The 1095153-nt window shown below is 38.7% G+C and overlaps 7 protein-coding genes, 3 long non-coding RNA genes, 1 other non-coding gene and 1 pseudogene across 30 annotated transcripts; 6 read left to right on the forward strand and 6 right to left on the reverse strand.

Moving 5' to 3' along the window:
* Nucleotides 1–10633: 10633 nt before the first annotated feature.
* ORC5 (origin recognition complex subunit 5) lies at nucleotides 10634–80241 on the reverse strand. 3 transcript variants are annotated; one of them, XM_014556108.2, is made up of 15 exons: nucleotides 80012–80202; nucleotides 77408–77500; nucleotides 74232–74432; nucleotides 69435–69509; nucleotides 64193–64304; nucleotides 59269–59399; nucleotides 53391–53439; nucleotides 53214–53304; nucleotides 49621–49673; nucleotides 47738–47850; nucleotides 46013–46060; nucleotides 39961–40071; nucleotides 17869–17981; nucleotides 14637–14689; nucleotides 10642–11425 (listed from the first exon to the last, which is right to left on the reverse strand). In XM_014556108.2, the coding sequence occupies exons 1-15, from the start codon at nucleotides 80081–80083 to the stop codon at nucleotides 11418–11420; spliced, it is 1323 nt and encodes a 440-aa protein (XP_014411594.1). In that variant the 5' UTR covers nucleotides 80084–80202; the 3' UTR covers nucleotides 10642–11417. The 3 variants fall into 3 exon arrangements, with proteins under 3 accessions (XP_006181073.1, XP_014411594.1, XP_014411593.1); XM_014556107.2 differs by having other exon boundaries at nucleotides 14628–14689; XM_006181011.3 differs by lacking the exon at nucleotides 14637–14689 and having other exon boundaries at nucleotides 10634–11425; nucleotides 80012–80241.
* LHFPL3 (LHFPL tetraspan subfamily member 3) lies at nucleotides 80240–710178 on the forward strand. Of its 6 annotated transcripts, XM_032484193.1 has the most exons (15): nucleotides 164391–164855; nucleotides 470697–470933; nucleotides 605948–606139; nucleotides 607742–607953; nucleotides 614179–614279; nucleotides 619503–619638; nucleotides 632640–634258; nucleotides 634922–635044; nucleotides 662247–662340; nucleotides 663547–664031; nucleotides 664808–664871; nucleotides 672835–674299; nucleotides 696257–696441; nucleotides 708790–708904; nucleotides 709846–710178. In XM_032484193.1, exons 1-3 carry the CDS (start codon nucleotides 164417–164419, stop codon nucleotides 605983–605985), a joined length of 714 nt encoding a protein of 237 aa, XP_032340084.1. In that variant the 5' UTR covers nucleotides 164391–164416; the 3' UTR covers nucleotides 605986–606139; nucleotides 607742–607953; nucleotides 614179–614279; nucleotides 619503–619638; nucleotides 632640–634258; nucleotides 634922–635044; nucleotides 662247–662340; nucleotides 663547–664031; nucleotides 664808–664871; nucleotides 672835–674299; nucleotides 696257–696441; nucleotides 708790–708904; nucleotides 709846–710178. The 6 variants fall into 6 exon arrangements, 3 of the variants coding, with proteins under 3 accessions (XP_032340084.1, XP_014411595.1, XP_006181090.2); XR_004321615.1 differs by lacking the exons at nucleotides 164391–164855; nucleotides 605948–606139; nucleotides 607742–607953; ... (9 more) ...; nucleotides 708790–708904; nucleotides 709846–710178 and adding exons at nucleotides 80240–80301; nucleotides 98970–99025; nucleotides 140384–140453 and having other exon boundaries at nucleotides 470697–470818; XR_004321617.1 differs by lacking the exons at nucleotides 164391–164855; nucleotides 470697–470933; nucleotides 605948–606139; ... (10 more) ...; nucleotides 708790–708904; nucleotides 709846–710178 and adding exons at nucleotides 80240–80301; nucleotides 98970–99025; nucleotides 140384–140453; nucleotides 284617–285104.
* LOC116665035 lies at nucleotides 179612–205296 on the reverse strand. The gene is made up of 3 exons (XR_004321622.1): nucleotides 205286–205296; nucleotides 192789–192794; nucleotides 179612–181226 (listed from the first exon to the last, which is right to left on the reverse strand). It is a non-coding gene; the product is annotated as an uncharacterized LOC116665035 (long non-coding RNA).
* On the forward strand, nucleotides 303635–303706 carry TRNAS-AGA. The gene has a single exon. It is a non-coding gene; the product is annotated as a tRNA-Ser (tRNA).
* On the reverse strand, nucleotides 575778–578431 carry LOC116665033. The gene is made up of 3 exons (XR_004321619.1): nucleotides 577862–578431; nucleotides 576428–577241; nucleotides 575778–576098 (listed from the first exon to the last, which is right to left on the reverse strand). It is a non-coding gene; the product is annotated as an uncharacterized LOC116665033 (long non-coding RNA).
* KMT2E (lysine methyltransferase 2E) lies at nucleotides 696293–751584 on the forward strand. 3 transcript variants are annotated; one of them, XM_032484181.1, is made up of 25 exons: nucleotides 696293–696441; nucleotides 708790–708904; nucleotides 709846–710075; nucleotides 712909–712989; nucleotides 717279–717337; nucleotides 718282–718454; nucleotides 721784–721822; nucleotides 725281–725511; nucleotides 725629–725759; nucleotides 726813–726930; nucleotides 727928–728037; nucleotides 730970–731234; nucleotides 732131–732229; nucleotides 740794–740958; nucleotides 741298–741606; nucleotides 743394–743648; nucleotides 743798–743942; nucleotides 744444–744694; nucleotides 745041–745097; nucleotides 745241–745804; nucleotides 746829–747118; nucleotides 748003–748091; nucleotides 748203–748328; nucleotides 748484–748581; nucleotides 749296–751584. In XM_032484181.1, the coding sequence occupies exons 1-25, from the start codon at nucleotides 696371–696373 to the stop codon at nucleotides 750829–750831; spliced, it is 5607 nt and encodes a 1868-aa protein (XP_032340072.1). In that variant the 5' UTR covers nucleotides 696293–696370; the 3' UTR covers nucleotides 750832–751584. The 3 variants fall into 3 exon arrangements, with proteins under 3 accessions (XP_032340072.1, XP_032340073.1, XP_032340074.1); XM_032484182.1 differs by lacking the exon at nucleotides 748203–748328 and having other exon boundaries at nucleotides 696303–696441; XM_032484183.1 differs by lacking the exons at nucleotides 696293–696441; nucleotides 708790–708904 and adding an exon at nucleotides 710537–710625 and having other exon boundaries at nucleotides 709954–710075.
* A 774-nt stretch (nucleotides 751585–752358) lies between these two features.
* On the reverse strand, nucleotides 752359–956720 carry SRPK2 (SRSF protein kinase 2). 9 transcript variants are annotated; one of them, XM_032484185.1, is made up of 18 exons: nucleotides 956579–956698; nucleotides 955933–955987; nucleotides 876905–876968; nucleotides 824139–824290; nucleotides 793153–793261; nucleotides 792388–792475; nucleotides 791845–791932; nucleotides 787162–787268; nucleotides 779416–779581; nucleotides 778194–778219; nucleotides 776504–776747; nucleotides 775447–775929; nucleotides 768778–768878; nucleotides 768559–768666; nucleotides 763920–763989; nucleotides 763194–763286; nucleotides 762771–762863; nucleotides 755428–755612 (listed from the first exon to the last, which is right to left on the reverse strand). In XM_032484185.1, exons 1-18 carry the CDS (start codon nucleotides 956606–956608, stop codon nucleotides 755428–755430), a joined length of 2262 nt encoding a protein of 753 aa, XP_032340076.1. In that variant the 5' UTR covers nucleotides 956609–956698. The 9 variants fall into 9 exon arrangements, with proteins under 9 accessions (XP_032340075.1, XP_032340082.1, XP_032340076.1 ...); XM_032484184.1 differs by lacking the exon at nucleotides 876905–876968 and having other exon boundaries at nucleotides 752359–755612; nucleotides 956579–956720; XM_032484189.1 differs by lacking the exon at nucleotides 762771–762863 and having other exon boundaries at nucleotides 956579–956608.
* On the forward strand, nucleotides 892026–910310 carry LOC116665034. Its single transcript, XR_004321621.1, has 3 exons — nucleotides 892026–892108; nucleotides 902511–902517; nucleotides 910301–910310. It is a non-coding gene; the product is annotated as an uncharacterized LOC116665034 (long non-coding RNA).
* Nucleotides 956721–973820: 17100 nt separating the features above from the next.
* Nucleotides 973821–973995, forward strand: LOC116665121 (annotated as a pseudogene).
* A 24595-nt stretch (nucleotides 973996–998590) lies between these two features.
* On the reverse strand, nucleotides 998591–1046523 carry PUS7 (pseudouridine synthase 7). The gene is given in 17 exon segments (XM_032484194.1): nucleotides 998591–999653; nucleotides 1000196–1000287; nucleotides 1001240–1001369; nucleotides 1003790–1003891; nucleotides 1005345–1005471; nucleotides 1006443–1006603; nucleotides 1007455–1007516; nucleotides 1012712–1012837; nucleotides 1013510–1013589; nucleotides 1013591–1013639; nucleotides 1025075–1025152; nucleotides 1026809–1026920; nucleotides 1032842–1032986; nucleotides 1035439–1035540; nucleotides 1035669–1035753; nucleotides 1037100–1037532; nucleotides 1046259–1046523. Coding segments are annotated over 17 exon segments (2148 nt in total). The 5' UTR covers nucleotides 1046386–1046523; the 3' UTR covers nucleotides 998591–999516.
* A 4854-nt stretch (nucleotides 1046524–1051377) lies between these two features.
* RINT1 (RAD50 interactor 1) lies at nucleotides 1051378–1072456 on the forward strand. Of its 3 annotated transcripts, none has more exons than XM_006181016.3 (15): nucleotides 1051378–1051566; nucleotides 1052035–1052080; nucleotides 1054766–1054950; nucleotides 1058469–1058710; nucleotides 1060609–1060782; nucleotides 1060881–1061030; nucleotides 1061564–1061720; nucleotides 1063472–1063582; nucleotides 1063679–1063904; nucleotides 1064437–1064574; nucleotides 1066385–1066584; nucleotides 1069799–1070013; nucleotides 1070834–1071014; nucleotides 1071085–1071203; nucleotides 1072079–1072456. In XM_006181016.3, exons 1-15 carry the CDS (start codon nucleotides 1051525–1051527, stop codon nucleotides 1072269–1072271), a joined length of 2379 nt encoding a protein of 792 aa, XP_006181078.1. In that variant the 5' UTR covers nucleotides 1051378–1051524; the 3' UTR covers nucleotides 1072272–1072456. The 3 variants fall into 3 exon arrangements, with proteins under 3 accessions (XP_006181078.1, XP_032340086.1, XP_032340087.1); XM_032484195.1 differs by having other exon boundaries at nucleotides 1051476–1051566; nucleotides 1054766–1054813; XM_032484196.1 differs by lacking the exons at nucleotides 1051378–1051566; nucleotides 1052035–1052080; nucleotides 1054766–1054950; nucleotides 1058469–1058710; nucleotides 1060609–1060782 and having other exon boundaries at nucleotides 1060896–1061030; nucleotides 1061566–1061720.
* EFCAB10 (EF-hand calcium binding domain 10) lies at nucleotides 1072397–1083651 on the reverse strand. Its single transcript, XM_014556118.2, has 4 exons — nucleotides 1083514–1083651; nucleotides 1073778–1073942; nucleotides 1073576–1073663; nucleotides 1072397–1072476 (listed from the first exon to the last, which is right to left on the reverse strand). Exons 1-4 carry the CDS (start codon nucleotides 1083620–1083622, stop codon nucleotides 1072440–1072442), a joined length of 399 nt encoding a protein of 132 aa, XP_014411604.2. The 5' UTR covers nucleotides 1083623–1083651; the 3' UTR covers nucleotides 1072397–1072439.
* Nucleotides 1083652–1095153: the final 11502 nt, after the last annotated feature.

Raw genomic sequence — 1095153 nt, forward strand, 5'->3', positions numbered from 1 at the left:
AATAAAACTGCTATGAACATTCTGTGTAAGCATCCGTGTGTACTTATGCCCTCGTTTCTCGTGCATACATATCTAAAAGTAGAACTCTTGGGGTCACAAGGTAGCTACATGTTTAGCTTTATAGAAAATGAGAATTAACCACAATGGTGGCAACATTTGTATCAGCAGCGTATGAAAGCTCCAGTCGCTTATGTTTTCACAATAATGGGTATCATCAGTCTTTTTGAGTTTTGGACATTGTGGTGGGTAGTGTTATCTCAGTATTTGCATTTTCCTGATGAAAAAAAAATGATGTTCAGCACTTTTTCATATGTTTATTGGTCATTTACATATTCTTTTGTGATTTGCCTCAAACAGTTTTTGCTTATTTTTGAATTTAATACTTTTTATTTTTCTTATTGATTTGTAGTTCTTTACATATATTCTGGATACAAGTCCTTTCTCAGATATGTATATTGCAAATGTCTTCTCTCACTTATGGCTTACTGTTTTACTTATAAAAAATTATTATTATTATTATTTACAGTTTTAGGTTTACAGAAAAATTGTTTAGTTTCCTTTGCTGTGCATAAGTTTTTAAATTTGATTAGGTCCCATTCGCTTATTTTAGCTGTCTTTTTTTTTTTTTTTTTTGCCTTCAGAGACAGATCCAAAAAGAATATTGCTACAATTTATGTCAAAGAGGGTTCTGCTTATGTTCTCTTCTAGGAGTTTTATAGTTTAAGGTCTTATATTTAGATCTTTAATCCATTTTGAGTTTATTTTTGAGTACGATGTGAGGAAATGTTCTAATTTCATTCTTTTACATGGAGCTGTCCAGTTTCCCTAGCACCACTTATTGAAGAGACTGTCTTTTCTCCACTGTACGATCTCATCTCCTTTGCTGTAGATTAACTGGCATAGGTATGTAGGTTTATTTCTGGGCTTTCTATTCTGTTCCATTAATTTGTATGGCTCCTTTTGTGTGCATGTTAACCTATACTGACTTATTTTAAACTGATAATCATTTAAGTTCAAACACATTCTAGCTGAGCTACATTTTTTACTTCTCTCTCCCACGTTTTCTGGTTCTGATATCATATTTTACATCTTCATTTTTATCCACTATTGCAGTTGTAGTTGCTTTTATAATTTTTTGTCTTTTAATCTTTGTACTGGCTTAGTTAGGTGGTTGATCCTCAGTCCTTATTATAAACTTGCCTTTCTAACTGGGATTTTCTCTTTCCTGTAGATGCTTACTTCTTTTCCACTTAGAGACCTTTTAATATTTCTTCTAGGGTAGGTTTCATATTGATGAACTCTTTGTTTTTGATTGTCTGAGTTCTTTATTTCTCCTTCAATTCTATACGATAATCTTGTTGGGTAGAGCATCCTAGGTTGTAGAAAGTCTTTCCCTTACAGCACTTTGAATATATCATGCCACTCCCTTCTGACCTGAAAGATTTCTGCAGAAAAATCAGCAAATAGCTTTATGGGGATTCCCTTGTATATGGCTCTTTTTCTCTTGCTGCCTTTAGAATCTCTCTTTAACTTTTGTCATTTTAATTAAGATATGTCTTAAGGTGAGTCTGTTTGGGTTCATCATCTTCAAGACTTTCTGTGCTTCCTGTACTTAAATATCTGTTTCCTTCTTTAGGTTTGGGAAGCTTTCAGCCATAATTTCATTAAATATATTTTCGGTCCCTTTCTCTCTTCCCCTTCTGGGACCCCTATAATGCAAGTGCTAGTACACTTGATGCTGTCCCAGAGATCCCTTCAATTGTTCTCATTTTTCTGATAGTTTTTCTTTTGGCTGTTCTGGTTGGGTGATTTCCATTATTCTAAATTCCAGATCACTTAAGTGTTCTTTTGTATCACCTAGTTTACTGTTAATTCCTTCTAATGTTTTTCATTTTTTAAAATTTATTGGAGTATAGTCAGTTACATGTTTTTCATTTTATTTATTGTATTTTTCAGCTGTTTTTTTTTAAAAAAATATTTTCTAGTTTCTTATCAAAATTTTCACTGTGTTCATCTATTCTTTTCCCTATAATTCAGTTAGCTTTCTTATTACTAATGCTTTGAACTCTCTATCTGGTAAACTGTTTATTTCTCTTTCATTAGTTGCTTTTTCAGGGGTTTTTCTCTGGCTCTTTCAAATAAAGCAAATTCCTCTGTCTTCTGTTTGCTTAACTTTCTCTGTCGCTATGAATCATAGTTACAGTGAAAAGCAGTTACCTATTGCAGTCTTGAAGGGGTGTCTTAGTGTGGGAGCAACCCTATACAGCCTGCATGTGTCCAGTTGCTTTGGCGGAGAAGCTGAATCTGATGTGAACACAAGTCATACCTTTCCCCAGGATGGGCAGGCAGCTATCACCTTGGTGGGAGGTGAGGGTGGAGATGGAGGGGCTAAGGCCAGAGTGTGAGCCAGGGCTTCTTTACTCTGTGGCCATCACTGCCCTATCAGTGAGAAAGTTCTCTTTAATTACATTTACATAAGGTTTTTTAAAATCATGAATGGATCTTGAATTTTGTCAAATGATTTTCTGCATCTACTAAGTCAGTCATGTGATTTTCTTCTTTAGTCTACTGATACGGTGAATTATATTGATTTTTGTGTGTTAAATCAGCCTTGCATTTTTGGGAAAATTCCACTTGGTTATGATGTATTACTACTTTTATTTATTTGTTGGCTTTGATTCATTAATATTTCGCTGAGGATTTTTGTGTCTACCTTAATCACAGGTACTCATTTACAAGTTTTCTTGTTATATCTTTGTCTGGTTTTGGTATCAGGGTATTGCTGGCCTTGTAAAATGAGTTGAAAAGTATTCCTCTTCTATTTTCTGAAAGAGTTTGCATAGAATAGGTACTATTTCTTCTTTAAATTACTGTTACACTTCTTAAGAGAAGAATATGGCTCTTCAGGTTATCTTTTTCTTCTTGAATAAGTTTTAGTTGGCTGTGTTTTACATGGAATTTGTCCATTTAATTTAAATAATCAAATTCATTGATTTCAAAATATTCTCTTTTATCCATTCAATGTCTGTGGGATAGTGGTTATATCCTTTCTATTATACAGTTATGCGTGTCTTCCCTTTTTTGATTAGCATGACCAGAAGTTCACCAATTTTGCTGATCTTTCCCAGCAACAGATTTTTTGTTCCTTTAGCCATCTTTTTGCTGTCTTAGTTCTTCCAAGGAACTACCATGGTCTCATCTGCCACTTCACATCTTTCTCATCTTCTGTTACTAGCTGCTCATCAAGGTAATTTCTTCCCTAACAGGCATTCTAGTGTCAGCTGCTGAGTGGATACATTTTGTTTTCATTCAAACTATATGTGCTAGAGATCATGTATGCGAACTGTCTACTGTAGTGCCAAGCACACAGGTGTTCCCCTGGTAGTTATCACACTACAATCACATTGTTTTAACAGCGAAAAGTGAAAGAGAAAAGGAAAAATTTTTTTCATCTCAAATGGCAATATGTGGCCAGTAATCCCCTGAGCTTTTTCCTCATTTTCCTTACTCAGGTAGCTCTGATTTATGGTATGTTAATGACGGAGCCACATTTATAGTTTTAATCATTAGATAGGCCTGTCAGTTTTACCCTGTTGTGCCTCCTCCAACATTCTTGCTAATGAGTGCCGCTGTTCATGATGGAGACTAAAAAAGAATCAGTGCAAACCAATCCAGCATCTGGAGCCACAACTCAAAACATGTCCACTACTGAGCATGATTAGGATAAAAAAAACTACAACAAAAGATCGATGTGTATTTCCAGGGACAGAAAAGCTACCAAATATTACACACTTAGATATACTTAGAAGGAATCTTTATTGTAATGAAGAAATTCAGCATATTATCTTTTAATTAATTTTTACTTCTGAAATGGTGAGAAAGCAAATTCCTTGTAGTAAGAACAGCTCTATAAGAATAGGCTTTTGAAATTAATTAGCGAATTCAATCTGTGAACTCAGTATTTAGAAGCCATTCTGTCTGGGCATCACAAAAATTGCTGTATCTCAGTCTGTGACCCACTTAATCCTTTCCTGTCATTTTTCTTTGTAATGCAGTAGGGACCATTTGAAATTTCAGTATTAAAATTTGGTAATTTAGTATTTGCAATTTCAGTATTTAAAAAAAGAAAATTCCAATCTTATCATGAATCTCATCTTCCTACGGAAACAACTTACTAAAGGTTCCTTACAGTTTAGAAGCAACTCCCCAGGGAGGGGGTTTACCTTCTAGAGGGACTCTGAATGCTCCTAGGCAGGAGCTCAGGCAGTGAGTAGGTAGTTTTCTGACCCTGAAGAGCTGGTCATATTTCCTTATATACATATTCCCTTATATATTCCCATATAGATACCAACAATCTCCCAATTTATATGTCTAGCCTGGGCTTCTACCCTGACCTCCAGACTTGTCCAACTTTCTCCTTAACATCTCTAATTAGATACCTAATAGAAATCTCCAACTTACCATGTCCACACCTGAACTCCTGATCTTATCTCCCCTCCACACTTCCAGGCATTCAGGTAAAAAATCCTGGAATCATCCTTGACTCTTTCTTTCATAACTGACACCCAATTAATTAGCAAGTCCTGTAGTCCGAAATCTAACAAATCTCACCACCTCCACTGTTAACACTCTTATCTGAGCCACTATTATTGATCACTTAGATTATTTTAATAGCCTTTTAATTGCTTTTCTTGCTTCCACTCAATTCTCAATATAGGATCCAGTGATCCTTTTCAAAAAAAAATCTAAGCCAGATCATGTGATGCCTCTGCTCAAAACTCTCCCCATCTCACAAAGAATAAGAACCAAGGTCTTTCAATGTCCTGCAAGGCTACACATGACCTGGCATCCATTATGTCTCTGATCCCATCTCCTGCCACAGTTGTTTTTATTTCCTGTGCTCCAATCACACTGGCCTCTTTGCAGCCAGGGCTCCTATGCTTTGGAAGAATGGAGAAGAGATATTTGGTGGTGGAATAGGTACAACCAACAGTCTGCCACATTAGTTCAAATTTTGAAAGAATATAAAATATATTCCATCAACATTCCATAATAATATTATTTTCAGCCTATTATGTTCTGTGTGGTGATTTAAAGCCTTTATGCAAATTCCTTGATACTCCATCAAGAGGCAGGTATAATTCCCTTCCCTTTAAATACAAGCAGGACTTAATTCCTGCTGTAGTCACAATAGTGCAAAAGTGATGCTGTGTAACTTCTAAGGCTAGATTAGAAAAGGCCACACAGCATCTGCCAGTTTCTCTTGGGATGCTGACTTTCAGAACCTAGTCACCATGCCATGAGGAAGTGGAGAGAATGCGTGGAAAGACCATGTATAGGTGTTCCAGGTAGGAGCCATGAACCAGCATCAGGCTCTAGACGTGGGTAAGAGAGCCAGTCTTCAAGTGACTCAACTCCACCTCAAGTTGTCCCAGGGGATGCCACATGGAGCCACGCTCTGCCCAAACTGCAGATTCATGGATCAAAATAAATGATTGCTGTTTTTAGGTCATTAAGTTTGGGGTGGTTTGTCATCTAGGAATAGATAACTGAAAAATCCTGTTTCCATGTCATTTCTGACTCATATTTCTACAAGTTAGCATCTACTTCACTGCTCTCCTCCTTCCATACTTCAACTTTCATCTTTCTTCCCTCACTTTGGTGTTTCTTTTGTTTTTTTATCCCATTTTATTATCATGACAAGCATTTTAAATAAACAATTCTAGTAAAAGAGACATATTGGCCACACATACAGTTTCTGATGTACTATCTTAGAAATATATTGCTCTTCATTATGTGATGTGGTTTCACAGTTCAACTACATATATGTTAGTGATTTTATTTAAAAAAAAAACTGTTGTCACTCTGAACACTTTTGGTGAAACACCAATGTCCTACCAATCATATTTCACAGGCTGCTATGAGAGCCATTAGTCTCCACCTGATCTGTCTTTTCTTTTTCAATATAAAAGACACAATTACATTTTTTTCTTTAAACTACAAGAACAATAATAATAACTAAAGTAAATACACCAAACTTTTACTTACAGAGGCTATCTCTGAATGTTGCTAATTGGTGATTTTTACCCCTTCATGATTGCCCCAAATTTCCACAGTAAACATGTGTTCCTTTATAATAAAAACAGATTTTTAAATTATGTATAGTAGCATTATTAAAAAACAAGTTCTAAATTGTTTTCTCTTTAACAGGGGCAGAACTCTTTTCACATTCTCTCCTTCTTCGTTCTTTTCAGTTTAACCCTGACCTTTTATCATAAAAGAAGTTCAGGTAACCAGCCTATGCTGTAGGGAGCTGTGGGCAGTGTACTTTTCTGTTCAACAGTTCCGCAGGTTTATTCTTACCTAAGCTGAGGAGTTCTGTCGTAGCCCTCTATTCTAATAACCCAAGAAAACTCCTTTTTATTGGTAGTGCAGGTTTTATTTATCCCATGTAACTTTCAGGTATAATATCACAATTTAAAAACTTCAATTAATCAGATCTACTTAATTATTTTCTCTGTAGGTCACTTCAGCTTGATTATGTTTTTACACTCAGAGGCATTTGTAACAGCTGCTTGTCTTATCTGTCCTTGAGCCACGTGGCTCTTTCCCATGTCTTTCCGTCCACTCAGTGACTATGGGTTCAGTTAGTCAACGTTTTTCAACTAAAATAAGAAAGACTGATGTAGAAAACAGCAGGGGTCTCTATTTCAGCATCTTTTCTCATGGATGCTTATGGAGGTAGGGCATCTCAGGCCCTCTAAGGCCCTCTTTATTTCCAGCTGGATGAGTCCCATGAACTAGGATGGCTGAGTGTTTCTTCCCAGAGGAAGTGAACCTAAAGAGGGTTCATAATTTCTAGGGCACACCTAAGCCCATGCAATGCCTCTATTATTACAAAAGTTGGCCCAAAGTGATGAAATCATGTGTTTAGATCCGACATTCTCCACAGAACTAACACTCTGTTTTTTTTTTTTCTTTTGGGACCACATACTAAATGGGACTTAGCCCAGGTCTCTGACTGCCACTTCATAAACTGAAGGGAATGGGGTTTATATGAATAATGAAGAACTGTTACTTGAAAAATAAAATTAACCTGCAGTTCTGTGGTGAGCTGAAAAGAAATAGTTATGACCACCTTCTTAATTCATTTCAACATGGTTTCTCCCTCACCATGTCAAGAATACTGGTTTAAGAACTAAGACCTCTAATTCACTTATGACCTCTACATTTATGCTTGGCAGTAACTCTGATCTCTAACTAGGTCCAACTACCTACTTCACATTTCCACTCAGATAAGCACCTCAGTGGCATATGTTCAAAACTGAACTGATAATCCTCTTCATTTTACAGACCTAGTCCTTCCCTCAGGATTTTCTGTTTCAAGGAATGGCTCTACCAATGCTGATAGCACCTGTTGTCCAGGACAGAAATCTGTCTCTTTTGTCCATTGCTGTATCTCCTACAACCAACACAATGCCTAGCACATAGCTGGTACTTAGTAAGTTTATGATGAATATTGAATAGTTTTATGGAAACTGCCATTAAATAAGACTCTCAGCTTCCTCAAAGGCCAATGAAGTGGATTGTCCAAAAACCCAAGCAAATCTTTACCACTTCTAAAATCCTGACTCCTTCTTCATGCCAAAGCTACCACTATTTACTCAAGTGGCTGAATGCCTTCTAAAATTCCCATCATTATTGTGCATCAACATGCAGTTAAATGAATGAATTGATTATAATTTTCTCTGCTCTACCAAATTTCTACTTCTCAAACTGTGCTTCATGAATGTGCCACTGCTGGAAAATGAACACTAACTGTGTATTCAGGGCATTTAACAGCAAATTTGAGTGAAATGTTGAAATCTTGATAGGACTGATTTCTCTGAGCTCTACTAAGCATTTTTGAAAGCAAATTATGTCAGCAGAGTGAAATTACATGCAAAATCCTCGAAACTATTTTACATATGATAGTCACACTTTATAGTAGATGAAGCTTTCACAATGTAGGGGATGAAGCTGAATAATATCAACTTCGGGTTAATTACCTCCAATCCAAGTCTCTGTTGATGGATAAAGGCATGAAATGCAATTATGGTACAAAATAGTGTAAGAGTTCGGGTTAAAGTGGAGGATGCTATTACAGCCCTGATTGCACACCGGGCAGTTGCTACATTTTACCTACTATTTTAGAGACTGAGTAATGCAATAAGGGATGCGTTATTCCTGGACTTGGTCCATTACTTTACTTTTCTTTGCATAGCACAAGCAGAATAGGGCATACCTTCAAGAAACAAAGGAGGTTTCTTCTTACGCTGAGCTTTCCTTGCTCCAGACCACCTTAATTACATTAAACAGTTGTTGGTTAACTAAATCTGTTGGAGGTATACCACTAATTGTTCAGCCATCACACCTTGAGGGCAAACAATGTAATTCCTCAGTCACCTGCTCTCTGACTTGATCATTCTCAGATCATGCTTTCGACTATTCAAGAAGATCCTGAAAAATAAGTAATGAAACCTGTGTGTGAATTAGAATCCAGTAGAAAATCCTTCAAATCTAAAAATAAAAATCCAACGTATTGTGTCCATTTGAATAATTCAAACAATTTTAACAAGAAGTAAGTTTTCTAGATATGGCTAGGTAAGAGGACACCTGCTCTTTTTAGTTGGAATGCTGCTACATTCCCTCACCTACTTTCTAGGCCACAAATAGTTCACGGTAAGAATAATAGCTAACATTTATTGAGCACTTAACATGTGTCATGTACTTTACTTAGATCACGATTTCTCAACCTTGGCACTACTGACATTTTGGACCAGATAATTCCCTGGTGAGACATGCATTTAGGATGTCTAGGAGAACCCCAGGTCTCTACCCTCTCCTACCCTACACACCCAGCTGTGACAATCAAAAATATCTCCAGAAATTACTAAACATTCCCTGGTGGGCAAAACTGCCTCCAGTTGAGATCTACTGCCTTAGATATAAAAATTAACTTAATTCTCTAAACAACTCTATGAGAGAAGATCTACTTTCCGCCATACAGGTGAGGAAACAGAGGCAGAGAGAGATTTGGGGATTTGCCTACGGTGACACAGCTCCTAGAGACAGAGCTGGTATTTGATAAAGACAGGCCAACTCCAGAGCCCCAATTCTTAACTGCTGCTCCAGAGACGACCCCTTTTTGGGCTCAATGAAAAGAGGATTGTTGGATCAGAATCCCTTCCTGAGTTACTGAAAAGGAACTGCTTCAGCAGTGAAGACTGATTCAGGGATTTACACTGACTTGACTGAATCACTGTGCTGTACACCAGAAACTACCACAACATTGTACACAGATTATAGTTCAATATAAACAAACAGACTGACTTCACAGTAAAAGGGAGAGTAAGGTCTCCATCTATATATATCTGAGTCATGGTAATTGGAAGAAGACTTTTTAAAATGGAGGATCACCCTTGTATAAAAAGCAAGAATCCATACCTTTGGTAAAATAACTTCCTTCTTCTACCACCCAACCGTTTTAAGATGTAGGTAGAATAGATGCTGAGTACAATTTCAGTGCCTCCTCTCTTAACAGAAATATCTGGCCCACCAGCCAGTATCATTCTCATCATTAGACTCCCTCCTGCAATTGGAGATTTATATCTTCCAATTAGGAAATTCATTTGCAGATGACCCCTGTTAAAATGCTAATACCCATATTAAGGCCTGTTAGATTTCATTTAAATAAATTAATCAAATTAGTAGTGAGTCATTTAGCAAGCCATTAGTAAGTAAATTACAAGACAAAGTTCGGATGGCCCAGTCAGAGGAAGGGAAAATGTGGTTAGAAGGTGTTTTGCAGGGAAATCACACATGGGGCTGGCAGCACAGTGTGGGGCAGTACAAGAGAAGCAAGGTACTGGGCAGGAGACGGGTGGGCAGCAGTGAGAAGGCATCGAGAGTCAGTTACAAGAAACCCTGCCTCCTTTCTGTCTTCCCCAGTTCTCTATTTCCCTTCTCATATTCCAGAGTTCTTCCCTCAAAATGCAGATTGGTCTCAGGCTATCCCAGAAGGCTGCATAGCAGACCTGACATTTCATAGCAAACTATGAGGGGCTGAAAATTTCCCCAAGTGGCATTGCTCTTCCTTGAGTCAGCTACCCTAACTGCTTTCTACTTGAGTGATACACAGGTTTCTATGTGCAGGAAACCTAATTCTGAACTTGCAATGCACATGGCTCTTCCCTGTCCTGGCTTCTCTGAACATCTTGTGGAACACAAAATTTCACCATCTTCTGTGGGACAAGGGACATAGGGTGAGGGTGCTCCTTGCTATCTTATGTAGGGAGGCAAAAAGGAATTTCATTCCTTCTCCCTCTACTCAGCACCTCTAAAAAATGCAAGGAGACAACCGCTTGTCTTCTTTGATCCAGAAAGTGTCAGTCACTACATTCAAAGGCCTATCTGGGAATGCCTATTGTGAGAATTTTTCTTCAGAAAAGGAATGAAAGAATAAAATGCGACAAATTTAAACTAGGCTCTGTAACTTAAGTGCTTTAAATCTGCTCAAAACAATTTTTAAGCATTTAAATGGTAACAAAAAGCTTCTTCAAAACTATGAATAGATAAGAAAATCAGACCCAAGTTTCATAATTGATATAACAGGAAAAAATTTTATTGTGGAACTCTTAAAAGCCAGTGACTGAAAAAAGAAAAGAAAACCATTACGCAGATTAAAAAGCTAAGTTGGGTGGTTAATTTCACGAGGGACCATATAAACCTCACCTAAGCACACCGCAGTTATCAAGGTGGAAAACTGGCTGATAGCGGATTCAACTACCTTGCCTTTTGAGAAAATCAGGGTGAAAGATAAGCATATACTAACCTGGATTTTTTTTAAACTTCTATTTATTATATTTTGCAACTACGATCTTTTAAAGTGGTGGCCTTAGGAAAATCTGCTTTGGCAAGCAACTGCAGAGGCTCCTGTGGAGAGGAAGTGAAAAGACTGGGCTTATATACAAGGGCTGCTGGCACGCTCAAAGCGCAGGGGATAGTTCACAGAGCAAAATGTAGTCCTAAGTAAATGGGTTTCAGGCAATTTCAGTGTTAAGATAACATCATTAAGAGTAGAACAGATTGTGCTCAAACCCTGCTGTTTATAATTAACACGTTCCTTCCAAATACTCCAGGGTCCCTGGTAAATAGTGTTCTGCTCACATTCACCCAGACCAATCAGAGTATTTTCATCAGATTCCATGCTGGGCCAGCACCTGTCTGGACAAATCCAATAGAGCCAAAGAACTCCTCTCCCTGGCCAGCTGAGTAGTTGGATGAACACAGCTTGGCTTAGTCATTGTCACAGTGTCCATATGGCTTTGAAGCTTGTTTTCACAAGAAATCATACAAGTATTTTATTATGTCAAAGTTCACCGTCCTATAAACAAAAACAGATAATATGTTAGCATCCCCTAGACTGCTCAGCTTTTTATATATGATTCTGAAAAGCACATGCAAAATAATTCACAACTAATGCTGAACAGTCCTATGGTGCTGTCAAAAGCACCATGATAGAACTGAAGTTAATTTTTTAAAATGTCACTAGGAACAGAGTTTCTTTAAAAAGTTTCTTCTCCAATGAATAAAGTTTGCTTTTCTAAAAAAAGGAAATGAAGTTAGAACTATGCAACATTCTGTACTTCAATTATACTATGGAAAGTTTGGATTTCATTTGAAAGCTATTTGCTTTTTGTCTAATAACCAGAATAAAGTAATTAGAGATGCAAAAGTATTTAAATCTTCTTTGCTCTTGAACATTGTTTATCTTCCAAAACACCTGTTTTATTATTACATAATACATAGCTCATCTGTCCTCATCTGTAGTTTTCATTCTTTTCAGTCTTTTAACACTGGCTGACCTGTGTGTGTATTGTAACTAAATCTGTATGATCCAAGAATACGATACAACAAACAGACGATGCAGACGATGTGAATGTATATTTTTGTACTCTAATGGCAGGCAGAACAAAATAGCAGGAGACAGAGACATATAATTATTTTTCTTTCTCTAAACTCATTCTTCACTATAAATATTCAGACTTGGAGGTTTATTATTTGAATAAATGGCCAAAATAATTAGATATAATGATCTAGTAATAAGTATAAAATTAAAGCCTTAAAGTATTCAATTCTGCAAAAATAATCATCCATGTGAGAACAGCCTTTTAGAGATTCACTAATTGCATGCTCTTATTTATTAAACCATCATCAATTAGTGTTTTTGTCTATCATTTTGCAATACATTTTTAAAAAAGTTTCTATGCAAATGACTGACATCAAATACTTTCAAAAATTTTGAATGGGGAACTATAGAGACCGATTATGAAAACATTTAAAAATAGTTCAAATGAGATGCTATGGCTATTGTGGTACCTAATGCTGGAATGAAGACTACTTTGTTTCACTACAATAGTGCCTCTCTGAAGAATCTAAAACTTCCCAAATTGTATAAAAACTGCCAAAACAATCCTGTTATCATTAGCAGTAATAAAACAACTAAAAATAGTTACTAAAATAAAAAACATTATCTCAGGCATAAAGATACAAAAGGTATCATTACTGTAACATAAGGCTATTTATTTTATGTGCTTTTCTTTCATTCAAATCTAGAACCCCCCCAAATTTATTAGTAACAAGGTATCACTAACAATCATTTTTTTTTAAAAAGTCATAAGATTTTTCATGATTAGTTAAAAAAATCTCTTTTTAGAAGATGTTGGAAGGAAATATAGTAGGTTCTTTTTAATCACAGGCAAAAAGGAAAGCAGAATTTGTACACCTTTCTGGGTACATTTCCCCACAGTAACTTTGGGTCTTAAAGTTAAGTAAATCTAATGTTAAGTTTTATTGTTTGGGGGATTTTTTTTTCTTTTTTTGCATTGAGTGGAAAAGAAAAAGTTTGGAAGAAGTTAAGAATAAAACAATTAAAATTTCAATACTAGGACAATATTAAGTGGGGAAAAGAGAACAGAGAATTGCAACTACGTTGTGATAGCTACAGAGAAATGTTTGTATAATGAACCAGAATATAAACAAATGAAAACACTGATTTGTTAGTGGTAGTACTCCTTTATCTTACCTAATAATCTATTTGTTTAACTGTAGCACAGTTTGTGCAATGAACTTTTCTTTATAGAATGAATGGACTGACTTAAAAACACTAAGCAATTTAAACACTAAAAACACTTAAACACTTAAAAATACAAAGCATTTATAAAAGCTTCACTACATTCCTCTGCTTTGCCCCTGGGAAGTACTCAAGCAAACTGAATCATACAGTTAAGATTTTGGACTTTTTAAAAAATTTAAATGAATTGGAAATTCATCATTCTACTGAATATGCAAGATCATTCCTTTAAGAAACATTTACTACCCAAGATGTATGACTACCTTTCTCTATCATCCCTTCATCCCCCAATATAAACAGGTGACTTACCAACTGATCCCCACATGTATTAAGACACAGAATAACCACAAGGGCAACCTCAAAACTTAAGTCACATATTTCAAAGCTACTTTGTCCTTTAAAGGACTTGGAGACAATGTAAAGAAATTTTTAACTTAAAAAACTTTACTGTACTTCACATATACTTTCTCTGGCTTTCCACGGCTTCAGATATATATTAGATTCACATAAATACAATTTTAAGAGTATAAGTATTTTAGTATTTAAGATAGTTTGTATATACTACAGGAGATTCTCACTGAACCCAAATGAATTATTTTCTTAAGTAAGCACTTAGAAATAAACAGGCTAAACACAAATAATGTTGGTAGCAATCTGCCTAGGAGTAATTCTTAAATCAGAATTTAGAATACTTTAATACAAATTAATTACACGGCACATATCTAAGGATTTAATTTTGCCATTATCTTTTTAGTTTACTTTGTTGATGCTTTTACTACACTGAAATACTTTTTTCTCATGGGATACTATTTTATTTCCTTTCACTTTTGTGGACAGTTTGAGTTTTTCTTTTTTAGCTTGTTTCTCTGGATAATCTGCAATTGTACAACTCTGAGTTGCAGTCTTAAGTTATCTTGTAGTGTCTTCCCACTGACTGTGCAGGGAAAAAAAATAGAAACTTGTAACTACCACTCACATTAAGAATAACTCAAGGATAAGAAACTTAGTATTTAATAAGCTTCTTGTCATTTGTCTTCTCCCATACTCTATCTCCATATTCTATGCTCCCTTTCTGGGACCAGCCTCCTACTGCCTCTTTGTCCCAATCTTTCCACTGTCCCTTGGTCAGTAAAGTTCTCTTATGTCTTCTACCTCTTCCATGAATTTTTTCTTTTCTCTTCCAGGCTTAACTGAAAAAAGTTGGCTCCCCCTGAAAGATGCAGACTCCTCTTCAGCTCTTTCCAATGAGGTTAGACTCTACCGTAGCCCAGACAGTCCTGTCTGATGGGGTTAGTGCCCTTGTGCAAAAAGCTCCACTCCTCTGAGATTGACTGTTCCACTAACCATCCTGTACTCCTGTCAGCATCTCTTAGTGAAAAATGGAGCACCCAGTTCAGTCTTCCTCTCCATCCCAGGATCTGCATCATTCTTAGTGACTTCACTGCACACCTACCTTTCTTACCTCCAATGGTCTTCTCTTCTGCTCTCATGATCACACTCAGAAGTGGTCTATCTCTAAAAACAAAAATTCAGACATTCCACTCTGACCCACTATCTCTTCCTTTAAGCAATCTGAAACATCTTGAGACAGCCAATTCACAAACCTCTTTGCTTTCTCTTGAACTACAAATAATTACTGGGTATTATGTGCCAGGCAGTTAAATATTATTAGCCCTCTACTGGCTTTACTTCCTTCCTTCCCTTTCTAACTTAGACTCCATGGTTTCTCACTTCAAGCATTCACTTGCTAGCATCCACTGAATTCACCTGGCAAAACCCCAATCCTGTGTGATTTCAATTACACCCCTTTGCTGTCCCAGTACCCAGCATATGGAATGCTGCTGGAGAAGATCACAAGTTTCACAGATTGGTGCCACTGTAAATTCAAGGTCAGGAACCTCAACAGGTCTTCAACACTCCCAGCAAGTTGCTTTCCTTGTTAGCACTTTCTTCCATTCCCCATGGCAGCTATTTCAAATATCCATACTCCTCTCAAACTGCTAGTACTTCTTTCCTTAGTCTCAATTTTGCCTTCTCCTTTACAGGCAAAATAGAAGACATTAGATCAGAACTCCTTCAACTTCTTGCCACCAAATCTCCAAATTCAGCACTATCTGAACCGACCTTTTCCTCTTGTTACAATGTAAAAGGACTCCCCTCTCTCATCTATGGCTATTTCTTTAACTCATGTTTGTAAACCCCATGTTTATATACCATTTCAAAGACTTGATGCTTAAAATAGTATCTCTCTTTTGTATCACTGACTCTCTTTTTCTACAAGTTCTTTCCCATCAGCATTTAAATATACTTAAATCTTTAAAAAATAATAACCCTCCCATGGCCCCACAACTTGTTTAGTAGGTAACAATCCTCTCTCCCTCTTTATAGCAAAAATTTTTTAGAGTATAGGTTCATGAGGATAGGATACAAATCTGTTTGTTACACTTCTTGCTACATCCTCAAAGCTAACCTGTGATTATAATGGACAACATAATATGCGTTAAGTGAGTAAAAAGCATTCTATTTGCTGCATCAACTTTCTTATAAATACTGTTTAAATGCACTGACTTCTACTGCACTGCATTCCTGAAAGTGCTCCTAAGAAAGTTACGAATGACGGCTTTATTATTAAAACAGATGGACTCTGCCTAATTTCTTGGCAGCAACTGACAATTTTGACTATTACTTCCTTCCCTTAGGTTTTTCTACCTTTCTTGTATATACAACTTTTTATATCACTGCTTTATCCACTTAAGTTTGTATCATGAGTATTTTCCTATGTTTTTATCCTTCAAAATTGATTTTAAATAACTGCATAATGGTTTCTTTTTATAAGAATATATAATAAAGTACTGGTCCATTCCCTATTTTGGACATTTAGGTGGTATCCAGTGATCTGTCTATTCTCTGTCACAGATGTCTGGAACTGGGGACTGGGGCTACCTACTTCATCTTTGGTAACTATCCTTAGGATCTCCAACCTCCACCAAGTATCAATTTGGAATGAAACTCTGTCTCCTAAGTAGCTCCCTTCTTCTTGCTGCCCTCAAAGACAAGTCCACAACTATTCCCTTTCACATGAAGTTTTACTGCTAATCATGATTTAATAAAACATGCAATATTTTGTATATTAAGTTTAAAGCATTGTTCTAGGTTTGAGATAAGGCAGCAACTGATGCAGTCTCTGCTTTGAACTTCATGGACTTACACTGTAAGAAGAAAGATGAGTTCTAATTATTGAATTAATTATTTAATTAAAACAATGAAAAGTCTCAGAAGACAAGGGGACCTGTATAACTAATTGTGTGCGGTGTACGTGTGTGGGGGTGGTGTAGGGGGGAGTAATGGGGGTCATAGCATGTTTGAGATGGCTTCTTCAAGGAATAGACATTTAAACTGAAAACTAAAGGCTACACAACAGTTATCTAGATAAAAGGGAGGATGAGTTGGAAAGTGCTGCAGATAAAGAATGCTGAATATGAAGAACTAAAAGAAGTCAGAGTGATTATTAAAGTACAAATGACTAGGGGAGAAGACGTGTGTGGCAGGTATGGCTGGACACAAAAGCAGGGGCAGGACTAATGCTTGGACACTGGGAGTGTGGGAGTGAGAGATGTCAAGAATGACTCCCAGCTTTCAGGCCTGTGCAACATGGCAGACTGCAGGGCTAACGACTGAAATAGGGAACACTGGAGGAAAGCTGTGTCATTCCTTTTTTTCTGGAGGGCAGAAGTACAGGTAGGAATTCCTGAGTTCAGTTTTGGAAATATACTGATATAGGTGGGAAACATCCAATAAAGGTCAAGAATATTAGAAAAAAGGCTTGGCCTTTAAAAATTAGGGAAGATTAGTATATAGACATGTACACAGACGATTGTTGAAGGCAGAGGTACAGCTAAAATTGTCTGGGAAAAAATATAATATGAGAAGAGAAAAAGAGCCAAGCCTCAAGGAACCACTACATTTAAAGGTCAGGTGAGCAGGATAAGCTGGCAAATGAGCTTTAGAAGAAACAGCCAAAGAATAAAGATGAAAACCAGAAGACTGGAATCATGAGATCTAAAAGAAGAGTTTTTTAAAAACAAGAGAGTGGTCAACAGTGTCAGGGGCTACTGAGAGGACAGTCTGAGGACTGGAAAAGGTTCTGGGGAAAGGGAGGAGATGGAATTGAGAGCATAAGGGGAAGAATCCACTTCAGATAGGAAGAGAGATCCCAATCTACCGAACAAAATTGAAACTTACTAGTCGAGAACTCCTTCAACTACCTACATCGGTGCCCATCCTGTCTTTCCTTTTTCAGTAGGCTGCGGTCTCTCTTCTGTCTTGTTTTAGTACATCTGCGTTTATTTTTTTTTAATTGACTTAACACCGATTTACTATATAAATTCAAATGCAAATGTACTAAATCCTACTTTAAATCCTACTCTACTTGCATTACTCCAGTCTGTTAAGGTCTTTCAGAATCTTGATTTTTGCCATATAACATGTTAGCTACTTCTCCCAATTTTATGTCATTTGTAAATTTGATGAGAGGGTTCATTCTACAGTGAAACTTACTCACTCTTGGCACTTAAATGATCTTTTCTTGCTTAAATGACTAACGACATTACATTAGGAAGAAGATTAATTTTTATATTTAGTGTATCATTTACATAATTCAAGACATTTTGCATTAACAATTATTCTGTGCTTACCTAGCAATAGCTCTGATGAAGTCTAGCGACACTGTGCATTTATATTTTGGTCCATCAAGCTGATCGTCATGGCCAACCAGGGTTAATAGCTGAAGGGTCACTAAAGAGGTAATCTAAAAATAAGAAAGCATTTTTATGAGAAAATGGTTTTTTTCTTTTTTGGATTTATCTTTTGGGCGGGAGGTACTTGGATTTACTTATTTGTTTATTTTTAGAGGAGATACTGGGGGTTGAACCCAGGACCTTGTGTATGCTAAGCAAGCGCTCTACTACTTGAGCTATATCCTCCCCCCTATGAGAAAATGGTTTAATGAGATTACGTGACGCTCTTGTTTCTGAAACATTTTACAGTTCCTTTGATAAAGAGATACAACTGAATTCAAAAAAACACCTGCAAAGAAGATGACTACTTTGAAATTTGTATTCACAAATTTGTACATATGTTTAAAGTCCTAGTTAATCAAATTAACAATCAATCTTTAAGGACTCCACTAGAGATAGACGTGTTTCTTTAATGACTTACACACATGACTGCTAACCTTTAAAAACTATAAACAAAGCACACTGCTTCTCTACATAAAAATTTTATCAAGCTTCTATCTAAATATCTCAGAATATCAAATCTGCACTCTCTTGAAAATCACGCAGTTAAAATGTGAAAGTGGGCCTTTTTAGAAGTTCGGTAGCTGATTAGACCAGAGATAGATATATCCTTCAGACCTGGGCTTAGTCTTGCTTTAAAACTGATCACCAATTAGGTAGTCAGGAAAACACGGGAAGGTTTAACACTGGCAAAAGCAAAAGTGTATTTTAACAGGTCAAAATCAAAATACAAAATAACTCCACGTTCATAACGCCAACGAAAGTATGAAGTGCTGTGAAATCCAAAGCTGATTCAACAGCGAAAATTCTTTGACTAGCCCATTTTCTTCTCCTAATTTCTTATCTTCTTCTCCTGTAGGCCAAGAGAAAAAGGGGCCGGCAATGGCAAAAAGAAAAGATCTGGAGACTTGGTGATCTGTAACTGTTGGTGGCAATACAAGGGATGAGAGTTATAATATATGTAATACTTAATCATATATCTTAGGAATTAAAAATGCTCACTTAATTTGAGACCAATACTTTGCAGATGCAGTAAATATCCTAGGTAATAAAAAAAGAAATAGTAGTAGTGATTGGTTTGGTACCAAGCACTCAACACACAGTATCTCTTTTGTTCCTCATGACCCTACAAAGAGGTTATTATTATACTCATGTTATATAGCCTTAGAGATGTTAAGTAACTTTCCTCAGCCCCCAGAGCTGGTAGGTAGCTTAGTAGGAATTCAAACCTGGAGTCCATGCTCACCGTATTACATTACACAGATTCCACTATGTTTCCCATTATAATTTTAAAAACTGTTATGCAGTGTTCAGTCAGCTATCATTACTTTATTAACAAATTAAAAAAAAGAACAGATGGGTAAATATCACAGTATTTTATATATAGAAAACACTGTATTTAGCAAATATGAAACATTTTTTCAATTAGAAAAACATTTGTATCAATATATCAAAATAAGAAGCTCTGCATTCAAAAGGCTGACTTTAATCTCTAACTCAATATCAAAATTTAGGTTATCCCTTGAAACATCTTTTTATAGATGTTCTATGTGTTGAAAATATGTAATTTGCAGCTGTTGTACGCTCTTCTCTCTACATATCTATTAAATCAAGCTTATTTGTATTACTGAAATTCTTATATACATCATTTCCTATCTACTAGAGTTATAAAAACAGAGGCACTAAAATTCTCCCATTATAGTAAGTTTGTCTTTTTCTCTTTGTAATTGTTAGTTTTTGCTTTATACTTCTGGGTCTATGTACACATCTAAAATTACCATGTTATGCTAGCAAATTAAACCTTTTGATCATTATCTACTAGTCCTTTTTTTTCAGTAATATCTTTGCCTTACAGCGTGTTTTTTCTAATATTAATATACCTATTCAATGTTCTTTTAGATGTTAATCTTTTCTTCCTATGTTACTTTTATCATTTTACTTTTAAGTTTTTTATTTTCTTAACTTTAGACAGTTCTCAAATAAGCAACATGTGATAGGATTTTCGTTTATAGCCAGTCTGACCACCTTTACCTTTCAGCTGGACTATATACTTCATTTGCTTTTATTATAAAGATATTCTGAAATTTTATTTTTGCCATTATGTCAACCTTTCTATCTGTCCTTCTTCTATGTCTTTCTCATTCTTTTCTTGCCTCTTATTGAACTGAATCGTAGTATTTTTTCATTCTATTGTTTTACTCTACTACCTTGGAAGTAGTTTTATACTCTAATTTAATTCTAACTTCCATTGTGACTTTTTCTTTGGCCCTCAAGCTATCTTAGAATTATTGTTTAACTTCCAATCATGAAGTTTCCAAGTATTTTTAATTTTTTTAGGGGGGGAGGATATCACAGGATGTGGTCTGTTTACTAAAAACCCTTTGAATTATGATGAGACAGCTGGATTCTCCAGGAGGAAAGAAGACTGCACAGGGACCTGAATGCCACTGTGTCAAAGAGGAAACTGACCACAGTGGTCACCCAGCCTGTCCTGCCTGTCAGGTCTCTTTCCTCTGTCTCAAGAATAGCTCCAGCTGATGGCAACTGAGCACAAAACATACCCACAAAATGAGAAGACCCATGAAAGGCAAACAAGGCAGAGTGACACAAGAGTTTTCTTACTTATACAAGTACCTAATATCATATCCTCCATTTTGCCTCTTGGACTGCAAAGCCTCAAATACTTACCATGTGGCCCTTTACTGCAAAAGTTTGCCAACCCCTGCATTAAAAAAGTGCTAGATTCAGATGATTAATGTAAACAATGTAGAAATCGAGTTCAGTGACTTGTCCAAAGTGATAATGACTGGAAAATGTCAGAAACTCACCTGAATATAATTTAGGTCTCCTAACTACAATTCCAAAACTTTTGAAAATCATGACTAAAATGTGATCACAGCTGAGAGAGTTAACTTCTAGTAAGTTGTGTTAGAATCTTGCCAGAATAAAGAATGTATTAAAAGAATGGGGATGACTGTAAAAGAGAGTGTTCGTGTTCAAGAGAACAGGCCTGGCAGTGTGCCTCCAGCAACAGGACCAAGGGCTCCTCGTCTATTAACTTGGAAATCTGGTATGTGCTGTAAGTATGTGCTTGTTGTGGAGGTGGAGTTCTCCAGTTGTCACTCATGGTATCAAGATTATGCAATTATCTCCTTCCTGTTCCCACCCCGAGCCCATTCTAATTTCATGGTTAATCTTGTGATTTCCGAAGAGAGAGAACACAGTTTAAGATAAAGAATATTCAAACTCAGGAAGACCTATCTTCTGCCACTTATTAGCAAAAGAATTCATATTAGTCATTTAAATAATGTGAGCCTCAATTTATGAGATAACTAAAAAAGAGCATAAGTCAGGATCCTATTTCAAATGCCTATCATGGAATAATTGCCCAACAAATTATACCTCTGACATTAACAGGTATAAATTTATACCTATTTAAAAAACCAGAATTTCAATTTTGAGTATATTGAGCTGATCAGTAAACTCAAACACCCTATCTGATTAACATTTGTTTTCAATATCTGGTCCGCTTAACAGTATTGGTGAATAAACAGGCACTGTGGCTTAAACATTTGTCTCCTGAGATTTCATTGGATCTTCATTTTTAATCATACCCCTGAGATACTGACCACCTCCAGGAAAACCTACAAAACCAAAAACCTACCAGAAACTTAAAAAACTTAAGGGTTCGTTCCTATACTGTAGTTTCCAACTCAAACTTTGGAGTCCTGACTCTCCAGGCTGTACATCCCAGCTCACCACTGCTATTCCCTAGTCTCACTGAGCTTCCTCTCACTTTTGTTTAATTTTCCAAACTGCAACATGAAAAATTTTAAACTTGTTTTTAGTACCTGCAATTAACAGAAGGTCTCGATGTGACCCTCGTATGTTTGATTGAGGTCCATGAACATAGACTATCTGGAGGGAAAGCAATTCCTTCATTTAAATGATTATAGGTGATAGAAAAGTTTTAAAAAATTGCCAAAATTAATGCATTGGTAACACTTGCTACCTATCTCTACCTATGTGGAAATTCAGTTATGAGACATAGATATTCTCTGGGGAAAAAATTCTTAGAAAGCAGTTTTATTCTTTGTCAGTAAATTTCCATTTATATCCTAAAAAGCCTTTGTTAAAGAGTAGACAAGAGAAAAGAGCCAAGTTATTCAACACCTTTCTAGAAGTTAAAGACTCCTATTTACCTAGTTTAGGAGTTAAATGAAACAAAAATTTATAATTAAGTTGGTTGTTAGGAATGTGTGAAATAGTAATGTACCTATTAAATGAGGTCATCTGCACAGTGCCTGTAATATAGTTAGTATTCAATAATAGTAAGACTTACTATTTATATTATTACTACCTATTAGCACTGTTTTTCAATTCCAAATGAATAGGTTTCTTTTCTAATAGCCCATTTACTTAAAATTCACTATTACTTTATTTGAAGACATTGTTGAGTTTCCTATAGCTTTCTAATAAAATGCCATGCTTGTTTAGAAAATATAAGATAAAACTTTCTGCAGATTAAAAATGTCTACATGAGATTTGCAAATATTGAGAACTACTGGTTACCAGTGGGAAGAGGGAAGAGGGTAGGGACAAGGTAGGGGTAGGGGATTAAAAAGTACAAACTACTATGTACAAAATAAACAAACTACAAGAATATATTGTACAGGGAATATAGCTAAAATTTTATAAAAACTTGAAATGGAATATAAACTATGAAAATATTGAATCACTATGTTGTACACCTTAAAATAACATAATATTGAAAATCAACTATATTTCAATAAAAAATACTTTCGAGCAGGTCAAGAAAAGTAACGTGCACATATATTAATTACTTTGGAAAAAACATTCAGTGTATCAGTTTTACCAAGAAATAAAGAAGATTAAAAATTTGAACTGGTCAAAAAAAATTGTGTGAAAAATATAACAAAAATTATATGGCAGATTAGACTCAGATTACAGAAAATTAAGGAATATAAGGATAATTCTAAAGAAATGATACAGAATGCAGACTAAAAAGGTTAAAAAAAGGAGGGGAATATAAAAGATTAAAAAATAGAGAAGACCTAACATATTTCTAATCAAAGATCTAGAAGGAAAACAGAGATGGAAAGAATGGGGCAGAAGTAATATCTGAAAAGGTAATGTATGAAAATTCATTCAAAGAGATGAAAAACACCAAATCATAGAATTAAAGGGCCAAATAAATCCAAACTAGGAGAAACCAAAAGAAGTCCACACCTAAATGCCTCATAGTGAAAAGCGCAGAACACCGAAGACAAAAAGTTCTTCAAAGTAGCTAGAAAAGGAAAAACAGATTATCTTCACAGGAGCAGCAACTGGACCGACAGCCGTCTTAAGAACAACAATTAAAGACATAAAATAGTGGGAAGATATCTTCAATATATTGAAGAAAGTAACAGTTAACTCAGAACTGCACATCTAGAAAAAACAATCTTTTAAGACTGAGGATGAAATAAACACATTTCCGAACTAAGAATCAAAGGTTTGCTATCAAAAGATCCCTACTCACTTAAGGAAACTCCTAGAAGTATGTGTCAAATTTTGACTGTGATAAGTTTGAATTTTAAAGTAACAACTAAGAGAAGAGAAATGAGAGTATATACTTCTAAATTAATGAAGGGAAAATCTGAATTATAAAAACAGTCAATTCAAAAGAAAACAAGTGAAAGAAACAAATGAAGTAAGACAAATAGAAAGTATAAAACAAGATGACAGACATAAACAAATTACATTAGTACTTATAATAAAAGTAAATTAAATGCTGCAAATAAAAGACAAAGATTAACTGACTGAAAAAAAAATCCAACTATATACTGTTTAGAATAGATACACCTAAAATACAAGAATATGAGAAGGTTAAAATTCAAAGGACAGAATGAGATACATGAAGCAAACTAATGAAAAAGTAAAATGATGAAGGTATATTAATGCAGACAAAAGAGAACTAGAAAGAGATTTAAAGAAAGGCTCGCTTGGTAATGACAAAATGCAGGCCCTGAGCTCCCATCTCTCACAAGATGAGCTGCTTAAGACCTTCACTATGAAGGGATGAGACACAGAACAGGAAGGGCAGCCAAGGATAATGGGGTCTTTGAGGGGAAGTAAGTATTACTGGAAGTCAAAATAAACTCCTTATCCTTCCCAGTTTAGAAACAGGTATAAATCATGATGAGAAAAGTGGCCTCAAATTTTAATGAACAGGAGGATATATAGAAGAGTTAACATAGTCTCTTATGGCAAAATACATTCATTAACTTTATTTCTTTCTATTTTTCTACAAGGGATTCATTTGCTAAAGTAGGATAGTAATAGTCATTTGAAACTCACACATTAATCTCCTTTTATTATTAAAGATAGTTTTTTTTAGTAGCTCTTTTTTTAATATAGAAAACATTAATTACCTTTTACTTTGCCACTGGCATTTCCACATAATATTTCTTACAACTTCTACTTTCCTGTTATTCAAATACTCTCACATATTTAATTCTTTAATCCAAACTGTATGCTAAATTTACTCTTCTTTCATTTTTCCATAAACACAAAATCTGTCTTTAATCTAGTTAAGTTAGAATTTCAAGAATATTCTCAGATATCTCATCATTTTATTACTTTTATCACATTAATTATAATAAATTACCAAAGGCAATTAAGTTGAAATAGATAGTCCCTTGAATCACTTTCAGCTCTACCAAGATACCATGGATAAATTAATCACATAAAGTGTACGAAAAATACATTATCACTTCAAGATGTAGCAGTCAAAAGGTATTTCCAAAATATTAGTAACATGACTGCTCAATTCTGGGGGAGAAGAGGGTCTGACTTAGGAAAAACTAATACCCAAAAAATTTAAACCAAATGAATCAAAATTAAACTTAATGTTATTTTTCACATTAAAAAATACTAAATTCAGAGATCTTTTTATTCCTTGTCCTTACCATATGAACAAAAACAATATACAAATACATAATTTAGAAGAACATCACATAAAGCAGTGCACAAATACCAACAATTTAAAAGTACTCTGCCAGTTTATTAAAATAATGCTAGAGTAAAACTGAAAAAAATCAAGTAAATAGATTAACTTATGGGGTCAACATCTTGTACCTCAAACATATTAACTTATATCTAGATTAAAAATTCTGGAAAAAATTTATACCTTTGGAAAATTATTATACATGTGTAAGTACAAGCATCCCCACCTTCCTCTTCATTATTGAATCCTTAAAATTATCTAATTTTTATTTCCCACTGCATATCCATGAAACTCTTGAGAACTTGCTCTAAGTACTGTGCATTCAAAGATGAATAATAGGGTCATGGAAAATACTGATTCACCTCCTTGCCCCATGTTAAATATTCATGCCAATGTGATGAAGTCTTATCTCCAGGCTGGCATTAATGCCTAAATAGTTTGATATGGTCAGTGGAAATATGGCAAAAGTCTGTAGAAAGTTAGGGTACTCAGGACCAGATTCAGTTTTGTATGTGAGCATGTGTAAGTGTAAGATAGAGATGTGACAGAATCTTTCCTTGCTGCAGCTGAAGATTCAATAACAAAGAAAACAGACACACAAAAACCGTTACTGTTGCGAAGGCCCCAAATGTAGGAAGTGATTTAGAGTAAGGCTCTAGTTCCAGCAAATAAGAGTAACTTGGAATATTTTGCAGTGAATAAAATTAATGTCCTAGAAGGATTTAATCTTTGTTGGGGGAAAGCTTTCTAAATAACAGCAAAATATATTTGAATATTGTGAAATCTTTTTTAGCACTGTCCATTTTACAGGTTTCTCATGCAATTGAGCTTTGAATAACCCTAGAACATATTTCATAAACAAACAAGAGCAATGAGCCTAGCCAGAAAAAAATACATTTAAAAAAGTTTACAGGAGGACTTCTGGTCCAGACAACATGGCAAAGATTCACATTTACTGTTCCTCCCCACTAAGTACAACTACAAACCCTGGAAATAACCTAAACAGCAACCAAAGAACTCTAAAAGGTGGAAAGAGGAAAGCAGGCTTCTTAAGGACCCAAAACTGGAGGAATAAAGTAGGGGCAGAAACCTACCCAGGTAGGCTTATTTCTCCCCTGGACTGAACAGGAGTCCTGCCCGAAAAGAACTGGCCATTGTAATTATCTGGCAAAACTATCCCTCAGGAATTAAGTGGAAATAAAAACATTCTCAAATGAGGGAAAACTAAAGAATTTGTCACTAGCAGACCTACCTTTAAAGTGCAGCTAAAGGGAGTTTGTCATACAAAAAGGAAGTAATAAAAGAAGGAACCTTAAGCATCATGAAGGAACAAAGAACAACAGAAAGAGCAGAAATATGGATAGACTGTCTCATCATGAATTTTATAAATCATATTTGATTAAAAACTGACACCATCTGATACTCAAGAAAATGAAATTTTCAAAATGGAAGTTAAAAGAACAGAAGTAGGCTTATCATATTTCATTGGAAGTAGTTAAACAATGATACCATTTATAAAACTAAACATGTAATTACTGTATTACCCAATAATTGCATCCTTTGGGCATGTTCACACAAAACACTGTACATGAACATTCATAATGGTTCTATTTGTAACAGTCAAAACTGGAAAGAACCCAGATATCCTTTAATGGGCAAATGGTTAAACTGTGGTAATATCCCTATCATGGAATATAACTCAGCAGTAAAAACGAGTGAACTATTGATAGATACATGAAACAATTTAGATGACTGTCAAAGGAATTAACTATGCTGAGTAAAAAAAGCCAATCTTCAATGTTACATTATATATGATTCCATTTATACAAATTCTTGAAATGACAACATTTTAGAGGTGGAGATGAGTGGTTGTCAGGGACTGGGGGAATGGGCAGGAGGAAAGCAGATGTGGTTATAAAAGGAAGTGTCTTTGTCATGGCAGAACTGATAGCTTGACTGTGGTGGTGGATACACAAACCCATACATGGGATAAAATTTCACATAATGAAATATGCACAGACATACACAAAAACGAATATACGTAAAAGTGGAAAATTTGAATAAGATCACATCAATGTCAATTTCGTGGTTGTGAAACTGGCTAAAGGGCACACAGCAAGAAAGAGCACTTATTACTTCTTACAACTGCACATAAATCTACAACTCAAAAAAAGTTTAATTAAACAATAACAGAGGGCTGACAGGCATATACAGAACAGATAAACAAGATTATACTGTATAGCACAGGGAAATATATACAAGATCTTGTGGTAGCTCACAGTGAAAAAGAAAGCGACAATGAATACATGTATGTTCATGTATAACTGAAAAATTGTGCTCTACCCTGGAAACTGACACAACATTGTAAACTGACTATAAGTCAATAAAAAGAAAACAGAGGGAAGGGTATAGCTCAAGTGGTACAGTGCATGCTTAGCAACCCCTAGTACTCAATTTAAAAATAAATAAGTAAATCTAATTAGCTCCCCCAAATAAATAAATAAACAAAAAAATTTTTTTAAAAAAAGCTACACTGATAAAATACACAAAATATAGAAGGCACTGAGAAAGATCTTATACACTGCCAGAATACATTTTATCTCAAAATATTTAAGTACCTATGAAGTACTTCATAAGTACTTCATAGGTACTTCAATCCATTCATTGAAATAAAAACAATTTTTGGCCTTTATTTATAGGGATTTAAAAGAAACTATTTGATGAAATATTGCTCAAAGCGGGCAAATTTGAGAATATTATTTCAATAACGATATGCCACTGGGACAAGGCTACATGGGTTTTTAAAAGTTCACAGATTATAGATTTCCCTATTGAAAGCCAGATTAGTTATGACTAGTGTTTTGGCCTCAAGGAGAATTTGCAGCTGCTAGTTTCATGCTGTGAGCCCATAAAGATCTCACAAAGTTGCTACAAAACTGTGGCTAGTACAACATATTACCTCCTCTAAAGCATAGGAGGATTATAGCAGAACTGTTATTATGTAAATCCCAACCTCAGTATTCTACACTTTCCCAAATTCTACTTTTTGTTTCTATTTCTTTAAATGGTAAAGGTTTTGTTTTTGTTTCTTTGGGGGCTACAGAATCCAAATGCAACTTCAAAATTATAAAAAACTAAAGTGTTCCAATATAAAAATTATTATGAAATAAAATTGTGAGCTAAGCCTATCAGGACTGGAAACCTTGGAGATCAATGCCTCATTTTACAGATGAGAAAACAGACATCATAAAAGGATGATTGGCATTATTAGCCCCCAATCAGTCAAACAAATTAATACGATGGGACACCTTAGCAGGTATTTCAAATTATTCAATCCAAAAGTCCCAGTGAAAAAGAAGGTAACACATATACCATGCTAGAGGTTTACTAGAAAACATTTTAGAGTTGAAACAAGAAATTTTAAATTAGGTACTTAATCCTAAGAATATTTAACATATTAAAATGTTTAGCCAAAATAATGCCAAATTTTGAGTGTTCATGAATATTACAAGGTGGTTTGCCAAGACTATTACTACTGCAGTAAAGACTCCATCAGTGCTTTTAATCTTTTCTTCTACTGTTTCTCAAAAATTCCTGAGAATAACACATATGGAACTGGCATTCACTCCTTCCCTCAGGATCTGCCAGAGGATATGGACAAAACCTGAGTCAGGAGACGTAAGAGTTATGGGAACTACTTAATATTAGCGACCATGGGTAATTAGTGGTACAGGGATTGGAACCTGTTATTGAGTCCAGGCTCTATAGATTAGATACAGGAATAGACAGATCTATATTTATAAGCTATGGATACAGGCATTGTACCATCCTTACAACAACCCAGCCATGAGTTAGGTAATACAAATTAACCTTTTTCCAGAAGAGGAAACAACTTCAGAGAGGTCTGTAAATATTCAAGGTCATTAAGCTAATAGTGGTCAGAGCAACACTGGATTTGAATACCATCTGAATCCAAGCCTATAGTCCTTACACGACCTCAAAAGAGAGATGCAGAACAAAGGGAAGAGATCATTGTATTGAAACAGACTAAGGAAAGCTTTACAGAAGAAGGTACCAATAAGGAAGAATGAATAAAATGACAACCCTGAAAGAATCCACAATGAAAGGGGATTCTATGAGTCTGCTGGAGGTTAGAAACCCAGCCACAAAGGCACTACAGATAAAATAGGGAAAAAAAAATTCAATGAGGATTGTAGCAGAAAGGATAAAGAAGTTATCTCAATATAGGCAAATGTTCTTCCCCAGGGATATAGGTAATAGCCTTGAGAATTATCAATTCTCAATCCTATGAACAAAATTATCAGATATGAGAGGTATGATGGCACTGAAGTAAAATTAATGTGGAATTTATTAACCTAATCACATGTTAACTTTCCATAAATCAATTGGCATATTATATTAGACATAAAATTACTCTTTTAAAGGTTTAATTCTTAAAAGAGAAATTAAGGTGGAGAAAAAAAGCACAATTTCTTAAAATCTGAAATTATTAGACAACACTGAAAATGGTAACCTAAAACAAAATTTCCTATACATTTGTGAATTAAAAATCATTTACAAAAAATGTATGACTATAAATCATACAAAATACATAATAGTTAAATAAATTAAAAGGATAAACATTAAAAACATTTCAAAAAATGTCATTTAAATTATCTAAGTTAATTTAAATTTCTGTGGGAAAATTATTACTCCCATCTGGATTTCTGTTATCCATGAAGACATATTCCTTTGCCAATAATTTTCAGATTTTAGGGGAGTATATACTGTCTTCCACAGTTGCTTTTCTTGTCTATTATATCAATCTCAAATTCAAATGAATGAAATTCAACTGAATAAAAAATAAGCGTAGAAAACGGGTTTTCTTTTTCAAAGTGAGGATTCAGGTTGTGTGCTAGGAAATTCAGAATGAAGTTTAAAAAAAAAAACAAACTGTACTAAAAGTCACTTTGCCTCTAAGTTTTAGCCATATGTTCCATTGATGTTACTCCTCAAATATAAATTCTGGTTTTCAGTCCTTGGTTTAAAAATAAACTAAACTCCTAAAAATCTGAAGCAGCTTGTTATCCAAGAGAATAGTATTTCCCTAGCTGTCATATATATGTATATGTATGCAGCATACTAAAACTAATGAAAGGATTTTATTTTACTTTAGCTTAAAATCATCAATCTACCTAATTCAAAAGCCAAAATATTTTTCCCTCTGACTAGCACCTATGTCATGACTGAGGCATTCACAAAGAAAAATTAAAAACCTCCTTAAACGTAAAATGTTTTAAAATTTACATCTTTAATGGGGTTATACAATATTTGCTTACTTAATCTTTGCTCTGTGTACTATTAAGTTCTTTGTTCTCATCCATGTAGGGGATGAGCTGATTATTTATGTCTTAACAATAGGAGTTCATGTACCACAGTGAGGATTTTTTTTCCCTTAATCTGGGATGCAGTCACTAACAAGCTTCAGCTGGAAGTGCTTGATGTTAAAACAGTGTGAACCTGTTCCTGGGCTAATAAACTATGTTCTTTCTGCCAACAAAAGGAAATCAATTTACAACTGTAATTAAATTTTAACATGCTCATTATTTTTATACCTTCATAGGCTAGTATATACGTCAATTGATTTGTTAAATACCCTATCCTGCTTGTCCCTGGAGGAGCTTTACAGTCTGAAACATTAAGTTATTTAAATAAAAAAACTTAACATGTGATATGTCAGTGTATGAGGTCCACACAACCCAACAAGCACCACATTTAATCAGATTTCAGGCAATGTGATAATTTATGAACATATGGCATATACCAAGAAGAGTTCAACTGACATTTTTATACAGACAAGGTAGAGGTGGTGAGAGCAGCAATGGAAGAGAAGCAAACACTCTCAAAGCTATTCAACTTAAATTCATCACTGTGAATTTATATTTAAAAAAAAAAAGGCACTGAGTGGGTTGTTACTCTTCAAATATGCTCAGATTAAAAAGTGGCAGATATTTATAACTAGAGAAATTAAAGATAGCACCTCTAATCTCTGGAACTTTTTAGTACACAAATGACTGCCAATCTTTAGTATCCAGGAAGACCTTTAACTGCGTACTTAGAAGAATGAGAGGTCATTCAATCAATGAGTGAATTCCATGTTCAAGGCACTGTGCGAGAGACACAAAAATGAAGACAGGGATCTATGCCCTCAAAGGATTCAAGGTATCTGGGGAGACAAACATCATAATGGCAATAACACAGTATGAGTGCTATGCTAATGATATATATAAATCCAATTACCTGACTTTAGAAAAGGTAATGACTAATACAGGAAGAGAGGCAAAATGTGAATTCATTAAGAAATGGTATTTGAGGGGTGGACCAAGAAGCACAAAAGAAAGCTCAACAGTGGTGGACAGCATATGTAACAATACAAGAAAAATCGGTGTGCTTTCAGATAGGAAACAGCTTACTGTGAATGGTGTATAGGATGAATAAAGACAGTGGCAGAAAATGGTGCCAGTCTGTGAAGGGCCTCATAGGAAATGCTATGGAAAGTAGACTTGATTCTGTAGACAATGCAACTCACTAAAAAAGCATAAGCAAAGAGATATGATCATACTTATATTTTAAGATTTTTGCTGACAATTGTATGGAAGATGAATCTGAAGATCTCTCGTGAAAGGAAACCAGTTAGAGTTAGGACGCTGGTGTAATGGTCTAAGAAATAATGAAGATATGGATTTAAGGCAATGGCAGGGGAGGTAGCAGAAAGGAGTAAATTCGAGACATTTGTATTTAGGAGGAAAAAAAGACTGGCTTGTTGAAGAACTAAGTGATTCAGAGACAATTTTTCCATTTAACTCAACTAAAAACTAGAAACTGTACTATCTTTGTTTCTCTAGCACCTAACATTGTACCTGCCACAAAGGAGGTGCTTAGTAAATAACGAACAAGTAAATGACGAATTTTGAAACTTAGGTAAGGCTGAAAAATCACAGGAAAAGGCTTAGGGAATAATCTGGCTTTGGATACATCAGTGCTAACCACTATCGCACATTCAGGTGTGTTCAGTTGGTTATTTGGGTCCAGAGCTAGAGATGGACTAGAAATACTTATTTAATTAAAATGTTTAAAAATAAAAATAATAAATTTTTATATAAAAAATAAATAATTAATAAATAAAAACAGAATTCGAGTTATCAGCAGACACACAGCATTTGGTGAAGCCAATCTTCTCCAAAGGACTCCCAACTAGTTGTGAGCTGACAAGGAATCAAGAAAATTTCCCAGTGGAAACCCCTTTAAGCATCAACATTTCTTTTAATCAACTTTTTAATAGAGTAGTTTTAAATATAGCACATATTTCCATAATGTAGATTTTCCAGATCATTTAACTCCCAACCTGTTCTTATTAAAACTCCTTTCCCATGAAAACAATCCAGTCATAAATCTCTAAGGTATGCATTTGCCAATATAGTCACTACATAAATAGTATAGATTTTCTTAATTAGGCACGTGCAAGCAATAGAGTTATATAAGCTCTTTTGCATGTGCTTCCAGCAAAAGAATTTGCAAAGTCAAATAAAATTGGTGTTGAATACATTTCCCCACAAAATATGAATAAATGGTATACATTTGTTATATTTATTAGAAGCAATACTAGGCTTTGAGAAAGGTAGTTACAAAATATTGCCTACAAAAATAAGGTACCAAGATATTATTTCATTCAACAGTTGAAAGCATAATTTATGCAACTTTTCTATCCCTTAGGTAATATTTTACATGTCACCCTTAAGCAATGGTTCCATTCTTCCAGAGTTCTGTAAAAATGCCTGCTGCTGGGCTGATAAATTCAGAAAGGCAAAGTGGTTACACTGAAGAAACTTAACACCAGATTTCGGAGAAGAGCAGGGATAAACACTGTCTTTTTACAAATGAAAATGAGAGAAATTTTATCCCTGAGCAACAGGGTAATACTTATTGGTATGTCTTACAATAGTGCAGCTAGTGAAAAACACAAATCAACTTTACCCTTTTCAAACATGAAGCATCCCAAAACAGTTTTTAAAAAGTCTCCTGAAATAGACATCTACTGCAGACTGAGGGCAGAACAGTAATACATCCACACCAAGGGTAGTGGGAGATTTCAGAATCTAATTTACTGCACCAGTGGAGACAGAGCATCATGGCGGTAAGGATCTTCACTGCTAGAGAAGAGCCCACCTCTGTCAAACAGCACCCCTGCTGACCTATTCATTAGCAAAGTAGGCATTAAGTAAGGCTCCTTTACTATTTTTGGAATGGAATGCCTCACAATCTCAGTTATGGTTAAGAAAAAAAAAAATGGTAAGGTTATTAGAAAATGCTAGCACTCAAGATATTTCTCATGATTTACATAATTTACCTTAATGGCATCGAGTATTTCAGTTTTATATTAGAGAGATACTGGAATGCTGGTACAAACCAAATGAACTACAGAGAAATTGCAAAAGAACAGTTTCTCACATTTGCTAATACTCTAGTATCCAGGGAATTTGTTTTTAGGAAACTATCCCTATTGTTCACCAACTTCAATATCAATAAAACTAACTTTCATACTCAAATCAACTATGATTTCTGATGCTCTTGATTAGCATTTATTAAATATAACTACTTTTTAAAAAAATATAAATCAAACAACTACAGTATTATACAATATACAAATTAGTTTTTTAAGATAGAGGTTTTAAAATTATAAGTCTATAAAATGAGTTTATTTGGTTAAAGTGTTTCTGGTTAAAAGTCTATAAAAGTAGTTTGAAATACTGTATATAAAAGAGTGACATTATGAGTATAACTTTTAATCATAAAGTATTTGAAATATAGCCATGTAACTTTTTAAGAAAAGCCACTTAGTTTATAATAGGCTATGTATAACACACTACTTACTTGTCCATAACTTTACAAGTTTCCAGTTTTAACTGAAATTGTTTCATACCAATGTCATAATGCAATTTAAGTATCAACAAAATTTAGTTATGACATATATATCAAATAATCATGCTCCATAACACTAAGTTTAATGTCAGAGGAAACATTCAATAAACAGGTTTGTTATTTTACTTGAAAGAAGACACTTAAATATTATCAAATCTGAATCAGGGACCACTGAAGTGAAAAATCTTGTTTTAAAAAAATATTTTAAAAATATTCACTTTAAAAACTTAAGTATTAGTTTTCCCTTTAAGTATTAGTTCCCTCAGCATGTGCATCCTCCCTGTAACAATACATATACACCATTAACTTTAGCACAAGCTCAAATCTGGCAGTTGCACACAAATACTAATGAAGGGCAGTGAAAGCTGCAGACTGTCTATAAGGTCCTTGAGGGCAAGAACTGCATTTTCTTGACTTTCGTATTCCCTTTACACAACACAGTGCCTGGAACATAATAGGCCCTTAATAAATATCCATTAAATGAATTTAAGTAGAGACAGAAAAATTTATTCCAACTAGGGGGAAAAAGATCAATACTGATTTTGGATTTAAGGCTTGCATTATTTTTATTTTTAAACATTTTAATTAAATAAATATGAACAAAATCCCTTCTTCACTTAAAAAACTGTAAATTATATAAATTTTCTATATATCTACCTATATTTGAAGAAAAATGTCAAAAATCTATTTCTGGTTGAATAAATGTTACATGCCGTAAAATGTATACAAACCCATCTTCCAACAGCTATGGTAAATTAGAGATGAAGCATTTGTTTCCAAAAACTCTCATACCCAAAATAACTAAATCATTTTGCTTTCTGATTAATGATAAATTCATTTGGAAAGTATCAAAATAACTTGTTTAAATATATCCTGTATCATAAACTGATACCTAAATGAGCAAAAAGCGTAAGGTTAACTAAATGCCACAATTAACGCAACCCTTGCGGGAAAAGATCAAGTTGATTCACAACTAAAAGTTAAACTGATGTAACAAATATAAGGCCAAATATATTCCAATATATAGTATCATAATATAAGTTTAAAAAAATAGAAAATAGAAATAAAAATAAATATTAAAAAAACTTGTGTATTATTATACTTTGCTCCAAAATGCTTTTTATTTATACTCCTTAAAGTAAAAATTTATAGACATTTTAACCTAATCTTTTTCTTATTAAATGAAGCACAACTAAACATGAAATGATTCTGAAATTAAATATTAATTACTGAAAAAAATACAATTTGCCAATCTGGTACATAGAATTATTTTTTAAAAGAACTATGGGCTTTCTAATTTTTCAGTAATTTCTTGATATTAATTAGAGTGCACTGTTTCTTATAATTAATTTTAAAAGCCCCATTATTTTAAAACTCCCAAACTATAGTATAGTGAACTACCTCCAAAAGTAGTTTTTCAAAAGGCTAATTAATCAAGTAAGATCAATAATAATATGTGATACAAGTGTATGTGTAATTGAATGTCCTTAATTTTTCAAAGATAATTTTCCTTTCAAAAGTCACTTTAGAAACCTGTACCAATAATTTCAGAAATAAACTCTTCAGCAATTTTATCCCCTTGGAAAAGATAAAGTAATAGAGCTTAATATTTTGAAATAAAAGATATATCTGACAATCTTAAAGAACTAACTCCTACTGCCTTCACCTAACTATAAGACCATGGAGGGGGTGGGCAAAGTTGAGTAAGAGAATATACAGAAATATCAAAACAATGAAATAAATCATTCAAAAGTTTCCAAACAAATTATCATTTTTCTTCAAGTAAAAAAAGATAAATTAAAAGCATAACCTAGTTTTAAACTGAAAATAAGATAATTCAGTAGTATTTCTTTTAAAGATGATGGCCTTCAAAAATACATCTGATCAGCTAACTTCTGAAGGTAACAACCATACAGGTTACCATCTCTTGCTTATAAATGGTATAGTTTATCCATTCTATCCATGCTGAGAGGACAAAAGAGTGAAAACATCAGAACTAATGCTTTGTCATTCACGAAGTTCAGGTATATATAGAAGGACTACATTTATTTTATTTGAATGAAATTTTTTAAATAACCCATAATCATGACTGTAAAACTGTACTAAAATGGATACGGGTGAAATAATCTTAAATGCCTAAGAAAAATTTTTAAATCATATTTCATTTCAGTAAATCTGAGCATTAACATAATGTACAATGTTAAATGTGCTATTATTCTTTTACTTTTTATGAGACTAAAAAGTTAATGAGTAGAATTTTATCTAAATTTTAATAAAGAATAAAGAAATTCAGAAGAACATCAACTGCAATATACTACTGTTACTCATACTACTATGGATTTGACTATTATTCTCAATTGGACTTTTAATATTAGAGATTCCTTAAGCTTCTAATTGTACAACTTTATTATAGAATAGATGTAAATAGATTTAAATGAACATGATGGAAATAAACTTTTGCTTCAAGAGGATTTTTACTGTATATATGACATTTAATCAATTTGTTATATGTGAAAAACTATAATTATGTAATTAGTAAATCAAGCTCTAAAAATAACACATTACTATAAAATAAATCCTTAAAACAGCTATAGGTAGACTCAATGAATAGAAAAATAATGCTCTATGATCTCAAATAGACACATTACAATGAATAAAAAGCAATTTAGTTTCAGGTAGAAAATAATCATGCAACACAATTCCTTACCAATTTTATTCACGTTTTCATGAAAGTGTATATGTGTGCACACACACATAGATCACTATATATCTTCAGGCAATTTTATTTTTACTCAAATAAACCAATGTGTTAAATTAACAAACAGCATTTCTAAATATCAAAGACAATACTAACAAGTAAAAGCTAGGTTTTCCTGCTAATCTTAAAGCTAGAACACAACAATATTGCCATCTAGTGTTGATATCAAATAAGCACTTCCAATACAAATGTCATATTTTTGTTTCGCACTTAAAAAATTAAATGTGTACAGCTTAAATACAAATTGTCATTCCTATTGGCAAAAGTATAGTTTTGATGAGTAAGCAAAAGCAGAAAAATGTAAAAAGTCACTGAGAGCTAATGGGAAGAAAAAATTATAATGCACGTGGGAGAAATACCTTTCTTTTGGACACAATTTTGTTCTTAAACATGGTATGTTACTTGATATTCTTGACAATTTATTGCCCAAACAAAAGTAAAGATCAACTTCTTGGAGCCAGTTATACAGTTGTCCCCTTGGTATCCTCAGGGGATTGGTTCCAAGACTCTCCCACTCCTGACCCCATAGATACCAAAATCTGAGGATGTTCAAGTCCCTTATATAAAATAGCATAGTATTTGCATATAACCTAGGCACAACCTCCTATACACTTTAAATCTTCTCTAGATTATTTATACTACCTACCACAATGTAAATACTATGTAAATAGTTGTAAATGCTATGTAAATAGTTTTCAGTGTGGCAAATTCAATTTTGCTTTTTGGAACTTTCTGTGATTTTTTTTCCAAGTATTTTCAACCTGTGGTCAGTTGAACCTGTGGATACAGAATCCGTGCATATGGAAGGATGACTGTTTCTACCCCTTTCTACCTGCCCCCCCCCCAAACTTTGTATTCCAAATGGAACCACTGAGATCAAGTCCTAAATTGATTTCTCATCAAATAAACATAAACAAATTCATTTAAAGTAATGTTTTAAATACACAAAATTTATCACTTTGATTATTGCTAATGAGAAGAGATAGAGAATGAAGTTGTTAAAGTTGAAAAGAATTTAACTTCATTAAAAAGTAAAGACAACAATTTGGGCCAAACTTAATCCCAACATCACAGGCATTCCTGAAAACATACAGACTGATGACAGTGTTCTGCTATAATCAAAGCCTCAGAGTAGTAGTAGACCTCTTAATTAGCAGTCTCATTATTTCTGACAGTCCATCCCTATAAACCTAGACTTGCTGCCAGGAAATGCTCTACCAACATTAGGTACAATATGTAAGGTGTGACGTGTGGTGGGAGCAGTATTACTAACAGATCACAACTACAATGACTGCTACCACTTTTACTATATAACCCAGCTCACTTTCAACTAATCGAGTGTGACATTTCACAAATGTGTCTTCATTTTTCCCTAGTCTCATACCTTTGGTCATATTATCTTCCCTCTTAGAGCTCTATAAATTCTATGTATTGGAAATAACATGTCAGCTAATTTTACTATTATTTTTCCTTTTTTATTTACTCATTTTCTCATTTCTGTACAGTAAACATATATCATTTATATAAGTTAGAAATATTTAAAGTAAAAAAATCCTACTCACTGTAGCCCAGCTCCATTTTTCACCTTTTCTAAAAGTGAAGCCTTCAAATTCTCACCCCTTGTCCAATCCAGAAGTGATCTTTTTGCGCTCTAAACTTCTCAGGAGCACTATCTAGCCTTCACTTACAGTCTTACATATTACTTTTATGTACATTTTTTAAATCCCCCTAGAATAAATTATTAGCTCTCCCTCCCCAAAAAAAACCCCACATTTATTCTCCTTCTGTGTGTCTCCCACAAATGTAACTTTTGGGCACCTAAGAAGTATTAATTACATGTGATATAAACATCTTCTTGCTTTGTTTAGAAGCAGTCTCCTTCACTTCCCAAGTCTTTAATTCTCAAAGATTTTTTCATTTTGTCATAATGGGAAAGTCATTTAGCCTCTGAGGCTTGATTCCTTACACTAAAGATCATAATATCCTCTATTTCATAGTTACTCCAACAGCAAAAACAAAACAAAAAACTCATGTATTATATGAAATATAATAGAAAGCTGTTAATAAAATGTACAATTTGACTAAAAACTACTTTAATTTCAGATAAAGCATTTAATACATATATATGGAAAAAAATTCCTGTAATACAGATTAAAACTGAATTAGATGTTTAAAATTATCAGCATTAGGGCTACCAATCTACCTACCCATCTAGCTATTTACATAACACAAGTGACTAGAATACTTTTCTTCAAAAATGTAATAAATATAGATACAATCTTCTATAAAGTTGCCTTATATAAAAATTATTTAACTTCAATGTTGAGCGCATTGAGAACATAGCTATTTTTGGTTTCCAAGACTTCCTTAAATGAAGAACTAAGAGTTACCATCATGCAACAGATTACAAAGTCTAATACCAGTTCAGGGACCAACTTTATTTGCAGTGAATTAAAATGTAAATGCTATTATTTACGTTTTCAATCTACAAACAGATATATAAAGTAAAATGCTCACTGAAGCATCTGAGGTGACTTTGCTTTTCTATAAATACTAGTTGTATCACTTGCTTTTTCTTCTATCTGTTCATACCATGGGCTAAGTATTATTTTTCTGGACCATTTAAGAAATCTACTGTGACTATATTTTTAATAAATAGGCTTATCTTAAATGTCACCTAAAAAAAAACACCCTTAACTACTTTATAAAAGAAATGTCATATTTCTTATTTTTATGCTACTGCTGCCATCTAGTGAAAATTTTGAGAACTGGATCATTCTGAAAAACACATCATTAAAAAAAAATGCATACTGTCAATGTGCAAAGTACATATATGAGGAATAAGAACAAATTACAAATTTCTTTCTTACAAATACATTTAAAAAAATTTTGTCTTCATTAAATTATATTTCTATAATCAATTTAATCATGAATCCACTTTTAATTTAACCAGTAAGATAATTATAATCATTTAAAAATTCCTTTATTGAAGAAAGAAAAAGTCCAGAAACATCAAGCTGATTTTTGCATTGAGTTGTAACTGTAAATATATGCAAATTCAGTGATAGGCTCAAAGATTGTATATGTGGAGTTTCAGTTACTTACCAAGGACATTGTTCATGAAATAGTTAGAACAGTAAGATAAGCTGACCAAAAATCTAAATGTTAAAACACTATCGATTACACTACCTAAAGAATTCCAAAAAGATAAAGATGATATATAATAACCTATCATTAAGCTTACCTGGGAAAAGATATTTGCCGTTGGAGCAACTCTGCTGTCCACAATACTATATAATATTGCTAACAATCTGTCTAATGGAAATGGTTTTGGTCCGAGGAGATGATTGCTTGTCTATAAGAAAAAAGAACATGGATTTTCTTCTTATACCAGAGCACTCACTTTCTGTACTATAAATTCCCAATAACACCACATTTACACTGTATATAATTCTGCAAAGAGACTAATAAATTTAACTTGCAGTCTATTAAGTTAACACTTTACCTCATATAATCATGATTTACCTTTTAACATTTTCTTCGGTATGTTCTGATTTAGCATCAACAAATGTTAAAGAAAAGAACTCACAAGTCATCCAGTCTAGTCCTGAACATCACCCATATTTTGCTGTTGTAACCAGATGTTGTGACTTAGCCAAGTCATTGGTCAAGATAGTGTACCCGTAAAACTAAGGTGTAGACCCTAATCTCTAGACTAGAACTTACGACTAATTCCTCACTATTCTTCTTTGTGCCACTGCCTGAAAAATGTATTTGTTCAGCAATAATAGTTCTAAAAGATGAGTTATAGTAAATACCAGCTTAGAAAATGAATGGAATTTTAGTTATGTGAATAAGCCATCAGCCTAAAACAATGTAAAATTTATTAAAAATTTTAAAGATTGTAAAATATTCATACTTGTCAACAAAGTCAATGGTACAATTGTCAAGAGAAAGGGCAGTGCTCAAGGTCTATTAAATAGATTAGATAATTCTATTAGGTAATTTTAGTAGCAATGTAAGAATTTAAGTACTCTATATTAGCAATGAGAAGCTTTAGTTACATGCATGGGAATACCTATTTTTTTAAGAGAATGACTATAAAAACAACCTATTCAGAATTACAGAATATCTCAGCTATTTGTATCTAGAAGATAGTTTAGAAATCATTTTCCAGGTAAGTTTATATGTTTTTCTCATTAAACACTTCAATTTAGAAAAGATGTTAATGAATACCAATGTACCCACTGCCCAATTTTATCACACGCTAACATTATACAACATTTGCAAAGAAAGCATTAGATCATGTCACGGGTAAAATGAGGCTTCCCTTTGCACCCCTCCAACATCCCACTCTTCCCTTCCCTCCCTAGAAGGAACCACTATCCAGAATTTGGAGTTTTTATCATTTTCATGACAATTTTTATGACACTACACCATACATAACCATAAACCATATACACATTGTTTGCATGATCTAATATTTCATATAAATGATATCATTTTGAATATATCACTCTCTACCAAATTGCTTTTTTCTTTCCACATTACATTTCTGAGATTTATCTACATTGATATATGCAGCTCTAGTCCATTTTTAAACTACCCCTACAGAATTCCATTTTATGACAAATCACTATCAACTTGAAATATTAATCACTCTAATTCATCACTAATAATACTATGATGGTCAATCCTGTATGCATGTATGAGTTTCTCTGTGGGGTTGCTCAATTAAAGTAGAGGGCAGAGAATGCTATGCATTTGCCAAGACTGCTTCTTCTTGGGCATGTAAGAAGACCTCAGTTTCTTCTGCAGTTAGACTAGATGCTATATGACTGAGTTCTGGCCAATGGAATATGGGTGAAAGTGATGTAAGCTATTTTCAAACCTGGCCTTTCAAACCACTGGATCCTTTAGTCTTCTTTTCCTCTGTGGCAACTTTGGAGGCTACCATGTTTCACCTGACAGCACTATATGATGAAAAATAACCAAGCAACTCAAATTCAACTGTGTCATGAGCAATATATAAATTTTTGTTACATTAAGCCACTGAAGGTTAGGTAGTTTGTTTTTCACTACAATATCTCCCAGCCTATCCCGACCATTACAAAGTACATTCACGTATTAACTTTATTAGACATGATCACCCTACAGAATATGCAGACTCTTATTCTTCCACATTACCACCAACACTTGGAATCATCAGATACTTTTTAGTTTTGCCTCTCTTAGAGTGTGAAACAATAAGTCACTGTTGTTTAAAGTTGCATCTCTCTCATTAGTGAATGAGGCTGATGATTATGTCACGTTTGTTAGACATTCAAGTTCCTTTTTGTATCATTTACCCATTTATCTACCGGATTTCTGCTTTTTTCTTATTGGTTTATACGGGTCTTTAAAAATCCTAGATACTAGTCATTTGTTAGTCGTATGAGTTCAAAGAACAGTGGTTAAATTATGGAAGGCTTTGGATTCAGAAAGTCCTGGAATTGGATGTTGGTTCTACCATATTAACTACGTAATTTTTGGCAGGTTACTGAATTTCTCTTGAATACTCAGTTTCCTCATCTAGAAAATGAGGATAACTTGATAGTAACCATATTCAGTAGGTCATTGTGAGAATTAAGTAAGATCACATGCAGAGTTTAACAGTGTTTGACTTATGGTGCCCAATAGCTTTTACTATTATCATTATGATAATCTTATTAATGTGATTTTTCTTTTCTACACAAATGCCTTGAAAACAGGAAATGTTTTATTCACCATTTTTATCCCTAGAACTTGGGAGACTGTTAGTTAAGTAAATGAATCAATGAAAGGATAATGAATAAAGTGGCGTTAGAGGAAAGAAAGAAAAAAATAAAGGTAAATGTTGAGATATCTAAATGGATTTGGCATCTCTGTCCTCATTAACACTTAGAAGTGACCTGAGGTTAATAAAAATTACCTAAATTCCTGAAGTGTTGAGAATAATGTGGGAAGCAATTCAGGATGAGAATCACGCTGTGAAAGCTGCTGATACTTTTCTGATTTTCACTTTAAATTTTGTGATTAGAAAACACATTTCCAATTTAAAACTAAAGTGGTCTAGTGTCACATAGGGCATACAACACTCATCTTCTTCACTGAATTGATTTTGTGTAATATAAATGCAAAACGGATTCCCATCTAGAGAGAAAGGCAAAGTCTGAGAATTACCTCACTGGATTCATATAGCTCATTAGAAAGAACTAAGGTCTGTACAAATGGAAAAAAGAATTAAAAAAAAGAAACCAAATAAAACAAAATTTTAAGGAGATAAAATGGAATAAAAATTGGTGTCAAGTTAAATTAAAAAGAAATAGAGACAGGAACATAAACTTAGAGTTATAGATATTTATACCAGAAAAACTGAAACTAGGCACAATTAAAAGAAGTTTAATTGTGGGGAATGGGACTATGGATAAGGAAAGGAAACATGTTGCTTTTCCACATAAATGAACTGGCAAATAATCTGGTACAAAATACATGTATTAGTTGAACTGAAAAGTAAAATCTTAAAAAATGAGTGTCAAGTGAGGATACACAGAGAAAAAGAATTATACAACTGAAGATGTATAACAGATTTAAAACAACTATTATGATAACTGTTCATGTGGTTTGCTTTTTAATGTTTGATGCCCTGAATAAACTGAGAGCTTCATGAGGGCAGAGATAATGGCTGTTTTGTTCTCCACTATGTCCATAGCATCTAATAGAGTGCTTGGCATAAAGTAAGCATTCAATCAAGATTTCAAGAAGAGAGGAAACAAAAAAAACCCTAAAGAATTTGTAAGTGTACACAGATTTTAGTGAGTAAGCTCAGATTTTAAAATGACATAAACCAAAGACGAAAGAGTCTACCATAAAAGTCAAATCCATAAGAATACATCAGAAGAACTAGAGTTCATCTTGAACTAGTGACAACTGCATGTTTTTGCTTATACACTTCCCTCTTTCAAGACTGTCCTCCTAGACTTGTACAAAACCACTCACTCCACAAGTATGGTCTAAAGTGCCAGCTCCTTCACCGTTCACAGTCCTCACTGATCAGCACTCATATATCTCCCTTCTCAAAATTCTTAATTAATTTTCTCTGTCTAAAGAATAAGGCCTAAAATTCTGAGTTTTATGTTCATTCTTTTTCTTCATTCATTCATTTATTCATTCAACTTATTCATTTGTTCAACAAACACCCACCACATACCAGCAAGTGCCAATACAAAGGTGAATAGATGGGCTTCCTTCCCATGGGGAACTGGAGAGTGAAGAAAGTCTTCCACAACTTAGCCTCAACTGATTTTTCTCTCAAAGTCACTGTACACTCCAGCCAACTATATTTCATTATTTCTTTTATATACCCTATATTTTCTCACCTATGCTTCTTGGCTCAAATCATTTCCTCAACTGGAATGTCTTCCTCTCCAACCTCTGCATATCTAATACTTACCATTCTTAAGTGCCCACTCGAAATGCAAGCCCTACTACAAATCCTTTGGACTACCCCAGCCAGAAGAACTCTCTCTTCCTAACAGTCCTTTATGACCCAAAGCAGCTACACATATAAGAAAGAGGGTACAAAGTCAATGATCTGCCTAGGGTGGAAGGCCTAATCAGAGATGTCTCAGTGAAAGGGCACAGCAGAAAAGTCTTTCCATGCCAAGCAAATGGATTTGGTAAGGAAGTTTGCCGGCCAAATCTGGCTCTGCGTGAATGGAGGAAAAAAGTCTTCTCTGTGGCTTTTAACTAAAAGCCAGAGCTAATGCTAATACATGGGCAGAATTCACAACATTTTTGTCCCTAGGCTGAGAACTGAATTTCAAATGACCCCAGGTTACTGGTGTTCATAAGTGCTGGCACAGAGTAGATGTAAAACCGTTCTACAGGAACACACCTCAGGCCTGAAAAATTCCACAGATTAAGTTCAGCAAACAACATATATGTGCACAAGTCAGCAAAAATAGAAAATCTGGAATTAGACTGACAGATATTTCTAATACTGAAATATAAGAAAGAATATAAAATAAGTTTACATTAAAGAAAAATATCATGTCAAAAAATATTAAAGTGATCAAATAGACCTGAAATGAACCAGTAAAACTTCTGAAGATTACAAATAAGATTACTGAAATTACAAAGCTGATGTAAACAGCACATTAGACAAAGCTGAAAATAAGTACAGAGAACTGAAGAAATTACTTAGACTATCACACACAAGAGATGAAAGGGAATGAAGAATATCAAAGACGTACGAAACAAAGAGGGCGGAGTGAAAAGGTCTATTATATGTCTAAACAGTGTCTCAGAAAGATATGTTAAAGAGAACAGAGAGAAAATATTTGAAAAATTAATGACTGAGAATTTACCATCATTATCCAAAGTTGGGACGCAAAACTAATACAAAGTGAAAAGAAATTCAAACCCAGGTACATCGCAGTGAATGTTAAGACCTCTAAAGTAAAAGGAGGAGAACCTGAAAGCAACCAGAGAAAACAGAGTAATAACGAAGGAATAATAGACTAACAGCAGGTTTTTCAGCAGCAACAATAGAGCCAGAAGACAGTAAAACAATGTCCTCCATTTAGAAGTGTATACTGAGCAAAAGTGCTGTTAACAGTGAGACTGAGAAAACTCTCAGCTTCTACAGTACAAAGTGTATAATTCCAACTTCTCCGTCTTCTGCCAAGAGAAACAAAAGTGATTTAGATGAACAAATGTTCTGTAACAGTCTAAATGCTCCTTTCACCAATTTCAATCTTGCCCCACATCCCTACCTCCAAATTCAAAGGTGCTTAGTGCTTCTAACTCCTAAGCTTTTCTAGATTCTTCAGATCAAATCAGCTTGCTTTACTTTAGGGGTTAGGTTTCTGGTCTGCTTAGTCACCAGTGTATCTACCTACTATTCAATTCCAAATTTTATAAATCTCTCATCAACTTAGTCCTCATTAGTTTACCATCTTTGTGGGTGTTTCAAAGGTGAAAAGAGGAAAACTAGTTGTATTTAGTTAAAAATCCCAGGATGACCCTTTTCATCTATGAATTCACTAAAAAATATTTTGTCAATTCACTTTTATCTCTAGAACCAGTTCACCTGAATTGTGCCAACAATCACTGTATTCAACATACCAAAATACTACCACAACATTAAAATGGTACCATATCAATACAAATAACTTCTTATATCCAAATGACTAACACAATTATGGATTTATACACTTCCTATAATACCCTAAATTCGTAAGTTTTTCCCATTAGAGAAATTACAATGTAAATACCTTTTCATGTTTCTTTTGAAAGTTGGTTTTCTTGATTTTCCCATGATGCTGCAATTAAGGAAAATAATTTTTAAGATGAAAGATAGTACGCCACAAAAACAGAAAGCACAATTTGTTTAAAATCTTAAGCTTTTTTATTTTATTCTACTTATCACCTAAAATATCACCATAAAATATCAACATTTTTTAGGCTTTTTAAATTAGATTCTGATCGTATGTAAGATTACTTCTGAATGCAAATAAAGAGGTTTTAAAATAAAATAGTGATATGTCCTAAAAGAACTTAGCACATTTATTTCTATAAAAACAAAACTTCCAAAGATAAATGGACTTTTATTCATTCTGTAAGGCAGGCTGTCAATTCAAATAAAATTGAGAGCATTTAGTTAAGCACTTGGGATTCAATACTGGGAAAAAATAGATGCAGTCCTTGCCCTCTTGAAACAAAAGACTAGTGGTAGAGATAGGCAAAAAATAGATAAATGTATTATAATATGTTAATAATAAATCAAACTACACACTATTTTTTTCAAGAAAACAACTTTAAAATGAGATTTCTCCAACTAATGTACATGCAGAGAGGCTTCTGAATGTCCTGAATAATGATGAATGGAGTAAATGACACTACAGTAGGAGCTTTAGAACAATAAAGGAGTTACTACCCTTAAAATTATTCCCATCTCTCGTACTTTTATCAAATCTTATTTATATATATTTTAAAATCTAGAATTATACTAAGGTATATCTGAACTCTTCCGTGAAACTACCTACTTCACCCATTCAGATTGTGATCTTAAAGTGAGAAATAAAGAATAAATGATCAAAGGGAAAAAAAAAGTAGGTGGAATTTGAGTACGCAGAGATTGGAGATGAAGGAATTCTAGATGGGGAAATCCCTGTTATCAAGTGTGGAGAGCGAGGTGGAAAAACACCTATGTTCTGGAAACAGAAAAGTTCAGTTTGACTGAATTTTGTATTAATCAGCTTTGTAATTAGATTTGTTTAGGATGTGTACCAAAATGTATCTAGTTGCAAAAATAATTTTTACCTACTTAATATACAAGATTAATTAATGCCTTGGTAAGAGAGAGCAAGTGGTTATACAGAGAAGACCATACAGAGCAGCTGAGTTCATTATGGAGAAGAGCCAGTATTTGCTTAGGTGGAAGGTGACTGAGGTAATGGCTCATGTATCTCAAAGAAAACCCATTTGGAAGTTTGTTGAGTATACAGTATCCTCCATTGTTGGATAAAGTTCTGAGCACCCCTAGATTTTATTATCAGTATTCATTTCAGGAAAATCATGCTGTTCTTTGTTGACTTTCTATGGGATCATGGATCATTTTCAGACTAACTTGTGTTTGTCTTTCAAGATTCAGCAACCAATGTTACCTCCTCCGTGAAGCCTTCTCTCCTCAACACTTCCAAGTTGTTTATCATATCACACTTATCAGACACTAATACAATCTTTTTAGCCTGTCTGCTCTACTACCATCTCCACCCCAAAAGTAGCACTCACTTATTCCCAATATTCCACAGTAAGTTCTCAAATAACATTGCTGACTGGCAAAGGGAAAGTTAGAAAAATCTTTAGAGAATAAGTCCTAAATACATATTTAGCAATGTCTTATTCTAGTCTCTGCCCTTTACAAATTTACAGGTGTTGAGGAATTTCAAAATATTCTCTAGATCTTCAAAAATAAAGGGAAAAGAAATAATGATTACCTTAAGAAAAAACCTCTTGTCAGTTCTTGCTGGATTGTATGAAGCGAGGTATGCAGCGATTAGAATAAACTTCGAGTAATATGGAAGTTCCACATGAGTATATGCTGAGAGACCTGTGCAACAAAATATTCTCTTGAAGGTTTTCAATAGGCTACTACTAGACTTCTCTTTTCTCATTTATCTTTTGACTTCCTTCCATATGGTACCCTCCAGTCAAAATGATCTTCAAGTGCCCTGAGCTTAAAGTGCTTGATTAATGATGGTGCTGGAGGTGAACATTATTAACAGTATGCTCTGCTCATTCTATTATTTTTGTTTGGTTCCTACTATTCTGAAGTCTAAATCCTACCCATTCTGCCCTTCAAAGCCACACTCTCCATTAAACACTCCCTGTTGCCCCACTACCACACCAAAACAGAAAAATCTGTCTCTAATGTGAATTACTACTTTGTATATTTTCCTTATGACCCACATAACTTTATACCTTACATTAAGAGTTAATTAAACATGAGTTACACTTCTTACTAAGCAACAGTGTTCACTGAAGGAGTCACATCTAAAATTGTTTTTGTATCTCTACAGTATCTTGAACAAAGAAAAGAAGTGAGTGGATGAATAAATAAAACAACAGAATCAGTCAAGTAGCGATGATTTTTACAGGATGGGAAGAAGGAATCTGGGATTTACTGAATCCCTAGTATGTGTAAGACACAGTGCTAGGTGCTTTACTTAAGCATCTTTGAAGCTTTGCAGTAATTTAAAGCTAGATATTCTTTCCATTTTGGATGAAGACACTGAGTAGGGCCAAAGGTCACACAGTTAGTTTGCAGCAGAGCAGACCAATCACTGCAGGTTTTTTTTTTTTTAACTCCAGAATCTATTTCTTTCCATTACAACACACAACTGAAAAATTACTTGTATAGCATCTCAAGCATTTAGAAACCAAAATACTACTTCATTTCATACCACTTCCTCAACCACTAGCTACTGACCTAATTTTCAAATACGAATATTTTAGATTTTTATTTTTTAAAGTAAAAGTTGACCCTTGAATAATGGGAGTGGGAGAGTGTTAGGAGCACTGACACCCCGTCTCCCATGGAGTAGATACTCTACAAATAACTTTTAACTACCCTAAAACTTAACTACTGACAGCCTACTGTTGACTGGAAGCCTAACTAATAAAATAAACAGTCGATTAACATGTATTTTATATATGTATATATAAATATATTTTATACCTTCATGACATACCTAACTTTCTTCATTCTTTTGGTATTTTTAGGCTATGTAATCCAACTGAGTTTTTTTCAAGTTGTCGTATATCTCAAAAAAAATTTCCAATGTATTTACTGAAAAAAATCTGTGTATAAGCAAAACCATACAGTTCAAACCCACGTAGTTTATGGGTCAACTGTAGTTCTATTGGGATAAACCTGAAGTCACAGTTTCTTTAAAGAAAACAAAAGCACAAAGCTTTCAAAATATAACCAAATGAAATGCATCTCGTAAACTACATTAACATAAAATTGAATTTTATCCCATGAAACTCATGAAATACATGAATACTGAGATAAAATTACGTATACAACTGATTGTTTTAACACAAGCATTTAAAGAAATATAAACTGCTTGATTTTCACATGATAGAAACCAATATCTGGAAGTAGAAAACTGGTATGCAAACTTTATTTCCTCCGATTACATTGGCACCTTGCTCTGATTACATTGGCATCTTAAATGAAAATATTATGGCAGTTTGTAAGTTCTCTTTTATAACACCGCTGACTGATGTGATCTTTAGTGTTAACTTTAGTATCTTAATTATTAGTAATCAATGAAAGAAGTGTCTCTGGTAACTGTCTCAACACTTCCTTTGATACCTTTCAGTTGTTCTGAATCTGTGTCACCTTTCTGCAGCTTTTCCCACTGTGAACTGAAAGAAAATAGCAGAGCAATAATGGATTGAAACATATAAATCAATACACTGTATTTTAAACAGAGCCTTAGAAAAACTAAATTTTTTTGATTTATTGATAAAATACATTTAATTTCCTTATAAACAAGACAAGAAATATATACGTTTGTACCTCTACAAAAATCATTCAGTGTCTATTAGAACATGAACTTATATACCAATGACCAGATATTAATTTTTTTAAATATCTTTTCCTCCAGTCATAATCATAAAGCTATCAAAAACCACCAACAAAGAACATTACCTACCACTCAACTCCCAATATTTCAGTTACCATATGAAATTGTTACACACCATTTCTAAACTCCATAACAATCCCTTAAAGTAAGTATCATTATATTAGAAAACTGAGGCCCACAGGTTAAGTTGTCCAAGGTCACCCAGCCAGTCAGTAGTGGAGCTAAGAGCTGAATCCTTGTAGAATGCCTGCAGAGTTCATGCTATTTCCACTGCTCTACTCTGGTCTTATTTGCATTTAAAACTATTAAACAGCCCTAAATATTATTAAGACTATGAAGAGAACTTGGTGTAACAAAGCAAATTCCTCAGGAAACACAAGATTGCCCAGGGAAACAGAAATTTTAGCTGTATGATCCTGAATAAATCAATAGCCTTCTCATAAAAATGAGGCAATAATATACTTTTTACTTTTTTATACTTTCTCTCTCCTTAAATTTCTTGAAAATGTTGCTCACTTGTTGTCTTCTTTATTAGATTCACTTTCCTTTGTAAACGACTTACCTTTTGCCTTGAAGCTCAGAGACAGTTTTTTTATCTAATTTTTAATTTAAAGTCTAAGAATATTACAAGGAAATTTCTGCAGTAAGCTGAAAAATGGTCTCCCAAGGACATCGATGTCCAAATCCCTAGAACCTACAAATGTTACCTTATGTGGTAAAAGGGACTTTGCAGATGTGACTCACTTAAGGAGTCGAGATAGGGAGATTACTCTGAATTATCCTGGTGGACGCAATGTGATTACAAAGATTCTTCTAACAGAAAAACAATGGGAAGTCAGACATTTTAAAAAAAAACGATACACTGCTGGCTATGAAGATGCCAGAAGGAGCCATACACCAAGAAATTCAAGTAGCCTCTAGATGCTGCAAAAGGCAAAAAACCAGATTCTCCCCAAAAGCCTCAGAAAAAAACCTAGCCCTGTGCACTTTTAGGCTTCTGATATCTGAAATTGTATAAAATGATAATGTGTATTGTTTTTTAAGCTACTAATGTGTGGTAATCTATTATAGATTAACAGACTAGGACAGCCTCAGAAGTGACCATTCTGGGTCGAATTAAAAGATAAATCCTTTAATATGTACAGCCAAGTCTCTTACTTCTGGAAAGTTTTGTTAGATTACAGTTTTACATCTTATTTCAAACCCATTTTTTTCCTTTTCTATCTTTAGGAACTCCAATTATACATCTGCCTTTCACATTTATTGCATTCTACTTGATTATTTTTACCCGTTCAGTTTTGTATTCTTTGTTGTTTTCATCCCTCTCCTCAATATACTTTTTTAAGTTCTTAGTTGAATCTATACGCCCTTGTATATCTTAAAATTTCATTTTCATCTCTGAGATGATTGCTTTTGCTTGAATTTCATTTCTGAGTTTGGTCAATTTTTGTTTCACAGCCTCTAGTTCTTTGCCCATTTACTGAGCTGTTCAATTTCTAATTTAAAGTATTTTTTTTTTATATCTGAAAACGCTTATTTAAAAATTTTAAATCAGGCTGGAGTACTGTGTTACAGTATTCCTCTCCTTTATCCTGGGTAGGAAGGGGGGAATTTTCATCAGTTAAAATGCATATTTTCTGTTTATTATAATACCTTTATAAGGCTTCCTTATTTTTTCTCTTCATTTTGAAATGCCCAACATTTGCTTGGATCAGCAATAACAGATGATTGTATGAACCCAGGGGTATGGGTTTGGGATGGCTTAATAGAGACTTAATTCTAAAGTGCTTTCATCTCCAAGAATAATGAAGTACAGTTTCTTTAATGCAGTAAATTTTCAGAGGGAAGGACTGCTTATCCTCTGATTTTGTCATTCTTTTTGATGAGGGTTGTGTGATATTATCTTTAATTTCTACCCCTTGCTTCTTTCTTCACCACCAAGCCTCCAAGGGATGCCATGTCCTTTAAAATCACCTCTGTCTCCTCTCAAGAACAGTACTTTCCCAAGCCTGTCATGTTAATTCTTGTCCTATGTACTCTTGAAACACTTTCTTTTGATTTTCCAGTGGCCAATGCTAATAATCCTTCGAGTCTCACCTGTTGTCACTACGGTCCCACTCAGGGTTAACCTCTCTTTCTCGAGGTGATTTCATTTGTATTTGATAACTACAAGTCAACCCTATCTCTTGTCCTCACTGTCCTCTCCGCTTTTCCTTGTAGTCTTTAACTTTTCACTTCAGCATGAGCCCCAGAGCTGGCCCTGCTGGCCCTGGTTATTTCACTATTTACATATAAATTGAAGTTTGTAGTCAACTCTGTAGACTCCTAGTTATACTGCAGGCAAAGGTTATGAGTGATTTTATTTGCTCTCCTTATTGATCTCATGGCAAAAAATGGATTTAGGTGACCATCATTATCCTGTGGGAAACTGAAAGTCTTTCTATTACTATGTAACAGTCATTTTAACAAGCATCCAAATTTTTCTACCTTTACAAGATCAGATTACAAATTTTTCTATCCTGCGACTTCCAAAAATTCTCATCAAATGACTTTTTATTATTAAAAAGAGGAGTAACAGTATCTTCGTAATGTTTCTACTTATTCAGAAACTATTAAATTCTTATAATTGGCTAATTAAATCAAAACCAAAGTAAAGCAGTTATAGAATAAGGTATTTATGAAAGAAAATGGTAACAAAATCGATTAGAAACTGAGAAGAGACAAAAGCATTGATGTTTTTAAATTTCCTATATTGCTTTGTACTGCAGGCTTAATCTAACACCTATAAGGAACTTCTTTATTCACAAATCATTTTCACATATATTATTGAAATCTTCTAAGGATTGTTGGAGGAGGAAGTCAAGGTCTAGAGGTTTTAGGTGACTTGCCAAGACGTCATGAGTCAGAAATCAAAATCATGTTCTCACTACACTGTGTATGTGCGACCATGTCTCCTGAGCAGTTTCACTACTATGAAATTCTAATAATAGACAAATGTAGATTTATGACTTGATTTATACATTCCTTTAATAATCAATTTTTCATTATACCATTCAAATATCTAATATAAATATAAAAAACAAAAACTCAAACTGATTTTCCTGTAGCTTTCCAGATTTTTAAAAATGAGCAATTATTAGAAATACGCCTTGGGTAACATACTGCCTAAAAATTGTTTGCCCTTCCCAAAATAGTAAGAAAGGATTCAAACCACAAGAGTTTTTTCCCAATGTGAAGAAGGTAAAGGAAAACATGTACACTTTAGTAAATATCCCAAATAAAGATAAAGAAATAATACACATACTAAATAGAAGATTACCTTGATACTTCCCTGAGGTAAACAGTCTGCATGGCTTTCTTCAAATGAGGTTCAATATTTCTCCAGAGTTTGCGAGTATCACGTTCACTTGCTACTCCAAAGGGGAAAAAATTTCAGTAATTTAGATCTTATAGAAATTTTTTCAAAATAAGTATTATTAAGTAAAATTGTAGTTACCTTCTCCTTTAACCACAGGTTCACAATATTTAGGAAAATTAAGCACTGCCTGTAAACGAAGAAAAAAATGAGAAAAAAAAAGCACTTATCTACCATATTTAGAAATTATTTTTCAAGTAAAATTTTTATTAGAATTCAGACAATTTTATTTCAATATAACTGCTCAAGCAAAATGTTCTTACCACTCATTACTACAATAATAAAACCACACTTATCAATAACAATAATAAAACAACATGCAAAATATTCCTTAATTGGAATCCCACCTAATGTATTGTACTCTAGATATGAAGTAATATAACAAAGCATAATTTGTAATTTTAGGTCAGAATTATGTCACAAAGGAACACAAAATATACAATAAAATACCTTGAGTCCAAAGAAGTAATCCATTATTTTTCAAGGTCTGAATATTCTCACAAATTAAACATCATCTAGTTCAGTACAACTCAAATTATATGACTGGCAGCATTACCTGAGATTGTTATAAATACAGGTTCTTGGCACCATGCCAGACATACTAGATCAAAATCTCTGAGGATGAGACCCAGGAATCTAAGTTTTAACAATCTCTCTAGGAATTCTATGTACTCTCAAGTCAGAGAAGCACTAACTAATCATAATTACTAAATAGTTTTCCATGAATCAATATCAAGATTCTACTGAAAGATAGTTTAAGCAAATTGATTAAAAAATGCTGTTGTAATTTATTAATATTAATTTGGCCAAAGTATTTCATACTGAAATGATTCAATAATAAAACACTACAGAAAAGATGTACATAAATGTGTAACCGTACAATCCCAAATTAAGAAGATAACAGAGAACTAAGAACCAAATCCCTGAAGTAGATTTTCCTATATTCTATCACAAAAAGTAACTCATAAGAGCAAAAAAATCTTCCAAATTCTGCTAATATTAAGCATAGAGAGGCCAACTTTCCTAACTTAGTTTCCAATTTTCAGATCCAAGGACTGGTTAATAACACTAAAATGTCTTAATATTAATAGTAACTGGTGAACAACTTGGATAAATAAAAATATACTGCTTTCTTTCTTGGTCAAAACATTAAAATATAAGTTTCATCATTTACAACAGCAGTAAAATGTCAGTAAAGATAATTTTAGGAGACTATTTCCCAGTTTTACTTTAATAAATTAGTATTTTCCCCACGTCATTCCATAAGAACTTACTGAATTTGTAATGAGTACATTTATGTCCAAATACATTTTCTATATTTAGGTAAATCTTACTAATAATTAGAATTGTGCAAATAAAATATCTGTCCAAATACAAAATGCTTTCCACAACTTCGTCTACTAACATTCAAACGTACTCTCCAATATTATGCCCTTTCCTCCTATATTAATCTTTAAATATAAGCAAATTCTCACTTCTCTATGTTGGGATTATTTACAGCATAATCTAAATTCAAGCCCACTGGTATTTTAAACTGTCCTCCCAATACCCAGAGAATGAAAATAAAAAAGGCTACCAACAAAAATCACAAAAATAATTCCAAAGCCCAAATAGAAATAATTTTAGATGATTTTTGATATTATAAAATTTCACTACCACTGTACATTCCCCCCTGTAGCTTCTATTATGCCTTAGCACTTAAGTATATGGTTACTGTAAACTCATCACATCAATGAAAGGGGGTGGTAGGAGAGAGAGGGTGACAGATGACCATGTGTTCAGCAAATACTCATGTACAGAATGTAACAGAAGAAGCATAATTATCAAGAGTTACTTATAGCCACCTGTTATCTCATTTATTCCTGACAACTGCACTTTTATTATGCCCATTTGTCAGCCAAGGAAACAGAAGCAAAATATAATTTGCCTACAGGCACACAGAGATTCCATTGTTTGAATTTATGATTATGGATTTGTGAGATGTTCTGGGAATGTTACTTCTAACCAACAAAGATGCCATGCTATCAAAGCCTGATTCAGGTGAAACAGAGAGATATTTCTTTTTATATTGCAAAGAAAAATTTGCATTACTTTAAGAAGTAAAACAATTTATTATAAATACTGAACAGGTAGCTGTAAGATAGGATAGGCAATTCAAGAAGTTCTTCCAATTCTTCCTCAGTGAGATTTTCAGCAAGTTTTCATTATTTTATTTGAAATTATTTGTTAGAAAATAATCTGATACATGTATATTGTAGTAAGCAGAATTCTTAAATACCCCCAAGACTTCCCATCTCTGGTGTACACACACCTTCTCTCAGTTATTCAATCAAACACTAATTTAGGTACTGCTATGAAGGGATTTTGGAGATGCAATTAAAAGTCTCAAAGATTATACTACGGGAGAGTTAAAAATAAAGAAAGAATCAGATGAGTCTGACCTAATCACATGAGACCTATAAAAGCAAAAAGTGTTCTCCAGCTGTTTGCAGAAGTCAGAGTTAGGTGCATGAGAAGGATTCAACATGCCTTTGCTGGTCTGTAGATGGAGAGTGACACATGACATTCTTACAACCAAAAGGAAATGAATTCTGTCAACAATCTTGACAGAAGCTCTTGAATGAGCTTGGAAGAGATTTTCCCCAGAACCTCAAGATAAGAATATAGTTCGGCCAAAGCTTTAATTTTAGTCTAAAATAACCTAAGAAGAGAAGCCAGCATTGCAGTGCCTGGATTTCTGAACCACAGAACTGTGATCTAACAAGCGTATGCTGTTTTAAGCCACTAATTTGTGGTAATTTGTTATGCAGCAATAGAAGACTAATACACATACTATGGTACAAATATAAAAGCATATTTGAAGGACAAGTAGAAATACTTTCTGAACTGTTTTGCCTTTTTATTTTTATTTACATTTTACTTCTGAAACATTAGAGAAACAAAACTCAGAACTGAAAACATTTGCATTAATAGTAATTTATATGAATTTTTACCAAGCAATGAGGCTTTACTACTTGCCAGGTCTTACTATTCCAAGTTCCCTACACACATTAACTCATCTAATCCTCTAAATTATCCTATGAGGTAGACATTACTGCTATCATCTCTATTGCACAAAGAAGTTAAATTATGCTTTGATTCGCTTCCTCTTCTAAAGATCAGCCACAGAAAGCTCCCCACTTTTAAAGGCTCATGTGATTAGGTGAGAGCCACCCTGATAATTGTCCTCTCTTAAAACAGGATATCTTGAAGCTAGGCAGATTTGGGGAAGAAAAAAAAAAGATTACTTTGGACTGCTCAGCTGCATGTGAAACAGCCAAGTTATGTGTGAGGCAGAGAAGTCTGTACTGTGAGTAGCTTCACTGTGCAAGCTCTCCTCACTCCTGCTGCCCAGAACCCATTCCTCCCACTCTTCAAACATCCACGGGCATCTACCTAGCACCACACTCAAAAATACAATCAACACTTCTAATCCCTAGCAATTCTAATCCTATATCAAACACAGCTATATTACTCAATCAAAATAATTCACAAAAAGTAAATGATCTTCCCAGACATCAATTGCATTTTAAAAGGAGACAATTTATCCAAATGACAGTGTTGTTAGTAATATCACCTAACACTGTTATATTTATTATTTACCAGCACGTAACAGAATATATATCATTTTATACCCAAAGAAATCATCTAAGGTATGTATTCTTGGTCCCACTATAGAAATGAGGAAACTAAAGTACAGAAAAATTAAGTATAATCTCAACATGACACAGCTGGTAAGAAACAGAGTTAAGGTACTTTAATATTAAGTCCCCTGCTAATTCTACCATATATACTACAATTATTTGGCACCCTCTTCTAGATACTATGTCACTAGTCACAGGGCCAAACAAAACAACAACAACAAAAACAGGCATCAGAAACCTGAAACTGAACTCCAAAAGATTACTAAGCTCTGGCTAAGTAATTCATTTTTCTGAGTAATTTCTAAGAAAATTATGATATTTGGAGGGAAAAAGATTTAAAATACAATTAAATTTAATGTGACAGATAACTTAAAACATCATGCAAAACTAAAACTTTGGAAAATAAATTGCTTGGGATTCATATGAGTATAAAAATAACTTTTCAGTTGACCCTCTTAAAAATTATAATTACTACTTTTTAGGAGTATCGTAAGAACTGTCAGAAAAGACAAACCTAGCTGAATATTCACAGTAATACTTTACTTTCTCCTGTCTTATGCTACTCTCACAGAGTTAGCTTCCCAAAAAATAATACTTAAAGAAATACCTATTCCTAAAGCAAATTTAAAAGCACATACATAGGAAAGATTTCTAAAAGAATGTTTTGCAGGTGATTTATTAAACTCTCAAGAAATATGCCACTTTTTTGAAACTAATAATATATATTCACTTGAAGGAAAAATGAAAATATAGAAAATATATCTTTATTATCCTGTTTTACATATGCAGAAAAATAAGAACACTATACTATTTTTGCTTAAAGGTCCTTAAAGATCATTTATTATTTATTAGTATTACCAGCAGTAGTAAAGGCTTAAACCATATTTCAAGCTTCAAGTTTATGAATATGATGTAACAGTAACAAAAAAAGCTGTAACCTCATTCCTAAATAAAATCATTCCTCAGTGAAACTCAAAGGACTTTATAGAAAATATATTTAAATTTTACATTTTCTTTTTCTACAAATAGTTTCCCTAAATAATTCTTCCTTCTTGTACTTAATAACTTACTTTGAAATGGCTGTCAGCACAGATTCCCACAGGATTCAAGGACATCGGTGCTAAGAGTGGTAACTACAACTTATTTCCCATGAAGGACAGTGGATGGGTATTTATTCCTGACTCCATCTCACCTAGGGATTGTGCACTGACCCTCTCCTCTGTTAGCCCCTAAGAATCCCAGACATTCAACTTCCTGAGATGTTAGTGATGAGCTTGAACTAGAACAGCTTGTCTTTTGTTTCTTCCCTACTCAGAAGATGCTTGAAATCTACACTTAAATCAGGAGAGGCTTAAAATTTTAAACTCCCAAATATGTGTTAAATATGAACACAATTTTAAATGGTCATCTTCTCCTATATTCTATCTCAAATACACAATGAATCCCTCTAAGTAATTTTTCAGAGCAAAGAAAATGTACTAAGAAATACAGACTCTGTTCCTTTGAAAGTAACTGTTTTCTAGTCTTAGATACATTACTATTTTCTGTTACATGGGGATGAGATCTTAAGTATTAATAAAATGTTTTTAAAAAGGAAACCAGATATTCTTGCCTCCTTCCTTTTAGATCCTCACAATTAAAGTAGACAGGTCAAAATTAAATATGATAATTAAAGTATGTATGTACTTTACAATTAAAGTAAAATATGATCATTTTCCAAACTGCCTATGAAGTATAAACAGATATTGTTTTAAAAAAAGTTTTTAGAATAATCTCATAAATATTAAAAGCAATCCTTTATTATGAAGATTACTAACTTAAGGTCAGTGGCTAATAAAAGACTAGTATAAAGCCTCTGATCATACTCAAATTCACCTAGATTCCAGACCACTATCACTATATACATAAAACTGAAAAAAATTTGTTACAAAAAATTAGAGATATAAAATTGCTTATTAAGTTTTCACAACTCCTTTTTGTTAATCTTCATTTAAATTTTAATAAAGTTCTACATTTTCTACAATTAGAAAAAAGAGAAAGGAAGAAATTTTAAAAACTCGTAAGGAAGTGTAGAAAGACATAACTAAAGATGAATGAAAGTTTTCTTAACAGGTCAAAGTTTGTACTAACCCACAGACTTCTACCTTTTTATGGTATACTGGCCTCAAAAGGCTATATCCAAATACATTTTCAACTTCTAACCTATTTCACATCATTTCTACATGGAAAAATATTAAAAGACGTACATTTGTTTTTAAAGCAAAATGCCCACTCACCAGATGTCGGAGCTCTTTCAAATCTCGACAGACGGTATAGAAAACTCCGAGAAGAATATTAATGTAGGCAGCATAGAAATCAGCTGAATACTCTGGAGGATAATCATGGGACAGGATCTTTTGAAGGTTCCCTGTTCACAGGACAGAAGTGAACAGAAATGATTGACTGAGCACCCAATTTAGACCATCTAGCATTTTTATAACAAAGGTTAAAACAATAAATACACAGGTTCAGCAATTACTAAGGAATAAAAAAGTTACAAAATTAGAGTAGAAAAGTAATATACATTTCGAAACTGAGGTGAAAGAATTATGAATCTCATGTTCTTAAAAAATTACTAAATTTTACTTAAGACAAATATTAAGCAATGACATCTAGAGAAAATCTCAAGAACCTTATTATAGGCAACATCAACATCAAGGGTGAAAAATAATATGGATTCCAGTTTTTCTGTCAATTCAGTAAATTAACAAGGGGTATTGCATAAACCACCACCAAACTGGAAAATGCTCTTCATTTTTTGTAAAATGAAAAATTCTTTATACACTATCACACGTTTAAAGTCCTAAGCCTGTATTTTATCCTGCTAGAAAAATCATATTGTAGAAGCACAGTTAAAATTAAAGAGAAACAATCACCTATTATTCAAAAGTTCCCAGTTATTGTACCTGAATCAGTCACTCACTAATTACATATTGCAATTCCCTCTGACTTCTGGGTGTAATGGTCTCTTCAGACATGTCAGTTAAGAGTACTCTGAATATGACTAGTACTTTAAGCCTGGTTCTACAGGGTTCAAGACTTTCACAGTACTTACAAGTGAAAACTCTTACAGGATATTCTGATCATTTCAATTTCCTTTTGTCTAAAGATTCCATTAAGTGAGCATTTTTACCATGGACACTTTGCCATTTACCATCAATCCTTGATTTTAACTACTCACTTCTTCCTCACAATCAGTTAGACATAGGTGCAAGATTAAACAATATATATGGCCTATCAATGGATATTAATAAACAGGAATTTAGAAATAGCTATATTAAGGGGACCTTTTAAACAGGGCAGTTGGCCAAAACAAACAATAGCCCAAGAGTACATTTCAAAGCCTTATCTCATGCCTAGAAATATCATCCAAAAGGAATTTCAGATAGAGATTGTTACTGCATCTACATCTTTATAACACAACCACTGGAAAAAGTACACAAAGTCCAAAACTTTGTATTTTTACATTCTAATAGCAAGTTTAAATTTAATGTTACTAAGCTTTTTAAAACACAAGTATTTGATACACTAAAAGCTAATGCCTTAAAACTTGGAGATAAAGTTATGTATATATAATGGCTGCCAAATAACTGGACAGATGGAAGAGAGGAGAGGAAGGGAAAGAGGGAAGGGATGAATGGCTAGACAGATGAACATACATAGACAAAAAAGGTGGTCTCTAAATGCATAGATGAAGGAAATATGGAATTCAGTTAAGTCTCCAGCTCAGACTACATTCCTAAGCGCCTTCTGAACATCTCTATCTAGATATTCCTTAGAATATGAATATGCCTCATATGAAAGCTGATTAAGTGTGACCACTGGCCCATTTCAGCTCTGGTTAAAGTCTTGTAAGAATTAGAATTCTCATCTTGTTGCTGTAAAAGCAGACCAGTTGCTTGGATAGAGACTACAGACAAAATCTCAGAGTACAACTCTACATTAACGAAGTCATGCCAGCTGTAATAGTTTAGGACTACTCAATCTTAGGAAAAATCCCATCTCTAACAGAAAGCTGAAAATAGCATACTAACAGGTAGTAACTAAAGAGAAGAAGAAAGTATTTGATCAGTCTCTTGTCTTAAAATTTCACTATCAAAGTATGGTCTAACACACCAAGAACAACAGTTTCTAACTTGGAAAGGGACTTCTGCTTCTAGTCATGAGGGAGTAAGGGGGTCCAGAAATACTCTCCTATAGCAAACAACTAAAAACTAAACAAATCATACAGAACATCTATTTTCAGACATGAAACAAAAGACAATAAATGACTGTGAGACTTGAGAAAAGGGGAACAGTCAAAGAGTCTTACTATCAGCCAGGCTTTCAAACTAGAGGTAATTTTTTTCCTTAAGGAGCCCATGAATCTCAGTGAGTTGAGGAGACAAAGATTAGAGTAGAGAGCTAAGGCAGCTAGAAATTGCAGGGTAGAATACTTAAGAAGGAAGTTATGCAGAGAAAGAGCTCCAGAAATGTACATAGGGGTTGCCCTTGATTCTGGGCTGAATAACCATATGTATATGCACAGAGTAAAACCTCATAAAGACAAGCAAGAACAACTTCTGGGGAAAAAAATTACTGGAGTGCCATAAGTCAAACAATTTCCAGAGTTCAGATAGGGCTATAAACTGTTCATGTTGCCACCAGTAAGAATGGAGGAACTATGCTAAATCCATGAGGCATTCAGCAGAGAAACCAGAAGGACTATGTTTTAGAAGTGGAGCCAAAATTAGCCCTGGAATAAAGGCTTCTCTAGATCCTCTCTCCAAAAGAGATTAAACATAACCTTCAAAGCATCAAATATAACTTCAAGTGATTTAAATGTTTACCAGAAACAAGTCTACAACATCTATCAGTCAACAAAATTACTAACACATGAGAGAGCATAATGGATACACACACCAGGGAAAAATTACTTAACAGAAACAAGCCCAAGATAAAAGAGGTAATGGAATTAGTAGACAAGGACATTAAAACAACTATTAAAAACATGCTCATTTGCTCAAGGATATAAAGGAAAATAAAAGCATAATGAGATCTGTAATGAAAACTTCCACTGGACTAGATTAAATGCAAAATAGACACTTGTAGAAAAAAAGTTCAGTGAACCTGAAGACACAAAGACTATCCCAAATAAAACACAGAGGAAAATAAAATGTAAAATTTAAATAAATACACGAGATTCAGCAGACAATACCAAGGAGTCAAACATACACGTAATGCAGTCCCAGAAAAAGACATGTGTAGGGCAGGGGGAAAGGGGAGACGACAGATAAAATATTTGAAGAAATAAATGGCTAAAATTTTTTCAAAGTTGATGATATTAGCACTCATATATACAAAAAGCTCAAGCAATCTCCAGCAGGATAAATAAGAAACTTTCTATTTTGCCTTTCTATGTCTATAAAGCCCAAATAATAATGTATTATAAGTTTATAGTAAATATATATATATAAATGTAGGACAAGAATAGCACAAAGGTTGTGAGGTGGGAAATTATAAATCACTGAGATTTTCAGATTTTTTATTAAAGCATAACATTTTGACTGACACAGTAACTAAACCAAAAACCTGATCAACTGCACTATAATCCACCTGAAGGAAAAAATGTATTACCAAAAGATGAGTAGTCTGCATGGGAGAGGCCCCAGAAAACAAGAAATACAGATTGGGCCCCTAGAGATTGCTGCTGAGAGGAGAGGGTGTCTTGAACATCAGATAGCATATTCCTAAAGACGACACACACACATCAAGTTATGACTGGATAGCCACTAAGATTATCCTTTTGCTCTGGTTCCAAGCTTACTTACTCAGACAATAATTTGGATATCAATTAATGCTTCCTTTTTGAAAGGCTTTTTGTGTTTCTGAGTTATGTTTAAAAATTGGTATGTTAAAGGTCCTAAAATTTAATAACAGATTAAATTAGGCTCTATATTATATATGCCTCAAAAATCTATTAGCCTACACTCTCTAAAATTGTCAAGATCACTTCAATCATTTAATTATGTCCTCAAATTCTCTCCATCTGTGCTACTTTGTATTCCTATTTTTAAAAAATTAATCAAATCTTAATTCATTATAGCATTCTTTAATTTCAACTTCATTAAAAAACCAGCATTTTTAATAATATTCTTAAATTCTAAATACTTTTTCAGTACTATGCCTAAAATGGGTCATGAAAAACTTTAACATCTAACAGTGATGACATAGTTACAAAGAAATTTTTTAATGAAATCCTCTGATTTATTCATTTTCTTCCTAACCTTTTCTTGTGATTTTCATGGATGAGAAGCTATTGAAAATAAGGGCTGTCTTCATCTATTCTGGGTTCCTTTCTTCTATCTCAATTAATTAGCTAAGACAGGAGGTGTTACTTGATTGTTGTTCTCGTGAAAACAGGCAAAAATGTGTTGAGCTTAATAATGAATGTTTACAGATGATTAGTTCAGAGGGATAGTGTTAATGATGCCAAGGTCAAAGAATGCTATTTTTTTTATAGCCTCTAACCACCTTATGCTTCACAGTTATAATCTTTGAATCAGAAGTATTGTATTTGCATAGTGACAACAAAGGATTAATCTACAAAACTACTAAACACAGAAAGCTATTATGTTCTTTCAAAGACAAAAATCATTAGGATCTATGAAATTTAAGATTAAACACAAATTAAAAAAAAACAAGAAACATAAGGACTAGCAGTTGCTACTATAAAAGTTACAGTAATAAAAAATTATATTTACAAAATCAGAAGATACATTCCACATAGCACTTAACTCAAGTGCATGGTATATAAAGATTTCAATATAATTTTACTGTGCTTTGCCAGTCAAGGCTAATTTTTATTTGTATGGATGTTATAATCACAAAACATACATCTTACTGTACTAAAAAAAAAGGTGAAAATACACCTTTTGCACAAATATGTGGAAACTGCTCATTCAAAATATTTTAGTAATTACACAAGAATAACCTCACAGTTCCAAAATAAAACCTACGTATCTATAAATGAAGAAACATAAGCAACACTTTGAGATTGGCAGCAAATCTTAACAGATTAAGCCATCAAAATATTCCCATTTGAACATGTTAGCTTAATCTTTCAAACAACAAAAAACTATTATAGAATGTCATTTGTCAAAACAATGTTTCCAAATTTACCTATGCTATAATCAGGGAAATACAAGACAAATGGCTCAAAGCATCCAGTATTTGGACGAAACTTTTCCCAAACAATTTCACTGAGAAGGAGAACAGTCACATTTCTGTCAGTCTGCAAAAAAAAAAAAAAAAAAAAAAAAGAGAGAAATAAAAGTAACTTTGCATTAAAAAATCTTAATCAGAACAGTAATTCCATTTGAATTTTTCTTTCAAAATAAAGCCTGCAAAGTTCCAAATTATATATTGTGCATATAACAAATTATTTGCATGTTAATAAGCCATATTTAGAAAACATAATCAAGAAGCTCATCGTTGTATGCAAATTTTCATACTTAAGTTACTTAGAATTTCCATAAAACTTAGGTTAATCGAAAATTCAGATACCCATGACTGCTACGGCAGTCATGTTAGGACGTATTTTATAGAAGTTAAGAAACGTATCTGCTTGAATGATTAAGACAAGACCTTTTTATGGAAATTCTCAAAGAAATCATAGCTTTCAATCAATAAATCAAAAAAAGGCAAAAACTGACGTCTCTCATTATTAAAATGGCTACAGCACCCAGAAGAAAGAAAACAAGTTGAAGATACTGAATATATATTAAAAACACAAACAAGTACAAGTATCTAAAACACCAATACTAAGTAAACAGACATGTTTTAAAATATATTTAGAAATTATAATTAGTATCCCAAATATAACATTAAGAGAACAAGCTCAATGTGTATGTTATCCTTCTACAGAGTGGCCACAAACATTCTATTCATGCTAGTTAGAATTTATCTGTAGACACTTCTGCAGTCTCAACACAAATTTTTATCTTTCCCATGTTCTTTTTGACATCTCCCAAGTTGACAAAGCAGACATGATAGCTGTTTTATTCTATAACTATTCTTAGGACCCAATTTCATAAATTACACTATACTTTGATGGTGATTTACTATTTATTGATTTCTAACTTACATGTAATATTATATTCCAATTTCATTATTTAGAAAAATATACCTCCAGATAACAAAGATAGCTGAGTTCAATAAATTCCACAGAAAATATAGCATCTTTATGAAAGAGAAGAAAAGTTTTTAATTTCAAATGCTCTGTCTTATCAATTTTTAAGAATCTTTGAATTTACTTCTATAGGAATAAAAAAGTATGCTCTAAACATAATCTGTTTAATCATGTTTTTATTTAATTAAAAAAATTTTTATTGAAGTATAATTGAGTTAGTGTTAGTTTCAGTTGTATAGTAAAGTGATTCAGTTATACATATACACATATATATTTTTTTCTTCTCAAATTCTTTTCCATTATATGTTATTACCAGAAATTGAACACAGTTCCCTGTGCTACACAGTAGGTCTTAGATGTTTATATATTTTATATATAGTAATGTGTGTCTGTTAATTCCCAGCCCCTAATTTATCCTTCCCTGCCCTTTCCCCCTTGGTAACCATAGTTTGTTTTCTATGTCCATGAGTCTGGTTTTGGTTTGTACATAGAATTTGTATCTTTTTTTTTTTTATCAAGTGATATCACATGATATCTGTCTTTGTCTATATAAGTACTGCAAGCTAATGACTGCACTACTGGAGCTTCTGTCTTTGTCCATACTTCACTAAATGTGATAATCTCTAGGTCCATCCATGTTGCTGCAAATGACAGTATTTCATTCCTTTTTACGACTGAGTAATATTCCATTGTATAAATACACCGCATCTTCTTTATCCAGTTATCTCTTGATGGACATTTAGGTTGTTTCCATGTCTTGGCTGTTGTAAATAGCGCTGCTATGAACATTGTGGTGCATGTGTCTTCAAATTATAGTTTTCTCCAGATGTATGCCCAGGAGTGGGACTGCTGGATCATATAGCAAGTCTAGTTTTACTTTTTTAAGGAACTTCCATACTGCCCTCCATAGTGGCTGCACCAATTTACATTCCTACCAACTGTATAAGAGTTTTTTCTTATACCCTTTTCTCCATACCCTTCCCAGTATTTATCGTTTGTGGACTTCTGAATGATGGCCATTCTGACTAGTGTGAGGTGATACCTCATTTCAGTTTTGATTTGCATTTCTCTAATAATTAGTGATATTAAGTATCTTTTCATGTGCCTGTTGGACATCTGGATGTCTTCTTTGGAGAAATGTCTATTTAGGTCTTCTGCTCATTTTTTGATTGGGTTATTTGGTTTTTGATATTAAGCTGTATAAGCTGCTAAATACAATCTTGATTACAAAGCACTGAGTTGTTTTAGCTTTAAAATACTATTATCTAAAAGCATTTTATAAAGGCAGTTTAGAAAATGAGAGGTTAAAAAAATAGAGGATATTCATCAATCTGAAACAATTTTAAATTGGTAATGTTCTTATCTGTTCATCTAAAAGTACTTTCAATGTACAGTAACAGATAATTAAAACTTCATTTATTTCAGTAAGTATTTAGTATACAAAGTAGGAAATGCTTTTGCTGTATTTCTCTTAAGTGAAAATAACATCTTTAAAAATCAAGCATGCTTTCAGAAACATCAAAACAATAATTTTCTTTTCTGATGGAGTTAAGCTTCCTATGAATCTTTTCATTTTCTTCAAATAGTTTCCATAATTAAAAACAAAAAGTGAAAGACGTAAGTACTGTGATGGGATGCATGATCACCATCGCTCAGCATAGGGGAAAAAATGCGGTAAGCTATACAGGAAGGGGAAGTGGACAGCAAGAATGCATTCTGGCCATCAGACAAGGAACACAGCAAAGCAATGGGAAATAGTGAATGAAGACATGAAAAATACAAATACAACATAACACAACAAAACAAAATAGAAAGGGAGGAAGAGACCTCTCCTCAAAGAGGATGGGTCGTTGGTCTCAGTAGGTAAAATGCCAAGAGTTAATCAAACTGGGAAAGGCTACACCAAGTAAGGAAACTTCCAAGATAACTCACCAAGAGGTAAATTTATTCTCCTCCTGTTCTCTCCACATCTTCCCCCCAAGACTATTAGTAAAAGTCGACTTTAGGAGTCAGCAATAGGCACACAATGATTTCAGTGGCATTCAGTTGAGAATTTCTAAGTGGCTTCTTGAATTTAAGTAATATATCTAACTTTTCAAAGGTGGAAATGCTCTAGGCACTGTCTCCCCAGATATTTACCCAATTTTCATTATAATGTTCCTTAATACTTAAATAATACATAAAACTAAGTAGGTATAAACTACTTATGCTCAAAGCACTCATAAGATTATAAAACCAAATATTTCAAGTTATAAGTTAAATACAAAACTGTAAAACCAATAAAACTTAAATTAACAATAACTGAATATGATGAACATTACTATTTTGCCCAAACAATCTTTGCTCACTTCATGAATATGATACTAAGAGGAAACAGCCATGGCCGTTAATTTTTCCTTTTTTTTTTTTTTTTAATTGAAGCATAGTCAGTTATAATGTGTCAATTTCTGGTATAGAGCATAGTGTTTTAGTCACACATATACATATATTTATTTTCAGATTCTTTTTCATTATAGGTGACTATGAGATACTGAATATAGTTTCCTGTACTATACAGAAGAAATTTATTTTTTATTGGTTTTATATATAGTAGTTAATATTTGCAGATCTCAAACTCCCAATTTATCCCTTCCCACCCCTTTCCCCCAGTAACCATAACCTTGTTTACTATGTCTGAGTCTGTTTCTGTTTTGTAGATAGGTTCATTAGTCTTTTTTTTTTTTTTAAGATTCCACATATGAGTGATATCATATGGTATTTTTCTTTCTCTTTCTGGCTTATTTCACTTAGAATGATGATCTCCAGATGCATCCATGTTGCTGCAAGTGGCATTATTTTATTCTTTTTTATTGCTGAGTAGTATTCCACTGTTTAAATATATCACAGCTTCTTTGTCCAGTCATCTGTCAATAGACATTTAGATTGTTTCCATGTCTTGGCTATTGTATATAGTGCTGCTCTGAACACTGGGGTGCATGTGTCTTTTTGAATTAGAGTTCCCTCTAGATATATGCCCAGGAATGGGACTGCTGGATCATAAGTCTATTTTTAGTTTTTTGAGGAATCTCCAAACTGTTTTCCACAATGGCTGCATCAAACTGCATTCCCACCAACCGTGTAAGAGGGTTTCCTTTTCTCCACATCCTTACCAGTATCTATCATTTGTGGACTTTTGAATGATGGCCATTCTGAGCAGTGTGAGGTGATACCTCATTGTAGTTTTGATTTGCATTCCTCTGATAATTAGCAACACTGAGAATTTTTTCTTGTGCCTATTGGTCATTTATATGTCTTCACTGGAGAATTGTTTGTTTAGGTCCTCTGCCCATTTTTGGATTGGGTTATTTGTTTTTTTGTTATTAAGTTGTAAGAGCTGTTTATACATTCTGGAAATTAAGCCTCTATCAGTCACATCATTTGCAAGTATCCTCTCCCATTCCATAGGCTGTTGTTTTGTTTTGCTTATGGCTTCCTTTGCTGTGCAAAAGCTTATAAGTTTAATTAGGCCTCATTTATTTTTGCTTTTATTTCTATTGCCTTGGAAGACTGCCCTAGGAGAGAACTGCTAAGATTTATGTCAGAAAATATTTTGCCTATGTTTTCTTCTAGGAAGTTTGCAGTGTCTTGTCTTAAATATAAGTCTTTAAGCCATTTTGAGTTTATTTCTGTCAAACTACTACCTGTTGTTGCCATCATATTATTATTTAGTTTTCACCTGACACATATACATAGTAAGTCCATCCCTGTTCTTTTCTCATTAGGCTAACATTAGAGTAGAATTAATACTATTTGGTGCAAAGATAATTATAAACTAAAACCAAAGCTGGTTCTGAAAACTGAGTAGCCATGAGACAGAATTCCAGATAATCCAGAATAGACATATCATTCTTTTTTTAGATTACTGAAAAGAAAATTTTAAAATCCTTGCAGAGAGTTTAAAGTCTAGGCCCCCAGCCACCATTTACTCTAGGAAACACTTAAGCTCTCTTTAACAGAAAGCTGTGTTAATAACTTCACAATCAAAAATAAAAGCTAAAATAACTGAATAAGTGTTATCAAGGTACAAATTGCTTTAACTTTGAAAAAATCCTTAACTTCACTCATAATATAGAAATGCATATTAAACATATATTAAAAAATTATTTCTCACCTATCATACTGGCAAAATGAAAAAACTGAACAACACAATTTAATGATTAGGCCATAGGGGAAAAAGACTCATATATTACTTACCAATTCTTGTAACCTAAGAAACCCAGGTAAAAGATTAGCTTCCATATCTCTTAGATACTCTGCTTTATCGAGAACCTTATTAAAAAAAAATGCAAAATCAATTTAAAAAGCTTTTTACAAAACATTTACATAATATATGCACAATTCAAGACTAATTTCCCATGATAAGAAATTATAATTTATGAATTAATTTCTAAATGTTATTTACAGTTGTAGAAGACATTTCAAATAGGTCAAATAAGTTAAAAAAATTAATAACAACATGTTTTAACCCAATTTCTAAATAGACAATGAGTCACAGTTACACTAAAAAATACTTGTTTTAAAGATACACTATCAAAAAGGTAATGAATTAGATGCTCTAAGATTTGCTCTATACATTTTCTTAGGTATACAAGAAATACAACCGTGTATTTTTTAATTTCATTTGATAAAAGATAAATGTCTACCAATGAACCAATAATTACAGAGCTTTCTGACCTGAGAGAGAGAGAAAAGAAAATTCTGGATTTCATCACACAGAACTTTTCTTGTTTGAACTTTGTAACTGCATGCTGAACCCAGTTTACCTAGAAAACTGATCATGTCAAGAAAGATTAAATTTTTGTTCAGTATGATGATAATGCTATTGGGATTTTTTTTTAAAGGTACTTATCTTTGAGCTATACAGTGTATCTATACTATATACAAATATGTATATACACATTTACAGAAGACATATAATACATATATAGTAGAAATATATAGTATACAGAGATATATGTTATATATATATGCTTATGGATGACATGATAGGATGCAGGAAACAATGAATAGGGTTTAAGTAACAAATATGGCCACACATTAGTAATTACTAAATAGTTAATACTAATTAATAATTATTGAAGTGATGGGTTCATTGGGATACATTACGCTATTCTCTATATATTTAAATTTTTTCCTATTTATTTATTTATTTGTTGGGAGGAGGTAATCAGGTTTGTTTATTTTATTTTATTTTTTTAAATGGAGGTACTGGAGATTGAATCCAGGAACTTGCACGCACTCTACCACTGAGCTATACCTTCCCCCTTATAAGTTTAAAATTTCATAATAAAAAAATGTTAAAAAAAAATCTGCTTCAAAAGGTCATCCATCAGTCCATCAAAAAAATATAAAGGTCTTAAAAGCACTATCTAAAATATTTAATCTAACTTTCATTTTTACTTTTTGCTATGGAAATTTTAAAATATACACAAAAGTAGGGAAATTAGTACCATGAATTCCCATATATACTTCACCCAACCCTAACAAATACCAACATACGGTCAATCTTGTTTCTTCTATCCACTGTCACCCCTCAACTCTCCCTTCTACCGTCTTGCTGGATTACTTCAAAACAAACCCCAGACATATTATTCCATTCATAAATATGTCATTATGTGGCCCTAAGAGATGAGAGGAGACTTTTTTAAAACATAACTAGAGTATTATTATCATGTCTAAAAAATTTAACAATATGACTTAATATCATTTAATAACCAATATTCAAATTTCTCTACTTGTCTTCCTAGAGTTGGCTTATTTGATTCAGGATCCAGAAGGGTCCATGTGTACCTTATATTTGGTTTATTTATCTTCTAAGTCTGTTTTAAATTATGAGTTCCCCAGAACCTTCTATTTTCTCTTGTTATTTATTTGTTATGTAGCAAACAAACAAATCATCTGTGATGTAGAATATTCCACATGCTGGACTGGCTGACTGCAACTCTGTAGTGTCATTTAACATGTTCCTATATCCCCTGTATTTCCTGTAAGAGTCTATAAATCTAGATGTTTCATCAGATTTAGGTTCAAATTCGGGGCAAGAATATTTCACAAACAGTGCTGTATATTTCTTACTGAATTACATCAGCAGGTGCAATGCCTGATTGTCTCTCTTTTCTGTCATGTTAAGACTGATTTACAAGTTCAGGCATCATCAGTCTGACCCATCCATTAAAAAGTTCTCGAGCAGCCTTTCACCAAATGATTTCAGCATCAATTGATGATCATGGCCGATATCCATTATTTCACTGGAGACTGCAAAACTATAATCTTCTATGATCCTTTCTGCATTTATTAGAGGATATTTTTTCTAAAAAGAACGTTCCCTTATCCATTATTTAGCTATCTAGAAATAAAGTTCATACGGAATCAGAGTTTGACTCTCTCCTTTTACATACCAGTTTTCATAATAATGAGTTTATGCCTGTATTAGTTATCTGTGGTTGCTATAACATATTACTACAAACTTGATGGCTTAAAACAGACTAAAATTTTAATCTCTTTTACTATTGAAGGTCTTTTGTGATTCCATACACATTTTAGGATAGTTTTTTCTATTTCTGTGAAAACTGCCATTTGATAGAGATTGCACCGTATCTATAGATGGCTGTGGGTAGTGTGGACAACTTAACAATAGCAATTCTTTTGATCATGAGCTTTTGTGTCTTTTTTAAACGACCCAAGAAGTGTTGGGTCATTTCTATTACAGCAAGATGTTCTAGGTTCATCTTGTGCATTTTCTTCCCAGAACTAAAATGACCTCTTTTCCAAGGAAGGTTTTTAAAAAATATTTACACTTTATTAATAAATCTTACTGCAAATTATAATCATTTAAAATGGGAATACAATTAAAATGAAGGAAATATTATTTCCTTGAATAGTCCAAAGTGTTTTGTATCTGTTTTATTAATCAATAGACAGCTTGAAACAATGTATGAGAGTAATCAACTTAAGATACTTCATTCCTAATTCATTTAGACAAAATAAACCTAAAATTATTTACTGCTAAAAAGATAGAAATTAGTTTCTCCACTTTGCATTCTCAATATGCAATTTCCCCATCAATCTCCATTTAAAAACTCTCTAATCCAGGACACAGATTAATTCAAATAAATTGGTCCATTTTTATGGCCATTTTAATGCAAAACACAATGCTGAAGCAGTCAGTTAATAGTTCATTCTTCTGATTTGATATAGTTAACCCACTGCAATTAATGATTTTATGGTATTCTAATAAATGATCCTTCCTCAAAAGCGACTATCAAATAAGCAATATTCAAATAAGTAAAAATTTTAATTGAGACAGAAATATTTAAAAATAATTTACACGAAGGTATCTTAATAGACTCTTGATTTGTAAGCTAGTTAATTGACTAGAAAACATTCTCAGCCATCTTTCTGCATTATTTCCTAAGTACTGAAGCTTACCAATACATACATATATTAGATAGGTGAACATTCTATGGATTTACTCTAAATAATGTTCTATGCTAAACACCTGCACATTTTTCCACTCTAAAGTACCACATCTGATATATTACATAGTAACCTGCTTATTATCTATCTTCCTTAATTAGACTATAAGATGCAAGTGGGCAGGATTTTGTCCCTGTTCTATCTCCAGTATCTAGAACAGTATGTGGCATTTAGGAAGTGTTCATTAAATATTTCAATAAATAAATGAGTGCAATTAAAATGCAGAAGGAACTGGTTTATACATTTAAGGAAATGCAAGAATGCATAAGATTTGGTCCCTTCAGTGAGTTTATAACTTAGCTGTTATAAGAAGGTTTTATATTAAGATTAAATTTTAGTTCCAGAGATAATAGTTTTTTAAAAAGGATATAGTATTATAAAAATGCACCAATGTAAAACATATTACTTATCTTCAGTTGTCTACTAGTTATTTTAACATTCATATAACAACTCAAACTTAGCCAGTCTAAAATCAAATGACTCATCTTTCTCAGACCTACTCCATACACAGATGAAAAGTTTGACCTTAGCTGTCTCTTCTATTTATACCTTTCTGCACCTTCTGTCCCAACTTGAGTCCACTCTAATGTAAACAGTTACAAGAGCCTCAAACCATCTGACCTATGTTTCACCCCCCTCCAATCCACCCATTCAACATGCCTTCATAGTAATCTTCCTAAAGCATATTTGTTGCTCTAAAGTCTTCACTACCTCCTCTCACTGCCTAGGAAATGAAATAAAAAAACATTACTATGGTTTTCAAGACACTCCACAATCTAACCCCACCTACCGTTCTAGTCTTCCTTTTCTTCCTTCATATTTCATAACCCACTAAGACTAAACTACTTGGCATTCCCTGGCCTCCATTCCCATCTGTATGTCTTTGCCTAATTCCCTCCATCTGAAACTTCTCTTCTCCAGTTTCTTCTTAAAAACACCCTAACAATTCCTTTAGGTCTACCTCAAATGTTATCACCTCATAAAGCTGTACAAGATGTGCCTGAGTCAGCACTTTTCATCTCACGGCTATCACTTATCACATTCTGCATGTAGTCCTAAATGAGAACATCATAACTCTTCTATTAAACTGAAGCTCCCTTTAGATAAGAAATACATCTAGACTCACAAATATAGAGAACAAACTAGTCATCAGCAGTGAAAAGAGGAAGGTGGGGGGTGCAAGAAAGGGGTAGGGAATAAAAAAGTACAAACTACTACATATAAAATAAGCTATAAGCATATATTGTACAGCACAGAGGATACAGCCAATATTTTATAACTATAAATGCAGTATAACTTTTAAAAATTAAGAATCAATATGCTGTACACCTGAAACTTATATAATACTGTACATCAACTATACCTCAATTAGAAAAAAAGAAATACATCTAAAACATTTCTATATCCCTTAAGCACCTTGCACAATGCACTGTACATAATGAGACCCAAAACATATGGAAATTGATCTAATAAATCAGTTTTCAAATAAGAGATAAATGAAATTAAATTACTTACAATATATACAGTCTGATCCTTGAGACTTTCAGCTTTGGTTATTTGTTTAAACAAGCGAACAAAGTCATTAAATGTTTCACAGGTTATTTGAGTAGAACATTCATCCTCTGAAGAACTAAGATGATTCAACTTGTTTAGAATTTGTTCCAAAAGCAGCCTCAAGGTAAAGCATTCAACGCAATTCACAAAGACATGTGGGAGCTGAACCAAAAACCAAAAAACGTGTAATAAGAAAACACACATATACAATAATGGCTCTGCTGGATATTCCCCATTTGCCCTTCTAAGTGTATACCTCACCATTCTCCAAACTGCTCTGTGCTCCAGGAGGCTGACTACTAAAGACTATCACCCAGACTCTTGTTTTCTAGCTCTGGTTGGATTCAGCCAATGGAACGAACCAAGAGACTGAAGGAGAGTGATAAAAGAAAAAGCTGAATATTTCCTTGACTCTCTCCCCCAACCTTTGGCGACCCAGAGTTTAACAGTGGCTGATCTTCTATCAAAGGCTACAGCTCAAATTGGGCAGATCCCCGTCAAAGGCTTAATCTCTTGCTGGGGTCTGATAATAGCTCCTTCCCATGGTCCATTCAGTCTCAGGGAGGTAAAGGCTGTCAGTGCATCACCATCTCTTACTGGTTCCCTTAACATTTCAACCTTTGTAAAATAGTCCCTCCATTAAACTCATTTCAATTATTTGAATTTTCATCTGTTTCCTACAGGGATTTAAAGCAAACCTGAATTTTCCTCTAAAGAATTCTTACAAGAAATTCAAGTACATGTGAACAAAAAATTCTTAGCAGGAATTTCTTACTTAAAAGTTTAAGATAGTATTTTTAATGATGGGAAAACCTAGATCAAAAAAGAATTTTAATAAGAGTTAGAAACCAAAGTAATCATCCTATGAGAACTGAGAACCCATTCTTCGCTTAGAGAACTATCAAAGTGGAGGTAATCTGAAAAGCAACAAGGAAACAAAAGACTTACAAATCTAGTCTGTTCTCAAATGAAATCACAAAAGCAGTAATGATCATTCAGAAGACAGCTTTTAGCATCTAGCAAATAGTGGAATCCATAACTATTTTTAGTGACATTCTATAAATCTCACCCATTAAGGAGGCTTTTCTTTCTTTCTCAGAGTAAAAGTGTAACTCAGGCTCCATTATATTTACTTAGGTACAATTTCTCCAGCATTTTCTAACCTCTTTAACCTCATTCTTTTACAAACTACAGTCCACAATAACTCTGTTATGGGTGTCTTGCTTACTGCTATGTGTGTGCTATTCATGACCTGTAATGGTAGCATTTTCTAAGTGTTTCTTTGTGTACCTATATCAGAAGTAGTGATAACCATTATTTATTACAATGATTAAGTAGAAGCAAAAAATCATGTGCAGTAAAAAATGAAACACAGCCCTTAAATACGGACCTTTGGTATTCAGTTGTCATGCTTTTTTATTCAATATAGATTTTTTTGGACACTGGAGTTTCAAATGCAAATGTCTGATCCAGGACCTTGTACACTCAGGTTCTGAAGTCTGGTATGAAGCCCAGACATCTGTATTTTAAAATGCACAGGCAATCTTTAGGATCAAAGGCTAAAATCCACAAGTTGATACATGCCAAGAACTGTACTAGGAATAATCTCAAGAAACTCACAGACTCAAGCCAGGGAAACACAAACATCTATCACAGCTGAAAAGGATAAATATTACAACAGAATCAAGCACAGAGTACTGAGGTTGCACAACAGAGGGGACATCTAACACATCCTAGAGAGTCAAGAAAGGCTACCAAGTGTTAAATGTAAGGAAACCTAGCAAAATAAATAAGCATTTACCAAGCAATAGGGTAGGAGAGGTGGAGTGAATGAGTACAAGAAAGCCATTCCTAGCAGAGGGAGCAGTATGTACCAAGGGATGAAAATAAGAGACAGCAAGAACTATAAGTAGTTTAGTATGCTACACAGAACATGCATACTCTGAGGTAGAGCTAGGACTGGGGTAAGAAACTACAGCATATGGGCCAGCCATTCGTTCTGATATATAAAACTATATGAGAACACAGCCATGACCATTCAGAAAGATACTGTCCATAGCTGCTTTCACAATAAGACAGAGTCAAGTAGTAGTAATGGAAACTTTATGGCCCACAAGTCTAAAACATATACTATCTGGCATATAAGAAAAAGTCTGCCCATCCCTGGCTTAGGATATAAAAGAGAGTGTGGCAATAATCACAAATAATAGCAGCTAACTTTTATTGAGTGCTTACTATATACTAAACATTGTGATAGGCACTCTTCATGTATTAATTCACTGAATTCTCACAATTTTAAATGTTGTCACTATCAGCCCCACTTATCAGATGGGGAAAGTACTAAAGGGTGAACCCAGAAGAACATGAGTCTGCCAGACTCTACCCCAAACTCTTAGCCATTATATTATGAAAAATAAACTAAATTCAGCTCATGAAGAGTTTTATATGTCAGGCAAAGCACCTGAACATTTTCCTGAAGATCCTATGTAAGATTTTCATGGACTAGCTGCAGGGTGAAGAACAGACTGCACTTAGGAAGCTGTTGTAGAAATAAATGGAAGAAACAATGGTAAATGAAATTCAGATAGCAACAGTGGCTCTGCTTAAAGCTACATGGAGTCAAGACATTAATGTAGAATCAACAGAACATGTTTACTGGTTCAATTTACTGAGAGAGTGAGAATGAAGAAAAAGCAAAAAGCAAGCTTGGACACCTGAAAGGCAATATGGGAAGAAGGGTGGGGTAAAGGTGTTATATTTAGTTTTGTACTTGTGAAGGTTCAGACTTATCAATATCAATATTACAAATATTACAACAATGGAAAAGAAACAGATGTCAATATTTTTAAAAGAATTTATTATTAGTGTGTTTTCCCCCCAATATTATCAGCCAGTGAAAGTTAGAGAGAGGAATTGGTTCTACTTGAAAAATACTTTCTAACATCAAGGCTCAAGTTATCTAACAATGCCTTCTGAAACTTACAGTCTTTGAAGGTATTCAAACAAAAGTTGGTCAGAAATGTTTTATGTAGAAGATACTCCTTCAGAGAAAGGTAAACTAAACATCTCCCAGATCCCTTCTATTTCTAGGAGTCTATGAGTAAAGGCCAATCAATATTGAGTTTGGGTAGTCTTACCTCCAAAGTTTTCAACAAAGTTTGTGTTACATAGGTCTTTCCACTGGCAGTATGTCCATAAATAAAAATGGATGGAAAGCTGAAATGATGTCTCTAGGGGAGAAAAGACAAACATCAGCCTGTACATACAAAACAGAAAATATTTATCAACTTCTGAGAAATTTTTACATGGTAAAGTAAAATATTCAATCCAAACTATCCCAACAGTGAGCATTTAGTCATCAGCACACTTTCTTGAAATTTCTGGAAAATTTTATTTGGCCTATTTATTACATACATTACTATATATACTTACACCTTTTATTATTGTACAAGTTTATATTTATAAATACTTGTATTTTCAAATTTATTGGAGATTTAAGAGATTTTTCAAAAATAATTTTGATTATACTCCATTTTTTTATTAACCCTTTTGTATAGAATCTAATCCCACAGGCTGCAACTTCACTGTACATTTTTAAACTTTAAAACTAAGTTTTATATATATATATAATATATATAACATACAAATATGTGTTAATTGACTGTTTATCGGCAAGGGCAAGTAGTTTAGCTTGGGGGGAGTCAAAAGTTACATGCTGATTTTCGACTTCACAGGGAATCAGTACCCTTAACTCTTACATTGTTCAAGGGTCAACCACATTTATTACATTCGAGCCATCAAGTTACAAATGTCCTGTTTACAAGACAAATCAGGAAGTCAAATTTATACGGGAAAATACTTTCTAATGGGATATGCCTATGACAACAGCAGCCCAAATGCTAAAAATAAACAAAAAATAAATGTTTTAATAAATGAATTTTTGGGGGCAGGGTATAGCTCAGGGTTAGATTGTGTGCTTATAGCATGCACAAGATCCAGGGTTTAATCCCCAGTACCTCCATTAAACAGATCAATAAATAAATATAAAACAAATCTATTTACCTCCACCCCCCCAAAAAAAAAACCCACAAGTGGAGGATTTAAAAAGATAAAAAATTTTTAAAAAATGAATTTTTTCTTACGTTTACACATAACAATCTTGTAAATTAACTAGCTCAAAAATTCTGTCTCAAGAATTAAACATATGCTTGCTGAGCATTTCTGTTATCCGAATACTCTATTTCACCTTAAAGAGAAGCATAAGACATCCTTCAGGTCATTTTTCCAAGCTACACTAAAACTCTGCCTTTCTGGAATCCTGCCACACTTGTCTGCATCCATTATTTGGTGCTTAATAATACTCCATCTTACAACATCTTTTATATTGTTACCTAGAATTGTATTGAACTCTTGCACTGTTATTTAACTTTTCACCTTCATAAACCTAACATAAACTATAATAAGCCAGGATGTGGCACAGTATCTGGAACAGAGAAGGTGCTCAGTATTTATCTGCTGAATACATAAATAAATCTGCTTAGAAATTTGAACCAGTTTTTTATAGTTTTTTGTCTCTCCCACATGCACAGCACCTTACAGAAAAGTGATACTAAAATTGTTAACCATGATTTCCTTTCGGGATCTACACAAAATCGATACTACTCATCTCTATTTGCCAATATTCTTTTTCAAGAGGACCACCTCTGTTTGGAGTAATCTGGGTTTGTCAACTCCAGGGAAGGAATGTACAAGGCATAACCAAGAAAGTGCTTCAATGATAAAATGCGTAACTATAACCGAAATATTGTAACTAGGATACTGAGGATGCAGTCATTGACCTCTTAGTTCCCTAAATGATGTGCCCCTTTAGAAGGAGGGTGGTACTTTTCCACTATTACTTCACAGGCCACCCAAAACTGCCATCCCATGAGTTAGATGAAAGTAGTACTTAAAGCAAATCAGCGGTGTGGGAGGTGTGACCCTAATTCTCATTTACTCTCCTAACAGATGAGACCCAAGTCTGAATTCTTCCAAGTTTAATTAATGAGTCTGAAGCAAAATGCTCACCAAAGACCACCAGAATATAATTAAAAATAGGTTAAGAATTGAATAGGTGAATGCTGCCTCCTATGTAAAGAACTCCCTGGCTGTGTTCATCCAGAAAAACAAACAAACAAACAAAAAACCACAAAACATTTAAGCTCTTCTCATAGGCATCACCTGAACTGCTAATCAAGAAGCCTAGACTGGACCTCCTCAGGGCTTCTACAACTCAGGAAAAGCCATTTAAATGTTAAACCTGAAGCACTGCTTTGCCCTCACTGGTCTGGACAAGAACCACCCATCCACACAGGACTTACACCAACTACCTCACTGAAACGTGGGAACTTACACTTGAATAAGCAACATTCTGCAAACACACCAGGTGTGCAAAATCTTGTTCAGAAGCAACCCTGGGTAGCTACCCTGGAAGAACACCCTCTCAACCCTGTGGCCTACGTGTAAGAAGAGGTGCTGGACCAAGGAGCCATGGGGCAGGCCGGTCCTTCATGAGCAGTTTTCCTTAAGAGACTCCTCAGAAGTCACTCTGAGTGAGGAGTCGTGTAGACCTACACCCCTTTTCTCAACGCAAAAGCTGTCTACTGCCCCTCAAGCCAAACGAAAATTTAAAATTCGAACACGTCCCAAACTACGGAATTGTTTGCCTCCGGGAACTGGAAAAGATAGTTGGACCACAATACCTCTCCAAACAGGGACCGCAAGGTGGACACTTGGGACTCGCGACAAAGCACCGTGTTTTCCAAGTGAGGCATTCTGGCGGGCGCCAGGGCACAGAGTAACCCCCGGCCGGCTCCGTGTTCCCAGCCTCAGCCTCACCTACGTCGGGCGCTCCGCTCTCCCGCCGGAAACCGGACTCGCGGGCTTGTGGGAGGAGCCGGCGTGGCCGTGCGTCACCGTGACGTCAGCGCGCAAGAGGCGCGTCGGCCCTGCCGTAGTCGCCGTAGTCGCCATAGTCGCCGAGGGAATAGAGGTTAGTTCTTTCGCCACTGTGGGGCTCTGTGGAGACTTTCCTGAGGGTGGGCGTCTTGGGCTGCGGTTTTTGCCATTCAGAGGTCGAGAGGATGGTGCAGGGTTGGGCGAACAGAGAAGGCGCTGGAGGGAGCTAAGGGGGCTTTTATGGGCTCCCAGTGAGCCGCTAACCTGTGTCTTCGCTTTTCCTGTGGAGACTGTGTAACCCCTTTGAGGGAGGAGAAGGCGGTTGTGGATCCGGAGCCCTCACATGGACGTGAGGAAAGCAGGCTCAGACGACCAGTGTTCTGAAAAGCTGAGGTTTAAACCTGACGACAATATGGGAAACTATTGGCGTCCGACGCTGCAAAAAAAAAAAAAAAAAAAAAAAAAAAAAGAGACTGTGATGGAATTATAAGTCTTAGTGCAAGCCTAAAGCCGTATCTGGAAATGCCTCTCCCTCACAAGGGAAAGAAGTTCTAGTGTATGTTGGTCAGGGCAACAAGAGTTAAAAATAATGCTACTTTTAGCGTAAGCCTTTCTCGTGTATTTCTTTGTAGAACACTTAAGTAGAAACCAGACACCAGAAGATTCTAGAAATAAAACAGATAGAAGTAGACGAAAATATGTGGTGAAAAGAGGGCTTGAGGTGCTGAAGCGGCTGAGTTGAGGCCGCTGACTCCTACTGACGAACAGAGACCATTCGTTTTTAACCTTAACTTCTTTCTATAAAATAGGAGTAATAATAGCTGAGTTAAAATAATAGCTGGGTTAATAACAGCTAGGGGTAAAAGATTATATACTTAGTGCCTGGTGTACACAGATTTAAGTAGTGGACATCGTAATTGAGATCTTGTATTTCTGATAGCCAAAAGGATCTTTGGTAAGCGTCTTGTATAATTTATCAGCTAGTCGAAGTCCTATATTTAAAGCAATTCAAATGCAGTCCCCTAAGTACTTTAAGAAAGAATTGTAAAGGGTACAATGGGACCATCCATCAAATCTTTCAATATCTTTTCCTAAGGGAAGCTAGCCCTTGCCACCCTCCCAAGACTGGGTTATACATTCTTATAAGACTAAATCTTTATAGCATTCAACAAAATTATAACTAAATAATTATCTAAATGTTAGTTTTCATCTCTAGCTGCTTTGTGATGGCAGGAAACCTTGCCTTCTTCACAGATCCATTTCTAGCATTTATTATACTGCCTCGTGCATACATGAAAAGCAGTCAGTTAATAATTGTTGACCTGAGAGGAAGTGTTTTATTGTCTGGAGATGTTACAGGAAAATGAATGTGGGGCGAGAGGACTGCCATGTCCCAGGTCTTGGTTGAGTCCCTGGGATGCGTCCCACAAAATGTGGGTCCTTGGCTTCGTACAGGGAAGAATTCAAGAGTGAGCCACAGTTGAGTAAAGGTAGATTTATTCAGAAAGTTATTCCATAGGCAGAATGCAGGCTGTTTCAGAAGGCAAGAGAAAGGCCACAAGGTGTGGGGGTTGGGTGCTCAATGGATACATACTCCCTAGAGTGCAGGCAGTCTTGGAAGGTGTGGGAGAGGGAGCAAGGGAGAGGAAGCAAGGGGCAGTGTTGCTAGTTTTTATGGGATGAGTAGCTTCATATGCTAACAAATGTAAGAATTGTTACAACTGCTTTTGCGGAAGGGGCTGGGATTCTCAGGACTTGGGCCACTGCCCAATTTTGACCTATTTTGGTTAGCCTCAGAACTATCTTGGCACTGTGGGAGTGCCATTGACCATGCTAATACATATTACAATCTGTATAATGAAGCTCAAGGTCTACTGGAAGTCAAATCTCCTGCCTTCTTGGGCCTCAAAGCCTGTTGGGAGTTGAATTTTCTGCACCTTGTTGTTAATTGCTGTGTCTTTTCTTGAATGGTTGTGCCCTTCTTCCTTCCTTTCTATCTCAGACAGATTTAGAAAAAATTTCCCAGAGGAGGAGACTGGGATGCTTAGTCTTAAGAATAAGTGTTCATCTGTGAGACCAACAAATAAATTCTAAGCCAAAGAACAAAAGGACAAGCTAAAGACATAAAAAGGGCAAGTAGGCAATCCCATGCCAGGGAGTAATTACTAAAAATTACTAGCAAGTAAAAATTTTTAAGAATAAATCTAGAGTGGCAGGAGGTCATGCTGGGGACAAGTACATGTTATGTTAAGAGGAGTGAACTTCATATAGGCCACAGGGAGCCAGTGAAGAATTTGAAGCAAAGAAGCAAATGACGAGACTTGACTTTTAGGAAATTCTCTTTGGCTGCAACATGGAAAATAGAATCAATTTGTAATCAATGTAATTATTAGCATCATTATTAGTGAAAGAAGGAGGCAGAAGGCGAACCAGAGAGATGATAGTGTGTGTGAGATTTGGCCTGATGTTACTGGCTTGGAAGTGAGAGGAATGGAGACATAAGCCAAGGAATGAAGGAGGCCTCTAGGAAGCTGGAAAAGGGAAGAAAAGGGATTCTTCCTCAGAGCCTCCAGAAAGGAATGCAGCCCTGCTGAAACCTCAGTTTTAGCCCAGTGAGACTCATTTCAGACTTCTGACCTCCAGAATCGCAAGAAGAAAAATTTGTGTTGTTTTAAGCCACTAAATGTGTGGTGATATATTACAGCAGCAATAGAAAGCTAACACCACCTGTTACTTTAGAGTTCTGATCTTTCTGCTAGGATAAAAATTTATATGCATTCCACTGATTAGTACAGTCAACCTTCTATATGTGCAGGCTCTGCATCTGTGGATTCAATCAAACTCAGATTGAATATATTGGGAAAAAAGATTTCAGAAATTTCCAAAAAGCAAAACTTGATTTTGCCAAGCTCTATTTACATAGCATTTACATTGAATTAGATATTATATGTAATCCAGAGGTAACAGAATATACGGAGGATGTACATTGGTTATAGGCAAATACTACACCATTTTATCTGAGACTTGAGCATCTGTGGAACCAATTTCTGTGAATGCTCAGGGACTATTGGACTCATATTGATTAGTTTATGTAGCAATCATGTTTGGAAACAATGCAGGGATATTACATGATTAAAATGGATATTTATCTTGTTCATCAAGAGTGAAGGCCATAATACAGTATACTCTGAAGTAGTATAACTTTTTCACTGCATCAGAATTATGGAACAACTCTTAAAATTACATCAAAATATAAAATGCAAAAAATGGTGGAAATTCAAGGAAAAGTTGACAAATCCAATACTGTAGCAGGAGATTTTGAAAGCACCTCTAATACGGTTAGATTAAGTGGACAAAAATAGTAAGGATATAGGAGGTTCAAAAACATAATTAACAAGCTTGATTTACCATGTGCTTCTAAGCACATGCAGCACATTTACTTAAGTTGGCCACCCTATACCAGAGTATAAAGCAAATCTAAACAAATACTAAAGGATTTGTATCATAAAGATCATAATTCTCACTGCAATGCAATCAAAATAGATGTCAATACTTAAAGATACAAAATATCCATAGGTTTGAGAATTTAAAAACATGTTTATAAGTAACTCCAGTTAAAAAAATACCAGATTTTTAAAAAATGGAGTGTGACGGTTGTTTGGGTGTTTGGGTGTTTTTTTTTTCTAATATTCTTGCTCTCCCCCTCAACTTTTGGCCTTTCCTGTGCAGTTCAGAAGTGGTCTCTGTCCACATTCTTGCCTCTCCCCCAGACACAGAATACTGCTTTTTGTGACTTGGTACCTGCGTGTCTGATTGAAGGGTGGTGGAGCGTCCTCTGTCCATCTTGTCCTTCTTCGGATTTAGGCAGGCCCTGGGCCTCAGGAGTGGTTTTTTTCTCAGTAAACCTGTCCTCCTCATTGCAGCTAAACTCTGCAGTGTGTTACTGGGGGAATCTTTGTGGACCGGTATTTCTTGCTCTGATTCTAGGAGTAGAAGTTTTCCCTTTCACCTTTGTTTCAGTTGTAGTTTCAACTTTTCACATGTACCATGAAGATGACAGGGTTTGTAGCCTTTCTTCCAAAGACTTATGACTTTTGCTTTCTACAGAACAAGGGTCCAGGCTGGGCTTTGTGCATTTCCCAGTTACCAACGTTTCTCAAAGCTTACTTCCCAGAGGAGAGGTGGCCACTCCCGTTCTCTAGACTTGCACCTCCATGGGAGGCTTTCTTTGCTCTGCCCCACCACCTTTCTGATGGGCGTGCAGTGGAAGTCTGTGGATATGTGAATCTGAACTCCTTTTGTGTCTGTGCCTCTAAATGAGCCACAGTCAGCCTTTAACAAATTATTTCAAATTTTAGCTGGATATTTTCACCTGCTTGGATGGCACCTGTCTTTTCCACAAGCCCCTGTTTTGCCACAGGTGAGTCAGGGCAACTGTCCCATCTCTCCTTGGAGGAGCCTATCTTCCCTTAGATGTCAGGCTACTCGATTTCCCTGTGATCTTCATTCTCTGATGGGTTAAAAAATGATTTCTTTTTAGTTTATCCAATTTCTTTTATCATTAATGTGGGAGTGGTGCTTTTTCCAGATTTTTACCATCAAGATAGTAGTGAAACTCAACTAGTTATTTTTTTAAATTCAAGCTCACAAATGTTCTCTAGTCTCATTTCCCTTTTACTCACCCTTTCTGCCCTTGGTTTGAACCTTCCACCCTGACAGCACTTTCAAGCTGCATTCCCTAAGAAACCAAACCTAAGACATCTCCCTATCTTAAGTCCAAGCCCCAATGCTGTGAAACTCCCCCAATTTTTTCAGCACAATTTTCTAATCTCTCAAGTCTTATAGGATTTATCCTTTACATTTGCTGTAGCACCTAAAAGTCTCAACCTTGTATTATGTATATTTGTGCCTATGGATTTTCAGGCACCATTTGGATGAAAATACCCAGATTCATTTAACTACTGCATTCATTAATCTAGCATTTATTGAAGACCATCATGCTGGAGTGCTGCTGGGATGCATTGTGACCAAGAGAGACATTGTACCTATCCTTGTTCAAAATATAATCTAGTGGGAAAGACAGACAGTGAGGATGTAATTAGAAGCTTATTGAGTGCTATAAATGCCAAGTCTCATTAAATAATAATAATTAGTAAAATGCTTACAGAGTGAGTAAATGAGTGGTTGAATAAATGGATGAGTAATAATCCCATCTCCACAGTTTTTCTCTCTCTTCTTTACATTACATTTAGCCTAAAATATGATGTATTTTATGGTTCCTATTGTATTATTTAATAGTTTCACTGTATATAGCCCCAGGAAATAATTTTCACAAAACTTTTTCTTTGATAGATGATCCAAAAAGTAGCTCTTTCTAAGTGTTGGGTTTTCACTACAGGACCACAGATTTCAGTACTTCATGCTCTCTGAGAGCCACTAACATATATTAGAAGGCTTTTAAAATATTCCACTGAATAGGACAAATATTTTGAAACTCACCTCTACTCAAATTCACTTCAATAACAATTTTAAAAATTATGTCACACAAAAAAATCAGGATATATAATGAAACTATATTCAAAAGTAATTTATATCATGAAATATAAGAAAATCCACTATCTGAGTGAAATTAAATCAATATTAAGTTGAAAAAGCAATTCAGTTAACTTTTCCACTGCAACAACCAGATCCATCATTTTTACATTACTTTTTTTTTGACCTTTCAGTATTGCATTTCTGAGGAAAATTTATTGGACAGGCTAATTTAACACTTCTCAAAAGACATTAAATTCACTTACTAGTGAATTTTCATGATTACATTCTTACCCAAAAGACAAATGAAGCATAGGCTCTAGGGTTAAACAGACGAGTTAGAATCTTGGCTTCAACACTTGTTAACTGTGACTGTAGGCATATTGCTAGTCTAAGTCATTTTTCTCTCATCTGTAAGATAAGGGGAGGGGGGACAAAAATAAAACCTACCTCACAAGGTTGACATCTCTGTAGCTCTAGAAAGAGATTATCCCCACCCACAGTGAACTTCCTCGGCAGCTTGACTGTCCTTTTTTACAATGCAGGCACCACAAGACGAGGCAGAGATACTGCTGGCTTTGCTCAATACAGCATCTCCAGTTCCTAGAATAATGACTAGCATGTATAAAGTGATCAGCTAATATTTATCAGTTAAATGTCTGTGATACGTTTAACACAGTGCCCAGCACATGGCAAATACCCAATAAATATCATTAGGATTATAATTATTGTGTTGATTAATTAGCCTGCCCTGCTGCTTCCACAGTCATTCTGTCTCAGCAAATCAGCATTACATTTTTCCAGTTCCTTAGGCCAACAATTTTGAAGTCATTTTTTTTTTTCATTTTTTCTTAATACCTCACAAATCCATCATAAATCCTGGCTCTATCTCCAAGATATTGTTGCAAGTCCCTCCTCTATGGATATCTTGCATTTCCACATGTCTCATGAGCAAGACTGTGACTGCCCTTTTTTAAGGACTATCTCACCCAAGATGCTTAGCTAGCAAACAGCTTTGGAAGATAGAGCTAGCGTCTCTCTCTGGAACAAAGGCACAGGCAAGCTTTCTGACAAATGTGATAAAGATATCTCTCTCAGAAGTAAAGTGCAGGCATGTTTACCACCCATGGTAAAAGATTCAGGTTCCTCAAGCTCAGGGTTCCCTTTCATGTAACAAAATCCTCTGCATATATGCAGGTGTTATCTAGTCTGTGGAAATTGGGGCTTGGGCAACTCACACAAAAATACTGAGACTGTGACATACAGGCAAAGGTGTACATGACAGAAGATTTCCTAGAGAAAATGATGTCTGATATAAAGACTAAAATATAAAGAGTTAGCCAGGTGGATAAGAAGAATGTGTAGAAGTCCAATGCTATAAAGAGCATGAAAACGTTAGCAAAGCGGCAGATGTTTCAGCAGAGCCAGAGTGTTGAGTACAAGATGGAAAGAAGGAAATGGACGAAGAATGCTGGGGGAGAACAGAAAAAAATTTGGAGAGATAAGAGTGTCCTGGGTATAAAAGGTCATGCATGCCACAACATAAAGTTTACACATGATCTTGAAGATGATCAGGACCCACTGACGGATTTTGAGCATGGATCTTTGCGTCTTGGAAAGATCACAATGGCAGCAATATTGAGAACATTAAATAGGCAAGATTGAAAACACAGAGACTTTTGAAATCTGACGTAGTAAACTGGCTACATAAAATTCAGTTTTATGTATGCACCATAATTTATTAAACCAATCACCAACTGAACCTAAAAATTATTCCTAATTTTTGTTTTTATAAAAATTTCTATGAATATACTTGTATATAATTTTTTTTAATGGAGGTACTAGGGATTGAACTGAAGACCTCATGCTAAGCACTTGCTCTACCCCTGAGCTCTACCCCATGCACATAAATCTTGACATGTGTTGCAATATTTCCCTAGGTTAAAATCCTAGAATTGGAATTACTAGGTGGTTTCCCTCACCAGCTCCTGAGAGCTAAAGAATCCTTGCCTTGATTTATCTCTGTGTTTGTTTCAAAAGCACCTGGTATTGGACAGAGATGTTTTGCTGCTGTGCTTTAGGAAATATGCAGTGGTCAACTGCCCTGAACCAGCTCTGACTTGACCACAAGAAAGCACTGGAAGAAATGAAACCTAGAGGTGTCTGAAAGTTACCTTAGCTTCATTACCATGCTAAAATCTCTGCTGGGGCCTGGAAGAGAGAAATTTGTACTCTGTGAGGCCCAAAGAAGCTTGCACAGAGAAGTGTGGAAGACTGAAAATGTCCCAGCTGCCTCTTTTCTTAGAGCCTTGACAACATGTCTGCCTCCTACCCCTTAAAATACCCTTACTCTCCTCCCTTTGGGGAGAAAGTGTTTTGAGAGCACAAGCTATCCCTTCTCCTTAATCAGTGAATAAAGTTACTGCTCTGCTTGACTGTGTGTGGTTTTGTTTGATTGGCATTTGTGGCTCCAGGCAAAAGATCCATTGAGGGGTCACAAACCCATTGGGGATCGGTAACAAGGTCAAAATGTCTATAGATCTTGAAGACTTTTGATATATTTACCAAATTGCCTTCCAATGATTTGTTCCAATTAGCTAAACTTAGGACTTCTGAATTAAACCAGGGAGACAGAAGGAGGTGGGTGGTCACAAGCTAGTAATGCCACTTGATTCTGGGCAGGAGGAAAGTACATCCTCTCTAGGGAAAAGTGTGTCTGGACAGAGTCTCCATAGATGAAGATGTACCAATCCTAGGGCCTGCTATTGCAGGATAATATGGTGGACCAACCAAGGAGGAGGGAGCAGGCATGCCCTCCCCATTCTCCAACAGTATGGGGGAAGCAGAGGGGTGTTCTCTGAGCCTGAGGCTGCACCATCTGGAGACTTCATGAAAATCTCTCATTTGAGCAGCAGGGTTGGAGTGGATGTGTTGTGTTTCTGGCTCTGGGCTGAAGTCTCTGGGTCTTTGCAGGCAGCTGCAGCTGTAGGGTAGAGAAAGAAAAAGCCAGAGAACTAGTAGAAGAACCCCGACCAGATCCACAAAAGCTGCTCTGGGGCTGGATAAGTGGGAAAGAGAAAAGATAGAGCAGTCTTCAGGGAAGAAAACCCTCCTGGAAGGTCAGCAAGCAGGGAAAAAAAGGCTTGAAGGAGACACTGGTAGGGGGAGAGGCCTTGGGGATAGAAAATTTGATTCCCTCTAGAAATAAGTGCCTTTGTCCTTACTCTCCAAATTCATAGCCTCCCAGTCAAGAAGGTGAGGGGGGCCCACCCACACCTCTCCCCACCCACCCAGCTCTAGGGCCACTGTGCAAACAGGCCAGTCCAGAGTGAGAAGATGGCTACTCTGGTTCCATCTGTTAGGACTAGAGGAGGATGAGGGAGGATGAGGAGGGAACTTGGTCGTCCATGGTCCTTGCCCTCCCACCCCAACCCCTGGGGTTGCTAATGCTTACATTGGAGGTGGTGGCAGGGGAGAACTCCAGTTACTGGACTTAGTTTTGGGACTTATGGCTAAACCATGAGAGTTCATCATGTTTCCCGGCTGACAGCTTTTAGAATGGAGGGCCAACTCTAACCAGAATGTAGTCCGAAATGGGCAAGAGGGAGTCAGACATAAAGGGGGCAATCTCTGCCCTCAGCCACTCTGCCTAGGCAGGAGCCCTGGTCACCTGGGAAAGAGGACTACAGTGGAGGGCTGGAAAAAGAATGATTCGGATAACATAGATGGCATCAGCCAGCTCTGCAGCTACTCTTCTCTGCCTCTAGATGTCGCCCTTGAAGTCAGAATAACAACTGGATCCATGAGAATTTACCACTCCAAGAACATGTAACCTACCTTGCTCCTCAGGGAAAATGACAAACCCTGCCTGGTTGAACTTAGACATATCCGACCCCCCAAAATGGAATGGTTGTGAGGTGGGAGTGAGGTGCAAATAACTGCTTTCTCTCTTCCTGTGTCAGATATATAGGAGACCAGAGGTTAGTGGCTGAATTATGATACAGCAAGTGAATTATCTGAGACTCCAGAAGTCTCTCTGTTGCCTGAACAATGAACTAGTTTGGGCCAGGAGCTACTTCCAATCTTCAAAGGAGGTGCTGCAACTTCTTACCAAGACCTCCAAGGTGCTGGGCAGCTGAGTTCCCAGAAAACTCCCTCTAAATGGCTGATATCTGAATCATTTCCTGGAAACGAAGTAATCTGTGTTGGCCTCACTGAAATTATTTTCATGCTTGCCCAGTAAAAAAGGAGAGGAGATGAAAGGGTGTCTCTTCACTGGAACTTGGTTGTGTGGCCTACAATGACATCTGTGGGGTTGAGGAAAATTGAGACACTTAGGACTTTGCTTGGTGGCTTTGGCTTGTGAATGTCCCCCAGTAAATCTGTCCTTTACCCATGTCACATGGTACTGTAGATACTTTATCCACCTTACTAAAGTGTAGAAAAGCAAAAACAAACAGATTATAAAAACAACCCAGGAGAAAAGTCTTAACAAACCACAAACAGATTTATAGTAGACTTCCTACTCAACAGTGAAGTCTAGGAGAGGAAGAATATGGATGAAGAACTGAAAGGAAATATGTATCTTGAGTTGTCTGCCCAGAAAACCTGCTTTCAAGAATGAGAGAAAAATAAATAATTTTTTGATAAATAAATGCCTAGAGAATTTGTCACCAATGGAACTATACTTAAACTACACATAAAAGTTGTACTTCAAAAAGAAGGAAAATTATATTGGAAGGAAGGTCTGAAAATGCAAGAAACAATGGTGAGGAAAGAAAGTAGTAAACATAGTTGAATCTGAAAGATTGTCTGCAAAAAAATAATGATAATAGTAATAATGTCTAATTTGGGGTGTTAAAAAAGACAAAACTAAAACATGGGACAAAAATGACATGCAAGGTGGCAGGGAATTAATAGGCATCTAAGTGTTCAAAGACCTTTTTCAGGGGGGAATTAACATATTAACTTTAGACTTTGACATACATTGTTCTTTACATACATTGCTTTGTATAAATCATGCCTCAACTTCTTTCAAAAGGGAAAAATAAAATGTACATCTGAAAACTTTGAAAGTATATAAAGTGAAAATCTCCCCTTAATTCTGTCATTTATGCTTCCCATGTGGAATTTTTTGTTTGCTTATGCACACACACATGCAAGCAAACATAATCAGTTTTTTAATTTTGTTTTTTCAATGATTTACAATATTATATCATTTTCAGGTGTACAACACAATGATTAAAAAATTTTATAGATTATACTCTGTTCATAGTTATTATAAAACATTGGCTATATTTCCTGTACTATATCCTTGTAGCTTGTTTATTGTATACATAGTAGTTTATACCTATAGCCCCTCCCTCCTTCCCTCTCCCCACTGGTAATCACTAGTTTGTTCTCTATATCTGTGTGTCTGTTTCTTTTTTGTTATATTCACTTGTTCATTTCTCTTTTTTAGATTGCATGTATAAGTGATAACATACAGTATTTGTCTTTCTCTATCTGACTTATTTCACTAAGCATAATATCCTCCAGGTCTATCCATGTTGTTGCAAATGACAAAATTTCATTTTTATGGCCGAGTAATATTCCATTATATATTATATTATATATATCACATCTTCTTAATCCATGCATCTGTTGATGGACACTGCTTCCATATGTTGTCTATTGTAAATAGTGCTGCTATGAACATTGGGGTGCATGTATCTTTGTGAATTAGAGTTTTTGTTTTCTTCAGATATATACCCATTCCCAGAGTCATTATATATATCAAATCCACGCATGAAGAACAGATGAGCATCATGATCAGTGACCAGTCACATCACTACTTCTGAAGTCTGTCTGTCTGATTGGTCACTGTGCCTTTATTACTAAGTTCAAACAGACAGCGAAGCATGTAGTTGTGCTGCCTTCTTGTTTCTCAGTGAGAACCCAACCCACATGACATTTTACAAAAACGAGTACTCAAAAGAGGAAATTGGACACCAAAGATGAAAGTACAGCAAAGAAATGAAAAGTGATAGTGTTGGAAGAGAAATGTGAATCACTGTGAATAGAGTTAAAGGAAAAATAGCTTACTGTGGGTGTGTTGACAGTGCCACCATTCAAGAAACTCTAGACATACAGCTGGAGGAACTTTATGAAGGTGAATGTATTGACATAAATAAGGAAAGTGGTTGTAATGAAAAAACTGAAGATGTCCCAGAGGAGGTGACCCTGGCAAAAATCTTCACCTTAAAGGAATGCTGAGGAATATTTCACAACACTGAAAGCACAAAGGATGAAAGTCAATAACATTTTTTACACATCAGTAATAAACAGTATAAAGTGTAATGTAAAAAATTATTTGCCTGAACAACAATAAGTTCCTAGCAATAAATCTAAAAAATAAGCAAGACTTTTAAGGAACTATGAACTTACCACTCTAAAAATATTTAGTACATGTATGAAAACTTTAAACTATTGGTCCTACCTGTAGTTGCTTGGGAGCAACACCAGGCAAATCCTTGGGGCCACTTGCAGGAAGACCCTACAGGTTGGGGAAGCAGGATGTCTGACCAATCAGGGAAGCCTTCAGCCAGGTGTTACTCCCCTTTCATAACACTTCCCAACCAGACAACTGGCCCATGAAAGATGTGGAATAATATCCAAAGAGTCTACTGGTGGCTTCTTCATAAGGACATGCTATGACATCTTGAGAAGCCCTTCCTAGTTCCTAAACATTCTTGACGTATGATCACTGAGGTTCATCCTTCACCTGTTTGTTCTCAAAGACCTAACACTATTGAGTGATGCCAGTCATGGAGTATTGTTGCCGTCGTGGAGTACTTGTTCAAGGCACTTTGTACATACTTAACACTGCTATTTGCTGTCAGCCCAGCAGCAAAGAGCACAGATCTACTAAGTGTTCAAAGCCTTCCCACATCCACTCCTAGTCCCTGCTCCCACCTCCCAGCCCAAGCCAGAGCCTTACCTATAAGAGGACACTGATCGGTTAAGGGTCTCAGGTAGAAACAAAAATAATTGAACTGTTTGTTTTGAGTTCTGTGGAGCTGCACTTAGGCTCTCACCTGTATTCTGTGTCCTACCTCTATTTTCCTCCTGCATCATCCCAAAGTTTTCTTAGAGGAGATGCTTCATCATCAAGAAAAGAGGAGGATAAAATGGATGGGCAAGGAAGAAATAAGAAGAAGTGAAAAATGTAAAATACAAAGCATAAAAAATGTAAATCAAACCATAGGTATCAGGAAAGAGATGGCAATACATCTAAAAAAGCAGCTAAGGGATAAGAAAGGTAAGAGAGACAGAAAAAATATAGTGGAAAATTAATAATGACAAATAAAAACACACACACTCACGTATACAAAATAATCACCTTACTTTGTTTTTTTAAAATCTAATTTAATATGACTTTAGTCCCAATTCCCATGACCAAGTGACAGAAAATTCAATGTTAATCATACTGGAACACCCTGCTCCCACCCCAATGTTGTTAAGTACTCCAGAGAACTTATAAAATACTATGGGTGGTACCTCTCATCTTCAGTCCACCTTGGTACTAGTAATATTTCCGTATCCTTGCTAGACCTTTGAAGGGCTCTTCCCTGGCATGTGAATTTTTGCCAATGCTAGATGACTGTCTTAGCTCAGGCTGCTATAACAAAATAACATAGAGCAGGTGGGTTAAAGAACAAAAATTTACCTCTCACAGTTCTGGAGGCTAAAAAGTCCAAGATCAAGCTTGGAAGATTTGGTTGCTGGTGAGGACTCTCCTCTTGGCTTACAGATGGCTACCTTCTTGCTGTGTCCTCACTTGGAGGGAGAAAGAGAAAGAACTCTGGTCTCTCTTCTAAGGACACTAATAACATCATGGGGTCTCACCCTCATGACCTCAACTAAACTTAATTACCTCCCAAAGGCTCTACCTCCAAATACCACCATAGGGCTTCAATAGATGAATTTCAGAGAGGGCCACAAATGTTCAGCCCATAACAGTGACCATGCAGTCAACCACCCACCCAAGTGCTGCCAGCTTCCCCAATCTCTGTGGAACCTGCTGACCTCCAAATTCTTTTACACCTTTAAAAAAATCCACCTTCTCTCCCTCCTCAAAATCACTTCTCAATTACCCAATGTAGTCTCCTCAAGGATTTCAGCCTTTTGGGAAACAAATGGTCAGAGAAGGAGTTTGCCTATCCAAAGGCAAAGGCAATAGAGGACCTGGCGCATTGGGGAGAATGCTGAGAAAAAACCCCACAAATTAATATTTCAACAAATTATCTTTTCACATTAGAGTCAAAGAAGCCTTGTATAATCTCAGCCAGGCTTAGCACCTTGACTAAGCAACAGACTACATAGGAATCGGTCCTTGTACTTTCCAGACTTAATAACAGAGCAGTAATAAGTAGAGACCTCTAATTAAAACCCCTGATTCACTGTGCTATCAATGCAACAACCTCAGCAGTTGATTGGCGAATCCTAGACAGATAACCAGGCACTGCAATTGGCACCCAATTCATTATGTATTAGCTATTCTCTATAATACATGTCTGAAGTCTAGAAAGCCCTGAGAACTGGAAGTTTTTTGGTAATCATTTGGAAGCAATATCTGGCCTGATCTGAGTTAAAACTCTTTATAGTCTTTTTTTTTTTAAATTGAGGTATACATAGTTGATTTACAATGTTGTGTTAGTTATGTATTCAGTTATACATAAATATATTCTTTTTCCTTATAGGTTATTACAAGATAATGAATGTAGTTCCCTGTGTTATACAGTAGGACCTTATTGTTTATCTATTTTATATACAGTAATTTGTATCTGCTAATCTCAAACTCTTTATTTATTCCTCCCCCAATTTCCCCTTTGAGAAAGTTTGTTTTCTATGGCTTTGAGTCTGAGTCTTTTTCTGTTTTGTAAATAAGTTCATTTATATCATTTTTTTAGATTCTGCATATAAGAGATATCATATGATGTATAGTCTTTATTTGCTTTATTTCATGTGAGTAGTCACATATTTTGCTGGCAAGATATTAATGTGCTGGATAATAGGGTGTTGTCTTAGAGTGGCAGGGGATATTAAGTAGTATATGGCCCATTCACCATATTTTCTTTATAAAATCAGAAAAGTTTTGAATTCCAAAAGACTAAACCACAAGGATTTTAGAAAAATAATTATGAAACTTGCATACTTTTATCTTACTGGCCCATGCACAGAACTATAAGAGGATAGACTCCTCAAGTCACTTATTTCCAACCACAGGGACATATAACATGGAACTGATATGCAGGGTAATCACACTGAAGGTTTATTAAACTGAAGACCTGGTCTTTCCTGAGGGAAGACAAGGAGCAATGAATCATGGGGAGAGGTAGCATATGGCCAAGGCTCCCTGGCTCTCCGTGTGGTGTGTAAGTCTGATGGCCAAGGAAGCAATAAATCCAGGTCAGCAATAACTCCCTCCCTGTTGGCTGGACTTTATTCACACATTGGGAACTAAACTGGAAGCTGAGGCTGTCTTTGAGATGAAAATGAGGGGTGGAGGAGCCAGGAGTGGGCAGTCACTGTTAACCCAGCTTGAAGCTTATTAGCAGAAAGGATCTTTTGGGGAACATAAATCCAGGTCTTGCAGTTTACCAAGGGTTTTTTTTTTAACCAGGTAAGAGTACATGCTTATTAGATCTCATTTTTAGATGACAAAGAAGATGTAGTTAGGAAAGAACAAGCAGTAGGAAAATGAAATAGGAAGGCACTTCAATAGGAAATGGTTTATTTCTTTCCATGAGAAGCCCAGAGCTAATACACAAAGAAGAAGTTCTCTAAGAGGTAGAGATGCAGGCAAGAATCCAAGAAAATCAAGAAGAAAGGAACCAACACTCATGGGCCCCCTTACAGCTACTTCATGGTGTGAAAAAACATCTGGGAGTTACTCCCACAGTTTGAGGAAGCATCCATAATGTGAAGACTTTTTTGGATAATAAAACATAAATATGGTCTGGTTCAAATGTTTTGATAAACAACAGAAGTGTAAGTAAGTAAATAAACAAGTATAATTTAAAGTTATCAGTATATATATGAAACATACTCATCTTGGAGACAGTCAATGTGTATCTTATGTAATACTATTACTGTGAGCTTTAGGGAGTTCACCACAGGATTTGACTGGTTTAGAATCACTCATCACCATTTGAGACTTGGTTATCTATCTGCCCTGTAGAAATCCTTGTTAAAGTATGTATTTGAGTAGTATTTGCTCCATAATATGTATTCTCATGAAGAGTCTGGGACCGGGGTATAATACTCACAGGCTGATTTACTCCTCAGATCCTGGTAAGATTTCAGCATTTCCCAGCCCAGGGTGTGGATGTGGTGGGTGTTTCTCCTACCACTCTCTCTCACTGGGGGTCCACCTGCAGATTTTTAGCAAAAGCTGTAGAAAAGGTCTTTGACCTACTTTTACATGCTGCTGGTTCTCATCTGACATTATCCTCCAGCATCTTGCTAATTGTCTTTCCTCTCAGCTTCTGTCTTTTTTCTCACTTATTCTTGGCTGCCTCCTGGGATTACCTTCTGTTCACCCTTAGTTTGCATGTTCCTTCCTGGCTTTGGCATGCCATCCATCTTGCTTGCTTGCCTGGTTCTCAGCCAGCATCATCTCTGGCTAGATGCAATATACCCCGTCCCTCAGCCCTCTTTCTGAGAGATGCTGTATTGTTTTTCCCTCTGATTAGCCTCCTCCTTCTATGCTTCCCTCTTAATCAGCCTCTCCTTGATTATTTACACATTTAGAGACCAGAGATTGCCATCTATGTCATTTAAATTCTGCATAATTCCTATCTCTATTGCTGGACGTTATTCATCGTTCAATGAATATTTGTTGAATTTAATATCAATCAAACTAGTTTTCAGACTACTCACAATCAACTGTGGTCATGAAAACATTGTGGTAAGTCAGGAATGGGACTATTTTTTATTGAAGGGCAGTGGGATAGAATGGAAAATATCAGAGTGCATTCTGAAACAGCATTATTTTATGAAACCTGTGTTTCACAAAAGTTGGGATCAAGTGATTTTTCGCCACTGTATGTTATGATTTTAAAGTTTAAAAGTGATGAATTAGATTGCAGGGTAGGTTGGAAAGATAATCTAGACATTTGTTGTTTTTGTCTATCTAAAACATTCTCCAGCTGTATTTCTGACAACAGAATTACTTCTGTTCTATTCTTCTTGGACAGAGTTTACCCCACTCACCCTACCTTGTCATTAGAGAACCCCAGTTCCTAGTCATAGTAATTGGCACAAGCCAGTCTAATCAGAGTGCCCCCTGGGATTTTTTTTTTTCTAATAGCTATCAGAAAAAACTCTTTCTTTCCATTGTTGTTGCCAAATTGGTAGAATATGATTTTTAAGGCCACCAGTGGACATATTGGAGAGACTTGGCGAGAGAGACACTGCCCCTGGACCCAGTGTTGCCTCTGGACTTTCTTATTACATAAGCCAAAGCACTTCCTCTTTGGCCTAGAGGAGATGGGCAAGTTTCTGGAAACATACAGTCCACCAAGACTGAATCAAGAAGAAACTGACCACTTCAACAAACCAATCACTAGAAATGAAATCAAATTAGCAATAAAAAACCTCCCTACAAATAAAAGCCCAGGACCAGATGGCTTCACTGGGGAATTCTACCAAACATACAAAGAAGAACTCATACTGGTCCTTCTCAAACTCTTTCAGAAGATTGAAAAGGAGGGAATACTCCCAAAATCATTCTGTGAAGCCACCATCACCCTGATACCAAAACCAGGCAAAGACACTACTGAAAAAAGAATTACAGACTAGTATCACTGATGAACATAGATGTAAAAATCCTTACCAAACTATTAGCAAATAGAATCCAACAGCACATAAAAAAGATTATACATCATGATCAAGTGGGGTTCATCCCAGGGACACAAGGGTGGTTCAACATATGCAAATCAATCAATGTAATATATCACATCAACAAGAGAAAGGATAAAATCCACATGATCATCTCAATAGATGCAGAAAAAGCATTTGATAAAATTCAACATCCATTGATGATAAAAACTCTCGCCAAAGTGGGTATAGAGGGAACATATCTCAAATAATAAAAGCTATATATGACAAACCTACAGCCAGCTAAAATTGAATTTCTGCTCTTTGCAACAGAATGAATTGTGGCCAATGTAAAAGAGCATAGAATAAAGAGTGCAGAAATCTAGATTTAGGTCTAACAGTGTCACATGCTAGAGGTATGACTCTTGGAAAATTTCAAAAGCTATATAGGTCTCAATTTTCTCTTCCTCTGAAATAAGAGAAGTGAATCTGACAGGAACTCACAATCCAGTTCCTATTGGTCACCAGAGTTCCCTGTGGAGCTTTAAAAAAAAATACAGATGCCTGAGCTCCCTACTGGATTTTCTGAATCAACATCTACAAGAATGTGTCCCACAAACGCATTTCTAATTTTAAAATGACCTTAGGTGATTCTCGTGCACAGCCAACGTGGGTAGGGACTGGACGAGGTCATCTCTAAGGTGTTTTCCACCCTAATACTCAGTTCTCTGTGATTCTTCCAACATCACACAGTCTGAATTTTCAGCAGTTGACAAAGTGACAAATGTAGAATCTGAATTCACGTTATTTTTGTTGACTGGCATGAGATGGATGATGCCATGTAAATGGTAATAATGACTAATAAAGATATGCTATCACTATTCCTAGTTAGCCTTATAGAGAAGTGACACTCACCAATGCATCAATCACATTTTCTTCCCGCAGACTTCCCACAGTATAGTCTGCCATCAGAACAGACTCTTTTCTTTCTGAGAAGTAGAGGCTCAAGGGGAAGAATGTGGAAGCTTAAGAAAATAACTAAATCAGCATAAGAAAGTCAGATGACCAAATCTGCTTTGTGTCATTACAGTTCTGGTATCCAGAAGTGTCACATGTTGGTTCTTTCCTGTGTCAGAGCAGAAATGTAAATTAGAGACTTTATAGACAAGTGATAATACAATGGCCTTAGTGATCTTTCTTAAGTAATTGTTTCTTGCCTAAAGATTTCAGTCTGTGTAGAAAAGGCACATTTCTCTCATTAACAAAAAACATGCAGAGATAAGTCTCATTACCCCTCCAGATTTATGTCTGTCTTCCTTTTTAATATGCTTCAGGAGAATTCAATTGTCTCTTCATTGTTTTTCACAGGAACACTAACAAGGCCAGCAGACTTGAAGTCCTTTGTCTAGGAGACTAATGTCTTGGTAAGTTTTCATTGTGTCCCCCTCACTCTCACCCTTTGATGGAAAATGCAATGAGTTCTAGGAGGGCTGCAGAGTTGTTGTACACAAGCCCTTCAAATGCACCTATTCAATTCAGTGTTCTAGGGGCTCCAGGGCAGTGGCCACAGAGGGCAGAAATATGTGTAGCATCTGTTCCCATATGATTGATGAAGACCCTCAGGGAGGGAGAAGGAGGATGCGTGGCAATAACTAAGTAGACAGAACAGCAGAGGCAAAATAGCAGACAGTTTTACACCCAAGAAAATAACTATTTTTGAAATGTTAGAGTGGCCTGTCAGCCTTGACAGTTTGGTTTTTTTTTCAGATTTGGAGGAAACTGGGGTGAGTAATTACAGGCAGTGACTGTCATTGTCAAGATAGTTCTGTAATTAGAGAAACACAAAATATATCTCATTTAGAGGCACCTCAGATAGAGCCACAGGGGCAGCCATCAGATGGAAAAGGTTAATAAAGTCAGAACAGTCAGCCACTGATGCTGAAGCTAAGGAGTAGGAATGTCCGTGACAGGAGAGGACGTTCTGTCATCCTAAGGCACAGACCCTGCTTTAAAGCAAATCCAGGCAGAAGAAGAAAGGAGAAATGGGTCCTGGAATCTGCAGTAAAATTGAAGAGAGGGCACAGAGGAAAAGCTTACTAAATGCATTTACTAGAGTCATTTTAAAACCCTATTTGCTGTCTTAAGTTAATGGAATAAAAAGTAGTTTGGGGCAGGAAGAGAAAGATTCTTTCTTTAGACTCATAATACAGTTGGAATCCAATTTTACTCATGTGTAAATCTAATGAAATGGTTGAAGCGAGGCAGCTCAGTCTGTCAGCCGTCAGTGTTTTTGCATCAAGCCGAGATCTTAACTACCACACAATTTGGAAAAGCGAGAAAACTTTATCCACGAAAGCACGTAGGAAGCAAATACGTATGAATTAAGGTGTTAGTTGGAGGAACATAACCTTATCATTTATTTCATAAACAGAGAAACAACTGAGTTCAGCTGCCTCCTGGAATCTCGTCCAGATTTATGGGTGCCCAGACAGGCATCCTGAATTCTAGCAAAGACACGTGGTCAGAATAACTGATTGCACAGACAATCTTGTTATGTGTGTTATGTGTGTGTGCGTGTGTTTTAAGGCAAGGATGCGCCTTTGGATTGAGTTTTTTTTTGTTTTTTTTTTTAATGGAGGTACTGGAGATTGAACCTAGAACCTCATGCATCCTAAGCAGGCACTCTACCACTGAGCTATTTCCCTCTCGTCTTTGTTTGTTTTTCAATTTAGAAGCATCTCTCTTATTCATCCCACATCAATGAAAGGAGCTTAAGAAAAAAAAACTTTATATTTTTATGTAATCACATGCTTAAAATGATTTTCAGAATATAAGAGAAAAACAAGGAAGTGTATTTCCTCTAACTCCAGGTAACACAGTCTCCCTCTTTCTCCTCTTCCTTCTCTCCTCTCTCCTTTCCTTTGCATTTTATATTTAGGATATAAAATCTAAGAGAAATGTGAGAACTATGTGAAAATTGGGCTAAAATGGAAAGCTTTATTTATTTTGTTTAGGAAAGCTTTATTCATCAAGCACAAATAGATGTGATCTTTAAATACTAACATTGCATCTTAGTCTGGATGTAAGAATAATTTTAAAAGTCATGTCTAAAAAGGAAAAGCAGAGTATTAAGATGTCAACTGACTATACTGGAGTGAAAGTATTTGCCCACATGTGCAATTTTTTCCCTTCTCATTTAATGTTCAGTGTAACAGAGTCCAGTTTTCATTCTGTGCTTGAGCTAATGATCTCATAACCAGTACTCAATGCTCAAGTGTGGAGAATGTTACTTGATCCCTTCTCATTACTAGGCTTGAAGAGGGACAGACTAGAGGCCAAGAGACCCATTAGCATCTTGCTCAGCTCAGTTTCTTTAAAATCTACCTCCCATGCCCATAGGTGTTGAAAACACACTTGAGAGGAACATTTCAGGATCCAAGTGGCACATGTGTACTTCTGGTTTCCAGTCTAGAGTCTCTCACCTATCACACTGAATGACTTTCTTCCTGACTTACAAGCTTTTGCCTGAATTCTGAATAAGATCTCTCATTTTACAAGAAGTCTCACAGAGTAATAATTGGTTACCAACCCCTGCTTGGCACAGCTTCAAGACTTCCCACATCAATATATGTTCCTCACAAGCTGCTCAGACCAGATTTTCTCTGGTCTCATGAGTTGGCCCGAGACAGTCAGGAGGCTAATGTTACCTCTAGGTGAGACACAAGACTAAACAAAGATATGGGTCTTAGGAATAAAGATGTGTCACAGAAAGAATTCATGGGACTTAGCCACCAATTGGATGCAGAGGATGAGGATGAGGGTGAGACATTGATGACTTTCAGGTTTCCAGCTTGAGAGAATGGGATTCCTGCAATAGGATACAAGAAGAAGAGGAAAAGAGATGTGAAGGGCTTTTTTGGACCCGCTGATTTTGAGCCTTCTTCAACTTACCCAGATTCATTAGGGCATGTTCTGCCTGTCTGTTAAATACTGATGAATCTTGGGGTTGGATTCTTGCTTACCTTGTCTTTCTCTTGTGTGCAAACTCTGCACGATCTCATCCATTTTCATGGCTTTAGCCACCACCTGCCTGAATGCTGGTCTCTCTTCTTCTAATCTCTCCCTTTTCTAATTGGATAATAGGAACTTGATGACTATCCACTGAATAAATGAATGCATGGTTGAGTGAACCCATCTTCCATAATGCCTCAAGAGTTCTCTTTCTAAAATGTAAATATGAGTCTGGAGTTAAGGATCATGTTCACTCGGGAGCTGAGATCCATTAACGTAGAATCGATTAATGAAGTCTTAGCAATGGATGAGTTCACCCAGGGATAATATATGACTAGAGAAGAAAAGATAATAGAGGACAGAACTCTGGGTGTCAACAGTATTTAAGAGTTAAACAGAGGAGAATGAGTCACGGGGAGATACTGAGAAGGAGTGAACAGGGAGATGGAGGGAAAAACAGGAGACCTTTGTATCTTAGAAATTAAGCAAGAAAATGTTTTGGACAGGTGGGCTGTGAAGTGGCCATGGTGCCAGGGATGGAAGATATGAATGGGCCCAGCAGCATGGACTCCCAGTTCCCAAGACTAACCTAGTTACTGCTGCTGCTGAATATGCAACCTGCTATCCACAGAAACCAATACTAAGCTCCTATTATGTTACTGTCTCTCAAAGAATCCACCTGCCACTTGGTGGCAAGTTGACTACATTGGACCTTTTCCATTCTGGAAGAGCCAGAAATTCATGCAGACAGAAATAGACACATATTCTGGTATGTGTTTGCCTTTTCTCTCTGCAAGGCCTCAGCCAGCACCACTATTTAAGGGCTTACAGAATATTTGATCCGCAGACATAGGTTCCCACACAACATCATTTCAGATAAGGGACTCACTTTATAGAGAGGAGGAGTGGAAACAGGCCTTTGACTATGGGATCCATTGTTCCTGTCATACTGCTTCACCCAGGAGCTAATGGCCTGAAGGAGCATTGGAATATCCTGTTATGTAAGCTGACATGTAAGCTTGGAGACAACACTTTACAGTAGTGGAAGGACACAATATATATACTGAAACAAAGAACTCAATAGAGTGCTGTGTCACCAGTGGGAAAAATAGATGGGTCTGGGAACTGAGGGCTGATAGCAGAAGTGGCCCTGCTGGCCATCACTCCCAAGTGACTCCCATTGCTTTCAACATGAAGCATCGATCCCTGTTGGCTTCCTATTCCTGCAACTCTGACCTCTGCAGGTTTGGAAGTCCTGATTCCAAAAGGGGGAATACTTCCACCAAGGGGCAAGCAAAAATCACATTGAACTATACATTATCACTGCTGTGGCACTTCCTAGTCCACAAGCATCCAGCAAGTAAGAAGGAGAGTTGCCATCCTAGCAGTGGTAATTGGCCCTCATCATCGAGAAGAGGCACAGCTGCATAATGGGAGCAGAGAGAATGTGTTTGATACTCAGGTGATCCACTGGGGCATCATTTGGTACCTCCATGCCCAGATTTCACAGTGGATGGAATAGTGTGGTAACCTGTCCCGAGAAAATCATGGTGACCAGCAGAGGTGCTAGCTGAAGGCGAGCAGAATCTAGAGTGGACAGTGTGGGAGGGAGATGATGGTCAGTTGCAGCCTTGAGATCAGCTGGAGTGGCACGGGCATAATTCATCCCACTAACTTTCTCTGCTAGGTGCCTCCAGGAAAAACAATCTACTGGAATCCTGAAAGAGCTGCTTTCAGAGTATATATGAGGAAGTGGATCCAAGTGGCACAAAGTGTTCACTGTGGGAGATGCTGTGATACACTGCCCAGATCCCTCTTCAATGGAGAATTTGTTGCCCCAGTGGCTGGCAGTGCTGTTTGCAGACAACCTCTAGCTGTCAGCCCTTTCGGGATCTGCCTCAGCTGCACAGAGTGGCTTTCTTTGCCCAAGATCATGCCCCTTCCCAGGGTAGCCCATATCTGGTAATTGATCAACATGATAGTATAAAAGCCTGGCCATCCTGGCCCAACTCGGGCTAACTTTGAAGGTCCATTCTAGCTCCAGGATTCTCCTCGTGGTCAGTCAAGGGTGCCTTTGGCTTGCATCGCAGCTCCATTTCTCCCTCCTTCCAATCCTGCTTTCCCTCCTCTACCTTTCACAGGAATTGATCTCAAGAACTCTTTTTAGTAAACATCTGCATGCTTAACTCAGAGTCTACTCCCCTGACACTTGCTTGATAACTAATCTCATCATTGTTCCTGGATAAGGGTTCTCCTCACACCACTGTTCGTCATTTCTTCAGACCTGTGATCAGTCCTCCTTAGGGATCTCAAGCTCTTGGCTTCAGCTCCTTTGGTCATGGGGTCCTTTTCTGGGTAGAAGTCCATCTGGCATGGCATCTTCTTTCAGCCAATTTCAATCATCCACATTTTCCCTGGCTTTACTGTTATTAGGATGTGGAGATTTGAAATACCCTACTATTCTAGCTAGGGGCTACACCTCCTTCACCAGATCACACAGAAAAGGAAATCCAATTCAGCTAATGTTTATTGAATAGCTGCTGCAGCAGAAACGCCAAGCTGCCACCTGGGAGTTTACAGAGATGAATTACATCTTTTCCCCAAAGAACTTATAAGAATGTGCTGGACTAGCAATTTTGCCTTTGGAGAGTAACCCCAGAGCAGCAGAGCCTTTTGGTTTTTCACATATTATTTGCTTCCTTTCCTTTGGAGCCCAGCTATTGCCATGAGCTTCAAAAGCCACATTCAGAACGTGACTCAGTACATCCCAGCCTGTCTGCCCTTTTATCTCCCAAACCCGTGATCAGGTGTCCTTTCACAGTGGTGTTTCATACCTGAGTCCAGGAACAGACCAAATGCCACAATCAATGTTCTTCTGGCTTATCTTCAGTAGGTAGCAAATGAGAATGATTATATCAACCAAGGTGCTCAGGGGCAAGTGCTGGTCATTGAACCCCAGTCACTGCATGCCTGGCAGTTGTTTAAGGATGGATGGCCTTAAGAGGCTATATTCTCTGGCTTATATTTAAGCACAGCAATTAAGGAAGTCAGGACTCAGAATCCTGACTAAAGAGGTCATATGCAGCATTTATACACTATTACACACATGATTTTCTAAAAGGCTAGACTCCACGGGGAGCCTTCTTCAGAGACCAGTTGCTATACTGATAAATATCTTAGGTGATCTTACCAAATAGTAACTACAAGTTCACCCAGGCAAATGGAAGTAGACTGTAGTCTCAGTTTTCTTGTCTACAAAATAAGCATAGTTAAGACCTGTCCTGGCTGCCATGTCCTAGTCAAATGAAAACATATGAGTTCTCTTCATTAAAACTAAAGCAAAAACCAATGATCTCAACCACATAACCCAAAGACATGTTTGGTTTTGACAGAAGAATGTTTTTCATGTTCTATAATTTGAGTGCCTTCAGATAAATGACAGTCCCCAATAGGTTAACACCTGGTAGGCTTCATTAATTTATATAAACTGCCTGACTATGAAGGCTTTTGAGTTTGTAATTGTGTTTATGCAAATGTAAGATATTATCATCAATGCTTTAAGAGAAACTTCTACTATTACAATGGTGCATGCATCAATGTCTAATAAATTATAAATAAGTCTCTTTCTATATCAACTGTAAATGTGTCCCATCTGACTGTGAACTCACTGAGGAGAAAAGCAGTGTCTTATTCATTATTGTATCTCCAAAGCTTAAGACAGTGTCTGGGCATTGTAAATGCTCATTAAATATTTGTTGGTCCTAATTGAGCCAGACGGTGGAAAAAGTGGGTCATTGTAATAGGGTAGATGTTAAGAAGCTGCAGGATATGGAAATGCAAGAAAAATCCCCAAAGATTTAGAAGTATAAAAATTGCAGAAATGTCAAGTAGAAATTGGGCTTCACCTCTTTAAAGAGAAAAGAAAAATATCAAAACAACAAATACTGAGCATCAAGTGAACAATGGGACACATCCAGGACAGTTTAGACTCCAGAGGATGAGGTTCAGAGAAGGGGAAATGGAGTAGGTATTTTAAAGACAAAAAATAGGGGTGTGGGTGTAGCTTGGTGGTAGAGCCCATGCTTAGCATGCATGAGGTCCTGGGTTCAATCCCCAGTACCTTCATTCAAAAAAATAATGATGATGATACAGACCAAAACCAGAACTGTGTCTGTCACAATAGTAGGAAGGCAAATCTTCTGAGTGTAGCTGATTAGTGGGCAATATCTGGGCTTGTTGGATAAATTTGTTCTGGGCTGGCTGGAGGTAGTCTGCTGCATATGTAATGGTGCCTGATTTAGGATTATTACATCAGGTAAGACACATGTCTCTGTTCTGTATGCAAAATGCTCAAGTCAAGATTTTGTCACCCAGTTCCATCTGCACAGTGGCCAGGTCATGGTTTATCAGCCTCCAATTTTCTCCTTCCTTCAGCCTCACATCAGCAATTCACCAAACCCTTTGATTTCCCTCGGTAGTGTAATAAGCCACAGCCAAGACTAGAGAGTAGACCTTAAGCACTCCATACCAGACCCTGGACTGTTGGTCTAGATATCTTTTGGCTTCCAGACTGCAACATCTTCCCACCTCAACTCTTACTATATTGGGTTTGTCTCACCCTTAGACCTCCCACTTGTTTTTCAAATCCAATTAAAATTTCAACTCCAAAGACTCATGCTCATCTTCCCATGGAAACCTCCTGTTGTGTTCATTCATGCCTATGCATGCCCTTTCTTCCAGCAGGCTGTTCCTCAGACCTTCATACTCTTCCTGAGTCTTGGCCTATTCTGTTTCCCATTTGCAATGGTCTTCCCCCATTTCTTCATCAGTCATTCATGTTACTGAACCAAACTTGGGTCCCCTCACCTGCTTGTGGTAAAGCCAATCTACTGACACAGGGTTGTGGTGAAGGAAAGTGCAGTTTATTGCAGGGTGCCACGCAAGGAGTCTAGGGCAGATGGTGCTTAAAAAGCCTGAACTCCCCAAAGGCTTTCATGGAAAGGTTTTTGAAGACAGGGTGAGGGAGATGGGTTGTGGGGTGTGTGATCGGCTCGTGGACATTCTTCTGATTGGTTGGTGGTGAGGTAATTGAGCGTCAACATCATCAATCTTCTGGTTCCGACTGGTCTGGGGTCAACGTGCTTGTGGGCAGCATACAGTTAACTTCTTCCACCTGGTGGGGATTTCAGTATTTGCAAAACAGCTCAAAGGACATGGCTCAGAATATTATCTATAACTCTTGAGGAGGAACTAAACGTCCTTGACTTTGTTTAATGGCTAAACTTTTGTCTTGCTTGACTCTTCCTTTCTTTCTGCATTTTCTTATTTCTCTAATTAAATGTACTCTTTGGAACTTGGAAAAGGCCTAGGAGACTAAAGTTCTTCTACAGACAAGAGGCAGGCAGAGGAGATTGGGGGAATGTCTGTTCTGGGAAGGCCCTATAGGGTCCTCCTTGGTCACAATTTCTAGTTTTAATTTCAATTTAATATTGTAATTTTACAATGTGAGCTTATATGTGGTTTTATGGACGTTCTGGCATAGGAATGCATTAACTTAAAAAGTCATTGCCCCAAGCGTGGCCTGTCTATCTGGGTAGATGGCCTTGTCATTTTGGAAAGGACACACATCCTACAGTGAGGAAGGAAGGACTTCCTACATTCCATCCATAGAAGGGTAGATACTGCAAAATTGTCTCATCTGAAGCAGAGGTTGGCAAACTATTTGGGCCTGTCAGTCCAACCCAGCCTGCTGCCTGTTCTTGTAAATGAGGCTTTATCGCAACATAGCCGCACCCATTCACAGATTGTCCAGGGCTGCTTTCATGCTACAATGGCTGAATTGAGCAGTTGTAACAGAGACTATATGGGCAGCCAAACCTAAAATTAAAATTCAATGTCCAGTCCTTTACAGAATGTTTGCTGACACGCGACCTTGAGTTTTCTTGGTAAGATAATTTTACCTGTCTGGTCCCCTCCGTTAGCCTGCAGGCTGCTTAAGCGCGTCTGTTTCCCCCACTGCAACTTGTAATACACTCCACACAGGGAAAGACGAGTTTCTGATTGAATGACAGGCATTCATCCAAGAAACATTTTTAAGTGCACCAGATGAACAGGAAAATCTAGAGATGATTTATATTTTATGTGGTGGAAAGGCTATTTCCGTGCCTTTTCTTCTCAATACATTGATTCTTTTAAGTTTGACTCCACAGGGGCACCATGATAAAAGCATCTCAAACTCTATTGAAGAGTTTTCAGGAGACATGGTCTCTCTGAGGAAAGGGACTCTCTGGTTCAGGGCAGCAGCCCCCGTCCCACTGCAGTGTTTGGCACAAAGGAGAAGCTCAACAGCTCTTAGCCAAATGAATGATGAATAAATGAGCTTCCTTTTCTGGTTGCAAATAACTTTATTTAAAATACCGTGTTTGAAAACATATGTAAACTTGAAATTCACAACGTTCATAGCTCGACGGTTAATTAAATAACACCCAGGCATATGTTTGTTTGGAAAATGCCAACATAGTTGCAGGAAGATCACCTAAAAAGCAAGCATTGGTGTAAGAAGCCTATCAGGCCAATTCTGTGTGTTATGAACCCCCCCGCCCCACGCCAGCACAAATAACAGTACAATGATCAGAGTGAACATTGGCAACCTTCATTGAAAAAACAGATTGTGTTTCAGAATCTTATTAGTAAGTTAAGACTTTGACCTATATTTCCTTACAGAAACAAATCTTATAAGGAATGGCTAGATTCTAGTCCAAAGAAACCACTGTAGCAAAGAGGGCTTTATTTGGAGGAAACGAAGCTGGGTTCAATCAGTCTTGGCCATGTTACTGTTCAGCTGACTTGGGCAAGTTATCCTCTAATGTGGAGTTTCTGGGGTTTGTTTTTGTTTTTAAATCTGTGAAGTTGGGGAAAATAACACAAGGATTGTTGGGAGAATTCAGTATTATAATGATATATGAGTTGACTTTCACAATTCCTGGCACATATTAAATATTTCAAAAGTTTATTTTCTCTTTTGCTAGGCAATGTTGAAGTTTATATTTGAAACTCCTCCTTCCTTCTGCACTCTTCCTCAACCTCTAGTACCCTAACTCACCTAGAGATCAGTGATCTAAATCCTGTTCCAGGTCTATCTCATTTCCCAAAGTACACCAAGCTCCAGAATAACTAAAATTCCCATTTCTCTAATGCATCTAATCTTGCCCAGGTGTTAGAAAGAAAGTAAGGTAATTGAATTTACTTACACTACAATGTTAATGACTCGCCATCCTTTTTACTCTCCCAATATGTTAAAGTCCTTCTTGAAAAGGACTACTAGAGCATCCAAATGAATCTCTAGCAGTCAAATTAAAATGCAGGACAAGAAGAAGGGCCATCCATTTTCCCTCTTGAAATGATCACCCCATTTTTGACCCTAGCAGGGAGGTGGTCCTGTCTGGCAGGTGGCTGCTGGGGTCAATTCTTCTCACCTAGGTTTCTGTGGATAAAGAAAGAGGTCTGGAAACACCCTGAAATTGTACATGAGTAAACAGAGGTGCATTTTTTCTGGGGAGAGTTTCTTCAGCTTTCATCAGATTTTAATAGTGATATCTTGTGATTCCAGAATGGTTGATAATCTCTAAACACTTAAGCTCTGACTGTCTCCACTATAGGCACCTGAGTACTCATAGTGATTGAGAAAGGGATGACAGGTAGGGTATGACTAGCACTGGCTATTTTCTCTATAGGAATTTTTTAAAACATAATTTTTCCTTATAACAGTGAATTCTAACTAAAGACAATTTAGAAATTAAGGAAAAATAGAAAAAAAGGAGAAAAGCACTAGTTCTAAGCATGTGTACAAATTATTAGCTGTGTGATCATTGTTCCATAGTTTCTTCACTTAAGTTATTTCAAAGTTTTTGTTTAAGTTTTTCAGAACTCATAAAGCATTTAATTATTGAACTCAGTAAAACAGCACATTAGTAAAACATGTAGTAGAGATTTCACAACCTACTCAGAATTAAAGTGGTTTTTTTCCCAGCTTTATTGAAGTATAATTGACAAATAAAAATTGTATATATTTAAGGTGTACAACATGATCTTTTAATATGCATATACATTGTGAAATGGTTACCATAATCAAGCCAATTAACACATCCATTACCTCACATAATATTTACATCATATGGTTGTTGTTTATGGATAAGATACAGTTTCTGGCATATGGTTGGCACGCAATAAATATTAGCTATTTTGTTTTTCTCATGTCTGGAGTTCTTTGTCTATAAAATTGAGATAGTGATAACGACATTTTAGTGATTGTGGGAATTAGAGGTTTACCTGTAAAACACCTGACACAGTTACAATTATCGCTTCATAAATACAGCTTTAATACCAGCATAATATCCCATTGATACGAAGGCACCATCCTTCACTTAACTGTTCCCCTATAGGCTGGCATGTGCTGTTGGAATTGGTCTGATTTTTTTTCATGGTTAGATGGGGGTTATGGGTTTGGGCGAGGAAGATGACAGAGGTAGAGTACCACTTTACTTCTATATGAAGGATACTACAACCATACTGTATGAAGGGTACATACAGTCAACATGATTTATGACCATAGATGTTGACCTTGATTCCCTGGCTGAAGTAGTGTTTGTCAGGTTTCTCCATTGTAAAGCTATGCTCTTTCCCCTACTTTCCCCGCCGTGCTCTTTGGAAGGAAAGTCACTGTGTGAGCCCACACAGAGTGGGAAGTTAAGCTCCTCCTCCTTTAGGGGGGAGTATCTACATAACTTATATGGACTTCTACATGGTGGATTTGTCTCTTCTCACCAATTTGTTAATTTATCCAATCATTTATTTATATCAGTATGGACTCACAGATGTTTGTTTAAACTTTGGGTTAAAATCCAATACTGTTTTATTTTGTTGCTCAAATTGGTCCAGCTTTGACTATTAGGAACACTTTTAGTTGGATACCATGCCTCTTTGACCTAACCTCATTGATATGGGTTTTTTTATTTTGTTTGAGAATTTCCTTACTTTCTGGCACTACAAGAAGGCTAGGCTAGGCTTATCTTGTCTATTCCCTGACCCAGATCTAGAATCAGCTATTTCTTCAAGAATCCCTGTTCCTTTCATTGGAGAATGGTATTAGAAACCCACACAGGTGCTAGGTGTTCCCATTGCTATAGGAATGTCATTTCTTTAAGGCTCTGTCATCTGACATACCAAAGAAATATATGTGTGTATGTTAACCCATGTATATTCACATATCAGTATATATTTCTGTATGTAGCTATCTTATCTATATGAAGTGAAACATGAGTCCTTAATAATGTTTCCACTCTAATCCAATACCACAATGATCATCTAGCTTTCTCCCCTTGCTGAACTGTGAATTTCTACTCCAACAGTAAGAAATCTGGTTCCCACCAACTGCCATCCATTTAGTTAATTGTCCAATTCCAGTAAACGTGTATAGCAGTCTCTGAACTGTTAACCCATACTCCTGTAGGAAACAACTTTATAGACTAGAGTACATTATTTATGTGCAGTTCCTTTTGCCTTTCAAGTTACATTCATTTCCAAAGTTATTTAGGTCAGTACATTTCCCCTGACTCCCTTCATACATTTCTAATATAATTAGATTCTCTTGTCACAGTCTGCATTTTTCCTGGGACCTTCCAACCTCCTAAATGATTTTTTAAAAATTTGTCTATATCAAAAGTCATTCTTTGTATTGTAGAATTCTATGGGTTGTGACAAGTACATAATGTTGTGTAGTCACTGTTAGAGTACCACATATAATAGTTTCAGTATCCTAAAAATCTCCTGTGCTTCACCTATTCATGCCTTCTGTTCTCCCTTGAACCTCTAGCAACCACAAATCTTTTTTGTTGTGTCTATACTTTTACTTTTCCAGAACATCGTATAATTGGAATATAATTCCGGAATATCGTATAATTGAAATCATAAGATCTGTTCAGACTCACTTCTTTCACTTAGCAATATACCTTAATATCCTCCTTATCTTTCTGTGCCTTAATAACTCAGTTCTTTTTATTGCTGAATAATATTTCATTGCATGGATATACCACAGTTTGTTTATTCATTGCCCATTGGAGGACCTCTTGTTTCTAGGTTTTGGCAATGATGAAAAAGCTGCTATAAAATTCCTGTGTGGGTTTTTGTGTGGACATATGTTTTCAACTAGATTAGGTAAATACCTAGGAACACAATTGTTGAATTGTATGCCAAGACTATGTGTAGCTTTGTAAGGAACTGCCAAAATGTCTTCCCAAGTTGTTATACCATTTTGCATTCTTACCAATGATGAGTGAGCATTCCTGTTTCTTTACACCTTTGCCAGTTTAGTGTTGTTTAGTATTGTTAGTTGTGGTAGTGGGTTTTCATTGTTGTTTTAATTTGCAATTCTCTAATGACAAATGATGTTGAGTATTGAGTATCTTTTCATATGCTTATGTGCCATCTGTATACATTCTTAGGTGAAGTGTCTGTTTACATCTTTTGCCCAATTTTTTATTGGATGGTTGGTTTCTTTGTTGTTGAGCTTAAAGAGTTCTTAATATACTTTTGACAAAAGTTTTTGACTAAAAGAGTATAGTCATAGTTGGGATGTATTCTTTTTATTTATAGTAATACTGTAAAGAGTTCTCACTAAATATTGTAGACCTGTCTTATTCAGGTAAATCATACATAACTGTTGATTTTAAGCATAATTATTTTATTCTGAAATTTAGCTAACTATTCAAGCTTTTCTGATTTATTTCTTTTATGTGTCAACTCTTCTATTCACTAAAGTTTTTTTTTTAGTTTTTTTCTCCCTTAAGAATAGTTAGAAAATAATATAATGTATGTGTATAGATAAAGACTGGCTGAAATTGTATGAGTAATGGAAGGGTAAAATCTGACCTACAACTCCAAAATAATCTACTTCTACAATATTCATTCATTAAAAATAAGAAGACAGAAGTAGAATAATCCAAAATATTAAAAAAAGACATTTAAAAAATTGCTTTGCACAGATAATAATAATTTCCGTATAGAACCTTCATTGTAAAAATCAAAGGAACAGAGAATAAATGGTAGCAGTACAGGAACAGTTGATTCTGGCAATTGATATTCATAACAACCATCATACAGCTATAAAATATTACTGATTGTTATAGCTAGTATATAAAATTCAATTGACTTCCTGAGGATTAGCATAGTTATATCACTATAGTCTGAAATTATGTTATAACACTGTAATCATATAGGCCTAAATAAAATGAGAATTTTCACCAGAAAAAAATAATCTATTTATTTATATTTTGCATTTGACTTAACTCAAATGCCTTCTATCTAGGCTAAACATCACATAGTCCCATCAGAATTGTACAAACTTAGTAAGAAATGGAAGCACCAACTAAGGTGCCATCTACAGTATATCATGGAAAATGTAAAGATTATCTACTGTGGGAATATCTGGCTAACAAGAAACAATCCTCTGGCTACTTTCTGGGATGGAGGACACATAGGAGCAAGGTCTTATAAGGCAGAGCGAAATACAGAATCAAAAGAGCTAGTTAATTACTATTTTTGAGCTGACTAGATGGAGAAACTGCTTGGTTCAGGTAATGAGTTGTCATCCTCATTTGTACATGATTTTCTAGTTCTCTGTGCACCAAATCAAATGAAAAAAATTATTTGCAAAAAGTTTTTTCTGTATGTTTGAACTTCCCAGAAGGCATTTTGATGGAATAAAGGCTCTCAAAAAAAGGAATTAAGAGATCTGGACTCAAATCCAAATGTCACTTACTAGTTGTATAAACTTGGATTATAACATTTAGAAGTGTGGGCTCTGGAGGCCAGCTTTTGGATACGAATTTTCTACATTTCTTTCTCCCCTAGTTCCTCTCCTTTACCTCAAAATCCCCTACCCCTCTTCTAACTTCTTTCCCATTAACATGTCCTTTAACTTCTTCCCTCTCTCTCCTGTTTCTCCTTCTTTCATCTCTGCACTCCTTTTTTTTCTCCTACTCACTGTTCTCTTCTGTCTTTCTCCTTTCATTTCTGAAATATATTCACAAAAGTTGTTCTTTTCAACCATTCACCAAATGTTAATAAAGTAGTTAAATATACACAATTTCAGGTCTTTCATTAATGTTGTTTTATTTTCATTATTGAGATGGACATCTGTCATGCTTTCTGGCTGCCCAATGTATTTTTTAACACTCTTGATGTACTTGATGAATTTGAAGCTTATAAATTCAATGCCTCCTCTTCAGCCTTCTTTGCAACCACAGCACAGTCACATGACTTAAATTCTACCCATCGGATCCACCCACATGAGGCTTAAGATTTGAAAGAAAGTAACTTGGAGCAAGAGACTCTGCACACTGCCAAGTCAGGAAGACAGAGGCATAGCAGCCATAAGAATGCATGGACTTAACAGATACATGTATAGAATATTCAAACCAAAAGCAATAGAATACATATTCTTCTCAAGTGCACATGAAGCAATTTCTAGGATAGATCAGATGTTAGGTCACAAAACAAAACAAAATTTAAGAGGATTGAAATCATATCAAGCATCTTTTCTGACCACATAGTATGAAACTAGAAATTAATTAAACAAAGAAGACTGGAAAATTTACAAATATATGGAGATTGAACAACATACTACTGAAAGACCAAGGGACAAAGAAGAAATCAAAAGAGAAATAAAAAATACCTTGAGACAAATAAAAATGGAAATATAACATACCAAAATTTGTGGAATGCAGCAAAAGCAGTTGAAAAAGGAAAGTTCATAGCAATGAATGCTTACCTCAAGAAATAAGAAAAGACTCAAAGAACCTAACTTTATAACTTAAGGAACTATTTTTAAAAAACAAATGAAGCCCAAAGTAGGAAGGAAGGAAATAACAAAGATTAGAACAGAAATAAATGAAATAGGGATCAAAAAGACAATAGAGAAGGTCAGTGAAACTGAGAGCTTGTTCTTTGAAAAGATAAACAAAAGAGACAAGCCTTAGTTAGACTCACCAAGAAAAAAGTAGAGAGGACTCAAAAAAATAAAACCAGATGAAGGAAGAGCTATTACAATGGATACTTTGAAAGACAAAGAGTCAAAAGAGAGTACTGTGAACAATTATATGCCAACAAATTGGACAACCTAGAAGAAATAGATAAATTCCTAGAAACATACAACCTACCAAGACTGAATCATGATGGAATAGAAAATCTGAACAGTACTAATAAGGAGATTGAATCAGTAACCAAAATCTCCCAACAAACAAAAGTCCAGGACCATAGTGGCTGCAACAACTTACATTCACACCAACAGTACACAGGCAGGAACTGAGACATGGGAGTAGGAGTTTGCCACAGAAAGGAGTAGAGGGTGAGAGAAATAGGTGAAGAGGATCAAGTGATCAAAAGAGAAAATAAAATTAAAACAACAACAACAACAACAACAACAACAACAACAACAAAAAGAACTCATGCCAGACCTCCCATTATATGGGGAACATAGTTGACTGTGGCCCCCTGAGGCTGCCCTCTGAGAGCTGCCACAGCGTCGGTATTGAGACCACACTTTCCACATGACTGCTCAGTGATGACACAGGGATACTCAGGCAGGCCACTTCCTGTACTCCGATGACCAGCTTCAGCTGGAGGACTCCCTGAGGGACCTTCTGGAGTCTTCTTTAGACTGCAGCTGTCACCTCTGTCACCTTAGCACACCTCTACTCACCTTCCCTCCTTTTTCCCTCCCCTGGAGGTCTGATGGCTGTCCCCTCCTATTACAGCACTCTCCCATTTCCTCTCACATGGCTGTTTCCTGTAATAAAATCGTTGTGTGTTTAATTCCATCTTGTTGTCTGCTTCTAGGAGGACCCAGAGTTACACAGGACACAGTCAGCTCTGAAGGAAGACAGTGGCTACAACAGTTGCGCGAAAGTCAAGGTCTTGGTATCCGTGCTTGATGAAGGCCAGGATGCATATTTCTTTATCAGACCAGTTCTAAGCTTCCAAATATCCTCATATAAATGATAGTTTATGCTTAATTGGCCAAAGGAACTTTTCCTTCCTTACCACTGAGAACTCAGGATACAGAACTCAATTATAATAGTGGCTACAGGCAATAGAACCTCAGAGAAATGGAGAAAATCTGAAATGGGTTATCTGAGCTAACTGGGCCTGGTGGCTCCTAAAATCCAGCTAATAATAGCTGGTAGATTCTGGTGTCACATGACACACACATAGTGGCAAAGAGGTAATTATGTTAGGTCACAGAGTCAGTATGTATGCCAAATGGAATAAAGTGCCCATTGAAGACAAGACTTTGAGTGACCAAGTGTATGCTCCCAAAGGACAAATAGGAAGGTTGTGAGGGATTTAAGGGCTGAAGGTTAAGGTGATTGCTTCTAACTGCACTGGATAGCTTAAAGAAAGAGAATAAAAGCCTCAACCTGTTAAATTCCCAGCTCATGAAAGCCATGGAATGTCCATGGTTAAGATATGAATCTTTTATCAAAAGTAATTACAGGATAACATCAGAGAATTCAAACTCAAAATGTGATTCTCTGGGTTGCTATTTATATTAGTTGAATTCACAGCCATGCCTATTCTCTTACAAGAACATTAAGGGAATGAATGAGATCTCAAGAATTGGAACGGGAAATTATGGGAAGGTTTGAGTGACTCAGAGTACTCCAAAGCCTCACACTCCCCTGAGCCTCTCTCCAGGGGAAGCACCACCTGCTTCTCTGCCTGATGTGGCTCCTTCTGCCTTGTGTGAAGACCCTGTGATTATCTCACCTCAGTCTTCTTGCAATGGGAAGGCGATTCTCCTGCCATATCCGGTTGTCTCCTGACCTTTTACCTGGAACCAGTTCCCAGCTAGCCCAAATAAAACCTCAAACCCAAGAATCAAAGACACACACCAAAAGAATTGCAAGATTTCTCTAATTTTGTGTTGATAAATGAAAGAAGGAAAGGAAGGAAGGAAGGAAGAATGGAAGGAGGAAGACAATATGTATAGTAATAGATTCTAAAAGAGATAGAAAAAAAAAGGAAGGAGGAACAAATAATTTTAGGTTGGAGTAAGTTTATCGATATGAATGCACTACCAGAGTTTCTGAATTAGTGTTTGAGAAAATTACATAGGTATTATTTGTTTGGTTGGTTGACTAATATCTAGGCTCAGCAGTGGCTGCTGTGAATGCTCAGTAATGCCCCTATGATGAGCCCTGGGTCAGCAGGTAGACAAGATGACCCACCCCAAGGCTATCAGACAACCTACTTCCTCTGTTAGTCCAAGACTTACTCATTGGGCTCATGGAAAACATAACTATCTGAGCCAGTGTCAGATTCTGTTGCTTGAAACTGAAAACTCTAATACAACATTCATCTTTCATTTAAAAAACTAAACAGCAGGTGTATTAATCAGGCTTGTCTAGAAAACAGAACCTTTAGGATATGTATATACTTAGAAAGTTATTTGTTTTAAAGAACTATTATTCTTTAAAGGCTCATACTATTCTGGAGGATGGCAAGTCCAAAATCTGCAAGGTGGGCTAAGAAGCTGGAGACTCAGGAAAAACTGATGTGGCAATTCAAGTCTGAAAGCTATCTGTCACAGAATTCCTCCTTGCTAGAGGATGTCAGTCTTTCGTTTTATTCAGGCCTTTAATTGATTGGATGAGTCCCATCCAATGGAGGCATCTCTGCCTTACTCAAAGTATACTGATTTAAATATTAATCTCATCCAAAACTTTCTCACAGAAATATCCAGAATAATGTTTAACCACATATCTGGGCACCATGGCCCAGCCAAACTGACACATCAAATTAACCACCACACCAGATAAATAAAGCTCTTCATTAGACTACTGAGAATCTGCATTATAAATTAAGAATTATTTCTGTAGATATAACCCAAAAATGAAAGACTAAGGGCAATGTAACTTGAGTCTAGCTTAAAATGTTGAATCTAAATGCACCAGAATTCCCTACTTTACACTCTTTTAAATTGCTTGCTCTACTGATTAATGGTTAGAATAGGAGGGCACGAGTCTATCATGCTTACTTCCAATTATTTTTTCTTGATCAATATGCTTTATTCAGAGCTTGCAAGCAGATCAACTTGATATTTGTGGCTCACAGCTAAATAAAAGCCTGTGAAAGATAATGGATAAACATGAAGACTCGAAAGTTCTGATCCATGGGGTCATCAGACTATTGATCTTGCTTGTTTATATTTGTCTTGCCAATCGAAACCCTAAGATATGTCACCTTAATGTGTATTACTAGACAATAACTGCAAAATCACAGAGTAGATCATCCACTTCAGCAAAAGGCAAACAGATAAAAATGACTGAGACTTAGAGAATATTTTTCCCCTTGACAAATGGAGGCTTAACAATGAAAGCATATTCTTTTTTATTTAATTCAGTCAGAGTTACTTTTTCATGATATTAGGGTGATAGAGGCCCTACAGATAATATTCTCATAAAAATTTCTCTACCAAATATATACACGCAAATGAGATATAAAAAGAATCAGTGAATTATTCTGTTGAAAGCAACTTTTTTATAATAAAAATCTGCAGAAAAAGATGAATTAACTCTATCCATTATTAAATAATTATTTGACCGTCCTTGAACTGAGAATTTCAAGGACTCTAAGAGCCAGACAAAAAGCTATTTAGCTTCACTGAAGGTTTTGTTAAGTCTCCCCTTTAATCAAGCAGAGTCCATGTTCAAGATGATTATTACTTAGTGACTCACAACACGAGGTTCTTGGCCACTGACAGAAGTGATGTATTAAACATTAGCTTCACATCAGGCTTCCCATGTCAGAACCCACAAATGCTCACCAATCCTGCCTTTTCACAAGCCTGACTATTTTAGAAAGTGTCATAGAAGTGCATAAATAAATTTATCTTTCCTGGCATAACACCTAAGAAAAACAATAACTTTATTGTTATTTCAAATCATCTTCAACCGTTTAACGGAAAGAGCTGGGTAAGGCATAGCCAAACATTTTCTCTTGTGTCTACTTTGTTTATAAAATGCCTGTGCAATTTGTGGCTAGTGCAGTAGATGGCAGTGTTTTAAAACTTCCTCCATTTGCAAATCAGGACGATTGGATGATTATCTTTAATCAGGTTATGTATATTATATATAGATGAGGCTCTACAAAGCAGTCATGCTTTGATTCTCACATTTATTGCTTCCTGGGCAAATGCTAAAAGGCAATGAAATTTGAATTTACAAACATTACCTGCGTACTTGAAAGGTGCCAGGTGTTGCTTGGGGAGTGCATGGAATTCCCTGAGCCATGGGAGCAGGAAAAGACAGGGTTAAATTGTGTTAATAATGGTCATCAGCAGAGAATAATAGAGCCTAGATAACATAAAATGTGTTTTTAAAAGAACCCAATACTGAAATAGGAGTTTACATCTTAAATATTGGCATTTAATAACCCCATGAGAGGTGAATTATTCTCTCCATTGAAAAATATTTCTGACACTCAGATCTGCATTGGAAATCTTTAGAAAATGCTTTTGGCTGAGTATTGTGCAGCATCAGTAATATGTTTCTTATTTATTTTCATTGATTATTATAGACATGTATGTCCCTGGCTTAAAAACTTCACCGAGAAGCAGTTATTTTAGCTTCCTTTTTTGAGGGTCATCCTTTTTTACCATACAGCTACAATAGAAATAAAATTTTCTCTATTATCCCTGAAAATAGGTGGTGAATCCTACACTTGGAGAAAAATAGTTTCTGAAAAGCTAGTGGTAAAGCAACATAGCTCCTGACAGACTGAATATTTGGTGGAATCTACTCTTCTCCAACTTTGTACTTTATTGTCCTCCAGCACTTCCTGAAGAATATTAAACACTTCAACAGCCAGTTATGAGGAGTGATTCTGGAAACTCTGCTTCATATACACCCAGGGTGTGTTTTTCCTATTTTAGCTCAATTCCTGTGTCATCCTCTTGGCTCCACATCCTACTGCTTTCTCAGGAGTTTTGTTCCATTAATTATCCATTTTATCTTCTGTCTCCTCAACCTTTCCTTTTTCATTGGCTTCCTCCCCTAAGCCTAGAAATATGCTTAATTTTGCCCATCCTAAAAAAATTAAAATTAATAGTCTTTCCCTTGATCTGGAACATCATTTGGTATTTGCCAGTTAGCTCAGGCTGCTGTAACAAAATGCCATAGATTGGTGGCTTAAGCAACAGAAATTTATTTTCTCACAATTCTGGAAGCTGGAAGTCCAAGATCAGGGAGCCAGCATGGTCAGGTTCTGGTGAGAACTCTCTTTCTGTGATTTGCAGTGGCTGTCTTCTCTCTTTGTGCTCACATGGAAGAGAGAGAGGAATCTCTCTTCTTCTTATAAGGCCCTAATCCCATGAAGATTCTGCTCTCATGGCCTCATCTAACTTGACATCATCTCCAAATACTATCACATTGGGGTCTGGGACTTCGACATCTGAACTGGTGTGGAGGGACACAAACATTCATTCCATAACATTGCTCCATTGTTCTTCCTTTGCAACTTTTCAGGTAACATTTTGGAAAGAACAGCTTTCACTCTCTGCTCCTCTTCCTCATCTCTCATTTTCCCACAACTCTCCACAATTTGGCTTCTGTCCTCATCATGTGACTGAAATCACTAAGATCACCAGTGACCTGTTTGTTAAATCCAAAGATGGCTCTTCAGTTCTTATCTCACTTGCTCTCTCGTGAGTTATTCAATGCTGTTGATCATTTGATTTCTTCTTGGCTTCCTCCTCTGCTTTCTAAAAAAAAATGATGCTGTTTTCTGTCTCCTCCTCACTCTCGAGCTTCTCCTTCTCAGTCTCCTCTGGATTGTCTTCCTCAGGGACCCTGATGTCAGGGCTCCATCCTTGGCGCTCTTCTCTTCATAATCAGCATCCTCTCCTTTCACCTACTCCCATGTCTCAGTTTCGGCCTCTGTGCTGTGATAAGTCTCCTGAGTACCTCTCTGTCCATTATGCAAAGGGAGCTCCCTGCCTTGCCAGGAAACCTGTGTCACTGTTGCTCCTCCATCTTCTATCTTCCCAAACCTATAGAATCAGCTCCCATAAGCAGCATTTACAGTTAGATTGACTCTTGTCTACACTGAAGTTTAAAACATCCAGGTGTTTGCCTTTGATTTCTCCTGTGAAATGAGACACTTTGTTTCCTGTGAAAAGAATTTCAGATCATAATCAGCAGGTAGAAGTGGTTTTGCTTTTGGTGGGGGAGTTATTTTCTTCTGCTCTTGAATCAAATTATGTCTCAGGTTGGCCCTGAAGTAATTTATTTAGGGTGCCTGAGATAAAGCAGACCTTTGTCAGAATGGGCAGTGGAAAGTCTGGGCCAATCCCTTAAGACAGCTATTTCAAGAAAACTACAGGGAAAAATTGGGGGAAAGAAAAGTAAACACATTATGTCCTCTCCCAAAATTAGGTAATGTGTAGCAATTAATTTGACCAGTTACGCAATTCTTAGATAGATAGTTACCTTAGTCTACAGAGACATCCATTACAGGAGTAATGGCATTACAGGAGTATTTTATCTTTATTTAAATTTTTTTCTTTTTTTCTAATGGAGGTACTGGGGATTGAACCCAGGACCTCGTACATGCTAAGCATATACTCTTCCAGTGAGCTATACCCCACCACCCCAGTATTTTATCTTTAATAATCTGTGCTCTCCTCTGATTTAAAAAACAATCTAATATTCTCAGTAAAGACCTGTATTTGCATGGGAAAAAGCCCAATTTGCTTTGGGTAGGTGTTAAAATATGGAATATCGTGGCAGGTGACGATCAGAAGAATAGACAAGGTTGCTCCATAATTCCCAGAGGCATGGAATCAACATTTTCACCTCTTGAAATGATAAAAGGAAATGGAAAAAATATATTCAGCAATGTCCTGGTATTTGCCATTAATTGTAACTTAACCCAGTTGCATTTTGAAGAGCAGTTACAGTCCTTCAAGATTTATGTAACACTTATAGCAGTATGATTTATTTACAAAGAGCTCCTTTGATGTGCTCTTTGAAACAGTCCAGTAAAGTCATATCTCTTCCACCCAAATAATGTTTGATTTGAATTCCAAATTCAGTCCTGGAAAGGAATGCAGGCAGTCAGATGCATTTGCTTTGGACACAAGCCATATGCAGATCCCAAGCCTCTCCGAACCAGTATCAGCTGCTCTGTCCCCTCTGGGCCCAGTAGGTCCCTGAGGCTGCCTTCTTTATCAGCAAGGTACCCGTGGTACCTTTATCTGCATGATGTGGATACTGTGATTTTCCACGGTCCAGTATCCTATCCATATTCTGTCATTTGTGTCCCAGTTTTGCTTTGGAGAATTATTCTTCCCTCCTTCATTGGATATAGATGTGATGGTATAACAAGAAGTCCTGCTGTCCCCTGGTCAAGGGGTAAGACTGTGACCCAAATTAGGTCATTAGAGGCTTTCTTCTGGGAGCTTGACTCGAACTGAGACTATATAAGGAGCTGGTCCCTTCCTATACTTTGAGGAGATTATCCATTGCTTCTTGTTGAGGTCCCCAGACTGCTCTGGACCCTGTCCTTACTGCATACTTGTTGATTTGAATTTGCAAGTTACCCCAGCAACATCCTTTCTTTTTTTCCTTTTCTTTTTTCTTTCTTGCTTTCTTGGTTGCTTAAATTAGCTTTTTTTTTTTTTCCTCTTGGTTACAAACAAAGACCCCTACTCACTGAGCTATGCCTTTCAGCCTGTAAAACCTTTCTGTCTGGAATATCTGTCCCCAAGGCCAATCTTCTCCATTTACTCCACTCTCCTCACAATCTCTAATTGACACTTGGCGAGTGGCCTGAGGACTGCTAAGCCAAGATTTTTCAAGAGAATGTAGTATAGACAGGAAGTTAGATGAGTAAGAATTTTAGTTACGAATATTTAGCATTTCAGATGTCAGATCCTTTTTTTCTAATGTTGAAGGTACTTCCTTACATATCTAGACCCCTGATGTATACCAAAGTTGGATCCTACTTCATCAGCAATTCAAATAAAGATGTTCATCATTGACCATCAGCAATTCAAATAAACACCTGGCACCCTGCCAGAGAACTGCACATCCCACTGTTCTTAGGAATGGTTCCTACTTATTTCTCTCTAGCAAATTGTGTACTAGGCAGGCTTAGGTGGGAGATTTCCTCCAGAGATTTCCTGAAAACCATCTTGGTGAGAGCCAGTGGTGCCTCCTCAAAGCTTTCTCTTTTCCCACCTTTTCTCCTACAGTTTCTTGTCCTTCAAAGTCTTCCAGCTCCAATTCAATATTCTTTCCTTTTTTTAATATCAAGACTTCTGCTTTGGAGTAGAGAGGGGTCTTTGAGGCTCTTTATCCAGAGACATTGTTTTCCATTAATTTCTAAGTTCACTTTTTCTTCTTTGTCTTCCTTATCAAACTCTTTGACATTCCAGTATGTTTTCCAATGGTATTAGAGCATACTAACACTTCTCCATCATATTGAAAATAAAGAATATATAAGTCCAATACAAATCTTAAAGAAATGTTCTTCAAACTATTGACTAAAATCCATTCGTATGTTAGAAAATCAATTTAGTAGATTGTGTCCAAGATTTTTTAAAAATAAAAGTGTATAGAATAGAGTAGAACTGAACAGAAAATATCAATGTACCTCACTCATAATAATATTTCTTCAGACAAAGTTTTATTTCCACAATGCATAATTAATAGTCTTGTCTTTTTGTACTAGATCAGGACTCAGTTGGGATGCCTGACTGACATGATATCCTCACCTCTTCCATTCTTTAAGAAGCACTGCATTCTGCCACATTCTCTACCTTACCTCCCAGCCTACTGGAGGATGCAGTACGTCACTTACAAGACGGTATAATGCTATGAGCTTCATCCTCCAAACTCAGTAGTAAATTTGCCAACGTAGGGGATGAGGGGATATAGGAAGTCCTCTTTCAAGACAAAAATCTGGTTAACAAAGATATATTCTTGTTGCCTGATCTTATCTTGCATATCAGAAGCTGAATCTCACAATGTTACCATGTTCTTACTCTGCATTCCTTCTTTAAAGTTTCTGATTTCTCAGACATACTCTTTCACCCACATTTGGATACCCAGGCTCAATGGAGTGAAGGTTAAGTACCCAGGAATGCAAAAGAGAAAAACACATTTATTTAAGGACTATCACTAAATACATATACAAATGCTGCATGCAGTACCAAGCTCATAATAAGTGTTACCATACTTCTTTGAATGAGAGTTTTGACTTGATGACCTGTAAGTCCTTGGTCTTTCTAAGAACATCTGTACCATTTCTTCTTTGAACTCGCCACATGTCATCCTCTCCACTTTCCCAAAGACCAAGCCCTTTTGGTGTTTCTACTGGGGTTTCTTTCTTTGGCCAGTGTCCCATCTACTGTTCTTTTTGGACTTTTCCTCCTTGCTGAGAAAATTGTTCTAAGTCACTTTCCTGCTGAACATTGATCTCTGCTTTCAGAGGCTCCACTAGCTAACGGCATAAATTAATCTATGCTAAACTCACTTTAGTTTTCTTGCTTTGTTGATTCCCCTTAGCTATTCTTCGTTCTCCTTCCCTAACCCTTACCCAACCCTCAGTCTCCTTAAACTCATCAAGTAACCTTTCTTCCTACCTCAGTGAGGTCCTCCTTTCCACTTCGAGACACTGAAATAGCCAAGGACCTTCTTGCTACTTCTGCCCCTCTTTCTCCTAAAGGCTGAGCCTTCTACCTAGACTCAAAGTCTCCTGCCACCACTCTCCTTTGAATGTTCACCCCCTTCCTCTCTAGCCATTTCTTTCTCTCTGTCTGCAGACATACTAATAATGGCCTTCCAGAAAACTGTCCTCTACAACTACCCTCTCTTTTCTCCACTTCCAAATTTCTTGGCATTCTGCACTATATGCTTTCTTCTGCATCAATTTCTTCTCAATTTCTTTGTTTTAAAAATGTTTTTAAAATGTATATGTTTAAGGTGTACAACATGATGATTTGTTATACATAGACATAGTGAGATGATTACTAGAGTCAAGCTAATTAACATATTTCCTCACGTAGTTACTATTTTTTTTCTAATGAGAGCACTTGAAATCTACTCTCATAACAAATTTCCAATATTCAATGCAGAATTATTAACTATAGTCATCATGCTGTACAGTAGATCTCTAGACTTATTTACCCTACATAACCTTCACTTTGTATCTTTTGACTATATCTCCCTATTTCCCCCACTATCCACCCCTGGTAATCCCTGTTCTACTCTTTGTGTCTATATATTTTTGACTGCTTTAGATTCCACATATAAGTGAGATCATTCAGTTTTTCCTTTCTGTGCTTGGCTTATTTCACTTAGCATAATGTCCTTCAGGTTCATGCATGTTGTTGTAAATGACAGGATCTCCTTTTTAAGGGCTGAATAATATTCCATTGTATGTCTATGTATACCATAACTTCTTTATCCATTCTTCTGTCACTAGACACTCAAGTTGTTTTCATTTGTTGGCTACTGTGAATAATACTGCAATGGGCATGGGGGTACAGATATCTCTTTCAGCTACTGATTTGTTTTCCTTTGGATATATACCTGGAAGAGGGGTTGTTAGATCATATAGTAGTTCTATTTTTAGTTTTTTTGAGAGCATTCCATACTATTTTCCATTTAGATTATAACCCAATGAAATATGAACACTGTTTACCAAAAGTCTCAAATGACTTTTAATTGCTGATCTTTTCAGTTCTCACTCTACCTGATCTCTTTATAGCATTTGATGCTGTTAATCACTCTTTCTTGAAACTCCCTTCTTCCTTATCATATTAATTACCATTTATTCATTCAATGAATTTATTGAGCACCTACTGTGTGTCAGACACTATTCCAAAGCTTGGATAAATATCAGTGAAACACAACAACAAAAATCTCTGCCCTCGTGGAACTTACCTCTTAGTAATGGGGGAAATTTTGATGTTCTCTTGGCTTACTGGCTTGTGTAAGTCTCCTCCAAGTTCTCTTATAGTTCTTCAGACTTTTTTTCAGCTGCACATTCTCTGCAGCCTCTTTAAATATTTATGCTTTCCCATGGTTCCTCCAGTGGACCTCTCCTCTTAGTGCTTTGTTTGCTCTCCCAGGGTGATTTTGCCTGGTCCCATGACTTCAGCTTCTACCTACATAACATTAATAACCATGTTAATATCTTTATCCTGAGCATCAGGTCAAACTTCTGACTAGTTATCGGAAATGTCTGTTGGTATGTCCCACAAGCTCCTCCAATTCTATGATATAAAGTAAGATTAATAATATTTCCTCCCAAAACATTTTCATTCCACTGAACTGGTTAGTAGCAACACTATTTACATAGACCCATTAATTAAAAATTTTAAGTCACTTTTAATTTATATCAGTCAAATTCATCTGAGTGTCCCTTTTCTATCTCTATTTTCACTATCTGGATTTTGGGTCTCATATCTTGTCAACTGTCCCATTGTAACGGCCTCTTAACTGGCCTCCTTGTCACTCAATATCCAATTTTCATACTGACTTCAGAGTTATTTGGAGATAGAAATCCAAACTCCTTACTGAACATCAAAGGCCTTTCAGAAACTGTGTAACTATATAAACCTTGTTTCCCACCAAGATGCCCCACCGTTCTTTTACCGGAGCCACAACAAATTTCGGGCTCCCACATCAACCAGTCTTGGCACATGTCACTCTCTCTGCCTGAGAAAGGAGAAGATGAATGGCCACTATTTTCCAGGTATTGAGCTATCTATTTCCTCCTACTGCACTCCTAGGAATCAGCTGTTTTCCCCATTTGGAAAATGAGAAAAATCATGCTTAGAAAAATTTTAAAACATTGTTCAAATTCATAGCTAGAACCAGGATTCAAACTCTAGTCTTCTTGATCTTAAAGTACTTTTCACTATATCAGGCTGGAACGCATCCTCTCATTGTCATTCAAAGCCCTCCTCCAGGAAAATGCTTCTAACCCCTAAGACAGAGTTAGTCATTTCCCGCTCTGAGTTCCGGTACCACAGTGTCCACCTCTCTGTGGTAGTTCTCGTTACATTGTGCTGTATTTACATTGGTGTCTGCCTTCCGCTCTGCCTGTGGGACAAGAGCTACATCCAATTCATCAGCAAGGAGGCCAGCTGGGGAGGCGGAAACATCAACAACTTGCCAAAGAAGTTGAATCCCATTTCTGTTATTTATTATCCATGCAACCTTGGCCAATTTAATGCACCTCAGAATTTGTTCACCTGCCCCCAAGGTAATGAGAATACTGTAGGCAAGGTTTTTGGTACATAGTAGGCTCTGAGTGAATGTTTGAAAAAAAAAACCAAAAACTTGTAAGAATATTCAATTGTTTGGTAGTCCCTTTCAAGACATACATTTGCATTTCAAGGGATTTTCCACAGAAGTTTAATAGTGGGGGTTTTGGTGTTTGTGGTAGACTGGAGTGAGGTTAGTTTGGAGGTGGCAGAGCATCTGGTATTCCCCTGACCCCCCATATTTCGGTATCCCCAGTGCTTGCCTTAGTGGGCTAGGCCTGACCTCTAATGGAAATAACTTACTCTTTTAGCACCTCTTTACAAGAGCCAGAACCCAGCCCTGTGCTAAACAGGTGTTGAGAATATACCCATTGACTGACTAATTTGTTAATCGAAAACTCTTAGCTTTATAAAGGAAAAAGAATGTGTATCTTATTGTACATGCAAAACACTCAGTAATAGACTGTTTCACAAAATATCTTTTAAGAAAAATGAATCCCCAAATATCTTTCATAAAGCTAATGATCGTGTTTTAATATTTATGCGAATCTTCCTATCTAAATAGACTCAAAAGTCCTTTTGCAAACAGATTTGTTACCTATATGGTGTGTTCAAGTCAATTAAAGTAAAATTCAATTAAAATGCAACCACCTCCGAAGTAGGGCACAGCAGATGTTTAACAGCTCACAGCGACACCTCACAGCAGTGTAACTTAAGCAGCAGTTGACGGAACAAAAATGAAGAATTCCATTTTCTATTTAAGCTACAGGAGCAACAGAGAGAAGCAGAATGTAATTATCCAAATTAGAAATTTTCTGTGACACTGAGGTCACCAGCTTTGCTATTCACAGAAGGACCGAGGGATATTTATTGATCACATGCAGCCAAGAACACTGCTTTATGTCTCTGCTGATGGACAGCCCCCTCAGGCACACGGCCTCCAAACACTCCAGTGACGAAAATGCACGACAAAGCTAGGAATGTTCTTCAGGACTTCAAAAAGGCTATCTCTCATGCCTTTTCCTCCTACCCTTGGGCTCAGAATAGGGCTTGACCACCAACCCATATACTGAGTGACACAAGCAGAGGACTATGTAAGTGATGCAGCCATAGTGGATTTTTTGTCCAGTGCAGTAGGGGTGTTACTGGTATTCCACTTGACCCTGAGTCTGGGTAGAATGGAAAATATTCTGACCACTTCATGCTGTGATTTTCACCTTCACTGCTGCTGAAAACTAAGGGATCTTGAGGTGGGTCAGGGTTTCATCTAGATGTAGAGATGTGATTTGAAGAGATTGACTACACAATACCCAAGCAGCCTTACAAAGAGCAAAGAAATATCAACCACGATACTGAAAAATGCCTGTATGGAGAACTAACTACGTCTTCCTTTCTGATAGATGTGAGCTTGTTCTGCATCCACAAGCTAGCTTAATCACCCTGTATGTACCAACCATGCCTATTATATTGCATTGAATTTAAATGCTGGTTGGAATAGGTTTCCAGATAGAAATGAAAAAGAACAGACTCTTGACTTCAGTTTATGTGGAACTGAAGGATGATTTGACTCAGTTTTGATAGAATCCTAAAATTAGAAACAAGCAGAAACATATTAATGGATTTGTCTCTGGGTCAAATTTCTACATCAACTAGCTGTCGTAATGCTATTATTTAATTCATTCTTTTTGGTAATGGCTGCTTGCAAACAATTTAGTGATACGTATAGAATTAACAAGTATTTTGTCCCTGCATGCTGAGGAAAGGACATCTCCGTGGTCTGAAGGAGAGCAGAACCAGCAATTTCTGGTAGAAGCACTGTTTACCTCTAAATCACAATCTATTTAGATGTTGCTATAACAATTTACCCAATAAAAAATAAAGCAGAGGCTGCTTAGATATTATCTTATGACCTCATCTCTAGCCTATGGATTGCAGGGATTAAATACTAAGATATTTTCCTCCTGTGTAAGAGAAATGAAGGTCTTCCTTAAGAGATTTATATGGACCTGATTTTCTCAGAATCAAGTGGATACAAATCAACATGTTTATTACATACCCACTATGTGCACAAAACCATACTGAGTACAAGGCAGACACAAGATTAACACAGTGATCTCTTGAATTCTTACAATATCTCAGAGATCTAAGAAGTTAAGAGGGAGCAAAAACTATGAAACACAGGTCACAGAGAACATTTACAGTAAAACCAGAAATCACATTAGAACTTCTTTTTGTAGTCTGGTGCTGCCCCTCAGAAGCAGAGTTTGGAGTTAAAGGCCTTAAAGATCTCAACTTATTTTCAAGAACAGATATTAAGAATAATACAACCAAGTAGGTCACCTTCGAGACAGCAGACTAAGAATCATTCCTGGTCACACAGAGGGGAGACAAATTTGGAGACCAAGGTGGAGTCTGTCATCTGTCTCCAGTCAGATTTCTCATATCAGCTGACAAACCTTATTACATCAATAATCTTCCTCTCCTGTAGCTGCCAGTCCTCTCCCAAACCACCGGGTCTTTCTCAGCACAGAATCTAATCAACTCCCCATGTCTAAACTGATCATACAAACAAGCAAAATCTTACCTGAACCCTGAATGCTCTCTACATATCTCTCAATACTTCTGCTTCCCTTCACAGCCAGACTCAGAGAAGGGAGTTGTCTGCATTTATTGCCCCTGCTAGTTTAGCTAAATCTTTCCTCAGGCACTAGCAATGGGGCACCAAGCCACTGAGAGTGGCCTTTTAAGACCGCTAATAACCACTTTTCTGTCCTTCGTCTCAGTGCTGCAATAGTCATGTTGGCAGTGTCCTCCATCTTGAATCTCTCTCTTACCACAGCCTCTCCGACACCACCCCTTCTAATCTCCCACCCCCATCTCAGACCACTTGTTTGTGGTCCACTTCACAGGGTCCTCTTCTTCTACCTTCATCCTTTATCTGGACTCCTCCAGTAGTCTTCCAGTTGGCATCCCTCCAGTCATGCCCACCACCACCTACTTCCATCTCCCTCCAGAGCTACCATCTAATGCATTTCACTACAGGAAAACCTCCACTGACTCCCCATGGCCTAGAAAACAAAACTCACATCTTTGCATGGCATATAAAGCCTTTGAATATTTCTCTTATTATAACTTTCACCTTTATCTTCACTCCTTTCCACAGACATCCTGCCCTTCATTCTTATTAATCTACTAGTAAGTTTCTTAACTCATGTGTCCTTACTGTTCTCACTGCTGTTTACATACCAATTCCTCTGTTGAGTGTTCTCCACTCCCCTTTGTTCATCCTTTGAACCTCAGCTCAGTTCTCACCTCCTCTATGGAAGAATTCATCCCTAATATTGTCCATACTTCCACCCTTTATATATTTTTCAACTCAGCAAATATTTATTGCTTTATTCAATGAATATTTATTGGACACAGAATTAGTTACCTATCACTCTATGGGAAGTTACCCCCAAATTTAGTGGTCTAAGCAACAACATTTATTAAACAATAGTTCCTGTGGGTCAGGTATTGGGGCACAGCTTACCTGGGCCCCCAGCTTAGTCAAGGTCTCTCACAAAGCTTCATTTAAGGTGTTGTCTAGTGCTGCAGTCATCTTAAAATTCAACTGGTGAAGGATTAGCTTTCAAGCTTCACTCATGACAGCAGGATTGAGATCCTGAAGAGCTATAGGACTGAGGGCCTCAATTTCTTGTTGGCTGTTGGTCTAAGGTTGCTTGCCTCCACATGTCATACCACAACATGGCGGCCTACTCCATCAGAAGAAGCGAGAGAGAGAGAGAGAGAAAGATGGAAGTCCCAGTCTTTTGTAGCCTGATCTCAGAATTGACATCCTCCTCACATTTACTGTAAATTGCTCCATAAAAGCAAGCCGCTAGCTCTAACCCAGATTCAAGGAAAGGGAATTTCAAAAGGGCATGAATCCAGGAGGTAAGGGTCACTGGAGCCATCTATGAGAGGCACTAATTACTGGACTAGGCTTCCCCTGCCATTAAGGAACTCCCATTAAGTTTAGCAAGGGAGGGAGATATGGGTACAAATAGTTGCAGCAATTTGAAAAGGAGTACATGAGTGCATCAGTTAGAAGTGGGCTTGGCTGCAGTGTAATGCAAGTCCAATTGCAGTAGCTTAAATATATAGGATTTTAGTTTTCTCACATAATTTGAAATCCAGCAGCAAGTTATTACTGCCATTGGTTCAGTGACCCTCAACAGAAGGGTCGAGATCGTTGTAATTCTCTTCATCTTTATTTCATGCTTTACTTGCCTCACAACTCCATGACGACTTCTGCACCTCCAGATATCACGTCTAGTTTTAAGGCAGGAAGAAAGGGACAGGACATTAGACTTTCTCCTCCTGTAGCCTTGTTTTTGTATTTGGGAAGGAAAGCTCTCCTCTGGAGATTTTCCCTTGGAGGCAATGAAGCGTCATAATTAAGAACATGGATTTTGGAGCCAGACTCACTAGGTTCAAATCCCATCTCAGTCGTTTACAAGTTGTTTGACTTGGTTCATGTCACCTAACCGATCTGTATCTCTTTTCTTATCTGTAAAATGGTTATACTGATTGACTTCATAGGATTATTGTGTGGATTAAATTTTTACACTTATGTAAAGATTTTAGAACAGCACCTATATACACTTTTTACATCCTGTCATTGTATTATAGATATTTTTTTCTAATCGACCAGAAATAGCTCACATGCCTACCCTTAGCAGGATCACTGACTAACAGGAATGAGATTATATGACTGTTTGGACTAGTAATTCATCCCCTAGGACTGAACAGGGAGCTACCTACCTATATGGTGAAAGAGACTTTGCAGGTGTGATTAAATTAAGGATTTTGAAGTGGGAAGATACTCTTGGGTTATTGGGGTGGGCCTTATGGAAAAACAAAGGTCCTTATAAATGAAAGAGAGAAGCAAGAGAGGCAGAGGCAAAGAAGGCAATGTGAAACCAGAAGTGATGGCCGAGTGATGTGATGCTATCTCTGGAGATGAAAGGAAGCCGAGGAATGTGGACAGCCTCTAGAACATGGAAAAGACAAGGAAACAGACTTGCCCCCAGAGCCTCCAGAAGGAAGACAGCCCTGCCAACAACTTGATTTTAGCTTAGTGACACTCATTTTGGATTTCTGAACTTCAGAGCTATAAGAAAATTAATGCTTATTGTTTTAAGCCACTGAGTTTGTGGCAATTTGTTAATAGCAGCAGTGGGAAACTCATACAGGATTGAAAGGTGGAAACCTCCGCTCTCTCTCTTTCTTTTCCACTTGCACCCTAAGCTCACCTTCACCATAGCACTGTCACATCCCTCTCACAGGATCAGGAAGCCTTTGAGGGAAAGAATGGTCTTATTTCTTTCTCTGTCCCCAGGGCTGAACACATTTTTTGACATGTAGTAGCAGACACTTAATTAAATGTTTTTAAACAAATAAATGGATGAATTATTAAAGGAGTCTCTCACCCACTAACAATTTGTGAGGGATCATAAAAAAGAAGGTAAATTAAAATCAAATTCTAAACTCAATCAGCAAAAATAACTGGATCCGTTGCAATACAGAATACATAGGGCAGGATTTTAGGAAGCCAGGAAGAAAATATGAAGTGTCCTAACACTATGCGGTGTGGTGTGTGTTTGTATGTGTAGACTCCTAACACCTTGCTTCCTATGGTGGGATAAAACTACTGGAAAAGAGAGGGAGAGGGAGACAATACCAAGAGCCAAGCAGGACAGGGAAAATAGACTCTTCAGATCTTGAATAACGTTTTACCAGAGTAATTAATAAAATAAGAGGCATTTCCAGTCTAGATCAATTAGGGAAGTTCCCCCAGACTGAATCCACGTTTGAGAATTTAAGCTATTGAATATGTTACAAATGTTGCTGCTAGGTTATAATATGAGTGGTTTTTATGAATTGATATCTTAGTATATTAATCACTCCCAATTTGAAGGGACCATTTCTTCCCTGAAAAATCACAAAATGGAAAGTTTATTCACTTCAACTGCCAGGCTGCCTAGAAACTACTGGTTTTCTTAAACTGTTATTAAATAGTCATTTTAGACAAGAGCTGCAACACTTCCAGCAACCAAACCTGGAATATCAAAGTAACTGCCCATCTGTTGTGCATTTAATTCATTTGTTTAACTCAAGCCTCTTTTAACTCAGTTGAAAATCAGGAATAATTACACTTAGTTAACAAAAAAAAGAACACCTCTCATTATTTATAAAGGACATGATCACAGGCTTATATTGCTTCCTACGCTTTTCTTTCTCTAACTTTATTACTCAAAAAGAGGAGGCATTTGATTAACCAATTTAAATTTGGTGGTGGTTAGACTGGGGAAAAGATTCTATGAAAGCTAGAAACCTTTATTATTTATGACAAAACAAAGTGGATCTCTGAGCACAAACATTGAGGAAATCAGCTGGATAAATAGTCCTGCCTTCCCATTGGAATGCATCCCAACTTTGGGTACAGATTATAGATTTGTCACTCCTGGTCACGAAGGAAGATCCCTTCTCATTTTACCTGGGTAATGCTTCCTATAGGATATGAGATTTCTGAATAATGGGAAGCAGAATAATCAATATGTTTACATCCCAAGGTAAAGCCTGGGCACTGGAATCTGACGCAAATCCATGTACTGAGGATCCTCACTGCATCTCAGTGTCCTTTTCTGTTAATTGGGACAATAATAATAATAATAATAGAACATATATCATAGTAGGTATCATGTGTCAACCTGGCACATAGTAGGTTGAAAACAAATATTTGTTTTTATGAATGAATCAATAAATCAAAGCTTCCCCCACCAAGTTACTCAGGGCAAAGATGGGCTTAGAATTAGGGTCTTTCCTCCATAGACAATTAATCAATTTTGGGACAAAATGGAAAGGCTTTGTTCAGCAGTTGTTGAAGTTATCAGAAGAAATGTTTCCTCTCAAACGGAGAAGATGGCGGAGTAGAAGGACACTCGTAGCTCACCCTCTCCCACAAATACACCAAGACCCACATCCACAGACCCACTCAGCCAACCAGAGCACCTGCGGAACTCCGACAGAACATCGCCCTCTTCAAAATAGAAAAGCAGCAGGATGCTACAGAAATGAGAAACTCACAACTAGAAAGGTAATAACTCATGAATTACAAATAAAGTAAACACGAAATTATAAAAGAAGACATACAAATCACTGAGAGTGGGAGAGGGAGGCAGGGAAATATAGAATATTTTTTTCTTTCTTTTTAAAAATTTTTTAACAGTAGGATGGGTTTGAGATCATGTTACTATCAGTTTAATAAAAACAGTTATAGTAATGGGTTAATAGATTTACAAAAAAGGGTAACCACAAGCCAAAAATTTAAAAGGGAGTCACAAAAATTAAATAAAATCCATGATAATACAAAGGAAAATTACCAAACCACAAAAGGAAGAAGAAAGGAACAAAGAGGATATACCAATTCAACTGCAAAGATAAGTTCAAAATGGCAATAAACACACATCTATCATTAATTACTGTAAATGTTAATGGACTAAATGCTCCAGTCAAAAGACAGAGTGGCAGACTGGATAATAAAGCAAGAACCTTCAATATGCTGCATACAAGTGACCCACTTTAGGGAGAAGGACACATATAGATTGAGAGTGAAAGGATGGAAAAGGATATTCCATGCAAATGGAAAAGCCAAAAAAGCAGGTGTTGCAGTACTGATTTCAGACAAAATAGACTTTAAAACAAAGGCCATAAAGAAAGATAAAGAAGGACATTTTATAATGATTAAAGGAGTGATACAAGATGAGGATATTACACTCGTTAATATATATGCACCCAATATAGAAGCACCTAAGTACATACAAGAATTACTAACAGAGATAAAGGGGGATATTGATGGGAATACAATCATAGTTGGAGATTTTGACACTGCATTAACATCACTAGACAGATCTTCCAGACAGAAAATAAACAAGGCAACAGAGAAATTAAATACTACAATAGAAAAACTAGATTTGGTGGATATTTTCAGAGCATTACACCCCCCAAAAATAGGATATACATTCTTTTCAAGTATACATGGAACATTTTCCAGGATCGATCATGTACTTGGGCACAAAAGAAACCTCAACAATTTTAAGAAGATAGAAATTATCTCAAGCATCTTTACTGACCACAATGCCGTGAAACTGGAAATCAACAACAGAGAAACAAAGGAGAAAAAAAGGAAAGCATGGAGATTAAACAATATGTTATTGAAAAAACAATGGATCAATGAGGAAATCAAAGCTGAAATTAAAAAATACCTTGAGACAAATGATAATGAAAGCACAACCACTCAAAACCTATGGGACACAGCAAAGGCAGTGCTAAGAGGGAAGTTTATAGCGATACAGGCCTTCCTCAAAAAAGAAGAACAATCTCAAATAAACAATTTAACCCACCACCTGAATGAATTAGAAAAAGAAGAACAAAAAGCCCCAAAAAGCAGCAGAAGGAAGGAAATAATAAAGATCAGAGAGGAATTAAATACAATAGAGATTAACAAGACCATAGAAAAAATCAACCAAACCAAAAGCTGGTTTTTTGAAAAAGTAAATAAAATCCACAAACCTCTGGCCAAACTCACAAAGAAGAAAAAAGAGACAGCACAAATTAGCAAAATAAGAAAGGAAAATGGAGAAACTACAACAAACAAAATAGAAATACAGAATATCACACGAGAATATTATGAAAAACTATATGGAACCAAACTGGATAACCTAGAGGAGATGGACAAGTTTCTGGAAACATGCTGTCCACCAAGACTGAACCAAGAAGAATCTGAACACTTGAACAATCCGATCACTAGAAAGGAAATAGAAATAGCAATTAAAAACCTCCCTACAAATAAAACTCCAGGACCGGACGGCTTCACCGGGGAATTCTACCAAACATACAAAGAAGAACTCATACCAGTCCTTCTCAAACTCTTCCAGACGATTGAAAAGGAGGGATTACTCCCAAACTCATTCTATGAAGCCACCATCACCCTGATACCAAAACCAGGCAAAGACACTACAAAAAAAGAGAATTATAGGCCAACATCACTGATGAACATAGATGCCAAAATCCTCACCAAAATTTTAGCAAATAGAATCCAACAACACATAAAAAGATTATACATCATGACCAAGTGGGGTTCATCCCAGGGACACAAGGCTGGTTCAACATACGCAAATCAATCAATGTAATACATCACATCAACAAGAGAAAGGACAAAAACCACATGATCATCTCAATCGATGCAGAAAAAGCATTTGATAAAATTCAACACCCATTTATGATAAAAACTCTCACCAAAGTGGGTATAGAGGGAACATATCTCAACATAATAAAAGCTATATATGACAAACCTACAGCCAGCATAGTACTCAACGGTGAAAAACTCAAAAGCTTCCCACTAAAATCTGGGACAAGACAAGGATGCCCACTATCACCACTCCTATTCAACATAGTCCTGGAAGTCCTAGCCACAGCAGTCAGGCAAGAGAAAGAAATAAAAGGGATCCAAATTGGAAAAGAAGAGGTAAAAGTGTCATTATATGCTGATGACATGTTACTATATATAGAAAACCCTAAAAGGTCCACACAAAAGCTACTAGAGCTGATTGAAGAATTCAGCAAGGTAGCAGGTTACAAAATTAACGTTCAAAAATCAGTTGCATTTCTTTACACTAACGATAAATCAACAAAAGAAGAAAGTAAAGAAACAATCCCCTTTAAAATAGCACCCAAAGTAATAAAATATCTGGGAATAAATCTAACCAAGGAGGTGAAAGAATTATACACAGAAAACTATAAACCATTGATGAAGGAAATTAAAGAAGACTTTAAAAAATGGAAAGATATTCCATGCTCTTGGATTGGAAGAATCAATATTGTTAAAATGGTCACACTGCCCAAGGCAATCTACAGATTTAATGCAATCCCTATCCAATTACCCAGGACATATTTCACAGAACTAAAACAAATCATAATAAAATTTATATGGAACCATCAAAGACCTAGAATTGCCAAAGCATTACTGAAGACAAAGAAAGAGGCTGGAGGAATAACTCTCCCAGACTTCAGACAATACTATAGAGCTACAGTCATCAAGACAGCATGGTATTGGTACCAAAACAGACATATAGACCAACTGGAACAGAATAGAGAGCCCAGAAATGAACCCACAAACTTTTGGTCAACTCATCTTCGACAAAGGAGGCAAGAATATACAATGGAATAAAGACAGTCTCTTCAGCAAACGGTGTTGGGAAAACTGGAAAGCAGCATGTAAAACAATGAAGCTAGAACACTCCCTTACACCATATACAAAAATCAACTCAAAATGGATTAAAGACTTAAACATAAGACAAGACACAATAAACCTCCTAGAGGAAAACATAGGCAAAACATTATCTGACATACATTTCAAAAATTTTCTCCTAGAAGAAATAAAAGCAAGAATAAACAAATAGGACCTAATGAAACTTACAAGCTTCTGCACAGCAAAGGAAACCAGAAGTAAAACAAGAAGAAAACCTACGGAATGGGAGAAAATTTTTGCAAGTGAAACCGACAAAGGCTTGATCTCCTAGAATATATAAGCAGCTCATACGACTCAATAAGAAAAAAATAAACAACCCAATCCAAAAATGGGCAGAAGACCTAAACAAGCAATTCTCCAAGGAAGACATACAAATGATCAAAAAGCACATGAAAAAAATGCTCAATATCACTAATTATCAGAGAAATGCAAATCAAAACTACAATGAGGTATCACCTCACACCAGTCAGAATGGTCGTCATTCAAACATCCACAAATGACAAATGCTGGAGAGGCTGTGGAGAAAGGGGAACCCTTCTACACTGCTGGTGGGAATGCAGTTTGGTAGCAGCCACTATGGAAAACAGTGTGGAGATTCCTCAAAAGACTAGGAATAGATTTACCATATGACCCAGGAATTCCACTCCTGGGCTTGTATCCAGAAGGAAATCTACTTCAGGATGACACCTGCACCCCAATGTTCATAGCAGCGCTATTTACAATAGCTGAATCATGGAAACAGCCTAATTGTCCATCGACAGGTGACTGGATAAAGAAATGGTGGTATATTTATACAATGGAATACTACTCAGCCATAAAAACTGACAGCATAATGCCATTTGCAGCAACATGGATGCTCCTGGAGAATGTCATTCTAAGTGAAGTAAGCCAGAAAGAGAAAGAAAAATACCATATGAGATCACTCATATGTGGAATCTAAAAAACAAAAACAAAAACAAACAAACAAAAACAAAGCATAAATACAGGACAGAAATAGACTCACAGACAGAGAATACAGACTTGTGGTTACCAGGGGGGTGGAGGGTGGGAAGGGATAGACTGGGATTTCAAAATTGTAGAATAGATAAACAAGATCACACTGTATAGCACAGGGAAATATACACAAAATGTTATGATAACTCACAGAGAAAAAAATGTGACAATGAGTGTGTATATGTCCATGAATGACTGAAAAATTGTGCTGAACACTGGAATTTGACACAACATTGTAAAATGATTATAAATCAATAAAAAGTGTTCAAAAAAAAAAAAAAAGAAGAAATGTTTCTCCAAATACTAAACGTAAACACTCTTATCGTGGAAAAAAGCACCAGGATTATATTTTAAATTCACTCTATTTTTTACCTGTCTATTCTTTACATCAGCTTCTTATAAACATGAACATGTTTTCATTTCTTGATGATTTTATTCTTCCCACTTGGCAGATAATCATTTTTTTCCCCTTATGTGTGTTTGTTTAATGGAGCTGAGATTAACACGGATATTTTTGCTTGACAGCTTCAATTTCTGAAGCTTCTTATTTATAACCAAACATCTTTAATATAATGCTATATCAGCAATTAGGAAGGGAAAATTTTTATGAAGGGGGAGTGTATGTCTCATAGTTACTGACTGTTGTGAGAAAGAAAATAAAAATAATTCACCTGATCTCACAAATGTGCTGAAAGTTCTAATTTAGGTAAGAACTGCTTCTCTCCAGTGCCAGAGCTGAAGGGAGAGTCTCAAATGTTCTGATGCTCAGTATAAACCACTCCATCCCAGCCTTCACATCAACTCCGGTGGAAGGAAATGGGACCCTGACACTCTGTATTCCCAATAACGTCCTCACTTATCGTCTTCCTCCACTGGCACAGCCTTTCCTGCCGCTCTGCTATAACAGTCCCAAGGCTAATTTCATTATGTTCATCTTTGTTTACTTCAGTTACTGGTAGAAGCCCAGGATGCCATCCTTCCCACCCACTCTAATCCCCAAGCAATCCTGCACATCTTCCTTTTGGATCCTGTCTCTCTCATGCCTTCCCTTTCCACCAGCTCTCTGAAACTCATGTTCTACTACCAGAAAATCTGCTTAATCTTCTCTGAACATTTCTTTCACCATCTTGCCCTCATAAAAAGGCGGTAGTCCTCTCAGGACTCTGATTCTGCCTTGGTCCTCTCAAAAGAAGACTGTTTTCTCAACCACACTCCTGTACAACTAGGATGGAGGTGGTCCTAGCTTCTCATTTTCTCTCGTGGACTGTGGACCATTCTTCCTCTTTCCTCCCACCCACAAAATACCAGCTTAGAACTCTGAGTCATTAGAATCTACGACCCACTACTTTACCGGTTGTTATCACCTACTCACCCCGGCTCATTATTTGAAGACCTAACCTCAGGTTTTATCTAAGGTTTAGGTTCCCCATGAAACAGGCTCTCAGAGTGATATTTGTACGCAGGAGATCTACTGGGGAGTGCACTATGAAAGAGTACTTGTAAGGCAGAGAAGGAAGCAGGATTCAATAAAGGAGAAATTGATCCATGATGTAGCTGCAAGAGTGGCCTCAGCTCAATCCAGAGGAAGCACTGGGGTTGGAATGTTTCCCCAGAGTTGTCCCCAGTTGACAGAAGGGGGCCAGGACTTTGTACTTCATCATCACTGTCACTTTCTAGAGTGTGTGTCTTACCAAGGCCCCCAATAGAATTAATATTTCATGTTCAACCAGTCTGATGAACATGATATCATTGATTTAGTGGATATAGGGGACCTATGTGATATTCCACAGACTATCCAAATGTTCGACATCCTTCAGACTATGACAGAGAAAAAGAGAGTTAATATAGCCCTGGATGAAGACAAAAATGTGTACTGTGGTCTATGCCACATTTATACAAATGACTTCTGATTCTTCTTCCTGATAGGGATGAAAAAGAATACATTCACCAGATCAATGGCTGTATACCATGTACCTAGGCTGCATTAATCTGCCCCAGCAAAATGCCACATAGATGTGGCAACTGCATTTCCTACTTGGTTGAGTTTGCAGTTGTCTACCTTCATTCACCACAATATATCTGATTTTGCAGGGGCCAAACAGCTGAATGACATGAGAATATGATGGGAACCACCACACCTGCATCCTTTATGCTTTTAGAGGTAAGAGTAATCTTGGCTATTCCGTCTAGGGAGTGGGGATTGTATTTTTCATTTATTCTCTTGGCTGGGGGAGAAGGACTTCTGGAGGCTCAGTCCTACTGTTACCATTGAATGTTCTCACCTCCAGAAAACTCACCTTTGGTCTCTGTGTGTAGGATTGACTGAAAAATTTGTCTCCAGAGAGGCAGGCAGCCCAGTGCAGTGGCAGAAGTTGGTCCTAGCTACATGTCAGACTATTCGCCATATCAATTCTAGAATTGGCCATGTTGGTAGGTGTCAGTGACTGTTTGGTCATAGCCTGTCTGAGTTAGCAAGCTTATGGATTTAGAGATGGTAGATAGATAAAAGAGACAACTTGTGGAGGACTTGCAATTGATCCAGCTTATAGTGGGGAAACTCTTGAAATGTCTCACACAGAAGGATGAGTTGGTGAAAGCAGGGCTCAATATCCTGGCTGCATAATAAATGGAGCATGGCAATCAACTGGGCCAAGTATTATGGAAAATGTTATAGTAACACAGGCATGAAGTAATAGGATCATGAGCTAAGGGGGCAGCTATGAGAATTGGAAAAAGGAAATAGAAATAAGATACATTCAAAAAAAGATTTAAAAGATCGTGATAATGTAATAGAATAGGTGGTTGATGGAAAGATAGTTATTAAAAGTGATTCCACCTTTTCACCCTTGAGTGATGAAGGAATGCTATTCTCTTAAGGTAATTCTGAAATGAAGGAGGGGTGGAGAAGAAAAAGGAGGCATTTAAAATAGAGAAGGATGAGTTTGCTTCAGGAATGTTGAATGTGAGTTGATGGTAGAATATCCTACTGGAGTTGTCCTTAACAACTGTAAGTGTGAAATTATAGATTCAGATAAGCATTCAATAAAACTAGAAAAGTTTAAATCTGTAAAGGAGATCAATTAGAATACATTCAGGTGCTTCAGTGAAGGATGACAGTGGTAGTTTTTAAGAAGTTTTAGAGGTTTTGTGATGTTTACACTTGGATAATATTTGCAGACATTAATTCATATCCCTCCAAGCCCAGCCCCTCTGCCAGACACACACACACACACACACACACACACACACACACACACACACACACACACACACACATTTTCCTATTCATTACCTGTCATGAATTCATTAGTGCACTCTGTGCTTCATTGCCTAGGGGAGAATAAGGGGCAGGTAGAAAGTCCAAAAGTGGTCTACAGGACTAGTAATCAAAAAGCGTAAATCCATTGGAAGTGGTATAAGCAAGAAAAGTGGGCTGAAAGAAGCAGAAGGGAGAGAGAGTCTCCCTCAGGTTAAAAGAAGGCTCTCTTGGGAGGACAGAGAGCTGAGAGGGCTATAGGTTTCTTTATGCTTTATTTCCTGATACCACACAAAGACGGCTAGATCCCAGAGAGAAATAACTGGATGGATTGTCCAAGGCAGTGGTGCTCAACTATGACTGTACATCAGTTATACTAATACTTAAGTCCACCTCCAAAACTTCTGATTTAAATGGTCTGCTTTGGGCCCAGGAATAGGGATTTTTCAAAAGCTCTCCAGGTAATTCACCAGGCAGTCAAAGCACTGGTCTAGAGCAGAGTTTCTCAGCCCCAGCATCATTAACGTTTTGGGTGGATAATTCTTAGATGGCGGGAGAGGTGGGGGACTGTCTTTGCATTGTACGATGTACCCTTAGTGGTGTGGGATATTAGAGTTGAAAATGAAATTTTAAAAGAAAAAGAGGGAAAAGCAACATTTCTCACATACCTGAGTTTGTGACCTGATTTTCATGTCTTATACAAGTTCATGTCATATTGTGCTGTTAGTTATCAGAAATATATCACACACAACTCTGTTATGCATGCATCTCCATGACAATCCTGCAGTAGACTGGAGAATCAAAGCAAATTGGCTAACATGGAAGCAGAGCTGTTACAGTGATGGGTTAAAAAGTCCATCAGAGATAACTAACCTTATCCTTAACTTTATCATTTTAACCTTATTAATTACATTGCAAAATAATTGCTGTGAAACAAAGACCATTGGGGGCATTGTCAGCAGCTAGAGCAATCTAACATGTCTTGCTGGGGCCCTCCACTCTCTCTCGCTATTTGTAAACTCAGTGATTTCAAGTGGACAGCTCAGAACTCAGATAGACAACTGAATGGGGCATCATCTACTGTAAGAAGGAGAGATTATTATTCCTTCAATAATGCAGGAAATTCCTCTGACCCAGACAGTCTGTGCCATCTTTCAAAGTACAGAGTAGTTTCTAGGGTGGTTTACTATGCCCAGGGTACCATGTGGTAACTCTTCAAGCTGTCACCTGAATCCCTTCAGGGATCTACTTCTTTTGAAATGAAATAACTGAGGTTTGAAGGCTTAGTGTCCTCATAGTTTCCAGAGATTAATGAACTGTGACGCACTAGAGATTGAAGGTGTGGGAAAATGGGGACAGAGCTGGTTGGTGGTGCTTGGATGAGAGCAGAAGTGGAATCAGAAGTGGAGTCAGCAGGTAGCCTCAACTGAAGTTATGTTGGAGTCAGAACTGACATGGTGAAGCAAGTGGATCATGGGAAATAGCAATACCTACTACTTCTTCCAGTAGAAGTTAGAGCTGGTGTGACATGGGAGGTAGGCCACTTCCATGATCTGCCCTCCTTACCAGGACCACAGCCTTGTATCTATCCTTCATCTTTGTCCCATCAGTCTTACCTTCCTAGCTCAGTTCTGGAATATACCTGGAACAATGGACTCAAATGAATTAATCAGGTATTCAAAGTGTTTAGCGTCCCAAGCACATTTGCATTTTATAGGTCTCTTTATGGGATTAAGCATTGATTAACTCTACCTTCCTTGGACTTTAAAATAAATAAAAATGCAGACATGAAAAAAAGCAAAACAAATACAAAATTTTAATTTATCTTTGAACATTGAAGGGTTGACAAAATTGTGGGGAACTGTCAGACAAATTCTGAGAGAAAGCCTGATCCCAAAGAGGTAAGGAAAGTTACTGAGCACCAGCACTGCCTCAGGGCTTTGCCAGTGTTAGAAAAGGTACCAGGAAACTTGAACTTTGATTCAGCAGCCTCAGGGGTCAGGGTACAGAAATCAAGTTATTTACCAGAAAATTCTACCAAACGTCCAATAGTGAAATATTTCAATGATGAAATCAAACTGATACAAACTCTTCCAGAGAATAGAAAGAGGAAACATTCTCCAACTCCTCTTGTGAGGTTAGCATATCCTTGATTCCAAAACTCAATAAGGATTATACGCAAAAGGAAAAATAAAGGCTAATCTCAACATATGGAAAGAGTTGCCCAGGAACTAAAAACCCAGGAATGTGAGGTTGGATTAACATTAAAGTACATCAGTGTGTTAGAGCAGGCAGATAGGTAGATATGAGCAGAGAAAGGAGCATGCAGGCCAAATGGCAGGAATTGAACAAAAAGGAGGAGCACGAGCCAAAAGCAGGAAATCATACATCATGTACAACAGGGGTCCCTGGGCAGAGAAAGAAAAGCAAGAACCTCTGGGCTGATAAGTAGTCGCAAATTTTGGGGTGACGAGTGGCCTGGAGGCCGACAAAAAAAGGTGGGAAAAGATGGAATCTCCAGTGTCCGAAGGTAACCTTTTATTTATTATGCCCTCATTTCAATAAAATTAGCCTTGCAGATTAGAAGTACTGATCATGCACTGATGCCATGACACTTCTGATCCAGACTAAATAAGGACAAAAATCCCTCCTCCCTTTGGGATGGTGGAACTGGGATGAAAATCAGGGACTACGACCCCAAACTCTTCCCTCTCCAGTGAATATTCCGCCCATTGATTTTTACACTCTATGTAATCAACTTACCAAAGAAACTCAGGGCAGCTGCTCACCTGAGCCTGCCCACTCTCTCCTTGAGAGTGTACTATCATTTACCCCTTAATAAATCCCCACTTTACTTTCATAACTTCTGCATCCCATCTCTGAATTCTTTCTGCAATGGGACAATAACCTAGTCGCCGGCAATAAATATAGTTCATCATAAGAAAAGATTGAAGTAGAAAAATCATATGATCAACTCGAAAGATAAAGAAAACATAGCCCAAATATTCATCAACAGCAGAGTACTATGGAATACTATACACTAATGGTAGTGAGTTAACTACAGTTAAATATCACAGCATAATTGAATCTTACATGTAATGTTAGCAGAAGAAGGGAGACATTAAAGAATACTTATAACATAATTCCATTTACATAAAATCTTTAAAAACAGACAAAATGTAATTAAATTATTTAGGAATGTATGCACAGCTGATAAAACTATGAAGAAAAATTGTTACTGTAAATATCTAGAATGTGTTACCTCTGGGAAAGAAGGAAGGGGCTATTAGCTGGATAAGATACATGGAGAATTTGGGGGAGTGCTGTCAGTGATTTATTTTTTAATTTAAGTGATGGTTTCTCAGGTGTTTACTTAAAAATTATTGTAATTGTTAACTTGATTTATGGTTTATGCACTTCTAAATATGTATCTCAGGGGGCTGGGTATAGCTCAGTGGTAGAGCTCCTGCTTAGCATGCCCCAGGTCCTAGATTCAATCCCCAGTACCTCAATTTTTTAAAAAGTATATCTTGTATTTCACACCAAAAAATTGTTTTTTGTAAGAAAACCTTTCAAGACTCCCAGAAATAAAGCTCTAATAGTGATATTTCAGGCACCATGTTTGACAAGTAGCAGGAGAGATATTTTTGGGTAAAGTAGGCAGATTCATAATTCCTTTAACCATATTAGACACCCAGTTTATCTATTCTTCTGCCTAGATGGGCAACCTTGCCCTCCACAGTCTACAACACTAGACTGGAAAGCCTGGTCTTGGTCATTTATGAAGCAGTATATTGATTTTGTCATAATCTTTTAACACCAAGCAAACCTGTTGTTTTATGATTGTATGTTTTATAGTTAGTCCAGCCATAACACATCATAAATTTAAATCGAAAGCACAGTAATTATTTTCATGTCTTTTAAAAAATTTGAATTATGCAAACGGGTGAATGTGATCCTAAAGCATCTAAGATGATTATTCATCCCTTGTATTTTGTCTGGTCATGGGTCATAAAGAAATAAGAAATAAAATATGTCAAAAAAGTCAATGATAGAAAATAAAAATACAGAACTAAGTTTTTTTTTATTTTGAGTGATAGCAACAGCTCATCAGAGAATAGCCTGGGAGTTGTCATGGCAACAGTAATACAGGCGCGTGAACCTCTAGCCTCCAAGTCCTTCTTTTTCTTTTTTCCTAGTACTGGCACTAAATAATAAAGAATGGTCCCAGACGATGTGTAAAACCTGAAAGGTTTATGAATTAGTCTCAGTTAATAGATACAACAACCTTGAGTTTCTAAACAAATAACATGCTAATGAATGTTAAGAGAGTAGAGACATCTTTGATGAATGTACAATTCATCCAAGTCCCATAAAATAAAATAATTTGGCATATGGTTGGGTTTACTGATGCTCTCTCCATATCAGACCTGATTAGCATCATGTATGGTTTCAGTTTCTGAATTTTGCTCTATCTTTATGACACTTAACCATAATACATCTCATTTCAGCCCTCCTATATAGACTTTCATCCCTGATCTCCAACCAGCATACACTCTCTATGGTACAATAAATGTATGGTAGAGGATACTGGTTAAGATAGTGGCGTTTGGGACCAGATAGACCTAAGTTCAAATTCCAACATTGACACTCATTTACTGGCTAGTCTTGGGTGAGTTACTTAATGTTTCTAAATTCTAAATTCCTCCTCTGTAAAATGGAGATAATTATAATCCCTCTTGCAGGGTATTTCTGAGGCTCAAATGAGATAATGTATATAAAAGCACTTAGCACAGAACCTGGATGTGTTAAACACTGTAAATATTAATTTATTATTATTATACCTAAAACACTGTCCATGGCCTATAGTCATAGATATTTCAAGCAGTTTTTGAAAGTCACAGAAAAAATTCTCAGCCCCTTTATTCTACTACTGTTATTTCTCAGTTAACACTTGGGAGAACTATTCAAAAACCACTCTGCCAGCCTTCCTTGATAGCTCTTGTTGCTTTATGATGGTTCTGCTTGGGCCCAATCTCAATCACTACTAAGAGTGGCAAGTTCTGAGAGACAAGGCTTAGTTCAATTCCTGTTTTGGCTATGGTTTGGTAAGTGAGATAAATAGAAGGTATAAGCACATCATGTCTATGAGTATAAAAAAATTGGAGATCGGGCAACAGCTGGCAAAAAATTCAAAGCAATAATGATGATGTGGGATGACAATCCCACAGCAATAATTAGTCAAAAATGTGCAGAAAAGGCTTGGTAAGTTCTGATGAGTAGAAATAGCATCATGTCAGGCTTATTGTGTCCACTCATTCCAGAAGACTGAGAAAGGTCATAACCAGCCACCTAAGGTCCCAGTCATTTGGTTCCAGAGCTTTTGAAAGTACAACAGAGAAGGATTTGGAGAACAAGGCTGAGTGTCCTGGCCCAAAAATAAAACTCTACATCAGCTAGCAGCTATGCATTCAGAGTATAGACGAGCCAGGCTGCTTGCCTTTAAAAAAAAAGGAAAAATTGAAATATAACGTACATACAGAAGCAAAATGTTTCGTCTACAACTTAATGATTTTTTACAAAGTGAGCACAGTCATGTACCCAGATAAGGAAAAAGAACATTATCGACCTTAGGCCCCTTCCCAGGCATTACTGCCTTCAACGGTAACCACTTTCCTATCATTGTCGATTAGATCTGCCTATCTTTTAACACTGTAAACAGAATCATACAATATATACTTCTGTGTTTGCTTTCTTTTCATCAACAATATTCTTGTGAGACTGTGATATTGTGATTTATAATAAGAAATATACATTCAGTCTCCAACCCATTCCTGGTTCAGAGCTCCTAAAACTCTTGAAATCACCTGATTAGAGCCAAAAAGGTGTCTTTTGTTATATTAATGAGGTGACTTTTGAAAAGCCCTTAGGTAACCTAGGGATGGGGGCTGGTTGCCAGGGGAACCAATCAAGTGATTAGAGTCTTGGAACTTTCAGTCCCACAACCCAATCTCAAGGGAGGGGAGAGGGGCTGGAGGCTGACTCATTTGCCAGTGGCCAATGATTTAATCAGTCATGACTATGTAATGAAGCCTCCATAAAAAATAATAAAATAACAAAACAGAATTCAAAGAGTTTCTGGGTTGATGAACACATGGAGGTGCTGGGAGAGTAGTGCTCCTGGAGAAGGCATGGAAACTCGCCCTTTCCCCATACCTTGCCCTGTTTTATCTCTTCCATCTAGCTGCTTCTGAGTTATAGTCTTTTATAATAAACCAATAATATTGTAAGTAAAATGTTTCTCTGAGTTCTGTGAGGCCACTTTCACAAATTAATCAAACCCACGGAGGGGTTTGTTGGAACTTCCAATTTATAGCAGATAGTTCAGAAGCCCAGGTGACAATCTGGATTTGCAACTGGTCTCTGAAGTTGTGGGGGGCAGTCTTGGAGTGACCCCTTAACCTATGGGATCTGATGCTATCTCAGGGTAGATACTGTCAGAATTGAGTTAAATTGTAGTATTTCTTCTTGGTGTGGGGAACCACCCCTCCTCAACACACACACACACACACACACACACACACACACACACACATTGGATTGATGACCAGAACCTTTAGAGAGTCACTCATGTTGTGTGCAGTTGTGGTTTGTTTATTTTCATTGCTATATAGTATTCCGTTGTATCAATATAAAATAAATTTTTAAAAATCCATTTATTATTGATGGACATTCAGATTGTTTCCATTTGGGGAGTTTTATAAAGGGTGATACAATAAACGTTTTTGTACCTGCCTTTTGGTATACATTTATACAGATTCCCCTGCTTTTCTGTTAGGGACTATACCTAAGAATGGAAATGCTGGATCATAGAGTATGCAAATGTTTAGCCTTAGTAGATACTGGCAAACCTGTATCTTCACTTCAACAAAGTGGTTTTGCCAAATTATACTCTCACTGGCAAAATATGAGACTTTAGGATGCATTTCATTCTCACTGACACTTGGTATGTCTGTCTTTTTAATTTTAGCTTTACTGGTGGGTAATTTTAGCCTTATGGTTTTGATTTTTTTTCTTTTTTACATTAGCTATTTTTATTTATTTATTTTTCTTAAGTATAGTTGATTTACAATATTGTGTTAGTTTCAGGTGTACAGCAAAGTGATTCAGTTATATATATATATTTTAAGATCTTTTTCATTATAGGTTATTACAAGGTTGGACTATAGTTCTCTATACCAGACAGTAAATCCTTGTTGCTTATCTATTTTATATACAGTAGTTTGTATCTGTTAATCCCATACTCCTAATGTATCCCCTGCCGTCCCCTTTGGTAAATATGTTTGTTTTCTGTGTTTGTGAGTCTGTTTCTGTTTTGTATATAGACTCATTAGTATTCTTTTTTAGATTCCACATGTAAGTGATAGAATATTTGTCTTTGTCTGACTTACTTCACTTGATGTGTTATTCTCTAGGTCCATCCATGTTGCTGCAAGTGGCATTATTTTATTCTTTTTTATGGCTGAGTAAAGTCCATATCTTCTTTATCCAGTCATCTGTTGATGGGCACTTAGGTTGTTTCTATGTCTTGGCTGTTGTAAATAGTGTTGATATGAACATTGGGGTGCACGTGTCTTTTCAAATTAATGTTTTTGTTTTTATACCTAATAGTAGCATCTCCCACCTGGTTCTGCTGTGAAGGACTGTTTAGAAAACTATGACGTGCTGAAACATTATTATTATACTCCACATCATTACTCAAGTAATACTCATTATTTTATTCCCATGTTAAAATATACATATAATAAAACCATAATTTTAATACATTCACATCATGACATCATGAGGTAAACATAATTAATTTATTCATATTAACTTTAATATAAAATAAAATTTTCTGGTATTGTTTGATATATTGTTTGCAGGCCTGGATTAGGCAGTGGAGTTGAAGAAAATGTCATTATTGTCTAGAATCTATGTGAATAGAAAGCACTTGATTTGTCAGCACAGTTGATTTTGAGTCTTCAGTTGTCTCAATCCATTTTTATATTTAATCATATCAGTTATGCCTTAATATGGGGAAATTCCACTGCACTATGTAGATAAAGCCTTTGAAAAAGGAAACATACTGCATTGTTCTTGCTTTACCTCACTGGGAAAACATTCTTATGATCACATTTAAACACTTGTTCATTGAGATTTACCTGCAACTTTATCAGACAATTCCCTGGAAGTTAGGTAGGCATTTCTGGGAATTTGTTGAAAACACTATGATGTCATTCAGTGAAGTGTAGACTTAATTTTCTAAATGATATTCTGGTTCCCCGAGTTACTAGACCAAATTGAGAGGGTTATTCTTTATCTGGTGAACTTGTGATAAAAGTGCAACAAACATGAAGACAACAAAAATGGGAAGGGAAATGATTTTTTTTGTCCTACCTGGTTACATGGGGATCTTTCTTGAGGCTTTGGTTGTGTAAGAGATCTTCCGCGAGATTTCAGTTGGTTTTCTATGAGAATTGTTCCACATGTAGATGTATTTTTGTTAGTTGGGGGAGGTAAGCTCCATGTCCTTCTGCTCCGCCATCATGATCTTTGCCTCTGGAAGGGGAATGATCTGATATGGTGAGAAGTCATCTTAAAAACTGTGAACAGACTCATTTCTTTCCAGATTGCTTCACATACACTATCTTTCTCTAAAGGTCTTACAGAGATTGGCCATCTAGAATGAAGCTGGGAGCAATGAGTCATGATATATACAATGCAAGGGTTGGATTTTCTGAGCAGTTTCTGTAGCCGAGCACTTTCTCAGTGCTTCATGTGCATTATCTCTTTTAACCTTCCTAATAATCCTCCAGAATGGGTACCAGTGTGTACCAGCTGTACAGCTAAATAAAGTGAACTTTGGCAAAAATAAGTAATTTGGCCACAGTGACACAGTTAATAAATAATAAGTCAGGATTCATCCCCAGGTAGCTAGACTTAAGATCTGGCACTCTTTATTCAACAGTATGCTATACTCTCTTTGCATCCTGTCAGTAGACATTTAACTTCTGAAGGGAAATTAGAGCAGGGATTTTCAAGGTGTACTCCAGAGAGAAATTAATTATATGCTCTTTATCACAAACATGATCACCTTATCAGGTTAATCAGCAGCCATGTTGCACTGAATCCACCAAGTCCCTCAACTTGTATATACCCAGTAAGACACACGCCACAAACATGCAAAAGTAAAATCAAGAACCTAAACAATTCCAGACACTGTTGTTCAAAGAGAAGTCACTGAACATCCCTTTGATCAGATATTTCTACTACCCTTAAAGTAATCTTTTAAGTTGCTTCTTTGCCAATCATAAAATTATTACCAGCTTGAACCCTGTATCACAAAGATTAGAATGAGGCAATTTGGTAGATTTAAATAGCCTAAGAATGGGAAATGAAGATAGGGAAGACTAAAGAAGAACAAAAGAGTGGACAGAAATAAAGCACAGAGCTGGGATCTAGACTGGATGAAAGGTATAAATCCTCTATATTACTATGATTTCTTTGTGACTCTTTGATGTGCTGTGTTGATGATGGTTGCTTTGCTCTGTTCCATTATTTAAATGGTTGATTGAAAAGCACTTTGTAGTGACCAAATATTCAATCTGATTTAGTGATCCTGACAACCTAACTTGGATAGTTTGTCAGTGAAGTATGTATCTCTTTTACTATATGTTCCAGTTATCTCTTGATGTGAAACAAAATAGCCCAAAATTTCATGACTAAAAACAATGGCAATCATTTATTTGGGGCAGAGCTTTGCAGAAGTGGCTCGTCACTAGTCCACACAGTACTAGCTGGGGTGGCTCAACTCAGGGCTGGAGGATCCATTCTCCAGATGGCGGTTACACATTGTGGCAAGATGGTGCTGGCTGTCAGATGGGAGGTCAGGCAGGCCTATGGAATGGGGGCGGGGGGGGGTCTCAGTTCTTCATCTTGGACTTTCCTACAGCTTGGTAGCTGAGTTGTAAGACCAAAAGCATCAAAAGAACCAGGCACAAGCTGTTGCCTTTTATGACCTAGCCTCAGAAGTCATATAACATCACTTCTGCCGGAATCACAAGCCTACCTAGACTCAAGGGGAGGGAACATAGTTACCACCTCTCAACAGGAGGAACATTAAAGCCATGTGTTAAGAAAAGCATGTGGGATGAGAGATATTATTGTGACCATTTTTGGAAAGTGAAACTTGACACACCATATGTGTTCATTCATACAATAAATATTTATTGAGCACTGAATTAGCAGTTAAGTGGTGAAGAAAAATATACATTTATTGTCTGGTGAGAGAATAGGCATGATTCAAACATCTTATATATATATAAATTACAATGGTGATAAATAGTGCAAATGAGAGAGCATGAGGAAGTATAAGAAGGTCTAAGAGGTTGGTAAAGGTTTCTTTCCAGAAGAACAAATCAGAGTTAAACTGAAATCTTGAAGATGAGGACAGGTAAATTTCTCCAAGAGCATTCCATGCATAGGAGACAGCATGTGGAAAGGCCCTGTGGCAGAAGGACAATAATGTGGTGAGAAAAAGGATAGAGAAGTGAGTGAGAAGGACATAGTCAAATAGGCTGAGGCTGGCGAGGCTGGTTGAAGTGTCCAGACCAGGCAGGAGCATGCTGAAACATTTTGCCTTTAGTCTCAGAGCAGTGAAAAACCAGCGGAATGTTCTAAACAGAGGTATAATCAGATCTACATTTCAAAAAGTACGCTGTCCTCAGTGTGAGAGATGAATAGGAGAGGGTGAAAGCAAAGAGGGTGAGAAAGCATTGTTATGCTGTGGCTATTGCAGTAGTTCAGGCAAGAAGTGATTAATAACTTAGATTAGCCTGGTGGTAAAGATGGAGAGAATTGAACAGATTCAAGAAGTAGATAGGAGGTCCTGTATTTATTTAGATCTCTCCTGAACCACTGGACTTTGGTTCCTCTAGAGTAATAGGGGTCAAATCTGAATAACCTTTGAATCCATACCACTTAGCCCAGCATCTGGAATTTAAGAGACAATTAATGAGTATTTGTTGGACAGATGGATGATGGATGGATAGAAAGATCAATAAGAAAATAAACACATCTCTCCTCTTCAATTCTAAGTTCCCTAGTTCTTTCCTGCCTTAATGCCTTTACTGGTTTTGTCCCCTCTTCCTGTAACATCTTCTCTGCTTGTTCTCACTTTTCTCTGTCCCTCATCAATCCATCCCTCATCAAGGGAACTTTCTCAGGTTTAAAGCTAATTAGATGCTTCCCTCTGTGTCTTCAGAGGATGCCTCTATTAGATGCTGGAACTTACTACACTGCATTGCAGAACTCAATCTGTCTCTCTTTTACCTGATAGTATGCGCCCTCTCAGGCAGGGACTCTATCTCATTCATATCATTAAGGCCAGCAATTAGCACACTGTACAACCTACAGTAGCCACTAGTTAGTAATTGTTTATGTCAGTGAATGAAAGGAATGAATCTTGCACATGGAAGAGCCCAAAATGCAAGGAGTCAGAGCTTATGTTCTGTGGGGGGTAGATTAGGAGTTCAACTAGCCTCCTTCCCCAAAGGGTTGCCATTGACTCTGCTTGGGAAGAGACTGGAAGATTGCTGATGGGCTGTCTTCATTCCCCATCCTCCCTTCAGAGTATGCAGCCACCCCTCCACCCCTGGCCAAGAATCTGCTTCAGCATTTGGAGAAATACTCAGCTGCAATTTCAGAATTCTTCATCACAAAACACAGTAGGAATGAATTGGGCCTGAAAAATACTTAAAAGCATGTGCTTTCAATTTAAAAATGTAATAAATAGACTACCCCTCCCAACAGAATAATTAGTTGGAGCACTATTTCATGCTTTCAGTGAGGACACTAATGAAATACAAATGCTCACAAAACTGAGAAACACTACCAGGTGAGATGTGTGATGATTTAGGCCAGTGCTTCTTAAACTGAGATCCACATATTCTTCAGCATTTATGAGTTCTCTAGGAGAATTTTTAATTTTAGGTTTTAATTAGGTGCTAATTTAAAAATTAGTATGGGCATATTTCAAATTATCTGATACATTTACTATCTGGTGAGGAAACAGGCTGAAAAACAGTGCTGACAAACAGTTTTGGATCAGAGGAGGACTCTGTAATTGCATTTGCATTGATGCTGATGATCCACCAAAGAGTTTAGTTTTAAATATGTTGGTAAGCATGTCCAGCTCTATTACACATCCTAATGTCAAGGTGACTACACTCATCTCACAACTACTATTAGACAACTCTCATTACTTTTAAAGACAAAAAAAAAAAATCCCACTCTTCTTTTTTGCAGTGGTAATTAGCAATTGAAAATCATTTTCATAGAATAAGATGTTCATTCCTTACTTACTGTCTATGATACTATCATTTGAAAATGCAGTACAACAGAGAGTAATGCCATGAAGTAGTAACACATGAAAGAAGTGGTCTTTATATGTAAAGTCATTCATTCATTCTTTTGATATCTGCAATATGTCATGTACTACTGTTCTATGCTTTGGGGACACAGCAGTGAATCAGAAAATGTTCCTGGTCCTATGGAGCTTACATTCTAGTGAATGACGTCTAGGCACCAAGTAGAGCCAGAGTATGTTTTGGTCCAACTGTGTAAGGGAGAGTTTTGCAGTAGTTTGGAGGGAGAAAATTGGTGAGATAATTGAGTTGTCACAGGGCACATTGTAGCCCAGACATTACAGCCTCTAAAAATACCTGTGCCAGATCAACCGTGGCCAAATTCGCAGTGAGAGAGGACTGTTTGAGTTAATCTTGTCTTTATGCATATCAACCTGTATTAGTATGTGTGAATAAATAATTTTAAGGAAAAGACTTTTATTTGGTGGTACCTTTAAATTTCTTAGTTATGTTCTGGAAAAGTTAATTTGAATTTTATTAGTTTGGTGATTTGTCTATATTTAATTCATAAGTGAATTTTGGATTGATAATTGCATAAGTAGGTTTCAAAATAAGCATAAGAAATGGGAGTTTACACTTAATTTGGTAAACAATTTTATTGATGTGTAATTGACATGCCATAAAATTCAAGCATTGTAAGTGTTCAGTTCAAGGATTTTTTAAATAAATTTCTACAGTTCCACTATCCCCATAATCTAGTTTTAGAACATTTAAATTTCCCCCAAAAGTTCTCTTGTGCCCATTTGAATCCATCCCTGCTCCCACTTCCAGCTGCAGGTGATCACTAACCTACTATCTCCAGATATTTTCCTTTTCTGGAAATTTCTTATAAGTGGAATCTTTTGCATCTGGCTTCTTTCACTTAGCATCATGCTTTTGAGCTTCATCCATCTTGAAGCATGTATCAGTAGTTTTTTCATGTCTGTGGTTAAATAAATTCTGTTGTATAGATAAAACACATTTTGTTTGTCCATTACCAGTTCACAGACATTTGGATTGTTCCCTAGCCAATCTGACAGTCTATCTTTCGATTGTGGTGTTTGGTCCATTCACTTTGTTTTTGAAGTTAAAGTATGTGTATGTTTACTTTTACATATAATTTTTAAAATTAAACTTTTTATTTTGAGATAATTGTAGATTCATATGCAGTTATAAGAATTAATACAGAGATATTCATGTGTACCCTTCACCCAGTTTCCCCCAATTGGTAACATTTTGCAAAACTAGAGCACTATAGCATAACTAGGATATTGACATTGATGCAGTCAAAATATAGAACATTTCTATTAATACATTGATCTCCACAGTTGTCTTTTTATAGCCACACCCACTTCCCTTGGATACCCACTCCTTCCTTAACCCCTAACAACTGTTAATCTGTTCTCCACTTTATAATTTTGTAATTTTAACAATGTTATATAAATAGAATCATACAGTATATAATCTTGTGGGATTGGCTTTTCGTCACTCAGCATAATTCACTGGAGTTCACCAAAGATTTTGCATGTATCAATAGTTTGTTCCTTGTTCAAAAATGGTGAGTGATATTCAGATTTGAAGGACAGTTTTCCTGTATATACCATTCTTGGTTTACAGTTATTTTTTTTCTTTCAGCATATTAAATATGTCATCCCAATGCCACTAGCCTCCATTGTTCCTGATGAGAAATTAGCCATAAATATATTGTTGTTCCAGTGTTCCTATGAATTGTTTTTCTCTTGCTGTTTTCAATATTTTCTCCTGGTTTCTCATAGTTAGCTTCAGCAGTTTAACTATGATATGCTTAGATATTAATCTCTTTGTGTTATCCTACTTGGGATTTGTTGACCTTCTTAGTTCTCTAGAGCAATGTTTTTCATCAAATGTGTAAAGTTTTCTGCCATTATTTCTTTAGGTAAACTTTCTGGCCCTATATAGGACTTCCATTACACATTCTTTGGTACACTTGATATCGTCTCACAGATCTCTGAAGCTCTGCTTATTTTTTTAACTCTTTTTTTCTCTGTGTTCTTCAGATTGGATACTTCTCTTAATTTATCTTCAAATTCACTGATGCTTTCTAGTATTATGTCAAATCTGCTGTTGAACCCATCTAGTGAATTTTTCATTTCAGTTGTACTTTTCAACTCTGGAATCACCATTTGGTTCTTTTTTTGTAGTTCCTATTTCTCTATTGAAATTCTCTATTTGTTGAGTAATAGTTATACTTTTATTTATTCTTTAAACATGGGTCTCTTTCATTTTTTAAAACATATTTTTTAAAATTTATTTTTATTATTGAAGTATAGCTGATTTACAATATTGTGTTAGTTCCAGGTGTGCAGCAAAGTGATTCAGATATATATATATATATATATGTATTTTCAGATTATTTACCATTAGAGGTTATTACAAGCTATTGAATATAGTTCCCTGTGCTATACAGTAAATCCATGTTACTTATCTAGTTTATATATAGTAGTTTGTATCTGTTAATCCCATATTCCTAATTTATCAGCACCCCTCCTCCTCTTTCCCCTTTGGTAACCCTAAGTTTGTTTTCTATGTCTGTGAGTCTATTTTGGTTTTGTGTATAGAGTTATTAGTATTTTTTTTTAAATCCCACACACAAGTGATATCATATAATATTTGTCTTTCTCTGTCTGACTTATTTCACTAAGTATAATATTCTCTCAGTCCATCCATGTTGCTGCAAATGGCAATACTTTATTCTTTTTTATGGCTGAGTAATATTCCATTGTATATACACATGTATATCACATCTTCTTAAGCCAGTAGTCTGTTGATGAGCACTTGGGTTGTTTCCATGTCTTGGCTATTGTAAATAGTGCTGCTGTGAACACTGGGGTACATGTATGTTTTTGAATTAGAGTTTTCATCTTTTCTGGATATATACCCAAAAGTGGGATTGCTGGATCATATAGTAGCTGTAGTTTTAGTTTTTTAAGGAATCTCCATACTGTTTTCCTTAGTGGCCACACCAATTTACATTCACACCAACAGTGTAAGATGATTCCCTTTTCTCTATACCCTCCCCAGCATTTATTATTTGTAGACTTTTTGATGAAAGCCATTCTGACCAGTGTGAGCTGATACCTCATTGTGGTTTTGGTTTGCACTTCTCTAATAATTAGTGAAGTTGAGCATCTTTCCAAGTACCTGTTGGCCACCTGTATATTTTTTTTGAAGAAATGTCTATTTAGGTTTTATGCTCATTTTTTTTATTGTGTTGTTTGTTTGTTTGTTTTGATATTGAGTTATATGAGCTGTTTGTATATTTTGAATATTAACTCCTTGTTGGTTGCATGGTTAAAACATGTTTTAAATAGCTGCTTTGAAGTTTTCATGTACTAAAACCAGTATCTGGGACCACTCCAAGTCATTTTCTACTGATTGAGTTTTCTCCTTAGTAAGGGGTTAGATTTTACTCTTTCTTTGCATGTCTCATTTTTTAATTGTTGTTGTTGAAAACTGAACACTTTAAGTAATAAATTATAGTAAATCTAGATTCTCATTTTTCCCTCCTGAGGGATTTTTTTTTCAGTAACTTGCCTGGACTTAGCTTGCAGAATCTGTCTCTCTTATGGTATGTGATTGCTGATATCTCTGCTCAGGTATTTTTTTTTTTTAATGATTATTATATTTGTTTTTTAGACTGGCTTCCTGCATTTTTTTTTCCCTTAGGTGTGCATAGCTTTGTGGTCAGGCAGTATTTTTGGTAGAGACTGTGCTCAAATACATCAAACCTGTAGAGCTCCAATCCTCTGACAATGGATTCTGGCATTTCTCAAGTCTTCTTCAGCTTTTACTTTCCATCAAATCCTTTCTGGTCTCCTCCAAATGTGCATGTCACTCTTTAGTTGGCCAGGGATGTGGCGAGCTTATCTAGCTTTTCTATGGCTCTCTCATTTCCAGGGTATCTACATTAAATTTCTGACTTGCCCTAAGTGGGACCTTGAGCTTGCAGATTTGTGGGTTTTCCATACTTATTTCTCACTGAGCTAGCTAACTTCAGTGATAATGTTGCTTGGCCTGGGCTCTTGTCCTTCACTCTAAATGAAGTCTTCCCCTTCTGGCAGAAGCTGCTGGTATTCATGGCCAGCCCTGCCCTGATAGAACAACATGCTGACTGAGCTGGTGGTGAGTAGAAACGGAGCCACCCCAGGCAAAAAGACCACAGACTCTGCTTTTCTTATTCAAATTATAGCTATTCTTCATGAATAAACACCTCTCAGTTTGTTGTTTGCCTTTGAAACCTTAAAATGGCTGTTTTGACAATTTTATTCAGTCTTTTACTTGTTTTGGAGGAGAGGAGGCACCGACTTCTTCATGCCACCATATCTGAAAGTTGATTAAATTAAGTTTTATGCTTTTAATTTTTACTCTGCACATTTAAGTAACATTGCAATAATAATCTTATAAGTCATTACTGTGGGTACACTAGTTTTTTTTTTTGAAGAATACATACTCAAGTTTGGAAAACACTGTAGGTTTGTGAGAATTCACAAGGTAACATCCACTTTGAAACTAAATGACATTTCTGGTGATGCACCCTTTAAAAGGGAGAATCAAATAGCATGTCTGAATATTATAAAATGTAGAAATTAATTATAAATTTAGCTTCTCATGGGAACTTTTTCAGTTTATTAATTTTTCTATATAAGAACCAAGTAAAGGCAGATTCTTCAGAGAAGAGTGAGTGGGATGAGGTATTTATCCAAAATGAAATAGTCTACAGTCTTAAAACAAAAATCACATAGGCATGTAGTCTAGGGACCATTAGAAAAGTAGGTTTTTACTAAAGTTTTGTCAGAGGGTGGACATGATAGATTTGATTAAAGTTCTTGATTTTTTGCTCATTTGTTTCCTGTAAGAGGATTATGTATCCCTAACACACTGACATTAGGCTTTTTCTTATGATAAGCTTTTGCCAATGGAATATGAGATGACATGCTGCATGCTATATTTGAGCAGAAGTTTTAGATACTGTTCTATAATTTGCCTTAATCTCTTATACTTTCGTCCTTATGCCAACAACATGTCCCAGATAAGGGCTGCTCCTTCAGATTGGACCTAAGAATGGCAGTATAAGCAGACCTGAAGTCAGGTCTACTATCTGGACCTTGGTTAGCCAATCAACAACCGTTGTGTGGTGTGGGTTAGAAGAAAATGCTTCTGCTTATAAGCAACTGAGAGTTTGGGTTGCTTCTCTAGCAAAAGCAGATTAATATAGACATGAAAATGTGTCTCTTCAATAAAAGCACTGAGTTATCATGATTAATACTTTTGTGTCACAAGGGCAGTAAAAGAAGGCATCTGGATGGGTTTTCTTCACATTTAGAGGGGTGTTTGGGATTACAAGATTTAAAATAAATAGTATGTGGCTTGGGGGAGATTCTCACTAAGGCTGAATATGAGATTTGAGAGATTTGAGCGATTGCCAAGTAGGAGAGGTAAGCTTTGTGGATAAAGATGCCTTTAGCAGAGAATCCAAGCAATGGTTTCAAATATGAGTCCAATATTAAAAATTCAAGTGTAAATGTTCCAAATGAGAACGTTGATTTTCAATCAAGGTACATCTTGAATGGAAGACTCCGTAAAGCAGGTTCAGAATGAATATCAAATAGAATTCATTTTTTAAAGATCAGGAAGACCAATCAGTACTAGACTCAAAGAGAACAAAACCTACATACTGAACTTAATATCATTTAATATAATATCATTCCATGATAGACAAAAAAAAAATCATACCTCAAGTGATGGTCATGTTTCCATAGTATTTTATTCAATAGAGGTTACTACTTACCTTCAGACAGAATTGTTCTGAAATTATCAAGGGCTTAAAAAGATTAACAGAGAGATAGTTCTTCTAACATAGGCTGTTGGAGGTTCAGACTTATGAGAAAACAACTTATGGTCTTAGCTGGGTTCTGGAAAGATGAAAAGAATTTATTAAAGGGATAACTCTTACACAGAATCCAATTCAAAATAGAGGGAAAAGGTAAAGAAAGAGAATGACTGATTTTCCTATTTCCCATTTCTCTCCGTGTGTGGAGTTCCACATCTCACTGCAAAGGGTATAGACCAAGGTGCAACGAAATCAGAGCCTTGTGATCAATTTGACCTTGATTCGTAAGGGGCATTGAAACACTCAGTCCATCTGACTGCCACTGCTAACTGAGTGACTGATAAACTAAGAGATGTTGTTTCATGATTTCCAAAAAGCCCTAAAAGAAAACTAAGATGGGGAAGAGGCAGAAGGAAACTTACGGTGAGTGAAAAGAGCTTCAATTACTAGAATATTTATTTTCTGGGGCGGGATCTGATATTGACCTTGGTAATTGCCCTAGAAATTAAGTAACAGATTTTAGAAATAATCTTTTTCTCCATTTTCCAAGGTCATAGCAATGATTCATCTGAAAATACTAACCACTCATTGCCTGAAAGATTATAACAGTTGGATTTCAGAAGGGATTTTCAATTTTGTATAAAACGTCTGCATCGTCAGAGTCTGATATCTCTTGTTTGGTCTTACCTCATTTTTTTTTTTTTCAAGTACTGCATTTTATCTTTTTTTGCAAAGTCATCCTGGAATAGTCTTTGTAGAACAGGATAGAATTTTACTGCAGAAAGGGACCTGAGAATCCCTCTGATGTCCCTTTTCCCTCACCATAATTCTAGAGATGAAGAATGGAGCCCCAAGAGTGTTGGTCTCTCATGATTAGCTAAAGGCAGTGCTGCGTCTGGATTCCACGTCTCTTGCCCTCCAAGGCTTTCACACTTTCCCAAGTCATCACAGGTTAGTTTGGGATCAAAACGTTTCGTTCTTTAACTCACCAGGAATCTTTTTAGTAGCATTCGACTGTTCTTATTTTGTTATTTTCTCTCTTATAGCCCTAACATTAAGATACAGTTTGGGGAAAAGTGGATCTCACTACTGACCCTTTGTGGCAGTAAGAGAAAAACATTTTTAACAGTGAAGTTTGAGATTTGAGTGTTCAGTGTTTCTAATTTGATGCTGTCAATAACACTGACTTTTACTAGTTATTTAGCACATATGAATCATGTTATAATTTCAAAATACTTTTCTATCAATAGTAACTCCTTAGCATGAACCAGGCTAGACTTATTATTTCCTCTTCCCCAAAACATCCTTCCTGATCACATCATATTTGATAAATATAGGTAGTTGCCCAGATGCTTAGCTGTTTGAACTCCTGAAGTCTGCATGGTGCTAGACTAAAGCTTTAGATTAAGAATAGGGACAGTCTTACTCTGCGGTTTCTGGTTGCCAAGGGCAAGGTTGGGGATGGGCATGGGGGATTTGGGAAGAAGATGTAGGAGGATAATCTGCATTCACTGATGGCAACTAAAGAGTCTATAGGCATTGCAGTTCATGCCTAATTCCAAGAGTCTTGTGAGATCCTGCTTCATCCTGGAAGGATGAAGGTGGAGAGAAGGGCCATTGGCAGGGTTCATTTCATCCTTGACTGACCCCTCACCTCAAGGAGCAACAGTTCAGATTCTTAGGGGGAAGGGATCACTTCAGATCAGCAACACACCAACACCGTTCTGTTCCTAGCTGCTGTTGATAAGATGGGACCCCTTGTGTGTGCCCAATGGCAGACTGATTCTGAGCACGAACCCAGAGGCAATTCCAAAACTGGAATAAGAATAAGGCTCTCCTTGGGCATGATTCAAATAGAAAAGCTCTTTGAATCACAACATTTGAATCTGAGTCACTCGCCAGTCTTTTCTTGGTCCTGTAAAGGCAATTTAAGCACTGAGATCTAAACCAGGCTTTTTGATTCTCAGCCTTTCCCCTCTCAGCGACCTTCCATCTCAGCCACCCCAGGGGAACAGTAAGATGTCTTTTAGGCATTGATTTTAAAGAAAGACCACTTTATACAAGCAGGTTTAGGGGGATTTGAGGGCTTGGAAGAGTCACTAGAAATAACTGTCAGTTCTTGCTGTAAAGCTATCTCTGCCCCTGGGACACATGGCCTGCCAGATGGCCCCATAAATCCGATTACCCTCACCTTTCCTCTGCCTCCTTCCATGTTAAAACTCTCCTGATTTTCTTACTTACCAGCAATTTCAGGAGAGATAAGACAAATGAAACCTAGCAGAAGTTCTGACCCTCCGTCACCACTAATGCACTGATGATGCATCATCACGAATTATATTTTTAGAGATTCGCAAGTGTTATATTGGGCTGGCTCATATTTAGGTCATCCTCTCTACCTTACCCCCCAAATCCCTCTAATTTTTAAAAGACCTGAGAGTCTACAACCATACTTGGGAGAAATCCTTAGTCACCTAAACTTACATGTCTCATGCCACTGTTTAATTCTGTCCTCTTTACTTCCAAAGTCCTGCCTCATGGACCTTGAACTGTCATACCTGAACTTCATGCCTTTAGGAAAAGCTGAATGTAAGATCCTAACTCACCTTTTAAAATCCTTTCTTAGTTTCAATCCCTTTATTAGCTTCTGTGTCCCACATCCCTGTTTCCACTGTCTCCCTCTCTCTCCCCATAAAATCTCAGAACTTCAGGTTAGAGGAGGGGTATGGTTGGTCTGCATCACTTAGGGTCTGACCTCTCTTCTATAGAACAGCCATTTATGAAGTATAGTATCTTCTGGAGCTTTCTTTCCTTCCTCCGCAGCAGCTCCTTCTCCAAGCTGAACCAGTCTAAGAGTTCTGACCTCTTCCTAACATCGTATTCCACCTTGTGTCTCATGTCTCTCACTGTTCTAGTTAAGAAAGTGGACAGATTGGGCATTATGGTAAGAGGGTGTCAAGGAGCTTCCACATGTTTTTGCATTATAATAAAGTGTGTGATTAAGTATATACTTAAGGGTCAAATTCTGGCATAATTCTCTCCCTTCTACTCAGAGAATTCAGTGGTCTTATGGTTCAAAATGGTTGGTTGCTAAAATCTGATGCTGCTATTGAACATTCTGGTTTGATTGCTTTGAGCAGAGATTACACGCTTCTTTATCCAAAAAAGTAACAAATGGAAACAGAGAAAAGGAGTTTGAAAGGCTGGGACAGTTAAAAAAGCAATAGAGGCTTGAAAGGGAAAACTTTAAGCTAAGGAAACAGCACAAAGTGCAGGTATATAACAGCAATGCCACATGAAAATATAAGGGGTTATATATGGATCATTCAGAGGAAATTCTCTGAAAACAACTCTCTGGTTAGCTACATCTTTGGGTTATTGGAGGAGGGGGAAATACCTAGACAAGGAAGGAAAACAGTCATCTGGTGTCACCATTGTATCCTGAGTACCTAGCACAGTGCCTGGGCACAGAGTAGCTGCCAGTGAGAATTAGTTTAAGAAATGTAACCCTGGCCACACTACTCAATATTTTCAAACTGCACATTTCTGTGACACAGTCACTTCCATATCCCATAGGCCCCATCTATGGCAGGATTTGTGGGGAAAATGACCTGACTTAAAGGAAAGTATAGGCCATCAATAGGCTACAGTTTATCTGGCTGCATGGGTTGGGGAACGCGAAGAGGAGACAAGTTCAGCTGAGCAAGTTTGAGGCTGTCATTAAGGTGTGTCTTTTACGTTTTTGTCTGTCAGTTTCCTGCCCAACTTCTGTCTCCACCTCGTGGACACGACCGGAGGCCACTGACGAGTTAGCTAGGGTCAATTTTCAGTGGTTGTCAGAGGGGAGTCCTTTGCAGGCGGCAGGTCTCTTGTCCCTTTGGCGTCTCGCCTACATCAGCCGCGCTGCCCCTCGCGCCTCTGCAAAGATGCAGAGGTCGAAGCACGTTGCTGTGCGACGCTTCAGATGGTCCCAGAATCAACCTCGGCGCCTGGCCCCTAACACCAACCGGGATCCTGGGTTCGCCTCTGGGATCCTAGTGGGTGCTCCCGCCCCCTCCTGAGGTGCCCCCTCCTCGACTCCAGGCCCGCTTCCCTGGCCCACAGCCGCCACTTGAGAGGCGTTCCTGGGTCGCCGCGGTCCTCCGCGCCGTGGGGTTTCCTGCGTGGAGCTGGGAGGAAGGCGGGAACTGAGCGGGGGAGGGGGGGCGCCCGAGCTTGCGCGCCCCGCTGCCCCGCGCGGGATTTGCCGCCTTCAGCTGCAGCAGCTGCAGCCGCGGCGGCGGGAAGCCGGGCGGAGGGCAGTGAGGAGGGCTGGAGCCCCAGCCAGGAGTGGAGGAAGGAGGGAGGGAGGGGGACCAGAAGGCTGTGCCAGGCGAGCCAGAGGGGTGCTCGGCGCTCCTCCGCCCTCCTTCCGGGAGCAAGGATGCAGACTCTGAAACTGGCGCTGCTGGGCTGAGGCGGAGGCAGGGGAGTTGCAGCGCGCGCGGCACGGTGAGTGTGTCTCCTGAGCGCGGAGAGGCGGGGGGAGGCGGAGGACGAGGAGGAGGAGGGGGAGAATGCCCGGAGCCGCCGCTGCTGCTGCCGCCGCCGCGATGCTCCCGGCTCAGGAGGCTGCCAAGCTGTACCACACCAACTATGTGCGGAACTCGCGGGCCATCGGCGTGCTGTGGGCCATCTTCACCATCTGCTTTGCCATCGTCAACGTGGTGTGCTTCATCCAGCCCTACTGGATCGGCGACGGCGTGGACACCCCGCAAGCCGGCTATTTCGGGCTCTTCCACTACTGCATCGGCAACGGCTTCTCCCGAGAGCTGACCTGCAGGGGCAGCTTCACGGACTTCTCCACGCTGCCCTCGGGCGCCTTCAAAGCCGCCTCCTTTTTCATCGGCCTCTCCATGATGCTCATCATCGCCTGCATCATTTGCTTTACTCTCTTCTTCTTCTGCAACACGGCTACGGTGTACAAGATCTGTGCCTGGATGCAGCTCACCTCTGGTGAATGCGCGCTCGCCTCTGGGAAGGCGGGGGGACCGGGACGCCCGAACCCGGGAAGGGCGGGAGTGGGAGGGACGGGGACCGTGCGCGCCGTTGGGGCCCAGCAACTTAATCCGCTCAGGTGGGAGCCCTGGGAGGCCGGAACCCCCGGGGTTCCCCAGCCTGGGCACCAGCGCCTCGTCCCGGGGCTTTCGAGAACCTCCAGGTGCGGGGGGCGCCACCCAGAGGGACGCGCGAGAGGCAGGGCGGTTGCTGGGCCGAGTCCGCTAAGAACTAAAGATGGGGAGAAGAAGCGGCAGTTTAGGGCCCGAGCTGAGGGACTAAGGAGGGACTGACAGCGCGGCGAAAAGCGGATTTGGAGAGGTTGTGGAAGGAGAGTCAGCCTGCTCTGTCCCTCTCTGGGACTGTTTCTGTCATTGCTTCCTGAGAGTGGTTGGGTATGGGGACTGGAGTGAGGTTGTTTCTCTCTGTCCTGGGAAGTTATAAAATTTTTATCATCCATCTGGAGATGAATAAATCCGTATTCTGTTTTGTGTTTTACCCTTTTAAGAAAAATGTAGCTTAGAATGTTCCTTAGCAATTCCCCAATGTCAAGGCTTCAGTTTGCTTCCTTGTCAGAGAAAAGGTTCTTCCATTCCATCTTTAAGCAGAGAGGAGTCTTGAGGGAATTAAGAATTCTAAAGGTCTTACGTTTTGGGAAGTGGCTTTAGGAAGATGGGCAGAGGAAAGCCTGTTTCGTTGGTATCTCTGATCACTCTTTGCCCGTGGCTAGTAGATTGTTGCTAGTTGGAGAATATGAAAGTACTTTTTCTGAGCATCAAAGTTACTTTCAACCCAGAAAGAATGGAGGTACGTTTCCTGGTAGCTTTGGAGAGTCCTGAAACAAAAACAGACTCTTTTCTCTACCTCTCGTGATCCCAAGTACCCTTTCTGCTAGCCACCTTGGATGCCTTGCCTTCTAAGGGCAGACTCCATCCTCAGACACTCGACACTCCCCTGTTCTAATGTTGGGGTCCTTTTGATTTTATGGATGGTCTGGTAGTACAGGAATATAGGATGTCTCAGGCAGCCACATTTTTCTCCTTTGGGTTTTATTTTGTTCTCTTTCTTTAAAGGTGTTAGTGTCAAGATTCTGTAGTTTTTCCTATGCCTGGGGAGGTTTTCTAGGGAGCAGGGATTTGATCCTGGAGTTTACCAGAGTGTTATAGGATGATTAAGTCCGTAAAAATGCCAGGCAAGCACATTAAGGTTCATGATCTTATACTGCTAGTTTAATATGAGAGAAGCTTGTGGAAGAATGAACTTGTTTGGAAGTTGTATTAAGTGTATCTCTGCAGTTTTTGATTTGCTGTGAACATGTGCAAGTGAAAGGCAAGAAATGTACATCAGCAGAGACCCTTCCCCTCCTTGCCCCCGACATATACCATTATTCTCCTGGATAATAAGAGTTTTCTGCTTTTCCTTACACCCCAATTTCTTGAAGCACCCTCCCCATGTTTTTATAGATAATGTTAACTTTTATAGCCATTTCATGAGCAGACTAACTTTGAGATTTGAATTAAATTCATGTATTATTGTTGTTCTTGACACTTCTCTCTGTTTGACTTTGAAGACAACAGGACACTGAGGATGCAGATGTTTTAGAAAAAGAATTGACCCTGCATAGCTAATTTTAATTTTTCTAAGTTAAATGACCTATTTAGGCTGGTGATTCCAATTGGATTGTTTTTCAAAGGTCTGAAAGTAATTTGCAGGTGATTTCTCAACAACATGTTACTAGATGTTTTATTTTTATGAGAATTTATACTCTAAACCCAAGTTCTTGTTGTTTTAAAAAGGTAAGAAAGGAAACTATCTTTGGAAAAGAGTTACCAGCTTTGAAGTTAATATAAATATCAGAAAATATCACAATGGCTTTTTCTTTCTCTCTTTCTGGATAGAGCACACAATAATCATTTATTCTGGGGTAGTGAAATATGATGTCATGTTTTCAGAAATTTGACATAAATACGCTATCCTGTTTCCCACATATCAGTGTAAAATGTGATCATAGCCTTTGTATTGATGAAGATATAAGGACATTTACTTCATTTTTGGAGAAGTCCAGATCCTTAAGTTCCTGGTATACTTTTAGAAACCTTCACTTGTAATTTATTTGGTATTTTATTTCTAGGAAAACCACAGAAGGACATCATTTTATTTATTAATGAAGTATATTGATTAAAGAATTGATTATGAATCAAATTCAGTTATATTAAGAATTAAAGCCAGTTATATTAGCAAATTTTTAAGGGATGGGATAAAGGATATTTCTGAAGAAAGTCACATTTATCATGGTTTTCAGTTTTTTTAAAGTCTCATGACACTAATAACAGATTCAACATAATGTACTGTAAGTTACTTTCAAAGTTTAGTTTCTAACCTTTAGACTGTTGAAGGCTTCTCATAATTTAACTGTACCTAGGCTTCTCAAGTGTAATTTGTTAACTATTAAAGATGAGACTTAATGTGCCATTTGCTAATTAGAGACTGTTTAACCTTCATTGAAAGTCAAATGATTAAGTTGTGTATTTAGTTATCTAAGCATTTTAATATAGTAACATCAGAGATCCTAGCCAGGTAGAATATAAAACCCCATATGAAATGATACAGTAAGATGATGAGGCAGGAGACTTTCTTGTGGCAATACAACATCCAGAATGATTCTTTTTATGATTCTGAACAATGAACTAGAAAAAGTGCATAATTTATTGGCCCTAAAAATGATGTTGCTCTCTGGTTGTGGGAAGCACACATAATTAATGGTGCTATTATGAACACCTGCCCTCTCGCTTGTGCTCTCCCCTCTGAATCATCATTAACCTCAGCAGAGTGAAACTACAGAATTGGGAGCTAAAATGACACACTTCTTCTAGATGTAATTCTGTACTTAATGGACCATGCCGAACATAAAGACTGACGACATAAAAATAAGATGGAAAATAAATAATAACAATTACAGATGCGAAATTTCCCCCATCGACAGAGAGACCACTTCTTGAGAAGAAAAGAGAGACTTTTCTTCTTCGTGTATAATTTCTCTCACACTAATAAGAAAGAAGTAGATCTGTAATTGGTCAAACAGGGCAATAAAGTTCAGATCCTTTTTTGAAAAATCAGGATGGAAAGGGGGTTTTGTCTCTCTGGGAGCTTGATTCTCTGCTTTCATGTGTTTGTTTTCAAATCAGTTTTTCAATCTATTTCCAAGTCTATTAATAGCCAAGTCTCATAAAGGTGGGTTTTTGTTTGTTTGTTTTACTGACTGTAAGCCCTATCTTAAATTGTTTCCAGAAACCCAGGTGTTAACCATTACAGGCCAATGAAGTCTTTTCTTTTTAAAATAAGCTGGAGCATTAAGGCAGGATTTAAGGTTTTTAGACATCTACCCTGGACCTTTTGGTCGAAGACAACAGATGAGGAGGTACTTGCATTCATCTGTGTAGAAGGAGCATGTGATCCAGGTTGGATTTCCGTATTCAGGAGGGATAAGATAGGAGGAGGGGGTTGCATTCACCAGCTCCCATATCTCTAGTTGTTTTGAGTGTACTAACTAGAAGGGCCACCCAGATGGCAAGGCTCTATGGCAAGGGTTAAGGTCTGAATTGCTTAGTCACTTCTCCTGGCCTCCCAGCCTTAGTTTTCCCCAGCTCTTTTCAGCTAGCTTGCTTTCTTAAATTTTGTACCTTTGTTATTTAGGTGAAGTGAGAATCACCAGGGGTAATTACTGCATTTCTTAGCCTGCAAGAAGAATCTTTGCAATGTTATACCATCCTATCTCAGAACACCATGCTCTTTTCTTGTATATCTTATCAATATTTAAGATTCAAATGTATTTAATGTCTGCCTTTTTCAGTACATTGAAAATTCTGTAAGTCTACGTCCGTTGTTCTTCATATAGCATAGAGGTCAAGTTAGGGACACTGGAGTAAAAAGATGTGGGTTTAACCCTGGCGCTGACACTCATTGACTTGTAACCTGGGGAACTGATCTCTCTGCACTTCAGTTGTTAATCGCAAAGTGAGCTTATAATTGTACTTACCCTAGGAGGTTGGTGCAAGGATGAAATGAGTGAAGATATATAGAAGAATGGTGTTCAGCACATAGTAAGCAAGCACTATATGCGTGTTAGGTATGGTTACTGTTCTTAGGTTATTATCACTATTGTATCTTGGCACTCAGTAGTATGTATATGTCTGGCACATAGTAGGTATTCAATACATTTTTGTTGAGTTAATGGATAAAAAAATGAATGATTGATGGGGTGAAGAATGAAAAGAGAAAGAAGTGATTTAAAATGTCGCACATGCCATGTTGAGAAGTGAATACCATATACTTTGAAAGCCACGATGCTCATCTTTTTCATTGGTTTGTGGCATCAGCTGTAATTGCCTAAAGGAACTCTTCCAAAACCCTTTGATGGCAGTGGTTGTGACTTGACCACTTAATTCATGATGAGCTTTTTTTCTCCAAATGGAGGCTTTTTCTGATGCATAAGTGATGATTTTTATTATAATGCTGGGATATCATCAGTTATATCTTAGGATTCAGCAAATTTTCCCTTACCTTTTAGATTCTTGTGAAAAAAATCATGGTATTCAAAATAGAGGTTTTATGTAAGAATCAAAAGATCAGGCTTTCTTTCTTAATAGTGGGACTCCCGTTCCAGGATGCATTTCCTTGCACACCTTCAGGAGCAGTTTGGACAGGAGAAGAGGATGTGCCTTCCAGGCTTTCCTTTCTTCTTTCTGGCCATCAGTGTAGATGTGCTCTTTCTGGACTTGCAAAGCCTGCTCAGATGTGTGGCCCTGCGTGTGCCGGGCTCTGATGGGGGCTCTGAAGAGAGGACAAGGTCAGGATTTACTCAGGTTCCGGACCATCACCAGTTCTCACCATGTGACTGGTGCTGAGCACATGAGAAAGGGAGGCCTTGCCTCTTAGAGCTCCGAATCCATCTTGAGTTCAGAGCTTGGAGCGTTTCCTCTGCCAGAGTATTTCAAATACTCCCCCAGGTGCAGAGAAGAATGTGTGCCCCCAGGGAAGGCAGTTTTCCTTTCCTAACAACTCACTTCGCTTATAAGAATTTTCTTTTTACCAAGCCAAACTTAGAAGAAATTGATTTGAAATGAGAATTTAGAAACTATTTTTTTTAAAATAACTGAGATTTTAGGTGGACCTTTGTGAAAATAACAGGCCTTGCATAACCCACACAGTATATTATTAGGTGGTTTCTTTTTCTTGGTGTGAGGCTACACATTTAATTTTTTTCAGTTGTAAAAATGTTAACAAGGTGCTTATATACTTTTATAAATAATGAATACATACATCTATATATGTATATACATCTATGTACATAACCAGAATGTGGTATCAGATGCTTAAAATGAGAATGTTTATTTAGCGATTGGTGCTTATGTCAGGTGTGATGATATGATCCAGTAAAGAGAATCTAGATGGCCAGGTCTGTATGTTACATTTTATGTACATACCTTAGAAATCTTTCAAAGTGAGCAAATTTTAAATGAAAGAATCCCCAACCCGGCAAATCATATAGCTGTAGTTACAGTATGTGGTTCAGTGTACTTCTGTGTGTGGTGTGAGGAGATAAACTCTGAGGAGAGGAGAGGGAGGTGAACTTCAGATCACACTGGCGTGAAGCAAAGAACACTGCAGGAGAATTCTAATTTAGGGGCTTAATAGCATGACAACTGGGAGAGTTTTAAAGTGTAATTTCCATAATATATTTGAACTTTGGGGGTCAGCACCAGCTTTAATTAATGTAATTTTTTTCCTTAGAGTGAGCCAATTGGAGTTTTTATTTGATACGAGGATAAACCAATGAGCTGACCTTTATTCTTATAATAACAAGAAGATATTAATAATGACAGAAAGTAAGAAGCTGGTTCACATAGCAAATAGTAGATAAGTTATTTAATGACTTAAACATAAAGCTATTATGAAAAGTCATTGGGGCATTTCAAGAAAAGAAATAAATAAAAGCAACCTTCTCCAGCATCCTAAATGTTCACATAATTAATAACATGCATCTCTCAAAGTATGATTATGATTCCATGAGGCTCATACTTCACAGGGTCATGGTGCTGTCCGTAGTTAAATTGCCCTCGCTGTGATCTTGAGCACATTTCTCATTGCTTCTGCTACAGTAAAACAGAATGAGTAGCTTACAAGAGGAAGATAAATAATTTTTTGATCAATATAGACATGAACCATATCTAACTACTATTGAGCACAACGAAAAAAGAAAGCAAACCTTTCTGAAATAGAGCTGTGGGCATGGAATTGTCAGAATGGGTCTCTCCTGCCTGGATTCCAACATCTTTCCCAATGAAACCAGGTCTACAACAGGGTAGGGACTGTCTACATATACTTAATAGGTGAAACGATCCTAAATGGTGGGCTGGGTGAAGTCAGTCTAATTGCATGGAATTTTTGAAATGATGACTCATCAGTGAAAGAGGGTGGCAGAGCAGTTAAAGTTAGTGAAATGAATGATAAATAGTGGTAGATCAGATAAGAGACCTTAGCGCAGAGGCAGACATGCTAAACTTAACGAAGGAGAAAAGTTCACATTTTTTGCCCTGTTAGAGAAAAATGATGGCAGACAAGAGTTTGAAGGGAACTCAGCGTTGGCTTTAGCACAGAATGCATGATAGGCCCATTGACTTACGTGTCTGAAAACTCCTGGGGCGGGGTGCTCTGCATGGCCATATTTTGGTTTAATGAAGATCAAGAGTGAGGTTGTAAAAACCAAAGTGGGAAATGTGTATCATCATTGACAGGAGGCTCAGTATTTGAAAACCAGGCAGATAGATCCAGGTATGAAGAATGACAGGGACACAGAAGAGTGACAGCAAAAATAAATGAAGTATGAATAGAAACGACATGAAGAAATTCAAAGTTGGAAACCCTGTGAAATTTGATAACATCAAAAGCCTGTTGAATTTGATATCATTGATGGCTTAAAGATGTATTGACACGGGACAAGCAGAGAGCTGGAATTTGCACTACAGTGCAAAGCTGCATGCAGATCCCAATTACCAAGAAAAAATTATGGCTCCTAGTCAAAGAGAGAGATGATAGAGCTTCTTGTATGGCAGACAGAAACATGGTGAATTAAAATTCACCTAAGAAAGACCTAGAAAGACAAAGTCATTGTAAAAGTTGATAAATAGCATTTCTACAATTTCTCTTTGAAAATCTGGTTACAGATTGTGAAGCTAAATTGATTTCTATAATGCTATTAGTGGGGAAAGGGAACTTACAGTGAGAATTTAGGGTAAATACATTCTCAGAGCATTTTAAGAACATGTATAGTTAGTTATAAGCTGAATTAATTGAATGTATCTAAATTTAAGATGATTAATAACCAGCAATATTGTGATCTGTACAGTGCTGCATATAATTTAACTGAATATCTGTACTTGAACCAGTTGACTGGACAAAATGTAGTATTGACTAGTTGGCATTTTAAAAAACCTTCATAGAGAAAGAATTACTGTACTGTAGCGTTTTACAAGCTGTGGTTAGTGACCCTTTGATGGATCATGGAATCAATTTAGTAGATAATGATCAGCATTAAAGCTTGAATTAAAACAGAATAGAATATGTGAACGCAATGCAGATGGTAAGGATTTGTGAAACCTTTATTTCCTAAAATATTTACATATGTGTGTGTGGACTAGATTGCAATATATTGCTTACTATGGGCTGTAGTCAAAATGTTTGAAAGATACTATTCCAGAGAAAAGATGATGTAGTATGAATTTAGAAAAGTAATTATGTCTTTGGAAAATTTTGAAATTTTTCACCAATTCCTAGGTAACTTTGCATTTGAGAGTAGATTAGGTAAAACAGATTGAACCTAAGCAATTTGAGTTATTTTTCTTATCTCATATCCATTAAGGACTTAATGCTGACGTACCCCAATTAGACTGTGGGTTGATTGAAAGTAAGGATTATTTTTTCTAAATGTGATTTGATTGACCATGCATGCTATAAAATGACCTGGTCCTATAGCAACGATCTGTCTAAGCAAACATTTAAACAAGTGTACTTAACCCAGTGCCAAATGAATATAGACTCATAGGCTTTTAGAAGTTGGAGGGAAGTAAAAAATAATTTAGCAGTCTCCTCGTGTTCTTGATAAAGAAATAATAATAATTAATACTATTAAGCAACTACCACCTGCAACAACCTTAGTACATTTAGTTAGTGTATTTAACCTTCACAGCAAACCTACAAGGTTAGAATTGTTACATTCATTTTGCGTATGAATAAATCAAGACTTAAGAAATTGTTCAGGGTCAAAGAACCAGTAAATGGTTTGAGCCAAATCAGATTTTTACCCCTGCTCGATAGAATATTTTGTCTCTGAGGCTGAGAGATTGAGTCTTGCCAAAATTACACCTTGATAGAGTTGAAACTAACACATCTGATTCTCAGTTCAGTACCTTTTCTGTCACTTTCTTTTGCCTCCTAACATAACGTACATTTGCTTAAGTTTAGTCTTCAGTATGCATTTGCAACATTTTATATCAGCACCAAGGGAAGGAGCTGGTATTTACAGGGATAATATCTATATGTTTACCAGACTTCCCTTTTCAGGCATGCTTAGGTGGGAAGAGGTACTCCTCATCCCACTCTTTCCATTTTTGTAACCTAGAGCCTGGGTGGTTCCTTACCTACAATATCCCCTTGGTTATACCTCTGATCTCCTTGCTATTGTTCTTAGACTATGAATTGTTGTAGGACAAGGGCAAATGTCAGCATTACTGGGTCTGTGTCATCCATTTCTGCCCTGCATCAAATGTAGGAATGTTCTTAATAGGTTGGCTTGTTGATGGTGCTGGTGAAGGTGGACAGGATCACCAGGTCACAGATACAGTTCTAGAGAGGGTACGAATAGACTCAGGCAGCTTCTGGAGGCAGCAGGGAACTGGGTGTGTGTTTGGAAGATTTGCATCTCAGCTTAGCCATTTATTGTCTGGAAACTTTGGGCAAGTCATCAAACTACTCTTGACTTTTCATTTTCTTGATGTTATTTTTCTAAAGTTTATATATTTTAGATACTTAAAAGGAGGTTGCAAGTTATAGTCATTAAAATATGTATCATCTGCTAACCAAGTGTTGCTGTGCATTTACCAATAAAGTAAATACTAGGAAAATCATCAAAGATGGGGTGAAATTAAAGGAGAAAGCAAGTAAGGAACAATTGTAGACAGGTAGGTATCTAGAATTAGATTTCTTCAATATAATGAGACTTTAAATAGAAACACCTATCTATTGTAGTTCTTAGGATTATGGAATTAAGTAAAACACTTAAAACTGGACCTAGCACACAGTAAACACTCAATACATGTTAGCTATGGTTACTGCTGTTGTTATTACTACCACCAAAGAGAGCAGGGCTGGAGGAATGGTTAGTATTCAGAAAATCTAGTAGACAGAACAATTGAACTCACAATACGCAACTTAAAGAAGGGACAATTTCATTTTACAACCTATATAGGCCAGACATACCTTGTTCTGATGATCAAGAAAGATAATGGCTGTGAAAACCTTTTAGAAATGCAGTGTTATATAAATGCCATTGTGATTCATAGAATGAATTTTGTGCATTACTAAGAAAACACCGTATTAAGAGTTTAATTTTGTGTTAACAGGGTCTAGCTCTTCCATTTTATTTGTCTACAGCAGTGACTCAAAGGTAACAGGAATATATTTTGGAGATAATTTTGAAATGTTTGATAACTTCAACTGAACAAATGTGAACAGAGAAGCCAGGTTTTGAAGGTAATATGAACCAGACAATCTTTTTATTATGTCAAGCAGGACCTAAACACTTAGACATTCTTGATTAAGTTGCCCCCAAATGATAGAGAAATCTTATCAGGTATTACCCTCTTCACCGTTATCAAAAGAAAAATTGACTATTCTTTATCTCTAATAGCATCATATAGCAGGAACAAATCAGAAGTAGCATTTTATTCTGTGCTTTTTTACATGTAACTGTAATATATTGAAAATTAGATTTCTCAACATGATATCTGTGAATATTTTTCTTCTTAAGCAAAGAAAGTAGTGGTTAAAGATTTTCAGGTTAATGCTCAAATGAGAATTATGTTGCTCTATTTTTTGTTAACGTGTTAATTCCTTGTATTTCTTTAGCGTTTCCAAAGAAGAGTAAAAAAAAAAAAAAAGCCCAACATTGCTTCTAATTAATATTTTCATTTCAGGTTTAAAGTCATCAGCTTGTTGTAAAATTTGAGTATCAGTTTGTTACGACTACATCTATGACTATGACCCAAACCATTGGATTGAATAGTGAACAAATGAATGTTCTCTGCCCTACATAGTAGCAAGATCCCTTTTGTGGTGATATCCAGAGTTGAGGTTGACAAGAGCACTTATTAAATAAGCATTCTTGACCAGACCCTCTGCTTCTAGAGATGCTGGTGGGCAATGCTGGGCATCCTCCCAATGGCATCCTCAGGGCATGGGGAATAGCTCTGCTCTTGCAGAACTTTCAGTCTGCTGGGAAGGGCTCTCCAAGAGGATGAACTGGGATGGGGGAGTGGGCTAGGATCCATCCAGTCCTAAGTTCACTTTATTGAAGACCCCTCCATGCACTGCAGGATGGGCTCTAGAGGGAGCTCCAGCCTTGTTGTCTTGTGCTTCTCAGACCTTTCATTTTTGTAGGGTCAAGTGCAGAGTCATTATCCTCCTGACACTATGAGTAAGATAGCATTTTAGAGGATGGAGGCTGAAAAAGAATAAGAAAAGGCATTTATCAGAATCCAAGCAGTAGAAGGGAACACTCATTTACCTACAAGGAAAAAGCCAGCTCCTCCTGAACTTTCCTGGAGCCCCTTGCCTTGACAGAAATTCTTTGAAGTTACTCTTCTATAACTTTTGTGACTTGTTAGGAAGCTGCTATGACTTCCCACTGGCCTGCTTTTTAGGTGACTCATTGGGGTGGTCTTCCCCCATCCAAACATTTTGGCTGTTGTTTGTAAGCTTGGAAATGGACACTTTGGAATAGCTTGGACATTCCTGGAGAATTAGCAGGCCACTGGAGACCTGCTAATAGTAAGTCACTGGAGAATTCAAAAGAAGTTAAGGAATTCAGAACTGCAGGATTCTGAATAGCTTTTTGATCTTGGCAGTCATGAACTATGCATTATGGTTCTGTCTCTGCAGCAGCCTGAGCATGTTTTGAAACTTTAAAAAGTAGAGTTGGAAATACCATTTCTTGGGAAACTTTAGGGAATTTGCAGAATTTTAAAATAGTGTTTACAGTAACTTAGAACATGGGCCTCAGCCATAACCAAATAATGCTTCACATGGGTACTTAATTTCCTTACTAGCACTGATCTACTTATTCCAGTCTCCACTTCCTTAAACACAACAAAATATAAAGAGAATGAAGGAGTGCCTGCTTTATTCACACATACCTTTCTCCACTGGAAGCCACTTGAAGAACACACCAATTCTGCTCTTTTCTTTTTTTTCTTTTTCCTAAAAAAAAAAAAAGGGGGACGTGATCTTAATCTGGTTTCTATTTTGTCTCTTTGGGAACAGAGAGTGCAGGAAGTTCTATAGAGGAAAACTTAGAAAAAGCACACTTCTCTGCTCAATATTGAGCCTTTTTTTTTTCCCCATCTCATACCAGAAAACATTCGTTTTAATCCTCCTTAGACTTCCCCTTCATTAGCTCCACTGCCCTGACTCTGGCCCCAGTGCTCACTAAAGTGTCTGAACAGACCGAGCAGAAAATCTGGAGCTGTACCAACGCTGCGGTTCAATACAGCACACTAGCATCACTCTGGAGCCTCTTAGAATTTGGGTGCTGAATTTAATGTGTGTAGAACAAAGGGGAAGAATTCTGTAATCAGTGTGAGTTCATTTGACGAAGGCTGTTTCAATCCTTTGTGTACTGTTAAAAAATTGATTTTTTTACGAAAGGTTTCTAGAATACCAACCTAATGATGTGGGAGGTGGTCCCTAAACGCTAAAGTTTTAATTGTGATAGATTTATTCAAGAAGTGGAATGAGTCTCGCATATAATTCTTCCTCACTAAGTCTCATGGGAATGTGCGCAGTTCATTTGGAATTTATTCCCTACAGTGTTAAACTACTAAGTTTAGTGTAGAAGTATGACTTATATGAAGGTAAACTTGAACTTGTACAAGGAAAGAGAAGGTGATTTAAATTTCTGTTGCAGTTATAATGTTATTTAGACTAGCCATCATTCTGGTCTAATTTAACCTTCCTTTGCAGAATGAATCATTGTTTCAGTTCATCTGCAGACATGTTTTGAATAATGTATTTTACATTGTGTGCATGTGCCTCTGTGTGTTTGTGTGTACAGCTTAAAGACAATAATAAAATGACTATTTGTGTAACTGCTATCCACTTTCCTGATTATAACCACCCATAGGTAGCCACTTCTTTGAATTTTGTTATTACCCTATATTCCTTATAGTTTTATTACTAAAGTCCATATTCCTGAGTAACTTTTTTATCTTTTTCTATTTTTAAAGGAAATGTTTTTAATATTTCAGTATTTAGTATGACATATGCTGTAGGTTTTTTTTTCCCCCAAATACTATTTATTAGGTTAGGAAAGTTCTCTTATATTCCTACCTTGATAAGAAGTTTTTAGATTGTGAATATATATTGCATTTTATTGATGAATTTTCTGCATCTATTGAGATGATCAAATGAGTTTTCTGACTAGTGTATGTTGATAAGATGAATTACAATACTGGATTTTCTGATGTTGAAATAATGCGTTTTAAAAACAAAGCCAACTTCCACACACATTGTCAGACTCAGCAGTCTGTAATATTTTATTTATTATTTTTGAAGTATTTTCATGAGTAGTTGTTTTTTGTTTGTTTTTGGTTTTTTTCTCTTTTCTTTTCTTTTTTTTTTCTTTTCATACTGTCATTATGTAGGTTAGGTATCAGTATCAGGGTTGTGTAAGATTCATAAAAGTAGATGAGAAATAGGCGAAGGGTGTAGCTCAGTGACAAAGTGCATGCCTAGCATGCATGAAGTCCTGGGTTCAATCCCCAGTACTGCCATTAAGAAAAATAAATAAATAAACCTAAAAATAAGTAGGTGAGAAGTCTCTCTTGGTTCTTTGAAAGAATTTGTGTACCATTGGAATTATTTGTTTCTTAAATATTTAGTAGAATTATCTTGTAAAACGGTCTGGGCCTGGTATTTCTTTGTAGGAAGATTCTAAACTACTGATTGCATTTATTTAATTGTTATAGAATCATTCAGGTTTTTCATTTCATCTTCAGTCAGTTTTTAAAGATATATTTTTCTAGGAATTTGTCCATTTGATCTACCTTGCTAAGTTTATTGACATAAAGTTGTTCATACTATACTCTTGTAATTGTGTAAGATTTATTTGCTGGTATCTTCTCTGTTTTTATTAGATCCATTTTGCCAAAAGTTTGTCAGATTTATTAGTCTTTTTAAAAGAACCAGCATTCTTTGTTCTTCTCCGTTACATTCCTCTGTTCCATAGCATTAATTTTTGCTTTTATTTTTTATTTCCTTTCTTCTGTTTTCCTTAGGTTTATTCTCTTGTTCTTTTTCTAACTTCTTAATTGGTTATCAAGCTCATTGATTTTTAGCTGCTATAAATGTATGGAAAAAATGGCCTATCCATAGTGAGACTTTTAAAGAGATCATCTTTAGAAGTTTTTATTAGTAATTGCATGCAACTATCTCCAGCATGACATAAAATGAAAAAATATATACATCCATGAAAGTTCAAGTTACATTAAAAATATTTACAAATATTCTAATGGCAGGTTAATACAAATTCAGTAAATTTAGTGTTGAATGTTCAATATTTTTAATACTTTATATTTTATTTTCCTTATAGAAGTAAATATAATGAATGTTTTTGCAAAATTACATGTAAATGTTCCCAAGTGCTCTCTCATTTATTCTAGCAATTGCTAATATAGTAATATCATTTTCTATGTGTATCGTGATATGAAAAAGATGAGAAAAATAACCCTCAGCCACTAAGGATCAGTTGATGCCAGCAAGGTCAGTGTCAGCTTTGGTGTTTAGTTGCTTTTCTGAATATTTGCTTTGTCTTTTTTCTTACCTCTAAGAATTTCTCTTACTTTATTGCTAAGCCATGCACATTAAAAAATATTTTGAAAATTTATTCAGCATTTTTAGGGATTCTATTTGGGAGATTTTTGGGGAGGGGTCATTTGACTTGCTATATTGCCCAAAATGTAAATCCCATGAATAATACTTAGTTGACGTTGCTTAGTTCTATGGCCACATAGAATCTAAACTTCAAAGTTCCAAGTCAACCAATTCATGCCATTGCTAAAAGGGGGACATGACTGGAAAGATGCGAATTGATGAATACAAACCAATTATAATTTCTGATCCCACTACTTAAAACTCCTAAATCTCCCATGGCGAATTAGCATCATGTTTTTCTAAGATGAACTATGTATTAGGAGCAAAGGAGTGAAGGTCTCCACTTCCTGTGATGTGTGTGTATAACATAGATTTCTCTGACTTTTAATATAAAATGACCAAATTAACAGAAATAATGGAATTGAGTTCTCAATTTTCCTTTTATTCTTTCATTTATTCATTTATCCTTCCCTATTGCATTCCTATTATGTGTATTAGAGAAGACATGAAGACTAAAACACTTCTAATAATAAGGATCTCTTTGTGATTGGTTTTCATCTCAGGATTGGAAAGAATTTTGCATTACTAAGAAGGAAAACATGGTGGCAGCTATATGGTACTAGATAAGTACATATGCTCTGAAACCAGGAACATGTGTGTTTGTGGTAGCTGCTTCACTTACAGGGTCATTGTATGACCTTGGGCCAATTCCTTAGTATATCTATGCCTCTGTTTCCTCATCCATAAAATAAGGATAAATATAGCACCTTTCTCATGTTTGGATCACAGAAGACACCCATAAATATTAGGTGTCAGTATGACCATCACCATCATTGTGTCATCCTCAGCACTCTAGAAAGGCAGTCCCAGAATAAATAAGAAGAAGTGTAAACCACATAGTAGGTTGCTGTTCTATGATCCCCCCACATGACCTCAATGTTTTATTTCTCTTTTAAGCTAGCAGAGGAATCATGTACATTTTGAAGCTGTCGATTCATTGCAACTCCATTTTTTGGTTGGGTGAGGTCAGTCCTTTCTAGGCCTTTGCGAGGATTTATGGTAGAGAGGAGACTGGAGAAGGTGGTGGAACTTCCCTGCAGTGGGTGCCCTTTTCGCCCTCTTTTTGGGTTGAAGACTGGGGATCTGTAGTGTGACATCATCAGGGCTCAGACAGGAAATGTAGTGGCTAGCAGTTTAGCTCCTCGTGCCCTTCTGACTGGAAGTTCCCTGAGGACAGGTGTCATGGCTATTGTAGTCACCATCACACATTTCGTACCTAGGATGCTCGGTGTTTTAAGTTTGCTTTACCTTCCAGTGCATTAAACTGATGCCACGACTCAAAGCTGTATCCTAGGAACTGATCTAAAGACAATTTCTCAGCTCTTTTTCGAGAAGGGATCAACATAGTGATTTCCCTACAGAGTTAGTGCAACTAGAGATCTTCCCATTTCTGTATGATTTAAGCTCTGCTGAAGAAGGCATGTTCTGTTTTTATTTCCAGTTTCAAAGTGATGAACTATGAACAATACTTGATTATGCTTTAATATCTTGTGTGTATGAATATGGAATGACACACTCTGGATGGCTCACCTTGGCCGGAGAAATTTGGCACTGAAGAAACAGGTGTTTTATTAACATCACATATGTGGGGCCTATGGTTGGTGATTTTTGACTTTCACACAAAGAATAAAAACATTACAGAACCAAGTAAATACTAACATGTGTGAGGATAAACCTTATTTTTAAACACACTGTTTCCCAAAGGAAGTTCTTTTAATTCTCAGCCTTCAAGGTAACAGCCGTAGAGTCTGAGAGCAGAGCAAGACGGGACAATCTAGAGGACAAAAGAGAGCAGTGGAGTCCGAGGAGCTGGACAGACAGGACTGGCATGTGACGGAGGCAGGAGTAGTCTCGTGTGGTCTCTGCCATCCCTGTCCCATTTACGGACATTTATATAACAGTGGCAAGAGGAGAGCTGATCAGATAAAGTCTAATCAGGGAGCAAAATAACCTTTATCAGTCCTCCTCCTCTTCTTTGCAAATTTGGCTTGACATTCAAATTCTCTGCAAGGGAAGAAAAGCATGAAGTTTATAGAGAAAAGAAAACCTGTATAGGTAGGGAAGGAACTTTTTTTTGGAGGCTAACAAAAATACAAAATACTAAAAAATTAATTCAAGCCTCCTTCAAAATACAATAACATAGAGTTCACCGCTGCTTCCCTAGGGCAATGATAAAGTGGTGTCATAAGCTATACTTCATAATCATGTTTTCTCACAAAATAATTGTTTTACCTTTTTCATTGCTGTAAGTTTTTAAAAGACATCTAAATAAACCCTCAGAAATGAGAAAAATGTGTAGAATAATGAGTGTAGTTGTAAAGTAGAGACGGTGACCTGAAAGGAAGTGTTGGGAAGTGAACTCTTCTCAATGATAAACCCCAGATGTACAAGGGAGCCCTTTCGTGATATTGTTCAGTTAGATTGTTTGCAAGGATTCTTTAAGAAGATGCTCATTATCTTTTTTTTTTTTCAACATTTTTTTGATTTATAATCATTTTACAATGTTGTGTCAAATTCCAGTGTTCAGCACAATTTTTCAGTCATTCATGGACATATACACACTCATTGTCACATTTTTTTCTCTGTGAGTTATCATAACATTTTGTGTATATTTCCCTGTGCTATACAGTGTGATCTTGTTTATCTATTCTACAATTTTGAAATCCCAGTCTATCCCTTCCCACCCTCCACCCCCCTGGTAACCACAAGTCTGTATTCTCTGTCTGTGAGTCTATTTCTGTCCTTTATTTATGCTTTGTTTTTGTTTGTTTGTTTGTTTGTTTTTGTTTTTTAGATTCCACATATGAGCGATCTCATATGGTATTTTTCTTTCTCTTTCTGGCTTACTTCACTTAGAATGACATTCTCCAGGAGCATCCATGTTGCTGCAAATGGCATTATGTTGTCGGTTTTTATGTCTGAGTAGTATTCCATTGTATAAATATACCACATCTTCTTTATCCAGTCACCTGTTGATGGACATTTAGGCTGTTTCCATGTTTTGGCTATTGTAAGTAGTGCTGCTATGAACATTGGGGGGTGCAGGTGTCATCCTGAAGTAGATTTCCTTCTGGATACAAGCCCAGGAGTGGGATTCCTGGGTCATATGGTAAGTCTATTCCTAGTCTTTTGAGGAATCTCCACACTGTTTTCCATAGTGGCTGCACCAAACTGCATTCCCACCAGCAGTGTAGGAGGGTTCCCCTTTCTCCACAGCCTCTCCAGAATTTGTCATTTGTGGATTTTTGAATGACGGCCATTCTGACTGGTGTGAGGTGATACCTCATTGTAGTTTTGATTTGCATTTCTCTGATAATTAGTGATATTGAGCATTTTTTTCATGTGCTTTTTGATCATTTGTATGATTTCCTTGGAGAATTGCTTGTTTAGGTCTTCTGCCCATTTTTGGATTGGGTTGTTTATTTTTTTCTTATTGAGTCGTATGAGTTGCTTATATATTCTGGAGATCAAGCCTTTGTCGGTTTCACTTGCAAAAATTTTCTCCCATTCCGTAGGTTTTCTTCTTGTTTTACTTCTGGTTTCCTTTGCTGTGCAGAAGCTTGTAAGTTTCATTAGGTCCTATTTGTTTATTCTTGCTTTTATTTCTTCTAGGAGAAAATTTTTGACATGTATGTCAGATAATGTTTTGCCTATGTTTTCCTCTAGGAGGTTTATTGTATCTTGTCTTATGTTTAAGTCTTTAATCCATTTTGAGTTGATTTTTGTATATGGTGTAAGGGAGTGTTCTAGCTTAGATGCTCATTATCTTTGATTTTGAAATGACTTTGTGATACCTGGCTGCTATGGTAACTGCTCTTTTATGAAAGTATAACATTGATAGTGAGCTGAACTTGTCAACTTGTTGGCATGCGACTCTAGATTTCCCTTACATTTACCTTGTTTTCAGACTTAGTCATATATTTGATATAATCTTACTTTCTGGAAATGTCTAGATCTCCCTTTACTTATTTATATGTTAGATTAATAGTGTTATGTCTGAGTAAGGATTCAGTGTTATTGCAATGACAGCTGCTTTTGCCCACAGTAGCACCATTTCCTGAGCGTTCACTATGTGCTAGGTACTTGTATTGAGTGCTGTATATTCCCTGATCGAATCCTCACAAAATCCTGTAGGTGTTGCTGCTGCTGCTGTAGTGGCTGTTGTTGTTGTTGTTGTTACTATTACCATTTCACTAATGAGGAAATGGAGACACAGAAAGATTAAGAATTTTTTTGTCAAGGATTATATGGCTAGAACTGTGCTGTCCAATACAGTAACTTCTAGTCACATGTGGCTACTTACAGTTAAACTTAAATTAAAAAATTCTTTCCCGGTTTCTGTCTGTTTTCCTTTGAGCCATTAGAGCCCATTGTATTTCTTTCAAATATCATTAATTTTGTAGTTTGCAGACTTAGCAACACAAAGCAAGTCTTGACATCCCTCTGTGATTACCCTCATCTCAATGGGATTACAGGATCATATTTGTTGGAAAAATCTTTCTGCTTTCATGGCCCCGTCCCCTCAATAAACAGAAACAAATCTACCGGAAGTTACTATATGTAAAGCCAAGGTGATAAAATTCTTTTTTGAAGAAAATTAAGATGAAAAGAGACTAAATCATGGTCTAAGATGTTACTTCTAGAATCAAGAAACAGTCTTATGATTTTAACTTTTAACTGTTAATAGTTTCATCAAACAGAAAGTGAATCCCAAGTCTCTGAGTAAATTAAAATGTTTCAGGATGGCAACTACCTTAACACCCCAGAAGGATACATTTAGCCTCTCATTTGCCAAGTGTTTGGAAAGCTTTGATTTGTAAGGCAATCCCTAGGAATTTCTGTGCACCCTCCTTTCCTATGGCACTGTTCCTCCCTTGGTCTCTACATCCTGTAAGTCCAGGTTCATGTTTTCCTTTTCTCTGTTAAGATCTGGTACAACAGGATCACTGCTCCCTTCTCCTCTTAATTGTGAGGACAAAATAAGTTAATGAAGTATGTAAAATACTACTTTTATATTTATATTCCAAGCATTTTTCATGTAAAGTGCTTTTACACGTGAAATTCTTTGAATAGTACCAAGTTCCTGATAAGAACTCCATAAATGTAAGCTGTTATCATTATTACCCACAATACTCCAATCCCTTTCTCTGCTTGTTTTGAGTAGGTCTTGCCTCTAGCTTCCTACCCTTTCTTGTTATAGCCCATCTATATTTTCCAGTCCCGCCCCTGTTTCGCAAACAGCTTGTATACAGCGCATGTCTCCTTTGGTGAGCACTGATTCTCCTCCTGGTTCTCCTAATCTATCCTGCAAATGGGAGTTCCTGTACCCTGAAAACCCTTTAAAATCCTGTACTAGGCACTGTTGAGATTTCACTTGTTTACCACAAGCATTTTTAACCTAAAGAGAAGCCCTCCAGGCAGAAGACAATAAGCCTGTTTCTCCAGGGGTGGAGCTTCCTCTATCCTTTTCCTTCAACGTAGGGGGAATCATGTGGGCCCACAACCAAGACTCCAGCTGTGATTCTGGGTGCAGTGAGAGTGGGCGGGATCCAGATAGAGCCAGCCACAGGCTCCTGGCTCATCTACCACTAACAGTCAGGGTTTCCCAGCCCCATTCAAAAGCAGTCAAAAAAAGCTTGAAAGTTGGGAGAAGGGAGAAGGTGAGTCTCCAGCTGCACTGGGGAAGAGCCTGATTTCAGTGGGGGGCCAGTGACGGCTCTGCCGAAAGGGTGTTTTCCTGCTGCAGTATGGATGCCTCACAGAGGCTCTGAAGGGGTTGGAATTTGCAGGCTTCTTTCTGCAATGGATTTGGGGGGAAGTACTAGAAGCTCTGACATGATGATGAACCCAGGCATTTTGTCCAATTTACTGTACAAATATGTATATTATATATAGCTTATATATAAAATATCATATCATATCATATATACATTACACTTTGGGCCACTCTGTGAGAAAGTGTAAGATATGGAGCAGTAGCCAGTGTTGAAGGAATTCACATTTTAAACCTATCCAAGCTTATAGGCAACAGCACCAAAGAGGAGTAACTTAGGGACTCTGGGCTGCCGTGGATGTTAGATGAGACTAAATGAGGAACATAATGTATGAGAAGGATCACAGTTTTCACAAAACTTCTTAGTATTCTGTCACTGAATCACATTAGTCCTATTTATTTGTGTTTCTTCAGGCCTGAGTTTGGGTCTGTGTTCCTGATAGATACAGTGATAAATTATTCATTCGTGTATAAACAGAGCAGATTCTGGGGGGGGGGGAAGAAGTATTTGCAGAGGGAGAGTAATTCCTGTAAGATGAAAGATAATCCTTTCAAACTTCCTAAAATCTGAATTATGGCACCTGAGTTTCTTCATCGATGCCTGACCACTCTGGCGTTAAACAACCTATGAGCATCAGTGCCTAATAGAGCAGGAGGATGTGCCCCAGAGCATGAGCAGGGCCTGTATAAACTCCAGGTGATAATGGTCTTTGCCATTTAGGAGCCCTGGGATATGCTAGTCCTGTATTGGGTGCTTAGACGTGGCACCTCTACTTCTCTTAACAGTCCTTCAAGATAGATTTTACTATTTGCTGTTGATGTGAAGCTTGGAGGCTGTGTGACTTGTCTGCAGCCACCATGGTAAGTGGAAAAGCAATGCTCGATTCTGTCTCTCTTCTTTGATATATTTTTTTCTGCTTAGTCCTTTTTCCTTCATTTCCCCCTCCCATTGCCTTCCTCACCCACTGACAAACCATTGTGACGAGTCTGATGTGTATCCTTTTGTTTGTATGGATTCTTATAAAAAACTACCTTGCTCTATTGTGTTCCTGTATTTTTAATTTCAGCACATGGTATTCTGCTCTAGATTTATTTCTTTCTTTGTTATCAGTTTATCTATTTAAAATATTTTTTCATGCAGCACTAGGTTTTGAAGATCCATCCATTGGCTGAAGGGACTTCTGGTCCATTATTGCCAATGCCTGCACAGTGCTCCACAGTGGTATCCTCCACATTTCATCTGGTAGCAGACACCTAGGTGGCCTCGAGGTCTCCACCCTGCATTGAGCATCTTGTCCACATCCCCTGGTGAACCGGTGTGGGATTGTTTGGGGATTGTGGGACCAGAGGGCACGTGTATGCTAACTTTGAGAATATTGGGTCAGTCTGTTGTCCAGACAGGCTGCCTCAGTCCACACGTTCACCTGCAGGGCAGGAGCACTCCTGTATACTCTCATCTTCACTGGCACTTCCAGTTTTCTCATTTTTCTAACTTTCTAGTTTTGTCATTCTGTATGTGTAATGTGATATCTCATTGTTTTAATTTGCATTTCTAGATTTTTAACATTAAAAATAATCATCTCTTCATATGCTAGCTAGCTGAACTCTTTCTATTGTTATACCATGCTCCAGTTCACAGGTGAATGTTATGGTCAGAGCCCTGCCCATCTCTCTAGACAAGCACTGTTCATTCAAAATGTAATGCAATTTCAGATTTTCTAGTAGCCACATTAAAAAAAGGTAAAAAGAGATAGGTGAAATTAATTTCAGTAATGTATATTATTTAACTCAATAGATATAAATTGTTGTTTCCATATGTGATTGATAAAATAATTATTAATGAGATATTTTATATTCTTTTTTTCCATAATAAGTCTTCAGAATCCTGTGTGTATTTAGCAATGAAATCACATCTCCATTTGGATGCTAAATTTTCAGTGGCAGAAGTGAATTGTCACTTTGTACAAGTAAAGTTTTGTTTAACAGAAAAATACTTTACAGTGTTTAGGAAATTTTAGATATACCTGATTATTATGTCTCTTCTTATATTAAGCCAAAATCCACTTCTAATGTCTACTCATTTGTCCTAATACTGCTTTCCGCAGCCACACATAAAATGTGTAATCCGCCTTTGAGAAGACATCCTGATAAGCCTCGGATTACAGCTTTTGAGTTTTACTTTCCGCATGACATCTTCTCTTCTTGGTCTTCCTCATCCTCATCCAAGTTGTAACTCACAAGACATAGTTCTTTCATTTAATCTCACTGGACCCTTGGGTTGATTGCATAATCTTTCCAAGAAGGGGCACTAGGAGCAGCATGGTTCTTCAGATGTTGTTTATGGATGGGGCAGTGCCCAGATGAATTCTAGCTTCCTCTGACCCAGACACTTGGCCACCACCAGAGTAACCTGAAACTGAATTAGCTTTTAACAATCACATTTGGACTTGGCTAGCAGTTGCTTATTGTTTGGTAATTCTTTTGTTGATGTTTTTCAAGTATCCACTGCGTGTTTACTATGTCGATAAAATTATAGATCAGATGAGACCTCCTACCCACAGCAATTTCTAAGGGAATCGAGCTTATAGAAATAAAATTTGCTTAAATAAAATAGTACATTCCCCTCAACTCTTAACTCCCTACCCAAAAGCCCTCAAAAGACCCATTCTCAGAAATAACTATAGCATGTTGTAAGTAACTGGAGAAATTTCTTGGATATAAAATTAGTGGAAAGCCTCTTCTTTTAGCATCTAGCATCTGTCTAGAATGAATTAGTAGCCCAATCTTTGAATATTTTACTCTGACATAAGAATTAGTATATTTTGCTGCAGAAGCAAAGCCACTATACAATCTCATTTTATTAAGAAAAACATGATATATACAGGTAAATTTCCATCTTGATATTATTGATGGAGTTCATTACACAAATGTACTGAATTAAGAGATAATAATATGCAATATGGTAGGCAGTAATAATAAAGAGTGTGAAAGATTGTAGGACAAATGCAGTACCAGAAAAATTATTATATTAGGATATTGCTTTTATAACAGAAGGAAACATGCTATAACAAAAGAATGAAAAATGTGGTTGCTTGCAACTTCTTGGCCCATGGGAGGTGAAGAGAAAGAAACAGAATCCAGACTCAAGGCAAGAATATAGCAGATAAAAGAATTTTCTTCCTTGTTTTCTCTAGTCCTTAATGTTGATCACAGACTTCCTCTGACCATATATCCAGGGAAAGGGGTAACAACTTTAACCTTTAAATTTGGCAAGGACCAATTTGAGAAACACGTGATGGGGAGGAATAATCAAGCAAATGGGAAGACATGTTGGGCCTGGAATCATCCTTACCTGACCCTTTTGAATCCCCTCCATGTTAAAAATTATTTCCAGGAAGGGTTTCATTTGGACCATGGCAGCTCTGGGTTCAGGTATTTTCGTTCAATTTTGGTAGAACAGGGCAACAGGCAGAGCAGGTAATGGGGTGAAGGAGTAGGCAAAGAATGAAGAAAAGAAAACCCAGTTCTACCCAGAAAGATTAAAGATGGGCTCCCTGGCTCCCATTTCTCCCTAGATTCCTAGGTCTTAATTCACTTCAGCAGACAGGCTCCTAGAAGACACTGTGCTAGTCTTACAAGATCCTAAAGATGAGTGATACGTCACTCCCATGGACTGATGGGGAGGAGATGGCACCAACACACAGACAAGGAAGATCAAGGACAGACTGTGCTCAGTGGTCTGGGGGAGACACAGACTGTTGTAGGAGTTCAAAGGGAGGCCTTCACATTTAATTTAATTTGGAGACTTGGGAATGAACTATAGAGTAGATGGTCTTTGAAATGAACTTTAAAGGATGATTAGCATTTCCTTAGACAAAGATGAGGGGGGAAAAAGCATGCCAGGCTACTCGTTCAGAGAGAAGTCCCAAGTGGTTACTGTATAGCCAGAATTCTTTGCCTACTATGCATAAGGGGCTAAGTAGTAAGGGCATCCTTGTCTATGCCCTGCATATCTCCTGGCTTTGTGACGATAACCCAGTGTAATCTCGGAGCTGTAAGACAAATACTTCCTTGTTTCCTCAACGTGCAGTATCGGCCAGATGCCTGGCCCCCAAGTATGAGTCTGAACCTGGGATACAGAGTCAGATCTTCTTCCTCCTCTTGATGGCAATTAATACTTACTGACAGGGGCATCTGGGCAAATAGCTATCTAAAACAACTATTTAAGATAAGGCGTCTTTAAAGCTCTGTGAGCACTAACTTTTAGGTACCCAACTTCAGTGGACTAGAACAATCAGAATACTCTGTGCTTAAGTCTCTCTTTTTCCTCCTGTATCAGTCAGAGTTCAATAGAGAAACAAAACCAATAGGAGATATCTATTAAGAGATTTAATCCAGGGAATTGGTGTACATGATTGTGGGGACCGGCTGGGCAAGTCTGAAATCTGTAGGGCAGGCTGTCAGGAAGGGCAGGTGGGAACTCTTGGATATGAGCTGAAGCTGCTGTTCTATGTGGAATTTCTCCTTTGATGTCTTCAAGGAAGCCTCAGCTATGCACTTAAGGCCTGCAAATTGATTATGGACTTTAATCACATATACAAAATACCTATATGGCAACACTTAGATTAATGTTTGACTGAATAACGGGGACCTAGAGCCTAGCCAAACTGACATGTAATGTGGACCATCACACCTCTTTTAGACAAGCTCTGATATTAAGGTGAGAGCAGGTAATATTAACAATGGAATGAGGCAACTTATAGCAGTGTCAGGGGGGAATGAATCAAAGATACAAAAAATGCACCACATATTATATGAACCTATTCCTATGAATAGCTGAAATAGATGAATCTGCAGAGATAGAAAGCAGATTTCTAGTTGCCAGGGGCTGGGGGCAGCAGAGAATGGAAAGTGATTGTTTAATGAGTATGGGTTTCCTTTAGGGATGATGTAAAAGTTCTGGGACTGGAGAGTGGTGAAGGCTGCACTACACTGTGAATGTACTTAATGCCACTGAATTATATGCTTTAAAAGGATGAATTTTATGTGATATGTATTTTTACCATAATAAAAAAATAAATGTGACTGTAATTAAACAGTGCTCTGCACAGTTGACTGCAGGGGGCCTGAAATTGGAACAGATCTCTCATTGCAGGTTGGTAGGATGTAATTTCAAATTGCCAATTTGGTGTTTTTTACCTTTGCTTAAGCAAGGGATTCAGGTCCTTGACAAGTGGCAGCCTCAGCTCCCTTATACACTTGAGATGGACATTGCTCAAGCCTATTGTTCTGAATCTCCAGCTTATACTGTGAAGGCACAGGCGGGCTTTGCTTAGACAACTTGAAAGCATATTGAGTAATGAAGATAATACAGAATTGGGTGGCTTTCACAGAGCAGGTGATGGAGATCTTCAGATACAGGGAGCTTTTGTTTAGAGAGTACCAATTGGGAAGATGGTCATGAATCTCTGGGCAGTCAGAAAGAAAACTGAGATTTAGCTTGGCTGTTGTACTGGTGTTCCTGGGAATACTTTACTGCCATGGCTCTTTTCTTCTCGATAAATGCTTTTCTGACTTGCTCTTTATGGGGAACTGTGATGTGTGGGTCCTTTCCTCTGTGTATAGCACGAGCTCTCTCTTGGTGCACAGTGGATGTCAGTATAATGATCCTTTTGCAGTGGTGACAGTTCAGAGAAATGATTTTCAAATTTGTTGATACTGATAGACATAGATGAATTCCCAACTAGAGTTATGGATCACCAAAAAAATGGGCTCTGACAGTGCCCTGGGGCGGGGGAGTGAAATGGGCCTTCCCTGGAAGAGGCTGCGTGGGGCATGTGTTGAGAGCTGATGTGCAGAGCCGCACAGAGAGAGCCAGCTCAGAATGTCCTTCTGTTTATCATCTTCGTGGTTCTTCCATCTCAACTGGAAACAACACATTGCATGTTTCATGCTCTCAACCCAGGGATTTCACCTTGGAAATGTTTTCAACTCTTTTAGAAGCAACATTAAATATTTGAAGTCATGAAGAAGGAATTTATTTACTGGTATAAGCAGGACTTCAGACAACTGAAAGAATCTTTGTGGGGGGGGTCTCATGTTCGGCTTCATTTATGTCATTTTTACAAGTTAAAAATGAAATTTAAAAGTGACTCATTATCATAAATGCTTATTTCATGTATAACTGAATTCAGCCTTTAGAAAACAGATTTTTGACACAATTAATTTTTTGAGGTGTGAATGTGAATGTTCTCATCCTTAAAGGACTCGATAAATGTATAAAAAAGCTAAGTCCAATTTGATGTGGTTTTTTCCCATAGACCTGAATCAGCCAACTTAACACATCTCAGGCCTCCTTTGACTTATTCAGGTCCCTGAGTCTGGCAGATGGGAACCTATGAGTAGCTTTATATTTAAAGAAGAAGAATCTTGCCCAACTGTATCATCAGTGGTCACTGTTGGGGTCCACGCTTCAGGCTGGCCCATCTTTCAGGGACATGTCTTGAAAGATGATTATTTGAGTGTGATGTAGTGTGTTGGATGTCTAAGGTTAGCTGTGATTTTATTTTTTCTAACAATTTTGTGCAGTGTGTATCTTATCATAAAACTGACACTGAGAAAGGTGAATAACTTCCCCAAAGTCACACAGATACTAAGTGTCAGAGTTGACTTCAAACTCAGGACAGTCTGATCCTTTCCATTGCTGCATGCTAACAAGGATTTTCAACTACAGATCTAAGTTCTGAGTCTGTTTGGGCTGCTATCACAAAATATCACAGACTGGTTAACTTATAAACATCAGAAATTTATTGCTCATGGTTCTGAAGGCTGGTAGCCTAGGACCACAGTGCCAATGTGTTTGAGTGAGAGCTCTCTTCGGGGTCACAGACTTCTCCTTGTATCCCTTCTTGGTGGAAGGTGCAAGCAAGCTCTCGGGGCCTTTTTTATAAGATGCTAACCCCATTCATGAGGGTTCCACCTTGTGAATTAAGCACCTTCCAAGGGCCCCACCTCTTAATACCATCACCTTTGAGGGTTAGGATTTCAGCATATGAATTTTGGGAAGGGAGAACACAAACATTCAGTCCTTAGCAAGTAGTCCCCAAAAAACAGGGCATAGGGCACCTACAACTTTAAAGGAGACAGGGCAATCAGGGGATGTTTCCTGATGGGAGACTGGGGTAACGGCAGTTGATTCACTTGAAGGTCATCTATTCTCTTAGAAAACACAGCTCAAGCATAACCTCTTCTTTGGAGCCTTGTGATCCCAGATATCATGTCCCACAGTTAACCACACATGCTTCTATGCTTGCTGTAAACCTGCCCAGGTGTCTGTGGTCACACTTGTCATCCATTATTCTTGCTGGCACAGAGCCTGGCATAGAGTAAGACCTGAGTGAGTGCTTATTGGATTAATCGGGTGAAGGCATCCAGGTGCATCTGGGAGAAAGGGAAGACCAGAGGGAGACTGGGCAGGGGAAGTAGGAGACCAGGGATGAGCTAACTGCACGTGAAGACAGGCCATCAGTTTCTGTGCCTGAGGATGGGTCAGCCAGCACCTGGAATAATAAATGCAGTGACAGACTTGATGATAAAATCCAGGCTTTCTATTCATTGTGTTTTCAGCTTTAGGGAAGTTGATTTCCACAGCGGATACATGTATTTTTTAACATGCTTTCTCTTTTGTGTGTGTGTGTGTGTGTGTGTGTATGTGTGTGTGTGTGTTTATATATTTACATACATTCTTGCCCAAGATGAAAACAATGAAAGAATATAGAAAAAGACTTCAGGGAGAGTGAAATTGGGGACATCATCTGCTCTAAGGACTCAAAAGTCCCCCATTTTGGCCCCTAAACTAAGAACTGGGCAGCTATTTAGCCTGTAGGCCAAACCCCTCTTGCTGTCTGTTTTTGTACAAAAACCAAGCAAAGAATGATTTTTACATTTTTTTAGTGGTTGAAAAAAAATCCAAAGAAGAATATTCTGTGACTTAAGAATTATATGAAATTCACATGCCAGGGTCCATAAATAAAGTTTTATGGGGACCCAAACATGCCCATTCATTTATGGCTGCATTTGTGCTACAAGTGCAGAGGTGAGTAGCGGCAACAGTGATACAGCTCACAGAGCCTGAAGTATTTCCTACCTGGTTCTTTGTGGAAAAAGTTTGCCAATCTCTCCCCTAAACCAAAGTGGTGTCACCCCCTTTTAAGGCTGGTGGGAAGACAATACCATTGTTTCCATTGTTTCAGGAGCCTTCTAGCAGAGCAGATTGATTTTATTTATAGATTTCTATTGATTTTTTGGTGTAACTTTAATCTGTTGGCATGAAGGGCTGCAATAATTGTTGCACATTGTGAAGGTATATTCTAGATAGCATCTGGAAAATCTGTCATGATTGATTTTTGTAAAAAAACTTTAATTTTTAAATTGCTTTTGAACTTTCCTACTTGAGAGTGGGCACTGAAGAGAAAGGGCAGGGTGGGTAATAGCGGCCCTCATCCCACGCTTCCTCATGGGCTGCCATGAAGAGTCATGATATAACGAATAGGCAGTGTTCGTGCTTCTTGAGGAAAGACGGTGAGAAGTATAAGACATTATTATTAATGACACACAGAGGGCCTTGGGGTAATGATCTTCATCTCTGACTCACAACACAATAGGTTTCTAGTAAAACAATTCAGATTTGATGGTTAAACACGTGTTTGTAATGGGGCTGAACTAACAAGGAAATCTTGGAGCCATGAGAGAGACCAGTGTGATTCCAAGATATATAAATCTGTCTCGAGTTTTTTAAAAAACAGTTTTGGGGAGGTGCTCCTGAGAAATAAAAGTGAGGAGCAGGGAGATTAAGAGAAGGAAAAGGGAAAGCCAATAGAAGGTGTTTTCCTGGGATAAAATCCAGGCTTTCTATTCATATCTATTGAGGGATGGTGAACCTGTGGACAACCTGGGCTCCATCTGCTGGGGACCCTCTGAGACACTGTGTAGATTAAGCCTCAGATTCCCAAGGAGGTTGGAATTAGTAAACTCATCATATATAATAAATATGACCATTGCCAAGTTTTGAACTCATACATTGTGCCAGGACCTTTGCCTGAATAGTTTTCTTTAATTCTGGAAAAAAAAATTCTGGAAAGGTATCTCTAGGAAACAGATCTAGGTCTGTCTAACAGCCCCACTCATGCTGTTTCTTCTATGCTATGTATGAATATAATTGACTCCTACTGAAGTCTTAAGTTGTTTTTAATTTGTAATGTTGGGAGGATGGCTACATGTGGCAAGGTTTTGCTGCGGTAAGAAACAGCCTTCAGGATCTCAGTGATTTAACCACAACTTATTTCTCTCACTACACATGCATGTGGGTGGCAGGGTGGCCTCATGTGGATAGCATCCTCCCTTGGGGATCCAGAAGGATGGACAGCTGCTATCTCATGGTGCTGGCTCCAGGGTGACGCAAGCAAGGCACCACTGGCCCTCACTCTCAGGATCATACAAGTGCCAACGCTGCATTTACACAACCCTGGGAGTGAACACCTCCTAAATTCTGTACCATAGGCATCTCACTTTGCTTTCCCTTGTTTAGCCCAAGAGGCAGAGGGAAGAGGGACTGGTGAAGTGTGTGTACCCTCTTAAAGCTTTCACCCAGAGTGACATGCTACCTCTATTCACATTTCATTGAAAAAGTAGGAAGAATACCAGAGAGTGGTGATTGATCATAGAGTCTCCCAGAGTAGGTTTGATTTAATTCATTTTTACAAGCTTCCTCCTTTTTAATTTTTTTGTTAATAGGTTAACAAGTTTAAGCTATTAAGATCATCATGGCTTGGAATAGATTTAATTCCGATGTTGACTTTCCTATGTGGGCTCATGAAAATTCAGAGAACCCAAGTGCTGCAGTTGAAAGTTCCTATATTTGAAGGTTAGAAGTAGAGTAACAATGAGGATGCTCTGTAAAAGTTCTTGCCTGCAAATCAGCCACCTACAGCTAATCTTGGGATTTAGCCATTTCCTAGATGGCCTGGAGACAGAGGAGACAGACAGGCAATTATTACTCAAAGATTTTGTCTTGAACATCTAATAAGAGCCTTTGGCGATAGGCACAGTTGGATAATATTACAGCGTGATGGTGGTAGAGGGCTTGTGTATGAGTGGTTGCCCTTTTCAGCATGTGGTCCAGCAGCTTCTTTTGTTGTGGGCTACATTTTCTCTGTGAGCTGGAAACACAACCAAACAGAGCAAATGTAAAAGGAACATTAACCACACACATAACACACACATTACAGAGGTTTTGCAAGAAGAAAAATAGCTGCAAACAAATAACAGCAAATCTGACAGTAGACATTAGATTTTTATGTCCATTTAGCCTGGTTCAGAAATCCAGAGAACCCAGATCTTCTACCAAAATTGTACTCTGGTCTTGGGGGCAAGTTCTAGGTGTGGAAAATGACGTGGTACAGTCATGCTTAGTATTTAGGTGCTGGGGAGAGAGAACAAAGTGTTAGGAGGAAGGAAATCATTTCTCAGTGAAGAACTGTAGTATCCTTGTGTTTTGACCCACTCTAACATGCACAAGTTGTGTAACCATGGGCAGGTCATATAACTTTGCTGTCTTAATTGGAGAGGATTGTAGCTCTAAATTTGGCAATGAAAATAAAGGAGGAAATGGTCAGTTCAGAGGGACAGCAGCACTGAGACATTTCTGTGTTAGGCTAGGAGAGATTTTAGAGTATTTGTACTTACACTGAGAGAAGGGGTTAGCTGAGAGGGTTACTGAAGGAGCAGGAGAAAGGAAATTTCTGTGGTAGCAAGGTTATGAAGGAGGTGAGAGAGAGTGATCAGAAGGTCAATGTGGGGGATTCAGTTCAGAGAGGTAAGATGGGTGGGGGCGGGGACACAGTGGGTGGCAATCCAGGTAGTGACAAGGATGAGGTAATCTATCAAGAAGATAAAAAGCGTCATGCCTCCTTGGTCATCTCCCTTGGATATGTGGGCAGGGAGGGGAGACGGATATACTAAGATGTTGAGAAAAAGTTTGGAATAACTGTGTGGAGAGTGATCAAGAGATTTATCGAGAGGGTAACATTTTGAGGTGTGGAAAGGACTCCACTGAAGTTGAACAATGGGAATTGCTGTGGATCCAGTTACCATATTTTTTATGATCTGACACACCAAGACAAGGGGTAAGGGAGTTGAAGTGGAAGACAGGGCCACCTTGGAATGATTGCCTTGGCAAACTGGCTTGGGAGAAAAACAGAGAGTTTGACGTTTTCTGTGGTCTCTATGAGGGACTAGAGAAGGATCAGTAGACAGAAGAGTGTGGGAAAGATTGGAAGGAAAGGATGTTTTTAGACACTCAGGAAACACTAGAGGCAAAATAGTGATCGGAAAAGATGTTCTAAGAACCATGAGTGATTGAAATAGAGTCAGAATTACATTCTCTTTTTGAGAAGATTGAGGAAGAGGGAGGGCAGAGTGCTAGACTGTGAGCCCCGTAAGGCCAGGGCCAAAAGTCTCTTGTAGTTTGATATCCTGACCCTTAGCATGTTGTCAGGCACATAGTGGATGCTTAGTCAGTCTTTTTGGAAGAAAAACAACCTGAATGTTGTCCAGAATGATGGCAAATAATGGAATCAGGAAGAAAATGCTGCAATGACTGAGCTGTAGACGAGGTTGACATGTGGAGGTCTCATTTCATTCAGAGGAGGTGACCTAGTTTCTCCTGCCAAACACCCTGACAGAGGTTTTCCTTTCCTCTCTTTATGACTGGCTCCACAAATAAGGGGTGATTTCCCTGCCTATACCATCCGCGCCTCCCACTTCTATAGAAAGGGTTTTTGCTAGCATCCTAATACAAAATTACATCCTTCTGCTTGCCTGTATGAATACATTTTATGGTCATGGCTTTGACTACAATCTTGATAAAGAGTCATTTCAGGAGATGTAGTAAATATAATACAGAGAAAATGAAACAGAAATGAGAATCCAGCTAACTTGTATTATAGATGGGTGAATGTATTTGTGGATTGTTGAATTTTGAAAAATAACCAGGAAAGCAAAAACAAATAAATCAACAGCCAGCACTGCTGACTGTAGGTTTTTTCCCCATGTATTTTGCTAACTGTGGATGGTTATTAATTACATATTTATGATAATACTTCATAACTTAGTTGTGAATGTCCTGAAGCATGTTTTCTAACCGTAATGAAGTCTGAAGTGCATGGGGTCCTCTTGCTCTGTTATTCTGCTATTAAAATTTATCTGAGAAGTGGTTAAAGTTTTGCTATAGAGTTTGTGGGTTAATTATATTGGGGTGGATTTAGCCAGGTTCTGATGATCAAACTAAAATACCAGAGAGACATTCTTAATTTTGAGAGGTTCTGTGAAGTTTCTACCTTACTGAATACAAATAATGCCTTTGATCATTAGAACCATTTCAGTGCTGAGCTCTGACAGCCTTATGGGCTATAAATTTCAGGGTAACCCCTTAATCTCCAGCTTGGGAATTAAATGCCCTATGTTTAACCTGCGTGTACATTTCTCTTGTTCCCCTATTTCCAAATTAGGGAATTGGTATGTTGCTACCCTCAAGCTTCGTGTCTTAAGGTAGGTTTCAATGTTAACCTCTACCTAGTATTACTGTTAGCACAGATGCAATGGGCTGTTGATGGCTTTGGGATATAGATTATTGGATTTTCAGTAGGTGGAAGTAGGAGGCTGCTGTCATAATGAGGACCCCAGTTAAAAATAGTGGAATTGGAAACATCACCATAGCGGATGTATGTTTTCCAAATTGGAAATTCTAGAGTTATTCACATATTTGGAAAAAAATGTGTGTGTTTTGGTTTGTCTGTTTTTGTTTTTGGCTGCCTAGGCAAATGAAGTTGCATTGTTGTGACTTGCAGATGAAAGGGGCAGTTGCTGTGGGGTTGATGGGACTTAAGGAGGGGGCAAGTATCCCACAGTAAAAAGTTTTTAAAATTTCATCTAAAGACATGAGGAAAAAAATTGCATCTCCGTAATGGTCCTTTTAGTAGAAGTAGCTAGCTACATCCCCAGTGCTTACTTTTCCATCTTGTACTTCTGAACTTTAAGCCTTTAGCCCAGAAGCACTTAGACATTTGTCATTCTAATTCTTTGACTGTCGCTTCTTGCCTGTGAACCCAGCTTTCCCCTCATTGGGCATTCAGTGCTCTTGCTAGGTTGTTTATCCACAGAGAGCGGTACTGAGTGAAGCTGTCAGCTCATTGGCAGCGGCGCATGTGATTTAGGTGTCCTGTGGAATTCAGGAGGGCTGAATTAGGAGGCTTCGCCAGGCAGCCTTGCTGTGGGTCCTGCACTTTTATTTCCCCCAGCAGGACAGTTTGGGTTTGAACATTTTCCTTGTGGTTATAACCTTCGTCCAGCTTCTTTTGAAAGGAAGTGTGAGGGAGAAAGGAAGGAAGGAGCCTGAATAGTTCCGTTTAGAACTTTCCAGTCTGATTTTAGCTTAGTGAGAAGCTGCAGGACCCTGGCCAAGGCTTGGAGACATCCAACTACCTGAATGGGGTGGGGGAGGTGGAGCCCCACTTCTCCAGTTTGCAATCTGCTCCTTTATGCTCATCAGCATTTCCTGGCTTTTTATCTCTTTGTTCCTGCCTCTGCCTAAGTCTTTCCTCTCCTTTCCTGACCCTGACTCCCAGCCCCAGTATCTTTGTCCTCTTTTGAAATATGACTGTGTGTGTATGTGCGTGTGTGTGTGTGTGTGTGTGTGTGCGCATGCTTTTTTGTTTTTCTTTGCATAGCATTCCCACAGACCAGTAGTTCTATGGTTTCGATGAGGCTGTCTCCTTTTGGATACCTCATACTGGCCTCTTAGAAGGACCTGGCTAGCTTGTTCTGCTTTGATACCTACTATGTGCCACGCATTGTGCCAAGAGCGATGATATATAATGTTTAATTTATCGTGGTACAAACTAATAATAATGTAAGTGTTAACACTTAGATCACACTTACTACGTGCCTGATGTTATTTTACACATCTTCTCATATTAACTTGCTTTTTATTCACAGCAGCCCTAAGAGGGTTGTATCTGTCAGGGTCTATCTAGCAGACAGAAATCATGCCATTTTTAACAGCTCTACTGCGTATAATTTATATACCATAAAATATATCTATTTTAAGTGTGCAATTCAATGATTTGTAGTAAATTTATAAGCTGTGCAATTATCACCATAGTCCAGTTTTAGAGCATTTCCATCACCCCTCCCCCTAGAACTCCCTGGAACCTGTTTGCAGTCAATACCTGCTCCCGTTCCCCACCTCGTGCAGCCACTTGCTTGCTTTGTATCTCCACAGATATACCTTTTCTGGATTTTTCATAGGTATGGAATTGCACAGTCTGTGGTATTTTGTGTCTGGTGTCTTTCACTAGCATAATGCTTTTGAACATCGTACATGTAGTTGCATGAAACTGAAGTCCATTCCTTTTCATTGCTGAATTGGATTTATTATATGGTTATACCACATTTGTTTATTAATTTCCCAGTTGATGGACATTTACATTTTTTTCCGGTTTTGACTATTATGAATAATGTGTGGACATATGTTTTCATTTCTTTTGGAAAGATTCCTAGGACTAGAATTACTTAGTTGTAGGGTAAGTTTATGAATAACTGTTTAGGAAACTGCCAGACTATTTTCCACAGTGGATGTACCATTTTACACTCCGATGAGAAAGGTATTAGAGTTCCAGTTTCTCCACATTCTTCCCCATACTCAGTGTTGTCTGTCCTTTTGATTATAGCATTACTGGTAGGTGTTTAGTGGTATCTCATTATGGTTTTAATTTGCACTTCTCAAATAAATAATCATTTTGAGCACTTTTTCATGTGCCTATTAGCCATTCATATGTCTTATTTGGCATATTAGTCTATTCAAGTCTCTTGCTTACTGCTTATCTTTTTATTTTTGAGTTGGAAGACTTCTTTATATATCCTGGATGCAAATACTTTATCAGATACATAATTTGCCAGTGTTTTCTCCCAAACTATATCCCAAGCTGGTCTTTTCACACATCAGCTATTTTAATAGAGAAAACTTAATATGAAGAATTATTAACCCTGTTAATATACATGGTAACCACATATTGAAGAACTGAAAAGGCAAAAAATAATATAAGAGCTTCATGGAGGCAAATATTGCAAGATGCAGACAATACACCTGAGGATGGAGGGACAATGGGAAGAGATTAAAATTATAAGACTCAGGAGCTTGGAGAAGGAGCTTAGTCCTCTAAGGGGACGATGTTGCCCAGCTGGTACTGGTGTCTATGAAGAGGGTACAATGAGACTGGGTTTTGGAGTGTTGGGAAAACTGCAAACTAGAGTCAACTGCTGCTACTGGAACTAACTTCCCCTAATGGGAAAAAGAAGAAAGGTTAGGACAACTGACAGGAAGATCAAGAAGTCCTTTTTTCCTCTTCCAGCTTTCTAGCCCCTTCCCCTATCCTGTTCATTGCAGAGCCTGAAAAGGAACAATATGGCAAAGCAGAAATATGGCTTGCAGAGTCCTAGCCCTAGTATCAAAGAATAGAGTATAAAAGGGTGGGTTTGAAGGTGATAGACAATATTACCCAGCAGGCATATGTGGTACTATTATTCCCATTTCACAGATGAAGAAACCCAGGAACAAAGAAGTTATATGACTTTCCAACTTTCCCAAGATAGTCAAGCTGATGAGACAGAGCTGAGATCTGAACTCACATATATGGTTCCAGAGTCCATTTTCTAAACTGCTACTTAGTCTGCCTCTCTCATCCAACCACATCGTAATAAACCATACGGTTTGCAAACAGTGCTCTTTCCTGTTTTGAACTCTTTAATCTTCTATGGTCCTGTGGTCTTCTTAGTTGAGAAAAAGCTACTATAGTTCTTCTGAATTATTTTTTTTTAATCTTTTAAAATTGAAACATAGTTTACAATTGGTCAATTTCTGGTGAACAGCATTACTGTTTCAGTCATACAAATACATACATATATTCATTTTCACATTCTTTTAATTATAGGCTACTACAAGACTACAAAATATTGAATATTGTTCCCTATGCTATACAGAAGAAACTTGTTGTTTATCTATTTTATATACAGTAGTTAATATTTGCAAATCTCAAACTTCCAATTTATCCCTTCCAACCCCTTTCCCTCCCCACAACCATAAGTTTGTTTACTATGTCTTTTAGTCTGTTTTTGTTTTGTAGATGAGTTCATTTGTTTCTTCTTCTCCTTCTCCTCCTCCTCCTTTGATTCCACATATGAGTGATATCATATGATATTTTTCTTTCTCTTTTTGGGTTACTTCACTTAGAATGATGATCTCTAGGTCCATCCATGTTGCTGTAAATGGCATTATTTTATTCCTTTTTATGGCTGAGAAGTATTTCATTGTATAAATATACCACAGCTTCTTTATCCAGTCATGAATTCTTGAATGCATAAGAAAACTGTAGAGTTCTAGACCATACCTAAAGAGACTCCAGACAATGTGCTTTGGCTTCAGTCTTTAAAAGAAGCCTGTCTACCTAGTTTATTTATTTATTTTTTAAATAAACCTGTCTCCCACTTTCAACTTTCTTTTTCCTACAACATCAAAATGATTTAAAACAAGGGTTTTTCTCCCCCAGTGTTACCCACAGGGGATGAGAGAATTTGACATTAGAGGAGAATTGTTTGGGTATGGTTCTTTCTTAGGACAAGAGTCTAATTCACTTGATTCTGTGTTTTCCAGTTGATGATGTCTTTCTCTTACTTTTTAGTTGCTTTCTAGTTCTCCAAGTTTCAGAATATAACTCATTCTTTTCACTTTGGAATTGAACTTGAGGCTTTCATTCCTTAGCTTGCAAGTTCTGGAGTAACAATATTACCATGACTTTTCCCAACTGAGATTAGGCAAATTTTCTTTTTTTCCAGATGAGTTACAATATGAATGTTACACATCCATGATTGGTTCAGTAGGCTATGTGGTACTCTTATGCTTAGAATTTGAAAGTGACATTTTAGAATACTTATAAGAGTAAATGTGCATAATTTTGCACAGAAAAATAGCATTGCAGCAAAATAAAGTGAGCTGTCTGGGATATGCACACAGCATGTGAGTGTTCTCCCATTCTGTGAATATACATGTGGGAGTTATATATTTTCCCTGACAGATTTATCCAGACCAAAAGTGGACCAGAATTCTCTCACTGCACATTAAAAACATCAGAGAGAATAAAATTTTTTGGTGGGTGGATTGTTAATGGCCAGTTAATTCCTTTCAGTGAAAGTTACAGTCCATTTAAGAATAACCTCGCTCTTTCAGAACCATTTCCTCTTTGGTGATAATTTGTTACTGTTCCAAACAGCCATTAAAAACAGTATGAACTCAGCCAGAGTGGTCAGGACCTAAACATGACTTTAGTCTTATAGCTGAAAGGACTCAGATGTCCACCCACAACATAAAAATCCAGCCTCTAATGGCCTGGGTGGCTGTGAGGAAGCTACTTTCTCACGTATACGTTAACTTTTAGGCTTTTGTCCCTTTCTGGTCAGGGAGCCTGTGAAACAAAAATTCATGGTTGCAGTTCTGAATATATGATGTTGATGTGGGACCAATAGGAGCAGTAAATCTGATGCTTGTGTCTGAGTATTAGCATAGTTCTTGATTCCTCTGTGACTTCAATGCTTTCTGGATTCTGTCCACATCCTATTATTCCTAGGATCAGCTGGTTGTGATTTTATTATATATTAACCAGTGAATGATTGAATAATGAATGAATCCAGATAAAATACTCTGTGCCAGTCATTGACTATACTTCAGAGTAAAGGAAAATGTCTATGGTTTAAACATGCAAAAAAAGTTTTCTTGAGAGATGTTTTTTAAGAAAAACCCTTCTGTAGGCAAATAAGTTTGTGAACTGCTCTAGTCCTCTACTAAAGATTCATAAAGCACTAACATATTAAAGGTTGAGAAATTCCATAGTAAATAATGCTTGTGAACTTTGTTCATCCAACATGTTCTACTTATTTGACTATTAGACCTTTTCCTCCATGTAACGTCTAATGGAATAGTGTATCCATCAGCATATTCTGCTGTAAGCAAAATTTTCAAGACAACAAGGTGCTTGAATTTTACTTGGAAATAACTTCAAAGAAAAAAGTCTTTCTTTACTAATTTGCACAGTATCAGTCACATTTCAGGAAAAATTGTGAAATAAATGAAGTGAATTTTTAGTTGGATGAACCTAGAAAACACTTGGTTCAGAGTATTATATATGTTTTTAATATTTCTGAAGTTATTTTTGCTTTCTGTTATTGATGTTGTGCTGTAACCTGCCAGCCCATCAACTCCCAAGCTGGAAATAAACATGTCTTGAATACTGTTGATTTGGGGGATAATTCTGTTATCTGTGAATGGAAATTAAAGTTTCTTTGCAGATTAGAGATCGGGATGGGTGAGAGACACAAATGAGAAATGGAAATTAAGACACAGCACAAGAAGCACTAGGTGGGGGTTGTCTGGGGTGTTAGAAACCCCCAGAGCCCTGCCTTGATCTAACAGGATGGTTTTGTAACAAACTCCCATAAATGGCATCAGAGGGACTAATGCTAGTGCAGATAGTTTTGGAGCCCACTAGAAGTGTGGGTTCCAAAAAATAATTTCACATTTACCATGTTCTTAGCACTGTGCTAGGACCTAAGAGACCAAAAAAAAAAAAAAAAAAAAAAACCCATATAAAGTCCTTCTTAGAAATAATAATGCCAAGTAAAAATGAAAATGACAAACACTGCGCATGGTAAAATTTGGTATGTTTGGTAAACTAATTGTAAAACCAAATCTGTTGGGTAAAATTGAAATCTGTAAAAACTGACCTGGGAAAGATTGGACTTGATGAAAAGTAATCAAAGTAATAAAAAACTAACAAGACTCAAAATTACACCTGGTTAAATTTCTTACTGGCTACGAGTTCACAGAAGAAGAAAATCTTGACAGCATTTAGATTTATAAGATTTGACCCCAGAAAAAATTAATGGATTTGGTAGAAATAATGTGTGCAAAGGAAGTCTCACAGACACTATCCTGGGCCCTCCACTTAAGTAGTTGGTTTCTGGAGGCAAACCTTCATGGGCTAGTATTTTTCTAACTTTATTTTCCAGAGAATGCATTATTACAGTTCTCTAGCATCCTGCATTGTCTTGGCATTGTTATAGCTGTCTGCCTTCATCTTCTATGTTAAACTATGCACAAATAGAAAGTATCTGTTTTCAGGTAGTGCTAACTGCAGTGAATGAAGTGTAACGAAGTTTTCGTATGGAACTTTTCAATGTATCATCAAATGCCAAGAGCCCATAGGAAGAGAGATGTTAGGTAAATCCAGTCATCTCCTCAGTAGAAGCAAGGGTGACGTTGGGAGTTGTCTCCTTTCCATTCCGCTTATAATATCTCTGCTATTTTTCTTGATATGGAGGTTGTCATGTTGGTAAGATGGGGCTGAAGTGGCAGGAGGTTTTGAAAAGTTGCATTGTGAGAAGGAATTTTTGCTCCAGAAAAGTTCTAGAAAAGCTTTCATCAAAACATGCTCCTTGGGTGGACAAGAAGAAGATAATAAGCTTGATGAAGTGTGGTGACGTGTTGGTGAAGACTCTGGTACTCTGGGCTGGCAGGCAAGCTGTGGCTACGCTCCTCCTCACTGCAAGTATATATTGGCGAATTAGGCTATTTTAGTCATCTTACCAATAATAGTTATACTTCTACACTTCAGAATGTATAGTTTTTTCTTTGAAAGTTCTAGGCTTCCTGCAAAGCAAGTTAATGTTGTAGTTGGTATGTATATACCTGGGTTATGACTTTAAAATTTTGATATGTGATGTAGTATAAAGCTTGATTTTCTTGTTGGAAATTTTGCTTGGTAAGGGCAAAAAGGAAACATCACCAGTTGGCTACATTTCCCCAAATATCTGGACAGTTTCCAGCTCCCAGCTAACTCCATTAGGACTGCAGAAAGGTTGAAAATATCCCGATTGTTGTGGGTGGGAGGGGACTGGATTCATTGTGACATCTTGTAAAGTTCCATCCCTTGTCTAATCACAGGGTATAAGGAAGAATTTGCTGATTCACCTACCACCCTTGCAGGGGCCTGATTTAAACCATCCTAGGAAAGGTGACCGAGAGAAAGGGGGATCATGGGGTGCAGTAAAACGCTGAATGCCTCTTGCAAAACACACTTAACTGTGAAAATGTCTCTTTGTTTCCCTGCTTGTTACTTGAAGGGAGATGTAGCTCCATGTTTTATAGGAAAAGAAAGGAAATCAGTTTTGATGTGTCACAAAGGTACACGAAAAGGAAGAATTTAAGGATAGAAGCACTTCAACTGAATGCTTTGGAAAAGCATCTCTTCATCACAACATCTTTATTTTTTTGGAATCAATTTTTAAAGAAATGACAGAAACCTCATTGCTTGGGGTACTTAAAACCATCTAGTTGGTTTTTCTGAAGAATAAGCTTGCACCTGTGAGGAACTGGATCAATTAGCATAAGTTGACTCTTTCACCATTTTCTGTGACATTTGGCAAAACAGTGACTGCTCCGCATTTCACCTTCATCCCCAACCCAGACCATCGAACTGTCTTCTCAGCATTACATAACCCCTGGGAAGGACAAACCTGCCAATGAAAAAAAAAAAACAAACAAATAATGCTTCCTGAATTTCCCTGGGACTTCTCAATAATAGTAGCTTAGTTTTTATTTGCTTTAACTTAGAAACCTAGAGTTTACTTGCCTATGGCTTCTTCAATTCTTGTGAAAATTCCGTCTTGTGAAAACAAAATGGATGGAGTACTGCACTAGAATTCTGAGGTTTCCCAAATGAAATTTACTTTCAGCTTAGTTTTTAAAAAATATATCAACTCCTTGGGGCTGTAATTTTCACCTAATAAAATGCACTCATTTCCAGCGTGCAGTTGAGAGTTTTGACAAACTATATACCTCAGTGACACTATCACAATCAAGAGGTAGACGATTTCTGTCACCCCCAAAACTTTCCTCCTGCACCTTTGCAGTCATTTCCTTCATCCTTGACCCAGGCAACCACTGATTAACTGTCTGTCATTATAGACAAGTTGACGTTTTCTTCAATTTCAGAGAATTGGAATACACTGTATGTAGTCTTATTTTGCTTCCTTCACAGAGCCTGCTTTTCAAATTCAACAGAATTACTGTGTTTATCAGTAGTTCCTTGCTTTTCATTACTGAATAGTATTCTGTTGTGTAGCTGTACTACACTTAGATCTGTTGATGAGTATTTATGTTGTTTCCAGGTTACGAATGCTGTTACGAATGAAGTATTCGTATTGCTTGAATATTGCTTGGTATTGCTTTGAGCATTCAGGTGCAAGTCTGTGATGATACATCTTTTCATTTTTCTTGGGTAAATACCTAGGAATGGAATTTCTTGGACATAGTAAGTGCATGTTTAATTTGTAAGAAACTGCTGTTTTGCAAAGTGGCTGTATCACTTTACATTCCTGCCAGCAATGTATGAGAGTTCCACTTTCTCCACATCTTCATTCACACTTGGTATTGTCCATCCTTTGAATATGGCCATTTAATGGATGTATGATGGTATCTTACTGTTTTAATTTGCGTTTCTCTGATGACTAATGATGATGTTAGGCATCCTTTTACGTACTTCTTGGCCACTGGTGTATCTTCCTCAGTGGAGCATCTTTTCAGATCTTTTGTAAGAGTTTGGTGTGAGACTTCTTCATATATCCTTGGTATGAGTCCTTCGATATATCTATAGATTTTGAATCTTTTCTCCCAGTCTGTGATTTGCATTTTTCTTAGTTGAGTCTTTCAAAGAGCTCAGTATATCTGTGTGTGCGTGTGTGTGTGTGTATGTGTGTGTTTTATGCTTTGGGTTCAATTTATTCTTGTCTCCCTATACATCATCTACAATATTGCTCCTGAATTCTGAAACGAATAATCAATTATATCAGGTGAGTGTGCTGACTTTTATTTTGTGAACTAAGCACAGTAGTTTTAAAAGAAATAGTGCCAGATGGCCTAGGGATACACACCTCACTGTTGCTTGCCAATGTCAGTCTAGCCAGGTCTACTTCTAGGGCAAACTTGGTAATCTAGATTGACTGGCAGATCCCTGGTGCTGCTGCAGGGCAGAGCCAGGCCTCCAAATTGATCCTCGGGGAATTCAAGGTAATCTGGGGGGACATTCCACACTTCCTGGGTGTTCCTCAGTGAAAACTCGCCTGAACCAGACTAAACTAACTGCCAACATTGGATATTTCCCTTGTAAGTTTGTAAGTGTGCCTGTCCATTATGATGCTTTCTTGAATATAAAAATTGAGTCCCTTCCTAATTCCCAGAGTCTAGTAAAGGGTTTTTTTGTTTGTTTGTTTGCTTTGTGTTTTGTTTTTTAAGGATCATGAAATATCTGAGAGAATTACCATATCTGAAATAATAAAGAGCTTCTTTTTTAAAAGTCTTAAGACAAGTCAACTATTTTAATTGTCCAGACTGGCAGTAAGGAAACAGGACATTTGAGGAAGAAGGTGATATAACAGACACATTGGCTAGTGGACTTTCCTGTAGGTGCACCAGTTAATGCTTCTAGGACAGCATCCAATAGAGCAGAAACCCCCCAAGCTATTGAGGGAGGAAGTCCCAAAGTTTTGTGTATGTGTGTAGGTCCATTTTGAACCTTATGGGAACTAGAGATGGGGGAAGAGGGCTGCTCTGCTATGTAGAGGAAGCAATAGGTGTGGGTGGAACCCCAGTCTGGGACCCCAGTCACAGTGCTATCCCAGGCTTTATCAAATCTCATGCTTATCATGCTGTGAAATGCCATATTTGAGTATTTATTGGGCTGGTTATATGAAAATGCTCTGACTAGAGCAGAAACACTGAATTCTGCTGATGGCATAGATTTAATGGGAAAAAACACTTTCTATTTGTTATTATAAATTCTTATCTGTTTCATTATGATATATATTATATTCTTAAGCATAGTGATTAAGAGCACAGCAAAGAACATGCAGAAGGATTGCCTTCCTGTCATAACTCCATCACTTACTAGCTATGCAACCTTGAACATGTAATTATATTTTGTTGGAGCCTCATGTTTCTCAACTGCAGAATGAGGCTATAACAGAACCCATCTCATAGAATTTTCTTATGAAGATTCATTCAGATAATCCATATGCCCGGCATATAGTGAGTCCTTAATAGATATTAACTATTATATTACTTAAAGTAATATCCTTGTAGAGATATACATGTATATATACTGAGAAATGAAAATTAAGAAATGTTAGATGTGGAGATGAGAAACTATAATCTAGCACATGGTAACTGGTGTTTCTAACAGAAGGTTCAAGAAGAAATGGAACATATACAGAATTCATTGATATAAATAGAAGATAATGCTCCAGGGCTGGAGGAAGACTTGAATCTACAGACTGAAAGAGTTTACCATGTTTCAGGAAAAATTAATGAAAATAGCTATAATCTAAATGTGTGATATTTTTGAATTTCAACGGTAAAGAAAAAAATTCTGGCAAGCATTCAGTAAGAGGAAAAAAAGTTTCCTACAGTGGAATAAAAAGGCAAGTTAGTCTTAGACCTCTCCGTAAGATGAACACTGTGTCAACAGAATTTTAGGAGAGACATTTGTGACCTAGCAATTCTAAATCATATATGCCTAAAAGAATCAGAAAGACATTCTCAGATTTAGAACTTAGAAAATGTGTCATTTATATTAATCCTGAAAATTTTACTCACAGGCATTCTTTAGCCAAGAAAGAAATGCATAAAAACAAACAAGGGAGTTCATGTTATAAAAGGAATAATTGTGAACATTGAAATTGGTTGTGCAGATTTAATTCTTAATTGTTGCACATTTGTTTACTGAGAATGTAATTGTAAGAAATAATTCTTGAGAGAAAATAAATACTAGTTTATTATTTATAAGCTTGGTAGAAAATCTGAATTATTTAAAAAAAATAGCGAGTGTGAGGAATAGTAAGGTGAAAAATAGTAAATACGTTCATTTTTTAATCTCAAGAGAGGGAGTTAATAAGTACTGTTTCACTTTCCTGCTGATGATTAGTGTCATAGGCTCAGTGTTTTTTTCTTTAAGCTGAAATGTCCTTATAATTAGAATTATAAATAGAACTATACTTTCCAAAAAGCATAGAGACTGCAAATAGGCATGTATAACAGGTTAATAACAGGTTAATTTTAAGGCATATAAATGATACTGAAATAAAGCTGTTTTTAAAAAGTATAGGAAAGTAAAATATAAGTAAAATATAAAATATAAAATATATATGGTCATAATGTTCACTTATGACCATACTCAATTATGACTATAAGTTAAAGTGGGTGCCATTCCTCTATGTACTGACCAAGATTTACAGATCAAGTCGATTAACAAGAGAGTTCAATGGAATAATGGATATAAGAGCAGACATTAAATAGAGTGACTCAAAAAGGTCTGCTATTGAACTTCTAGCATTTCTGCCTTCTACGTTAAAAGTTTTTCTTTTTCATATTTCCATGTCATGCTATTCACTCCATAAAGATCAGTGACTACTATCTCTTTTCTTGTTGAAGTATAATTGATTTATAATATGTTAGTTTCTGGTGTACAGCATAGTGATTCAGTTATATAAATATATATGTATATTCCCTTTCATTAGAGGTTACTACAAGGTTTTGAGTCTAATTCCCTGTGCTGTACAGTAGGACCTTGTTGTTTATCTATTGCTTTAAGTTACATTATTATTATTAATTATTATTATTATTATTTTCAGGTTTGTTCGGCTCTCTTCTTGCATTGTATTTTTGATATTTTGGATGTTTTTATATAAAGTCATCCATGTTAAAAGCACTGTTTTAAAACTCATACTCTTATTTATTTATTATAATTTTTATTGAAGTATGATTGGTTTACACTGTATTAATTTCTGGTGTACAGCAAAATGTTTCAGTTATACATATATATATTCCTATCCATATTCTTTTTTCATAATAGGTTATTATAAGATATTGAATATAGTGCCCTGTGGTACATAGTAGATCCTTGTTTTTCTATTTTGTATGCAGTGTTTTGTATCTGCTAATCTCAAACACCTAATTTATCCCCACCCCTTTCCCCTTTGGTAACCATAAGTTTGTTTTCTATGTCTGTGAGTGTTTCTGTTATGTAAATAAGTTTGTTTTATCATTTTTTTGGATTCCACATATAAGTGATATCATATGATATTTACCTTTCTCTGTCTGACTTAGTTCACTTAGTATGATAAGCTCTAGGCCTATCCACATTGCTGTAAATGGTATTATTTCACTCTTTTTTTATGTCTGAGTGGTATTCTACAGTGTGTGTGTGTGTATCACATCTTCTTTATTCAGTCATCTGTAGATGGGCATTTAGGTTGCTTCCATGTCTTGGTTGTTGTAAATAGTGCTGCTGTGAACATTGCGGTGCATCTGTCTTTTCAAATTAGAGTTTTCTCCACATATATGCCCAGGAGTAGGATTGCTGGATCATATGGTTAGTCTAGTTTTAGTTTTTTAAGGACTCTCCATACTGTTCTCTGTAGTGGCTGCACCAAATTACATTCAGACCAACAGCGTAGGAGTGATCCCTTTTCTCCACAACCCCTCCAGCATTTATCATTTGGGGATTTTTTAATAATAGCCATTCTGACTGGAGTGAGGTGATACCTCATTGTAGTTTTGATTGGCATTTCTCTGATAATTAGTGATATTGAGCATCTTTTCATGTGCCTATTGGCCATATGTATGTCTTCACTGGAGAAATGTCTGTTTAGGTCTTCTGCTCATTTTTTGATTGGATTGTTTGTTTTTTTGTTGTTGAGTTGTATGAGCTGTTTATATCTTCTGGAAATTAAACTCATGTCAGTTACGTTGTTTGGAAATATTTTCTTCCAGACGACTATTATCTCTTTACCATGGAGTATATTCACTTAATCTTCTTTCCCCCATTTATTGTTTTTGGCCTTGCATTATGTTCTGAATGATTTTTTCTTCCCCTCCTGCCTTCCTCCCTTCTTCCCTTCCTCTGTTCAACATGCAGCTATTGAGTGTTTGCTTTGTATCAGGCACTGCACTTACTCTGGATATAAAGTTGTAAGTAAAACAGATATGTCTTTGCTCTCATGGAACTTAAAATCTAATGACATATTAAGATTGTGACTCCTGTTTTCATTTTTTGCTGGATGAACCTCTGCTCATCCATTAATATAAAACATTTTTGTAAATGAATAATGGTAAGTAGATTTTGACTTTAAAAAATACCTGGTCTCTTTCATTGAAAGTCTGATGTTGGGTGAAATATTATGACTTCCACTGGAACAGATGCCCTGGACTGATAAGAGACACTAATTTAGTTAAAATTACCAAAGATTAGCAGAAAAATGCAAACCCTACCAAAGAATGTTCATCATCTTAGCCAGCCTCAGGAAAGAAGTTGTGAGGCGGGCAAGAGTGTGTTTTGTTCCCCATTGTGTGTCTCTAGACTCCAGTCTGGGATACTTTGCTCCTCCTACCTCCCCATTCATCCATCCTCCCACTATGTTGTGGCTTCTCGGACTCATTCAGGCACGTGGATACAAAGGGAATTCTTGACTGGCTAGGGCAGTGGTTCTCAAAGTGTTTTCCTTAGACCAGCAGCATCAGTATCACCAGAGAATTTTGTTAGAAATGCACATTCTCAGGCTCTGTCCTGTCTCTGCTGAATCAGAAACTCTGGGGTGGGGAGGCAGCAGAAATCTATTTTTAACAAGTTCTCCGGGTGATGGTAATCCAGCAGGCCTCAAGCTTGCTGCGCTTTGGAATCACCTTGAAACCTTTACTAACTGCTGATGATTGGGTCCCACCTCCAGAGATGCTGGATTTAATTGTTTTGGGGCATGGCCTGAGTATCAAGAACTTTGAACTTGTACAGCCAAGTGTGAGTATTGCTGGCCTAGATCTTTACAGACTGTCCTTCTCTTAAAACCCCACATGTGATCACAGTTTACATATCCTGCAGCCCATTTCCACAAAGAAATCTGCAAAACCAAACAACCAGCTTCATTCAGATCTTATTGTGGGGTCGAGACAGTATGAACATGCATGCCTGGGCTTGGTGACAGATGGTCCTGACTACTGTTCAGGGCTCCGGCACTCACCTGCTGTGTGCTTATCAGCAGGCCGCCTCGCTTCCTTATGGCTCAGTTTTCTCATCTGAAAAATAATAATCAGAATACCTGTGTTCCAGCCACTCTCAAAGGCAGCTTATCTGTAATCATTGATCTATTGTTCACAGCCCCCTTTCACAGATGAGAAAACTGAGGCACAGAGAGACTCTAGGACATGACAGAGCCAGGCTTTAAGTCCAGTTAATCTACTTCTCCAGTCTGTGCTCCTGCCCACTATGCTGTAATGCCTTGTCATAATGATAGTAAGAGTTGGACCTCGGGAGATTTTTGTGACGATCATATGTAGTTACCCATGTGAAAAAAACCCTAGTAGTACTTTAATGTCTGTACTTTTCCTCCCCTTTCTTTCCTCTTGTGAACTGTACATGTTTTAGTGTCAATTCCTATAGCGGCTCCTGTCTAACCTAGTGACAACAGAGTGGAGGTTTCAAGTACCAAGACCAACTATGGGTGGGGTCTCAGACACAGGATGTCACTACCCCTCACAAATCTGTTTAGACATGGGCTCGCCTAGTCAATCATCATTAAAGTAAATTTTTTAAAATGTACGTGCTCATTGGCCCCATGAGCGTACTCCCTTTAACCAGATAGTCAGATGAACCAGCATTTGGAGATCTTCAATTTGACAGTTTATGCCCTGAGATCTTAGCATTTCATTAGCATTTACTGATTAAATATACAGCACCTGGCTTCTCTTTCAAAGTATTGCTATGAAGGAAATGGTCTTCTCTCCTAAAGAACAACATTTTAAATTCATGTGATTTCTAGATGGAAAATTGTTGCTCTCAGCAAGCCTACACCTTGTTGTGACTTTGCTGCTCTTTTTGACAGTCTTTAAAGTCAGAAAGTAAGATTGCAGGAATTGCTGTCCTATTTAAAAAAAAAAAAACACTATAAATATACAAGAAAGCAGTGGCACTCTTTCTTTTTTTTCTGGTCCGGGGGACTGGAGAAAGTCTATGGACCCTCATTGGAGGTTAGTTTTGAATCTTGAATGTCAGTAGGGCTTGTTTCTGTGTGTCTTGTGGAATTATTTTTAAGCATATCATGAGTTGCCTGACTTGTAGTCAAACCTCTTTCAGCAATCAATAGGGCATTATGTGAATCCTGGAAGGGTGGATGTGAGTATTACTCACTTGGCTTTTCCTTTTCTATCTGCAACCTATACGGGTGGCAGAAATGGAAATGAGGGATACTTTGAATAGTTAGAGCAGAGTACATAGGGAGAATAAGTTAAGTGGTGGACAGTAATGATGGCAAGGGAAACTAAATGAAGCCAACCACGGAGGGAACTGAAGGTGGGAGAATTAAAAGACCTAGTGAATAAGCATGTCAGGAAATGTTACCAACTCCAGAAATTGAGGGAGATGAAATAAAAGGTTTAAAAATAAAAGGGAGATAGACTACACAGAGGGTAAAGGGGAAAAGAGAATGATCAGGAGTCTTTGTAGACAGTTATTTGGACATCGAATGTCACGAAAACATGTTTGATGCAGACACAATAAGTACGAAACTAAGTGGCAGAACTAAAAGGTGGTTAAATTAGACACCTCCTGAAACTGGAGTTGCAATAGCTCTGTTAAGTCTATTTGAGGGACTCGAATGACGCCAAAGTAGCACTGAAAAATGAACTTACCAAAGAGGGGCTGTTTAGAAATGGCACATATTAAGAGGGGAATCAGCAAAAAGGATCTAGGGGAGAACCATTCAGACTTTGCCCAGGGGAGGGAAGTCTTTTGCGTCAGAAAGGTAAAGATCAGTTGGGAAGTTAAATCTTGGCCGTGTTTTGCACCGAGGAATTCTGTAGGTTGCAGAAAAGTTCTATAGGTTCTTGAGAAGTTTGGCCTCTGGTTTTCAGTCTGCCTTTGCTCTCACAGGTGGAATGGTCCATTTGAAAACTCAGGGCTTCTGAGCAGATAGGTACTGACTGCCCTGTCTTCTGAGAGGGGGACTGTAGGCCTCTGCCACTTGTGGAACCACTTTCCCAAACCCTATCCCCCTCTTCTCCTTCTCAAGCTCAGTGTAATCATGTCCTTCCCAGGTCAGACCATTTCCTCTTCTTATTCATGCATCCATCTCCTTCTCCATCCCAACTGGGGCCATGCCAGCTTAACTCCTTGCTGAGCTCAACTTTCCAAGCAAAGATTGGTGATGGCCCCAAAAAAGCACAGAGAAGACGTTTATTCCCTTCCTTTCTTTTGCCTCCCCACCAACTCCCTCCTCCAGGTAAAAACAGTCTTGGATTTTATACAGTGAGATTACCTTTTCATTATTTCTTGTCTCCTAAAGCAAAAGGAACAAGGCAGAAGCTGAGTTTTAATAAATTCTCAGGCCTCTGTAGCCCAGCGTCATTAAACATTTGAGTTTTTAAACAATTTTTGTTGTCCTGTTTCTGTGCTCACCTGGCAAACATCTCAAAAGGATTTGTCTTTCCATCTAGATCTACCTCCAGGGAGAAAATGCACTAGAACTGCTGATATAATTATTGTGGTCTTCATGGCATTTATAGTTTTTATGGTAAATTAATAAGTTGGCATTATGATCTCTCTGAGCTGGGTTAATGAGAAGTTGTTTGAGAGGTGTGACTCCACTTATGTGCTGGCAGACTGGCTTAAGCCAGGTTTGGAAATTTGAAAGCCAGACTTGGCACCAGGGTAGAATCACCAAGATAATGATTGCCTCTCTAGAAGGCTTCTTGGTAGGCAGCCAGCCTGCCTCTGTTGGTGATACTTGAGTTCCTGGGGAGCATGGATGGATATTCATCATTTATGCATGCATTCACTCGCTCATTCATTTATCCACTCATGTACCAATTCACTCATTCATTCTTTGAAGAAATAGAGGGAGTTTTACTTTAATTCTAGGATGAGCTAAGGTAACTGCACTTTCTTACCTACATTATAATACTGTGAACTGTACATGGTCCTAAATTGAAGTTAATACATCAATGTCACATTCTCTTTTTGATTCTTTTAGCATAGAAGGAAGTTTTAAAATACTTATTTTTAAAAGTTTGAGAGGAGGAAGCACTTTGGGAATGGACCTCCAAAAACTGCACTCCCTATAAGAGCAATGAGACCACTGGCAAAAAAAATATCAAAATCTACTTTTCCTAGAGCTCTGGAAGCTAACCAAAGGCTTGCAGAAATCTGAAAAAAATCTATGAAAGAAAAACAGCTGAATCTCAGTAGAAACAGTGAGCTTTGTGGCATTTGTACTTGTCTCATACCCATCCCTCCTTACCCAGCTCTGTGGTAGCCTTGAGTACTCGCAGTCTCACAACCACTGTAGTTGTGAAAACCAGCAACCTAGAAGCCACTGCAGAGGGTTAACAGGTTGGGAACTCTCCAAAAAGTCCCACCTCCAGAGTATTGTTTATTTGGCCCTTCCCACAGTTCCCTGGAAAAGCTCTATTCACAGAGTGGTTATTATTTGACCTGATTTGGAGCTCACTCACTAGGAGAATCAGTATCCCTGAGGAATGTGTGAAAAATAATCATTGGCAGTTGTTTAATATTACAGCTGCCGGAGGCTATAATGCCAATTAGGGCAAACAAGAGTCTTGCAAAAAACTTAAAAGGAAGATGTGAGAAGCATGACACCCATAGGAGTTTTTGAAATGTTCTCCCATAGTCCTATGGATCTAGAAGGCCACGTACATGTGCAAGGCTGTGATCGTGTCAGGAAAGACCAGAGAATGTTTTAATTTATCATATCTGGTTGACTTTGAGGCTCTGTACAACTAGAAAATGAAGGCACTAAAGCAGAGTTATAAACTTCTAGAGCATTGAAGGTGTGTCCTGGTACATACACACAGCCCCTTAATAGTCAAGAACAACAACAAAAAATCATCAGTTGATGAGTGGATAAACAAAATGTCCTATGTCCATATGATGGGATATTATTCACCAATAAAAATAAATGAAGGACTGATACATGCTACAACATGATGAATATTGAAAACATGCTAAGTGAAAGTAGCTAGCTGCAAAATAGGCAAATCTTTAGAGACAGAAAATAAATTAATGTTTGCTGGGGGCTTGGATGTAGGAGGAGTGCAGAGTGACTGCTAATGGGTAAGAGTTCTTTTGGAAGATGATAGTGTTCTAAAATCAGATATTAGCAACAGCTATATAACTCTCTGAATATACTAAAAACTGATTTGTATAAAAGGTGAGTTTTATAGTATGTGAATTATATCTCAATTAAACAGTTATAAAAATTCTGCTTCAACACTTCGGCAAAGCAAACTAAGTCTACCTAGTATAGTAGTTTTCAGCTTTAGTGTACATCACGTCACCTGGAGAATCTTATTAAAATGCATATATTCTGGTTCAGTGGGTCTGGGGTGGGGCCTGAAATTCATCATTTCTAATGAGCTCCCAAGTAATGTTGAAACTTCTGGAATTCAAACTAATAGACTTGAAAAAAATAAAAAGTCTAAAAAGATAACTTCAGAAATATCAATTAATGGGCCTAGTGATGTAATTTAGGTCATTTAAATTGTCTTTTTACACCCTTCTAAGTTTTCTGGCTCTTTGAAATTTCTTTTTTTTCCTTAATAATCAGAAAGGTGTAAATAGCTATTTCTAAAAAAGGAAAAGAAATCCTCTGCAAGCATGTTATATTTGTTTTAGGCTAGTGTTAATTTTCCTTCTTTCCTACATTTCTGTCAAGAGAACTGATTTTGTAAAGAAACTGTGGATGAAAATCTAAATATATATTCATATTATTATTGATTTTGTATTTCCTTTTTAAACATTCTGGTTAGCATTAATAAGGCAATTGAGATCCATTAGTTATAATTACTAGCCATCATTTTTCTAAGGATCAACACTGCCATAAGCTGTGACTAGTTCTTGCCCAGAGAGCTAATTTTTATACCACAATTGTCCAACATCTAGTATATGCCTCATTGCCATGAAAGATGCCAAGGAGGAAGGGATTCTAAAGATTTGATTTACAAAGACATTATAGTTATTTTTTAAGGACTGGATAGCTTACTAAATTACAAGGTTCATTTTAACATGATCAACAAACATGGTGATTTAAAAATTAAAATAAAAAATTAAATTTAATTTTTCCTAAATATATGTATCCATAGTCCATTAAGAAAGCTGACTTCAGAGCTGTTTAGTTGTGGCAGTGGCCAGATCCTCCTGTCTGCTCACGGGCTCCACTTTCTGTGAGTGCATACAGTGACTTACCTGTGTGCTCCAGATGGTCTGCTACTTAGTGTCATTTGTATCATTACAGGCAATAATTTTTTTTCTGAAACTGGCAGCCAGATTTGTTGCCACCGACTCTCAGCCTTCCTCCTCCACTCCTAGCCCAGGGACACTCTCCATAGTTTTTATCTGCTTAGCTATCAGGAGAACCCACTGACTGACAGGAGGAGAAGCAGTTAGGAGAGGTGGGACTAATTGGACAACAGGTGAAAGAAATAAATTGCCTGCTACTGATATACTGACTTTCTTCTGCATTTTTCTGTCTCAGTTTCTGCTCTGTCCCCAGTATACTTTATGAGAATAAATTCCAATACTTTATGAGAATAAATCTCCTCAGCCTGGATTTTTCTAGGGCACCAGGTGATATCACATATTGGATTAAGTCTTAATGAGTTTTATTCTTTATTTCCTCATGTTTACGGTGTTAACCTGACCTCAGATCTTACAACACCCTGAAAAAAAAAAAACTTTGCTTTTTATGAACATGCATTTACTAATAAAGGCTCTTCCTGGCTAAAAGTGATAGAAACAGGCAAAGTTAACCTAAACTTCAAAGGGAATCCAGATTGTCTCACTGGCCTCAAGAGCAAAAAGGCAGGTGGGCCTGAGGGAAGGACACTTTGGAAGGCCACCAAAACTCCTCTTCTTCACTGTTCTCTCTCTGTATAGCACCTTTTCCTGCCCTTGGGTCCATGTAGAAAACATGGCAATTCCATCACCTCTACTGACCTGAAATATAATAGTGAACTGCCAGATATTTCTCTAACAAAGATGGGTTTATGCCAGATAATTGAATTGGGATCTGCAACCATGGGGAGCCAGGTGCAAGTCCCCCAACAGCAAGGAAAGGAGCATGCTTTTATAGAGAGGAACAGGAACTTGGGAGGGCTACATAAAGAAAGTGATGGTGGCTTTTCATTGGCTGAGTCCTTGCCAGGAAAGAAGAGAAGTCTTTCTTCTTCCTGTTGGGCTCTGCTCTGGTTGCAGGGCATGACAACTCCCTCTTCTGGTCTCCCATCTCTATTTAATTGAGGTTTCTGTTTATTAATTTTTTACATCTCTGAATTTGTCTGTTCATAATCTTTTAGGTTCAGCCTTACTAAGAGGGACCAACTCTCTCCTAGACCTATTCCAGATTCTGAGGAAAGGGAATTAGCCCAGTTTTTTTCAATTGCCCACCTTATGTGAGGGTCACATTGTACAAAATGACTTCCAAAGACCACTGCTACAGGGGACATGAAGGAGGTCAAATATAGGGAAATGAAGATGGCACAAAATGACACAAAACGGTATTGACCTAAGAGAAACAGTAGCCTAGAAATGAAGGTCTCCAGAGCAGTGGTTATGGTAAGATACTAGAGAAAGTTGATAAGATTTCGACTGACAGAAGCACAGGATATAGCCAGCAAGGGTGGAGTTATGAAGCTATAACTCTTCAGCTTCTCAAGGGAAGGAATGACAGAGCTATTATATTAAAGGTTCAGCAAAGCTCAATCTAGGGAAATCAGAGGCATCCTCTTTTCTATAACCCATACTCTTCATTAGATCCCTTGTGTTTCTACTATGAAATATGTTACAAAAGCACAATGAGGAGTTAAGAAAAAGAAAGGTGAAAAATATATGGAGATTTTCTTCTGTGTTCAGTTGTCATGTTTTGCTTGCTTGGGTTAAAAGTCATTCAATTAACATATCCAAGGAGTCCCAATAAAAATCTGGAAATCAGAGAAAACTGAAAATAAAATCAAATCTAAAAATAAAATTATTAGAACCTAAAGAATATTCTCATAGTTCTTGGGACACATTTTATTTAACGTAACTAGTAATAAGTGAATTTTCCAGTAAAATTATACGAATCCCATTGTAGTAAAAATTATAGGCTATAATTTTAATATCATGTAGTATTATCACTTTAAAAATTATTCTAGAGCTGTAACACTAAGAGTAGAGAATCTTATCATTTTGGGGGTTTTATTACCCAACAAATCATATCACCATTTCACTCTTAACTTCCACAGTTATTTCGTTAAAAAAAGTTTTTTACAGGTTTTATTTGGAGATATTGTGGGTTTGGTTCTAGACCATGACAATAAAGCAAATATTGCAATAAAGCAAGTCCCATGAGTTTTTTGGTCTTCCAGTGCATATAAAAATTTTTTATACTATACTGTGGTCTATTAAGTGTGCAATAGCATTATGTCTAAAAACCTGTACATACCTCACTTAAAAATACTTTATTGCTAAAAAATGCTAACCATCATTTAAGCCATCAGAGAGTCATCTTTTTGCAATAGCAGCATCAGGGATCACTGGTCACAGATCACCACAGCAAGTATAACAATAATGGAAAAGTTTGAAATATGGTGGGCATTACCAAAATGTGACACAGAGACACAAAGTGAGCAAATGCTGTTGGAAAATTGGCACCAGTAGATTTGCTCAATGTAGGGTTGCCATAAACTTTCAATTTGTTAAAAACACAATAGAGCAAAGCACAATAAAAGGACGTATGCCTATATATGAATTGTGATTGTAATTTTTGGCCTTCTCACTACCTAAGAAAACCTGAGACCCTTGAGATGTTCCAGAATTCCTAGGAAGTTGTGACCATACTTGCAGTGGCAGCTGGGGAAGCAAAATGTAACTGTTGGTCTAGAAGTTTTCAGCCACTTCATCACATACCCCCGCCTTTCCCCAATTATAGCACTGTCCTTTCCCCCTTCTCTGGGTGCAGTCTGTCCTCCAACAGCACACACCTCATGGTATTAAAAGAAGGCACATTTCTTATCCTCCAGTAACCCATTTATTCAGCAAACACTTAAAGAGTATCTACTACTTGAAAGGCAGAAGAAGGGATGTAAACAACCAGAAAAGAAGCAGTGTCCTTAACTACTTGGTGTCCTGAACACCAAGGAGTGTCTAGTTCAAAAGGGAAGTGAGGATAGACTTGAGCCTTGAAGGGAGGGTGGGAATTTGATAGCAAACAGGGAATGGGTGTTCCATGTTAAGCAAATAGCACAAGTAAAGACTCCTGTGGCTAAAAAAGTTTATCTTAAGCCCCAAGAAAATGGCAAATACCAGAACCACTTCAACAAGCAGTTTCTCATGATAGATAGACAGGGTTGAGCCCTTATTTTAAATTTCTCTCTCTCAGGATGGAAAACCAGCCCCTCTTAAGTTTTAATGGGTATTATTTTCTACTCATTTAACTTTTCTTCTTTGTTTTTTGTTTGTTTGTTTTTATGTTTTGGCAAGTCTCTTCAGCTTCTCTTCAACTTTCTTATAACATAAATATCACAACTATACAAAATCCTCCTATGAAGCTTTCACTGGACAGTCTAGCATGAACTGCAGAAGTGATCATCAGTTTATAAAAAGTCACAGTCCTCCTTCCATGTGTTCAGGGTTAAGTCCCTCCCCCTGGGGAACAACTCTGTATTATCATCCATGTGAAAAGCATAAAGAAAGACAGAGCTTCAGGGTTCCATCCCTGTTTCCAAATATCATTTCCCGAACAGAGAGGACACAGAACGCATGCAGATGTAATCCTAGTCGGAGTTAGTAATCTACTGCTGTTCTCTCTGGGTCATTTTCTTCCTGTTGTTAGTGGATTTCCTTTGTCTCCCTGTGCGGTGAGACCAGGGCAAAGTTAGGAGGCAGGTGAAAAACTGTCCCACAAAAGGCAGGAACTAACAGTTTTAATGCTTTACAGTTTGCAAAGCATTTCCACATGGACTGCCTCTTTTAACTCACATGTTCATCTGTGTCGATTATCCCATTTTACAGAAGAGAATAGTGAGACACAGAGAGAGAAGGTAACTTCTCAGTATCTTCCAGTCATTAGCAGCAAGTTCAAGCCAGGTCTTCTTGCCTGTCACACCTTATTGTCCAGTGATGCTGAGCTGCCTGGCAGCTGTCACATCCCATTCCTCCCTCTTCCTCTTCTGTTCTTCATGGGCAAACTTCTGTTTTCCCTCCTTCCCTGGCAAAAAGAGTGTCCCCTGGGTACTTTTATCTGAGCTACATGTCCCTAATATCACAGCTCATCACAGTGTTTTCCTCTGATTTGTTTGCCTGTTTTTCCCCCTTGCTGGCCTGAGCGTCTTTGAGAGCATGGATTAAGTCTTATTTGTTTCAGTGTCCTCAGTGCCTCCCATAGGATCTGACAGGTAGTTGGTGCTTAAAAATGGTTAATTCCCTTTCTAGAGACTGGAGTTATAGTCGTGGTTGGAGTAAAAACACTGGTTTCCAGGAGCTTCTGTGTGCTGCAGCAACGTGACAAGGAACTGGGGGGAAGATGTCACTTCCTATGTAGTTTTCTGAGAGGTAGTGAGTTTCTGTGAGCTGATCCATAGCCGCCAGCCCTGCTGTCCTCTCACTTCCCAAGCCGTGTTACTGAGTCCACGCTCATTCTGCTTGCTGCACAACAGGCCAGTAAATTGGGAGATGAGGTGTTAGGGCAAAGAATAATAACTTTATTTAGAAAACCAAGAAGATGGAGGATTGATATCCTAGAGAACTATGTTCCCCAAGTCAGAATTTAGGCTCCTTTTATACTAAAAAGGGGAGGGGATGTGGTTGGTTGTTGCAAGCTTCTTGGTGTGGGAATACTTTGTTCTTGCAGCTGTCCATGTAAGTCAGGTCATGGTGTCCCTGTAAACCTCCAACGAGACAAATGTTATTCTCTATTCTGCAACTTTTTTAGCTTTATCTGAATGGGAAAGTGTTAAACCCTTAAAGGTTAGAGCTTTGAGAATAGGCTCTCCTGTATGTTTCAGGCTATAGTCAACATTCTTTTTACAAAAGGTGCAGAACTAGCATGACTAAGCAACGGAAACAGAGCACAGGGTTAGAGCCAAAGGAACAGACCAAATACGGAGTCAGATTTGTTCTTCCCTGTTACAGGCATGTTGGTTTGTTGGGTGAACAAAGCCCTGGTGCAGCTCTAGGTACTAGAGTAAGCATCTTGGTACTAAGAGGTTTGAAATTAGAGTGAATGTTGGTATTTTGCGCAGTTTTCATTTTGCTGGGTAATTTGATTTTTATTTATTACTGCTATAATGATGTTTTCCCACATCTATTCTGTAACTAAGTGAGGTCAGAGTAAATTGTCTGAGAATCCTGCTGTGTTCTTCTGTTCTTAAGGTGATCATGTTACCCTGAAGTGGCTGCCCAAGATACCCAAGGGATTGGATAGAGGGCTATATGAAGACTCTGGGAGAGAATTAGAACTTGACTTGTCATGTATTTTTACAGATTGATATCCTTGAGCAGTCATCCCGGGTCAGGTTACTTATAGAAGTTCAAAGAAGAAGGCAAGTATTCTCAGTTGTGGTCTGAACCTGCCAATTAACTTTTATTTAAAAGACCAGTTTGGCATAAATTACACTGCAACTAAAGTTGTATTTGGCAGCTTCTGTCCATCATTTAATGGGAGAATATAATTAACCCTATCTGGTAGATCAGTTCTTTCAGCTACCATGGGGCATATTCTTAAGATTATTCATAATGACAAGTTCTTTAATTGCAATCTTACTAAAGAAAATTAAATATTCTACATAGACTATACTGAGGTTCCTTAGTTTATGAGTTATGCTTGAAAAAGTTCAGTTTTTAATTACCTGTCATCTGATTTTTACCAGATTGCATAAATATTAAGTGAAAAAAAATCTAGAAATTTGGCCTCAAAGACAGTATCCTTTCCACTCAGCCAAACTAACAAACTCAAATAACCTTTAAACACTGCCTAAATGGCCCAGTCTCTAATTTCTGTGAAAATTGCAGACATTTCAAACATTTTCTCAACATTTTCACCTCAAAAATTTCAGCCTCCTCCTTCTCCAAACCTTTCATAATGACCGTTGATGAGTTTTCCATTATACATCATTTGGAATCATTTTTATAAACACTCTGTGTTGGTGAAGACAGCCGCCATTTATAAAGGTTGATTAGACTATATCCATGTGCCTAATTACATTGTTGTAAGTAATTTAGAGCTATGAATTTTTATGTTGATATCTCCACTCGAGTCTTATAGAAATAACAAAATGTATAAAATTTTCCTGTTTGTTACGTAGAGAGGAAGCTCTAGGGCCAATTGTTGTCTGGGTCTGGGCCCGAGTTGTGGCCTTGACTGTTGGGTCACTTCACTTCTTCGCTGTAGCAAGGGCTCTTATTCCGTATACAGTGATTGGAAATAGCACAAGTAATAAACTACATATGGAGAAAATCAAGATTCTCAGCCACAAACTCTAGACACAATAGAACATGGCTATTCTAAGCTTATTCCGAGGATTTATCCCAAATTTGTTTATAAAGATTCTTGAAATTCTTGGAGGAAAAGAAAATTTTAGAGATAATATTATATTTGCACATATTTCAAAGGCTATCAGATGGAATTTTTAGAAGTGTATTTGGCATAACATTTAAACTAACATTTTCATTAAATAAAAACAGCCAAATCAATTTCAGCAGTGTTCAGAAGACCAGAAAATAATTTGGGTTTACCAAACAGAAAAGGACAGAGACCAATGGAGAAGAAAAAACAAAACAAACAAACAAACAAAAAAACCAGAGCATAACCTTTTGAATGACTTAGAATTTGAAAAACAAAAGCAGAAATCCTAAACTCAAACTTTATTTAAGGAAAAAGAAGCTACCTAGTGCCAGATATTTTTCAGAAATTCAATTTGGAAAGGAGAATATTCAGAAAATGTAAGTAAAGGCAAACTAGATTTATTCTAGAAACAGCCATAAAAAAACTTATACATTCTCTGTTTTTGCTATTGGTATTTGAGTGGCTCAGCTGCAGACCTTTCATTAAGACAAAGATTCAGAAAACTGAAGAGAGAACCTGGTGAAGAGAAAACAAATCCTGAAAATTATTAAGGGAACAATGGAATTAAATTATAAGGAAAGATTAAAGTAGCAAAAAATGTGTAGCTTTGCTTAGAAGAGACTCAATGGAGTGATGATAACAGTCTACAAACATTTAAAAGGTGTAAAACACCGAGAGAAAGAGGAATTATTTAGCATGATGCCACACGGGTATAATCAAAAATAGCGGGATAAACTCAAAAAGGTTATCAAAAAGACCTTCCAACCAGTAAATACTTTTGGATGACTGAATAGTTACTCCCACTGGAAGTGCTGCAGGTTTAAAACATTGAGCAAATAAAACAGGAAAGGTCCTCTTTTTTATTACCAGTCTGATCACTTAGTCCATTAATATTCTCAGATCCAAATTCCAGGGAGGTGGGAGAGACCCCACAACCTAATTAAAGTAACTTTATATGAAAGTTTAAATTAGGGAGTTGTGTCTGTTTGCTTCGCCAAGGGCTTTTGCAAATAAACTGCTTATTCTTTTCTAGTTCACCTTCCTTGGCAAACTCTTTCTTTGAGACTCAGTTCAGATATCGTACTAGAGAAGGCTTTGCCACACAGGTAAGGGGTAGTTATTTGACTTGGGTCCTTCCGAGATAGAGTGAGGATGCCTGCACCCCAGCACATAGCACAGTGTAGCTTAGTGTGTGGAATCCGAGTTTAATTGCCTGTCTGGGTGCCTTTATGGCAAGGACTGTGTCTTCTTCACCTCTGCACCCCTAGCACTTCTCCAGGCACTGTGTGTAGAGTAGACACTGCAGAATTTTATTACCTGGATGACTGAATGAATGAATGAATGAATGAATGAGGAAAAGATACAATTAATGATAGAGCTATTCAGCTTTTCTCCTTTTGAGTGCACTACTTTGGTCTTTGGATAAGTTTTTAATTCTCAGATCTCTTTATACCATTTTTACAAGTGTGCTTAAAGATATCTTTGGAGGAGAAAACAAAGGAGAAAAAATTATGAAGTAAACCTCCAGGATCTCTCCAGAATGGCCTGTGGTTTTGGTGGCACCGGGGATCAAAATGAGCCTAAGTGCTCAATCTCTCTTATTATAAGACAGAAAGCCTATTATGGAGGTGTCATTTCTTTGCAGTGTTTAGAGCTGGGTCAGCACGGTACAGCTACCAGGCCTGGTCTGGCCTGCCACCTGGTTTTGTGCAGCTTATTATCTAAGAATGATCTTTGCATTTTGATATGATTGAAAAAAATCAAAAGAAGAGTATTTTGCGATGTGAAAATTACATGAAATTCTCATTTCAGTGGCCATAGACAAAGATTTCCTGGAATACAGCCATGCTCATTTGTTGACATACTAATCTATGGTTGCTTTTGTGCTATAACAATATAATTTGTGGAGTTATAGCAGATTATATGGCCTGAAGTTCAAAGATCTGTCTGGCCCTTTGAAGAAAAGCTTGGCTGATCCTTTTTCTAGAGAGAGAATAGAGTTTTACCCTACTCTCAAGAAGAATGGTGTCTTGTATCTTGGTCGATAGGCTAAATCTTTAAATAATTATTTTAATGCGATCACTTAGACAATTGTTTTCTTGATTTCCTACTTTCTGTAATAGATATGGGTGAAATAGTCATGTTTAATATTTGAAATGAAACATTTTTAAATTTTCAAAATATAATTACAATTAATTAAATATCTTTGGAGTTAGACTTTAAGCCAAATGAAGCAAAGATTTCTTTTTTAAATGCTTATGTGATTCATTAGAGATCAATAATGATTTGATTATAGGTCCATTTTTACTGAAGTAAAATTCTTCGCGAAATGCACACTATATTTTAGAGCATATATTTTGAAGGGTAATATCTGACTTGAGAATCAAGGTTACTGACTTTTGACTCTGGTTAGTAGCAGTAAATCACAGTAGTCACTTCTCCAGTCATAAAAAGGATCAGAATTGAGCCATAAAATTATAAGACAAACTGCACTGGTTCAAACTAGCACTTTGTCTCCGTGCTTTTCTGCCTCTACTGTGTCAGAGAAGCCTTTTAAGGAGGCAGAGTAGCTGACCTCCATGAATCAGACCAGAAAAACTCAGGTGAGCAGGTCGCCCTCTTTTTTGGTGGTAACCAGCTACCTGTGAACCTAGCTAAATATTTATTGAACCATTTTGTATTTTCATCTTCTATGCTACCTTATAGGGACTCTAAGTTCCTTGACTTTGTAATTGATTATCTATGTAGTTCAAGCAAAAATAAGCAAATAAACTCCTCTAGAACTACCTGTACAAAGGAGGTGAAAATTAGGTTGTTCTCAAATTTGTTGTTTCACCCTGGTCTACTGCTGATACTTGCTAATTGACTGATCAGGTCCATAAAATTTTCTCAACAAAATGTTACACCTACTGTAGTTACCTGAGGTTTGAAGGGGAGGAGTGTGGGTGAGTGAGTGTGTGTGTGTGTGTGTGTGTGTGTGTGTGATTTTTTATGTCTCTAATAAATTTCGGTGGGTAGTTTTTTCAAAATAGTGTTGATTCTATTTGTGAGATCTTACTTTTTACTTAAGGTAAGATCATGATGGGATTGTTTTTCTAATATGTTCAGCCTGTTTTCCTACTGATTAGATTTTTGAGCCTAGCAGAACAGTTTAAGTAATGCAAAATTACAGAATGAAGTAAAAAATGACATTTGAGATATTGCTTTCTCCTGTTTAATATTTTATGGTATTAAAAACTATTATTTTGCCTCCCTGCACTTTTACTTATAAATAATGTAGAAATGACAGGAAATAAAATATTTTTCATTGCTGACCTCAGTAGTACATTTACTACTTAACTTATTAGGTGAGCAGTAAAGTAAAAATAAAATCCAGGGGATCAACTGTATGGTGATGGGTGGAAAGTCAGTTTTTGGTGGTGACATGCTATAATGTGTACAGAAGTAGGAATAGAATGTGTACACATGTAGTTACGTAGTGTTATAAACCAGTGTTACCTCAATTAAAAAAAAAAAAAACATGTTCCCAAACAATGATTGCTAAGATTTACTTGGGAGTTATCATGTTCCTGGCATTCTCCTAAGTGCTTTACATAAACTTTCTCTCTTCATCCTGTCAATAGTCTAACAAACTAGGTGCTGTGATTATCTTCATGTTATGAACTGGGCAAAGAGAAGGTAGGTAAGCTGTCTAAAGTCACACAATAACAGTGGATCCAGGATTCAAATTCAAACTATTTTCAATCAAAAGTCCAAGATTTTAACCACTGTACTATACTGCCTCCCAATCATTATATTCCTGATGACAATTTTTTAAATTATAAATTTTGCTTTTAGAACTTTGGGGCAAAACAGAATACTTAAAGCATGGATATGTCTGAGAAGATTTAGATTTGGCATATATTAGTTTATTACATGTTAGGCTGTAGGCCAGCCACATTCACTTCCTCTAATTCCCTTTATTCCTCCCAAGAGCTTGAGAAGTAAGATTCATTATTCCTGTTTATAAAATAGGAAATGGAAGCTTAAAAAAGTTAGCAAGTTTTCCTAAATCGAACAGGTAAAGTGACAGCTAGAATTCTAACACAGAGTGACTCATTTCTAACTGTATCTGGCTAGGAGTCTCTTTTACCTTTATTGTCCTCTAGATAAGGATTCATAAATTTTCACAAGTATGCTGTCAAGTCAAAGTCTTCACTAATTTAAAGCTTTCCATTTATAACCCAGCCACTCTCCACCTAGATCCTTGCCAATTGGGAGCTTTCTGGTGAGCTGGGACCCAGATGAATGGAGATGTAATTGTGCTGCAGATATATTCCTATTTGCCTGGAATCTGTGAGTCCAGTGATTGTAGACTTGGGCCCGCACAGCATCCTTGCAGGCAGGCGTTAGAGGGAGAGTTTTACCTGCAGAATGCAGGCTGAGCTGGACATGTTAAGAGAACAGTTTCATAGCCGACACTAGCAGTGATTGTACGGGGTCAAAGAGATAACTAATATATATTGCTGCTGTAGACTGAATGTTTGTGTCCCCCCAAAATTCACATGTTGAAACCTAATCCCCACTGTGATGGTATCAGCAGGTAGGGCCTTTGGGAGTGATTAGGTGATATAAGAGACCCCAGAAATCTCCCTCATCCCTTCCATCATACGAGGACACAACAAGAATACGACCATCTGTGAACCAGGAATCAGGCCTATACCAGATATTAAATCTTCTGGTGCTTGATCTTGGACTTCCCAGCCTCTAGAACTGTAAGAAATAAATTTCTGTCATTTATAGGTCACCGAGTTTATGATATTCTGTTATAGCAGCACAGAAAGGCTAAGACAGTTGCCTATCTGCTATATGCCAGGGAATTCATATATTTTCTATCATTGATTCCTCAGAATCACCCTAGGATGTTGTTATAACTATCTCCATTTTAGTTAATAGATGAATTAAAGTCAGAGGGTGAGTAACATTCCCACAGTTTGTGTGGTAGAATTCAGACCCAGATCAAATGACTCCAGAGCCCATGATCTTTCTACTGAATTAAATTCATTCTCAGAGAAAGATATGTGTAGGTGTGCAGGAAGAAAATGTGATGTCATTGCTGCTGCACGGTGGCCAGCTCGTGTCAGGTGTCCCAGGTCACTGACTGGGAAATGCAATGGAGACAATAGATATTCACTGTCCTCTTCTTGTGACCAAAGGCAGTGTGCTAAAGCCAGTGGAATTCAAAAAGACATACAACACATGCTCTACTTTCAGGGAATTTATAGTTTAGGGAACATTCTAGGATATCTACAGTGTCTGTCTTTCTGGAAAACTGTGCTTAATAACCTATACCTCTTTGGTTATGAGTTAGAAAGCCCTTAGACTTTGGCCACTTAATAGCTGGTGGATCTTGGGTAGCCTCGGGAACCCTTCTGAGCCACAGTTACTCTTACAAGACTTACCTCATTAGGTTGAAGTGAGGGTTCAAAGGATATCCTGAATAACACCTCTGACCCTCTGTTGGATGTAAGAATTACTCCTTCTTTTTCCAGGTTACTCTCACGTAGATGCCAATTGCTTAGCTAGATGCTAATTTCACTCTGCTAGGTTCTGTGGTTGGGGGAAGATTATAAAACATAATCCTTGCCCTTAAGTAATTTAAAGTTTTGAGCAGATAGTCAAGAACAAAAATTGTTTTAAGAGTAGATAGGATAAGTTCTATAAAAAAGGCACAAAAACTGCTATGTGGATCTTATGAAGCAAAAGAAATTAAGAATGGAGAAAACCTTGGTGTCACTGGGGTGTGACCTAGGACTTAAAAGATGTTTAGGATCTCAACCTGAGAGGTGACGGGAACATAATCAGTAGAGCTCAACTAAGTTCTTTGTGCCTCATTTCCCATTTGTGGTGAAATAATTTTATTTGAATTATCACATTTTCTTTCATGGCAACCATCTAGAAAGTTTAAGTAAAAGTTGCATGACTAATAATTCCCCATTTTTCCCTCTCCACAGTCCCTGACAAGCACCATTCCACTCTTTGATTCTGTGAATTTGATGATTTTAGATACCTCATTTAAGTGGAATCATGCGACTTCCTGTGACTGGCTTATTTTATTTACCTTAATGTCTTTGAGGTTCGTTCATGCTGTCATATATTACAGAACTTTCTTCTTATTAAGGCTAAATAATATTCCATTGTATGTATCTATCAAAATTTGTCTATCCATTTATATGCTGATTGATATTTAAGGTGTTTCTACATCTTGGCTGTTGTCAGTAATGCTGCAATAAATGTGGGAATACTAATATCTCTTTGAGATACTGATTTCAGCTCTTTTAATAAATAGCCAGAAGTGGAATTGCTGGATTGTATGGTAGTTCTACTTTTAATATTTTGAGGAAACTCCATACTGTTTCCCATAACAGCTACACCATTTTGCAATGCACAGGGTTCCAATTTCTCTACATGCTTGACAACACTTGGCTTTTGTTGTTTGATAATAGCCGTCCTGATAGGTATAAGGTGATATCTCATTGTGGTTTTGAATTTGCATTTCCCTGATGTTGAGTACCTTTTCTGTACCTGTTGGCCACTTGTATGGCATCTTTGGAGTTACTAATCAAGGGACATAAAGTTGCCATTAAGCATGACTAAAGAGAGCTAGAGATCTGCTGTACAGCATTGTACCCATAGTCAACAATAATGTTTTGTACCCTCAAAAATTTGTGAAAAGGGTTAGAGTTCATGTTAATTGTCCTTACAATAAAATAATTTTTTTAAAAGAGAAAATTAAGTGATAAAAATGGAAGAAAAGGAGGGAGGGTAACAGATTAAAGGGCAAGCAGGTAAAAACGCAAGTGTAGAAATGTAGAAGTCTGAGAGGGGAAAAAAAGAAAGAACAAAAGAACTAGGAGAATGTTAGTAAAGTCAAGGGAAAAAGAATGCAAAAAGAAGACAAAGTAGATGATGACCAACTAGTGTAGTGAGGGCAGAGGGCAGTTATCAGTGGTTAAAGAGTAAACGGAAAATGACGAGCATGTGACATTGTTGTAGAAGAGATGAGAAAGGAAAGTGGCTGAGAGCAAAATAGAATTGCTACTCTGTTTTTAGATAATATAATCATGGCTGCTTTATAGTTTTCAGCTTTTCAGATTAAAAATTATGGACTGATCATTTAAGAAATTTAATGTATGTTTTCAGATACATTAAAACATGTATGTATATTAAATTTAAACCTTGGGACAACTTTCCACTATCCAAGTCTGAACTAGTCATGGAATAAAACTTAGCTTTGACCCAAGTAATGCTTAAAAGAATTATGATTCAGTTTATTTTATTTTTTCTAAGTAAAGCAAGGCAGCCCAAAGTGGCTATAAACTAATAAAAAGATAGATTAACCCACAGGAGGAGCTATGATGTAGTTTGATTCTCCTCAGTCCTTAGCTACATTATGTATTTGGAATAAAGTAAGAATAACTATTTCTCTTTTCCTGATTAAAAGCATTTTATGCTTTAAATTATGTCCTCTAAGTGCTGATGTATAGATTTAATTTCTAAGATTTCCATAATTTCTAACAATAAAGAGCATGCATTTCTTTCATCTTAAAAAAAAGATCTAGTAAATGGGATAAGGTGGACTTGAACCTATGTATTATTATCATTCTAAATCCAGTGATTTTTCACTCCAGCGCTGGCTGTCATCTAATTTCACTGTCTCTGGGGATAGGATTATATTCAGATTGCCTATGGCTTGTTTTTCTTTTGAGCCTTCTTCTAAAATGGGATGGATTAGGAAACCCAGAAATTCCCTCCTTTCACATATTGGACTATTTGCTTGGCCCAACTAACCCAGAGACATGTGAGTGGGCCTTTTCTGACCCAGTTTTATTATCCAGCACAGTTTGCAATGACTAAGTCCACTCCTTCGATCTTTGAACCTTCTTTCCTGGTTTTAACAGTATCTAATCTATGCAAGAGGAATGTTTGGATTACATTTTTTCCTCATTTCTGTTATTTCAGACTCCCTTTGTTGTCCAGTTTCAGCCAATAGCAAGGGTTAATTTTTGAGCTATCTTGTTCTTTTGGGAACAGTTTTTCTCCAGATTGGATTTAACTTTTCACATATGAATGTGTAGTGTTTATATATACCAGCTGGTAATTTATTCACCAGATCTTCAGATATATAGAGTAAATTTGATAGTTTTCTGCATTCCCCAAATATTGATCAGTACTGGACAGTATGATACAACTCTGTTGTTCTACACTGGTGTCATGTGAATCGAGCAGATTATGATTGGAGCTCAGCCCTTGAAACCAAGAAGGAAGCTATCGGGCCCAGTTCATTTTTTCACCACAACTTCATAGTGTCGATCAGTAGAGTCTACCTCAGAAATTGCAAATAGATTACACTCCATATGCCAATTATGAGCTAGTGGGTAGTGGCTGTCTGGATGCTCAAGGCAGAAGTCTGAGACATATTTATGCTGGTTGGAATGAGCTCTGTGATAGACTAGCAATGCCTATGTTTTGTGCTGAGGGGGCGGGTGGGACAGAAAAGGAGCTGCAGCACTAGTGGAGTGATTGTCTAACCCTGTTGAGAGAGAAGAAAATAGCCCTCAGTCCTTGCTCCTTGCTCAGAAAACTAAAAAAGTGGCCTTCCTACATCTTGATTTGATAAAATCTATCAGAAAGTTTAAAACTGTGTGTGTGTGTCTATGTATCTGAAAGTTATTAAGGCTTAAAACTATCAAAGAATATTGGGTGAATCCTTGGTGTTGCTCTAATTCTCAGAAGATTTGTTTCTGTTCAAGAATAGACTTAACTTTTTGCTGAAAAGTTAAAAATTTCTCATAATCTCACTATCCAAGGATAAATACTATTAGCAGATGTTATCTTGTGAGCAGATTGTAAATATTTTCCCATTTGTTCAGTAGTTCTGAAAATAAAGTGTGAATGCATACTATTTCATTATATTGAAATAACTAAAACATGTAACTATTCCCTTCTTTTTGGGTGCCTGAGTGATTTTCAATGATTTGCTGTTACAAATAATGTGACAAATATCTTTGAACATAAATCTTTGCTTTTATGTTTGACAATTTCTCTTGACTCCTAGAAATGGAATTAGTGGAGTATTATAAATTAGCAGGCTCGTTACAGGTCGAAAGATTTCTTTCTTTTTTTTTTTTGGCTGTTTTATTTTTTCTATATATATATATGTATATGTATAGTCAGTTTACAATGTTGTGTCAATTTCTGGTGCATAGCACTATCAATTTGCTCTCCTGCCAACTTCATTAGAGCTTGTATCTCTCAGAAAGCCATGCACTGATGGTATACCTCCTTTTCTCATGCTCATCCCCTCCCTTCTCTGGTTCCCATAGTTTCCTGGGTGTAAGAATTTCGGAATGAATGTAGAGGGAGGTACCCAAGGAGAATGGGTGTTACTAACACTTAGTAACCATACATAACAAATTCATGGCAGAAGATAGTGCAGAGGTTTTTTATTGGTTCTGGTGCTAGATTATTGGGTCCAGGGGCCAGGAAGAGTCAGGGCAGGGAGTTGGAAGGTGGGGAGAAAAATCTCTCTGTCTTTCCAAGTTTTTGGTATTATTTCAGTGGAAACTACACTGGTGACTCTAGTTCAGATTCTCGGTTCAGTTCTACTGGCCCTGCTTCCTCCAAATTCTATGGTTGTACTCCAGGTTTTGTTTTATTTTATGTTTTAATGATTTAGCTGTGTGTGTGTGTATGTGTGTGTGTGTGTGTCTCCACAGGGCTGCTATGAGAATCAACTGGATAACATATTGAATGTGAAAACAAGTTAAAAGTTAACAAATTTAGTGACTAAAGGTGTGTAATAATCCATAATCTGGAATATTTCACCATGAAACTGACCCACTAAGTCATGTGTGAGTTATAACACATCTTATTAAAGATTCAAACAAGGTCATTCAAAGGACATGAACAGCACATTATTTTGCAGCAGTGAGGCAAGTGTGTGTAAAAATGTTCTTAATATTGTGTTGATTAATATGGATCATACAAAGATAATCACCAAACGATCTTAATGACTCTACAAGGAAGCAGCTAAGAAAGATATCAGTAAACATGTAAATTAAAACATTTGAAGGATGGCTTGGCAAAGGAAAATGTCTAATGCTGATGTGTCTTGAGTATCTCAGTGTGATTCTAAGTGATTTTCAGAAGTGATTCATTTCCGCAATCATGCAAGAAAACAGGAATTTTATAGGACCCAGCGAGAAATTATTTTAATGGAAAACACCTTCTCCTGTGCCTTTAACACTGCAGAACAGGGAAGGCATGTTGACTATGCCCTCCTAAAAGTAGACTCTTTCCAATTAGATTAATTTCAGCGAGGATATTTTAGTTAAAAGGTAATATGGGCTGAATCTGTGTGGAACTTGTTATAACTCCATCTCACACGTGCTGGTGGTCAGTTGGTTTTGAATGTGTTAACCTCTCGATTTATGACTTACAAGTTCAGTTCTGGGTTCCAGTAGTTCTTCTTATTGATAACAATGTTGATTTCTTATCTTTATATGTGAAAGGATTAACAAGATGATAAATAGCTGCAATGTATTAAGAATACCTTGGAATCATTACTCAGAAGGGCAGGTTATTTTGGCTAGATACTAGTATAACTTTGTGACAAACGGTGACAGGAGGGAAAGATAGTTTATACAGTTTTTGTAAATTTTTGGAATTAAGTCTTAATTCTTTGAAACATGCAGGAAACATGTTTGTCTTTCAAGGACTCTCCCTGCTCTTTTCCTAAAATCACCCATCATAGACCTAATTGAGGCTTAGAAGTAACAGGTTTAGAAGATGAAAATAGGCTACCCAGACGAAGTCCTCAGAAGACAAAATTTCTCCTTTCAACTCCTTTTATGGTTGTGGGTTTGTCCTAATTTCATTTGAGTCTATCAGAATATGAGCAGGACAAATAGCACACACATGAAAAGCAGTTCCAACAAGGGCAATATTGAAAGTAAACCAAAGAAAAGTTTTCCTTTTAGAAATAATACTGCAGTACTGCAATTCAGATGTTAAAAAGTAAAAACATTTATTTAAATTTGTGGCAATCTATGGAACTAGATATGCTAGCTCCAGAAAACAGGTGCAAAACAAGTAGCAATATTTTAAGTTATTTTTTAAAAATCTGTTTAAGCCACAGAAGATGTGGCTGAAGTTCTCCATGCACAGCTCCTTTCTGATTGTTCAGATCAGAACAAGAAGCACATTGGCATAAAATTAAGGTGAAAGGAATGTGATCTTTCTCATTTTACTATCTCTCTACTACTTCTTGTCTGCCAGCAAAAGGCACTAATCTAAGATCCAGTAAGATCTCCCCTCAATTTCAACAAGAACTATGACTTAATGAGTGTTTACTGTGGTTTTAAGCAATGTATTAAGCCCCTTATGTATATGACATTGTTCATTTAATCCTCTCAGCAGTGTCTGGAGGAAGCTTGGCTCTCTCATTTGACAGATGAGGAGGCTGAAGTAAAGACAGATCAAATAACTTGTGCAGAATTTTGCAACCTATGAGAGGTGGCATCACATCCAGTGCTCCTGCTCTTTACCAATCCACTCCACTCCCCTGCCTCCCTGTGTGCGGCTGCTCTGTGAAGACTGTCACAGAGAGGGAAGAAATGAAAGTAGAATTGTTTATCAGTTATTCACAATAAACGTAGATAACACAAAGCACCAAATAGTGAAATCTTACTCACACATTATAATGATCTTATCCAGTATCAAGCTTCACTAATAATTTCAAGGATACAAATAATTGCAGGGCATAGGCAAAGCAGGGAGTGGTCTAGAATCTCCAACACAGTACCCCAGGTCCTTTCTTGTTGCACCAGGATACACTCTGGGCCAGGATAAACACAGAAGGTATGTAAGTGATGTGTGCAGTTCATATGGCTTATAGAAAAGTAGAATGTCCATTTTATAATAGAGAGTTCCATAATTTATGTGACATTTTCTATTTCTGTCTCATAAAGTTTAGATTCCAGGTATGTTTACCATAAGCAATCCTAGATAGTCCAGGCACATCCTACTAAAAGTATTCTATAGATAAGAACTCTTCTGCTAGTAAATACCATTCATTTATCAGAGGTCTGTCCTTAGCATGTTTACAAGGAGATTTGAACTAGTCACTTGCCCTCTTTCTTTCCAAAGCTCTTCATCTCCTTCTAGTCCACCCCACAACCATACACAATAAAGGAAGAGGATGGATTGCAAACCGGCTCCTGACCCATTTACTCCTTGCAAGCTTAGAGGAAGAAATGGTAGCTACTGGTCTCTTTTCATAATCAACTACTGGCTTAGAATATGTCAGGCAAAGGAAAGGAAAAGGATAGGCTCTTACTTGTTGCCACCTGCAGATTCCATCCCCATCAGAGCAGTCAGATTGGTGGTCAGCATCAGTCAACAGAGTGAGACCCCAGGCGGTGCTAACCGGCTTCTTCTCTCACATGAATTGGGTGTTGTTAAACCCAGCTTGACATAAAGGCCATGTTGTAGATTTTGCATCCCCACCTTGTTTGTCTTTGCCAGGATGTGCCTGATCTTCCAGTTGGCCTTTGCCCTTGGTTCTTCTCTGAATCCTCAATGTCCACAACAATTATTCTGGCTCAGATTTAGAAAGCACTTATGTGTCAGGTACTCCTCCAAGGTCTTTTTTTCCCCAAAGTGAACAGACACTTTATTGCTCAGAAGAAAAGTGCTCGACTGAGGAGCTTGTCAGCCAAGATGGCCAGTACAGACAGCCCCAGCTGTAGCTTTGGGCCACGTGGTCCTTTCTGGGAGACTTCTGCCATCCTGTCCTTGTTTCAGGTATGCTGGAACCAATTGCGTTTCTTTTCTGTCCTTGTACGTGGGCTTTTCCAGTTATTGTCATGGCAGTTGTCAACTGCCATGGCGCTGGCGGGCGTGTCACTTAGCATGCTATTGTGTTACAATGACCGTATAATGACGCTCAAGGTCCACTGGAAATCAAATTCCCCACCATCTTGGGCTTCACAGGTTCTAAACAGTTCTTGTTTCTTCTCTTTGCCTCCTGATACTTAGGTAAGAGTAGTTTCTATTTAAGGGAGGGGCAGAGGTATGATCCTGGGGGCAATAGCCTTGGTAACCAGGACCCTGCTCCAAGGCTTCACTATTGTTTCTTTTTTTTTCAAAGTCTTTTTATATCAGCTCATTTAATCCTCAGAACAATCCTAAGGGGGAGATGCTATTATACCTATTTTATAGGTGAGGAAACTGAGGCACATAGCAGTAAGATAACTTGCTTAAGGTCCCATAGTCAGTCAGAGGTAGAGTGGGAATTGGAACCCAGGTGATCTGGCTTGAGTCCATGCTCTTCACCCATGTGCTCCTCCTGCCTTCTCTAAGAGAACTCAGCTCCATGTCCTTCACCTCTGGTAGAACCTTTCTAGGATGCTCCAAACGATGGTACGCTCTGCACTACAAACAGCGTTTACTCATAGAAATGCCATCTCCCATTGTTTTTAGTATCCTAGGGTCTTTGTTTATGACTATTTTGTATTTCCATCATAGCACCAGACAAGGCTTTCAAATTATGGATGAGATTGCCTGTTTTTTTGCCAGGAACCTTTTAACTTTTTTAACTTTTAATTTGACCCACTGGCCAGAGTAATTTCTTTTCTGCATTAAAAAGTGATTTAAAATATAAAATTCTCTCACTTATTAGAAAAAACAGACTTTAAAAAAGGATTATATTACAGTAGAGTTAGGATAGTTAAATGAATCCCTTCATCTCTTCTTTTTAAAATTTTTTATATTTTTTAAATTTAAAAAAATTTTAATCATTTTTTAAATTGAAGTACAGTTGGTTACAATGTGTCAGTTTCTGGTGTATAGCACAAAGTCCCAGTCACCTTCATCTCTTCTTAATGTGGCACTTTATTTCTCCATTATATAAATGAAAGAGAGCTATATCACACAAAAGTTTATTTTTTCCTTTGATACCTGTTCATTTGCATTTAGTATAAATGGTAGATGGAGAATCAAAGTTATAACAAAAATGATGAACCATCAGTCACAGGGGCTTTCATACTTTATCCATGTGAAAAATATCCTCTTAATTAGAATTTCCCTTTTGCTTTTTAAGAAACATAGATTTTCAGTAATAAGAAGAGGAAATTGCAGCTGATGAGTTTTTCAGGATCCCTAGCAGATGAATTTCTGTGTGGATTTTTTAAAGGATCTCGTGGAAGGAGAACATTGTTAAGCATTTAATAGAGTTTCTGAGGATCCTCTATATTCTGAGCAAAATGTGATTGTACCCCAATTTGAGGACAGGGAACTCTGAAATGAAACACAGCTGTCCTGATATTTTTAAGAAAATTGTAAGGGAGACACTATGTGCAATCAATTAAATTGTTCTTTTTCCCCCTTTCAGAAGACAGAAGCAAATTGTAAATGTAGAGTTGCTGCTGAGAATGTAAATTGGCTAGAGTATCTGTTTATGCTGTTAGATTTATGCATAAACTGTAGATGGCACAAAGTCTTATAGACCTTAGCAGCTAAGCAGTGATCCAAAACAGGCTCGTTGCATTCAATTTCATGCTGCCTACCAGCAGTCTTAACAGTTCAGTTTTGAGGGTTGAACTCTCTTACTGATTTGAAAAGAACTTTGACAAATTCAGTTAATGTTGCCATCTAAAATTTTTATCCACCATTTCAAATGAGTGTGTTTCCAACATTTAATAATGGCATTGCTCAGAATGTGTTTGGATTTAATGGTCATTAGCATTCATTCATGGGTCAGTCTGAGAAGAAAACAAATTGCCCCGTATTGTTACACCACCAGTAAATGTTAACTCCGTTAGCATATAATTGAGATCATGATGAAAAACAAGGAGTACAGAAATTGATTTAAGAGCATAACTTTTTATTCAACAACTAGTGTCAGTTTGAGTGGAGCCAAGAAATTGGAAATTGTAACAGAAAAGTGGGAGAATAAATTTTTAATCCTTTATCAAGGACACTTGCTTACTCTTACAACTATTAATAACTGTTCAACAACAAATATTTGTTGAGCACATTCTGCTTGTGATGCCTGTACTAGGTGCTAACAACAAAATAGTTATGATAAAATTTCTGACTTGAGAACTTGATTGAGTGGCTGTCAGTCTTAACTATTCTGTGAATGATACTTGATTTTTTTTCTTAATACCAAAGTGGCAGATGGATTCCCTATCTCCAAATGCTATTTTGAAATTCCTACTAAGAAAATAATAAGTTATCGTATCAGATTGGATACTACAGACTTTGATTCATTCATTGTTTCTTTCCTTCCCACTTCTTCCAGAAATTCTGAAAATTAAGAAAAGTACATAATATGGAAGACAATGGTGAAAAATTGATAAACCACGGCTATACCCTCACCCCAACCCCGATATAATATTGTCCTAATGTTACTTTCCAGTTCTTGACTCCCTAAGTACATATTTTCACATGCATATAATCATAAAACAATTCCATTTTCTAGCCTGATTTTTTCATTTAATGTGATACATAAATATATTTTTAATTAGTAAGTTTTTTAGGACAGTTTTAGGTTTACAGGAGAAATGGGCAAAAGTATAGGGAATTCGCATATGACCCTCTCCCTCTGCCCAGTTTCCCCTATTGATATCTTGCATTAGTATGGAACACTTGTTAAAATTGATGGGCCAATGCTAATACATTGTTGTTAAAGTCCAAAGTATACATTGGGGTTCACTCTTTGTACATTTGTTCTTCAGTTGGTGAATGGATAAACTGTGGTATATCCAGCATATTATTCAATAATAAAAAGAAATGTGCTATCAAGCTAAGAAAAGACATGAAGGAACTTTGAATGCATATTGCTGAGTCAAAGAAGTCAATCTGAAAAGGCTTCACGCCATGGGAGTCCAAATATATGACATTCCAGAAAAGACAAAACTATGGACACAGGAAACAAAATCAGAGGTTGCCAGGGGTTAGGTAGGAGGAAGAGATGAGTAGGTGGAGCACAGAGTTTTGTAAGGCAGCAAAGCTATTCTTATTCTGTATGATACCATAAGAGTAGATACATGTCATTAAAAATTTATCAAAACCCATAGACATAAATATTTTTATACTTCTAGATAATTGTATAGCATTCTTGGTTGAAAACAACAGAAATGTAGCTCATTTAAGTAGGAAAAGAATTATTAAGGGACATTAGCTTCTAGAATTTCTAGGAGGGCTATGGTTGACTAGCGAGCCCAAAGCAAGGGCCCAGTCAGGTCTCCAGCATGAGGAGGAAGCCACCATGTACTGGATGCTGAAGCTTGTGCTGGAGACAGGCTGGCATGGGTCAGTAGATACCTCTCATCTTGGGTTGCATTGTGGCCCCCCAAAAGAGAGGTTGAAGTCCTAACCCCTAACATTTCCAAATGATGTCCTTTAGAACATGACCTCATCTGGAAATAGTTGCAGACGTAACTAGTGAAGATGAGGTCATACTGGAGTATGGTGGGCCCTTAATCCAAAATGACTGATAGCAATATACTTATGAGAGGAAGGAGATGCACAGGGAAAGAGATGGCCATGTGGTGATGAAAGCTAGAAGAACGAAAGAATGATTTTCCTCTACAGGTTTCAGGGGAGGCATGGTCCTGCCAGCACTTTGATTTTGGACTTTTGTCTCCAGAACCATGAGATAATACATTTCTGTTGTTTTAAGCCACCTAGTTTGTGGGACTTTGTTACAGCAGCCCTAGCAAACTAACATATTACCTACCACTGTGTCATCTACTTACTGCTCTCACTGTCTCCAGAGAGAAACCTTCCCTGACCTTTCTTTCTGACTTACCAGCTCCTCTTTAAAGCATGGCAGGAGCATCTGAGCAGTGAATCCTAGGACACATGTCCGTGCCCCAGCTACAGGGAAGGCTGGGAAAATGAAGATCTGGCATCTTCTGCTTTCTGTAGGCTCTCATTGCAACTCATGAGATATGGAATTCTCCCAACCTTAGGAAGGATGCCAGGCAACCGAAAGGAATGACAAATGTGTGATATAATTGACTTTATAATTGTGAATTTTAAGGGCTGCATAATATTCCATTATGTTGATGCCATTTCTAGAAAGCTTTTTCTGTTTATTGCAGGCAGAGTAATTTCCAGATTGCTATTATTTTACATGGTGATATATCTATGCCCATAAGTTTCTGGTTCTGTTGAGCCATGTCTTAAACAAAATGTTACAGCATTCATGACTCCAAGTACATATTCATAGATTTCTTTTCAAAAACATCTTCTCAGTTTATAACTTCACAGGTAGTATATATATATATTTGTTTGTTTCATCATAATCCTAGTAAGTGATTTTTTAAAAATTTCTTTGTATTTAATTGGTAAATACCTTAAGGTTGATTTGATTTGCATTTACTTGACCTTTAGAAAGAATAAATATTTTCCACATTGAGTTTTTATGTTGCATTTCTTCTGGTCTGATTTTATGGGGGCCTTGCTATTTTTTGAAGGATATATTTAAACAAGCACTTTTTAGATATTAGTCTTGAGAGGTGTTAGGTTGCTACCAGTAGTTTTGCTGAGGATCAACCAAATTGTATATGAAATATCAAAGAAAGCAATCCTTTATTTCCAAGTTACATGAATTAAAATAGACAAGGAAGTTGTGTCCTATCCTATGGCATGCCTAATATACCATACCACACTTGGCAGTGCCTGCCCCAGGGCAGGTGTGCTGAGATGCTCAATAAAATGTCAGTAACAGGTAACTTTCATGTTATTTTTATGTTGTGGGTATTTCCTATTGTTCTTAAGATAAGTAAAATAAAAACTTCACTTACCCATTGTTTCAACAAATATTTCCTGGAGGCAGGAGATTGCACCAGGCACAGTAGATGATTCAACGATGACCGTAGGTCAAGTGGCTTTAAATTGAGTGCAAGAGATGAGAAAGCTTGCCATGAGCTGTAATACATTGTGATAAGCCTCCTAAAAAACAAAGAACTATGACACAATGTGATAAGCCTCCGACAAGTGATACAGATTTTCTTAGGATTTCAGAGAAGCAGGGAGTCACTTCAAAGTGTAATGAGTCCAGGAGACATCACAGAAGGGAAGGATTTCACCCTAGCCTTTAAGAGTGAGTGTGATCTCAATGAACAGAGATGAAATGGAGGCATTCCAGGCAGCAAGGATGACACGAGGAAGACACAGACAGGAAAGCATCCATCAATCATGCCCCAAGAATGAGAAATAATTAGTGGTATTCTAGCTAAAAGGTAGTGAATCCCTTCCACTGAGTCAGGCCCTGTGCTGACTCTGCACTGCATGTGCATTATCTAATTAAATCCTAACAGCCAGACTGTCAGACAAATACCACTATTGTTTCTATTTTATAGATGAGAAAACCATAGCTCAGGGAGGTTATGTAATTAGCCAAGGTTACATAGCTACCAGTGGTGGAGTTCATAGCTTGAATCCTGGTTTGTCTGACTCTAGAGCCCAAGCTCGATACCGCATGTGAGAAAATTGTTTCACACAGTAAAACTAGCAGACGCAATTTGGTTGCAGTTTAGACTACAAGTTGGAAATTAATAGATGATAAACCCAAGGAGGAGGTATATTGGTGAAACCTATGGAAGGTGCGTTTGTGTCAGGTGAAGAGATTTGAACTTCATTTAGCAGGGACAAAAGTGCCACTGGGGTTCTGAGCAGCAGAGTGATAGGTTCAGAGTGTTGCTTTGGAAAGGCAATCTGGTGCCATCATATAGAATTTTTTCAAAGAGAGATACTGAGTTAAGGAGATAGGTTAAAGAGAGAACTTACCATTGGCAAGGTAACAGGAGCCTGAAATATAGTTGAGAGATTGATACAGAACTATTGTTGTGAATTTGAAAGCCATTTCTAAGATGAATGAGCAGAATTTAGTGACCTGTGGAAAATGAGGACAAGGAAAGGAGAGGAAGAAGTCAAAGATACATTTGTGTTTCAGATCTGAGTGACTGGAGGATTCTGATACCACTAAAAACACAGACCTAGATGTTAAAAGGAGAGTGGATTTTTAGGGGCAAGAATATAAACTTGACTTTAGACATGTTGAGTCAGAACTAGAACTTGGAAGAAGGGTGAAGTTAAAGCTACAGATTTGGGGGTCCTCTGAGTGGAGATTTTAGTTGAGAGCATGTATATTGGTTGAAGGAAAGGCTGAAGAGGATGAGATGGAGGTCAGAAGCCCCGGAATATCACAGTGAGGGGCAGGGAGGGAGGAAAAGGGGCGGGGAGGAACACGGAGAAGTAACCGTCTTCTCTGTGTTATGATGGGGTAGAAATATGATTGAACTGAACCAGGGCACCTAGAAATACCGTTGAAAAGTTTACTCTCATCCTCAGACTCCAAGTGAAAAAAAAGTTCAGGGCAGGCAAAGAAAGGCAGAGGAGCACTTTCTAGTAGATAGCTTTAGCTCAAACCCCAGGAATAGTTCCAGGGGTTCAGACTTGGCCACGTGGAGGACCCCATCTGCCTCGGCTGGATAAACCTGAAGAGCCTAGAAGTAAAGCAGGATGGAAAGCACTTTTATGGGCCTTCTTCCAGGAGCTATAGCCAGGCTTTCTCATTGCTTTTGCTACACAGAAAGGACAGAACTAGAGAAGGCCACGCTAGTAGTGGGTCCTGACCCACTGGCACAGTGGTCAGCAAAGTGTCCATGGCATCCTTCCCTCCCTTGCATTGGTAGCCGAGCCACCAGACATAGAATAGCTAGGACTGTCCTCTGCCTTTTGTTTAACAGAAACAGGACAGACAAACAAGTAGGTAACAGAGATGATTGTCAAAGAAGAAAAGAGCTGAGAGATAGAGGTGGTGGTAAGGGTTGAATTCCATCTGAGGACAAGGCAAGGTGAAAATTGAAGAAAAGTTGCATTTAAGTTTCTAAAATTTAAATTTAGGTGGTTGCCGTCCAAGGGATGAATTTAGTAGAATAGTTGATTTAAAACAAATTGACAGAATTAAAGAATAATCATGTGGGAAGCATGGAAAAGACTATACTTTGGGGTAATTTGAGTCTAAAGTTGTTTTGTTTTTATTGAAGTATAGTCAATTTACCATGTTGTGTCAATTTCTGGTGTACAGCATAATAGTTCAATCATACATATACATACATATATTCCTTTTCATATTCTTTTTCATTATAGATTACTACAAGATATTGAATATAGTTCCCTGTGCTGTACAGTATAAACTTGTTGTTTATCTATTTTATATATAGTAGTTAGTATCTGCAAATCTTGAACTCCCAGTTTATCCCTTCCACCCCCATCCCCTCTGGTAACCATAAATTTGTTTTCTCTATGTCTGGGAGTCTGTTTCTGTTTTGTAAATAAGTTCATTTGTCTTTTTTTTAAGATTCCACATATAAGTGATATCATATGGTATTTTCTTTCTCTTTCTAGCTTACTTCACTTAGAATAACAATCTCCAGGTCCATCCATGTTGCTGCAAATGGTATTATTTTATTATTTTTTATGGCTGAGTAGTATTTCTTTGTATAAATATACCACAACTTCTTTATGCAGTCATCTGTCGATGGACATTTAGGTTGTTTCCATGTCTTGGCTATTGTATATAGTGCTGCTGTGAATGTTGAGGTGCATATATCTCAAAAGTTTTTTTTCAGTAACTCATAATGTAGTTATAAAATAAAAAGTTCTCTGTCAAAATACACTTTTCACTGGGATGAATAAATGACAACAACTCAAGGCATAGCCAGACTGAGACATTTGTAGTTGTTATTGTATATTGTTTAAAAGACAAGGGAGACTGGCAGAGAGAGGAAACCACAAATGTAGTAAGTTTATGCAAAAGAGAAATATGCATTTAGTGAAGTAAGATCCTGGAGGACACGAGAAAGGATAGAATTAGAAAAGTATTTATCACTGAAATTTTTCAAAAAAGGAAAATGCTGTGAATTTTTAATAAAACTGGTCCTAAGGCAAGAATAGTTTTGTTCCAGTAGATTTAAGGAAGAAATATAAAAGGTGGAAAGATTTGCGTGAGGATAGAGAAGAGAAAAGGTGGAAGTGAATCCAGACCAGAAAGGCTTTGGGGCAGGAGGAAACTGGACGTGTTGCAGCCTACCACCTGTTAGCTGATTTTTATGGAATGTATCATAGAGTTAGGAGTCAGAAGGAAAAGACCCAAAGGAGCACACTGGGGAGAAGGAAATGGGCTGAAAATATGATTTGAGGTAGAGGAACATCACATATGATGGGGAGAAGTCACTTGAAAGTCTTCTTGGGAAGAGGCCATGAAGATGATTTTTTTTCCGGTAGCCTCTTGAACTAGAATAAATGAAGTCTTCATTGAGAATTGGAGAGGCTCAGCTAGGGAAGCCAGAGAGAAGACGATGGCTGTCAACCCTGGAGATTACATAAAGCACTAGAAGAGAGAAAGCTCTACAGAAAAATGAAAAGGGGGAGAATAAGATAAGTAACCAGGACCTAGAGGAGGAAGAAATGGATTTGGAAATTGTTCAGGCATGGAAAGCAAAGATTGTCATGGTCCTCCTGACTTCCTCCTTTCCCAGAATAAATTAGGTTGGACTATATGGCTTATAGAGATTCACTTATCTTCAACTAACTTTTGTTACAAAACAGTTAACTAAGAATTCTAGAATTATTAACTGTCTATGTGATTTGGGCAAGTTACTTCATCTCTCTAAGCCTCAGCTTCTTTATTTATACAAAGGGGATAATAATGTAGTAGCTACATCCTGGTGAATATTAAATATGGTATTGCACCAAAAAAGGGTCCCAGAACTGGCAACTGTTACACACTCATTAATATTCCCCATTACCATGATGATGGTGATGTAAAATACATTGGAAATTCAGAAATGAATAAGAAAGAGCCCCTGTCCTCAAGGACTCAGAGGCTATTGGCAAATAGATTAATACCTTTGAGTGAATCAATGATTATAATAAATAATAAAATTAATTAATTCATTGAACAAATAGTTATTTATCCCCTTACAATGTTCTAGGTACTGCGAGTACGTTGGTGAGTGAAATGTACCAAGATGAAAAGAGAGAAAAACTAAGTGTTAGAGTAAATAAGTGTTCTGTTAGAAAGGAGGTGGCATGTGTATGAAAGGAGAGGAGAACAAGCTAATGGTAATGGAGATCAGGGAGGGGAGAGGTGAGGGGGATGCCAGTTAAAATACAGGTTAATGTTAAGGGCGCAGGGTGCGTGGGGGTTGTGATAGATTTTATAATGAAATCATCAGAGGGGCTGCTGCTTATGGAAGTACAGGGTGGAGCATCCAACTTTGCCTGGCTGTGGAGAGAGAAAAGGCTCCCCAGTCTAGGGGACGTTTGAACTAGAAAGGGCCAGCAGCAATCATAAAGGCTGGCAGAGCTTTGGGAAACAGAACAGAGGTTACGCAAAAAAAAAAAAATTACTAGTAGAAGCAATTCCACTTCTGGGTATTTATCCAAAGGAAATGAAATCACAGTCTCAAAGAGGTATCTGTACCCCCATGTTCATTGCAGCATAATTCACAATCACCAAGACATGGAAACAACCGAGGTGTTCATGATGACTGGATAGAGAGTATGTGGTATATGTATATATGCAACAGAATATTAGTTATAAAAAAGAAGGAAATCATAATTTTCAACATTATGGATGAACTGTGAGGATATTATACCAAGTGAAATAAGTCAGACAGAGAAAGACAAATACTGTATGATCTCATTTATATGTGGAATCTTAACAAAAAAACCCAAACTCATAGAAACAGAACAGATTGGTTGGTGGGGGAAGAGGTTGGTCAAAAGGTACAAACTTCTAGTTATGAAAGGAATAAGTTCTAGGGATCTAATATACAGTGCAGTGACTATTGTTAACAATGTTGTATACTTAGAATTTAGTAAGAGTAGATTTTAAAAGTTCTCATCGTACACACACACAAACTGTAACTCTGTGAGGTAACAGATGTGATAACTAACCTTATAATGATAATCATTCTGCAATATATAGAGATATAAAATCACCACACTATACACCTTAAACTTATAAAATATTATATATCAGTTACATCCCAATAAAGCTGTGGCAGGTGGGTGGGGAGGGAGAAAGAAAAGCCAGCAGAGAACCGTTCTGTGAAGAGGGAACAACGGTCTGAGAAGGTCTTTAGCTTTGTCTGTAAAGAGACAATATGATGCACCTTAATGTGCTCGCCTAAAACAGAACAGAGAAAAAAAAAATCACTCAACTAGAGCTTTAGACAAGAAAATATCCAATAAATGCTTCTTTCTTTAAAACAAAGAGTGGGGAGGGAAATGTGATTTACAGTGTTTTCATATTAAGTTTCTGAAAACTATGACTACTTTACCAAGTGTGTGATTTACTGGTATCATTATAGAGAAATTGGTTTTCAGAGTAACTGACTCTCCATAGGCCCAGGCTGTGCAAGAGGCGGCAGAGCCCCACTTGGCTCGAGGCACTTTTGCTGGGAATCTGAGAACTGTCCATTGTCTTTCACAGAAGTGCTGCTGAATGAAGGGGCAGAGAGAAGAAAGCTTTCCACTGAGGCACAGAGCTCTCACAGGATCTGCACCAAGGCTAGATAGCTCTTCTGTGCATTTCAAAATGCTCACAAGCTTCCCATTAAAGAGGAGGCTGTGCAAGACCAAAGAAAGAGAGATAACAGTATAGATGACCTAAATAAATATGTTGAATTCCCCCCCCCCAAAAAAACCCCAATAAATCCAAATATGGATAATATAAAAGGTCAGTCAGCCAGGTCTGGAGACATCAGTGGTCATCACAGCCAGCTGGGGGAGAAGCTACTGATGTCTGCTAGGCAGAGGCTGCCTTCGTGGTCAGAAGTGAGGGGTGCTGCTGAACTGCCTGTGATGCACAGGATGACCGCCACCACAGAGAATTATCCACCCCCAAGAGTCAGTCGTGCCAAGGCTGAGAAACCCTGTGACAGAGTGTGGCATTTAAGCTGGGGAAAGGGAGACAAAGACATGAAGTAGACGAGGGGCAGTAAAAAGTGGTACAATCGCTAGATTGTAGGGTCCAGAATGGGGAAGCTGTGTTGGAGTCACAGTAGTGGAGGAGCTGAGACAGAAAGCAGATGTGGCATTAGAGAGTGAGGATGCTTGGTGGGGACTTCAGAAGGGGGTGTTCCAGTTATTAATATTGACAAAGGGTGTTTGTATGTCACATACACATGGACAAGGGTTTGAGTGTTTATTCCAGCAATGTAGTAGTTTGTGATCTTTGTTAACTTCTCTGAGACTCTTTTCATATCTGCAAAAAAAAAAAAAAAGGTATTTGCCTCATTTGCCCATATGAAATAATGAATGCAACAGTGTATGTAAGCTCTAAATATAGTGCTACCTTGCACATGTTAGATGCTCAACAAATACTAGATCTTATTGTCACCATTATTATGATGATGATTAGAAAGACAACTGTAGTTATTTGCTGTCTTGTCACCTGAGGGGAAAAGAGGGACACGAAATGAAAGAAAAAGGGAGAGACTTTAGCCAAAATGCTTTTTGCTACACTGTTGATTTAAGCATTTTATTCTAATGTATGGAGGGATTTCAATTTTAATTTTTTCTTGCTTGTTAAGGATTGAAATTTCATAGGTTGACTTGTATATGATATTTTCATTTTTATTCCTGTGTTCTATACTATATTCCAAAACGTAGTGAAGCTCTTAAGAAAATAAAGTCAGTGTTTATGAAAGGGACCAAATTAAGAGCAGATCAGAGAATTTAAAAATCGGTGGGCCAGAGGTAACTTTGTCCTGGTAGTTCTCTATCTTATGTATATTTTGCTAAGAGTTCTCTTTCCCCAAGACATCCTTTATTCCTTGGAACTACCTCATGCTTTTCTTTAGATTAGTGAGCTAAAAAATACTTTTTGTTAAATGGCTTAGCATTGCACTTCCATACTGCTTTATAATTATCTACGGTGGCCTTTCTCCTTTACTAGGTGTAGTTCCTTAAGAGAGAAGGAATTGTATATTTTTCACTCCAGCCACCCCCTAGCCCAAGGCATGACATGTAATAACCATTCCAAAAAAATAAAAAGCCTATTGAATAGAATTTAAATAATGAATAATTAGCAAACATTTATAGAGTACCTACTGTGTTCTAGGTACTGTGCTAGGGATTTAAAAACATTGTATCTCAAGGTGTTCAGAGTTTTATCTGGTCAAATCCAGCGAACACTTGTCCAGTGTCAACATTCAGTGGTGTTTATGGAGGGATAGAAGGCAAGACGGAAGAAGTGAGAATGGGAGGAAAGAAACATACAGCGTCCTTGAATATCTTCAAGGAGTCCAGTTCTCAAGTGAAACCTCTGTAAACTTGAAAGGCTGGCTTTATAGATGAGTGAAATATTAGTATTCCCAATTCTGTTCCAGTCTACACTAACCTATCCAAGTAGAAGAGTCTGCTAAGAAATTCACAGGTGAAGGAATCATAAAGCTTGTCTCCAACTTCCTAAAGGAAGCAAGTTATTCTTTTAATCTGTTAATTGGTTTATAAAAATGAATGGTGCTAGTGTCAGATCATTCTTTAAAGCAGGCCTGGCAGAGTCTTTGCTTGAAGTTATTTTGTCAACATGTAGTTTGAATGACTGTATAAATTTGAAAGAAGCAAACTACATAACTTAAAAACCTATATATAAAATAGATAAACAGATTTATACTGTATAGCACAGGGAACTATATTCAATATCTTATAGTAACCTATAATGAAAAAGAATATGAAAACAAATATATTTATGTATATGTATGACTGAACTATTATGCTGTACCCCAGAAATTGACATAACATTGTAAACTGACTATACTTAAAAAAAAAAATTCTTTGGTCAGGCTTTGTACTGATGCAGCCTGACTTGTTCGCTGGCTGATTCGATCTGCATTAGGGCTTTTCTTTGCTATAAGTTTAAATCATTTGCACTCTCTCCATCTGGGGTTATAAGGAGACCAGCAATTCATGTAGAATCAGAAGTTCTAAACCCTATTTCATTTCAAATCATCTAGTTCTTCAAGTACTTGACATTTTTATATGCAGGATCATGAACAAAGTAGCTTGAATTGTTCAGTTCAAGCAATCACAACTTGAAACACCTCATGTATCACTTTTGGCTGTGATGAGCGTCAAGAATGAGGACTATCACCCAGCAGTCCTAACTGCTTCTTCAAAATAAGAAAGCTGAGATTGTATAGCATATGCCAGGGTAGAACCTGTCTAGTTAAAATGGATGTCTGCCCACAATTATGTTAAAATCTACATGTATAACCTGGCAGTGAGATCCCATAATGCCAAGTTTTCCTCACTTAGGGAAGAGACAGTAGAACAATTCATGTATGGAAACAGGATCCTAATATAATCATTGATTAAATTGTTTTACCATATCCAAGAATGCATGCTATTGTCTATGTAAATTTTCTTGCAATCAGTATCCTTTTTCAAAGATAGTAACAATGGAATCTTCTTGATGACTTAGGAAGTAACAAAAGTAGGCATTTTCTTTTCAGGTTTTATAATGTTAGCCAACTCTCTTGCCAATATCTATGTACATGTAGTTGACACGTTAACAATTGCTCTCCTGATTGTATTGTCTGATTAATGTTGAATCTAGAATTTTTACTTAATCAGATGTTCCCAGAGCTTCCTATAGCACTAAAATGTCTACCTCAAGTCCAAGTCTTGGCTTCTGGCTTGTCAGTCATAATCTTTGTGGAACTATTAGAATGAACCACTTAGGACTATAAAATAATTTTTTGGCTCTAGAAACTTTTATTTCATAATTATTTTCACACTTCTATTTTTTATTCTTTAGAAATGAATAGCAAAATATGTTTCCCTATCCAAGAGCCTCTAATACGTTATCAGTACGGTTTTCTCTGACAGACTAATAATTTATTATTTTAAATAATTCAGTTGATAGGAAAATGTCTTTGGAAGCTTTCCTTATGTACACATACTGTCCTCTAGGAATTAAATACTGATATCAGGGCTAGGTTCAGAATTTGACCCAAAACAAACAAGCAAAACCACTCTGACTTCTAAATGCTTGCACAAAAAGAAAAATCCCTCTGAAAAACTGAAAAACATTATGAAATAAGGAACTACCAATGTTGCCCTTCTTGGTTATAAATATTTCTCATTTTATCCAGAGATGTATGTTTTTGTTAATGAAATTGCTGGTGTACAAGCATTTAAAATTTAACCCCCCAAAAGGGAGCTGGGACCACATGTACCCTCCTTAAAAACAGCAGCCTAGGTATTTTTTTAATACAGAAGGATAATGTATCAAAATATTTCATGTTCCTTCTTCCACAAAAGTGGGACAGGGTTTCACTCAGAAAAAGTTGTCAGCACCTACTGATGTACTACCAGAATCCTCCTTGGGCTTTCTGAAGCAAACAAGAAGTCCCTTCTGAAGCAACGAAGGGATGGGAATTTTCTCTTCCTATCTCTGCTTTGCACTCTGAAATAGATTTGTCTCACAGCCAAGAGTAGTTTCTATGTGAACATCCCTGGTGTTACTTAAACCACCAAGAACAATAACAACAAGCAAACAAAATAGCATAGAAAATACCAGAGCAGAGCAACAGCCATTTAAAGATCCAGGAAAAGATCCAGGGACATCCGCTTAGGAGTCTAAGTGTGTTGTTCCTTAATCATTTCTTACAAAAAAGATGGACTCAGCACCACCACTTGGGCTGTAATCAGTACAACTGGGACAGGGTTACTCTGATTTTATTTTTCCTTATCTAAAAAGGTAGGGTAATAATATAAAACAGAGTTCTTTGGAAGCTGAAATGCATTTATATATGTATATGAATTTGAGACATGATGGAAGTAAATCAACAGAGAGTAATGCAGGTAGACTTTAAAGTTCAATGCAGGAAAAAAAGAAAAATAGCAATCGTGGTGGACCTCTCGTTTCCTTGAATTTAGCCCCATGTTAGCATTCATCCTCTTGTAACTCTTGTTTGTATCTCCCTCACTGGACTGTGAGCTCCTTGGGTCCTTGTCATGGGTTTCCAGCACAGGACCAGACATATAGTAGGTGTTCAGTAGCATTGTTGAGACGATAAATTTAAAAAAAAATTTTGTATAGTAATATAAGGCATTTATAACTGACTTAACGTTCCTTTTGGTGCTTCATAAAGTGGGGTTATGGTTTTCTATAACAGATGCATTAATTCACACCTTTTGTTTAAAAAATTCCAATTTTAAAGTACCAGTAAGGTATTAGTTGTGGATGCTACTGGGTTATGCTATGGACCGACATATTCAATGGTTACAGAGGACTAACTGCTCTTGATTGGGTCTGCCTTCCTCTTACCAACCAGGAAATGGGTATAGTGGGGCTAGGGCATAAAAAGGAGAAGCAGTTCCATGTGGGTGTGACTACTTCCTCTGCCACCTAGAACTATGGAATATTTGCCTGTGGGCGATCTATGCCAGCAGTAGATTAACCTAGGGTCAGAGGAGCAGAGGAGACACAATGAAATTTGCATGCAAAAGCTTTTTTGCATATGTCAGTTTTTCTGGAAAGTAGATGTGTCGTTTTCACCTTTGAAAGTGCTCAAAGATGCAGAAAAGCCTAAGAATCACTTTACAGTGAATAAATTGCTTTTACAGTGTGTAATGGGTTATTTTATTCTCAATGAAAAAGAGTGAACTTAGATGCAAGATCAATCAGTGTTCCAGGTCCTTTTTACAATGGCATTTTTATACTTACTATGACTCTGTGGAAATTCTCTATTGAATTTGTAGAGTTCCATACCATATGTAATACAAGCTGAGGATGTGAGTCTTTCTAAATTAGACAGCTACTGTGCAAATAGACTTTGAAAGTGATTAGAGGCAAATTTGGACCTAAATTTTTGGGTTACTGCTAATAAATCATGTTCAAAATAACCTTATGCTCAGAAAGCTATTTTATAAGATCAGATTTCAGTTGCTGATTTATTCTTCAGACAAATAATTTAAAAACCATCAATATTTTTATATACATACTAATTAACAATATGATTCATTTTATTAGGTATTTGCTTAACTATTTATTAATGTATTATCAATTATTTATTAAGTATGTTAAGTGTTAATTAATGTTTTGTTTGCTTGTGTGACATATCTTTTTTGCTAAAGATATGACTTACTTATTTGGTGGCATAAAAATATTAAAGCAAAAGAAAAATAAATATTTTAAAATGAAAATGAATGGTAAAAATAGGATTAAATGCTTTCCATAGTATTCTTCTAAATATTCATTTATTAAAAGGTTAGTTATACTTTGATATTTTTCCTTCCAGATTAGATTTCTCTACTTATTTGTATCACCCCTCCTCACTCAAGATCTGCACCCTGGTAATCTTTATGGTTAGGAAGTGTTCTGGATTTGTTAGAGCATCAAGTGTCCTCAATCAATGGCCCATTGCTTGAATTGTTTAATACCTTCTTTCTTCTCTGTTTTGAAAGATCACCCCAAGAAAATCTGTCTCTTATTGAATTCCTGTCTAAATGTGCATTTCCTCCTGATAGATTATTTATAGACTAGCCCCATGGCCCGTGTTTCAATCTAATAAGGTCAACTGGGTTCCTAATGATTTTCAAACAACAAAGATAAGGCCATTTCTAAGATCCTAGAAGAGAAATAGCAAAGATAATATTATAATATTTGATCTGGGACTATGGTTTGGATTTGCATTTGAATGTGAGGATGTGTGGTGATCTGAAACTTATAGTAGTAATAATAATAATAAATATTTCATGTAATAGCTATTATACATGTTTATTATCTTATAGACCTATAGTGGCCAATATGGTTGCCCCTAGCCACATGTAGCTACTGATCACTTGAAATGTGACTGGTGCCACATGTTGAGAGGATAATATTTTGGAGATGTAAGGTTAAATAAAATATATTACTAAAATTAATTTCACCTATTTCTTTTTACTCATTGAAGCTACTAGAATATTTCTAAGTTATATAAGTGGATAGCATTATATTTATTATATGAAGTTATATAATGTTAATTATTGTAATAGCTATTAATATAGCATTATTATAATTATTAATATAATAATGTTATAAAATGTTATTACATAACATTTATTACATAAAGTTACATAAGTGGCTAGCACTGGTCTAGGCACTTTATATGCATTTTAATATCATTTAATCATTGTAACAACCCTATGAGGTATGTATTTTTAATATTCTCATTTTTCATAGAAGGAAACTGATAAATAGAAAACTTAAATAGCAGTCTTGGGTTATCCATGGTAGAGCCAGTACCCGAACCCAATTTGTGCTCTTGACCAGTGGTCTCTAGCCTTTTTGATAACATCCCCCATCAGTTCTTTTTTGCCAACACTGACAGCAATGTGATTGAATAGGCTTCTTTATTTTTTTGAAGTCTTGGTTTCTTACTTTGTGATGGAGTAGTTCAAAGATCTCATTCATTTTTTAAATGCGTGCATTTAATGGATTTGATGGCCGAAATATAGACCTCACAACAATGTGTACATCATGTGAGGAAGGGCAGCATTGACGGACTGCGCTCACTAAATCATGATGCTCAGAGTTTTTAATCCACTCATTAATTTTGCAAAGGCTTTTATTGAAATTCAGCTTGTAGATGTCTGTCTCTCCTCATGTCATTAAGTTGTTCTTGCATGGTTATTGGATGATGTTGCAGTTTTATATTATCGAGTGATTCCTACTAAAATTCTTTGACAGATTTTAAAACAGGTTTAAAATGACATGAAGCTTTTCAGAGATGACACTCATAATTTTTATGGAGGAAAATATGTAAACATTTCCACAAGTTATTCTTTAAAGTTCCATATGTTTAAGCATTTCCATATGCTTATCTTTTAAATCTTTCTGCTCTCATTGCTTAAAATGACACCTTTGCTTTGAAAAGACAGATTAAGTGTAATTTTTTTTTCAAAATATCTGCTATGTCACAGACTACTTGTCATCACGGAAAAATTCAGAAGATTTATAACACTTGTCCTTTGTCAAAAAATGTACAACATCTTTATATTTGACAGTTTTATTCAGTTCTGTATTTTGCCACAAGATACCAGAGATAAAACAATTTTTATGTTTAGAAACAATCTTGTTTTAAAATATTTTTAAGATTCTACCAGATTCTACTTTTTAAAAAATGTTAGTACAAAATAAACTGCATTGTGCGCTTGGCTGCCCTTGTTAGTGGCATTAGCTTGACTGTGCAGCGAATGAATTTTGTGTCTGGTGCTTTCTCTGTGACCTTACTTTGGAAATACTTTCTTTAAAATGCTAATTTAAAAAGTTACTCCACCTCTGGTTATACTTGCATAGATTTTCCATAAAACATTGTTCTTATCAAATAATTTATGTACTATGAGCATATTGATTCTCTGGTTTATCTTGTCTTTGGAGGTTTATGAAAACAATTCTTCATGATTTTGTTGTTGAGGTGTAATTTGTATACAAGGGGAATTAGAAAGTATTTAAAACTGAATGATAATGAAAACACAGCATATCAACTTGGGAATGCAGTTATAGCAGTGCCTAAGAGAAATTTATGCTTCAAGTGCATTTATTAGAGAGGAGGAAAGGCTTAAAAATCAGTGATTTATATTTCCTTGTTAAGAAGGCAAAGAAAGATGAGCAAATTAACCCAGAAGTAAGTAGAGGAAAGGAAATAATAAATTAAGAGTAGAAATAAATTAAATGGAATACAAAAAAAAAAAACAGAGAAGATTAACAAAACCAAAAGTTGGTTCTTAAAAACATCAACAATATTATTAAATCTCTGACAATGCTGTTCAAGAAAAAAAGAGAAAAAATGCAAAATACCAATATTAGGAAGGGAAGGGGCTATTACTACCGATTCTACAAGCTAAAAAGAGTAACAAATAAATAATATAAACAAGTTGATGCAATAAAGTCAACAACTTTGATGAAATGGATAATTTTTTGAAAAATATAATTTATCAAAATTGACACAAGATGAAGTAGAAAATATGAGTGAGCTTATATATATAAACAACATTAAAGTTATTATCAAAAATCCTCTCCCAAAGCAAACTTCAGACCTAGGTAGTTTCACTGGTGAATTCTATCAAAGAATTAAGAAAAATATAATAATCATATGCAAACTCTTTTAGAAAGCAGAAGATGATGAAATACCTATAACTAATTTTATGAAGCCAGAATAACTCTGGATACCAAAGCCAGGCAAAGACACTACAGAAAACTACAAATTAATAACCTTCATAAACATAGGCATAAGCTCCCTTTAAAATTAGCAAATCAAATCCAGCAATACATATAAAAATATTATATATGGCATATATAATATACATGATGTATGTATGACCAACTAGGATTTATCCCAGGATTGATTCAAAACTCAAACAGTATAACTTACTATATTATCAGACTAAAAGTTGAGTAATTATATAATTATCTCAAAAGATGCAAAAAAGAATATTTGATATAATTCAGTGTCCATTCATGATTAAAATAAAATGAACTGAAAGTAAACAAGGAATGGAAGTTAACTTTCTCAGTCTGGTAAAGGGTATTTACAAAAAGCCTACAGCTAAAATAGGAACAGTGAAAGATCGAGTGCTTTCCCCCTAGATCAGGAACAAAGCAAGGCAAAGATATCTACTGTCACAATTTTTATTCAGCATAATAGAAGAAATCCTAGCCAATCAATAAGGTAAGGAAAAGAAGTAAAACAAAAATTTATTTAAAAAAGAAGCAAAACTGTCCCTATATATAAACATGATGGTACAGAAAATCCTAAGGAAACAATCACATTCTCAACCATCACGACAAAACATACTAGAACTAATATGTGAGTTTCACAATTCAAGATCAGTATACAATACAAAGCCATAAATGCGTCACCCATGGAAGTGTGGTTTTAAATGAACCAAAGTATTAGTTTGGCCATGTTAAATTTTAACCTACTTGAACAGCCATCATATTGAACAGCCTAATAATAAGGGGAAGGAAAAACTGAGTCATTCAGATTCCCATATAGCTAACATAAACATGTGTGCATACGGACCTATATACATAAGCAAATGACATTAGTCAGCCTACAGTTTATATAGTCCCTCTTCAGACACTCATCAGCTTGAAGAGAACAGTTCATTAGCTTATTTTCTCTCTGTCCCAGCTTCTCTCACAGTAGCACTAATTAGCCCAAAAATGGGTGGAGGAGAAGAGTAAGGGACAAGGAAGGGAAGATAAGCCTTTTCAGTTGCATAAACTGTGATTGCATGTTGAGTAGATTAGAATGCTGAGCAGAGTTTACAGAAGAGCAGGACCACAGAGACCTTCTGACTGGTTCAAGTTGTATGGACTGTGGGACTCTTATTTCTAAGGAATTGTGTGACTACATAGATGAACGGTCAATCCTAATGAAGACTGGGTATCTGCTTGTAGGATATTTACATACACTCATATCTGATTTAGGACCTATGTCATGTGAGTGGTTCATTTCAGTCCTTTTTTTGTTTGTTTGTTTTTTAAACAACTTTATTGAGGTAAAATTGATACAAATTTAATGTATACATCTTGATGAGTTTAGACACATGCGTACATCCATAAAACCATCACTACAATCAAGGTAATAAATAGAACAATCACCTCCAAAAGTTGCTTTATGTGTCTTTTTTTTTCTTTTTTTCTTTTGTGTATGGTAAGAACACTTAATATCAGATCTACCCTCTTAATAAATGTAAGCGCACGATACAGTATTCTTAACTGTAGATACTATGTTGTGCAGTAGATCTGTGCAAGTTACTCATCTTGCATAACTGAAACTTTATACCCATTGAACAGCACCACTCCATTCCCTCCCATCCTAACCCTTGGCAACCACCATTTCAACTCTTTGATTCTATGAATTTGACTATTTCAAGTACCTCATATAAGTGGAATCATGCAATATTTGTCTTTCTGTGACTGGCTTATTTCATTGTCATAATATCCTCCAGGTTCATTCATGTTGTCACATATGGCAGGATTTCCTTCTTTTCAAGGCTGAATAATATGCTATGATATGTATATACCACATTTTCTTTATCTATTAATGGATATTTAGGATGTTTCCATATCTTGGCTAATGTGAATACTGCTGCAATGAACATGGGAGTCCAGATATCTTTTTAGATCCTGATTTCCATTCTTTTGGATATATACCCAGAAATAGGATTGCTGGATCATATGATAGTTCTATTTTTAATTTTTTGAGGAACCTCCATACTATATTCTATCATGGATGCACATTTTTGCATTCCTGCCAACTGTGTACAGGGGTCCAGTTTCTTCACACCCTCACTAATGCTTGTTGTCTTTTTTTTTTTTTTTAATAATAGCCGTTCTAACTAACAGGTGTGAAATAATATATCATTGTGGTTTTGATTTGCATTTTTCTGATGATTAGTGATGTTGAGCACCTTTTCATATACATGTTGGCCATTTGTTTATCTTCTCTGAAGAAATGTCTATTCAACTCCTTAGCCATTTTTAATTGGATCATTTGTATTTGTGCTATTGTAGGAGTTCCTTATACATTTTAGTTATTAACCCCTTACCTGCTTCAATTCTTTTTTAAAAAAAAAATCCTAGCCTTATTGTAACTCTTCTCCATTTCAGCCTGTGTATGTAGACGTTGACATGAAGCTTTGCTACAAGGATTCTTGCTTTTTGAAAGATAAAAGGAATGACACACTATATGTTGAATTGAACTGAATGAGAAGTTTATGGAGGCTGAGGGAAAATATCTAAAGGAGTAATTTGCTAAGGTTCTGTGAATCATTATCTTTTCATGAAGCAGTTTATATCCAAGAACCTAAATTTGTGGCCTACTGGGTAGAATCTAGGTTTTTAGGTTGATGATTCTCTGAATATTTCTTCAGCCAGATGGTTCTGCAGGCTGGGTGCCATCTGACCAGGCAATGTTTAGTTAGATTATTTAATTGTGTGTTTATGAAAGCTTGCTCTTTCTGGCAGCATATTGTACCTTTTTAAAGAGTCTCTTTGGCAAACTGCTGAGTTTGGGGTGGTGATTATTTTTTCAAATATATCACTGGGGCTGCCAGAGATCACCACTTACTCTCCTCTCCTCTAGAATGCCAAAGAATAGGGCTTCCTGATCTTTAGACCTCACTGTAATCCTACATAGAAACTTTTGATTTTTAAGCCTGATCCTTCATGTTTGTAATATTTGGAATTGTCCTTTGGAATGATTGTCATAGATGATCTAGTGATTGGTGATTGAACCCTGAATCCTCTCATTGACTTGGGTTTTCTTGGAGAGTATCAATAGTTTATACCTGACAGTTGGTAACCATGTCAGGACCCCATTTTCACAGTGTGGTTAGGGTAACTTAAGCAAAGATCAATGTGGCTGGTGGAAACATGGGAGATTTTGTGGTCCTTTGTAGCCACTGAAGAAGATGAAAAACAGGCAAGATGTAGCCCTATGCTTGCCCCAGAGTGAACAGCGCAGCATCACGCAGTGCTAGCATACCCCAACCCTACCCATATACCAGGACAGTACCCACACTGGATGGCACAGTTAGGGGTGAATTGTCAGAGAAGGCAGGAGTCTGTGACCATTATTTCCAATGCATGGATGTTTGGCCTCTAGGGTCTGTGTTCTCCTGTGAGCTTTGGTCATGTTGTGCCTGCCCATGAGCACTGAAGGGTACAAACACCATTAGACACCTTGGCACAACTTCTACCTACCAGGTCTACCATTCATAGATCAGGCAAATGGTTCAGAAATGTCTAAACTTTTAAAAGACCCTCCATATCAGTCATGAGAAAATTCAAAAGCATTCAGGACAAAAGGAATGGGAGCTGGCCCCGGGTGCTTCTGTTTAACCAGCAAGGATGTGAAACTAAAATTCCTTAATCCCAAAGCAGCTGTGAGTCTTGACCCCTGGTAAGTCGTCTAAGTGAGGTGTCTAAGGCTGTTCTATGATATTCTGCAGACACCGGTGGCTTACGCTTCTGCAGGCTGTTCGTGAAGGTGATCACAGAGATATTCTTCAGTGGTCAGAAAAAGCAGAATGGGTGTATTTCTTTAGGGAACTGAAAGAGTAACAGAGGAGTGTACAGAGAGGACAAGAGAAATTATAACAATAGAAAGATGATTTATCAAAATCTAGCACGTTCATGGACTTACTGAACTAAAATGTAGATTAATGCAGTATTCATCCCCCTAAAGTTGACTGATCATCACCATGGAAAATGGGTTTTGGCAAATTAACATGACCTCTGGGCATTTTAGAGAGGCTAGGGAAACTGTCATTCAACATGCAGTGAAAGACTTATGGCTGAAACTGGATTCTTTCAGTGAGTTTCCTTTCTCAGGTGTGATTCAGTACAGGAGGAGAGAGACAGATACCAGCCAGGGGCCATTTGTAACCAGCAGAGCATCTGTGGCATGCCTGCAGAGTAACTTTGCCAATCTTTAAAGGAAATTTATGAGTGGTGACTCTGGCCAGGTGCACATCCCTGTAGCAAGCAAACAATAGCACTGAGGCTTTTGTTGTCAGGACAATAATGTGTGTGTCAGTGAAGCGAGTGCTGAGTTATGATTGCTCTGAAATCCCCTGAACTAAGCATTAGTTTAATGGACCCACTTTGTGCATGTGTTAGAAACCACTCCTCAGTATTTTAAGAGATTTATTGTATATGGATTATGTTTAAAGGAATTTTAGAACTCTTCATTTAACATTCTAGGTACCTCCACAGGTTATAGAATACATTCTGTCAGACTATCATTGTTCTTTTCCGATAATTCTTAACCGTAATTTCTAAGTTACAGTCACCATGTTCATTGAATCATAAACAGGGACTGGCAGGACCTAACTACAAGGAACCTGAATTGGGTAACTTGGTAATTTTTTTTTTAAGAGTGGCATAGAAGTGTGGACCTTTCTGATATTTAATTTGAATGTGCTCTATAGTTGAACAGAAGTTTTGTGTTGCCTAGGCAGTTTTTGGTTGGTTGGTTTGTTTATGGTAGTTGTTGTTTTTGTTTTTAATACTATAGTGGTTATCTGGCCAAGATGTGGTAGTCTTGTGTACTTACTTGTTCTTAATACACTTATGTGCCTTATGTTACTAAAACACAGGTTGGTGTTTTATGGAACTGAAAAATCAATTTCACAAGCTTCAGTATATAGGGAAATGGTGTAACAGAATGGATAAGAGCGTTGATTCTGGAATCAGAGTTTTTGAGTCCGACTCTCACTTTCCTTCTTACTAGGTGTGTCCTTGGACAAGCTACTTAATCTTTCTAATCTTTGGTTTCTTCATTGTTCAGTGGGGATATTAAAGAGAATCTATCTTAAAAAGTTGCTGTGAAGATTAAATGAAGTAATATACGTAATACAGGGCCTGGCATACAGAAAATATTCAATAAACTTTTATCATTTCATCTATTAACAGTCTCACAGGCTTGAGAAATCGTGCCTGCCCCTGGAGTTAATTTTCCCTTGTCTGGTTACTGTGTTTAAGGAAGTGACACAAAACGACCAGACTTCTAGACTAGTGCCTCCTTTTTTTATATAGATACTTTTTCATTTATAACAATCAAATTTGTACCTAGGCAAAGTTGAAGATATGAGACTTAGAAACAGTTCTTTTCATTCTTTTATGTCTTTTAAAAAGAGGAGTTTAGCATGATGTAATACTCCACCAATTTTTCAGATTTCACCTCTCTTAATATCTCTCCTACAAGTTAATAGCTGCAAAGCAAGGATAGAACTAAGACCATTTTCTCTATTCTTTGATATAATCTCAGCCTCTTGACCCTGATCCATAAAGCAGAATATTTCATCTTCTGCAGGAACTGCTAATGAAAGTCAAGTATTATATGGCATTGTTCTTATCACCAGGAAGGTTTATTAGTTAGTGCCTTCTCAGAGAGACACAAGGTAATTGGACAAAGCTGGATATTTATTTGATAAAATGCCTTGTAGGTCAGTTTCTATGAATTTTTCCTCAAGAGGACAGAGAATTTTCCCAAAAATGAAAGGAAAAATAAAGGCCTTTGGAGTTGAGAATTAATTTTCAGTAGAGATTGACTTATGGGAAATCAGTTCTGTTTGTGTTTTCTGCTCTCTAATCACTTAGAATGACATCTTGCTTTATAGGAAGAAAGAGGCAGGTGCAAAAATAAAGACAAAAACAATCTCTGAAGATGTGCTCACCAGAAGGTCATGCAGCACTATATATGTTCTTTCCGTATCTATAAACCCTTTGGGTAGGAAGAGTCATCAGAGCTATTCATAGATACCAGTTTTATTTGGCACTCATATCACATTTAGGTCTTAGCATCTTTAGGGTTAAATTTTTTTCCAGATTTTATCACCTGTTTTTTGAACTATCAGTTACAAAATAGCAGCTTGCTCTGATTGACTCATACTAATGATATGTTCTTAACTTAAGGAGAATATTAGTTTTCAGACACAAAGATAGGAAAACTGTATCACATTAGGGGAAGTATTGAAATCTGTAGTTGTTATGTTGCATTTGGATGCTGACTGCAACTAAATAATACATTTTGCCCTTTTTCTACAACCCTTTTTCCTATCATATTGTAGAACTAAATATCAAATTGCATTGAGCTTGGCTCTCAGACTGCAGAGTGTGGGGACTGGACCATATTGTGGGGGTAAACACTAGGGAAAAAACTGGGTTCTTTCTCTAAAACCTCTGGTGATGACTTACTGTAATCTGTAGCAAAAGAAAGATTGTAAGTTTCCCTCCCCAGAGGTCTTTGGGATTCACTTGTAGATACTGAATTTAAAAAGACAATACTTTCTCTAATTGGTTAATCAAAACACTTATTGAACTAGATGATTGATTCAAATAATTATAAGTTTCTTACCTTCAACAATTTTTTTCATCTAATTGTTGATACAAGTCAAAAGGCCAGTCAAGTTCTTTATAAATCAAGGCCACCAATGGTCTCTAAATCTTTAAGTCCAATGGCATTTTCTTAGTACTGTTTTTGTTAGTTGTCAGTCATCTTTAGCACCGGTGCCTGCCCCTCATTTTGGGACCCCTAGGCTGATACTCCTCTTAGCTTTCTGACTTCTGTATTTCCTAAATGAAGATTTCATCAAGGTTCGTATCTTAGGCATTTTCTATTTTCTCTGTAGCATTTGTTTTTGCAAAAACACTTTTAAAATGTTACCTTATACTTTTTCTTTTTTCTATCAGTGAATTTAAATAAATGAAAATATTCACTTATCTGGAAATAAAAGTTCAGGACACATGTATGATATTAAGTTGAACCATATGAAATTACTATTTTTGTAGGTTGGAAATAATCAAATATTGGCAATATCCTCTTTTTCTTTTTCTCTTACTCTACTGCTAAGTGGGAAATCCATCTTCTGCTGTATAAATTGAGATATGATTTACCTTTAGGGTTTCCAATACATTTTAATGAAAAAATTCTCAGTTTCAACTACATTGATTTATTTTGATGTTATGTTTTCCTCCTCAAGTCATGTTGGTAACTTCCATTATCCTTAATATGGTACAAATATTGCAAAGGGAGATGGCATCCTTGAGTTCTTTTTCAGGAAAATAATTTATTGGAATCACAGGTTTAACTGGTAGACTTTTTTTTATTCTCCTGAGGAATACTGAATAATGAAAATGACAGGGAAATTCTTTTCCTTCTTTTGCTTTTGTTCAGGGTGTAGTTTATTCATTCCTGTCTGCAGTGCCAGAGTTAGAAATAACTGTAGCCAGATTTCAAGGTCTCAGCCTTGTAACAGTTTCACCTTATTTCTTGGCAGGCACTGACCATGCTTTATATGATGACTCTATAATTACCCAGTTTCGGTAAACACACATTATTTAGCCAATACATCAAAATGGCTCCTTCAGAGCTATTACATTACAGTTCATCAAATAAATAGTGATTTAACCATTTTTATGAAAAATGTGTGTTATTTCGTTGATAGTCTGTCAATCCACAGCATTCAGCTAATGTCCTATCATCCTTTATGAGTATTTTGGGACCTCTTTTTGAAAACCGTTACTGTATTATAGGAACACTGTACAATGATCTATTTCAATGTAAAAATCACTTAGTTGATTGTTTTTCACAGATATTTCTATGATGAACAGTCTCTCAGTGTTAGAGATACCAGGACACAGTGCCCATTAATGTGAAATGCTTTGATAGACGAGAGAATGGCTTTGATTGTCTTTAAAGAATGGGAAGAAATTATTTTATAATGATTAGGCCCTGGTGAAATTTTTACTTGATCATTTAAATCTGGAATAACTTAATCACAGAGGTATAAAACCTATTTAAGAAGATATGTTGAAGTGTCTCTGGCTGTTGTCTGCAAGCAGGTGTGCACTGGCAAGGCTAGCCTTAACAGGAGCACAGCTAGTTTCACAAAGATGCCTTTCAGATTGAAATTAAGATGATATCTTTACTTATCTTTCAGAAGGAAAGGATTCACTTCCTTTAGGATGAGATTACAGTGTGTGTGTGTGTGTGTGTGTGTGTGTGTGTGTGTGTGTGTGTGTGTATGTATCTTCCTGGGGGCACAAGCATCAAGAAGTAGGCTTCAGAACTCAAAGGCAGAATTCAGTGGAGACAGAGGTGAGGAGTCTGTGCACATTTGTTGTTGAAGTGATGCATCCTGCAAGGATTTCTAACAAAGCAGTGCATTAGGATGGAGTCCCTGCCCACAGTAATGATTTTTTTTTCCTGGATGACAAAAATAGCTGCCCTGTGCTTCTGGGCTTTGATGGAAAATGTCATGCTGTTTCTTGCCTCCTTCCCTGATGGCATGGTACATAGACTGAGTACAGGTGTGACAATCTAAGTATATTTATCAAGTCTCTGCAGGGCACAGAGGTGGGAAGTTAGAATGGAAGTTAGAAAAGGACTCTGAAATGGAATCCTATAAACCACATTGGACCTTGCTGCTTTCAGTAGTTCTATGAGGACAGGGCAAAGAATAAAATCTCAATTGCTCTTCACATATGAATTAACAGTGGTTCATATCTCAGTCTGTCTTCCGGCCCTAGAGTGTGGGTTTGCCTTAATGCATTTGCATTATAGAGAAAAATCCTTTAGGCCATCTTGCGTATGGCTGTGTGATTTAATAAGGGCAGAAAACTGAGTTTGAGGACAAAGGGCATTTCTGCATGGTGCTTTCCCATCGTCCCTTGTGGTGGTGATGGCCTCCAACTCTGCCTTGTCTCTCCAGCTAGCCACGGACTCTAGGATGTCTTCCCTAATAATGTGAGATGTCAGTAACGTTTTCTATCTCCGATGACCACTTGCTTGATGATCAGAGGTGTCTGCCTGGATTCTCTTGGTTGGTGACATATGAGGAGGACAGTTCCTTCAATTTCAGCTGCTTCCCTCAGCTCATACAACTTTCTAGTTTTGTTTTTACACTTTCATCCCTCTTTTGAGTGGCAATATTCAAGGAAAAGAGCCAAAAGAAAACCATCTCATGATGGATGGCAATATGGTTTCTGGGCATTTTTTTCTCCCTCAGAAATATCTGTGGTCTTCTGGGTTTTCCTGAGGACTCTCCAGGAAAATAAAAATCACCTGAACCTACATGAGAAGTCTAGAGAGGTAGGAGAAGCAGAGAAAGAAAAAAAATGAAAAAAGTTGTTTTGTTCATGGAGTTTGGCATCAGAAGTTCCATCTGTAGCATTCAAAGACTCCTGACTTCCGAATTTTAAATAGTGTCTGTTAAAAAAAGCAGTTGTAGGAAATGAAGTTGCCCTTCTAGATGGGGCAAAAAGTTAGAATGGCAAGTGGCTCTGTGTTTGCCCTCATGACTTTCCTGTGAATGCCCTGTCCCTGTTCTGGAGAGAGCTATCACTCTCTGTCTCTGAAAAGCCTTCTCTAACGAGACAAAGCAGAGTGGAAATGAATGGACCAGACTCCTATAAACCCTTCCCTATTTACCTCATCCCTTCTCCCTTCCATCCAGGGAGAGTCCTCAGAGGTGGGAGGCTCAGCATAGGTGGGCAAGAGCCCCGAGTGAGGAGCCCATAATTCCTCCTAAAAAACCAGTGGGACCAGGACCAGAGAGAACCGAAAGTGGAATTGAAACCACAGATCTAGATTTTGCTTTTCCGGATAGCATATGTATGTAATGGCTAACTCTTTTTTTCATGGAGAGTGTCAAGATTACAACTCACCAGATTACCACTTTTAAAATTTCTTCCTGGTGATAAGGTGGCAAGGCTGGAAGGTGCACTTGGCTACCATGTTCAAAGTTAAGACAACTGAAGAAATTGGAATCAGTAAGGCTAGCCAATCAATTATAGATTGATTAAGCATATGTAATCTGTAAAGGACTGTGGTATTAGGGAAGGGGGAGAGTCTTGATGCTGGTGATGAAGAGTTCTGTATTTTTCTGCTTGTTTTTCAGTGAAATAACTTTTTCTGATTTAAAAAGTACTGTATATCTGTATATGAGAACATCAATATAGAAAAAGTGTGAAGAAAGTAAAAATTAGTAATCATCTTAGTACACAGAGGTAACTGTCAGCATTTTGGGAAAAGAATCTTTCTTTTTCCTATGCTAAATATATGTCATAAAATTGGTTTTAGAGTTATATATTCTATGTTTAAAATATTTGGGGTTTTTTTTTGGAAAAAATGATCCATGTTTGTTGTTTAACATTTTCAGATAATATAGTCAGGTACAAAAGAAAGAAAGTAAAAATTTCCCCAAAACTATCAACCAGAAATAGCCACCACTAACATTTTGGTGTTCTTTCCTTAGAATCCTCTCTCTCTGCATGTGTAGGTATGAATTGATCTATGTGACTTTTACATGAATGGGATCTGCTTATTCACTCAAAATACCATGTGGCTACTTCTCACACCAGGCATCAATTTTAATGGCTGCATTGTGTCTCAATCTATGGATGAATTTTATTTTAGCATGGCTTAATTGATGGACATTTAATTGGCTTACAGTTTTCACACAGCAGTACAGAAAGTATCCTTGTACCTGAAAATTTTATTTGTTCAGATTATTTCCTTAGGATACATTCCTAGACGTGTAGTTTCTGGGTTGGAGGGTATACCTATTTGAAAAGCATTTTGTGCCTAATGACAAACTGATATTTTTCAGTTTTAGTTTACCTTTGTTTGTTTACTAGCTAGACTTAACCTTTTCATGTATTAATTAACTATTTGTATCTTTTTCTTTTATTGCTATTTTGTCGATATTTCTTTTATCCTTTTATCTGTATCTTTTTTGATGAATTGCCTGTTTTGTAGTTTTTTAATAATATATAAAACTTCTTTTTATAGTAAGTATTAACCCTGTGTTTGTCATACGTATTGCAAGTACTTTTCTGGTTTGTAGTTTGTCATACAAACTTACTTAGTAGAGTCTTTACAGGTTAACTGGTTCTTGATCTGAGACTTGCTTGTGTAAAAGAAAAATTGAACTGAATCAGCTAAACAGGCAAGGAAGACTTTATTCACAACTGTTGTAATAGGATGGAGAGACTGAACCCAACTTCACTGAAACAAAAGGTGGCGTTTTTAAGCACTACAGTGAGCTACGGAAAAGTACCAGAGGACTTCTGGGATAGGAGGATGCTAGTCAGTGTGATCTAGGCCATCTGTGTTTGCTGATTGGTGCTTACTAGTGTTAGGCTCCTATCCCCCCACAGAGACTGGGAGATAGGGGTGGCATCTTTCTCGATGATTGCATTTCAAAGGGAAGGCTCCCAGGCCCTTGAGAAAGGTACTCCTGGATTATAGGAGACGTACATCTCAAAAGGGTAGAAAAAGAATTTACAATTGCCAGTTTTCTAAAGTAATTGCCTTAGAAAAGGGAGGTTTAAAGGGCTGTTGGTCAGGAAGAAACTTCTCTGGTGGGGGGTGCGTTAAGACCGTCTTGCGTGGGAGTATACTTCTCAGGCATATGGGAGGTAGTGAGGGGAGAGATGGGTAGCTCTGATTCTTCCATTTGCTGTCCGAAGTACTTCTCAGGCAGAAGCTAGGACTGAAATGTGTGTCCTGTGAGTATAAATGGTTGTTGAAGTAAAAGGCACCTGGTGGGGAGGGGTATCAGTCAGATCACAGGTACTGTCAGACCCCATTGCTTGTCCTCTGAAACCCTCCACCAGGGTCAGGTTGTGGTAAATAAAGCAGGCAGTCAAAATATATGTTGGAGGATTGGTTCTCAATTCTGAGAAACGAGGATGGTTACTGTCATTAGGCACTTGGAACAGGGATTCTGCGAGTTCCTATTTCAGTTTCTACATCCTCGCCTGCCACAAATTGCTGCTGTCAGGGGTATCTAGAGATATATCCACAACATAAAGAAAAGCATGAGCTCTGAGACATGCAAGCCTGGTTTCTAATCACAGCTCTGTGATCAGTGCCCTGAAGACCAAGTAATTTAACCTCTATGAGGTCCTTACCTGTAAAATGGGACTAATTACTCTTTTCAAGATTTTTGGGATAATTCAGTGGGATCATGTATGCCGAGTACCTGGCCCAAGTCCCTCCCACAGAAGGAGCTCAGTTAATTTTTCTTTCCTTCCGTATCACGTTGCCTCCCCAGCCCATTAATGTCATCCCCCTGCTTTGATTAAAAGACGTGAGGGGCATAATTGCCTAAGTGTTCAATTCTTTTGTTCCTATATTGCCCATCTATAAAGGTGTAAATTACATAGAAATCTATCCTTTGGCTTCATGGTCTAGTCTGCAGTGTATGAATGATGAGTGGAAAGGAAATGGGGTATGTAACCTGCTTCTTCCAATTTGTCTTACTAGCTGTGATCAATTAGCTGGCCTCCTCCTTGTGCCTCTGTCATTCTGCCTCAGAGCCTTCTTAGTGTTTTTCCTTTATAGTTTCATTTAATCTTGATGCACAAACTAGGTGTGGATTGCAACTTTTCACTGTATCACCAATATCAACATTGACTCTAGGCAGCCCTGTTCACCAAAAATGGATCTTGTGATTTTAAAATGCACATTAATTAGCATTTTTCTTTTAATGAGTTACTGGGGATGAGGCAGATTAATTGAGTCACAAAATGCTTATCTCAGGTCTATAATGTGCAAATTACTTGATTCACAACTAATTGAAAAGTTTCTGATCTGAAAATTTGGACAATGGAAGGCAAGCACTTCAAAAAACAATCTAAAACTTGAGTCATAAAAAAAGAGAGACTTATACTATGAATTCTATATATTAATAGTTATTTCTCTCAAGCTGCTAAGAATTAGCAGCTCAAGATAATGACCAAGTATACTCCTTGTAACATTGTACAAATAGATTATTTGTAAGGAAAAAATACTCAAAAAGTCAGAGCAATGTCTATTTTCATAAATCATTGCATGTATTATTCAGTGGTAATTCTTTTACATTTTAAGTGTTCATGATGGGAATTTAAGTAGTGGATTATGAAGTTTTTTGTTTTTGTTTTCTGTTGTCCAACAGAACATGGAGCACCTAAGTGCCAGGAATACTTTTGTTATCTGTATTTGTTAGTGTGATTACAGAGTCGACTTTTAGTGAGTTAGCTATTATAGTTCTGCATATATAAATGAAAAGTGTCTTTGGCACTTTTATGCACTCTGTAAATAATGAAAGAATAATATAAGTATGCATATACATTTAACTTAAAAAGTTATATTTATACAGTGTGATGCTTTATGTTTTTGGAAGCTCAAAAATTATGATGAAATAGTTAATTCAAGACAGAGCTATTAAGCATAAAGTTCTCAGAAGAACTCAAAAGATTGAAGAGGAAAAGGGCAATGCATAGAGAGAGGACTGATGGTATGTACCTTTTAATAAAATGATTTGTAAAAAATTGAAGCAATAAAGGCATACATTATGTAAGTGTGTTCAAACTATAGTTTCAAAAAAAAAATCCCAATATGTAAAAAGTAAGTTAGAAGATGTTGCCAGAGATCTGGTAAGAAATACACAGTGGCTTAACAGCTTTAAACACTTTATAGTTGTTTTCGGCTTTTATCCCCAAATCATTTTTAAAGGATCTCTCTTCTGCTGTATTTAAACAAACCCAGTATGCTGTTATTGGCCTGTTTGCTCTAGGCCATCCTGTGCTCTGCTAGGTCCCAGCACTTTCAGACTGTATTTCTCACATCCCATTGTCAGTGGGCTTTCCATTAGGTTCTGCTAATGAAAGGAACTATTAGGGAATTGGGAGGTAAGGAGAGGGGAGGATTTCCAACAGGGCAGGAGAGGTAGTGGCATTGTCAGCCTTGGCCACGGGATGGGGTGAGCGAGACAGTGGGTATCTGGGCAGCAGGCTTCTGGGCTTCTGCACATACAGCCAGGCTGCCCCAGACAGCTGGAAACATGTGGCACCGAGCCGTGACCTCCAAGAGTGTTTCTGTTTCTCCGGACCAGGGCAGCACTTAATCTTGGAGTAACTTAATCTTGTCCTTGTCCACTTTGGCTGCTAAGGTGCTTCCAACACCTGAGTGACCAATTCCTCTTTTATAGTTGTTCTTTTTGAAATATCTAGAGCAGTTCCTTTTTTGGGATCGGTTCTTAATGCACTGTATTCAATCCCACATTTAAGGGCCACTTGTGACCTGTGACTGTATCCAAATCCTAATGTGTGGGTGTACTCTCTGAATTTTACCTGAAGTAACAGATTTAAACCTGAAGTAAAATTATAGCCTTGGGCATGAGGCTTCCTTCTGAGTTTTCTTCAAAGAAGCCACTCTAACAAGACAGAGTGGGCAGAAATATTTATCTGAGGAGATCCAAATTCTTGGTGCAAACTGCCACTACTGACCATCTAAAGAATACTTTATTTAATGTTTTGCTGTGGAGGATGTGGAAGGCAGGAGTTTATAGGGACCCAAGTACGTTCATGGCTGGCTCTACCCATCATGTTCCTGGCTGCATCACACCTCCCCATGCTATCGCCTTGGAAACTGACAGAAGAGCCCTGCCAGTGACTGGTACTGGAGAGGACCATGAATAATGGGATGTCACATTTGAGCTGTCCTCCTCTTTGCATATTATTCTCCAGGGACATGTTAACCTTAATTTTAAAGAAGAATCCATTTTTATTGCTTAAACAGATTTACAAAAAAGTTGTGTCAAGTGATACCTTGATTCAGCATCGTTTTAACTATTGTGATTGAGAGTATGCAAAGTATAACAAGCAAAAAAATTCTTAATATTGTTGACACTGGTAGGTATGTTTCTGATTTTATTCTTCTATAAATGTGGTTTTTGGAGCTCTCCTGGAGGTTAGAGATACACTTGAATTGAAGGGATAAGCTGCAGAAGTTCAATCCATAAATGTGCTTTTTGACAGTTCTTACAGCTTTGTCCTTCCCCGGGAGAGTAGGAAATGTCAATGTTAAAAACAAGAGAAATAAGTAGACTGTGTTACCAGGCTTCAGACAACTGTGGGCATGTCTTAGTTCATTCAGGCTGCCATCACACAACACCACAGATAGGGTGACTTATAAACAACAGAAATTTATTTCTCTGGAGGCTGGCAAGTCCAAGGTCAGGGTGCTGGCAGATTCCATGTTCAGCGAGGGCTGCCTTCCTGATTCCTGGGGGTGTCTCCTCACTGTGCTGTCACGTGGTAGAAGGGGCAGGGGAGCTCGGTGGGATCTCTTTTATATGAGCTTGAATCCATTCATGGGGGCTTTGTCCTCATAATAACATCACCTCCCAAAGGCCCCACCTCCTCCTAATACCGTCACTATGGCGGGACATAAACATTTATTCTATAGCCTTATACTATTGAACTACTAAAAATATCGAGGTAATTTGAGAATAATCTACTCTTCCAGTGCTAAGAAAGTGACTATTGTTTTTTAAAATTCTAGTGTCCAGTTATGTCCCCATGTTGTTACCAGTTCTTATTCGGCCACGACTCTTGCCAGTATGTCCATCAGTTCTACCCTATTGAAGCAAACTGGCTTTTTTATGATATTGTTTTATTGTTGGGTCAAGACTTTATGGACAAGTGGAACTGGGTGTTTGACCTAGCTCTGATCCCTGCCTGTGGATTAAAAGGGATATTAGTGGAGTTAAAAACTTTTGATGAGAATCAAATGAAACTATTGTAGGACTCCATGTGTTCCAGCAACACAGCATTTACCCAGAATCATCATTTGAGTTTTGGTTCCTATTCCCATTTTCTTCTTTCTCAAGAACCATATTTCTGATGCTTTCCTTTAATTCTACCCCCCTCCCTCTAAGGTGCTCACCATTGTGGGAATACACTCCTTCTAATGATTCTCTGATGGTCAACTCCATTATTAACTCCATTACTAACATCAGTTTCCTCCTTAGCTTCACATTGGTGCCTCTCTTTCCTAGCATTCTCTCTAGTGTAAAATGTTCTTTATTTTTGTCCTTTTATCTGTGAATTCCTGTACTATCTAAAGTTAGTCAGAGGTCAGGACAAAGGCGGTGACTTTGAGTGACTTGTTCTCTGGTGGTGTCAATAAAATTTATTGCAAAAATGGGAGGGGAGGTGTTGCTTGCCGTACCTGTCTCACATGGTTGGTATGGCAGTCAAACAAGAGTAAACAGGATGCAGTAAGGGATAATGGAAAGGACCTATAGGATTGGGGAAGGGGTGGAAAACTTTAGCTTAACTCACATCTCTGCAACTCAATATCATGCAGTCTTCTTGAGTGTCTATTCCTTCCACTGTCAAAGAGGAATAATAATAATTTCTACTTGTCCATTTCACTAAAGTATATTAGGAGCAAGAGAGGTATGGTGTGTGAATATAGGCTGTACACTGTCAAGTGCTATGAAATAAGAGGTTATACAGGCTTACCTCTGCTCAGGGAAAAAAGTGGCAAGTTGACTATGCTGCGTTACTACGTTTCATTATCCCTGTATTAGACTGTGTCGGATGACAAACAGGCTGTCTTCTGTTATTTGGCAGATTGCAGGTAGATGCATATCCAATTTAATAACATTTCTTGGGTTGGTTTCTCCTCACCCAATCAAGAAATTAGATACATTTGGACAGGACCATACTTGAGAATAGACAGATTGAAAACGTGGACTGGCAGTAATTGAGAATTTGCATTGAGCAAATTGGACATCAAGTCATTTAGTTTCTTTCTTTGCTCCTCCCTCTCCTCCATTCTCCTTTCTGTTCCTCCTCCTCCTCTCCACCCGCCCCGCCCCTCCACCATCTCCGTTTCTCTTTCTCATCTCTTATCCAGATGATTTACCATGTCTTTCACCTGTAGGCTGACCCATGAATTTCCTTAGTGTTCAGTGTTTTTGCTTTCCCTTGACATTTGCAGTAGGGGGCAGGTCTTCATCCAACTTTCACCCAGGAGAGATGGATTTGTCAGTTTTCAGTGCACTTGAGATATCTGCAAGAGAATGATTTAGTCTAGAGAATTAGGTATTTAAAAATTATTGGAAAAGCTGGAGGAGCAGAAATTATCTGGACGATTGATTTCAAGGTTCAAGTAGCTTAGCTCCAACCTGGAGGCTGACAAGTGCAGCTGCTCCCCCTGCTCCCCTGCCTCAAATGGCTTGTACCCTTGAAGCTGTGACTGGACACTGGAATATAGAATCCAGTTACTGACGTTTAACTACCTGTCTTGCCAGCAAGGGCATCTCATTGGCAGAAAGTATATTGCCAGAACTTTAGCTGCTAGGGAGTCTAGAAATGCAGCTTTTAACTTTCCACCTTCTACAGGAATGGGGTGAGAATGGAAACTTTTGCCAATAACTTCAGCTCGAGAGGCTGGCTGGCATTTACTGCCAGATCATCCTGAAGTTTTCAGGAACAAAGAGGGGCAAGTGATGACTTTGGATTATAGGAAGCCCGTGAAATGGACGCATCACTTGCAACCTCACAAGTTGAGAGCAAAGATGGGAAGATCTGCTCTCAGACTGAGAGTTGTAGAGGCATGTTTCAACATGGAACATTTTCCGTGGAGGATGACAAATTCCCCAAAGTAGGGAGGACTTGTGAAAATGCTTCCGGCCTTCAGCCATGGAGGTGCTTCCCAGGGAAGATAACTTTGATTCACTCAGCTCTCATGTCATTCATTCCAAGGGAGACTCCAGTTTAACGAACTCACATCAAACCTTTTACCCTGTGGACATACTGATGTTTTGATCCTGCCTCTCATCACTGGAGTAAATAAAGTGAGCACCCACTGCTTTGGAGCTGATGGATGATTTATTTCAGAAATGGCTGCTGCAGATCCTTAAAAGTGCTATGTAGAAACAGAGAAGCGTTGCCATGCAGGCGGGCTCAAAGCTGACCTTTGTTCTATCCCCATCTCATCAGCAGTGTGTTTTGTGCAAGGAGAAAAAGGACAGGGTCTTTTTAACCCCCTGCCACCTTTTGTGCCTGACTCATGAAATCTGCATGTCCGATGATGTAGCTTTATAACACTGTGCCGGGGGATTCATTTGCTTATTTGTGTCTGCGTTTTCTTAGTGAAAGTTTCCTTCTCAAATAAATAGCTTATTAACTATTCTTAATATTATTTACCAGATTTAAATAACTCATAAAACTTTGCATAAATCTTCTCCAAGGGGTGGCCGTGTGACTGAGGTAGCCAGGAACTGACAGTATGCATCTCCCACCCATTTTCCTGCTCACCCCACTGGAATTTAGCTCTTGGAGATCTCTGGGATTCATGATGGGTCCCCTTTCTAAATTAACCTTTAACAGTGACAGAACTCTGTTCCATAATAGGAAGCGTTAAGTTCTGTTACTTGTTTTCTAGAGGTCCATGAAAAATGGTTATTAGAGAAACTTTGACTTGAGTCCATGTAGCACACTTTTTGTTGTTGTTGGAGAAGGGTGACATTTCTTAACTTCCAGAACATGAATGAGATGCAGTTACCATCCTAAACGTGAGACGAATAATGTATTAACATTTAGCCCTAATCTAACATTCCCTTTGAGCACAATTATAGCACAGTTATGGAAAAGTGTAGGGAAGTAGTTGGCTGCATTTAAAATGCCAAGGTCAGAGGATGCCCAAACCCCAGGAGAGGGCGCTGTGTGGGGTCAGATGCCAGGTTGGAGCCTGTGTTGTCTTGTGCTTCTTTCTGAAAGGAAAGAACTGTTGAAGAAAAAGACCAGTGGGGAGATATGGAGAAAAGAAGAAAGTGGGTATTGTTGAGTTTTTTCTGCTCTCTGTTCTTAGTGTCTGGCCCCATATTTTCAAAAGCAAGAAAAGGAAAAATGATCACTTAGAGTGGTCTCAGCCAGGACTGGCCTTTATTGGTAATTTCATGCTACTTCTCTCTTGTAAGATAATTCTGAATTTGTGGAAATGAACTATTTCACAAGTGAGTTAATCCAACTTCATCTTCTTATCTTTAATAATGACTTAAGTCTTTGTAAGCCTCTGTTTCTCACATGGTCCCATTCATATAAGATACTGTGTATAAGACAGGATTTTAAAGAATTGGTAATATCTCTACTTAAACTAACCTTGGCCAAGGGAGCAACTCAGCTCTGTGACCGTCTCCATGCCTGGCCAGGAACAGTCTCAGCATGTTATGTTTATCCAGCACTGTTAGTGCTCACTCTGTGCAACCACAAACAGCTCTACAAATACTAATTTGCTGAACTCTGATAACAGCTCTATTGTTCTCTGTTGGACAGATGAGGAAACTGAGAGACAAAGAGCATAGGGAACTTGACCAAGGTCACACAGCTAGTGAGTCCCAAAGCGAAATCTGAACCCAGGCACCCTGGCCCTGGACTCCCGGTTCTTAACTATCTACCTCTCCACACGTACAGACGTGAACCATGTCTTTATTACAATTTTTTTTAATTTAATTTAATTTAATTTAATTTTATTTTACTTATTACAATTCCTCTGGCTCTTCCATCTCTTCCATTTCATTCCAACCCCCATTTCCATAATCTAGTTTCTGGTGGGACCCTTTTCTGTACAGCCTCCATGTCACTTCCAAGACACTGCCTTCCTGCCCGTTCCCAGCCCAGCTCACAGAGTGATTATTTCTACCCTTTGCTTTGTTGAAGCTTTCTCAGTTTCTGGTGTGTCCAAGAAGTCTCAGTTTTTCTACAAAGACATCCCTCACCGATAAGAAGACGATTTCTCTTTATAAACATGGAATTCCCGTGATTTTCTCATTCATCATATTCCTGATACATGATCATTATGCTATACACAATGTGACAATTAAATATTTCTTTCCAGAGAGTATACTTTTGGTATATTTTCTTTTTTTTCTTTTTGTTTTTATTCCACTCCCTCCCCACCTTAGGGCCTTTGCATTTGCAATGCCTGGTGTCTGGAACAGCCTCTACGTCACTTTTCAAGGGGCTGGCTTACTTTTGGTATATTTTCTATATGTTTTTGTCTCTTAGACTCTAGAGGTTGGAACAGTCCTTGTAATTCAGTTCAGAGCATCCCATGGAACATACTTAATAAATATCTTTGATGGCAGTGGTAATAGTTATTGATGATGACAATACTCAGTTGCAAGATGAGAATGTACACTGTTGAAACAGCAATGTGGCTTCTTCCTTGTTTTTGTCTTCTTATCTTCCTCCTCCGTATTGCAAGCACATGCTTCTAGTGCTTATAGTGTACTCCCTACACAGTTATAAGTTGTTTCATTTAAGCCTTATCACCAATACAAAGTGGGTATCATTACTCTTATGTTACACATGAGGAAACAGATATTTAGGTCGCTTACCCTAGTTTGTATATGGCAGTGCCAGGGATCACAATCAAGACAATGATTTCAAAATCTTTGGTCTTGACAATTATTGTATATAGCTTATAAAAACCTTGATCAACCTCAAATAAAAGGTTCTCTACTGGTGACCTCCGGCAAGTTACATAACCACGCTGTGCCTCATTTTTCCTGGCTACATTTTATTTTTATTAATAGAATCAAAAGCCACATAATTTCACATGTAATACTTTCCATTTGGATTTATTCCTTGAATTTGAATTATATTAATAGGTGTGTATCAATACTATGAGAAATCTTACACTGAAGTTGTATCATTAACACTTTGGTCAAACATTTTACTTAATGTAAAATTCAAGAGTTAGTAAATGTATACTATTTCAGTTACTATGACTGAGCAAACCAAAGTAGATCAGCCTTGTGCCACTGATGAATTTTAGATGCTTTCAAGAAGGAAAGGTGAGAAGTGGAAAGAAGCTACATGTTTAGAAATCCAGCCTCACTTTCCATGAAATGGGTAATATGACGTACTGCCCTTAAAAGCTACTTCATCCCATTTTTGATAACATTTAAATACTACAGATGCTTTATAGAATATTGGAAATACAAGCAAGCAAAAGTAAAATAAAATATCACATTCCTACTTATCAGAAATCATCACTGTGGCATTCTCCTTCATATGTTTCCAGATCCCTTTGTGTCTGAGTATTTGCAAATATTCATTTTTAATTAATCAGAACGTTATCCTAATATGCCCACTATTATATAATCTTTTATTTTTTTTTCAACCAATGATTTCTGTTTCATTTAGGTAAAATTCCGTTTCATCTAAGTCAAGTCCATATTCATATTTTACCAGTTGGCCCTATATTTTTCTGTACATTTTTTGGTCTGTTCAAACCAGTATCATTATATTTGGTTACTACCCCTTATGTCTCTTTTAATTTAACACAGTCCTTTTTTTATGACACTGGCTTTTTTTTAATTAAAAAATGCAATTTCATTGTAAAATATCACAATCCAGTCCTTGACTGAGGATTTCGAGCCTGATCAAAATAAAATTTGATGTGACATTACAGGAACCTTCTTCATTAGACCCTCCAGGAGATGAATAACAAATATTAATGATCCTAATAAAAGGTATTTCTAATTTCAAATAGCTGTAATTTTAATAAAATTAAGATTTTATTCTTTGTGGAACTAGAGGCAGTGAAATGGAGAACCGTTTTCAAACACATGGCCTCAGAATTATACTGACATAGTCTGTGAAATATAAATCCAACCAACATATTGTCTGTGGTGAAAACTACAACCAGAAACCTGGAGGGAATACATGCTTTTTTCAAACATAAGTTTTTCAACCTGTTAAAATATTTTCCCGTGCAATTTACGGTTGGCCTTTCTAAAGTTTTCTCTTAATGACAATAAAGATTTTCTTTAAACAGATTATTCCCAGTTGGATTTTTCAGTGGAACACCCATATACCCCACATTTTTTTAAACTTGTGTCTACTATAGACTGAAAAGCAAATGGCAGGCAAGTCAATTAACATTATAAAAGCTTTAACACGCTTGTGCTTGGTTCTTATAATCTTCTTCCTGTCTCATCAGTAGTTTCCACTATTTGCCAAGAAAACAGGTGTTTATTCAATGCTGACTTTGTGCCTTTCTATCCACACAAGTGGTAAGGAGCTTGAGTTCTGGAGTCAGAACAGCCTGGTTTAAATCCCTTCTCTCCTGGGTGACCTTGGGCAAACTACATAACCACTCTGTGCCTCATTTTTTTGTTGTTTGTTTGTAAAATTAGAATGAAACAGTCTCTGTCTCATGGGTTCCTTGTGGGGATTAGATTGGATACCCATGCCAAGCATTTAGAATAGTGCCTGGCATTGGTAAGCACATAAATCTTAAAGGAAATATATTTTAAAAATTGAGTTTGACACTCTTCTGAAAAATGGTCCTTGATAGTCACCATTCATAGTCACCATTCACTAAAAGAAACAAGAAAAAGAGTAAAACATTTATTGGGGGAAAAGTATAAAGGTGCATGATGTACACATCCTCCTTCTCCCACCTAGACACACACACACACACACACACACACACACACACACACACACACACTCTCTATCTCTCTCTCATTCTCTCTCTCTCTCCTCTCTCTCTCTCTCTCTCTCTCTCTCTCTCTCTCTCAGTGTGTACTATTTGCCCACAGGCTCATCACCACGCTTCCCTCAAACTTGCCACTATCAGGGAGCAAGAAAGCATCCCAAGCCAGGATGCACATGGGAGCTACTCAGCAAGGAGTCATATAAAATAAATCCTAAGACCTCTTCTTCTACCCCAATTCACCACAGTACAAGAAAATCATTCCAGCCCAGTTTAGCTCATCCCCTGCCTTCCGGAAGTCACAGATGTAAGTCATCCCTGAACAATTAGAATTCAATCTGCTTCTAAAGACCTTCAAAGAAGGTCTATTCTGGGATTCAGTTTAATTCAGTTGGACAGATATTTAAGTGTTTATTATGAAAAGGCACTATACTAGGGCTAAGGTAAATTAAAAGATTAATAAATAATACTTGACTTCAAAGACTGTGTGGCTCTAGAATAAGGGATATAACAACAGGATGAAATATATGTTGAGAAAACACAAGCGAGGTGTTATGGAGAGGCTTTCTTTCCTGTTGCAGAGAGAGAAGGTAGGTTCTTCCTGAGTGGAGAACATGGGAGAAGCACATGCCCAGATAAAATCATAAAAGAGATAAAGGCACAGGGATCTAAAGATAGCATACAATGTGCAGGGAATAGTGGGATGACTGAAGCACTGAGTATTGAGAAAAAAGACTAGAAATATGAACTGGGACCAAATAATGGAGGACACAGAGTCCTTGCAAAGAAGCTTGAACTTCATGTTTTAGGCCATGAGAGTCACTGCAGGGTGTTAAGATGAGAAGAGACACAATACAGTCAGTTTAATGATACTCTTCCCTGGGAATTCTTCTTTACACATAAAACACCCCTTGTAAGCTAGAAGCTTGCACTCTTTAAGTTCTTAGTACAAATGGAAACCATTGCTTCTAATAACATCTCAACAATATTTCCCAGTTTTTATTCTCTGAAATTCATGGGAATAATGATAATCAATAGAGATGTATGGGATAATGATACAGAGAGAGAGTCAAAAAGATGTGACCCATTATCATCAAAGAAAACCACTAAATATTTTTGGTTAACCATCTCCAACCTCTGTCCTGATGATTTTGATCTTTTAACTAAACCAGAATTTCTTGGCATATTACTTGAAAACTCTTGTTTTTTGGTATATTGAAAAGCTTACAAAAGTAGAAAGATTGCCAGGGGCTGGGGGGAGGGGGAAAGGGGGAAATTGTTCAATGGATATAGCATTTCAGTTTTGCAAAATGAGAGAGTTCTGGATATCTGTTGCACAACAATGTGAATATACTTAATACCCCTGAACCATACGCTTTAAAATGTTTCAGATGGTGGATTTCATGTTATGTGTTTTTAACCACAATTTAAAATTTTTAAATTAAAAAAAAAATCATGTCTTACAGATAGGGCTCTGTGATTAAGTATGCTTGTGAAACATTCATGCTTATAATTCTGTTTTGGTGATTTAACAGTTCACAAAGGCTCTGAGAAGTCCTGCAATAAAGGAACCCATTTGATTTTGTTTTGTGCTAAATTTCCAAACGTAGTAGTACACAGTAGTTTTTCTCAAAACAGTTTTAGGAAATGCTTGTCTAGACCCCATGACTAGATAATAGTGAATGATTTGTTTTCTATTCTTTCTCGAATGCCATACGTGAAATTTACCAATTTTTTCTGCCGATTTTTTATAGCTTCTTCATTTTGGGAAAAACTCGTAACAGATATTCTCACTGACCCTAGTCTATCTAAGAAGTAATTGTTCTTCTTGCCTGAGTGTAGCATATCTTGAAACTGTGCTTACTGAGCTTAGAGAAATTGGAGTGGTAACATTTGCTTATTACTGAAAACACTTATTTAATGTTCCGTCAAGCATTTTTCATTGGCAGATATCTAGCTAGTTCCATCTAAAGTTGGCATGCCTGAAGGAGCCTCTTCGTTAATGATTATTACAGAAAAATAAAACAAACATAAAATCCCATCAAAGATTTTCTGACTTGGAGAAACCATACAGGAGATTGTACAATAGCAAAATAATGTGGCAAAACTGCCCTGGTAAAAAGATTGGGAAACTAGAGTTCAGATGATGTTCACTGTTGATATTGTTCCTGACTTTTGTACTATTATGATCCAGATGTTGGAGGAAATGGGTGTGTGTAAATGACTTCCACTATTCTTTTTTGTTGAAGCATAGTCAGTTTACAATGTTGTATCAATTTCTGCTATACAGCATAATGTTTCAGTCATACATAGGGAAACCCAGGTAAATACTTAAAGGCTACTAATAAAGGAGCCTTACTGAGTTGCTGGCACCCTTTGGTATGTTGCTGCACAGTTAACTCTCAATTGTTAGTTTTAACTCTCATGCACAATAAAGTGCTCCCTGGGTGTAGCAGGAATGTCCCTGTGGAGATGGTGAGCACGGACTGAGGGTAGGGTGGTAACAGGACATCATTGACTGAGAACCAGATTAGGGGACCATAATCTGGTTAAAACAGTTTTGAGAGCTGTGCCGAGTGACTGAGGAAAGGACATATGTGTGCTGTGGTGGGAGGTTTCTCTCCACTGTTGAGAAGGACCACTTCCAAGGAAACCTGCCTGGGCTGGAGTCGGCACTGTGCTGGGCTTGGCTGGGGCTGGGCTTGGCTGCTGGCTCTGGCTCATGTGGTGGGGAAGGACTTCAGGCTGGAAGAAAGCTCCCAGAGCCCGTAGGTCCTTTATCTGAAATGAGAGGAAGCAGTGAGCTAACCCACATCTAGTCACCATATGTCCTTCCCAGCGAGCACTAACATAGGAGCACTAACAGTTTTCATCAAGGAGTTATTATTTTCCTCAGGCACTTAACTGTCTAAAGATCATTCTGAAGGGTCCCTTAGGGGCTCTTAGGTCTGCTAGTTCTACACCACCCCTGAACTAACCCGAGATTTTGAGGGGTCATCCTGAAGCTTCTTCCACTTCTGTTGATATTCAGCAGCCCTGGAGAGGGGAGAGGGGAATTTATTCACTTCCCAGACTTCCCGTGTCTGCCAAACCTGCAAAATTTTTGAGCCCTTCCAGCATCTATTTTCTGCTCCCAGCCACCACAGTATACCACACATGGACTAATGCTTCCTGTTTGTGTAGCTGTTTATTATTTTCTAGGACTTTCTTGTTGATCGTCTCATCAAAATTAATCTGTAAGGTTGGGAAAATAGGTTTCATTTCTTCTCATGCAGAACGGAAGATGGAAACTTTTGGATGAAGGTGATAATGTTTGGTATTTACTCATCACAGGTTTATACCAAATAAAATTTTGAAGCATTCTGTCAGGGAGACAAGTATGGAGAGAAGAAAGCATTGTAGGAGGGAAATTAGAGCCTTGGAGGAAGGCCAGCCCCACTGTGAATCCTGGTGTTCTGGGATCTGTGATTAACTGTTTAACCTCTCTGAGGCTCTATCCTTAACTATAAAATCAGAATAATGACTCTACCTCACTGAATTGTCCCAAAGATCAAATGAGATTACTAATATGCAAGTCATTTAGTTAGTACCAGATGTATAGCAGGTGCTCAACAAAGGATCGCCCTCTCCCCCTGCCACCTCCCCAATTTCCAAAAGGCATAAAGTGGAAAAACACTGAAATTAGTGCTTAGTTGTGCGTAGCTGGTTGCAGACAGCCCTGTTCAACTGCAGATGAAAAGTTATAGAGAAAATTCCCTTCTGTGAAATGGGAAAATGTATTTGAATTAGAAGAGAAAATAGACAACTCTACTTGGACAATTTGGAGTGGATTCTTCTCAGAAACTTTTTCAAGGATGTGTAATCGTGAGGTGTGAACATTTGTACTTATGCCCAACTGCCAACTTGAGAGTTGCTTCTTTGTACAGCTCTCCAAAGTGGGCTGTTTTGAATCACTTCGTTAGAAAGTTAAGTGTCTGCAAAAAAATAACAAATTATGGAACATATCCTGCTATTGTTCTACACATAGAGTGTCCCAAAGCTGAAATTATGGCCAGAACAAGGCCATGCATAAAACAGGTATTCTATATGCAAATAAGCTAACAGTAATGAAATCTTGAATAACCCGTGGGCAAAATCAGGAATTGCTATCAGTAGATACTTGTGGCTGGCATTTAAATGAGAGTGGCTGAAGGTGAGGTGTTGGGAATTCTGATTTATTTAGAGAAGTGTAAGACTTACCCATTCATGAAATAAAGCACTAGTCCTGGCCTTTTACAGGGCCACTTATTGAGGGGGACACCAGGATGAAGCAAGGAAGCCTGCACTCTAGTCTCATTTCTGTCACTGGTCAGTTGTGTCACTTAGCCTTCCTAGGTGACATGATTCTCACCTATGAAATGCAGAGCTGTTCTGACACAGACATTCTACACTTCCATGGATAAGGCCCTTGAATAAGGACATACAAGGCCCTCCACCATCAGGCTCTCTGCTCATCATTCCTGCCTCCCCTCTGACTTTCCCTCAGCCGAGGCTCCAGCCACACAAAATTACTTACAGGTCTCCAGTACACCTGGATATGTATAAATCGGCAGTTCAGAACCCAGAGACCAAGCTCCGTTAATTTTGTGGAGATCCATACTCTTTGCAAGGAGTCTCCTTGTTGTCTGAGGGAAAAGTTCTGGGCTCTTGTTATTTGTGCTTCGATCTATAAAGCATGGATGCCACCAGTGAGGAGCAGTGGGGACAGGGCATGGGAAGTCCCATGAGTACAGAAGAATGTGGAAAAGCAAATATGATTGGAGGTTGGGGATCAGAAAAGAGGATAAGGGCATGGGAGCTGGTGAGGGGCTAGTGTGTCCATGAAAGAGAGTATCACTGTGCATAATGGGAAGTTGAAATTCATAAGTGTCTCCTGAATACAAGATATAAGGCACCCGACTTCAAGCACTGAATGAAGAGCCACTGCTTATGAAGATAGATCATTTAGAAAGGATATCAGCTCAAAGACTAAGTGGTTGACCTTGCAGCCTAGGATGCGCCACTGTGTAGTAGCAGCTTCTGATGCCCTGTCCACGTCTGTAACTCTGCACACATCCCACCCTTCTCACTCCAAAAGTGTGGGCTGCTGTGGGCTCACACTTGTACCCTTCACTAGAAAATTGCCTTTATTGGAGGGCAATAAGCCTGCCTGAATGGTTACATGCTTCCCTCCTCTCGGGGTGGTAACTGATGACTGATTGAGACAGGGGTACGAAAACCCAGCGTCTTTTCTGCAGGGTGAAAGAACCCTGTAGTGCCTGCTGTTTTCACTCTAGAGCTCCCCAGGTGACCAGGTCGAGGTTACATTTCAGTTGAACTACATCCTTATTTTCTCTCTCTCCCCGCATCTCCCTCTTTCCTCACTTCCTTACAAGTTTGTCTCTTAAGAACGAACATGCCTCATAAATCACTTGCAAAATTACTTGGCTCAGGCTCTGCTGCTAGGGACTCAATCTAAGCCACACCAGGGTCATCTGGAAACCCTCTCCTGGAGCCAGACTTTCCTGATTAAGGGGCTTTGGAGGGTTGCTGCCAGTGATGTATTTGCCCAGATGGAGGAGCCTCTTTCAAGCCACTCTTCTCACCCAGAATAGATGTCCTGTCAATGGCGTGGTCAGCAAAGCTCTCCTTTAAATTGCATCTGTCCATTTAGTCTCTTAGGTGTTTACACTCCTGTGATCCTCTCTCTGCTGCAATGTGTGTCATAGGCAGAATGAATCAGTCATTCTTCGCAAATGGGGATAAAAGAGGATCCTGCCTTTCTTGTTCCTTCTCCCTGCCACCCTCTCAAACCCAAAAACAGCAGTTGTTTGCATCTCATGAACACTGAACAGATTTAAGATCCAAAAGGCAGCTGACAGCTTGCCCAGTGTGCCATCTGCCATCTTTCCCACCCCAGGTATGTCCCCTCTTGACGGGCAGCTCATGAGCTGGCTGTGGTCCAAGCTGAGGAATGGAGAAGATCTGGAAGACATGCTCAGCTCATTCTTCACAGAGCCAAGTCTCCATACGGGTTTTAGTTTGTTGGACGGTATTTATTACCTGCCCATAGGGAAATGTACATGGAATACAGGAAGCACATTGGATGCACTTTGAGTCCTGATGATCTGGATACATGTGGAACCACAGGGATACTTTCAACCTCGGTTTTACAGAGAGATTGAAGTGATCGCAGAATTGAGGTGTTGACTTCAAAGAGGTGGAAGTCATTAAATTCTGTGAAAATGTGCTCACTGTGATCAAAACAAAAGCGTGGGACATCTCCACCATCTGATCAAAGGACAGGAACCAGTCGTTTGTTCTCACTCTTACTCCTGATTGGTTTTGGAAGATTGATTCTGCTCCCTTAGATGCCCTTCTTATCCTAAAGTAGGATGGAAAACAATCTCCGGTAAGTGGTGATGCTTAATTAATTGTTGATAAACTGTTCTTGGCTGAGATTAAGCTGAAAAAGTCTGAATCACTATAACTGCCACTCTAATTTACCATTTCATACATTTTATGTTCAGTTGTAATGGCCTTTCTTAACTAAAGAACAAGGTTTTAAAATTGATGATCCACAGACTTTTTTTGTTTGGTTTTGTTTTTTAATTGAAGTATAGTCAGTTTATAATGTTGTGTCATTTTCTGGTGTGCAATATAATAGTTCAGTCATACATATAGATACATACATTTGTTTTCATATTTTTTTCATTATAGGTTACTACAAGATATTGAATATAGTTCCCTGTGCTATACAGTATGAACTTGTTTGTCTGTTTTGTATATAGTACTTAGTACCTGCAAATCTCGAACTCCCAATTTATCCCTTCTTACCCTCTTCTGCCACTGGTAACCATAAGTTTGTTTTTTATGTCTGTGAGTCTGTTTCTGTTTTGTAAATAAGTTCATTTGTCTTTTTTTTTTTTTTTGATTCCACATATAAGTGATGTCATATGGTATTTTTCTTTCTCTTTCTGGCCTACTTCACTTATGATGACAATCTCCAGGTCCATCTATGTTGCTGCAAATGGCATTATTTTATTCTTTTTTAAAGCTGAGTAGTATTCCATTATATGAATATACTACAGATTCTTTATCTAGTCATCTATTGATGGACATTTAAGTTGTTTCCATGTCTTGTAAATAGTGCTGCTATGAACATTGGGGATGCATGTATCTTTTCAAATTAGAGTTCCCTCTGGATATATACCCAGGAGTGGAATGGTAAGTCTATTTTCAGTCTTTTGAGAAATCTCCATGCTGTTTTCCACAATGGCTGCATCAAACTGCATTCCCACCAACAGTAGGAGGGTTCCCTTTTCTCCACATCCTCTGTAGCATTATTTGTAGACTTTGGAATGATGGCCATTCTGACTGGTGTGAGGTGATACCTAATTGTAGTTTTGATTTGCATTTCTCTGATAATTAGTGATACTGAGCATTTTTTTCATGTGCCTATTGGCCATTTGTATGTCTTCATTGGAGAATTGCTTGTTTAGGTCTTCTGCCCATTTTTGGATTGGGTTGTTTGTTTTTTTCTTATTAAGTCATGTGAGCTGTTTATATATTCTGGAGATTAAGCCCTTGTCAGTCTCACTTTTTGCAAATATTTTCTCTTATTCCATAGGTTGTCTTTTTGTTTTTCTTATGGTTTCCTTTGCTATGCAAAAGCTTATAAGTTTAATTGGGTCTCGTTTGATATTTTTGCTTTTATTTCTGTTGCCTGGGTATACTGCCCTAGGAGAACATTGCTAAGATTTATGTCAGATCATGTTTTGCCTATGTTTTCTTCTAAAAGGGTTATAGTGTCTTGTCTTATGTTTAAGTCTTTAAACCATTTTGAGTTTACTTTATATATTCTTGCCTCCTTTTTTAAAGATTAATTAACCAAAAGTTTTTGGGTTTATTTCTGGGCTCTCTATTCTGTACCATTGATCTATATGTCTGTTTTTGTATCAATACTATGCAGTTTTTACTACTGTAGCTCTGTAGTATTGTCTGAAGTCTGGGAGGGTTATTCCTCCAGCTTCATTGTTTTTCTTCAGTATTGCTTTGGCAGTTCTGGGTCTTTTGTGATTCCATGTAAATTTTAGGATTATTTGTTCAGTTCTGTGAAAAATGTCCTGGGTAATTTGATTGGGATCACATTAAATCTGTAGATTGCTTTGGGTAATATGGCCATTTTAACAATATTAATTCTTCCAATCCAAAAACATGGGGTATCTTTCCATTTCTTTAAGTCATCTAATTTCCTTAGTCAATGTTTTGTAGTTCTCCGTGTATAAGTCTTTCACTTCCTTGAGATTTACTCCTAAGTATTTTATTTTTTTGGATGAGATTTTAAAAGGAATTGTTTCTATGCTTTCCTTTTCTGATATTTCACTGTTAGTGTAAATAAATACAACTGGTTTCTGTATGTTAATCTTGTATCCTGCTATCTTGCCGAATTCTTTTATCAGCTCTAGTAGTTTTTATGTGGAGCCTTTAGGGTTTTCTATATATATCATGTCATCTGCATATAGTGACAAGTTTACCTCTTCTTTTCCAGTTTGGATCCCCTTTATTTCTTTTTCTTGTCTGGATGCCCACTCTCACCACTTCTATTCACTATAGTATTGGATCCACAGACTTTTAAAGCTATCCAGAATTTTTTTTACTATTTGTCTCCCCTCAAAAGGTATATCATGTAAAGGAGACGTAGAAGTAAAATGTGGATGAGATACTCTTGACACATTTTGAAATATTTGTAGTTCTTCCATGTAATTTAGTAAATTCTTAAACTTGATATTTTAGGCATGCAGTCATTTTACATAAGATATTGATTCAAGTAAATGAGAAGAGTTGGTCCATGTGGCAACTTTATTGATATGTTTTTACACTGGAATCCTTGTGATTTTCAAATCTTATTAATTATAATAGGCCTGGAGATGAGAAGTTTTAATTCTTTTCCCCCTTCCACTCCTTCAGTGGTTTGGGGCTCTAAAAGTTCTTATGTCCTTTCTCTATTAAGAAAACTCATCTAGTTGTGATGAGTTCTTCCATCAGGTTTTGAATGGTACCACTGGCTCTGAATTGTTAAGGAAAGCAGGACTGAGCAGACAGGTACTAGTGACATCGGAGGTCTCAAAGCTCACCCCCCACCTTACTCACCCCAACTTCACATAGAGACACCTTCCCTCCTTCACTCCATCTCTCGGAGCATGGACATCCCTGGACCAAAGAGCTGGGGGTAAAGCATGATGGGAGAGGGGCAAGGCTAAAAGCTCTGGGGTCCACAGGCAGTGTGCTCCTGTTGATCTCCTTGGCTTCTTGATTCCTTTTGGACTTACCTTCTTGAAGTCTCTCTTCTCTTCTCTTCTGAAGCAGATGATGCAGAGGATTTAAGACCCCTCACGTGTAGAAGGGGTCTCCAGAGGTGAAAATGGGGTTGTAAGCAGTGGAATGAAGGCCTGATGATAAGGTCTTTTTTTGTAACACATTTTTTAATAGACAATTCATTCATGTGATTTAAACATCATGAAGACAATGTAAACTGTGTCTCCCATGTCTGATTCCCATCTTCTCAGTTCCTAGCTGTGATGTTGACTTTTGCACTAAGAGAGATAGGGTTTATCGTGCAAAGGCAGTATCTTGACTTCTCATTTCATGGAACGTTCTTTTTAAAAAAATTCAAAATGATGATGATCGGATGTTTTAATTTTCTTGGAACTACAAGTATAGTGAATGATATAATGTAATTCTAAATATTAGACCATCCTTTCATCATTATTCCTTAATATACTGTTGGATTCCATTTACTAATATTTTATTTAGGATTTTTACATTGACATCCATAGGTGATATTGATCTATTGATCTACAGTTTGGGAATTTTTTGTGTGTACTCTTTTTTTTTATCATATTTATATACTAATATTATACTTACTGTATTAAGAGAATTTAGAAATGTTCTTTTTATTGTCTTCCCCTGGAACAGCTTAAATAGCATTGCAATTATATTCCTTTTAAAGGTTTGGTGAAGTGTTCCTGTGGAAGCATCTTGGGGATTTGGGAAGATCCCTTTGATAGCTTCCTGTATTTCATATATGAAAAATAGACACTGTAGATTTTCTATCTTTTTTTTAATTGATGGCAGAAAGGGGCAAGGGTAATCATGCATGCTAACTGAGATTCACAAACCTACAGCTCTCTTCTTGGCTGCCACAAAGGCAGGCGGCTTCCTGTATATGTGGCTAGTCTCCATGCTTTGTCCTGTAGTTCGTTCTCCTTTGCTTCTCTGAAATAAACCAGGTGAGCTCCTTCCCACTGTGGCAGGCAGGGTCCCCTTGGAATGGGCCCTTTGACTTCAGAAAGTGTGTTTTTGTCATTATTTTCGGAGACCTCCCACAGCCAAAAGTTCTTATCATAGAAATCTCTGCTTGGCTTCTCTCCAGTTTCCTCCAGGCAGCTCCTGAGTGAACTTGATTGCTTTTGGCAACCCCTACAAAGATTTTAGAATTTCTTCTCCTAATTTTGCCAAAAATTGAGTGCAATTTTGGATGATTTTCAAGAGTAGAAAGGGAAAATTCTAAGTGACATGACCATGTACGTACCAAAACTCCCTGTGGACCTTTAGGGAACAATGCTATTTTCTTTGATGTACTTTCCTTGGAAGAGTGGTCAGTATAAAAGAGCCAAGAAGGCTGTCACCCTGCTTTTCATCTGGTCGGCTTAAGGTTTGGATCCTGGGACATTTTCTTTTCAGCATAGGGAATGATGGCACGATCTCTCTCTCTCACCTCCAGGAGCCTGACTAAGAATCTGAAAGATCCAAGACCTGAACTGTAACCTACGCTTTCATCCCCTCAGGGGGGTGTCAGATGGTCAAGGGAAGAGAGAAAGTCCATCTGACCATGACAAGAGGTCCAGCTGATTGGGCTGCATAGGGTGTCAAGACACATGGCAACAGATTGCAGGGTAGTTCCAGTAGGAGTGTGGTATCAGGGAGCCCCAGCTGCATTGAAGCAGTGTGTTGAGAGTCCAGAGCATGCAGCAAAGTTCCAGGCAGGCAGCAAAGTCTGCCAGCACTTAGCAGGATCCAGGGTCTCCACTGAGGATGAGTGGCAGCTGGGAAAATGTTCTGAGTTTTTGGGAGACTGGATTTAAGGCAGAGAGATCAATGCCGTATAACCAGGGCTGGCTTCCTGGGCACACAGCACAGTGTGCAGTCACAGTGTTCACGTTTGGAAGGGGCCCCACATAGTTTACTGCTATATTGTCACTGTCTTGAAATCCTTTGTACTTTCTGAACAAGGGTCCCTGAATGTTCACTTGCACTGTGCTCCGCAAATTCCACAGCAGGTGCTGCATGTAACTCAGGATAGAGCCCAGGGTCTATTCATCCTTTTTATTTCAGTTCAAATCCTCAACTACATCCTCTCTTACCTTTGTGCCCTCACCATCTAGTGTGCCTCAGTAAATGTTTAATAAATCAGTTTAATGGTCACCAGAGTAGGGGCACAAGGTCCAGATAATTGCCCTTGGGCTCTTTCATCCCCACATGTCAGTAGTAAGATGGAACTCAGAACCTGAGGTGGGAATAAACCACAGGTTACTCAACTCTAGGCATTGAGAAGGGTGAGGATAGGGAAGCTGGCCTGTTGAAGACCATAGATGATGATGTAACGTAGCACCATGTATGTGACATATGTGGTACCATAGTACCATGACAAATATCCTGCTCCCCAAATCCAGGTAGATATAACCCTCTGGTCCACTGGGATAATTTGGAGATGAGCAGTTTTTGTGGAGGATCAGCTCACTCTTACTTTCCATGTGGTTGTGTGCACATAGTTGTGCAGTTTACAGCTTCCTCACTGCTGATGCCCTAAGCTTTTTCTTTTCCTGCCACCCCTCACACTGTGGCCCAGAATATTAATATATGCTTCTCAGGAGAGTCTTTAAAAAAAAAGTGTGCACCACCCTACAAGAGAGTGTGGGGGCTGGAGAAGGACTTGCACCAAGAGCTTGGTGTCTGCCTCATCACCAAGCCCTGGTTAGGAGGTTTTGTAGCTAATCTTCAGATAGTGTCTACGATTTTATGATCAGTCCCACTTTTAACCTTTCTACCAGTCTACTTTCTTTTTCTTGAGAAACTAGGCATTCCTGCCTATCCTTCTTCTCTTAATTATTTTACCCCCTAAATGAGTGATCAACATTCCCTCATCCTTTTAGGGATTTCCTTTTGCTTCTAAACTACCAAGCGACTTTTACGTGGAAGCTCACCCCAGTAGAGTGATAAGAGATTTACAAATAAATAATGATTCCTCTCCAGAGAAATCAGAGGGTGTGGCAGACACATGGGGACATTAATTCTGCTTGACCTCTGGCAGAATATCTGAAAATCAGCCCCTGCATACTCAGATCCAAGAATTCCCCCTGGTCACATTAGGCAGCCTTAAAAAAAAAATTTTTTTTTTTTGAGTTCTCCACTCTCCACCAGGTTCATAGAAAACCACAAAAGGGCCTAAAGACCTAAAGCCACTAAAATAAAAAAAATAATTCTCCATATGTTTAAGACGTAATAGCAATGACCAGAAAAACAAGCGGGGAAAAACTGAATGTTTTGCCAAAAATCCTGCTCTAATTCTTTTTCCAGATAGAATAATGTATAATATAAAAAACTGAGCCTCTTCTATCTAAGCACTACTCTCTGGAATTCACTGTCTCCTCCTCTCACATGTTTCCTTTTGGGGTCCCACCTCCTATTTTAAGGCATTTGTATGGAGCTGCAGTTTAAATAGCCACAGCCATCCATACTTGGTCCTCTTCATGCCTCGTCCTACTGCTCCGTGTGGGATGACCCCTCCAGGGTTTGCAGAACTTACATAAGAGTTCGTTTACATGCTGAGTTCATTTGGAACTCGTTCCTGTTAAGATTGGTATCTAAATCCCAGGGGCCCTGGATTTATGCCTGTGGGTGCTCAGATCCAAGAAAGCAGACCCCAGAGAGCAGGGCCCAGGGCTTCACTCCAGCTGTGGCTCTGGAAGATAACCTAGGGTTTAGATTGCACCAGAGACTCAGATATGCAGCACTGGTGTTTCATTTCTATCCTGACTTCATAGATTTACCTTTTACATCAGCAGTCCGTTAGCTAGGAATTCTGGCAGAACTCTACTTCCCCTACGGAATATACAGCTGGGGGGCAGTGGGATAGAAAAATGATCCCTTCCAGCCAAACTTTCAGTGATCTGTAGTGTGTGCGCAGGTATACATCTCCTCTTGTAGATCACGGTATGTTCTAGCTGCTTTATATTTACGTTCTTTTCTAGGTATTTTCATTTAGAGGCAAAAATGAGGAAAAGTATAGAATTATAATTCTTTTACATTTAAAAGTGATTTCCATTGTAGTCTGTGTTTGTATCATCCAAATTAAACACTTTAATACTCTGTCCAAAATAATCAATAAAAAGTTTTCCCATCCAAATTAAAATAACCAGCACAGAACACAAAATACAAAGTTTCCAATTAAAAATTTTTTTTTGCTTACCAATTTACAATCCACAATTTTACTCTCACATTTTTAACAAATATTCTCATTCAAAAGTCATACAAAAATTAGGTCTATATTCTAAGAAGACATGTGTTTATGTGTGAAAGTGTGTGCCAGTGTTGGACTGCTTGTGTGGTCAAAAGTAACTGGATTTGAATGTTTCTTTCCTTCCTTTTGTATGTGCTGATTCAGCAGGATTTAATTTATTTTAAAACAATTAAAAATTCTTTTTTTGTCCTAGCATAAGTTCTAAACCAACAGATGAGAACTATAGGAACACTTGAATAACCATGACACAATGCATTGGATTTTATTTCTAAATATTGCTTTTGCATTTAATGTTTGGTTAAGTAACTGTTTCCCTTTTCTTATTTACAAGAAGTTAACAGGAAACAGCCTCAAAGTTCCTATAATAGAAACAGGATAGTAACATTCTTGAATCTGGACCTTCCCTGGGCAAAGAGGAGACTGACTTGCCCCAAATTGTTTACTGACTCATTTTTGGGACAATGTTTCAGCTGCCAACTGGTTATCTCTGAAATGGATTCATTTAGAGCATGCCTGAACCTAGAGCATGATCAGACCCTAGACCATACTGAATTTACCAAAGAAATGGTACCTTATGAGGAGTATTGGGCAATAGCTCTGTCTTCAGGCTTTGCCTGGCATATGCTAACTCTTGTGTTGGCTGCGCTTTCCATTTGGAACCTCATCCAGTTAGCGCAGAAGAGCTTAATAAATATTGTATAATAATAAATATTCAAGATATGGTTCTGGTTCTTATGTAAATTCTATGAAAATCTATTCTGCTTTCACATTCATTTTTAACTACCATATCCACTAATTTAAAGGGTGTATGACTTGTGAGAGCCCTCAAATTTCTTACTTTCCAATTTAAAATGACTATATCTTAACCTACCCTCTATCCCTTCCTTTTCTGTCTTACAGGATGATGTAGATTTCACCTGTTCCCTCCATTTGCATCATTAGTCCTGCCTCTTTGAGGCCCTTCATCCATCCATCATCACTCTTTCACCCCTCCTTCCCACCAGATCCTTCTCCTGAGTCTGTGAAGAGGGGCAAATCTCACTAATCCTAAAAGACAAAGCATCAAACCTTCACTTTCTCCTTTAAGCAATTCTTTATTGCTTATTTATTTATTCTTCAACTATATTAAAAAAGTAATATATGTGCACTGCTGCACTTCACTTTCCACATGCTCTTTAACCCTTTATAGTTGTCTACTGTTCCAACTATGTCCTAGATTCCCAAAGGTTACCAATGACCTTCTTAAAAACCCTCTCAAGTCTTGGTACTTATCCTCCCCAGTCTCTGCAGAATCTGACCCCTACTTTCGTGGAATGTGCTCCACCTTGGACACAGGGCTTTCTCAGGTCTCCTTGGCCTTCTTTGATTGCTCCTTCCCCATCTTCTCTTCTTCCCTCACCTGCACCTCCAAGAGTGGGTGGGATTTTTGATTTTTGGTTCACCTCTTCTTCCCTAAAGCTCCCTACCTCTGAAATACACCCAGTAGCAGAGTTTTAGTATCTCCTCCATGTGATGACCTTCTGATCTAGCTCTCAGGAGCCATCTCCTCTCTCTGGAGCTCTTGCATTTCAAGAGACTGCTGGCCTTTTTTACCTGGCTGTTCTCCAGGCACCTTCAAAACTGAACCCACCAACCAACTCATCAGACCAAGTTGGCTGCTCCTGCCATGTTCTTACTCCTGCGGATGCCCCCACCCTTCAGTCTTGGAGTCACTGGGATCAGCATTGACTCCTCCCTCTTCCTTAACCTCAGTGTCAAGTTAATTTTCAGAGGCTAATGATTTTACTTCTGCAATAATTCTTGCAACTGTCTTTTGTTCTTTGTTCTTATCACCGTCATCCAAGTTCAGCCCCTTTCAGCTTCTCTCCTGGGCTATCACAGTCATCGCCTGAGTAATCTCTCCTGGTCTCTTCTCTACAGTATCCATAGAGATCGGTGCTATCCAATAGGGAGCCACTACTCACAGGGGGCTACTGAGCACTGGAAACGTGGCTAGTCCCAACTGAGATATGCAGTAAGGGTAATACATACTGCATTGATATTGACTTCATACTGATATTGAATACTTAATACTGAAAGAATAATGTAAAATATCTCAATAATAATTTAAATTTTGATTACATGTTGAAATGATATGATATTCTGATATATATTAAAATTAATTTCATATTTTCATGCAAACTAGAAAATTTTAAATTGCACATATGATCTTAAATATATTTCTGTTAGGTAGCACTGCTATAGCATATAGTGAGGCTTGTATTATTTTGCTCAACAAATTTAACAGCTTCTCATTATCATGAAATGATATAGACAATAGTAGCTATAATTGGTATCAATTATTTTACAAAATGCTTTCACATAAGTGCCTCCTGTAGTATCACATCTGAATCTTTTAGTTCAGCATCCATGTCCCTGAACCATCTGGTCCCAGCCTGTATTTCCCACGCATTCATTCACTCATGCAACAGATAGGCACCATCCCCCTCTGTTGCTTGCTTATACCCTCCATGCCTCAAAACCTTGCCTGCCACATATTCCTCATTCATCCTCTTGTGTTCCCATCCCTCTTTGTTTATAATATTTTCCCTGCTTAGAACTCCTTTCTTATTTTCACATGTCCATATCCCACTATAAATAAAATCTTCCCTGCTTCTTCCATGCCCCCCCAGTTCCTTTATGCAGACTGCTCCATGATCCTCAAAAAGATCATATTTGCTTGGTCCGTTTGTCTTTCCAAATCCATAGCAAGAGGCAGAAGCCAAGATTCCAGGTGGTTTCCCAATATGTCCCCCTGTTTCCGTTGTACTTCTCTCTCTCCTAAAGTGTTTCTCTGGTTCAAACATCTCCTCCTCAGGGAAGGCTAATCTCTTCCTCTTCTACCCCCACCAGCCAGCTAGTCACTATCTTCTTTGGATTTTCATGGCACTTTTATTTAAGCAGTGTTTCACTTCCTTTTGTTCTCAGTACACGCCAGACACTCCATGTACATTATCTCATTTAAACCTCACTTATTTCTTCACTTTAGGATGATAAACTAATCATCTGAAATCACATAGCTGGACTCATAAGTAGAGGAACCATAGTTCTAAACTTGCTGGTTGCAGAGTCTGTGTTTAGCCATTAACTCGTGTTACTTCAGCTTAAATGTAATTGAATACATGCCCTTGAGCACGTATCTCATCATCACTACTGGTGGACAGGGGCAGTGCCTGCCCTCTGGGCCAGCGTGGAGCAGTCCGTTCAGAATGTGAATACAAAGCATTCCTGGAAAGGGAAGGAGGGGAAACCTAGAAAAATTTTAGTCTCAGTTCTTATAAACTTTCCAGTTCTTATGCGCTATCCCAAGTTATTTTTCAGACATCATCTGCCCCTTGATGACTTAAAAGTAAAGGCGTATGCAAAGAACAAAGTCCCTTTTGTTCACTCCATTATTCCTGCTCTAAACATCTCTCAGTCTCCCTGGAACCTGGAGAAATCATCCCGCAGACTGTTTTGTGACTAGAGACCCTGGTTGTTACTGGTGATTTGCCGGGTAGCCTAGGTGCCAGGGGTGTGAGAATGGAAGAGTAGATGATCTGATTACCATTCTTATAGTCATCAAGTATGATCGACAGGGGGAAAAACAAAAGCAGTCTTCCCACAGCATGTTTTATGCGTTTACAAGGTTTACTTATGTGTCAGAACAAAACATTGCTAATTCATTTCATAAAGAAGATTCATAGGTTTCAAGCCCCAAAAGTAAAATTTCCTTTTGAACATTATTAATAGAAAACACACACACATGCATAATGTAAAGGTAGCTCTGTACATGGTAGAACAACAATAAAGCCAACAGGAAGCCACGTTAGAAGGCTTTGTCTTCATCTATGAGCATGAGCAGATCTGCCACTTTGAGTAAACAACCTATGATACGCATTTTTGAGGTGAAATCTCATTTCTCTTATTCTGCTGTTACTATGGTTACCATCCTACAGAATTCCTGCACACACCAATAAAAAAGGGGGAAAAGGAAAGCACAGACATAAATTTCAATATTAGCATCCTTCCCTAAGTGTGCAAAACTGAATACAGGATAGGCTGCGGTGCGGAAAGTGCTGGTCATTCCTCCCTCCAGTGGCACCCACTGCTGGGAACCTGCCGGGACCCTGCTCAGACATCTCTTGGCTCCAATGTCCCAGTGTTGCCATCTCCACTGCCACTGTGCCAGGGTGGAGAGTCTCATTTTGATAGCATAGTCTGGACCCCTGAATCACAGAGTCATAACCTGTTGCAGACTGGCACAGAAGCCATGTGAGAAGCCAGGATCCGGATTTTAAGGAAGTCAGAAAAACTAGGCATGGGGGGTGAGGCAAGTGTAGGTGCCCAAAGTCCAAATGATTTTTGCCAAGTCTCTTTTTTTTACGGCAGATGTAGCTTTGATTCTCAGTTTTCTAAACTCTAACGGGAGGACAAAAATAATAATAATACTTGCCCCATAGAGTTTTTGTGAGGATTAAACAAATCACTGTGGATGTATTTTGTGAACTCACAGTAGTATAAAATGCAGCTTTTCATCATTGTGGTTATGGGTATATCTATGACAACAAAATCAACCACGACCTCCATTACTGGAAAGAAATCCCCATGTGTTCTGTCAGACCATCAGGCCCTGAGGCCTCCTTGTCACCCACTCCTATTCCTTATTCCAGATCTCCTTTCTTTCTGTAGAAGATAATTGGTCCAAAATCTTTTAATCTGAAATGAATTTTAATCCTCATTTGTTGCATTCGCTTATGCTTCACTCTCTGAACATGGAAACAATTTTTAATAAAATTTTCTTTTCCCTGGGCAATAAGAATGCTTAGAAATGCCAGGTCTTAGGATGAAAATGGGTCCACAATCAATTCTAAGCTAACAACAGAACATTTAAGTACATTTGTAAATGGAAAGGTGTATTCATCTGTTTCTCCTTTGAGGACTAGTTCCAAAAATGTTCAATGAGTTTCCTTCCATGAGGACAGTGGGTATAAGATTTGGGCATTCTGGGTACGGTAACTCATGGAAGCTCAAATGAAGTGGAGGAGGAATGAAAGTCATCTTTTACTCTGAAAGTGATGGCAGAAAACATGGCTAGAAAGATTTTTTTTTTAATTGCCTTACCTTATCCCTGAGGGGAGTAGTGTCATCTTAACCACTTTGTGAGGAAAAGAATACAAGGATGCAAGTCAGGAGACTTGGAATCCAGTCTCCCCTTTGCCATCAACTTAATGGGTGATCTCAGGAAAACCATGTAATCCTTGTTTACCTGTTTCCTCATTTGCAAAATGAATCGAAACTTCCCTACTCATCTTAGCAGAGTTCTTGCTATAAAATGAAGTGATTGATAATCAATGTGCTTTCAAAATAATTTTTTTAAACATCCCGAACCTGCACTGTTTACATTTTTGTTCAGTATTTGCTCTTAAGAGAAGAAACTTGTTAAGGTTACAATGAAGTATGACCCACTTGTTACTATCCTTTAAGCAACTACCTTAGTATCACCCTGGCAGGCCTTGGAAAGTTCTTCCACCAGCCAGTCTCACTGGCTTCTCGGCTTTTGGAGAAAGGCCTTCAAGAGAATGAGGGAATTCTTTGTATTTGTGTTAGCTTTCAGCGCACCAATGTTGTATCATTAATTACAGGATGTTTCCCCTCCCCAAAGAGGCCTGGTGAGTAGTAATAAGATGAATTAGCTCAATCTGCTACGTTAATTTCTTTTTATTGGGAGATTTAAATCATTAAACTAATGATCTCATCCATATTTTGAAGCAAGATAATAAACCGCATGCAGTTATAATCACATTTAACCCCCAAACAATACAGAATTTGGTAAATTGCCTTAAGAGATCCCAGTATATTTTAATAGTGCTTTCTTAATAGTGGAAGGAAAAAGAAAATACTGCTGGAAATAAAGAAAATAACAAAATGAACCAACAGATTAGAGATGTTTTACAACTTTTATTTTTCCAAATGTGGTAAATGTATTATTCTGTTAAAGAATTCTTTAACAGGGGGGAGGGTGTAGCTCAAATGGTAGAGTGTGTGCTTAGCATGCACGAGGTCCTGGGTTTAAGCCCCAGGACCTCCTCTAAAAATAAAATAAATAAAAACCTAAGTCCACACACACACACACAAAATAAATAAATAATTTAATTTAATTCAAAGTTTAAAAAAAATTCTTTTTTTAAAAAAAAGAATTCTTTAACAGAATAATGGAGCATTGAATCCTAATAATGAGCACAGCACAGGTGGATGGGTAAACATTGGCTGTATATCATCCCTGATTGGATGGCTGTTTCCATGGACTGATTCAGTCCAAGAAGAAATGGGAATGTGGGTAGATACTGGTGCCTCAGAGATCCCACAGGTGACCATAAGTCTTTGTGACAAGGTTCTTGAGGTTTGTCCTTTTAAGAGATAGTTGAGGGGGCTCTATAGATTCTTGCAATCTATTTCAGCAGCCTGCTGATTTTATCAGTATCTTTGGGATCCCTTCTCATTAAATGGAAATCAATACTAGATATTTGGAAAAATAAAATAGAAAGAGTTTGCTACAGCCTAATTTGCGATTTTGTAAAGTATTTCTTACTTTACGAGTTTTGCTTTATAAAGCCAAAAGTGTGTTAACTTCTTACCTTTATGAAGGTTAACAAAAAGATAATTGGTGAAACTATATATCTAATATATATTAAAATATATTTATATTTATATACAATTACAATTTCGTTACTGAGCCTTTTGTAGGTTTATAGAGGATGAGTTCCTTGCAGGTTTTGTGCTATCTCTTAAATCCTCCACCTTCTCTCTTTCCTTTTTACTTCTGGGCTGCCTGGGGCTTTCATCCTCTCTCACCTGCACCATTGTAATTAGCCCGCTTTGGTCCCCCTGCCTCACGTCTTTCCCTCTTCCACACCTTTTTCTCCCCAGGGAAGACTGAGTGACTTTTCTACACACGAATCAGATCATTCACCAGCCTGAAATTCTTGAGCAAATCCCTGCCCGTGGAATAAACCCTCTCTTCTGTTCATACATGACTGTGTGCAGTTGTCTGAACATTCTGTGCTCCTTTATGTCTCCCAGCCTCCTCTCCCAGGGATATTCCTGTTGACCTTCCAAGTGCCTTGTCATCCTTCAAGTGTCACATGTCCCTTAGATGCCCTCTCAAACCTGCCCCACCTAACCCTAAACCTCCAGAGGCTTTATCCTCTAGCTTACCTGGTGTATACCTTGGTATATACTCTTGTCATTTTATATAGAAACTTTGTATTTATCTCCTGGCCTCCTCATCTTTATCATTAATACACCTCCAGGGTTTATCACAGCATCTGGCCAAAGTGCTCAGTAAATGTGTACTGATTGAAATAAGGAAAGACTAAAGAGAGGAACATACTTCTTCATTTGGTGCATCCTTATGAATTTCAAATATTATTCCTTGGTTAATCATACATATACTTGCAGAGACTCCTTACAAAATTATAAGCCAATACCCTACACCACTTTAATGCTGTTTTTCTTTCAACAACATTCATTCTACTAATTTAAAAGCTATTAAGTAAGATGAAGCCTTCAAAACCAGTCAACTAAACTGCTCCAGTCACTTGGGAGCAGTTAGTGCTCTGTACAATTGCTAATGTGGTTTAAACTGAAAGCAAACTTTTTTAGAAGTGAAGTTAAGAGCAAAAAAAGATGTTAATAAAATTTGGAGCTCCATCTAAATGGAATTTTTGGCATGTGGTTTTATATGTTGTGAACTGTAGAACTGAAGATACGCTCCATCCCCTAAACATAACGGCAAGTCATACCAACAAGCCACTCACTCCTTCTCTTCTGGGGGCTTGGGAGCTCTATTTCCCAGGCTCTGCTTCTCTCTGAAGTCCACCATAAAGGACCATGAGTTCAGAGGTTCTAGGCCGGGTGCCCTGATACAGCCTAGGGCTCAGGTATGTTAAAAGAAATGAAACAGAGGGAAGAGGAAAGGTTGTAACTCAAGGAAAATCTCAAAGAAAACCAAATTTATTCCACGGCTCTGTCTAGACTCTGCTATTGAATTAGCTATAGCATAGCTGATTTGATGGTTGTTGTCCTTTGTCTTGTCTTTTCTTTTCTTTTTCTGGCTGTAATAACTGGATTTCTGAACAATAAATTAGATCAATTGTACTGTGCTGTGGATCGAATTAACTGAAAGGACTTTAAAATAAACAGATTGTGGTCTGCTTATTGTAAATGCATTTCGTCAAAGGGGTGGAAATTAGATTTCTAAAGATACTGATAAAGAAAATGATCCAGTGAAAATATACATGAATCATCAAACCTTCACATTATCATTATTGAGATTTTATGAATATTGAAACAGTTAATTCAGAATTGTTCATGTCCACAAGAACTGTAGATCTGGTTTTCTAACTGTATAGCACATTACTTTCTGTGTTGTATATGAAATATAATAGTGCAAAACACAGTTTATTTGCTAACACCTGAACTAGTTAAAATTTTTTGTCTTTGTCTCATGGTTTGGAATTTGGAAATAAGTTCCACTTTTACCTAAAAAGTTTTTAAAGCTTCTTGAAAGAGATAACGCTTACCTCCAAATTAAGAAGAAAATGGTATTATACTCTTCTTACCTGAAGTCAAAAAGATGTTCAGGAAAAGACCACAGAAACAGTGTCTGTGTGTTGGCTAAGCCATCTTCCTAGTGGGTACTTACAAAGCTCTTGACTCTGATGATGTGAATGAATTACTGTCCACGTTAAGATTACAGAAGATGTACCTGTTGTCCAGGGTGGATCCAGGTTGCTGTGCTCTACCTGCCCCACTCACACACATCGCCTCCTGAGGTATTTGGGTGTGCTCCTTACAACGAAGGTGAAATGCACGAATGTAGTGTTAACTTGTCTAAAACTGCTTTTCTAACCCTTACAACTCAAATGGTTTCTAATAGCATTTATTTTTTTTAATGTTGGTATTGTTACGGCATAAATATTATTTCTTATCGTTTATTCAACTCTATTTCATACTGACTGGGTTATAGGAATGGTGCTAGTAGGTCCAGTTTACAGGGTATTATGTTTTAAAATAATACTCAGTTATATCTGAGTCTTTAGAAAAGGACATTCTTTCTCACTGTCAGTGGTGGTATAAATCATTTCCAATTTTCTGGAAGACAATTAAGAAATAGTTACTAACAGCCTTCAAATTCTGCAAACCCTTGATTCAACAGTTTGCTTCTAGAAATTTATATCAAAAATGTAATTACATATGTTTGCAAATATTTAATTGTATAAATTCTCAGTCACATGTTTGTAAAAAGCAAAACCAGGACAATTTAAATACCCCATATAAGGGATTGGTTAAATAAATTAAACTTTATAGGACAGTAGAATACGATGAAGCTATGAAAAAATGTTCACACATAATTTTAAGTGGAAGAATCAGGTTAAAAAATAGAATGAACAAAGATACCCTATTTTGGTGAAAACAAGCACATATACGCGTGCACATGCAAAGAAAAGACTTGAAGGCTTTCACTCTCTGGCTTGTGGGATTATAAGTGCTTTTATGGTCATCTCTTTGCTCACCATTTTTTCTAGATTATCTGTGATGAATATTTATTTATTTCATGAGAAACAAAAAACATTTTTATGTGCTCAAGGCAATGATATCCAAAATGTTTTCGAGTATTCTATTTCGTAGTTTGATAATTTCCATATTTAAGAAATTTTTTTCTGAAGTGCAGCCAGTATTTCTTTAGCATTCATTTTGAACCCATTTCTTTTCCATTAAGCTCTCATTTTATGTCTTGTTTTGTTTTCATTTGGTTGATAATGGAAATCACTGTTCAGCACATTTGCATGATCTGTCCTGTACTTGAAGCTAGTAATCAAGTCACCTGTTACTCATTTTTCTCTCCAGGCCTAAAAAGACCCCATTCCTTTCATCTTTCTTTGAGAACTGATTTTCTATTCCTTTAATCTTTATTTGTTGTTCATCTCTGACCATTCTGGTCACTGCATTTTAAATTCTACATGAAGAAAGTAGAGAATGGTCAGAGAACCATAGAAAAATGTAGTTAGACTGTAGTGGAAGGAGTTTTCCTTAAGCCTTAGCTTTTCATGAACATGATTTTTTTTTCATAATCATTATTAATTGTGTATTCACTTTACACTTATAAATATTTCCCAAGATTTTCTCTTTTTGCTATATTTTTATCTTATTATACTTTATTCCAGTTTTTAATGTCTGCTGTTAGATTTTTGTTCTAAATGTTTTCTCACTTACATGCTTACCCATATGGCATTAAATTGCATTCTTTTGATACTAAAGTATCTCAAAAAATATTGAAGTCATTTTCAATGCAGTCAGTGGTATGAAGAGTAATAACAACTCTTCTGACTGAGAATTCTCTACAGATCTGTAAGTGCATTCCTGATTCTGGGTCATGAATGTTGAATACAAATATAGTGTGGCCTCAGGGCTGATTCCAGTACACCATATCACCTCTTCCTCCAGGTTCCATCCTTTCAGCTCTCTGCCCTCATTACAGTAGGGCAATAAACACCTTACTTCCTACCTTGTTGATGAGATGTGGTGTGCAATGGCATTAAAACTGTCGCCACATTTCAAGATAAATTACTTAAGTCACTGTTTCTTTGTTTTTGCTGTGGTAATATCATGAAAAGAAATACAGTTGGTTCAGCATGCTTTGTTCTTCATAGAGTTACTGTGGCAGATTTTTGTTGGCTGATCCCCAGCAATGCCCTGATAAAATTCTCCTAGTCTTCAAGAATTGCAAAGTCACACTTCTTGTATGTAGGAGGTAGTGCATCAAAGCAAAACTCTTCAGCATTTACAATCGAATCAGAGTGGCCCTGGCCCGGCAAATCAATATTCAGAAAGATGGCATTAAAGAAAATATACATTATTTTTCTGTCCTATGGGATATGAATCATACAACCAGTGGAATTTTGGCTTCCAACTCCATAATTACATTCAGTCATGAACAGGAGAAAACATTTTACCTGGGCCGCATTTATTTTTAAAGCCATCACATTAAAATGAGATATGGAAATGGAAAGCTTTCATATTGCCGGTGTTGAAGAGCAAATTAGAAGCAAATGATGATAATTATAAAGCACAACTGTGTGTTCTTCTGTACTTAGAGGCAATGAGAAGGCAGAGGGTAAAAAGTTGGAAATGGTTAAGATGGATAATGGTGAGCTGTTGGTGTGTTCTAGATGAAAAGACATAACAACATCAATGGTGTTGGGTGTCATGGGGAAAATTGTCTGAGCATGGGTGATTGAGTTGTTTTGTTCAAAAGGAAAAAAATTTAGTGAAGGAGGGTATAGCTCAGTGGTAGAGTGCGTGCTTAGAATGCACAAGGTCCTGGGTTCAATCCCCAGTACCTCCATTAAAATAAAGAAACCTCATTGTCCCCCCCAAAAAACTAAATAAATGAAAAATGATGTTTAAAAAAAAGAGGAAAAAAATTTAAACTCTTTGGGATTATTGTGATTGGTTAATTATCATACATTTCTTTCTCTTTCTCTCTTTCTTTCTTTCTTTCTTTCTTTCTTTATTTCTTTCTTTCTTTCTTTTTTTCTTTCTTTCTTTCTTTCAATACCAAAAAAAGATAAGCACACGTGATGAACAAATGATGATAGTGGAAGAATGCAGTCGAGTATTGAAATATGAATAAATGCAATTAATGGAATTAGTCACTGTTACAATTATCAGAGCATGTCATTATAAAAACTAATCTCTCTCAAGTAGATTAATGAAAAGTCTTTAAAAAGTTACTCTTCTCCATTTCTAAAGATCATAGTTGTAGACCAGAAGTTATCCAGTGAAAAAACATCTTGGTATATATCTCTTCCTCCAAAGCTGAAAATGGAGTTGATTCCACATAATATGTACATGTTTTTTTTGAAAGTGAAATTTACTTCCAATTCACTGGAATAGCATGAAAAATGACTTTATAAGGAAAATATTTTCTTCCTCTTGGTACTTCAGAGTTTGCAGAGCACATCACATATCATATCCCATTACTGAACTCCTACTCATACATCAGGACTCAGCTTATATGTACCTCCTTTGGGAAGCTGTGCCTGAGCCCTCAAGGCTCCTACATGTTCCCGTGACAATTGCTGTTCATATCATGTTCCTCCCAGTTAGACCAGGACCTGTTCACTTCCTGTCTTTGCCGCTATACTGTGTCAAGTCCTTGAGGATGTATTGTATTCGCTGTTGTATATCCCAAACTGACCATAGTGTCTAACACTAATCGTTTCACTAAATACCTACACATAATATCACTTGGGCCTCAATTCAATCCTAAAAGATAGAGGTCCAGATTATAATCCCCATTTAATAATGAAGAAAATGAGACTTTAAGAGCTTCTATGATTTGCACAAGTTCATATGGACAGTTAGTGAAAGAGCTATGATGTAAACATTTGCTCAGAGAAACACAAGGCAGGTAGAATGTAAACAGGAATAACCAAATAATTCTAAATGCAGCAGACATTTGGACTTAATTTAAGGAAAAGATATGGGGGTAAACTGGTAATCTTCAAGAGCAGTCTCAGTAGAAGTGCAAATCCAAGAAATTTAGAGAAAACCAATTGCAATGAAAGAGAAGTAATAGAAGTAGCTGACTAATTCACAGTGTTTTCCATTGAAAGCTAAAAAAATGTGGAGGTTACTACGGTATATTAAGCAAATTCTTTTTCGTAAGGAGAGACATGGTGCACATTTAAGACAGAACAAAGTTCCACCTCAGGGAAGATGGAGTACATGTATTTTCCTCTATTCCTGCTAAGCACCACTGAAAACTGTGGACATTATATACAAAACAAACAGACGAAGACTAAACGGTAGCGAGAAGAAGACAGATGAGCTGTGGACCTTCAGGCCTCAAAGAACAAAATGGGAGTGAGTACCGTGGGTTTTCCCAGACTTAGAGCTGAAGAAACCAGGAACACAGAAATGCCAACGAGCAGAGAGAAAAAAAGTCCCAACAAGTCTGCTCTCTGTCGCCCACACACTTGGAAAGGGGCAGCCTAGCAAGACAGGAAACTTTTCAATTATAACTGGTCCACTGTGGCCAAATATCACAGATGAAACTGTGGCTTTCTTCCACCCATGCCAGCAACAGCCAAGTGGGGAGCTTTGACTTCTACTCTCTTCCACTGTCTCCATGCTGTAATAAGTCCCTCTCATCTGCTTCGGTGTCAGTGTAGACCGCATGGGACACCTGGACTTCTACCTCCACCCAACAGTAACCTGGTGCTCTTCCCTTTCCCCACTGAGGCCTCCCCTCAGAGGAGGCCTACTCTAGGGTCAAAACTTCCATGTCCACCGAGCAGTAGAGCCCACACCCTTAGGTATCAGTAAATCCTAAATACGGAACGTGGAGTTCTACCTGCACCTAAAAGTAACAACGAAGTGACAACACTCTGCCAGAGTGATGTAGGAGAAAATCAGCTAAAATATAAGGTGATTTCAAAATGGATTGTGGATTTAAATGCAAATCTGTAAGACGTTTAGGAAAAAAATCATGGAAGAAAATCTTTTTGATCTAGGGCTAAGCAAAGAGTTCTTAGATTTTTTTTTTTATTGAGTTATAGTTAGTTTACAATGTTGTGTCAATTTCTGATGTACAGCACAATTTTTCAGTCATAGATGAATATACATATATTCATTTTCATGTTCTTTTTCACCATGAGCTACTACAAGATCTTGAATATATTTCCCTGTGCTACACAGTATAAACTTGTTTATCTATTCTATATATACCTTTCAGTATCTACAAATCTCAAACTTCCAGTCTATCCCCTATCTCTTACCACTCCCCTCCCCCTGGCAACCACAAGTTTGTATTCTATGTCTATGAGTCTGTTTCGTTTTATATTTAAGTTCATTTGCCGTCTTTTTTTTTTTTTTTTTTTTTTTTAGATTCCACATATGAGTGATCTCATATGGTATTTTTCTTTCCCTTTCTGGCTTACTTCACTTAGAATGACATTCTCCAGGAACATCCATGTTGCTAGAAATGGCGTTATGTTGTCGGTTTTTATGGCTGAATAGTATTCCATTGTATAAATATACCACATCATCTTTATCCAGTCATCTTCTGATGCACATTTAGGCTGTTTCCATGTCTTGGTTATTGTAAATAGTGCTGCTGTGAACATTGGGGTGCAGATGTCTTTTTGAACTAGGGTTCCTTCTGGGTATGTGCCAAGGAGTGGGATTGCTGGGTCACATAGTAAGTCTATTTTCAGTCTTTTAAGGAGTCTCCATCCTGTCCTCCATAATGGCCGCACCAAACTGCATTCCCACAAACAGTGTAGGAGGGTTCCCTTTTCTCCACAGCCTCTCCAGCATTTATCATTTGTGGACTTTTGAATGATGGCTATTCTGACAGGTGTGAGGTGATACCTCATTGTAGTCTTGATTTGCATTTCTCTGATAATTAGTGATATTGAGCATTTTTTCATGTGCCAATTGGTCATTCGTATGTCTTCATTGGAGAATTGCTTGTTTAGGTCTTCTGCCCATTTTTGGATTGGGTTGTTTGTTTTTTCTTATTAAGTCTTATGAGCTGTTTATATACTGGAGATCAAGCCCTTGTCAGTTTCATTTTTTGCAATTATTTTCTCTCATTCCATAGGTTGTCATTTTGTTTTGCTTATGGTCTCCTTTGCTGTGCAAAATCTTGTAAGTTTAATTAGGCCCCATTTGTTTATTTTTGCTTTTATTTGTATTGTTTGGGTAGACTGCCCTAGAAGAACATTGCTGAGATATAGAATTCTTAGACTTGATTTCAAAATGTAATCCATAAAATGAAAAATTTACATGAGATTTCATCAAAATGTAAAACTCTTGCTCTGTGAAAAACTTATTAAGAGTCTGGAAATACAAGCTATGCAGTGGAGAATATATTTTGCAAACCAAATATTTGACAAAGGACTAGTATTTAGGACATACTAAGAACTCTCAAAACTCTCAAACTCAACAGTAAAAATAGAAACAATCCAATTAGAAAACGGACAAAAGACATGAAAAGACATCTCCTTGAAGAAGATCTACAAATAGCAAATAAAGGTATTTCAACAACATTAGGCATCAAAAATATGCAAATTAAAACCACAATGAGACATCTCAAGGCACCTATCAGAATAGCTAAAATAAAAAGCTATGCTGTGACACCACCAAATTCTGGCAAAGAGGTGGAGAAATTGGATCACTCATAGATTGCTGGTGGGTATGTAAACTGGTACAGCCACTTTGGAAAATAATTTATCAATTTCTTAAAAAAAAAAAAAAAACTAAACATTTAACTGCCATAAGACCGAACACTTGCACTTCTGGACATTTCTCCCAGAGAAGTGAAGACATATGTTCACACAAAAGCTGAAACACAAGTATTCATAGCAGCTTCACTGATAATAGCCAATCATTGGAAACAACTTAGATGTCTTTTAATAAGTGAATGATGAAGACATACAGTGGTACATTCACACCAGGGAATGCTGCTCAGCAGTCAAAAGGAACAAACTATGGATACATGGATAAATCTCCAGACTGAAAAATGCCAATCTCATAAAGTTGTACACTGTATGATTTTACTTACGTAACATACTTTAAATGACAAAATGGTAGAAACAGAGATCAGATTAGTGGTTGCCATGGGTAAAGGAGTAGGTGAGAGTGGAGGGGAGGGGCTGTCACTGTTAAAGGACAGCTTGGGTGGGTCCTTGTGATGGAAATTCTGTGTCTTGAATGTATGGACGTCAGTATCCTGGTTGTGATATTGTACTACAATTTGGCAAGATGTTACCTTTAAGGGAAATTGAGTGAAGGGTATAGAGGTCTCTGCATTATTTCTTACAACTGCATATGAATCTACAGTGATCTCAAAATATGGAGTTTTACTTTTTAAAACAAAATGTAGAGAACCAGTAGAAAGGGCACGATTGAAGATGAGAAGAGAGAGTGTAAGGGAGAAACAGGAACCGGGAGTTTTCCTTTTCATTTAGGAGCTTTCCCTGGTGTTCCTACAGTTTTAATTCCCATCCAACTGTTAATTAAGAAGTTATAACACAGAGGAGATCTCTATTACATGGTGAGTCCTAATGGATCAAATGGAGGCAATAATTAAAGATGGAAAGTAGCAAATACAAACAATTTTTCTTTTCCCTCCTTGTATTCTCCCTGATGGAATCCTGAGTTTAGGACAGTGGTTCTTAATCTTGCTACATCTTGGGATCACAAAGGGGCTTTAAAAAATACCAATGGCCAGACCCCACCCCTGACCCCACTTTGGCCAAAATTCTAATTAAATTGATCTAAGATACCTCTCTTTGGCATTAGCATTTTAAAAAGTAATTTAGAAGTAGCGGCACACTGTAGCCAAGGCAAAGAATCAGCGGCCAAGTGGAGGTCCACAGCCTGTTTGAATCTTATTTGTGGGCACACATCTTCTGTATGTTTCAAACTGAAAGAAAAGGGACAAGGTCCTGTGTGTGTGTGAATTGTTTCACTGTGCCTGTCAGGACCGGCTTAAGTACATGTTTTAAGGCTGAGATTATATTGTGAACGAAATCAATTAACATAGCTCATTGTTAACTCTCCCAAGACTTCCCTGCCTTCTGCGTAAACTGGCCTTCTTTCAGCTCCTAGAACATTCTCTGTTTTTTTTCGCCACAGATGCCATTCTCATCCACAAATCAAGAAGTCTTTTCTCTGTCCTTTCTCTCCCTCTCTCCCCATTCTCTCTCTTCTCCCCCTCTTTCTCTCCTCCTCTCCCTCCCTTCCCTTGCCTAACAACCCCATTCTTCTTTCTCTCCCTTGCCAAACTAGTCTCATTCAGATCTCCTTCAGTCCTCACCTCCTCAGAAAACTCCGCCTCTTACACCACCATGACCCTCTCCTTCTCAACACTTAACCGCAGTTAAAATTTTACAATTATTTATCATTGTTCCATTAATGTCTGTCTCTCCCACTAGACTCTATAAGGGCAGAAATCTCATCTGGTTTTGCTCACAATTTTATCCCCAGCCACCGGCCTAGTGCGTGACATTGTAGGTGCCCTATGAATAATTTGTTGCCTAAAGGAACCAACTACTGTCTATTTAGAAACTTGAGGAGTGTTCACCAGAGATAGAGGATGTCAAGAAAGCAGTTGCCTTGGAGTGGTTCAACTGAAAACTAGTTTAGCACGGCCTTGGGCAGGTCACTAAGTCTCCCTGGGGCTCAGTGTATCATCTGTGAAACAGAGATAGTTCTCAAACCTTGCTGTGTATTAGAACTGGGGAAACTTTTAAAATACCAATGACTGGGAAACTCAAAACAGGTGTTCTCATTTAACTGGTTTGAGGTGATACCCAGGTATTAGATGTCTTGAAATACTCGAGGATGACTGAATATGCAGTCAAAGTTGGAAACCATTGGGCTGAGCTTAATGATGTCTAACATCTGGCAAGATGATAAAATTCTAGGATCAAATAAAGCAACCACCTATTTTGTGGAAATAACCCTCCTTTTCTGTTAGAACAATTTGTACCCAGAGGAAGCCAAGCCCATGGCGACTCAGGGACAGATGCAAAGGGAAAGGTCTTTGTAACCTACCACATTGATTGATGTCTCCCTGCTTCTTTTACTTGTAGTGGTGGTGGTGCTTCCACTGCCATCTTTCCACAGACTTGGCCTGCTGCCATCCCATGAGGTGAGACTGTGGGATGGTGCTAGGTGAGATACAAGTAAATTGGGAATTAATTATTGACATAAAAACAGAGCAAATCAAAATTTGCTTTTTTGATTTTTAACTTTCTGATTTTCAGAACAGCAGTTGAAAAACACATCTTTCCATCCAAATGCCCAGAGGGATTAATCTGCATTGAAGATTAATTCCCTGAGATATTTCACTGTTTAACAGTCTCCTGGTTTGGTTTTTAATATTTGGCCCTAAAAATAGAATCCGGTGCCAAATTTGATTTGTTGTCACTTTTTAGCTGTAATTGACTCTAAGATCTAAAAGAACTCACTGGGCTCCGTGACTTTTATCTATAACAGAGCAGTGCCCCTGTTCAAAGAACTGGGATCAGAAAATGCAGATAAGGAGAGAGCTTGTTACCCAGGCGTAGGAGAGGCTGCTCCGGAGCTAAAAAGCCAGGGCTGCTCCCTCCAGCTTCCTCCAAGTTGCATTATTTTTTGCTTTTGTTTACTGGCTTTGTGACGTAAATCTCAGCTGATTAGTAGAGTGACTGGAATTACAAAGAAATCATGCTTTGAAGTAGTATATTTCACTCTAATTAGAAGAATTTGTTGGCCCAAGGAGCAAAAACAATATAAAGAGGAAGAATTTTTTACATCTCTTTGCATCTCTTGAAATTAAGTGCCCTTCTGCGGTGGTCCATTCACAGGGGGTGTGAGGAAAACACCAAGACAGTTTAAGTTGTTGGGTGGCAAACAGGAAGAGCTGCCCTCTTCATTCTTGACCAGTGTAGACAAGTACATTTCCTTCTCTGCCTGAGTCACTCTGATACCCAGATGCGTGCCTGGGAAGCCTGTTCACTTCTTGAAGCCAGACAGGTCCTATCTGAACCCACTCTTCAGTGGTTCAGTTACTTATATGGTTCCTCCCTCAGTGTTCAGTTACTACTAAAAGATATAGGCCAAAATGGACTTGCAGGCAAACCTTTTATTTGGGGAGTTGAGGGGGGCAGGCAAATGGCTGACTTTCTAGTCTTCTGTACTGGGGAAGGAAAAATAAAAGAGAGAAACTTTCTTTACTTCCACCCTTCAAACAAAATAGCTCTGGCCAAAATCCAGCAGTAACTTATCTTAGAATGAAGGCAACCTCAGGGAGAGAATTAAGCCTTTTGATCATTCACACTTTAGTATGAATTATGTAAATTAGAAAATCAGGTCACTTTCCTCCTCAGGGAAGTCAACCATCAAGAGAGACTGAGAGTTTGGAATGAGAGGGAGATGAGGAGTGGGGTTCATTTTAGGGCATAAGGACAGAAGGTTTGGATAGGGCCCCAGGGTAGGGGATTTCATATGGTTAGAAGCAGTCTGAGAGGTCCTGAGGGCTGGGTCCAGGAGTTGGGCATGTTAGAAACAGGGCAGACTAGAGCCAATTTAGAATAAGGTTTGTCTACTTTGTACATTTGCCTAAATTTAGCCACTGACTTATGTGGCAGCCAAAAATATACTTTCTGCTACATTGAGTGTGTGCATTGCTTTAGGCAAAGAAGAGGTTTTTTTCTCTTAACCTAAAAATTAGGAAGTATGACTTCCTTAGGAAAACTGGTGCAGTTGGCCAGAGTGTAGCCAACTACCCTCACCATCTCTCTGTTTGGTTGTAGCACTTCCTTCCATCCTCCCCTTGGTTTCCCAAGGCCAGAGAACTCCACACTGGTGTTCACTTGCTCCCAGGACTTACAGAGAGTGTCAGTGCGGACCCAGGGAGCAAAAGGGGATCGATTTCCAGATCTCCAGTGTCCACACGTACTCGTTCCTAAAACTGGGTCGATACCCAAGAGCTTCTTCTTCTGTGGGTTCTTCTTTCCCACCTCCTTTTCCTAGTCACTCTTTTCCTGCTTTATGAAAGAAAGTCTCCATCACCTTTCCAGAATCTCCCTATGGTAACCTCCAGAATGTCAAACAAAGGGACAACTGGAAATACTGAAGTTGGGTCACCTCCCTTAATCAAAGCACTTAGGCAGGGCATGTGTCTTCCCCGTCTTAGACACATTTCTGTTATAGGACAGGCACGGTGTTAGAAGGCGAGTGTGCTGGTCCTTGCTGAGATGTTTGGATCCCATCGTGATGGCAGTTTTTTTTGTTTTTTTAATGACCTCCTTCTTTCCATCCCCCAACTGTTATCAAAGAATGTGTTGCTCCTGAGGGAGAGTTCTTTGAGAGCAAAGCCACCGAAGCATAAAAAGAAATATTGAAGATGGCAGGGCTTTATTTCATCCTTGCAACAAACTCTTGGCAGAGCTCCATGCCCTATCTACCTCTCCATCTGAGAATTAAAAATCTGAAGTGAGATGGCTGTCATGGAGATGCGTATTAACACATAGATTAGTATGGAAGCGCGAGGCCAAACAGAAAGTGAAGTTGTCAAGCCAGTTGTTTGACAATAAGGACTGCTTTGCCAATTACGTTAGATCAGAGACATCTTCCATGAATCAAATGAGCTAGGTCTGCAGCTCCAAAGTTTGGACAAGAATTTAATTGTCATGCTATTTAAAAAATTTGTGTTGGCAAATGAGTTTTGAAGTTAACGATATTTTTATTTCCTCAACCGTTCCCCAGCCCCACTGAGTTAACTAAGACACATTTAAATGAAAGAGAAACAGGTATAATGAATAGTTGCTTGACAAACCTTGGTAAAATCTTTCTGGTCCACTTCCCAGAACCTGACAAAGTTAATGACTCCAACAAATGAGTATCAAATGCTTTTGCAAGATGAGTTTCTGCTTTCCAAAGTGAATTAGAAGTTGCCAGAGGCAGGGGTTGGTGGTAGGTGAAATGGGTGAAGGGGCTCAAAAGGTACAAACTTTCAGTTATAAAAGAAGTCAGTCCTGGGGATGTAATGTATACCATGGTAACTACAGTTAATATTACTGAACTGCATATTTGAAAGTTGCTAAGAGAGTAGATTTTAAAGGTTGTCATTGTAAGAAAAAAATTTTTATAGCTGTGTACAGTGATGGATGTTAACTAGACTTATTGTGGTGATCATTTTGCAAATACCAAATCATCATGCTGTACACCTGAACCTAATATAATGTTATATGTCAATTATACCTCAGTTTTAAAAAATGAATTTAAAGATAGCATTAAAATTCTTTTAAATAATAATTAATGTTAAATTTAACTAACTAATTAAATTTATTTGACCAAATAATTTCAAATGAAATTAAATTTTATTAATTAAATTATTAACTAATTTTAATGATAAATCCCCCTGTGATTTTTGGCATATAACTCAAAATTTGTTCAAATAATTAGTTGGCATTATTTTGACACAATTCTATCTACTTATTTATGTGAGCAACATTTCATAGTGTATGTCTATAAAAATGAAAAGTGGAAATCAAATTGATAGTGAGCCCGGTTCATTCCAATAATAAATATTAATCTAGGAAATATATAAGCTAGATCAACAATAAGAATAACAAACCATGAAGAGCTGCATTTCCAACAACATTTTACTTTGATAATTTATCAAAATTTATAATCTACTTGTGTTATTTTGATCACTTGTATACTGCTGATAATATTTATTTATCACTACTAATAATTATAATTTCTTCATTCAGAAGAAAATTTGTAAACTTTTTGCAGCCTTGAAATTCTTTAAAAATTCTGATTTAATATAGAACCTCTTTGTTTCAAAGAACTATGATAGGATAATCAATAAAAGGTTTTCAAAGATTAAAATCTAATAGTTTGAATAATTAATTAGTGGAGAAAGTGGAAGGCAAATACAACTTAAAGGAGCAAAAGAATAGTATAAAAGTTTTTGAGTTAGAATTTGGTCCTAGTTATATTAAATAAATGATAATGGGTTATTCATTCAGTCTCTAAGCTATTTAAATTCCATTGGATATGTTTAAAAGAGTGATGTAAGAGTTTTATTTTAGAATATTAATATACTTCCTTTATAGCTATTTAATTTTGTAATAAACTATTTTAGATATTGAATTGAAAATGTGCAAAGGGGCACATAGGTTTTCAAAATTTGGCAGGGCTGGGATATATGAGCAAAAATGTTTTGGAGAACCTTGTCTTAGAACTTTCCTTTTTCTTCCAACAAAACTCTCCTCCTGTTCCCTCAGGACCCTCCCCACTCCCTCCCAGTCTGACATGCTGATACTCACTTTGATGTGGGTGACTGTTAATCAGTTACTTTTCCCAAAAGGCATTTGTTCTGTCCCAGGACCTCCTGAAAATAATGATGTGACCTGGAAGAATGATGTTACAGTGAGGCTTTTCACCCAGGGACAAAGGCACTTGAGAAAAGAAGGAAAGTTCCCAGAACATACATGGGTGTTTTGAGACTTGCTGGGCCTTCTCTGATTGCAGGTAATACAGGACTGCTAGGAGAGCCCAACCAGAGAGAGGGGAGCCATTGGCAACTTCATGGACCAAATCAAATTTTGGCTAAACTCATGATCAAGAAAATTAAGTTCAGTAGATATGTGTTGCTTTTTCTATTTCAATAATAATATTTCTGACACTGATACTGTGTATTTTGACAGATGTGTATGTACACCCAAAAGAAACTTGAAACTAGTTAGGAGTAAAGGAAGGAAACCAGCACCTTTAAAAGAAACTGATCATTTGCATTCTTGAGTTTGTTTGTTTTGCCTTGCATTGACTCAGTCCTCCCCAATTGAACTCTGTCAAGAAAACACCTTTGATTTTTTTTTTCCATTTCAAAAAATCTGATAAGCAGGCCAAGATCATGGCTTTGATGACTGTGTTGACAATTAAATTTATGTTACCTGGGAGCTGTGGACAATAATTGATACAGGAGAAAAGCACAGGTGCCTCCAAGTGCTTCTGGGGAAACAACTGTAGATGTCATATTGAGGGATGGTCAGGAACATCATTTTTTACAAGTGAAGAATTGTAAATTATACATGGGATTGTCCTTGGTGCCTGTGGAATTCATCCTGCCTGTTTCTCTGGACTTAATGATTGTCAAGGTCTTGCAGCATCTTTGCCTGTATCCTCAGGCTTAATCTAGTGCTTGTCAGTGTGTATTGAACTGAATTAAACTGAATTGAGGACTCCTGATTGACTCTGACCCATGGTACGGCTCAAGAGTCTTATACTATCTTATTCACAAGAAAGAGATGTGTTTTAATTTTGAAACAGTAATTACAATGCTACTTTGGATAAAGACCAAGAATAATGGGAATGTTTTAATGCTGAGTTGTATTTGGCCCACAACTCTGATTTCTTCCAAAATGTGTAGGTACTATGCCTCCCCTAAGGTATTATTTCAGCCCTGTTAATCTCAGCCTATTGGTTCCTTCTTCTCTCAGCAGTTTGCTTTAAAAAAGAAAAAAAGAAAAAAGCCTTTTTTTCATTTTTTTCCGGTTTGGCTTCTGCAGTGCTTCAAACCACTGACAAATTATACCCACCCAGTATTTCTGCTGTAATGTTGGCTTCCTAGAGAAGCAGGCTGTGCTGTGGCCATATGCATCGTCCTGGAAATATGAGAAGGTGGTGCTGATTCAACAGCTCCGTCAGCTTGTGTTGGAGTAACAGCTCCCCTTAAAATAGTAGTGGGTGTTTGTTTCCCACTCAAGAGTTGAGCTCCTCAATGTGTATCACACATCTTAAATCTCAATATGCTGCTCACTGTTTTAGCTCCTAAAACCACCAAATTCAAATCATCCCCCCAAAAGCAATCCCTCCCCTTTTCAGACTGCTCACATCACCAATTCTGTATGTACTTATGCACTCATAAGGGAACATAACGACTTCAGGCAATGGAATTCTGAAGACTAATAGCATCAGTATAAATGTATATGATAAATATTCAAGGGGCCTCTTAGAGCTCCATTATATGTATGATTTTCATGGGCATTATTTTACTTTAGGGTGGTGAGGCTACTTTTGGAAGTGATAGAAACCCAAGTCAATGAATTTAAGCAAAAGGAGGAAGTGATGACTCCTGTAGAAGAGAAAGCTACTCAGGAAATTCACCAGATTGGAAGAAGACCTTAAGGAATCAGGTGTCAGGGACTAGTCCAAGGGAATTGACTCCAGATGCCTGTCTTTATCTTCTCTTGATTCTGCTTGTTTCTCCTTGGCTTTATCGTGCAGGTAGGGAGGCTCTCCCCATGTGTGGAGAAGAGGGCTGCTGGACCAGACCCAGATTCACACCTTCTCCGATTGGCAACCCCAGTAAAAAGAGAGCATCTTTTTCTCAAAGTTTATGTATCAGTCCAAGAAAAAATTTTGATTGGTCCCACATGAGCCTTTTTCCTACCCCTCTGATCAGAGTTTCTCAGCTTTTACTGTGCATAAGGATTACCTTGGGTACTTTTGAAAAGTTCAGATTCCCAGGCACCACCAGCAGAAATTCCAAGTCGGTGATTAGGAAAACCACATGAAATGGGGAAGCCGTGGTTTTCCAAAACGAAGGGACACTAGCCAAACAAACACAAAAAATACAGCCGTAAAAGAGCTTCATTTAGGGTTTGTGATTCTGTGAAAATACTGACAGGAATCTCTGGGGCACAGCAGTGATACCGTAAAAACATAGAGGTGGACAAAAAAGATGGAGCCTTTTGTGTGAAAGTGTCACAACAGTCCTCAGCTTTCTAGTTACAAGTGACAAATTCATTAGCTGTTTACTTAAATAATATAAGTAAATAAGGGCTAGTGTCAACTTGAAAATGTGATAAACCCCTTAATGATGTTAATTAAGCATTTCTTTTAAATGCTGATTTCTATGTTCTGAATGCTTAAGTTTCCTCTGAATTAATATGTTAAAATCCTAATGCCTGACAAGTATTAGGAGGTGGTACCTTTGGGAGGTGGGTCATAACGGGGAAACCCTCATGAATGGGATTAGTGCCTTTGTGAAAGAGACCCCAGAGAGCCCCCTTATCCTTTCCACTAGGTGAGGACACAGCAAAAGGCACCAGCTATGAAACGGGAAAAGGCTCTTCACCTAACTATGCTAGTGCCTTGATCTGGAATAACCAGCCTCCAAAATTGTGAGACACAGATTTCTGTTGTTTATAAGCTGCCCAGTCTAAGGCACTGATGAACAATCCTGTTGACCCACTTGAGAACTATTATCCGGACTTCTGCTGACACTGTAGGTAAGGCTTTTTGGTGCTCTAACAGCAGAGGCCAGGAAGCAGTTTTAGGATCTCAGAAACGTTCTGATTCTGTGGACCCTGCATTAATACCAAGAGATTCATCTCAGCAAAGACAGAGGACCATTCATTCAATGGTTGTGTTGAGTACCTATTAAATAAGAGGCACAATTCCTGTGAGGAGGAAGACTCTCAAAATCCCTACCCTTGTAGAATATGCACGCTAGTGGGGAGACAGACAGTAACTAAACACCCACTTACCTAACAGAATGCCCAATAGTGTTAAGTGCAGCAGGGAAGAAGAAAGCTGGGTAAAAAGTGTAAGAAGGGGTGCTACTTTGGCTGAAGGGTCAGGGAAGGCCGTTCCAAGGAGGGGTGACACGGGGATGGAGTGAGAGCAGCAGCCGTGTACAGATCTGGGAAGAGCGCAAAGGCCAAGGCCCTGAGGTGAGAACAAGCTTGGTGTGTTCACACCAGAGTGGCTGCAGCCGTCGGTGGTGGGCATTGAGGTTGGAGAGGTGGGAAGGGGATATATACTGTAGGGCCTTATAGTCCTTGCAAGGAGTTGAAGTTGTATCCTAATCGTGGTGGGGAGCCACTGGAGGATTTGGAGGGAGGTGAGAAAATTGTCAAGTTTTATAAGAACTCTCTGGGTTTTGTTGGAGGCATAGACTGAGTGAATGATTTGGTAAGAATTCATAAAAGCTGTCCCCAGGGGACAGCAATGGGGGCGATGTAAGATGTGGACAGATTTGGATGTGTTTTGGAGGACAATACACTGGATTGCAGACCAGGGAGAGTGTCAATGAGAAGAAAGTAGTAACAAATGTTAAGAATCCCCCCAAAATAGGGAGAGTGGGGACTGAGGAAAGGGTGTTGAGTTGGACAATAGGTCAGTGTTATTTTTAAATAGAAAGAAAAATATCAGTAGTGATTTTGAGAGAGGTGCAGGCAGAATGCTGGGGAAGCTGGGCAGCTGGGGAGTGAGGGAGGAAGCAGGTAATGAGGAAGGTCAGGCAGCAGCCCCAAGGCGGCCCCTTTGACGGTCTTGGCCTCCCGGCAGCCATGAAGCTTACCTGGCCCTCATGTCTCATGTCTCATGGCAGTTCATGCCTCATGTTCTCAACTCTTTAAGGAATATCCATTTACTTCTGCTTCTCCTCAAGTAGAGGACAGCCTGGGACACAAAAAACTGTAATAAGGGCAGAACCTGTACTTTTAATATTCAAAGCGGGTGACCATGTTTATTTAAATGCAAATCAAAAATCAAAGTTTACTCCTGGTCATCTTTGGGGACATTGATCTCTGTCCTTCTCCATCTCTTGGAAATGGCAGTTCCAAATTAATTAAACTCTCAAGAGAGCAGAGGGTTTATGTGAAAGGCTGATCATTAAATTAATAGCTCCTTAGACATTGTGATAGATTTTTCGCAAAGGAAACCAGAACAAGTTGCTTTTACATCAGGAATCCTGTGGTTTGATCATTTCAAAGGAATTGGTTGTTTCCTTTTGGGACCAGCAGCCACCATGGGATTTATCAACATATTTCAAAGCAATTGGATGAGTTGCTATGATTGGTAGAAACATGTACAAGAAAGGGAGGACTTAGCAGTTATGTAAATAGAGTCATTCAGCTTCCTCTTGAAGGATAAGCAATGTTGTAATAGGGGGATTGAAGCTAAATTTGGTGAGAAGGGTTCAGAATCCAAAAGGATTCTGCCTTTTTTCCTCATCCTTTTTACCCAGCAGATAAGCAATTAAAAAACACCTACTGTATACTCAGGACCATGTGGCACATACAGAATTGTGGTCCCTGTATCAACAAGAGTAGAGCGAGTTGAGTAAACAAGACAAGTGTATAAGGATCAACGATAAACCATCTATGGGATAATGAAGGGCTATTAATCACGTACAACTGAATATGTTAACGAATGTTCCACTTTCATGGAATTATTTATTGTTCCCAGGCCTTTTTCAGGATTATTAAAGGTTAATTATGACTTTCATATTAATTAAGAGGGTCATAATTATGTAGATTCCGTGCCTCACACCCTGTCGTTTTATTTTCTAGAGAATTAAGTCCAAACACCTTAACGTGGCATTCAAAGTGTATGTCTGAAGACGTTTTTTGGGTGTAAGGGATAGGAAGCCCAATTCTGGCTTTGGAAGCAAAGGAAGTTCATTAGCTCGTGTAAATAGTCTAGGGTTGGGTGTGTTTTCATACATGCCTTGATTTGGGAGCTCAGTTTCTCTCCAGCTCTCCGTAAACCTTTTCCTGCACTGCCTTGAGTCTCAGACTACATGTTAGCTCCTGGCAGCTCCAGGCTCACAGTCCCAGTGGACAAAGAGCATGTGTTTTCTTCCCAAGAGGTCCAGCAGAAGGTTCATTGCATCTCTTGATTCTGATTGGACCATGTGTCCAACTCTGACCAATGACTATTCTCAGAAGGATGTGATACTTTGATTTGCCAGACCTTATTAGCACAGCTTCCCTTGGATATTCTTTTGTTATCTTTTCCAAAGGGAGTGTAGACATGACAAAAGGAGTGAGGATGTGCAGGAACAGAACTAGGCTATGAGAGAGTATTGCTTCAATTACTTCTCATCCAAGAATGTGTCTGTGCTCTGATTTTATCCTCCCAGCCTAAATGATCCTCAGTACAGCTTCTGTTGGAATGTTAAAATTAGTGGAACATCTCAAGGGGGTTGTGACATATTAGGAAAGAAAAGATGATACAATTGAATAATCATTATGATTGCAACTCAGAATTTGAGACTCGGGACTTGACTTCTATATCTAAGTCATTTTACATCCCACAGAAATGAAAACGAATTCCCATAGACTTGCAGAAGATGAGATACTGGTTCTATTTTCCAGTGACTCAAAGGTAGCCAGAATCACTTTGCACTTGAGGCCATGTGGCCCTTTATAGCCACAAACAGCAAGCATATGGCCTAGAGAGAGCTTTCCTGCCCAGCGGTGATATTTCTAGTCAACCCAAGGCCCAGCACAGCCACAGCTGTAATTGGCAGACAGCTCGTGTGGCTGGTTGTTTGCTTGTCCTTGTAAAACTGAGCATGACAAGCCAGTGAGGGGTGGAGCTGTGCCTGTTGTAAACATGTTTAGAATTCACAAAAAGCGAAGTGTAGATTTGAGAATTTGATTTGTGAAGCTCATAACTATTCATTCGTTTCTTAATCATAGTTCGTTAAATTTAACAGTTGTGTGACTGAATTCACAGATGACAACAGCGAGATATTCTGGGCCATAAATTACTAGCTGCTTTAAGAAAGGGACTGATTTAACAGCGTATTGTAGAGTAGTAATAGAAGCACTAAAATCTGTCTTTCTACCTCCAAGGGTTTTCTTTTAAAGGTTTAGATTGCAACAATAAACATTCTTTTAAATCTTCACTATGCAAGCAAGTCCACTTTCAGAGGCAGTCATTTACTTGTCTTGTAATAAAAAGTAATTTATGGTATGTGATATCGATTTACATTTATCCTTTCTCTCCATAGCAGGGGCATAATGCTCTTTGGTTGTTCTGGTAGAAAGTGCTTTACCATCATGTAATGTCTGAACAAAAATATTGCCAATATTTAAAAAACAAAGTTCTGAAAGTTGGAATGGGGTCTGGAATGGGTCTGAGTTACAAAGTCTTAAGTGAGCACTGAAAGATGCCCACTTAGCATTTGCTTCTTGTTCTAAACCACTGATGTTCATTTTTACAACAATGATTGCATCTCTTTTCATTTGATTTTATTCCTGTCAGTGTTGAGTATTCTTTTCTTTCCCTCTACAACCCTTTTCTCTTCCCAGAGGTGTCCGGTTTAATCAGCTCACTTTGTCAGCTGAGAACTTCAGGGAGCAGTAGGACACCAGTGAAGATAGACGCAGCTATCACAAGCCAACAACCGCAACATCTGTTAACCACTAGATAAAATAAGAGTTGGCAAGGGCCATTGGGTCTGAATAGATTATTTTCCTAATGGGAGGGCTAAACTTCTGCTGATCAACGCACTCAGGATCCCGATTCACTTTGTGGCCTGATGCTCACATAATTATGTCATTGGCCTTGAAATGAAATGCTTACTTTCAGAGATGCTTCAAAGGCAATTTTTGGTTTTTGCTTTTTCCTGGAACCTGAGACTCTTACAAAGATAGTCTGGCCCATCTGTTGTGTGCAAACATACCTTTTAGGGTTTCTCCTAACAAATGGGTCCATATAGGAAATTATTTATGTTGTGGGTTTGAATAGAGGGCCACAAACTCAAGAGTACAGAAAATGTATTTCTTTTTTTTTTTTTTTTCATTGAACAATGTAATTCTGACTTTATGATACATAACATTTTGCTGGACTATAACCTCAGCTATCCATGCGGCTCTCCCCACCATGATTTTGCTAAGATTCTAGGAGTCAGGATGGTCCCCCTGGCCATCAAATGTCTGTCCCTACATTATCCCAGCCCAGGTCATCAGTGCATTGATTGATGACTTTGGTTTGACACTGGGCACATAGAAACTATGTCAAAGCGGGGAGCCTGGGCTTTGATTTCTCCTAGGGTCTGCCAGTTCTTCTTGGTACTGCCAGGGACTAACTTATAGTTTCTAATGCCAAAGAAACCACACACCTCTTTCCTTCTTCCAGCCAAGATAATGTTTTTAGTCTTGGAAAATTTCCCTTTCTCCCTATTTCCATCAGGAGCATGAACACAGACTTCTCTTCCCTCTAACTCTGACCATGAGAAATCTATTTTTATCTTGAGGAAATCCTTCTCTCTTCACGTTTTCCTCATACCCCCATCTCCTTACACCCCATTACTCTCAATGGGCTTTTGCTTCTGGAAACAAAGACTAAAAAGAGAAGTTTCTATAGGCAACCTTTTTTTCTTTCTCTGAAGAGGAAGAGGAAATAGAAAATGTAGGGTGAAAATTATAAATTACTATCACAAAAAAAGCATTCTAGCATAAGCATATATATACATTCTCAAAGGCAGTTGCATGATTGATTCATTTTTGCACTGGGCAAACAGACAAACAGAAACACCAGACAAAAGGACCTGCAAATCTTATGCATTGAGTAATTTATGAATTTGTCACAGTGTCCAAGGTAAAAGAGAAACTGAGTTTAATGTGTCAATGAGGAGAAAGTGAAGAGAGATTCAGCTTCCCAGAAATCTTCCAAGGAACCTATAATTGTCAGGTTTCCACTTCAAAATTAAACTGTTTTACCCATATGATTTTATATATAATTCAATGATTTTTATAGTCATCTTTTATCTATTAGCATTAGACAAATCCTCTACATTATAATGATTTTTATAGAGGTACATATTTATAAAACAGAAACAACAGAACTAATGAACCTTCTCATAACCTTTGCTGCACTGGACATGAGTGACCACTCTTTTTTGAAACTCTCTTCTCCCTTGGACTCCCCGGAAGCACTTTTTCATGGAAATTAATAGCCATTCTAAGTGGTTACAATGGCTGCTCTAGATTTCTCCGTCTCCTCATTATTGCTTTCATCCAGCTGGCTCTGGGACTCCAGATTTAACTGCATTCTTTGCTTCTGCCCCTGCCAGCTTGGTAATCTTTGGTGTCCCTTTCTGCTTCCTGGACTTCAACTTCCTTTTAATGTTTCACTCTCTTCTATCTCTCTGCAATCTTGTCCCATGCAATCTTGGAAGAAAGTCCCTGAGCCAGTGTCTAGGCTGCCCTCCACTGGTGAAGGATGTCTTGACTTCCAGGCTTGGCTTGAAGTCTTGACTCCTCACTTTTCTTCACCTCCTCAAACCACTAAGCCATCATCGAACCTGCTCTGAACTCTTCTGTACTTCCCTACTGACACTGCCTTAACTGAAGCCCTCATCCCCTCTTCCCTGGATTATTCAAACAGCTTCCATGTGGTTTTCAGTCTCCTATTTTATTCCCCACATGGCAGCCAGACTGATTGCTCTAAAATGAAGTGCTGATTATTCCTTTGCTTAAAACTCATCAGCAAATATTTGTAACCCTGATATCTCATCAGAAAAAAAAAAATCCATGAAATGTTTCAAATATATTGATTTTGGCTTCACCTCCAAAGATGGTAATTCAGTGGATCTGAGACAGGGCTTTGGGCACCCATATGCTGAAAGAGCTCCTTGGGTAACTCTGATGTGCAGCCTCCTTCACATGGCCCCCCCCCCCAGATTCACAATGACATGCCTGAACCCACACGTCCATCTCACCTCCTGCTCCAAAGGAGCTGGAGTGTGTATCTTACCTTTCTCTAACCCGAGGTCTATTAAGGTCTTAACGTTCATTGACATTAACTGGACAGTTGCAGGATGAAAGCAGGTATTATCAAAGAGCCAGAGCTGTTTTTGAGGTCATTAAGCACCCTGGAACTACAGTTTAAAGAATTCCTTTGCAGTTGTTCACACTGTAATTCAATGTATTCCTTTTCTTAATTCTATGTTCAGTGCTATTTCTGTAGAGTACTAGACAAAATAACTCCTCACCCTACTTGGTATTTACACCTTTAAAGTATTTATAGACTGCTTTTATATCCTTACTTAGTCATCACTGAACTAAGCAGTATGTATTTTGCTTCCACACTATTAATTTAGAAATCCATTCCTCTATAAGGTGATAACTTTTCCTGAATAATTCCATTCTTTTATGTAGTTCTTTTTGTTTTGTTTTGTTTTGTTTCCACTTTGGATAACTTGATTGTAAGCCCATTGAGGATAGCAGTTATGTTACAATTACGACTTCAGCTTCATTGTTACCTCTCCCATGCTTGACACAGACCTGGGCATAAAATATTGGGAAGTGAGGAAAGAGTTGATTTACCAAGACTATATACAGACAATAAGTTGTGACTCCCCTTTCCGTCATTTTTTTGTCCTGTTACCCCATACTTCAGATGCTCATTACTCCTACCACCAGGTGTTTTAGGCATCAGTATTTCTCTGATTGAACTGAGGATAAGTTATTCAAGATGCAATTTTCTTTGGTAAGAAAGAAAACCTAGGAGAAAATGGGATACTTTGTATTATTTTACGTCTGTGGAAAAGGATTGACCACATCATATAACTTGCTAAGAATCTGCCAAAAATCCAAATGATGCTTCTGTCAAGTGTTGTAAATTGTCATTCTGGATCTGTATTACAAGAAGTTGTATTTGGCTACAATCCAATGAAATGTACCCAAATGCCGTTTCCAAGACATTCAGAATAGTACCCTTCATTTGATTCTTGCATGCCAACGTAGTAGGTGGAAGACATTCATTTCCTATTACTGAGTGAAACAATTCAGGACCCATTTCCATAATTAGACACCCTCCCCACCAACAGCCCTCTCAAGCACCTGTCCAGTTCTGTTCTAAAGAAAGATTTAAGTGGAAAAGAGCCTTTACCAGCAGAGGAATAACCCTTGAGCCCAACAGCAGTGAGAGCCACAGAAAGAAAAGAGAAGAACTGTGTTGTTGGAAAGTGGGAAGCAAGTGGCATCAATACATACCTTAGCAGCCCCTCGAGTGAGCTGCATGTGCCCCTTAGCTCAGTTAGTGTAGCTCTGCCCTCTGGAGGGATCATCCCTGTGCTCACAGGACCTCTTAACAAGTTCTGTCATCTTCCCGTGGCCACACCATCTACACCTGCATTTGTTGCTGTAGCTGCATGGAGGGAGTCATAAATAATCCGTAATTGTAGAGGACCCAAACTCAAATCGAGATTGATTGAGTGATTGATTGATTGGCATTTTGTTGGCCTGTTTTGGAAAGTGCAGATGTATGTAGTATATTTTTAAAGATTTTTAATTTAAAAAATAATTTAGTATAATGGTACACTTCTGTTCCTTTCTCTCTAGCTTTTGTGTATCTGTTGTAGGCTTTTGATTTGTGGTTACCACGGGGTTCATATATGTTGACCAATAACTATATCTAGTATTTATCTCTAATGAAACTGGGAGACATCTGTAACCCCAAACTACAATAAGCAAAGATGAAAAGCAGATGAATGTGAGAGGACAATGACATCAAATTTTGATGAATTCACGTATCATTTAATGGTTGACCGAGCCCACATGTCTGGGAATACTTTGTGATTTCATCTCCAGGCCATCGTGAAATTTTTTTTTCAAGTGTGATTTCCCAGACCATTACATCAAGTCTTCTCCTAAAGCAGGAATAAGTAATTGGCTCTTTCTCAATATCAATTAAAGTTGTTCTGTCAGAGGAAGCTATTGATCCAATCTTCTGTGATCTGACCTTGCTCAGAAAACATGAAATATGACCTTTAACCTCTAGTTCCTCACGTGCTTCCCCTTGAGTACCAGCCTCACATTTTCTATTTAATTTAATCCTTCTACACTGATGATAAGATGCCCTTACTGTTTACTTCCCCGATCCAAGCCTGTACTGTTTATTTCAGCATGGTAATGAATTAAGCATGCATTTACACAAAAACACTTCCATTAATTCCGTTCAAGTCAATGCATTTCTTTTTTTTTCATTTTTCAGTTTTATTAGGTAAAGTTGATACAGTTTGACTGCACGTATAGAAAATGTTACATGCAAATACATATATACAATATATTGCACATATTTTTAATTTACATGTATGTACTGTTCATTGTCTCTAAGAATAGTTTAGAGCTTTAGCTTTTCAAACTTACATAGTTATCAAAGCCAACCACAAAATAAGAATCAATGGAATTCAGTAATCCAATCGTAAAGGACAGTCATATGTGCTTACACATATTTGAGAAATCAATCATCTAAGTTATAAATAATAAATAATTCATTTGTGTCTGGTTGTTTTTAGATTCCACATATAAGTGATATCATATGGCATTTTTCTTTCTCTTTCTGGCTTTCAAGTCAGTACATTTCTGATAGAACACACCAAAAAGTACCGAAGAATTTCAATAATGAGCAACAGCATTAGGCTTAAACGACCATTAATTCCATCCTTTTTGATCTGTATTTTTTCCTGTAGTCCTTGATATCAATATTGTGGACGGTTTAATCTTCCAACTCTAGTTAGCTTTTTTTAGGTTGTAGAAAGTTCTCTCATTCAGGATGTGAGGCTAAAAAGAAATTTTAACTGTTGAACCCTTGCAGCTTCTTTAATGAGCCTGGCTGATCTTTAACCTGAGAAATTGGTGGGCCATCTGTTCAAGAGAAGCTTGATTCCTGCAGTTGTTTGGCTGGCGTCGCAGAAGGCATTTCAGCACACAGCCTCCATCTGGTCACTGCTGCTTGCTAATCTAAAAAGAGACTTGGGGATAAGGGAGAGTGACATTTCCAGTTAACAGTAATTATTTCTAAAAGCGCTCAGCTTCTTTTCACGTTTCCTCCTCCTCCTGACACTTCCATTTCCCATGGAAGACTTGGAAAATGAGGTTATCAGTAGAATCTTTAGACTATTTATAAAAAAGATATTCCTGTGCTGAATTTCCTCAGCTAGGCAACCTTGGTTTTGCTTTTTGATTGTTGATCTGTTACCCCTTCTACTCAATTGCTGTGGGTTCCAGCCAGAGTTGTTTGTTTTTCCCAAGTCCATTGCCCATATCTGAAGCATATGTGATGAAACAGGGTGATCTCACTAAGCCTGCATCTGAGCCATCACCCAACCTCTCTAGCTGTTTTAACCTGTCTTGATGACCAGTGAAGGCTGTACATGTAAATTCATAATGCATCTGTCAGTTTTAATTAACCTAGATAAAATTGTTGGATTCCCTACTTCGTGGATGTGAACATTTTGAAGCTCAGATAATCATATATAGATGGAGGATTATCATCAATGACACTCCTCTTGCTAACTTAAATCAAGACAGCACTGTCAAAATGTGGTATATATTTGCAATGGATTTATTCAGCCTTTAAAAAGAAGGACATTCTACTATGTGCAAAAATATGGATGAACCTGGAGGATGGTATGCTAAGTGAAATAAGCCAGACACAGAATGACAAATACTGCATGCTCTCACTTAAATCTAAAATAGTCGAACTCATAGAGGCAGAGAGTAAAATGGTAGTTGTCAGAGGCTGAAGGGTGGAGAAGTATTGGTCCAAGAGTATAAAATTTCACTTATGCAGGAGGAATAAGTTCTGGAGAGCTGGTGTACAGCATGGGGACTATATTTAACAGTTCTGTATTATATACTCAAAATTTGCTAAGATCTTAAGTGTTCACACCACCTAGAGAGGAAGAGAGAGACAGAGAAGGAGACAGAAAGAAAATGGTAGCTTTGTGAGGTGATAGATATGTTAATTAGTTTGATTGTGCTGACCATTTCACAATGTATACATATATCAAAACTTCAACTTGTATACCTTAAATATATACAATTCCCACTTGTTATTTATGCCTCAGCAAAGCTGGGGGAAAAGAGAGAAAGCTCTCTTTCCCTAATAGTCTCTAATACAAATGGATGAGGGAAATTGGAGAGACTTGTCTAGGATAACTTACAGACAGTTCTACCTATAAACAGATGATTCCTTTAGATTCCTTGCCACCAAGGTCCTCCTTGGGTGGGTAAAAACTATTCTGAAGCCAGGGGCAATTTGCAGCATTGTCTGACCACCTCAACAGACTATAGGGCATACTGAATGGAAGTCAAGGCAAGATTTCTTCTGCAAGAAATTATCTCTACAGAGCCCAGCTCTAGAAAATAAAACTCAGTAACTCTGGATTTCGGTTCACTGGGAATTAGTGATGAATTCTGCCACAAAGACCTTACTTACCATGCACTATTACATTAATTAAGCCTTGAAGTGCCCAAGCCATATATCACCACTGTATAATCAATGCTAAAGTTTTAAACAAAAATAGCCCTTCCTACTCAACACAGGCTTTGCAAATCTGAACGTTGTGACAGCTAAAGGGAAGCAAGCTTGTGAGAAGGTGTTCTTAGATCAAAGTTAGGAAGCCTAACTGTGTAGTGTTTCAAGATGCTAAAAATACCTTGACACCTAGGGATGAGTGTTGCCTGACCGCGCAAAGCTGAGTTACAAAAGCTGGAACCCAGTTTAGATTGTCTTTCAGATGTCTTGTATGGCCATGAACATCTGGCTTTTTTTAGCATGCATTTTATTTATTTTTTGTGTGTATATGTGTGTGTGTGTGTGTGTGTGTGTGAGTATATTTATTTATTTACATATTTATTGGAGCATAGTCAGTTTACAATGTTGTGTCACTTCTGGTGTACAGCAGTCATGCTTCAGTCATACATGAACATATATATATTCATCTTCATACTGAACACAGAAGCATACATACACAGTGTTGGGGGAAAGCATCAGTGCATTTACAAATGCCATCTAAAAGGTGCTCATAATAAAGTGCTTTCACTGCTTCATCATCCACTCCACATGGTGATTGTCCACTGCACAGCGTGGATGTTTTGCCGTTGCTTTCTTTATCACCAAGCTATTGCAAGGAGCTTTATGTCCACATAGGCCTGGGTTCAAATCCTGATTCTATCATTTATTATTTTTTTGATCATGAGCAAATTTCATTTCATGAATAAAGAGTGAGGAATGTGAATTGATAAAGAACAGTGAAAATGGGTATAATGGGCAGAATATTGGCTCCCAAAGATGGCCACACTCTAATCTTCAGAACCTGTGAAATTATTACTTTACATGGTGAAAGTAACTTTGCAGGTCTGATTAGTTTAGTTTAAGGACCTTGAGGTGGAGATATTATCCTAGATTATCCAAGTGGGCTCAATCTAATGACAAGAATCTTTAAATCAGAGAACGTGTTCTGGCTTACTGTCAGAGTTAAGAGAGAGATGTGACTGTGGAAGAAAGGTCGGAGAGATGCAACATTGCTGGCTTTGAAGATGGAGGAAATGGGCTACAAGCCAAGAAATTTCAGGTGGCCTCTATAAGCTGGAGAAAGAGAAAAACAGAATCTCTCTAAGAGCTTCCAAAAAAGGAAAACAACCTGTCAACACCTTGATTTGAGTCCAGCGAGACCTGTGTCAGAGTTCTAATGTACAGAACTATGAGGTTATAAATTTGTGTTATTTTAAACTACTAAGTTTGTGGTAATCTGTTATGGCAACAATAGAAAACTAGTACAGTAGGTATCCTGGTGGAGGGAGTGGAATATCCAAAGCCAGAGTCAATTCCACCACTGGATATAGCATGCATTTATTAGATGCCCACTGTTTACTTGCAAGGTCCTTTTCTACAAAGATGAGGAGATGCTATTGGTTATAGCCTGTATAAAAACAACTCCATGGGTAGATTATGGAAGTACCCCAAGAAGTAAAGTATGTGAACAGAAAGATTGCCGCTGGTTTGGACACAAGTTAATTTCTACATGTTGGCTTTGAAGAAGGAGTGGAGGTTTCCAGGCAGGGATGAGTGGGAAGAGTGCACTGGGGTAAGGGTATACAGAAGTCTGTGGGCCAGGAGGGTCAGGCCAAGGAAGAAAATAGCCTAGCCTGGTTGGCCGGGAAATGAGGTCAGTGGTTCTAAAAAGCTGGTCCATGATGAAATTGGCACCAAACTTCTCAAAAATGAGGAAAATGAGAACACTATAGTGAGTCCTTTCATAAAGCTAAATTCAGTGCATTTAAAATCCTTTCTTTTATCCTGAGATTATGTTCATTTCTGTTTTTCTGATATTAAAATTTCCTTTAACAAAATGATAGTAGAATGGTTGTTGCTATTATTATTGTTGTTGAAATGTTATTACCTAGAAAAATGAGATGTTGGCAAACCTATGTTGGTTGTCTTTGTGTGGGTAAGCTGAGGTGGGGTGGGGTGCAGTTCCTCATCCGTGAAATGTTGAAGTCTGGAAGGCAGAGTGTTACGGCAAAGGATGAACTAGGGGTGGATAACAGGAGATAATGATATCCAGCTGGAGAGTCAGAGGGGCTAGATTTATGCAGTGTTGACTGCGTACTAGGAGTTTGGGCTTTGATCTCTTGATAATAGGGTTGATGAAAATATCATTCAGTGACATTCAATATTGTGTTCTAGGCATTGTGTAAAGTGTGGGGAAATTATGTGGTATGACATGAGAATGAAATGGTAACACATCTTCCCGGCTAGAGTGGTGGTCCATGGAGGAAAGTAATCAGAAACTGTATTTTTAAAGATGGAAGGTGATATTGAAAGTGTGGTTGGGAAAGGGACAGAAAATTCTAGAGCAGTGATTCTAAACCAGAGCCATTTCCCCCCCAGGTGACAGGTATGTTGGTCAATGTCTGCAGACATCTTTGATTGTCATCTCTCAGGTTGGGGTACCACTGGCACCTAACGGCATCTCATCAGTGCACAGGATAGTACCCACAGCAGTGAGTTGTCAGGTCTCAAATGTCAGTCCTGCCAAGGCTGAGGATCATTGCTGTACAGGAAGTTAGTTTCAATATAATAAAATAACAGAACTGCTATGCATTCTGGAGTAGGGTATTACAGTTTGCTGACAACTTTCTATATGTCAGGCATTCTCACATGCAGTAAATCCTGATTTACCATCATAATGATAACGAGTGTTATTGTTATCTCCCTCGTACAAATGAGGACACCGAGACTAGGGAAGATTGTGATTGGCCTGTGACCAGTTAATGACTAAGATCAGATTTGAGCCTAGCCCTGTTCCATTTAATCATTCACCAGGGCCAGTCAGTTATTGATTATCCCCCTTCTGTCCATCCCCACTGCTGCTATCTTAGTTCAAAGCCGCCGTTACCTGTTGCCTGGGTTACTGAATGCAACAGCCTCCAACTGGCTTTCCTCTCATCCCTTCTCCCGACTATAGTCAGAGGGAGTTTTCTAAAGAGTTTATCACTTTCCTGCTTAAACCTTGCAATTTCTGGCAATCTCCCTCCTCACTGTGCTTGTGCTTGTTTTCCTCATATCTACATCCTCCCCACAATACACAAACACACACACACACACACACACATGCACGCACATGCACATGCACACGCACACACCGTTCACCCCCTGGCTAACTCTTGCTCCAGTTCCTTCAAAATTCACTTGCAGGGGAAGAACTTCCCTGATCCCCAAGGCTGAGGCAGGCGCCTTTCCCACGTGCTCCCCCGGCACCTGTGCGTATCTCATTATTGCCTTTACCACCCTTTGCATTAGTGATTCACTAATTTTTCTGTCTCTTCCGCTGAACTGTAAACAACTTGAGATCCAGGACAGCGTGATTCGAGTAGCACTAGGCACATAATAGGCCCAGATGATACGTATTGAGTGAATGACCCCCACTGTCAGTCTGTATGAACATTGAGTTGGGTTCAGTACTCTCCACACAGGAGAGCCAGATAAAAATCTGTTTTCTCCCACTAGGCAGAAGGTGATGAGGATCTTGAATAAGGTTTTGGCCATGGGGAAGCAAAGAGCAGATGTGAAATACACAGAAGAAACAAAGTCTATAAGACTTGTTGACAGATTGGCAATGTGGGAGAATGGAGAGAGATTACTGAAAAGCACTCTTAAGTGAACAAGTGTGTCAGGATGCTAAGGTTGTCAAAATAATGATACAGAAGCATGCTTCTGCCTTGCATAATCTCAGTAAATGTTAAATGAATAAACTTGAATGTTTTCCTTAAAATTTGAGAACCATCTAAATAAAGCATAGATGGTACTTAAAACCAGAGTGATAAATGGGATCCCTGAGGGAGAACATCTAGCAAGGAAGAGAAAAGAGTGTAAGATGAAGCCCAGGGAATACCAACAATTGTAGGTCTTTAGGAGAGGAGGCTGGGAAGGCAATGAAAAAGCAGGTGCCAAGTGGTAAGAGAAAATCAGAAAAGTGAGAGCACGCTGTGAAAGACAGAAGAGGAGGGTGCTTGAAGAAAGAAGTGGTCATCTCAGTGCGGTGCTGCTGGGAGACAGAGCGAGATAAGGAAGAAAAGTGACTATTTCACAGAGCTTTCCTTCCTGGTAAGGAGAAGTACCAGGAGTGCTAGCAGACATGGGGAGCACAAAGATGACTATCATGGGGAAGGTGGCTCTGTGTTTGAGGCTCCAGTTCCAGAACCTGGTCATGGAGACTCCACCTTGAAATTATTTTCATTCATTATATCACTTTGAATTTGTTCCCCTAAGTAAGATACGGCGATTCAACTAGTGAATGTGAAACCCCTTCACTTGTCTGAATGGTCTTAAGGAGCCAGCAAGTACTTATCAATAACTTTAATGGAAGAGCCAGTGAGTAGTGGTCCCTCTTCTGAAGAACAGAAGCAGGTATGAGGACTGCCATAAAAAAAAAAAAAAAGAAAGAAAAAAAAAAAAAAAGAAAACCCAAGACCAGATGGCAGACCTGGGCTGCTCTTTGAGACTTCCCAAATTAGTCCTGAACGGAACATGCTCTGATATCCAATTCTTTTGTCCCATCTTCCCTCAAGTGGAATCTTGTAAAAGAGACCCTGCCCAGACAAGTCCTGGTCCTCAATAAGGCATTGTCCTTGCCTCCTCCCTGAATGTATCCATTCCCAAGTGAAAGGGTGCTGGAAGCATGCCAGTGCATCGAGGTGTGAGAAGACCATTGACATTGCTTCCTTTTTCATTGACTTACCTCAGTGCAAGAGCTCTTCTTAAAATACCTACTATTAGGAGTTTTCCATTCATTCAACCCCCAAAAGTGGGTGAGGAAGAACTCTATTGGACTCTCTAATGTTCATCCCTGCCAGTTTCTATCATTCCCTGGATTCCTGGGCTCCTCTAATACTGACCTCCAGGGAATATCCAAATCTTGTTAACAGTCAACTCTTCTGCATCTTTGACTGCTTGCTCTGTGTGGAGTATAAAGAAGCATCCTAATCTTTCAAGGGCTTTCTTCAAGTGAGTTTGATCTGGTTGACTCTGGTAGAATACTGTGTAAGCCACCACCTCCCCTCCAACTGTATGGGCAGCCCCTAGAGACACTGAAAGGACTTAGTTTTTGCCTATTGCATCCTCCCAACCAGCAGCTTCTTCTTACCACCCTCCCTTAATTGGAGGGTCCCATAATTGGAACTTGCTTCTTCAGCAAATCTGTTTGAAAAGTCTAAGAATAAGAAAATTACTCTGTCAGTCCTTCCTAGATCTGCCTCCTGCCTCCACCAGATCTACTTCCAATGGGGCACTGCAAACTGAAAAATGTACAAGTCAAACTCCTCTCTTCTACATGGAACAAGCAGGCATTTTCCTTTCTTTCTCAACTTGTGTGAAATTCTTCAGACACTAAAACTGTGTGTGTGTGTGTGTGTGTGTGTGTGTGTGTGTATATTATATATATATATAATTGAAGTATAGTCAGGTTACAATGTTGTGTCAATTTCTGGTGTACAGCATAATGCTTTAGTCATACATGAATATACATATATTAATTTTCATATTCTTTTTCATCAAAAGTTATTATAAAATATTGAATATAGTTCCCTATTCTACACAGTATGAACTTGTTGTTTATCTATTTTATGTATATTAGTATCTGCAAATCTCGAACTCCCAATTTATTCCTTCCCACCCCCTTCCCCGGCTGGTAACCATAGTTTGTTTTCTATGTCTGTGAGTCTTATTTCTGTTTTGTAAGTAAGTTTGTTGTCTTTTTTTTTAGATTCCACGTATAAGTGATACCATATAGTATTTTTCTTTCTCTTTCTGGCCTACTTCACTTAGAATGACAATCTCCAGGTCCATCCATGTTGCTGCAAATAGCATTATTTTATTATTTTTATGGCTGAATAGTATTCCATTGCATAAATATACCACAGCTTCTTTATCCAGTCATCTGTCAATGGACATTTAGGTTGTTTTCATGTCTTGGCTATCATATATAGTGCTGCTTGAACATTGGGGTGCATATATCTTTTTGAAATAAGGTTCCCTCTGGATATATGCCTAGGAGTGGGATTGCTGGATCATATGGTCGGACACTAAGACTTAATGGATTGTTGGCTGCATATGAGCCTGCTGTGAGCTAGAATATTACAAAGGATAGTGTACACACACACACACACACACACACACTGCAAAGGAAGAAATTTTGGCCTGGCACTAGCAAACTAAATTTTTATTTCAGAGGCTGGTTCTGAGCTATTAAGGCATATTTCATTATGACATAAATGTTTTCACTAACTTTCTGAACCACAGTGTACTTAATGAGTCTTCAGTGGATGCATGCTGTTTGCAGACTGACTTTGAAAGAAATATCCCAGGGAAAGAACCATGGAATTTGATTTAACACCTCATTTGTCATTTGTATTTTATTGTGTATTTCTAGTGGAAATATATGAATCCATAACAAAATATTTAATCTAGCACCTTTGGATCAGTAAATTTATCTTGGAAATTCCCTTGATACATAGCCAAGACTCATTGCCAACTACTATTAATCACACATTGTATAATGAAGGTTAATAAAGCATCAGATAACAAATGTAATTTTGTGTGTTGAGGGGCAGGAGGGAGACAGAAGACACTCAGAAGAAAGTCAAATAATGAAACCTAGTAATTGACATGAAGACTGATCTTTTAATGAATGGGTTCCTCCCTATAATGTAAGTGACAATGTAGATTTCTTTCATTGTAGTACAGATTGCTACTATTGCTCATGTACTTAGCAACACATTGAATTAAAGATCCACTGTACCTACAAAGGATCATGTAGGGAGCTCATAACCTACAGTAAATTCTTGGGTCCTCCAGAGGCTGCATAACTGACTTATGAATGTTCTTGTTTTGGGTTAGGAAATCTGGGCTCATATCTTGGCTCCACAGCCTGCTCTCAGAAAGCTGTGTGATCTTGGTCATTTTTCTGAGCCTCAGTTTTCTCTTCTATAAAATGGGGGATATAATCTGTACCCACCTCACAAGGTTGTTGGAGGATTAAATGAGAAAATGTAAGGTTCTGGCACGTGTATTACCAAAAATTCAACAAATGATGGCTTTAAATAAGTATAATCTATGCCAGTTAATTCCGCTGCTCCCAAATGGAATTAATTTATTCACCTGTCAGTGTAGATGGTTGCACTGGTTACTTCAAAATACTTGAGGGATATACTGCAGTTCTTTTTCAATAGTGTATTCCAGTGGTTGGAATCTGGGCTTGGGAGCATGAGAATTATAACAGGTGTGAATAATAAATAGTTACGTAGTTCTCGGGTGCTCCTTCAAGGTTGCCTCTTGAATATAAAAGCAGTTTATGTGCATATGTATCCTGTGTAAATAAATCATGATCGCTGATGGCGACGGTAGACAGAATTCTCCAGCTGTCCAGAGGGCCATGTTCCTCCATACTCCTCCCATGCTTAGAAAACTTCCGAACAGCACATTGACCTGCCAGTTCATTGGCCTTTCTCATACCGTAGTACATGAGGAAAAGTCAGAGACTGAAATGGAGATATAAACCTTCCAGGATCCATAAAAGCCTATGGAAGGAATATTTGGGCCATTCGTCTTCAGTTTTCATTTATATCAAATGCATCTAATGATAAGTAATATGACAACTAGCTAGAGTTTCAGCAATTTAGAAAAAAATATTTTCATTTGCCTTCACAGTAAATATCAGCAAATACAAGTTAAATCCCAGCTATTCCAAGTCTGGGAAAAGTGGTATCATTTAATGTGATTTTTCAGAAATGTGAAATACATGTAGGCAACTGTGACAACATGCACACAATTAATTATTACTTAAAGACTAAAAAATCACTACATTTTTAGTATTGTTTTATTCTGAGTAGTATTTTCATCCTCTGTTAAAGCTAAATAAGAACTAAGATGTCTGAAACCAATATTCTTTTAACCATAAAATTCTTTTTCCAGTAATTAATGCAGTTTTCTTCTCAATTTTGATTACTTGTCTTATTTTAAACATTTGTTCTTCTGTTGCATGTGTGTATATGAACACATAAATAGTTCTATGTTAAATCAAATGAGAGTAAGAGAGGAAAAGGAGAAAAATGGAGAGTTCAAGTAAATATGTCTTATCTATGTACATCCAGAAACGTTTTTTAAAAATTGGTGATTTTTTTAATTAAGCATCATATTTATAACTGTTTAGCTGTAGAAAATTCCCTTCTTTAAGTGTTCCAGTAGGAATCCCTGGCCAGAAAAGATATAGCTTGGCCACGCTTGCACTGGTTAGCCAATCCAGGTGAGTGGTAGGAAGAGAGGTGCCCACGCCCTCTTTCCGTGTCTTCTTGTGAGAGGGACACAAAGCTGTGGCTCTCTCTCGATTAGCTCCCAAGCATTACTACAGACTGTGAACTGCCCTGGGAGGAGATGAGGCAGCCGCCATTGATCTCGCCCTCCTACACAAAACTGCTAGACAGGAGTTCAGTACATTTCTTTTAAGTGTTTGATAGAGTTGTAAAGTCCCTAAGGGATTCTTAGAGCAGAATTTGAGAGTGGGGAAATACTTAGGAGAACTGGACTTGACTTCAACTTTGAAGAATCCAGTAGTTGGACCTGTGGAGAGAAGAGACTTCTATAGGTTGAGATGGGAGTTCATAAGATCTATATGGGAAATAATGGGGGAAACTGGTGCTTTGGAGGAAAAAAAGGAGTAAATAGCAAAGATGATTTTAAAAGTAATGTGGAAATCTACACTTGATGCAGTAATCTAGGTAGGCTTCTGAAAGGTTCTGGGTCAGGAATGATACTTTCTAGTCCTTACTATATTGGAGACATTGTTCTATTATTTGTTTATTTATGTATTTGTTTATTTACCCTCGCTACAACTCAGTGATGAAGTGGATATTGTTAATCCTCATTTTATACATTAAGACATTCAAGCACAGAAAGGTTAAGTAAACCACCCTAGATTGCATAGCTAACCTGTAATGGAGTTAGTATCTAAAACCAGGCAGTTGGTTCCAGACAGTACTTTCAACCACTACTTTATGGTACTCTTGAAGGGAAGTGCAGGAAGGAACATTAAGTGTAATGATTTTCTGTTATTGAGCTCAGTTTAGTGTAAGGGAATGAGTGGGAAATTGGTCCAGGAAACCTGAAGAGGTCTTGATAAAAGTAATCTTGTGCAAATAAGAGCTCAGTCTCCTGCCGTATAAAATGAAGGTGGAACTGTTTCTAATATTTTTCAATGCTAGGCACTTGGTAACCATTCTTGCTTAGCACAGATCATCAAAATTGACTAAAATAGGGGTATAGGAGTCACCAGGATAGCATTTTTTCAGGGTGTACTCTTTTCAGCACCCGCTAACACACATATGCTTACATATACAATACACATTTGGTATGCACTTCCTCTACCCAAATATGTGTTGGGATGGTGGGAGCCCACAAGGGGCATTGCTTTCAGGGGTTTGCTTTTATAGTTGGCAGATAATGAGGAGGAAGAGATGAGATTAGAAAAGAAAAATTATAACAGCTTTGATTAATCTGAGGATGATCTTTACACAATGGGGAAATTTTTGTTTAGCTTCTGTAGTTCTGTATCTGTCTGACTTTGATTATTTATGGTTCAACTTATTGTGTACCAGTCACTGTGTTGGGTGGACACTGTCCTCCTGGAATTTACAGCTGAGGGGAGGACAGAGATGTAAACCAATAAATATGATCAACATGCTGGGTGTTATATCATAGGTCTATATGAGGTACAGTGGAGGCCAAAGGGAAGAGGCCATCATTTTTGCCCTGAAAAGACGAATAGAGGGTGGGGCAGAGCTGTCACGTGGTGGTGTGACTGAGGAAATAACAGTTCAAGGGTGAGGAAGAGTCTGCAGACTATGTGGGAAAGGACATTCTGTCCAAAGACATGGAGTTATAGCACAGTCATTTGAAGGACCACAGAAGAAGTGGGAGAAAAACAATGTAAGAGGGAACTGGAAACATATAATCATTGGCCAGAATACCAAAAGCCTTGATGGTATGGCCAAGAGTTTTTAGGCCATGAGGAAGTCACTGGGATTTTAAGCAGCAAAGTATCCCAGTCATCAGTGTGTCTTAGGAAGGTCACACTGACCTCGCCTCTCACAAAAGCAGCAAGATTGTCAGCTCTATTTAAACCTGTGAAAATGATTTAAGTTTCTTAGAGAAGAGATAGACTAGTGGAACATAGCATTATTTTTATGATTTTTTAAACAGTGAAAATTATTCTAGATTTCTTTTTAAAGGTATTTGCTAAGAAGTTTTATTCGTCCTTGATACCTCTTTTTTTCAATCACAACTTCATAAAAAAGAACAAAATCCCTTCAAAAAATGTTCTTATCTTCCAAACAGTGTGAAAGCCTCTCAAAATTTTCCAGAGCTCTCCAAACTCTCTCTCACCAGGTTATATTTAGCTCAGCTATAGACCATGACCTTTTCAACAGACTGCACAACACGATACACTAATCGGAACATTTCTTAATAGACTTGAATGAGGTTAGCGGCCCCAATCCCAGGCCTTGTCCACACACACGCACACACTCATTCATGTTTTGGAGTATTTTGAAAAGTAGCTTTTAAATTGGCCCAGAGGAAGACAGATGTTTTGTGATTTTGATAAAACAACATAGGTTTTAAATAGTCTTTATTTCTTTGATTTTAGGGAAAGCATTGATTTGCATTTCTTTTTTTCTTAGGAAATTTTTCTTTCTGTTTGAAAAATGTTGGCATATTTCCAGTAGCTATAAATTTGGGGTTCTATTTCTCAGATATGGTTTGCTTTGCAGGCAGGATCTATATGCAGAGATTCACCTGCAGCTGTGCAGTGCTCTTCCTAGGAACATGACCCCTCCCCTCTTGTCCTTCCCTTCCGCCAATTTTTCTGTGCTGCTCCTGTGGATTGGTTTTGCTCAGGGAGACCTTTGTCATGTTGTCAAGGTACTTTCAATGCAGAATCAGGTTTTCTTTTTCATGAATTCCTCTTTTATATTATTTATTATTGTAGTATTAATGGTGATACTAATTACAGTGTTGATGACAAAATGAGAGACCAAGCATGTTCTCCTGACTCTTGGCAACACAACTACTCAAAAATTAACCTAAAATAAGTAAGTCAGAAAGAGAAAGAAAAATACCATATGATATCACTCATATGTGGAATCTAAAAAAGAAAAAAAAAAAGGCACAAATGAACTTATCTACAAAACAGAAACAGAATCACAGACATAGTAAACAAACTTATGGTTACCAGAGGGGGTAAAGGGACAGGAAGGGATAAATTGAGAGTTTGAGATTTGCAAATGTTAACTACTATGTATAAAGTAGACAAAAAACAAATTTCTTCTGTATAGCACAGGAAACTATATTCAATATCTTTTAGTAACCTATAATGAAAAAGAATATGAAAATGAATATATGTATATATATATTATAAACTTATTATACTTCAATAAAAATATAAATTAAAAAAAATTAACCTAAACTTGGCAATCCTATTTACAATAAAAATATTGGTGATTCTCAGAAATAAAAATAAAGGAAAACTGAATAATCAGGGGAAATGCTGAGTAGTTCTCCCAAGGAGGAGTGTGAGAACAGGAAGAAAGACTCCTTTTGAAGTATATCAGTCTCTAAGAGGATATTCTTTCTTCATAGCAACTTGGTCAGCTGGCCATTTACTCCATTCATGGCGTGCTCTGCTCAACAGCCACCCTGTCCTCTCTGGAACTCTCAGTTTCATGGCACGGCACTTCCTGCCTGCTTCTGTGCAGTACTTAAGCCTTGTAGACCTTTATTTAGGGAAGTGATTGTATGTGGAGGTCGAGAGTGTGGTCTCTGCCACTGGCCTGGCTGGGTTTGAATCCCAGCTTCCCTGCTTGTTAGCCATAAGCCTTGGTCAAGTTACTTAACCTCCTTGTGCCTCACTTTCCTAATCTGTAAAGCCCTGCCTAGATAGGCCACAGAGCTTAAAGTTGTCCACAGCAACATTAGAGAGGTATTAGGCAGCAACTGTGTGAGCAAGACATGCACCAAGTAATCAACATGAGGAGGAATAAACACTAGCAAGACCAGCATGTGTAGCCAAGCTCAGAAAGAGACCAGCACCATGGACAGCTCTGTGCGGTGCTGTACTTTTTCCAGTAAGAAACTATTTCCTTCCTTCCTTCCTTCCTTCCTTCCTTCCTTCCTTCCTTCCTTCCTTCCTTCCTTCCTTCCTTCCTTCCTTCCTTCCTTCCTTTCTTTCTTTCTTTCTTTCTTTCTTTCTTTCTTTCTTTCTTTCTTTCTTTCTTTCTTTCTTTCTTTCTTTCTTTCTTTTTTTGTTTTTGAGGTGTGTGTGTGTGTGTGTGTGTGTGTGTGTGTGTTTTATTTACTTTTATTTTAATGGAGGTACTGGGGATTGAACCCAGGACCTCGTGCATTCTGAGCATGCGCTCTACCACTGAGATACACCCTCCCCCCGAACTATTCCCTTTCTGACTTACCATTGTAGCAGTTTCCTTCTAATTGATTAGGGCTCGCTAGATTTTAAAGGTGCCCAGAGTGTCACCCTGTCCATGGTTGGGCTGTTTGAGATCTAACCTGACAGATGTTACTGAGGGTCCTGTGAGGAGGATTTAGGTTCTGCAGGGGTGAGATAGGAATGGGAAGGCATCTTTTTCTCCCCTCAGAAAAATTATCTTTAGGATTCACCATCGCTTTTGCATTAAGCCATGGAGGTCTGAATCAGGTTTACAGTGTTAAAAGGGACAAATTCAGTTCTTGGCCATTTCTAAGAAAGTGCATGTATTACCTGTAATTAATCTGTGTTATGAAATTTATATATATGTAGATTTTATAATTGAAATATTTTGTGTTGTAGGTTTTTAAGCTTGCTGATTATAATCTAATGAATCCAATGAAGAAAATTGCTCTCTAATTTTTCTTCTGTTTTAACCTAAAATTTTATAATCTGGAAATATAGGGAAGGGATCAAGCTCACAAGTTCAGATCCCAGTTCTGCCTTTTATTAACTGTGTGACTTGGGCATGCTACTTAACTTCTTTCTGTTTTGGTTTTCTTTCTTTAAATGAAGATAGGAGTGGTACATATTTTGTGTGTTATCTTGAAAATTGGATGGCTTAATATCCATAAAGCACTCAGACTGCTGCCTCATTAAACATTAATCTATATTATGATTGTGATTATTTATATATTAGATTTCTTTTTTGCAAAGTACCTCTCCACACCACCAGCTCAGTGTGCAGCTTTCGACTGTGTTATTTTGATCCTGAATCTAAAATAAGAATTCAGGTCTTGTTCTATAGGTATTTCGCAATATCATTGCCCAAGAGAAACAACATTTCACATTCTGAGAGTTCACATCTTTTGAATTGAAGCCAAAGTTTGGCCTTCAGATTAATAACTCAGGGCAGAAGGCAGCCCACAGAAACTGTTGTAAGACCCAAAAATATGCTCTCCTCTGCTGCTTTGCCACCTTTCTGTCTGTTTTGATAATAATAAGTTATAAAGGACCCAACATCCTCAACATATATAAGTTAGGTCCTTCTTCTGTTGCCTGACATGGTGAGGAATGAATAACTTGAGACCACTTGCTACTTCCCTAATCTTTGAACACCTTTCAGAAAATTCTAACCCTAACTCTCCTGGTTCAATATGAAACTGCCTGTAGGTCCAGTAAATTTAAGAATATGAGTCTAAAATGCAAGTGGCTTAAGGTCTATTTGTTCCCATTTCGCTTTTCAGTTTAACTTTTACTGTGCCATACTGATCTGCATTACATTCTTCATAAGCCTTAAGGCAATTTATAAAATAAAACCACGGAATATTGGGATTATTCATACTCTACAAATAGGCAAGTCCCCTTGGTTGCCATACTAACATCCCAACTGTTACTGACACTCCACGCTGAGAAGTAACCACTAGAACTTAATTAGTCCAGGCCTGGAGGAATCTTCCTTTTCCAGTAACTAGTGTCTGGCTAGACTAGAGGCTAGACTGTGTGAATGTGAATTATTGTGGATTGTGGATTCATTCTGATTTGTTTCCAGGTATTCACTTGTGATGTCTCTGTTCCACATCTTTTGTGAAAGCAGAGTTTCCAAAGTGATTTCTGGTGATTGAGAAACAGTGCATATTTTAGAAGCTTCTGTTTTCTTTACCAATGAGTTCAGTGACTCCTCCTCAGTAATTATACCCAAAGGAACACATGTGCAATAGAGCAAGGTTTAATCATAGCAACATCTTAAGCTCTCCAGATAAATCAGTCGTTCTCAGGAGATGCCACGGACTTGGTGGGCCTTCCTCAGGAGGTCCCTGTGCAGCTTTCATTCACCTCGGTTGTGCCCCGACTGTGTCAGGAGTTGGAGGCTTTCTTACATTGCTTCTCCGTGAATGTCTGACGTCCCCAAAGCTCATGTGTCGGCCCATCTATGGCATCAGATAAGGACTTGGACAAGCTTTAGGGTCAAAACCAACAGACAACCAGGACAAAAGCATTCCTCTAGTCACAAAGCTATGTTTGTACCTTCCTCTTTGGGGGAGGTTCTAGAATCCTTGTAGACAGTATAAGAAAGCTGTTTTGTCAGAGACCAGCCCACAGTGAAGAAAGTGACTGGGTCTGGTGGTGAGGGAGGAGGACTCTTTCCTTTTAGTTTGTATCATGAAGATGTCCTGCCCCAAGGCCACAGCGCATCCTTCCACATGCACCCACGGACCCCGCCTCGTTCTGTAGAGGCCATACCTTCAGTACAGACAGATGAGCCCAGCTGTTGAACTAATGGTCATGCCAGCTGCATTGTCCTGTGGAACCTCCCACCCCTTCCAGGCCAGAAATACTTTTCCTCCCATCCCTCTAAGCCCTGGACCCTGTGCATAACTGCTGCCCTCTGAGTCAGGTCTCAGGGTACCAACAGTGCCTTCCCTAGGAGCCGTGCTCTGCTCTTCTGTAGGTTCAAAGATGTCTTGATGGAAGAGGCCTGAGTCTAATACCCTAGTTTAAATCACCTTCCTCTTCAGCCCCTACACCCCTCCTATGGGGCCTCAAGGAACCCTAGAGACAAAAGTCTTCTAAGAGGATCCCTAATAGGTATGTATCTGAGATTTACCTGGGGAGAATTTTCAAACTCAGGCTCTACAGAAAGCAGCTGACTTGGTAGATGCAAGAAGGAACTCCCAAGATGATTCTGATATGCAATCCTGGTTAAGCATCTGATACCGGAGTAGTACTCTTCCTCTTTTGCTGAAGGTCCTTGTGTTTTGCTCATCTCTCTCACCAAACTGTGAGGTCCTTGGAGGCAGGGATCATGTTTTGTTCTTCTTAAAATCTTATTATTTATCCTATGATGAATACTAAATATTTGTAGACGAGATGGGAAGTTCTTCAGCTGAGAAAACCAAGCCTGATGAATGTTAAACAACTTAACCAAGGCCACATATGAATTTCTTGCACAGTTAACACGAGGGCTCTGATCACCTTATTCCCAGGCCACTGTTCTATTTTTCCAGAACAGACATCTTATGTTTACCCTCTAACCTTATGGTATCCATGTAGACTGTTTCTGGTAGGACCTAACTAACCCCTGAATGCAGCCTATATGAGATGCTAAAAATCATACTGCCCATCTGGCAGCTTCCTTTTCCTTGCTGACTGTTTCTGTCTTCTTACCAACAGTGACATGGTGCAAATTCTTGTCTCTCAAAAAGCACACTGGTGGTTCCCTGCCAGAGGCCAGAGAAACCACAGCTCATTTCCTAAAACATTGTAAATCAATAACTAAACTTTTCAATCAGTTCCTCAGATTGCTGTTAAGTTTCCCGTCACTCTGTTCTTTGACATGTAAAACAACAAAATGCTACTAAAAATCTAGTGGGCTTTTCCTGAGTCATGTGAATTATTGGGGAAAGAAGCTTTGTTGTGACTGAATATAGAAGTGCATATTCAGCATATGTGAAAGTGACAGGCAAACATAAATGTATCTTAACAACAACAACAATAAAAGATCCCCCTAAGAATTAATAGATTTGGTGATTAGTCTTCATTAAAAGATTCAGTGCCTCTAATGCCGTATTTTTATTAAATTATGTTTTTCAACTCACCTCTTACGTTGTAGCCTTGAATGGATGTCCAGCTATAGACAAGATAGTGATTGAAGAACAGAGAATCAGAGGATGAGGGCTTCCCGTGTCCCTTCCTTCCTTGGGCCATGCTGTCTCTTACATTTATCTCTAGTGTAGCATCCATGACATTGTGCAAAGTATTTGTTTTTATGACTGTGTCCTCTGCTAGACTCCAAGCAACATAAGGACAGAGAAATGTCTTATCTATCCTCGTATCACCAGCATCTAGCGGATAATAAACACATTCAGAAGGTACAGAATGTACCTTCTGATTCAATTATCTCTTAATAGCAGCAGTTCTAAATACAGTATTCATAATAACATCTAACATCTCTTGAGGGTTTATTATGTGCCCAGCACAATGGCTAGTTTGGGATACTGTGTCACTTAATTCTGAGAGCAAGCCCTGTAAGATAGATGCTATTGTTTCCCCTGCATACATGATACAAAACAGGCTTTAAAATGTTGAGTGACTTGCCCTAGGTCACATAGCCTACAATTAATGTAAATAAGATTCAGACAAACTCTAGTTTCTGTTTGGGGCTAGAAATTATCTTCTCAACTGCTGTGCTATACTGCCTTCTGTCCCCTTCCACCACCCAATTTTCCTGATTATCTTCAAGAATAATCTTAAGACAAACTCAATGAGAGTCATAAATATTTGCTGTAACAGAGACGTGACTCGTCTTTTGGAGCATGAGTCTTATATGAAAATGCTAATTTCTCCAAAATATGTTTGCTCTAACATGTTCAAAGTCCTGGCTTAAATTAAATTAGACTGTTTCTGTGTTAGGAAAGCTATCCTTTCCACAAGCCATAGGAAAATTGTGGATGGGGAAAATTTACCATTACAGAGTAATTACTCAATCCATTTTGATTACTCAACTGATTGATTCAAGCCTTTCCATTTCTACCTTTTGCCTGCTCTTGTCAGTCCTGCCCCGTGCTCAGCAGTCATTGGCGTTGCTTATACTCCTCATGATGCCACCGCCCTTTGGCTAAAGACAGCTCATGCATCAGCCTTTCCTGGTGACTTAACATTACACAAATTCTTCACCCTAAAGCATGACTTCCTACAGTGGAATTTCGGAGGCTATGTCCTCAGTGACGCCACTGTCTACTCAGCAATAGGTTAGGTAGCCCTGGATTCAAATCAGAATTTGGGACTGATGGTATGATTTGCATTTTTTTACTATGTCAGAAGCCAAAAAATGGCTCAGTTTCCTTGAATTTCAGTCTCCTTGATAAATGGGCAGCAAATTTATTTCCGGTACCTGCCATTGTTTATCCTAGAATGAGTGCCTCACAGCTGCACTGTCTTTATTATCATCAGTTTCCACCAATAGAATTGTTCCTAATAAGTTCTTTGCTGCTTTATTATGACCCCTTATACACAAACAACCCTGCTTTTCCTTCTAATAATCATTCTGGAATATTGGCTGTTCTTACCTTGTGAATAATCAGACATTTCCACATGACTCAGACGTCCTGCCCTCAGTGTTCACCTGATAAAAAGAAATGTTCTGGAGAACCCAGCAAATGTGAATAAAAGTAGCATCTGAATTAAAATGTTAATTTGATTATATTTTCATACTCTGCTTAAATTCATCCTGCCTTCGTGTTAAAAACCTCTTATGGACTCCTTCAGCAACTTCATCCTTAATGGTTTATGATGTCAGTAATTCATACTTCTCATTTTCACACGATGCCCTGAAGTGTCTACTTTAGACTGTATAATAAAAAGGCCATGAAAAAGTTAAGAATTTGTCATTTTATCCAATCAAGAGACCATAAATGATTCTCCATTAAAATAAACTCTTTCCTCTGTTTTTTCGATCTTCAGTCAATAGCAAAAGATGGTGTGGAATGAAGTGCTGTGTTTCAGCACAAATCAGAGAATCTTCTATCTGGAAGGGGCCTTGAAGCTCCTCCATCCTCCATCCTTCGCCTTCTCACAGTGCAACCACCTTATCTGTGAAGTCGCAGGCTGGTGGTTCCTATGGCTTTTCTTCAGCACATTTAGTGAATAGGAGCTCACTCCTTTGAAAGAAGCCAAATTTACTGATGAGCGGCTCAGGTTATAAGAAAAATACTCCTTGAATAGAAACAAAAATCTGCCTTCCTGTTATTTCCACCAATTAACCTAAATTCTGCCTTCAGAAGAAATACCACACATTTTACCCCCCAGCAACCCTAAGGTATTTGCAGACAGCCAAGTCTTCCCAAGGGTAAATAATCTCACACTCTCATTCCTTCCTCTGAGGAATGGTCTTCACTATACTTAAAACCCTGATGATTCTCTAAATGTACTCTATTTTGCTTTAAAAAATATTTTAAACAAATTATTCTTATTTAAAAAAATCTAACTATGCATTATGTAAGGTAGAATATAAAAACCTAAAATCTTGGACATCCCTCCCACCCAGGAATAAGCACTCTGAGCCATTTTGTGGATTGGTGGATATTCTGACTATCAGTCCATCTTAAAGTACAGATTTTAACTGAGTAATTCTATTCCTTTCAAGAGATGTACAACTTGAGTTTCATAAAAAACCAAATCTGTCATATAAAAGAATGTGGTGGTGTTTTCAAGTGTTTTCCACATAGATTTAAATCTATATTTTGTTATTTTAAAAGTTGTTAAAATAACATACAATTATAATTTTAAGCTCATCTATGGCCCACCTATTAGAGATATGACTTTAAAGCAAGAGAGAAATGAGGGTTGTGGTTTGGCAAATGATCAAGTCTGTTTTTGCTCAAAAGAATATTCTTGAGAAGAATTTTATAGCTTCATAGTTTCAATTGGGGGATGCTAAAATCAAGCCTTTTAGAGAAAATTCCTTTTCTTCAAGCACTGGGAACATTCATCATAATGTTGTCCAACATTTTTATATAGCCCATTGTCACAACTACATTTTCTATCTCTCTTTGAAAAATATCACCAACTATATTATATTTCTCCTGGATAATTTTGCAAAAGAGCAAAAGAAAGATTATTACTACTCTACGTAGTTTCCTCATAATAGCACATACTTCCTAATAGTGCTCTGCTTCTAAGGGTTAATCTTGTACAGAGATTAGAGTAGATCAGTGCTTTCCTAAAACTGGAACTTCACCACTGGTTTTACAGCAGATGATTTTAGGCATCTTAGGGACTACAGTGAATACATTGAATAATAAGTGAGAAAGGTATTTCTTTAATTATCTTTAATAGAAGAACAAAGTCTCATGTTGGTCTCTAACATTAACCCATTTCTTTTTAAACAGAAAGAGCAAGTCAACCACGTAGTTTTGGCCAACCACAAGATTTAGCTAAAATTAAATGAAATTTTAAAATTTTCATTGTGTTTACATTAATAATTATTAATTTAATGTTAATCATAATGAATACATTTATAGTAATTGACTATTTTCCATTAAAGTTAATATAGGAAGTTTCCTTTAAGTCAATTCATTCAGTGAAGAAAAATGAGTTGATTTTAAAGAAAAATACCAAAAAAAAATAATACCACAGGTGGTATTTGGCTATTAAATAGTATATAATGGACTTTAGGAAATGAAGATTTAAATGAAATACCAACTTGTATGAGATAATTTTCCTATTTAGGTATTCACTCCATTTGGAATTTTTTTCTGTTTTTCCTGTTCTCAGCTATAGTCATCCTTACATCCTTTCATCAGTCTCTGAATGGCCCTTTCCTCTAATAGCAAGAATTCTGGATACAGGCTGGAAGAAGCCTGTTACTGTTTTGGTTTTCTTTCAATGTGCTCATCTTAGTGGCCCTGATAAAAAGGCGATTAATGGGTACATTCCCTTTCTCTCTCAATACCTTCATTTATTCTGGTCCCAGTGCTTTGCATTGCACAACTGACTGCTGCATGTTCCTCTTTTCTTCAAGGGTTCCCCATCTAAGCTTTGTCCTTTGCATTTGTTTAAAAGGATAGTATTCTACTTGAATTTTAGTGTCAGTGAGGATGACATTCACAAAAAAGCATGAATTGGAAGAGGCAAAGAATGGAGTGATTGACATTTGGGATAAAAGATTATTGTGTCACAGTTTTAAAATATTTACTGCTAATTCAGATCTCTCAACTGTGTCCAAACTGTACAGGTGGAGTCGAAAACAGGTAACCGTGGAAAACCCAAGCAAAATTAAGAAATTGTAGAAGTTCCCAATAATCTAAGTGTGATATCAAGTGAGTTTTCCAATTATATTCACCACTCATGATTGTCAACCAAAGAAAGTCCAACCAAGAGAGATGGTTTAATTATCTGCTCAGAACACCATTGCTTCAACTGAAAGAAGTGCAATTCTCATGCACCAAGTTCCATTAAGGAACAGGGACAGAGACGGCGACAAGCTGTGCTGGATAAGGAACATGAAAGTCCTACACTCTCATTAATGGATTATTAATTTTTAGAGAATTAGAATAGAGTAAAAGGCACTTAACGTAAAATTATGCTGAAAATATTACTCTCATCTTTTTATTCAGAAAAATCCCTTAAAGGACTTTACATTTTTAAAGTAAGAGTTTTAACAAATGTTAAATCTATGAACGACTGCTCAAAGCAAATAGTAGCTTTCAGAGTTCTTAATCCTATTGGAGCCTTTTTTTTTTTTTTAATGGGAGAAGGAAAAAGAACTAGCAAGTTGCCCTCTAGAAAATAAAATTTTAAAAAATGCTATAAGAATTTGAGGGTAATAAACATAGGTATTGCCAAGAATCCATCTACCTTATACATTTCCTTGATAACTAGAAACCTAACTATTCTGAAGTGATATATGATAAAGGATATTTTTTGACTTTGTAAAATCTACTTTATTTCATATATATTTTTTAATTTATTCAGGATTTTTCCCAGTCATGCATACTCTTAGGGTTTTGCCATTGGTAAATATTTTGTAAATGTTGCTGCTCTAGAGGAAGAGAATATAGTACTGGGGTTAAAGAAGAGCAGCAATAGAATACCAGGTGGAAAACATGATGCCCTATGCATGTAGGTCTTTGGAAAAGGATGAGAAGAGGTACCCTGTGCATTTTAACCACAATGTAATCGATGAGAGTTTCACTAGAAAATGGTCACTGCTTTTGATGAATAAATATTAACTCTTTAATCATTATTAATGTCCAATAAAGTAATAAATTATTTATTCATACATTTATTTCTGAGAGAATAGAAATGGAACATATACAACAAAAGACTTCCTAGAAAGAGGCTAAGAATATTTTGCATATCACTAATTCTTTAAATTTGAGAATTGAAAGTAGCCTTAGAGGGGATCCAGTTTCCCCAGTTTGGCAAATCAGAAAACTGAAGCCCAGAGAAACTGTGCCTATTTCAGTTAATTGCCAAGTCAGAACTAAATATCAAGACCTCTGCCTCTCAAACTATTCCTCTGTCCACTGCACCATTATCCTTCCCATTGCTTTTAAAGAATTCTCTTTAAGTGTTTGCATGTAGTCTATGATATGCCCCTAATTACTTTTAAAACATCAATAATCTTGAAAAGAAATTTGGAGATTAATTTATTTAAAGAATATAATGATAGAAATTGAGTATGACTAGCTAAACAATTTTGACTATAAAATTCATTGCAAGCGTTATGTGCATTTTTAATATATTATTTACAAATAAGCCTATTTTTAACGTGGAAAGTGGGTGGTAAAATTGCAGACAGTACCCCAAGAACTTTAAGAAACAGAAATAAGCAAGCTGCCTGGGTCACCGTGGTAGGCTTCTTCACTTTACCCTTGAAACATGAAAAGGGTAACTATTTCCCCTTACCCCCAACTGTTCTTGATGTGGAGTTCTTGAAAAGTTTGTCTGCAGAACTTCCAAGTAGAAGGGGCTTAAGGGAGGCCATCTTTTTGGAATGGGTGGTTAAGGAATTTTTCTTACAGCCAAGATTGTAAACACACTGTTTATATTTAGACTGTATGTTCATTCTGAGTAGTTTGAGGAAGAGAACTGTTGGAGATTATAGGTAGACTCAAGTACCACCAGTATCCTTCCAATGCTAGGCATTGCTATTAATTCTTAACCTTCCAGACTGCCTTCCTGTCTAAATGAAGGGTAGATTTCCCTACCATAGCAAACATAGGTCTTCCTCTCAGGACAGATCTACTGATCCTCTGTTCTATTGGAGAAAGTTGCTGTCCTTTCTGACATGACTTATGTTGTTTCATGGACCATTCATTCCCCATTGCCTTTTAGTCAGCAGTCTCATACCTTGACCTCCAGGTTCCCTGAGAAACAAACAAGTTATGGTTATATCCACATCATGGCTAAGTTTTAACAGGAGAGTGATTAGTGCCAAATTTCCAAAAACCATCAGTCTTATCTGCCATCACTTCCTAAGGGTCTTTATGTGCATGTATTAATCTCTCTTGACAGTCTCTCATTGGGTCCTTGTCCACAGTGAATCTGTCCCTAAAGATTCTCTGCTTACATTCCTTGGGCCCTGGGCATTAGCTAAGTCCTCTGTTTAATCAGTTACCTTCTGATAACTGTTACCTTTACGATGCGCTACAAAATCAATTGAATCTATATAGCCTCAGCTTTCCTGTATTCCATGAAAAGGGTCCAGCAGTTCACTGATTTATTCATTCAGTACACATTTACTGAACATTAAACATGAATCAGGAACTGCTGTTTTAAGGATATAAACATTCAATTCTTACCCTCAGGAGAGGAACATATTTTGTAGATGAGAGAGCTAGACGTCTTAAATAGATAAGTAAAGACAGTGTGCTTTAGGAGAGGCTATGGGAGTGTGTAGAGAAGTAGGTGGGAGCCTGGGGATGTCAGGGAGAGCTTCCTGGAAGAAGTCACTCATAATCTGAATCTGAAAGGGTAAGTAGGTGTGAAATAATGACTAGTGAGAAAAAGGTATCCAGGCAGAAAGAACAGCATAAGCAAAGGCCTGGATGTAAGAATCAGCACAGAGAACATGGAGAATTTCAACTAGTTCAGCATTTGGGAGCATAAAGTTTTAAGAGGAAGTGAGTGGCTAGGCAATCGCTGGGGACTTTTAAGCATGGGAGTAGTCTAGAAAGATCATTCTCACTAAAGAATGGAGAATGAATTGAGATGTACACAGCTAGAAGTAGAGAGATAATTGAGGAGGCTGTGGCAATAATCTAAAGAAAAAATTATAAGGGCCTGAACTAGACCAAGGAGAAGACAAACGTAAGAGCTATATGAGACTCAAAATAAGCAAGACTTTGTGGTTAACTGGCCTTGGGGTATATGAGAAAGAAGCAGTTGTGCAGTTAGGACTCCGCTTCTAGCATAAGGATTGGGTCCATGGTGACTTCCCCAACTCGGGGAGACAGTACAGGGAGAACGCTAACTTAGAGGAGGAATAATGAGTTTGGGGAAGGAAAGCATCATCACCAGTTTGAGGTTCAACAGGAAGGTTTAGTATTTTAAGGACTGAAAGGTGCCCATTAGATGTTGCAAGCCAGTGCAGGAGGATTTGGTAGGGTGGGAGGGGTGGTGGGTGATGACAGCCTGATTGCAGTTGGCATATAAATGAATAGGTGGAAAAAGTAAGGGTGTATTTGAGAGTTTGGATGAAAAGAGGAGAGAAAGATGAATCTTATAACTGGAGGGAAACAATCAATGGAAGTGAAAGAATGGTGATGACTGATGATATGGGCAAGGGGTAGGGGATGGCAGATAAAATATGGTTCTAGAGCTCGCTGGAGAAGGTATGGTCAAGGGCAGAGTATTGGACTTGACCCACTTCACCCTCTGAAACTTGAAAATGCATATGAAGATGAGTTGGATGTGGGTAAATTTGGGGAAAAGTAAGGGGAGCCTGAAACAGGAAGTTGCATGAGATCATGCCCAGTGGCCCCTTGTGAAGTGAGCCTGAGATTCTAACTGAGGGGAAGGAGAGAAGGAAGTAACTGAAAACAAGTAAAGAGATTGATAGGAGATACTTTTCTGGGCATTTCTGGGCACTTGGGACGCAGGAGTATTGATGCTGGACCCAACTAGCAAATAAAGGGCCAGAGAGGATGTCCTTGTTTCAGACTCATCCCAGTAGGTGGTGGTAGCAGAAAGGCTGTGACGGGGTCAGGGGTGGATCTGGGGTGACGAAGGAAAGAGAAGATCACTCTCCCTTGTTTCTGAAAGTGCCAGTGCCCCAGGAGAGGGTAATTTAGTTGAAGCTGGCAGTGGGCGAATTAGACCTATTTTTATGATGATGTTTCAAAGACATGTCTCAGTGGTATGTGTGTGTGTGTCTGTATTAATGGAGGGCCAACAGTTGAGTCTGATGTAGCCTTCTTGTTCTCCTCTCTATTCTGACCCCTTCTTTCCCTGGCTTCTCCTGAGTCCCCCTCTCCTGGGTCTAAATTTGTTCTGTGATTCTTAATTCCCAGCATTGTGAAAATAAGAGCTTAAACTGTTTTTGTTCTAAAGCCAACTGTATTTTAACTGATGTCAAAGAAAAGTATTTGATGTCAAAGAAAGTGTTTGAACTCTTAACAGTTAAAATTCAGGCATCAGTCTTCACATGGCTGCTGACTTGGTGCCATGGCCCAGGGTTTTCACCTCATCTGTGAACTGGCCTGTCCTTCACTGCAGAGCAGCCGGTATGTCAGAGACACATTTTACTTAGTGGGCCAGATTCCATTACAGAAGGAACAAATGAGAATGTTTGGCTTGAGCCGTTCTGCCTCCTGAGAATACTTGAAAAATCCAGTCACAGGTCCTGTTGATTTTGTAGTGTGTGCGTCAGTCAGGGTCAAGGATAACCATCACCACAGAGAAGGTTTTAAGTCAGAGTTTAAATGTTTTATAAGCCATCTTGCCTCACCTTAGAAACCTCGGAAATAAGAGAGAAGAATGAGAGTTCCACCCAAGTCCTTGAGAGAGAGTTTCACCTTTGGAACTCATGATCTGGGAACTCTCCACACATGTAAGCTGTATTTTCTTTAGTTCATTAGCTAAACTCCTCCTTGAAACATCCTCTTTGAAAATATCTATCTGTTCTATTATTCAGCACACATGTATGAACACCTAGCATGTGCCAGACTGTGTGCTGGGTGCAGGGGGCGTGAAGGTGAGCCAGACACAGAGCCCCAAGGAGAGAGGTGTGGTCCCACCATTGTCATTGTGTGATGGCAGCTGTGACAGCAGGATGTTTTGGGAAGGAGGTGATAGTGCCACCTTCAGGTTTCCAGTTTAAGAAAACTCATTCTTGCTTGGAGATTTAAATGGTCCTGAGCCAAGACTCATAAGCACTTGGCTGGTATCCAGAGACAGTTGGTATGGTTGCCAGTCCAGAAACAGAGCAGTGAGGAAAACTTCAGGATTCCAAGATCCCCTTTAATGAGAATTGCTTATGTGAACTAGGTTTTCTCTGATTATCTCATCTGGTGGGTCACCTACAGAACTGAAAATTAGAGCTGAATCTTTATCATCAGCATACAAAAGAACTGATGTACTCAGATCGTCCCCCTGTGCCTCAGTTTCTCTACTGCATCAACGTGAAGTGGCTGTGGAACTGCTGTTCTCAAGTCTCAGATAAAATTCTCTCCCTGCCTCTCTCTTCCATGGCCCCAGGCTACACACAATAAATTACCTTAATCTTGTCTCCTAATTCAATCACCTTGTGTTAATCACTTGCTGCTGCCATTCTCTGAAGTCAGGCCAAATTTTTTACCTCCTTTGACATTGAAAGCTCCATGTTCTACTTAGAGTTATCTTGACGTATGTGAGGAAAATAATCACATCCTTCTCCTGTGTACTTTAACCTTTGTGTTTACAGAGTCTTAAACTTTTAGCCACTGCATTTTGTTATAGAACCACATGTAATTTATTTTCTTTCAATGCTCTCAAATATTTTAACCTTTTCTAAGGATTTTTCTTTCTGTTCAGTGTCTGCAAATTGAATTATCTAGTCCCTCGTGCCTTATAAGCCAGTACATCCCAAGTGTCATTTAGCTCCTGTTGGATGATAAACTGTCAAAAATTAAAATTAAGGGAGGAGGGAGGATATAGCTTCAGTGGTAGAGTGCATGCTTAGCATGCATGAAGTCCTAGGTTTAATCCCCAGTACCTCCATTAAAAAAAAAAGTAAATAAATAAAAATAAAACCTAATTTCCTCCCCCAACTCTCCAAAAAGTAAAGCTAAATAAGTAAATATTTAAAAATTATAATTAAGGAGTTTGATCCTTTTTGGCTGTGTCAGAGAAATTTATTTTTGCATTTGTATTATTTTATTAGTGAAAATCTACTCTTGACTTTTTTTTTTTTTTACTCTTGACTCATGATAGATTGTAACTAGTAATAGTCAATTCAGATATTTTGGGGGAAATCAGAGCAAGAAGGTGGAGTAAGAGGATATGGAGCTCATCTCTCCCCACAAACACATCAAAAGTACATGTACATGTGGAACAAGTCTCACTGAGAATTAGCTGGAAACTGGCAGGACTCCTTGTACAACCAAGACTGTAAGAAAGATCCATTCTTAGTCATAAAAAGACAGAAATTCTGTCAGTTGTATCAACATGGATGAACCTAGAGAATATTACGCTTGGTGAAATAAGTGAGCCAGGGATAGACAAATACTATATGATGTCACTCATATATGGACTCTAAAAATAATACAGACAAAGGTATATAGCAAAACAAGCAAACTCACAGACATAGAAAACAAGCTAGTGGTTACTAGTGGGAGAGGGAAGAGGGAGGGGCACATTGGGGGTAAGGGATTAAGAGATACAAATGATACGTATATACTATTTCCTTATGGAAAGCTTGAAAGGAAAACATACTGTCACATCAGGGAAACAACAGATTTCTCTACCTACAAACGGCTCAAGGACTCCATGAGGGAGAGATTCGATGGTCAGGGGTGTGGTTATGTAACACCACGAACTAAATGATGTTGTTCTGGTTTAAACCCTGTCCTTGCTATTAGCTAAATAGCCTTCTCTCACCTAGAATCATTACTGTTGGTTTTTCATTTCGTAGATCCATTTTCAAGGAAGCTATGATTATTATCAAAGGCAGTGTATTTAATAAGAGGCTTTCTCATAAATGTTAATGAGAAAAGACATCCTTGGAGGCTGTGAAGATCTGTCCTTGGCGTTTCACCTGAGGGTAGAGGAGCTGAGATTGCATGGCAACTCAGTAACGGATCTCCTCATGATTTCATTTATATTGGTTTTAAAGGATCAACATTAGGAGCCAGAAGGCACCAGGGAACTCACTTTGTTTACTTCGTTTTGTAGATGAGGAGCCTGAGCTGCAGGTTGGCTAGCTTTCAGCTCAGGTGAGAACCTGCTCCTGAGTTCCACACTGTGTCGATAGTCTTATAAAACATCATCTATACAGCACTGTGAGACTCATTCTCTGGGGGCACAAGAATCAAAACCATAGAATCAGCTAATTGAACTAATAGAAGTTTTTTTTTTATTTCAAATTTCTTGACATTTCAAATTTCTAGTCATGATAACTTTAGAAAGAGCTAGTTCATTTTGTTTAGTTATTCAGCAGATTTTCACTGAAGACCACCTCTACATCAGGCATTGTGTTCAGTACCTCGTTTATTCTCAGTAAATAATATTAAAACATACCTTAAATTTAATCAGTGGTTTAACTTGGCATCTCATTAAAAAATAGCCAATAAAAGTTCACATAAAGCCTTTCTTCTGTAAGCTTATGTTTAAGTTATTTGGAGATTAATTCCACAAATTTTATTGTTCAGGTATCATTTGCAAGGTAATTGCTGTGAGATTTAAAGGAGAAGAAAGCTTTTTACTATGTACATCTCAGAATTGCCAGTCTGTGAGCATGTCCCTTTTGTGACCAGGACACCAACACACGTGCCAGAGGTGTATTCAATCTGCCCTTTACGTCAGTAGTTCACCCAACCAAAAGTGGGAAGCTCAGTGCAGTGTGGAGGCTAATTCACTTCTTTATTATGAACATTCCACTTGCCTCCAAACTGGATTTGAAGAGCAAACAATACAAGACAGGTACCATATTTTATCAATTCTAAGAATGCATTTTTTCTCATTTTTTTCTCTGAAATTAGCATGAGTGTGTTAATATCAATAGATCTTAGCATTGTTTCATAGCTTAATTAGCAATGTTTTTTCTTAGTGGTTCATACAATAATATTGTTTTATAATCTTAGGTTGGATCAAATAAAGTACAATAGGATAATTACAATAAGGGTTTTTTTTAAATAAACGCAAAATAGTTAGAAGTGAAAAAAACTAAGTGAAGTAGGCTAGCTGCTGCAGTGGAACTACAAATCTGACTCTAGGTTTCTAAAAATATAGGTAGAATGCCAGTTAAACATGCCAGCACCCCCTGCTCCCCCCAACAAACCTCCTCAAAGTGAGAGTGCAGGAATAAAATAATACAGCTATCACCTATCCACTCTGTGCAAAAAAAAAAAAAAAAAGACTACTCAATAGATGAAAGATTTCAACATATTTTCACAAGACAGAAAGCTGAGTGGATCCAGGAGTGATAAGTGACATAACGGAGTCAGGTGGCAGTGATCTAAATGCCTGTAGAAGGGATATTGATGGTTGTGAATTGAACTATAGCTTTATGAGAGTATTTTGAGGGGCAACTAAAATTAGGTAGCCTGGGTAGATGGGATTTTCATAAGTACTCAGAGCAGTCTTTTTAACCATCCCTTGGGAAGACTTCTCCAGGCCGGGGGTGGGGTGGGTAGGAGAAGGAGGAAACCGGCACAGCAGCTGCATACCTTCTGTGGGGTCCACACTCCAGCAGGTTTCAGTCTGATGTAAATCTGACTTATATTATCTCACCTTTAATATAGCTTTTAAAATTTGTTCAAGATTTTATTTAATTTGGAATAGTTTTTAAAACCTAGTCACTTATACTTTCTGTTTTAAAACATATAATGTTCCATTCTTGGGAGGATTGGCTCAGGTGGTTTAAATTTCATTAGTATCTAAATATAAATGTAAGTATGAATATATATATATAGTTTATATATTTATAAATGTATATATGTAAATGTATGAGTACATGTTTGCATATGTGTGTGTGTAAGTGGATGTGTGGGTGCAGGATGAATTCTTATTTCATATACAGGATCTTAAACCAACAGATGTTTCTCCCTACTGTCCCTCTGATATTCAGTGTTTTGCTAGAAGTTCTCCCCAGGTTTCATAAACTGTGCCTTCTGTAAATTCTAATGGCTAAGTAGGAGATGGAGTTTATTCTCCATAATGTGAGGCATATTAAGCTGTGTTTTCTGTGAGTGGTCATTCTCATTATCTCCTTGTATATTCTAGAAAACCATCAGTGTGCCTATTCTGCCCCAAGGCCCCTAATGCATTCTGACATCTTTAATAAATACTTAGACCTTTTCCACAGTAATATAGACTCTCTTTTTCCCACAACCGTGAGGAATTGGGAAACTATATTTGGGTCTGTTCCTCTATGGAAGAATAAAAAGAAATTCTGGAAGGAAATTCTGTCAGTTTATTATCTTATATTGTGGCATATGTGGAATGTCAGGAAGAATGGTGATCTTTATCTCAGATAAAGAAACGCAATAAAGGACAATTATTTAAGGCATTTTTCTAAGTCACTTGATATTGGTTGGTTGTGTCTCAGGTGTCAAGAAAAAGTTATAAGCAGTTAGCTTTTCCAGCAAAGACGTTTCAGAAAGAGTCACTGTGATTTATGTTTGAAGATTCACAGTATTATAGACTTGTTGTAAAAAGGCTTCCTCCAGGCATGGATAACTCCCAGTGAGCCCCCCTACTGAGAAGCCTCCGTGGAGCTGCCTTGCGATGCGTCTGCTTCAGTTATAATCCTTGTCACTTTCCATCCCACTTCATGAGACATTTGAACCCTGAGACTTCCCATCTATCATAAGCAGATTCTGCCTTTGATCTCCATATCCACACACCCTCCTCTCCAGCCAGGGGTACCCTCTGCCTTTACCTGTGCATTCCAGACCTCAAGGCAGCAAGGCAAAAATGTTCTGAGGATCAAATAAAGCATCTGAAAATATTTTAAAGCCTCAAAAGTTTTGATAGTATATTGTATTATATTACATTATATCATATTATGTCATATCAAGTCATATTATATTATAATCTGCTGTCCACTACTATCCTTGCTTCAGCTTTCCTGGTATCTAATCCTTAGCATTTATTCTGGGACTCAGCCCATCAGTACCCCCACAGTAGACATGATGGATGCTGCTTGACAGCATCACCAGTAGGGACCACCCTCTACCTTATCCTCCTCACTCTACACTTAGGTATGTCCTTGAAAAGAGTTAAAATTGATAGATGGGCAGATCAGCAGATAAAGTCAAAGACAAACTGAAATCCAATTATTATGAGTGGTCAATCAAAAACCATTCTTGGCTACTCCTGAGCCTAAAGTAGAATTATATTTTAAGTCTCCTGTATGATTTGAGAGCCCTGCCATCAGTTTCCTGAAGCATCCTCATTGTTTGGCCGACTATTGAAGGATGTAATAATGCATTCTAGAAGTAAATGAGAGGTCTACTGGGCTGCTCTACATTACCTAATCTTAGCTTATGCTTGTCTTTTCCCCATAATCTAAAGGCCCGAGTAAATCAGCCAATTACCGTTAGCGCTTGTTGTTGTCATTGCTACTGAGCACTTACGTGGTATTTATAGGTATCTATGTTACTTCGTTCAGTACTGAGTACTGAATTAGACCGGATTAGGACGCTAGTGAAAAAGCTGAGCCCAACCCATAATATTATCTAGCCACTCAACACAATAAATATTTACTGAACATCTATTATGTGCAGGGAGCTCTGCTAACATTGGGAACCCAGTACTGAGTTAAAACAGTTTCTGGCCTCCTGAAGCTTACTGTGTAGCTAACCTGCAGCTTGCTTATAGGGCATGTTGTAGCTCTTTGGAGTTGAGAGTTAAGTCTCCTTACTAGTTAACTGCACAATTTACAACTCAAAACTTAGCTTTTTGCAATGACGTAGTTACCTAAATTGTTAACTGTTGATGCTAGATTCTGTGCTATAAATATCATTGTTCAATCCTAAATTGAAAAGGTGAGATACCCAGCAAGGTAGTGGCAAAGAAGCTCAGGAGATTTACAGAAATTAAAACACTCACTCATCTTTAGTCAGAATAAGTTTTGATAATATTTTCATGCTTAATACACTCTTTTTAGCTGACCAGTCAGCTCTGAAGTGCTGATATATGCAAATCATTGGTGACTATTTGTGAAGACTCACGAGTACAGTCTGTCACAGGTGACAACTGCAGTAGATGTTATTTTTTCTTTTCCCCAAACATTTTATTATGAAAATTTTCAAACATAGGAAAACTTGGAAGAATTGTGCAATGGTCACCCATGTGCTTGCCATCTAGATTCGAGAATTGTTAACAAGTTTGTGCTTTATTGTATATCTTTCCATCTATCCAACCATCAATCCATCTTATTTTTTGGGTATTTGAAGGTGAGTTGCAAGCATCAATGACTTTAACACCTACATACTTCAGCATGAATATCATTAACTAGAATTCAATATTTTATTATAAGGTACAAATCTCAAGTGAACTATTCAGTGATTTTTGGCAAATGCATACCCAACAGCTACAAATACAGATGCAGAACATTCCTATCACCCCAGAAAGTTCACCCGTACTCTTCCCAATCAGTCCTAACTCCTACCCTCAGAGGCATCCACTGTTCTTCCCCACCCCTACAGGGTGTCACGGGGGCCATCCACTGTTCTGATTTTTTCCACAATGGATTAGTTTTGCCTGTTCTAAAACTTCATATAAATTGAAGGAACTCTTTTGTGTAAGGCTTCTTCCACTCTGCATAATGTTTTTGAGATCCATTCATGTTGTTGTGTGTATCCTAGTTCTTTTTATGTTGAGTAGCATTTCTGTGTATGGATGTTGGTTTATCCTCTCCTGCTGTTGGACATTTAGGTTATTTCCAGTTAATGAATATTATGGGTAAAGCTGTGATGAACATTCTTGTACAAGTCTTTTTGTGACTATGTTTCATTTCCTTTGCATAAGAAGTGAAGAATGGAATTGCTGGATCACAGGGTAGATGTTTAGTCTTGTAAGATACTGCCAGAATGCTTTCCAAAGGGGTTGGACTACTGCACACTCTCGTCAGCAAAATATGAGAGCACCACATCATTACCAACATTTGAAGTCATTAGTTCTTTTAGTTTTAACCATTCTGATGGATGTACGGTGATATCTTACTGTGGTTTGGTTTGCAAATCCTGAAGCCTAATGATGTTGAGCACTTTTTTGTGTGCTTATTGGCCATTCATGTATCTCCTTTTGTGAAGTTTCCATTCAAATATTTTTCCCATTTTTATTGATTTGTTTGCCATTTATTATTGAATAGAATATTTTTATGTTCTAGATGGAAGTTCTTTGTCATATATATATACTTTGTAAATTTTTTTTCCCATTGTGTGGCTGGCCTCTTTGTTTTCTTAACAGTGTTATTTGATGAACAGTAATTTTTTATTTTGATAAAGATTAATTTATCAGTTTATTTTATGCATATTTGCTAGGTCCTAAGAAACCTTTCCTCAGCTTGTGAATATTCTTCTACGTCTCCTAGAAATTTTATAGTTTTAGCTTTTACATTTGAGTCTATGATCCATCTCAAATTAATTTTTGTATATGATTAAGTTTACTTTTTCTGTTTAGATACCCAGCTGTGCTAGCCTCATCTGTTGAAAAGACTTTCTTTTTCCTATTGAATTATCTTGGCACATCTATCAAAAAGTAAATAACCATATAAGTGTGGGTGTAGATCTGGGCTCTCTATTCTGTTCCATTAATCTATTTATCTATTCTTATGCCAAGTGCTACACTATATTGATGTAGCTTTATAGTGGGTTTTAAAGTAAAGTATTGAAGTTCTTTAACTTTGTTGCTTTTTTCAAATTGCTTTAGGTGTTCTAGATATTTTTCATGTCCATGTAAAATTTTAAATTAGCTTGTTCATTTTTACCAAAGAAAGCCTTGATGGTATTATTATTAGAATTGCAATAAATCTATAATCAATTTCAGGAAACTTAGTATCTTAACTATACTGGGTCTTCTAATCCAAACGCATAGTGTATCTCCCCATTTATTCAGTCTTCTTTAATTTCTCTCATCAGTATCTTGTAGTTTTTAGTGAAGAGGTTTGTACATCTTTTTAAAATGTATTCCTCTTTTCAAATCCCTTTTTAAATTTACTTTGTGTTTATTGACACTATTATTAATAGAAATGTTATTTCCTTTTTCATTGCTATTTTATAGAAGTGTTATTGATTTTTGTATGATGGCCTTGTAACTAAGTTTTAATTATTAATTCTAATAATTATTTATTTTTCATTTTTATTAAAGTATAGTTGATGTACAATGTTATGTAAATTTGGGGTGTACAACATAGTGATTCACAATTTTTAAAGGTTATATTTCATTTATAGTTATTACAGAATATTGGCTATATTCCCTGTGTTGTAGAATATATCCTTGCCGCTTATTTATTTTATATATAGTAGTTTGTATCTCTTAATCTCCTAACCTTATCTTGCCCCTCTCCCTTCTCTTTCCCCACTGGTAACCACTTGTTTGTTCTCTGTATCTGTGAGTCAGATTCTTTTCTGTTATAGTCCCTAGTTTATTTTTTTAGATTCCACACATAAGTGATAACATACAGTATTTGTCTTTCTCTGTTTGACCTATTTCACTAGCATAATACCTTCCATGTTGTTGAAAATGGCAGAATTTCCTTCCTTTTATGGCTGAGTAGTATTCCATCGTATACATATACCACATCTTCTTTATCCATCCATCTCATGATGGACACTTACATTGCTTCCATATGATGGCAACTGTAAATAATGCTGCTATGAACATTGGGGTGCATGTATCTTTTTGAGTTAGAGTTTCCTCCAGATATATGCCCAGGATGTTAGCTGTAGGTTTTTCATAGATACTCTTTACTAGATTAAAGACGCTCTCTTCTATTCTACTTTGCTGTATTTACTATGAATGGGTGTTGAATTTTGTCAGATGCTTTCTTGTATCTATTGGGATTATCGTATATGCCTTTTTTAAGTCTGTAATGTGGTGAATTACACTGATTCATCATTTTGCTAAGGATTTTTGGGTTTAGTATATATTATTTTTAATAAACCAGATTAAATAAAACTTAAAATCATTGAGTAGCTGATCTGGCACTTCTGGAGGCACTTCAGAGAGTATCTGGATAGGTGATGAAGTACTGCCAAAATAGGCTTGTCCAAACCAAAACATTGCAAACATTCACTTTCCCCACTTTAGTCAAGCAGCTGAAGGGAAAATAGAGATCAGTTACTAAATCTTTATTACTAAAAAAGTTTTTGACATGATTTTATTTCATTTTCCCAGCAATTAACTAAAGTAACATCTAAAGGTAAACCAACTGGTAAGCCATTATCCAGTAGTAGAGGTCAGTTGTTATTTATCAGATTAGAAGACTAACCAAGGTAAGAAAGTCTCAATGAGTTCTTAGTACAGAATCTTGAATATTTAGAAAGAATGCACTTCCTTAAGGATGTATGCTTATGTTATCATATCAAAGAAAGAGTAATACTCGTAAGTCATCAAAATAAAAATGAGTCACTAGATAGTAGTCCTTAAGAGGGAAAACTCACTGCTCATAGTGGTCCACAGAGTAAACAGAAGTCAGCACAGTAGCTCAGTGACCTCAGCTAACCTAAATTGACTAAGAAGTGTTGAGTAGGTTTACCAATATAGGTGGCATCTGTAGGACTTGGGGTGGGGGGTTATGTTTTCATATGTTTTATGTTCACACTAAAGCCTTATGTACGTACATGAAGGGCAGCCATTCCATCACATCATGGTCCCTCAGGGGCTCCTGAGCCTCATGGGTGTCTGCCATGATTGGTACTTTTTCCTCTCTCACATCCTCTCTCCTTCTCTCTACTCCCAACATTCTGTAGTAGTTTTCTGCCTGTCTTCCCTTTCCTCCTTTTACTATCTGCCCTCTCTCTCCCTTGTGCCATGGGCCTGTCACGGATTCTTGTGGCACCTGGTGACTCCCACAGGGGCTATTTTGCCTGGGGGTTGGCTAAGACTAAAAGGATTCTACCAAGAAAAAGTTTGAACCAACCCTCTGTTCCTCTAAAGGAAGATGTTGACATTTTCCATGTATAAGTCTTTCTTTTGTCAAGATCTTCATGGGATTCTTCAGCATTCTCCATCCTCCTCCTCATCATTTTAATCCATAGCCACTTTATTTGAAGATGATGCAGCTAGTCCTGGAATTAGAATAAGGCACTGGGGAAAAAACAACACACACACACACACACACACACACACACACACACACACACACACACACACACATTAACCTGGCTTTGTCTCTGATAAGGATTGAAGAGAGCAGGAGCCTTTGCATGATGAGGGTTTTAAACAGATTACATTGTTCTAAAATTTATCACTTGATAACTTTTGCTGCCTCCAAGTCATTGTATTTTCCCAAGTGAAGAACCTTTGGCTGAGCCTTGGAAATATACACGTTCCACAGAAATGAAAAGTTATTAAACTGAGACTGCAAAGGAGTGCAGAGGAGTGTTCTGTTTGTAATTCTGGGGGAAACAATTTAGAATGCACTTTTAAAGCCTTAACAAAATTACTTAAAATCTTGCAGGGAAACAACCAGCCTTATAAAAATCTGGTCCCCGAGGATTTCATTTATCTTTTAGATCTAGTTGCTGTAAAATACTGATAATGCTCAAATTCTGTGAGGTGTTAAATCTGCATCTAACAGTGGCTTTCTGAATTAATCAAATTACCTTAAAGTTAATTCTGCCAGTGAGAAGCATTTAATGATATTCAAAACCTTCATGGTAATAATTACAGATGAAGAGGGTCAGTCAGTTGAGAATTAATGTGAAAAATGAATAGAATGAAAATCTGAATTAGGATATCAGACGTGCATGAATTATGGGGAAGGTGAACCATGAAAATAAAATTCATTGATGTTCATTTGAAAGGAGGAAATAAAAGAAGGTGTGTTCGAATTTGAACCTAGGGAAACCTTAAGGGTTGGATAGTTCCAATGGGAAAAGAGAAAGAGGAGTTAAGTATGGATAGGAAAGCAAGCTAGAGAAGAGCAAGCATTATTTCTTCTAACAGCTGCTTTCCCCCATCTTTTAAAGTGCTGAAAATAGCTTTTTATAATTCACTTACCACTTCCACCCCACAAGTGTCTCCTCCTTGATGTCATCTGTCCACACACCTTTTCTTTCTCCTCTGTATTTTTAAGAAAAGAGATAGCACAACGTATAAATTACCCTTTCTGCTCAAAAAATAATTGATTGTACAAGTTATTACCAAGTAGAAGATTGAGAAGACTTAAAGTAAATTACATTTTCTTCTAATTCATCTCACCTTTTCCAGAATCTGTTTCTTAAAAGTTGGAAAGGTATGTTTTTTAAGGGAATATAAATATTCTTTTAAAATTTCTAACAGGTGAAAACATCTTAAATATTTTAGAATTAGCTTTATCTACTCATGTCATTTTTATAGAAGCCAGTCACAACAGATGGTGTGGTAACTTTTAAAAAACAGATGTGGTTCTGCTGTATTATATGTCAGGCAATATAAGGGAGTTTTATAAAAACATCTAACAGAGCACTTTACCCAATCTGTAGACCCCTAGTGAGTCAACTGGAAAACTACTGGAAAAGTCGGTAGGCACCTCTGGGAGTATGTGAAATGTCGAAAAGACCCTTTTTTCACATGTACCCTATTGAAAGATTATATCCATGCTCTTCTCCAGTTCAGAGGCATAAAATTAGGAAGTTAGTATACATAAGTATGAAACAAGACAGAAATTATTCCTATTGTGATGCCAAAAATAATCTAGAGAGAAATGCTCATTGAGTTAGTCATTCATTCATTTATTTAGTCTGCTTTTATTGAGCATTTATGGTATGGTCACTGTGATACGCACTGCACTTGAGATACAGAAATGAACATGAAGGTGGCTCCAGACAGGAGGCCTCTGTCTGGAGTACAGAGAAACAAATGCAGCGACACATTCTGGGTACCACAATAGAAGGGCGTACAAGGGCATATAGAGAGATCAGGTCAGAGACACATTCAGTGTTGAGTCTCACAAGATGAGTGGATGTTCCACTGCTTGGCAGAGGGAAGATGGCATGGGAGCCTGGTACCAAAGCAGCCTAGGGCCCCATTGAATGGCCCAGTTGTGGAAATTACAAGTAGCTAAGTTTAGCCAAAGAGTCGAGTCACTAGAGGGCTGACAAGTTGGAGAAATAGGTAGGTTCCAAGTTATGAAAGCTCTCTTAAACTCTGTCTGGAGTATGGGCTTTATCTAGTAGGCATTTGGGAGTCCTGAAGGTTTTAGGCAGAAGGAGAAATAAAAACAGAGTTGATAGTTATGAAGATTACTCTAGTTGTAGGAAGGAGGACTTAAGTATAAGGGGAAAAGTTTTAAGATATTTTAGTTTTAGCAGTGTTCTTCTAGGGCATTCTACCCAGGCAATAGAAATAAAACCAAAAATAAACAAATAGGCCTAATTAAACTTATATGCTCTTGCACAGCAAAGGAAACCATAAGCAAAACAACAACCTACAGAATGGGAGAAGATATTTGTAAAAGATGAGACTGACAAGGGCTTAATTTCCAGAATATATAAACAGTTATACAACTTAATAACAACAACAACAAAAAAATTCAATCCAAAAATGGACAGGAGGCCTAAACAAGCAATTCTCCAATGAAGACATACAGATGGCCAATAGGCACATTAAAAAATGCTCAATATCATTAATTATCAGATAAATGTAAATCAAAACTACAATGAGGTATCACCTCACACCAGTCAGAGGGGCCATCATTCAAAAGTCCACAAATGATAAATGATGGAGAGGCTGTGGAGAAAAGGGAACCCTCCTATATTGTTGATGGGAATGTAGTTTGGTGCAGCCATTATGGAAAACAGTATGGAGATTCCTCAAAAAAATTAAAAATAGACTTACCCTATGATCCAACAATCCCACTCCTGGCCATATATCCAGAGGGAACTCTAATTTGAAAAGATACACGCACCTCTGTGTTCACAGCAGCACTATTTACAATACCCAAGACATGGAAACAACCTAAATGCCCATCGAAAGAGGACTGGATAAAGAAGCTATGGTATATTTATACAATGGAATACTACTCCGGCATAAAAAAGAATAAAATAATGCCATTTGCAACAATACGGATGGATGTGGAGATCATTCAATATATTCAATATCAATATTCAATATCTTGTAGTAACCTATAATGAAAAAGAATATGAAATGAATATACGTATACATATGTATGACCGAAACCTTATGCTGTACACCAGAGATTGATGCAACATGGTAAACTGACTATACTTCTATTTTTAAAAAAAGATATTTTAGTTTTACCAGAAATTAAACATTCAGCAATTATATTGCAAAAGTCATCTGGGTGACATGGAGGGTAGGTCATAATGCCCATCGTGGACTGCAAAGGCTGTTCTTCCTGCTGCTTCTTTTGCTTTCACCCAGGAGCTCCAAGGTTGTCTCAGTTCCTATTGCTTCTCCACCACCCTCCTCAGCAAATGTATTTGTTTATTCAGTGAGTGCTCCTGTGCCAGGCCCTACAAGGGCCCTCGAGATAGCAAGACAAAAAGAGCCCATGGTCCCTGCCCCCCGGATGTTCACTGGGGCCATCTCTGAATGTCTCTCTGAAGCTGAACATGGCCCCAAAGACTTGTCATCTCATCCTGTCTCATGCGGCCACCTCTGACCTGTCCCTCCCCCTTCCCCATATCAGACTCATTTGTTACATCATAAGATTCAAGTGCCAACTGAGAAGTGAGAAAGTACACCAGAAATAGCAACCACGATCAGTTTCATTTTGAGAGCTGCCATGAAGGGAAGGGTGGGAGGGTTGAGTTTCATGGTCTACTAGTGAGTTAAGGCCTCATACACCAGTTTAAATAATTTAAAAGGTGACTGCTTTTCACAAGCTTGCTATATATTAAGTTGCCAAAAATTCTATCACTCAAGGATTCAAAAACATCAGATGCCCATGATAGACATGTACGTTAACATACTAATCATTGTTTTGGTAGCTAGAAAAACCACCCTGTCAACTACATTTCAGAGCCTCTCAGTTACATAAGCCAATGGCTCACTTAATATTCGGGAAAAATAAAACTCATAAAATGTGGTGCAAGCGTAAGAGGATTCATTAAATCCAAAGAAATGTTATTTTATAATTTTTTTTTGTTTCGAGCCTTGTTATAATAGGATAACAAGCTAGTACAGAAAGCCCACTTGAGTAAGAGTGTAGCTTTGCTCTCCTGACAAATCTTTCCTATTTGGTTTGGTAAATTAAACTAGAAAGAAAGATGTGTAGTGCGTGGAGGGAAAGGAGTCTGATACTTTGGGCTACATTGAATATGGATCATTTGCCACAGTTTTAGACCATTGCTATCTGCACTACCTATGACTAAATTCACACTCAGTAGTGCAGCTTTCCCTTTTATGCTCTCAGTTTGTGGGGAACATCTTCAGAAATCTCTTGCCAACTTCTTGGAGTCAAGTTGTTTCAGTGACATGAATTTCTTGGAAATTGATCGCGAGTAGTGTGAAACAATTCCTGAAGGACTTCCATGATGTCCCTCATAATAAATGGAAACTTCTTTTTAAAGATGCTGTAGACCTCACAGCATAGCTTCCAGCAGTGAAAACTTGTTATCATTGTCTTGCAGACTTCATGGTAAACTTGTCAACTCTGGCAAAGAGTTAAACAGCCCATGCTGTTCCATTGTTAATTGAACAAATGTTCATGAGAGCCTACTGCGTGACAGGCACTGCTCCATGTGCTGTTTTCTCTGCCTGGACACCCCAACCCCCAACCCCACATCCACCTAGTCATTCTCCAGGTCTCTGCCTAAACATCAAGGAAGACTGCCCTCAATCCCCTCCACCAGGTTAGGACCCCAGATGGATGCTCTCATAACCTTCCTCAACTCTCTATAAACATTCAGCACTATCAAAATTGTGTAATTTTTTTCTATAATTTGAAGGGAAGGAAAAGCCCATCTTCCCCACCAGACTATAAGCTTTGTGTTAATGAGAATCATTTCTTGATTTTACACTTACTAGGATCTGGTTAGGCCATAAGTAGGAATAATGAAGTATAAAGAATGAAAACAAAAACTTTATTTTGTAATTAAATTAAATGGTATTTATAATATTGTAATTACAATATTCCAACTAGGAATCATGTAATAAGGAGCAGAGAGCCCTGAGGCACAACGTATGACTATCATGTAAACAATCAAGATTGCTGAATGCTCCGTGATATGACCTGGTTTGATAGAGCCTGGCCTTTTCTAATAGTTTTTGAATGGAATACTCCCTCCACATGCCCCTTCCTCATGCAGAATCTGCTTCAGACATCCTTTGCAAGCACATATGAAGGTAACTTCAGACATGAGGACGGTCGTTTATCTGATGCTTCCAAGGAGGGTCTGGAGCAAGCCTTTGCAACACTCCCCTATTGTTACAGACAAACATGCTCTCTCCAGCTTTCGTAGCAGTGTCCAAAGCTCACGTTGCCCCTTTAATTTTCATCTCATGGGATGCAGTCTCCCTACCTAGTGCCTTCCCAGGGCACATAAACGTGTGTCTAGGCAAAAGGTGCCAATGAAGACCTTCACTGTGAATTCCACTTCCACATTGAGCATATGACTTATTTAAATACATCCCCCTCAGGATTTGTGATTTAAATCTCCTCCTTTGTGATTTTTTTTTAAATTGAAATACAGTCAGTTACAGTGTGTCAATTTCTGGTGTACAGCACAATGTCCCAGTCATGCATATACATACATATATTTGTTTTCGTATTTTTTCATTAAAGGTTATTACAAGATATTGAACATAGTTCCCTGTGCTATGCAGAAGAAACTTGTTTAAAAATCTATTTTTGTGTATAGTGACTAACATTTGTAAATCTCAAACTCCCAAATTTATCCCTTCCCATGACTGGTGAGTAGCTACAAGTCTAAGTGAGCACTTTTCAGGCCTCTTCGTCCAACAGGAAGTAGAGATAACAATAGTAACCCTGCATCTTTTTGGATCTTATCAAAGGTTAGGAAATAAAAATTACTCTGTTTAAATCTGTTTGTTTGTTTCAAGATAGATGAAAGGCACATGAATAACAAAATATAGCTAGTGACACACAGCTCCTCAGTATACTTCATCTCTGCCTTGGTAATTATAAGACCTACTGTTGTAGAGTGGAGGGTGCATTCAAGTACCTAATAATACAATTTAAAATTCACACTCCTAGACTTGGCCTGCTTTCCTCCTAACAGCACTCCAGGTCCATTGCCAGAAGGTGAGTGGCTAGGCTTTTGCACTTTGTTGGAGTGACTGATGAGCTCTGAATAGTTGTCTTTTTCTATCTCCATCCTCCCCAGTGACCAAAAGCTCACTGAGGGAATTAGTGACCCCATCTTGTTCATTTGCTTTATCCCCAGCATCCGTCCCAAAGCCTGACCCAAATCTGAGTGCAGAATAACGATGTTGATTGAACTGTCTCTTCTGTTCTTCCCCACTGAAAGCCACTCTAGTCCTCTGCGCTCCAGAGAAATTCGTGTTGAGTTTCTTTCTAAGGCACAAAGCTATAGCGTGATAAATGGATATATAAGATGTTGCAGCCAATAATACTTTGCTTAATGGGAGGAACATTCTTTTATGCATTTGTGTATATATAGCATGTTGAGGCATTTCTTTCCATTTAAAATTCTTTGGGGATAGTTGTTCTTTCTTTTTGTCTTTTGCATACTACTTAATTCAATTCAGTTATCCTTTTTGTGAATATTCATTAAAGCTGCCTTTAGAGTTCACTACAAAGTGAAGTTTCCTTTTCCAGTCTTTACATTTGAAGCTTCGATACAACTGAATCATTAAACGCTTTAGTTAAGACTTGCAGATGCATCTTTAAATTGATCCCCCTTGATTAAAGCTGGTTTGCAGGCTTCTGATAATACAGTCATACCAGAGGAAATTAAATGCTTATTATTCTCATTAGATTATTCAAGTCTACTCTGCTTTACTCTACTATGTAAATAGACAAGTAGCACCTGCCTCTGCTGAGATATATGGGAGAAAATAAAATGTGGTTACTTACTTGCATTAATGCAGAGGAAAGACAATCTTAATTAATTAAAGTCTGAAATGGACTGAATTGTTAAGGAACTAGAATTGTCTTTGCTAAAATTCTGACTCAAATTTATTATCTTTCAATCAATATATAAAACTGCTTTGTATATTGACAGCACTGGCTTCTGCTAGCACTATGATTGCCCCTTTTGCATGTATATGAATTCTCCTGAAGGACTTCAAGGCTCTGCTTTTCTTTAATAGGTAAATATTCTCCCAATTATGTCCACTGGTTATTTTTAAAGATAATAGAGGAGAAAACTTGGCTCTGATTCCCATTTGAACGATCACAAGTTGAGAAATAATGACCCAATAAATGAGTTATTCCTGTAGATTTCTCCAAGTTTATGTGATTTTTAAACCCATACATGTTGAGTTACTATTATCACCACTGATGATTTCTATCATAGAAGTGTTTTATATTTACTTTCCTTTCATTTTCATTGGAATTAAATTTGGCTTTCAAGTTCTATTTTGGAAATACACTTTCTCTCATAAGTGTAATGGAAGTTCTTGGATTGGAAGTAGTGGAGGTAGAAATGGTCAGAATAATGAAGTTAGGTGGTCCCTGATAGGTCAGCGAATCCTCTGTCCTCTCCTTATAGGTAGAGCAGCATTGGCTTTGAGAGTGAAAGAACACATCACACGTTTTATCCTTTCCCTTACTTGTTCATTCAACCAGGCTAGAACCTTTTCTATGCCAGAAACTATGCACAGCAATAGGAATAAGAGGATGAACCAAGCATATATCACTGCCTAATGGAGGAGACATCAGAAATGTAATACTTGAATATACTGAAGAAGGTCTGTGACCAGATGTACACCAGGTGTTAGGGAAACATCACAGAGGGACCTAAACCAGGCTTCTCTTCCTTGCAGCAGTGGTGAGGAGGGGCCAGGGGCCTGGTCTCTTGTTTCCCCATTCAGTCAGCCAAAGTGCCTCTGCCAGCCAGACATCAGCTGATGTGAGGCCACTTGATAAACAAAGTCTGACTACGCCGGCAATCCTGAGTTGTGCTAGCTTAAAGTTTTGTAAAAGCCTTAGACCTCTTAAACTCAGACACCACCCAGAGCTTCCCTGGTCCTACAGCTATAGCCCCGGGGAGCACTATGACAGTGGCCCTTTGGCTCTGGCCCCCAGCCAGGCCCGAGACTCCCCATCCTATGCCAGGAGCTTCAGATAAGGACTTAAGCCTCTTTGCCCTTGGCCTGATGTCTATATAGGGTAATGCACTCAGCCTTCCTCTCCACTCTTATTTTGTATTTAACCCTTGTAACTGTAACTCCTGGCCCACTGACTCATAGGTAATGTTGGGGAGTGAAGGAAAAGGAAGGTATCTGAATTCATAGTAGAATTGTTCGGTGGGCTTTCTCACCACACCATTACTTCACTATGGAATACTTCCTGAGCTGACTACTTTTGAGAATTAAACCATCATTCTTCCCCTTCAACAACTATTTTTTGAGATACTGATCTCTGTTCTGTGGAGAATACAAACCCTCAGAAGCTTAAGGAACTGTCTTCAACTTTGTATCCTTTCCATGTCACCAAGCTGATCTGTGACTGAAAGATTATTGTCACACAGGTTCTAAGAAGACCTTTACTGTTCAGTCGAGCTGTTATCAGAGCCATTGAAGCCATCGTTTTGATGTTGATGATGGTGATGACAAAAAGCTCATGTTCCGTAATGCTTTTCACTTTTACAAAATATTTTCCAAGCTATTATCTCATTTCATCCTCACAGTGAAGAAGTAGATAATGCAGATAAAATCCTCTTTTTACTGATAAATTCTTAGCGGCACCAAAGACTGATTTGGTCACTTAGCTCATGGTGAAACCAGGAACAGAGAGCCTTGTGCTTGAATGCACTCTTAGTTTGTAAGTGGCTGTACTGTTATTTCATTCATTCTTTACAGTTTCCCCATGAGTTGGAGTTACTCCTCTTTCACAGATAAGGAAACAGGCTCATAGAGGTGATGTAGCTACCCAAGGTCATGCATAGTCACATCCAGCTAAGAGGCAGAAGCAGCTACCAGGCCTTGTGCTGAGTGTATTCATCTATAATGTCTTATCTAAAACATAAGAGTCTGTGAGGTAGGCACCGTTGTTTATGTTTGATGGAAGAGTAAACCAGTTAATTACCTGGGTCTCCATTTACGAGCAGTAGAGTCAGTTCTCAAATTCCTTTCTAATGTTCTTTCCATTAAGCCAGAGGTTCTCAGCCTTTTCCCAGCCCCAGTCTGTCTATAAACAGAGCACATTCTCATTGATAATACCTCTTCTTACACCACAGAGATTTTTCATAAAGGATTTGATCCCCTAGGAGATAGATCAGAATCTGCTGGCAGAGGAGGTGAGTAAGGAGAGGGGCATTCAGGAGAGAGGGTAGGTTAAGACTCTTCCCTTCCCCTATTAGTGACTAAACTATATCTCTTAACTCTTGTAATCAGCTTTTTTTAAAAAGATACAACTTAATTTTATCCTTTCAACAAAAATTTGAGTATTTACATGTGCCTAGTGTGTTCTAGGTGCTGAAAATACAGTGAAATCTATGAGGCTCCTCCACTCATGAAGCATATTCCAAACAGTGACACGTTCTCTGAATGGAACTAAGCCAGGGGATGAGATTGTCACTGAGGGGAGTAGCTGCTGGACACAGTGGTCAAGGAGTTCCTCCCTGAGGAGTGACATTCAGGCCAGGACCTGAATGGCAAAAAGCAGCCAGCTGTGCAGGAAGCTGGAGCCAGGTTTTGGGTGTTTTCTTGCCTACAGCCAGCCCTGGCGCTGCTCTCCCACAACCCACGAAGGCATCAAGCGTGAATTCAGACTACTAAGCCCCAGCTCAGGCCAGAATGCCGAGAGCACCAGGCAGGCCTGTCGTCACAAGTCATTCTCCATGCCCAGGCCTGGAGCTGGCTCTGGGCCACATGACCTGGAATCATGACTGCGCTATCCTTGGTTCCACGGCCCTCCAGGCCCCTCGGGGTACTCACCCCATCTTCGGTAAGGGTGGGAACCTACACACAGAGAGCCCCTGACTCACATGATAGTTGACTTTCAGAGTATAGGTTTTTTCCAAAACTGAAAAGCATTTACATCAGAGGCTTATTTTTCTTTTCTTTGTGTTGTGTGTGTGTGTGTGTGTGTGTGTGTGTGTGTCAATTTCTGCTTTTAATTATTTTTGCTTTTGTATTTTGAACTGATGTTGTTAGGGGTATACACTTTCATGGTTGTGAGAATTTCTTAGGGCAGTGTTCCTTTTTTTTAACATTTTTTATTGATTTATAATCATTTTACAATGTTGTGTCAAATTCCAGTGTTCAGCACAATTTTTCAGTCATTCATGGGAAATATACACAAAATGTTATGATAACTCACAGAGGCTTATTTTTCTGTAAGGAGTTTGTTGGGGGTCCTGATTCTTTTCTTTCCTTGCCCAGAAGGGACTTAACATAAAAGCAGGAGACAAGGCAACTAGTGGAGTGAGTAGGAACTAGAAGACTCTGGAAAGCAGCTTGACTCATTCCCTGCTTGACGTGTCTGTACCCCCATGTCCTGTAAGTTTGCACATAAGGAGGCTGGCAGCTATGTTTCCATTCCATTTTTATTACAGAGGGAGGCCGAGTGGTGGAGTTCCCCATAATTAAACCTCAAGGACACAGTGGTGCTTTCAGAATTGTGTCAGTAGAAGTGCTTCATGCAAACCAGTCACGGAAATAGATCAATCTAAGGACAGTGAATGGAAACCAAGTTTATGTTTGTATAAAAGTGAAAAACACACTTTAAACCATAGCCTAAAAGATCAATGATGTGGGTAAAGGAGGTGTATGACCCCTGGGGAGATTTTCTAAATTAACATTCCTTTCTCTCCTTCTGCGAAATTATGATACGTATCTTGGGGATATGACTCCTTTGACAATAATCATTATACTCATCTCGGCTATTCATGGTTTGTATTGGAGCAGAAAGAAAATTCTGGAACTGACTAGAAGAGAGTTTTTCACAAAGCCAAGCTTTAAATAAATTATAACTTGTAGAAGCTGTCAGGCCAGGGTCAGGATTTGCACAACCTTCGCTGATGACCCCCAAGTTGTAATTCACACCCCCCCTTCCATAATACTTGCTGTGTCTATAACGGCACCTCTGCATCGCATTGCACTTGTAATTTGAGTTGTCTCCCCCACCTCAGGGTGAAGACAGACAGATGTCGTTCACCTTCATAGCAGCACCGTGCCTCATTCATAGATGCTGAAGATTTGTTTAAAAGAATTTCTTGTATTCAGACCCTTAAACACGTCCTCATTTTTTGCAGTGATGCCTTTGGACAAAATTCTGGATTTCTAAGATAAGCTTCTCAAGTAGCACTTGGACCCTAAATCGGTTTACTCATTTCTTCAGCAAGTGTTCATTAGCATGGACAATACTGATCATCTTACCTCTCATAGATTTTTAAATACATACTTTAAAATAACAGTTATCATTTTTGAAATCTCTATAAGTCCTGGTGATTTAATTTTAAGGTTTTTATGACTTAAAATGCTTACCTGTCTAATTTGAATCTACTTAAGTTGGCAGAAGCTCTGATATAAGTCCCTCCAGGATAACAGAATAAACTGTGTCTGTCGCTATGATAGGATTTTTTTTTTTTAACTTCTGGGAAAAGCAAATAGCAGGAAGATCAAATTCCTCCAATAATGGATTTTTCCACTCAATTATTCAGCTGTCGAAGCTGCTGAGCCATGCAGAACTGGTTTCAAGACTGCGCCACTGCCAGATGAAGCTGTGGGGATTGTCAGTCTCTGGGGAGCCTGGGAATTATTTCAGAATGGTCACAAAGGACCATCAGAATTAGATGGACTTTACTGGGGGAAATCGGTTCTTTTCACCCTGGGGTTTACCAGCCTTCTCCTTCATCCTTCAAGGTTCTGAAGAGTCTCTCAGTAAACACAATTCTGTTATTTTCAACAGTCTCTAAAAGGTATCTATAACTAAATATTCAGATAACCTGGGTTTTGGCAGTGTAAACACAGCCAGTCTCCTTTTTTTTTTTTTTTTTAAATCCATACGAAAAATTCTACACTATCAAATAAGGTTCCTAAACTTTTGAGTGATAGTTCTCAATCAAAATAATGGCTTTCACTTTGTTTCATAAGGACAATCCTTTTACCTCCCTCTCCTTTCCAATAATCTGACTTTTCAAAGACTTTTCTTAGTAATAGAATAAAAAGGAAATGGAGAGTTTTCTCCTATTAAAGCAAGTGAAGAAAATGGCCAGTTCCTTTGATTCCAGTGACAGTGATAAGCATGTATATTAATTTTCTTAATGGCTATCCTAGCTGTGTTTGGTTAAGTCTTACAAAATCATGCTCACTCATATTATAACTGCTGCAGTAGTATACACTTACGGCTTGAGAATGCTAGTCATAGAGTAATGAATGAAAAATATTTTATTGATGTGTACTTACAAATTACAAATACACACACACATACACTCATATGCACCATATACACAAAAATTCCAAGATCTACTCTGCACTTGATAAAGCTGACTGTGAAATTATAAACTCACAAACCTCAGTAAATGACATTTCTTAAAAAAGCAATCTTCACTTTAAGAGCCTCAAGTCACATTTTTGGTGATTCAGTTTACAGATAACTTTCAAGAACATCCCTTTCGCGTAAAGCGATGTTTACCACTGTTGATACAATGACAGAAAAAAAACCCACCAAACTTACTTTTATATTAAGAGAGCAGAAAATTTAAGTCTTTTTTTTGAAGCTGGACTAAATCAAAAGGCCAGTTACTAAAAAGAAACACCATAAAAAATATTGAAAAGCTACTGCAGATTTGACAAGCTCTTATTTTTAAATATAAACAAGACATGTTTAGATGATGGCACTTGGGAGCTCATGGGGACTGAGAACGTGTAGTATGAACCCTATCATAGTCATCCATCTTTGTTTGGGTTACTTAAAGAGCATGCTTGGCACTTGGCCAAGCAGCAGTGAGTGAGATTTGGAAGTAGGGAGACAAAGATATGGGAAGGCACTATTGCTTTTGTCATGGTTTTTTTGTTTTGCATTGTTTTGTTTTTGTTTTATTTTTTGTGGGTTTTTTCAAATTCATCATTTGATCGTGTCTATAGATAACAACTAGCTTTGTTGTTTTAAACAGCCTGACAGGTGACCAGGGCTGACTTGCTTTGACTCTGTATTTGAAATGCTCCATCATTTGTGAGCTTGGCAAATCACTTATCCTCTTTGAACCTCAGGTTTCTGTAAAAATGTAAAAAGTGGTGACGATGATAATATCACTCCTGCCTGCCTCAAAGGGTTGGGAGGAAGGTCAAGTGAGATCCTTACAATAAGGAGCTTTGAAAACCACAAAGCAATGCATAAATGTACGGTTCCATTCTAATGGTCTCAGAAGAGTTGTCTGCCTGACACACATCAAGCAATCCCTAAACCTTAACTACACTGCAAAACTGTGTGTTCAGATCAGTCACTTGTATGTCTGCCAAAGGCTTTGCAAAGCTCCCTGTGTGATGTTCCTTCTACAAACCATCACCATGGCATCACCATAGATTTGCACAACTGAAGACTGAGGGCTCGTGGCAGAGGGTCAGGTCAGCACCCACGGGATGCCAAGCCTGAGACCAAAGGCAGCACATCTGGCACCTAGAAGCACACCCACCTTTCCTTAAAGTGTGAATGAAAAGTAAAAGATCCTAATGCTGTTCTAGACATTGTGTCTGTCCTGTAGAAAGACTTAGGAAAACTCTGGCAGAAATCTAACCTTTTAAGCAAATGCATTCAAGTCCTGGTGTGGTATTAAGCCAGTCTAGTACAGAACAGTTTACAAAGGGAATTCTGCTCGATCCACCTACCTATGTGAGCAAGTTAAGTAACCTCTCTGTGCCTTGATCTTACCATCTGTGAAATGGAGATAGTAATGCACATCTGATGGGGGTCGTTAAAAGGATTAAATCTAAAAAAACCACACTTGGAACAGGCAACATAGTGAGTGTTCAATAAACGTTAGCTACAATTAGTTTTTTTTAATTACCTTATTTGAGATTTAAACTGCTATACCCCTACTGGTCCATCTATAATATGAATGTAAGCACCTACTCATCTCCTGCACGTAGTGATTTTTTTCCAGTAATTGAGATATATGTGTCTTGAGATACATAAGTAAATAATTTTTCTCTTTGGTTTAAGAGGCTGGACAAGATAAGGGATCTCTTAAATGAACAGGAAGAGGCACAGAATCACCAGTAATGGAAGTGGTGCAGAGGGTGCAAAACAGTAAACAGGAGAACAGTAAAGTACATTTAAAATGACACTACTGGTGTTACATGCTGCCCATAAAGCAGCCAACATGCAGCTCCTGCCAAGCTTATTCGCCATCACTTCCTAAATTTGGCTTGTGAGCGAGGAAGACATCTGGAAAAACAGTTAAAACAAAACAGTTTCTAATTAGTTTTAAAATATTTTAGTTAAAAAGTACAGTAATTAAATAATGAAATTCTGGGGATAAAAGGAAGAGGCTATTCTGGGAAGACACGATATTGCATTCTGAGACATTGCCAGTGGAGACATTTGGAGCTTGTGAGGGAAGCCTAATTATTTCTTCTTTAATTTTCCATAATGAAACTACTCAAACTGAAAAAAATACCCAAAATAATAACCTTTTTCCCACCACTAAGATTAAACAGACATCAACATTTTGCCTTAATTCCTTCCCAGACTTATTGTGAAAACCAAAATTATATCCACTTATTATGTTAGCTGATCCCCATTCTAGTATTGATTCTAGTTGGCTGTGTAACTATTTTCTGTGACAAGAGATCCAATACAACAAATTAAAACTTGGGAGTAAATGTTAGATTCTGAGTTGTAAATAAACAATCCTCCTTGTATCTTCGATAAGACTCACTCGGCATCTTTGATTGAATTAATTAGTTTTTTTTTAATTGACCAAAGCAAAGCCAACTGTCTACATTAGGGGGTATGATTTAAAGTACCTTAGAGATCTTACTTACTCAGTAACATTTTTCCCATCAAGTTGCCAATTCACCTATTGATCAATTGGAATTCTAATCACAACACACTCCTATGGGGTCTGTATTAGTTTGGGTTCTCCAGAAAAAAAGAACCAATTGGGTACACACATTTACACACACACACACACACACACATACATATACATATACATATACATATACATATACATATACATATTAAGAGATTTACTATAAGAAATTCATACTGTCCTTCAGGGATGTCCCAGAAAGGAGCTGTAGTGCTACGACAGTCCACTTTCAGGTGGTGCCTGCCTAGCATGGAGAGCCATCTCTAAACCAGCCTCAATCTTCCTCTGACAGCTGATCAGAGGGAGCTCCCCATGCAGCCATAGGTACAGGCTTGGAGAAAGAGGGCCGTGTAGCAGGTGTGGGGATCATGGGCATTTGAGCCAGTTCTTCATGTATTCATGTGTCCTCTCAGGGCCTGCTGAAGCTCAGTCCCATGTATTCCACTTCCATTTGGTGATGGAGTTTTGCTCAACATGCCCACCTTCAAGACTTGGTGAGTCAGGTAACACCCAGTTCATGACAGGCAGCTCAGGCTGCCTGGGAACTTGGTAGCTCATGGTCCAGCCTCAACCAAGGCCCAGGAGGCAGCCAAGAGCTGTTCCTCAAGAGGAGAGTATCGTTGACTCTGGAACAACACAGGTTTGAATTGCTTGGATCTTCTTAACATGCGATTTTTTTTCAAAACATGCATAGTACAGTCCTATGTGATCTGTGGTTGGTTGAATCTGCGGTTGTAGATACACACAGCCAACTGTAAAGGTATACATAGGTTTTCAACTGTGCAGAGGTTCACGTTGTTCAAAGGTCAACTATAGTTGCTTTGCTCCAAAATCCTAAAAGCTCGCACAGTGATTCGGCATAGGGAACTGACTGCCAAAGGCTGCAAACAGCATCCCCTCCATCCTCTGACTCTTCAAGCACCCTTGGATCTGCTGCGTCTTGCAGCCAGCCAGGAGGGTGGTTCCACAGCAGCCGGAACCTGTTGCAGAGCTGCTTTTGTTCTCAGTCACGTTCAAAACTAGCAGCTTTTTGGCTCACTCAGTAAGTGGTCCAGGCTAACACACTTAAATGAGGAATGTGTTGCCTCTGTTGTAGAAGGGGCCAGATGCAACGACTTATCCTTCACCTCAAAAGGTGAACGGGCATCCCAACATGCCCCTCACCACTGCACCCCTAGACATTTCAAGAAAGTGGACGTCCTCTGAACTTTTGTCAGATTTATTTCTCAGCCTCTGACACATAAATGTCTAAGAATAAGTCTTAAGTGGTTTCTACTTCTTGCTCACTACGTTCAAGCAGCACAAATTCATCAGTGTAATTGGCCTGTATAATATATTATTGAAGGAAAGGGCAATTTAGATCCCTGCAAACTAGATTAAGACATAGGGCTGGAGAGTTGAGGTAGGACAGCAAAGGTGTATTGCCAGCTGAGAGCAAACTGCTTTTGGTGGTCTTTACCAACACATATCAAGAAAAAAGCATTTGCTAGATTAATAGCTGCATACCAAGTCCCGGGAAATGTGTTAATTTACTCAAGCAATAAAATCACATTTAGTACAGCAGCTGCGGTTTGAGTCACCACCTGGTTAAGCTTACAATAATTCACTGTCATTCCCAAGATCTATCTGTTTTCTGTGTAGACCTGATAGGTGAGTTGAATGGGATGTGGTGGGAACCACCAGTCCTGCATCTTTCAAATCCTTGATGGTGGCACTAATCTCTGCAGTTCCTCCAGGAATGCAGTACTGCTTTTGGTTTACTGTTTTCCTGGGCAGAGGCAGTACTAGTGGCTTCCACCTGGACTTTTCCACCGTGGTCCTTCTCATTCCATAGGTCAGGAAATCACTGTGGGGATTCTGCCAGCTGCTCAGTATCCATCCCAATGATGCATTCTGAAACAAGAAATAACCACAGGATGGATTTGCGGACTCACTGGGCCCACTGTGAGACAAACCTGAACTGAAAATCCATTGATCACCTGATCTCCATAAGCCCCTACTCGCACTGGTGGACCATGATGACATTTGAGATCTCCTAGAATTAGTGTCAGTTCAGCACCAGTGTCCTGTAGCCCCTGAAAAGTTTGATTATTTCCTTTTCCCCAGTGCACAGTTACCTTGGTAAAAGGTCATAGGTCCCTTTGGGGATGGCTGGAAGAAAGATTAATAGTTCAGATTTGGGCAGTACACCAGGTTCCTTCCCCAAGGGGACCCAGCCTCCCTTTCATTCAAGTCGTCTGGAAACTGGCTCATATCTGGGAAGTGATTGGGGTGCCATGATTGTTTTTATGACTCAGGTTGGACTTTTATTCATTTGACCTCCAAAAAAATTCTGCTTATGCAGCCCAAAATTTAGTAGACTCCTGTCTGTTTTACTTCTATGAATACCATGAACAACTAGCCAATACCACAGGTTTGCAGTGTCAGACTATTCTGATCTCTGCTTTGACTCTGCTGTCCATTATGGTAACCACGCCCACCTCGCCTTTGAGATTCAAATGCTGCCACTTGGCCCTTCCCATCCTGGTATCTAATTACTCCCACTACCTTTAGGTTACTGAAGTCAGTGACTGCTGTCCCCACTGTAACATCTAGTCTGCACAGAAGAGCCATCAGAACTCTTTAAGGATACTGGGGCACCCTTCACAAACTTATTTTTCACAGCAGTGGTAAAAGATATATCTTCTGGTGGGTGAGTAGGTCTTAAATAGTAAATCCTCTCTAACATTCCAGTCTCCCTAAGCTTTTGAATCCTTTCCTCTACATTAAACCAAGGCAGGTCTGGTATTCCCAATTTGCATACTGTGGATCACTCTTTAATCTGTGTTTCAGCGAACCAAACAAACAAACAGTTACAGCCCTTTCTAACTACCCAAGCTGCAACATTAAATGCAAAATCCCTGCTTAGTGGGCTTATATCAATAAATTCTGCCTGATCCAACTTTGTATCCCTTCCACCATTATCCTACACCCTCAGTATTCATTCCTATACATGTTCCCCAGATTTCTGTCTATATAAATTAGAAAACTCAAGTAATTCTTTTGGAATGTAGCACACCTCCTCCTGGATCATACTTTGTACCTCACCTATAAGTGCCTCCTGGGACTTGAGACTAGTTACAGGTCTAGAAGTGAAGAGAGGTAGGGATGAGTCCTAAGGAGAATTCCAACCTACCACGTGATACTGCTGGAAACGAATATCATTACCAAGAAATACAGGCTGCATGGGGAGGGATAAAGGCAGAAAACACACAAGGGCACACTTCATGCACTGCACAGTTTTGCCCTAGCTAATTAGAGGAAGGATGTATTTGTTAGAACACCTGAAAGTACCTGAATCAAAAGGCAAACAAGGAAGACTAGTCTCTGATGTTTAGCTCAACTCAGAGAAGTTGGCAGTGAGGATAGTTGACTGTAGTGAAAGAAAAAAACGAAAGGGGTAAAAGAGAAATAGAATCATCTTTGCTCAATCTTCCCATTCCCAAGCTTGAAATTAATTATAGAGGCAAAAGAGGAAACATGGGGTCAAAATAAGATGGTTGATTAATTAAAAGACAGAATATATTAACAGAAAAGAAATTTAGATAGGTTTCTGTGTAGGGATAATAATGGAATAAGAATAGTTACAAATATATGAATTAAATCCCAATCTAGATCGTTTGAGAGAGAGAAGTTAATACAGAGGTGTTGAGCCTTGTATGATAGATATTGCAATCCTGGGCTGCCATGTACACCTCAGGTTGGTGTGCAGGCTCTTTGGGAGCATGTCATCCACTTCTGACACAGCATTTGCCTACAGTAAGTGCTCAGTGAAACATGTCATATCCCAGCTTTGCATTGGACAATTATCACAAGTACTTTTCCATTATTAGGCAACAGTCTAATTTTTGTTCTTCTTTTGGAATTACATGGTATGTGAAACATCAGAGAACTTAATTACTTAAGTATGTTTGGAAATTCTAGACCAGAGATTAAGAATATAGGCTTTGGAGTCAAATCAGATTTTTAATCCAAACTCCTCTATCTATTAGCTCTAGGACTTTAAATGTTAGTGAATGCCTCTGACCTCAGTTTCCACATTTGTGAATTAGTGCTGATTTTAGTTACCTCGCAGGTTGTTAAGGATTGAATAAAATATGTCACGTATTATCCTGACGCTTCAATAGTGATGATGGATGGATGGATGGATGGATGATGGATGCTTGCTCAAGAACCGAAACAAATCAATAAATGCCTCAAAAAGAAATGAACGCACTTAGAAATACCCAGTTTAGAATAAAGAGAAGCCCCACAAAATTTTATAGGGTACTGCGACCTCTCTAATTACTGCTAGTAGGTTTAGAAGTTTTTGAATGCCCACACAATGTGTTTGGTTGGGCTTCTAAAATTTGACTATGAATTCAAAAGCCGAAAAAAGAGCTCTTGATGAAAGCCCCCCAGGCACCTGTGCTCAGATCTAAGCCTTCACACCTCTCAGCTCGTGGAATTGTGGGCCAGTACAGAGATGGGCTGCTGTGAAGGATGACGCGGCTGCTGTGCTTAGAGAGGCTGACGTTTCATTTTCCTAACTGCCTTGCCAAATGATCCTCTTCCTTTCCTCCATAGGCTATCTTTGAGAATCCAAATGTTGTGAATTAACCTGTGGCATTAATATAGCTTCCATGTTCTTGAACTTTTCATACCAGTGTTTTTCTAGGCCATACTCAGCTCTCATGTTTATGCTTGAGAGGTGGAATTGGAGTAACTCATTCAGAAACAAATATGCAAAGAAATGTATTTAACAATCATAGTGCTTGTAATGAAAGCTCCTCAAATGTGGACTCCAGAAAATTTGACTGTGAATTTACAAACTCATATCAGAGAATAGAATGGTGGTTACCAAAGGAGGTGGGGCAACGAGGAAATGTTGGTCAAAGGGTACAGACTTTTAGTTATGAGATGACTAAGTTCTGGAGACCTTAGTATAGCATGGTGTCTGTAGTTAATAATAATGTATTGCATACTTAAAATTTGCTTAAGGAGTAGATCTCAAGACTTCTCACCTTACACATACATACACAAAAGGTAACTCTGAGATGATGGACTTGTAAATTAGTTTGATTTGTTGTAATCATTGCACAATGTATATGTATATCAACACATGTTGTACACCTTAAATATATGCAATTCTTATTTGTCAGTCATACCTCAGTAAAGCTGGGGGTGTGGGAGGAGTCAGTACTAAATGATGCCAGAGCCTCAGAGCTTTTTAAAAGCTCCATGCCCAGATAGAAACTCCACAGATCAGCAGATCTAGGTGAAAAGCAACTTGAGCCATTTAAGAATTTTTATGAAAAAAAGCTCTATTGCCTTGAATCCTAGAATTGCTTTTCTGTGAAATTGCAAATGACCCTCAATGCCTTTTAATTGCTGCTGTCAAAGAAAGGGATCCTGGGCCTAGAAAAAGATCATGCTTTTGAAATTACCTTTTCAGAACCAGTAGAAAGGCTAAAAGTGGCCAATGGTTGATGAAAGGTGGTGATAAAGAGTAGTTTATTCCTCGTTGCCTTGCATACCCACCCCATCCCCAACACCAACCCATCTACCCTCCACTCATCAGCGTTTGCCAGGATAACTCCAACCTGTCTTAATCATCACTTCCTTTGTCAAGTATCCCCAGCCACTCTGCTACTAAAATTAGATTAGACTATCAAAGAAAAATTGCACCAGACAAGTTGAATAGGCAGGGAAGATTTTATTCAAGACTCTAGCAACAGTAGAGAGAGACTGAACTCAGCTCTGTTGAGAAAGAAGGTGGGAGAAGTTTTAAGCCCTGGAGTGAGCAGTGGAAAGGTTGGTGACTGTGAGTAGGCCACCTGTGTTTGCCAATTGGCACTTAAGTTAGGCATCTACACCCACCTCACCACCCAGACTGAGAAGTAGGGGTGGTATCTTTCTTGATGATTACACTTCAAAGGGATGGCTCCCAAGTCCTTGAGAAAGACATTCTTAGGCTGTAAAACTGGCAAGAGGTTGGGAGATTTAAATGCCAAAGGGACAGAAAAGGAATTTACAATGACAAGTTTTCTAAGAAAAGGGTGACTATGGGGGCCTAATGTCAGGATTCAATCTGTCTAAAAGTCTTGTCAAGGGGAACATTAAAGACATCTTAGTCAGGGTCCTTCTGTCTGTTATATGCTTTCATGCACTTTCCTAATAGTTGCTCCAATGACAATTATTTGTTTGGGCTTCTAAAAATTTCACTGTGAATTTACAAGTTTAAGAATTTTTGATGAGAGCCCCAAAGGTACCTGCCTTGAGTGTAACTGGTTTGTTTAGTGTTTGCCCATTTGGGCAGGGAGAGCGTCTCTACTTTGTTCACCACTATCTCTTTAGTACTGAGTGCCTGGCACATAGCAGATGCTAATCGAATATTTGTGGGAAAAGCAGAAAGTATTGAAAGAATCCAGTTTCTTTGGAATTCCTCCCTGCTCTTTCTTTGTTATCACAGGGTTAAAGATTCATTTGGATATTGGATAAATGAAGAAGGACTTAATTTGTTAATTTAGAAATATTTACTGCAATGACCACAGCACTGTCCCATCTAAATAGCTTTATCTTTTACCTGATTTTCCCTTGCTAAGTCAAGTAAACACTGGTGTAACAGAAGTCTGCACATGGAATGCACAAAATATTTTTTCCTGTATGTGAGCTGGCTCAGACTGATAGATTAGCCCTGATAAGTGTGGGAAAATTTTGCATACCCTCAAATTCACAAAGATGCTTTAAGAAGATAAATAGCACGTGTCTCCTTAAAAAATTATTTGGGAATGTTTGTACTAATGTCATTTTTTTTTTCAAAAATACTTCCTCACAGCAAGTAAAAGCATTTACAATCATCCTTTTGATCATTCTTTTTCAGAAATAGTCATTGTACTTTTATAAACACTTAAAATCATTACTCAAGCCTCTATCCTTGGACTAGAAGAATAAGTTCTAATAGAAGAATGAAAGTATTCCCAGAACCTGGAACACAAGCTCCTCAATAGGGATACTTCCCCTAAATTCAGTAAATCAGCTGCCTTTTTAAAAAGTAAAGATGATTGTTAACTGAATGTGAAGCCCTATGAAACAAACTTGATTAAAATGAATCTAGAAATTTTAAAACTTTTTCTAGCTGCCAAGAATCACTCAGCGTTTTCCATACATGGCATGAAACAGCATTCTTAAATCATAACACAAAATAAAGTCTTTCACTTCTGCCGGGACTATCCAGTGGTTGCGCGGTAAAGACAACAAAAGCGAATTTACTCCTTTACATATTTCATTGGTCCCTTACAAAGTTTCAGAGTTGGCAGAGTTTTCATAAAGGCATCTTACATTTCTTTTGTATTTCCTAGATACAATTCATGTTTACATAATGCTTAAACACCTGGACGCAAAGATAGAAATCTAATTAATACTTTATGGGTTTTTTCTAGATAATATCTAGTATCTGTATGTTTCCAGATGCCTGAATCATAGACACATAGTTTTCAACAAATAATTATTAGATGTATGGCTTGACATCCATCCAAATGCTCTAACTTCAGATAGATCCCGAACTCACTACTCTGTGGCTTCAGTAATGACTTCAAGCTGAGACTTCAGAGTTTTAGGGTTTTCTTTAACCTATTCATGACAATAGTAATTCCATAGTTTGTTGAAGACAATATCTGAGCCACTGTCTGTGTATCTAGAGGAAATTTGCAATCTGTGCATGCATGCTGTATCAATTATAGTGCTTTACCTGCCAAGCAACAGAAAATGAACTCAAAATAACTGAGGCCTTAAGCTTTGATAATAAGGTATAGAATTATCTCATTGGTGAGGTGATTCCAGACTAGTTGAATCTGCAGCTTAACAATAGCATCACTGGCCAGTATTTCTGTTCTGCAGTATTCCAGGTATCTTCCTTTCCCTTGGGACCAAAAGATAACTGCCCCAGATCTAGATATTGTGTTGAAGAGACAGGACATCTTTTCCTACATGTCCCTTTTTATCAGCCAGGGAACTTTTCTCTGTGGTCTTTCACATTGCCTCATATTATTCAATCACTCGTGCAGGCCTAAGCTAGTCACTCTCCAAAAGAATGAGACCATCATGAAAACAGAATACCCAGGATCTCCCCTAATTGGAGGTCCAGGCTCCACCAGTAAGGAAGGAGGGGATGGCTTTGGGTATTCCAAAGTCCCTAGAGCTCATCCAGTCATTTCTTCATACGCAACATTTTGAGTGCCTACTTTAGAGACGAGGGATAGAGCAGTGAGCAAAACAAATTAAGCCCTGCCCACATTAAGCTTATGGTCTAAAGACAGGAGATATTTAAACATAAACAGAAATAAAAACAGAAACCAAGGAGATGAGTGCCATGGAGGGGAAAAAGGGAGATAAAGAGGCTTGGGGTTTTCTGGTTCTGAAGGTAGTGTGTGTATATTTGTGCACTGGGGGTAGGGGGAGGGCATTTGGGTTGTTGCTGTATTATATCTGATGAGGTGTCATTTAACCAGAGACTTGGGATGTAACTGAGTGAAACGAGAAGACATCACAGGGTTTGAGGAATGATGTGATCTGACTTAACATTTTTACAAATAGACAGTAAGTGGGCAAGGGCCAAGGAGGAACACCATGAAGATGCCATGGGTGTATTGAGGTGAGAGATGATGTAGACTTGGTGTAGGGTATTAGCAGAGGAGGAGAGAAGTGGTGGCATTCTGGATACACTTGCTAATGGAAGATTGGACATGGTGTGTGAGAAATAGTCAGTGATGATTCCGGAGACTTTGAGCTGAGCAACCAGGACAAGATTACCATGAACTGAGATGATAAAGATTATCCAGGGACTAGCCTCAGGGGAATAGGGGCAGGTTTCGTTACTGCCCACTGGATTTAGCAACATGGAGATCATTGGTGATCTTAACAAGAGAAGAGTCTTTTGGTAGAATGGTGGAGATGGACATCTCATTGGAGCACCTGCCTACTCCTAAGGAATGGGGCTCTGAGAATGGCAGCTCTGTGTTATAAAAACTTAAGTAGTGCAGAGACAAGCCTTTCAGTAAACACTCTGCCCAGAAATGTACATAGGTACAAATCTTGTCTGTCCTGCCAAAATACTTGATGTTTGCAGAAGCCAGTAGCACATCCCAAAACTGACATAAGCAGCTTGCACCACTGTTCATTGGCTTGGTGGTGGCGGTAGTTGTCGTCTTGATAGGGGTTTCATTTTCCCAGCACCTTTCCTCCACCATCATGAGCAATTTCATCATTTTCTTCCATGGTACCCATTTTATTCACCATTGTATCCCAGCACAGTGCCTGACACAAAGTAAGATTTCAGTACACATTTATTGACTAAATACATGTCTATTCACAACAGGACTCCCAGGTATGACTGAAAAAAAGGGTTATGTTCAGTCCTTGTTGGTTGTTTTTTTTTTCCCCATAATCTCTTTCCACAGTAGCTCCATAAAACAGCTGTTCTTTTTCTTTTAATAGCCAGACATTTTTTTCATCTTGGCTTCTTGCTGTAATATATAATACCCATTACTGTACTTTGATAAAGATTGTGTTTTATAACCATGAAAACAAGTGAAGAATAAAGAAATTCTGTAATGAAGAAAATAATACCTCAGTGCTTCAGTGAACAGATGCTTGATTAACAACCGCTGCCTTGTGCAGTACTTACCACAGGCTTTCACACAGGCTCATAGAACCCTCATCACAGCCCTACAGGGAAGGTACTATTATTATCACTCCCATTTTACAGATGTGGAGATTGAGACTTAAAGAAGTTAAGTGTCTTGTCCCAACTTTCATGGCTGATAAGTCCGAGAACCAGGATTCAGACCCAGGTTGTCTGGCTCTGGAGTCCACTTTTTTTAACACCCGTTTTGGCTGCCTCCTTTTTAAGGCCTTGCCTCCTCCAATTCCTTGTACATTGTTTGATCATCTTAGCTTTACTTGTCTTCCCATTTCTGAATAAAAAACTTACTTGGGCTATGTCATAGACCTACATAAGCTAAAGAAACATACTCATTCTTTTAAAAATCGTTCTTGTTTTCAAGGAGAGGAGCTGTACATTCTGAAAAGGAAGGGTAATGTAAAAATCACTAGATTTGGATTATTTGATCCAAATGAGAAAGTAAGATGCAGAAAGGTCACATGATAGCTAAAACCCCACACCCCATACCTTTTAGGTAGAACTGGGACTAGTACACATATATTTTGCCAGCTACTTAGCTGGGTTTGGGGATGGTATCTTAATGAAGTTCAAAATGATGTGTGTGGTACCCTTTGCAGATTCAGGACAGCTGAAAGAATAGGCCCCCTGGTAGCTTCTCAGTTCATCCCTACTTAGTAATTTGTCACTCAGTGATCACATAAAACCATTAGTTGTGTTGTAGCAGGAGCATTGCTCAGGCTTAATGCTGTCCCTTTGGACTCCAGGAGAAATGAGGCAGCATGCCATGTGTTCTGCGGAGAGTGGGAAACTCGAAAGGCTTTGTAAGACTGTACAAATGGGTCTTTTTTAAAGATATAAATGACTTTAGTAAGAATAATATACAGTTTCTCATATATAGTGACAACTTATAGTATCTTATTTGTCACTAATAATATTTATTTCTGACACTATTTTTAAACCACAGTGTGAAAAATATTCTATCATTAATTCCATTGCTTTCTTTTAATCTCTTCTCTGTACTTCTGCTGTTTTTCACATACTCCTTTTATCATGACTTTCTCTAAAATTTTTAATCTAATGCCACTGGTACTTTAATGCTACGTATCAGCTTATAAATAATAGTCCCTTGTTCTTGCTTCAGAGTTTTTTGTTTCGTTTTGTTTTTGCCAGTGCTCATCATGTTCCTTTTATAATTCAATTAAAGTTTATATTAATTCAGAATGATTTGGATGAGAGATATTCTGGTTAATAAAATAATACACATTTATTCTAGTTAGTAGAATACTACATGTTTATTAAATCAATATGCTGAGGTATCAATTTTCAAATAATTCAAATTAAATAAACTTAACAACTTAATGCTCATTAATTTATTCCTTTAATAAGAAAATATTTATTAGCCAAATCAAGCAGTGTTCTAGATACTGGGAAAATAATACTGTCATAACTTTGCTCTTCAAGGAGTTTATGGTCTACTTGGGGAGTAGACAAGTGTCATATGGTACAGCAAGTGTCATATGGTGAGGGTAAGAACACAGAGCTTAGGGGACCTTCAGACAAGTCTGTGACCCAGCCTTGGGACATCAGAGAAGCAAGCAAATCTTGTTAAAGATAGTTTGATCTTGAATGATCCAGAGAACACTTTGGGGTCTAATAGTCCTTACCTTTGTTATTAGAAACAGTTACCACTCTATTAGTTCATAAAAGTGTTTGTTAAGACTTTGACAGACGAATGATGAATAAGTCCTTTTTTCTGTATCGATTGTGTTACAGATTTTTTGCTTCCACCTCACCTTTTGCTTCCTTGTCCAATTGTACAACTTTTGCCTCCATTTTGACCATTTATCACTGCATGACGCTCTGCTTTTTCCCTTCAAGTCTGTGATTCTTTCAATACTTTCATAAATCAACATCCATTTCATTTCTGCAGGGACTCCTTATCAGTCTTAACCCCTTGTCTAAGCCTCCACTTTGGTCTTTTGTTACACACAACAACTCTAGTCAAATAGAAATACTTTTTATCTTTAGTGTCACTCTTTTTTTCCCCAAGTGATTTTCCATTTCTAAGTACTCCATGGCCTAGAGCTCTTTAACTCATCATTGAGGGTCTTGAAACGGCAATAATTCCTGTGTGTAGGAGCCCAATTTGGGGGTTTGTGATTAACAAGAAGGCAGAATGAAGTACCCAGCTACTTTTTCTGGTAGCCAGAGTGCTAATGAAGAGAAAGATACGATGTAGTTATGACTGAGGTTGACCTTCAAATGTCATGAGGTCAAGGAACATCTTTTGTTTCCTTCCTCAGAGAAAAAGCCCTTTCCTTAACCCTTTATGGTGTAAGTCTCTACCCTCTTCAGGAAAAGCCCCAGCCCCTGCTCATAGAAGTTGGCTTTCTTCAGGCATTTGTCCAATACATCCTCCCTTACACAGGCAGTCCAAGGAGCAAAATGAGGACTCAGGTTTCAAGTTTCTTTATCTTCTACAACTTCTGTGGACCCATCCCCAGTTCTCCCAAATTTTAGTCTCCAACCCTACCCATGATCCCATAACACCTCTGCTGCCCATCCAAAGGCAGACTGAGATCTGGCCCTAAAAATTAATTTGGGGGCTCTTGAAGTTTACTTGAATTGGGTTTTTTTCCCCTCCTGTTGATAGATTAATAGAAAACCCTAATATTCCATGAGAGAGATTTCACTGAAAGAGTTTGCCACTCCAGAAACAAGCATGCTCATGTTTTTGCACGTGGCCTTTCCTAAGAGCACAATGCGCATCTGTGATTTCCCAGAGGTAACACATTTATAAATGGAATTACTGCCCACTCTGCCAGACTCATACTGAAAGAAGCAGCTGCTGCTGGAATGAATGACAAAGACCACTGAAGAGTGAGCAGGGCAAGAGGGGGCACCTAGAACTTCCAAACAGAGGTGATGACCTTGACATCTTTCCCTCCATGGAGCTGGCGGATCACTTAATCTTCCTACCATCTATGGAGATAATGGCAGGCTAGGGAATTGTTCTCTCTCTCACAAGGGGGTTGTAACTGGCCTTTTAGTTGCATCTGTAACTAGGATAAGAGATGGCAGCATGCACACTCCAACTTCAGTCCTCGTATTTTATCATAGAATGTTAAAAGGAAGGAAGGCCAGAAGAGAGGACCCCTCTACTGATACAGGTCACAAAACTTTAGCTTATAACAACTTTGAACTCTATGTCCCCAAAGAATTTTTTTTAAATTAGCCTCTCATGCTCAATCTTCCGGTCTTTTAGTAATCCCTGCTGACACCAAAACACATCATCTTCCATCCACCAAAAAATCCTCTTCCCACCCAGGAAGATGAAGCATATGTGTTTACAATGACTTAAATTCCCTCAATTTCTACTTACTGTGGCGTAAACAATGAGCCCTCCGAGTGTGCTAGATCGTGTGGGGCAACAGTACCCACCAGCCACCAAAAGCCCTATTGAGATATAATTCACATACCATAAAACATACCTATTTAAAGCATACAATTCAGTGGTTTTTAATATATTCACAAGTTGTACAACCTTTACAACAATTTATTTTAGAACATTTTCATTACCTAACCCCCTCCCCCCATATCCTCATGCTCAGTAGCAATCACTATCCCTTTCCCTTCCCCGCTTCCCACCCTCCAGCCCTAGGCAACCACTAAGCTTCTTCCTGTTTCTGTACTCCCTATTTTGGACATTTCATGTATGAAATCATACAGTATGTGTTCTCTAGTGACTGACTTCTTTCACTTAACTTGATGTTTTAAAAGATCATCCATGCTGTTGCTTGCAACAGTACTTCATTCCTTTTTTACTGCCAAATAACCTTATGTTGTATGGATATACCACCTTTTGGGTATTCATTCATCAGTTAATAGACATTTGGGTTGTTTCCACTTTTTTTGACTATTATGAATAATAGTATACATTTGTGTACAAGTTTTTGTGTAGACGTATGTGTTCATTTCTTTGGTATATTCATAGCAGTAGAATTGCTGGATTAGATGATAACTCTTATGTTTAACCTTTGGAGGAGCTACCAGACTGTTTTCCAAAGTGGCTGCAACATTTTACATTCCCACCAGAACTGAATGAGGGTTCTGATTGCTCCATATCCTTACGAACACTTGTTATTTTCTGTCTCTTTTATAATAGCCATCCTAATAGATATGAGGTAGTCTCTCATTGTGGCTTTTATTTTCATCTCCTTGATGGCTAATCACACTGAACTTCTTTTCCTGTGTTTATGGGCCATTTATATATCTTCCTGGGGGAAATGCTCATTTTTTATTATTGAGCTGTAAGAGTTCTTTATATATTCCAGATACAAATCATATGTATGCTTAGTGAATGTTTTCTCCTCCCACATGCTCTTGTGCATTGTGATCTTGATATTCCTCTTTCAGCCTGGGCTGACTCTTTGGCCCCTTTGACTGATATGTGACAGAAGTGATTCTGAGTGACTTCTGAGTCTGTTTCTTAAAGAAGTGTCAGATTATGCCTTCAGACTTAGAAAAAACTTCTCCTTGGAACCTAGCTGCCATGCTGTGAGAAAGCCCAGTAGCCCTGGGGAGAGGCCCACGTGAAGGAAAACTGAGGCCTCTGGCCAATGCCTCCCACTGAGCTCCCAGCCAAAGTCAGGGTGAACCGCCAGCTACATGAGTGAGGCCATTTTGGACCTTGTGGGTATTCCAGCACCCCAGTCAATGCCGTGTGAAGCAGAAGAACCATGCAGATGAGCCCGGTCCAAATGTCTGACTCAGAATCATGAGTACATCAGATGCTGTTGTTTTAAGCCACTAAGTTTTGAGGTAGTTTGTATCACAAAAGTAGATAACGGAAACCCTGGGAAAGTGACTGTTTGTGTCTGATTTAGAAATAAAAGGTTATATTTACTGAGAAACTTACTATAGAAGAGATGATGTTCTTTGGTGTTACAATTCTGATCCTAAGTCTTGACTACTGTGGATGCTGGAAGGTTTTTCAGGCCGTTAGTCTATAGTTATCCCTCAACTGGAACATTGCTTCAAATTTAACCCAAATATCCTAAGACCTTTACACATATCTAAAAATGGAGCCTCCACCTTTAAAAACAATTCAGGGTGCAGTTTTTGGAGTTGTAGCTGAGCTCAGCAACCCAGCTACTAGCTGAGTAGGTAATATCGAGAATCAGAAGCTTCCTGTAATTAATTCCTGTGGTTTGTGTATAAAGGAGGATCTGCTGAAAATCAGAAATTCCTAGGAATTTCAACTATTCTAATAGTCACTTGTGGATAAGTCACTTCTTCATCTCCTTGGAACTTGTCTTCCTCCTGAGCTCCACAGAGTCCCACAGGGTATGTGGCGATGCTTCAGCTACAGTTCCAGGAGGAAGGTGGGGTGAGAAAGGAGAACGAGGCCAATGGGTGGGCCTCCACAGCACCATCCCATCAGTCAAAGTATCTCTGCTTTTTTTCTGACTTAAATATTGGAAAAAAGAAGGGAGTCATTATTTTGAATTATTGTTACTATTTTGAAGAAAGAGAGAGAGGGATGGATGGAGGATGAATAGGAGGATGGATAGAAGGATGAACAAGAGGAAGAAAAATGTTCTTGAGAGATCATTTAGTGATATCCCTTCAACTCAAAAAAAAAAAAAAAAAACAACCCACAAAAAACAGAAGCATCACAAGAAGTGACAGGTTGAGATTTGTGAATGGTGTTCGCTTCTTCTTTCTTTCCATAGTGGAAAAGCTGGATGTGTCTTTGGTTTTCATACATAAGAGATATTTGTCTCCAGAGAATTCATTAAAGAGCAAAAGGAGAATAAATCTGGGTTCAGGTATAAAAAGAACTTTCTGACCATGTGGGATGTTAATCATTGAGATGGTTTATGGATAATAAGCATTGTGTTTTTACCACCTTAAAGATTATGAAGAATTAAATATTCATCTTCCCATACCTGTTTAGGTGACACTTGCCTGTGGGTTATATGCAGAGGGCCCTTCTTGCTTCTAATTTGTTAAAACATCTCTGAAAATCATGTATAGTCAGATGAACTCTTCACTTAGATGGTCCTTGCATTAAGTCTCCACCCAGATAATTTTTAAGTATTGTACAATTATTTGAAAGATAATAACTATATTTAATATATTGTCCTACTTCATCAAACAAAATGTGTGAAAAGAAGGTGACATTCTAAATTAATTGTGACGTTTATTTGAAAACAATGACTGTAATTACATTTGGCATTTTGGGCTTATCACAGAAAACAGCCAACTTAAACAACAAACTTACAATTCTGCCTTTTTGTTCTATGAGAAAAATGCTGCCCATCTCAGTTCCACAGTATAGGAGACCAGACTCCTCCTGTTCACGAGAAGTCCAGCAGCAGTAATAAGCATGGCACTCCAGCAGGGAGAGAAGCAACACTGTGCATTTTCTCTCTTCAAAGTGTCTACTAAACCTGCCTTAATTTTGTACCTTTATACCTTATCTATAAAGGAAGGAAAAGACAATATTACCCTTTTTATCCTTGGTGTTCCTGTTGAGACTGACATCACTAGGCATTTGGGATGCGAACAGTAACCTCTCTTGCTCATTGACTGTCCTCCACCTCTAAGTTACAAACAACTGCAGTCACTGAGTGGTCAAAGGCCCACCTAAACTTGAAACATCAAGGGGAAACTTTTTTACCAATCTATGAACAACTCCCTGGGATCTTTCATGCACTGGATGTGACTTTATCAACCAAACAAAATCAAGTTTACCCACACAGGAATGGCAATGTTTAAAATGTTCACATGGTACTCACATCATGAAACTTCTTCAGAGTTCCCAAAACAACACCCCAGCCAGCTGTCATCTTCCCTCCCATGGCCCTGCTGCCAGAGCCAATTTTGCCTGACAGGCCTTAATAAGCTCCACTTTCACACTTGGCATATACTCAGTAAGAATAAACAATACAACATTCTGTAGTCATTTCTTTCATATAAATAAGATGGTAATATTGTGGGGAAAACATCCTCCAAGCCTATGTAATTTTTTCACTTTAATCAAAATATGCACTAGCTCCAAGACCTAATACTTTAGGTCCTGCTCCTTACAAGATTGCTTTCCAGAGGGGGTGGTGTGTGTGACTCATTATCAACCCCAAAGACACCTAGGGCCCTGAGCATCTGACTTCCTGCCTCTAGAGTCCAACTGTTCACAGCTACAAGTGTCAATATCAGAGGCAGACAGTTCAAACTTGCATTCTATTTTTTCACTTTCCCAATTAGGAATCCACAATAAGCTGAGTTTCTCTGACTTGCCTGATAGCCTTTCTTTGTTCTCTCTTTTAATTATTTAAAATACTTACCGCCACTCCATCCTTCATTTTATGGTCCTCTTTGTTGTGATCTGGGGTCCTCAATCTAGTATACAAATCTTTGTAATTTAGGATTTTGACAAATGGATGCTGGACATTGTAAAATGCAAAAGAATTTTAGATATTATGAGATACTGGGGTATCTTGGTTGGAAACATCCAGAAACTAAATTATTTAATTGATAAAACACCCTTCCTGCTGCTTTTAGAATCTAATTGTGAGGTATGTTTTGTTATGATAATGGAAGGGACATCTTCCAGAGGAACTAGGAGAAGACATTGTACTATTGGACAGATCTGGGGTGAGAAGTCTTCTCTATAAAATTAGGTCTCCTCCTGGGCTGTTCTTCCAGTGCAGAGACCTCCTGGTTTTGCTAGGACCTCATGAAGATACCATTCTTTTTACTATTTGTACTGAATGTTCTTCTGAATAACACACTAGGAAGAGCTCAGGACCTAGGGTAGTTCCTTGCATACATCAGCAGCTCTGTGTTGAGAATCTGAGATTGGAACTCAGAATTTCTTATATTTGATCCACAATCAAACCACCAGCCTATACTGCCTTCAAGGCAGAATCCAAAGACAGTACTTTCGCTTCATTATGTAATGTTATGGGGAGAGAATTACTGAAAAATCTAACATTCTTGCTCTGTGGTTGACTGCTGCTCTTGCAATGAGGGAAATCAGGAAGTAATTGTAACCATGAATTATCCAAACCAGATGTCTATAGTCCATTAAAGTGGTAAATTTATGACCCTTTTCATCCTGAATCATCAGAGGAGGCAGGGTTTCTAACATTCCTCTGCAGTCAGGGAAGCTATGCCTTGACTGTTGAATGTCAAAATAACTCTTGAATGCCTTAGATGGAAGGGCTTGTAGAGCAGAAAGAGGGAAGCACCAGTGTGAGGTGCATGACAGAAATAGCTGTTCTCTTGTCCATTAAAATTCAAATACACATGGCTCACTCCTGTCTACATTAATGCTGATAATTGTACATGAGTATGGAATCTCATTGGGGGTAATGTTTTATTAGATACATTACCGAGGAAGCCTTAAATAGAAATGTACTTTATGGCTACAGCTACTACCCTAGACTAAGGCTTTCCTAAATCACTGCCATATTCAGCTAAGACAAAGCACCAGAAACCAAAACACAGCACTGCCCTGGAATACATAAACCTCAGATACTGACAAATCAAGCTGAAGAATTTGACAAACAACAAAAATAAAATGCTCAGTGATTTTTTTTATCTGATGATGTACGAAGGATCCTTTTATGTTTACAAAATATTTCTTGAGGAGATATCAGTGATGACATAAATAACATTTACTTTTAAGTCTGTGATACTGCAATATTAAATTTGGTTAATAGATCTTCCCTTGTGGTCCCATAAGGTGAAAATTGTCAAGGATCTCATGGCATGTGCAGAATTACTAAGTTATTACAACTAGTGGCAGTGTTTTTTGATCATTGGAAATAAGTGGCTCTGTGTGTGTAGAGTGTGTGTAGTGAGAAGGAGAGGGACAGTCATATTACTGAGATTCCCTAGAGCTAAATTTACATCTTTTCAGTTAAAGCTAAATAGTGCCATTTTTATAGGATTTTCCTAAGTAATTTTAACTAAAGGTTAGTTCTTTTTAAAGAAATTAAGAACTGACCCCCAATTCTACTTTAATTGATTAATAACGGTGTCTTTGGACATTTAAGCATAATTATTGGAGGCTACACCTTAAGTGGGAATGTTTCTTGATATCAGATATGAAGCAGGCTTCTCAAATCCAGGGGATCAATGACTGTCTGAGGACCAGTTATAGTAACATTAACTTAAGATATCTTGGAGATGTTCTTTGCTAAAGTGTCTAAGAACATTGCTAAATAAAATACCATCTTACCTTCTGTCAGATAAATTTTGTTTGGGTTTTATTCCTTTTGTGTAAATTGTAGTACTGTCACTTAAGCCACCAAAAATATCTAATATGTGTTATCTCCTGGTGACTGGAAAAGTCTTTCTCTCCTTTTTGTGTCAGCGTTCTCCCCCATTTCTTCTGACACATTAGACCTGTCTTACTTACTGCCCTTTGTATTCGTACAAGGATGCTGTTGACGTCACTGATGCTCATGTGCTTTCACATGGTGATAAAGACTGATAGGGATCAGCAGCTCCTTACTTACTGCATCTTCTGGAAAGTTACCTGCTGACTTGGTCACTGTTCACAATTTTGCTTATTTACTCCCCAGAATTTGTGGTCCCATAGTTCAGAACGCTTTACTTTGTCTCTGAGGGCCACAACCCAGGCTGATTAGCTTGCTTCTTCTGCAGTATTTAGAGTATAGTTAGCAGCACCTTCAGTCTTTCTCAGGAAGTCTGCACCACATTTCTTTTTCCTGCCCTTCCCTTCCCTGCACAGAAGCTGGTTAGCAGGCCTCCTGTTATCTGTCATTTGTACATTTCCAACCCTGCAGAGCTGATGCTACTCCAAGCCTGGCTGCAGTGCTGATAGCGTGGCTGTGTTCCAGCTCACCGCTTGTGACTCAGACTTTCCAACTGACGCATAAAAGGTGTTGAGAAAACTACTTAAGAAGCTCCTCAGAGTAGCTATAGCCAGTCTGTATCCTAGCCACATTGGCCTTCGGATGTGGTCATCCCTACTCTGTTGCATTTAGCTAACTCTTCAGCTTGATGTAGTGTTGCTGCCACATGGATGGGGTTTATTTCTGACCACAACTCTTAAGTAAGGAATGTATAAACTGGACCATGTGCATCGCCTCAGTGTCACATATGCCCCAAGGTGTGGATGCTTCTTTGAGCATTTTTCTTCTCCTGCAGCAGTTGTCAGCATATATCATCTGTCAAAGAAATGACAAAGAATCGAAGGTTCTGGCTGTCCCTAGTCATTCAGTTAGCTCTGACTAAGTAAGTTGCCTCCAGTGAGCATAGTACCAGGTCCCTCAAGGAAGACATGTAGGACAAATAAAAGACAAAGTCCCCGCCTTTGAAGAGTTTGTGATTTACTGCCAGAGTCTCAACAGACTTATAAAAGAGATTTCAAACATTTAAAATCCCTATTTTATATTCTACATGTACACCAAGGCCACAAAAGTACCAAGGGCAGAAGCAGGACAAATGAGCAAGTAATATGTGGTAAGGTTCATTCAGAAAGTTTTTTTAGAGAAATTGAGTGGTGATGCAAGTTTTTAAGGAGATTGGCCTGGTTCAGAGGAGGAAAACAAGCATTCAAGAAGGAGGTAACCACATGCAAAAAAGGCACAAATGGTTGAAAGAATATCGGCCACCTTGTGGAAGGCAGCAGTATGCAGATTTGGCTAGAGTAAAGAATGCTGACAATAGAAGAATGAAAACTGAGATTTCGAAGATGGTAGAGCAAGATAGGGACTATTAATGGGAGGCCTGGAACACAACGCACCGGAGTTGAGTCTAGTAATTCAACACCAGACAATTCAGGGCAGGGGACAACTCCATTATTTTGTTTTGCATTTGCCAGGTTGTGTCAAGATATTTACTCACTTCATCTCTACAAGCTGGAGTCAATTCTTTCTTATGGCCCTTATGTAAAAGTCAAGTTCCAATTAGGAGAGAAAAACCACACAGTAGCTTGAACAGGAAAGTTGAAAACAAAGAATTATTATCATAACCGGGGACTGAAGCAACAAGAGATTGACTAGTTTAAAAAAAAAAAAAAGCTAAAGAGTTCTAAAGAAGATAAGAAAGTAAGTTCTAAAGAGTAACCACTACCCTTAGAGCTTAGACAGTGTCCAAGGAAGAGACTCTCCCCACCCCACCCTTGCCTCAGGATTAAAATCCAGACTTTAATGGAGAAGGAAGAGCTGTGGCTCACTGAATGGTAGAGAAGTCATCGGGGTACCATGATGGTGCAGCTTGCTGGGAATCTGCCCTTGGGTGCCAGGAAAAGCAGTTCACAAGGAGGTGTCTCATTTCCTGCAGTATCTCTACACCTTTTATTGATGAACCTTAACATCGTAGTAGCTGATGAAAAAAATGTCCCCTCTCCATTTTTGCAGAGCAAGCAATGAAGTATGAATTTGCAGCTGAGTAATAAATTGATGACTGGAACACCTTTACTTCTCATTTCCTGAGAATTTACCAATGTCCTTTTTCATTTTTCAAATATAAAACCGTGTTGAATATGCTTTTTAAGTTAGTCACCTGTGTCTCACCCACCCAACCAACTCCACCTTCTCCAGAGATCTTGATTGGTCTTTGGAAGGAGCATGGCTTATGATTGGGAATCAGCGGTCTAAACTAACATGCTTATGTTCAGTGGGTCTATTGATCATCTCTACATGCAAAGGATGGAGGAGGAATGGATTTGTCAGTCTTTGTGAAAAAATATCTGGAGGTAGAGGGGTTAGTTTTCTCTAAGGACACTATGGGCCCACCATTTGATATGATCTCTTAAAAAAAAAACAAATTCAGCCTTAGAATGCATTAAGGGGATTCAGAACAAGAGGTATATTAACCTAGTTTTTGTCTGCAGAGCTTTTGCTATGGCCTAGATACGGCATTCAATTCTAGGCACCTCCTTTTCAAGAAAGACAGGAAGAACTATAGCACTTGCAAAACCGTATGATGAGGAAGCTGAGAAGGAGGGAAGGACCTGGAGATATAAGCTTAAGAAAAAGAAGGCAGAAACAAGTCATGGTTGCAACCTTTATAAGTGCCTTCATGTCAGAAGATAATTTTAACTTATTCATTATCATCCCAGAGGGCAGAAGAGGAACCATTAGGATTAAGTTATGGGAAGGAATCTGAGATCTAATCTAAGGAGGACTTTCTCAGCATTAGCATTGCTTAGAAAAATCAAGGACTACTTTAGGAGACAATGAGTCACCTCTCTTAGGATCGAGGTGGGACAGATTTCTTTGGGTTTCCTTCTTTCTCTAGTCCTTGAGGAGATTCTATGAACAGGCCAAAGTAACCCTGCTTATTATCCCAATATTCCTTCAAAGAGACAATGTTCAAACCTCGTATTTAACCCATTCTCTAAGTTACTTGTATCTAATGAGGTCACATCTCTTTTGGGAAGGAGACAATGAAGAGACCAGTAAAACCAGCTTTTCTTTTTTTTTTTTTTTTTTTTAACATTTTTTATTGATTTATAATCATTTTACAATGTTGTGTCAAATTCCAGTGTTCAGCACAATTTTTCAGTTATTCATGGACATATACACACTCATTGTCACATTTTTTTCTCTGTGAGTTATCATAACATTTTGTGTATATTTCCCTGTGCTATACAGTGTAGTCTATTCTACAATTTTGAAATCCCAGTCTATCCCTTCCCACCCTCCACCCCCCTGGTAACCACAAGTCTGTATTCTCTGTCTGTGAGTCTATTTCTGTCCTTTATTTAAGCTTTGTTTTTGTTTGTTTGTTTGTTTTTGTTTTTGTTTTTTAGATTCCACATATGAGCGATCTCATATGGTATTTTTCTTTCTCTTTCTGGCTTACTTCACTTAGAATGACATTCTCCAGGAGCATCCATGTTGCTGCAAATGACATTATGTTGTCGGTCATTATTATGTCATCCCAGTCCTAGAGACACAAATAATTTAATTCTTGTACATAATTAAGTTGCATAGGACCATTACTAATACCACTATTTGAATGTGCTCTTCATGGTGTAGACATTATTATTATAATAAAAGGAAAGGATTTAATAGTTTATTTTAAGCTGTTATGTGAATTCTTAACCGAAAGATGATTATAGTGCTATAATGTGAAGCAATTTCTAATATATAACTATTGTGAAATAACCTAATTACATTTTAAAAGGAGAACAATGACTATTTTATAAATGTTTCCTAAGAAACTTGATTCAATTTCTCTAATTTTCTATATAGATAACACTTTTAAATTAAGTCAGAGTTATATATAATTCAGGTCACCAGGTTAGATGTTAAATGTTAAGGGTGTAGATATGAAAACTATGAATATTATGCAAGTAGTTGTATAGTCTTAATAATGCTTTGAGCACCTCAGAATAACATTTTTCAGTAATTACAAGGGATGATGATGATGATGGTGATGACTGGCAAAAATAATAATAATGAAGTCTAGAGACAATTTTTAGTGCTGTGAGAGGCTTTTGAAATTTTCCCAACCCTCGCTAAGGCTTCTATTTTGGTTGTCAATTTCTCAATATCAGATACTCTCTGGAAAACATCATTCTATCCTAAATGCTAGTTAAACATTTGGAAGCATAATTTAGTGATTTGTCTTCCATTCCCAGTTCCTAGATTATATTCAGCAAATATAACTTTCTAGGGAAAGAATAATAATTTTGTTTCTGTAAGAATAGAAACCACCTAATATCTGCATCTTTCAAAGCTTCCTTCCTAAAACTTGATATTAGATGGAATGGCCACATGTTTATGATATTATGGCAGTGAGGGATCATTTTTCCAATATGTACAATTTTTGTTACATAATTACATTAGTGGAAACTATCTTTTTAATCTGTCCTAGATATAAACCTTCTCACTTGGGAAAAATTTGCCATCTGTGTATTTTCATCTTCTAAAAAAAATCTTATTTTTATTAAAGTAACTGCTAAATTTGCCAGCATTAAACTGATTCATTGCACTGTGGGGTGACCACTTTTTCCTACCCATTTTCCACCCATTTCTCTGGACCCAGCCTACTTGTGGGTCCGGCCTACTCGTGACACCCAGCAGCTGGTGTTGGATCTAAAGACCACTTTGATAGTGTTAACCACCCCTCTTTATTCACCTACAGTTCAGAGATTCCAAGACAGCACTGATTAAGTACCACTATCGTCCTAACCTTTTATAAGAATATGTAACAAATACCTTTTTTCACTGATGTCTTCTTTATTTTCCAAAGTAAATATGTAAAGTCTAATAGCTAAAAAGCATGTTTTCATTAAAAATATTGTCACTATGTACATTGATCAGCTGCCATAACAAATACCATAGGCCAGATGGCTTAAACATCAGAAATTTATGTTCTTGGTTGTGGAGGCTGAACGTCTGAGATCAGGGTGCCAGCACGGTCAGTTTTGGGTTTTCTTACTTTGTGGATAGCCACTTCCCACTGTGACCTCACATGGTAGAGAAAGAGAACTCTGGAGTCTCTTCCTCTTCTTATAGGGGCACCAGCACTACTGGATTAGGGCCCCACCATTATGGCCTCCTTTAATTTATCACCTCTTCACAGGCCCTATCTCCAAATACAGTCACATTGGGGGTTCAGGCTTCACGTCTTAATGAGGAAGGGACATAATTCAGTCCATAACAGTGTGTCTTCAGGATTCTTAAACTATTTGCTGAAGAGTGCCAGACAACTGTGCTAAAAATTTAACACATATTCTCTTAATCCTTACTGCAACTCTGAATTTAATAATAGTAGAGAGACTATAAGGTCAAAGAGGTTAAGTGAATTGTCTGAGATGAGAAAGGTAGAAAAACTCAGAGCTCGGATTCAAGCCCAGATCCTTCCATGCCCAGAGCTTGTGCTCCTTCCCGTTATACCATATTGCCTTGAAAAATACTTTGTCATTCTATATACCATGAGCAAACAACTTGCTAGACTAACATTTTACTCAATGAACTGAAGAGCCATTTTGACACATGGATACAGACTGTTCGAGGAAGTGTATGTGCCTATCTTTTTGTCCTATAACTATGACCCTTCTCTCTCTCAAAAAAAAAAAAAAAAAAAAGCTAAGACAGCAGAAAGAACAAAAGCAAAAGCACAAATACTATTTTGAATTAAACAAAGAGATATGTAGCATCCTGCATCACAGCATATGAAAAGAGAAAGAAAATATAAGAATGGTAATTGACTTATCCAGGAAGAGTAAAGTTGAGCCTATGCACCAGAGGCAAGAGGAGGAAGGGTGATGACAAGCAAGCCGATGTTCTCTTCTGTGGGACTCTTAAAAAGTTTTAGAAGTTGGAGACATGAGTACCAGGGAAGGAAGGAATGCTGTGGCTGACAAGAGGAAGGGTATTTGAAAGTCTACATAAGGCATAGATGGAACCCCTCAACATTTCATATACACCCCCATGCAATTAAGAGACAGATCTTCCCCCACCTCCATAGAAGATAGAGGTTTATGCCTTGAAAAACACGGATCGGGTAAGTTCTGGATCAAGAACACCAGTAACTAAGGAGGAAAGAGTGTTAGACTTTAAATGAGGGGATTAAATCAAAGTCTGCAGACTGAGCAGTGAGGCCCCCAACGTCTTCTTCCTTCTCCCAACTCTAGTATGCTAGCATCCAGAGTCTATCTCCTAAGCAGGAGATTGGGGATCCTTCTGTGAAGAAAGTGAGCGATGCCAAAGAACTACAGATACTACAGATACAGAAATTTGGATATTGCCCCAAAATGCCAGCTGGCCATCCACTTCCCTACAGGAAAGCCCTTGAGTGTATCAGTTCTGCCTGTGCACAGAGAACTGCCAATCATCTCTTTGGTGCCTCACTCTTAAATATAAATGGACAACACAGGATCATGTGACACTTGAAAAAAGTTTCCAACATGAAATACAACATAAAACAAACAGAAGAACAGAGCCCAGGAGAAACAAATAGTACAGAAGGGAACAGAATCAAATATCAAAGAGACTACAATTGAAATGCTTAGAAAGCCAAGAGAAGAAACACAAAACAAGAATAAGACGTTATGTTAAAGAAAAAGTGAACAATTAAAGACTAAGTAAGAACTCTTGGAAATTTAAAACGGTGTACGCAAATAATTTTTTTCAATGGAAAGATCCCCCAGAATGTAGAACAAAAAAGAGAGACAATATAGTAGGGGGAAAGGTAAGAAAATAGAATATCAATCCAGAATGCCCAACATCTAACTAATAGGTGTTATAGAAAGAGAGAACTTAAAAGACAGTGAGGAAGATATTTATAAAGAAATGAAACAGAATTTCTAAGACAGGATGATATTAATTTCTCATTTGAGAAGGCTACTAAGTACTCAGACAATGAATGAAAAAAGGTATACTCCAAGGTACATGATAATGAAATTTCAGAACATCAGAGGAAGAGAGGGTGCTGAAAGATGTTCTTCTGCAAAGAACAAAGGGACAAAATGTAAAGGAAATGGAATAAAAGAGTGTGGGACCTCTGAATAGAAACATTGGAAGCTGGAAGACGATAGAGCAATGCCCTAAAGACACTGAAGGAAAATGATCTTTAAGCGAGAATTCTATATCCAGCCAGACTAACATGTAAACAGGAAGGTAGAAAAAACATATTTTCAGACATAGAAGCCCGCAAAAAATTTATCTCCTCACTGTTACTCAGGAAGTTACTGAAGCATGTGTTCTACCAAACCAAAGGGAATGAATGAAGGAAGGAGACAAGGGGAGATCAATACAGGAAAGAGATGAAGGAAGCTTCCAATATGAGAGTGAAAGGAAGTCCTAGCATGATGTCTCTGCTCCGGGCCGGAGCACAGGCAGCCAAGATTGGGGCAGAAAACTAGAGGACCCCAGGAGGTATGTCTCTAGGGGAGAGATGCACCAATAAATTAAATGACAAATTTGACCATGTAGAAAATCATACCAAGAAGCATTCTATAGAATTGCTGGAGGTTGTAGGAAAGACTTAATCAGATCTTCCCCCCAAAATGAGTAAGTAAAAAAGGAATTATTAGCTGTATGCATACCAAAATGTAATTCAAGAAAGGAAACGGAGTCACATTAACTTTCTGGTTCAGCAGTGAGCAATCCTTACATAGTCATTATGATGAAAACACTGAGTACATATGGACCTAACCAAAGTTACAATTTAATTACATTGGGAGTAGGAGAAGAGTATTTACCGATAATAAAGGAAATTAAGCCTTTTTCAATAGTTAGTGTATAAAGCAGATGTGTTAAGAGGCGGCAGTATATGTATACACTTAGAAACATGGACGTTAATGCCGGAAGAAACAGCTCAAAGAGTTGAAAGTGGTTACCTCTGAAGAATGGGGAAAATATATATGTTTGGTTTTGGACCATATTACATGATTTTAGAAGCATATTTGCCCCTTTGCAAGATGCTTTCTTAGGTTAACTCATATAAAGACAGGTTTGCTTTTCCTAAGTGCACATATCCTATGGGTAGAATAAATGAATAAATAAACAAACAAATCTAATTACCCCCCCAACAATAAATAAATAAATAAATAAATAAATAAATAAATAAATAAATAAATAAATAAATAAAGTTTTTTAAAAAGAAGGCCCACTAGCCTGAAAGTAGGACAGGGAATAAGTAAGTGGGCTGACCACATTTTTTCTTAGACAGGCTGTCTTATTTCCAATGGGATGCCAAATAACTTGAGAAATATCAAAAGTAATAAAAGTGTGAATTTCAAAATAAACCAGGCATTACTTCGATCACCAGCAATGCACATGCCAGAGAAAGCTGGCATTGTCAGACTTTACATCATCATTCGGTGATTTGAATTAGAATTCCGAGTCTTCACTGGAATGGGACCATGCTACTCCCTCCCTGAATGCACCACAGAGAACATAACACACTCGGTGAATTTTGTAGAGAGGATGCATGAATGAGCTCATTTTGTTGTGAAAGAGGGTCTGGCTGGTGGCTTATGGGATAATTACCTCTCAGTAAGTACCCATCATTTGTTTCATTTCATTTGAGGTCAACCGGAAAATCAGACCTGATTTCTTCTACAGAAAGGATAGTCTTCAAGTAGACACTTCTCTTTCTTGGCAGTTTCCTTTAAGTAAAATATGAGAGGGTTCCCTCTGGTAACTAATCACTCAGTTTTGTTGATATGCTCTGGCCTGTGCTTTCAATGACAAGTTCCTTCTTAAATTGAGTGGGAAGAACTTTATATGAAAGGAGAAATAAAAGGGAGGGATTATAAAATGTTTGCAAGACTCCTCACTCACATCCTCAGAAGATTAGTTTCCAGCTGAACTTTTTTTTTATGTTGCACTTCTTTTTATATTGAGATATAACTGACATAACATTATGTGTATCAGACTTTCCCATGGTTATTATTTACAAAGAAAAAGGACCTTCTTATGAAAGTAATGGGTATTTGTTCTCTGCACCTCGTTATATAAGCCAGTGTTTTTGAAGTAATACGTAAACGATGAAAAACAACCCAAGTTTTATAACCAGACATAACATTCATAGACACTAAGAATAATAAATCTTTGGCTTATTGCTCTTAAGATTCTTCGGGAGCAATATTTAAATTGCTTCACACCGAGATTTTCTTCTGGCCCATAACTTCTAAGTTTCCCAAATTGGTCTATTTTCTTTTCCTCCCCTCAAGTAATCTGGTTGTTCAGGAATAAATATGGTAGAGTACAAACATAAATAAGAATGTTTCCAACTGAAAAATTTGTGTTTTACTCCCTGCTTCAATTTTCAGAGCCCAGGACATCTCATGTTTACAAAACGAAGCCTCTTGCTTGTGAAGTTTCTCTCTTCTTCCTCCTTGTTAGTCACAGGGAGAGGGTTGTTTTCCTTTCCATGTAGAAATAAAGCCACTTTTTCCCCCCTCCTTCACTCCTCCCCATAACCTGGACCCCCACTCTCCCAGGCAGGACGTGGTAGGAGAGGATGAGGGGAGCAACCTTGCTTCTACTGCTGCCAGATCTATTAATAAGCTCTGATAAGCTGACATAGTTCGAATCCAAGGACCATGAACGGATGTCAGCTACTTGTTCTTTGCTGAGTGTTACCTGTACTAGGAGACTGTAGCCACTGATAAAACATTTCCATTTTTGAATTGACAGTAGTCAAAATAACTTGTCATTGATTTCACAGATTAGTCAAAATACTAATTATCAAGTTTCTCCTTCATCTCCAGACAAATATTTCACTGATGCAGTCATAAATTACAACTGCCATTTCTGAGTCTTTCTAATAGGCTTGGGGACCTGTGCCTGTAGAATGATCAGTCCCGAGGCTGTAGGTACAAACTTCGTGTGTCTTCTGCATCCTCTCACCTAGAGCTCTGGTTCATACACCAACCCGAGCTCAGATTGCCCGCACTGTGAGAGTTCTTTACTAATGTTCTTTAACCCTATAGTTCCCAAGAAATCTTTTTTTCACACACTTCCCATAACACAGCCAGAAAAATAGTATAGGGCAATTATAAAAAAGCAGACACACACACAAAAGCACAGATGAATTAGTATCCATGCCCACTCTTGGGAGAGCAGTATCAAGAATTGGCCATCATTAAACTGGCTTAGTGGCATTTTCTTTGTCTGCCAAGCTGAGCACTTTACAATGGTCAAGATTGAATTTTCTCGGTAGAAAGACTACTTGATACCTGGTAGTGTGTGACATCCAGCAGGAGTAATGGCTTTATCCTTAGCCGCTGGAGCCCTGCTGAGGGCTATGGCTCAGAGAGAGGCCTTGAGTCAGACTCTCCTTCCCTGTCAGTGCCTGCTGCCTCCCCTAGGGACATGCATTCTCTGCCCTCCCTGCCTCCCATCATCTCTCCCAGCGGTTTTCCAGCCCCAGCTGAACAAATGACCTGGAGGGGCTTTTAAATTACAGGAGGCCCAAGCTTCACCCCAGATCAATCAAAAAAAAAAACCCTCCAGGGTTTTTTGGGGGGTATTTTTGGTATTAGTATATTTTTAAACAGTCCCACGTGGTTTTGATGTATACTGAGTGTTTGAAACCACTGACCTGAGTCTCTCATCCATTACCCACCTCACCCCTCCCCTCCCCACCACCTCGCTGCAGTTCCCAGATCTTGTGTCTACTCTGATCTCACTATAAAAATGTTCCCACCATAACAAAGAGGCACCCACTCAGGTTTTTCTGTTGAATCTAGATTATCTAGATTCTCCCATCTGCCGTGTCCATGCGGACACAGCCTGTGCTTTGCTGCATTAATACCTGCAAAGTAGCCCCAGGTTCTCCTCTTTTCAAAAAGGAAAACCGGGCACAAAAATGAATTATGAGCAAAACTGGGACAAGGGCGACTGGTGGGCATATAATCCAGACCTTAGTGAATGGAATTAGCATTTGAAACAAGAGCAGTGGCACAGAAACATCCCTCAACCTACAGACGCTCATTAAGACCAGCTTCAAGAGTGAGTTGGCTTAAATTTTCCCACTGATTCTTGTAAGATAAAGTCAGTGTTTGAGGCAGCATAACTCACAGACCATACTTCCAACTCTGGCTTTAAATCTTGACTTTCTCAAAACTGAGCAGGCATTTTACTTAACATACCTGGGAAGTAGCCACGTCTATAAAACAGGATTGGCTTGTTGTGGGGATCAGATGAGAGAGTATGTAAAGTGCTTAAACTCAATATTTGGTAAGCATGTAATTAATGTTCATTATTGCTATGGTTAGGTATTTAAGAACATTTTTAAATGTGGAAGATTTTTAAAGTTTTTTTCATATTATTATGGAATTAATATCGATCATTTCATACAGAAGCATTGACTGGCTATATTAATTTACTTTTGCTTGCAAGAAACAAAAACCAACTTCAGCTTGCTTAAGCAAATTGAATTATTACAAGGATATGATGATGTTTAATAGAATCCAAGGATGGGAATGCAGCCCGGAAAGGCCTAGGTCCAGGGACCACACCACGATTCTCATCTTGTCATTCTCTGTGCATCTGCCTTCTCATTCTCTTGCTAAACCAGCTTTTGTGTATGTTCAAGGTAGTATTGCAAATCAGTTAGGGTAGACTAGTCAATAAATGGTGTTAGAACAACTGAGTGCAACTGAGAAAAACAAAATTTGACTTAGCATATCACACCATATGGGACAATAAATTAGAAATTAAAGAATGAGGCTGTGAAAATACAAGAAAATGCCAAGGAAACTTTTATATAATGTCGGAGTAACTCGATTATATAAGAGCTCCTAGAAATCAATAAAGAAAGAAATGCAGCAGAATGAAAAAAGGCAAAGGATGTTAAAAAAAAAAGCACATCACAAAAAAGAAATTACAAATGGCTTAAACGAAAAGACGTTCAACCTCACACATAGAAATGAAAATTCAAATTGCACTGAGATACCACTTTCACCTATTAGATTAGAAAACCTTCAATAACTTGATAACCCATTGTGTTGGCAAGGCCATGGAGAAATAAACTTTCATATGTAGCTTATGAAGAGTCAATTGGCTTAAATTTCAATGAATGACACATCACAATATCTATCGGACTGCAAATGCACACATCCTTTGACCCAGCAATTGAAGGTCTAGGAATTGATCTCACAGATATGCTTGGAATGTGCAAAAAATATGTAGAAGCTTATTCATTGCAGCAAAAAATTAGAAACTAGGTGTCTATCAAATGGGGGGCAGTTAAATGATGGCACATGTATGCACTAGAATTCAAAGCAACTGTGGGGGAGGGAAGCAAGGTGAAGAGTAAAGTGTATTGTATGCTAAAATATATTTTAAAGGGGTTAAAGGACATGTGTGTGTGTGCATGCACTTGTGTTTACTTGGTGATGCTCTGACATCTCAGAAAGGATTGACAAGTGACTGCAACTTGGCTGTTACCACTTTGGTAGGAGGATAGCAAATAGATGAGGAGAGTGGTGGAACACAGAACATATTAACCTGTTCAGACTTTGTTTCTGAGCTATGTGCATGTAATCTAATCAAAACTTTCAATAAATACACCTTATTTTTAAAAAGACTTATCACATAAACTATAACTGCCCAGTGAAAGAAATTTTTTTAATGGAGGCACTGGGAATTGAACCTAGGACCTTGTGCATGCCAAACATGTGCTTTACCCCTGGCCCCCTGAAAAGAGTTTTTTTTAAGGATTACTTCATAAGTACTATGTTCCCTCTGAATATCTCACCATAACTGGGCTCCTGACAAAAAGACAATATGAAGTAATTCTGTGAAAGAAATCATTTATAAATACAATTAAATGTTTCTAAAGGAACGCTGTCTAGCTCTCTGGTGATATAAGAGAACTCTCCTGACATTTCTGCTCTGTAGGGGTAGGTTTTCCATATGCTTGCTCTTTAGAATTAAGATCTCTCATCCTAGGAAAGCAGAGCCTCACAGAGAGGCTTCCCCACAACACTCCAGGCACCGTGGCTTAGGGGAACATGAGGCTTTACCCTCAGACAGGACTGGCTTTGATTCCAGGCACTACCTCTTATTAACCAGGTAGCCAAAAATAAGGTACTTAACCTCTCTAACCCTCATTTTCCCTGATTACTTGAGAGCAGGATAATAATGCTGTTGGGGAGTAAAAACTTTCCCACTGCCCTCTTAGGTTCAGTGAATGGGGCCTGTAAATATAACCAACAAAAGACCAATTAACAAACCAATTAATAAATGTATTAATATTTTTACATGCATGGGAGGTCACAGTAAAGAAGTGGAACTCAAAGAAGTGGTTAGACTTGGAAGTTTATATATTCTTCTTTACAAAGAAAAGAGTGTTTGGGCTTCAAGAGACGATAAATTGTAGAAAAATGACTAGGAATTATATGGGGGAATGAATGGAAGATAAGGGTTATTTTAGTAAGATTTGTTTATGGAGCTCATCCCAGTGCCAGCTCTCTGTCTCCAGTGATAAGGGTCACTCTCTTCATCCTTGCACCAGAAAGCAGGAAATTTATGCCCTCTTTTTAGGCAGATAAGAAAAGGGGAGAGAACTTTTCCTGTATCTGTTGTTTCTTAATTGCCTTCAGTTCAAAATGATCCTTAGGTCAAAGGGCATATTTTGGGATGGTGTACCCTGATCCTCTTCAATGCCTGTATGAGACTTCAGTACATTTTGTACAGCAACAACCCCAACGCCGGGTGTATTGTAGGTGGTTGATAAATTAGTCGTTTAATTTATAAACATGTATTTTAAAGAATTTTTTCACTTCCGCTCGGGTTGCTTGTTGCTCACCAAGGACTCTAAGTTTTGTTTTCTGTAGCACACTCTGGAACATTCTTTAAATGATCATCAGCATCATTGTAAGTGAAGAAAAATAGTGCTATATGTGCATCTAATGAGGAATTATGATTCAGAGTTTTATTTCTGTGAAATAGAATATAAAAATTGGGCAAACAGACGGAAAAGGGACCTGAAGCCTTTTTGCCTGCATTATCTGGTTTCCACTGAAAAAGCAGATTCTAAAACTCAGTAAGAAAATTGTTTAAACGGAGAAGACTCTCCAGGTTTACTTGTAATGTGTATTGTACTAAAACGAATTAAATGGGCAGGCACAAATTGTAGTTGTCCTCATCAAAGATAAACGTAATTATAGGGGACTGTGCTATTGAATGTTTATATAACCTAAATCGTTAGCTGCTAAGTTGGTTTTCTGCACATATGAGACGTTTAGAGCACAGCAATAAGATCTGAATTACCAACTCACTGTTAATAGAAACGATTTCATTTATTTAGTGTTTAGCAAGCTTCTGTAGGGTACCAGATTCTGTGCTAAATGCTGAAGTACGAAGATGAATAAGCACAGTGCCTGCCCGCCCCCCTCAACCCTCAGGACCCCCCACCCCACCACCATGGAGGTATGAACATGAGTATCTTGATTTAGCCCACTGAGTACAATGGTGGCTGTTAGAAACAGGCATTGATTATCCAAGAGTCACAGATCCCATCCTATGGCCAGTGAAAGGCATCAGAAGTCCCTTTGGGATACTCAGGACAGACTGGGAGTCTCAGAGGAAGTCTTGATTATATACTTCTTTTCATTCAGCCTAATGAAAGCACAAGTCTCTTTGTTTTTTCACTATTGATAATATAGTTGCTACAGCGTAGCAGTTGTGAACCTGAGTATTTCAGGAAGCAGGAATTCATTTATCTGGACCAACTCTAGAGAGCTTCCTCCTTAGTTCATAAAGGCTCATGTCACCCAGAACCCCAAGCAAAGTGTTCTGAGCTAAGTAAGGCTGACATATTTCCATCTTAGGGTAGCTTTGGACATCAGGTAGCTGAGTTTGACTTGAGCTAGTGATTCGTGCTCAAAGAAAGTATTCATCCAGCTTCCAAGGAAATGTAATGAATGGGGGCTAGAATTATGAATATGAGTTCTACAGACATCTTGGAAGAGTCTTGAATAACTTGTTTGTCTTCCTAGTGTTGCATTGGTTCCTAGCACACATTTGCAGGGTGTATCACATCAAATATTCATTTTTAAAGTGCCATATTGTATTAATTAGCAATTCTTTCACCTGCAAGTACAGCACACTCCACGAGAGTGGCTTCAATAAAGTTCTGTTTTTCTCATAAAAAATTACTGGAATTCGTTTCAACAAGTCTACAAGGCAAGTGTAGAAAACTCCTTGCTTCTCTCATCCTTTGTCTCGTATCATTGGATGGCATCTGTTTTGTGTTCCTTTAGGAAGAAGTATGAAGGGGAAGGGGCAGCGTCTGTATCAGGAAAGCAAAAGGTTCCCAGGAAGCCTACAGCAGGCCGCTGCTGGCAATTCACTGAGCCAGGAAGGGGAGGGAAGTTGGGAAGGAGATGGGTCACCCAATCAGCCGAGTCTGCTGTACACCCCTCTCACCAAGGCAGTGGATGATACTGTAATAAATGGGTAACTGGACTCACATATCTGCTAATTAAAACAAACGGACTCGTATCGGCAGTGATGTCTGGTTTCTGAGGAAGGCTTCTACTGAGTGGATTAGAGAGTGAAATATCTACCATTTCTATTAGACATTTAGATGTGTTCTCTGCTTTCCTTGCTGAGTAGCTGGGCCATTTCCATCTGACAGGTCAAAGTTTCAGTATAATTATCCCTGAAGGACCTCTCCTGTGTAGGCAGCCAGTGGCAGAGACACAAGTCCTGAAGTGTGTGCTGTTCCAGCTCCTGGGCTGCTGCTCTTCCTTCACAGCAGTGATGATAACATCTCAGTGTACTGAGAGCTTGCCCACTGCCAGGCACCGTGCTCACGAGTGAGCCGGCCAGGGATGGCCTCTCTGAGTCCTTCCATCAGCCATATTTCCTTCATTCCAAGATGAGGCCCTCAGATGACATCTACATTAATAGTTTCTACCTCTAGACCCCGGTCAAAAGTAAAGCTCTTGCTAAATTAATGAAGTATCTTTCCATTAGTGGCATCACAGAATCAAGGAACTGCGAGCACACAGTCACCATCTAAGCACACAGAAGCCAGTGAAAGAAGGTTTGGTAACTGAGCCCCGTCACCCAGCTGGAGCCCCAGCTTGTCTGCTTTCAGCCCTGCACCACGTGGCTCTCCTCTTCCCCCGATTAACGTGGTGCTGCATAACAGGGTAACAACCGTGTACAGAGTGCTTACTTTGTGCCAGGCACTGAGGCCAGTGCCGGTCATGGAGAAGCCCATTTCATCCTCACAACAGCTGCCTAGCGACTACTAGCTCCAGTGCCTACTAGTCCTATTAGCAAAACAGACTCTCAAACTTAAGCTGCTTGCTCAGATTAAACCCAGGTTGTCCGATCTCGGATGCCATACTCTTCACCATAATGCAGTACTAGCTCTCAGTGTAACATGTGGGAACATTTGATTCTGCTCTATTAGACACATCTTGTCAACTCTCCAACCCAAACCATGGAGACCTCTGTGGACATACCCTGGCTTCCCATCCTTTGAAGTGCTCCTCCCTGTTTTCTTCATTCCCTGTGCTCCAGTCAAGTGGCTCAGTGGGCAGCATCACTCAGATGCTGCTTACCTAACCTGTGATCTAGGAGTTGAGAGAGGATTTGACTGCTCTGAAGAGCAAATAGGTTAGCTGGCAGAAATTACTTTCTTGCATTTATTTGAAGAGCAGGGAAAGGTACTGGGATCGATGTTAGGAATGACAAGAACACATTGCAGGCCCCTAAAGAACTCATAGTCTGCAAGGCATATCTGGGGAATAGAGACAGGCAAATAAACAAAATGAAATAGATCTGTCCTGGAAGCGGTTGGAGCATAGATAAGGGTGCAAGCAACCCTGCCTAGGGAATCCAGGAGTGCTTCCCAGAGGAGGAAGCATAGACCTCTTGCCTCGCAACAGCAGAGGAGGGGAGGGGGGGCTCCTGGTAAAGGGGCAGTGTATTTAAAATCCCTGAGGAATGAAAGGGCATGGGGAATTTGTAGCATCAAAGAGATAGGTCCTGGCCTGTAGCAACCTCTCAGTCGGTATCGGTCACTTGGAAGGTGATTTGAGTGAGGGAAGGAGACAGGAGACTAGCCCAGAATGATAAACCATGATGTTTGCTGCATTTGGGATTTTGGCAAACTGTGTATAGGCTTCTGTTGAGAGAGCACAAGTCTGCCAAAGGTGCTCAATCCAGAGAGGAGGATGGGTTTGTGTGTGACAAGCATGGAGTTGTGAGAGGTGGGGAGCAGCAAGAACGAGGAAAGCGCTGGTTCGTCCCAAATGGAACCATGGGCTTTGGGGAGAGATCCCCTTGAGATGCTTTCACAATATCTTTGAATCTAGTATCTTGTACTAAAATTGTGGTCAGTGGTTCACATCCACAATACCTGGGAGCTTGTTAAAAATGCAGAATCCCAAGCCCCACCTGGGATCTGCTGACTCAATGTGCACTTTTAGTAAAATCCTCAGGTGACCCGTTGAAGTCTGAGAAGCACTGCTCTAGTAGATAGACATGGGCAAGACAGGGAACTTGATCAAGGGGTCTGTTTAAATCTGAGTCCCAGCAGAAGGCTTTTACTTGAGGGAAGATGGCAGCTAAAAAGAAACATATAGGAAATTTTGGACAAATGAGAAGTGGCCGTTAATGGATGTGGGGTTTCCTTTTAAAGTGATGAAGATATTTCAAAATCAATTATGGTGATGCTGCACAACTCTGATTATACTAAAAACCATTAAATTGTACACTTTAAAAAAAAAAAAGCCAAAAATCTGCCATCACCAAAGTAAGAACGACAAGGGAGGCTAAAGCACCAGGATCAGATGCCTTGTGCTTGGGCGCAGGAATCTGGAGAAGGTGTGTGTGGTCAGAGGCAGCCGTTTAGCCACCTTTAATGGGAGGATGTGGCTTCTCCCCGGACGAACTGAGCCACCCTCCAGGGTGGGTGCACACGTCCCCAGCAGCCATACATTACTTCTGGATCCTGGAGAGCCCACTTGGTGGGGCTGGGAGAGGCACTCCAGCAGAGAGACAGCCCCCAGATAATGAGGGTGATGTAGAAATCGTCCTCACTGCTTCTTTCTTCCTCCTTAGTGAACAGCTCCTTCTAACAAGAGTTAGTCAGTTAAATGCCTGTAAGACTTAATGAAGCTGGAATATTAGAGAAACATTTCATAGAAGTCTAAGAATGGCAATGCAGAGCTGCACATAAGCAGAGTTCAGTTATTCCATTCAGTTGATGAATCCCTTGCTGAAAGCACTGTTTTCACGACACCTGAGCACCCCTGGAGTTTGTAAGATTCAGAAAGTTTTTCCAGCCTGAAGAGAGTGAGCTCTTCAACGCTACAAGCTTCTGATTACCCTTTCTCTTGTCAGCACACACATGTGTGGTGGGGGGTAGAAAATCCATGCTGTGGAGGGAGACCTGTCCTTGACTCTGTGACAGATGCAGAAGAGGTCAGTGGCAGGAAAAAGGGACAAGATTGTGAAAGCAAAGTGGACCGTCACTTAAGGTGATTCGAAATTTCTATGGGCATCACAGTGAAACTTCTAAAAGGAATGATTTATATTGTCAAAGAGAGTCTGATAAAAAAAAAAACAGATTCAACAGTGACTTGCTTCGATAGACGTCTGTCTTCATCTCAAAGACTTGTAAGAACCCAACTAACTGTCTTCATGTGACAGGGTCACCTCTGAGTGTAGTTGAGGGGTGAGGAAGCTGCCACTGTGAGAATAATCAGACTGCGTAACACCACAGGGGGTGCAGACCAAGGGTGAGTTTAAACTAAGCCACCAAGGGAAGATGTTTGAATAAGTGAGAAACAGGCTGCCCTTCGATGGGCCACACTGAGAAGCACTGTCCCCGATGATGCGGTTTCTCTTCCATGTGCTAAAAATCCGAGCCTCCTCAACCTCTAAAATGGGCAGAAATTTGAATAAAGCCTTGATTGTCTGGGATCCTTATTGCCAGTATTCTGAAATAAAGATTTTAAGCCATAGAGTATCTGGCTGGAATGCACTGAGAGCTGTGGGAACCCAAGGATGAAGGATCTCTGGGAAAACATGTCTGTGCAGCTCTGAGCCCTAGGGCCTTGGCACCTGCTCCAGGGTGCCCAACGCCTGGCAGCAGATCAGATGCTTACCCTGGCACGTGCCCTCAGCAGTGCCGTTTGTGAAGAGAAGGGAGGCCGGTGCCTGCCTTTGATTTTCATGTGGGCAAGGCTGAGTTGGATACAGGAGATCCAGCATCGTGTATTTTTCATAGAAGGGTACGAAAGGAATAAAAGTGACTTGAGCCAGGTCTTCTTCCTTCTGCGCAATCATACATTTCTGGTTTTGCTATCTATGCCTCCGGCATATACCACCACTTTGATTTTGCCCATGAAGCACATCATAGTATGCACTTCTGGATTCACTCTGTCTCCCATTAGCAGTGAGACCTTGGGAAAGATAGTAACCTCTCTGAACCTCAGTTTCCTGATTTGTAAATAAATGGTGGACTCACAGGTGGTTGTGAGGATTAGATGACGTCACCCATGTCAAGTGTCTAGTGTGGTTTTTCTGACCCTTAATAGATGCTCCGTAAATGTCAGCTACCTTATCTATGTCCCCCGGGGTGGTGGAGAGATTTTGTGATAAGACGTGGGAAAGGAGCAGGAGAGAGGTATCTGAGTTCCTAAGCTTAGCAACTAGGTAAATGGAGTGGCTTTCAACTGAGAAAGGAAATGGAAGCAGAGGAAGAAGTCTGGGACGAGATGTTTGGTTTGACACATGCTGAGTTTAAAAGGAGGAGGAGATGTCCAGAGACTCTTGAAAAAAATGCATTGATATCCTGGGACAGTAGATTGTGTCAGTTGAAGCCATTAACAAGGGGTGTGTGTGTGTGTGTGTGTGTGTGTGTGGAGAAAGGGCCAAGGAAAAGTCCTGGGGAGCGCCCACACTGAAGGGTAGGTTGGAGAAAAGAGAACAAACTTAGTCGGCAAAGTAGGAGCAGAACCAGATGCTGGCAGTGCCCTGGGTTCTTGGGGAGTTTCAGGCAAAAGGCTTTGTGTGGGGTCACATGATGCAGAGGCCGGAGAGGAAAAGAATGAAAGGAGGTCACTAGGAGGTCAGTGGGGATTTTATGGACATAGCACCCTGATTGCTGGGGATTGAGGAGTGGGTGGGAGGTAAGAGCTAGGAGGTGCCAAAAGAGGGCCACTCTGATGAGGGACTAAAGTTATGGAAGGTATCAAAGAGAGAGGAAGCCAGACATTAATTAAAACAAACAAACAAATGAAAAACACACTATAAAGGCTGATTTTACTCAGTAACTACTCTAGTAGGGAAGAGAGTCCAGTGTGAACTGAGCTCAGTTTTGATCCGTGCAGAGTGACTCAGCGTTTTAAAGGTGAAAGGAGAGAACAGACAAGGGGAACAATCAGGGCTTAGACTGGAAAAGTGGAAAACTATAAAATGCAGGTGAAGAGGTTGGTCAGTGTAATTGGGCCACCCAGGTTTGCTGACTGGTGCTTATTGGAGACTGCAGAGGTCCTGTCTCAAGGGGTGTCGGCTGGAACAAACAGTAAATTCTTTGGGCAGCTTTGAGCTTTCCCAGACAGGAACCCAGGGTTGCTGGGTGGACCCAGGGGCGTGGCCCTGAGATGTGAAAAACTGTACTGTTCAAGTCTCCTAGTGAAGCAGGGGGTGGATGAAATCGTTAGTGCTGAGTCTACAGTCCTTGTAAGCCAGAGGTGAGGCCTCACCCAGAAGAGAGCGCAGAGGAGCCTGAGTCGGGTCCAGGATAGAGTCTTCGTTTGAGGCAGGGTCCTGGAAACATAACAATGTTAAGCTGAGTGGAAGGATCCAAGAGAGAAGAAAAGTTGCACCAGAAATGGCAGACTGGGTAAAAAGCTCAAGCGATCAAATCCGCAGAGTGGGACTGAGGTACGCAGGCCCCTGAAGTCCCTGGTGGCAACAGTCAAGCCGGGGATCAGCACATTTTCTCTGAAAAAGGCCAGAGAGGAAATATTTTAGGCTTTGCAGGCCATGTAAGGGCTCTGTAGAATATTCTGCTGCTTTTTACAAACCTTTAAAAATGCAGAAGTCACGTGGCCGCACCAAAGCAGGCTACAAGCCGATTTTAACCAGCTGTCACTTGCTGGCCCCTTTACTAAGCTCTGGTTTGACCTCCTGTATGTGAGAAGGTCACTCTTTTCACCCCTCAAATTTACGCAGAACTCTTTGACATTCTCCCTGCCTGTGGGGACTTTCTCAGAACGTTCACCTGCAAAATTTCCTCCCCTCCTCCCAGCCAGGAGAAAGAAATTACAACCTCATCTACGGGATGCAGGACTGATTTGTTGCTTGGCATCCCCCCAGATCCTCAGGCTCCACTCATTCCATCAAGCTGCGTGCCGGCAGCCTCCATTCAAAGCCAGGTGATGCTGCCTCCCTGGAGATAGCACTTTTTTGCCCGCGACTTCAGCTTAATTGGGAGCAACTTCCTGCATGACAATGCTCACATTAAAAATATCTTTGGATGATACCTAAGATCTGCCCATTCACTCCGTTCCAAGAAATTCCTGACTTGCTTCCAAAGAGAAACCACAAGGAGGCAGTTCCCCTTGGACTGCAACACCACATGCGATTTAATTAATAGGTTTCTAGTCCGTTGCATTATCTAAGAACAGGAACAGAAAAGCAGATGTGATATCTGTCCACGTATCATGCTGATACTTCTGCCTGGTGTCACTGGCAGAAAACCCAAGGACTGACAGAAAGAATTTGTTCCTTTCAGCTAATGATAATGTCTGAGAATTTTGTTTGTTTGTTTTAAATATTCGGAAATGTTTCCAGGATCAGAGGATTTAGGGGGGCTGCTGTGAGTAAATGATTTCCTGAATCCTGTACCCTCTGAAGTGCACCTCTGAGAAAAGCAGTGTGTCCTAGTGGCAGTGTTCCAAATTGGGAATCAGACTTGCATCTAAATTCTGGATTCAAAAATCTGTGTGACCTTGAGCAAGTGACCTAACTTCTCTGAACCACAGACTTATCTGTGGAATGAGGATAATTGTGCATACCTTGCAGGATTATCATGAGGATTAGATATAATACTTGTAACCTTAAGTGAGGCATCTGGCACTCAGAAAGCCCTCAGTAAATGGTTGTCATAATATTTGTAAGGTCATAGAGTCTCATTTCAGAAAATATAAAAAGAAACTAACTGCCATCTATGCTCTACCATTTGGACATTCATCTGCCTGGAGATGAATCACTAAGCAATGTGACTTGTTTTCAAAGTCTTTTTTGATCCTAATTCTATAAACTCCAGATTCCTAACCATGTACTTCTTGACCCCAGCAGCCCTTTCTTATAGTTCAGTTATACTCCACGTACAAGTTTAGCAAACACACACACACACACACACACACACACACACACTTCGTTACACCAAATCCAAATTGTTCTCTCCTACCTCGAGCATTCACACCTGTTGCATTCCCTACCTCCGGGGCTTCCTATGCTTCTTTCCATCTCTGCCTCCCTTTCTGCCTTCTCCATCTGGTCCAGAAAGCCATCCCTGAGTGATGACAACCCTTGTTCCGCTAACTCCAGCTCTCCCACATGTATGCATAGTGCTTGCAGCTGGCTTTGGCAACGTGCAGTTCCTATGTTTTCTCTTGCTATTTTTCCAGTTGGATGTCTTTTATTTTTTCACTCCGTATGTTTGTTCTGTCTCTTAGGTTGTCTCTTTCTTGGCCCAGGGTTCTACATCTTGTTTCTTCTATCTTTCCTTTCAGTGCATTGCTGGCATCCTGTGAATGCATTTGACTAATGCTTAAAAGTGGGGAAAGATGATTATGTGGCAGGTACCTGGGAGTCCATCATGAATAGGTGCAGCTAACAATGTTACGACGTTCCAGGAGTAATAACTTGGCAATCCCAAAGGCAAATACTTTTGGCAGGAAATAGTGTTTGGAAGACATTTTGGGGTGACAGCCCTTGAGGGCAAAATTGGGGATACCTAAAGGGCCACAGGCAAAATGAAACACTGAATGGGTTTTATTATAAAACACAACTTTTCTGTACACTAAGGCCAAAAATAAGTATTCCTTATGTTGAATTGTTTGTGTGTGGCAGGGAATTTTGTTACAAGAAATCAGCAAAATGCAGATAGAGATGGTGTTCACAGGAGTGTAGGCTCAGTGCATCCTGTCTTGCAGGGGGATTTAACCTACGTAGCACTATCTTTCTCCTACCCCTTCTTATCTTCCTTTGAAAGACATCCAACCATTCACTGTTCGTTTCCTTGGTTACCAATGACTTTAGCTTTTCATTTGTGGGTTTCTGGTGTTAAACAAAATATCTCCGCTTTTGTGTTGCATTGAGAAAGGTTAGAACTAGTGATGGGCTTTTGTCTCCAGAAAAGCACTGCATTTTGTTTCTTCAATAAAATGAATACAGTGAGGAAAAAAATAGAAAATGAGTACTAGGAGTTTTCTTTAGTAGAGAGATTTTATTTCTCTTGTCACAGATTTCAGAATTGAGACTTTTGATTTAAAACTCTATATAATCAATCTTATTGTACCAAAAAAATAATCTGAGCTTCTCCACCTAAATAAAATAAACAAGATGACTGCTCTAATTTTTTTTTTTTTTTTTTTGTATTTGATCCCCTGCAGCATCCCTGAATTGGCTAAGTGTGTTCTATATGATTCCAGGGGAAAATAGGTGAGCTGGGGATTAGGGCATGCAGGTGGAAAGCCTGTTCCATAGAGGCTTTTTTTTTTTTTTTTTCATTATTACGGAGTACTGTTCTACACAACAATGAGTTCAAATGAACTTAACCCAAGTGCATCTTTTAGTCTGGTGAGGCCTGGAGTGGGCCACAAAGGAGGGAAACTTGAGCTGGAGTAAGTTTTGCTAAGAAGTAAGTGTCGGTGAACAAATTGGGGGCTGCTTTCAGGGATGTGACACTGCTCACCCCCAGCTCACAGCCCCATGTCTCAGTTTCCATCAATGCTGCCTGGAATCTAGTGACCAGATCGCCTGGCAGAGGCAGATACATATCCTGACTGAGGAGTTAACACGCATGGGCATCCTTCCCCCTTCATGCTTCCTGAAGGGGTGGCCCTTTGGACATTCCCCAGCCAAGAAGGACCTGCCCAGGGGAGACCCACTGGCTGTGCACCACAAGACTACTTTGCAGCATTCTCCTCCTACCTCCCAGACTTCTTCAGGACTCCCTGAGCTGAGGGGCACCTGTCTGGCACAATATCTGCTGACTGTAAGACCATTTGCAATCACATTGTATTTTCCTTTCAAGACATCAGGTAGATATTCTAATTCCCCATGTGGGCATCTTTGCATTTGATTGCCCCGTTTAAAAAAGGTCATGGCCCTCCTACATTGTTGGTGGGAATGTAGTTTGTTGCAGCCATATGGAAAACAGTATGGAGATTCCTTTAAAAACTGAAAATAGACTTAGCATATGCTCCAGCAATCCTACTTCTGGGCATATATCTGGAGGGAACTCTAATTTGAAAAGATACATGCACTCCAGTGTTCACAGCAGCACTATTTACAATAGGCAAGACATGGAAACAACCTAAATGTCCATCAACAGATGAATGGATAAAGAAGTTGTGGTATATTTATACAATGGAATACTACTCAACCATAAAGAATAATAAAATAATGCTATTTGCAGCAACATGGATGGACCTGGAGATATCATTCTAAGCAAAGTAAGACAGAAAGAAAAAGAAAAATACCATATGATATCACTCATATGTGGAATCTTTTTTTAAAAAGACACAAATGAACTTATTTACAAACCAGAGACAGACTCACAGACATAGAAAACAAATTCATGGTTATCAGAGGGGAAAGGGGTGGGAAGGGATAAATTGGGAGTTTGAGATTTGCAGATACTAAGTACTTTATATAAAATAGATAAACAAAAAGTTTTTACTATATAGCACAGGGTACTATATTCCATATCTTATAATAACCTATAATGAAAAAGAATATGAAAAGGAATTTATATATGTATATGCATGACTGAAACATTATGCTGTACACCAGAAATTGATGCAACAGGGTAAACTGACTATACTTCAATAAAAAAAGAAAAAAGGTCATGGGTCTCTACCCCTTCCCTTTGGAGCCTGCATTAATTTACATGTGTCTGAACTTGTGGTTGTCCCCAAGTCCACACCTGAGGAAAACATGCCTGGCCAGAAACAAAGCCCTGGCCTCTCATTTACCTTTTTAAAGGGTATGAGTACGAGCTCGGCTGACTGTGCTGACTCAGTCTCTCCACGCTCACCTTTACTTTTCAATCTTGTGTAATCTAACAGAACATAGTCTAACATAACCTAATCCATTCAGAGCAACTTTATGTGCATGCTAATTAAATTTATGAATCCCTCTCCAAGTGATTCCTAAGAATCGAAATATCCCATCACCAGTGTGTTTTCCAATTCTCTATATTTATAAACCAGTAGCAGTTTGCACAACCTCATCTTTGAAGAATTCAGACTAACTGAAATGCGGCCAGGAGGAACCCTGCTTCCCGAAGGCATGCTATGCAGAGCCTGCCTATCAGTACTTTCAACTGTTCTAAGTCATGTGTAGCTAATTACATTGGAAAGTCAAGGTTTAAGTTGGGTTCTTCAGGCAGTAAATCATTGGTCGAAATTCATTCTGAACATTAAAAATAAAATCTAGGGCTTTTTTTTTTAAGTTTCTGTTGGATATACCAGTGTCTAGTTTAATAGTTTTTCCTTACTGAGCATCCAGTATCTGCAGAGATTGAATCCACATAGCAGCCTAGCAAAATAAACAATAATATTCCCACTTTACTGAAGAAATTAGGAATTATGTAGCTAATTACTTTGCCAGATACATGAAGGTGCTAGATGTGAATACAGATCTGGTTCCAAATCCCACACTCGTTCCAGTATAACTGGCTCGCTCCCCGTGTGTTTCATCCCCACCCACCCTGCAGTCATCTTCATTCTCTGGTGCTTCCTTCCTTGGCCTCTTAGAGGCTTCCCCTTCCCCACCTTGGAGGTCAAGGCTTCAAACTCTTCTCCAATGTACTGAAAACTTCCATAATCACATTCAATTTGAACTGCTTAAATGATAGTAAATCCTGAGTCTTAACAGTTGAATAATACCCCATTTTATTTGGCTACTAACTTGCCAGTAGAAAGCAATTACAGTGATATGTGAGCCCATTTAATCTTGTATTTTTCCATAGATACTAGCACAGTCATTTTCAGTGCTAAGCCTTTGGCAGGAAAAAAAAAATAGGGCCATAATATTAAATCATAAAGTGTTCATTAGAAGAAAATAATACATGATTTCAAGTAAAATTATGAAGAGCTTTTGAATTTCTTGCTGCCTTGCAGATACAGAGGATTACTTGGTATTTAGTGCTGACTTGGTCAAATAATATGCATATAATACTTTATGCACCATTAAATATATCTGTATATATATATTATTGCAAGTTCTCAGTTCTGACTTCTTTTAAATATCAAGTAGATCAAGAAGAAAGACTCTAGGGAAGTGCCTTTTCCCCAGTATATGTACACATCTTTCTGTTTTGGGTTTTTTTTTCACTCCAGCCCGACTTTGAAAACATGATGACGTAGTCCTCTAGCTGTACAACAAGTCTGTGAAATCAGTTTAATTCATCTCTTTTGTTTTGTTTTGTTTTATTTTGTTTTTAATTGAAGTATAGTCAGTTACAATGTGTCAGTTTCTAGTGTACAGCATAATGTCCCAGTCATGCATATATATACATATATTTGTTTTCATATCCTTTTTCATTAAAGGTTATTACAAGATACTGAATATAGTTCCTGTGCTATACAGAAGAAATTTGTCTTTATCTATTTTTATATATGGTAGTTAGTATTTGCAAATCTCGAACTCCCAGATTTATTCCTTTCCACTCCCTTTCCCTGGGTAACCATAAGATTGTTTACTATGTCTGTGAGTCTGTTTTTATTTCATCTCTGAACTGCTAGGAATCCCAATAGATGGCATCAGTAGTTCTCCATCTTTAGGACCTGGAGTACTTACTAAAACGTTATCCCCTTGGGCTGCACCCCAGATTCAAATTCAGGATGTCTGGGTTGGAGCCTAGTAATCTGGGTTTTTGACAGGCACCCCAGATTCTGACACAGGTGACCCTCAGACCCTACTTTGAGAAGAGCTGGAAGAGATGTAAGTGCTAGCATAACAAACATTACCTTATTGGAGTTCTCAAGATAGTCCTGTGAGATAGAAATTTACCAGAGGAAAATCAGGTTCGGTGAGGTCCTACTACCTGCACCATCTGATTCTCTAGGCATGTCATGTGCCTTTGCACATGATCTTCCTGTGTCTGGACCCCACTCACCCTTCAGGGTGGCTCTAGGTAGGCAGAGTACACCACCTGCTGCTTGTATGCAGAGCCCTGGGCTTGCTCTGATGGCTTGGTGTGTACATACCACATTTAAGGTGGCTGGTTCTGCATCAGTCTATACCCCCGGAGGCTGTTCAGCTCCTCTGTGGCAGGTGTCTTCTCAGATACCCAGTGCCTCCCCCGTGCCTGGAATGTAGGAGGTGCCTCCTAAAGCTTGTAGAGCCAGGATCCAGACCACCATCTTTTGTCGGCCATCCCATGCTCTTTCCTTCCCACCAGGAAAGATGCCGGCCAGGAGTGCTCCATAACACACAGTATAGCCACGTGCTTTTTCAAGATGCTTCTGGTGACCTAAATCCACAGTGGTAGGGGAATTCTTAGTAGGATTAGGGATATGATGTGAGGCCCTGAAACAGACCAAAGAGACTACTTTTCAACACAAAAAGTGAAACCATTAACATGGGTACCTTAATGCAGTGTCCAGACTAAGAAAGCAAATGAATGTTGCTGCTTCTCAAAATTTCAGGCAGTGAAATCAGGGAAGAAACTGGGCTGCTTCCATGGGCTTGCTTTGGTCTGGATTAGCCACAGACCCTATTTCTGAGCCAACTAGCACTAATACTGGAGAGAAAGGATTAGTTAGAAGTGGTCCCCTGCTGTGTTCTGCTGGCCCATTGCCCCCAGAGAAGGGCCTCATTGTCACTTTCTTTCTAATCCTCATGAGATATTTCAAATTGATTCCTTTTCTGGCCCTCAAATTTCTCAAGGAACCCTTTTTGTTTAATTGAACCTGATATACAACAAGTGATCAGTTTACCATCAGCTTTGGCAGCCCAACCAGCCCTGCTCTGCTTATCACCAGTTCCTGGCTGAGAAATCTTTCCAATCATTTGTGGCTTGGACAAAAAAAAAAAAAAAAAAAAAAGGATTTATTTTCCCTCAGTCAGTGTAGGGGAGAACGTTAGTCATACCATGCTGCTTGTTTGTACTGTTCCAGGTTGTCTATTTCTATCAACAAGATGCAAATTTAGCAGAAGGTACATGATTTGTGTGTCAGAGTGGGTTGGAAAGTTGCTATATACACAATCCAATGTGAACTTCCTAGTCACCTTCTGTTGTATGTGGAGGCGTAAGGAAATAGATTACTCTCTAGTCAATGTCAATTAAATCATCCTTGAAGACTTTCATCTTTGCCTTGAAGGTTGTATTAACAGCCACATTTGCATAACTCTTTTCTTTTTCAAAAACTTCCATATTTGGCCTCACAACAGCCCTTGGGCATCAATGTTCATCTCATCTTACATAACACATAGAAGTCAAATAGTTCTCCCAAGGTCATACACTCCATTGTACACCATTTGTCTGGGCTTCTTTTCATTACTGGAGCACTTTCCCTAAAATTAGATGCCACATGTCTTCATATTATATCCACATGTAAACTCAGATGGGCTTAAATCTGAAAACTGGTGCTGCTCCTGGCTAGCAGTATGGTTATGGAGACACCACACTTCTATTCATGAAACTAACTTTCTTAATGAGATGGATGCCATATTGAGATCCCATGAGCGCTGATACCCACCAGGCTTAGGGATGGTACATTAATGATCCATGAAGTTGCTAGACCCAGAGAACAGTGAACTTAATTAAGTCAAAGGAAATTCATGTTCCCAAGAGGTGGTGACAGCAGCTGGATATATAGAGGTAGACGACACACAGAAATCTCTCTGGCCTCCAGAAACATCATTTGGCTATCCCACGCATTACACCCATGTGCCCTCTTCCCTGGAGTCTTTACCCCAAATAGTTACAGTTACAACATCCCTGGCAATATTACCAACTAACTGAGCTAACTCATGTTAGACCACCATTTGAGAAAGCAGGCCATCTGAACTGCCCTTCTCTGAACAACAAGCAATTAATTCAGGAATCCAAAATGCCTATGTCCTGACTCTTTTATCTTGTTTACTTGGTGGAGAGGAGAAAAAGATACTTTTATGTTATTTTGTGACAGGGACAAAATGTGTTTCCCTCATAACAGATACTAATAACTGGAAGCATGACACAGCTTGTGATATTTTGTGGTTCAGTTCTGGTGATATATTTGAACTGAATCATCCTACAGGTAGTTATTATAGCAGAAATATATTAGTACTCACTATTTACCTTCACTGCTCCAGGCATTTTTTTTGTAGATTATCTCATCGAATCCAACCAAAGACCCAATGATCCAAGTACTATTATTAATTTCCATTTTGCAGATGAAGAAGCTGAGCACAGTGACCTTTAATAACTTGCTAAGGTTACACAGCTGGTAAGTGGAGGTGCCTAGAGTTAAATTCAGGGAGCTTGGTTCCAGAACCAACTCTCTATAACTATGTTCCCCATGGGGTGTGATGGGTGACACTCAACTCCTAGGGCAATGAGGATGCTTTATAGGCACTTAGTGAATATTTGTTGGAGAAATGATGCAAACAAATGAGTAAACAAACAAACAAACAAACGAATGAATATTCAACCAGTTTGCAAAGACAAAAAAGGAGTTTCTTCTTTGGGGAATTATAACTGTTGATGGAACCTATCTTCCCAAATACTGGATCAAAATAATTTAATAAAAGCAAAAGCTCTGTATGATTATCATTAGATCATCAATTTTTAAAGTTTTACATGAAAATGTATGATTTTCCAGAAGCAATTTTTAGACATTGTGAACTGATTCTCTCAATTACCTCAAAAAAGTCATGCTCGTCTGTGTTTAAAAAAATTTTTCCTTTTCATGACAGTTTATTCAAGTCCCGATTCCTCATGTAACCTTTCTTCACAAATCCAACCATGCTTGGCACTTAAAAAAAAAAAGTTTATTTGAATGCCTATTCTTCCAGTGTTAACTTTAGAATATAAAATAAAATAATAACGTTGATCACAAACTCAAGAACCTGAAGTTTCAACCATTGAGTTAGAGTCAAAAGTGCTTACAGTGCATGCAAATTTGAATCTGAAATGCTTTATGGAATTTTAAAATGAATTATTTTAACTATATGCCAGAAGACCAACTCATACACTGAAGGAGAAATCTCTCCAGAAGTAATGGATATCCAATGCATAAAGAGAATTGGTGTGAATTTCTCTTTTTTCCTCAACATCTTTGGGCAGCCAGTGTTAGCATGCCAACCCAGGAAGAGTTGAACTTTTATCTGAAGGGATTCAGCTAAAGAAAACCATGTTTCAGGTCTGGCTGGAGCTCCCTGTCTGCACGGAGGAGCCAAGGCTTGTTCATCCTTCACTGAGCATAGATCCAGGCTGCTGATTTCAAAGGAGACATGGCTGCACCATCTGGTTAGAGAATTCATATACAATGTGCAGAGTTTTAAAGAGTGACGTGCCCTGCCAGCAGCCTCACTGTCATGGGTAAACCAAGGAGAGTTAGAGTATATGCCAGAATTTTCCATGTTACCGTGTAGGAGATCAAATTTAGGAAACAACATATTTTATGCTGGAAGAGAACAACCAGAAAACTAAAAGAGCTAGGACTTCACAACGTTACAAAGATAGATTTCTATTTACTAGCACAGAATTCCATGATTCTAGAATTGGATCCATATAAATGAGAGGTCTTTGGAGTTGAGTGTTCAACTCTTCAGTCACTCAGACCGTATTTACTCACCTTGACTGTAAGACCAACAAAAAATTTGAAATGGGCACAAGATATTACTGCATGTGTTTTCAGTGTTAGGTGATGTACTAGCTAGCAGACCTGCCTATCAGACCAGCAGATCTGATCTTCTAGGGGTGTGTTCCTTTGTTTGATTTGCTAGTTACTGTTGATTAGTAAATAGATAGTAACTTTTAGAAAACTAATAGTGATGGAAATGATTCTTGTCTAATAGCAGTCCAATGAGGTTTTTGTCCAGCAGATATAGAAATAATTTCTGTCCCATATTCTGTCCCATAGAAAATAAAACTCAAAGATTATATATTATTGCCCTGGGACATTAGTCAGTTTTGTACCAAATTAGTTTTATTTAATCATTCTTTCTTTCAGCCATTTAAAAACTTTGACCCTCCAATTCTCTTTGAACACATGCTAAAACAATTCAAAAAAAATTTAACAAAAAATTTTAGGATGCCTCAAATACAGAAGTTTATTTCTTTATCACTCCTTCAGATCCAAAGTGAGTGTTCCTAATCAGACACTTCTCCTCCTCCCACTGATTCAAGAACACAGGCTCCTCCCATACTGTGTCTCCAACATCCTCTGTGGCAAGAGTTGGCAAATTTTTTCTTTAAAGGGCCAGACAGTAAATATTTTAGGCTTTACAGGCCACATGATCCCTTGCCATTCCTCTATAGTTGTAGTATGGAAAGTAGCCATGACCAAGGATGGCTGTATTCCAATAAAACTTTATTCACAAAAACAAATGGCAGGCCAGATTTGGCCCATAGGCTATTTTTTGCTGACCCCTGTCCTTGGGTCTCAGAATCTTCTCAGGAAAGGGAACACACGCACTCTCAACTGAGTCATTGTGCCCTGAAAGTGTCACACATCACTTCCTTTGGTGAGAATTAATCTAGGGCTTCACCTAGATGCAGGGGTTCCTGGGAAATGTAGTCCCTGGCTGGGAAGTCACTTCCTGGCAACACATGTACATCATGGAAAAGACACATGAATTTTTGATAGACATTTAGCCATCTTAGCCATAGGCATATCACATACATAGCAACTATTCTGCTGGTCCTATAAAAGGGATGCATGTTGAATTTCAGATTTCTTAAAAGCAATACTATTCATGGAAATGAATTTTCACACTTAATCACTAATTTACTGATTATGAATTTCTTGGCCCAGACTGCTATTATAAAACTAGTTTTCAAAAGAGGTAATTCATTCTGTATTGGAAATAATAGATCATGATTTTATTGATACATTATTGTTATCTACAAATGTGGCATCTAATGGAAAGTGATGGTTTGTGTATCTATAATTAACTGGTGGCTCTTCTGTGTAGTTTTCATCAGAACACTCAGCAGTTGAGTCCATCCATGAAGGCTGGATGTTGAATTGTTTTTGAAGTTGAATTGTTTTCTTCAGAAGATGAGGAAGACATGGTTCTGAGATATTAAAAAAGGCAGATTCTAATTATAATAATTCATTCAATTAAAAAATACAACCATATTGAATTTTTTTAATTGTAAAAGAAAAATTCCAGGAATTTCTAAGCTGTAGTTTCCACAGTAACTTTGACTTGTCCATGTACAGAAACTCTGCTTTGCATAGATACAAAGCAATTGTATCAAGACAGAGTTGTAACCAAGGCAGCAAGAGTTATGATTATAGACATTCTAATTTGCTGAAAGAAAATGTGATTTTTTTTTAGTGAAGCTTTACATATGTTTTATCTCTGCTAAAAGGCAAGTTGTTTCAGATGCATGAGGCAAAAATGACCTATCTCTAATGGACTTGTGGTTAAGGAAAGAATTGATATGCTGTTTTTGATTTTTTTTTCCAGTGCCTAAATTGACAGATGTCTTCCTAATCTCTTAACTCTCAGAAAAGACCACCTGACCAGTCAGACAGTGTGAGGTGGGGAGGTCTGCTGCTGCTCTGTTTTCCACATGAAGTTCACCTTCTGGGCATAAAACCACAAACTCCAAATACATTGCGGGTTTATCTTGCTTTATCTTTATAAATCCTATTTAAACTATTCCATGACAGCTTCTAAATGATTTTAGTTGAAATCTTTTTAAAGGTGCAAATTCCCAATGCATATATCTCCTTTTATAATTATCCTCTTCTGGTGGGGAAAAATCCTTAATTGGCTTCCACAGCACCTGGTATATATGAGCGTATAAAGGTGTTTTATGGTGGCTGTGCCACATTCATGTAGTCACAATTCACTTTCACACTCACTGCCTGTATTAAACATCACATGCTGTGGGCCATTGCTGTCACTTTATAGATTTGACTTTTCAAGGCTCACAACCCAGTGGCTGCTTCCATCCTCCTGGGTGCTTTGGCTGTAATTTAAATTAGCTGCCCCAGCAGGATCAATGTCATCTGGGTGATGAACTTGCAGTCAGAGTAGCCAGTCTTCCTGTAAAGCCTCGTAACTGGGATAAATATCAGCATAACTAATGTTAGTTTATCCATTTAGTGTACCACACTGAACTTGTCAAAACAGCCAAAGGTAAATGATCACTATGGTTAACATGCCATTGTATTTGCAACTTACAACTTAGAGGAATAATTGAAGAAATAGAAGGAAAAATTATGGACTTTTCTACTGTATGGTTATATAATGACAGCAAATTCTGGCTTCAACACTAGCTAGCTATGTACAATTGAACAAATTACTTAACCTCGTCTGGTCTCAGCTTCCTCATCTGTAAAAAGGATGTTAAGAGTCTCCATTTATTCAGTACTGTGCACTGAAATGCTTTACATCCATTATTTAATTTATTTCTAATAACAACCCAAAAGGTTTTATTATACCCAGTTTATAATTTAGTTGGAGAATTGGTGTTTAATTTTTTTTCTCTAATGTCAACAACCCTATTTCTTTTGAAAGAATTATTCTTTCCATTCAGTACTTTTATTGATTATGATGGTTGTACTAAAGAGCGATTGATGCAGTCAAGTGGGAGAGTGTTTAATCTTTTTATAATATATTTTCCCTTCTTAGAAAAGTTGCTTTAACTTCCAAGTGCATCTTTTGTGGTTGATGGTGCTGCTGCAGCAGTAGTTACTCATGCAGATTTCCTCTGTTGTGGGATGTTTGTGGGACTGACATTCAGCCGATAGGCACAGAAGGGCCGAACTGGTGGGTCAGTGGGTTGGTTTCTTTCTAGCTGCATCCCTTGTGACTCAGCAACACCAGTTTAACAAGATGTTAAATATTTTGAATATCATCCCAGGACAAATGATACGGGCTCACAGAGCCCCTCTCTGCTGGTTGCACTAATCATCTTGGGTTTTTTTTTCTCTCTTTTTTTTAATTGACGTATAGTTGATTTATAATGATGTGTTAGTTTCTGGTGTATGGCATAGTGATTCAGTCATACATATATGCATATATACATATTCTTTTTCATATTCTTTGTCATTGTAGGTTATTACAAGGTTTTGAATATGGTTCCAATATCCTATACAGTAGGACTTAGTTGTTTATCTTATATATAGTAGTTTGTATCTGCTAATCCCAAACCACCCTGTTTTATAATCTATCTGTTAGGCGTGCGTCTCCCCTTCTAGACTGAGGACTTCTTAGGGCCAGAGTCCATATCCTGATTGATTTTTGTGTTCCTGGTTCCAAGCACAGTGGTTCACACATTGAATGTAATCAATAAATGTTTAGATCAATGAATGAATGACTAAAGAGTGAGCAACATGAAGGCAAGGCTCAGAGACATGAATAATCTCATCAAGGTCAACTGCTAGAAAGTGGCAGCGCCAGCTCTGGGTCTTCTCCCTGCATCTTAAACAGTCAGTGAGAGAATCAGCTTCATAAGATCTTAGATGTGCCCAGCACTAGTGGGAACTCAGAGGTTTATTTCCTTCCTCTTCTCTTCTGAGGTATTGTTAGGTAGCTCAGTCTGAACCTTTGTTTTTGAATCACAACTTGATCTAGTCTTGGCTTTTGTCGACTCAAGAGAAGCACACCTTTTCTGCTTATCCTGAACCCTCATCGAGTCTGTGCTGTGTCCCTTCACCTCTCTCCTTCTCCCATTATCTTGGTTGACCCCAGGAATGGCTTCCTATTGCTGCCCTCTTCTTCAGAGCAGCTAAGTCCTCAGGGTTCCTGTGTCTTTTTCTCTCCCCAAACAGTAAAGGAAAAAATAGAGTCATTTCTCTGCATGACTCTCCCAAGACTGTTTTTATTTCTAATCCGAATGAAATAATGTCCCCCCCTTCACTTGACCTTAGATGTTTATCCCTTGCCGTGCTAGCTCACTTACTGATAAATTTACATTTATGTGCGAATCCATTATGACATCCAGCAGATCCCCTGCAAACTCACAGCCTGCCCTCTACTTAGCCTCTATATCTTTAGAAGGCTGGGAATGACTTGAATTCTGAACTAAATCAGTATTTAACTTTTTTAAACACTTGAGCAAAATATAAAAAGGGTTTGTACACAGGTCCCAAGTGACTTAGCCACACATAGTATGAAGTTCTTGGGGAACACTAAATTAGCATTATTTTGTTGGTTTTCCTTGAGAAATTCCAAAATAAAATATTAAGTATAAAATTATTTGCTTTTATCTGTTACATGTTTTTGGAGGGTCACTGATTTTACGTAATCTTATGATTACAATGGTGACACATGATCAGAGATCTTCGTAATCAAAGGCGACACACAGGGCCCCTCCTGGTTGATAGTTACTATCCATCTTTGCACCTTTGCTGCATGCACTGTGTGAAATCATAGGTCAAACCAAGCCAGATGTGATGCTTTCTGATGTGTTCCAAAAGCTGTATGCATTAAATTAGAAAAAAAAAAAAACCTTCTCTTTGGAGAAATAAAACCTCCAGGTATAGAACAATGAGATAGTGGTACAGAAGAGAGGATATGATAGGAGACAAAATTGCCTGCTAGAGACTGAGTGCCGTGTGAGTTGAGAGACACTGTTCATAGTCAGCTGTGGATCTGATGGCTAGAAGCCAAACCAGCCTCAATTACTGAAGAGCTCAGTGCTGGATGAAAACAATAAAGACAGGTGGTTGTTGTTGTTATTTTTTTAAATTTGTTTTGAAGTTAGATCCTTAGACCTGGGAATACAGTGGAAGCATAGCACTCTTAACCACTCTGTGCTGGAGCTGTATCTATGTAGTACTTGTGGCCTGTCTATGTGTTCCATTAAATAATATGAGAATTAAGAAGGGAAGAAACTGGGTTGCTGAAGAGGACTTCTGCAGGACTCCTCAGATCCCTTGTGAGAGGAGACCAACTGGACATAGCTCAGTTCTTCAACAAGACCTTCTTGGCTACGTTGAGGCTTATCTAGAATCAGCTTAGAGAGAAGAGAGTCCCAGGAGCAGGCCCTGGGTCACCTTCTACTTTGTCCATGAAAAGCTCAGAATACTTGCTCTTTGAAATATCAAAACCAATCGTGTTCTAGAAGCTCTGATATTCATCCTACTCTGGTCAGTTCTCAAATACCTCAGTCTTATTGTCAAACACACCATACAGCAAAGATGATCTCAGATAGACTGAAAAGGTAAAAAATTTTAAAACACACTATAAGAAAGTATCTGTGATTATTTATTAAATGCGAAGTGGGGAAAGGACTTTGTAAGACATAAAAGCAATGAAATAAACTATAAGGAAAAAATATTGACACATATGACAACATAAAATGTTAATATTTCTATACTTCAAGGGACATCATAAATAAAATTTTAATGCATATCAAAATTAGGAGACAATGTTTCCAAACAAGAGTAAACATATCCCAAATATACATCAGTCATATAAACCAACAGAAACACTGAAGACTTGAAAGAAAAAGGGATCAAAGATCTAAGCAATTCAGAAAAGAAATAAAAAATGTACTCATTAAACAAAACAAAATAAAACAAAGTAGAGCAGTAGGAATCCCAGGGGTTGGAAGGCTGTGCACCTGAGAAGATGACATTTAAGCAGAGAGAAGAGAGGGCACTCACCATTTGGATATCTAAGAAAAGATCTTTCTAAGAGCAGGAATAGCAGGTGCAAATGCCCTGAGGCAGAGAATACTTAGTGTTTTCAAAATAAGAGCCACTAGTGTGGCTGAGCAGAGTGAGCAGAATGGACAGCAGTGGGCAATGAAATCAGAAAGGCAACAGATAAGACCAGGTCCTGCAGGGTCTTCCTGCTATTTCCTGCCTTTGCTCTGAGTGAGATGTGAAAGCTTTGGGAGTTTTGAGGAGAAGAGTGACACAGTGTTGCTGGCAGTTTAAAAGGACCATCCTTCTGGTTGCTATGTAGAAAAAAGCTGGTGAGGACAAAGGCCAAAGTAGAGAAAGCAGTTAATAAGCAACTGCAATAATCCAGGTAGTAAAACTAAGGTAGCCTGGACTAGGCTGATAACAAGGAGTTGTGGGAAATCATCAAATTTTGGATATATTTTGTAGGCAGCATCAACAAGTATTGCTGAAGTAGCCAATGAGGAGTATAAGAGAGAGGAGTCTCAAATGCCATACGGGTTTGTTGACCTGAGCAGCTAGATCAGGGATTTGCAGCATGGGCATGTCCGTGGGGACATCTGGTTTGGGAGGAAAACTCAGGAGTTTCCTTTTAGACATGATATGCTTGAGGTATCCCTCCAAAGGGGTTGGATGTATGAGTCTAGAGTTCAGAGGACAGGATGGGAATAGAGGTGGACACTAGGAGTCCTTAGTATATGGGTATTTTCTGCAACATGAAACCAGATGCGATGCTCTTTGGCTTGGTGCTGAAGAGGTAGAAAGAAGAAAAGTTGTCTGAGGCTGAGCCTGGGGTGCTCCAACATTAAGAGCCCCGCTGATGAGGAGGAGCTGTCAAAGAAAACTGAGAAGTACAGAAGAGTAAAATTTTTATGTCATGAGATACATCAAATGTTTGCTTCACGATTTGCTCTATTGCTTTTATGCTCACCTGGTCATTCTATGTTCATTAAGTGTTCTCTACTTCTAAGGACATTTGCAAATTAAATCTAAAGACAAAAAACAGGACTGGGGTAAATTTTTGAACCAAGGGTTAATATTTCTGATATATAAAAAACTCAAAAACTCCTAAGAGGAACACTAACTCTTCAGTGGAAAAAAAGGGTTATATGTATGAGTAAGTGTGAAGTCAGGAAGTCATAGCTTTATGCTTATCATCCTTTTACTTTTTAAAAATCCATTTTGGGCCTCCAAAGGAGTGGGAAAAAAATATTTAAGTATATCCAATGTAAAAGCAAAGACGTAATAAAAAGTCTCATCAAGAAACTTCCCATATGCATTTATGATGCACATATTCTTTTCTGGTAGATATTTTACTGAGCATATCTTATATTTTTTAAAAAATATTTGACAGCTACATTGGATGAAGCAAACCATGTTAGAAGTACCATTAATAAAGACTTGCAGATGTTTAGAGTTACTAATAAATAAATACATTTGAATGAAATTTAATTTTTCCCTTACAAAATTGGAAAGAACACAAAATAGAAAAAAATTCCAGAATTAACTTTGAGATAGAGATGTGGTCTTTCTAAAACAATGCTGGAGATTTTGTCAATTGGTATACATTTTCTGGAGGATAGTGTGTCAACTTGTATCAAAAGCCTGGAAACTTGGCAGACTCTTCGACTCAAAAATCTCAACCTTAGAAGTTCTGATTCTAGAAGCGTATCCAAAGGCAACAATACTTGATTAGGGCCAATACTGAACTAGGAGAATGTTCATGGTATCCATAATTAAGGTGGTAAAAACTTATGAACATCATGAACAAGACAAATATCTATATGATAAAATACTATGCAGCAATAAAAAATTACGTCATGGAAGTAATGACATAGAAGAATGTTTCTAATATAGTGAAACTGTTTGACCTATTTCTGTTTACACATGCCTGGAAAATAGACTGGAAGAAAATAAGCCAAAATGACATGTTCATCTCTGGGTGGACTGAGATAAATGGTCTTAATTTTATTAGATTTGCCTGTTTCAACTTTTCTGCCATATATTTATTACACTGGCAAGTGGAGCAATTACAGAAGAAAAGGCTGGGAATTTTTCACAGAAATAACGCAGAAACAAGCACAACCATTAGAACTTTTTGCAGTGATGGAAATGCTCTGTCCCTGTACTAACACAGTAGCCTCATGTGGCTATTGAGCACTTGAAATGTAGCTAGTTCAACTGAGACACTGATTCTTCATTTTAATTAAGTTAAATGTCTGAAGCAGAATACAGATAATGGCTACTCTATTGGACAGTGAGGTTCTCTGGCAGTTTGGCATGGACGTGGAGGAAAGGATCCGCAAACCCTGCTCAGTGTGAGAAGAGACAAGACCCAGAGTAGACAAGATCTAAAAAGAACAGTCCCTTTGGAGTTAGGATCGTCAGTGTCCTAGGAGAAACTGGAGGTTTATTTCCCACTCCACTGTATAGAATTCATAGATGCATGTAATTTAGGTATAACTTAACTGTTAATAAACCACAGAGTTCTCATTCCATAACGTAGGGTTATTTCTTAATTTCTACAGTTGGTTGGTGTCATTAAATTTATAATAATTAAAGAACTCTTCTGGATCCTAGTAAAGACAGAATTATGGGCAGGGTAAATACTATCCCACTGTTATAGGCAATATTCTGACACTCAGACAAGGTAGACAACACCCCTTCTCAGATGTTGCTTTTGAAATAGGCTCATTTCTGTCTGCACGTGCCGCACGTTACAGTTACACATGAAGAACTACCCTACAATGACCTCTTAAATGGGGGAGGGCAAAAACCACTCTTCTCTGCTATTTTGTTTTGTGGCTGATGTTTTAAGAGCTGTTTTCTTCTGGTTAATGTGTTTAAAAGCTTCCCCAAGATCTACTACCATTTCTGTTTTTAACTAGAAGAAAAAGGCACCATTCTTAATTCTTCTTAATCAGGATTATTAAATTTTATAGCACTTAAGGTAATGTAGCTATTATACTCTGATGGGAGAATAATGTTTTAAAAATAATGAAATTTTGACCAAGGCATTTAGATATAATTATGGAGCCATAAAAAAAATTTCAGTTAGGCTTCCTTTACATTGCAATTAACTCTGCATTTGAATATTAATATTAGCAGGGCTATAGGTTTCACTTGTTTCCTCCTTTTTAAAAATAACATAAGAAATATTTTTCCTTTTTGTTTTCACATTAATGTGAGAATACTCTTGGAAAGTTTAATTAAAATCTAAATAAATTTTCCCCAGAATAAGCAAAAAGCACAGGAAAATATAGTCCAAGTTATAATTCATAAGTAAGCACTGTATTAGTTATCTATTGATGTGTGAAAAGTTAAGCCACAACTTTGCAACCTAAGACATGTACTAGTCACATCGTTTCTGAAGGTGAGGAATCCTCGAGCAATTTTGCTGGTGGTTCTAGGTCCGAGTCTCATGACATTTCAGACAAGCTGTCCGCCAGGGCCGCAGTCTTCTGAAGCCTTAACTCAAGCCTCCAAGTGGAGAAGTCACTTCTATTACGTCCAGTTGGCACAGAGTCTCAGTTCTATACAGGGTGTTGGCAGAAACAGGCCTCAACACGTGACTCTCTCTGCAGGGCTCCTTGCGTGTCCTCACTACACGGCAGTCGACTTCTGCCGGAGTTAGTGATCCAAAAGAGAGAGTTGAAGCCTCATTGTCTTTTATGGCCCAACCTTGAAGTCACAGAGCCATACTTCTGCCTTATTCTGTTCATTAGAAGAGAGTCACTAAGTCCAGCCCACATTCAAGAGGTGAGGAATGAGAATCCACCTCTTGCTGTCTGCTTTTCCCTACCTGCATTCTTCCTCTGGGTGAATCTCATGCAATTCAGCGAGGTTCAGATTTTTTTATCTCTAGCCCAGACAGCTCCCTGGTCTTCAGACCTGTATATCCAGCTGCCTACTCAGTGTCTCTGCTGGGATGATGCATTGGCTTCTCAAACCTTCCATGTCCAAAGCAGAATATTTCCTTCAGAGTCACAGGGAAGAAAAAAGCAGTGAGAAAAGCTTGCAAAACACTACAACCTCGTTGCTTCCCCTGAAATTGGGCTGTTTCTGCCCACTTGGTGATGTGGCTACTCATTGGCTGTGCTGCTCCGATGCAGAGGGGACGGGAGGAGGCGTATCCCACTCCTTTGGCAGCAAGAGTCATTTTCTGACAGGGCTCCAAGCTGCAGATGGATTTCCCCTATTTGGATGTCATGGCACTGCCTATGTGACAGCATTCATCATCCCTCACAGCTGAAGGAATATTTGCCAGCACAGGGGATGACTCATCAGTCACTGATGCTCAGGATTGCCTGGGCGACGTGAGCAGGAAATTCTCATGCTGTGACCCGAGGCAACTTGAAGTGCTTTTTTCTCCAAAAACACCTCCCTACTGAGTCCTGCCATTCTCTGGTTCCTATCGTATCATTCAGTCCTCCTTAAATGTAACTCCCCTTGCAGAATCTAACATTCCAGGAAAGTGGGTTCCAAAGGCCTTTTGTAGATTTTGCTCCATGGATACAGGAAAGAACATTCACACTATAAAGGTACACATTAGCCAGGACAATTTAATATGAGATGCTTACTATCATCTCTGAGAGATCCTTGCTTGGGAGAACCAGGACAGAAAAATAGATGATCTTGATGGAGGTGAAAGAAGAAGAAAAGAAGGGAAGTCTGGGGGTTGCCCACACTGGGTAGATTCTACCTGAGGGCCAAACATGGGAAGGGAAGCACCGATAAAAGAGGACAAATTAGCCTGGTCCTCACTGTTTGTTGAATGAACGAGTTACTGGCTGAATGCTTAGAACTATAGTACCCATCAAACCTAACTAAGCTTAAGCTCATAAAATATTGCTATTTCGTATAGGAAAGTAAATGTGTACTTGAACAGGTTGTGTTACAGGAGATACAGCCTCTTTCCCAAGTGTCCTAATAATAATATTTTAATTTTTTAAGCAGTTATTAAAATGAAAGGCATTGTTTTACATGCTTAGCATATTTTATTGGTTTTGAGGGGTTTGTTTGTTTGTTTGTTTTTTGGTTTCTGTTTGGTTTTTTGGGTTTGGTTTTGTTTTGTTTTTGGTATGCCCTGACTATTATCTGTTTCCTCCAATAGAACGTAAGGGCCGTGAAGATGAGGACAGGGATTTTTTGTCTGTCTTATTTACTGCAGTCTCCCTAGGCAACATCTAGAATAGTTTTTGGCATAAAGTATGTCTTCAAGAATTATTTATTGAAAAAAGAAGGAAGGAGGTCAAAGGATATTAAATGATGAGCAAGTGCTATAATGCACAGCTTGGTGACTATAGTTAACAATACTGTTTCATGTACTGAAAGTTGCTAAGAGTAGGTCTTAAATGTTCTCACCTCCACAACCACCACAAAAATGGCAGTGATGTGATTCACTCACTTTACTGTGATAATCATTCTCCAATATGTATGTGTATAAAATTATCACACTGTACACCTTAAACTTACCAATGATATATGTCAATTATATCTTAATAAAGCTAGGGAGGAAAAAAAGATGAAAGAAAGGTGGGAGGAAGGAAGGAAATATTATTTCGTTTAATCTCTACAAGGCTTTTTTATCCCTATTTTACAAGTAAGGATATTGAGGCTTAGAGAGATTAAGTTAACTCACCTAAACCGCATGGCTAACAAAGGACTTGGTTCTAACACATACTCTTTTAACATATATCCTTCTTGTAACCTTTACAAGACAACACTAGGGCACATGTGGGCCAGATCCCACACACTTTATCCTGATCTACACCCTCATACATGTCTCTGTGACTTGTGTGTAAGACTTAAATAGCTCAAGTTAAATCCAGATTCTGCCATCAGCCTCCTGTAAAGAATTTAAAGATACCATGTACAATCAACTGGGCCAAACTGCACAGATGATAACAGTTACCTCTCTTCGAGATAAATTGATGGATTAGCAAATTAATAGTTACAGAAGAGCTCTGAAGATATAATGAATCCCATAATTGCCAAGCATTGTTATTAGCAGCCTAACTAGTTATGGAAAATAACTCGCGTAGGCATCCTGGGAAAGCTAATGCTGTACACGTCCCTTTTCAGACTCATTTCACTTTTACTTTAAAAACAGCCAAAAAAGTAGAAAGGTATTCTCACATCCATTTTTCACTAGCTGTGTGACTTGGGATCAGAGACCTCCCTCCAAGAATTGCTCCTCAAAATGTCACTCTGAGGGCCCAGCAGTACCAGCTTCATCTGGGAGCTTGTTAGAAATGCAGAACCTCAGGCCCCACCCCAGACCCACTGAATCAGAAACTGCATTTTAAGATCCCCAGGTGACTTGCAGATATGTTGGATTTTGAGAAGCACAGCTCTAAGCCTCAGTGGCCTCACCTGGTAAAATATCTGACACAGTGTCTGACAGTGCTCAATAAAATTCTGTTCCTTATACCCCCTGCCCCCTACAGTAACAGGAATCTTGAAACCTCTGGGAAAGCCATGGTGTTCTGGTGCTAAAGGGTCAAGGTGAGGGTCTGGCTTTGGAGGGTCCTGGAATGAGACTGTGCTAGCTGGGAAAGACAATTTTGGGGATAACTATGCCCCCTTCCTCTGCTCCAGTGTGTATTTGCGAGTTTATTTTTATCCTCTCAACTGCTGAGCCGTTGTTAGGATTTGATTGTGTCACGTGCTTTGACATTAATTTTAATATGCAACAGTTTGAATGCAAGCTCATGTTTAGTTCAGATGGAATTTTTTCTTCTCATGTTGCTTATTTATATTTGACTATAAAAGCAGTATATGCTTATTGTAAACAAGTTAGAAAATAAGAACCACTGCTGATAACACATGTTTCTTACCAGTCTTTTTTCAAGCAAAAGTGGAATTATACTGGTGAATTTTGTGACCTGATTTTTTTCACTTGGCCTCAACACCTTCCCACCTTACATAATTTGAAGATAATTAGATGGATCTATGTTATTCTACTTTGTGATTGTTTCAAAATTTAACCACCCCTAGTTGAAAAGATTATATATAGTGTCTAATTGTGTTTACTATTTAAATCACGTTATGATGAACATTCTTCTTTATAAATCTTTGTCCATGATTGATGATTTCTTAAAATCCTCATGATTGGAAATTTCTGAAAATTTTCTGAGTCAAAGGGTATTTGATACCTTTACTTTGAAACATAATGTCAGCTCCCAGAAAGACTATGCCAATTCCTGGTCCCAAAAGCAGTCTAAGTACTAATCTAAATATGAAGCCTGGAGTTAGTGTATGTTTCTGAGTTTCTACTAAAAGGGCAGTATAATGATGATTACTTATATTAATTAATTTGCATTCTTTGTTTCTTAGTAAAATTCAATATTATCACCAAGTTACAAAAACAACAATCGAAAGTCCACATCCTTTTAATTCAGCTTGGGAAGAATTGACATTTATACAACATTTAGCCTCATTAGCCAGGAACTTAACATTTCTCTCCACTTATTCAAACTAAATATTTCAACAAAAAAATCGTATTGACTTTAGTGTATGCTGCTATTATTATAAAGAACCAATACTTTCTCTAATGTTTGTGAAAAGACATATCTACATTTAGGGGTAGAATTTAATCTTCTTTTTCCTCTAATAAAGAAAATGCTGGATTACTTTTAAAACTTTAGTTTCTGGAACATGTGTTAGTGCCAAGCTTGTTAATCCATAATTTCTGGGTTTAAATTTTGCTTTCTATCAATTTCCTTTTATTTCCCATATTGTTGTCATACTAAAGTTAATTCATGTTAAAGAATTCTTTCATACTTAAATAAGATTAAACTGAATCAAGCAATCCTCATATAAATAATGAGGTTATATTCATTCAGAGTTTTTCAAAAGCAGGTCCCTGAAACCCCCTCTCCTAAGGGACCTTCTCAGGTGACAACAAGGAGGAGGCAGGATTCTGAATACCCCTTCCCCTGACCCTACCTCCAGTCTCCCCACTAACCAGCTCAACTCAGCTCTTTATCTGTTTTTCATACCATGCTTCTGCTTCAGACTTCCTTTGAACAAAAGACTGTGTAGCTAAAATAAATTAATAGCATGGGATGGGATGGAATGGCAGAGAGCAGGATAGAATAGAATGGATGGAGTGGAATGGAACAGAATAGGATAGGATGGAATAGAATAGATGCCACTTGTCCTTCCAAGTAGAAGAATCTGACTCTTGCTCTTTGAAACACCTTTAATATTCCCCTGAAGGATAGGCTTGATAGAGATACATTTTCAATAAAACTTTTGTATTGATTGTATTGCCAAATACTAAAAAAAACAGAAAACAAAACAAAACAAAACCCCTAAAACAAAAACTTCCACCTTAAACTGGACAGTATAACATGGATGGATCATATTTGTTTTTAGAACTTGCTGCTTTACTAATTGGTTGAGATTATTTAATGTGCACCACCCAGAGATGACATTTGAGCACAAAAAAGACTAAAAAAGAAGGGACTTTAAACCAAGTTCCCAATTCAGTAAAACATCTTCTGTAGTCTTTTCTGCAAACAATAATATAGCAGGTGTAAGTCTTACTCCACAACACTCATCAAATAAACATCCCAGTTATCTGTCTAAATCTAATTTTGTCTACAGTGAACACCAAATACCTCAGTCATTATGGGGCTCCTCTCACCAGAGACAAATGACAGTCCCAAAGGTTCTTACAAGGTCCAGAACTTTCTCCACGGGCTCTCCAGTCAAGAGGTCAGCACTTTCTGTAAAGGGCCAGATAGTAAATATCATAGACTTTGCAAGCCCTACTGGTCACTCTGGCAACAGCTCGATACTGACGTTGTAGAAACCAGCCACAGACAATAGGTACATCAACAGATGAATGTAGCTGTGTTTCAGCAAAACTTCATTTAGGGACATGGAGACTTGAGCTTCATGTAATTGTCCCGTGTCATTGGGTGAGGAAAAACCTTAGTCCTCCTGTTACCGAACTGAGTCGTATGGACCCTGCTCGGGCCCTAGCCAGGCAGAGGCTCTCTGCCTCAGTGGGGGAGGGAGGGCTCTTTTTCCCATCGGGTTCAAGTAGGCAGATAACGAAACTGAAGCTGAGATCAGCACAGCACAAGCTCTATTCAGTGGCCCATCCTTTTTCAAGGGGGTGGCATGCCACCCTCTTCTTACCCTATTTTGGTCCTTAATGTCTGGTCATGGCCCCTGGTAGTGTGTCATTTAATATGCTAATGTAGTCAGATCAACATATAATGCGACTCAGGTCTGTCAGAGGGCAGGTTCCTCATCTCCTTGGTCCCAGCTAGCTCCATCTGGTTTTTGCTATTGTTGTTTGTAGCTTCCTTTCTCACCTCTGGACTTTTAACTTAAGGATTTACGTCAACTCTTGCTAAAGGTGGGGATTGGCACATTTTGAGCAAAGACTTGAAGCAGCTCTGGCAACACTCCCTCTGCCTGTGTTTCTTTTTTACTCTCACACTATTACCACACTCACCATACTTTTGACACAGATGTGTGGATGCTTTCCCCACAACAAGCAGTTCTGTGACACCAGCTGGGTGGCCTACAGTTTAACTCCGTTCTGACACTGTCTCTCTGGAGGTAGCATCAGAGCCCACAGTGTAAGGGCTCAGTTCACAGGACTCCCCCCACCCTTTAGATGACAGTCACAAGTCCAAGTTGTCACCTGTGCTTCTGACCAAATGGCCATAAAGCAGAGGTTCCCAAGCTCCCCTCCTCGGTTGGATTAATTTGCTAGAGTGGCTCACAGAACTCAGGAAAACAGTCAATTTACTATTTACCAGTTTATTCTAAAAGAAACTGATAAAGGATACACATGAACATCCAGATGGAAGAGATGTATAAAGCCGGGTATGTGGGAAGGGACACAGAGCTTCCATGCTCTCTCCTAAGCACCCTGTCCTCCCAGCACCTCCCCCAAGTTCTCCAGACCTCATACTATTGAAATTTTATGGAGGCTTCATCATGTGGGCATGATAATTATTAACTCCATTTCTCCTTTGGAGAAGAGGGGGATGGGGCTGAAAATGTCAAGCTTCTAATCATGGCTTGGTAACCAGCCTCATCTAGGAGCCTATGAAAAGTCACCGCATTAGAACAAATGACACTCTGATCACCCTGGAAATTCCAAGGGATTTAGGAAACTCTGCGTCAGGAACTGGGGTCAAACACTAAATATTCAAACAAAATATGTTCCTAGTGCTCTTATCACTTAGGAAATTACTGGGATTTGGGGAGCTCTGTTCCAGGAACATGGGACAGAGGCATATATATATATTCACTATTATCTCATAGTCATAAATTCTTCTTCTTTTTTAATTTCTTTTTAATCATTTAAAAACATAAAATCCAATTTTGTTCCCAGGCTGTATAAAGACAGGCAGCAGGCTGTCTGACTTTCCAGCTCTTGCTCTGATCTTCTGTCCACACTGGATGCAACTGATATGCTCAGGGTAGAAACCCACCTAGGGCCCTCAAAGAAAGGCAGTTATAGAGGCTGGATCCCAGCACCCAGCGCAGGCAGCCCTAGGTGCTCCACGCTGCCACGCCCTGCCAGGACCACAGCGGGGAAGCAAGCCCAGCTCAGACCTCGCTGGCTCCTACTTCTTAGACAATTTTCATCCTTTTTTGAGAACTTGGGAGTTAAGGATGCTCCTGATCTCCACCACTCAGGGTCCTATTTGTCCTCTTTTGGGTGAGAGGGTAAGTCATACTCATTCTGTTTCTTTGACAGCAGTAAAAACAAAATATGAACTGATCATCTCAAATTATTCTGCCACTGTAGATACTTTGAGAGGAGAAATAAGTTGTCCTTCTTAAGGGGAAACTCATTTATTTATTCTGTGAGGATGGAATAAAGAATTAGATATAGGACTTGGGAATTGTGCTGCTCCAGTTCATTGTTCCCTCCTTCTGATGAAGTCTAGCCCAGAAAGTTTCAGTAACTCATTAAAAAGACAAAAACAAACAAACAAACAAAAACACTCGAAGGCAATAGCATGATCAAACCCAGGCATCCTCTGTCCTCTTCCACACTGTCTTCTCTAGAACGCATCTTCCTTGCCTTGCTCAACTCACTAGATTGTTAAGTCAGAGTGTAAGAGTATCCAGGAGGTATCCCTACAGGTGCTTATCACAGGAAGACTCCAAAAGGTGTAACCAGGTACCTGTTGCCACTTGCAGTCAACTGAGTGTCAGCACTGCAGGACTCTTGGCCTCTAAGATTCTGCTCACTCGACAAGAGACAGAATGTAGTGTTGAGAACACAGATTCCATGACACACACACTCTGCATGGTTACTTCTGAGATTCTCCTAGTGAAGCTGTAGGTATTCCTCATGTGAAGCTCAGTTGCTTCTTGCTGCTAGTTGTTTATGTATCTCTGAAGACTTAGTTGGGGAGGAATTGAGAAAATGGATATCAAGTCCCAGCAAGACCTGAGGAGACTTTGCAGCCAGATGATTCCGTGTTAGCTTGATAAACAGAAGTGCCATTTCAGTAACCACAGTGTTGCAGGAGAAAGTGGAGCCCTGAAGGGTGCTGTTGAGCCAGAGGGGAAAGAAAGACGAGGAGAATACAGCTGGTCCTGCCTTTACTTAAAATTAGAGGAGAACTTTCAGAAATGACTTTCTATTAGATGGGTACATTCTGAAATTTGGGGCTAAGAGAATAAATTTCTACTTGAACCGCTTGCACTGTATACTTCTTAGTGCCTCATCCCTCTTTGGAGAAGAGCTGTAAAAGCAAAGTTCCAAATACTCAGCGGAGGGTACAAGATGTTCTGCTTAAGCTTCAAGGACAGGTTCGGAATACATTTCTCCACATAACTGGTAGCCAGAATTAACCAGGCTCTACATGTGAATGGCCATCATTATGCTTTTAACCTCAGTCTTGATACTCCAAGCTGCCCAACTGCTAGACCTACCGAAAAATATCTGTCTCTTCCTGGATTGCCCTCTCTAAATATTTTTAAGACAGACGAGGTGCAACTGGGACCAGATTCATCCTTTGCCACCATCTTAGGCCCCAGTCTGAGGTTAGGCCTCTGCGTCCAAGGCTTAGAATCCAAGGATAAGTTTAAAATCCAAACAACACAGCAGATTCCCAGAAATCTGGAAGGAAGGAAAGATTCTCAGGTGGCTTATGCATTTCAGATGTAAATGGGCACACCTTACTGGATTCACCAAGGGCTAGTTACTCTTAATTCTCAGATGGGTAGGGTATGCCTCACCCTACTGAAATTGAGTTTTACTGATCGAAATGTATTAAGTATAGAAATGGTATAGACGAAAAAGTTAATAACTAGTCCTTTAGCATGAGAAGTAAGCACCTGAGGATTGGTGAGATCCTGTTTCAGAATGCTACCTTATGTTTGCACCTCTAGTATTTCATATTACTCTTGCTTTTTCCATATTTGGGAGACCTAGGCAGAATTCTGCCTTCAATCCCTCAGAGGGGGGTCAGGGTATAGCTCAGAGGTAGAGTATGTGCTTAGTATGCACACGGTCCTGGGTTCAATCCCCTGTACCTCCATGAAAGAATAAATAAACAAACAAACAAACAAACAAACCTAATTACCTCCTCCCCTGCCAAAAATAAAACAAACAAAAAACAGCACAAACTACAAAACTCCCTCAGATAAAGGACAATTCAGCAGGGCACACATAATGAGTCAAATTTTTGGTTTTGGAGTTTCAAAAGCCTAAGCACTGGCATAAGACAAAAGGTTTGGAAGAACTGTGAGTAATGAGAGCAGAGTGCCCTCAGGGTTGAGGGGTGTAAAGGTGGCCCCTAAAGAGAAGTCCTATTCCTTACTCCATCCTGGGACCATATCTCCAGGGTGAGCCTGGACCCTCAAAGTGAGCAGAGATAGCAAGAGCCCAGCCCCACAGCCCGCATAAGAAACAGCTGGGTGTCCAGGCAGACCGGCCCCAGTCTCTGGGATCCCCTGCACCACCCATGGGACCTGCAGGTGAGCCCCGGTGCCTGATAGGGGCAGAGAAGTACAACTCACTGCAGCACAGTGTGGGGCGCGAGTAGGGGTCAGCCGTGTGCTTCCCCTGCACCAGGATGGGACAGCTGAGGACAGAGAGCCTTGCAGGTGGATACAAGGAGAATATAACAGTGTCCTACCTGGAACAGCATTTGGAAGACAGGGCATCTCAACAGACACCAGTACTGATAGGAAACGCAGGACCAGAGCTCTGTAAGCCTACCTGGAGTTTAAACAAAACCCCAGAGAAAAGAGGAATGGGAGTCTTGAGTTGCCTCATGTTGAGTGTCTACCATGCAGCAGAGTAGGAGTAAGAAATAGAAATTAAATTCCATTAAAGAAAAATACAGAAATTTGGGTTTCTTGCACACCTGAATTTGTCAGATTCTTAATACCACACACATAACTAGTAATTCGTTTATGTTATGCATAAACTAGTAAGTCCCTAGGTCTAGTGATAGGGTCTTGAAAAGGAAGGATAAAGAAAATGTTTGCCTCTCCCTATTCAGAAACAGCAAGGACCATAAAAAAAAAGTTCTAGAATTTTTTAACATCTAACCACAGTGTCATAGAATTTACTTTGGTGGTCTCTGCATGCATTCTCAATTGGGGAAATACCAACTTACAGTGGTTTGTGATTCCCTCCAAAAGGGCTTCAGTATATAAGCAGATTCATAATTCATTTTGGTATTAAAATTTCTTGGGAAGGGAGACAATTAAGAAAAAAAGTCTAAAAATGCTCCTTACACAGGAATAATGAAAAAACAAAGATTGAGAAACGCTGGTCTTTTGCAATATGGAAGCCCAGGGACCCAAACTGAATAGTCTTAACCTAAGTACACCTCAAAAGAACAGTTATTAAAGGCACTATGACAATTACATTGAATTAACGAAGTTAATTTACTTATCCAATTAAAAACCTGAAAACCCTTTTTTTTTTCCTTTTTCTGAAATTGGAAGCAGTGGTTATAGAAATCTGTATAAAGGTTTGCAGACATGATGTCAAAATAGAGTGAAAAATTCAGAGTTGTATGGATGTCTACCACCACCACCACTTCCCCAAAAGAAAGAGAAACAGTTTGTCCGGTTTTTAACTGAATAAGTGAATGAATTAACTATGTTAATTCAATGTAATTGCCATTGATGGGTCATCTACTGCCAGAACTAAGAGTGATGCAGTAGAATATGCAAAGCAACAAAGAAGCAAGAAGACAGGTGAGATTCTTATCGAAAGGAGATAGACTTGAACATAGTTCCCTGTGCTATACAAAATTTTTTTAATCTATTTTTATATATAGTGGCTAACATTTGTAAATTTCAAACTCCCAAATTTATCCTTTTCCACCCCCCCTTTTTTTTTAGATTCCACATATAAGTGATATCATATGGTATTTTTCTTTCTTTCTGGCTTACTTCACTTAGAATGATGATCTCTAGGTCCATCCATGTTGCTGCAAATGGCATTATTTTATTCTTTTTATGGCAGAGTAGTATTCCATTGTATAAATGTACCAGAGCTTCTTTATCCAGTCAGCTGTTGATGGACATTTAGGTTGGTTCACATTGTACTGTACACCAGAGACTGACACATTGTAATTGATTATACTGCAATTAAAAAACAGAATTAAAAAATAAATTTAAAACAAAGGGTATAATCTTATCTGTTGGGTCTCCTAGCTTTTTGCATCCTCAATATTCTGGTAAGGACAATTAGCTGGAGAGAAACATCTTAATTTGTAAACAAGGCCAAACAAGCTGCTAAGAATAAGAAAATCAAGGGCTTTTCATCTGGGTGTCTCAGATCTGGAAGACTGACGCATTGCTTTTGCTGGGTTAGGTCCATGAGATGAAGTAAGGTGACAGGAGGAATGCAAAACATCCAGAGGAAACTCACCACCTCCCCAAGGGACTCACAAGCATGAGCAATAAATATACTAAATCTAGCACGTGTCTACCTTAGACAAGGGCAACAAGCAATGAGCAGAAGGCCTGGAAATTGTGCAGAACACTAGGTGCAAAAGCAGCAGGCTGGAGGAGACAGAGAAACAGACTAGGGCTCACCTCCTTGCTCACCCACTTCCAAAACATGTATGTCCTTTGCCAGATGATTTGAATTCTGAGCTTCAAACCTCTCATTTGTAAACTAGGATTAATCTCTTCTTGCAAGATTATTTTGGTTTAATCCTCAGGACCTCCATTTAAAAAAAATTTTTTTAAGATTATTTTGAGAATTAAATGAGAATATGTGAACTGAAAAGCACCAGGGTCTAAAAATTGCACCCAGCAAATGGGAGTTTAAATAAAGAAGATGGGTGAAAGTTTAAATAAAGAGATGAATGGAAGTGTTAGTTAGAAGAGAAGACAGAAATGAGCCTAATCCCTGTTTCACCTTCACTAGAGAAGACTAATCCCAGCAAGAACTGAGAAATTCAGAGTCGTGCCCCCAAAAATGAAAGAAATGGATGGCGCTGAGGATTTTTCAGCACCTGGTAAAACAAGTGTCCCTGCAGAATTCCAAGCCAGGAATTTGCTTTGGGAGTTGGCGTTGGAGCTGCTTGATGAAAAAAAATAAACACATAGCACTGGGGTACAAGGGCAGCAGACTGGCTCGTTGGAAAGGGGTTTCGGAACACAGGAGTGAACTTGCAAGAATGCTGCTGAATAGGAAAAGGTGAATAGGAAGCAAAAGGAAAAATACATGTGTCTAAGCCAAATTAGCTTGTGACTTTAAAGTGAAATAACCCATTATTTTATCCCTTTGGTAGAAACTGTTTCTGTCAGCAAGCTCTGGGAGAGAGGGGCATCAGGTCACTCCAGGTAGGATTTCTCTGTTCCACGTTAAGAATACCTTTCCTACACCAAGGAAATAGCTGTAGGGTCAGGAAGAAGGAGACAATGATGCAACAAAAAGAATGCTGGCTCCCAAAATAAAAACAAGCATTTTAATGACTAATAAGAGAGAAGCTCTGAGCAAAGACTTATCAAACAATCCGAGTTCTTTGAGAATGTGGGTGAAAACTTGCAATTTATTTCAGATTGGTAGGTATATGAGGAGGTTCACGTAATTTATAGGCTGTAAGACTCCATAAACAAGGATTGAGTAAATACATTGCCTGAGAATAGTAATAGCACATGATCAAAAAATAAATAAAATAAACAGTGATGTTTCCTGCCAAAATGAGGTTTTATAGCCTTCTTAGACACACCAGGGGAACAGAAATCAGATTTACTATATATTAGGCCAAAGAATGTAAGTGTAATAATTCACTTGTCTTTGCAAAAATAATAAGTACATGGTATACCTGGGAGATCGGAACAGTTTCTCCATACACCATTTCAGAAGTGCAACAAAATGAAAAGAGCCAAGCTTTTATTTTGAGCTTTTCATCTAACTTGTCTTTATAATTGAGTTTTACCCTAGTGCCAGTGCAATATTTATGTTCTTAAATATGAAAGGGAAAGAAAGCTGGTTCGTCAGCTCTTTAACCTGGGGCTCACGGCGCCAGAGCAGCAGAGAGAACACCCGGTTAATGAATCCGCGTCCCAGGGATCTGGCAGGAAGGCCGCAGGTGCGCCAGCACACTGATTCCTTCTGAAACTCTGTTTTGCCTTTTATGACTTTCAATTTAAATTCCCAACTTTAGCATGGTTGTATTATGGGCTTCTTATTACCAGGGTGATGGTTTTCATGTTCTTGAGAAAGAAAAACAAATAAGTTCCAAATCCTCATCCAGTATCACAGGGGCTGTGTGTCTAATTCTCCAAATGCTGAGCAACGTGCTCGCCGGCCAGGCCTCGTTCTTGGTGTGGAACGATGTTCTATCAAAGTTTTCATGGGGCTTTTGTTATATTTTGCTTCTGAATTTTCTGCCATCTTTTTGGGTAGAAATGTATGCACTCAAATTCAGATGTACAAGAACAACAAAAAGGCAACTTTCATTTTTTTTTGTAACTGATCATATTTTGCAGTATAGCTTCCATTCCCACTTAGTAGCAAAAAATAAAAACAAAAAAAAAGTCATGAATTTACCAGTTAAAGTTAGCCATGTCTCTTTCTGCTCATTAAGCTTTGGAGGGGTTGACTTAGACTCTTTGTGGGTCTCAGTCAGTTCAAAATTTAAAATTCTATGAGGACCAAAAGCACAAACAAGAACCAAAAAAAAAAAAAAAAAAAAAAAGACTGGGTAAATTGAACTTTATCAAAAGTTTAAACTTTTATTGCATCTGAGCACACTCGCATCAACAGAGTGAAAATTCAGTCCACAAAATGGGAGAAGGTATTTGCAAATCATGTATCAGATAAGGAATTGGTATGCAGAATTATATAAAGAACTCCTACAACACAACAATGACAAAACAAACGACCCAGTTTAAAAATGGGCAAAAGACTTGAATAGACATTTCTCCAAAGAAGATATATAAATGGCCAATAAGCACATGAAAATATGTTCAACATCACTAGCCAATAGGGAAATGCAAATCAAGACCACAATATCACTTCACACCCTTTAGGGTGGCTACTATCAAGAAAGAAAGAAGGAAAGAGAGAGAAAGAGAAAGAGAGAGAAAAATAAGGGAGAGAGACAGAAAAAGAAAAAGAAAAAAAAAGAAAAAGTATCAAATGTTGGCGAGGATGTGGAGAAATTGAAACGCTTGCACATGGCTGGTAGGAAGAAAAATGGTGCAGCCGCTGAAATAGTATCATTTTTTACAAAAAAAAAAAAAACAAACCCAAAACCCATAAAATTACCATATGATCCGGCAGTTCCACCTCTGGTTATATACCCAAAGAAAGAAACCAGAGGCTTGAGTGTCTTTCGGTGATGAACACGTACACTAGTGTCCATAGCAACATTATTCACAATAGACCCAAGTGTCCACTGACAGAAGGATAGATAAACCAAATGTGCTGTATGTACAATGGCATGTTATTCTGCCTTAAAAAGGGAGGAGATTCTGACACACGCTACAACATGGATGAATCTTAAAGACATTATGTTAAGTGAAATAAACCAGTCACAAAAGAACAAATATTGTTTGATTCCTCTTCTGTGAAATTCCTAGAGCAGTCAAATTTATAGAGACAGAAAGTTGAATGGTCATTGCCAGAAGCTGGGGTGACTGGGGAATGGGGTGAATGTTTAATGGATACAGAGTTTCATTTGGGAAGATGAAAAAATGCTGGAGATGGATGGCGGTGATGATTGCACCACATGTGCATGTACTTAAAATGCCACAGAATTGTACACTTAAAAGTGGTTAAAATGGTAAATTTTATGTTATATATATTTTACTGTTAGAGCAGTTTTTTCCACTTTCCAGGCTTCTCCTGGCTGCTTCCTCCTTCCCAGAACTTACGTATCCTCACACCATCAGTTCCAAGCCTTTGGGTTTTTTGCATGTGGACACCAGTTGGGGTGTCTTGACCTGAGGAAGTTCTGACCGTACTGCCTCCAGCATTATGATATCCTTGGTCTGTTCTTCCAGGAAGTTGCTGTCTTCCTCTGTGTGGACCTCAGCCATCAGGCGTCACAGTTCCCCTGGGGTCAGCTGCAATCTGTATTCATTCCCCAGTCTGTGAGTCTACCCTTCAGTCCTTAGCTGCAAGGTCACCTCACCCCTTGCTGCACTGACCTTCCCTCCCCACAATAAGACCACCAGTCAGCATCTTTAGCCTTCTTACACATCCCCACATGTGAGGACCTTGCAGGATCTGTATACTATGTGGAATCAGGAAGAGCTGCCTTGAGTCCTCTCTTGAATCAACATGCCAGACCACCATTTCATTTTCTCCTGTCCCTTCCCAGTATCCTGCAAGCACTATTAATCATCTCTACTTTGTCCATTGGCTGGCTCTAAAAGTTGAAAATGTCTGAACTGCCTTTACATTAATATGACTTGCAAATATGCTTTTGTCTTGGGGCACACGGTGTGTTTGATTATGTTTCTTTCCTCTATCGGTGACTCAAAGGAGAGTATTTTTAGTGTTGAGGTTAATGAATTCGCTCTTGTTACAGTCTATCAGTTGTTTAAATTCATGCCATATTTCAGTTTACAGTTTTGATTTTTTTCTAGTTTTAATTGTCTTTTTGTCTTGCATTATTTGACTTTATTATGTCCTTCCTTTTTTTCCCCCTAAAACAACCATCATATTTTCTATTCTGCCAGCTTTTTTTCCATTCCCAGCATCCAGTCTATACCAGTCTGTCTCCAGGTCTGCTGCACATTCAGTAACTGGGAACCTCCCTTTACTGCCCTTCTGCGTTGGATCTACTGTTTCAGGACCCCATGCCTTTCTCTTTGTTTACACCCTCATTTTGCTGGAGTATGTCCTCAAAGAACTCCTAAGAACAGATGGGTGGGTTATGAACTTTGAATCTTTGTATTCCTGTGTCTTTACTTTGTTTTCCCACTTAATGAATAATTTGTCTGGGTATAGAATTCTGGGATGAAAAAAATTTTTTTAACATGCCATTGTACATACAGCACATTTGGTTTATCTATCCCTTTGTCAGTTTTTTGGAACTGCTTGATTATTTTTAAGCATCCAGTGTTGCTGATAAGCCTGATGTCAGTCTGATTCTTGTCTGTTGTACCTGAACCATTTTTTCTCTAGAAGCTGTTAATGTTACTTTCTTATCTTTGGTGTTCTACAGTTTTATAATGACATGTGTTGTCTAATTTTACTCATCCTGCTTAGCATTTACTGAGTTTTTTCAATCTAAAAATTCATACCTTTCAACTTTGGGAAATTCTGTGTTTCTGAGAACTTCTTTTTGTTCTGACTCTTTTTATGGCATCTTCTTCTTACTCTTTAGAGGATATTAATCAGAAATTAATATCCTTTCTATGTGTATAGGGGGAACAGTAGGATTGTGTTTTGTTTTCTAATTCTGTTCCTTTCCCTACATTATTTCCTATTCCTTCAGTGTCTTTTTTTCTGTTTATTTTTCTTGTTCTCATTCATGTTGCCAGCTTTCCTCAAATATCTACTAATCCTCAGTTTTCCATTCACAATTCAGAGATGAGGCAAAAACCAGCTAATTGTGAGGACTGCATATCTGAATAGTGGACTTCACTGGTGGACTTGACTTTAGGATGAGCAGACAGTGATCTGACCTTCAGACTAAGAACCAAAAATACCCAACGAAGAAGCCCTTTTCTCTTAAAAGCTAGTTCCAATACTGGCTGCCTTAGTTCTTGAAACAATTAGTTCAATTTCTTTAGAGGAAACTCTCCAGTTATTTTGACTGGCACATAAAACAACGGATGGGCATTATGTACCTGGGAAGGGAATGGGGCCAACTGTTCTATATAGATATCTTCAGTTAACCCCTATTTTCTACGTCATAACTCGTTCTCAGGTTCTACCTAGCTTTTCCAGTATCCTCAGATTGGGTCTCTCCTCAGTCATTGCCCCTTCATCTCATTCTAAGCTGTGGCCTCATCCAACTTGTTTAATCATTCACTAATCCACCGTCTGCTTCCATGCTTCAGTAAAATACTGGACAGTCTCAGCTGCCAATAACAAACTTTCCCTCCCGTCCACTGTCTTTGTTGTGGGATTGTATCTTTTTTCCTATATCGACTAAATTTAATGGCATCTCAGAGCGATGAAATAAACATGTCATCAATCTACTATCTTGAAGGGCAAAACTTTGACCTATAGATTATATATAAACACCTCTCCTTTCCACTTTTTGCTGGATATTTTTTTAAACTTTTGGTATATATTAAATTTCCAAGTAGTTTTTCTGGTCATCTTTTTATTATTGATTTCTGATCTTTTCAAATCAAGATATAGTTCCTAAATCCCAATTTTGATTAATTTATTTACATTCTTTATCACCAAATTGATGTCTGTAAGTGTACTATGGGCTCAGATCTATTGTGTTTGTAGAGTAAAAATTCTGTAAAAGTCAACTAACTTGACCTTGTTGATCATGTTATTCAAATTCTTTAGTTTATTTTTAGACTGTCAAATTCTAAAAGAAGTTTATTAAAATCTCCCGCTGTGATTTTATCATTTTCTCCTCCAAATTTTAGCAAATTCTCCCTAATGTTTTGGTGTGCTATGCTTGTACATAACCTGATACATAAAGATTTATGGCTTATTTTTCTCATAGATTTCACCTTGTGTCAGTACATAAACTTCTTTGTCCCATAAAATGCTTTTGACTTTGAATTCTGCTACTCCTGCTTCCTTTGTTTGCATTAGTTAGATTTCTCTTTGTCCATACCCTTGTTTTCAATCTTTCTTTGTTACTTTTTTTCCTACATCTATGTTTTCTATGTTCTCTGCATCTATAACTCTGTTTCTGTCTTGTTATGTTTGTTCATTTGTTTTGTTTTTTAAATTCCACATATAAGTGAAATCATATAGTATTAGTCTTTCTCTGTTGGACTTCTTTCACTTAGCATAATACCCTCTAGGTCCATCTATGTTGTTGCAAATGGCAAGATTTCATTCTTTTTTTTTATAGCTGACTAATATTCCATTGTATATATAACACATTTTCTTTATCCATTTATCTATCGATGCGTTCTTGGGTTCCTTCCATATCTTAGGTATTGTAAATAATGCTGCAATGTTATAGGAGTGCATGTATCTTTTCTAATTACTATTTTCATCTTCTTCAGAAAAATCCCCAGGAGTAGAATTGCTGGATTATGTAGTAGTTCTATGTTTAATTTTCTGTAGGATCTCCTTACTGTTTTCCATAGTGGCTGCAACAATTTGCATTTCCACCAACACTCCACAAGGGTTCCCTTTTCTCCACCTTCTCACCAACCCTTGTTATCTGTTGTCCTTTTGATAATAGCCATTCTGACAGATGTGAGATGATACCTCATTGTGGTTTTGATTTGCATTTCTCTGATAATTGAGCATCTTTTCATGTGCCTGTTGGCCATCTCTATGTCTTCTTTAGAAAAATGTCTATTCAGACCCTCTGGCCATTTGTTAATTGGGCCTTTTTTTTATGTTGAGTTGTATGAGTTTTTGTATATTTGGGATATTAAGCCCTTATCAGATATATTGCTTGAAAATATCTTCTCCCATTCAGTAGGTGATCTTTTCTTTTTGTTGATAGTTTTCTTTGCTGTGCAAAAGCTTTTTAGTCTGATGTAGTCCCATTTATGTATTGCCATTTCCCCTGGCTCAGGAGACATATCCAAACATATGTGTGACATATCTTTGTCACTTTATTTTAATTGTGATTCTTGTTAATATATAACTGGATTTTGTCTCACTGAGTATGATAATGTATTTTGACAGGGAAATTCAGACTTCTCACATTTGTTGCATAACTGATATTCTTTGTGTTGTTTCTTCCATTTATTTTAGGTTTAATATTGAACCTACTTCATTTTTTTTTTTTTCTTTTTCCCTCTACTTACTTTTCTTCACAAGTGCTTTTCGGTTTTTCCCCAGCCTTACATGGGGCGGGATGGCTAGAGGGGGCTGGAGCTGGGTGTTTCCTCCCTTACCCCAGGTTGATTAAGCTCTAATAAAATCCCATTAGATTAGACTATGGTAGAATAGTTTCCCTTGAGGGGAGACCACGTGAGAATGAACAGACACTCTGATATTTCAAAATAGTTCCCTTACCACTCTTTCTGCCAGAAGCATGAGATCTTTCTCCAGTCTTCACTGTGGGGCCCTGGCAGAGCTTCAGGAGGTAAAACTGACCAAAGTGTGGAGGCCACCTTATGGCTGGGTCCCTCGAGTTTTTAACTTTCAGACTTGTCCACACTGAGCCCCTAGCAATTTGTCAATTACAATTCAGATTGTCCTATCCCAGCACTGGTTCCCGAGGCCGAGGTTTCCGCTCTTAATAAATTCTGAATCTCTGTATCCACCTGTCTGTCTCTCCAAATGTGAGGGCAGTGGTTTTTTGCCCTGTGACCTCACTTTCCCAAGAAAGTTATTGATTTTTTTTAGTTCAACTTTTACTTATAATTAGGATTAAGTGGTGACTGCCAAGCTCCTTGCATGATGGCCTGGAAACCAAAAGTCCCTGTTCTTACTTTGCTGACTTGGTCAGTTCTCTCCTCATCGCATTTTGCCCCATTAAGTTGGAAGTGCAAACTAATAGTTTTCAATTCTTCCAAGGCTTACTTTCTCACCCCAACATAGATAATCACACCTGCATTTCTTTTTTTTATTGCAGTACAGTCAGTTACAATGTGTCAATTGCTGGTGTACAGCACAATGTCCCAGTCATGCGTATACATACATATATTCATTTTCATATTCTTTTTCATTAAAGGTTATTATAAGATATTGAATATAGTTCCCTCCTGCATTTCTCATGTTAAAATTGCCCCCCCAACCCCCGCACTAAGATACCACTGAAGTATCTTCTTTGTGTACTTACTCAGGATTCTACAAAGATGATACTTTTTAAGCTGTTATAACCTCTCCTATCTACCTTACCCCCCTCTCCAGTGGTGTCCTGGAGCTGGTTTAAACACTCCTTTCTTTCCCAATTCCGTGTTCAGTGACATCACTTGAGAGCTTGAAATTGACCATGGAGGGAGTATTTACTCTGTGAAAATTGGCTAGAACTATAAAAGCAAGGCTTTATTTTGTGTATCATTTTTCCATAGGGTCAGTTGTTAATCATTTACCAATCCACCACTGCATTTCTACTTCCTCTAAAATTTGTGGAGTTTGCTGGACTGCTTCAAAATTTCAGTTTTAGTATATGTTTTGTTTAAGAACTCTTTAACAGATACTAACCACAGCTTTAACTAGTTTGATTGTTGTGGTCATAATTTTCTATGCTGAAATTTATAAGATTTTTTAATCCAAGGAATTTATAAACTTCGTCAAGATATAAGTAGGTATGTAATTTTTTTTCCATTCATCCCATCTGAGTCTTGGTAACCATTATTAATCTAAAAACTTGTCTTCATTCAAATAAATTTTCTTCCTTTTGTAAAAGAAATTATTTCTCCATATATTTCTTTCTTCTTAGAGCTTTTAATATTTACATTTTAAGTCTCTAGCCTCCAAATCTCTTGTCTTTTTCCCACAGATCCTTGAGATTTTGTTCTTTTGTACTGTTTGTTCTACAAGGTCTTCCAAACCACTATTTCAGTTCTCAACAACACCCATCTTTTTCAGTTTTTTTTTCTTTGTTTAACTGAGGTTGATGTTTAGCTCCAGGAAGTCTTGGGTGTTCTAACTGTGTCTCCTTGAGAAGCCTCAGTACTTTGAGTTCTCTCCCACTTCTTTGTTCTATGGCAATAGAGCCCCAGGCCCAGTTCAGCTTTCCCTTTCTCCCTTGGGTCTCTGGTTCCTCTTTTAAAAATTATCCTTTCTTTGTCTCCTCCCGATTTATTTACTTTGAGCACCAGTTCAGTCAGGACTTTGAGGTTCCCTAGGCCATTGATGCTGGGCATGCAAACTTCTGCTTATGTCGGTTGATAAGCAATTGAGCTGACAGTTGCTATACTGAAGCAGGAAGGAGGCAGGCAGGCCTTTCTAGAAACAAGCAGCAGTCCTCTCCCCTTAAGGGACTGGGAGCAGTTCAGCTACCAACGTATCTCCTCCAGACCATGAGGTCTGACATTCCCCCCGGGAGTGTAAGCAGCACTTGCAAACAGGTCCCTGCTTGCCTGGCCCCCTCCAGGAGCAGGAAATTTGGAGTCCTCACCCCACAACCCTCTCCACTCTTCAACACCACAAGGAGCAAAGACCTTGATTCTCAGTGTGGCACACACCCTTCTGGCTCTGCCAGCAGCCTCAATTTGTTCAAGGTCAGTAAAGATTGTATCCCAGAACCACATTGTTTGAGGATGTTTGAACTTACTGCATTAAAATGTGGTAAAGATTATAGGTATTAACTATTCACTGGAAGTCAGTTTTTAGGTAGGTAGGGCATATCTTACAAAATACCCATGATGGCCTCCTCTTTTATCAACCTTCAAACGGGAGAAAGGTCATCATTGGTCAACTATATGGGTGATGTTTGTCTAGGTGATGAAATTTCAATGACCAGTGTTGATGTCAATATTATTCCAGATAAAGTGGCTCAGCCGCAGTCCTCGTACTTGGCAACATCTTTTAAAAAAAATAACTGGTAAACATGAGTAGCTGCAGTTATGAGACTCTAGCAAGAATAAGGTCTGTGGGCATGGGGTGATGCCTAAGAGATCTGATGCCCAGCTAGACTAGAATGGATGTTGATCAATATCCTGGTCCCTCAGGGCATAATGATAAGAAAATAAAAAGAAGCCTTAGATCTTCATTCTAAATTTGACACCAAACATTCAACATCCCACGTGTGCCAGAGGAGCAGTTGCATCATCACTCAACCATATCTAAAGCACCGCTTTAAGTCAGACCCAATATGAATGTACCTGACAGCAGATAGATGGAGACCTAAGTTCATGCTCCATTAGGCTTAATTCACTCCAGAGCTTGCTGTTTCCCAGGGTACACTATAGCGTTCAGTTGGGGAAGAGCCAGAAGCTTAGGGTTTCTAACCAGCCAGTTCACTGAAAAATATATTCTGTCAAATTTACAATTCTGTCAGCCTGCAATGAATAAAATAAATGCATGCCCCCTACCACCACCCCAGGTGTGGAAACTTTCTGGTCAAGTTGACCTGGAAAATTGGGACCCTGTAGGAACCACAAGAATGCACTGGCCACCAACCAGATGAGAATAATCTGTGACATTTCAGCAATTGATACCCTGGGAAGACAAGTCTACAACAGTTCCATGTCCTGGATCCTCAAGGAGCTCCTAATTTAAGGATTTAACCATTCCTGGTTGAGATCCTACTGGGACCACATGGAGGATGTTCCTTCTCTTCCTCTGACCCATGAGTAGTTTTAAGTACAGAGTTGTGCCTTTTCAATTTTCTCTAGTACTTTTTAAAGATTTTTCTGTGTACTGGCTCCATTCTGGCTTATAAAAGCCATACTGAGTTCACGGAGTGCATCTGCATGACTGAAAACACTTCCTGTAGAATTCAAGGGGCCAGTGTGATCACCTACCCAGTGCATGAAAAAAGATGTTTAAGAAGAAGGGACGAGGTAAGGTTTTGGGAGACATATTCAGCCGTGAAACTACCGTCCCAGCCAAGGCAAGCAAGAGTAATCTAGAACTATGAAATGGTGCTTAATTCCAAAAAATGCTAAGAGAGGAGTCTACAGGGACATCAGAGAAGCTAAAGACCTCAAATATATTAGAAATAAAGAAAATATGAGGAGAGAGGAGAAGTCTGAGTGCCTAGAACTCTTTTCCCCTTCCTTCCAAGGGCCAGCTTGGAGGGCTAGTGGAAACAACCAAACGCCCATCACCATGAAGAAAGACCCAAGAACAAGGTTCTTGTCAGCCTTGATAGTGCATAGGTCACTTCAGGTTTTAGGCAGAATTCTAGGATCTGGCACGGAGAAAAGATATGAAGTATCTTCATCCAAAATATGAGCATGGTAGATCATTTTTCCTGCCGTTTGGACTCTCTCAAGGAAATGCAACTTTCACTCTGGAAGCATCCAGTCCTCATATTTAGAAGAAATAAGTAACATACCACACTGCTGATGATATAGGGAGCTTGTGTTTGAATTTTATAGTAATATAACAGAGACATCCCCTGAGCTGCTCAGCTTGAGACCATAAACCAGTTCCTATTTCTTTTGCTATAATTATTAGTTTTTTAAAAATCCTTTTTGTCCTCTCTAGTCATTGTAAATTCTACTGCACATTTCTACTTTGATGCTGGTTATCTTCTTATTCTTAACAGTTATATTTGTACCTAAATTTTATTTTATATATTATAATTAAATAACCATGCCCCCCCCAACATACACATATACATACTGTTTTACTTCCCTCCTCCAACCTCCAGTCCTCTGTTCCCCAGTCTTCTTCCAGCTGTTGGGTCTGGTTGAAAGAATAATGGTCTGGGACTAAAAATCTTAGATTTTCCCTTTCAGTAAATTTTCAGATTTCCAAGCTTAGGCTGGAGGTTTAAAATCATATGTTCAATTCCACTCAGTAGCCTATGTCTCCCTTTTTTTTTTACTCATTATAGCTGTTAAACTGGGCACCCTTTTAGATTACAGGTCCCTCGAGAGAAGGCATTAGGAGTGTCTTAATCAGTGCTATCCCCAGAACCAGGACATAAATAATAGTTAACTGACTGAAGAGGCTGTTTGCCAAGGATTTGGAAAATTGCTCTGTCTGGCAATACAAAAAATGGCAGCTCTTAAGACTGTCATCAGCCACTGACAAGAACTCCCTTAACTGGGAATAGATTGCTCTAAAGTTCAACAAAAACAACAACAACAACAAATTGATGACGTTCTTGCATTTTAGCTTCCTGAGATTTTGCTGCCAGTTATTTCTAGGGATGTCTTTTTGACAACTCAGAATGCCAATACTTTAAGATGAGTTGGTCCATTTCTGAAAGTTCATGGGAACTCTAGTATTGTTCTACTACAAGACCATTTCTCAGTAACAGCCTTCTAGCCACGTACTGCAAGACAAATATTTGTTGATGAGTCCAATTTTTGCATTTTTTCCAACCCGCTTTGACCTTAATTGTTGACTGTATTTAGTTAAGTCACAGACCAGTCCTTCATCAGATTATATCAGTCTTACCAGTTCTTAGGTGAATCTACTTCTTTTTGGTATTCTGATTTTACTGTCAGAGGGAAGCTCTGTCTTTTCCCAAAATAATAAAAATTAAACTCTACAATTGTATAACAGTTAAGAGACAGAATGGCAGTCAGGCTACCCAAGGTGTCAATCCTGGCCCCTCGCTCACTACCTGTGACATTTTTCAAGTTACCCAAGGTCTCTATTCTTGTTTCAATTTCTATAAAATGGCGATAATAATAGTACCTACTTCATAGGGTTGCAATGAGGTTTCAATGAATTGATTCATGTAAGGGTGTGCCTGGCACAAGTGCTCAGTAGTGTCAGCTATTATTTCTATAGTATTATTTTAAGAAAATGAAGGTACTACAGGTTTTGTGCCCATTTTCCTACCAAATTTATTTTCTTCAACATTTGTTCAAACTACTAGTTTCACTGGGGATTATAGACTCTCAGAAACCTAAATGATGGCTTTGACTTTATGTAAAAATAATACTATTAGTGTCCAGAGATCAGTACATGGAAATAGTGGATAAAAATTGAGATACTAGACCCATAACTAACTCCTTGCAGCGACATCTAGCTCTCCAGTATATTGCCTGTCTTCGTGAAGAGGGTTAGAGATGTGAGGTTGAGCCCACAGGTGCATCAGTACCTAGAGGTTAGGGGACGGGACCCATATGCACTCTTATCCAAATTTTCAAATGTGTCAAATGGCAAAAGTTTCAGGAAATTTCTATTTGGCTCTGTCACTCTGCAGACACCAGAGGTATTCATGTTGATCACCCACACTTTGGGGAACAGTGGAGACAGTATAGTCTTTGGTGGCCACCTCTGCAGGTCTAGAGCTGTTAAGATGGCCTTGGTGGTTGCAGTTTGGATGGGTTCAGCCAAATAGTGTGCTGTGACCCCCAACAGGGAACCAGTTCTGAAAGGGAGAAAGTGGGGAGCAAGACTGTGCTTACAAAGAGTCACTTAAGAGGAATAGCCAGTAGCCCAAAGGATTCCAAAGTGAGGCTTGCTTCAAGCTGGAGGCAATATTCAAGGCAGAGAGGTGGCCAAGCAGTGGGTTGAATCCTACAGCAAGAAGACTCCCAAGTCATGATCTTTTTGAGCCTCGCTTGCTTTGGTCAAGATGATCCATCCTCTTGAAACATGACTTACGCTTGCCTTTAAGGGCTTTGGGAAAAGAATTTACACAGCCAGAGACAGGTAGAATATCAGGACTCCAGGCAAGCAGGCTCAAAATAAAAGGTCCCAACAGGAAGCTGTAAAGCTGACCAGGAAACCAAGACTGAACCATGGTCATGTTGAGAAAGCCCAGCAGAGACCCATGGAAGGCTAGCCTTGTGAGGCACAGGGGCTTAGGGTCTACCCCATACAACAGAGCTGCAATTGACTTTATGCCCCTCAGTCTGGACCACAGTAATTACAACTCAGAAGACAGGAACAGGGTTGTAATAACAGACTACTGTGTGTAACATCATGTGACAGGCAGGGTAATACCCACCAAAGATGTCTACACCCTAATCCCTGGAACCTGTGAAAATGTTAGGTTACATGGAAATGTGAATTTAAGTTTGCAGATGCAATTAAGGTTAATAATCAGCTGACCTTGTAATGGGGAGATTATCTTGGATTATCTAGGTGGGCCCAATCTAATCTCATGCTTTTTTGGGGGTAATTTTTAAATTAAATTTTTTATTGTCAAATAATTATAGGTTCACATGCAGTTATAAGAAATAATACAGAGAGACCCCATGTACCCTTTATCCAGTTTCCTCCAGTGATATTATCTTGTAAAATTATAGCACAATTCCACAACTAGGGTATTGAAAATGATAGTTAAGATAAAGAACATTTCCATCACCACAAGTATCCCTAATGTTGCCCCCTTTTTTAGTTAAAAACTGATTTTAATTTTCAGCTCTTAAACATTTTTATAGACCCCTGAAAGCATAGAGTTCTAGGCACTTAGAGCTCTATGTCCATTTACTCCTAAACCTACAACTGGCTTTAGCCTCACTTCTTTATGGACATTGCTCTGGCAAAAACCATCAGAATCACATGAATTCTTAAATGTGGAAGGAGAAGAGGCAAAAGGGAGAGTCAGATTGTACACGAAAAGGACTCGACTTACCATTGCTGGCCATGAAGATGGGAAAGGGCCAGGAGCTAAGGAACGCAGGCAATCTCTAGAAGTGGGAAAAGGCAAGGAAACAAATTGTGCCATAGAGCCTCCGGAAGGGAATGCAGTCCCACAAACACCTGGATTTTAGCCCAGTGAGATGCATATCAGAATTCTGATTTGCAGAATTATAATAAATTTGTGCTTTTTATTATTCAAAATAACCTATCTTTATTGATGTACATATAAGCATTCTGCATAGTTACAATCAATCAATCGCTTTGTCTTAAAAATACCATTTACTTTCCATTTTTCCTCCTTAATGTTATTTCATACAAACAATAATGTATTTTTTAATCTATCTAGATAAAAAATAGAGTTGTGGTTTCAAATAGATATTTTAGTATTAAATTACTTTTTTAAAAACATTGAAGTGTAGTTGATTTAAACCACTAAGATTGTGGTGATTTGTCCCAATAGCAATAGAGACTAATACACATTACAAATAAGGAAATGTTTAACCTAAATCGTGTTTGAAGAATCAACAAATCCTCAATTTGTCCCAAATGATATTTCTTTTATATATGAAAGTCAGTGACTTCTCTTTGAAAAAATACAAACAGTATCTTGAAGAGGGAGAGCAGGCAGGCTTGGAGGGTGTGTTCATCTTCTTTTTATTCCCTGGAGCCGGGCTCAGGTAATGCTAGGGACCAGAACTCCCCTGATCATGGCTGCTCTAGACTGTTTTCAATCTCTGTTCAAAAATTTTAAGCTCTTTTTCTGGTCTCCAAGAAGAATTAATCTCCCCTACTCTGTCTGGGTAAACAGGAAACTGGTATTCTGGATTCTGATGGTTTTTTAAAAATGAAGAAAGAACAAATTCTTCAGTGAAACATACTGGAACAAGGGTACCATCCTGTTGCTTTATTAAATGTTTCTAACTAGCAGTTTATCAGTAATTCACCTGGCCATCATCCCACCATTTAAAATGCTTTAGATCATCCCAGTACCACCAGCATATTGCAAATCAGTCACAATAGACTTTTTTAACCCCAAGAAGGAATCTGGGATTCCTGGTTTAAGGGTGGGAAATACCAAGCCCTGAGGGGAAGAAAGATCCCCAAAGGCAGAGAGCAAAAGCTAAGCTCGCACCACCTCAAGTTCCAGACTTACCCACAGCCTTCCCTGGGGCAATTCTAGCCCCTGAGTTCAAAGCAAAAACACCTTCTGGGCATTTCACTGGCAGGTTAAGACTAGTTTACATTTCCTTTTAGTCAAGGGAAGGCATTGTTCTGATTCAGGCATTGTTCTTCAAATGTCACATGGTCAAGGTTTTGGTTATGTTTACTGCTTCCAGAATTTGCAGTTGGTTAAATATTTTTCCTCTTGTCTGGTATCAAATTCTAGAAAAGCTATTTCTCCATTATGTAGCTCCTAAGTGCACAAGTGGGTAGACTCATAATTCTCTCCTTTCTTGTTAAACCTTGGGGTGTGGGTTTCACAGTTGATTCAGCACAAGGTAGAGGTGGATGCAGGGCTCCCTTTACTAGGGCAATTAGGCTGAGAATCTGTGCAGAGTAGAGATGCCTTTCTCATCATCACACACAACTTTCTAACTCTCCTCTTTTGAGAGCTCATTGTTTATCTACACTTTCTTTTCCCCCACCCCTTTCTAAGGGATGTTGTATCTTTTGTGTTATGACCTCAAATTAAATGCTCATAAAATTATACTGGGTTTAAAACCAAAATTTATCAGGAGACAATTTGTTTTCTCCACTGGACTCTAAAACCACAGTTAACTTCATGTCCTAGATTGTCTGGCAACTCAGTTTTCCAGAGGTAAGCTAAGGTATCAATATAGTACCTTTTCCAGTCTTGGAACTTCAACAGAATATCAATTGCATAAAAATACAAGCAAAATACCCATTGCATAAAATGAAGAACAACTGTATATTGTATCATAGTTCAACACTGTAGTTCAAGTTTTTTGGCTATGTGCTAATGAAGAGACTGTAGGAATGAGTCTTGGCTCTCCTTTACCAGGTATTTGGAAGAACAATCCTGGTGTGAAAGTGCCCCCTCCATAGCCTGGCAGCTCTGCTGGCGTCAGTTTCTTCCATGGGTCCATGCCTGAATAATTGATAGAATTAAGTGAATACAGATTCTTTTTTTTCACCACGTTCCCCTTGAGTGCTTCAGCCACACGAGGCAATTTATCATGCTTTTTGTGCAACCATGCATGGACTTTTTAAAGAATGAATTTAGACTTTCTCTTTCTGTCCAAAAAATAAGCAGTCCTCCAGTTTGCAGCGTTGGAAGTCCTGATTAGGATAGTTGGTCCAGCAATATCAGCAGGCCCAAGTGACCCAAATCATAGGCCCCTATTGCTTTTCTCATCTTGGCTTCATTTCCCTTTGGAGAAAGACCTAATTAAAAACATTTGTGGATTTTTCAGAGGCTGTTTGCTTCACAGAGGTTACGTTCAGTTCTTTGGCAAGAAAGATGCCAGAGCAATTAGTGGCTCCAAGGAAGTGCTAGCTGTTTGTGTACTATTTCAGAAGAAGCCACTGTGGGCAGCAGTAGCCTCCACACAGAGGTTCCTTTTAGAATGTGAAGGTTTCCTAACCATTTGGAATAGGCTTAAAATTGAAATCAAGTCATGCCCTCACAAGGGTGCCTTGATGGTATCTCCCAGATGAAGGGGTGTCATGGCAGCATTCAATAAAAACCTGGGTTTCTTGTCATTATTCCTGTCTGCTCACCTCCAGCTTGGGAGCTCTTTGTTTTCTTTCACATACAAGAACGTTCTCTGGTATACTTCCAGAAAACCTGCTGCTGAAATGAAGGGCTCTGTAACTGCAAGTAAGTTAGTCATTTCCTAGGTGACCGTCTAATAAGAAACCCGGTTTTGGAGAATAGCCTAGTTGGAACTAATTCTCCACTGTCCCTCCCAGTCAGGAAACTTCATGTCCAAGTGAATCAAATATTCTGAAGCCTTGTATATTCTGATGCCTTGTATATTCTGATGTTTAGTGTAGTGATGGTGCTACATCTTACAGGGTGATAAATTTGTAAAGAATTAGAAATAATTAGTTACAAGGCCAAGAGGAATATTGTTTAATCTTTTGTTGACTGAGACATTAGCCTAGGATCTTGCAGATACTTCTTTTTTATTGACATATAATCATTTTACAATGTGTTAATTTCTGGTGTCCAGCATAGAGATTCAGTTTTATATATATATAATATATATAATATATTTATATATATAAATATATATATTCCTTTTCATTTTCTTTTTCATTATAGGCTATTACAAGGTATTGAATATAGTTCCCTGTGCTATACAGTAGGACCTTGTTATTTATCTACTTTGTATGTAGTAGTTAGCATCTGCAAATCCTGAACTCCCAATTTATCCGTTCCCACCCCCTTTCCCCCTGATAACCATGAATTTGTTTTGATGTCTGTGAGTCTGTTTGTTTTGTAAATAAGTTTATTTGTATCTTTTTTTTTTTTTAGATTTCCACATATAAGTGACATCATATGATATTTTTCATTCTCTTTCTGGCTTACTTCACTTAGTATGACAACCTACAGGTCCATCCATGTTTCTGCAGGTGGCATTATTTTGTTCTCTTTCTGTGGCTGAGTAGTATTCCATTGCATGTATGTGGTATATGTATACCACATCTTTTTTTTAATTCCTTATTTTGTTTTTTGTTTTTACTTTATTATTACTTATTTATTTTAAATTTATTTGGTTTTTGGTTTTTTGTGTTTTTTTCAGTCAGGGAGAGGTAATTAGGTTTATTTATTTTTAGAGGAGGTACTAGGAATTGAACCAAGCATGCACTCTACCACTTGAGCTGCATCTTCCCCTACCACATCTTCTTTATCCAGTCATCTGTCAATGGATATTTAGGTTGCTTCCATGTCTTGGCTATTGTAAATAGTGCTGCAATGAACATTGGGGTGCAGGTATCTTTTTGAATTAGAGGTCCCTCCAGATTCTTTCCTCAGAAAACTTACAGTCTGTGATTGAGATAATGCTTGTAAATAAGTAACTATAGCAAATGTTTAAAAAAACCAGCAAGAGCTTTAAGATAAGTGCAGTCAACATCTATGGGAGTTCAGAGAAGGGCAATGTGTAGGTGAAGAAGAATTTGAGATGGCTTTGTGGAGAATGTTGCTTTTGACTTGAATGTTAAGAGATTTTTAAGAGTAAAACACATAGGGATACTAGTGGCAAATACTCCAGGCAAAAGAGAAAATAGAGATCCAAAAACTTGTTGCATGGACAGGGGATCATGTGTATTTCAATGCATGTGAAGTGGAGAGCATAAAGGGGAGGAGGACTGAAAAAGTAAGTGGGGTCTAGATCGTGGAGCCTTGAGTACCTGGCTGAGTGGGTGTTCTTCAATACCAGTGGGAACCAGCAGAACATTTTGAGTCCGAGCTATAATGTGTGATCTGAAATAGAGTGAGGGCAAACTGAAGGCAGAGGGAAGTTAGGGTTCCCTCTGAGGGATAACAAAGGCTTAAAATAGGTGTGTCAATGACACCTACCTATGCAGGGATACTGCACAGATAGATGAGAGGAACATGGCAACATTTGGGATGTGGGGTAAGGAAAAGAGAGGAATTAAGTGTGACCCAAAGTTTTGAACTATCATTTTATAAAATAACCAGGAATCCTAGAGCAGAGTTCTCCCAGGCAGTCTTCCTATCTGTCTCCTCCAGACCTGCCTGGTAGAGCCATGCTCCTGTTAAAAAGTAGAGAAGTGGTTGTCTACTTCTGGCTTGTTCAGTAAGTAGCAGTGAGGCAAGAGTTATATTGGACTCCCTCTTGCCAGCTTCAGGAATGGTTTGCCTCTACTATCACAGAACTCTGACTTGGTTGTGCCATCATGATTTTTTTTAGTTATGTGCCCTGAAAGCAATAGCCTGCCTTGATGTGTCACCCCTGCCAGCCTCACAGCCTCAGCTTCTCAAAAACACCAAGTCCCTGTCCAGCCTCAGGGCCTTTGCACATGCTGCTGCCTGGAACATCTTTCCCATCAATTTCACATATCTCCTGCTTTGCATGTTTTTGGCCTTCGCTTAAATGCCACTCCCTCAAGAGGCCTTATCTGATCACCATCTTTGAAGAAGGTCCCACTCATTACTCTCTATCTGAACCCTTTGTTTCTTTCCTACCTATTACTTAGTACAACTTAGAATTATCTGATTTGCAAGCTTACTCATTTTTTTCCCCTCTTTTCCTGACAAAACATAAAGTCTGTATTAACATAAACCATGTCTGTTTCCTTGATCACTGTATCCCTAGCACCAAGAACTGTGTCCCACACTCCATGGGAAACACTCAATAAGGGATTATTAAATTAATGAGCGAAGGAATTGATGAATTAATGAATGAGCCACATATTCAGGAGGCTCTGTATAACCTAATACTGTCATCATTCACCTCCAAATGATTTGATTAAATGTAAAGAGAGTAGCAACAATAGCCTTCAAAGTAACATATTCTTATTAAAAAGTATTCATGTGATTCCTGCAGTGATATTTGGGAAACAGAACATAAGTATTCTCCTGAAATTCCTGAATTTCCATAAATCTCTGTGGGTCTACAACGTGTTGCCATGTTTTTCAGACTTTTAGAAAATGAAATAGAGCAGAGAATAGAATTGAAAATATCAGAGTGCATTGCATGTGGTAAGCATAATTTCAAGAAACTTCTCAGTGTGTGTTGGAGGCCACAGTATGAAATTATTTTTCACTGTGACTCAAAGTCAGTATATGCTCTGATATTTTCCATGTTACTCTAATCCCTCATTGGGTGGCTGTCCTAGCTCTTCAAAGCCAGCACTGAATTATCATTCTGCAGTGTTAGGATTCCTTGTGGCATATTTGCAGTGGAAGCCTTCCCACAATTGCACACTGAAGTTTGATTTTTTTTTTTTTGGTTAATATAATTGATCAGCATACTTTAACTTCTCTTTGAATGCTCCCTTTAGAGCATTCCCAGAGCTCCTCTCACTGCAGAGTGCTGGGCTGCTGGGCTGCTTTTAGATTAAACAAGGGGGTGAAAAACCACTCAGGGTTGGACAGCAGGTTTAAGATTTTCTGTTCTTTACATCAAGAATTTGAACAATGATTTGACATGTAGTAGCAATATTTGCTGAAATGAAATTTATGTCAACTCCTTTCCTTTTTTTCCCTCTTTTAGCTGCCTGCCTTGTGCTTGGCTGCATGATTTTCCCTGATGGCTGGGATTCAGATGAAGTAAAACGGATGTGTGGAGAAAAGACGGACAAGTACACTCTTGGAGCTTGTTCAGTCCGCTGGGCGTACATCCTGGCTATCATTGGGATTTTGGATGCCCTCATCCTCTCGTTTCTGGCGTTCGTGCTTGGTAACCGACAAGACAGCTTGATGGCAGAGGAGCTGAAGGCAGAAAACAAAGGTAAGATCGCTTTGGTCAACTCTTTCCTGCTCGCCTCAAACACAAAAAATGACACCCTTCATTTTTTCTCGTCCGGTACCAGTGCATTCCCTGTGGGTCTAATTTGCTGCATCATTTAATGTTGTTTGGTTCACAGACCTTCCCCAGACTCAAGACATTTACACAATTAAAATCGCGTATTTCTATGTTGACCTTTTCGAGGCTCTCTGAACCCATTATTACTTAAATACATTTTTTCCAGGTTCTTCGTCCTTCCCTCTCTGAGTTAAAGGCTATGGCACAGCTGTTTTGGGGGGAGGGGTCAAGTTGACTGAATAGAAAATGCTTTCTCTCCACATATTCAGCTATTTTCCGGGTGGAAATAAATGCCTGGAGAATCTTTGAAAATAATCTATAAGCGTTGTTATTAAACTGCTCACTATCACTATATTTGAATTCAGACTCATCCTCTCAGAAAGAGGTAGAGATACTGGGCCCAAATGGGTACAATTAGATGTTTCAGTGTTTACCTAATGAGCTGAATTTTATATGTGTTATCTGGGTAATCCGAAGCCCTTGGATTTCTTTTCAAAAAGAAAATGCCTTCTGAAACATACACACACACACACCGAAAAAAAACTAGGATAGAAAATAGGATGTTGACTAGTGAATAATGTTGACTAGCAAATGATAAATATTATCACGTGTCAATAAGAGGTTGCAAGTCATTATTGAAGACGAATCTTAATTTTCTTTCCAAATTTCTAAACCAATTTCTTGGGATAGAATTCTGCTGTCTGTTTTGTTACAGACTTAGATTCATTTAACTATTTTATCTTCATGTTATCTTTAACTTTAATACTGTGGACTTATATCAGCACCTTCCACTGAGTGGCTCCTTTTTCTAGCTTTTATTCCGAATTAAGAACTAAATCCATCCTTGAATTAGGAAATTTAGTTTATCTCAAGTAGTTGTTAACTTCAAAAACTCCTGATTGCTTCACCACGCCTCAGATATAAGCATACATTAGTATCTACATGAATGTCACATGTAATGGCAGTGTAGCAAGCTTTATATTTAGAGCATCACTCTTCACGCTTGTAAACCGTCAACTATAAAGAGATAAACAGAGAAGTCTGGGAGAACAGCAGTCACCCACAGCCCTTTATCTTCCTGATTTATGGACAGAATACATATTAGTTTACTTGGTTCTGTCAAAAGTATGCTAAACACAAAAATAATCCTTTCACAGGGGAATAGTGCTGGCACTTCCTAAAAACACAACTGCTTCCCTCTCAGAGTGGCCCTTTCTGGATAAAAAGGATGATAGGAGGATGCTAATTACACTTACAAAGCATGTGCAGATTTAAAGTGCTTTCACACGCACTCATTTGGTGCCCTTGGCTGTTATCTTTGTGACTTGTTGAGTGTGTACAGGTCTCTGTCCTGTTAACGTCACTTCAAATTGAATTGTAAAGGTAGCTCAGTATTAGAGGAAGTTCCCTCTCCCTAGAGAATGAATTAAATAAAGAAAGCACTACTTTGTTCAGCAAATGCTTGATTCCCACCACCACCAGAATGCTGTTGATTCACTGCACAGTTCAAGTTACATTGAGAGACTTTAAGTTTCCAGACATCCTTCTCCACATATTAAGGAGAAGAAAATTCAGAAGAAAAAAATAAATAAATGACAAAACCAGGAAGGTTTTCACTTGGCCACTGAGAATTCTAACTCATAATCACATAGACAAGTGATACTTCTCCTGAATTCACGCTTCAGAAAGGAACAGGCAGGATTATAGAGAAATATTCAACAGTTTTCAAAATGGGTTTTTTCTTCTGGTTGATTTGGTGAATAGTGGACGTCTGAGCCCTTCCACCGAGGTCTTTATTGAAGAAAGTGTCATATTCTACTCAGTGTTAGATTGGGACCACCTCAGCGACAGTGTCAATGGGAAAGAAGTTTAACATAGGCCAGTATGAGGTGCAGGGACTACCTGCGTATAGTTCTTCCTGTGTTCGTCTTCTCCATTTGCATGTATTCTGTAGTTTCTTCCATCTGGTCTGAAGGACTAAAACCAGTAGCAGTTCATCTATATCAAATCAGATAGATCCAAGAAAGCAGCAGAGAACATCAGGCCATGTTGATGAAACGTTTCACTTCTACCACTTGTTTATCTCACAGTTGAAACTCCTTTCCCTGAAACTCTGAGACAGAGTGCAGCTCTATTACTCAGGCAATTCTGATCCTTAAACAGTAGAGTCCGTATAAAATCAAACCAGAGTTTCTAAGCCCTGTAATAAAATGTAATCCACCTGAATGTTTCTGAGAAATGGTACAAGATTTACAGTGGCTGTACAAAGCAGCCTTTGTTGTTTGGTATCATTTAAACACTTGTTCCACATTCAGACTTCTGAAAACTAAAGGTTTGCATGTTTGTGTAGGAACCCAGTTTCACTAACTGTAGTGTGATGGCTTTGAAGTGCACGCAATAACCAAAACAAAATTCATCAATGTTACCGCCATAGATCCTCAGGGAAGTAAGGGTCGATAAGAATAATCTGTAATTAAGGAATTGGTTGTATATAAATAGGTACTTTTACAGTTTTCATGACTACATTAATAAAACTTTTGACTTGTTGAAACACTGTTTTTCACTATTTTTTTTTTCTAATCAAACTACCATGATGTTCTCTTGATAGCTAGGGCCTTCTTTGGGTTCCAAGGCAATGCAATGAAACAAGAGGCCAGTCTAGCTCATGGAATTTTATTTTATTTTTCTTTATTTTTTAATTGAAGCACAGTCAGTTACAATGTGTCAATTTCTGGTGTACAGCACAATGTCCTAGTCATGCATATTTATACATATATTTGTTTTCATATTCTTTTTCATTAAAGGTTATTACAACATATTGAACATAGTTACCTGTGCTATACAGAAGAAACTTGTTTTTTTAATCTATTTTTAGATATAGTAGCTAACATTTGCAAATCTCAAACTCCCAAATTTATCCCTTCTCATCCCCTTTCCCTAGTAACCATAAGATTGTTTATTATGTCTGCAAGTCTGTTTTTGTTTTGTAGATAAGTTCATAATGGGGTTTTTGCTTTTCTTTTTTTTTTTTTTAAGATTCCAAATATGAGTGATATATGGTATTTTTCTTTCTCTTTCTGGCTTACTTCACTTGGATGGACCATCTCCAGGTCAATCCACATTACTGCAGATGGCATTATTTTATTCTTTTTTATGGCTGAGTAGTATTCCATTGTATATATATACCATAGCTTCTTTATCCAGTCCTCTCTTGATGGGCATTTAGGTTGCTTCCATGTATTGGCTACTGTAAATAGTGCTGCTGTGAACATTGGGGTACATGTATCTTTTCAAGTTAGAGCTCCCTCCAGATGTATGCCCAGGAGTGGGATTGCTGGATCATAGGGTAAGTCTATTTTTAATTTTTTTTTTGAGGAATCTCCATACTATTTTCCATAATGGCTGCACCAAACTACATTCTCATCAACAGTATAGGGTTCCCTTTTCTCCACACTCTCTCCAGCATTTATTATTTGTGAACTTTTGAATGATGGCAATTCTGACTGGTGTGAGGTGATACCTTACTGTACTTTTGATTTGCGTTTCTCTAATAATTAGTGATACTGAGCATTTTTTCACGTGCCTATTTGCCATTTGTATGTCTTCATTGGAGAATTGCTTATTTAGGTCTTCAGCTCATTTTTGGATTGGGTTGTTTGTTTTTTTTTTATTAAGTCATATGAGCTGTTTATATATTCTGGAGATTAAGCCCTTGTCAGTCTCATCTTTTGCAAATATTTTCTCTCATTCCATAGGTTGTCTTTGTTTTTCTTATGGTTTCCTTTGTTATGCAAAAGCTTATAAGTTTAATTGGGTCCTATTTGATAATTTTTACTTTTATTTCTATTGCCTGGGTAGACTGCCCTAGGGGAACATTGCTGAGATTTATGTCAGAGACTGTTTTGCCTATGTTTAGATGCTTTTATTAATTCCATGATGCCTTCTGGTATCACAGAAGCAGACAATACCATACTTCAAGCCTTGGCTCAAAATTGGAAAACATTTGTACATCCTGATATAGGTTATATCACTATACATACTGTAATATCATTTACAATCTTCCAGTTTTATAGTCTGCCAATCCTCCTAACAACCTCCATCCTATAATAAGGAGCAGGAGCATTACAGAAAAAATAAACCTGCAAATGTGTCATATGCCCCCAATTCATAGAAGTTTGACCTGAAAGGTTTCATGTCATGATCATCTCTTCTTTATGTGGCTTTCATAATTAATCTAGTAACACACTTCCCCCATGTATCTGGAAAAGCCACCAAATGCAATAAGATACTGCTTAGATGCATGAATCCTTCCCTACAGCCATCCCAATGGATAGAACAAGAATCACTGTTACAGAACGTATCAGAGAAGGGAAGGGAGCTCAGTTCTAATCGTCTTAAGGTGAAAGGGAGCATAGGAAGCTCCAGAGCCATAAATGAGCCATCACAAAGGTGCTGTTCAAAGAGAAAACAGGGGGAGACTCACAGATGAACACGTCCACCTCTACAAACCATTGCCTCTTAAAATAAATTTCCTGTGTACTCACTCCCATCCCATTTTTATGTCCCCATACCACACTTCCCACCACAATGCATAAGGCCCTCCTTTTCCAGGAGTGTAAAGATAATGTGGAAGAGGTCTTAGCTGAAATTTATCATAAATGGTGAAATGGCAAAATTTGAATAAAGGAGTTGTAAAGTTCTTTCACCAAACAGAAGGCAACAACTTTGATGATGCAATGTGTTGTCTTAGAAGGAACTTCCATGAGAGATAATCATCTATGGAGCTCCATTAAAGTCCTGGAATACTTTTTTCATGCCAAAAAAAAAACCTCCCAGTGAAAAACAAACAGCAGTGAAAACTCTTTAAATATCCAACTGACTTTATACAAGAGTTGGCACACGCAAGAAAACTCAACTGCATACCGTGAATTTGGGGAGCCAGCCCTGCAGGCTGTGTGCTGTCCCTGGCTCTGGGGATAACGGCAGATGGGCAGGTGTTCATTCTTGTTTGGGAGCTCGGCAGCATGATTCCTAAATGAGCCAACAACAGTAGGCGTTTAACCTTGATATGCTGCTTAATTGCGTATTTTAACACACTGAACTGTGAAGTCAATTTAATTATGTAAAATTAAAGTTTCATCCAGATAAAAAGGAATGGAAATGAAAGCTTCATTTTCAATTTCTTTCATTAATTGTGAAAAGATAAATAATTACATTTTCCAGAGCTCCTTTGCCACAAATATCTCTTTCCTTGGCAGACACCATTCATAAAGAGGTCTGTCTCTGCGTTTGTGTATATGGTCTTTGGAATTGCTTATCAGATAATTGGGTCCTCTCATGAGCAGTTTTAAAGTCACTTTGTCTGCTAGCACTTTAACTGCAAATGAGAAAACATGATTATCCATCAAGAGGTGACTCCAGCTACCATTTATTTATTAAGTGGTTTAAGCCCTATTTAATGCTATAATAGGGGGAGTTAGGATAAATTCATTTTCCTTAAACAACTAATTGAGAAACGCGTCAGGATGTTGATTTAAGGCACCACGCTGTGCCACAGGCCTGGTTGGAGCAGCAGCGTGGTGGAGTGGAAGGAGCGTGCACCGCCCAGAGCTGGTGCGACGTGACCCAAGGAGCCTTGCGCTCGTACCTTCAAGTCCCCGAATTCAGCCTCCTTGTCCATGAAATGCAGATGGTCTAAGAGCATCTGAGGTTTCTTCCAGCTGTGAAACATTCCAATTTGAGAGACACCTTCCGTGATGTCCTTTTAAGGATGCTCTGGGCGTGGTGAAAGCTTCTACCCTCAGAGCAATGAACACACTAAAGGCTCTTTGAAGGACTTGTTAGCCACACGTGGTGACTCGGAGAAGGGAAGGATAAAGGTCAAGGGGAAGGAGGTCCGAGATGCCTGCATGTTTCTCCCTCACTCATGTACCCCCCCCACCAGTCCTGCTGTCACATCCCACTCCTTCACACCACCAAGAGGAGAAAGAGTCAAATTTAGAAGCTGTGTCCCAAGCACAGTCTCCTTGCCACACTAGATTCCCATATCACATGGTGTCCATGTGGACACCCTAACAGTGGACAGAGCCCCAGATCAGAGACAAAAACTTTGTTTCTGGTCTCAACTCTGGCACTTACCAATCGTGTGACTTTGAGGAAGTCCCTTCACATCTCAGGGCCTCAGCTTCACCTTCTTTAAAATGGAGCAATAATAACATCCAGCCCTGCCTCCATAGGCTTGGGAGAGTCTGACAAAAGCATTGTGTAAAAGCAATTTATAATCAATATTGATATAGGCTTTACTGACTCCTTTTTTTTAATTTGTGTATATATATAGAGAGAGAGAAAAATATAGTCAGTTTACAATGTGTAAATTTCTGGTGTACAGCATAGTGCTTCAGTCATACATAAACAGACATATATTCGTTTTCATATTCTTTTTCACCCTAAGTTTCTACAAGATATTGAATATAGTTCCCTGTGCTATACAGCGTGAACTTGTTTATCTATTTTATATATATTATAAAAGTATCCGCAATTCTCGAACTCCCAGTTTATCCCTTCCCACCTACTTCCCCCACTGGTAACCAGGCTTTAACTGATCTTTAATCATTTTCCCCATATAACATTTTATTTGATCTCTGCAACAATCCTGTGAGATAGTTACCATCATTCTAGTTTTACAAATCAGAAACTGAGGCTCATAAAAGTTAAATATTTTGTCCAAATTTTCACAGCTAGGAAGGAATGGATCCAGGACTCAATCACATATCATTTTACTCGAAATTTCAAGTTATTTCTATTACACAACAGGATGGAATCAGAGAGCTCTTAGTGGATGCTGATTCTCTTGTTTTCCACTTGACCATCAGCCCTCCCACAAGTAAGAGTTTAGTCTTGTTTTCATTTGGTAGGTTTTAGATAATGTTATTTAATGAAAAGTTTAATATACACGAGAATGGAGAATAGCCTTGAATTCCAACTCATCCTCTTACTTGACTCTGTAATTTTATAAAAACCTAGTGAGGTAAGATCAGGAAGCATAGGAAAGAAAGTATCATCAAATGCTTCAAATTAAAGCATTAAGGCCATAGTGAACTGTCTATTTCCTGTTGGGATTTGTGTTGAACAGAGTCCTTGTGGTCCTCAAAGCTCCTCAGAGTGTGCCTCTAAAAATCTGCAAATATCCTGACACTTTTTCAGAAGGGCTCAAATCAATCCGAGAGTTAGAGCAGACTTCAGTGCTCATAGAGTTGTTTTATGTACTTGCAGCTTCCAATTCCTCTTTCATAAGCTCACTCAATTCACGTTTTCACCCCTAGCACCTCACAGACATTGTCTTATGAAGGCCACCCCCAATCTCCTAACTGCTAAATTTCATAGTCAATTATCCCTCTTTGTATTGACTTATCAGCAAACTTTCTACAGTTGTTAACTGGCCCCATTTTGAAAGTCTTTCTTGAGTTGGCTTTCAGAAACTGACCTTACCTTGATTTCCTTTTCCCTCTGTGGGGCTCTTTCTGCTCAATCTCCTTTGCTGATTCCTCCCTACCTCTCCACTCTTTCTGTCTACACTCATATCCCAGGTGATCTCATCTCTGCCACAGCTATAAATAACATCTACACTCTGATGACTCCTAAGTTTAATCCATCTCCCACCTCTTCAATGAACTCTGGTCTCATAGACACAACTGGTTACCCTTTTTGAATATCTAATTAGCTTCTCACACTTAACATTTCTAAAACTGATCTCCTAATCTTTCCCAGAAAACCTCCTTCCCCCTGTCTTCCCATCTCAGTTCATGACAACTGTATCCTGCCAACGGCTCAGACCAAAACCTAAATCATCCTGGACTCTTCTTATTGTCTCACAACTCATATCTACGTCATCCAAAAATCTTATCAGCTCTACCTTCTGAATATATCCAGAATCCTCCCGCTTCTCACCCCATCACTGCTGCCATCCTGGTCTAGGCCAAGTCTGATCTCAACAGAGCAGAGTCAACATGGTCCTGTTAAAGGGAGGTGGAATCCTGCCATTCCTCGGCTCAAGACCCTCCAGTGACTGGATGGTCTTGTGCAGAGTGACAGCCAGAGTCCTTTACCATGGCCTCCGAGATCTTGCAGATCTGCCTCCATCTTGGCGCCTCATACCTCGTCTCAGCTTTCCCCCCTTGTTTCCTCTGTTCCAGATGCATTGACTTCCCTGTTGTTTCTCAAACACTCCAGGGACAGTCTCATCTCAGGGTCTTTGTATGTGCTGTTCCCTCTGCCTCAAATGTTCTTCCTCAAAACCTCAGAGTTCACTCCCTTACCTCTTTGAGGTCTTACTCGAATATCGCCTTCTCAATGGGGCATTCCCTGGCCAACCTCTCTAAAGTGTTACATACACATTTTATCTAACCCACTGTGTATCCTACCTCTTTTTCTGGTTAATTGTCTCCCCACAGAAAAGTTCCACAAAGGCAGAGGCTTTTGTCCCTTTTGTTCTCTACTGTATCCTCAGTGCCTAGAACAATGCCTAGCATATGTAAGTACTCAATAATTATGTACTGAATGAGTGAATTATTGGATGAATGAGTGAATAGATTCTGATCTCTCACTCATGAGAAAGTCATTCCATTGTTGCACAGATCTAACCTTAGAAAGTTTTTATTTCCATTAAGTTGAAACGTGCCTCCTTGCTATACCCTCTTCTACTGTAAACTATTGACTTACTTAGAAATTGTTATTGTGTCTGTTATGGTTAAAGTTACACGTTCACCAGCGGCATAGCTCCCCATGTCTTGCTGGGCATCTGGAGAAACCCATGAGGTCAGTGCTGTCCATTGCCCTCCCTAGGTACCAGGGCAGAGTGCCACCCCTGGTGGGGAGGAGGAGGGAGAGGACATCCAAAAGTGTAGAGGAAGGAAGAGAGCTGTACAGAGTTGCTCATGGATGTGTTGCTAGAAATTGTCTCCTTCAATTTATCCTCCATGCCAAGAGGTAACTTGGACAACATCTGAACTTAGGAGATTGACTCTAGTCCATCCAGCAAGTAAACATTGAGCTGTCTCTTTGACCAGTACCCAACCTTAAATGATCCTCTCAAAGCCATTTATCTTCCTCTCAGCCTTCTGCGGTGAACAGACTTCCAGTCAGAAGTGGTTTAAGAATCTGAGGGCAAAGCGGTGCTGACTCTGAATGACTGTCACGTGCTCCATTGTTACCCACTTTACTCCAGTAGCCAAAATAACATTGACATTCCAGTGATCTTTTTAGTCTCTGAGATAAGGAGTGATCTTTTCCATCCTGGAGAAAGAATCTCTAGGTAAATATTAAACTAGTGAGAAGAAAGAGGAGGGAATGAAAAATAAAGGAAAATATATACAACAAATTCATGTTGTGCAAGATTTTCAATTAATATTCCAGCATAACTTTAAATGAAGTCTCACAGTTAGGTTAACATTTACCAGCTTCACCTCCACCCTTACCTTTTCCCTTTTAACAATATTATCCTGAGAACTGAAAACAGGGAGTCTCATAACCTCCATGAGGCCCCACCCAGGTTTGTGGACTGTATTTCTTATTTCTAAGTTACTGATCTGTGGCCGCTTCTTTTTCAGTTTTATTTTATTAAGACTGAGTCTACTTTCAGATCTGTGTACTCTGTGTACTTTGGTAGGCGCCCCAGTCTTTGAAATTAATTAGTGATCAATTACCTCTTTCTAAATTTACTGGGTCTTTTTTACATGTAATGCAGACTCGCTCATTAGAGTAAACTTTATTTCAGGGCAAATCTATTATTTCTCATCATCTCATCTACATGTTTAAACTTCTAGACCTCAGCTATACCTCTGAAAATGTCTTCTCCCCCATAAATATACTCAGGTCATTTATTTTCTTCTCGTTTATCTAGTTAGTTTCCTAAAAATGAACCCCTCTAGCTTTATTCATCCATCCTGGGGTCTCCGGTTCTTTTCCATGCGCCTTACCTGGGCATGAACAGATACTAGGTGAAACATTAGTGTTCTTGACTTTAATTCTAGTTAAATCTCCTTGGGCCTCAGCTTCCCTACTCAGACTGGTTTTTTAATGTGCATGAATCTTTTTTGGCAAGTCATGTTCACATTCTTGCTACATGCTAACAGGTTCCATTGTGAGATCAAGAAACAGACGGAAAATGTAACCTGTCACTTTGCTTGTCCCTGGCAAAAGACTGAGTTGTTTTGAACATCTAGTAGGGTGGGTGAGAACACAGCGCCAAGCAGATACTATTGAGTTAAATAAATGTTGAGATTACTTGTAGAAATAGGTGTTGTCTCTATTGGTGCTTCACAAAATATGACCATCCCTCAAAACCCCTGCAAATCACATTTTTCACTCTAGACTTCTTGAGAGCAAGGACTATGTCTTATTTACCTGTTATCTCCAGTATTATAGTTCCCAGGACATAGTAAAAGCTTAATAACCTTGAGCACTTTTTTATTATTGTTTTTATTGAATCAATTACATGAAAAAATTGTGTGAATGTTTCATGTCCCCACTAAACATGTCTTCTGTATGTGAAGCAGTTTGTCCTTTGCTGCATGTTACACACAGATTCACGTTTTTAAAGAATCAAAGAATGACATGTTAGAACAATATACTGTAACTCTGCCCCTTTAGGCAAATCAGTGCACCTCTTTAGGCCTTATTTACACTGCCACAAAAATGTACTGGGCACATGCTGTGTGCCAAGCAATGGGCAAAACTGTGGCGTTCAACTCATCAAACATTTCTTCCATGCCTTGTGTGTACCAAGGCTAGCGATAGGCACTGGGAGATTTGAAATGAGTGAGATGAGGTTTTGCCCTCAGTCTTTTTGGAGAGACCATGTAGTGTTGCAGGTACAAGGTTATATTCCTGAGGTCCAGTGCCGTTCTGATATCTGTGGCTTCCCCAGGGCACTTGGCTGTTGCCACCTCCGTGTAAAGCGAGTGCATGCCCATCCCTGACAGCTGCCTTACTCCAGCACCAGTGAAAGATGATGCTATAATAAGCACAGACTGCTTCCCAAGGACAGTTTGACACACAAGGTCTCATCTGCTGAGAGGCTTTAAAAAAATCAGCTTGTGGAAAAACATTGCTGAGTCTATCCGTATTAAATAAACAAAGGAGAACATAACCATGAAGAAATGAAAAAGTACAGTAAATGTGTTGTGGAGCAGGGTAGGAAAGGATGAGAGGAGAGGTGGGGAGTTTACTCTTCTTGCTAAAGCATCTGTTTTAGAGCAGCCTATTGAAAATCCAAACTCCAGAAACTGCATTGGGGAAAAGTCCATTGTAACAGCCAACGTGATCACCCTTGAACCACGTCTTTGTAGTTAGTCGGCCAGCTGAAACTCAGCAGGGGCTCCATCTATGCATTTTGATGGACTTTTTCTTCCTGCTTCCCTGCACGTGTAGTATGGGCCTCAGATTGGGGCATTGGGGGGGGGGGGATATTAGTTTGGCCTGAATAGATACCCTCTCCCTCATTTAACTTGACCACGTCAACTTTGAAAATGTACCTGGATTAACCAGGTGATGAAATGTGAATTTTGGCAACTGCCAGGCAATGCTGTCTACAAGTCAATGTGCTGTCAAGCCACCAAAAGAAAGAGTGATGATGTTGTCAAGTGATCTGGAGGGCAGAATTCAGCCGAGGAGAGAAGCACCTGGGTGTTAGTGGCAGCCACCCCAACACATGTCCTGACAGAGCCACTAGACAAGCCAGCTGCTGGAGAGAAGCTGGACCCAGCCCATCCCGTCCAGCACCTGCTGGAAGGAGGGCTCTGACCTGGAGAGCTCAAAAGGGAGCAGATTCTCCAAAGAAAATCCAAAACACTGTCCCTGGTCCCAGAGAAGGTGACAAGCCCAGAAGACGTCACATGAAGCAAACTCCATCTGCTGGCCTGCTAGCTCCTCACCAGAGGCTGGCCTTTTGGTGCCAATGTACAAAATGAACCAGACATTCTCTGACCACCCAGGTAGGAGAAGTACAGTTGTCTCGGCTCTGAGAAGCTTTGTTAGCAGTTCGCCCATTTAAAAAAGAGAAAAAGGGGGGGTTCCTTTTCCTGGTCTTGGTAAGGGGGGCTTCAAAGATGCTATTTAGATTGGTAAAAGGTAGCAGATGACCAGATGACGCTGTCTTAAAGTCTCTTGTTCAGGAAAAGTCTCTAAAAACGTGAGTGACTATTTCTTTGGTTGGTTTTTGGTTTTTGGTTTTAAATCAACCTGAGGAAAAATGTCAGTGGTGGGCTTACTAAATCTTCAGACGTAGGGTGAATGACCATCTGTCTCCTCTCATCTGTACCGGGGGGTCAAGCTAAAGAAATGTTGAAATACAATCACAGAGTGAGGACATTTAGAGCCAGAAATCCTTGGTTCTTTACAGTCACCTGGGGAGCTTTAAAATAGAGTCCAGGGCTTGGGTCCCACTGCAGAGATTCTAATTCAGTTGGCATGAGGTGAACCCAGGTAGGGGAAGTCCCCAGGGGTTTCTTTCTCGTGTGCAGCCAGGGCTAAGGACCAATGGGCTCACCCAGCACCCTCATCTTACAGAGGAGGAAGCTGAGCCCCAGAGAGGAGAAATAAAAAACACCTCATCTATGTGAATTATTATAACTAGGAATCAGTAGGTAACTCATGAAAATAGTCAAGTTTCATTCAACAGTAGGCTAACTGATCATCTCTCTGTTACAGTTCCATTGCTGCCGTTTTTGGAAGCAGAGCTCTCTGGCGGCCCTGGGAAATTGATGCGTGCTACCTGCTAGCTCTGTGAATTTGGGCAAACGTCCTCATCCGTAAGGACAGCAATAGAACCTGCCCCACAGAGGTGTTGTGAAAATAAGATAATGCATGTAAACTGTCTGTCACAGTGTCTGACACCTGTCAGTTGTTTTTATCTTTAGAGATTTGATTTTACTTGACAAACACATAGACAGAGCTTTCTATATGCCATGATTCATGCAGTGGAGAACCCATGCCGTAACCACTTTGCCCCACTGTCTCCCTTTGTTCTTAGCAACTCTGTGTCATAATGGGGACCTCATTAAGATCTAGAGATCGCTCCATCCCATGTTGGAATGTGACTTTTTTCATCTGGTAGCTTTATGAATATTTTTGATATGACACAGGAGGGTTAGTTGGTGAGTTGGTTGGTTGGAGGTTTGGGGAGTTTGTTTTGTAATCTTCCTATGTATACCCATATCTCTGGATAAGCAGGGGCGGAGAGGGTTATTCCTTTACATTTGCTACTCAAAGAGCTCAAACCGTATAGCTGGCTCTGTAAATTCAATGACAGTCACCAAGGAGAGCCTGTTCTCCCCTGATAGAAATGTGACTCACTCATTACAACGTTACCCCATTTCAACCTGGCTAAAGATTCCTTCACTGCACTGCTGGACAGATGAGGGCCAAACTCAAGGCTTTAAAAGTGTCTGAGAGGTGTGCTTCAGAAGTGATGGAGTGAAGGGAGTCCACCAGGAGGCAGAAGAAGCAAGAAAGACAAGAACCCCCTGAATGTAGGAAAATACAATCATTTCAGTTCTTCCACAACATGATAAAAATTTAGTGTCACTAGGCTAAAAGGTCCCTGTGTTTTGGTCAGAACACATTTTCATTTTCCTCACCATACACATGGCAAATAAAATTCACATGTCAAAAGTAAATTATAAGGTTTTTATTAGAAGCTAAAATAAACTGGGGAGGAGGGACTCTTCCCTCATTATTCAAAAACCCATTTCTCTCTGGCTCTCTCTCCTGAAGTGCTCTGAAATGGTCCCTTCCCTCACCAGCTAACTAACAAGCCTTATTATCATCATTACTAAAATAATAATTTTCAGGTAGTAGATATCAAACTTCTATGAGAATAATATTTACTTGGTATGCTTATTTTTAAAATGAAATTAAAAATGAAATTATGGCTTCAGTAGTTCTAAGGAACAGCTCTGGAGTCTTTTTCTTTTTTAATTAATTAACTTTATTTTTTAGAGCAAAAATAGATTTTAGATTTATAGCAAAATTGAGGAGAGTTCCTATATATCCCCTTCTCCATATACACAGCCTCCCCACCATCAACATTCCACATCAGTGTGGTTCATTTTTTCTAATGAACCAACATTGACACATTTTTATCAACCAAAGTCCCAATAGTTTATATCAGGGTTCCCTCTTTGTACATTCTGTGGGCATTTTAATAAGCACATTCAAGTAAATGTGGGACAGTTGATTCGAGGGCAACACCTTAAGCAACACTGCTCTGGGTCATTTATAATCAGATTAACACTACAGTTACAATGTAATGATACTAAGGCCAACAGCCACAGCCAAACCAGTATCGTAACTTTAGAGTTGTTTTTCATAAATATCCTGGTACCCTTCAATGCATAAGTAAGCTCTATTCCAAAAGTTCACTTGTAGATTGGTATTTTGGAAATATTACATACTTTTCATAGAAGCAACTGATGTAAACAATAGTCAGGTTCTTGGATCTGTCCTCCAAAGCTTGTTTCAACTCATAATGTTAGAGGAATAAAGTTATTTTAGCAATCACATTTTAAAAGGAAACAATAGAAATGTAACCTCATAAAATTAATAGTTAAAAATATGAAATAAAAATCTTTGAGAACTGGAGATGTGGTAGGAGTTTTAAACAAAACTTCAAGGCACAAACTATAAGGCAAAAAATAAATAATTGAATTACATCAAAGTAGGACATCTGTTCATAAAGGACAATAAAGACAAAGACTAGGTGACAGATTTTTGAGAAGTTATTTGGAATGTTACAAAACAAGTGTCTAGAATAAGCAAGGAATTCCTCCAAATTAATAAGAAAAAAACAAAATCAATTGCAAAATGAACAAAAATAATGAACAGGCCATTTTGTAGAAAAGAGAACAAAAAATAGAACTGTTACACGAAGAAATGTCCCAAGTCATTGATAATTGAAGAAATAGAAATGAAAACAGCGATGAGTTATAAATTGACATATTTTAGTTTGGCAGCATTTGGACAGGATAACAGTCAGGGAATTTGCCTCCATGCATTGCTAGAGGGAGTTTGGACTGGAGCAACCATTCTGGGGAGCAATCTAGTCCATTTGTTAAACATACTCTATGACCTACCAGTCCTGCTCCTGGATTTATGTCCAGGAGTTTCTCACTAGCACCATGAGGGTCCATGTCTGAGGATGCTCACTGAAGTATTACTCTTGGTGAAGAGTTGGAGACAATCAGGATCTTCATTGTGGAGAAGTGAATAAATAATTTGGGATGAGTGGAAACCATAGACTGTTATGTAGCAGGTCAGAGACAACAAATTAAATCCACACATGGCAACATGGATGGATCATTTTTTTATTGAGGTATAGTTGATTTACAATATTGTCTTAGTTTCAGGTGTACAGTAGTGAGTCAGGTTTTTGCAAACTGTATTCCATTATAGATTACTACAAGATATTGAATATAATTCCTTGTGCTATACAGTAAATCCTTGTTTATCTATTTTATGTATAGTACTTTGTTAATCCCATACTCCTAATTTCTCCCTCATCTCCTCCCTCTCTTCTTTGGTAACCATAAGTTTGTTTTTTATGTCTGTGATTCTGTTTCTGTTTCATATATACATTCATTCATATTATTTTTTAGATTCTACATATAAGTAATATCATACAGTATTTGTCTTTCTCTGTTTGATTCATTTCAGTAAGCATGATATTCTCAAGGTCCATCCATGTTCGTGAAAATGGCAATATTTCATCCTTTTTTATGGCTAATACTCCATTGTATGCATATGCCACATCATCTTAATTGTCTGTTGATAGGCACTTGGGTTGTTTCCATGTCTTGGCTGTTGTAAATAGTGCTGCTATGAACATTGGAGTGCAAGTATCTCTAAGAATTAGAGTTTTTATTTTTTCTGTATATATACCCAAAAATGGCCTTACTGGATCATATGGTAGCTCTATTTTTAGTTTTTTAAGGATCCTCAAATCTGTTTTCCATAATGGCTGCACCAATCTACATTCCCACCAACAGTGTAGGAGAATTCCCTTTTCTCCACATCCTCTCCAGCATTTATTGTTTGTAGACTTTTAATAATGGCCATTCTGACTGATGTTGTAGTTTTGATTTGCATTTCTCTGATAGTTAGCGATATTGAGCATCTTTTCATGTGCCTCTTGGCCATCTATATGTCTTCTTTGGAGAAATGTCTATTTAGGTCTTCTCCCATTTTTTGATTGGGTTGTTTGGGGTTTTTTGATACTGAGTTGTATGAGCTGTTTGTATATTTTGGGTACTAACCGCTTGTTGGTCTCATTGTTTGCAAATATTTTCTCCTGTTCTGTAGGTTGTCTTTGTTTTGTTGATGGTTTCCTTTGCTGTGCAAAAGCTTTTAAGTTTGACTAGGCCCCATTTGTTTATTTTTGCTTTTATTTCTTTTGCTTTGGGAGACTCACCTAAGAAAACGTTGCTATGATATATGTCAAAGAGTGTTTTACCTATGTTCTCCTCTAGGATTTTTATGGTTTCAAGTCTTTCGTTTAGGTCTTTAAACCATTTTGAGTTTTTTATATATGGTGTGAGGGAATGCTCAAATTTTTTCTTTAACATGTAGCTGTCCAGTTTACCCAGCACCAGTTATTGAAGAGACTATCTCTTCTCAATTGCATATTCTTGCCTCCTTTGTCATAGATTAATTGACCATAGATGTGTGGGTTTATTTGGGGGCTCTCTATTCTGTTTCATTGATCTGTGTATGTGTTTTTGTGCTGAAACCTCACGGTTTTGGTGACTGTAGTTTTGTAGTATAATCTGAAGTCTAGAAGGGTTATACCTCCAGCTTTGTTCTTTTTTTTCAGGATTGCCTTGACAATCAACACTTGGCAACATGAATTGATCTTAAAAACAAGATGCTTAGTAAAAAAAAAAAAAACAGAGTAAGACAGGTAATTAAATATCGTTTATATAAACTAAAAATAATGCATATCAAAAAGTAATAATATATATCAAACAACAATCCATAGCATAAAATAAAGTTTATTAAAATAAAAATACATACATTAGTGGTTGCCTATAGGAGTGAGAAGAATTACAGTGGGAGATGGGGATACGGGGGTTCAACCAGAGTCGGCAGTGTCATGTGGGTAAAGAGACCGGGCTGTGACATCAGACTGCGTGGATTAGAACCTCAGCCCCACCACTTACTAGCTGTGGATCTTGACTAGCTTCTTCACGTGTAGAATGTAGATTCTGTCGTCTATCTTACAGCATCACAGTGAGATTTAAAAGATACCATCTGAGGAAAGCACTTAGCTCAGTGCTTATTAATTAGATATAGTTAGTATTCAATAAATGTTAGCAACAATTATGATGAAACTTCAGCCTCATCATGAAGATTGATTGTAGGACATTGTTTATTAAGGGGAGGAAATGAGGGTTGGGGGAGAGAAAGGAAATGACAAGAGCTGAGGCAGGAGCAGGCAGAGAGTGATGACAATTAAGTTTTCCATCTTTCCAACAGGAATCCCACAGTTGGGATCAGTCTCCTCTCCTTTGCCCTTTATTCCTCTTTACCTCCCCAGTACCACAGAAGGTCCCACTGTTAGCGACCAGGTGCTTGGACAGAGTGAAGTTAGGTGGACGAGAATCCTCTGAAATAGCAAAAGGGAGGTCTGTGGTCTGTGGTGATGACAGAGTAGGGAGGATGGAAGTTATCGCTGTGTACAAAGCATCCCAACACTCATTGGCTCAAGAAGACAATCATAAATTATTCTTTACAAGTCTGTGGGTTATCTGGGCTTTGGAGCGTCTGGGCTAGATTTGTCCAGGAATGTTTCTGCTCCACGTGTCTCTCATCCTCTTCCTGGAACGAAGAGGCTAGGATGTCCTTCCTGGGGTGATGACAGGGTCACAGGAAAATCAAGCTCAACCACACAGGACATTTGAGCCTCTGCTCTGTCACACCTGCTAACATCCCACTGGTCAAAGTAAGTCATGTGGCCATGCCTGCAGCTGGGGGACCACACGCTGCCCACAGGAGGAAGGCATAGTGAAATGTCTAGACAGAGGGTAGGGAAGAGTGAAGAAGTGGGCCATTCATGCAGTCAACAAAGGGAGTGCCATCCTTCTTATGGGTGACAGGAGGGAGGGAACAGAGCCTAGCTGGAAAAGCAGGAAAATTGAAGGCCAGATGATACAAAAAGTGGGTCCAAGCAAGTCTCTCTCTCACACACAGAAAATACCCACATACATGAGGGCAGAAGCCCCAGTAGCTAGTGTGGTATTAGCTTTAATACTGTCAGTTGGTAACTAAAGACAGGAAAGTCTTACTGTGGGGTCTGGGGGTGGGACATGCAGAGGGGTGGAGACCTTTCCTTAAAGAAGTAGGTGACTGGATAGATAGTGCTGATTTGGGGACGTTAAAAAAATAAAACCTTTCTGGAATCTAGAGATGTTAACCAAGGATGGGATTAAATTACAAGTTTTTATAAAGTTTTTGTTCCTAACCTTTAAGTAATGGTACCTTGCCCTGAACCTTTGATAGACTTACTGTCATAGCCTCATATTGGTGTTCAAACTAATATCAATAGCTACAGTCTGGTGTATATAAAATTCAAATACAAAATTGTCAGTTTCTAATGAAATGGATGAGTACCCATAAATCTCTTTTAAGGAGAAAAAAATGAATCCTTTGTCCCACGGTAGGGGCAAACCTGCTTAAGCAGCCTGACATGGGCATTCTTATTTCATTATGAACACTAAAGTTTTACCTTCAAAGAAGCATTCATTCACTTAAAAAGGCTTTTTGGGTTTGAATACTAAATACAGAGTCTAAAGACTTTTCACTATTGTGTGTAAAATATTCTTTTCTCTGCTGCTAAAATTAAATTTAAATATGCCTTCTATACTTTAGAAATGTACCTAGAATGGTGAACCTTGCAAGCAAGGAAAAAAGAAAACAATGAGCCCTGTGCATGAAAATCAATAAAATAATCTTGGGTTTATAAAGGAGATTGTCATTTATTTCTGTTTTAGTTTGAGCTAGACCTAGGACTGTGTCTGTTCCAGTTCTGCACCCTTAGTGCCTGGCAGAGTGCCTGGCATCAGCAGGTGCTTAATGTTTATTTGAACTTAATTGGGAACTTTCTGCACTCCATCAAGCCAAAAACCTGAAATGACTGATCAGGTATCGTACATATTACATATGCAGGTTTACAGCATCGAGTCATCTGTCTTTACCTCATTGTGTTGAGGGGCTTCTTTATGTTATTAAAATGCTCTGAGTCTCATATAAGAGTTGGGTTCTTCAATTGAGACTAAATATTTAAAACAGAGTGCCAAGTTTCCTTAATCCTAAAATCTTTTTAACGATTAGAGCTGACTTATGTTGTGTTGAATAATTGAAGAGACACAAGTACAAAATTGTCATTTGAAACATCTCAACTCACATAATTCCATGACTGCTTCTCTCTGTAATGTACTTGATTGACAGACGGTTTCCTGAGCCGATTTTTAAGTCAAACCAAAGACAAATATTCATCTGAGGGAATTGCCTTTCACTGTCTTTATTTAAGGAAAGATAGAGTGGGCTGATGTGGAAAGAACTCTCATTTCCTGAAAAATGACTTTAAAATATCTGAAAGGTTAATCAAGCCTCTAGATTCTGCCTGTAAGAGAGCAGGGTGGAGTAGGGGAGAGGTGATGGCTGATGGGGTGGGGGACCACTCAGCGAGCTTTCCTTAGAAGAGGACGTGACTAACAAGCACAGGTGGCCTGTGTTTATATCTGCACCCACCCCAGCCTCCGCTTTGTAGTTTCTGTCATTCCTTTGCGGTCCCGGTGCACCACTGTGTGAGGGCATGTGTCTGTGGAGGCCTCCACTGGCCTTCGAATGATGAAGATCACTTTAATGAGTCTCATAATTTAGCCATGACCCGCCTCACAGACTGTGTCCTAAGGAGTAACTGATGAAAAGATAGTGAAATCCTTTGCAGCTACAAAATGCTGCAAAGACGATCATGAGAACAACTCCACAGTAATTATGCATTTTGTAACCAAGAAGCTAAAAAGCCATTTTTATCAGAAGGCTCTTCCCTTGTCTCCTGGGTCTGGCATGAGGGCAATGCAGTGACCCTGGGGGGGGGGGGGAGGTTGAGACCAACACTGTCCAACAGAAATGTCACATAAGCCACAAAGTACTTTTACATTTCCTTGTAGCCACACTTTAAAAAGTAAAAAAATGGTGAAATTAATTTTAAGACTGTATGCATTTAACCCAGTATAGCCAAACTTTCAATTCAATATGTAATCAATATTAAAAAATTATAAATTAAATATTTTTACTTTTTTTCATATTAAGTCTTAAAAATCCAGTGTGTATGTTATACTTGCAGCTCATCTCAGTTCAGTGAGCCACATTTCAAGCACTCAGTGGCCATACATAGCCATTGGGTCCTGAATAGAACAGCACAAGCCAGGGCAAGATGTCTGACTTCCATTATGATGTCCATGAGTATGTGAAAATGCTCTTAATTTTCCACAAATATTGATGAATCTGATCTGCTGGACTTCCCAGCAGGAACACAGAGCAGGGAAGAGGAAAAGCATCAGTGTTTTCTGAGCTACTGTATGAACAGGGACTTAGGTCATCTCATTTACCCCAGAACGGATTTGTAAGGAGGGGAAAAGAACATTAAGATCAAGGAGGCCAAGGGCTTGCCAAGGTCATGCCAAGGTCACGCAGCTAGTGCCGGCGTGCTGGCACAGCGGGGAGGGAAGGAACATAGGCTTGGCTCCAGAGCCCAGGCGCTTTCCACTCTGTCACGTTCCCTCTACAGACCTCACTGGGTAGGAGTGGTTCCCACACTGGTGAGCATCCAAATTGCCTGGAGGTCTTGTTCAGACACTGGTTGCTGGCCCCCCACTCCCAGTTTTTGATTCAGCAGGTCATGGTGGGGCCTTGAATTTACATTTCTAACAGGTTCCCCGGATGCTGCTGCAGCTCATCCAGGGACCACAATGTGAGAACCTCTGCTGTACAGACCTGACATGACGCCTTTAACAGGCATCTGTCTGTCTGAAGCTAATAATGATGCCACCCTATGCTCCCAGATACTGGACTTTGTTTTTTTTATTTTTTTAACTTTAAAAATATTTTAAATTTAAAAAATTCTTTTATTACAAGATGTTGAATATGGTTCCCTGTGCTGTATACAGTGGGTCCTTGTTGTTTATCTGTTTTATAGATAGTGGTTTGTATCTGTTAATCCCAAATTCCCAATTTATCCCTCCCCCTTTCTCCTTTAGTAACCATAAGTTTGTTTTCTATGTCCATGAGGCTATTTCTATTTTATAGATAAGTTCATTTGTGTCATTTTTTTAGATTGCACATAGGTGGAATATGATAAGTGGTATATGATACTTGTCTTTCTCTGACTTCATTTAGCATGATAATCTCTAGGTCCATCAATGTTGCTGCAAATGGCATTATGTCATTCTTTTTATGGCTGAGTAGTATTCCATTGTGTGTGTGTGTGTGTGTGTGTGTTTTCCTCACTCACCTAATGACAATATAAATGAAAGTGAAGTGGTGTCGGGCAACTAGGCTGGAATGACCACTGGGTCTCTCCATGGCACTCACAGCCTACATCTTTCATAACAGATGCTTTAAGCCTGTTTTCTTATCTGAATGTGGATGGATTGATTGGGGGGGTTTCTTTTTTGTTTATTTTTAGAACAGTTAATCCTTGTAGCATATAGAGCTTTTAAGGGAATGGGTGGGGCTTTGGTGTATCTGAATAATTGGAAAAGGATAAAAATTATACCCCAATATCACAGAGACATATTTTGAGCAAAAACATGTGGAAGAAAAGCTACCAGTTCAGTCATGTCACCAAAATGCCTGCCATTTTTTTCAACACTTTCCCCCATGATGTCCCTAATGACTCATGGGCTCTGCTTGGGTGCTGGTTCTGAAGAACTGGTGAAAGGAAGGTTTGGGGAAGTCTGGAGTAGGAAGAGGGAAAAACCATACGATAAAAAATGGACTATAAGGGTCCCTTCTCTTTTATAATGCTATTCACAAATGCAGAATTCCTTCATTTGATTTGATCCAGAAGCCAGTAGAACTGCCTCGGAGTGAATTTCCTCAAATACATAGTCTCCCAGAATCTTCATTTAGCTGCCTCTTGACACAAGCCTGGACTTCATCCTTAAAACACAAAGCCCCTGCCCGAGATGAAAAGACATGGAATACCATGCTGCAGTCCTTTTGATGCAAGCCATAATAGGAAACACCAGTTTGTTTCGAGAACATCACAAGGAGGAAGATTAATAGACGGTGCCAGACACTACCAAAAGATTTTCTAGCCTAGCTATGTTTCCTTGCTAGAGTGCAATGCTTCTCAAACTTTCATGTGCCTATGAATCACCTAGGGATCTTGTTAAAGTGCAGGTTCTGATTCAGAATAAGCTGCACCACAATTTTGAGCAGTAAGGACCTAGGGGACTTGGTTTCATATCCGAAAACACTGTGTGGCAGGAGAGGGTTAGTATTCAGAACCCGAGAGCACTGAAGTGGGGAAGATGCAGGTAGGAAAGGAGGAAAAAGGACCCAAGTAAAAGACCCAGTTCCTGCATTAAATCCCTTTCTGCTTAAGCTAGCTAGAATGGATGTGTCTTATCTGCAACTGAACCTTGACTAACCCAGGAGGAATTTACAATAAGGATATGTAGGGATGTCACTTAGAAATGGAACGGTAAAGAAATCAAAGAGTACCCCTTCGTTCTTATTCTGTGTGTGTGTTTATCTCTGCCTTTCTCACCTACTTCATTCTTGTTCTCAGTCAGCCTGCTTTCTTCACTAATCAGCCCTGCACACAAGATGCTTTGAGTTCTCTTCTTTCTGACATCCTTGCTCAGAGGTGATGGACAGTCCTTTCATCCTAATCCCAAATTCTCAAGGGAGAGAAACTGATGGAGGTTAGACTAGATGTCTACCCTTGATTTACTTGGCTATTATTTCAATTACAAAACCCTGTGAAGTTTTTTGGTAGTTTAATAATTCACATTTACAGTTATTTTACTATGACTTAATTTAATGACTTGCCCCAAATCACACAACTGTTAAGCAGGAGATGTCATATTTATACCCATGTCTCCTGAGCTCAAATTTGATGTTCATTCCACTGGACTGTCACTACTTCTTTAGTATTTAGAATTATATCTATGAAACACTTTACAATTGACAATGTGTTTTTATATCCTCTCTGATTTGATCTTTCCAGCAGTCCCATTATGATTGTCCTCACTTTGTAGACAACAAAATTGATGCTCACAGAAGCTAGGTGACTTGTTCAAGGTCATACATTTCATAAGGGCCAGTACCAAGGTTCACACCTCCATCTTCTGGTTCTCAGAGGAATTGATGTTGGGGTGGGGGTGGGGAAAGACAAAATGTAAATGGAGCTGAATCTCACAGGTTATCAGATCTGAAACTTCAAAACCACTTCTTATCATGGGTTATAAGAAAAGCAACCAGAATATGACACTTCGTTTTTTGTTTTGTTTTTGATGAAGTAGGTGGGGAAAATTCTGTTGGACCCTAAAATTTTGATAAATCTAAGTAAATGGCAACTTTAAAGGAAAGGACTCCAGCCTAGCTACAAGGAAGAGGAACATGTATGACACTCGCAGGTGACTAAGGAGCTGATAAAACACATCTGAAATAGGAATTAGATGATTTTCTTAAGAGTTAAAGATCAGCGTGGACTGGAGAATGCTGTTGAACTCAGTACTTGGTCAAAGACCTTGCTATAGTTTCTTACCATACTTCAAAGAGGTGCCTAAATGACCTTCCAAATTTAATCCACCTTCGGAATTATTTCTGTTGGGTAGGGACAGCATTAGCATGAAGGACTCATTCTTGTTCTCTTGTCATCACTTTCAGAAGTGGTTATGCTTTCCTTTCAACCTAACTTTGGCAAAGAAAGACATTTCCCAGGAGAAATTACAAAGGCATTTTCTGCACCATCTTTAATAGTTATTGAGCTGCTGTCACATACCAAGTGCAATGCAGGGCATGCAAAGGACCAAATACTTATCCATAAGTTTTTGCAAGCTGATCCATTATTCCTCCCTTGATGACCTTGTGGCAGCAGGGCAGAGCCCCATGATAGAAGCCTCGATTACTGTAACTCTCTCTAAGCAGAGCTTTCAGCAGACATTTCCAGTCCCCACCATTTCTGAGCACTGCTGGCACCTGATGAGTTTGTGGCACAGTGATGGAAGTCCAGGCTCCAATCTCTTGTGCAGAAATCCTGCCCTTCTCCTGGAAAACTTCTGGCAGCTCTTTTGTGGTCAGCATCAGGCTCAGTCCACCTGCCCACACTTCTGACGGCTCCTTGGGAACTGTTTTAAAACTCTCACATGTTCTTTCCTATTTTATAGTCAGCTTTCGTAACTCTAAACCCTGCTGTATGGCTAGTTTCAGTATCTTTTCTGTTATATCATCGTTGTATAACAAAATCCTTTGTTCCTGAGTTGGCACAGAAATCCATAATGACTATCTGGAATGACCCTAAATTAATTTCTGTGAATGGTGAATCTGAACTTTGCTGTTACCTTTGCTTTCTAGAGAAGAAAAGAAACCTAAGAGATGTGAGAGACAACCTGAAGAGGGAGGAGTGGGATGCTCTGCAGCTAACCTGTGTTTTCTTGGGGTCTGAATGGCGCAGGACCAAGGCTTTGGCCGAGGCCAGTGCGAGGAGCTCCCTCTTCGTCAAGGCCCTGAGCTTGGGAAGTCCAGCCATGACGGGTGTGAACCAATAACAATGACAGGATCTTTCCCTTGGATCATTTCTGATCTTTGCTGACTTTCTCCACCTTGATCATTTCATGATCCTCATTTTAAAAGTAAAACACTAAATGGGTAAAATTTCACCTGGGAAACTATAATGGGCTCTGTCTTTAGGATTTTATTTTGCTGTCCGGTCCATGAAAGTTCTGGGAAAAGGGCATGGCATCTATGAGGCAGCCCCTGAAAAGAACTGCTGGGATTCCTTAGCCCACCATCTGCAAACCACTGCCATACTTCTAGCCTAGTGTGTGATCCTCTGATTCTGAGCGCCTGAGATGAGAAGCAGAATTTGCCATCAGAGGATAAGAGAGCAAACATTCCTTTCTTCTGTCATTCTGCTCCTCGACCTCCTGCTCCTTTTTTTTTTTTTTTTTTTTTTCTTTCTCCTCTAATTTCCTTCTCTCCACAGTTTTTCTCATCTGTCACTCTCTCAGGTGATGGCAAAGTTCAGACTGTGGGTTTGGGGAACCATACCAGATGTCCCAGAAAATTCATCCTCAAATCACATAAATGATGTTTTGGGAAGGAAAACTCATTTCAAGGGTTTTTCAGTCAATACCTCTGATTAGCACCAAATCCAAAGTAGCTTAGTATTGGTTTGCATACCAAGTTCATGCATTTTATTATTATTTGCATTTAGCAGAGCTTATTATTATGGGAAGCATTGTAATTGCTTGTCTTCATCTTAAGAAACTTGGATTTTCTTTTTAAACAGCTAAAACCAAAAATCACTGAACGTCTCCAAATTTTGAATGATGACGTTATAATCCAAACCAGTTTTTAAAATAGGTCAAAATTCTGATCAAATGGGATAAGCTGGGGCTTTCTGAAGGTGATATTTGTCAAGGCAGCCGTCATACACAGGCCCTAGGTCGGTGCCCTCAGTGAGGAGACTAGTAGTGATCAGATAGAAACTGTTAGGACTGGAGCTGGGGTGGGGGCGTTACCTGGAGGCAAGAGAGGCTATCTGGCCCTGCAATCAGGGAATGAGCTCTGGAGGAAGAAGTGAGAAGGCTGGAGGATCTGTAAACCCAGAGGTGCCTCTGGCAGGCAGGTTGCTGCCCTTCCTGGAGAGGACCTGGAGAGAAGGACTGACCATCCAGGTAACACCCAGAGGGACAGGATTAACAGAATCTTCCTGCCTCTGGTATTTCAAGGCCTGTAGAAGCTCATCTGATTCTCTCCAGTTGGTATTTATGTAGTCTCTGGGTAAAGTTTGCATTTAGGCTTCTCCAAAATGAGTTTAGGTACCCTGTGTGTATTTTTAATCTTTTTTATAAAGCATCCTCAGCTTACTTTGTTACACTATCTTGTATTTCTAAGCACTTTTCATTGAGCTTCTCAAAGTACAAACTTCAATTAAACCAAACCTGCAACTTCCACAGAAGGCAGGGAGTGATTTTGTTCAAAAAAAATCATGAAAGTTCAGTGGATTGATGAACTATATCACCAGATCCATGGGTTGGCTTTAGAATAAAAACCCAGAGTTCAGTGGCTTCTGACTCCCTCTCCTGACAACCAGATTTGGGAGTTTTTCCCCACCCGTAAAATAATTTTTATTTATCTTATCTTCATGTGACATGACTTTTAAGGAAATTACAGAACTAAATAGTAAAGGAAGACATGTGATTTCCTCTTTACCAAAAAATGAATACTCCAAGATTCTGTTTGCTGTCCGCTCATCCCCACCATGTGGCATTCCCCAGTTCTCTAAACCCAAAAGCTCTGAGATAATGACTTTTTGCACAGAGAAAAAGAAGCTACTGCCTTCTTCCACATCAGACTCCAAGGAGAATACTCCTGAAAGACTGAAGCAGACATCAAACACCCTTGTGATTCCTCTGCTAAAACAAAACAAAACAAAACAAAACAAAACAAAACAAAACAAAACACTTCCTTCCTTCCTTTTACTTGAAATATCTCAGGCCTCTAGTTTGAGCTTCATGTTCTCTATTGTTTTTAAGCACAGTGACCTGGTCAGTTGGCTGAGGGAGTCTAAGCATTTGCTGAGAACGTTTTTCTTAGCTCAGTGAGAAAAAGTTGACACCAAAGGACATTTCACTGGCCTTTGTGAACTGACTTTACACTCTTATCTCTGGAGAGAGAAAACTACTCTTGAGTGTTGCCATTTTTATTAGTAAAGCCAGCAGAGTTGGCCTTGAGCCTGCTCCTTGGCCCACATAGCTAAAGGTACTGTGTGACTAAATGGTATGTGGTGACAATGCAGGGAACCAGGTCTCTTAGTGTCCCTTTGTCATCTGTAGATGCTCCCCTTCCCAGCAGTAGAATCCTCTAATTAGCCAACTGGCTGCATTAGATCTATGACTGACAGTTTTCAGACAATGAGAAGTAGGCACAGCGAGCAGAGATCCTGGCACAAAAAGATGAGTCTGACTTTCATTTCCAGAAACCGAACACTACTCCCAGCATCCCCCTTTTGGAAGACGAGTCTGTTGCCGCCTTCTGTCAAACTGAAACAGCCCTCTCTCCAACTTGTCTGTTCCGTTGCACTCTTCAGTTGCACTGCAATCCTTCGTACAAATGTTAATCAGAACATTCATGTACTTCCATACCTGCATGCACACACAGCCATTGGATTCCATGAGTGAAATGAAAGGGGATGCTCAGACAAAACTTCTCTGAACACCAGCCTAGCCTTCTTGCCAGGTTCCATCCGCAATTAAACACAGATGCTACTCAGTAGTTAATCCAGAAACCTAACCGTCCTTAGGCATTTGGGAAACAAATAGAGGTGTGGACATCATTTCAAACATCCCAGAGTTTCTCCTTAAATACTTCTTATTTCCATCTAACCAGTGAATACTAAAGGGGATAAGCTGCCTTCTGACTTTACAGCATTTGTAAAGGCCGAGTTGAAGGGTGTCCAACTCTTCAAGTTCTGTAAGAAATTCTTTTGAGCAGCTTTTCTTACTGTCATTAAGGAGGGAATAGGAAGAGAGAGCTTTGAAGGCAGAAAAACATGTTTTAACAAAATATTAACACTTATTTCTCTTTTGCATTTCTAAATACAAGACAGTCTCCCTAGTTTAGTCTAAATCTCACATCCTCAAGATTAGGATTGTTTAAAGAAGGTATATATTAGGTTGAACCACAGAAAATTGCTGGCAACGTTTTTGACCTAAAATATGGCAATTTCCTATAGTTCAGTCTAATAGAAAAAATTTACACTTTTGACATACAAAATATATTTTGTGCTAACACAGTAGCCTAAAGCAATACAGTCACAACAGAGAAAGGATTTTCTAAATTTTTGACTCATCAAAGGCTAAGTAATAGGGTTTCCTCCCATCTGCCTTTGAGGCCCAGTCAGAAGGCCAGAGTCATCCTAGTATGAGATATTCTGGAACTGTTACAGGAAAAATGGGACATGAGAGGTTGGGTGAGTCCCTGTGATGTGCCCTGCCAAGTGACGGTCCTTGGCGTCGCGCAGGAAAGAAATTGAAGGGCGAGCCATAGTGAAGTGAAAGCAAATTTATTTAGAGAAGTGCACACTCCACAGAAAGTGCAGCCCATCTCAGAAGGGAGAGCAGACCCCAGGCGTGGGTCCTGTAGGAAAGCAAGAGCAGCTCAGGAGATAGACATCCCATAGGCAGAATGTGGGCCATCTCAAAGGGCAAGAGGCCTGGGAGTGCAGGGATATTTCATTTTTATGGACTCAGTAATTCGTATGCTAACAAGTGGGAAGATTATTCCAACTATTTGGGGAAAGGGGCAGGGATTTCTAGCAACTGGGCTACTGCCCACTTTTTGGCTTTTTATGGCCAGCCTTGAAATTGTCATGGCACCTGTGGGTGTGTCATTCAGCACGCTCATGTATTACAATAAGCGTGTAATGAGGTTCAAGGTCTGTTGGGAGTCAAATCTTCCACCATTTTGAATCTAGTTGGTTCTAACCAGTTAACCTATCTTCAATTGCTGTGTCATTCTTTTAATGGTTGTACCCTGTCCCCTTCCCTCCTGTCTTAGAAACTCAATACACTGCAAGAGATAGGAGGCAAAGAAGAGTCAATAAGGAGGGCTATATAGTTTCCCTAGGAGACTTAAAGGAAAGAAATAGGTCATTCTCTTTCTAAAATGCTGTGAGGGGAATGAATTAGATGACTCCAAACAGAATACAAGGATGGAAAATAAGCAACTAAAAATTCTGAGAATCTAAGAGGCTGAATCTCACTTTAAGCTGAGGTCCAGGGAATCAAAGAAGTGGAACCACAAACAGAAATATGTTCTATGAAATATTGCTCTGTTACATAGCTACTTGTGGTCTTAGTCTAGAGGGGATAAAAGGTTAGAGAAGTCACCTAGTAACACTTCCATTTATGTAGGGGAGCCTTTCTCTGAGAATATTGAAATAAGTTTTCGTGTACACATAAGTGCTGAACTTAATAATACTTGCTTATTGGGCTTCATAACATTCTCAGGAGACTGGAAGAGCACAGACCATAATGGCACAGATACAATCCAGCCACGTGAGAATGGCGAATATCCCACATACATTCTCCAATTCTCCCTTTCCACACCGTGGCAGACATCACTAATCAATACTGTCACTCTCCCACCTGAGTCAGAAGAAAGTCTCAGAATCCTCCTCAACATAGATTCCAGACAGCCACTACCAAATAATCTGAAGTAAAACCAGGAATGAAGCTTATTTTCCAAAGCCCCTGTGAGTTCCCTTTCTGTATCTTTGTTAATGTTGGTATCTCCCCAGGGATGATCTTTCCTCACCTTTACAACTTGCATCTTCTGCCTCACCCAGCCCCCACCTTCCTCCACTAGAATGTAAGTTCCTGGTGCAGGGGTCTTCCTCTGTTCATTGATGAACTTCCAAGGCCCGAGAACAGTGCTTGGTACAGGGGTGGAGCTCAACAAATATTGAATAAATGAATGAATGAATCTTTGCTTGTTCACATTTTCAGGGGAAGCTTCCACATCACCTTTGTAATGAACCCTTCTCAGTCCTTCCAGCCAGAAGTCACCTCTCTCTCCTCTTGCTTCATGTAGCCACATGTGTAACCACATGTATAATTTGCCAAAATCACCACACTTGGCCTGTAGACCTCAGTCGATATTTGTTGAATTAAATTAGAGTAAGAACAGAGACCAGACCAAAAGATTAAAACAATGAGAACTCACAGGTCTACGGCACTTCCATTTTTTCAAATATGTATTTAATTTCATTTCATTCAACCCAGTTATACATTTTTGGAAATAAATACTAGTTACACAGTTGTAGTTATGTTATATTTTGAGTATTTCACTAGTTTTTTAGCCCAATGAATATTAATTTTCTGGCTCTATTTTGTAGTTACTAATTAATATTTCTCCTCCTGCTCATCACATTCATCCCTGAGTGATTTTCTTACTCTACCTCTTTGCATACTTCCTGAAGAAAATAAGAGACTGGATTTTCCCCCCTGAGCCCAGAATTCACCTTTATTTATTATTTTTTTTATTGAGGTACAGTTGACATTAGTTTCAGGTTCACAATGTAATGATTCGATTACTGTGAAATGATCACCATAATACGTGTAGTTATTATCTCACCATACACAGTTACAAGTTTTTTTTTTCCTGTGATGAGAACTTTTGAGATCTACTCTTTCAGCAACTTTCAAATATGCAGTACACTATTATTAACTACATCACATCCCATGACTTATTTACTTTATAACTGGAAATTTGTACATTTGACTCCTTCACCTATTTCCCCCACCCCCCATCCCCTGACTCTGGCAACTACCACTCTGTTCTCTAAGTATCTATGAGCTTGTCTGGTGTTTTGTTTTTGTTTTTAGATTTCACATACAAGTGAGGTCTTCATCTTTCCCTGTCTGACTTATTTCACTTAGCACAATGCCCTCAGGGTTCATCCATGTTGTCACAAATAACAAGATTTCATTCTTTTTATGGCTGAATAATATTCCATTGTAAATATATGTACCACATCTTCTTTATTCATTCATCTGTTTGTAGATACTTAAGTTGTTTCCTTGGTTTTGGCTATTGAATAATGCTGCAACAAATGTGAGATTGCAGATATCTTTCAAAATATTGTTTTTGTTTCCTTTGGATATCTACCCAGAAGTGGAATTTGTGAATCACATTGCAGTTCTATTTTTAATTTTTTGAGGAAGCTCCATAATGTTTTCCACAGTGATTGTAACAATTTACATTCCTACCAACAGTTCACAAGGGTTCTTTTTGCGCCACATCCTTGCCGACACTTGTTATTTCTGATCTTTTTGATAATAGCCATTCTGACATGTGTGAAGTGATAACTCCTGGTGGTTTTGATTTACATTTTCCAGATGACTACTGATGATTATTGATACATCTTTTCGCCATCTGTATGTCTTCTTTGGGAAGAAATCTATTCAGGTTTTCTGACTACTTTTGAATCAGATTGTTTAGGGTTTTGCTATTGAGTTGTATGAGTTCTTGATCTATATATAGGATATTAGCCCCATATCAGATACATAATTTGCAAATATTTTCCCCCACTCATTGGGTTGCCTTTACATCGTGTTGATGATTTCCTTTACTGTGCAGAAGCTTTCTGGTTGATGCAATCCCATTTGCTTATTTTTTACTTTTGTTGCCTTTGCTTTTGGTGTCAAATACAAAAAAAAAATTACCAAGACTAAAGTCGAAGAGCTTACTGCCTATGTTTTCTTCAAGAAGTTTTATCATTTCAGGTCTTATAGTCAAGTATTTATTCCATTTTAAGTTCATTTTTTGTGTATGGTGTAAGATAGTGGTCCAGTTTTTTTTTTTCTTTTGTGTGTGGCTGTGCAGTTTTCTCAATACTATTTATTGAAGAAAGTGTCCTTTCCCCATTGTGTAATTCATGATTCCTTTGTCATAAATTAATTGACCATGTATCCATGGGTTTTTTTCTGGACTCTCTATTCTGTTCTATTAATCAGTGTATCTGTTTTAATACAAATATATTGTCTTGATTACTATAACTTTATAATATAGTTTTTAATCAGGGAGTATGATGCCTCCAGCTTTGTTCTTCTTTCTCAAAATTGTTTGGCTATCTGGGTTTTTTGTGGTTCCATACAAATTTAGGATTGTTCTATTTCTGTGAAAATTTCCTTTAGAATTTTGATAGAGATTGTATTGAATCTGTAGGTTGCTTTGTGTAGTATGGACATTTCAACAATATTAATTCTTCTAATAAGAAAGCATGGAGTACTTTCCCATTTATTTGTGTTATGTTTCTCTTATTAATGTTATAGTTTTCAGTGTATAGATCTTTCACTTCTGTGGTTAAAGTTATACCCAGATATTTTATTCTTTTGATGCAATTGTAAATGGGATTGTTTTCTTAATTTCTCTTTCTCATAGTTCATTATTAGTGTATAGAAATACAAGAGGTTTTTGCATGTTGATTTTGTATCTTGAGACTTTACTGAATTCATTTGTTAGTTTTAACAGTTTTTTGTTGGAGTCTTTAGGATCTTGTAAATATAATATTATGTCATCTGCAAATAATGACAGTTTCACTTCTTCCTTTCCAATTTGGATGTCTTATATTTCTTTTTCTTGTCTAATTGCTATGGTTAGGACTAGGACTTCAAACACTAGGCTAGGACTGAAAATATTATGTTAAATAAAAGTGGCAAGACTGGGCATCCTGGTGTTATTCCTGATCTTAGAGGAAAATTTTTCAGTTTTTTCACCACTGAGTGTGATGTTAGCTGTGGACTTGTCATATATGACTTTTACTATATTGAGGTATATTTCCTCTACACCCACTTTGTTGAGAGCTTTTATCATAAATAGATGTTGAATTCTGTCAGATGCTTTTTCTGCATCTATTGAGTTGGTCATATTTTTCTCCTCCACTTTGTTAATGTATTACATTGATTGATTTGTGGATGTGAAGCCATCCCTGCATCCCTGGAATAAAGCCCTCCTGATCATGGTGTATGTTCCTTTTAGTGTAATGTTGAATTTGGTTTGCTAATACTTTGTTGAGGATTTTTGCATCTATATTTGTCATGAATATTCACCTATAATTTTCTTTTCTTGTGGCATCTTTGTCTGGTTGTGGTATCAGGGTAATGTTGGCCTTGTAAAATAAGTTTTGAAGTGCTTTCTCATCTTCTATTGTTTGAAATAGTTTGATCAGAATTGGTATTAATTCTTCTTTGGATGTTTGATAGAATTCACCAGTGAAGCCATCTGGCATGGACTTATGTTTGTTAGGAAATTCCTCAGTTTTATTTTGTATTTGTATTCGTTTCTGTTTTGTCTTTTTTCTTAATGTCCTAAAATCACAACTTCCCTGCTGGCCAGTCAATTAAAGCTACTAATAACTACTTATATTCATGGTACTTCTGTGCCTATTATTATTTTTATTATCTCACCCCAGAGGGACAGAGTGAATTTTTCACCTCCATTTGACACATGAGAAAAATGAGGCATAAAAGGGGAACTGAATTGCCAAAAATCATTCAATTAGTTAATGACACAGTGACTATTAGAACCCAGTTCTTTTGACCCCAGATCCTGTATTGTTTCTGCTCAGATGCAATGGTCTTTGTGTGAGCTGTCTCACAGCTTCGCAGTTCCAGGGCGTGCAGGCAGGAGAGCTCAGACAGTGGCTCAGACTGATTCCTTGCACCAACCCAACAAAGACACTGGAACCTATACAGCAGTGCCCTTTCCCATTCTAATGCTACCTCTGCTCACTCTCAAGGAAGAGGGAGACTGTGCTAAACTGCGCTGTGCCCTGCAAGGTAAATGGAAACATCACGCAGAGATAAAGTAGAAAGCAGAAATCTCATTCCTTTGCTGCCTTAAGGTAGAAAAGAAAGCATCCTCGGGGCTCCTCCTTCCAAGAGTAGGTTCACATCCAAAATGTAACCGTGACATTTCCTACTCTCAAGGCAGGCAAACCACACGTTCAATGGGTAAGACACATGACTCAGGTTGAAGTCCTGCAATCAGATATATTTTTAATTCAAGTTCTGTGCAGTTTGGCTAACAGTAACTTTATTGGGCAATTACCTTATTTGGAGTGCTCTTAACAGCACTATCGACAAGAATGTCAGCTTGCTGTGAGAGATGTTCTTGCTGACTGCAACACAACACAAAACTGTGGCAGGTTTTTCTTCTAACCTATTTATTAAAATTTTATGAGTCAGTCATTTTCTCCCATTTGGGCTCTGCCTTTTAGTTTGTATGGGATCACAGCTGTTTGAATGTAAAGGCAGCCGGCCAGTCTCCCTGCCATTTACACCAGCTGTCTCTAGGCCAGGAAGGCCCCCTTGGTGGGGGATCTCTCGCCCACACAGAAACTGACAGGGCAGTGAGGGGCTGCTGGGTTGGCTTCCCCCATCATCCCAGTGAGCTAACCGAGGACAGGCAGGACACTGCTGGAGGAGAGCCAGGGTGGGCTCTGCCCTGAGATGGAGGGATAGCTTCTGAGCCTGCTTACGGTCAGCCCTGATTGTCCACATTCCTGATAGGGAAGTCACGGCCCATCAGCATCGTCCAAAAGGCTGTCCATGACTAGCGTGAGGCCATCATGATTCTCCACAGTGGAACAAAAGTGCTCTCTAGTTAGATCAGTTGGAGGAATACCCTGCATGCTTTCTGCCCCTCTTGGAGAATCAGAGAGCCCAACAATAGCTGGGAGACTCTGAGGAGTGTCCTTTGTGTTATAGGTAGAATTGTGTCTCCTGCTCCCCCAGCCAAATTTAAAGTGTGGAAGTCCTAACCCCCAGTACCTCAGAATGTGAACTGACCTGGAAATAGAATCCTTGCAGATATAGTTAGTTAAGATGAGCTCACACTGCAGTAGAGTGGGCCCAAAATCCAGTCCTTATAAAAAGAGGATGATGCTTCTATAAGCCAAGGAAGGCCAGAGCTGGCCAGCAACCCCGAGGCTGAAGGGAGCACAGAGTCGTAGAGGAGATTCTCCCCAACAGCCTCAGAAGGAGCCAACCCCACTGACACCTTGCTTTGGTCCTCTAGCCTGCAGAACTGTGAGACAGTACATTTTTGCTTTAAGCCACCCAGGTTGTGATACTTTGTTCAGAGAGCCCTAGCAAACTAATACAGGAAAGAGAACTTCCCCACAGTCTCACAGCTGGTTAATGGAGAAGCCAGGAAGCGAATTCGGCCTCCCGGCCTTGAGGGCAGTACCGTGTCCATACATCACACTACATGTGCTCCACTTCCACTCCTTGGCTTCAGACCCCTTTCGAAATGCAGCAAAGATGTAGAAATGGGAGGAGAGAAATGTGACCAAAAGGAAAGGAGAAAAGAAAGGAAGAAAGTAGTGCTTCCTCGATTCTTCCTCCTCTTCCAGGGCCTTCCTCAGTGAGTATTAAAGTGATCTTCTTAGCAGTAGCTAAACTCACTGAGCACTTGCTGTGTGCCAGGCATGGTTCTAGGCACTTTATATCAAGACCTGCCCCCAGCCTGGAGCTACATACTACTGTTATCCCCAATGGACAGGTAAAGAAACTAACGCAAAGATTTTTGGATAACTTGTCCAGAGTCACTCCGCTAATTAGCGATGGAGCCACAATTTGGTCCCAGTCAGTAAGTCTCCAGACCCAATTCTAACCACTCCACTGCGCACTTCCGTGCCTTCACTCAAACAACGTAGGGAGAAAGGGTCTTTGCAACCTGAAGTCAAACAAAGCCTTTCACGTTTTCAGTGCTAAAACCCCAGGAAAGCCTCTAAGCAAATACCCATCATCAGGTCCAAGTGTTTTTCCAGAACCTGGGCTTTATAGAAAAAGAAGGCTTTGATTACTTATATTCTGGGCATCAAGACGCCACTCGTTTTATTCAAGAACTTTTGTCTATTCAGTTCCTTCTGATTGTGTTCTTTTATGGAGTTTGGCTCTGAGGATCTCTGTTTGCAGTGCAAGGAGCATGCTGGGTTAAAGGCCTCATTCAGGAGGCAAAATACATGAGTCTTAGCGTCTTTATACAATAGAGCAGAACTGCACTGTAAAATTTCCACTTGCTCTGCCTCTTTGATGCAAGGCAAATGCTGAGCCGTCAGCATTGGTGCTACAGTTACAGCAAATCACTGGCTTTTCCAGGGCAGGTTCGATTTCAAGGATCCTGCCCCGTTGTCAGTGCACATGACAAAGGTTGAATCACACCAAGGCTCAAAAATAGGATCACCATAATATGATGCATTTCAGGCAATAAACTACAGCTATCAATTTTTATAGGTTATTAACCAAACAATATCTCCAAGGAAGCCTCAGCTCTCTTAATATTACACATTTGTATCCAAATGCTAACTTTTTTTTTTTTTCATTCTCCTGCCAGGTGTGTGAGAATTAGAGGCCACATAGGGAAAAGTTACAGATTAAAGAAACAGTTTGCAGGAATTTAAAATACCCTCTCCTGCCAGACTGAACAATGTGATTTAAAACCTCAAAGGTTTTTTGCTTGCCCTGAAGCAAGCAGCCACTGTAATAATTTAACTGGAACATTTTATTACTTTAGTCATTAACTTTAAAAATGCAGATCTTCTGAATATAGCCAACAACTAACAATCTTCTTCTTGGCTAAAAGATTTATTCTTCAGGGTTTCTTCTAGATTCTCTGAAATTTCTCTTCCATCTTTTCTTCTCAGCTTAGCGGAATATAAAAAATTCATGTTCACATTTTTCTTAAATCTTGATTTTTCTATGTATATTCTAAAATGCATCTGATTTGTATAAGAATCTTGGAATGCAGTGTTTAGAAGAAAACAAGGAAAATGCAAATCCAAATGTAGCCTCTGTCCGTATTTTCTAGTTGGGATTTAAAGTGTAGACTGGACCAGACCAAAGCCAAAGAGGCATATAGATGCAGTGGATATAAATCTAAACATATTCCTAAGAACACTGAAGCTTCATCATAGTGAACATGATACACACAAAGGACTAGGAAGGAAGTCACCTCTGTGAGTCCAGTCACCCAGGCTACAAGTGAAATTATACTCCCACACTGATAAGAAAAATGTATTTGGAAATATGACACTTTAGCCTATTGCCATGATTATAATGCCAAATAGAGCAAATTTTTAAAATTTATACCCCAAATCCATGTTACCAAGCTACCTATGGGTCTCCCCACCCCCACTGCTGGTACAGCCCTCTTCACCACTTCTTCCCAGACTGCCTGTATCTGAAATACCCTGAAGTCCTAGGCCAGGCACTAGAGCCCCCATCTGCTCCTTCTTGTACTCAGGTAAAGGAAACAAGTGGCTCTCACCTAGCAGTGTGCGTGAGAACCGCCTTCCAAGCCTCCTGTTCCACTGGGCCCTACCCCCAGGGCTTCTGATTCTGAAAGTCTGGGGTGGGGCTGAGGAATGTGCATTTCTAACAAGCTCCTAGTTGATGTGAATCTGCCGGTCCTAGGTCCACACTCGAAGAATCTCTGGTCTTAAACTAATGAGAAATTGCTGTTTTAAACATCCCAAATATTTGTGTTGACGTTTAGATGCTTTATTTTCATGGCATTTTCCCCCTGTGTTTGGTTTCCCATTTTATAGCATGTTGAACTGTGAGGATCAGATTGGATGGCTGAGCCGCCAGACTGAAGGGAGATTGATCTCACATTGTAAAAAAAAAAAAAAAAAAACAAAACAAAAAACTGTGACAGGCTTTTATGACAAGGGGAACAAACATGAGTGCTTATGGCTGAACACCACTCACCCCTGATTGTACTGCGAAAAGCCTCACTTGGGAAATAAAATGATGCTTGCTGATTTCTTGAAATCGGTCCTGAGACCACTTTGCTGGAAAAGAACATCATGTTCTGGCATCGTCCACAGGGCACAGCGCTATCTGACTCTGAGTGTCAGGATCCCCAGGAGTCTCACGTAGTCTGGGCTGCAGGATAAAGATGCAGGGAGCTAAATATAGCCCCGTGGATTTCTGGTGTGGCCTTAGGAGAAAGGAGCCACCTCCCTTGTCATCATTTTCTGCCTTGAAGGGACAGTGTTCCATGTATGGTTTTTAATGGTCTCTGCACATTCTTTGATACGTTTGAAGATGAGCTCAGGCTTGAGCTTTTGGTGTTTTCCTTAAGGGGGCTCCTGAGAAAACAGGGTTCAAGAGGTTAGCAGGAATCGGCACTCCGATAAGCCCTGAAGTCCTTTAGCGGATGCCCTTCTGTGGCCTTCGGTCCTGATTTGCTGCTGCCCCGTGAGTCAGAGAATGCAGCAGGCTCGGCAATAAGGAGCCACAAGGCTTTTCCTGAGGAGACCTGCTGGTTGCTTTGTCTGCAGTTTCTTCTCATTGCCCTTTGCAGCTAACTGTTCCCTTGTCCTGATCCAAACCCCAACAGGCAGCCTTCCTGGAAACCCCCAGTGCCCGATCGCCAGCACTTTGGAGAAAACTACTTGTCTCCCTGAACATAGATTCTGCACAAACTCAGCAGACACGTGCAACAGGTCTGACTTGACAGCAATCTGTAGGTGGCTTGTTATAGCTGCATTTGGTCTCTGAGAATCCATCCTACAGCCCAGCTTCATGACTAAAACCCCTAAGTGGAACTCTTCTAAATTGTATGAATTTTTTTAAGTAATCTTTAATCTTTTAAAAAATAATCTGTCATAGCTTATGCTCGTATCTATAAGTGAAGGAGTTTTACAGTTTTAGAAGGGCCAGGGGCCCCTCCTCGTGTGCAGATCTGTACAGGTGTGGCCCCATCTCTGGGCAGAGAGACCCCACATGCACAAGGACCGGCGGACCCTCACTCCACACACTGGTGGCCGCCGCCACCTCCTGAGCGAGTGCTGGTGCAGAGTCCTGCTGTCCTTCATGGGAAAGAGCCAAAGCAGGGGCCCAAGCAGGCATCCCTCTCCCACTGTCGACAAGTCCCTGGCACCCTTGATCTCCCTCCACCTCCTCCCAGGATTTTCCCTCCACCTCCTTGCCTCAACCAAAGCCCAGCTCTGCTCTGAGAACCCCACTTCTGCAGCCCTGCCCGGAGGAAGCGCTCACTGTCCCACAGCTTTTTAAGGTGGTGGTGACGCTGTCCTCCTTGATTTCCAGTGCTGCTTCCAGGGTATATCCTGGTACCCTCAGGTTACAAACAAACAAGAATAAAAAAAGCTCGTTGAGATTCACGTCACCAGGTGGCCTCTCTCCCAGCCTCTACCCATCGCTGCAATGTACAGCCTCCCAGACCTGCATACTTTCTGAGCAGTTTGGCAGCTGCCCACCCCCGCCCCCTTCTTCCTCCACCTTCAAGCCCTGTCGCCTTCACAGATACCTTTTCAGTGGGCATCTATACAAATGTGGACTCTCCGTGCTTTGATTTCCTCTACTTAATTCCTCTCCACTCCAGGCACCTGCTTCAGATCCTGGATTCTGCCATTACCTACAGCCTCCAAAAAACAAAAACGAGATATCCTTTCTCTGTCCTTCAAGCTGGTCAAGACCTTGATCCCTCAGACTTGACTTTCTTTCTCTGTCATCACTGGCTTTCTGACCAGTGCACCCTCACTTCAATCCTTTCTTTACCAACATCCTCAAATCCTTTACCTCAAACCCTTGTCCTTATAGAACTCCACCGAGACCCCAACCCTAGATTACTCTAACCACCTGCCTTCTTTACTTCCACACTGGGACAGTTAAGTAGTACCCGAGGGAAAAGAAAATCACACAACCACAGAAACAGGTACCATTACCAAGGATGCAATCCTTCTATGTTTCTCTGCTCAGCTCCCTGCTGTGCCCCACAGTGGCAGTTTCAAGTCTTCTCCATTCTCCTCAAAGTTTATCTCACCAATTCCCCACCAGTCCAAGCAAACAGCCTTGTCTCCTCCCTCACAGGAGAAATAAATACCATCACATAAAGTATCTCCTCACCTTACAGCCACAACATATCCACGCATTTCTCTTCTTCTATAGCACCATTTCCCCGTTCTCTCCTGCCACAGTGCAAGAGGGGTCCCTCCTTCCAGCCCAAGCAAATCCCTCTGCTTGTACACTAAAACACGTGCCTTCTGGCTTCTGCACAATCTTACAGTGTCCACTTGCCCCCAGAGCCTCTCCTCACTCTCTCCTTGCATTTTGTATCCTTCCCATCAGCACCGAAATATACTCAAGTCTGATAACCTTTCTCAACCCTACATACCCAGGGATCTACCCTCTTCTTCATCATGAAGCTTCTTTTTAAAAAGTTATTTATTTTTTTAATTGAAGTACAGTTGATTTACAATGTTGTGTTAGTTTCAAGAATACAGCAGAGTAATTCAGATATACATATATGTATATATACATATATACATTCTTTTTCAGATTCTTTTCCATTATAGGTTATTACAAGGTATTGAATATAGTTCCCTGTGCTATACAGTAGGTCCTTGTTGTTTACCTATTTTATATATAGTAGCGTATGTCTGTTAATCCCAAATTTCTAGTTTATCCCTCCCCCTATTTCTCCTTTAGTAACCATAAGTATTTTCTCTGGCTGTGAGTATGTTCTGTTTCATGAATAAGTTCATTTGCATCATTTTTTAAAGATTCCACAAAAAGTGGTATAAAAGATTTGCCTTTGTCTGACTTACTTCAGTTAGTATAATAATCTCTAGGTCCATCCATGTTGCTGCAAATGGCATTATTTCATTCTTTTTCTAAGGCTGAGTAGTATTGCATTGTATATATATATACACCCCATCCTCCTTATCCATTCATCTATCAATGGCATTTAGGTTGCTTCCATGTCTTGGCTATTGTCAATAGTGCTGCTATGAACATAGGGGTCCATCTATCTTTTAAAGTTGGAGTTTTCCCCAAATGTATGCCCAGTAGTGGGATTGTTGGATCATGTGGTAAGTCTGTTTTGGGTTTTTTAAGGACTCTCCATACTGTTCCCCATAGTAGCTGTACCAGTTTACATTCCCACCAACAGCATAGGAAGGTTCCTTTTTCCCCACATCCTCTCTAGCATTTATTATTTGTAGACTTTTTGGTGATGGCCATTCTGACCAGTGTGAGGTGATACCTCATTATAGTTCTGATTTTCAATTCTCTAATAATTAGTGATGTTGAGCAGCTTTCAACATGAAGCTTCTTGACAGGGTTACTTTCATCTTCTGCTTCAATTTCCTCCCTGCAGACTGTCTTCTGGACTTAACAGACATTCACCAAGGTCACCAGTGACCTCTGTGTCATTAAATTTAGAAGACACTTTGGTCCTTATCTTTTTTTACTTCTTGGCAGTATTTGACACTAATAACCATCCTTTTCTATTTAAACTACTCTCTTCTTTTGGCTTCCATGGCACCACACTCTCCTTGTTTTCCTCCTTTTCTTTATAATTTATTCTGCTTTGAGGACCTCTCTTCCCCTACCTGCCCCTTAAATATTGGTGTTTCTTTGTGATTCAATTATTGAAACTGTTCCAATTATCTATTATTCCAAAGCAAACTACCCCAAAACTTAGTAGCTGAAAGCAACAACCATTCCATTATGCTCATAACATTGTGGGTTGGAAGTTGAGGCAGGGCTCCACGGGATAGTTCGTCGGCTCCATGTGGCATCAGCTGGGGTCACTTGATGATATTCCACTAGTGGCTGGGCTGGAAGTCCCCAGATGTCTTCACTCACTTGCCTGGCACTTTGGCAGAGATAGCCAGAAAGCTGGGGCCCTGTCCGGATCCAGGTAGTCTCAGGACTTCTCCACATGGTCTCTCCAGCCAGATTGTCAGTCATCTCACAAGGCAAATCAGGGATCCAAGAACAAGTGTTCCAGAGATAGGAAAAAAAGGCTGCCTGTCTCTTAGAGCCTGAGCCTGGAATCTAATGCAGCATTACTTCTGCTTTATTCTATTGGTCACCTAGTCATAAGCCCACCCAGATTCGAGGGAGGAGACACAGACCCAACTCTCAATGGGAAAAGAGATCCAAGTATTTGTGGTCATCTTCAATCCACCACAGTCTTCTCCTCAGCAAAAAACAGTCTCTGCACAGCTGTCATCATCTTTCTCCTAGATTACTAATGCCTTCCTACCTGGTCTCCCTGCTCCCACATTGCCCCTTCCCCCCTGTTATCTGCAGCAAAGCCAGAGCAACCTTGCTGTAACGTGTATCACATCACAGCACTCTCCTGGCTGGACCACCTTAGCAGCTTCCATTGCCCACAGAGGGAAACTCAGACTCCTTATCATGGCCAACTAGGTCCTTTGCGATCTGTCACTACTGATGTCTCTGCCTTCACTCCTCACCACTTCTTATACTCCACACCCTGTGATATTGATGTCCCCAAGCATGCCATGCCTCCTTTGATCTCCAAGCCTTTGGAGTACTTCTGCCCAGCACTCCCTGTGCTCCACCACCCGTGAGTGAGCACAAATGCATGCTCACAGGTGTTCCACCTTCACCCTCCTTCAGACCTTAGCTTAGACAAGTGATTCTCAAAATGTGGTCCCAGAGCAGGCAGCACTGGCATCAACTGGGAACTTTTTAGAAATGTGGATTCTCAGGCCCCACCCCAGACCTGCTGAATCAGAAATTCTAAAGATGGGGCCAGAAATCTGTTTAATAGTCCCCTCAGGTGATTGTGGTGCATGCTGAAGTCTGGGAACACTGCTTTAGACAACACTTCCTCCAGGCAGCTTTCCCTGACCTGACCCCCACCCACCTCCTGGGATAAGGATCTCTTCTGTGTATTCCCACAGTCCCCCATCCTCCTCTGACCGTATCCCTATCACAGGGTAGTGTGATTGCCTACTTACTTGCTTAATCCCAGTAGGCTCTCTCCGAGCTCCCACAGGCAAGGACTGTGTCTTGTTTATTGCTGCATCACCAGCATCTACATAAGGCCTGTCACAGTAGTAGCTCAATAAAAAGTGGCGAAGCCAAGGTTCAAACCCCAGTGTGCATCTCTATCTTCTAGAAGGGCAGTCTACAAACACCAGAAAAAGAGAGAGAGAGTGTGTGTTAGTGCACTGAGGATACTGGTAATTAGCAGCTGGAATCAGGCTTCAAGTAAATGCTTTGATCCTTGCATAACAGAAAGGAGACACTGAGTAGGTACAGTGCCTACAAGAGAATTAATAAAACCCCAGAGGGGAGAGAGATGCACTGTTCAATCAATTTTAAATTCTGAAAATTGACTACCTGACTCTAGCCCTGAAGTCAGATAAACCCAGCTCATCATCTCCCTGTCTCTGCATGGCCAGTTCCCCCCTTCTGCTTGCATTTTAATATACTAACTGTGTTGACTGGAGTATCTTAAAAACTTTGGGAATTTGGCAGAAAAGAAGAATCTGGGTCATGCAACTGTGAAATGTAAATAAGGTATAATTAACATGTCCATCAACTTTCACAGAAGTGATGCAAGTTTGCAAACTATTCATTAATTCTGCACAATAACAGCAACTGGGTACAATGCAGAGACAGAGCAGGAGATAGGAGGCTCTGCTTAGTGCTCACCTGAGGTGCTGTTGGTAGGAATGTAGGAATGAACTGCTTCTATTTTCTGCATAGAAAGATATGACTGTTTAAGTATTGAGGGCCAAAATTATCAGAGTGGCAATATAATTACTGACTCTCAATCCTTTTAAATGTAACCTTGTGATTCACAAAATACTTTCCAAATTATGAAACACATTTCATGAATTGCTAGGGAACTTAAGAAAATGAGCCCTTCTCATTAGAAATAAAACATCAAAATGGCTACATCTGAAAATCTGGAAAGACCCAAAGTCACGTCCCAAGTCTTCACTAGCTCTCTGGACTACTTAATGTTTCTGTACCTCACCTGAAAAATGTGGTAATAATACCTCTTTTTTCAGAGCATTGTTTTGACGATTACATAAGATAATGCATGTGTTCTCCTCAACACACAGCTAATAGCTATCTTTTCTATCTATAAAGATAGCATAATAGCTATCTTTTCTATTCTTCCCAGTCAGAATTAGTGATACAAAAAACCAAGTGGACAATAGAAAACAGTATGGTGGTTCCTCAGAAAATTAAAAGTAGAACTATCATGTGATCCAGCAACTCTGCTTCTGGGTATATATCCAAAAGAATTGAAAGCAGGGTCTCAGAGAGGTATTTGCACACCTGTGTCATAGCAGCACTATTCACAATAGCCAAGTGATCCAAATGTCCACTGACAGATAAATGCACAAACAAAACATGCTATATACATACAATTGAAATATTATTCAGCCTTGAAAAGGAAGGAAATCCTATCACATGCTACAACATGGATGCACCCTGAGAATATTATGCTAAGAAAATGAGCCAGCCACAAAAAGATAAACACTGTACAATCCCGTTTACATCAGATATCTAAAGTAGTCGAACTCACAGAAGCAGAAAGTGGAATGTTGGTTACCAAGGCCTAGGGAGAAGGAAATTGGTAGTTGTTTAATGGGCACAGAGCTTCCATTTTACCAGGTGAAAAGGTTCTAGAAATCCTTTGTACAACAGCATGAGTATATTTAACACATAGAACTGTACGCCTAAATATAGTTAAGATAGTCAATTTTAGGTTATGTGTTTTTTTTTTAGCCACACTAATTTTTTTTAACCTTAAAAAACAAGTAGACCTGTTTCCTTCCCTTTGTTCCAGCTAGTTCTGTGGGCTCCTGCCCTTCTCACCGCTCCTTCTCATCCCTCTCCCTCTTTGCTCCCTCCTCTTCTCCCACCTGCCCTTTGGTCATTGAGTTTCCTCAGGATTCCAGCTTTGGCCATCCTCCCTTCTTGTCTCACACCCCCAAGAGTTCCAGCCACTTCTCCAGCCTTTACCAGCCACTTACAAGTTGATGACTATTCACTGCTCTGTTCCAAGTTTCTGCAATAGGCACTCAATAAATATCTGTTAAGTCAGTGAATATCTAGATCTCTCTAGTCCCTACCCAGCTCAAGGCTTCAAAACTGTATTTTCCATCTTCTCAGTGAACACCTCCAGCTGACTGTCCCATAGGTCTCGCAAACTGAACATAACCAAATCTTCATTTATGCAACTTCTCCTAAGGAAATAAAGAAGCTCCTCTCTTTGTGATCTTGGTTAATATTGTCCTGGATTTTCCCAACCTGCTTTCACTGATTATCCAAACCCTACTGATCTCAAACTAGAGATGTCTTGAGAATCTGGCCACTTCTCTCCTTCCCCAGAACCTCATTGTTTCTCACCTGGACAATGGCAATCACTCCCTGCCTGTCTCTATTTGCTCCTCCAAGTTTATTCTCTACACTATTGCCAGATTTTTCTTTCTGAAGGGCAGATCTCATTGTGGAGCAATGTTGCGTAAGCTTTAACCCCACCATCACTTCCATAGCTCCCATCTCCTACAGAGTTAGTCCCGCGGGCATTGGGTGGACAAGCAGAGCCCCTGTGTCCTGGCCCCCACCTGCTCTCCCACTCTTTCCTCCCTGACCCCAGGTCTCCGGCATCACAGACACACTTCCCCTCGCCCACCAGGCCCATCCTTAGTCCATGTCTGTGTCCATGCCAGCCCCTCTGGATGGACAGACTCTCCACCACCCCAACTTCCCTTCCTAGGAAGCACTCATGCTTCGTGGAACAATGTAGCTGTGACGTAAGCTATTTCACCTTGAAAAATTTCCCACCTGAGCACAGTGGTCCAACCAGCTTAGCTACTAGTTACAGGCTGAAAGGTTTTTACAAAATTCAGCTATCCACAAGGAAAGATTTAGGTGCAGGGAGTGGAGATTCTGGCTAGCAATACTTAGATTTAAAATCATCACTTTTATCAACGTCAAAGAGCATAACTGTCAGGAGCCAAGCTTTGAAAGTTTCTGTAGCTGGGTTATTTGCTCAGCCTCCTTATCTGGCAAATAAGGTTAAGAATAATACCTACCTCAAAGACTTACCAAATTTTGGATGAGATGATATATAAAGTGATTAACCCAATACATGGCATAATGTAATGCTTAATAAGTGGCACCTATTATTACAATCATAGAATCATCTTTCTCATTCTGCTACTTAAGCATGTGTTCTCACTAACAGACCTCATTAACATCTCCAGTATCCCTGTATAATTCCTTGTAAGCAGAGGGGTAAGAGAGATTGAAATAATAGGTGCCGTCCTGAATGGCATGACATGAAGGTCCATGGCCCTGTTGAGTAAGACTACTGTGTGTGTGTTCTGTATAAAACTTGAAGAAAAGACTTATGTACCTAATAATGTTGTTACATATGGTTAGTGCAATCTAATTCTGCTCATTTGTTCTAATTACACAATTAAGTTTAATTACCTAGATCATAGGAATGCAGTTGTATTATTGGAAAAATAACTTTTAAAGAAACAGTGTGATGTCTTCTAAAAGCCCAACATTGTTCAGAACCAACAAGAGAGTTCTAGAAAATTCTCTTACTGCACCCCATGACTAGGCCTCACTGCAACCTGTTATTATTAAGGTAGATCTTTGCTACTGCAAGCCACTTACCACTATGCTTTGTTCATTTTGTTGTCTTTTAAATACATTCATCGCCAGGCATTGTGGCGGATACTCTTCCACTCCTCAGATGGGCTTGTTCTCACAGTTGCATCAGGAAGCGCTCAGAACCACTCAGCTGAAGCCTCGTGTAATTCAGCTTGCACACTGCCCTGAAGTATAGGAGATTCTTGCAATTGCTTTCAGTATAATTTGGGTGACTTGATGGAACATAGCAGCTGTGAAGCCAAAGATGAATGTTAGCTCATTCCCAGTACAGTCACACATCCTAAAACAATAGCGAGCATGAGGACAATAGACTTGGGATGGTTATCTTCCTTACATTCTTCTCTTTGAATGTTTAAACCCTGTTCTGTGCAACTGATCCCTAGTGATCCTCTTACAAATTGTGTGATAGGACCACAGGAAAAGTAGAAACCATTTCTTTCTGTTCACACATAGGAGAAAATGTAATTCCTTGATGAAAAGTATTCCCAGCCGATTTCCTGGTTCTGTTCTTATAATCTCTGACACATGATGTAGGTCAATTAATTTATAGTCTAAGAAGCAGAACAGAACCACCTACAGCCTGTTAGGGAACTCATTGTCTGTGTATCAAGAGACATGAACGGACTGTTCAAGACTGTGCTCTCCAGAAAGCATCATTGACGCTGCACCCTGAACCCCGTCAGCTACAGCCTCTCAGAACGACTCCTCCGTTAACTTAGCTCGTGCTCCTCATGCACCATTTCACACTTGATCTTTTCAAACTACTGTAGGGCTTCATCCAACAGGACTATGAAAACCTTTTTCTGTTACTTTGCTCTCACACTGTTGAGAAAACATGTAATGCTCTATTTCGTGCTTACATTATACATGTAAGAGAATAAACTGAGTCCTGGCCCCCACCTGCTTTCTCTCTGACTAAGCCCCACCAGTACCATGATTTTCTTGCTTTTCTAATGAGGATAGGGCTGTCTTCTCCTTGCCCTCCTCGGGTGAAAGCTCTGAGAGTTGCTGAAGCCCGAGAGAAAGACGCTGCATCACAGGTGGAGATGTGACCGTTCGTGGGCAAGGAGGCATCTTCCTGAGGTGTCGGTGAAGGAGGCATCCGAATCCTACCACCTAACTTCCTAGGTCTTTCTCTTCACCTTCATCTCTCTCATTCTTCAACAAGACTGCTTGTCCGTGGGGCTTGTGAAAGTCAGCAGCAGGGCAAAAATTATGTGAAGCCAGAATTACCCTTGAAAATCCCTTTCGTAAAGCTTTTCTTTCCGCTGGTATGGGAAGCGATTGCTGCTGCCTGGTTGAGCACCATTCTTGCATTTATGGACTGTGCTTTAAAAAAAAAAAAAACCTTCAAACTTCAAAACACACAATAGGCCAAGATGCTCACAGTATGGAAAGCACAGGGGGACTGAGAAGGACTGAGTGAAGAATGGAATTCACAGCCCATCACCCGCTCACTGACAGCCTCCCTTCCAGATCCACAGTGGAAGGCCAGTAACCACCCTGCACCATTTTACACTCTCTCTCTCTCTCTCTCTCTCTGTCTCTCTCTCAATCTTACACATACACACACACACACACACACACACACACACATTCTCACACCATAGCATGTACAGGTACATGGTGTTCTTGGTGAATATATGGAGAGAACCTAACTCAGTCCTGGGGACAGAGGTCAGGGACAAAGTGAGTTTTAAGGACTGTAAACTCTAAGATTCCTAGAGTTGAGAGGAATGCTAAGGGGCCATCTTTAACTGGGTTGGATTTGGGGAGTTTTCCATGTTCCAGCCAGCCTTCAACTATCTGTGTAGGAAGCCACTGTGAAGGAAATAAAATTAGTGTAAAAACATAGATTCTGGCTTCCTGTCCCACTGCTCAACCTCTGAGGAGTAGGAAGCTTTGGCTTCTATTTTCAGGCACCAATTTCTCCTTCCCTACTATTTTGTACTAAATCCATATGCACCTTAAAATGGGTTGGGATGACTTAAAGAGGAGCAGGAAAACAGAAGAGTTAGCTCATGCAGCCATCCATTCATCAACTGTGATCTTCCTTCCATCCTTAGTCTTCACCGTTACCAGCCCCAGGTTCAAGTGGCTGTGGCTGACTTAAATGTCTTTCAGGAGAATTTGTCTTCATACACATCTAATGGAGGAGTGAAGCCTTAACAAGACTCTGTCAACATTCAGACTCATTATAGGCCCTAACTGTGTCTAGGATCTTTTTTCTTCTCTGCTATGTAATGAAGGCACTAAATTAACATTACATATTGTAGAATTTGTCAGCCAGACAAGTTTGTCTCTGGGTTTCCAAATTTCCTGTCTTATCGTGCTAGTTTTTTGTTTTTGTTTGTTTTGTTTTGTTTTGTTTTGTTTTTTGTATTCAAAACTCCCTTGCAAGACAGGAAGAAAGCTGGTGGGAGCACTTTGCTGAGTAGTGTAAGCCAGATGGACCATGTGTATTCACCAGGGCTCTCTACTCCAGACTGGTTGCTTCCAAATGTAATTCCAAGTGTTGAAATTTATTCTGAGGTGTTAAATGATTTGGGTCCTCACAGCCTGATCTATTTACCACCCTAGGCAATTCTTCCCACAAATTCCAAAATCTCCTTGTACATAACTAAGATCAGGATATTCCCCCAAGTTGCTTTTTCACTCCCTGGGTCAGATTCCTCCTCTCCCCATGGGCAGAGCCTACTTCTCTCCAGGGCTCAGTTCACATAGATCCTGCCTGCTGTCTGAAAACCTTCCAGCATTGCCTGGCCATATTTATGTCTCCTTTCCTGAATTTGCTTGCTTTTTTTTTTTTTTTTTTTTTTGATACCATCCAGTTTTACAGTGTCTTGTTTATCCCTTATTTCAGAGCCACTCTCTGCAACCAGATTGTAAACCACCTATGAGTAGCATCATGTCCTATTTTCCTTTGGAAGCCCCTGATGCTGGAGACAGTACTCTTACAGTAATCTTAGTTATTCTTTGACTTATGTTAAGCTGCCAAGTCCATCTTCTAGAATTCACCCTCATGAAATATGTTAAACAGAACATTCTAGTGCACTGAAATTCATATCTGACCCATTGCTGGATGACCAGATTCCTCGTTAATTCATGACTTTGGACAAGTCACATAACCTTTTTGAGCCTCATTGTTCCTGGATACAAAATAAATATGTTATATACCTTTCTACTTCCCAGGCTCAAATAGGGATCAAACAAGATAGGATAAGCAAAAGCAGTTCATATCAATAAAACACTATTCAAGTTTTATTGTCAAGTCATTGGTTTTTCTATACATTGTTGACATTTGGATAAAGCATCTTGAGCTTTCTAGAAGGTCTTCCACAAATCCATGGCTTTATCATTGTTTTTCTGACTGATATTCTATTATTATTTCCATAACTTGCCCCCTTTTTCTTCATACTTCTTGTTGGTGTAGTTGCAACTGTCTTTCTAGACTGTTTCCTCTCCAATAACCAAGTTATCACCATTGTGATCTGATCTAAATAGAGGGGAGGATGTCGATGGCTTAGACTTTCTTGGTGTCAGGGAAACCTAATTGCTCACAAAACAAGCACAAAAGTAAAAGGAAATTTCAAAATGCTGGGAACTGAGCCTGTGGGCAACGTTTCTATTGACAGGGCTAATTCTGGCATAATTAAAAAGGGTTTAATTAATCGTGGAGTTAAGTATAGAGAAAGGGTTTCTGGCAGTCTCACATCACAGGTTCCTTGATATTTTTGGCTTCCCACCATATGAACCCTGCAGTTTAAGGGTCTCCCCACCTGCCTGCATCTTTGGAGGCATGGCTGAAACCGCTGGTTACCTTGCCATCCTTGGTAATCTCAACTCTTTGGGCTGCTGCCTCTTCTGCCAATCAAAGAAGATAGGGCTAGATTCTGAATTTCAGGGATCCTAAGGGATATATTTCCCGCCTGGTTGTAAATAATACCCCCTCAGAAGTGCAGGGCCTAAGTATTCTTGGATTCCAAGGCAACTATGTCTGATTCACCTGGCCTATCAAACTAGGACAACCTTATCTGACAGTCAGCTTTTAAGACTCTTCAGTGGCAGCTACAGGATGATTTCAGACCTCTTTTTCTTGAGATACTATGCTCTCAGGAGCTGGAGAGCTTGCCTATTCCCAGTCTCCCCATGGATTGTAGAAAGATACTGGATCTTTAAGAAGTTCAAAATAACAAAGTTTTAATACTGCTGATGGAAGGAAAACATCACTTTCCTATTCAACGTCCAAGACAGTTTTTCCATCAGTGTCATCCCTGCTCTTTTCCCACCTCCTTTCTCCCTTTTCCCTCTACCTGCAAAGGCAGGAGGGCCTACAACCCTCCAGTGAATAGGGAGACACTTGGGAAGGAGAATGGATAGAGAATGGCTCCTTATTAGCTAGAAGGCTGTCAACTTATAAATTGTTTTTAATTTTAGAGAAGATCTCTCTTTGGCCAGCTTCTCCCCTAGAAACCATGACATGTCTCTCTCCCATATGAATCCAAAAATCACTAGAACTCTCTGTGAGTCCAGACTCTATTACAGATGAGTTAATCACTTAAGTCACAGCCACCTATTTCAGTTCACTTTGACATGGTACTATCCATGACTAAATAGTTTTTCACTGTTGGCTCTTAGAGTTCTATGACTCGAATGTCAGAGAATTCTGCTGCCTCTGGGGAGGAAGACACAGGCTGTAGAAAATGCCCTTTAGAGAGCAACCCCAACCACTCTGTTCCTGAACGTTATTTTTACTCCTGTGACTCTACCCCTTCGTTTACTAGACAAGCAGGATCTATTCTATTTTTCCATATGCAGTAACTTACAGAGCAGAAAAATAAGATTATCTGCAGACAAGCTGAAAGAGTTCAGACAGCTGGTAGACCTGATTCTGTAGCCACTTTTATTTCAGTACATTAAAAATCCGCTTTGGAAAAAGTATCTGACTGCGCAAAGAGGGATGTGTGATCAAAAGATGCAAATCTCATGAATATTCTGTGAGCTGACCATTAGTCTGTATCAGATCCTGCCATTTGCTAATATTTATAGATGCAGTCAGTTGCACAACTGGTTGGTAAATGAAGCATGTAGATTTACAATACCTCCTGGAGAAAGGGGAGAAATCAAAGGAGTGATGAGAAGTGTCTGTCATAGAAACTAAGTGTTTAAATCAAAATAAAAACAAACAAACAGACTAGTGTTGCATTATGAAATGAGACATAGAAAGTTAGCTATTCATTGGGAAGAAATTTAGAAAGTACTCCAATGATATTTCTGTCTCTGAATCTACTAGAACATCAGTGATGAAAAAGCAATACTGTCAAGGATAGTAATGTGTCAGGGTGAAAATCAATAGCAGCCACGAAAAGGTAATACATTTTTCTAAAGAATGGTTGGAACTCACACTTATAGAATTATAACTGTCATCAGAGTGGCCAAGAAGCAACTAGGTGGCCCTGCCCTCACAGCTGACCAGACAGGAGGTGGGTTTGGCTTGTTTCGTTTTTTAGCAACGTGGCTCCAGTGAAGTGGTCTTGTCCCTAACTGTGAAAGATTCTAGAGCCTCCAGCATCTCCTGCCAGCATCATTTTTGAAAATGCTGAACTCTTGTATATTATCTCCTTTAGAAGGTATCTCTCTTCCAAAGAAACTATGGTGGTGGTAGAAGGACCACTGAGTTAAAGGCTTTGGGATCCTTTCATGTGAAGTCTGGATGCAGGCAAAATTAGTCTCAGTAGGAGGAGACAAGAGGAGGTCACCTTAGGGACACGTGGTGTGCTTGGGAAGAAAGCTGGAAAGTACTGATTCTGCGTCTCGGGCCGAGTGCTGTCTGGGTGGGTGTTTCCACTTTGTGAATTCATTGAGCTTACACACATGATGTGCCTACATTTCTACATATCCTACCAAGGTATCACACACGTTAGACTTCAGTAAAACATTTACATTAAAAAGCTTTTGTATTCTCTTGCTGTATCCTCTGAATAGCCAACAGACTTGGGGGAGCTCACTTGAGCCCTAGTCTCTTCTACAAAACGAGAAGGCGGACCAGATGATCCCAGTCCTGAAGCTCCTCGGTGCCATCATCATTGGCACATGATGAATGCAGAGCATTGATATTCCTGCTGTTAGTGACTTGAATAAGAAGCAGAACGTGGGCAAAGTTGCCACAGGCCTTCCCAGAAGAGGCAATGAACTGAAAGCTGTGTAAATGTGCTGCATGGGGAATGGTGTGGAATAATAACTGGAACTACAGGGCTCATGTTGATAGCAAAGACATCAAATTCAGGTGGCTGTCAATGTGAGCCCCTCTTTTAAAAGCAGGTGTTCATCACACAGCTAGTGATGTAGTGCTATCACATTACACCGGAGAATCAATGTTCCTCTAATAGTCTCGTCCCAAAAGTAGCTGTTAGAAAATATGATTCTGTTCAAATATACTACGGGAACTGCCAACCAATCGTGCAGGCTCAATGTTTCAAGCAGTCCTTTTCCTTTCTTGTTTTAATATCAAGTGAACTTTGAAGGTGACTTATACAGGGACTGATTGGCAGCCAGGGAGAATCAGCATCTCTGTTATCAGTGAGAATTTGCCAGTCACACCTCACTGGATGAGAAGAGTCCAGAGCCTGGGCTGGAGGGCATTTACTGGACTGATAGGAGAAATTACTGCAGCCTCCATTTGATAAGAAAATGAGCTGTACCCAACTCCCTAGGGGCTTTTCCTACAACTTGAGTTTCTTAGAAGGCAAAATATGTTTAGTAGAACACAGAAAGGAAAAAATAAATGATTTTGATAATCCCCTGCACAATCAAACTAGGCAATCAGCACCTGGTTCCACAGGGAAATTCTTAAAAATCTCATGATCCTTTTCTAAAGTCTCTAAAGTGCCCTAGAGATAGGTCACCTGATTCTGCTAAGCCACCTGCCTTGCTCCCCCTGCAAACCATTCTGGAAAACCAGACCAGACATGCTCTCTGATGGCTGTCCCTCTTCTGAATCCCAAGAATAATCCTTTGGTACAAACATAGAAGTGTATTATTTCATCTTCCAGCAAACATGAAGGGAAACAATGAAATGAAGGAAATGCAAATCATGAGCTGCCACACAAGATCCTAATTACCATAATCTGACCCATCCTCCTTCCCACTGCCGGAAAGTCAGCCTTCTGGGTGGGAGGAAGCCAAGCCAGCTAGATAACAGCCTTCTGTTCTCTCTCCACATCCCTCGTCTCCTTTCTTTCTTCCTCGCTTCCTTAAATGATGTTCATTAAGACAGCGATTCTTCTAACAGTTTGTAAGCCTCAGTTGTATTAGTGAAAGCCTTGCATGACTTGATAAAACGAGCTAAAGAAAAGGAGAGGGGAGGGAGGGGGGAAGGGGACAGATGCTGTCTCTTTATTCCCCAAAGCAACAGTCAGTCTCAGAATATTTTCCTAAAACCTGCCAGAAATCTCTCTGGAATGATCCCTGTTAGATACAAGGATAGTAAATCTAAAAGGTCCAGGTTTTCCATGGTTTTAGAAAGTATTAATAATTGAGAAAAGGGCCAATCCAGACTCCCCGTGTCCGGTCACATCAGTAACACCAGGCGCTCTGGCTCCCCACACAGCTCCTAGAATAGTTCTCTTTCTTAAGTTACTCATAGCTTTATCTCGTCCCTGACGTCTCCAAAATGATTTGAGGTAAGTTATGTTGGCATGGCTTCTTGTATTTATGTGGTAGATGAGTCAGGCTGGGAGACATACAAAATGTGTTCACCTCATGCCTTTTAGACTTCACCTAAAATATGCCTATTAAAATCTGGATCTAGGGGAGAGAGTAATTGCTCAGTGGCAGAGTGCATGCTTAGCATTCATGAGGTCCTGGATTCAATCCCCGGTACCTCCATTAAAAAGAAAACAAAACTGAATCTAAAAAGCACATCCCTGCTCACTCAGTGCTAGGGTTTCTGCCTTTGGCTGTGACAAGCGCCACAGAAATGGGCTCTACTTCACCTTCAGCTCACGTGTAGGATGTGATAGGATGTTTCGATGGCAGCCTTAAATCAGCTTGCTGAGGCTTCAGTAGTGCAGCTCCAATTAGGACCCAAGCAAGTCATTAAATCACAGAGCTGACAGCTCTTTGACAGCATGTGCAGCTGACAGAGTGGGGCTACTGCTCCGCTGATCTTTCGTACTCTATTGCATTTACTAGGTGGGCTGCTTTAGTTTCAGTAAGTGTGTAGGTAAAATACAATTTAATGATAGAAAGGGCATATTTCCAAGAAGCAAAAATGTACTTGAGCAGCTGGTGTCCTTAGCATTGGTATGGGGGCTGCTACCTCAAGACAGGCCAGGAATGGTCCATGTAGTTGGAGGCAGAGAGTAAAAGATGAGCAGGCCATATGTGAAGGTCCTGAAGTCAGTAAGTAAGGGGAGGAATTCTTATGATAGTGGGACTTTGAGGTAAATCTATATTCTATATCCGAGTGAACTGTGCCAAGAGGGAAAGGCAGCCAGAAGGGTATGAATAAGGAGGCCAAGTTGGAGTCAGGAGCTACAAATCAAGCAGGAAGGACAGGAAGGAAACCTGGGTAAGCAGATATATCAGTTTGGATGCTTTTGGCTGCAAGTAACAGAAAATCTAACCCAAAGTGGCTTAAGCAATGAGGACATTTTTTAGCAAGGATAACTGAAAGTCCAAAGGTGGGATAGGCTTAACACTTGGCTGATCCAGAAGCCAATCAATTCATCAGGACCCCAGGTGTTTTCTAACTCTGCTCTACCAGTGTCAGCACCATCCTGAGACTGGTTCTCCTCTTAGTCACAGAATGGCTGCAAGTAGCATTTCAGCTTCCAGGCTTTCTCCCTCAGATCCAGGGAGAACAAAGGAGTTAGTCCTAGAAGCTGTCCTAGGAGAATGAGAAGAAACTTCCCCCAAAGGCCCTGCAGCCTCTCATAGCATCTCATTGATCTGAATTATGTTTCATGTTTCTTCCTGATCCAATTTCAACCAGGTTTAAGATTATTTTGATTGGCTTAAATGCATCAAGGGCTATTCCTGGAACAGGAAATAGGTTCAGATTTGCCCAGCTTAATGGACAGCATGGGAAAGAGAGAGATAACTAATCAAAGTCAGTATTCTCCTAGGAAGGATACAGAGAAGATAAATATTGTGTGGGTGACTATACTATAAATCATTAATTCTGTCCACCAAGTATTTTTGGCTTCCCAGCTTCCTGACACGTGATGGGATTACTTTCTGGTTCTTAGAGCTTAGGGGGACCGTGATACTTGCTGCAATCAGTGACTAGGAAGCAGAGGTGACATGTGTCATTGCCAGGCCAGAAACCTTAACAGCCAAAATGAGGCCTCCAGACCTATCTTTAGTTCTGCTTGGGAGACAGGTGAGTGCTTGAGATGGTGGCTGCTGCTTCAGTCTGTATCCCTGAATGAGGAGATAGAGCAGAGCCCCAGCCAACCCATGGTGGGAGGCACAAGAAGTAAAGTTGTGTTGTTGCAACCCACTCAGATCTTGTTTCTACTCCAACACGTGAGTCTATCTTTGATGCCACGGCAAACAATACCCATGGCAGCTGCTGATGTTAGCTCTTGAGGTCTTGTCCTCGGTAAGGAGGCCCCGTGAGGTGGACATCAGTATCACATATCGGTGTGGACAGGCCTGTATGAGCAAGTATGTACTCGAGCCAGAAAAAAAAGCAGCCTTGTCCTGAGAATCCCCTTCTGTAGTCAGAACTGCCAGTTACAGCTCTTGTCCTTGGGGAAACAAAGGAAAACGATTATTCTTAATTTGTCTCTTTTAAATAATCTAATGATCTTCAGGATATAAACACATGCCTGACATATAAGAAATAAAAATGAATCTACTTTCTGTTGAATTTTTTTTTAATTAAAGAAGTAACTCAAGAAATTAGGAAAAAAGAATTACCCAGAATCAAGAAAATCTGAATTCTGGTCAACAGTTACTTAAGATCAGAGATGTATTCATGGAAAAAAATAATCTACAACATAGAAAACAAAGATCTTAAGTCTCACATTTATTAAAATAAGTTTGGAGGTTTCACTAATTAGTATGAAGATTTAACTACATATATGCAATGTTTATTGTAATGTATAGTCTACCAAAATATAATTTGGTACCATTTCATCTTATAATTGGCTTTTTTATTAAAATGTAATTGACATAACATTGTGAGTTTAAGGTTTATAGCTTGTAGATTTGATATAGTTATATATCACAGTGTGATTACCATGCCACTTAACGATCATTTCTATTTTGTGGTGAGAACAAATAATATTTAGTCTCTTACCAACTTTGAAGTTTGTAATGTGGTATTGTCTGTGATCACCATGTGATCACCATAAGAGCTCTAGGACTTATTTATGTATCTACTGGTTACAAGTTTGTACCCTTAAAATCTCCCTAATTCCCCCAGCCCCTGGTAACCACCATTCTACTCTTAATTGCCTTTTTTCTAAAATAACAGAATTTTGAAAGTATAAACAGATATATAATACAGATTATCCTAGTACCAAGAAAAGTAAGTGCTGTGAAATCTCCAGATATTTTCTGATTTTTGAAAGCTAGGTCTCAAGTGAAGATAAAACATAAAAAGATCTCATTTTTTATTGATTAATTACTAGAACACCACTTCCATATATTCATCTATATCTTCTTTCTTAAAAAACTTTAAAAATCAACTCCTCTGTCTATTGCTGCTTTCTTTGGACTGACTCTGACCTGTATATATTGCAAAATTTCTCTAACCACCTCAACAAAAATGATTGTGTGAAATTCCTTGGTGCGTAATCTGAGAATGATTTGGAGGTTTTTTTGCTCTCTGAGAGTAATGTTTAAGATTCTGTGGGTTTTCCTCCAAGAGATAATTTTTATTGCTGCATTCAGAAACACACTGTCTAGTTGTTGAGACCTTCCAGGGCAGTATACCTGGGTAATTTTGATTAGGTCATAATCTTCAAAACATGTTATGATTTCATAGTGACAAGATGCTCATGTTTTAGAAAAATTTTTCCCCTAAAATGCAGTTATAATTCCCTACTTGAGGGCTATTCTTATTATCCTCTTTTCAGAGCTGAAAATACAAAGGCACAGAAATTGTTAACAGGTTGTCTGCTGGCTTGTGAAAGGGCACTGGCCTGGGAGCCAGAAGATCTGGGCTCTGGGTTCAGGTCCTGACTGTGGACACTCAAGCCAGCAAAGCCTGGATGGGAGTAGAACCTCAGACATTTGCTGGTGGGAAGCGTGTGTGGCACGTACACATCCAGGTAGCCCCACAAGCCTCACCTCTAGAAGAGATTCCCTTTCCTTTGACCAATGACCCTCCTGGGTCTGTCTGGTCAGTGTGAGATGGTGAAGCACCGGCCTTGGCCATGCCCTGCCCAGTCCTCCCCTAAAAGTCAGTCCAGGGAGGAGAGCATCCCAAAGCCCCCAGGCCCTGGCATAGGAGGAGAGGGGCAGACTCCCCCAGGGCCACCCTTGGGCATGGACCACCCTGGCATCTAGACTCCCTGCCCAACCCTAGGAGCTGGAAGCTGACACTGCCGACAGAAGGGCCTGCTGGGTAAGGGTGTCGTGGCGTCTCTCCTGATGATTTCCATCACGCTCTTGCTTCCCACACGCTGTGCCCTAAGCACCTCACTGTCCTTTCACTTTTACCTTGATTAATGCCCTTCACGAGTTTGCCTTCCCACAACTCACCCTGCAGTTGCTGCCCAGGCGTGTGCTCAGCTGACGTGATCTCTGGGAGTTGTTGTCCATCTCCTTTCTGGCAACTGCGTCAGCAGCCCTCTACCTCCTGACCCATGGCCAGTGGGTGCTGGAGGCTTTTGCTCTGCTCTGCCAAGTGACCTTCCTTTTTGCAGGTGCTGGATACCAGGTCTAGGGTTTGTCTTTTGTTGCTGTTACATCAGTGAGCTGAAATTTTAAATAGTTGCAAAGGCAGGTCATGAAGGGGCTGATGTCCCCAAACCAGAGATGTCTATAAGCCTAAGACAGCCGACAGCACCTCCCCTTCGAGACTCTTCCTCATCCAAAGTAGAGCTTACACCTCAGCTTACCTAATATACTTCTCTCTTATTTGAAAGGCAAAATGAACTTTTAAGTATTGCTGTTTAAGTAAGTGGAGGGTTCAAAAGTTTCCTGGGTGGAATATGGGATGATCATAATCCCCAAATGTGTCAAATGTTAGTTTCTTGCTTTGTGTCAGTTACGACCCATTCTGTTGCTGATCACAGAAAACATGATCCAAACTAGACTGAGCACATTAGGAATAATACTCTTAAGGCACAGCTGGATTCAAGGCATCTTCAACAGTAGCATCAGGATACTTCTTGGTTTCCCTTCTGCTATGTTACCTTCAGTCTTGGGCTTTGCAGCATCACAGATGGAGGCAGCAGCTCCAAGCCCTAGGTTCTCTCCAGTTTTAAGTCAGCCTGAAAAATGGCGTATATGTTTCTAGGACTCCCAAGAAATTGTCGTTGTTTTTCATTGGCTCTTGTTAAATCATATGTTTGACCCTAAGCCAATCATTGTCACCAGATGTGATATTTCTAATTGACCAGGCTTGAGTCACATGTCCACCTCTGAAGCTGGGACTGCTGGAATCACTTTGAGGGTGATGGAGAGAGCTGTCCCTCAAAGGAAAATCGAGGTCTTAGAAGAAAAATAAATGGATAGAAAGCAGAAACGAACAACAGATGTCTGCCAGCCCTCTTTCTTTCCTGTGGTAGGCAGACTCTAAGTGGCCCCCAGTGATTCCCCAACCCCCAGCATTCTGCCTTTTTGTAATGCCCTCTGCTTGAGTGTGGGTCAGAACTGTGACTTTTTCTAATCAACAGAAGGAATATGGCAGTGGTGATGGAATGTCACTTGCATGATTAAGGTGTAAGACTGTGGCTTCCACCTTGTCAGCAGACTCTCTGTATAGGCTTCTTGGCTTGCATGCTGTGGTGCATGATTTGGACAGGCCCACATGGCAAGGAACTGAAGGTGATATTTGGATGGGAACTGAGGCCCTCAGTCCAATAACCATCAAATAACTGAATTTTGCTGACAACCATGTGAGCTTGGAAGTATATCCTTCCCCAGTCAAGCTTTCAGATGAGACTTCAGCTCCAGTCAACATTTTGATTGCAGTTTTGTGAGAGATACTGAGACAGAGGACACAGAAAAGCTAGATGACAAATGTATGCCATTTTAAGCTGCTAGGTTTTTGGTAATATTGTTAGGCAGCAATAAATAACCAATGCACCTCTTTCTCCCTCCCACATGCCTTTCAGAACCTCTCCTAGGTCTGCTTTGGTCCCCCCACCCACCCAGCACCCAGTGCCAGTCTTGAGCATCCAGAGGGTCTGTACACCCTGGAAAAGGCCCAGCCCTCCTGCTCCCTGTATATTCCTCTCACTCATGTGCACAAACCTCAGTTTACTGTTCAGAGAATGTATCTGACTGGGCATTCGTCACAGATTCCTCAGGACTTAACCCCAAGGAAAGGACATTCAGTGACATTTTTCACTGATGATATCTGGGGCCCTTCTGGCATCTCTTAAGTTCAACTACAAAAGTCAGCTCCACACATAATGTGATGGTGCAGAGCTGAAGGGTAAGGAAGCATTTTGGACCCCAAAATAATTGCCCTGCAAGACAGAAATAACTCAAATGAAAATGCTGTCCTTGTAAATGGCAGGTCATGATTGCCTGTGCTGCTGGGGACAATTGTCACCTGTTACTCTTCTTGACGACCTTTCCTATCTGGAGTCAGCATAAAGGGCCAGAGTCGACTGTGTGGTCCCACACCAGCCTTCTTCCTGTCTTCAGTCCCATCGTCTTCCCCTCTTTCACTCTTCCTGGGGACACACTGGCAGCCTCGTAGAGCCCAGACTGCAGTAGTGGGAAGGAAGGTTCACAGCACTGCACAGAACTTCTAGTCACCAAAGCACAAACTTTTCCTTCAGTCAGGCTTCAGGGTCTCCCAGCTCTTCCAAGAACCATAACCCTACATGGAGATTCATTTTTCCTCTTTCTTGAGGGGCTTTTTAGGCTTACCCCAAACTCTCTATCTGCTCCCATCCGTCTCCTCTCTGCCAGATCCAGAGTTTTCAGATGGGATGCCTCACCTCTCAGCGAGTAGGATTCACCAGGTTTACCCCAGCCGTACGGCTTCATCCGAAACCTAGGCTTTACTTGTCTGCAGATTCTATGATTCTGCAACTCAGTACAATATTTCAATCTCCTTGCACAGTAAACCATGATATTTCGTGATTAAGCACTAAAAAGGCGACAGGTGGTGCATTTACACGTAATTAAAGCCTGCCGCGGGCCGTGTTGTAATACATGCGACTGACAGCACAAAAATTACAGCAACCCTGGGTGAAGAAACAGCTCTGCCTGTCACATTGCATTGCTATCAGACAAAGAGCAAGATTCAGGGGAAAAGCTCATTTTTTTCTAATGATTTTTTTCTAATTGACCTTTAGGTCATTTGGGTCGTAACTACTTGAAGGTTCTAGGTTTTTAGTTTCACTTTGGATTTTTTTTTCCCTCTGAGCATTCTGATGCTATATGCTACAGAGCATAATGATTCTCTCATACTTAAGTTTTAATTTCTTCAGGACTGAGTTATTCATAGGCTGTTTAGAGATGCATTACATCTTTAGAATTATTAACGCAGGATAAAACTCCTTCTGTTCGGAGGAAATTTTTATGACATCCCAAGAATCTTCCAATGGTTCTGGATCTTGGCAGATTCCTAAACTAATAAAGGGATCGCACTGACCCCAAAGTTGTCTTTGATACAAGCACAAGATCTGGATTCAGGCAACCAAAACATCAAAATTCTCTTTCTAGTAACGATACATGCTCTCTTAATGACTGTGAATGTCTTCTCTGGAGTGTCTACTGAAATGAAGAGCACTTAGGATCTTTTTAGGATGTTTGTCTGTTATGTTCTTTGATCTGAACATCATCTGAATGTTCTCAATATGAAAAAAATCAAAATGATTAAATCTTGTTGACATTTCTAGAATGAAGATTAATTATTTGTTAATGCAGGGAGGTTCTCTTGCTTCATTCAGTTGTAAACAAAATACTCATCAGGTACCTGTGGGCTGGGCCCTGGAATGAGGACAGGGCACCAACAAAGTCCTGGGGGCCCTGCCTGGGGTCAGGCACCTGCCTTTACCCTCCTGTCAAAGCCAAGGTGTTCGTTGTACTCGTGATGACTCAAAGGCATTAAACATTACTTTTGGAAATTCTCGTCTCCTTCTACACGTTCTTCCTAATAATTTCATTGATTTCTATGACACTGATGTGGGGTGAATTGTGTCCCCCCAAAAAAACGATGTGTTGGATCTCCAGTACCTTAGAATGTGACCTTATTTGGAAATAGGGTCTTTAAATAGGTAATAAGGTTAAATTGCAGTCACAGAGTGGGCCTTACTCCAGTATGACTGTGTCCTTGTGAAAGGAGAAATTTGGACACACCAGTTGACACAGAGAGAACGCCATGTGAACATGAATGCTTCTAGGAAGGCCCAAGATGGCCAGAGGACCACCAGAAGGGAGAGGCCTGGAACAGATCCTTCCTCACAGCCCTCAGAAAGAATCAGCCCTGCCAACACCTTGATCCTAGACTCCTAGCCTCCAGAATACTGAAACAAAAAATTCTGTTGTGGAAGCCACTCGGTCTATGGACTTTGTCCTGGCAGCCCTAGAAAACTAGTGCAGACCCCAGCTGCCTCACTGACAGGGATACACGGCTTCCCACGTTCACGTAAAGGGCTCATTTAGCCCGATGCCTGGTCCATAACAAGTTCTTGGTAAAAGTTAATGGTGCTGCTACTTCTCTTGCTGCTGATAATCATGATTATGATGATGCTGATGAAGTGGCAGAAGACGAAGGGGGAGGAGAAGCCACAGCAGCAGAAGAAGAAGCAAAATCAGCAGGAGGAGGAAGAAAAGAATGAATTAACTGAGCCCAGCTCTCCTCTGTGCAATACAAAAGAAGTAAGCCGTCTCCACCAGATGTGTAAAATGTCTGTCTTTGTACTTGCCCCACCCACCCACCCAAAGAGTTAAAGCAGACTCATTATGGAATCTTTGGAACGTCTGTTTTTACTGATGCATTGGTAGACACTGGTGTTTAATTGCACATGGACACCCTTGAGAGGAAATCACAGTTCCTGGCCCCTTCGTCCATTCAGGGGAAGTATTTGTTTGTGGTCAAGTCGTCTGGAACTATACCCCCTCCTAGAGGAAAGGGAGGTGTATGTTCACACGAGGGCTGTGCCTGTGACTTAAGTAACAGTGCTCTGACTCCCAGCCTCCTCTTCTGCCCCTTCCACAGTCTTCCTCCAGAAGGCAAGAGGAGGCATAAGACAGCAAACTGTGCCAACTTCCTGCGTGGCCCAAGTGCCCAGGTTATTTTAAATAGTACCATTTATCAAGTACCTGCTAGATATTTAAAACACTAGGAACATACTGTGTACTCGTTATTCCAATTGATCCCACCAACTCCCACTTTCAGCATGGAAGAATTATTATTCCCATTTCAAAAATTACCACCTATTTCACAGCTGGCTGGATTGCCTGAGGTCATCTAGCAAGGAATTGGCAGAGCTGGGATTTGAACCTATGCCTCAGGACTGCCCTGCTGAGGAGCCTGACCCTGGAATGGTGCCTGGTGCATAGTGGTGTTCATTCAACAAGTGTTTTGTGGCCCATATGACTCCAAAGCCCACACTCTTTCCACAACATGGTAGAAATCCTCTAGAATTGGAAGAGAAGAGGTGAAGAAGACAGAAACTCAAGGCCAGAGCTCTGGGTGACAGGGGTCTGGATATTGAGAGATAAATATTCATTCTTTTTGCTCTACCAATGGCTGGTTCCACCAACTTGTAGTAATTACACACACTGCAAGGCAGTATGTGTTAGGTAACTTAAGGTTAGTGAGTCTTAAAAACAAATAAATGACAACAACAAAAGAAAGGTTATTATCATCAGGAACATCTCGATTTTAGGGTAACCTCTCACAAAATATTTGTTTCATTGATCACTACTTAGTCACTTACTGCCCTCTCACACAAACCCCATGGATCTTGGATCATCTTGCCAAAAGATCAAGAATGAATCTAAAGTGCAGGTCTTACAGAAAGACAAATACTGAAAAGATCACTTAAATGTGAAATATTAAAAAACTGAACTCATAGAAACAGTAAAGTGATGGTTACCAGGAGCCAGGGTTGGGGGGGAGGGCAGGGGAAATGGGAAGATGCTGGTCAGAGGATACAGATTTTGAGTTATAAGACAGATAATTTCTGGGGATCTAGTATACAGTGTGGTGATTATACTTAATAATATTGTATTGTATACTTGAAAGTTGCCAAGAGAGTAGATCTGAAATGTTCTCACCACAATAAAAAAAAAAGTGATAATAATGTAAGGTGATGAGGGCTTAGCCAACACTATAACAGTAATCATTCTGCAATGTATAAATATATCAAGTCAACATGTTATATACTTTAAACATTGTTATATGTCAATTATATCAGAATAAAGCTGGGGGGAAGATATGAAAAAATAAAGTGCAACTCTTTCAGCCCCAAGCTCTCCAGAAGTCCAGAAATCATTTAACATCTTTTCCCTAAATGTCAGTTTCCTGAGACAGGCAGAAGAGGTACATGTGCCTTCAGATTCTTCTCTTAGTACGTGTCCTGAAAGAATGAACAAGATGGGAAGGGCCCTTTCCAGTTTCCACCTGGGAGGGCAGATTAATTGATGTTGCAGTGGGTACTGGAGGGACATCCATATCTGCCTTAAGGGGCTGAGCCTGGACACAGGACAGGTTTTCTATTAGGAAAAATCCTGAAGCCCTTAATCTAAAGTCAACTGTGTTTACTAGTCCTTGATACATTTTATTTTTTAAAATATATAATCAGCACTCTCATAATGACAACATTTTACATTTTGAATTATTGGTAAATAGTATTTCCTGTCAATTATCTTGTATCATGTAACATATGAGTTTATATATAGTACCAAATAAATAGTTTAAGGAGATAATTATGGAAAACAAGAGTCTGACCCAAACAGTACAGAGGAAGTTCCTTCTTCTGTGGCTCAGATACCTTGGATTGAATGTTAGTCATTGCATTGAGGAATTTTTCTGAGCACTATTGATGGGCTATGCATTGAGCCAGCTGCCAGCAATGTAATGATAAGCAAGATGAACACAGTTCTAGCCACTTGGAGCATATAATCTATGAGAAAGCAATGGGCGGGGGGAGTTGGCTATAGCTCAGTGGTAGAGCGTGTGCTTAGCACACACGAGGTCCTGGGTTCAATTCCCAGTACCTCCATTTAGAAAAAAAAAAAGAAAGAAAGAAAGCAATTAGAATCAATTGTGTTCAGTGCTTCAGTAGGAAAAATGCAGGATCCACCTGGCAGGAAGAATGAGTCTAGTCTAGAAGGCCAGGGAAGATTTCTTGGAGGAAGCAGCAAGTAAGATGAAATCTGAAGGAGCAAGCCAGGTAAAAGGGAAGAGCGATGTATCTACAGATGAGGAGAAGTCTATCTACAGCACCTCAGAGCACGTGGGCACAGTCCTTCCTAACACCCGAGGTCCTGCATGTCTGGAAGGTGGAGGGCAACATGAGGGGTCCCAAAAGGAGCAGCCAGAGGGCTAGATGTGATGGGTCTCCTGAGCCATGGACTTCATGCAAGGGCAATGAGAGGCCATGGCAGGGATTTAAGCAAGGGTGACGTGATCAGACTTCTTAAAAGGGGGTGGAAATCAAGTTACAAAGGAGCAAGACAAGAGGCAGAAGGACCAGAGGGGAGGCTTCATGGAACAGCCCAGGCAAGAGCTGATGGTGTAAGGAGAAGATCTGTGGCAGGGAGGTGGAGATGTGCTTGGTTAGAGAGAGGTTTCCAAGGTAGAATCCACAAGGCCTGATGAGAGAAGACCATTCCTCTGCTCCCCTTTGAGCCACAGGAAGGATGATGGTGCCAGTAACTGAGAAAGGGAACATCAGTGAAGTAGTAAGTTGGAGGCGTGGAGGGAGGTTGGACGAGGGAGGACATGAATTCCATTTGGGTAGGGTGACCGTATCATTTATTGTCTAGACAGGTACATATTTGAAAAGGAAAGGAGGCACAGTTGGTGCTATTGGGACAACAACATAAACTGAACCTGTACCTCACAAACCAGACATAGGGTCATTCTAGTTTGGGGATGTATTAAGGTGGGAGTTACTGATGAGATACTGAAGTGAAAGTGTCAAGTACACAGATACATGTGTCTGAGTTTAGTTGCCTCTTGATCAAAGGCTTTTCCAGCAGGAGAAAAATTAAGGGAGTTGTTTCTTTCCAATTGCTTTATGATGTTTAATTAAGACACATTTTATGACCGTCATCACTATAGTTGCCAAAATAAACTATAATAAACAGGGCAGCAAAGGATATTGCCCTGTCCTTTCCCTTAGAGCATTTCTAGTATCAGTGGTCCAAGAATACCCTGAGTGTGCCCAGGAGAACTATCTCCAGCTTGAAGTTAGAGACAGGGTGAAATGTGATCAAAGGCATCTTGCCTAAGCTCCGACTTCTTACAAGGGTTGGTTAAGAGCAGAGATGGATGAGCCAACATATACTGCAGTCCTGGAGGGGGGAAAGAAAAAAAACCTCAAAAATAATAGTCTACTGACTCTGGATTAGTGGCATCATTTTATGTCTGGATGACAGCATGTTGTTGCTGTGGTTATTACAATCATTAGCAATTATCATTATTATTATTATGACAGATGCCATGCTGACACACAGCATCCATCTTTGTCAATGCAAGCATAAATGAATGCATATATTAAAGCTGTTTCCACTTTTAGTTCATTCTCATTTTGAAGGCTAAACCTGAAATAACATGAAGACTTTTATTACTGTCTCCTACTAGCTGATTTTATCATCATAAGAAAAAGCTGTTTTAGAGAATGCACACAGCAGTGAAGGATTTGGATAGTAAATCTGCAGAATTAATACAGCTCACAAACAGTAAAGGTTTAAATTATTATTCGATAATTTGTAACCTGAATGCAGTAATACAGAGAATTAGTTCTCTAATGCTGACAAAGTCACAGGAAATGAAAATTTAAGAGTTGCCAATGTGGATCTCCAGAATATATTAGCAGCTCATACGACTTAATAAGAAACAACCAAACAACCTAATCCAAAAATGGGCAAAAGACCTAAACAAGCAATTCTCCAAGGAAGACATACAAATGATCAATAGGCACATGAAAAAATGCTCAATATCACTAATTATCAGAGAAATGCAAATCAAAACTACAATGAGGTATCACCTCACACCAGTCAGAATGGCCGTCATTAAAAAATCCGCAAATGACAAATGCTGGAGAGGCTGTGGAGAAAGGAGAACCCTCCTACACTGCTGGTGGGAATGCAGTTTGGTGCAGCCACTGTGTAAAACAGTATGTAGATTCCTCAGAAGACTAGGAATAGACTTACTGTATGACCCAGGAATCCCACTCCTGGGCATATATCCAGAAGGAACCCTACTTCAGGATGACACCTGCACCCCAATGTTCATAGCAGCACTATTTACAATAGCCAAGACATGGAGACAGCCTAAATGTCCATCAACAGATGACTGGATAAAGAAGATGTGGTATATTTATACAATGGAATACTACTCAGCCATAAAAACTGACAACATAACACCATTTGCAGCAACATGGATGCTCCTGGAGAATATCATTCTAAGTGAAGTAAGCCAGAAAGAGAAAGAAAAATACCATATGAGATCATTCATATGTGGAATCTAAACAACAACAACAACAACAACAACAACAAAACATAAATACAAAACAAATATACTCATAGACATAGGATACAAACTTGTGGTTGCCAAGGGGGCGGAAGGTGGGAAGAGATAGACTGGGATTTCAAAACTGTAGAATAGATAAACAAGATTATACTGTATAGCACAGGGAAATATATACAAGATCTTATGGTAGCTCACAGAGAAAAAAATGTGACAATGAATATATATATGTTCATGTATAACTGAAAAATTGTGCTCTACACTGGAATTTGACTCAACATTGTAAAATGATTATAAATCAATAGAAAATGTTAAAAACAAATAAATAAACCAGTAAATAGAGAAGCCAAAAAAAAAAAAAAAAGAGTTGCCAATGTGGAGACTCAAACTTCTCTGTGTTTGAGCCACCATGAACCTTATTGTTTGTTGCATATGCTGTCTTACCTGGAAAGTGATTGATCACGCTTTCTCAGTGACTGATCTTCATTATAGTCTAGAAAGTATCCTTCTGAACCTCAGTTAACAATTTTTTTTTGACATGGCCACTGTTGACAGAGAGCCAGCTACTGCTGAGAAAGGGATGATCTCAAAAAAGAAAGAGAAATGACCCAAGTGGCCATCCCTACTGGGACGGATGAATAAATAGGTATATTCATGGAAGGGAATACTAGACAGCTATGGAAATAAAAGAACCACAGCTTTTATAAAAGAACGTGAATGAATCTTCTAACACACAACGCTGAGTGAAAGATGGTAAACGTAGAAGAATACACATTGTATCCTTCCAGGATCAAAAATTGGACTTAGACTGTTGTTGGAATGTGTACATAGCTGATAACCCCATAATGAAAGGCAAGGAAGTGATTCTCATGAAAGATAGGGTAGTGTTACCCACAGAGCAAAGAGAAGGGCATGTGACTGGGGATGATGGACATGGGGGGTTTCCAGGATGCTATTTCTTGACCTAACTGGTAGTTACATCAGGGTTCACTTTATAGTTGATCGTTAGTCTCTGTATCATACACACTTCTGAATGTGTGCTCTACTTCACCAAAAAAAAGTTTTAAGATAAAGAGACAACTTGAGTAGTGATATGAGGGAACCTAAATCTCTACATTTAAAAATTCTAGTTACAATGATTTATCCAAAAGGAATGAAGAATTCTTCCAGCTCCACCTTTCCCTCCTTTTCCTCCTTCTGTTCAGAACTCTTCCCCAATGCCACCTCCCTCTCAGATGGCCCTTTCTTTTAGTTCCATTCAGTTCTCCCTGTCCCCTACCCAACCCACAGGAGAGGTCATGCCCTGAACCGCATCTTGGATTCTGACGCAAGGAGAGATCGCCTCTTGGTGGGCTGCAGGCATGGCTATCGGGAGACATGGGGTAGCCATCCAGCTGCCTCATAGCAGCACTGGGGGAGAGAGACTCCATGATGAGAATGGCCTCCCGCCCAATTTACAGTATTGGCAATGCCCCCGGCCCCTGAAGAGTGGGGGGTTTCTGCAGGGAACTGCTTTGCTCACTCAGAGTGGAGAAGCCAGACTTCTCCTCGCAGCTGACCACATCATTCCACACAGGCCAGCACTGCTGCCACCACAACAAGGAGGATTAGCCCCGTGGCGTACTTCCCGTCACCTGTTCTAGGCCCTTCTACAACAGGCTTCACCCTCCTTCTGAGTATGAGGTGGAGATCCCCGCCTGGGAGAGCACCCTGAAGAACCGAGCCCCATGAGAAAATCTTTTGTTCTTCAGGCTCCTGAGAAAACGTGTTTTGCAGGGATCACCTTGCTAACAGGTGCCATGCTTTCCCCCAGCTAGGCCCCCCAGGAGCAACAGAATCAGCAGCGTAGGGAAGAATTATGTCTAAAAACCTCGCACCCCCGTTCCTTTCAGCCAAGCAGGACTCCATCCTGCTACCCAGGACTGGAGCCTCTGCCCAGACTTTCAGGGCTGTGTGAACCCCTGCACTCTCTCCTGAGATTGCTTCACAAAAGGATGCATTTGCAAAAGATAATCAGATAGTCTATACAAAGCATATGTGTGAGCTCCAGCTTGAACCTCTTCTATTTCCTTGGATTTGAAATCATCACCTTTGATCTTAATTTTAGTCCTCTGTGGTAACCATGGTTTCAGAATCCTTCTTCCAATTGTTATGAGCAGTTACATAAAGGAGATGTTGAGTTTAATCTCTTAAGCCTCAGCTGAAATTTCTGCCCCGGGCTGGGTGGCAGCTCCCTTATAAAATGAACCTTAGAGCTGGCTTTCCCAGGCAGACAGTGGCTGTCGGAGCTGAGCAGTTTCATTTTCAGGCCACACAACATGGCAGAGGGCTTGGCCGAGACAACCTTTGGCCAGGTGAGGAAACGGCACATCTCACTCCAGTCACCACCTCCGTGGGGCCTCCCAGCCTCGGGCTGTTTTAACACCCCCATATTTGTCAAGAAAATGCCCTTTCCAAGTCTGCCTCCTTCTCTCAGAGTCTTCTGACTTTCCAGAGTCTTCTGGGTCAAGCACACACTTCTGAGCATGAGCACCTTCCCTTGAGAACAGCTAGCTCCTCCAGTCACTCTGTAGTTACCCTCTGACTTTTTTCCCATCTCCTTCCTCCACTTTCCACCCAGTTAAACTCTCCAAGGCCCACCCCGACACACACACCCTGGCCACCCCAACCCACAGGGGCCCCTGCTTGAAGCTGGGAGTGCCCTGTCCCTGCCTCTCCAAGTACTTCACGGACTGCTGCTCCGTGCTACTCTTGACCTCGGTTTAGGTAGAGCTGGTTTGCCAGGCTTCGGAGGCTGTCCAATACTTTGTGTGCACAAACAATGCCTATCCTGTGCTGGGCATTTGATATTGATGTGTTGAGTAAAGGCTCAGATTTCTTTAACTTCACCCCATAATCTCAGGCAGCCACACAGGCCTCCCCTTTTCCTCCTCCTTGACTGACCTTCTCTAAAGGCTGCCCAGCCCCAAATCAGAGAAGATAAGCTTTCTTCTCATGGCTTTCTTGATCCCTGGGAAGTTCTCTTACGAAGATGCAATCATTTTTTTCCACCTTATTTTCTAACAGTCTCTGGATTCCATTCTTTTCCCAACCTCTCGCAATATTTATTTGCTTGTGTTTCGGTCAGTAGTATAATCTCTACTCTTGTTTGTCTCTCTCCATTAAACTGGGAGAATCCTGAAGACAATATCCATTCCTGTGCTTGATTAGATAGCCCCGAGGGCCTCACATCCCAAGGGAACTCAGAGCCCTTTCCTGATGTGCCGATTGACAGTTTTCAGTAGAAATTCACAGAAGCCTTCTCCCTGGGACAGTGCCATTTGTCTCATTCTAATCCCCTGTGAACCCCCCCCCCCCCCCCCCGGCTTAATCACACCATTACACCTTCCTGCTCTGAATAGTCCTCCCTCACACGGCATGATCTACTGGCCTTTGAAATCCTCCCATTGCTGACTCATCACAAAGTCTTCAGTTTATATTTAAATTAATTAAAATTAGGCGGGAGGGTATAGCTCAGTGGTAGAGTGTATGCTTAGCATGCAGGAGGGTCTGGGTTCAATCCCCAGTGCCTCCATTTAAAAAATAAAGAAGTTACCTTATTTATCCCCACCTCAAAATAAAATTTTTTTAAGCTTTATCTAAATTAATTAAAATTAAATACAAATTATTCCCTAAATTTTCCAGTTTAGTCACAATGGCTACATTTCACATGAGAAATAGCCACATGTGGCCAGTGGCTACCATATTGGACAGCACAGATATAGCACATTTCCAACATTGCAGAAAGTTGTATGGGACAGTGGTAACTTAGGGCAAGCAAGAAGAGTGATGAGAAGGGAGGATTTATTGAGCCAACAGGGATCAGCTAGTTCGTTACAGAGCTCTTACGGATGGATGTGCCTGAACTCTTCTGAGGAGTATCATGGTTCATCCTCCTGTTCTGCTTCATTTTCTACCCATTTCACGGAGAGTCTTTTCACCACCTTCTGGGTAATCTATCGAACCTGTCACAGTCCACCCTTGCAGGAAGTTCTCCCTGAAGTCTAACCTTGCTTGTGGAATTCCTTGCCTGCCTAAGACAGCTGACCTAGGCAGCCCAGTGTATGTGATCTTTAAATATCTTCATGATCCTTTTAATTGCACTTTCAGTTTTATGCTTTCTTGAGATTCTTTTGTACTTGACGCTGAGTGAGCATATCATTATGGACTGAAGTTTATAAGTGAAATAGTTAATCATCTGAAGTTCATATGTTCAAAATACTCAGAGAGGGGAAACTGGAGCAAAGCCAGAAAAACAGAGACATTTCACTTTTCCTATTATGTGGTTATTTACATGGGTTGGATTTGGGAATTTGTTGGCTTGTTTTAGTAAGTTCTCCTCTGGCTTGCTCAAATGCTGGGGGAAAAATGTTCCTATACAAACTCAAGATCTTTGTGATTTCATCTTGAAGTGCTTGTTTTTAGGCCTCTTCCTCTTTTTTATCTCTGGTAATTCCATCACCAATTTCTTTCCTCATCATATGTCTGCTACACAGCAGAAACTGCCTGTACAATTCATAGCTATGTAGAACTTTAAGAGAAAATATATCATAGTCTCCTGTGGGTATTTATAATGTTTATTTTACATGCATTAGACATAGCCCCAAACCATTCCCAGCATTACTAAATGGATTTAATATCAGCTTAATGTGATCTCTGTAAATGCAACTGAAATTTTTTCATCTTGGCCATGCTAAGAAAGTAGTAAATCACAGGAATGATGGGGAGTGTGCTTGCATTTCTCATAATAATTCCAAAACAGATGGTCCCTGTTTACAACCATTGCAATTAACATATCACCACCAGGAATCCACTACAGCTCAGCACAGTTCAGTTTTATGCAAACATCTTCTGCTGCCCTTTATCTGTCTCCAAAAAGATGCATTCTTCTTGTTCATTTGGATCTGGGAAAAGAAAACAAAAAACAAAAACCTGCTCTCTGCTCTCTTGACTACTTACATTCAGCTTTGCACAGGAGCCGCCTACGTGATTATACACAAAAACTCTGACCCTAGCTTATGAATGATGTCTCAGTATCCCAGCGGGAAAAAAAAAAATTTCAATAGGAAGCCTGTGCTTTTTTTCCTCTTGTCTCATAGAAAAACAGCAGTTGTATTACTCCTGTGATATAAAGTATATGTCCTTCAGCACTAATGCCCCATGTCACAGCAGTTAAATTAATCACTTTAAATGCCGCTCACAGGGAAGCCCTTTGCTCAAAAGTAATCATGACCATTCAGGATTCCAGTCATTTTATATTGGAGCTCATTGATATTTGCATATTTTAGAAGGGATTCCACGCCATCTTTACAAATCTGCCCCTGCAGCCTATATTTTTGAAGGCACACAGTTTGTCAAGGAACAATCCATTTCAAAAATTACAAAGAGACAAACATGGCTATAGATAAGCTTCAGCTGCCACAATGGTCCCCACTGTCACCAGGCCCCTGACGGAAGGGAAACTCAGGAGCAAACCCATGCATAAAATGAGCTGGTTGTGACCTTTTTTTAATGAGAGAGAAAGCTCTTTTTGTGTTGTGTTTCCTTGTGTGTTTAACAATTTGGGCTCCATATTCATATTCTTGCAAAATCCTCTCCGGGAAAATTGAGCTCATCGGGACGTTTGCACCTTCTCACTCATACACATCTGGACATGTTACATCTGAAAATTGGAAAACGCAAGTGCATTCGCAGACCATGCAAAAAATGAGAGCAGGAAACGCCAAGCCCATTTATCATTCTCAGTGAAAAAATTGTCCAGGCGGCTTCCCCTGCAAGAGAAGCAAATGAACGAAAGGGTGAGCGGAGTGCTAATAACGAACGTACCATGGCTCCAGATTAAAGTGTCAGTGCTTTCCGCTCAGCATCTGAGCAGCTGAAATGCTTCTCTGGGTTTGATTAGCAAAAGGAAGATCCTCAAAGAGATGTGAGCTGCATATTCAGAATACATTTTCATAAGCCAATCACGCCTCGTCGGACCAGTAGCAGTGATGATGCTGGCAGAGTTGCGAGGCAAATGAATCGGTGATTCTAGGGATATTTACCAAGGCTCTCTAAGAGCCTGTCTCATGCCCAGATTTCTTCATTTTAGTAGCAGGGCACAGAGATCCACCACGTATGGAGCCTGCACCACCAGCGTCCTCCCAGTACCACACAGAAGCCATTCCTCCCTCTAGTCAGACAGCTCTCCTTGCTCACTCTATCTGACCCTTACTGCTTCAGTGAACACCGACTTGGGGGAGACACCTTATCTCCCCCCTGGGCAAAAGAAGCAAAGGCCCCCATGCCAAAAGGTCTTGGCCACACTGTCTCCAGAAGAGGAGGAAATGCCTCCCACACCTTTGCAATGAGCTCACTGTCAAGGAGCACAAAGTTAACTTCTTGACCAGTTTGTCCTGGCATTGGTTTCAAGCATTTTCAAGATCTGATCCCAGACGGGAGCCTAGAGAGACATCCCTAGGTTTTCCCCCCTGGAACTGGCCTGCATTTGCCTTCTCTGGGAACTTCAGACACTCCCAGGAGCCTTCTTCCCAACGTTAGCCCTTATACTGCTAATTTTCAAAATAGAACCTTCAAAGCAACGCCACAGTTAGGCTAATCTTTGTTTTTTCTCCCTGGCTTTAGTAAGACATAGTTGACATAGACCACCTTTGAGGAAATTTAAGGTGCATGATGTGATCATTTGATACAGCTATCTGTTGTGAAGTGATTGCCAGAACAGGTTTAGTTAGCAATTCCATCTCCACGTATATTTGTCTTTTTTTTTTTTTTTAGTGAGAACATTTAAGATGAATTCCATTGCATGTGTGTATACACCATATCTTTATCCACTCATTGGTCAGTGGACATTTAGGTTGCTTCCATGTCTTTGCTGTTATAAATAGTGCTGCTATGAACATTGAGGTGCATGTATCTTTCCAAATTAGAGTTTTCATCTCTTCTGGATATATGCCCAGGAGTGGGATTGCTGGATCATATAGTAACTCTGTTTTTGGTTTTTTAAGGAACCTCCATAGTGTTCTGCATGATGGCTGCACCAATTTACATTCCCACCAATAGTATAGGAGGGTTCCCTTTTCTCCACACCCTCTCCAGCATTTATTATTTGTAGACTTTTTGATAATGGCCATTCTGACCAGTGTGAGATGATACCTTATTGTAGTTTTGATTTACATTTATCTCATAATTAGTGATGTTGAGCATCTTTTCATGTGCTTGTTGGCCATCTGTATGTCTTCTTTGGAGAAATCTGTTTAGGTCTTCTAACCATTTTTTGATTGGGTTGTTTGTTGTTTGTTTTTTTTTTTATATTGAGTTATATGAACTGTTTGTATATTTTGGAAGTTAAGCCCTTGTCAGTCATATCATTTGCAAATGTTTTCTCCGATTCCATAGATTGTCTTTTCGGTTTCCTTTGCTGTGCAAAAGCTTTAAGTTTGATTAGATTCCATTTGTTTATTTTTGCTTTTATTTCTATTGCCTTTGGACACTGACCTAAGAAAACACTGCTACAATTTATGTCCGAGAATGTTTTGCTTATGTTCTCTTAAAAGAGTTTTATGGTGTCATGTCTTGTTGTTATGTCTTTAAGCCATTTTGAGTTTATTTTTGTGTATATATAGTTTAAAGATCTTCTATGGAAGCACCTACTCCACACTTCTTGCCCCATCTTGTGGCAGATTTCTTAAACTTGATTGCCTTCTCGATCCTGCAGAGCCATGCCATATGCTGACAACCTCCCTTTTGCTTTCCCAAGGCAGTGCTGATTGTTCAGGTTTGTGATCTCTCCCAGGCCCACCAATTCAGGCTCACTAGCTATCTGCAAAAGCTTGCTCTTGCCATCCTTGGGAACATATGCACGTATAGGGAGTCGCGCATCAGGTAACGGGGCTTGTGGATGAGGTGCGCAGAGCACTGACGGTGTTCATGGCCCTGGTAAGGAGATCTGCAGGCGAGGCATCCCCAGTGGCTCATGGTCAGGCTTCCCCCCTAATACAGTCATTAGGATCTGTGTCCCCTTGACATATTCTGGTTCCTCACTCTCGCAGCTCATGATGCAGGAGAGAAGGGCTGCTCTTCTGCAGCTTTTCCCAGTACCCCTGGGAAAACTGGGCACTCAGTCACACCCTCTCACTTTGCCCCACAGGAGAAACCACAGGCCAAGAAGGGCTCCTGGCACTGAGCTGTGCCACCTTGGGGAAGGTTGATATGGGTCATATCAAACCGTTCCTATTTTCCTCTTTAGTGCATTCAGTTTTGAATTGGTTTGCTCCAGTACATTGCTGGAATTTCTCCTCTGGAAAACCAGACTTCCACAGAGGTGCTCTCCTCCGTGGGTGATTATCTTAGTCAGTATTCACCAGGCGCTCCTGGACCATGACCAAGAGTGGCTGGAGCGGGTTCACAGGGCACTCAGCCCAGTCAGGACCAAGCACACAGGTGACTCCGCTCACCGTTGGGCAAGCCTTGTCCCAGATCCCTCGGTGTATGATCCATGAGACAGAACCAAAGCCAGATGGGCCTGTGGCCTCATCCTCAGGGAGGCGGTGTTGTTTCTGGGCCTGTGGTCACGACCGTGTGAATCAGATGTCTGGGTGAGGGCCTGTCTCCTAACATAGCCTTCCTCATTCTTGGACTTCCCTGGGGTTTCACAGTCTCCTACCTGGATCCCACAGCTCCCATAAAGGCACTTTTGTCCATGGATGGATTCCCACTTGTTGTCGAGGAGGGGATAAGAGATGAACATCTTCTTCAGCCATCTTGCTGATGTCACTCCTTCTGGATACCCAGATTGATCTTTTGTGCATGTTTTCTGTCTTTAAAAAAGTGCTATTACGTTGTGTTGAATTTTTAATAAGTGTGCATGGAGTGCCTGCCAGAGAAGAACAATTCCATAGATTTTAGCAAGTGTCCCTAGTGGTGAGGGCATGAGGGAAGTGAGGCTGGCGAGCTGCCCCACACCCTCCTCCTCCAAAGCTCTGTGGACCACATCATAGTAGCACAGGCCCCCTGCTAAGGGCATCGACCTCAGGGTCTGGCAGGGGTGCCTCTGCAGGAGCAGAGGAGTTAGGGAAGGAAGAGTTCAGATTCAGAAGCACTTGCAGCTGTGGGCAAGAGGTGGTTGAAGATAGATGCACTCTGAAGTTAGGGCTGAGGAGGGGAGTGTTCTCGTGCTTCTGAAATGAAATCCTGAATTATCCCTTAAGTACATTTACCTGTCCCTGCTCCTCAGGGAGAGCCACATCCCCAAGTTCCAGAAGGTCTAACCACATGGGCCCAAACGTTCTGGAAGACAAAGGCTGGACCCACTAAAGGCATTCCATGTGATGTGCATGAGGTGGGACCTGAATTTGGGGGATCTGATTTAACCTACAGTGTGACCATCTCACTGCACTGCTATCTAAATTTGTCTTTGCTATCTCTAGTGGCCTCATGTAGCAGAGCATCTAGGGTTGCAAAAGCTGAGTTCACAGAGAAATGAATTAAATAACCAGTTCTCCCAGCTCTAGGTGAAACCTCATTTAGATGCAATAAACTGCACAAATAAGAATATAGGCGAAGCACTTTGCAAACACAGATTAAGTACTGTAATCAAAGGTTGGTAAATTTACCAAGAGTTTTAGAGAGCTACTTAGCTCCCCTGAATTGTCGGGTGGGGACAGTATATAACAGCCTGCATATATTAGGAAGGCATCAACACCAGGGAGAGAAAGGGCCTATTTGGTGAAGCAGCGGGGGCTGAACTTAGAGTTTGGTGACAGTATCACCAGGAAGAGGAAGGGGGGAGGATCTCTCAGTGATTCACACCCAGCAGTCATAGTTGGGGCTTTATCCTTTTAAGGAGGTTTCCATGAGACTAAGTGACTGGACGAGCTTTCAGTAGCCTAGGGCTCAGAAGTGATCTTAGTCCAAAGAGTCTTTCTCAAGGTAGAACTATAAAGCCTGAATAAACTCTAGTGTAGTCATGATGCTTCAAAATACAAATCTAAAAAGTATTCAGTCTTGATCCAAGCAGATACTTGATGCAGGAAATGCTAAATTCTTACCATAACACATTTATCAGGTAAAAACAAAGTCCCTGATATTTTATCCTAGTCTAGTTCCGAAAGTTTTCCTTCTGCTGCAGGGTTTCTCAGTGTCACCACTATTGACATTTGGACCAGCTAATTCTTGGGTGTGGGGACCTTGCTGTGCATTTCAAGATGTTTAACAGTGTCCCTGGCCTCTATTCATTCTAAGCCATAGCACCCTTCAGTTGTAACAAACCAAAATGTCTCCAATTATTGACAAATATCCCCTCAGATCCAAAATTTCCCCTGGCTGAGAACACTGGCAAGGAAGAAGTGACTTTCTGATTCCTTCAAAGGCACCCTATGGGCTAGCAATGGCCTATTAGCAGAACCCTCTTTTTTTTTTTTTTTTTTGTCTTTTATTTTTTAACATTGTTTATTGATTTATAATCATTTTACAATGTTGTGTCTAGCAGAATGCTCTTTGTCCACCCCTAAGACTAAGTAAGCCATATCAGTTCGGAGGAATCCTAGATGGAAGGGAAGTTCAAAATAGCTATCTTCTTCAGCAAAGGGTTAACATAGAAAGGACATGGGTGGGAAAGTAAGGACAGTGGGCTAGTACCCAGAGATTGCTTTGTTTTCATTGTTCATTCTACCCAAGAAGTGCTTGTTGACTATGGTGTGACTGGCTTGGGGTTACACCCTGCAAGGGATACAAAACCAAACTAACATGGAGTCCCAGCCTCCAGAACTTTTTTAAAAAATATTTTTATTGAAGTATAGTTGACTTACAGTATTTCTGGTATACAACAGAGTGATTCAGTTTTTATATATATATGTAAATCTGAATCACTCAGATTCTTTTCCATTATGTTATTGCAAGGTATTGAATATAGTTCCTTGTGCTGTACAATAGTTCCTTATTGTTTATCTGTTTTATATATAGTAGCATGGATCTGTTAATCCCAAGTTCTTAGTTTATCCCTCCCCCCATTTCCCCTTTAGTAACGAAAAGTTTGTTTTCTCTGGCTGTGAGTCTGTTTCTGTTTTGTGAGTAAGTTCATTTGTATCATTTTTTTTAGATTCCACATATAAATGATATCATATGATATTTATCTTTCTCTGTGTGACTTACTTCACTTAGTATGATGATCTCTTGGTTCACTCATGTTGCTACAAATGACATTATTTCATTTTTGTGGCTAAATAATATTCCACTGTATATATATGCCCCATCTTCTTTATCCTTTCATCTGTCAGTGGACTTTTTAAGGCTGAGTAGTGTATGTATGTATGTACACACACACACACACACACACACACACACACACACATATATACCACAACTTCTTTACCCAATTATCTGTCAATGGACATTTAGGTTGTTTCAATGTCTTCGCTATTGTAAATAGTGCTGCTGTGAACATTGTGGTGCATATGTCTTTTCAAACTAGAGTTTTCTCCAGATATGTGCCCAGGAGTGAGATTGCTGGATCATATCATAACTCTATCTTTATATTTTAAGGAACCTCAATGCTATTCTCCATAGTGGCTGCACCAATTTACATTCCCACCAGCAGTGTGGGAGGGTTCTTTTTTCTCCACACCCTCTCCAGCATTTATTTATTTGTAGACTTTTTAATGATGGCCATTCTGACGAGTGTGAAGTGATACCTCATTGTAGTTTTGATTTGCATTTTTCTAACAATTACTGATGTTGAGCATCTTTTCATGTGCCTGTTGGCCATCTGTAAGTCATCTTTGGAGAAATGTCTATTTCCCAAGCCTGCAGAACTTTATAGTCTGTGAGGAGATGAGTGTAGACGTGTTGAACAGTAGGATTGTTGTCCATAGCAGTATGTGATGAACAGAAAAAGTGACACATGAAGGTACACCTGTAGGTCCTGCAGCACAGTATGTGGAGAATGTTACTGACAGCTCCCCAGATTTATAAATAATTTCAGAAGAAGATGAGTTCATTCCAAAACATTTCTATTTCCAAAAATTTTAATATTGTAAGTATCTTTCACCTGAATGTGGTTTGGAAGGCCCAGGTTCAAGAACTGGTCTTGTCCTCACCAGCTTTGTGACTACGACAGGCACTGAATTGCTCTGGGCCTTAGTTTTCCCTTCTCTAAGATGAGAGGGCCAGACTGGATGATCTCTTGGGCCCTTCCAGCTACAGCATTCTCTGACTCTGAGCCCATTTGATTTATTGTCTCCAGGTGATTGTATTTATTGAGCAGTTTTAGGTTTCTCCATTCTGAGCTTAATTCTCATCCTCTGAAGTATTTCATCCCAGAATGTTTTATGTATTTAAAAAACTGTATTTCCAAATCTACAATACCTTTAGCTTGAAATATATATTATGCCATAAAGATCACTATAGATTTGTAAAGCAAAACTCAGAAACATTAAACAGCCCATAAGTGCTTTAAAATTAATTTGGTTTTGAATGTGTCTGTGAATGAATGGGCTTGACATAAGCCTTTCAATTTTTCGCTCCGCTTCCGAAAGTGCACAAAGTACAAACTGTAAATCAACCTCCACATTTGCTGATAGGGCCACTAAGCTGAACCAAAAGAAAAAGAAAAAGAGATATGGCTAATAAACTATTCAAACAAGATTTAGGAGCTTGGAAATCACAGAGCCTAGCTTGTAACTTGCCTTCTTGGAAATATTCACGGTTGTGCATTTCAGCTGGTGTCTAGACACACACAGAGTGGACACTGGAAGTCATAGGTCCAGTAACTCAAGGCAGAACAGGACTTAGCTTTGATCGTCCATTTCAATCAGGCACGTATACATGAGATAGAACATATTAAGGCAGGAGGATGAGAGAAGGAACTGGGACTGAGATCAGAGGGATACAAATGGTCACTTCCCTTCCCCACTCAGGTTGGCATGGGTCAAGCACAGCAATGGTAAGCCTGATGGACTGAAGCATATTTCGACAGTAGTGCTGGTGCATGGTGTGGGTTGGTGCAGAATTTACTATCACATATTGGCTGCTCCGTTAAAAAAAGAAGTGGGGGGTGGAGAGAGAGAGAGGCAGCATGGAATTATGAAGACCTTGGAGTCAGACTGATCCAGGATCACATCTTACCTCTACCACTTACTAGTTATGTGTCCTTGGACACAATAACCTCTTGGTTGCACTTCCATATCTATAAAATAGAAATACTAAGACCTATAATCCAAAAGTGTGAGGATTAAATGAAATAATGTATATTTCAGGATTGAGTCGGCTGCATGTAACAGAAAATCCAAATAAGAGTGCCTTAAACACAGAGAGGTTGATTTTCTTTCATATGATATGAAGTCTAATGGCAGTCAGGCTGGCACAGGGGCTCCATAACCTCAAGAATATTCCAGTTTCCTTCTTTATTTTGCTGTATTATCTTCAGCTTCTGTCTTTGAGATCATAGATTACCTTGTGATCATAAGGTACAGCTACAGCTCCAACCATCACGTTTGTATTTCAGGCAGGAAAAAACACCCTGACTCCCAAAGCCCATCCCTGTGAGGCCCAGGCGGCAGCTTGGCCCAGACTCCTGGCCTCGGGGTTTAGAACCAGCCCTCACTCCCCAGGCAGACAGAGCACCCCCATCGAGAGCCTCCCAGGGGGTCCTGCTCTCACTGACCAAGGGTCCTCAGCCTGGCTTGCCCCCTCACCATCAAAGGCAAGCAGAAATGGGGAATTACAAAGAAAGAGAGTAGGAAAAAAATAAATAAAAGGACCTACTCCTGCAGCAAGGAGGGATAGAGATCACAAGTGCCTTTTAAGTCATGGACTGCTGAGTTTCTCATGGAAATTTTAGAAAAAGGAAACTTGGTTTCCTTTTGGCTAGGATGGGTATCCATCCTCGTTTTCCTGAGTAGTTTTATACCTCGCTGACCTGACATAATTTATTAATAACTTCCATTTTCACTCTCAAAAGCGACCTGATTGGACAAGACATGGTGACTCTACCTTGGAGAGGGACTAGAAAAAATAAAAGGTTATTCTTTTGATAATTTGTCTCCTATAATTCACTGTATATGTATAGCTAGACATTGACCCTTTTACCAAGTGACCATTTTCATCTTTAACAGATTAAAAATTTTACTCTTATCCAAGCTAAGTTATCTTAAAGTAGTACAGCATCAAGCTGCACTTTTATTCTTAACAAAAAAAATATATTATCCAGGCATAAGGGTAATGCTAAAATTTACCAGAGAGAGTGCTGATGAAAGTGCAGTCTGTGCAGTGTTTCGTTCCCCTGACTGCTGGAAAATTCAATTCAGGCAGTTCCAACTATGGACAGAGAGCTTTAGAAGGTAGCTGTGCTCTCAAAACTTTCCCATACTCGAGAGCATTTTTTCCTTAAGAAAAACTGAGTTTGTTTCTTTTGAAGAAAAAGCCAAAAAATTTAAAGCACCACACAGGGAACAACATTTAGAACCTGAAGGTGTAGGTCAGCCTATGCGTAACCACGTCCTGCCCTATATCAAAGAGAAAGTCAAGAGGCATGCACTGCCACGTGGGAGAGTGACCTGCAGCCCCCTGCCCTCCCCCACCCCGCCCCTTGCGCTCTCCCAGTCCCCACGTGGACCCTGCTCACACCAGACCTTACCAGACACCCCGGTCTCATTTCTAGATTCTGAGAGCCTCCCTGCAGCACAGTTTCCTCATTTGAAAAAATAGAGGCAGCAGGAATTTTCCTGCATCACAAAAATAATTGTGAAGTTTAAGATGTAAAGTTTCATAGAATACCTTAATATATCAGGAAAAGATGCTCCAGAATGCTGTACAACACACATAGTGTGCTCAGTAGTGTATCGTCTGCAGAGCAGCTAGCCCTGAATTTGAATCCCCAGCAAACCTGCGCTACCGCTTACTAGTCAGGTGACTTTGGGTGAGAGACTAAAGCCTTCTGGACTTACTGTCCTCATCTGTAAAAGGAGGGTTAATAATTCCTGCCTTCAAAGATGTCATGGAAATGGCCTAAGATGGCATAAGGAAATGCCTGTCATACAGCAGACAGTCTCAATCCCTCTCTGCAATTAGCCTTTCAGTAGTGACGTGTGCACTGTGTAAATTTTTCCTGTCCCTTTGCCTCTCCTTTGTTCCTGTATTTTGCCATTTTAGTATGTATTGGTGAAAGCAAAGCTAGAATAGTGAGGAAACTTTGAAATGGCATGAAACTCACAGAAATCAGCATTATCCTTTTTTATTTTTGCTCCAGTTAAAGAGCTTGGCACAGAAGACAGACTTGCATATTTGGGAGTTTAGCTGCCCCAGATAACTGCCATTGACCCTTTATGGTGGAAAATCTGAAGTTGGTCGCATTGCCCGTCCTAATAATCATAGTACTCCATTCTCCACGGAATGTTAAAAAAAATGAGTTAAGTAAGTATGAAAGACCAGATTTTGCTCCCAGCTGCACGTTTAGTGACTTTAATTCATAAGGCTTGAGTGCATACATCTGAGGAGAGAATTTCCTTCATAACCAATGTTCACTATGTCCAAATGTGTCACAGAGTAATAGTCCTGTAAAGCATATTTAACCTAGCAAATTGAGTCCAAAAGAATTTCTTTTTCTCTGTTATTTCTCACTTTGAACACTTTTTATCCACCTCAGAAAGCTCTTTCTCTGCTGTCATGCCTCACCACCTTGTCTTAGGATCTTTCTGTTCAGTATTTCTACTTGATGCAAAGGTCACTCCTGATGGTTAGAATAACTAAATCCTCAGGAGGACTTTCTTGTCTCTGGATTCCATCGAGGCCGAACCTCAAGCTCCTTCTGAATCCTCACCTGTTGCTCTCCTGTATCTCCTAGATACCCTTAGACATCACCAGTGCTTTTGCCTCTTGACCTTAAATATTCTGTAGCATCATTTGCTTCCTAAAAGGACCTGTTTAGACCTAGTAGACCTCAGAGGAATCTGGATGGACAAGAGGGATAAGATGGCAAGTCCAGACAACAGAGACGGTGTGGCAGTTGTCACTGTCCGGCAGAGACAAACAGTTGCACAAAGGGGAGGTGGACAGAAGGAAGACTTAAGGCCAAAAGCCAGCGGACGGGCTCCAACGTTCCATTGGCTGGCTAACCAGCACACATGTGCATAGTCCACTCAGTGTGACCTGCTTAGGTCCCGGAGGCAGAGAAAGCAGCTTCAGTTTCATGATGGTTCGGATGGAACGTGCCCAGGGAATCCCTTTGCTAGATCCCCCTAGTGCTGAGACACCTGTTCATTTCAGTGGACGTTCTCCCACGGCTGAAGGCCGTGGTAGCCTTGGAGAGATAGGGATGCCTTTTATTTTGATGGAGTAGGAGACAGTTGTCAGCCAGATTTATATTCATTAAACAAATATAAATTTCTATTCTCTGCCTTTTTTCTTTCTTCTTTTCTTTTTTTTTTTTTTTTTTTTTTTTGCCATTCATTCCTTCCTTGCATTCTCTTGTGTGGGTTCCATTGTAAATTTTCTACAACAGTTAGCAGTATGGCCTCTGGAGTCAGATGCCCCAGGGGTCAATCTTGGCCGTTCCATTACTATCCTTGTGGGCTGTGGGTGTTACGTTTAACTTTAAGGACCTCAGTTTACTGATCCTCACTAATGGAAATGAGAATAGTGCCTATCTGATGAATTGATTGAGATTAAATGAGTGAATCCCCATCAAGACCCTAGTATTAGACACAGAGTAAGCATTCATTGATTACTGTTCAGTCAACAATATTTGCTGTATGTTTTGCTGATAAGAGCGGTTTTTGGATTTGCTCTCCAGGGTTCTCCACACTTTGCATCTAGTCCACCAATACCCAGAGCCTGGGAGATTCACTGTAGGCACAGACAGCACCAGCAAGGAAGTGAGTTTAGATGAGCTGTGGTCCTCACACGGTCATCACTTGTTCATCCATTCCTTTCAGTCAGAAAATATGTATTGAGCACCTACTGTGTGCTAAGTAAAGTTCTAGAAGAGAGAGATAAATTTGCTAGACAAAATCCCACTTCTCCTGGAGTTTGTTTTCTGCTGGGGAGACACAGGCGATACATGATGTAAAAGACAAGGAAGTGGCAGATACTGTCAAGTGCTGTGCAGAGAGTTTAACCCAGGTGATATTAGAGACTATGACCGAGTAGCTATCCCAGGCCTAATGTTCAGGCAGGGCCTGTAAGCCAGAATCGGGAGGCACTGATCCAACAACAGATGCGAGAAAGAATTCCAGGCAGTGGGAGGAAGGAGGAGCGGAAAGAAAGCCAGTTTGGACAGTACTGAGGGAGGGGAGAGGGGTATGAAATGAAGCTGGAAAGTAGGCAAGGGCCAGATCCAAAGGCTTTGTAAGCCACGCAAAGGAGTTCAGATTTCATCCCAGCTGTGATGGGAGCCATTGGATGGCTGTGAACTGGGAGCAATGTAATCTTACATTTTTTAGTGTGCTTCCTAGCTGTCTTATACCTTTCTCGGCTGTCACCGTGAACGGCTGGCCCTCTATGCTGAGGTGTTCATTGTCTTTGGAAGAAGCTATCCCATAGAGCCACACAGGAAGAGTGCTCAGCAGACCTAGAGGCCATCACATACTGCAGAGTCCACGGTCCTTTCGTCATTTGTGCTTTCAGGAGGTGACAAGATGAAAGCAGTGATTGAAGCAGGGAGACATCTGCCCTGAGAAATAATGACCAAGAAAGGTAGTACCAGGGCTGCAGTGAACATGAAGATGGGGTCCTACCTTCCTGCACCCTGTTTTTCAGTAGTTCTCTGTGCAGTCCCAGTCGGTCTAACATTACAAAAAAGTTTGAAGGTTTACCGCCTGCTGAACAGTGATGAGCCTGGTTGGCTTTGGGGATGTACCGCAAACTAGATCCTGAGAACACTGGGCTGTTATAGGTTGTGAGTCTGCACTGAGTCCCTTCTAGGAGCTGTGTCTCATAGAATGTTGATTTACTTCTGAGGACAAATGAAACTTGCGCCCATTGTGGGGTCTGGGTTCTGGAGCTAACGCACTGTGTTTGGAAATAACCCCGTAGCCCAGTGATAGTAACGTAAGCATCTTTCCTAACATTTTGTGGTGATGAAGATTTCTCTTCCATTAGGAAACTATCAATTCATATACAACGAACACTGGGCAGGGAATCAGGGACCCCAGGTTCTAACCTCAGCTCAGCCACCAAGGGGTTATTTTTAAAGTTTGGCGAAGTACTTTGACTTTGAACCTTAGTCTGCTCATCTCTGAAGGAAGGAACTTGGACCAACTCCACCTTGGATCATTCTCACCTCCCACACTTGATTGTCCATGTGCCATCATCCTGATTTCCTAGAGGCCCACTCCTGTGAGACGGTGGGGCTAAAGGCAGGGGCATCTGGTCTACCCTGCAGCTGATTGGCCCACGCAGGGATTGAACCTTTACCTTTGACTTCTTTAGCACCATTTCATTATTAGTTGAACCAGCCACCTCTGCAGTGAGAAGGAGTACAGCTTGAGTCAGTTCATCTTCCTCACTAAACTGTATGCTCCTTAATGATACTGTAGTCACTAAGTTTTACTGAATGTTTACTGTGTGCCTTATTATTATTCAGTCCTCATAACAGCCCCATGAAGTAAGTGCTAGCATTATCCCCAATTTAATGCAGGAAACTGAACCTTGTAGAAGTTTAGTAATTTGCCTGAGGACGCAGCTCGAGCGTACCAGATTTGAAACCAGGCTGACTCCAAAGCCCATACAGGAATTCAGCTGCCAACTCCATGCCTTACTTACTTTAACATATTCACAATATATATCATGGTGTTTGATAGATATTATTATATGTTCAATAAGTGATTGTTGAATGAATAAACATTCAATGATCAGCCTTCAATATTTACTCACACTGTTTTGGAGAAGCAATGTAACCTTGCTAACCAGAAGGGCTTTACTCACTCTACTTAGACTTTTGTGCAGACTTACCCATGAGACTCTCCTCTCTAACCAGAACTTAACCTATGTGATCATTAATTTTATGAGTCAACTTTACCTGGCTCAGAGATGCCCAGATAGCTGGTAAGACATCATTTCTGGATGTGTCGTTAAGGTATTTCCAGAATAGAACAGATTGAGTAAAAAAGACCACCCTCACCAATGCGAGAGGGCATCATCCAGTCTGTTGAGAGTCTGAATGGAAAAGAAAGTTGGAGGAAAGGTGAATTTGTTCTCTTGCTTCAGGTGGAACAGCCATCTCCTCCTGCCTTTCAGGAGTGCCTTCAGATTTAGCCTGGGACTTAACAGCCTCTGCTTCCCTGGTTCTCAGGTATTTAAACTCGGACTGAATTATGCCACTGGGTTTCCAGTTCTCAGTTTTGCGGATGACAGATCATGGGACTGCTTGGCATGAGCCATTTCTTACCATCAGTCTCTAACCTGTCTGTCTATCTGTCTCCTATTGGGTCTGCTTCTCTAGAGGACTCTGACTAATACAACCTGTATAAGGACTGATATATATAACTTAGATAAATTATCCTGATATTCTGTGATTAGGCACATCTCCCCAGCCAGTTTAGCCATTTTTTGGAGCCATGGTTCCCAGCTAGAGAGATGGAGTGAGAAGACACTTGAGAACCACTTGAGGAGCTTTTTCAAACTACACAAGTTCCACCTGCAGTACTTCCCCTCTCTGACAAATCCTAATCCTGTCTGGGTAGGGGAGGAAATGTCTAAGATGACACAGGTTCCCAGGTGTTTATGCTACGTTTCCCCAGACAGTTCCTCCATCCCCAACCCCACACGCGCACCTCCCTTTAGAGGAAGTTAGTTCTATCTCTTCATTTAAATAGTGGCTGATCTTCTTAGAATCTGAATTACGTGATGAGGCTTTGTATGGCTGACTTGTACGTAAAGACAGCCAGATTCCCACCTGTATTGTTTATAAAATATATTACATAATTATCCTCAGTACTTTACAGATGGGTTTTGACTGAAAATATCTTCCATATTTATGTTTCATTGCATCTTTTTTGGAATTCAGTGTCTAGTGCACAGTACATGGCTTACATTCAGATTTTCTTAGAGCATGATAAATGTTACAGAACAGCACCATCCCACAGGACAGTGATGGAATGTTTTATATCTGCTCTGTCCCATACAGTGCCCCAGACACATGCAGCTTCTGAGCACTTGAAATGTAACTGAGAAACTAAGTTTCTAATTGTATTTCATTTTAATTAATTTACATTTAAAGAGCCACATGTGTCTAGAGGTTGCTGTACTGGAGTGTACAAGTAAGGTATAAAGAAACATTCTTTCATTTTTCTTTTTAGTCAAAATAATATAGAACTAGGACCCATTCCATTTTCTTTAATCACTTTCCATAAAATCCAAAACAAAGACAACAACATGGCTATAAGGAGCCTGGAAGAATTCTACCAGGCTTACATTTTCACTGGAGAATGAATTCTTAATGAAAAAGAAAATTCTGACCCAGGATAGATGAATGCAGGTAGGCAAGAAAGAGACACTCCCAAGGGGAGCTCCCTGGCAAATTCCTAGTTGTCTGTGTCTGAGACGCGGAGCAGAGAGAGACTGTCAAGGAAAGAGAAATTCCCCCTCAGAGGAAAATCTAAATGTGTTTTTAGCCACCTGTCACCCCAGAGGGAGGACAAGATGGCAATGCTAAATTGTTGAGACTGTAAAACAAGGAACTTAGCTACCAGACAAGGCCAGCTGAGGTGTTTAATGTGCGTTTTAACTGATGGGACTTCATTCCTGAAATCCAGATGGTGGCTGATGCTGCCTAGGTGGGAACCTGAATCTCTTTTGTTTAAAAAAAACTAGCATTTTTATTAAAAAAAAAAAAAAATACCATTCCATAAAAGCAGGATTATGCTGAGTATTCATCTAAAAGAAATATCAGAAAAATCACAAAGTGACCCCAGATTCAGAAAGGGTGACGAGGCAACAGGAATACAGGACACACAGGCTCTGGTGCAAAAATGTGAACTAAAGTATTCATTCTGTACAAAAGAAGTGGCTGCCAAAGGAATGAAGGTAGAAGGGATATAAGCTGGGGAAGTTCATTCAGAGGCCCAGGGAAGAAACCGGAGATGAATTCTTAGCTAGGACAATGTTTCTCAAATCAGGTTTCAGGGACATATGCTTGTGGGGACATGGTGGGGGTCTTTGGATTTAACAAGGGTATTTAGGTTTTGTGCTTTCATTTTACCAGTTATAAAGATAAAACTTATCTTTTTTCATTGAGACTTCTCAGTTGAAAATCATGTTCAAAGAAGATTTCATCTTTCTTAAGTAAATGTTTCTCAGATGCTGGTTCAGAAAATTTATGATAGATCTTAGAGGATTATTTTCCTGTAAAGGGGTCCATAGTTTATTCAGTTTTAAGGATCAGTGACTGAGAGGCAGACCACACACACACCATTTGATTTTTATCTTGGGGCGGTGGGGAGTGGGGGAGCAGTTTTCTAACTTTGCTCTTAGCTTGCTTATGAAGAAATTAAACCTTTCTAAACTCAGAGGGCAGGCCTGGCATACGCCTCCTATTATATTCCCTAATGGGTGTCCTCACTTGGGAAACTGTGCTCTTCCACTGCAAGTGGAAACCTAGTGTGGTGGGGTCGGAGGTCTGCCTCTAACCCTGACTCTGCAGCAGGCTCTCACTTGTCCTTTCTGAGCCCCCGTTTCCTCATCTGTCAAGTGAAGCAGTGGACTGGATAGTTAATTCCAAAGGTCACATCCAGCCTAGATTTCTTCGGTTCCGATAATAAATTGCAGTGACATCTTGCGTGTCTTCTCCGAAAAGCCTCTCAATTGAAAATCGTTTTCACTAGGACTCTCTTGCATTTTTGTTCCTTTCACTGTCCCCCTCCACCACGTGCCTCAGAGGCCCAGGAGGGGGATGCATTTGAAGGGGAAAAGAATCAGTCAATACTCAGCTTTCCTGTCTATTATCCGGCTACCCCCTGGGAAGCGGGAAATTAAACTACAGAACCCAGTCTCCCAGGGCTTAGTACAAATCACCCAGATCAAACACAAGTACTCAGAGGGGCATTTGGGGTGTTTTCTATAATGTCTGCAGTGTGTGCATGAGGCAGCTGTTCGCTCAAGTGTGAGTAAATCAAGTGGAAACAGAAAAGCTACGTCTGTTTTTTATGTTTTGAGTATTATAGATAAAATTTCTTAATGAGTGGACTCTCGGACTACTGGTTGATCTTCCCCTCTGAGAGTGACACGCACGCAGTGAGCCCCCTGAACAGTCAGAGGTGTCCATACAAGCAGCGATGGTACAGGCCTGTCCGTGTCTGTAGCAGAGAGAAAAGCACGCTGGCCAGTGCGTGTGCGTGGAACTGCCGCCACCACTGCCTTTTGGGAGGGGTAATGCTGCTCCTTGTCTCTGTGGGGTCCCCTCCCCCTCCCCCCTTCCACGGAAACGTGTATATAAAGTCCGTCCCATTGCCTCAGCCACGATGGGAATTTCACACCTGTGGTCTGTGGGAGAATTCCTAGGGGTCAGAGGGATCCAAAGGAGGTTTGCTTGAGACCTGTGTAGTCAAGAGAGAGCGTCAGAGTACCCGAAATTTTACTCAGACATCAGCCTCTCATCTGGCGATAGAACCCATTCTTCTGACCTTTCTCCGGCACAGGCTCCCCACTGAAACACAGCCTGACAGCTCATGCCTGGAAACGCCTGTCCTGCCTCGGGAGAGGACTGGGCCCTGGGACTCAGAGCAGAACCTAGCCACCATTGCTGTTGAACAAGGTGGAGTCCTGTGGCCTGGTGGGGTCAGTGACCCTCCAGGAGATGTGGCATTGCTTGTCCCGTCAACAAGAAAAATGGGACAGCCTCTGTCTCTTCTGTTAAAATGACAATCTTCTGGATGGCATGGAATGAAAGCCCTCCAAAGCAAGAGAATGACTTATTTGAAATGGTTCCCTTTGAAACCATCTTGAAGTTCCCATATTAGTTATAATTTGGCTAATTGCTTAATAATCCTGTTTAAATGTCTCGGTTGCTGCAATTCATTAGACCTGGTTTTTCCGTTTGGAAATCCCTTTGATTCTCGAAGTCTCCTCTGCCTGTTTCTCCCATTTGTAGTTTTGCCAGAACCACATTCTGATGATGTAAATAGCATCCCTGAGAAGAGGTGCTGAACAGATCAAGGTGTCTCTCTCTTCCAGAACCAAGGCACTGTCATCTGTGTCTTTGAAACAGTACCTGTGATTGGGAAAGAGCAGAGTGTGTGTCTTTAAAAAGGCAGCCTCCCTGCTGGACAAAAGAGGCTTCGATCAGAACACCAGCAGCCCTAATCCGGTGGTGGTGGGGGGAGTTGGGGGCGGCTGTGCTTGACAGAGTGAGAGGCTGGCTGCCCGAGAACCCAGCCTGTAGGAACCCATGGCCCAACTAGTAGCTGGGGTGACATGTACACAAAAAATATTGTCCAGGTTAAAACTGCTCAAAGCAAAGGCCTTTTCAGAGCTCAGCAATCTGTGGTTGGACACACACACACACACACATACACACACACCCTGCTTGCTGGGAGAATGCACCTCTGTGGAAGCTGAGAACCACTACAGGGTCTGTGCTCCAGGGGTGGGCGTGCTCCCTGCCCAGGCGGCCCGTGACTCGCCCTTTCTGGCACAGGTTGGTTAAGTTCAGCCACTAAACAGACCCTGGCGTGTTCTTTGTCCTTCCCTCCTGTGTTCCAGCGGCTGAAAACTTCCAGTGTTGCTTTTACTTTTTCATTGGAATTGATGCATTTAGCGCCCAACTTTCCACCTATAAAGAATCAGATCCCTTCATCCCAATGCTCACATCCCAGCAAAGGCCACCCCTATCCTCCCCACCTTTGAGGAAGTGAGTAAGGGCGTAAGGAAACTCGGAGTGACGGGGAGAGGCCCGCAGCATCCACTCTGGAAACCTTCTGAGATCAGTGATGAGTAAGAAGTGACACCAGCAGGTAACAGCCGGATGAGAGAAGTTAAGGAGAGTGGAGTGGGAAGCAGGAGATGGAGGCGTTCCAGGGGAAGGAATCGGGCATCCCTGGGTCGGAAGGCAAGGGCAGCCTGTCCGTCTGGGGTTCGTGGAATGCCACGTGTATTAAATAAGCTCTGTCTCTGTGTGCAGACGCACCACTGGGAGATGGAGGTGGCAGTGAAGAACTTGCAGGGCACTGGTCCCAGCCATCCAGGGGCACAGAGTGTGATCAGCAAAGGCAGACTTGGCCCAGGTCCTCCTTGCAGCACTTTACTTACAGGTTCCTTTTAGGGTAAGGTCCCATTCTTTCCACAGGATCCTGCCAGGTGAGGTCAAAGCTGACAGAATGGTTCTGGGAAAGAACTGAGGGGAGAAGTCTGTCGTCCTGCGTGACTTGTGCTCACAGCCCACCCCACCCCACCCCCGTCCTTCCTCTGGCACCTTTTAGCAATTCGCTCGCTATGTGAGGCACTGGGTGCAGGCGAATTAGAACATGTAAGGTGCCATCAACCCAAAGGGGAGAATCTAATGATGTGTCCACTGCCTTGAGTTGTCCCACATGAACCAGACCTCAGATTCTAATCAGTCTGTGTGTGTGTGCCATTGATCTTATTTTTCTTTCTTAAAAACCTACTCTGAATTGCTTTGGAATTTGAAATGATGGCCTCGGAGAGTTATAGCAACACACGAGCCATTGCTCAACCCGTGCATTTCTAACTCTGCCTTTTTTCTCCTGAATGGGTTGATTTCTTCTATTGTTTTTCTTATGGGGCATCTAAAATTCTCACCGAGTCCTTGGTTTTCTGTGAACATCTCATCTGGATGGTATTACCTGAGGAAGGCAAAGGTCAAAATAACAGCAATGATAGCTAATAGTTAGGTAATGCTTAGTATTGAATGGGACTGTTCCAAGTATTTCGCATGTATTACTTCACTGCCTCCTCACTACACACAGTCTTCTGAGGTAAGTGCTACTATTAGACCCATTTTATAGATGAGGAAACTGAGGCACAGAAAGATAAGACACCTGCCCAGGGTCACACAGCTGCAAGTGGCAGAACCAAGATATGAAACCACAGTCTGGCTGTCAGAACTGCGTTTCTCACCTCTATGAATTGTCACCTGTCTCTCTCTGCAGGCTAGGAATGGGATGGCCAGGAATAACATTGTTATTTTTAACCTTTAAAAATAAAGTGCGAGCTCTTGATTTATTTACCTTTAACCATTCTGTTTTTCCCTCCCAAACTCTCAGATGATGGAAATGCTTAAAGCAAACTAAGGTAGTGTGAGACCACACCATGTAAGTGTGAGCATGGCTCCTCATGGGTCCGGCTGTGTTTTGTGCGCTTCTGCCTACCATTCCCGCATGTTTTTTCCGCTGTTCTGACTCCCGCTTTCGCCGCTTGGCACTGGGGCCGCATGAACCGTCAGTTTTAAGCCATAGATCTTATGTCTTTGTTCCTGATGTTGTTTGTATGTTTCTCTCTCCCACAATCCCCAGCACGTGGGTAAGAGCCAGCTCACGTGCAGCTGTCAGCCTGGCACCTTCCAGGCAGGAGCTGGGGACCCCTGGGAGCTGCGTTGGGTTATTGCTCTCTGACAACAAACCCTCATCTTGTCAGCTTTTAGGATTCTGGGCATGTGTCCATGCTCTCACTGCAACATTCTCCTCTGCAGAGTGGAAATGTATATTGGCCCCTAGTGCTGGCCATGGTCACCCATAGTGAATCTTTGCTCTGCAGGGTTCTTCTGGGGCCTCCAGTCCAACCAGATTATTGTTCTGAGAGTCTTTGCGGGAGTAGGTGCTATGTGAAAATAAATAGCAGGTAACAGGGCTAAAATGAGCCCTGGAACAAAGTGGTCATCTTCTCATTTGTTTATTATTTTCTCTGTATTTGGGTGTATGATGCACACACATCCATATACTGCACAAACCTGTGATTCTGAAGGAGAAAGGTTAATAGTTTTTAAGCCAAATGTGAGTTATATTGGCTCTTCATTGTATACACACACAGTTCCTTTTCGTGTTCCTTGAATCTATATAAGCTATATTTCCACTTTGAATTTTGCATGTGATAAACTAGATTTCCAGAATAAATAAACTGGGGAGAAGGAATTTGTGCCCGACAGAGTATCCTGAGTTTCTGTACAGTCTTGCCCACCTGCCCATGTGATTTTAGGGTTGGAACTTTCTCTTGTTCTCAATCTCCCTGAAGTTTCAAGTGCGTGTTGAAAGGGAATTCGTTAGGAAGAAACTTGACAAGTTAGTTTTCAGTGATGACAAGAATTTAAAATTTCAGGGGCTCTCGTGAGACGTGACTGAGCACTTAGTCTGCTGCAGTATTGAGACCCCAACCTGTTGCTTAGACACACCCAGAATTCTGGAGCTAAAGGGTCCTTCGAGATGGGAGATTCACCCCAAACCCCTTCATTCATAGACAATGACTAAGGCCTCCAGAGGGAAAATCACTTGGCCAAATGGGGCAGAGCCTGGATTCAAGCTCATTTCTCCTCTCTCCATCAAAGCATCTTCTCAGTATGTTGTCCTACCTCATTCCTCCCTGGGAGAGAACCCTGTACACAGCCAGGAAGTGAACGAAAGTGAGGGAGCCAGCACCCCAAGAAAGGACCAAGTCCTGCCTCTGCTGTTAAATATCTGGGTGACCTTGGGAATCTACCCCTCTGGACCTTGGACTCCTTGTCTGTAAAATCACTTTGACAACAGCTGATTTCAGAAACCACACGATGCTAAATTGGCTGCTAACCTGGGGCTGTTGTCCTGCAGCTTCCCCCAAGCAGTATTCATTTCTCACAGTACGATTGTGGAAAAAGTTATAGTCCGGCTGTGTAAATAGGGACAGCCTATGGGAGCAAGAGCCCTGTGAGCCTCTGTTCTTAACTGAGGAAGGACAAGGGCAGGAGGGAGAAGGTGCAGGTGAGAGGTGAGTAGCCTGCCCTCCTCTCCACAGACCTACGACACAGCCGTGGCTGCCCAGCTACGCTGATGTCTGCATTCTGGAGTTGCTGAAGTGCTAGTCTCCACTGCTCTCCCTTCCATGACACCACTGATTAGAGCTATGGAACTTACAGAGACTCAGTAGGTGAACGAAGTCACATTGTCTCCTTTCAGTGTATTGCTTACTAAGCTAACAGGGCCAGGGGAGTCTCTGAGGCAGTCTGAGAATAATTTGAAAGCCAGTTAAGGCAACAATAGAGACCCACACTTGCCAGCTTCCAGCAGAGTTTTGAGGTCCACTCCTTGTTCACATAAAATTATAGAAATACCGAGATTAACCAAATATGCAATGTCATTTTAACAGAGCTTTCTTTTTCTGTGGTAAATCCATGGCATTTTTATGATGAATCTTTCTTATAAAGCCAAGAATCATCACTGATTTAACATTTGGCCCATTTCAGTTTCCACAGATCAAGTTTGGCTTAACATGCAACTTTTTCCAAGACAGCCCATCTGGTCTGCAGCTGTCTTCCCTGGATCTGATGCTGATTCAAAGTTGGGTGGGAAGAGCAGGACAGGATGGGGGAAATCACAGAGGTGAATAACTTTCTGTGCACTTCTTAGGTTCTAATGCTGCTGGACAAAATGCAGCACTACAGAGAGCTGTGACCTCAGAAAATATTACTGGCACAGAAGTTCAGCTCCAGCATTTTGGTGGAGTAGGGGCTTTTTGCGGGGAGCAAATCTGGCTGGAAGGGTTGTACTAGAGGACTCTTAGAGCTGCATTTGCATGGCACCTCACATAGGACTGAAAAATGCCAGTCAGCCATGTCACTGGGAGGGAGCAGCTGTTGGAAATCATGGTAAGGTTCTTGCAGGCCCCCTTGCAAGCATCATTGCCCTAGTGTTACCCTTCCTTCTCACATGATGACCATAGCGCTGAATGAAGGGGAAAATGACATCCCTGGGCAGCCGTGCAAGACCCTTTGTCACATTGAGGATACTAGACAGGCAGGCAGCCGTCATGAGCCCCCCACCTTACTTTTCACTTTGCTGGAGAGCCCAGGAGGGTGGAGGAAAGCACTTTTCAGGCTTCATCCTTCCAGGTCCTTCCTGGCCCCTTCCCGGGGTAATCATTGTCCTGCTGAGACCTCTAGTGGCCATACTGGTAACTACAGGAGCCTGAGTCAGGAGGGGAGGAGACAGACACTGTGGGTGGCGGGGAACCACAGCCCACCCAGCACGTGCTCCGTGGTCTGTGGAGGTCTCAGCCTTACACACCTTCTAGATGGAGGAAAGGGAGCATCAGAGACCTGAGACCCCTGAGGTGTCAGCCTGGAGGCCTTGTGGCCTGTTGCCATGGGAACATGTGCAGCTAGCTGTTAGCCATGGTGATGAAGACTGCCTTCTTGGGTGCTTCTCATTATTCCAGCCTAGTTCTGGGATCGACTGTATCCTTCATGTCTTGCCACTGGACAGACGTATGATCCCACTGTTACCTAAAACCAAACTGAGCTCCCGAGAGTCTGAAGAGCCAGCCTCCAGAGGCCTGGTCTGGTTATCTGACAGACACATGGACCAGCCCACATTTGCCCCCTGGGGCCCTGTGTTGACTGGCCTGGCGTGGGGGCTAGAGGGCCTTGCCCTGCATCCCCAGACATTCACCTCCCAGAGGGACAGGACAGCATCCCCCCCACCACTGCCCCCCACATTCTGATCCTCTGGGCTTCCTGAGAACAGTAAGTAGGCTACACCTGACTGACACGAGACTAAATTGTTATAATTGTTCTAACCCAGTGGTTCTCCACATGTGGTCCCCAAACTAGCATCAGTATCACTCAGGAACTTGTTAGAAATGCAGATTTGCAGGCTGTTTTACCGGCTTCTGGGTGACTGTGAGGCTTGCTCAAGTTTGACCACCTCTGCTCCAAGCGCTGATTTACTGAATATGTGATGACAAACTCTGCTCACTGAAATGTGCATGCTGACCCCTCACCCACAGAGATTCAGTAGTTCTGCAGTGGGGTTGCAGAAATCTAGTTCTTAAACCATCATTCCATGTAATTCTGATGCGGGTGAGCCACGGACCGCTGTTTTCAGGAAGTCTGTTCTAAGAAGAGCAGGGTCATCTTCACTAGCACGGTTTAGCTTCCTCTCTTGAATGAGAGATAAATGTTGTTCTCATATCTTACTGGTCACGGAAGAGACCTCAGTAAACGTATCAGATACTCCAGGACTTTGGCAGGGGTCATATTGTTCCCTCAGCAAATGAGGTTTTGCTACTGCTGTGAGGAAGATCTCAGTGGGGTCTGTATCATAATTCAAATGTGAAATCTTCCCCTGGAAAGAGATACTAATCACTGAGGGGACAGAAAGAACAGGAGGGCCTGCAGCTTCTTGTGAGTCTGGATCTCTGGGGGGTACACTGGGCTCTTCCAGGGAGCAATGTGTCATCTCTAGGCTGTGAGTCTGCCAGGTGGCAAGGTGCCCTTCTCCCTTCTCCCTTCTCGAACAATTCGAGACTTTGTGGTGCTTTCTCCACAAGACCTCAGACAGTGGTTTATTATAAGACTGCTAGGAAGAAAAGGCTTTCAAGACTTGAGGTTGTGAGTACACCTGACTCACACAGCCCCAACTTTGATCACCCTGGAAAAACAGTTCATTTGTGTAGAGATTCTTGGGAATGAGAAGTCCCAGCTCTTCCCAACACAGCTCTGGTCCTGCTGGGAGCTCCAGGGGGGATTTGCCATCGCTCTTCTTCTGTCCCATTTAACCAACACCCCAGTTCCCTCCGGAGCCCCCGCCCCGTCACAGGGCGATAATCCATCGGGCTGTGCTCTGGGAAGACTCATAAGCAGAGTCACATTTTCAGAGAGCAAGAGACGTGGTGCTGACGCTCCTCCTCCCCCCTGGGATCCTCAGTCTTGTCTCGGCGCCTGTGTGCATAGTATTATCCACTAGGGGGCAGCAGCTTTACCAGATCAAGCCTCTAGTCTCTGGAATCCCGTGGGTAGAGCTGGCAAAGAGCTGGCTCCCTTCCTTCCTTCTCCCTCTCTTCCCTCCCTCCCTCCCTTCATTGCCACCCTCCTTCCATCTCTTCCCCTTACACACCTTCCCACGTCCCTTCCTTACATTTTCTCTGCTTCTGTGGCTTTCTCCAGCTTTTCCCCCTGTCTCCTTTCTTCTTGGGCGTCCCACAATCCTAGAAAGCAGCACCCTCAGCCCCACCCCTGGAGCTGAAAGAGCCTCACCAGCATGGACTGCTGAAGCCACACCGCACCTGGCCAGGCAGAGAATGTCACCTTAACTCACTGTGAAGCATAATTTAAAAATCTCCCATCTCCCGTCGCTCAGACAGACTGAGGCAGAAGGGCAGCAAGGAGGGGAAAAGCAGCAAAGGAAACTCTAAAAAGAAGCCACAAGCATGTTGAATTTAGAACTGTGTCGGGAAGCAGTGCTGTCCACATTGCCCCCAGCACCGGTGGTCGGGTCAAAGCACCAGGCTTAAAATCCAGAGTTGGCAGGAAAGGGAGGAGGAGGAAGAAAAGAGGGCTATGCGAAAAGTAGGGCAATAGTAAAGAGAAGGAAAGGCTTTTGTCCAGAGAGTAAAGGCACTCTTCACAGAGACGGTCCTGGGTCGGGCAGGACCTTGTTCTGGAGTTGGGAGTGGGCGGGGCCGGCCTGGCTGATGGGCGGTGCTGCTGTTCCTCCCGCTTCCTTGTTCTTTGCTCCTGCACCCAGGGCACCACGAGCGCATGACCGGTGTAGTCCCACAGGGTCCCACTCTCAGAAGGACCCTGCGCTTGTGGTTTAATGGTCTGCAGCCCAGTCCTGAAACTGTTTTGTAGGTGAAGTCTGATGGGGCAGTGGCACACTGGAGCATGCACTGGGCGGGAAAGCTTGGAGACTGTTCAGGGAGCCCTGCTTCCCACTGCCTCCTCCTCCCTACTCCCTCCTCCTCCCTCTCCCCACCCTGTATCCCCAGCTCCCTAGGGGTGGGTTCTCAGCCCACTCTTCTGCTCCCCGGAACCTGGGACCTGCCTGGTCTCCCCTCCTTGTGCCTGCCCCGTGACCACTGCCACCCTCTACCTCAGGAAGCGCCCAGGTGCAGGTGGGGAGATTCGCGGTTGGATGCATCTATCCTGCAGCACCTTGGGGGCAGGGCACAGCAGTGGCCATCCCGCCCAGGACTGGCAGTGCTGCAGTGTATGTAGTGGACATAGGGTAGGGACCACAACTCAAAGAGGGAAGGACCTATTGCCCACCCGGATCCGTTTACCTAGCACAAAGGTTGCAATACCTTGGGGGTGTCCCCCACCTGAGCCAGCTGGGGGTTCCTCTGGTGGGAAGGGGAGATCCCCCAGGGCCTGCCCCAAGCCAGGAAACAACAATGTGTGGGTCCATCAGCTGGTGGGATGGGGTATCAGCAGCCATCATCAGGCCTGAGAGGGCACATGGGGCAGGACTCCTCAGCACCTTGAGGCTCTGAAGTATCCCCGGGCCAGATACCCAGTCCCAGCCAGCTCCCTTGAGCCGCTGTGTGCCTGGGAGGCCTGCTCTTCCTTCCCAACCTTCCTGAATCTGTGATTGTTTTCTCTGGCCAGCTCAAGTCATCCTCCAGGGACAAAATACATCTGTGTGATTTCGATGATTGCACAAATGAGTTAAATGCTCTGACATTTGCATTTAAAACTGGCTTTGCACGATGTTAAAATTCATGCTAGCCATTTAAATGTTTAATTTTTATTTACTTAGAATGACATTAAATAGCAAATAAAAAATGTCATGACTGGTGGTGGCTGCACAACAATGGAATGTATTTGGTACCACTGAACTGTATGCTGGAGATGTAATGTGTAAACATTTAAAAAAAAAAAAAAGGTTCAATGGCAAATTTTATGTGTCTATTACCACAATAAGAAAAGGGAAAAAAGAGTGAAAACAAACAAACACTGTGACAAGGTGAGAGAGAGAGAACACAGGGAAAAGGGAAAAAGCTTTGTATTTTAATACCTTTTGTGGCACTTTCTCCTGCTTTTTGAACAATTTTCATCTAACATTGAGCCTGCAAATGACGCAGCTCACAGTCCCTCCTGACTTGGAGATGATCACATTAAATCTTACACAATGTTACAGAGGAGATGCTAACCCTGTGCAGGGGAAAGTTCCCAATCTATGACTGAAGGTAATTTCAATCTTAGTATCCATTCATCTACAGGGGGAAAAAAAAGAAGAAATCTTAGAGTGAAAAAGTAAAGAGATTCTTGCATTTAGAAGAGCACCCACACACTGCTAGGTGACCTGGAATCCGCACAGGCAGTGAGAGTTCTCGGGTGAGGTCAGTTCAGTTATTTGTTGGAAAATCTCTTCAAGAACATAGCTTCTCACTCAGCACAGATTGTCTACATTTCCAGTATATCGCAAATGATTTTAGTCATTTATCAGCCTCCTGTCTGAAGTCTGGCGCCTCAAATGATAATTAATAAGTTTGTAACTTCTCATAGCTTTAGTATGAAAAGAGGAAATAAAGCAGATTTAAGTGCAGAAAATACCATTTCTGTAGCACCATTTGTGTAAAATTTGTGGAGCTAAAACTTCAATGAGATTTTTAAAAGAGATTATAGCATCGTGACCCTTCTTTCCAGGTCAGGAAAATTTTGTCGAAACTTCCACCTGCTATGGTTTATAAGTTCCTGATAATTACTCTCTGTGGGCTGGTAATGTATCCACCCAAACACACCTTGCTGCGCCCTGGTGAGCCTCAGTAAGCGCTTTAGGCAGGCGTGGGAAGCTTAATGTATTTCCTGTGAAATCGTACCATTCTCCTTGATCTGCTTATCCCTGCTTTGCAAATTGAAAAAATTTCATTCCTGGCATCAACAGCCTGTTAAATTAGTTCTGATTAATAGCTGAATCTTAAGACCCTTTCACAGCAACATTTACAACAGATTAGTGGGAAAGGGGGAGTGACACCCTGTAGCAGCATGTCGTGCTGGGACAGACTGGTGACCTCAAGCTGGAGGTTAAAGGTGGCATCCAGACCCTGGGAGGTTTCATTTCCTGAAAAGTCATGCAGATATACAGAAAATTCTCCCCTGGAGACTGATGGGTCTAGCATATATCTCTTAGTAATATATTTTTAATGCTGATCTAGACACATTCTTCTTGGACTTGCGTGTGACTGCAGGTCATATTCTTGTGGTTCACATTAAGCCCTCTCAGATTTTGAATTATTTACAATGGCAATGCAGACTATTTCTTTCTTTAGTCCTGATGGAGAAAATATGGTCCTCCCAAAATGTCAGACTGAGAAACAGATGGGCTTCTAGCTTCACAATCCAGAAGTATTCTTTTGGATGCTTTTCGGGCATTAGGATGTCCAGGTAACTCTGAATCTTTGTGGCAAACCCTTTAAGCGTGTCTGCACTTGTACAACACCAGAACTTGCCTGGCCCAGGCTTTCCCAGCCCAGTCCTTGACTGAAGGTAATTTCAAGCCTGTCACTCTTTCACCCACTGGAGAAAGAAGAAGGAAACTTAAAAATAAAAGAACAAGGACGTTCTTGCTTCTAGATGGGTACCCTTCACATTTTTAAGTTTTACCTCTAGAGTTTCTCAGTGAAGGCTTTTACGCTGCCCTGAAGTGTTGCATCAGAACCACCTGGGAGATTGGTTTAAAATGGTGATGACTGCGTTCTGCCCAGATCTACCGATTCTGATTCTTTGGGAATTTTTTACTTATCAGGAGACTCTTAGGTAGTAAAATTTGAGAACCGCTGACCTCCAGACACTTTCATTAATTTCAGTGAGTTGTTGTATTTTCAAAACCTAAGGATCTGATGGTTCTATTGTATTGCACATATGAGAATATTTAAATCCCTTGCTTAGTAAGACTAATGTGTATGTTTTTTAATTCCCAGAGGTTGAGAGCACATTTCTTTCAACATTCATTTGCTCATAAGCATGTCCTGAGGATGTGGGAGGACTTGTGCACTGCACTGGGTTCTGTGAGTTAACTGATCCTCACGGCTTCTCTCTGAGCAGGGACACCCTGCATGTTTGGTGTATTTAGGAAAACCTCAGGCAACAGAGACAGATGAGAAGTGAATCTTTAGGAGGATTAGAGAACAGTAATCATATTGACAGCCAAGAGACTTCCAATTCCCTTGCATCATTGTGATTCTGCTATATGCCAGGGCTTGGCCCGTATTATTTCATTTCATCCTCACAGCCATCTATGAAGTAGGTACAAGTACGATGTCCCATTTTCCAGATGAGGACACTGTAGCTCAGTGGGGCTGTTTGGCTAGTCAGCAGTGCAGGGGTTCACTCCCAGCAGTCTCCGGCCAGAACACAGGCTCTTATTCACCACTATTCCAACTGTCATGGTAGTTTTCCTTTCCCCAGTGAGGCAGAAACCAGGAGGTGATGCTATGAAATGTCAATATTTTGTTCTACCATGTGCCACCCAATTTCTGTTCCAATGGTGATTCACTGTGTATCAAATCCATGAAGCACACATGGATGCCAGGCTCTGGGGGTACAAAATGAATCGGTGTGTGCCAGGAAGCTCCCAGTTCCTAAGACATGCAGTCATATAGAAAGTCTAGAATTAAAACTCACAGCCCCCAACTTCCTTGAGCAACACTGAGCCTGTCCAGCTGCGTGGCCTGGCTTTCTAAAATTCTCCCCAGGGAAGTAGTTTCCAACTCGCTTGCATCAGTGTCATGTCAGAATAATGGCCAGCTTGGCTGTTCTTACTCAAGGAAAACTACTGCTGGGGGCAGTAAATTTGAAACTGAAGGCTCTTTGTCATGCAGTCTGGAGAATTACCATTTTTAACACCTTTCAGTGTGTTAAAGTCCCCCCTTTTCTTCCTTCCCGAATGCCGGTAAAATTTACTGGGCTCTTGAACCTGGCCCCCTCAGTGTCATCCCTGATAATAAAGAGCAGAGCTATGCACGAGAACAGCAGGGAGGTCTCCAGCTGAAGGTACTGCAGGAGAGAAGTGGGGCATGTGGTTTGCAGTCATTACTGGCGTAGCCGCTCTGTGGCAGTTAAAGTCTAGTTAAAATAAGTTGGTAAATTCTAGCTGTGTGCCAGGCTACTTCCTGCAATGAAGACTGAATACAAACCAGCATATCTCACTGTCAGTATGAAAACTGTGTAAAAATATCTTGAAGACCCTTTAGACTTGACCTAAAAGCTAGGATTGCAGATATCTTTTACCCCAAAGCAATCCATCTATAGGTATTTTCCTGACCCTTGTACATCATAGGTGTTCCCGTGGGGGCTTACTAGGAGCACAACAGCCCTGGGGCTCCGTTACAGGCTGTGGGACCTGGGGCAGCTCAGATCTTACAGCAAACTACAGCTCACAGGCTTCCCTGCCCCCTCGCAACGTCGTCCCCGAAAGCAAAGCTACATGCAGAGACGCCCTTCTAAACATGACTATAGAAAGAGAGGGTGTCTTGCCCTGCCCTGCTCAGACTTTGTAACGCCCCCAAAAGAGTCCCCCACCTTGAGGACCCTGAGTCTAGCTGAGCATAGCCAGACCCCAAACGTGGTGGCACGTCTACTGCACCTTCCTACGACTGGCCTCCGCTGAGCACTCATTGACACTGGGCACGTCCTTGTCCATTCCTTGCTGGTCCTGCGTGCCTCCCTTCCAGAAATGGCTCCAAACCTCCTCCTCTTTGTTCAAGCCTACAGCACACCTTCACCCTCAGTGGGCACCCCCAGCCCTTCTGCTGAGATGATGTCTAATAACAGTTACCTAATAACAGCTCCCAATTCCTTCTGGTCCACCTCAAATCTGTTCTTTATTTTCACTCTGTCTTATTCCCTCTTCACTGTCTCTGTCCTTTTTCTGTCCCAGAGACTATTCTTCCTCTTAAGTTATTTTTTTTCATAACTCCCATCCCCTCTCCCCCAGCCCCTGGGAACCACCATTCTACTCTCTGCCTCTCTGACTTTGACTATTCTAAGTATCTCATATAAATGAAGTCATAAACCATTTATCTTTTTGTCACTGGCTTATTTCAATTAGCATAATAATGTCTTCAGGGTTCATCCATGTTATAGCATTGTCAGAATTTCCTCATTTTTTAAAGCTGAATAATATTCCGTTGTATGTATACACCACATGATGCTTATCCATTTGTCCAGCAGTGAACAACTTGAGTTGCTTCCACATTTTAGCCTCTGAGTTCTTAATCCTCTCCCCTTTCACCCATCCAAAGTTTACTTTCTTTTTCCCACAGGGAAGCTCTTTCTCTTCATTGGCATCTTTCCTTCATCCTACATATATGCATCGTAGTCATGCATATATATACATATATTCATTCTCATATTCTTTTTCATTAAAGGTTATTACAAGATATTGAATAGCACAGTTCCCTATGCTATACAGAAGAAATTTGTTTTTATCTATTTTTATATATAGCAGTTAACATTTGCAGATCTCAAACACCCAAATTTATCCCCCCCCACCCCCTTTCCCCCAGTAAGCATAACATTGTTTACTATGTCTGTGAGTCTTTCTAGTTTTGTGGGGGGTTTTTTTGTAGATGAGTTCATTAATGTCCTCTTTTGTCTTTCTTTCTTTCTTTTTTTTTTTTTTAGATTTCACATATGAGTGATATCATATGGTATTTTTCTTTCTCTTTCTGGCTTACTTCACTTAGTGTGATAATCTCTAGTTCCATCCATGGCATTATTTCATTCCTTTTTGTCACTGAGTAGTATTCCATTTTATAAATATACCACAGCTTCTTTATTCAGTCATCTGTCGATGGACATTTAGGTTGCTTCCGTGTCTTGGCTATTGTATATAGTGCTGTTATGAACACTGGGGTGCATGTATCTTTTCAAATTAGAGTTCCCTCTGGATATATGCCCAGGAGTGGGATTGTTGGATCACATAGTAAGTCTATTTTTAGTATTTTGAGGAATCGCTGCACTGTTTTCTATAACAGCTGCACCAAATTACATTCCCATTAACAGTGTAGGAGGGTTCCCTTTTCTCCACAGCCTCTCCAGCATTTATCATTTGTGGACTTTTGAATGATGGCCATTCTGACTGGTGTGAGGTGATACCTCACTGTGGTTTTGATTTGCATTTCTCTGATAATTAGCATTTTTGAGCATTTTTTCACGCACCTCTTGGCCATTTGTATGTCTTCGCTGGAGAATTGCTTGTTTAGGTCTTCTGCCCATTTTTGGATTGGGTTTTTTTTGTATTAATTTGTATAATTCTGGAAATTAAACCTTTGTCAGTTCCATTATTTGCAAATATTTTCTCCCTTTCCGTAGGTTGTTGTTTTGTTTTGCTTATGGTTTCCTTTGCTGTGCAAAAGCTTATAAGTTTAATTAGCTCCCATTTGTTTATTTTTGCTTTTATTTCTATTGCCTGGGCAGACTGCTCTAGGAAAACATTGCTAAGATTTATGTCAGACAATGTTTTGCCTATGTTTTCTTCCAGGAGGTTTATAGTGTCTTGTCTATTTAAGTCTATAAGTATGTTTAAGTCTTTTAAGCCATTTTAAGTTTGTGTGTGTGTGTGTGTGTGTGGTATGAGGGAGTACTCTAACTTCATTGATTTACATGCAGTTGCACTTGTGGACTTTTTAATGACGGCCATTCTGACAGGTGTGAGGTGATACCTGTTGTACTTTGGATTTGCGTTTCTCTGACATTGAGCATATTTTCATGTGCCTACTGGCCATCTGCATATCTTCTTGCCAAGAAGGCTTTTGATTGGCACAGATATCTGGAGGTGATTCTCCCCATCAAAGTCTAAAAGTGCTAGGGTCCAAAACTGCTGACTGAGAGACTTCATGGGCTTTGGGGGACAGAGCAGCAGGGGGGCTGGTCTGACAACTGTTATGGCAGCTTTGTGACTTCTCATGCGTGGAGACATGGTCCTGACAGGCAGCAGGTTAGAGCTCACTTGAGCAAGTGACACTGCAGTGCCCCTCTTCCACCATCTTTGTTTTCAGCTATCAAGGAATAAAGGAGACACACTGACTCAGAGATAGAAAATAATCTCCACATTTCACTTCCTCCAAGTTTAAGCCTCAAATACAACTTCCCCAAAATGCGAGACATACAGTCTACCAGCTAGAAGACTCAGCCCCTCACCTTTTGCTGGGAGTTACAGACCCTGGCTAGTTAGAATCCCCTAGCCCCTGAATTTTAATGCAGGCGAAATGAGATGAAAAGGAACTTCAGGGGTGGACTTGAAAGGAACCTACGGAGGAGCTACTGCATATTGCCACCTCCAGGCGCCAGGCAGGTTAAAACATTACCTCTGATCTTCATTACTTACCTTTCAGATCAGTGGTATCATCTCCATTTTATTTTTCAGATGAGAAAGTGAGGTTGGGAGGTGATAAGCAGTGGCCCAGGGTCACACACTGGTAGAGCAGCACTGGACCCCCGGTTTCTCCAACCGCAAGCACAGGACCCCAGTGCCTCACCCCTCCAGGCAGCAGAAGGCTTGGTGCTCTGGCCTCTGTGATTTGGAAAAGGCCAGGTCTACCTGCTTGTTTATGAGCTGCTGGTCTTGTCCAGGTCCCAGGTCTCTGACTAGGTACCAAATCCAGCATCCCTTCATCCCTGCAAAGCTCTAAGCTGGACACTGATCTGTACCTGCCACACCCTGGGGCCAGCTTTTCAAGGTGCTTTATCCATACCTCCCACTGGCCCTCACAACAGTCTGGAAGTAGGTGGAGCCAGACAGGTAACACTCATCCCAGGAGAGTCAGAGGTAAGCGCACACTCACACACACACACACACACACCCGCTGCCCGAGAAAGAACTGAGAGAAGAGCCCAGCTGCTTGGACAGCTGAGCGCCAGCACGGCATGCGTGGGAAGATGTTGTGCAGCTGAGAAAGTGAGGGTCTATAAACAGCCTTGCCTATTGCAGATGTGGACTGTAAAGCCCAATTACACAGAGCTGAATAGTGCTCTGTTAATTGCCCTTCATATTTAGCTCAGTGAATTTTTCTAATTGGAGCCCCTGACCTGCCCTGAAAAGAAATTAAGAATAGAAATGGCTTTGTGTTAGTGACTCCAGATCATAGTTTCCGTCGTTTCCCTTGACCTCCATTTGACTTTCCTCTCTTCATCTCAAAATCCTGTAAAATAAACAATGCAAAAATGACGGGTAGGGGGTTGATCTTCTGGCTGGAAACATTTCAATTTGTTCTTATGAGTGTATTGAATTTTGTTCTGGCCAAAGAAAATTGACTCTCCTGCTCCGTTTTCACAGAGCATCTGCCAACACCTGTGGTCACTGACCAATTACAAATAAAGCAGCACATTTAAAGCTCTGTGTTTGCATCAGTGACATCAAAGGTTATCCAAGATGCAAGCGCTGTGTTTTTAGGGTCTTCCCTCTTACACCAGCTCTTCAGTTGGGGTCTGTGTGGCAGAACCTCAGGACAGCTTATGGTCAGGATGGCAAGGGTGCAGCCAAAAAGGCAGCTGCCATCTCCCACGTCACTATCGCATGCCAGCCACCTCTCTCCAGTTACCACCATTCAGTTCTAACATAATCCTCCGGGGTAGGATTTACTGTCCTCATTGGAAAGGTGACAATACAGGCCCAGAGACATCAAGTAACTGGCTCAAGCTCACATAGCAAGTCACTGGCTGGGTCAAGCTTTGAACCCAGTTCTCTCTGATTCCAAAGCCCATTTTCTCCTCCTGCCACACTCCTCACTCCATCTCACTCGTGGGGGAATCAGGCACTGACCTTCATACATCTGGGATCAGTCACTCACAATAGGCAGGCAGCCCTGGAGAAGTTTCTCATTTTCTGCTGGGCAGGTCTCCTCCTGATGCAGACACATGTATTTCTCTGGGAGTCGGTGGGGAGCTCCATTTTTTAACTTAGTGTTATTCTTGGTCCTACTTTCTTTTTCTCACAATTCCATCTTTATCTTTCCTCCCAGCTTCTCTCTTTCTCCATCTCAGCTCCAAAATCACTTCTCAGCTTCCCTCTTTGTTGACTTCTTGCCCAGTCAAGTCCTGCATGAATGAGGTTGCATTTAGCTAATTAGTCGCTTAAAATGTACCAGATCACCCACTACATGTCAGGAAGACAAGAAAACCAGTAAGCCCCAGCTGCAGCTGGAACACAAAGGGGAAATGGCTGAGCAAGCCTGTGGGGGCCAGGAGAGCTTCCAAGAGTAGTTTCCACATCCAGGATAACCTATCCTCACACCAAGAGAATCCTCTACAAGCAAAAAAACAGAGGTCTCAGAGCCCCTTTTTGGATGTGCTTATGTTCATTCAGGAGGAGGAGGATGTGCAGTGTTCAGGATCCCAGACTGGAGAGCAGCCGAACTGCCTACGATAAGATTCCAGGTCCACCACCTGCTGGCTGTGGAACCTTGGACAAGTTTCATTACCTCTCCACACCTCCCCTTTTCCATCTGCAAAATGGGAATATTAAAAGTACTTGCCTCTTGGAATTTTTGCATATGTTTATAAAGTGCCCAGGTCATTGCCTGGCACAAAGTTAGCAGTCTATAACCGTCAGCTATTCTTCTTCACTCAGTCGACAAACATTAGTCGAGCCCCCCTGTGCAAACGTTCTATGCAGGAGACAGCCCTACAGCCAAGAAGCAACCTCACTCATAGCTAACGGCATGGAGTTTGGTTTTGCCCAGATCAAAGGCAAATCCCAGCTACTTACCAATCCTGTGACCACAAGCAAGCCACCTCCCATCTGTAAGCCTACCTGCACGTCTGTAAAGTGGGAATAGTGGTATCTGTCTCCCAGGGCAGGGGTTACAGGTGCAGGTGTATGAAGGCTCTCAGCCTAGAGCCTGCCTCACTCGTGACAAAAGCAAAATAAATGGCAACTGCTAATGTCATCGCAGGCACTGTCCCAGGTCCAGACAACTGACTTCAGGGAGCTTTCAGCCAGGAGGGGAAGCCCAAGTGGGAAATTCTACCAGCCCTGAAGCAGAGTGGCCTGGGACAGCAGGCACTTCACCGAAGACTGACAGCCTGGTTTATGTATGGAGGAAAGAAGCTCGGGGCCATTTCCTTAAGGACTCTGACTTCCTCTAGGATGGCCTCCCCGAGATATATGCAACCTGGAATGTAGGATCTGGATGTCTGGAGCCAGGTGTGAAAGATGGACAGCATCGTGAGAAGCATTCTAAAGAGAAGGAAAGGATCTCAACTGTGACCCCTTTTTCTCACCAAATCGTGAGACCAAGAGGCACTATGTAGACAGCGTAGATGTACCTGGTCCCGCGAGGCCCCGGTTCTCTAGCTCATAGTGGGACAGGAGCAGATAATAGCCCTGGACTGAGGTCAAGGTTCCCTTCGGCACCCCAGTACTTGACAAGGGTGTTCTAATCCGTTTAATCGCCCATGCAGGTTGAAGCACTGGGCTGCTTCTACTTTTCAAAAGAAGACAAAGTAGATGTGTGTGTGTTACATGAATATTTCTGTCAAGTTTATCTGGTCTTCAACTCATCTTCCTAAAAGGAATGTGTTTCAAGTAAATAAGCTGTTACTAAGATTATTTTCAAAGAAAAACAATGGCAGACGATCCTATTGAGGAAAAGAAAAAACTGAAACTGGTTTGTTAATTTTTTCAGTTCTGATTTTGAACAACATATGAGTGTGCTCATACACTCCCACGCACACATTTTATTTATTTTTCTGCACATTTCCGAGGGCATTTCAGGTACTGACAGCCAACTGCCTCCACCCACTGTTTGCCTTCAAAAAGTGGGAGATCTCAGAATGGGAGGCATGGCCCCTGGCAAGAGTTTTAATTGTGCCCATTTTAGGAAGCCTGTCTTGACCATCAGGTATATCCGTGGAAGAGAAGGTAGGGAGGAGAGAGGGGTGGGTGGTTCCACAGGCACCAGGAGCTCCCTAATGGAAACTAGCCCTTGGGGTCTTCCTTCACAGACAAGACCACTGGTGAGCAGAAGTTCACCCCAGAAGTGGAATAGGACTCTCCCCACAAGTGTCATCCATCTAGAGCTAGCAGCAGCTCTAATCTCATTTCTCTAATTCTCCTTATTATTAGAATGTTCAAAATATTAACCTCACTCTGGATATTAAATTAATTTGGACAAATCACAATTGATGCTAATTAGCTGTACTGCAGAGCATTTCCTCTTAATACTACAATTCACAATTGCACATAATTGCAACTTAATTTATTTGCTTTAATTAATGTTTGACATATATAAAATGAGATGGGAGAGATTTTTCAAGAGTGTCTTTCTGCTGACAGTGTTTTTGTGCCTAAAAGGAAGCCTTTTTCTGTTAAGGTAGTTCTTTGTTATGTTCAAATGAGTTGGGTTTCAAGAAGCTCTGAGAGTCATAATACAAACAAGTTAATTCATGCTCATTTGTCACCCCTAGTCCCATGACATTAAACCTCTGTAATTTGATGCTTCTTGCAGAGAATAATATTACATGAATTGTCCTCTCAGTCTAGAAGGTGAAATGCCCATTCCCCATAATAGGGCAGGCCCAGGGCCAAACTGTGCTGTCAGAGTTCATCTCTGATGCTCCTCCACGTTCCTTTCTTTGACCTCCCCCCTTGTCATCTCCCCGCTTGCCCACCCCCAGATTGTCACACCTGGCACCCTCCCTCCAGCTCACCGGATCTAAGCCAGCTCCACCCTTCCTGGCCTGAGACCTTCAGAATGTACTAGTCCTGAGTTCTGGCAAGTCATTAGATCTGTCACCTGACTGATAATAGCTCCCAGATAATCCCAGATAATACAGCTTCATTTCAAGTGAGGGATGTTTAATGGTGATGGAAATGTTACTTGTTAGTAGCAGAGACAGATTTTTCTGACTTCAACAAGCCTTTTAAAATTCCTTAAATTACGTGACAAACAAACAAAAAGATCACAACTCCAGACCCTCAATAAAGAGAGGCAGGAGGGTCCCCAGTCTAGTTAGCTGCTGATTCAATGCTTATTTCAGGTATTTATCAGTCACTCTGTGTGTCCCACATTGCACCAAATACTAGAGCTAGATGAAGTTACTCTCTATTTACAAAACTTTCCCCTCTCCACTCTCCCCCAAGTCATTTGAATAGAATTAAGATGAAAAAGAGGGACCAGTGGGGTTTGAAGTTAAGAAAAAGAGCTCCCAAAGAGTTCAGTATCTTAGGATTCTTTTAAAAATGATATTAATAATAGTTACGTGAAATAATGTTTCTTAAAGGTATTTCATTTTGGATGAAGCTTAAGCTTCCTCCCAGTAGTTGAGTACATGATGAATTGTATTATAAGTAAGTCTATTTTTAGCCCACGAGTGCTTTGGCAGACAGGCTGTTAAAAATAGAAGCAGGCCTAATAGAGTAGAGGAGATGGGAAGCTTTTCCTTACTGATGAAAGAAAATGAAGCCGGTTCTCTGAGCCTAAATGGTTGGGGAAAAGGTGTGTGCAACTGTGTGATCACGTTAGAAGGCCGTGGCTTGTAATTTGGAAATTAGTGTGTCGGTGAGACAGAATATGAGTTCTGACGCGAGTTGCCTGGAAATGCTCAGACTCAGGGAGTCAAGGGCTTGCGTGTTTGATTAGGTGACGGGCGCCTTATTTTAAGAATCCGATTTGGGTCCTGCGGAGCCAGGACTCTGTTCATTGACTGTTCTCCCCGCGACTTCTCAGTAAAACAGGTTAGCGGCCACCAGGGGGCAGCAAAGTAAGCCCATCCCAGAGGAACGTGTGCTCGTCGCTGAGTCATTGCCGCTTGGTGATCATCACAGCTTTCTTTCCCTTTGAGCTTTCAGGCCCCGACCGCGCCTTTCAGCAATGCAGCTCGGTGGGTGAGCGCATGGATTTGCGGTCAGCCAGACAAGGTTCAGACCTGGCTCTCCCGCTTAAAACCGTTGCGGCCTCTTTAACCCACAAACAGGGATTATAAAGTACCGCCCTCATTAGGCAGGTGATAAGAATTAAACGAGACAGTGTCTGGAAAGTGCTTAATACCTATCCCTTGCCTGGTGCGTCATAAATGCTCAGCGCCTCAGTCCACCCTGGAAGCTGTAAGCGGGTTCGGGTGCTAACAACAGCACAGAGAAGGCATTAGCTTCCTTCCTTTCCCTTCCATTCTGGATTCTCTTCGCCTTCACTGTCTCCTTCCCCAAGGACCCCCCCCGAGACCTTCTTCATCTCGGTCAGTTCAAAAGTCTTCATTCTGGCAATCTGCCAAACATGTTCTCCACAAATATACCCAACGATCCCCTAAATTCTGTTCAGTCCTCTCTATCCCAGTATTTCCCTCGGGTTCACAAGCCACCTGCATTAGAATCATCCTCACCCACGAAACGGGAGTTTCTGGGGATGGAACCCAAGGCTCTGCATTTTAATGAGCTTCCCAACTCAATCTTATGTGTGATACAGCTTGAGAATCTCTGCCTTATTCCTAGAAAGATTTTTTTTTAATAGAGGATATAGTACAGCTTGATCTCAACCAGCTGTTAGGAGGGAACTTAGCTGATTATCTGATTAAAGTAATTCACACTGAACGTGAAGAACAAATAAACTCCCTTTTCAGGAGAATTTGCATTCTGACATTTTGCAAGCTGTAATGAATTTTCAATCAGTGAAATGTCTGGAATGGATGTTTAAAGAAAAATGACCTTGCATGTGACCCACACCTCAGGGGAAGCCTTCATTTGCCCTAGAATCACCTGAAATTCAGCCCCACGCTTGCTGACTGGTGGAGAGGAGGGAAAAGAGGAGGAAGTGAAGTGGAAGGCAAAGGAAGAATGGGACATGGAGGAAAGGTTAAGAGAGGAGTTGGGGGGGGGCAGAAAGGAGACCCCTCCCAAATGTCCCCACCCCCACAGCATTCAGTACTTCAAGCTTATCCAAGTGTAGGATGTACTCATGTGGAAAGGACTCAGCCTTTCCACTCTATCCCAGAGATGATCACAACTGACACTTCTGTTTTATTTGCTACTCACTTTAATTTTTTAATGCGAAGCTGCCCAGTTGCCCAGTCTAGTGTGAAGACCCAAGGATGCAATAGCGCCTTGCTTCTCTTTGTTGCTCCCAGACCACTTCTTCTCCCTCTGAAGGTGCATACGGCACAGGCTCCCATTCTTGGGCTTCCTCTATTTTACAACCCCTGAGTGAATTCTTCCTAGCTCACAGTATTAAATACCATCCGCACAACTGATATTTCCTAAACATGTGTCTCCAATACCACCCTCATCCTTGCTGTCCAGATCCTTACGTCAGACTGCCTCCTCGTTGCCTCCACCTAGATGTCTAATAGGCAGCTCAAACTTTAACACGTATAAAACTAAACTCCTGATTTTCCTCCAAAATAATCTGTTTCTCCCCCAGTGTTCACCATCCCAGTGAACAACATCCCACTCCCCCAAATGGATCAAAAACTTCGAAGTCATCCATGAGTCAGTCAGCCTCCCTCCCTCTCCCTCTCTCTCCTCCCCTTCTCCCAACCCCAATACCCTCTTCATCCAGCCTATCACCACATCTCGATGGCTCTGCCTTAAGAGTGCTTCTTGAATCTGACCCCCTGTAACCACCTCCACCTCTAGCAGCCTGGTCCGAGAGCATACCTTCTCACCCAGTCCACTTCGCTGCCTCCCAACTGTCCTCCCTGCTTCCATTCTCACCCCTACAGTCTGGTGGCCACATATAGCCTCTGTTGAGCTTTTTATGACATAATTCTCACTGCCTCCCTCCCCTTTTTCTTACCCTCTGAAGACTTCTCATCACTGTAAGAATAAAATCAGACACCTTACTGTGGTCTGGGTCCCACAGGACTTGCTCCATCCACTTTGCTGACCTATCTCCTATCTCCAGCTTCCCTCTGCTTCCTCCTGCCTCTGTTTCACTGATGCCTCCACCCAAAAAGTGGAGAGCCCCAAATATCTTGTTCCCTCACTTCGTGCAGAGAAACCCTCCCTGACTGCCTGCCCCAAAATAGCAACTCTCCTCTAACCCTGATTTCTTCCTCTTCATAGCACTTAAGTATCTGATATATTACAGTATATATTTACTTGTTTCTTGCCTACCTCCCCATTGGATATAAGCTCTATGAGAGCTGGGACATACTCTCTTCTGTCCACCGCTGTGTCCCCAGTGCCTGAAACAGTGCCTGATGCATCATATATGCTCAGTTCATATTTGTTGATTGAAGGAAGCAAAACTAAGCAAAAGTACAAATGTTAAGTAAGGATGGCTACTGACAGGGGGCTTCAAGGTTACATTGAAGGTCTCATTTATTAGGAGAGTTGGGGAGAGGCTGGAGTATCTAGTTCCTCCCCTATGTTATTTGATGGTGTCTATTCGGATAAGGCATGTCCCTGTTTCATTGCCTATTTCAGTAAGTGGTCATTTCTGGAGTTCTGGACCTCCTCTTTGCACACATAGAAAATCTGTTCTTTATTCCACATTCTAAGCACTCAAAAATTATGTATTCATAATTACCAAGTCACAAACTCAGCTTTTACCCACTTACTGTCCATAAAACAGAGCTAATGAGATTAGGCAATAGGAAGCTTTTCTATTACAGAATTATATTAGTGGGGTTCTCCCGGGGGCTAAGCTGTTCCCTCTCTGAAAGTTAAGCACATTCCAGAAATCACATTAAAACTCTTTCAGGCTTCCCTGGGTCTCAGGGGTCAATGGAAGGGAAGCCTGATGTAGCTTCACAAAGCAGCTTCTGAATCTCGACATTTAACTGTGGATGGAGAGTCTGCTTTGTGACTTTCTTCCCGTGGGTTAAAGTCAAGAAATCCATAGTATTTTCTCTTTTCCTGCCAAAGCTTGTTATGCTAGCAGCCGTCTCCCCATAAATTTCCCCACAGAGATGGGCTTCAACTTCCACTAGAGGAACATCAGTGTCAGCTCCACAGGGCAGAGCAAAAGGCAAAACTGATTCCTTCATAGGAAACCGTTGGAGTAAAGGAAAGGTGACTAATGTATTCTGTACGATCTTAGTTTGAGTCCCCCATAAGCAGACCCTGAAACAAGGAGTCATGTGTAAGTAGTTTGTTGAGGAAGAGATCCCAGGAAACACTGGTGGGGCATGAGAAAGGGAGGTGTGGGGGCAAGGGGTCAGCCCCAAGTCACTACTGGAGTTCAGTCCTGCCAGAGGGCCCGCGGAGTCCAGGGGCAAGAAGGGGGTATGTGTACCTCATTTCTCATCAGTCCCTGACTGAGGACTGCTAGAGTAGAGGACTTCATTCCCTGGCACTGCTGGTCTGCCCTACAGGTGAGCAGAGAGGGCTCCGGCATCCAGAGAAAGCCCTCTGGCAAACAGATGCCAGGTGGGCAGTTGGGCACGGGTCCAGTGGACATGGAAGAGCCCCAGAGGAATGCGGCAGAGAACTGACAGCCTCTGCTATCAATGTTGGTTTTTGCAGTGAGAGAACATAGTAAATTGTACAAGATGCAGAGATTGTATGGAGGAGGCAGCGTGGGGTACAGCAGGACTTTTCACACAAGATTCCTTGAATCCTTGGAGAGCTGCAGAGATGCAATATAGAGGAGGGACAGGCGAAGAAAAGGCTGGGCAGAGTGGGGTTCTGGGCCCTTGATGGGGGCAGCTGCACTCAATTCTGTTTCATGTGCAGAACTGGCATTCCTAAAAGATGGACCTGGAAACAGCTTTCCAATGGAAAAAAGGAGAGAGAGAGATAACTTAGTGGAGAAGGAACATCACTCTAGGTCAGAAAAATTCTAATCCAAATCTTCCGCTAAATAGCCGGATGCCTTTGGGCAACTTTCATCTGTCTGGGCCTCCGAGTGCTTACCTGAAAATGAATAAATAAATAGAGGGCTTGGCCTTGTGGACCCCAGTCTTGGTCTGTTAGGGCTGCATAACAAAATACTAGAGACTGGGTGGCTTAAACAGTAGAAGTATGTTTTCTTACGGTTCTGGAGGCTAGAAGTCCAGGCTGGTGTGATGTCTCCTGAAACCTCTCTCCTTGGCTTACAGACGGCAGTCTCCTCGCTGCATCTCACATGGCCTTTTTTCTGTGCATGCACACCACAGGTGTCGCTGTTTCTTCTTGTCAGGATGCCAATCTTACAGGATTAGGGTCCCACCCTTAGGACCTCATTTCACCTTAATTACCTCTTTAAAGGCCATGTCTGCAAATCCAGTCACAGTGGGGATTAAGGCTTCCACATCTGAATTTTGGAGCATACAAGTCAGTCCATAACAGTGCCTAAGGTTTCTTTCAAGAAACCTCAGAGATTGGCTGAGCGTCTGCTCTGCGCTGGGCCCTGCTCTGGATGCTTGAGACACACAGGCTCATCGGAAGCAGCCTTCGCACTCCCAGAGCTCCCTGTCTGGAAGGACGAGGCAGGCTTAGCTAAGTGATGACAGGTGTGAAATGGGCCTTTTGGTCAAAAGAGAGAAGGAAGTGAGCAGGAAATGCCTCCCGGAGACGTGATGAAATTTGAGACACGCAAGTGTGTTCAGCACTTAGAGAACTGAAGGACAGGCATTTCGGCAGAAGGGGCAGAGCCCTGGAGGGCCCATTCCAAGACCCCCCAGGTCATAATCAGGAGGCCAGAGCACAGTCTGAAGTGGGGGCCCATGAGGTGAGGCTGGAGTGGTGAGGCCACACTGGGCCTCCTAGGCCACGCTGAGCAGGTGGACTTACTTGACCGCACAGAGCCACCTGTAACATGTTCTAAGCGGAAGAACAGTCCATTCACTTCTGCATGATAAAAAGCCCTAACATTGTGCAGTTCAGCTGGTCTCTGACTCTCCCTGTCCACTGTGTCATTTGTGGCTAACTGACGGCAGCCAGTCAGTGATGGATCACACGTTTACTAAATGCATTAGCTCCTGGTTACTTCTCTAACAGGGGCTGAGGGGTGTGTGGTGTGTTGATTAGATTTTGATTATAAATTGCCTTCTGAACTCTGCAGTTCACTTCCCTTTGGTCTGGAGAGGAAGCATACCTCACACTTAAATGTCTTATTACGTTACGACAGACACCCATATGCACAATTAGATCCAGGCCTACTAAATTTGTGGTAATAAATGCATATAAAGCCTCATGATCTTGAATGCTCTGCCTGCTAAAGACTCACTTGAGACCATAGGTCCACATTCTGAGAAACAAAAGCTCACCACTTCCTGGGGGAGAGAAGGAATTTGTCGTTTTAAAGAGCTGTGCCTCACTGTGATTTCACAGAAGCTTGTAGAGCAGTTAGAAAGAAGAAAGGGGAACATCAGTTGGGCTTTAATAGCTAATTATTAGTAAATTCCTTCTTAATATCACTGATTCCAGCGCTCTCTGAGAGATTTTCAAAAGACAGTCCCTTCCTTATCGTAAATAATATGCTAAAAGAGGACATGCATTATTAAATAAAGCACTTAGATATATGAATACAAGTATATCAATATACATTGTCCAGGCAATATGATTAAAAACAAAATCTTCCCCCAACCCAGAAAATATCTCCATAAAGGTAGTAAAAAAAGAAAAGGGTTTTATTATTGAATAAGCATTAAACTACAATGTGGTGCACATCACAGGCAGTCTGCAGACCAAATGAAATTTTACCTTTTTGTAGGACCCAGCAGATACAACCCATCACATACCTGTTTCCAGGATAAATAACTCTTCCTCAAGAGGACTTGGCAGCACCATTCATTATAGACAGATTTACCTGGTTAATAAAGGGGGACCATCTGTGTCAGTTCATTGATTTTATACAAAAGAAAAATAAACTTCTCTTTATGACAGAGAGTTTTGCGCCTGGGAGCAAGGTGCCCACTGGAGTTAGGCTCCTGCCCTCCAAAAGGAACTGGGAGACTGGGGTGCCGGCTTCCTCGATGTTTGCATTTCAAAGAGATGGCTCCCAGGTCCTTTTGAAAGATGTTCCTGGGTCACAACACTGCCAAGAGCCTCTTTCAGTTTCTAAAAAATTTTACACACATTTCAAAGAAACAGAGAAAAAACTTACAATATATTTCTAATGCTCTAAGAAAAGGGAGAGGGTAAGGGGAGTTTTCAACAGGGAGAATTAAGGCTCTTATTTTTACTTTTTATTTTTCCTTACAATTTCGAGGTAAAAATCTAACCCCAAATCATAATAATCATTTTTAGAGCTTAAAGGTGTTGGCTTTATTTTTTTTTATTGAAGTATAGTTGACTTACAACATTGTGTTAGTTTCAGGTGTATGATAATAATCACTTTAGCTACAGGAATAGTTATCATACCATAGTACTTGCTGTGTGGTAACTTACTTAAAGCGTACAACGCCTCTGTGAGCAAGGCTAGTCTTATCCCCATTTTACACAAGAGGAAACTAGGACAGGTAACGCGCCCAAGGTCACAGAGCTACTAACTGGCAAAGGTGTAGTTCACACCCACTCTGTCTCCAGTGTCCCCAGTCTCAACCATCTCAGGGAAAAGTAAATGCTTACATGATTTACTAGCAGCTATTTCTGGAATGACACAGTGCCACTTATGCTATTCTGCATTTAAAACAGAACAAAATGCAACACAGCCTGCCAGCATTTATTGAATTCTTCCCATCTGCCAGGTTTGCTCATTAAGTCATAAACAGCTTGTAAGCATCGTCTCAGTCAATCACTGGGACAGCCATGGGGAAGGGTAGCCCCATCTTTCAAATGAAGCTCAGAGATGTCCAAGAACTTCCCGAGAGTTACCCAGTGGTGGGATTAGGACTCAAATCCAGAGAAAACATGTATTTGACCAATAAGTTATATACTTACAAGAAAATCAGGAACCTTTATTATCAGGGGTTGCCAGGTGACTTCAAGGTCGTGTCTGGAGAATAAGAGAAAGTCTGTGAAGCCGACCTTGCTGAGAGCAAGAGCACATCTGGGGCAAGACAGGTGTAGACAGGAGCAAGGACCAAGAAGTGCTGTTATCCTGGGTCGTGTCTCCTGAGCAGGAAGGTGAAGCAGCCTAGGGGAAGATGTGTGAGGCTGAATATTCATTGCCACAGACAGAGGTGAATATTTATTTTGAGAAGCCAGCACATGTTTGGGTTCCATCATTTGCAGTTTCATGTGTGGCAATACTCAGATTTGGTTTTGCTTTTATCTATACTTTTAAAGGACTGTCATGACCACAGAGTGAAGTGTTAGTCATGAGCTAGTTCATGAGTGGAAAGGCAATACAATGAGGAAAAGTTTTGTAATTTCTATGCACAGAAGAGTGCATAGAAGTAACTAAACTGGGGATGGCACAGCAAGATGGCCACCCAACCTGTGAGTTCTTGTGAAATGCACCAAGATTGAGGACATTCTCCTCCTGTGATGGGCAGGTCTTTGGGACTTCAGTATTAAAAGCCTTTCATCCTGTGTGAAGTATGGAATGGCTCCCTGTTAACAATGGACAGTGAACACTGTTAGGATTACTAAGTCAGCACCCACATTCTGTTCCCCACATGCCTGGGGAAGGCCTACCAAGTAGTTGTCCCTGTTTTCTTGTTTTTGATAGAGTCTACAGTATTCCTTAGCGGGGACAAGAGGAGGAAGGAGAGAAAAGAGATGTTCATGAGTAACAATCAAAATTTCTCCTCATGAATTACTTTCTAGAAAAGGCCACACGAGATAGTGTCATGCCCGACGCGGAAGCAGGATTGTCCGTTGCACACAGGAATGGTGCGAGGTCACCAGGACTTGATTCTTAGGCCATTTTCTGCCTCTTCTCAGCAAGGAAGATCTACAGATCTACATGAGTAGCCAGAAGAGCAGTATTAGCAATTATCCTCGGACTCTCCTGTGTTCAAATCAGTATGTCAGATGGAAATGGTGTTAGTAGGAAACAGCAAAATAGAGAGAGCAGAAGGCAGAGAATATAGAGCCTAGAAAAAAAGAAGAGGCTGGGGGAAGGAGGGAGGAAAGAGAATGTGCTAGGACTGTCCCAGGTTATCCATTTTTCATTTCCTAGCTACCTTTCTATGTATTTATACTAAAAAATAGTAATAATTATTGTTACAACCAAGTGATAAAATCTCTCTCGGGCTCAGGATGAGGGACCTCCCTCCCCCACCTCTGTCCAGCTCTTTAATGGAGGTGGAAGAAATGGAAAGCTCCCAAAAAGTCTCCGTGGATGTTTCAGTTCACTGAGTACCTTCACCATTCTCTTGAGACTTGCTTTGCCGAGTTTTTCATAGATTCCTGTGATTGGTTGGTTTCATCCATTAGTTCAACAAACAACTCTTGAGCACTTGTTATACAGCCAGGCACCTCCTTGAGCTGGGAATACAAAGATGAACAGAACACAGTCTCTCCTCGGGGAGCACAGTCCAGTGCCTTGCTTCTCAGAGTGTGGGACTAACGGTGGTGGCAGCATCACCTGGGAGATTGTTAGAAATGCAAATTCTCAAGTTTCGCCCCAGACTCACTAAATCAAAATTTGCATATATAACAAGATCCTTGGGGGAGTCCTAAGCATACTGAAGTTTGAGAAGCTCTGACCTACTGGATTACTGGCAGGGAGCAGGAGATCCTCTTCTGTTTCTTACTTCTTCCATTTGTTCAGCAAGGATTTATTGATGACCTGCCATATAGATCAGGCTCTGGGCTGGGAGCTGGGCTGCACTGGTGAGAAAGCCGGAGGTGCCGCTGGCCTGCCGCTGGCATTCTCGTGAGGGAGAAAAACAGAGAATGAGAAAAAACGTACTATTGTTACAGATGATGAGTAATGCTGTGAAGCAAATAAGCTGAAATATGATAGAAACTAAAATGAGCTATGACAGGGAAGGTGGTGGAAGTCTTCAGGAGTAAGTTATTTCTATTTCGGATCTTGCTTTCTGTCTAAAAATGTAAACATAGTCACTGGTCCTACATGAAAAGAGCCAGAGATTTGTCCTTCTTTCCTCTTCTCCCGACTCCCCATCCCTCTGCCTCTGGCACCCAGCTCTTAAGCTATAGATGCCACCAAGCAGGTACAAGCACAGCCTGAGCAACTAAGAATTTGGATGCGAGCTGAATTATAAAACCCAGAAAGAAGCACCGGTCTTGCCTTTCTGGTTGGGGTAAAAAGACATTAGAGAGTGTAGAAGGGCGGTAACTGGGGCTGTAGCTTCCTATCCTGCTGTCTGTCTTCTTGCATCTCTGCAGTCAAGGGCCAGCGAGTGTGCTGATGGGGATTGGGGGGGGGGGGGCTGCAAGTAAAGATTAGCAGTGGGAATATACAAGCCACCACAACGAATTCAGACCTTCTCATCACCTATAATGCAAGTGTTAATCAATCTGCAACCAAAATCAGTGTTAGACCTTCATTCAGCCCAGAAGCATGTTGTGAGCATGCATTGATTTCCAGTACAGATCCAAACCCCCTACTGTTAGACCACTTGAGAGACAAGCCAGTGATTCCCCAAACAGATAACCTGGATAGACCAGTGAGCGGGCGATGGGGTTTCAGGTATTGCTTCTCAAGAAATTATGTATCAGGAAGGAAAACACAAGTCAGAGATGGCAGTGCTCTTTCTGACTTGTGAGCGTTGTGCAGCTGCCAGCCACATGTGTGGTTTACAGTATATTTAATGCAGCAATCTAAACCACAGCCAGAGAAAGGGCATTTGCCACTGTTGGCTTCTCTATTGCTGTGTAACAAACTACCCCAAAATTTAGTGGCTTGAAACTTGGTAAATGGTTTGTTGAAAAAACTCATACCCATTAGGATGACTACTACAACCTCTTTTATTATATCTCACAATTGTGCAGATCAGGAATTCGGGAAGAGTTGAGCTGAGCAATTCTGCTCCATGTAACATCAACTAGGGTTACTGTGTGGCATTTGTCGGGTAGAGCAGCTCTATAAAGGGTCCAAGATGGCTTGAGGGCCCCTTACAGAGTTGGCTGGAAAGGTGGGCTCACCTGAGCTGCTCTCCCTCCCCACCTACCACCAAGGCCTCTCCAGTGTGGTCACTCCAGCAGGGGAATCAGAAACTGCCAGTACTCTGAGATTCTCAGCATCAGTAATCATCAGAGAAATGCAAATCAAAACCACAGTGAGATACCACTTCACAGCTATGAGGATAGCTACTCTCAGAAAACCAGAAAATGACAAGTATCTGAGAGATGTGAAGAAATTGTAACCTTTGTGCCTTGTTGGTGGGATTGTAAAATAGTGCAATAGAAAATAGGGTGACCATTTCATGTATAACTGAAAAATTGTGTTCTACTCTGGAATTTGACACAACATTGTAAAATGACTGTAACTCAATAAAAAAAAGTTAAAAAAAAAAAAAAGAAGAAGAAAATAGGGTGGCAGTTCCTCAAAAAATTAAAAATAGAACTACCATATGATCCAGTTCCACTTTGGGGTATACATCCAAAAGAACTGAAAGCAGGGGCTTGAAGAGGTATTTGCACACCCATGTCCCAGCAGTGCTGTGGACAATATCCAAGAGGTGGAAGCAACCAAAATGTCCCTCAGTAGAGGAGTGGATAAACCAAATGTGTGTGTGTGTGTGTGTGTGTGTGTGTGTGTGTGTGTGTAATGGAGTAGTATTCTATCTTAAAAGAGAAAGAGATTCTGTCACCTGCTACAACGTGGATGAACCTTGAGGATGTTATGCTAAGTGAAATATACCAGTCGCAAAAAGACAGATACTGTGTGATTGTACTTAAAGGCACTCTCTAAAGACATTAAATTCATAGAAATAGCAAGCAGCATGGTGGTTACTCAGGGGTGGGTTAGAAGGAAAGGGGGATGTTGTTTAATGGGTATGGAGTTTCAGATTTGCAAGATGAAAAAGTCCTGGAGATGTTTCACAACGATGTGAATATACTGGACACTACTGAACTGTACACTTAAAAATGGTTGAGATGGTAAATTTTGTGTTTTTAACTACTTTAAAAAATAAACCACCAATTCTCTTAAAGCCCAGATTTGGGGTGGGGGGGACCATAGACCCATCTCTCAATGAGAGGAAAGGCAGAGAATCTGCTGCCAGCTTTAACCTGCCACACCCGCTGTGGGGCAGAACCCATCTGGAGCGCCTGAGGGCACAGGCGGTGAGATGTTATTTCCAGGAGACTTTATTGAACCTCCTAGAGATGTTAGAGGTGGGCACAGTTTGAAACAACAGAGTGGGAGAAAATGACAAAGTTTGAAAAACCAATGAGAAAAAAATGGCCTGGAATTTCTTCCTTACTCATTTTCACAACAAAGATACAGCAATCCATTCTGCCAAAAGCCTGACTGCTCCCACCAAGCATTCTTCTCACTCAGACACTGCCTGCCCTACCCCCCGAGCCCTCCTGGCAGTGGGGGCTCCAGGCCCCAACGGAACAGATAAGATAGGAACAATCCCCAGAAGCAGCTCGCAGAAGACCTTTCAAAGTCGGCAAACACAGAAAATTCAATGCCGCCCAGCATTGAGATAGTCTGGACAGTGTGTCCGTTATAAATGCTGCTCTCATGAGCAGTGATTCAAATGACAGCTTCCAAAAGGCTTTGCAAAGAGCCCTTTGGAAATGGAACACAGGCAACTCAGAGCCCATGACATGTTACAAGGACAAACCTGATTGAACAAAGATCCGAAGCAGCATTGAATGACTTATTTATTCAGTCTTGCTCTGTACAAACCTAGGAGAAGATGACAGCTTCTAAATTGCCTCCCTGAGCTATGCAACATCCATGGTACATGGGAAATGTTAGCAAAAGTTTTGCAAAAAACAGAATGTTTTACAAAGTGAGGATCACAGTGTAACTGTGCTCATGCTCCCCCCATTCTGCAAAGGGCCCTGGTGTCTCACAATCATTAGATGGAAGGGGTGGTGACAGCATCTGGAGAGGAAAACCCTGCCCTTTATCCTCTTCCACCTACTGGCTTCACACATCTGTTTGAAGGGCTAGCCCTTTCCGAGCCTTCAGGTGGAAAATTCTTCTTCGTGCAGGCCATTTAAGCAATCGCCGTAGCATTCCAATTGTATTCCTTCACCAAAGTGTTTTCCTGGTGTCGCGTGGGGAGTGTTGATGTTCTGCTCACCCATGGAACACATGTGCTAGTTCTTTTAGCCTAGCAGTGTCTGCAGGATTTGTGCATGCCCTGGGGTTCCTGTTGCATATTGGTATCACGCGCTCCTACATGGTAGGAGCGGTGTCTGGGTGACCCCAGCCCAGCCAGCTTCCCAGGAGGCCTCGTGACGGTGCAGCCTATGCTCACAGGCAGGACTGGGACTAGGATGAGGCAAATGAGGAGCCTAGAGTGCAAAATTTAAGGAGGCCCTCACCCTGTATTTGCACAACCCTGAGAGTGATCGCCTCCTTCAGTCTGGTCCCCTAGGAGCCTTGCTGGCCTCACTCTGGTCCAGGACTGGCTCACTGGCTTCACTCTCTCATTTTCCATTCACTTCTCAATTCCCCGACCAAGGTTTATACTAGGGGTGGAGAGTGTAATCCAATGTTGACAAAAGTCAACAAAGAAGAGAGCTTTAAGAAAGAAGGGCTGAATAATCAGTGGTGAGATGACAGTGAGAGATCCAATGAGGTGTTTGGCTATGTGGAGTCTACTTGTGACCTAAGACCAGAACAGATCCAAGAAGGGTTGGTGATGGATGACTTGTCCTGGTCAGCACCCTCTGCTGTGGACCCAGATGGTGAGGCATAAACAGGAAACCCTGTGAGATTGGCCTCAGCTGTTCCCTTCCCACAAGAGGGCTCAGGATCTTCCCAGGAAGGTTCCTACCCTGCAGAAAGCTCCCTTCTCCCCAGACTTGGGTGTCAGAGCTCTGGGGGCTGATCTAAAGTCCTTCCACCCATTTGCTGTCTTCCCAACCCAACATGATGTCATAAAGCCAAATCGGCAGTTTAGAGCTGGAGAAAGAGAAAGTAGGAGTCTCCGGTTCCTAGATGCTAATGAACGGTTCACAACCAAGCAAGTTTTTCTATCATGAAATCAGGGGTATATTCATTTGCGAACCTTAAGACAACAGGGGCTACCTTCTCGCCTCCCTCTTCCCCTACATCACACAAACATAGCCCTGGGCCCATCCGGGTGCTACCTTCTCTTCCAAATGCACAGCCACTTTTCAACATCCATTTCCCTATTCTCCTTCATATGTTTACAACCCCACCCATTTTCCCTCTTCCCCACCCCACCTAGCACTTTGTACAGATCTTACTGGAAAATCCAGACATTCAGCTTTGTGGATTTTAAATAGAGAAGTATGCAGAGTGAAATGAAATGATGCTGGAGTCGTGACATCATGGACCCAGAAACCCAACTTTGGATTCCATCTAGCAAGAGCACCTCCATGACCATGAAGCTGAGAGACCACTCAAGGTTTAGAAGTGCCTTTAACACTGTAAAATCCACAGATTGCTTGCTTATGTTCCCTTTAAAAATATCTGAAGAAAGCATTCTCTTCCGGAGGGTTTCTGCCAGCATGATTCAAGCTCAGAGGATCATTACAGACTAATCATCATTATGACATGGTTGTATTTCAGTTATCCCCTGTGTAGTCTGGGTACATTAAAGAGTGAGAGAAGTGCGTTAAAAATCATAGTGTGCATTAAGAGTTCTTAAAGCATGTTGGACAACAGCGAGGGGATAAATTCTGGAAGCAACAACAGAATCTTTCAGAGGTTTCTCTAGCACTTACTCAGAAACCATAATCTTACCTTGTGATGTGGAACGAGGACTGTAACTGAATAATGGGGCAATCATTTTATTATACTTTGTGTTTCTACGTGCTCTGTGATGTAAAACCCAACAGGCTGTTTTCTTTCAGCCCAAATCTGGCCAACTCGGTGCACTGACCCAACTCTGCAGTCTTTAAGGTACCCCTAAGCCCTGGTTAACAGTGCCAAAGTCTATGAAAATCATCCAAACCGTGGAATCGATTGTACTATTTGTGGTCTATATCAGTGCAGGCATAGTCCCTAATATGTTGGAGAAAAGAAAAAGCAGCATCCCCTGAGAATTTGTCCTAAAGAAAGAAATTTTAAAAACAGAGTTTTATATGCAAAGACATTCATTATTGATAATAACAAAAGAAGCGGAAACCTACCTACACATCTGATAGTGGTAACATAGTTGAGAATGGAATATTGAGCATGGAATGGAAAGGAATGAGATTGGAATGGCATATTACACAGTCATGCAAAACTGATGCTGATGCTACCAGGAGGGGAAATGTAGGAAATTGTTTTTAATATAATGTTAAAAATGTCATCTAGACTGTGATTCCAACTATGCCAAATAAGAGCACTTTTAGATAAGGAATAGAAAGAAACATGAGAAGAAAAACTTTGGTGTCTCACAGTGACTGGACTGGAGGTGATTCATCTTTATAACCATTACTTTTGTAGCTGTTATAATGTTGATTGGATACTGAATAACTAAACCTTGGAAGGAAAAGGTGAACACTCAATTGAGACATTTTCTATGCCAGTCAGAAAAATTGGTGATGCTTGAGATCATTTCTCATTCTTCCTTGCTCCTTCAAAGCCACCTGTAATCTTCACCCAGATGTAGGGAACATGCACACCTGGGTTCTCAAGGGACCCCCTTGCCAGGAAGACTGTGCTGTTTGTTTAATGGACCGGAAACCTCAAACTTTTCAGTCTTTTTGAAAGCAAGTCTAAAGTGCATTTGAACCATTTGTTGGTGGGGTTTTTCCATGACAAATACGCACAAAAATCTTGCGGACAGAAAATGATACATTTGTTCTTTCTCTCTTTTCTCTTTCTCTTTCCCACTCCCCTATCCTGTTCTGCAGTTCTGCTAAGCCAATATTCTCTAGAATGAGCACAAAACAAATCAAATAACAGCTAAACAAATCGAATAACAGCTTTTGTACATCAACATCAAGAAGGAAGACGCTTGGGAGAGATCAGAGTACCGAGATGGATATGGGAGAGAGTTGAAGTATCCACTTCAAAGCATCTTCTAAATCTAGATCGGCAGAGATGGGAATGATTTTCTGGAAGAAGACGTGATCATGGATTAAACACCAGCTCATTGGAAACTATCATTGAATAAGGGCAGATAACATTCATGAGAAATCACCTTCAGGAAATATTTTAAGGAAGAGGAATATAAATGTGCTAGAATGAACATGTAAAATATATATGTACTGAAATTTGTAAACTGTCCTTTTTTAATCAAACAGAAAATAAAAAGCTTTAATCTTGCAAAATTATTTTAAAAAAAGGCAGTCAATCCTAAATTATTCCTATCTCAATAGCCAAGAAGCTGATCAGGCATCAGTGATTGAGAAAGCGTCTTAGAAAATGCCTCTGAATATTTTCGTAGGAGCCATGACCTTCGGTTCCTGTCTCTGCCGTTCATTTATTTCACTGTGTAATTAGTTACAACCACTCAGTTAAGAGATGTAATGCTTCAAACGTTTTACTGAGTCTGTGTTCAGTTTAATCTGTCTGTACAAGTTATTACTGAGAAAGTGTTTCTGAATATACCATTACTCCATCAAGCTGTATATTACACCTTCACATCATAGACTTCCCTATCTTTCAGGAAACGGCATCAAGGAACTCTAAAAAAGATAGAAAGCTCATTTTCACCTTGGATGCTCACATGTAATATATAGGCTACTATCAAACAAACACTTTTTCTAATTCTCCCTAGTATATGCATAGGAATTCAATATACTTTACAAATAGACATCTAAAATATCTTTTTTTTTTCCTATTTCTTTGCCGACATGTCATCAGAAATCCATATCCTTTCTTTCCCTTACTGACAGGCACGCATCTTTATTTAAAAAAAAAATCATTCCATTAAACCTATTTCTAAATGATAGTAAGTGGTACTAACAAAATAAGTAATAATTTAATAGCCTTAGAAATAAATGAATATATACTTACACAGGTCAAAGAAACTTAGTAGGAGTAAGTTGCCTTTTTGTTGACTAACGTTGGTTTTAAGACCACTCAATTTTTTTTAGTTGATTGGCGTCTGGAAGTAGTGACAAATGATCAGTTGTCTTCAACAATCTTTTGCTCCCAGGCTTCCCCCACCGTCACCCTCACCACATATCCTGCCAATCTGCAACAACACAAAAACATTTAATATCAAAGTAGCCAATTCCTTGAAAATGAACACAAGCTAAAATGTATGTGCAGGGGTAGTCAGTGTAAGCCAAACCATGTTCTCTACCTGAGCAGAAAACATGTGAGTGTAGAATGCCTTCATTTTTAGACTTAAGATTAAGATCCAATTAGCATAAATCACTGGAACACCACACAGGATAATACAAGAAGTGGTACAGATTACGGTGGATTTCTCTTACCCTGTCTCTGTTAGGACCACACTCAGTTTTGCCAAGTGTTTCTGGTACTAGCCATTTTTTCACCATAAATGAGATTAGGTTTCAAATGGCTAAATGAATATTAAAGATACAGTCAAACAAGTGCAACCCAATTCACAAAGACACGGATTTTCTCAAGCACCCAATTAAGGGAATACTTATTATCTCTATAAAGTATTAGCCATCTGGGAGTTATTTGTTGCTTTAAATAATAGCTCTCCCACTACTTTCAAACCACTCTACTTACTAAATTTAATTACACACAACTTTTCAAGAATTCATCATTTATTTAAAGGGAGGTACCTCTCTACTTTACCTACAATAAAAATAGAAGGTACTGGCTTTCTCTAATCCATGTAAATTACAGGTTCCACAGGGAGTCCTACAGGACTAGTAGCGGCGTTTATGAAAGTGAAAAAGTGCTTCACATCCACATGCAAATGTTTTTAACAAGTTTTCTCCATAAAACCTAAGTGTGATTTAGCATCCACAGTGCTCTGAAGAGGGGTCATTGACCATGTACCATTTGTACATAGGTAATACACATGTAAATCGCTAAATGTCAATTAAGTATAAGAAGTATGTTTTTACCTTTTTTAAAAAAAAAAAAAGTGACTCCCTTTCTCATTCTGTTCTGTTGTATTGCGTCCAAAAGTTGTGTGTAATTTTTTTAAGGTCCAGGAATTGTAAAGAAATTTGTTGGAATATCTGAATTTCTGTAAAAAATAAAAATAAAAATAAGATTTTGTTATTTAAAAGATTGCTTGGTGGTGTGGCATACCTTCGGTATCCGTCTTTGTCCAGTGATCCAACGGCAGGTGATGATTTGAATGAAATAACTATTTTTGGGAAATCTGCTTGCTATCAGATTCCATAATATTTTGCCAACAGCAGACATTTATCAGATGTGAAGGACCGTCATGTGGAAGGCATAATTAACATCTCCAAAGCCTCTTCTAGCCAAATACAGGAAAACCTCAAGCTAAATCTTCATGGACTCAGTGGAATGAAATTGATAAATAAATAGCCAGACCATTAATATCCAATTAATTGCTCCATCTCGACTTCTGCGTATTGGAAACAGCTACCTGTTCCTCAGACATGAGCCGCCCTTTTGCAATAGTTCATGTGTGTGTTGTCTTGGTAGGTCCCAAAGCCAGACCCTTCATGTGCTAAGTAACTCTAAACAGTGCAAAGCCTCAGTGTCCTCACCTATTAAATGAACACAAGTAGTAATTCCTGGCCTCATAGTGTTGTGAGGCTCTAAATTGTAGTGTTGCCGCAGCGCTTGACTGGCAGGAGATACTCAGTGAGATTTCATTCTTTCCCTCGTTCTATGTGCAAGACATTGAAGAAGGAGAAGAAACATAAAACACAGCCTCTGTTCTCAAAATGTCAAAGATACTTAGAGTAACATTTATGAGCAGGGATTGAAAACTCAAACGCCTACAGGGGCCAGGAAGATAAAGCAAGCTGGGCTGGGAGGATAACAGGAAGCAGTGGGCACCGCGGAGCCCTGGAGAGCAGGGGTCCTGTCTAGAGATGGCGTCGCCAATGCTCAGTGCTCGTCCTTCAGGAGATGTGCAGAGTACTGACTGTGCGCCAAACTGGACAAACAAGGTCCCTGGTCTTACAGGTCTCCTGTTCTAGTAGGAAAAGAGATAATGTCAGCTAATAATAGTCGGTGCCCTAGAGAGAATCGAAACACGGTGATGTGGTGCAGAAGCAAGGAGGCTGATCAAGGAAGGCTGCTGTGAAAAGGTGGCATTTAAAGTGAGACCTGAATGATAAGAACGTGCCGACCGTGGGAAGGAAGGGGGAGGAACATGCCACACAGGGGAGCCACTAGTGTAAGGGCACTAGGCAGGAATAAGGTGACTAACTGGAGGAGCAGCGAGGTGGCTGAGAGGGCTGAGAGTGATGGAAACTGTCCCACAATGTTTAAAAGATTATTCCTGGCTTCTGCTTCTGACAGTGTGAACTAGATACACTAAAAAGCCTTCCAGGTCTTGGACAAATCACAGTGAGCTTGTTTTTAATACACAGCTTAGCTTGCAAGGAAGTAAGAGAAATCCCAAAGGCATAAAAATGAGAAAGAAGAGTAAACGGAAAGCTGAACGTGAAGTGTAAGCAAATGCAAAAGCTGGGACTGTCTGAAGGCAGGTGCCTACATCGGAGTAAGGCTTGGGAGCCTTGGGCCACTGGAGTAGACGGGCTAAATGTGCAAATCTCACCCTAAGGACACTTGAAGATGGCCACTACCCTAGACAGGGGTGGCCCAGGAAGAATATTCATGCTGGTAAACAAAAGTAGCCTATCAAGAATTCTGTCCCCACACTAATTCTAGATAGAGGTAAAAAGCAAAAGAGGAATAGTCAGCAAAAATCCAGACTGTAGAACTCTGTCAGAGACTGAGTTCTACAATAGATAAAGTATAAGGAAACAAAAGGAGGGAGGGAGAATCTGTAGATTAAAAGAGACTTAAAAGACATAACAAGGTGTTTTAAAAAAAAAAATAGGCAAGACTAAATTACAGCATAAAGAAGTGCAAGGGAGAGATTGCTATGGAAGTCAGGACAGTGATTGTTGTGGAGGAAGAGAGGGGCTGGGAACTGCAGGGGGCATGTGGAGGGACTCCTGAGATGACTAGAAAAGTTCTGTTTCTTGACCCGGGTTGTGGCTACAGGGTATCCACCATACTAGTTTCTCACTAAGCTCTGCATTTGCTTCATTGTGTTTTCTGTTTCTATGACTTACTTTACAATTTAGAAGTTTTAAAAAGTTTTTTTTTAAGTTGTATTTCTCTATCAGGCAGCAAGCAATTAGAATATATAATTTTTAAAAAGTATTAACTAAAATAATGATTCCCAGGAATACATTTAGCAAAATATGTATAAACCTTTATGGAGCAAATTATAAAACTTCAGTGAAAGACTTGAAACAAAATCTTTTAAAATGTAAGGATATACTATATTCACTGATAGGAAAACTCAGTATCATTAAGATCTGATTCTCCCCGAATTGGTTGTTGTTGAGAGACAGTTCTACATGAGCCTCTGTGTTTCTGCACATCTTGCAAGAGACACTGACTGCCTTTATTCCAGGCTATCTTTTCAAGACTCTTTGTGTAGCAAACAGCCTGAGAGGATGGAGACAGGGTCTCCCTCCAGAGCAAAGAGTAGGTTTGTTTATTGTTCTCTAAGAAGATAATGTCTCCCTCTGGGGCAAAGTTGAGGTTGACTCATTGCCCGTTATAAAAGGTTCAGGTTCCCTAAGTTCAGTGTCCTCTCTGGTAACATAACCCACTGCACTGCAGGTCCCACCCAACCCTCTCCTCACAGCTCTCTGTCTGGGAACATGGCAGGGGAACCAACACCAGCATGCTGCTTGCTGGGCTGGGAGTAATAAATCCTGTCCTTTGTCTGTGACCCAGGAGTCTACTGTGTTCTGCCAGCATCCATGAGACTGTGGCAGGCTAGCTTCTTCGTCTGCAAGTAAGATAAAATCTCAGACCCTTCACAGTTCTTCCCCGTTAACTACTTGGGAAATTGGTATATAGTTAAACACAGTGCAGACACTGCGAGGGTCAAAAACACATCTAGGAGTCAGGTTCACCCAATAGGTTTTGAGTTTCTGGTTTTCATCAAAAGGACGTGCTCTCATCCAAAAAAAGGGGCGTGCTCTCAAAAAGTAAACTGAATCCATGGCAAAGCACACTACAGGACAGGTGAGTGAGTGCAGGAGTATTGGGGAGGCTAGAATAGATAGAGAGTTGGGTAAGATTCCCTTAACATGACCCCAGAGTGGAAGGCAAGCCTCAGATGGACTTTCTCAAAGTCAAGACTGAAGGAGCAGGAAGAAAAAATTGATAGCAAACCCTTGTGGCTGCATAACCGATCCTCCAACGTAGCATTTCTCAGCAGTAACACTGACATTTTGATTTCTGTGTGGCCCTCCCATTGAAGTTATTTAGGTAGGAGGATCAGATTGTCAATGGCTTTTAATTCCAGGTACTTTGAAGTTTGGACTTTATTTTGCAGGCAATAGGGAACTATGGAAAATTTTTGAACAGAGGAAAGATATAATCAAAGTGAGTTTTTAATAGGATTATTTCTTCAGCAGTGAGCAGGATGGAGTCAAGCAAAGTCAGTGAGAAGCAGAAAGTCCATGTAGTAGACTCTTCCAGTTGTGGAAATGGAGACTAAGAGGTGAAGACTGACGGATGTGGGGCATTAGAGAACAAAGACGATGCTGGGGTTTCCAGTCTACATTTGTGTGTTGGGGGTGACCACGGGGTTGGGAGGGCTAACATGTTAAAAGGAGCAATAGCCAATATGTGGATGGCGCCGTATTGCTTACAAGTGCTTTCACATCCCTTATCGCATTAGCCCCCCCAGGACCCCTGTGAGGTATTATTATGCCCATTTAACAGCTGAGGAATCTGAGGCTCAGAGAGGCTAAATGATTTGCCCATAAGGTCACAGAGGTTGGTCTTGACCATGGATGTTCTCACTCCGTGCTTTGATAATGCCTTTCAGATACGCTTTGGCTCTTGGTGGTCTATGGGCAGGAGTCAGCCTGTGTTTCCCTTTCAAAAGGCATGTTCTGAAACTTCAGTTTCTTGGAGGAATTAGCTGGATTCCATTTCTTTGATGCTGGTTTCCTGTGAACCTTCTAGAAGAGCCTATTATTTGCATATGATAGTTAGAGAAAAAAGAAAGAATCCATTTCTACTTTAGTTTTCCATTTTGAGTCCAGGCCTTCCCTGAAATAAAAAGTTAATTCTTTCTCCTAGACAGGATATCAGATCATTAAAATTCATCCTGTGGGAGCCAAACCTTGGTAAATTGAGATGAGCAAATGCATTTGCCTCACCTCTCACTGCCTGCCACTCACTCCCACATAAAAAGCTGGGAATCCCCTGCTAATGGGTGAGATCTATTTCATTATCTCAACCACAGGTCAATAGACCCAGCAGCTCAGATGTCAAACCAACCTGTGGGTCATTTCTGGCTTCCTGAATTACTTAAATACTGGCTTTTTCTCTGGCATTAACTGAAAGGAACTTCCCCAAGGAGTAATTTGACAACTATATTTCAATTATAGACTAAAGGCTGATTCTTATCCAAACCAAGATGGTGGACTGAAAGAATTCTAGAAGTATGTGTATATGATATTACCTTACTGATGCAGTTTCCCAAGTCAAAACACTTACTTAAAACTGTCTTCCTCCAAAGCAGGAATTTCTAAAATTTTAGAAGTTTTCCTTACAAAAGCCTTTACGCTTTTCAGGTCTTTTAACTTTTAAAAGCTTGTGAATTATCTTCTAGGTGATTAAAACCCATTTTGAATTAAATACAGTTGCCCTGATCATGTCAAAAAGTGGCTTACAAGAGCTTAATTTACTATACAGACTTAGAAAGCAGCTGGGTTTTTAAAAATTGATTTGTACTGCCATCTAGTGATACATTTCATTGCAAATTTCAATACCTTCGAGTGTGTTTCGGTAGGTCTGCTGGGTTACCCTTAAAAACATTGTAGAATAGAGGATTTACGCTTGCAAACAGAGACTAGCAACATACACATACTAGCAACGCTACGCAACATACAAGGCTCCTCATATACCTTGTAGGCTAAGAAAAATATTTTAACATATTTAGAAAGGGGTCCTCTTAAACCACTGATGCTTCTTACATTAGCTTTTTTAATTACCTGATTTTTACCATAATTATCCCACATAAGCTATTGATTTCTCCTAGGTAAATAAATTCAATCTGGCTGACTAATTTAATGGTCATTCTGTTTGGAGAGGTAGGATTGTGTACAGGTAAACACACAGGAGCTAGCATGATGCTGTCTGGGTTCAGATCCTAGCTCAGAACAATCTCTGTGCCCTTGGAGAGTTATGAAACACCTCCATGCCTCAGTTTTCTAATCTATAAAAGAGGGATACTAGTCAAATCTACTTCACAGAGTCATGCAAGAGACACTGTACGTAGCACAGGAACTAGCACAAAGTAAATGCTCAATGGAAGCGCAAGGTACCATTATATTGGTAGATCACAGTCAGCCTAATTTGCATAGCCCCTCAGGATGCCAAGATAGCAGAACAGCCCCCGTTCCATCCCATTAGCAAACAGATCTTTGGGCGCGATGAGGACCCAAGTCAGGTCTCTAGACACTAGAATTACCATATCCAGCAATTCTAGGTAAATACCTAAAAGAATAGAAAACAGAGGCTCAAACAAATTTTGTACACCAATGCTCAATACAGTATTGTTCACAAAAGCTAAAAGGTGGAAATAATCCAAATAGGCATCAGCAAATGCATGAATAAATAAAATATGATATATATATATACATCAGTGGAATAGTTTTCAGCCTTAATAAGGAATGAAATTCTGATACATTGCTACAACATGGATGACCTTGGAAAGATTATGCTAAGTGGAATAAGTCAGACTCAAAAGGATAAATATTATCTGATTCCAAAATATGTAAGGTACCTAGAATTGTCAGATTCACAGAGACAGAAAGTAGGATGGTGATTACCAGGGGCTGGAGGAAGTGGGGAAAAGGGAGTTATTGTTTTCTGGATACAGAGTTTCAGTTTGGGGTGATGAAAAAGCTCTGCACATGCAGTAGTGGTGATGGTTGCACAACAATGTAAATGTACTTAATGCTGCTGAATTGTACACTTTAAAATGGTTAAAATGGACTATGGAAAACAGTATGGAGATTTCTCAAAAAACTGAAAATAGAGCTACTATATGACCCAACAATTCCACTCCTGGGTATATATCAAAAAAAAAAAAAAAAAAACACCCAAAACACTAATTTGAAAAGATACATGCACCTCAATGTTCATAGCAGCATTATTTACAACTAACATGATACAGAAGCCACCTAAGTGTCCATCAACAGGTGAATGGATAAAGAAAATGTGAAATACATGTATACAATGAAATACTACTCAGCCATAAAAAAGAACAAAATTTTGCCATTTGCAGCAACATGGATGAACTTCAAGGGTATTATGCTAAGGGAAATAAGTCAGACAGATAAAAATAAATACTGTATGATATCACTTATATGTGGAACCTAAAAAATACAACAAACTAGCGACTATAGCCCCCACAAAATGGTAAAAATATACATTTTATGTTATATATATTTTACTACAACAACAACAACAAAATAGGCAGGGCCAGAGCCTTGGCCACACGTTCCTCTTCCCCACTCTTTACCCTCATTACCTACAAATGCTGGCTAAGCAGCCCTGGGGCCCCAGCAGGCACAGGGATCCCAGCCAAGGGACACCAGGACCTCAAAGGAAGCCAACAGCCTCGCACACACAGACACCTTTTTGTATGACCTTCTGACACTTGGAGGGAGGACAGAGAGACAAGTCCCTGGGATCCTGGAAAGCTTCCAGGTCTTGTGGGACAGTGGCTCTTAAACTCCAGCCAGGGCCCGGCTTCTCCCATGTGGCTGTCTGGGCCTGGTAAGTCTAAGTTATGCTTTCAAAAGAAGGGAAATGTCAGAAAAACGTACATGATTCTAATTTTCATTTGTGGGTAGATCAAGGACTAAACGTGGACAACCTCGATGCCTATTGATTAACGCCAGAAACAGCTTAACTGAACCAGTGAACCAAAAGTAAGCCAGTTCCAGAAACAGCTGTGGCTCCCAGCCCCATCGCTGGACTAGACGTCCACGAGACAAGTCAGAGATGGAGACCTAAACGCCTGCTCTTCTATGCTTTATCGTCAGGTAAGTAATCTTACATGTGAAAGGGGCCAGAGAAAAGCAAAATCAAAAAGTCCCTTCCCCAAAACCCCATCAAAAATGCTTGGGCTTAGAAGAAAACAGAGTTTGGGCCCAGCTCTTTGAAAATATCTTATAATGAGACACATTGTTTTTCAAATGTATAACCCAGAATTTATTCATCACGTATTTTCAGATACTGTTTTCAGATACTGTACTGACAGGATTGTTGTATTATCTATTACTGCATAACAAGTCACCCCAAAACTTTGTGCTTAGAACAATAATCATGTATTATCTGTTGCTCTTTCTGTGTGCCAGGAACTCAAAGAGGGCACAGTAGGGATTGCTTATCCCTGCTCCTTGATGCCTGGGACCTTAGCTAGAAAACTTGAAGGCTGGAGCCTGGAATCTTCTGAAGTCTTGTTCATTTATGTGTCTGATGATTGATGCTGGCTGTTGACCAAGGGCAGCTGGAACACTTAACATGTGGCCTCATGATGTGACCTGGATCACATAGTGGTCCACATGGTGGTGAGGATCAAAGTGCAAGACTTCTGAGACAGAGAGCCAGTGGAAACCTTACTGCCTTTTATGATCTAGCCCTGGAAATCACACAGCATCGCTCTGGCCACATTCCACTGGTTGGTGTGTTACAAGAATCTGCCTCAATTCCTCCCATGAGGAGGGAACATGGGCCCCACCTTTCCTGACACAAAGTAAGAAGAGCATTTGGGATGTGATCTGTATCCATATACATTGATATCACCATCTTTGGAAAATACAATTTGCCACATTGTGCTTTATCTCAGTTAATCGTCTCCCCACCCAAAACAAGCAAACAAATGAACAGACAGCAATAAATGAGGTAGATATTATTAGACCTATTTTACAACTCAGGGAACTAGGGCTCAGAGAAGTAACTTTCCAATGGCAAACACCTTGTAAGTGGCAGCACAGGGACTCTGACCCCAGTGTCCAAGCCCTTAACCCCCAAACTGATCTTCCTGCTAGAGGTTATATTGCCTTATCTACAATATATACAGTATACACTTATCTACAGTATACACTGGAAGTTCAAGTTTCAGGTCTGTTTATGAATATGCATAAGTTCTTAGAGAAAAAAAAATTTCTTATTACAGGAACATTGGGTCCTCTGTTCCTTCTGTACTCAGGGCTGGAGCTTCAGGAGCAGACTGTATAGAAATATTATGTCAGGCCGGGCAGTATAAAGTCCACACGCAGCCCAGAGTAGACATGAAGGGTGTCATGTGCCCCCAAAGAATCAGCCCAAGAGTCCCCACAAAATGGCCAGTGCACTTGGCACAGGAAGGTGCCACCACTTGGATCTTGTCCAGCTGACCCTTAAAATCAGCCCAAATTATTGTGGTAGCCAGCCTCCAAGACGGCCCCAGTGATCCCAGTGATCTGCGCCTCCTAGTAGCCACACCTTTGTGTAATCTCCTCTCCCAGGGCTGTCATCACACTCTACCAGGGTTGGTCTGTGTGACCAACAGCATACAGCAGAAGAGATAATAAGTCATTTCCAATATTTGGTTTTAGAATACTATAACTTCTGTTTTGAGCTCTCCCTCTCATCACTCACAGGAGAAGCCAGCGGCCATGTTGTGAGGACATTCAGGCAGGTTCTCAAAAGCCCACAAGCAAGGAACTGAGACCTCTAGCCAACAGCCAGCAAGGAACTGAAATCTGCCAACAGCCATGTGAGTGAGCTTAGAAGACGCTTCTCCAGTGTCAGTTGAGCCTTGAGACCTCAGCTAAGCTCCTCCTTGACTCCTGACCCTCAGAAACCACTTAAGGTAACAAATGTTTATTGCTTTCAACTGCTACCTTTAGGGGTCATTTGTTACACAGCAACAGTGTCATATAGTAGAAGAGCTGCAGCTTTGGAGACAGGCACACTGCCATTATTTTGTTGTTGTTTGGGGGGAGGGCGGTTTGCACTTAGGATTTTATTGTGTGTAAATCCTACCCCAAAATACAAACAAAATAATTATATACACGCTGAAGTATTTAGGGGTGAAGTGTACCTGTAATTTACTTTGTGTGTGTGTATGTGTGTGTGTTTATTGACGTATAGTCAATTTACAATGCTGTGTTAGTCTCTGGTGTTCAGCACGGTGATTCAGTTATACTACACTGCCTTTAAATTCTGGTTCCACCACGCCCTGTGTAAATAGCATGACCTCTCTGAGCCTCAGGTTCTTCATAAGCAAAAATGGGGATAATATTTATTCTAAAGGCTGAGTAAAGGTCAAAGGAAAGAAGTTAGAACAGGGAACATTCCTCTTCTTCCTCCTCAGTGTTTCTAAAGCTAGAGTTAAGAATCCCCTCAGAGCAAACTGCTCTGTGATAATAAGAGGTGATCATTGTACAACCAGCACTGTAGTGGTAATAAAAAGAATAATCCCTTATTTCACACCAGGCAATGGAATTTAAATTTAAATTTCAGGCACAGACCTCCTGTACTGTTACTTCAGCTTTGTTTTTATTCTTTTTATAGGCACATTAGAAAAATTGTAGCATTAATAATAACATGTACTTTTAAATTCTGTTTTACAGAAATGATTCTTTTAAAAAAAAAAAAAGCCTATCTGCTTATAGTACAAGAAAGTACTTAAATTATCAAACTAAATACACAACATATTTCACCTGTTTCCCATATACATTTTATCATTTAATAATCCATACGCAAGTGTTTATAGAGTACCCTTAAGCCCAAGATGTTGTCCTAGGTACCATGAGGTGTGAAAAGTAGTCTAAGGAATCATCTCTGTCTTCAAGGAATTTACAGCCTTCTGAGGATAAAATAACATGAAAAATTTAAATACCATAAGACAGCACTGCAAGTGAAGTTACAAGGAAGTAAGTGACTACATAACACAGCAAGCTCCACTGGCTTTAAGCTATATATGTATCTGGAGCAATCTCAGATTTGCTGTTTACAGCTTGTGGATTTAGGAAAAATCACTTACCTGTCTGTGCCTCAATTTTCTCTTCTGTAAAATTGAACTAAGGTTGTTGTAAGGCCTAAATGAGGAGATAGACAGTTAGACAGATGGCTAGGTAGGTAGATATAGTGCTTAATATAAGAAGGGACACTCAATTTCATATATATATGTATATATTTATATAAAACCCATGTGCAGGTGTCTGTTTATGTGGAGGTTACAGGCTATTAAGAAGAAAGAGATACCAAAACCACAATGAGGTATCACCTCACACCTGTCAGAATGGCTATCAGCAAAAAGAACATAAATAACAAATGTTGGCAAGGATGTGGAGAAAAGGGGACCCTCATACACTGTTGGTGGGAAAGTAAATCAGTGCAGCCACTGCAGAAAACAGTATGGAGGTTCCTTAAAAAACTAAACACAGAACTACCATATGACCCAGCAATCCCACTCTTGTATATATATCCAAAAAAAAAAAAAACCATGAATTTGAAAAGATACATGCACCTCAATATTCATATCAGCATTATTTACAATTGCCAAGATATGAAAGCAACCTAAGTGTCCATCAACAGATGCATGGATAAAGACGTGGCATATATATGTGTGTGTATATATGTATGTATATGTATATATATGTACGTGTGTGTGTGTATACACACACACAACAGAATACTACTCAGCCATAAAAAAGAATGAACTTTTGCCATTTACAGCAACATAGAAGGACTTGGAGGGCATTATGCTAAGTGAAATAAGCCAGACAGAGAAAGACAAATACTGTATGATATCATTTACATGTGAAATCTGAAAAATACAACAAACTAGTGAAGATAACTGAAAAAGAAAACAAACTAGTGGTTACTAGGTGGGGAAAGAGAAGGGGAAGGGGCAACATAGGGGTAGTGGAGAAAGAAGCACAAACTATTAGGTATAAAATGAGCTAGAAGGATATATCCCACAGCATAGGAAATACACAGCCAATATTTTATAATAACTATAAATGGAGTATAACTTTTAAAAATTGTGAATCACTACATAACACACCTGTAACTTACATAACATTGTACATCAACTATACTTTACTTTTTTTTAATATTTTTTTAAAAAGAAGAAAGGAATAAACCAGGCTGGAATAGGGCATGTGCTGGGAGATACTGAGAAATTGGTTCTTGAATTGGCCCTCAAGACCAAGCCAGCGTTAAATGATCTGGGAGGAGAAAAGAGGGACGCTGTGGGAGGACCCGGCCTGTTCTGAGCATGTGGGAGAGCTCAAAGGACAGCCTTGACGTCTTCCTGCCACAAAGACTCTGCCAACAGTAACGTCTCCAGTCTGTAAAATAAGAAATAATAGAACAAATAATAACAATGGCTAACCTCAGGTAGTGCCAAAGACTTTGTGTTTATTACCTTGCATAACCCTCACGTAACACCAGGAGGTAGAGCTGTAGTTACCAACCCATTCTACAGAGGACGAAACTGAAGCTCAGAGTGTTTAAATTACTTACCCCAAGACCATGCAGCTAGAGAACAGCAGAGCTGGACCTTGAACCCCAGCAGTCCCACTGCAGACCCTGGGCTCTTAACTGCTGGATTAAACTCCCACTGGTTAATCAATGACACATTTTTCACTCTAACATTTTCCCACCACTTAGCCAAATCCCAAGACAACTGAATAGAAAGGTAAACTAATTTTAAATGAGCTCCAGTTAATATTAAATCAACAAAGCATTATCTGACTCAGTCCCAAAGTAATGATTCCTAACCTTTGGGGGTTACACACCCCTCTGAATATCTGACAACTGAGGCCCCTCCTCCAGGAAAATGTGTATCTATACACAAATACAAAGTTTGCATAGAATTTCAGGGATTCCCTGAAGCCCGGGAGGGGCCCTAAGTCAACACTTCTTGACCTCACACTTCCAGAGCCAAATAAATCCCCTCCCAGTGCAAATGATGGAGGGCATCACACCCAGTCCCAAGGTCCTGCCTTCAGCACAGATAATCGAGGGTGCGGGGGCCGCTGCTCTGCCTACACGCGTATTCAGGTCACAATCACTCTTCCACCGTGGATGCTCTATTGAGTTATTGGTGGGCCGCAAGCCTCGCGGTCTGGGATGCGGATGCTTCCGTTCTGCCAGCGTAGAGGGGAGCAGGCCGTGGGTGGGGCTTCTGCGGGAAGCCTGTGTGATCAGACCGTGTGCCTGCGGCTAAAAGTGCTGTCAGGTGCCACTGGCTGCTCAGGTGGTCAGAAGCCTCTTCCAGCCTGGGGCCAAGGAGAAAAAAATAAATACAGAATTAACCTAGCTCGCATCCTGGAACAGTCCTGCCCTGCGTGTATTGGAGGAAGTCAAAGGCATTAAAAAATAGTTTCCTTTCACCTTACTCTAAGTCTAGAAGCAGTATTTTTCTCTAGTGTTCTGTGCAAAGAGCAAAACTCAGACAACGTGGTATAATGTGAAAAAAAAATGTGTTTAGGAGACAGATGTAGGTTTAAATCCTAGTTTCCTAGTTTCACCACTTACTCGGGCAAGTTACTTAGCACCTCTGAACCTCTGATTTCTGTTCTAGAAAATGTGGACACACATGTTTATATTGCAGAATTGTTGTGAGGATTAAATAAGACAGCACACTTGTGTTCCCAGCGCATAAGAAGTACTTAATAAGCAGTCACTAAAACCAGACCTCATGATATTTATCTTTCAGGCTCTTAAGTTTCCACTGAGATTAATAGCCCCTTGAGATGGGTGTGTTTAAGTCCTTGAATATCGAGAGCTATTGTGATCTCAAGGAAATATAAAAGAGCCATAAATCCTAAATCCTATAGTTCAGAAGCCATAACTGCTTTCTTAGATGTCTTTCCATTCCTGGCACAGAACTTAGTGAACAATTGAATGTTGGCAGGTACCTATGGGCCAGAAGTCACTCTGGGAGAGCCAGGATCCCCTTAAGAAATTAGCAAGTGGAGCAGACATCCTGTTCACTGTCAGAAGACAGGGTCCACGTTAAATCATAACTACCTTGAAGAGCACTCTGTGTCAGGACGAGGTTTGCTCTTGGGAAGTATTCTGCAATTCTCTGCTTCCCTGAGAGGAACTGGCTATGAAGTACCTTTGGGCAGGTTCTTCATCTCTTAACTTGGAGGTGAGGAAAGGCCTTGGAGGAATCAGCTGGATTTATTAATATCCTGATCTTAAAGCAAACCAACAAAAAAGAATTTGAAGAGAATTTATAATGAAAGACATACAGTGGACTTTAAGACTTAACAAACTAGAACACAGGATTGAGGAAAAAAGGAGGAGATATGATAACCTTAAAACGTACCAGAGTTGTAAATTTCCCTCTGTGATTCTTGAATAAAAAGAGAGGCAATCTTCTAGCTCCCATCAGAAAAAAATAAATAAAATACCATTTGTCGCAGACACAGCTCTTTCCTGGCCCTAAATCTGGTGAAAATTTCTCATACAGAAGAACATGCACAAGGAGCTGGAGTCATGCCAGGCACTGTCCTCAACAACTGTTGTACAGTAAATAAGTGGTTTGCATGTAGCTCTTTATCATAACGACCTGAAATAAAACACTACCTCAAGGGAGATGATCAGACAGCACCAGAAAGTGCGACACTCCACTGTGCCTTAATGTCTTCAAAAAGTCAGCACCGAGAACAGAAAAGGTGAGGGTGGCGGGAATGTTTAAAATGAAAAGAGACAAGATCCTGAAGAGACAGAACCATTTCCGATGCATGAATCTTGGTTGGTAAAGAAAATCATGGTAGGACATTTTGCTGATAGTCTAAGAATCATGAATACAGACTGGTTATTTATTAGATGATACAGGGAATTATTGTTAGGTAGGGTAATGGTATGGTGGCTGTGTAAAAGACTGTCTTTTTATTTGTCATTTCTTTTTAGAGACATATACTGAAGTATTTAAAGGTAACTTTGAAATGGTTTCAAACAGATTTTGTTTTTAATTCACACACACACAAATGAATGATATTTGACAAAATGTTAACCCATATTGAATTTAGTGAGGGATACATGGGTCAGTATATATTCTACTATGTGTTTGAATATTTTTACCATAAGAAGTGAGAAAAAAAAGAAGACTTGGAGAGAGATCTCAGAGGGACATGTGCCCTACATGCACCAGTGAGAAAAGCTGACAGACCACCCCAGGCTGGGAGGAATGAACCTGTTATGAACTGAATTATGACTCCCCTCAAATTCATTATTTTTGAAGTCAATGCCCGGTACTTCATAATGTAACCATATTTGGTGATAGGCTCTAAGATGAGGTCGTTAAGAAGGGCCCTCATCCCATATTACTGGCATCCTTGTAAGAGGAGAAAATTTGGACACAGACACACACAGGGAAGATGTTACGAAGATGCAGGGATAAGACAGCCATCTGCCAGACAATGGCCTGAAACAGATCCCTCAGAAGGAACCAAACCTATGGGCACCTTGATCTGGAACTTCTGGCCTCCAGAACCATGAGAAAATAAACTCCTGTTGTTAAAGCCACCTCGTCTGTGGTACTGTGTGAAGGCAGTCCTGGAAAACTAATAGAGAACTCTTTGATTTGCCTCCAAAGCCCGGGGAGCTTTTCCCGTATCCCCATGCCAGCCCTCTCCCCAACACTGCAGAAGCCACAGTGGGCAGAGCATGACTGCGAGGCTCATAGAAGGTAGCTGCCCAGAGCAGGCTGGCGGTGCACTCTCCCCACCCCAGGGACTGCGCATCTGAACAGCTGCGACCCAAGTCTGACACGTGTGGTCCTTTACCTCTCTGGGTTTTCTGTCTTAAAAATGAAGAAGCTGTGTGTGTGTGTGTGTGTGTGTGTGTGTGTGTGTGTGTGTGTGTACATGCCTGCATGTGTGTGTTGCGGAAGAGAAAATCTAGCTTTAAAAGCCCTGTAGCTAATATTTATTTATTCTAATGAATAATTAATATTTAACATTTAGAATTACAATTGATATTCAAGTGGTGTACTGCCATACTCGACTGTTACAATATTGAAGTAATTCACACTTGTTGATAAATATCATTACCTCTCTCATCACCCCAGCTCATCTCCAGAAACTCTCCACAGTCCTGCAGTGAATGAGTTAATGCCTGGCACCAGAAGGTGTTCCAGAATCTGCTCCAGCAACCTTGCCCTCCATTCTGGTAAGAACAGCCATCTCTGCCTTTACTAGTTGTTACAAGCTTTTCCAGTCCATCCCTGTTTGGTATGCTTCCAGCACTGTCCCCTAAATTCTTTCTGTTCATTATTTCACAACTCCAAAGCATATACTATTAGTATTTCTCTTCACACATGAAGAAACTGAGGCTCAGAGAAATTAAGTAAGTTGCCCAGGGTCACAGGCAGAGTGGGTACCCGCCCCAGAATTGGTCTGTCAGAATTCTTTGATCCTTAGAAGAAAAAGCAGAGCAACCAAGAAGCGTTCAGAGGCTGCAGCCCGAGGTCCTGGGGACCCTGGGTATTCTTGGGGCATCTCTTTTCTCCAGATAGGATCTCCCCATGTGAAAACACTGACAGAGGTACTGAGTGGTAGTAAAAACTCACAAAGAACAAGCAGTCCTGCCACCAAACAGCTTCGAAAGCTGCACAGCGGTTCTGGGCTCTCCTCCCCGCAGGCACTATGCGAATAAAAGAGCACCCCTCACCTGCAGCCGTGGGACCCCTTGAGGGCAACGCAGGGCTGAGCAGGTGGGTATGACCCACTTTAACCTTTCAAAGCCATGGCAAAAGCCTGCACAGCTATCTGGGAACACCTGGGCGTTCCTCTGGCCCTGAGAGTTTTGCTGCAGGGACCTTGCCCTCAAGTCCCCGACGGTGTCCTGCCCACTTACTGGACACTCACTTGGACCCTCTAGTCATGCAGTCCAGGGGCGCCCACCTCCTTTCACCCTGGCCCTGGCCCCCTGATTTCCTGGTGACCTTCTAACTTTGTTTTTGCCTTTCCCATGGCACTTAACCCCAGTGTGTCCTGAAGACTCTATAACCCTAAAAACCAGTCCTGCTAACCAGCTGGCCTGGGTACAATAGCACATGGAAAGCAAAGTCATGGGACTGAAACCAGAAAAAAACCTATTCATGAGAGAAGCAGCTGGCAGCTGGAAAACAGAAGGAGAGAGAAAGAAAGGCCAATCCTTACCTCCTACAGGACCCGATTAACTGGGGATTTCGAAGCAAGAGTCACTCAACCTGCCTAAGACCCCCCTCCCTCTACTAATGAAGGCAGTGATGCTTATCGCCCCCACGTCCCTGCATCCTTCCCAGCAGGGCTCAGAGAAGCCATCCTGCTGACAGGAGCTTTGAGATGGAAAGCAGTGGGGAGAGGGGTGGAGGGACCACGGCTGCCTTGGGCAGTTAAGAGAATGCTCTTCATCTAAGGCTACTCTCCAGTTAAACACCAAAAAAAAATATTGCTGGGGGCATATGTTCAATAATTTTAAATAATTATTAAGTAATTGTATTCATTTTAAAATTTCACAAGTAGTATATGTTCACTGAAGAAAAAAAATAGAGAAAGAAATTCACCCATAATACAACTAGGACATAACCACTTTCAATATTTAGTGTATATATGTTTTTCACACACAAAAAAACTAGCTACTACTGTGTATGTCCTCAACAATAGATCATAAACGTCTTTCTACGTCAGTACAGCCACTTCTACCACTCCTAGAAGGGGGTGCAATGTGTTTTATTACATAGATAAAATGTAATGGTTTAAGCCAATCCCCCACCGCAGTGCATTTGGACCACTTCTGATGGAATTTAAATTATTTTATGACGTGGCAGATGCTGGGACCAGAGGAGGTGACACCCCAGCCTCTTAGAGTTGGGCTACCACCCCCGCCTGCCCAGCCCCCACTCCGTGTCCCACTCCAACCTGACTACTTGGCATTTCTTACGTTGTGTTCCCTCCCGCTCAGCCCCAGGACGTTTCCACATGTTTTACTGCATGAGCCCTGTCCAGAAACAGGTGTGGTAGGGCCCCTGCCTCGTCTCTTACTCGGCTTCCCCGTCTTAGCCCTCAGAGATAACAGATCACAGCTGAGGCAAAAAAAGGTGGCTTTAGTGAGGTCCCGTTTCCAGCATCTTTATTTTACTAGCGGCCGGTGATTTCCCAGTTACACTGTTGGCACCTCCCTGCCCACACCAGAGCTTCTGCCTGAGGCCCTGGAACTGGCTAGCGGGGGCGTGATGCTCCCCAATGAGAGAGGGCTGAGATGGGGTAGGGAGGAAGAGATGCCAAGTGGGGAATCACACGCATGTGCGCGCGCGCACACACGCACACCAGCACACTCTGGAGCCTGTACACATAGGCGATGAGACACTATCATAAGGAGACAACAGTTCTGTCGTGCATCTCAGAGGGAGCAAAGCCAGGACTAGGGGCCGTTTTGCCCCCAAAGCGGGGTGCCGGTGCTAGAGGCTCTGTGGACGCCGAGCCGGCTGTGACTGAGCCGATGTTGTCAGGTATCACACCTTCGCCATCTCTTCTTTTTTCCTACTCTCTTTTTTTTTTTTAATATATTTTTATTGAAGTACAGTCAGTTCACAATGTTGTGTCAATTTCTGGTGCACAGCACAATACTTCAGTCACATAGGAACATACGTACATCTGTTCTCATAGTCTTCTTCCCCATAGGTTACTACAAGATATTGAGTATGGTTCCCTGTGCTTTGCAGTATACGCTTGTTGTTTATCTATTTTATATATATTAGTTAGTATCTGTCCTAGTCTCTTGGAAATTGCTTTAAGGTCTCTCCCTTTTCTCATTTCCTCATTATGACATCAAGTGCACCCTTGAGACAACAGAGTACCTTTAAATGATTAAGATGCAGCTTCTGAGGAAAAAAGAAATGAGGCAGGGGTTAGGGGAGGCCACTCCTGCTTTTGGCAATTAAACGGAGGTGGGAGGAAGGGGAGCCTCTCCCCTCTGGCAGGGAGTGTCTGGATAGAACAGAACAGCCACACCCTGACGTCCCTGTTTCCTGCTCTTGGTGGTACCTGCCCTCTCCAAATTGCCCAGACTTGAAAAGCTGAAGCCATCTTGGTCTTCTCTTTCTTTTTCTGCCACACCTAAGTGTCAAGTCCTGTGGCTCCTCCTTCCCGTTTCCCCACTTCCACAATCCCGTCCCTTCCTTTGCATTTCCATAGCAACTGCCCTAACTCAGGCCTTTCCCCAGCCTCCTGCAAGTCTTCACCTTCCCCACTCCACCATCTGGACTCCTCCTGGCCCTTGCAACCAACCAGATTTGTGTCCCTAGTTAGTGATTTGCATTATGTTGTCCTGCTGCAAAGCTTTCCATTGGCCCCATGGCCTGGCAGGAAAAGCTCACCACCATTAGGCTCTGTCCTGCTCTCCCAGCCTGTCCGGCCCCAGCTGCTTCCAGCCACTTCCAGGCAATCCATTCTTCCCTGGAATGTCCACCTTTCCCTGGAATTCTACCCCTGGAACACCTTTGGAATCAGTGGGATCAGAATGACTCTTCAAAGCGAATCTACATGAACCTTTCATTTATCTCTGAATCACAGGAAGGTACTTCCTCTTCTATGGCTTTATTCTCTGTACCTTTCACTGCCCTGTATTTTATTATCTGGTTAACATCTTATCTCTCCTGTACATTTCGTAAAGGGCAGGGGCTGAGTTTTGTTGGTCATTGTATTGCCTGCAGCCCCAGGAAGTTCTGAGTTTATGTGAGCTGGTTTGGTAACTACGGGTAATTACCTTGGCAGCTCTGTTGGGTTGAAGACCTGGCTCGGAGGCTCACCCACCCCCTGGGTTCCCAGGCATGAGAAGAGAGGCCAACACTTGCCAAAGGAGCTTAGGCTGGTTTTATAGTTTGAATTGTGTCCCCTCAAAATTCACGTGTTTATATCCTAACCCCAAGGACCTCAGAAAGTGACTTTATTTGGTATAGACACTTTACCAAGGTAGACAAGTTAAATGAGGTTATTAGGGTGGATCCTAATCCGATTTGACTGAGGGTCTCATAAAAAGGGGACATGTGGACCCAGAGACACAAATGTAGAGCAAAAATGATGTAAAGACACAGAAAGGACGTCATCCATAAGTCAAGGAACTTGGGAGGCTACTGGAAGCTAGGAGAGAGGCCTGGAATAGCTCCTTCCCTCACAGCTCTTAGAGGAAACCAGTCCTGCCCACCTGCACCTTGATTTCCAACTTCTAGGCTCCAGACGGTGTGCCTATAAATTTCTGTCCTGATAAACCACCCAGTTAGTGGTGCTTTGTTGAGGCAGCCCTGGCAAATGTACACAGCTGGATTCCTGAGAAACATAAGGAGGGCAGAGCCAGTCCTGGAGATGCCCTGGGCAGGAAGGCGGTGGCCCCCAACACTAAGTAGCCTGTGCCAGCAGGCGAGGGCTAGCGCTCGGCCTGCCTCACACAGCCCTTTGAAGAGAGTGTTCTACTTTTATATTTGGGCAGGGGCAGGTGGTGGTAGGAATGGGGGCAGGAAACCCCACTGGAGGACAGACCCTCCTTCCAGGCTCCAGATGCTTCCAGCCACACTCTTTTTAAAAGAAAAGAAATGCAAGGACTTCATAAGCTCTGCAGAGACTGGGAACTCTGCCCTGGAAACTCCTCCCTAATTACCACCTTCCACTGAGGTTCCTGGTGCCTCCCTCCTCCTCAGCAGGGGGCGGTGGATGTGGCAGGGCCTCTACTCCTGACTCAAAGGGGCATTTCCTGAACCCTCCTTACCCCAAACATGCCCTTCCACCCCTGGGGAGCCCCACCAGACATGCTAACTGCATTAGGCTTAATTGGGTATAATTAAGTTAGCTAAGTGGAAGGACTCCCCATTAGCAGACAGGAAAACTAAGGCGTGATGGGTCTCACGTTGGCTGCTGGCAGGAAACATGCCAGAGTTTCTGTCCCCCCTAGAGTCAGTCCCATAACCTCCCACAGTGAGGGCAGTAGGCAGGGAAAAGTAAGAGCAGAGGCAAGGAGTTGGGGAGGATGTGCCTGGGGCCCAGGGCCGTGGAACAGCTATGCCACTAGACGCAGCAAGCACAGTACTGTGGAGCCTACACTTAGGCACCAGGCCCTTCCTGTGAGCACCCTAAGCCTGTGCTGCCCAGTACGGGAGCCACTGGCCACATGTGCTTACTGGACACTTGATGTGTGGCTAGTCCTCCAAACTGAGGTAAGCTAATTATCCTTTTCTTTTTTTAAGTAGTGCTAATTTGCCTTTTCTTTTTTTATAATATGATGACTAGAAAAGTTCATAAATTACACATAAGTCTCGCATTTATATTTCTCTTGGAAGGAACTGCTTTAAACACAGCATCGTGCCAAATCCTTAGCACAGCCCGGTAGAGTTATGCTATTCTCATTTCTGTTTTACAGAGATAACACTCAAGCTCTGAGAGGTTAAGAAACTTGTCCAAAGACACACAGCCAGTAAGAAGGAAAAAAAGAAAGAAAGAAAAGAAAAAAAGAAACAAGGGAGCACAAGAATGGCAGCAGAGAGATCTGTAAGGAGGTGAGCGATGGGGATGGCATGGCCTAGGGCAGTGGCAGGGAGACGAAGAAAAGTGAGCAGGTGCAGATGCATTCTTAGGCAGAAATACATGCCAGGGTTGTGTGTGAGGAGGGGAAAGGATGACTCCAGGCATCTGGCCTGAGGCACAGGAGCATTTGGGGTCACAGGACCAAAGTGACACTGGGAAAGAGGTGCAGAAATAATGTTCAATCCCAACTTTTCCATTTACTGAGTGTCTTATCCGGAAGTTATGTCACCTCTCAGGACTCAGTTTCCTCAGCTGGAAAATGGAAATCATAGACCCTCTCATCACAGGGACGTTATAAAGAAGAAAACAGAATGATGAATATGGAAGTGGTGCCTAGGTGTTTGTTGGTTAGTTGTTTAAAAAGAGAGAGAGAGATGTTTCAGAACCTGAAACAGTCCTGTCCTCCACTCTCCTGTCATTTCCCAGGCTGCTCAGTCAATGATTAGCTCCTGGACCACCTCCCCAGGGAAGTACATCAAAGAGAGCACAAGTGGAGTGGCTTCTCCCCCTCCAGGAAGGCTGCCTAAGTAGGGTCACAGCCCCTTTCTCACGGGAGGAGCAGGGCCAGGGCCACAGAGCAAACAAACTCACAATGTCAGGTCAGCCCCAGGGCAGAGATCTGAGAGGCAGCTCCTTTTCTCCCCTGGGATTCCTTGTGCAGATGTAGAGCCACACACCTCCAGAGGCAAACTCACCCTCCTCTCAGAGAGTATCTTTGCTGTTTCAGGACGGAACCCTCCCAATCCTGCCCAGTGCCATTATCTTCGATGAGAATGGCCCCCTCTGGGGTTGTGTGGCAAGACTTCCACGAATCGAAGCCAATTGCTGGCTGCCTCAGCTAGTCCTACAAAGCCCAGGCAGATCTGAGACACGTGTGAAGGGTGCTTTGAGAGCTCTCTCCATCCATTCTGTAACCCCAGGCAGGAGCATTTCCCGAGTCCTGCTCTTCCTTACATACTGCAGTGGCAGATGGAGGAGATCTGAATTGAATGCGGGGCCCTTCCACCATCCTGCCCTGGCCTCCACCCTGACCTTGGTACACTGAGTTGACGTTTCTTGCTGTCACTCCCATTAGACTGGGCAGGGTAACCTCTACTCTCGTCTGGTGTGTGGTGCTTAGTAAATGTTTGTTGAATGAACAATGAATAAGTCCATCTCTGCCAATAATCATTTCCCACGGAGATAGTTATATTATAATGGCAGGTTCTTTAAAACCAAGACTTTAAGAGCCAAAAGACTGACCACTCTACTAATGGCATACCCACTGTGACCTCAAGGAAAAGGAGCCTTTACAATCCTTCTCACATTTTACCAAGTAGGCAACAGCCTACTGCTCCCTGGGCTTCAGGTGGGCTGGATGGGGCTTTTGGAGGCACTCTTCAGCTGTGGTCCCGGCAGAATTCTCTGTGACAAGGCTGGCTTTTCTAATGTCTCCGCCCAACTTCAGTATCTAGGCCTGGGTTATCTGGGCCATACTTCCCACACCTTCAGAAGGGCCCTCCCCTCCTGACTAATCGTCACCATGGGGCTTTTCTAGGTCTCCTAGCTCTGACTGTGAACACCATCATTTCTCAGCTGAGCAGTGTCTAGCTGAGCATTCGCCTCTGGTGTAAAATTTAAGGGGGCACCAAAAAACTCGGTAATTAAGATAAACAATATTTTGATTTAATCTTTTTTTAAAAATTAAAACTAATGCAAAATAACCCATGATGAACAAAATACCAAAAAAATATTAAAGATTACGTTAAAATATTATTTATCTTGATTGCGGAGTTTTTTGGCGCCCCCTTAAATTGTGCACTGAGGGGAGCACCTCAGTTTCTGTCTGTGTGGAGTGGCCATTGCTATCCTCAGCTCCTGGCTCTCACTGCTGCTGGCCTTAGCTCAGACTTCAACTCGTGAGAACCTGCTTGAAGGAAGTTGGTGGGATGGTGATTGGTCTGGGGCCCTTTTACCTCTTTCAGAAAGCCATGTAAACAGATAGGCAGGGGGCCAAGTCTATTGTTCCAGAGTTTCCACAGGCTTGAATGGCCCTGGCGCTCTGCGGTCTGGTGATCAGAGGTGTAGAGGTTTCCGAACAATCCCAGGCCTTTGATATGGTTGCCAACACCCGCATTTTTCATTCTGGGAACAGTGCCACCAAGGACGAAGCCACCCTCCCTGCCTGAGTGAGGAGGTGTCTGCTGGTGGCGGGAGGGAGGGCAAGGGTCAGGAGGACGAGGAGCCTTTCTTATGCTGGCTGCCTGTCCTTTTCCCTCTGGTACACACTGACCTCTCCACCCCTCTGCACTTTCAAAACCTGTACTTTTCTTATCTCTCTGACCCCCTTGGCCAAAGCAAACATACATCTCTGTTCCTCCCTCTGGAGGAGCTGTCCAGGCACTTTACAGCATGTAAAGATTTCCCTTTGCTGGTTCAGAACTTGGCCCTGGCTCTGTTCTTATGTCCTGACCCCACTGCAGTTTCTTTTTTCAAAAAATACTAAAGAGAGTGAGTTATCTCATTACAGAAGCAGGGAAGACAGACCCTCAGGTTCCCCTAATGATGCCTTTAGAACTCTCTTCTGAAGAACTGGGGCATCAGATTCATCGAAAAAGTCCACTGGCGGGAGGCACCACGTGGGGATGCCCCCTAGAAGAGAGGAAATCTGGGCTAATTTGACTGCTGTTTTGGAAGAATGCAGGTGAACGAAAGGTAGTTTCCACTATGCAAAATGTTTTTTTCCACTTCCTGTTCTCTGCTATTTTACTTTGTTCCGGTGTTAAACCACGGAGTTTCAGAATCAGATGAAACTTACAATGCAGACCTGCCACAAGGTCTCCATCAACCCCATAACCGGGTGAGTCAACTAGATTTCACGATGCCAATCAAAGGACAGACTTTTGCAAGAGTTAGGCAGAACTCACGGTTCTGAATCAGGCTCTTAGTAGGAAGCCTGGATCTCTTGACATTTTTCTTCCTAATGCTGGCCTGATGGAGACGTGCACTTTTTCTTGGAAAGTATCTGCGTATTTTCACTTCAGCCCCCCACAACTCCCCAGGAATGACTAGGGGGTTTCTTTCGCTGTCATCTGGCCCTTGTGAGGAAACCAGGAAATGCAGCGGGGCTGCCAGGCCTGGGAGAGCCCCTGCAACCGCAGCCTGACAGCAGAGCACGCTCGCAGAACCGGAAGTGTGGGCGTGTTATGTTGCTGCGCAACCAAAGGCACCGAAGCAGCAAACCTCAGAAGGCAGAGCCCATTAAACTAGGGGGAGTTTCAAGCATTTTGTGTCCCCAGAGACCGGGCCTAGCTCCATCAAGGGAAAAGTCAGCATCCAGAAGTCCTCAGTGACGCAGAGGAAGCCAGGGGAAACAGTCAATGGTCAGTCACCACTGACTCACAGTCTCAGAACGTTAGAGCAGGAACGAGCTGCGACAGTTCTGACCCCTCGCATTGCTGATAAAGGAACCAGAAGCAGGAAAGTACTTGATCAGGGTCCCACTGCCAGAGTCAGGGCCAGCACCACCGTCCTTATGGCCTTAGGTTTGCACAGCTTTGACAGTTTGCAAACTCTCTCACCTGCTTTCATGGCATTTGATCCTGAATGAAGATCAGATATTTATCTTTCAAAGGAGAGGCCAAATGAGGACTGCTTTGTTTCCTCATCTAAGAGAAGAGTCTGTTTCTAAGGGAAGCCTTATTAGGATTAATAAATTTGGGGCATTAACAGTTTTGGAATTCAAGAGGATATAATAAAGGACACCCCTAATCCCTTACAAAGCTCTGGGTAATTAAGGGATGGACCTGATGAAATCAGGCAAATGGGATCAAAATATCAACTTCATCACTGAAAGGTTTTATGCTGGAGTCAGTGGTTTATATGTGTGGATAAGTGAATCCAGAATTAAGCAGGGTACCTGCACAGGCTAGGACAGGCCTCCCAGCTGGGAGTGTCCCTGTAAACCACACATCATGGGAGAAGAGAGCCAACAGCAACTCTGGAGGAGGCCTGCTGCCGAGAGAAACAAGAGAGAGGCTGAGCTCTGCATTCGGGGCTCCTACCCCCAGACTCACTACTGAGAAGCTGCTTCCTCCTCCTCCCAGCCTCCTGTCCCTCCCCACTCCCTGGGAGGAGTGAGTGGAGAAAAAGGGAGAGGTCAGAAATCTTACACCAGAAGAGCTTCCTCCATGCGGAAGGAAACGTCAAGGGTGAGGAAGAAATTTTTTTCCACCCTAATGAATATGTGTAAACACTTAGTACTTGGTACAATTGTAAGTGCTCAATGAAAGTTAGCTGTTACTGTTCTTATTCTGGCTGTAGCCTATTAGTCATACCAGAGACTGCCTCACCTTCACCAGTGTGGCTTCTCTAATTGGGTCTGCCCTTAGATGTGGGACCTCAGGCATGGTACTTAATGTCCCTGAGTTTCAGTGTCCTCCTCTATAATAATAATAGTAACTACCCTATAACTAGGGGAAGTACATGATTTAAGTGGAAAAAACTTAGCCTGATGCCTGGAACATAGTAAATATTCAATGAATGGTGACTATTGTCATTATAAATAGAACCTAGGGTGGGGGGAGGCTGTAGCTCAGTGGTAGAGTGCATACTTAGCATGCACGAGGTCCTGGGTTCAATCCCCAGTACCTCTTCCAAATATAAATAAATAAACCCAATTACCTCCCCCTCATAAAACAAAACAAACAAACAAAAAGAACCTAGGATTTCTGAGCAAAATAAATGCAAAATTAAGGCTGAGACATGATTGATTTGGAAGAGGCATGTAAGAGGAAGGCTGGCTACTATCCACTCTAATTAGAGCAGTTGCTTCCATTGGATCTACCGTCTGGACACCTGAGAGTGTAGCCCTGGAAGCACTGCCAAACTCTTTGGGCCTTTTCCCATCACTTTCTATTCACGAAGGAGAAACTCTCAGTCTGGTGTTTAGCTTGGGAAGATGATGACATTCTTGAAGCTGTGAGCTCTTTGGGAAAGGATAACTAAGTGCTGTTTTATGAATGGACCCAAATGGCTTGAGCCAGTCACAGAATCTAAGGGCCACTGTCTGAGCTCCAGGATAGACTCTGAAATTGTCATATTCACTGCTTTGTCTTTAGCACCTAGCATGGCGTCTCACATAGAGCACAAATTTACTAAATATTTGCTGAATAAGTAGGTGAACCGGCAGGTTGCTCTCCACATCAGTGATCAAGAGATGGTGCCTGAGATGTGCTCTGACGCCTCATCTAGGTCTAAAAAATGCTGAACCGGAAGCATTTGTACAATCCCTGATATTGGCCTTGCTGAGGGGAGGGGGCAGGGAGAGGGGGAGGACTAGGTTGCTGAATAATAAGTAACCCACAGAACTGTAGATTGCTGGGTTTTTTCTTCAAAAGCCCAATGGGTGTTATTTTGAACATAGGAGCTTGAGATATTCATGTTAAAGATTTCCTGTGCAAAAGGAGATAAGAAAGAGTGACAGATGGAATTTTAACCATCAGGCTACACTATAGCAGTAGCCCATTCTGAGGCAGGGATAGATGTAGGGTGGTGTCAGGTTTAATCAGATTTTATCCTAAAATCTCAGACACTCAAAGAAGCTACAAGTACACTTTATATAATAGCAAAAGACTGGAAACAGCACAGATAGCCATCTGTAAGGGACATCTACACAGTGGAATATTGTGCAGGTAAAAAGGATAAGCGAGTCTGTGTATTAACATGATCTCTGGAGTATATTATTAAGTGAAAAAAAGCAAGATTCACAGCAGTGTGTAGAATATGCTACTGTTATCTCAGAAGGGGAAATACAACTCCTTATGTGTATTTGCCTTTTTTAAAGGGAAATATAAACCAAACACTAGTAGAACTGCTTATCTGTAAGGAGAGGGGGCATAGAGTGAAGAGGGGAGAAATAGACTTGAGACTTGACTTCTCTCAATGTACTTTATTTTGTAGATTTGACTTGAACCATCTCTATGTTTTAAATAATTGTAAAACAAAATTTAATAAAGATGGGTTAAAAAAGATATTCCTAAAGTTTGAGAGCACGTGAAACAAATAAATCTAATTGATTTATTAGTCATTTGAATCTATTGAATTAGCACCAACTATACAGAAAAGAATGATTTCTAATAACTTTATTGTACAGTAAACTGACTCTGTCCCTACTATGATATATCCTTTTCCTTTTTTTTTTTTTTTTTGATAGAGGTACTGAGGATTGAACCCAGGATCTCGTGCATGCTAAGCATGCGCTCTACCACTGAGCTTTACCCTCCCCCCAGCTAATGATATATCTTGAAAAGAAAAAGAACTGTGTATTAGTTTGCTAGGGCTGCTGTAACCAAGTACCACAGGCTGGCTAGTTTATACAACAGAAATTTATTTGCTTACAATTCTGGAAGCTGGAAGTCCCAGATCAAGGAGTTGGCATGGCTGGTTTCTTCTGAGGTTCCTCTCCTTGGTGTGTAGATAGATGGCTGTCTTCTTCCTGGGTCTTCACAAGGTCTTCTGTGCATGGCTCTGTCTTAATCCGCTCTTCTTATCACCACACCAACCATTAGGATTAGGACCCACCCTAATGACCTCACTCACTTAATTACCCCTTTGAAGACCCTATCTCCAAATACAGTCCCATTCTGAGGTACTTCAACATATTAATTTGGAGGGACACAGTTCTGCCCCTAACAAAATGTAAAGAAATGTAAGACTGTATTCCATGTTGCAGTAGTAATATTGGTGTGGGAGTGTGTGTCTAGTTTGAGTTTTAGCCCCAGCTAAAGCCCCAGACACCATGAAGCAGAGATAAGCCATACCTGTTTTCCACCCCAAATTCCTGACCCATAAAATCATAAGCAAAATTAAAAAGTTATTTAAGCTTCTGAGTTAAGGGGTAATTTGCTATGCAACAATAGTAGCCAAAACAGAAGCATTTTTGTCCCCTCCCCCTACCAAAAAAGCAACTGGTCGGGGAGGGCTGAGTCTTTTCAAGCTGTCAATATAATTCTGCCCACCAGTTTGCAAGATTAAGGAACATGTTAGGGGAGCATAATGCCACAGAAATACAGTCAGAAAAGTCCAGAATGTGGGGATACATGCAGGACAAACAGTCTGGCTTTTTCAACAACAACAAAAAATAGCAAGAAGAGAAAAAAAAAGGGGAATTTGTAGGTTAAAAACCATGATACACCAACCATGCAAACTCAACATGTGGGCTTTGGGTCCTGATTCAGGCAGACCAAAACCAAAACATTATTCGTGATACAATTGTGAGCATTTGAATACTGACTGGATAATTGATGGTATTAAAATTATGGTTAAGCTTTTCAAGCTTGAGAATGTTACTATGGTTATGTTGTATTTGTTTTCTTTTGTTTTAAGGGTCTTTATCATAAAGGGATAGAAGCTAAAGAATGTGAATGAAATGAGGTAATGTGTGTGGTTTTGTTTTGGGGGGGTTTTATTTCTCTTTTGGGGGGGCAGAGATCAGTAGGTTTATTTACATATTCATTCATTTACTTATTTATTTTTAGAGGAGGTACTGGGGATCAAACCCCGGACCTTGTGCATGCTAAGCATGCACTCTACCACTGAGCTATACACCCCCTCTGTTTTGGAGGGTTTTTTTTGCCAAAATAATCATGTGTGTTGTGGAAGTTGGGGGAAATGGAGTGGAGGGATATAGGTAAAATGTGATTGGTCATGGATTGATCATTTTTCAAGCAGAGTGATGAGTGCACAGGAGTTCATTTTACTGTTTCCTCTAATTTTGTGTTTGAAAATGTCCATAATAAAAGGGGGTTGTTGTTGCTGTTAGTTTTGTTTGTTTTTGAGCAGAAAACTTTATCCTTCAAATATTTGAAGGTATAATTCACTTAACAAGCATTTCATTCAACGTGAATTGAGCACTTACTGTGTGTCGGCCGGGCACTAAGCTAAACTCTGAGGGTACGGAAATAGATGAGTCATGGTACTGCCTCCTTGAAGCTCGTGGTCTAGTGGCAAAGAAAGCATGTGTACAAATGAAGTACAAGGAGAAAAAAACATGCTAAGAGCTGCAAAAAGGAATAGGCTGTCCATCTAGGACGAAGTTTCAACAAAGAGTTTGTCTTTGCAGAATCCATTCCCACCACCCCACTATGACTTCAATGCTTTACTCAGCATTTACACTCGAGCCTCCCAGGGTGTAGCATAATTAGGTTCGGTTGTGTGTAGGAAACATGACCTCAAACTATTTGAAACACTCCAAGTGTTATGATATGACTGCAGCTTTCCCAGCATTATAGAGGCTGGCCAGCTTCCTGCATCCACTTCAGGCTTGTCCTCATCAGCTTGAGCTGCCGCAGCAAGATGGCATTGACAGGACGGCTTAAACAACAGACATTTATTTCTCACTGGAGTGGAGGCTGGAAGCCCGAGATCAAGGTGTCAGCAGATTCAGTTCCTGCTGACCCTCCCTTCCTCGCTTGAAAATAGCAGCCTTCTGGCTGTGTCCCCACATGGGAAGAGACTGAGTGCCTGGGTGTCTCGTCTCTAACCCCATCATGAGGGCCCTAGTCTCATGCTTTCACCTAAAACTAATTGCCTCCTACAGGCCCCATCTACAGATACCATCACATGGGGGTTAGGGCTTCAACATGGGAATTTCAGGGGGACACAATCAGTCCATAGCAAAGGTCTACTTCAGTGTATTTTCAAGGTAAGGTCCACAAGCCAACTGTATCAGAATCACCTGTTGAGCTTTTAAAAAATATTCATTATCAGAAACCTTACCCCAAATTCAACAGGTCTGAGCTGGGTCCTGGAATCTGACTTTTTAAAATAGCTTCCTGGTCACTGTCTTGAGCATTTGGGTGAGAACCACTGGCTGAGAAAGGGTCAGTCCATTAGGGAGTGGCCACACCTGGGGGAGGGGCAACTTAAACATTAAATTTCATAAGGTCAGTATTTCCATCCCCCAATTTCTACTTTCTTATTTTTTTTAATTGAAGTATAGTCTATTTACAGTGTTGTGTTAGTTTCTGGTATACAGCATAGTGATTCGGTTATACATATATATTCCTTTTCATATTCTTTTTCATTATAGGCTATTACAAGATATTTAACATAGTTCCCTGTGCTATACAGTAGATCCTTGTTGTTTATCTGTTTTATATATAGTAGTTAGTATCTGCAAATCCAAAACTCCTAATTTATCCCTCCTCACTCCTTTTCCCCTCTGGTAACCATAAGTTTGTTTTCTATGTCTATGAGTCTGTTTCTGTTTTGTAAATAAGTTCATTTTTTTAGATTCTACATATAAATGATATCATGTGGTATTTTCTTTCCTCTTTCTGGCTTAGTTCACTTAGAATGACAATCTCTAGGTCATCCATGTTGCTGCAAATGACATTAGTTCATTCTTTTTCATGGCTGAGTGGTATTCCACTGTATAAATATACTACAACTTCTTTATCCAGTCATCTGTTGACAGACATTTAGGCTTCCCCAACTTCTACTTTCTAACTTTGATTTTGGATTTGTCTTGCTTTTCTTTTGCTTCTGTAGTTCAACTGTTTACTGACAAACTTTCTCACTCTGGATCCCGGCATCCAAACTTCTCTCCTGTGTAGATGCTAATTCTTCTACTTGACCCAATCTCCCACTTCTGAACATATTCACTATTTTGTACTCATCTAAGTTAATCCAACTTATATCTGCAGCATGAAGTTTTTTTTTTCCTTTCCGGAATAAGAAAACACTTCTTCAACAAAGGACTTTAGTATTTTCTTTCCTTATCTTTCACATTTATTTAACACCTTTGCAAGGGCCACCCAAGAAGATGTAAATTTTCTAGACTGTTTCAAGGGGTTACATATATAATTTATTAGAATATAAATTCCTTATAAAACTGTGACTTTGCTTTACTTCACTTTAAAATGTGCAAAACATTTCATGGGATTAAAAACACTTTTGGGTCTTGGGATGGGTTTTAAGATGCTACAATTAACTATTGATTAGTTGCAAGCTGATTTTTTTAATTTGTTAAAAATTTTGCTTCTTTCCCCTTATCTCATCCTTGCCTGCATATGCATGGCTTCCCGGCTTCAAACCACCAACCAAAAATGGTAGAGTGCCCTGTCCCCTGTGTGCAAGGCACAGTGAATGACAGCAGAAAAGGAAAATACACATTCCCTACCTTCAAGATTAAAATGCAGATGGAGAGATAAGAAATCACGAGGGATTATAAAAATAGTCTAAGGCAGTTTATACAGTAATGACCATGTTCCAAGTTTTTCCTTTTTTAGAATGTGTTAGTCTGCCAGCTTAATTGACTAGATAATCTGAGTGATTTGTTTTCTTCATTCCTCCGACCAAGTGTGGGTTATCAGGGGAGGCAATCTGGCATTTTCTCAGGGGCCTATGAAATCACCTGAGCTTTGTATAAATTGGCAGGAAAGAGGAAGCAGCCATGGTCTTCTGTGGCTGAAACTTTTGCACATAGCTTAGGCATCATTGGAGTTCTTTGCTGAGAGGATTTGACTTCCAGGCAGCACTTGGAACAAGCAGCCGTCAGAAACATTCTCCACCCTCCTCCCCTTTCTTGCTCACTTCAGTCATTGCTGTTATATAAACTCACTCATTCTTTCCCTTCAAGCTCAAGCTTGCTCATCCGGGCAGTACCTTTTTCCGTGGGCCAGCCTTCTGTAACCTCTACTGCTGTGAAGTCTACAGGGAGCTTTGTCACGAACACAGGTCCTTGATTCACCTTGTGTACTGGCCAAAGGATCCTTAAACTCTAATGCTTAAGAACTCATATTTCTTTTTAAGCAACATTTTATAATTCTCAGACTCTGAGAAAGGAAAACCATACCCAAGGGCCCAGAGAGAGAGAGGCGATTTGAGAGCTGGCTACTGAGTTTTTCCTTTGTTTTAAATAGCTGGCTGTTCTCACTGTTTCAAAGCAGTGACTTCAGTTCTCAGCACTTCCTACTTGTAACCTGCCAAATGCACAACATTGTAGGACAGCAAGGTCTGGATCTTTGGTCCTGGAGTCAAGCTCTGATACTGTGCACATTTGATTTTATACTCTCTGCACCCCTCTCTTATTCAGTCAGGACATAGAAATAAAATAAAATGCCTGTTTCATATTTACCGAATCCCCCTTGGGAAGAGAATTCCAAGTGGTAAACGAGTTAATTTCCCAAGCAGGACATCTTAAAGGATGCAGCTGGACCCCAGGAAATCTGCCACCTGGCCGGCCAGACAGAACTGTTCAATGGGGTCTTCATTTGATCACAAGTGCCTTGTCCACCAAACACCTCTTGAGACCCTTTTGACTAAGTCAAATTTGCGTGGAATCCAGGATTTCTGTCTGCTTAGTGCTGCTAGGAACCCAGAATTTCTGAGTCTCTTCCTGCTTGGATACTTGTTTATCTACTACATTAAGATGAGCAACATGGGAAGTGAATACTTGGCCTGGCTATCTTGTTGTCATGGCAAGATCTTTTCAACCTTTATAAAAATCAGTCAGAGCCACATATCATATGATTCTTCTTATAAGAAACATCCAGAAAAAGTAAACCCATAGATACAGAAAGGAGATTAGTGGCTGCCTAGGGTCTGGGGAGTTTGAGGGGAAATCGGAGTAGCTGTTTATGGGTATGGAGTTTCTCGGGAGGGTGATGAAATGTTCCAAAATTCTTTGTGGTGAGGTTTGCACAATTCTGTAAATATACTAAAAACCATTGAGTCATACATTTTAAGTGGGTGAACAGTTTGCAATGCGAATTATATCTCAATAAAACAGTCAGGACATACACAGGCAGCATTGAGGAGGGTGTGTACACAGATTTGTTCCCGTGAAGAAGACAAACCACCTTCTGTTACTGAAGGACAAGAGTCTGGTCTCTCATACTATTTACCCTTACTATGTATACAGTTTCTATTTGGGGCCTTTTTATAGTCTTACTATAGATAGTGAGCAACAGTTAAGTCAAAAACCACAGTAAGGCCTTGGTTACAGCTTTCCTTTGTTTTCTATCAACAATAAACATGACTCATGTCACCAAGGCTCAACTCAACCACATATGTGGATTCAGGAAGTTTTGGACATGCCCTGGGGGCTGGTGGGGCTGACCAGCTGGAGACTTGGCTCCTTAGGGAGACGGTGGTTGGCTAAACTTGGGCTCCAGAGCCAAAATGTTGGTGAAGTCTGGGAAAATGTCTTCCTCTGACCCATGTGGAAGGAAACCTGAAGATAAAGAGAGTTCTCTGACTTGGTGTGGACATAGAGGCTGTGAATTCATGAGAAGAGCAGATATTGAACCCAACATCCCTCTAATTAACTTCCAGTTCAGCACCCCTCTTCACCTCACCCTGTCCCCTATCAGTGACCTCCACAGGAAACCATACCAGGTCAGGACCCCAGGGGACCTATGATGGAGTGACTGCACCAGAGGTAGGGTGCAGGAGGAACACAAGAATAGAGACACTTCTCCCCTGTCACTTAGTAACAAGGGTCTGTGATGGTTAATTTTATGCATCAACTTGACTGGGCCACAGTGCCCAAATATTTGGTCCACTATTATTCTGGATGTTTCTGTGAGGGTGTTTTTGGATGAGACTGACATTAAATCAGTGAACTTTGAATAAAGTAGATGGCCCTCCATAATGTGGGTAGGCCTCATCCAACCAGTTGAAGTCTTCAACAAAACAAAAGGCTGACCTTTCCCGAGCAAGAGGGAATTCTGCCAACGGATTGCCTTACCACTTGACCTGCAACATCGGCTGTTCCTGGCTTGCTAGCAGAACCCATGGGTTCAAACGACAACTGTTTCCTGAGTCTCCAGCCTGCTCTTGGCCTCTGCCATCAGATTTTGGACTTGCCAAGCCTCCATAATGAGCCAGTACTTTAAAACAAATCTCCTTCTCCATATATACATGTTCTACTAGTTCTGTTTCTTTGGAAAACCCTAACCAATACAGGCTCACATTTCTCTCTCTTCAGGAGTAACACTTGGAGCAGAACAGATGTATGGCTCCAGACTCACCAAGAGGAGACTAGAAGACAGCAAACCAGGGACAGGAGCTTCCCAAGTAGGAGCTGAGGTCTCAGCACAGTGACATTGTGAGCAGTCACGTGAGAAACACTCACGGTGCCTCCAACTAGAGAGGAAGGGTTGGAAGCCCGTACTTCCAGGCTGCACCCACAGCTGGTGTAGCTCAGAGAAGCGTGGATTCCCTGAAGTACTGAAGCAAATCCTGCCTGTCAAGCCGGAGTCTTCATGTCGAAAAGCTTCTTACGGAGAGGATCAGTCCAGGTTTGGCTCTCCAGGCTTGGAAAGGGTCACTTCGAATTTCCTCTCTTTGTGGACAAAACTCATCAAATACTCATTATGTGTGGGCAACAACAGAAATCTCCATGTTCAGCTTCTTGACCTGCCTTTAAACAGTGGAACACACAACAAACAGCAACTCTTGAGAGTCCTCATGCACATGGGGTGATGCTTGGCTGTCAGCAGGGACTCACATGCTGGCATATATAAATAACACCCGCTTGGTCGGGCTTGCTGAAAACTTTTTTTTTTAAGGGGGGGTAATTAAGTTTGTTTGTTTTTAGTAGAGGTACTGGGTATTGAACCCAGGACCTCATGCATGCTAAGCATGCACTCTACCACTGAGCTATACCCTCCCCCAACTGTAAACTCCTTTGAAACTTAGGGACACATACATACTCTGTAGTGAGTCACGCTGGTAAAAAGATAGAAAGATAAAGGCGTTTGATATTTAGGAGAAAAGGAGGGGATCTCCGTGGGCAAGTTACATAAGAGAAGGCACAGAGGAGGAAATGAGGAAGCAGGAGCAAGGCAAAGGCCAAGGTCAACCGAAACAGGAAAATCAGCCTGAAAGCACATTGCTTGGTCTTTGAAGAGGGTTCCTCCAAGTCCCACCTGGTCACAAAGCCTAACCAAAGCTGGGATGGGGAGCACTCTGGCCTCGGAGCTCTGAGACACGCACTGTCTCCTTTGGCATGTGGCACGGTTTTCTGGAATCATGAGCATTTCTGTACAAATGTCCTGATTCTCCTATTAAATTTGAAGGCAGCACCACCACCCTTTTTTTTTTTTTTTTTTTGGAATAGTATATCCATAGCGCAAGAGGTATGAACCAGACTAGATTTTAAGCACAAGAGAAGTTAACACAGGGAAGTCAGTGCTTATAAAATAGTTGGAAGTACTGAAGGAGCAGGTGTGTGGGCTGGGGCTTTCTGGAATGACTCTCTGGAACCCACAGAACTGACCCCCCACCTCCCAGGAGCTCCAACCTCCACACAAATTAGGATGATGGGGGACCAGGGGGCTGTCTCTGGACCTGCTGAGCTCGTGAACACACTGCAGCTGCTATGCTTGAAAATGTGGAAGTTGGAGTCAGGAACCACCCCTGATGCTAACGACTCGAAGCTTGAGCAGGCGCAGAAAAGAAGACCAGCAGCCTCTGTTTCACTTCCGCCATCTGAAACTCGCACAATCAGTGAGTCGCACATCCGCCACTACTCGGGAGTCTGGGAGATGTAGTTGTAAGCTTTCTAGCTTCTGAAACACAGAGCTTCTGGCACCCCAGGAAGAGGTAGGAATGGATACTCAATGCCTGTCGATATCCCACATAAGTAGTGATTATAACTGGGGTGTTATCCTTGCCCTGGCTCACTGGCAATCTTGCGCTGGTTCTGTTCAGCCGCACCCAAGATCAAGTGCAAGGCCTCTCTCCCTCCTGTACCCTTGCCACTAGAGGTCCGGGGCCCCGCCTTCCTTCTCAAAGGCTGAGGAGCATTCCAGGATGTTGCAAAGAGGGGTTATCCATATGGAACAGGGAGGACAGAGACCCAACAACTTCTCCTGCCGGTCAGGCAGTGGAAAAAGCCTGGTTGCTGGCAAGCGTAAGTCCTCACCAGACACATCATTGGCACAAAGCATGGGGCTTACTCAGAGGCAGGCAGGCACTCAGTCCCGGCCCCAGCACCTCTCTCATCACTTCCCATCTGTCTCCCCCGTCCCTCAGCCTGGGGAGTACCGTCCTAACCCAACATCAGGGGCTTTGCTTCTACTGCTCATGTTTTCGAAATCTGCTGCCTATTGGTCCTCTCCAGTCCACAAGGGTCTAGAGCAATGGTTTTCAAACGCTGCTGCATCTAAATCACTTGGAAGTCTTGTTAAGACAGGCTGCTGGGCCTCATCCTCAGAACTGCTGGTTCAGGTCTAAGGCAGGCCCAAGAATTTGCCTTTCTAACAGGTACTCAGGTGACCCAGGTGATGCTGACGCTGCTGGTCTGGAGACTGCACTTTGAGAACCACTGGCCCAGGCTTTTGAAACTCCAAAACTCTGTGCTTTCTGCTCTCAAGTCCCATGCCTCAGGTATGAGCAAAGAATGGCTTATTTGTTCAAATGGGGGTACAGGACAAGGGGAAGGGGGAATAAAAAATCTGGGAGGAAAAATAACTAATGTTTCAAAAACATCAACAACAAACAAAATCCCACCACTCTGTGGCAATAACGTGATCCCTTTGCTATGCTTTTAATATTCGGAAGAGTAGTGCTTAAGTAGTTGAAAAACCTGGCTACTGGATGGTGCAAAATATTTTTTCTTTGCTCCTGGAATCTTGTATCTGCCCCTACCAAGTATGTCTTGGAAGACAAAAGGGAGCAAGTCCTTCCTCCCTGGTTCTCCTCTCTCCTCTTCCTCTCCATCTTAGACCTTCGGTCTCCCCTTCCCCGCTCTGCTCCCTCAGAGTCTTGCTTCTTCCCTCTTTCTGTTCCTGGTTGACAGTGAGGTACTCTATCCAGTCTTCTCCCAAGTGGAAGAGCTTAAGCTACTACTTCTGGATGCTTGCTGAGCAATATACATACGATGTCTCCTTTAACCCTCACTACAGTCCTGTAGGAGAGTATTTTGTTCTCATTTCACAGATAAGGAAATGGAGGGTCAGAGAGGTCCCACTACTAGGAGGTGGTGAATCAGGATTTGAGCCCAGCTTCATTTGGCTCCCAGCCCTGGGCCCTTTCCCACATCTTCGTGGTCTTGTGTCATTTTGCATCCCCCTGCCCGTAGGACAGATACCTTCCAAAGGAGACCCGCAGTCGTTGCAAAAGCCCTGCTGTAACTATATTTAGCCTTTTAGATTAGGTACTTAGGGCCAGCAGCCCACCACCAAGGACAAGAGCAGCAACTGAAGGGACTCCATGAAAGATGCCAGTCTCCAGGCCAAAGCTTTCTGGGACACATCACTCATGGTAGGGGCTGTAGGACCATTGTTTCCACCCAGGGGATTCCTTCTCTGGATGTATGTTCATTTTGGGGACATTCTTTTTGAAAATGAACTTGGTGGGAACTTACAGTTTCACGCCAAAAAAAAAAACCCACAAAATTCCCAGTGAACCCCAATCGTGTAGGTTGTAGGGAGGAAGTATGTTATTTTTGGCAGAAATAGTCTTAGTCTGGCAGTAAGCTTCTAAAAACATAACAAAAGAACTTTTTAACATCCTGTTTTTTCCTCCTTTTGTTGATTTTTGAGCATTTCTTCCCAAGCAAGGAGTTATGCAACAAGATTTAAAAGTTACCAGACTTTTGTTTTATTGGGAGCTTTATTTGGTTCCATTTCTATGTTTCTGTGCACTTATCTGCTTTGAACTTTACCCTAGGAATTGAAGTGACTATAGAGCACGCTGAGAGGGGCCTAGAAACCCCATGGGGCTGGGTTACAGTTTCCTGGAGCAAAGTGAAAGGCTCCAGAAAGTTAATTGCAGGCTCTGAAGGTCATATGTGGTCCCCTGTCAGTGGGTAGGCAAGCCTTGAACCTAGGAATGTGGGTATCTGTGATAACCAGTCCTTGCTCTTCCTGAACAGAAAATTTCTGATCCCTCTGTCTTTCTAGGTTTCAAAAACATCCATTCCCTGTTTCCCATGAAAGCCAATCTGGTGCAGGGGTTAGGACTTTGGACCCCCAAAGTAGACAGTTTCATCCAGATCTTGGTTCTGCCTCTTCCTAGCTGTGTGATCTTGGGCAAGTGACTTGACCTCTCTGTGCAATTTCCTTGTAAAATGAGGATGATAAAGCATCTACTTCACAGGGTTGTTTTTTGGATTGAATACATTAATACATATAAAATGCTTACTTAGAGCAGTCTCTGATGTGTAGTAAATGCTCAACTAAAGTTGCTCTTATCATGAAATTTCCTTTGTCTTATGATGTAAATTAGATCACAACATGTGAATACATCTAACATCTTTCTGGCTTCCAGACTGTTAATAGACAGAGTCCTGATCCTTGGCAAAGGTGGGTGGTCACAGTGATTCCTCCAGAACACTGGTGCTTCTTATAAATAAGTAACATCACCATCCTTTTAGAGAGGCCTCTTTGCTGCCCCATGGCAGAGATTAAAACCGCAGAGGCAGAAGTCGCAGGTTCAAGTAATCTAGCTTGCCATCACAAGCCCTGCTGCAAAACGTGGTCTTTCTTGTTTCCAGCCAGCTCAGGGGGGCCTGGGCACCGTGAAACTGCAGTCCTGGCCCTGCCATTAACTAGCTGGTGACATGGGACATGTTACTTCAGTTCTCTGGGCCTCAGTTCTAAATAGTAAAATTAAAGGCTTGGGCCAGAACCCTGAGATTTAGAGCTTCCTAGCCCCCAGGGAAACCTGTGCAGGCCTCAGAAAGTGCGTGGCTGCCTGGCCCAGGTGTAAAGCTTGATCATGGCCAACAAGCCCTGTCCACTGAGAGGGAAACCAGCTGAAGTAACAGAAGCAGAGTCATCAGTGTTCTAATGGGTGGTGGTGTCCAGTGCATCCTGGGAGGCTGCTTAGCTGAGATTCTGCACAGCCCCACAGAGTGCTTCCCCCCAGCAAACGTACAGCGCAGGGGAACCATGCAGAGGCGGAGTGAGTGCTGAGAACCCTTGGCCTGCAGTTAAGAGGATTTACCTGGTGTGATCTTGTGATTTATAATAAGAAGTGGATATTTGGTCTTTGTCCCTGTTCTTGGCATATTGCTCCAGAAACCCTCGGAATTTTCTAAGTGATGACAGTGATAAATGTGCCTTTTGTCATGTCAATGACGTGCCTTTGGGACTCCACCAAAGGATGGAGGCTGGTTGCCAGGAGAACCAACCATGTGACTAGAAGGTTGGAATTTTCAGTACCCACCCTGACCTAAGGGGAGGGGAGAAGGGCTGGGGATTGAGCTCCTTCACCAATGGCCAATGATTTAATCAATTGTGCTTAAGATGCCCCTAGAAAGACCTAAAAGGGCAGGGTTCCTAGAGCTTCCAGATTGGTGAACCAGTGGAGACTGGAGGAAGGTGTCAGCTCACAGAAGGTATGGAAGCTCTGCGTCCTTTCCCCATACTTTGCCCTATGCGTTTCTTTCATTTGGCTGTTCCTGAGTTACAACGTAAACTATTAATCTGGTAAGTAAAATGTTTTTCTGAGTTCTGTGAGCCGCTCTAGTAAATTAATGGAACTCTAGGAAGGGGTTGTTGGAACCTCCAATCTATAGCCCGTTGGATAGAAGCACAGGTGACACTTGTTTTTTGTTTCTTTACTTTTTGTTAATTGAGTTATAGTCATTTTACAATGTTGTGTCAATTTCCAGTGGAGAGCACAATTTTTCAGTTATACGTGAGCATACATATATTCATTGTCACATTCTATTTCTCTGTGAGCTACCACAAGATCTTGTATATATTTCCCTGTGCTGTACAGTATAATCTTGTTTATCTATTCTACATATGCTTGTCAGTATCTACAAATTTCGAACACCCAGTCTGTCCCTTCCCACCCTCCTCCCCCTTGGCAACCACAAGTTTGTATTCTATGTCTGAGTGTTTCTGTTTTGTATTTATGTTCTTTTTTTTTTTTTAGATTCCACATATGAATAATCTCATATGGTATTTTTCTTTCTCTTTCTGGCTTACTTCACTTAGAATGACATTCTCCAGGGACATCCATGTTGCTGCAAATGGTGTTATGTTGTCATTTTTATGGCTGAATAGTATTCCATTGTATAAATATACCACATCTTCTTTATCCAGTCATCTATTGATGGACATTTAGGCTGTTTCTATGTCTTGGCTATTATAAATAGTGCTGCTATGAACATTGGGGTTCAGGTGTCACAGGTAACACTTGTGATTGGCATCTGCCATGGGGTAGGGTACAAATTCTTGTAAGACCTCACCCTGTGGGATTTCACACTATCTGCAGATAGTGCCAGACTGGAGTTGAATTGAGTGAACAAACACCCAGTTGGTGTCTGACAATTGCTTGGTGTGGGGGAAAACCCACATGTTGGAATTGGGAGCAGAAATATACCTGGCATCAGAAAGACCTAGGTTCAAATTTCAGCTGTGCTGTTTACTCTTAGGGTGACCTTAAACAAGTCATTTAACCTCTCCTAGTGTTGGTTTCTCTAAGTGTTGTAGTTATTATTAAATAAAGTATATTAACACCTAAGACAGTTTCTGAGACAAACCTTTTGAAGTATCATTAATTACTGTTATTAGCAGCATCACCTGGTGGGAGGAGGGAGGCAGGGCGCTGACTTGGCCGGCAAGGCTGGCTCTGGAAAAGGTAATCAGGTGGGCTCAGTAGATAAGGCACGCTAGGATCTGGTCCAGGCAACTATCAGTATCTTCAGGGAGCAAAGTAAGCAAGGGAAAATGACTGTGTTTAGATCATGGACCAAAGTCTTGGAGGAGTCACGACTCTAGAGCCTTTGACTTATTCCCAGCAGAGGCCCAGCCAGTGGGGGCTGTGGAAGGGTGGATAGAAAGGCATATCGCTGGCAAAGAGCAAGACAGAGTCACTGAATGTCAGCTAAAGGGCAAGTCTTCGGTCCTAATGAGGTAAATTGAGGCGTAAGGGCAGAGTAACGAGCTAGGTCACTGCAGGGCAGATGTCCAGTAGAGGAAGGAAGGGGAGGAAAAGCTGTGACGTGGGAGACCTCGTGGGCTCTCGGAGCCCTGCCCGACCAGTCACGGCCACCAGTGACTCCAGCGCTCAGCACATCTCCCAGCAATGTGATCACCTGGTGTCCAGGGAGGCACGTGGTCAGCACATGACAGTCAGAGGGAGACAGGAAGGAGGAGAATGTTCCTCAGCAGTGACAAGGGCCTGAGCTTGGAAGAAAGACTCTTCTTGTTGGTCTACGATGTACATGTGGTTTGTTCTTGGAAAAGAGCACTCCTGGGTCTACCCCAGCTGTCTACTCAGTTTTTTAACAACTGCCGAATCAAAATGAAATGGAAAGGTTGGAGGGTAAGAATAACTGCAATGACTTGGCCTGCAGATTTGAAGGAATTTCCCCTAAATAGTTTACCAAATATGAAATGTTTTAGGCTCAAACTGGGATTTTGTTTTGTTTTTAATTTAGAAACAAGCCTGAGTACTTGAACCCTCTTATAAACTGTTACCAGAAGTCTGGAAGTTTATACTTCCAAGTTTCCTGTCATTTTTTTCCCTATTCATCTGTTTGTAGTCATGCACGACTCATATGAGAGAAGGAAGAAAAAAAAAAAACCTCTGGGGATAGATGGCAGTTCTAAATCTTTTAGTTTTTTTAACCTGCTCATAAGATTTTTCATTTACTTTAACGTCTCTTTATGGTACAGTTAAACTATCCTTTGCTCCACTACAAACCACTACATGATTTTTGGCCTCAGCTTTGTTTCACTTTGCTGAGCTTTCTTGTTGAGTCTGTTTGTGAGCCAAGTGTCTGTATGGGGCCAACTCAACTTCAGTTGTGAGCCACTGGATTTCATCTATGCCTCAACTTCGAAATGAGTTCCCTGGAAGAATTAGTTCTGTCTCCTTGCTAATGAAGTTAGTAATAGCTGCAACATCATTTCTTTTTATTTTTTCTAAGAGGAAATGCTTCAAAGTCTCTGGTTTGAAAAATGGGAAAAGCTAGCTTTTATCTTTTATAGATTAAAATCCTTTCAGTGCAGATTATAGACTTGACTTTTTTATTTTTTTAGCTGAGTCCATGGTTGTCATCTAATGATTTTAAAAATGCTAATTTGTCATACTTCTTATGGAATAGCTATATCTTAAATATCTCCCAACTCCCTCTGGAACAAAAATTTCCACTTAGGTACAGGATATGAGAAGATGGTTTGGGTACAATTGGTAAAGATGATTTTTTTGTGGATTTCATCAAAGCCTGTTTTTAAAAAATTGTACTACTAAGCTGTTTTAAGTTTTTTAAATACATTTTTATTGAAGTATAGTCAGTTTACATTGTTGTGTCAATTTCTGGTGTACAGCACAATACTTCAGTCGTATAGGAATATACATATATTTGTTTTCATATTCTTTTCCACCATACATTACTACAAGATATTCAATATAGTTCTCTGTGCTATATAAATATAAACTTGTTTATCTATTTTATATATATTAGTTAGTATCTGCAAATCTCAAACTCCCAATCTCTTCCCCCACTGGTAACCATAAGTTTGTTTTCTATGTTAGTCTATTTCTGTTTTGTAAATAAGTTCATTTGTCTTTTTTTTTTTTTAAGATTCCACAGATGAGTGATGATATATGGTATTTTTCTTTCTCCTTCTGGCTTCACTTAGAATGACATTCTCCAGGTTCATCCATGTTGCTGCAAATGGCATTTTTTATGGCTGAGTAGTGTTCCATTGTATAAATATACCACAACTTCTTTATCCAGTCATCTACTGATGGACATTTAGGTTGTTTCCATGCCTTGGCTATTGTAAGTGGTGCTGCTATGAACATTGGGGTGCATGTGTCTTTTTGAATTAAGGTTCCCTCTGGATATAATGGGATTACTGGGTTATATGGGAAATCTATTTTTAGTTTTTTTGAGGAATCTCCATACTGTTTTCCACAATGGCTGCACCAAACTATTCCCACCAACAGTGTAGGAGGGTTCCCTTTTCTCCACACCCTCTCCTAGCATTTATCATTTGTGGACTTTTGAATGATGGCCATTCTGACTGCTGTGAGGTGATACCTCATTGTAGTTTTGATTTGTGTTTCTCTAATAATTAGTGATATTGAGCATTTTTTCATGTGCCTATTGGCCATTTGTATGTCTTCATTGGAGAATTGCTTGTTTAGGTCTTCTGCCCATTTTTGGATTGGGTGGTTTGTTTTTTTCTTACTAAATTCTATAAGCTGTTTATGTATTCTGGAAATTAAGCCTTTGTCAGTCTCATCTTTTGCAAATATTTTCTCCCATTCTCTAGGTTGTCTTTTTGTTTTGCTTATGGTTTCCTTTGCTGTGCAAAAGTAAGCTGTTTTTTGAAGTGATAGTTATGTGGGCCCAAAGTTTTACATAATAAGTAGTCAGAATTTATATTTCCACTCAGCAGTGCACAGGCTTTCATTACCTATTAATGGAATACAAAATGTTCTTGGTAGTTACTTTGGTTTCAAGTCAGCTTCCTATTGTCATGACTTTATTAGACTTAACTGGCCTAAAACCAGCTGGAGAAGATTCCATTATAGCTAGCACTGATTTATTGGTTTCACATTTGCTGAAGAAAGCTTTTGTAAAGACCTACTCTATAGGTAAATAATGTCTCAATATTTTTATAGTCCTGTCTTTAGACTTTGTCATTGTAAAGGGATCGCCTTTTGGTACTGTTAGAAATAATTTGGGTTAGGAAGTAAATATTGGTAGGTTTATTCTTAGTTATTGAGTTTTATTTGCAGATGATTAAAAGTGAATGAGAAATTTTTTTTAAGTGGAAAAAAGTAAAGGTAAATTGTTTCCTTGAGTCATCATAAAAACACATTTAAAATAGCATTTCCCGACCAGCAATGAGTTGTCACAAACTAGGAGTGATCACTGCTTTTACTCTGTGCTCCTCAAGTCTGTTTTAAAAATAGCATATACACATATTGTAAAGGAGCAAATCCCAAATTGTGTTGTACAGCGTGTGTCCTTGCATGTGTAAATAGCAATTATGAAGTAATATTTTGGGCACAACAAATCTGAGAAATTTTTAAGTTGTGAAGTTAGAGTAAATGTGACAGAGAGTGAAAGGGGGAGAGAAGAGTGAAGTGAGAAAACCTGATAGTATTATTTTGTCCTGTTCATTGTTGGCAAAATGGTAAAAAGAAGTTTCTATTACATACCACTGAAAAGGACTAATTAACATATGGAAAAGTGTTCTTTGCATAGTCAAAATCTAGGCAGGGAAAAATAATGTCACCAGAAATTACTGTAGCAAGTTTCAGTAGAGGATTGCAGAACAATAAGGCTTTGTTAATCCCATACTGGTTTGTCCAAAGAGTGTGTAATTCTAAACAATTGCTGCTCCCCAGGCAGGAATTTACAATTGCTACATTTGAAGGGAGGATAATGTGTCATTCCAAGGGGAAATCAGGTCTGGAAAAGGCCTTGTGGTTGAAGAACCTCATATGTCCCAAAACAGCTCCAAAGTAGGCCAAGGAAAACAGACCGAGTGAGAACCACCCTGTGAAGTCAGTCGGCTTCGAAATGAGCTGTATTTCCTTTGCTTCTCTCCTGCCTTTTTGGTGGATGGCAAAATGTCCCCAGAGTAAGGAGAAGGGAGCAAGGCGGGGAGGGCAGAGGAACTCCAGTCCTGGATAAGCTGACTTAGAAAGTGACTCCTCGCCCCTGGCAGGGGCATCCAAGTTCATTCCAGAGCACACCATCATCCATGTATGGGCTGTATGTTTGTTTAATTGATGATGATAGTGAATACAGAGCATCCTCCCTTGGCATAAAAACATTGGACAAGAGTCAGACATGAGTCAACTGCAAGAGGAGGCTTGAATCATATTTTGAACAATTTTGGTCAACAATCCTTCAGAGGACAATCCTCCAGTTTTATGGTATCATTTTTGTGGAATTAAATGTGAACAGCTTAAAATGCCATGACTTTTAGAAAGTTAGCTTTGATTCAAAAGATTGATCTATCCATGCTTCCAGGGACACAAAGCTACGTCAGTCCTCCACAGACGATGGTGAGGCTACACAGAGCGACCAGTTTCTGTGAACTAGCTAATTAGGTAGATAAATAGGTGGTGCCCATAAAACTCTTATGAAGAATCCTCTGTAAATGGGGTAGGCCGTTTTTGACCTCAGAGCTGCCTGTTAGGCACTCAGGAAATAAGGAAGACCTTTAGATGAGACATCCCAGTGGATTTGGGTTCAAATGATGGTCTGGGGCTCTGAGCTGTCATTACCTGTTACAGCATGCACCCGGCATCCAGGTGCTGCTTGGGCGGCAGCATCGATTGTTCACCAGGTATCTGTGTGCTTCTCCATCAGTCGCAGCCTTTCTCTAGTGCGTTGTGTCCAACTACTGAGATAGAAGCGACCCCTGTCACTTCCAGGCTGACACACAGAAGCACCTGTGTTTTCTCCAGGCACCTCCTCTCCCACTAGGACAGTAGAGGCCTAAGACTCCAGTGATTCAGTTCCAAATATCAGAGCGAGAATAAACTTTCATTGTGTTGGGCCAAGATTCTGGGCTTCACTTGTTACTGCAGCACTGTCCAGGCTAATACAGCTGCTTTTCTAGATCCTTTTGTGAAAAAGGGAAAATCCGTCTGGCGAAAGGATGAGCAGTGGGAGTTGTGCTGTCCTGGACCCAGCCACGAAGGCACTGCCAGGTTACCTCTGCTCCCTGGGCCCCGAGTTACTCCACTCACAGGCTGGCGCTCTTCCTGCAGGAGGTGGTGAAGGGGGAAGTGAGGAAGAGCCCTGGCTGGCAGTGGGGTGCCTATGTGACAGTTCCCTTCTGATGGTTTCTCTTCTGATTCACTGCCGCCTCTTGGGATTTCAGGCTTGCTAAACATATGGTACAAATCAGTGAAATTATTCATTGTGGTTTTCTTCTGAGTGAGAGAGCTTCCGCTCCTAAGAAGGGTCTTAACAAAACAGGAAGTTTTTCTTGGATCTAGAAATGGAACGCTGCCTTCTGACATGAGTTTTTACCAACTTCTGCAAATCTCAATTTTCCTACTTCCCAGTCAAGAGGGTGGAGTGAGGAGCAGAGATGAGATAAAAACCAGAAAATGCTGATGTGTGTAGTAGTAGAGTTAGGGCTGGTTGGGTTCAGAGGAGAAAAGGGGAGAGGAAACTGGCAGCCTGACCAGGGCAGACCTCCTTCCCCATCTGACCACTTTATCTCCCACCTCTTCCCACACTTGGAGGTCTGAAGAGAGGAGTGAAGGGCCAAGGAACACGGTGAGTGTTGGTGGTCACCCCTTGATAGGAGCCCTTGACATACATGTCAGAGCTGTCCTTCCTCATGACATTTTGACGTGCCTCACTTGGTGGATTCAGCTCCAAGGGGGCAGGGAACATGTCTCAATACAGGAATACAGGAAGGGATACTTGATTCTCATAACTATCTTTATAATGGGGACTGAAAAAACCAAATATAATTTCTATTTTACCTACAGAGAAAGAGAAACATTAAGAATTTGTTACTTGCTCAGTCACACCAGGGTCAATTAAGAGGTGGGGTTAAAATGCAAGTCTCCCAATTTTTATTCTCTTTCCACTGTATGACCAGTTAAAGTCCTTTCCTCACCTTACACAATAATAGAGACCACTTACCATCACTGCCATTGTGTAATGTAAATTATCACCCCAAGACTCCATTTTATTTATGTCTACAATTGTATTAGGCAAGTCTATCAGGAAAGACATCACAATCTAACGTTATTATCACTGGGGGATGGAGTCTTATGATGCTAGTTCTTAATTTCTTACTGATTTGTATTTTCTATTCTTTCCCCCAAGAGTAAACACATATTACCAATACTATCTAAAAAAAATAGGGTAAGACTGCTTCTAGTTTTCAGTGTTTTCTGTATATAGAGAATTCAGTAGGCTTCTAGCTCAGAACTTTCAGTGATGAATCAAGTAGGTCGGGAGTGGAAAAACCACAGGAAGGGAATTATGGCAAAAACTGCTAGTTGTCCTCCAGTCTGTACTTTTCTTCTATAATTATAGAATTTTGCGGGAATGTAGATATGAGGTTGGAGCTGGAGCCGTTATCTTGGACTATGAAATAGAAACCATGTATTGAGCATAGCAGCACAATGACAGAAATGGGGCCCCTGACACTGCTGAGCCACCAATGTTTTTCAGCATCTCTGTTAACTTGTGAGCCCATATCCTAAGAAATACCAGATCCAAATGTTTAGTTGAACACTGCTCTTGACTTCCTGACCCTGAAAACAAATGCACTCTTTGGAAAGAACATTCAACTGAGTTTGTCAAGCTTTCTTTTATTTGTGGGCACAAGAACCTGATTCTACCTTGAGTGAGTCCAGGACATGTATATATGATAAGGATGGTAAAGAAACTGCAGAAATGCAGCAGATCATATATACCGGGCTCTTACTTTCCAGTTGTTCCTGCCTAACACTAACCAACCGGTCCTGCCTTATTCAGCACCCCCCCCCCACCAGTTCAGAACCTGTGCATATGGTGCCAGGGGTGTGGTGTGGGAAGGCTACTTTTATGAGCCTTCTTGCCACCTCGCCTCTCAGGCAACATTGTGAATTCAAGGCCACATTTGCCACTTAGTATGAATTCAAATGAATTATTATGATTATTTTATTTTTATTGAAGTGTAGTCAGTTACAATGTGTCAATTTCTTGTGTACAGCATAATGTTTCAGTCACACAAATACATACATATATTCCAAATGAATTATTGAAAATTATAGTCAATCATGTATTAACACATAGGATAAGTTAAGGTGACTAAGGAAAAACCACAGGGTAGCAACTTGAGAGAAATTCTGAACCTTTCTGACAGCTCTTAGGTTAGGATCACAACATATGCTCACCTCCTGAGCTACTCATTGGCAAGATTCAAGCCAGGCTCTGGTCTATGTCTTTCCTGGGTAATACTGAGCCCCTTTATAATCTACAGACAGAATGTCATAATTTAGAGAGGTTGGCAAAGCCCTCCAAACCCGTTAATTAGCAGCTCTATTCTACTCAGGGAAGTTTGTAACTCATCCAGGCTCCTTCCAGATTAAAGCAATACCTGACTGAATGCTGGAGACACTTCATGATTGTGTTTGAGAATTCTATCACAACTTTCAAGGTTAGTCTCTGATACCATGGGCAAGGCCGTGGTAATATTTCATTTCCCCCTTTTTCCAAGTAAGGAATCTGTAAAGTCACACAGCAGCGTCAGGATTTAAACCTTTCTTCATCTAAGGCCAAAGCACATTTTGTTTCCAGCCCTCACTAGGCAGAGTTGGTCCAGAGGCTGGAAAAGTCATTTGACAGCATTCCAGCCCCGTCAGCATCTTCACTGAGTAGCTTTGTTATTTGCTGTAAACAGTTGTAAATTTCCAGAACTGCAGACACACCCATATAAAAACGTTAATGACTAAAATGCCTCATAAAACCAATGCAAATGAACAGTGTATTGAAGTCCCATTAGAATTCTGTTTCTAGATTCTCTCCACCAGCACAGATAATTGACAATGGACAAGACTTAGTTTTTCTTAAATTATGTTTAGTCAGCTCTATAAAATCTGACTCCTTCTGTCATCCTGTGAAACTCCTCAATTCTGGAGAAAATGGTGGCTGATGTTATGCTTTAAACTACTTTTCAAAAAATGTGAAACCTATTTTTCTAAGGGAGAAATTGAGGCTTGTGTAAACAACAGAAATTTTCCAGGCTCCCAAGTTTGGCTGAAACGCTTTCCGAGGACACACATAGGGGCAATTCTGTTGTTAGTACTTCTGCTTTCTAAAAGTTCCAGAAACCATAGCTTCTGGTAAAGTGCCCTGCTGGAATAGCAGGCTTTAGAAAACAACAACAACAACAACAAATCCCACTGGGATGAAAGAGGCTCATTTGTTTTCAAGTTGTGGCCCCTCCACCCTCCAGGCAGCCCCTCCCCCTGCCTGTGTCTGCAGCTGATTTATAATCTTCCACCCACACAAGCCTTGGTGTTCACTGAGCTCCTACAAGGAGGTTAAGGTGTAAACCTAGAGGAAGCTTTTAAGGACAAGACCTTGGAGTAGGGGGAAGGAGGGAGAGAGCTAAAGAGAGGAAAAGCAATTAGAAGAACACGTGCTTGGCCCAAGTGAGCGCGCACATGTGTTGGGGAGGCCTGGCTAACTGAAGGACTGACTGGTGGATGTGGTTTTGCCCGCCAAGACCAACCTTTGGTTCTTCGGCAGCTTCTGGTGGGAGAGCTCATTGCCCAGTGTGCTGTGACTGGTGCGCTTGTGAACACCCCTCCCTTTTGTCAAGATTTCTTTCTGTGCTTGCACAGCCGGATCTGAAAGTGTTCCCAGCTGTAAAGCTTGGGATGTGTCCTGTATCCTCTGGGGGGTAAATAGCAGCTGCAATCTTGTGCCAGGACAGAACTTGCTGCCCCAGCGTGGAGGTTCAGTGGGTGATGAGTGCAAAAAGATTTCTGGAAGAGAAAATGAGATTCCCCCATGAGCCAGCCTTTGAAGACTGTAAGGTGCCTAGCACATGGGAGCCATCTGGCTTGTAGAAATGATCATTATGGCAGGGCTAGTTAGGTGGGCTGTCTTGAAAGGAAGAAGCTCAGAACTGATGGCCAGTGCCTGAAGGGAGCTGCAGGATTCTCCTTGCACTTCTGAAGACTTTCCAAAATTCTGTGTGTTTCTGATGCAGTGTTGAAGCCATGGGCTCTAGAGGCTGACTTGGGTTGGATGTCTGGCTCTGACACTTACCTGGGTGACAGAGCAGTTTTCTCTTCTGGGAATAGGGAAAATACCCTTTGCCTAACTGGACTGTGGTTTTGAGAGTGAGAAGTAATATATGTAAAATGCTTAACATAGTGTCCCGACATATAATAGAAGCTCACTAAATGGCCAGCTGGTGAATGTTTAAGGAAAAATTAATCTGATCGAGCACTGAAATGGTACAAGGGGAAGAGAAACATACTGACATGTCTAATACAAGGCATATAGGAAAATTAAGCATGGGGACACTTACCATATACAAGGCCAAACAAAGACTCCAAAAGGGGGGATGAGGATATAGCTCTGGTAGAGCACATGCTTAGCATGCATGAGGTCCTGGGTTCAGTCCCCAGTACCTCCTCTAAAAATAAATAAATGAATGAATAAACCAAATTACCTCCCCCTTAAAAAAAAAAAAAAGACTCCAAAGGGATTCAGGGGGTCAGAAGCACTCAATGCTTTCTGCAGATAACTGGGCTTTGGGGGAGCCGTGGGCATGGTGATGTCAAGCACCAAAGCCTTGGTCTGTCAATGCAGGAAGAGAACTACAGGTGGGTCAGAAGGAGTAAACTTTAGCTCATATGCCTAAGCAAAGCTGGAACTAGGTGAGAATGGATGAGAATTCTGGAACCTACTACTCTCACTGATTTGTAAACCCTGATTCACATGGATTCCATAGTCAATTATGCTTTCACTCTGTATACTGCTAACACATATACTGCCCAAACCTGTTCAGAAACCACACTAATCCAGAAAGAGGCCTTTGGAGCCTATGCTCAAAAATCAGAAATTTGAATCCAAGTGTTTGAAGTTTCAATTATTTTCTATCACTCTGCATCTTCTATATTTTCTAAGGTCAACCATGTAACCATGTACCTTGAACATTAAAACAAGACAAGTATTCCTTAAAGGGAATGTAATTATAGGCACTGCGAAGGATGCCAAGAAATTTAACATGCTTCCAGATTTCAGAAATGGCATGAGTTGACTCAGTAAGATGGGACCAAAGAATCATAATTAGGCCTTTATTCTTTTTTTTTTTTTTTTTAGCTACTCACTAACATTTTTCACATTCCCCAACTAGCAGATTATGACACTTGAGTCAAGATTACTGTCTTCAAGCATGTTTAGTATTGACTGGATCTATATAGTGTAAAACAGATAGCTAGCAATTACTGAGCTCCTATTATGTATGTGGACATCCACGTTATAGTTCTTAGGATTATCATCATTTTATAGATGAGGAAATTGAAGCCCAGAGATTAAGGAACTAGTTAGTGTAAGGTCACAGCCTAGTGAGTGTCATGACTAGGAAATAATGTGTAAGTGCAGAGACGGGTAAGTCTCTTTGGATGTCGAAAAAGAAGCAAGATCAGTCACACTGGGAAGGTGGATTGAAATTGACATTTTATCCTCTTCCAGTGAGCAGCTCAGGAAGGATCAAGCAAAGCTCTTGTCATTTAAAAATAGTGCACTAGAGGGCGCCAAATACACAAACTGCAACTAAAACTTTTTTTGATAATGCAGTTCCCACAGTGCTACGATATATAATCAGTAATGGATTCAAGCCAAAAGGCCATCCCAAAAGAGTATGACGTAGTTTATGATAATTAAGTAGCTGTTTCTAGTCCCTCAATTAAAAACAAAAACAACCTCGTGCTTTATATTGAGCAATTTGTAGTTTGTCTCTACTTGATACTGATTGTTACTCAAAGTGCCTTTCAGCTGGTGTTTAATTTCTCTTTGCTCTGCCTGCTGAATGGTAAAGGAAAAGGACAGAGTGACCTGGAAAGGGTAGGATAACCTAGATGAAAATAAATTTTTAAAAATTACACTGAGATATATTTCATCTTATAAAATTTATTTAGCAAAGTAAAACATACGTTTATTAAAGATACACACACACACACATTCATATCTAGGAGCTTAAAATGAAAAGGAACAAGACCTCAAGAAGCAACATCTTTTAGAGGTAACTCCAGATTCTTAAATATGTTTATGTTTCTAGTTCTTGATTTATAAAACTGACAATATTTGTTTTCTTCTATGGAAATTGAGGAGTTAGTTAATAGAATATCCATCTCTTATAAGTTACAATTTACAAAATAACTTATTTTCCACTATTACAAGAGGAATACCTCAGCATTGCAGAACATTTTAAAACTAGACATAAAGAGGAAATACTAACATTTTGATGTATATCCTTATACACAATTTTTTTTTTACAAAATGGTATTATCATGAACATGGGATTTCCTCAAACTGTGTATGATGCCCATCTTTCTATGTTAGTAAATATTTCATTTCATTTTCGGTTTATCTTTATTGTAGTATAACTTACATAAAAGTTAAATGTTCTAAAGCTTAGGGAACCTCCACCTCTTCAGCCAGTGTTGGGAACAGGTCATTTCACTCCACAGTAAGAACTAGTGTTTGAAGGTATCATTCAGTCTCAGTTATTGGTCAGTGAGAATAGTGTCTGAAGGGGCAAGGACTTAAAGAGTCCTGCTGGGAATGCAGAAATCAATCAAAAGAAGTTAACTTAGCCTGGAAGGGAAAAATTCTATTTCTCAACATCTCAAGACTCAGTGGATCATGAATGAGTTAGTCACAAGTTTGGAGTTTGTCTATTTTTTGTTGTAAGATAATCTCTTGTATGCTTCTCTATCAGTCCCTTATAAATTATAACAAGAAGTGTAACTACTAGAGTCATTAGCGCAACTAAAAAATAAAAAAGCATCTTTCTCCTTTTCAAGACTGCCCCACTCTACCCCTACCGGCACCTGGTTCCAAATGGTAGAGGGCAAGAGTTGGGAAGCGTTATGGCCTGCTGTCAGGCAGCAGCCTAAACTGCACCTGGGAAGAGGCTTGTCTCCCTTTTCATTCGCCTCCATTTTCCCTGTGAAATAAAAACATGATGACGCTACAATTATAGCAAACCTAGTCTTGTCCACTATCCCTACAGGGTACTCATCCAGTACAAAGTTCTGCAAAAAGGGGCAAGTCAAGTTGGGTAAGAGCAGAAACTTCCTTAGGAACTAGGAGCTTGAAAGGCTGCCTGGGAGCTTGGCAAACATGCTAAAGAACCATTAGACAAACAGCTCTTTCATGTAGAGAAAGCCATTCCTGTGGGGAAGGAGACTCTTTAACATACCTAACACAACCAACATTACTTGGAGCAAAAAGACGCTCGATAAATTCTTCTCACTTTTCCTTATTTTTATTTAACCTTTATGCTAGCTGCTACTCTATGCCAGGTATTGTTCTAAGCGCTTTGCATGTATTACCTCATTTGATTCATTAACAAATTAGAGGGGCTCAGAAATTAAGTAACCTTTTAAATTTGAACACGGCTGGGAGGCGGTGACAGGGGATTCAATTCAAACACAGGTCATTCGCATGGCAGGGACATGATTGCTGTGGCCTCTCTCGCAGAGCACCACGAATAATGAGCAGTCACTTCCTCCCGGCACACAGCACAGTAAACTGGCCGCTGCCGGCATTCCGGAAGACGGCGGTTGCTCCAGGTTCAGTCTGAGCGGGGTGCGCCACGGCCCTGGGGAGTTGGAAGCGGCATCATGCTGTGTTTTGGAGGAAGCGAGGAGAGGCTGGCGTTAAAGGGTGTTACACGGTATCCTGAGTACAGAGGAGGCTCAGGCTCAGGCTCAGGCTCAGGCTCTGGGCCCCGGGCCCTGACAGCGCCGAGCGGAAGTGGGCTCGGCCGCGCAGGAAGTGCGTTTCTGGGGCTACCCCGCGAGGACGCGGGCGGGGCGGCGGCGCCTGCGGCACAGCGGACGCGCGGGCAGCCCGCCGGGCTCGGCCCGAGGGGCTGCCGGGCTGTGGACAGGGGAGGGCGGCTTTCCGGGGCCGCGTCCGCCCGCCCCCAGGCCCGCGAGGGCGGCGCCCGCTGTGACGCAGGAAGCGGCTGGGCTACGCCCTTGACTGCGCGGCCAGCCGGCTGGGCTGAGGAAGACGCCAGGCCTCGGCTCGCTCGGCCGGCTGCCAAGCCACGAGTTTGGATCTGCTGCGCAGCCACCCACGGCTTGCTCCTGCAGACGGAGAGCGAATGTTTGGACTGCGTGGTAGAGTTCACGAGGGCAAAATACCATCCCATCAAGAGCGAGCAAGATCTCAATGAAGAGGTTTCTCCTCTAGTATCAAGGGGATCTTGGGGCGGGCGCTCAGTTCGGATTAAGCCAGTTAGGTACCACACACAGTGAGAGGGGCTATTTCCACAAAAAGCCGAAACTGGGTGACGGAACCTCTCCCTCGTTTTGATTGGCCAGCTTGTTTGGAGGGCTAACTTCTTTCTCAGTTGTTTCCAACTAACGTAAAATTCCTCACTGTGGCGTCTCACCTCAGCCACTTTTAAGTGAGCTAGATTCTCCAGGGTCAGTCGAGAGAAAGGGTTATTCTAGGCTAGAACAGGGTGTTGAGGTAACCTTAGCTACAGGCCACGTTACTTAGCCTTCCTTCAGAGTTTTAACACCTGGCAAAGGATTCCTAACAACGAATCCGTAGACAGAAATTTAGAGTTGTGTGCACCGCCTAATACACATCTACAACGTTCTGAGAAAGGATTCATAAACTTTAGGGGGCTGTCAAAAAGGTCATGGCACAAAACTAGTTAATGTCTGTGTATTTGGGGATCAAGGGAAGCATCTCTGGAAGAAACTCATGTTAAGGTGATTTAAGCTTATTTTTTGGGCGCTTCAAACAAACTGATCTTGTTGCAAATAATTTTGTTCCATGAAACCATCGGAAAAGTAAAGATTCTGATCAATCATTATTTTAATCCATACTTTGTAGATATTTTAAAGCTGTTTTCCTTATGTACAAAGAACCTGGTTTTCGCACTTGGTTTCTCTATTTTCCAGTTATGGCTGGATTCAGGTTACTAGTGTAACTGTCAAAAAAAATTTTTAAGCCTACCAACAGTAGCCATTTGAGTAGCAATATCAGATTGTTAAACCCACCATACAGACAAGTAACTTCTTTTTAGATACAAATTTCCCTGAAGATTGTTAATCTTGTTACTTTAACTCTTTTGGCCAGGTGAATTCCCTTACCCTACAAGTCTTCGAAAGTGTTATTATTCTTGAATTCTACAATTAAATATCTTTTGCAGCGGGTTATCTTTAATCATGTAGGTTTCTTGTTCACCAGGAATAAAGAGGGACTGTCAAATCTCACATGTGATGCAATTTATCTGCACACAGCTCAAAATAGTTTTTTCTTCCTCCTTCCCTGTAGGATTGCACTGTAGATTCATAGCTCCCTCAAAAAGCTGTGATTGCTCATATACACTCCTCTTCACAACTATTCATACTATGCCCTATATAATATTTGCATCCCTAAAGTCGTTAAAAAATACTGATCTGGGTTTCATAAAACATTGCATAAATAAGGAGCCTAATATTATGGTATCATTTCTCATATTTTAAAAGGAGACAATGTCTTCAGTGCAGTTTCAGTATCAAAAAAGGAAACATTTCTTTTGATTATAGTTTCTTTTTCAAAATATAGGACTGATTTGATTTTAACTTGATAGGTTTATCAAAATCTGCACCACCGGTAACTCTGCTGCAGGTTGACCCAGAATCTGCATTTTTAAGAACCACTGGCTTGAAGGCAAACACATCATGCTTGCTTCAAATCATTTCTTTGGTTAGTACCAGGTTCTCCTGACTATACAATCAGATGGAAAATACCTATCAAGTCATGACAGCCACGAAACCGAGTAATTTGCGCAAAAGTGCAAATGTGCTTCAGGAATTCATGAAGTTCTACTGTTTCACAGGGAAGGAACACAGCCAAATACAATGTACTGGATGGAAATGTGGCCTTTTCTATAGAAAAACCTGTTTTACAAATACTTCATGCTTTTATTCAAGATGTTCAGGCTTGGAGATAATGTATTCCAAGTTTATAAAACCAGTTTAAATTCTCCACCTATTTATGATCAGAATTTATAATTATTACCTTGATTAATGTTGATTAAGGGCCTCGGTTGAGGGAAAGCACTGGAGTTGGCAAATCAAGCTTTTGCAGGCCCAGGACCTGAATCAAGTAGTAAAGAACAGACCCTGTACTGCAGTCACACCTTGCCAAATACCTGGTAAAATTAGGCGGCTAAATCCAGTGAGACACTCCCCAAAGATATTAAGCAGGTGCTCTGTTTCATTTATAGGTGTGTTCCTCTGTAACAAGCAGCCAAAGGGTTCTTGTTAGTATCAGTCCTATACCCAGTGGGACCTTGCACCAAGCATCAGTGTCACAAGGTAGAAGAACATAGAACTGATCATATTTGCCACTTCCTAAGCAAGTACAAGAATATACTTGCCAATTTTGTATATTGCCCAACTGCTACATTGTTCTGCATAAGAAAGAAAACTTTGAGGAGGAAATTTTTAGAAAGACTGGGCAGCTGAAAAGTGAGAAACAAAAAGCTTGGGAGAAACAGTACTGTACGGTATACTTTAAAATTTGTTGAGGATAGAGCTCATGTGTTTCTTCTACCACAATTAAAATCTTAGGAGATAACTGCATGGGATTTTGTGAGCAAAATAGAGTAATTTTTGTGATTTAAACTTCCTACTTAGTCTCCCCTGTGAAACTGTCAGTAAAATATGTATTACTTATTAATATCTTGTGATTAAGTACCCAGCCCAGTTTTAAATTTTAGGATGAGTCAAAGGCTGCCCAAGGAAGGCAAATACACATGGGATGTACATGGATTGGTGACCAATTTTTAAGGCCAATATAGCTTTGATAATTACTTTATAAAATGCTAACACCTCACTGAAGAGTCCATCATCTTTAAAAAAAAAAAAAAAACTTGACTGCTTATTATGTCTGACTAACTTTGCTAGCACAGTCTGTCAAGTAAAAAGTATTCATAGTACTTTGTGATTCCACAGTATTAAACTTTTACAAAGGAGTACCATATTTGAAGATTAAGTTTTCCCAGTGAGGAGGCAAATAATCCTTTTCCATTTATTAATGTCATGTATCCCATTAGTTTATTCTTTTTGAATACTGAGCATGATTCAGGCCTTGGCTCACAATTTCCTTAACCTATTAGTTTCTATTTCTCTTTAAAATAAGGGTATTGCCAACATGATTATTTCAGAGAATGCTGTTGTACAACCAACTACCTAGTACTCAGTAGGTAAGAGTGAGAGTAAGTAAAACCTCCAAGAGAGAAGTATGCACTAAACCAAGGTTACCTGTCCACATTTGTTAGTGGCTGCGCCATATCTTCTTTAAGTACATTTTTTCCCTATATGTCACTAAGGTGTAGGGTACAAAGCCTAATAGTTTAAATATGATAAAAACATTTTTACATGTTATTATAAGTTCATTTTAATGACAGCATATTATTCCATCTGCTGACTCTGACACAGGGTATATAATTATTTGCCTATTCATCAGCCAATTCTTAATATTTGTATTCTGACCTCCTGGCTAAAATGGCCTCCCTCTCTTCTATGTATCAACTGATTCTTTAACCACCAGCGGGCTCTCTGGCTTACCAGTTACCACATGAGCATTATTTGTTTTTAGACAGTCTTAAATTCAAAGTATCTCCTTTAATTGCTCTAGTCCAGGAATTCACAAATTTTCCTTCTGCACGGGGCCACACAAGAAATATATTAGGCATTTCAAATCACAAAGTCTCAGTCACATAGGGTCCCCCCACCTCCACACTAACCCTGTAAAAATATAAACGTTTTTAACTCCCCAGCTCTAAAAACACAGGTGGTGCTTGCTAAAGTTTACCCATTCCTATTCTAGTCCTTAATAGGAAAAAGGGTAGGTAAAGCTCAACCTCATGCATGCATGTATGATCACAGTAATTTAAAAGTGCCGCCTGGATATTTAATTCCACTTGGTCTTTACCATAATGCTTTTTGGCATCTGAAATTATCACTGAATGCTTGTTTGGTCAATTAATACAGTATTAAAATATACTCACACTTACTTTAGGGGAAAAGAAACTCAATGATTATAAAGTAAGAAATAACTGAAACTGAAATTTAAGTTTATTGCATCATGGGTGCAATAATCATTTACTTACACGTATAATTTTATTGTTTTACATTTAACATCTTATATCTCATATAGCTCCTAAAACTTGCTGCTGTAATTCTAGTAACTTAGTAACATAATGGAAATTGTTATTTTATGAAAATACTCCCAAAGATTTAAAAATAACACTTGAAAAAAATTAAGGTTACGTTTCTCAAATAGTTTATTTGGTTAGTCTGCATATGGAATGAGCTACATGTTCAAATAATCCACCCAATTTTTTTTTTTTTTTTTTTTTTGGCCACATACCTACCCAGTTCCTCATTTTACTCTCATGTTGTGTGGGATGGAACCAATTTGGAATATTGTATTCCATTGTAAAGGTCCAGAGGAAAAAAGAGCTGACCAAAGGTGCGATAAACTGCTCCAATATCACTGTGGCTATTTAATCAGAAGTCAGTCACTTGTTGGGCAAATTAATGCATGCATATGGTTAACACTGGATACCTCAGAGAGCTTTAGGCTAATCGTAAATTCTATCAGTCTCCACTAATATTTGTTAAGCTTACACTGAATGGAGTAAGACTGACCACTGTGACAGCCCGCAGATATACCTAAGATATACAGTGTCTGAAAGGAATTTCAATGGAGTGTTCTTGTTCATGTATTTGGCACTTGTGTGAACTCAGGTTCCAGGAATATTGATACTTTAGATGAGTCCCTGGGGCAACAGAAACCATCAAATGATAAACAAAGAATGAAGGCCAAGTTCTTCTCTTTAGGACCCATAACTCCATCCTTATCTCTGCCCTTGGGTGTTTACAGAGCACATTATTTAAAACTTCAGCCACTCACATATTATTCCTCACTGCCTCTTTGAACAGGAAAAATGATTAACACAGTGGAATGTTGGAAGGACTAAATTCTACACTTCATTTGTCCCTTCAGTCGTGAATTTATCAGGCAGGAGGCATTAAGTACAGTCATCTTTAATTTTCTTCCCATCTCACCTCACAATTCTTTATCTTATCCATACATTCTTAAATGCAGTCAGTTGTCTTTTACCTTTCAGGTTAAAGAATCCTATAGCTAATGATGTGACTAATTTCCAATTTGGGGCAACTCTATGCTAATTTGGGGGGGTTCAATGAAGGGTAAGGTAAGGAATAACTATGACTCTTACACTAGCCAAATACTTCATCATCTACATAGTGATGCCTATGTATGGACTCCCACTGTCCCTACCTAGGAGCCAGTGAAATACTGCCAAATAACCAGGGCTTGGCAGAATCAGCAGGGAAGGATTTGGTTGAGCTTAACTTTGCTCTAGAATAAATTTTACATTTTCTATTCCTGGTTAATCTTCTGGATAATACAGTGACCACAGTAGGAATTACTCAAAACTAGAAGATGTTATCAGTATTCCCAGAAATACACACACACACACACACACAGTTTATTACTAGCTTGATGAAAGAATGAATTTCTTGTATTATATTTACTATATTTTATGTATCTCTGCATATGCTAATGACCTGCTGAAGTAATTTGTAGTTCTTTATACTTAGCTTTCATAAATAATTTAAAAGTTAAAAGAATGCTTACTTACCAATCTAACATAAGGGATCAAAACATTTGATTTTAATAAATAAACATCTCTCTGAGGCCGAAGGCTCAGTAAGCAAGGGACAGATGTGTTTAAAAAAAAAAAAAAAGTCTAATTTGTCAATTTATGAAAAGAATTATATTTTGGCCAGTAGTGTCTTCCAAGGAAATTAATTATATGGAAGTCCAATTATATTCATAATGTTGCCTGGTGAACATAATACCAAAACATGTAGAATTATATGATGAGAATATTTATTGGTATTAGGACTGAATTTTTTGTGAAGTAGGTCCTTAAAGTCCCAGCTCATGACATCTAAATTTCTTAAGTTATACTACTCTTACATTACTAATATTAAATGAAATGATGCTTCTTTCTACTCTGAGTTGCTGCTTCTGGGATTTAAAGTTACTGGTATGACCTTTAAGGGAAAACAGTAATCTTAGTTAAAAGATCACACACACACACACACACACAAAAACATAAACACAAAACAGAAACAGACTCATAGACATAGAATACAAACCAGTGATTGCCAAGGGGGTGGGGGGTGGGAAGGGATAGACTGGGATTTCAAAATGTAGAATAGATAAACAAGATTATACTGTATAGCACAGGGAAATACATACAAGATCTTAAGGTACCTCACAGAGAAAAAAATGTGACAATGAATATATGTATGTTCATGTATAACTGAAAAATTGTGCTCTACACTGGAATTTGACACATTGTAAAATGATTATAAATCAATAAAAAATGTTAAAAAAAGATCACATTGTCTGAACATTTTAGAATAATTAGTTGTAAAAGTAATAGGATGAAATGTCACTATGTTTAAAATAAGTTGATAGCTCCTCTTCTTTTAAAATGCTCATATATATTAAAGGAGAGGAGGAGTTTAGAAATTAGGCTTCTTTTTCACAGCAAACTTAAACACCCCTAAAAAAAAAAAAAAAAAAAAAAAAACCAGACTGGTTCTCATATTAAGACTTGACCCTATCTACTACAGAAAAAAGGGTCAGCCCATCAGAATATTCTAAATTTCTTAGAAAACAATTTATGTTGCTGTTTAGATGAAATCTCCAAGAAAAAAATGCAAGAAATGGTTCGTGCCAATAGTACCTCTAAGCTTCTCAGGTTGGAGAGGTCTAACAGTATAATGACACTCCCCCCAAAAGAAAAACCAACCAACCAAGAAACAAAAAATCCTGTCTTGGCACTGTAGCTTTACGCAGACATTTTGGTGAGGTGCTTCATTCCATATTTAAATATTTATCAAAGTAGCATTTGCATGAAAAGTACCTGAGGATGAGAGGTTTGTGTAAAATGCAGTTTCCTGGGTCACACTAAGGAGTTCAGCATATGGTTCTTCAGAGATTGCTACATTCTAAGAAAATTATAAATGATATGTAACAGCTTGGGAGAGCTGTGTGTGTGGAGGTCAGGAATGTATAGTTTAATAAGCTTCCCAGATAATTATGGTGGTCAAACTGGCTTGGGAACCACTGACTTGCAGCATTTTAACATGTCCGTAGTAGGGAAACTAATTTTTAAAAGTAGGTGTTTTTTGTTGTTGTTGTTTTTAATTTTAAAGCTTGGCAGCCATGACTATAACCCTGGGCATAAGAATCTGCCTTCAGTGAAAAAATCAATTGTTAGAAATGGATGACCATCTAAATTCTTCCTTGAGAATTAAATGTGTAATATTTCTACCAGTTCTTTACGTAGTACACCTTCAACTAACACGTTGGAAAAGAAATTTGTTGGTATCTATGTAACAGAATGTATCAACTTATTTAATGTTGCAAATCTTAGAAGTGATTTTTAACTTAGGGCCAACCTTGCCTGAAGAATATAAAATTGCTTGTGTTGTGGGGGGACTGGTTAGTACATTTATGGATTCAAGTTTATAAAAAAGGGTATCAACATCATTTACTGTTGACTGTAAACCATTAAGAATTTAGGCTAACTACCTTTCTATGCAGAGATAAACATACCTTTACCAAGGCCAATTGGAGATGTTTAATCCCTAGGACTGTTACTGCCTATTGGTAAGCATTTATAGATCTCTGTATTTGTGGGACCATTGCTACTCTTTTGAAATGAGATACCAGAATCCAGCTGGGAACTTCCATCCTGTTAAGAGGGTTGTTGAACTGTTTAGAAAAGTTAACAATGGGAAGGTTCTCTTCCCTAATGTAGTTAAAGTTCCTGCACAGTTATCTTTTAAAATTATTATTATGCATTGATTGGAAAGGCAGGTTAAACTTAGAGTAGAACTTATAACCAAACACCAGAGGATGGATAGGACTTTTCAATTTGCCCTTAGAGGAGGAAGCTTTTATCTGCACTGGACAGACAATTGTGCCAGGATGTTTCACCTGGGACTGTTAGTCCTTCAAAGAGGAACATATATTCAATTATTTTCTTGGTATTTTTCCCCCTAGAATAAGAGTGGCTTTGCTCTTGGGTGCAAATCATTACCACTTTGAGGTTTCCTAACTTTTAACAACAAAAATACATCTCTAACCCTCTTTTCTTCTGTTCACAATCAAAGTATAGGAGCTATTTTGCAGATTTATACTTAAATCAAAGAAGAGAAGAGACCTAATTAACTTATGGAAACATTTACTTAAGCACTTACTATGTCCTAGGTATTAATGCAAGCACTACACATTTATCTAAGGGAGACAATGCAAGTTAAAACACTGCTCTTCAGGGGCTTATATTTAGCAGGGTGAGGAGATTCTAAATAAATATAACAAACTGCAGTAAGTGCTATAATAGAACTGGGGAAAAGGTACAAGGAACTGTAACAATGGACTTCTTGAAAGAGCACCAGAGAAAGCTTCAAAGAGGAAAAACACTTGAACTGAAGGATGCATTCAAAAGGGGGAAAGTGGGAGTATTCCATGAAGAGATGATAGTATACTCAAAAGAAAGGATGTCTGAGAGAACAAGGTTAAGTATGCAGACCTAAAAGCAATGATAATATGAGTGGAAGCAAAAGGAGCAGCAACTGGATCTTTGGTTAGAAGAAAGACAGGAGCCAATAAGTCACAGAGGGCCTTCCTGGTATGCCATTCCAAGAAGCATGGACTCCATTAAGGCATTAAAAATAAGGTAAGATTCACGTTTTTGTGAAATCACTTTGAAGGATGAGACGGATTAGAAGGGGCAAGATCAAAGCCAGCTGCGTTACTACGTAGTTTTATGTATCAAATCTCATGTATCTGGCAAATATTCAGGGCAACTGACTACGTGATGCCAGGCCTGAACTAAAACAGTGGCAATGGTGATGAACACAAGGGGAAGTAGACCAAGAAATAAAAACTTAGAATGGGCAGTACTTAGGGACATGATGGACAAAAGGTGGTATGATGGTTCCTCAGTTCTGAGAAGCTGTAGACCATACTGTTTGTATCTCATTTTAGTTAAATATACAAGTATTTTGCTTTATCACTACAAACTAGAACTCTGAAAAAAATGCTTTCTGGTAATGCTTGTCTGTTGTAGAAAATCCATCTGGAAGCCTACAACCCAGACACCCAGTGAAGCCATTCTATTCTGTTTCCTTTACCCCCATTTCTATGGAAGCACACATAATATACAGAAGCCCCATAAACTGTAATCCTATTTTCTTTTTTTTTTTCATATTACCATTTCTTTGTAGTATGTGATGCTCTGAAATGATTCTTTTAAAATAATTTAATGAATGTATTTATGGACAAATCCTAATTTAAATAGATTTTGTTGGAAATTTATAAACCTTTCACACATTTGTCTACTTCTAAGATTGACCTGTCACAATTAAAATGAGATGAGATACATGAATGATTCACAAATTATTCAAAAGTAACTCTGGGTAACTTTTTATTATTCCATAGCAAAATGAGAATAAGAAAAATGTAGGAAGTTTTTCAAAATGTCAGCCTAGTTTTTTAAATCATGAGACTATGTCCTTATTTGCTGCTAGTAACCATTTTTTAAAACCAAGGATACAGTGTTGCAAGTAAAACTAACAACTATACTGGTTTCCCTATTTATCATTTGATTCATTCATAAATCCCGAAGTCTGGGAACCAACAGATTTGATTAGGTATAAGGCCTTGCCAACTATTTATTTTTAGTTTGCCTCTCATATATACTGGATGACTACATTCTACACAAACCCCACAAGTTTCATACTTCTTTTGTTTTGTTGATTCATATTCCAGAGATCTATATGGACATACATTGTTCTGTTTGTCCTAAATCCCTGAAGTTACCTTATCTTCAGAACAGCGGCTCTGCATTCCAAGGGCATAGGAGGTGAGCCTTTCCTATCCTGACTATTCTGTTATAAAGACTCCTATGAGACTCAAGACATATACTATGAAGCAGAAGTCCTATATTTAGAAGGAACAAATCTAATCAGTTTGTTGGGAAGCTATCTAATCGCTGACTGCTAATATCTAAGGTAGTTACCCATGCACCTTGACAAAGATTGTTTTATGATAAGTAATTACCCTGTTCTTTTAAGTACCTTTTTTCCAAGTAGCTCAAAGCCTTCTGGTACGCAGTACCTCCTTGATGCATAGTAACAACACAATGAACAAGCAAGGAAGTAAGTTCTGCCTGTGACAAGAGGCTACAAAGAGCATGAATACTCAAACGCTAAGTAATGAACCTACCTTCAAGTTCATAGCTTTCAGTCAAAATAGCCTGTTATGTCAAAACTCTACTCTCTAAACCTAAAGAGGATCGATATCCTACATGTACCTTCATATGAACATTCTGAGGCCCCAAGTTTTAAGAAACTTGCTGGTCTGGCTTTAATTATTGAGTTCTAAAATACCAAAATTTCATGATTGTTTTAAAGATACTCTTTTCACTTAGAATTCCTTTCCAAAGAACTAAGTTAAAACCCCATATATGAATGCTTAACTGTCCTCTTCCATCTCCCCAAGTCTTACCCCATGACTTGATTTTGTAATCTGGTTCATTTTACTTTGATAATTCAAATTTCACAATGACTGTATTTTAATTTTCACACCAATTATAGTTATCTCATAAAAAATACACAGCAAGGAAAAACTATTTCAATTTATTTACAAATATAAAATGTATTGAAATGGAACATACAACTTGTTTCATTGTTTCAGAAATGGAAGACATAACCTAATTATTGTTTATTATTATTTTTGGAATGCATGATGGTAAGGGTTGGTAGGAGGAAGTTTATAAGAAATCGAGCAGCTGCACTCTTAAGTAAATAACTGATTTTACTAAGAACCTGTATAGAAAACTTAACCATGTGTTTAATCTTAAAAAAAAAAATCATACTTCAATTTCCTCCTTGAGACTTGATTTCTTCATCCATATTATCAAGAGCAGGCCATCAACTCCGTGAGGACAGGGAGAGTGTCTTATTCACTGACGTATCTCTAGGACCTAGTGCAGTACCTGGTGCATCACAGATGTTCAACTCAGGAAACTGTTGACTGAAGCCTCAGCCTAACATGGGTGTTTATACAGGGCACGCAAAACCGAAAGGGGAACCCGGGATGAGTGAGGAGTGTGGAAGGAGACTGAGCCCTGCCTGACTGGAGTAACATGGCAGAGAGAGTGACGCAGAGATGTGAGCAGCTGACCCAGAACTGGACACTTGGGTCTGGGGAGACCTTGTCTACTCAACTGGCTGGAAGAAGTCTTTGGCTAAATGACCCCTGTAGCCACTATGCCTGATGCTGAAGAAGAGGCAAGGAAGGCAGCAAATGGACCACGCTTAGAGGCAGCAGTTGATGGCGTTCCCAGAGAGAAGTGCACTTGTGGCGCTGGCTGCCCCGGGCTTCCTCTGAAAGCTCACCTCCGGGACTTGCCTTTTCAACATCCTCCAGGGCCCAGCCCACCACAGTGAGGAAGTGTATAGAACTACCACTAACTGAGAGCCTATCATGCAAGGCATCTGGCTACTCACTTTAAAGATCTGAGTCCAGCTGAGCCTCCCCAGATATCTACGGGTAGGTGGTATTATATCCTCCTTTTTACATATGAGGACACTGAGGTCCAGAGATCTTAATTAACTTGTCCAAGATTATCAGCTGATAAGTAATAGAGCTACTTAGCTTACTGTTTTTTGCTTTTGTTCTTAATCAGGTGTTGTCTCTTAAAATGATGAGGGAGAGAAGAGGATGGGAAATAGAAAATACTTTTTAGGAAATTCTGCTACTTCCTCAGGCTAAATAAGAAACTCCTGAGTGAGATTAGACCTTTCCAGTTATTTGAGTTATTGCTTTTTTTTTTTAAAGATAGTAAGGGAATCCCTCACTATACTTTTCCAGATTCTTTTTCATTATAGGTTATTACAAGCCATTGAATATAGTTCCGTGTTATACAGTAGGTCCTTACTGTTTATTTTATATAGTGGTGTGTATTTGCTAATCCCAAATTCCCAGTTTATCCCTCTTTACCCTCCTTTCTCTTCTGGTAACCATAAGTTTGTTTTCTATGTGACTGTTTTGTAAATAAGTTCATTTGTATCATTTTTTTAGATTCCACAAATCAATGATATATTTGTCTTCTCAAAATTATACTTCGATCTAGGCCTCCAATTAAACTACTTAGAATTTAGTGCTTATGCTTAAACATAATTTGGTACTTCCCATTTGGCTGACAGAACAAGGCAGAGATACACAGAACTAACTACTATCATAGCTATTAAGGTCTCATAATCATTTTGATTTTCCTACATAAACCCTCTACTACCCTCAAAGTTTTGTTTTGTTTCTAATTTCAGAGAAGGCAATTTGGACCTAAAGCTATGAATTAGGAAGTAATCTACCACCTAACTGCAACTTAAGGTCAGTTTATTTTGTAGCTTAATATGAGGAAAGGTTGAGAAAAATTTTCCTCTTAATATAACATATGCTAACTCTTTCCAGAGGCCTTTGGTCATCTTTACCAAAGTTTGATTTGTCAGTTAAATGAATCTAATTCTTGCCTACAGATGATATGGGTAACAAATTGAGAACACTTTGATACATATATTTGTAGAAGGGTATACATTGTTACATTTACAGAAATTGCAGTTATTAATCAAGAGGGAAGCCTGTAGAGTACACGGGTAGAAAAAAACGGGAGGACAGTAAGAATGGGAACCAAAAATTTTCTACTCTATGTTAATGATCACCTAGGAGAGCAAAACACATGGTACATAAAGTATTAAAAACAAATGTGGATGACTTATTTACAATAAGCATTGATAAGGTGACTGGGTTTATATAAAAGTAAAGGAAAAAAGTATGATCAAATTTGATCATACCTAGGAAAATAAAGTAATTACATTAGTTATCTTGATGGAAATCAATGTTCTCATTTTGTAAAAAGAAGACTAAATCAAAAGTCTCTGTTACTAAAAACTAATTTCTGTAAAAACATACCATAAAAGTAAAGATAACCCAAGTTCAGCTGACATATTCAGCTGACATACGTTATGTACAGGTGACCCTCCATATCCATGGGGAATCCTGGAACCAATGCCCTACAGATACCAAGGAATGATTATATAAATGGTATTCATTCTTAGCTTGTTCTGATGTTTTGCTATCTGTGGACATTTAAAAATTACTAATTTGGTATCTAAAATGTTAGTCCCTAACAAAAGTTTTAAGCACATAATACAAAGCATATCCAAACCAGACCCTTGATATAAAAGCACTGTAAGTCAAGCTTTATTTCTCAAAATGTGTAACTTTTGGAGCCTTGGAACACTCATTAAGGTAGTTTATATATATAAACACCACCACCACCAATGACAGCATATTATTTTCCTTCTTAATTCAATGTTTAACTTAATTGGGGGGTAAAGTTGCTTCTGCTTTCTAATGGGTGTGCTTGCATATCTATAAATGGATGAGATATGAATAACCAATAAGTTTTTCCATAATACACTGTAAAATGGTGAGAACATGACAGTCATCTGAGAATTATACTCAGAACTGTCGTATAAATATAACTATTACCAAGTCATAAACATCACAACTTTCTTACAGCAGTAGTTTCTTACAGCAGCAATACTGGCCAAATAGCATTCAGTGTAACACTAATCTTGGTCATATATATATTACAACAACTTGATTGTTAAAATTTCTGCTGACTGCCAAATATTCATACATGTTCTAAAAGCCATCAAAAAATGCATTTTGTGTGAGCATAATTGACTTAAGATGTACAAACATGAACAAAAATGCTAGCCTAAAATTTGCATTTTATGAAAGTTTGTTAGTGCCTAAAATTTTACTAAGGAAATCAGGAATCCAACTATATTTCCTGATGCAGCAGCAAAATTACAAGTTCTGGCTTTTGCTATACAGATACAAACATAGGCTGCCTGTGGTACATGCATTCTCAGCATAAAACTTAAAATGCCAGGATGCTCTTCAATCCACATTTATCAGCAGCAGTAACTATAAATTATTCATCATCTAATGCTATCAGGCACTAAGCTACATGCAGATGTATGTAACACACAGATAATTAATCAATTTACAAATGAGGAAACAGATGAAATAAGCCAATCAAGATCACGTAGGTTGTAAGAGGTGAGCATACTTGAGAAAGGAAAGGTCTGACAGTAAAGCTCATGCTTGCTCTCTCATTCACTTTTTATGTACAATGAGTAAGAAAAAAAATGCAATAAGAAATTAAGTTTTTCTAAACCCTAATACCACCTAAAATCAAGTTGAAGATTAGGAATGAGATCTATTACCTGGTACATGACTGACTCTTTTACTAACTGTCCGATTTTCAATTGGGAGTTAGCAGTATCTGGGTCCCAGGCCTACTGTGAGACTTAAGCCAGTCATTTCCCTCTTTGAGACTATTTCCTCAAAATAAACAAGGAAAAAGAAAAAAAGAATAAATGCCTTGAGCCTCACTGGCAAAAAAAAATTAAAATTAATCTAGATCTTAAAAAATAATGAAATTATCTGGTCCCAATCCACCCTATTTTCCAGTCTCATCTTTCAATGTACTTCACGCAAGCCTAGTCAAATGGGTTTACTTTCTTTATTCCTGTTCTATGCCTTTGCACACTTACTACAAATATGTTGTGCTTCACTGCCTCCATGCCATTCACTTTTGAAATCCACATTTTGCCTCCTATTTCAAACATTCGATTTCCTCTGTGAAGCACATTACCTGTAGTAAACTGGGGTTTCCAGGCTGAATGCTTACAGTACACACCATATGGCTTAATCCCAAATTAGATTATAAATTAACAGAATAGGGACTAGTCCTCGCTTGCACAATCACAGGTACAAATACTTAAATGAAGAGAGCAGGGTGGAGAGAAACCAGATCTGAAGGCTAACACTGGTGTTTAAAGAAAATGGGGGAAAAACACCCCAAAGTTTTCTAACATGAAGGTATAGAATTGACCAGAGCATTTTGCATCCATTTATACATACAACTAACTTGCTATTATTACCATAAACATGTAATTTTCAGGCACTGGATATTGAAGCACATTATCTGTAATTTGTACAACAAAACTGAGTGACTATTATATGTCAGGAGTTTTGCCCTTTGGCTACAAAGATGAATGATACACCATCCACCAATATCTCATAAACTAACAGAAAAGAGGAGTATGAACATACAGTGGGATAGGTACAGAATTAACAAAGAAAAGGGAAAGTCATTTTCTGGAGATAAAAAAGTAAGAGCAGATACTCAAACTTGCGTCATTTTAACTTAAGTGGTGGTTCATAAGCAAAAGCCAGATGAAAGACCCTGCATGTCATAGGGTGTGTTTGAGCTTGATCCTCAAATCTGGTGAACTAATTGAATGTTTTAAGCAATAAAGATTGTTTTGGAACGTTTGATTATATAAATTAAGCTAGATGGGTAGAACCATTAACCAAAAAAGGAGACACACAGAGAAAAGCTAAGAGAAAAAAGTTGTTTTGAATTTGTTTAGTTTGAAGTAAGGTATTCAGTAGTTCCAATTAAGTTCAGAGATGATAAATTCTGGAGTCATCAACAGGTAAAGGTGTAGAAATTGATTAATACAATTGGTGAAAAGGGGCTAAGGACATAACACTGGGAAATATCAACAATTAAGCAGAAGAAAGCAACTAATGAAAACAGGAAGGACAGGAGTAGCAACTAGCAAAGGGTATAAGCATATAAACCAAGGAGTTTTAAGGAGGTATACTGTACGGAATCAAATGCTGTAAGTTATGTAAGTCCATCTACATCCGGAGCACATAAGAATATGAATTTTCACAAATGTTCTAAATGCAAATAATTGCATATAGTCTTTTCTTGTTCCCCAGGAATAAGTAAACTTAAATAAGAGGATGAGTTTGTGGAGAAAGGTAACTAGTTAACATTTAGACACTTAAAAAAGTCCAAAGCTGGCACAAGTAAATCTTTAACTTTTTATGTTATGGGTTGAGTATCTCGTCTCAGCCATTTAATTTTCTTGTAAACTATGGAGTAGTTTATCTTGTCAATCTAATTGAAAATATAAAGGCTAGGAATTATGTTCCATATGTCTTAAATATGTAAGAATGCAAATTATTTCATTGAAATTAGAGCTGGAGTTTCAATCTATCCCAGGAACAAAGTAACCGGAAGAGAAAAACCGAAATACAGTTTTAAGTCCAAGACACAAATATCAATGTACCCTGGCACCTTTAAAAATAAGTACTTTTGAAAACAAAAAATATTAAAGTCTTATCTCCATACAGTTTAACTTGATTTAAGCTTCAGTTGTATGAACTACCATATACACTAGGTCCATAACCAGTTTATTAAGACCAGCACCACATAAAGAAAGCTGTTCACTGAAAGTATATTCTACACCTCAAAAAGACAATGTTGACCACCTCCCTTTCTGTTTTGTGGTGTGCATACAATGAAGGAACAAACAACCCTCCTAAACCCAGTTTTCTTTTTAAGAAATATAAATGCAAGATAAACTCTGCATACTTCAATGCCTATGACAAACATAAGCAATGAAGGAAAAACATCATAAAATACTCTTAAGTCACTCGGGAGAATGGTGGGTTCTATAAACTTTTACCACTTTCCTAATTTGCTGCATTTAGGTAGAAGCAGAATACTATTATTCTAGTTTCCATGGTAAATTATTATACTTAGATGTTTCAAATTTGAACTAAATATAAAAAGTCAACAGGGAAGAGACTCTGGGCCTGATCCTTTTGGACAGTAGACAGCAAGTAACTTTCAAAATGTTTTTAGATACTCAAGAATAAACTTACTACGTGTCCTTAAGAAAAATAATCAGGTTGATTCAAGGTATCCACAACAACCCTGCAAGTTTGACCACTATTTGCAAATACGGATTTCAGGTTTAGTGTTAACATAAATAACACCTTGTCTAGGAAGAAAGTGATAGCACTCATCTATTTTTTGCCCCAGGAAGTTAAACTAATCAGGCTGTGTATGCTGTTTAACCATAACATATTAAGGTATGTTTAATGGTTTCAATTCAAACAATTCTCTGATACAAATCTTTTCACTCTACACTTAGAGGACATTAGTCAGGGGTGAGGGTGATATAGAGAAATATTTTATATAAAAGCAAAATCCAGTCAAAGTCACATGTAATTCAGAATATCTTATGTGAACTTTCAGTTTTAGCAAATATGTCAAAAGATAAATAGGCAATGACTATTCAAAATCTCTCCAAAAGCTTTAAGAGCAGACAAAATGGTTATCAATGTTTGAGCTAAAATCTCAAATTTGTTAAGTCTAACTGCAAAGCTTCATTTCACACACAATTTTATTAAGCCCTATTATTGGAACACCAACCTTAAAATACGTAAGACACATGTAGCTACTAGAGGCTGGCACAATGACACATCTACATAAAAGACAACTGACAAAAACACAAGGGCAAAATAAATTGCGTCCTCTAGTATCAGAGCAAGCTGTACTACATGATTTGATAAACCCCAAACACATCAAGGAATTATACACCCAAATAATCACTGGTGTTTATATACTGTTGAAATTTGTACATTAAAATGTCCCCTAGATGTGAGAGATATGGATGTTGAAAAATAGTAATGCCAGTTTCTTTCTTCCCATCTTTTTGGGGGGCAGCACTATCTCTGTCCCATCAGCTCCCCCCTCCCCCTTCTCATACTTGAAAAGGGAGGAAACCTTGCTGCTGAGATTCCTTAACCCTTCATGTCTTCTCAAAACGCTGGTGGTCAAGAGTTTTTTCAAAAAAGTCTGAAAGCCAGTATTTTATAGTTTGTACCAATACAGTCTATTTGTAAAGTGTCTGTTATCAGTCTCTAAAGAAAACATGTACACCCGAATGCCAACCAAGTGTCAAGCACTGGGTGGGTCATCAACGTAAAGAATGTCTCATTTCTCTTGGGAGTAGGGATTTAGTAGTTTCAGAGGCAAAGGCTCAAGTTGTGTGGGAAGAGGCACTTCAGGTAATGTGGACAAAGGCACAAAGGTATGAAATAGCAAAGCATTCAAGATGTATGCATTTTAGCCTATCAGGGAATCTCTGCTACATTATAAAATTACTCCAACTGTACAAGAGATGACAATTTGAACAAAAACAGGTAAAGGCAAATTGGGGTAAGATTTACTCGAATAATGAGCTATATATTGAGAAGCAAAAAAAGAAAAAAAAATTGAGGGAATGGTTGAAAAAAGTTCTCAGGAATTAAGTACCAAGCTTGGTATTTTTATGAGTTGAGGAAGTCTGTGGCTCCCAGTAACCCTAAACATTCCACCTGGAGCTGAGATGAAAATTTGGGAGTTTAGAGGATAATAGGACAAATGAAACCCAGGAGAGAATATACAATGCAAGCAGGTAGACAAAGACAAGAAGTAGTCTCAAGTAGTATTTAAAATGCCACAGGAATGTAAAGAAAAGGTAGGAGCTCAAGAGGTTCATGGATTTAGCAATCTGGAACAACGAGGACCAAGCTGATTAAAAAGTACAAAACAAAACAAGGATTTGCTTCCATAGCTTGAAATATGGCCTCTTTCCCTTGTAAGGGACAGGGAAGCTAGAACATTCTGAAAATTATCTTTGAATCTACTGACTTCATGTTTTAGTCCCTCTTTTCTAAGCCAAAACAAAACTGCTTTAAAGGTAAAGGAGGTATTACCTAACTTATACATAGACAAATAGATCCTTCAAGTTATTCAAGAATTCTTACAAGCAAAATGCCCATTTTATATTGAGTGGACAAAAAAAGATTTTGAACTTTAAAATCTTTGTACTACTTGCAATATTAAAAATTCAATCTTGTTTTCAAACTACCAGGTCTACAACTAAGACTAAGACTAAAGGAAACAGCACAACCTTGACCCCAGGTTAAACTCATCTTTTCAGGTCCAACAAACATTTCCTCCTAGCACCAAATAGGTGTTCAGTCAAAAAACAAGCCAGGTTTCTGATTTCAAGTTTCATTCAACACCACCGGAGGAGAGCCCTTTTAAATCTTCTATCCAGTTCAGTTAATGGCTACTTTATATTAGTTTGTCTAAGTGGGAATAATCAAAAACAAAATTACTCTTTTTTACTGACTCTGCCAATATTGACCATAAGAACCTTTGAACTACTGGAATCTTCACCTAGCAAGGTTCCTAAAACTAAAATTAATACTCATACAAAATTGACTTAAAGAGGTAGACTTTAATATGTCATAATGGTGCAGAAATCTTAATGAATAAAATTTACCAAAGTGATTATAATTTAATCTTTTATTTTTAAAAACCATAGTAAGACAACTGAAGACTAAAAATATTGAAAACAGCCTTACAACTTCATATATATATATATATATATAAAACAGCTTTTATTCTGTATTACTAATCATGCCTAAATTAAAACAAATCCACTGATCGGATTTAACATTCTTGTAGGACATATACATAGGGAGGAAATGGGAAGAAAGTACAGACGGAAGGAACAGGGAGTTTGAAAAGGGCCCTCAAAATTCAGATGCTTGGTTTCCTGTAACTTTTAGGAAATTAACAGTGTTCCTGGGTGTTACGACGCCTTTTACACTTGCTCCCAAACTTAGGAAGTATTTTGCTATTCGGATCCGAGAAACTTACACGTTTTCTAAGAAAATAACTGATACTCCTTGACGTTGTGGCCCAGGAGCTAGACTCTCCTTTTTACTCAGTCCAGTGGCCCTTGCGGACTCAAGAGTTGATTCCGACTCCCACATTAGGGACCTGCCACCTTAACGTAAGTATGCTTCGCAAGGAGAAAGGCAGATAAGAAAGCAGGGCGCCAAACCTTTCCCTCCACCAACAGCCGTCACACCCCATTAAGGAGTGGCCCTCCGGAGGCTTTCCCCTGGGAGCCGTATGGGGGAGGGAAAGCACTCTCCGACAGTCATCTCTTCCTCTTCAGGCCGCCAACGCCGACCGCACCACAGTCTCCTCCGCCCAAGCCCTTTCCCCTCCCCCGCCCCAGCCTGGGTCTGAGCCAAACCCCACAGGAATGCAGCCCGGTCACATGCGCTGCGGCGGCGGTGGACGTGCCTCTCCCCCCGCGCCCCAAGGAGACCCAGCGCCATCTTGCCCTGACGCAGTTACAAAAGTCAAGGGAGAATTTGTGTCTCCTCGTCCGCGCCAGCGCCCCAAAGTTTCGCAGAGGCCGAGCCGGGGCCCTCACCTCGCGCAGGGACAGGAGAAAATACTCAGGGAAGAGCCTTGAGATTCTCTTCGCCACTGCTTGTGTTCCAATTCGGCCGCGGCAGCAACGATCACCATCGTCACTTCTCTCTCTCTCTGCCTTTGCAACAGCCTCCCCCGACGCTCTGGCCCCACCCGCTGCTGCAGCATGAGGTCACCGCTAGCCAATCACGGCGCGCCCGACAGAATACCTCAGGCACTGATTGGCTGCATAGACCGCCTCTGCCTCCGGACTCCGTTTACTAAGCTCTCCCAGCCGCTGTCGGGCGAGAAGACGGAAACCGCCATTTCGGGGAAAGACCCCGAAAACAAAAATCGGAATCACCGTGTCATTTTAGTGGGGAAACCCTTTATTCTTTGGCCTCCCCTTTATTTTCTTCGAGAAAACCACCTCTGTCCCTCCCTCATTTAATCACCGCCACATAAAAGGAATTCCCGCTCCCCTCCCCGCACATTGTCCCGCCTGCGGGGAAATCCTTCCCCGGGGCCAAAGAAGTAGGAGGCACCAACGGCAACTGCACCGACGGCAACGGCAGCTTTTTACCCCGATACACGGTGGCAGGGAGGCGGCGCTGATGGTGGCTGTATTTTTCCTGCTGCTTCTCCCCCCGATCTCTTCCGTTTCTCGCTCCTCCATCGAGACGGCGCTGGACTCGCCAGCTCCGCTTTTATCTGGTGCTCGGAGCCTGCGCACTGGAGCCTCCTCAGCCCCTAGTGGGCGTCGAGTGACACCCCAACCGAGTTCACCCTGCGCTGGAGGCCAGACTGGGGTGGGGGGTGGGGGGAAGACCGGTACTGAGATGGTTTTGGGAGTGGGAGAAAATGCATTGCTTAGGCAGGGTGCAGGGAGAGGAGTCTTTTCCAGGGCCTACTGTCATCCTTCCACCCAGTAGTGGCGCGCCCAAGCTCACAGATATCCAGACTTGAGGGCTACTCAAGGAAAGGGGATAGAGAGCCAATCCCACCAAACATCGAAACTTTCCCAGACCTTCGATGAATTGTTGAATGCATCTGTTGTGAAATAGACGGAGATTCTGCCCACTTTTCTGCCTCCAGTTGGCTGTCTTCGAGCCTCCGTGGAGAGGCAACGGCGGGCGGCAGCCCACAAGCAAAATGGCGGCGGGCAACTTCGTCCCCTCCCCCTCTGCCCCTGCGGAGCGGGGCGGGCTGGCCCCGTGCACTTGCCGCCGCCGCCGCCGCCGCCGCCGCCGCCGCGGCCGCCGCCGCCGTCGCCGCCATTTTCCCAGAGCGAGAGGCAGTGACACTGAGCGGGCGCAGGGGGCCGAGTCGGAGACGGTGCCTGAGTTCGGGAGCGGCAGCAGAGGGGGCATAGACACTCTGAGCAGCCTCGCCGTCGACTCTGCGTTCCCGTTGACTGTCTCCGTGCCCCCTCCCCTACTCCACTGTTGCTGGTGAAGAGGCTGCGCGCTGCTGTTTGGGGAGGGGGTGTGTGGAGCCGGGTCCTGCGTCCGCAGTGGCTGCTGTCGGGGGGTCGTCTGACCGCGGAGGTGTGAAGAGACTCCTTGGGGGTCGAGCAAATAACGGGGTTCGGGTGTCTGGTGTGTGAACATCACAGGTCAGTGCTTGTCTCCTTGGGAGTTCGCGGGGTTTGCGGGGTGGAGGGAAGTGTGTTTCCAGGGGGGAGGGGGCTTTCTCATCCTAATCTTCCCGAGGGGAGTCGGCGTTGCTCTCAGGTGTTTTGGCTTGGGTCAGACGTTGCTTGTTTGAATCGAATTTAGCTTTTCTACTCCCTGTCTCCAGGAAGGGAGCATTATGGCGGGTTTTAGGGTTGGGGAAGGGGAAACTGGCAGTTAAACCCCCTTGAGAGTGGGAGTTAGGGAGGGGGCGCACTCCTCACTGGCAGCGGGTTAGGGCCGCTTGGGTGAGGAGGGAGGCTTGTGACTGTTAGTAGGGTTTGTGTCGAACTGGTCCCAGGAGCTGCCAGCTCTCTCTACCGCATCTTGTTCAGGTGCTGAGAACCCGTACAGGCCCCATTTTCTTCTGCTACTTCCATGTCTTGCCTGGCAGTCTCTGGTATAATTTTCTCGTAAATAGGATGGGGGTGGAAAGAACGCCCTGGGTATCTCCCTTTGTGGGAGAACGAGTCAGCTCCTCATCCTCTCCGGGAGAGGGTAAACCCGCCCCTGAGGTGGTCACCCCAGTCCCCAGCCTTCTCAGTCTCCTCCCCCACTCGTCTTGCATTATCGCCGTCCTTTACTGTACCGGGGGCTTAGAACCCACAATATGGCACATTTCAGGGGAGCTTATTTTGACCAAGGGATTGGCACAAACACTGGCAGGAGACAGAAGAGAAACAAACGGTTCACTGTGCTAAACGGGGGAGGGGGAGAGAGAAAACAATCCGGAGGGCTCTTCCACCGGCCTTAGTTCCGTATAGATTCGTTCTTGCTAGACTCTGTCTTAAGAACGATACAGTTTACAGTCAAAGGGAAATCGCTAGAGTTAGCTTTAGAGTAAAGCCCGTTTTGCCTATTTCCCCCCCTTTTTAGAGATGTGAATAACGTAAGGTGTTTGAAGTTCTGGAGACCTTCGAGAGAATTAAGTGAGGTGCATTCAACTCTAGGCTGGAGACATCAATACTTAATTGGAAAACAGTTCGTTTTTTCCTTTAATCTCCGAGATGGGCAGTAAAAAATGAAATTTCCCTCTTTTGTCCTTTACAGATTCTAAAAATGGCGGCCCCAGGCTGATGTTGTGGTAATCTAATCAGCTCGGGTCCTCCACACCCCATGCAGTGCGTTTGTCTGCAGCATATTACAGGCTTATTATGTTTACATGAAAGGACTGGCTTTTTTCTTTCTTCCCCAAACCGTGTAGAAAAATGTGTTAATTTTACTGCAAATTACAATGCTGTGTTTTAGCTGATTAATTTTATGGGTTTTTCCTGGGAGACAAATAAAATGACACCACTTTTGAAAAAAAATAAGAACACTCAGGTAGCCTTAGAAATTTTCAGTAGTGAGGCTAAGTGATCTCAAATATTAAAAAAAAAAAGATAATTGGGGACAAATAATAGTTTTCATTTGGTTTAATCCAAGCGTCTTTTATTCAGTAAGCCAAAGTAAATTAAAATGTTTAGTAAGCGTAAAGCACAACCTATTTTATATGATTAGATGTTTTAATCTAGGGTGGAACGTTTCTCATCCAACTTTTGACCAATTTTCTGAATTTTGGTTTTTGTACTCTTTCAGATTAATTTTTAGGGAGCTGTACAAACAAGCCTAAACCTGTTACTTCACTGGGTATGGAGATGCTTGTTCATCTCACTATTATATTTTGGATCAATTTTCCCCATATATTTTATTCCTTAGGAATTTTCTAAGTTGATTGTGTATTTGATAAAGTGGAGCTCCATGCTTTTCTGCCTTTTGAAATTGTCTTACAGCATACTGTTATAATTATGGAAGTAAAAAAGTAAGGCTCTAGTTCTTGATTTTTTTTTCCCTTTCCAAAATGCCCATTTATTTACCTTCTATGAGATGTGGGCTTAAGTCTGTTTTAATAACAAGCCATATCATAATAGGGTCTTAAATCCGTTTTATGCTAATTTCATAATCTTATGGATTAGGGCAGACAATTAAATGGTGTCATTTAACTTTATTTTTAAAAGTTTAATAGTTAGAATTCATCTCTCTAGTGGGAGGTCGATCTTTTTGTCCTGAACTAAGCAGTAAGATATGAGTGGGCCATTAATGGCATTTAATGACCATTCTGATTGTGGAGCAACTGGAAGATGAGTGCCTTTCAATCCAGTAGTACTTAAAAAGGTTGGAGAGGGTACTCCCTTTCATGATTCTTTTATTCCACTGCAAATTCTGCTCTAAAATATGTACAATGGAATAAAAGAATCATAACGTTCACATATGAGTTAGATTGATTATAAATTTCTAATTTACAAAATAATTGTAGAAATTACTGGCTTAGGGAGTTTCACTGTGGAAGACTGAGTACACAAAACCTTACTTAGAATCTTTGAAATATTTTATTAGGTGAAAATGGTGGATAGTGCAAGAGTTTGTTTAGGAATTTGGGATCAGTACTCAGTTGTATTATGCTTTGAGTGATTATTTAATCCAGATCCTTAACTCCTGTGTAAAGATTGTGCATTTATTTTATAAACTAAGTGGTTAAGATACATGGCCCAGAGTTTGGTTCGTTAAACTTACTATCTAATGTAGGAAATCAATATAATAGGAGAAATTGGTTTATGTAGCCATAGAGGGAAAAATACTTATATTGTTGTTGATTGTGACCTAGATCAAGTTAAAACACATAAGGCATTTGGATTTATTTGGCTTCAAACAATATCAAGTTAGAAACTATAAGAAAAGCTGCCTTCACTCATGAGCTTTCTTCGTACTGGTCTGCTTCATTGCTTTGGCGTTTGTTTCTTTTTCTTTATTTTGATACATTTTGGTTCCTATAAAATGAAACTTTTTTGTATATTACACTTTATAAACGGGCTTTAAATGTTTGGTTTTTATTCATTTATACCCCTAATGGACTATCTATGTTTTTGATTGTCAAGGCAAATTTATTAAACGGTGAAGCATAATTTTGTTCCCAGAGTTTTAAAACATTTGGTTTCTTGGGCAAAACAGTCAAATGGTCTTTGTTCTTAGGATAGCTGAGTTTGGGGGATTAGTTGTTTATCTGTTTAAGTGGATTTGTAGAAAATCATAAAGTAATTGGAGAGCAGATTTTATTTTTAGAGACCACATTTTGATCATGCTTCCCTTTTGTTGTCAGTATAAGTTATAGGATCTCTGATCTCAATTTAAGTTTACAACCTTTACAAGGCTTCTTATTTCTCTTCAACTCTTTAGATCTGTGATAACTCTTCTATAGTTTTGGCTTGTCTGTCTTCCTCACAGCTTCCAGCCAGAGAATTTTTACCATGTATACCATAGTAGGCTGTAAAATTTCTTGAATCTAAAAATGGGAACATGAGGCAAAAAGCCAATTAGTAAATTAGGAGAAACTCTTCCTCTTGGACATACATTAGTGGTCTTAGTGAAATTATAACTTCTTAAATTGGTTTATTTCAAAGAATAAATGGTCCCATTTTTATGCATCAAACTTTTAAAGGAATGTGGTTTTATTTTTTAAAGTGTGTTATAAATGCTAACAGGTTCTGCTTTTCTGGAAGTTACTACTAGGACTTAAAATGCGTGCTGACATTGTGTGTTTAAAGTATTGTGTAAAACCAATAGGATTTTGAAGAGCTATCAAAACTGCTTAACGTTAGCTATAGTAAAATAATACTTTCTTAAGAGATGTTATCTTTATTTTTAAAAATATTTTAATAATGTGTAATAGCTTCTGTCTCCAAAGGGTTCATTCTTGGCAGATGGTAGGTGCTCAATTATTTGCTGAGTTTAAGGCTTTTGTTTAAGCAAACACATTTACATCTCAAATATTTAGGGTGATCAGGGACTGTTTCTTGTCATGTGTTAGAATAAACATTAAACACTTGTCTTCAGTGAGACCTACTTTTTAATGTTGAATATAGAATTATTTTTACATTGTGTTAGTTATTTTTTGTGTTGACTGGCAAAATAACAAGACATACTATTTGAGATAATTGCTGTGTAAATGTTAATCCAGTTTATAGGCTGGGTTTAAAATTGAAGTGGCTATCTCTTTTTTACTGTCTCTTTTGTAATGTACAAATGTTGGGAGGAGCCTCATTTTTTCCTTAATATTGAAAGGATAGTATTTTTTATTACTTAAAAGTTTATTTAATATGGAAGAGAATATTTGTGGTTGAAAATTATTTTTAAGTGCACTAATTTTAAAGTAGACAGTATCCAACTGTAACAATCTTGCTATTGCAACTTAATGATGAATATTTTCTAAAGAGATGAGAATTAACCAAAAGAATTATTTTTTGTTATTGTGAGCACTTACGCTACATTAAAAATCAAACGGTAGCAACTCAGACTAAGTTAGTTAGATCTTAATTGTATCTTTAAGAATATGAAAAGGTTTTATTAATCATTAGTAACTCAAGGATGCTTTTTATTTAAATCAGAGGCAAGAAAATTGTTGATCTTCTATTTCATTTGATAGATATTTTCACTTGATGTGAAATCAAGTCTTTTTTTCCCCTTGAGGACAGCTCATAAATCAAATTTTATTTTAAAAAGGAAAGCCATATTTGTGTTGTTTGCTGAATTTTACAGCTTTGTTGAAAATCTGATTTATTTACCTAAACTATTTAAGCTTTTGGGGATGTTAGACATTTTCAGTGCAACAGGTCAATCACAGAATTCTTTTTTGATGTATTACATTAAGATGCCATCAAAATGGATGATACGCCTTTTAATGAGTAAACAATTTGTAATTTAATTAGTAAATAATCAACTACTCTCCCATTTTTAGTTAACATATTTGTATTTGCTTTCTAAAATTGTCTCAAATGTGAAATCTGGGTTTAAGAAAGGACCTGTATACAGTCAACATAAGAAACAAAATGATTTGTGCAGCTTACTTTATTCTATTTACACAATTAAAGGAGAGAGAATTTTCTAGCAACTCTTAGATGATTGCTCCTAAGGAATAAACATTCTTGGTCCTGAGATTAATTATTGAGAAAGATGACATTGAGTAATCACACCTGTGTTATAGCCCACATGGGTGCAGCATATAAGTCTGAGTCTGTGGAAGAAGCTAAGTAATGTAACAATGGGATTGAGTTAGTTTTGGTTCATGGTATTTGTAGGATAATTTCAAGTTCACTTAATTATATTATCTAACATTTTACCTGAGACCAGAAATTTTTTTGTAAAAAGTTTATGTTGACTTTTATTTTCACAGGGTATTTAAAAACATAATTTCTATTTAAAGACTTTTAAGTTTACCCTAATAAATTAAACTAAATTTAAGCTTTAGAGTTAAATAAGTTTAAAGATTAAATGTGTTTTCCATTTTTTTCCTCACTCTGGTCTAAGAATTAGGTAAAGCCTGCTGTTAATGGTTTTTGGCAAAAAGTGAGGAATGTGGTGAAAATAATGAACCATTATCACTTAGGATGTCAGGAAAACACAGGTTTGTTTTTCAAAAGTTCACATGTCAGGAGACTATGATAAGACACTCTTCTAGTATTTTTTATTATTTCATAGACTAATAAGTCATAGTGTCTACTTTTGATTTTACTGAGAGACCTCTTGAATTCCTCTTAAATTTCATTTAAGGAAATACAAATTTCAGGAATTTGAAAACCCATTTTTCCTCATTAATCATGTGGCAAAAGGTGGGAAGATTCTTGATGTGACTGATTCGAATGGTTAGGATTACTTCAGGAACCATAAACAGATGGGGAGCTGAGGTTGGTCTCATACATAGTAACTTCTTGAAGAAGTAAGATTGTTCCTTTTGGAATTATTCGCTTTTCTATTCAGCTTTAGCTGAAGCTACGTAATTGGTTGAATTGACACAGCTGTATTACATCTCAGCATTAAGCCCGTACCTAAACACTGTTTCTGAAGCACAGACAAAAGGTTAATTTGAGTAGCTACTGTTTCCTTTGCACTGTTTATTTCTGCTTCTCAAAAGCTTACTGTTAGAGGATTTGTTTGGATGCAAGGAACAGAAATCAGCTCCAACTAGCTGAAGTAAAAGATTTGTTATAAGGCTGTAGGGAAATCTCACAGAACTTATTTGAAGAAAGTACAGTTGGGCCTCACAGGAATTGGCAGGGTGTCAGAGAGCCACTATTCTCCATCTTGATCCCTCTAATTAGCTGTGACTGGTTAAGGAGATGGTACTGGGGTGAGACTTTATGGTGTGTGTGTTGGCGGGCAGTTTTCCTTGGATTGAGAGCAAGAGAAAGACACCTCTAATTCATCTGAAAATAATTGCTTTTTTTTCCAGAGATGTTCAAATGTAACTGGGAGGGCCTTTAAAACTAAATACTTAGTATCAAACTGATGATTCCCTTTTCTAATTTAAAAATGCAGATGGTACTTATACACATATATCCGTATGTTGAGGAATGCTCCCCCAAAACCAGGGTTTTCTTTTTGGTTTAATTTTTTATTTTGAAATAATTTCAAACTTACAGAAAATTTACATGAGTAGTGCAAAAGTTCCTTTAGACCCTTCACCTAGAATCCCCTGATATTTAATAATTTGTCACTTTCTTTACTATTCTTTATACTTGTTAAAAAAAAAAAAGAATTCTGAATCATTTGAGAGTATATTGTAAATGCCATGCCCTCTTAGAGCCCTCAGTACTTAATTATGCATTTCTTTTCTCGGGTAACCAGAGTAGTTAAATTCAGGAAATTTAGCATTGATACAATATTTTTATCTAGTCTGTAGTCCATAGCCCACTTTTATCAGTTGTCCCAATTAAGCCCTTTATTAGTATTTTTTGCTGATAGAATAGCCAATCCAGGACCATAGATTGCATTTAGTTCTCAGGTCTCTTTTTGTCTCCTTTAATCTGGAAGAGAGTTCCTCAGTCTTTTGTCATGACGTTGGCAGGCTAGTTATACAGTGCCCCTTGATTTTGGCTTGTTTAAGGTTTCTTCGTAATTAGATTCAGATTTTGCATTTTTGTCAGGAATACTAGATAAGTAATATATGTGTTGTTCTATCACCTGGAGGCAGTTGATGTTTATTTGCCCATTACCAGTATGCTCATTTTGATTGCTTGGTTAAGGTATTGAGTAGTTTCTCCATTGTACAGTTAGTGTTTCTCATTTTGACATTATTAAGTAATTTGTGGGGAGATATTTTGAGATTGTGTAAATATTTTGTTTCTCATCAGACTTTCCTCTCCTAGGTTAAGCATATGTTGATGATTCTTAAGTTGATGATGCTTCAATTTTTGCTATGGTGACTGCACATACACCAAAGTTTTTAGCAGTGGTTTGTTTCTGGGTAATTGGAATTATGGGAATTTTTCTTTTCTCTTCTGTTTTTTCTGTAATGCCTATAGATTGCTTTTGTAATCACAACAAATAAATGGAATTTTAAGGTAAGAAGATCACATCTAGAGGGGCCTTGAATTTGCACTGTAGTACTAGTCTCAACTAAGTTTTACACTGTTCTAGCTCTTCCTTTTTATTTTACAGGTAGACCTAGCCCCAGAGAGGTTAAGTAATTTTTCCAAGGTCATATAGTCAGTGGTTGATTATGGATTAAAATTTAAGTCCTGATGCATAGTACTTTATACTTTTCCAAGAAATAATGCTTACTTTCCTCTTGAAAAGCCAGGCTTTTAGATTCTCTTAATGAGGGGAAACTGGTTTTTGGGCACTGTCATGTGGCAGATTCTGTTTAGTGCTTTTTACATCCCAGTTCAAGATGATCTATTGATTTTCAGAATCCATGTTACTTGGATAAAAGTCTTGGATTGGAATTATAGCAATACCAGTGGGGATCAAGTTTCTGTGAGTCTTGAATGCCAGGATAAGAGTATGGCTTTTATGGGAGAGCCACTGAAAAAATTCCTTTGGCAAATGACATACTTGGGCATGCTTATTTGTTTCTCTAATTCTTAAGTTTATGAAGGTAATATGTGCTTTAAAAATTATTAATTATTATTACTTTTTTTTTTTGGCAGAGGGGCAGTAATTGGGTTTTATTATTTATTTTTAGAGGAGGTACTGGGGACTGAACCCAGGACCTCATGCATGCTAAGCATTTGCTATACCTTCCCCCTGGAAATGTGTGCTTTTTAAAAGAACTCAAACAGTACTGCTTTAGAGGCAGTATTGCAGAAGGCTGAAGAGTAGAAACTCTAGAATCACACTGCTTTGATTTTACTGCATTCAAACTAGTTTTTACTGCTGTGTGACCTTGTGCCTTAAGTTCTTGATCTGCAAAATGTAGATAATAATAAAGCCAGCTTATAGAGTCTTCTTTTAAAATTGAGGTTGATCCAGAGTTGTTTAAGAATTCTATGGGTTAATATGTGTAAAACTTCTAAGCTTTATAAGCTGTTTCTGCTGTAGTTGTTTAGGGAAAAAAGTGAGTCTCTGACTCCCATCTCTAGTTTCTCTTTTATGCTGAAGTGGTCACTGCTTATAGTTTATTTTTTCTGAAGTGTTTTATGTAGAAGCTGTAGAAGTTTCTTTAATGTTCATTTAACAAACCTTTAGGATTAATATTCTTCCTTTAAACAATACTAATGCCCATTGCATGTTGAATAATGAAAACTAGTCTGTGCTGCTTCCACCACTAGTTGAGTTGAATGCACATAGCAGTCATATGTTTGTTCCCAAATTGGCTAATCTCATTGTACTTGTGTTGTGTTTATATTAATTAGATATTATAAAAACTAATGATAAATGAGTGTGAAGAGAGAACTGTTGTTTAAATGAAAACTAAGTTAAATGCTTTGGAAAACTTTATGATAAAGGCAAATTAATTGCTGAAGAAATTGTCAAGTTAGGTATGGGTAAGACAATTAAAAGATTATGGGGAGAAATTATGAAAATCTAGAAGGAAGTATGCATTCACATTGCTCCATAGCATCTAAGTGATTTACCTTGGAATAATCTAAAACCAAAAACCATAGACAATGCATTATAGATATAGCTTATACAAGAACAAGAACCCAGAATTTGAATTAGGGGAGCGGTATTCCAAGAGAATATTTTGTCTTAATACCAAAATATTGATGAATGATATTCTAATTAAAATAGTGTTTACTCTCTCTCTATATATATATAATTTTTTGCTGATTCTCCATGTTGATGACTGACTTTGATGAACTTACAAACTTCTATTTTTATATATAAGTCCAGATTTCTCTGTTTAATCCCAAAGGGAATGGGTCCCACTACATTCTGTAACCTTTTTTCTTTTAGTAAATTGGAGATCTAAAAATGTTCTTTTGGAATCAGACTCTGGTTTGCCCAGTGGGCTTTATAGGACCCAATCTAAATGAAATGACAGATTGCAAGTATCTCTGGAATTTTAACAGATACATTGACATGTGAAGATCCAATAAATAACCTTTGTTATCTTGTGAGATTTAAATTGTTCTCTTCCTTAGGACCTTTCTAATTGATGAGATTATAAACTAGATTCATTTTGTGCCAGATAGTTGAATGCCCTCTGTGTGAAAGCATCATGGAAGCTACTAATTTTGGTTTGCTGATCTTGCACATATTTCCTAAGGGAAGTAGCTGATGATTGTGTTGGCTAATATCCTAGGATCAGTTTGTATGGTTTTCAAATTTCAGCTGTAATTGGTGTATTGTAACCTAGTTGCTATATGTTAATAGTAACCTGTTAGTTATACATTAATGTAATAACTGCTTGATTTTTTAATTCCATGTTAAAACTGGCAGATTTTGTGGGGATGGTATGATTTTGGCAAAACACAAAAGTTCTCCAATTACTAATAATAAAGATGAATAAGTAATTAAAACTCCCCCAAACAACTTTAGGATCAGATGGTTTCACTTGTGAATTCTGTCAAGTATTTAAAGAAAAGTTAATACCTATCCTTCTTAAATTATTCCAAAAAATTAAAGAGGAAGAAATACTTCCAAACTCATTTAACAAGACCAGCATTATCCTGATACAAAACCAGACAAAGACACAAAGGAATATTATAGGCCAGTATCACTGATGAACATAGATGAAAAAATCCACAAGAAATTATTAGCAAACAGAATCCAACACAGATGGTAAGTAAGCTCATCCTTGTGACCATTTTGAAATGTATGTAAGTACTAAATCACTATAATACACACCTGAAACTAGTATGATACTGTCAGTTATTCTTCAATTAAAAAATGAGCTGCAAAAAAAAAAAAACCCCACAAAACTTTTTTTTATTGTCATTATTTTGAGAATATCTGAGAAGCTTTGATATTTATCACTTTAATTAAATCTAGAGTGATGGTGGAGATTTTAAAAGGCTTTCTGCTGGTATAGCCTAAACTATCACAGAAAGTTTAAAGTTTATGCTTCTTATGTCCTAAAGTAAATGATTCATTACAAATTTGGGGGAAAGTATTTCTAATTCACTCCCCAACTTCACACAGCAATTTCTTTTTCCATGTTCAAATGACTTTTATAAGAGTGGCCCATCAGCTCAGTACATGTGGGTTGTTTTTCATTTATATATAATCTCTTAACAGAAAGTCCTTTTATTAACCCCAAAACTTGTTAGTATTTTTTAATCTCATAAGTTAAAAAATTTTTTAAATTCAAATATAGTTGATTTACAGTGTTATGTTAGTTTCAGGTATACAGCAGAGTGATTCAGATATATATATATTACTTTCTCAGATTCTTTTCCATTATAGGTTATTACAAAATACTGAATATAGTTCCCTGTGCTATATATTAGGTCTTTGTTTATCTGTTTTATATATAGTAGTGTGTATATGTTAGTTCCATACCCATAATTTATCCCTCCTCTGCCCTTTCCCTTTTGGTAACCATAAATTAATTTTCTGTATCTGTGAGGCTGTTCTGTTTTGTGATTAACTTCATTTGTATCTTTTTCTAAGATTCCACATATAATCACAGAAAGGTCTCTGCAGTGAAGTTTGAAAGTGAAATTGGGTGTAGTCTGTCTTAGAGCAAATATACTGGTCACTATAGGACTTGTATATACCAACTTCATTCTTGACTTTTTTTTTTTTCTTTACTGTAAAATTTCTTAGTGCTTGTATGCTTCTTAAAGTTCTCCTAATAGAGACTTAAATCTATTTATGCCATAGTTCATTTTTGAGGGTAAGATGCATAGACTTTTTCTGTAAGCTTCAACTCTAGTTGTAATGCACTAGTCCTTCCATTTCTTAATTTTTGTTTTTGTTTTTACATTAATGTATGAAAAGGGAGAAGTTGATCTTTGAATACTGTAAATCCTAAGATTAAGGACTGGGAAAAATTCTGTAGAAATAAACATGGTTTAAACATGGAAAATATTTTTCCCTTTTTATTCATTTTGATCTCTTGCTAATTTTGTAGGTTGTTACTTAGAAATTAAAGTACTCTTATTTTAGACTTAAGATTTTTTTATGGTAAATATTTAAATGCATGTGAAATTTTAAGACAACTTCAGATACTTAGAGTAGTAGAGCTGCTGTTCTTTTACCATTTGAGTGGCCTCAGTAATCAACAGTATTGTGACTGGAATTGATTAAATTATCATTGGATTGAAAAGTACAAGCTTCATGACTTTAATTCTAGAGGCAAGACACTAACATCCATAAATGAGTATCCACAGTGTATTTACATATCTTATTTACTCCGCACAGTGACTCTGCAGGTAGATCTTTTACCCATTTTTCATGAAAGGCCTAGAGAAAGTGAGGGTCACATAGCTGAAGAGTGATAAGAATTTTAAGTCAGGTCATTTGAAAATTATCATAACTTTCCATTGATCCTTATAAAGGACTAATTCTTGGCAAGGTAATGAGAATATACAAATTATTAGTCCAAGGCAGTTACTTAAGAAAACTACTCTTAGAATACTCTTGATTATATTAGATTGTCCTAGCTCATTTCAGGTGTCTTAAGGACAACTTAATTTTGTTCACTGCTCATTCCCCAGCACCTCAAACAGTATCCAGAGTATAGTATATACTCAGTAAGTCTATTAAATGAATGAACTTGAATTTATTTTGTTATATTTTAAAATAATAGAATAGTTGCCATAATCTGGGGGGTAGAGATACTTAACACTAACAATTTCTTCCATTGTTTGGAGACAAAGTACTCCAAACTTGATGGCAACAAGTTGAAAGGGTTGTTGATTGTTGGAAATTTCTCTGATGATGAAGATGATGATGGAGGTTATGGAAACTGAGGAAGAATGAATTTGAAACACTAGAGGGGCACAGAAGACTGGGTGACCAAATATAATAGACTAGAGAAAAGATTAAAAAGAGAACTGGGAGGATCGGTTACTAATAAGAAATGAAATGGAAGACAGTATGTGAAAATGATTCAGTTTGAAAGTTTGTTTGATTTTTGCAGTGATGACAGATATTTGAACTGGATGTATGCTATAGATGTCTGGGAATAAGAAGTCAGGAATGAATGGTTAAATCCAAGATTGGTGGAGGCTAATACTGGGGAGGATTGAGCCTTAGAGGACAGCCAATTTTTGGTAATAAGAGAAAAATAATTAAAAAAACAAAAAAGGTTCCAGAAGGAAATAAATCACTAATATTCTTTAGGGGCAGGGTTTTTTTGTTTTGTTTTTAAGATATGTTCTTGTTCATCTAAAATGAGAGGAGGGGATTGAATGTGTTAGAAAAAAGGAAAATGTGGCTTAATCAAGAATAACTTAGGTGGTATCTTAGCCACTATGTTCTAGGCTTTGAGAGCTAATGTATAAATATCTCAGTTCTTGCTGTAGGGTTATATAGATCTAATTGTGGAAGCTATACATCTAATACTTGTTTCCCAAAAGTGTCAAAATATAAACCAGTGGTGGGGAGGGTATATAGCCCAGCGGTAGAGTGCATGCTTAGCATGCACGAGGTCATGGGTTCGATCCCCAGTACTTCCGTTAAGTTAAAAAATAATAATAATGATGATGATAATAAATAAACATTACCCCCCCAAAACCCCAAAAAACAAAAAAAAAAATTAAAATTAAAAAAAATACATAAACCAGTGACTAAAAAATATAATATATTCTTTAGGAAGTTAAGGGGGGAAGAGGTTAGTATGTAACAGGTTTTATAGCTGTAACAGTTTTTTGCGTTAACCTAGTGAAATTTTTGTTTGCAGATAAGGAAACAGTTGTCAGGAGGTTGATATGCTGGAGACGTCAAAGCTAGTTTTGTAACAGAGATGTCTCAGTTGGGAAGTTGAGGCTTCAAGGAGGCATTCATTGGTACTTAAACGATCCTTGAAGGCTTAATGAGATTTTTATTTATTGGGTGGAATGGATTTGAGTAGAGGAAAATGAGTTTAGAGAACTTGAAGGGGACAAGGATATGCCAAGCAAGAAGACTGGCATAATCAATGGATTTATATATTGGATTATTAGTATGGAACGAGGTAACTTGATAAGGCCAAAATTAGAAACCTATTATTACTATGAGCTATTATGTTTTTTTTGAAGGGGACAACATTAGGAAATTAGTGGGCTTTGAAGTATTTTCAGTGTTTAAGCAAGTGTTCTAAAATAGAGCACTGTAGCAAATGCCTTCTTTTTTTTTTTTTTTAAAAAGACATCCAAGCCACATTCCAGACCTGCTAAATCATATTATTGGATATGTTATTTTCAACTCCTAACCTCAGGTGTATGAAAAATAGCATTTTGTTGATCTGTTTTTGAGAATCACTGGTTTAAAGGTAAGTTAGAATAGGAAAGACCATTTAGAAAATTAATGTGGTAGCCCAAATCTGAGATGCTAAAATGTAGCCAGTGGGATCAGAAAGATTTGTTTAAATCTTATTAATTAATTAGATTTCATGCACATTGTTTTTGTATTGGGAAAGAAGAGAGGATTCACGTTCTCAGTCTAAAAGAAGTGATTCAAAATAGTGATAGAAGGAATACTTAGTTAATCCTGAAGAGCGAGGACATTGTTTTACTTGAGATTAAAGAATGAGAGAATAAAATTAGGTGCCAACTTTGTTTCAGTCAAAAAGTATGCCTTTGCCTGGTGACTTACTTATTTGAAGGCTGAAAAAGAAAGAGTGAACCAGCCTGATAGTCTATGTAGGTTGAGTGACTAATGCATAATTTTTATTGTTGATTTTGTTTGATTTTTTAATTACAACAGACTTTAACACTACTTTTTGGAAGAGTTTTTTTTTTTTTTCTCCTGCCCTTGGACAAGAGAATTTACAAGTGAAGTAAGTTTTTCATGTCAAATGTTGAGTCAGTAAATACTTACATTTAGCCAATGATTTTCAAACTATTTAGGAATCCTTAGGTTTTTAATGGAACTTACCTGGTAGGTGGGAGGAAGTGCAGGCAGGGACATTCCCCTGCCACCGTCTTTAACCATAGACGTTGCAAATAATGAGGTACCAATGCCTACTTTGCCCAATAAGAGATACCACTAATCACTGTGGCCACCTCCCATTATATCTGGCTGTAGTTTTTGTAACATAACAAAGTTGACACTAACAATCATTGAAAAAGCATAGACTATTAAAATTATTTTTTATCCTAAAGTCAAAATAGATGATTAGATTTCTGTGTAAGATTTCATTTGTAGGAAAGTTTCTGTCAGTACTAAAAAAATTTTTTGAAGGCCACAATTATATAGTCTCTTTTTAAATTTAAATTTAAATTTTGAGGTAATTGGTAATTGTAGCTTCACGTAACAATTGTAAGAAATAATAGAAATTCTGTGTATCCTTTCCCTGGTTTACTTAATGATTATATCTTGCAAAACTGTGGTACAGTGTGATCACAGTATTGACATTGATACGATTCACCCATCATTTTCAGATTTCCCCAGTTTTACTTGCACTTGTTGTGTGTATATGTGTGTGTGTGTGTATGTGTATGTATTTCTTTGCATTTTTATCACATGCATAGGTTCCTATATCCATCACTTCAGTTAAGATATAGAACAGTTCCATCATCACAAGGATCCCTTGTGTTGCCCTCTGATAACTACACTAATCTGTTCTCCATTTCCATGTCATTCAAGAATATTAGCTAAATGAAATTACACTGTGTGTGTGACATTTTGGGGGTTGCCTTTTTTTTTTTTCCACTCAGCACAATTTCCTTGAGATTCACCCAAGTTGTTGCATGTATCTGTAGTTCGTTCCTTTGTATTGCTAAGTAGTATTCCATTCAATGTTATTTTCCCATTTGGTAGCTACCACATAGTAACATGCAGCTTTGTACTTTTCCTTTTAAATATGCAGAATATGTTGTCTCTCAGTTTCTTTTGTTAACTTCCCTGACTCTGTTTTCTTTTATATTTCATTCCCCAACTCTCTTGGGACTGTTGGGAGCACAGTTGAAAAATTACTCATGTATGATAATTTTTTTTAACTGAAGGAATTTTAGGACCCATTGAAGTATGTGGTGTTATACTTTACAGTACTAACTACTTTTGTATATAAAAGTAACATTTTAAGAAATTGGGAGGATGTGATTATTCTTAAGTATGAAGATGTCTTTTTCTTCTTCATTTGTATATCAAGCAGTACATTCTAAGGTAATCTTGGACCATGGCAAGTAGAAAATGGGAATAGATAACTGTTTAGAATGAAATCACTTTTGTTACTTTACATATTCAGGTAGTAACAAAGACTAAACTCACTCTAAGAATAGTTTGTATGTGTAAGAAACAGAAGTTGTATGTTTCTATCTGGAAACTACATAGATACCAATCACTGAATGGCATAAAAGGCCACATTTTAATAGATTTTACTAGTTTAGTGATCTCCCACGCTTTGGGGAGTGAAAAATACTATTTTAAAATAATAGCATGGTGCATTAAAAAACTGGATAGTATTGAAATTATTTTAACTCAAGGGGGTTTTGGGGTGGTGATGGAGGAGTGTGCCAGTACTTTAACAGCTTGAAGAATTGGTGTTTAGAATAGCTTCCCCAAACCCTGTTGGAAAGAATGGTACTCAACTATGTAATGCCAGACAGACAGTGCAGCATATTGTATTCACCATCAGCATTCCTTATCATTATGGTACATTTTTCATATTCGATGAGCCAACATTGGCACATCATTATCAATCAAAGTATATAGCTTATGTTAGGGCTCACGCTTTGTGGTCATGGTTTTGTTTTTTGGTTTTTGTTTTTAAAGATTGTTCTTAATACTTTACTTTGATTCCAGTATCAAATCTCTGATGCTAAAGATAAGGTAAACTGGGTTGCAGGGTAGCCAGTATGGAGTACTGCCAAATACTGTCAGATTTGGGAAAGTGCTTCATTCTTGACTGTATAGAGGTGATTTGGTGCTCATTGGGTAATATCATGAGGGTTGCCATTGGCTTATTCTTTAAAGAGTTTAATCTTATTAGAGTCAATCTTGTTTTGATAAGAATTCTGTAAAAAGGGATCTCAGGGTCCGGATGAGCTATTTATTTTAACCATTACCCTTTACATGGATTTTCATTTTATGACAATAATTGAAACAGTGTGTTCAGAGTTTGTAATGAAGAGGTTTGGCTGTTGGCTTTTTAAGTGAAACACTTCTATCACATTCTCTGAATTTGCAGTCCAATACAGAAGCATCCTTTCTCCTTTACTGACAAGAATGCACTCTGGAATAGATCAAGCATTCTTAATAGTTTACTTGACTTACAGGTATAATAGCTGAGAGTTGTTCTCTGATACTCATCTTTTGAGGACTCTTCCTAAATATTTAATGTTACCTGGTAATCATAGCTAAGTCTTAACTGAGTGCCACACATAATCCTTGAAACTGTTCAGAAATATGTTCTATGATTATTCCTGTTTACAGATAAGGAACTAAGACTTCAAGAGAATAAGTTACCATTATTAATAAGTGGCAGAGTGAAAACTGAAGCAGTGCTATTTTACTGATTTAGTAGTAACAGTTGGAATTATACTAAAATATGATACAGTGAAACTCTGTGAAAACCTCATATGGAACAAGAAACTGTGTTTTTTGAACTTTGAATTTTACATGTAGATTTCCATTTCTTAAGTAGGTCCATCAACATTAACCTTGACTACAGGAAGAAAGGTTTTTCTGAGCAGAGATTTTATTTGCTATTGAAGTATTATAATGTAAGTTGAATTGGTGAAATTCTTTGTCTCTAGGAACCAAATGGTTATCAAATAGAAAATTCAACTGGTTAGATAGGTGGTTTTTGCTTAATAAATAATTCGATATAAGCAATTGAGTATACTTATGTATACATTAGTAATCTCAAATTCAGAACCTGATTCCCTTAACTTAAGGGTTGCTTTTCAGTTCACTAGCGAGGCATGTGTTTGTCCCTGAAAATAAGAGAATTTGAATCTATTTATCCTTTGAGTATATGCTTTACATCATCCCTGAAATATTTTAAACATTAATTTTAGACTTTGAGCCCATACATTTTTACTTACTTTGTAGTGTTTTAATGCATTGTGGAATAGATGTAAATTTATTAAGTAGATCAGGTTTGGGGAAGGAGCAAAGTGGGTTTTGTTATTTCATGTAGTGTGCCAGAATGAATGTAGTCCAGATATTTTGGAGTGAAACACTTACGTATTTAATTTCTCCTCTTTTTGAGAGAGGTAGTTGTCAGTTTTTTCCCCTTAACTATAAATTCTAAATTATTTATTTTACCAGTTATCTCACTTTTTAATTTCAGGCAAACTAATGTGTAGGTTCTGGAATCAGACTGTTGGGGTTCAAAACCTGATTCTGCCATTTATTAGCTATGAAACTTTGGACAAGTTTAACCTCTCTGCCTTACCTGTGAAATGGGGATAAAAAATGTGCTCACACCATGGCTAATTGTGAGAATTAAGCATTGTAAGCACTCAGTGTTTATCATCACTATTACTATAATCTCTAGTTGCATATCTGTCAGATAAGTGCTCATGGAGCACTGCCTGATAGTAACAGTAACTCAACTAGAAAAATACATTATTCATTCTGTTGTCAGATTTATTTTTTTGTAACTTTTTAGAATCTGATATTCTGTTGTTTTGATTATCAGGGATAATCTGTTAATGTACTTGTGATTGTAAAATTTAAACTATAGGATCATCAGCCTAACCTACCTTCATTTATAGTTGTAGCTCAGAATAGCGAAATGAGTTGACCAAATTTTCATAGGTAGTAACTTGGTAATAGCTCTTGATCAACCAGTATTCTATTTATTATACCTTAATCAACTTCTATAAATAAAATTATAAATAAAATTAAAATTTTAAATGAGTAATGAGAGCTGTTTAATTTCTGATTTATGAGGAAATCTCAGTTATGTGGCCCCTCACAATATTTTCAGGTTTCTTTATTTCATTTTTATTAGCCCAAAATTCACCCAATTATTCTCTTAGTGATTCATGTCCAAAATAAATGTTGATTTAATTTTAAATATTTATTGAGGTCTACGTAAGGTGCTTATTAAGGACTGAGAGATTATAATAAATGACCCTTTGCTCAAAGAGATTATGTTAGATTGGGTTGGGCACTTTTTTTTTCTAATTTTAGAAAAAAAATTTTCCTTGTATTTTCATCTTTCCTTCCTTTTGGGCATCATGTTCATCTTTTCAGTGATTTTTTTGTTTGTTTCTGAACTTCTTAACATGGTCTTACAAGCAGCCTCAGTCTTCCTGTTTTTCTGATAGACAGTTTTCTAATTTAATTGCTTTTCCTTGTCTTTTATCTCATTTTTTCCTACTTTAGGGTTTTGTTTGTTGTGGTTTTGGTATCATTGCCTTTGCTCTGCTAAATCTGTTTGTAATGCTGTATTTTCCATTTCTTTTCAATTTGATTTGGGATTTGGTATTTAGCATTAATTGTTGCCTTTACTTGTGTTTACATTTTATTCAAAAAGAGTGAAGAATAAATTCATCTTTTACGAATTGGCTGCTGTCTTTATGTGAGTCCCTTTGGTTTTAGGTTCCATGTTAGAAGTACCTTTAATTTTATGTCCATTTAAAAACAGCTCAATACTCCTATGTTCACTTGGTTTCTAGGTCTATTCTGGATAGCAGGTTTTGTGAAGACATTTATTCTTTCTTGGACCTCAGATTTACCAGACATCTCATGGTATTTCCTTTTATATTATTTCTTTAATGGCTGCCATTTATTCTCAATGTATTTTGTATGTATTTTACTTGCTAGTTGGGTAATCGTTTTTTTGATTCACATATAAGATGTGAGAGCTTTGTGGTAATTGGATTGTGTTGAATTGTTTTCTCTAGTTATGCCTGTGTTACAAGTTGACATCCTTTCTGTTTACCACTTTATCTTTCCCTTTCTTTTCTTACTTCTAAAGACACAGTGATTTGACCCTAATGAATTTACGATTTAAGTATCAACTAGATTTTTTAAACAGGGTGAGTTTCCTGGCTGTGGAGTTTTTTATATTAATGAATATAGTGAAATATTAGCCATTTTGTGGCCTCATTATGACCTCTTGACTTCTGATCTCTTGCGAATAATTTACTGAGATCATTTTCTCTACTGAATCAAACTCATAGTCTGTGGTTCTGTTTCATATGTGATGTGTTGTTATCCTGGGATGAGCTTCTGTGATTTCAGAGACATTCATTTCTGGAAAAGGTGTCTTGTGGTTGTTTTTATAGCACTTAATTGTATAGGTTGACAGCTTATTTGGTTAATGGGGCCAGAGCTGCAGTTTCATCCTGGATGCTCTAATTCACTCACCAATTCTTTGTAAAGTGCCTGTTAACATTTCAGGCACTGTTCAGGGTTTGAGAGACAGGTAGTAATCATACAAATATAAACCACTGTCTGAAGAAGGCTTATAGCAAGCTCTTCACTGCTATTTAAAAACAGCTCAAGTGCAGTGTTTATTGAAGATTGTACATTTGTATAAAACTGGGATACACTATTAAATACATACTCAGATAGATGTTTTAGGCTGGAAATATTACTTAGTTGCCTAAAAGAATACATAATGATTAGACTTCTGCTTTCCAGATTCTGCCTCTTGTTTAAAAAAAAAGTACAACTAAATATTTAACAATATATACCTAAAATAAAAAATTTCCTATGAATCTAATGTAAATATAATTGAGCTGAAGAAAACTTCTACCAAGTAGATGCTACCAGCAAGGAGGAGAATTTCTTTTCATTGTAATTAACCGTTGTTAGCCCCAAGTCTTCAGTGTTTTAAAGAAATACAGAATATTATAACATTTGACTAGAACAGAATTAGTTTTATATATTGCTTGTACTTTGTCATTTGGAAATTTTATAATTTTATAGCTTTATTCAGATTGATAAGTATGGCTTTTATGAGGTAATTCTGAAAAAGTCACAGGTGCAGAAAAGAAGGTAGGGCAATTTTTCTTTTTTTTCACTGTGCTTTGTTTTTAGATGATTTTAATTTGGTGAAAACTGTAAAATCATAACAAGTAGAGAACCATAATTATGTACTTTATTTTCAAAAACTATTAGAAGATTCTCTTTAGAGAAAGAGTTTTTCTATCCACACAGTTTTTTATTGTGTGTGTGTGATGAAATGAGAGCACTCTTATGTGACTACCACTTATTGATTGCTAAATATACATAACTCAGTGTACAAAATACTTTACATTCATTATTTTCTTCACAGATACCCTATGAGGATAAATCCCCATTTTATAAACAGGGAATGCTTAGCAAGGTTCAAAACCTTGCTTAGTTCATACATCTAGTGAATATTAGAGAAAGGCTCCAGTGCTTATGTTTTTAATTTCTAGGTGCAATTGCCTATTACTGTATATTTTTATTATAATAAAATATATGTAATATGTAATATAGTAGCTCTTCCCTAGTTATACATGATTTAAAAGTAAAGGCTACATTTCTTGGAGAATTTAAACCACTGTTACCTCGTTATTTCTCTATTTTGGTAATTTTCCCAGTAAAATATGCACTCAGCAGTTTGTATCATCTGCGAAATAGGAATTAACCTGAATTACACACTTACGTGTAAAAATTAAAGATAAACACAAGAATTACTATTTGAGGGAACAGTTTTCTTTGGAATTTTAGACATAAGGGACAATTTTGACTTTCTCTTATTTATAGGATTATCTCTGTCTGCTTTGTTCTGAGTTGTACTGTATCATTGCTGAAAATATTCCGAGAGGATATTTCACAAGCAGTACATATAGCAGGTGTTAAACAGTGAATTTAGAATAGAGAAATATTGTATTAGGAATCATTAACTCAAGGGAGAAGACTGAAGAAATAGAGAAACTCCCTCAATATATACGTATTAAGGTGATATAGAAAATGACAACCACTGTAAAACAATTGATTTTACTACAAATAAAATAGCCTTTTAAACATACATATATAAACAGAGTGGAATTGGTTCAAATCCTGGTTTTATCTCTTGAACTGAGCAACCTTGGTTAAGTTATTTAACCTTAGTTACTTTTGTATTCCTCAGTGGTAAAATAGAGATCCCTGTATCAGAGTTGTGAGAATTAAATAGATCATCCATGTAAAAGCTTAGCACAGTCCTTTGTTGACACTTGCTTCGTAAGTACGCAAATATTTGTTAATTTATTGTTAGATCATTCAGTGAACCAAGAAGACTTATTTTTGGATACTAGTGCTATAAAAAATTCCATTTTATCTTTCAGAGTGAATAATATTTGTTGGTTTCTCACTAAGCAATATGCCTTAGTAATCTTTGTTTTGGCATCCTAAATTCATTCCCTAAGGGGGATTATGATTCAGAAACTTTTCTTTTGATCACAGTCACCTAATTCCAGAAAAAGAAGCAAAATACAGACTCCCTGAGCGAATCCCAGTTTATATTGATATTTTAATAAAGAATGCTTTCTTTGTGTATTTTGCTTACCTTTGTTATAGTGTGACTGTTGTTGGGAGTATGAAGATGGTTCTTAACTTTTGGTTCCCTTTCTTTTAAACAGGGTTTGTGGATGCACTTAGATGTTTGCAATGAGCACTGTGGCTGGCATGCTCCAGTGTTTTGGATACCAATGCATAGGACTCCATAGTAATCGAATTTACCAGAGGCGAACGTCATGAGCATAGTGATCCCATTGGGGGTTGATACAGCAGAAACGTCATACTTGGAAATGGCTGCAGGCTCAGAGTAAGTATTTAAATTAAAGGTAATTTGGATAGGGAAAGACAGAATATTTCATACGTTATTTTAGCAAAACCAAGCAGTGCTTGATTTGCATTTATTTTTTTTTCTCATTTTAGACTTAGCTATAATGAAATATCAGAAGTTTAAAGGCTTTAACTAAAATTACTTTTTAAAATAACTTTTGAGTCAAAATGCTGTTTCAGATTCTTTGTCTTTTTTATTTGCTAAGTGTTGACATCAGGAATCAAGATAATAGGTTGTTTTTTTAAATTGTAGGATATATCTTGCAATTAAGAAATGTTTATATAGGAAAAGTTACTTGGTTTTAAATTTGAATCTTTTAAAAAATTGTAATATCTGTTTAAACACAGGATTTGCTTTGTTTTTTTATAAAAGTTGAGTTGAAAAACAAAATTCAGGCCATTTTTAAAGAAAAAGAAGGGAGTATTTTCCTGCTGGATGATTATTTTGACAGTTTTTGCTTTTAATGGGAACCATTTCTAATGGATTCATTAGAAATGAAAAGTGAAAGATTCTTACCTTGCTTCTAGACTGTTTGGTCTTGGCAGTTGTGAAGATAGATTTCATTATATTTTGATTTTGAATGAGCAGTACGTTAACACTAAGTTATTGCTGTGAAAATTGACAGTTTGTTTTTGGAAATTGCAAGGGATTCAAGTGCATTGTTGGAAGCTGAAGAACAGGCAGATGCATGTTTGATCTCTGATTCAGAATGTAAATATATTGTTCTTAATGGAACTCTTATTGACCAGAAAGCTGAATTTAAATTTTACAAAAAGGAAATTTACTGAGTTTAGGGCTTCTAAAACTGATATATGGAACGGACAGAAATGCAGTTATTGTTCTCCTTTTGTTGGCATTGCAGTGGTCTAGAAGTGTTTTCACCACTTCTGCTTCTGCCGTTGAAAAAGTCCCAGAGATGCTCTCTAATATTCCTGTGATATACTGTGTAGTCCATTTAACTTGTGATAGTTGTAGTATAGTTTTTTAAAGCCTTTTTTTTTGGTCTGTGCTATGTGTAAGGTATTTTTGTTATAAAATAATAGATTCTCAAACAAGGCACTTGTGACAGTTGATTACCACTCATTCTGCCCAAATAGGAACACTACTAAGGAAGGAAAGAACCTGGAAGCAGGGCTTGACAGGCAAGAGGTTACCAGTCTAAAGTACTAGTTTTTCTTAAGGTAAAGCATCTGATAGATGCAAGTCTATATCTGATAATAGTTGTAGACATTTATTGGTAATAATCAAAGATTCTTTGCTTCCTAAAAGTATTTACCTTGACAGTCTTTTTTAAAATTAGCCTTTTATGCAAGTAATACAAGATGTAGTTTATAAAATATTATTTGTCTGCTAGATAAGAATTAGTCCAATATACAATGTGAGATACACCTTTGCCTTGTTTGCATGTCTGGTATGTGTACTGCAAGGCAATTCACAGAATGAAAGCCATATATTAATAATACAGTTAAAAGAGAATTAAAAATATACTGAAAGAGGGCAGTGTAGGGGATAGCTTTCTACCCATGTTCTTTATTTAAATACATTTATAGAGTATTTATAGAATAAGTGTGATTTATATTGTGGAGCCAAATCTTTTCTAGTACAAACATGGCCGCTTTTATTACAAGCAAATCATCAATTAGTAGGTAGTTACAGAATGACTTTTTAAAGAAATATTTTTGTTTTAGGAAATGATTTTTTTTTTTTCTATTCCACATTCAAGTATATATGTTCCTTGGGTGTAGTATCCCCTACTCAATAGACACAAAAAAGATAGCTGGTGCCAATTATGGAACAACCATTAGAATTTTTGTGGTTTAATTTTCAAACCTTTACATTCTCTTTTTTTATATATTTAAAACCGGGAAACTTAAAAATACCCTTAAATCACATCCCCTACCCTCCTTTCCACAGAAACATAAAGGTTTTGGAGCTGTTTTCATAAGGAATTTTGATATAATTAATATGTTGCTTCCTTTTTAATTTAAATGCATAATCAAAAGATACTGTAGTTGTGTAAGCTGCAGGATGCTGGTGGACGGGTGCATGGCACTTCCCTGTACATTTCTTTGTTAACCTCCTGTGATGCTACATAATTATTTCAAAATGTTTTTTAAAAAGAGACCAAATTACATTTTATTACACTCATGTGGCTATGTAATGTTATTAATTATACATGGGAAGTTGAGAAGGTCTGTGGATCTGTGAAGAATGGGTTTGGTAAGCTATAGTCCAGTATTTCCATACTCAGTAACATTTGCTCTTGTATTATTGTGTCTCTAAAATAAAACTCGTTATTCGCACCAAGTCCAGCCTCTATAATACTTGTTTTCCTCTCATTACTAATTTTGAAAACTCTTGGGTTTGTTTTGCCTTTCTTTGAGAGTTAAGGATCTTGTATTTTACTTATTTCTGTTCCCCATTACCTTGCGAAAAGTTGTTTATCCCCAAATTTTGAACCAGAAAAGAATGGTTTTAAAATACTTGAGGAATAACTGAATACTGAAGATCGATAGACTATGATTTAGGGATATCTGGTGTAATAAAATTTTGTATTATTTGCTTCTATTATTTTTTAAGCAGTTGTAAACATTGCACATTCAAATAACTAGGCACATTCACATAACTAGGCTAGTTATGAAGATTTTTTATTTAAAAATAACTTTACTGTACATAGTGTGAACAAACCAATACCTAGACCTTGGTGAATAGAAACAATATTGAAGCCAACTCCTATAGTGGAGACTGTAAGATACTCTAAAAAAATTGCCTACTGGCCACTCTTACTTCTTAGCACTAAGGTTTTACCTGCGTTGTGTTTGTCCTTAGATTTGAAAAATGCTGATCACAACATCACAGATTAACGTAATGACCGATTGATTTTCTCAGTAGGGTCTGGCATAATACTTGGTACAACTGAAAATGTGGAAAGGTAATAATATATTTAAAGGGAAAGTTGCACTAAGTGTAACTATAATTTTTTAAAACTTAATTAGCAAAATGATCATAACTGGGATAATCAGGAGACCATCTTTCTTACCAGGAAGCTATGTCTATAAAATTTTTGATTAACTACATGCCCTTAAATGTAGGCTAATACTAGAAATAGACTTCTTGCTTCTGGCATAATTGCAGTGGATAAGACTTAACAATCTAAGAGAAAGCACATTCTGGATCATCATTTGTAAGCATCAACTGTGTGTGGAGTATTTTACTAGAGCCTCAGTTACAAAGGTGAAGTATAAACTTTATAATTAGTTGGGACGTCAGAACCCTAGATTAGAGCTGTCCAATAGAAATATAATGTAAGTCATATATATACTTTAAAATTTTCTAATAGCCATATTAAAACGATTATACAAAGGTGAAATTAATTTTGTCATATATCTTACTTAACTGAATATCCAGAGTATTATCATTTTTAACATATATCAATATAAAAATACTGAGATAGTTTATGAATTTTTTTTCCATGCTAGGTCTTTAAAATCTAGTATGTGTTTTACACTTCCAGCACCTCTCAATTCAAACTAACCACATTTTGAGTGCTCAGTAGCACACATGTCTAGGGACTACTATACTGGATAGAGAAGCTCTAGACCAAATAACAAAGTGTAGGAAGAGAAAAGAATGGTGAAGCCTAGGCTGGTTATGAAAATTGTAAGTGAAATCATAATTATTTCTTTTTGAATAAGATAAAGATATAACTATGATGTAGATAATGTTATTCTCAAATTATTAGTGAGGAAGCTGAAGTCACAGAGTGGGTAAGGGGCAGAAGTAGAACTTATCAATGAATCGATTTTAGGCCTTTTCTGTTACAGCTCCTTTACTAATACTATTACAAAAAATGATTTATGTAACATAACTAGTTTATTTTGATATATGGCTCATATAAGTAGTAGCTCCAGTTCTAGGAGTAGTGAACTCAGTGTAATAAATGACTGCATATAACAAAGGTATTCTCAGGTCTCTGCTCATAAATAGAGACTGTAAAAGAAAACCTGGCCGGGGTAGGGTATAACTCAGTGGTAAATGCATGCTTAGCATACACGAGGTCCTGGGTTTAATCCCCAGTACCTTCATTAAAAAAACAAAAAACAAAAAACCTAGACTTCATTATCACTAGAAAGTTGAGCCAGAGTTCAGCCATTTATTAGAATTGCATGGTTTTTTTTTTTAATCCTAACTGATAGAGGTTGACCTCTTTCATTCCTTTTTACCTCTTTCACATCTGACATTCCAGCCATCTGAATTACTAAATTGGTTAAATAAACCAAGATGAGAAACCCTTCTGGAGCTGGAAAGTGAAAGAGTTAATAAATGGGAAATGTTAAATTTCTTTCCTAGCCTTTTTAAAACAGAAAAGCCAAAATACTTTTCCCTCTCAGAGACTGGGAACATAATTGCTAACATTGTATTCCTTTTAATATTATCATTGCTACCAAATATTCCTCTAGAAATCTTTATGTAATGAACGTTTGTATAATTATATGTATTTTTGGATGAGGTGGACAGATTAGTAAATATGACATGTGTAGGTTGCAGGGGGGTTATTTTGGAGGAGGGCTCTTAGTAGTATGACTGACAATACAGTAAATAACCTATTTGTTGGCTGAGAGTACAAAGGAGAGATACCTGGGTTTTCAGTTTTGCCACTAGCACTAACATACCAGTGAGCCCTTAAGCTGCTTAGTTATTGTGAACTTTGGTCTCTTCATTTGAAAAAGGGCTTGGGTTGAAGTATTGATGCGACTCTTTTTTATTCCAAATTTCTGAGACTCGGTACATTTTTACCATCTTTGATATTTGGTATTTGATATTAAGTTATTTCAGTGCCTCTAGAGCCACCTGCTGGCAGAATTCATTAATTTGTTGAAGTGCTTGGGTGCTTTTAGTCTGAATTTATATAATTGAAAATACTAAAATGTTTTGTGTATAATGAAATGTTTTCAGTAGCTTTTTACTTGTTCATTTTGCACTAGTACTTAACATTCCTTTTATGATTTCTTTACACTTAATCTGCTGTTAAGAGCTAATACATTCTGCTGCTCTTAAAGTAGGTGTTGATTTGCTTATTGTAATTTAGAAGTGCTTTCATTAAACTGTGGTTTTGTTTTAATATTCAAAAACCTATTTTAAAGTGCTGTCTTAGCATTGTTTAGAACTGTTCTTAGGATGATGTTGAATTTCTCATTTTTAATACTTAATACTGAACAATTTTTTCCTCTAATTTTTCTTCACTTGTGATACTGAATACAGAGCTCCCTACATCCATATAGCTGTCTGTAATAATGTCTCTTAATCATCCCAGCAAAAAGTCAGGCAGGTATTGTTCCCATTTTACAACAGAAATAAGGAGATTAACAAACTTACCTAAGGCGACATAATTAATAAAAAGTAAGAGTTAGAGTTAAGCCCAGGGTTCCTTGGCACCAGATGCATGTTGCCACATAGATCAGAAGAGCTAGGTTTTGTTAATGGATGAGTTAAATGAAGTAAAATGCCACATTTGGTAAGTTGAGGACAATTGTTATACCAGACCTCTCCATTAAAAAAAATTACTTGTTATGCTATTTTAATGTGTGTATTTTTAATATATCTTTAAAGTATAATAGGTTATAACAATGGTGATAAAAGAGGACAAGATTTTTTTTAATTTTTAATTTTTTGAAGTATAGTTGACATAATATTGTACAATATAGTGATTTGCAGTTTTTAAATTTATAGTTATAAAATATCGGCTATATAGAAATGGACAAGTTTTGATTACAAATCTGAAGGAACATATTGAGAACTCATGGAGATCTTTTATACTCATTATTAAAACAATTAGGGGAAAAAAAAACAATTAGGGAGCCAGTATCTATCCATGTGCCATTGCTGGTACCCATGTGTTACTGAATGTTTTAATGTTAAAAGGAAAATTAGAGGTTTCACCTAAAACAATGATATAAACCACTCATTAAAATCCAACTGTATTTTAAAGGTTTATATCGGTGAGAAACTAGAATTTTGAGGAGTATAAGAAAATTATAAAAGTCCAATTTCAAGAGGACTCAGCTTATTTAATCAATTATTCTAACCTGTTAATATTTCTCTAGATGCCTCTCAATTTAATGATTGGCACTTCTCTCCTTTTAGAGCTTCAGTTCAGTTCACCTGACTTACTTAAATGTCTGCACTAAGAATGTGTAATGTGGCTTGGGTGATCATTTTTGATGACTTTTTAAAGAATAAGGATATTTTGGTATAAACAAATAAGATTTTAAATTTGTAAAGTTGTTCCAGAAAATGTAGCAACGTCAGGTAGATTACTCAAACAAATTGGTAGTTGTTCTGCTTTCTAAGTTTTCAGCAGTAATTTAGAACTATAACACATTTGAAAATAAACTTTTCACTTTTAAGAATGGAAAGACTACATAAATAATTTCAAATTTAATGACTGCAATGTTCTCCATATTTAAATAGTAAAGTTTGTGTAGTAATGACAAAGTAGCGTAGATTCAGGACTCCCAGCACTCAGGCTTTGTGTAACTTTAATAAAGTGACACATAGTACTGCTGTGTGAGACAAAAATGAGGTAAAGCTTTTGACCTTACTAAGTCATTAATCCATAGGCATAAACAGCACTCTAGTAAATTTCACAAGCATAGTGGAAATAATGCAGTTCGGTGGGAAAAATACTAGACCAACTTAAGAGACCTGGGCTTTAGTATTTTCTTTGCTATTATAATATCATGTGACTTAGAATTAAGACTTCATTTTATAAATGTGGAAACTGAGACCCCAGAGTGATTATGTGGCATGTCCCATGCATAAACAGTGACTTAATGTTAGGGCTTAAGTCTAGAGTTCTGCCATATCAAGCATGACTCAGCAGCTGGTCCTCCACCTCTAGCTTCATGACAGCATTGTTTGAGGTTTCAGGAACTTCCCTCCACACTACACTTGTCTAGATTCAGCGAGAGTAGATCTGCTACCACCAATCCTAGGCCAGAACAAAGCTACTTTCAGAAGGAGGGAAAGGAAACCATATACTGACACTCCCTTGGGGCCAGGTGCAAACCAGCCCTACCATATCTTTATTCTACCTGCTCAATTTACCAAGTCTTAGCAACAGCATTTTACCTTCTAGAAGCCCTGAGCATCACCTCACAACTTCACAGTTAGGTTCTGAGAGTGGCTAATTCAGATTAAATCTTGACTCTTTGTTGATATTTTCTGTGCCTCCCGTTGCTTTAATTCCTCAGGCATTGTTTAAATTGTAAGCCCATTCAGATGCTTGAATCCTTGAATTGTTCTCCATTCTATTAATTCTTCACCTGCTGCATACAAGTTAGCTTTTACTTGGACCATGCTACTGGCATATTGAAGCTAGTGCCTTGTATTGCTTGCTCTTTCATCAGGATTTAATAGTATTGATTCTCTACCTTTGACTTTAGTGAAACTAACCTTTTGTGGGTTTTTTTTAATTGTAAAATATACATAACATAAAATTTACCATTTTAACCATTTTTAAGTGTACAGTTCAGTGGCATTAAGTAAGTTAAATACATTTCACAATGTTACTTCAGTGTCCAGGCAAGAGATGACAAGGGCTTGGACTAGGACAACAGTACAAATGGAGCGAAGCATACTGATTCTCAGTGTGTTCTGGAGGGAGACACAGGATTGACCAAAGAATTAGATGTGGAGGGTGAGGGAAAAGGAGCAATGAAGAACGACACTTTAGGGTTTTAGCTTAAGCAACTGGAAAGAGGTGGAATTGTCTAAAGAAAAGATGAGCCTTGGGGGTGGGGGAGGAGCATTTGTGGGCAAAAGAAGAAGAGCTGAGTAGTAGTACTAGTTGCAACAGAAACCATATTGTTCCCGGTCTTAAATATGTTTACTCACTGGCCCTTTACAGAAAAAGATTGCTGACCTCAGCTCTGATTTTAATTTAATTTTAAATTCAAAACTCTGGGCATGCAAAAGAGGATTTTTTACAGCAGACATGTACTTTATAGTCATCAGAAATCTGCATTAAAAGGTCTAGTAATGTGGAGGGCTATTTGGGTGGAGCTTATGAGATAGAATTAGGTTAAGGATGATTTGGAAGTCATGAGCACATAGGAAATGGTAAAAGCTATAATGGTGGATGAAACCTCCAGGAATGGTTTACAAAGTACAGACTCGTGGAAAACACAAATATTTAAAAAACAGGAGAAGAAACATTTTAAAAGGAGGTTAAGGCATAAAAAGAAAGCCAGATGGAAAACAGTTTGGTTGTTTCCCATGATGTTAAACATAGAATTACTTTATGACCCAGCAATTCTATTCCTAATGGTATACTGAAAAGAATTGAAATCAGGAGCTCAAAACAGATACTTGTATACCAGTATTCATAGTAGTATTACTCACAGTAGTTTAAAGGTGGAAACATCCCAAGTGTCCACCAACAGGTGAACAGATAAGCAACATGGTAAGTTTATATAACGGAATATTATTCAGCCATAAAAAGGAATAGGGTTTTGCAGCATGCTGCAAATGAATGAACCTTGAAAACGTTACACCAAGTGAAATAAGCCAGACACAAAAGGATCAATGTTTTATGATTCCACTATTTATATTAGGTATCTAGAATAGGCAATCAGAAACAGTAAAATAGAAGTTACCAGACGCTGGGGCTTGGAGGACGTAAAAAGTTGTTTTCATGAGTGCAAAGTTTCTGTTTAGGATGATGAAAAAGTTTAGAAACAGACAGTAGTGAGTCATGAATCATATGGCTTGAAGGTCTCATGGTTATATCTGAATCTTATTATATAGCAGTAATTGTTGAATGCTCATATCTTAGCTAATTTTATTTCATTTGTTTGGGAGAGGTAAAACTAAAACTACAAATATTTTACAGCCTTCCCATGGTAGAAAGACTATATAGAACTGAACAGAATGCCCCTTGTTTGTTTAAAAAAAAAAATCTTACGTAGTTTGTTTGATTTCCATGAGTTGAATGCTATATTTCATTAAAGTAACAGTTCTGATTTCTGGAAACTGGAAAATACTAAAAGGCATTAGGAAACTAACAGAATTAAAATAGTTACTAGAGAGAGATTGAAATTTACTATATTATTTGAGTGACTGTGTACTGACCATGATAGAATACATTAGGAGAGAATTTAGAGGTAAAAGGGATATAAAGTTCTCCAGTATAAGAATTTTAACAAGTGATAGTATTTTTTAAGTGATAGTATTTTAAGTAGGAAATTTTAAATCGTATTCTCTTTAACTGATGAAGGATTAAGTGATGAAAAATTCCCAGATTGTATAATTAAAGAGTAGGAATTTAAGATATTAGTATTTTCTCAACTCCAGAGTCTATGTAAAGGTCTCTTTTTGGAAGGTCTATAGTAAATAATGTGCTATAGATCAAAAACAGGCACTTGAAGCTGACTCAAGCTTTGTGTGGCTAAATAGCCAAATAAAAGATGCAATTATAAATAACCAAATAAAAAGTTTCTTTCAGAATTCTGAGCAGTCTCTTAAGGGAAAAAGTAGACTCAAAGAAGTTTGGCATGTCATGTAATGACTAGAAATTAAGTGGATAAAAAGATACTTTGAAGCATATTCAGCAAATGACACCAAGTTCGGTAAGGTTTTAAAGACACATTAAGAAAAGGAATGCTGCTAGAGAATTAATGGAAACTTCTTGTTGGTAGTATAATTGATAGACCCAGAGATTACCAAGAGTTAAGTCTTCATATAGTAATAAAATACTGGAAAGTCTTTTATTTTCATATTGTCATTGAAAGCAACTAAACATCAGATGAATCTAACAATGGTTAATGCACTCTGTGTTCTATACCTAATAAAAATATTATGTGGGTAAATCATCAAGGTGAGTTGGTCCCATACTTAAGAATTGAAGGAACTCAGTAATGAAATTGCAGAATTATTAATTGCACCATTTAATATTTCTTTCTTGAATACAAAGGTTAACAATTTGGACTCTGGGCACCTTGCACTCATGAGGATCACTTTGAAACTAGACAGGGCACTAAGTGTTTTTCAATGAAGCAAAAAACAGCAGAAGTAATTTATTTATAAGTAGGGATGGAGGGAAGGAGTCTGGGAGAGGTAGCAGTTTTTACATGCTCTGATCAAGTTCAGGGCTTCTCCTGAATTTGCTGGATCTGGGAGAATTATTTACAGATTACTCAACCTCACATTTGAAGCTCTCAGCTTTATTTTGATATGCTGCTACTCTGATCACATCATTACTGTGTATAATTTTTAAGGATAAAGATAATATTCTTTAGCTGGATACCCAAGATACTTCTTGAATTTTTCCTTGCCTGACTTATCTGCCCTCATCTCTGGCCCCTTTTCCATACCTTTAACTCTATCTGATACGAATTTTAGCAGTTCTTTTAAGTCTGTGCTTCCTAAAATTCAGTGAACATAGGATTGAATGTGCTTGTTACCATGTAGATTTCTGAGCCTGATCTTTACAATTTTTTATTCATTTGGTTAAGTAGAGTTGTAAGAAATTGTAACATGCACTACTGGTGATTGTGATGCTGATGATCTGTCCATCATGCTTAGAGAAACATGCTTAAACGTGTCTTACTGTTGATACCTCTGATTGCGTGTGTGCATTCTGTCTGGGATACCATCTTCATCTCTTCCACCTCTGTATTTCTTGGGCTTGTTGACTTGTCATTCTTTAAAACACTTTAACTATTGTGAACGGCCCCCATGCATACCTCTGATGGCACTTTGTAATCATTGATATACTTGTTTGTCTTGCCTTACATCATTTTCTTGAAAAGAAGGACCACTTCTTTTACTTCTTTATTTTTTGATTTCCAGCATCTCAGTGTCTTCTACTTAATGTGTGCTCAGATATTTATTGAATGAATGAAAACTGTATTATTGTTAAGTTCCTTGAAGGCAGAGATGTCTTACCTTTACATTCTCTCATACTCCCTGGCAAACATCAGGCCCTCAATATTTGTTTAATCAGTGCTAGTCAAACTGAGGTCTATGGATGTAGTCCCCAGGGGGCTGTGAGCTCTTTGACGTTTTAAAATTTGCTATTATAATTTTGAGCTGGGGGGAAAAATTAAGTATGTTTAGAGTCATCATAGATGACTGCCACTTAATATCAAATACTGTCATAAGATTTCAGTGCAAGTGCTTGAATTCATGTTCGATGATATTGGTACACATATCACCCAAAGACCTAGTTGTAAATTTTCTCTAAATCCAGATCTACAAAGAAAAATCCCCCTCCTATTATTGGGATTGGTGTATTATTTAATTTTGAGAAAAAGCTAAGTAAATAAACACTATCCTGAAATCTGACTCTCCTGTCCATACTCCTTAGAGATTCCACATGCCATTTTTCCTATCTTTTTGCATATGCATGAGAGACTGTCTCTCCATCATTACTGCTTTTTTTTTTTAATTAAATTTTTTTCAATAGAGCCTAGAACTCTGGGCTCAGAAGGATTGATACAAGTGAAGAAGTTGGGAAAGTGATGTATGTAAAATGCTAGGCCAGAGAACTTACAAGTCAACCATAGTGGGTGAGTTGTTACTCTCAGTTGTATCAGTGGTTGGTCTGGTCATCAGCCATTATCAGGCCAGAACTGCTAATCTTATTACTCTGCCACAGGCTGCTAGTTACGTTTTCTTCATAAGCAAACCTTGGTTCATTGTGATATTTCTTATTCCTTAACTTTACTAATATTGCCAAGGCCTTGTTCTATCTTGACACACTAACACATACATGGAGCTTTGAACATTGAAATGTATGCTCACTTTCAAATTGGGGTCCATATAGATTCAGTGTGTCTTTTAGTCTTGCTTAAATTATTTCTACCACTTTTTTCCACCCCTGTGCATAGTGTCCCCAGTGCCACTGAGTATATTAAATAATGTTTAATTTCTAGTAATTTTTTGTTTATTTATTGTTTGGGGTGGGTAATTAGATTTATTTATTTATGTATTTATTTATTTAATGGAGGTACTGGGGATTGAACCTAGAACCTTGTGCATGCTAAGCATGTACTCTACCTCTGAGCTATACCTCCCTTCTAATTTTTTTTAATGATAGGAGAACTATATTTGAACTTGAAGGTGGGGCATTTATTGCACTTAATTAAACAAAAGTTTTTTATGATGTGGACTCTAGATAGGCTATATCATATCCACAAGGTGTCTACATTTTAGACATTTTAAAGACATTTGTGTAGCCAATAACATAAATGCTTGTAATTTTAAATTGACTAAAAGAAAAATAAATGAATGGAATTCTCTTTGATGCAACTTTTTTCCCTCTAGACCAGAATCCGTAGAAGCTAGCCCTGTGGTAGTTGAGAAATCCAACAGTTATCCCCACCAGTTATATACCAGCAGCTCACATCATTCACACAGTTACATTGGTTTGCCCTATGCGGTAAGTGTCAAACATTTATCTGGAAGGGTGTTTTTTAAAAGGTATTGTGCCTAAAAGTGAATATTTAAAATGTAAACTTGTTTTATCCTACCTAAGCAGTTAGGTATATAATTTGTAGTTTAATTTTTTTCATTGATCTAATTATATTTATTCAAGGGGTTAAAATTCTATTAGAGTGATGTCCTAGAAGGTTTTGTATTATTATTATTTCCCTTTTTATGCTAATAATAGTTTAGTGTCATGATTCTTTATCATTTCTATAAAAAGACTAGATAGAATTGTACTATCTATTGTTGATTCTAAATTACACAGCAATTTATATAGTTACCATTTATTTAGCACTAATGTTTTAGGCTGTCTGCTAGGCATTTTTACATATATTATCCCCATTTAATCTTCAAAAGCAATCTCATAGGTATAATTTTCATCCCCATTTCATAGCTGAGAAAATGAAAGCTTATCTAAGCTGACTTATTCAGTGCTGTATAGCTAGTAAGAGGCAGAGCATAGACTGAAACAGCTACATAACTGGACACACTTGTGATACTATTGAGGCACAGGTAGAGATTTTTACCACTTGGATCAGAATGAAAAATACCAAAATTTTAGAAATTCCTATTGTATACTTTATAGTGACAATATGTCTTTTGTAATTGTTTTTGTTAGCCTCTGCTTGGCTGAGGTGGCTTTTTTTTCTTAACCTTTATTCTTACATCTTGCATTGTAAAGGTGACCAAGATTGTAGATACATATTTTCTTTTTCATTTACTACTATGGTTTAATATCTAGTTTCACGAAGTCATTAGTTTAAAGTATTAAGGAAGAAATATGCTAATTTCCTATCTCTTGTATATTCAAATTAAGGATTGAATTTTGTTTAAGTTGCTAGCTCATATTGTTGTTGAAATTATTTTATGCTGTATTTGTGTTTAATTATCCAGGACCATAATTATGGTGCTCGTCCTCCTCCAACACCTCCGGCTTCCCCTCCTCCATCAGTTCTTATTAGCAAAAATGAAGTAGGCATATTTACCACTCCTAATTTTGATGAAACTTCCAGTGCTACTACAATCAGCACATCTGAGGATGGAAGTTATGGTACTGATGTAACCAGGTGCATATGTGGTTTTACACATGATGATGGATACATGATCTGTTGTGACAAATGCAGGTAAAATATTTCACACCATTTGTTTATTTTTCTTGACTGCTCCTAATCTTTGTGATTGTTAACAACATGTTGGAAAAGATAATTAAAGTCACTTTTGAAGGAATTGATGAATGCATTTTTTAAGTGAGACTTTTGCTACTGTCAGTGCAGTCTGTTTTGTTCCTAGATAAAGCCCCTATGGGAAAAAAGCTATCTTAGAGTTGATTAGAAATCCTCATTGTTAATTGAGTCAGTCTGAACTTTATTCATACAGGATCACATCTCTCCACTCATTCGATAGTAATACAACTACATAAAGTAGACAAGATAGAAATGAGAGGAGAATTGAGTCCTGTGTATTTCCTTTGGAATTATTTGTGCTGTATAGTCAACTGTGATTTTCCAGTTTGGGGGAATTATACATTTTGATTGATGTTTGTTTGACCTGACTCTCTCACCTCCTTTTGACTTGAACCTTGCAGCACTCTGGAGTCTCCTTGAACCAGAACCACAGTCTCCCCTCCCCCAACCCTGGTTCAACCACCAAGAAAGGCCTCCTCCCCTAGAGAAGGTGTGATTGGGACAGAAAGTGGGGTTTTGTTTTCATTTTTGTTTTTTGTTTTTTTCCGGTGGGAGGGAGTTGGGGAGGATGGAGAGGGAACAGTAGGATTTCAGCCTTAAAGTTTCTGAGTCCATCCCCTGCATAGGGTGGGAAGCAGAGAGGAATTAAGCAGTGCACTGTAGAGGGTAAGAAAGTTTAATAGTTTACAGAATGTCCTGGGTCTGGTCCTTAAGGCATAGCTTCATTATTTGATTTGAAATAGGATGTCATATACTCATATTTGAATAGTGTTAAGATGCATCATTGAGCCAAATATAAATTACTTTGCATTATTTGTAATCTTGTTCCCATACATTAGATTGGGTGATTAAGAGTGGGATGTTAACTGATATAAACATGTAGTTAGGGTTATATTTCAAAAAGTTGATTTACCTTTGCCAGAAAGGGGAAAAATTAGTCTTAAGTGGAATGTGAAATTTGATACTATTTTTATGGAAAGTTGTAATGTTAATACTTTGAGTTAATTTTAATAATAAAAATATATTGTAATACCTTTTTAAATTTAAAAATAAGTTCTCATTACATGTGATACATATTATTACCATAAGCAATCACCTCAATGAATGTATTCAGGAGGTAAATTTTAAGACTAAAAACATAACTTCACTCATAACTTGTTTTTCTAATTTTTAATTAGCTCCTTATTAGCAAATCTCAATTCATATTTTAATCAATCCTATAAAATACTTTCTCATAGCTGATTTTGTCTAATATGGTAAATTACATACCATTTGACAGTGTTTTTATTTTAATGCATAAACTGTTTTTTCTTTTGATGAATTACAATGATCTATATATAATACAGAATTATCTCTATTAGAAAATAGTGAAATAGTCTTTAGGATTTATACCTATTTACAAATTCTTGAAGGACTAGTTTACATTTTTTGGATTATTCATGGTATTTGCTTCTTAGTGTCTGCTCTCTTTGTTGTGAATTTATTTTTTGTTATTCTCCTTTTCTGTCATTCAACCTGTAGTATACTGCAAAGCTTAATCTTTTTTCCTCAATTCTTGTTTTACATTGCCTCTATGTATTTTCATATATCTTGTGCTCATACTCATTTCTTTCAAGTTTGATATCTAGAGCTCTGATTATTTATTTTTTAGCTTTATTTTTTCTGTTGTCTGTGTGACATCATTACTTACCCCCAAATTTAACTTAATTTGTTATTCTGACTCTCCTTGTCAGATGCTTTGCTCTTCTTTTACACTTTTCCCCCAAAACTTTGCTATATATTCCATTACCTTCCACATTGTACCAGTTCTTACCCCAGCATCCTCAGTTAAGAAATAAAAAGCAGTATCATAGCAGTTAACTTAGTAGCCGTATATTGAAAGTAGCTCATTACTATATAAAGAATAATTAAGACTATTTTTAGAAACAGGCATATATATCAACTTTAGACCAATTAAAGTCTGGGCAATAAGATACAACAATAACAGAAGTTTACTGGTCCATGTATTGCATTATAAATAGAAGACAGATAGCTTTAGTCTCTGTCTTCATGGAGTCTCTCTTGAATTCTTTAAATTCATTTTCTCTGCCATCAGTCTACTTCTCTACTTAACTCAGTTCCGGAATGTTGGAAAAGCCTTTTTGTTGATTTTTCTGCTTCGAGTTCCTTAACTTCTTTGAATTAACACTGTATACCATCATAGCACCTCTAGTTATTAGCTGTTGCCAGTTAGAGGAACTCTACACATATCCCAACTTCCCAAGTTCTGTATAATCTGACTACACTTTACTAATCCAATTTTATCCCCCTCTATTTCTCAAAACGAACATTCTTCATATATATTAACTGCCTTCTAGCTGTCGCTCCCTGTATCTGTCTACTTGAGAAAATGTTGCTGTATTGACATCTCTTCTTCCTAATTTCCCTAATGAGATTCTCTGCAAATCCATTATTCTTCAGGGTGCTTTTCCCATTAATTCCAAGTAGCATGACATCTCCACTTTGTGATTTTTAATAATTTCACATTTTAAAATAATCTTTGCTTTAGAAATTTATATCATATATATAATATCTTATATTTGTCCTCTTGCTTTTGTATCTCAAAGCTTTATCTCCCTGAGGACATATTTCTATAAATTCTTCACAGGATCCTTTTACAGTGTTAAAGTAGGCACTGACTAAGTGATAGTTACATGGAATATCAAATCTTAATTTAAGGATGACTTTAATAATGTTTTATTCGTTGTGCTTTTTTTTTTCTCCCTTTTTTAAGTGTTTGGCAACATATTGACTGCATGGGGATTGACAGGCAGCATATTCCTGATACATATTTATGTGAACGTTGTCAGCCTAGGTAAGTTGTGCATACCAATAAAATTGCCAGTAATTTTACTGAAGTAATCTTAAGTTAATAGAAGTTTATATATGAATTCTAGATTAAACAATTAATGGATTACTATATTTCATCAGATCTGAGATACACATTTCATTTTTATGGGGTTTTTTTTTTATTCTGACATCTAAAATCAGGAATAATCTTTTCATTGATAATATATCATGATTTATTTTCTAGGATTTTTACTTTATTAATGAGATGTAAAATAACAGTGCATCTTATAAGTGATGACATCTTTTTTCCCCTGGAGTACACTATGTTAAAGAGTTCCTAGCAGGACATTTCTCTTACCTACAGAATTTTGTAGGGCTATACTATCATTCTGCCTATTGGCAGTGATGTGCTTTCTTCCCAGTTCTTTTTTGAGGTTTCAGAAAAAAAATTTTTTAGTGGACATTTCAAACCTATATAAAAGTAAAATAGTATAGTAAAATAGTACCCACATTTCCACCACCCTGCTTTAACAGTTATCAACAATCTTTTTTCATTTACACTGCCATTTATTTTTCTCCTTCACATGTTTTAATGGAGATCCCAAATGTATTCTTTCATTCATATGTATCCTTATGTATTTCAGTATATCTATTTGTGTATATTTTTAAGTATATATCTATAAAAGAATTATTTTAAAAATACATAACCATAAAATCTATTCTCTAACTGCAACAAAATCTGTTATCATCCAGCTACTGTTTAAGGATTGATTGGTTGATAAACATCTCTTAAATCTCTAGTAATCTAAACCTACACCCCTTACCCCACCAACCCCGGTCTCCTTTGCAGTGTGTTTCTTTAAGGGACTGAATTATTCATCCTGATGAGTTTGTTAATTGCATTATTATGATTTAACAGATTTTTCTGTATCTGCATTTCTATAAATGGGTTTATGATCAGATTTAAGATTTTTGGGGTTTTTTTTGGGTTTTTTTGCTAAGACTATTTTATAGACTGTGTTCTGTCAGGTGACACATACTATTTGACTATCTGCATGGGACCCATTGCTAGTCATTCTTGTAATCTGTTCATTTATTAATGGTTGCAAATTAGTAACAATTTAATTCTGTTGCTCATCACTTAGTAGTTGGAATATTTCTATAGAAAATTTCCCCATTTTAAGTATTCAGTTCTCTTAATGTGTATTTCAGTGTGGAAAGGCAGGATAAATGCTTGTTGATTCATAGCCTTTATTTATGAGCATTTGGAATAATGAGAAGATTTTTAAGTATCATTATGAACTCAGGGATTTAAGCATATTGGATATCAGTCTGTCAGAAATATTATTTTTATGTTCAAATTTTGTCACATTTTTGGTCATACTTAATAGCTTTGCGCTGCCTGGTATGACAAGATGTCTCGAGCTTTTCTTATACTTTTGTGCCCCAAACTCAGAATTGGTTTTCAGTGTCAGAATCTGAGAGCTTCTCATGCTCCTTCCTAGTATTACTCACTGTTCCTAGGTCTTTTTAGTAGACAAAACTAGAATATTTAGTTCTAAAATAACATGAGTTTATACTGATAATAGCAGTTTAACTTTAGGCATACAGTTGACCCTTGAACAACATGGGTTTGAACTGTGTGAGTCAACTTATACACAGATTTTTCTCAACAGTAAATGCCACAGTACTACACACTCTGCATTTCAGCACCCCTAACCCCCACATTGTTCAAGGGTCAGCTGTATAAGGTGTTTGTTTAACTGTTTCTGTATTCTCTCTGTACCTCCTTTTTTCCTAGTTTTCAACAACACAAATAATAGTGTTAACTAGATTATCACATAATTTACTCAATTACATAATCCCATAGAAGAATATAAGTCTCAGAGTAACAATACTAACACTAGCACCAGCAATATGATTATGTAAAATAGTTTAGAACTTTTTTTCCCGTAAGGTATTTTACGCAAGGGATGTACAGTTTATTTATTGTGTTTAAAGTTCCTTAAAGAGTTTCACTCTGTGGTTGTAACACCAACTGGGTACACACTTCTGGCTTAGGTTTTATTTTTTATTTTTTAATTGTACTTTGTGAAGTAATGTAGATTCACATGCAATTGCTAAAAAATACAGAGATCCTGTGTATCCTTTACCCAGTTTCCCTCAGTGGTAACATCTTTCAAAACTGTGAATACAATATCACAGCCAGGATATTGACATTGATACAGCTAAGACAAAGCATTTTAATCACAAGGATCCCTTATGTTGCCTTTTATAGCCACCCCCATCTCCCACCTGCTACTCCTCCAATCCCTGACCCACAGCCATTAATCTGTACTCCATTTCAATAATTTTGTCTTTCCAAGGATGTTATATAAATGGAATCACACAGTATATGACCTTTTGGAACTGGCTTTTTTTATTTAGCATAATTCCCTGGAAAGCCAGCCAATTTGTGGCATATATTAGTACTTTGTTCTTTTCTTTACTAAGTAGTGTTCTGTGGTATATACATACCAGAGTTTGTTTAACCATTCATCCATTGACGGTCATTTGGGTCATTTCCACTTTTTGGCTATTACAAGTAAAGCTGCTGTTTACATTTGTATACAAGTCTTGATGTAACCTACGTTTTGTTTTCTCTGGGATAAATGCCCAAGAGTGTAATTGCTTGGTCATATGGTAGTTACATGTTTAGTTTTATAAGAAATTGTCATTATTTTGCAGAGTAGTTGTACCATTTTACATTCCTACCAGAAATGAATGAGTAATCCAGTTTTTTTTATTTTTAAAGATTGCTTTTTATATTTCATTTTTATAATATATGCTTGTTTAATTATGTAAGAAGTAGTCCTGTTGTTCTGAAGTCAAGTATTTAAAATAAGGTGTATTCAGATAAATCTAACTTCTGTCACCCATGTTCCTTCAACTCCAGAAGTAACCATTTTTTAAAAATTGATTATTCCTTCCATTGTTTATTTTCTCACTAAAACCAGATATGCACGTATGTATTTGCATTCTCTTCCTTACTTAGGTAAGCAGTAGTATATTACATGGAGTTTTTGCCACTTTCTTTTTGTCTCTTAAAAATATATGCTGAAGATCACTTCATAGTAGCATATAGAGATTTACCCATTTCTTTCTACAGCTTTAAGATGCTGTCTTTTTCATGTTTAATGAACCTTTTGAGTGGACATTTGAGTTGTTTCCAGTCTTTTGTAATTGCAAATATAAGTGATACTGTTCAGTAAAGAGGTAAATGTGTATGTAAAATTTTGTCAGATATTGCTAAATTCCCCTCCAGTAGGAGCTGTACAATTTTGGATTTCCACCAGTAATGGATAAGCATGTCTGTTTTTCCCTAGCCTCACAGTAGAGTGTTTGACAGACTTGGTTTTTTGCCAGTTTAAGTAAGTGAGAAATGGTAGTCAGTGTTATACTTTGCATTCTTTTATTATGAGTGAGGTTTTTCCATGTTATTTTTGTTTCCCTTTACAATACTTAACCAGCCTTTTGCCAGGTCCTTTTTGATAGGGTAAATACCTGTTGTTGAATTCAGTGAGAGTTGGTTAAAAACTGTCCTTTAGGGATGGCAGTCACTTGAATGATATCTGCATAGTAACATTCTGTGATAACTGGAATAATTATCAGTGATGCTAGGATAGTTTCATGTCCTACTGTACATTAAGGAAAGTCTATTACTCAGTAATAGGCATTTCAGTCTAGAGCCTTTATTCTCCCATATAATAAAAGTATCTAATTATTTGACCTTTAGACTAATAAATTTAGACATTGAACACATTGTAGGGGCAGGGGCAAGTTAAAAAACAATTACTAGGGATGATGTAGTTCATGAGTGGAGGCTAGGGGAGATTAATGAAATACATTACTTGCTAACTATTTCGTGTTTATTATTTCAAAAATGGAAAAAGTTTTAGGCAAATGGTAATGATGCAAATAGAATCTAATAGTACATTTATTTTAAGAAATTTAATTTTTGGTTTTAATTACAGAAACATTTTTTCCCAGACTTTTTGCTTTAAATATTGTTTGCAAAAAAAAAAGTACTAATTTCCTAAGTAAAAAATTAATTTCTTAGCAGAGTACAATAGAGTCACTTAACTGGAATCTACTGCTAATTATGCTAGACCACATCTAAACCGTAAGGCAAGGAATAGTACATATATTTTATACTGTTTGTTTTTCAGTAAGAACATTAAAGAAATTTTAAAGTTTATTGTTTTTAAAATAGATCTGCTTTATAGCCGAACTTTTGAAAGTTTGATAAATAATCATGTTAATATTTTAATGCAGGAGTTTGGATAAAGAAAGGGCGGTGCTCCTACAACGCCGGAAAAGGGAAAATATGTCAGGTGGGTGAAAAGTATCTATAGTAAATTAACTGCAGTATGATTGAGAGAATATGTGGCCCTAATATTTTTAGTCAGACGTAAACTACTTACTGACGAACACTAATTGTATATATAATTTACAATCTCAGGTATAGATTTTTAAATATTCTTTTTTACAGATTTTATAGAATAATGTATTTATTTTAGGAGATATGGAGACCAGAGGAAAACAAATAAAAAATTTAAATCATCCATTTTTTCCTGCATATAGATAACCTATTGTTTTAAAGAATAAAATGTTTGTTCTGCACAAAGATGATGATCCATTAATTGATTATGTGGAATAATATTTATTTCATTTTTATAAAGAGGATTTAGGAGTGTAATATATGCTACAGCTTTCACTTTGGGTTAAAACATGTTGATACCATTATAGGTGAATTTGAATAATCATAATTTATTGAACTGTTGCTGTTAGATGGACATTTGAGTTGTTTCTGTTATTTTTGTTTTGTTCTGTTTTTGTTATTACAAATTGTAAGTTCAATGAAACCCTCTTAGATAAGGTTTTCTGTACTTTTACCACTTTATCTTTGGATAGATCCCTAGAAATAGGATTGTTGGGTGAAGGGTAAGGACCTATAGAATTTTGCTAGATATGACTAAATTCCCCTTTGTAGGAATTTTGGGTTCCACTGGAAATGTTTGCAAGTGTCTGTTTCCCACAGTCATATGACCTGAGTGTGTTGTCAGACTTTTATATCCTTTCTAATTTAATGTATGAGAAATGACATTAGTAGTTTGCATTTAAATCTATCTTACTATGTATGAGGTGAATGAGGAAATGAAAAAAAATTTTTATTCTTCAGAAAGATGGGGATATAATAGTTTGTTATATGAATTGCTGTTTTATGGTTTGAAATAGAAGTATTACTTGTGCAATAATTTTTATTTTGTCTTTGAAGATGGTGATACCAGTGCAACTGAGAGTGGTGATGAGGTTCCTGTGGAATTATATACTGCATTTCAGCATACCCCAACATCGATTACTTTAACTGCTTCAAGAGTTTCCAAGGTTAATGATAAAAGAAGGAAAAAAAGTGGAGAGAAAGAGCAAAACATTTCAAAATATAAAAAAGTAAGTTTTTCCTGTTTTGAGGATGAATAGATAGGAAGTGGTGGGAGTTGCATAGGAAAGGCAGGAAGAGTAATGGATAGTAGCTAGAAAAGGTGGCAAGATCTAAGCTTAATTAAACTCTTAAAAATTTTAATGTGTTTTGAAGATTGAAATGGAATACAGAAAAATGTTTGCAAACGGCTTTGAAATCATCACTAAGGAGACTAGTCATAGAAATGCAAAAGCTAAAGTAAGAAAAGATTGCTGTTTTAGAAAACAAATAACAGTTCTAAATTTCTAATAGCTTATAAAGAGGTAGAGGAGCATAAAATGATTGTGAATGCTTGTTTATAATTGTAAATCTCTGAATCATATTTAATCATTTTAATAAGGCTCCACATTTGTTGAATTCTTACTACCATGTAGATTTTTTTCACTTAATTTTTTGTAATAGATTATCACCAGGATAATGCTGACAGAAAACTATAAACCACTTTTTCATGCAGTTTGTTACAATTGCTAATGAAGGTGTTTGTCATATAAAGTAAAAAATACTTTTCACATTGACTATTTAACTATTATAGAGTGAAATTATACCTAGATAAAAAATTAAGGTTCCCCCAAAAGCTTTTATTTTTTAGGTAATTCTTCATGATATTATTTGGTTATTTAATAGGCAGGATATACTTTTAAATACATTTTTCATTTTCTAATTTTACCTCCCTGTGTAAAATAAGTCTTGATTCTAGCAGTCCTCACATGTGTGTTTCTCCAGTTTTGCTACTCTTCTACCTGTATTTTATTCAATCTGGACAGTTCACTGTTAGGAAATTTCACCTATACTTTGTGGATATGTTACCTTTGCTTATGGTTTTCCCTTTATTATTGAGACTATTCTCTTCTCCATCTTTATCTTTTGTACTCACTCCTGCTATACTTTATGCCCATCTCAAGCACTACTTTTTCCATAGAATTTGCTTTTCTCCTGCTAAATATGATCATCTTTCTTTGCATTTCATTATGGCACTTGAATCTTTTATTGTAGCACTTAACCACATTTTGCCTTACTTCGTTGTTACTTTTCTTTGTTTCAGATTGTAACGTACACAGAGAAAGAGACTGTCTATGCTTTAGTATGTCTATTAAATGCCTTTTACAATTTAGGAACTCACATATAGGTATTGACTCAACCTTTTTCATCTATTGCTTCCAAATTATGTTTTCCTCTCTGTTTATTGTATAATAGTTACTTGGAAAAGTTACCCTTATATAGTCCTGTTTTTAGGTCATTTAGTTTAACAAATCTATTTTTTGAATAAAGCATAGATTTTTGCATTTTCTCTGGCTGGAATAATTTTTGGCTATTTAAAATGAATCAGTCCTGTCTTGGATTGCATCATATTTATTTCAGAATATTGCTGTATATTTAAAAAGATATTTTTCTCTCAAGTTGGTAATACTTGATAAGGATTAGAAAAAAAAATCCAGGAACTGGGTATAAAACATCTATTTCACTTTACTGTTTAGTTTTTTTTTATTATTTGGGGGTAACATGTAATAAAAATATATAGCAAAAGAATATATACAGTTTTGCTTTTTATTCAGCTTGTTTTTATGGCTAATTGTTAAAAATGTGAATAGAGTTAACAGTAGACATTCTGGACAGATGGCAGTTTTAAAATATTCATAAAACCCTATTAAGGTGGTGTTGGTGTTTCAGCAATTCAGGACTTTGACATGAAGTGTTAACACTATTAATAATGCAGAATCAAATGTTAAAAGACATGGATTGTGTATTATGACCCATATGTTAGGATTTTTTTAAGTAGTATTTTCTAATTTTACTTGAAAATAATTTTTTAAACTTGATTCTAATTTTTTAGTTCATAAAACCATTGTCAGCACATATTGCCTATGAATGTTCATTTCCATTTTTCTTCCAGTGATTCCTCTGTAAACCAGACTTGTATCTTCTTTCACCATATTTCATATCCTTCCTTTGTTTGAACAGCACAGCCATTATCCATGTTTAAAAATCTTTTAAAGTCATCTTTAGTCTTTGATACTCAGATTTATTGTCAAAAGCACTATTGATTTTGGGGGTGGGTGGGAGTCTGTCTTCAATATATTGGTTTTTTTTCCTTTTTTATTCTGTAAATCCAGTCTACAGCCTCATTACCTCATAGTAGTGCAGTAATATCTCCTTTAATTTCTCTAACTTTATCCTCTTTTCTCTTCAACCCATTCTGCATTTGCTTATGACAGTTTCTAAAAGTATTGTTCTCTGCTCAGAAGTGTTTCATGGATTCCTATGATTCCATCATAGTGAACATACAGTATTTAAGTCAGAATCTTAAAATCTGACTTAAAAATAAGGCTTCCATGACCTAATTTTACATTTTTTTAGACAGTCTTATGTCATACTATTTTCAGTAGGTACAAGTGTGGTAGATTAGTTTTTCCTTAAATGTGACTCTTACTTCATGCCTTCTTTCATATTTCTTTTGTACCAGAATTGTATTCCTTTCAGTTGTCCACCTGTCTGAATATATCCATTTTCCAGGGTCCACCTGGCTCTTTTTCCATGTTTTTTTACATGAAGGTTCTTTGCTGCTGCTGCTTTGTTTGTCTGTCTGTCTGTCTGTTTGTTTTTAAATAAAACTTACTCTCTTGCAACATACAGTCTGCATACATATTTGGCACTTAAATATATTTGGATCTATATTGCTTATTCTAGGTTTATGTTTGTTAGTCTCTCTAAATAGTTTACACTTTTGGAAGTTGGGTAGTGAGGAGGCTAGGAATTAAAATGTTGTAAATACTGCTTTAGGACCCAGCAGATTAGAGAGCTCCCATTAAATATTTATTGAGTAAGGACAACTCTGTTTACCACAAATGCTTATTATTTGAGTCCCAGTAAGTGCTCAAACATTACTTGCTAGTTGACTTAGAGAATTAAAGTAATAAAATTATTTTATCATCCCCCAAAACTTATCTCATGACTTGAACAAAACTGCTGTAATATTTTTAATACTCTTCCAACTTTTAACAAGTATTTTTCCATGATTGTAATATTGAGCACACAGAAAATTTATAAATGTTCTTAGCATTGTATCTTACACATATTTTCATGTTCTTACATAGTCTGTATTCTATTTTTAATTAATGATAGTATAGTATTCTAGTAGATAACTTTACTTCAACATTTCCTTAGTTCTGGCTATATTGGTTATTACCAAATTTCTTGTTATTTATATGCCTTCAATAAAAAGCTTGAGTGAACTCATTTTAAATATTAATTATATCCAGTTTTTAAAAACCTAACTCAGAATTCCATGGTTCTATTTCAGGCCTTTCGTGAAGGATCTAGGAAATCATCAAGAGTCAAGGTAAACATATAAAATTTAAGGCCTTGTTATCAATTGTCAGTTATTCAAGAGCTTACTTAGTAGTTGCTTGTCTATAATCTTTCCTTTATGCCCTCTTCATTGTGTGTCATTTCATTCCTTGTTATCTTTACTCAAAGTGAGACCATAGAGAATTTTAATTGGGTTAATATACCACTCTTGGAGTTTATTAACACTGTTAAAACATTAAACAAAAGGAGGAGATATATAAGTAATTTCTAATATTAAAATTTTGGGTAATCTGAATTTTAGTTATCCTTATATTCCATGTCTCCAGTACCACTTTGTATTAGGATACTAGACATATGAATGCAAAATCACATTTGGAATTTGAAATTTTACTCATTTGCATAGTTGTGATTCTAGTTATTTAGTCCAGTCAGTAATTTATAAAATACTATTTAAAAATAATGTGGTGGGGACAATATAGCTCAGTGGTAGAGTGCATGCTTAGCATGAACAAGGTCTTGGGTTCAACCCCCAGTACCTCCATTAAAGGAATAAAGGAAGGAAGGAAGGAATAGATAAACCTAATTACCTCCCCTGCCAAACAAAACAAAACAAAATAAAAATAATTTTTAAAAAATACTATACAGCCAACATAGATCCACCATGTAAGTACAGACTAGTCACTTACACCTTGAGTTAATTGGAATACATCCTCGATTTTGTAGATGCCAAGATTGCTGAGAGAAGCAAGGCTCCCCATCTCTGCCTCCCACTAAAAGATAGGTTTGTGTTGGATGACAGAGGTTAGGTGTACAGTGTTACTATAGTTTTCTAGGTTAGATAGTAAATACAATGAGTTTCTTGAGTTGCCAGATACTAAAATAGGATGAGGGAGCACATTACAATACATCTGTTGTCTCTGTGATACAAAACATAATAATTATTACTTACTCCACCTTTCTGGAAAACATCATTAAACAGCTGTGCAATGATTATTCTTGCAAAGTTTTGTAACTCTTTCTTAAGAATGTTAATACATGTTACTCAGCATACTGCAAGTCCAAAGTTTCATAAAATGTTTTTATATGTTAAAGTTGAGGACTTCATACTTACTATGTTAAACTTCTATTTATGGGATTTCTCTGACACAAAATAAAGAGATCTGAAAAAGATTTTTTATTAAACTGTTGAAACTATTGATACTCCAGTGATTTTTGTTCTTTCCAATCTGAATAGCAGGTTTAAAGAGGAAGGAGCATCTTTTACTTAATTGAAATATTTTCATTTATTACATAACAAAGTGACTAAAGAAGTAAAACTAAAAATGCTTTATGCATTTTTGAAAATCTTTTCCTTAACTTGAAGATGTCTCTTTAAGATCATTACAGTTCAAATAAGTAATTCTGTAGTATTTGAAAGCCCAAGAGATAATAGAAAAGATATAGAAGATATACACCAAATTAGTAGAGGATTTTTTGGGGGAGAAGAAGGTAGCAAAAAAGAAAGAAAAATGAAAAACAATAGATTTCTTTAATAAAGCTGAGGAAAACCTTAATATGTAGTGTCTCATAAGAGAAAGACAGATATTGTATATTATCACTTATGTGGAATTTAAAGGAATAAAACATTCAGTATCTTGTAATAGCCTATAATGAAAAAGAATATGAAAAGGAATATATATGTATGTATAACTGAATCACTATGCTGTACATTAGAAATTAACACAACATTGTAAACTGACTATACTTCAATAAAAAAAAAAAAAAGGCCATCGGCAACTCTGCTGGAAACAGATTACCATATTAACCGCCGACTGTGGAGACATATAACTCGCATTCTAGCAGAAATAAAAGAGACATTGGCATCTGAAAAATACATAAATAAGTAAAATAAAATGAATGAATATAACAAAACAGAAGCAGACTCACAGGTAACGAGAACCCGTGGTTACCAGTTGGGTGCAGGTGGCAAGATAGGGCTAGGGGATTAAGATGTACAAACTACGGGTATAGAATAAATAAGCTACAAGGACATATTGTACAGCACAGGGAATATAGCCAGTATTTTATAATAACTTTAAATAAAGTTTAATCTTTGAAATTTTTGAATCACTATGTTGTATGTCAAACTAATATTGTAAATTCAACTATACATCAATATAAATGAATGAATGAAAGGAATAAAGAGTGCAAAAGAGTGCTCGTAACCTGTGTGTCTGTATACAGTATTTAAAAAACATTTTTGTATTATCTAAGTCATATTTACTGTAGAAAACTCTGAAAATAAAAATAAAGACCAAAAAATATGTAGTGTCTCCTATTTGTGTAAAAATCTATTCTTTATCAAGTGGTCATTATAATGTAGAATATGTAAGTCCATAAAATAACAATTGCTGAAATAAACCTACCCCTATGATAGTTGAGCAACTTACTATAGTTTGTTACATTGTAGAAAAGAATACTTTTTGTAATAAATATTAGTTACTTATATGAAACTATCCATATGGTGAATTTTAGTAAGTGTTCCTGTACCCATGTACACATCTAATAGCACATATAAGGATCTCCATGAAATCTGTGATTTTAAATCTGTTATAAATGTGAATGATGCTGTTAAGATACAGTATGTTTTGTTATTTGCATTAATTGATTTTCATCCTAAGATTGCAAATAAAAAATTGTGGGAGTCCAGGCATTCATAAATTTTTTAAATGTGTGGTGATTATGCCTTTCTATAAATTGCATTCCAATGAGAAAAGGGTTCCTTTTTTGTTTGTAAAACATACTGAGAGGTTGTAACTTTTCATTGCTTGACATTTAGCATTCTTATCTTACAGGTTTTAATAGGGTGTATAGAGGAGGAGCAAGCACTTAAGCTTGAAGGTCCTTGTTCACATTCTATGAGACATTTTATTCTCATGTCAAATTTATCATGTGGACAGTTGATTATGTATCTTGGAATTATACAAAATTAAGATATCAAAGTATATTTTTATAAAATGTTAAAAGTTATATCAGAAAATAAGCTCATACTTGATATGCTGTATGTGTAATTTACATAATAATTGCAAATTTAAATAGAACTGTAAGTACAGACTAGATATTGGCAGTCTCAAAAAAATTACATATGCATTTTTTTAACCATTAGCTGACAATGACTCCAAAGTTTTGGATATTTGCAATTTTATTGATAGCCTCCATTTGGCTACAGTAGTGACATTGAAGCTTAAATTTCTTCTATTCAACTGAACTCCGCTCCCTTCAGTTTTCCAACTCTTGATTGTCTGGCATGCAGAATGTAGTTGGCTGCTCATTTATGGTCTTTTTTTTTGTCTTTTTTTTTTTTTTAAACTAAGACCAACCTAGAAAACCTATCATTATTTCTCATTTACGTTATGTTCTTTTATATAGACAGTCATATTACGTGTGCATGTGTGTGTATAATAAATACTTCAAGTCCACATATTAATGCTTAGTTTGCTGTGATTTTAGGGCTCAGCTCCAGAGATTGATCCTTCATCTGATGGTTCAAATTTTGGATGGGAGACAAAAATCAAAGCATGGATGGATCGATACGAAGAGGCAAATAATAACCAATACAGTGAGGGAGTTCAAAGGGAGGCACAAAGAATAGCTCTGAGACTAGGCAACGGAAATGACAAAAAAGAGATAAATAAATCAGATTTGAATACCAACAATTTGCTCTTCAAACCTCCTGTAGAGGTAAATGTATCATTTGCCAAAAAATGATAAAACAAAAACCTTTTTCTACTGTATGTCCTAAGTAGTTAAACTGAAAGTAGTCTGGTTTAATTATTCTCAACGTTTCTCTGATTTTAGAGCCATATACACAAAAATAAGAAAATCCTGAAATCTGCAAAAGATTTACCTCCTGATGCACTTATCATTGAATACAGAGGGAAGTTTATGCTAAGAGAACAGTTTGAAGCAAATGGATATTTCTTTAAGAGGTATATTCATTGATTTTTCTCATGTTCGTTTCCTGTAGTTAAGTATTGAATTTTTTGCTATGTTTGAATGCTAAATATTTAATGATCCTATGTTTATGTGTATTTTGTTTTCTAAGTGATCATTTTAGTATTTAAAACTCTAGTGTGGTTGAACTTGAAAAATAACTTTTGAACTATAATAAAATATAACAACATAAAAAATGAAGAGATATACCTTAGTCTCTTAACCATCTCTATCTTGCTGGCACTCCTAAAACAATCTACTTCAAAGGTAAACTGCAGCATTATAGGTTGACTTTAATGAAAAACCTGAGATTATAAAGAACCTTTCCATCCAGGACCTTTCCTCATTTGTTATAATCGCTAGATCCTGAAAAGACTGTTGATGACCACAGGCACAACCTCTGCTTTTATTAGAGGATGTTAGATTTGGTCTTACATTATTGCCACCACTTTGAACTCTTACTTTCTTGGTGCTGGGAGGGCTTTGGAAACCTCTTCTATCGGTTGTGATTTGGGGCGCGGGGGGTGGGGAGGTCGGTAGGAATTGATGTAATCTGTGTTAACTAACCTGTGCTTCCCTGAGGTCTAGAAATATGTTTGTATCTCTAGGGAAATAGCATTCTTAGCCTATATACTGTAATTATTAAAAATATTTTTATTGTTATAACTTGAGTTTTTACTTAAGATATGAAAGATATAAAAGAATATTTCCCTTTTATATAGCAGATTTGATCTGAAACAGCTCTAAATCAAGCACTTAAATGTACTAAGAGGAACTTTAGGAGCATCCTATTATGAATCCTTATGTAAAGAGTAGTCACCCCCTTTTTATTTTAAATTTGAATTCCCACCTTCAATTAATTACCTTTGATTTGGACAAGGTTATAGGAGCAGGTAAAAAAATATTAGCATTAACTGGTGGGTAAGAACAGGTTCTGGTTTCAGACTTCCAATTTTCAAATCTTGGCCTCCCTACTTACAATGAGTCTTTTAGAAAATTACTAATTTCAAAATGTTAATAGTTTCTAATGTTTTTTTTTTTTTTTGTAGACCATACCCTTTTGTTTTATTCTATTCTAAATTTCATGGGCTAGAAATGTGTGTTGATGCAAGGACTTTTGGGAATGAGGCTCGGTTCATCAGGCGTTCTTGTACACCCAATGCAGAGGTAAGCTTATAGAAATCTTTTTGGGAGGCAGGGGTAGAGGGTGTGTAGACTCAGTATTAAGCACAAAAATCTGGTGGCCTAAAACACTTTTTAGCTGTTGATGCATTTTATACTACCCAGCATCCTTCCATTGTGAAAATTTAGGTGATACTGTCTGTGAGGTCTTAAATTACTTTGTACATTGAAGATACTATGATGTTCTTTGTGAGAGAAGATATTTGACTTCTGTTTATTCTGGAAGCTCTACTTAATGAGTTAAATATATGCTGTGATTTGATTGAAGTAGATGACAAAACTGAAAGCTAAATTAGGTTTTATAGGTGCCACTGTAAGTTTTTTTTTAATAAAATTGTGCGGTTTAAATTAAAAAAAAATCTTTATTATGGTTAAAATTGTGTTTTAAAAGTGACACATAAAATAATATTTCTGGCTTTGTTCTTTTTACAATGCCAAAATGTTTTATAGTTATATAAAATGTAGATTTTGAAGGCAGACTTACAGATTCATGTCTTCTCTTTGACTGACTAGCTTTGTAACCTTGTCTGTGCTTCAGTTTTATCTGTAAAAACATGTTACATGGACTAAAGGAGTTAATATATGTAAAGTACCTAGAACAGTGTCTATCATAGAAAAGTATTGTGTTAACTGTACCACTATTGCATCTCATCAAATCAAAGATGCTCTCACTTGTAAAACTCCCAGTTTCAGAGATGTTAAAAGGTGAAAAAATATACATTATAGAACTGAAGAAATACAGTATTTTCTTTTTGATGCTATTAGAGCCTGCATCATTGCTTGCATTGATGTACCTCCTTTCCAGTTGATAAACACTGATTTATGTTACATGTCTTATTATTAACATCATGTTTTCCATGTTGTATTTGTGAATTACTTTGAAAATAATAGTCTTCAAAACTGCAGGATGAGATGTTTTAAGGTAAATAATTTCTAGAAATAAGAAAATTTTTATGGAAATAGAAAATTATTCTTTTAACAGGTGAGGCACGAAATTGAAGATGGAACCATACATCTTTACATTTATTCTATACAAAGTATTCCAAAGGGAACTGAAATTACTATTGCTTTTGATTTTGACTATGGGAATTGGTAAGTTCAAGTCTGTAAATATGATATCTGTTATTGTGAAATAATTCTTTAATGTCCTCATAAAAATTTAGGGGTTGTCATTACTTTTATAGGTTTTTATTTTTATTTATCATTTGGCAATTAAAAGTAATTGGAAACAAGCATTTTGGTATCAGCTTCCATTACAGCATTGTTGCTTAGTTCTTTTCCAGACTTTTCTTAATTATTATTGTAATGTAAGTGGTTGTAGTATTATAATTAGTAATCCTAATTCAGCAATACAAAATTGACCTTGTTTAGGTGAAAATTTTTTCCTTCCTTTCTTTCTTGTATATTAGGTAGGACATACAATTTAGTCATTCAGTTAATTTGGTTAATCAGTATGAATGAGTTCACTTTTGCCCCTCAAAAGAAAAGAAATTATGCCAAATTTCTCTTGCAGTATAAATTGAAAGGGTTCATTTGAGAGTCTGCAAGGGGACTCTGAGAACAATATATTGTTCTGAAACACTGGGGGGGAAAAGTTAATTCTGAGTATAGAAACTTCAATTTAAATTTTTAAAAATGTAATATAAAAAATAAAAGTAATAATACATAAAAGCCATGTGCCTACTTCCCAAATTAAGAAATGAAACTTAACATTGAAGCCCCTCGTGTTTAGCAGCCAGATTGTATCTCTCGTCCCTCTTTTTTTTAAACATTTTTTTATTGAGTTATAGTCATTTTACAATGTTGTGTCTCTTCCCTCTTTTATGAGAGATAACTGCCATCTTTAATTTGGTGAGTTTAATATTTTTACTCTGTAGATATCCCTAGTGTCTACTATTTTGTATATTTTAAAATTTTATGTAAATTATAATCTTTATTATTTTGCATTCATATTTTCTCATTCATTACTTTTGTGAGTTTTAGTTCTATTGTTATGTGGAGCTCTAGTTCATTTCTTTTCACTGCTGATGGCATTTATCAATTCCACTATTAGTGCACTTTTAGATTTACAAAAAATCCTGTGTGTATACATGTTCTCTCCATGATAAGGACCTAGGAGTGGAATTGCTGAGTTGTAGACTGTGCACAGCTTCAGTTTTTACCAAATGTAGATGAGTGACCAGTTTATACTCTCACAGCAATACTTCCTTGCTGCACTTCTTTATTGTACGACTTTAAAAATTGATGTTAATCCATGTACGGTAGTATCTTTTTATATTTGTAATTACCATTTCCCTTGATTATTTTATGATCCCAAGGATCCGTTTATATATTCGTCATTTGGAGTTCCTCCCTTATGAATTGCCTAATCATCTGTCCATTTTTTTCCTGGGTAGTCTTTTTCTTGCTGATGTGGCCAGGGTACTTCTTTATATATCCTATTCTTTTAAGTTTATAAGCATTTCATCTTCATTTCTTCCTACATTCTGTATTTTAGTTTTAAATTTTTGTATAGTTTCCATTTTAGATGCAGAAAATTTTAATGTCCATTATGTTTTCTCTCATTGAAATCCTCTTCCTTCAGTATGCATCTCTGCTTGATTGTTGGAGTCAGATATATCCTGATAACTAAAGTGATTCCTTTCTCCTCTGCAGGTGGAAAATTTGGCATAATGGCTTTTTGCTCATTGCTTTAAGACACTATTTCCCATAGTGGTTAAAAATATAAGCTTTTTATAATTTGACTCTGTTTTCAAATCCTAGCTTGGTCACTTAGTATGTAACCTTGGACCGATTTCTTCACCTCTCTGTTCCTTGTCACCTCATGTCTAATAGGAGAATACTGATACCTAATAGGAATGTTTTAAAGATTCAGGAAATTAACACATGTAAAGGGTTTAAAACAGTTCCTGGCACAAAGTTAGTGCTTAATAAACATTAGATGTTGCCATCATTATTATTTGCAGTTCTGTTACCCTAAAATCAATGAAAATATCTGTGACATTTCCAGCAAGTTTCTATTTATACGTGATTTGGAGAGCTTGGGGGTAGATGATGTTTGAGTTCTTCCCCTGACTCATAGAATTAGGCAGTTTGACTTATATCTCTCTACCAGTGTTGAAAATTAATGAGTAGGAGTATTAGAAACTTGGAAAAGTAAGTTATTTTTTATTGTGAACAGACATTACACTACTCAAAACATGCAAAGTGGGAGGCTTCTATTATTGTTTAACTCTAGTTTGGGCCTCTAGGTTGTATCCTAGAGATGAACAAATCTTGGTGGTAGACATAAAGCAGGGAGAGAAAATGTTAAGAAATACTGAAGAGATGAAATGTATGGGCTTTTGGACTCAGACCTGTATTTGAATGTCATCCCTACCACTTACTAACTATGTAGCTTTGGACAAGATACTGACCCTCTGAGCTTTAATCTGATCTGTAAAATGCGAGTAATAATTATCACTTCTGTGAAGATGAGAGAGAGTGCAATTATTTTTTAAGCTTTCCTTTGAAAGAGGGAATACTTTAAAAAGGCAAAAAGAAGCCTAACTGAATTTTTTCAGGGTAGCTTTTTAAAGAAGCGTGGTTATTGAAATCATTCCTTGAACTGTAAGATTTGGTATTTATTGTACCTAGGTACAGTATTTTTTATTTAGGTCATATTTAGAGTATTTCATCATATTCTGTATATATACTTTATAACACTTTGAGGTAAACGTGGTTTTTGCCTTAATGTAAGCCATGGTATCATTTTACTTTAAAAAGACTAAGTTTTAATTTACTGGGTTTTTTCCTTCTATAAACCATTACTAGTTATCCTGATGATTGAGGGTCCAATTTCTGGTCAGAAATCAACTTCTAATTATTACATTATTTTTGAGAAAATAAAAATTCTTTTGTCATAGCTACCAAATTAATGGAAAGTAAGAATTGCAGTTTTGTGGAGTTGCAGCTCAAAATGGATCAGAAAACTTTATAGTCTGTTTTATGTGTCGAATAAATATTTAACTGGTTTTCCTTCCAGTAAGTACAAGGTGGATTGTGCATGCCTCAAAGAAAATCCAGAGTGCCCTGTTCTAAAACGCAGTTCTGAATCCACGGAAAACATCAATAGTGGTTATGAGACCAGAAGGAAAAAAGGGAAAAAAGACAAGGATACTTCAAAGGAAAAAGATACACAAAATCAGAATACTACTTTGGATTGTGAAGGCACAGCGAACAAAATGAAGGGCCCAGAAACTAAACAGAGAAAGCTTTCTCCACTGAGACTATCGGTATCAAATAATCAGGTACTAAACTTGATGACAGACGTTAACAGAAGAAAATTAATTTGTCATATTTTAACCTCTTTGTTTTATGTAAAATGGCTTAAAAATTAATGAAGTACTCACAAATGTAAAACACAGGTTCTGCTAGAATTTGTACAATATTTGTTAAAACTATTAAGAAACAGCTCAGCCAGCAAATCCTTGCAGAATTGAATACAGGATTTTTCTGAGACTGGGTAATTTTGAAAATTCTTTCATATGGCACTGTCCTTAAGTTTATAATAAATGTTCTTTAATTAAAGTCTTAAGCCATAACTTTTCTTTCCCTTTAATATTTGGGACAGAATGAAAATTCTGTAGGGGTGACATAAGATTTTTGAGAGGAAATTCTCTGAAGAACACATAAGATAAATTTGGGGAAAGAGTTTGGTGTACACTTCTGCTGTACCCGGAAATATTTTGTTACATGCCCTCTAAACAAACAGAAATTAGGAAACATTTAACTGTGCAGATGAAAGTTTTACTCACTTCCAGTGCCTTATCTTCTAGGGATAGTTTCCTGTAAGTTTTAAGTTGAACAAACATTTATTGAGCACTTGTTATTTGTAGGCACTGGGTTTTGTAAAATAATTTATATATTTATGTGTTGGGAAGAATATAAACCTAAGGCTTTGTGGATTCCATTGATAAGAACTTTATTGACTAGCACTTTGAAAACCAAAACTATTTGATTGCATGATTTTGAGAAGTTTCTTGAATTAGGAAACAGTTTTAAGTGTCTGAAAGGGATTTAAGTACACTTTTAATTTTGACATGTTTAATTAGTTGTGGTTGAAAGTCATTGAAAATACAAAGTTCAGTGTCTAATTTGTAGATGTAGTAGTAGTTTCTATAAAGCAGTCATTTCCATTTTTCAGGAACCAGATTTTATTGATGATATAGAAGAAAAAACTCCCATTAGCAATGAAGTAGAAATGGAGTCAGAGGAACAGATTGCAGAAAGGAAAAGGAAGATGGTAAGTCGGGAGGCCAGTAGCAGCTTCGTGCTGTCACTTGGGTTTAGTGACACTGCTCTTCCCATAGCACTTGGTGCTGCCTTTAGGAGGAGCTTTACCCTGTTCTTTGAAGTTAGCAAACATGATGTGTCACTGCGCATTTCTGCTTGGCTTTGTCATTACCATTCAAGTAACTTCAACTAATCTGTATTTTTATTGTGCGTTCATTAGACAATTTAGAATTTGTGACATTCAAGAAATTTTTTAACGTTTTTGAAGCTGAGTACGATTAATAAATTTTAATGCCAGAATTACTGTTTAAAATGTCTTTTATTATTAACTAAATGTATCCTTTTCATAATTTTTAAAAATTAAAGTATAGTCAGTTACAATGTGTCAATTTCTGGTACACAGCACAATATCCCAGTCATGCATATACATACAATGTAAAACAAAAATGGAATTTTAAAACTTACAATAGCACCAAATAAATGGCTTACGTAAAAAAAAAAAAAAGAAGAAGAAGAAAAAAAAGTTTGGTAGCTACTGTTCCTGAATCTTATACTCCTATCATAAAATAAGGTTTTCATTAAAATAAGTTTAGTATTTATATTCCTTGTACTTGAAAGTACCTTACCTGTATGATAATTAGGACAAGATATTTCCTTAACAATCCATGGTAATTTAGCAACTGATACAAAGTCTAGACCAGTTAAGAAAAGATTATGGTATAGTTTGTTCTAAGATTGGAAAGTGACTTTATATATCAACTGATGATCTTAGTATGGGTTTTCCGCACTCCCCTTTATTTTATATGCTCTCTTGTTTGCAGTTATAGTGATTTTCATGGTGTATTACATGGAATCAGGTGTCATATACTTAGGGGCAGGATCTTTGGACTTTGGTCATTGTAGGCCTCCTTAATGTAAGTCTGTTTTATGGCCTTGATGTCATTCCTGATTTGTTGTTGATGTTCAGAATTGTGACAGCAATGCAGAGCTGTTTCACAGCCTCAGGATTTTAGAAACTGCTCTGATGAGACTGGGTAGTGTTAGAGATAGGAGAGAAGAAAAACAAATAGAGAAAATATTGGAGGTTGGTTGTAAAGAAAAAAGGCTGCTTTTTTCACGTAAAGGAATTATCCTGAAACTTCGTCAAGATTCAGTTACATCTAATAAATTACCTATACCTACCCAAATTACCTGTGGCCATTTCTCCACTAGATTTTCAATACTGTTCATTCCACAGTTGTCACAGCCTTGACTCTGCAGTAATACTGCAGGAATCTTTAGAAAATCAATTTAGGGTATGACTGGTTTCTGTAAAAGGCATGCGTCTGGTACAGATAGCTTGGAAGGGCTATAACAATGCTTTGGGGGAAAAAAAGGAAAAAAAAAGAAAAAAACTAAAGGTTTGTTTTATGCCCATACAGTAATTTTACTCAGATTGCATTCTGTTTAATGATTATGGGGGCTACTTTTAAAATACTTTTTATCAATGCTGAGAAAGTTCGTGCAACTCGGAACATCCTCACTTTCAGATCCCAGAAGAAAATGGAAATGCCCTTTCTTTTAATGTTTAAAATGATAGAACTTTGGATAAATAGACAAAAAGGCTTACTTGGGAATCCATGTTTGTCCCAACTTTGATTGTTAGCATGCTGTATTAATACAGATGAATACTTCGTGTTTTATATCCACTTTAGCATATTTATTTTAATATTTGCCACTAAGGTGGCTTTGCAGCTGAGTATTTTTCATAGGAATAAATAAGTGTAAATAATGAATTACACTAAATTACACAAAGTATAAATTACAGAATGTCTGGTATTTTGAAGTGATACGAAATTAATATTTTAAAATTGTTGGCTCCTTAACCTGTAGCCCTCAAAGTCATCGCAGTTTTTAGTTGTAATTGCTGCATTTGCTTCGATGTTTTAATTATAGAATTTTTGGTGTAATCAAATGAGCAGAATGCAAAAGCATGCATTGTAGGATTCTTAAGCAATTGGTGACCCCCCGACCCCAGCCAAAGTATTAGTATTTTTAAGGACTGAAATATTTGGTTTTGAAAAGTTTAAATGCTATTAGCCTTTATTATTCTTGTGTTTGCCTTTTTTTTTTTTTTTTTGAATTGTTTGCCTTTTATGTTGGTTAATGTTAGTAATTGGAAAGATAGGTCAACTCCTGAGAAAATTATGTCAAGCTGATTTAAGTTTTCCCCTGTGACAGGACAGACTTTAAATCATTGAGTGTAATAGGAGATACTCGTTCTCATGGATATCTGTGAGACTGGGATATAAAAGGAGTCATACTCTCCTGCCAGAGAGTATCATGTAATGTCCAAATTCAAATATACTTCAGCTCACCCTTTTTTTGTATAGCTTGAACCATATGAAATTGTTGATTTGATAGTTTTTACCTACACAAATGAAAATTTTCATACACAACCTAATATTAGCATGTTGCTCGGTCTCCAAAAATAGCACCAGGTGATTTATATATTTTGGCTGCTGGTTTGTTTGTTTTTTTTTGTTGTTGTTGAGAATGAAAGTTAACGTCTCTGCCTTCAGGGGCATTTACAAAACAATTACAGTGCAGCAAGAAATGTGGTAAAAGATATAAATATGATAGATAACCTATAGCTGGGGGATCGGAGGCCATTTCATGAATTAGGTAGTATTTATGATGGACCTTATGATGTTTAAACAAGTACAGATTAGCTTGTGGCTAACTTGTATGGAATTGAATTATTTCTCTTAGGGGAAATGGCCTGGAGGTAGTTATAAATGTGATAAATTACATTTATGTGGTATTCTAGGCTGATTTTTTGGGGGGATAGGGCGAGATATAGGAAAATAAGGTTGGTTGTAGATCATGTGAAATGCTGAATGATGATTTCATGAAAGAATATTCAGATCACTCTGTGGCCAGGATAAAAGCCATTCATTTATTAACATTTTCCTTTTTCCTCCATTATATTTTCTCCCCACCCCCCCCTTTTAAGAAGTTATTACCTGCTTATAGATGCTAACTTGTGGCTAAATGGTATGGAATTGAATAGATGGTTATTAGACATTTCCTCTTTAGCTAGTAAGAGATACTTTGGCAGTGGGTTTGTCTTGGGAGAATCTTACCATCAGCCCAGTTAAGCTATGGTAGTTAATGCTCACTTGATTCCAAAACCAGGAAACTACGGAGTGGACACCCCAGGTCCCTGGTAGCTGAGGTTAAGTTAGGTGGCCATAATCTTGTCTCAGGTGAGTATGCAGGAGGTTAGTGGGAAGCTCACCTTATTCTGCTGAACAAACAGGTAATCAGTTACAATATAAAACCTTTGAAGGATTTAAGTAAAAAAAGGAGATTGCTTATATGTGGAATTAAAAAAAAACAGACATAAATGAACTACTTTTTGTAACTTAGATGATTGGTTTCTTGAATATGTAAGCACATTTGACTGTCCTTTATGATTGGATTACTGCATTCTGTTGATTCTTACTTTGTGGGTGACTTTATTCCTTTGATGACTATGTAAGTTTAAAAGGCTGAAGCTCTAAACTGTTCTTAGAAACAGTGAACAGCACATATATGTAAATTTTAAAACGGTTATATCTCTCAATGAGTTGGTCTTCCTAGAATAAACTTTGTTTACCCCCCAAAAAGGACAGAAAAGTTGAAAACTGAAGTTTCTGACTAATGTTAATTTTTCCATCTTACTTGAAAATCTTTATTAGAATTATCTTGTCCTGATTCCTTCACTAGTATCTTCTAAGGATTCAAAAAGTTTACATCTTAAAGTGTCTTTACTTGTTACCTTCAAATGCAATCATTGAAAAGTTATCTTTTCAAAGTATATTAAATTAAATCATCCTAACTTAGAATAAATAAATGAGGCCTACTCCTCCCCCATTTACAATGGGATAAAAATAACCTGCTTTATAGCATCTTTTAATATTGCATTTTCAAAGTAATATTCCATAACCTTATGGACAGATTGGAAGGTGGTTCAGGAGGTCCTCACGTTTAGGATAGAAATTTGAGAAACAACAAAAAGGATATGAAAGGACAGTCATTTAGGTATGAGGTTCTTGAACTTGTCAAGCAGCTAGGATAGTGTAGAATTAACTGTGTATCACTAGGATATAAAGTACATAAAGGGCAAGAATTTGTAGTTTACTCATTATCATAGCCTCAGCTCCTGGGGGGAGGGAGAGAATGCCTGACTTTTATAAAAGCAGATGGCCAATAAATGAGCCTACGAAATGTTCAGAGCAGCTGCCTGAGGGAAAATACAGATTTGCCCATGAGTGTAAACTAAATGAAGCTTCCTTGTTGTCCAGGCAGTACCCTAGAGGTCTTGCCAGGATGCAGGATTCCCCACAATCTTCTCAGCCTTGATCCTTTACATCAAAAAGTATTCTGTGGAACTCTCACTTAAGATGTTTTATGAAAGAACTTTGTGGCCAGTTATTTGGTAAACAGCTTGTTTTTTTGTAGTGACACCTTTGATATCCCAGACACTTATTCCATAGAACACACACACAATGGGAAAACACTGCTCTACAGAATCCTTATTAATGCGTCTAGGAAGTGACTTGATTTATAGGATCACTTTAGAAGATGCAAAAGAAATTTTAATAATAGTAAAATATAATTAGGGAGGGTAAACTTGCCAGAAAAGTCACCTGACATGTACCATTCGTCTCAGTGATGATGAAGTTGATTCTGATTACTATTAATTTTCTAACGTCTCATTTTCTCTCATCAGAGTGTTTAGGAATTGTTATTTCCAAAGATGAGTAATTAATGAGTAATTCTAGTATTGAATAGCAAAAGGGAGCCCATTTATTTTCACAGGTATTCTGTTCAAATAAAATGATATTCAGCTTCAGCTGCCTTGTAATAAATTCCAGATTTCCAAAATCTTGTTTAAATACTAATAATGATAAACATGGTTTATATAATGTTAAACGATTCTTATTCACTTAAAATTTTGGGTGTTTGCTATGTGCTGAGCACCATTTCAAGTACTAGGTGAACAAAGAAGGCCAAGTGGCTGTTCTGGAGCATCTTTCATGGGGGATGCAGTACAGGGAATAAGAAATAAACATCAATTAATTAGTTCCCAATTCCTTTTTGAAAAGATAAGGGAGATTATTTAAGGAATTTAATTTCTCTATTTTAAGGCTCAGGTAGGGCAGTTTGGCAGGTTGGCCCTGTCATTTCCCTTTCCTTCAAGTATTTTGTTTTTAAGAGCCACTTCCTACTTTGTAGCAAGGTAGAAGAGTAAATTACAGGTACCTAGATGTCTTCATTTTCTGTTTTTTTCTCATTTCTTATATCCTACTACTACCAAATATCCTAAATTTACGGTGCAGGCATCCACAGTTCATAAGATTATTTTTAATCAGTTTCAAATTATCTAGCATCTCTAACTGGAATGAATTTTTAACAGTTTACTCATTTTTTCAGTTGCAATATTGTAAAACTTTAATTCATGTTCTTTATTATATAACCCTTCAACTATATGGACCTTAGGTTGTCCTCATTTGTTGAATAGGGGGCTTGGACAAGAAGCTCTCTATAGTCTTTTCTAAGTACAAAGGTTCATGATTTCAAGTGAAATTTGTGCTCCAGTGTGTTTATACAATGAAGCACAAAGCTGGAATAAAAATACTCAGTATATCCACTCGTCAAGTGATAAAATCCTATAAAAGGTTATTTAAGCAGACTTTATTCTGCTTACAGGGAATTACTATACTTTTTGCTATTGTAAAGCCATAAGCTGAGATATGAATGATAAAAGCAATCTGTATATAGATGTCATCAGAGCTCTTTCGTAGTTTAGCACCTAACACTCCAGCATTAACAGTTTGTCAAAATCTAATGCAGTATTCCTGAAAGGCAAATCTATCTGATTCTAATTTTGTATCATAGCCTATCAATTGTCCAGGTCACAGATAATTTTAACAAAAATGAGGTCTAGACAGTCATTGGCTTGGAATGAGTTAGGATTATGAGACACACAGGCCTTAGTGGTAGCCTGTGTGACAAGTAAGTATCATCTCAGCTACATCCAACCCAGAGGTTAGGGTCTGTAGACAGTTTGCTAGGTCTATTTAGGACTCTTCAATTTCTCTAGTCCCCTATGCAACCAGCTGTAATTACCTCAGGCTATATATAAAACTGATTTTTCAGTTAGATATATAAAGTGGGTGGTAAACTTTCAGCCATTAGATACTGGCTGTGTGTGTCAAAGAATGTATTAGATGCAGTGGTGAAGAATATAAAAGCTGAATGACATAGGAACTTCAAGGAGTTTGAAATAGATCAGTACACTGATTTTTCATTTCGAGAATCAAAGGCATGCTTACATTTCCAGCATCTGTGTGTTTTCAGATGAAGCTGGGGTAAACCTGTTAAGATACTTGTTTAGTGCTTTCAGTTCTTAGTTATAGTAAATGTAGGAAGAGTTATGCTTTATTTTGCTTTATGTAGTATGTGGCTGGTAATTGGAAAGAAGAACAAATCAGGAGCCAGGAAACTTGAATAATTATGGCTCTGCCTTTGAGTGAGTAATATACATGGGCTTTGGTTTCTTCAGCAGTGTAGGACTAGATTATTTTTAAAAGAAGTTCCTGACCAGCTCAAAAAAATAAGTCATCTCTAAAAAAAGAATTTTGCTTTGACTATCAATTTGTTGTATTGTTTATAAGGGAATTCAATTTTTAAATGAGTTTTGTCTTTATATCAATTAATTTTATCTCTGACCCTCACTCTCACCATCTGAAACAGGTGAATGATGTCAAACAAACTTCTTTTGGCATAAATACATATTATCTTAGTAAACCCTGGATAATCACGAAAGAGAAAATACTTTCCTTGGGTTCCTTTCCTGTACATAATTTTTTTTTACACATAAAATAATTATTGCTAAGACAGGTTTGTTTCTTTTGGGAAAACGTACTTTTCCTAGATTTAAAAAAAATTTTAAAGAGGTAACCACCAATAATGAACCCTTTCTCTTACCACCTCCATTCAACAGGTGAAAGAGTTATGAAAATCATTTGTTAGTAACTCCAGATTTCTAAGTTTAGCGTTTTTGAAAAGCCCTGATACATGGAGACAGGGTTTTTTTGTTTTTGTTTGTTTTTAAGAGAGCCACAGATGAAAGGGGATTGAGTAAAGGGATTTTGAAAGTCCAGAGACATAAATCATCTAAGGGAAGAATTCAGCTTTAAAACTTCCAGTTCCAGTAAAAAAAAAAAAAAAAAAGTCTTTTGTGTGTGCTCTTTATAGACCAAGAAAGTTAAGATGCAGATATGTGTCCCTGAACAAGCAGTCTTACCTCTTTGGACCTCAGCTTCCTTACCTGTAAAATAAAGAGGGTGAGGATAACACATTTTGTAAGACTGACACATTTGCGGTATGGCAGTTTGTTTTAACTAATTAGAACGTTCTCAGAAGACTTGTTTACATACTTGTTTCCTTACTGAGTGTAACAAAGAAATACAGGAATGAGTTAGTAACAGTTTCCATAGTGTAGGTGTCTTGATGCTTGAATCTCTGTTGATAATTACTGGAACTCTATAAAGTTCCGGTGTTGAGAAGATCATGCAGCCAGACCTTGAGTTTCTGATCTTTCTTTCCCACATCGATGACAAAAGAGGAAAGACAAATGGATCTGAACCTCATGACCTTTGTTTTTTTCATTTGGAGAACTGGACAGTTGATGGACGTGCTTCCTGTTTCTGGCTGAAAGCCGAAGCATTTGCCAGGCCCACTGGGCCAAGGCTCTGAGCCTCTTAATGTTCTGTTTCCAAAGAGAGCTGATGCTCAAAGAAACTCTTGCTGTTCCCTTGAACTGTCAGTGCAGACAGGAAGAGGGGAGGGTAGAGGGATTCCTTATAAGGATTGTAATAATGGAGAGCAAGAATGTGAAAGTAAAAATAACATATAACACGTAAGCGTTGCCCACCATTTTCCAAGTAAGGTTGGAAATGTCACAGATATTTTGTTTGAACTCAAATGATTGAGTGAAGTGTTAAGTATTGTTATTTACATACACATAAGAGGCTCAAAAAGGTTAATGACGAGGGTTAAGTTGCCTAAGGTCGCAGAGATAGTAAGTGACTGGTAGAGTTGTGATTTGAATCCAGGACTTCATCCCACAACACATGTCAACATATTCACTTCTTAAGTTTATATGAACTTAGCTTTTTCAACATATATTACCTTAGGAACTTTGTTCTTATTTTAAAAAGGCTGACTGATATACTATTGAGAAAGAGGGATTGTTTTTTGTTTGGCAAAGCAGGGTCATTTTGGAGGCTTTTTTTGTTTTGCTTTACCTTTATCATTAACAATCATCCAAGTACTTCTTTCATGAAATATGTTTGTAATGACAGAGCTTCCTGAGAAGTTCGGAAAGATCTCCAATGTTTTACTCCTTTATCTACAGTCAATAGAAGTGTTTCACTAACATCATAGAAATTTTTTTACAAATTTGCCATGAGCATTTGGACTTTTGAATTTTACTTCAGGGCAGTGATATTTACTAAACCATTTAAAATTTAAATTTCATAGACAAGAGAAGAACGGAAAATGGAAGCAATTCTGCAAGCTTTTGCCAGACTTGAAAAAAGAGAGAAAAGAAGAGAACAAGCTTTGGAAAGGATCAGCACGGCCAAAACTGAAGTTAAAACTGAATGTAAAGATGCACAGATTGTCAGTGATGCTGAAGTTGTTCAGGTATTATTTTTCAGGTCTACTTTTATTTTCCAGTTTCCAATAAAATTTCCACACCTGATTTAATTGCATCTATAAAGAACTTTAAATATATATTAGCCTTTCAGTAACATTCTTCATGTCCTGTGAGAATTTAGACTTGAGATGTGAGACCCATACTTGCTTGGTTTTTGAGTTTGAAAATTTTTAATTATGTCATGTTATGTTTTGCTTAGTATATACCAGGATTCATAAAGAAATTCGGAGAAGTTAGCTTCTGAAGCAGATCAATGCCATTAGATTTCAACTTCTCACTTATATAAACATGTATCAAAAGTTCCATTCTATTGTATTTTGAATTAGGAACAAGCAAAAGAAGAAACTGCTAGCAAGCCAACTCCTGCCAAAGTAAATAGAACTAAGCAGAGAAAAAGTTTTTCTCGGAGTAGAACTCATATTGGACAGCAACGTCGGAGACACAGAACTGTCAGCATGTGTTCAGATATCCAGCCATCTTCGCCTGATATAGAAGTTACTTCACAACAAAATGATATTGAAAATACTGTACTTGCAATAGAACCAGAAACTGAAACTGCATTAGCAGAAATAATTACTGAAACTGAAGCTCCAGCACTTAATAAGTGTCCAACAAAGTACCCCAAAACAAAGAAGGTATGATTCTTAATGTAAGAACTATTTTCAGGTTTTAAAAATTCAATCTGTAACATCTCATACGTAACAGAGTAAGAGGCATAGTTTTTATACTTGCAGAAGTTTGAGAACTGCAGAACTGTAAAATCAGTCAATATAAATGTGTGCATAATTGTCATGAAGACAGTTAAAATACTCAGTATATCAAAACTTCCTTTTAGTACTGCAGTTCATTATTTCTTTAATTTTGACTACCCTGTATACTAAATGGCACTTCTCAAAAACAATTGGTCTAAGATGTATTATCTTTTCTTTATTTTTTGTAGTTTTAGTTTATTATTTTCCCATTTTATTATTTTTTAACATGTTTTCTTGAGTTAGTCATTTTACAATGTTGTGTCAAATTCCACTGTAGAGCACAATTTTTCAGTTATACGTGAACATACATATATTCATTGTCACATTCTTTTTTGCTGTGAGCTACCACAAGATTGTATATATTTCCCTGTGCTATACAGTATAATCTTACTTATCTATTCTACATATGCCTGTCAGTATCTACAAATTTCGAACTCTCAGTCTATCCCTTCCCACCCCCTTCCCCCTCCGGCAACCACAAGTTTGTATTCTATGTCTGTGAGTCTGTTTGTTTTGTATTTATTTATTTATTTTTTAGATTCCATATATGAGCAATCTCATATGGTATTTTTCTTTCTCTTTCTGGCTTACTTCACTTAGAATGGGTTTCTCTTATGACCTTTCTTTTACAGTTAAGGATTAAGATGTAGGAAGTTACATAACTTGAGGGCACAGTGTAGTAGCAAAGCCCGGATTCACGGCTGGGCAGTCTGGCTGCTGACTCCATGTGTCTTAGCACTAACAGAACATCCAGTGGGAAAAAAGAGGGAAAGAAAGGATGCCAAAATGTTTATAGTGATTATCTCTGGGAAGATAGGATGTGGGTAGATTACTTTTTTATTGTGTGTATTTCTGTATGTGTATGTGTGAGACTGTATATGTAAATAGATATATACCACTTTTTCTGCATTTTATACAAATTACATTATAATAAAGAGTATCATTTGATAACTAGATAGAAAAGATACAAATGCCCAGCAAAGAAAATGTGCTTGTGCTGACAAAGGTAATCCTTATTTCCATGCCTGTTACAGTTGTATTTTACCAAATAACTAGTCTAGAAAAAAAAAGAAAAAGGTGACTGATCATTATACTTTAGGATCAGGTGTACTTTATCTAATCAGTAAAGACTTAATTATGTACATTGTAATTAAAAAATCAACAGAATTAAGAAAAGGATTATGTGAATTTTCAAGGCATGCAAATTTAGGAGATTTCATACCTCTTAAATCAATAGTGATTGTCAATGCTGACAATTTAAAAACAAAGGTCATGCACTAGTCTCAACTGGAGATTCTGATGGGCAGCCAAGGTAGAAAAGCACTCCCTAAAGTCAGGTTTTTCTTAAAAAACTGAACATTTTATACCTCATATAGAAACAGTAACAAACCTCAATCTAGTGTTTGTATTTTTAAGGTGGTACTGAAGTCTCATAGATTTCACTGTTACAAAAACTACCACGTGCTTTATTCCTGCAGAGTATTACTGTATAAAAACTTTTTGTTGTAAGATTAGATAACCAAGGAAATGTGGAATGACTTAAGAATGGGGTTTTTTGGACATCATAATGATTTAATCTATCATTTTAGATAATAAATCAATTTCAAATTTGATATTAGAATACTCTGTAGGAGAATCTGTATAATTACATAAATTTTCCTTCTCTCTAGCACTTGGTCAATGAATGGTTAAATGAGAAGAATGAGAAGACAGGAAAACCTGCAGACAGCCTTTCAGAAAGGCCTCTCCGCATAACTACAGATCCTGAAGTGTTAGCTACGCAGCTCAATTCTTTACCGGGTCTCACTTACAGTCCGCATGTATACTCTACTCCTAAGCACTATATTAGATTTACTTCACCATTCCTTTCAGAAAAAAGGAGAAGAAAAGAACCTCCTGAAAACATTTCTGGCTCATGCAAGAAGGTAAACTTTTCTCTGGACATGACAGTCTAGGATGAGCCGATGCCTCTCATTCTTGGTAGTGAAATGCTTTTGGAATTGGCTCTACACTTATAAGCTATATAAATAGCTATAAACTGATTTCTATTCATTGATTGTTTTATGTATTTCAGCGGTGGTTGAAACAAGCTCTAGAAGAAGAAAACTTAGCAATTTTACATAGATTTAATTCACCCTGTCAAGAACGATCCAGAAGTCCTACAGTCAATGGTGAAAATAAAAGTCCACTGCTGTTAAATGATAGCTGTTCCCTCCCAGGTAGAATTTTTTTCATTCAGTATTACGTTAGTGTGGGAAGACGTGGCAGGACGTATATAGCTTTTACATATACTAGTTATTACGGTGTACCTTACAAAAGCAGCACACCATCAGATGGATTTTCTCTTTTCTGTCCTCCAACATTCTGGATGAAGATAGACCAAAAAAACCTTAATTGGCAGTAGCATGTTCATTGGAGTTTATGGTTGAATTTTGGCTTTTGGGCTAGCTGTTTTTCAAACAGAAAGTTAAATTAACATCTCTACTTGTAAGATTTCTTAGAGATTGCTAGGCATGTAAGCCTTCTGGCAAGATGATGCTTGCGAATGGTGAAATTGACTGAGCTGGGGGTGGACGGAGATTGCTTCATGTTAGTAATATCTTTAAAACCCTACAATTTAGTTTCGCCGTGAAAGTTATAATTGTAATTGTTGTTTTGATCTTTTCCACAATATATTATAGCCAATACCAGCAATGTAATTTCTATTATTTCACCAACAGATTTAACTACACCACTAAAAAAACGAAGACTTTATCAGTTGCTAGATTCTGCTTACTCGGAAACCTCCACACCTACTCCTTCACCATATGCTACACCAACTCACACAGATATTCCTCCCACGGACCCATCATTTGCCACTCCTCCACGGATAAAGTCAGATGATGAAGCTTGCAGAAATGGTTATAAGCCCATATATTCACCAGTTACTCCTGTAACTCCTGGCACACCAGGAAATACCATGCACTTTGAGGTGAGAAATTTAAATGGGAAAAAAAATCAGTGGGGATGCGGTTTCTTTAATAGCTTCCCCCCCATTTATAATTAGTGTACTGAGAGCAGAAAAAAGATTTAACTGGGAACATGCATTTATGTGAATTTCAACTTTAATTAAAATGAACATAACTTTCATCTTATTGATATACAGAGTCAGGCTGACTACATGTATCAAACTGACCTGAAAGCAAATATAAGGGGAATAGAAATAACACAGAAAGTTTAAAACAAGTGTTTGTTTCTCATTTTAAGTTTTCACTGCTATAAATATCATGGGTTTAGTTATGTATTTTAATTTTCAAATTCTGATTTCTTTTATGTAGAATATTTCTTCCCCAGAAAGTTCTCCAGAAATTAAGAGACGCACTTATAGTCAAGAGGTAAGGAGATACTCAAAAAGGTTTTTTAAATTGGTGACTTTTTCCTAGTGTCATTATTTTGCTTAAATTATTGGTGGATTTAAAAATAAGTAGCTTCAAAATGTGGTTATTTGTATAACTTTTGTTTTTAATTCTGTAAACAGGGATATGAGAGAGCTTCAACCATGTTAACACTGGGGCCTTTTAGAAATTCAAATTTAACTGAACTGGGTCTGCAAGAAATAAAGACTATTGGTTATACCAGCCCCAGAAGTAGGACTGAAGTCAACAGGCAGTGCCCTGGAGAAAAGGAATGTGTGTCAGATCTTCAGCTGGGACTCGATGCAGCTGAGCAAACTGCCTTACATAAAACCATGGGAACACCTACACACGACAGGACTGATTCTAACAGCCAGCTGGAATCTGCTCACCCTGGACGGGGTCCACTATATTCTTCCTGGGTAAAGAGTCCTGAGAGAACAGGAGTTAACTTCTCAGTAAACTCGAACTTGAGGGACCTGACACCCTCACATCAGTTGGAGGTTGGAGGAGGCTTCCGAATAAGTGAGTCAAAGTGCCTGATGCAGGATGATACTAGAGGCATGTTTATGGAAACACCTGTGTTCTGTACTTCAGAAGATGGGCTTGTGTCTGGTTTCGGACGGACTGTTAATGACAGTTTGATCGACGGAAGTTGCACACCCCAGAATCCACCACAAAAGAAAAAGGTTACAAATTTAACGATTTATAGTCCTTTTATTAGTGTTTTTTTTTTCATACTACTGAGGGTAATTAGTAGGTATAATACGTATTATGTAAGGCATTCATACTTTAGTCATTCACGTTAAATTTTTGATATGTATTTTTAAACCTTTTCTAAATTGCTCAGTTAAATTAGAACATTCTAGTACTGGACCATGGTTTCAGAGATCGAAATCTCAAGATGATTTATTTCATTGAAAGAATAATTTTTAAAGATAACCACTTCCCAGCCAAATCAACAGAACTGTATAATATTTGTGTGTAATATTACCCTTATTTTACATAGAAGAGGCAGCCCTGTACAGAAGAAATACCTCTTTCTTCAGCCATAGTATCTTTATTATTTAGGCCATGGGTATAAAAGTATTCTGAAAAGTATTAATAATAATAGATAAGTATTATATAAACAGTAAGTTCCTTGATTTACCGCCACTAGTTGGTTGGCAGACTTACTGAGACAATTAGAATGCCTTGTTTCAGTGCAATGGGAGAAATTTCAACACTTACTTATTTGTTAACAGGCTTATTGCTTTGTAAGTCAAAGAATTTTAGTGATGTGTGCTTTTAATTTTTATAACAGAGTCCAGTTGGCAACTTTGTGGGAAGCAATATAGTATAGTGGAAAGAGCACGGGCTTTCAAGTAAGACCTAGGTTCGAATCCCGGCTCCAACACTCACCAGCTGTGTGACCTTGAGTGAGTGAGTTACTCAATTTCCTCATCTGTAAAATGGGGATGATAATATACCTATTTCATAGGGTTTTTGTTGTGAGGATTAAATGAGATAATGTATGTAAATCACCTAAATATAATGCCTGACATATATAGTAGGCATTTGATAATTGTTAATTATTATTATTTGTAGAGAATCAAATTTTTTTACATAATTTTCCTAATGTAAATATAGTAATTCTCTTTAGAAAAAAATAGATTGACTCTGACATATAAAACAAGAATAAGAGATTTGCTTTTCCTGTCTTTCCTGCTTAAGGTTTCTCTATTAGAATACCGGAAAAGACAACGTGAAGCTAGGAAAAGTGGCTCTAAGGCAGAACACTTTCCACTGGTTAGTGTATCACCTCACACAAGTGGGAACTTGAGCAGCAGCAGTGGTGATGGGTGTGCCCACAGGAGTGAAAACGGGGAGCAGGTAGAAGGCACTGCTGGCCTACCTTTACCAACACCAGCTACAGTCTATAACGTCACTTCGGAAGAAACCAGCAGTAACTGTGCTGTTAAGGAAGCTTCTGTCAGTGAAAAGAATGAACCGGAAGTTCAGTGGTAAGCCTGTTTAAAAAACCTAACTGGTAACCTTAGAATTACAAGTAGTATACCTTACAGTGAAAGCAGTCTTTTAATTTTGTCATCCAGTCAGGAACTTAACTTTTTACACAGCTGATTTTGAATGGAGCTATGTTCTTAAAGATTTGAAGTATGCTGTTGGGTGGGGGGACCCCAACTTTCTGTTAATTAATTAACTTTCTACTGCTTTGTTGTTCTCTCAAGACTAAGCACATAGAGGTTTGGTGGTCATAATTTTGAAAGATCCTTTTTTTCTGATAGAGTTTTGAACCGGCTATACATTTGCCGATATTCGTTAAGGGCCATTGGGTATACGCCTTGATAATTTTCACAAATATTCCTCTCTAAAGAACCTTTATTGTAGTCAGCATCCTGTGATTTCTTTACCACCCTTACCAGTTACCTTGAAAAAACAGTGTTCAGTGTTTCTTCAATAGGAATAGAAGAAGCCGGATCTAGGAGGGTCTTGGCAAAGGGCAGGAGCTCACATTCATACTTTGCTTCTTGGCCCTCTTATCCCTGGGAGCTTCCTGCTAGCCTTACAGTCCAGACACAAGGTAATCTGTAAGGGGTATACTTGGTTCCTTTGGAACCTGAAGTGGCATTCTAAATGTCAAATGCTTTCCTTTAATTCCCCTCTCCTGGGTGTCTGCTTGAGTTTTTGAAATACATGAGGATAAAAAAAAAAAATCTCAGCTTTGGGAGCTGTTAAGCTTTGAAAACAGCTTTTTTCTCCTAACACCAAAGTATCTTTCCCCAAAAAGCAAAAGCCTTGGTCTAAGGGGATATGTAGACCATCAAGGGACATAGAATGATGTAGTCTGCAGTAGGTTTTGAGCTGATGATACAATTTGATTTTAAAGGACTGCCTCAACTTCAGTGGAGCAAGTGAGGGAGAGGAGTTACCAGAGAGCTTTGCTTCTCAGCGATCACCGAAAAGATAAAGATAGTGGTAAGTGACCTTGTTCCTTGCCCAAAAAGGAGTCAGCTAGTCGATCACTCCGCACCCTCCTTCTCTGCAGTTCTAATGTTCTCTTTGGGTCTGCTTCTGCTTCACCTCTAGGGGGAGAATCACCATGTGTCCCATGTTCACCGAGTCATGTTCCGTCTCCACCTTCATCTCATTCAAATCACATTCCCCAGTTGCAACCCAAGGGCCCAGTCCCTTCTTTCAGTGAACTTATGGAAGGTCAGTAAGCAGATGACCTATCATGGTTTTTGTTTTCAATACTTTTTAAAATCAAAGGAGAGAGCCTTTCTAAGAAGTTGGTTTGAACAGCAGGATTGACGCTGCAGTGTTCATCATGTAATTTTACCTTTTCTGTGGTTTCCTATGCTTTACAGATCCTGATCCTGAAAATCCAGAACCCATGACTACAAGTGAATGTCCATCCCCAGATACTTCCCAAAATGCTTGTAAAAGCCCTTCAAAAATGAGCAAGGTAATAATAACATTGACTTTTGAATGTGGCCATTCAGAAAAGTGGATGGTAACACGCACATGGAGATTTCTCGGCACTTTTCCTGTTAAACAAACTTTGACCAAAAGTTCCAAGGTGATAAACGTACTTCAGTAGCTTATATTTGCTCCAAGAGTTCCACCCCTTATTCTAGTGGTGTCTAGGAAATTTACAGCCTTTTCATGAAATATTTGACCACCCAATTCTCAAAAATAATAAGTAAGGTGACATAATCATTTAACAGAAATGCCATCTCCACCCTGGCTCGTGATCATCCAATGTGGTGTTATCTTTGGAAACTAAGATTGATTTTTTTCTTAGTAGACCTGGAGTATCTATATTTGAATAATGTAAAAACTTTTACCATAGGGGAGCAAGTTTATATACCCAAGCCAATTAGTCATTAGGTTGAGTGCAGAAATTTGAAGTTCTTTCAGAGTAAGGCTCAGAAATAGGTTTCATTGCTTACAGGGAAAAAGGCAGGTTAAATTTAAAGACCATTATTTCCTTAACTTGTCTTGAAATAATTCAGCTTAAGTGGCTTTTCATTCTCCCAAGCCTCTGTAATTGTCTCAGACTTGTCTTATTCCCTACCTACCCTCTTTTATATTTAAGTAACATTAAATACCCATAACAACAGGCCTCAGTGTACATAAAATGTTTCTTAAGTCTGTGTAATTTGTCTTCTTTTCACAGCCTGGTTCCCCGGGACCTGTAATTCCTGTTCAACCACTTGGGAAAATACTCACAAAACCAGATTCCCACTGGGAGGGAACAGTTATTGTATCAGAAGCTGAGAATGGTGTTCACCCGAAAACAGAACTCCAACAAAAACAGCTATTAAATAATAACCCCCAAGCACTTTCAAAGAATCATCCTCCTCAGCCACTTGTCCGTAATTCATCTGAGCAACCTTCACAGAAGCTGCCTTCTGCACCGGTGAAGTTGCACTGTCCTCCGTCACCTCACATAGAAAATCCCCCAAAGTCGTCAACGCCTCACACGCCTGTGCAGCACGGTTATCTGTCACCAAAGCCCCCTTCCCAGCAGTTAGGCTCTCCCTACAGGCCTCACCACTCACAGTCACCTCAAGTTGGAACACCTCAGCGAGAGCCGCAAAGAAATTTTTATTCCGCAGCACAGAACCTTCAAGCCAACACTCAGCAGGCAACTTCTGGAGCATTATTTACCCAGACACCCTCAGGACAATCTTCAGCAACATACAGTCAGTTTAACCAACAGAGTCTGAGCAGCACGGCACCGCCGCCTCCACCCCCTCCGCCCCCTTCTTCTTCGTCTTATTATCAAAACCAGCAGCCCTCTGCAAACTTTCAGAACTATAATCAGCTTAAAGGTAGTCTTTCCCAACAAACTGTGTTTACATCAGGACCAAGTCAAGCACTTCCTGGCACTACAAGCCAGCAAACAGTTCCGGGACACCACGTTACTCCAGGGCATTTTTTGCCTTCTCAGAACCCTGCTCTTCACCATCAGACTGCTGCTGCTGCTGCTGCTGCTGCTGCTGCTGTGGTCCCACCCCCTCCTCCGCCACCACCTGCTCCAGGACCACACCTGCTCCAACAGCCGAGTTCCCATCAGCCACACTCTGTAGCACACGTAGTGGGGCCCGTTCATGCCGTCACCCCTGGGTCGCATATTCATTCTCAAACTGCTGGACACCATTTGCCACCACCCCCTCCACCTCCTGGGCCTGCCCCTCATCACCATCCACCGCCCCATCCTTCCACAGGACTTCAAGGTCTACAAGCACAACACCAGCATGTCGTAAATTCAGCCCCTCCACCACCCCCTCCTCCTCCGCCTTCCAGCGTTTTGGCTTCTGGGCATCACACCACATCAGCTCAAGCCTTACACCATCCACCTCATCAAGGACCTCCACTTTTCCCTTCCAGCGCTCATCCAGCTGTACCACCGTACCCCTCACAAGCTACACATCACACCACTTTGGGACCGGGACCCCAACACCAGCCTTCCGGAGCAGGGCCACACTGTCCATTACCAGTTGCAGGTCCTCATCTCCAGCCCCAGGGACCAAACAGTATTCCAACACCTACTGCTTCAGGGTTCTGTCCTCATCCTGGCTCTGTGGCCCTGCCACATGGGGTTCAAGGACCTCAGCAGGCATCTCCAGTGCCTGGACAGATTCCAATTCACAGAGCACAGGTGCCACCAACATTTCAGAACAACTATCATGGTTCAGGGTGGCATTAAAATGGACTGCAAAAAACATTTTTTAAAATGTTCTGTAAGATAAACTGTATATTTCATATGTACCTATTAAGGTACTTTTTAAAGCTTGTACATGAAACTTTGTATAAAAAAAACACCAGTGCTCTTTCATTGTATTTTTCCCACTTTTGCTTTTTAAAACTCCTTAAGAAATGTGTTCAGCCAGTATTAGGGATCTTTACTTTGTAAATGAACGAACATTCCAGCTGTTTTTCTGGCAGTAGATTTGATGCTACATGATCTTTACATTTTTTTTGTTGCAGTTAAATTCATTTAGTGAATGTTTTCTATATTATTTTATACATACGCATTAAACTACACAGCTAAGTAATGGCACTATGAGGATTTTTTCTTTTTTTCCTGTCAGCAGTTCTGTGAGTGCATCTTAAATATAAAAAAATGCAATACAGATCTTTATAGTTTGGTGTGGACATGGCTCATTTTGTTTTATCGGTTAATTTGCAAGCAAAATGTAATTTAATGTATAGATGATTTTAATGTCTCCTGACAAACTGTAAATACTGCATTTCTTTTGCGTATATAATTGCTTACAGCTTTTCTCATTTGATATATAGCATTGTACATATGACAAGTCTTTGCAAAACTGTGTGATCTTTGTGAAAGTAGTACAGTATATGGCTTTTAATTTCTTTTTTATTTTAAATATACTGTCACATTGAAGCACTGGTTGGGCATTTTAATTCATGTTAATAAATCACAATTATGTCAGTTTTACCAGATTGTCCTGTACAACTTCTGAGATTGGGGATCTGTTGAAACAAGTGTTTTCACAAAACTTACATTTTCCAGACAGGAGTTTGGAAGGAGGCTTCCATTTTCTTTAGCAACTACTACCCCAGCTGGACTGCAGGAAGCATCAGGAGGCAGTGAGGGCTTGTTCCTGTAATATTCCTACTTGTTATTTTTGCAGGAGCAACAGCTATAGGAAACTACTATGTACATCTACTTATATCTGACATACAAAATGAATTCATTCCATTAAAGCATCACACATAATACAGTTATAGACTATGATTTACAATAACTTTGAAAATCTAGAGTTTACCTAAAAACACAGGCATACCTAATTTGTACATGCCATGATCTACATGGCTGAAATGTACTACTGATGAATCAAAATTATCTTAAAACCTTAAATTAACATTTACTATCTAGCTATAGTATTAAAAACAGTAATAGGAAATTTTAAAAACCTGTTTTAAATATACAAAACTAAAGGAAAAAGGCATTATTTCTAGGATCTCTTAAGTGAAACTAAAATGGCCTCAAATGAACATTTTATTGCTGAAATATAAAATGCTAGTTATTTTCAAAAAATAAAAAATTCTTATCCTTTGTCCTCTACCTTTCAGGAGGCTTAAGTATAACCAATAGTAATGACACTATTTGTCCACACATTTTTCATCATCCAATTACTTGACATACTTTGGCACCATATACAAATTCTGTGTATTGAGAAAAAAGTAAACAGACTAAAAATGACTAAGATTTGTCAGTAATGTAAGTCATGTTTTACACTTTTAATTTCCATTTCCTTTTGAAAATAGCTGATGATACATTAACACAGCTGCGTTTAGGGCTCAAATCCTAATCATCTTCAAGTTTTAGAAGAACTTAGGTCAACTTTTGCCATCCTTGATTTATCAAACAGAATTCTACTTATCGTATTCACTGAAGAAACACTTGTCCAAGGCGAAATGGCTTTACGTCATCCGTCCCTTGACAGTTTCAAACACAAAACGTAGTTAACTAGCACAGTGAACTGTCCATATTCACACCTCTTTAAAAGGACCATCCTAAAGATTTTTAATTCCTCATAGTTTTAGATTTGCCCACTACATAAATAATGTATACAGAAGCTTTTCTGTAAACTGCAGAATCTGAAAATGGGTGAAAACAGTGGAATTTAAGAAGCAATTTCACCTATAAATACAAACTGAAGTTCTCTGCCCAAGTAGAAGGGGTACTTTATCCTGCTAATTAGTTATGGATGATCCAAGTACAGGAAGAAACAAGTTAGTAAATCAGTTTTCACCTAGAAAGTTTATGCTTTTTTGAAGCTCCTATATCCTGTTTTTCTCTGCCTTGGCACAGTTCTAATTTCCAGATAGCCAGCTTATGAATCTGCTATAATCACATAGGTGATTCACTGCTTGTCATTTTCCATGAAGACTTCACACAGACTAGAGAAAGGAAAAGACAGGACATTCAACTAGAATCACGGAGCTGGCCATAGTGTTCTGCATAACCAATTGTTCTCATTTAGCTTCTATGCATTCATCATCATCAAGCCACCAAGAATCTGCTAAAAACCGTACTGTAAGTAATATGAACGTACATTCCTTCGAGAGCAATTGCTTTTATACTGTAAGCTAGTTAACCATTTTAGCTTAAGCAACAGATCCTTACATAATTCATAATAACCTAGATTTTTTTTTAACATGAGCCAAAACTCCATTAGACAAATTTCATTCAAGTGTGCTTATAACCCTGGTAATTCTTACAGACTTAGAGAAGACATACATGTACTCTGGTTCTTGTGAGGACGGTTCCTGTGGAAACTGGATGGCATCACTGGTCTACAGCCACCATCTGCCACAGAACCTACATGGTAACCTACAGCCTCCAGAGCAAAACTGAGCATGCACATGTCATAAATGAACAGTACGTTCCACCTCACAGCAATACGATTTAATGTTAACTCCTAAGAGGACTGCGTGCCTTGTTCCCTCCCAGTGAACACTGTCAAAAGAAAACAGAAAAAATTGGCAATGATCAAACAAAATGTAATTAGTATGCTTTTGATGAAACATGAATGAAAAAGGATCACTGAAATTCTAGGTAATGAATCTGTATGACAGCATCTGTTCTAGACCCGTCTTCGACACCTTACAAAGCAACGAACGATTTACTCACAATAAACCTTAATGAATGGTTCTACAACTGTATCTCCTGCAATAGGAATGTTGACATTTCCTTTAGTTTTGGTGACACTACACTAAAAATAGCAAATTTTTGTCGATTCTATCACTCCAAATATAGGCCAATGACCAAGGCAATATCTTGGGGGGGGGGGAGAAACCCAAAACACTTTAATTCTTACGACAACTGCAAGCACCTCAAACAATGAATTCTTGTTACAATACTTGTTATCTTTTCACAATCTAGTTATTGCAAAGGCATACTGATAAATGTTAATGGACGAAGTCAAGAAAACAGAGGCACCTTGAAGAATGTAAAATTAAAAAAAAAAAACCCGACATTCAATCCACTGATTTCTAAAAAAGGCTGAATGTACCTCTATATATTACGTTCTAAAATTGTATTGCCTACTATGGTTTGTGTCCAGGATTCTACAATTTTAAGGAAATGCATAAAACAAAATTGTGTGCAACCTGCAAAGGGAAAATCATTTTCTCAGCTTCAGTATGTGGAAAGACAATGGAAAAGCTAGTAAAATTTACTGTAGCCTCACATAAAACCTGTCTCTGGAATGAATGCAATCACCTTTACCTCCTAGATATTAGTGTTCTGCCCACCGTGCTGCAAATTGTACATATACATACCTTAGTTCTAGACAAACACAAGCGAGCTTCCCCCACCCCCCCCATATATATATATATGTATTTTTTTTTCATTCCACACACTGAACATGTTTCTCTTGTCCAATTTAATCTATGCAGAGTTTAACTTAACAGTGCTTGGAGAAGGCAACACCACATGGTACCGGGCCACCACATTTTTAAAGGGAAACTGCTCTTCTTCCTTAAAAGTATTTTTAATTAAAAATATGCAAAAATACGAATGGGAGTGCTACACTATCATGTATTTTAGAATAAAAAGCATGTCTTTTCTATCTTTAAAGTGCCATATAGGGAATGACAAAACCTGGAGCCACTTTGTTTAAAATCCAATGCAAAAGGACTGCCATGGAATGAAAAGTTGGCACAACTCCTTGGAGCAGTTAAAGTCTGTTACATGCAACTTAGGCTACAAAGCACTCAAGACTGGGTAGCTTTTCTGAAATTTGAGTCCCCATCCCATATTTAATGGAAATTAACATTTACAGGGTGCATTTACATACACTATAATACAGGAATGATGTCCCTTTGCTGGAAGATAAAATTGTACATTTCCTTGCTATTTCTTGGTTCCAACTTGATAATTTCTTAAGATTGTAAATTATATAGTACTCAGCTAAAATATTTCTTCATAAATAGTTACAAAACCTGCCGAAACACAAGAAGGAAAGTATTTTTCGTTCAAAAAAATTGACATTTGAATGTCACACAACACAAGAAACAATGCTTAGAGACATGTTATTGTTTCCAGAAGAAAGTGGGTCAGTAAACTACTAAGCTGAAGACAAAAGACTGCCCTTCCCCAGGATCACAGTGCACAAAAAGCAAAATGTCAAACGACAGTACCTCAAAGCAAAATAAAGGTCTGAGGATGAAGCCAGCTCACTTGTAATCCTGTTAAAGAGCAAGAGTCCCCCTTTAGGGCCAATGCACTGGACAACACGTGCCAGCTCAGAACGCTCGTGTGCAGAATCCGCTAAGAATTCAACCAAGGATGCCGGAGGCATTCACCAGCCGAGGCTCGTTTTTCGGGAACCATTTCTAACATCGGGATCAGGAAATCTGTAAACTGTGCAGCATCTTCATGGGGCCAACCATACTTTTCCACGAGTACATCAAAGAGGCTCCAGGGCTTCAGCTTGGTGATGTGCCGCAGCTCTCCTACGGGAAAGACAGGCAGCGTCAAGGCCGCTCCCAGGCTGCGCCTTTCACTGACGCACACACCCACCTGCTCAACACCAGGCGGCACCGCAGGCCAGCTCTCACACACGAGATAATCGTGAACTGTCTACATGCCTGTGTCACGTTTCAAGCAGGCTTGAGGAATGCAAGCAGGGGTCCATCTGTACCAGCTTTAGTTTCTTTAAATAAGCAGAGCGAGCTAAGGATGCTCAGAATATTTACTTTTGCTAAGACTGAGGCACTCTCGCTCCACCTTGGATTCTTTTTTTTTTTTTGCAATTTGCAAATTTGCTTAGAAAAAACTTTAAGCTTTATTTAAACTCCTTGAACCATTATTTCTGCAGGTAACTATGCAAAGAAAAGTCTTTTCCTCTGGAACAGTGCTTGGTGAGAGAACTTTCTGTGATGGGAGAGATGTTCTGTATCTATGCTAATGTGGCAGCTGCCTATGTGGCTACTGAGCATTTGGAATGGGGACAGTATGACTAAGGAACAGAAGTTTAATTTTAATTTGTTGCACTTTAAACAGCCACATGTAGCTAGTGGCTACTGCACCGGTCAGCACAGCTCTAGGGCCAACCCAAATCAAGTACCATTCACCTGTCCACATTTGCTGTAAAGTCTACGCTGTCAGGACATCAATTACACTTTTCAAACATGCTGAAGTTATACTTTTCAAAATGTGCTAACTGCAGTAAGAAAAGTGTGGGTTATGAGCAGCCCTGGCTGACCTACAGAGTAACTAACAAGCTAGTAAATGGTCTGCAATCCATTACAGCCTTTCTCACAGAAGGAAAAAGTGTTTATTTTAAAGTCAAACTGCCAGAAGGACAGATTGACCATCTTTAAGAATAACTCATTTTCTGTGCCTGTTAGAACTTTTCACAGGATGCCACACAGGACATGCGCATAAACAGGCCTCCCCGGTGCCCTCAGTGTCCGGACCGCAGTCCCCGCAGACAGCACTGCGCCCCACTCCCCACGTCCCCGGGCCCAGGCTGGCCAGAGCCCCTGCGTCCAGCAGCTGAGAGGCAGGCACCTGCCAGGTGCCCTTGCACAAGGGTGGGTTCCTCTCTCCTCTTGCACCTGCTGTAACTTAACCAACAAGGTGAATTTGTGCATGTTATGCGTTAACAGAGAATCAGTCCTGCGCTTACAAAGGTCTTCTCAGGAGGCCTGGTCTGCTTCACCCATTTATTCAACTCAGTGTAGGAACATACCCCTCCTCTTTCTTTAATCATAAGGAAGATAAAAATGCCACAGAAAATCACAAAAGCAAAAGGGAAAAACGACCTGTACTCCACCCCACAATGACCTTTCCTTTTAGCCTAGACTCTTTCAATGCACATTCTCATGAACTGGTTTGTCTACAGAGTCGTAATCATGACATAAACACAATGCTGAATACAGAAACCATCAGCAGGTAGTAAGTTTCTGGCTCCCACATGAGGTCAGGGGACGGAGTTAAGTGTGGCTTCTAGACCGCAGGGCAGCTCTGTCCTCAGGATGCAGGTAGGACCCACTGGCTCAGAGAAGGAAGTTTCCCTCCCGGGACAGGAAACAGTCTCAGTGAGAACAAAGTGTGAGCCATTAGCGAATGTTCACCCCTTTAACCCGGAAATTCCAGTTCCAGAATTCAGCCTAAAGAAATAACGCTGGCATCCACCACCTCCCCTCAGATATGCTCACTGCAAAATTACACACTTATAAAATTATAAGTGCTCCATAATTGGAGAATAGTGGTTAAAAAAAACAAACAGCCACAGTACATCCACTCGAGGAGTATTATTTAATATTACTTAATAACAAGGGGGAAATAATATGATAACATGCTCAGTAGTAACAGAAGTCAAAACCATGTACTACGTATGATCCCAGAAGTAATTTTCAAAGTGCCCACAAAGACGCAAAGCAGGTGCCCCCAAACACCAGCTTTGTTTTATGGTTGTTTCTTCTTTTATTTTTTTGCATTTTCTCTAACACAACTCTATGGCTTTTATAGTGACTGCTGATCTTACCAGAGCAAGGTTAGAGCAAACTGAGAAACCACACGCCTCCCGTGGTAAAACCAGCTCTGTGGGGAGAAGACATTCTCATCTCGGACAAACACACCCCCCCAGGATTGCAAATGAGAACAGCTGCTGAGAAGTCTGCTCAGAACACGGGGATCTACTCCCGAGGGCTCAGTTCTCAGAGTGACTAAAATCCATCAACAGGCAGCAAGTCAGTACAAATCTTTCATGACGAGAGCTACGCTTTACCATGACAGGTGCCTTAAGCTAACAGCTGCACTATAAACCGAAAAAAGCCATTTCCAAAGAAAATCCTGAAGCATCTAACAGACTTTTGACCAGGTAATCCCACACAAAAACTGTATGTACGAAGACGCTGTCTGTAATAGGAAAATACGCAATACGCCAAGTAGTCCGAGTACCGGCAGGCATTCAATGCATAGTAATACTGCACCGTAACAGCAGTGAACTGTCTCTGCAAAGAACAAGTATACGGACTATGGATCGAGGTGGGAAACTCTATCATGCCAAGAAAAACAGGAATGACACTCACCTAGGCCCTATGATTATACGTACAAATTCTTATGTTCAATTCAGTGATAAGAAGAAACGCTGCCCTGTAACACGTCATAAAGGTTACTTGAAACAACCCCTAAGCTCCCAACCTGGTGTATCTACTGTTAGAAACACCAAGAACAGGCCCCTCCTAGGAGTCAGGGTCTCAGGTCCACTCAAACGGCCCAGCCCTACTCGTAACACACAACAAAGACAGCCACCTCCACTTCCACCACACAGAATAAAAAACAAAAAAACAATCAGATAACAAAACATTTTAACAAAATTTTTAATTATTTGCTCCTATTGTAAAAATATCTTTTACCCTGACAATCTTTTCTCTTAGGAAAATACACCAAGATATTACGTTGTACTGAAACAAACTGCCAATAACTGAACACTTGACTGCGACCAACTTAATTTTTCAAACCCTTTCCAGGCCCGACTCCCCACAAGCTCCTCAACTGGTCGAAGTCAAGAGGGCATCTGCCTGGCTTCACTGCCTGCGCCATGCAGAAATGCCATGACAAAGGTTTCAACTTGAAGCCAAGAAAATCAAGTGAGGGCAGTGCCCAGACTGTGTGGGCCAAACCCCACAAAGGGGCTCTTCACAGAAATGAGAGACTGTTGATTTTTAGACGATTCTGGAGATCAGTTACAATCACTCTAGCAAGTTTCATCTCAAACACTAGAAATTAAGAATGGAGTCTCTTTTAAAACCCAGCTCCTGAGTTTCACCCTCAGTTCTCTGTCCACCCCACCCCAACCCACCGTTCTACCCGACATCACTTATCTCGAGCCCATCCTGCAAAGAGTCCCTGGGCTACACAGAAGTTCCCCACATGCTTTGAGATTTTCCATTGTATTTAAGAAAGTTTTTGGCCTGATACACAATATCGCTTACATAGATTATAAAACACTTAATGCCCTCATCCACAATCAAATAGTTTTCTTTCTTTTTAAAGCTGTCTCCTCTCATACTTTCATTCTCAATACAGCAAATTTTACTAACATGACAGCTTCTGACAGGTCGACAGAACACCTGTGAGTCAGGTGCGCCCCTGGCTGTGCCCCTCTTCCCACCACCACCTCAGGGCTGGGGCCCCTCTGGAGGACCACTCCCTTCCCAGGTTCATGTCTTAGGCCGGTCAGGCTGCTATCACAAAGCAGGACTGACAAGGTAGCTTATAAACAACAAGTTTCTTTCTCACCGTCCTGGAGGTGCCAGTGCGGGCAGGTGAGGGCCCTCTTCCGGGTCACAGACTTCCTGCTCTGTTCTCACATGGTGGAAGGGGTGAGTGAGCTCTCTGGACCTCTTTATAAGGCACCAAACCCATTTATGACTTCACCCACCTTCCAACAGCCTGCTCCTAACACGGTCACCTCTGGATTTCCACACGAGTGGGTGGAGGGACCACACAGACACGCAGACCACGGCAGGACAGGACAGGGACAAAATCCTTAGGCGCTCATTTCTACTGGGCCACACCTGGACCCACCAGTCAAGATGGTCTTTCTTAATGATCTTTGGTGGCTAATGCCCATATCCAAAGGAATAACCAGCAGATGAAACCTTAAAGGGTGAGAACAGTAATTACATTCCCTGCCAAAAAATCCAGCTCAATTTTAAAATGCCTGGACCAAGAAATAATTGAAAATAGTTATCACTTTTACTCTGAATTGTAAGCAAGAAGATGACACTAAGCTGCATTTGATATTCAGCTTTAACACACAGACCCTGCTCCTCCTCCCTGACCTCGGGGTGGGGAAGAAACCTGCTCCCCTCCCAGGAGGACGAGGGGCAGGCAGACCTGCTGTTTGCTCCCTCTGTCCCAATGGCTTTCCAATGTGATGGAAGCAAATTCACAGCAGTTTCCATCCTGCCTTTCTCTTTATCAGCTCCGGCAGAAAAGTATTTAAAAAAAAAAATTTAAATGAAGACATACAAGGTCCCGTAATTTCTGAAACGTACCCTCGCACTCCTTCCCGGAAGCAGCACACCAAAACACGTTTTCAGTGCAGCAAACAACCACCGCACCCTGAGGGACACGGCAAAACCAACTTCGCTGACAGGTCCTCATTCCTCACATAGTATTACTCCTGTCACTTCCGTGAAGACCCTAAGTTCCTTCTGATCTCCAGTTACTATAAATAATAATCAGGAAAGAAATGAAGTCCCAATTCCCGGTCATTTTAGGGGCTTTCTTGCCTAATCATCCAAAAAAGGGAAAGGACTCTCGTTACCACAGTCGCACCGAGTGCAGACGTTTCTGGTCCGTCCCTACCGAGGCTGCCAGATGCACTGCACCCTGCAGGTCACCTTCTAACAAGCTCCTCAAGAAGAACCCACGCACCCAGTCCCTGAAGTGCACAGGCCACAGCGACGTGGGGATGTGCCAGCAAGCCCCAAAGCAAGCCCTCTGCACGCCCACCCTGGTGCCAGTCCCTCAGGCGTCACTCACCACGTCCTCTCGAGGACTCCCAGAGCGGGCGTGAGGAGAGGGCTCCAAGCCCCCGCTGGCGCTGGACTGGTCCTCAGTGGTGCCACCCTCAGGCCTGTAGCTCAGGCCAGTGGCAAAGCCTAACAGGAACAAGAGAGCCCTAGAGCAGCCAACTCCAGCAGCAAACCAGACCACAGGCTGCAGGCAGATGTGCCTTCAAATAATTCACCTGACCCTTCAAGGCCCTTCCTCTGTCCCTCTTCATCTTTCCCACGTGCGCAGGACTGGTACCTCACCCACGAAGGACAGAGAAACACAGAGCACAGTCATTCTAAACGGCTCCTTGCTGCAGGAAAGGTCAGGGCAGCACAATTAGAGGGAACACCCTCGTGTGCCTTCGTTGGCTGTTGTTCCTCCCCATGCCTGGTGCCTAAGTCAGGGGACGAGGCTTCCACAGCCCACTCCCTAGAGGAGCAGGTGCTGTGGTCCAGAGCCCCCCTGGGCCTTCTCCTGTCCCCTGCAGAGCATCGCAGGCCAATACTGCTGTCTACTTCCATGAAGATTAAAGATGATGCTGGTAGCCCCAGGCCACCCTCCCCACCAAGCCCCCATCAGACAGTGCCTGAAGGTTATGGCCGAGGGCAGGTCTTCCACCAGCCAAGGGCTCCAGGGGGCCCAGGCCATCTCCCACAAGCTCTGAACACACTGAAATGTGGAAGAAGGATTAAAATAAACACTATTTCCCAAGCCACACTGAATCCCAGGCCATAAAAATCCAGAGCTTTTCCTTGCTTCAACTGTTCTCAAGTGGCAAAGCCACCTTACTGCCCTTAACCCCACCTGAGACTGTGCGTGAGTGTCTGTGTGTGGTGAGGGGATCTCTGTACCTGCTCAGATGACCCAGTGTCGAAGACCAGATTTTCAAAAACAAAACTGATACAACAAGTCTGAAGAAAATTCTTCCCTGACAATCTTTTCCCCCTGTGATAAGCTTTAAAAAGAAAATGACAGAACAATTGCATCTGGTTACTTATTTCCCAGGTTATGCACGGGCTGGTCCCAGTAAAGCTGAGGGCTGTGGTCAGCGCACTCTAAGAAGGTGGAGCAAGAAACCACCGTCTTCGGCGTGGCTGGTGCGCAGGTCGTGTGCATAAACAGGGAGGTGGGATTTAAAAGACAAGACAGGACTGGTTAGCTGAACATCATCAAAGTGTATCATAAAAGGTTATTACTCTACAAGAATTCTTTATCTCATAGGAAAATAGAGAATCAAACTGGTTCTTCAAATTTGGCTAAAGCAGAGGAGATGGCCTATCTAGTACCTACAGAAATTTCTACAAACTCCAAGTTCTGCTCCCATTAACTTTAAAAAGTTCTTTTTTTAAAGGGTGCTACAACACCTCCAAACAAAAGAAAAATCTAAGCTGGAAAAGACATGAATTACAAGGACCATTTATGCTCACACGAAAGATTATGGCATGGAGCAGGGGGGGTGGGGGGCATTCTTTAAAAATAAACTCCCTGGAGCTTTTGGGTATTTTTTTAAATTGATCATTAACCAGGGACTATTCACAGCAAAGAAAGGGCTGTTCTGAGTCACACAAAGGGAAATCAACAAGAATTAAAATATGAAATAAGTCACCTGTAACACAGCGTGAGGCAGTGTAAAGGAGAGTGAGGTTTGATTTACAGGAACGTGAGGCACACACGGCTCCAAGGCCCACAACCCTACCCACAGAGACAGCTCAGACAGGCCCGAGGGCGCAGATGGACGGTCACTAAGTCCAGGCTCTAGGCCACCTCTGCTCCACTGCAAAAACACTCCGGCTCCAGGAACAATGTGCAAAATACAAAGGTTAAGTCTAGCCGGTTCCTAAAAGTCACTTAAACTCCTTTTTATAAATACATGAATACACAGATTGGTGCTTAAAGTAAAAGAAAGGTGTGGAGGAGATAAAGGATTTCAGGAACGTTGTTTTCTTACAAAATTCTTACTCCACAGATCAGATGGTTCATTATTTCTTGAGCACTTTCTTCAGCAGAGTCCCCTGGTGCCTAAACGTGAATGCACAATTTCTCCTTTTGGGAGAGTATTATGCTGAAAATTAGTGTTGCATAAATACCGTTACCTTTTCTGGTGAAAAACTCCTTGGAATATTTCCCCAACATAGCGTATTTTCGAGGGACTTTCCCCAGCAGTTCAATGATCAATGCTATGTGATCTGCATTGGGAAACATTGCCAGCAAAACAGAAACACACGACAGTTTAATCAGTACACTGCATGCAGACACTGCCACCGCCCGCGCAGACAGAAACAGAGGCCACCTGAACCATCAGAGCACAGTTCTGCCCTTGCGGCTGACGCACAGGGTGACCGCAGCACACGGCCAAACGCAGTCTTCCCTCTCAACTTGGAAATCAGCATAGGAATTCTGCTGGGTTGCTTTGGGAATTTAGGAGAAATGCCTTTGTCATCATTTATGCTACAATCGGCAGCTGCTATTCCGTTTCTGTCTGCATCGTGGCGCTTTTCAAAAAGAAGAGGTACTACCTCTGCGATTGAAGAATTCCCGAGAATATTTTCCAGACAGAGCAAAGTGCCTTGGGATACTGCCTAGCAGCTCTATGATGTGGGCTATGTGGTCTATGGAGGAGAGAAAAAAAAGGATACGGGAATGGGAGGGGGAAAGGGAAGGATGGGATAAAAAAAAAAGGGGGGGAAATTGAAATTAGTAAAAAATCAGAAATAGATTCAAATCAACAATGTCTGCAGCACATCCACGCAGAGGCTTCTAGGACTGGCAGGTGTCAGGCACCATCTGGAGCATTAACAAGGACTGACGCCAGCTCACCCCAGGCCACCGCAGCATAGCAAGCAAATAAGCATGGAGATGGTCAGGTTTGCAGATGGAATTCAAGCCAGAATTCCTTGGTTTTCAACTCAGCCCCCAACAGAACAGAGAAATGGGCAGTGATGAGTGGACAAAAGGATGAAGGAGAGGCTTTGGGTCTGTGCGGCCTGTCCTCTCCCGCCAGCTGAGTTCGGGCCCACGGGAGCAGGCTGAAGCCCAAGGGCTCCCTGCAGTGTCACCTATGCCAAGAGGCGCTGCCCATTCACTGTGACTGGGGGGGCTTCAAGTTCAAAGGGAAAGCATTTGAATTTGGTGTTTGAAAACCAAAACACAGTCCTATTTTGGTACAAAAACACAGTATTCTCCAGAAGTTCAGGACTCTCAGGAGACTCAGAAGGAGGGATTTAGCAGGCAGCAATACTCACCTTCATCTCTGGAATAGTCTTCCCCAGAATGTGGTTCAAACAAATAATCTCCCGTTGCCAGCTCAAATGCCTAGGATACAACAGATGACATGCTAAGCAATTCACAGAGACCAGCCCCAGCCAGCAGCTTCATCTGGTACAAAAGACCTACATTTTATGAGGATACGAATTAAACCAAAAAGCCTCCTGAAGGGGCTCAACACCAGGTTTTTCTTCTTCCCGAAAGTTCAAAAAAGCTTCAGAAATATTCTTGTATCTCTCTGCTTCGTTCTGCAGGAAGCAGCCGTGCGCAGGCCTGCCTGGAGCCCTGCACGCGAACCTAAGTGCGAGAATGAGGACTCACCCAGGGCCCGGCCCGTCTGGCCCCAGAGCCTGCCTGCCACCCGTGGGCTGGCGCGCCCTGGGTGGCGGGTGCTGCTGCTCTCCTGAAGCAAAGCCTTTCACGTCTCAGTAACGGGGTTATTTCCAGCATCTCATCATCACTTTATTCACTTCTGGCACAAAAAGGAAATCCTCAAAAGAAGCCCCTCTTGCTCTGTCCCCCGGGGGCCAGGGGGACCCAGATCAGCTAGCAGAGCCTCTGAGTTCGGCAAGGAGATTAGGCTTCCTGATTACACGGTCGCCCCCACAGAAAGCCAGGCGTGGGGCTGGTGGGCAGGAGGGGCATTTGTTTCCATTTCTGCCCGTGAGTCTATTTCCCTCCTTCACAAAAACATCTCAGGACCATGGGTTTAACTTGGGTAACAATATATAAAGATGGCAACTGCTATTGCTCTGCTGACCAAATACCATGTTTTTTTAAAAACATGTTTTAAATAAGAATTTAAATGAATTAAAAAAAAAAAAAAGAATAACTCCCATTTTTGGGTTTTTTCCATGCTTACTTCTCTTGTATATTAGACCTGCTCCGAAGGCCCTCAGAGGCCCGGTACCAGCTCATTGATGCCTGTGGCTCAGTGGCTGTGGCACTACTCCCTATGAATCTCAAGGTACCGCCGTCCCCACTCCTGCATCAGCCCAGCCTCTCCTGTCGAAGATCAGAGTGTGGGGATGGCCTGAGTGGGGCCTCTCGCAACAAGCCAAGGTGGGTCCCCTCAGCTCATCTCTTCACTGTTTTTTTTTTTTCCAAAAAGGAAAAGAGGGAACAGGATGACAAGCCTGTTGCCAGCCACCCTCTGTTCCTGAACTCAGGATCCCTGCCCTGAAGCAGACCTGGGTCTGCGCAGGACCCAGACGTGCCAAGTCTCAACGCAGAGTAAGTGGCTGTCCGGGAGCCGCAGGGCCTCCCCTCTCCACCCAATGAACAGGTCAGGGGAAAACCTCGCATTTGGCCACAGGTCCCAGAGGAACAGGATGGATTACACACTGAATGGCCAGAAGTGTCTTCTTTGCCTGAGACACAAGGCAAGAGAGAAAGGTGAAACCCTAATGGGAAAGAAGACCCCGGAAGCCGCGTGACGAATCCAAGGAGAATGCCAGCCGCTCTTTACCTTCCTTGGGTCCTCCCGCACTCTTCTTACTAATTTTCAAGAACATTTCAATCTGGTTGTATGTATTTCTTACCTAACAAGAAGATATGCCAGCTGAATGTTCTTTGAAAGATGACCATTTTGATTAGCATTCATGTATTTCCAAGAAAATACTTAGGTCAAAGAAGCCTATCGATGAAATGGTGTGAAAGACAGAAGGAAGAGGCGAGATGAGGCTCCCCGCCGTGCTGCCAGGCCCTGGTTCTCTGGAGACCGACGAGATTTCTTAACAAGTAGGACACGGACAACAGGCAAGCACACCTCACAGTGAGAACACGTACTTCACCACCTGCTTTTATGCCGGCAGCTACGAAAGCATGGAAGAGTATTGCCTTCAACCCAGTAAGTGACTCTACGTATGACCCTGATTATCATCGTTTATTTTTAGTACTTGGGAACTTTGGGTTTTGCCCTCTCTGCTCGACCCAATCCTCTCAGAGGCCTTGCCCCTGGACTAGCTTCTGTTCTCAGGTTCTAGGGAGGCCAGTTATCCCCTTCCTGCAACGCCATCCCACGACAAAGCCATCCCACGACAAAGCACTGTATTCTGAATAAATAAGGTCACCTCTTCCTTCTGCGATGTGACCAGTGCTGAAGGCGGCCGGTGAAACCTGTCAGACTGGCTCCCGACTCCGCGGCCCTGCCTGGGGCTCACCATGGGGCCTGCAGAGATGCCTATTCAGGGCTCTGACACACGCAGACAGAGGAAACAACACCTTGGCCCACACAGAAGTTTTAGATCATACAACATCTGGAGGGGCTCCAAAGCTCAAGAAAAGAGAGACTCACAAACTGACATATCCCAGCTACTGTGCCTCATTTTGTCATCCCTGTCCAGCTGTAAAAGCTCTCTTGCCTGAAGGCAGCAAAGACACTCAGGAGTGAACATGGGTACCGGCTACCCCTCCCATCTCATTGGAGTCTCTGTAAGATTTGATACCGCTCATAGCAAAGGACCCTGGGCTTTACCACCAAGAATGATCGGGAGCTTGACTACAGCTTGGTATTATGAAGTTAATATACTATTATATATTTAAACTTCAACAGAAGGGTAGGGGTGGGGGAGGACTGCTTCAGCCTCCCTAGATTTTCTCCGAAAAACAAGAGGGGATCTCAGCCATGACCCCCCGGGAGGGTCTGGGGCAGGAGTGAAGGCTTGTTCCATCCCCACTTACAGGAAATCAGCCTTATGACAACCAACCAATTAAAAAAAACTTCATAAGAAACTTCTTAGAAGCACCGCACGAGTTTATGGTTCATTGCGGTGGGGGGGGGGGGGGTGTAACCTCGGAAGGCGGCAGAGTGAACGCTTTTCCTCACAGGTCTTCCCTCTCTGTTGGTGCCACAGCAGCTGCCGGGGTGGGCAGGACAGGAGACTGTGCAGAAGGACAAGACCTTATCTCATGGAAGGTAGGGCAGAAAACCTGGTATAAAACTGCACTGACAGCTCCCCCATTATTCTACTACATCTGTGATCCTGTCCTATTTTTCTGGTTACATCACCAAAATTTCACACCCAAAATTAGAAACACAGGATTCAGAGCTGAAAGCGTTCTCAGAGTGTAATTCAGGGCAGCCCTGGTACGGCCCCTTCTGTGTTCCTGGGGACAAGTAAGCCTTGACCTCACCACATCCTGAAACAGCACATCCCTTCCCTGCAGCTCCAGCTGTTGAAAAGTGCACGGAGAGGGAGTCGGGTCCTATCCTCCCACCAGTCCCTACCGTCAAAGGAACCATCGTGTGTCCACTGATTCTTTAAACCATTCTTTCCTAAACCTAGCACAGCAAGGACTCAGTTTCTGACACTTAATGAAAAACTTAATTTAAAGTCTTCTCTGGCGTTAACACATCAGAGCAACATGGGAATAGAAAGGCAGACCGTTTCAGACCGACTGGGCCACACTGGCTGCCTCTGATCATGTGAATGTCAAAGATGGTAACGTGTGCTTTCTTCGTACTGATCTAGCACGACCTGCTGACAGTGCTTCCACCTGAGCATCAGGGGACAAACAGTACAGCACACCCGAGAAGCTTACATCAACCCTGGAACCACGGACAATTACATTCATTCGGCACCGCTTTTTTTAGTGAGAAGACAAGTACTAAGCTTTATACGCATGCCCCTTCATTTAAGTATCAGGAGAATTTGGGAGAAAAAATGACACGAAATAAGAAAAGTATGAAACACTGTTGGAAGCAACAGACACGTGCATTCCCTTTTCCAACAGAGGACTACAAAGCACAGCCCACTAAGAGGAAGGTGCTGAACTGGCTAGGGAAAAGAGCCAAGAAAGAAACTGAAATTGGCTTACAGACGAGCGACCACTCACACTCATCAGTTCACAGGTGAGGAGGAGGTGAGAGGATGCACTGGGGGAGATGGGGAGAGTTTGGACGCATCCAACGTTGTGATGCACAAAACTGGCAGCAGAAATGGTGAGGGTTACATGGGAGAAAGAAGCAGCACCCCAAGGCCTTGAGGAAAACCATCCCTGTGCTCCCTGCGGAAACAGTCAAACACGGTACCTGCCGCTGCCAGGATCTCGGATGGGAGTGGACAGCCTGGAGCAATAAGCCAGAAGAGTCTCTGGATTTTGCTAAACACAAGAGAGAGTAAACACTGAAGTGTGGGGAAATCCTCTCCTCTCCTCTCCAGTAAGGAGATAAGGTCCGACAGAGGCCACTGCGAAGGGCTCTGACGTTTCAGTCACAATCTTCCCCGAAGACACAGCTGTCTCATCTCCTCCACAGCCCGGGTGAGGGGCAAAACTGCATACAACCTGCAAGCTTTCAGTAACCAAACAGTTACCTGAAGTCATTTATCACCACAGCGGAGGGTCTGATTCTGGTGGTGTGGGCTGCAGAGGGCCGCACTGAGGTTGTCTCTCTCAAGACCAAAACCGAAACAAAAACTCAACTCAGGACATGCCTAAAAAGGATTCTTTTAACTCTTCAGACACCAAGGCAGCAACCTTCCCCTCACTTCCTCCCCGGTGCACAATCTTCACAGTCAGAAAGTAAGCCCTACAGGCACAGGGGTGGCTCCCCCCATCGTGGGGGTTAAAGGGATGAACCTTTACATGGAGGAAAATGGCAGAGGCTGTTCTTACCATACATGCCGTACTCCAGATGTCAGCAGGTGTACTGTAACCCGCGCCTATTAAAACCTCTATGGATCTATACTGACGCGTCTGGATGTCTTCTGTGAAGTGTTTATGCTGGAAGGGAATGGACTGCATTACCATGGAGGAAAACACACAGTAAAGAAGAGAAAAGCATCTTCTAATTCATGATAATAACCAAAATGTTTCAGAAAGAAAACTACTTACCACCCAACAAGCATTTCCCAGGTCGGCAATTTTAACTCTGATTTTGTCTGCGTTCCGTGGGTCCAGGGGATTCACCAACAAGTCGGCAGCGCGGGTTTTTGCTGGCATGAGCAAACAGCAGGAAGTTAGTGCCTGGATAAGTGGTTTGCACGTGTGCACACAAGACTTGCTGGGCACAAGTCTCCTTTTCTAAGCAAGTGGTGGGATGATCATTTAGGCCTGGAATCCTGTAAGTTGAACTCAACAGAATTTAAATTCTTGGTCTCCATCTCTGGAAAATACTTCACGAGAGAACAAACTGACCAGAGGCCCCATGGACACTTCCTTACCCTTTCTCCTAGACTGCCCGATGCTTCACCTCAAGGTCAGCCCCGCTTGGCTCCCCTCTCCTCCCACTGCTCCCCACTAGACCTGCGCCCACTCCCTACGGGAGCCCATCCAGCTCAGAAGCGCGCTATCACACAGGACGTGAGAGACAACAGCCCCCTGAACGGGCGGCAAATGCCTTCCTAAGTGGCCACAGTTCACCTGGGACCCCATCCCCTACCTTCCTACTGCTTGGGGTGAGCACAGAGAGCTCAAGAGTTAGATGATGGCTGATTAGCAAATAAAGATTAAAGGCTGGGACTCATCAATTCTGGTTCAGCTGTGGATGAGGAATGCTCCAAAAGGCTCCTGAGATGGCCCAGGCCCTAAGGTCGCTCACGAACGTGTCCAATGCTCAGGCCACTCTCAACCCCAGGGGACCCTGAAGGATTCTCAGCAGCAGGCGTAGGGCTGGGATTCTCAGGGCTGTGGGGCCAGAAGAGCTTCTCAGGCAAGTCCAGACCATGCCTGCATGAAGCAGTTAAACCAGGCGTGAGGGACAAAGGAAAACAACATGGTGAGGCCCCAGACAGAAAATGCTTAAGTGAGTCAGCATCTCCATCAAACCTCAACGATCGATGAGCTTGGATTTCTGGAAAGAATGAGACACAACCATTGCTTTTATTTTCAAAGTAATTCTGAAATGGTACTCACAGACTAAACAGAAAAGTCTGCTCAATGCAGAACATTAAACACCCTTTTGTTCACTAGAAGGTGGGCCCTGCTGAAATGACCGAACCTCCTTTGGGTACAGCAATGTGATGGAGTGCGGCACCCGACGCGGGCGGCAAGGCCAGGCCAGGCCATACGCACAGTGAGCAGGGCAGTGAGTGGGCAGGGTGCCTAGGACCTGGGGCACCCACAGAGCTCCCCAAGGCGGGGCTAGAAAATGCAAGAGAACTCTGAGCAATGTTTTAACCCTCAAGACCTGCTCCTCGGGCTTGTGGCTCAATCCAAGCCAGCCAGGCCACGTGTCCCTTCTCGCTGTCTGCCCTGTGCTCATGTCCCTCTTTATGAGGATGCTGGTTCCCAGGAGGCCTCACCAAAGGCCAGGTATGAGCCAAGGAGAAGAAACATAGGAATTCGGAAGTGATAAGGACAGCAGCACAGAGACCCACACAAAGAGTCGAAGTAAACACTGAGCAGGGAGTGGGCTGAGAAACAGAGCTCCAGGAAAAACATAAAAATGCTGATGCAGCAGACAGGTGATCAGCAATGGGAACGGCCAGATGACTCCCTCGTGTCCTTTAATTGAGGAGAGTCAGCAGGCAAGAAATGGAATCTGAGGTTTACGTAACTAGATTCAAACATAAATTTCAACACCTTAAAGTTATAAAACTCTGGCAAATGACTAAACTCTTTGAGGCTCAGTTCTCAGTAACAGAGGAAGAGAAAGAACCATCCCTCCCCAACCAAGAAATAAAAATGAAAAAGGACCAAACACGGGGGAGCTGCAGCTCGGCCTGGCCGGCCAGACCCAGGGCCCACTCTGCAACCAGCCAATCACCCTCTGAAGGGAGTCTCCTCAAGGGCCAGTGAAGGACCAACCAGAGCGGTGGGTTCCACCACCCCAGATCACTCAGACCAAAGGCCTGGTGGGAGAGGAGGAAGCTGCTGATTCTGACGGTGAGTGAGCCGCTCTGAGGGCACTCATTGGGAGGAGGGATCTGTGCCCGCCACCACGCTGTTACTGCTGTTGTTTTAAAGACACCTCCCGTAACCCAGCTCTGCTAGAGGAGACACACTTCACAAGACACATCATCACATACCTTCAGTACAGATGTTCCTCCACTTACGACGGGGTTACATCCCAAAAAACCCATCTCAAGTTCCAAGTATCTTAAGTCCAAAATGTATTCAATACACCTCACCTATCAAACATCATAGCTGAGCCTTGCCTACCCCAAACAAAACTCAGAACACTTACACCAGCCCACAGTTGGGTACAATCATCTAACACAAAGCCTGTGTTATAATAAAGTAACTTGCTGCACTGTCCTGAAAGGGACAGCAGGCTGGCTGCAAGCGTCAGGGCTGCTCCTCCTCGGGATCTTGGGGCCGACGGGAGCCGCGCTCGCTGCCCTGCCGTCTACCACCCGCCAGCGAAAAGGCCACAATTTAACATCTGAAGTATAAAGTTGAATCATCATTAATTCAGGGACCATTTGCACAGTTTCTCTGTCCTTAATATTCCTCGTTTATGATCACTGGACAAAGTCTCTTTGGTGACACACTGTTATCCTCCTAGTTCAGATATGTAAGTGGCTACCTGACGCACGATGCATTCCAAATGATACAAGGCAACTTATCTCAAAAATGTAACTGTACAAGAACACAAAGGAGGTAAAAGAGAATCAGTTTGCATTTCTTTTCTCAGTATGAGAGTTCCCTGCTCTAGGTATCTGTGACAGGTTACCTGACTAACACTCAAAAAGGTCCACTTAAACACACTCACACTTGCTGTGTACTCATACCAATTTTGCTTTGCCCGGAAATTCGATCACCTCCTGATTCAGTCACCATCATTCAGCTATCACAGCTCTCGCCTGCTCTCTGCTTCTATCAAGTGGGAGGAGAGAGGTGAGAAGGTTTCACTTCAGAGAGGGCTGGGGCCCTTGGGTCATTCTGATAAACCAGTCTCTGGGTGACACCGTATTTACTCCCTGCGAAGCGATCCTAGAACTAGTAGGATGGCAGCCAGCCAGGCTCGAGTGATGAAACAGCTGTCATCACTTCTCTGCAAGGCACTGTGCTGGGCCCACTTTGATTCTTTCTGTTCCAAACAGCCTTATAAGAAAGGCGCGAGCACCTTCTTCATGTGCAGGAGGTTTAGCCCCAGCCCAAGGAAGCAGCGGTACTAGGAGATTCTATGCCCAAACCTGACCTACTTGTTCATCAGGTATCTATCGAGTCCCCTCTACGTCCCAGACGCTGTCCTGGCACTGGGAACAGCATGAACAAGAGATAAGAGGTTCCACTGCCATGCCCCAAATTAGGAAACTCATGCACTGGCTGGGAATATGGGTGATAAAGTAAATAAAATGAATGGTTCGTACAGTAACTCTATATGCTCTGAAGAAAAAGCAGGAAAGGAGCTGGACACTGATGAGGATGTTCAGGGCAGGCCTTTTCTGGGAACATCCTGTCTGAGGAGTGGCCTGATGAGGGGCACGGAGGAGAGAAGCTCTGGGTGGAAGAGACAGCAAGGGCGAACCGCACAGAGACAGAAACAAGCTCACACCCTCAAGAAACTTCAAAAAGAAGCCAGTGTGGAGGTGCAGAGTGAGTGAGGAAAAGGTGAAGGAGGTGAGGGGAAATGGTATCAGGAAGAGAACGGCCAGAGGACAGGCTGTACAGAGCAGTCAGCTTCAGAGAGTGACGCCCCTGGGCTTATGTTAAGTGGAAATGCACTGGAGACCACGGCGGGGAGCAATGGGGCGAGCTTCAGAAAGCCCTCAGTGGCTGCTCCCCAGGGAACTGGCCAGGGAGTGAGAATTGGAGTGAGATGAGTATGGAGCAGTTTTCCAGCAGCCTAGCCAAGCACTGACACCCATGGGGGTCACTTCTAGGTGAGGGTGACAGGCCTCAACAAACACCTCACAGGTGCCAGCTTGCTCCAGGGCCTTTGTCCTTCAGATGGGCTGAGCCAAGATACATGCTCAGGCTCCAGCAGCTGATAATCCAAGAGGAATCCTGCCGCCTCTTCCCAACCTTCAAGCAGCTATCATATCACTCCAGGGAAAAGTTCACATTCTTTAGCCTGGCATCTTTCTTCCTCAATCTTCTCATCCTGGCCCAACCTTTTCCTCTCCTACTCCTAATGTACACGCTCTGCTGTGATGACCAGGCTCCACACAAACTCTGAGTGAAGCCTGTTCCTCTTGCCGCATGTTTCTGTAGCACCAGGTGGCCAGCTTCCAGCTGCTAGGCCGTACCCCTTCCCGACAGGAAGCACAGCACCTCCCATGCAGGGCTGTCCACGGCTATCCAGAGACTGGGCTGGAAACCCAAACTGAGTGCCTCCTAACAAATGACTGAATAACTGGAAAGGTCTGCTTGGTAAGAGACCGGGATCAATGAAAAAAACAATCTTCACAGAACAGGGTGCTGCGGATGGAGTGTGTGTGGGACAGAGTAAAATTCTGATTGTGAGTGGAAAAAGACCGGAGAAAGGGAAGAGCTGAAGAATATAGCCAGGTATCACTGATTTCTTAGTTCATTATTCAAAAAAATGCTTCTTTCAGCACTGAGTTAGATGCTGCAGATACGAAGATAAAAACACACAGCACTCTCAAAGAGTTCACACGGTAGTGAAGAGAAAGACAACAGGAAACGAACAATGACCACTGCAGTGAGGAAAAGGACAACCAGCAGGAAGAGGGGAAAGAGACCTAGGACCTGCCAGGCAACACAGGGAGGATCCGACACGAGAATCAAACTGAGCCCAAAGGGTTGGACGATGAACAGGAGAAAGCACGAGGAGGAAAAGCACAAGCAAAGGTACAGAATGCAAGAGTGAGCACATCACGCTCAGAGACGCTCTTATTATGTCTTGAAGACAAATGTGGAACAGACTATACTTGGGATTACTAAACCTTTCCACTGTCTGCTCCATCCATAAAAGATGTGTGAACACCCATTTCAATACATGCATGCTTACAAGTTTTGCATACTACTGTTCCTGTGTATTATGCACACTGTAAAACATTTAAAAAATATTAACAGCAAAAATCACTTGGACCCATGTCTGACTCCAGCCTGGGACTTGTGGTTCCAGAAGAGCAAGGAAACACAGGAAGACTAATGAGTTCAAAAGGACTCAGAGACAACCTCAAGGGGCTCACACCGACCAAATCTGGGATAATTCTGGCATCAAAAAAAAAAAAGTTGTAAACGTTGGTAACACACAATTCGATGTGTTAATTAAAAAGAAAAAACAACCCACCAGCCTGTGATATGAAGGAATGTGTGAGTCTGCAGGGGCGGGTGCGTCGAGCGAGAGCACGAAAGCCTTGCCCCCCACACGCCGCTCCCTACGCACCCCTTTTTACATCCTTTCCCTATAAGCCGACAACCTAGCAAGTGACCCGTCTTCCTGAGCTCTGCCAGCTGTTCTAACAAATTAATCAAACCCTAGGACAGAGTCAAGGAAACCTCTGATTTACAGCTGGTCGTTCAGAAACACAGGTAACAACACAGACTTGTGACTAGTGGGGGGGGGGGTTAGTCTAGTGGGACTGAGCCCTCAACCCCAGGGTCTGACACACTCTCTCCAAGTAGTGACAACTTTATTTAAACTGTAGGACACTAAGCTGGGGTCCCTACACACACATTTGGGAACTAAAAGTGTCAGCAGCAGTGGGGAAGTAGAATGAGAGTAAAGGAGAAATGCAGAGGCGAGTTTTTCCTTAGATGAGACCACATTCCTCGTGAAAGTTACTAAGCACCTTCAGAAAGCTTCTGGCCAGAGTAAAGGTGCACAGAAGTGGCACGAGTCCAAGTACAAAAGCCACTGGCCTTAGGATGGTTAGTGGCCGACGGCTCTGCAGGGCTCCCGCCCGCCTAGGCCAAAGGGCTACAGGGCTGCGCGGCCTTCTCTGCAGGACGGGCTCGGCAGCTCACCCACCATGTGCTCAACACTCTCATCAGGAGAGGGAGCAGAGGAGGATGCTGAGCTTTTCCAGACTAGAAACCGACTGTGCCGCCCGGTGTCTGCCTACCCAAGTCCCCTCGGATGCTGCAGGCAGAAACACGTCACGTGGTGTTCACTCTCAAAATCAGAGTTCTGTGTAAGTCGTCATCACATTTAAACCCAGGCCACTTCCTTTAAAATTTCTTTAAAATTTCAACAGCAGAATCTTGTAATTGAGAACAACTATAAAAACGAAATAAGACACTTCTTCCTCAATACAGAGAAAAAGCACATTTTTCCTTGAACAGAAACGAAACAAAACAAAAACCAAAATCTAAATACAACACTACCAGATGGAAGTATAGATTAAAACTTAAACTACACATCCTAGAAAACTACAGGTGGAAGACGCTGTACTCGGAAAGCTTCTGCAAATGTCTGATGTCACTAAGTTTCGGAAGATGGAAAAAAACTCAGAGATGGGATCTGGTATCAGAGAGCAGGAAAGCCCAGAAGCAAAAAATGGACTTTACATTACTTATTCACAAGAACACAAGCAATAAAATGAAAACAGTTAATGCACAGACGCATGACTTCACCACCTCCAGGCAACTCCCCTCTCAGCACCTGTCACAGGTGTGACACCTGGGCCACTGAGAGCAGACACTTACTTTTTGGCAAATCCCCAGTGCTGGAGGCCGAGACTGTCCTGCTTCTGTCACGGGATGGACTGCTTTCCTCGTGCTCAGTGAGTGGGGATCCCTCAGAAAGCGCAGAGCCACAAGCCACAGGTTCTAAGGGCCCAGAGAACAAGGATGTGGAAAACTCTGGAAACTGTGACTCAGGGATTTTATGTCGTCCATTTGGCAATTCACCATTGAATTGTTCATAGGAGCTGCTATATGTGTAATCACTTTCTGCATTTGGCTCATCAAGGTTATATTCCTCGGGATTCGGGCAATCTTCCTCATCATCATCTTCGTCATCCAGCTGCTGTTCCAGTAAGAACGGGCCATTCTCAATATGGCCATTGGTTTTGGGTGATTCTATCCAAGTAGGGTCTATGTTCGCCAGTTCCTGCTCAACATCATCTTCATCCTTCTCAGTGTTTTCTTTCTCGGTGTCTTCTTTCTCTTCCTGGTCCTCAGCCTCACCTTAAAAAGTCGATGGGTAAGAATCAGAACGTGTCACTCTCCCTCACAGAGTGTGCTTGGCACTAAATCTCCTCCAACAAGAGACATGTGTGAACATGCCAACTTCATGTGCTACAGCAAACATCTCTTAGCTCTCGGGGTAAAATCTCTAAGTTTTCTAAATCTGATTTTTCATCTATGAAACAACTGCCTATTCTTATCAGGAGAAGTGAGCTCTTAGGGAAAATGAGTATAAACAGAGCTGCACTTCCATTTCCATATCTTCAGAAAAGGTCTGCGAGTGCATCACTGTTAAGTAAAACCTTAACTACAGAATGAAGGACAATAATTAGCTGATAAAGACATGGTATTTCTCACACATTTTCATTTTTTAAGACAACTACCTTGAAATACTAACATATTTCTGGCACATCTGACAAAGCAAGAAGCATGCAGTTCTGCACACTCCCCCACAAGAAGCGGGAGGCCACCCGCCCCGTGTTTGCACAGCAGCAGCCCCCGGTCACCTGCGTGCTGACCTCAAGGGCCCTACTCCCGGGGCTCGCATGCAGCCCTGCCTCCAGATCTCACTGACCGTTGTTATTCGCAGTCTCTCCCTCCGCTGCCTCGTCTAGTCCTGCTGTTTTTAGCTTCACCTCTGGGTGGTATTCATCTTGCTCGTTGGAAGGTACAGCCGATGTAACATTTTCTTCTATTATTTTCCTTTCAGCTTCTCGCTCCAATTCTTCTATTTCCTGCAGGCGCTTTTCCAGTAACTCAGCCTGCCTTTTCTGCTTCTTCTTCAGTTTTTTCTTTTTGTTTTTGGATATCTTTCCTATCTATAACATGTTAAGAAAATACCACAGGTCAGTTTGCTTCTTTTTAAGGCACTAGTGCTGGCAGCATGGCCAATACCAACACACTCTTTTTTTCAGGTTGTATTCAACTAAAATCCCACGCCCAGACATGAGGTCCAGAGTACAGCTAGGCATACGGTAAAACCAGAAAAAAGAAACCAGTGCTAGCATCAAGCAACAAGACATCAACAAGCTGCTGCCCTCAGAGGGATCGATACAGCTTATAAATCCACGAAATATTTCTCCTTTAAACTCTTAGAACTCAATATGCTGAGATACTGTGGCCTTTAAACAGAATCTATTGCAAGTTCTATTTGCTGCTGCCTGACCACAAAGTAATAACGTCCCCTCTTCTCTCCTTACACTCACTCAACTGTCTGCCAAAAAAGAAATGCCTGCCAAAACAGGTGTATGTCATTCATTGTTGGTCAACAGCACTGCTTGTGTTTGGGTCCCACACACTGAGCTATTATCAACAGCCAAGGCTGCAGGAACCGTAAGACATGAGCAGGCAAAGTAAAGAAAAACAAGAAAGAGCCACGGTGTCAGTCTGCCTCCAATCATGGCCATCTGACTTGGAAAGTACTGGCAACCAGGACCTCTAGTCTTTTACAGAATCAATAATCAAAACGGGCTGCTCAGGCCACAGCAGAACTGTGGGAAATGACTGTGTTCCTCAGCAGGCCAGGCGGCCTGACTCTTACAACTCCCTCCTGTGCTCAGACGTCCATTCCAAACAGGGGGCTGCTGGCAGCTCTCTGAAGCTCTGCACATTTCCTTCCAAACACTTCTGGTTCATAAAGCTCTTTTAAAACTTGTAGGTGACCCATCAGCTCAAGATGCATACATCCTATCCTCTGCTGGAACCAAGCCAGGTTTAGATTCCTTGGGGTAGGATTTAATTCCAAACAGCTTGTTTCCTCTGACAGGACCACAGAGATAATACTCTTTCATATTTAGTTACTGGCTGCAAAAGAATTACAACTGCAGCTTCAGAAAAACAGGTAACTTGGAGGCAAATCAGAAATGATATAAAGCTTTTTCTGAATAATCACACTTCAAACCCTCTGTCACCTCACATTTTTACCAGACTCAGCCATCAGCACTCCAGAAAGTGCATAAAAACAAAGACAGAATTTGGGACGGCTCTAACTACTCCAGCCCTAAAAACCACCTCACCTTATCAAAACATTAGCTCTTATATATTCAAGAATGCCAGGCATCTATAAACATGTCTTTTACATTAATATACATTACAACATTGATGACTGAGAAAGGAACAAAAAATGTACAACCCATTCCCCTGAACAACTCTTCAGTGAAAAACTGCACAAAGAAACAAGAATTAATGTTACAATTTGAAAAGCTCAATAAGGAACAGGTGCTTTTGACATGGAGGTGAATATAAGTAGGTAGGTAAGTACTTACAGGTTTTTGCTGTGGAGCGGTGCTCACTAAAACAAAACAAAACAAAAAATGAATGTTTAGAGGGAAAAACATACTTACCTTTATGTAGGTAATTTGAATTGTAAAATGAAATAACTACTGCCTTTTAATGGCCATCCAACTTAAAGAACTGTTAAATATTAGAGCTTCTTAATCATAGAGACCTAAAGAAAGTTTAGCCAACTCAAAGGAACGACTGGCTCCTTGAGGCAGAGCCATAGCCTGTTCAATAGTGGGGCCATTACTCCTATATCTAAAATTAAATACCCATTCACTTCACAACAGTCAATTCCAAAGCACTGACTGATAAGAAAATAAAGAGTTCACAAATGTCACACATCCTACCAAATTTGTTTTATATGAAATGAAAAACTAATTTACACATTTTAAAACTATTAATTTACATATCTATGTTTGAAAACTATCTCACAAGTTTATACAACTAAAGTAAATCTAATACTGCAACAAACATTCTAGGAATCCCATCAAGAGATGTGGCTGGCATCAAAAGCTTGATAGACTATGGGTCCATGATCTAAACAACACCCTGATGGTAGAAAACCACATTCAGAGGTGGTGCATCTCCCAAGAGCCCCCGTGAGTCGCAGGGCTGTGGCCCTTCAGGCCCCATGCCTGCCTGACAACACGACACAGCAGAGAGAAGATGAAGAGAGGGTGAAAGCACCGTCCACATTTCGCTGCCACCCTTATGCTCTGTGAAACCAGAAATAAAACTATATAGGCCATACTCAAGTCACTTGGTCGTCTTCTCTCACCCTGAGGGGTCTTTTGTTACTAATTCTAAAGCCACCAGTTAGACGCAGACTGATATGCTAACTGGAGACAAGGAAGCATTCTAACAAAACTGAAGCTAGGAAAAAAAAAAAAAAATCTGAGGCCTGTAGGTGGGCTACATGAAACCTGCAATGACATACTCCTCTGCAGAGAAGTGGGCAACACAAAGAATGTTCAAATATAGATGAAGCAGGGGCAAGAATTCAAATGACCTTTCAGGGGAGGACAAAGTAATTCAAATATTAAAGTACAATTTAATTTGGGCATCCTCCTTCTCAAGAAAAAGGTATAGTTATTTCTAGTAATCAGGACCTTCCAAAAGTTCCTCACATGTTCGTTTGACTCAGTTGCCTTCAGTGTGCAAATCTGCCCCCAAACAGACTGAAACAAAGCTGGCTCGGGCCCTCACCTGCAGATCCAGAAGGAGGAGGAGCGCCCGCTTTCTGCCACTCAGTGGCCTCGGCTGCCATTCTTCTCACATAGGCATCGTCCACACACATCAAGATGTTTTCCGGCTTTATGTCAGTATGAATGATCTTGCACTTGCTGTGTAAGTAATCTAACCCCTGAAGCACCTGGCCACGTAAAATCAAGAGAGGAGATGAGTTACTAATACCTTTATTATCCAACATTTATTTGTAAAATACTTAACATCATTACAAGGCACAAAATACAACAGATACAAAGAGTTTTTAGTAAAAATCTCCCCTGGACCCTGGTCCCCACAGGAACCCAGCTCTTTTTCAGAAGCAACCAACATGTATCATTTAGGAGACAATTTATGCTCATGGAAACAAATGCATCTATGCATATACTTTTTAAAATAACAATTTTATTGAGATGTAATTTACACATCACACAGTTAATCCTTTTATGCGTACAATTCAGGGTTTTTAGATGTGCAACCATCACCACTATCTAATTTAGAACATTTTTACCACACAAAAAAGAAATATCGCACCCATTAGCAGTCACTCTCCATCTCCTCCCAACTCCTCTGGCCCGAAGCCATCACTAATCTACTTCACTGGGTTTGACATTTTATATAAATGGAATGATACAAAATTGTCTTTTGTAACCGGCACAAGGTTCATCCAAGTGTAGCACATATCAATACTTCATTTCTCTTAAATGACAAGTAATGTCCCATTGAATGCACCATATTTTGTTTAGCCATTCACACAATGAATATTTGGGCTGTTTCTACTTTTTGGTTATTATAAATAATACTGCTATGAACATTCATGAACAAGTTTTTGTGTGAACATATGTTTTTATTTTCCTTGTATATATGCCTAGGAGTGTAATTGCTGGGTCATATAACTCTATATTTAGCCTTCCGATCAACAGCCAAACTGTTATACTGTGGCTGCACCATTTTCTGTTTCTACCAGCAATGTATGAGGGTTCCGATTTCTTCATCATGGCAAATACTTGTTATCTGTCTTTTTTATCTTAGTCACCCTAGTGGGAGTGAAGTGTATATCTCACTGATCTGCATTCCCATAATGGCTGGTGTGTGTACATTTTTAATATTGCAGGAACAGAGGATTAAATAGCCTTGGTATCCAGGCAACACTATAGCACTGAACTAAAAGAAACTGCTGAACCAAGATACTCGTGTACTTATCACATAAAATATATTACATAAACCCCACAAAATTACAGTGTATGGAGACCTAAATGCAAGGCCAAAGTTTTCCTGGAATTATTTCCATTACAGAGGAATTCTTTCAATTCTTTCCATAAACGAAAATATATTAGAAATACAGATCATGTACCCATACATCAGAAATCCTACATTCTCAATAAACACTAACAGTTAATAAGTATCATTCAAATATTTAAAGTAATTTATGAGTCTTAACCACAGGAAACAAGAAAGTGGGAAAAAGACAAGCAAAAGATATGTAATATTATGCAGCTCTGAAAAGTGCTCAGCAAAAACCCAATCCTTCTGTCTACCTTGAGTTTCTGGCTGAACAATCCTTATCAGAGGACAACATTAAGAAGTAAAAGGACAGAGGTTTCAGAAGGAAAATCAAAGGAAGATCTGTCTCTTAAATAGGACGAAAATCCCCACATTTATCTCAAATAACTTTTCCTCAAATACTTTTACGTAACTTCACTACTGAGCATCAGTCGAGCTCCTGTTAACAGGCCACATGCTGTTCTGGATGTTTGATACACAGCAATAAACAAAGCTCCCTGTCTCCATGGGGCTTCAACTTCTTACCTCAGAGTTAATATTTAATGTTTTGGATATTTCTTCAATTGGAATATGTTTAAATTATGTTTATAATGTCAGAGGACCAGTGGTAAGAAAGGTATCATTATATATTTCCATAGAGAGTAAGGTTATAATCCTGAAAGGAACATAATCCAATTGGCCTGTATATTATTCTCTGACATTCATGCATCTTCTTCGTGCAAACTGAAATATCATGTGGAGTTTTTATATCTGAATAACAAGAGAAATTCAGAAATACAAGAAATTAATGGACAGATACACTGATGATTTCCAGCCTATTGAAGTCAAAAGAATAAGATTTTTCAGAAACTTTAAACTGTTTTAAATTATTCCAACTGAAATTTCAATTATCAAATATTAACTCAAAGTTAAAATGTCAGCACCTTTCTAAAATTATCTTTTTACCGCTATTTCATTGTACAAGTTGCTCCTAACTGCCCACCTTAGATCTTTCATAGTTCTTAGGTGGTCATACTGTGGGCAAAGCCACTCAGGTGAGAGTTAATGTGATCCATTACCCAAATGTGTTAACGTGAACTTCCAGTGACAGTGAGGCACCTGCGAGGAGCAAAGTGTTCTCAACAAGTTTCCAGATTTTTTAAATACCGGCTATTGCTTTCAACTGCATTATTAACCTTCCTCAAGAAGCACAGCTGACGTCCGATAATGAACGCAAGGAAAAGACTGCCACTGGGATAAATTAATTATGGTAACACAAACCTTAACCAGTTAGGAGACACAGCACAAAGCAGTGTTACATCATGACCTTGGACCCAGACCAGTCTGGTATTACTGCTCATGCCTTCATTGACTAGGCAAGTACTTAAGTTGTCTGAACTTCTATTTTCATAAAAAGGGGGAACATATCTATTAGAAATATGGGAAGAATTAGACATAATGTATGGAAAACTCACAGATACAAGGTCTAGCTCACAGGAAGCTTACAGTAAATGGAAGAGCTGAACTAAGTAAATGGAAGACTTGTACTGATACTAAGTACAACTTTGCTAAGTCACTTAGTAAATTTCTGGGGGTCTCATTTCTCCCATTTAAAATATGAATGGATCTACTTCATAAAATTCTGATTCTATACTTTCTTTTAATTCTGGACTAATTTTTTTTTTACACTAGCTATAAGAAGAATGGCTTTATTTCTGAAAATAGCATTTCTGTTCTCAGTCAGTGAAGTTTAAAGCAATTGAGGACCTCAGAATCCAGAGGCAAACACTAATGAGCAGTCTTACTATTTATGCTGTATAGTTTTGATGATACAGAAAAAAAAAAAAACCCTACAAATCAACTCCATGCCAAAGGACAGGCATCTATGCTGCCTCACTTGTCGATCATAGTATCTCTGTCTCTCTTGCCTAAAAACATCCCCAGCACCATCGGTAGGAGGCAGCAGAGGCCACAGATATCCCTGGCTGCCATGTGCTCCAGTCTACAGCTGCCATGAGACCCGAGGTGAACCTAACAACAGAGGGGCCAGGACCGGGCTGCATCTCACTCAGAGGAGCCAAATCACACCGCCCGGGACAGGAGACCTGGCTTGGCCCTGGTTCTGTGAGTGAGGCCTTGCTGACACAGCACTAAGGGAAACCTGACTGGCAGCCAGGTGGGCTGACAGAGCAGAGGGCTGGCCTCGGGCAGCAGCACCTCACTGAGATCCCTGTGAGCGGGAGGGAAACAGCAGAGGGCTCTTCTCAAGCTAGAAGCTTCCCTACTGGGAAAACTAAAGCTCCCACTGGATTTCCCTTCCTCACCAGGACAGACATAAGGTAAATGCTACAAGCTGCTCTGACAAGCATCTGCCAGACCAAATGGACAAGTGTGGGAAATACCTGTCACAATCCAAGAGGACAAGAACCAGACACAGACCCAGGCAAAAGCGTCCACGGACACTATCCTCATCCCCTCTGCCCTGAACTCGCCCTCTGCTCCTTCTTCTTTCTGGCTCTGACTAGTAAGAACTAACGAGAGAGAAGACCGCAGTAGCTGCACCGCTGAATGCAGTCAAGACAGGTGAGCACGGCGACCAGCACTGAGGCTGCACAGAGGAATGAGCTTGGAAAGAAGCTCAACTCCCTTGAGGGGAACAACTCTGGCAAATTTCTGAGTTGAGGATCCGACTTTTTGAGGAGAATTCCCAGCCCAGGACAGGACAGGACAGGACAGTACTACTACACTGAACAAGCTACAAATCCAAGAACACAAAAATGTTTACCAACTTAAAATTAAACTTCTGTTCTCAAATTGAACAATATTGGCCCAATCATAATAAATTCACTTATAACCAACCAGTGAAATAACTTAAATGGCACACAAATACTAAGAGTAGACAAAGCCATTCATGGTAACTGTTGAGGCAGCCTGCCAGGTGGGCTCTGGTTCTTGGTACTGCCTGCAGAATCTGCTGCCCCACAGAAGGTGGGTTTAAGAAAGCAAGGCATTTTAAAAGTCTCCTTAGCTCACATAGTGCAGCACATCGTACAAATTACAATTTAAATAAAATCTAATGGCTATACTTTTAAACAATCTAATTGCCAGCTCTATTAAGGCAAAAGAAAACCACAGAGACATGAACGCACACTTCACAAGACAAGCTGCAATTTAAAATACTCCCAAATCTTCTTATGCAGACATTTCACAGTACTCTGCAGTTAAGAGCATGTGGATTACACCACCTGGATTCAAATCCTGATTCCGCCACAGTAACTGTGGGATCTGAGGAAGATTTTTAATACCTTCTTTAGTTAAAGTGGAGATAACACTCCTGGCCTTACAAGGTTGTGGTGAGGACCAGAGGACATAACAAATAAAACACTTAAAACAGGCGAGTGCCTGAGAGGGCCTAATAAAGGTTAGTGACAACCATGATAAGAGAAAGGTAATGCTCATTCAAAAATCCAAGACTGCACGCTGTAACTGCAGACTGTAGCAAAGTCACCAAAATCAGAGCTTTGCCCTCACCAAGCTTCATTTAATGGCAAGCAGTCACTTCTTCACAAGTTTTCTATAAAGGGCAATGAATTAAACTATAAAGTTTTAAAAAGTAAAATATTAGCTCAGTTACATAGGAGGTAAAAGCCATGTTTAAAGAGCAACAGCATTTAAAAACACCATCACCTGCAGCACATCTTGAATGCACCACAAATAGCACATACTGCCAACACAGGCACCTGTTTTCTTCTTCTAGCTTCAGAAACAGAAGCTGGACATAAAATAGACTTCAATAAAGCTGATTTTAAAAGAAAAAGAAATGAAAGTAGAAGGGCGAACAGACAACCCCGACTCCCCGCCTGGGGCCAAAGCAGCAGCCTGGGGGCGGCAAGGGGGCGTCCTCACCACCACCACCACCAGAAGCCACAGGATGGCGCTTCTGACCCTGCACAAGGCCACCAGGGCCAAATGAGGACAGCTAAGAACTGATCAAAGGATTGACAGCAGTGTACTAGGAAAGCCTGGAAAATCAAGTAATTCAATTACACCATGACTTTTAGAAAATAACCAAGTAGTAAATGTTAATCTATGAGCCCTTAAAAATCACAGAAAGGTTATAACTCAATAAAATAAAATTTAAAAAGAAAAGAAAAGAAAATCACAGAAAGCTCAGCCATTTTGTACAGTAAGAATAAGAGGAACACACATTTCTTCTTTCACTTAAGGAAAGATACAACCAATCAAAAACATTTCTTGACTGCCTATGATATGAAGGAAGCTAAAGAGATGCAGAACTCACAACACTTGATCTGGGACCCTGAGGTGCTCACAATGCAGCTCGAGAGACGGGATGGCTGCCCTGTGCTGGTCACTATGCTGGATGCTTTATCAGTAGTCCCTCCAATGTCATCTCCACAATAAAACCATGTATTAACATCCTGATTTTTCAAGTGAGACAGGTTCACAGAAGTTAAGCCATAATTTGATCAGGGTCACAAAGTAGTAAGTGCCAAAGTAAGAATTTAAAATTCAGTCTATTGCCAAGCCATGGACTCCATATACTTTCCCCTATTCCAATGGTTCTCAGTGAAAGGAAATAGTGCCCCCCCCCTCAGTATATCTCACAAAGTTCAGAGACATTTTAATTGTCACAAAGGGGGAGGGGGGGGGAGTGGTAGCTGATACTGGCATCTAGTGGGCAGAGGCCAGGGAAACACCCTAAATGCACAGGACAGGTCCCTACAATAAAGGATTATCCAGTTCAATATGCCAGCAGGGCCAGGGCTGAGAACCTCTGGCCTATGAGACTTCACAACCATTAAGAAAGGACCATTAAGAACAACAACAAAAAAACCCAAAAAAACTACAGTTTAAAAAAAAAAAAGGCCAAATGTAGACTGCAAGCAACCCTGGAAGGGAAGAAATAGCACCCTTAATTGGAGTATAGTATAGGAAGCCTTTGTCACAGTGGGATTTTGGTTGTCTTTATAAACATGGGTACAGAAGAAAAGGTGGCATTTTCTGCAGGTTAAGACAAAAGAAATGAATCAAAGATGTGGAGCTTCAAAAATGGCAAATTTTCTCTTTAAATAAACCTACAGAAATGAAACTAGTAAAAATTAACAAATAAAAATTCTGGAAAAGCAGCATGTGTTTATAAACGCTTGAGGTATCTTCGAATATTCATAAGAAACTCATAAAATCTTGGTTGACTCTGGAAGGGAAACTGTTTATCCAAAGGACATTTATGCATCACCTATTTAAAAGACTGATCAATTAATGGGAAAAAGTTTACCTGCCAGGAGATAAAGAGCTGAAGTGAGGTTTGCAAGGAGAAATAGAGGCTTCCACCAGATGACAGAAACCCTTAAACAGGTTCATGGGAAGAACAGTGATTTAACTTTTATAGGTCATAAGCTAAGCACAAGTCTAAAGATATTATTATATGATGCTTGAGAAGACAGTAAGTGCACATGCTCCGCAGCTAGACTCCCTAGGTTTGGTGTCCTGCTCCACCACAATTTTTATGTTATTTCCTGAGTAGGACCAAGTTACTTAACCTCAGTTCTTCTTCCATAAAATGGGAAGAATAAAATCCTAGGCAGGTCTAGTTCAACCTCTGGGCCTGGGGACAAGGAAGGGGCTTCAAACCTCCTGGTCCCTTTCTCAAGCAAACCATGCAACCTCCTTGATATGACTTAATCTGCAGAAATTTCTGCGGAAATTAGCCATTATATCAGAATACACAATCTAGAATAAGTCATATCTGCAAGTTTCTTAATTTAGGCTGTAGGGGCAATGAGTCAAAGACTGGCGTATTGCATGCGGAAAACTGAATCTGCTGAACATTTCTAATTAGAAGGAGATCTTCCCTATCTGGGCACTTTCACTCTAAAGACTCTTGCTGCAGCATTCACACTGAACCAGGCTCTAACTAAAGGTTTCCTTCTGAACCAAGTACAAATCTACTACAATACTCCATATGGGACAAACATTTCTTAAACGGTCTTTCACTTACTCTCCATCCAAATACTTAGAAACAGCAAATAAACACAATGAATTACCTGTTTCTTTCAAACTACATTTACTATTTTCTAAGGAACTAAGTGGGGTGTTTTGTAGCATTGATATTGGATAAAACAACTTCTCACTATACTGCATCATCTACCCGAAAAAAGATGAATACGCCAAAGGAAATGTACGTGTGACATTTACACATTGTTCCCTTCAGAAGACATAATGGCTTATCATTAAATAAATATTAAACTGATTTAAGAACTTCAAAATGTTACATACTGTAATACACATATGTATTTTTAAAACAGGAATTATACATAAATTTAAACATATACATGTGTATATGTTTTTGTGTACATGTACTGTTTTTCTTTAAAAAACAGGAGTTCGTGTTGAAAGGGTAGCCAGTTAGGCATTAGGAATGAGAGATGCCCTCATAAGCCTTACCTGTCGAATGATACTCTTCACACAACGTACTGGGAGGCCTTGGTAGTTGGATTTGATGATCCACTTGAGGAGGTGGTGGCCAAGCACTTCAAAGACCATGCAGACGTCTGGAACAGGGTTAAGGATCATGTGTGGAGACATTTCCTGGACTAATGCAAATACTAAAAGTAGCATCGTTGTGGCACTGGGTAAAACAATTATTTCTTTATAAAATGCAACATTAATACTATCAGTAATACCAAAAGTGGTCATTTGCCGTTTCTCATCTCAATAGAAAGACCTAACATTTACTAAGTACTTATTATGTGCCACATTACTTAATGTGTACTCATAACAACCTTAGGAATGAGAATAGTAAAACTCAGAGAGTTTGAAGAACTTCCCAGCGACCCCGAGTCAAAGGTGGCAGAGCCATGACTCAACGCCACACGTGCCTGCACTCTCCCTCCTCCAACCTCACTCCTCCTTACCATCAGCCTTAACAAAAATAAGCAAGACTGAAACTCCACACAAACTGATGAGGAAAAGAACACAGAACTCCCCCGTGTTGAGTGTCTTGCCCGCCTACCTAAATTTCTATCCCATACGTTACATAAAACACTTTATAAAATGGAAATTTACCGAACACAATGAAGACTGTTTAATACTTTCCTTCAATAACACCTTTCATTGTGTAACAGGATCAATTTTAATAATACATGCAGTTTGTAAAAATGTATGATCACAACTTAAAACATGGCATGCCATAAGACCAACCTATAAAAATGAAATCTCAGGATTCTGGGGTTTTTTTAAATAAAAAATTTCAGTCAACCACTGATCTTCCAGAACAATGATCCACCAAAGTCCACCATATAAATATATTCATGTCATTCTCATAGAAAGATTTAAAATGGCTCTGAAACCATTTGAGAATACAATGTTCACCCCTGGAGGCCTGCTGACAGCCTATTAAGGAAGGTTATTTAATTTAATATTACAATAATCTGAATTTATCATATCATCACAATATCCACTGCTATAAATAATTTTAATAAAATATTAAAAAATATTTCTACAATGTTGGAAACATATCCACAGATTTACGCATAGATGATGTACAGTCAGAAATTCCTTACTATTTCCCAGGCTCCTTTAAAAAAATGGAAACCAAGGTCTAAAGTTAGTAGCAGACAGAGAGCCAAAGCCTAAGGTTTTTAAATTTGGATGGAATCTGACAATTATTGACTATGTAACAGTACAAACAGCCAAACATATGAAGAAAAACTTATACTTATCTCTCTCAAACTCTTCCAAAAAACTGAAGAGGTGGGAACACTCTCCAAAGGCATTCAATGAAGCCAGTATCACTCTGATATCAAAACCAGACAAAGATACTACCAAAAAAGGCCAATATCTTTGATGGAAACAGATGGAAAAATCATCAACAAAATACTAGCAAACTGAATCCAAAAAAACATAAAAAAGATCACATACAATAATAAAGGTGGATTCATTCCAGGTTCACAAGGATGGCTCAACATACGCAAATCAAACAATGTGATAACCCTATCAGCAAAAAAAGGACAAAACCCACATGATCATTTCAATAAATGCAGAAAAGACATCTGATAAAAGTCAACACGTGTTCTTTGATAAAAACTCTCTCCAAAGTGGGTATACAGAGAACATATCCCAACATAATAAAAGCCATTTATGACAAACCCACAGTCAATATAACATTCAACAGTGAAACACTGAGAAGTCTTCATGCTAAATTCAAGAAGGTGACAAGAAATCCCACTTTCCACTTTTATTAAACATAATATTGGAAGTCCTAGCCACAGCAATCACACAAGAAAAAGAAATAAAAGTATCCAAATTGGAAGGAAAGATGGAAACTTGTCATTATTTGCAGATGATATGATACCTAAGGACTCCACACAAAAACTATTAGAACTAATACATTCAGAAAGGTAGAAAGATACAAGATTAATATACAGAAATCAGTTGCATTTCTTTACATTAACAATGAAATATCAAAGAGAAAGTTAATAAAAAAATGTTTAAAATTGCATCCCCCCCCAAAAAAAAACCCAACAAATTAACCTAAACCAAGGAGGTTAAAGACCTGTAAGCTGAGAACTATGAAATACTGATAAAGGAAACTGAATATGATTCAAAGAAATAGAATGATATGCCATGTTCTTGGATTGGAAGAATTAACAATTGTTAAGATGGCCATACTACACGAAGCAATCTACAGATTTAATGTGATCCCTATCAACTTACTCATGACATTTTTCTCGGAACCAGAACAAATAATTCTAAAATTTATATGGAATCACAAAAGACCCAGAATTGCCAAAGCAATCCTGAAAAATAGAACAACACTGGAAGAATAACCCTCCCAGACTTCAGACAATACTACAAAGCTACAGTAACATAAAAAGCGACATATACATCAATGTGACAGAAGAGAGAGTCCGGAAATAAACCCACACACCTATGGTCAATTAATCTTTGACAGAGGATGCAAGAATATATGATGGAAAAAACAGTCTCTTCAGCAAGTGGTGTTGGGAAAGCTGGACAGCCTCATGTATATCCATGGGCTGAGAACATTTTCTTACACCACACACAAAAATAAACTCAAAATGGCTCAATATATTCACAGATCAGTCTCCCAATGCAAAAGAAGTAAAAGCAAAAGTAAACAAACAGCTAATCAAATTTACAGGCTTTTGCACAGGAAAGAAAACCATCAACAAAACAGAAAGACAACCTACAGAATGGGAGAAAATATCTGCAAAAGATGCGACTGACAAAGGGCTTTATTTCCAAAATACACAAACATCTAGTACAACTCAGTATCAAATAAACAAACCACCTAATAAAAAAAATGAGTAGAAAACCTAAATAAACATTCATCCAAAGAAGACATAGAGATGGCCAACAGGTACATGAAAAAATGCTGAACATCACTATTAGAGAAATACAAACCAAAACTACAGTAAGGTATCGTCTCATACCAGTCAGAATGTCCATCATCAAAATGTCTACAAACGATAAATACTGGAGAGGGTGTGGAGAAAAGGGAACCCTCCTACGCTGTTGGTGGGAATGTAAACTGGTACAGCCACTGTGGAAAACAGTATGGAGCTTCCTTAAAAAACTAAAAATAGACTTACCATATGATCCAGCATTCTTGCTCATGGATACATATCCAGAAAAGAGGAAAACTCTAATTCAGAAAGATACATGCACCCCAATATTCACAGCAGTAACATTTACAATATCTAAGAACTTGAAAGCCACCTAAGTGTCCATCAACAGATGAATGGATAAAGAAGATGTGGTATATATATGCGTGTGTGTGTGTGTACACACACACACACACACACACACAATGGAGTATCACTCAGCCATAAAAACAATGAAATACTGCCATCTGCAGCAACATAGATGGACCACAGTAAGTCAAGTCAGACAGAGAAAGACAAATATTACTTAATATCACTTATATGTGGAATCTAAGAAATACTATAGTTATTTATAAAACAGAAACAGATTCACAATGAAACTAAATTTATGATTACCAAAGGGGGAAGCAGAAAGGGGATAAATTAGGAGTATGCGATTGATAAATGCAAACCAGTATACATAAAATAGATGAACAAGGATTTATTGTACAGCACAGGGAACTATATTCAGTGTCTTGTAATAACCTATAATGGAAAAGAATCTGAAAAAGAATATATTACACATATATATGACTGAATCACTTAGCTTTACACCTGAAACTAACACAATATTGCAAATCAACTATAGTTCAATTTAAAAAGAATGTTGGATCTGTTCCAAAGATGACATAAAGAAAGAGTAAAAGATGAGGAAGGACAGGAAGGCTCCTGACACTCCCCTGGCAGTCACCAACCACATGATTCTGAATACTTAGTTCAGTATTCCTGACCCCTGGGAAATGAAGGTACTGCCCATGTCAGGCACTTAAAGGGCTATCTTAGAGGATCCAATATGAAAATATGGAAACAGCACTCTGGAAACTAAAGGCAGGATTCTGTGCAGGATCAAGTGTAACTTTGCTATGTTGACACTGGCAGAGCATTTTTGCTCTTATTGCCTCAACTTCATGTGATTCTTTGCAGCTACTGGAGGATACATAGCCTTGGAGTACTAATTTTTAAAAGTTTAAAGCAAATAGTGCTGGCATACACTTCCCCCTACCACTGCAAAAGTAAACCTCACTAGAAATAATAATGTTCAGTAATAAATTCTATGCCAAAATCAAGTTGAGTAGTTGTAAAAAAATAATTTTATAATATGCTACTAAACCAAAATCTCTGAAAGGTCCTTGCAGAGAACTCCATGTAAAACATCTTATAACATGATGCCAGTAAAGGCACCATTTGGAGAGAGAGACAGCAGAGCAAACAGCAGTTTACATGGGGGGACTGTAGAGCTTAGTGGTAGAATGCATGCTTAGCATGCCCGAGGTCCTGGCTTCAATCCCCAGTACCTCCATTAAAACAAACAAGCCTAATTACCTCCCCCTCAAAAAAAAAAAAAAAAACACAAAAAAATAAGTTTATATGAACTTGAAATATTTCCATTTTTTAAAAGTAAAAAGAAAAACTATAGTATAATTCAGCCATTAGGGAGCAATGAAACCATCAGAAAGGATACGTATTCCATTCATGCCTGAAATCTTGAAGTCATCAATCAGCTGCACTACCATGTCTTTATTTGGGTCACTGGGATCACTTTCTCGAACCTACGGAAAGAAAAATGAATTCAAGAACAGTAGCGTTTAAGACCAAAAAGCCATTTCCATAATACCAACCAAAACTATTTCAATAAAAGCAATGTTTTTATAAATAAAAGAAATTTGCTAATATTAACTAGTTATATACATAAAAAGGATAAACAAGTTTCTTCTGTATAGCACACGGGATTACATTCAATATCTTACAGCAACCATAACAAAAAAGAATACGAAAACAAATATATATGTGTATGTATGACTGAAACATTGTGCTGTACACCAGAAATAATTGACACATTGTAAACTGACTACTTTAATTAAAATATTTTAAAAATAAATAAAAGATTCAGTATTTGACCTTATAATGAATTCAACTTTAATTTAGTTAATACCCAGAAAAATCCCTCTGTAAAGTCTTACGTCATTAATTTTTCTTGTAGCATTCACATTTTTGCAGCACTTACACATTTGAGCAATTTTATTTCATCCAAGGCTGTCTCCGTATAATGCTGGGCACTTTTTACAACCTTCATTGCAACAAACCTTTTCCCCCTATAAAAAACACGCATTTAAAAAAGTATTATTAGCAGAGCTGATCATTATAATGAAATCTATCCAGTAAACAGAAACTTTTAATAAGCTTTCCTTTAAAATAGTACTTTCCAAATTGTGGGGCCACAATTAAGTAGTGGGTTCATGAGTCAAATTATCTCATTTTCATTTTGTTTCTATTTTTTCCTAATAAAAATAAGGCAGACTAGATAAATGTCAGAGTTAATCACATATAATTAAGACTAAGTATTACCTTATAACCTTTGTTTCAATTCATACACACACATGTATGTGTATACTGTCGCAATGCAGTTTCAGACTACTGGTCATGACTTTTACAAAAAGTCAAAACCCACTAATCTGAAAGACCTATACATTATTATTTTATATTTGAATGTTTTTCTGGTATGGCTGAATTACTAGAAGAACAGGACCCCAGTGTAGGACAATTTCAAAGAATAAACTTCAAATATAAAGGCAGAAGAAAATATATTTAAAGATGACAAGAAAATGAACTTTAGATGGGGAGGAGGGGGGGAGTCTGGCTAGCACATAGCACATCTGTGCTATGCAGTTTATGCCACAACAGAAGGGTGCCTCTGAGCCTTACCTTATTATACTATAAAGATGTTGAACTAGACCAGGAACCAAAGGCACAAATGACAAAGAACACTTACTGCATATCCCAGCACAGCCAGACAGTAGAGAAGTGTCCCCATCCTAGCTTCCTAATAACATGATACCGGCCATTGAAGAGATCTCCAATTTTCACTGGATGATAGCCACCTTTTATTAAAAATACAGAAACAAAAAAAATTTTGAATTTTAGAAAAATGGTAACAAAATCTCATCTCTTTCTTTGTCGTTCTTGATATCACTAAAGAAAGTACTAAATAATAAAATTAGGTTAAAAACATTATTTTTTTTCAAGAATGTCTTTCATCAAGAAAACAGTGTCCTATGTCTTTGTTAAGCTTAAACAAAAATTTAACCTAGAAAAGCAATGAACCATATTGACCACACCATAACAATAACTGGAGATTTTATATTTAAGTCTAGGTGTACATAATACACACACACCAGCTCTTGCTACTTCTGAACGACCTTTTTCTCTTCTAAAAAATAAGTTAAATGCAAATATTTGGGAATCAGTTTAACATAACTCATCAAAACACCAATAGTTTATGCATAATCAACAAGATACTGCGTAACATATGACAATTTATCCACCAACAGAATTTGCTCCTCTCATCACTCTTTCTTACCCTCAAACTCCTGCCAGAAAACAGGCTGGAGAGTGCAAGAGGGCACCCTGTTAAGGCAGATTCTCAGGAAGTAAGGATGCTTCACACACATCTAAAAGAACTTCACTTTGCATTTTAAGTAATCAGAAGGCTACAAAGTAGCATGTACAATATGATACTATTTTTGTGAAACAAGAAAATGTCTGGGAGGATAAGATGTTAGCAACAAATACCTCTAGATATAAAATAACTCTTTCATTCTTTTAATCTATGTTTTATCTGCTTTATCTTTTCCAATTTTTCTAAAACAAAAAAGTACTTTCCAACTTTTTACTCTTTGACATCTACTCCTTTTCTACTGCAAAGATGTTACTTCTCATTTTCTAAAATCTGCAGATCTTACAAATCACTCAAGAAAGACATGGATAGTCTGTGCCTAGTGTGGAGATGCTCAAAGCACAAAGCACCTAAACCACATCCTCCAACACATCTATGTAATTCTCAGAGGGCTTACATTTCAAGTTATATTTCAAGAAATATCATGAATGTTGATGAATATTTAAATTGTACTGAATTAGTAAAGCAGGAATTTGACGGATACTGAGTATTCTAAAATTCTTACTCTCATAACACACTTGCTTTTGCTGGATTTTAATACCAAAGTCTGTAACAACATATTGGGCAAAAGATATGAATTAAAAAATAGTAAATTAGGAATAAAATATAGCAAATTATTAAATAAACGGATGGGTGTTAACTAAAAGTATTATGCAATCATTTCACAATATAGACATATGTGAAGTTATTAGGCTGTACGGCTTAAACGTACACAGTGCTGTATGTCAACTTATATCTCAATAAAACTACAAGAAAAAACGGCGTGCATAGAATTACTTACATAGAAGGCTAACTAAAATTAAAGTGGGCTCTTGGTTCAAACCACTAAAATTAACACTGAAAAGGAGGAAAAGAAAACCATTATTATTTAGGTGTAAATTAGGGGTTCTGTGCTAGGCACTGTATTTTCAAAACCACTTTCCAGGAAACAAAACTAAACTGAATCATGTTGCAGACTTTCTGTAATGGGAGCAGGGGAGGGGAAGGAAGAAAAGAGAAGTTTTGTCTGAGAAATATAAAGCTGAATAAAGCAAGGCAAATTTCTTGACCAAAGAGGTTCTCAGAGTTCAGCGTCTTAACACACAGTGGGAACTTCTAAGAGAACAGGGAATGCTACAAATTCCAACAAATGATTTGTGCTCATGAAACCATTTCTTCAAAGGATTAGTCACATTTCATAGCATGAAGTATTTAGGAAACACTGATGTCCACTGTTTTTTACAACCACTGTGCAGAGTAGACAGTACTATTTCTACACTGCTGAACTGGGTAAAAGTCTCAGAAACAGGTAGTAGGTTCAGGGCCGGAAACTGGGTCTCACTCAGCCCATGCTCTCTGTTCACTAGTGAGAAATGCATTCTATTTTTAATACAGAGAGGACCTGGTCTTAGTACACAGGAACACTTGATAGCTTAATCGAAAGCCATTTATCATTTAATTGCATATCACTGCTAACATTAACGTTTCTGAATTTAAAACTAATTTAATTATACATAAAGAGAAGAAACTTTTATCAATATTGTATACTTCAGACTTGAATTCCCAAACAGCCAGTGTGTGTACATGTGAGCTAAAGTGCACGAGCACTATTTCCAGTGTAATCACAGCATCAGGGCAACCATTCTTTTTCTCAATGGGACTGAAAGTTGAACAAAAGAAATCACGAGCTTAGTCTAGTTAGCTCAGGAGCCCACAGACTAGCTAAGAATACTGTGCCTAAAAATAATCCAACCAAACAAGACGAGCATGAAAGTAATGATTAAATACAAACATAAAAACAAATGAAAGTACTCAACACTTATCCTACCTTTTATTTTGCAAATCTGATGTGCACAATTTCAGATCTACCGTCCACATACTTTCATTTCCTTACTCCCAGATTTCTACAGAAAATGACAGTCTCTTCCAAACACTTTACAATCTCTCTTCACAGAACAGTAACTAACATCTAGGCCGCCAGAGGGTGGAGCACATCTCCCCACAGCAGACCATGCCAACTGACTCCACACACAGGGAACTAAGAGAAAACGGACACTCTTCACCAACTCCCTGCACTTAGAAAACGTGTGCCACGATAGCTGTTAGCAGAGGATACCCTGCGACCCACAACGCTGTTTAGCACACAAGGAACAGCCAGACTAGACAAGGACCTCCTTTTGCTGCTTCCCCATCAGTCAGTCCAGGAGCCCAGGATAACAACAGGACCACACAGGGACCCTCCTGCCGGCATCAAGCAGAGAACCAGGAGACACCAGCACTTGAGGACTGCCTTGACCTAGGGGTTGGGATGACACATTAGTACTTCACTCTTTACACTATTTAATATAAAAATCATGTATTTATCACTTACTTTTCCTTTTATTCTTAAAAAATAACTATTAGATTGGATTACAAACACAAGAGAACAAGAATAGACTATTAAACAATCATTAAGTTCACTGCTCTGGTTTTTTTTGATTCCTTTGCCCCCTAGCACACCCAAAAAACTATAACTAAAGCTCTACTTGTACTATTTATAAGGCTCCAAAGAAGACAACTCTGAAACTATCTTTCTTAGGTGCTTTGGGGGAATTGTCAGCCAAAGATAAAGACGATTCCCTTTTCCTTGCTGAGCAAAACATAGGTTCAATTTGAACAGTGAATCAAAAGTTCAGAACTCTTATCACAGACAATAATCTGGAATGATTTTCAACAAAGTCTTTGTTTTCTACCAAAAAAAAAATTATCTTTTTTCCCACTGACCTTAGTCTCTCATCTCTCTGATGTTGGCATTTCTCTCAACCAATAAAGGCTTTCAAAGGTACAAGGAATGATTTGAAAATCACCTCCAAAGTGCTCAGTCTTCAAAAAGGAAGGAGGGGGTAAAAAGATATTTCTTCACAGAATGATAACACAGACACAATTTGGGTCACTGAAGACTTCAATAGTCTTCTCCTGAAATTTTTTAGTAAAAGATTTATTCAGAGAGATACATACTCCATAGACAAGAGTGCAGGCTGTCTCAGAAGGCAAGACAAAGGCCATGAGGTGCAGGGTTGGGTGCTTGGCTCAAAGTAAAAGCAGATATACACTCTATAGACAGAGTGGGGGGCCATCTCAGAAGGCAAAGGGGAGAGAATCCTCTTCCTGAAAATTAACAGAATAAGTAGACAGAACAGCACTAAGGACATGAAAGAGTTGACACGACCGCCAACCAATTTGATCTAACTGATATTTATAGAACCTTCTACTCAAAAGCAAGTATTCAAGCACATCAAACATCTACCAACACAGACCATGTACTGGGCCATAAAACAAGTCTCAATAGAAATTAAAAGATTCAAGTCAGTTAAAGCATGTACTCAGAACACAACAGAATTAACTTAGAAAGCAGTTAGAGAAAATATCCCCAAATTGGGAAACTAACACGCTTCACTTCAAAATAAACCATGGAATAAAGAAGAAATTTTTCAAAATTATATTCTATATACAAAATGAAAATTAAAATGTATTAGAATCTGTGAAACACTGCTAACACAGAACTAAGGAAAACTTAAGAGCACTAAATACCTAGATTAGAAGATTTCAAATCACTGATCTATTGCCACCTCATGAAACGAGAAAAAGACCAAATGCAACCCAAAGTAAGCAGAAGAAGAAATATTAAAGATATAAGCTATAATCAATAATATGTAATATAAAAACTATAAAAACAATAGAGAAAAATCAGTGAAACCAGGGGCTGTTTCTTTGAAAATAAGAAAATGATAAACTTAAGGCCAGGTTGACCAGAGCGAAAAAAGTGAAAATACAAAGTATCAACACAAGGAATGAGTGAGGTAACATCACAACATATATTATAGATATTAAAAGGATAATAAGAAATATTACAATGTTATGCTTATAGACATGAAAACTTGGGGTGAAATGGACAAATACTATGAAAGACACAAAACACCTAAGTGTTTCCTTCTAATCAAGAAAAAATACATATCTAAGTAACCCCATAACTACTTTTTAAAAGTTATAGTTAAAAACCTTGCCTTAAAAAAATGAATTGGTAAATTTTCCCAAATATTTATAACAGAAATATTAACAATTCTACACATTCTTCCTAAAAACTGAAAAAGGAAAAATATATTCTTTGACTTAAATTACAGCAATATTTTCTTAAATGTGTCTCCCAAGGCAAAAGAAATATATGTGAAAATAAACAAATGGGACCTAAGCAAACTCAAAAGTTGTTGTACAGCAAAGGAAACCATCAACAAAACAAAGAGACCTATGGAATGGGAGAAAATATCTGCAAACAATGTGACCAACAAGGGGTTAACATACAACTCAATAACCAAAAACAAAGAAAACAAAAATAAACAACAACAACAAAAAAGGCAGAATACATAGGTATTTTTCCAAAGAAGATATACCACTGGCCAACAGGCACTTAAAAAGATGCTCATCATTAATTAGATAAAAGCAAATGAAAACCACAATGAGGTATAATGAAACCTCTAAATTGAAAAGATACATACACCCCAATGTTTACAGTAGTGCTATAAACAATAGCAACATAAAAGAAACCCAAGTGCCCATCAACAGATGGTTGGCTTAAAAAGATGTGAGATATACATGTATATATGAAAAACAATGGAATATTACTCAGTCATAAAAAAGAAACACTGCCACTTGCAGCAACATGGATGGACCCAGAGAATACAATACTTAAGTGAAATAAGTCATACATAGAAATACAAATACTACATGATATGACTTTAATGTGGAATCTAAAAAATAATACAAATGTTATCTATATACAAACCAGAAATAGATTCACAGACACAGAAAACAGACTTACAACTACCAAAGGGGAATAGGAGGGAAAGGGACAAATTGGGAATATAGGATTAACAGAATCAAACTAGTATACATATAAAATAGATAAGCAACAAGGATTTACTGTATAACATGGCGAATTATATCAATATCTTGTAATAACCTATAATTGAACATAATCTGCAAAAAAAAAAAAATCAAACAAATCACCATGCTGCACACCTGAAACTAACACAGTATTGCAGATCAACTATATTTTAATTAAAAAAAATTTAATGGGAAAATTCATTTAAATAAAAATGAGGTATGCCTGTATTAACCCCAAATTGCACAAGGCAATGAAAAGTTGTAACCGCCAATAGTATCTTTGAGAATTAAAAAAAATTCAGTTATAACTTTATAAACGTGGAGGGTGCAGGAGGGTTAGAAGATGTATTTTCTTACTTTTTATTATGAAAAGTACAATGAAGTTCCATGTATCCATCACCCAATTTCAACAATTATCAATGCATGTCCAATCTTACTTCATATCTGTACACCCCCATACCAAATTATTTTAAAACAAATCTGATATATTTTACCTACAGTATTTCAGTATGTGTCTCTAAAAAATAAGACCTCTTTTATCTTTCAACATAGCCATAATACTATTAACACCTAGAAAATTTTGACCAAAAAACCCTTAATGTTAAATACCTATCTAGTTGGCGGGGGTGGGGTATAGCACAGCAGTAGACTGCGTGCCTAGCATGCACGAGGCCCTGGGTTCAATTCCCAGTACCTCCATTAAAAAATAAATAAGCCTAATTACCCTTCCCCCCAAAAGTAAATATCTAACCAGTGTTCAAATTCCCTTCATTGTCTCATAAATGTTGGAAATTAGCTTTTTAATTACTGAATGGACCTAAAGAAAAATACTGTATAATGGTCTTTAATAGTTAAAAACAAAAACAAACAAAAAAACACTCTCCATCTCATTCTATGAAGCCAGCATTACTTTGATTCCAAAGCCTGGTGAAGACATTATAAGGCAGCTACATACCAACTTTTCCTAAGGATGTAGATATGAAAACTTCTAGACAAAGTGTCAACAAATCAAAGTAAACAACATATAAAAGGGATAATACATCATGACCAAGTCGGGTCTATACCAGAAATGAAAACTCCTTTAATATTCAAAAATCAACAGATGTAATTCACCATAATTAACACACTAAAAAAGAAAAACAGTATGATCAACTCAATAAGCAGAAAAAACATTTCATGATATCCAATATGCATTCCTGATAAAAATTCTCAACAAAGCAGGGTCAGAAGAATGTCTATGAAAAACCTACAGATAACATCAGAGTTAATGGTGAAAAACTGAATGCTTTCCCTGCTAAGATTAGGAACAAGATAAGGATGACTGTTCTCCCTTCTACTCAACACTGGACTGGAAGTTCTAGTCAGCACAATAAATAAAAAGGCATCCAAGATTGGAACAGAAGAAGTAAAACTATCCTTATTCATAGACAGTTTGACTGTCTATATGAAAAACTGAAGGAATCTGCCAACCCCCAGAAAGCTACTAAAACTGAGTGAAGACAGGCAGCAGGATAAAGGCTCAAAGTAGAAAAATCAATTGTGTTTCTTTTTTTTTTAAGTTTTTTAAAAAGCTCATCTTTTTTTTCCCCAAAGTCCAATTATTTATTTATTCATTCATTCATTCATTTATGTCAATTTTATTTCTATATATCAGAAATGAACACTGAGAAAATGAAATCTTAAAAATACACTTAGGGATAAATCTGAAAGAAGACGGAGAAAACCTACAAAACACTACTGAAAGAAATTAAAGAAAACATAAATAAATGGAGAGATGCACTGTGTTCATGGGTCAGAAGTCTCAATATTGTTAAGACGTCAACTCTCCCCAAATTGATTTACAGATTCAATGCAATCCCAGTTAAAATTTCAACAGGCTTTTGTTGTAGAAGGTGACAACTAATTCTAAAGCTCATATGGAAATATATAAAGCACTGATTTCAGATAAAGATGCCAAAGGCAATTCAGTAGAGCAAGGAGACTATTTAACAAATGACACTGAAACAACTGGATATCCCTATATTGGGAAGGGGAGTGGGCAGGGAAGGGCGGGTTGGCACCTGTGGAGAAAGAGAAAAGAAAAACCTCCTACTCATAACTCACATTATACGCACCAAACTCAAAATGGATCAAAGACCTACCTGTAAAACTGAAAACTACAGAACTTCTAGAAGAAAGCATAGGGGAAACCTTTGTGACTCTGGGTAAGCAAAGATTTCTTAGGATACCAAAAGTATACCTATGAAAAAAATCAAGTGATAAATTGGGCTTAATTAAGATTAAAGACTTCTGATTTTTTAAAAAAGACAAACTGTCAAAAGAAGGAAAAGACAAGCCATAACTGAGCAAAAATACTTGCAAAGCATGTAACTGATAAGCCCCTGTAATTCAGTTTCATTTTGCATTTATTAAAAATGAGGTTGAGCATCATTTTTTATGTTTACTGTGGCTACTCATGTTTTCTCTTGTGATTTCTCTTGTGATATCTCTCCGGTGATTATCCCCATTTTTTTCTAATGTGCTATTTGTTATTTTATTGTCATTCTGTAAATATTCCCTCTATATTCTAAATATTAATTCCTCCCTGGTTACACATGCCGCAACTCAGCTAATACTAACCACACCTTAAAATGATCTGATAAAGTGGGAACAGAAACATGATATGCAGAGAAATCAATGAAAAATTTTGATGACTTACCATTATGCATATACTGATTGTCACCTCCCTTCATTTATATATGTGACATATATAACCAATCTTTTTATTTTCATGAAAGAACTTAAGTAGATTATTAAGTTGTAGGATGCATGCAACAAACACAAGGAACTGCAAAGAAATCTTAAATTTTAACCCAACAGGTCTACTGTTAATATTACTAAATATATTGTGAAATATCCCATTTATATACTACAAGACAAAGCAAATAGGTAAATATAGTAATGTTATTAAGGAATTTAGATTTTAAATACAGAAGAATTAAAGTTTTAAAAAACCTATATAGTTAAATACTAACTGGAAATATTGTAAACTGATTTAAAATAGTAATTTCCTCACAGTGTTGTGAAAGAGCCTAGAAATAAGTCTTTGTAATGATAAAACTATCTACTACACATACATACGTTCCTACAAATGTATCTACACAAATCTACACACACACACACACACCTCCATATGGCATTCTCTAAAAGAGGAACCAGCTGCCTTAGGAAAACTGCTGGTTCCATTCCTGAATTAGAGAAAGTTTAAGGTTAGCCTTGGATACTATGCCGTACCAGAAAGCAAGAAACAACTCAGATAAATGTGGTCATTTATACCAAAAGGAGAGAGAGTGAAGGAGTCCCAGTGACCAAATCTAGGACACTTTGAGCATTGAAAAAAATAACTGACATGGATTATAATACATTGAATAAATAAGAATCTCTAAGTCCATGCTGATACCAAAATCCAGGACCAAAGAGGTGAAGGCAGGGGAGGGGGTGCCGAGGATTTCCTCATGGAAGAATGTTAGCTAATAAATGGAGGAAATGACAGAATTAGAAAAATCACCATTTTTTAAACTCACAATATGATTAACTAGGCCAAAGATCATCCATGGATGATAAAACTTTTAGGTAAAATTCTTATAAAGGAACAGAGAGTTTGTACAGAGCCAAGTGAACAGCCCTACAGAAAACTTACTAATTGCAAAGTAGAAAATTGACTTTATAATGGAGGTATCTGGCCGATGTCAGTTTCACTAAGTGAGACAACGGCAAGACAACATATGACGCAAGGTGAAAAACGTTACCTATAGAACATTATTGCCAAAAGTGTTTAACTTGAATGTAATCAAGGGGCTAGACATAAATTCAAGTTTACAGCAAGTACAGAGACAAGAAACAGATTACATTATGAAAAATCAAACAGAAAATCAGACAAATCTAGAATGTGAAAGTCTAAATAAAAAACCAACTGGTGAACACCATGGAACTGGTGAAGAAAAGGGGACGGGTTCCTAGATTAAAAGGAATTAAGAAACATAAATAATCTTATAGGTAAATGCTGACTGTGTCCTAGATATAAAAAGGGGAAAAAGTATAACAGACCTTTTTTTTTGACACAATTAGGTAAATTTAAATAAGAAAGGAATTTTAGATGACATTATGGAATTATTTATTTTCTTCAGTGTCACACAATGGTATCATGGTTATATAATAAGAGAATAACCTTTTTCTTAGACATCTGCTGAGGATTTGGGGGGCAAAATGCCATAATTTTAACTTCTTTTTAGGTAATTCAGCAAAAGAAAAATGCATATACACCATACATGTATATAATAAAGTAAGAGAAAATATTAGCAATTCCTCAACAATGCTAAAATGGATGAGGATTCACTGTATTATTCCTTCAACATTTCTCTATGTTTGAGAGTAATAAAACAATGTCATTTTTAAAGGAATTTTTTTTTTGGTTTTGGGGAGTTTTTTTGTGGGGATAATTATATTTACTTACTTATTTTTTTTTATTTATTTATTTATCGGACATACTGGGGATGGAACCCATGACCTCATGCATGCTAAGCATGTGCTCTATCACTGAGCTATTCCCTACCCCCTAAAAGAATGTCATTTTTAACCCATCTCTTTACTTATTCCACAGGTGTGCTGGTGAGAAGAGCTGTCTGGACATCAGGCAACCACTGAGAAGGTAGGGACCAACCACTGGGGGACAAAGGAGACAGGCTCTGAGTAATGCAATGTGCAGGACCCCAAATCCTCTGAAATAAACTCTAAAAAGGAGGCCAAGAGGGAAAATAAAAAGTCTGCTCAAAGCCCACTCTAGATTTGTGATGTTTATGTCATTTAAAGCAAAAAACAGTGAGATACTTTATTATCATTCCTACGGAACATGTGTTGGGGTGGGAGGGACTGGGGCTTGTGCACTAGTCCAGTGTCACCCAGGAAGAAAGCATTAGAGTCAAGATTAGAATAGAGCTCTGTCAGATTCTGAGCACTGTGCTCTTTTTACTCTACCATGATTTAGTGTTCACCCTTCAGCTAAAATAGGGACCCATTTTCTTTATGACTAGGATTCCAGTATGAATTAAGTATACATTGCTGTGAATGAAAACAGTAAAAGTCTGAAATAAAATAAAAACTACAATTTTAAATGGTATCTATTTTTCAATACAAGAGAGCAGCTGGAAATGGGTTTGTCTGTCAATGGTACATGAGAATCTACTACAATTGACCTTCATGACAAAATTTTCCACAACTCGTCTTTAAGAACCACAATTTAGGTTACAAAACAAATACGAAAAAAATTACTGCTTTAAAATTTTATCACACAGAAATTTCCTACTATGAGAGCCACATCACATTTAGCAGTTGTGAAAAATGCTTGTAGGTGGTATCAACTGAAAATGTGGAAATCTAAGCATAATTCAGATCATATGCACCTTAATAGAAACATTAGTAATAATGCTAAATATAAAAAGGCAACAGGAATAAAGGCATAAAAAAACAGCACTAGTACCCATCAAAATAATAAGCAGCAATGAAGCCTATGACACAGCTGTTAAAACTCCCTTCAAACTAGGGAAGATTCAATCAGAACAATCACTGTTACTTAAAAACTCTTCAATGAAATTATTCTGTTATTACACCAGGTATTCAGTGTAACATTAATGAAGGGGAGAGAACTCTAGAGAGAAAACCTGAGCAAAGGAAAATGCTCCCAAGACAGAGGATTTCTATTTATCTACGACCTAAAAGAGGTAACAACAAAAACTACTTGATTGTAAGATACATAGGATGGATGGAGAAACAATTTTTGCAGTCAGGCTACAGGGATTTCAGTAGAGTACGTAGAATGAGAAACCCTGAACACGTGAAATGTTAATACAAAGGCCAACAAATAATTTTAAGCCCTTGCCTCCTGCCAATTACTTATACAGATTTGTGTTTAAATTCAGGGATGCTGAACTGAATCACAGCAGCGGCATATACTAGCTGCATGACACTGAGCAAATTTGTTTCTCTGGGTACCTTACTCTCTCAGACCGAGACCTGGGCACATATTAAGTTGCCACATAAGTGTTCACCACTGTTCTGCCACTACCCAAACCCACTGTGACTGATGGCACAGATAATGAGTCAGCAGACCAGGGTTAAGGGTGTTATTACCTATACCTATTTAAGATGGTAAAACTAACTGATCCAAAGTGTAATCTAAATCATTAGCATAGCCCAATCAGCAAAAGGTAAGATGATGATTTATAGTTATCAAATGCCGAAAAAAGAAAGGAAGGAAAAGAAAAGAAACAAATTAACTTGTCCTTTTTCTTTTCTTTTTTAATGACGTATAACTGACCCACAACACTAGTCCCAGATACACAACATAACGATTCAATATTTCTATACACTACAAAATGATCACAATTAATTCACCTTTTTATTAATGGTTTATGCAAACATTAAAATAGTCTTATAAGAGAATCCAAGACTTTCAACATTCAAGTTTAAAGTCACCTCCCAAGAGATAAAGCCGTGGCTTATCACAATCTTACAGAGACTGGCTTCTCTTCTGGGTGCTCTCCCCTCCCTCCCTCCCTCCTTCTGCTTAGCTGGCTGCCTTACCGTGATCAGCTCTGTGAGGAGGACCACATGGCAAGGAACCCAGACCTCCCAACAACCACCTGACCACCTGAGTGAGCAGGAACAGGGAAGAAGATCCTTCAAGCCAGTCAAGCCTTCAGCTGAGGGCAGCCCCAGCTAAAAGCCTGACTGTAACCTCATGAGAGAACCAGATCCAAAGCAAACATATTTCTGTAAATCTTTTGAACAGAGACACTGACAGTCTTTGTTCCAGAAAATCTTCCAAAAGTTTCTAAAATGAACAGCCTTGGAAAACAGACACTATCTCCTCCCTCTGGAGAAGAGGGCTGTCAAATGTAATAAATACCTCCCTCAGGAACAAAGGCTGGCAGATTTGGCTGCAGGCCCTGATAAAAGATTGGGCCTTGTTGTTCCTCAGCTATGACACAAACCCACAGTGTGCAGAGTATCCACCTGGGCCTGCCTCTGCATAAGCTCTTACTGGATATGGTCAGGTGAGGGGAACCAGTATGAACATGAGCCCAGGCTGCCTATGGTGCTATGAGTAACAAAGTCCTTTGTCTCTGGCCCAAAAGTGTCACGTCTTCTGCCAGCACCCAGGAAACTGTGGCCGACTAATTTGTTAGTTTGCCAGAAAGGTAAATCTCAGAAATGTCTTGGTTTGTAGCAAACTTATCTTTCACACCAGAAAAAAACACTCTTGTTTAGAGTGACTAGTCTGTTTTCATCTTATGAAAACTGTCCATCTTAGAACTGTATTTCCCTCCTTGCTTTGATGACTAAGGAACTCACAGGCAAATCTGCAAAAATTTCAAATTGCACAGATTTATCTAATAAATCATAATAAATCTTTATGTATCAACCTTAATCTGACTTTATTTCTACTATACAATTTCCTCACCTTGTCTACTGTGCTCTGTATTTATTTGTAAAATGTCTCAAGTATGCAAGGTGTTAGGATACAAAGAACAGCACTTATCCATCAGGAGAAGCTTGAGCAAGGCCCCCTTCAGAGGAAGCATTTCCTAATTTTCCTGGCTGGAGACAAGTCCCTGTCCTGAGCGAGACTGAGAGCGTGAAGGAGGAAAAGAGGAAGCAAGAGGGGGAGAGGGAGAATGAGACATAAAAGAGACACACACAGGGACGGGGGACGGGGGGTGGGCGCTTGTCCTCTGTTCCCTGGTATGACTGGAGGGAGAAGTGGGAAAGGTTTTACCAGTTTAAGATGCGGGCAAAAATTAAATTCTGAGTTAATACTATATTCTAACCGAAAAGCCCAGAAGGAAGAACAGATAGCATGAGGAAAATCACAACAAGAAGGCATGTTTATGGTAAAATAAATAGTTCTGTTTGATGCTGAGAAAGAAAACAAGAACAGTACACTGGAATCACACTATGAAGAGCCTTGAGAGTTGTGCAAATTTAGACTTTCATTCTCAACTGTAAGATGAAATTTAACAACACAGTATATCCTTAGAAGATTTCCCTTTCTCTAATGACCAGGTGGGAAAAAGTGAACTAATAACCTAAATGTAATGCCGTATCATACAAAAACACGGCTACGAAGTGTTGTACAGTTAAAACATTGTATTTTATTACACTGCAAAATTAAAATGTGCTGTATTTAAGGCAAACTGGTAATGAGGGTATCAAGGTGTGATAATATCTGTAAGATGCTGAATACAGCAATCACTGGATCCACAAAAAGTAGCTCCATGTTTACAAAATTGCAATCTGATTTTAGACAGCATCAAGTAAAAATAAGGATTTCTTCTGCTTTTATGATCAATAATCTACAGATTTCTTCTCATTTCAGTGCTGCAATTTGGCATCTACATGCAAACATTTTTCTAAAATACATCAATATATTGACAATTCCACTTTTTAGAAAAGACCCTCAAGATTGATAAGAGCCCACAGCAGAAATGCAGCTCACACTCCGGAGGGGAAAGCCAGAATCTAAAAAGGTAATCTCTGCATTCTATAACCTAGAACATTTCTGAATAATTTCTTAATCCAGTGAGAATGCTTTGGAACATAGCATTTTAAATGCACCTTCGGTAGGAGTCCTTAAAATGCGCAGGAGTTAATGCTAGATCATAAATGGCTAATGGTTGTTTTCAAGAGGCCAAGTTTAGAGATTTACTTGACTTTCCAACATGGGTCACAAATTTTTTTTCCTCATACATAAAACTAAGTGTTCTCTTTCACTGAAAGTATTTTGAGCATATTAATACTCTACAAATCTTGGAATTCACAATTAAAGACAGTTACTGGACACATTTGGTATCCACTACCACCACTACCAACACTTTCTACTGTTTCTTAAATACACAGTGCCAGTCACAGCCATTGGTCTCTTCACTATCTTTGAGAGAAGAATCTAAACCACTGCTCCATTAAAATTGTTATAAAATTTACAGTTAAATTAAAAAATATAGTCTATGGAAACTAAATACAGAGTCTTTAAAGTCCATTTGAAAACCCAGTTAATATACTTGCTTACCAGTACACTGAAAGGTAAGTACTTCAGAGGACTAATACAGGGTTAGTTTCTCAGGTGTACTTTTGTCCTTTTATGCAATCTGTCTTTATGTCTATACCTCTGCATTGATTTTGGTTGTTCCTTTGCCTCAAAAATTTAATGACTACATCAGGCAGGCTAAGGCTGCAACGTTTACTGGGATTTTTGCAATGATTTCCTAGTTTTTATGTCTTTCTTTCTTGTTCTCAGCCTTCCACTTACTTGCTTTGCAGGCAGAGGAAGAGTAAACAGACATTATTTGAGATCTTAAAAGGGAGTTATCTCCATAGTTAACATGAGCTTCAGTACCTGAACTTGGACACTGTTCATATGTACTCAAAGATTTGGAGTTCATTTCTCACTTAATTATGTTTGGGGTAAGCAAAAATACAATATATTGAATTATGAACTGGGGAGACAACTGATCTCAGAATGAGAAAGTCTTAGTTCGGCGAAAGTAGGGCTCAGAAAATAGAAGATACATGAGAAATACTGAGATGTCTTTCACAACGTATTTTAGTAACCAAAAAAGTTTTAAAATAAAAAGAATATTGGGAACAGCTCCCTAGTCATTTAAAACCAAGCACTGTAACTACAAACACTCAGACATCAGAATATAACTGAAAGATCAAGCGCCTTTAGTAAGTCAAGACCTATTGCTATTTTATGCTCCTACTGTTCACTAAGGCACAAGGGTGTATCACACAGTACATAGCAAGTCTGACCCAACCACACAGCTACAGGCACGCTCCCTGGTGTTCGTCACACGTCTTGTAAAAAATGAGTAAGTCTTTGTGAATAATCCAAATTCTCACTAGTTCTAAAGGAATTCAAAAAATAGGAAGAAAACACAGATCTTAGAGGTTAATGACTACAAATGCAGGAAATAAAAGCTCTTTGACACATATATGGAAAACAGAACTGATTTCTGAGCCTCATTCTAAAGCCACACCTAGTTTTACAATCCAAGAGTAATTAATGCTTCCTGGTTTAATCATCATCAGAAAGCCTAGCTCATGCACCAACTTGTGTGTCCTCTGCTGGTAGGCTCCCAACATAGCAATTTAGACAGTCAGTGGACTTTAGGCTTACGTCTTATAATTTATGCCAGGCAAAAAGAGTATTAAATGAGTTTATGTCCTGGGAAAAATGGGTAAATGATTATACCAAAACATAACTATACATACTTAGAAGTTCTCAATGTCCTTTTATTAACTTCTTATGTCATTCTTCTGGCAGACTGTATTATCCAAGGAAGGCTACAATAGCACCTCCCAAACCACTGGCTCTCCAGAACCCTGCATTCTACTACAAGAAATGGATGCTAATCCTCCTCTGTGGTTTCTGATGTGCTTCTAACCAACAGAAGGTAGTGGAAGTGGCTGGGTGATTTTTGAGGCTAAGTCATAAAAGGCAACAACAGCTTCTACTCAGTAAGTTAGGAGTTTACTTCTGGAACTCTGAGATGGTAGGTAAGACATCTGAACACCCCGAGGCCACCATGATGTAAGGAAGCCAAGACACGTGGAAAGAACACAGAGAGGCACTCCCGTCGGCAGTCTCAGTCTTCTAGCCCAGGGCTCAGACAGGAGACTAATGAGCTTTCAGACAATTCCAGTCCTCCATCATATAGTCATTTCAAGCCTTTGAGATGTCTCAATGGAGGCCCCAGATATCATGAAGAGGCAAACCCCTTCTGCTTTGCCCTTTCTAAATTCCTAATCCATAAAATCATAAGCAAAATTAAAAGTTGGCTTAAGGTGGTAAGTTTTGAGATAACTCGTTACACAACAATAACCAAAACAGCCCTTATTCTGCTTATGGCAACAGTTACACAAAACCTCCTCCATCGTTCTGCAAAAAGAATGTGCCCTCAATCTTTCCAAGATTATGCCACTATCTCCAAAAAGCACTCACCTAATTCCTTCCAGTTGGCCCTTCAACCTTCCCGCAGATTTCTTCTCTTCTGCTTAGAAATATGCTCAGGTATCCTGTCTTAAAATCAACTTTCTCCTGCCTGTATCTGGCCCCCACCCCTACAAGCTATAACCTCCTCTTCATTTCACTGCTAAATTTCACCAAAGAATCTGTTATGGTCTCTCCAGTATGTCCTCACCTTGATATATGCATGATCCATCACTGACCCCAACTGATGGGTCTCTAGGGACCTCCCCTCGGCCACAGGTAGCTCACTGGCCCTTTCTTAGACTTCACCGTCCTCAAACTACGGATTACATCAATACTGCTATTATTAAATCCTTCCTTCTTGAAAATGCTCCTCCTTTTATGCCTCAGACCTAATAGTCTTGGAAAGAACACCACCATCTTAGTGTGTTAACAATAATGGAAAAACTACTGTAGTCCTAGGGAAGAAGTTTGGTAGTCTGATGAGATATTCAGGTTTAAATATTCACAGTGAATATGGGTGGTATAGTAAATAGAGCTGAATAGGCTGCTGACAGGATCAATAAAAAGCAAATAGGTAAAATGATCTTAATTAGTATATAAAAAGTACAAAGAAAAGTATAATCAAGATATGAAATTATAATAAAAAAAACTAAGTCTCTTCTAAAAAACCAAATACAAGATTACATGATACAGAAAGAATAAAAGCAAGTTTTTAAAACCCAATGGTCAAAAATAATATGAAGTACACAATTAAAAAAAAAATACTTAACATTGTAAATCAACTATACATCAAATCAATCAATCAATCAAAATACTAAATACAAATGGCCAGTTCTACTCATGATCAAACGAGTAAAATACAACAAATCATTGATGACATCATGTAAAGACAGTGGTGCTATGTGGAGCCACATGCATGTACTTCTGGTTAGTGTATAAATCAGTATAATCTTTCTGGAGGGCAACTGGTAACATGTTTTAAAATGAAAATGTGCTATGCTTCAAACTAGATAACCCCAGCTACACCTTATTGCTCAGGACAAACCCATAGGTGAAAATACAAGCAGTTCCCAGTGGCATTACTTACAATGATGAAAGCTGAGACTACATAATACCCAGATACTACTGAATGAAAATAGCATAGTATGAGAGAGCACACATGGACCAGTCTCATTTATGGTAGTTATACATATGTGGATATGCATATACTACATTAATTTCCAGGATGATATCTTTGAAACTTTAAACCCCTTTAATTCACCTTGGGGAGCTGACTATGGAAGAGAGTATCAAACAAAGAAAGTGAGAATTTTTATTTTTTGCTTCCTATTTTGTTTGAATTTTTTAACTCTACCTTGTACACTTTTATAATAATTTTTTCATCTAGCAAATAAGAGTTTAAATAAATAGCTATAGAAATATTTAAGATCACTTAGAAATGCAGGCGTGAACCTCAATTCACACAGTAATTCCTAGCATTGAAAGACAACAAAGAAATAAGGGAAATCACAGCCCTGTAAGAGCCATAGTGTTAAAAACATTAATAACACATTAGGAGACAGAAGTGGCACAATTTTCCCAGGTACTGGGACTGAAGGAAAACTCTCATGGATCCTCAGAAATGGAACAACATGTGTCATCACAAATGACAACCTTAGCAATAAGAACGTGTGTGTGGGTGTGCGCATGCACGCACACGAACACACACACACACACGCACACCCCAGCAACTCTGAAGATACATAAATGGTCAGTAGGCACATGAAAAGATGCAACATCATCAAAAACAAAATCACAATGAGACACCACATCAAATGCATGAGGATGGCTAAAATAAAAGAGTAACAAATGTTAACGACAATGTAGAGAAACTGTAACCCTCATATAATGCTGGAAGAAATACATAGTGATGTAGCTGCTTTGGAAAAACAGTCTGGCATTTCCTCAAGTTAATCATGGAGTTACAATATAACCCAACAATTCTTCTCCTAGGTATATACCCCTGAGAAATGAAAACATATGTCCACTCAAAAGCTCATATACAAATGTTCATAGCAGCACATTCAAAATAGCCCAAAAGTAGAAACCACCCAACATGAATAAAACCTGAAAACGTGTTAAGGAAAAAAAAAAAAAAAGCCAGCCAAAAAAGGCCACAGACTATATAATTCTATTTATATGAAATGTCCAGAATAAGCAAATCTATAGAGACAGAAAGTAGATTAGTGGTTGTCAGGGACCAAGAAGAGAGAGGAGTGGGGATTGACTGCTAATGAATATGTATCTCCTTGCTAAAGTGATAAAAACGTTCAGGAATTAGATAGTGGTAGTAGTTGCACAATTCTGTGAATGTATTAAAAACCATTTAAAGGGGTGATCCTTATGTAATCGATAAAAAATAAACTGTATGAGGAAAAACCCAGCAAATTTTCAATTACTCTTTCTTAGTCAATATAAAATAACCCCAAAACTCCAACAAGACCTGAAACTTTATTTCACTTTAATCTTCTATTTCAGTTTGAAATAGGACCTAATATAGAGAGACAGAAAAATCACCATGATTCTAACCAATCCAGAACATCAGTATGAAGGAGAGAAATCTGGATAAAGAACCTAAGAACACAGTCCTTTTTTTTTTTAAACTAGCCTCAGGTGAAAAATAAAGGCTAAAACATAGACAACAATGATGTAATATAAACTTCAATGTTGCTAAGAGATGAGATCTTAACTGTTCTCACCACAAAAAAAAGAAATGAAAATTCCATGACCTGACAGAGATGCACAGTGGCAATCATCTTGCAATATACAACATATCAAATGGACAACTTAACTTACACAATGTACACTTTAAAACTTGTACAATATGTCAATTATATCTCAGTAAAAATACATTTTAACAAAGAAAGAGAATAAATTATTCCAAAACTTGTCCCATTACCAGGTTCTGTATGTAAATATTTTTTGAATACTACCTAGATGCCAAATACGAATCAAACATGCCTGGGCCTGCCTAGGTAACTGGATAGTCCCAAGGAGCCAGAGTGCAAGAAATGATTTACAGGAGTGTTTTCATTTAGGGCTAGGAGACGGACGGCATTTTATGCTCCAGTGAGTCCGTAAGGGGATGGGGGGGACGGGGACAGGGAGAGGATGAGACAGAAAATGAGTGAAAGCAAAGCCATCACACTGACTGTGGACTCTTTCTGAAACCAGACTCCAAGGACCAGTGGTGTAGACCAGCGGGCGGAGGGCTGGGGGACAGAAAGAGGAACCAACCATAAAGGACATGCTAAGGTGCATGGCACAGTCAGTGCTGTGCACTCCTGGGTGACAGACTGCAGACTGGGAGGCGTCTGGCCTGGCCTCTCTCACTACCTGTGCCACACAGTCCTGCTCTGGTGCTGAGTAAGCAGGGACAGCCCTGGTGGCATGGACAAGAGCACCCTCATAGGGGGTACTCGCAGCACCATGGGAGCAGGAAGCAGGAAAGATCATGACAGACATCACATGGTGAATCTGGCCAGGTCCTGAGGCACCTCCTTTGAAGAAGTCCAGATCCAAAAAGGCAGAGGATACAGGAGGCTAACAGGTGGGGACAAGAACCACTGACATTTAAAGTGACTGCAAGCAAGACCCAATCTACACCTCCAAAATGAAAAACTTAGGTCAGACAACTAAGTATGTTCAGGATTTTTTTTTTCATTCAGAATAACAGAGCCATCTTCTCGGAGCTGGCATCTTCTCGGTTCCTCAATCTGCTCCGTGTCAACTGAACCCATGCCTTTGGTTGCTCTCCTGCCTCCCTGTCTGTTCTGTCTGTTCTTCCACTTGTGCTTATTTTCTCACTTGTGTCCCACGGAATTTCTCAAAGGCTTGTCACTGAACAATCTCCCTGCACTTCCTCTACTCACTGAACACTCCTCCTCATGTGACCTGATTTCACATCAAATCTGTAATACTTGTGTAAGGTTTGGAACAGTCTCACTTCTGACAGAATGCAGAGTCCAGACACCAGCTGTAGGTTTGGAGGTTCTGGACACTGTGTTCCATCCCAGTAATTAATAATTTGTGAGAAGAACTCACAGAACACACACAAGGTGATATACTTGTGGTGATAGCTGACAACAGCACAGGGGCTACAGACAGTCAAGGGAAGAGACCCATGGGGCAGAATCAAGGAGGGGCCCCAATATGGAGCATCCAACTGTCCTCTCCCAGTGGACAGTGTTGATTCCTCCAGTTAATGACACATGACAAAGCACAGATGATATTGCCAATCACAGAAGTTCACCCAAGCCTCGGAGTCCAGAGTTTTTGTTAGGGCTCCGTTATGTAGACATGGTTGACTGGCAACATGACAAACCTCATGCTCCACGCCCTCCAAAAGCCCCCATGAGGCACAGATCACACTGTAAGATTACCCTGAGGGGGCCAAGGCCCAGGTAAAAAGGATACTTATCAGACAGACATTCCAAGAGCTTAGAGATTACCACCAAGGAGTTTAGAGCAAAGGCCAGATCTCTTTGGGCAACATTAAATTCTTTACTACACCATCAGCTTGTCCTCTCTTTTGTGCCCCAGATTCATATCTCTAGCTGCCTTCTTGGTTCTCCATCAGTTTCTTTAATCTCAAATTAATAAAGTCAAACTCATCAATATTTCCCCAGACCAACTGTAATTACACTGTTTCTGTTAACACTACTCAACCCACTTTTTTTCAGTAAAGAACTGAGGCAGTTTTTAAAACCACAATACAAGATACAAAATTAGAAGGAAACTGGGATAAAGAAAAAATAGCCCAGAAAAAAAATGACATAGAATAATGCTGCGGTGAAGTTAGGACACAGAATGCATGCCATAAATTCTTGTTCAACTGTTAAAGACAAGCTGCACACTTAATAGCCACACAACATCCAAAACTAAGAGGAAATGACAAGTAGTTTCAAAATTCAGAGTTCTTTTTTTTTTTTTTTAATGATGCCCAGAAGGCACTACTCTACTTCCAGTCACCCCAGGATTCAAGACTCGGAATTTTTCTTATTGTTGCCCTCTCTTAGCCCAATAGTTTGTCAAATGATAAAGATGCTACCTCTGTGATGCTGTTTGCTTTAGTCTTTGCCTTTATATGTATAGATATACATATATCTATGTCTGAATCTAGTCATTCAATATTTTACATTAATCTTCCTTAAACACAGCGCTTCCTTGTTCAAAATCTGCAGTGGTTCCTCACTGCTAAGCTTTTCTTTTTTAAAATTTGTTTTCTGTTTACAAAGAAATACATGCTCAATGCAGAAAACAAATAAAAGACAAACAAATAAGAGAGAGAAATCCTACAAACTAGATACACAATTCCCTAATACTTGACAAATGTATATGCCCTAATCAATACAAAGAATATGTCTCCAAAATCTCAAAAGCATCCTGATGTAGTCTCTCAGTCATGTTCTTTGTCAACAATATATACTGCAATTATTTTCTACTACTCTGAAGCTGGTCTTTCCATTTTTAAAAATGTCTCTTAATCAGTAAAATATTTTGTTTTGTTGAAATTTAGTTAAAAAATTTTTTTAATCTCACACTTAATACTTCTTATACACTCTACAAAGTCTTTCCCTACTCCCACGTTGTGAAGACATTCTACTTCTCTTTTTGTAAGCCTTAATGCTTTTCCTTTTTTTAAACCTATGGGATCCATCACAAACTGAGAAAGTTATCTTTTAATAAATCTACACATTTACTCTAAGACCAAAAACAGGACAAGGATGTCTAATTTTACCACCTTTACTCAACTGTGTGCACAGAAAGAAGCATGAAGCAAGAAACAAAGCATGCTAAGGAAAAGAACACTCTCTGCAGTGAAATGATGATTCTGTGTGCAGAAAATCCAAAAAACAAAAACCTAAACTCACACACACTAATGGAATTAGTAAATAAATTTAGCATAGTTACAGGATACATGATCAATGAATCAATTATATTTCTATGTATCATTTAAAAAAAACTGCCATTAAATACAGCATCAAAAAAACAAGAGGAGAAAGTTTAACTATGAGCAAGACTTCTACAAAGAAAACACAGAAGTACTATTAAGAGAAATTAAATGAACACAGACATGTTAGTGGTGTCAGGGAGGAAGAAATTTCCTCTACTTTTCTAGGCTGTTCTAAGAATTAAAGTGACATGAGACAGACTGACAGGAGAAAATCAAACAAAAGTTTAATGACATATACTGTATACATGGAAGAAACCCAGCAAAACTGAGTAACTCTCCAAAATGTCTGAAACCCTCACCTTACATAAGATCTTCAGCTGAAGACAAAAGAAGACATTGTGGGTAGCAGTCTGGGACTTTACAGGGAAAGGAAGGCCTTTCACACAGAGCAAATGCTTGGTAGGTAGATGTCTGCTGGGCTACACAGACACAGTGGGACACAGAGTGAACTCTGATTTTTAGGCTCTGCTGAGCTTCCCCCACATCCCCAGCCCATGTTCTCTGCAGATGCTGGTGATAGCTCTATTCTTGTCAGGTAACATTCCCTCTAGCTAAATTCTATTAGGAATTTAGGAGAAAAGTCAAAGCTTCTTTCTTAGTCTTTTGGGCTTTTTCAGCTCCAAATAATCCACATGCCCAAGAGGTTTTTGGGGTGGCAGATTTTGCTCCCCTACAATGGATCAGAAGATTCAGTATTATTAAAGACATGTCTAAAAAAATTGTATGTATAAGCTGATGCTGAAATTATACATAAATGCAAAGGACTATCAAGTCAAAATCCATTCTGGAAGAAAAGCACAAAGTTGGAGGACATCCACTGCCCAAATCAAGATGGACTATATAAAGCCACACAAATCAAGGCAGTGAGAGCATGAACAGACCAAAAGAGGAATGGAACAAAGAAGAGTCCAAAAATAGGCCTTCATACATACAGTGAATTTATTTACAAAGGCACCAGGCAATTCCACAGGTAAAGGTGAGTCTTTCCAACAAACGGTGCTGCAGCAACTAGACATGAAAGTACAGAAAGAAACCTCCACCCCAACGCCACACCTTACTGCTGACGTTTTAGTACAGTTCTTTTGCTCCAAACAAATTTTTTAAAGAGAGGTGATCACACCACAAGGGTTCTTTTCCTATTCTGCCTTTCTTCATGTTTTTAAAAACTGTATTTCTAGATGATGTTCTAATTTACTTCATGTACAAATTTCTTATCCTCATTTGTCCTCTCCATGATGCTCCCAAATTACTCTTCAACCTAACCTACAGCATGCCTGTCTGTTAGGAGAGCAAAAGCTTCTCAGAGACACCTCTCCCAGGCTCCAGGATTTTCCCTGAGTCCAATTATTCTTAACAGGTAAGGCCCTGCACATTTCCCATGGAGCCTTTTCTTTAACCTCTAACCAAGTACACTCTCATTCCTTTTAAGTCCTCACAAACCTTCCCTTTTCTCCTCTTATAACTAGTTAACCACACAGTAAAGGTGAAGAAAGGCAAGTAGCTTCTTAACCTAGTCCATTCATTCACTCCACATTCACTAGGCATAGCCTGCTCTCTCTCGGTGTGAGTGACAGGGCAGGAAGCAAGACAGGCAAGGCTCACGTTCTCGGGGCAAAGTCTACGAGGCCATGAACTTCTAAAAAGTAGGGGCTGTTCCTCATTTACCTTCACATTCTCTGTGGTGAGACACAACACTTAACATGGAAGAAAGTCTCAAAGAATTCAACAGTTATGCTAACTCAAGCTTAGTGATCACTAAATCAATAAATACCCTTGCTAGTAGTGGCGCACACAGCAACAGGCCCAACAGGTGTCTGAATCTCCTCAGTCTCCGGGAAAGAAAGGTAACGAGGGCTTATGCAAAAAAGTCCTCTTGAGAATCTCCTATTTTCTTCATATAGATCAGCAGAGTCTCTTCTCAAGGCTTCAAGAAAGCCAGATAAACCAACTAATTTTAAAAACACTGTGTAAGCAGGCATGCAGCGTTAGTGGTTTTAAGGAGAAGAACCAAGAATGAATAAAGGTTACCTCTTCTTACCAAAAAGAATGGAAACTAAAGACCACATTTCTATAAAATACTTGAGCTACATGACATCATTTCTAAGGCAACTTTGTGTAAGACACATTGCTTTTTTCCTTTAAAAAAAAAAAAAAACCTGAAGTTTAAAATGGTCTTAAGTCACAGATTCTGGGGAGGGAAATAAAACCAATGAGAGCTTACAGCCACCAACATTAAATGTTGAGACTTATTACAAAGGCAATTTGTGTATAAGAAAGTCATCTGACATTTTTCTAATGTGCAAGGATTTATATTATTTATCCCATGTTTTAAAGAAGATACTCCTAAATTCCCACAGAAAATCATCTGAATGCCAGTCAGACATGCATAACATCTAAGAGCTCTGGGGCATTATGGATGATTTCAAGAAACTTTAAAGCAGAAATGAAGGATCTGTACTCTCATTTGTGTCCCTCATAGCAAGCCCGTCAACCTCCTCACTCTGACGTGCCTTCTCAGACACACAGATAACATCAGCACTGTCTATCCCTCAGGTAAAGCTTAACTCTAGGCACAATTCCTTTATCCAGTCAAAACCACTTACTGCACAGTGGATGGTTCAAATGCAATGGGGTTAACAAAACATACAGCCCTCGCCCACAGGAAATCTTTCAGACTGAGGTGATCACAAAGAAACACAGAACAAAATGTATGATGATACACTGTGATCGGAGCTATGGGGGGTGGGTGGGGTGGATACTACTGTGGGCAATAGAGGAAGGGGCCTAAGTAAGATATGATTAGGGATTCAAAGAATGCACAAGTAAATGACACATGTTTTCAGTGCCAAGTCAGACCACAACTATGACTGAAATCGATGTCTCCAGTGATAAACCATACAAGGTGCCAACTTAGCTAAAAATGACTTAGGAGAGCCACAAAACAGGATCTCCAAGGAGTCAGTCGGTGCAGACAGCATGATATACCAAAGTAATGTTCCTACTTTCACCATTTTCTCGTCCTTGAAGCAAGTATGTGCTGACAGTTCTGGGAAGATTTTGGAACATAAGGGAATTCAAAGCAGTAATTCCCCTGACACAGCGAATCAGTCAAACAGTGTGAAGTGAAGGGAAGGGTCACTTCTCTTAGTTATAGCTTTGAAGACTGAGAGGAATGGTTCATGAAACTAGGTGGCAAGCCTATCCTAGTTTCAGTGTACAGAAAAAACACCTCGTGAACTTGTTAAATACTTGGAGTCTGAGTCCTACTCCCAAGGATGCCACCTCAATATTGAGAGTGTAGCCCTGAAACGTTTTGATGCAGGTGGTACAGGTCACACTCTGAAAACCAACATTAGACTAAAATCTCCCCAGAGGAGGACGTTTTGCCTTGACAAAGAGCAAAACTCACAAAGCGAGCAAGTATTACACAAGGGCCTCCTGGAACTATCTGTTTACAGGCTGACCCTGTGCCTGATCCCTGTTATCAGCTTGGAAGCAATAGTTTAAATTAACCACACAGCTGGCTGCTACAGTTCGTGCCTCAGACAACTGATCAGAGGTAACGTCAAAAAAACAGGGAGAAAAAGCAGTGCAGAGACCAGGGAAACAAGCCCACCACAAGCAAGGTAGCTAAGACCACTAAGGGGGCCAGCGTGAATGGGTGCAGCGTGGAAGTATAGATGGGGACACACCTGGGAAGAGAATAATGGAACAAAGACAGGACTGAAGTAAGAAATTTATTCCTTAAGAATCTTCTCTGTACTGGGTAGTATGACCTACTTCACAAATTTATCTAACTTTATTCTTCTTAAAATTGTAGGTGGTAGATGCTGTTATGTATTACATTATATAGGAAGATTACATTGTATCAAAGATGCAAAAACTAAAGCCTAAAGCAAAAGGAACTTGCATCCGAGGATACAGAACTGGGAAGTGATTAGGCCAGGTTTTGAACCAAGGTCTTTCAGACTCCAAAGTCCATACTCCGCCTGGACTCGTAGGCAGGAACATGCTGGCTGCAAAGAAAGGAAAAGGAGAGCCCCAGTCCACAGAGACGGCTACGGCCAGTAGAAAAGAGCAATGAACAACACGTTAGCAGTACGAGAACTTTAAATAGTGGCCCTTCTGTTAAACAGGCAGAAGTTTCACAAATTTTGAATAAGGAAAGACTTAAAAAGTAAAGAAGTAAAAAGAAGGAAAAAACTTAAGACACAATTTGGTTGGTCATGAACGATTCAGAATGTCAAGGATCCAAATGCTCACTGCAGCTACTGCTGGGGGATGGGATTCCAGGTGATCTGCCACACTCTGCCCCCCAAATACATAATCCCTATGGTGAACAAAAATGTCCCCTGTGAAGAGAGAGAAAAGATGTGGTGTATTTTGGTTTTGTTGATGTTTTATTTAACTTTGGGAGTACTGCAAAGCGGCTGGTAAGGCAGAGGTTCCCCAGGAATGAAGTCAAAGAAAATGAAAGGTGATATGACAAGACAGACAAGACACCTCAAAAGACTAAGTAAAACATACCCCTAGACTGTGAAAGCCATCGCTCCCCTTCCCACTTCCTGAACAATTCAGTCCACAGCCGTTAAATAGCATCAAGCAATGAAAGATGTCTGAGCACAAGCTAGGTAATGAAGAAAGGGGAGAAATGTCAAAAATAGTAGTGACAGAAACTGGTGACTCATTACATACAAGGAAATGAATCAAATATGTAAACATAATGAGGATGGCCTAGTCACTTACAGTCAAAGAAAGAATCTACAGATAAAATAAGGAGAAAACTGGCTGAATCCCCTGGTAAGAGTGAAATGAGATATCATATTAAACTTGTGGATTTTAAAACATTCACAATAAAAACAGAAATAAATATATAGAATATATATAAACATAAAAGAGTGTGTGTGTGTATGTGTCTGTGTGTCTGTCTGTCTGTCCCTAGCTCTGTGCTAAGAGATCTGGAAGCAATGACACCCCAATAGTAATAATCACACTTAACGCCCAGATCTTGTTTTCTAAATACTGTTCTCCACTAAAAGGAACCAGAGTTCCTGGGGAAAGAGCTGATTAGGGAAAAATACAAGATGAACCAGGAATATCTTATTTAAAAGAAAGGGTTTAAAGAATGACAGGAACTTTTCAAAGGGACACAGAATCAACCAGAAGGGACCCCCAAGGTTAAATTCGGGATAATCTAAGCATCCAAAAAAACAAGGAGAGTAACTGATTATAAGCCACTGAATAATAGAGAAATCCACGAATGAGCCCATCTGAGGTAGACAGACAGAGGGAAGGGAGGGATAGATAGGACAGAGGGAGAGAAAGAAAGCAGAGGAAGAAGTAAATTCTTGACAAAGGGATATTTACAAAGCCTCAGTGTAACTATCAATAAAATACTTATTAATTACCAGGGGGAGAGGTTAACTTTATGGCCCAGATACCTGGCAGACACCACCATAAACAAGTGATGGACATCAATTGTATGGTGTAAATCAAAACCCTGTACCACCTGATAGGAGGCAAGGAAAAGAACACTTCTCACAGAACAACACTTTTTTGACATTCCAAACTGAGAAACATTATACAAAATAATTGGCCTATAATCTTCAAAAATGTCAAAGTCATGAAAGCCAAGAAAAGACTAAGGAACTATTCCACATTAAAGGAAGAAGAAAACAACATGCTATGTGATTCTGCAATGGATCAGTTTTACATAAACAGCAATACTGAGTAATGCAGCCTGAGTAATGAACGGCAGAACTACATCCACGCTAACTTCCTGATCCTGACCCTGACAGCTGCCTTGTGGTTACACAGGAGAATGTGCTTGACTGCAGGCAAAATGTACTAAAGTACTCAGACGTGATAAAGCGTCATGTTGGTAACTTAAACTCAACTGTCTCTGAAGGGAAAGTTATCTATTCTATTCCATTCATGAGGGTGAGGGGAGGGGGAGGAAATTCCAGAGTTCTTTTCCCAAATATTCCTCAATAATTCCACAGGCTCCTCGAACACATTTATGTCAGTTATCTTAAATTGTTATGGTCTATATTCATAGAGTAAGGCATCTGTCACATGTAATGCTGACTAGAGGCCCACGTTACCTACTCAAGCTCTGTGTGTGTGTGTGTGTGTGTGTGTGTGTGTGTGTGTGTGTGTGTGTGTAGGCGTGTGCGCAAGAAAAGAACTTTACCATCTCCAACATGTCTTAGTGAGGCTCACCTTTATATTCCAAGATGTTTAGAGTGAACAGTTACCTAGAATCAACCCTGACTGGGGAAACCTTCAATCATACCCCTATATACATCAGTCCGAGGGGTCTACTGTGCTGATCCACATGTTACAACAAGCAGATAGCTAGATATGAACAGGGAAAGTAGGACACAGGCCAAGTGCAGGAAACCCTACATCATGTAAGCACCAGGGGTCCCAGGGCAGAGGGAAAAAAGCAGGAACCTCTGGGCTGATAAGCAGTCACACCCTGTGGGGTGATGAGCAGTCTGGAGGTCGACAAAGAAAGATGGAACAAGGCAGGAATCTCCAGCATCAGAATGTAACCTTTTGCTCATTATGCCCTCATTTCCATAAAATTAGCCTTGCAGATTAGAAGTACCCCTCAGGGAATACGACCCCAAACTCGTCCCTCCCCAATGAATATTCCACCCATTCACTTTTACACTCTATGTAACCAACTTACCAGAGAAACTCAGGGCAGCTACTCACCTGAGCCTGCCCTCTCTCCCCTTGAGAGTGTACATCTATCCCTTAATAAATCCTCACTTTACTTTCTTAACCTCCAAGTCCTGTCTCTGAATTCTTTCTGGGACGGGACAAGAACCTGGACACTGGTTACATCTACTGGTAACACACAGAGGTGGTAAAGAGATAAGGGTATGGTTACTAAATCTCCTGACCACATAGTGAAGAACCAGGTGTGAGACAAAGTTCTCATTCCAGCATGATGGAGCCTATTTACAGAAAAGAACGGTTCCTTCAGACCAACACAATGCTTTGGCCTAAGCAGCAAAATCAAAAGCCAATTGTCCTTATTTCCTCTTCAAATAATTTTATTTCCAAACCAAGAAATGCAGGTTAAGAGGGAGAATGAAAAACATCTTCTTTTCATCCTTCCAAACTGTCTCTGAATCTTCTGACCTTTGGGGTCATCATCACAACTCATACAAATGCTAAAGATCAATATTTCATTTCCTAAGGAAGACACTGATTCTATGTGTAGAAATCCACACCCATGGAAGAATCAGGTTAGAGTGAAAGATTACTTCTTAAACTTTCATAGCAGAATGATTTCCTTTTCCACTTAACAGTTAACTAAAAAGTACACTGTTCCTAAAACAACACACAAATGGCCTGCAGTAACTAGATAAATTGATACTAAGATCCAACAGAGCCAAAGATTCATTAATGCTTCATGGCCTGAACATGTGTGCATCTCCTGCCATCTATTCTTTGCCTGTATAGAATCTGATTTATAGTTTCCTTAATTTGTAGCAAATAAATGTCTCATCAACTGTTCAGAAGCTAAGAATTCCGGAGTGTGATACTTTTCTGCTAGAGGCAATCAGAGTCCAAATGAGTAAAATAACAAAGAGGCAGCCCAATGGATCGCCTTTCCTTTCTCCTAGATTCTCAGAGTCGGGTCTGCACAGAGTCTGGATCATATTCTCAACAGCCATCACATGACATGACATGACACGCTTGCCTTTCAGGAGTCTAGCTAGCTATGTAGCCTTGGTCTTTATGAAGCATCAATACAAGGAAACTCCATTTGAATAATTTTTATGCATTCTGTGAAATCACAGCTGAAAACACAATCCACTATGTCACACAATGGCAGAACCTACAGAATGTCTTTTTCATTGAGTACACTGCCAGGGAAAAGTCTGCCTCTGCAAATAAATGGGCAGGCTTTCTCTCCACAGACAATGAAATTCAGTGCTACGCAGAGAAAGGAACAGTTCCTTGTCAGTCTTAGCAGCCACAAAACTTACAGTCCAATGCAGTTAAATTGGCTCCGCTTAGGAGTCTGGCACCCTCTATTTTCTATGCTTGTCTGAGATGGCTTATTATGTTTTAAACTTTAATTGTCCTATTTTATACTATCTTTAATTCTATCAACAGATTTAAATTCTCTTGAAAGTACCCAGAGTATGTATATACATATGTGTATATTTCCTATCTCTTACAAATTTTCCTTCTGATATCTATTACATTCTCTGATATCATTCTATATACTTAATGAGCTAAAAATTTTAAATGATATTGACACCAACTTAATAAACACTGAGCAGCTGGCATCATTAACCTTCCTGTTTCTTCCTCCAACAAATCACAGGGGGCCCAGCAAGGCAAGTACATCACCTTTGCAGTAGTCTGCGGGGTCCTCCTGCTCCTCATCGTCTGATCCCAGGATCTCCTCCTCTGGCTCTGGGGGAGTAGGGTCGGGCAGAGGTGGTGGCGGTGGAGGCGGCGGCGGTGGAGGAACCAAGGGAGCTTTCTGCTGAGGCTCCGGCCTGAAACAGAGGAGGAAAATTCCCATTTACTTAGAAGTAAATCTTGCATTATTATGGACACACTTGAGAGTTTCTCAATATGGGGGCAGGGGGGGAACGACTTGCCACACACTAAGAAGAGATGCTGATTAACATTACTTCATCCACTTTTACAAGCTGAGAAGGGTGGGGGAGAACTACCTTTATTGACTGAGGAATATTTTTTCAGGCACATCTTCACTCAGACCTTTAGTATTTCTCAAGTTCTGATACTATGAAATGTAAGTGAAGTAAGAGAGTATCCCATTCCCCATGATACACAGCTTTATTAGTTAGAACACATCCCACAGAGATTATAAAAAGACAGATGAAAACAACCCTAGACTTATGAAGGGGCTTACTTTCCATTATTTTAAAATCAGAATTCCTATTCCCATAGAAACAGGAGGAATGCGGTTAGGTTCCTAGATAATTCATAAAAGCTGATTAATATGTACTGTAAATGATACATGATTATTTTCATTAAGGAATTCAGTTATCAACTTTGCTTATTAAGGACACTGCCCCAAATTGGAAATTAAACAAAGAAAACACCCACTGTAGTAAAATGTAAATATAATTCATACAATGCAAGTTTTGCAGTGGTCATCTTTAATTATCACAGGAAGGCTAAATGTATAGTATGCTTTTTTTTTTTTACAGAAGATAGAAAAAGCAATAATACTAAAAATAAACAAAAAACTTAAGAAGTTACAGAAGTAAACCTTTTCAGATATCTAGAATAATTCAAGCACATATTAAATACATTTGCTTAGAAATAAGACCTTCATAATGCAATTTTACAAAATCACGCTCTCACTTAAAAAATATAACTGCTATTTCTAACCATGTCTCTCCCAATAGAGAATCTTGAACCTAAAGTCTCAACTGTATGCAGAAGCTCCCTTGAGCAGCAAGCTGCCCTAACAATGGGACCACTGCTATTCTCCCAGAGCTGGCCACTTCTCTGAGGGTAAAAAGTGGGGAGGGAACAGATACCTAGGGGCAAGGAGGTTAGGATGATGGATTGCTCCCAGAGGCACTCTCAGGAGGATGAGCAGAAGGTCTCTAGCTTGGGAAGCAAGGGGAACGCACAGGCAGCGATGTGGTAGATAACTGCCACTTTCTCTTGGCTTGCCCAATACTACCGCTCCCCTTATTAAAGCATCTTCTGAAACCCTGCTGCTCCCTGTGCAGTGAAAGGCTGGCTCCAGAGCCTCTCTCCTCACTGTGGTACAGCCCAGGGCACAGAGCCCTGGGGCCTCACCAGAGGAGCTCAGCCATCACAGGTGCGAGCTCACTCTAGCTGCCAGGAAGAGGCAGGGTGAAAGGAGCTGCCCTGACCACCACCCCTTTCTAAGCTGGACCTCTAAACTCTTGCTAACTCTAAGAGTCCCCAAAGAGCCTTTACTACTCTGCTTTTGGCCTAAGACAGCTCATTTATGTGGTTTGCCTCCAAAAACTCGAAGTGCCACAGTAATGAAGGGAAGCGGCAGAAACACAAAGCAGTCATGAGGATGGGGTGGGGATCATAATCCAAAGAAGGCAACACTGCCAAGTATGATTACCCCTGGCAGGACAACCAAAGAATGCTTATAATCTAAAAATGACTTGTACTGATTCCTTCTTTGCTAGAAGCTATGAAGACTCAAAAAGTTACAGCTCCCAGGGTAACAGATTTAGGACAAAGGTGGTGTAACATTCAGAATTAACCACTCCTCATGATGCAGCCCTGAAAGGGAATCATCACAATCAAACACCTACATCACCGCAAAAACATCCACAGCTCACAGCAGACCTTACAGAAGTGCAATCATCTTTTTGGCAGCCTTGCCAATGCTCATCTTCTTGTTGACAGATATGCCTTTACTGAAAGTAAAGTGGTCTAGGGGAAAGAGAGGTCTGAGGAATAGGAGAGGAGTGGTTAGAGAAAAGGTCTGCACAACTCATTCCTCGGGGGCATGGGTAGAATCTACTCAACATATGTGTTCAATTAGAAATACTTTCAAAGATGGCTAGTTCTTCCTTAGAAATTTCATATGAAAAAATGAACAGATTCTCTAAATTTAAAAAACAGAAACAAAAACCAAACAAAAAACATCACCACATTATATCCCCGGTAGAGACTATGTAACAACGGAAGCAAAGAGAAGGACTGGAGGACCTCGTCCCACCAGTGCAGGGACCTGCTGTGCTCGGCACCACTGACACTGGGCCAGGAAATTCACTGCTGTGGGGCTGTCTCGTGCACTGTAGAGCACAATCACTTTACACTACACGTCAGTTGTGACTCTCAAAAATGTGTCTGGACATTGACAAATCCACTGGGAACAAAACTTTGCCCATGTTGAGTACCACTGCACCAGCAGTATTTGCGAGATACAGCTTTACCTCAGTGGAATAGACTGTACCTGTGATAAGGAAGGAGAGATTCTAGTTTTCACGGGCCCACTTGCTCTCATTTGAGAGGCTCAGGTATCTTTACTATAATGTGTGTCTCTCAATTTTTCTTTACCCATTGAGTGAGCTGCATGTCGCTTAAGAAAATTCTCAACCTTCTGATCTCAGTGAGGGCCAAGCTGATAGCTTCCCCAAAGCCAGTTCTATCAAGTTACAGGGATGAGTCAGGGCACCCTAAAATACAGAGGAAGTTGAGTAATGTTGACGTAATATTCTGACTAGCTATCATATCAAAACATCTAGAACTCTGCTGTCTGATATGGTAGCCACTGGCCCCATGTGCATACCGAGCACTTAAAATGTGGCTAGTCAAAATTGAGATTCCATTTTATATCAAAATGTCCAGAACAGGCAAATTTGTAGAGATAGAATAAATTAATGGTTGTTTAGGGCTGGAAGTAGGGGAAAGAGAGGACAGAAATGGAGACTGACTGTCAGTAGGTATGGGGTTCCTTCAGGAGGGATGAAATGTTCTCATGTGGTGATGGTTACACAGCCACATGATTACACTAAAAAATACTGAATTGCACAATTCAAATATATAAGTTGTACAGTATGTGAATTATACACCTCAAAATGCTATTTTTTAAAAAACGAAAGCCTGTACAACTGTATAATATGTTTTAATATCAACTCCACATTTTTAAAAGTGGCTTTATTTACGGGTTTTTGGAGGAGGGAGGTAATTAGGTTTATTTATTTATTTTCAGAGGAGGTACTGGGGGCTGAATCTCATGCACTCTGCCACTTGAGCTATAACCTCTCCCCCTTACTCTACACCTCAATAAAGTACATGCTTCCAAGAAAAAGCAAAAGTATCTACATTTAGATTTAAGCAATCTGTATGCATGGTCTTCTACAACTGCCCCAGTACGTTCACAGTGAAAAGTAATACATGGTTTTGTAAAAATAGACTGAGAGTCTATCTAACTGTCCAAAGTTTACATAAGACACTCGTAATTTAAAAATGTGTATATATAACATAAATGTACCACCTCAGTGACTGGAAAAAAAAACTTAGAAAGCAAAATTCCAACTAGTCATTCATATTTTTCACAAAGAACTATATTTATTTAGCCCTAAATAAAACATAACTAAATATTCTAATCATTACTCCAAACAGGGCTATCATAAAAATAGTTACTAAAAAACACAGTATTTTTCTTTATAACATTAGAATACTAAGATTATTTTATCATGCTTATCTACTTCATATTATATCTTTCATGTACATTTGCTCTATCAGAAAAGAGAGGGAAAACTGAACAAGCCTAGCAAAGTGCATGCACCATCTGCTCTAAATTGTCATGGCAACCAGATGGGAGTTCTGATTTCCTTCCAGCTGCTGTTTCTTTCCTATTCCAGCAGAGTAAAGGACAAGTAAACTTCACATTTGGCTGAAAAAGAAGTAGTTTCCTTTGTTATTAGCTTAAATGGCAACTGACACAACTTAAGAAATTAATTCAGTTAAATCTTTAATCAAAACATAAAGAAAAGGAATTCCAAATCAATTTCTTCAGGTAGTATTCCATGGAAGTCACATAAAGTCAAATTTCTTTTTTTTTCCTCCTATGTCCACCACCTCATCTAAAACTCACTCTATTCCTACCACCCTCCTTCTCACGCCCCTCTTCTTGGTTGGTAATTGTCAGTCTGAGAAATATGCAATATGGCATTTCTACTGAAGGATAGAATCAATCAATATATACTTTCTCTCAAACTAACTTATCTAAAAAGGGTAGCTGCTGTAGCACTGCATAAAGTCACACAGCTAGGGAGGAAAAAGCCACAATGGTTTCATGTATTCCTCTCTAATAAAAAGAGAATTTCAGAATTTTGCATAAATCAAACCTAAAGGTGAAGTGTCTGCTGTGGTAGGCAGAATTCTAAAGTGAGGCCCAGTGACCCTCACCATGAATAATTCTCTGTTACTCTGAGTGTGGGTAGCCCCATGAATATGCTTAGAAATCACTCTTGTAATTATGTTATGTTATGTTATATGGCAAAAGAATAGCTACACTGGGCAGGCCTGACCTAATCACATGAGCCCTTTTAAAGTAGAAGGTTTCCTCTGGCTGGTCACAGAAGTCACGGACATGCTCCAGCTAGACTGAAAAAAGAAAACATTCATATCCTGAACTACTCATTAAGGCCACAGGGCAAGGAGCTGTGGGTGGCCTCAAGGAGTGAGAGTGGTCCCCAGCCAACAGCCAGAAGGATAACGAGGACTTCAATGCAAGGAAATGGGTTCTGAAAATAACCAGGGATATTAAAAGAGGGCTCCTATCCCCAAACAAGAACTGCAGTGTTGGCCAACAGCTTCAATTCAGTTCAGTGAGAATCCAGTCATGCTGTACAGCCCTAACTTATGACCTACAGAACTGTTAGTTAATAAACAGGTATTGTTTTAAGCTGCTAAGTGTGTAGTAATTTGTTATGCAGCAAGAGAAAATGAATATAGCTGCCAAGTTCTCAATCTGTAACAGAGTAGTTCATGTTAAATTAACAGATTTTGGCCTCAACATTGAGATTTGGGTTTTTTTAAATAAATGAAATAACCACAGGAATTAAGAAACTGGGTAGTAAGAATGAGAGCCAATTCTCCTTTGGGGACAGGCAGGTTTAAAAAACAAACAAAAAACCCCCTGAATTCCCAAACTCTAACAGAGACAATCCTAATTCCAAGCCAGAGATTTACATTCTTATCATTCTCATAGTCTTAAGGTCTTATATTCTAAGACTGCAGTGTTTTCTACAAAACTGAACACAGTGAACTAAAAGTTAACGAAGATGTAAGTAAATCAGACCCGCTTCCCAACTAAACGGTGCCTTAGACAACAAAGAAGTTGACTGATCACCTAACAACCTCTATACGGCAGGGCTATATACTTATGTCACTAGTATTATTAATGTTTTATGAAACATTTGTGGGACCTGGCAGAAAATGTTATTACTACTTAAGTGGAGAAAGAAAAAATAGAAAAGTTTAAACCAAAGAGTTCAAAAGCATATAAAAATGACACCCACTGATTCCACAAATACTCAGAATAGTGTCTAGCATGTACCAGGATGTAACCCAGGGCACAAAGGAGCCCAGCACTGAGGGCTGTACGGTCTAGCAAAGCGAGAGAGAAGATGATCAACTGCTCCGAGTGCTGTTATGGAAGGGGAGGTGGCAGAGGGCTGAGCCAGAAAGGCCTACACGCTGGGGGTGATCGTAGAGACAGCAGAATGAGGCACAGGGGGCAGAGGAGAATGCCCAAGGCCCAGGAAACAGGGTGACCAGAGGCACAAAGGCTTCAAATAGCCCAGTGTGGCTGAAAACAGGCAAGACATTCAGCAGCAGTCAGCCAATAAGAGGCATAATCTACTGTTCTAAGGAACTGGGGCTCTATCCTTAAGGCAAGTAGGAGCCACTGAAATAGTTTTAGGGCCAGAGAGTAGCTCTTTGCAAAGAGCATACGGAATTGGTGTGTAGAATGGGGAGAAAGGATACAAGCCAGAAGCAGGGAAACTAGTGAGGAATCCAAGGAGGGGATAAGTACCTAAACTCACAACTCAGTAATTCATTTGCTGCAGGTGGGTGTCTCTGTCTCCAAGATTTCTGGTAATAAGACAGTGTTACCATTAATTTGGACCAAGAACAGAGCACAAGGAGGAGGAGGAGGGACAGTTTTCAGAGAAAGCTTACTTCTGTTTCAGCTCATCAGAGTGTGAAGGGCATGTGGGACACCCAGCACTGCAGAAATACAGCAGACTGCTTGGTATATGGAATCTATACCTAAAAATTAAAGGTTTGGGCTGCAAACAGAAGCAGAGGTCATGAGCAGTTGGTAGCTAGTGCCTTTTGAAGCATGTGAGAGAGCCAAGGAAAAATGAAGGATTAAAGTACCAAGAACAGAGCCTAAGTAAAAGCCAATACACAAGGTTAGTCAAGCCACTGACATATTCTGGCCTTCCTGGTTCATGATCTACAGGCAATGACCCACCGTATAATCACCAACATAATCTCATAAATTTCAAAGACAGATTTTGGAGAATACACATGTATGAACACCTCATATAAGCCTATCTTTTACATTAGGATAAGATATACATATAAGAACTAGCAAACTAAGGACTCTGTGTTTCTATCTTAAAAGCTCTGTTTGAAGGCAGTCTGAAGCCCAGTTGGTGCAGAGTAAACTGCTTAAAAAAAAAAAAACTTGTTTACTGAGACCTATATATTGATGAAACTTACTATAACCACTAATGATTGCCTCATACTGTGCAGGAAATAATGCAAGATGTACCACTGGACAAGGCTTCTGCAAACCTCCACAAGCTTTAAATAAGAAGGCAACTATAATTATATAATACAATAGCCACTAGTCAAATTATTTTAAACAGAATAAAATTTTACTTAGAGCAGTCGTCTTTTTTTATGTTCATGTTTTTGAATTTTATTTGTTAATGTAGATACTGGGGATTGAACTCAGGACCGCTTGCATAATAGGCGCTTTTCTACCAACTGAGCTATGCCCCTAACCCAGAATAAAATTTTAAATTCAGTTCTTCAGTCACTCCAGCCTAATTTTAAGTGCTCAACAGCCATAAGCACATATAGCTGGACAGGGCTGCTTTAGACAATATTTTAGCAGCATGAACCTATTTTTGCATATCATTACTATTACAAGTAAATAAAATTAACTTTCAGTTAATTTTCACTAACTTTCAGTTAATGTTCACAGTTTGGAACATTTTTCTATAAAGCCCACTATGGGAAGTTTTAGTTGTAAAATTATAAACAGGGATGGTATTTCATATTTGACAAATGATTTCAATATTTGAATATCCTTTGGCTCAGCATGCCTCCTTACCGGAATTCACCTTACTGATAAAATCACAATGACAATGCCTGCAAGTAGCAATATATTGGGATCTAGACATCCATCAATGGGAGACTTGTTAATAACATGATGACAGATTAACGTATATGCATACAACATGACTACGCTAAAAAGAATGAGTCAAATGAAATTAAGAAAACTCCATTCACAATAGCATCAAAAAGAATAAAATACATTTGACCCTTGAACAATTTGAGGGTTTGGGTACAATTGAAAATTCGATTATAACTTATATAGTCAGCACAACGTATATGCAGTTCCTCCACATCCATGGCTCCTCCATATCCACAGATTCAACCTGTGGGTTGTGTAGTACTGTAGTACATACTATTGAAGAAAATCCACATATAGGTAGACCTATGTAGTTCACACCCATGTTGTTTCAAGAGTCAACTGTACATAGGAATAAATTTAACAAAATAACTTTAAAACATATACTATGAAAATAAAAACATTACTGAAAGAAATCAAAGAGGATCTAAATAAATAGGAAGACATCCCATGTTCATAGATTGAATACTTAACTGTTAAGATGATAATATGCCCCAAATTGATCCACAGAGTCAATTCAATCCCTGTCAAAATACCACTTTGCTTTTTTACAGAAACTGACAAGCCATTCCTAAAATTTATATGGTAATGCAAAGACCAAGAATAGCCAAAACAATACTGAAAAAGAACACTGAAAGACTCATGCTTCCTGATTTAAAATTTACTACAAAGGTACAGTAATCAAGACAGTGTAGAACTGAGAGTCCAGAAATAAACCTTCATATTACTGTCAAATGACTTTTCTACAAAGGTTCCAAGAGCATTCAATAAGAAAATAGTTTTTTAAAACAAATGGTGATGAGACAAATGAATATCCACATGCAAAAGAATAAAGCTGGACTCTAAACTCACGCTATACACAAAAATAAACTCATAATAGATCAAAGATCTAAATGTTAAGAGCTAAAACTATTTAAAACTCCTATAAAAGATATTCATCATTAGCCATCAGAAAACAAAAATCAAAACCACAATGAGACACCAGTTCACACCTGCTAGGATAACAACAATCAAAAAGAAATAATAACAAGGGATGGCAAGGATGTACAAAAACTGCAGTCTCATACACTGTTTATGAGAAAGGAAAATGTGCAGCCATTCTGAAAAACATTTGAAAAACTAAAGGCATTTTCTCAAAGGGTTAAACAGAGTTACCATATGACTCAGCAATTCCACTCCCGCGTTATATGCCCAAGAGAAGCCAAAACATGCATCAAAACAGAAACCTGCACATAAATATGTATACCTTCATTATTCATAATAGACAAAGCCAGAAATATTCCAAACGTCCATTAACTGATGAATGGAAAAATAAAATAGTAATATGATGGAATATTACTCAACAGTAAAAAGTAATGGAAGTCCTGACAAATGCTACAAGGATGATCCTTGAAAACATTATAGTAAATCAAAGAAGCCGGTCACTAAAGATCATACTGTAGGATTTCATTTATATGTAATTCCCAGAATAGAGAAAAAGTAGGTTAGTAGCTGCTTATGGCTGAGGAGGTGGTGGGGGTTGGAGGAAACTGCTCAAGTGCACAGAATTTCTTTAGGGAGTGATAAAGATGTTCTAAAACTAGGTGGATGGTGATGACTGCACAATTCTGTAAGTGCCCTGAAAAATGTTTGAATTGTACTTTTGAAATTTTATGGTATGTGAATTATCTTTCAACAAATTTGTTACACCAAAATAATGAGATGGTTCTCTATGTCCTAATATGGAAGATATGCCACTTAGTAACACAAAGGTAAAGAGTGTTTGTGTATAGCATGCACCATTTGTTTTACAGATACAAAGCATGCACCTCATGCTAACAGACTATTTCTGGTGGAAGCAACAAGAAACTGATCAAAATAGTTCTCTTCAGGAAAAGGAACACAGTGACTGATGATCGAGGAGAGAAATTAACTTCTCAAAAATTCCTAATACTCCTTTCATGCTTTTTCAATTGGGTACCATATTTATGCCTAATGAAATAAAGTATTAATTTATAAAGAGAAAGAAATAAAGGAAAGAGAAAGTGGATGCTGGAAAAGTGGGTCATATGTCTAACCCCCAACCCCACCCCATCCCTCCCCAACCCCAGGCACCATGAGAGAATTTACTAAAGAATAACAAAGTAAAATGTCCAAGATATAAGCGAGTCATGCCTAACTCTATTTTAGGGCTGAAGAGCTAGAATAAAAATCTAAGTCCAAACAACACGCAGTTTTCTGGTAGAAAGGCTGTGAGTGAGGTGTGAATATCAGTTCCATCACTTAAAAATTCACAAGAACTCAAGCCAGTGACAACTTCTCTGGACCTCTAATGATAGTAAGAAGGTTGTGATAAAAGAGATGGTAGATAAATTCCCTGGTATGGTAACTGTGTACATGGTAGGCAGTCAATAGAGGTTAATCCTCAACTCCTCACAGTTCTGGTGAGTGGTTACCATGAACTTGTTTCCTCAGGACTCCAGTAGTGACTGGTAAGTGAGTGCACCCTGATACACCACGTGTGATACTGCCATCACACCTCTGGCCCTCTCTGTTCACCTGTGATTCTCCTAACAAAGCTCAGCATCAGTCTACGTCTTAACATTTCTGCTTCTACACTCATGTATTTTATAATCATGACTGGCTAAGAGATTTAATAAAGTTTCCCAAGGATCTCTACTGTTAATTATCACATATTTCTACAAAGCAATATGACAAAATGGGTTGTACTGCAGTTATAACCATCTTCAAAGAAAAAGATGTCTAACACAGACTTTAGAATTTTAACAAGCAAACTGATTAACAAATACTCTCTCACAACAGATGACTTATTCTAACTAGGTCTTTTTTACAAAGTTAAGATCAGTTCTCAAAGACCTTCCCATGAAATATGGTTTCAAAGGGCTTTACAAAACAAAAATGTTCCCATCTTAAAAACAGTTTCCTCTAGAGGGAAAAAAAAAGTTTACAATTGCTGGCATGAGGAAAGGTTGAAGATTAGAGTACAGAATGAGAAGATCTAACCAATCTACTATTTGAGGAAGGGAGAAGAAATAATAGCTGAGAATTGTCCAGAATTGATAAAGAGCATACATCTCAGACTCAGCAAGCACAAAGTGTGTCAGATAAGGTGAAAACCCCAGAACAGTAAAACTGAAGAATTCCGACGCAAAAAAACCAAAAAAAACCAAAAAAAACCCACCACCACAACAACAAAAAAACAGAGGAAAACAGCCATATTTTCTGTATGGGAATGACAATTATACTGTCCCTAGACCTCTCAAAAGAAAGAGGTCAGATTACTGGATTAAGATAGCAGAGCAGAAAGACACTGAGCTCCCTTCTTCCCATGAACACAACAAAATCACAACTAATTGCCGAACAACCATCGATAAAACAGACTAGAAACTACCAAAAGAGATCTTCTACATCTAAAGTCATCAAGGTAACAACGAGATGGGGGGGTGGGGGGTGGGGCGCCACTCACAGTATAATCAAATCGCATATCCCCCAGAGTAGGAAACCCACAAACTGGAGAATAATTATATTGCCGACGACCTCCCACAGGAGTGAGAGTTCTGAGCCCCAGCCTAGGGGCCCGCCATCAGGAAGAGAAGCCTCTAAGAGCATTTGGCTTAACTGCAGAAGCTCCACAGGCTTGGAGGAAAGAGAGAGAGACCTCACTCTTTCCTTGAGGCTATCTGGCTTGGGTCCTTAGCACCAAGATCTGGCCCCATCCAACAGCCTGTAGGCTCCAGTGCTGGGATGCCTCAGGCCAAACAACTAGCTGAACAAGAACACAGCTGCCCACCCCTATCAGCAGACAGGCTGCCTGAAGACTTCCTAAGCCCACAGCAGCCTCTAGACAAGTCCCTACACAGGGCTCTGCCCACCAGAGGGCCAGGACCAAGCTCCACCCATCAGTGGGCAGGCACTGGCCCCTCTCACCAAGAGCCCCACAGAAATCCCTAAACCAGGCCAACCCACCAGGGGGCAGATGCCAGAAGCAAGAAAATAAGGATCCCACAATCTGATTCCACAAATGCAGGCCAGACTGTACCTTGGGATCAGCTGGCCCCTTGATGAGAGGGGAATGCAATGTTGGGATGCACAGGATGATTCCCACAGAGAGCCACTTCTCGAAGGTAACTAAGCTACCAAATAGAATAAAACAAAAATGCAAATCGAAATTTAGATAAACTGAGGTGGCAGAGGAATAGGTTCCAGACAAAGGAATAAGATAAAATTCCAGAAGAAGAACTAAGTGATACAGAGACAGGCAATCTACCTGAGAAAGAGTTCAGAGTAATGATCATAAAGATCAGACAACTTGTGAGAATTGATACATAAAAACGAGAAGTTAGAAGTCTTCAACAAAGAGTTAGAAAATATAAAGAACAAACAAATACAGTTTAAAAATATAAAAACTGAAATGGAAAATATACAAGGAAGAAACAGTGGGCTAAATGAGGCAGAACAGATCAGTGAGTGAAGACACAGTAGAGGAAATCACTACTGCATAACAGAAAAAAGAAAAAAGAATGAAATGAGGACAGTTTAAGTGACCTCTGGGACAACATCAAGCACACTAATACTTGCATTATAGGGGATCTCAAAAGCAGAAGACAGAAAAAGGGCTGGAGAAAATATCTGAAGAGATAATGGCTGAAAAATTTCCCAACTTGGAAAAGGCAAAAGTCCCCAAGTCCAGGAAGCCCATAGAGTTCCACACAGGATGAACTCTAAAAGGAATACACACACCTAGACATATTATAATTAAAATGACAAAAATTAAAGAGAGACTATTAAAAGCAACCAGGGAAAAGTGACAAGTAACATACAAGGTAATTCCCATAAGACTGTAAGCTGATCTATCAGCTGAAATTCTACAGGCCAGAAGGGAGTGGCATGATATATCTAGTTATGAAAAGGAAAAACCTACAACCAAGAATACTTTACCCAGCAAAACTCTCATTCAGATTTAATGGAGAAATCAAAAGCTTTACAGACAAGCATCAACTAAAAGAAGTCAGCACCACCAAACCAGCTTTACAACAGATACCAAAGGAACTTCTCTAGGCAGAAAAGAAAATGTTACAACTAGAAACAAGAAAACTGTGAAGTGGAAAAGCTCACTGGTAAAACAAATATAAAGTAAAGGTAGGAAATCATCCACACACAAACTAGGAGGAAAGTTAAAAGACAAATGTAATAAAATCATACCAAATATAAAATTCTGCAAGTGCCCCCAGTCACTGACACTATCACATAGGAAACTCATTGACTAGTTTTAAACCACTTACTACCTTGCAAGGGCATTACTGAACAGGTGAGAGAAAAGCTTTAGTGTTGAGCATAAGAGCCTTACCTAAGGTGGAAAAGAAATTCAAAATACAAAGTGGTGCTCAGACTAGCACCCATGAAACCAAATGATACCAATTAGTCCCTCACGCACAGATGACACAGTACCGCTTCAGTGCAAGTTTATCTGAAACTGAGGAGTGTCTTGAAAAACATCAAACTGGTTATCTCTGATGGGCAAGGACTATAAAATACTCCATCAGTCTGAGCATCCCATCAGCTCAGATCAAAGAATTCAGGGGCTGTGATGTTCTCTCCTCCTTGCATCATAAATTTTGTGATTCTACCCTACAGTTCTAAATTCTGCCTCATTACCCAAGTATGGAGAAGATGCGTCATTTATTTGTTAAAAAAATATTTCTCAAACCTTTTTAAAAAATTTGCTTAAATGAGTAAAATGTGTCTTCATTCATGAAGCCAGGCATTTAACAGATTAGAGCAGACAGGTATATAACAATTTAAAACAAAGCAGACAATGATTCAAAAACATTATTATTATTTCCTTAACTCAAAACTTATTCAAGGTATATGGTTTCAAGATTCGGGGATACAATGTTCTCTCTGGCTACTGAGTCCCAAGGAATGCACAGGGAAAGGAGTGACACATGAGGCTGAGCTATGAGGAAGGGCTTTAGAGGCAAGAGGAACACAGGAATGAGCACCTGGCATGGCAGCAGGAAAGTCCAGTTTTGCTGATATACAAGGTACCCACAGGAGAATATGCGCAGAAATGCTAGAAAGATTGGAACCAGATTTTGATACCTTTGAATAAAGAATTTGGAGTTTATTTCAGGTAGGATATAAAATGCCATGTGAAATCTAATCCATTTATTTTTATTTTAGAATCTGTAACACAATAGTTCTTAGAGAGGACTATAACCATGATCATGTGGAAGATTTTTCAAAAAACGAAAGCCTAGAAGCAGGAGATCCTGACTCAGTAGGTCTGGAATGTGGCCTGGGCCCATGTCAGTAGGAGACTGATAAACACCCGTGGTTAAGAATCACCACTGTCATCACCAGACCTAACAGATGTCTGTCAGTAACACACTCAAGTGTGCCTTATGACTCAAATTCAAGTAAGGAAAGCAGATACAAAAAGACACTGGCAAAGAAAGGCAGATAAAATTAAGAATTTCTGATGTTCCAAAAGATTTCAGGAACAGGGCCTTCATTTTAATAAATGTATGGATCTTTAAAAAGTTATCACACCAATCACAGTCTGTTTTAATCGCCTGCTTCATTCAAGTAAAATCAACCTTAACTTAATTCCATCAAGATATCAACAATGATACCATTAAGTATAAGAGCTCAGAGTCAGAAAAGCATAGCTAGACTTCCATTTTAAACATGACTGATTAACATCATACATTTTTATTCCCTCCTTCCCACAGTAAAAGAAAAAAAAGGGAAAAGACATAAGAAAATCTAAAAGACAATGGAAAAGCAAAAATCAAGAAACAAGAAATTCAATGTTTTTAGAAAACAAAATGGAGGAGGTAACAAGTAGGAAGAACATAAGCAGCTACAACTGAAAGTAACTGTAGACACAGACACTGGCCAGAAACCAGTCCTCCTAGGAGCCACAGAGCCTCAACATGAAGAACAGGGTTTGGGTTTCATCGGGGAGGAGGGGTGGAACTACACACACAGAGCTCAGCTGGAGAAAGCCATGACTCCCTCCCCACTCATACCCACCCCCAGGGTAGCCAGATTACAATCGTCCCTAAAGCAAAGCATTTTGGACACAATAGGCACAAAATAAGGTACTGGGATGAGAAACCATTTTGATGACTGACAGTGAGAATCTCAGACTCCTTACTCCACTTTGTCCCCTGGAATTCCTTATTGGAGAAACTGAACACCCGGCCACCCAGAGGCCCAGCTCATATAAAACTATAGTAAAATTTACTTTTTAAAGTCCTTCTCTTAAAAACTAGTGATCAGTAAGAGCATTTACATATCCCCCACTGGGTTCTGCCTACACTGTAATGAAGGTCAACCAGCTCCTATAACCGAGGCTCCTTCACTCTTTACTCGGTATGATGTTAAGGAGATCAGAGGATTAAGTTAAGGATGTTAAGAGGACCAGAGCTATGCCTTAGTCCCCGTGTGCTTATTAGCACGGGTCCTTACTAAGAAAAACATTCAGCAACACATGCTGAATGAAAAATCAAAACTGAAAAAGTGTGTGCCTGCTCCCTTCTAAATCATTAAGCCTATAGTCTAAAACTTTGATTTCATTATCTTACATTAATTGTGAACCTCAATGAAGTTACAAAAAATTTCTGTATTAAAGAATATGTTTACTAGTCCTTTCTTTCCCTAACATATGCAGTAAATAATGAGGTGCCATTTCAAAGTATAAGATTCTGGTGACTGGAGATACTATTTCTATGTATTAGGAATTCATGAGTGAAAAATCTTACTAATGACTCAGTCACAAAGTACTGGCAAGATCAGGCAAAAACTCCCAACCAGTGGACACCTGACTTAGAGGCATACAAGCTAAACATTCTATTCATCACTACTTATTAGGGAGAATTTTAGAAACTCAAAAAAAATATATGACTTAAATCCTGAAAAAAATGAAATATGGTTTCATTAAAATGGTTGTTTTAAAATCAACAGACAGAAGGTACATATTAGCCCCCAACCCCCTCCCAAAAAAAGGAGCTTACATGGGGCAATAAAATTAATGTTTTATATTCTCAATGCTTTAAGTAAATTTGTTTCTCCTCATTCTTTGATCCATTACAGTTTTTACACTCTGACTTGTGATACTTAGCCAAAATAAACTCTTTCAATGGTTTGTTATTTTCTTGGAAGACAATGTCAAGTAAATTATCAGGTCAGAGATTTAAGACATTTAAAAAACCAAACCTACTGAGAAACTGCTAGACAAAAAATCTGTGTAAGTTATACTCTCATCATCAGAGACCATCTTCACTGGTAGCTCAACTGCTTAAGATGAGCTCTTGCACATACTCCACTAGAAACATCCCAGCAGCCAAGGAAAAAACTGTTTCTTTACAATGGCTCATTAACTTTTCTAGTAAGTAACAGTCCTTGCAATAAAGTCACTATAATCAACAAAGTTTGAAACTTAAAATCTGAAGTAAAATTTGATCAAACAGTAACTGAATATATTACTCCTGACAATTTGAAAGCATTTTAAGCAGCAAATCATTTTTAATAGCAAAATCACTGCTGAAGTGTTAAAACTTCTATTTTCCTACCTACCTCAGTATCTATTCTGGGTACTGCTAACTCTTTAAACACTATTATCCCACAGTATTTCTTGTAAGCTTCTCACCATAAATCACATTTTTGATAGAGTATTCTAGTGTAAATACAGAAACTGAGGGGCCAATGATAAGAATTTTAGAACACACTTCCAAAAGACTCGCACTTATGTGTAACTATACTCTTTTATTACATCTTTCTTTATCACGAACAAGATTGATATGGCCCCTGACTTCATGGAGTATTCTGCTGGAACTACACTGGAATCAGAACACACAAGTTTATATTTATAATTTTACTGGTGGAAAAAGCTAGCTAAATTCTACTTCCTGTTATGAGCCAGGCATTACCTAAATGCTTTCCCATCTATTTAAAAATTTTTTTAAACTCTAATCTTTAAAAAGGCACAGATGACAAAGATTAAATTTTCACTTGTGATGCAATTACTCTGCAAATGACCCAGGTGTAAGAGGGAGTGGTCGAGTCTACCAGTGACCTAACATGGACACCACAAGGAATGGACCCATCTGGGGCCAGGCCTCTCAGTTCAGAAAAGGAATGTTAAGACCACGTGATTTCACAGGCATAACTCCACCTGCCCAGAATGGGCTCAAGGGTAGTAATTCCAAAAATACCAGTGAATCCCATCAGCTTGGGGGGAAAAAAAATCAACTGCAGTAACTATTCTGCCATTGCCTTCCAGATCTTTACCTAATGTCAGCAAAGATGAAAAAAGCCTCTTCTAAGGAGATTCCTAAAGTGCTGACCAGTCATAGGCTCTCTTTCTACATTTAAATAATCCAGGCAGAACACAGGACTGAAGGCCCAATCTATCCCTGCCATCCTGCCACACGTTTATCTCCCATCTCAACTCAGCTTTGACTTTTCTGCCTTATAAAAGCCATTCTTCCTTCCTCTATCTCATCATTTACACTCTTCCTTCAACAATCAAGTTGAATTTGGCCGGCTCCCTGTGAACCATCTGTCCTCCACTGAGCTGGACCACAGCACCTCTTGCATTTTAATGACCTACACATACATTTTCCACTCCCATATCTGGGGTTTATTGCAAATTTAAAAAAACTCTATATTCTTCCTCGCATGTGTGTTTTAGATAGTTGTGAGTGAGAAGAACAACAAAAGAATACCTGTACAGCTCTTGCTACACAGGTATTTAATCTGTTAGGTCAAGAAGACAGCAAATGTTCAAACATTTAACTACTTTCTTTAAATGTATAAACTATTTCCAACTTTTAAAAATCCTTTTAAATCCTTTTCTACTCTTAATTTTTAAAATAAATTAAATGTGCAAACACAATAGAATTATTTACATTCCTGGATAACATATGTGTGATTTTAAGTGAGCAAGAAAGCTTGTTTAAGGGGGGAGGGTGACAGCTTGTGCTGGTCCTTAGCATGCATGAGGTCCTGGGTTCAATCCCCAGTCCTTCCACTTAAACAAACAAACAAACAAACAAACAAACAAACAAATGTAATTACCCCCCACCCTTTTTTAAAGCTTGTTTATCTGGAAATCCTACCAGTACTTCATAAAACTGCCTGACCAGTGAAGGGCTCAAACAAACAAGGCACATGCTATCATAAATTACATTATAGGAATACCCCAAACCACTTAAGTTAATCCTACTCAGTGAGAACCACTTGCCTGTGTTCTTATCCTAAGTAAAAATATGCTTCTAGGAGAGATGTTTTATCTTCACAAAGTAATAAAGGAACTTCAAAACACTAAAAACTGTAAAAGATTCAAATATTCAATATGTTAGTCATATACTTTGGTTCAACAAGTCTGTGTGTCATGCACTATACTGATAAACAAGGGGACAGTATCTTCGAGGATAAAACACACGATGGCCTATCATCTCTGAAGATTTTTAATAACGGCTCCAATATACAAAGATGGATGTAGAGAAGCAAAGGTTTCCATTCACCAGCAAGTGCATCTCTAATATGTTCCTAGCAGAATAATGGTTTGTATTTATGGGGTCAGTTGGAATTGCCAGCTATGGATTTATCAAATTCCTTTCATGTGGAAAGGAAGACAATAAAGTAATAAAAGAATAAACACAAAGCTGGCTTCCTGAACGAGCTGCAACTGAAACAGAAGTTAAAATTATACATGTAGGAAATGTGGTATTACTCTGAAATTTCTTGTGATGTTTAAGAATGCTAACTCACAAAGGAAAAAAAAAAAAACCAACAGATTAACCCAATAGCCCATGGTATATGTGAAAGTTCTGCATATATAAATGGTATCATGAGGCAAAATCAATTCTCTATTATTATTTTAAGTATCTCCACTGCTTTCAAATGGGTACTTTGTCAGACAATCTTAGCATCTTTTTCTTTCATCTTTAAAGAGAAAATCACCTTTTTCATCAAAATCAAACTTTAAAAAACTGCTCTGTGAACATAAAAAGAGTAATTTTAAAAGTTTAGTTTTAGTTCTTTCAAAAATCAAGCTGAAAATGACCAGCATAATCACCCTCCTATGGGAAACTCTGACTTACCATTTAATTCTCTGTATGCACCTGTAACCTAGTCCAGCTCTTCTGTTTCCCCTTCCAGGGACAACCATCATTTATATACCAAAGTAGTGAACAGGGAGCCTGGGAGTTACCTTCAGCTTTAGCCCTGCCCCTAAATCTGATCAGCACCAACAAACTGACACGCCTCCTTCATGTCCACCTCCCACTGCCCTGCTGTGCTCAGGCCACAAGCACCCCTCAACCGAATTACGACGTGCTACCTGCAGCCTCCGTTCACCTAATTTATGTCCCACACTGAGTTAAAGTAGCCCTTCAAAAACACAAATCTGCTCTCGTTTCATTCTTAAATCCTTCTGCCCTCAAGATAAAGCAAAATATTCTTCACTTAATAAATAGAACTCTGACGATCTGGGCACTGCTTAAGGCTCTAGTCTCATTTAAGCTCTCTGCTTTTCTCCCTCTTATTTATTATATTCCATTATTTCAAACATACAAAATAGGTATACCCACCTACAGTATTAACAAATCTTGGTATTAAGTCATAATTGCTTCCTTTTTAAAAAAAATTTTGGTGCAGGGTGGGGGAAGGTAGAGAGAAGGGGGAGGTAACTAGGTTTATTTATTTTTAGAGGAGGTACATGAGGATTGAACCCAGGACCTTCTGCATGCTTAGCACGTGCTCTACCACTTGAGCTATACTCTCCCCTCCCCTTGCTTCAGATCTTTTTAAAGGAAGGACTAAGTTATTAAAGACAGAGTTGAAGCCAATTCTTCTCCCTCCTACCACAGATAACAGCTATGCTGAAATAAAGACTCATCTTTCCTGTACATGTTTTTATACTTAAACCATATAGCTTGTACCAGTAAACATTATGTCATATCATATTCTACAATTCTTCCTTTATGTGTCATTCTATACTTTTTTTTTCACTTAATTTGTTTTCTGGGATTTACCCATGTTGATAGAGGTAACTCCAGTTCTCATTCTAACTGTCAAATAGTATTACATCGTCCGAATATTCACCAGTATATTGAGCCCTTTTCTCAATGAATGTTCAAGATGTATCACTTTACATTATCACAAATATGCTGACGTTCTCATGCACATCTCCTTGTTTGCACATACAAGAATTTCTCAAAGGCAGCCTTTGTCAAGATATACTCAACAACTCATGAAATCAATGTCCTGGGTCACAGACCATATTTCATTAAAAAGGGAATAAAGTAGAAAATGTGTGTCGCACGTAGTAAAAATACTGCTTCTTCAAACATCTTTCACTTATACACAGATAGGTCTGTGTACACACTGGTCACAAAAGAATAAAATACAGAACCCCCTGCTTGAAGATTGTATCTGTAAGTAAAGCTCTAACAAGCAGGCAATGCACACCTTCAATTCTGATGCACTGAAGATTCAGATACCGGAGTTTTCCTTTAATGTCTGAGGTAGAGCTCCAGTACTGGCTTATTCCATACGAATAACCAATTGTCCCAGCAATTATTTATTTACTTTAGGTCAGATTATTAAGTCACACATGTATGCTGAATTTACAGACTATAGAAGAGATGGCTTCTGCATAGCATTAAATCATCCCATCCTATCTGTTCACTTTATGTTCAAGGATTTTTATGTCCTCAGTAATATTCTGTCATTTTCTCCATAAGGGTCATGCATACCTTTTGTTAAGAGTTATTTCTAGGAATTCAGAAACCCTGTCATTCACTAAAAAAATTCTTACACATTCTAACTACCTAGTGAATACAACCTTCTCTTATCATTTGGTTAATGCTGCCTCAAGTTTGCCACCATCTTCCATTTGGAACATTTCAAATTCCAAATCAAACTGCAAACTGTCAGCAAAAATGTATCTTGCATCATCCCTGATCTTATTTCATATATTTTGTATGTTGAGCCACTACTATTTAAAGTGAATTGAACAGTCTCCCTAGCGTGAAAAAGTTTCAAATGTGTGCTTGCTAATCCGAGTTAAACTTTTCTTAAGAAAAAGCCCTAATCTCAAGACACATGAGCTTAACCATAAAAAGTGTGGTAAAATATCAAATAAACAGATCCCCTTTCCTTCCTGAAGCTTTCATAATCATATTAATGAAAGTAAAGACTCATAGACATAGAATACAAACTTGTGGTTGCCAATGGGAGGGGAGTGGGAAGGGACAGACTGGGAGTTTGAAATTTGTAGATACTGACAGGCGTATGTAGAATAGGTAAACAAGATTATACTGTATAGCACAGGGAAATATATACAAGATCCTGTGGTAGCTCACAGCGAAAAAGAATGTGACAATGAATATATGTATGTTCATGTATAACTGAGAAGTTGTGCTCTACACCGGAAATTGACACAACATTGTAAACTGATTATAACTCAGTAAAGAAATGTTTTTAAAAAAGTCAAATTTACTTAGAATATTGCCACCATCCAAAAACTGTCAATAAAACTGGTTTCCTTTTTAGCCTGTAGAGGCAGTAGACGATGAATTTTATTTAAGGCTAGCAAATAACCTCTCCATTTGCACTGAGAACCACTGCAGCTACTAATTCTGGAGAAGGCTACAGAGAGCTGCTCTCCAGCACTTAAGCTCATCCACCCTAGTAACTTTCTACTTAAGACTCATACTTGAAGCTATGAGTTGTTGCCAACTGTGCCATATCTTGGATGAAGTGTGGCAGGACTTTCGAACCATCCACCAGCTGTCCCACTGATGATGGCCACCTTACTCCCCAAGCCACTCTTAAGTGTGACACATAGCCTGTATTTTCACTCAGAACATCTCAAAACTTCTAAATTTGGTTTAAAAAAAAAAAAAAAAAAAGGCTGCCCAGCCATTTTTTACATTATAATTATAGACCAAAAAACAAATTTAATTTTATGTAGAAAGTTTAACAGGCTGCATCTAGAAAATAAGCACTTAAGACTGAAGAAAACAGGAAATACAGTAAAAATATTAACCAAAAATATATTCAACTTACTTCTTACAAAAATTTTTTTACAACTGACTTTTTTTTTAAGCAACAGTAGATTAGCAAAGTTCTACACCTGTGCTATCTAAAACCCGTGTAAGGCAGCCACTAGTCATGTGTGGCTATTTAAATTTAAATTAACTAAAAATAAATTAACCTAAAAATTCAGCACTTAGTCCTACCAGTCACATTTCAAGTGTTCAGCAGCCACATGTGGAGGGTGGTTTACCATATTGCACAGAACATTTCCCTTACCATAGTAAGTTCTACTGAGCACTGCTGCAGTGGAGTGTAAAAGATGTTAACTGTGTTAATAAAATTATCTTTAAAACACAGCGTTTTACTACCAAGTATAAATTTCTGTTGACATGCCCTCAGAATCTAAAGACCTCCAAAATATGTTAATAACTATGTCAAAATATTAAATCTATTTTCAATTAAATACAAAATCATATTTGCTGGTAAAGCATTTAGGGAACTACCATATTTATGTATTTCTCAGTATACAAATTAGAAGAACATTTTTGTGCTTGCTTTAAAAAAAATTGCATATATGTTCAAGGAAGAAACAAAACTCATGCTTTAAAAAGATAAGCAGCAGTGATGACCTCCCCCTTAAAAAGAGAGTTCCCCTTTTCAAGTTTAGGGTTAAATCAAAAGAATATACAGGTTGGGATATAAGGATAAGATGACAATGATTTCTTTCACCTGCACTCAGGAGCAAGTGACTCCTCATCTCTGGCTTCCTCTACCCTCAATGTTAAGATTACTAGAAACACCTTAGTCGTGAGAATTGGGACTATTAACCGCTGCCTGGCCCTTTTCCCTCTAGAATCAAAGGAATGTTACTTCTAAACTCAGTAACTGAAAGCAAACACAGAACTCTTACAATTCAGTAATAAAAAAAGATAAATGACTCAATTTAAAGCTGAGCAAAGGATCTTAACAGACATTTCTCCAAAGGTGACATACAAATGCCCAAAAGGAGTAAGACGGTAAGTAATGATGGTCAACATGATCAGCCACCAGTGACACAGAAATAAAAACCACAATGAGATGTCACTTCACACAACAGAACGGCCATAGTAAGAAAAATATAACAAGTGCTGGCAAGGATGTGGAGAAAGTAGAAATCTCTTACATTGCAGGTGGAAATGTAAAAGGATACAACTGCTCTGAAAAAGTCTGGCAGTTCCTACAAAAGGTTAAACATGAGAGTTACTACTACATGACCCAGAAATTTCACTTTTAAGTATATACTCAATAGAAATTAAAACCTACATCCATTCAAAAACTTGCACATGAATGTTCACAGCAGCATTATTCAAAACAGGGAAAACAACCCAAATGTCCATCAACTGATGAAAGGATAAATAAAATGTAGTATATGTACACGAGAGCATTACTTACTAATAAAAAGCAATGGAGGCTACAACATGGATGCACCATGAAAACATGATGATGAGTCAGAGAAGTCAGTGACAAAAGACAACATATTGTATAGTTCCATTTATACAAAACAGACAAATTCATAGACAGAAAGTAGATTAGTGGCTGCCAGTGGTGGGGGGACTCATAGGAAATGGGGAAGGACTACTAAAAGTTACAGGACTTTTTGAGGGGGCAACGAAAATGTCCTAAAATTGACTGTAGTGATGGTACAAAACTCTGTACTAAACCACTGACTTATACTCTTTAAATAGGTGAAATATATGCTATGTGAATTATATCTCAATGAAGCTGTGTGCGTACACTTTTAAGTAAAATTAAAACGCATAGCTTATCAATTTCCTATTAAGTTTTCATTGTTTCCTTTAGGAAGCAAAGGGACAGATGGGGCTACCAACCAAATCATACAATAAGCCAGAGAGTCATGACAGTAATCAGGAGGGACCTGAGTTCAGGCTTTGACTGGGCTTTATCCAGGAATAAAGAGACTTATATTTACCAAAATCTGTGTCTCTGAGTTTGGAGATGATGCCCCCCAGTAGTTATCCCATCAGAGCCCCCAGAGTTAAGAATCCCCATTATTTTACACCTTCATCCAGGGAAATCTCGAGGTACAAAGACACCAAGCCTAAAGGAATAGTTAAAGCACTGGCTACAACAACTGCAATATGAGTTTGGTGAGTTTTACCGGCAAGATGGACATAAGAAATGTACGGTCCTTTTTTCTCCCAGTTTTCCTCCCTTGGGCTCAAAGTTCATACCTTGGCTTCAAAGACTACAAAGTTTTTCTGAAAGACGTTTATGAATTTGGAAGAAGGCAGAATCACCCTCAGATTCCTCAGCAGCCCCAGAGACCCAATGGGTCCCCTGCAATGTTTAAAAATTCTTCTCTCTTTCAACAATGCAACTATTCCTATTCTTTCAACTTCAAAAGCCAAATTAACTATGCCTCAAAATCCAGAATTTTTTCACAACTCATCACAGATTTCTTCACCTCTCCTGCAGATTCACTATACTGCACCCTCAGGGGTCTTCAAGAAATTTACCTACTTGTCTGTTATTAAATTCAAAGACATCTCCAAGGGGGAAAAAAAACCCAGATTCACCTATTTCTCTACTTCCTATTCCAGGCAGGTACCAGAAAGACGACGAACCTTTGTGCCCAAACCACCAATATAAAAAAAATAAAATAAAAAATAAAAACAGAAACAAAAAAACCCTAACTTTGTTATAGGATAAAGGACAGTCTTCTTAAAAGACAGTCTCTGCAACAGATGGTCTCAGGAAAACTGGATATCCACATGCAGAAGAACGAAACTGGAACATGTATTACACCACACACAAATATTAACTCAAAATGGCTTACAGAGTTAAATGATTTAAACTATAAAACTCCTAGAAGAAAACATGCATGGAAAGCTTCATAACATTGGTGGTGGCAATGATTTCATGGATGACACCCAAAGCTCAAGCAATGAAAGCAAAAATAGCCAAGTAGAACTGCATCAAACTAAAAAGTTTCTGTACAGGAAACAACCAATATATATATTTTTAAAGTATTAAATGTAGTAACAATAGATTTAAATGAGTGCTAGCCACTGTTTGAAGCACTTTACACATGTTCACTTTATTAAATCCTACTTACAATTCTAGGATGGATATTATTATTATCCTCCATTTTACAAAATAGAAAACTGATGCCTCTTTGATTTAAGCCTGGAAACTGGGGAGATCAGAATCATATCAGGGAAAAGAATGAAAGAAAAGTCCAACAAGAGCATTTAACATGCATTAAATCACAAATAATTCTCCCTACCCCACCCTCCCACCCTCCTTTCTTTTGAATTCACTTTTAAATCCTTACCTCATTTGCTGACAAATAAACACCATATGCCACAGACCACAGGAAATTCATTAACTGGTTAAAGGGAAATCTGTACTGAGAATAAATGCCATTATTTGAACCAATGCCTCTAAACAGAATTTTTAAAGTATAGCATGTATTGTTCAGGAAAAATATTTTAGACTTTAATGTGATTCATTTTGTCACATTTCTTCTGTCAATGAGGTAAATGTACTAAAGGCAGTAAAATATAGTAAATACAGTTCAATTCCTTTTCCATGTGGCATTTGGTTGGGGAGATGAGGCAAAAACTGAGTTACTACAGAAAACTTTATTGTACTCAATTGTACAGAAAATGTAATGTCCTGTACTAATACAAAGCAGTTCTGAGAGACCAAAGAAATATTTTTTTTCCTCTTTCATTTAAAGAATGTCATTAACTAAAAAAGGGTGGGGAGAACACAGCAAACACCTCACAGCCTACCCTGACCTTAAGAGAAATGAGGGAAGGGGAAATGACTGACAAGGGTAAATCTCCATGTCCACAAGCTATTTTTAATCTACTATTCTTAAAATAAAAGAGTTCTAGTAACAAAAATATGAATGGGGGCTAAAACTAATATCCTATGTTGATATGGGAGCAGTGATAAAAAGAAATGGATAAATAAGATGGAAAATTAACTAGCTGTTACTAGAAAAGTATAGTAGCTGAATTTAGGTCTTTTGAGTAAAATTTTAAAATTTTCCATTTGAAGCTGCATAAGCATGTCAACTTTCTGAAAATATTTTTTTCCAAAAATGTTTTAAACAAAAATTTCTGACATTCCAATATTCAGATACTAAAGACAAAATATGAAAGAAGCAATAAAAGTTCTTTAGACATATAACAGGTCCAAAGTAAAGATGTAGAAATGATGCCAAAACACCTTTTTATTCTTTTACTTTGGAGTCAAACTAATATATACTGTCATGTAGCACTTTTTCATATAGAAACATTATAATTTACACAAACATTTTAGCTTCTGCTATGTTAACTAACTACTGCTCACAGAAGTAGCAGTCTCTTTGCTGCCTTTTCACTGGAGAATTAAAGCTGGAATGACCCTAACCCACCAAGGGCTGTTTAAAAAGCAAATATCCAAGAGAGCAGGAAAACTGCAGCAAGTTCAGCTCAACAAGGCAAGCAGACATAAATGCCTCAAAATTTCAGGAGACAATGTTGCTTAAAAGAGGCATTCTTGTGCTAATACAAAATTCCAGACATCTAAATTCAACATACAGTCTTAATCTTTGCTGTGACAGAGCTCTCTCTCTCCCTACCTCTCATTCCACACCACCACCCCGAGGCACTACTCCTCCTAAAAAAAACTGGAGAGGGAGAACAGATAAAATTCTAGGGTCAGGTTCCATGATCAGAGAATAGGAGTATGTCCTGGTAAGATTACTGTATAGCACCGAGGCCCAGAGCTGAGAAATATTAAGCAACCACACACAGGGCAAAAACATCTGAATATTCTATCAAGTAAGAGTGGTAAGAGGAGCAGCAAAGCAGACTCAGTGTCCCAGGGATCTAGTCCAGGAGCCCAGGCAAGAACTACACAACAACTTCTAATTTAAGAACAAAATGGTTCTGAGAAAAATGATGAGGACTTGGTGATCCAGGAAGGTTGAGGGGATATGGAATTGAACTGGTCCTGACTGTAGGCAGAATCCAGGCAGGAGTGGGGAGGACATTTTGTAATGGGAGACTCAATCCCTCTTCTAGCCTTAAAACCAGAGCAGGAATGAACATGGCCGGCAAGCTGGAAGCAGCGAGGCTCAGTCTGAGCCAAGAGTATTTGAGGATGAGACTGACCAAAACCACAAAATCCTTTAGTGAAGGAGAAGAGAATAAGATGCGCTTTGAAGACTCCGGCAGAGAGGAGCTGGAGCACATCAGGCAGAGGGAGCAGCAGTTAGAGCACTCAAATGCAAGGCTTCAGGCTGACGGCAGCACGGCCTCCAAGGGACACAACAAACTGAGCTGCAAAGACAGGAGACCACAGAAAGGTTCTGAAATTGGCAGAAAAGCGAGTAAGCAGTGAATGGGAATACAGGAAATGACATAGCCACATGTGCTTCAGAAGCGTCACTCTGGCACACTTAAGTAAAATGAATGGAAGAACACAGGACACCCAAAAGATTTACCTAGAGTGGATTTACTTTCCTACAAAAGGCATATACACTACTGGGATGCTCTTGATTTACTTTTCACATTCGTTCCAGTTTTGAAAAAATAACCATACAGATAAAAACACTGAAACTTGTGCTTTTGATGAATGTGAACTGCTAAAATAACTGGGCAAAATGTACCAACAACCTTTAAAATGCCTTAGGAGTTTATTCACGGAAAACACAAAATTTTTCAGTTAAAAAAAGCATATAACAATTATCAAGAATCATTGTTTATAGTAGCAAACATATTATAGGACCCTATGAATCCAATATTCTTGAATTCACTAAAAATAAGATTTTTAAAATGAAGTTTACAAAGAATCTGTAGCACAATATTAAAGCAAAACTGGCAATACAAAAAACAGTATTTATAAGATTGTCATTAATCACATACTTGTAATCTAAGCCTCTGAAGTGATGAGTTTGCAAAAATAACAAAAATATTCACAAATGAACTGACAAGTCATAAAATTAAATTTTATTCAAGTATCTCTCCCTACCTTGTTTAAAATATCCACAGACCTGTTTAATGGAGGCACAGATTAATTAGTTGGTCTTTCACTGAAGCAAAGCATTTGACAACAGAATGCAGATTTTGTTCAATGAAATGCAATGAATCTGAAAATCTTGAAAACACGCAGACTACATAGAGGTAATAAAATAGATGTAAATAGTAGAAAAGTTCCTGGCAAATGAGAACCCAGCCAACCAACCAACAACTGTGGACAACTTCAGCAAGGACACTGCAATAGGAGGCCCTTCAGGTGAGAGCAGTCTGCACACACAAGGCTTGGGGGGGGGGGGGGGTCACTGGGGAAAGAGTTCAAACGCTCAACTACTTCCACAAAATAAGGTCCTCTTAAAGTTTTAATTAATTATTATTGTTCCTGTAAAATTCAAACAGGAAGTAAAAATATATATGGGGAGAGGGGGGTACATCAACAGAAAAAGCATTTGAAGGTCATTCATTGCTCACTCTATGAACTGGACTACAGATGCAATGATGATACATTTTGTTAATTGTAAGATAAAATTAATCTAAATAGTTTATAATTATTCTAATATCAAGCTAAGGCCCAGATACACCTTTTTCACAATTTATGTGACATCAAGGTCCCTAACTAAAATAGATTCACTCACATTAAGAAGATTTCTCCTATTCCAGTTATAATCAGGTAAATGAGACTGGATTTCAGTAAATTCAGTTACATAAAAATAAAAACTAGACAAGGACTGCAAAGATATTTACCAGTAGTTGCCACTGGAAGGTGAGATTGTGGCCGACTTTTTTTAAAGGATGGAATTAAACAAATACTGTTTGAAACAATGAAATAATATTAGCTACTAAATAAAAATTTTGAAACATATGCTAATATTTCATCTATGGATTACTACTGCTCTTTGACCTATCCATAGATAATTGGGTCTAAATTAGAGAAAATTCCTCTATCTCATTTAAGAAATATATCCTGGGTCCCTATAATGTGAAGACAAAACTGAGTAATAAGCATTGGCTAATGTTTTCCATGTGTCACTTCATTCTATCTTTAATATAGTTCAATAAACTATTATCTTCAAGTTATCTGCAGACTAAAATTAAGTAACTTTCCCCAGGTTATAAAACTAAATAGTGGATAAGCCATCCTTCAAACCAAGGCTGTCTACAAAGCCCATGCTTGTTACACTTAGTTAAGCATTACCCTATAGAGACAGCCTTAAAATAACTTACACATTAATAGACAAAATAATGAAGCTACAGAAAGCACCAAAGCAATGAAGAAAGGTACAGTGATGCAGTATGTGCCTGATGCCAAATGAGGCAGAAGAAAGGTCCTCTTAACCTCAGGGTGAAAAAGAAAAAAAGACTTTGTAGACATGGGGAGAAGATGGTACCGAACTTTTAAAGAATACAAGAATCCCACAATGAGAAGAAAGACATGGTAGGTATTCCAGGCAGAGAGGACAACGTAGTTTCTTGAAAACTACAATAATTATTTGGCAGTTGCTCCCCTAAAAGTTACGTGAACTTTTAGATATAGAGATGCAACAGTCAAATCTTTCCTTACAATATCTAATATTTAATTTAAGAATTAACTTAAACATAATCTTTAATATTTAGTTCACTTTATTTAAAGTTAAAAACAATACTCCAAGTTTATATATTTAAAGATAAACATAATATAATACTCAAAGTTTTTAACTCACATGAATATTACTCAGAAAGATTTTTTTCTCACTCTCATGAAGCAAGTTTATTCAAATGTTTCACATGCATCTTTGTCTCTTTTATATTCCATCAATAAGCCACTTCTTTGAGTCAGTTATCCAAAATATAGCATCTTCATTTTTAAATTGCATGAGATAAACTGTTGTTGTTTTATTCAAGCATATATAATACTGCCACTGGAACTGTTATTCCAGATCAGAAGTAACTATTCATTTGGGTTAGTTTTTCTACTTGATTTTACACACACACACACAATCTCCACATTACAATCACTTACTGTTTTGCTTTCTTATGGGATCTTTAAAAGGCCTTAGAAAGACAGTCAACATTTGCAACTGTGAGGAGTAATTACAAAATTGGTGTTAAATGTCTTGGCCTTTTTTTTTTAAAATTACATCCAGTACTGAATTCTAAAAATATCTGAAACTAAGCACTGATTGAAATCATTTTGATTTATAATGTCATCACCAAGAATTCTAATAAAGTCACTGAGATAGTTCCCCTTCATATGAGAGATGTGCAGTGCTCTTCTCTGGGAGATAATTTCTTGAAAAGAGTACCCACCTTTTATTTTAGCAGTCAAAGTACAGGGAAGGGGCGTGTTTAGATTTGTTTGTTTGTTTTATCTTTTAAGTGGAGGTACTGGAGGTTGAACCCAGGACCTTGTACATGTTAAGGATGCATCCACCACTGAGTTATACTCTCCCCTACCACAGCACCTCTAAATTAACTTCTACATGCACATCAGAGGAAGGGGAAAAAAAGAAATTTAAAACAGGTTTGACCTAGATCACCAGTTCTCAAACTTCAACATGTATCAGAAGCTCCTGAAGAGCTTGCTAAAAGCATAGACTTCTGATATCTATCCTTGAGTTTCTGGCTCTGTAGGAATGGAGTAGAGTCTGAGAGGCTGCATTTCTAAAAAGTTCCTGAGTAATGCCAATGCTGCTGGTCTGGACACCTCGCTTTGATTCAGATTATGCTAGACCTTGTTCATCATGTGAAGGGTTTGAATTTTATCCTCAGGCTATGAGAGTTGTTGAGGAATTACAAGCAGGGAAATGACATCATAAGATCTGTGGGTTGTGGGGATTTTTAATTTTTTTTTTTCATGGAGGTACTAGGGGATTGACCAACTGAGCTATACCCTCCTCCCACAATCTGTAGTTTTTAAAATATCACTCTGCCAGCAATATGGAGAATGGAGATTTCACATATAATGTATTTCATTGAATCTAATACATTTTTTTTACATTTATAATTTCTTAAAGTAGGAGACATTTTTTGCAGTCAATGTTTAACAGGCAGTGAATTTTCTTAGTGGCACATAAAACAATGGTATTATAGTTTATAAGTGGCTGATTCATTGAAAAGTACTATAGTGCTGTAAGAGGGAAAGCAGGTTTTATCCCCATTGTACAGATAAACAAACAGCTTTTAAGACAGTATAAGAGACTCATTCCAGACCACACAGCTAGTAAACAGGTCCGAGACAGGAAATTCAAAAATTTTGACACATAAACCAAACATCTTCCCCCTAATATGATACTGTTTGTAATAATGACCTATAGTTTGCTTGTCAGAGAGAAGGAAAGAAGATGAGGGCAAACCAGTGCACCACAACCTATCAATAACAGAATTTTTAAAAAGATTTTTAAAAGATTTTATGGGCACCAGGTGTGAGATACCAAATTTAAGCAACTAAGATGAATCATTTCAAGATTTTTATTAAGAAACTGTAAAGTGAAACAAGCCGAATGAACCACCTTCACAAATGTAGAGACAGAATCAGACAGCAGTTTGGGAATACTTTCTTTCACATAATGCTGCAGAACACAGAATATGACATAATGTCTCTGAAGAGACAGACATTGGTCTAAGGATTCACTTTAAATTATAGGTGATACCATGAAGTCAGGTTTCTGCCAAAACGGGCTCTGGGCCTGAAGAGCTGCCAGAACAGTGTGTATCATCAGCTTCTGAGAGACAACCAGAAGCCCCAGGCATTTCAGCAGCAAATAGAAATGACTCAAAAAACACAAGTTCTATGTTGTTGATCAAATTTGGTTTGAAAAAGTATGGCTTTCTCAAGTATCATTCTGTAGGCGGCCAAAATGATTTTTCAATTCTAAACCTTAAAGGAGAAAATTAGAATAGAAAATCTAACAAATATTATTTGTCATAACATCCTACATATATTCCCACTCCCTACTGCAAGTCTACTAATAAAAAAGAGTCACTAAATTATGCAACCTAGTCAGCACACATGAATACCTTGACTCTGATAAGTGAAGAGCTGTCACACAGATGGCGTCTACCAGACGTGAGACACTTGGGTGTTCTATTAAAGCTGCAAGCCAAACTTTAAGAACCCGAGGAGACACGTTCAGAGAAATTAACACAAAATATTCCTATTTTTCCCACTTGGTTTTATGTTCATTACAAACATTAAGTCTTGGACTGATTACGGAAAGAGCATTTAAATGTTTATAAACAGCCAATAATAGCAGCAGTATATTCTGACAAGCACTAAAAACCCGAGTATTATTAGGTTTGACACAACCTATGAGGAAAATAACCTGGAGTTAAAGGCAAGGCATAGATCCTAATCAACCCCTCTGTCAACATAACTGGTGTTTTGTACTCCCCCAACCAGACAAATAAACGACAAGAAGGTCTAAGTCAGGGCTGAATCATGCAGGATGAACAACAGCGAAGCAACATTACCTGGGACTTGTGGCAATTAACAATCATGTTCAAGTCAAAGGAGACTCCCTTTAAAGGCACTACCTGCCTCCTTTCACACACCTAATAGATGAGCATCAAGAAAACTAGGCCATTATTACCACTGCTGCTGTTATTGTTATTGTTACCATCATCCCTCTCCCCCTCCTCCCTTGGGTGTGAACTGATGGTTAAAAAAAAAGTTCAAATGGGAGACACCAAAAAGCACTGCCCCCGACTCCTGGAGTAGGACATGTGGTCTGTTCCTGTTCCCTGAAGGCCAAGGCACAGATTCATGGCACGGGCTCAGCTTTGAACACTCCCACTCTGAAGGGGTCACTCAACGTCACAGGAAGTAAAATCAAAGTGGGAGGGGGTCCAGCTACAGTGGTGGGGTATGCCCAGTAGGCATGAGGTCCCAAGACTGAGCCAGTGGCATGAGGGTATCTGCTGCCTCTCTTAACTGTCCCCAGCTTTTCTGCTCTTCCATCACTTTCTTTCATCATTCCAATCAATTCTATTTCTAGTTAAAATACCCTGTCAGTTTGTATTCCTTGGCAGACAGAAACCTGACTGATAGTCTTTACCATCACATAGTCTCTATTTTATTTTTGCTAAAATGGAACAATTTTTGAAAAAATGTTTAGTTCTGTTTTGGTTTTAATAATATAATTACTTTGTTTAGTAGAAAGTTAGAAAATAGAATTAAGCACAATGAAGAAAGTAGTATCACTTATAATCCCACTTTCTAGACAGAAACAACCACAATCATTTTGGAACACACTCTTCCAAGCTTTCTCCATTAGTGGACATTCTGACCCCAGAAGAAAGTGTGGACACAGTAGCCACAAGGGAGATTTATGAAGTCATTAAGCCAGGGCAGGGTGACCACATAATTCATCACCCAATACACTTTTGAGAGTGAAACAGCTTCTTTCCCTTCTTCCCCTATTAATAAGTAAGCCAAGAAAACATATAAATTGGGGTTATCCCTGGCAAACCCATGTGTACAGTTGCCCAACATACCTGAATACTTGAGCTAACTGATTAGGAACCCCTGTGTTAGAAGCAGTCCCATTCGTCACCCAAAGAGGATGTGAATTACAAATTATTACTTAGCACAACTTATTTTTAAGAAGATAAACCTAAATCCTAACCAACTGAACATTTTAATGAAAAACTTCTTTAACAAAAACCTACAATATAATTACCATCAGAAAGTACAAAATGAAGACATCACGCCTTCTTAAGTTAGAAAAAATTTGATACAGTTTGTCTCTGCACAGGAAGTCATTCAATAAAAAAACATAGAGAACAAAAGATTTTTTTCCCCTGAACTGTCAAGGCACCACTAAAGCAGTATATCCAGTTTTTCATATCCAAAATAATACATCTTTTCGGTTTCTCCCCCCATAAGTGAGTCAGAATCCTTAGGCAGACTGAAGAGGGAATGCCAAAATACATTGTTTCAAGCATACTCCTAGGAGCTGAGATGTACTGGGATGAGAGCAAAAAACATAATTAACAAAAGACAGAACCAGATAAAGGAATAGGACTGTTCTACAATACAAAGCAACAAGAGAAAAAACACTGAAGTATGGAAAACCCAAAAACAGATTTAAATACACTCATAAATGGCTGGTAAGAATAAGAAAGCCAGAGACCCCAAGCTTTTAATTCTTTCTCCGTCTTTTAAACTAGGATATTGCTTTGCAGAAGCTTCACTTTGCTTTCCTGGCCTGGTCTGCAACTCCTCCCCTTCCCATTTTCTCCGAGTATTCTCTTTTGAAGATGAATCCTGCTCACAGTCCCCATTGCCACTGATCATTTGTTACCTACAGCAAATTCAATCTCTTGATCAAAGACACTGGGCACAGACTAAAAGGTCCAAAGTAAATTTTCCATAAACTTATTTTTAACGTTTTATCGAGCAATTGTGAAATAATCATTTTATCAAAGCAGTATGAAATTAACATACTATAAAACATTTTCTTCAAAGTGAGTCCCAAGAAAATAAAAAAGGCATAAACATCATGCAAGGTACCATACATTATACCTGGTTTCTAGAGTTCTCTACATATAAATCCCGGACAGAACCACAAATAGTCAGGGACAAAGTGAGGGAGAAGGAAGGAATTTTTTTTTTAACTTTAAAAGCCTAAACATAGATTGTAGTTTCAGAAAGTACAGGGCGAACAGCTGACCTCTGAACCTTACTTGTTTCCAAAAATGGAAAGATTTCTGAGCAATGAGAAAGAACATTGCTTTGAAATGGCAGTTTCTAAAATACGTTTTCTCTGTATGTTTTATTTTAAATATGCTCTTGATTTACTGCAGGATTTTAATTACTACAAATGAAAATATTTACCTGATATTTACCAAAAGATTTATCAAGTATTTTACCAGATACTTACTGAATATTTACTTAAGTGTTTAAAATGCTTAATAAAAGTGACCTCTGGCAGTACTATTCCAGCTCACAGCTGTAAACTTTATTTTTACTATCATTTTGTTTGTTCTGAGTTTCAAAAAATGTTCAAGAACCATTTTGTCAAATTTAAAAGAAGAGTTTAAAGGTAAAAAGATGCCTGAATTCTAAGTGAAAACAGAGAAATAGTGTCAGAATACAAAATAAATTAACTTTTTAAAAAACAGACTGTATGGTAAGGAAGGGATGTAAACTTCTTTTTGTAATTTTGCTTCCAAAGAACTCTAATTCTGATACCAGAATTAGATGGTGTCCAACTGAGGTATATAACAGGCCTGATGGGCTAAATTTAGACACTTCTCCTCTGCAGCATCTAACAGCTCCTAGACTATTTACTGAATTGTCATCTTGTCCTAAACACTTTATGTACATTATGTCAGTTAAATCTCTTGATCACCCAGACAGTACACATTATTGTATTTGCTTTATACAGAAACAGAAATTGGAGCTCAGAGCAGGATAGCTACTTGCCCACGGTAAACAAAGTAATTCAGTGATCTGAGTTCAATCGAAAATCTGGCCTAATTCAAAATGTGACCATTTCTTTACACCACACTGTGTCTCCTAAAACACCACCACCAACCACCTCTTGAGCACCCATTTTATATACATTACCTCTTTAAAACTTTACAACTTCATTTGAGGTGTGTCGAATCATCTTTATCTTAAAAATTAAGAAAACTAATTATTAAGTTAGGTAGCTAGCCAGGACTGAACTTCTGGTCCATAGTTCCCAAAGGCCATATACTCTGTCCAATTTATCATGCTGCTTTCAATTCTAAAATTCTGTAAGTCGATCATCACAGGATGATCCCTTCCTTTACAGGAAAGAGGAATTCTGTGCAGGATGAAGATCAAGTGAAGCATGATCTTTTGTTACCAGAGTAACTCTCCTCTTCCTCCCTTCACATGCCCCCTCATCCCTCTCAGCAAAATGACCAGACAACTTCTCAAGGATTTACATTATCATCAGCTATTCCCCTACCACACCTCTCAGATTAACTGGAAAAGGTGAAAGGTATTAGAAGGAAACCTCCCCTAGAAAAGGCCTTCAGGGCCACTGTCAACTCTGCATAACCTTACCCAATTTTTTTAATATTTAAAAAATTATTTCCCACTGTCATGTCCATCTTGAACCATCATCAACCTGGTTAATGACGGACATTTCTAGGTCTGCTACCTCACCTGTAAAATGAACATGATCCCAAATGACCCCTCCGTTTTGGAGCTGTAAATATGTGATGTACATCCCCTCTTCCTCTGCCTGCGTGTGAGGCATGGGCTGGAAATTTGGAGATGGGAAAGATGTAGATAAAACCCCACAGTAAGTAAACCAAAGTAACCATTATCAGGTTCTAATGTATACACAAAGATCTACTCATAGGCACACAAAAGTCCAATCTGAAACAAGCAACAAAAAACAATCCAGAGCTTGTGCTTTGCCAACTCAAAGTGAATCATCTATTTTTAGCTTAACTCCACTCAAGAGATGGCCTAGGCTGGTCTGCTGCAGCCAAATGAACAGCCAAATGGGCTCACCAAAGAATCTTAAGGCAGGCCGGATCTCCAACCCTTAAGAGTAAACTTTGGCTTGACCGCAGCTATAAGTTTAATGTAAGAACAGAAAGTTAGAACGGTTTTAAGCTTGTCAAGAAAGTAGCACTTCAAATATACAAATCTATTTTCAGTGTTTTACTTATTTTAGTAGAAGATGCAACCAAGCCTCAAGAAGTCTGAAAATCTTTACATTCCACTCTTAATTCTCCACGTCTACACGAGTCACTTTACAGTTGAGGAACATGAGAAGGAGCAAAAGAGGCAAGATTAAGATTAAAATCCTAAAGTTACTTGCAAAAATAACCTTAAGTAATAAATGGTGAATTTAGGGCTATGAAAAAAGTTGAGAATTTTAGTAACTCTGAATTTGAGGAAAGGTATAAAACTTTATACTGCAGTTATAAAATGTATTTTATCTATAAATTAGAGCATATTAATAACATTTATGTATTAAATACTAAATATTTAGTATTTATTGATTTGCAGTTCAGCAGATCACCTAAATTTAAAAGAGAACTGGCATAAACAAAATTTTCTCTATCAAATCTAGGAAGCTGTGCCTAGTATTCTGGATGCTGGCTTCAGTCAGACACAAGGGAGAGAACACTAAACAAACTGGTGGCACAAGCTGAAGTCCCAACTCTGCTGTGAATTAACTGGGTATTCCTCCAAGGCTCATGGCCCACAGGCAACTCAACATCAGGATAGCTATCTCCAGAAGCAAACAGTATATCACAGATAAGCTACTGGAGACCACAATGAAACCCTGGAGTCCTTTAAGATTTCTGAGCACAGGGAGGTGGCACAAAACAGCCCAAAGAAACATTTAGCAAAGCTTTTCAGAAGAGAGGAAAGCAAGAAAATGCTGCCCAGCATTTTCTAATAAAAGAGACAAAAATCACTTTTTCTTAGAGAAAACTTCCTTACTAATTGGTAAGAAATTTAAAAACTTCTATTCAAATAAACATGTACGTGTACTATATGGGCCAGAAGATGTGCTAGGTACCAGGAGCTTATATAAAGACAGGTAAAACTCTGTGTCTCGAAGTCTAGTACAGAAGCATAAGGGAATAATAGGAGGCAAAAATGGGGAGGGGGCCCTCAAGGGGCGAGAGGGGCAGCTCAAAATGAAGACAGGGCCAGAGCAGTGATGAGGTCAAGGCAGCGGGAAGAGCTGTCATGAAGATAAAAAGGTGAAGGGACCAAGGATGCCAGAGCAGAGGAACTGCACATGAGGAGCACCAGACTGTGAAAGACCTTAAGCTACACGAAAGAGCCTCTTAAGGAACATAATCCCGGAGGTGGTGCTAAGCCGACAGGCCTGTGGCAGCCAGGAAGGAGACTGAGCAGCATCGAGGCCCAAAGTGAGGAGCGGCTGAGTAAAAGCAGTGCAATCAAGTCGCAGGGGAGTGCACCAATTTGGCGAGGAGATTCCTTCTGCAAAGAAATCAACAGACCCTATGATCACTAGGTGTAGACTGTGAGGAAAACGAAGAGTAATGTTGAAGCTTTTTAGTCTATACAAAGTTATAAATATTCACACTTTTAAATTAAATAATGAGCAGAGTGACAAAACTTCAGACCCAGAAGGGTCATTCCCAATCAATGTGGGCCCCAGAGTTGCAGAGCCTGGCAGTTAAGGAGTAACGTGAGCAAGAAGTCTGGTAGGCAGATGACAGTGGCTCCAGCAGCTGCTACAAAGAAAGCTGGAAGGTTACATACACACACCAGCAAAATGCTCACTAGTTACTGAGGTAAGATTAGGGAACTCTTTTTATCCTTGCACAGGCCTCAAAGTTTCCTTTCACTTTCTTTCAAAGATATTTATGACGTGCATTTAAACCCACAGAGGCAGTTAACATACAGGGTAATTTTTGTCACTGACCCCAGAGCCCCTAAGGACAGCCATAAACCAAAAGGATTATTTATTCTCTCTCCCTCCCCAACAACTACGTATTATAAGACAGAAAAATGAAGCAAAGATTGGCCACATAAGCCATCTATCAGCACAGTAAGGAAGGATTAAACAAGATAACGAGTTTGGTTTAGTGATGGTTAAATCTGACCTTTCAATAGACGAGTAGGTAGTGAAGTAAAGTGGGCAGCTGGATATGTATGTCTGTAGATGGAGGTATAAATCTGGGAGTCACCAGCGTACATATGGTACTCAACACCATGGAAACAGATGAGATCATCTTCAGAGAAAATGCAGCAAGAAGAGCAACAGACTTGGACAGAGACCCCGAGAAAGGGCCAACATGTGGATAAAGGAGGAATCAAAAAGAGACTGAGAAGGAGCACTTTTAGTTCTTTATCTCCTACTGCCACTTCTTCACTAACCAAAGACAGGAATCTTTTGTATTAAGCATATCAATGTATTTCAGTGCCAGATATTTTGAATACTGAAGACAAATCACCCAGTTTTGAGATGTGGCCAGTTAGTGAATGCAATCTTCCATTTGACTAGAACTGTCAGGAGAAAGGGTGAAATTTGCTGGTGAGTGACATTTCCCAAAAAGGGAAGTATTCCCTTTATGTGAATGGTTCACAGTTCATATGCCTACAAGAATCAGCTGGTGAGTGTGAAGCACTAAAAGATAACAGCAGTAAACCAGAATGGGCAACAGGATGGTAGAAGATAGCAGAAATGTGAATTCTGTCCATATGCACTAATTATATTTGCTCTAATTCATGGCCAAGGTTGGCACTCCTGATCTCTTTGCATTCTTGGTGCTTATATGTTGAAGTTACTGGAGAGAGAAGTGAAGAGTACAAACTCTTATTAAATGCAAGCAACCTGACTCAGGACATCTAGTATATAAAAATTATCAAAATCTGTTTTTAGACAATGTACCCTGAGCACAGGGGTTGGAGGCACAAAACATGGCTTTTAAAGTATTTCTGCCACTAACTGAGGTGTGACACTTAAATCATAAACACACTGATTTTTTTACCTATAAAGTAGGAACAGAACGATCTACACATCTACAAGGATTTCCTAAAGAATTAATAGTGAATAAATAGGAGATTGCACTGTAAAATGAAAGGTGTTTAACATTTCTTCTTCCATGCTCTGGCTGCAGCAGATATAAAAGAACAATACTAGTATTATTTAATCATTCCTGGTTTTCTTAAAGAAGAGAAAGAGAACTAGTCAAACCAATTACATTGTGCAATGTTCCAAGATTCCAAATCTCTTAACTTCAAATAGTGAAAGTTACTGGTTTAGGAGAATCCTATCTGGAACCTCAGATGAATCACTTCACTCTTTGGGGCATCAGTTATCCTCATGGAGAACACATGGATGGAGTTAGACAAGCTCGATCTCCAAGTTCCCTTCTTGATATGTTTTCACCATTCTATTCTCTGTATATGTCTAGTCATAAAAACTAGTTAAATGCTTTTGGTTAGTCAATAAAACTGAATCACTTTAACCGCGTTGTATCACTCATATGCACTTCCACCTTCCACCATGTTGGCTATGATAAAGTTAAAGGGTAAGTAGTAATTTTGATAATATGGTGACATCCCTTTCAACAAACCAGTGACTTGAAATGACATTTGCCATGATGTGTAAATATTCAGTTTCTTCGTATGAGCTCTTGTTGCCCACGTGCCTCTCAAAGTGTATCATCGGGTTAGATGTTACTCTGATGTTCAAATTTAAATACATTATTTTGCCCTTAAATGCAAGAAAAGAAACAATGATGTGCTGCATTACTAGAGGAAAGGATTCTGTCAGCTGTGTTGCACTTACTGGATGTGATTACGATGTCAGTCACTATGTAATTCCACATCTGAAGGTATACCGGTTTTAACTTACACACAGGCAAAGTGTGATGCCACTGAACCCTTAATGGGAGCCTTAAAGCTCAAAATTACAAGAAGTACCAAATCACATCCGGTAACTAGACGGCCTCCACTTCAGAAAAACTTAACTTCAGTGGATCCACTTTTAAAACATTAGATTTGAAGAAATTTCTTGGAAAACGCTTGATTTGCAATTATCTAAAAGTATTTCTACAAACAGATACATCATAACATCTAGTCTTAAGAATCAGAAGGCCTTTAATGTTCTCCATAAAAATCTGTGATTCCATTGTACACTCAGGTGGATGAACAGCAGGTAAGTTTTACTACTATGAAAATCAGTTCCATTTTTGTCACCAGCCATAATATCTTATAGTAATTTTGAGAGAAGCAGAGGATAATAACTATTATTCCTCAGGGGACCACCAAGGAGGGCCTAGGCTGCCACTGGGAATACAGCTGACCTCAGGGCAGCAACAGCAACAGCAACCACAGCAGGAGCTCCTCACAGGACACGACAGTGGAAGGACAGCGTGCGGGAGAGCGGGACGCTACACAGCTCACTACACCCAGACACAAGCTCTTCATCTGTTCACTCTGAAATGCACACCTGTATCTACACTGAAATGGACATATACCAAGATACCACCTCAGCAATAATTTAGTCAATACACTTCCTGATTCGGCTACAAAAGCCTGGGGGGTGGGGGAGAGAAAATGCCAGCCCTAAACTGAAGAGGAAAATCACATATAAAAGACCAAGAAGTTATTACATCACAGGCAGCCAAGGAGTCCTTCAGAAGTCTTTCATTTATTCAAACATGGACTGTCAAACTATAACTAACAAACACCCAAAAAGCAAGCAAGCAAGCATTATTTTTTAACCTCTTAAGAAAAAGACTTGGCTGAACCACAAACGAAAAACATTTTTTCACAATTCTATGCTTAATCCCATCAGACTTCCTTGTCCATAAATGAATATAATTTTGTACTCAACATAACTGTAAACCTTTCTCAGCTCTGCAGTAAACAGAGGCTCCTCCTGCAGGCTAAGGATTATCCTGACCTATAAAACAGGATGTCCTTTTTCATTCTGGGTCCAAGGAGTACAATTATCACTAGTAAACTGTTAGGGGAAAAAAGGCTGGTAAAGGGGACAAGAACTGACTTTTCAACCAGAATTTTGGATTTTCTAAAAGACCCAGCTAAAACAATGTCAAGACTGAGAATAATCTGTGTATGTGTGTTTGTGTCTAAGTGTTGAATACCTTAAACCATAAATTCATCTACTTATCTTTATCAGATATAACACAGACTTGCAAGTTTGTCTATCTCATTTTATCTTTCTCTTTAAACCAGTCAGGAAACTAATGTATTGCTTTTCCAATTAACAGACACTGTTAAGTTAGTAGAATATTAAGAGAACTTAAAATTTAGTTAAGTGGTGTGATGGTAAATAACTAAGTGATATTTTTCTCCCTTGAAAGATGAAGGGGGACTAAGCATCGCCCCAAAAAAAGAAATTTTTTTTAGTAAAGTTAGTATCTTTACTAAAGGACAAATAACTAGTGAATGCAATTTCCTTTATATTATCCATCTGAGTTAAAATAAAGGAAATAAACTGTTTTATCCATAATATTATCAGGATAAAAAAAAGCAAAATAATAAGAAAATGGAAATAGGGTAGAGCATATAGCAAAGAAAGAACAATACTCTTTTCTAAATGAAAAAAAAATGTTAACAATAGAGTTCACTGGCATTCTCATCTGAACATAACATTTAGTGGTCTTAAATTTTAAATTAAAATGAAATAAAATTTAAACTTTAGTTCTTTGGTCATAAGAGCCACTGTTCAAATGATCAATAAGCCACATCTGTATTCTAGACTCCCATCACTGCAGGAAGTTTATCACACAGCACTGGCCTAGAATGTTCTAAATAAACAATTTATAGATGTGATACTCTATATATCCACTGGGCAAAGACTTCTGTCACACTGTTGACAGAAAATTCTGATACCAACATTTCGTATTTCTAACATTTTATATTCATGATTATCAGAATCCTGTATTCATGATTAACCATATAAACACAGAAAAAAACACTTCAGGTTCTCCACAGGCCAATCATCTGTCTCTAGAGTGTCTCTATTCACTCAGAAGAGAAACCTCCCTCTTTTCAAAGCCTTCAAGAGGAATATATTTCATAGCCTCTCTTGGCAATTCCCCCAGCATCACAGAATTCATCTGCCCTCAGTCACTCACATGGTAAATACTGCTATAATTTTCCCACCTATTTCCAGGACAGATGACTAACATTTTGCCACCAACTCCACAGGACATCTTACAACCTTCAATCCTAGAAGAAAAAGCACATTTCTTTTAACTTCCTTAAAAGACCTTACTTAATGTCCACAGGAGCATGTACCTGTTCTAAACACGGACAGAATAGCTCCCTTTCTGAAACCTTTCAATGGTTGTTGTAAACTAAAGCAGAAAATTAAAAAACTTCACCACTGCAAAGAGTCTTTGCCACCAGGGTACAAGATCTCTCTCCTACCTTTTTCCCCATCCTTTCCTCTACTCTTTCCCAGCCTTATGGAATGATTTAGAGTTCCCAATGGTACCACGATACTGCATTTCACTCCGACTTCTCCCATGCTGCTTCCTCAGATTGCAAGGCTAACCTGAGGATTTGGACCTTAGATTCCAGTCTTCCTGCTGTACACAGCACACTCCCCACCTCTACTCCCCAGGAAAAAAATTCAAATTTCAGCAAAAGAAATGCATTTTGTCAAAAGGAAGATCTTAACTAAAATGGTGATTAAATTTTGCAATAGTGAATACTTACTAAACATCCACAAGACTCTGGTTTAACAAGGAAGGTTAGAGAATCTTAATTCCTGTATATCTTTGAAAAAATAAAGGAAAACCAACCATTTGTGTCGAATGTTTTGTCATCTGTCTGGAGTGAGAAGCTTGACTCATGCAACGTTTTAAAATCCCTTACAAAATTAAGATTCATTAGCATGAACACTCAGTATACCTAAGACATTTCATAAATGCTTAACTGAATACAAGAACCTACTGTGTCCTCTACCTTGTTAAAGTTGACTGGACTGACCTCACTTGCACTTATGCACATCTGATGCAACACCTAAGGTACAATAGCAACATTTGGTTTTACTAGAGGGAAGAACCAAGGAGTAGAGGGACTGGTATGTCAACACTGTCTAGCAAACTGCTCAAAGTCGTCTATACAACGTAACACTCTCTTTAAAGAGACTCTTGTGAGAACCCCAAATCAGGGTGTGAGAACCCCAAATCAGGGTGTAAGAAAAAGGTTCTTTATACATAGCCTGTTAGTCTATAAAGCCGTACCTTTGGGTAGGCAATTTAACACTCCCTACTGAGAGTCTTACAAGTCGACCTTGCAAGTGACTCCATTTTTAAGACCAAGACTCAATTAATAAAATTATGGTACACCTATCCATATCATGGACTCAGTCCTACGCAGCCTTTAAAAATAATACCATCAAAAAGATATTATAAAAGATTACTTAATAACATAAGAAAAATTGCATGTTAAATATAAAAAGCTAATTTGAAAATAATTTGTCAGTATGATATTGAGTTTTCTTGTTAGTGATAGCATTATTAATGTTAAAACTCATGTGCTTGATTTTGCAGATATACTTGAACTAAAAAAAAATTAAACTTAAAACAAAAAATTAAAAATGATGACTGACTTAATGATAAAAGCATTTGCTTTTTGTTTTCTTTTAATCTAAATTTTCTAAAATAAGTAGATGGATCTTCTGAGATATGTGGGGAAAAATGTTAAATAATAATCATAATTAAGGAAAGCTTTGGTTCTCCTACAGAAACCAGTATATTTTCTCCTTACAGGTAATAAGAGCAATGTCATTTGTTTTTCTTTAGTTTGGTTGTCAGGAAACAGAAAGCCAAATTTGTCAGTCACCTTCAGTAGGTGCACAGCAAACACCACATAAACAGGTGTGCATCTGACTGTCCTCCCTCATAACCTACTCTGACCTGCATTTTCTCTGATTCTTCTTCCACTGCATTGTAGACATTATTCTAACTCGTCTCAAAATATTTTTTTGTGGAGAAGGATGGGAATGAAGAGGAAAAAGAAAAATGGAAAAAGAAGGAAAAGGGGAAAGGAGAAAAAGGATGAGGCGGCAGTTGTGCAAACAGAGCACTGTTCTCCCTCTAATTTTCAGATTATTTATTAAAGTTCAAGTTTCACCATAGTAGATACTTAATAAATATTTGTAGAATAAATGAACATAACTTCCCAGTTTGAGAAATGTGTATCTTTTGGGGGCCTTAGCTACTCCAAATAGTTGGTAACTTACTGAATTTTTGGTATCTTAGTATGCAGGTATTAGAGGAGTGACTGCCAATGTCTTTTGCTTATTTAAAACGTCAGAAAAACTCAAAAACACACTCCTTAGCATGACAATTGTTTGACTTGTACTTCCCAGATTGTGCTGAATACTCATAGGATTTGAAACTCCTTTACACAAAATCTGAACAGGTCTGTGGCTCACAAATTGTGAATCAATGTGCTACAGTACAGTAGAAAAATGTTTCCCATGAACTGAATTTAGATAACAGATACTCTTTTTTTTTTAAGGTTGGTACAGGCTTCTGTTTTGTTTTGTTTTTTAATTTGCACCATCATTTAAAATAAGAGGAATCTTACATGAGAATCAAATTTTCAACTTCTAAAAATCACAAAAACTGGCACACTTGGCCTTTATTTCAACATGGCAGTAATTAGCAAGAGCCAATCAGCAGCCACCTCTTTAAGATGGGGTTGTGGTCCCAGGTTGCTACCGTCCCCAACTGGCCCTTATCACTCATTTACAGCAACTGCATTTGTAACCCATTACCACAGCTCTAGTCTTAACATAAGTTCCCCCAAAACCCAGTTATTTGTGATTTGTAATTCTTTCAGCAACTGCCAGTGGCCTTCCACCAGCGTCATCCATGATGCAGCACTCAGCACTGCACACCCAAGAAGCTGACCGAGGTATTTCAGGCGTAAGCCACCCACCAAGGCCTCTTCTGCTTTTGTGCTGCCTTTGCTGCTCCCTGATTTCCCAATAGCTGGGTGGCTGGCACATAGCAGCTACTGATAAACAATGGATGGATGGATGGATGGATGGATGGATGGATGGATGGATGGGTGGATGGGTGGATGGGTGGCGGATGGATGATAAAGTAATCTATACTAAAATTAGTTGTAATTTCTTTCAACCTACAGACAAATAAAGAATTCTGCTATAAAGGGAATTTGCAATATGGCTGTTAAAAGTAGAGTTTTGGGGTTTTTTGCTGCAATTGTTATTCTTATAATAGCTGTTCACATTTGTTCAAAACTTAATGGGGGAGTGGGCAAAAAAATGAAGATGAAGTGTCACGGCTGGTATACAAAATGACTTTCACTGAGTCTGGACTAGGCACTGAATCACATACTGAGAAAATTACTCCTTTCCTGAGGCTCTTTCAATCTGAGTATATAAAAAAATAAGTCTCACTTCAGTGCTAACACATATTTAAGCCCGTTTATGACACTGGCAATTTAACCTCCCTTGTAAAGAAGGAGCATATGGCTCAGGCCTGAACCCTTTATCAGACAACAGAATCTAGACAGGATTTAATAGTAATTGTTTTTAAAGGCAAGTGATACTGGTTCTCCCGTTCTGGTAGGGATAAAACGATTCCTTTTTAAAGAAAATTAACTTATAAAAAGTACTATAAAGTTTTATGTTGTGTATATTTCACCACAGTTAAAAATAAACAAAAAGGCATAATATTAAGTAAGTAACAGCAGAGGGTGAAACGCCTACCATGACAAAAAGCACCAAGATAATATTTAAAATACTGACATTTGGGAAATAAATGGCTATGGTTTGATGTTACCAGCTTGGCACACAGAAAGTGTTCGGATTCACTTTAATTTCTAGTATACATTAAAACAAATGTAAAAAAAATACATATAATGAACTATGCATTTTTATGGTGATTAAAAAAACCTGATTTTAACCTTGATAATTTATGAGTTAAATTAGCTTATGATTACACATGACTGTATGATTACATATATAATAGACTATGATCATATATGGCTATAAATTATTTATCTATGCCAATATCATAGAAATAGATGACTCCTATAGCAAAAACAAGACCTTTTCAAGTTTGTAATTTGTAAGCAGCAAATGATGGCATAAAAATATTTTGTGATGAAAGCACTTCTGTATTTAAGATCATAAGCTGGGGCGAATAGTAAATAAGCCAGCAAATACACCAAATATCACTGGTACTCCCCACTGCCAAACAGCAGCTATGACAAATGCTACAAATGAGAGGTGCACAGTTCTGTAAAGGCTTATAATAGGTGTAATTTGACCTAGGCAGGGCTTTTTGAGATGGAAGGGATGGAAGAGGCAAAACAGCAAGGCAGGATAAACATGACCCAGTGTGAGGTTAGGCTGGAGAGGATAGGTGCTCAACGGCCCAGTTTACAATGGAGTTTACCTTTATACGAAGAACAATGGGAAAACAGCAGAAGAGGTTTTAAAGTGCAGTGACGTACCTGAGCAGATCTGCCTTCTCTGAAAGGTTTGCTCTGGCTGTAATGTAGCAACCCTCCCAAGAGGCATCAGAAAACAGAACCAAAGTTTAAATGGATAACAAACTAACAAAATGATTTAGAAACAACTGCATCTAGATCAAATAAATAAAGGCTAACAGGAAGGAAGCTCTGATAACTGCCCGGGTTTGTTATTTTTTTTTGGTTTTGTTTTTTTTTTTAACAGAAATTAAAAGATAACACCACATTTTTATTTAGGTACATGATGTAAAACTTTGAGAGACCATGAACAATATAAAACTTAACACTCAGAACATACCAAAAATGTCTTAATTTCTTGGTCAGACCTAAGTGGACTACTGGCATCACAGGTTTTAAGGTAGAGAGGACTGGAGATCTAGGGAGGGATATTCAGGGGTGGGGTGTCTAAATACCAACGGTGAGGCTCTGGTTACTTCTCCACTTCCTAGTCCAAGCTTCACTTTTATATGTTTTACATGAGAGGTTTCTAATAAGGTTCAGCTGACGAAATGGTTTTGTTACTGAAACCAAATCTGAAAACTGATGTTAATGGCCTGTGTCCTCCAGGACACAGGTAAAAGACTAGAAGCAGTCAGTGGGAGAGCAGCGCCTCAGTGACTACACCCTATGGTTCATGTTTGGTCTAAATTGGTAATTCTGATCTTCTTCATGAGACACAGTACTCAGAAATAGTCCCCTATCTGCTTCTAATCCTCCTCCAAAAGGTTCAAACTCTGGGTTACACTGGCACAGCCACCAGAATGCTAAAAGAGAAAGGAGGGACGGAGGGAATGGTACAGGAAGGGGAAGGGAAGAGAAAAAGAATATATAGTAGCCAGCTGGCAAGGACGTGGAGCACAGCTAGTGGGCGTGAAGATTGGCACTGTTCACTTCGGAAAATTGGCAATATCCACCAAAATTCAGCAACTGCACTCCTAGGAATACATGCAACAGAAATGCATGCAAAGGTCCCTTCACCAGAAGACATGTAGACAGATCTTCACTGCAGCACTGTTCCTAGCAGCCACCAACTGCAAATAGGCCACATGCTCATCAATAGGAGACTGGATTAATTTTCTATTGTGAGGTATGTTCATACAGTGAATACTGTGCAGCAATGAGACTGAAGCCACTACAACTACACATGTACGCATCTCACACAGGTAAAGCTGCAAAAGGACAGACCAAAAGAGTACACACACAGAGGGTTTCTATTTATATGTAATATTCAAAAACATATAAAACTACAGAATAATCATGTGCAGAAATAATCTCTATCTCCACCTTAATACTAAAGCCCAAAACAAACCACAGACAAATATTAACAGCTGAAAACTTCTACAAGTAAACTTAGCTGAAATTCTTAGTGACCATGGGCTTGGCAAAGATTTCTTGGACACCACACAAAACAAACTACAAAAGGGAAAAAAAAAATCAATGACTTGAATTTTATAATGATTTGTGATCTATGCACTTTTCAATATACACCTTCAATTTAAATGTTACTGAATAAAAGAAAATAAACATAAAATCATAAAGACTGAATAGATGGACGACAACCCAATCCATCACTATCATCTCATCTCATCACTCATGAAAAACTACATCTCAAATACTTCTATCCTGCAAATACAAAAACAGCAGAGAGGGGTGGAAAGGGAAAAATGTTATCAGTAACTCCTTGTCCTACACATTGAGTTGAAACGGGGAGGTGGCAGATCCAATGAAGAGAATCTTTTATAAAATTTGGCTCTCCTCTCACAACTACTCTTTAATTCAGAAACATGGAGGAAAATACATTCAACATAAGAGCAAATAAAAGACACTTTGATCCTAGATCATGTTTCACTGAATATTCTTTACTTTCTTCTCTCTGCATCTGGTCCCAATCTTATTTACTTATTTTCTCCCTTCCGTTCTCCTTATTCTTCCAGATTTCTTTTTGCTCTCTGCAACCACGCGTAATTATCATATGCCCTTTTTCTTTTCACCAAAGAAGCTCCAAACTAAGAAAAGGAATTAAAATACATACACAAAAATAGCACAGGTTTTTTATGCATTTCAAATGCCTTTATACTGGGGGAGGGTCAACATACAATCTCCACTTCTCACCAATTCTGTTTATACAGCATTGGTAGAATACAGGCCACGGTATAATTACTTATATATGATATTTTCTCCTTCCTTTCTTCTTTAAAAGGCAACTAGCAATTTATCAATACAAGTATGTGCTAGCTATGTGGAATGCTAAAGATCCAGGATACTACTACTTATCTGATTCCAGTACAAGGACCCCTTTTAACAGCAAAAAATATCAAGAACACTTACACAACAAGAAATGATCCTTTTATTATCCGTTCCCTGAGAAAATGCTATACTACCTGGCACTGATATTTCGTTACCTTTTGACTGATTGTGAACCTTACTAACCACAACAACATCTATTAACATTTCACAAAGCAGAAGTGGGCAATGCTTAGTACAAATGGAGATTCTCTGCTTCTCAAGCCTCTCACCCTCAGGACCTCCCCCCCAGTCCTCCTTGGTGTCAGTCTAGATGGACTGGGAACCACAGTTCTCAGCACTCTGGGCTCAACTCTGATCAAGAATTATACAATCTTGCTCATGAGTTCACTGAAGTAGTAATAAGGTTTGACAAAAACTGTAGCAAAGCAAAGTGCCTTCTTTCACTCAGGATCTTTCTGGGATGATTTATCAGAGTCCTCCCAACAGCCACAATTTAGTTTCTTCTCATTCAGAATTAGTATCTGAAATATTTAATACATGATTACTACCTTTTTCCTAGCTATTATCATGATTATTGCTCCTCATCTTCCTCTTCCCCACCCACTGTAACCCAACAAATTTCCACATCCCAGAAGAGTTCTAGATAGGAAAAGGGAAAAAGGAACAAAAACTAACTTTCACATCAAATAAATATTCACGGCAATTTTTTTGTATTAGGTGGGAGTAGATTTAGAAGTAAAACTGTGCTTGACCCTTGTCTCTGACATATTTAACCTGAATATATTCATTCATTCAACAGGAACTCAATAAAAAAATAAAACATTAGCCACAGAGTGTATTCCTAAAATCTGCAGAAGGGTACTCTCTTGCCACAGATAAGTCTTCCTCTTAACTGTCAATAACAAACAAATCGTGCTCGTTTTTTTTTTAATTCATTCAATAATGTTCTCTGTCCTTAATTTTTAACATGGGTAAGCTGATATTTTTCTCTCTCCAAAATATAAAACCAAAAAGTAAATTAATATTTTTGTCACCACATTGTTTTTTTCCCTATGAGTCAGCCATTCTGAACAGAAGTACTCCACGCTCCCCTGAAAAGTGACATTTGATAGACCCTCATTATTTTGTTAAAGGTAAAAAAAAAAAAAATTATGATTTTTAAATTTCAAGGTGGTAATGAGTCTGTTAAGATAACGTACTCCCTAATTTAGGTCACAAAACAACCTTCAAAACTCCATTATAACATTACTTCAAATCGTATCTGTATGTATTTCTCAATGAAGGATCCTTAAGAGTGTACAAAAATGAAGTTTTTTGTTTTGCTTTTCCCATTTTACAAAACTGTCTAGAAAAATTAATTCAACCAATACTGTCACAGGACTAGCAATTTCCATTAAGCAGGTTAAAAATATGAGCTAGAAAGATTATTAGGAACATCATATCACTTTTTATGTATCTATTATGTTTTGTATTTAAAACATCTTTCCTCCACTCCTCTGAAATATCAAAAATTATTCTATACTGCGGTGAAAAAAAATCAATCATGACAAATGTTAACTTGGTTTCTTACAAAGAAGTAGCTTCTCCTCTCTTTAAAGAAAGAAGACAGGGTTTCTTTTCTTTTCTTTTCTTTTTTAACAATAAATACATGGGAATGGGAATACTGACCACAGGTAAATTCCACGTATCTTTTAAGACTCATGCCATGCCTCAGATAACTAATTTTAAAATAAAACAAAGACTTTAAAAATTCAGGTAATTAGAGAGCAAGGAATTAAAGAATGTGATGGTAACGTTACATGATACTATAAACAATTACATCCCTGGGCAGAATAGTCTCACTAGGCCATGAATTTTTTTTTGAACTTCAGATTTTTATTTCTCAAGTTCTTCCAAATATGTTTAAAAGACAAATGATTTGACTATTTATCACTGTATAGTTTTTATAAAGGAGGAAAAATAAGTAATTTCTATTTTTAATATATCTGCATTAGTGAAACAACTTCTGTGTTGGCAAAATGTTAGCTGACCCACACAACTACATTTATACCCACTAAGTCAGCATATCACAACTGCCAAATACATGTGTAAGCACCCCCAAAAGAATAACAAACAAAGCAAGCAAGCTCTGGTAAAACTGTGCATAAAGCTGTCATAAGCATAGTGGCTGTTTTCAACTTTAAAATCATGACCACATGCATCCTCTCTTTCCATCAAATGTAACCACAGGAGCTTAGGTAAAACAATAGCAACAATAATTTTTAAATAAATAAATGTAATCACCAAAATATTTTAGAATCTTTCCTTATAAAAATAAAAAAAATTAAAATGTATTTTAACCATAAAAACCTCACCCATCCCTAACATGTTTCTGAAGAATTTTCACCCATTCTGTTCAACCCTAATTTATCAACGGAGAATACATGCTACTCAAAAGAGTCAATATAATTATTACTGTCATACCATTAAGAATGTTCTTCCTAGTAATAAAACTCTAACATTACAGTTGGCACTCAGTCCATTCACTATTTACACCACCACCCTCTCCCCCTTCCCATCACCACCATTTTACTGGCAGAATATTCACAAGGCTGAAGATTGTTTTTCATCTCAGCAAAAAGAATGCTTAAAATCAGATGGCCAGCCACAAACCAGAAGTTAGAAGCTACATAAAAATAAACACAAATGTGCCTAAAATTTTTCTATTTTCAACCTCTAAAGAAAGTAGTAACATCTTCGTTATTTGTAATTCTCTAAATTATAGCCAGGAGCCTTTCACCTAATTATACTAATAAATCAATTGAATGTCATCATTTTGCCATCAGATCATGTCCTCCATACACTAGTGAACTATAATTAAATCCATTTTACCATGTTGGGTTCTTCACCTCATATTTTTTCCCAGTGCTTTTTTCAAATCATTCTTTAACTACCAAATTATTTCTCCATAATACTTTCCTAAATATTAAATCTATGAACAAAAAGATAACCCTGAAAACTAACCATAGAAAAGATAAATTAACACACCTTAATACAAAATATCAACATCAGGTATAAACTATCAGAAAGGTAAGCACCAACTCAAGAACCACAATTGAAAACATTATGTAGTATACATAATTTTGGTAAACAGAAATAAACACATTTACATATCAAAATAGGCAACTATAGCCTCATTTCTGACTTGAGATAAAAATGTTTTAATTGTATTCATTAAGTAAAATAGGTATTTTAAGAAAATATCTCCTTACAGGTATAATCATTTGATTGACAGATAAAATAATTGCTTTAAAAATACTTCTGAGTCATTTTGTCCTTACCTGCAGGCATGAACCATTACTGCATGCAGTGACTGTTCCATTTCCTAGCACAGACTTGAAGAAGCATCATATCTCTCTTTCAGAATGTGACTAATCTGTGGGTTTGCAATTCCTAAGCTATTCACAAATGGCACTCCCTTTCCACATAAGAAAATATTTATCCCAACCAAAAGCTAAGTATTTTTAACCTAATCTTACAAATAATATTGATAATTTTTGTGTAGCAACAACCTGAAAAAACAAGAAAACCTAATACAAGTAAGTCCTTAAAGAAAGCAAGATTTTTGTTCGTTTTTTAGCTAAGTAAATTATTCTTTAAAGCCCTTAACAGCTGTCACACATGAACCAGCGGTCTGCTGTGTTATGGTGTGCATGCTGCAGCTGATTAGGCTTCACTTTTTTTTAAAAAAATCAATTACCCTTTGTAAAAGCCGAACAGCTTGCCCAAATACACATCTTCAATAAAGCACAATGACCAGCATGCAGTACAATACGCTTCATAGCAAACTTGACGAGGAAAAAAAAAACACATCCTGGTTTGTTTCTTAGCAATGCTACACCATTAATTGTTCATGCAAGAGATGTAGCTGTACCTTTCTGAAGAGGACGACTTCTCAGAGTTAACTGACATCAGCAGCTCAATCTTCTGCTTGATTTCTGGAAAAATCAGAAAATATTCACAACCAAGATTGCCTGCCCTTGCTTTCAAGCCTTATATCAAGAGATTTTTCTTCTCTAATCCCTTTTGTTCAAAATGAGGCCACAAGATTCGCAGTACTTCTGCTAGGACTGGGATTCAATGGTGCTATAAAGGGAAAAGGCTCCAGAGGCATCAGGCCTTGCTAAACTATGCACATGACTGTTTATGAAAGCAGGAAGTACCATTTCTTTTAAGCAGAGGGGTGTTTTCTTTTTTAAGGTAGAACTAGCTTGGCTCTACAAGAAGATTTTAAATGCAGCAAATTAAAATACAAACCAAAAATGCTAACAACTGGATTCAATAAACTAGATAATTTGAGAAGCCTGGGTAATAAAGTTACAGACTGTAATGAACAGATAGGCAACCCTCGGCCACTTCTATTTCACCAGCCCTGAAAAATATGGCTCAGTGAATCATTTTTGTCAGTTAAGAATTAAATATTAAACCAGAATCCCAATTTACAGATTAAAAATTTTTAACCTTTGTTATAATTTCTTGATTGTCTTTAAAGATGTATTTAACATCTACCCCCTAACTCCTTTAGAAAAAGACTTCCGTTTTACACCTTAATTTTCCCCTCCTCCTTCGCAGTACAGCACAAGTGAACAGCAACACCCAGTCACCGGGCAGATAATATACTTGTCCTTTTAGGAAAGGACTGAAAATGCTATCTGCAACAGAAATGTAAGTGCCAATTCAATTTAATTAAAAGATCACTGCTGATAATGATTTGAGAAAAAAAAGATTCTAGACTTTAATGGAAGGTGGGGTAAAAATAAAAGAGGAAAAGAAAAAGAGAAGGGAAAAATATCTAACATATTTCCTTTAAAATATTAACCACTAACCTAAAGCACATAATTTTACACCAATAAGCAAAACATGATCCTATTACCCAGACTATTTCAAATATAAAGCTGTTTTCCTATTTGTAAATGTGTTTTCCTATTAGTAATTTTAAAAGTTCACATATCAAAAATAAAACAAAAGTGCCACTGAAATGCTATAGGCAGTCTCAGGATTTCAAAGTAGACCTCAGCCAGTTGAGGTTTTTTGTAAAGGGCGAAAAAATTTTAATTTTTAAGATTCTTGATAATAGGGAATATGAGATGTAAAAAAAAAATTAGTTGCATAAAATACAATGACTGGAACTGTACAGAAATATCCCCTCAATGCTGTTAAAATAAAGGTTTTTCCAAAGTGTCCAAGCTAATAACTTCATTCACTGTACATTATAAAGCTGGCATGAATAACTGATGAGAACAGAATCTACCACAAGCTGTAGCCAAACTACCTAACCACTGGGGGAGAGCACACAGCACAGCAGTTCAACTAAAATGATGATAATGAAACTTACCTGGAGGATTCTTACGTGGATTACAGAGCCTGGCACCTGGTGCCACAGTGAACGCTCAGTAAAGCCCCTCCCTCCTGTTTAAAAAGAACACGGCATTTAAGAGCCCAGACCCGGCTGCCAAGCAGCCCTGGATTTGAAAGCAGGCTCCCCCGTCATTTTTAATAGTCATGTGACCTTGGGGGAAATTACTTAAACTCTCTAAGCCTCTATCTCCTCTCCTGTATAATGGGGATAATAATTCTACGTGAAGGGCTGTTGTGAGGATTTAATGAAATAATCCATGAAAGGACATAGTGTTGTGCTTGGCATGTAGTAACCCTCTGCCTATTGTTAGGTAGTGCCTAGCAAAGGATGGGATACTAAATAAATATTTGTTGATTGAGTTAATGAGTTATACTAGGTCTGTCTCATTTTAAAGAATTTTAAAGAGTTTTAATTCACCTCCGTCTTTCTACCAACCTCAGTATTCACCACAGTGTTACTGTATGTGGAAATTTAATCTGTATCTCAGCCTTTCTACCTAGAGAATTATTCTCGGTTTATTAGCTAGCCACTTCAGGAATGAAGCAACACTTGAATCCTTCTTCAGTGTGGCATTTTTTAATTCCAAAAAGACAAGAAGTTTACACTTCAGTGTATCTATATAGTGTCTGTGCATTTAAGGTGGAAGTCCTCAAGATTAAGCTACACAGCTCTAATGAAGTATATGCCCACTTTACAAACATAGATAGAAAAGTAAAAGATCTAAATCATTTTCTGGCTGGTGATTTGGGAAGATCCAAACCAAAAACATTTCAAGAAATACACGGAAAGGTTTCCAACATCATTTTCACATTTTCTTCAAACCTTCAGATTCATTTATACCTCCAGAAGGACTAGAAGGTTCAGGAATGTTCACAAATACTATGTTAACACTGCATCCTTTGAGGCTCATGAATTCCATCTATGCTACCATCTAATCCTTATCAATACCATCCATGGGTCTGAGTACTCGGCATGTTCACAAAGAAGTCCAGAAGCCATGTCACTGAGTTTCATTCCACCACAATATCCACCGTAGTCCTAAAGGGCTTTGATGTTCATGTTAATATGACTTCCAAACACCCTTGGCTAAAGACCTTGGCCTCCCCAATAGTCTCCTGAACCTCTGACCACCCGAATCATCTCCCACCATGACCACACATAGGAGACTCTCTTATACACACTGCAAATACATTCCCCAAATTAGTTGCTTGTTTTTCTATTTTATTCACAGTATCCAGGACCCTATACCTTATTTTTCTGCAATTAATTCTACCAGAGTTTTCCTTTATGAATCATGGTTTTCTTGTTAAACTTAGAAAAAATTTCCCCACATCAATTTTTTTAAAATCATCATCCTATTTTCCTCTAATATCCTGTATAATTTCATTTTTGCATGTAAATCTTGGACCTTTCTAAAATTTATTTTGGTCTATGAATTGATGTAGAAACCTGGTCTGTTTTTATAGTTCACACTTCAAAACCTTATGCCCCACCCACTCCTACAATTCTAAATTACTCTCTTCACCACCACTCCTTGGTTCCTACAAAGTAACAGTCTCACAACTTTGTAAACATATTTTTTTCACCATCCACTGTCTGCATTTATACATTCAGGCTAATAAGTACCAGAAAGGCTATGCTTCCTTATTTCGCAAAGGTATAAGCGTATTTCAGATTATAATTAAGTTGCTTCTTTAGTCACAGCTTTGTTTGAATTTCTAAGTAGTAATATAAAACAATGTAAGTTTTATTTTTAATGCTTTTGTGTTTTTATGATTCTCCTCTGGGTTCTTTGCTGGATCATCTTTTTTCATCCAGACTTAAATGCTGGAGATAGTTACAAGACCCGGTTTCCACTCACGGACCTTTCTATCTACACCCCTGATACCCACAACCATAAAGGCACTGATGATGACCAAATCTGAATTTCTAGCCCAATACTCCCTCTTGCAACCTAGAACTCTGTATACCCTTTGAAGCCTACTGGACATTTTCACCTAGATGGTCCCTGGTAGCCTTGAACGCAGCCTGAAACTAACCTCATCAACTCCCTAATCTAATGTCATTTGTTAACAGTCAACAGCAGCATCACTGCGCCTCCGAGTCAGAAAGACATTTTTGAGAGATCCCAGACTAGTACTCATCTCATTTGGGGTATCACTGCCACCAGTCTCCTTTTTTATATATTTTATGCTCTGAAATACCGAGCTCTACTCTGTGATTCCCCAAATACATCATGTTTTCTCACACCACCAAGTCTGTTCTTACACACTCTCCTCTCCGTGGAATGCCACTGTCCTGTTAGTTTCCCTTGCACATCCAACTCACTTTTCTAACCTCAGCCAAATTGTTAACTCCTTCCTGATGTCATCCCAGACAGAATACACTTCGTCTCCACTGCCCCTCTATGTATCACATACACTTCATTACAGAATTACTAAAATACATACACAGTACCTGTTTGACTTCCCATGAGATCACAGCTTCCTTAAGGATAAGGATCTGAATTTTCACATCAATTAACACTTATATGTTCATACTTTTGTGGTCTTCTTGGGCTGTTCTCCAGTTAGTGTTAAAGTTACAATCTAGCTAAGTTAGTCTCCTTGTTCTTAAATATTCATTTCCAGATACAATTACTCAATTAGAGATTCAAACAACTGTGGAGCTAGAAGGGTCCTAGAGATCACCACACAGCTGAACCACATATAAAGAAGAAATTTGAGGGGGGAAAAGATAAACAACTGGTGGTGGTAACATTCTTCACCTTTTCCAAAAGATTACTGTGTCTGTGATTTATAGCTAATTTCCAAGGACAAAGCAACCTAAGTAGAACAGTTCAGCCTTTTTTTAAAGTTGAAGTATATAGTCCAGTTTACAATGTTGTGTTAATTTCTGGTGTATAGCATAGTGATTCAGATATACATTCCTATTCTTTTTCATTATAGGCTATTACACGGTATTGAATATAGTTCCCTTCAGTCTTCTTTTGAGTCAGCTTCTTAAATGCTACTTTCTCATATCTCCAATCAATTAAAATCATCACTATTAGTCAACTTTTTTGACTAAAACAACTTGTTGGTCTGTGATACCATATTCTTCTTATTCATGACTTTGTATACCCAAAAAGAAAAACTAATTCACTGCGATTCCCCCACTCCAACCTATAGACCTTCTTCATGATATCCTTTTATTGGCATACTCACGCTTTAAAAGACACTCAGATTCCCTGTAAAGATAAATAGTTCAACTCTTCAGTTAAGGGCCTGCTATGTCTAATCTTTCATTTTCCACTCAATAACATAAGTTTGAAGACTCCTGGGACACCTCCAGGAGTGTCCTCTCTCTTGCCAAAACAAGATGTGATTTCAGGCTACAAGAAACAGGTGTGCTCAGGTTACTTCAGATGACATAATACAGCAAGAATACATCTAGAAATTAAGAAAGTGGAAAAAGGACTCAGCAGGTATCAGAACCAGAATCTTGTTCAGAGGACAAGCAGCTCTTGAAACCAGGTTACATCACCAAGTGCTCAGAGGGGCCATTCTCCAGCAAAATGCACCCCCATTCTGGTGGTCAGCACCTCTGACCCTAATTCCATTTCTCCCATTATTACCAATTAACTGCTTCTCCTCTTTAATTCACATGTTCACAGATTCTACTGCCTTGAGATGCATGCTTACGGCGTCACCAGCTTAAGTAAGTATCTTTAAGGGGCTCCTGTTTAAACACCCAAGAGGGCCTGCAGACACTTCTGGCTCAGGTGTCAATCCCTGGTATTACCATGTGGGACCAAGTACTGAGGTCCTGACTCAAAATTCAAGAGACTGACACACCACAGACCCTTCATAAAGGGGCAGGAGTAAAGCAAGTTCTCTGAGACATCTAGGAAGGTCAATGATTAACTGTCCTATACCCTGAAGTTCGGTCTAGCCTAAAAAGGAGTCCTTGTTATTCCAATATTCGTTATTCCAGTCTTCTTTGTGATGAGAATGGACAGAAAAGCAAAAATTGTTCAAACAAAAATAATCATTTATGAATTGACCAAACAACTGGCCCTGATTATCACCAGACCATATCACCACCCAACAGATACCTTCTTTATCTGTAAGTAGTCCAACAATTCAAATAAAGTGCAAGTCCAGAGCAAAGTGAACCCTGAAAATATGCAACAAAAAATGCAACTTTGGACAAAGCAGATGGAGGATACTAAAGAAATGTTAGAATCCCAGGCAAACCAACTGGCAAATGAGGATATAGAAGGAGTTAGGAAGTTAGTAATTTATGAGAAAAATCAGCAAGGAAAGTAATAGGTGGAGCATCTCAAGAATGATAATTATTTGACTATGAGAGACTATCAGGGAGAAAAATGATTAACATTCTTAACTAGTCTGCAAAAATGTCCTCCATTACATTTGTATTACTACTTAAAAGACATCCAATCATATTAATACAGTCATCCCATTATCCAAGAGGGGACTGGTTCCAGGACACAACACCCACTCACTCCACCTCCCACTGATAACAAAATCCACGGACGCTCTAGTCCCTTATACAAAATAGCACAGTTCAGTCAGCCCTCAGTACTCCTAGATGAGGGACCCATAGATAGGAACAGCTGACTGTAGATAAAACATTATATGAAAATGTATGCCAGAAACAATCAACACTTGATGCATTCTTTGTTCATTCTAAAATTTAGTGCGTATTTTTCAATTATAACCTGAACATTGCTAAATAAAATAAACTGACTTCTAGAATCTGATTTCATTTTTTAAGATAAAGTTTCAATTTCACCCCCCTTCCTTTACTTTACTTAAAGTAGTCTTTTTCCAGTATCAAATTTCCTTCTGCAATAATTCCAAAACAGGATTACTTATGTTCCTGAATATGGCACAATGCCAACCAACCACAATGTGTTCATACCAACCTCTACACTGGGGTAGGGGTGGGAGGTGAGCCAGGTTGGGGTCGGGGAAGATTAGAAGAGGAGAAGGAAGTGATCTCAGGGTGGTTAGGTTTCTGGTTTAGAACTTTCAAGGTAGCTTCTGCTGCCACTTATCAGAAGCTAGAGGACTTACCCATTTACTAGAGAAAATGTTTTTCCTTCTGTCACTTTTAGAATTATTATTCCAAGTGCAATTTATAACCCCAAAGAAATACTAGTTTAAAAGGAAAGATTTGTTATGGATTTCCAAATTCAAGCAAGAAAAGTAGGTCAATCTCCTCAAACTGGGATTCTCATCCTCATCCACCCCTGGAAGCCATCAAGCAAAAAGGCAGAGAGAGACCACTGCAATGGCTGTGTCTCACCAGGCCCAGACCCAGATCTACCATTCCCAACACTGTATGGAGCACCATAAAATTTCAAGTTCATCACATGGTATTTGTTACCATTGTTTTGTTATTTTTATGTTGAGGAATTTTAGGAGCGAATACAAAACTACACTGAAGTGTGAAAAGATGAATGTTTAAATTCTTAATTCTATTAGCTTCACCACCAATGCCCTTTATTAGCAATTAAATGTAATGAAACTAATCCCTGAAAACCATCTACAGGTTTCTCACCACAGCACAGTATCATTAATAGTTAATCTAGCCACTAAACAGAACAAAGGCACTCCTACCCTGCTCTGCCGGGGAGAAAAGAAGTGACACAGTGCTTACATAAGTGCGCTGTTAAACCAGGGGTGAGAGCCAGTGCTCTAGGCACCATGAGGCCAAGAATTAAAGCCTTCCCTATTTTACACTTACAAGTTAACTATCACTTGTATATTTTACTGATATATGTGAATTTTAGAAATTATACCATAGAATCATATTCAGAAAAAGGAAGCATTTTTATAATCCTAACTTAAAGATAGCTTTTCATACTAGATATAAATACACAACTGAAACTACTTAGTTCTCTAAAATTATGATGTACAACATCCTAAAATTAAGACATTTTAATTTCACATACAATTTTGGGACATAGAGGACTGTGAGTTCACCAAGGCGATGAATGCCTGCTTTACATCTCCTTTGGTAAGCCAAGGCCCACTCAACCATCTTAAAAAGAAACCACTATCTTAAGAAGTGACAAAATTATTGTGCAAGGCTTATTTATACATATAAGAAAATAAGCCATATCAAAATATGCAGGTGTAAGGCGGAATCAGTGTCCATAACTCCCAACCAACGTTAACTTTCATACTTAGGAACTTAAGTTGATGTGATAATAGTCCAATTTTTCCACCCTTCTGCATTCCTTCAGCATCAACAGGTACAGAGCTAGGTGCTACCTGAGCAGGGGGAAGAGAAAATATGTCACAAAAATATGTAAGGGAAAATTCCTTCCCTCAGAGAGTTCACAGTTTAATATTTAACATTTAGCTTGAACCAACAAGCTTACTTAATCCCGTTTTGTGAATGAACTCATTTAAATCTTCACAAATGGAGAAGGTAAATACTCAATATGTCCCTTTTATATGCAGAAACTGAAGCTTTGAAAGTTTAAGAAATTTGCTCAAGAGTCTAGAGCTAATAAACAATTTCATTTATAATAGCATCAAAAGCAAAACAAAACAAAAACAAAAACAAAAACAAACAAACAAACAAAAAAGACTTAGAAATAAATTTAACCAAGATGAGGGACTTTTAAACTGGAAAACTACAAAACACCATTGAATGAAAGTAAAGACTGAAATAAATCCTACAGTCATAGATTGGAAGATTTACTATTGTTAAGGCGACAACACTCCTCAAATTGATCTACAGATTCATACAGTCCCTATCAAAATTCCAACTATCTTTTTTGAAGAAATGGACAAGCTGACCCTAAAATTCCTATGCAAATGTAAGGGACCCTGAATAGCCAAAACAATCTTGAAAAAAGAACAACACTGAAAGGCTCATACATTGATTTCAAAACTTATTACAAGGCTATAGTAATCAAAATAGTAGGGAACTGGCATAAAGAAAGACATACTGATCAATGCAATAGAATTAAAGTCCAGAAATAAACCCTCACATTACAGTCAACTAATTTTCTACAAGAGTGTCAAGGCCGTTTGATGAGAAAAGAACAGTCTCTTCAGAAGACGGTACTACATGTTACTACATGTAGAAATAAACAAGGACCCACTGTACAGCACAGGGAACAAAATTTAATTCCTTGTGACAGCATATAGCGGAAAAGAATGTGAAAAGGAAAAATATACATCTATAACTAAATCACTGGGCTGTACACCTGAAACTAACACTGTAAATCAACTACACTTCAATTAAAAAATTAAAACAACAACAAAAAGACAGCCCTAGACAGCTGGATAGCCATTCGCAGAGTGAAGTTGGACTCCTGATGGACTCCATATACAAAACACTAATTCAGATTGGATCAAAGACCTAAATATAAAGGTTCAAATTATAAAACTTCTAAAAGGAAATACAGGTGTAAATCTTGATTTTGGATTAGGCTAGAGTTTCTTAAATATGATGCTGAAAGGACAAAAAACAAAAGAATAAATAGATAAACTGAACATCATAAGAATTAAAAACTTTTGTGCATCCAAGGATACTATCAAGAAAACAAAAGGATAATCACAGAACGGGAGTATATATTCACCCATCAATATCCGGAACTTGCATCCAGAATATATAACAACTCTTACAACTGAACAATTTTAAAAAACTAACAACCCAATTAAAAATTGGGCCAAGGATTTAAATAGACATTTCTCGAAAAAATAAATACAAATGGCCAATAAGCACATGAAAAGATGCTCAACATCACTTGTCATTAGAGAAACGTAAATCAAAACAACAATGAAATACCACCCTATACCCATCAGAATAACTATAATCAAAAGGACAGTAACACGTGTTAGCAAGGATATGGAGAAACTGGAACCTTCATGTGTTGCTGGTAGGAATGCAAAATGGCAACTTCGCTTTGAAAAACCACCTGGCAGTCCCTCTTCTAACAAGTTAAACAAACGGTTATCATGTGACCCAACAATTCCATTCCTCGGTATAAACCCAAGAGAACTGAAAACATGTTCATGTCATTTACACAAAAACTTGTACACAAATGTTCATAATAGTGTTAGTCATAATAACAAAAAAAGGGGAAACAATCTTATGTCCATTAACTGATGAATAAACAAAATGTGGCACTCGTATATCCATACATAAAGGGAATGAGGTACTGATACACACTACCAAGTGGATGAATCCCGAAAACATTACAGAGAATGAAACAAGTCTGACACAAACACGGGTGATTCCATTTATACAAAATGCCCAGAACAGGGAGATCTATAGAGACAGAAAGTAGCTCTAGGGGTCTGGAGCAGGAGACTAGGGAGTGCCTGCTAACACAGTTTTCTTTTCAGGATGATGAAAATGTTCTGGAATTAGGCAACGTTACAAAACATTACAAAAACGTAACATTTTTACATTACAAATATGCTAAAAGCCACTGAGTCGTACACTTCAAAATAGTTAAAAAGGTGACTTATGTGAGTTTTATGTTTGCTTTTTTCCCAAAGCTTCTTACAACATTATAAATATGCTAAAAGCCACTGAGTTGTACACTTTAAAATGGTTAAAAAGGTTATTTGTGTGAGTTTTATCTCTGTGTGTGTGTGTGTGTGTGTGTGTGTGTGTGTGTGTGTGTGTGTGTGTGTGTGTGTGTGTGTGTGTGTGTGTGTGTGTGTTTCTAAGGTCCCAGAGCTAGTACGTGGCTGAGCCAGGATGAAAGCCTGGACAGTTCAGCCCCACAGCTGCGCTGCACAGCCTGCAAGAAGGAAAGAACAGTCTGTCTGGGGAAAGGACTAGCCAGAGAAGGCTTTCAGGCTGGTTACCAGGTAAAGAAAAGCCGACTCCAAACAGGAAAATGGCATAAGCAAAGCTAGAGAGGACACCACCACGTGGGCCATCTAAGTTGTTTTGGTGACTGGCAGAAGTGAAGTAGGTACTGGTAGGAAATGAGGTCAGAGAATCTGGCAGGGCCCAGCTCTGAGAGCATCTTACATGCTATACAAAGAAGTCCTGGCTAAATGTAGGGTAGAAATATAACCAACTATAGAGACAAAACGAAAATAAGGCATCCTATATGTGAATGAGACTGAAAAGCAAAGTTTTAAAATCTATGCCATGTGGAGGGAAAACATTAAACTTCATGGAGCTATTCATAAGATTTGTCAATTCGCCACAATTCATTTTGTGTCTGTACGCCCACATGGCACCCTTCAGGAACTTTGCCAATTATCACTTCTTCTCTCATTTGTAAATCTTAAAATTCTCACCTCAGGCATCAGCATAAGTCAGTCATTCCCTAATTTCTATAAAAACCTTTAACAGCAGCAAGCAATAGTAAGTTTACTTTCAAGTTCTGTTGCTTTACAAAATGTTAGGAAGCACCATAAACACTTTAACAAAACAGACTCTATCCTTGTCCTGCTGTCTGTGGGATTTCCTACCAATTACATGAACAGGAAATCTGAACTAGTTCTCCATTTCAATATGCAAGGAACAATTTACAGGGCCTTAAACATATCAAGCACACAAAAAAATCTTAGCTTTGCTAAACCAAAGGGACTTTGAATCAGTACTCCAGAGTACAGTTCTTCATCCTCATCATCTTTAGCCATGTATTGAGTTGCTGTTTTCCGGTCACTGAGAACAATAATGCCTGAAGGTTAAGACATGAGGATTAATAATAATCGTATTTGTAATGAAAAACAACAATAACAACAGCCAACACTTCATACCAATTATTATGTGTCAGGTACTCTCCTGCTTGCTTTATATATAATCATTCTTTAATATTCCTATAGCTCTATAAAAATAAAGTGTCACTATCCCCATTTTACAGAAAGGGAAACTGAGGTATAGAAAGGCCAAGTAACTTGCCAAGGTTCACAGAGCTAATATGTGAACTAGTAGAGGGATCTAGACCCAGGTGGCCTATGTATAGGGTTTGGGCTCTCAACTGCTATGCTCAACGCATGTCTGATTTAAGATGCCCTCCAATTTTTCCATTATGAAAAGACCTAAACACTCATTTTTATTAACAATATTTATAAAACCTTTAACACAATCCTACAAATTTAGTCCTTCAGACTTCATGTTTATAATCTTACTGTCCCTTCCCCCTAAAATTAATCTTTTTTCTTTCCCTCTATCTTACACTCATACACCTTATTAAGTGCTTGGAGGGATAAAAAGTCATTAACTAACATTAAGAGTCTAAAGAAAATCACATTTTTCTGCTACATTTGATTGCGTTTTAGGGGTTAGGTACTAGATTGGAGGCTCGGTAATTTGGGCATTCTAAGAAAAGTCTCAGGATGTATCTCTTGTGTTTAATTTTCCTCACCATGCCAAAGTCCATCTGTACTGATCTTCAGACCTATTAACTTACTCTCTTGGGGTGACAATGCCTTAAAAGTCCCAGAGGTAATTCTGATGCACAACCAGTGTTGAGAATCACTAGTTTCACACTTGGCCCCAGTCCTCCCTATCTTACTAAAATGGCATTACAAATGCACAATTCATTTACCAGCACAATTAATTAGTCAATTAGTCAAAGAATATTCTATTTATTAACTTCCATGTAGGGAATACTAGACCTTTATAAACAGGCAATTCCACTTCTTCCAAATCTAAGCTAGAAAAACATTCACATGTGTCCTGGGAGAATCAAACAAAAGACATGCTTATCATAATGCTGTATTCAACAGCAAGTTATGGATAATAACCCAATTGTTAAATGAACTAGGGTACATTCATAATACACATCATTGAAATTGAAAACAATGGGGTAGACCTACATACACTGAATGTTCTTCAAAAACTAAGAAAACTGCAGCTTGCAGAATACACACAGTATGATACTACTTTTGCTACAGACATTAGGGGGGTGTGTGTGTGTATGCAATTAAAAAATAAAGTTGAGGAAGAATATATGCCAAAATGATTACAAAAAGGCCTTCCTCAATTCTAAAGACGGGACATGTAATGAGGAATAGTGGTCAGGGGGGATTTTACCATCACCTGTACTTGTATTTTTTTTAAGAGGTTATTACTTATGCAATTAAAAACAATTTCCTTAAATAAATTTAGGTGTTACCAAAGGATACATCATTTAAAATAAATCCCTTTTGTGGTTACACTGCTTTCAAATGGACACTCTGCCATCACACCATTATAAATAGCTTCCAAAATGCCAATTTTCACTTTTAAATAAAATTCACAGTTTAATCAAGGTCAAAGCAATGTTCTGTTGGAATTCTGAGAGTGTTATATTGAAACGGAAAAAAAGAACACCTGAATTATTCTGACACTGTTTTATCATAAGAATGGGAGTCGCCTGGAGGTTGTACAACCAGCATTTAAAACTAGCTTTACAAATTCATTCTCTTCTTTCTAAATCCATCAAGAACAGACTCTTAAAATCAAACTGCTGAAATAAGTTGCTGAACTAAACTGTTCCTTAGGTTGTTACATATCTAAAAATATAAGCATTAACTTAGCAGCCCCAAAATGAGCAAGTCTCAACTACTGGATTGGAGTGTGCTTATGAAAGATATGCTACTACTGTAGAAGAGCATCCCACAGATTGCAGTTAAAGATAAAAACTAGATATGGAAACAACCTAAATGTCCATCAACAGATGAATGGATAAAGAAGTTGTGGTATATTTATACAATGGAATACTACTCAGCCATAAAAATAATAAAATAATGCCATTTGCAGCAACATGGATGGACTTGGAGATCATCATTCTAAGTGAAGTAAGTCAGAATGAGAAAGAAAAATACCATATGATATCACTTATATGTGGAATCTATAAAAAGACAAATGAACTTACAAAACAGGAACAGACTCACAGAAAACAAAAGTTACGGCTACCAGGGAGTAAGGAAGTGGAAAGGGATAAACTGTGAGTTTGAGATTTGCAGATACTAACTACTATATATAAAACAGATAAACAACTGTATACTGCATAGCACAGGGAAGTATATTCAAAATCCCATAATAACCTATTATGAAAACAAATATATGTATGTGTGTGTGTGTATATATATGACTTAACTATTATGCTGTACACCAGAAATTGACACAACATTGTAAACTGAGTACACTTCAATTAAAAAAATATAAAGATAAAAATTTGTTAAGAAGAGCTATCTGAATTATTAGGGTTCTTTTGTCAGACCGTGCAGAGGATGAAGGCATGTGCTCAAGAAACTAGAGTCAGGTGCCAGGGCAACTGCAGAACAAGAAGCATGTCCCACAAAAGCACCACACAGAGCAACAAAAGGTAAGTGTAAAATGGCTCATGAATAGGGCTTTAAGAATTCTAGTCTTGCTTTTTAATAACTTTCTTCCAGTCACATAATCATCCATTTTAATAACAAAATGGTTCTTCAATTTATACTAAAATACACTAACCAGTGTCATTTTAACTCATCTGAAATACCCAACTTCTCCTAAAGTTTAACTCTGCTTGAAACCTGGACTGAGACTACAAGATGTGGAGGTGGGGGTATTACTTAGACTGACAGCATTCTATTTCCTGAGTTACAGGGTGGGTATTCAGGTGCCTGATTTACTGGTCTCTAAATTTACATTCATATTTCATGTACAAGGTGTCATAAATTCAAAAAGTGTTCTAACCAGAAAAATAACTGAAAGATGTGCCAGGGCAAAACTGGGAACACTGCTCATCCCAGAATGACTTCCCAGTCCCCTGTGAGTTTTTCCCCTGCTCTCACAGCATATTCTCATATTCCTGCCTCTGAAATACAGAGCTAGCAGGGCTTCAAGGCCTGAGTGGTTCTCAAGAGCCATGTGTTCTCATAGTTTAAAGATTACCTACCTCATTTAAACCATTCTGGATTGAAACATTCATGCTGAGAATAACAAAGTTTCTCGGCTACCTCACAGCCTTTCATCACAGGCACTCCTCCTCAGGGCCTCTGAAGCGTACTGAAGGTCTGCTTTTGCACCCAGGGCTCCAGACCTTTAGGACGGCACTTTTTACTTGTTACTGCTTTCCTGCGCTGTCCCTTACAGTCAGCCACCTGTCACTGTATGTGTACACTAATTGTGCTGGCTCATTCTAACCTGCTGAGAAAGCCAGCAGTTGGTAGTTTCCCACACTGTACCTAAAGTTTTCCTTAAACTAAACAATTGAATGTTTGAATCCCACATCAAGGCTCAGAGTCCCAGTCCTGCCTCTTTTCGAGGGTCCCACTGCCACAGTACATCTGCTTCTGGTTGAGCATCTGCTCCATTCTTTTCCAAGCAGTTAGCTCTGTAGCTGCAGCTTGCACACAGAATATGAAAGTATGCCAGGCTTCTCCATATTCTAGTGGCAATAATGACCTTTGCTTTGTATCACAATGACAACAATAACCCTTGGATATGGCAAGGGTTTACATATCTTTATCTTCATAAAAACAACGTACACATAAATATCATCTCTATTTTACAGATGAGTAAAGGAGGGTGAAAGCCTAAAATGTAAAGTGACATGTCTGAAGTCATCCAACTATTAAGTGGTAGACACCGAACTTGGCCCCAGGTCTATCAAACTCTGAAGTCAATGCTATTATTAGTTACAATGGTATCACTGGCCCTCCCAAACTGACCTGATATTAGTTTCAGAAATCCAAATTCCTGAGGCAGGAATTACATCAAGCCCTACAGCACCCACTGCAAATTTCTGTTCCAGTTCTAATCATTACTCAAATTTTTCTACTCAAAATGTTAATTACCTAATGTTTCCCGTTACTGTATTTAAGACATTGTGAGTCAAATTTTTTAAAAAATCATCAAGAGTTCCTTAGGTCTTCTCACCAGAGATTCTGGTGAAAAAAAATTCACAGTGAAATATTTCTTCCTCTAAAGGCTCCTATGGTGTGTGAAGTCTGACACAAAGGAAAAGCTATGCCTGGATCTTCATCATTTTTTCAAATCTTTCTTTTTTCTATGGCTGATGACTACAATCTTCTCTAATACTGCCTTTCAGCAAATATTTTTCTTTATAGAGTTTGTGCTGCTTAATAATCAAGTAACCTTTCCCTTTCCTAGACCCACACTGTCCAGTACAGCAGTCACTAGCCACAGCAAGCTACTGAGCACCTGAAATGTAGCAAGTCTGAACAGATGTGCTTAGCAGTAGAACAGATTATTTCATAATGATACTATTTTGGATATGTTGGGTTAAATATATTAATCATTGTATTTATGGAATATTATTCAGCTATTTAAAAAACCCACAATTTTGACATGCTATAACATGGATGAATCTTCCAAACATGCTAAGCAAAGCCAGACACTGAAGGACAAATACTGTACAATCCCACTTACATGAAGTACCTAGAAAAAGCAAATCAGGAGAGACAGAAATTACAACAAAGGTTACCAGACACTGGGAAGGGGAAATGGGGAGTTATGGTCCAGGTTCCACAGTGAAGGTGCCTTACTCATGCAGTAAGAAAGGCTGCAAAGGTTACCTCAAATCCTCAGTATAGGGGACATAAAAACCATGAACTGATTTGCTAGCAGTTTAAGCACCTCCAGTGAACACTACCCAATTTAACCCTACAAGGAGAAAAGACTAGCAAACGGGTTTGCTACCATCAAGCTTAAAAGTCTTATTTTCTCCTACTAAAGAACGGATCTGAAGAGGACAAGAATACTCTGTGAAACCTCACAGCCATTTCCACAAGCCATTCCACAAGTGCTTTTTAACAAACATCTTCAAAATACTCTGACAAACACAGTAAGCTTTGTGCTGAGAATAAGCACTTCTCTGTATAAAAGACACGTTTTTACAAAGGTAACACAGCACAGAGACACAAACCAGTTGATGTTCTTTTGATTTATAGTATTCAGTCTTCTCAATTTAGAAAGGCTTCTAAATCTCAACATATAACCACATTCCCTGTCTTCTAACTTAAGAGATTTAGTTTTGCCTTTTTTGTCTAATTTCTTAAGGCAATGAAGTAGCTTTGTATCTCTGAACACAGAAGAGGGTACGATGTAACAAATTATTTCCAACTGGTTTATATAAAAGTCATTGGAGGCAGACTCCAAAGGTATCAAGCATATTTACTGAAAATCAAATATGCAATGAAGTATAAGAAAGAGGAACTACAAGGAAACAAGACAAGAAAATAGGATTTAAATCAACTGGTTTTAGCAGAACTAAAGAAAACTAGTCTCAGGAAGCCAAAGGAGAAACAGCATCATAGCCATTCTCATATTTCAACATATTTCAACTGACACAGAATAAGAAATAACTACAACAATAAAGGCAGCTAACACTGACACCCACCTCCCTGCATGCTGCTTGTTGTGCGGGCTTTTCATTTATTAGCTCATTTCATCCACATAAACTCTCCACGGAGTCAGTACTGTAATTATAATCCTCGTTCAATGATGAGGAAGGAGAGGCATAGAGAAGGTAAATAATTTTTCCTAAGGTCACCCAGCTTGTAAACAAACTAGAGCTGGGAGCCAAACCCAGGCCATGTAGCTCCAGAAGCCACTACTTACATACTGCTTCTCCTAATAGTTACTGGGGTGGGGGTGGGGGGTCACAATAACATTTACAGCGAGGTTCAAGTGTCATAAACTAATAAAAACTGTAGAGACTAAGTACCTAGTGAGTCCCCTCCCCCACTCACTGGACAACAGTCTAAACAATCTTCAGTAACAACAACTCACAAGTGTAACAAAATTGTCAAAGTGAAATAAACCGACTTTAGAAATAAAAAATAAAAACATATGCACTGCTGGAAATAGCAAACCAACTGCCAATCACACATCTTTAGTTTTACACGGAGCTCAGTAACACACTGACAAAATGAAGTTACACAGACCTGCGCTCCACAGACCACACATAGTGGTCACAAATGCTAGAAATGCAAGGCAGGATACAGCACCCACATTTATGTCCTGCCACCTTTTCCCTAATCATAAACTTTACTTAATGCTGTCCTATTCAACATCTGAGAATTTTTCAAAAGGCACCAGCTTTCACTGATACAGGGGCCATCTCATCCATAAGATGTGCCAACACGCTACAGCCTGCCTCCCTGGTTTTGCACTTCTGTAAAAGATTAGGCACACAGAGGTCACGCTACAATCCACCTGAAAAGCCTTCAGAGAGCACCACATTCTGGTGAATTGTTACCACTCCAAATTTGCAAAGTTCTGTTAAGCTTTAACAGAGGTAACAAAACCTTTGCTAAAGCATCTATATCAATTACTTATGTTTTCATTTTTAATTAAGGTATAATTTACATACTGTACAATTCACCCTTCGGTGTTCAGTTCTGCAGGTGTTCTATGAGAAACACACAGTTGTATAACCATCCCCACAATCAAGATACAGAAGAGTTCCATGGCCCAGAACAATTTCCCCAGGCCAGTCTACGTCCAACTTCCCCCACCCCCAGCTCCTAGCATCCTGCCTTTTCCAATACAAATGCCAACTATACAGCCTGGCTTCCTTCACTTAGCACAATACATGTTAGATCCATCCATTTGTTATAATGGTATTAGTAGTTCATTTATTTTTACTCCTTAGCAATATTCCATTGCATGGGATGTGTCACAGTTGGTTTATCCATTCACCAGTTGAGAGAAATTTGAATGGTTCCCACTTCTGACAATTGTAAACAAAACAAAATAAAACAAAAACAGCTGTTATAAAACTTGTGTGCATGCTTTTGTATGAACATAACAAATAAAAAACTTATGTATGAACATAAGTTTTCATTTCACATGAGTAAAATCATGTTTTTATGTGCTTGTTTATCTACCTTCTTTAGTGAAATGCCAAGTCTTTTGCCCATTTTTCAAATTGGGATCTTATTACTGAGTTTGCAAAGCTCTTTATATATTCTGGATAAAAGTCCTTAATCAGATATGTGATTTGCAAATACTTTATATCAATTTGTGGTTTCTCTTTTTGTTACCTTAAGAGGTTTTTTACAAGAGCAGAAGACTGTTGGAAGAGTAATACTTTTCAATGGATCATACTTTTGGTATCCTACCTAAGAGATTTTTTACTAACTCAAGTCACAAAGATTTTCTCCTAATGTTTTCTTCTAGTAGTTTGTAGCTTCACATTTAAGCCTATAATCCATTGAGTTAATTTTTGTACATTGTGCGAAGTATCAACTCCTTTTTTAATTTTTACTGCTTGATTCAAAGTTCTGGCCCTTATCACAGTATTTATTTGACAAATGTTTTCTAAGCACCTGTATTTGGCCTAGGGATATAAGAGTAAATAAGAGCACAACATAGTTCACTAAAATACATAGTGAGCAGTATAAAAACAGAGTTAAGTCCAAGTACAGAGGCAGAAGGGACTCAGCAGCTAACAGCTGGGAGGGGTGGTATTTACACTGAGCTACAGTCCACCCGGCAGAGAGTAACATTCTAGGAAGAAGAAATACCACAAGCAATACACAAAGAGGTGGAAGAATAAGGCCTGCTCAAGAAACAGCTGTGGGGGTGCGGAAGGGTCTTCTAGACCACTCTGCATTCATGGCAGACCCTTCTGCATGCTAGCTTTTTGGGCAGGACATCTCAGGGAACTAGAAAGCTAAAAACCCCATTAAACTAGAAAGCAACAAAATTAATTCCAATCACTACTACAGTGTAATGTTTCTGCATCTATAAAAAAACAAAGAAAATTATCAAATAAATAGACCTTCAGGCTAGTGTGGCTCAGAGTAAGCTACCAACCCCGGCCTAGAAGTCACTCTTGCTCTTCCCCCAGCTGACTCCCCACCAGCCCAGCAGAAGAGATGACTCAGGGGCATCCAGTAAGCCTGCCTCCCCAGGCGGCCTTCACTTGATCTCATCACCACCAAGCAAACCAGCAATAGCACCCATTCTGTTTAGAACTGCCACCTTCCCAGACCCTGCTCAGCCCACTGAGTCTGGGTTATCCACATCACCTCCAGCATCACTAATCTGCCCTAATTCCCCAGCCCTCTCCCCAATGCCCAATGGAACTTAAGAATCCTCAGCAAGTCCCTAGATCCTCTGCTGTCTCTCTGGCTGACTGCCAGAGGGCACAAGTTCTCCTGCAGGCCATGGGATGTCCTTCTAATATCCCTCTTCTGCAGGGTGTGGATGGAGGTGGGGTTACTATTCTCACCATCCCCAGAGTCTCACTTCCCATTTTTAAGACTGATTATTGGTTTGGATGGGAGAGCCCAACACTTTCAAGTAAAGTTCAAGTCTCTCATAACCCCTTCAACGTTAAGCTTCATCCCATCTCAACACTTTGAACAACAACTTTTTTCATCCCCACAAATTTTTAAGTGAAATCTTCTCCATATACCCCAGAGATAAGACTGCTCTGAATATTTGCACTAAGTGATAAACAGAAGTTAGAAGTTGTTCTTTATCTTGGATCTTTCACGAACAGCTAAGAAAAAATAACATTTTGAGAAAATTAGTAGAGGTAATGATAAAAAATTTTCGTTATGACCTGAAAACATGAAATGTACAAAGGAAAACTGTGCTCCAGTCCAAACCCAAGAAAACATCCATATCGAAGTCACAAGTGAGGACAATGTTAACTTGTTTATTTGATCTCAATGGCACTGCTAACGTAGGGACATCCCACAAAGACCAGGAGTCAACTGGGCCCATTGTTCAAGTTTGCTGGATGTAACAAGGAGTTAACTGTGGCTCAGAAACTGGTTTCATCATCCTGAAACCGTTCTGGCTCACAGCCCATGAGTCAAAAACAATAGGCCAAAAGCTCTAACAACCCAGACTGACTACCCAGGTTATTCACCAGGCTTGGCACTCAGTGGCTTCTAGCTGTTGCCAAAAATTGATTCTAACATCAAAGGATAAAGATTTAAGACCAGTGAACATATTTAAGCCTTAAAGGTGTAACAAGAGCTTGAGGTACAATGGCAGCGTTGTTGGAATAAGTACACACCATTTAGAAGCCAGACTCACTTCAACTTGAGACTGGTAAGTGTATTTATAAATAAGTCTTACTCAAACCATAGAAATGCCACCTTAAATTATTTTTGGAACTAGGCAGGATATGCATGTATGTATTCTAAAGCAAGCAGAAATGTCCTGCTCAAAGACTTGAGACTCAGTTTTGCCTTCACCCTTCACTTCCCATGCGGTAACATTCTAAGTCTTAGTTCTATGACTAATGGTAAGAAAAACTGATAAACTGAAAAATCAAAATATTTGTTCTTTTTCTTTTTTAATATTGTGACTCTAGGAACCCAGAGACTAATGATATATACAGAAGTCCACTCTGGACACCTCAGGACTGCCTTTGCCCCAATTTGCTATGGGGCAAGAAACTGCTATCTGAAGCCTATGGATCTCCTCAGACTAGGGACATCTTCTTGCTAAAAGAAAAACTAAAGGCCTTCCTAGACTATGGTTTTAAAACCAAAGTGTCACATAACTAAAGAGAATTCCTTACTTAATTGAAAAATATAAACTATCACTCAAGCCTCTACTCTGGAAGCATCTACACTGCGACAATAAATAACTACCATTCAAAATGCTTTAGGTCAAGTACCTGTTTTAATGATTTCTATATTGTCCAGGATTCTAAAGCTGTGGAAAGGATACACAATGTTTACTTAACAAGAATCATGTTACCTGTTACTCTATCATAGCAATATATAAAAGACCATGAGAAGGAATTAACATTTAGCTTATTTTAGAGAAGTAACTTTTAAAAACAAAAAGTTTCCTCCAGATATAATATGCTCTCTTCCTCATTCTTGTATTGTTTCACATGTCTTTTGTATAATTTACAAGAGTCAGTGCTGAATTATCCAAAAGGAAGAAGATGAAGCACATGTCAAGGAAAAAAATCTCCCACTACCCTCTTAGGTTCAGTAACTGGGACCTGCAAATCAAACTGATAAAAGATTAAGAAGAGAAAAAAGTTTATTTACCCATACAATGTGAATACACACAGAAACACTCACTGATGAGTAACTCAAAGAGATGGACAGAATGTAGGGCTTATATACCATGTTAACAAAGGTGATAAAGTATGAAGAGGCTAAAAATAGCAAAGGGGTTTGGGAGTTCCTGGGAGGGGAGCAAGTTGTGAGAGGGTGACTAGGATATATAGTAAATAAAGACTGTTTAGTAAGGTTTGTTATGTAGATAGACTCATTCTTCTCTTGTTGGAATGGGAAAAGGAAACACTTCTACAAATGGAAATTTATGTACCGCTTTTAGACAGAAAGGGTAGAGAGCCAACTGCCTTCAGCTCAAAACATTTTGCCAAAGTGGCGTATTTTGGGGTGGCATATACTCTGCTCCCCTTCAAAAAGAAGGATATAAAAAAAAAAAATCAGAAAACTACTTCTCTAAGACCAATACTTTACTTTTTAAAGCCACAGGTAACAATGAGAATTCTGCTAGACTTCTTTTAGTTTACGTCTTAGTATTGTCATTTTTCACTTTACACAGTCAGTGCTTTAGGTTTTTAAAGGAGTTAACCAGGCCCTAGAGGGTCATTTATCCCTGTACTCTCATTTTGTGCCCTTAAATATTTTTACCAAAAGTACCATAGTTTCAAAACATAAATGCAAGTCTTAACTATTATGAGTTATTATTTCAAAGAACATATTGCTAAAACCAAACTGTTTAAGTAGAAATTTTTTAATCTTAAAGAGACCACACCACAGTCATCCTCCGGTCAACTCTTTTAAACTAAGCAAACAACATTCTTTCAAAATCTTACGAAGGAAAAAGGAGAAGAGTCTTCTACCCTTAAAGTAGCAGGATATTACTCTGCCTGAACAAAGAAAAAAAAATGTAAAAACACACGCTGGCTAACTGCCGCCCTCTGGTTGGCAAGATGCCACCTTCAGTTGGAAAAGCATTTAACCAAAACACTCATTTACAAATGTCTTCATTTGCAATCTCCCTTAATGTTGTACACATCTCTACTTAAGCAGAAAATAACTTTCAAGAAGAAAATGAAGAACAAAAGTCATAAACTTCTCAGAATTAGAACTAAAACACTATCACAGGAGCCTTTATGTAAAAGAAAACAATACTAAAAAGAGGGAGATGTGGCTACAATACTGAAAAAAGAAATGTCTGGACACAAATCCACAACTGGATTATGGAAACGCAAACACACATTCGTGGTCAGGTGTCAGATAATCACGCCATCCTAGTTCTGAAAAGGGAATACAATCCTTCCCCTCTTATTTTATAACTCTGCTTAGTGCAGAGAGAGAGAGATCTGAGTATCAGGCAGGTGCAACTGAACATGCCCTGGAAACACAAAAGCCTCGGCTCAAAAGGAGGTCTTAGTTTAAGGGTCAGACTTTATGATGTAAAAGTGATTATGAACTATCTTGGAGGGACTTAACCTTGACTTCCCCAATAGAGAAAAGGGGGGATCAACTAAAGCAATTAATTGTAGTGCTAGTTTAGTAGCCTTACTACTGAAAAATTTAGACGTACAAATGCCATTCCATCTGCCACTGGTGGATACAAAGAGGCTTTTCTTCATGCAAGAAAGCCTTATTGTTAAAAGAATTCCATGATCTTTTTAAAAGGATAAACAAATAATAAACCAAAAAGGGGATATACAATTAAACAATTTCCAGTGTATAATAAGTAAGTGGTTTACTCTATAACTTAGCCTGTTAAGTTGGTGACCTAGGACTCCAACAAATAGCCACAAGGACAGGCAGGTGAGAAAAGCCTCCCTATTAGAGCACCAGCTGGCAGTATCATCCACCTGGCAACAGATACATTCTGATTTTTTATTCTCTCCTGTTGTTTCAAAGTATTATTTAAATCTTACTTTTTATATTATACTTTCACACTTAAAAAGACCCCTTGCAAAAAAAAATCAAAGGTATACCTCTACAATGCCCCAGCACAGTGCCTTGCAGAAGTCTTTAGTAAGTATCAGTAAATGTGAGGCAATATAGAATTCAGCTGAATTTATATTCAAAGTGATTACGTAAGTGGTAAAACTATGAGGGTTTTTCCCTTTGTTCTACATTTCTAAATGTCCTACACTGGACTATGAATATACATTTTTAAATCAGAATATTTTATTTTTTATAATCATGATAATAATTTAACAATAAAGTGAAATTGGTGATTAACAGTATGGGCCAACTACCTGGACTCAAATGAAAGCTCCTAAAATTCAAAATACTTTACTACCCCTAACCATCATCTACAAAAACGGAATGGAGGTCACAACAGTTTATATACTGTTTTCATAAAAACATTAATTCTGCACCAAGGAGAATTAAAAAAAAAAATAAAAACACTGGAAACAAGCCCTGTCCTTTCACCAACAACCAACTGTGAAACAAGACTGAGGTGGCATCTGAACTCTTCACTTGTTCCTCCTTCTCCCATCTCCCCTCCTGAGCAATCAGGATTTTGTTCTCGGAGAGCTCTAGAAACCCCATGCCGGGGGCATGATGGCTACTTTCACGTGTACAAATGTTCACACAGTTCATATAGTAAGTACTGTATTACTAGAACTTCTATTTAAGGGCAGCCAACAGGAGAGGGAGGAGTGGGGGGATACCTTAAGAGACAGTGGACACATACAGACTTCTGATTGTCTGGACTTTAATCTTCATTCTGATGGCCAACTATAAAGCTACAATACAAGCCAAATAGCATTTATTCTTTTGTTCTTGAAGCTTTCTACAACATTTCCACTTACAGTAACTACCATAATGTAAAAGAAACTTCACTCTGAAGAATTTTTATTTGGGGATCTCTCTTCTCCATTAATAAAAATAGTAACAGCAGTAATAGAAGCAATGCAAGTACTTACTAAATACTAGACACTTCTGTAAACATTTTGCATAGAGTAATTTATTTAGTCTTTGCAACAACTCTTTGAGGTAGATACTTTTAGTCTTCCCAGGTACAGCTGAGGAAACTGAAGCACAGAGAGAAGTGGTGACTCCCTTGGAATAAAACCCAGACAACGTCTCTTCCCTTTAACTAGCAGGCTAGTCTCAGTTTGGTGGCTGGTATCAGGAACTACCTCCTATTGGCAGGACCATGTCTATGGTGCCTAAAGCACCTGACCCCTATACCATGAATGTATCACAGGGCAGGGCAGAAAGGGGTAATCCTGAGTTTCTGCTTATTCAACCAAAAGACATCTTTCCTACAGAGAGCTATGAGTCTATCTTACCCTTTCCTTTATTCAATCTGCATGGCAGCTTATAAGAGATCCTGTCAGCCATATTCACTCATTTTTATCTGAAAAGGAGTTTCATAATTAACCTAAGTACTGCGAAGACCTATGACTTCATCAAAAATAAGCAGGTAGACTTTCTCTCTCCCTAACTGTTCATTCTAAAGTTGGAGCCCTTCCCATGTCTGCCCTCCACCAGAACCCCTGCCCCTGGTGTCTCAAGCGTCTCTAACCCTCAACCCACACTGCAGCCAAAAGATCCAGCAAAAAGATCCCCCTACAGCCTTGCTTCAAGCCCTTCAGCACTGCCCCCTTTCCTACAGCCACAGGACTTTGCTTTGGGGCCTGGGATCAGTCTCTATTAAATATAACAGGAATTATGGACCGTATGTCTCACAAAAAAAATGCACACAAATTTTGAATACAGTCACACCAAGAACACAATTTATTTAATGCCTTAAAATTCTAAATGTAAGTAACAAAACTCCATTTTTAATTTCATAAAGGAATGAAAGGGTTCTCTAGGCAAGTCCATAAGTATTTGCTGAAGGGAAGAAAAGTTTATTTTAATCAAAAAACCATGTATCAACATACAGATTATACGCCAAAATTTTTAAAAGGAATCTAGGAATTTCAGAATGATAAACTTTCCCAATAACTAAACACATCATTTTATTCAAGCTTGTGCCATTAGTACAGCCATTTCTGCTAATATCCTTGGAAATTCAACTCATCAGCATTTTGTATACATTTTAGTTGTATATGTATGTATGAAAGTTTGACTGTATCCTTAATTGGTTTCAGAGAAATAAAAAACTGCAGAAACGTGCCAGAAACCAAAACCTCAAACTGTCTGCTGTCCACCCTCTACCAAAAGGCCAACTGGAGACAGATGGGGAGAGATCTGGTTGCATGACATGCAGTCCATCCTTCCACTAACCCCAAGTGTCTCAGGGGGACATCTCCTGTAAGATGAGAGGGGTGGGACTACGGCAAACCATGTAAAAGAGGCACCAACCATAACCCAGGTCTAGTCAACAGCCATCGTGAAAGAATGCTGACTCAGGGTGGCCAGAGTGTCTCATTTTTTCATAATATGGAAATAGGGAATTTTATGTGAAATATAGTTCCAAGCACTGTGAGGCACAAGAACAAATTCACAGATGTGATCCAGCCCACATGCACCACTTTGCACCTGATAGTGCAGATCTCACTTACTCATTTAACAGACAAGTATGGTACCAACCCTGTGCCACACACTCTGCTAGGCACAGGGACAAACAATGAAGAAGTCTCAGTCTATGCCCTCATCCAGTGAAGAAAAGCACACAGACACAATGCCATAAGCACCGCAGTTAGCACAGTGACAGAGCAGGTAGAGGTCACGAAGCAGTGAGAAAAGGCTCCTGTGTCAGCAGAGAACTCAGGGAAGTCTTCCCCCTGGGGGATATTTAAGGTGAGTCCTAGCAGGTCTGAGCCAAACAGCAAGGAAAAGGTAGAGGCCAGACTGCAACTGAGAGAACAGAAATGTAAAGTGCGAGACTAGGGAGATGAGGCTGGAAGGTGCCCTGCTGGGACCACGACCTGGATGGAATTGGGGTGGAGAAGCTCAGGGAAAAGGGATGGACTGAACACAAACGCAGATAGCAGACAAAGCTGTAAAGACGGATCATACATCAGTATGAAGGAAGCAGCAAGTCTGACAAATGCATTCAGAATTTGAATAATAGTGTAGTAAAATCTCCCTACTAAAAGTAATGTAAGTTAAATAAAAAGTAGAAACCATCATATACAAAGAAGAAAACTTTCTATCATCCATAATCCTACACCAATGGTTATGCATTTCCTTTCTATCTAGAAATATCCCACGACATTGTTCCGCCCAATTTTTAATTTACTTATTTTCCCCCATCCTTATTTTTATCTGCTTAGACTTCTCCGTTTTGTCACATCCATTATAAGCCTCATCAAACCTTTTCTGGAGTGAAATGGAGCATAAAAAACTAAATTATGTCTCAAGCCAAACCCACCTTTCCACAAATACACAATATTTATGTCAATTCCTTCAGCCTTTTCACATAGCACGGGCCAGAGAGAGAGATACTCTTATTCTTTTCTATCAGAGAACCCACACTAGGAGGGCCTTAACTCCTATAGCTGACTAAAAGCTTCAATAAAAATGAAGAGTTATTTTGTGCATCAAAGAACATTATCAAAGAAGTGAAAAGACTATATAGAATGGGGAAAATGCTTGCAAATTATATTATGTCTGATAAGGGTCTATTATCCAGAGTATGTAAAGAATTCCTGCAACTCAACAAAAAGACAAATAACCCAATTAAAAGACAAGCAAGAGACTTGAATAGACATTTCCGCAAAAAATATATAAAAATGGCTAACGAGCATATGAAAAGATGTTTAACATCATTAGTAATTAGGAAAATGCAAATAAAAACCATAAGATACTTCTTCACAGCCAGTAAACTATCATCAAAAATATTGAAAATAGGTGTTACAAAAGATGTGGAGAAATTAGAACTCTTACATATTGCAGGTAGGGATGTAAAATGGTTTAGTTGCTGTGAAAAACACTGTAGTGATTCCTCAAAGTTAAACACAGAATTGCCCCATGACCCAGAAGTTTCACTCCTAGGTATATACCCAAAAGACCTGAAAACAGGTACTAAAACACACCCTTGTACAGGAATGTTCATAGTAGCACTATTCATAATAGCCAAAAAGTGGAAATAACTCAAATATGCATCAACAAATGAATAAACAAACACACACAATGAAAAATTACTCAGTCATAAAAAGGACTAAAGTCTGACACATGCTACAACATGGAACCTTGAGAACACTACACTAAGTGAAATAAGCCAGTCACAAAAAGTAAGTACTGTGTGATTCTACCTACAACAGGTAACTGGAGTAGTCCTATTAACAGAGACAAAGTAGAATGGTGGTTGCCAGAGTGTGGGGAGAGGGAAATGGGGAATTGTGTAATGGGTGCAGAGTTTCAGTTTTGCAAGATGAAAAGAGTTCTGGAGACTGGTTGCACAACAATGTGAATATACTTACCTGCATACTTAAAAATTATTACAATAGTAAATTTTATGTGTATTTTGCCAAAAAATATTTTTTTAATTTTTAAAGGAATGAAGTAGTAACACATGCTACAAAGTGGATAAAACTTAAAAACACTATCCTAAGTGAAAGAAGTCAGACACAAAGGACACATACTGTATGAAATTTCCACATCAGGCAAATCTATAGAGACAGCAGACTGGCAGACTGGTAGTTGCCAGAAGCTGAGGGGACAGAGAATGGGGAGCAACTGCTTTTGGGTTTGGGTTTCTTTATGGGGTGAAGAAAATGTTCTGGAATTAGGTAATGGTGAAGGTGGCAAAACTATGTGAGATACTAAAAACTACTATATTATACACTTTTAGTGGGTACATTTTATGGTATGTGAATTATATCTCAATTTTAAAAAGTGTTTTTTTTTTTAAAGTAAGAAGCTGTTCTTTTGGAGCTACAGTGCCATATAAAACAGAGAAATCAAAATGCTACTGGTCAAATGATATTTTCCCACATTTCCTCTTTTGTAAGTTACCTACAGATATGTTTTCTTAAGTGAACACAATTTTCTTTACCTTTCATTGTCTTTAACTAGAGGAAACAGCAATAGGCAGGTGCTGCAGGAGCAGGTCTGCTGCACATGTACCCCAGTGCTCCCTGGCACTACAAGGACCACCCATGTGCGTGTCTCCCTGGGCCTGGGACCCACCCTCACTGACTACACAGCTGCTCTATTTTATCTCTTCCAATGGCATAGACTTACCTCACTGCTGCACCTCATCTCCATTATGTTCTTCCACTGTGTTGTCAAACTTCCTTTTCAATCCAGCCTGTTACCCCTAGGCTGCAGCCACCACTCCATACAGGGAACCTGTGCTCTAACTACTGCACGGCCCAGATACAAGCTCTGCCTTTTTTATTTCCATGGCTGCTTGTGCTCTGGAGTTGCTCTAGTTACTGACAAGTTTTATGAGCTGTGATGCTAAAATAAGGGGTTAAAAAGGGAAAAAGGAAAAGGAAAAGAAAAAGTAAAAGAGAAAACAAAAAGAAAAAGAAAAAGAGAAAAAAAGAAAAACAGTTAGGGAGATAAAGATGGGGGAGGGAGGGACAGGAAGAAGAAACTGTTTCAAGTAACCATAAAAACAAATCAAAAGCCAAGCTATCAGGGGACACCGTTCAGCCAGCAAAGGCAGAGGAAGGGTACTCCAAGTAACAAAAGAATAACAAAGGCCAGCTACTGGGTACTGGAGTCAGGCAGCTCAAAGAGAAGCAACCAGAAACAGAAAAGAGGGGGAAGCAAAACAAGGCAAACCCTCAAGGAATCAAGTTCTCAGGATGCGAACAAATTCTTCCCTGTGCCTGCACCCAGTCACAATGACAGCACAACAGAGGCAGAGTACCACCAAAATAAGCAAGAGTCAGAAAGAAAAATCTGAAAGGGTAGAGGAGCACACAGTGTATTTCACAGAGCTTCAAATCACTGAAAATGTAACACTGATGTTCCAAGTATTACTCTGGACAAGCAAAGCCTTGCTGCACTATACCACTGTGATCACCAAAGCACCTTACATTTCCATGGTCCATTTACACAGGACATACAGTATGAGCCTCACAATTACTCCAGACAAAAGAGAGACTATCACCATCTTCAGTCTGCAAATGGAAGGTCTTCTGGCTTTACTAATCTCTTCATTACACAGTATTGTGACAGCCTCTGACTGATACCAGGGACAATATACATAGGAGGTCTACATACTATGAACAAACAGAGAAAAACTGGAATGGAAGGCAGGAGAAGCAAACGAGCAACGAACGTGGAGAATATGAACAAAGAGCTTCTCCTCTTAAAAATATGTAACACCTGTTGTATACAAAAGAATACATAAAGTATACATGTGCAAGTTGAGTAGCACAATCATAAATAGTGGACCCCCAATTTAAGAACTAAAACATTAATACTGTAAAAGGTATCTCAGGGTTTGTGTATCTTTGCCAAGACAATGAAGGGTAAGGCAGGAAGGAAAGAAGACTTGACTTTTGTCTTTCTTTTACATGGGGAAAGTACGAACAGAAAAAAAAAAAAAAAAAAAAAAAGACAGTGAAAAGGGAAAGACTAAAGGGGTGAACTTCAACATCCACTTGAGCATGGTTAAAGTAATTTCATTAAAATATTTACTGAGCGCTTGTTCATTCTTTCAGGTACATCCATGATGCTGATGTTACTGTTATCTCTCTACCCTGGAGAATGAAATCTTTGCTAGAAGTAGCATGGACCCAGGTTCCACACTGTGAACTACAGTATGGATTTCTAAAAGCTCACTGAACAATGCTTCCACCAAAATGTTAACATGTCCAAGTTTTAGGTATTTTAGGTACCAAAAGAAGGTGGTACCGCGGCCCTTTCTCTGCTCACAGTAAAAAAAAACAACCATCACTTCAAGGAAGAAAGCCAGAGTTGTTTCTTCAAAGACCAAAGAAATTTTGGACTTTTTACTTCACAGACAAGGGATTTCTTTCCTGCAGGCTCCACCGTAGGATCATTTTAACCAGAGTTATTTTTATCACATGTGATTAGAGGAATTAGATGTACTTAGTCTCCCAACTCTTAATGAACTTAATTCCATCTTAAAACATTAAACAGATATTTCTGAGCTTCATTTTCAACTATTCTTTCAGGATATGGTTCCTTGTCTACCCACAAACTCATGCAACACAGCTCCCCTCAATGCCTCTGTGGTGTGGGGCTAAAGGCAAGATTTTTATCTTACAGACTGCAGGTGTGTAACAGCTAAAAAGTGTTCTGTTCACTGATGCTTAAACTAGTACATTCACATCATCCTGTTTCATATTCTACAGAGCATCCAACTGAAATTACCTATTCATGGTCACTACTGGATCCCTCTCATGATGAAGAAACAGTTAATCAAGTATTTGTTGTGCTGATCTCTATACTCCCCAGAAAACTTCAGTGGGCCTCCCTCCTCTTCTAGGCATCTCAGACTACGCAGCTCCATTCCACAGAATGCATGTGATCTTTGAAGGCAAGAGCTGGAGGTCAGAACAAGTGGACTCAGCCTTGCCACTCATTAGCAATGTTGAAGTAGCCCCTGCTGACCATAGATGAAACAATCTATGCATCAATAAATATAATAATACACTAACATGTTTACATCCGTAAGTAATTCTTTCAGTCATTTTGAAAGAAGCTAGTAAAATCAACTATTTCAAAACTGCTAAATAAAATTAAAAGAATCAAGAATGTATTCTTACTTTCCTACACAAACTGCACCTGATGTATCCAAACAGGTAAAATGGGGAAGCTTCTCTTTACAAAATATTCCAAGAAATGAATAAAGAAGAAATGATAAAATTACAGTATCTGCATTTTAGAATACCTAATGAATTAACGGATGTGGGCAATGGTCATCAGTGGCTTATAACATCACAAAAGAAGGGATAACCAGACATTATATGCATTGAAAAGTTTTAAACTTAAAACTCCTTTCTGCCAAAGATTGATTTTTCCATTTGGTTTAAAAATGAAGGCAACAGGTATGACAGGTACGCAGAGGGTTTGGAATGCAGAGTAGTCACAAGAATACATGTTTCTTGAACTCTTATTTTTTAAAAGGAGAAAAGCATCCAAATAGAAAAACAGGCAAAGTAAAAATACTAGGGATTTACAAATGAAAAAATAGAAACAGCTAATAAATGTAAAGGAAGAAAGTCTGACCTCATTTAAATCCAACAAATGTAGATTTAAATAATGACTTATTTGTTTTAATGGCACTGTCCAGAACTCACAGAGTTTAATGACATGATTTGTGAAAGTATAAGCTAGCAACACCTTCCAAAGATCAATTTGGAAATTGTTCCAAAATATATTTTTAAAACATCTGTTGATCCAGTAATTTGAAATCTAGAAGTTAAAGCTCCAGAAATTTTATGCTCATTATGTGTTCATTAAAACATTAAATATAATAGTTTAAAAAAAAAGGAGTGGGGAATCCTGCAAACATCATAAATGCTCAAGAATGGGAACATGAAATCAACTGTTCAGATTTAGTAAAATTTCATCAAGTAATCATTCTCACAAAGAATATTTAGGAAAAAGAGAGAACATTTTAGAATATATTAACTATAAGAGACTCAAAATGGTACAGTGAGTATATCCATTTTCTAATAAAGAAACAATTTATAAATGGGACTAGAAAAATCAATACCAAAATATGATCAATCCTTAAGTAGTGAAGTATTTTTCCCTTTTATAAACTCTTCCATAAATCCAAAAATTTCTGCAATGAACACATATTACTTTCACATCTGAAAAAGTAACACACTACATACACATACCATTGGCTAAACTGACAAAAAGGATTTTAAAACCACTAATTCTACTATAACTAGTTTCAGACACTGGGCAACTCATTTACGCTCTGTGGGCCTGTTTCTCCAGAGATAAAATCCAGAAGTTCAACTAGATGAGTGGTTTTCTAACGGTGAAATCACGCATGTAAAAGTGCTTTAGTACCTGGCCGAGAATGAACACCCAGTGCATGTTAATGCTGTTCCTTACTACTAACCAAGGGCTCTCAGCAAGTGGCAAACAGAACCTGTCAAGCAAGCATGAGAATTCCAGACCCATGACTCTCATTTCAACTACTTTTTATGCTCCAATTAGACTCCTGGATATGATTTTGATTGAAGAAAAGGCTCTACTGTTTTAAAGTTCAAAAACTACTTGACTAGATTAATCCCTATAGTTTCTTCAAGTATTATGTCACCCTAAATATTATACATCTGTATTCTCATCCCTTTGGCAAGCCTAGAAATATTCTTGATGAGCACACAAATAATAAAAATCCAGGTTAACTTTTTTGTCATAATTCGAACATACTGTACAGCGTAATAAATTTTTGCTAATTCTGAAATTCTTTGATAGTTTTCCTCCACCCATGTTCAAATTATAGATACTAGTCACTGAAAGTTTTCTGACATTACTTCCTAGTTGGTATCCTGAAACTCCCGACATTTTTACACAAAGCAAAATGGTGTACACTAAATAAGAAGGTATCTTTTAAGTAATCTTAAAAGTGTGCCATTTAACTTGAAGGGAAAGAGTTCTTCAAGCAGTAGAAACTACCTCTCAAATAACTGTTCAGAAGGGACTGGAAAGTAGCATTAAACTCTGTAGACTACTTACTCCTTATTCAAGACACTCTCAAGGACTAAGTAAAGCGCAGTATTTATTCACCTGTAATACTCTTCCTCCATGTTAAGTCCCTCAACAGCCAACTAGTACAAATAATTCTAAAAGCCAGAGAGCCCACCAAATAAACTATGTTCCTGACTTTTAGCTTTGACAATATATTATTTCTTGACCTTATTCCAATTTTACAAATGAGATCAAAGATCAAGTAAGTATCAGTTGTTTCCATGAGGACTCATTCTAACCAAGATTCCTATTATTCTTAATAGCAAAAGGTTAATGACAAGACAAGAAAAGAACCTGATACAAAGACAGGGCAACAGTTAACCTGACCTTTGGAATAGACTCTTTCTCATTCCAGGATTCATTACATCCATCTGGAGACACATGTGGTTTAGAGAAGAGCACACGGACTTTGCACCCAACATTTAGTTCCAGTCCACCAGCCACTATTTACTAGTTCTATGACATCAGACAAGTTACTTAACCTCTCAGGATCTGCTTACCTCATGTGCAAATAAAGGACAACAGTATCTAGGATTACAGGGCAGTCTAGAGGCTTAAATGAGAATGAATAACAGGAAAGTCACAAGCATTTGTTCCCTTCCCTTCTCCATTATACATGAAAATTAGACTGATTTGATTCGTTTTTGGTGGGGTGGGGGTGGCGGGGGAATGTGTGAGGAAGAGCTGCCACAGCAATTCAATAGTCGGACTGTCCACATCTGCCAGCAATTCTCAAAGTATGGTTTACAAATCCCAAGAAATCCAAGAGATCAAAATTATTTCCATAATGACACCAAATCAGTTGCCTTTCTCACTGTTGACATTTGCACTGACAACGTAAAAGCAGCAGTGGTAAAACTGCTGACACCACCAATCAAGGCAGTGGCCCCGAAGTGCACCTGGAGTCACTGTATTCTTTGTTGACAAGGACTTGCAGTTAAGGTAATGCCAGTATCACTTAGTAGTGTTCTTAATGAAGGAGTAAAACATTAATTTAATTAAATCTCAACTCCGAGTATATATTCTATCTGATAAAATAGGAAGCCCTTGTGCTGCATCAATGGATGTCTCAAGGAAAACCACTCATACAGTTGTTTAGTTTCAAGCAGAACTAGTCCCTTTTTCCAAGGAGGATTTTTCTTACTTGAATGACAGACAAGCAATGGTTATTCAAACTTGGGTACCTGGCAGACACATCCTCAAACAAGAAGAAAGAAATGAAGCTTCCACTTTAAAGAAAACAACTGACACAAGGACACAGGATGGGTTTAAGGATTTTTCCCCCATATATTTCAGCCAAAATAATATGTTGCAACAGACTGGAAACAGAAGCATATATAAGAATCCAGCTTTTAGTAAGCCAGACATGAAAGATTTTTTAAATGTAAAACAATGTCATCCCAATTTTTGTTTTGAAAAATATACCTATTTTTTCATCTAAAAGTATGCCATTTATGGCACTATTCACAGTAGCCAAGACATGGAAACAACCTAAATGTCCATCAACAGATGACTGGATAAAGAAGCTGTGGTATATTTATACAATGAAATACTACTCAGCCATAAAAAAAAATAAAATAATCTCATTTGCAGCAACATGGATGGACCCAGAGATCGTCATTCTAAGTATAGCGAGCCAGAAAGAGAAAGAAAAATACCATATGATACACTCATATGTGGAATCTAAAAAAGGCACAAATGAACTTATTTACAGAACAGAAGACTCACAGACAAAAAACAAACATGGTTACCAGGGGGAAAAGAGGATGGGAAGGGATAAACTGCAAACAAGATTTGCAGATACAAATTACTATATATAAAATAGATAAACAACAACTTTCCACTGTATAGCACAGGGAACTACATTTAGTATCTCATAATAACCTATAACGGAAAAGAATATGAAAAGGAATATATGTGTGTACATGTAGGACTGAAACATTATGTTGTACACCAGAAACTGACTATACATCAATTTAAATAAATAAAAATATGCTATTTATGATTAATATGGAATGGGTTTACTATTGTTCTTTTAAATGAATTAACATTTTATAAGTTTCTCAATTTTAATTCTTAACAGTATTTATATATATACATCAAATTTTTAAAAGCACTCTATAATCCTCTTCTATGATTTTTAAGACTGTAAGAGGCCCAAGAGTCCTTAATTCAAGCTATTTAAATAATCAAAATGCCACTCAACACTTGAGCCTTTTATGTTCTTTCTGTCACATCCTTAATAGCAAAGAACTTTACTAACCTTACTTTGGTTTACTCTTTCCCTTGTCAATATGCTAGCTTAACCCTTTTTTTTTCTTTTTTTGAGACACGCTTCCCCATCTTTTTCGAGAATGTAAGGAAAGCTTTAACTCTAGAAAACCAAACTCGAGGATTATAGAATGCATGCAATTTCTGGGCTCAAGGAAAATGTCCTTCAGCCTCTGCCACTAGACCCAGGTATAAAATCCTGGTACTGGAGAGCAGTGAGGTATCAGTATTTCACATGTCTAGTTTTAACTACTGTACTCCAAAGACAGTCACAAATCAAATGACTGCAAGCCAATTAATAAAACATTAATTTACATGCATGAGTAAAATTCAGGTTTTAAAACAAAAACTCAGGCAATATTTTCAAGTAAATCAAGGAGTCAAATCTCAACTAAAATAAGTGCAAATCTAAGAGTGGAAATGAAATTTGTCATATGAAACATTTGAATTGTAATTTTTAAACCTAAAAATGACTACACTCTAAGCAATTTCAATGCAATCAAAAGAATATTTTGTGACATGTGAAAATTAAATGAAATTCCCGTATTTATACTTAAAATAACTGTTTAGTTTACAATATTCAAAACTGAAAGTCACAGTCAAGAAAAACATTCACATCACCCTTTACGTATCTATAATTTCTGTGAAAATGTAACTAATATACTATTTTAAAGTTCTACATGTGCTCATTGAAGACTTAAAATTTTCATCACTGCAAGTGCCCTTCTGTAGCAAAGAATTACAAACAAAATAGAATTATCTACCATTAAACACCAGTCACTTGGAATACAGGGGTTTAAGTACAACAGCCTCCAGGTATTTATGATTTTATAAAAGAATTTCTAACATTTATTAGCAATATTAAGGCTTAAAATTACCTTCTCTCCTGCCTTTTCTACATTCTTGAAAACTTAAGAAGCATTAATGATTAACCTTAACAAGCTTTAGTTGTTTTTTTTTTCCAACATGCACTCTTAAATTCAATTCAAGGAAGAGAGAAGAATAATAAGCTTTCTACCACCAAAAGCCAGAATGTAGTCCCCAAAAACCTTCTCACATGGAGCTCTTCCTTAGAAGTAAATTCTAGATAAATCCATATACACATATACTGAAGTAAAAATTTGCACGCCAAGACCATTCAAATGGAGAAAAAACAGTCTCTTCAATAAATGGTGCTGAGGCAACTGGATATACACATTCCAAAAAACTTAAGGTGGACTCCAATCTCACAGTATATATGTAAATTAATTCAAAATGGATCAACAACCTAAATATTAAGAGCTAAAACCATAGAACTCTTAGAAGAAAACATGGGGGTGGGGGAGTAAAGATTGCTAGATTTGAATCTAGCAAAAGATTCTTAGATTATAAAAACAAAAGCATGTTCAACAAAAGAAAAGTAGATCAACTGGACTTTATCAAAATTAAAAACCTTTCTACATCAAAGGGAATTATCAGGAAAGTGAAAGACAACCTACAGAAAAGAAAGTATTAACAAACCATGTATCTGATAAAGGTCTAGTATCTAGAATATATAACAAACACAATTCAACAACAAAAAGACAATGTAATTAAAAACTGGGTAAAGGACTTGAACAAACATTTCTCCAAAGAGATTCAAATGATCAAAAAGTACATGAAAAGATGCTCAACATCATTAATCCTTAAGAGAATGCAAATAAAAACCACAATGTGGTATCACTTCATACCCACAACGATGGCTATAAATTTTATTATAAAATGAAAGAAAAGAAAAAGGAAACTAACAAGTGTTGGCAAATGTGTGGAGAAACCCTCATACACTGCTGAAGGAAATATCAAATGGCCTCTGGGGAAAACAGTTCCCGGTTCCTCAAAAAGTTAAACAGAGAATCACAACACGACCCAGCAGTTCCACTCCTAGGTATATAACCAAAAGAAGTGAAAACTGGTACTCAAATACAAATAAACATCACCATAGCAACACTATTCGTAACAGCCAAAAGGTGGAAACAACTCAAATACCTATCAATGGATAAACAAATCATGGCATATATGTGTAACGGAATATTATTCAGTAATAAAAAGGAAAGAAGTATTGATTCATGCTACAACAGGATGAATCTTGTAAATATTAAGCAAAATGAAAAAAGGCCAGACACAAAAGGTCACATATTTTATGATTCCACTATATAAAACATACAGGAATAGGTAAGTCCACAGAGACAAAATGCAGATTAGTGGCAGCCACCAGTTGTGGGGAGAGGGCAATGGCGAGCAACTACTCACTGGGCATGGGATTTCTTTTGGGTGATGAAACATTTTGAAATTAGACAGAACTGATGGCTGCACAACACTGAGGATGTACTAACTGCCAATGAAACGTTCATTTTAAAATGGCTAATTTTATGTTTTGTAAAGTTCACCTCAGTTTTTTTAAAAAATTTGCACATTTGTTAGTCTACACAGCTCCACCTCAGCCAAGAATGCTCTCCTCAACTCAGTGGTCCCCTCTCAACATCTTAGGAGACCCTGGCTCATAGCGCCAATGCAGCTGCAGAGAAAACACTGGATCAAAAATGACCTATGAAAAGAAACATTAAGAATGTACATTTACACAAAGACTAAAATTTTATGCTGAGGGGGGAAAACACTAAAGAAAAGTATACACTAAGATGTCCTTAATAACATTCAAAAACAAAAGAAGGTGAAGTTTCTGTCAGTCTGCATTACCAGCATCAACACTAGAAAATGTCAGGAAGTAAACAACTTCCTTCTAAGTTTCAAACTTCAAACCACAAGGCAGAATTGCACAGAAATTTCTCTGAAACACCAACCCATATTTCATATTTGAGACACTGCAGGCAGTCTATTACTTTTTCAAGGGCTGATCCTTCCTGCAAATAAAAGTATAGTACTGGCACTGTTCAGAATGTTAGAACAATTAAGTCTTTCTTCTCATTTACTTACTACGTAACTTACTCAGCACCAACGTGTACAAGATGCTACACACTAACATAGAACACAGGGGAATAGTGTTTCTTGCCATTATAGTGACTATTTTAAGAAAGACAAAGTGGAAATAGTACATTAATTTCCAAGAGGTGAAAATATATCTACATTATGCATAATATTATATAAATATATCCATATCTTTAATACTACAGTAGATTCAAGGACACATCATTCATACCTTTCCATAGTGGAGCCAAGCTAACTGGATGAAATCACTTTAGAAAACCTGTTTTAAGAGAAGAAATGCCAACTCAATTACGCACAACAGAAACAAATTTTTTAAAGGATTTAAACTGTCTTAAAGCACTCTGACCAAATGATCCATACCTGAAAAACTAATGAATATACAGTATAAATAAAAGCAAGACTAGTACACCCCCTTTGACTGGGGAGGAACGTGACTGACATCTAACGGGCGCGACCATCAGGCATCATGCCTGGAAGTTTTCCCATCTATTACTATTTAATACCCAGTAACCCTATTATTGCTATTGTACAGTCCACCTACATGTATACGGAAGTAGGTACATAAGGAAGTTAACTGACGGTATTCATCAGAAACAATCACCTACAGGTGTTTTCATTCCAGCAAGACTTTTCTGAATCTCCAGTGCATTCTCTCCAAATGGGCAGCTCTCCAGATCCCTACATATACTAATTTGATAAACAGGTGATCTATGTATACATCCAAGTCAATAATAAAAACATTTAACAAAATAGTTTCAAAGACAAAGTATTTCACCTCACCACTAACAAGCTCTTTAGAACCTAGTGATTAACTCATTAATGCTTTTGGAGAGCAGGCATTAAACTACCAAGAATGCTACTATATAAACCACATGCGGCTCTTCAACAAAGTGTCACAAAGAAACAATTACATGACTCTCTGACATCAGGACCTGGTATGGCTAAAGTAGCCTACTGGTCCCACTGTAAAGATTTTATATGGTGCTGTCCACATGAAGCAACCAAGAACCAGAAATATCAACACAGAAGTTAAGTTCACATGCCATCTCCATGAGTGAGCTAAGACTACAATAGAAACCAGTTCTTTTGACAAATTCTATTAAAAAAAAATTCCTGGCATTATTTAATGGCATCATCTTTCTCTAGTTCCAGAAGCCTTAAAAAATTAAGAAGCTATCCTCGACTCTTACTTCACACCTTCATACCAGCCAGCTCTACCTTCAAAATAATTCTGCAATCTGACCTCTGACCACTTTCATTCACCTCCTCGACTAAAACAACCTGTCCATCATCAAAACCTACCCAGACTAAACCGCAGCAGCCTCTTCTCTGGGCTCTATGCTTTCACTCCAGCCACTCTACAATATCTACTTCCCATACAGTAGCCAGAGTGGTACTGGTGGCTTTTGGGTTTTATTCCAGTTCTGAAACAACAAAACTGCAGTAAAGTACAGTACAAAATAAATGTTTTCCCCAAACCACCTGAGAGTTGCCAACATGATCCTCCATTATCCTCAAATGCTAAAAAAAACAAGGATGATCTAGATAACTACAATAGAATCGTCAAGATCAGAAAATTTAGATGGATAGATTAGTATGACTTAACCCTCACACTCCACCCCTTCTACATGGTGAGGACAAAGGGTTGATTCCCCATGCAGTCTGCTCTCCTGTCAAGACACTCTCCTCACCCTGACTGAGCTACAGCATCCCACAACCAAGTCACCTGGTCAGAAGATTCCGTCTTCACTCTGCCTGGGCTGAGTGGTGCATGCCCGCCCAATATGGACACTGCCCCAAGCCAATCTCTTCATCCCTCTTTTGGGCCACAAATAGCTCCTCACATCTGTTCCTCACACTGTGTCTACCTTGTTTTGCCCCACCCGATGGCTTTTGGACAAAATTGTTCAGAAAAGAGAAAGGGAGATTGATCACTTTTAAACATACTTAGATTATTTCACTTCTTTGCTCCAAATCCTCCAATAGCTTTTTAATCTTTCTCAGAATAAAATCCAAACTCTTTTCCATGGTCTACTAGGTCCTATAAATCTGTCCCTACCACCACCACATCACTTGACCTAATCTGTGTTTGCTGACCTTTATTCTGGTTTTCAAATATACTCAATTCCCTCTTACCTCAGGGCCTTAACATTGTGTGCTCTAGCTTTCTGAGAGCTCCTCCACCTCCCCAGACCCACAGGGCTTTGTTTAAACATCCTCACTAGAGGCTTTCTCCCAGGCCCTTCCTCATCCATCATCCCCCACGCAGCATATCTATCCCCTTGCCTTTATTTTCTTTATAGCACTTAAGAGTGATATTCTGTCATAACATTTACTTATAACCCACAAGGATAGAAAAATTTCTTGTTTATTATTGTATCCTCATACCTAGAACAGTACCTAGCATACAGCAGACAATGTCTGCATGATGGCTGAGTTCTTCAAGAACCCATCTTGGTGACACAAACTAATCAATCATAATGCCATCTTATATCCATATGATAAATGTAAAGATGCCAGAAATGGCTGCGTAATTTTAATATATTAATGTTGACACCACATGGTGCTTTCAAAGTACACTACTACTGGCAATAATTCTGACCAGTATCTGTGTTAAGTTTACTTTCTCTTTTTTACAGACAAGGCTCAGAAAAGTAGTGATCTGCGCAACATTACACAGCTAGTAACTGACAAGATCATAACTGGAACTCGGGCCTTCTGAGTAGTATTAATTATGCCAGGGAAACCCCTCTGCACGTGCACCACTAACCAATCACCCCCACAATTCCCAACATCCTTTCAACTTCCAGAATTACTGGAATGTTTCAAAAGAAGAGCCAGAGGTGTAGCAATACTACAATTTTCAACCTTGCCTACAAACGTAGGTCTTTACTGAAAGTATAATGTATACACTGACTATGCAGGTCTATTACACAACAGCTCTGTTTTTTATGAAGAGTTCATCAATGGACTTTTTAAAGTACCATATTCCAGGACTCAGCAAACTACAGCCCACCACCTGTTTCTGCTACATGTGAGCTAAAAATGGTTTTTATATTTTTAAATGGTTTGAGGGGGAGGGGGAATCAAAATATTTCATGACACCTGAAAATTGTAAGTAATTAAAAGTTCAATATCCATAAGTCTGACTGAAACATCATCATACCTCATTCATTTATGTATTGCCCATGGTTACCTGTGTAATACTATCACAGGGTTAGGTAGTTGTGACAGAGACGTAGCCTGAAAAGCCAAACATACTTACTATCTGGTTCTTTACAGAAAGTTTGTCAACCATTGCCATAGTTTCCAGACGCGGCACCTCTCCCCAGTATCCTGACCTTCAAGAAATGTTCCTTTTCCCTGCCAAGTCCGGGTAAGTTGCTCCCATAGTATCCGATTCTTCTCCCACCACTTTGCGGTCAATCTGAGATGTGTAATTGTCTGCTGCACATCTGACTCCCCAAGTAGATTACAAGATGCTGGAGGGCGGGGCCCACGTCTGCTTGCCCATTACTGTGTCCCCAGTGCCAGAATGCCCATTTATACTAGGTGCCCAATACTTGCTGAATGAAGGCATTAAATTCAAATAAGCTGACTTAAAGAACTCATAAGTAAGAGCTTCTTCCAGAAGTAATCAGAAATACACAGTATCAGACTTTCCAAAGGGGCCACCCCTTGGCTCATTTCAGTAACAAATCCCAACAGTACGCAAAATGGACTGGGCAGGACAGGAGACTGAGGGTTAGGGGTGGGGAGCCTTAAATTAATCTGCAGTCCAGTACTAAAAAGTTAAAGACACTAACAACAACAGAAACAACTTGGGGTCCCAGGCTCAGACGTGCATCTACATGATCACTGATCACAGGATGCACTGCTCAGCAGTTTCAACCATCCCTCTCAAAAGTTCTTTTTTCTCCCACATTGCCTACATCTTTAAATATTTCCCCATATCACACTGCCTATTAGTCATTTAATTTATTCACTTACCTTACAACAAATAGATTTGAAAAGCTTAAGAAAATAACAAAACTTCACGCATTAATATGCACTGGACAAGTCAGTTTTAACAGTGAGACAAAGAGAAAAAGAAAAAAGGTATGCACTTTAAGGAGATGAAGCCGTTAAAGACCAAGGCAAAGTGAGAGAAGGTTCTGAACCAGGAGCCTTGGGAAAACGAAGAACACTGGGAACAGAACAAAAGAACAGCGACAGATGGAAAACGCAGAGAGGAGAAAGTGGGAAGTGTCCGATATAAACATCCAATTCAATTTTCCCCAGGTCAGACATGCATCCTGTAGAAAAAGGGAAGATAGCGCCTGTCTCTATCCTGTGACTTAAGAACTCTGTTAGAGCAGGGAAAGCTCTTCTCTTTAAAGAATGACAACTAATCAATGTAAAAGGATAAAAGAATTAGACAATTATCATTTGCAACCAACTGTTGCAAAAAACTGATTCAGGCAAGAAACATGAAGGGTTGTTAAAACCAATGCATAAATATAAGAACAGTATTTACAGTCTCAAAACATCTTAATTTCAAAAGGGAAACAAACAATATCAAAAACCCTGGAAGACAACATTTTAACAAGTGATTATGAACATCAGCAACAATGATGTGTCCCATTTATGACGCACTGAGGATACAAAATCCCCTATGTTGTATTCTTCTCAAAAGTATGTAACCTGATTGTAATTATGACAAAACAATCAAACAAATCCAAAGTAAAAGATACATCTATAAAACAACTGGCCTGAACTTTCTAAAACTCCCGTGGCCATTAAAAAAAATAAAATAAAAAGGCTAGAGAACTGCTCTAGATCAGTGCTACTTATTTCATAGATCAGTAATGGCCTGCAAAATGTTTATTACTGATCTAGGAAAAGGTAAGTACACAGATTCAGAGTTCAGAAATTTTCATAACTTGATAGTAGACCTTAATTTTTAAAATAAGTCTCATGTCTTTATACCTTTATTTCTACCACTTTATTTTTCTAATAATCTATTTTTATTGAATTTTACAAAATTACTGGTCATAGCAAATTTAAAATAAAAGGAAAAATTGATCCTTCATCATAGAGAATTTTGGAAGTACTGTTCTAGACTAAGGAGAACTAAGAAACACGACAACTAAATGCAATGTGTGATCTTGGATTTAAATTTTATGTATATATAAATTTACATATTATTAAATAATATATAAACCATCACTGGGAAAATTTAAGTACAGACTATACATGAGGTGACAATGTTATATTATCAATATTAAATTACCTGAGTGACCAAAAGACTAGGAATAGACTTAACATATGACCCAGGAATCCCACTCCTGGGCATATATCCAGAAGGAACCCTACTTCAAAAAGACACCTGCACCCCAATGTTCACAGCAGCATTATTTACAATAGCCATGACATGGAAACAGCCTAAATGTCCATCAACAGATGACTGGATAAAGAAGATGTGGTATATTTATACAATGGAATACTACTCAGCCATAAAAACCGACAACATAACGCCATTTGCAGCAACATGGATGCTCCTGGAGAATGTCATTCTAAGTGAAGTAAGCCAGAAAGAGAAAGAAAAATACCATATGAGATCACTCATACGTGGAATCTAAAAAAGAAAACAAACAAAGCATAAATACAAAACAGAAACAGACTCACAGACGTACAATACAAACTTGTGGTTGCCAAGGGGGTGGGGGGGTGGGAAGAGAGAGACTGGGATTTAAAATTGTGGAATAGATAAACAAGATTATACTGTACAGTACAGGGAAATAGATACAAGATTTTATGGTAGCTCACGGAGAAAAAAATGTGACAATGAATATATATATATGTTCATGTATAACTGAAAAATTGTGCTCTACACTGGAATTTGACACAACATTGTAAGATGATTATAAATCAATAAAAAATGTTAAAAAAAATTACCTGAGTGACAATTACATTGTGGTTGTATTGTAGAAAAAGTCCTTGTTCTTAGGACACATGCTAAATTACTTAGAAGTCCAGTATGTCTGTAACATACTTTCAAAATGGTGAGCAAAGAATAAAGCTGCAGGACAGATGGACAAATAAAATACAAACTAAGTACTATTTAACCTAAAAATACAAAACCCATCCAAGTGTAAAAGTGACAATACTATAAATTTAGAGATTAAATAAAATACCACATAGAAGCTACAGTAAAATATTTTCTGTAACTTGACTCTTTGATAGTAAAATTCACATGGTTTGCAAAAGTTAATCTAAATGAAAATTATTATATATTCATGCAATCATGAATCAAAACATACTGGTTTGAAACCAGATTTTTCTAGTTTAAACAGAGAAGACATTACTCAATGGACTAAAACAGTATCTCTACAGATAGTTTTAAATTTTAAATCCTTAGCAACAACAAATAACAATAAGAAATAACTCAATACATAATAAACATAGTTTAAAACAAATGGACATTACACAATTACTTTGGATTATACTTCACACTATATTCTACAATAAATTTCAGATGTGTCAAAGAGTTCAATATAAAGAATAATCCACAAGAACGAAATTTTATCCTGAAAGCATACTCTAGCTTTGGAGAGAAAAATTCATCACTACAGAATGGAGACAAGAGAGATGAACAGAAGAAAGTTAAGTAAGTTCTGATACAGAGAAATCTTAAATCTTCAAAATTCATTCATTCAACAACTACTTATTAAATGCACACAACACTGCAAGCACTGCTGTAGGCCCTGAATTTTCAGATTTGATAGCTCACACACAGCCCGTGGTGTCACAGATCTTAAGTCAAGTAGGGAACTGAGCAAAAAAGCACAAAAAGCAATGGAAAGCTCCTGTAACACACAGAGAAAAAGACACACTACTCCAAGAGAACACAACTGAGGAGGCACTATAGATGGTATGGTCATGAAAAAGTTCTCTAAGGCCTAACATCAAAGCCAATGCCTGAAGGAAGAACAGGTAAGCAGTCAAATAAAGAGCAGAGAAAAGAGCAGCACAGAGCCACAGACAGCCAACAGCTCAGGGCCACCGTGAATGAGACAAATGAAACAAGTGATGAAAGACGGTATTTTAAAGTACCAAGAAGCACACCAAGTTTCTGCACAGTACACCATTTCATGGGAAACGTACATTCCTGAAGCTACCTGTGTTTACCCATCTAACAAAACTAAATCAAGTATGTAGCTAAAAGTTGGCAGGGATGAAGAAGGGGAAGCACAAACATACAATCAGCAGAATTATACACTAGTTTGCTCTTTCTAAAGATAGTCTAAAAATAAATAATATAAACTAACTACAGCATTGCTCATCCCTTTAGACTCAATATAGACCCCTTTCCCCCCACCAAAATTACTCTTCCTCCTCTCAAAACTAACTGCACAAAGATGTCCACAGAAGTGATATTTATAAAATAAAAAAATAAAAAATAAATCTACAAATGTGGAACCATGTTAACTTATGATATATTAAATTTACACCAGAAATGTGAGTATAGATTAAAAGATACCCCAAAATGTTTACTATATCAAGTATTAAATAATGACATTTGGTTTGTATATGAAAGAAATGCAGATAGATATATATATTTAATTTTTTAATTTGAAATGACAAGTAACTAACAGTTTTTAATCACTCGTTGCTCTGTTCAGGATTATTTATGTTCAATTGTGTCTATTTTAATTCAGAAGATATGGAAAAGAACAAAAAGTATGGTAACAAAGATTCATTCCTACTCTTCAGAATTAACTGCTAATATTACCAAAAAACAGCCAAATTAACCCTTTAAAACAAACCCTGAGTCCCAATCTCCTTTCCTATTTCCAAATAGCAGTTAATTTCTGGTGTAACCTTGTCAATCCATTTTCATGTAGTTTTATAAGACAGAGAGAAACAGAGAGAGAGGGAAACATACTCAAATCCATCAACAATACATGGTACCAAGCTATTGGAAAACCTGATGAAGGTGTTACACTTGTGTGTCATTTATCAAACTTCCTGATGCAATACTGCACATACAGCTGATAAACTGTATCAATGGATCTAGAGCATTAACAGCAATACAATAATCGCAGAAATATAACCCTTATTAGCAGTGATTTTTCCCAATTTCTTCTATCACAGTGCTATAAAGTTTGTTTTCTTAATAAGTATAAGCTTAACTTTATCAAGTTAAATAACACTACTTATTAACCAGATTGTTAAACTTCCAATAAAGCAAGGCCAAAAAATAATTCCACAAATCATGATTATTTCTTACTGCCAAGTAATAAACCAAATAATTACATTATCATCCAGTTTTTAAACATAACTATAATCACCGAACTATCAAATATCAATCACAGGTTTAAAATGAATATGCATCTCATATAAAAATAAAATCTATAATAATTCTTCAAATTAAAAAGCATACAGTAAAGACAAAATGTTTATCTGTGGAAAAAAAATCAACGGTACCTTGTTTATGACTTACACTATTTCTCCTGAAATTCAGGTATTGATCTGTTGCCACCTACTGGTTAAAATCATATTTCAATAATACAATTTCACCTCAAATAGTCACTACAGTTAATATAAAACACAAAGACAAAAACAGTAATGTTCTCTGTAAAGTTTATTATTAATCTATTGTCATAAACTCAGCTTTGGAGAAAGGTTTTAAAGTGTATCATGAGTTAATGTTATCTTGACTTGATATCCTCGTATAAAACAATTCTTTTGTTTTAAAATTTAAAAACCATTGTAATTTTGAGAAATATAAAAATCCTTAGTTAATTAAAATACTTTCAGAATGTTACTTTTTCTTTACAATTCAAATGTTTATGTATCCCTGTTTTCTAGAATACTGGAGCTAGAGAACTCAGGATATTGCCACCTTTTTACAGTTCAGTTGTGAGAATCAGGATCCCCCCACCCCCCAAAAAGTTCACATATTACACTTGCTAATGTTGCATTTTAAGTATCTTCTACTCTATTGCAGTCTCTCCCTCTCCCTTCCTCCTTTTTTTTCACACCATTGTTGATGGAAGAAAAAGTGAGTTGTCCCACTGCACTGCTTTTTAAAACCACCCTTTTGGTTATCCAGATTTTAAAAGCATAACAAACAAATGTAACACGTGAACTTATTTTTGGATCCCAATTCTAACAAATCAACTGTAAAAAGACCTTCCTGAAGTAACTTGACAGAAACAGAAATACAGATTGAGTTTTAGATGACAATAAAGAATTCTGTTAACTTTTAAATGTGATATGGCATTGTGATTATGTAAGAAAATGTACAAATCTTAGTCACTGCTATGGATTGAATTCTATCCTCTCCTCTCAATCCAGAATTCATACACTGAAGCCATAACTCACACATAATAGTATTTACAGATAGGGCATATGGTAAGTAATTAGGTTCAGATGGGGTCATGAGAGTAGGACCCTTATAAGAAGACATATCAGAGAATTTACTCTCCCTCTCTCCCCTAGTGGGGACTCGGCAAGAAGGCCATCTGCAAACCAGGAGGATGGCCCCCACCTGAACCTGACCATGCTGGTATCCTGATCTCAGACTTCCAGACTCCAAAACTGTGAGAAAATAAGCTTCTGTTGTTTATGCTACCCAGTCTACGGTATTTTTTTTAATGGCATCCCAACCTGAGACAGTGGAAGTATGCAGCAGTGAAATAACATATCAAATACCTGCTTTAAAATATATTCACAAAAAGGAAAAAGCAGATACAAAGAAATGGAGCAAAATTTAATAATTTCTGAATTTAGGTTAACAGGTACTTGGGTTTTAATACGCTATTACTTCAAAGTTTGAAATTTTTCATAACTGAAAAAACAAGCCTTTAAAAAAGAAATGTAGGAAAATGCTTTTCAATGTAAATTCTATACCTGAAACTTGAAAATGTTTTACGATGAAGAACTAATCTGAAACTGTTACAAGGCAAAAATTAAAGTTGACTTGAAACTTTATCTTTGAATAAACTGTGGGAAAACTGTTACAGGATTTTTAAAATAATCTGTCTCATCTAAGAGTTTCAAGCTAAAAAGCACTTACCTTAAATGTTCATATTCTACTTAAGTAACCTGTCCAAATTATTTATCTGCTTAAATCTCCTCAATTAAAAAAGAAATCGCAATTTTTTGGATCCTTTTGTAAACAGGGTTATTGTACATCCAATAAACTATTGAAATATTTTTAAAGTATTGATTTTTTTCTGCTTAGAAGTCACATTTCTTTAATTTTTGAATATTGTAATTTACAAATACATAGTCTCAGATTTTTAAGTAGACAATATAACCTGAAAATAATCAGCTTTCCTCCTTTCTAATTTGTATGTTTAGTTTTCTTATCTGACTGCACTAACAAAGAATTAATACAAAGCAACAATGAGGGAGAACAGTCAATCCAACCTTCTTCCTGACTTTAACAGGAACAGTAATATTTATAAGATATACCATGATCATGGTTATCATGTTATGACTGATTTTTTTTTTAATGATTTGTATTCCTGTTTTACAAAGGGTTTTCAACAGAGACGTATTTTCAAACTTGCTCCTTTGAGCCATTCTTGCATTAATTAGTCATAGAAGTCCTGTTTTCAAGCAAATATCAGTAACTATGTTATCTTTTATGTATAACTCTGGGTCATCGCTGTAAATATTTAATGTTCTGTGCCCAAAAAATATTCCCTCAGGAATTTCGAACAGAGGTAGAAAGGGCCATTTTTTTTCTTTTAATAGATTACAGGCTAATTTGGGGGTTCTTAAAATGTTTATTTCAGTCACCTCATTCATTCCACAAGCATTTACTGGTCATATACTGTGATCCAGGTACTACGTACCTGGTATAGGAGAATATGATGTGATTAAGAGACAGTTCTCATCTTCAAGGAGCTCACACCACCACAGTGTGTTAAATACTGCAACAAAATGTTGAAGGAAGATATAACATCAACCCGAAGTTTCCAGAAGGATTCTGGAGGTAACAGCTGAGTCTTCAGTGCTGAGTGATGTTCAACAGCAGTTCTCAAAGCAGGGCCCAAACAAAACATACACAAATTACAAAGAAGCAAAGCCTATTATTTTCAGATTATATATTTTCAAGGACTCCAGTGGCCCCTGAGAATAATACTGAAATATTGTTTGCTTTTTTCTGTTGATGGTGTAATAATGGTGGGTAAAAGTGCTAGTGTCTTAGCAGGAATCAAAGCAACGATTCCTACCTGTGTTAGCAATCAGTGTATTCTTTATCACTATTAAGAAAAAAAGCCTTTCACTTAAGAATGTCCTTAGTGAAGAAGCAAAACCTATTTTTATTGATCTCTACCTTTAAGCATATATATTTTCAAAGTTCTGTGTAACAAAATGCACATAAAGTACCACTGCTGCCCACCAAAGCACGATGGCTCTCCAGGAAAAGCACTCGGACAACTGAGCTGTGAACTGAACGAGCCACTTTTCTCAAGAAACATCATTTCTACTTGAACAGATACATAAACTATGCTTATTCCCGACTTGGGTATACGGCAGACACTTTCTTACAAATGAGTGAAGCAAGCATTTCAACTAAAGAAAAACAGATTAAAGTATTTGTTGCTGAAAATAAAATTTAAGCTTTCCAGAGAATATTAGAATTCTATAAAACATATCTGCCACTCTGAGTATGACAGGGCACAGTACTCAAATACTTTCTGATAAGATGATGAGTATTATTTTTGGATACTGTGTGTGTAAACATTTAGAAGATCTGAATAACTCAGTAAGCTAGTATTTTCCAAATGATGTTACAAAATCATCTATGGGAGAAAAGGTCATTTAAAGTGCAAGAAAATCAATAGATTTTAATGTTAATAAAGTTATGTTAAAGTCCATCAATAAATGTTCAGATTCCATAATACGATCTTTCTTCTAACACTTGCCAAGTTTTAGTATAACAATTAAAAATAAATAAATAACACTACTTATTAACATTATTTAATACTAATATTATTAAAAGTAAACATATTTTATATGGCAGTGATGTGATCTTTTTAAATAATAAACTTACTTATAATTGTTAACTTCTTAAATTAAGTTTCTAATAAATATTGATAGATATAACCCACATAAATACAAGCTCTTTGGGAGTCCTCCAGTTATTAAGTGCATAAAGGAGTCCTGAGACCAAAATGTTTGAGAACTGCTGTTGTACAACTTGAAGAAAATGGGTAAGAACATTTCAAATGTTAGAGGGTAGTTTTATTTTCTTTCAGTGTAAGTGGTACATGTTTCTCCAGCAATCCCAGCCTATCACATTCTTCCACAATCTAATGTGTGGCTACTTATCTACTACAAACTATGAAGAACACAACTATGAAGGTGTTTTTCCTATGTTTTTCCAGTGGCTTTCCTATGATTAAAGGATATGCATTTTTTTTCATCAGTTTTTAACAGCATGAGGGTTTTCTGAGATCACCTGTTGATGTTCTCTGAATTTCCAGATAGTTATGATCAGCAAATAAGCAAAGCACAACCATCATCCCCCTTTAAAAAAGTAAACAGATGGTATTTTCAGATTCATGTTAATTCTCAATGCTAATTTCCCAATCATAAAACAAATCAAACAAACGAACAAAATACCTTGATGTTAATTAAGAATTTCTAGGGGACGTTATAAAATACTGAATAAACATTCAAAATGTGAACAGCGCAAAGACAGTTACATCTAAAAGAACAAAGTTAAAACTGTACTATGTAATCTTAATAGACCACTTACACTTTGAAATACTAGTTTTCTGCCACTGACAGAGCGCCTTCCTAAAAAGAAGCTTTAAGTCTATCTTTTTCAAGTACTATCTTTAAGCACAGTAATTTACTTCTAATCTAAATAAAGTTAAGTAGTAAATGAAGCCTGACAAATGGCTTCTGGCTTAATTTCCTAAGGAATGTTAAAATGCCATTGAAAGGGATGCCCTGAAAGCTGGCACTGGCCTTTTTCCTATCTTCATTAACAAGTCTACCAACTTCTACCTAACCTCACCCACTTTCCAAGACTGCAGTTCAACAACTATCTCTAGGCCTGAAACTCATCAGGCAATCACAGGACTAACCAGTCCTAGTAAGTCTTCTCCTAAATATCCAGGAAGTTTACCTCCAGCCAAGACAAGAGACAGGAAAAGGTACCCAGTCACCTTGACAACAAATGTCAGTTTTCATCTGTACCTCTACAGGATGACATTTGCTTGGTATTCAGCCTAAGACAGAGATGCTCATCCCTACAGATTAACATACTACAACTATCCAACCTACGAGGGGATTAGTCTTTTTTAAATGGAAAGTGAGAGGCTTTATAGAATGTAAAACATTTCCTACTCTCCGGCTTATTAGTGTTAAAATTACTTCACTGTCAGTTGAAAAAGCCTACAGAACCAAACACTGAAATAAGAAAATTTCTTCAAAAAGGATTCAAAAGGGCCACTGTCTGATGAGATTCTTTGTAGGCCAAATTTATTCTTAGAAAACAGTCCTCCACTAGTAAGAAAGTCAAAGAAATGATTAGAAGGAACAATGCTAAAATTAGACAAAATAATGTATGAAAAGTACATACTTAACATTTTTCAAAACAAATCTGGGCCCTTTGCAGCTTTTATCTAAGCTATTTGGGAAGAAGTGTAAACATCAATTTGTTTACTGCATTCAGATAAAAAGGGGAAGGGGGCTGTTAGAAAGTTATGAGGACGCTCACAGGGTCAAAGGAAAGGCTAAAGATCCAGGGACAGAAAGGTTCAGATGGAGGCATCCCCCAGATAATCTCAACTGCTTCATTTGGACTCTGGTCCTGGAGGGCAGAGTCTCCAGTCACTGTGCAAAAGATTCAAATTTCAGTGAGGAAACCCCAGGTTTAGATTAAGTCAGGTACATGCCTCTTCGCTAAGGGAGGACAGCGGATACCTTCCATTTCCATCCTGCACTTCCACTAGAACTCTCAATAGTGTAAGAGTAAGCAAAATGAAATTAGGGTAGTCTTTTCAAAAGATGATAAAATGAATGATGAACAGCAAAGAAATAACACATGCCCATCAGGCAAGATGAAGTTAACTGTGTTTTTGAAACACACTTGATTTTTGTAACTGATATTCTGGAAATCCACAATCTTTGACAATAAAATAATAAAACCATACCAAGAAATGACACAAGAAGGTAGACCGTAGTTTAATTTCTTAGTAATCCTTCATTTCTTTCTGACTGCCATGCAGAGATGTAATTAGATATACATTCTCAAACTAGTATAAAGCACCCACACTGAATTATTTCTTTATCAAATGTTCCCTAATTTCTTTCTAGAGGCTATCCATTTTGAGCTTATTCAGACTAAACAAAATAACTTAAGGTACCAAAACAACTTGAAGAAGGTGGTACCAATTACCACCTGCCAGTGGACAAGTACTCTAAACTTTCCATACATATCCAATTAATCCTCACAGTAATCTCATGAAGTACGAACAACAATGGTTCTCAATCAGGGGAAATTTTTATGTCCTGTCCCCCTTACCCCGCCTCCAATGCCCAGGGACATCTGGCAATGTCTGGAGACCTTTTTCATTGTCAGGCAGAACAGCTGTTACTGGAATCTATAGTGCCAAGGTTGAGAAATCCTGTTTATAATCATTCTCCATTTTAATTATGAAAAACAAGTTTATAGAGAGATTGAGTGACTTTTGCCCAAACCATGTCATACAGAAGGAGGCAAAGCTAAATTTTAAACCCAGGTCTAATGCCAGAACCCATAATCATTACCATGATTTATGTAAGCACTAATTATAATAAAATAAAAAATTGAAATTTTAAAATATATACCATTAACAATAGCATCAAAAGTATTAAATACTTGGAGATAAACCTGACAAAAGATGTGTAAGACCTGTACACTGAAAACTACAAAATGTTGCTGAAAGAAATTAAAGATGACTTAAATGAATAAAGAAATATCAAGCTCATGGAGCAAAGACTCAGTATTGTTAGGATGTCATTTAGCCCAAATTCATCTACAGATTCAATGCAATCCCAATCAAAACAAGCATTTTTTGGTAGAAACTGACATGCTGATCCTAAAATTCAAACAGAAATACAAAGTCCCCCAAAACTCTGAAAAAGTAACAAACCTGGAGGATGTATACCACCTTAATTTCAAGACTCATTATTAAATCTACAATAATTAAGATAGTATATCAAGAGAGAGAAACAGATCAAGTCCAGAAATAGAAATAATTCACATACATGGTTAATTAATTTTTGACAAAAGTGCAAAAGCAATTCAGTGGAGAAAGAATATCTCTATCTTTGTGAGATTGGCTTGGGCAAAGATTGTCTAAAATCGATACCAAAAGCATGTAACAGAAAGTACTGGTAAACTGGATTTGATCAAAATTAAGACCTTCTGTTGTTCAAAAACTTTTTCAAAAAAATGAAAAGACAAGCCATAGAATGGGAGAAAATATTTGTAAATCACATAACTGGTAAAGGACTTGCACCCAAAAAAGTTCAATAATAAGCAAGCAACCCAGTATTTTTTTTAATTGTTAAAAAGATTTAAACAGACACTTCAAAGAAAATCTAGGAATGACAAATAAGCACATGAAAAGAAGCTCAACATCATTAGCCCCTAAAAAAAGCAAATTACACCATGAGCTATCACCACACACCTATTAGAATGTCACAATATTAAAAAAAAAAAAAAAAAAAAAAAAGACCAGCCATGCCAAGTGTTGGCAGGGATGTAGAGGACCCGGCACTCTTAAATAAGCTGGTAGGAAGAAAAAATGGTAGAGCCACCTGGGGAAATATTTGGCACTTTCTTAAAAAGCTAAAGATATACCTATTACATGATCCAGTCATCACTTTGTCTATTTATCCAATAGAAATTAAAGCATATGCCCATATAAAAACCTACGCACAAATGTTCACCACAGCCTCTTTATAAAAGCCAAAATCTGAAAATAAATGTCTATCAATAATAAATATAAATAAATTGAATATATCCATACAATCCTACTCTGCAATAAAAAGGAATGAAATACTGATATACTCAACAAGATGGATAAATCTCAAAATAAATATGCTGAGTGAAAGAAACCAGACACAAGATACATGCTGTATGGATCCATTCATATGAATTTAGACAATGCAAACAATCAACATAATAGAGGATCAGTAGCTGTCTAATAAACGGGGGGGGGGCATGCAACAGGGGGGGACAGAAGGGACAGACTACAAAATGGCAGGAATAAATGTTTGGGGACAATGGGTATGTATATAATCAAGAATGTAGTGATGGTTTCACAGGTGTTCATACATTAAAAACCTATCAAATGCGTGCAGCTTTTTGTATGTCCATTATACCTCAATAAACCTAGCAAAAACCCAAAACAAAGAAGTGTATACAAATAGAAATATGTACAAAAAATGAAGGCAATATTAGGAATATGAGTTTTCAGTATCTTCATTTTTGAAATACGTCAACTGAAAGTGTGTATCATTTATTTTTCACCTCATTTAATTCTAAAAGGGCTTGCAGTAGTATATAATAACAGTGTAACAGTAAGACTATTAAGCAAGACAGTAAAACCGTAACCAATTAGAATCTGAGAATAAGATTTAAACAGATAACTGCAAAAAGGAAAAGGAAGTCTTCTGTGAAATTCACTCCTTTCCTGAAGTAAAGTTAATCTTAATTTTGTTCATCAAAATAACCAGGGATAATAATCACTCTGCATTTTCCAAAATTTAACACAACTTATTTTATATTCCCTCTTTTCATCCTCTTTATCCCATGTGCCACTTTTGTTCCCATTTTCAAGTTTTTTCTCAAATTCTTTCTTTTCCAGCTGCTACTGTCCTAAGAATGAAGACTCACCAATTCAAATCATTTCTGGAATGACGCTGAACACATTAATTACTTTAACAGCCTCCTAGCTTACCTCACTGCCTCAAATTTCTCCTCATCCCAATGCATTCTGAACAATTCTTTTGGAAACCGCTTTCCCAAGGGTCACTTTTCTGATGAAGAACCTTAAAACATTAGCTATCTTACTAACAAAAAGGTGAAGCTCAAACAAGACCTCAGGACCTTCCACAACCTGCTCTCACCTCAGCCATGCTTGTATCCCATCTGTCATCACCCACCTTGGGTTCCATGCAATTTAGACTCAGACTCTCGGGGTGGGGCCAAGAAGTTTTAGCCTAGGTTAGTCTTACACTAAGATTGGAAAACCCACAGGTATAAAAAAAAAAAGGTCTTTCATAATACAAATTTTCTCTCCTTCCCTGGTCCAATCTCCCAACACTTTCCCACAAAGACATGGAATTCTAGACATACCAAATCACTTGCAGAATCCATGCTGTTCCCCCTTGACTCCTGCCTCTTCTCTCCCTGGAACATCTGACTCTTTCCCAATCCTGTCATTCTCCTCCCACAGAGCCCCTCAAACCACAATTGCAGATCTGACCCAGATGTGGAAAAACAGATAAGTTTCAAATAAACAAGAAAGAGAGAAGGACGGAAAATGAGATGGAATACATAGAAGCATAGAACGGGGAAAGGGTAAACAGAGCCAAAAAGAAGCAAGGGAAACAAACTGCTGAGCTGGGATCCAAATTATATTAAAAAACAAAAAAGTGCAGGCTTCTGCTAAGCAGCTGAAAAACAATTTCTCCAAGTCCAAACTTATTTTCAGGGGTTCTTGACAGCAGGATGTGTTCACAAGTTCATAAACTAAAGACTGCGGGAAGCAGTAAGAGAGATGTGGTTAAGGAAAGTAGGTAGAAGCCTCTATGAGGTGGCCTTGGATGCCAGCTGTGCCTCAAAGGAGGAATTGCAAAACAGCAAACATGCATAAAATTTGTGATTATCAAGATGAACACAATACTTTAGCAGTACCTGAGTCTTAAAAATAGGAGAAAGTAAAGGCCAGAAAATGTGCGGCAATTTGTGTTCAGCTGTCAAGTTCTCTATGAGAACACAGGTTCTTTGAGGAAAGAACCCTTATTCACCTCTTACTTCAAACACATTTGTTGACTCACTATGCGTGCATTTCCATTTCAGCACTTTAGTACTACTATTTTTCAAAAACCTGTACTTCTTAGTTTACAATGTAATATTCTTCCATTTTTCAGTAACACTCTCAACAGAGGTTGGCAAACTTTTTCTGCAAAGAGCCAGATAAATATTTTAGACTGTGAATGGTCTCTATTCTAGCACAAAATACACAGACAATATGTAAACAAATCAATGTGACTGTGTTTCAAAAAAACCATTTGTGGACACTAAAATTTGAATTTAAAATAATTATCATGTCATAAAATTTTTTTAATTTTTTCTATTATTTAAAAATATAAAAACCATCTTACCTCACAAGTCATGCAAATACAAGTGTCAGGCTATCTTTGGCCAGCCTTCTACAGTTTGTAGACTTCTACTTACACCTTAATTTAAATGTTCAACAGTACAACTCTTCCATTATTCCATATTTCTACAGAACCAAAATTAACTTTATTTGCAAGTCTTCTTGCTAAATCTCAATTGTAGGATGGCCTCTGGGTAATGAACAATTATGCATTCTTTTGATTTAAATCCATTCAGTTTCACTCACATTCGCACTTGAAGGGTGGGGGTTGCTTTCTGGTTTCTGATTTAAAACACTGAAGGAAGGAAAAGGGGATTTTAAGTAATTGTGTAAATGGAAAAAAGAATAATGACAACTCTAATGTTGATGTCAAGTGTTAAAAGAGTACATTATGATGAATCCCAATTCTTAGTACTAATTTTCCTTCCAGTTTCAAAAACTAAAAGCTAAACAGTAGCTTTTGAGTTTGCTACTGAGATATTCCAAACTCATTCTAACATGTTAAAACAATGCACAAGACCAGACTAAAGACATGAATATCACCAAGTATATGGCAACAAATGAGAAAATACTACAAGGAAAACACATGCTATTATTAAACAATTAGAAGTTATAACAGAGAAATAGGTAAAAGACACCTGAAACATTCTATCTTTTGAAGGATGAAAACTTCCCTCAGATTCATTTATTTATTCATAAATATTTTTCATACATGAAGAAATCAATGTGTTTGGAATACAAAGTTGAACAAGAAACAAGTGTCCAAAACAGACATGGTCTATGACCACATGGGCCTAAGTTCTCTAATTGTTCTGTCCAATGTCACAGCCACTAACTGCATGTAACTACTGAAATTTAAATTAACTAATAAACAAAATTAAAACTTCAGTTCCTCAGTCACACAGGCCACACACTTCAAGTGCTCAAGAGCTGCCTGAGCCTACCACACTGGATAGTCCAGATACAGACTCACTCCACTATCACACAAAGGTCTGCTGGACAGCACTGGTTTTAAATGTTACATGCTTCTCTGTCTCTGTTGACTGAAACATAAAAATGAAACTTAACTTCTCCCTTTTTTTCAAAAGGAAAGTAAAACGTTTGCCACCTACCACATGGGAAGTACTATGTAAGTCTTTCTATAAAACATTAAAAGCTGAAAAAAAACCACTTCTTCCTAGGTTGATTCACACAGCAAAATAATCACCTTGAATGGTCTTACCAGCGTTTTAAAAATTTTACAACATTCTGGGAATGAGTGTTTCATTAATAACTATTTCAATCTCCTTATTAGCTTTAAACCACACTTTAACTGCACCTTAAATATTCTCAACCTCTGTATCTTTGTCAGGGATAGTGAAGAATGCTCAACTTCACTGTCATTATCACGCAGTTCTCTTTCAAGTGGAAAACAGCTCCTCCTTGTCACCTCTGCCCAGTGCCTGGTACACAGAAAGCACTAAAATAACTGTTGCATGAAAGGTCAGTGAACTCTAAGTTTCTCTGGTACAGTCAAAAAAGAAAAAAGCCAGATTCCGTTTCACAACTACAGGTATTCAAGTCTTTCGCAGCTCCTTATTTTTTATGGAACTGTGTTGACTGTAGGATTTAAATGGTATCACATCTGTGGGTATGAGTTTTTTGGTTCCTAAAAATCAAGGACTTACTAAAAAGTCTACAAGGGGAAGAGAAGTACTGCACACTGCCCCAAAACTATGTAAGTAATGTAAAATTTTTAGTTACTTAGCTTTGAAATAGACTAGCTTTTAAATGAGTATGTATAAATACAATGGAATATTATTCAGACTTTAAAAAAAGGAAATCTTGTCACACACTGCAACAGGATAAACCTTGAGGACATTATGCTAAGTGAAATAAGCCAGGCACAAAAAAGACATATACTGTATGATTCCACTTATATGTTGGTGGCTAAAGTTGTCAAACTCTCAGAAACAGAAAATGGTGGCTGCCAAGAGTAGGGTCAGGCGGAAAGGAGTTGTTGTTTAATGAGCAGAGTTTCAGATCTGTAAGATGAAAAAGTTCTAGAGCTGTGTTACACAACAATGTGCATACAGTTATTAACACTACTGGACTGTACACTTTAAATGATCAAGATGATAAATTTTTTGTTGTGTTTTAAACCACACACACACACACAAAAAATGAGTACGCGTAACTATAGTTAATCCCTGAACAACGCAAGGGTTGGGGCACCAACCCTCCAGGCAGTCAAAAATTCACATATAACTTACAGACAGCCCTCCCTATCCACGTTTCCTTTGTATCCTCGAATTCAACCAACCACTGACAGGGTGGTCTTGTAGTACCTGTTCAGTGAAAAAATCTGCGTATATGTAAGTCCATGCAGTTCAAACTTATGTTGTTCAAGAATCAACCGTATTTCTTTCTTTTTTATTGAAGTATAGTTAACTTACAGTTTTGTGTTAGTTTCAGGTGTACAGCAAAGTGATTCAGTTTTTTTTTCAGATTACATTCCATTATAGGTTACTGTAAGATACTGAATATAGTTCCCCATGCTATACAGTAAATCCTTGCTGTTTATCTACTTTATGTATAGTAGTTTATATCTGTTAATCCTATACTCTTAATTTTTCCCTCCCTCTCCCTTTCCCCTTTGGTAACCATAAGTTTGTTTTCTATGTTTATGAGTCTGTTTCTCTTGTGTATACATTCATTCATATTATTTTTTGAATTCCACATGTAAGTTATATATTTATTTTTCTCTACTTTACTAATTTTAATATTCTCTAAGCCCATCCATGGCAATCTTTCATTCTTTTATGGCTGAATAATATTCGTGTGTGTGTGTGTGTGTGTGTGTGTGTGTGTGTGTGTGTGTGTGTGTGTGTGTATCACATCATATATACCACTTGGGTTGTTTCCATGTTTTAGCTATTATAAATAGTGCTGCTATGAACATTGCATGCATGCATCTTTTCAAATTAGAGTTTTTATCTTTTCAGGAGATATACCCAGGAATGGGGCTGCTGAATCATATATTAATTCTATTTTTAGTTTTAGTTTTTTAAGGAATGTCCACACTTTTCTCCATAGAGGCTGCACCAATTTACATTCCCATCAACAGGAGCTGCACCAATTTACATTCCCATCAACAGTGTAAGAGGGTTCCCTTTTCATCCTCTCAGGCATTTATTTGTAGACTTTTTGATGATGGCCCTGCTGACCAGTTTGAGGTGATAACCTCATTGTGGTTTTGATTCGCATTTCTTTATTAGTGATAGAGAATCTTTTCACGTGCATATTGGCCAACAGTATGTCTTCTCTGGAAAAATGTCTATTTAGGTCTTCTGCCAATTTTTTAGAGTTGTTTGGTTTTTTTGGTACTGTGTTGTATGAGCTGTTTGTTCATTTTGGGTATTAACTCCCTATTGGTCACATCGTTTGCAAATATTTTCTCCCATTCCATAGGTTGTCTTTTCTAATTTGTTTTGTTCTGTTGGCATAGCTTAGCCCTTCATTAACAGATTAAAAACCTCAGACCCAGTGAAATAAAATGGCCTGCTCATCAGAGCCCAGAATTTAGGTCTCATGACTTCTGGTTCAGTCAAAAATATACAATTTAACTCACTTTCAACTGTTCTGAGTCACTTCTTAAAAATAATCAGTTAATAATGAGTTGCTTGCTTTGACTCCAACATGAAAAAAGACATAAACACTTAAGGACTATTTCTAAATGCTCAATGCCCTCCTTCCTTGCTTGGATATTCTATACAATGTCATAATCAGAAGCCTCCCCAAAAAGTAGTTAATAGGTATAGAAGGATTTTGGAGATATCTTTTAGGCTAATGCTAAAATAAACAATGGTAAGGAAACTACAATAAAATATAAGAATAATTGGTTATTGGTCAAAATTATTTTTATTTACTTCTTGTAAGAATCATCAAGATTTTTAACACATCAAAGAACGTTATCTGTTAAAATATCAGCATGTACTAGGTTTAGATTTTGACTTCCACTTGCTGAAACTTATTTTTTAATAACTTTTTTACTGAGATATAAATGTTTCAGGTATACAGCAAAGTGATTCAGTTATATACATATATCCTTTCTCAGGTTATTTTCCATTATAGGTTATCACAAAATGTTAAATATAGTTCCCTGTGCTGTACAGCAGGTCCTTGCTGTTGTCTTTTCATCTTGTTGATGGTTTCTTTTGCACAACAAAAGCTTTTAAGTTTGATTAGGTCCCATTTATTTCCATTTGTTGTTGTTTTGCCTTGGTACACTGCTACAATTTACGTCAGAATGTTTTGCCTGTGTTCTCTTCTAGGAGTTTTATGGTGTCTTATCTTATACTTAGGTCTGTAAACCATTTTGAGTTTATTTCTGTGTATGGTGTGAGACAGTGTTCTAATTTCAATGATTTGCATGAGGCTTTCCAGCTTTCCCAACACTACTTGCTAGAGAGACCATCTTTTCTCTGTTGTACATTCTTGCCTCCCTTGTCATAGATTAATTGATCATCAGTGTGTGGGTTTATTTCTGGGCTCTCTATTCCGTTCCGCTGATCTGTACATCTGTTTTTGTGCCAAATTCACAGTTTTGATTACTGTAGCTTTGTAGTATTGTCTGAGGTCTGGAAGGGTTACGCCTTCAGTTTTGTTCTTTTTCCTCAGGATTGCTTTGGTAAATTTAGGGACTTCTGCGGCTCCATATAAATTTTAGGATTATTTGTTCTAGTTCTATAAAAAATGTCATGGGTATTTTGATGAAGATTTCATTAAATCTGTAGATTGCTTTGGGTAGTATGGACATTTTGACAATATTAATTCTTCCAACCCAAGAACATGGGATGTCTTTCCATTTCTTTGCATCATCTTTAATTTCCTTCATCAGTGTTTCAGTTTTCTGCATATAAGTATTCCACTTCCTTGGTTAAGTTTATTTCTAGGTGGGCTTTTTTTTTTTTTAACGAGATTTTTTTTTACTTTATCTTTCTGATATTTCACTGCTAGTGTAGAGACATGCAACAGATTTCTGTATATTAATCTTGTACCCTGCTACCTTGCTGAATTCATTTATTACTTCTATTTTTTGTGTGGAGACTTCAGAGTTCTCTATGTAGAGTAGCATGCCATCTGCAAACAGTCACAGTTTTACCCCTTCCCTTCCAATTTGGATACCTTTTATTAATTTTTCTTGTCTGACTGCTGTGGCTAGGATTCCCAATACTATGTTAACAGAAGTGGTGAGAGTGGGCATCCATGTCTTGTTCTTAAATTTAGTGGGAAGGTTTTCAGTTTTTCACCCCAACCATATTTCTTACACATGACAGAAAACTAGCTCTCCAGCAAACCTGATACAAATATTTCTAAAAAGAACTTCAAACAAAATTGTTATGTATCATATCCAAAAAAAATCCATAAAATTTTGCTGCTTTTGAAAGTTTCTCTTAACTATTATATAAAATAAACTATCTTGAACCTTCACAAAGATATTTTCCTGCAAATATATTTTAACAGTACTCGGTGGTAGAGTGTGTGATTAGCATGCACAAGGTCCTGGGTTCAATCCCCAGTACCTCCACTAAAAATAATAACTAAATAAACCTAATTACTTCCACTCTAAAAAAAAAAGTATTTTTTAAAAAGAAAAAAAAACCCCAATACTCCATGTAAGTAGTGTCAATTTGTATTTTTCTACTGTACCAAATAGCAGTGCAATAAATCTTGTCTTGATCATTTTAAAAATTGAAAACTCATTGTTTTCATAATAGCACCTAGTGAAAAAATGTTTAATAAAATTCTAGTTTCTAATGGGTACAGAGTTTGAATTTGGGATAATGAAAACATTCTGGAGATGGTCACAACAATGTGGATGTACTTAATGCCACTGAACTGAATGTATAATTAAAAATGGTCAAAATGGTTTATGATACATATTTCACCATAATAAAAACTCAGGTTTCAATAAGAGATTTTATGCACGTCATTTGCCAAGAGTTTATGAACCACTATTAAGAAAAGTCATATGTGATAATCTGCACAATTAATTCCAAACTACTACTAACAAAGAAATCTCAAAGGTCTCAATTATTCATCAAAGATACAATTACATCACAACTGAAAATATCCCTTGAAAAAAGAAGTTTAGGAAACCAAAACATTTTCAAATTGGTCCATATAAATGACATGTAACATATTAATATTAACGAGACTATAACTACTTAGCAAACTTATTATGTAAGTCACTATTTGGTACAGGACAGTTTGAAATATTTTCTAACAAACTGGTCTGTACAATCAGGTGACTTTTTTTTTAAGTTTTATTTAAAGAAATATATTTGAGTTTGCCAAGAATATATGAAGTAACATATAAAGGGGAGGTAATAATAGCAGTATTAAACTATAACCATACTATAACACCCTATATAATCAAGGATCCTTCATAAATATCCCCTTGAAAGTCAAGGGCCAAGTACTGGCTAAAGTCCAAGAAAGAGGTAACAAAATGGATACATGCAAAATGTGAAGAGTTTTAAAGTTACTATTTACTAAGTAATGCCTGGTCTCAAATATGCAGGCATTATGCTAAATGTATCACATGAATTTTCATTTAACCCTCACAGTAACTCATGAGATAGATATTTTAATTAATCCCATTTTACAAATGAAACAGGGGCAACAATGGGTTAAACAACATGCTCAAGATTACACAGTCACTAAGGAGCAGGGCTGGGACAAGAAGCTACGTCTGTCACCAAAGCCCACACCACTTAGACAGCACCTGTGACGGGCTCTGTGGGCTTCAATGTGCTATCACCTTTATGACACACTGTGCAGCAGACTGCAGCGTTAAGACCCCTATCTTCCTAGAGGAGACACTCAGGGAAGATAACCCCCATGCTCAGAATCTCTTTGGGAGCAAGCAGCAGAATTGGGCTGGAACCCAAGTCTTCTGACTTCTCACCCACTCTCTTTCCTCCTCAGTTACCTGACCTGTGCGGTGATTTTAAAAATATGTTCACGAATTATTTAATAAGACTCACTTCAACGGGTAGATCCTAACTATCCCCTCAGTAACTCACTTTTCTTTTCTGAAAGTTTTAATTTATTTTTAACACTGTTCCAATTTCAAGTACCTCACTTCTAACAACTACAATGCAGCAGAAGTGACAGGCGTGAGACTTCCAGGGGTAGGTGTGAGACTTACATGAGTAGGTCATAAAAAGCACTGCAGCATCCTCCTCTCAGCTCCTCACTCTGGATGAAGCCAGTTGACATGTTGGGAGGACACTCAAGGAGAGGTCCACATGGCGAGGAAGCAAGGCTTCCTGCCAACAGCCATGTAAGCAAGCCAGCTTGGAGGCGGTGCTCCGCCAGCCCCAGCCAAGCCTGCAAATGACTGAAACCTGAGCCAGAACCACCCAGCTATGCTGCTTCTGAATTCCTAACCCTCAAAACTATGAGGCAATAAATGATTGTTGTATTGAGGCACCATTTATTGACCTTACCTCTTGGAGTCACTATGAGGAAAAAATGGAAGAATGTTCCCAGCATTTGGCATGGTGCCTAATACGCAGTGAAGGTTCAGTAAACAGTTCACTGTTACTAATCTTATTTCTTTAATCTACCCTTCATTAGCAGCTTACCCCAGACACTAAAATTCCCAATTCTCTGTAGGGAGCAACAGCATCCCCTCTAAGTTGTCCAATAGCCTTTTTTACTGGTCTTCACTGACTTTACTTACTCCCCTGCTTTATTTAAAACTTATCTAAAACCGTCTCCCCTCCTTTGGCTTCCAGAGAATGAATAACATGGTTCTCTTTTAGTCTCTGCTACTGCTGCTACTCCTCCCCATGCTCCTTCAAAATGTATGTTATCCTCAAAGCTCTCTCCCTTCATTCTCATAGCCTCTATCTAACCTTTCTGAAGATGCTCTCTGACTCCTAAATGCATCACAGCCTCTACCTCTCATCTGAATCACAGATCCCAATTTCCCCACTCAACCGTCTCACCTGAATGTCTCACAAGTATCTCAAACTCAACAAAATCTGCATTTTTTGCCTCTCTCCTTACTCCTGACTTTTTTTTCCCTTCTTCCCACACCCAACCCTGCTTCTCCTCCTGTGTTCATTAACGGACCAAAATCTGTGAAGTCAGAGGCTGAGATGTCCAATGTCATATTAAAACCTTCCCCCTTCTACTTTCAATAAATGTCTGAGACACTGTGCTGGGTGCCAGGGATACATGGAGCTCAGTCTAGCATGCTTCTAAAATCAACTGTCAAGTCCTAAGGATTCCACCTGTACAGACTCACATATTCATCTCCTCCTTTCCATTCCTACATCACCCCATCCCCTCACACCTGGACCTCTGCGATAATATGCTTACATTTCTCTCTTCAGTCTCTGCCCTCCACCCCAATCCATCCTTCAGAGAGCTGCCCCTTATCTTTCTCAAGCATGTGATCATGCTAATCAGTTCCTCAAAAATCTGCAACGGTTTCCCACTGCTTACAGAGAAAGTCAAAATTCCCTAACATTACCCTGACAGTGCTTCATGATTTTTCCACTCAAATCACCTTCTACATACTGCAGTACACTCCATAGGTGCCCTGAGACATTTAGGTCATCTCACTCTCTCACTAACACTCACACCTGTTTACCAGCTGTTCACTCAGAATGTCATGGCCTCTATGAAAATTCCCTTGTTTAGTCATCAGAATTAACGGCTCCTATCTTTATTCGACACAGCACAATGCTTGTACCTCTATTTGCTATTAATCCTTCTACTTTCTATCACTGTTAGTTGTTTACTTGCCTGTCTCTCTGAGTCAGCCATAAATCCCTGGCTGCCATTAATTAACTTAGCAATCTTGAGTAAGTTATTGCATTATCTAAGGTTCAATTTTCTCATCAGTATAACAAAAGGGTTAGATTAACAAACTGCTAAGTCCCAACTCCAAAGTTCCATAGGGATGTCTTATTTATCTTTGAAAAGGGCAATACAGCACAGCTGTAAGCTTGGACTTGGTAGTCAGACAGGTGGTTCTGAATCCCAGCGCTACAACCTCCCAGCGCTCAACAATGAGCCTGCTGCTTAACATTTCTGTCCCTCAGTTCCTCATCTGTAAAATGAGAATAGAGTTATCTGTTAGAATTCTTCCAGTGTTTTATTATCTTGTAACAACTTTAGTCAGACATAATTCACAAATCATACAATTCACCCATATAAGTATACAACTCAGTGACTTTTGATATATTCAGTTGTATAACCATCACAATTTTAGAATATTTTCATCACCCCAAAAACTCATATCTACCAACAATCACCCCACTTTCCCATCCCCACAGGACCCCAGCCCTAGGCTACTACTAGTGACTCTACTTTCCATCTCTGTGGGTTTGCCTATTTTTTTAACTTTTTTTCCAAACATTTTTTTTAACTCTGTGATTTTATTTATTTTTGGCTGGGGGAGGTAATTAGGTTTACTTATTTATTTTTAGAGGAGCACTGGGGATTGAACCCAGGATTTCATGCATGCTAAGCATGAGCTCTACCACTTGAGCTATATCCTCCCCCAGGTTTGCCTATTCGAACATTTCCTATCAATGGAATAATATAATACGTGGTCATTCATGACTGGCTTCTTTCAATTTGCAAGATGTTTTTAAGGTAAATTTCTGCTGTATATAACAGGACTTCATTTTATTGCTAAATAATATTCCATTGTGTGGATACACTACATTTTGTTTATTCATACCTCAGCTGATGGATATTTGAGTTGTTTCCACCTGGCCATTATGAATAATGCTACTCTTTCAACTTTAAGTAATAGAAAATCCAACTCAAACTGGCTTGAACAAACAACTAAAGGTCCAGTTAGGTAGCACTCGCTTCAGACATGGACTTAAACATCATCATCAGGACTGTTTCTTTCCACCTCCTGGCTATGTTCTCTTCTCTGCTCATTTTCGGGATCTTCCTGTGACAAAATGGCCACTCCACATCCTCTCATAGTCAAGCCAATAGGAGAGAGCAAAAGCCCCTTCCATATTCTCAAGCAAAAGCCCAGGGTTTATTTAGCTCAGTGGGGGGTGAGGGGGGCTCACTGTGACTCATGAGTGCAAAGCGCTAACTGAAATGGGCTGTGTTCCATCCTTGGGAAATGGGAGAGGTACCCAAAGAATGCGAACCAAAAACAGGTAAGAGATAATCCCCACACAAAATGAATGCCCCTTTCCAGTAGGATAAATGGATTCTGAACACCTAAAAATTTTAAAAGCCCAATTTTTAAAAATAAATATATTTTAAATAAACAAACATATAACAACCAATTTAAGGTTGTTGTGAGAATTAAATATAATGAAAGCATATTAAGCTTTTGGAAGAATGCTTAACACGCAGTACCTGCTTAATAAATGTCAGCTGCTTTATTAGCTATTATGAACCACATGATAGCTGCTGAAATCTGACATTTAAGGAAAAAAGCCAATTCTATATAGCTCAATGCCATGTATATTCAGTTTAAACTTAAGGCATGTTTAATTTTATGCCCATATTTGCTCTTTTTTTGCAAAATGTTATGCAAATAGCCCATATTTACTCTTCCATAGTGAAATCTAAGACCACATCTGTATCAAACAGAAGACATATTGTAAATTGACTATACTTCAATAAATGTGTGTGTGTGTGTGTGTGTGTAAAGAAAAAAAAAACAGAAGTGATGAAGCTTGTTTTCAAAATTTTTTAAACTTTAGGTTATAGAGTCAAGGATCTCTACTCTCAGAATTTCTGTGGTCTTGCAGAAAATATGAGAGGCAAAGTATGGGAAAGGGAAGTCTCTGAGACTGGTAGTCTACAAAGCATTTCCTATCCTAACAACAATACATATTATGGTTCAGGCCTGACATCCACCTTAATCCTTTAATAGCCAAAGTTCTCAACTCAGTCTATCAAGAATTCTTTTCATGGGAAAACATCACTTTGATTTCTTAATATAAGCTAACAGGAAGCTACAATTCCCTTAACAAAAAGTAATTTTCCAATCTTGACCAAAGCAGATTTATCTCATTAGACAAAGAACACCAAATGTTTATTTCTCTCTTGAACTCGGCTGAAACATGATTAAAAAATAAATGTTAAAAACTACTAGTGAGATCACCCATGCCTTTTATCACACGTCTTAAGTCTCATCCCTGTCCCCTAATTCCAGTTTCAAATTATAGACCTAGACAAGAGATCACTTGCTATGAACAATGAATATCCCCTTCATGACTTCTAGATCTGATAATAATTCTGTTGGTCTAATTCACTTTAAGGACTACGCTTAGACAACGTATCTCCTTATCATTAACTTTTAGGAGTTGTTATTGAGAAAAATATTTAAACTGGCCAAAATAAGTAAACATATGTTCATGTTTAGATGCTTAAGAAAATTTTGTCGTAATTCCATAGTTTTCCTTTTTTCCGATTACAAAAATTCCTAAAATACAACTGAAACACCATAAAATAACTAATAGCTGCCACTTACTGAGCATTTGTGTGCCACACAGAGGATACACATTATCTTATTCAACCCTCACATTTACTCTCTGAAAAGTATTAGGTCTATTTTAGGATGAAAAAACTGAGACTTAGAAAAATTAATTTATCCAACACCACTGAGAAACGAGATGCCTTCAAAACTTGAACCTAGTCAGCTGCCCCTGAAAGCAATATCAGCCTCAGTAAAAAATACTCAAAGATTAACCAGATTTGGGGAAATGGGAAACTATCGCTTCTTCTCTGGTGAGTTGGGAAAGTCAGACAAGCTTTGCCTACACAAAGTAATAGGATTCAGACTTTAAGAGTCAAGTTACAAAGCCTAGGGTCCTCTAAAAGGCAAACGTATCCTCAGGTGGCCTGAACTTATCACAAAGACATTGCAGGTAGGAGGCAGGAGCGGAGCGAAGGGGGAGAGGAGGGCAGTTCTGTCATTACTGTTAACCTGCAGGGTGCTGGTTGCTACATAAAGGATACTGAAAGGCTCAACCTTGTAGCTACTGAAAAATAAAACTATGTTTCTAAAGCTAAGACAAAAAAACACAGTTACACCTTTTTTTTTTAACTGTCTTACTGTATACTAAAGCTTTCTACATAAAGCAACTTCTATCCCACTCGTATTATGTATGCACATGATAAAATCGTCCAGGCCTGTATGACTTAAGAGTGGTCTCCATTCAAAGAAAGAGAACATATTTTTACTTTTTTTGACAGTGAAGGAAGGAATTAAAAAATAAGGTTCTTGTAATCATCTCTCTTTGGGTGCTAAAAGCTTTACCTTCTTTATTAGTCCCAGAATGGCTTGTCTTTCTGCAGACTAAATGGTAGCTTTAAAGACCATCGAATTGGAATCCAGGAATCTAAACCAGCACCCTAAACTGGCTCAAGAACTAACAGATAAGTAACCTTAATCAAGCAACTGCTTCTTCTGGCCCCCTCAGTGCTCCTTCACAGAAACTTCTCCACTGAAGGAGAAAGGGAGGAAAAACGAAGGCCTGAAAAATGTTAAGCTCTGTTCCAAGAAGCTGCCATTGAGAGAACAACAGCGGATAAGGCAAAGGACAGGTGGTTGGGACCAAGCTCTCACCAGCCAATTCTCCCAGAATAGAGCCACTTTTTCCACTTTACATATAATAGAGTTCCTCCCAAAATTTTCTTTAAAAAGCATTCTGCTACTACAGAGTACAAGTGAAAAACCCTTGTCCAGGTGCTCTCTAAAATCCCTGACACTCCACTGCTTTCAGAGCCGCAGCCTTATACAGTACACTAAGCCTGTGAAAGACATAATCAATTTTACATAAATGCTGCAAATTCACATTCAGTTTCATCCTATCTTAGGATAAACATATCATGCGTGCCCCCCTCCAAGAAAAACCATTCCATGGGATATTCTAGAAATAAAAATAATCAATTGGATACAATTTCCTGTGTAACTGGTGGCGATAACTGGCTGACCACAAAAAGCGCAGGAACAACCTGTGTTCCCTGGACGCCAGAAGCAATGATAGCACTTCGCGACCAAAGGGAGCACCAAAGCACCAGAGTCCCAAGAGACAGGAATCACTTCTGAGTGGATTGTCCATCTTATCTCTTCCACATTTCAATTAAACTTCTGCTTCCTGGGGTTACAGAAGTACCCCTGGCTGGAGTCTTTCTTTACTCCTCCCACCCTGCCGAGTAAACCTGTGCAGTTTGCACAACTGTCCAGGGGCACATCTACTACGCACAGGTACCACAGAGGACATGGCACCCACACTCTATGCTTAGCTAAGGTGAGTTAACAGTCTTGTGTGTCACACAGCCAAGTTTAAAGCATTCAACAGTCCCACTCAGATGTTCCCTCTTGTCTTATCCTTTTAGGCTCCACATTCAAAGACCCTAACTTGAGAATTATAATGCCTGAAAATATTGACATTAAGAATCTGTCCAAGAGATAGCTGAAACAAGTGTACTCTGGAATTGACAGACCAATTAACTTTAAACTTATTAGCAAAACAATTTGACTATAAAGATACTGAATTCAAGTATCAGGGACAAAACATTACATATACATTTTGTAGGATTTATCCCATAAGGCTAAAAACTTAGCATAAAGTATCATATATGCCCAAATATAAGCCATATTTGGATATTCCCCCAAAAATATCCCTCAAAAAAGCGTAGTTTCCTTAGATTCTAGTCCTTACAAGGCCTTTACAATGAAAGACTGCTCTCCCAGGTATCTTATTTTTAACATAATAAGGAGAAAAAAAAAAAAAAAAACAAACTTCATGACAAGAGGAAATGAACAATCAAGATTACAGTAATGCTAGGCTTGATGGCAGAGGGTAACAGATCATTCCTAGAGAAGCCTGGCTCAGACCAGTCTTGGTCAGACTAAGAGAGGGGAGGAGGGATGAAAACTCTTCACAGACGACTGATGGGGGGAACTGTGTGAAATCACCGTAATCAATACTAATTTGGGAGGCTTAGAGACATCAACCCAAATAAAATCAATTTAAAAAGAGGCAAGTAATTTCAACACATTTTTGGAATTATTCCTTGGAGTGTGATCTTAATGCTGTACACAAGCCTTTTTAAAAAACTGCTCTAAAAAAGCAAGTCAATTATTAAATTGTGATAGCAAATGTAACTCTAAAGAATGAATGAAGGAAAAAAAAGGTCTCAGTGTTTTGCAAACAGTTCACTATACTTGGATAAAATATCCAGTGACAGTATCAAGAATGATGCATTTCAGTTTGGACTGAAATAAGTATGTGCTCTCTCTATACTACCTTCACAGCTTTTCTGTAAATTTAAGTTGTTCTAAAAACTAAAGTTTACAAAGAGGTCAGATTTGTGGTCACCAGAAGCATGGGGTGGGGAGAGGGGAGACTGGACGATGGTCAAAGGTACAAACAAGATAAATAAGTACTACGGATGTAATGTAACAACATTACGATGACTGTAGTTAATACTGTTGTATGACAGACAAGAAAGTTGTTAACAGAGTAGATTATAAGAGCTCTCATCATAAGGAGAAATTTTTTCTTTCTATTTTATCTACATGACATGATAGGTGTTAACTAAACCTATAGTGGTAATCATTTCACCATATATAAATCAAACCATCATGCTGTACACCTTAAACTTATGCAAAGATGTATGTCAATTATTTCTCAATAAATCTAGGCGGGAAAGCCTTTTAAAATATGTATCATATGCCCTGGAAAGCTATTAACTGAATCAAAAAGGGTTTTTAACATATTTCTTTAGAAAACCTTTTTATTTTTATAGTCAGACAAAACAGAGAAGACATTAGTCAATCTCCATAACCAATTACTCGGATTCTACAATTTCAAGACTTTGATAACTTTTTTCAGCTTTATCAGGGCATAAGTGATAAAACTGTATGTATTCAAAGTGTGCAACTTAATGACTTGACATACGTATCTTTGTGAAATCATCACCACAATCAGGTTAATTAACACATCCACACCTCACACAGTTGCCATTTGTGTGTGTGTGGTTACTCAAAGCATTTCTAGGGTTGGGGGTATAGCTCAGTGGAAGAGTCCATGCTTGGGATGTCCTGGGTTCAATCCCCAGTGCCTCTGTTAAGTGGGGAAAAAGGTGCTCTAATGATAACAGTCACTGATGTTGCAAATGTGAAATGTCTGAATAAAACTGCTTCATGACACACGAGTGGAAAAGAGGTATTTCTAAATCAAAGTATAATTTTATTTGTGGATTTAAATGTGTATGCAATTAAGAAATTAAATATCTTAAGCAAACATTTGACTATTCCATCCATATCTCTAAAATTTACATATTCAAGTTATATAAAATTTTAAACTTTTTATTGGGAAATCAGGGGACTTATCACAACCAAGGCTGTCTTATATTCAAGTACATAAGATACCTTACAATACAAATTCAATCTAAAATGTTCCCTTGGAGACATACACAACAAATAGAGCATCCCCACCAAAACAAAGGAAAGAGAGAAAAAAGTCTCTGGTTAATGGCTATCCACAGAAATGGTGGACACACCATCAAATTTTTTTTTTTTAATGGGCAGAAGACAAAACAGGAAATTCAAATGACCAGTAAACATATCAGAAGATGTTCAACACCATCACCCAGGAAAACGCAAATTAAAAGCACAATGAGGTATCTAGCAATACATACCCAGAATAGCTAAAATTAAAAAGAATGACACTATCATGTATGGAAAAGACGTGGAGCAACTGAAACTTCATACATTCTGCTGTGAGTGTAAAACAGTTCAATCAAAACTACATCATAATAAAACTGGGAGAAAATATCTCTGCAATTATGACTAAGACTAACATATACCTCTCTTCTGTAACCTAGAAATCCCACTGCGAGGGCATATCTCCAAGAGAAATGAGAGCAAATGTCCACAAAGGACATGAACGAGAAAGCTTATAGCTGCTTTATTCATAATGTCTAAAAAATGAAGGAAAAAAATACTCATCAAAAGAAGACTAGACAACTAAACTATGATAGTACATTCATTCGACGGAATACTACAAAGCAGTAACAATAAACTAACGGTACAACCGGCACCTGCAACAACTCAGACAAATCTCATAGGTATTATGTTGAGTAAAAGAAGTCAGACACAAGAGTATATACTATACTATTTTACTTATATGAAGGTCAGAAACAAGTAAAACTTATCAATAATGACAGGTATCAGCAAAGTGGTTACCCCTGGGTGGCAGGGTATAGACTAGGGAGAGGTCTGAGGAACTGCACAGGGTATTGGAATGGTCTGTATTTTGATCTGGGTGGTGGTTACAAGGATGTCAATATATGTAAAAATCATCAAGCTGTACACTTCAGATTAGTACACTTTATTACTTTACTATATGCATATGAATGTATATAGGCTACAAATCAGTTATTTTTAAACAAAAATATGCATAAGCACACTGTAATTAACAGTAATGTATTATATACTTGGAAGTTAAGAGAGGAGCTTACATGTTACCACCTCACACAAAAAAAAGGTAATTTTGTGAGAGGATGGAGGTATTCACTAACCTTAATGTGGTAATCATTTCACAATATATACATGTACTAAATCATCATGTTGTATACCTTAAACTTACAAGTTATACGGCAATAATAACTCAATAAAACTGGGAAAAACTATATACAAGTAAAAAGATAAAACACCAAATATTTATAAACATATTACTACATAACTCAATTTTTAAAAAAACAAAAATAAGTACAAGTAAAAAGATATTTCACCAAAATAACTGGTGGAGCTACAACTGATATTTTTAAACTGTTCTGTACTGTCTGAATTTTCCACCATGACCCTACTACTTTTACATTTAAAATGAAGCTATCTCATTAAAACAACAGTAAAGCTAAAATCAAACAAGGTCTCTTCCTAAAGCCTTCCCTTAACAGTTAAAGCACCACTGTACCTAAATCTTCCAGTGCTCACCACAGTTCTGAAATGGGTCTGTTGGGCAGGTAATCTCTCCTACTTGCCAGTTAGTACAGGGCTTTATTTACTTCATTCTTCCTAGCATTCAACACATTGTCCAGCTCTAGGTATCTGCTTCACGTACGTTTGCTGTTTTGAACAGCATCACTGGTAAGCAAAAATGATTGTTGAATAATCTATGTAACAAAGTAAGAAGTCATAAATGATTACCTTCCATGGGAGGGATTCCAAAGTCATGGGCTTGTGAGTTTGAGTTTATGCTACAGGGAAGGGTTGAGGCTTACCTAATAAACATACAAAGTTGTACAACAGCATTCCTAAATTGTCTCACCTGTAATTTACTAACCCAGTGCCACCAATCCCATGGCTATCATTTTCTGCAGCAGTCAGAACTCACACATATTGTAAGAAAATGGATAAGCAATAACCTACAAGATCCACCTGCCAAACAGAAAGTCAAGGGACCAAAGAATTAAGAATCCAGTCACTAACAGCGTGCATTCAGATCACAGATATCTGTGCAGAAGAAAAAGACACACAGGAAGAGGGACAGACAGACACTAAGAAACCAAATTGCTACCTTCCTGGAATATCAAAATACAAACATAAGTCCTCCAGCAATCATACCCTTGGGTATTTACCCTACAGAAATGGAAACATGTTTACATAAAAACCTGTACAGGAATGTTCAGCAGCATTACATGTAAGAATCAAAAACTAGAAACTATTGAAATGTCCTTCAACAGATGAATGAATAATGGATAAACTGTTGGACAGTCACATAGTGAAAGACCACTCAGCAGTAGTAAGGAGTAAGTTACTGAAGCACACAACAACAGGGGTAAGTCCCAAGGGCACTATGCTGCCTGAAAAAAAGTAAATCTCAAAAGGTTACATACTATATAATTTCATTTATACAACGTTCACAAAGTGGCAAAATTACAATGATAGAGAATAGTGCTTACCAGGGGTTATTAAAAGTTGTAACAAAAGGGAGTTTCTTTTTGATGATGAAACAGTTCTGCATCCTAATCCTGGTGATAATTTTACAAGTGATAACATTTGAGAGAACTACACACATACACACAGTGCACCTAAAAACTGGTAAATGTGAGTTAATAGTATTGTGCCAAAGTTAATTTCCTGGTTTTGACAATATTCCATGGTTATGTAAGATATAAGCACTGGAGAAAGCTGGATAAAGGACACACAGGGAACTCTACCATTTTTGCAGCTTCTTGTGAGTCATAATACTTCAACATAAAAAGTTGTAATTTTAAAAAAAGGAGTTAAAATATGATTTATAGCCAAAAAGTGTAAAGAACCCAAATGCCCATCAATGAATGAATAGATGACTAAAACACAGTATATCAACACAATGAAATGTTACTTGGTGATATAAAGGAATGAAGTACCAATACATACTACAACATGGATGAAACTTGAAAGCATTATGCTAAGTGAAAGATAATCAGACAGAAGACCATATATTGTATGAACCCATTCATAAGAAATATCCAGAATAGGTAAGTTTATAAAAACAGAAAATAAATTAGTGATCACTGGGGGCATGGGAAAATGGGGAGTAACTGCTAAACAAGTATGAGGTTTCTTTTGGGGGTTCTGCAGTTAGGTAACAGTTGCATAACTTTGTGAATATACTTTAAAAACAGCAAATTACACATTTTAAAAAATTTTTTAAAAAATAAATTTTATAGCATGTGAATTATGTCTCAAAAAAAAGTTACATGTCAAGAAAAACATCAGGGGAGAGGGTACAGCTCAAGTGGTAGAGCACATGCCTAGCATGCCTGAGGTCCTGGGTTCAATCCCCAGCACCTCCACTGAAGAAATCAATCAATCAATCAATCAATCAATCAATCAATCTAATTACCTCCCCCCTGTAAAAAGTTTTCAAAAAAGAAAGAAAAAGAAAAAAAATCAATACCTTTAAAAAAATCTTTAAAAAGCTGTATACATATGCACATGCTCCAAAGCAAAAATCTACCCCATTCCATCTGATTTAGCTAATTCTCAAGATTTATGATTGATACTGTAGTCCTTCCCTGATGCCTGTTACTCACAAAACAGCACAATTAATAGTCAGCAAACTAAACCCACTGGAACAATCTGACAAGCTAACAACCTCGGCTAAGTAAAGAAATCTTAACCTTATTTTGGTAACTACAAATTCTGGAGTTTTTAAAAAGTAGCCTATATTATAGAAACTGACTCAATTCATAAAAGCTCACAGAATTTAACTGAATTAAAATGAATGAAGTGCCACTTGCATATACAAGCAGACAATAATGAAAGTAGATCATATTACATTAAGCCAGGCCCACGTAGTCACATAATTCAAGTTTGCCAATCATGATATTAATATAGTTTAAAATTAGATCTATTACTCCCTTTCCTCCTCTGGAGAATTAATCAAAAGCAAAAACACGGCATCAGGAGACTGAATACTGGTCCAAACTAAACTAACTGTGTGACCTTATCCTCTGTCAGAGCTGTCTGTAAAACGCAGAATACCTCAGAGACTACCAGTCTCCTATAGTCCTCTACCACTTCTCCCCAGCGCCACTCCATGCACCCTAAGCCAAGTCACCATGGTTTCCAGAGTACTACGGAAGGCCACCTCTTAGTTTCTACTTCTCCCCTGCCCCACACAATCCATTCTCAACTTTGAAACTCTTTTTAAAGCAGGAATCAGATCCTGCCACTTTCACTGTATGCCTCCCAATGGCCTAAAAGGCGAGGCCCCACCCATTCTGACTCCTCCCCCCTCACCATCCTCTTGGGTAGCACTCTACCCAACCTGACCTTTAGGTTCCTCCAACATTCCTAGCTCATTCCTCCCCAGGGCCTTTGCACACTCCCATCTCCTCCTTATTCTAACTTCTGTTCAAATGTTACCTCCTCAGAGAGGTGAGTGTGGACTGGTCCCAGCCTGTCTAGATTCAACTTAATAGCTGGACACATTACTCATTCAGCTGTGCCTCTGTTTCCTCATCTGTAAAATGGTGATAACAACAGTGCCTAATTCATACTTCTCACAAGGGATAAACGCATGTAAAGCAAGCAACAAAGTGACCGGCAGTTTTCAAACGTCATCTATCACTATACTTAAGGAAACCCAGCTTCATTTTCTCCCTATCCCTTGGCACCATCTGGAATGGTCTTCCTTTTATCCACTTTAGGGTTTCCCTAAACCCCCACAGAATGTAACGGTTCAAGAGGAGCTGTGTTTGTCTTGTTCAAAGGTCTACTATCATTTCCTAGGAAAGGCATGTAAAATACTTGTTAGATATATGAATAAATCAATCACATCAGACTTTCCTTTAATATTGTCTTGAGTCAAAGAATTAAGCGAAAAATGACTGCCTTAATCAAAGTTATGTAATGCAGCTGGTCTCTTCCTGATACTTGCAGTTTGATCAGTTCATTTAGTCACTGGCTAAGGGGTTTCCCCCTCAAATCCAGTCACATAACTACAGAAGACACAGAAAAAAACGTGACAGATTAATCTTCAAGAGTAAAGGGTAAAAATTGTGGATATACGCTAAGTCTTTATAAACATACAACATAAATCCAAACTGCAACACGCCAAAAAAGGCCCTTAGCCATTGGGAAAATCACACCCTGAAACAGGAAAATACGAAACACGCATTGACTGACTTAACTGTTTTCCTACATCAATCTATCTATATAAAAAAAAATTTTTTTTACACTTACGTATTTCCATCTACATACACACACACAGAGCCATCCCCAAAACTAGGGGCATTCTTTTTCAACTCCTTTTAACTTCTCTAAACAAAATGGGCTACGTGGGAATAAATGCTTCGTATTTAAAGTTGTGATCAAAACCCAATACTCAAGATCCTAAACATTACAGTTCTCCTTTCTTATGGGCTAAACTTCCTTCCTTCACCAAAGGAAATCCCAAATACAAGGTTCTGATTGCTAGCACTTTTAGAGCATCTAAAACTACCAAATACCCATTGCAATGTAATGTTTAAGAATCCAATATTCAATTTTTATCCACCAATTCCTCAAGTTCCTAATAAGCACTTTTCTTTCGCTCTTTTTTTTTAAGGAACGCATTCCTATGTTGGTATCAACATATCGTGAAATCCTTTTCTTTCAAGTTATATTCCAGTTTGAATGAACAAAAACTATCATGATACGTCACATTAGGAGTGATTTAGGCAGTTTTCAAAGAGGCCACCAATAGATATGAAATTCGCTAGGCAGAGACCAAGACGAATAGGAAGGGAGAAAGCCTAGGAATGCTGCAGGCTAGACCCCCAAACAAATGCTTCGTGATTTTATTTAAAGATGATTACGGACTATCCCCACAGTATTAAATACACAACTGAGTATTTTCTTGCTCAAAAGGAAGAGTGAAGCCACAAATCCAGGCGTAAAGATGTTGAACGCTGGTAGAGTCTTCAAAATTAGGAAAGAAAGGGAAAGGAGAGACGCGGCGGCGTTCTGCGGTCTTGGAGCAGCTCTCCAGGAAAGGCTTCCCGGGCTCCGGCCGCTCCCACTCCGGTCCGCGGCCAGGCTGGAGGTGGCTGGCGGCTGGCACGTTTTAAATATCACCACCCTATTCATCGACTCCCCGGCACAATGAGGGGCTGGGCAGCCGCGCCGGGGACCGCCCGCGCACACGCCCACCGGTCCCGCGCCGCCCGGGACCCGGGCGCAGCCGCCGCGCAACGAAGTCACGCTCGGCCCGGGCATAAAGTTTCGGGGGGAAAAAAAAAACACAAGCGCCGAAACGCACGGGTCTTGGAGCTGAACTCGCGCCAGGAACACGCCCGTAGCAAACCACTTGACAACCAACTCGAATTTTCAGCAGAAAAGGCCGAGAGGCGGGGGCCGGGGAGGAAGAAGAGGACGGACGGACGGACGGACGGACGGACACACACACACACACACTCACTCTTGCACACCCGGCTCCTCTTCCTCTAGGGCCCCGGAGCCCAGGTGGGAGAGACGCCGCAGCCTCACAACCCGCACGCAGTGCGGCCGGGCCGGGGCCGGGGCTGCGGACGCCAGCGCTCCTCCCAGGAAGGCCCAAGACCCCCGGGCCGGCTCGGCGCCCTGGGGAGCGTGCGCACGCCCGGCGCCTCCACGCCAGCCCGCCCCCGACGGCCGCGGCGACTGGGGGCCCAGGGACGCTCGGTCGGCCAGTCGCTGGCCCGCTCAGCCCCTCCCCCACCCGCCCCTCCCCCCGGGCCGCCCGCGGGGCGCGCTGGAGGCGAGCGCCGGCGTCCCGGGGGATAAGCCCGCCCGCCGGCCCCGGGAATGCGGGCAACTTTCCCCTGCGCGGTCACGGGCTACCCTCGACTGGGCGCGGGCGGGGGCCCAGGAACTACCGCAGCGTGGACTCACTTTTTCGCGTGTTTCTCTCTTTTCGGCCTCCGCTTTCGGGCCTGAATGGCCAGCACTGAGGAAAGAGAAGACACACATTAACGGTCGGCAGGCCGGCCTGCGGGGCCGCGTGGCGGGGAGGAGGGGACGCCGCGGGCCACTCACCTTTCCGGGAGCTCATCCTGACGCGGCGGAAAAGGGGCAAGGGGCTTCGCCGTGGCGGCGGCGGCGGCGGCGGCGGCAGTGGCCGAGACGCGGGAGCCAAGCCGAGCCCAGCTGCAGCCTCCACTCGCTCCGCCGGCCGGGAGGAGGCGGGAACCGCGCCTGCGCCGCCGCCGCAGCCGCCGCTCCCGCTGGGGGCCCGGCAAAACCCACCCCCGGCCGGCCCCGCCCCCGCCTCGCCCCGCCCCCACCCGCCCGGTGGGGTCGGGACCCCTGCGTCGGCCCCTCCCGCGCGCCCCGCACCCACCCGCCTGACCCACCTGTGCGGAAGTGGCCCCCACCAAGACCACCGCCACTCCCACTCCCGCCTCCCCCACCCCCGCCCCAGCCCGTGGCCGGGGCCTCTGCCTCCTGAGCCCCCTCGGCCGGCCCAGGCCTCCCGCCCCTCCCCGGCACGCGGCCCACACGACCCTCCCTCTCCAGCCACAGCCTCTCCCCTACTCACCCCGGCCGGTCGCGCCGCTCGCGTCTCCATGCGCCCTTCCTTGGGCAGCGCCTCCGCCGGTCTCACACCACCTCTCCTCGCGCGGCCTCTTCTCCCCCTTTGCTCCTCTACATCCTTGCATCCCCATGAGCGCCGCTTTCTCCTCTCCGGCGGGTGTGGAAAGGGCACAGGACCAAGAGCTGGGAAACCTGTTTCCTTCACTAGCAGTGTGACCTTGGAAAAGTCATCTTATCTCTCACCTTTATCTACCCCGAAGGATTGCTTGAGTGCAATGGAGGAAAAGATGCAGATAGCATGGAAAGTAGGATTGAGCTTTTGCAGGTGAATTAAAGCCCATTTCAATAAATACCACGTGGCATAACAACCGAACACAACTACCCACCAAGGTGTTATTTCTCCACTTTACAATGAGGAACCCGAGTCCTAAAGAGGTTAAACAGTTTACTCAGCTATGATTCAAAATTAGGCCTAGCTGACTCCAAATTCCACGTGTCATGCTTCTTAAATTGATAAACAAAATAACTGCAGTGTTCCCTTGTTAAGTAACTATCATATTTTTGAAAGATATTCATCCTGACCACTTACTCTCTCATCTGTAATCTTAACTGGTCCCAGTAGCTAGTCTAAGGATACTTAAACACACCCCCTACCCCTCGCCCCGGAACAGCGCTGCTTGAACTTGAAGAGCTTTCTACTTTGTCAATTTTCTATTTTCAAAAATATCAAACCTATAGAAAAGTTATGAGAAAAATACAGTGAACGCCCATATTAACCCATATTCACTTTCTGTGTGCGTGTGTATGGGTTTGTTGTTTTATGACAATCATTTGAGCTTTTTGCATACTTTGTTACTCTTTACCCCTAAATATTTCAGTAAGTATCTACTAAGAACAAAGATACTCTCCTACGTTACTCATAATTCCATTATCACGCCAAGAAAATTTAAAATTATATTATCTGTAATACCTTGGCTACATTCAAATTTTCAAGATGTCCTTTTTAGCTGACTTTTTCTCAACCTAGGATCGTGCAGTCCATTTAACTGTCATGTATTTTTAAGCTCCTTTAGTCTAAAATAACCCCTAGTATTGTTCTTTTATAACATTCAGTTTTTTAAAGAATTCAGTTCTGCCATTTGCAGAATGTTCCTCAGTTTGTATTCATCTGTTTCCTATTAGATTCAAGTTAAATAATTTTGTCAGGTACACTGTGTAGATGATGTGTCCATCTTACTATGTCGCATCAAGAAGGCTATGTACTATTATTGGTGGTGTTACATGTAATCATTTCGGCATGGTAAAGGTACCTTTTTTTCCTTTGTATTTCAAAAGCGCTCTGTGTAAAAAACGGGCAAGACAGTTCTCCAAAGAAGATATCCAAATGGCCAATGGGTACATGAAACGATGCTCAGCATCACAAGAGAAATGCAAAGCAAAACCGCAATGAGATATCACTTCTCACCTACTAGGATGACTATAATATTTTTTAATGAAAATAAGTGTTGGCGAGGATACAGAGACATGGTAATACTCATACATTGCTACTGGAAATGTAAAATGGTGCAATCACTGTGGAAGACAGCCCTCAAAATGCTAAACATAGAATTATCAGCAGTTCCACTCTTGGGTATATATCCAAAAGAACTGAAAACAAGTACTCAAATAAATCTCTGTACGTATATGTTCACAGCATCACTAATCACAGTAGCCAAAAGGTTAGAAACAACCAACTGTCCATCAGTGTATGAATGGATAAACTGTGGTATAGAATACAATGAACTATTTTTTCAGCCATAAAAAGGAATGAAACACTGGTAGATGCTACAACATGGATTAACCTCAAAATATTGTGCCGAGTTACAGAAGCCAGAAACAAAAAGTCATATATTGTACAATTCCATTTATATGAAACATCCAGAATAAGCCAATCCACAGAAAGCAGACTGGTGGTGGCCAAAGCCGGGGGTGGGGGGCAGGGGGGAATGAGTAGCAACTGCTTAAGAAGTAAGGGGTTTTATTTTGTAATGATGAAAATGTTTTGGTAGAGGTGGTGGTGGCACAACACTGTAAATGTACTAAATGCCACTGAATTATTCTAAAATGATTAACATGTTAGGTGAATTTTACATCAATTTAAAAAAAAAATAATTGATGGGGTAATTCCTTGAGACTGTGTGAGTATCCTTCCCCAAGAATCCTTCACTCCATGGGCTAGCATCCATCCATGATGCTTGCTTGAATTAACTAATATAGTGGCTGGAGAATAATGATATTATAATCCTGTCCTTCCATATGTTCCAACTATGTCATTTAGGTGACATTCTTTTGTAAGGAAGAGCTTTCATTTCTCCTGCCACCGCTTTGTTTTCATTTTTGGCTTGACTTTTGTTTTTCTGTTTTTAGTATCAATATTGACAATGATCACTGTCACCTTTGATTTTTTTGATTCTTGAATTGTCCCATATTTGACCAGGGAAGATACCTGCAGCATCTATGGACATGTCCCAATCAGTTTTTGCGCATTTCTTTACTTTCTGGCCCAAGATGCTCCAGGAACTTTGTGATTTCTTACTGTTTCTTTAAATTGGGGGGGGGGGGGTTAATTAGGTATTTATTTATTTATTTAATGGGGATTGAACCCAGAACCTCATGCATGTTAAGCCTGCATGCTACCACTGAGCTATACCTTCCCCTCGTCTTTTATTTTTAACAGCTTTATTAAGATATAATTCACATACCATACAATTCACCTATGTAAAGTACAAAGTTCAGTGGTTTTTAATATATTCACATGGTTGTGCAACCATCACCACAATCTAATTTTAAAACATTTTTGTCACCCCTAAAAGAATCTCCATACCCATTAGCATTCACTCCCCATTACCCCTAACCTCCTTTCGCCCAAGCCCTTTAGGTAACCACTAATCTTTCAGTCTCTGTGAACTTGCCTGTTCTGGACAGATTATATAAATGCAATCCTACCATATGTGGCCTTTTGTAACTGGCTTCTTTCTCAGCTTAATGTTGAAATCAACTGCTGCCACTTAATTTTTGCATAACCTTCGATATGTTAGTTAATTACAATCTGGAAAACAGTAATAATATCCATACCAATCCTCCCAGATCAATATGAGAATCAAATAAGATAATATTCAATAAATAGTAATTATCGTGAACGTTAGTTGGGAGACATTCAATCTGTTTGCTGCATCTTTTGCATTCATTTACATCACTAATATTTATCAAACACCTGTTACATAGCAGGTATTATTCTAGGTACTGAGTCTACAGCAGTGGAAAACACACAAAAATCCTGCCCTCATGAAGCTTACATTCTACTTCCAGAGGGCAGAAAATAAACAAAATAAATATGCAAAATATGGACTCTGCTTACTAGATGGTGACAGTGGCTAGGGTAAGGGGAAAAAAACAGCAACCTGTTGTGAAGGTGTTTAGGAAAGGTCTTGCTGAGAAGGTAACATTTAAAGAACTTAAGGTGATCTTGCCAGTCTTTACTTCTATAAATTAGGAGAGAACTGTATTTGTCACCTAGAATATTTGTGAATTTACTGAATTAAAGTATACCAATCTATTAATAAAGAACTATGCAGGCTGCCCATCTCTCTCCCTCTTCGGAGACAGCCCACATTCTGTCTATGGAATGTGCACCTACTTTCAATCTGAGCACCCAACCCCCACACCTCGTGGCCTTTCTCTTGCCTTTCAATGTATCTCTCTGAATAAATCTACCTTTACTCAAAAAAAAAAAAAAAGAACTATGCATACTATATTAGATGCTTAAAGAAAGAATGATAAATGCTGGAGAGGGTGTGGAGAAAAGGGAACTTTCTTACACTGCTGGTGGGAATGTAGTTTGGTGCCACCGTTATGGAAAACTGTGTGGAAATTTCTTAAAAAATTAAAAATAGACTTACCATATGATCCAGCAATCCCACTCCTGGGCATATATCAGGAGGAAATTCTGATTCAAAAAGATACATGCACCGCAATGTTCCTAGCAGCACTATACACAATAGCCAAGACACGGAAGCAACCCACTGACAGCTGACTGGATAAAGATGTGGTATATATACACAATGAAATACCACTCAGCCATAAAAAAAGAATAAAATCATGCCATTTGCAGCAACATGGATGGACCTGGAGATTGTCATACTAAGTGAAGCAAGCCAGAAAGAGAGAGAAAAATACTATATGATATCACTTACATGTGGAATCTTTAAAAAATGACACAAGTGAACTTATTTATAAAACAAACAGACTCAGACATAGAAAACAAATCATGGTTATCAGGAAGGAAGAGGGGGATGGAGGGATACATTGGGAGTTCAGAATTTGCAGATACTAACTACTATATATAAAATAGATAAACAAGGTTCTACTGCATAGCACAAGGAACTGTATTCAGTATCTGTAATAACCTATAATGAAAAAGAATATTAAAAGGAATATACATATATGTATAAATGAACCACTCTCCTATACACCAGAAATTAATATAACACTGTAAACTGACCATAATTCAATAAAAATAAAACAAAAATATGAAAAAAAGAAAGAATGATAAACTATGAACCTAGTCTCTGTTGATTTGGAAATTAAAAATTTCTTTGAGATGCATAATTAGAATGATGTTTTAAAGGAAATACCAAAAAAAGAAACAAAATAACAGAAAGTATGAGTTTAATTTTTTTCTATCATCATTTCTACATAAATCAGATTAATTATGTGAATATTATAATTAAGAAGAGGAATGTATTAGAACTAGATAGAGGTTTCTATAGCAGTCCAAAAGAAAAGGACAGTACAAGATGCACTTTTCCCCAACCTAGCACAATGGAATTCAAGACAAACACATCATATTCATTGTTATCAAATACAGAAGAAAATTAAAGAATGCTACAAAACCAACTGCACTCCAATATGTCCAAGTAGACTTACTGAGTATCTTAGAAGGTATATTTAGTATGTCACAGCATTGGAAACAGACTTGAGAGGACATTTAACCCATTTTGGGGTCTTCAGTGGATGAGAACCTAGCCTTCTAAAGGCTCTCCAACACTTTTAATTTTTAGGGAAGTTTCTTTATTTCTAATTCACACTTTTGATCATGAAGCCTAAGTCTATCCTTTGTTATTTCATCATAGCGTATTTCTCGATAGCAGTAGCACCATTATAACAGTGTCATGCAGCAGTTAGTGTACAGAACAGTAAAGCCAAGCTGTCAGGGTTCAAATCCCAGTTTTGTCATTAGCTGGGTAACCCTAGGCAAGTTTCTCAGTTTCTCTGTGCTTCAGTTTCCTGATCTGCAACATGCAGATAGTAATATTACCTACCTTATATGTTTGTTGTGCTGATTAAATAAGTCATTCACATAAAATGCTTAGAGAAGCATCTAAGTGTTCCCCCCAAAATTAGCTGTTCATATATATGCTCATTAAGACATGTCACTTCTCTACTGCTGCGTAACAACCCCCCTCTCCCCCAGTTTAGCAACTTAAAACAATAAGCATTTATTATCTCACGATTTCTGTGGTCCAGGAACTTGGGAGCACTTCAGCTGGAGAGCGACAATGTCCTCTGGGGCTGTAGTCATCTGGAGGCTTGAGGAAGGCTGAAAGATCTGTCACCAAGATGGCTTGCTCACATGGCTGTCAGCGGGAGGCCTCAGGTCCTTGCTGGCCCTTTCAGAGAGGCTTTATTTCCTCCACCTGGATCTTTCCATAGGGCTGCTGGAGTGTCTGGCTTCCCCCAGAGTGAGGGGTCCCAGAGAGAGCAAGGAAGAAACTGCAATGCCTTTTATGACCTACCCTCAGAAGTCACAATCCACCATTTCCACCACATTCTATACATTAGAAACAAGCAGATCACAACCTCAGAGGAGGGGGGATCCCTTCCTGAAGGGAGGATTATGGGAGAGTGTGTGGACGTATTTTTAAACCACCACAAGGGGTCATTCCGTCTTTCCTTTAGGGACTCTGATGTGCAAGTGAGAATCCCTCTGAGGCCTCTCATTCATATTGTCTAGACAGAAATGGAAAGAAATTTTCCGTCCAACATTCAGATTAAAGAAAAGGGAATGTAGAGACTATCTAGATTATCCAGTGAAAATCATCAGTGGTAATAAATTCATTACCAATAACATGCCTTCTGTACATGACTCTTACATAAACCAGCTAAAAAAATGACTCCTGAAGATTTGCCCAGGGCTGGATTAGGACGGATTTACAATATTGACTAATATGCCCACACGTATCTAAATAGATGAAATGGTCTGGCCGTAACAAACGATGCTGAACTTCCCCACCCTGGGCTCCATTTCTTTCAAGCATTTAGATGTGGATAAAACCATGACAGAATACTCATTTCTCAAATATTTGAACTGAGTATAAGAATTTGGCTTTCCATTTTACTGTAACTGGTTTAAAAATCCAATATAAAATCTAATATAAAAATATACTGAATATGATTTTGCTTATAGTTTCACACATATTATGTTCCAGTATAATTCATAATCAGTTCTTCAAAAAATGTCTATTTGTCACTTTCACGGAGGTTTAGGCATTGTATCTGCTGATAAAATATACTTCACCATTACAAAGCAGCTTGATAATCCTCAGTATTACAGTGTTTAATTGAATGTATTTTTAAAACTTTTTTATTGTTACATAATATACCTAGAGGAACATGCATAAATCAAAAAGATACAATGAAGCAAAGACATCTGTGTTTAAAAATATTGAAGGTTACTAGTACCTTGAAAGCCCCCTTTGTCCCTCCTTAGTCACTACTCCCACCACAATTACCTCGAACTTCTAACATTGCTGATTAATTCGGCCTGGTTTTCAGTTTTATGGGAAATGGAATCATACACTAGGTGTATGGTTTGCATCTGATCTTTTGTATCTGGCTTCTTTTGCTCAATATTATTGTGAGACTGAGACTGTGTTGTGTTCAATAATTTTTTCATTGTGGTAGAGTATTCCATTTTATAAATATATCACTTTTTCAAAAAATCCACTGGTGCCATTAATTAAACTACTGTCTTCTAACCCCAAACTCACCCATCTGTTCTCAGCTTTGTAACCAGGGAGCTGTGACTCTGCTAACATTTCTCCTTTACCAACGGGCTCCCATTAGTTCTGCCAGCGGGGGGCGCTAGAGGGAGACCAGAAGGGACTTGCTCCTTCCTGTTTCCTGGCCGTTCCTGTCCCCTCTCTGCACAGGCCCTTTATAGCCACGGTTGGTTCCAGTCTCAAGTTTTATGGTGCTCCTCAAACCAGCTTCATTGTCTCCCCTTAGAAGGACAAAGGCCAGGCTGTATCCCCTCGTCAGACATCTGGGACCCAGCTCCCTCCTCTAAGCTTCTGAGGTCTAACAGCCCACCTCCGTACTTTGTTGCCCAGCCCTAGGGGCGGGTGCTGATTCCCACATTATTCCTATGTCACTTGTGTCCCTTTACTCTTTTTCAGTTCTCTAATACCTCTTCAACCAAGCAATGCCTTATATTAATGTTTTTGTTGTTAAACCCATTTAACTGCAATACAAAAGTGAACAACTTTTGTCTTCTCTCTAGATTCTAATGGATACATGAGCCTACCAGTGATGGGTGACTGGGCTGTCTCCAGTTTGGGCTACCACGTAGAGCTGCCATGCACGTTTCTCTAGCTGTCTTTTGGTGAATATGTGCATATACTTGAAATGGAAATGCTGGGTCACAGGGTAGCTGTGTGTTCACTGTCAGCAGATACTGCCAAAAAGTCTTCCAAAGTGGTTGTACCAATAATTGTATTGATTCTAAGACATTCCCAGGATCTCAAACCTGATGCTCAGAACTTTTACAATTTAGAAGTCAATAAACTCCACATTATTGTAATTTTTATGTTGCAGTGCTAAAGAAAACCTGACTCTGTTGCTTGAAGACAGAATTTGTGTCCTTAATTCCTCGATCAGTGCCTGGCACAGAGTAGGTGATGTTGAATACATAGATGATAAGAGGAAGTTTACATCTGTTCTTGTGCACAGCTGAACTCATGTGAAACAGTAAGGGAAACTGAAGGCAGTCCCACCTAGGGGATACTTAGGAACCCTAGCACATATTCCACTGGGCAGCTACAGATAAACAGGCCTCCTTTTCCCCAGGTTGCTTCTATAGCCCTGCGAGGCCCATTTCTCTCCTCACAGTCCCCTTAAATGACTTGATCTAGGAGCAGAGCCAACCCAGCAGTGGCAGGGAGGCTGCCCTGTGGACTAGGGAAGCTTGGTGTCTGGCACGTCAATCTCATTGTTCAAACCCTCTCTCAAGAATCTTTCGTGGAGATCCCAAGCTGAACTGAATCCCTTTGAGATTTATTCTTAGAGTGACTCAGACTTCAGGGCCCTCCCCTCACACCTTTGTGATGTCTTAAGAATCACCTACACAACAAGCCTCAAGGGAAACAACCCACATCTGCACACCATACCTGAAACCGGCCAGGGAGAACTTGAGAACAGATGGGTTTCTAGCAGCTGCTGGGAACTCGGGGTTCCTGCCATGAGCCGATCATGGAGAAAAAGTAGCAGCTGCTAGATGTTAACGTAGGAAGCTGACCACCATCTAGAGCTCATAAACCCACTCAACAAAAATTAGGGCGGGGGAAGGAAGAGTGAAGGCAACATATACATTTGTTCAGAAAATAATCTCCATGCTTTCTACGACAACACAGCTTCCAATTGCATAGACCTGTTTTTATATGACACAGGATTGTTAAGGCGACATCATTCTGATTTTACAAGTAGTATAACCTGACCGACAGAACAGTGAGGAAGCACATGCACCTAATTAAGAGCTACAGACAATTGTATTGTTTAATCTCTCAGTATGTAAGGCATGTTTTTGTGACTCATCACAGGTAGGGACTTACAGCACACAGATGTCTCCTCTCAAGTACTACCTGTCACCAGGGAGGAAGCCAACATGGTCTGATGTCATCACACGAGGTGATGTAAGTGCTCCTGTTTCTGACTTCTCAGACATTTCTTTATTTCTTGTTCTTTCCCCTCCCTGTCTAATGCTAAATTCATCATCACCTAATACCTAAAGAATCCTCCCATCACCACTGCCTCAGTTATCTACTGCTGCATAACAAAAAAACCCAAAATTAGTAGCTTAAAACAACAATCTCTTATTATTTCTCACACATCTTTGGGTTCACTGGGTGGTTCTTATTCTGGTCTCACCTGGGTCATTCATGCTGCTGTGTCCATATGGTGGGTCAGCTAGAGCTGGAGGCCCAAAGTGATCCCATCTATATATCTGGGATCCTCGAAGGGACTAGAACGCTGGGGCCTCTCTCTGTCTCCATGTTCTCTTTCATCACTAACTAGCCTATCCGAACTTCTTTAAATAGCAAGTTCCAGGAGAGTGAAAGCATAAGCTGTGGAGTTTCCAGAACTCACACAATGTCATTTCAATAATATTCCAATGGTTTAGGCAAATTCTAAGGCCAGATTCATTGCAAAAGGCAAACACACAAGGGCATGAATTCAGGGGCGCATGATTCATCAGGGTCAACACTCTACCATAGGTGTGTATATACGTAATCCTGCCAGACTTCATTTGAGGCATGCTTGCCAAAGCACCTGAGCCTCTGCAAGGTCAGTCAATCAACAATGTTTTTTTCTTGAGCAACTGTAAGGAACAAAGTCATAGGCTAGGAATATGTACTTACTGTACAATTGCTGGCTGAAAGAATGTTTTCAAGTCCATTAAAAATTTTTTTTTCAAACCCGCCCTGTGAAATAGGTAAGGGTGTATGTCCCTGTGGGAAAATAAGAAATGTATTTGGTCTTTGATTCCCATTCCTGGCACAGAGCTTCTAAAACCTTTGGAATTTCTGGAGTAATAGGAGCGCCTTTTGTTATTTTGCTATAAGCCCCTTTAGATCACACACACCTGGCCAACTTAGGGTATGGCTCTTAGGTGGTCTCAAAATGAGGCCAGTCACCAGGAAGAACATATGATGAGAAAGTTGGAACTTTCAACCCCACCTTGACCTCCTGGAAGGGGAAGAGAGCTGGAGATTGAGCTCTTCTATCAAAACTCTTGGACGAGCTTTGAGCTTCCAGGCTGTGAAGCATCAAGGTGCTAGGAGGTGGGAAACCCCGAGGGGGCATGGAAACTCTGCGCCCCACCAACCAATACCCTGTCCTACACATCTCTTCTATGAGGCTGTTCTTGAGCTGTATCCTTTATAATAAACCAGTAAAAAGCTTTCCTGAGTCCTGTGAATTATTCTAGCAAATTATGGAATCTGAGGAGGGGGTTGTGGGAACCACCAGTTTATAGCCAGTCAGTCAAAGAAACATGGGTGGTCTCGCCAGGATGTGCAGTGGTGTCTGAAGCTGGGAGGGGGGCAGTCTTGTGGGACTGAGCTCTCAAACTTTGGGGTCTGCATTAACTCTGGGTAGCTAGTGTTAAAACTGGATTGAATTGTTAAATACTCAGTTGGTGTCCTGAGAATGAATCAGAATTGGTTGCTAGCGTTAGAAAACACTCTGGAGTCCCCATTTTGCAGTAGGGGGACTTTTTCCACACTGGTTCCTCCTCCCCCTCAAAATTTTTTTTTTTATGTATCATAAGACACTGCCCATGCCCTCTCTGTATGTGAAAGAACTAGAAAAGTTTAAACCTAAAGTCATAAAGGAAAATTAGAGAGTACGAGTTTTCATGATAACCACGTCAGTAGGCAGACTCTCCAGCTGCCGCAAAACTTTCTGGAGGGAATCAAAGCTCTAAATCCAAAGTTCCAAGGAGAAAACTGAGTTGACAGTCATATATTTGTATGTATGCACAAATAGCACCACTAGAAATGAGGTATCTAAGCTGTCTGAAAACAAATAAACTGAGTATCACAGGAGCAAACTCACCACTAACAGTTCCTGGCAAGCATTAAAATCAATTTAGACGAGATAGTGATCCTGGATTGTCCAGAAAAAGAGTTAAGCTGAGATACTTAAAACAAACAAAAAAATGCTTACCATGAATATTTTCGGCGGGATAAGGTCTAAACATAGAGCAACGTCTTCCAAAAGTACAAATAGGTAGTTCTATCATGGGAAGCTGCAATTACAGAGTATCACCCTGCACGTTAACATCTAAGGCAGTTTGGGAGTCCCTCTCCCCTGTCACTTGCAGCACCTTGGACAGAGGATAGGGTGGTTTTCATTACCTCAGCAGCTTTCCGGGACTCCTGCTTAGGGTTCTTAGACCCCACGTGGTCTGTGAACACGCTCCTCCACTTCTTCATCTTGGATTGAAACTGTCTTCTAAACAGTCTTCCCCACAGATTGTTTTGTTTGACTGCATAAAATCGTGGTCTAAAAAAAATGTAAATGTACAACCCAAGGAAGAAAGGTAAAAATATTTTCACACTTAAGGTACAAGATTACATGTCTTTCAACAGTTAGTTTCCTGACCACCAGCCTTCTCACCACAAATATTGTATGCTACTAAAACTATAGCCTGTTTCCTCATCTCCTGCTTCAGACTTCTCACTGCTAATCACAGCCTTCCAGAAATTTGCTTCCTCTGACCTAATGGAAAAAACTCACTTGTTCTTATTTCCCTCGAGCCACCCTTACATTTCCTCTTCTCCTTTGCCACGTACCCCAGATCCAAATCAACTCCCTCTCATAGCAGACATCATTGGATGCCTACCCAGAAACCACATTCCTTTTCTTCCATGCTGGCAGAGCTCCATTTTTTGTTCCTGTGTCCACCACCCCTCCATGAGTTGAGAATATTTTGGTTGATCTGTACTGCTGGTTCCCAAACTCATTGATCTCAGGATCTCTTGACACTGTTAAAAACAGTAAAGAATCTCAAATAACTTTTGTTATATATTGCCATATAATTTTAGAAATTAAAACCAGAAGAATATTAATTGATTTTTAAATAACAATAATACACTCACTATATGTTAATTTAAACAACATATTAAATGGAAAAAAACCCTGTATTTTCCAAAATCAGATATTTAGTTAGAAGAGTGACACTATTTTACATTTTGAAAATCTCTCTAATGTCTGACTTAACAGAAGACAATCTGCATCTGCATTCAGTCCATTGCCATCCCAAGTCATATAGCCTCTGAAAGACTCCTCTGTTCATTTCTGAATGAGAATGAAAAGGAAAACATGAAAAAAAAAACAAAAGTTTTAGACCTAAAAAGGATCTTCCAGGGCTTCCCAGAGAACATGTTAGGAGCCGGTGATGTAAACCAATCATGGTGGTCCTTTAGGGGTGAGCATGTGACCCAGTTCTCAATGAGACATGAGGAAACTTCTCTAGAGGCCATTTGGGAACGGTTTCTTTACCCTTTAAAAAAGAGACAGAGAGAGAGATTTATCCGCCAGTGATTGGTCTAAGAATAGAAACCACTCCAAATATATCAAACAAAAAGGCATTTAATACAGGGAATAAGGTACTTAGAAAGTCACTGAAAGGGCTGGGGGAGCAGACATCAAAGGCTGCTATTGGACTTTGGTTCAACACATCACTGTAGCTGCAATTCAAAGATGAAGAAGCTGCTACGATTGCCTCACACTCACAAAACTGGCAATTAGACTTGGGAACTCACTGTAAATACTCACCAACTCAGTCATTTCAGCCACAAGAAAGAGGTTTCCATCTCATTTCCATCTTTTACCTCTCTCTCCTACATCTAGTTCGCAGGACCTGATTCTCCAGAATTCTACCTGCCAAGGAACCTGGAAAATACAGCTTTTAGCCTTCTGGACTCTCCAAAGAGAAGACAAGTAAAATGGAAGCTGAGAGAAGCAATTCAAGGATCCATCAGAAGAGGCAAAATAAGAAATAATCCTTTTTTTTTTCCTATAGGATGCCGTGGTACCTCCAGCCGTGAGGGGAGCTAGGAGGGTGTTCATGAAGAGAGAACGTGCTAAGGATGGCAGAGGGGAACGGGGAAAGACACTAGGTTTTTGACAATATGACTGAGCTACTGAATTAACAAGTCTTGAAATGACTTATCTCTAGGCTGGAAGGAGAAAAGGTGAGGCAGGGGTTGCACATGGTGGTGCTATGATCACATCCAGCTACTCAAACTGACATGTTTTGTGGCCACACAATGCATAGCGAAGCATGATTCAAATTATTATGTTACCTACAACCAAATATTAAAATATTTTATGTAAATAAAGCAGACTTTCATCTTCTACTAAAAGCAGAGTCTGTCCACACTGGAACCTCATTCCTACAAGCAACATACAATCTCTGGTTGGCCAGAATCCTCACCAAACTTGCTTCACACACGACATTCAGTATAGATCGTAAAGCCAGACTGCTCTGGGTTTGAATCCTGACTCCAGTACTCTGTGCTCTTGGACAAGTGATTTATTTTCTCTGTGACACAATCTCCTCATGTGTGAAAGGGGGATTATATAGGGACCTATGTCAGCGGGCTGTTGAGAAAACGAAATGAGTCAAAACATGCTAAGTGCTTAAAATAGTGCTGAGTGCACAGTAAGGGCTATTTGAGTATTTGTAAACAGCACTGTCGTCATCAGCATCACTTTCTTGGCTCCTCTCAGTACTTGAGTTTGCCATTCCTGGCTCAAACTATCAAACTTCAATGTAGATTAGTAACACACAGCATTTAGCCTCAAATATAATATATCAGGGCCCACCCCAAACTTGTTCCGTAGGTTCAATCTGGGGACAAAGGGATGTGCATTTTAACCAGCAACCTGATAGTCAAACGCTTTTTGATACTTCACCCCATCAGCAAACAACATTTGAACGAAGCATCCTCAATATGAGTTACTCACTTTACACAATTACTACGTGAATTATGGAATCAATATGTTATTTGCATTACATAAGTGTACAAAATAAACATTTTAGAAGGACAAAATAATTCTGAAAATAATTCTATTATTCACAAAATCTAAACACGTCTTGTTCTTACTAAAAATGTTATCTTGTGGGGGAGGGTATAGCTCAAGTGGTGGAGCACATGCTTAGCATGCACGAGGTCCTGGGTTCAATCCTCAGTACCTCCTCTAAAAATAAATAAATAAATACACCTAATTACCTCCTCCCCCCCAAAAAAATTTTTAAATAAGAAACAATTAAAAAATTTTAAAAATAAAAACGTTATCTTTCACTTTATTCTGGTATGTAAGCTCTAGTTAATTTGGTACTTAGTTTTAACCACCATCAAAGCCAAAAGGGTATCCCCTAAAGGTTTAACATATAATAAACAGTGAGGGCAAAGATTACCAGGTAATGATAACGGATAAAAATGCTTATTTCAAATAGTCCTTATAATTCTCTATTTTTAACCTAGTTCTTGTCAGATCTGATTCGATCATTGTTTTTATCTCGTAAAATAGCTTTCTAAGAATTTGTTCTAAAAGCACAATTGTCAGTTTGCATGTTGTTTCCTTGTTGTCGTTTGTGCCCACAATATTAGTGCTATCTTCAACCTGTGACTTCTCAAATTTTTTGGTCTCAGGACCCTTTCGTACTCTTAAAAATGATAAACCTCAAAGAGATTTGTTTTGGTGTAGTTTTATACATACACACACACACACACACACACACACACACACACATTTATTTATTTATTTATTTATTTATTTATTTATTTATCATATTGCAAAGTAAAACAGAAAATTTTAAATATAAGAGTTCACAAGCACACATTCTATTTGCAAGAGAGCACTGACATCATTACACAACTCAGAGCCTCTGGAAAACTCCACCACACACTCAGGAAATGCTGAGAGTGAAAAAAGGCACATACCATCTCACTGCTACATATTTGCAGCTTACAGATCTCCTGTGGGTGTCCAGACCACACTTTGATAATCATTGCTCTAGGGGAATCTTTTTAAAGCCATAGGTTGATTTTGTAAGGGCTGGTTTCATTAAACTGGGTAAAACTACCTACAAATCTAGTAGCTAGACTTAGCTGTCACTCTCAGTGCCTCCAGGTCAGGGAACTCCTGCTCTTTCCTCAGAACAGCGTATCTGATACTGAACGACTGAGGTATGAATGACAGGGTGTCAGAGTCAAAAATCCACATACTAAATATTGGCTGAGCTGAATCTTATATTTACATAGAAATAAACATAAGTACAGGTTATAATAGTTATTTCACATCCTAAGCAGCCTGCTCTCCACTTCAGACCATTAGGTAAAGTTAGTGAATGGGGTACTGCCTAAAGAGAACAGGTTAGAAGAGGGCCCTGAGGTGGGTTGAGCTGTGTACCCCCCTAAAAGATATGCTACAGACTTAACACATCCACCCTTCACCCCTATACCTGTGAATGTGATCTTATTTGGAAAGAGTCTTTGAAAATGTCATTAAATTAAGATAATGTCATACTGGATCAGGGTGGACCCTAATCCAATGACTAACCTTATAAGAGGAGGAAAATTTGGATACAGGGATATAGAAGACACAGAGACGGGGGAAGAGGGCTGTGTGACAACGGAGGCCAAGACTGAAGTAGTGCATCTCCGAGCCAAAGATTGTTAGTGTTGTGGGCAGCCACCAGAAGCTAGGAAGAGACAAGGGAAGAATTCTTCCCTAAACCTTCACAGGGAGCATGGCCCTGCCAACAACTTGATTTTGTACTTTTAGCTTCCAGACCCATGAGGGAATACATGTCTGCTGTTTTAAGCCACCCTCAGTTTGTTACAGCACCCCTAGGAAACTAGTTAGGGGCCATATGGTTGGAGGGATCTTTTGAGTCTTTAAGAAAGAGATCTGAGAACAGGGAGGGGAAAGACAAATTTCAGGTGGTGTTCTCCAGTTTCACCTTTCAACAGTCTACTAGTACAAGTCACATTCTGAGCAATTATCATTAATAATCTGTTTATCTATTTTCTTTATCCTACTAACTATCATTTACTTTCTTTATCCTATTTTATTTGTCCTTTGATAATTAAAGCAAAAATCTATTCTTTATTGTGTCTTTCAGATGTATTGGTTGGACTACGCAACTGTGAGGCCTCAATAAACATTTGTTTATTAACTACTGTAAGAGACAGGAAAGGTCTTTTAAAGGAAACATATCAAAGAGAGCCTCAAACTTCTGCAGTTTAGAGAGTCCACTTAAAAGAAGTTCTCTTTTATGCTGGAGAGGATATGAAGAAAAGGGAACCCTTGTACACTGTTGGTGGGAATGTAAATTGGTACAGTCACTGTGGAAAACAGTATGGAGGTTCCTCAAAAAACTAAACATGATCTAGCACCCTTACTCCTGGGTATATATCTGGAAAAAACAAAAATGCTAATTCAAAAAGATGCATGCACGCCAATGTTCCTAGCAGCACTATTTACAATTGATGAGAAGACATGGAAACAACCCAAGTGCCTATCAACAGACAACTGGCTTAAGATGTGGTAAATATATATACTCAGCCATAAAAAGAAGGAAATATTGCCATTTGCAGCAACATGGATGGACCTAGAGACTATTATAGTTAGTGAAGTAAGACACAGAAAAAGACAAATACTATATGATGTCACTAATATGGGGAATCTAAAAAATAATAAAAATGAATGTATATACAAAACATACTCACAAACATAGAAAACAAAGTTATGTTACCAAAGGGGAGAGGGAGGAAGGGACAAATGAGGAGTATGGGATTTAACAGATACACATCACTATACATAAGCAACAAGGATTTACTGTGTAGCACAGGGAATTATAGTCAATAGCTTGTAATAACCTGTAACGGAATATAATCTGAAAAAAACTGAATTACTTTTCTGTACACCTGAAACTAACACAATCTTATAAGCCAACTATACTTCAATAAAAAGTTTGCTTTTACACTGAATATGTGTTAATGTATTCTTTCTCATCAGTAAATTTGAGTGGAAGCACTTTGCAACTGATAAGAATTTTTACCTATTACTTTTTTTGCTTAAGGTATTTCAAACTGGCTTAAATGGTATAAAATGACTTCATCATTTATAATATATCACATCTATCACTTTTTGACAGAAATAAAGCATTTAAACAAATTTCATTATGATTGGAGCCCAAAACACAAAGACTTGATCTTTTCTCCTACTTTTATATATACAATCTAAAGACATTAAATTATTTGCTCAAAAGAGGTTTTTAAAAGTGCCAAATCTCTGATGATTTGTGTGTGTGTGTGCAGTTAAGCTTAAACTTTTTATCAAAAAAGGCAAATATTCTTACCTGGCAGGAGAGATACCATGATCACAAAGGTGGTTTTCCCAGGGCGAGGCTTACCCATTGCACTCCAGATGTGCTGACCCCTGTGATTTCCCCAAATGTGGGAAACTCGACTGCATAATTTGTGCTAGTGGTAGGGGGGAGGGCAAATAAATTCAGATGGGTTCCTGTAAATAGTTGTGGCTGTGTTCATTTTTAAATCTGTACCTCATTAACCACTCATTTAATAAGTTCATAGCATAAGTACCTTTATAATAAAATGATAGTGGAAATTAAAACTATGAAGAAAGTGTCCTTTAAAGTCATACTGAATTCAACACTGTCTTAGAATCCTGGCCAGAAGGCCAACTGATTTCCTGCCCCACCTCTGCCACTCCCTAGCGGTGACTGTGGACAAGTAATGAAATCTTACTAGTTCTCAGTCTCCTTCTCTGTAATATAAGATGGACAATACTTGTCTCATGGGGCTTCTGTGGTTTTGTAAAGAATGAAATTAATATGTGACAGGACTTTACCTCAAAAGGTTAGCCACATTTACAGTTTTTAAGTTTAGGATCTCTTAGTTAATTTCCCTGAGTTCTTCATCCATTTATATGGAATTTCAATCATCATACTATTCCTGCTAGTAATACGCTCCATAAATGTACCTGCTTTGTAAAGCAGCACTTCTGTTTTTTAATCCCTGAACAAATCCTTTCAAGTTATAACATTTTTCTTACTCTTATATTGACACTGGAATAATTATAAAATGATATACTGAAGCAAAAGAAAAGCAAGCTTCAAAGAAGAAATAATATAGTCAGCTCAGATTAGTAAGAACTGTCTTCCATTAAAATAATAATTATTATACATATATAAGAATACCAAAGTGAGCTCTTGAATTTTTGACATACTTGAATGGAAATCTTTGGTTTGAAATAGAAGTGTTTCTAATTCTTAGAGGCATACACTTTTTTTTATTATTTTTTTGTGTATTTTTTTTTTAATTGAAGTATAGTCAGTTTACAATGTTGTGTCAATTTCTGGTGTACAGCATAATGCTTCAGTCATATGAACATACATATATTTGTTTTCATAATCTTTTTCACCATAAGTTACTACAAGATATTGAATATAGTTCCTTGTGCTATACACTGTGAACTTGTTATTTATCTTTTATATATAGTAGTATTTGCAAATCTTAAACTCCCAATTTATTCCTTCCCACCCCCTTCACCCACTGGTAACTGTAAGTTTGTTTTCTATGTCTATGAGTCTGTTTCTGTTTTGTAAATAAGCTCATTTGTCTTTTTTTTTTTAAGATTCCACATATAAGTGATATCATATGTATACATTTTATAATATACAATGCATATAGATACATATGTACATGTAGGCATAGATAATACAAAATATATTTATACGTAGGTAATTCTTAGAGGCATAAAACATTTCAACAAGAAATGAGACGGTGGTATTTATTACTTGAAACTAATGAAGAAAAAAAACTCTATAAATTGAGAATATTTAAATGAATGATCTTAAAATATAAACTAAAGTAATACTGACATTTAGAAGAGTTCATTTGAGCAAACATCAGTTTGACTTGGCAGTGCCAAACCAGAAACAGTTAGGAACACTCGAATGACAGTAGCTGGGGGAAAGACGTGTACAGAGCAGACCTGGAAGCGAAGAAAGGAATACACTTGATCGGCTAAGCAGCTGCCTTATTTAGGAAAGCCTTGTTGGCTTTGTAGCTGGTTGTTCTTAGGTTTCAGTTTCTTACCCTTGAGACATCTACAGGAATTCACTCGGGCTTATGTTTGCTTAAGGAGGCTATCAAGACATAGAGCCACCTCAGTCAAATGGCGTACTTGTTTGGTTACATAAAATATCTAAAAATCACCTACTCTCCTTCCACCAAAGAAACATTTATCATGAGAAGTATTTTTGGTGGAACAAAATTACATTTTCTTCTGACACCTGAAGTTGAATTTCCTAATAACCCTTGAGAATAAACAAAAAAGTGAAAGCGAATTTAGTAGGCCTTTATTAGCTGAGAATTTGGGGTAAAGTCTGTGAATACTTTAACATTATAGTGACTACAAAAAACTGCAGCTGCAAAAATATATCATTAAAGGTGGGTTACCCCTGGATTTTCCTCAAGCTATGATGTAATAGGACCATATTCAACATTGAGTTCTGAATTGAGAGGCTGCCTGAAGACCAGTATTATTCAGATGAGGAAATACACGAGGAATTACTTAAAGAAAACAGCATGAGGGATTTTTGAAACTATGATGGTTTGGGCAGAAGGAATGCAAACTCGTTCATTGTAATTTTAGTTCTAATTGTTAAAAAACTATTGTCCAAAACACAGAAATAAGGCAAACAGAAGGCAGCATGCCTTTTCAATGTCTCACTGAAACGTTGTTTAACAGGCCTATCAAAGTATTACTTAATTATCTAGAATCTAAGGGTCAGCAAACTTTTTCTGTAAAGAGCCAGATAGTAAATATCCAGGTTTGTTTTTTTTTTTCCCCTTCTGTTCCTGTTTTTTATAATCCTTTAAAAATGTAAAAGTCAATAAAAAATAAAAAAATAAAAATGTAAAAGCCATTCTTAACTCCTGGGCTACAGCAAAACAGGCCAGTGGCTCAATGTGACCTGCTGACCACAGTCTGCTGACCTTATTCTAAAGGAGCCCCTTTGTCTCACTATTCAAGATCAAGTAAAGTCCTAGATTTTATGAATTCACATGTTAACTTGCAGACTTTTGTCCAGTAAAGGTAAAATTAATTTGGTACAAATATAACACCAAAGTTACAGAGTTACTGTCATATGACATTAACTAGTTTTGTATCTAACAGAACGATATTTTTTTCCATTAAACTCTTAATTTTGAGATTATTTTAGATTCACATTCAGGTATAAGAAATAACACAGAGAGATGCTGTATATCCTTTACCTGGTTTTGCCAATAGTAACATCTTTTTTTTTTTTAATTTATTTTTAAGATTTATTTATTTGGTGGAGGCACTGGGGATTGAACCCAGGACCTCGTGCATGCTAGGCATGTGCTCTACCACTGAGCTATTCCCCAACCCCCTCCAGGAGAATAAATATCTTGCAAAACTATTAATACAATATCACAGCCAGAATATTGATACGGATGGAGGTAAGACGCAGAGGATTTCCATCACTACAAGGATCCCCCATGCAGCCATTTTAGAGCCACATCACTTTTCTCAAGCCCTCCCTCCTTCCTAACCCCGGCAACCGTTACTCTGTTCTCCACTTCTGTAAATTTGTCATTTCAAGAATATGATGTAAAAGAGTCATATAGTATGTAACCTTCAGGGATTGGCCTTTTTCACATAGTGTAGTTCTCTGGGGATTCATCCAGGTAAAAGGTAAACAATTTTACTTAAAATTTCTTTTTTGAAAGGCCTATCAATACCCAGTTCCTCAAATGCTCCTTGAACCAGCCTCATCATTCTGTTTAATTCTTCATTAATGAGTTGAAAAAATGTTTTCCACATGTTCATTCTCTATTTGTATGAGTCACATTTTAAATTTTTTAAAAATACATTGACAACCATGTATCTTGTTTGCCCCCCTAGAGACAGTTTCCAGTTGGCCCAGTTTTTTATTTAGAAAACTTGTATGTAGTCAGAAAAGATCAGATCACCTCTACTCTCCTCCAGTTAATAAAAATGCAATTTGCTTTGTTTGAGTTTCACAGTAATGGTAAGAATGTTCAGATGTTCTCTCTCCAGTGGCAGGCTATTTCTGTGAGATTTTTGGGTGAGTTAAGAAGAAAGAAGTTTTAAAATAGCATTTTTATCCTATGCCACGGGCTCTTTTTTTTTTTTTTTTTCATTTTTGAAGCAATGTTTCTGGCAGTATATCAACATAGAGATTTATGAGTAATTGGTCCAGAAACCCCTTGGGTCCTTCAGACTTTGATTTTTTTGCATCTAGTGAGAAGTGGATAGTTTATGATAGAGATCATTACTTAAGAGAAAAGGTATGTTTTCTCAGAAGGGAAGATTAGAAGCCATTTAGTCCACTCCACTGTTCTGGAGCATGACTAAAATAAATCTCCTTTTAAAAAGCCAAACAACAATAATGTTCATAGCAGCACTATTTACAATAGACAAGACATGGAAGCAACCTAAATGCCCATCGACAGATGACCGGATAAAGAAGTTGTGGTATATTTACACAATAGAATACTATTCAGCCATAAAAAATAAAATAATGCCATTTGCAGAAACATGGATGGACCTGGAGATTGTCATTCTACATAAAATAAGCCAAAAAGAGAAAGAAAAATACCATATGATATCACTTACATGTGGAATCTAAAAACAAGACAAACAAACTTACTTGCAAAAAAGAAACAGACCCTCAGACATAACAAACTTGTGGTCACCAGGTGGGAGGGGGGTGGGAGGAGATAAACTGGGAGTCAGAGATTTGTAGATACTGACTGATATACATAGAACAGAGAAACAAGTTCATGCTGTATAGTGCAGAGAACTATATTCAATACCTTGTAGTAACTTAATGGTGAAAAAGAATATAAACGAATATATGTATGTTCATGTATGACTGAAGCATTACGCTGTACACCAGAAATTGACACAACATTGTAAACTGACTATACTTCAACAACAAAAATATATATATACATATACACAAAAAGATACAAAAATTTATTATGGAAAATCTCAAACATACACATATGTAGAAAGAATAGTATAACAAATCCCCATGTAACCATCATTTAAATTCAGTATTAGTAATATTTGGCTAATCTTGTTTCATACATACCCATCATTTCCTCCAATTCAGCAAATCCCAGACATCATATAATTTTATTTGTAAATACTTCAATATGTATCTGTAAGAGGTAAGATACTTTTTAACGTAACTCCATTATCACACCAAAAACTACTAATAGTTCCTTAATATAATCTACAACCCAGTCGGTATTCAAATGTTCCCTATTGTCTCAAGCATTTTTACAAAGTGATTCAAAATAGGATCTGAGCAAGATCTGTGTGTATATTTGGCTGATGCTTTCTTTCTTTAAAAAAATATCATTTATTTTTAACAGCTTTGTTACAGGTGAAGTTGAATTACAATAAACTGTGCATGTTAAAGGTAAGATTTGATAACTTTTTTTCTTTTAGGATTTGATAACTTTTGACATTCACCTGAGAAATGTTTACCATAACCAGGATGATGAACTTCACCCTCAAAAGTTTCCTCGTGCCCCTTGGTAACCTGCCTCTTCCAATCTCCCCACACACGTCCAAACCTAAGCAACCACTGATCTGCTTTCTCACAGATTAGTTCGCATTTTCTAAAATGTCTTACAAATGGTGTCATACAGTATTTTGGGGGGGGGGGTCTGGCTTCCTTCCCTCAGCATAATTATTTTGAGACTCACAACACTGTTGCATGAACCAATAGTTCATTCCTGAGGCGAATTGCGTGGTATGGATGTATCACAATTTGTATGTGCACTCACCTTGTAAATGGATACCTGGGTTGTTTCTGGTTTGGGGGACTACACATAAAGCTGCTGTTAACATTCATGTAGAAGACTTTGTATGTACTGTGCTTTCAGTTCTCTCTGGTAAATATATAGGAATAGGATCACTGGCTCATACGGTAGGGGTATGTTTAACTTTCAAGAACCAGCAAATTGTTTTCCAAAGTCCTTGTACCACTTGAGTGTCTCCAGTAAGAGTATGAGTGCTATGAAGCTCCACATTCTCACCAACATTTGGTACGGTCAGTCTTTTACATTTAAATATTCAACTTTTAAACATTTTCATAGGTGAAGTACCTCTTTTTCAACTACATTTCTGGTTAAGGCTAGAATAGTCTTCAACCAAAACAACATATTGCAACAGACTGAATGGAAAAGCAGATATGAGACCAGACATCAAAGACACTTGCCAAAAGGTGAAACAATACCATTCTTCTATTTTTTTATCATGAAAAATAGTTGTTTCCATTAAAATATAATATGTAATCTGTTTATTACTAAACATCTTAAAAGACAAAATTCACATAAAATTCACCATTTTAACCATTTAACCATTACAACTCAGTGATTTTTTTTTATTATATTCACAATGTTGTGCAACTCTCACCATTATCTAATATCAGAACATTTCCATCACCCTAAAAAGAAACCCTGTAACTTCTAATTCTCCCTTCTCTTAGAAACCACTAATACACTTTCGGTCTCCACACATTTGCCTATTCTGGACATTTCATATAAATGAAATCTGACAGCATGTGGCATCTTTGTATCTGTATTCTTTCACTTAGCATTGTTTTTGAGGTTCAACCACATAGTAGCGTGTAATAGTACTTCATCCCCTTTCATGCCTGAATAATATTCCATGTATTAATATACCATGTTTTGTTTACCGACTCATAAGCTGATGAACATTTGGGTTGTTTCCACACTTTGGTTATTGCAAGTGATGCTTCTATTAAATTCATGTACAAGTTTTTGTGTGAAATGTTTTCATTCCTCTTGGGTGTTTAGCTAGAAATGGAATTGCTGGGTCATATGCGTTTAACATTTTGAGAAATGTCAAACTGTTTCCCACAACAGCTGTGCCATTTTACATTGCCCCCAGCAATGTATGGGCTTCAAATTTCTTCACATCTGTGCCAAAAGTTGTCATTATTATTAACTATAGCCATCCAAGTGGGTATAAAGCAGTATCACATTGTGGGTTTGCTTTGCATTTTCCTGATGGCCAATGAAGTTGTGCATCTTTTCATATGCATTTTGGCCATTTGTACCTCTTTGAGGAAATGCCTGTTCAAATCCTTTGCCCATTTTTAAATTGGGTTGTCTTTTGCTGTTGAGTTGTGAGTTTTTTATACGTTCTGGATACTAGATCCTTATCAGATGTTAGTTAACAAATATTCTCTCCCATTCTATGGGTTGTCTTTTCACTATTTTTATAGTGTCCTATGACACACACAAGTTTTAAAATTTTAATGAAGTCCTATTATCTACTTTTTCTTTTGTTCTTGTGCTTTTAGTATCCTAAGAAACTGTTGCCAAATCCAAGGTAATGAAGATCTATACCTATGCTTTCTTCTAAGAGTTTTATAACTCTTACATTTATATCTTTAATCTATTTTGAGTTAATTTTTGTATATGGTGTGAGGTAGGGGTCCAAGTTCATGCTTTTGCATGTGGATATTGTCAAAGAAAAAATTATTCTGACCACTTCAAGATGATAAAGACGACTTTATTTGAAACTATTGGAATGGGGTTTTGCAACAGGGGACAGAGATTGGGCTCAACTCCAAATACAATATGGAAAAGTGGGGATTTATAGCCAAGGAGAGGGGTGAAAGGGGAGAGTTAGTTTGTGAAAAATTATTAAAAGAAAACATCAGGATTAAGGGGGGGATTCTGGCTAAGCTGACTTGACAGTATTCTTGCTGAAGCCAGACCAGGGTGATCAGAGATCACCTGTGGGACCAATGGGGCACGAGGAATTTTATTAGACAGTGACAGTGGGGGTTCTTCCTAAATAGAATTAAAAGATTCTTGTTGATACTGGGTGATGCAAGCCCAACCAGGATGGACACTGAAAGTTGAGGCATGGAGGGTTTAGAAAAGCCTGAGTGGAATTAGGTCAAGGAGACAGTCTTCATCAATACCCAGTTGTCTCAGTGCGATTTGTTGAAAAGAGTCTTCTTTTCACATCAAATAAGCTTGGAACCTTGCCAAAAATTAATTGACCATAGATTTATGGATTCATTTCTGGATTCTCAGTTCTATCCATTGATCTATGTCTGTCCTTATGCCAACACCACATTGTTTGTGGGTATCTGCAGCTTCGCATTAGGTTTTGAAATCAGTATGAGTCCTCCAACTTTGAGTTTCTCTCTCAAGACTGTTTTGGCCATTTGGAGTCCTTTTCATTTCTACATGAACTTTAGTAATACCTTGTCCATTCTGCAAAAACGGCAATTGGAATTGTTACGGTTTGCATTCAATTTGTAGGTCAACTTGGGGATTATTGCCAAAAGTTGTTATCAGAAATATTTTGTAGTTCCCTTTTAATTATTCTATCCATAAATGAAATTCATTGATCATCTAAGTTATCCTCAAATATAATTTCATAAAGGACCAATATAATGTATGTTCCAACTATATTATAAAGCAGAAATAAAGGAAATAGACATTTCAATATGTAAATGTTCAGATATTTATTATACAAGAAGGCTTAATTAAATAATCAGACAATTGCACCTTAATGTAGAATCAATCAAAGTAAATATGACCAGTTACAAGTGCAGAGTAACACAAGTGTGTTGTATAGTGAACTGAATACACTGCATGGTGCTGACGGAGATGCGGTGTTTTGAAATGGTGAAAAACTCTTGCTAAGGATCAGAACATAACACTGTTATGTGTTATGAAATCTTCCTTTCATATACATGATAACTGTTTTCTTGGAAAATTCAGGGTATATTATAAAACATGTAAAAAAAAAACTTGTGTTTATTTGTAACATGAGTTTCTCCTAGAGTCAGATAATTATAAACAGGTTTTCAACTTACATGTGATAGGACATTTGAAAGTTGTGTGGGGTGAAGGACAAGACTTCATTAGGCGTGAATGTCCCTGCATGGCAGACATCTTCCGTCTTTGGTCTCCACGCATTAAAATGCCAGTAAAGCCACGTAATCATTGTGACAATTGACAATGCCCTCACACATTTTCAAAATGCTGAGAGGACAGTACTATCTCCTCGGAAAGAGCACTGAACCAGGTGTTGGAGATGACGGGTGCTCACTGTGGCCCAATTCAACTTGCTCTTCTGGGTTTCATTTTCCTCATCTGGAAAATGGTCTGTGTGTGTGGTCTCCAAGATACGTCCGATGATTCCTTGCAGGCTGACATCATCTTTCTTATTGCTAGTTGAAGTGTAGCTGCTAAAAGCTGCACAGCCCTGTCTCCCTCTGCCAGCTGAGTAACATGTCTTAAAACACCAACAAAAGATTTGTGTTCTTTTCCTGGTAGAAGCTGTCATCTTGCAAAATTTATAAACCCCACACAAAATGTTGACCAATTAAAAAAAAGACTATGTTCAAATTTTGATTACCATCTTCATATTTCTAGGTCCTTTATAAATACATATATCACAACAAAGTCTCCATCTTCTCATCATGTAAATTAAACTTAGAAAAGCAGGTCAGATTTCAAGTGAAACTGACATTCTGTGTTGGTCAAGAACTTCTGGCTGGAATTATTTGGCTCATTCCCTAAGATGTCTCCAGTGAATCATTATCTTCAAAAAGGGAATTTTCTGTTGGAATTAACAGAACTTCGAGAAATATTCAGCAGAGTATTAATCTTTTAAAGGCTAAGCCATGAGAAATCTCCACTTCACATACATCTTAAAAAGTTTTTAAATACTAACATAACCTTGAATGTTACAACCTTCAAACTTGTTATGATTTTCCCTTTTTCCCAAATTCATCTAATTATTACCATTATCGTTGTTGTTTATATTTTTAGTTTCTTTAAATGCTTTTTGGTTCAAAACAGGTTCTGTATTATTTTTAAGCCATTTTAAAATTACAGTTATGCATGCAAGATAAAAAGAAAAGGCAGAAAGAACTGAAGTAGGACTAATGGGTAGAAAACGAGAAGTGAAAGTTTTCCCTTATTCCCACGTTCACCTACAGAGACTACCACTCTTCCTGGTTTCTGGCTTAATTCTCTAGTTCATTATAACATTATTCTTTTCCTTTTGTATCCTGACTTATTAATTTTACACTGTATTTTTTACTTCTGGGACATAAGTGATTTATTATACTTGTAACACATCTCTGACTCTTCCTATTTACCTCCCAAGGGGTCTGGTTGGCTTTTATTTCTACTTCTCTTAGTGGCTACCTTTTTGTCTTTATTACATGAAGTCACCTACTTCTTAAATTATCAATATCATATGAGTCTACTGATTCCTCTCTGAAAATCAGTAATTAATGCATTTGTTTTTAATCTCCCTTTTTGCTAGTTATAGCATCATCTTACTTTGTTGACATATTTATACTGTTTACCTACTTAAATCTAAAGTTAAATTTCCTCTTTGCTGCAGCATGCATCCCTGTGCCTCAGGGCCTTTGCATTTGCCTCACTTGATTCAGATCTCAGCTCAGATGCCACCTCCCCAGAGGCGCCTTCCCTGACCAACTTATCTAAAAGAGCAACATCCTCCTCTCTACCTCAGTTGCTCCCTATTTTCTTCCTCTATTTAATTTTCTTCATAGCATTTATAATGACTTAACATTATATATCTAGATGCTCCTTGTGTGTCCCCACTAGAAAGTCAGTCAACGTGGGGAGTTTTGTTGTGTTCACTAAATATGCCCAATGCCAAGAACAGTTCTTGGTTAACAGGTGCTCAAAAAATATTTGTTGAATGAATAAATGAATTCTAAAAGAGGAAAACTGAAGTAAAAGCTGTGAATATGCAAGTATCCTTATGGAACCAAATAGTGTACTGCATCTAATAGAAAAAGGAAAATACAACCCCATGTTATGAACATACTGGTAATAAAAGAATCTTCCAAATATTGATGTCTTATATACTTATTTTTAATATCATTAAACATATTGTATTTTACTTTAATTTTTAACTGCTCCTCCCATGTCATCTTCCTTTCCTGGGTTTATTTTTATATTGCTGGAGAAACTCTTAAAAAAATTTCTCATGTAGGGAGATAGGCTTTTGAATATCTCTGTGTGGAGATATTTTTATTTTGCCTCCATATTTGGTTGATGCCTTAGCTAAGTATAGCATTTTAGGTTCCAACACTTCTCAATCTTTGAAGACACTGGTTCAACATCTTCCAGCATTTGGCAGTGAGAAATCTGAAAATGGTCTGATGTGGATACTTTGCAAAAGCGCCATGGCTTTTCAACTCCCTCTATGGAAAATTATTGAATTTCTGAAATGTCATTAGAATGTGTAGACCTTTTTAATTAGTCCTGCATGACACCTGGTGAGTCTTCAGTTAGAGAAAATTTTCTATTATGTATTTCTCCACTCTTATCTTTGTTCTCTCCTTCTTTACTTGACACATCCTCCACCCGCTGCCTTTTTAACTTCTATTCTGAGAGGCTTCCTCTACTTTGTCCTCCCAATCACCAGGCCTTCAGCTTTCCACTTGATCATTCTTCCAAGCCATTACGTTATTTTGGCAATCACTCTTCCCAGTTGTCCAATTAATCCCCTTTCATTGCAGACTTTTTGTTTGATAGATGCATGATCCTCTGAGCATACTAATTAGGACAATTTGAAAGTCCCTTCTTTTTCTAGTTATCTCTGTCTCCCATGGGGCCTGTTATTCAGTGTGTTCATCCTGGTCCATCTCTTTCGTGCTGCTGCTGCCCTTCCTCCTCTCTGGGGAGCCCTGACGTTCACTCAGACACATGAGCAAAGGCCTCCATTGGTTAGTCTAGGAGTCATGGGTGTGGGTTTCTTAAGCAGTGATGCTCTGTTCCCCAGCTGGCCTCCCCCTAAACGGAGGGCTGGCTGCTTCCGAGCAAGCAGCAGAACTTGCTTTCCAGCATGCCTAATGAGATGCGTGGGTGCAGAGCCAGCAGGCAGGCGGGGGAACCCCACTATCACCTAATTAAGGAGGGCTGGAGGGCTGTCCTTCACATGGAACAGGTTCAGCATTTCTCTCTAGGCAGAGCTGCCTTCCCCTCCTCCCACCACAGCTGCAGTGGATTCTCAAGTAGGCACGGGCTCCAGTCTCCTTCCACAGGCTTTAGCACTTCACTGGTGCCCTCCTTAGGCCACCTGCCCACCTTCTTTAGGAAGAAGCACTTGGGACAGGGCCTAGTACTTTGCAGTGTGCTCAGCAAGTATTTGTTGAACAAATAAATGATGGAAGGTGAGTGGGGAGGGAACCAACTGTACCTGCAATTCCAAGCAAGCTTCTGTGATGAATCACCCTCAATATGGCTTCCTGGCCCAGCCCTGATCTTTGTATTGACCTCAAGCTCGTCAACTGCCAGGATTTCCTTCATTAGATATGATGTGCTGGGCTAAGTACAATTTCTTTTCTTTTTCTCCATCAATGTGATCCCACCTGCTCACTCTCTGCCATAATTCCAAAATTAAATATGACCTTGGGAGAGAAAGAAGATAGATGTGTGTTCAGTCTGCCATATTAAGCCAGAAATACATCTGAAAGCTACTAAAAGTTTTATTTTCCAAAAATTTGGTTTTTTTGTTTATTTGGTTTCTGGGAGGTTAATTAGATTTCTTTACATATTTTTTAATTAATTTTTTAAAATTTTTTAGTGGAGGTACTGGGGATTGAACCCATGCTAAGCATGCGCTCTACCACTGAGCTATACCCTCCTCCTCAAACATTTGTTGAAACCTCACAAGATGGAAAATAGAAAAACTTGGTTCACCTTTTTCTATTTATTATATGTTATTTTACTTGGAGATTAGGAGCACAATGATATAACTGAATACTTGCATAAAAAGTAGTGGGCAGGGGTAGGGTACAGCTCAAGTGGTAGAGCGCATGCGTAGCATGCACGAGGTCCTGGGTTTAATCCCCAGTACCTCCTCTAAAAATCAGTAAGTAAACCTAATTACTTCCCTGCTTAAAAAAAAAAAAAAGTAGTGGGAAGTGAATTAAAATTTTTTGGCCTGTTTTTAACAGAATCACAACATTTTAATATAGTATGTGTATAGTGTGTTAATATACACTATATATAATATATACAAATATCAATATAAATGAAATTTCAGGTCTCTTGAAGGAAAGTACAGTTTTGTCAGTTGAATGTAAACCTCATTTGAAATAAATTTAGCTTTTAAAGAAAAAGGAAATATAGAGAATACTAAATGGAAAAAGTTGCAGGATACTACGATTACACACATTACATCCACATTAAAAATGTGTGTATATATATATATATATATGTCTATGTGTAAATATATCTACATAACCGTATAAGATATACATACATATAGATACATATATATACACACATATATACATAGAGAAAAAATTAGAAATCACAGCAAAGTGTTAAGTTATTTTAGGAGGTCTGGAGTTAATACAATGGTGTTTGTAAAAGTACTAGCATAATGAAATTTATTCTAAGTAAGAGGGACCAATTACATATATGTTTAATTTGAAAAAATACACACTGGGGGCTTCCAGAGTCAGTTCTGACATAAAAAGGGTCTGGAAGTTGTCACTCAGGTTCTTAAAGGGAAAAGACTGAACAAATTGAAAATCAATGACTTTGGAGTCATCAGAGAATTGAGGTTGCAGGGCAAACTGTCACCTCAGAATCTGGAGAGACGGGAGAACACAGAGAATCACAGATGAGATCACTCTGCCTGAAACAGAAGCTGCTGGAGTCATAAACCGGTAGGACAGCTAACATGGTAACTTTGATGAATTGCTAAAGGCTGGGCACGGAATGGTCTAGCAGAAAGGGAAACTCTGAGGAGCTGTCGTCTTACAGAGGCCTCCATACTTGAACAGGTTTTACTTCTAGCAGCCCCAGTAGGTTCTCATTATGAAGAGCCAAGAAGAAACACTTGTGTTTCTGGCAGAAGGAGGGGAAAAGTAACCGTTTTGAAACATGCCCAGTGTTCTCCGTAACAAAGACCTATTCAGCAGCGAGAGAAGACTTTACCAGAGCCTTTATCTGACTTGGAGGAAGGGAAATTACCCAAACCCAGCCCCCTCCAGTGTTCTTCTCTCACCTAACATAGAAAAATACTGAGAAACACTTGTGAAAGTCCAGGGACACAGGCCCATTAAAAGACCAAGATTTAACCATAGGATTATAGAACATCTCCTCTCTCCCGAATACACTACCCCATCAACATGGCTACAGTATAGTAACAATGGATTACAGCCAGAAGAGCTGCAAGGTGCAGTCAGCTCAATTGCAAAGACCACAGGGGAGACAGAAGCAAGGACACAGAGGAACTGAAAGTCTCTGACACCTACAGCTACAGCAGACACAAAACACAGTCAACTCCCAGCCAGACTAACATAAAACCTCACACCCAACACCTACTCACCTCGCTTCCTATTACCTAATACGCAATGCCTGGCTTTCAACAAAGACTTACAAGGCATGCTAAGTTTTAAGGCAAGAGGCAAAACAAGAACAGAACCAGATTCAGATATGGCACAGAGTCTGGCATTTAAAACAACTATGGTAACTGTTAAAGGTTCTAATCAGAAAAGCAGATAATATGAAGGAACAGATGGGTAATGTAAGCAGAGGATGGAATCATTAAGAATAAAAAAGAAGTACCGGATACCAGAAATTAAAACCCCACTGTAACAGAAATGGAGAATGCCTTTGATGGGGTTATCAACAGGCTGGACATAATCACGGGAAGAATCAGTGCGCCTGAAGATGCTACTACACAGTAAAGAAGACTCTACCCCAGGAGCTACCATCTTCTCCTACCTTCTGAGGCTCACAGGGAAGAGTCACCAAGACAAACGACATTCTGACCATAAAATACACTTGGAGGAATTAAAAAAAGAAATAAATCATACAAAGTACATTCTCAGACCACAATGAATCAAACCAGAAGTCAGTAACAGAACAAAAGCTGGAAAACCCCCAAATATTTGGAGATTAAATAAGACTCTCTAAGTAACACAATGGTCAAAGAGGTCACAAGAAAAAAAATTTAATCTTTAATACTCCGAACTAAATGAAAGTGAAAATGTAACTTATCAAAATTTGTGGGATGCAGCAAAATCAGTGCTTAGCAGGAAATTCAAACATTAAATGTACATTTTAGAAAAGATTTAAAGTCAATAATCTAAGCTTCTGCCTTCAGAAATTAGAGAAAGGAGACCAATTGATGCCTAAAGGAAGCAAAGAAAAACAATTTAGAAATCAGAGCAGAAATTGGTGAAATCAAAAACAGGAAATCTACTGAGAAAAGCAATAAAATCAAAAGCTGGCTCTTTGAAAGGATAAAACACATTGTGAATTCTTAAACATCAGCTTCGGCGATTTTTGCTAGAAATATGTATCAGAAAGTACTTTAGAAAGTAATGTAAGATGAGCTGTGAGAGAAAATATTTGCAGTTTTCTGTATTAACATTTAAGTTTTCCATTAATATTTTTAAAAGTAAAATTGAATTACTGGGAACATTTTCTGTCCTGAACCACTGGAAATACATTTTGATGTTATTTGCTTCATTTGAACGTTCAGTTTGTAGACAGAATGCATGGCCAATCACATTTTAAATGTCCACTTGAAAAGAAAAGCCATTTTGTATATATAGAGAGGTAAAATTCATTAATATTTTATTGGACCATAAATTCTCTAGTTTTGTTAGTACAGCTGGCTGGTGTAGTTGTGCCTTTATACTTACCTGTCTTCGCTGAGCATAAATTTAGGAAATTGCACACCTAAGGAGAAATATATTCTCATTCATTAACATTTTTTTAATTGAAGTATAGTTGATTTACAATATTGTGTTAGTTTTAGGTGTAAGCACAGTGATTCAATATTGTTGCAGATTACATTTCATTACAGGTTATTACAAAATAATCAGTTTAATTCTGTGCTATATAATATATCTTTCTTGATTATCTATTTTATATAGTCTAGTTTGTAGGAGAAATATATTCTTCAAGTGACAAGTGTTACAAACTTTACACTCAAAATTTTGTGAAAAGCAACTATCTCTAGTCTCTTGATTATCCACTTAATTTCCCATTTTCTGACTTATTTTTCAGTTTTATTATGTGGCCAGGCTTCCTTTTCTAGCAAGATTTTGGACAGTTTTTCTCCTGCCATCAGTTGGTATATGCACAGGAAGAAAGTACTGGACAAACTAATTCCAAGAGCTCTTGGAGGACAGGGTCTACTTAAAGATATCAATACAGTGCTTTCCATTAACAAGCACACCTTGGAGATATTGTGGATTCAGTTCTAGACCACCACAATTAAGCAAATACTGCAACAAAGTGAGTCACATGAATTTTTTGGTTTCTCAGTGCATTTAGAAGTGTTTCATGCTAAGCGGGGAGGGAGATAGCTCAGTGGCAGAGTGCATGCTTAGCACGCATGAGGTCCTGAGTTCAATACCCAGTAACTCCAATTTAAAAAAAAAAAAAAAGGGTTTCATGCTATACCGTCTATTAAGTGTGCAATATCATTATGTCTAAAAAAATCGTACATACCTTAACTAGAAAAATATTTTATTGCTAAAAAATCCTAACCATTATCTGAGTCTTCAGCAATTAACAATCTTTCTGCTGGTGGAGGGTCTTGCTTGATGTTAATGGCTGCTGACTGATCAGACTGGTGGTTGCTGAAGGCTAGGGTGGCTGTGGCAATTTTTTAAAATAATACAACAGTAAAGTTTGCCTCACTGATTGACTCTTCCTTTCATGAACGATTTCTCAGTAGCATGCAATGTTGTTTGATGGCATTTTACCCACAGAACTTCTTTCAGAATTGGAGTCATTCCTCTTAGAACTTGCTCCTGCTTTATCATTCAAGTCTATGTAATCTTCTAAATCCTTTGTTGTCATTTCAACAGTTTTTTCAGCATTCTCACCAGGAGTAGACTCCATCTCCAGAAACCACTTTCTCTGCTCTCCATAAGAGGCAACTTTTCATTCATTAAAGTTTTGTCATGAGATTGCAGTAATTCAGTCACATCTTCAGGCTCTACTTCTTTTCTAGTTCTCTTTTTCATACATACATAGATATATATTTTTAATTATACTCAGTTTACAATGTTGTGTCAATTTCTGGTGTACAGCACAATGCTTCAGTCATATATGAACATACATATATTTTCATATTCTTTTTCACCATTAAGTTACTACAAGATATTGAATACAGTTCCCCATGCTATACAGTATGAACTTGTTTATTCTAGTTCTCTTGCTATTTCCACCACATCTGCAGTTACTTCCTCCACTGAAGTCTTGAATCCCCTCAATGTCATCCATGAGGACTGAACTCAGCCTCTTCCAAATTCCTGTGAATGTTGATATTTTGATCTCTCCTCAGGAACCATGAATGTTCTCAGTGGCACCTAGAATGATGAGTCCTTTCCAGAAAGTTTTCAATCTGATTCACCCAGATCCATCAGAGGAATCACTACGCATAATAGTGATAGCCTTACAAAATGTATCTCCTAAATAATAAGACCAGAAAGCTGAAGTTATTCCTTGAACTATAGGCTACAGAACGGATGCTGTGTTAGCAGGCATGAAAACAACATTCATCTTGTTGCATGCCTCCACCAGAGCTCTTGCATGACGAGGTGTATTGTAAATGAGCTGTAATATTTTGAATCCTGTTTTCTGAGCCATAGGTCTCATCACTGGGCTTACAATATTCAGTAAACCATGCTGTACAGATGTGCTGTCATCCAGACTTTGCCGTTCCATTTACAGAGCACAGGCAGAGGAGGTTGAACATAATTCTGAAGGGCCCTAGGATTGCTGGAATGGTAAATGAACACTGGCCTCAATTTCAAGTCACCAGCTGCATTAGCCTCTAACAAGAGTCTTCAGCCTGTCCTTTGAAGCCAGGCACTTGACTTTTCCTCTCTAGCTATGAAAGTCCTAGATGGCATCTTCTTTCAATGGAAGGCTGTTTTCATCTACATGGAGACTCTGTTTAGGGTAGCCACCTTCATCTATTACCTCAGATCTTCTGGAAAACTTGCTGGTGCTTCCACATCAGCACTTGCTACTTCACCTTGCACTTTAATGATATAGAAATGGCTTCTTTCCTTAAACCTTATGAACCAGCTTCGCCTCTCTCAGCCTTCATAGAATTGAAGAGTTAGGATCTTGCTCTGGATGAGACTTTGGCTTACGGGAATGTTGTGGCTGGTTTGACCTTCTATCCACACGACTAAAACTTTCTCCATTATCAGCAATAGGGCCGTTTTGCTTTCTTATCATTCATGTGCTCACTGGGGTAGAACTTTTAATTTCCTTCAAAAACTTTTCCTTTGCATTTACAACCTAGCTAACAGTTTGGTGCAAGAGGCTTAGCTTTCAGCCTATCTTGGCTTCACCACGCCTTCCTCACTAAGTTTAATCATTCCTAGCTTTGGATTTAAAGTGAGATATATGGCTCTCCACTTGAACATTTAGAAGCCACTGTAGGGTTATTAACTAGTCTAATTTCAATACTAGTGTGTCTCAGGGACTAGGGAGGTCAAGAAGAGGGAGCAAGATGGGGAAACAGCTGGTGGGTGGAGCAGTCAGAACACACACAACATTCATTATGCTCACTGTCTTACATGGGTGTGGTTCGCGGTGCCCCAAAACAATCACAGGAGTAACATCAAAGGTCACAGATCACCATAGCACGTCTAATAATGAAAAAGTCTAAAATATTATAAGAATTATCAAAATGTGACAGAGACACAAAACGAGCAGATGCTTTTGGAAAAATGGTGCCAACACACTTGCCTGACGCAGGATTGCCACAAACCTTCAACTTATAAAAAAACAAAGTATGTGTGAAGTGCAGTAAAATGAAAATCGCTTGTTACCAGGAATGCAATAAACACCCGTGGAAGGAATGATGCACATTTTTCCTTTGCAGAATTACAGATATCAATAAGCTGCGCTATATTTAAAGTAAACTGTATCTAATTTTGGATTTTCACTTTTTTGGCCTTATCTACATCATGACTTCCTCCTAATTAATGCATAAGGGCCAGGCCCTAAGAAGCTGGGATGGCCCAGGAAAGAGTCAGACAGACTTTAGCTCCACTTTATTAGACAGAAAGTATTAGGATCAACTAAGACAGTATCAACTTTCCAAAGGGTGAAGTCAATGGGAGGTGGCTTCCCTGTCAAATGAAGTGACTGTGTCCTTTAGACCAACGTTTTTGATAGTGACACATTTTTCTCGTGGTCAAAACAGGCATTAAGATCTTCTATGTTGAATTCTTCGACATAAATCTTAGCAATGTTCTCCTAGTCTACCCAGGCAATAGAAATAAAAGCAAAAATTAACAAATGGGATCTAATTAAACTTATAAGCTTCCGCACAGCAAAGAAAACCATAAACCAAACAAAACAACTACTTACAGAATGCGAGAAAATATTTGCAAATGATGCAACTGACAAAAGGCTTTATTTCCAGAGTATACAAACAGCTCATACCACTCAGTAACAAAAAACAACCTAATCGAAAAATGGGCAGAAGACCTAAACAAACATTTCTCTAATGAAGACATACAAATGGCCAATAGGCACATGAAAAAATGCCCAATATTGCTAACTTTTAGAGAAATGAAAATCAAAACTACCACTAACACCTCACACCAGTCAAAACGGCCATCATTAAAAAGCCCATGAACAATAAACACTGGAGAGGGTGTGGAGAAAAGGGAACCCTCCTGCACCGTTGGTGGAAATGTAGTTTGGTGCAGCCATTATGTAAGACAGTACGGAGATTCCTCAGAAGACTAAAAATAGACTTATCATATGATCCAGCAATCCCACTCCTGGGGATATATCTGGAGGGAACTCTAATTCGAAAAGATACATGCACCTCAATATTCATAGCAGCACTATATACAATAGCCAAGACATGGAAACAACCTAAATGTCCATTGACAGATGACTGGATAAAGAAGTTGTGGTCTATTTATACAATGGAAATACTACTCAGCCATAAAAAAGAATAAAATAATGCCATTTGCAGCAACATGTACAGACCTAGAGATCATCATTCTAAGTGAAGCCAGAAAGAGAAAGAAAAATACTATATGATATCACTCATATGTGGAATCTAATTAAAAAAAAAAAAAGAGGACACTAATGAACTCAACTACAAAACAGGAACAGACTCGCAGACATAGTAAACAATTTATGGTTACCAGGGGATAGGGGGTAGGAAGGGATAAATTTGGGAGTTTGAGATTTGCAAATGTTAGCTACTATATATAAAAATAGATTAAAAGAAACAAATTTCTTCTGTATAGCATAGGGAACTATATTCAATATCTTGTAGTAACCTTTAATGAAAAGGAATATGAAAATGTATATATATGTGTATGTATGACTGGGACACTGCTGTACACCAGAAATTGACAGTGTAACTGAATGTACTTTAATAAAAAAAATTTTTAAACTCAATAAAGAATATCTCCTGCAACTTTTAAAACTCAGTCTTCAAGAAAGTGAAAATACTCAGAGAATGAGAGAAAATATTTTTCAATTGGGTGTCTGATAAAGTATCTAGAAAATATAAAGAGATGTTACAACTCAACCACAAAAAGACAAATAACTCAATTCTAAAATGGGCCAAGGATCTGAATAGACATTTCTCCAAAACAACATAGGAAAATGGCCAAAAGCACAAAAAAAGATGTTCAACATAGTCATCAGGGAAATGCATTCAAAACCACAAGAGATACAACTTTACAACCCCTAGGGTGGCTATAATCAGAGGGACAGATAACAAGTGTTGGTGAGGATGTGGAGAAACTGGAACCTTCATACACTCCTGGTGAGAATGTAAAATGGTGCGGCTGCTACGGAACCAGTCTGGCTATTCCTCAAAAGATTAAACACAGAGTTACTATATGACTCAGCAATTCCACTCCTGGCTATGTACCCAAAAGAAGTAACATATATCCATACAGAAACTTGAACAAAACTGTTCTTAGCAGCATTATTCATGACAGCCAAAAGGGGGAAACAACCCAAAGATCTGTCAACTGATGAATGGATAAACAAAATAGGGTACATTCACATGTGCAATATGATGCGGCAATGGACAGGAACGAAGCACTGATAACCTGCTACACCATGGATGAACCTGGAATACATTATACTAAGTGAAGAGAAGTCAGTCAGAAAAGATCCATATTGTGTGATTTCATTTATATGAAATGACCAGACTAGACAAATCTATAGACACTGAAAGTAGTTCTTGCCAGCAAAGTAACGGTTGCCAGGGGCTGGGCATGGAAAGTGACTGCTGATGGGTATGGGGTTTCTCTTTAGGGTGATAAAGATGCTGTAAAACTGGTTGTGGTGATGGCTGCAAAACTATGACTATACTAAAACCCTCTGAATTGAACACTTTAAATGCGTGAATTGTACAGTATGTGAAATTATAGCTCAACAAAGCTGTTAATAAAAAAGTTTTTAAAAGACAAAAATCTCAGGCCTGCTTCAATCGCCTTACCACTCCTGCACAACCTGGGTTCCCAGCTTTATGTGCTAACCAGTCACAAAATCTTCACTCTTATCCCTAAAACCTCAATTTATATTCCATGAATTTAGGATTTAAAATCTAAATAGAGGCTGCACTAAGGATTAGCACTGCATTATTTAAAGAGAGAAAATTGCAGGGTATCATCAGAACTGCTTAAGGAAAATTTCAAGCATCCCAAAATATTTCAAACCTATTAACAGTCTTGTTTGTTATGTGTTCCCATAGCAAAAATATTTATACCCAGTCACCATAAAACGTAATAATCTATTAAGCATTTCAAAATCACGCTTACCTAGCCTGACTCCCAAATTACATACTCCTAATTTTACAAATTAAACCTTAATACTCAAGACAAATTTACCATTATACCAGTGACACAGTAAAGAAATGATATTTCAAAACCTTACCATCCAGTACAGCAGCCATTGGCCACGTGGCTACTGAGCACTGGAAATGTGGCTAGGCCAAATTGAGATGTGTTGTAAGGATAAAATACACACTGTATTTTAAAGACTTAGTACAAAAAGGAGACTGCAAAATATTTAGCTTTGTATATTAATTACATGTTGAAATATCTTTTAGATATTTTGGTTTAAATAAAATACATACTATTAACCCAACCTGCCTCTCTTTAAACAAACTCAATGTGGCTACTAGAAAATTTTAAATTACATATTCAGCTCACATTATATTTTTATTGGACAGAGTTGTTCTAGAAAAACATTTAGAGCTTTTGAGGGGATAGTAAGTATGCATCAGAAGACAGGGTTTTGAGTAACTTCTCCCATTAGTTCCCTGTTGCCATCTCTTTTACTCACTGGTCACTTTCCAGGAGTCTTCAGCATGGGTGGAAAAGCTGTAACACAGTCATCACTGTACTCCTCCAAGACAACAAAATCATAAGGACTCTCTCACCATTCCTGCTTTCTGCAGCTGCTGCTTTCATAAGAAGCTACAGTGCATGCCAACCAAAAGGGAAAGTTTTTAATAACAGCAGTTAAGACATTTTCTGGATAATTTTCCCCTATCAAGCAATAAGACCATAAAGCCTAAAGAATGGTTTGATTAAACCTCTGGACAAGGTATCTAGATGGAAGCAAAGGCAGAAAAGGGAAAGTATCACAGGTGATCTTGGAGGAAGCCAGAAAACGAGAAGCGTGGAACTGAGTGTAAAGAAGACACCTAGCGTGTCTTTTAAATCGCCAGTGTGACCCCTGGATCTAATTACAGTGTAATTCCACTTACACCTGTAGAATGTGTATTAACTGAGTGTTTGCCTTTAATCATTAGCATCACTGGGTGTTGCGCCTCCTTTGTATTCCGCATGACAGATTTGTTATCCAGAGCAGTGCTGTCCAACACAGCAGCCACTAATCACATGTATGGCTATGCAGCTGTTGAACTGTGCCTAGTGGGACTGGGAAGCTGAATTTTAAAGTTTATTTTAGTTAAATTTAAATTAACCACGTGTGGCTAGTGTCTGCTGTACTGGCCTGCACAGGTCTAGAGTTTTGCTTCCCCAAGTGTGGTGTGCAGACCAGCAGCACAGGCCAATTCCACCTGCGTTTCCTAAAATACATTCTGCACTATAATAGGATCACCAGGTAATTCATACACACATTAAAGTTTGGAAAGCACTTATCCAGGGCAGGTGGTCTCGACTGAATACATTGCACAAGAAGCAAGCATGTATGTGTGTGTGTATACACACGTTACCCCTTCCTTTTCCCTGGAAAGTGTCCATATATATTCCTTAGATTTTCCAAGGAGTTTACCATTCAAAACAGAGTTTTATCCTATAGGAATGTAGCCCCATAAAGCAGGAAAGCAGATTTCATTCAACAAAGAAAAACCTTAAAGTTACCCTTTGTCAGACAAACACACTCTTCAGTTTATGAAGGGCAGAACCCCGCCATCCACAGCTTTGTGGTTCTTCCATTGTGTTTTCACTTCTTCATGTACACTAACCACACAGCACACTCTCCTAGACTGTTTCTATGTTTCCAAATACCACATGGACACACATTATCACAGGTGAGAAGTTAATATAACATTTATATATACTCTCTATTTTGTATTGTACACACACCCTTAGTTTTTAGTGCAAAATTGGCCATGAAATGCATTTCAGTGCAAATACATACCAGTCTGTGGTTATCTGTACAGCCTGGAACAGCTGCTGGAGTTTTAAGGACTCATGTGCTATTACAGCTGCTAGCAATTTTTTGGTTGATTCAGGAATCAACCAGGGGGGAAAAATTTATTAGTATCATGGTTATCTGGTTATTATGCACAACATGCAACCATGAAGATTCAGGAATCAACCAGATGTCTTTTTTTATTAGTATAATGGCAGTCTAGTTATTACCTGCTACATGAAACCATGAATAGAAAGAGTTGATGGTCAGACAGTGGTTATTTAGCTTACTTTTCTACTAGTAAACAGCACTTGGTTTTACATTATATAATAAAAAGTAATCATCCTTTACTACTTCTTTGAGGTAAAAACCCAGGAAACAAAGACACTTCTATGTTGAGGATGGGGTTGCTGTCAGGCTTTGTAAATCTGCCCCCTCTGCTTTGTTAACAACAAATGTCCTGACAGCTAGGCTAAAGCAATGATTTATTCAAAGTTGACCAAGTCCCCAGGTTGGACGATATGTCCCCAAGTCTCAAAACAGCTCTAAGAATCTGCCTTGAATCATTGTTTCCCACCGGGGTTTAAGAAGACATGCACAAACTGGTAGTCAGCTAATGCAGCCAGGAAAGTTAGCTCACCTCAAAGAGCCACAAGCATTTCCCAAATGAGGAAAACATTTATAAGTTAAGCCTCACTTTTTTTTTTGTAATGTAAATTTATAAATGCAGAAGTACTCAATGCACTTGCAGTAGTATGCAGCTAGGTTCCCTTAATAAGTACTTTCTCACTAATCAGTCTGATGAAGAGTCACTTGCTAGGACTAAAAAGTACAAATAGACCAATATACATTTAATACATTTGGCCCTTGTGGGGCAAAACACTCTTTAGGAACCAGCCAGCCAAAAGGGTAATTTACCATGGTAGTTCTAATCATTTTTTTTTAAAAAACTTCTGCAAGGTGATGGACGTCAGTAAAATACCAGGGCTAAAAAACAGTTTTCCACCTTGTTTCCACTGCCAGATACAGGGTACGTGTCATCCACACTCCCACGGCGTGATGTTCCTGGTGGGGCCGCTTTTCTCCATCCTTTCCGTTTCCACTCCAGAAAGCACACCGGAAGGCACGTGAGCGGGGTGACTGTAAGAAAAACCGTGAATCCAGTCTAACACGGTCAATTAGTCATACCATTCGACACTCCGTCACATTATCTCACATCTGGTCACGGTACACCTTCTCTGAGGAGTCCTCGTTCACTTAGTTCCTTGCCTTCAGTGTGGCCTACATTCTCATTTGCATTCAGTTTTAGATATTTGATTTTATTAACATAACCAGGAGAACGGAGTTTTAAAAAATATTTATTATATTTGGTTCTAGAAATGGTAGAAAATAAAACTTGGTACAATTATGTCACACACCCTTGGAAGGCAGATTTATGCTCTTACACCAGAGAAAAGTTTTATGCGTGGCCAGAACTGGCAATACCTACGCTGGGTAACAAAGGGTACTGCAGCTGATAGGAGGAGCCCTTCTTTACGTTTCAAAAGCTTTCTTACCTGCTATCATTTACTGCTGGGCAAATACCAGGCCAGGGGAAAGAGTTCTGAACATAAAAGGCACCTAGAGTAAAAATTAGACCTTAAGTAACAAAATAGCTGCACGTTTACCTCAAGAAAAGAGCCCTATTGATGCAACTGTCCTGCAAGGCAATGATAATAATAAATGCAAAAGCTGTTGCAACTGAAAAGCCTATAAACGCTTACCTGAACCTGGTACATGAGCTGGATAATGACAATCACTTTTGTGTTCATAAACCTTTAGATGTTTTATCATCATTTAAGTAAGCATGATTACTGTATTTCTATCCATAGGTTGGTGGGGTATCACTCTTTGCATTTTCTCTTAAAATGCACTGTGGTGTACTCCATTCATGGATGTATTAAAATTTTCTGTTGTCCTTCAAGGATGTAACAAAACTGAAAACTGCTACTTTAAATCAAAGTCCTTTAAAATTATTATAAAGCCAGTAAAGCTGATTCAAGCACCTGAAATATATCTAACCAATTTATATTCTCTGAGCTAGAATCAGGATCCTCAAGATTTGTATACATATACAAATACTGCGAATTAAGCTAAAAAAACTTGAAAAAATATGAAGTCTTTCACTACAAAGATCCAAAATCCACAGATGGGTCTGTACTAAGAGGAAAATGAACAGGAAGCCAGCAAACACGTGTCTGCATTTTCTAATCTGGGGACAAAGGCCTCAGCGGAGCCAGGTGGTATTCAGCTGGGTCTGCTTCTTGATGCTGGTATCCATTTTTAGCACTTCGCGAATGGCCATGGTCGCGTAAGTAGAAGGAGGAAGAGAAAACTCCATCTTCAGAGCTCTGTATTTGCCTTCTGCCGGGCAAGAAAGAGAACCATCAGAAAAGTACGGCAGCTGCAGACAGACTGCGGCGAGTCACATAATCTCTCTACAAATGAAAGATCTGTGCTCCTTTCCTCAGGCTGCTCCCTATGCGGCCTCAGAGAATGAGACGCAGAAGCAAGAGATCTGTGAGAGTACCATCCAGCTGAACCTCTATGGTAATTCTACCCAGAACCTTCATAAAAAGGGCAGGTGACAGAAGAGCACAGGAGAGAAACGCATGAAAAATTAAAAAACAAAATAAAATTACAGCACAGGGTGAAAACAGACAAAGGAATGGCAATCAGAATTTCACGATGAGAATGCAAACTTCATGTTTTAGACCCTCTTCCTGGAATCTTACCTTCGTTCACTCTCTACGGGGTGGGGAGGATAGTCAATCACTGACAAAACACAAGATAGAAATCACGGAGTGGGTGGGGGTGGGGATGATTATCAGATTTTTTCTTTAATATGTCTTTGTATGAGAAAACATTTCAAAGTGGACGCAGAACTGATGGCTGAGTAAACTCACCAGAAGCAAAAACCGGTGGTGGTTTCCCTTCCAGGTTGTCCACATCCGTGTTGAAGAGTGGAATTTTAGGATCATCATATGCAACAACTTCCCTTCAAAACATATAAAGAAAAGTGTGAAAGAGAATTTCCCTAATAGGTACTAAGTTGCGTATCACCATTTGTTTAGCAAGGAAAACACACAGGTCTAAACTGTAAATAATTCTAGGTGGGAGTAGTCAATACAGAATAAGGCCAGTTCTATATATAAATACTACACAGCAAGTGGACAGAGGACGCCAGCCTATGTAAAAGACACAAAATGTTTCCCCAGGATGGAAATTCCTTTTGTACATAGTTGATAAGCTGTAAACTTCACTTGGCACAGATGCAATTCAACCAATCACAGCATTTATATTTTCTCCAGTGTGGTTAACACCACTAACAACACTTATGTTACTCGTGAGGACCTGCTCTCCGGAGTGGACCAGATCGATTACAACTCTGCCAACGTCCTCCCACCATCCGGAAAAGAGGAGGGAAGAGGGGAAGGGAGAGGAAGAGATGGAGAGAAGGAAGAGAGAGAATTTCTGGACAGTGGGCAACTAGTCCAGGCTTTAATTTTTAAAATTCTCGAATAAAGCTTTACATAATACTAGGTATTAAAGTAGTTTAAAATGTCTGAATATAAGGATCTTTTTCTCTCTAGAAATAGGATATTAAAACAACTAGATCAGTGTTTGCAACTCACAGCTAATTCTGAATAAAGTAGCTAGCAAATCTCTGTTTCTTAGAAATAGGGGAGAAAGTTCATTCTCTGCACATTTCTTCAATAATTTACTAACGTGAGTAAGATGTAAACTTAGCCACTTTCACTATATATTTGAATTCATTTATCTCTTGATAATTTGAAAAATACCAAGAAGTAACAGTATGAGAACAGTATCAGTAACAACAGTTAATGCTTTTACGACAGGTTCTAAGCACTGAGAAACACACATGTGACGCAAAAGCTTGAAACCTCATGTAGTAATTCAGTTCTATTTCATTCCGGACGGTCACTCACCAGCTGACATTCTGAGGACGAATAATGATCTTCCGGTAGGCTCCTGATAAGGAATAATCCCGAATTTTGTGTCTCATGTTGTCAATATCAAGGTTGTCTGCTGTGAGCATTTCCCTGTAGGCTTCACTAACTAATATAAAACACAAAAAGTTGGTTGGAACGCAGCATGTCAGCAAGCTACCCTGAACTAGACCACAAAGAGCGTAACACAGATTCAGTTATATCACCTTCGCAAAATCAGTCACCTCAATTCACGATCCAGCCTGTTCTCCGGAATTAAAATTTAGTGACTTCTCTAGAATTAAAATTTAGTACTAGCTGTTTCCAGGTTAGGTGTGGCCAACTTGTGGGTCATCTTTGCAGCCAGGCACAGTACCTGGAGTGTAAAGTCCCCAAGACAGCTACAAAAGGCCACTTCATCAGAAGTTACTCAACTGCAACTTGTATGTGCTCAGAGTTGGAAGAGACCATATACAGAGACTCACTCTTTCCGGGAGAAGGTAGTTATAAATAAATGTATAAAAATAAGAGACCTGGGAACACCATCTGGCTCACCCTCGCACCTGATGTAGAATCTTTTTTTATAACACCAGAGAGAGACAGTCATCCAGCCTTTGCTTGCACGTTGCCATTTACAGGGAGTTACTACTTTGTGAGGGGTGCAATTATTAGAAGGTTCTTCCTATGCCAAGCTGAAATCTGTCTTCTTGTGACTTCTGTTGACTGCTTTGGAACATAGAATAATTGCCCTCTTCCATATGCATTCGTAAGTATTGGGCCTTTAAGCCATACCTTCTCTAGGCCAGCAATGGTTCCCCCAACTGTTCCCCCTTTGACATTTCTTTACCCTCCACCAAGCCCTCATCTGTCTTGGGGAACAGGCTTACGTTAACAGTTAACACCGGATACGTTTTACGTAGACTACTACCAAACTGGGCCTTTTCCATCTACGCATTTGTTCTTTGAGCATAAACATGAGAATTTACATTTAACCCTATTAAAGGCCCTCAGTAGTTCTATTTAAATACTTATTTTTCATACAATTAATATTAACTTTTTGGAGTTTTACTATTTGCAAATATGATACGCAGATTTCTTTACTCAACTCATTCATAAAGAATGCTGGGTAGACCAGGAGCAAGGAAAGACTCCCTCACGACCCACACTGAGGACAACAGGGATCCCTCAATGAGCACCGCTGACACCAAGTGTGCCTCTGCTGCCAATCCACGTGTCTGAATTATCACCCATCCAGCCTGTGAGCCCCCATCTTGGCCACGAGGTCTCCACCAACGGCTGTCAAAGGCTGTGGTGAATTTATGTCTTAATTGGTACTGGCCCAAGTTTCTGACCTTGAGAGGTACAAGAAAGAAAAAAAGAATGTTCTCTTTTTCTTTCTTGGAAAGAGGGCCAGTGTGGCTCCGAGCATTCTTCTCTCACTCCTGGTACCCATCTCCTGGGTTCCTCGCTGCGCCGTCTCCGCAGCACAGGCAGGCCACACCCCTTCCCTCATCTACCTCCCTGATTCACTCTCCCTCCTCTTGTCTAGTCCTCTTCCCTCTGTGACATCAACTTCACACAGCGATTTAAGATTAAATTAGTAAGCAGCGATTTACTACTCAACTCTTTTGTTGTAAGTATTTGCCTTATCAAAGAACGATGTTAATCCTAATCATTCTATAATTTCAAGGAATAAAATGCTGATAAGTTTCTGCCCTCTTGAGAATAAAGATGTTTTAACAAAAAAACACCTCCTACAGACCAGCCCTGGCGAGGAGTAAACCTCCAGGGTCAGTTCCACCAAGTCAGTCTCATGCTCAGAGCTGCCTTTCTTCCTCCCAATTTCTGAATCCTTGAACAATAAAGGCTGCAATTCTCCCCACAAAGTGGCATCCATGAAGGTACAGAAGCAATTTTTAACAGCCTCTGGGGAATGGGAAGTTAGAATAGGGAATTCTGAGTTTTCACTTTATAAACTTCTGAGCCCACTGACTCTTAAAACACAATGAGCAGATATTACTTACATGATTAAAAAAAAAAAAGGTTCAAAAAGGCAATATTAGAGTAGTATTATCCATCTGCTTTCTCAATGACTCTTTCCAAACCCTTCCATCCTTAGTAAGAATTATTAAATGAATATATGTATATTCATATATGACGGAAGCATTGTGCTGTACACCAGAAATTGACACATGGTAAACTGACTATAATTAGAAAAAAAAAGAATTAGTGAATTTCAGAAATTTAAGTAACAGTGCCAATAATAACAGCAACAATAATAATATCAATGCTTTCACCACCATCTCCACCATCAGGTTTCTTAATTTTAAGTCTTCCATCTGAACACATCTATTTCAGGGAGACTTTTATAAGTAAACATGGCTTATGTATGTTTGAAATAGAAACTTTTTTTCAAGTCTGATGGAAATCAAGGTTCTAAAATTAGACTTAAAATATTGATTTTTTTTCCCCCTCTCTCTGTTCTTGGCTGTCAGTGGCTTAATTATGTTACACTCTCTGTTACTTATTTTCCCCACATAGGGAACTTACTTTTATGCTTGGGGTAGATAACATCAAAACCAGGCAAGGGCATTACCACATCATGGATGGAGTAATTATTAACATCTTCTTCCTCAATATAGGTGGCTGTGGCTGGAATTCACCAAGAATACATTAAGAAAAATTAAGAAAATAGGTAACAGTTTCACGAGCCCACTCTTAAAAATTACACACATCTAAGCAGTCAGAAATGCAAGCTGGTACAGGTTCAGTGGTCTATGAAGCATAAAGAAATTAATTTGGAATCTATGTCTTCTGTCTTTTCTGTTCTACCCAAGAAATAAATATTATGGATTTAGAAAAAGTAGAAAACTAAAAATAATCTGTTTCTCAACTGCACCCTCATTTTTTTTTTTAAAGAAATCCTTGCTTTTAGCTCCCTTTTCCTCATCAAATAACACTACAAAATACTACTTGGAAAGCTGTCACAAATGAATGCAACTCTGCTAAAAGAGTAAGCAATGAAAAAAACCAGTCTGCATTTAGAGGGTGAAATGTGGTGGCACAGGGGACATTAAAACACACCAGATGTGATCAATACTGGATGAAGAAAAATTAAACCAGGTAAAAATTAATTAAAATTTCTGTACAAACAAATTGAAATCTTTAATGGATTTACCGGGCACACCTGCAGATGAGCAGGCTGTGTCTGCAGACAGTAGCGGGGCAGTCGGTAAGCCAGAACAACATGGACTTGGGAAACAGACAGGTTGGATTCTGATTCCCAGCCTTTTCTTTTTTTTTTTTTTAATATTTCATTTATTTATTATTGTATTATTTAATTTTGGCAGGGGGAGGTAATTAGATTTATTTATTTTTGGAGAAGGTACTGGGGATTGAACCCAGGACCTTGTGCATGCTGAGCATGTGCTCTACCACTTGAGCTATACCCTCTTCCTCCCAGTCTTTTCTTTTTTTTAACCAGCTGTGGAACCATGGGGCAAGTGACTGAACCTCATCTGAAGAACAGAGACAACACTTCACAGGAATACGGTGAGCTTTAAACTAGAAGATGTAGGTGAAGGGCTTACTGAGCACAAAGCCTGGCACACGGTAAGGGCTCAAAAGCAGATGGGATGATTTGCACATTTTATGAATATTTCAGGCATGGCGTATGCACTAAATGTCTATTACATCACAACCCGCACATAAAGTGAGCTCCAGCTTGTGTTGACTTAAAGAAACTCTTGAGAATTGGCTGACAAACAGCAGGGAGGCTAAAGTACGCCCAGAAGCATAGAGAAGTACTGGCGAGACCAAGATTAGCCTTTGGAGAAAGCGACTGCAGGCAACGTTTAGTCCAAATCTTATTCTAGTTGAGAAACCTGAGGCCCAGAGAGAGTAAGGAGCATATTTTCAAATCAGATGCATATTCTTCATGAAAGATAACAGATCCAAACTAGTCAGTCTGGGCTTACAATGTCCTTCCATTTCAAGCTTATCAGACAGCTCTCTATCTTAATTAGTAGCCAGGCTAGACTTTAAGCACAGTGTCAAATAACTGAATCCTAGTTTGGCTGAATACGGATGGTATCTGCCTTTTTACCTCCTTTGAGAACAAGGTCCCCTGGGACAGGCTTCAGTCCGTACTCCTCTATCCTCTGGCTTACCATGTTGTTCCACACATAGCTCTGATAGCTATGAATGTACATTAAACGGTTATTTCTTGGTATCTGAGGGAACAACAACAAAAGAAAACAGGCAAGAGAAAAAAAAATACACTGAATATTAAAAGTACTGTCCTTTCCAAGACATCCCACTGATCAGCGGTGCCCCTTAAGAAGCTCTTAACTTAAATCTCCCATTTTTCTAAGAGCCTAGAGAAACAGGGACTGATACATAACCATCAGTTTTAGGGACGGAAGCCCTCAGACTAAAGGGTGTTCACAATCAGCAGCAGCTACAGCAGCTCTGCTTCATGCCTGTAGTGCAGACATGTGTGCGAGGAAAGCAGGTGCTTGGAATTCCCACCCCAAATCTAAGACACAGGCTGCAAACTCAAGGAATTTACACATCAGTCAGAAAGCCAACAGTGCTTTCTCCCGCATAACCCTATGGAAGGGGAAAACCTAAATAACTGAACTGACAACTACTTTGATGCAGCGGGAATACTGCTTTTTTGGGGACATCTGGAGAAGAGTAAGCAAGACTTACATTTAAGAGGTGAACTTCAGTCTGTCTGGATCAGGGAACCCGAACACTAGCACAGGCCACACTTACCAGGATGGCACCCACTCTCGAGTCACCATGAAGAAACCACACTAAACTGTAGTCACTGAGGCCACTCATTGTGCGACCCTCACTACGGCAGGTCACAGCTCTGACACTGGGGAAGGACCCATGAACAAACTCTATGATGGGGACTGAGTTTCTCAGGTGCCAAGATACCTAATTTAAACTGAACTTCCTGGGAGATGGTATTTTCCGCACCGATGCTTTTCTCAGGCCCTCCGCTGCCTGCTCCCAGCACCCTCCCCCGCCACCATCAATCTGCACGAGGATCGCTCAGGGAACACCTCTCAGAGACCCTCAAAGGATCCCTGGTTACCTTCTGCTCTTTCAAAGCTCAGTAAAACATTTACAGGTGAAGTCTGACAGCCTTAAGCCGCCCTGAGTTATGCCTGGCTTCACAAGTCGCACTCACTATGCCGAACGCAGAGACTATGTTCTTCATTCCGTACTTTGAAAGTCCTCGGAGCAGCTGCCCTTCCACACACCTTTTGACAGGCAGTTTTCGAAGGGCAGCGGCTGGGTCTTTGGTCTTCGCCCATTCCTCCCTGCATTTGACCAAGTACCCCTTTTCAGCTGGGAGAGGAGGGAGAAAAAAAGCTGTGATCAAACAATGTGTCCGGGAGACAGACTTCTATAACCTGAAACACTTCACAGAGAACACAAAATTAGAAAGTGCTATTTGTAAATAAAGGTACCCTGAAGGGCTTCCGCTCACCTGGCCCAGGAATAACCATCAGGAAGTGAAAAGATGGGAAAGGCAGAAAGCTTACAGGACTAGGTGGCTTTCAACATGCTGCCACCCCAGGACTTAAAGCCAGTGACTGACTTGTTCATTATCAAGCTGACTCAGTATCAGACAAAACACTGGGAGTCCTTCCTGCTCTTTTCTACCATATTGTCAAATTTGATGGCTTACTTTTGATAAAATTAGACTTTATCTTTTTAATTTGCAAATGAATAATTACTCAAAGTGGGCATACTTATTTTGGTAATTTGTAAAGTAGTATTTAAATCCTTTTCATACAGTATGACTTTAGAGTTTTTAATGAACTCTTCAAACTGAAAATCCACAATGTGTTTTTGTCAAGTTTTTATATTCTATTTAACTACCAGAGAAATCTGTTTGGATTCCTATACGTTCAGCAATTTTGCATGCATGGAGAAAAGAAAATGAATGTAATAATTTATGAATTAATAAATTAGATGAACCAAAGAACTGAAAATAACATATGAATTACAAATCTCAAATAAATACATAAAATTTGCATAAAAATAGATATAAACTATATCTTTTATTTTAAAAACAATTTTTTAAAATTCTGAAATAATGACCTCAACTTGCACCTATACTTTTATTCAAAGCAATTCCATGAATACCTACTCATACGTTTTTTTTTTTCCCCTAAGATATTTTTTTTTCTCACCTCCAGAACGGGGTTTCAATATTAAATCCATGACTTCAGCCCAGGAATTTTGTAGTATAGCTCTAAAATTAAACAACATTTATTTTACTTAAATTTGCATTGAGATGAATTTTATCTGCCCAAATCTATGAAGTCAATAGATCATATTAACTTTATATATTTTATTAAACTTAGAAGCAGAAAAACAAATATAACAATATAGATTTCAAATGTAAATGTCAAATGAACTTAAGAGACAGAAGAAAATTCAGAATGTAAAGTTTACTCACAACATTTAACATCATTTCACAGTTTAAAAATACTATAATAGTAAAAATACCACCATGTCATGCTTTAAGCTGTTATACATAGTATTATCTGCAGAAATCAAACTTAAGTCTTCATGTACCAGAACTTACTGGAAATGTCTCAAAATATTTTCCCTCTATGTATCTTTACTTTTGCTGATTATAAGTCATACATGCTTCTTAAAAATTAAACAGTACTAAGAAAGGTCACTTGTTATCTAAACTCTAAGAAATAAACACTGTTAACACTTCAGAGTGTAGTTTTCGAGACTTGTTTGATCTGTAGGTGTATGCAATTTTTCCTTTAATGATACTATCTTTTCCCATACACAGGTTATATTTTGTGTATCATATCCAAACATTTTTTTCTGGTAAGATTTCTGGTCTTGGCATCGCGCTTAGAAAGGCCTTCCCCACATAACAAAATAGAAATCCCTTCCACTAATTTTTCTGTTTTCCAGTTAATTAAGGATTTTATTTTTTGCATTTAAGTTAATTTACATGAGATATTTCTGCGTATTAAACTATATAAAATGCTGTTTATCTATTGATGTGATCATATAGATTTTAATCCACTAATGCAATGAAGGACATTAACAGATACCCCACTGAAGTCCTGCAACAAGCCGTGCTCTATCAATCTTTAAATATACTCCTGAGTGACCCATTACTTAGCTGGCTAGGCCTTCAGTCCCATTTCCAAAAAGAATACAGCACTAATTCAGGACAAGGCACTGGTCTGCCATATACCATGGAAAAAGACTTCTGTGCCCAAAAACCTTTGTTATCTGGCTGGCCACTTGATTCTGTAAATAGTTTTACTGGAAAACAGCTGGTATTAATTTATATACCATCTGTGGCAGCTTTCACACTGCACCAGCAGTGCTGAACAGCTGCTGCACTCTGTGGCCCACAAAGCCTAAATACTTATTTACTACCTGGCCCTTTACAGAAAGTTTGCCAACATCTGGTCTAATATATTAAAATTTCTTAACTAGAGAACTTCTTAACACCTTTAAGATACTACCCTACACGTGGAGGTTCAGTAAACACTGCCATGTTAAAGACGGATATGTTGGGTTTACAACAGGCCGTCGTATCCGGCCCGCTACACATTAAAGTGCTTTCTACTTATGCTATCTTTCCTTCTTCTATCTTTTTTAATTGTAGAAAAGTATATATAACATAAAATTGATCATTTTAGCTAGTTTTAAGTGTACAGCTCTGTGGCACTAAGTACATTCACACTGTATGACCATAAGAAGACCAAATTCTGTCTTCAGAATTTTTTTCATCTTCTGCAACTAACTGTACACGTTAAACAGTAACTCCCAGTTTCCCGTCCCCTCAGCTCCTGGCAAGCACCATTATACTTTGTCTACGAATTTGACTACTTTAGCAACCCCAGATAAGAGAAATTACATAGTAATTGTCCCCTTGTGACTGGCTTATTTCACTCAGCATAAAAGTCTTAAGGTTTATTCATGTTGTAGCATATGTCAGAATTTCCCTCCTTTTAAGGCTGAATGATACTCCACTGCATCTACGCACATTTTGTTTATCAACTCATCTGTTAAACACTTTGTTGCTTCTACCATTTGCCAATATTGCTCTTATAAACACAGGCGTATAAGTATCTGTTGAGTGTTTGCTTTCACTTCTTTTGGGCATATATCTAAAAATGGAAATGCTGGATCATAGGGTAATTCTATGTTTAATTTTTTGGAGAATTGCTGTATCATTTTCCATAGTGGTGTTCCATTTAACATTCTCATTTGCAATGCACAAAGGTTCCAGTTTCTCTACATCTCCACATCTAACACTTATTTTGTTTGTTATTAATACCCATCCTAATGGGTATAAAGTAGTATCTCATTGTGGTTTTGATTTCAATTTCTCTAATGATTAGTGATGCTGAACATCTTCCCATGTGCTTATTAGTCATCTCTGAATCTCCTTTGGAGAACAGTCAAGTTCTTTGCCCATTTTAAAATTAGGGTTTTTTTTGTTGTTGTTGAGTTCTAAGAGTTCTTTATATATTTTGGATATTAATCCCTTATCAGATGTATGATTTGCAGATATTTTCTCCCACTCTGTTTTCATTCTGTTTATAGTGTCCTTTAGGTATTAAATATTTTAAAATTTTTATTAAGACCATCTTATCTAATTTTTCCTTCTGCTGCCTATGCTTTTAGTGTTATATCCAAAAAAATCATTGACAAATCAAATGTCATGAAGTTTACCCACTATATTTTCTTCTAATTTTATAGTTGTAGCACTTACATTTACGTGTTTGACACATGAGTTTATTTTTTATACGGTGTAAAAGTAAGCATCCAACTGGGTTTTTTTGCATGTGGATATCCAGCTTTCCCCACTATTTGCTGAAAAGTTGCCCTTTCCACCTTGAACTGATCTTGTCACTTGTCAAAAATCATCTGACTACATACATATACATATATACGAGGATTTATTCTATCTTTTTAAAAATAGTTTCACTGAGGTATAATTCACATACCACATAATTTACCCTTTAAGTGCACAAATCAGTGACTCAGCATACTCACAGAATTGTGTGACATTACACAATCAATTTTAGAACATTTTTATCACCCAAAGAGGAAACCCTATGCTAAGTATCAGCAGCTACTTACTCTCCATTACCCCTGCCCCATCAGCTTTCTGGTTCTCCATATTTGCCTACTCTGGACATTTCATATATAATGAATCACACAGTATGTTGCCATTTGTGACTAGCTTCTTCCACTCAGCATGTTTTCAAGGTTCATTCATGTTGTAGCATGTATCAATCCTTCATTCCCTTTTTATTGTCAAACAATATTCCATTATATGAATATACTACATTCTGTTTATCCATTTATCAGCTAACAGACACCAGGGTTGTTTACAGAATTTTATCCACTATAAACATCAGTGTAAATTTTTGTGCGGACATAAGTCTTCAATTCTCTTGAGTATACATCTAGGAATGCAATAATTGGGTTGGTCATATGGTAACTATAACCTTTTGGGGAACAGCCAGACTGTTTTCCAAAATGGCTGTACCATTTTAGATTTCTACCAGCAGCACATGGGGGTCCCATTTTCTCCACACCCTCACCAACACTTGTTTATTGTCTGTCTTTCTGATTTTAGCCATCGTAGTGGGTGTGAAGTGGTATCTCACTGAGGTTTTGAACTGCTTTTCTCTAATGATTTAGTGATTCCCTAATGATGTCAAGCAACTTCTCGTGTGCTTACTGGCCTTTAGTCTATGTTCTTTGGAGAAATGTCTATTCAGATCCTTTGACTATTTTTAGGTTGAGTTTTCCGGGGTTTTTTGTTTTGTTTGTTTTGTTTGAGTTGCAAGAGTTCTTAAATATTTTGGATACAAGTCATTCTTACACCTTTAAACTATAAACAGATTTTTTTTCTTTAGATGGTAACAGTGGGCTAATTTGAAAGCTAGGAAACATTCTTATGTTGTAAAAATCGTTGGTTAGGAATTTTGAACGCATTTTATACAGACTGTATACTTAGGGCATGTTATGCAATTTTTGCTCCTCAATAAATCTGATCTCATCCTCATTTAGCTACTTTACATTATCTTTGGAGTGCAAAATTTACAAGGTCCTATGGTTGCTGTTAGGCCAAATTATTCTCCCATAAAACAATCAGCATCTTCATTATCAATGTCCTCTGAACATGAGCAAGTTGAATACATATCGTTTATTATCTAATAATAGTGATCATTATTTACTATAGCTATCTTCTTGGCAACAATTTTTTCTCTGATTAGGATGTTTTAATTTTAAAATATTACTTTCTATTTACTGAACACTTCCCATATGCTAGGCATAGAAACAGGTGCTGCATAACATTATTTTACTTCATTTTCACCACCCCTGTGAGGCTGGGATTACCATCTTCATTTTACAGGTGAGGAATCTGAGGGGCTCAGAACTAAAGTCTGACTTCACTCCAAAGCTCTGAAACTTGAGCTTTTAACCTTTGAAACACTGCCTCAAAGAGGTAGAAGAAATAGTACATAATATTTTTCATTTTGTGATTTTAAAAATGCACGAACAAATGAAGCTTTATGGAGTCAGCTGCTAAGACTGTGGACTGTAAGTCAAGAAAAACCCTCCATTCACAGGACTTACAGCCGACCAACTGCTGAGTGCAGGCAGCCTCCCTAACCGAGATCCATCTTTGCTAAAACTGAAGGTTTCAAGTACTGGGAAGAACATGAACTAAATAATCTCTCAGATCACTGCCAACTCAAACTTCCACAACTCTAACTGCCACATGAGTAACTATTTATGCAACACAGTCCCTGCCGGGCAGGACAGCATAAGCAGGTGTATAAACACAAGTATTTTTTGGTGGGATTTCCACCCTCGCTTACACTAGAGGGACTTCCTATTATCTAAAAGCTAATCAGAGAGTTCATAAAACAAATTTTACTTGCTAATTACATCCTACACCACTTTCTTTAAAGGGAGGGGGAAGGGCAGGTGCAAGGTTAAGGACCAGGAAGCGCTTGTTAACAGAGACCATAAACTCCACCATCTCCTTCAGGCCACTCTGGGTCTGAGACACCCAGCTGCTACTGTGAGGTCACTTACTGAGCCAAGATTCCTCTGTAAAAAAGAAAATGAAACAGAATCCCTGGATGGGCTGTCAGGGGAGAGAGAGAAACTTACTTTCCAGGTTACATCCTTTTGAGCTCTGATTTATTTTTTTCACCCAGTGCATGTATTATCTTGACACAGAACAAAACTTAGGAGGAGGCTGTGGATCAGCTGGTCACCCAAAAGGATGAGACACAGTGGTTCATTTGGCCCAGATTTACATGAGGAAATCTAGAAATAATTAAAAACACCACCAACAAAAAACCCTGCTCCTTTTTTTTTTTTTTTTAAATGAGAGAGCTCTTTTAGACAAAAGTTAAGAAATTAAATACAAACCTTCCAACTTGATACGTGGGGACAGCGGTAGTTCCAAACCTTTGCATTCCGTAATAGTTAATAAATCCAATCTCCTTGAGAGAGTTCATGGCTTGCTGTACTTGGTCATCAGTTCCTGTTATGTTTCTGCAGGGGCCCAAATTACCCAGAGAAGAAGATTTATAGGCAAAAACGTAACCTAAGTGACAAGGCTTGGCTTCCATGCCTTTGCCGTGACCCCTGCAGCTTTTTCTCTATCTCCTGAGGACTTTTGTCTTTTTTAAACATTGTGGTGAAACACATACATTAAATTGACCATCTTAGCCATTTCTAAGTATGCAATATAGTGGCATTAAGTACATTCACAGTGTTGTGCAACCCTTGCCACTACCAACTTCCTGAAATTTTTCATCTCCCCAAACTGAAACTCTGCACCTATTACACAAACTCTAACTCTCCATTTCCACCCCCTGCCCTGGCCCCTTTACACCCAGGCAACCTCTATTCTACTTTCTGTGTCTATGAATTTGCCAATTCTAGGTACCGCATATAAGTGAAACCACAGATTGTCTTTTAACACAGTATTTCAAGGAGAAGGCTTCTTTCCAAAGGTGGAGCTGAGTTTTTAGAGCAGTGGGTGCGTTGGTACAAACACCACAGCTGTATTTGCTCTCCCAGCCCTGCAGGGCCGCCCCACTCCACCTCCCCACCGCTGCCATGATGGTCAGGGCCAGCTCACTGGGAGTGACAACTGTCCCAAACAGCTGGAGGTGCCCGCAAGCCCCTCTGTGCTCTGCATCCCCACCCGCAGCTCTTTACCTGAGAACAACAGTGAAGTGATTCCCCTGAAGCTCTCCCAACTTCAGAGGGTTTTTCTGATAGCTGAAATTCCCCAGCTTTAAAGTTCATCAAGCACTTGTTCAAGTGGGCGAGTCTTTGTGCAGTTATTCTAAAATATGGAAAATAAAAAAGGAGCAGAAAGAGGGTTGTGAAATATCGCCCAGCTGAAATGGTCTAGGACACTTACTACAGAAAAACAGCTGCTTGAAACAAGACTACACACTGCGACAACGGAAAAAGAAGGGCACCGTTGCCTGAGGGGTGAGCCTACGCGACATTTCCCTCTGGAATGCCCCTCCAGCATGATGGCACCTGTTCCTCCTGGAATGAAGTAACTAACTGGCCCATCTTTATATTCTTAGAGCCTCATGTTTCATACATACTGATAACAGAACAGTAACACCTGTGGAATCTTTCTACTTTGTTTGAGGGGAGAGGAGTGAGAAAGGGGCTAAAAGCAATCCCTACAGGTACAAAGATCAAGTATTAAAAAAGAATCGTATTATAATTTTTGCCCATCAGAAAAATACTATAATCTTACTACAGAAAACCTGGAAAAATGCAGAAAAGTACAGAGGAAAAGTAAAAAAAATTCAGATTTATCACCTGAAAAAATCTGGTAATATCTTAACTTTCAATTTCCTCCCATTTCTTTCTTTCTTAAACAAACATCAGATAAAGATATATGTATATAGTCTTCATCCAACTACATATATATTACTCATACATAAACACATACACATATGTAGTCAGAACCCTACCACATTCTGTACCTTGCTGCTATCATTTAAATAGTATTATAAGTTCTTCATGAAAAATTCCTTATTTAATAGTAATACACGTAGGAAAAGAAATACAGTACCTAGAAGCCTCTGTTCTGTCTCTATCCCTCAACACCCTTTCCGACTGGGAGCCAACATTAACAGCTTCTTGTACATCCTCCTAGAAACGCTTTCTGTATACCTGAGCGTACCTATGGTCTGCTCCCTTTTTGGAATTTCTTTCTAAGCTCTTAATATATATGTTATATACACAGAAAAGTACACATATCTTAAGTGTTCTGTTTGATGGGTTTTCACAAAGTGAACATGATCATGTAACCAACACCCAGATCCACCCTTCTAAAAATTTCTGTTGCATTATAAATTGTTCAGCATCTTGCTTTCTTCACCGAAAAATGCGTATCAGAGATGTGCCTTATCCGTACAGTAAGCCATCTCCCTTGCCTTAACAGAAGGACTGGGGACTGAACCCAGGACCTCACGCGTGCCAAGCACACACTCTACCACTGAGCTGTACCCTCCGCCCCCCCAGGCAGTACTTCTGAAGCTGTCCCACTCTTTGTACAGCTGCGCAGGGTGGCTGCCGCACTGCCGGGATACCAACTCCTTTATCTGACTAGTCCCCTTTGATGAACATTTAAACTGCTCCCAGTCTTTTGCTATTACAACAATCCTATAACAAATATCCTCACACAGACTTCTCTGTGCACCCACACAGGTGAACGTTTGGGATAAACCCCTGGAACCAGAAGGCATGGATTAAAAATTTTAACCCTTACTACCCTCCAAAAAGGTTATACAATTCACACTCACACTCTTAGTACGGAAGTGACTACCACCTGCCTCACCCCTGTGTCTCCTCACACAGCATACTGTAAGCCTTTTTGAGCTCTGCCAGTCTTATAATTTAAAACCTGTATTTTGATTTTATTTGCATGCTTCTTACTGTGAGTCAAGTTAAACATTTCTTTATCTTGACTGTGAAGAGCCCAATCGTCCTGTTACCTATTTTTCCATTGGATTGTGAATATTCCTGTTTTCATGTATTAAGGAAATCTACACTATACCACATAATTTGCAAATATTATTTCCCATTTTGAGCTTACTTTATTTATAATATTTTACACTTTAGAAAATTTCCCAACTTTATGTTAAAAAGAATTCAAAGGTGAAGAAAACTGGCAACACTATAGCAAACAGCCTTGTACCTTAACCTAGATTTACCAATTGTTAACATCTTCCCAGATTTACACCATAGATCTCTCCCTAGGTATATAAATGCCCACACATTACACACACACACACACATATGATCTACACATTTTTCTGAACCTCGTGAGAGTGAGTTGCAGACATGGGGACGCCTCACCTTAAACTGAATGACTGAAGCGTGTCTCCTAAGAACAGCAGTCTCCCATGTTACTAACCACCGTGGCCCCCCTCAGGAAGCCTCACAGGAACTCAATGCTACTGATGTGCAGGTCTGCACATAAACTCACCCAATTCTCCAGTAATATCATTGAGATTTTTTTTTTAAGCTCCTTAAATTCAGGACCTAATCAAGGACGAGGACAATCACTTGTTTCCTCACAATTAGACTCAGGTAGACATTTTGGGGGGAACAGCACATGATGTTGTGGCCTTTTCAGTGTATCCCAGAAAAAGGCAAGGGTTCAGTCTGTCAATCACTGATGGTGATAAATTTAGTCCCTGGGTTAGGATGGTATTTGCTAGGTTCTTCCACTGTGAGGGTACCTCTCTCTCCTCTCCCTTTGTTTTTAACTGGTGACCTGTGTGGTGATTTTCTTTTGTTGGGGGGAGGTAATCAGGCTTATTTATTTGTTTGTTTCTTAATGGAGGTACTGGGGACTGAACCCAGGGCCTCACGCATGCTAGGCACACACGCTACCACTGAGCTGTATCCTCCCCTGCTGTGGGGTGATATTTTTTAAATTCTATGACTATCCTGTTCCCTCACAGTCTTTCACCCAACAGTTTAGGTACCCACGGACAACTGCTGGCTGAAGCAAATATTACTGTGCTGACTGCCAAAGAGTGTTTTTCCTACACCCACCATTCCTCCTGCATCAGTTGCCATTCTTCTACAAAAAGAACTGCAGAGTAAAATTTCAGGTCAATTCTTTTCTTTAATAGCTCTGGGATTTAAGTCATCCTTAGAAAGGGTATCCCTAGTCAGAGATTATTTTTTAAAACGTATACCGCAAATAAGTGGAGTACTCGTACAGTTGTTGTTTAGAGTAAAAAGGGAACAGACCCCTCTGTCGCCCGTCGGCTCACGCAGCGACGCACTTTTCATCGCGTTTCCGTTACAGCAGCGCTGGCCCCCGCGCACTCACTAATACGCTGCTCTTCACTATGGCTCTTTTACAAGTTTACTCTGGTTGTGGCAAAAAAAGAAAAGAACTCTGGGCACTGGAGTTTGAGAGGCTCTGATGGGGGTTTCTGCTTACTCTCCCCAGTCCACTACTGATGCCAAAGGTGGCTTATTCAGAAAGGAGACGGGGGAGGCCAGGCTCTCATCCTCTGCTTTAAATCATGGAGTCTCTTTGTCCTAAGCAACGAGGAGGTTAAGGAAAAAAGGAGAAAGTTCTTCACACAAACCAGTAACCATGTCAGCTGCCGCTTAGGGGCTTTGGTTCTGCATTTTAAATGAACAGCATCATGCGTATCTTTTTGCTTTTTGTCTTTTTTTCAAAAAGCAGATTGTGGAGCATAAATACTACATCAAGGACCTGGCTACAAAAAAATAAGTATTCTTATTATATCTGTCTACTATCTCTCTGTCTCTGTTTCTGTCTATCTATCTATGTAGTGACACTGTGGCCAATGCCGCCTTCTGATTGCCTCTGTTAGCATTTGGCAAAGCCCTGCCACCTACTCACTCAGTGAGGGCGTACAAAAAACGAGGTAAGGAGTCAATTTAAGTTCTTTTTTCCAGATAGCTACTCAGTTATCGCTACAAATTCACTGACCCAAAACATTTTTTCTCTGCTGTTTTTAAATGCTACTTTGAACACCCACTAAGTCTGTGGGTGTATCTGGGTCTGTAACCACCCTAATTCTACCCATTTACGTGCCACTATCATACTGTTGTAACTGCTGTATCACTGTAACATGCTTTAAAATACACCGAGGCTGCACAGCTACGTGTAAAAAATGAAACCAGAACACTCTCTACTACCTATACAAAAAACCCAACTCAAAATGGATTAAAGACCCAAATGTAAGAACGGATATTATAAGACTCCTAGAGGAAAACAGAGGCAGAACACTCTTTGACATAAATCCCAGCAATATTTTGGGGAATCTGTCTCCTAGAGTAATAGAAACAAAAACAAAAATAAACAAATGGGACCTAATTAAACTGAAAAGCTTTTGCACAGGAAAGGAAACCATAAACAATGAAAAGAAAACCTAAGGAATGGAAAAAAATATTTGTGACTGATAAGGGCTTAATTTCCAAAATACACAAACAGCTCATACAGCTACATATCAAAAAAACAAACAATCCCAACAAAAAATGGGCAGAAGACCTATACAAACATTTCTCCAAAGAAGACACCCAGATGGCCAACAGGCACATGAAAAGAGGCTCAACTCTGCGCATGCAAATCAATGCAAATCAAAACTACAGTGAGGTACCACTATCTCACACTGGTGAGAATGACCATCATCAAAACTCCACAAGTAATAAATGCTGGAGAGGGTGTAGAGAAAAAGAAACCCTCCTACACTGTTGGTGGGAACGTAGTTTGGTGTAGCCACTATGGAGAACAGTATGAAGGTTCCTTAAGCAAACTAAAAATAGAGATATAGTAGGATCCAGCAATCCCACTCCTGGGCATGTATCTGGAAAAGACGAAAACTCTAATTCAAAAAGATACATCACCCCAATGTTCATAGAAACATCCTACAAAAGCCGAGACATGGAAGCAACCTAAATGTCCATCGACAGATATTGGATAGAAGATGTGATATATATAAAAAATGGAATTATTACTCAGTCATAGGAAAGAATGAAATAATGCCATTTGCAGCAACATGGGTGGACCTGGAGATTGTCGTACTACATTGAAGTAAGCCAAAAAGAGAAAGACAAATATCATACCATATCACTTATATGTGAAATCTAAAAAAGTGATACACATGAACTTATTTACAAAACAGAAATAGACTCACAGACATAGAAAACAAACTTATGGTTACCAAAGGGGATGGGAGGGAAGGATAAATGGGGAATTTGGGATCAGCAGATACAAACTAATACATGTAAAATAGATAAACAACAAGGTCCTACATAGGGAACTATATTCAATATCTTACAATAACCTATCATGGAAAAGAATATGAAAAAGTTATATAAATGAATTAAAACACTGTAAATCAGCTAAAAATTTAAAAGTTAAAAAAAATAAAAACAGGTGGTAAGTTAAAGACTACTACAAATCCAGAAATATGTTAGGGTGGGGAGTGTGGTAAAATGTTTTAATGGTATAAACATACAACTTAATCCATAGCAAAAATCACCATGGGAATGTTGTAATAAAAATATTTTAAAATGAAATATATATATATAGAAGCTAATTCCTTTATTAGTCACTTTTTTCAAAATGTTTATAACTAGTTTTGTATCTTAACTTTTCCACATTATAACCAGCTTGATTAGTGTAAAAAAAAATCCTATTCGTATTTTCATTAGTATCAGCATAAATTTATACATTTATGCATTAAAAGACACTTACATTTATCTAAGAACAGATTACAGCATTCATTTATTCAAGTCCTTTTACATCTATCAATAGCATTTCAGAGTTTTCCGCAGAGAGATCTTACACTTTTGACAAACCCTTTGTTTCTAGGTAAGTTCTTTTTTTTCCTTTTTCTCTGTAAAAGGCTTTTCTCCATTATAATTTGTAAGTGGGTCGTCTGCCAACTGATTTTTGTACATAATCTTCCTTATCTTGCACAACTTTCAGTCAACTCCTCAAGCAGAAACAATCGTATGCCATGAACAAAAACTGCAATTTGGCCACCTTCATTCTAATTTTCACATTGTTTAGTTCTTAATTTGGTTTGTTTGTATTATAGTATGCCTAGAACAATGATAAACAGTGGTAACAGAGCAGTCATCCTTATTTATTCTGTTCCTGATCCTAATAAAATGCTTTAGTATTTCACCATTTAAAAAAAAGACACTGGCTTTTCATTTGAGACTTTCACACTTTGTCACGTTAAAATGTTTTTACATTTCATTTTCTTAGTATTCCTCTTTCTCTACTTTAGTAGAGGATTTTTTTTTAATTAAAAATAATCTAATAGGGTCAAAAATAATGCACCAATTGGAATTTACTTATTTAACCATTCATTTTATTTAAGATTTTCCAGCTGGGATCACCTGGGTCATTTATAATTTTCCAAAATTACACAAAATGCTGCATAGAACATCACTGCGCATAAGACAGTGGTTTGAACTTTTTCTGAATTCAGATTTCCTCTGAAAAGACAACTTTGCTGAGAACTACCAGAACAAAGAGCATCTGTGCTTCACTTTGTTTGACTACACTTCTCTCTCCACCACTCTGGACTGTGTCAGTGTTTTTCAGTGTTGGTCCTTGAGTGCATTCCTGCTGGCTCTCACTGTCAGGAGCCATGTTCCAGCTTTGTCTGGAAGTGCAGGGGTCGGCAGGGTCTGGATGTGGATCTCCGGCCAACACGAGATGCTGTTCTGCCAAGTGCCTAGAGTCTAGACCTAAAGTAGCTCATCGTGGGAGCAGCCCCACAGAGGCATGTGCCCCTGCTCCATAGCCTCTCAAGTCCCAAGGTTACAGGAATAATTAGTAGGGGAATTTATCCTACTCTCTACTTAAAAATATGCTGTTCTTGAATAAAATCGTCTAAAATCCACCTATATAATACCAGTTTGCCACTTTATCTCACACAGTTCTTGTTTCTTTGCTGAAAATTTCCCCATACTTCCTGAAGACAATCAATTCCTTGATGCATTATCAGTCTGTTTCCTGGTTCAGAATGTGTAGAAGCTGCCTGACCAATTCCTTGAGGAAAAAAGATCTGTCGTTGTCCCATTAATTATTATAAAATATAGGAAGCTAGCCAGAGAAGTTGACAAAGCTCATACTCCATTACCCTCTCTCCTGGCCCCACCAGAGGACCAAAAAGGCATAAACTGGGTCTACACCAGCGTGGGCCGGCTGCTCAGAGGCACTAGGTCCAAGAGAAAAAGAGCACCAGGTCCTTGACTTCAGCTATATGGGGACTGAAGATGCATAGGTCATAAATTAACCCAGAAACAGTATCCCAGAGAATCCAGGAAGCAGACGATCAGGATGAACAGAGTGAGGAACAGGAGGACAGAACTTCGCTTTGGTCAGCAACTACTGCTGTAGAAACAGAGCATTTAAGAGTCAAGAGGCAAAAGAAGGAATCAGATAGGTAACTTGGCCGTGGTGGGGAGAGATTATGGAGACCACTTCCAACAGCCAGGAAAGTGCCTGATCAAGCTCTGTTCTTTTTTTTTTTTTTCCTTAAGTTGAGATAAAATTAACATAATATAAAAGTTATCATTTTAACCATTATCAAGTGTACAATTCAGTGGTTTTTAGTACATTCACAATGTTGTGCTACTGTCACTACTCTAATTCCAGAACATTTCCATCATTCACAGAAGAAACCCTATACCTGTTGACCCCATTCCCTCTCCCTGCAGTCCCTAGCAACCAGTAACGTAGTTTCCATCTTCAGAGATGTCCCTATATTGGACATTTCATACAAATATAACCATATAATATGTGACCTTTTGTGTCTCAACTGCTTTCACCTAGCATAAAGCTTTTAAGACTCATCCATGCTGCAGTACGTATCGGTACTTCATTCCTTTTCAGGGCTGAATCATATTCTGTGGTCTATTTATTCTTGAATAAACAGCAGACCCGTATTTCTGAATCCCACTAGCACAGCAGAAAGCAAGAGCTACACTCAGTCCTTGCTGGTGTGGGTACTCCCTGACAAGTGGTGGAAAGAAGCTGACAATGTCTTCACAACACTGTTCACAGTTTTAATTTTGATGATCCTGGATCAAACGCTTTGGTTATAAATCCACAGCAAATTCTGTGAGTAACTTGGGAATACCAAAACCTACTTTTAAACATCAGGAGCCAACCTAAGCAGCATATTGCACAAAAAGCCTTTATTAACAAAGCCAGGGAAATACTGGCTCAGACTCAGAAAGGAGACTGGCAGGAAGAGGCAGGAAAAGAAACAAATCATTCTGAATGAGGCTGTTCCTGCTTGAGATCCTGTTAAAACTACAAGGCAACTTTGGAGAGTTACATGAAGCTAAAAAGAAATGCTGCTTATCCTGAGGACTGATCGATTCAGTAATAATTAAATCGCTGCATGGCAGAGAGGGTTTATCCTGTCCACCAGTTCTCACGGGAAAGGCCAATTTGCCCGGCTCCATGTAGCCATTAAGCAAACTAAGGGTGTAGCCTGCATCCGTGAGATAAGTGCTATGTGCTTTCCAAAGGCCAACATTAAGGTGTCTAACATGGTTTCTTACTAAGTCAACAGGAAGATGATCAAGGCAGCAAAGGTCTATGAAGACGGAGCCACACTGTGATCAAGTATGACACCTGGTGGCTGACTAAGAAGAGAAATAAGTATCTTCACTCTTCAAATATTTCACATCACATAATGCAGTTTAGAATAAAGAGATGTCATTTTTGACCCTCAAATTAGCAAATTTTTTAAAAAAATCATAACGTGTCAGGGAAGATTCTGGAGAAGAAGAATAAAGGTGATAAACTGGTACCACCTTTCTACAGGGCAATTAAACTCTGCTATCAAAAAACCTAAAGGGGGGAGGGTACAGCTCAAGTGGTAGAGTGCGTGCGTAGCAAGCACTAGGTTCTGGGTTCAATCCCCAGTACCGCTATTAAAAAAAAACCAAACTAGTAAATAAAAAAACAGACCTAATGAGCTCCCACCCCCCCCAAAATAATTAAAATTTAAAAAAAAAACAAAAAACCTAGAATTTCACATTCTCTTTAAGTCAGTAATTCCACTGCTAAGTTTATCTCAACAAAGTTATCACAGATGTGTGCCAAGATTTAGCCAATACATCTGATTCTGGAATTGCTTATAATAGCAAGAAATGGGACAGTTCATAAATTTAGCTACATCCCTATATTTAAATATCTTTTGCTATGCACTAACAGGGAAAGAAGTACAACAGTTACTGTTTTTAAGAAAAGAACACACTTTATGTAATTATTTCAATTAACAAGGAAAAAAAGAGAGAGGCCCCCACAAAAAATATACCAAGCAGTGAACAAGGCAGTCTCTGAGGGAGTACAGCTGTGGTGGAACTTTCATTTTCTACCTAGTTCCTTCTGTGTTGAAAACAAAACGAACCAATCTATTTTTCAATTTAGCTTGAAAAATTCAGAGCCGGCCAGACAGCGTAAGAGTTGACTACAGAGATATTTCAGACGCCAGAAAGAACATTCGGTGCGCACGTCTGGAGTACGGGAAAGCCTGAGCCCTCAAGCCACCGTCAGCCCCTGTTCTCAGGAGCTGCTGACCAGCCCACTGCCCGCGGAGGCTGTTTCAAATCTTCACTCTCTTCTCAAGTTCCCTTCCCCACCCCCGCCCCCTTCACCCTCGGCAGTGACTCCCCACCCCACGTGTCCCAGGGAGAAGGGGCACCCGCGTCTCCAGGGGTCTCGGCCTGCTCTCCTCAGACACGGCCACACCTGCACACGCCGCAGCCCCATCACGGAGAGAAGACGCTCTCACTCTGCCTTTACTACGACGCCCTGCGCTGCCCCGAGGTCGGCGAAGAAGAGGACTGGAGAATCCGTTAGGATGCAACCTGGAGCTCAATCCCGACTTTATTTCAAACGGACCAGCAGAGGGCTGGGAAAGAAGATGGACAGGAGGAGACTGTGGGGTGAAGAGGAGATGTCACCTCAACTTCCTTATGAAAAGACAGGGGAATTACAAATACATGTATGTATTCATTTTAAGTGGGGACAGCAAGCATAGGTGATTATAATGATAGAATTACCATATGGTAAACTGCACACATTCAGAATGTAAAGTTTTAAAACGTGGCTAAGTCCGTGAAACCATCACCACACTCACCACACTCAGGATAGTGAACAGAAGCATCACCCCAAGTTTCCTCCTGCCCCTCTGTCTCTGCCTCCCACAACTCCTGACTTTGGGGGTGCATGAAGACGGAAGCCCAAGTTGGTCTGACTCCCTCCTTTCCCTCTGACCTTCACTGACCTGACCCCGTCCTCCTCCCTAGAAGATAGCAATAGCTCGCTTCTCCCCTGTGCTCCCCCCAAACCCCTAATCCTGTCTCTACACGCCACTCACTCTGTTCAGGTTAAGGTTAAGTCCAAGATCCTCAACACGACCCGCAGGGCCCTCCCTCCAGGATGTGGATCCTGCCTACCCCTCCAGCCTTATTTCCTGCTAAACCCCCACAAAACTCAAGCACCTGTCAGGGGCAAATACTTTATACTCCTCAAATCCTTTCCAGTCTTTTCACACGCTGTTCTCTTGGTTTGGAACAAACCACCCTAGCCCCTCCCAGCCCCAGGAAACTCCTATCCATCTTTCTAGAATCAAGACCACTGTTTCTCAACCAGGGGCTATTTTGTCCTTCAAGCGACATTAAGCAATGCCTAGAGATATTTTTGTTTGTCATGACGCTGACATCAGTAGGTGTAATCCTACGGACATCTAGAGGGTAGAGACCAGGGCTGCTGCCAAAAGTCCTGCAGTGCACAGGATGGCCCCTATAACAGAATCATCCAGCCCAGAGTGTCAGCAGTGAAGAGGTGGAGAAGCCCTGATCTAGATTAAAGCTTAAACACCCCATTTTCTATGAAAGCCTTCCCTGGCCTGCCCCCCAATGAGTGCCATGCTTTGTTGTCGGGTCTGCCCTAATGCTCCCAATGTATTTCTATCTTAGCATTTACCTCACTGTGTGGTAAGTTCTGACTTACTTATCTGTCTGCTCCATTACGTTATAATTGCTTTCTCGCAGACATAGTAAACAATCTTATGATTACCAGAGGAAAGGGGTGGGAAGGGATAAATTTGGAAGTGTGAGATTTACAAATGTTAGCCACTATATATAAAAATAGGTTAAAAAAAGTTTCTTCTGTATAGCACAGGGAACTATGTTCAATATCTTGTAATAATGTTTAATGGAAAAATATGAAAACAAATATATGTATGTGTATGTATGACCGGGACATTGTGCTGTACACCAGAAATTGACACATTGTAATGGACCATACTTAAATAAAAAATTTAAAAGGTAAAAATTATAATTGCTTCAAAACAGAGACCATCTTTTTCATCTGTATCCAGTGTGTCACAGAATAGCTCACTGTTTTGTAGTTAAAACTTAAATAACTTATACTTAATAATGAATGAACAGGAGAGAGGATAGAGAAGAAAAAATCACTTATGCTCTTGGCTTTACCACAAAAGTCCTTTAAAAATTACATACATAATATCTGTTTGCTGCAAAAACATCAGGATATACAGATAAGCAAAAAGAGAAAAAACAGAAATGATTTTTTGAGTAGGCAGAGGCACGATCCAACCACGGAAGAAGTAAACCCCACAAAGCAAATCTGAGAACTCTGAAAGGCAGTGCCAGGGTCCTGGCAGTAGGAATCCTGGTGGGTACTCTACTTACTTGAGAACAGCAATCTCTTGAACGGTTATGGCCCTTTTATCCTTGGTTCCCATGTAGGAGAATATGTTTGGCTTAACTCTGATGAAACAGAAAACAAAACCTGTTGAAGTTGCATAGCATCAGGAACTCACATTTTTCTAATTTAAAATTTAAAATAGATACACTTGAAATCATAACAGAATTAGAGAAGAGTAAGGAGAAAGTTTACTTAAAAATATACCCAGGAAAACAATGTGCAAGCCAAGAAAGTAACACCTGAACACCTCCCTTCTTAGCTGTGGGTGACAGAACGCCTGTGCCAGCCAGCCGCAGAGAAGGGAGTGACACACTTCCTGTCGAATACATGCAATTCATTAATTACTTAACTGTGAAGGTAAGGAAAAATCCATTCTGATATACCATGTACCACTTTGAGAATTTTATATCTTCAGTTTTTTAAAAAGTTAATAGTGAATCTTCCAAAAACACATGCTATTTCTTAGTTATAAAACAGCCAAATGCTGAAACAGGGATAGGAATAGTTTTAATATGAAGAGATAAGTAAACGAGTTAACTAAGAATTTTATAAAAACTGCCCCACATGAACAGGAGAGAAACAGGAATGATTTCTTGAACCCTAAGCAATCCCCAGCTCCAGATCTCAGAGGAACTAAACTCCCTCTCTGTCTACTCTCCTGTCGGGAACTGTCTATTCTCCCAGGCTCAGGTATGGACAAGGCATCACTGACTAGAAAGCCAGCAACTAGAGTAAAATAAAATGTTACTTCAAATGGTACTGTGTCCTATGGGCTGAACTGTGCTCTCTTACAACTTGTGTATTTTACTGACTCCCGGTACGTCTGAATGCAACTGTATTTGGAGACAGCACCTTAATTAAGTTAATGAGGCCATTAGGGTGGGTCCTCATCCAATTCAACTGGTGTCTGATAAGAGGAGGAAATCTGGACAGAGAGACTCTGGGGTACACGCGCACGCGCGTGCGCACACACACACACACACACACAGACACACACACACACAGAAGACCATGGGAAGATTCAGAGGAAGTGGCCATCATCAAGCCAAGGAGAGGTCTTAAGAAAAAAAACCCTGCCAAGACCCTGAGCTTGGGGCTTCGAACCTCCTGATAATGGGAAAATGAATTTCTGTTAAGCTGCCCAGTCTGCGGTATTTTGTTACGACAGCCTTAGCACACTAACACACTATGTACTGTGTTTAAACTGGGCTAAATATATGTCAGAGAGTAAATTTCCACTGTACAGATTTGCTGTGGTGCCCCAACCCACTTCTAAAGGTAAACTGGCTTCTGACCCATCCTCAGAGACCCAATCTCTGCTAAGTTTGCATTCCTCCAAGAAAATCTGAGTGGTCTCAGGTTTCCCATCTAGTCAAACTCCAGGAGCTAAGAGCTGACAGCAGAGCAGGCAAACCTCCCCAACCACATCAAAGCACAGGCTATCAGGGAAGACAGTTAATTTTTATTTTCAGGGGGATGGACTGGTAACTCTCCACTATATGCGAACCGTTTACTTACAGAATTTTCATCTTGACTCACTGGTAATATGCAAGGAGGTTAAAAAAAATTAACTCACCTATTGTGTAAGAAAACTATGATGGGGAGGAGGCACATTTGCTACCTGTTTGCCCATTTTCCCATTCCTCTCTTCTCAGCACCAGAAGAGGAAAATACATTTCTGCTTTGATTTTGTACAGGTACAAGAACAAGACACTAACCTTAAATATTTGGACAGTACATTAATAGCATCCATGGTATCTTTGTTTTCCTTGTACAGTACGAAGTGGCAGTAACTTCCCCTAGACTTTGGCCAAGAATGTTTTCTTGGATCTTTAAAAAAAAAGAAAATTAAATGTTATATACACCATAATAAAAGTTAGCTGAGTTTTTTCTTATGAAACCCTACAAGCTCACTGTTTTGCTAGAGAACCTTTGAGAGAGAAATCAGATCTAGTCTGACAAGAAATACAGGTTAAGTGGTTACAGCTTCGTGGACTACAGGTATTGAGCTGTGACTGGATACTTATCTGTCTGCATTTAAAATCAGCAGCGAGAAATGCAGGTGGTGTGACAAGTGGCTAAGCCTAACCAGCAACCTTCACACAGAGAAACACAGAGGGGTCCAGCACTCCCCAGCGGCTTACTTCACAAGCTCATGTCTGAAGGCGGGCCGACTGGCTCTCTAGAGCACACGCAGGTCAGAGAGAAACAGCAGTCACGTCAGAAACTCCAAGCCTTGCCTCGTACCCCAGTCAGGTGTTCACACGTACAGATTAGGATGGGGATGAAGCTTGTGAGGAGCTGCCTCAGTGACACGTTTAGATTTTCCAAAGGCCACTTGCATCACAAAAGTTGAGCTGATACTAGATCATTTACAGAGGTCTACCCGACAGAGAGGGCAGGTGGCATTCAAGACCTAACTGTCACTCCTAGGGGCAAAGGAGACTTTAAAAATTAAGCCAGGTTCAATGTTAACTTCTGAGCCATTGTTACTTCGACTGCTCAACTTTCTGGAAACTGACAGACATGTCAACACTCGGGAGAATTCTGAATTTTTAAACTGTTCTTTTAAATGAACATTTAAATTACACTATAATCTAGAAACATATATTTAAACAACATTAAGATTTATTTATTATAAAATTTTGGGGGGGCAGAGATAATTAAGTTTATTCATTTATTTTTAGAGGAGGCACTGGGGACTGAACCCAGGACCTCATGCATGCTAAGCATGTGCTTTAACACTTGAGCTGTACCCTCCCTGCAAGATTTAGACCTCAGTTCTCCGAAGGGTATTTTGAAAAACCAGCACTTCGGGGAAAACATGTAAGCCACAACTGCACTTCCTAGAAGGCTGAACAGCAAAGTTCATGAGCCCACACCAGAAACTGACACAACATTGTGAACTGACTACACTTTAATAAAACATACACATAAACAAAGCTCATGAGTCTTGCATGACACACAGCTGCAGCTGTTATTTGAACGCATCTAATCCACTTGATGTCTGTAAGTTTATCAAAGAAAAACAGTGAAAAAGTATTTCATACAATCCCTAGAAAAGAGTCTTCTTTTAAAAATGCTCCTTTGTTTTTGTCCCTAAAATAATCCTTTGGCATGAACTCATGAATCCTTCATCTTCAGAGACATGAGAAACTTCTGGTACTAAAATTGCTTGTACACCTGCCCTTGTCAAGGCAAAAAGCTCTGCTTGATAGCTTAGTGTTTAAGTTACAATGTAAAGAACAAATTGACTCCTACTGCACAGCACAGGGAAACATACTCAATTTCCTGTAATAACATATAATGTAAAAGAATCTGAAAAGAAAATTTTTTAGACATATGCATATATGCATAAATGAATCACATTGCTGGACACCTAAAACTAACACTGTAAATCAACTATATTTCAATTAAAAAAATAAAAAAAAAAAAAGAACTGACCAAAAGCCATCTTGGAAAACCCATAACTCATCCTCAGAAAATTGTGAATAGAAACATTATTCTTGGTTTTCCTTCCAGCTCACTTACAAGTTGTCTATACTCAGCACTTGTGCCAAAAATCATTGGCATTTCATTTTCTCTACATGAAACGCCAACTGCTCTTACCTGCTGCAGTTCTGACCTCTGTCCAAATGCACAGCATAAAGAGCACAAGAGAGCAATATTTAATTTATGATAATATTAAAGTGCTTTCGAAGTGAACATGCAAATGACCGCATGGAAAGTTTCCACTGAGGATTTCTACCGGACCTGGCGGTTATGCGGTGGGGTAACAGCCATTTAGACATTAACAATGGAATGTCGCAGAGGCAAACAGTGAACAAGAAGAAAACTCACCTACAAGGCCCCAGGCTTCCCTGTCTCAATGCCCTCACGATGGCCTGTCCGCTCATCCTCACAGCTGCACTGTCTGTGCCCAGAGGATGGAGCAAAAGGTGTAAGACTGGATGCAATGTGCCCTCTCATCCAGAGATGTTTTCTTAAATAGGAGGGGACGTGTGCCAAAATGCTATTTGGGATTATCTTTTGGTGGTGAGACTGCACGTAATTACTGTTTTGCTTTGTGCTTCTAATGCTGTGTTTTATGAGTTTCTTGCACTGATTTCTTGTTTGAAAAAAATTTGAAAAATATAGAAAACAGTTCTCAAACCTATATAGATTAAAAGAGATTTAAAAGACTTATCCATCAAATGCACAGTTCTGACTTCCTTTGTATCATTATCTGCACAAGCCATTTGTACACAAAAAACATTTTTGAGACAATCAGGGAAAACTGAACACACACTGGCTATGAGATATTGAGAAATTACTGTTAATTTTGTAGGGAAGTGATAATGGTTTAGGGTTTTAGTCCTTATCTGTTAGATACACACTGAAGTATTTATGAGTGAAATGAAGTGCTACGTAGAATTTTCTTTAAAACACTCCAACAGGAAAAAAGAAAGTGGGAGGAAAAGACTAAAAAAACAATAGAATGTTAATAATCTTAAAGATGGCTGACAAACACGCAGGGGTTCCTTTCTTTGTGTCCGTGTGTGAAAACACCCAGAATAAAAACTAAAAAAACAAACAAAAAAGCTTGTGATAAAGTTGAAGTGTAGTTACCTTTTTCTCTAACAACCCCTTCAGTACACTCACAATTAACTATATGGCAAGAAATAAATGAAACCACGAGACTAAAAAACTAAATGCTATTATACCTTAAGAGAAACCATGACAACCGATATGAGTTTGGCTCACAAGCATGCATCTTTTATTAGCAAATCCAAGCACTGAGCATGCATTCAATTATTTCCTCTGCAAATAACAGATATAAGGATTCTTCTTCCAAGTGCACTCAGTATACAAAATAGTAATAAGCACATACATTGATTGACTGGGAATATTTTGAATAACGGAAAACCAGTGAGTCTCAATGTATCTGGGACAATTTGTTTGACTTTATAAAAGTACAGATCCTTGGAAGCTAAGTAATATATACAGCAGCTTTGCGGTTTAAGTGAATTTAAAATAGCTTTTAGACATTTTTGACACACTCTGATTTAAAATGCGAATGCAAAGAACTCTCAGGCCAGGATAACAGGAAGCAACCTGAAGGTCTGGTATGTCAGCCCCAGGAGACGGGAAACACAAACCATATAAAAGATGAAAACCACGGTCAAGAGTCATGTACTACACACGGAGATCCCCATGAATAAAGAAGGAAAAATGTTTGTAGCTTGAGAAAGATGACAGGATGGGGGTGCATGCAGAACATTCTTTCCTTCTTATTCAAGGCCAGCTCCGCTGCTGCGCCCTCACACACCAGCCTTGCAGCGCCCTCAGGGATCCTGCTCCAGTCACATCAGCTCCCAGGCGGGATGCTCGCCCTCCCTCGCCACTGGCTCTTTCCCTTCAGTTTACCAACATGCTCAGGGCTATTGCATTTTAAAAATCAAACCTACGTCTCCCTCTCCTTAACTACGTTCCTTTCCTTTCTCCTTCTATTTACAGCATATTTATTGTCTTCCATCTCAACCTCCTGTGTAAACTGGTTTCCAATCATTCCACTACAACTGCTCTGGCAAAGACGTCAATGATCTCCATATTGCTGAAACTGGTGGACATGTTTCAGAGTTCTTGTCTGTAATAGTTTTCACTGCGAACCACTCTAATCACTGGAATTCCCTCTTTCTGTGGATTCTGTAAGCCAGTCTCTCCCGGAGAGTTAACTTTGTATCTCTCCACTCTTCCTCCGGAGTCTTTTTTGGGATGTAAACTCTCTCTCTCAAAACATAAGTTCCTTTACCTGATTACATAGTTTATATAATTATATGGTATTTTCAGAAAAATATCTTACGTATGCTTTGGTAGGGAAATCAATGTGCCCTGTCTATCAGACTGGATTATCACACAAAATAACGTTGGAGTTAAAAAAGTTGGTAATTTTTGTTCGGCCATCATGATTTAGAATCCACCTTGCCTGTGTTTTCGGACGCATTTGAGCTATACTCTCTCTCCCCAGGTTTCTTTTTACAGTGAGAAATTCCTATTTTACTGAAGATGTCAGAAGGGAAATGGGGAGGGGTGGTTCATGTCACACAGAGCTCAGCACCTCACTTGGAAATTTTTTATTCGGAAAAAAGAAAGGTGGGTATGGTGTAAGCACAGAAAATGTGGGTAAAGACAGCTCGAGAGATCTGGCACCACTCACTTGAGGGGAAAACTATAAGGGCCACCTGACTCTGTCACAAAACCTGGCATCCTCTAAGGAAGAATGATCATTTCTAAGAAGCAACCAGTCCAAAAAAAATCTGCTTCTTCATGACCACAGTTGGCAGAAGGAGACCCTGCCTCTTCCTCTTGTCTTTGTGCAAGGGTGGTTCACCAGCAAGACCTGCCTCTTTACACACATCGCCCCAGCAACCCTTCACCACCTGGGTTCCTCCAGAGAATTAAGACTGAGGGCACCAAGGCACCTGCCGTACACAGGCAGTCACCTGCTCCCTTCCACAGCTACACGCTACCCGTGGGACAACAGTCACTGAAACAATTTCCCACTGGACTTAATTCTCTTGGACAGCCCTGGGTGCAGAAAGGCTGTTAAGGTAGTATTTTATACTGTGACTCAGACATCAAAGAAACATCTAGTAACCAAGCCATTAGACTGAGGATAGAGAAGTGATTAACAACACGTGACCTCAGTAATTTGAGGATACATCACCTCACTGCTCTTTCTGGTGACCTCCAATCTCCACATTCTTCCTGCTGCTCAAGCTTTCTCACTTCTATGTCACTATCCAGACACTGATTTGCCTACATTATTCTCTCAGGCACAGCTAAACCTTTTTTCTACTTCCATTTTTCTTATGCCCTCTTCTTTCACTAGAACTGTACTTACAATTAAGGCCAAGTCCACTCACAGCATTAACTGAAGAGAACACTGACAAAGCACTGATGGGCTGAACAGTCTTCTGTTATATAATAGTCTTGGAGTGTTGCTCTAACACATGTCTCTAGAAATAACTCATCACTAACAGGGGCCATCAATGGTAGGGGAGGAGAATGAGGAATTAATTTTTCCTTCTGTAAATTTTCATTAAAATTTTATCTGCTGATTTGACAGGTGAAAAAAATTATCCAATTTCTCTTAAGGTCATATGCAAATAGAAATGTTCATGGCTGTAGAAAACATATGAGAATATAAACATCAACAAGATTCATTGACAACACATTCATTTCAAATGAATGCTATACAACGAAAGATGGGCTCGGGCACGGGGCGATTTTCTATGTATTTCAGGTTTTTAACGTGAAGAAGATACTCACGGTTGGAAAACAGCAGCTCTTTCAATAGAGGGACTTAGCAGAATGTGCCACTGGGATTGGTGACAAGCCTTTCTTTCTTTACCTGAAAGCTTTCTTACCTCCATTACAAGCACAGAATGAGGACTATCCTTCCGTTTCCTTCTTGAATTGCCACTCAGCCTGCTCTGCTCTTTAGGGAACATAGCAAATTCCTAAGACTCTCTCCCAGGCACCACCACAATTTCAGCAAATCCGTACTCACGTATAAAACCTACTGCCCCCTTACCAGACGCACAGTCTGCAGGAGTGCTCTGACATCTGAAATGGTATTATTATTCACCTTCTTGGAAGGAATGACATGATCGATGTCCTTCTCTGAACAACAGCAAAATGACCCCTGAACGTGGACAGGCAGGGAGAACGAGAAGACAGAAGAAACACCGGGTCACTTGCACACTTACTTGCCAGAGCCTTTTTTCCCGCAGCGTGATAGGCTACGATGTATTTCTTCCCCTCTCTATCTTCTGTTTTTGTCTCTAATCCTGGAAACAGGGATTTAATCGCTTGATGGATGATGGTTCTTTTCTCTTTGGTGTCCTCAATAACCTATTGAAAACACAGATAATGATGCTGCTAACTTAACAAATATTAAATAAGGAAATAATACTAGCAAGTTAGTGAAAACATCGCTCATCTTATTAACGATGCGAAGTAACGGAAGTACAGGGAAGGAATCTTTAAGAACTTCACAAAACTGCTGATCCTAAGAGCTCGATTACTGAGCTTGTCCAGTCACCTCACAGACACTGTCCTATCTAATCCCCATCAGCTCCCTCTCATGCCACGAGTGTACCTACTTAGAGACGAAGAAGTGAGGCTAAGAGAAGTCAAGGGATGCGTCTAAGGTTGCACAGCTGAAGGGTGGCAGAGCCAGATCTGAAATCCAGGCTGTCTGACTCCAGAGCTGCCCATCACAGACGCTCCCTCTCAGTGACTCGGCTGAACCATGAACACCTTGGGGCTCAAGGGTGGAAGAGGAGGTGAGCTGAGCATTTGGGGATGTCAGAAACTATTCTCCCAACAGTCTAATCTACAACTGCCTCTAGTGAGTCCTGCTCTATACTAGATTACTTTATAATGACATTCTCGTACATGTGCTCAAACAAAGATCTGTATCAAGAAAGCTAACTTATTAGTTACACAACTGTTTCTCAATCTCTGAATGTGTCTTACACTGAGAAATACATTTCACATCTGGATTCAGCAGCCAGCAATAGGTATCTGCATATGCTTTATTAAAAATCTAAAAAAAAAAAAAAAATGCACAGAACAGTACTCATCCTACCTAGGTGCAATGCACTGTTATTTTCTATTTTATTGCATTTTTTAAAAAGATGCTGGTTAAGATCCACTAAAGTGATTTCATGACCCAGTAAATGGACTGCATCCTGCAAGGTGAGAAACACCAAGATATGCTATAACTACCACTAGCTAAACCTAACAGTATTTTAGCAAAATACAAAAAGAAAATCACATTATAATTATAGACTAGTGACATTTTCATGTAAGTCTACATCTAGAATTCACTGAAAGCACTGAGTTGTAATCATAGTTTGTGTGTTAAGAGTGAATACATATTTAGACCTCAAAAATTCACAAAGCCCATCCTCCTCATTTTACAGACAAGGACACTCGCCCGTGGTTAATACCCTTTAATAAGGTAAAAGCTTTCAGTAGGTGGCATAACAATAATTTTTAAGATGATAGTAAATCTTGCCATCTCTGTAGGAAAATGCATATTGTGGGGCTAAGATATACCACTGCATCGCATAAGCGAGGGAAACCTGAACCATCCTCCTGGACTGCTCTCAAAACCAATTCTTAAGAATTTTCTCCTTGGCACTGCTGCACATTTTGTCTATGAGTAAATTCAGTGATTAAAGATCCCTAAAACTGTAATGGTACGTACTTTTGAGAAATTTTGGTGGTGAGAAGAGTAGATGAGGGTTGGAGGCAAATAATAAATTCTGAAAAGTTACAGTAAACTCTTTTTATTTGGGAGCAATGGAAGGGGAGATTTCAGACAACCAGTTAAGTTGTTAAAATATGGTATAAAATGAATTGAACATAAACTTAAAATTCTAAAAATCTTGTGCTACAAGATTCTTAAAATCTTCTAATACACTTTGCATAGGTATCACCCAGAAATGCTCTGTCCCACGTGGTAGCCACATGTGGCAACTGAGCACTTAAAATGTGGCTAGTCTGCATTGAGATGTACTACCAGTATGAAGTAACACTGGCTACTGAAGAAGAAATGTAAAACATCTCATTAGTAATTTTTTAAATACTGACTACAAATTGAAATGTTTTGAATGTGCTAGGGTGCATAAAACATACTGTCAAAATTAAATTTGCCTGTTTTTACTTTTAAATTTTTTTAAGATTTAAAATTAAAAACAAGGCTCGCATCCTAATTCCACTGGACAGCACAATCGAGAAGAATAAAATTTTCATGACAAAAAGCTTTCAAAAAGGCATTTACTGTTCTATTTAGTAGCCCTCTTTTTCTGGAAGAGCAGACGTAGACTCATGATGAGCAGAGCAACACTGCTTCACCTCCTTACCCCGATTCCTCTCCCTCTCAGAAACCCACATGATACCAGGACGTCTTTGGAGCCAGGACCAGGACCTCCCTACCAGGATTACACATCTGATGGTCAGGCTGTGACAGACAGCCCTTTGCAGCAGACACTGTGTGATACAACAGTTGTTCTGCAGTTCAAACAACAGACTTCCTTGTTGATTTGTGGTCATATAAAAATTTTATTAAACAAAAACACAACTTTTTCTTTTTTTCGGCCACAGTTTACCTGGATATTGGTTATCTGCCACTGATAAAAGCATATTGAGTATAATACTCTTTTAGATCAAATGGGGCAAGGCCATCCTTTTGTTAACAAAAGTAACTTCCCCAATACACATTTATCAACATCCACCCCCAAAAAAGCAATGAAAACCCCCAAAAAACATTTTCATATGTTTTTGTACTACTTACCTCAATGGCAACACTGGTTTCCTTATTTTTAAAAAGCTGGAGCTCTTCTAAACGGCACTTTTCTTCAGCTGTTAAAACCGTAAATACATCTTCTGAAGGATCCTTTAAAATAATCATGAGAACACCCAGTGAGTCACACACAGAATCCAAGGCTGACTCTGTATTTCTACGATCTCTAGGAAATGCTATTTTTAAACAGAAGGTGACTTTTGCTGGAGCACTGCTCCTACCTCTTCATCCACTGGCACAGACAAGTCATTCAAATGGCTGATTCGTCCATCTTTTCCTATTTCATGAACCACGAAGTCAGAGTATCTGAGGAAAAGAAACCATAAACTTTCAGAGCATTAACATTTTGCTGCCTATTAATTTTAGAAGAAAGTTTCTCAACAGTAAGCCTTACTAGTGTGCAAAACAGGGATTTAAAAAAATTTCTGGTGCAAAGTCACGTGGAGTTATTTTTTTCTGGTTTCATAATGAATTCTAAGCCACACCTTGGCTTTTTATCAGAATGTAAAGAAAAGACCCTCTGAGCTTTTAGAATAGTCTTCCAGAGAAATGCATAAATTGAAGCTTATTACATTTGTCCTCCAATTATATAGTCCATTCTAAAGTGAATTATAAAACACAGTAAATGGTCAATTGAAGCAGAACCCAGTAAATCTACCATGAACCACCCTGAAGCTTACTTTCATGCTAAATACTTTACACACATTATTTAAAATCCTCTCAACAATCCGAAGTATTATGATCCATTTTGTGGACAAGGTTACTGAGGCTCAGAGGAGTTAAGTAACTAGGAAGGGGCTGAACTGGATTCACACCCAGATCCATCTGCTCCAAAGACCACCTCTTTTCTACTGCAGATGTGGCCCCTTCAGGTCAAGAGTTTAAGACCAATCCAAGGGAAAACTCAAAACCATTTAAAGTAATTTATTTTAAGGAAATGAACAGCACCCATTCATGTATTAACAAGGCACACCACAGGCAAATTTGTATTATTTTTGGAAACCTTTTTTAAAAAAGTATCTTTTATTACTATTTTTATTAATTGGGGGGGTAATTTGTTTGTTTGTTTAAATGAAGGTACTGGGGATTGAACCCAAGATCCTGTGCATGCTAAGCATGCACTCTACATCTGAGCTATACCCTCCTCCAGGAGCAAATTATTTTTATTTACTCATTTTATCTTCACAGTTTCATTTATGCAACCAGGCAGCTTTCCTTCGTCCTATTCCTTTTTGGCAATCAAAGTGAACAGTCCTTAGGGACAGAAAGCTAAATAGAAGAATAGACTGACGATTTCTTTTTTTTTTTTAACAATTGTATTTTTTGTTTTGTTTTGTTTTTGTTTTGGGGGGGTAATTAGGTTTATCTATTTATTTATTTTTAATGGAGGTACTAGGGATTGAACCCAGGACCTCGTGCATGCTAAGCACACACTCTACCACTGAGCTATACCCTCCCTCCCTTATTTTATTTTTTTAATTTTTAAAAATTAAAAAAGATTTTTTAAAGGAGATACTGGGGATAGAACCCAGGACTTTGTGTACACTAAGCATGCACTCTACCACTGAGCTACTACCCCACCCTCCTGATGACTTCTTTCTAAAGCAAAGAACTAATATAACTAAAATAACTAATTCGTACACTGAACGTACCTTTCTTTTAAGATTCCTGAGAACCCTTGGTGAGAACTTACAAACTTGGTGATGCCCACATCCAGCTCCGTGAGCCCGTGTTTCATCATGTCTGCAAAGCTCTCAGCTTCCTCCTCCTCCTCCTCCTCCTCTGAAAGGCCATCTTCCTCCACTTCTTCCTCTTCTTCTGACTGAGTGTCAGAACTCTTTCTGCCCTCTCCAGCACCTGCAGCTCCAGGTGGCCCTGGCACCTTTTCACTGCTGGGTAGACAGTTGTTGTCCAGCCCGTCTTGACTTTTGGGCGGACAGCATTCTGAGACCTTCTGTCTCTTTGCCTCCTCAGCGGGAGCCACGCTGTCATTATCTTCAACAGCAATGGACCCCCGTTTCAGTGACATGCCAGTAATTCCTGTCATCTCCATTTTCAAGGATCCAAGAAAACATTTAAGAGAACCTTTCAGGAAAGAAGAAAGAGTAAGCAATAATAATCACCTCTGTAAAGAAATGGGTTTCTGCAAACAGAGGTACACTTAATTTTGTTCCTAGGGTCCTAAAAATCATTTATTAAAATAATTCTTCCAAATATACCTTCGGTGGCACAGGAAAATGACAACACTTCTGCAGGGAATTTGACATCAAAAACCTTAAAAATATGGATGCCTTTTGACTCAGTAATACAATTTTCAGGAAGTATCCTAAGAAAATAATTAAGAAAGTGCTTAAGGTTTTAGCTGTAAAGACACTCATTTCAGTGCTTTTATCTTAGCAAAAAATTAAGAACAATGACATCTGAGTACATAAACTGAACAACATGTAGAAATAATGTGAAAGGAAACTGGGAAAGGTAGTTATTTCTAGGAGAAGGTATAGGTGGCCAGGGATAGCAGAAAGACTTGCTGTTTTGCTGAATACCACCCTTGTATCATCTGATTTTTGTTTCATGTATGTTATACTTTCAAAAAGCTGATTAATTAAAAACTGTATGAATACATTTACTGATGTTAAAACATACTCTCACCATGCCCTATTTTTTTAAAAGCAAGAGGAATGGGAAGTTGTTTAACAGGTACAGAGTTTCACTTTTGCAGGATGAAAGAGAGTTCTGCATGTTGGTTGCACAATGTGAATGTACTTAAAACTACTGAACTGTATACTTAGAAATGGTTAGAATGATGGTATGTGTACTTTGCCACCATTTAAAGAACACAGCTTATCATTTAACTGGCCTGTACACAGTGTACTGAGCAAAAGTTTAGGAAGCCATACGTACTTCCCAGTACAGAGCAGCCTGAGAGAGGAGTAACGTGTGGTAATCAAAATAAACACATTTATTGAAGACCATATACCTTCTCCCTGACCCCTCAAAATTCATAGTATCTAAGACCACAAGCGTCGGTCCAAATTGATCTTATTTGACTCTTGGTGAGATAAGGATAAAGCTTTTTCCTATATTAATTATATAGGGAGATACTAAAATTAACACACAAGCTTAGGAAATATAAAGAACATAAATGAGCAAAATATTCTAGTTCTCCAAGGCTTCGTTAGCCAGGAGCCCACTTACAGTAACATCTACAGCAGAATAATAATGATGAACTAAATTTTAAGAACCCATATCTGACCCTGCCTCATTGTCAAAATCAAGAATGGAAAGTAAAGAAAAAGACAAATATAAGCAAAAAGTGAAAGAAAAAAATGATCTTGATGGCTACAAAAAAAGGGAGAAATGTGAGAAAAAAACAATTTCCTTTGAAAGACAAAAAATTAAAGAAAATGGAAGAAATTAAGAAACGGGGAACAGAAGTAGACCCACAACTAGTTATACAAAATTATCTCTCACTCAAGTAAGAAAGTATTTATTCTCTATTCACTCTAAGCAAGGTATAGTAAAAGAATGCTGGTTTATGAGATGCTGATGCCACTTAATTCTCACTATATATCGACAAAGTTCCTCTCACAGAGCTTGCACACCAGTGAGGGCCCAGGGCTCACTCAGGAACACGGTAAGACACAGAAGACCTCAGGGGGCGTTGGTGTGAGGATATTGGAGAAGATACCCTTCCTAATGGAAGATGAGCAATGAACAGCTGAGCCAAGCGTTGGCTTGGGAAGGAATAAGAGTAGGGCTGTAGAAAATGGGCAAGAAGACGGTACAGCACTTGAAGAGGCTCAGAGGCATGGGAGAGCGTGGAACGCTGCAAGAACCCCACTGAGCTCATCCGGGGTCAGAGAGGGTAAAACACACAAGGTGAGAGTCTGGAGTTAAGGTGGGGACTGGGCGGAAGCCACGCCAGACAGAGCAGAGGGAATTACATCCTGAAAACCAAATCACCACCAGGTTCATCAGTTAGATTTCCTGGCACCCCTCTGAAGAGAAAAACCTGGGTTCGGCTGGGAGAATACATAAGCCAGCAACTGAGGCAATAAGTTAGTACAAAAGTTGATCCAAGGCTGAGGCACGGGTGACAAAAATGAGGGGTGGATTCAGGGACATTTAGGAGGTGGTGCGGACAGAACTGGGTGATAAATGTGGGAGGAAAGAGAAGATACTACAGGATGACTTAGGTGTTCTGTCTTGAGGACCTGAAAGGATAGGGGGGCTCTTCCTGACACGAGGGCCCAGGAAGAGGAGCGGGTGCGGGAGAAGACAAGCTCACTTACAGTCCTGCGGTGTTGCAGGTACCTGGGGAACAGCCCAGAGCCAGTTAGTACACTGTGTCGCACATATTCTTACCGCCAAACCCCCAATGGCTCCGCAACACCTCAAGTGCGGCGTGACCTGGACCAGCCGCAGACCACGCCGGTGCGCAGCTGACGCAGCGGAGCAGCGCGCGCGGAGGCGCCTGCGGGGCAGCAGCGCTCGGGCCGAACCGCCTGCGCAGGCGGAGAAGGAGGCGCCGCCCACCGAGAAGCCCCAGGTGGTGAAGACGCACCTGCGCACCACAATCATCCTGCCGGAGACGGTGGGTGCCTACAACTGCAAGACCTTCAACCAGGTGGAAATCAAGCCTGAGATGATCGGCCACTACTAAGGCGAGTTCTCAATCACCTACACAGCCTGCAAAGCACAGCCAGCCCTGCATTCGAGCCACCCACTCCTGCCGCTTCATCCCCCTCAAGTAGCCTGCTGGCCAATAAAGACACAGACTTTTCCTAAAAACAAACACAAGGTTCTCAGCTGGCATGACGGGATCTACTGGGGATCCTAAGACCCTTCCAGAAGCCTGAGCTCCCAGCCAGTCACAGCCACATCCGCAGCTTGGCTCAGGACTCTATGGTCTGCAGGACATCCACCGCCTTCCAGTATGAGAGAACTCACGAGGCTCTTTTTCAACAACCCGATGGCCATGAACCTTGATGGAAACACCAATTACTTCCTCTGCTCCATCCTTCTGCTTCAGCACCATCAGTCACCCAGTGCCAAGGACCATTATCTTCCTCCAGCAAATTAGGTCCAGCCCCCACAGGTGCCCATTCCCAGTTCCACACCTGTCTCAGAACATCCCGGTCTCACCTGTCCTTTTAGACTCATCTGAAGGCCACCAGCCCTGACTTCTCTATAACTTTGTTAAATGCATGTCTTCCCACGTTACCTCCCTTCTCCTGCACTACCCATGTGGGCACCTGAGACCCGCACTTTCTCCACCACATCCTGGCTGTAACTGGTCCGAGTAAATTAACTTCTCCAAGCCCCTGTTCTTCAGCTGTAGAACGGGAATGATATGTGCTTCACAGGGATCGCATGAAGGTTACATGAGACAATGAACACACAGTGGCTAGCTACAGTAGGAACTAAACAAATGCCAGTCCCTTGTTCACCCTCAAGAGGTCTAAAGATTCTTTGAGGCTACTGATTTTTTGTACATGCCAGAGAATCCAGAGAGGTATGACAGGCCTCAATAGGTATTTTATAGAATTCTTGAAACAGGTGCTGACTGTTCCCCATCTACAGAGATCAAGACACACGAAGGAGCAATTTCCTAATGACATAATGGATCCGGCCAATGACTTCAATGGCCACTAACATCACACACACAAAAAACAACCAGACACTGCAGGCCTCTGAAAGGACATGCTATTATTTATGAAGTATTCTTACTGATTGAAACTGTATGTCCAACTACTAGTTTAGATGACATAAAGGGACAGAAGAAGATATTAAACATCACCATGGGGAAGCAATCAGCAAAATTCTGAACGTGGAAAACTCAGCAAAGACAGTCCTTCATCTAATAAACAGCAAGAGAAACGGGGAACGTACAGATAAACCTACAAAGAAATGCAATGGCTGGATCCTTTTTTTGGATCCTGATTTAAACCATGATTTAAATCAAGTATTAAAAAAGCATTTATCTGGGGAGGGTATAGCTCAGTGTTAGAGTGCATGCTTAGCATGTACCAGGTCCTGGGTTCAATCCCCAGTACCTCCATTAAAATAAATCAACCAACCAACCAACAAACCTAATTACTTCCTCCTCATAAAAAGAGGGGAGGGGGAGGAAGTGATAATTTACTTGAAAAAGCATTTATGAGACAATCAGGGATATTGAAACACTGGGGATATTTGATGACATTAAGGTAGTACTGTCAACTTTTTAAGGGGCAGTTATCACTGTGGTTACATTTTTAAATAGCATCTTTATGTTTTAGAGATACAGACTGAAATCTTTATGGCTGAAAAGATACAAAGTCTGGAATTTGCCTCAAAATAATTTACCAGTGATGAATGGAAGTGGGTATAGATTTGGAACAAGTTTGGCCATGAGTTGATTAACTGTTGAAACAGGTAATAGGAACATGGGGATTTCATCACATCATTCTCTCTACTTGGCATGTTTGAATTTTTTTATATTAAAAATAAAAGTTCAAAATATAAAAAGAAACACTAATTATTCTACTCTCATTGAACCACCAATCTTTCCAGTTCTGCTCCCTCTCTCCCATCACCTGTTCTTCAAACACACCGAGACCTCCAGTCTCAAGATATCCCCTCCTCCATTTCACTTCTTCAAGTGCCCCAAACCTCAACAACTCTCAACCAACACTAAACACTCTTGCTCATTAGTCCTTCTGCTGCACGATCCTTGCTAAACCTCAACTAAGTACCAATCCTCCTGTCTCCAGTTGTGTTGCTGGCTGCTGCTGAAGAAGACATCACCAGGTCAGGGGATTTCCTTTCATGACAGCCCTCCACGCTGCCTGGCCATCCCTGGTCAGCATGGTCTTCTCCAAGTCCTGTGTGCCATTCACAAAGAAAATAGGGATCCTCGCGCAGACATACCGCCTCCCAGCACATTTCACAGGACCACTTATTATATAAATCATTCCCCTTAACACAACAGTTCTCTGAAGAGAAGTCCAGATTCATTTTAACACTCACTCATTCCTCGTCCCTGCACTCCATTCTCTCAACAAACATTCCTGTGCACCACTGTGCCAGGCGTTAGTCCAGATACTGTGACATGACACCCCAGCAAATCAAATAAACACTCTGCACGTGTGGAGCTTACATTCTGGTAGAAGATCTGGCTGCTACTACTTGCTTTTCTCCTGCCTCTCCAGGTGATCTTTCCCCTTCTGCTTGACCTGTTGTTTAAATTTGTGCTTCCCCAGGGTCCTTCCGCAGTCCGGTTCCTTTCTTAATTCCCCTGTTTTAGAGCCGAGACCCATGTCCAACTCCCTGGTTTACTGAGGGGTACAAGGCAATTGTAATGACAGCTAGACAATTATAGAGTGTGTACAGTGAGCTCATTCAAGCCTCGCTCCAGCCCTATAACATAGGCATCATTATTATTCCCATCTTAGCCAGTAAAAAACTGAAGCCCAGGGAGCATCTTGCACAAACTCACACAGCTAGTAAGAGGTAGAATTGATCACTCAAATTCAACATGCCTTAGGGGGTGGGTATAACTCACTGGTAGAGTGGGTGCTTAGCATGCAAGAGGTCCTGGGTTCAATCCCCGGTACCTCTATTAAAAGAAAAAAATCTGTGAAATCATGCTCTAAATTGATCTCATCATCTCCCACCACAAATGCGCTTCTTTTAAATCGCACCTCTTAACCTCAGGGAATGTTACCACCAAACTTCCAGTTGCCTAAGTCAGAATACGGGCATCACCCCAACTCCTCACTCTCCTCTATGTGAATGAAGTTCTAAAAGGTTTAGGACAGCACGGTAACACCTAACATCCCTTCGAATGAGAATATTAGCAGATCGTGGATCTGAAGTTATCAACTACTGGTTTCAACTCTTGCTTGGTAAGCAGCAGTTTGGGGTTGTGACTTGGAGCCTGATCTAGGTTTTGTTGTTAATCAAGTGGTCACTTAACCTCTCAGGTCTAAGTTCCTTTCTCTGTAAAGCTGAAAAATGATGACTTGGTCAAAGGTCTGTACTAGCTGTTCCTATGCAACTGTTGGTCATTAATATTTATTATGGATGGTTTCCACCGCAGAACTGTACTGCTGAGTCTGGGAAAAAACAAAGCTTCTTATGCTTCTTTTGTTCTCTGGGCTAATGATGAAACATTGTTTCTCCTTCAAATACCATTTAATTTTAAGAGACCCTGAAAGCACTGCCAAGAGCACCAAATAAACAGGCCTTTAGTATTTTTTGGCAGTCTTTTCTTGATACTTGTCTGATCTCTTTTTCTTATTGCATTTAATTGCAAAGACAAGCTCAGTAAACAAAATTATACTTTCCATTTGTTTTAGCCAATGGCCTATCACAGACATTAATTATTAAAGTATATACAGCACAAGTGATTATAAATCATTTAATATATATTTTGCTAAGTTCTGTCTGTGCGCGTAGAAGCTGAGAACATATTTAGGAGAACAGCTGTGAAAACTTCCGGAATAGGAGAGGCAGAACTTAAATCAGTGTCACATTCTTAAGCAGGAACTATGCAAAATAGAAGATTGAAATGCAATATAATTTTTAAATGAGAGAGAAAGAGAGAGGATCATGTGAACATTGAAGAGGCTAAGAATTCAACCAGAAACATAAAACAACCCTGACTGCCCCAATTTGATTTCCCTAAGGAAGTGAGTTTTGCATTCAGAAAAATCCATATTTACATATTCAAGCCTTCTACCTCAAAGCTGTAAAAAGTGATTGGCTTAAAAAAGGGGGGTGGGGAGTAAAGCGCCAGCTTTATGAGGTTTTTTTATAGTATTAAATTTTTTAAAAATGTTTAAGAAATGTGATGCTGCACAAATAGACTATCCATGACAGTAATGACAGCATCTCAAACGTCAAGCATAATCTTTATAGACCAGAAGCTTGATGCTACAACTGGGGAGAAAATGAAATCTACTGTTACTTATCCATGAACTTACATTAACGTCCTACACAGTTCTTTGGAGAGAATACTAAAGTGATTTTTTTTGTTTCTTTTACACTCTGAAGCAGCCAAATGGGATTAGAAATATTACAACTTCAAAAGTATTTTAAAGTATCTTTCATTAATATATTAGATACACCAATAAGCTTCCTCTACAATCCACAACAAAAATAACGTTTAGCATTTTCAAAATTTTAATACATCGACAATCCCTTAACGTTATTTCCTGTAAAATAAACCACTAAAAAAAAGCCATATTAGTCTTAATCGTATCTGTATTTCAAAACCCTCCACAACTTCCACTTTTTAAATGTATCTACCCTCCATCCTCTGTAAACTGTCAATAATTCCTCCAGCTCTCACAATAAAGAGCACTATTTTCAGGGCAGAGCACACACTACACTCTAATTTGCAAAGTCATTAAGTCCGTTACATTCGTTCATTCCACAAATATTTATTGAGCACCTTTTATAAGTCTGACACTGTTCCAGGCACTGGGGAAAAGAGGGGAACTTCCGGCTCCCATTGAGCTTACATATCAGAGAATAAAAAAAAAAAAAATCCCAGAATATGCAAGCATACGAGCCACAAATCAACAAGAGTAAGGACAGTGAGAAAGAGGGGTGCTCTTTAGTGAAGTCTCTCTAAGGAGGTGCCTTGTTAGCAAAGACTCGAAGAACTAAACGAGAAAAGATGTGTGTTCCAGGCAGTGGGAACAGCGTCGGTAAAGGACCTGAGGCAGGAGCAAACTTAGTCAACAGACCAGTTGGACTGTCATTTCTCTCTCTTATTTGGGGGCAAAGGCCATTTTTTATCAATAGCTCTACTGCACCAGCTTCTATCAAGATATGTTCCAAAGGAGTGTTAATACATACGTTGGCTACTTTGCCTAATGATTGAACATAATCATTGCCTATCCATTCCCTTTTCAGTACGCGTATAGTCTGATTTTTGACAGATTCCTCAATTACCAAGACATCCCCAGGCGATGGTGCATGCCCGTTTCACAGATGGTTAGAGACTAGGGACCAAAGTCCTTAGTAATCCTGTATTTTTGGAAAGAGTAGGGGGAACGTAGTCTGACAACAGAACCAAATATTTGAAAGACTAAACTCACACCAAACCCTGTATCTTGGCAGGCACTAATACCCCGGCAATGAAAATGTACTTTTAAACCTCTCAGTGCAGGGCTGGCGGTAAAGACTCCGTGCGGATGAGTTTCAACACGCCGAACAGCATCTACTGCATCGATACTCATTAAACAGTGACCAAGCAGAAGACCGGAGAAAAACTCCGGTTTGCTCCTACACTGGGGACAACGTACACAAAACAAGCAGTTACCAGAGTGCTTGCCTGGCACACAGTAGGCTCGCTGTTAGTAGTGATAAGTAAGACGAAAGCACGTGAGCTGGACCTGGTAGAAGGCTGGCCCGGAGATGTATTGGGGCTGTAAAGGGCTTTAGGGATAAAGGGTGGTTTTATTCTTCCGGGAGGAAGAGCTTAGGGAGCCTCAGGGGCAAAGAAAGGGAGGAGTGGGACTGGGATCCGCGGGCTGACAGCGCCGCGGGGAGGAGGGAGGGCGCGGCGCCCGCGAGGATCCGCCCGGAGAGCGGGGGGCGGGGCTGGCACCGCCGAAGCGCCGGACCCGCCGGGCTCCAGCCGCGCTCCCGCGGGCACGAGCAGTAATGGAGGCGCCGTGGGCGGGCCGAGGGCTCAGACCAAGGCCGGGACGCCTTTCTAGTCCACGCTGCCCCTCCCGCCGGGGTCTTGGGGCCGGGGCGCCGGGCTGAGGGCTGGCCGCGGAGAACAGGCAGCTGCGGGAAGGCCACGCACTTACCCGGGGCCTGAGAGCGCAGGCGCGGCGCGGGCCGGGAGGCGAGGAGACGGGCGCGCTGCTCGGGGCGCAGGAGGGCGGCGGTAGCGAGGGTCACTCGGAAGAGCCAGCTGCGAGAGCGGCCTGGCATAGGCAGCGCGTTCTGTTCCCGGGCCCGGCAGCGCCCGGGCGGACTCACAGCGGCAGGGCTCGTACACGTGCTGCGCAGCGTCGCGCCGCTGCCGACTGGCTCCGCCCTCGGGGCGGAGCCTGCCCCAAGCCGCCGACCACGCCGCCGGCCACGCCCCCTCTGGCCCCGACCACCTACCCAGTGTAGGAGAAGTCCCGCCCACTCCCCCTCCACCCCTGCTCAGTAGACCCCGCGAGGCTTGGCGTTTGCATCGTTTGGCCTTGCCACCTGCCGGGCTGGAGCTCTCGGTGGTCCATTCACTCCGGTTGCTCTCAGGCGGTTGCACTCGGGCTTTGGCGGGGACAAAAAGTAGTTTATTCAGGCACCAGAGTCCTTTAGACAGTCTTAAGGCTTTAAAGCGGCGATTGCCTTAACGAATGTAACTTGTATTCTAATAATGGTTTCTTCCACATACTTACGACTCTTTTGTTGCCCTCCACCACGAATTTAGTAATGAACAGAGAATCACTTCAGGGACTATATTGTTCTATAAATAATTGCTTCGAATGCATCGGATCCAAGAGCACCTTTTTTCTCATTTCTTCAATTTACCCCTCCTGCTTCAGGGCTCCCTACTGAGACCTGCTTAAAGAAACCTATTCATAGCAAGTTTGTGCTTCTGTGTGAGGAAAAATAAAATTCATTACTCATCCCATGCTTTTCAAGTAGCACACATTTCCCAACTAAATCCTGGCCTCTAAAAGCTCTTGCACATTTAATATTTAGCCAAATTTCAATCCTTAGTGAAAAAACAGTAGGTTATTATAGGTCCTTATATTTCTGCTAGGCTTTTTTTAATTGTGGAAAAATACAAATATAAAATTTTCCATTTTAACCATTTTTTAGTGTACAATTCAGTGGCATTAAGTATATTCACACTGTTGTGCAACCATTACTATCAGCCATCTCTAGGACTCTTTCCATCTTGCAACACTGAAACTCTACCCATTAAACAACTCCCCATTCTCCCCTCCTCCTAGCCCTTGGGCACCACCATTCTAGTTTTTGTATCTATGAATTTTATAATTCCAGGTGACATATATAACTGGAATTGTACAGTATACATTCCTTTGTGACTGGCTTAATCCTCTTAGCACAATGTCCTTAAGATTCATTCATGTTGTAGCATTGTCAGAATTTCCTTCTTTTTTAGGGCTGAATAATATTCTATTACATGTATACACACATTTTATTTATCCATTATCACTTGGGTTGCTTCCAACTTTTGGCTATTGTGAATAATGCTGCTATGAACATGGATGTACTAATATCTCTTTAAGACCTTGCTTTCAATTTTGAGGGGTATATACCTAGAATGGAGTTGCTGCATCATATAATAAATTTAAATTTTTTTGAGCAACCCCCATACCATTTTCCATAGCAGTGGTAGACTTGTTTTTAAAATTTGGGTTTACATGTGGGGATCTGGTTAACTGAGTATAGGTAATTTGCTCAGACTGGTAGGGTCTACGCTGCCTTCCTCTGAGATTATTCACCTCAACTAAGTACCTCGGGCAGTTTCCTGTTGCTAATACATGTATAATCACATGTCCTTGGACTATGGTTAATTCATAAGTTAGTATCCTCATGAGAACAACTGCACATATTCTTACCACAGCCACGCAGTAAAAATTCAACTTAAACTTTAAATTTTTGTATACAGTTGACCCTTGAACAATGTAGGGGTTAGGGGTGCCAACCTTCTGTCCAGCTGAAAATCCATGTATAACTTTATAATCAGCCTTCTGTATCTATCTGCATTTCCACATCCACGGATTCAACTAACCACAGATGGTGTAGTACTGTAGTAAGTATTTATTGAAAAAATCTGTAAAGGGAACCTGTGCAGCTCAAACTTGTGTTCTTCAAGGGTCAATTGTACTTAAAAAGCATCTTTTCTGAGATTGCGGCCCAACTCCTTATAGACGTGTATGGAGGAAAGAATGTTCACATTGCGTGGACATTAACTGGGTCCATGGTCAAAACGTTTTTTGGGGGGAGGGATAAATTAGGAATTCAGGATTTGCAGATACTAACTACTATGTATAAAACAGATAAACAACAAAAGCCCTACTATATAGCACAGGGAACTATATTCAATACCTTGTAAGGGGCCTAAGGTGAAAAAGAATATGAAAAGTAACATAAATATATATGTATAAGTGAATCACTATGTTGCACACCAGAAATTAACACAATATTGTATATCGACTATACTTCAATTAAAAAAAAACTTACCCTTTTTGCATTTCAGCCTAAACTGCCTTAGTTTTTTTGTTTTCCACAAAAGCAGCTCCTCATCGGCTTTTATAGTTAAAATAACACAGGATTGTTCAAAACGTCTTCCCTATTACAACCCCCTCTAGTAAACATTAAACAGTTTAATGTTCTCCTTGACTTTAAAATTACATCCTAACATGTATATTCTGCATAATATTCAGGATCCTGCTTTTAACTCCATTCCAGCACTATGGATTGCTCAGTGCCTAGCACACACAATTTCTCTCTTGTTTCATCCTTGTTATTGTCTAGTAGTCTGTCCATCCTACATGCCTGTCCACTCCCCAAATAGTACTTGTTTTCTGTGCTCCCTCAGTCATTGCAAACATTTCCATTGTTGCACTTATTGCACTCAATCTTAAATTATTTATCTTCATGTCTATTTCCTTCACCAGAAAGTGAATTGTTCAGAGGCAAAATTTGGGTTTAGAGCAATCCTTTTTCTCAATTTTATTTTTTATTTTTATCAGTTATATGCATCTGTGACTTAGAGTCAGATGATTCTGTAAAACCTTGTAAGTTTTGCAATGAAACAACAGAGACTGTGTCCCCACCACTCCCCATCCCTGTTTCCCCATCCTCAAAGAAAGCCATTTTACCTCTTTCCACTGGTCATTTTGATGTTTACCTTAATTTTTCTATATAAAATGTTTGTATAGCTATCTCTTTTTATAAAACTTTTTTTATTGATTTATAATCATTTTACAATGTTGTGTCAAATTCCAGTGTAGAGCACAATTTTTCAGTTATTCATGAACATACATATATTCATTGTCACATTTTTTTCTCTGTGAGCTACCATAAGATCTTGTATATATTTCCCTGTGCTATACAATATAATCTTATCTATTCTACATTTTGAAATCCCAGTCTATCCCTTCCCACCCCACTGTATTGCTATTTCTTGATGTGTCACTTTTAGGCATTATCTATTGACTTCACTTAATGGAAAATGAGGGTTTAACTCTCCTTACTTTCCCCAGCCCTTCCTTTACCCACCCTCCACACTTCCCATCCCTTTATCTGTCCAATATAGTTACCCTGTATGTTTTAAAAGAGATTTGTGTTTACTTTGTTACGACTAGGTAAACATTACTCATCTCTTGGGCAAAGTAATATACTATGATTACTTCTCTTCCACAGCTTTTTGTTTTTCCTGCAGTTAATAATCTTATTTTGTTTCACTATTCATCACTAGGCCAAGTCCAGACTTTTTTTTTTTTTTTTTTTTTGCTCTTAAGAGTTTTTTTTTTTAATTGGAGAATAGTCTGTTTACAACGTTGTGCCAATATCTGGTGTGTGGCTTAATGTTTCAGTCATACATATTTATTTTCATATTTTTTCATTATAGGTTACTACAAGATACTGAATATAGTTCCCTGTGCTACAGACTTTTTTTTTTTTTTTAATATGGAACGCTTTACAAATTTGCATGCCATCCTTGCGCAGGGACCATGCTAATATATGCAGATTTCTTAATGACTGTTTAAATCTCTCCCTACAGACAGTCAGACAGATGAGGTGTCCTATCAGTTTTATCTTCCTGAAGGAGCCTCTTCTGGAGCCTTCTTTTATTTTTTTAATTTTTTTTGGGGGGGGTTAATTAGTTTTATTTATTTACTTATTTATTTTTAGAGGAGGTGCTGGAGATTGAAACCAGGACCCAGTGCATGCTAAGCACTCACTCTAGCGCTTGAGCTAACCCTCCCCCTTTCGGGATCCTTCTGACCTGCACCATCTACAAGGAGCGCACAGTTGTTGTCAGGGCTTCCCACTGTATCTTTCTTCTGTGTCGTGTCTTGTTTCCTATATCCTATGTGTTCGTTTTCTTTGTTTAGGCCTCATTCTAGTGAAGCACAACTCCAGTAGCTTCCTGAAAAGGGATAAGTAAATTAAAGGGACATTTTTCGAGCTTTTGAATGTCTGAATATACCTTTATTCATTATCCACACTTGATTGGTAGTTTACTAGCCAGGTATAGAATTTCAGTTTGAAATAAATTTCCTTTTGAAATTTGATGGACTTGCTCCCAGGTCTCCTAGTTTTCTTTGTGACTGTTGAGAAATTGAAAGATATGTTGGTTCTTGACCCCCTGTAAGTGATGAGTTTTTCTCTCTGGAAGCCTAGGGTTGTCTTTTTGCCCCCAGTGCCCCGGGTTCCTCCTCCCTGGCAAAGAACAGGTTTTTTAAGGTGTCTGCGCTGAGTAAAGTGTTTATTAGATGCTGAAACCTTTTCCTCCATTCAGCTCCCAGAATGTTTACAACCAGATCTGCACCCTCCAAGTAGGAAATTGGAGGGCCACCTCTAGTTGAATCTTATCAGCCTTAAAAGAAAGATCCACAGATAATGACTGGAAATTCTGCAGCTAAACACCCCAACCAAATTACATTTAAGCTAGTCACTAAGCCCCTTCACACTCTCAGAACATCTGGGATATCACCTAAAGTATAAGTTGAAATGATTCATATTGAATTTATGCTGTGGAGGGAAGGATACCTTCAAGCTCCATCATTAAGGACCCCAACGTAGTGGAGGTGGTTTTACCGAGGAGCACCCCGCCCCCGCCCCGCCTCCCTTTCTCCTTCCCGAGCGGCCGAGCCAGCCTCCGGCCGGCAGGGGGAGCCACCGCACACGGCCGGCGGCTGCAGGGGGAGGACCTCCCTGGGAGGAGAGGAAGAAACCAGAGAGACGGCAGAGGAAGTTGTAGTGGTGCTGAGCGTTACGGTCTCCGAGCTCAGCTGTTCCTGGTCATTGGCTGGAGCCCAGCCCACACAGGCCACGCTGGCTGCGCGTGGAGCCAAGGACTCGCGCGGAGGCAGGATGCTCCCCGCCGGCGAGATCGGCGAGGCGCCGGCAACCCCGGTGAGGGGGCCGTGGTGGCCCGGGGAAGGGACACTTGTGGCCCCAGGAGGTGGTACAGACCTCCCAGGGGAGAGTGTCTCGGTGAGGTTGTCCTGGGGGCCTGGGACGTGGTTGCCGTTGCCCGGGGGAGATGGCCCTAGCAACCCGGGTGAGGTGGAACACAAACCTCCCAGGGGAGGTAGTCCCAATGCGGGGGCTCTGGCGATCCCAGTGAGATGATACACATCTTTCTGGGGAGGTGGCCCTAGCGGCAGGCAGAGTAATTCTAGCTGTCCTGGAGAGGTGGCAGTGGTGGCCTGAGGGAGGTGAACCTTCTTGGAATCCATCAGATCGCCCTGGCCCTTCCGGAAGGCCCCAGGGGGAGGGGTCTGGGGCCTCGCAGTCCTCCAGTGGATGTCCTCTCGGTACCCTGTGTGAGTTCCACCTATCACTTAAGTCTTAACATGTTTGTCACACCTGTTCTCCTAGTGCTGCTCTGAAAATGGTGACCAAAGGAAGAACGTCGAGGAGAAAAGTAAGCAGACTCCAAATACCTTCGCCCTTTCTACCCAACCATCTCTCCAAAACTTGGCCCTCAAGGGTCTGCATCCGAGAAGGGTCTTAGCCTGTTATCTTTTAGATGAAGCATCTTTTTTTTCCTTTCTGTACAAGATTCTTGCATAGTATTTAATACTGATTATCGTCATACATATATTTTTGTCTTTCAAGATTGTAAAATATGGGATGATATGGAGAAGAGCACTTCCTGACCCCTCCCTAGTGCAGGGACTGGTGTGGTTACACTCAAGTCCTGCCCCTCATACTGGATTCAAAATAATTGGGACCTGCTTGCTATTTGATTGAAGCATCAACTTATTAAGCATTAGGAATTTGGAGGGGCTAATGGTCTAGGAGAGATGACCACCCCCTTAACTGGGTTCACAGCAGTCAAATGAGCTGTACTTTATCTTCAGTGAATTTGCAGTTAAAAGTTGACCTGGGAAGAGCACAAAGAATAAGTTGGTTCCTGGATCTTGAACTGGACAAGGCAGAGGGAAAAGGTCAATATTTTCATTTCCTGCCTAAGACTGGAGCGTATGCAAAGATGTGGACATTGGCATTTTACTTTAATGAGTTAAGCATGGCAGACTTGGAAATCAAGGATCTTCAGAGGCTTTTGAAGTGACATTTACTGGGAGGGGAAGGGGGAAAGCATGTAACAGCTGTTCCATAAGAGGGATTTTGGTTCATCTGACCATGACAAATAATCTGGGAATGAGTAGTGGTAGGAGAAAGGGTTCCCATGTTACCATATTGGCTTCAGGAGTTAGACTTGCCCTTAACATTGCCTCCTACTACAACCTGCCTCAGAAAGCTCTGAGTACTTCATAGCACTTGACAATCACAGCTGCCACAACTCAGTTCCTCTTCCTTAAAGGATTTGAGAGAACCTCAGATCATTGAATTAAACTCTTCCCTTTTCCACCTTTGCCCCATACAGTTGCCTGAGAAGTTGATGCCACTGAGCTGTAGACTTTGTCCTTGTCCCTCCTTTACTGGCTTGATCAACTTCTTTGCAATTAGAAGTGCTCTTTACAAAAAATAGAGGAAAAGAAAACATTAAATCTTCCCTAGATCACCAGTGTCTTTTGAAGAATGTCATTTGACTAAGAATGTACTATGCTGCATTTCAGTGGTTAAATCAAGAGTATAATTTTTTTTTAAGGGAAGATAACAATTGACTCCCCAAGCTACAGCAGCCTTAGCATTCACAAAACATTCCCTCTGCACATAGCCCTGCCTGTCTCCAGATACATGACCCAACTCACTTGTTTCATGTAAGATAAATTTAAAAAGACGGCATTGTGACTCTTGTACATAATAGTAGATGGATTCCTGTACTAATAAAGTTTGATGCAGACCAGCCAATTTGGATCATACTTGAAGGAGAAGAAAATAAGAATATTGTGTTGAGAGTCAGGAAACATGGATTTTAGTCAAAAAATTGACAACCATGGAAGAATCTCACTTTAGACTGTATAATTTAGTGGTTACATTAACCATTTTGAGTTTTTCCTAGTAACTTGTTTTCCCTCATATTTCCTTTTTTCTTTTTCCCTGTTTCTAAAATGGATATTTTTGTACAGTGGCATTTGAAGCTTTTAAAACTATTTTACTCTTACATAAGGAGGAGTTTTTACTCATTGGTCACCCTTTCAATTTTTTTTCAGTTACTTGAAATCTTTCAATACCATTTTTTTTTCTTTTTAAAAAACATTTCAAAACCAGACTCCTCCTTTGGTGTTATTCTAGACTATACCATCTGGCTTCTTAAAAATTTTGAAAATATATTACTAATTTAATAACAGCTGCATCAATAAAATCAGATTTGACCTTTTCCCCCCACTAATAAAAGATTCTTAGGAAAAATGGCTATCTAGAAAAGTTTAATATCTGTTTGAAAGTGCATCGTCATGCCAATGTCTGTTGAAACCTGTGGTTACCAGGACAGAGTTTGGTAATTTTTCCTTCACTCTGAATTTCCTTAGCTCCTAAGCATTTTGTAGTAGTTGGTTGATAGATTGCTTTGTAGCTATTCATCTGGGTACTTATGTGTGTGTGTGTGTATAAAATCTATAGTCATCCCTTGGTATCCATGGGGCATTGGTTCAGATCCCTGTGGATAACAATCCTGGATGCTCAAGTCCTTTTTATAAAATAGCACAGTATTTGTATATAACCTCCATGTATCCTCTGTATGCTTTAAATCATCTCTAGATTACTTATAATACCTAATGCTAATAATAATAATTGTACATAAGATGTAAATAGTTCCTGGAGCACGGCAAATTCATTTTGCTTTTTGGGACTTTCTGGTTTGTTTGTTTGTTTTTTAATTTGTGGTTGGTTGAATCCGTGATGTGGAATCCATGCATGTGGAGGGCTGACTGTGTATAAGTGTGTGTATATATATATATATATATTCATTGGTTATTTTGTGTGTGGGTGTATATCTACCCACATAAGTACTATATATATATAGTGTATATATATATATATACACACACACATATACACAAAAATGCCATATATAGATGGATAGTGTTTTCTTTAAATTATTAACTTTTAAAAGTGGCTATGTTGCCATGTATAGCTTTTGCATTTCCTTTAACTCCATAGCACTTAATGGTGTTGGATAATTGTTATTTTTTCCTTTTAGGTGACTTAAATATTGCAGCTCTTGCTGGAAATGAGCAAGTCTGTGAAGGTACAGATAATGGTGATCTCCCTTCCTATGTGTCTGCATTTATAGAAAAGGAAGTTGGAAATGACCTTAAATCTTTAAAGAAACTTGATAAACTCATAGAACAGATGACAGAAAGTAAAATGCAGTTAGAAGAACAGGCAAGTATTAAAACTCACTGAAACACTATCAGTAGTATACGCACTGTAATATAATGGGAACATAACCATTACTGTACAGGCAGTTTTTAAGATATAGATTGTGACAAATAGTCTAATCATTTAAAACTGCTTAATAGGTTTTAAGTACCTTCAATGTGCTAGGTGGTGTACAAATTATGTAAAAGACAGAGTTCCTACTGATGATGATTTTTGTCTAACATTTTAAGTAGCTTTTCATAGCATGACTTTCAAAGTGCTTTTACAAGTAAATAATTTTGTGGAGTACAAAAATATAACACCATCATTCTAATTTTTTTAATATATGCACACATAGGGAGAAAACATTAAAATAAGTGTAACATCATAATAATAGTTAATTTTTGTGTGTTTGGTTAACAGTTGATTTATTTTCTTTATATCTTTTTGTATTTTCAAGTTTTTTCTTTTTATAATAAACATATTACTTGAAATCATGTTTTAAAAATCCAATGAATGTAATCTTAAACCAAAAAATGAGTGGGTTCCTATGCTCAAAACAGTGTGTTTGTCAAAGATGAAGATTTGTATTGAGTAACTGCTTTAACTGGGTTAAGTAATCTCTGCGTGGGTAAGTTGGTGTGCTATTCTCAAGTCTTCCCAACCCCAGCACCTCAGGCCTCCCCATCTTCTGTCTTTCCACCACGTCTACTGCTAACCTCTTAAGTTTAGCCCAGCCCTTTCCTCCTTTTCCAAGAAAGTTGTGGGCTCTTGGAGGAGACCACACAGCTGAGTGGGTGGATGCTAGCCTGGATGTGTGGTCTTCAGCCCCACCTAGGGGGTCCTTTCATGGGAAGGTCGGTTCCCCTGTACTCCCCTCAGCTATTCTTCCACATTCTCTCTGAGACACCCACCACACCTCGCTGTCCTTTCCTTTTCCCAAACTGAAGACATTAAGGCCATCTAGCATGAATCTATTGAACAAGTCTACTCCACATTCCACAAACTTATTTGCTAAAATTTCTACTTCTTAATTCAGCAGAGGATCAAGCTAAGGCAGTCCTTATACCCCAGTTCCTACCTGCCCCCTCAGCATACAGACATACCCAGATCTTTTCCTTAAAACCTGAACAAAAACCCTCCCTTCATCTTTAGTGGGTATTAGGCCCTTTCTTTTACTGTTAGGTGTCTGCAAAAAGTTATCCTACTTTGTATCTAATATTCACTTCCGAATTGGCCATTTGCTCTTTGACCTGCTGTAATCAGGCTTGTGCCCTGATGACCATGGGAGCTTCTTCTGAAATCCCTAATTGAACCTCAAGTTCAGCATGTCCAAAACTGAAATTATCCATCTCTTAAGATGCTACCCTATCTTGGAAAATGGCACCACCAATCTGCCTGTCACTCAGGCCTGACACCTGGATTGCTCCTCATCACCCTCATTCTACCCCCATCACCCAGACGTCTGAGTTCTGCCTCCTTAATGTCTCTGCTCGCTCCCACCCCTGCTGCCACCACCTCAGTTCAGGGCTGCTGTCTCTTGCGCTTGATGGTAGTTTGCCCACCTGTTTTGTTCATACTGCCAGTAACTATCTTTGTTTTTTATTCCTTCCTGAAATTTTATTATATGTAAATAAGCAAATATATAAAACATATACAGTTAAAATCTTTGTGTATGCAAGCATATATCTACTTAAAATAATGCATAGCTCAACTTTTTCTTTTTAAAATTAATGTGATATACTACTTGTTTCTGATCATATCAGTATATATATGCATCTCCCTTTTTTTTTTTTCCCCTGTCCATCTCTCTGGGCCCAAAGGCCCAGTGACCCGGTGGCCCTGCAATCACCAATTCCCTAATCCTGGCTGCAAAAGGTCCTCAGGGCAGTGTTTCTAGACTTTCCCACCGTGACCCACAGAACAAAGTAGCTTTTACAATGGGAGCCAGCACATACATGGACACATGAGCACACATACATCTGTAACTGACCCTAAAGCTGCAGGGCCGTGCTTGCCCCTGCTGTTCACTGTGTACCCAGATGTCCCCAGTCCTATCCCTTCCCATCCTACCCAAGTTTTTAAAGTGCTTGTGGCCTTCTGGGGGTTGGCCAGGTGAGCAAGGGTTTCAACTCCTTTTGAGGCTAAAGCTCACCTTTGCTGGTCTTCACCTCTTCAGGCTTATTGGGTTGTCTCTACATCTCCCTTTTTTAATGGTTCTCTGGAATTCAAATATGGCTGTACACAATTTATTTAATTAGGCCATTATTGGTAGACCTTTGTACTATTCTCAGTTTTTACTATTACAAATAGTATGAGAATAAACATGATTATTTATCATATCATAAATCTAAGTTTCTAAATCATAAGTCCCACTGAATTATTACCTCAGAAACTCTTAATGACTTCCCCATGGCCTATTGGAAAAAGCCCGCATTCTTCTAATGCTTAAGATGCTACCTGTGACCTGGTCTCTCCATACCTGTCTAGGCTCATCTCTTCTCTCTGTGCTTCTTTGAACTGTATTCTGTGCCTTGCTCCCCTCTTTGCTGCTCTCTGATAATGACTGATCAGTTCCTTCAGCCTGAAATGCCCTTTCCTTCCAAACGTCCCTAAAAATTTCTACCCAGCCTGTAAAGTTCTGTGTGTAAGTCATGCAAGCACAGGTGCCTTGCACCTCAAAACGTTGCTCCTCAAAGTGTGGGAGCTCATTAGAAATACAGAATCTCAATCCCTACTTCAGACCTACTGAGTCCAAATTTGTATCATAGATCTCTAGGTGATTCTTCTGCACATTCAAGTTTGGGAAGCACTGCCTCAGTACAGCATTACACCTGACATCTCTGTTTCCTTGCACTAATCCCACTACTGAGTATTTGCTTACATCTCCCTTCCATACCAACTGAGCTGTGTCTTATTTATCTGTCAGCCTCAGCACAGGGCCTGGTATAGAGTAAGTGTCTATAATCAGCACTGATTAAATTGAAATTCCTCTATAATATTCGTATCATGTTGTACTGATGCCTGATATTTGTATATGCTTTTCCATCTGCTAGAAGAAAAATGCATTTAATAAATACCCTATCCAAAGGCATTACCTGGATATCATCTTACCCAGTCAATGGTTCTCAGCCTGGGCATAAATCAAAATCACCTGGGGAACTTTTGCAAAATATAGATACCCAGACTTTTTAGAATCAGAGCTTCATTTATTTTTGAAGGAAAAGAATTAGTAGATAAGCAGGTAAGTGTTCTCTGGCTAGATCCTCTGAAAGTACTGAGCTTCACCAAGGCAGCTCCAAAGATGTTTACTGGGAGCTAGTGGGGTAGTCCCTCCCCACATACCTCCACATAGAGCATTCATGTTCAGGTATGGTCAGCAGAGGATGCAGAAATCCAACTTGTCTTTAGAAGCCTAAGTGACAATTTTTAATTCTATTGGAACAAATATGTACTTTGAAGGTAACGAACTAGTAAAAACGGTTATGAGAATTTTATCTGATAGGCGCTGTTTTTTCGTTTTTGGTTTTTGGTGTGGTTAGGTACTTACAGTTTCATCAGAAATCCCTAAAAGAATTCAGAGTGCCTTAAAAAATGCAGAAGAATCAAAGCAATTCCTTTATCAGTCTCTGGAGCAAGAAACCCATCTCTCCAGTTCCATTAACAGCCATTTGCTGACTGCACAGCCCTGGATGGAAGATCTTGGGGCCATGATTAATCAAATCGAAGAGATTGAACGGCATCTTGCTTACCTTAAATGGATTTCACAAATTGAAGAGCTAAGGTAATAGGCTTCTTTGTTCTCATAATTATTATTTTCCTTTTCAGCTCTGTCTTAGAGAGTACATGCATGCCATTAAATAATTGAGTTAATTAAAGATTATAATAATGTGATTTTACCAGTTGTTATGAAAATAGCATTATGACAGTGATTCTTTTCCTTTATTGTGAATGAGCATAAACTTTTCAGGGAGCTTAATTTGCATTTGAAAGAAAATCCAAGTAAAAATTTTTAAGTCCTATAGGTCTATTGTGAACACATGATAAAAATGATTATAATGCCAAATTAATAAAGCAGTCATGTGTGCACACTGACCATGAGAACAGACCCCCAGAGAACCGGTGCCTTCACTGCAAAAATGGTGGATACGTTGACACCCAATGGGAAAAAAGAGTGTTTTCAATTATGAACATAGCTATAAAAGACAAAATCTGTTGGAAATCTTAGTAAGAATGATTAGAAAGGGAGAAGAAAGAAAAAGGAGAGAATGAAAAGTAGGTGAAGGCCTAAAAGGCTGACAGAAATAGAATAATGCAAACATGAGCTCACTGTGACTGTCGAGGCTTGAAGCAGTGACAGTGGAAAAGCGGCTTGTGGAGGAAGGAGGTGGGAAGATACTAGTGCACAGTTGGGCTGGGCAGGGCGGCAGTACACATTCCTGTTCCTAAGGACGGCGCTGGGCCCACGCAGGAACGTCACTGAAGCAGCACACCCAACCAGGGACAAGAGTCCCAGCAGGGCGGTCACCTTCCCCCACAGTGGCCGTGCCCAGTAGAATGCGCACAGCCTGCCTAGAGGCAGAGCGCTGACTCCTGATTTCATGCAGGGGAGACCCCTGAACCGAGATTAGTTATTTAAAAGATTACATTTTGTTCCTTATTCTGGCTTAAGATTTGCAATATTATTTTTATGGAAAGAAACATTTCATTTTTAAATGTTTTGTTTTATAGAGCCAAACATCCAAAATGGTAGTCAGGGACTGAATTAGTCCTGAAGACATGTTGTATTTGGCTTGTTTTAAAGACTTTGATTAATTGGTTTGATTTTGACATGGAATACTGTGTGTGTGTGTGTGTGTGTGTGTATTTTTTTTAAGTGAGGTATAGTCAGTTTACAATGTGTCAATTTCTGGTGCACAGCATAGTGATTCAGTCATACATGAACATACCTATATCCGCTTTCATATTCTTTTTCACCATAAGTTACATGGAACTCTTGATTTCTGGCTTCTCTAGAAAAATGTTAAGATTTGGCCACACTGGGTCCAGCGTGGCAGCACTTGGCTGGAGCCTTAGCATGGGGTATGTGCTTTTTAGTTTGCCCTAGTCCCCACTCACTTTCGTTTTTAAATTTACTTCCCCTATGAGCAAATGTGAGTTTGCTAACCTTGCTGTAAAGCTTACCTTAAATTTTATCTGCAACTTGGCTGACAGTAACTTGAAAGGTCTAGACTCTGAGGTGCTACCTCCTTCAGTTTCCTATAATCAAGTTCAGCTGGACAAAGTAGGTAAAAATTGAAGATGACCATATTTGACCTTACCAGATGCTACCCACATTCTTCCCTGGGATTAAGATACTAAAGACTTATGTCAAAGACAGATTTATTAGAAATGAGTGATGTCTGAGGGCGAGTGACACAGGAAAAGTCTATTCTATTGGGAGGAGTGGGAAGCGAAAGGTGGAAGGAGGTGTCCTAAACACAGGCCACTGTTTTTAGAAGGATGCTGAATTTGAGGACTCCAGGCTCCCAGATACTTGAGTGTCAGGTAAAAAGCCACTTCAAGGTGGCACTTCCTTCTTCCTTGGATGTAGCTTTATATAAAGCAGGAGGAAGAATTAGCTTTTCCATATTTGGAATTACTCTGGACAGTCTTTAAAGTCTGCTTTGCCTTGTTTTGCAGTGATAACATTCAGCAGTATCTGATGACCAATAATGTCCCAGAGGCAGCCTCTACTCTGGTGTCTATGGCAGAACTTGACATCAAGCTTCAGGAATCATCCTGTACTCATCTCCTTGGTTTCATGAGAGCCACTGTTAAATTCTGGCATAAAATTCTCAAGGACAAGCTTACAAGGCAAGAAGTTTATCCATATTTCATGGTAATTGCTTTCAGATGGATATTTGGTGCTCATTGTATTTTACTGTAATATGTGTGTCACTTTTCTGTTACAGTGATTTCGAGGAAATTTTAGCACAGCTTCATTGGCCATTCATTGCACCCCCTCAGTCTCAAACTGTCTGCACAAGTCGACCAGCCACCGCCCCTGAGATATACAGTAACCTGGAGACATTCTTTTGTCAACTCCTGAAGCTACAAACCTCGTATCTTTGTTGCAGTTAAAACTTACTAAAATTTCTTTTTTCTAGAGTAGATTTGTGTCCAGAGAGTAACGCTTTTTGAGAGTGGCCAAGAAGCCAGATGGGAGTACTGGGGAGTGGCAGACTGTGCTCCTTCAAAATAAATTGCACGTGGGTGGGAGTTCCATGAGGAGTTCTAAAATACATGATTGACCCAAGTTCACATCACACATAGGTCTCTTGCTTGGGACAATCAAAAAGATGGGCAATTGGAAAGAAACCTTAGTAACTTAGTTTTAATTTTTAAAATGATTACTTGAATGTGTTTCCTTATTATTCTTTATTTTAGGAAAGACAGATTAATTCTAATAACATTTTTACTGCAGTCATATGTAAAGTTAGATTACATATTATCTGTATTATAATTAGTTTTGCTTAATATCTTATATATCTGTTGGAAAAATAAGTATTGTGCGTATATACATACATTCATATATACATACGTGTCTGTGTGTACATATATATGCTTTCCTTTTTCCTTGACTCGACTATGTCAGAGATGAACTACTTACTGAGCCAAAACAACTTCCAGAAAAATACTCTCTTCCTGCGTCCCCTTCTGTCATCCTGCCCATCCAGATTATGCTGACTCCCCTTCAGAAGAGGTTCAGGTATCACTTCAGAGGGAACCGACAGACTAATGTTATAAGCAAGGTGTGCTTTGCTGATTCTTGTCCTTGTTATTAATAGTAAATGCTAAGGATTTCTATATTTTTGCTAGTTTAAGTTAAAATCTGATTCTATTCACATTTCTGGTTTTTTCCCTCAAGCACTAACTTCCTGTGTCACCGCCCTTTATGGATATACTCTGGGACTTGTGTTGGTTGCTGCAGGAATCAACTCACTCATTAGCATATCATCTGACCAGTTTCTCAAGTATCCCCCCCAGGTGTGCTGTCGCATTTGCTAGGGCACTTTTTACAACTGGACCCACATATGTGTCACTCCTTCAGGTTTATAAATATATCAGAAGGCAAAACAAGAGTCAAAAGATAGTAGAGCATTAGCTTCTGAATAGACGTGCTGATGCTACAATGATCTGTAGCTGTGCAAGAGCGAGCATGGGGCTAAGTGGTGGGAATGGCTTCGCGGGAATTATCACCAACATTTCAGTTGAGGGGCTACATCCATGTATATTGGGCATATTGTTGAGATTGTTTTCTTTAATATGACCTGAAAAACAATCACAGACATCTGTTTTCAGTGAAATTTGATTGAATTTGTTGTGAATTACAGCCTTGGGACCCGCAAGGGGCTGGATACTGTTCATCCTTGAGTTTTGCTACATCTCATGCAGTGCAAGTGGCAGAGGGTTTTAGTTAAGTGTTTTGAATTAGTGTTATTACATGCCAGATTATAACAGGCACTGTACATATCATATAAAAGTGAGTTATAGGCTTCATAGAATTTTAAAGGAATCAAGCAATAGACAGTTATGTTTGCATGGAAAGGAGTAGAGTAGCAATGGATTTCTGGTTCTTAAACCCAGCTTGCTCTTTTGTGCTTTGTGGGTCTCCTCCTTTTTGGGGTGGGGTGTTGGTGGAAAAAAGAGTAGAACCAATTAGTAAGCGGTAAGTGAGACTGAGCAATAAAACCTAAAGCTGTAGAGAGGCAGTAATAATTTGAGGTAAGAAAATTGTGACTTATGTTGGCTGCTTTTTAAAGTGTGGTTCCAAAGGCCCTAGTACTGTGACATCAAGCCTGAACTATGCAGCCCCTGAGATTAGAGACTGTGCCTTTTTCATTTCTGTGTTCCCAGCATCTAGCACACAACAGGGTTTTAAGTTTCTGAATTCCTGTCCAACAAAACTTGGAAGGTTTATAGAATCATCCCTAGGGACAATTTAAAAAGCTGCATACATTTCCTTTTCTATAATTATACTTGTTTTAAGGCCTGTGCATTTTTTATAATGCCAATTTTTTTTTCTTAATTTAGCTTTGGAAAAAAAAAGTCATGTTTAAAAATTATTTTGGAATCTTATTTCAAAAATACATGACTGGGACATTGTGCTTATACACCAGAAATTGATACCTTGTAACTGACTGTACTTCCATTAAAATAAATAAAATAAAATAAAGGAGAGAAAGCAAAAAATATAAAGGCCATCATTCTTTGTAGTACTTATATTTTACATATTTCTAAAGTGCTAGGTTTTAAATACATATTGCATTGTAAATTTATGAGTTTACAGACTTACACTACACTACTGGAATTTATTGGGAAACATCTGATTATTAAGCCTTGCATGAATTTGAAGTTCAGAGTAGAAATTATGCTCTTACACATAGGTATCTTCAACTGATTTTTCTAAGTACTTTGTGTATACAATGAAATAGAGACATTTAACTGTAGCTTTCTAGTTGGGATTACTTAAGAATTCAAACTGTTTTACCTCCTTCCTTAGCCTGAATGGTACTTGGCTCAGGTGCTTATGTGGATTGGGAACCACACTCAGTTTCTGGATGAGAAGATTCAGCCAATATTAGACAAAGCAGGCTCTTCAGTAAATGCAAGGGTAAGTGACTCAGTCCTCAGCATTTCAGTTTTAGAATTGTAGGTGTCCATGAATAACTTGTCATTTTCATTACCTTATGCTTCTGTATTTTTTTAGCTTGAATTTTCTCGGGGCCTTATGATGCTGGTCCTTGAGAAGTTAGCTGCTGATATTCCTTGTCTGCTGTATGACGACAATCTCTTCTGTCATTTGGTGGATGAGGTGCTTCTGTTTGAAAGAGAGCTACACAGTGTCCATGGCTATCCTGGCACCTTTGCTAATTGTATGCATATTCTATCAGAGGAGACCTGTTTTCAGAGATGGTTAACTGTGGAGAGAAAATGTAAGTGCGCACATGGCCGTGGGGTGGAGAGAGGTCTCCTTTTGTGTCTGTGAGTTTTTGGTGTTTTTCTCCTTCAGTTCTGGGTAGAAACTAGAGCCATCTAAATTTTTCTTGGTTAGAGTTTACCGAGTTGCTTTCAGAGATCATTTTCTTTTCTTTTCTTCCCGTGAAATTTTGGTTTTTCCCAGAATTACACTCCACCTTTCTAGGGTAGAACATTCAAGCCAGTACAGTATATAGGTTATATAGGTAACTGTTTTACAGATTTTACGTATAGTATTTCTGCTCTTGGTAGAATCATTTTGGATGTGGCTTATCTAATCAGTATAACTATTTTGAAGATTTTGGGTAGGTGTGGAAGGGAGAAGTAAAATATTTTATTTAACCCTAAAATACAGCATGTTAAATACAGTGCAACTAGTAAGAGGTTGTAGTTTTTTTTTAATAGAAAAGTTATCATTCCTAAGAAATTATGAGTTGAAAAATTAGGAATGACTACTTGTTTAACATAATCCTTCTTCCTGTATATCAGTTGCTCTTCAAAAAATGGACTCAATGCTCTCATCAGAAGCTGCCTGGATATCCCAATATAAGGATATCACTGATGTGGATGAGATGAAAGTTCCAGACTGTGCAGAAACTTTTATGACACTACTCTTGGTTATAACTGGTAAGTATTGTCTTTTAAGATATAACTTTGTTTTAAAAGTACTGACTCTTCACATGGTACTTTTCAACAAAATTATTATATAGTGGTTATTATAATATCTTCAAGTTCACTTTCTATTTTGGCAGAACTCTAGCGCAGTATTCTGGCTTTTGGATTTTTAATAATTTAAGTAAGATCTTAAATATTGGTTTACACGAGGGGAAAATTCCTGCATCGTTACATAAAAACAAGTAAGAATTTAATTTTTTACCTGAATTCTCTTGCCTTTCAACTTTTTAAACTGTCTTCAGTAAACGGTGATGGATAAATTTTGAATTATTATTTTCTTCAATTTGACACATCAAAGAGTGTAGAATAGTATAATAATAATGTAACTTTAATGATTGGAATAGTAATAGGAACTCTTCTTATGATGCAGGAATGTTCTGGCTGGAGGGTGGCCCAGCGGCCTGTAGCCCTGGTTGGTCGGCAGCCATCCATGTTGCCCCAGGGCACTGCAGGCCTGCTGGTTCTCCAGGTGACACTGAGCCCGCGTTGCCACTATCCCCCTCTGTCTTGTCCATTTCATGGGCCTTTATAGTAACCTGGAGGGGTGTTAATTCCAGCCCAGTTAGTAAATAATTTTATATTCTTAACTGTAATAAAGATATGAAAAACACTGAAATACAAAAAGATTTAGCAAAACTGATTTAAAAAAAACCAAACTTTTTATTAGGGAAATTTTCTAACATATACAAAAGTAGAATAACGAACCCTCAGGTATCTGTTACTAAAGTTTAAAACTATCACTTTCCTATTATATATTTTTCTCCCCCCAAAAATACAGGTAATATTTTCTTGAAGTATTTTAAAAAACATTTCAGACATCTTATCATTTCCCCTTTAATTCCTTAAGTATGTCTCTTTTTTAACCTATCCTAGTTCCTCCTTCCTTTTTAAAGTCATTTATTTGTTGAAGAAATGGAATAATTTTTGTGTGTAATTTTCTCAAATGCCTTTTAAAAAAACTGAGGCATAACTTACAGTGAGATACAGAGATCTTAAGTATACAGATCAATGAGTTTTGAGAAATACCTGTACTTGTGAAACACATGTCCTTAGAGAGTTTAGAAATAGATCCATACTTGAATGGTCAATTGCTTTTTTTTTCATTTATATATATATATTTTTATTGAAGTATAGTCTCTACAATGTTGTGTCAATTTCTGGTGTACAGCATAACGCTTCAGTCATACATGAACATACATATATTCATTTTCATATTCTTTTTCACCATAAGTTACTGCAAGGTATTGAATATAGTTCCCTGTGCTATACAGTATGAACTCGTTGTTTATCTTTTATATATATTAGTTATTATCTGTAAATCTTGGTAACCATGTTTGTTTTCTATGTCTATGAGTCTGTTTCTGTTTTGTAAATAAGTTCACTTCTTTTTTTTGTTTTTTAGATTCCACATATAAGTGATATCATATGGTATTTTTCTTTCTCTTTCTGGCTTACTTCACTTAGAATGACAACCTCCAGGTCCATCCATGTTGCTGCAAATGGCATTATTGTTTTACTTTTTATGGCTGAGCAGTACTCCATTGTATATATATACCATATCTTCTTTATCCAGTCATCTGTCAATGGACATTAGGTTGTTTCCATGTCTTGGCTGTTGTAAACAGTGCTGCTATGAACATTGGGGTGCATGTGGTCAATTGATTTTTGACAGAGGCACCAAAACCAGTCAATAGGAAAAACCTGTAACTACGTCATGGACGGTACCATAAACCTTCATATGTCTTGTTAACTTTCTCCACAGACAGGTATAAACATCTTCCCACTGCTTCCAGAAAGCTGCAGTTCCTGGAGTTACAGAAGGACTTGGTAGATGATTTTAGGATACGATTAACTCAGGTGATGAAAGAAGAGACTAGAGCTTCCCTTGGCTTTCGATACTGTGCAATTCTTAATGCTGTGAACTATATCTCAACAGTACTCGCAGATTGGGCTGACAATGTTGTAAGTTAATCTTTTATATTAAGTAATATATTAGTAATTTGAACAATTTTACCTTTTGAAATGTTGAATCTGTATCAGGTAGAAATACACACATTAGGCAGAATCACAATTGGGCCAAACTTAGGAGGTGTGATTAAAGTACATGTTTTTCTCATTCAAGTCTCAAATGGTTAAATAATCCTGGTATTTTAATCACTGGAAAAGAAAGCCATCCTTTCATGAAACTGTTGTTTATAAAGTGAACCTTTTTCCTCTTTAGACTTTGTACTTGGGAAATATCATGTATGATAATTGTCATCTCAGAAAAAGCTAAGATTGCATAATGGTCTCAAAATCAATAAAATTTAGGGCTTAAATATCTCATACATTAAAAAGTATTTAATATTTTATTTATTTTACTTTCAGACATATTTAAAAGTAAACAGAACAGTAAATGAACCCCCATGTGCCTGTCACCCAGCTTCTTGTACCAGTTTTGTTTCATTTAAACCTTTCCTCTGCTCCGCCATGCTTGATTATTTTGAAGTGTATCCCAGCTATATTTTCATGATAAATATTTCCATATTCTTATCTCTAAAAGAATCCCTTTTTTAAGAACATAATACTGTTATCATATCCACAAAAAATTAACTAATTTCTTACACTGAAATACATATTCTAAATAAATCTAAAAATCAAAATCTTGGCTTCAGTTAACAAGTACAGTGTAAGGCCTTTTACCTCCAAGGATTTTACTTATCCTTCCTTTCTCCATGCAGATACCATGTGCTGACAGATTTGATCTGCATAAATATAATTATCAACTAGTAATTTATTTTTACTCTTTTTATTAATCCAAATATATTGGTGATCAAGGCTTTTGGTAACCAGATTTTCCAATATGTACCTCCAGCTAAAAGAAGAAACTTAGCCTTTATAGCCTTGATGTAAATAGATTAATTCCTGTAAATGTTTTAGATAGTAAAGTGATCTCAAGAGAGCCTCCAGGACCTCCTTCTTTGACAGGGTGCCCTGAGGTTAGGAACCACTGTTCTAAGATCATCTGTGGATCATCAGCTTAGGTTGTTACCAACATGTCCCATGCAGTATATTTCATGACAGAAAGCATTAACACAGGATTAAGGTGACCGTAAAACAGTGAAATATACATTAAATGGTGAAAAAACTATACTGAGGCTAATGAATATGAAGATATACTATAAATGTAAAGTGTTATGTATATAATTGTGTCATTAAGTGAAAATAGGAAAATAACAAAACAACTATAATTTTAACTAAACATTTAAAAATACCACTTTTAAAATGTGATAAAGTGGGAATGGAAAAATTGCAGTGTTAAATAATTAGAAAGATTGATTAACTGGAGATAAGTTCACAATATAGAAAGGAAAACAATTTTCGAGTATGTCCAGATGAGTCACAAATATGGATAAAGGTAAATTAAGATTTCTGTATGTTGTCAAATCTTAATAAAACATAAAATAAAACCAGAAATGAAATATAGTCAAACATAGGCATTTAAAAATAATTGATGCCTGGGTTAGGGAGGAAGGCTAGAAAACATGACAAGGATATATTTTAAGTTATGAATTTGTGACAAAAAATTGTAATATACTGCTAACGCATTATATAGAAGAAAATGAATTCCTTTACTGTGAAAGAAATAACAAAAAAAAAGTCTTTGTCTTAAATCCACGTACTAAGCCCCCCAAATAGGAAACAAGAATAAACATACTAATAACAGATATAAACAAGATAAATATCTGATAAACACAATCTTAGTTTATACTACTCTGGACCTTGGCTGGGACTCAGTATATTTAAAGCCTTTTTCTACACAAGTGTTAACTGAAATCTTTGTGCATGATATTCCGCTGAGCAAGGAAAATAAGACAAAATAATTACTTCATAAAATGAATATAATGCGGCGTGTAATGATCAATAGATTTATTTTTATAAAGTCACTGATCAGAATACATTCATTCATTACGTACTTTCATATGTCGTGTTACTAATTTTATTAAGTGCTTTTTTATTCACTCAACCCTCAAACTACTCCATTTTCTGCTAATATTTTTCATGAAACAAAATGTCATTCTTGACTTAGGCCAGATGAGAATCATTTGGGGCCACATTTTTAGCTTCAGCTAAATGTTTGTAGAATATCATTAACTACTTTAGGGCTGTAGTCTGTTAACAAAGATGAATTTGCCACCATCCCTATCCTTAGAAAATTTATAATCTGATGCTGAATTAACTGAGTCCTTCTGTCAGCAGAGAAATAAGCAAATTTTAGAGTTGATTCTTCAAATCATGAGTGAATTCTAACATTTTAATTCCTTTAACTCGTATCTGCTATGTTTACTACAACTCTCAATCTATGTCTAGGAAAAATGAGTACTTAAAGAAGTTAGCCACCAGGGGAATGCAAATCAAAACCACAATGGGATACCACTTCATACAAACTAAGATAGCTATAATAAAAAAGACATGACAACGTTTATTAGCACGACGTGGAGAAATCTGAACCCTCACACACAGCTGACAGGAATGTAAAATGGCACAGTTGCTGTGGAAAACAGTCTGGCAGATCCCCAAATAGTTAAACATAGAATTACCATACGATCCTGCAATTCTACTCCTGGGTGTATACTGAAGAGAAATGAAAACACATGTCTGCACAAAAACTTGTACACAAATGTTCACAGCAGTATTATTCATAGTAGACAAAAAGTGGAAAGAACCCAGATGTCCGTCAGCTGAAAACATGGATATACATGTAACAGAGTACCATTTGGCAATAAAAAGAAATGAAGTACTGATACATGTTACAACATGGATGAACCCTGAAAACATTATACCAAGAGAAAGATGCAGGTCACAAAGACCCACAGATTTTGTATGATTCCATTTATATGAAATGTTCAGAATAGGCAAACCCATAGAGACAAATAGTGGTTGCCTAGGGATGGGGGATTGAGGAGGGGATTGCTAAGGGGAGTGGGAGATGATGGCTAAGAGTGTGGGATTTCTTTTTGGAATAATGAAAACATTCTTCAAATTGACTGTGGTAATAGATGCACAACTCAATGTACTAATAAAAGCCACTGAATTGTATACTTTAAATGAGTGAACTGTATGGTATATGAGTTATATTTCAAGCTGTTAAAAAAGAAGTATCTTAATAAATATGTTAACACATTTCTGCTTTCAGTTCTTTCTACAACTTCAACAGGCAGCCCTGGAAGTCTTTGCAGAGAATAACACTCTCAGTAAACTGCAGCTGGGACAACTGGCCTCTATGGAGAGCTCTGTCTTTGATGACATGATTAACCTGTTAGAGCGTTTAAAGCATGACATGTTGACCCGGCAAGTAGATCATGTTTTTAGAGAAGTTAAAGATGCTGCAAAATTGTATAAAAAAGAAAGGTAAGTCCTCTGTATTTTCTTGTAAGTTGACTCTCAACTCCAGTTTGGTAAAAATTAAAGAGATGAAACATACAGTCAGATTTCCAAGGTGTCTAGATAGCACAGAGTTTGGCCCTTTGCAACTCCAAACGTACAAATGTTTTTGATGGAAATCTTCCTAAAATATATTCAGACATTCTTACTCAGAATGAACTGATCATAACTTAACCTTCAGAGGTGTCTGTAAATACAGATTGCTGGTGTATGGAATGGGGTTGAATGGCCTAGCCTGTCCCCATTGACAAAGCAAGGTTTTCCTGCAGCACCTGGGCGGTTGCCTTGTGGTGGAGCCCAGTCAGGGTCCCCTGGGGGTGTCCTTATTACCCCCCCCCCAACCCTGTGAGCTCCTTGAGAGCAGGCAGGTCGATCTGTCTTGGGACAGTCCTGTCACACAGAGTACTTATTAGCAGTTTGGAAGTGTTATTAGTCCCTGTTATTTTGCTGAAAATTAGAGCATAAAATTAGCTGATATCTTAAATGCTAATGCATTTTACATTTTAACTGTTTTATATCAGTAAGTCATTAAAATCGGAGGTTTTTTAAAAATTATCATCTTCATTAAATAAAAGAGTATTTAATTGAGAACTAGAGTATTTTTTTATTTATTTACATTTATTTTCCAAGAGAGCTTTTCACATTGGGCTGTACATTTTCTCTCCTCCAAAATGCCCCAGAACAGTGCACTGCCCCCACTTTAATATGATTTGTTAAATCTTTAAAAATAGAGTGATGAAAAATGTCAAAATAAGCGTTAATGTGCAGTGCCGGTTTTGTTTTCCAGGTGGTTGTCCCTGCCGTCTCAGGCAGAGCAGGCGGTGATGTCCCTGTCCAGCGCGGCTTGCCCATTCCTGCTCACTTTACGCGACCGTCTACTTCAGCTGGAGCAGCAGCTTTGCTTCTCCTTATTTAAAGTTTTCTGGCAAATGCTTGTGGAGAAACTGGATATATACATCTACCAAGAAGTAAGGAGTGGACTGTATCTGGGGCTGTGATGATAAAGGCAGCTGCTGTATGAATTGTCCTTTGTTTCAGATAATTCTTGCCAATCACTTCAATGAAGGAGGAGCAGCTCAGCTGCAGTTCGATATGACTCGGAATCTTTTCCCTTTGTTTTCCCATTATTGCAAGAGGCCAGAGAATTATTTTAAACAGTAAGCTCAGTTTTTAACAATTCATTCTAATGTATCAGATTGTTAGAGGAGGTTGATTCCTTTTTTTTTTAAACAACTTTAGGGTTCCAGTGATGTAAAAATATATATAGCATCAATTAACAATTTAAAATATTCGTGTACCAGTAATACAAGGTGTGACCTATGACCCCCCAAAATTGACCAGAACTGGATATAAATTATATGTTGGGCTGTGTTTTCTAAAATTTGGTTTAATGTTCCTATTTACTTATTACTGGGAAGTAAATAGAAAATGAAGCTAATGCAGTTCCACTGGATAACAGGCCAGGCCTGAAGAAAATTTGTTTTCTTAAACATCTGATATTAATGTTGGTTCTAAGTGTAGCTATAAATGTATGTTAGAAGTATTTTTAGAAATTGTTGATGTAAAATTTCAATTATTTAGGTTTCTGAGATTATAAAGTATTCCTTTTAAATATAAAATGAAAGGGTTTTTTTGCTCATTTCAGTAAGGTATCTATTTGTGCTTTTTTGTTTTAGTGTTCTACCTATCCTTAATTTTCTCTTTTCCCATATCCTAATCTACCTAAAGTCTTAGCTACATTTAATAGACTGTTAGTATCAAGTATATTTTGGGAAGTTATGGTTACGTATTGAAAACAACAATCCTGTTACCTTACAGTAAGTCGTCTAATGAAATATAAACTCTGTACATATACAGAGTTTACTGTACATATACAGTCAAAACACCTTAAAAGAGCCAAATAGTTAATCCATAAATAGTTTTTATAAAGGGCATATGCTGTTAGATTTTCAGAATGAAATTGTTATAGGATAATACAGATGATTTACATAATGGAGATCTCATTTCCCTTCTGCTTTTTTTTTTTAAACAGTGTAAAAGAAGCCTGTATTGTTTTGAATTTGAATATTGGTTCTGCCTTACTTCTGAAGGATGTCTTGCAGTCAACTTCGGGGCAACCTCCTGCCACAGCGGCATTAAATGAAGTTGGAATTTACAAACTGGCTCAACAAGATGTTGAGATTCTACTTAATTTGAGAACAAACTGGCCTAACACTGGAAAATAAAGTGTCTTTTTTTGTTGTTTTGGGGTTTTTGGGTTTTTATTTGTTTGTTTGTTTTTAACAAAGAGAAAGCCAGTTGGATTTCAAGTTATATGATCAAGTTCTCAAATAATGAAACTGGACAAATGAAAACTTTATACAATCATTTATTATCTTGGACTTACAGTGTTATTAAAATGCTGACCATATTTCCTGAGTCCTCTTGTTCCTAAGAAAACAAATACAAAAAGGTCAGAAACCATGAAAACTCAGATATTCAAATATAAATGATGAATGTCTGTTGACTAACATACAAGAGCAGAGATAATATATTACAACTGACTTTTAATTTCCTATGCCAATTAAGGGAGACTGTTGTAGATAATCTAAAACAGCAAATAAATTTTTAAAAAATCACTTTAAAATGTATGTTTATAATTGAAGTTCCTATAGTTCAGAAATTCATTGTATTTCCCATAAGAAAACACATTATGAGATGGTAACTGAAATAGGATTGCGCTCATTTTCCACAAATGAACTTCCATTTAGAATACTTCCTAGTTCCACTCCATGTGACAATGGACAACCTTTGCTTTGTGGATCAAACATTTCAGGTAGAGCACCGTGCTTCAATCTTTCCCTGGGGTAGGGAATGTAATTAAATTTTCCGTTGAATATTTATATAACTAATGATGAGATGAGAATCTTAAACTTTCTTTTTTCTTCTTAACTTTTCCTTGACCTTGGACTGTGTTATATAAAACTTTTTAACAAACTGAGCTAGATGAGCTAGAGGCTGCTACAGCTATCAAATTTTATTACAGTGTTTTTTTTTCTGACAGCATTTAGTTAGTACTTTTCATGCTGTAATACTTCAAAATTTTCAGGCTGGCATGCTATGTAAACTACTAATAAACATTTACTTTGTGAGAAGTCATTTTGAGGAGGTATTTTGAGAGAAATTTTATTAATCTATATTTTATACAAAGATTTTCCAACTAATGTATTGAGCTGAAAGCTTTTCTGTTAGTTCTTCTAGCAGACTGGGGCTTCTCTACCTCACTCTTTGAGAACTGCTGGGGTTTCCCATTGAGAAAAGAATGCAGGTGCCTCTAGCTCTTCCTAACTCCAGCATCTTCGCCTTTCCCGCCATCCAGACTTAGAGACTACTGTCAGCCTTCTCTGTCCTCATTTTCTAGTCAGCTGAAAGTTTCAGGGAATGAAATGTTTCTATCACAAGGTAGGAAGCTCTGTTTTTAAAATACATTAATTGTACTTAGAAATCATGCCACGTTATTTAAATACCAGTCATTTAAAAATAAACTTACACTTCACGCCGGAATTTTTCCAAAGTTATTCCATGTCCATCATCTTTTAAAACTTCATCTGCAGTACACAGACCCAGAGTTTTCAGGGCTATGGGAGTCAGAATAAGAAGGAAGGAAAATTTACAACATGAGAATTTGTTTCAGCTAGACAAAGTTATGGAATGACCATGAACCATTAGCTCAATCTGTAGAAGATACTGACCTTCTTTATACTGGATAAATGATATGATGCCTTTATTCGAGGAATCCATCATCTCAAACATAGCCACAATGTTAGAGTTATCCATAAAGAAAGGGAAGGCCACGCCTGTTAGTTTGGCAATTCTCAGCTGTTCCAATATAGATATTAAATACTCTCTTGGTTTTTCTGTAAAAGAATGGTTCCAGTTCTTTCTGATTTGAAATTAAAAAAAGTCACATGTGGAAATAGTCATGTAACGATTATTAAATATGTTTGAAGTACTACACTAGGTACTGGGAATATAGGCATTGCTTGCAGGAAAGTCAAGACATTGGACAATTAAGTAATAACACACAAAAGTACTCTACTCCAGATGACTGAATAAAAATGTCCAGAGATTGGACCTGCACATTTTTTAAAAAAGCTCCTTAGGTGACTCCAATTTACAGACAGTTGAAAACTCCTCAAAAGGAACAGCATGATGCAGGAAAGGTCAACTAAAAGAAGGGAAAAATATATAGACTTAAAAGAACAAACACTTAGATTAATACAGTCCTCCAATAAGGAAGCATAAATGTTCATTTCTAACATAAAGGCAGCATTTTGGATAAATAGGCTATCATCTTTCATTGAAGGAATGTGAAAAATGAAATACCAAGATCAATCCACTTTCCAGAAGTAATGCAGGTTAGTTACGATAATAAAAGAAGCAAAAAGAAGTAAAGTGGTATGGCTTAGATGGTGAGTGCCACATCTGCTCCATCACTGTACTTTAATCCCAGGATTTACATATATATATTATTTTAAAAACTTACGTCACTGAGAATTTCATACACATATAAAAGCAGACAGAAAAGTATAATGAACTCATCACCAACTTCAACTGTGGCCGGTCTTATTTCACCATAATCTCACCTAGTTCCCCTCTTCCTGTATTATTTTGAAGTAAATCACAGCATCATATTTCATTAATGAATGTTTGAATGTGCATCACTAAAAGATAAGGACCCTCTTTCTCTTTTTTGTTGAGGTATAGTTGTCATGTAACATTGTGTTAGCTTAAGGCGTATGACATTTTGGTTTGTGCTAGCCAATATTTCTATCACATCACAAATGATTATTGCTTTTTTGTGATGGGAACAATTAAGATCTAGTGTCTTAGCAAGGTTGATGTTTACAACACAGCATGGTTCTCTGTAATCACTATGCTGTGCATTAGAGCTCTAGGACTTAGTTATCTGCTAGTTGCAAATTTGTATCCTTAAACAACATCTTTCCTATCCCCCGCCCCCCAGCATCTGGTAACCACCATTCTAACTGATTTTATGAGTTTGGCTTTTTAAGATTCCATATGTAAGTGACAGCATACAGTATTTGACTTATTTCACTTAGCACAATGTCCTCAAGGTCCACCCATGACAGCCAGTCTAACAGGTGTGAGTTAATAGCTCACTGTGGTTTTAATTTTCATTTCCCGATGATTCGTGATATAGAGCACATTTTCATGTACCTGTTGGCCATTTGGATGTCTTCTTAGGAAAAATGTCTTATTTAGTTCCTCTGCCCATTTTTACTCATTGGTTTTTTATTGTTGTTATTGAGATATGAGTTCTTCACATATTTTGGATATTAGCCCCTTATCATATATATGATTTGCAAATATTTTCTCCCATTCCATAGGTTGCCTTTTCATTTTGTTGACTGCTTCTTTTGCTGTGCAGAAGTTTCAAAGTTTAATTTAATCTCACTTGTTAATATTTGCTTTTATTGTTTGTGTTTTTGGTGTCATATCCAAAAATAACTGCCAAGACCAATGTCATGGAGCTTCTTTCCTATGTTTTATTCTAGGAATTTTACAGTATCAGGTTTTATGTTTAAGTCTTTGATCCATTTTGAGTTAGTTTTTGTGAATGGTGTTAGGCAGGGGTCCAATTTCATTTTTCTGCATTTGGTTATTCAGTTTTCTCAATACCATTTGTTGAAGAGGGAATTCTGTTTTCATGTTACCACAATACGATTCTCTTGATGTAATTAACATATCTAACAAAATTCTTAATATTATCAAATAGCCAGGCATTATTCAATCTTCCAGTTGTCTCACAAATGTTGTCAATTGTAAACACTCTTTAAAAATCAATAATCAAATAGAGTTCACACATTGTAACAGGTTATGTTTTGAAATCTCTCTTGATATAAGTTTCTCTTCAATTTATTTCACTCCTTGGAATAATGTGTTGAAACTAGAAGCAGACAGACTTTTTTTTAATCTAACATAGTGTATTTTTGTGCAATTTTAAATACACTACAGCAGCAAATAGTTCCTAACGCAATCACATCATGTATGTAGTTTTCTGTCATTTCTTCCTGTACTACATATAAAAGTCAGAAAAACGGCCTAGTTTGAATTTCAGCTCACTACATTTCTTTTTAAGGCTAGAATACGTAAATAATGCTAATGAAAGTTGGTATGTTACTTTGATGAAATTTATTGCTGTATTGCCTTCAGATTACATGAAGTGCTATAATGTTTAAATTTGCATTCTATAATTTACACTCCACCTGCTTCTAAAAATGTTTTGAACATGCTTACAACAGAAATATATATAATAAAGATACAGACTTTTTAAAATATGAAGGGAAGAGCCAAATGTACTAACCACTTAAGTTGCATAAATGTCAGCTGATAATGACAATCAGTTCTTCAAGGGAGATAAACTTCGAGTATAATGTCTCAATACTAATAGCTAATATTTATTGAGCCCTTACTACGTGCCTGGTACTATGCTAAGCATTTTCTATGGATTACTTCATTTACTTCTCACAACAGTCACTTGCTCAAGGCCACACAGCCAGAGTGAACCTAGGCAATGTACTTCTAAGCTTGCAGACATGACCGATCACACTCTACTAACTCAACATGAGAAGCATCAGCAAACCCAAATCTAGTCAGTCATGATGATCCTAGTCTTTTTCCTCAAAAGCGCTCAAATTCATCTTACCCGCACCACTACCACAGCAGTATCTCTCACCTCAGTTACTACAAGTGCATCCTTTAAAAAAAAATTCTAATTTATTTAAAGTCACCCCCTAAAAATGTATACTCCCTCCTTCCACAGCACAGAGTTGTCACTGGGAATGACTGCCCAGCCAGGGGCTCTATTTCCCAGTAAACCCCAGGTAAGGCCAGATTTTCCTGCCAAAGGACTTCAGATTACGGCAGATTTTACTGTTAAATGAGTTATGAAAATCTGTTGGTTTTTAGAGCTTTTAGAATTTGGGGATCAAAGATGTGGGATTGTGGAAGTGTTCCCACTACAGTAACAGCCCGACCACACCGTCAAGTGTTACGTTCCATAACCCTGTTACAATTCCAAGGTTTTCTGAGACACTGAGACACTGCCAGGAGCTTTGCAAAGACCCAAAATAGACAGTGTTTCTTCCTAAGCATTAATCATCCTCTGCTGAGTAATATGAAACATTAGGAAACGGTAGCTCCCCCATACAGGGAGGATACACTCCAAGACCCCCAGTAGATGGCTGAAACCACAGACAGTACTGAACACTATCTATACTACTTTTTTTTCCTACACAAACATATACCTATGATAAAGTTTAATTTATAAATTAGGCACAATAGGAGATTAACAATAACTAATAATAATTATATCAACATACCATAATAAAAGTTATAAGAATGTGATCTCTCTCAAAATCCCTTAAGGTACAAATTTAATGCCTTTTCCATCTTAAACAAGCACTTATCACACTGTGCTGTAACTTGCAGTTTGAGTGAGGTGCAAACAGCAAACCTCACATGAATTTCTTTCTCCTCCTTCACAATTTCACAAATAGATTTGTTCTTACCACAGATCTTAGAAACCTCAGCATATGATTTTTTTTTTTCCTTATTGAGGACTTTTACCCTTTCACTTAAAGGAAGCATTTTATGGAGCCTCTCTGGCATATCCATATTGCCAGCATCACTACTCTTGCACTTTGGGGCAATTATTCAGTAAAATAAGGGTCACTTGAGCACAGGCACTGCAATATCACCACAGTCAGTCTGGCAGCTGAGATGGCTGCTAAGTGACTAAGGGGTGGATGTGCTGGACAAAGGGACAATTCGCAGCCTGGGCAGGATGGCATGAGATTTCATCAACACTACTCAGAAGAGTGAGAAATTTAAAACTTATGAATTGTTTATTTCTGGAATTTTCCACTTAATATTTTCAGACTGCAGTTTACTGCAGGTAACCAAAACCGATGAAAACAAAACCACGGCTACGAGGGGACACTAGTGTATCTGCAGAAGAACAAAACTCATTAATTTTTTAGATGAAACAAGTGACTTCAAAGCAACTTGCTATGCAGCATCAGGATAAGGTCTCAGACACTACAGGTATGGGTCCCCTGTCCCCTGCCGCCAGGGGGGCTTGGGTGGAAACTCTGAATAAGCACACCTACACAGTGAGTGAGGGCAGGGCGGCTGAGCAGTCAGCCCAGCCTAGAGCAGGAAGACAGAGCTGGGGGAGAGGGTACGGGTGGTGACTACCTGATGAGTGTAAATGTAGTGAGAGGGGATCTCTACTTGTGACAAAAAGAGGATATGAATAAATTGGTGATAATTACACAGAAAATTTAAGCCAACATATAAAATGTATCATTAACTTCCAGGAAAACAACAAAGGCAATGTAATTATAGCACACTATATGCACTAGCTGTGGATATCTGCCTGATAATAATAATGTAAATTCTGAATACCGATCATACCAAAATTGTGTTCTATCGGGTCGATGGGGTGAGTGGGAACAGGTATGAGTGTGTGAGTGTATGCGTGTACTTTTGGAATTGTAGTGACCACCGTAAGGGAACTTTTAACTTAGAGAAGTCCACTTAAGAGGCACCCTTAAAAGAGAGGATCCCAAACCTCTCAGAGACAATGAAATGCACTCTTTGGTTGGTATGCAGAAGCCTCTAAGAGAAAAAATAACTCCAAAAATAGCTCTAAAAGGTTTCTCACAGCCTGCAAATAAAAAATTTTTGGTGAAAAGACATCAGCCATCTCAGCAGGTAATCTTAGCTTAGTCTACTTGCCAGAAACACAATTTGGATCCAACTATTCTTTTAAGTTTTGTATTATGGTCCCCAAGACATGACTAAAATTTAAAATGAAAGCTATAAAATCTCTGTTTGTGTCTATTTCTGTTAAGGAATTTGCCAATAAGAAAAATAACTTAAGATAAAAATAAATAAATAAGAGAAAATTTAAGATAATGGTTGACTGTTTAATGTCTAATCCAAGTATAATTGTTAAAAGCCAAGCGTTTTAAATAAATGTAAATATAAGTTTATACTAAGTTAAACTAAATAATGGATATTCATTGAATATCTAGATCATTTCCAGAGAAGATAATATACTGACATAGTGATTGCTAAACATAAATTTATCTACTTTTGGCTTTTTAACTTTTACAAAGAGACAAAGAATATTTGGGTCTATTGGTACATTTTTTGCCACATTAAAAATTGTACTGTAAAAAACACATCTCTAAAAAGTATACTTTTTTATGATTATGTATTTATAAATTTGCTAATCTACTATGGAATGCTAATATATGATAGTTCACAATTGCCTGCCTCCTAGTTTTTACTGGAAAGCGAAGACTACAAACAGTTAAATTTTATTATTAACATGTACAAATAGAAATATTAGAAAAAATAAGAGTGAAAAGACACTTCAAAAAAAGTAGGTAAAGAAAATAGAATGTGTTTTTTAGATAAGGAAGGGTATAAAGGACAAGGGTTTCTTTTTTTGTTCCAGAATAAGAAAGGAAAAAAGACAAAACAAAACCTAAATGGATATAAAAGTTGTAGAAGGTTTGTGGAAAAAGACTCTTGAGAAAGGAATTTTATGTGTCTTCAAGCTAAGACTGAAATGGATTTAAGTTTAAAAAAAGAGTTCTAATATCAAAAGCATACTGATACAAAATTAGAATTTGTTTTTTTGTTAAAAATCACAACTTTTTAAGATTATTGATCTGCTCTTAATAAGAAATTGTACACAAAAGTTTTTACCTTTAATGTCATCTGCCTCGGAAAGGAAGATGTGTTTTATGAAAATAATTTCCTGTGCTTCACGTTGTATTTATCAGGTCTTTGACTATGTAGGGAAAAAAACCCCAAGTTTTATCGATACTAAAAGAGCTAATTTTTATTTGCTTGTTTGTTTTACAACTATATAACTTTCTGCATTTGCCTCTGAAATCTTCAGTCACTTTACTTGCAATGGATAACTACTGTTTCACAGTGACCAATGATCCTATTTGATGAAGTATTTTAAATGTTCTGACATTTTAAACAAACTTTCTAAATCAAATTCTGAATGAAGTAAAAAGAGGAATGTTAATTTATTTAGGCTTATTTGATATATTAAATTGCATGGGAAACACTGTGAAATAAAAGCAATATTTAATTTTCTTAGGTCATATTTATATGGGATATATCACTAAAATAATTCAGAAGTTATATGAAATTCTTGAAAATCTGGTATGTTCTGGTATGTTATTAGTCATAATTCCAGCTATTATTTTAAAACATTATATACCATAAAAATAACCAAATTTCTTTCTTAACTGAATCATTTTTGTGTGTGAACACTCACCAGCTCTTTAATCATGGTTATTTTTAAGTCTTTAGTCACTCATAGACAATTATTGCTTCCCTGTGATGCTTTTGCAAAAATGATCGTGAAAAGTGCTTCATCTTCAAATAGATTCATGGAAAAGACTCTGACAAGTAAAGGTTTCTGATAATTGTAAGATCATAATATTGAACGAGGTAAGGACTTCTAGAATTCTAGTGGAAAAGTGATTCATAAAGCTACTAACCAAGATCAAGCAAAACAAGAATTATGACGACTGAATGAACTGATGAAGATGATTTTAACTTTTATGATTTCATTTAAAATACTGATTCTTTATTGTTTTGCTTTCCAGATTTAAAGGCGCCTCTTCTACTCTTTTAAACTATACATAATTTACCAGAAATTGGTAAAGTATATTTTTTAAACAAAGGTTGAAACACTTATCATTTTCTTCCCACCTGATTCCTCCAGAATTCTGAAACTCTTATTAAATATTCTTATTTTTCATGACAATATATGTATCTATGTAAGTTCAGTAAGACTGTTCTCTTTGTAGCAGGACACAACTGTACAAGTCCTTGGCTTGATTTCTTAGCATAAAGAGACTTTAAAGGTCTAATCTAAGATTCTTCATGAAAAGTTCCAGCAAAGCAGATTTAAAAGAGCCCAATCGGTCAATCACTGTTCTTGCTGTGTGCTATATAAATAAGCGGATCAACTTTGTTGAAACTAGACTGAATTTGCAAACAAACTCATCTTACTGTGGTTATCTTTGATAGCAGTGGGATGATTATACAGAGAAAATTTATGTTTCAGTAATACGCCTTTGTAAGAGATCAGATTCTGGTACTGTTAACCCTCTTTGACGTTTTGTTTTCTATCTATAAACTGGACTGGATCTTGAATTCTTTTAGTTTCTTCCAATATTTGACTAGAATACTCCAAACTAACGTTTCCAATTTTCTCCCACTCTTTTGACTCTGAATCACTATGAAACACAACCGCCTTTCCAGAAGCCTCCAAATCACTATGAAACACACTAACACACTGCCCTTTCCTGAAGCCCGAGGCAAGTTAAAGCTGGACAAATTGATAAAACCTCCGAGAAATCACCACAACAGCTCAGGGGTGGGCGATCTGCAAGCTTGCTGTTCCGGAGCCACTTAGAAAGGTCACCAGGAAAATCCACCATACTGTAACAGCCATACTCACTCCACCATCTAGAGATACTTCCAACTCAAATTTAGAAATTTTCTCAAATGGCTGCTCTCCAAACTCAGAAACTGAATTTAAAATTTGCTCAAACGATTAGCCTTTACTTTTCTTTTGTTTCCATAGAGATGCCTCTCGTTAAATTACCTGATTGCTCACACCATACAGAAGCCTCATTTACGTGGAAACTCACCTGCAGCACAGTCTCCTGAAATAAAACGTCCTGACGTTCATCAGATGACTGGATGAAATCAACAATAACCACATAAAGATGAAGACAGCGACAAGATGGCTCTCCCACCTAAGGACTCAACTAACGCAGTGTCTGTTGGTTCTTCAGCCTGACTACTTCAATGGTGGTAACCGAGAATAACGCTGTACTAGTTGGTCATACTCTTAGTCCACCAAGAGAATGACCGAAAGGGGTAGAATTGTTAAAATCAACAGCAAATGGAGACCAGCCTTGAAAAATTCCCTGAGCAGACAAAAGGAGTTTAGTCATACGAGCAAAGCTAATTTAGCTTATTTTGCAAGACTAACTTGACCCAGGTCATTTCTTGCTTATGTCTCTGGAAATCATAAGCAAAATTTAAACTGTTTCCCAAAGTTGATATGAGGTTATAACCACTTACCAATTCTCTATCATTTAAGAAAATTCTAATATTAGAATCAATTACTGTAAAGAATAAACAGTCATTGCCTTCTCATTGTATAAGTCTCTTTAAAACAATATACCTCTGAGACTCATTCCTTGTTTTGGTTTGAGTGCTACTGGTTTGCAGACTGATTTTTTGGTGTGTGCACAATACGCTTTTACTGATTACTACTGTGATGATTCATTGGTTTTACTTCTGCAATTTCTGAAGTTCTAATATATAGATACATAGATATGGTTGCTGCATCTAACAGCAAGACTATTTTTACCACCACAGTACTGAACACCAGCAAGAGACGGTGATTACTTTCTTCAAAAAGTAGGTTTTTAAGAATTAGTTTGATAGCAACTTTTCCTCAGCACCTTAAAAAAGTGCATTCCTTTATACTTTATTTTTCATTTTCTATCTATTTTTAATTGTTGCAGAGCTTTTACTGCTTTGCTATTTTAAAACCACTAGACAGGAGTTGAATTTTGGCAAAACTGTAATGTTTGGTATTTACATTTCCTGACAGAAGCAAATGGACAATTTTGGCATTTTGGACACTCCATATGAGGCTGGCAAGTTACAATTCTGCACCCTGGGCAGAAGGACATCAAGTCATTTTCACCTTAACATAACTTTTTAATTTACAGACCACACAAAAATTATGAAATGATTCAAACTTTGTAAGGGGATCAGATGTATTTTTAAAAATGCCAAGAAAATCTGTCTCAAGAATGTCCTTCCGTTTTACCCTATCAACTGTTTTCACCAGATTAAAAACTCTTTGAGGGCAGGGCTAACACTGGAAACATCTGTTGCTTACCAGGCATAAAGATGGTTTATACAGTATTCACTTAATCTTCCCCACTTTGCCATGAGATCGGTACTATTATAATCCCCATTTTCCAGAAGAGACTGAAGTTCAGACTCTTGCCCACGGTCACACAGTACTGAGGAGTGGAGCCTCTCGCCCACCCGCCACCAGCCCTATACCTGCGAGAGCCCGGCCGCACCCGGCTAGTGGCAAGCACAAAGAGGCCGTTCAGTAAGTCCTCGTTTAATTGAAGCCCACGGCGTAAACTGGCAGCAGAAGGGATCAAGTAGCCGAGAGGCAGAAGAAAGTGTGCGTTTGTCGCGGGGAGGTATCTTGTGAGGGAAGCCGGCCCCGCGGGACGCCGGCGGGAAGGGATAGCTGTGCCGGGAGTTTCTGGGGACCGCTTGGTGAGGGACAGAAAGCCAAGGGGTAAGCAAGACACTTACCCGGCCGGAAAAAGAGGAGGGCGCTTGTGAGAAAGTTCAGCAACTCTATAATCTGATGTTTTTCCAGATAATTCCTGGCCTCCAACTCCCTGCTGCTGTTGGCCTCCATTGCTCCCCGTTGCGTCGTTGCTAGGCGACCAGCAGCGACGCAGACGCTCGGCTCCGCCCCCTCCGCTCGGCGCGGTTACGCGACGCTCCTCCCACTGGCTTAGACCCAGGCTCCTCACCGTGAAGGGGGCGGTCTGGAAAGTGTGGCGTGGGACGTACGCGGAGGCCTGGGGAGACCCATGCCGAGCCCCTCCTGGGCGGATGGCTCTGTCCCCCATCCCGGCTGAGGGCTAGGCCTGATGGTCTTTTCCTGTTTCTGTCTCTAGCACCTAGCTCAGTACTTATTGATCCAGTCAGTAAGGCCTCGTGTGATAGTAATATGTGAGGATGGACTAATAACAGATGGAGCTTGTCTGACGCCGGGGGTGTCCAGCCGGGAGTCCTAAGCAGCATCTTTGGGGTGAGCAGCCTGCAGCACAGCGCTGGCAATGAGGCAGGAAGGCAGCCCATTTTCTCTACCGGATCGTGGGTCATGAAGTGCCTGGATCCTGCTTAGGGAGGCCGTGTGAAGCTGGTCTTACGCGACAGAGACCATATGACAGTTTTGAGGGAGAATCACTGGGTAAGGTGGGATGCAGGTGGCTAGAAGGGCCTCTACTTACTCAGCCATCAAAATAGCTGGGAAACTAAACTCTAGGCTGGGACTCCTGTCCTTGAGGGCCAGGCTCTGAGGTCTGTGCCCTATCCTTCACCAGACAGCCACTTCAAGAAGAGAAAAGACAATGGCCAATAAACATATGAATATATTCTCAGCCTCTTCAGCAATCCTGTAAACAAAACTACAAAGAATGCCATTTTACATCTATCCTAGTAAAAATTAGGAAGTTGGACAATATCAACTGCTGGCAAAGATATAGCGCAACAGAGCAGTCAGTGATGATGGGCGCGTTCCAAAGTGGAACATGCACCTTGAAAAATGATTTGGAATTATCTTGATAACACCGATTTTTACCCTAAGACCCAGAAATTCCACGCCTAGAGCAACTCTTGTATACCTGTACCAGGAGATATGTACAAGGATGTTCACAGGAGCCCTGTTCATGATGGAAAACACAACAGCCTAAAGGTCACCAAGGGTAGAATGGATTTAAAAAAAAAACAAAAAACTGTGATACATTCACAAGGGACAACTATAAAGCACTGCAATAATGGATTGCAGCTACTTGCAACAATTAAGTGAATCTCAAAAACAAGATTGTCTTGAGAATATATACTGTATGAATCAATTTTATATAAAGTTTAAAAACATACAGAAGTAAGCAATGTATTGTTTACAGATTCAAACACAGGTAGGAAATCTATTAAGAAGTGCAAAGGTGTGATACACACAATATTCAGTGTAGTGTTTGCCTTGGAGGTGAGAGGAAGGGGAATGGGGTTGTGGAGGAATATCCTGAGCACTCCAGGGCTAAGAGTAATGTCATTTTTCTTTCCCTGTGCCATGGGTACCCAGGTGCTCATTGGATTATGATTCTATATAACTTATATGTACTTAATACATTTTCAAATCTACTCAACATTTAATAACAAAAATTTTTAAGCAATTGAAAAATAGAGGGTGGGAAGAGAAGCCAGAAAGTCAGTGCCAGGAGACGGAACTAAGTCTGAAACAGAAGAAGGTGCTGGAGACATTCTGGGGACCAAATCTTCAGAGGTCAAGCCTACCTTGAGAATTCTTTGCTCCGAGTATCTGGAAAACGTAGAGAAGGAGACTTTGTGGCTAGTGGCTTGGCACAACCTTGAGGCAAGAGGAGAGGCAATGCTCTTTGTCTGGAAAGTCTGGGGAGGGCAGAAACCTGTTCTCTGAAATGACAAAAACTGTGTCCCACTCTGCACCACAGCCTAGGTTTGTAAGGAGAACACTTCAGGAAGATGTAGGAGAGTGCTCTGCAGACCTTCTAGCAGCAGAAACCTTTAGGAAATCATACATGGAATCCCTGCACATAGAACAGAGAAAAGAGTGCTATGCTATGCGGGATTCACATACAATCACAGGGTCTCGTTATCTAAGCTGCTGCTTTGGTTGCACTTTTCTCACAGAGGCATGGCTGCCAGCATGAGTGACCCTAGAGACAGAATTCGCTGGAGCCGGGTATCCGTGACAGAACTAAGCTGATAAAGCAGGTGCCTCACTTCCAGAGCCTGTGGACCTGAGGATCTGCTCAGACCCCTGGTTCCTGATGGGTTCTGGGGAGAGTTTGGAAACTGCTAATGTGGGCTGTTACTCGTCCAGTGTGTTTTGATTCATCTTTTGGGAACCTGCTTTATGTTCCCTGATGGAGGGGACAGTGAAGCACAAACAGCAGAACCTAAACTGTGCCCCCCAACACACCATGACCGCCTGGATCCTTGACTCTTCAGGGTGGACCAGCGAAGTGTGATCACTTAGGCAAGTGATTCTGGCTCAGCACAGCAGAGGCCAGACAATGGCAGGGGGACTAAAATGGAGAGGGACCCCTGCAGAGGGGACAAAGGCTATGGGAAGCAGAAGAGGAAGTCCTGAGTCACAGCAAAGAGAGGGGCTGGTCATGGTGTCCTTTGACTGGCCTAAGGCCGGCGTGGCCTGGGAAAGCAAAGTCGAAAATGTAGGGAACAGCCCTCCACGGAGAGAGAGAGGACTGTCCTGGACAGTTGGTGCCCTGGACACAGGGTTTCTGCTCCATGCTCAGTCTCCTTGAGAACGTCATTCACTTATTCTCCAGGAGTTAGTTCCTGAATAAATAGCTCTGCCCTTTGAACTTCAAATGACCTAGAACTTCAAGCGACTCTTGACCTCCTGATATCTTCCCAAGTTGCTGATTGTCTTCTGTTCTAATAAGCCTGGTGCCTTTGCCTGCTCGGGGCTCCCTCCTATAACACACCTCAGGCAGCTCCGGTCCAAATCTCCAAGTTCCCTGGAAGTCATGCTGAAGAGAAGTGTCCAGATGCCACCTAGTGGAATCAGCTGTTCTCTGTCGATGCCATTGCCTAAGAAGCCCATTTGCGCTTTATTAATCATCATCATCCTCATACTTTGCCTTCTTCGACTCTTTGTCCTCCATCTCCTTATTGTTACTAATCCTTTCAGTTGTTTAGGGCAGTAACTCCAGGTGGCAGGTGTCAACGCGCCAGTTTCCAAGCAGGATTGCACATTTGAACTACCTTTCAAAGTGCTGAGGGTCCTTTAAATTACTGAGGCTTGAGTCCCCTTCCGAAATTGAATGTCTTTGGATGGGGCCTGAATATCGGTAGTTTTGTTGTGGTTGATATGAATAGCTTTATTGAAGTATAATTAACATTTAATAAACTGCATATTTAAGGCATACTCCTGGATAAGTTTTGATGTATGTTAAAATCCATGAAATCATCACTGTCATAAAGATAAGGAACATAGCTATCACCTCCAGAAGTTTCCCTGTGTCCCTTTCTAGTTCTTTCCTCTCACCCCTCCATAACCCTGCTTCCCACTCCCACCCCCTCACCAGGCAAGTACTGACCTGCTGTCTTGTCCTGGTTTGCCCAGGGCTATGGGGAGCCCACTGCCGTGAAGCTTTCAACCATAAAACTGGGAACGTCCCAGGTCAACTTAGGTCACTCCACCTGTGGGCCACTAGAATAAAGAGCTGGGGCTTTGGCGTTAGCTAGACTTGTCAATCTGCCTGTTAACTTGGAGTTACAGCTCAGAGTTAGTGTGTGTGTTTGGGGCTGGGTATATAAAAGGGAAAGTGGGGGGCATGAGTGGCTGGGATAGAGTGGGGCTAATTGCCTCTCTCCAGTTTCTGTTTCAACCAAGGACAAGTTAGAGATGCCTCAATGAGGAGTTTTGGTTGCTGTTAAAGAAAAGGGGGAAAATATCTGAAGCCCACTTTTCCCAAGAAAGCTTGTGCTGAGGGAATGTCCAGCAGCAGCCTCTGTAGCCAGACCTGCCTCATTTTAAAACCCAGTTTTACCACAGGCCATTAATAACTATGTGGTCTCGGGCAAAACACCTAAATTATCTGCCTCAGTTTCCTCAAGGACATAATGGGGACATCCCATGGGGTGTCTTGAGAACTGAATGACTTAATATACATAAAGCTCTTTTTAAAAATGGTGCCAGGCATGTACTAAGAGCAACATAAGTGTTCACTATTATTATTTTAAATGCCTTGTTAAAATATGAAGGGGAAAGTGTGACTAAATATAGACCCTACAACATATGTCCATAGGCTGCCCTACTCGGTTTCCTATTGAATGATTTTTTTGGTTAACCTTTCAGATTTTGTGTTGCAACTTAAAAAAACTATAGGTTCTTGGTTCTGTGTGTCAATGTGAGAATAACTGAAGGTATATATACTAGAACTTAACGTTCTTGTGCAAATCACAAGGGAGACATAGTTTGGAACCTGATAATTTCATTTTCACCACACTGTTTTATTGGTGAACTGTATTTTTAGAATTAAAAAAGAACAAAAACAGAACACGGTCTAGTAGTGACGTGGTATTAGCCTTCGTGTTAGGTGGGACTAACACAGGCACAGTTTTAGCTTTGCAACTGTGATTTAACAGGTACACAGGGTTCTGTGGAACTCAGGTCTCAAAAGAACTCTGTAAATTCTGTGAAATGGTAACACTCAATTATCTGAGATAGTGCCCCCTCTACTCAGAAGCCTTTTACCGTTCTACAATGAGCTTAAAAAAAAAGCAAAAATACTAAAAACACCTATAAACACTAATTTAAATCCATTTTACAAAACATGAAAATGTAGGAACTATCAACAGGGTGGCCACAGTACAAAGGACAGCAGGGGAAGACTGGGATAACGGATCTGGTGCTTTGGTACCCCTTCTACAGTACTTCATTAAAATAAAAAAAAAATCTGAAATAGTTAGGACCCACAAGAAGTTGCAAAATAGTACAAAGAGTTCAAGCATATTCTCCTGCAGCTCCTCCCGACGCTAATGTCTTACATAACTTAGAGCATCGTCTTTCTTAAACTAGGACATCAACATGGGTGCAATGCTATTACCTCATTTGGATTTCACCAGTTTTTTTTTTTTTACATAAACTCTTCTTTTTTTTTCTGTTCTGCTTCATTTTTGAGGCTACTTCTATATTTCCAAATATCATATTACACACTAAGCCTAAATTGAGCACCCATCACACCGATGAGGTCTGTGTTAAGCTTTAATTAGGTCCACGAAATGGAAGCCCAGAACAAAACTTATGAACAGCAACATTCTTTGAGCTTCTAAATAATTTGTGTGAAGGGTGACCTCAGACGATCTCCTATATACACAGTTTGCATGGGGGGTCAAGGACCCTTTCCCAAGAGGTTCCCCATTTACTAGCTGTGTGATCTTGACCAAATGACTTGACCTGTCTCAACTTTAGTTTTCTCATCTGCAAAATTCAATGCAGGTGATAATCTTACTACCTCATAAAATTATTGCAAAGATTAAATTAGAAAGTATGTCAAACACATAATCAGTGATGTTATTAGTTCACTCCTCCTCCTCTTCCTCCCACTACACCATTACCACCAGTACCCCCAGTACCACTAGTACCACTAGTACCACCACCAGGGGAATCCCTGTCCTTTTAGCCATTTTCTTTATGTCAGAGCAGTGCAGGTATGGCTTAGAGCTGGGAATCTGCTGGGGTGCAGGCCAGACGTCTTTACTCTCCTGGAAGTTGGCAGATGGCGGGGTGGCAGGGAGTGGCCTCTCACAGCTGGGATGGTGGCCAGGTGGCATATCATCCTGTCTTCCCTGGCTGAAACTAGGGATACATTTCCCAAAATAAATACCACTGCACTGATCAGGCTTCAGGTGCACTGCGGGTGCTGTGGGCTTTTGTGGGTTGTCCTGCAGTCTAATCACCTTTGATATTACATTTAAATGGAAGAATATATTAGGTTCCAAATGAAATATTTGGAGCACAGCCCACAGCGTGAGGACTGCTTATACAAGAAAGATAGATAATTGCTTAGATATTATTTTTGAAACTAAGACATCCACTTTGCCCCAGTGCCCTTTTCAAGCAGAAATAAGTTTTAAACAAAATTAAAAAGTGGCAAGAAATAAAAAACTGTTGATTTGAATGTTGGTTATTTCTAAGTAATAGCAAAATTCTCCTTGTTGGACTTACTAATGGATTAGATTATTTCCTGTAGTTTAACGTGAATTGATACAGTATCACTGGTCATAAGAACATCTTTTGCATTGGCCAAAATCATGGTGCGCTGGAGCTGGCTTGCTCAGACCCATGAGAGTTAATGTGCCCTTCTCGTCCCCTCTGCATTCAGAGGGGCGATGCTGGTAGCCTGAAATCAGTCATGGTGGCTGTATTAAAATCAAGGAATTCAGCAAATGCTTCCCCTGTCACCTGTAAAGCTGGATGTTGGACATTTACTAGCACACCATTCCACTTTTTAACTCAACAAACATTTATTGCATGCCAACTGTATGCCTGCTACTGTTTTAGGGGCCAAAAAACCTTGAATAAGACAGTCCTTTAAAGGAATCTTACAGATAAATGTGAAGTCCAAAGAAACATGAAATATACATTTTTTTTTTTAATGAGAAGGCATCAGGATGTCAATGTAACCCATGTGGTAATCCACTTCAAACTTTACCAGCATAAAGTCTCCATTGGGAAAGTCCCCCTCTGAAGGAGGATTGCTTTTAAAGCCATCCCAGGCAATCCATTTTTAGCCATCTCCAGGACAGTGTATTCCACAACTATTCATAGTAATCAACTATATATGATCACTTTCACCGCTTTTCTCTGGTCCTGTATCCAGTGTTTTTAAGCTGGTGAGCCTAGAGCCAAACATGTACTCTGGAAACACAAAAGTGGGATCATCTAATGGCTCCCATATATTTCATCATCATGTAGGCATCCTGATAACATGCTTACCTAAACTTTAAAAATATCAAAGCAAAACACACATGTATTTTTGTAGCCAACTAAATTCTACAGTTTATGATGAAAAGAGAGAATCTCGTCCCACCCTCTATCCCATCCCAGTGTAACTTTCCCTGCTGAACCTGGTATCCTTGAATCCTGAATCTCAGCTTCTCTCTCATTCAATTATTCCAGAAAATAGTCCTTTAGCTCCCTGCCGGAGTTGGTGGGAGGGTGTGCAGAGGGAGAGTAACCCCTTGGCTGCATTGGGATGTGTGGGGGGCCCTGAGGGGTCAGATTTCAAACCCCTCCTCACCCCACTGCTGCACCCCTTCCTCTGTGGTACCTACTGCCTCTGGGGGATCCGGGGAGAAAATGGCGTTATTAGTATTCTCCTCAGACTACTTGGTAACTTTCTTTTTGCTGCTAAGACAATTGCTCCAAGTTTGCCATTTACCTTTTGTGTCTGTGGGTAAATTTTAAATTTAAAGTGCACAGTAAAATAAATGAATCTTAAGTACACAACCTGATAAATATTTCACCAACGATTACATTCATTTAACAAGCTCCCAGGTCAAGATACAGAACATTTCTAGCACCCAAAACCTCCCTTGGCCACCAAGGGTAATATCTATTCTATAAACCGTCTGTTTGTATTCATGGCTTTAATTCACCAAGGTTACCCTGAATGCCAATTAATTAATTAAAGTGTTGAACAATGCTGGGCTCTGCGTGGACCTGGCGGGAACATCCTCCAAATGCTGGAAGGTGAGTGCTGGAGGAGACACCCTCTCTGGTGTGTCCTCCAGCAGCCAGTCAGGTCCAGAGCTGTGCATCTAGTCTGCATCCAGACCTTCTCTGTTTATGGAGCTGGACACAACCAAAAGACTTGTACACATTGCAACATAACAAAAACATGCATCTAATTCTTTCTGAAAGAAAAGCCCCAGAATCATGTTTTTCCTCCCCCTTCTCTTCATTTCTCTGTGGTTCTGCCTTTGCTCTATTCCAATAATGTGTGGGGATTGTTACCCTCTCCCGGCCAAACCCCCGACACTGCATCTGGATTATTCAGGAACGTGGGGGAGATTTGGGGCAAGGGCAGAGGAGGGGGTTGATGATCATACTGGCAGGGAAATCAGGGAGGGAAGTGAAGTGAATGGAAAGAAAATTAAAACCCTAATAAGGACAGCACAAGCTCTGATTTTCACAGCAGCTGAGGAAGGAAACACTTTTGTGATGCTGCTGCTTTGATTAAAAATTTACCGAAACACTTAAAGGGGAAAGAAGCAACCCAGAAAAGGTCCAGAATGTTTTAAAATTGAGAGAACCTTTCCAGTGTTAATGACCTCAGATCAGATTCATGATTTCAATTGTCACAATAAATGCAGTGCCCCTGAGCTGTTGGCTTCCAGCGTGATTCTGCAATGAATCAGACTTGCATGGGACTGATTGGGTTTTTGAGGCGTTTGGCTTTTTTAAACTTTCCTCATTGACTTTCCTAGTTGAATGGCTTATGAAGATGTAGTGAATAGGAAATAAACTTATTAAATACATTCCTGGGAACTTTGCTTAGGAACATCGATACATTAAACCTGATGTTCTGGAATTGCCTGAACCAGATCAGAAAGCAAGAAATAATCCGTTAGGCAAGTGGATACTGCCTAATGGGAAAAACTGAAAAGGAGAAAAATATTGAAGTATTGAAAAATAAATTCCAGAGAACTGAGTAAACTACCTAGGAGACACAGAGAATTGTGAAATATCTTTATGGAAATATCCACAGTGGCTTATGAAGAAAAGTCTGTAGGTGGAGTATGTTTGTACACGAGGCAGGGAGATACCACGGAAGGAGCACCAGACTGAAAGAAGAGGCTTGCCCATCAGCCAGCTGTGTGGTCTTGGAACCTCATTTGACCTGCCTGTGTCTCAGTGTCCTCACCTGCAGAAGACGGTCTTCAGGATTACTTCCAGTTTTCATACTGATTCTCCAAACCTAGGACTAGTTTTGAAGGAGTCCTAGGTTTGGAAAACACAGGCTGTATAGGCTCCTTTCAAAATGGAGTTAGAAGTCACCAGGACAGATCGCCGGTGACAGAGCTCAGAACCAAGGGATAAATGACGTCCTTGGTGCTAGGAGCATCACACTGACATCTTTGTGACTGTAGATATCCAATTGTACAAACACTTATTTGCAACATGCTTACTCTGTGCCAAGCTTCAAATCTGCTTCCTCTGTTTTTTGCACAACAGTAAAAATATTCCCACTTAGGGCTGAGGCCAAACGACAAGAAATTTGCCTTAGTTTGCTTGAGAGCCTCAGCTCCAAGTGGCCTGTCTCTGCCCTTGGTGTGCTCAAACCACTCGCCAAGATGGTCCTCCCCATGCCACCACCTTGCTTTGGTCATGAATCTCAAATGTGCTCTCAACACTGTGAGGCAATCCAGTTTCATTAGTAACCATTGAATTCTTTCCTCTTCTCAGATGTCCTCTGAGCTCTCAGGCACACCCAGCTTGCTCCATGGTCACTGAAAAAATGGAGCCCTTCAGGTGGGAACTCCCTCATCTTCCCAGCAACAAGTCTACAAGCTGACTTTGTCCCCATTTCCCTAGAGAAAGTGACTGACTAGTAAGAAATTAATTAAACAAGGAGGCCATTAGACGGAGAGGCTCTCATGCCTTAGAGGCCTATGTAAGCAAACCAAAATCTAAGCCTGTAAATGTCCAAAGATTACAAAACGAAGATGCTAGGGACAACCAATCCCAAATGACCAACTAGGCTTTAAGCTATAGTCAATCAATGATTTCCTCACTTTGCTTCGGCCTTTTCTCTATAAAAGTCTCTCCCCAATGTTCACAGCAGCACTACTTACAATAGCCAAGACATAGAAACAACCCAAATGTCCATCAGTGGATGACTGGATAAAGATGATGTGGTTTATGTATACAATGGAGTACTACTCAACCATAAAAAAGAATAAAATAATGTCATTTGCAGCAACATCGATGGACCTGGAGATTGTCATTCTAAGTGAAGTAAGTCAGAAAGAGAAAAATACCGTATGATATTGCTTGTATGTGGAGTCTTTAAAAAAAAAAAGGACACAAATGAGCTACTTATTATTTATAACTTAGATGACTGATTTCTTGAATATGTGTAAGCACATTTGACTGTCCTCATGATTGGATTACCGCATTCTGTTGATTCTTTAAAAAAAAGTCTCTCCCCAGCTCCTGTTGGTGGAGCTGCTAACCACTTCCAGTTTGGCTCTGCCTGATTCGAATCCATTTTTGCACAAACTCTTAACATTCTTAACATGCTCCAGTTAATCTTCCCCCACTACTAAGGCCAATACCTTCATGTGCATTCAGGTTCACCTCTCTCTCGCCTTCTCAAAAGCTTCCTGTTTTAAAGACGTCGCCCCTTACTCCTGCTTCTTCAACCTCTTCCTCTCCTGTTGTCCCCGCCCCATCAGCATATGAATCATAACCTGGACACTTCTCCCATGAAAAACAAAATTAGCAAAAAGAAACAAAATCCAAACGCTCCCTTGTGCCTTCTTACCTTCTTCAGACTGGCCTACACAACTAAATTTCCTTCAGTCCCTTGCTACTTCATCACAACTGCTTTGCAAAGGTCACTCTGCATCCACTCTTAACCCCAAGAACCTGTTGAGTATGAACTTATTTGGAAAAAGATGTAACTGTTAAGCATCACGTGAGATCATCCAGCATTTAGAGTGAGACTTAAGTCCAACGATAGGTGTCCTTAGAAGAGAAAGATCATGGGAGACTTGAGATCCAGGAGAAACCCAGGTGAGAAGACCACGTGAAGGAGGAGGCAGAGGTGGGAGTGATGAATCTATAGGCCAAGGAGTGCCAAAGACTGTGAGCAGTCACCGGAAACTGGAAGAGGCAAGGAAGGATTCTCTTCTAGAGCCTTCCAGGGAGTGCAGCCCTGCTTGATTTTAAACTTCTGAGAGAATAAATTTATGTTGTTTAAAGCGATCAAGTTGTGATCACATGTTATGGCAGCCCTAAGGAACCAAGAGCCACCAATGACCTCCGCATTGCAAAACCCCAGACATGGGACCATCTCTGTCTTGTGTTTTGCAGACTATTTAACTCAGTCGACCATTCCTTTCTTGAAGCACCTTATGGTCCTGGCTTCCAGGGAACCACTGTCTGTTGGGTTCTCTCTTCTCTTTGTGAATGCTTCCTCGGAAGGTTCTTGGCAAGCTTTCTGCTTCTACCTAACCTCTAAATGTCTGCTCTTCTTCCCCTACATTCTCGCAAGTAATCACACCCAGACCTGTGGTTCTAAATGTCATCTATTTACTAAAGATTCCCAAGTGATGCCTCCAACTTGGACCCGCTGACAGCTTCAGTCATGTGTAGTCCATGCCTTCCTGACAGAGCAGCTTAGGGGTGTCACGCTCATCTCACACATGAGCAAACATACATGTGCAAAACAGAACTTCTGATCATCATGAAACATTCCTTTTACCTGCCTCCCTCCCCCAAACCCTGTTCTTCCTCTGGTTTTCCACATCTGAAGCATCTCTACCCACCCAACACAACTGCTCCACTAGAAATCTGTGAGTCCTTCTTTCCCTTGCTCTCACATCCTATTCCTAAGCAAATCTTGTCAATTTAATCTGTAA

The sequence above is a fragment of the Camelus ferus genome, chromosome 7, assembly GCF_009834535.1.
Source record: "Camelus ferus isolate YT-003-E chromosome 7, BCGSAC_Cfer_1.0, whole genome shotgun sequence".
Classification (NCBI taxonomy): domain Eukaryota; kingdom Metazoa; phylum Chordata; class Mammalia; order Artiodactyla; family Camelidae; genus Camelus; species Camelus ferus.

What these genes read in the sequence shown, in the direction of transcription:
- EFCAB10 (XM_014556118.2), bottom strand. Translation starts at nt 1,083,622, where the DNA reads ATGGAGGCCAACAGCAGCAGGGAGTTGGAGGCCAGGAATTATCTGGAA. An exon ending in CCTCCTCTTTTTCCGGCCGG is followed by an intron (nt 1,073,943 to 1,083,513) that starts GTAAGTGTCTTG and finishes ATTCTTTTACAG; the next exon opens with AAAAACCAAGAGAGTATTTA. An exon ending in ATTTATCCAGTATAAAGAAG is followed by an intron (nt 1,073,664 to 1,073,777) that starts GTCAGTATCTTC and finishes TGACTCCCATAG; the next exon opens with CCCTGAAAACTCTGGGTCTG.
- SRPK2 (XM_032484184.1), bottom strand. Translation starts at nt 956,705, where the DNA reads ATGGGGATGCAAGGATGTAGAGGAGCAAAGGGGGAGAAGAGGCCGCGC. An exon ending in TCTGGAGTACGGCATGTATG is followed by an intron (nt 763,990 to 768,558) that starts GTAAGAACAGCC and finishes GTTGTATCCTAG; the next exon opens with GCATTTGAGCTGGCAACGGG. An exon ending in GGAATTCTTCAATCGCAGAG is followed by an intron (nt 762,864 to 763,193) that starts GTAGTACCTCTT and finishes TTCCCAATGCAG; the next exon opens with ATCACATAGCATTGATCATT.
- RINT1 (XM_006181016.3), top strand. Translation starts at nt 1,051,525, where the DNA reads ATGCTCCCCGCCGGCGAGATCGGCGAGGCGCCGGCAACCCCG. An exon ending in GAAGAACGTCGAGGAGAAAA is followed by an intron (nt 1,052,081 to 1,054,765) that starts GTAAGCAGACTC and finishes TTTTCCTTTTAG; the next exon opens with GTGACTTAAATATTGCAGCT. An exon ending in TCACAAATTGAAGAGCTAAG is followed by an intron (nt 1,058,711 to 1,060,608) that starts GTAATAGGCTTC and finishes CTTGTTTTGCAG; the next exon opens with TGATAACATTCAGCAGTATC.
- KMT2E (XM_032484181.1), top strand. Translation starts at nt 696,371, where the DNA reads ATGAGCATAGTGATCCCATTGGGGGTTGATACAGCAGAAACGTCATAC. An exon ending in GAAATGGCTGCAGGCTCAGA is followed by an intron (nt 696,442 to 708,789) that starts GTAAGTATTTAA and finishes TTTTCCCTCTAG; the next exon opens with ACCAGAATCCGTAGAAGCTA. An exon ending in TATCGGTATCAAATAATCAG is followed by an intron (nt 731,235 to 732,130) that starts GTACTAAACTTG and finishes TCCATTTTTCAG; the next exon opens with GAACCAGATTTTATTGATGA.
- ORC5 (XM_014556107.2), bottom strand. Translation starts at nt 80,083, where the DNA reads ATGCCTCACTTGGAAAACACGGTGCTTTGTCGCGAGTCCCAAGTGTCC. An exon ending in TTCTTAGGTTACAAGAATTG is followed by an intron (nt 64,305 to 69,434) that starts GTAAGTAATATA and finishes TTTTTTTTGCAG; the next exon opens with ACTGACAGAAATGTGACTGT. An exon ending in TTCATCAGAGCTATTGCTAG is followed by an intron (nt 14,690 to 17,868) that starts GTAAGCACAGAA and finishes TTTTGTTTTTAG; the next exon opens with AGATAGACCACTTCTGAGTG.
- LHFPL3 (XM_032484193.1), top strand. Translation starts at nt 164,417, where the DNA reads ATGCCCGGAGCCGCCGCTGCTGCTGCCGCCGCCGCGATGCTCCCGGCT. An exon ending in CTGGATGCAGCTCACCTCTG is followed by an intron (nt 164,856 to 470,696) that starts GTGAATGCGCGC and finishes TCCCTCTTTTAG; the next exon opens with CTGCCTGCCTTGTGCTTGGC. An exon ending in GCTGAAGGCAGAAAACAAAG is followed by an intron (nt 470,934 to 605,947) that starts GTAAGATCGCTT and finishes ATTTGTGGGTAG; the next exon opens with ATCAAGGACTAAACGTGGAC.